The 1,153,433-nt window shown below is 40.1% G+C and overlaps 15 protein-coding genes, 4 long non-coding RNA genes, 3 other non-coding genes and 4 pseudogenes across 59 annotated transcripts; 15 read left to right on the top strand and 11 right to left on the bottom strand.

The window, feature by feature from the left end:
* Positions 1-36,508: 36,508 nt before the first annotated feature.
* Positions 36,509-145,116, bottom strand: KTN1 (kinectin 1). Of its 9 annotated transcripts, XM_027065773.2 has the most exons (44): positions 144,974-145,116; positions 109,715-110,267; positions 106,155-106,292; positions 104,231-104,401; positions 103,059-103,189; positions 97,803-97,919; positions 95,078-95,218; positions 91,720-91,826; positions 90,774-90,906; positions 89,347-89,434; positions 85,860-86,026; positions 85,147-85,215; positions 83,681-83,718; positions 82,901-82,991; positions 82,489-82,557; positions 81,926-81,963; positions 81,697-81,778; positions 79,822-79,890; positions 74,756-74,790; positions 74,250-74,340; positions 73,492-73,560; positions 72,818-72,855; positions 72,044-72,134; positions 71,827-71,895; positions 70,506-70,543; positions 69,759-69,849; positions 69,613-69,681; positions 69,114-69,151; positions 66,621-66,711; positions 64,344-64,412; positions 63,270-63,307; positions 61,562-61,652; positions 59,480-59,566; positions 56,144-56,233; positions 51,976-52,056; positions 51,097-51,186; positions 50,876-50,968; positions 49,689-49,760; positions 49,367-49,450; positions 49,121-49,204; positions 46,426-46,509; positions 44,714-44,806; positions 43,302-43,422; positions 36,509-36,993 (listed from the first exon to the last, which is right to left on the bottom strand). In XM_027065773.2, the coding sequence occupies exons 2-43, from the start codon at positions 110,235-110,237 to the stop codon at positions 43,309-43,311; spliced, it is 4,062 nt and encodes a 1,353-aa protein (XP_026921574.1). In that variant the 5' UTR covers positions 110,238-110,267; positions 144,974-145,116; the 3' UTR covers positions 36,509-36,993; positions 43,302-43,308. The 9 variants fall into 9 exon arrangements, with proteins under 9 accessions (XP_026921574.1, XP_026921578.1, XP_026921579.1 ...); XM_027065777.2 differs by lacking the exon at positions 49,121-49,204; XM_027065778.2 differs by lacking the exon at positions 59,480-59,566.
* A 19,499-nt stretch (positions 145,117-164,615) lies between these two features.
* On the top strand, positions 164,616-165,141 carry LOC128316215 (ferritin light chain-like; annotated as a pseudogene).
* Positions 165,142-237,133: 71,992 nt separating this feature from the next.
* TBPL2 (TATA-box binding protein like 2) lies at positions 237,134-263,217 on the top strand. Its single transcript, XM_015082539.2, has 7 exons — positions 237,134-237,436; positions 240,339-240,799; positions 241,658-241,745; positions 244,010-244,101; positions 250,315-250,482; positions 255,008-255,102; positions 262,932-263,217. Exons 1-7 carry the CDS (start codon positions 237,134-237,136, stop codon positions 263,006-263,008), a joined length of 1,284 nt encoding a protein of 427 aa, XP_014938025.1. The 3' UTR covers positions 263,009-263,217.
* Positions 239,592-240,012, bottom strand: LOC106984328 (40S ribosomal protein S15a-like; annotated as a pseudogene).
* A 1,552-nt stretch (positions 263,218-264,769) lies between the features above and the next one.
* ATG14 (autophagy related 14) lies at positions 264,770-303,666 on the top strand. Its single transcript, XM_027065772.2, has 10 exons — positions 264,770-265,035; positions 278,120-278,182; positions 279,517-279,559; positions 281,948-282,029; positions 286,318-286,555; positions 290,095-290,324; positions 291,993-292,110; positions 293,482-293,572; positions 293,650-293,735; positions 300,702-303,666. Exons 1-10 carry the CDS (start codon positions 264,815-264,817, stop codon positions 301,006-301,008), a joined length of 1,479 nt encoding a protein of 492 aa, XP_026921573.1. The 5' UTR covers positions 264,770-264,814; the 3' UTR covers positions 301,009-303,666.
* Positions 303,667-310,721: 7,055 nt separating this feature from the next.
* On the bottom strand, positions 310,722-398,368 carry FBXO34 (F-box protein 34). Of its 6 annotated transcripts, none has more exons than XM_027065766.2 (3): positions 398,210-398,347; positions 341,670-341,751; positions 310,722-313,990 (listed from the first exon to the last, which is right to left on the bottom strand). In XM_027065766.2, the coding sequence occupies exon 3, from the start codon at positions 313,978-313,980 to the stop codon at positions 311,842-311,844; it is 2,139 nt and encodes a 712-aa protein (XP_026921567.2). In that variant the 5' UTR covers positions 313,981-313,990; positions 341,670-341,751; positions 398,210-398,347; the 3' UTR covers positions 310,722-311,841. The 6 variants fall into 6 exon arrangements, with proteins under 6 accessions (XP_026921567.2, XP_026921568.2, XP_053080451.1 ...); XM_027065767.2 differs by lacking the exon at positions 398,210-398,347 and adding an exon at positions 397,735-397,939; XM_053224476.1 differs by lacking the exon at positions 398,210-398,347 and adding an exon at positions 356,849-357,053.
* LOC128316042 (60S ribosomal protein L31-like) lies at positions 370,098-370,721 on the top strand (annotated as a pseudogene).
* Positions 398,369-404,543: 6,175 nt separating the features above from the next.
* LOC106984325 (26S proteasome regulatory subunit 4-like) lies at positions 404,544-408,405 on the top strand (annotated as a pseudogene).
* Positions 408,406-469,803: 61,398 nt separating this feature from the next.
* DLGAP5 (DLG associated protein 5) lies at positions 469,804-509,668 on the top strand. 3 transcript variants are annotated; one of them, XM_027065762.2, is made up of 19 exons: positions 469,804-469,960; positions 471,370-471,608; positions 476,736-476,920; positions 478,728-478,790; positions 480,524-480,608; positions 480,703-480,822; positions 481,575-481,645; positions 483,207-483,481; positions 484,622-484,749; positions 485,099-485,219; positions 488,122-488,207; positions 488,977-489,137; positions 494,598-494,690; positions 498,458-498,674; positions 502,553-502,745; positions 504,478-504,529; positions 505,118-505,364; positions 506,597-506,646; positions 509,328-509,668. In XM_027065762.2, exons 2-19 carry the CDS (start codon positions 471,371-471,373, stop codon positions 509,433-509,435), a joined length of 2,493 nt encoding a protein of 830 aa, XP_026921563.1. In that variant the 5' UTR covers positions 469,804-469,960; position 471,370; the 3' UTR covers positions 509,436-509,668. The 3 variants fall into 3 exon arrangements, with proteins under 3 accessions (XP_026921563.1, XP_014938053.1, XP_026921565.1); XM_015082567.3 differs by having other exon boundaries at positions 509,295-509,668; XM_027065764.2 differs by having other exon boundaries at positions 509,299-509,428.
* Positions 480,102-480,206, top strand: LOC113601725 (U6 spliceosomal RNA). The gene has a single exon (XR_003422999.1). It is a non-coding gene; the product is annotated as a U6 spliceosomal RNA (small nuclear RNA).
* Positions 509,669-513,216: 3,548 nt separating the features above from the next.
* Positions 513,217-530,827, bottom strand: LGALS3 (galectin 3). The gene is made up of 6 exons (XM_027065757.2): positions 530,696-530,827; positions 523,857-523,878; positions 521,795-522,175; positions 519,659-519,747; positions 516,498-516,663; positions 513,217-513,516 (listed from the first exon to the last, which is right to left on the bottom strand). Exons 2-6 carry the CDS (start codon positions 523,872-523,874, stop codon positions 513,361-513,363), a joined length of 810 nt encoding a protein of 269 aa, XP_026921558.2. The 5' UTR covers positions 523,875-523,878; positions 530,696-530,827; the 3' UTR covers positions 513,217-513,360.
* Positions 530,828-530,840: 13 nt separating this feature from the next.
* Positions 530,841-570,303, top strand: LOC128316040 (uncharacterized). Its single transcript, XR_008299415.1, has 3 exons — positions 530,841-531,057; positions 542,123-542,241; positions 563,788-570,303. It is a non-coding gene; the product is annotated as an uncharacterized LOC128316040 (long non-coding RNA).
* Positions 564,671-564,780, top strand: LOC113601604 (U6 spliceosomal RNA). Its single transcript, XR_003422898.1, has one exon. It is a non-coding gene; the product is annotated as a U6 spliceosomal RNA (small nuclear RNA).
* Positions 570,304-575,259: 4,956 nt separating the features above from the next.
* LOC128316041 (uncharacterized) lies at positions 575,260-581,500 on the top strand. Its single transcript, XR_008299416.1, has 2 exons — positions 575,260-580,731; positions 581,367-581,500. It is a non-coding gene; the product is annotated as an uncharacterized LOC128316041 (long non-coding RNA).
* A 1,054-nt stretch (positions 581,501-582,554) lies between these two features.
* MAPK1IP1L (mitogen-activated protein kinase 1 interacting protein 1 like) lies at positions 582,555-597,450 on the bottom strand. 2 transcript variants are annotated; one of them, XM_053224475.1, is made up of 5 exons: positions 597,313-597,450; positions 595,321-595,422; positions 589,599-589,620; positions 588,202-588,906; positions 582,555-586,977 (listed from the first exon to the last, which is right to left on the bottom strand). In XM_053224475.1, exons 3-5 carry the CDS (start codon positions 589,614-589,616, stop codon positions 586,966-586,968), a joined length of 735 nt encoding a protein of 244 aa, XP_053080450.1. In that variant the 5' UTR covers positions 589,617-589,620; positions 595,321-595,422; positions 597,313-597,450; the 3' UTR covers positions 582,555-586,965. The 2 variants fall into 2 exon arrangements, with proteins under 2 accessions (XP_053080450.1, XP_026921562.1); XM_027065761.2 differs by lacking the exon at positions 595,321-595,422 and having other exon boundaries at positions 597,313-597,425.
* Positions 597,451-600,136: 2,686 nt separating this feature from the next.
* SOCS4 (suppressor of cytokine signaling 4) lies at positions 600,137-618,586 on the bottom strand. 2 transcript variants are annotated; one of them, XM_015082546.3, is made up of 3 exons: positions 618,305-618,586; positions 615,243-615,275; positions 600,137-605,326 (listed from the first exon to the last, which is right to left on the bottom strand). In XM_015082546.3, the coding sequence occupies exon 3, from the start codon at positions 605,232-605,234 to the stop codon at positions 603,909-603,911; it is 1,326 nt and encodes a 441-aa protein (XP_014938032.1). In that variant the 5' UTR covers positions 605,235-605,326; positions 615,243-615,275; positions 618,305-618,586; the 3' UTR covers positions 600,137-603,908. The 2 variants fall into 2 exon arrangements, with proteins under 2 accessions (XP_014938032.1, XP_014938031.1); XM_015082545.3 differs by lacking the exon at positions 615,243-615,275.
* A 43-nt stretch (positions 618,587-618,629) lies between these two features.
* WDHD1 (WD repeat and HMG-box DNA binding protein 1) lies at positions 618,630-684,138 on the top strand. 4 transcript variants are annotated; one of them, XM_015082542.3, is made up of 26 exons: positions 618,630-618,765; positions 618,981-619,073; positions 628,444-628,555; positions 634,626-634,777; positions 635,925-636,036; positions 636,215-636,265; positions 637,171-637,266; positions 639,005-639,097; positions 639,881-639,987; positions 640,341-640,482; positions 646,009-646,219; positions 648,769-648,956; positions 650,787-650,971; positions 653,256-653,497; positions 656,104-656,241; positions 657,926-658,082; positions 664,862-664,976; positions 665,631-665,762; positions 671,121-671,338; positions 671,436-671,554; positions 671,741-671,797; positions 674,017-674,060; positions 674,678-674,845; positions 676,300-676,430; positions 680,711-680,849; positions 683,331-684,138. In XM_015082542.3, exons 2-26 carry the CDS (start codon positions 618,997-618,999, stop codon positions 683,529-683,531), a joined length of 3,387 nt encoding a protein of 1,128 aa, XP_014938028.1. In that variant the 5' UTR covers positions 618,630-618,765; positions 618,981-618,996; the 3' UTR covers positions 683,532-684,138. The 4 variants fall into 4 exon arrangements, 2 of the variants coding, with proteins under 2 accessions (XP_014938028.1, XP_053080446.1); XM_053224471.1 differs by lacking the exons at positions 618,630-618,765; positions 628,444-628,555 and adding an exon at positions 635,531-635,774; XR_008299413.1 differs by lacking the exons at positions 674,017-674,060; positions 674,678-674,845; positions 683,331-684,138 and having other exon boundaries at positions 680,711-680,839.
* On the bottom strand, positions 662,433-723,167 carry LOC128316039 (uncharacterized). Its single transcript, XR_008299414.1, has 2 exons — positions 722,767-723,167; positions 662,433-662,651 (listed from the first exon to the last, which is right to left on the bottom strand). It is a non-coding gene; the product is annotated as an uncharacterized LOC128316039 (long non-coding RNA).
* A 62-nt stretch (positions 723,168-723,229) lies between these two features.
* Positions 723,230-863,862, top strand: GCH1 (GTP cyclohydrolase 1). Of its 6 annotated transcripts, none has more exons than XM_027065754.2 (6): positions 723,230-723,720; positions 750,070-750,179; positions 752,811-752,866; positions 765,971-766,002; positions 766,936-767,020; positions 769,006-770,322. In XM_027065754.2, the coding sequence occupies exons 1-6, from the start codon at positions 723,381-723,383 to the stop codon at positions 769,013-769,015; spliced, it is 633 nt and encodes a 210-aa protein (XP_026921555.2). In that variant the 5' UTR covers positions 723,230-723,380; the 3' UTR covers positions 769,016-770,322. The 6 variants fall into 6 exon arrangements, with proteins under 6 accessions (XP_026921555.2, XP_026921554.2, XP_053080448.1 ...); XM_027065753.2 differs by having other exon boundaries at positions 767,925-770,322; XM_053224473.1 differs by lacking the exons at positions 765,971-766,002; positions 766,936-767,020; positions 769,006-770,322 and adding exons at positions 796,172-796,322; positions 863,449-863,862.
* SAMD4A (sterile alpha motif domain containing 4A) lies at positions 813,865-1,027,870 on the bottom strand. Of its 5 annotated transcripts, none has more exons than XM_027065747.2 (13): positions 1,027,730-1,027,870; positions 1,025,882-1,026,503; positions 901,919-902,437; positions 867,792-868,055; positions 856,212-856,321; positions 853,927-854,013; positions 846,090-846,423; positions 843,508-843,593; positions 838,197-838,315; positions 833,466-833,667; positions 832,003-832,129; positions 823,834-823,917; positions 813,865-818,277 (listed from the first exon to the last, which is right to left on the bottom strand). In XM_027065747.2, exons 2-13 carry the CDS (start codon positions 1,026,075-1,026,077, stop codon positions 818,249-818,251), a joined length of 2,157 nt encoding a protein of 718 aa, XP_026921548.1. In that variant the 5' UTR covers positions 1,026,078-1,026,503; positions 1,027,730-1,027,870; the 3' UTR covers positions 813,865-818,248. The 5 variants fall into 5 exon arrangements, with proteins under 5 accessions (XP_026921548.1, XP_026921549.1, XP_026921551.1 ...); XM_027065748.2 differs by lacking the exon at positions 1,027,730-1,027,870 and adding an exon at positions 1,026,641-1,026,909; XM_027065750.2 differs by lacking the exon at positions 867,792-868,055.
* LOC113601738 (U6 spliceosomal RNA) lies at positions 936,705-936,812 on the bottom strand. The gene has a single exon (XR_003423012.1). It is a non-coding gene; the product is annotated as a U6 spliceosomal RNA (small nuclear RNA).
* Positions 1,027,871-1,045,808: 17,938 nt separating the features above from the next.
* On the bottom strand, positions 1,045,809-1,075,307 carry CGRRF1 (cell growth regulator with ring finger domain 1). 3 transcript variants are annotated; one of them, XM_015082551.3, is made up of 6 exons: positions 1,075,175-1,075,307; positions 1,061,802-1,061,941; positions 1,054,561-1,054,738; positions 1,054,011-1,054,158; positions 1,047,479-1,047,586; positions 1,045,809-1,047,261 (listed from the first exon to the last, which is right to left on the bottom strand). In XM_015082551.3, exons 1-6 carry the CDS (start codon positions 1,075,276-1,075,278, stop codon positions 1,046,941-1,046,943), a joined length of 999 nt encoding a protein of 332 aa, XP_014938037.1. In that variant the 5' UTR covers positions 1,075,279-1,075,307; the 3' UTR covers positions 1,045,809-1,046,940. The 3 variants fall into 3 exon arrangements, with proteins under 3 accessions (XP_014938037.1, XP_026921546.1, XP_053080445.1); XM_027065745.2 differs by lacking the exon at positions 1,075,175-1,075,307 and adding an exon at positions 1,074,904-1,075,037; XM_053224470.1 differs by lacking the exon at positions 1,075,175-1,075,307 and adding an exon at positions 1,063,152-1,063,316.
* Positions 1,075,308-1,075,321: 14 nt separating this feature from the next.
* Positions 1,075,322-1,081,704, top strand: LOC128316038 (uncharacterized). Its single transcript, XR_008299411.1, has 3 exons — positions 1,075,322-1,075,639; positions 1,078,582-1,078,702; positions 1,081,398-1,081,704. It is a non-coding gene; the product is annotated as an uncharacterized LOC128316038 (long non-coding RNA).
* A 3,733-nt stretch (positions 1,081,705-1,085,437) lies between these two features.
* GMFB (glia maturation factor beta) lies at positions 1,085,438-1,110,771 on the top strand. Of its 3 annotated transcripts, XM_053224468.1 has the most exons (8): positions 1,085,438-1,085,595; positions 1,090,220-1,090,316; positions 1,091,953-1,092,002; positions 1,092,698-1,092,748; positions 1,093,467-1,093,551; positions 1,094,475-1,094,548; positions 1,101,637-1,101,719; positions 1,106,423-1,110,771. In XM_053224468.1, exons 1-7 carry the CDS (start codon positions 1,085,593-1,085,595, stop codon positions 1,101,673-1,101,675), a joined length of 399 nt encoding a protein of 132 aa, XP_053080443.1. In that variant the 5' UTR covers positions 1,085,438-1,085,592; the 3' UTR covers positions 1,101,676-1,101,719; positions 1,106,423-1,110,771. The 3 variants fall into 3 exon arrangements, with proteins under 3 accessions (XP_053080443.1, XP_053080444.1, XP_014938039.1); XM_053224469.1 differs by lacking the exons at positions 1,101,637-1,101,719; positions 1,106,423-1,110,771 and adding an exon at positions 1,099,372-1,099,938; XM_015082553.3 differs by lacking the exons at positions 1,101,637-1,101,719; positions 1,106,423-1,110,771 and adding an exon at positions 1,096,251-1,099,938 and having other exon boundaries at positions 1,085,439-1,085,595; positions 1,092,698-1,092,747; positions 1,093,469-1,093,551.
* A 3,731-nt stretch (positions 1,110,772-1,114,502) lies between these two features.
* On the top strand, positions 1,114,503-1,128,415 carry CNIH1 (cornichon family AMPA receptor auxiliary protein 1). Its single transcript, XM_027065743.2, has 5 exons — positions 1,114,503-1,114,723; positions 1,119,664-1,119,732; positions 1,123,654-1,123,766; positions 1,125,176-1,125,319; positions 1,127,406-1,128,415. The coding sequence occupies exons 1-5, from the start codon at positions 1,114,643-1,114,645 to the stop codon at positions 1,127,431-1,127,433; spliced, it is 435 nt and encodes a 144-aa protein (XP_026921544.1). The 5' UTR covers positions 1,114,503-1,114,642; the 3' UTR covers positions 1,127,434-1,128,415.
* Positions 1,128,416-1,133,788: 5,373 nt separating this feature from the next.
* Positions 1,133,789-1,151,267, bottom strand: CDKN3 (cyclin dependent kinase inhibitor 3). Of its 5 annotated transcripts, none has more exons than XM_053224467.1 (8): positions 1,151,122-1,151,267; positions 1,148,877-1,148,959; positions 1,146,179-1,146,234; positions 1,145,618-1,145,662; positions 1,142,717-1,142,939; positions 1,138,537-1,138,568; positions 1,136,152-1,136,252; positions 1,133,789-1,134,259 (listed from the first exon to the last, which is right to left on the bottom strand). In XM_053224467.1, the coding sequence occupies exons 1-8, from the start codon at positions 1,151,128-1,151,130 to the stop codon at positions 1,134,173-1,134,175; spliced, it is 636 nt and encodes a 211-aa protein (XP_053080442.1). In that variant the 5' UTR covers positions 1,151,131-1,151,267; the 3' UTR covers positions 1,133,789-1,134,172. The 5 variants fall into 5 exon arrangements, with proteins under 5 accessions (XP_053080442.1, XP_026921541.1, XP_026921540.1 ...); XM_027065740.2 differs by having other exon boundaries at positions 1,136,152-1,136,255; positions 1,142,717-1,142,936; positions 1,151,122-1,151,264; XM_027065739.2 differs by having other exon boundaries at positions 1,136,152-1,136,255; positions 1,151,122-1,151,263.
* Positions 1,151,268-1,153,433: the final 2,166 nt, after the last annotated feature.

Genomic DNA, 1,153,433 nt, shown 5'->3' with positions numbered 1-1,153,433 from the left:
TAGTTACATGACCTTTAACCTCTCTGTACCTCATCTTGCCATCCATGGAATAAAGTGGTTGCTTGTCTTGAGTCTATGTTTCCAAAAGTGGGTCCTTTGCTAACAGATATTGCATCAAAGAAGGTGTCCATGGTCAAAAACTTAAATATTGAGTTAATGATATTTTAAACTGACTTAATGATATTTTGCTATCAGCCTTCTCAATATTTTAATGTGTTCATAATCCTCATGATCTCTAAATGATGCCTTACCCTGGATCTATCCCTTCAAGAAACCACTCTGGGGACTGGTATTCTGTGGATTACACTTTAGAAAACACTGCCCCAGGCTGATGCCTAAAGTCCTTTATAAATCTGGCATCTGATTCTGTTCTTGCTTTCTTTCCCTTCTCTGCAGAAAATCTCCTTCATCCTTACAGATCCAGCCCAGATGTCCTGTCCTCTATAAAGCCTTCCCCTCTGACTTTTCTATCAATCCCCACCACCCTCTACACACACACACACACCACACCCCACACCCCACACCGAGGAGGGACAACATCCTGTCTGGCTCACTTCTGCATGCCAGCACCTAGCACTAGGCCTGGTCCATATAATGAATTATGTTGATAAATCTATTTTTTAATGAATGAATACATGAAGTAACACATACTGCCAAAAGAATTACCCTGTCCCTTATCTTCTTGTAGCAGTTTTTTTGTTGTGATATAATTATTTCTTTAGTCCCTACTTCTTATTTATACTGGGAATATTCTGAGGACAGCAAAGAAACATTATTAGTTTTTCCATCCCCAATAAATGAATGCAATCTCTGCATGATTTGCTATTAATAAACAATAATAAATAACAATACTGTTTGCATCACACACTGTACCAGGAACCTGCGTACATTATTTTATTTAATTTTCACAACAATCTCATGAAAGGTATTTGGTTGTGGACTGGCTTACTCAACCCCTAGGCTGCAAAGCTGAGAACTGTTTCTCAGATTCCTGTGAAGCTCTCTCAGTTTTGCATGAAAATTAGGCTTCATTGATCCTAAGTATTTGCTTGAGTTTGGAATGGCAGAAATGAGGCTCAGGCTGCTTTGTGCGTGCACCCTTTGGAAGTTTCATTCTGGCAGAAAGTGTGGAAATGTGAGATGTTTTCTGCAGCATTGTAGTCCTTCTCCAGCTTCCTGGGCACCTGAGGCAGAAGCAATGACAACATGACACCCTTGTTCCTGAACAAGTTGTATGTTCCTGAACTCAACAGTTCCTGTGGTGGCTTCAGAGGTACGGGCTCCCGTGGTGGGTCAGTTCTGTTATGGGGAATCATTCCAGGAGATCCAGACGAGTGACTGCTCCTCCAGCCTTGCCTGCATAAGTACATAAATTCCCTGTATTAAATCCCTTTCTGCTTAAAATATTTGGAAGGGTTCCCATTCCTTGTACTGAGTACTGAAATTACTATCATTATCTGCACTCTCCAGAAGAGAAAACTAAAGTGTAGAGAAATTCATTCCCTAAAGTTCCGATCTATTAAACTTCAGAGGCAAGATTTGAATTCAAAGGCCAGGTCGCTTTGTTATAACAACTTCTCTCATCAAGAGGTGGGAGGAGGGCAGAGTGGACAGTAGGACTCAAGAAGAAAAAACTGGCTTCACTTATCAGTCAATTACCTTAAAACTACTAGTAAAATGGGTACAAAGATTAGCCTACAAGTTTGTTTCTCAGACCATTATCTAAAATAGAAGATACTCAGAAACAACTTCAATGTCCAATAATAAGAATTGGTTACATAAATTATGGCACATCCACATGATGGAATATTATGTACACTTTAAAAATAATGTTATATAAAGCAATAATAAAAGAATGATGTACAGCTCAGGGCACCTAGGTGGCTCAGTCGGTTAAGTGTCTGACTCTCGGTTTCAGCTCAGGTCATGATCGTGCGGTTTCATGGGTTGGAGCCCCACATTGGGCTCTGCACTGGCAGTGTGGAGCCTCCCTGGGATTCTCTCTTTCTCTTCCTCTCTCTCTGCCCCTCCTCTACTCATGTTGTCTCTGTCTCTCTCAAAATAAATAAACTTAAAAAAAAAATAAAATAAGAATGATATACAGCTCTGTGTCAACAAATTTGAAAACCTGGATAAAATGAAAGATTGTCTAGGAAAAAGTATACCAAAATTCACCAAAGTGATATAAGAAAAAGGTCAATAAGTTTGACAGCAATTATAAAAATTTCAAATAACTGCCCCTGACAAAAAAAGCTGTCCTTGATGGCTCCAGGGATGAATTCTCTTAAATTTTCAAGAAACTGATAATTCCCATGGTTACCCAAACCTGTTCCAAGGCATAGAGAAAGAAGTACAGATTTTCAATTCTTTTCAAAAAGTTCAAATACTACTGACTTCAAAACTTGGCAAACCTTAACAAGGAAAATGCAGCAAAACATTGAAAGAGCAATGTATCAGGGAATTTCTATTCCAAAAATACAAAAATAATTCAATATTAAGAAATCCACTCAGGGGCGCCTGGGTGGCTCAGTCAGTTAAGTGTCTGACTCTTGGTTTCGGCTCAGGTCATGATCTCACAGTTTTGTGAGTTCAAGCCCCACACTGGGCTCTGTGCTGAACAGTGCAGAACCTGCTTGGGATTCTCCCTCTCCCTCTCTCTGTCCCTCCCCCACTCCCGCTGTCTCTGTCTCTCTCAAAATAAATAAACTTAATTCTTAAAAATTTTGTAATCTATTCATATAAATCCCTACATTAATAGATCCAAGGGGAAAAACTATGTGATCATATAAATACAATCCTAAAAAAGAATTTAGTAAAATTTAATACTCATTCCTCATAAAAACTCATAGTAAGGTAGGATAATATGTATCTAGGAACATGTGGTTATATTATATGTGGTAACATAATAAATAACATGTATATTTAAGGAAGGATAAATATATATGTAGATCTCAAAAGAAGCAGCTTACTACTTAATGGTGCATAACTATAGAAATACTTGTTAAAATCCAGAAGAACGAAAGTTGTCCATGTCTCTACTATTGTCTAGTAACATTCTAGTGGTTAGTGCAATTAGACAAGAGGACAAATGTGAGTTTTGCAAGTGTCAGCCATTGCTGTAGCAGACCCCTCTATAGAACCAGCAGAACACCAACCAAACTCTTAAATGACCAAAGCTCCTTCCAGACTCTCCCCCTCTGTCCATACCTGCCATAGTCTCTTAATCAGTAAGACGGTGAAATGATGAACTGGGATACTCATTCCCTTTCCACGTTGTTAGCCCAACCTTTCCCCAGTCCATATGCCACAATGCCAGTTCTTCATGTTTTCTTGGGATGCCTGATAGCCCCACATGACCCGCCTGTCGTTTGCAGTAATTTCATGCTCCCGTCCCATCTTCTCAGAACTATGTTCTCAAGCCTGACCAGGCAGATGAACACACCCTTGCCATGGCCTCAATAAGGACCAATGGGTTTAGGTAGGATTCCTCCCAGTAGCATGTTTTCTTTGTAACGTAGCAGCCTTCTAAAGACTAAATACCTTACTTGACAGGAGGGACCGTGATGGAAGGAATTTCAGGTAATAGTGGTGGACACATGGTACTCAAGAAGGAATTCCTGTCCTAGCTAAGCCTTTCAAATGTTATAGCTACTGATTCTACCTATGTTTAAAGGCCATCCTTCACCTGACTAGTTTTACTGTCGTTGTTCCTTTAATAATATTATATCTTGTGCCTGCTTCCCCAAATGGAAGTAACTTGCAATAAAAAAGAGTAAAAAATCACCAAAGGTAAATACCAGGTAAGGACTGAGCTTCCAGGAAGCCAAGGCAGAAAATGCAATGTAGCATGTTACATACCTGTCGCTGCTTGGTTTCTTCTGCTTCTCAGAAGAAACAAAGTTCTTTATGGTATTAAATACCAACACACACACACACACGTGTACATATCCAGATGCCCCTTCAGAGCTATCCTTTCAGAACTAACTTTCAGAACAAGGTTATTTGATTAAGGATTCTGCAACAGAGATAAAAGATTCTGACCATAAACTTAAGTCCTTTTATTAGGAGATACCTCTTTGGGGAGAAGGGTACTGGCAAAGTGCAAACTCAAAAAAGCAGGGGGAAGATTTAAAAAAAAGAAAAACTCACTGAGTTTGGTCATAAATGTGAAAGTAAGCTTAATTAGCTCATACATGAAAAACACTATAGAGCCTGAATAAAGGCTCTCCACAAAGTAGTCTTCATTATTACTATTCATCAGTGTAAGTGTGTGGTTTGCTTTCAGTTCTTCTGTGCTGAAGCTAGTAAGACATGATGATGAAGTTCCAAGACAACGTTAAATTACTAGCACCTCTTATTAGAAAGCGGCATTTTTCTTTTCAGGGTTATGTACCGCCATTTTTCTTATTCATTACTGTGTAACATCAAGCTGTGAACTTCTGCAAGGCTGGAAATAATTCATGCAACCAATCTTCTTTAACAAACTAATCATCTCTCTCCTTCAGGAGGTACAAGATATGGAACACTGGTGATGATTATGAAAAATAACAGTATTTATTGGAATCCACTGGGCTCCATGCTATCTTCAGTACAGCTAAGGAAACTTTAACTGTATTTAATGATCTTTCCACTAATACTCTTATTGAGACAGGCAGGGACTGTCACATCATTTTAGGATGGAAGTTCTCAAATGTTTTGTTCTCAGAACTCCTTTACATTCTGATCAAAGTTATTAAGTATCCCAAAGAGCTACTGTTTAGATGTGCTATGAGTATTGACATTTGCTATATTAGAAATTAAAGCTGAAAATTTTAAGTATGTATTTGCTAATTGTATTAAGAAAAATCCTATTATATGTTAAAATTTTTATAAAGCACTACATTTTCCAAAACAAAAAACATTTTTTGCTCATCTCTTTAATGCCTGGCTTCATCATAGATAACTGGATTCTCATATCTGCTCCTATATTCAGAGTGCTCCCATATTACTTGTCATGTAACATCTGGAAATCCCCAGTACACACACATGAGAGAATGAGAGTGAAAATGGAGATAACAACTTGGTATTCTTATTAAGAGAGTTTTGTCCTCACAGACCCCTGACAGTGTCTCAGAGTTCCCTCGACACATTTTGAGAACTGCTGATTTGGGATCAGACTGACTCCCATAAAAGTGAAATGGTGAAAAAAAGCACAAGAATCAATAAAGTATAAGTTATATATATATATATATATATATATATATATATATATATATATATATAAAAACAGAAGTAGAAAACAGTGTCTATTTTAAGACAGTGTCTATTTTAATCCTATTAGCAAATACATACTTAAATTTTATCTTGCCTAGGGTAATGAGGTATAGTGCATTCCTCTTCAAAATATCTGCTACCTACCCCACTTACCCGCTGCTCCTCAAGGGGTCTCCTAACACAGACTCTCCCTATGGGAAGATTATACTCTTCCCACCCTACTGTGTTCATGTCTGGCCATCTGACTCACTTTGACCAGTGAAATGTGCATGAAAGTGACATGTGCTGCTTCTGTGCAGAAGCTTTGCGGGCTATTGCACAATTCCTCCATCCCTCATCTCCTCTCCCATGAGACTCACAATGTCCCAGGAAAGGGCTGCTTCTTCAGCCTACATGCTGAAATGAAGGCAACGTGGAGCAGAGTGGCAGTCTATCCAGGAAGTACACGTAACAAAACAGTAGTCCTCTGAGAGTTTTGGAATTGTTTATTACCGCAGCAGAAATTAGCCTATGGTGACTGATAAAGGTAAGATAAGATAATTACAGAAAAATACACTAAAGAAAGTATCATAATAATATTCCCACATATTAAAGAATATAAAGCAAGGGTGATCTATGTTAGCATCCTCAATGTTTTTAGCAAATATTTTTTTAAATGTAACAAGCATCATGGAGTCAGGTCCTACGCTAAACATCAAATATTCAGAAATGACTAAGATACGATCTCGGCCTAAAAGGAGATGGTGGGAAGCATGGCTTTGACATTAGACCTAAACTGGAAGCCTTCTTCTGCTACTCGCAACTGTATGACCTCAGGTAAGTTTTCTCTGAGCCTTACTACTCTCATCTGTAAAATGAAGATAACAGTTCCTACTTCAGATGATTGTGAAAACTAAATGATTATATAAAGTATATAGCAGATAGCCTAGCATACTGTGTGTTTTCAATAAAGACTACTTTCCTTCCTCCTCTGTCTCTCCATCTAACACACTTGACTCCCAGATAAGGATCTAGGGATGCTAAACCTGGGTTCCTCAGTTACTTTTATAAATTTTAGTCCTTCCAAAAATAAAAAAGAAATTGTACATGTACAACATACACACACACACACACACACACACACACACAAATACAGTCATTTAGTCTGTCATTCAACTAATACTTATTAAATACTATACTCATTTTACAAATGAGATACTTCAAACAGTAAGAGGAACTTCATAACTTCCCCAAGGTCATATGTCAGAACATATATATTTACCTCATTTTTTAGTGGCTGATAATATTCAACAGTATTGATTAATTACAGTTGACTTAACCATTCCCTTTTTGATGGACATTTTCAAGCTGTGTTATGTGTTTACCATCACAAAAGAGAAACATCCTTATACATATGGAACTTTATTTGTAGAATAAATTCTAAGAATTGGATTGCTAGGTCAAAGAGTAGAGAAATTTAAATTCTGATAATAGCGCAAAATTGCCTTTCAGAAAGTCTTTGCCAGCTTATACTCCTGCCCTCCAGGTAGGAACACGCCCTTTCCCCAGACCTTCATCTATAGTATCCCCTCAACCTGCAGCAGCTTGTGTCTCGGCATCAATGTTTGCCAAACCACATTCCCAAGAATACCCTCACCAGGCACTGTTTTGGAAAGGCTACTGCATGGAGAGCACCCCTCTTTCTTGTCTCTGGTAGGTTAATGCCCTCTTTCTCTGATTTCACACGTAATGCGTTTGGGGAGTATGGCTGGAAGTGAGCTTTGTTTTGCTCTGAACTACTCAAGAATAATTCATCTCTCTGAAAGGTAACTTGTATATTGATCCAGAAACATTGCAGGAGTGTAGCTTTTTCATTGATTATTTGATAATGGGTCATTTCATTTCTATCTACTTCTGACTTCTCTGTCTAACTCAAATAAAAAACCAGGTGACCCTAAGCACATAATTCATCTCAGTGGAAAGCATTTTGCCTGCCAATTCACATTAGTTCAAAAAGTGACCCTGTAAACTCCCAAGTCATTTAGAACAATACATTCCAGAGATGGCCCTTCCAACCTGCCTTATTCTTGCTTAATATTTGGGCAAGAAACTAAAGGAGCATTTAGTTTGAAGCAAACAGCATTTCATATTTTCTTAAAATGAGGCAAAAGCAGATCTAAAACATCGTTCAATGGAGTGAGCCTACATTGACAAGAGCACATGTAATGGCTTCCGTTGTGTGTTCTTAGCCAATTTACAACTACATTCATTGAATTAATAATGATCAGCTGGGACTCACAGAAGCCTAATATCCAGAGCTCCACTGGAGGTTGCTAGCCGATAAATATTTATTGATGATAATTGGATGACAGACAGAGATGGGCTCAGCTAGAAATTTAATCTTCCTGCACAAGCATCCTAGCCAAGATTCCTCCTCAAGCCACATAGATGTGGTACCCAGAGAAATGGGTGAAAAGAACTTTGAAGGTATGTGAAAACTAAGAAATTGAGTTCTACGATTGCTTTGTTTAGTGAAAAGTAAGGTAAACTCCATAAACATCATCTTTTTAACCAAATTGTCAACAAAAGGAAGAGAATTTGGAATTGAACACGGTGCTTTTCTGGATTCTGAATTTTCCTTCCTATTCCAAAAAATATTTGAGTGGTACTAAGCAGTAGGCATTCAAGCTGTATAGAGACTAGAAGGAGGCCCAGGGCAAGGAATGAAAGCAGTAGAAAGCAGAGGAAAAAATGGCAGAAGAAGGGAAAGAAACACTGAAAAAATTATAAGAGTTCCTTTCAACCCATGGCCTATCTCATTAGCAATGAGAAACATTTAACCATTATTTCTCCCAAAGACCATTCAGCCTGCTGCCTCTACCTGACAAACAAGAAAATTATAGAGATAATTTAGTTATCAGTGTTAATCATCTTATTGGAGCATGTATTAGCCAAGATATGGCAGGTTGTGCTGCAGTAACAAAGAACCCCAACACCTTAATGACCAAAAACCACAAAGGTTTATTTCATGCTCAAACCACATGTCCATCTCAGGCTGCCAGAGCATTCTGCTCATCAGAGTAACCTGAGGACACAGGCTGAAAGAGCAGCCAATCACCCTTTCAGAAGGAGAATCTTGCATCAGCAATTAAACCTTCTGGCCTGGAAGTAAAGAGCACTGATGACTACCACAGAGGCAATGCTTAAGAAAGTCCAGCTTTGAATCCCTCTCCGCTTCTCATTAACCATGTGAACTTAAACACATCACTTAAACTCTAGGAGACTCAGATTCCTTATCTGAAAAATGGGAATAATATAACTTACTCATGAAGTTGCTGTGAAGAATAAATGAGGTAATAGAACTAGCACATACTTGGAACTCAGTAAATGATAAGCTTTTGTTTCTTACTACATTAAAAGACTTCCAGTTAAAAAAAATAAAAAAAAAAAAAGACTTCCAATGAGACCAGTGGGTTCACAGAGATGCGTGCTTTTGCTCATTTGCATATTATTTACAAAATTCTTTAAAATATAAATTAAACCACAATATATACATGTCTCAAGGCTCTCACTGACACCTACTGTGGTTCCTAACAGTTCAGTTTTGTACATGGGGAAAAGTGACCTGAAGGTGATTGAAGAATTGAGCCAAAGTTGTTCTACAGTCAAGAAGGTGTTAACATCCAACTTGGTCTCTCCTGACTTCCAACATAATCTTATGTCTCACTGCTATCCCCTACCTTTTATGCGTGGAGGCCAGAAGGGAGAACAATATACTGCACCCCAGGATAGCGTCTTTGGCAGCAAGCTTTTAGACAAGGGTCAGGTAAGCCAAAGACTGTTTTCACTATTCCTATATCATGACTGTGCTTCAGAACTATATTTTGCATAACAATGAAAGAAAATTAAAGAAATCAAAAAAATGATTACAAATATAAGAGCCATAATAACGGCTACCATTTACTAAGAATTTACCCTATGCCAGGTCTTATTCTATTAACTTTTAGAGGATTATCTCATTTAATCTTCACACTAACACTATGAGGTAGGTAGGTAATATCACCCCATTTTTCAGGGAACTGAGGCACCATAAGGTGAAGTACCTTGCCTAAAGGGCCCTAAATAGTAAGTGGCAGAGTGTGGAGTCAAGTGCAGACCATCTTTTTCTGAAACCCACGTTCTTAACTTCTTCACCATGGCTCTAATCAATAGTCATTATTTTTGAAATCCCGCTTATCAGGAAAAAGGAACGGTGGCTGATGAAATTGCCCCATAAGTTCAAAGGCCATGCTAAGAACTGTAGGTTCATTTTGGCATACTGTTTTATTCTTCTCCATGATTATACTCAGCATCTCCCTAGCACCAGACAATTAATCAACAGATAAGTTCTTGAACATATAAAGAGCAGAAGAAAAGGGGCAGATCGGAGCACAGAGGGGGCCAACTGATATTTACTAAATGAGTGAATAGCAATTCATCATCAGCAACTGAAGAAAACTCAAATTGATGCTCTTCCTGTGCTAGTCAACAACATCCCCATCATAAATGAAATTCATCATTTCAACTCTGTCACCCCCTTAACACAAAATATGTGTGCCAGATTCTGAATACTGAACCTCATTGCACCACTGCCTTTTTATAAGCCAAGGAAGACATTTTATTGAACAAAGTGTTTTAGGGAGGTGTCATAGGATATAGGCAGAAGAGGGAATCCATGCTTACCTTCAGGGAGAAGGGGGAGACCCAATGGACAAAGCAGGCAAGCTCCATCAGGCCCGAAAGGTACTATTTCCATGCTATAAGACAAAAAAATTGGAAGTATAATTTAGTACCTATTATCTTAATGCTCACCTAAAAGAAATTTTAAAACTCCGTATCTATGAATTTTCAGGAAGGAACAAATGGTCCTCCAGATGTCGTGATCTGTCAAACAAAACAAATCTCTCTCCAGATGAAGAAAACATTAAATGTAATTCTCTGTGTTTCAAAATACATAACCAATTAGTAATCACTTGGCCATGAATTAATAGAACTTACTAGGTTCTCTTACTAGGTTCTTACAGGTTCCCCTTCCTGATTTCTCAGTAATATTTGGAAATTAATGGGATATGATTTATCAGACTAAGCCCATAAGCTACCTTCAAGCCCTTGTCCCTTTTTTCTTTCACATGACAAAGGGGGCTGTAAGTAAGTGTATCATCACTATAGCTAAGTAGAAGCTGCAGGGGTAACACCAGTTGGCTACGGTATGTTAGTGTCACATATAAGGCCTTGTCAGTCAACAACTCTCAGATCACACACTTCTAAGTGTTGTCCACACCTCAACTGTGCATGATGAGAAAGGCTCGGCCCCAGCAAGTTAGTGAATGGTCCATAGCATGCTCTAGCAATGGGAATCAGAAACATATGGGATGCAAAAACTAAGAGTGAGGTAGAATCAGTCCAAATTCAAATACCCTAAAACAATTATGTAACAGTCACCAAAGGTATCAATTTGTTATCAACAACTTTCAAGTCAAAAGGAACAGACCCGTGTCGCTACAACAACAGAGGGTCGAGGTAACCCAAAATGAAGCCCTTTGACTTTCTGCCTGTCCAGGAGGCTTGATTCAGAAATGATAGAAGAAAACTCTCCTGCTAAAATGGTGGACAGAACTGGTGGCTCTCAAGACGACAAGTGGTATTCTTCACACCTTTGTGTTTCTGGGCTAGGTCATGGTGGCCCAGCTGGAAATGGGAACTCAGCACCACCACCATATACATAACTATGTGTCTGTTTTCAGACTTAAGTTGTCACTTCCCTCTAGGCAGGAACTAACTCTAACTCTCAAATGGCCTTGTATAGGGGCCATAGCCCCTGTACCATCAGTATCTAAAACTGTTTTTCTCAAACTGATGATACATATATTCTTTAAGTGTATCATGATCTTACCAATAAATACCAAGTATATCAGCTCACACTTCCTGCTGGCATAGTACCTTTTCACTGTTCCATTAAGTGCCAGGTTTTCCAGAAGGGCTCACAGACTGCTGCCAAGACAGGGGAAAGAGAAGGTCAAGAGGGTGGGCCTCTATCCCACCTCAACCAAGGCGTCTACTTCATCTGTTTAATACATTGGGGCTATGGTTTTTCCCTTGAGGAAGAGTCTGCTCCTTTGCCTTTTTTTTTTTAAATGTTTATTTATTTTTAAGAGAGAAAGCCCAAGCATGGAGGGGCAGAGACGGAAGGAGGCAGAGAATCCCAAGCAGGCTTCGCGCTGTCAGCACACAGCCCCAGGTGGGGCTAGAACTCAGCAACCAAGATCATTACCTGAGCGGAAATCAAGAGCCCCACGCTTAAGGGACTGAGCCACCCAGGTGCCCCAGCAAGGGTCTGATTCTTTAAAAAGTGCCCCTCTAGAGGTGCCTGGGTGGCTCAGTTGGTTCAAAAGCACCCCTGTTCTAGGAAATGCCCAGATTATAAGAAAAGTCAGTATCTAATGTGCCCCATCAAAGAGGCAGCTATAGAGGTTCCATGTTTGCATTTGCCTCACAGGAAATCAAGTCCCTGTTGTAATGGTGTTTCCTCCACGCCCCCTCCCTCCCCTCCTCCTGAAAACCCGGCTTCCCTGCCACCATAAGTATCAGAAAACGTCCGTCTCCTCCGGGCCCCAATTCTGGCCGGAGCCCAGAGTGACAGGAGGCCAGGAGCCGGGGCCAGACCCTGGCCTCGCACACAGCTCCGCCACCATTACTCAGATCGCAGGAAGAGGTGCAGGCCGCTATAGGGCAAAAGTGACCGGAAGTCAGCCGCTTCTCAGAAGCCCCGGAACCAGGACATCCTCCCCCTCGCTTTCTGCTCCTCTGGCCACGATGCAGGGCTCTTGCTGGTGGAGGAAAACGGCACTGTCCCCAAGACCCCAGTCTACTACCTGCTCCCTGAGGCCAAGGCCCAGGACACGGAAGATCTGCGAAGTCGTCGCCCTGGATGAGCCCCAGGCGCACAGCCCCTTCAAGCCAGTGAACAAGGCCAACTTCAGCATCCCTGTGGCGACTGCAGGGCTGGCACCCGGTCTACTCGCTGAAGTGGCCCCAAGCACATGAGTTCCTGCAGCCAATGCGCGAGGTCTGTGAGAGCACGCCGTTCACTGCCAGCCTGGCCAAGTGCGCAGACTCCGTAGCGGACCGCTGCAGGCGCATGCGGCCTTCCGGCCTTCCGGGCGCAGCTGTTTCACGGGTGGTGTGTCTGCCCCCAGGACCGGAGCAGGCTGGCCCGAGACCTGCGGCGCGTGCTTATCCCGGACAGCTCGCCCGCCCCCTACGTCTTCCGTGCAGACAGCGCGGGACCACTGGTTTGGCAACAGGAGTGACGCGGCGCTTCACGACCTCCTGCCCTCTCCGAGCAGCCCAGCCGCGAGGATGCCGCGTACTCAGTGCTTGGGCAGTCCCGGCCGGGCAGCCAAGACCTGCCCCAGACCAGGGCCCACACCCCTCACAACGCAAACTCATCCTTTTTTTTTTTTTTTTTTTTAATGTGTATTTTATTTTTGAGAGAGAAAGAGAGCGTGAGTGGGGGAGGAGCAGAGAGGGAGACACAGAATCTGAAGCAGCCTCCAGGCTCCACACTGTCAGCACAGAGGGAGGAGGGGGGCTGGAACCCACCAATTGTGAGATAGTGACCTGAGCCGAAGTCCCACGCTCAACGAGTGAGCCACCCAGGCGCCCCAAATGCAGACTCATCCTTAAGATAACCCAGTGGCCACCGCTGCTTCAGCATCTTGGGGAAGTGGGCTCTCTCCACCAGCCTGGCCAGGCTGTGAAGGGGACAGCAGGTTGCACGGAGGGCATTGGGCCCCTGGGTCCTCTTGTCAGTGCCTTAGAACTTACTTCTTCTTGATCCAGTGGGGTCCTGGGTGCTGCTCTCCCTTTTCTGTATCTTTACTGCTGCCAAATTGGGCACGTTGGCCCTTTCCGGTTCTATTTGGGGGAGGGGACAGGGTACCCACCGCCCCATGTCTTGGGCCCCCAGCCCTGGAACAGTCGACACCAGGTGTCTTGCATAATAGAGCTCTCTTCCCCACCTGATTTTCCCAGGACCCATGAACCCTCAGCCCTTGCCTTGAACAGTTTCCAGGTTGCTGCAGTCTAGGCTGGTAGGGGAGGAACCAGTCTCCACCTCCTCCCTTGGAACTGATACAGGCCTCACCAATCTCTGCCTAGGAGGATAGAGAGGGGAGAAGATCTGTTACCACTTGTGAAGGCAGAAGGGTCTGTCCTTCAGGACCAAAGAGCCCAGCTTCTCTAGGCTTAGCAGCTTAAGGCTGCTCCCCACATCACCCAAGCCCTGACCCCTCACATTTACCTTGACTACCCCCAAGGCCTTGGGCCTTGGCTCCCCCAGCTCCTGGTCTAGGGGCATAGGGAGGACTGCTTTGTGGTGCCATATACATATGTATATGTATACATAGATTTTTAGGGGAAGGGAAAAAGGAAGGGTTGGGAGGGACACACTTCTTTCACCTCTTTCCTGGGCCCATAAACTGGAGGGATGGAGGGAAAGGATTTTTACATTTTTTTAAACTGCTATTTTCTGAATGAACAGCCTAGGCCAAGGTGCCCCAGGTCATGTCCTTTGTCCCTCACACTCTCTTTGTTACGATTATTCACTAACTCAGAACACATTTATTGAGCATCGTCTCTGTGCCCAGCACTGTACTAGGCCCAGCAGCTGCATGGGATAGGGGGTGTCTCTACACGTACTTGGTGGCTCTCCCACCCATCCCCTATTTAACCACTGCCCTTAGGGGAGCTGTAGGAGGTGGGACCCTTTTCTTGAGGTTTGAGGATCTCTAGGAAGCCTAACTAAGCTGTCTCCCTTCCCCATGCCAACCCACCCCCTGTAGCCCCCTGCCTTGCCCCCTGCTGCTTGGGGGAAACTGCCAGGTCATCCTTACAGCTCTGACTTCTTTATCTGGAATCCCTCCCCACTATGCTGAGTCTGGAAGTCAAGACCTTGGGTTTCCCCAGAGCCTAATGGTTAAGGGGACCCACGTACCAGTGCCAAGGAGGATGTCAAGTAGAGACATCATTGCCCCTCTTCCCCAGAACTGGGGATGGGAAGGAGGACACGTTTGGCCTGAATCAGGTGACTTGCCATTTAAGTGCCTTCTCTGTCACTGAAAGCCCCACAGTGTGATGAGAACTAAAGAGAATGCCAGAACCCTGCTCCCCACAAAAGAGAAGCAGCTATGTGTATAGCAGTGTTCTGGGTTTCCAGAGGAAGGTATTTTCCTTTCTTGACAGTGAACATTAGTTACCCCTCATCACTCCAGGAAGAACCAGTGAACCTGAGTGCCTCAACAGCCTACTGGGGCCCTTACTTGATTAACATTAAAAAAAGAAAGCCACGTGGAAGAAGAAGAGAAATTAACAAAACAGGTAGAAAAACAGAATGATGCCACCATGGAAATGCTATCTTGTCACCTTATTTCATAGGAACTTACCCAGCTGTCTTTATAGAAATGGTTCAACCCAGGGGCGCCTGGGTGGCTCAGTTGGTTGAGCATCTGACTTCAGGTCAGGTCACGATCTCTGGTCTGTGACTTCAAGCCCCATGTCGGGCTGTGTGCTGACAGCTCGGAGCCTGGAGCCTGCTTCAAATTTTGTGTCTCTCTCTCTGTGTGTCCCTCCCCTACTCATGCTCTCTCTCTCTCTATCTCTATCTCTATCTCAAAAATAAACATTAAAAAAATTTTTTTAAAGGAGTGGTTAAACCCAGCTATTGAAAGATTCACACAGGCTGAAGGAAGTTGAGAGATCAAAGAAGCTTGAGTAGAGGTTGTATCTGTGTCCAGGTCTGTGATGGCCTATCAGCTGACAGTCCTGCTGAGTCCACAGAGAGAGGGAAACTAGACCCCAGGCTTAATTGTCTGTAGTCAATTATGGATGTATCTCCAGACAAAACAGTAGTCAGACACTCTGGCACCAAAGATATGACCAATATCTTGGTCATGGGAAATGATCTCTGTGTACAGGTCTATGATCCCAAACGAATCCTATAGCAAAAAGTCTTTGACTCCAAATGCATCCAACTGTTTTCATCCTGGTTGTCCCTGCAACATACACAGCCTGAAATGAAACGGGCTTGTGCTGTTCTGATTTCATCCATTAAGCAATAAGTGGCACCAGAAGAACCCAGACTCCAGCATCTAAAGGGGTCATGTTGATCCTAGAAGCTCCTGTCTGGGGACCCTTCTGTGAGGCCCCCTAACCTATTCTGTCTCCTAGGGACTAGACAAGGGTAGGGAGTTTCACTGGCCAGGAAGGAGAATGGGAGACAGCACTGATGACAGATGGAGAAAAGAGACCCAAGGTTTGGGCAATGGGGTCTCAGAACTCAGCTTGCTTCTGACTCCTGGACCAGGGCAGCTCTTCTCTGTAGAAACTGATGCTTCATCTTTGGACATCATGGGACATCTCTGTGCCTTACTTTTACCACAGTTCCTTGCCTTTCATCATCCCTAACTCTTTCCACTGTTGAGCTCCTTCCAGGGCAGGCCCAGGTGACACCATATGCTGCTTCTGAGGCCAGAGCCCCCAGACACCATATGCCCAAAAGGAACTTCTTTGAAAATCCCAGGGAGGATCACTTTAAATGACTTGTCCTCCAAGCACTGACTCCAGGAGAAGCTCCCGTCTCAGTCTGAGGGGCATAGACCTCACAATGTACCTCTCTGCCTCAGGATTGAAGTGGAAAAAGACAAAACCATGGATCATACGCTGTTGGGTTCCTTTCCCTGACCCTCAAAGAACTTCCCCCATCTTATCTGCAATCTGACCCAGCCTAAGGGACTCTGAAGTTATGAGCTAATCCTTTCTCTTCCCAAATAAGGCAGCTTCTTTCATACTGACATTACCAACACAGCCCCTCATCATTAGCTTGGAATGGAGGTTCAGCAACTTTGCTATGGGGCGGCTTTGCTCTGGTATTTTCATTATGATATCTACAGAATTTGGGGACATTTTCTAAACCCTAAAGACTTAAGTAGGATTTTTAGAAATTCATTAGCTCATGAAATCTTAGGTCATGTCATTGTTGTGTGAGAGCCAATAGAAAGAGATCTGAAATATATGTCTCTAGTGACCACATGGTTTCTCACAGTGAGACTTGTCTACAGCTAGGGGCCAACAGAGGACCAAGTGATTAAAGAAAGGTAGCATTATCAGTGGACACCAGGACTTCTGTCAGCATTTTCCTAGTCCCCATAGGGGAAAAAGTTCCAGTTCCTATTTCTCTGTTTGCCAACAAGATGCTCAGTTGTCTAGGATTCATCTGTGAAAGAGTCCCACAAGAATTTGGCAGTCACATCAGAGCAGAGGAATTCATTCCGAGTGATTCGAATGGAAAGTTATAATGGTAACTTGCTACTATCATTAATTCACAACAGAGATATGCAGTCTTTGGGGGCTGAGCCATCATTTAGTTTATTAGGAAGGAATGATGTAAGGCTCAGTCACAGCAATGTGGATCATCTCAGTACAACAGATTTAAAGGCAGAAAGCATAGCTGCCAGTGCATAGACAAAAGGGAGAAGATGCAGGCATCAAGGCAGGTCCAGGTAAACAGCAAGGAAATGAAAGATAGTGGGAAATGTCATAGTCCTCTGATTCTGAATTCCCCATCCCAAACTTGTCAGGCAGTCAGTGGAGATCAGTCTGCCTGATCAAAGCCCGCATCTCCACATAGCCATTGGGTTCTGCTTCCTGGACTTTCTGGACCATGGACACAGTCCCTTCCCTGAAAACTGAATGGCATAGGACAGTGACCTAGATGAAAAATTCAGAAGGAACTTCCCTTTGAACTCTAAAGCCCATGTTAGATTACTCTTAGCCTGGATTCCTTAGGCAAGGATTAAAGGCTAATGCTTTAGCTGGGAAGTTCAATGCCAGGGCAATAAAGTGGAAGGAAAGGAGGGTGAGTCAGGGAAGGGTGGGAAGTAAATGCAAGCTCATGTCTTACTATGCTGTCCAGTGCTTCCCAACAAGTCTCAAAGAGAGACAGCCATTGTCTTATGGGTGTACCTGCTTGGCCACATATGACATCTCCAGTCAGGCTACAAGGAGGAAAACAATGTACCACAGGGCTGTCCATCGAAGAGAAGAATGGAGAGAGAATTTACTCATCTCTAGTCTTACTGGCCAAAATGTGGCCCATTGAACTTCCCTGAATTTCTGAGTTGCAATGAATGGCCCCTGCCCTGAGAAAGCTAGGACACCCACCACACACACCTGTGGCATGATGCTTATTCATGCCCAGAAGTGCTGGGAGGAGACAGAGACTCTGGGTATGAGAACCCCACTAGAGCCTTGCCAGAGTCGATCCCCACCGCAACAGCTGAGATGGAGTAAGCAGCTGCGTCTAGCAGGCAAGGCCAAGAGAAGAAGAGGTCACCTGAGAGGTGTCAGATAAAACTACATGACATTTAGTTAAAGTAAATCATTATTCCTTGCTCCTGATTTTCAACATAGCTTGTCATGGACTCTGAACCCATCACTGGAATCGGCAAAATCTGGAGGTTGTGTGATAGAGATCTGAAATATGTGCCTCCAGTGACCACAAGGTTTCTCACAGTGAGACTTCTCTACAGCCTAACGTGAAGCAAAGAGCTCCCTGCCCCTCTGCCTCTCTAAGTGACCTTCAGCAATGGAAGATGCCTAGTGCCTTGTTGCACCTGCTCTCTGAGACAGGCTTTCCACTTTCCATCCACAAACATAATATTGACCAAATGAAATCAGTTTGGGCCCAGTGGGCAATTGTGGGACTCCTCTCTAGTTCTTGGTTTGATGATGCATATTAAGAAGCCAAAAAGAAGTATGCATGCCCTTTTCCATATATTGAGGCAGGCAGCACAGCATTAGGCCAAGGGTTTTAGGTTGGACCCCGGAGTCTGACAGCCTAATGTAACTGAGGCCACCACTTCTCACTTATGTAATGTCTTTCTCTCTCTGAGCTCTCTTGTGTAAAAATGGGCATAAAATCAGAACCTCTTCATAGAGGTGTGGTGAGGATGAAATGAGACATTCTCTCTCTGGCAAGTGCCTTAGTAGCACCTAGAAGTCAAGAAATACCAGCTATTGTTATTAATAAATAGAAATTCTCTTGCCCATCATTAGCCTTCATTTTTTTGTCCTTGCTGCCAAAAAGTTGGGAGGTAAATTGTGACTGCATTTGACCTTATTGTTTACAAACTTATTTATTCCTCCTGCTTTACTGTCATTGTGCTGTCATGTCAATGTACTTTATGATAAGCTGCATCTTTTACCTCCTTTCCCAAGTGCCATCCTCCTTTATCCACCTTCATCCCACTCCCATTTTTCCAGGTAAAGAAACTGGCAGCTGGCTTGTGTCCTGCACCTAGCACCCTTTCTAGGATAGGTGGCTGGCTGAGCGCTGACCCTTCAATGTTTCACGTCTGGAAATGGCTGCTCCCTCCATTAAAAGGTGAGTGCAGGGAGGCATGATCCAGCTGTCACCATCTGGAGTGCTGAGGGCAGCAGAGTGCTGAGGAAGAGGAGCTGGAGTAAGTCCTTAAAGGTAGACAAATCCCAGGGTGCCTGGGTGGCTCAGTTGGTTAAGCGTCCAACTTTGGCTCAGGTCATGATCTCATGGTTCATGAGTTTGAGCCCTGCATCAGGCTCTGTGCTGACAGCTCAGAGCCTGGAGCCTGATTCAGATTCTGTGTCTCCCTCTCTCTCCCTCTCTGCCCTTGCCCTCTCTCTCTCTCTCTCAAAAATGAATAAACATTAATTTTTTTTTAAATAGACAAATACCTCCTTAGATAGCTGCAACCCCCAAAAGCCAGCCCCCGGCTCCATGACCATCCTTGAGCCATTTGGTACTGGCCAACACTCTTCTGAGGATGTAGGAGGTATCCCATTTTCTCCTCCCCAAATGATGCATTCTGTTTCCTACAACAGTGAGTCTCTTGGGGAATGGCTAGTTCGTAATTCCAGATGTAAAATCCCCAAGCCTCCGAATACAAACAGAATTGCAGTTTCCACAAGGCAACTTAAGCTGCCGATTTCCACGTAACTTTCTTGGGTCCGCAAAAGTCACACTCACATGCGTGATTCCTTCATAATTACCAAAAGGCCCCCACAGCTCCGAGCTACTGGTTTTTCCGAGCTGCAGCCTCCCCTCACAGATTTTTATACTGTAGAGAGATTACCCTAGGATGCACTGTGCTTGTGCTCACAGCAACTCCTCTGCCTAATGCTCACATCTGACCACCCCTACCAGCCAGGAAAGTTATGTGCATGGCTGAAAGAAATTGCAGCAACTGCTCCTGCTGCCCAGGATGGAAGAGAACCTCCTGCTTCATAGGGACTGTGGATGGTCTTCTACCGTGGGCACCCTTGGGTCCCTGTGTCCCCAGGACCTTTACAGTCATATCCATTATCTTGGGTCACAGGATGCAGACTGAGAATAGGGAGTGAGCCCTGGAAACGTGGAGGAAGATCCACTGCAAACCGCTCAGAGCTTTTCTGGGTCAGGATCTCCAGATGGGCGAGGAGAACTGGGCTAAAATAGAGGATCTGGCCTCACGGCCCTGGGAGGCCTTTTAATCCAGAGCAAAACAGGCAAGGGAAAGTCAGATGCAGTCCACTCTTGGTAACACCAGAACAATGCCTGCTCATTTGTTCAGGCCCCAGCGAAGCCCAACAAAATAGATATAGCCATCCAAATTTCACAGCCTTTGACTCAGACTGTCAAGGTATAACATTAATTTTATATAAATCAATTTCTGTATCTGAGCCCCCATTTTGCTGAAGGCAGCGAACTTAATCTTGTCAAATTTAAATCATTGTCAATGCATACTGTGTCTTCATCAGTCTGGGCCTCTCTCAGCCCTTCCTTGCCCTTTCGAGGGGGCATGGGACCTTTAGGTATTCTCATTGCACTAAGATGGGATGCCAGGACTCCACCAGGCTTCCTTGGGGTCTCCTGGCTGTCCCCCTATCACCTGTGTCTTCTCCACCTCTGAGGTCTTCAAGATCAGGGAACACAGGTCACCCATGCTCTGGGCTCACCTGGACTTATCTGGAGTTTCTATCGACATCTCTCCTCTGGCGCTGGGCTCTAATGGTGTGTACCTTTCTCTGAAATACTCCTAACATCAAATTCAATTTATTACTACCTCAAAAAACAAAACCAATGAAGCTTCTCCAAAGCCAATAAATTTTGCACTTGGCAAGAAAGACTGCCCTTACTTAGTTATTCAGTCTTTCCAATCCTATTGTTATTGAAGTCAGTCTTATGCTCCTTCAGGTTTTTTTGACTTCTGGAACTCAAACAACAATAGCAATAATGATGATGATTTTTAAATAGCAACGTTTCTCCTCTTGGCAAGGAACTGCAGGTTTCACAGCCTGGTATGTAGCCCAAGGAACTATGCGATCCATAGGAACCGTTTATAGAGCCTCCCTTGTTCTAGCATCTGCCCTGGTATTCAGCCTGAAAGAGCAAAGAAAGGAAATGCTGTTTTTTCAAATAAGCAGCCTTTTAAGCCCCAAAGGAAGTAAAAATGTCTTACACAAATCCAGTGCTATACAAGCACTTGTCCAGCAAAAACAGAAATGGCCTCTGCCATTAAAGGCTATGACTCTCCCACAATTGTCTCAAAGGGAAACACCAGCTAATAATACCAGTTACCCTTAAAATTGCCATTTCTTGATTATTTTCCCTCTTCTTTGTGAGATCTCTGTCACTGAAAAATAAAGGAAAGAAAATTGAGAGAGATTAGAAAAGGAGCAAGTTAGGATCACAGGAATATTTACCAGCCTATAAAATTTGGAGACTTTTAGAAAAACATTGAGATTAGTTTTCTGAGACACAAATGCATAAATAATGCTTGATACTTTATTTCACTTTATTTCTAACTTAATTTTAATTTTCCCTTTATTATATAAATTATAATTTCTAACATTGATATAATACTATTACTGGCCATATTCAGATTTCCTCAGGTGTCCTAATGCTGTCCTTTACAGTCTTTTTCTTCAGTATCCAGGATCCAATCAAGGATCACACATTGCACTTATTTGAAATGTCTTGATAATCTCTTTGCTCTGGAATAGTTCCTTGACATTTTGTCTTTTATGACATTGTATTTTTGAAGAATCTAGGCCAGTTGTTTTGCAGAATGTCCCCAGATTTGGATGTTTCATTGTTTCTTCTTGATTAGATTCAGGCTCAACATTTTTGGCAAGAATCCCATGGGGGTGGCATTGTATCCTCATGTGTCATACCAGAAGCCATGAGGTCGATTTGTCCTTTCTTGGTGATGTTGTTTGATCACTTAGTTAAGCTGGTGTCTGCCAGATTTCTTCATCATAATAGGGCTTTTTTCTCTTTGTAATTAGTAAGTGATCTGGGAGATGATGCTTTGAAACCGCGTGGCTACCCTTCACCCAATGGTTCTAGCATCCATTAGGAATTCCTGCACGAGTTAATTATTATGATGGTGGTTGGAAAATGGTGGTTTTGTAATTCGGTCATTTCTCTAGAGTTATTAATTGGCACTCTCCTGCAAAGAAAGGCTTTCCTTCACCCCTCCCTCTTTTATTCAGTATAAATGTAGACTGGAGATTCTTTTTTTAATGCAATGTGTTACTATCCATTACTGTCATTATTCATTTTGATATTCCAATTGTCCCAAATTTGGTTAGGGGAACCCCTTTAAACAAATCATGTGTCCTTTTGACATGTCCCCTTCAGCTGTTCTTTAAACACATAGAGTGATATTTAAAATGAAAGAAACAGATTGAGGGAAATGCGGAAGAAGGAAGAGGAACCATGAAGGACTGGACAAGAGGATAGTTATGGTTTCAACTAAAACAGAGATCTCATATTCAGCCAGAACTTCCCATTGTCCACCACTGGAGTTCAGACATGTTCAGGAGCCATAGGAACAGGCCTAACAACAGTCTATGTGCATGGGAAGTCTCATAGGAAGAACTCAAGATTTGTCCTCTGATGGATTCAGAAATTTTGTTTTGCCTCACAAACAACCTGTTTTCAGAGGGATATAGCAAGGTAGGAATCGTCCTAAGGGGTAGGGGTATTCAACACAACTGATTGGGCCTTGGTTGTTAAAGGAGATAGATGTTCTCAAGATAAGAGTGCGGGGCTATTATGTGAATCCACCTCCAGCCAGTCCTCGATGTGAGAGAGGCAACTCTACATGGAAGTTCTAACAATGCTGCTTTGAGACCCTTCTAACAGGTGGTAACACAAAAGTAAGAGAGCCACTCTTTCCTTTAGCAACAGAGCCCCATATAGCTTTGGTTCCAGAGAAGCCACAGAAGAATCTACTATGGCTGGGGGATTATCTGTACCTGGCAAAACAGAACAGACACTACAGGTAGAGACTTCTTTGTGAGTACCTGGAGACTGACTCCCAGAAATACTTCAAAGTAGAAACGTACATGGACTACTTAGATAATTCTGCTTAAACAGTAGAGACAAGAGCCTGATTAATCTAGGTTAAAAAATAGTGTTTTGCCTGATGGTAAATATGGAAATTATAATTACCCCTGAAACAAAGGCTCAGTGGGATTCTACTATGGCCTAAGGTCAACTAACTAGTAAGGAAGGGGTATGCAACAGGACTTGAATTCCTAACAGGGCTTGAATTCCTAATCCAATATGCCTTCCACCTAGTAGAAGGGAGCTGAAGAATTCTAGAAGAACATAAGGAGAAAAGAACAAATCAGAGAAAAATGCAGATGACAATGACCTAGAAATAGCCATCAAATGGTCTATATACAACAGTCAAAAAGGCCAGCTCAGGAGAGCACCATTAAAGGGATGAGAGGGGTCAAGAACGTACCTTACTGCAGTGAAATGAAGTGGAGAGAAAGAAGGAGAAAACTGAACCTAAAAACAAAAACAAAAAACAGAAATGATCACAAAGGAGACAAAAGGCAAGAAAACAAGCCAGAGAACAAGGAGAGTCAATGCTTAGCCTTTAATATCATCCATTCATTTTTTGGGCAACACCCACTACTCAAAAGGATTCGTGAGAGTCTAAGATGCCTTTGTGAAAACACTTCAATAAAAGCACAAGATCAAACTTTGATGAGAATGGCTACCAGTCCCTAATACAAACCTTTGCTTTTCTATTTTAAATCCATGAGCATCATTTACAAGAAAAATACACTTCCCTTCCAAGACAAAGTTTGCTTATATGCATTGTCTGTTGCCTCCCCCTAGTGATTGCAAATGGGATGTACACTAAGAATCCATCAACAGAGTCGGAAAATTACATGACCCAATGACGATATTAATGCTTTTTTTTAACTTGTATAGAAGTGCACGTTCCCCAAATTGCTTTCACACACGAAATCTCTGTATCCTGATGACAGCCCTGTGAAATGGGCGGGGTGTATTCTACCACCAATTGCTTCACATTGACATTGCTTTGGAGCCTATTCGTCAAAACAGGGAAAAGAGAACAAGCTAGGAGTTTAGAGTCGAACCTGCATTTGAAGCCTGGTGCCACCGTGCATCCCTTTGCGGTTTCCAGCCGGTGGCTTATACCCTGTGCCTCCATTTCTGTGTGTGAAATGGGATTGAGACCGCATGTATCACAGAGATGCAATAAGGACTCAATGAGTCATATTTTTATACTAGTTGTGCATTGTGCCTGGTGTGAGCTAAGGCCTGTAAAAATTTCATGACTCTGTTGCTGCTGCTGTTGTTAAGGGCACCTTTGAGGAGGGGTTTCCACTTGCTTAGATATCCATTTATGGTTTCTGGACCTGCTCAGAGGCATTTCTTCCCTGAAACTGAAAAACATGTTGCTAGTAAGTATTTAAATATACTTTTCCTTTGTTCAATTATCCTTATCTTCCAGCTATTTCTTCTATTTTGGCCTGGCTTATGATCTGTCATACACTTCACTTCTAAAGAACCTTGGTATTACAAGAGTCCTCTTCTGCCCTCCTTCACCTTTGGTCTCAAGCCTAGAGCCACATGCAAACCCACAGGACACCCTTTCTTGCTATTCCTTCCGTTACTATGAGAGTTTCTCTGTCCACCCCCCAGGCACCCAAGTTTCTGAGCACAACCATGTTCAGACCAAGCTTTGTTCAGAATGGATTCTCTCCCTCAAAGACTTTATACCCTGGTGGAAAAAGAGGAACAAGTAGTCATGAGGAGGGGCAGAAAAATCTGTAGGGAGCTCTTTAAGACTCTACATCAGACTTATTATCTAAGCAAGCTTATAAAGTGCGTGCGTGCTCACGCATGCACACACACACACACACACACACACACACACACACACACACATGTCCATAAAGGTTTAGAGCAATTACAGGCTCATGAGATCTATTGGGGATGGTGCAAAGTAATTCCTGTACTTGGCTACCAAAAATAGGTCCAGCACCTAGACTGAGCAGATGTTCAGGATGAAGAGCACTTTGTTCCTGAGCAAACACCTTTGACACCACAGATGTCACCCAGGCAGCCCTCCTAATGAGTATTACCCTCTGTCTCTGCTCCATGGTGGGGTCAAGACTCCACCAGGTCCCTTTGAGGTCTTATGAGATAACAAGCTGGGGAGAAAGAAAAAAGCGAAATCAGGGACTACAGAAATGTTTTTATCCTGATACCTCCTTCTAAAGAAAACACCACCCTTGCCACCTCCATGGTGTGGAGGACCAGAATTCTTTTACAGCACAGTAGGAAGATACCCTACGAAACTCACACTCTGGGATGCAAGACATCAGCCACACACAATCAAGCCCATACATGCATCTCTGCAGCAAGGCTAGCGATCTCATACTCCAGTCCCTAAAGGGGCAAGCAGGAAATTCCATCATGGTCTCAACTCCTTCAGAGCTTCAGGTCGGCCCTGCAAACCCAACCAAGGGCCAATGGAACTTTAATAAGCTGAACACCCACTCTGCAGACCCACTCCCCAGAGGCCAGGGCCACTTGGGAATCAGAAACCATCTATTCGCACACAACAGATGTCTGTTAGGTTGAAGTATTCTATTCACATTGTTGCCCATGATTCAGACATGATAGAGCATTTATACTCTGTTCTTCCTGGAAGTAAACTTCCAGATAGAGTATGAGCTGAAAAGCACCCCCTGGCAAGAACTCTGCCTATAAAATTCCCGAGCAGCGGTGTCATGAGCTACAACACAGTGAAAAGGAAACAGCCAAATCTTGGCCAGACCTGTTTTGAATCCTGGCTCTACCTCTTCCTGGTTGGTGGATTTTGGAAATGGTATTTAACCTCTTCAGTCCTCAGTTTTCTCATTCTTAAAATCGGCATCGTAATAACAACTCTCGCAGAGAAGTCAAGAAGATTAAAGTTATGTGTAAAATACCGGACCCTCTTAGGCATTCAGTAAGTGGAAATTTGTCATTGTTCCCATGTAACCTAGTCAAAGGCCTCTGGTTGCAGGAATGAGAGAGCGTGGTTATTGCCCTGCCATTTCACCCTGCCTGATCATGCAGGGTCCTCCACTGCCTCGAGGCTAATGGCCCTCACATGGTGCCTCTTAGGTTATTCTTGCTCTTAGGTTTCATTAATCGTTTCAGAAATCTGTTAGGCACAACCCTCCTGAGATTCCTACTGTGGCCAAGAATAGCTTACAATGCTTCACCATTAAAAGTGAGCATCCTCAACTCTTCGTTTCTTACCCCAACCCCCCTCCTGGGACATGTTTAAAACAATAATCAAAGCAGCATAACCAGTTGACACAAGTCTTGAATAAAAGCAGGCTGCACCTAATCCCATTTCTCTTGAGCTCATTAAATGACTTTCAGTCCCACTTTAAATAAAGTCTTTCTTTCCAGGGGATGAGACTCGAGAAGCTGTTGAGCCTTCTAAAGTCACTCTGCTAGCTGCTTGGGTCCTCCTTTCCATTCCTCCTGAACTCCCCTTCACCCTCCTCTCTTTCAACAACCTGCCTGGTTTCCCGTTCTCCTACCCCAATATCGATGATGATGGTGGTGACAACTGATAACATGCATCAAACACAATGTGTCAGGCACTGTTATAAGCAGTTTACAGGTGCTAACTAAGTCATTTGCCTCCTCCAACAAACTTAAGTGTGCGTTACTGTTATCCCTAGTTTTCAGAGGAGGTGACTAAGGTACCTATATGTCTGAGCAACCCAAGACCACAGAACTGGGAGGACACCCAAACCTGCCATGCATTAAAGGGCTCTCGGCCATCTTAGAGCTCTTCCTCTTCCCCCTTCGCTTCCCCAAGCCCTTACCAGGTCCTGTCCCTTGTGCTTCCTAAATAACCCCTGAATCCATCCTTTTTCTCATCTGCATGGTCCTGCTTTAGCTCATGGTCTCACTGCCTCTTGCCTGGATTCTTACTGCTGCAACCTCTTCACTGACCTCACTGCCACTAATGTCCCCTTCCCCACACCATCCTCCACATGACCACATTATTCATTCAGTCCTTCGCTCATTTAACAAAATATTACTAAGCTGCTATTATGCGCCAGACACTGAGTAGCTTTGGGGTCACCAAAATGGTAATAGTCCCTAACCCCAAAGAACTCTCAGCATTGGGAAAGTCAGACAGACAAACCAAAAATAATACTTAGTGATAATGGAATGGAAGACTGTGCAACATGTAAGGCAGAAAATCAAAGGACCGCCAGATTCTGCCCAGCAATGTATAACCATTAGGATTGGTTTGCACTGCAAAGCACTGTAGTGGTTTAAACACAGTTTTTAGGATTTTGTTTTTTTTTTAAACATGCTCAGAAGTCTGGAGGTGAGAAATCACAAGGGTGTGTCAGAGTTTCAAAGATTTGGGGGTTTTTTCTTCTGCAACTTCTTTGGTTTGTCCTTCATGCCACAAGATGGCTGTTGTATCTCCGGCCATTGTGTCTGTGTTCAAGGCAGGAAAAAGGGAAAAGGCAAAGGGGCTAGATCAGCTCACGTATTCTTTTCCTTTCTTCTTCTTTTTCAACCAAGAGAGATTTTGCATTTCCAGAAGCCCCTCCTGTAGACTTCTACTTAAGGTTCCCATCCCAGATCTGGGTTACATCACCACCCTTACCTGAAAAGGAACCTGGAAAAGTATTTGGCTTTTCAGCCCCTGAAAAGTGGGAGGCAGCAAAGGAGAGGGAGGTGCGGTGTGGCTATTGGGGGGACAGGTCAGGAAAGTTTCAAAGCAGGTATCATGCTTGCTATGGTGTGAATGTAACCTTCCAAAATTCATATGTCGAAATCTCATCCCCAGGGGATGGTATTAGGAGGTGGGACCTTTGGGAGGTGACTAGGTTATGAGGAAGGAGCACTCGTGAATAGGATTAGTGCCTTTATGAAAGAGGCCCTAGAGAGCTCCCTTGCCCCTCCCACCATGTGGGGACAGAATGAGAAATCTATGACTTGGAAGCCAGCACTCACTCCACCACGCTGGCACCCTGATCTCAGACTTCCAACCTCCAGAACTGTGAGAAATAAATTTGTTTTATAAGCATGGCATTTTGTTATAGGAGCCCAAACAAACTAAGGTATGCTTAAGATGAGTCTTGATTCCTAATTCACAATCCATAAATGAGTGCCATGATTGATGTGCTGGTTCTCATTCAGAAATGCTTTGAGAGTAAAACATTAGGCACAGAATTGTCATCACTGTCATGTACCTGCTCAAGCATGGGAGAGAATTATTTAGATGAAGGTGGAAACACACCTAACATTATCCTTTCCTATCTCCTGTACCTCCTGCTCCACCATCTCCTCCCACTCCATCACTCTCCACCCTACATTCCCTTCTTTGTGCCTCCCACTTTAGGCCAAAGTTTAGATAGTTGTGTCTCCCAGGAACCAGCCCTGATCTGGCTCATGGCCTTCCCACTGGAGTTTCCATGATTTGTAACTCCCTGGGGCCCCCTGAATTCTGTGAAGACACCACCATGTCTCTTGTTCTCTGCTATGTCCCAGCCCCAGACCTTCGCCTGACTTCTAGAAGACTTACAATAAAAACTTACTGAATGAATAAAAGTCACACATCCGCCATAAAAACATTGTAGTATACCCATATTTATAGGGAAGTGCCTTTATTCCTAGCCAAAAAAAAAAAAAAACAAACAAACAAAAAAAAAACAAGCGAAGAAAAAACACCCTAGAAGTGAAGCCAAAAAGGAATGTGCTTAACCTTGATATGGCCCAATACCAAGAAGCCACTTTCTGTTGAGATCTGTAGATAATCCTAATACTGGAACCAAAATTAGAAAGACAAACTGATAAATTAGGCTGAGAGATGGTGCTCAAAGGATCTAAATTGGCTTCCTGGCAGTAAGGGCCCAATGCTCCTGCCATAGACATACTTCAGTACATGTGCCAGTCTCTTGCAAGTGTTTACTGTATGAGGCTCATCTAGTTCACCATGGAGGGAGGAAGAATAACATTACCCAGGGCTCAACATGTGCCAGGCGCTGTACACGTGGCATCTCACTTTCCTCACCATGACTCTGAGGTAAATGGCTGTGCTGTATGTGGGACCACACTAAAAGGCTGTAACATGCTGTGACAACAGATAAGCCCCAGCGGCTAAAGTTAGATTATTTCTCTCCGCCACAGTATGCTTCTGCATAGCTGTCCTCCAAGCACTGACTCTGGGATCTGAGCTCTTTGGTGTGGCTCCATCAACCCTGATCCTGCATTCTTAGCCACAGAGACCTCTCACCTCCACTTCCCTGAGGGCAAGAGCATCTCTATTCCGACTTGCTGCTTACTTCTTCAACTACTAGGCATCTGCTGGTACCTTTGGCTTTTGTCTGCTGGGGTCTTTTCCTCCTCCAGATGGTCCTTCTGGACAGAATCCAATACAGTCCCATTGGCTTTCTCCCTCCTGTGCCTCCTGTCCGGTCCATGGTGGGTATCCACATATCTTTCATTCTGAAAAATTTGGGTAATGCAGGCCATCCAGCATAGCCAACTCTCCCCTAACCTGCTATCCAAGTGACCATCTTTTGGCCTTTGGATTTTCCATGAGTCGTTCGCCAGTCCACTGTTTTCCAAATGCAGAAGATGCATTCATTACAAGTTCTCGAGATGGTCCCATTGAAAGTCTTCCCTCTTGACTGGAGATGAATGATTCTCCCTGCCACCCACCACCTATTTCTCCCCCTTGGTGGAGATGGGACTCACGGCCCGATAAAAGCAATCTCTGAAAAATTCCCTCTCAACTTGTTCTAACTTTGAACCCTTTTATGCCATCAGAGTGGATGTGGGAATTAAGAGCATCAGCGTCCTTTCCCCCCATATTCCATTTTCAGTATCTCACCCCACTTCACACATAGCTTCCACTGTAATATACAGATTTGGAGCTCTCTGCCAGGATGTGTGAGGGATGAGGGGGTCATGGAACTCAATATATCACAAAACAGCTGTAGATATGATGGACCATCGAGCAAGGGATAGTATGAACAGGCATTATGACTTTTTTTGAAAAGGTTGTCGAGGGGCTAAAGCCTCCATGAGAGCAAATGACAGGAACGGTGGCGTTAAGAATGATGTGAGATTGTATCAGACGATACAGTGTTGGAGAATAATTACAAGGTTCAAGGTGTGGTTACAGGTGTTGAAGAAATGAAGGTCTTTGGAGAATAATTACAAGGTTCAAGGAAAGAAATGAAGGTCTTTGGAGTTGCAGTAGTTTGAATAACGCTCCCCTACCCAAAGACAGCCACATCCGAATTCCCCAGAACCTCTATGTTACATAGCAATGGGGGCTTTCAGCTATAATCAAGGATTTTGAGATGGGAAGATTATCCTGGATTATCCAGGTGGGTCTTCAATATAATCACAAGGGTCTCTATCAGAGGAAGGCAAGAAGAGCACGAATTAGATGTGACAACAGGAGCAAGTGTTCAGAATGACACAAGCAAGGGCTGCTCCCCAGCCAAGGAATGCGGGAGGCCTTCCAAAGCCAGAAAAGGCAAGGGAACAGATTCTCCTCAAGAGCCTACAGAAGGGACGAACCCTGCTGACACGTTTAGTCCGTGAAACTCATTTTGGGCTTCCAGCCTCTGAACTGGGAGGAAGTACGTATTGTTTTAAGCCACTAAGTTCACGGTGATTTGTTATAGCAGCCATAGTAAACTCTATAAGTCAAAGCGGAGAAACTGAAGCCTAGACTGCTGAGCAAGGGGACCCATGTACAAGTCCAAATCACTAATGATAGTTGTGGAGCTTGTACTAGAAAGAAGGCCATAAAGTGGATGCCAACTTTCAACAAATGGGGATGAGGGACTTGGAGGTGTATGGTTGGCAGCAAAGAGGAGAGGCAGTATTTCTAGACAGCATGAGATTCAAGCGAGGGGTTTTTTGTTTTGTTTTGTTTTGTTTTGTTTTTAAAGAATGGATGAGGGCATCTTTTCTAAGGGAGAAGTACAAAGGCTGAGGTGAGAACAAAGCAAGGAGACTGGGTCAGTGGTAAGAAAACACATGGCAGTGTGAGGATGAGAATCTGGGAGAGGAGGTTTGGCAGGTGTATCAGTTAAGGTCAAATTAGGAGACAAAACCCCACATAATTTGAACAGGTCAAGTTTAATATAAAGAATTATTCATTATGCCAGAGGATGACCTGTAACACAGTAAAAGTAACTCTAAACATCACCTGGGGGCTGAGGGAGAGTTCATATTGAAGGACAGCTTGGAGGGAAGGGTTGGAGTTCAAGCCTCACAGAAGGTGTTGTTGCGGCCCAGTGAGGGCACAGAAGTCCACTGAGTGGCCCTGGGCCAGAGCTGGTCTACAGTCGCTGGATAAGCAGGGACATCTACCGGGTGCAGACGACAGAAAATCGCGGCCAGGAGTGCTTGCAGTCATTTCCTAACGCCGCTGTAAGAGAGCTCAGGGCCAGCTGTCTGTCAGGGCCACTCATAGCATGAAAACCAGTTGAGCACATATGAGAAAGTTTTGTACCTTCTATGCAAGTATGGTAGGAAATGAAATTAGTTTATTCAAAATAGGCATCAAGTTACAGTCAAAAAGTTTGTTAGAAACACCTGTTCCATCTGATTGGACATGTTCACCTGACAGAAAACCAAGTCTGTACAGACTGTCCCCAAGAGGATATCAAGGCAAAGATTCTTTAAGAGTCTTATATATCTGAGTTTCTATACCGTCCTCACATTGTTTGTTGCATAAATCATGTCCTTGGTATCAAGAGGAAAAAAAAATTATTCCACCTGATAGTTCCTAAGGAGATAAAAATTCTAACATTAGTCAGAGGGAGAATAACATTCATGCATATTCAGGCTTGGAATAGGGGGATAAAGAAATTCACCAACAAGGAAAAAGGCTTAAGGTAAACTTGTTTTTTTAAAAAAAATACCTGTGTGGCATAACCAGGAAATATCAAGTAACACCAAGAACACCAAGAAAACCACCAATTAACACTTTACCTTTTTTAGGCTTTGGGAGAAGCGTTTTCCAAATAGTAGATTGACATGCTACAATCTCTTTCCCCCTCCCCAAATTTGTAGAAATTATAGAAATGATATAAAAATAAATAGCAAATCCTTAGCAATGTTTGAAAACGAGAACTGTCATTTCACAAGAAACTGCCAAGAAACTGCAAAAGAAGGAAATTGAAAACCATACTGCATGATTTTCAAAGTGTTGTTCCCAAACCCACATTAGCATCACGTGGAACTCTCTAAATTGCAAATTCTTGACCCCACCTAAGACCTAATAAACCAGAAACATGGTAGGAATGTATCCCTTAACAAATTTGAATGTAACAAATAGAAAATATCCATTGTTGGGGCACCTGGGTGGCTCTGTCAGTTGAGCATCCTACTGATTTTGGCTCACATGATACCAGGGTTATGGGAGGGAGGCCCGTGTCGGGCTCTGCACTGAGTGTGGAGCCTACTTGGGATTCTCTCTCTGCCTCTGCCTCTGCCCCTCTCCCCTGCACTCTCTCTCTAAAAATACAAATAATAATAATAAAAATAACTTAAAGAAAATATCCATTCTTTTCAGTTGCTTGGAATATTTACAAATATTGGCCATTGGCAACAAAGCAACTGAAGAAAACGCATTATTGTATTTGGGTTAGAATTTACTATAGCCACATCTTTTTACTACTCGCACAGTGAACAAGAAAAACTAGATGCCCAGGGCCGAAAAGCCTGCACAAGTCAACACAATTCATCAACGTAAGTGAATTTCCATTTCCCACAACTATGGTCTATGGATTAGAATACCGTATTTTATTGATTTTGAAATGAATAGTACATTGAGTAGAAAAACAGAAACTTTGTATTTTGGCATTGAATGAAATCCCAAGAACTCTGGAATAGTTCAGGAAGAACCTGCTCTGAACTAAAAAAGTCATAACTTCTGGATTCTTCATAACAAGAGAACGCATAAATGTAAATGTAAATAAGACCTTCCCCCACCTCTTTGACTGTTTCCTGTGTTCCTGGGATCACCAGAAAATAACTACTACCCAATTCTTATTTTCTAACTGAAGAGGATAAGAATGAGCCTCGTAATTTGAGATTTCAAATGACTTCACATAATGAAATCATTTCCTGCCAAAGCTTAACATTCTTGCTGATAACCTCTTTTACTCTAAACCAAAACTAAATAATTTTATTTTTTGGCTTACAGTTTTTCTTTCTTCTAAAGTCTTCACAAATTCAGGAAATTGGTGTCATACAGGTTATGTTCACAGACTCAAATATAATACTAAGAAACAATACTTTAAAAATCTAGGATGTGAAAAACACTAAAAAAAAAATCTCTTGGCCTAATGGAAATCGAAGTTAGATAAAATTTTCTTAATATAGTGATATTTTAGATGTCCCTTAGAGGAATACACAAATTGTGGGATATCTATAAAAATGAAGAAAAGCTCCATGTATAAATTTTAAAGCTAATATTGAACAAGTAAAGCAAATAGAATAATTTATATAAAATTTAAAAATGTGCAAAACATATTGTTTCTGGATACATGGGTGTTAATTGTATAACAATGTGCAATTAAATCATAAACATCACCTTTGGCTACCTCTGGAGAGGGAGGGAAATGGGACCAGGGAGGGGTATACAAGATATTTAAACTGTACCTTATTTTTTTTTTTAATGCAAATAGAAGAGAATGTTAATATTTTATACTGAGGGGATACACAGGTTTTTCTCCATTGTTTTTTCCATGATTTTCTCCACAGGTTTTTTCCATGATTTTCTGTATGTCTGAAATATTTACGATTTTTTAAAAATTAAGAACTGGGGGCCCCTGTGTGGCTCAGTCGGTTAAGCGTCCAACTTCAGCTCAGGTCATGATCTCACAGTTTGTGAGTTTGAGCCCCGTGTCAGGCTCTGTGCTGACAGCTCAGAGCCTGAAGTCTGCTTCAGATTCTGTGTCTCCCTCTCCCTCTCCTCTCTCTCTCTGTCTGCCCCTCCCCCACTTGTGCTCTGTCTCTCTCAAAAATAAATAAAATGTAAAAAAATAAATAAAATTAAGAACTGAAAGACAAAAAAATCCCTACATATCAAAATCTGTGGGGTATAAAGTAGTAACAGAGAACTTACAATCTAAAATGACAAGAAGAGGGGCGCCTGGGTGGCTCAGTCAGTTAAGTGTCCGACTTCGGCCCAGGTCACGATCTCATGGTCTGTGAGTTCGAGCCCCACGTTGGGCTCTGTGCTGACAGTTCAGAGCCAGGAGCCTGCTTCAGATTCTGTGTCTCCCTCTTTCTCTCTCTCTGCTCCTCCCCCGTTCATGCTCTGTCTCTCTCTGTCTCAAAAATAAATAAACATTTAAAAAAAATAAAAAATAAAATGACAAGAAAATTGAAAATAAATTTTAAAAACAAGAAGTTGGCACAGCAGAAAATAAGCCAAAAAAAGACTGAAAACGTTTTTATCATTTTAAATTAATAAATGGATTAAGTATAAAACAAACTACAACCAGAAAAGTGCTGACAGAATTGCTCAGTACAATTAAAAAGTGCTGGACAAAACAACATGCTAAAGACCAGTAGCTCTAAGATGTTTGGTCTCAGAATTCCTTTACACTTTCAAAACCTTTTGGTTTTGGTATTTCTAGAATATTCAACGTATTAGAAATTGAAACCAAGAAAAATGTAGATGTTTATTTCCTATTTTAAAATAACATAATGAACATGCTTTTGTGAAATGTAACTTCATTTTCCAAAACCAACCAACCAAAACAATGGTGAGAAAACTGGCATTACATGTTTGCAAATTTCCTTACTATCTGGCTTAATAAAAGACACCTGCTTCTGCATGCAGTCTGCTGTGGTATGCTGTCTGGGTTGGAGCATACAAAGGAAATCTGGCCTCACTGGAAAACAGAGGAGCAGTCATTCAGACAGCGTGGATATTCTCTGACACAATAGCACAACTCTACATGTTGTAACTTCTTAAAGATTAATTGCAAAGTGGAGTCTGAAACCCAATGAGTGGGCTTTTTGTACTGTTACACTAAAATCCATGAGTTTATCTCGCTCTTTAAATGGATCTTTTACCATGCATGATTTTGTTCACATTGTGCAGTGGTCATTCTCCCCTTCCTGTAGGCTCTCTTCAACCTGAGGAAATTTCTTAGGGCTTCCGGCCTCAGTTGGCTGCAACAGTGGCGAAGGGAGTCACTAGAGACGGAGGACATAGGACTCTCTCTCGATGCTCCTTTCTTCTCTGGGCAATCTGCTTATAACACACTGGAGAAAGGTGGACAGTGGAGGACAGAAGAGACAATTACAAAACTGTCCCAAATCATAAACAGGCAATGTTGTGAACTTCCTGCCATTTCATATGCAAAAAGATGAATGCATACTTGCTTAGGATCCTGAGGGAGGGGACACAAATTAATGAGATTGGACTGAATCCTTAGTCTCTTGCAATTATTTTTTCAAACATTCAAATATACGAGGAGGTTGAAAAATAGTACAATTACAAATTTCTTTGGAGGAACTAAGCTCTGAAAGGAGAGGAGCAAGAGGTTGTAAGAAAGGCGGGATTTGTTTGCTTTTTTCAGATGGCAGGGACATAGCTATCCTTATAGACAACGGCAGAGGAAAAAGATTGAGAGAGAGAGATGATGGTGATGATGATGATATGGTATCTGGCCTTCAGATCAATTTTCCAGGCGTTTGCCGAAAGCAGCTAGGTAAGGTGTGGGGTAGTCCAAGTCCTCAGGCCAGTCATCACTGGCCATGAGCAACCTCTCCAGTTTATTTCTACATAATTTAGAAATACTATTTGGTGTGCATGGTGTGATGTGAAAAGGTTAGAAGGCACCACTTTAGATAATCCTCAAGCTATAAAAACGAATTTCATCCATTCATTCATTTCATTACCTGAGCACAAATAAGTGCCAGGCACTTTCCCAGGACTGGGGAAAAAGCAAAGAACAGAAGAGAAGATTCCTGTCCTCATGGAGCTACTTTCTAGTAGAAGGAAGAGGTGTGACCAAGTATATATATTGGAGTTTATAAACATCATAGACAAAAGTAGGTGGGTGGATAGGGAGGCAAGGGGGATACTGGAAGGTCAAGAAAGACCTGATGAAAAAGGTGACATTCAGATTTCAAGATGAAGAAGCCAAGACATATCCAAGAGAAGAGAGTTTTAGGTAGAAGCATTACTGAAAAAGCAAGGAGGCCATAGTATGGCCCTAACAGGGAGGGAGGGAGGGAGGGAGGGAGGGAGGGAGGGAGGGAGGGAGGGAGGGAGGAAGGAAGGAAGGAAGGAAGGAAGGAAGGAAGGAAGGAAGGAAGGAGGAAAAAAAAGAAAAAAAACCCAAAATCAAAAAACCAAAACAAAAAAACCCTCAATGGCACAAGAGATCTTTCAGTGGTTATTTAGCATCTGTAGGGTCCAGTGCTTTCATAAAATTATTTAATGAATTAAAACTCTCTTCAACAAAAAATAATACATGCAAACTATGTAACATGTGCCTGACAAGACGGAAACTAAAACTTAGTTAAGAAAGTAACAGGAAGTGTAAAAGGAGAGCTCTCCCGCCTGAAGCTGCAGTGGTGAGTTTGAGAGCTGTATTCTTGTGCCTCCTCCTTCCCATGCACTGCCGGACACAGTTTACATTGCACACAGCCACAGAGAAGACCCAGAACTCCCCTCAGAGAAGGTGTATGAACAGTAACACCTATCTTTCCTGTCCAAAAGCTGCAGTTAATAACTGTATTCTAAATCATGTCGATCTGTAGGACTAATGAGATCTGTTACAGCGCAATGAAAATTGGAGCAAGTCTGAATAATAAGCATCCCTTTATTTGCTGACGCCATTACAAAAAACGGATTACATTAGCAACAAAAAAGTGTTTTCTTGAAGTCAGAGGCAGTTACTCCCCAAATGTTAAGTAAAACAGTGTACAACATCAGTATTAAAATGTTAAATTTTATATTGTCTTTACCACTTTTGATCTTCTGAACAATTTTATTGAGCAAAATAAGATAAAAGATTACATGTTTATTTTATCTTCAGGAATGTAAAGGTCTAATTATTCAAACAGTTTTTATTATAAAACTAAACTCTGAAGGTGTCTACAGAGTTGGCTTTTTTTTTTTTCTCTCTTTAAATCAGTAGTCTAACAAGGATTAGAAAAGACAAAACTCTGTTCAGTGTTTCTGACAAAGTAGAAAGGGTGAAAACATAAATAAGGCTTTAATTTGGCAAAATATAATACAATGCCTTCTGTTATCCTTGAATGAACAGCTTCCCAGTTGCTTCACTCTGTAAAAGATCAGAAAGAAGAAATTCATTTTAAGACAAGAAACAAAAGGCAATCAGAAGGCATTTTGTCAAACATCAAAAATATATACTCTATTTGATCTAGCCTGCTCTTTTGACCAGGATCAAAGCAACTATGCTAATGGTAATCGAAAACAAGAAAAAAATCTCAGGATTCAGAAGCTTATGAGGTGGATTTAAAAATATATGAGTGAAAACCTCAGACCAAACTGAGAATAATGTAGGGATTTGAAAGTACTATTAGGAACAGATACGGTATGCTTTCACTCATAAGTGGATCTTGAGAAACTTAACAGAAGACCATGGGGGAGGGGAAGGGCAAAAACAAAGTTACAAACAGGGAGAGAGGGAGGGAGGCAAACCATAAGAGACTCTTAAATACAGAGAACAAACTGAAGGTTGACGGGGCGGGGGGGGTGGGGGGAGTGGGTGATGGGCATTGAGGAGGGCACCTGTTGGGATGAGCATTGGGTAGTGTATGGAAGCCAATTTGACAATAAAGTATATTTTAAAAAAAGAAAGAAAGAAAGTACTATTAGGAAAACTTTTATTTTTATTTATTTTATTTTTATTTTTTAACGTTTATTTATTTTTGGGACAGAGAGAGACAGAGCATGAACAGGGGAGGGGCAGAGAGACAGGGAGACACAGAATCGGAAGCAGGCTCCAGGCTCTGAGCCATCAGCCCAGAGCCCGACGCGGGGCTCGAACTCACGGACCGTGAGATCGTGACCTGAGCTGAAGTCGGATGCTTCACCGACTGAGCCACCCAGGCGCCCCAAGAAAACTTTTATTTTAAAAAAAAATTTTTTTTCAACGTTTTTTATTTATTTTTGGGACAGAGAGAGACAGAGCATGAACGGGGGAGGGGCAGAGAGAGAGGGAGACACAGAATCGGAAACAGGCTCCAGGCTCCGAGCCATCAGCCCAGAGCCTGATGCGGGGCTCAAACTCCCGGACCGCGAGATCGTGACCTGGCTGAAGTCGGACGCTTAACCGACTGTGCCACCCAGGCACCCCTATTAGGAAACTTTTAAAAGAACAACACCGGGAATCCATTTTTATTAGTTTTACTCAAGAAAATATAAAGCTAATAAGGTGAGGCGCACTGGAATTTACAACTCTTCCCCATGAATGAACAAAGTTTCAGGCTGAGATTTTCTGAGGTCATGTGAAGCTTTCCAAGTCAGATAAAATGACTATAAGAAGTGAAACTTTAAAAGCCATTATAGAGACTAAAAAGACTTATCCAAACACAACACATACAATTGTGACTGGTTTGTGAAAAACAGCTAAAAAGGTATCTGTGGTAAAATTGAAAAAATTTGAATATATGGTTTTAATACTGGATGATTTTATAGAACTGCTTTTTTGAGGGATTTTTTTGTTTCTTGGTTTTTTTTTTTTTGTTTTTTTGGATGTGATAATGATACTACTGTGGATTTATAAGAGAATGACTATGTTCTTCAGAGATACATATTGAAGTGCTTTGGGATAAAATGTCATGGTATCTGTAAGTTACTTTCAAATGGTTTGACATCAACAAAACACGTGTATACACATAAAGAGATCAAGCAGGTGAAGGATGTATGAGTGTTGCACCATTCTTTCAGCTTTTCTTTTTAAGTTTATTTATATTGAGACAGCGAGCGTGAGCAGGGGACAAGCAGAGAGAGAGAATACCAAGCAGGCTCCACACTGTCAGCACAGAGCCCCAATGTGGGGCTCAAACTCACGAAGTGTAAGATCATGACCTGAGCCGAAATCAAGAGCCAGACGCTTAACTGAGTCACCCAAGCACCCCTCAGCTTTTCTTTATGTGTGAACTTTTTCAAAATAAAAAGTTGAGGGGAAAAGAATTAGAAAGTTAAAAAGCAAAGTTCTCACTGGTTATCATGTTCTCTAATTGAAAACAAGATTAGTAGGGGATCAGAAAGTCTACCTAGCCCACTGGTACAGGATACTATTAAGTGCTACGCAATCACAGAAAACGAAAACCTGAGCACTGTGATAGCCAGTGTAACACGTAGAAATAAATGCCAGCTTTTATCTGGAACACTAGTCTTTATGCTTCAATACGGCTATAAAAGAACATCTTTCTTTCAGAAACAAGAGACAACTACATCATACAAAAAAATCTATTTGTCACACAAGAGTAGGGAAATGAACATACATGCAAAACACATACACAAAACTTCCCCTCAATTTTTTCTGGATAACATCGAGAGCTTCTCCAATTCACTACTGACAAACCAAATACCAACTTTAGGAAAAAGTCAGAATTGACTACACGAGCAAGAAGAGGCTGGCAACTAAGGATTAGCCAGATGAAGAGAAAAGAAAGCAGCAACAAAAGGGGTCAGAGCACAGAATGCGTGGATTAAAGGAGAAGAAAAGTACTGATTAAGAGCATAGATGCTGGGCAGAGATCACCTCGACTCAAATCCCAGCTCACCCAGTTACCAGCTGCATGACCTTGGGCAAATTACAGGAACCTCTTTGGGTCCGTTGTAAAATGGTAATAATCAATGATGATAATGATAATAATAATACCACCTATCTACCGTCCTAGGTTGTTGTCAAGATTAAATGAATGACCACATGTCAGAAGCCTGCTCATGCTTAGGAGCACACTCATAAAGTGACTGCTTTTAAAATTATCGTCCTACCTCCCCAGGATTCCATACGCTGGTTCCAAGGTAACAGGACCTGAATGTTATGGTCTGAATGTTTGTGTCTCCCAAAATTTATATGTTGAGAGTCTAACTCCCAATGCAATGGCATTTGGAAGTGAGGCCTCTGGAAGACTCCACCATCATGAATGGGATTAGTGTCCTTCTAAAAGAGATCGAAGAGAGCTCTCTTGCCCCTTCTGCCATGCAAGGACACTGTGGGAAGATGACTGTCTTTAAACCAGGAAGGTCTCACCAGGCACAGAATCTACTGCAGCCTTGATCTTGGACTCTGCAGCCCCCAGAACCATCAAATATAAATGTTGTTTAAGCCACCCAGTCTATGGGATTTTTGTTATAGCAGCCCAGACTAAGACTCTGGAGTAATAAAATCTTCTGATATGGTCAGATACACACTTTGAATACTGAGAAGCTAGGCAAATATGAAACATAAAGAAAAATAGATATCTGAAAGATAGGTAACAAAAAAAAAAGGTATACTATAAAGTACTAGTGTTGCCAGTTCAAAGCTGAAAAAAATGACCTCAACTCATGAAAATGGGAAGGAATGATAATCTTCTCTTTTGGGGAGGGAGAGAGGGAGGAGGGATAGGAGATGGATAGGAAGACTTCCAAAAGAGAAGAGAAGGCTTAAGGGTTTACAAATTAAGTCTGTAAGATCAATATACCTACCCCTACATGCTAAGTAACATATATTAGGATTTAGAAAACTAAATTACTACATATCATCACCTCTCTCATTTTTGTCTTTCAAACACTGTCTTTGCCTTATCAAAACTGTACAGCACTATTCTGAACAATTCATATGTACTTGTGGTAGCTAAAAAAGAAGTAATTTTCCTGATATCAGATATTAATCTATTATCTACATTTTGATGATTAAGCAAATTAAACTTCCAATTTAATCATCAGGTAGTAGTTTGGATTTTTTTCTCATCATAAGTACTAGTTTTAAGAGAGTTCAACGATGGGGCGCCTGGGTGGCGCAGTCGGTTAAGCGTCCGACTTCAGCCAGGTCACGATCTCGCGGTCCGGGAGTTCGAGCCCTGCGTCAGGCTCTGGGCTGATGGCTCAGAGCCTGGAGCCTGTTTCCGATTCTGTGTCTCCCTCTCTCTCTGCCCCTCCTCCGTTCATGCTCTGTCTCTCTCTGTCCCAAAAATAAATAAACGTTGAAAAAAAAAAATTTTTTTTTTTTTTAAAATTAAAAAAAAAAAGAGTTCAACGAGAGGGAGAAAACACAGCAAAAATGATGGCTAAAGTTAAAACACTGAGGGTAACATAAGCATTTAAAAAAATTTTTTTTAATGTTCATTTATTTTGAGGGAGAGAGAGACAGAATGTGAGCGGGGGAGGATCAGAGAAAGAGGGAGACAGAATCTGAAGCAGGCTCCAGGCTCTGAGCTCTCAGCACAGAGCCTGACAGGGAGGGGCTTGAACTCACGAACCGTGAGATCATAACCTGAAGTCGGACGCTCAACCGACTGAGCGACCCAGGCACCCCTGGTAACATAAACATTTAAAGGGCACAAAGAAGAGCTGTGGGAACCAACGGTTGTGTAGGGAAGTGTTATCACTGTCAATGCCGGGTAGAACCTATAGACGACAGAGTTCTCAAGTGCCTGGTGGACGGTGATCTTCATACAATCCATCCTATCCTTCACAACGCACTGCTGATGCTCAACCACCCTTTCACTTGTCAAACCTGGACTTCTGTTCATTAGCTGATAAGAGTTAGCACTCAGGGGAGCTACCTGCCAAACAATAGCTCAGTTTTAGTTGTACTGCCAGGATATATATATTTTAAAAGTTACTACAATTTCATACCTCAGAGAAAACAAATCTGAAAAATAAAAGTGTTATACTACCATTAATTAGTATTTAGTCTCAAACTTAATATGATGAAGACCAATGTAGAAACAGGTTCACAAGACTTAATATGAGCAAACCATGTGTTTGGGAAGAAAAAGAAATGTTAAAGAACACTTCTGAGATGACGGAGAGATGCCACTGACAAGGTTGAAAGACAAGGATAGTAAGTATTCTTGGAATTTTTTAGGCTTTCAAAAATGAAGCCCTTTCCCTATCACACAAAGGCCTATGGACTGACTCCAGCATATTTGGCATATTTCATAACTATTTTCAGTTCTTTATACTGAAAACTATTATACTTTCTTATAATTTCAGTATTAAAAGAAAGTCCTGTATCAGATCTAGCAATTAGGAAATCACTAATGACCCCAGCAAAAAAGTTTTCACTGGAATGGTATTCTAGACTAGAGGAAGCTGTTAACAGCAAGTAGAGAAGTGCATACTGTGAGAATAGTTTAAGAATATCTGTTAAACAAACAAACAAACAAAATTAAGGTGGTATCCTGAAGGAAGTACGAGGTTAAAATAAGACATCAGAACAGGTTTTTAAGACTGCAGAAGGAACATGTGCAGTAAAGAGAGTAAAACATGAGAGAAAGAGTTTCCCAATGAAACAGGAAGCAGGTTATTTTCCAATTTGGAGAAGGGAGGTAATGTGGCAGAAGTTTATATGCTATGGAGAGATCAGCTTACCAAGGATAAAAGATTAAGGAGTAATTATTTTTGCTGGCAGGTTAAAATAATGAGCTGGGTTTATCTACAAAGTCTTTTAGAGGTAACTGACCTGAAATAGCATTTTAAAGGAGATTTTATGCCAAGACAGGTCAGAAGACAATCGTTCTATAAAAGTGAGATAGATAGACTGCTGCCCCTGTAATCAAAATGGTGACCCGCTCAACTTTTCCAGGACACCTAACCTATCCTGAGGGCAATAAAATTTCATAACATGGTTAGGTTAATGATAGGTTTATCTATCTTCAATTCAGACTCTCACTTCAGGAGTTAAAAACTGGGATTTCTTGGGGCGCCTGTGTGGCTCAGTCAGTTAAAATTCCAACATCAGCCCAGGTCATGATCTCACAGTTCGTGGGTTTGAGCCCTGCATCAGGCTCTATGAGGATGGCTCAGAGCCTGGAGCCTGCTTTGGATTCTGTGTCTCCCTCTCTCTGCCCCTCCTCCACTCACTCACTCACTCATTCTCAAAAAATGAATAAACATTTAAAAAAAGGGGAATTTCTTTACCCTATAAGCACACATAAGTAAAACTCAGTTTCCAGTTTAAAGAATTGTGATAATCTGATTTTCAATTCAGCATCTTACCTCAGTAAAAACATTAGTCACTTTATTTTACCAAGTCATTAAAAAAAATCACATAGATCCTGTACCAGAACGAAGATGAGGATAAACTAAAGAAACAGGTGCACACATTATGCAATGAACAAAACCTAGGTAAACAAGTTACAAGAGAGTCTGTTTTATAAGAAGGTCAAAGGTGGCAAAAATAAAAGGATTTTCCCCCTCCAAGCCACAAGACCAAAATATGTAAGAGATGGTAATAAAGCTCCAAGAAACCTAAAGCTATCATCTGGAGGTACAGAGAGTGAGAAAGGGGGAATATTTCCATTAGGGCAACAAGAGCTTCTGTGCTCACGGCAAGCATACGCTACAGACACATTCACATACACAGTGTCAATAACCCACAGACAATGACATTTCAGTTATCCTTACCTAATGCCTAGTAGTGTTCTTTCTCCTTTGTGAGCTGTTGGTTTACTGCCTCAAGCAGCTGCTGTAACTGTGTTACAGTCTGATTTAGACTTACAGACATCGTCTCCTTCTCAGAAGACTCCTAAAGAGAAGGGGAAAGTGATGAGAAACTCCAGAATAAGGAAAAGGCATTTGCAACCAAAATAGAAAATATTTTATTGTTGTTTTAAATACAAACATGAAAAATACTGAAAATCACATGAGAATAAATAATAACAAAAACCACATAAAGAAATATAGTGTGTGCAATGGACTTGGGTGGCTCAGTCAGTTAAGTATCCGACGGGCTCAGGTCATGATCTCACGGTTTATGAGATTGAGCCCTACGCTGGGCTCTGTGCTGACAGCTCAGAGCCTGGAGTCTGCTTCAGAATCTGTGTCTTCCTCTCTCTCTATGTTCTGTCCCTCCCCCACTCACGCTCTGTCTCTCTCTCTCTCTTAAAAATAAACAAACATAGGGGCGCCTGGGTGGCGCAGTCGGTTAAGCGTCCGACTTCAGCCAGGTCACGATCTCACGGTCCATGGGTTCGAGCCCCGCGTCGGGCTCTGGGCTGATGGCTCAGAGCCTGGAGCCTGTTTCCGATTCTGTGTCTCCCTCTCTCTCTGCCCCTCCCCCGTTCGTGCTCTGTCTCTCTCTGTCCCAAAAAAAAAAAAAAAATAAAAATAAATAAACAAACATTAAAAAAGAAGTATTGTTTGCTACCTAGGGGTGCAAATAAGGTTGCACCAAAGAAAGCTAGGTTACAAATGTTACTAGGCCAACAAAGGCAACAATCTAGACCCTGAATATCAGTTATAAATCCATTTCTCTTTTCAGAAAAAAATTCGCCAGACACCAAAGGAAAGCACATTCATAACAGTAAAAGTTAAGTTCACATATACTGAGCTAGGCACTACTGTAAATGTTACAGACTATTCTAAGTGTTTTATATAGGAACTCATTTATTCCCTTCAACAATCCTACAAGATTGGTACTATTATCACTGCCTTTCACAGATGGGGCAACTAAAGCACAGAGAGGCTAAGGAAAGTTGTCCAAAGCTACTAAGCAGCAGGGTCAGGATTCAAGCCCAGGCGGCAGTCTACCAAAGTCCACACTCTTAAGCAGTATACCATAATACTTGCAACACAAACATTAAAATGAATACAACACCTTATTAAGCTAAAGTGAAAACATACTTAATAAAAACACTGCACTTCAGAGATAAAATATATCATAGAAAAGATGGCTTTCGGTAAGAATTCAACGTAACTGATGGACATACGTTACAAAGACATTTTTTAAGTCAGAGATGGTTCTTGCACACTTTTTATTCTTCACGTGATTTACAAGGTAATTAGCCTAGAGATGTGCAGTTAAAGAAAACGCATACCGTGTCTGGGGAAACATCACTATTCTCAATAACAGTAGTGTCTCCAGCAGCTTTTACTATTTTTGACTGGATAAGATCGAGTGACTGTTGAGCCTGTAAGGAAAACAATATGGTAGCCTCGAAATACTACAACTGATAAACATGTGAGAAAAAAAATGAGCGATTTTCTTACATATTCTGTACAAGAATATGTAAATATTAAATAAAGCTCATGTCACAATACAGGTACAGCCAATCTATTGTTTTTCTCTCTAAAATGAAAACAGCTTCCTCCCTGACCAGATTATAAAAACACATGCTCACTGCTTATTGTTTGAAAAGTTCAAACGATACAGAAAATGTATAAAGAAATTTAAAAAAGAAATAACCACAGTTGATATTTAGGTTATTATTAGTCTAGATAAGGCATCGGCCAATTCTGGACACAGCCTGTTTTTGTATAGCTCGCAAACTAAGAGTGGTTTTTACATTTTTAAAGCATTGTGTTAAGTACACCAGCAAAAATGAATATGTGAGAGAAACCATATATGCCCCACAAATCCTAAAAAAGTCAGTGGGTTTGCCCAGACTCTCTTGTCCAGATCCCTCTTGTATACATCTTGCGACAGTAGAAAATATGGGCAGAAACTTTCATATGAATGGGATTTTAACATACATGCTGTTTTATACTTGTTTGTTTCACAAAGTATTTTTGTTAACTTTTTATATCAATAAATATTTATGTGCATTTCCAATCAAATGTTGCACAGTATTTCTGTTGTAAGTAACACGGCACATCCTTATCTTCGAGCACCTGTTTAATATCCTTAGTATCTGAGAAACCAAACTGGTAGGCTAAAAGCGCACGTTGTATATTTTGATCAAGGTCAAAAATTAAAAGCACATATCAAAGTAAATCAGATTGCTCATCCTTGACAATGTATCACGTATCTAAGTTTGAGCTCTGATACAAAACATCCTGAGTTCACATTTTATGTTCTGATAACACTAACACCAAAGTAACTTAAAGCTATTCTAAATTCCTAGATTGTGTTTTCCATCATGCTAAACGTACTCTGTAGATTCCTAGGCTTCTAGATAACAATTATAAGCTATATCATACTGAACAAATAAAAATATTTCTCTCAACTTTTAAAAAAGTGACATATTTGTTTTGCTAATGACTCCCACAAACACAGACCCTAAAGCAGTTGATATAAGCATATGTAAGCTGCATTACTAAAAATATCTAATAACAATTACAAATAACTTGTTAACCTAATGTAAAAAGAAATGTAATCTTAAAAACTGCCCATTTATATGAGACAAAGTGTACTTCTACAAAGAAACAAAAGGCACAAATTTCTGAAACATCTTTTAGATCTATAAAAATCTAAAGAAACATACTTTGTAAGCAACTACATAAGCAAATCTCAACAAAACAATAAATGGATGTAACCAAATTTTTAAGAGTACCTTCACTCAAATTTAAAACTTAATCTATACTTTATAAAGCAAGTACTTATATATATGTGTTGAAATAATGAAGCAAATTAAGAATGGAAAAACAAGCCAAAATTTTTGTTCCAAAAATGTGACTGTAAAACAGCTTCAATTTATAAACACATTAATATGCAAAAAAAAAAAATCTACAATTAGCAGTGTGTTTGCTTAAGATTCAAAGCACAACACAGTATGATGATATGGCATCTTCAGGACAAGCCACATCTTACCTTATGCAAGTCGCCAGCTACCTTCTGTCTTTCACTTTGTTCAGTTCTAAGCTTTGTGAGTGTTTCATTTAACTGTGTCTTTAACTGTAAAAATAAAGGAACACCACAGTTAACTTAATCTGCATCCTTCTTTGATTGTGCTGAGACCTCTAGAAGAATGAATGAGAAAGAATGGGATCGCTAACAGTTATTATGCACAGTGGATTAGCCAATATGCTGCACCAGATGTACAGAAAAGCTAAGCGGTGGAGGTTCCCATCTGTAAAGCTAAATATAAGAAAAGCTATAGAAACAAACTAGAGTTTAGAATAGAAAACTGCAAATGTAAAAACAAAACCATCACATTCCAGTAAAGGGCCTTTAAAAAGTGTTACTAATCACTATTCATTAAGTACTTCATTCATATTTAAATTATTCCCAATTAAAAGGCAAGTAGTCAGAAATTTTACTCATTAGTTTTTTAAGGCTTTCTTGACCTCTCCAGTTAAGAGTCAACTGTGTAATATTTTAAAGGACATTGAACAGAAGATTACAAATACAGTAAAATGAAAACTTAAAAATTTAGAAGTTGATAATCCTTTAAAACATCACTGAAGAAATCAGTGCAAGACCACAATGGCCTAATTATACAAGAGATATCTTAAGATATGTCTCAACAACCACTTTGTCAAAATAGTTGTAAAGTTCCATAAACTCTAGTGTCAGTATATAATGCCTTTTCTCATGATAAATGTTCCAATTAAATATGAATAAGGGAAAGGGATTATACTGACAAAAAAATGACTTTCTTATTAAAGTCATCAGGCAGGTTAACTGACCTTGCCTCGCACCCATTGGCCTAAATTTCCAAACAGTTCCTCAAGACCCATAAAGGGGAAATAGAAGATCCTAACCTTCAAACTGGAGAGAAAATTAGTGAGGGACTTTTCATGTGGAAATTTGATTTTGGGAACTCTATTTAAATACCCAAATGCTTCAGTTTTTGCTCCTTTACCTAACTCTAATTTAGTACATCAGAGAGATTATTCCAAACACACAAAGTATGTACAGGAAAACAAAATTATTTTATCTTAAAATGTGGCAACAGTTATCCTGAGCAAACAAAAAGAAGACTCAAATGAAGATTCAAGGCAAAAATAAGAAACAAATACCATTTAAAATGGTCTCTTAATGGAAGTAGGGAAAAACTACAAAGAGAACATCAGGCCAAATGAAGACTAAACTATAATCCTATGGGCTCGATACTACCGTTGGAGTCAGCTACCAAGGACCAAAGTTAAAAGTAAAATCTTGGGGTGCCTGGGTGGCTCAGTTGGTTGAGCTTCCAACTTCAGTTCCCGTCATGATCTCACAGTTCGTGAGTTCAAGTCCCACATTGGGCTTTCTGCTGTCAGGGCAAGGCCTGCTTCAGATCCTCTGTCTTCCTCTTTCTCTGCCCCTCCCCTGCTCACTCTCTCTCTCTCTCTCTCTCTCAAAAATAAACTTAAAAATAAAATTTTTAAAAAGTAAGATCTCTAACAATAGTAAACATTTTTTAACAACACATTGTAGGGTAGGGCTTATGGCTTGTAGCTGTGACATAATCTCAGTCCCAATCTGTGCAATATAATAGCATATGTGCAATATAATAGCATATGTATAAAACTAGTCACATACTGCGGTGGAAATGACTTAATTAAAGTAAAATGAAGATAAGTAAAAACCAAAATTTTATTTCAAAACTAAAGGGGAGGGTAGGGGAAGGCTCAAATGTGTACATTTCAAAGAGGCCTACTTTGAAAACTCATTCCCATAAATCACTGCCATAACACAGAAGACCAGCCAAATGAGTGAGTTAAGAAGTTTTCTTTGATATACACAGCAGTATAAGAAAGTTCCAAACTGTGCAGGATTAATTTGGGCTAAGAGGAACTTACAATCTTATAATCTTCCTAGAGTTTATCCAAGTACTTTAAATCTAGTCATGTGCTATAACAATTTTTAAGTCACAGAAAGACATGATTGTTTGAAACATACAACAACTTATTTATCTAACAACTAAGCTTGTCATAATCAGTGTAAATTTCCAGAAAATTTAAGAGTGGGAATACAGGGTACTCTATGTTTTATAAGGCATTTAGCTAAACTTAGTTATCTTTAAGTCTATAGATTAGAATTACTATGCTCTAAATGTTATAATAATGATAAAGATTTTTCACAAGCTTTTTGTTATCTATAATCTATAGAAAGACCAGTTAAAATATGGAATGAATTATCGTCCTTGAATGAAGAAGACGTATCTTTAACCTTCAATAATCTCCTTCCAGGTTAGAAAATAAGAGGTCCAGTTAAGCATGGTAACTGAGAAAACAATCTTCACAATTCAGCCAATATTTAGCTGTCTGATTCACTTCTTTATTCACTGAAAATAATGCTGTCCAAGAAACAGGTTTTATAAAACACAGAAATTTTTTCTGGAGAAGAGTTGCAAGCCCAACATGCTATTGTTAGGAGCTAAGAAAGGAGGGGTCATCTTAGGAGTAAAGAAAAGAAAGATCATCTTAGGAAGTCATCAGAATATGAAGATTATCTTAAACTTACAAAAATGCCAAGCTAAAGAGGTTAGCAAGGAGAAGAAGTCTGGATGGCTTCTCCACATGTCAACACAAGTGTTTTCAGAGCCTACTTGATACCCAGTGGAGAACAAGCTTCTTACCAAATTTAGCTCTTCATTCTGTCTTACTGCTTCAGAATATGAATCATCAAGTTTTTTCTGCAATTCAGTCAACAGATCTTTCAGCTGCAATGAAGTTTAGAGTTTAAGATTGATCTCCTTATGATATCCCATGTTTTGTATGTTACTCGGAAGCTCCGCCACAAACAACTTCTACGGAAATACTATCACTGTTATAAACTTCATTTAAATTGAGAAGCAAGGTAGAAAAAGTTCTATTGTAAGTACCTCTCTGACTTCCGTAACATAGGTAGATCGCTCAAGTTCTGCCTTCTCTAGTTCCATTTCCAAATGCTCTCGCTCTCTTCTCAGCTGGCAAAGCAACAAAGAAGGAAAAGTTAACATATTTAAGATCTCCTTTCACGATGCTCCCCCATAATGAAAAGTTATAACACAAACATAACACTTTATCATCTCAAACACTACCCACGATATTCTTAAAAGCATAACAACTGCATCATTAGATAACAGAAATCTTAAAACATAGATCTTAAGACAACCCTTAATACTAAAAATGAGTCCACAGGTTACAAGTGATGAAATAACATACATTTTCAATATCTTTACTTTCTCTTCTTAATCGCTCTAGCTCTTGTTCTGAAGATGTGAATGACAACTGCATCTGAAATGCAAACAATCATGTGACCACGTAAACCTTGTAGAAGTTTAAGCAGACACTTCAGAGGTTCTGAAATGTATCTCATTTAAAACCATACTGAATTTTAAAAGACCTTAAATATGAGAGTATGACATTTGATTTAACCAGTAGTCAAAACCCACCCCATTTGCATGATATTATATTAAGGCCTAGCTAAAAGTGCTGAATTTTTTTAAAACAATCAACTAATAACTGGCTGTATTTAATCCCCAAATGCATTAACACAGAATACCATTGGCAACCCTAGATTTTGCACAGGTTGGCACTGGAAAACAAGTGATTATTACATATTTTTATTGAAGTATAATTGACATACAATATCCTGTTAGTTTCAGATGTACATTATAGTGATTCAATTACTTTCATACATCACAAAATGGCCCCCAAAGTCTAGTTACTATCTGTCACCATACAAAGATGACTACCACAGAGATGACACCCTTTACCACAGCCAAATAAATGGGAGAAAAATTACAGTAACATTCAGATCACATGAAAAGAAGTTTTTCTTGAATACTGTATCATGGATCACATATCAATGCTGTAAATCTTTTTTTTTAATTTTTTTTTTAAACGTTTATTTTTGAGACAGAGAGAGAGAGAGCGAGCGAGTGAGCATGAATGGAGGAGGATCAGAGAGAGGGAGACACAGAATCTGAAACAGGCTCCAGGCTCTGAGCTGTCAGCACAGAGCCCAATGCAGGCCTTGAACTCACGGACCGCGAGATCATGACCTGAGCCAAAGTCAGCCGCTTAACCAACTGAGCCACCCAGGAGCCCCAATGTAAAGCTTATTTTGAACCCCAAATTCTTTGCTTTATGTTCAAAGCACTTTACATCCTCTATCACTACTGTCTGGTCGTACACTAAACAAGTGATTCTCAAACTTGGGTGGGCATTAGAATCCATTGTGGGGGTGTCTGAAACACAGACTGCTGTCCCCACAGTTTCATATTCAGAAAACCTCAGGTGGGGCCAAGAAAAAGCATTTCTAACCAGTTTCCACATTACACTGATGCTACTGATCCAGGGCCCACATTCTTCAGAACTACTGCACTATGCTTTTCTTTTGTAAATACCTGTTTAATAGTCTTCTGTGATTCATCGACCTTAACTTTCCATTTGTTTTCTTCTTGCTCCACACTTCTCTGTAGCTTCTGTAAAATTCCTTCCTATGGGCAAAAGAATGGTTGTTTTGAAAAATTCATGTTCTAATGACAAGATCAGTATTTAAGACTCTAAGGAATAAGTTAATAATTTAAAAATAAAACTAAAATGTAGACTAAAAATCATTTCCTACTGTTTCTGCAAGGACGGATTTATATTTTTCACACTCGAGCTGTAACAATGTATGCATTTCATCAGCTTCTTTCAACTTGTGCTCTAGAACCTACAGAGAATAAAATAAAGAAAAGTTCTCTAGTTTTACCAGGAAACTGTGTACTTCAAATTTGTTGCAGTATTTAATGGTATATTTTGACAAATGATTTCTGACTGCTTTGTAGTGAAACAATACATTTCAACCTTCTTAAGTAAAAATAAAGTTCAATGACCTTTTTGGTCACTCAGTCTTCACTAATAAAACTCCCTGAGTCTGATTATTATAAAATATATTACACAATTTTATAATAAATAGGCTTATCGCTCTTTAGCAGGATGGTAAAATCAAAGCAGACCCACAAGTGAAGTCAAGTCACAATACCTATGCTACACACACATGGAAAAGAGGATTTTATTCATGCCACTTGAGATACAAAATATCTTCCAAACATTAGCAAAGATAAAGACACATCTAGATTCTGAACACTCTTAATGATGTATTTGGGGATACTTTAGCAAACCAGTCAGTTTCTACCTACCTACCTCAACTGATCTTTACTTTTTAAACAGACTAAAAACAGAGTAAGAGATAGTTAAATATACAGTTTTAGAAGTGATTACAATACAGAGTTAAAAAAACAGCAAACATTAGCTTTGTATATGTACCAAATGCAATGAAGACTTGTGGCATTTCTACCAAAATTTATACAAAATGAAATCACTTTCTTACACTTTCTCAAAAGGTCATTATTCTACTCATAATATATACTTTATTGTTCCACGCTCATAAAGGTAAATTCGGATTTACTTCATTTTTCCATGTCGGTTAAAACAGAGATACTTCATTTCTTGAACTAACCTTAACCTCCTCTGAACTTGAAGTTTCAGCCACACATTCTTTTGCCTTCTTTTCAAATCCATGCAGCCATTCACGATAATTCTGTAAAAAAGAAAAGTCAAAATAAGCAATTTCCAAAAATACCTAAACGAAATAGGGACAAAATTTTAAATAACCAAACTAGAGGACAATGAAAGAAACCCCCTCTCTGGAAATTTCGAAGAAAAATAAACTGCTGTGTAAATTGTACCTAATCCAGATTTGAAAATAAACACTAAAAATATACCTAGGTACTACCATCAAAATCAAATCTTATTTACTTTGACCAAGGTTATCGGCAACTGAATTCAGGACTTAGATAGAGATCTAGGCTCACTTAATTCCAGCCTCTACCACTTAAATAGTGCCAGGACAAACAGATTCAATATTTAAAACAGAGAAAGAATTTTCAAAACTTTTTTCAGATAAACCAGTTCTCAAAAACTAAGTATTCCGAGTTCTCATACTGAAAGTTCAACGGAAAATACTCAATTCAGAGGATTTCAAACTCCATGAAGATGCTCCAGAGATTCTGAACATACCTCAAATATGTATTATGAAGTGTTTTTAAAATCATAGTGAGAAGTGATAAGAATACACATTTACTTGTTTAAAAATAACAAAAACTCTATTTGTGCTAATAGGTTAAATGGATGCAAACCCAGGCATATATTTTGGCTTTAGTAATTATTCTAAATTTTAGAACAAATTGTGTTACATTTTTAATGCTTCTTATCCAAATTTTAAACTCTGGTAAAGAGTATTTGTTAACAAATACCTAAAAAGAAGAAGAAGAGGAAATTTGATTTAAAGTCCTTGGTTCAATTTACTCCAAGAAAAAAGAACACACATGAAATTTCTATTAACTACTCTAATATCAAGCATTACTTATGTGCTGAATCAGGATTCTCTATACTCTATCAAGTAAGAATTAAAAAAAAACAATAGAACCGGATGCTGAGATCACCCCCACAATACAATACCCCACAGTATAAATTAGTCAAGAGTCTCTATTAAAAAAAAAGAAAAACACTCTCATGTTATAAATTTGATCCAAGAATAAATGTACTATTAAAATCTTACTTAGCTTCAAATACCAGGATTCAATAAAAGTCAGCTGAAAAGCTAATTTAGTTGCTTAATGTTTGTAAACATTCCTCTAGGTTATATAGTTTAGATCTCTCCTATAAGGATTTGCTTAGCACAAAAGCAAAAGAAAACAGTAAAAGGATTATACTTCAGGTATACAAGTCCTTTTATACCTGACTATATTGGCTTAAGATTAAATTTAAAGCTGCTTTATTATCTTAAGTTAAATAAATTATCCTATCCTTCATACCTTTAAAAACCTAAAACACTACACTCTAAGAGGTATAGTTAATATATTCCTCAAATATAGACTACATGCAGAAATATTCAACTTTTAACAAGTGGATGAACAAAAGCCAAATATCATCATCCAAGTCTAACGGCGATTTATAAACATTTATAGTGTCAAAAACATTTGGCTATTGAGGGTGGGTAATACCATTGGTAAGAATAAATCTGTTACATAAAAAAGGATTTTTAATGCTGGTGACCTTACACAACCTTTCAAGAATAGATATTACAAGGGGTGCCTGGGTGGCTCAGTCGGTTAAGTGTCTGACTTTGGCTTAGGTCATCATCTCGCAGTTTGTGGTATCATGCCCCGCGTCGGGCTCTGTGCTGACAACTCAAAGCCTGGAGCCTGCTTCAGATTCTATGTCTCTCTCTCTCTCTCTCTCTCTCTCTCTCTCTCTCTGCCCCTTCCCTGCTCACACTCTGTCTCTTTCTCTACCTCTCAAAAATAAACATTAAAAAAATTTAAATTAAAAAAATAGATATTATAAATCATTAACTCTCTTGGCTCATAAAAATACTGTCAAAGAAATCAATCCCCAAATGTTATTTCCATTAAGTAATAAAATTAAAGTGGGAATAAAGAATTAAAAACACATTATGGCCACAAAAGAAAAAATATAAAATAGATGAATAACAACCCCTTCTTCTAGGTTCAAAGTTAAGACCAGCACTAGAACTGACAATGTGTCCATTTGCCTATCCAGTGCAAGTTATCTCATCAGTTAAACCCACAGTGGTAGAGATCTACTAAACTGACCAAACCTGAATGTATCCTCAACAGTTACAAAGGAAACAAAAGAATTGTTGCTTCTCGTACAAGTTCAACTTAGACTGTATGTAGATATAATCTGAGAACAAGAGCTAAACTCAAACTACACATAGAACAGGCCGTTAAGTTTATTTATACCACACTTAGTGCCCACAGAAAGAGCCAAGAGTTCCTTGGAGAAACAGTTGATTCCAAGTTTGAGGTAGAAAATGTTGACATAGCACTGCTATGTCAAAAGGATTGGATAGCCAGCCTAAATAAGTTCCAAAGGGCCAAAGAAAGACAAGCAGACATTTATAGACCTCATGACAGAAGTGCACAACACTGCCCATGAAATATTGCCCTACTCCATCCTACGTCCAAAGTATTGAATCTGAATCTAATCAGGCCTCTATGGACCAGCAATTTATGAGATATACAAAGGACAGAGAACACACTGACACTACAAGGGTGGAGTCAGCTAAATCCAGACTAGGAAACTTCATATGAAACCATTAGGTTTAAAAAAAGACAGAGAGAAGGGGTGTTGCTGACATTTAGGAGGGGATCCATGGAATTAAAAAAAAAAAAAAATCTAAGAGACATCTTAAACCAATTACATATTGACCTTACTTAAGATCCTGATTAAAACAAACTAAAGTAAGTGGTGGGGCGCCTGGGTGGCTCAGTTGGTTTAGTGTCCGACTTCAGCTCAGGTCATGATCTCATGGTTCCTGAGTTTAAGCCCTGCGGTGGGCTCTGTGCTGACAGCTCAGAGTCTGAAGCCTGCTTCGGTTCTGTGTCTCCCTCTCTCTCTGTCCCTCCTCAGCTCATGCTTGGTCTGTCTCTCTCTCTCAACAATAAATAAACATTAAAAAAAAAAAAAAAAAACTAAAGTAAGTGGTTATTTCATTAAAATTAAAAATTTATATAACAAATGGAGAAATGTATTGACAAAATGTATGAAATTAAAGATTTTTTTCATGTAATTTTTTTAAAGGAATCCTTATCTTTTAGAAATACATACTAAAATAGCTATTGATGAAATGCTCTGATGTTTGATTTCTTTCAAAATAATCTAGAAAGTACAGGAAAGGAGGTAAAACAAGACTGTGTATTGATGTATGGAAGGGGGTACATCAGGCTCATTATGCTATTCTCCTTTTCAGTGTGTATACAATTTTCCATTAAAATTTTTAAAAAAAGACCTACAACACCATTTTACAAAACTACGTGCACACTCACTTTCTCTGCCTCAAATATTCACTGTAATAATTCTGTGAATCAAAGCAACTTTTCTCATTTAACCTCAAGTAAAGCAAGCTGTTCTGTACTACCTTCAAGCCTTTTGCTTAAAGAAGTTAACAGATGTTGACTTTTGAAAAGAAAAAAAAGCCTCAAAGTATTAAACACATTTAATTAGAAAATAAAGTGCTCCTAAAACTAAGAAGCAATCATTTAAAATTAAGCTCTATTTTGAAAAAAGCCATTAAAAACATTACTGATGGGGCGCCTGGGTGGCGCAGTCGGTTAAGCATCCGACCTCAGCCAGGTCACGATCTCGCGGTCCGTGAGTTCGAGCCCCGCGTCAGGCTCTGGGCTGATGGCTCAGAGCCTGGAGCCTGTTTCCGATTCTGTGTCTCCCTCTCTCTCTGCCCCTCCCCCGTTCATGCTCTGTCTCTCTCTGTCCCAAAAATAAATAAACGTTGAAAAAAAAAAAAAATTAAAAACATTACTGATTTAGTAAACATTAAGAAATTTTTCTTTCCCAAATATGCTTATGATCCTCTAAATAATATATTACGTAAATTTTGTAGCATACAACAAAAGTATCAGTTGTATAAAGAGAAATGAGTTTTGAACCAAGTTATTTATCTTACCTACTCAAAAGCACCCTAAGTTAAAAATGGAAAAGATTAAGGAATAGATGTACTTGTGAACCAAGTGCAGAATGCTCATTACAACTTCCTTGAATAATGATAAAGATGACATGTGCAAAGAAATAAAAATCAATCTTACCAAATTAGGAGGAACAGACACCTTTGGAAATAATTTTTTGAGAACTTCTTTAGCTTCTAATTCAACAGCTTCCACATGTTGTTGTCTTTCCTAAAGCAGAAGATGAACCAAATCAAACTTACAAGATTATAGAATTAAAAAAAAAAAAAAGTTACAGTCTTTTAAGTTCTAAGGGAGAAAAAAGTCACAGTATTTTAAAAATTCATCTTAATACTGGTATAAGTTAAAAGTTCTCTTCTGAAAATATTAAAATGCTTCTGTAAGAAAAAATCTGCAAAATCTCTAAAGCATCCTAAATAACCATGTCTTATATTAATCAAGCCAAGGCAATATCTGATAATTCCCTTGCCATTAGAAATCAAGTGATTTGCCCCTCAATTCAAAAAATAGGAACAAAAATAAGAAAACAAAAAATACACTTCCTATAGCTAAAACTTTAAACTACATGTTATAAAAAACAACAAAAAAAACACTTCCTATAGCTAAAATTTAAACTATATGCAAAAAATATGCATCTGAGCAACACTGAGGCTTATGGTCTAGCAAATCTCTCTACAAAAAAAAATGCACTACTGATGGACTATAATGATGGGATTAAAATGGCAAATCTCACATTTCCAGCTTCAAGGTCAAGTGAAGTTACTTATGCTAAACAAAGAAAAAAAAGGCTGTCAAAATTTGATGGGTGGTACATATGGGAAAAAGAGGAAAGAGGAAAAACTCATGGCAATTAATTCACTAATACCAAGCATCAAGAAAACTAATTCTGACACTTGTAGGGACTCTGTCAGCTGTAAATTTAAAGGTATTACAAATGCATGTCTAAATTTGGTGATTTTAAAACCAAGTACAATGGGTATCAATTATTAACTCAAAACCATGGTTTGTCAAAATTAGGGTAACAACTTGATCACAAGCAAAATAAAACTCTAATAATCAAACTACCTCTACCAGATTTTTAAAAAAATGACATCTATAAAAATGCACACCTAAACCAAGCCAAGAAAAAACATTTATGAAGCTGAGGTGACAAGAAGGCAAGCAAGCTAACAACATCTCAACCCTATCTTTCCAACATCTAAATGCGACCTTTGAAATCCAGTACTGATTTAAGAGGCATATGCACCAATTTAGAAAATCTAACATGAAAATCTAAAATTACACAATAAAAACTAGAGATTAATCATATTCTCTGCAGACATAAAAAAAACTTTACTCAAGATTAGTGGCAGGGCTTTACTAGATGCTTTAATGGAGTATTTTCAATGATTCGATAAAGTTCACTATTTTTCAGAAATACACCCATCTAACTGCATAAGATACATTCATTCAAAGAAAATTAACCGCTGATTCAGAATTAATTCACAATTAAGAGGTCATTTTTATCATCTGACCACAGAAGTGGTAGAACGATCACCGAAGAAAAATAGGAAAAGAGGCACTTTTTAGAAAGCTTTCCAAGGTAAAAAGAATCTAAGTAAAAGAAACAAGTGTCAAACTTATAACAAGAGGCAAAAAAAATGAGAAGTTACTTTTGATTTGTACTAATTTTGCTAAAAAGTTTTCATTTGATACAGTAGTTTGGTTGTGGATAGCAATCTCCATTCTACTTTAATGCCTAGAAAAGATCTTATGTTGAAAATTGCTATCTTTATCTAAATGTAATATATACGAAGTATCTTTCATGTGAACTTATCATTGATAGTAGCTCCTCAAGAATACTTACTAATTTAAAGATAAACCTGAAAAAGTAGTATACCATCCTCTCCTACATTTTAGGTAAGATTATTACTTATTTGTATCATCTAAAACACTAAAGGAATTCTTGTACATACTTCTTTCTCCTCCAACCTAACTTGTGGTTCTGAGTCAATCAACATCACTTTACACCTAGGCTACCTGAAAAACAGTCTAAATTCCATTAAAATAGAGGAAGACTGCAATTTCTATTCTCTGTAGGAACACTGGCTATGTAAGAAAACATCATGCACTTGGTGATAAGTTTGAAACAAGGGTAAAGTTTTATACTCCTCACCAATCACAGGATGAAACATGGATAAATTCTAGTTCTCTTTTGTAAACAATATACAAGAATGCCTATGACAGTGGCCCATAATTTCTTGAGGAATGGCATAATAAGTAATTAGCACTTCCCAGAAACCCAGTCTCATTAACAAAATAGAAGCTAAAAGGCAGGTGTTAACAGTGAAAAAGAAAGTAAAGAGAAACTACCCCCCCTCCCCCCCCCCCGCCCCCACTGCTAATGGAACTGACTGCAACTACGCTCAAAAAAAAAAAAAAAAAGTCCTACCTGGCCTAGATCATTCTTTTCCCTGGCCTAGATTTCTCTAGTCCCAGTGTCTGCCAGTTATCTCAAATTTAGGTTTTGTGAAAATTAAGCCCAGGTGAGTAGGTATAGAAATACAAATCTATTACACTACAGGAAAAATAAAAGATTCCCTCAGTCCACAAAATACTTCCAGAATGATGAGCTGAATCACATAATTAACTTTATTAGCCCATGTACAAATTTCAATACTCCTGTTCCACATTTATTCTTGGTAGGAACTTTCAAAATGCCTGACTAAACTGGCACATTTGTCTCAATCATTAAAAACAACTCTTCTCCATTACATTTCATTAGAATCTTCCAAACCATCCAACAACTTAAACTCAGGAAGAATATCCTTTACCATTGTGAAGACAGAGGGAGCTGTATGTTTCAGGAGTACTTTACATACTCCAGTCAGGAGAATAATCCCTTCTATTAATATTCCACACTATACATAACACATGCCTCATTACTGTCCAGCCACTTCAAAACCTTAAGTTTAATTTTAATTTCATCTCCTCTAAGGAACAACCCAGCCAGAATTGATCGCTTCCCTGTACTTAACACTTTGATCATTTTCTACCCTGTGTGAGTCCTCTTGGTGTGCCCCAAAGAACCCAGCAGATTTCATGTACACCTATGTATTCAAATGTGTTTAATTCGGTTAGATTTTGAGGGGGTCAGGGTTTTTCCCGAGGCTCTTAACCATCCCCCGAGGCATACAGTGACAAGGGCTTACATGGGTAGCATAGGTCTCCTGAGACTCTACAGCTTAAAGCAGTAATCACCAAAGCTCAAACAATCAGGTAATCACAACAAACCACATGCCCAAAATTAAAGCTTTGAAGAATAGATGAAAAAAAGCAGAGATGACAGAGATGATAATGTGGATAAGGAGATTTTATATTTAAATTGCAGTAAAATTAAATGCTTTAGTCTGATTTTAAGACAAGCTGCAGATTTTCTCTGTTCGGTGGATTGTTTCTAGGAGTTAGCATTACAACCTTGGAAGTCTTGTTCACTTTGTCCTGCAGCATTTTTTCAGTTGATGCCAATGCTTCCATTGCTTCCCAGTTTTTCTCCCGAAGGTCCTAATCATTTTTAGAAAGAATGATTTCAGTTTATCCATTATTGAAAGATTTTTGCTTTTTACTTCATCAGTATTTTGCACTGCATTTAAATGCTGGTTACTGCAAAATTATTTCAATGGGAAATATGTATATTAGCAAAAAAATAAAAAGCAATGTTTAGAAGTCTGAATGAGAAAATAAAGATGCCCACTTCCCATGTTTTAGTATACACACCAAATATGCCAGCTGTAGAGTAATTACTATGCATGTGTGACAAAGAAGAAAGCATTCAAAAGTAAACACACAAACCAAGATAAAAATGATTTCAGGTACATCAAATATTAGGGGATTAAGGACAGAAAATACACAAGTATTGCAAAAAGATTTACATTGTGGCTTTTAAACGAGGCCCATTATCACTCGGACTTTCCACTGTGGCATAACTTTCCCCTCTAAATAGGTTTTATCAAATTAACGCATGTTGAGTCTACCTAAGAATAACATAGTCACTGCACTTGCACACGTGTATGCCACAAAGCAACCTGACATGAGTGTATGAGCTACCTGATCGAGGCTGAAAATGGGGAGGCTAGAAAGCTATAAAACCACATTCTCTTGGAAGAGAAACAGAAGTCATTGGAAACTGAGCTCTGAAAGATCTATTTTAACAGCATTTCATTAGCAAATAGAAGTACGTACAATCTGCTATATTTCAGTCTTTCTTCAGATTGAGAAATCTAAACATTAAAAACAAAAAGCCAATAATCACCATTTACTGAATGCTTACTTATGTGCCCAACACTGAACTTGGTGCTTCATGTAAATTCTCATTAATCCTCATAACATTTTATAGATGGGGAAACCACAGCTGGGGTCATTTCAGAAATTTGGCCAAGTGTACACAGCCAGTGAAGTGGCTGAGCGGGAATGGACTGACGCCGCAATCTGCTGGCCTCCAGTGTCCGGGCACTTCTCACACACTTCCATGCCTGCAGCGATGCTGCTGCGTTACACTGGTATTACTACGTCCTCCCTGCCTCAGAATCCGGACGATAAAACACAGTTAAGATGTTAACAATATATTGGCAAATTCAAATATATTGGTTTTGTGGCCAAGCAATGCTGTTAGTAATGTTACACAGACACACAAAGGGCAATTCACATACCTAATTTTGACAAACTCTGGGGTGCAAGTACATGTCAACTAATGTTAAATTAACAAATTAATGCAGACTTTGAAAAATTAAACTTCCATTGGAAAACACATATCAATTTCCCATCAATATCCCCTTAGAGATTTCAGGAACATTTTTAACCTTGCTCAAGTCTTAGCAAGCATACTTTTGTGTGCAAAAATTCCTTCTCTAGCAAGAAATGGTTGGATTTACAGGTATCACCTTCTGGTCAGAATTTTTTAAGAATCACCTAAATCACTGTCTATTCAGTAAAAGTATTAAGATTTGTATTTCTTAGGGCACTATCCTCTTCCACTATACTGTAAATGTATTCAGGTTCTGAGGCCTCTAACATGCTTCGTTACCAAAATTTGAACCACCTCTCAGTTAAAAAAAGGGAGGTTCCAGAAGGCTCCGAAAGACATAATTACTGAAAATATTGAGTTTCAATACTGGCTTACTTTCAGTTTACAAAAAGGCTAGCCTAGTCAAATTTTAAAAAAATACAATGGATTTTAAAATATTGAGATGAAAGAATTTTTTCAAATAAAAGTTCAACCAAAAGTCAATTGCATTTTAATAAAAAAATTAAAATCTGAAGCTGTAATATAGTTTCAATACTTAAAATTATAATCAGAAATATACAAATTAGTCATTTCATTTATTTATTAAAATATGTTCTCTAATAAAATGATTAATAATCCTCCCAAATAAGGTACACACAAAACAGCACAAAGATTAAGAAAAAATCTACATTAAAAGTAAATTAAAAAAATTCTGAATCATGGTATTTCAGTGAAATAATAAAAAGGAAAGTTTTATTCTGACAAGATTTGCTTACATTGTTTTTCTTCCTCTGGTGTTCAACAGCCTCCTTCAAAGAATCTAACTCATTCTGAAGACCAGTTATTTCTTGCTCTCTTTCTGAAATTCTAAACCAAAACATGAATACACATAGCAACATTTTAGGCAGTGAACATGGTATTTACTACTACAAAATAAAAACAGCAAGCAGACAATGCTTTGCAGAATGTATTAACAGGTAAACTCTTTTAAACTTAACTATTAATTGTCACCATGGAAAACCTATTCCTGATGCATTCTTATTTTCAAAAATGACTTTTACAATATGACATGCTGATATTTGTGCTAAAGAGAAATCATCCCCTGAAGAAATAGTTTATGAATATATGAACTGCTGCAGTTAAAGTTGTTTCTATTTTTATCTATGGCAGAGAAATGGCTATTTTCAGAAGAGTGAAAACTGATGTACAAGCATTCCCTTAAATATTTTTTCCAAAAGGCAATGAAATCAGTTATGACTTTCTTTAAATGGCTAACCCACAACAAAAGTGTGATATTAATGTAAGGTAAGTGTCATCATTTTCATAACATTATCAGGATTCAGGTTTTTCTAGTTCTAATGCATTAGTTAATTCCCAGAAATGCAGAAAGCAATGGCAAAGATTCCCAATTCAATTCTGTTACAGTTGAGAGCAGCTTGGATATAAAGTCAAATTACAAATAGCTCTTCCTTAAGAATAAGGCTCTATACAAGGGGTTGGCAAATTAGGGCTCTGGGCCCAAACCACAGACCTTCTTTGGCCCTCTAGCCAAGAGCTGATTTTACGTTTTTAAAGAATAAAAAAAAAAAAAAAAAAATACAAAGCAGAACTCTGTGGCCCACAAAGACTAAAATATTCACTACATGCCATTTACAGCAAAAGTTTGCTGACTTTGCTATAAATAGTCAAACTCCAGACTTAATTCACCAGTAAATAATTCTAAACCAGTAAGCCAACAACCCTGTAAATGATTCAAGATGGAACAACACTTAATGTGGTCAACATCTAGCATGTTCAAACATACCAAGTTAGCCAAAATAACCTTAAATGTACCCTCTGAGAGAAAAATACCAGCCAACAATGAAAGAGAAGTGCTTCAGCATAAAAAGTCCCCTTAAAAGATAGCAACCATAAAGATGATGAAATTTTTTTTTTAAATGCAGAAGCAGTGGGGTGCCTGGGTGATTCAGTTGGTTAAGGGTCCAACTTCTGCTCAGATCATGACCTCACAGTTTGTGAGTTCAAGCCCCACACTGGGCTCTCTGCTGTCAGCATGAAGCTCACTTCGGATCCTCTGTCCCCCGCCCCCCCCCTCAAAAATAAACATTTAAAAAATTTTTTAAAATAAAATGCGGAAGCAGAAACTTAAATTTGCATCATCCAATTCCACAATGATATCAGAAGATAACTGAGATAATGTAAGGTAAATAAGTAAAGCTTTGAAAATACAATTTAACTTTATTCAGATGTTTTCTGAATGCCTAAAAACCTCAAAATCTCCCTCAACTAAACTCTAAACACCATAAAAAGGTACATCAGTTCAGCCAAGGGCACAGCTAAACTCTAGTGACCTGCAGGTGCAAGAAATCTAAATAGAATTAGAAAAATTAGGTGCCATTTATAGTTAAATTGCTTATCTGAGAACTGTTTAGCACATAAAAACAATTACCACTTCCCCAACTGTGAATCAAAATTATTACTTACACTTTTAATAGTTCTTCATGTGGAGGAAAAGATGAGGCCTGTTAAAAGAGTTAAATATTATTTCAAAGTAAAGCTTTCTAGAAGGCCACAAAAAATTAAACTCTTCTCAGATATAAATTAAGACAACAAAGGTAAAAATACTATATATTCTGTATGCCTGTCACCAAGTAATTTTAATAAAAATATGTATACATTTTAAAAATGTACTGAGTACTAAATCAAATCATTGTCACTACATACTTAAATTCTTTACTTAACAAGTATTTATCAACTTCCTAGCATGTGCAAAGCACTGAGTTAACACATTAAATTTTCCTACTATACAATTCATATTGACTATATTAAGCTTCCAAAAGTCCAAATAACATAAGTGAAGTTAAAAGAAAAACTAAGAAAAGTTAGCTTGCATGTAACAGAAAGTTAATTTTACGTAACATGCAAAAGTACACAACATACAGTATTTATATACCTTGAAGATTATAACCTTTCATACTAAACTACTATACTATAATCTCCTTGCTGAGAGGGACAAATTCTTTTGCCCTTCATAATACTTTCTAGTTTATATACAGTCAGAAAATAATTGAAAGGATATATTGGTAACATCTTTAAAAAAAAACGTATTTCCATTTTATTTTTACCAAGAAGAATTACGCCTTGAAAAAGTATTTTAAATAGTGGTAAACTATTACGGATAATATTACACATTTTCTACTTTCTCTCCAATTACTCATATTTTTACTGAAGGGAAAGGGAAAATGGTATACACCTACATTTAACTATGATAGGATTTTAATGGGCTTGCTAAGAAAAGCATTCTGGAGGATCTGAAAACATACACACACACATATATAACAGAGCTGGAATATAGATAGTAACATTATTTGTGTATGCTTTATAAATTATATATTATTTTGGATATGACATAGCAAAATTTTTTAAAGAAATTTGATAAATAAACCAACATACTTTATTGTCAATAAAAAGGCATAATGGTAAGAATACTTATAGACAGTCTGAATTATGTAACTTTTCACCACATAAATGAAAGGCAAGCCACCTAACAGTACCTACCTGTTGGTAGTTCTGTTGCTTAAGCTGCTCGATTTCAGATTTGTACAATTTGTTTTCATCCTGTACTTCCTGTTTAAAAAAAAAATTTTAACATGAATACCTGTGCAGAGATTTTATTTTCCATATAAACTTTTGAAACATACCATACAAGCCAGGAAAATTCTAAAATAGTAATAATTTTTTTCAAGTGAGAATATTAAAAGTAATAAGCCCTATATTAAAACACAGTATAAGATGAGAATAATTAAATTATTCAGTACCAATCTGGGAGTGGGCAGTCTCACTGGAAGAAAACAGGATCCAGAAACAGATCTAAATACCTATAAGAATTTAGTATGGGGTGACATTTCAGATCAGTAGGGCAAGTTCTAGTAACATTTTGGGCTGGCTATTTCTCTGCTGATAGGACTGTCCTGTACACTGTAGGAGGTTTAGCAGTATCCATGGCCTCCATTCACTGTATGCAGTAGCAGCTCTCCACCGCTGTGACAACCAAAAAGTCTCTAGATATTGCTAAATGTCCCCTGGCGGGCAGAACCACTGCAGTAAAATAATAATGGATTATTTAATAATGTGGCTAGCATTTTTTTCAAGGTTGAAATGTTACTCTCATAACTTAAATAAATTACATATACGTAAGACATCAAACAAAAAAGTAAATTATAAACATATCGAAACACATGAAAATATTTTTCATTCCAAGACTTAACACTCAGGAAATTACTTATATTTGAACACATAAAAGTTTTAAAATTCCAAAAAGGAGGAGAAATAACTATTAAATAAAAAGAAAAACTTAAAAAAACAAATCACTTCTCATATGACAAAAGGCTAATAATTTCCCTTATTATATAAAAAAATATTATAAATTAATAAGAAAAAGTCAATCTAGAGGAAAAATGTAAGAAAAACTGAAGGCCAATTAATAGACAAATGAAGAGTACTTACCCCCTCTCTCACAATCAAATACAAATTAAAATAATCCCACTATCTTTCTAGCAGAGTATCAAATGTTTTCATCTCTGTCAATGTTGGGAGAAGATGAAAAGGAAATGGCCCTCTATTGGTGTAAACTTGTAAAAACCACTTTTGGAGGGCGACTTAGCATTATCTAACAAAATTAAAAATGAATCCACTTGGGAGAGAGAGAGAATTTAACCGAACCAACACTTGGAGCATGAAATGTGAGCAAGAGCAGTTGGGACAATGCAGCCATCTGCAATTTGCTATCATTTCAAATCAATGTTCTGTAAGTATGTTCAATATTAGCCACAAGATGAAGAGATACGGGTTTTCAATTTTATCTACCTCTTTCAAAAAGAAAAAAGAAACCGCATAAACCTTTGACCCCAAAATTCACTTCCTGGAATTTTAAAATACAGGCAAAAGTATTAAAAATGTGTGTTTAAGGATATTCACTGTTGTAACAGGAAACACAACTCTAAATAATCCAGGCATCTGTAAATCAGGATTGGTTATATAAATGAGGACAGATGATACAAGAGAACACCATGAAACCATTAGAAGTTGAAGCCAGAGGGGCACCTGGGTGGCTCAGTCAGTTAAGCGGCCAATTTCCACTCAGGTTATGACTTCACAGTTGGCAAGTTCCAGCCCCACTCTGGGCTCTCTGCAGGCAGCATGGAGACAGCTCCGTATCCTCTGTACCCTCCTCTCTCTCCCCCTCCCCAACTCGTACTCTCTCTCTCAAAAATAAACATTTAAAAGAAAGTTGAAGACAGAAACGTGCTTATGTGGAAAGATATCAAAAACATTAATAATTGAGGGAGAAAAGCCAAATACAAATGTGTGCATGGTTAAACAGTGTGTTTAAAAAACAAGTACAGGGGCGCCTGGGTGGCTCAGTCAGTTAAGCGTCCGACTTCAGCTCAGGTCACGATCTCACAGTCCGTGAGTTCGAGCCCTGCGTCAGGCTCTGTGCTGACAGCTCAGAGCCTGGAGCCTGTTTCAGATTCTGTGTCTCCCTCTCTCTGACCCTCCCCCATTCATGCTCTGTCTCCCTCTGTCTCAAAAATAAATAAAGGTTAAAAAATTAAAAAAAAAAAAAATTAAAAAAAAAAGTACACACCTACACACATATTTTATGCATGGGCACTTTCTCAAAAGATATACAAATAATTGATAGTTTTCTTAGGAATGAGACCCAGTATCTGCCTGGGAGGAAAGAGTCTCTATCCTATTTTTTGTGTAGTTAAAATTGTTTAAAACATGCAAAGACAAATCACAAAATAATTAATTTTAATTAAATATATTCACCTGTAACAGCTTTGTTCTGCTAGAAAGATCACTCTCTCTCTCTTTTAGTACAGTTTCTATTCTCTTCATTTCATTTTCCTTTTCTTTCAACCTAGAATTTTTACAAAGATCTGATTCAGTTATACACATAAAAAAGGACAGACTTCTATATCATCTATAAAAAAAAAATGATAGCAGAAACAATGCCTAACAGCTCTTTCGCCCCATATTATACCAACTTATAAATTTGTTTTAAAAGATATTATTCCCAGAATCGCTCAACTCAAAGTACATCATAAAACTGCTAAACTTTATTTCATAGTTAACATTTCTTAAGTATGGCTTTATCTAAGAGAAAAATCTAAAATAAAAAACATAAAGCCATAATTAGTTGACCTGGGAATTTACAATATGCCCAAGCCTTTGTGAAGAGATGCTACGTATAATTTAATCTGGTTCTCCCTTAGCCAGTATAGGCATAAATCTTACTCTATCTAGCTCAAGTGAATCCCAATTGCCCTTGTCACCCTATGCAACAAACCTCTAGAATAGCACTTAATGCTATTAAAATGGTCTGTTTATTTCCTCAGGGCAGGAACCCATCTTGGCCATTTCAGTATTCCCAGTGCCAGAGGGCCTGTAACAGACTCTCAATTATTTGTTGAAATGAACGTTATTTTTGTCCCACCGTAATGTAGAAAGTAAAAATAATTTCAAGATGTTTATAAGTCTACATGAAAAATGACAAAAGAGAACACATGAAGAACAGGATTAAAAGTCGGGGCGGGGGGGGGAACCCCAGCAAAACTTAAATACATACTGCTAAGTGAAAGAAGCTATTCTGAAAGGCTACATTCTGTATGATTCCAACTATATGACATTCTGGAAAAGGCAAAATTATGGAGACGGTAATTATGGAGATCAGTGGTAGCCAAAGATTGGGGATGGAGGTTAGAGGAAGGAAGGGATGAACAGGTAGAGCCAGGAGATTTTTAGGAAAGTGAAACTATTTTGTATGATACTGTAATGATAGATACAGGTCATTATACATTCCTCAGAACCCACAGAATGTACAACACCCTAAGGGAAACTACAGACTTTAGTTAATAACAGTATGTCAACACTGGTTTACCAATTCTAACAAACATACCACACTACTGCAAGAATAAATAACAGAAATTGAGCGGGGGTAGGGGGTATACAGGAACTCTGTACTTTCAGTTTTTTCTGTAAACCTAAAATTGCTCCCCCCCAACCAAATTCTATTAATTAAAAAAAGAAAAATATGATGTAGCAATAAATCTAAAAACACATTCTTTAATGACCTAAATACCTATTACAAATGGACCCCAAATGTGTCTCCAAGCTTTCTATTAGCAAATGAACAAAGCACCTTAACAGTTACACAAGGCCTCCAAGATAAACAATTATGTTACACATATAAGAATTTTAGTGTCGGGGCGCCTGGGTGGCTCGGTCAGTTGAGTGTCCGACTTCGGCTCAGGTCATGATCTCACGGTCCGTGAGTTCGAGCCCCGCGTCGGGCTCTGTGCCGACAGCTCAGAGCCTGGAGCCTGTTTCAGATTCTGTGTCTCCCTCTCTCTCTGCCCCTCCCCTGTTCATGCTCTGTCTCTCTCTGTCTCAAAAATAAATAAACGTTAAAAAAAAAAATTTTTTTTTAAATAAAAAAAAAAAAAGAATTTTAGTGTCAAGAGGAGACATCTCCTTTGTCTTCAAAAAGACAATGACCTAATATCCTCAATACCTTACTTTTAAAGACACATTTTCAAAGGGCCTCTTCTTAAATATCAATAAAGACTGACAGCATCACATCAAAGCAAAATCTGTTAATTTTATAGTGTGCCAAAAAGATGAAGTCCAGATATCTTTCTTACCACTGTAGACTGATTTAGCTTAAAAGAAGACTTTATAAGGTAAAAATTTTCTAGTATAAACATCTATAAAGACTGGTGATCAGATTTAATATTTTTAGTATTCAGCACAGCATAACTGATAGGACAACAGATAATATTCTCTTCAATAAGCAAGTTACTTTTCTAGAAAGATTCAATCATCTTCATCAAGGCTGTAACTAAGATTATCTTCTGGTTGATTCAGAGCTGTTATACTTTCAAATACAATGATTTCAATTTGAAATAAATTTAACCTGTCTTTAGAATAATTGCATACTTTGTTTAAAAAAAAAAAGACTTTAAATAAAACCAGTCTATATTAGCAGAAAGAAGGTATCAGAAAATGGATTTGAAGGGCTTGGAAAGAATAAAGTCTCCAGGTATCTGAAAGCACTTAAAAGGCCTCTTTTTTATTATGCCAAACAGAGACTGCCCCCCACCCCTTTTTTTTTTTTGCCTCTGGGCCATAATTCCTAATTTAACAAAAAATGATTTAAAAGAAACTCAATATGAGTTTTTTTCCAGAAAGCACTTGAATAAGTGCTTTCTGGAAAATTATGAGAAGTTCCTCTTTTAAAATGCTGGCTAAAATTTTACTTACACCGTCTCAAGTTCTTCAAATCGTGATGCAGAACATGCCTAAGAAACAGATTCACATTTTTAATTCTAACATTAAAAGATCAGGTACTACCAATACATACACACACACACACACACACACACACACACACACACACTACACATAATCACTCACCAATAAAATAAAAATGTAATTAAATGTTAAAATTAGGCTGTTTATAAAACAGAATGAACTTTAACTCAGTTTTTAATATCCACCTCTTAAAGGATTACAGATTAATATAACAACTAAACAGATACTGAAGTATGAGTGAAAAAGTAAGGATAGGTAATACTTTTAAACTTAGGTTGACAAATCAGGCAGAAAGACCTAACAAAGATAAAATTTAATTTATTCTATCAACAACAAAATTATGATAAACCAATTTTTATGACAAGGAAACTCAATTTATTTTCTAGTACAGTAAAAAAGAGATTTATCATTTCTTATGTAATATGCTAGTAATCTGTTTATACTATACCTCTTTCAAGTTATGTTGTGCTATCTCCTGAACATGAGCTTTTAAAGATTCATTTTCTTCTTGAAGATCCTGAAAAAGAATTGGTATGAACTGAATTGACATTCAGGTATAAAAAAAAGTGTGTATTTTTGTTTTTGACTTCTCACCTGCAACCATTTAGCTCTATTGGCTATGTCTTTCTCCTTCTCTTCTAAAACAATCTTCATGGTATTCATCTGTTCCTCCTTTCCTTTTAATCTGACAATAAGTTAATAAGAAGCATCAGTGAAAATGTTATAGGACTATACAAACAAAAGTGGAGACTGTAAAAGATTTTAGGTTGTATTTACAGCCCAGGCTGATACAAAATAAACTAAAAAATAAATATTTTAAGTATACAGGCCAACGTGATTTTGCAGATAATAAGTTAAGAAGTATAGGACAATTAAAGAAAGAAATTCCATCTATCACTGCAGATCCAGATCTTGAATAAATTAGAGTAGCCCTACTCTCATCCCATAACATTCTGTTTAGGCCAATACCAGTGAATTTAGACAGCTTATCATCACTGGTCTGGCTATGAATTATATAGCCAGTTTCACAGTGGCTATTAAAATAGGCAAAAAGCAACATCTCAGTTTGAGGTCATATTCGGATTATAAATTATGAAAAATAAGACTTTCCACACTATCCCCATTCCCATCATAAAGTCTGTAAGTTAAATCCCAATGGAAAACTTAAGACCATGAGAGCTTTTTGAGATATTACTTCATATTCCTAAAAATATTACTTGAAATTAAAAAGAAGTTATGATTTTCATTATAATTGCATTTGATTTGTATTTGACTTGCATATACTTGTATTTAACTTGTGGAAAAGAGATATTAAAGGAAAATGAAAGAAATGGTACTTACAAGTTCTGAAGCTCCTGAATTTGAGAGGTGATAGACAACTGAAATACAAAGAAAAAACCTTTCAGAAAAAAAGCAGTTTATAATCCTTTCAATTTACCTTAAGCCTTAAGATAAGCTTTAAAAGGTGTAGACTTTAAATTACAAAGATCCTAGCTGAGGGACAGCTGGGTGGCTCAGTCCATTAAGCATCCAACTCTTGATTTTGGCTCAGGTCATGATCTCCCGGTTTGTGCAATCAATCCCTGCCTCTGCACTGTCAGCACAGAGCCTACTTGGGATTCTCTCTTTCTCCTCCACCCTCTCTGCCCTTCCCCCATTCATAGGTGCGCACACGTGCACACTTCTCTCTCTCTCACAATAAATAAACATTAAAAAAAAAATCCTAGCTGAATTATTCATGCCAAAATGAGATGTGTTTTGATTTTGCCTTCTCTGGTTTCCAATGACAGTAAGAGTAACAAAATAAAAATATGAACAGTAAGTCTGAATAATGTGTTAATTCTCAAGTCGTGAAAATTATAGAGTAATAACTGTACATACACCTCCCTACCGTATCAGAGCTCTTCAAGGACAACTACTCAACAGTACTCTACTTTGTCCTGCTTTTCTCATCATACACAGTAGTTCAATACTACATTTTATCCCTCACTCTCTTCACTGTCCTTTCAGATTTTGGCTTAGATGTCAGTTCCTCAAAAGACTTTCCTAATCTCTCAATCTATATTAGAGAACTGTGATATTTTCATCATACCCTGTTTTGTTCAACACATTATCTTCAATCACTAACATAGTGTTTTCACAAGTAGGAGGAACTCAGGAAATATCGTTGAATAATTGTTGGATGAATCATCTCATCCACACAATCTCACCATTTTTTCAATGAAGCTTTATCAGATTAAATTCACCCACACCCTATATGTCCGGTAATCCCAGCTACCTCTGAAATCCCCCAATGAAGTTTTACTTGGTTCTACAGGCAAAGGTTGAGCAATATTCTATAACAAAACATTTTGATCCATGCAATTTAAAAAAAACAAAAAGGTTAAAAAGATTTACCAAACTGTTTTGTATTTAAGTTGGCAAACTAAAATGAAACATTAATACACAAAACTTCTAGAAAAGAATCTTTAAGAGTTAAAAAATACATTGATATCAAGAACACTTTCTCAAATCAGGCAAAAAATAAATAAAAAGCACATAACCCAAAATACTTACAGCACACTACTGAAAGTTTTTTTCTGAGTAACAAGAAAAAAACCAAATAGCTCATAAATACACATACACTAATAAATCTGTCATGCTATGGCTCTGGGATGTTTACCTGTTGAGCCTTTTCAAGCTGGATATTTCCTATTTCTTCTTTTAGAGCCTCTATTTCCTGTTTCAAATCCTTGACAATGACAAAACAGACAAGATTGGACAATGGAAACATAGAAATTGACATAAAATGCAATGTACAGACAAACACATGAAATTAAATGATATTCACTAAGTTGATAAACAAAAATACAAACACACAATTTTCTCTTTCTCAATACCTGAATAGTTTTCTCCTTATTAGCAACTTTGAGAACTTCTGCTTCCAGAAGCTCTTCCACAGACTTGATCTTTCCATCCTTTTCATGGATCCTTAGATGAAGAAATGCAGTATTAAACTTTAATAGAAATATCAAGATCCACCAAGACATAACAGAACCAAATCATGAATAGTGCCATCCAAATCAACTCTTCCCATTTTAAGTAAGATAGCAATGTATCTTGCAGATAAGAAGGAAAAAAAAAATACTTAAGTCTTTCTAAATGAGAATTAATCAGGATATACCAGATGGCTAAAGCCTATGCACACAAAGAGAAGCAGGTGACATGCTCTGAAAGTGCAGAGGATGTTAAGAATACCCTGAAGAACACTAGGGACAATCAAGTTCCTCTCAACAATATTGGCTTCCAGAGTTCTGAAAGCAGTGGCAGAACTTCTACACAATAATGGCATCAAACTCATAGACACCTCAAGACGGTATATGATCTCTCTATCCAGTATAACCTGTTCTTACTGCAAAAAGAGAAAATTAATAATTTGATGCCATAAGTTCAGAAAATAAATGGAATCGATTATAGAAATAGATGTTTTAGCAACCACACTACCCTAAGGAAGCACAGCTAAATTCTCTTAATCCACCAGCAAAAAATTCTAGAGTGGAAGGTTAAACTATTAACATACATCAACTGTCTCAATTGCACAATAAAACAAGATTCACGAGCACTAAGAAAATGGACCAAAAGAGAAAGACCAGTTTAAAAAGGTCATTACTTACACTTTCTTCAGTTCTTCAACTAGAGATGCAAAAGAAACCTGGAAATAGGAGGGCATCCTACTTAGTAATCTGCTCAAAATATAAATGAATTCAGAAACAGAAAAGTATATTATCCTTAAATTTTCCACTATACCAAAATCCAAATGAGAAAAGTAAACCCAGGAATTAATTCTTTCTAGATTTTTTTTAAATGTCATAATAATGAAAATGAAAAGCACTCTGAAAGTAAGTAGCTTTAAGGGTATTTACAGTTAAGAAAAATCAATAGATAACAAGTTACAATTATTCAATTAATAATTCTAACCACATGAAAAGAACAAATAACTAGGAAACTGCCCAATTTCAGAGAGCTTCTTCTACTGCTACTTAGAGTCAGTCTTGCATTATACTTGTATACGCAAAACCTTTTATTGCCGTAGTAAGCAGCAATGACATCCTATCTAGAGGACTCTACCCAGTGTCTGGTGTACAGGTCAGCATTCAATGAAATGTAGCTTCTAGTACTGTTAATTAAGTCCCTAATCATTCAGATGAAAACTCTTGACAATTCCACACTGGTAAAGGGAGGAATTAACAACAGATCTGCTCTATTTGAACAAAACAGGTTTGTCCATTGTTTAAAAGAGAACATTGTTTTAAAAGAGAACAGTTGTAAGATCTACTGAATACACTACCTGATCATTTTGCTTAGCCTTTAAGTCTTGAACTTCTTTCGTCAGAGATGAATTTTCTGTTCTTATTGCCTTTTACAAAGACACATAAGCACAACACACTTTTACTTTCTAAAAAATTAGCTATCTTCAAAATACCCTACCTTCTCATTTTTCTTTAGCTGCTTCTTTCCATCTCTAGAAGGTCCAGAAATCTCCTTGTCACTCATGTCTATAATTCTCTAACTTCTAGAGATAGCCAAATGGATCTTTAATTCATTTATGCCCACAAGTATTTCTGCTTATGTTTCCACCACTTTAACAGCATGTTGTATACCACTTATCAAGTCATTTCTCCCCCTAAACTCAGATACATCTTTTTAACATTTCTTCCAGAAAGAAGGAGTCAAGTCAGTTAAGGCTAATGATAATCACAAAACACTACTGTAGATTCTCCTTTCCCTGGCTTCCAATACTACCTCATGAACTTATGAAGTCTGCTAGTTATCATTTGGTTATAATTTGGGCAAGGGTGGAAGAAAGGAAGCATATATAAACCATAAAAACAGTATCTATTTCATTAAGACAGTGAATGCTACAATCAACTACACATTTTGGTATTCCTAATAAAATGTTACATTTCATGAAAAAAGATATATTCATAAAATGTGGATAACTAATATGAAGTTTCAAAAGCTATGGGGAAAATATAAAATTATAGTAAATCTCCTTCACGTTCACTAACTACCCCATAAGAAAAACAAATCTATAAAATGCTTTACATTCAGTTCCTCCTCTTTTGTGGCCACCTGAATAAGTCCAGTTTCAAGTAATTCTTCCACTGTCTTCAACTTCTCATCTTTTTCTTGAATGCTAAATTACAAATTTAAAACATATGAATTAACTATTTTTCAAGGTAAATGCTATTACTGCTAAATATTTTACATCAATCAATTCCTGTGTCCATCATTTCTTATAAACTTAATTCTACAAAGGTTTGTGAGGATCTCTCTGATCATGGTCTAAGGGTACTTCTTCTTTAACAATAAGTAAAACATGTTCAAGTAATACATGCTTACATGCTAGCCTAAACAAAATCACCACCACACATAATGCCACAAACCTAACGTAAGCCCAAATCAAATCACTCAACAGCACATCACCCTCTTCCATTATGAAGTACAAAGAGCATTTTAACAACCTAGATTAATATAGTTAGTAATTCTGTTACCTCAAATTTGGTAGAAATGAGTCATTAAAATATAAAAAGAAAATTTTAAACTCTCACCATTTTTCCATTTGTTCCACAACATCTTTATTAGGCTAAAATAAAAATCACCAAAAAAGGAAAAAAGTTTAATTTTACCAAGTTTGATGAGGTAAAACTAGTTCAGAAACAGAATTCTATGAAAATTATTTAGTTTTAATTAGACCCAAAATTTAGGAAGGCAATCCACACTTGAAGACTGCTGATAATTAAAGAACTATTTAATTCAGAAAACACAAGACAGTAGAGAAGCAATTACAAAAAAGACACAGAAAAAAGATAGGCATAATATGGGCTAGCAAAATGAATTAGTACCCTATAATTTTTTAATTACTATAAAAGAAAACCTTAAGAATAAGAAGAGAACTTGCTTCTTCTATATCAATTCAATTCTTCAAATATAAAAAACCCAAAGCTCTAAAGCCTTGAAGGCCAGGAAAGAGACTTTGTTCTTTCTTCTTATAATTGACTTTTTTTAATTTTTAAAAACTATGATACAACATATATATGAGCAAGTGCAAAAATCCTGTGTACAAATCAATGAACTTTTAACATGTAAATATTATGTGATTCCACTTAAAACATAATGTTTTAAAACAGATTGTAAACTGCAGAAGCGACCCATGAACGTATTTTCCTTGTAAAGCATTAAAACATGAAAGTTAACTGCTACTTTTAACCACTTTCCTTCTAGCATCTCCCCAGAAACACAGAAGTCCCCACTGCTATAATTTGTGTCCAGAAGACGGGCTTTCTTCCCCCTTGGCATTTCCAAACCTTCAGGCAATTAAGCAGCCTACCAAAACAGGCTTGGGGTCTTTTTCCTTGAACATTTTTTCTGCCCATCCCAGTTCCCGCTGGTACTCTTTGAATTTTGCTAGTTTCTTACTTTTCCCCCAATTTTATTGTAACCATTTTTCACAAATACTACTAATTTTTCCATTGCTAAATCCAAGTCCTAAGACTCTACTTCTTACGTATTTCTAAAAGTAGTCCCCTTTGCTTCAATGCCTGAGGTTAGGCCCTCAGTTTCACTCATCTCAAATATCAAAATACCATACAATCCTTCTCTCTGCCTATAGTCTGTAAGGATTATTTTGTGAGGGGTACAGGAAGAACATCCCAATGGGAAAAACTTTCCTATCATTAGAAAAGAAACAGGAGCTGTCAAAAGTATATTAAGTCAGGTTTATAAACTATGAAAATAAATCATATAAGTTTATAAATCTATCAAGATGGGTTTTTTTGTCCATTTTTATTTTTGATGAATGCCATCTGACAAAAAGATTTAACAAAAAATTTGTAACTATGCATGATGATGAATGTTAACTATTAACGAGACTTATTGTTGTGATCATTTCACATTCTATACACATGTAAGTCATTATGCTGTACACCTGAAACTAATTTGCTATATGTCAATTATATCTCAAAAAAAAAAAAAACTTTTAACACTATTATCTGCACCTTAATCATTTATTGTATTATATCTTTAGTTCTACATACTTCTCCCCCACACAAATTCAAACACTTCATTGTTACCAGAGTGATCTAAAATGTTAGACAAAACATTTATTCATCCTTGTAATACCCTTCAGAGGTTTACCATAAACAGGCTAGATCAAGTTCATGGTCCTTAAACAGCATACAAAGTCCTTCATAATTGGGTCTTAGCCCATCTTTCTCTACTTACACCTCAAACTTTACACTTCCACAACATGCCAGTATACTGTGAATACACCAGTCTGGCATACATTCCCATGATTTTTAACACTGTATCCCCTTAGCTTGAACTTCCTGTCAGGGGTTGGGCAATTTTTTTCAATATCGGGTTTAGTTGTTCCTACTCTGTGGTGCCTCTTCACCCTCACTCTCCTCCAGATAGAATTTATTATCTCTTCCTCTAAACCTGTACCACAGTTCAAGAATTTTATTCATCATACTTTTCTGTATGACACCTCTATCTCCACACTAAGCCACATTCTTGAGAACAGGAACCAAGTCTCATTCATGTCTGTAGCTTCAGCATGTAGGACAATATCCAACAGACTCCATTCATAAATATGTAATGAAATCAATTTCCTTTAACAAGGTTACAGTGTAACAAATACTCTTGGTCAACAGCTCATCAAATAATTCTAAAAAACTGACCAGTTTAGCATCTATCCAACCTTTTTCCTTTATACATAATTGGCCTAATCTAATTCTGTTCTCCCTAGATGTTCTCCAAAACTACAATTTACGCAATAATAAATCCCTCTACAATAATATACAACCAGGCAACAGGACAAAAAGAAAAATTTCCTACTCCTTATAGTTTTTACTTAATAATTCTGATCACTGAATCTTTAAAATCTACCAAAATAAGAATGAAAACCCTGCTCTTTTGTTAAAAAGAGCTTAAAAAGAAAAAAAAGAAAAAAGAAAAGATACTTCAGAACCCTGCCTCCCCAGAAGTTTATTTTATTCTGAATAAATTAGATCTTAGTAACTGATTTATTTGTATCATCATCCACAGGACTGCATCCAAATGGAGCCTTCCCTTCTTTAGTGTATGAACAGGTTACCTTACCTGGTATTTGTTGTCTTTCTGCTTCCTACACCTGAAGAAACAACAACTAGGCACCATTACTGGTTCCTGTTTCAATAAGCTCAATCTTTTTCTCCCAGATAAAAATCCAAAGAGCAAAAGGACTGAACTTTTTTTTTATGTAACTAGACTGTTCATCTCTCAACTGTCACTTGGAATTCTGACTGCTGGGTAGGAAGGGGTTAAAAAAAAGGTGGAAATGAAAGAAATTAAGATTACACTAATTTTCCTCTCTCCTTTCACTAGCAATAGCAATAAAAATGAACAGAGAAAAAGCCAAAGATGGTTCTATGGTCTGCCAAGTTGAGAGAAGTTACAACCACAACCAAAACATACCCATCCTAGTTATACGCTTTCTAAACTATTTTTAAAAGACAGAGCTTTAAGAACAAGAAAAATTCTAAGAATTACCAAAGAGAAAATCTTAAATTAGTACCAGTTTTCCCTCCTATCAAATTCTTTTAAATACATTTTTTTAATTTAGATATAAAATTTTGTTCCTTGGATTAAATTGGACTATTCTTCATTCAAGCAAAATCTATCACATGTTAAAGGTTGTCATTTTAACAGAATATCTAAAAGTATACAGAAACCTTAGCAGTAGGTGGAAGGCTGACTCAGTTAAGGTAGAAATTAGAGGATTTTCTTTTTTAATATTAACTTTCACACACATGATGGGGGATTTTACGTAAGATATTAGAATGGCAATTCTTAAGTCCTCATACAATCTTTAAGGAAAAAGAAAAATTTGAGGCTAGTGATTTTGTTCTTACCGAATCAGGGAGAATACATTTTTAGTACAGAACTAAAATATTAAAAGATTTTAAAGTTAAAAGATTTGTAAAGATTCAGGTTTTTGGCTTAAATGTAAGTGAAAGTAACCAACACCTTTAATACTGGAATTCCAGGGCAGATTCATCTGTTTCTAGACATTTGTTTTACCTTCTATGAAGTTAATTTTAGAAAGTATTTAAAAGCTTATATATTGAAATAGGTGACTCAGAATCTCTGATAACCAACCCAAAATTTACATTCTGCTTTTCTGGGTAAGAATTAACACAACCAAAAATTATCAATTTTCACCTAATCCTAGTCATTAATGTTGCATCTCACACACAGTATTTTATGTTGCTACTAAAATTTTAGATGCTGCCAGCTAAACTGTAACCAGAAACTATGAGGGAGGAAAAGTCTCAGATTTGATGAAATAGATCTCTTATAAACTATGCCACCACAAGGGAAATGAGAATAAGATTTAAGAATAAACCTTAAGTATTACTTTAGCATTACGGTGGCATGAAGTCATGTCCCTGCACTGTACTAAATATCATCAGTTTAGCATTATCTCCTCTACTGCCTTTTGTTTGCAAGGATAAAGTATATACAAAGTAGTAAAGATTATGCAAGGCACTTACTATCATATTCAAGAAGGGGAGGAAAAAAAAGTAGATTATTTCTTGAAAAGTAAAGAGATGTGAATGAAATACTTCCACAGTATTTGGCACAGCTTAGTAGCTAAACCAATTTAATATCCGCATAATGTAAATTTTAAAATAAAAAAGAGAGCATGCATCTGTGAATGGAAGTGCTATCATTTGCACTTATGTGCTATCATAACTTCAGCTTCTAATACAGGTTCCCAAATTTAACACTGTTAGAGCAACATTCAAAGTTTCTATTTTAATGTGTCATCTAATATCAAGAGTTTCTAGAATATTTTTAACACTGGAATTTGGAGAGTTATGTATAAGAAAAGTCTGAAGGCAACTAACTCTTAGGAAAAGCCATACAATGGACATTGCCTGGGACTCTAGTTTATGGAGCCATGCTTACTCAGACCATTATATAATTTCGATGGCTTGCTAAAAATACAGAAAAAAGTATGATGACAGTAGAGGGTAGAGAGGAGATGGAAAAATAAATATCCAAAGGGAGAGGAATTAAGGTTTAAGATACCTGTTAAAGGCCAAGTACCAGGCTAAACACTATACATAAACTTCCCCATTTAAATCTAACATATTCATGATGTAAATAACATCTCAATGTGAAAGACTTGAAATGAAAGGTCTCAGAAGGGTTAAGCAATTTGATCAACATAATTGCTTTTAAGTGCTGATAGCAAGTGTTAAGCCTACTTACTCTTTTTAAGAAGCCGCTGTTGCCTTAGAGAAAAAGGTGAGGCTCCAAAAATGTAAGGACTTTTATCCTGAGAGCCAACTGTATCAAAAGGACTTAAATGCTTTTTATGTATCCTATTACACTTTTTTTTAAAGTGCTTATAAATAGGAGGTTAGCATTAGCTTCCTCTCAGGGAAGAAAAATTCTATTTCCCTTAATTTAGGCACCTGATAAGCACAAGATGAATAGAAATGCAATGAAAAGACTTACCTATCCCTTAAGTAAAACTCCTCAAAAAGAATGCATTGGTTAATATTTAAGAAGAACCAGATCTTGTTAATATTAGATAGTTCTACCCTGTGATTCACAAAAGCCTTACCTGTTCAGAAACAAGAGTCTGTAGCTTCTGAACTTCTAACTGTAATGCTTTGTTTTGGTCATTTAGAATCTGAAAGAAAGAATCTCAGAGTTTACTGTTTTATTAAGAAAAGGTAACCAAGCAATCATCTGAATGGGTTAAAAAAAAAAAACCCATATTATTCAAGTACTCATAAAGTGACAGGTGAATTATATACAAACGTAAGAATACAAATCTCATGTGGTTTCATTTTCCAGTTTCAATGAATATATATTTCCAAAACACAGAAACACAGTACTAATATATAAAGTACATGTACAATTGATGAGGGAAACAAAGGTAAGAGAAATGCAGCTTAAATTAAATTTCCTTACAACTTGCAGCCCACTGATAAACTCCTGAAACATGCAGAGTGTGACCTTCCTCAAGAAACTCATTGCTGCCTTGGTGCCTTAATGTTTATGTTTCATTAAAAACTAAAAGTAACCTTATCTTAACAGCAGCTAGTCCCTTCAAGATCCTGAAAGCCTTGCTTCAAAATTCCTTAGAAACTTACTTCCCCCACTCCCTCCACAAACTTAAAAGTATATAGTCACACCTCACAATCCCAGTGCAGTTCTTTCTGCCCCCGGGTCACGTCCCCACGCTTTAGTAAAATCACCTTTTGCACCAAACGTCTCAAGAATTGTCTTAGGCATGTACTCATGAACACCACTTTAAATTTCATCACAATGAAAATCAAAATCATCAGTTTCTACTGAGCCCCCAATTCAGTCACGTGCTTTATCTGAAAACAGTATTAACACTGTGCTTAGAATTATTTCATGTGTATTTCAAAGAATTCAGTTTGTGCCACTGGATTCTGGGAAATCCTGCCTTCATAAGTGAGTATATATGGGATTCTTATAAAATAAATGCAAAAAGGGGCGCCTGGGTGGCTCAATCGGTTAGGTGTACAACTTGGGCTGAGGTCATGATGTCACAGTCCATGGGTTGGAACTCCACATCGGGCTCGGTGCTGAAGGCTCAGAGCCTGGAGCCTGCTTCGGATTCTGCATCTCCCTCTCTCTCTCTGCCCCTCCCCCACTCATGCTGTCTCTCGCTCTCAAAACTAAATAAACATAAAAAAATCTAAAAAAATAAAATAAATGAAAAAAGAAGAAGAATGCAAATCTCATGCACATGAAGAGATGCAACCTGGTGATAAGAATGCTTTACAATCCTCAAGCTGAGCAGCCATGACCAGAAACTAGCACAATGGAGGCAGTTAAAACCATCACAAACTAAAAACTGCAAACACTGAGGCAAAACAAGTTTCAAACGTCTATTATAAGAACAGATAAGATAGTCTATGGGGCACCTGGGTGGCTCAGGTCATGATCTCGCCCTTCCTGAGTTCGAGCCCTGCGTCAGGCTCTGTGCTGACAGCTCACAGCCTGGAGCCTGCTTCAGATTCTGTGTCTCCCTCTCTCTCACTACCCCTCCCCCCGTTTGTGCTCTCTCTCAAAAAAAAATAAACAAACATTAAAAAACAAACAAAAAAAGGAACAGATAAGATAGTCTAGACAAGAAGTACATGATAAAATGCACTGGTTGTAAAAGCCCCCAAATAAACTATAGTCACACTGCATCAGACTGATTTCATATAAAAACTAGTATTTCTAGGGGACACCTAGGTGGCTCAGTGGGTTGATTTTGGCTCAGCGATGCAGAGCACAGAGCCTGCCTTGGATTCTCTCTTTCTCTCTCCAGCCCTCTGCCCCTCCCCCCACTCATGCTCACTAGCATGCTCTCTTAAATAAAAAAAAAAAAAAAAAACCCTAGTATTCCTAGATTCACTTCAACTGAAATCGTATAAGGTCGTTCTAAGCTCAGTTGACAAGCTTAATCACACACCTTAAATTCTTCCATTTTGTTTGAAATTTCACATTGCAGCTGTTCTTCAAGCAATCTTATTTGATCATCCTTAACATGAATACTACGAGAAAGAAAATCAATTGAAATACTTCATACATTCATGAAGTTTACACAAATTACATGCACAACTATCAGTTATGAGTAGCAGTAATTTCTACAATTGAACATAAATGTAGGATGGCTCCATATACAGCAATACTTCAATCACCTTTTCTGCATCTTCTCCAGTTCACGTGCAGCAGCAGCCTGTGTTTGAAATGAGATGAGAACTGCATTATTTCTCAGGAAACACTCAAAACTATTTGTTCACTTAGTTTTATATACTGAAAAGCTACATTTTCATATATCTGGGAGTAAATAAAAGTTAAAGCAATATCCTACAGATTTCTGTAATACTTTTTGCTGTCCCAATATTCTATACTTCTCACTGATCAAATTTTACCCTAATAAAGGTATAGTTTTTTGATTCAACGGCAGAAAGCTAAAACAAATCAGCACATTAAGAATGTTGTAATGGATTCCTTGGAGACCCTAAAAGTGGTCAACTCATTCGATCGAACATTAGTTTCAACATGAAAACAGCAATATCTAGGTGGGTTGTGAGAGTCATGGTCAAATAGAAGAGGCTTTCAACAATAAACATTAGGTGAACACAAGTAACCATTATATTTACTATGTATATGAAATTAGGACTTGCAATACCAATGCAAGTAAGTATAGACTAAGTGAAATTCTGAGGTGAATGTTCAACAGCAATGAAGATTTACCTACCTGTTCATTTGCCAGCGCCTGTAACTTTTGCACTTCAGCTTTTAATAAGAAATTCATATTTTGTGTATCCTACAAGAAGGAAAGATATTAAAAAATATTTAATATAATTAACCCTAAAGTTTGTAAAGCATCTCTTCTACCTAAGCAAAGGTCTCAAATTACAATTTCTTAAAACAGAAAGAGAAACCATATCCTGTTACATAGCATGTTTCCCAAATTACCGTGAATTATAGCATATGAGAAAAGTCTTCTCAACTTTTCTTAGAAGGCTAAAGAGGATCTTGTAGAAAAGACATAGACACTTTTAAAATGAATGCAGGGTATTTTCCATTCTTGATAGACATTCATACTGATTACCATCACAAATTCAATGCCTATAAAATACTGTTGCCATTTGTAAGAATTACTGTACCTTAAGTTCTTCCTCTTTACTTGTTAAATGATCATGTTCATTTGCTAAAGAATCTTCAGTCTGTTTTATCTGCTTATCCTTTTCAGCAATCCTTTAACAGGAAATACATTTGTACATTCAATAAACGTTTACAAGTCAAGTCACAGCTCAAGGGATTAAAAGCCTTAAATGTTGTCATGCTTATTTAAATCATTTCTCATGTAGCCATACCCTCCATTTCTATAGCTCCTTCCAGTTTAGTAATAACTATCATATGTATTACTACAACTCCCTAAAATACATACCCCTATTTTAAAACTTGAGGTGAAAAGAAGTAATTTGTTTAAGCTTACAAACCTGGCAAGGCCAAAGCCAGATTTCAGGTCTTCTGAACTCGAGCAATTCATGTCTAAGCAAATTAAACAATACACTAAAAACAGAACCTTGTTTTGGGTATACCACCATATAGTTAAGATACAGAGTGGGTACAACTACTTATTAGACACAAAAGTAATTTACTTCCATTAATCTCAAATCACAATTCTCTCTTACATAACTGCTAAAGTCCAAATAAAAGAAAGGTTCTTCAACTCTTTTACAATAAGGACATAAAACACAAAATGTGCAATGTTTAGGAACTCAACTCACTGATGGAGGGAGGAGAGCAAAGTCGCTCCAAATCTAGTTGGGAGTATTTTCGGAACAAGTTAGAACATAAAGTAAATCCTAAGTGTTGATAAAACAGGTATCAGTTAGTGGTAACTAAGTAATTATAAGAGAAGTGTAGAAAGGCAGGCTTACACTTTATGTAATTCTTCTGCCAAAACTGAAGCAGAGGTCTAAGAAAGAAGAACAGTGTCAACATAAAAGCATTTAAAAGAAAGTTTAAAAGTTGTACAATAATCAAATAGAGCTTCAAAAATTAAAAGAAATTAATGTACATCAAGTTGTTAGAGGAGTACCTGGCCCATCATGAACGTTCAATAAATAGTAGCTATTATTCTGAAAGCGACTTTGATCACTAACAAACAGTATTAAGGAATTAGCACAGAACAGTTCAAATAAAACAAACTGCCAGGCCTGGGAACTGTATAACTGACAAGTAACAAATACATAGGAAAAATATCCAGAAAGGCCATTTTTCATCTTATCTTAGTAACTATTTCCAATAATGAAATGATACAGTTCATGATTAAGGTAACAACCAAGTCATTTGGTAATACACATGTTCATCTTCACTTTTCAAAAACATACTGGTAGCAGTCTCTAAATATTTAATTCCTGATAAATTTTCTAGAGCTACCTCTCAGCTAATAACAAGATTTCAATCCACTCTGAGTTGACAATTTATATATACATGTATATTTCATATACATAGACACCCTTTCCTATAGTAAATAATTCTTACCCAATTCATTTTAGATGATAGTTTCTACAAAGAAAGCAAGTAGAAAAAAACAAAAATGTCCCAAAAGTTTGGGAGTTTGACTTTGCATAAACCTTAAAAACAAATTAACATTAAAACTGCTTTTTAACACAGAAAAGTGACTTCTATTCTAAGCTAATACTTTCTCTACAATTTTTTGAATTTTAAAGTTGAGGAATTGAAACCAAAATTCACAGTACATATATAGTAAGTACTGAGAAATAAGTACTTAGAAGCTTTTTTTCTTTTTCTTAATGTTGTATTATAGAGATATATGCTTTAGAATATATCTATGTGGCACAGCAATGTTGCCAAAGAGTAACAGGTCTAACAACACAACTTGCAAAACTCTGGAAGGTATTCCCACTTACTAAAGTATAAGTTTTAAAGTGAATTTTTGCATATATAACCTGAGATTAATATATATTATATTAACATACTGCTACCCTCTGAGGGTATATAAAGTTTTCCCTTATGGCTAGTTAATATTCAGCAAGCATTTTTAACACATAAACCACTATTCTTAACACCATTTGGCCAATTTCTTCTGTTTTGTGTCAAGATTATCAACATTTTTTCCTCCCATGGTAAAAACTCTCCATTAGTTGGATTTGGATTTCTTTCTTGGTGTTTTCCCATAGCACTATACATAATTATCAGAGTGCTGAGCAATCAGGATCATCACTGTTGACTGACTAGTCTCCCAACTACTAATCCTGTGCTTGGCACTCAACAGGCATTCAGATGACTATTTAAGTGGCTAGGAAGCTATCAGTAAGGAAACAAACAAAAAGCAGCAGCTGTTAGTAATGATAAACAACATTTAAAAAAGCACGATTACCTGGGCTGCTATCTGGGAATGGAATTGTTGAATTTGAGCTTTCAAAGCCTCGTTCTGCTCCAAAATATCCTTTCATAAATAGCAACCAAAAAGGAGAGAGGAGAAAAGTGTGCTGTTAACAAATACACCAACATATATGAACAAAATAAGGTATAAACTTCTGCTTATCTTTAAAAAGGCATTCTTAGATTCCAAAAGGCATAATTTAAACAACAATCACTAGGCATATATTTTGAGAGTTGATTTATAAGGTAAAAATTAATAATAAGTTGTGCTGTTCGTAATCTAACACAAAGAATTTAAAACTGTGCTTAAAGAGGACATCTTTAAGCACACAAACACACCATATCGTGACAACTGCTTAAAGATTAAGCTATAATTACTCATCAGCACTCCAGAATTAGGATAAAGTAGACCAACTTTTCTCTTCTACAGAGACACATCCAGCCACTGCCCACCTTTATTTTTTAAAAAGAGGGAAAATTAGGGGAACCTGGGTAGCTCAGTCAGTTGAGCATCTGGGGTTTGGTTCAGGTCATGATCTCACAGTTTGTGAGTTCGAGCCCCATATCTGGCTTGTTGCTCTCAGCATAGAGCCTGCTTCAGATCTTCTGTCTTCCCTTCTCTCTCCCGTACTTGTGCTCTCTCTCAAAAATAAACGTTTAAAAAAATTAAAAAATTAAATAAAATAAAAGCAAGGGAAAATCAGATACCTGAACTTGCATCTGTAAAGATTCTTCTTTGGTCACCCTTTTTTGCTCCGATTCCATTAACTGCATTAGTCTTTGCTCCAACTGTTGTTTCGATACCAAGGTATCTGTAAGCTTACTATGAAGACTCTGTACTTCATTTTCTTTGGCCACAAATTTACTCTGTAAATCTGTAACAGAACATTGCATTTTACAAAGGTCTCTTCCTTTGTTTGGTACTACTACTCATCTTTAGTGCAGGCATTATCTCCTCTAGAGAACACACCTTGAATCTTTCCTCTTCTTCCCCTCCTGCACATGGCTCCCCTGAGCAGCCTTGGTTTACCTAATCACAGAACCTGCCACTCTGTACTAACTCTTCTCCTCACCCAGGAAGTGAGCTTTTTGAGATCAGAGATTGCCTTTTTTCTATGCCCAGAGCAGTGTCCAAGGCTTACGCATAGTACATACTCAATAAATGTGTTAACCGAATGGTACGTGAATGTTTAAAACTGTTGTATCATTTCTTGAAAGCATTCATTTCCCCCCAAAGACACTTAGGAAGTTATCTAGCATATTTCTTATAAATTCCCCGTACTCTCCTACCTGGAAAACAGAGAAAGATGCTGATGGTTAACAAATGCACTGGTATAGAATAAAGTAAAACTTGTCTGCCTACTTCTCTTCTTAGCAATGACCCCAAAACAACAAAGAAAATAAGCAACAAGCACAAACTATCTTTGATGCAATCAGAGTATGAATGTAACTCCAAATCACAGAAATTAAGATAAAATGGAGAGATGATCACTAACTTGGAAAGGGAAAGTGTTCCAGAAATCTGGAAAGGCTCAGGAAACGGAGAGACCAGGTATCATGAGAGCTGCCTTTGGCCCCATAACATAAACAAGTTCACCACCACTACCATCAAGGAAGGGAGGCATATAGAGAGAAAAAGAGTGTGTGTGTGTGTGCGTGTGCACATATCACATTTTAAGAAAATCTATTAATGCCCTAACAAGACACTAGTAACAGAATGAAACACAACTCAAAAAAGAACTCTTGATAATTAAACATATAATGGTCATATCCAGGATTAGAACTAGAAAGAGCACAGTATTTCTTTACCAGCAATAGTAAAAGTTAAAACACTGAATGCCTTCACATTTCTGTGGGGGAAAATTATTTATAACCTAGAACTCTACATCCAAACTACCAATCAAGCATGAAGGTAGAAAGAATAAAAACATTTTCAGATATGCAAAGCCTCAACAAATGTACTTAAAGGCATACTCTTATGCTACTAAAAGATATGCTATTAAACGAGAGAGGAAAGCAAGAAAAATGGTGGTGACAGAGTATTCAAACAATAGGCAGTCTCAGGAAGACAGTCATGGAGCCAACCTAGAAAACAACAAGTACTGGAACGGGAAGATAGAGGACTCCAGAGGGATATCCCCCAAAAAACTGAAAAGATTCTCCAGTACTTCATATGTTGTAAAGGTGGAAGAGGGAAGATGGTAAGAGGAGTATAACCACAGGTAAAATTTTAAATAAGAAAATGAGGATCAAACAAGTTAAAAACATAAAGCAATAATAAGCTCTAGGAAATTAATATTGTTTATGAGAAGAATTGCAGTTTTAATGTTTATCTTGGCTCAGGATTGAGTCACAAAGTCCTAATGATGCAAACAGTGAATGCTGATATAATCAAAAAGAATGCATAGCCATTACTGGTAGAATGTTGGGAAGGTGGGAGGAATGGTGTGGGAGTGTTAAGTCCTCATTTCCTGTAATACAAAGTCAACAGATGCCTATTAAGAGATAACAGTGTAAGTACAAATAATATGCTTATTTAGAAATATGACAGAAAATACTAAAAGCAAAAGTGACAGAAAATACTAAAAGCAAAAGTGACTGCTTCTAGTCAGAGTGAAGCTTTACTGTTTACAGTGACATACATAGTTTATAGAGAGATACATAGTTTACAGCTACAATTCTTATCAAAATTCATGTGTGCTTCACTGACGAAATGTAATTGTAAAAGTAAGCTAATACTGCTAGGAATTTACCCAAGGGGTACAAAAGTGTTGATGCATAGGGGCACATGTACCCCAATATTTATATCAGCGCTTTCAACAAGAGCCAAATTATGGAAAGAGCCTAAATGTCCTTCAACTGATGAATGGATAAAGAAGATGTGGTTTATACACAATGGAATACTACTACTTGGCAATGAGAAAGAATGAAATCCTGCCATTTGCGCAATGTGGATAGAACTGGAGGGTATTCTGCTGAGTGAAATAAGCCAGTCAGAGAAAGATAACATATGTTTTCACTCATATGTGGATCTTGAGAAACTTAAAACCATGGGGGAAGGGAAGGGGGAAAAAAAGTTACAGAGAGGGAGGGAGGCAAACCATAAGAGACTCTTAAACACAGAGAACAAACAGAGGGTTGATGGGGAGTGAGGGAGAGGGGAAAGTGGGTGATGGGCACTGAGGAGGGCACTTGTTGGAATGAGCACTGGGTGTTGTAAGAAAACCAATTTGACAATAAATTATATTAAAAAAATAAAAATAAATAAAAGTAAGCTAATGTATCTTAACATAAACATAAATTTTATATATAAAGAAAAAGGCCTCTAAATAGCTTGGGTATATTTATTTTGAGCCAAAGGGAAATAGGGAGGTGGAGGGGTGCCAGGTGTATGGAATCAGAGGAAACCAAAGGTCTAAAAAGCCAAAAGTCCGTATGACCTACCCTATTGCTTAGAACTGTATTTAACTAGCTCACTGCCTCTTTTGTGGGAGAAAAGGAGTAATAGAGACGAATAATACATATAATACAAGCTCCATTACCTCCCAGATGGATTCATCAAATTAAGAATAAGTAATGAGGGGCACATAGGTGGCGCAGTCAGTTAGGCGTGTGACTCTTGATTTTGGCTCAGGTCATGATCTCACGTCTTGTGAGACGGGGCCCGGCGTCCGGCTCTGTGCAGCCGTCACAGAGCCTGCTTGGGATTCCCTTCCTCTCTCTCTGCCCCCTCCCCTGCTTTCTCTTTCTCTCTCTCCTCAGAATAAATAAACTTAAAAAAAATAAATCCATAATGAAAGTTAACATTTAAGTAGACTGTTTTAAGTCAATTATTTGGAATGGTAATGCCTTTTTTTCCCCCACCATACAGGAAGTGAGTCCTCCCTTACAAAGGAAAAATAAAGAAGTAATCAAGGAACCAAAGGGAATAAATTCAGATAGGAAACACACAGCTAGGTTACTATTACCTTAGAAACTATAATTTTATCTGCAACTCAATGTTTCAAGATAAAGCTAGTAGAGTTTATTTTAAAACTCTAAGAACTCTTAAAGAAATAAAGGTACTCTGAAAGTATAAAAGCTATTTTTATTGGCCTAAACAAAAAGGTCAGATTATTCTTTCTTCATATACAGAGGGAAGAAGATTTTAAGCAGGACTATATACTAAATTTACATGAATACCTTTTCACCTTACCTTGTTGTGCTGCCTCATGCTCTGCCGTTCTCTTCCTGATATAACTCTGGACTTCTTCCCACCTTCTCTCAGCTTCTTGTAGTTGAACCTGAAAAAAGGGTAAGTCAGCACAATCACAAACCTTCAAATTAAAAAAACAAAGCATCCTCTATCTTTAGTCCTGTCATAAAACCACCTATTCCAACAAATCATTTCCTACATTACTAAAACAAGCAGATATGCCCAGACTTCTGCAAAGATATTATCAGCCACAGCCATTCTATCCTCCAATATGCAGCATTTACAGAAACTGAATGCAGATAGATAACTATAACTACTACTATGTATAGATCTGATCCATTTAGCTATCCATTTTTACTTCTTCAGCCAACTGGCTATCAAAAGACAGGATGGTATCTTTACTGGTAAATCTCAGTAGGTACCTAAAATTCCTATTTTGAGGTACAGCACAAGAGTTCAATGATGACTATAACCTTCAGCATCATTTATATGCTTATCCATATCCATACAGAACTTCCATATTCCTAAGTTCCAGCAGCAAACACACCAGCAAGACAAATTTTAAATAAAAGAAAGGACAATTTTATCAATCCCCCACAGGGACTTCTGCTTTTTTGAAAACTTCAAAAAAATAAAAACTGCACTATTTTCCACCTTCATTTATTGTCAAAGCCCTCTTAACCCCTCCTGCTCTGGAACTGCTATCAGGAAGAATTCTACCCAAGACCTAAGAATCTAATACATTTGACTTTACACAAATTGAACTATATGTTCAACAAATCCTCCCCCCAAAGGAAGAAAGGACACTTCTCATCATTCTATTCAATGTACATACACTGTAAGATACAAAAGGAACAAATCTATTCCTCTGTAGCCTGAGCAACCCCATGTATCACATCTCAGCATGACCTTCTCATGATACTAATTACCATTCTGGTATCTAAAGAAACTGACTCAACTGAATTACTATGAATTACTATGTAGTATGGCCAAGTGAAAGCTACTGGAGCATTTCCTGGTCTTGTGCTAAAGCAAAGGAAAATCATCCATTCCAATGCTAGAAGAAAAATAGTTTCTACTGAACTTATTGAAAAGTCCAAGTTATGGATAAGTGATATTGAAGGTAATTTTAACTACATGGTTTTTGCCTCACCCTTATGAACCTAACTTCTATATGCAAGATGAAGTTCGGCTTATATCTGTCAATCAGCAAATTTCATTTTTCTTATCTTCAGACAGTCTACAACCTGAAACTCAAGCCTATATTCAGTTCTTTCATTATGCACAAGCTTCTATACAGGCAGAGTGCTTAGACTTTTAAGACTCAACCTACGTTTCTCAAACCTACATACATATTTATATTTAGGTCCCTAAGTTTAACATCTACATTATTTATGAAGTGATAAATAAAGGTGGGAATATGTCACCTTCAACTGAGTAACTGCTTGCTCAGCATTCTTCTTTTGGACTTCCTCCTGCTGGAGCTTTCCTGTTTTCTCAGTTAGCTCATTCACCAACCTAGCGTAATCCTGGCGTAGTTTATTTAGTTCAGCAGACTGCCTGAAAACAGTAACTGGATTAGGAACCTTCTATTATTACAAACACATAAAAAGAACAAACAAAACATATTTTCTATTAGTTTTTCTGAGTTAGTAATTCCACTTATAGCCAACCGAAACAGAAAAGTTGTAAGCAACTACTAATAATGAAGTTTGGTTGAGTATCATCTCTGAATCACTCTGGTAACAATTACACAGATTCCAAAATCACCATAAAATAATCAAGAGAAATGGATGACTACACACTCATGAACATAAGTCAACATTGTCACCTTCAAACTGGTGTTCTGAAAATCTATTAAAATCAGTCGGAGTGCTTATTCTTGTAAGCATGCTACTAGTCTTCTCCAAGGTACAGGTTTTCAAAGTATGGCCCAGAGCCAATTTCATCACTATCACGAGGAATGTGTCTTAATATGCAGACTCCTGGGCTCTACCTCAGAGCCAGTGAATCATAATCTTTTAGAGGTAGGACTCAAGAATATGCTTTTTTGACAAACATGTCAGATGCTCTTCAGAATAATAAAGTTTGAGAACTACTGTTAAAGGGGATAGATGTTTTAAAACTTATAAATGCAGTCTCAAATTTGTAGACAATGTTCCATTGTGCCAGCATTGTATTTATCACATAGTTTAGCTGAAGTTCTTCTTCACATAGCAAAAAAATTGTGAAAATTAATTCATTTTAAAAACATGTAAAATACAGAAATCTAACCAATTACTATCAAACACATTTTGATGGCTCAAGAAAATATCTGCCATTTAATGAAAATATTCTGCCATTCAATTAAAAATAAAGCATTTGGAAACATACTTGCTCTCGAGTTGGTTTGTAGTGTTGCTGACAGCATCTCTCAATATGCCATTTTCCTGCTTCAAGTGAGCTATCTCCGCCTCCATCTGCTCACGAACCTGCTGGAACTAAAATTATTTTACAAACATAAGATTTAGAAACAATAACTGCCAAAGCTAACTTTTAAAAGAAACTTTATTATGATGAGAATGTAAAAAGCATCAATAGAATGAAGTCTGAACCATCCTTCTCAAATAAATATAAAGAAGTTTAAGGGAAGAATTATATTTTGATAGTGATGAATGCAAAGTCAATACAAGCTGCCACAACATCCAAGAATGCAAGTAGATGCTTGCTGCTCTTATACTGAAAATGTAAAATAAATACATGTAGAGATGTTTGAGAAATAAGACACTGAATTTTGTTCCTACCCAACAGACTCATATAGAATTAACTCTATCTTAAACCTATATCAATTTTAGGTTAGCAGTATTTGTAATGAAAGATTTTAGTAATCAAAAGTTTATTTAGTATTTACTTAGTAATCAAAAGTAATCAAAATAAAAACTGAAAATATGTTCAACATATTTATATTAAGTTACAAATTGAGCTATAACCAAATAGATGGCAAATTTATCACACAAAAATCTACTAAAATATTATGGCCTCTTATTTCGCAACTACAGGACCAAAAGATAAAGAACACTGAGTCTTATATTCCCATAGGGATATGCCTTATTTTAGAATGTGAAATAATCTTAATAATTTTAAGTAAACCTATTCAGTTAAGAGAAATTAAAGTATATGTTTCTATTTTTCAGAGAACTTTTCATATGGAACCTATATCTTGGCTTCTAAATGCAATTAAATAAAAAAAAAAGAGAGAGAAGGAAAGAAAAATGAGAAATCACCTTCCATCCTCAATAAAAGATGGTGCTATAAGTACTTGACTAGGAAGTAGGAATTAAGAAACAGAAAAGATCCCTTGAGAGTAGGAAAGTCAGTTCTTCAATAAGAAGAACTATTTATTAATGGGAAAGAAGATCTCAAATGGCTGGGGTTTGGAAAGAGAGAGGATTGGGCCAAATGAAAGCAGAGAGCAGTGGACAGGGTAAGAACCGGACCACAGATTCATTCACTACTTTTTTGCTATTAGTTTATTTCCATGGAAAACACTGGGACTTAGATAATAGTAAAGATTAATTTTAAAATTTTCAGCAGACTAGCAATGTGATTAGAATAGTATCTTACCAACAAAAACCTGATATTACATGTTAAAATGGAAATGAGAGACCTATTAAAAAGGGGCTATAATGATACTAGTATGAAACAATAAACTAAGGTAATAGCTAAGAACTGAATGCAAGAGTACCTAGAAATAAATTATCTTTAAGATTTCAGAACAAACTATGAACTGGACAAGAGAGAGAAGTCAAAGGATTCAAGCATAAGGATAATGATGCCTCAAATATTAGAAAATAAAAACAACTTGATCAAAAGCAAGAGTTTGATTCTAGACATATGTTAAATTTAAGGTGATGACAAGAGCTTCCAAATTTGAAGCATCAACTAGTAATGGAAATAATTAAAAAAATCATTGGGTCAGAGAGTTCAATTAGGGGAAATATTATTAGATCACCAGACAAGCAGAACCAAACCATGTTCTTCAATAGCCTCTTTATCAATAGTAAAAGTGGTATTTCAATCTTAAAAAGAGAGAGAGAAAAAAAACCAATCAACCAACCATGGGTCCAGGCTAACTGGAATCATGAAAATGATCAATATATGGAAAAGACAGTAAGAACTGAACCTTGTGTAATGTTGAAAGAAGACAGGTGAAAGTAACAAGAGATTAAGTCACTTAGGCAAAAACCTTAGGAGTCATCCTTCATTATAATTTTTCTCTTGCTGTCTCTATTCCATCACCAAGCCCCATCTACTAACTCTTCTGTATCACTCAAACTCAACCTCTCACTGTCAACATCTGATTTCGGGCCCTTGTTCTCTGACTTGGATTCCTGCAAAAGCCCTCCAATTATTCCTTATTCCACTTTCCACACTTCTTTCTACCAGAGTAATAGTTAAAAATACTTGAGGCTCCTGGGCAGCTCAGTTAGTTAAGCATCCAACTCTTGATTTCAGCTCAGGTCATGATCTGTGAGTTACAGGTTCAAGTCGGGCTCTGTGCTGACAATGCAGAGCCTGTTTGGGATTCTCTCTCTCTCTCTCTGCCCCTCCCCCTGCTCATGCACTTTCCTCCCTTTCAAAATAAACAAACTTAAAAAAAACCTGCTAATAAAATCACACTGTTGAGTTGCTTAAACTCCTTTAGCGGCTCCCCAGTCTTTCAGTATACAAGTCCCTTTAAGATAGGGCCTCTATTTATATCTCTAGATCTTCTCCTCATTCTAGTACTGATTTCCAAACACAACTGCTACTGCATTTCTCAAAAACTGTTATCACTGGGCAATTTCTATCAGAAACACCTGAGTAGCACGCATTAAAAAGTTCCATCCTGGACCCCAACACAGACCCATGGACCCATCACCTCTAAGGACAGAACTAAGGAATCACACCAAGTAATAACCCAGTGCCGATTTCTTCACTCTCTGATAATGCCTGATTGTTTCAAAACATTCAATACAGTTTACATATCATTTCTAACAAGTCTGCTCTATAACCTTTCTCTTCTCCACCTTTCCTCCCAATGGTTCCAAAGCGCCCACTGGTTACCTCTACAGTAATCCCCCCATCCACAGGGAATACCTGCCTTCAAGACCCCCAACAGATGCCTGAAACTGCAGAATACTAAACCCTAGGTATCCTATGTTTTTCCTTACACACACATATCACTAATTTATAAATCAGGCACAGTTATGAGATTAACTAAAAACAGAACTTTAATAATATACTATAATAAAAGTTACATGAAGGTGTTCCTCTCCCTCTCAAAATATCCTATTATACTGAATTCCCCCTTCTTGTGATGATGTGAAATGATAAAATGCCTACATGATGAGAAGGGAGATAAATGACATAGGCACTATGACATAGTATTAGGCTACTACTGACCTTCTGACACTATGTCAGAAGGAGGATCATCTGCTTCCAGACTTCAGTTGACCACAGGTAACTGAAACCACAGAAAGTGAAAAGGAATAAGGAGGGGGGACTACAATATTGTAATGGAGTATATTTACATGTCACCTTCCAGCTTCTTCCTCATCTGCACCTAGAAAAGGTGTTTACTTACACATAGGGAGCCAGTTTAGCTATAGTACCATAGCCCAGCACACTGCCTTGCACATATTAGGCATTTAAAGTTTCCTAGTTAAATGAATGCAAAATTTCATTTTGTTTTCAAAAAGTAAAAATATACCTTCATCTGCATCTGCTGAGTCTCTTGATAACTGACATGCATTTTGTTTTGAAATACGTTATGCTCCTTTTCTAACGTTCCAATCCGATCTTTCATCCTTGCTATAACTACATTGCTTCTTTCTTTCTCTGACATCATTTCCTAGAATAAACCAGAAAAAAAATTATGAAAACATTTTATTAAAAAAATAAGTACCATAATTTATAATAAAGACATTTTTAGCATCAGCAAAATTATGTCAATAAAACAATGATGAATTTTGAAGTAACTACATGCTTAAGATCAGTTCTTTTGTGTTTTTTGGTTTTTTTAAGAGATAGAGCACGCGCGAACAGGGAAAAGGGCCAGAGGAGAGGGAGAGGGGGAGAGAGCAAAAGAGGGAATCTCAAGTAGGCTCATTGCCGTGTGCAAAGCCTCATGTGGCACTCTATACCATGACCCTGGGAACACGACCTGAGCTGAAATCAAGATGAGGTACCCCTAAGATCAAAGGTTTAAAATAGAATTTGTCAGGGACATTGAGCATCCAACTTCAGCTCAAGTCACGATCTCACCGTACACGGGTTCAAGCCCTGCATCAGGTTCTGTGCTGACAAGCTCAAAGTCTGGAGCCTGCTTCAGATTCTGTGTCTCCCTCTCTCTCTGTCCCTCCGCCACTCACACTCTGTCTCTCTCTCAAAAATAAACATTAAAAAAACAAAGAAAAAAAACAGAAATTGTCTTCTGCATTTACCTGCATCTACCTTTACACCAATTCCTTCACAAACACTTTGCTGTTCTGTTTACTCTTATTCCAGATATACTTTCTGGTCTAAGAGCTAAAGAGCTCAACCTAGAATAAATTCTACATTCTAACTTGATTAGAAGAAAGAATAGCTCATTCATTCTTTCTTTCTACCTATTTATTTATTTATTTATTTATTTATTTATTTATTGGAAGAGATGTTTTAAAGCAAAAGAGTTAATTCTCTATTATTCACAGGTACTAGCTCTCTTTTAGGGTTTAGAAAGAAGCTTAAAAAAAAATCTAGCAGAGGAAAAAAAGAAGTCTCTTTCCTAAGAGAAAAGATAAGGAAGACATGCTTACAACAAAATGGAAGCTTGGAATAAGGGAAAGTAAAAAATCAGAACTCAAAGTTTTATTGTCTTCCCAAGTCAAATCAAAAGGGTGATTTCATTTTACGTTGCAACTATCATGAACTCCTAGAATATTAATCATCAAAGTAAAAGAGAGCCAACCAACTCTTTCTGTTTTATTTATTTTAGACAGCGAGTTCACGTGGGTGATTGGGGGGGGGGGGGGGGGAGTGGGCGGCGGGGAAAGAGGATCCGAAGCAGGCTCTGCACTGACAGCAGCCAAGACCGATGTGGGGCTCAAACTCACGAACTGAGAGATCACGACCTGAACCAAGGCCAGACACTCAACTGACTGAGCCACCCAAGCACCCCAAGAGCCAACCAACTTTAAATTATTTGCAAGAATGATCAATTTATACAACCTCCTCTAAGAAACTGACAAAATTTAAAACTTTTATGTCTTAATGGCTGCCCTTAAGAGTTCACATACATCTGCAAGGTGTTATACTGATGTATATTATATGCTTAGGAAGAAAGCATATATATCTTAAGTGTATAGCTTAATGAATTACCACAAAGTGGATAGCTTTTTAATTTTTAAATTATAGTCCAAAAACTATAGTCACATAAAACTATACTAAGGTTTCTAATCTTAAAGAAACATGCTTATTTTAGTAACTTTGATTAATCTTAATCTGACCAAGTGTTTCCATTAACTTTTTTTAGTTCAAATTCACCTAAAAGGCTTTATATTCAAATGAGGCCATCCTAATGTCATCAAGCAGTTTTGTAATACAAACCTCATATACCGTAGTGAATTCCTAAAAGGAGAAACAAGCACCTCAGGAAGAATAAAACCACATTTTCTATAGAATTTCAATTATGTTCTCAGTCTATATAATTTCTTTTTGAGATATAATTGACATAGAACTTTATGAAAGTTTCAGGTATACAACATGGTTTGGGATTTGTACGCATTGCAAAATGATCACCGCATTAAGTCTAGTTAACACCATCACCACTATAGTTATAATTTTTTTTCTCATGATAAGAACTTTTAAGATATACTTTCTAGCAACTTTCAAATATACAACATATTATTACAAACTATAGTTATACTGCTGTACATTACATCCCCAGAACGGATTTATAACTGGAAATCTATATTATTTAACACAGTTTTTTAAAGATTTCCCCCCCTCCTGGAGTAAAATTCTGGGGTTTAAAGAATTTCACTGATTAAAAGTTACCAATATTTACCACAAAAACCTTTATAAATAAATTATCTGTATAAGTTTTACACTTATTCTACTGGATTTAAACAAGATCACACCTAGTTAGTTCTGTGCTTCCTTAGAGACTAATTCTAAGTCAGATCCAAATGAAACATGCCCCCAGTGTGCAAACGTTTCTGTTATTTTAAATTAACGTATCTAGAAGCACTGTTACTTTAAATTCATAATTCAACCGCAGGCTTTAACAACATGACGAAGTAAGACACCACCACCACAACTGTATAAGAAATTGACTTTAACTGGGTATAAATTTACTACACAAATAATTAAATCTGTAATTATACATGGTTTCTGAAGTCCTTCACTGCTTCTGATTCAGAACATATATCCCTTAAATATAAAAATGTCCTCACCTGAGTTAACTGCTTACACCTATCCTTCATAGCAACAGCATCTTCCTTCACAGCAGCAAGTAACTTATCTTTTTCTTGAAGCTGATGTACAAGTGCGGTCAATTCTCCTTTACTTGACTACAGTAGAGAAATCAATACAGAATTAGTAATAGTTAACATGAGCTAATGAAAATGAAGCATCTAATATCAAATGTTCTTGGGCCAATGCAGAGTTCACAATTACATATAAAGTAGAATGACTGCCAAATTCTGGTCAGTGAAATATCATTCATGATTCATGATTCACTTCATCATTCTATATTCTGAGGCATACAATAGGATACATATCAACCAAGAAATAAATTTTTTACAAAGAATTATAGGACTCTAGTTTTAAACCCAGAGTCAAGATTGCAATCTCTCCCTTCTCCTCCTAGAAGATCAAAAGAGGAATATGAAACCAAAATACAAACAACCAAAATGAAACAATCATCTGTAATGTCAAAGCATAACATCAGAAAAGACTGCCAAAAGTATGGAGATCAAACACAGGTGCTCCACAACCCTGTCAAAATATACTCAAGACTACAGAAGTGCCCTGGTGCCTAGTTCTCTGCAATCAACCAGCATATTGAAAAACCAATTATCTTCCATTTGACATCAGGAACAAAGACAGAAGGTAGGAATCTTCTTGGAAGGAGATCTCAAGAAGCGAAGGAAGTGAGAATGATGAAGAAATCATACAAACTTTACTCAAAGAAAGCAGCTAGTGAGGCAGAGTTGGGAGAAATTCTTCATAGTGATACTCTGTAGTGAAGTCTTTTATCTGGTAAGACAGAAAGGCTAAAAGAACTTATTTTCACACACAGCCTGAAAAGAACAGCACTTAGCATTGGTCCTTCATTGTCAATCTCCAGGCACAGAGTTTATCCAAGAGGAACACCCTCACTAAAAGAGGAGTACTGATCAAAAAGAAAACAGAGTCGGGGCACCTGGGTGGCTCAGTCAGTTGAGCATCCGACTCTTGGTTGGCTCAGGTCACGATCTCATAGTTTCAAGGAGTTCGAGCCCCATGTCTGGCTCTGCACTGGCAGCAAGGAGCCTGCTTGGGATTCCCTCCCTCCCTCCCTTCCCCCCCCACCCCTCCCCTGCTTGTCCTGTCTCTGTCTCTCTCAAAGTAATTACTTAAAAAAAATTTTCTTTAAAGACAAAAAAAAAAGTCTATGCAAGATACATGAAAAAAGAGAACACAAAAAAACAAATGACAAGTGAAGAAAAATCACCAAAAAAGATTGTCAAAAAGCAGACAAAAATTGTGATAAAAAAAAATCACTATGAGTTTAAAAAATCTTATAGTAGTCATTTCTGGAAATCAAGAGTAAAGAATAAAGTTCACAAGAAAAGCTCAAAGTAAAGACAACAGAATGAGAAGAAGTATGAGCCAGCAAAACCCAAACTGGAAGTAAAAGTAACACTATCTCAGAAATACAATCCAATTAGAAGTAGAAAACAAAAAAAGACAGGCCGCTGAAATATATTAAGAGACAGAGTCTAGGATGGAGAGAAGTAAAAAAAAAAAGAAGTAGAAATAAACCAAAAGCTTTTCTCTTAGGATTAAAATATGAAACACAAAGACAATAGGCAAAGATTTAGTATATGCTTACTAGATACCCATTATTTCAATTATTTTAAGGGATAAATCTCATGGCTGAAAAGATATGCTTTTTATCCTAAGAAATATAGAGGACACAGGAGTCAAGGCCAAAACCATATTAAATTTCCTGCTGAACTTAAAAGAAAATGAATCCCTTGATGTTTGTATGGTAGGGTAGACACTGGAAAAGTTCAAAAAATAAACATCTGGGTGGGTTGCCCAAAAGATGTTTTTATTGTGAGAGTAATCTGACAAAAATACATGAAAAGAATACAAAATTCAGTGTGTTCTTAGACCTCTATCCAGCTGAGTAAAGAATGGTAAAGCAAGTAGGAAAATTCTCAAGGAAAGAAAGTGAAACCCAGAAATATCATACCCCATCAAATTATCATTCATCTATAATGACAACAAAAAAGCATTTTAACTTGCCACAACCTGGGAAATATAGTTTCTATGAGCCTTTCCTGAAGAAATTCCAGGAAAAATAAATTCAGCCAAACAAGAGACAAATACAGACACCATGGCAAAAGAACTGTTATCAAGCTTTGAACCCACCATTAACCAGCAGAATTGCGACTAAAACATGAAAATTATAGTCACAAAGTAAACATTAAATGTTGTAAGTATCTGACAAACAAATGCTATCCCTAACAAAAGTTGAATGGGAAAAAGGAGAAGGGGTAGGAAAAAATTTTAAGTAGGCAAACCTCCTATTATATAGCATAGAGTCAGAAGAGTTAACAATTTAAAGTTGAAAAATCACATAATTGAGGCAAATACATTTAAAGGTCAACACCAAGAATGACTGACTAAAATAATCAAATCAAATATTTTCTTACTAATACATTAACCGTTAACATTTTTGAGCAATTACTGTATGCTAAGAACTCTAAGCACCTACTATGTATTATTTCATTTAATATTCAAAACCTGATTATCATTCCCACTTGGGAGAAGAGGAAAGTGAGACACTGGGGTTATGTAACTTAAGGCCAAACAAATCTCAATGTGGCAGAACTCAGATATGAATCCAGGAAATCTGACTCTAGAACTCAGGATATTAACTCTAATATAAAACACAAGTATCCTGCAGCTTAAACGTAAGGCACATGCGCACACACGTGCACACACACGCACAGGCACACATACAACACATGACATCTCTTCAACTCTGCAACCCCTCTAGCTTTTACTGTTTTCCCTTTCCCATCTAAGGTATTCAGGGTGGACACTGTCCCCTTTCCTATTCATTTGATTATCTACAGTCTAGTACTTCAATCAAACTTTCACTGATGATATCAAATCCAATTTTTCAGTCCTTATCATCCTTCATCTCTCTAAAGCATGTCACTGTTGACTTTTCTCCTCACTGGTGAACTCTCTACCATCCCTAAGTGTCTGTGATTCCACTGTCTCCCTGGTGTTGCTTCTCCTCCTACTCCTCTTCAGTATCCTTTGTGGTGGCTTTCCTTGCCCTTTAAATGTTGGTGTTTCTCAGGGTTCACTCTTGAATTTTCTTAGCACTCCCCACATTCTCTCTGGTCTAGCACACATTCACCATGTGTATTGCTGATAGTGGAGTATTTTCCTAAATCACACCCATTATGATCTTTTTTTCAACTCCAGAGAAATACATATTCAACTGTGAAATGAATATATCTACTTCAATGATTCAAAGGATGCCTAAAACAACTACACAAAATTTTTCACAATCCTCTACTCTCTCCTCCTCTGCAAAGTGTTCATAAATAGCATTGTCACCACAATTTACCAAGTTACTCAAGAGCAAAAACAAGCATTCATTCTAGACTCTTCTTTAGCTACCTCATCTAACTGGCCAGCAGGTCCTCTAACTCCTCCATTTCCATCCTATGCTGGTGATCCTGCATTTATCTTCCCCCTTCCTCTGGAGCAGTATTAGGGGTGGGGATTTACTTATACCTGGAAACTTGATATCTATTAAAAGGTCTGACCAAGACACTTCCTATGACAGGAAGAGGGAGAAACTAAATTTACTTTTGCAAATACTGGGGACCTACAAAGACACTGCGTCCCTGGAGATGAGAACAGAACCACTCTACGAGAAACACAGAATAATTAGATTTTGGAACAAAAAGTTCCAAAGATGGGGAAAAAAAGTGAAGCTGCAAAATAGTCTATTTCAAAACACTACCTTTAACAGTCTCCAACTTCTTCCTCGGCCTACCTAAAACAACTACCAAGGGGAGGCTGATTTACCCCCCAGTCTCTAGAGTTCAAAGCTATCTCAGACAATAAAATAACCACTCTTGCCCCCTTAAGTCACTACCAACACCCTTAGAAGAGATCACTAAAAGCAATTATTTTCAATTTTAAAAAGCAGTAATTTCAGACACTGGGTAGTAACACAAAAACTTCAGCTGAAGGCTTTTCCCTTATCCCCACAAATAACTAAGAAACCCTTTAAGATAGATATACTTAGCCGATTAAAATAAATCAAAGGACAAATTCTTCAGTCAAGTATTTCAAGAAAGTTTCTTGCAACAGAATAATCAGATATTGTATCCAAAGTCACACAGTTACAACACTCACCCTGATTACCCTGGAACACCTTGCTTACACTGAGCCATTGTTGGCACCACATGGAGACCGTCCAACAAGCATACTACACTGTAAAATGCCAGACTTGTAAAACTCACTGTCAATAGATACTTGGAGGTATAGCAGACTTAATATGCTACGATAAATGCTATGACAAAAAAAGCCCAGATGGTTATGAGAAAGAATAGCAGAGAGAACAATTTAGACTGGGAATTCAGATTAGCTTTATATAGGGAAATGATACAGAAACAACAAATAGGAGACTACTAAAGGTAATCAGGTGAGGGGGATAGCCTGGACTCGAGTGCTCTTTAAGAAAAAAATAAATGAAAGCCACTTATTGTTTTAAATGAGGGGTGTGTGTGCGCGTGTGCGCACACGCGTGCTGAGAATAAGAATAGCGAAATCCACATCTAATATTGAATATCAGATACCGTGTCATCTTACCTCACACAAATAACATTTGAAAACTTGTCACCTTTCCAGTATGACATAGTATACATGATAATGTAGTGAGCCTGACCCATGAGAAATTAAGTATTAACTCCAAGGATTGTTTTTTTTGTTTGTTTTTTGTTTACAAATTTTAGTCCATCATAGCAGCGATTCTACCATCCAAATCACTTATTTTAGAAGGATGATACTTCATACACACACACAAAACAGCAAAGATTCCCAAGTTCTCTGAAGTGTGCTATCTTCAGTCACAAAAACATTCCATATATTCTATCCAGAAATCGCCTTCCCTTCCCTTCAGAGCAGAGCAAAGCAAGGTACAGTGTTAAGTGTCAAATGACTTTAAAGCCCTATAAATCATCTTACTTATAAGCACTTCACTTTTGTCAGACACCTGACTAAATAAGTGTACTGATTAGTATAGATATACAAAATAACTTCTGAAGCCATTCCAGAACTTTTAAATGTGACTATGTGCTTTGGAGTATGAATGATGGGAATATGAATATATTACTCTAGCAAAAGTCTTATTTGGTGAACTTCTAATCACTGTTCTCAAACATGCCCATAATAAAAAACATGCTTACCTTCTTCAAAGCATCCTGTATCACACCAGACTTCTCCTTTAGCAGGTCTACAATACAAAGGGCCTCATCTTCAGAAAACATCATAGTCTTCAAGGACAGAAGAAAATCTTTAAATTTCACTTCAGCATTTTCTTAAAAAAAAAGAAAAAGAAAAAGAAAAGAATTGGCATTTAAGAGACACAAGTAATAACTTCAGCAAAGGTAAGCATCAAGAATTCTTGACCCAGAAAGTCAATACCAAGAGAAAACAGATTTATATTTCAGGTCAGACAACTAAAAAATGCTCCAGTCAAGAGAGAAAAAGTGTTTATCATCTTTAATATACTATGAAACAATTATATTAACTAAAATTTAATCAAACTACAGAATACTAAAGTGCCAGTATGCCCTCACTTAAAAAAAAAAAATCATTCCAATGTCTAGTATGCTAGTATCTGTACCAAGTATGTTCAAATATTCTCATTTAACCTTAATAATCATGATATACAAATCAAACCTTACACGTGATAAAATAAGCATGAAGATAATTATAAAAAGGAAACAGAATTTTTAAAAAAGGAAATATGATTTTACAAATACCAAATATATACAAACAATCCTGACATTTAAAAAAATCCACGCATCAAGCATCCCCTGACTCACTCAATTTCCTCGGGGGCTCCTACATAAAGCACAAACTTCCTTTCCTTAAAAACCAACTGCCAACCATTAGACCCAGAGAAGCCCAAGGCTTTAATAGTTCAGCAACATCTTAAGTTTAAAAAGTCAGTTATGTGTGTGCGTGAGAGCAAGATATGGGAATTCTCTGTACTTTCCACTCAATTTTGCTGTGAAGCTACTACTATTCTTTAAAAAAAAAAAAAAGTCTATTAAAAAAGTAAAATAATAATGAACGGTGGTTGTGAATTAGCACAGAAACCTCACAGGAGACCATAGCATAAGAGAAAAATCATCAGACAGCAAAATAGCTGTGAAATCTTGGGCAAGGCAAATTCAAGGGTCTGGCCCCATAAAACTTAGCAGGTTGGACTAGAAAATTACCAATAAACCTTTTATTACAAAGATTCTATAATTCTTTTACCATTCATTGTTTCTATGAGAAAATTTACTCAACTTCATCAGAACTCAAAAACGTGTTTCTTCAATACAAATTGCTACATGCTGCATATTACCTTTATCAGTTTCAGTCTTCAATTTTTTAGCCCCCGTTTTCTGGATTCCTTCTACTTGGTCAGGTTTAATTAGATCAATAGCATCTCTCTTATCCAGCACAGGATTTGAATCGGCATTATCCATCAAAGGAATATAAGCAGTTGCATGAATAAGGGGTTCATCTACCAAGACTGCAATTTAAGTTCAACAAAATTAGAATTACTCAGGGTTTTACAGCAGAGTAATTAAATAACATGTACACACATTTAAGTTCAATGAGAAATGCAGTTATTTTCAAATATCTAACACCAAGTCAATTTGGCTTTAAATTCCTATTTTATTATTTAACATAAAGTAAAAACACACTTCTAATTAAGCAGTAGCAATTCAATATTATTCTACAGTAAATCATTTATCTGAAAGTGTGTAGCGTATCTCCTTTCTAACACTATCTGAAAACTTCTTCTATATCCTTTATATTTTAGTTAGTTCTCATTGTCTTCCTGTTTTAACTAAAAAATCCATTCACATTTAATTAGTGCCCAAGGAAAACTACTAATCTTTATTTATGTTTGTACTTTGCCGAATTCTTACTGCAAATGATAGTTTTTAACGGAGTTCCTTCCACTTTCTAGGTACAAAAATCAGTCATTGTTCCTTGCAGATATTGTCTCATTTCTAAAAGTTATGCCTGTAATTTCCATGGCACATCTTACTGAACTGGCTAAAATTTGCAGAACATTAAAAGTGGAGGAAGGAAGCCTCCTTACACTTTGTTCCTACTTTTAACAGGAAGAACTTTAAGAGTTTGAACATTAAAATCTGATGTCTGCTGGCTAAAGATAAAAACTTCCGCACACATATGGAAATCTATCTTCCTACCTTTTTAAAAAAGCTTTTGGGCATGAAGAGTGTGTTTTGTTCGTTTTGTTTTTTGTTTTTTTTTTAATAATAAAGGGCACTGGGTGGCTCAGTGGGTTAAGCATCCGACTTCAGTTCAGGTCATGATCTCACAGTTCCTGAGTTCGAGCTCCGCATCAGGCTCTTTGCTGACAGCTCAGAGCCTGGAGCCTGTTTTGGATTCATTCTCTCTCTCTCCCTCCCTCCCTCTCTCTCTCTCTGCCCCTCCCTGGCTCACACTGTCTCTCTCTCAAAAATAAACATTAAAAAAATTTATTTTAATTTATAATAAATATTTAATCTTATGAAATATTTGTGGGTAATATTTTTCTGTACCTAGTTGATACATCATAATTTTCGTGCAAGTAATAGAATTTCATCTTTTCTCTTTCCAATTTTAATATTTTCCAGCACTAGTTGATACTACTGTCCAATATTATTTGAGTATCACCATTTAATCTACACACGTTTCACAGAGGTTTTCCCTGGACAATTCTGAACATATACAAACTGCTCCATCACTCTTAATGGGATGCTTCCCACATATACATGCAAACAATGTTTAGGAAATAATTGGTAATATAGGGTAATAATATATCTAGACAATGTCCTCAAGCATAGTCTTTAAGTGATATTTCAAAGTACAAATGTTTCCTTGTTGAGATGAGCACTGGGTGTTGTATGGAAACCAATTTGACAATAAATTTCGTATTTAAAAAAAAGTACAAATGTTTCAGGAATACTTTTCTTCTATAGTTTATATGTTATTTACATTATTTTCAAAACTCCGTTGAGACCATTTAATAAATGCTTTGTCCTTTTTGAATTTCAGATAAACTTCTTCATCACAAACATATACCCTGGCCATCTGTCAAAACACTATGAAACCACAAGACTCAAGGATCCCTGGACTTCTTTTAGCATTAACATTGTTATAGAACACATTAAGCAGAGAACTGAAGAGCATGTGAGTTCTAAGATCCTTGTCCTAAGTGTACTTCTCTAGAATTAGTATTTATAAAACACATTATCTACACATTTCACCGTTTTCTGTCTTTTGCTTCCTTGAAGAAACTTTCTTCTTTCCTGATCCACTTTCTTGTTTAGTCTCTTGATGGAGGGGTAATGACTCTTGCTTTTTTGAAGGTGCCATAAGAGTTTCCACCTTTTTATCCTGATCATCTTTATTGAAAATAAATGAAAAGTCATCATAGCAAACAACAAACACACCAGAAGATTCAATTACTGGTAAATAATTCCCAGAATGCTTTACCTTCAAAATTTTAAACTCTCTAATAGTATTATTCCAGCTTTCTTACTCTGTTACACCTGTCTTTAATTTCATCAAGACTTCTAAAAATACTTGTTGCTTCTTTTATATCCCACTTCTCAGCCACTCTTAATCCTACTCAGCCTATGGGCATGCTCAAATCCCTACCATCTTAAAAAAGAAAATCCTTCCCACCACTGTAATTCCCAGCCTCCCACACCCATTTCTTCTTATATTAACAAAAGAATGATCTGTACTTCTTTTACCAATCATTTGTCAATTGCAACCTGATTTTTATCTCTTCCATTATCCATGAAAGGATTTTACAGAGCAATCTGGTGTCCCAAATGCCATACTCTACCAATATCCTTTATTTCTTCTTTGACTTCTATTTAGCATTTCATACTACTGATCTCTACCTCCTTAAAATTCTGTCTTCATTAGGCTAAGTGAAATAAGAAGATCATGAAAGGACAAATATTGTATGATTTCACTTTATATAAAGTACCCAGACTAGTCAAATTCACAGAAACAAAGTAGAATGGTTGTTACCAGGGGCTGGGGGGGGAGGGGAATGGGGAATTACTGTTTAATGGGTACAGAGTTTCTGTTGGGGAAGATGAAAAATTCCTGAGATGACTAGTGATGACGGTTGCATAAGAATGTAAACGTACTTAATGCCACAGAACTATACACTTAAAAATGGTAAAATGGTAAATGTTATTGTATATTTTGCCACAATAAAATAAAATTTAAAACTCTATCACCTCCCAAAAATTCTCTACCAGCTCCCACAATTCTTTTCTTACACTTGAAATATTCCTTTGCAAATTCTTTTGTAAACTGTTCCTACAGAATACCTCATATGCTGGTATTCTTCAGGGTAGTACCTTTAATTTAAACAATTCCCTTGGATGTGCTTATCTATACCCATGACTTCAACAACTATTTTCATGCTTACAGCTTCCAAGTCTATATTCTAGCCTTATGCATCTGCACTTACATATCCTATTGCATCCTAAATTGCTCTTTATGTAAGTGGCCCCCCATAGGAACCTAAAACACAACCTGAAAGCATTCTCCTCTCCATATACATCCACTCTCAATATTCCCTATCTTAGTGCTACCAACCACCTACCAATCAGGGGTTGGCAAACTTTTTCTCTAAGGTCCAAACATTAAATATGTTTGCATATCCATACAGACTCTATCAAAACTATCTGAGGCGCCTGGGTGGCTCAGTCAGTTAAGTATCCAACTCTTGATTTTGGCTCAGGTCATGATCTCACAGTTCATGGGATCGAGCCCCTCGTTGGGCTCTGCGCTGAGCATGGAGCTTGCTTGAGATTCTCTCACTCCCTCTCTCACTGTCCCTCCCCCCCACTCTCTCTCTCAAAATAAATGAATAAATTAAATTTTAAAAAGAATTAAAACTATTCATCTGCTGTTGCAGTATGAAAGCCAGCCATACACATACGTTAATGGATGAGTATGGCTGCACTCAAAAAAACTTCATTTCTAGACAAAGAGGTTTGCATTTCATGTAATTTCCACATTTAACAAAATATTATTCTTCTTTGGATTTTTTTCGAATCACTGAAAACATAAAAACTATTCTTGGCTCATGGACCATAAAAAACAGAAAGCAGACCAGATTTGGCTCCAAGATTTTAGTATGCCAACCCTGAGAAACTTAAAACTTGGATAATCAGTCTTGATTCTGCCTTCTCCTTTATCTGCCATACCTCATTCAATAAGATTAGTCATGTTGTTTTTACTTTATAGACCTCTTTAATCTACTTTCTTTTAAGTAGGCTCCCGGTCCAATGTGGGGCTTGAACCCACGACCTTGAGATCAAGAGTAGGATGTTCTACCAACTGAGAGCCAGCCAGGTGCCCCTTTAATCTACTTTCTATTTCTTCTGTCACTACCACAGTTCAGTCCTCCAATTTAACTTTGGAAAACAATAATCTCATAACTAGATTATCTATATTAAATACTACTCCATAAAACTTGTCCTCCCCAAGTTCTGCCAAAGACATCTTTCTAAAATATAAATATGACCAGACCATGTAAACTGACCGGCTTGAAAATTTTTCAACAATGGCTAAACTATAACACCCCAGCTCCTTAATGCTGTGTACAAAACCCATCATGATCTAGCCCCTACATGTCTTTTCATCTTTGTGTCCTACCACTCCCAACCTCCTATTTCATGGTTCAAAAATACACTGTACTCCTATCTCTATCTTTCTAAGTGACATTCTGACAGTATGGAATGAGACCCACTGAGCTGCTTGGTGAAGTGATTCAGTGCCTGGAAGACCTCAGGCACCATCTCCTCTGTAAAGCTCTTTACCTCTGATCCCCATAAGTAGTAGTTGTTTAGGCGTCTGCATTTCTTGTATACTTCAAACATCTCTTATGTAAGTCACATTTCATTACTGGCTTACGTGTCCTTCTCCCCCACTAACATAGAAGTGCTTACTCTGATTTCTCTAGCATCATGCCTTGATCACAGCTGGCAAACAAATATTTAAAATCCAATATAACGAATTCAACACTCCACAAGACACACAAACAACTTAATGGTAAACACAAGTCCTTTCATAAAAACTGTTTGTAGTTTCACACGTCATGACACCATTTCTCATGGGCTTTCCATTACATCTGTTAACCCCTCTACCTAGAATATCCTATCCCACCCTTCCCAGCCACCCAAAAACCAGCTAGTACTTATGTAACCTCTAAGGTTAATTTTAGGCATTACATCCTCTAAGTGATCCACTTAGAACTCCTACACTGGTTTAGACATATCAAGATCATTATATTAAACATTTTACAATAATTATTTATGTTCATGTCTACAGTTTGAAAACACACTAGTTTTATCTCTGCAGCCCTATTACCTAGTATAATGCCTAGTATAAAATAGCTGTATGAAAAACATTTGCAAAATTAAAGACAAAAACGGTATCTATCTTTTCATCTTTAATTCCTATCACACTAATTAGAAACAGAAGTTTCTAACTGCTGATATTTATAGGTCCTTACTAGTTCCAGTAAAACAGTTGAATTTTATATATTTCCATTAAGTTTCTTTTCCATATTTCTAATATAAAGTTTAGTTTTAAATGCTGTTTTATGATCAATAATTTTATCAGCATTTAATGTTAATGAAAGCAAACACACAGTGAAAATGACAATGTTCTTGGTTTCAGACTCCATATTTTTAACATTTTGTATACACACCTAACAAAGTATCTAAATTTCAAGCTCTAAAATCATTAAAACAAATACAATCATACAATAAAGTTGAATAGATTATAATACCGCTTCCATTTTTAGACTTCTTCTGCCCTGGTTTCTTCTTTGAGGCAGCTGCTTCAGAAGGGGGGGTGGGCTGTTTAGTAACTGGGACAGGTTCTACTTTTTTGCCTGGAATCTTTGACACATCACTTTCTTTGGTGACCTGTTCTTCTAGTACAGGCTTGTGTTTCTTTTCCTTCTTCTTTCTTTCTCTGACACTACTTGAAGTTTCAACTACATTCAGTTGAACAGGTACAACTTGCTCATCTTCTACAGCCAAGGCATCAGATAATTTAAAGTCCCGGGGTACACTCTCAGAATCAGATTCAGGGAGGTTCCCATTCTGGATTTCTTTCTTTTTATTCTTTTTCTTTTCTGCCTTCTTTTTATCGGTTTTGGTAGGAATAAGCTTTTGTTCTCTTTTCTGTTTTGCAAGAACTTCATCATATAATGTTTCTTTCATGAAAAGCCAGAAGAAGAGGAAAATTACTGTGATAACTACTGAAGGAATAAGGACAATAAAATATGTTGATTCATAAAACTCCATGGTGCTTTTGTTAATGTGATCCTATAAAACCTAAATGGGGGGCGTGGGGGGGCGGGGGGGGAGAGAAAAAACAAAACTTTAGTCAGCATAATACAAATTAAACACAAAACCTCTGCTCTTTCAAGTAGTATATCAGATCTAACCTAATGTACAAATCTAAGCAGGTTACAGTTGTTTAAATCACATACTTAATTATTTTGCCATCTACAATTCAAATATACTATGAAATAAAAATGTGTGGTAATAATTAGAGTGTAATATATCCTCTACTTTTAAACCAAATTAAAAGATCTTCACGGGAGAAAAAAAAAAACAAAAAACTCTAGACATCCATTACTTTTTTCCCCAAACATCAACTTTTGACATTTTACTAGTACTTAGCTTTTTTCCTCTTATTGCACTGTTGACCAATACTACTATATGTGGAAACAGAAGCCATCAACTTTTACCAAAACACTGGATATTCATTAAAAGTACCATACTTTGGGGTCCCTGGGTGGCTCAGTCAGTTAAGCATCCAATTCTTGATTTTGGCTCAGGTTATGATCTCAGGGTTCATGAGTTCGAGCCCTGCACTGGGCTCTGCACTATCAGAGCAGAGCCTGCTGGAATTTTCTCTCCTTCTCTCTCTGCCCATCCCCTGCTTGCACACTCGCTCTCAAAAAAAAACCAAAAGGTACCATACTTTTAATTGCCAAAAAAAAAAAAAAAGAGAGAGGGAGAGAGAGATGGTTCATCTCATCATTTAGAAATTTAAGCCCATTCACCAACTGTTAGTACCTTTATTCCAACAACTAACAGCCTCATGATATAAGTAAGATACATCACAGATATAGAAACATACTACAGCCAAATCAAAATGTTAGGCTCTGTCATTCAGTATTGAAATAAATTACAAATTAGATGCTTTTCTTGATTTTTTTTTCAGGGTACCCCTTACTACAAACTAAATTATACTGCAAAAAACAAAGCTGGCCATAATAATCTTTTCTAAATGCTAAAAGATAAGAAAGGCCTTGCCTCACCAACAGAGTATCAGTCCTACTTTTAGATTAACCCAACAGCTATAAAAAATAAAGGTATGGTCTGATTACTCAGATCTGCCTTGAACATAGACACTATAATCCCTCATCTGAAGGGTAGTTACAGCTAAAATTATACTTCAAAGTAAGAATGGTTCTGATGTTTAGGCTCTAGATATCAATATTCCTATAAATATGTATAAGCCACATAAATATGGCTTGTATCCTTATAACTCCTATCACATTTGTTGTGGAAAAAAGGCAAGGTATGTAATGCAGATGAAATTAAACCCGTGGACATGCTTAAGGTAAAGCTATGTAAATTCTACTTTTGCACTTTTAATATGTAAATGAATCTGAGAATCTTAAGTTCTTAAAATTATCCATCTGAAGTCTCAAAAACGGTAATGATTAAAAAAACAAAATTCTACCTAAACAGAAATATTCTAAGAATTATTTTAGACCTTAGAAAACAGCAGCTTTAAAGTTGAATAAATCTGAGTTTAATGAATTTAAGACTTCACCAGAACCATTTTAATAGGACTCATGAGTTTTCCAAGACAAAATAAAGCTATTCACAGTAGTCTCTGTTAACTGCCAAGATAAACAGACCTAGAAATCTTATGTTTATGACAAACTTAAGCACATTTAGTTTAACTTTGTCTTTCAACTTCCTTATATCTCATTTTAAAATGTGGAGTATACTTTTTTTCAAGTTATACCAACAATGACTTAAGTCTGAAAATAGTGAGAAGTGGAACCTGAAAACTGTTGTTTTATTAGGCACACTCTTGATCTTTATGATTAAAACAGCATTTGTTACTATTTCACGTTTCCATAGGCAATTTTTTTAATGGTGTTACAACCCTAGACTTACTTAGACAAGGTTTTAAAAGGTTGAAGGGGAACAGGAATCACGTGCTAACAGAATACTAAAAGAAACTTTATACAGAATTGTTCTTCCCTGATAAGTCATGAACTCTCCAGGTTTTTAACTAATCAGACATATTTTACTGTGTCTAAGTGTTACTTGTCAACCAGAAATGCTTTCAAGGAGCAGAGACCACGTTTTATCTTTGGTTTTTTGTTTGTTTAAACATTACCATCCACAGGCTACACACAGCCTGTCCAAGTTAGCTGGGGAGGTTGGGGGAGAAAAAGAACAAAACAATGAGTTAAAACTTGGATTTTTGCTTTGGGGAAGAAAAGCCACAAAGGCATTTACCAGCAGCCACAGATGCTTGGGGGGGGGGGGGGGGGCGGGGAGGTCAAGTCAAAGTCAGAAAGACCTTGAACAGCAAACTGCAGCCATGTGTAGCCTAGGTCTCAGGAGAGCAAAATCTATGATTAAAGCAAGAAGCAGACATTCAGGGGAAAGAGCCCATGAGACCACAAGAACTCTAAAACACAGATTCTTCGAATGTTCTGATGATTTTCTAGTTCCCTTTTCCAGGTCTCATAAAAGCCTGAAGGAATCATGATTCCCATTTCTGGATTTTCATAAGATTCCCTTCACACAATTCAATTCCCCTTCTCTTGAACTTACTTTCTGCACCTAAAGAGGTCTAACCAGAACACCAAGACAAATTTAAAGTCAAGAAAATGCTTGTATTTCTTTAATCCAATAATCCTGAATTTTTAAACCAAGAAATTTGCAAGGAAAAGCAGCACATATAAAGATGTTCACAGCAACATTATATATAATATGAAAACTGAGACATAAAATATCCAACATCAGAATGGGTTCAATTAGCAAATACCAACACAATAAAATATTGCTATTAAAACTGTAAAATCAAAAAAAGCCTTTAATAAGATTTCTTGTCAATTCAGTGTAGCTAAATAGTCAAAAATCGTAATTTTGCCTGTATGATCAAAATTTTTTACATATAATAGGCAATATCAAGATGATTAAACAAAGAGGTGTATCAGGGCTCCTGGCTGGCTGAGTCGGTTAAGTGTCCAACTCTTGATTTCAGCTCAGGTCATGATCTCATGGTTCACAAAATCAAGCCCTGCATCAGGTTCTGCGTTGAGTGTGGAGCCTGCTTGAGATTCTCTCTCCCTCTCCCTCTGCCCCTCCCAAGTGCATGAACACTCCTTATCTATCTCTCACTAAAAAAAAAAACAAAAAAGAGTTGTGCCAGAATCATGGTTGCAGTCTCATCTGCCTTAATATTTTAGTTTTACACTTTGTAATTTTTAAGAGATATTCATAAAATGTTTAATTCCTTGCTTAATTCAAAAAATGGCAAAGTAAGTACTAAAATATCAATAATAAACCATAGTTTCACATTATACACATGGGTATAAGAGTAATATAAGGAAAGAAAAGAGACAAAAGGGGCCTGGGAATGAAATCCAGAAAAATACAGAGAAGAACAAACAAAGGTAGCAAGAGATTTTATTTTACGTGGGGCAGGGGAAGACCATGAAAAAAATAAAAGGAAAGGGTAGGAGGGGTTGAGACAAAGTTAATTTAGCTCAAGGTGAAAGGAATCAGGTTGCTAAAATTTTCTCAGTCCATAATATACAACTCAACATATGTTTGAGTTGATATAACATGTAGACAATTAGCAGCTCAGGTTTTGAGATGACAGCATAAGTCACCAACGTTAATAATTTCTCCATATTCCCTTTGTTATATTAATGAGCTTTTTACCTCATACCTTCCACCTTAACAGATTCCAGTCTGAATATAATTAATGGCCAATGGTGGACAAGTAAAGTAGGAGTGAGATAACCATGGAATCATAATAAACACATTCCATACCAGTGGCTTTAATCTTTTATTTAGACATAAATCCTTCAAGAAATTGATAAAAGACCAATCCACTTTCCCAAAACTAAAGAATACATACTAAGGTGGATCCCACATTTAAAATCCTGGTCTAGAATAAGAGATGAGTTTTCATCCCTGCCCTACCAATAAAGAACTTAAAATTTAAAAAAAAAAAGTTAACAGGATGGAAAAACAATATATAAAAATTCTGTCTCATTTGAGTATGTATTATGATTCTGTGTTTCAAGTAAGTATGTATTATGAATGCTAATCAAATAATTTTAAGATTCCATGTACTTGTCTTATTCTAACTTAATTTGTTCATACAAAAATTGAGCTGCATTACTCAGTTAAGTACTATACATTTCTCAGAAGGTTCAACAACTTTTTAGTATTGATAACGTAAAACCTAAAATTTCAAATGATTTACAAATAAAATCTAGGAGCAATTACTATGATTTCAACCACATTGCTTAATTAAAAATGATATAACTAGACATAATAATAGGCTTAGATAAGTGCAAGACATCTACAGAAATATCACACATTTAAACATACCACCTGGCTGGCTCAGTCAATAGAGCACATGACTCTTGATCTCAGGGTTGTAAGTTTGAGCCCCACATTGGGTACAGAGATCATTTAAAAATAAAAAAATCTTAGGGATGCCTGGGTGGCTCAGTTGGTTAACCGTCCAATTTCCGCTCAGGTCATGATCATGGTTCATGAGTTCGAGCCCCGCATTGGGCTCTCTACTGTCAGCACAGAGCCCACTTTGTATCCTCTGTGCCCCCTCTCTCTCTGCCCCTACCCCACTCACACTTTTTCAAAAATAAACATTAAAAAAATAATAATTAAAAAAAAATTGGGGCACCAGTGCCTCAGTCAGTTTAAGTGTCTGACTTTGGCTTAGGTCATGATCTCAAAGTTTATGAATTCAAGCCCCATGTGGAGCTCTGTGCTGACAGCTTGAAACTTGGAGACTGCTTCAGATTCTGTGTCTCCCTCTCTCTCTCTGCCCCTTCCCTACTCGCGTGCTTGCTCTCAAAATTAAATAAAAATTTAAAAAATTTAAAAAATCTTTAAAATAAAAATCACACCATTTAAAATAATTAAGACAGTGTAATGCAGCAAAATACACTACAGTAACAAAAAAACTAAAAGCTACTTATGCTGAGCACAATTACATACATATAGATATAACCTGAGACTATACAGAGAAAGTGAGAGTCATTTTTTAGAGTGAGATTACAAATATTTTTAACGTACAGCTAGCTGACCTTCGAACAACACAGGTTTCAACTGTGTAGGTGGTCCACATACACACAGCTTTTTTTCAATACATACATCAACTTATATTATCTATAAATATAATACAGTGCTATAATGTATTTTCTCTTCCTTATAACATCTTAAGAAACATATTCTTTAGCTTACTTTACTGTAAGACTACAGCATATAATCATATAACACATAAAATATGTCAACTGTTACCAGGAAGGCTCCCAGTCAACAATAGGCTATTAGTTAAGTTTTGGGGTAGTCAATTTAAACGGGGATCTTCGATTGCCTCAAACCCCTGCTTAGCTGTTGAACTTAAATTTCTTCTACATCAAAAGAGAAATTTAAGTAACCATCCTGAATGCACATTACACTCTTAAAAGTTTAAATAAACACAAAGAGGGGTGCCTGGGTGGCTCAGTCGGTTAAGTGTCCGGCCCTTGATTTTGGCTCAGGTCATGATCCCAGGGTCGTGGGATGGAGCCCCACACAAGGCTCCATGCTCAGTGTGGACCTGCTGAAGATTCTCTCTCCTTCTGTCCCCTCCCCCACTCACGTGCACCCCCCTTCAAAATAAATAAATAAACACACAAAAAGGAATTGCTTACATGTTATGAGGAGGGAAAACTAAAGCAGTCTGGTCAGTATACTACTGAACTTCACGTAAACATAAGAGTTTGAATTCTACTTTCTTACTACCATGGCATTTCAGGTACTCTTGCTTCTGCCATCATTTTCTTTAAACTAAAAGATTTAAAACACAGGGCAAAACTTAATTTTATAAATTCTTCTGTTCTTCAATTGTTAAAATTTTGTCAACTGGGATGACTCAAAGAACTATTAGGAAAAATGTAACAAAATTCAAAACTAAAATCCAAACAAACTGAAAGTCAATTTTTTCCCACTGATGTACACCAAACAACATACTAGTAGGTTGGCATGTCTGATAGATAGATAGATACATAGATACATAGATAGATAGATAAATGGCAATCAATTGAGGGAATGGTAGTTTTCAACCCAAGAATACGAAATTTCAAAGAAGCTCCTGTATCATACTGTCTGGACAACTAAATAAACGCACCTTTAAAACATATACAGGCTCCCAGAGTAGACTTCAGAGGCTTTACTCAATATACAACATAGTTAAAATTTTATAAGTAGCTGTGAAGCCTATGCTGAAAACTCTTATTACAGGTTCTTTATAAAAACAGTGCTCATATAAAAAAAAAAAAAATCTGTAACCTGATCACACTGAATCTAAATAGTTTGCATTCCAAACATGCCACTATTCATACCATGTTTCCCTTCCTTTAAATCCACAATAACATCTTACAGTTATTATTTTAAATGTACAAGTTAATCTTTTTAAGAAAAACAGCTTATGGCAAGTACTCTACAATGATAAAGTCTATTATTTGGTGGACCAGTATCATTTAATCAGATTTCCATTCCACAACAGAAGTATCTATAATATTTTCTGAACTCTTACTAAAATTTAGGAGTACACATTGTGTTGTTACTAATCTTCAAATACAATATGCATGTTATATTCCAGACACACCCTAAGCAAAATTAAGTATTTTTTTAATTTATCTATTTCCTGGGGGTGGAGGGGTGGCAGAGAGAGAGGATCCCAGGCAGGCTCAGCACTGTTAGCGCAGAGCCCAATGTGGGGCTCAAACTCACGAACTGTGAGATTATAACCTGAGATAAAACCAAGAGTTTTTCACTTAACCAGTTGAGCCACCCAGGTACCCCACAAAAATAAACTTTAAAACCAATGAATAGCAACATAATAAAGCATTAAAATGAAGTTGAGAATCTTGACTTTTGGTCCCAATTCAGCCTTGGCTCCAGGGATCTTTTCTTACAAAGTTCTTAATGTTCAAATTACCTGCATGACCTTGGAATACCAAGCCAAAAAATGTAAGTGGTGCCAAGTTGGTGGTGCCCACAGTGCCTGTGGCTAGAAGTAAATGCCCATCCTCTCTGGTGGAATGCTCCCTTAAGCCAGGCTCCTCCAGATTTCCAAAGACTGTCATCCAGATAAAAGCTCACCATCCAAAATGACAGAACATAAGATAAGCTACTAGGAGCAAGAGGCAACAAAAACAAACTAAGGAATCAGATCCCTTTAAGATTTAAGATACTGGAACTAATAGATTACAACATACACTCATAGACAAATAAGAGGGAACTGGGAAAATACAGGCTCCCAGAGTAGCCTGGGTAGATATGAATCAAACAGAACTTCTACAAATAAAAAATATCAAAATTTTAAATCCAATGGACAAGTGAACATAAATGCAAGGAGGCCAATTAAAATTAATATTTTAATAGGCCAAAGAGATCTGATGAGAGTGAATTAAGTCAATGCAGACAGACACACTTGGGTGGAACAACTAACAGAGACAAGGTAACTCTTAAGAGCACAAAGTGAGGGAGGAGTCTACCACAATTCTTCATTTCTAACTTAGAAGGGTCCATAAATGGATAAACCACTTGCCAAGATCAAGAATACAGGAATGGGTTCATGTCTGGGAGTTTTAGACATGATTTTGAATACAAAATACAACCAGGTGGAGAAGATCAGCAGTCAATGGAGACAAAATCAGCAGTAAGAAGCTACCACAGGTTCTGAATCAAGAAACCGAAAAGTCACTTTTCAAACAAGTCCTATCACACCTCCTCCCTACAGTCAAATCTAAAAAACTTTGCCTTATCCTCTGTTTGAAATCTTCACTTATCCTTTAAAACTCAGCTCAAATCATACCTATGAATATATCTTTACAACTATGGTCTTCCACAATAGGTTTTCATTCATTCTGGAGTTACTTAGCACCAATCATATTTCAGCACTGTTTTCTAGGATTCTCTAAAATAAACAACAATAAAAAAAGAAAAGCTACAATCCTTGCCCTTTTATGTCCATCATTCTACTAAAGGGAAGATAGGCCAGCAATTAATATACAGTATAGGAGACAGGAAAATACATGACATAATTGAGCAAGAACAATAAGGACAGTGTAATTCAAGTACAATAAAGATAAAAAGAAGAAGATGAAGTTAAAGAGACCATGTGAAGGGGACAGGCACAGCAAACAAATCATGCAGTCTCTTAAAGGCAACTAGAGGGACTATGGCTTGGACTCTGAGTAACATGGGAAACTAGTAAAGGGTTCTGAGTATAAAAAGATGTAGGGGAAGCTGAAAGCAGGGAAAACTGTTAAGAAACAAGTGAAATAATCTAAGCAGGAGATGATTAGAGCAAGTTGGTGACAAGGGGAGTAGTAAGAAGTTGTCAAATTCTGCATACATTTTGAAAGTAGAGACCAGATGATTTGCTGAGAACTAGAATCTGGGGCAAAGACAATGTCAACTCCAAAAATTTTAGACTATGCCAAAAACAACAGAGTTGTCCTCTACTGAGATGAGAGTAATGTGGAAAGGACATGACTGGGGTTGAAGATTAGGAGATAGCTTTTAGAGAGGTGGAGATGCCCAGCAGATAGCTAAACAAGAGTATGTGACAGGTGAGACCTGCAGGCTGGAGATACAAATTTAGGAGTATTCAGCAAAATGAATTATATACTTAAAGCCAATTAAAGAAAATCAGGAGGATGCTATCCTAGTGGCTAAACAGTGTTATCAAGGAGGAGAGACCAATCACCATTTGATAAATCAAATGGTGTCGGTAATAAAGTACAATGAAAGCTAGAAAGTGACTGCTGGGTTTAGCAATACAGACTTCACTGGTGATTTTGGCCAAAGCAGTAGAATAGTTGTGATCAAAACCTGACTAAAATGAATTCAAAAGTAAGTACTCCAGCAAGTGTGGACAACTCTTTAGAGGAGATTTTCTATGAAGAGATGAGAGAAATGAAATGGAAGCTGGAAGGATATATGAGCTTGAGAGCTTGAGTTTTAAAAATAGAAGAAACTACAGCATGTTAATATGCTGACAAAGATGATCCAGTAGAAACGGTAAGACCGATGATGCAGGAGAATGAAGGACAATACTTTCAAATGGCAAGAAAGAATAGGATTTGATGTACAAGTAGAAAGCATGGCCTTAGATGGAAGTACAATCTTCTGTAAAAACATAAGGAAGAAAGAGTATATAGGCACAGGCAAGGAAGTTGATATGGTATAGAAGTTTGTGAAAATCCTCTTCCTCAATGCTACTATTTTCTTAATGAAATGGGAAACAAAGTTGTAGTCCAGAGAAAGAGTAAAAATGGTGGTATTGGAGGACACACAGAAATACATTATGGTTACTATATTGTTAAATTTTTATTCCTTATAAACTTTGATTCTCCACTTAAATTTAAAAACTTGAATGGAGAATGCAGGATGCTTAGCAGTGTCGTACAAATTGATTTGCTGACTTTAAATGATCTTGTTGCAGAAGTAAAGCACATATTATCTATAAACCAGAGCATAAAGAAACCAAACCTGAGTCTCCATGTGGCTCTACTCTTCCAGCTCAAATACCATTCCTACAGCTAGTTCTCCTCCTAAAACCCTAGAGTACTTAACTCTCTAGGTACACATTCACAGAATTCTGTGACATAGGAGACAATCTAACAATTAAAAGGAGACCACAGTATACTACAATGTGATAAAGTTAAAAGAACAGATAGTAGTGGAAATCCATCTAAAACAGATCCAAATAGATAAAAATTTAGTTTACATTATTTCAAGTCAGTAAAGGCTACTGATCATTTACATCAAAAAAATCCAAAGTTTTAAACATAAGAAAATGTATAAAGTACTTAAGAAAATGCAAGAAAATAAAAAGATTCAATCTATTTTGTAGTTGTATATGGTTAAAAGTTTACAGGTGTATTACACCTGCAATAATTTTTAAAAACTTGATTCTTCAAATTAATAAGAAAAAGAAAAGAGAAAAACCAAACATTAGCCATTTCCTCAAACAGCCATCAAAATATAAAAACCCATCTAAATTTCCACTCTCTCGTCAGTCACTACACCAAAAGTATAATGGCCCCAGAGCCCACAGTACAATTGTAAACTTATCTTTTAAAACAAGAGGGAAAAAACTCAAAGTAACTAAAAGATAATCTAGTAAATGAAACAGAGTTGCCTGACATGGGAACTCCATCTACAGTAACTTGTCTAAAATTAACTTTATAGACTACGCTGAAATCTCAAAGCTGTGGTGCAATTTCTCCTTTTAAACTGCAACACAGTTATTTCTATGACTCACACCTTATTCACATACTTCTTAAGTTATTTCAAGCAATACCCATTCTGAAGTACTGCTACCCTAATCTGAAACAAATTCAACTAATGCCAGAGATGAGTAATAAAATTTAATTTCTCCAATAGATATGTCACAATATATGAAACCTCTATTTTTTTAGCCAAACTTTTTTTTTCTATAACACAAGAATAGATAAATCAGTATGAACCGCTCTTTCAAGAAATTAAAAAAGATCTACAAAGCTGGTAGCTGCTGAAAGTTAAACCAGTATCTTTCAGACTTCTGCTTCCCTAGAAAGCCCAAACTAGTCCATTTTCTCAGGAAGCAACACTGCTCATTTAAAGATACCTCCACAGGCAGGTTAAAAGTTTATTTGTAAAGAAATCTAACTTTTGATAACCAGACAAATCAAAAGCTTTATTTAATACAAAAAGCACACTTTAAATACTCAGTATTTCAAATCAATAGTTTCCAAAGACAAAACATAAATCAAAATTGTTCAAACATTAATATTAGAACATGAAATTCACACCAACAATGTAATTGTAAAATAGCTGTACCATATACAGAAGACTTCCTGCCCCTAACATCTACAATCCTAACTTTTACTTTTTCACACAATTTTTGGGTTTGTTAGAAAGGCCACATAATCCAATTAGCCATTCAAAGATTGAACCCAGCTGAATCATCAGTGAGCCTACTTGAAAACCTGGGATGAACACTTCCCCAAACCCCCTTTATATCTTTAGAAAGCTATTAGAACATTTTTCCTAGTTTCGATCCAAAATCTTCTCTCCCTGTAACTTCATTCTGTAGTCCTATTTCTGCCTAACCTCACCAAATAGGTCCATTCCCACTACCAAAGAGTAGTTTTAATAACTGGTATCTGGCAGCAATTAAACTTACCAGCAAACAAAATTTACTTCAAAACCTGTCATCCCTTAGGAAAGTCTGACTGGAGTTTTAAAGTTGAACATAACAGGCTGCTAAAATAACTTTTAAGTGCATCAACTTAGGTCACTCAACAATGAAAGTACTAAAATGATAAATTGTGTTTATTCTTGCCTATTCCCAAACTAAAAAACATCATTTTACAAACTAAAAATGAAATGCAAATGACAAGAATGTCAAATACTACTCAAAAACACTCTGAGGGAACTACTAAAAAAGCTTCACTTATTAAACAAGAATTTTTAAAATGTACCCAAGAACAGCCAAATAAACACAGTAGAAATAGACCAAATACATATGAAAAGTTTAGTATATAATCAACAAGCCATTTCAAATCAACATGTAAAAAATGTAGATTATTTAATAAGTAGTACTGACACAAATGACAGCCATTTTCAGGGAAAACGAAGTCCCTACACCTCAGTAATATAAATTTTGGTTTTAACAGTTTAAAAATTAAACCAAGAAAGAACTAGAAGACACAAGTCTATTTCTCTGCATTGTAAAATAATTCTATTTCGTAAAAGGCTTTTCTTGGTCTCATGTAAAACCTAGTGCTGTAAAGGAAAAGCCTGGTAAATCTGACTAGAAAACATGTTAAAGACTTGTATGGCAAAAGAAAAGTGACTAAATTCCAAAAAACGACCAAGGTCTGATTGCCTTAACCCCTTTTAACCCCTTAAAATGTGAGAAAAAGACACCAAAAACCATAAAATACCTAGGAATAAATCTAATAAAAGACGTGAAAATCTATGCACTGAAACTATAGAAAGTTTATGAAAAGAAATTGAAGATACAAACAAATGGAAAAATATTCCATGCTCCAGGATAGGAAGAGCAAATATTGTCAAAATGTCAATACTATCCAAAGCAATCTACATATTTAGTGCAATACCTATCAAAATAACAGCTCTGGCATTCTTCACAGAGCTAGAACAAACAATCCTAAATTTGTATGGAATCAGAAAAGACCCCGAATAGCCAAAGCAATCTTGAATAAGAAAACCAAAGCAGGAAGCATCCCAGACTTGAAGCTGTATTACAAAGCTATAATCAAGACAATATGGTACTGGCACAAGAACAGACACTCAGATCAATGGAACAGAATAGAGAACCCAGAAATGGGCCCACAAATGTATGGCCAACTAACCTTTGACAATGCAGGAAAGAATATTCAATGGGATAAAGACAGTCTCTTCAGTAAGTGGTGCTGGGAAAACTGGACAGCGACATGCAGAAAAATGAACCTGGACCACTTTCTCACACCTACACAAAAATAAAGTCAAAATGGATGAAAGACCTAAATGTAAGACAGGAAGCCATCAAAATCCTCGAGGAGAAAGCAGGCAAAAACCTCTTTGACCTTGGCCGCAGAAACTTCCTACTCAACACGTCTCCAGAGGCAAGGGAAACAAAAGCAAAATGAACTACTGAGACCTCATCAAAATAAAATGCTTCTGCACAGCGAAGAAACAATCAGGAAAACCAAAAGACAACACACAGAATGGGAGAAGATTTTTGCAAATGACATATCAGATAAAGCGTTAGTATCCAAAATCTATAAAGAACTTATCAAACTCAACACCCAAAAAACAAATAATCCAGTGAAGAAATGGGCAAAAGACATGAATAGACACTTCTCCAAAGAAGACATCCAGATGGCCAACTGACACATGAAAAAATGCTCAACATCACTCATCATCAGGGAAATACAAATCAAAACCACAATGAGATACCACCTCACACCTGTCAGAATGGTTCACATTGACAACTCAGGCAACAACAGATGTTGGCGAGGATGCGGAGAAAGAGGATCTCTTTTGCACTGCTGGTGGGAATGCAAACTGGTGCAGCCACTCTGGAAAACAGTATGGAGGTTCCTCAAAAAATTAAAAATAGAACTACCCTAAGACCCAGAAATTGCACTACTAAGTATTTATCCAAGTGATACAGGTATGCTGTTTCGAAGGGGCACATGCACCCCACTTTTATGGTGTTTTTGGCAGCACTATCAACAATAACCAAAGGATGGAAAGAGCCCAAATGTCCATTGATGGATGAACGGATAAAGATGTGGTATATATATATATATATATACACAATGGAGTACTACACGGCAATCAAAAAGAATGAAATCTTGCCATTTGCAACTACGTGGATGGAACTGGAGGGTATCATGCTAAGTGAAATTAGAGAAAGACAAATATCATAGAACTTCACTCATATGAGGACTTTAAGATACAACACAGATGAACGGAAGGGAAGTAAAAAAATATAAAAACAGGGAGGGGGACAAAAACATAAGAGACTCTGAAATATGGAGAACAAACAGAGGGTTACTGGAGGGGGTTGTGGGAGGGGGGATGGGCTAAATGGGTAAGGGGCATTAAAGAATCTATTCCTGAAATCATCATTGCACTATATGCTAACTTGGAGGTAAATTAAAAAAACAAATTAAAAAAATGTGAGAAAAAGATAAACGCAAAAGGACATGTTTAGAAGGTTCTCAAAGGAAAAAAAAGACATCCACTAAGTGTATTTTTAAATAATGCAACCTCGGTCACATTAAATTAATTTCTATTAAATGCAAATTCACACTCAGGCTGGCAGGGCAGGAAAATGTGCAAATGAGGATCAAAAGGGTATGGAGGATCATGACTATGGTGGTTTCACCAATGTACACTTGCGTCACAATTGATCATACTGTATGCTTTAAATATATGCCATTTATTGTGTGTCAAATACACCTCAATAAAACTGTCTAAAAAAAGTAACACATGGACCAGGGAGTATGAAACACAACACTCTGATTTAGTGTTAGTCTGATTATAACTACTAGTATAATCTTAAAGAAAAATTTGGAAAAATCTTAAAGTATAAAAATAGTACATACCCTTCAACAGAGAAAATTCATTTTCTTGTTAAAACTACTACTAGATATCTATATACTATAGATATAATCACGCAATTACAAAGATATACCCAGGAGTGTTCACTGTTAGCAATATAACTTTGTAAAAACTAAAATCCTATGTCTGGCATTAGGGAGATGACTAAATAAGCCTGTGGTAGCCTCACATGTAATATGATCACTAAAAAAATATATTGTAAATAAATCAAACATACATAAAAAGCAAGTAGTAGAGTAGTACAGAGAGAAAATTCCCTTTTACATGACAGAATCATGCTCATACATGCTTAGAAAATTCCCAGGACACATGAGAAACCATTAACTCTACGGCGACTTCTTGGTGCTTTTCTTAGTAACTTTTCATCTTATATCCTTCAAAACGTTTACATTTTCCCATCATGCACACATATTAGTTTTATAACATAATGTAAATTTAATTATATTTTTAAATTATGAATTAAATTGTGACTTTTACTGATTTTTAAATGTTTTATTTACTTTTGGAAGAGAGAGAGAGAGAGAGAGCACCAGGGAGGGGCAGAGAGAGGGGGACAGAGGTTCTGAAGCAGGCTGACAGCAGAGCCCTATGTGAGGCTCAAACTCACGAGCCAAAGCCAGACACTCAACCAACTGAGCCACCCAGGCGCCCTAAATTGCAACTTTTAAAAACTAAATTGAGGAATCCATGTCTAGCCATATGAGCGAAAACTCTTCCAATTAAATATAACAAAAACTGTTTTGCTCTAAAATAGACAAATTTTCTGGTAATTAAGGGAAATCCTAAGGAAGAGGGAAAATCAAATGGGAAATGAAAGGTAAAGACACTTAAGGTAAAGACACAAGACACTGAACTGCAGCTGGAAAAGGGGAAATGAGGTATGAAAAACAGACTTTCAAGAGGTCTACAGTCAGCAAAGGGTAAATTAAGAGGAAGAGAGAAAGCTTGTCCCACTTTTCCTACCACTCAAAAGCTAAAAAAAAAAAAACTTTTCATAAAGATTTTATAACCATGGGCTCTGAGATTTGCATCCATAGTCTCTGCCAGTCCAGAATACTCTCACCTCTTCTACCAAAAATTAGTTAACACAAAAGTAGTGCCAAGGTCATGAAATCCTCTGGGAAAAAAATTCCTTCTACCCAATCTAGCCTGCACAGTACAGCATTTTCAGATACACCCCTGCTGAAGGTAAACTTACAAACAGGGATTATACCCCCAAGAATCCCAAACAGAAAAATGTGAGATACTATAAAAAAATTTTCAGGTATTAGATGCATAAAAGAAATCACACAAAGAATTAAAAGACCAGAGAATTAAAAGAATATAAAAGACCAGAGAAATTAGAAAGAACTGAGGAAATTACAAATCGTGTTAAGAGCATTCATACACATAAGAAAGACACACAGACTTTTAAAACTGAAGAATTACCAAACAGAAAGATCTTGATAAAAACTGATGGTTTAAAACAACATTCACTCAAGATTTTTACTTACTTCTTACACACTAAGGTTAGATGTAGTCCTATTAAAAGGTTTACTTACACTACTGAAAGTTTAACATGCCAAATGAGTGACTCTCCTACTGACTGCATGGTCTTCTCTCCTACCCACTGTCTGTAAAACCAACACAGTGCTCAACGCATAGTACTGTGGAAATAGATGACTAAAAGGCAACCAGCAAGGGGGGGAAAAAAGGTTTACTTCATGACATAAATAATTTCAAAACATAAATAATTTTATGGGTTTTTTTATAACATATAAGGTAATCCTTGAGTCCTTCTCTTTGGATTTTCTTTCAAAATAAACCTTCAAAACTACAATACACACTAATCCTGTGTTCACCAGTACTCTGAAAAACAAAATCAAGGACTTTTTATCACCATATGGACTTCATTATGTTCTTGAAGCTGCAAAAGGAATACATAATGGAAAGTTAAAAATCAAATAGTCCAGATAAAACTACCATAAACTGGAAACAGGTACAACTTTTATATTTTAACAAACATTTAAACCTACAAGAGCCAAAAAACAAGTTGTGTTTTGGGGTTTTTTCCTATTGATGCTATTGATTTGACATCACTCCTAATAAGCAACCTAAACAAAAAACAGTAAGTTACCTTATTAAGAACAATCTCTGAGAAAAAGTCAAGGCTCTGAGATTTCACCAACTGAGTTTCCACACTCTTAAACTGTTTATAAACTATCTAGTTAACATAATCAAAACACTGAATACAGTGCACCTTCAAAATTTGTGATTGCAAAGACGCACCTTCAAAATTTGTGATTGCAAAGACTCCCTTCCAGACAACAGAAATATATTTTAAGAAGTTCGAAGGAGATACAAGAAATCTAAAATACAGTCACAAGAAAACAATCCCATTCATAATAGCACCAGAAACAATAAAATACTCAAGAATAAATGCAACCAAGGAAATGAAAGATGTATACACTGAAAGCTGTTAGACAATGAAAGAATTGAAGAAAATACAAATATATGGGAAGATATCATGTGTTCAAGGAATAGAAGAATATTGTTAAAATGTCCATACTGTCCTAAGCCTTAGAGCTATAGATTCAATGCAATCTCTATCAAAATTCTACCAGCATGTCTTACAGAAATAAACCATCCTAAATTTCATGTGGAACCGCAGAAGACCCAGAATAGCCAAAACAATCTTGAGAAAGAAGAACAAAGCTGGAGGCATCACACTTCCTGATTTCAAACTATACTACAAGGCTACAATAATCAAAATAACATGGTAGTAGAATAAAAACAGACACATAAAGCAATGGGACAGAATCAAGGACCCAGAAATAAGCTCACACATATCTGGTCAATTAGTATTTGACAAGGGAGTTAAGAATACTCAATGGGGAGGGGCGCCTGGGTGGCGCAGTCGGTTAAGCGTCTGACTTCAGCCAGGTCACGATCTCGCGGTCCGGGAGTTCGAGCCCCACGTCAGGCTCTGGGCTGATGGCTCAGAGCCTGGAGCCTGTTTCCGATTCTGTGTCTCCCTCTCTCTCTGCCCCTCCCCCGTTCATGCTCTGTCTCTCTCTGTCCCAAAAATAAATAAACGTTGAAAAAAAAATTAAAAAAAAAAAAAAAGAATACTCAATGGGGAAAAGATAGTCTTTTCAACAAACAGTGCAGAGGAAACAGGATATTCACGTGTAAAAGAATAAACTGAACTTCTATCTTACAACACTCACAAAAATTAATTTGAAATGAATTAAAGATTTAAATGTGAAACTACTAGAAGAAAACATAAGGACAAGGCTCCTTGACATTGGTGTTGGCAGTGATTTTTGGATAGGACACCAAAAGCACAACAAACAAAAGCAAAAATCAATAGGACTACATCAAACTAAAAACTTCTGTATAGCAAAAGAAACTACCACCAAGATGAAAAAGTGACCTGTGGAATGGGATGAAAATATTTGTAAACTCAGTATCAAATAAGGGGTTAATATCCAAATTATGTATGGAATTCCTACAACTCAACAGCAAAAAAAAAAAAAAAAAATCAATTTAAAAAATGGGCAAAAGGGGCGCCTGGCTGGCTCAGTCAGTTAAGCATCAGACTTTGGCACAGGTCATAATCTCACAGTCCATGAGTTCGAGCCCCGCTGTCAGGCTTTGTGCTTACAGCTCCTAGCCTGAAGCCTGCTTCAGATTCTGTGTCTCCCTCTCTCTCTGCCCCTCCCCTGCTTGCCCTCTGTCTCTTTCAAAAATAAACATTAAAAAAAATTTTTTTTTTAATGTTTTAATGGGCAAAGGACCTGAATGGACATTTTTCCAAAGAAGATATACAAATGGCCAACAGGCACATGAAAAGGTGCTCAATATCACTAATCATCAGGAAAATGAAAATCAAAACCACAATGAAATATCACCTTTGACCTGTCAGAATGGCTATTATCAAAAAGACAGATAACATGCACCGGCAAGGCTATGCAGACAACACTTGCACCCTGCTGGTGGGAATGCAAACTGGTATAGCCCTATGGAAAACAGTACAAAGGTTCCTCAAAAATCCACACTCATACATACAGAAAGTAGATTGGTGGTTACAAAGAGAGGGAGGGAGAATTGGTGAAGGTGGTCAAAGGGCACATGCTTCCAATGACAAGATGAGTAAGTTCTGGGGATCTAATGAACAACATTGGGACTACAGTTAACAATACTCTACTACATACTTGAAAGTTACTAATAGAGTAAATCTTAAAAGTTCTCACTGCAAAAAACAACAAAACGTAAAAAGTAACTGTATGAGGTGATGGATATGTTTACTAACCTTATTATTTGCAAAGTATACATATATTGAATCATTACACTGTACTTTACATAATGTTATCTCAATTACACTTTCATAATGCTGGAAAAAATAAATAAAATAAAATATGGCCATAAGAAGAGGCTCCTATCCTAAAGCTATTCTGTTCTGCAGACTGGGCTTAGAAACCATGTTTACAAGACAACCTTAAGAGCCATGTGAAGATAGATACTGCCTTCAAAAGACAGTACACAGCTGCCACAATTCTACATTTCAAGATCTATAAAAGACTTTTTTATTAAAAGATGCCTGAAGAATTAAAAAAAAAAAAAGGTAAAAGCTGCCATGTACTGAAAAGAGCAGGAAGTAGTCAAACTAAAATTGGTGAATTCATTATGGATAAATCCAAAGTCACTAACTAAAAAATTTAGGTGCATCAAAAGTCATTCAGTATAAACAAGTCATTCCAATATCCCTTTCTCTCTCTCTTTTTGTTTTAAATACAAAAGGCTTACTAAATCAGGAAAACCCAATACACATTATAGAATGACTGATTCTGGCAGAACAGTTGATAAAGTAGACAAGCTACCCTTGAAGACAAGATAGGTAAATAATGAACATGACTGAATGGTAGTACCAATCAGGGAGTAGTTAAAAGGTTAAATGATCATATCCCAAAGATGCCAATTAATGTTTTAGAAAGTGCCTTAATCACCTATCAAAGGACTCTCTGTTCTCTGCCTGAACTTACTTACATTTTAATAAATTTCTTGAATAAGTCAGTTTATGATGATGTGTTGAACATAAGAATATCTCAAACGAGGAATGAAAACAAAGGATAAACCAACTAAATAATGTTTCATAAAGTAAGATTTTTATTTTATCCTTTGCCACCAAACTCCTTCAGTTCCCCAGCTGGATGAGCAGAAATTCCAGTAGCAGTAGCTAGCTTAGATAAGGAGGGATACCATGTTATTTCAGTCTACAGATTTACCTCAGATAATAAATTGTTCAGGGGTACCTGGGTAACTTAGTAGGTTACGTGTCCGACTCTTGATTTCATCTCAGGTCATGACTCACAGTTCATGAGATCAAGCCCTGCACTGGGCTCCTCGATGACAACACCGAGACTGCTTTGGATTCTCTCTCTCTCCCTCTCTCTGTCCCTCCCCTGCTTATGCATTCTCTCTCAAAATAAATAAATTCTATTAAAATAAATAAATAAATAATTCAATTAACTGGTTTTCATGAAAATGGCTCTTGAAAAGTACTACTTTTCTAACAATGGCTTTTTTTTTTTTGTATTAGGGACTGTTCACCTAAATGCACACTAAGTATTCTACAATAAAATTTCAACATTATAATTTCAGCTAAAGACATGCTCAACAATTTATTTAACATAATGGTTTCCAATTATACCATACATATCGATGTACTACACACAACTGGATGAACCCAGCACATTTTGCTTTGTACACATATGCCAGTCAAGAGGACCGCAGAGCTAGCATCTTCTACAACCCTTCCATCGTTTCTGCCTGGCTTCTATTTCCGCACTGTTTAAAGGACTTGTGTTTGGCCTTTATTCCTCTGAAGGTGCTTATCTGAGCCATAATTTGACTTTCAAGTGAAAATAAAATTGTTTTTAAATGTTTATTCATTTTTTGAGAGAGTGCGAGCAGGGGAGGGGCAGAGAGAGAGGGAGTACAGAATCCAAGCAGGCCCCTGGCTCTGAGCTGTCAGCACAGAGACCCACGCGGGGCTTGAACTCACGAACTGTGAGATCATGACCTGAGCCAAAGTCAGACACTTAACCAACTGAGCCATCCAAGCGCCACTCAAGTGCAGATAAAATGCAAGATAACCCTGAGCTCCAAAAATGCTGAAATTAGTGCAGAAAACAGTACAAAAAGAATAAACTTTCCAAAGAGTAACACCCCACCAACCACCACCAAGTTTTCTCTTCCCTCCTTTGGTATGATATGCCTTCATTTTACCTATTACATTTTACATTCAAAGTGTATTTGTTTTCAAATTGTTTCTATTTACATTAACTCATCTTCATTGCTAGATTAATATTTTCTTACATGTGAAATTGGTCAGTTGAGATGGAACACAACATAACTTACCATTAAAATTAATGGAATATGTTTTCATGTAATAGCTTTTCGCTTAGCAGCAGAGTTTTCAAGAATGAATTCAAGATATTAAAGCAAGGATAAATACATTTGATTCTGAGTTCAATAAGAGTTTAGAGGGCAAGGGACACCAGTTCTATCTCAAAAAGAAAAAATTATTCAGCCTCAGCTAGACTAGCAAGGGATACCTATACACCAAAATAGACTAAAGAAACACAGGATGAGTGAGATCAACTAGTAGGAATAAGAATCACACTTCAAGGCTTAAAGATTTTAATTGTAATCATAACAAATTAGTGTGATACTAAAATCAAATTTATTCTAAAGAGTTGAATAATAACCCAACAAGATTAAAAGAAGGCAGAGTTGAGCAAAGGAAGGGAACAGATCACAGAACTAGAGCAGTCAGGATACTGTGAGCTGAGCTTCAAAAAACAAATTAGGAGGGGCACCTGGATGGCTCAGTTGGTTAGGCAGTTAAGAGCCTGACTCCTGGTTTAGGCTCAGGTCATGATCTCATAGTTCAGGGGTCCAAGCCCTTCCTAGGGCTCTGTGATGACACAGTGGAGTGTACTTGAGATTCTTTCTCTCCCTCTCTCTCTGCCCCTCTCCTGTGTGCACACACGCACATTCTCTGTCTCTCTCTCTCAAATAAATTTAAAAAATAGGAATAGGTAAAAATGAAGATGAAGACTCCCATAAGGATGGTTTTATTCCAAACACTTAAAATGACAGATAAAACATTCACATCTCCCCATAACTGTAAATATCTTTTCAGTTATTCTGTGATTGATGTATTTTTTTTAATGTTCATTTGTTTTTGAGAGCATGCACGCACGCGCACACACACGCACGCACAAGTCGGGGAGGTGCAAAGAGAGAGGGAAACAGAATCAGAACTAGGCTCCAGGCTCTGAGCTGTCAACCCAGATCCCAACATGGGGCTCAAACTGTGATTGATATATTTCTTGTCTCCTTTCATCATCCTTGTTTCTCTTTTTATTATTCAGTTTCTTATAATTCTTAGAATTTGGGGTTGGAAAAACCATGTAGCTGGTGTAGAGATTCCTAGTATAAATAGGTTGTTAGCATCTTCATAGTATTTAACAAGTCTTTAGTCCTTTTTATTTCCAATAAATTGGTAAATTTAGAGGTTACATCGGATTCAAGATTATGACTTGAGTGTAAGACTACAGCACAGACAACGTGGCATATTTCCAAAAGTATGTATCTAATGTCCAGATGTCTCCCCTTTTGTAGTGATATTAGCAGCTACTGGTTATCCTTGCCTAGACATTATTCATTAGGGAGATGCAAATTGGTGGTATTCTAAGTCTATCATTCTTTCTTGATTAGGTAGAATACATCTATACAAATTTCTTCCCTGACCTGAGAAACAATTCATATGAGTAGGATAAATGCTTCTATTTACCAATTGTCAAAATAATAAGCTGGTCCAACAGCAATTAATTAAAGGTTTTTTTAAAGAAATGTTGTAGTATGGATTCACAGGTTAAACACATTTGATTGGTTTCAATTCATTAGTTATTACCTTTATTGATGTTCAAATTCCCTTTTGGCCAATGGGATCCTATTCAGGACGGCTCCTGTTGTTTCAACACTATCCTCATACTTTTTGCCTCTATTGCTTCAGGTATGTTCTAGTCTGTGGCAAACAGACTCTAAAGTGGTCCTCATGGTCTCTGCCACTTGGGTGTACTCACCCTTGTGCAATCTCTTGGTAAGGGTGAGTGAGATCTGTGACTTGCTTCATATCAATAAAGTATGGCAAAGGTGACAGGATGTAATTGATTACATATACATGATTATGATACTTAAGACTGTAACCCATGTTACTTAGGACATGCTTCGTCTCCCTTAATAGCTTTGAAGAAGCAAGCTGCCATGTTGGTAAGCTGCCTATGGAGAAAGCCATGGAGCAAGGAGCTAAAAACAGCCTCCTGGACAATAACCAGCAAGAAACTGAGGCTTTCGCTTAGGCAGCCTATAAAGTACTGAATGCTACCAACAATTACACGAACTTGGAAGCATATTTTTCCCCAGCTAAGCCTCACATGAGACCCCAGCCCTGGTCAACACCCTAACAGCAACTTTGTGAAACACTGTAGACCCAGTTAAAACTCCTGACCCACAGAATCCATGGTATAATAAATGTGTGTTGTTTTAAGTATCTAACCCTGTATCATACTGTAACAGAAACTAATCATTCAATTTTAAGTTTGTCTCATACATTTCCTGCTTAGACTGAGAAAATGCCCATTTTGAGCACTAATTTACTTTTATTGTGAAAGGTATTTAAAGACCACAATATAGGCACCAGGAGTGCTTTTTGCTACTAAGGCAGTCATTATTTCTAGGTCTTCTTAGTCAAAAAGGACCAGAAAATGTATATATTTTAAGCTAAATTATTGCATGAGGGCATATAGAACGTTTCACTAAAATTAGTACTATGGAGTTTTTATGTCATTTCACTGACCTTAACACTACATCTGTTTTCAGCAATGCTAAAAATCTGTTTTCAACAACACCAGCGTAATCACTCATTTCATTTAGCCCACAATGCACACATTACATAGTACAGGAATAACAATGTATATATACATTACCACCAAAATTATGATTATAGTAGTTTGAGATTTGCCTTTTTTGCCATCCTTCCTCCACTCTCTTCCCAGGGTATATTTCAATTGGGATATACAGCCAAGTTACCATGTTTTAAAGTCACATGGCATAGTTCGCTCTGGTGTTCACCAAGTGAGTACAAGATTCAGTGGTTTCATTTTACTTTTTATTTTTAAGGGTTTTTAAATTTTCATTTAACAATTATGTAAAATATTTAAATGGCTCCAAAGTCAAGTCTTAAGAAAAATTAATTCAAAGCACAAATTATACCCTTGTGCTTTTCTACACTGTAGGTCTCTCCCTCATAAGTAACCATCATTTTTTAGACTTCATTTTCTATTTCTTAATGTTATTTATTCATCGAGAGAGAGAGAGAGAGAGAGAGAGAGAGCGCGCGCAAGCAAGCGAGTAAGCGCCGGGCAGGGGCAGAGAGAGAGAATCCCAAGCACAGAGCCCAACACAGGGCTTGATCACGTGAATTGGGATATCATGACCTGAGCTGAAATCACGAAGTGGAGAAGTGGATGCTTAACCAAATGAGCCATCCAGGCTCCCCTCTCTTCTACTTTTAATAAGACACACACACACACACACACACACACACACACACACACAATCATCTCCTTTATCAGTACAGGACTGCATATTATAAACACTTCTATCCACTTTGCTTTTTGTGTGTGTGCGTGTGTGTATGTGTTTTTTTTTTTTTAACTGTTCCAGAATAGACCTACTTTGTGACTAGAGGCACAGTGAACCAGGTAGAAACAGTTGAAAATAAATTATGTAGAAGGAGAGGTAACAGGGGATTTAGCGCAGATGGAAAAAAAAAAATTGTTTTACATCTCTACTCAAAATAAGCCAGACAAACCAAAACCCCAAACCATAGGAAGAAAATTAATGAGGGAGGGAGGGGGAGAAATCAATAAAAAACATTAATTAACACCAAATGGTATTAGTTTTATAAAACAGTCGTCATAAAGATTTTTAAATTTCAACATGTTAAAGATGTCAGAGATAAAAAGACTCCTTTTTTTAAAGTAGCAAAAAGGTTATAAAACAAAAATAGAACTGAAATAGATGGGTGCATATGAAAAAGCAACTCCAAATCCAAGAGATGAAAACTATACATATTGGCAAATAGACTCAACAGACAAAATGAAGTCCAGACTGAACAGAGTAGAATTGGTAAACTGCTATAGAGTACTGAATTCACCTAGTATAAGGCACAGAAAAATAAAGAGAAAAAAAAACCTGAAAGAGCAATTGAGGTACAAAGACCCCAACTTAGGTTTTTCAAAAAAGATGTGAAAATCACAGAAGCCATATTTGAAGAGCTGAGAATTTTCCAAAATTGAAGATCAGATTCCTCAGATTATATTCCTCAGAGTATACATACTCTTAGTACTAGTTGGATATAAAGATGTTTGTCCTCATATACAGTACACTGTGGTGAAATTGTGAAATACCAAGCACAATGAGCTGCTATTTAAGGAAAGAATTAACCAGACTGCTTCACAACAAGTATCCGTAACAACTTAAGAAAACCAGATGCAAACCCTGGCATCACGGAAATGTTTGCAAATCTCTTATGATGTCACCCGGAGAGAGTGGAGACTTCAAATTTATCCGTACTTTAAACTCTATCCATATTTTAATACTCTCATGACTCTAAAAGCAAGGTGTGGACAATGCATAAAACTAGTAATTCAAAGACTTATTTCAAAGCATCTACTAAATTCACACATTCTAGCCCTTAAAAAAACCAAATTGAAATGCTAAGCAGTAAAATTTTACAGAAAACAGTAGCATAAAAGAGAAGAAACACAAATTAATTCCAGGCAAAGAATTTTGAAAGGCAACATAAAACTTTGTAAGAGGACATGTAAGAATATCTTTATAACCTTGTGGTAGGGAAGGATTTCCTAAACAAGACACAAAGTATAAATCATAAAAGGAAAATACTGATAAATTCAACAAAATTAAAATTTTTATCTATTAACAAAGACACTATATAACAAAGACAAGCCACAAAGTGGGAGAAGACATTTGTGATACTAATCAGCAAAGAATTAATATTCAGAACCTATTAAGAACTCCTATCAAAAAGAAAAGCAATCCAACAGAAAAATCAACAGTCATTCCAGAGAAAAGGAAACAAAAATGGCCAGCAAACATTTGAAAAGATGTTTCTTCTCAGTAAGCAGAAATGCAAAACCTACAAGGTATCATGAGGCTTACTCTAATATTTGACAATTATCAAGTATAGGCAAGAATGTGGAGCCATCACATGTACACGTTAGTGAGGGGAATAAACTGGCACAACTGCCCTGGAAAACAATTTGGCACTGCCTAATAAAGCTGAAAATGCACCCCCCCTACAACTCAGCAATTCCACTCCTAACTAAACAGAAAGTCCAAAACAATTTGCTCAAAGGGCAAATCTCAACTCATTAGTGAGCAGAAAAATTAACTTAGTGGGTCTTAATTATCTTATTTTTAATGAAATGTCCTACCATCACATAGGTGTGGGTTTTTTTTCAACAAACTTTCTTGTTCTATATGTGGCACATCTGATAATGTACTGAATCCCATAATGTAAAATGTATTCCCTACTGTTAGTAACAAAAACATTTTTAAAAACACTATCCTGGAGATATTTATGTATGCAAGCGTACCAATACACCTATGCAAGATGTTCACAGCAGAGTTTTTAATAATAACAAAAGAAAAGTGGAAACAACCCAAATGCCCGTCAATAGGTAATAAAGTGAAAAATATTCATATAATGAAATTCCATGCAGCAGTGAAAGTGAATGAATTAGAGCTATATGCAAAATGGTGGAAGAATATCAGGACCATAAAGCTGAGGGTAAAAAGAAAGTTGCAAACGAACTCATACAGAAGGATCTCTTTTATATAGAGTTCAAAACCAAAACAGAAAAAAAAATATTTTAGGGATAGAAACAGATGTGGTAAAATCACATAAAAAAAAGTCATCAAAAAACAAAAATAAAAGCAAAAAAAGTTGGGGCGCCTGGGTGGCTCAGTCGGTTAAGTGTCCAACTTCGGCTCAGGTCACATCTCACGGTTCATGGGTTCGAGCCCCATGTCGGGATTTGCACTGACAGCTCAGAGCCTGGAGCCTGCTTCAGATTCTGTGTCTCCCTCTCTCCTCCTCCCCACTCGCACTCTGTCTCTCTTAAAAATAAATACTTAAAAAACCCCACAAAAAACAAAAAAGGCAAATATAACATAATGGTTACTTCTGGGGGGCAGGGAAGAGTAGCACAAAAAGAAAAAGTTATGATAATGTCCTTGAACTGGTATTAGATACAAGGCTGTTCACTGCATCCTTACTCTTTATCTTTCATATATTTTATTTTGTTTTTATGTACTTAATTTTTAACAAAAAAAATTTAAAGTTGAGTGAAAGGTACACAGATATTTGGTACAAAGCTATTTCTTTTATATTTCATCTTCAAATTGTACAACATATTCTATATGCTTTTGTACACCTGAATCATTCAATACTTGTTTTAACTTTCAACAAAATAAAAAAAAATGACAAATAAAGATAAATATAAATTAAAATCTCTCAACCTCTCAATCTCTTTCTAGCTTCAGCTCTGGTCATGATCTCACAGTTTGTGAGTTCAAGCCCCACATCAGGCTCACTGCTGTCAGCACAGAGCCTGCTTTAGATGCTCTGTCCCACTCTCTCTCTCTCTGCCCCTCCCCTGCTTACGCTCTCTCAAAATAAACAAACTTAAAAAAAAATCCTCTCTCTCCCACTGACCCTGCCCTGTGCTCACTCTAAAATCAAAAAAAAATTTTTTTTTAATTGGTATGTTATTTTAAATGCTGCTGGGATGTTTTGTTTAAATAAAACTGAAAGAATATGGAATATAATTACTCACCTATTTATACCATATAAACAATGCTAGACAAGCAGGAAAGAATTCAGCCTGGTTCATTTCAGTTATTTTATATTTATAAAGTATTTCTTGTCTCCCCTACCCCTATCAGACAAGGTAAATCCATGGGTTATATTTTACATCGAATTCCGAGGCTAATCTTAAATGTGTATTTTACTTGAAAACTGCTCCAAAAATTTCAAGCTCAGAAAGACATTATTCAAGTTAAAACTAAATGCAATTTTCTGGACACTCTCCCACCCCCAACAACCAAAAGAGCAAAATGACTAAGTCGCTTTTATAAAGGATCCAATTTAAACTTAAAATTATGGTTAATATCTAGGTCAAACTGGAAGGGACTTAAGAAATTACTCCCATTCATTAGCAACAGGGTATCAACCACAAGGATTATTATACACCAGAGAACCTGAAACTGTACCCAGATATGAAGAGTACCAATATGACAAGCTTGAGAAATTCACTTCACAGAATTCATAACCTTCAGCCACCCTCGGACATCCAGGTTATGAAAATGTGAAAGAATTACACAACACATTTCAAATAAACATGACTTCCAATAAACTGAATACAGGTCAGAACCAACATAAAGGAATTCAACCTGTGTGTGGATATTAAAAATTTAAGAAAACATCTTAAATGTTCAGCAACATAGCATTCAGAACACTGGGGAGCTTTCAATGTACAGCTTAGCCTGTTCAAATTTATTTCAAAGATAACTAGATCTAAACACATGCAATCACTAAATTATGTATGCACACATTTTACTCAGAAGACTTACATTACTGATCAACAAGGTTAACTATATGCACAAAAATATTTTTGCTGGAATTCGTGTATTAAATCATTTTCCATTCTGCTCCCAAGAATAAACCTGAAACCCTTATTTTTGGTCTCACTTTACATGGCATTCCATGTAAATCAACTAGCCATGCTAACAGAAGACTGATGGCACAAATGAGAAGCAGAAGGCTCAATGAGTCCCAATCATTTTCAAACAAGCATTCATTCATTCATCAAATTGAGCACCACCTACTACAAAAAATATAGTTCCCTGGTAAAGAAGACAAAGTTCCCACTTCAGAGTGGGCAGTTACAGCAGTAACTCATAACACACATTCACAGAAATAAGCCTGAGAAAATTTCTTGGAATCTAGAAAGAGCATAGTCTACCTACTGTTTCTACATAAAACATTTTATATAATATTTGGTTTTAAGTTGCTTTTACTATTTTCTCCACTTGAAAAATTTCAAGTCCTCAAATTTAAGTCGCTAACATTAAGAATCAATCCTCTAACTCTGGGAGAAAAAAAAAAACCTGTATAACATTAATGTAGCTTTCTAATACCTAACAGATAATTGCACATAGACAGTGCCTATTTATTATTCATTCATGTATAGTAATCTCTATGCCCCACATGGGGCTTGAACTCACAACCCCCAGATCAAGAGGGACACACTCCACCAACTGAGCCAGCCAGGCACCCCATTATTATTATTATTACTTTAGAAAGCATTCTTTCAAAACAGTTCAATGAATCAGGATGGGCTCTAGATCAGAATACCTCAGTTCGCATTCAGGTTCCTCCTCTTACTTGCTCTTTAAACAAATTATTTAACCTGTTTCCCTAGTTTCCACCAAATAGTACCTATCCCATAAAACTGTTTAAGAGGATTATATATGGCACCGTACATAAGTGTTTACAGAGACTAACAGCAAATAAGCACCCTAATATTAGCCATCACTTATGTAGCAACTAGTAAGATAATACATGCAAGGCAAATGAAACTTAGGCAGTTTAAGACAGTTAAGTTCACACATACAGTAAGTGGTACTAGTTAGCAGAGCCGAACCTAAGCTCTTAAGTCTCCCTAGCACACATGCTTTTTCCACTACACCACACATTATATAATTCAACTACGGGGGGGGGGGGGGGGGAGGACTTACATAAAATCTTGGAGTTAGTAAAGTCTAAGACTTGTAGGTCTCCTAAATACTGACCTCCAGCTTACTACACCAGACCACGCTGTTTCCCTGGCAAATTAAATGACTCGTGCAAAAATAATAATTGTCCCACATTTTCCAGTGAGAATGTAGTATACATCAAGTCTTGTGATAGACAATTACTGAAAATCATGTAAGTTCTGGTAACTAATCATAAATGTTACTAACAGTCACAGTGCCTATGTGGCTCAGTCTGCTAAACATCCCATTTCAGCTCAGGTCATGATCTCATGGGTTCATGAGTTTGAGCCCTGCATGGGGCTCTCTGCTGTCAGTGCAAAGCCTGCTTCATATTCTCTGTTTCCCTCCCTCTCTCTCTCTGCCCCTCCCCAACTAGTGCACGCACTCACACACTCTCAAAAATAAACAAACATTAAAAAATAAATAAATGTTACAGTCAAAATAAAGAAATATGGATAAAGGACATTTTCCTCTTATAATGGTAGGCAGCTAGGATACTATGGCCCCTATGAAACTTACTCAACATGAAAACTATCTTAAAGGAGCTCTCTCACTGGAGTAAATGACATTTCTCCCCTTGATAAAAATACATAGGCTGGTGTCTACACAGAAAGCTAAATGTTTCTGGCTAGCAGTCTACTCTCCTATATACTCACTTATTTCTATAAACCATTAAATAGGAGAATGAAAACAAAAACCGTTATTTCTATAAAAACTAAGTTACATCCTTTGGAAGGCCTTGATGAATGAATGGAAAATCTAGAATGATTTTTAACTTGGAAAGTTTCCCAGTGCCTACATTTTCATTCCATTTTAAAGAAACCAATACTAGAAATCATAGGCAATGCTTTTAGGGTATGATTTACAGAAAAAAAGATTAGTAACCCCCTACTCAAAGACAAGAGATTGATCCAAATAAAAAATGTTCTAAGTTAAAACATGCAAGTTATCTAACCAATGGTCCTAATCACACAGAGAAGGTCCAAAAGATCTCCACAACACTCTAACATCACTCCCTCCAACAAGGGGTTCTCAAAAGCCTCCTGCCACTTTTCTGCTGCTCTCTGCTCCTAGGAAAGGAGTAAACTGAAAACTATATGTATCCAAGAATGAGGTATCCATCACAGTGAGAAACTGTAGAATAAGGATTTAATTCACTTATAATGAATAGATATTTAATAAATCTTTATTGAACTGACCGAAACCCTTAAGATCCATCAATAAACAAAACAGACAAAAAGCCATGCCTTCACAGAGGTTATAGTGTGTGTTGGGGACACAGAGGAGAGACAATGAACACAATCAACAAAGAAATTATATAGTGTTGGAAGGTGGCAAGTGCCATGGAGAAAACAGAGCAAGATACAGGGATCGTAAGTAGGGGAGTACAGCTTCAAATAAAATAAGATAGACCTTTTGAAAAACATTTGAAGAACAAAGATTTGAAGACTACAGGGTTGGCCATGATGATTTTTTAGGGAAAAAGTGATCCAAAGAGGGACAACAGCCAATGTAAAGGCTTTTACTTTGCCTATGAGAAGTCATTGCAGGGTTTTGAGGAGAGAAGTGATAGAATCTAGTTTCTGAGTTGAAAAAGACCAAAGGGAGCTAGGGAAGAAGCAGGAAGGCCAGTTAGGAGGCTAACTACAGAAATCTAGTCTAGAGATAAGATGGCCAGGACCAGCCTCGAAAGCAATACAGGTGGTAAGAAGTGACTTGATTCTAGATATATTTTCAAGATAAGATAGAACCAAGAACGCCAAGTGTGAAAGAGATGTCAGAAATGACTCCAACTTTTTTTTTGCGTGAATGTTGGATGGAGCTACCACCAAATGAGATGGACTAGACTGTATCTGAGGCAGGTTTAAAGAGAAAAATGGAAGTTCAGTTTGAATTGAGTACTTCACCTACAAGCAGAAATGCAGAATAGGTTGTCTGGAGTGCAGAAGGAGAGCCTGGGCCGGAGATATAAATATGGAAGCCATCAGCATATAGGTATTTAAAGCCATGACATTGGATGAGATCACCAGAGAAATATAAAAAGAAAAGTGAACCAAGGACTGAGCACTTCAACTTCAAGAGTAGAAGATGAATCATAAGGCAGAAAGAGCAAAGCAATTAGTGAGGAAAGAAACCCAAAAAACACTGTCCCTGAAGGAGGGGAGTATAAACAAATTAAAGTTCCACTCTGTATACAAATCACTTTGCTGAAACCAGATTTAAGTTAAAAGTTCTTAATCAGACTGTAGTAAAGTGATATGTAAAATACTAAATCATAACTTTTATAAAAGGAGTGGAACATTTCTTAAATAATTCCTAGAAATACTCTATTTTCTATTGGAGTCTCTACTAAAATTAGTCTTAGCACTAAAAGTATATTTTGTCTATTTTATCTTTTTAACATAAAAGTCTATAACATTAGAGGAGGGAAAAAAAAAAAAGCCTAAATGGTCTGCACTGCCATCTCTCTCAAAGACCAAAAACTCGTTTAAACAGCAAGTCAACAGCCCAGCATACAAATAATTATAAATTGTCATTACTTTTCTTTTTCTAGAGCTCAGATACCACAGGTTAAGTTAATCAAACTCTTCAGTTCATATTGCTTAAGATTTTTTCCCCGTTTGATTTTAATTTTGTGTATAGAAAAAGTAGCATATACTCCTATCTAAATCAATGTTTTCCCTGTGATTTGCACATAAACTACATTTTTAGGATGAGAACATCCAAAGTCATGTTAACAAAAACGGAAAGAGAAAGGAATGAAACTCAACTCTATGCATAACAGTGATTGATGTCATTTCTAAAGAACCAGTTACTCGCTTCTAGCCTCTAAGTAGTCTGGATTTACCTTCAAAATAACTAAAAACTTAAAGGGTACACAGAACAAGCAGCTTATAAGATGTTACCCTCAAATATTTGATGCTCTTGCAAAGCATGGTCTCTCTACATTTCTTTATTACATATTAGAGGTCAGATTCCTGAAAAATCCAAAAGTACTTCTGAAAATACTAAATTTACTAACAAATGAAATTTTTACAAAGTATTATGAGATCCTTTAGATTAAAACTTTGCTACAGGGGCAGCTGGGTGGCTCAGTCAGTTAAGCGTCTGACTTCAGCTCAGGTCATGATCTCATGGCTTATGGGTTCAAGCCACAAGTTGGGCTCTGTGCTGACAGCTCAGAGCCTGGAGCCTGCTTCGGATTTCACGTCTCCGTTTCTCTCTCTGCCCCTCCCCCCGTTCATGCTCTCTCTCTCTCTCTCTCTCTCAAGAATAAACATTAAAAAAATTAAAAAAAAAACTTTGCCACACAAAAATTATAATATTTAACTAAAATTATATCTTCCATATTTTTAAGGAAAATTCTATTTTAACTTTAATAACAGTAACAATCTTGAGTCATAGAAGCTTCAAAAAAGCGTTCACTTCTTAGGCACTTTAAAAAAGCCATATTGATTGGGCGCCTGGGTGGCTCAATTGGTTAAGCATCTGACTTCAGCTCAGGTCATGATCTCACCATGAGTTCCGGTCCCGGACCGGGCTCTGTGCTGACAGCTCAGAGCCTGGAGCTTGCTTCAGATTCTGTGTCTCCCTCTCTCTCTGCCCCACTCACACTCTCTCTCTCTCTCTCTCAAAAAACATTAAAAATTTTTTAAAATTAAATAAAAAATTAAAAAGCCATATTGACTTAATTAACAGCTAATTATTAAAATGTTCTTCCCACATTAAAGCCTACAAACTGGAAGGATGCTTGGGGTCAGAGACCCAAGAAAACACTTGCATCAAGCAGAAAAGACTACTGATGCTAAGGGATGACACAGAAAAACCTAAATTGGAACAAAATCATAAATTAATGACTCTTCGGAATGTTGACCCTGAGTCATCAAGAAAAGGTTAATACTCAATATCCCTTACAATTTTAAAGAGCTTAATATTTAAAGAAATTTTTTCATTGGCTTTCTTTTATTTTAAGCTTCAGTGTGATTATGAGTCTCATAAAGGTAAATAGAACACTGCATTCTCTAAGCACACTTGACAGAGATAGTTATGACCGCTCATGCTGTAAAATTAGAAAAGATATTTCTAATTTTACAGAGGAAGATGAACTTTTCTTAGAACCTACAAACAATAAACCCAGCTATTTCTTGTTAGATCTTTGAATGAAACGGGAGGAGGGAGAGCTTGTTTATCAGAAAGCACAGTAAATATGAAAGCCTACAGCAGGGCACGTCTACCCCAAATACAGATCAACTCCAAAGTACTCAGTGTTATTCTTGCAAAGATCATCCCAGTCTTGTTGGCAACCGTTTTAGCCAAGCTGGAGGCAGTGTGGCCATTTGCCTACTAGGTGAGATAGAACAAGTGCAACCTAATTTAGCAAAAACTCAATTTTTAAATCAATTCCTAAACAATTCAAAGTGCTCTGTTCACCCCAAGGTGTTTATCTATAGCAGGCTACGGCTGTCTAAAATTTTCAAGACTTTCCACAAAGCATCTCAAAAAACCCACAACTTGGAACAGTTAGCTCTTTAAGCAGTGCCTATTCACATACCTTCTAAGGAATCCTTTTCTGATACAGGCCCAACTACGAATTTCGATTCCTCCTTCCTCCCAGAAGGAAAGGCTAAAAGTAAACAGCCCGCTCTTTAACCTGATCAAGCCGCAGCTGTACAAGGTTAGGATGCCGCTCCCGGCGCCGGGAGCTGCCCTTCTCTGGTGCACACATGCTCCTCGACAACCAACGTGCGGGGCTGCACATCCCACACCTGGTGTCTGATTACCGTATGACTTTCCTAGGCTGCCGGTTTGGTTTTCTGCCTAGCTCCCCAACGCCAAAATTCTCATTGTTGGAAACTGAAGGGGGAGGGGGAATCACTAAGGAAGACACACCCCTCAGGGAGAGGAAGGGATAACTTCCCCCGTCTCGAGGGCGGTCCAGAGATTTTTCCAAACTCTCCCCAAACGCATCTTTCCCAGCCCCAACTGCCCCCCCCCCTTCCCGACCGTGACCCAGGGACACGCACCCGGCGGTGGGAGGGGGCACTGGGAAGAGGGCCAGCACCGGTTCCCTAAGTATCCGGAGGGGCAGCGAGAACTGAAATTCCAGCATGGCGTAAGCATGGCCCAGCTCCGGCCCAGGGACGCCGCCAGAGACGCGCTCCCTCTGTCCGCCGGCCGAAGAGGCGGTAATCCGCCTTCCTCCTGGGGGCCCACAGGCCCAGCTAAAAATAGGCGCCTCGGTCACCCCAGGGCCCTCTCCGGCCAACCTCGCACCGGGAGACGTCCCCGGGGGACTCCCCGGCCACACTTGTAGGCGCCGCGGCGGAGCCGGGGTCGGGCCCTGGGCGGCCGGGCGAGGCCAATTGGTCCCTCGGAGCCTTCCCACCAAGGCGGCCCGACCCAGGCAGGAGCTTCACAGGGGCGACCCGGTGCCCGAGGCCTACCCAGCGGGCTGTGGCAGCGGCGGGCGGTGTCCGGGCCCCGGGGCCGCGCCCCCCGTCCGGCGCGGCCCTCCCGCCCGCCCTGGGACACCGCGGCCGGCACAGCACTCCCTACCCTGGTCCCCAAGGCCGGCGCCCGGCCCGGAGCGGCCTGCTCATCCTTACCCTAAGCAGCCGGGGAAGGAGACCGGGAAGACGCGGCGGCACGGGCACTACAGCCCCGGCCGCCCGCTCAGAGGCGCCGCCGCCGCCGCCGCCGCAGTTGCTCAGGTGCCGTCGCGCCGCCCGGCAGGAAACGGGCGGCTTCGGGGCGGGGCGGCCCCCGGCACGTCCCGGCGTCTGGGCCGGCGGTGCCCGGAGACCGGCCCCTTAAAGGGACAGGCGCCCGCCGCCTTTGCCCTGGCGCACGCGTCCGTGGGCTCCGGTAAGCCCCAGCGTGCAGCTAGCTTGGGATTCCGGGGCTTTCCTCCCGAGGCAAAGTCCCGCAGCTAGGTGGAGGGTGGGAGTCCAGGGTTTGGAGGCTCAGCGGAATTCCCTTCATTCATTAGCCCTGCTCTCGTTCCCTCCTTACCCCAAAGCTGGTTTCGTCTTGCATGGCCCTCCCACTGAAGCACCACCTGGCCCCCACACTGGTTGGGTTTTTTTTTTGTTGTTTTTTTTTAACCTTAACCAAACGATACTCGATTTCACCCTGCGCGTCCCAGATTTCCTCCCAGAAATCACTAGAAAACGAAATCCGCTCCTCTGTCTCCAGAGTTTCTCTGAATTCTCCTTCGGGTAACCCTGGCTTCAAACGGAAAGAGAAATTAAAAACTGACCCAAACAAATTGTGTGCAAATATTATGAAACTGCTGTGTCTGCCAGCTGGTGGCCATTCATTAAGCCAGAGTAAATAACAAGAAGCTGCCTCGGAAAGGAGAGGTTGGCCCGAATCCCTGCTTATTAGTCTGCTCTTTGCTGAGAGGATAGCAGCGATCTCCCTGCTCCACTGGCAAAGGAGATGTGCTGATTACCATTGCTTATTGCTCATCAGTCTCTTGCACAATGCCAAGCACTGCCCAGAACATATACAAACACCCCCAGATTCTCCTCAAAAATGATTCAAACGCTTTTAGAGTGTGGATAGAGATAAATAAAACGAGGACTCTTCACTAACTCCTCCCCCTACATCCCGACCAAGGAGGAATAAAAGCAATCTTTAAGGAATGAACATCAGAACAGTTCCTACACCAACAGAGAATTTCCTGTATATGGGCTGGCTAAAAACGCACTATACGTTTGTATTGTAATTATTTTTGTCTAAGCTTTCTAGAGCACCTCCAAAGTACAAATGAAAACTGAGCAAGAATGTGTTAGCATGAGATGTTGAGAATTCTGACAGTCTCCAGCCACTATTTCCTCCAAAAATGCATTCTGTCTTATTTTAACTCCAGAAGTGACCTTTTTCCTTTCTCAGTAGTGTTAGTCCCTCAGCTGCTCCAATGCACTCAAAGCAATCTCTCTCTAAACCACTGGCTGTCTCCTAAGCATGTGCCAAAGGATCCAGCTTTATTGAAGAGTGAAGCCATTAAACTCAATACAAAGGGGGAAGTGCATCATTTGTATAATGGAGTTTAAGGACTCTTGATTTAGCTCACAAACAATCACCTAACTTCCTCTGGTTAGTACCAAGACAGGTTTTAGGCTAGAATAAAAATTTTTATCATTTTTCTGACTTCAGTAAAACCTCCGTGTCATTTTAGAGACAGTAATATTTAAGTACATTTGTATATAAGACAGTAAGTCGAGTTTGGGGACATGTTTACCCTAAATATACTAAGTTTTACGGTCAGAACTCACTCATTTTTGTGTGCCATAGTTTGAAATAAAGAAGCATAAATGTATCAGCTATTTCAATTTTTCTGGATGATTGGACTTTGACTTTTTAAAAGGAAAGTGAGTAGATGCTTTATTCTTTATAAGATTTCTATTTATTCACAGCTAAACAAAAAGACTAACTAGAACTGTTATGCATGGTAAGCCCTATTAGAAATTAAGACCTACCCTGTACATTTTTAAATATAGTATAATATAACTATAATTAACATATAATTAACCTAAAATATAATTAATCTTGATTGCTGCTTACTACCTTCCAAAAACTACTGAGACAGCAACTAACCTGCTAAAAAGGATTAGCATCTGAGGTATCACTAAGTGTAACAACTCAGAAATTAAATTTGATTGAAAGCTGTAGAGTGTAACACTATCACCTGAAGAGTACTCATCTCTTTTTTTTTTTTTTAATTTAACAAAGCACAATTTACTGGAGTGTGCCTTCTGATAATAATTCTCTTTGTTCTGAATTTTGGAAAAGTTTTAAAGACACACAATACACATCTCTCCAGCAGAGAGAGAAAGCTAGCTATTCCTGTTTTGTCTAGGGAAGATTTCCCAGAAGTGGTGAGTTATACAGAGATTTGAGTAATATCTGAGTAACAGATTACATCTCCTATTCCATCAGATCAGGGATGGCAGAGATGAAAGTATAATGAAGCAATTCACAGAACTAGAAGTAAAGGGCAGATTCCAGGTACCTTCTCCACCCATTAATGGAATGGAGAAGTGCATAGGAACATCTGCGGCTGTAGATTCACAAGTGATCAGCTATCCCAACAAAGTATCTAGCACGTAACTGTGTTTATTGGAAATCTGCATTGTGCCCCTTTGACATGTAGTCTCTTCAAGCATATGGTATTCAGGTGCTTTCATGACAAATTACTTGCCACTCTTTGCAGGGAGAGGTAGGTTCTGTGTCCCCTCCTCTTGAATCTGCAAAGGCCAATAGGATATGCTAGAAGTAAATGTCCCAAGTTCTGGGCCCAGGCTCTAAGAGATAGGCAGCTCTACTTCCTGTCTCATGGAACCACAGATCTTACAGCCCTGAGCTACTATGTGAAAAGTCCAACAACTTTGCTAGAAAGACCATGTGGGGAAGTTGTGAGACTACATGGGGAGGAAGAGAGACCCACCTGGGCCTTGCCTTCTAACTGTATCTACCACTGGGCCAGATAAGTGAATGAAGCCTTCCAGAATCCCAGACTTTCTACACCACAAGTTAAATACCACCAGTGGCCCTAGTCAGTACCACATGGAGGAGAAGGATCACCCAGCCAAGCTCTGCTCGAATTTCTCACCCTATATAATTTTTATAATTTTTAAAATGTTTTTATTTATTTTTTGAGAGAGGGAGAGAGAGCGAGCAGGGGAGGAACAGAGAGGAAGGGAGGCAGAGGATCCCAAGGGGGCTCCGCATCGACAGCAGAGAGCCCAATGTGGGCCTCTAACCCATGAACCCTGATATCATGACCTGAGCCAAAGTTGGACACTTAACTAATTGAGCCACCTAGGTGCCCCAATTTTTATGATTTTTAAATGGCTTATTCTTCAATAATAGAGAAGCAGAACAATCTTTGTTTCACTTCTGAATAGCTACAGGAAATATTAAAATCTCATATAAGCAGAAGGGAGTTATCCCAAGACTTCCCTGGGGCCTTTCAAGGGAAACTTGGGCAGGAATGGGCAGAGAGGAAAAGCTACTTTGTAGCTACTTTGTAGCATAATTTAACATTACTGAAACCACAGTCATGTCTCACATCTTCAAAAACTTGTCCAATGATTGAAAACTAGTGGATTTGATGAAGAAAGATGAACCAGTACTGATTGTGCATATATGCACTGTGCAGGTATTTAATGTACATTATCTCACACAATTACCAAAACCACCCTATAGTATAGCACTGGGGTCACACTGAGTAACTAGCTCAAGGACACAGAACTCAAAAACCAGCACCTAAACCCAGATCTGTTTGACTCCAATCCCTATGCATGTGCCACTGCACTAGGTTGACTCCCAAAACATAAACCCTTAGATATACAAACATTTAAAATGTAAGTTTTGGGGCACCTGAGTGGCTCAGTCAGTTAAGCATCCAACTCTTGATTTTGGCTCAGGTCATGATCTCACGAGACTGAGCTCTGCATCTCGCTCAGCACACTGGGTGTGGAGCCTGTTTAAGATTCTCTCTCTGTCACTCCCCTGCTGGCACGTGCACACTCTCTCTCTTTCTAAAAAACAAATAAGATGTAAGTTTTCATTTATATGTAGGTTTCAATTATTCCTGATATCTTTTTTAGCTTATTAGCTTAAATAATGAGCACACATGTAACATTCAACCTAATCAGCAATATAAGAATGCCTACCAGCCAGCATCATATAAACTCTTCTAATAGAATTCAGCATTGAAAAATGTACACTTCATCCAAATATACCTAGTAATTGGAAGAAACAAACTTTAAAGCCTCTTTGATTCTATGCACTTCCTTATAAGGATTTTATACACTTCCTTATAAGGAGGTTTTTGGTTTTTTTTTAATATTGAATTTGCAATCACAGAACCTTACTGTGCTCCTTCTTAGCTGAGTGACTTTGGACAAGTCATTTCACTTCTCAGAGTTTTAGTTTCCTCCCTGATTAGCAGATGAGACAAGTACTTAGCTCTAAGGGTTAGTGTGAGAATCAAATGAGATCATGTATTTTTTTAAGGTAATCCTACACCCAACATGGGGCTTGAACTCACAACCTGAGATCAAGGGTTGCATGCCCTACTGACTGAGCCAGCCAGGTGCCCTGAGATCGTGTATTTTTTAAAATTTTGAAACTATGGGGCGCCTGGGTGGCTCAGTCAGTTGAGTGTCCAACTTCAGCTCAGGTCATAGTCTCACAGTTGGTGGGTTTGAGCCCTGCATCAGGCTCTGTGCTAACAAACAGCTCGGAGCCTGGAGCCTGCTTCAGATTCTGTGTCTCCCTCTCTCTCTTCCCCTCCCCTGCTCATGCTCTGCCTCTCTCTGCCTCTCAAAATTAAATAAATGTTAAAAATTTTTTTTAATTTGAAACTAGAAAATGGTATATAACATATTATTATAGACTACCTTATGACAGTTTCTTACTCAATATAAATATTAAATAAGGTGTTGTTTAAGCTAAATTATGTCTGAATTATAACTATGATATCAGCTACTTTTCATACACTGCTTATAATTGCTAATTCTAACAACAGTCGAGTGAGATGTAATTGTGCCCATTTTTTAGTCGAGAAAGCAGGCTCAGAGAGTCAAGTAATTTGTCTAGGCCAAATGGCTAATAAGTGGCAGAGCTGAGTCTGAAACTCCCAAATCCAAGCTTCTTCCACTCTACTGCCAACATGCCAACAGGCTAGTTTATAAACTGCTTGTACAGCATTAAAAAAAAGGGAGTTAATATCTCTCCTGTCACCTCAGGCGAAATACTCCTACCCATACCAGATAGGTAGGAATCATTCTTATCTCTAAAAACATTACATCTAACTCAACAGTCTGCTCAAACAGCTACTTCAGTGTTTAAATGTTTAGTGTTGCCTTCACTGCTGTGTAATCCTTCTGTTAGTCTAACCTCAACCTTGGACACATGTTTTTTTCTTTCTAACATTTTAGTTAAATTCAAGTTAGTTAACATATAGTATAGTATTGGTTTCAGGAGTAGAACTTAGTGATTCACTACTTACATGTAACATCCAATGGCCCAAAGGCAAGGGAATTAAAAGCAAAAATGAATTATTGGGACCTCATCAAGATAAAAAGCTTCTGCACAGCAAAGGAAACAACCAACAAAACTAAAAGGCAACCAACGGAATGAAAAAGATATTTGCAAATGACATATCAGATAAAGTGTTCCTATCCAAAATCTATAAAGAACTCACCAAACTCCACACCCGAAAAACAAATAATCCAGTGAAAAAATGGGCAGAAAACATGAACAGACACTTCTCTAAAGAAGACATCCGGATGGCCAACAGGCACATGAAAAGATGCTCAACGTCACTCCTCACCAGGGAAATACAAATCAAAACCACACTGAGATACCACCTCATGCCAGTCAGAGTGGCTAAAATGAACAAATCAGGAGACTATAGATGCTGGAGGGGATGTGGAGAAATGGGAACCCTCTTGCACTGTTGGTGGGAATGCAAACTGGTGCAGCCGCTTTGGAAAACAATGTGGAGGTTTCTCAAAAAATTAAAAATAGATCTACCCTATGACCCAGCAATAGCACCACTAGGAATTTACCCAAGGGATACAGGAGTACGGATGCATAGGGGCACTTGTACCCCAATGTTTATAGCAGCACTCTCAACACTAGCCAAATTATGGGAAGAGCCTAAATGTCCATCAACTGATGAATGGATAAAGAAATTGTGGTTTATATATACAATGGAATACTACATGGCAATGAGAAAGAATGAAATATAGCCTTTTGTAGCAACGTGGATGGAACTGGAGAGTGTTATGCTAAGTGAAATAAGTCATACAGAGAAAGACAGATATCATATGTTTTCACTCTTATGTGGATCCTGAGAAACTTAACAGAAGACCATGGAGGAGGGGAAGGAAAAAAAAAAAAGTTAGAGAGGGAGGGAGCCAAAACATAAGAGACTCTTAAAAACTGAGAACAGGGGCGCCTGGGTGGCTCAGTCGGTTAAGCGTCCAACTTCGGCTTGGGTCATGGTCTAGCGGTCTGTGAGTTCGAGCCCCGCATCAGGCTCTGTGCTGACAGCTCAGAGCCTGGAGCCTGCTTTGGATTCTGTGTCTCCCTCTCTCTCTGACCCTCCCCATTCATGCTCTGTCTCTCTCTGTCTCAAAAATAAATAAAACATTAAAAAAAAAAAACTGAGAACAAACTGAGGGTTGATGGGGGGTGGGAGGGAGGGGAGGGTGGGTGAGGGGTATTGAGGAGGGCACCTGTTGGGATGAGCACTGGGTGTTGTATGGAAACCAATTTGACAATAAATTTCCTATTAAAAATGAATGAATAAATGAATAAATAAACAAAAATTAAAAATTTAAAAATTAAAATTTAAAAAAACACCCAATGCTCATCACAAGTGTCCCCCTTAATACCCATAATCCATCTAGCCCATCTCCCTCCCTCCTCCCTCTAGCAACCCTCAGTCTATTCTCTGCATTTAAGAATTTCTTATGGTTTGCCTACCTCTCTGTTTTTATCTTATTTTCCCTTCTCTTTCTCTATGTTCATCTGTTTTGTTTCTTTAATTCCACACAGGAATGAGATCACATATTTGTCTTTATCTGACTGACTTATTTCTCTTAGCATAATACACTCTAGTTCCATTGGACACATTTTTAATTGCACATTCATTGTTAAAAACACACTTGGCAAATATAAATAAATAAATAAATAAATAAATAAATAAATAAATAAAAGCAAAAAAATATTATTACCTAATAGACTCAAATACAGAGGTAACATTTTAAATTTTCTTCCATTTTTAAAAATCTGTTCACATTTTAATCATAATTATGACTACAAATACCAAATGAAGTAACATATGCAAAATTTTTAGAAAACATCCTGTTTTTTAGCATCTATTTTTTCTGACCTTAACTCAAGAAGCTGGCAAGACTGCTACATATTAAAGAGACAAACAAAGAAATGTGATAACTTGATTGGACCATCATCAAAAAAAATGTTATGAAAGATATCTGGGATACAAATTGGGGTTATCTGAAAATGGACTGAGTATTGGATAATATTAGGGGACCACTGTTAATTTTCTTGAATGTAATAATATATGGAATTGCAATACACAACTCTGTCCAATCCCTTTCTTTTTCAGAAACACCTGTTGAAGTATGTAGGAGTAAAAATCATAATGTCTATCACATATTTTCAAATGATTCCACAAAACTATACAAGGATAAAGGAAATGTGGAAAAATGTCAACAACTGTTGAGTCTAAGACGTAGGCGTGCAGGTGTATATTGCACTGTTTTCCAACTTTTCTGTGTGTTTGAAATTTTTCCCCAGTAAAATGCTGAAGAAAAAAAATCCAAAAGAAACATATGGTTCTTCTAGAAAATTTTCAGAAAACAAAAATGTGAGGACAAAAATCAGTGTGGTTTTAAACCTTTTCTTGTATCTGCTGTGATGGTCGCGTTTTTTTGTAAGTACTTGAAGAGTTTATAAAAATCCCCCCTCACATTCTTCTCCTTTCTCTAAAATAGTTATTATCTGGTCTTACTTTCCAGTTCCCACCTCATCTTTGGGGTCCTCTCTTAACATTTTCATGACACTCTTTAATAGTGGAAGCTACACTTTTACTAATAAGAGACCTAAATAATGCTCAGGGTAGAAGATGAATTCATTATTCTTTAGTCTTCACATGACTGGTGTCATTTGCCGAATAGCTTAGATCTGGTGATTAGTATCAGCTATTCAGTAAAACCTAAATAAAAAATGTGGGCCACATGCAGGCTGCTTAGTGTTGCATAAGAAACAACAAAACTCCATTTAACCACCACTGCCTACAAGCTTCACCCTAACCAGCCATGTTGCATGGATGAACCATGGCCTAAGGAGTCAGGCAAGAGAACATTAGATATTGGATATTTCAGCATAAACCATCACCACTTTTACCCAAATAATTCTCAAGAGTATAACCTAGTGAGGTCAGACCAGAAGCAACAAATTAAACCAAATCAGCAATATTTACAACATGCACAACTTCACATTAGATGTTTAAATATAAAATGTGCATTTAAAAGATTTTGTTCTCCAGGGACCCCTGGGTGGCCCAGTTGGTTAAGTGTCAGACTCTTGATATCAGCTCAGGTGGTGATCTTGAGGTCATGAGATCGAGCCCCGAGTAGGTTCCATGCTGAACATGGAGACTGCTTGAGATTCTCTCTCTCCCTCTCTTTCTGCCCCTCCCCTGCTTGCACTCTCTGTTTCTCTCTCTCTCTCTCTCTCTCTCTCTCTCTCTCTCTCTCTCTCTCTCTTTCTCTCTCTCAAAATAAACAAACTTTTTAAAAAAAGTTTTGTCTTCCAGAATGCTTTTTAAACCACACTTCTCTTTGCTGGCTCATATTCAGCTCCTCGTAATAACTCGTAGATCCCAGCCAGTCCTTACCCAGTATTTTTCCTCCCATGGTATGACAGCTCTGTAATTAACCTTCCCCAGCTTTGTTCCATTTATTTCTGACCACATCTCCAATTTACCAATGTCCTTTTATCTGAATCAACAATTCTTAAAAGCCACCTTTTGGTACTTCCAAATATTGTTTTGGAAATTTTATATTTATGAGACAAGGTAAACAGATTGCAAGCTCCATTACAAATCATCATTCTGTGAAGGCTGTAGAATAATCCCTCTGGATGCCGACTCTCATGACACAGAGCTCTGGATGTCAGCCCTCCCAGCCTTCTCAGAGGTCTCACTCAATCAGCAATATGCTTTCTGTCTGTATCTTCAACCTTTCCCTCTCTGTCAGCCATTCATGCATTCAGGGCTTTCTCCACTCAAATGGAGGAGGAAGGGGAGTTCAGACTCCAGACCACCCCATCTACCCCATCCTTTACAAAGCCAGGTTTCTGGTTGGTTGGTTGGTTGGTTGATTGGTTAGTTAAGAGGCAACTTAACTGTATTGACTGTATTCTCACTACCCCTTCACTTATTCCTCATACTACAGTAACCTGCTCCTGCAACCACAACTGGGTTCTGAAACATTTCTCATCAAAGTTACCAATGAACTCTCCACTGTTAATTCACTGATCAATTCTGGAAATGCTTCTCTTTTCTTGACTTCAGTGACCTTACCCACATGCCTCTCCTTCCTCCTCTTTTCCTTGTCTATAGCCTCAAACTCCTTCTCAGCCCCTTTTCGAGTTTATCTTCTCTATTGCTTTTGTGTTGCTGTCCCATGGGGTTCCAGCCTTGTCCCTTTATTTTCTCACTTTGAAGTTCCTCCTTCATCTTATAATCTGCATTCCCAAACAAGGGCCAAGTTGGTGTATTTTGCAACCACTAAGTAAGAGGCATCTGTACCAGTCAGCATTCTCGGGAAATAGAGCCAATAGGTTGTAACATATATTTAGAGAGAGAGAGAGAGATTTATTTTAAGGATTGATCATTCTTGGGGTGCCTGGGTGGCTCAGTTGGTTAAGCATCCGACTTCAGCTCAGGTCATGATCTCATGGCTCGTGGGTTTGAGCCCTGTGTCAGGCTCCGTGCTGGTGGTGCAGAGCCTGCTTGGGATTCTTTCTTCCTTCCTTTCTTTCTTTCTTTCTTTCTTTCTTTCTTTCTTTCTTTTCCTTCTTTCTTTCTCTCTCTCTCTCTCTCTCTCTCTCTCTCTCTCTCTCTCTCTCTTCCCCTTTCCCACTTGTGTTCTCTCTCTCTCAAAATAAATAAATAAACTTAAAAAAAAAAAAAAAGAATGGGGAATGGGTGATTCTTTAACTCATGTGATTGTGGAAACTGATAAGTCCAAAATCTTATAGGTGGGCAGGCAGGATGAAGACTCAGAGAATAGTCAGTGTTTCAGTTCAAGTCCCAAGGCAGAGTACTGGCAGAATTCCTTTCCTTCCAGAAGGGTCAGGCTTACTCTCTTCAGACCTTCAACTGAATATGTAGGCTCACCCACGTTATGGAGGATAATCAACTTTACCCAAAATCTGCTGATTTAAATGTGAATTCCACCTAAAAACTCCTTTACAGAATACTCTAGAATAATGCCTGACCAAATATCTGAATACTGTGGCTTAATCAAGTTGACACCTAGAAGTAACCATTGTGGGTATCTTTGGACTCTGAAAGCAATATACACCACATTTGGGTCGGTCACTCTAACTAATTTAGTGAATAATTTAGATTCCTAACTTTGAGTGGGGCCCAGAACAAAAAATAACTCTGTCCAGGACTTTTGTACTCTATCACCAATTGAGCCTTATGTCCCAGCAGATCCAATAATGATGGAGGTATTGGTGTAGGACGAGAATACTACATATAGCCTCTGGCAAGTCTCAATAGAAGAATCATAGTGCAGACTTCCAGGTTTTGGTATATACTGAATGCCACTGTGACCTAATTGAGTTCAAGTACCCGTCCATGAAACACCAAGTGACAAGATGACCTGAGCTGCCCATTATGAATTGGATAACTCTTAGGTCAACCCATAAATTTAGATGTGGGAAATGATGCTTATCACCAAAAAGATATGGTTTATACAAGACCTAGCTTGAGCAGACACTGAAAGCACAAATGAGTTACATAAATATGCTATCTCCTCTAGTGCCATCTCTCCTTCACTCACACCTATGGTCTTATACGAAATTCTGCTTGATCAAGGAAGCAAAAAATTGAGCCTTGTTTAGAGATGCAGCCACACAATATGTGGGCACCAGATGAAAGTCAACTGCTACAGAATCATAACCCCATTCAGGGGTGGCTGTGAAGGATGATAGGGAGGATAAATCTTCCCAGTGGGCAGAAAGTCAAGCCACATATCTGGTGTGCACTTTGCCTGGAAGGAGAGATGATTATATATTTAGGGCTACACAGGTTCAAGGGCTGGAGGTTAGTGACCTAGAAGATACAAGACTGAAGAACTGATAACAAGGAGGTTTAGGAAAGAGGCATGTGGATATATCCACTTAATAATAGACATAGAATATAGGGATATTTCTTTTCCATGTGAATGCTCATGTAGGACATAAGATTATAGTCCTCTATAATCAGGCAAGCAAGATGAGCCACTATGGGTATACCAACCTCTTTCCTCAGCTAGCCTGAAATTTGTTTAAAAGAGCTCATGAATAAAATGGCCATGATAAGCAAGGATGGAGGTTATGCAGGGGTCCAAGCATGTGGACTTTTCACCAAGAATAACCTAGCTACTACCACTGCTAAGTGCCCAGCCTACCAACTGGCAGAAACCTACACTGAACCCTGGTACACAGCACCATACCATGGATGGAATAGCAGCCACCAATAGTGATTCTATTGAACACCTTCCATCATCAAAGGAGCAGTGACTAGTCCTCACTGGAATAGACACTCATTCTAGACAGGGATGTGCCTTCCCTGTAGGCAATGCTTCTGCCATCACCACGATCTATGTACTTACCGAATTCCTATTCACTGTCACCGAATCCCAGACAACATTGTTCTGACAAAAGAAATCATTTCACAGCAAAAAGAATGAGGCAATGGGCTAAGACCCAAGGGATTTGTCAGAAGAAGCCGACATTATAGAATGATTGGAATGCCTATCAAAGACCCTGTTTTGGTGACAAATGAGAGACAATGCCTTGCAACATTACGGTCCTTCTTCTAAGAGATACAATATATATTCTGAAGCAACTACAATATTTATGGCTCCTTTCTTTACCCCACAGAGTATATAGGTGTAGAAACCAACGGGAAGAAGTGAGGGTAGCCTTTCTTGTTATTATACCTAATAATTTATTTAACAAAGTTTTGCTTCTGATCTCTTCAGGTCTAGAGGTCTTAACTCACAAAGGAGGAAGGCTTCTACCAAGTTATAGGACATAGTTCAGTTTGAACTTCAAGTTGAAGCTTCCATCTGGCGATTTTGTGTTTTCAAAAGCCACTGAATAAGAGGTGGGATGTACTCTACTGACAGGGTGATGGATCTGCACCCAGGGGATCTGGCCTCAGCTTAGTTCTCTCATAACTACAGTGGCCAACTTTTACAAATTAGCTTGAAATTTTCCCAATTTTATCACTCAAAGTCTCACATCCCAGAAAAACCCTCAGTCTTAGGCAAACTGGGGCAGTTGGGTAACCAACTAACTTCCCTGAGACACTGAAGGCATTCAGTAAAATTGCTTTACAGTGGATCTTGTTTATATCAGGCTAAATCCATCACTACCCTCCCAAAATATATCCTTGATGACAGCCAGACTTATTGAGTATCCCAGATAGAAATGTTTGATGTTACATTGGCTTGTCCCTACTTTCACTCACTTCTCACAATTATCTTCAGTGACTTACATGCCTTTGAGGAAAGAGTGATGCTTCTTTGGCAAGTTGAAGAGAAGGCCCTGGAAGTCACACGTTTCAGCTTAGGTTTGCTCTTCACTCATATTTTCCCATATTTTCTAGGGCATGGATGTAATACTTTGATCATTATCCTTTTTGTGAATTCTCATTAATCTAATTTTTCCAGCACTATGGAAAGCATAGACTTTAGTTCAGGTCATGGTCTCATGGTTCATGAGTTCAAGCCCCGCATCAGGCTCTGTGCTGACAGTTCCGAGCCTGGAGCTTGCTTCAGATTCTGTGTCTCCTTTTCTCTCTGCCCCTCCCCCTCACATTCTGTCTCTGCCTTTCTCTCTCACAAAAATAAATACACATTAAAAAAAAAAAAGGTATGAAAGAAACCATAGAAATCATCTCATCCAAACCCAACATTTCATGTTCACTTACAGTGCTCTGTTATTTAAACTTCTTTATTTTTGTTTCAGTTTATGATTTGTCATGCTCATTAAGCATTCATTTCCTTAACTGACAAAAAATTACAACTTGTACATTTAATCCAGTGAGTAATTTATTTTTTGCCTGTATAATGATTGTGAGCCCTCACTTTCAAAAACTAGAAAAAGCTCAGTGTTTGTTAGCATCTCATCAAAAATCACTACTCAACGAGGGCTTGTTGATGAGGGACCCTGGTCTTGTAAATATTGAACATCAGTCTCATTTTCTATTGTGTCTGGGTAATGACATCAGTGATTGTCAAAAGATCAGTTTGCAGATGGACATGGTTTACAGCACCAATCACAGAGAAGAACTCAAGATTAAGATTTATTTCATTTCAGGTCAGCAACAACTAAGGTAAAACAATACCTTCCCACAAAAATCTCCCTTGGTGCCACTCTCAACCAAATAACAGGGTAGATCATTAGTTTTGTATTATGTTCTTATGAATCAGTTCTAACTTTCCGATGACTACAATAAGGAAGAGCAGAACTTGCAGAAACAATGACTGTGAATTTACACACCAACCAAGAAATATTTACCATGCTTCAAAACTCATGCCAGGGCTTATCAGCATCCACCTGCTGGGAAATTGCCAGGAGAAAAAGATTTCTATTGTCAGCTAAAAGACAAAGATTTTTTTTTTTTAATTTAAAAAAAAAATTGTTTTTCAACGTTTATTTTATTTTTGGGACAGAGAGAGACAGAGCATGAACGGGGGAGGGGCAGAGAGAGAGGGAGACACAGAATCGGAAACAGGCTCCGGGCTCCGAGCCGTCAGCCGATAGCCTGACGCGGGGCTCGAATTCACGGACCGCGAGATCGTGACCTGGCTGAAGTCGGACGCTTAACCGACTGCGCACCCAGGCGCCCCAAAGAAAGATTTTTTTAACCATTTTTTTCCTCCTTTGACTTTAAAATTCATTCTTTTATGACTTTATTTCCTCCTGTTGAGTGCATTGGGACTATTATGGGATATCTGAACTCCCACTGGTCCAGGAGATTGAAAAGAAACCAAGATTACAAGAGTAGGGGGTCAACATTACTAAACTTTCAGCTCCTAGCCTGACAGTAGAGGATGCAATGTCAAGATGAGCAAAAAGCCCCGATCCAAGCATTAATACCCGACGAAGTTCTATAAATACTTTTGTCAGAAGTTATTTAATATTGGGGAAAGAAAAATAACAGATATCTCTAAAAGAAAAAAAATGTTTTTATTAAGAAGAGTTTAAATCAACAGCTGATGCATTACACAACAGCATCAGATTTGAATGATCTCCCAACTTTTTTTCTGGTTTCTTCTCATAAATCCTGTAGTTAATCTTGTCTCATCAAGTTGTGGGATTGTACTGTAAGCGGCAAACAATTCTCAAAGGGCTCCAAAAGCAGAAACCAAATCTAGATTAGAGCTATAAGATCCTTTAAAAGTCAGGGAACTTTAAGGTGGTGCCTCATAGATCCTTGCAGACAGACAGAAGGCCTTCTAAGGATTTTAGAGTGTATTCTGCAGACTTTCTCTGTTTCGACAACGGGGCTTCTAAGAATCTAAGGCCATTGTCTCACGGCAGGTTTACAGGGAGTCCAATGTAGACGAAAGCTTATCTCAAAGAGATTTGTGAGTCTGACTTCTGTATAATGGAATGTATTATAAATTGACACGAGTCCACAAAGTTTATAAAGTAATTATATCAGCATGATCTGGAAAAGAGACATACAGCTCCTGCATATCTTTACCAGCATTTCTCAGAGTGCAGTTCACAAATTACTTGTGATCTACATCAGACCTCCTGATCTGAATGGGGAGAGGGGCAGGAGTCGGGGCATACCCAGGAATCAATATTTTTAATAGGTAATACTATGGATGTTAAATTTAGATATCCACCTCAAACAGACCGATTTACTCCTTCCTCCTACATGTATTGTTCTTTGTGGCACTGCCTCCCAATCTCTCATGTTGGAATACCACTGCCTTCCATCCCTCACATAATATCCATAGTTTAAGTTTTATGCATTCTGTCCTTTCAGTAAACAGTAGTGGATCAATTAGACAAGGAAAACGTGATGCCTATTTCACATTAGACACACAAAAATTAATTTGAAATGGATTGTAGCCTTAACTATGAAAAGTAAGATAATGCTTTTAGAAGAAAACATAGGAGAATATCTTCATAATCTTGAGGTAGAAAAAAGCGTAAGCATAAAGCAAAAGAACAAAAAGTATGCTTAATTAAAATTAAGAACTTATTTTAGTAAGAGTGAAATGCAGGGTAGAGCTGGGAGAAAAATTTGCAGTACCCATATCCAACAAAGTACTTGTATCTGGGATAAGTAAAGAACTCCTACAACTCTAAAAGAAAAAGGCAGACATACTATTTTATTATAGCTATTCTACTGGGTGTGAAGTGGTATCTCCTTGTAGTTTTGATTTGCATTTTACTAATAATTAACGATGTTAAGCATACTTCTTTTAAGTAAGTTCTACTCACAACATGGGGCTTGAACTCACGACCCTGAGATCAAGAGTCAAATGCTCTACCAACTGAGTCACCCAGGCACCCAAAGTATCTTTTCATATACCTGTTGGCCATTTGTAGATCTTCTTTGGAGAAATGTCTGTTTAAGTCCTTTGTGCATTTTTTTTAATGTTTATTTATTTTTAAGAGAGAAAGAGACAGATTGTGAGAGGGGGAGGGGCAGAGAGACAGGGAGACACAGAATCTGAAGCAGGCTCCAGGCTCTGAGCTGTCAGTACAGAGCCCGACACAAGGCTCGAACTCACGAACTGTGAGATCATAACCAGAGCCGAAGTCGGATGCTTAATCACTGAGCCACCCAGGAACCACTGTGCATTTTCAAATTAGATTATTTGTGGGGTTTTTTCTGCTGTTGAGTTGTATGGTCAGAAGCCTTCATATTTTAAAAATGTTTGTACTACCCAAAGAGATGTACAGAGTCAATGCTATCCCCATCAAAATTTCAATGATATTTTTTACTGAAATACAGAAAACAATCCTAAAATTCATAGGGAACCACAAAAGACCCAAAATAGCTAAAGCAATCTTGATAAAGAAGAACAAAGATGAAGATATTAACACTTTCTGATTTCAAAATATATTAGAAAGCTACAGTAATAAAACAATATAGTATTGGTATAGACAGATAGATAGACCAATGGAATGGAATAGAGACATTCCCACACAGAGACAAACCCACACATTTATAGTCAATTGATTTTTGACAAGAGTGCAAAGAATACACAATAGAGAAAAGACAATCTCTTCAATAAATAGTGCTAGGAAAATTGGATATCCACATGCAAAAAAAAAAAAAAAAAACAAATGAAATTGGACCCCTACCTTACAGCATACACAAAATTCAACTCAAAATGGGTTAAAGACTTAAATTTAAGACCTAAAACTGTAAAACTTCTCCAAAAAAGTATAGAGGAAAAGCTCCTTGACATTGGTCTTGGTAATGATTTCTTGGTATCATACCAAAAACACAGGCAACAAAGGCAGAAGTAAATAAGTCGGACTACATCAAACTGAAAAGTTTCTGTACAGCAAAGGAAGCAATCAACAGACTGAAGAGACAACCCACAGAATAGGAGAAAATATTTGCAAATCATGTGTCTAAAAGCGGGTTAATTTTTTTTTTTACGTTTTTGTTTTGTTTCATTTTTTGAGAGAGAGAGTACATGAGCAGGGGAGGAGCAGAGAAAGAGGAAGAAAGAGAATCCCAAGCAGGCTCCACACTGTCAGTGCAGAGCCCAACCCAGGGCTCAATCTCACAAACCATTGAGATCATGACCTGAGCCAAGATCAAGAGTCAGACACTTAACCAGTTGAGCCACCAAGGTACCTAAAAGGGAGTTAATTTTTAAACATCCATTTTAAGTCTCATTCAAGGCCTCAATAGTCACAGACACATGAAGTGTCTTCTTGTAAGTGGTGCAAGTGCATCCAGAACAACGTGGAGCCCACACAGCATGGACCCAACATAGCACTGACTGGTCCTGTTGCTACTGGGTGGAGTCTCCTGGCACCCAGTGGCCCCAGATCTCTGACCTGGGCTAAGATACAAGAAGTATGACCACAATGGGGAAGGGGAAATATAATAGAGGAAGTCCTTGACTTTGAGATGTGAACAAAAGGGAACCAACCATATTTTTCTCTTGTGCACACAAGCACATCAGAGCATTCTAGAACTGCCATTCCTAAAATTAAACAGAAACCTTTGTTTGGAGATCAGCTCCAATGTGCCCATTAGATCTCAGTTCAGAGCCTCTTCTGCCTGTTTCCCCTTCAGAAGTCTCATAATGCATGGCCCCGGGGCCCATAGCCTTGTATCATGTTTTTGGTTCTTTTGTTTGTTTATCTGTTTGTTTATCTTCATCAGATTGAAGAATGATGCTAAACAATACTACCCAAGAGTGTGGGTATGGTTGGAAAGATTAGTGAAAGGTTTGTATTTTGGTTTGTGGCTCTAGTCATTGCTTGCCTCTCAAGCCGCCTGTTTCAATTCAAATTAAGCAGTGCTTCTCAGACTTGTGTGTGCCAACATGCTGTACGTGCAGCTGCTGCCTTCCGTCCATCACAGCTCAACTTAACCCACTCCAAGTTCCAGGTCAGCATTTCCTGATTGCATTCCTTGTCCCTGTCATGCTTCGAGCTGCCCTACTTCTAGCCATTCATCACCTAGCAATTGTCGCTGTTAGCTATCTCTCTCACATGACCAGTCCTGCAAAGTGTGCCAGACAGGGATGCCAGTGGGCTGCTGCAAGCCAGAATGTTGCCTGGGATTTGTTAGTGATCTTAACTATCATAGATAAATGTCACTGGCAAAAATCTGTGTTGAAGCTAAATGAAATACCCAGCACACTGAAGACCTATCTCCTTGTCTACAAAGTTAGAAAAGCATCCTAGATTCCATGCTTGGGCTGCCACAAGCTTGAGAAGATCCTTTAGTTCTGCTGTTACCTAAGTCTTAGGGTCATTGCAAGAACTGAATAAGTTAATTATATAAAGCAGTTAGAACAATGCCTGTCACCGTAAGAGTTTTGTGTGTTTGTTATTGCTATTTTTCTGCTCACTCTGCTTAGTATGCTTAGGTTGACAACTTCAGATCATTTATTTATTCCTTCAATCAATATGTACTGAGTACCTATGATGTTCTAGGTACTGTGGACAGTGACCCATTTCCTTTGTGGCAAGCCTTGGCATGGTCATCTAGAAACCCCTTTGTACTCACAGCTGTGCAACTATGGAAACAGTAAGACCTCAGAGAAGAAACTGCTGACCAGCGTGCCTAGGAAGACAAATCCCTAGGTAGCTTCTTTTGATTCCCATGCTCCAAGAATAGCCTAGGCACACAGAGAAGGGCATCTACTCGAACAGATACTCTCCCCCTCTCCCCACTTCCCCATTCACCCAGAAACTCTGAAATATTCTCAAGCAGGAGAGGAGGTTGGAGAGAGGACAGGAGCAGATAAAGAGGGAGGTATAAAGGAACGCTGCAAACTGCTAAGGTTATCTTTTTAGCCAATATGGCAAGCTGAAGGTGCAAAATAGAATTAAATTGATTTAGAGAAAAGTATTAGGGTAAAGCATATGAAATTGCTGATATTTGATAATTTTTAACCTAAAACACATCAGTTTCATATGGTTCATCCTGTAGAAGGTGCAATAGTTCTTGTGCTTCCTGAGTTTGTAAAACAGTCATATCTGCCACACCTGTTTTAAATTGTTTATCTTGGAAAAGCTCAGGTGTAAGAAATCATCATCATGAGAATTGGGCCTCAAATTGAAACATGAATACAAATCTGGGCTACCTGTGTTAGAAATTTGATGAATGAGATCTCAGAAGCCCAGATAACAACATGTGGAAGGCTTATTTATTCTATTTAATAAACCAACATCAACTGATTGGATTATCTTACTTTAGTTCACTTTCTAGCTGGATCCTAGTAATGCTCCTTCACAAAATGGATTTGCTAAGATTTGGGGTCTCTAGAACTTCTCAGGGACCAGGGTAAATGATGGGCTATATTCCTTGCCAACGTTATTTATCCTTATTAATTCTTTAAGTATATTCTTATCTGGTTGGATCCAGAGTTTAGATTACGTATTTTTTAGAGGGTGACTCTCTACATGACCAAGAGTATTAACATTCCACTTAAAATGAACTCCAAAACATGTTCCACACATCTTAAAAATAGGTTTACTCAGGCAGTATGCCCAGTGGTCCTGCTGATCTGTCTCTTGCTTCAACGGTGTTTGGACGGAACAAACCCAGGGATGCCTCTTCTACCAGCCCCCGACCACCAACCAACCTTTTTTTCCAGTCAGAACCTTATCAGAGCCATCTTCTTAGCCACCCTCTACCTCCAGAACAGCCAACATCCTATTTTGAGCTTAGCTCTTTATTACAGATCAACCATGAACTCCCAGATTCATCAGAATTATTCCATCCAGGTGGAGGCCACTGTCAGCCGCCTGGTCAACATGCATCTGAATACCTCCTACACCTACCTCTCTCTGGGCTTCTTTTTTGAGCACCGTGATGTGGCTCTGGAGGGCGTGGGCCCCTTTGTCCTCGGGTTGGCTGAGAAGGGTTGAGGGCACTGAACTTCTTTCGAAGATGCCAAACCAGCATGGCAACCATGTCCTCTCTTCCAGAAGGTACAGAAACTGTCCCAAGATGAGTAGGGTAAAACCCTTGATGGCATGGAAGTTGCCCTGGTTCTGGAGAAGAACCTGAACTAGGCCCTTTTGGATCTGCATATCTTGGATTCTGCTCACGCAGACCCCCATCTTTGTGACTTCCTGAAAAACCACTTCCTAGATGAGGAGGTGAAGCACATCAAGAAGATGGGGACCACCTGATTCACCTCCGCAGGCTGACTGCCTCTAGGCTGGGCTGGATGAAGATCTCTTCCAAAGCCTCACCTTCAAGCACAACTAGGAACCTCTGAAGACCAGCAGCCTTTGAGAGGCCCCTCAGGCATCCCCCAGGTGCCAGGGCTTGTGCCAGAGCCTCTCCCTGCAGCCACTAGGCAGCTTTTTAACCACTCTGGAGCTCTCTCCCAAGCTGTGGACCAAATGGAAACAATAAAGTTTTTGCAGACACACACACACAACAAAAACAGGTATATGCAATGTCCCAGCAAATTCTCCATGTGGGAATTTACTTGAAGAATATAATTAAAGACATACAAAAAGATATAAGTTTAAAGGTTGTGTAAGGGAACAACTGGCACACTCAAACTAGGATAATTTAAGTGGGATTGATTTACAAAGAAATGGAGGAGCTGTAGGAAAAAGCACAGGGGATGGTGCAGGTACCCAGGGCTTGTGGAGGGGCAGAACTGTCACTGTCCCTAGGCCCAGAGGAAAAGGACAAGGGAAGGACTGGTTCTGAGAACTGGGAAGAGAGAATTGGCCACCTTGAGAAGGTCTCCTTCAGCTGAGGAGCACAGCCAGCTCTAGGAGACCTCACAAGGAAGGAGACAGGGACTAATACCCTGATCTCACTCTTGGCCTTTTCTCCAGTCTCTTGAAAGAACTCTGTGTTGGCTGAACCTGACTGGAAGCCAGAGGGCAAAGGAACCGGTGAATGTTCTCCCTAAAGGAGAGCAGATGGGGAAGAGTAGAAAGTGGATCTAGTGGAACAAATGAGATAATCTGGTATAAAGATGTTCATCGCAGCACTGTTCACAGTAATGTAAGATTGAAAGGAGCCTAAATGTCCCAGAAGACTAGGGGGAAAGTTGAACAATTTAAGGTATGTATACCAAATGAAGTGCTATGGAACCATTGTAAATATTGATCCAGAGCTCACAAAATAACCCGTACAATGTGCTTTACCTTTTGTTTTAAAAATTATATATGGACACAGGTATGTGTTCTTCTATATATGCATATACAATACATGCACACACATTCATAGAAGAAAAGAGGTTTAGAGTGTATACATCAATATGTAAATGGTAGTTATCAGAGGGAGAATAGGGTTATAGGTAATTTTATCTGGGATTTGTTTTTTGTTTTTGTTTTGTTTTGAGCAGGGCAAGTTTAATATAAAGAATTATTAACTATGGCAGAAGACTGGAGTAACAAGGAGTCATCTGGTAAGAAATGAAGAGAGCTGTAAAGAATATAAGCGGTACAGATGTGAGGGGCAGCCACAACCCCTAGGTCTAAGAAGGCCCAAGGACCCTCCCCACCAAGAGCTGAGAAGATCTGTCAGAGAGGGTGTGGCCATGGAATTCACTGTGCTACTGTGTGGTCCAAACTTGCTCAAAATCCGCTCCCTAGGGTGCTAGGGAGAACTACTAATGGGAGGTGTCTTACCAGAACCATTCTGTTGCAAAACCACTGGAAGAGTAGGGTAGGTCTGTTGGGGAAAGTTTCTGGAACAAGGAGGGAAAATATCTTGTGTCTACTATGAAAGCTCCCTGTACTGGTCAGATTTAACATGTGTCAACTGGCAAAGGGAAAATATATAAGGACCCATCTCCATTTTTGCAGAATGGGGAATAAAGTTTGAATTTGAGGTTGAAAAGCAAAAAATTGGTAACTGGCATTCACTCCAAACCTACCACTGGCATGTGAATACACGCAGATATGAGTATGGTTTTATAACCTGCTATTTTCTTGCAATAAATGCTGTGAGCATCTTTTCTTGTTAATAAATATAGATGTGCATCAATGTTTTTCATTATTAAATAGTATATATACACTTTGTTTTATATAACTGATTCCCTACTGGTAAACATTTAAATTGTATCTTATTTTTACTATTCCAAGCAATGCAGTGTTGAACTTCTTTATATGATTATTTTCTCACAATAAATTCAAGAAGTTGAGTCATTGGATTAACATTTCTGTGTTAAATTGGTAAGGGTACCTGTTGGGTACATTATTTATTTGATTTAGCGCAAAAAAAAAAAAAAGCATTTTTCATTCTATGCATTTATCCAGAATGTATGAAAAAATGCCACTTAAAACATCTGATCTGGTACCCAAGTCAAACAAGGTCAAACACCAGTGTGGTTCCAGAAAGAATTTCTCTGAGAGCTAGGTAGACTGGCCAAGAAAGCTAATTGTTAAAGATGGTACTCATTCTGGCTCTTCACTAAAACAGCATATAGGATCTTTTTTATTTTACTTTATTTGAGAGAGAGAAGACAAGTGGGGAAAGGGGGAGAAGGAGGGAGAGAGAGAGAAAGAGAGAGAGAGAGAGAAGATCTTAAGCAGCCTCCACACACAGTAAGCAGTCCGATATGGAGCTCGATCCCACAACCCTGGGATCACAACCTGAGCTGAAATCAAGAGTCAGATGCTCAACCAACTAAGTCACCCAGGTGCCCCTAAAATAGTATATAGGATCTTTTAAATTAATAAACTGAAATTTTTAGAGCAGTTTTATTTAGGTTCACACCAAATTGAGCAAAAGTACAGAGAATTCTCATTTACCCCCTGCCTCCCCCACATGCACAAACTCTACTCCCCTACTCTAACAATCCTCACCACAGTGGTACATTTTTTACAGTTGATGAACCTACATTGACACATCATTATCACTCAAAGTTTATATAGTTTACATTAGTCTACATTATATTCAGTCTTGGTGTTGTGCATTTTATGGGTTTTGACAAATGTATCTACCATTGTGATATACAGAATAGTTTCACTGCCCTGAAAATCCTCTGTGTTTGACATATTTATTCCTCCCTCCCCCCCTAACCCCTAGAGACCATTAATCATTTTATTGTCTCCATAGTTTTGTCTTTTCCAGAATGTCATATAGTTGGAATCACACAATGTGTAGCCTTTTCAGAGTGGCTTCTTTCACTCAGTAACACGTATTTAATTCTCCTCCATGACTCTTCATGGCTTGATAGTTCATTTCTTTTCAGCACTGAATAATATCCCATTGTCTGTATGTACAGTTTATCTATGTTGTTTGCTTCCAAGTTTGGGCAATTATGAATAAAGCTTCTATAAACACCCATGTGCAGGTTTTTGTCTAGACATAAGTTTTCAATTAAGTTGGGTGAATACCAAGGCATGTGATTGTTGGATCATAAGAGAATGTTTAGTTTTGTAAGAAACTGCCAACCTGTCTCCCAAAGGGTCTGTATTATTTTGCATTCCTACCACCAATAAATGAGAGTTCCCATTGCTCCACACCACCAGTTAGTGTGGTCAGTGTTTTGGATTTGGGCCATTCTGATAGGTATGTATTCCTATCTTGTTTCAATTTGTAATTCTGTAATGATGTACAATGTTGAACATCTTTTCATATGCTGTTATCATCTGTACATCTTTTTTGGTGAGGTGTCTGTTAAGATCTGTTGCCCATTTTTAAATTGGGTTGCTTGTTTTCTTGTTGAGTTTTAACAGCTCTTTGTATAGTTTGAATAACAGTCCTTTGTTGATGTATCTTTTGAAATATTTTCTCCTAGTTTGCAGCTTGTTTTCTTTAAATTTTTTTTTTCAACGTTTATTTATTTTTGGGACAGAGAGAGACAGAGCATGAACGGGGGAGGGGCAGAGAGAGAGGGAGACACAGAATCGGAAACAGGCTCCAGGCTCTGAGCCATCAGCCCAGAGCCTGACGCGGGGCTCGAACTCCCGGACCGCGAGATCGTGACCTGGCTGAAGTCAGACGCTTAACCGACTGCGCCACCCAGGCGCCCCTGCAGCTTGTTTTCTTATTCTCTTGCCGGAGTCTTACACTGAGCAGAAGTTTTTGATTTTAATGAAGTCCAGCTTATCAGTTATTTCCTTCATGGATCACCCCTTTGGTGTTGTATCTAAAAAATATTATCACCTAAAATCATTTAGGCTTCTTCCTATATTATTTTGCAGGAGTTTCAGAACTCTGCAGTTTACATTTGGGTCTGGATCCATTTTGTGTTAATTTTCGTAAAGGATATAAGGTCTGTGTCTAGATTAATTTCTTTTGCATGTAGATGTCTAGTTGTTTTAGCACCATTTGTTGAAAAGACTATCTTTGCTCCATTGTATTGCCCCTGCTCCTTTGGCAAATATCAGTTGATGATATTTATGTGGGCCTATTATTGGGCTCCCTATTCTGTTCCACTCATCTATTTGTCTATTCTTTTACCAACACACACTGTCATATTACTATAGCTTTATCATAAGTCTTGAAGTTGGATAGTGTCAATCCTCCAATTTTGTTCTCTTTCAACATGGTGTTGGCTGTTCCAGGTCTTTTGTCTCTGCATATAAACTTTACAATTAGCTTGTCTGTATCCATGAATAATTTGCTGTGATTTTTATTGGAGTTGCAGTGAATCTGTAGATCAAGTTGGGAAGAACTGACCTCTCGACAATATCAACTTTTCCTATCCATGTACATTAAATATCTTATTTAGCTCTTATTTGATATTTTTCATCAGTTTTATAGTTTTCCTCATAAATACCTTATACATATTTTGTTACAGTTAGCCCTGAGTATTTCATTTTTGGGGGTGCTCATGTAAGAGATAACATATCTTATTTTCCAAATTATATTGTTCATTGCTCATATATAAGAAAGTAACTGACTTTTATATATTAACTTTGTACCCTGCCACTTTGCTGTAATTGCTTATTAGTTCCAGTATGGTTTTTTTGTTGATTAAATTTCCAGCAGAATAAAATGGGGCTATTTTACTCCTATTCTCCAGCAAATATCCCTGCCAACTTTATTGACTACACTATCTGGATAACCGTATGCAACCTTCTCATTAAATATTTCTTCTTTACAGAGTTCTTCCCTAGTTCCTAGAGCAGTTTAAGAACGCTCATTTTATGTTCTTATAGATACTTGTTTTTATCATAATACTAATACTTTACTTTCATTACTAATTAAAATTCTTTCTGCCTATCTGCAGTGCAAAGTTCTTGGAAATCAAGGACTTTGTCTTCCCTGTTCATCACTGATACATAGTATAGACCCTCAATGCATGTTTGTTGAAGAATGAATAGATGATTGTATCCTCCCTTCCAATCACTACGAAAAAGCTGAATTATTCTTTATTTATCATACAGACTCGAACTGGGAAACTGAAACCAGTTAAGTATTTAAAGCAGATGGAACTTACTACGGTGAATGGAAACATAGGAGATAGAAGAGGTCAAGAAGACCACCAGGAAATATAAGTTACCCCAGGTATTTGCAACTGTAGGAAGGTCTGAGGATTCTCAGGCTGGAGGGACAGTAGGAAGAACTGATATTATAGAAACTAGGGGCTCCAGTTCTGTAGGTCAGAAGTCCAAGTAAGAGTCTTGTGTTTAGAATCTCACCAGGCCAAAATCGTGGGGTCAGCAGGACTGCAGTTGATTGCAGGAGTCCTGAAGACGAATCTGCTCCCAAGCTCACTGAGATTGTTGGCAGAATTCAATTCCATGTGGATGTAGGATTGATGTCCTTGTGTCCTTGCTGAGTGTCAAACAGGGATGATTCTCAACATGGCTGCCTCCATGTCTCATGGCCCCCTGCCTCTATCTTCAAAGCCAGCAATGGCGGATCAAGTCTTTCTCATGTTTCAACCTCTCAGACTTCCCCTTCTGACTCATTTCTCCTGTTCCCAGTAAGAAAACGTTCTCTTTATTTTAAGTAGTGCTTTGAGCCCAACGCGGAGCTCAACACAGAGCCCAACACGGAGCCCATCGCGGAGCTTAATCTCATGACTCTGAGATCAAGAGTCAGATGCTTAACCAACTGAGCCACCAAGACATACCTGGAAATGTTCTCTTTTTAAGGGCTTCTGTGATTAGAGCGAATCCCTTTGGGTAATCAGGACAATCTCCCCATCTCAGGTCCATAACCTTAATCATATCTACAGAGTCCCTTTTGCCATGTCTCATTTAACATTTTCACAGGTTCTGGGGATTAGGAAATGGACATCTTTGGAGCATCATTATTTTTCCTCCCATTGGCCAAACTCGGCTAAAACTCAGCTAAATTGATATAAGGGCCCAGGAAGTAGGCCTGCAGAGCAGAAGAATAAGTAATAGATTTGAAAGTAAACAGGCTTAGGTTCACCATATTTCAAGATAATAACATTTTTTTCTTCACCAACTAGGGCTGGCTTAGTAGATAATTGGCCAGCTTTCTAGTTGCTGTCCAAAACAACGAATTAATCCCATTTGCTATAAAACAAGACAAAACAAAACAGTGATAGCACATCCTGCAATGAGATTAATTCAAACGATGCAATTGTCAATTGGCTTCCATAATCCTTCCAACTCTGTTTCTGAAATGGAGGTCAGTTAAAATTCTTATCTTCTGCAGAGAAATATGGAAATGAGGGATAGGTCAGGCAGGGAAATGGCAGACAATTCCAGCCTTAAGCGCAGAGGTTGAAAGCAAGTCCCTGGGTGTACAGTATATTCTTGGCTCAATCTCTCTAGAGCAGGCCATCAAGATAAGTGCCAACTAACAGAGATTCCTGGAACCTTTGCTGCTGTCCCAGAAGACTCAGCCAACCACAGGCCCCAGAACTGTCTCCAGCAATGTCAATAAACTGCCACCAGTTAATATCAAACTCCAGCAGGGACCAGGATAGCACAGTTATGCCCCTAAACCTGTCTACCACCCTACAGTCATTTCATTGACTGAATAACAAGACTCTACATTTTATACAGCTTAAGTTTCTGCACTCCAGAAGGGAGTGCAGACAGGGATTATTTACAGTGTTACACTATTATTTTTAGTAAACATCCTCCCACATTTTCTTGCTTCTCATTAGTAACTCTGTATGGCAACAATACCTCAAAGGGAACAGCAACTTTATTTTTTTTATTTTTTAATGTTTATTTATTTTTGAGAGACAGAGAGAGTCGGAGCATGAGCAGGGGAGGAACAAAGACAGAGGGAGACTCGGAATCCAAAGCAGGCTCCAGGCTCTGAGCTGTCAGCACAGAGCCTGACATTGGACTCGAACCCATGAACCATGAGATCATGACCTGAGCTGAAGTCAGACACTCAACCGACTGAGCCACCCAGGTGCCCTGGGAACATCAACTTTAAACTTTATGAAAACAAGGGAAAAACTGTTGCCAGTGATAGTACCAGCTCAGGAATGAGAACACTATCTTCACACACCTTACCAGTGTTGTGAGGAGGAGCTTGACCACAAACACCCAGTTCCCCTCTGAGTGGAAACCCTTCTTAAGGGTCACACCACTGAAGAGAATCTGCTCTGGTCCGACTTTCATTTGTGCTGCCCCAACTCTACCGTGCCATATCTGTCTTGTCCTACTCAGGTCAATAGTACGGTGTCACTTTCTCCTATTTTTGGTCTTTTGCATGAAGACTCAGTCTTTCTTTTATGTGGTTATTTAAAATTCACCTTAAGAACAGTTCTTGAAGAAGTTTGTTTCCTCTAATACTCTGTACAAATGCAGACCTCTGTTACCAAATGCCCTAAGAATGATGCTTCTCTCCGTTCTCCTGGCCAAGGAGATTTCTCTTTCCTCTAGAATGACTTCTCTGCCTTCTCTCTTCAGTCACCTGAAGAATATGCTCTCATATTACCATTCATCAAAGGGTTAACTTTCCTTTAGTGAAAAGAGAAACTTTCTGATTGAGCTCTGAGCTGAAAACCAATGCCTCTTAGGGCAGGAACTTGTGTTATGTGATCTTTAAAATCAATGCTTTGACATTTTTCCTAGCTGCTAAATCTTGGTTCTTTTTTAAATTTTATTTTAAAATTTACACACAATAATATTTATTCTCTTTGTTGTACAGGTCTATGAATTTTGACAAATAGAGTGCATAACCACCACAGTTAACATTCAGAGTGGTTCCATAATCCCAAAAAACTCCTTCATGCTGCGTCTTTGTGATCAACCCCTCCCAACCCCTAACAACTACTGATCTGTTCTCAGTCCTTATAGTTTTGCCTTTTCAAGATCATTATATAAATGACATCTTATAGCCTGTTGAGTGGTTTCTTTCACTAAGCACAATGCATTTGAAAGTTATTCATGTTGTGTATATCAATAGTTCACTCCTTTGTGTGGTATTCCACTGTGTGGGTATTCTTTTCCTGTGGCTGCTGTAACAAATTACCATGGACTTGGTGGCTTAAAGCAAACAAATGTACTCTCCCATATCTCTGGAGTCCACAAGTCTGAAATCAGTATCCCTGGGCCTAAGTCAAGGGGGAGGCAGGACCTTTGGAGGCTTCAGGGAAGAAGACTTGCCTGGCCTCTTCCAGCCCCAGGTGGCTTCTAGCAATCCATGGTGTATGGCCACATCACTCCAGTCTCTGGTTTTATGGTTGCAGTACCTTTTCTTATGTCTATCTGGAGTCAAATCTCCTTTCGCCTCTCTCTTACGAGAATGCACTGAATCCCCCCATCTCAAGACACTTAATCACATCTGCAGTTCTCTTATATAAGGTAACATTCAGAGGGTCCACATTTTAGGACATGGATATCCTGAGGGGTGCCATTACTCAACCTTTGACATATGGTTATGCCACAAATTATCTATTCAGTTGCCCATTCGAGGACATTTAGGTCATTTCCAGTTTGGGGCAATTAAAACTAAAGCTGCTATAAATATTTCCATGAAGGGTTTTGTGGGAACATAGGTTTTCATTTTTCTTGGGTAAATACCTAAAAGTGGGATTGCTGAGTCAAATCTTAATAGATGTTCAAGTTTATAAGAAACGGTCAAATTACTTCCAAAGCGGTTGTACCATTTCACATTCCCACCAGCAGCATGTGAGAGTTCCGATTCCTCCACTTCTTATCAGCACTTGGTATTGTCCGTTTTCCTGATTTTAGTCATTCTAGTAGGTGTTCAGTTTTATTTCCTTGTGGTTTTAATTTGTACTTCCCTAATGATGGTGATGGTGAGCATTTTTTCATGTGTTGAAATGTTAACGTTACATCATTTCATGCCCTCTCTCTGTGGGCTGCATTTTTACTTAGCTCTCTAAGTGTACTTTAGTAATGATGTAGAAATAATTAACCACTTAATAGGCAAAAATCTTAGAATTATTAACGCTTCATTTAATTAAAACTACCGAGTAATTTTCAGCGTAGAGAAATAGTAACCATCAAAGTGAATCAATACAGCAACCAAAAGCAAGCAACTGACCACAAAATGGGCAGAAGTCTGAAATAGATATTTTTCCAAAGAAGACATACAAGAGAGGTAAGTGTGCTGCAGGTGGGCCGGGAGGGGGGACAGGGGACAAAACAAAAAAGAAAAGAAAAAAATAAGACATAGAGATGTCCAACAAGAACATGAAGAGATGTTCAATATCACTAATTATTAGGGAAATGCAAATCAAAACCACAATGAAATATCATCTTGCACCTATTAGAATGGCTATTATCAAAAAGACAAGAAATAACTAGTGTTGGAGAAGATCTAGAGAAAAAGAAACCCTTGCAGATTGTATGTGGAATTGTAAATTGGTACAGTCACCATGGAAAATGGTATGGAGATTCTCCAAAAATTTAAGATTAGAACTACTGTATGATCCAGCAATTCCACTACTGAGTATCCAAAGAATAAGAAAACACTAATTCAAAAAGACACATACGCCCCGATGTTCATTGCAACATCATTTACAATAGCCAAGATGTGGAAACTATATACACACACGCACACGCACACACACACACACACACACACACACACACACACAATGGAATACTACTCAGGCATAAAAAAGAATGGGATCTTGCCTTTTGCAACAACATGGATGGAGCTTGAGGGTATTAGGCTAAGTGAAAAAAAGTCAGGAGGAGAAACACAAATATTGTATGATTTCATTCACATGTGGAATCTTAAAAACAACAAAAATGAACAAACAAAGCAAAACAAACTCAGATGTAGAGAACAGATTGCTGGTTGGACAAAAGGGATAAAGGGAATCAATTGTAGGGTGATGGATGATAGCTAGACTTTTGGGGTGACCGTTTGTAGTACATACAAATACTGAATAATAATGTTGTATGCCTGAAACGTACATAATTTTTTTAACTGAGTCAATACAATATTCACAAAATATACCCAAGGTGCATGGTTAGTAGGAGATGATTAGCAAGATGATTGATAAAGAGTATGTCTATAATACACATGTGGGTTTTTTTTCATCTTTATGAACCCGTTTGCATTAAGAATCTATAGTGACTAAAATAATTCAGGAGTGTTTCCTTTGAAAAAGTGGGTGTGATATGATACATCTACCTCAGGAAGTCCATATAATTAGGTCTTCAGGGCATGCATGGATGTGAAGTCTAACAAATAAATTTGCTTTAAAGTAAGTTTCTTAACCTGGGAAAGACTTCCTCTGAAACTGCCAGAAACTCCAAATATCATCAGGGCCTGCTGAGGGACCTGGATAATAATAAGAGCCATTTGAACACAAATCAATCTTCTATGGAATGCCAAAACTCTCATTGACTAGTTCATGCATAAAATATGCATTCATGTTTCCAGTAGCTTCAGGATAAATATCCTGTGCCAGAGAAATAAAAGAGACAAGGCAACTACTTCAGGAGGCTTGAAAGATAGGGGAAGTGAAGATCTCAGTACAAAGGACTCAAGTGTAGAATTGCATTCTCTTTAAAGAATTACGAGAGTAGTTAGTTAGCAAGAATAGTAGAGGAAATGGTGTCCCAGTATCCTGGTCACATATGTTAGTGAGAATAATAATTACAATAACTATCTTTTATTACATGATTACATGTTTACACCATTATGCAAGACACTATTGTAAATACTTGGCATAAATTGATTCATTTAGTCCTTGCAACCACCCTAAGAGTAGATATTATCTTCACCTCCTTATAGGAATGAGGCAACTGATACATAAAGAGGCAAGGTCACAATGAAGGATTAATAGTCAAATGAAGGTAGATAGTCTCCATTACATCAGATGACAGCTGTCCAGGAGATGATACTGCGTCTCCTGAGCCTGGATGATGACCAGCCTGACCTGTAGAGCTTTTTGAAATTATGATTCTCACGCCCCAGCCCCAGAGTTCTAGTTAATTGTTCTGGAACCTGCATTGCTTTTGCAGGTTTCCCAGGCGATTCTGAGCATTAGCTGAGTTACCAATATCGAGTCAGTTTCCCATTGGTAATTTAGCAACGCCTTTTTGCTGGTTACAAACCACTCAGCAGAGAGATCGTACACTTTCCAAGGATCGTTATTAAGTTCCTCATCATGGTGATGAGGGTTTAAGACAGCACATATTCCAGATCTTAGATAAGTACTTTGTCAAAGGCAGGCTACTATTTTCTTTTAAAAGTTTGAAATACTATGAGTAAAAGTCAGTATTTGTATTTGACTTTCACATCATACTTCTCGTATCTGAGCTCATATTCATTGAAAATTTATTTTCAGTGTTATCCATATTATACATCTATAATTTATTCCTATGGTAAGACTCATATTCTCATATTTATTCTCATGTTATGTTTCTATCCCAGACCTTGAACCCCTGACCTGAATATCAAATGGCATACTGGATGTTTCTTCCTGGACAAAGAGGCTCTGATTGAACTTGCCTGAAACAGATCTCTATACACCACACCCCAACCAAACCTGTTGCTTCTTCTGCATTCCCTTTCTTGGCAACTGGCCCCACCACCTGCTCAGTAATGCAAGCCACATGCTAGGAGTCACTTGGACTCTACTCTGTCTCCCACTTGCCACAACTAACAATCACCTACATCTCATGGCCTCTCCATTCCCCTTGCCACTGTGTCACTTTGTGTCCTATCACCTCTTGCCTGTACACAGCAGTGGTCTTCCAGCTCCCTATCTTGGGGCTACCTTTCTGCTTTCTCTTTTTCTTTCTTTTTATTGGACAAAGTGTATACTTTTGGATCCAAGCTTACATTTTTTTTTCAAGTTTATTTATTTATTTTGAGAGAGAGAGAGCGAGCGAGCAGGGAAATAGCAGAGAGAGAGGGAGAGAGAGAATCCCAAGCAGGCTTCGCATTGCCAGTGCAGAGCCTGACTTGGGCCTCAAACTCAGGAACTGTGAGGTCATGACCTGAGCTGAAACCAAGAGTCTGATGCTTAACCGACTGAGCCACCCAGGCACCCCCAAGTTTAAATGTTTTTAATGTTATATGTCTGAGTACAGAGAATAAGCAACTGTGTTCTGACTAATAATTTTATCCAATCTCAACATTGTCATATTTGCCCTTTTATTTAGAGAAATGAAGATACACAGCTACAGATATAGATATAAATGTAGCTATAGATACAGATACCTAAGCCCACCTTCATTAGCCTGCCCCCATGCCCAAGTCCCTCCTTCACTAGCACATGTCATGAATTTGCTATAGTCATGTATACTTTATGCTTTCTCTAGATATTTATGAACTGATAAACAATTTAGAGCTTTGCTCTGTAGGATTTTAACATTTACTAAAATGACCTCATGCTACATATTCTCTCTGCAGCTCGCTTATTTCACTAGATTTTATTTTTCCTTCCTGTTGACACATGTTGCCCTAATTCATTCACTTTAACTAGCATATGGTATACATTCTGTGACTACACCACAATTTATTTATTCTCTGTTGAAGGCCGTTTAGGAATTTTGCTGCTGCAAACAGTGCAGCACGGCTGTCTTTGAACAGATGTTTGAGAAGCTCTCTAGGCTATATTCTCAGGAGTGGCATTACTTTCCTGCTCTCCTGAGCTAGGGAGACAAATCGTTTCCTGCCTCCCTTTCTGTAATCTACACTGCTGCTGGAGTGATTTTTCTGAAATGCAAATCTGCACACCCGCCATTCCTCGATAAGACTTTCAAGGCTCCCATATCCTGGCCCTGCCTCCTTCGCCAGCCTTCTCTCCCACTCCCCACCCCAGATGCCCAGCCAGGCTCCCTCAGAATGACTCTCCACTTCCCCTCTCCCACCCCCTTGCCCAATCTTCTCTCTTTCTAAGACGGCCCCATCCTTACCCCATACCCTCCGTCTTTCCTACCAGGAAATAATCTACTTGCTCTTCAAGGTCACCAACTCACTGAAACCTTTCCTCACCTGCCAGTGGTCACCGGTTTGAATCCCAGTTCCTCTACTTACTAACTCGGGTAAATCTTTCAACTTCCCTGAGCTCAGTTTTCTCATCTACCAAATGAAGATAATAATGCCTACCTCATATGCCTACCCTCAAATTTGATCCTCAATATAGAGCATTTCATTCATATAGTCCTTGACAATAAATGTTTTCTTCTGTTCATTTGTCTAAGTGTTTTTTAGAATTATTTCTTTTTGTTGCTGTTATTTATTTTGACATAGATGCCCCCTCCCACCCCCAACTACTAGCACTCTGGGAACATGTCTAATTCACATTTATATCACCACCAGCACAGGGCCTGGTATAGAAAAGGCACACAATAGGGGCGCCTAGGTGTCTTAGTCAGTTAAACGTCCAACTCTTGGTTTCAGCTCAGGTCATGATCTCACGGTTCATGAGCTCAAACCCCACATCGTGCTCCATGCTGTCAGTGCAAAGTCTTCTTGGGATTCTCTCTCCCCACCCCCCGGCCCTCCCCTGCTTGTACTCTCTCTCTCTCTCTCTCTCTCTCTCTCTCTCCCTCTCCCCCTCTCTCTCTCAAAATAAATAAACTTTAAAAACGAAAAAAAAAGAAAAGGGACACAATTTTTTAATATTTATTTTGAGAGAGAGACAGAGAGAGCATGAGTGGGAGAGGGTCAGAGAGAGAGAGAATCCCAAGCACGCTCCACGCTCTCAGTGTAGAGCCCTACCCAGGGCTTGATCCCATGAAGCATGAGATCATGACCCGAAAAATCTAGAGCCGGACACTTAACTGACTGAACCACCCAAGAATCCCAGCACACAATAAATGTTAAGTGAATAAATAAATGAGCCTTTGGGCTCTCAGAGCTGCTAGAAACAAACAAAAAAATGTTTAATACTTTGTCATACATGGTATCTTATTTCCACCGAAAAATGCAAACTCTCATGACATAATTTTTGTTTTCCTTTCACTACCAAAGCTTTTTACAAAAGCTTCCTGCCCCATTTCCTAACGTTGGTAATGATTTATGCAAGCTGATCGGTAAATAGTATTAAAAGAATTTATTTTGTCACTTGGTTGTTGCCCAGGGAAAGGGTTTGCTCTAAAAGAAAACAAAACCCCCAAAGCGTCATGGTTCCTTTGGTTTTGTTGCTTACTTACAATCTTATTGAGGCATGAATTGGTACTGAGAATTAAAATTTTTTTTTAAAAAAATGACAGTTTCCGAAAGCCACAGTTCTGTGAATGTAAATTCAACATTACATAATACAAATACAGATGCTTCTGACCTACAGGGGAGAGTGACTGGAAAGGAGGTATGGGGACAAGGAGATGACACTATTTCCACTTCCTTCCTCTGTCTCAAACTTCTTCACACTTAGAAATACGCCTCACAATGGGGTCCCCTAGGGCTTCTCAAACATTCTGTATGGCCAAGACCAGCATCTTCCCTTGGTTTCTGCTCAGTTGCCCTGCCCTGGCTGTGCTGCTGTCTTCCCACATACAGTGGCTCTCTCTGCATCCCTGGGTAGTGGAAGCTCCTTCCTCAAGCTGGTTCCTATTCTCTGCATACCCTACACCACCCTTCACAGTCATCCTGCCTCATAGAGACAGCTCTCCTGAAGCAGATTGCCACTCTAACTTCTGAAATTCAAATTTAATTAGACATCCTGTTTTAAAAAATTTTTTTAACGTTTATTTATTTTTGAGACAGAGAGAGACAGAGCATGAACAGGGGAGGGGCAGAGAGAGAGGGAGACACAGAATCCGAAACAGGCTCCAGGCTCTGAGCTGTCAGCACAGAGCCCGACGCGGGGCTCGAACTCACGGACCGTGAGATTATGACCTGAGCCGAAGTCCGACGCTTAACCGACCAAGCCACCCAGGCGCCCCAGACGTCTTGTTTTTAATTGCTAATTCTGGTAACCCTAAACTGAGGGAGATCTCTTAGTCCCAATAAATCCTACCCCAGCCCTAGGGTAGACCCAGTTCTAAATCACTCAGGATCTTCTCACCCCACCCCCTTGGTTCATGATTGGTCTCATATTGGTTTACTATCCAGTTATGATCAGTGAGATGAGGGTAAATCTACTGAGAAGAAATGCCTTATGAGAAAACCCTATACTTTTTCCTCTTCTTTCTGCTTTGAAAACAACAATCAGAGGTATAATAGTCACCTTTTCAGAAGAGTCAACAAACATAAGGAAAAAGAATCACTAAATCCAGTGGTTCTCAAAGTGTGAGGTCCTCCAAGGACTTCAGGTTCCCTCAGGCCCTTTCAGGGGATTCTCAAGGTCATCTCTTTTCCAACTACATACCTGTGTGAGACCAGATTTCCCTCCTAATACTCCAACCAAATGACCGACAAATTGACTGCAGAAGATCAGAGAAGCTACTTGTTCTTTATTAAGCCAGAGATTAAAGAAATTTGCAAAACAATGCGAATCTTCTAGCTGATTTTCTTTTTGTTTTGAAAGTATAGTTATTTTTCATAAAAAATATGTCAGTATGTAATGGGCTTATCATTATTTTCAAATGAATTAGTAAATAACTTTTTTAATTCATAAGTTCTCTTTCATGGTAAATATCAAGATACAACCCACATAAACAAAAGCCTTTTGGGGAGCTTCAATAATTAAAAAATATGTTTTTTAATGTTTATTTATTTTTGAGAGAGAGAGACAGAGTGCAAGCAGGGGAGGGGCAGAGAAGGAGGGAGACACAGAATCTGAAACAGGCTTCAGGTTCTGAGTCGTCAGCACAGAGCCTGATGTGGGGTTCAAACCCATGAACCGTGAGATCATGACCTGAGCCAAAGTTGGGCACTTAACCATCTGAGTCACCTAGGTGCCTCATTAATTTTTAATAATGTAAAGAGGTTCTGGACCCAAAAGTCTGAGGTCCACTGACCCAAACAGTGGTCCAACAACGACGTAAGCTGCTCAGCCAATGTCATTAGCCATAAACCTCTGGATTTTTTACAGTGAGGAAAATGAACTCCTATTTGTTTGACTCCTCTAATAAGGAGCTGATCACAACTTCAAATGATTTATGAGCTAACTCAATAATGAGTAGTCATTGATGAGGCATTATTTAAAACTGATCAATTGAAAAGACAGTTTTAATCACTCATGGTTATTGATTAGTAATAAAATGAGGTAATAAAACAACAAGGTCACAATCATGTAAAATATGATTTACAGAAAGAAAGAACTGGAAAAATAGAAACTTTTCAAAGGCAAAAAAGGGTAACTGTAGAAGATTGGCCTCAGGATTTTCACTGACAGTTTCCCCACCTCCAGGGAAGTATCTCTGTAATAAATATTCAGTATTTACATTAAATACATAGTATGAAACACAGAATAATAAAACAAAGCATGTATCCCATAGTCCTGACCTAGGGAATTTACCTCGAAGGCTTTTAAGATCTTATTTAGATTCTTTGATCTTGAAGCTTCTTAATTATGGTTAGTACCTTTGTGCTCTTTTTTCAATTGCGTTTGACTCTCTGAGCTCCTTAATTTTGACACATAATAATTACCTTATTCTTGTAAAATATCTGTGACTTCTCTTAAGCGCTCACCCTTTACACCTGCACCTTTGTTCACTTAGTATCCATTTACACAGTATTAGCAACACTTAAGTGTTGCCAAATAGTTACATGAAATATTCTTGATTCTTCTCCATTTTAAGAACAAAGGTATAACTTCCTGTCACTTCAACAACAGCCCCCCCAAAAAAGACAAAGAAAGGAAATACCTATAGTGAACATGCAGTTAGCAGTATTAAAGTTAATGTAAGATATAAATCTGGTCTCTATTTCATGAAACTACTCATTAAGGTTTTTGGGCATAGAGAGAAGGATAAAAAATCTTGCGTTCAGCATTGCTATGCTTTCAAAAAACAGCTAACAGTACGAAATTCTGCCTTAGTCCATTAAACTGATAGAAGTAAACCACTGTCAATGTGTTTTTACAGCTCCATGTTTGTTCTGGAAGGAACATACAACTATTGCATTCAAACTCTGCAAATGCTTACAGGTAAAATGTGGCAAATCTGGCATTATGTGAAAAATGGTTGACTAGCTTTTTCTATCCAGAAAGCTCTATAGTCTTCACGGACTGGGTTTTGGGTTGTTTTTTTAATGTTTATTTTTGAGGGAGGGAGAGAGAGAGAGAGAGAGAGAGAGAGAGAGAGGGATGGGCAGAGAGAGAGGAAGACACAAACTGAAGCAGGCTTCAGGTTCCAGGCTGTCAGCACAGAGCCCTACGCGGGGCTCGAACCCAAGAACCATGAGATCATGACTTGAACTGAAGTCAGGCACTTGACCAACTGAGCCACCCAGGCACACCCTCCCCCCGCCTTTTTTTCTTCAAGGACTGGCTTTAAAAGAGGAATTAATGGCTGCCTTTATTTCGCATTCTAAAAGAATTTTCAGAGAGAAGTCACACATCTTCCCATGTACTAACAACAAAGTTTGGTAAAGCTGGACTTTTAAAAACTTGTCTTTTTTAAAAATTGCAGTAAAATACACATAACAAAACTTATCATCTCAACCATTTTTGAGTGTGCAGTTTAGCAGTGTTAAGTATATTCATGTCGTTGTGCGACCAATCTCCTGAACTTTTGCATCTTACAAAACTGAACCTCTACACTCATCGAACAATAACAACCCGTTTTCCCCTTCCCCCAAGCCTCTAGCAACCACCATTCTGCTTTCTAGGAGTTTGATTATTCTAGATACCTCACAGAAACAAAATCATACATTACAACTTTGTGACTTGGTTTTTTTAGCATAACGTCCTCAGGGTTCACGCACATCGTAGTATGTGTCCGAATTTCTTTCCATTTAAAAAACTTCAATCTTCTATTGTATTGTTGTAAAGCCCTATTTCGGGCTACTTTGGCATCGATGAGAAGGAAGAGAGAAATACTGTTTTGAAGCAGTGTCCTCGTAATCAACTCTTAAGTAAACTATGCAAATATGTACATGTACAGGGTATGTGTGTCTACATTATAATGAACACTTACTGAATAATGAAGTAAAGAGATATTCAGAAGCAACCTTTAATACTTTATATATTTTTTGAAGATCTAATTGGCTTTATTAAACAATGGATGAATCGGACAGCACTTCATCTGGCAAGTGGAGAGGCACTCCCCAAACTTTAATACTTTAAATAATGCAAGGATTTGCTATGTGGAGAGGAGAGACACTAAAAACCTGAAGCATCCCATCACAGACATGTCCCATCACCTCCCCAAAAGGGCAGTATAGAGACTGCGTTTTTTCTGCCCATAAGTGGCCAACCAAGAATGAAGGTCTTGGTAACCCTGCTTCCTCTACAGACTTCCTTTTCTGTAAAGTTTATATGGAGGAGAGTGGTCTCAGGGTTCCAACAGAGTTATTAAGGGACACCTGTGTTTCCAAAACTTATCAGCAATTCATAGCTTTGTGCATAATTAGTCCATTAGCCTGTTCAGGATATGAAAAAGAAAATTCATCAGTTGATCAATTATGAATTGTTAGATTGAATTCTGTGCAATTGCCAATATTTTACTATTTTGACATACAAAAACAGCCCTTCCACATCGTTCAGCTTAATAAAATCCTACTTCTTATTTTCTTCATCTCTCAGAGAATTAATGAAAAATGCGTGTTATTGTAAAACAAAAATCATAACTAAGCAACAGAATCAGGACACCTGGTTTGCATCCTGGCTCTGTCTCTTTGTGGATGTGTGGACTTGGGCAGTCCTAACCTTCCTGGGCCTACTCACAGGTAAAATGCAGGTAAGAATTCCACTCTCCAAGGGTGGGGAGGTGAGATAAGATACTTCAAGTGCTTTTATTTATTTATTTATTTATTTTGCCTTTTTTTATTTGAGAGAGAGAGAGAGCAAAAGCAGGGGAGAGGGACAGAGGGAGAGAGAGAGAGAATCTCAGTCTCCAAGTTCACAGTGGAGCCAAGGTGGGGCTCGATCCCATGACCCTGGTGGGATTATGACCTGAGCCGAAATCAAGAGTCTGATGCTCAACCGAGTGAGCCACCCAAGATACTTCCAAGTGCTTAGCAGAGTGCCTGGCACTTAGTAAGCTCTCAATTTGTGCTATGATAGCAACAAAAATTTAAAAAGTTTCACAGATGATGGCTTCTATAAGGTAAGGTAATTTTGAATATGAGGACTGGACTCCATTTTGCTACTCTAAGCGGAGAGACTCTGAAATCGCCGCAAAGCACAGCAACGACCACAAAACTCGCAGTGAGTTCCCAGCACATACCCCAGCATCTACCGCTCTCCTTTCTGGAGCACATGTCCTCCAGAGATGGAAGTGCCAGAATGGCCTCTCAATGCTGATTTTTGTGTACTTCCGTGAGAGAATGGCCTAGACTATAAGGACGAAATGACTCTCAGTTGCGGTTTTTCAGCTTTCTGCCTCTCTGGAAATCAGCTGGCTTCTGTTTGCTCCATTTACTGTGTACCAGCCAATACAAAATGAAATGCTCATGTTGTAATTTAAAAATTAAGCATATCCCAGAGGATAGCCACGCGGGATGCACATCAGTATTTTAACAAATGATCTGCGAGTCCAATCACAGGAATGGTTTAGAATTAATCTGCTCCTCACTCCTCAAAGGCCTCAAGCCCTCTCAGAAGGCAGAACTTGTCAAATGAGGAAATGAAGAAACTGCATCACATTCAGCTAACTGCTTCATTTGTGGTATAGGGCAGGGCTACATTTTCTCACTGAGGCCCTTTGTGTTAGCTTAGCACTCATATTAGTATATTACAGGACTGTGGAGGCAGGGTGCCACAGTCATTAAGGGGAAGAGTCTCTCTAATGGGCCTGGGTTTGATTTGGCCTCGCCACTTACTAGCTGTGTGATGCTTTGCGAGTTATTTGACCTTTCTCTGCCTCTATTTCCTTAGCTGTAAATTAGAGAAAATAATGGAACCTATCTCATTATTGGCTGTTGTCAGGATGAAATGACTATATTCAAAGCACTTAGAAAAGTGCTGACAAACAGCAAGTATATTACAGGTGTTTACTCCTATTGTTGCTTCTTTCTCGTTTACACTTTTAATGTGGAGACAGATCCAGCTATATATAATGTAAATTTTTAATCTTTCTTTTTTTTTTTTTTTTTAAGTAGGCTTCAGACCCAGTGCAGAGCCAGCATGGGGTTTGAACTCACGACCCTAAGATCAAGACCTGAGCTGAGATCAAGAGTCGGATGCTTGGGGCACCTGGGTGGCTCAGTCAGTTAAGTGTCCAACTCTTGATTTCAGCTCAGGTCATGATCTCACGGTCCTGGGATAGAGCTCCACCCACAGTGCACAGTTTGTTTAAGATTCTCTCTCCCTCTTCCTCTGCCCCTCCCCCACTCACATTCTCCCTCTCTCTGTGTCAAAAAAAGAAAAAAGAAAAAGAATTTCATTCCTTTTTACAATTTTTTAAAAATGTTTATTTATTTTTGAGAGAAAGAGAGACAGAGCATGAGTGGGGCAGGAGCAGAGAGAGAGGGAGACACAGAATCCAAAGCAGGCTCCAGGCTGTCAGCACAGAGCCAGACGTGGGGCTGCAACTCGCGAACCGTGACATCATGATCTGAGCTGAAGTCGGACACTTAACTGACTGAGCCACCCAGGCGCCTCAGAATTTCATTCCTTTTTATGGCTAAATAATATTCCATTGAGTGTATGTACCATATTTTGTTCATTCATCTCTTGATGGATGTTTACATTAATTAATTCCATCTTTTGGCTATTGTGAATACTACTGCGTTAAACATTGATGTACAAGTATCTGTTTGAGTACTTGTGTCAATTGTTTGGAGTGTCTGCCTAGAAGAAGTGTAATTCCTGGGCTATGCGGTAATTGTATATTTCATTTTTTGAGGAGCTGCCTGCCGTACTGGTTTCCACGGTGGCTATAATACAATTTTACCTTCCTGCCAACAATGCATAAGTGTTCCAATTTCTCCACATCTTTGCCGACACTTATTATTTTCTTCTTTAAAAAATGTTTATAACATGGGGCACTTGGGTGGCTCAGTCAGTTAAGTGTCTGACTTCAGGTCAGGTGATAATCTCATGGTCTGTGAGTTCAAGCCCCATGTGGGGCTCTGTGCTGACAGCTCAGAGCCTGGAGCCTGCTTTGGAGTCTGTGTCTCCCTCTCTCTCTCTCTCTGCACCTCCCCTGCTCACACTCTGTCTCTCTCACTCTCTCAAAAATAAATAAACATTAATAAAATAAAATTAAAAATAAATTTTTAACAGCCATCCATTAGGATGTGAAGTGGCATGTCTTTGTAGTTTTGGTTTGCATTTTCCTAATGATTGCTGACGTTGAGCATCTTTTCATGTGCTTATTGGCCATTTGTATATCTTCTTTGGTAATTTTTTACATACAGATTTCCTAAATATTACCCCTAAGTAATATTAATGAGATTTAATCTATTACCATACAATAAGTTCCTTTTACTATGCCTACTACACCATATGTTTGCCTGGCATAGTTAATAACAACCCCAGCAAGGTGCTGTACTCTATTCCTCACTCAGCCAATTATGGTTGAGATGGCCAAGATGACAATGGTAAGGAAGTCTCTTGAGTGGAGGGAGTCAAAAGGGGAATTTTCCGGGCGGCCCAAGACTGAAACTTGTTCTCTTCCTGCTGAAACTCTTCCAGTTGCCATAGCCCTTGCAGAAGGCGATTGATGGCTGCCAGAATTCAGGGGCATTTCTTGGCAGCTGTAGCAAGGGTTTTGCAGAATTAGAGTCACATATATTATAACAAGAGCCTTAAAAGTACAGTTCTTGGATACGCTGCACTTTAAATCTGCACTCTGAGCCATTTCACACAGGGGAAAAAAGGATTCCCTGCAAGGAGGGCTGCTGCTCTGACAATAGAAAGTGATGCAATCATCACTGGATACAGAACAGATCTGAAGACAGGTACAGGCAGATCTGAAGACAAACAGACAAGAGAATGGCTCAGAACCAAGGCAGATACATTTCCCTTAGCCACAGCTGCCTTAAGGTCTCACCAATATCTAAAGGATACAGGACTCCAGATTAATTTCTTCATAAATTTATTTCTCAAATATGAACATGCACCTACTATGTGACAGATGCTGTTTTAGGCTCACAGTGGTGAATAAAACAATACCTTAAAATCTTAGCACTTACATTTTATTGGAAGAGGTAGAAAATAAATGAGCAAAAATATATGCTTGAGGGCGCCTGGGTGGCTCAGTCAGTTGAGCAGCTGACTTCAGTTCCGGTCATGATCTCACGGTCCATAAGTCCGAGCCCCGCATCAGGCTCTGTGCTGACAGCTAGGAGCCTGGAGCCTGCTTCAGATTCTGTGTCTCCCTCTCTCTCTCTCTGCCCCTGCCCACTCAATCTCTGTGTCTCTCTCTCAAAAGTAAATAAACGTTAAAAAAATGAAAAATAAGGATGTGAGGGCGATCTGGCTGCGACATCTGTCACCCCATTGATCGCCAGGGTTGATTCGGCTGATCCGGCTGGCTAGGCGCGTGTCCCCTTCCTCCCTCACCGCTCCATGTGCGTCCCTCCCGAAGCTGCACGCTGGGTCGAAGAGGACGACCTTCCCCGATAGAGGAGGACCGTTCTTCGGTCAAGGGTATACGAGTAGCTGCGCTCCCCTGCTAGAACCTCCAAACAAGCTCTCAAGGTCCATTTGTAGGAGAACGTAGGGTAGTCAAGCTTCCAAGAAAAAAAAAGAAAAAGAAAGAAAAAGAAAAAGAAAAAGAAAAAAAAATGTTTCAGCTGGAGATAAGTACTATGCAGAAAATTGAAAAAATTAGAATCATATTTAATTATATCTGTAAATTACAACTCTATACTTACTGTATAGTTATACTTAAGCTATATATGCACATAGATTATTTCATAATATGGGATTCAATAATCTCAACTAATCTTCCTCTTATCTTTCAGAGCCCTAAGTAAAGAATGTCTACAAGTATTAAAGAGAATAATCTGAACCCAAAAGAGCCAGCCTATGCCTACAACATGCGTGCCAACCAAGCAATGCTCTCAGAATGGAGCCTGATATGAAAAATAATCAAGTAGAAGATGCACTGCTAAGTGAGAAAGGAACAACTTGAAAATAAAAGAGTTGGTTAAGCGTCTGACTTTGGCTCAGATCATGATCTCGTGGTTCGAGCCCCATGTTGGGCTCAGTGCTGACAAGTCAGAGCCTGGACCCTGCTTTGGATTCTGTGTCTCCCTCTCTCTCTGCCCCTCCCTTGCTTACGCTCTGTCTCTCTGTCTCTCAAAAATAAACATTTAAAAAAAATTTTTTTAAATAGTAAAAAAGAAAATAAAAGAGTCAAGGGGTGCCTGGGTGACTCAGTTGGTTAAGCATCCAACTTTGGCTCCGGTCATGATCTCACGGTTCTGTGGGTCTGAGCCCCGTGTCGGGCTCTGTGCTGACGGCTCAGAGCCTGGAACCTGCTTTGGATTCTGTGTCTCCCTCTCTCTCTGCCCCTCCCCTACTTACGCTCTGTCTCTTTCTCTCTCAAAAATAAATAAACATTTTTTAAAAAGAAAATAAAAGAGCCAAGAAAATGAGAAGACTAGCCATTGACAGGGAGAAAATATTTGCAAAAGACACATCTGATAAAGGGCTATTATCCAAAATGTACAAAGAATTCTTAAAACCCAACAATAAGAAAACAAACAGCCTGATTTTAAAAATTAACAAAAGACCTTACCAGACACCCTACCAAAGAAGATATACCAATGGCAAGTAAGCCTATGAAAAGATGCTCCACATCATGTCATCAGAGAAATGTAAATTAAAACAACAATGAGATATCACTACTGTGTAGGAAAAACTCAATTCTCTTCCTGTGTGTCTGTTTTCCTCTCGTACTACTGCCACACTCACAACACTGACATCAGGTGTGTATGGAGGGGGGGTGTTTTCCCAGCTAGGCAATTCTCTGTGACACCAGCTGAAAGTCCTACAATTGAACTCAAATATGACACTATTTCTCTGGAAACAACATCAGCTCCCACAGCACCACCTCCCCCCCAACTTCAGATTCCAATTGCCAAGATTGGATTTTCACCTGTGCTTCTGATCCATTGGCTATAGACCAGAGGTTCTCGCCACTCCCTCTTTGGGTTCAATTAGCTTGCTAGAGCAGTTACGGAACTCAGGAAAAAACTTACTTACTGTTCGCCGGTTTATTATAAGAGGATATGATAAAGGATACAGATGAACATCCAGGTGGAAGAGATTCATAGGTTAAGGAATGTGGGAAGGGGAGTGGAATGTCTTCTTGGGGTACCACTCTATTCACACCTCCGTGTGTTCACCATCCTGGAAGCTCTTTGACCCACACACTTTTGGGGTTTTTATGGAGGCTTCCCCACTTAGGCATGATTGGTCATTAACTCCATTTCCAGCCCTTCTCTCCTCTCTGCAGAATTGGGGATTGGGCTGAAAATCACAATCTTCTAATATGGCTTGACATTTCTGGTGACCAGCTCCCTTCCAGAAACCCACCAAGAGTTGCCTCACTAAAACAAAAGATGCTCCTATCTCCCAGGAAACGCCAAGGGATTTAGAAGGCTAGTATCAGGAATGGGGATAAAAGAGCAAATATTAGAACAAAAAGTGCTCCTAGTGCTCTTATTACTTAGGAAATTACAAGGGTTTTCAAAGCTTGGTGCCAGGAACTGGCATGTATATATATACATATGCATATATACGTGTGTATATATATACATATATGCATATATGTGTGTGTGTGTGTGTGTGTGTGTGTGTGTATTCCCTCCCCATTAGATCCCAACTATATACCTATCAGGATGGCCAAAATCCAAAACACTGACAGCACCAAATGCTGTCAAGGATGTGAGCAACAGGAACAGAAATCTAGTGGGAATGAAAAAATAGTACAGCTACTTTGGGAGATAGTTTGGCAGTTTCTTACAAAACTAAACATACTCTTACCATAAGATCCAGCAATCGCATTCCTTGGTATTTACCCAAATGAACTGAAAAACTTATGTCCACACAAAAATCTGCACATGGATGTTTATAGCAGCTTTTTTCATAATTGCTGAAACTTGGAAGCAACCAAGATGTTCTTTACCAGGTGAGTGGATAAATAAACTGGTGCGTCCAAACAATGGGACATTATTCAGTGCTAAAAAAAAAAAAAAAAAAAAAATAGCTATCAAGCCTTAAAAAGACATGGAGAAAACTTAAATGCATATCACTAAGTGAAAGAAGCCGATCTGAAAAGACTACATACTGTATGATTCCAACTCTCTGACATTCTGGAAAAGGCAAAACTAAGGAGAGAATAAAAAGATCAGTGATTGGCAGGGGTTAGGGGAAAGGGAGGGATAAATAAGCAGATAAATAAGGGGAAAAAGCCAGAGGATTTTTTAGGGCAATGAAAACTATTCCATATGTATGCACTACAATGGTGCATACATGTCATTACACTAGAATGTACAACACCAAGAGTGAACCCTGATGTAACTCTGGGTGATAATGATGTATAAATGTAGTTCATCAATTGTAACAAATGTACCACTTCAGTGGGGGGTGTTGATAGTGAGGGAGGTTATGGGACAGGAGGGAAGAGGTGTATGGGAACTCTCAGTACTCCCCACTCAATTTTGCTATGAACCTGAATTTGCTCTAAAAAATAAAGTTTGCTAATAAATAACAACGACAACACAATGCCTGAATTCCTGGCCAGCATAAATAGAACATTTGAGATTTCCCCAGAAATGCACTCCTGAATACGCTGACAAAGAACTCAGAGAGAGAGGCAAATAATGTGTTTAACTGATTGGCAGCAAGGATCATACAATAATGAATATCCTCTGCCACTCTCTGTGCAGCAAAGACTGTTCTAAAAGCTTTACATTAAGTCTTCATGAACAGCCGATGAGGTAGATAGATAGTCACATAGCAATTATCTAAAGTAAAATTTCACTTAAAAACCAGTACTGAGACTGAGTAACACACTGTTGTTAAGGATGGAAGAAACAGACACTGCCATGCCTAATAGGCTCCACTTTCCCAGAAGGCTGTTTGACACTATACGATCAATCTTTCACACCCCTTGACCCAACAGGTCTTGTTCTAAGAATGAATCTTACTAAATATACTCACACTTAATTACAAAGGATATGTGTATAAGGATATTCATTGTAGCGCTATTTATAGTAGACAAACTGTATATACCTATCAAAATGGCTAAGATAAAAACAACTGACCATACGAAATGCAGGCGAGCATGCATGTATTGTTGGTGAGGAAACAGAGTGGTATAGTCACTTTGGAAACCAGGTGGAGAATGGCTCACTAAGTCAAACATAAACTTGCATAGAACCCAGTAATGCCACTTCTACATGTTTACCAAAGAGAAATAAAAACATGTCCACGTAAACACCAGCATGCAATAGTAGCAAATTTATTCATAATTGCCCCAAACTGGAAATAACCCAATGTCTTATGATTGGTGAATGGATAAAAAAAATTGTGGTATATCCATACAATGGAATATAACTCAGTAATAAAAGGAACCAACCATTGATACATGCACAGATAAATCTCAGTTGTGTTGTGCTCAATGAAATAAATCAGACTCAAAGGCTACACCCTAAATGATTCCATTTATGTGATATTTTGGAAAAGGCAAAATATAACAACAGAAAGCAGATGAGTGGTTGCTAGGGACTGGGGATGAATGCAGGGGACTGTCTACAAAGCTGCCCTAAGGAGCTTCTAGAATGATGAAACTCTGATACATCTACCAAATTCATAGTGTTGTAAACATAAAAGGGAAAATTCACGACATGTATTACCTCAATCATCTTGACTTTAAAAAAAAAAATACTGGAAATATCAATATCATCAGTGAGGGATTAAGTAAATTATGGTATAGACATAAATAAAAGATTGTGGCCCTTCTAAAGAAGATGGAGTTCTAAACATATATGTAAATAATTACCAAGGTGGGTAGATTAGAAATGTTTAAAAGCACAGTCCAGTATACAGTGTAGTATGTTACTAACAGCTTAAAGAAAGGGGAAAAACTAAGGGCACCTGGGTGGCCCAGTCAGTTAAGGGTCTGACTCTTGATTTCAGCTCAGGTCATAATCAAACGTGAGATTGAGTCCCACGTTGGGCTCTGTGCTGACAGTGCGGAACCTGCTTGGGATTCTCTCTCTCTCTCTCTCTGCCCCTCCCCCATTCATTCTCTCTCACTCTCTCTCTCTCTCTCTAAAAATAAATAAACATTTTTTAAAAAGAAAGGGAAAAACTAAGTTTCTGTTTGCATATAGGTAGGATACTTCTGAAAAGATATATAGGAAAGTACACACAAAAATTGCCCCTGGAGAGGAGGACTGGGTAACCAGAAGTCAGTGGTCAGACAGGGACTTACTTTTTAATCCATAGATTAATTTAAAGTTTTTTCTTATGTGCATGAACATTTTAAATTTAAATTAATTTTTTTTTTTTTTATTTACTATGCACCACCCAGCTGAGTGCACATGCAGCTTGATGGTGCCTCCTCTTGGCCCCATTGAGTATTTCTTTCTTGTTGCCTGGGGCCTCTCTGGGACACACTCCAGAAGCTACCTGTAGGAGTCCTCTCAGCCATGCTGGCATGCTTCATTCTGGAAATGTGAGGGACTTAACACGGCCCAGATGAAGGAGTGGTGGGAGCCAGTGAATTATCCACATCTGCGGTAGACATTTCTGAGGCATGGTCCACAGAATTCTGTAGCGGGTCTCTACTGGGATTGAGCCCCAGTCGCCCCGAGTAGGAACCAGCTCACTAACTCACCATTGCATTGGTTTTGTCTCCTACCTTACTTATTTCATTCTTAGAAGAAACTCCCCTCCCCACTCCAGCTTCCTGGAATTCTTCCCCAGATGAACTACTTGCATGCAAAATAGGTAAATAAATAATACACATGGAATAATCTCACATTTGTTTTAAATTATAATTAGAATTCGTTAATCTTAGCATGTGCATAGAGAGAAGAAAATTAACAGACTTGGCAGATTTGCCATGTGGTTCAGATTGAAGGCTCTGGAGTCAGGGTGGCTGGTTTGAATCCTAGCTCTGGCATCTTCTGGCTGTGACCATGAACAAGTTAACCTCTCTATACTTCCACTCCTTTATCTGTAAAATGGGGAAACTAATAGCATTTCTCTCACATGGCTGTCTGAGTGTTACACCTGAAGATGCATGTAAATCACTTAGAGCTCAATAAACAAACACATAAATAAGCAAATACATGTCAGTTAATACGATTTTCCATTTTCTTAAGGAAGGCAGTCATTAAGGAGACTATATATGTCTGCAATACAAATATTTTATAGCATGAACGTTTTTTATAATTAAAAAAATTTTTTTATAATTTAAAAAAAAAACACTTAAAGAGTAGGGAGGGGCTATGCAAAGTGTATTCCTGTTTGGGTTTCCCTCTGTTCTAACCTTTGCTGCTCAAAAATTGGCCTGCAGAAGAGCTGCAGCTTTTCCGGGAGCTTGTTAGAAGTGTGGAATTTAGGAGTGTCTGGGTCGCTCAGTGGGTTAAGCATCCGACTCTGAGTTTCAGCTCAGGGCATGATCTCACAGTTCGTGAGTCCAAGCCCTGCATTGGGCTGACGGTGCAGAGCCTGCTTGGGATTCTCTGTCTCTCTCTCTCTTTGCCTCTCTCTCTCTCTCTCTCTCTCTCTCTCTCAAAAATAAATAAACAAACATAAAAAAAAAAAAGAAACGTAGAATTCAGAACACAGCCCAGACCTCCTAATCAGAAGCTACCCATGACCCAGGTTATTTGGCCCAAATTATTTGAAGCATAGCAACATTCTCTATGACCCCGTGACCACAAAAGAGTCAAACCATGATTTCACTACATGGAATTCACATTATTTAACAAATTATGAGATGAAATAACACCTTATTTAGTTCTCTCTCTCTCTCGCTCTCTCTCTCCCTTTTCTTTTTTTTAACACAAGCTGGGCTTACAGCCTATATTTATCTTCAAATAAAATGTTGAGGGGCACCTGGGTGGCTCAGTTGATTAAGCATCCAACTCTTGATCTCAGCTTAGGTCTTAATCTCAGGATCGTGAGTTCAATCTCCACGTTGGGCTCCACACTGGTGGAGCCTACTAATTAACTAACTAACTAACTAACTAAATGAATGAATAAATAAAATGTTGAACCAAATAATAGCTTTGAAATTAGAAACAGTATCATTGTTTAGACCTATAGATGTTTTAACTCTTACTGGATATCATTTTTCCAAAATTTTATTTTTCTGACTGAATTAACTTTTAGAAACTCTAAAATGGGGGTGCCTGGGTGGCTCAGTCAGTTGAGTGTCTAACTCTGATTTCGACTCAGGTCATGATCTCATGGTTTGTGAGTTCAAGCCCCTCATCAGGGTCTGTGCTGACAACACGGAGCCTACTTGACATTCTCTCTCTCTCTCTCTCTCTCTCTCTGCCCCCCTCTTGCTCTCTCTATCTCTCAAAATAAATAAATAAATAATTTAAAAATATATTAAAAAATAAAAATAAAAAAAGAAACTCTAGAACATATTTTGGTGATCATTTTAAGTTCATTGCATAGAAGTTACCAGAATTCAAATGTTCTTGAAAGTCAACAATCATCCCAATAAAATTTTCATTTCCATTTTATATAAAATTATGTTGAATACATAATGTTTCTATTTTTATTTTAAAAATGTATTTTGAATGTAGATGTGTGTTTGTAGGTGAGTATACTGTGTTCACCATGTGAAAAAGTCTTGTAAGATGTATGTTTTAAACTTGGCCCCCAAGGGACTCCTGGGTGGCTCTATCAGTTAAGCATCCAACTTTAGTTCAGGTCACAATCTCACGGTCCGTGGGTTCGAGCCCTGCATCGGGCTCTGAGCTGACAGCTCAGAGCCTGGAGCCTGCTTCAGATTCTGTGTCTCCCTCTCTCTCTGCCCCTCCCCTGCTCACACTCTCTCTGTCCCTCAAAAATGAATAAACATAAAAATTTTTTAAATAGGTAAATAAACTTGACCCCCAAATCTTTGTTATTTTTCCCATTGATGGTGGGGTCCCCTTTCTCTTGAATCTGGGTGAGCTTATGGTTGTTTTGACCAATAGAGTATGGAAGAAGTGACACTATGTGGATTCTGAAGTTAACTCATAAATAGTCATGGATCTTCTGCCTGGTTGTCTTAGAATGCTCACTCTCCAGAAGTTCACTCTTTTTCTAAAAAATTTTTTATTTATTTTAAGTAGGCTCCATACCCAATGTGGGGCTCAAACTCACAACCCTGAGATCAAGAGTCACATGCTCCACTAACTTAAGCCAGCCAGGTACCCCCAGAAGTTTTCTCTTCTCAGAACCCGCTACCATGCTGTGAAAAGCCCAAACCACACTCCCACATAGCAAGGAGGTTGAATTTGGATGCACAGACTCCAGTCAGAACCCCAGCCAAGTCCAGCTTCCAGTGCCAGCACAATCAGCAGACCTGTGACTGAAGAAGTCACCAGATGACTCCAGTCCCTGCTAGTGAGTCACCAGCAGTTCTCTCAGCTGAGGCCCAGGAGCAGAGGCAGCCACTCCACAGTCCTCTGTCTGAATTCCTGAATTCCACACAGAATCCACATTCATCATAAAACGTTTTATGCCACTAGGTTTGGAGTGGATAATTATATGCAGAATAAACAACTAAACAACAGATGACTAAATGCCAAAGTATAACAATGGGATTGAGATAGCTTTCTTCTTTACATTTTCAACTTCTCTGTGTATGTATGTGTATATAGATATATATATGCCAAACAACGTTTTATAAAGAATCTCAGGAATAATTACAGAAATACTCAGAGGCCTGCTCTCTCCAAGTTTGCCTTCAGCTCCTTATTCAAGGTCTCTATCCAAGAGAAATTCCAGAAAGAAAACTCCAGAGAGAAACTCTGAAACTCCAAACTAAGAATGGAAAAACATGAAGATCAATCATTGGATTGCATAAATGACCTCGAAGTTGTTGTTTTTACCCACACTGAATTTACTTTCTCTTTTCTTAAAAATCCAAATGATAAAGTTTATTTCGTCCCAATTTTGAAGAATACCTAAGAGTTGTTGAGATGAGTGATTCCTACTGCTCAGATAGCAAGAAGAAAATTACAAACGTATGTTTGGCATAGTAAAGGCCACCAATTAATTACACAAACAAGTTGGAACAAGCTCAAATTATGTGAAGAATGTGTACAAGCCCGTAAACTGACTTTAATTACTACCCAAACTATGCAAAGGGGGGAATTAGTGGATCAGGTTTGAAGCAAGAGCTTGGTAGATTTTTTATATTTAAAAATAACTTACACTTGGTAAGTCCTTAACAATTTAAAGATCACTTTCAGATAGGCCATCATGGTAAGCCTCCCAACAACCCCAGTATTAGGAGCAACATTTTAGAAACTTTTAGAAACTGGGAGTGGCCCGAGGTCATATAGCAAGTAAATGGCAGCAGTTATCAAACTCGAGTAATCTGACTCTAGGGAAGAAAACGCTTTTCATGAGATTTTCCTGTGAACACACTCTTCTTTCCACAGCATCTCCAGATGTAGGAATCCACCAATGGGGAAGGGAACATTTTCTGCTTCCCAGTGTGTGGGCAGAAATTAAAACCCCATGTATTGTAAGTCAGTCAGGGTCCCAGTCAAAAGAATAAGAAAATGACTTTGGCTGATTTAAGAAACGAAATCTATTGAAAGACATTGGGCATCTCCTGGACAATTTGGGATCTATACTCATACTGGCACAGCGACCATAACACTGCAACTCATACCCCATCCCACTGACACTGGACACTGGACATTGTTGCCAGAGACACTGTTCCTGTACTCCTAAAGGCTGCCAGACAACATTCTGCTGGATTCCTTCTTCACACCATTGTTTTCGTTTCAAAGTCTGGGGTGTGTGTCCTGATTGATTGGTGTGGTGCCTCTGCTCTGGCTGCAAGAGGCTCAAAAAGGGCACTTCTGGGATTTTCAGCTTCTAGAGTGAAAGCCTGACTCTGCCTCACAAGGATGCAGATTTGTCTGTCACAGGAAGTTCAGAGGATGGAAAGACAAAAGAAATCAGTGGCCTCTGCCCATGGTGAGGACCTCCTATTCCCTTCAGAAGGAAATTGGAGTTGGTGTGGATTTTGCACCCAAGTGAACCTGCTAACACTTTGTTTGTGCAAACAATGACTAGATAATAAATTAATGGCTATGTGATTTCATTTTCTTTCTTTTTTTTAATTTAAAAGAAGACTTTTTAATGCTTAATTATTTTTGAGAGAGAAAGAGATAGAGTGCAAGGGGGGGAGGAGCAGAGAGAGAGGGAGACACAGAATCCGAAGCAGGCTCCAGGCTCTGAGCTGTCAGCACAGAGCCCGACACAAGGCTGGAACCCACGAACCGTGAGATCATGACCTGAGCTGAAGTCGGACACTTAACCGATGGAGCCACCCAGGCTCCCCTAATTTTTTTTTTTTTAATTTGAGTGAGAAAGAGAGATCGAGTGAATGAGCAGGGGAGAAGGGCAGAGGGAGAGAGAAAGAAAGAGAGAGAATTTTAAGCAGTCTCCAGGCTCAGCATGGAGCTTGACACAGTCTTGATCCCACGACCCTGGGTTCATAACCTGAGCTGAAATCAAGAGTCGGATGCTCAACCAACTGAACCACCCAGGAGCCCCAATATGATTTTATTTTCAATGGACAAATAATAACATGTCAGTTTTAAAAATGTTTTAAGATGTTTACTTATTTATTTTGAGAAAGAGCATGCACAAGCAGAGGAGGAGCAGAGAAAGAAGGATACAGAGAATCCCAAGTTGGCTCCAAACTGTCAGCACAGAGCAGTCATGGAGCTTAATCCCATGAGCCATGATCGTGACCTGAGCCGAAACCAAGGGTAAGCTGCTGAACCCTCTGAGTCATCCACACACCCCTTAACGTGTAATTTAAAAAAATTTTTTTAAGTTTATTTATTTATTTTGAGACAGACAGAGATGGCTCAGGTGAGGGAGGGGCAGAGAGGGGCAGAGAGAGACATAGAGAGACAGAGAGAGACAGAGAAAGAGAGAGAGAGAATCCCAAACAGGCTCCATGCTGCCAGCACAGAGCCCGATGTGGGAGTCAAACCCATGAAACCGCGACATCATAAGCTGAGCTGAAACCAAGAGTCCAATGCTCAACCAACTGAGCCATCCAAGCACCCCAACGTGTAATTTTTTAAACATCATCCATCAGGCATCTTCAGGGGCAGGTTTACTATATAAAGGTAAAGAAGGATAAGCTTTGAGGCTCTCACAGGGGCCCTTTCCAAAGTCTTATCCTTAATTCCGTTTTTGCAATTTTGTATTCTTAAAAAGAAACCTACAAATTGTATAAGCTTCTGGCCTGACAAAACTTGGATCCGCCTCCAAGAACTCTACTAGGTACTTTATGTACATTAGCTCTAATTTGCACAACTACACAAGGTAAGTAATAAGGTTAAACAATTTATCACCATTTGTGATCACCTGCACACACACACACACACACACACCCTCTTTTTTAAAGAGGTCCCTTTGTTTTTTTTTTTTAAAGAGGGAGGTTCCTTTGTTTGCCAAGGTTGTCCAGTTCAACTATATTTCCTAGCCTCCCTTGCAGTTACGTGATTCAACTAGCTTTTACTGCATAACAAATAACCCTAAAACTTGGCAGCTTAAAATAATGTGGCACACATGGAAAGGCACCACTCAGATTCTTCTCCAAGTGAAGACTCACTGCTTGACAGGAAGAAGTAGAGTTACCTGGCAACTTTCAAACAGTCATTCTCATCTCAGGTTGGTACCGATCCAGTGACAGAGCAAGGCTGTGGTCCAGCCATTTCAATCCAGTTCGAGACTTGGCTAATGGACAATCTTTACTTTGGAACTCCTTGATGGAGATGTGTCAGGAACATCACGCTCTGATGGCCACCCCCAGCCAAACCCTGCTTCCTACCCTTTCCCTCTCACAGGCATTTTGTATGTCAATTTCATCTCAGCATCTGCTTCCTAGAGAACCCAACTTTCAGCAACCATTTACTGAGTTCGTAATTCTGTGGGCCATCAGTTTGGGCCAGGGTCAGCTGGGAGGGCTCATCGCTGTTCCACATGGTCTCTCGTCCTTCAGCCGGGCTGGTTGGACTCACTCACTTGTTCACATGGCGGCTGGAGAAGATTACAAGGGAGAAAATAGAACCCTTGAAGTCTAGGCTCTGAACGGCTTCAATAATACCAAAATCTACTAGCAAAAATAAGTCACAAGTCCAAGCTAGATTCAAGAGGAACAGAAATAAACTCTACCTCTTGATCAGAGGAACTGCAGAGTCACACGTTCATGCAGAATGATGAATTGTAGACAATTTGCAAACTGCCACGTTTGGTGTAGTCAAGTGATTAAGCTGTCACCAGTAAAATGTTAGCAGAAATGAAATGTGCAAGACTAGGTCTTCCGACACAGAGCTCTCCCTCCTCCACATTCTCTTCTCCTTTCCCTCCAACTGGAATCCATCCGATTTTATTACGCATGGCATGTGATATCAATGCAGAGCAAAGTATTAGGAAGAACCTGGGTTCTTGAATATCCTGCCCTGCTGAACAGGATCATTTACATCCTAGCTGTTAAGGGACAGAGATGGGGGGGGGGGGGGAGGTGCACAGACAGACAGACAGAGAGGCAACTTTTAGACCACTGCATTGGAGTATCTTGTGAATACCCCAACTAATGCATATGAAAATTGATATAGGCACTGAAATGTGGTGGAAAGTAAAAATGTTTAGGAGGACTTTCAGAGAGCCTTACTGTATGTTGTGTAACATAATCCCCTTATTCTTTCCTAAGTAACCTTCATTCAAGGTCTTCATTACTTTTCAATGCAGATTTTCACTCTCCCACCCCAATAAATGTCAACCTACTGACCTTAAGAAAGCCCAGGTCAATGAACAAGGACTATTTGCACTTTTACTCCGTTTTCAGTCAGGGACACTGAAGTTACATAGCAAATAGCTGCTAAAAACAGTATTCCAATATTGACTTAGGAGATCTCAAACCCACTTCCCACCTGAACAGTTATTAGCTTTATTTTTCCGTTGTAAGTATAACAGAGGTTTTATTTTCTGTGTTGTCATCTTTAGAGTGGGTAGAGAAGCCTCTCATTCTGTCCAATGCCAGGTAGTGGTCCACAGGGATGCATTACAGAAATGTGGCCAGGTCTCCAAGACTAATATTCTCTTTGGAGAAAGAGATGTAAGAGAACTCAGCCAAGCATCCTCTTGCCAAAATTACTCTTAGATAAAATTATGACTCACTTGGAATCTTTATTAATTAATTCAATGAGGGAACAGCCAGACTGATGCCATCTATGCAGTATGACAAAGGTGGTTCATGCTTCAGCCACAGATCAGAAAAGGAATAAAAGCAGGTTTAAAAGTAGCAAAATACTTTAGCAGTCTCTCAGTCTTTTGCCAGGGTCTTCGCTTCTGCCCAAAACTGTAATATATTTAACAGTATTTGCGTATCCCTTTGAGCAATATATTTGTGTGTGTGTGTGTGTGTGTGTGTGTGTGTGTGTATACACGCAAAGGATTATCTGGAAAATATAACATTTTATAACTGTACTACTAGCTCAAGATTTAGTATCTTATACTTTTCTGCAACTGAGCAGGAGGGAAAAAAAACCTAAAGCCTAGCACTAAATTTTGCTTTCCGGTTCCCAATAACAGTTTTAAATCTCAGGGCTTAAACAGCAAGGGATTCAAAAAGAAATTTATATGCATAATTAACTACATAACTGATTACACTTGCCTGAATATCACTTGATTGGTTTAGTGTTTCTTGAGTGTAAGTTTCCAAGCAATAGTACGTTTGGTGAATTGGAACAGGAATAAATAATGATAAGGAATTTACCGACGGCTAAATAAAAATAAGATTTTGCAAACATCTTCATATAATTCAAAACTATGTCCACAGAAGTAACTCTGTTGTATATTTCACGTAAAACATTCCAAGTTACAATGCTGTTGGAATTTCGCACAGGCAAATACTGAAAGTTAGTGGCTCTTCACTAAAACTTGAAGCTGGGAGGAGCTTCACAACAGCATCTAGTCCAGCTCGTTGTCGTATTAAAGATGAAGCAACTGACTCCCAGAGAGGATTATCAATGATTTAAAGATTATTGTCTTTTTGCCCACCTTTATAAATCATCCCTCTATCCTTAGTGCGTGTATTTGAGCATTTTCCTAATTAAGTATTGATATAAAGAAGAAGTGAAATGAACACTAGATGCAAAAATGATCTCAGAATCATAAATAAAACTATCTCCCTATATTGTTAAAGAGTATTTAATACAACGTTCTTTCCACATACAGGGTTTTATCTCTGCCTGGCACGTAGCGGAGTCTCCGTATCATTTGAATCAGCAAATTCTTCCAGCCTAAAGACAAAAGCAAAGAAAAACAAATTCACCCAGCATCCACCTGCGGGTTCCTTGTGGAGAGCTCTTTCTTTCCACCCCACCTGGCCAGTGCTGCTGTTCTGCAAGTCTCCATCTGAACGTCACTCCCCAGGAAAGCCTTTGCCTCCCCCAATCTCCAGTCACAAAACTGGGGTATTTGTAGTTGTACTTATTCTTCATAGCCTCGATCAGAATTTCATCTTGAATTATGCATGTAAATATACATTTCATGTGTCTTTTTCCCACAAAATCAAAAATTTCTTATCCTTTACCATTGTACCTCTAATCCCTGGCACTCACATTGCTTCATAATAACGTCTCTGTAAACCTGTGCCCAATATGTGAATAAAAGAATGAGTGCATGAGCAAATGAACAAGCAAACAACCGTGTGGCAAAATCACATTCGGCTAGACAGACCTACAAGAGAATATACAACTTGTCTTTCCTTGAGTTGTTTAAAATGAGATAGGGAAGGAAGTAAAGAAACAAATCATGACAGACACCTGAAACTCAAGAGTTCCAGCTCAGAGGCAAATACAGGCAAAATTATAGCAAGGAAATAAAGTCGTGCCAAAGAAACATATTCAGGAAAATGGCTATGGCAGTACTTTTAAAAAAAATATGGTAAACCTGCCATTTCCCACAATAAACAGGAGCAGTTGACCCTTCAAGCAGCCCCAACGGTACTGAAGTAGCAACAGCATCTTGCCCATGAACACATCTTGCACATCCGTTCCCTGAATGCACAAAGGGTAGTCAGTCTTACTCACGCTTTTCTTCATCCTTCTGTGTTGGCAACTGTTATGTAAGGATTGAGGAGGGGGCAAGGACCGTCTTACCACAATTTTAAAATGAGATTGAAGAGTCTTAAGGCAAAATGTTCTTGAAAATCCTTCATAGCGACTCAACCTTCTCATTGAACAACCAGCCAAAACGAACTCAAATTCATGGCTGTCTCTATCAAAATAAGTGAGGCAAGAAATCAGAACTAGCTGTTCAAAATGAAGTCAAAAGCTTCAAAAGCAAAAAGGAGGGATGTCTGGGTGGCTCAGTTGGTTGAACATCTGACTTCAGCTCAGGTCATGATCTCATGGTTCGGTTCGTGAGTTCGAGTCCTGCATCAGCTCAGTGCTGTCAGTGCCAACGCTATCCCACTCCCTCTCTGCTCCTCCCCCGCTCTTCCTCTCTTTCTCTCTCTCTCAAAAATGAACATTTTTTTAAAAAGCAAAAAGGAGATGTAAACCCAAAATTAAAGGCTGTGACATTAAACAAAGAAAGCAAAAATGTTCTATACTTTCATGAATTATAAAAAGAAACTAAAGGAAGTGGCATACAATGGTTTATGTACACTGTTCAACATGCATCTTGCAACTGGAAGAATCACGTTCCAAGGAAGAAACATGTACCAAATGAAGCTTTTAGCATCAAAGCCCAAAGCAGATTCATTATAGCAAGGTTTCTGGGCACAAGGATCAAAGACAGAATCCCCAAAGAAGGAAGGTTTAGGGGACTCCTTATATGAATAAAATGAGTATATCACAAGAGACATAAAATTAAAAAGATGAATATGGTAGTGATAACCTTCTGAGGAATGTGATATAGTGGAAAAAGTTTGGCTGTCAATGCTCAAGGTACTTAGTGTAGTGAAATTAAGAGGGAAGAGGAAAAACCAAAATGAAACAGCTGGCAAGGAGGCAAAATGAAACCGAATGTACATGAGTAGTCACTATAGCTATATTTGGGTCTACATGATACCTCTGGGCTTCTGGCTTAAGTTTTATGAAAACCCCGTGGATAAAGATCTTGATTCAGAAACATGACATTCCTTCATGGCTGAAAGTTGATTTGTGCGTGTGTTTTCCAATGCTTTGTAAGCCATCGAGCATTTACTGACCTAGGATAGATAGCCAAAAAGATAATCTTCTAAAAAGGTAATTTATTGGGGAGCCGTCCATTAAGCATCGAACTCTTGATTTCAGCTCAGGTCATGATCTCACTGTTTGTGGGTTCAAGCCTTGCGTTGAGATTCTCTCTCCCTCTCTCTCTGCCCCCTCCAACCTCACTCATGCATACATCTGCACGCATGTGCACTCTCTCTAAAAAAAAATAAATAAACATTTTTTAAAGGTAATTTACCTTTCTTGAGATTCAAATTTAGAAGTCCCCACTCCTAATACTTTGATTCAGAAAAAATAACAGTATCTAACAATAAACCAATAGTTTAGTTAGAAGAAATTGTTTCAGAATTTTAAATGCTTAGAGTGGAACAATAGTGGTTTAGACCAGTGCTCCTCAAACTATCTGTGATAAGGATTTCTCTAATCTGTTGCAGATTGATACTTTTGTAAAATACAAAAAAAAAAATTAGAAAAATAAAATGAGAAACAAAGACATACTACCCATAAGAGAAACATCAGACAAATCTCAATTAAGGGACATTCTGTAAATAACTGACCGGTTCTCCTCAAAACTATCAAGGCCATCAAAAATAAGAAAAGTCTGAAAAACTGTCACAGCCAATAAGAGCCTGAAGAGGCATGACAACTAAATGTAATGTGGCATCCTGGATGGGATTCTGGAACACAAGAAGGACCAACAAAACAGAAAAAGTTCAGACTAGGGAAATCTGAATAAAATATGGAGTTTATTAACAATGATATATCAATATTGGTTCATTAATTGTAACACATGTACCACACTAAAGTTATGATGTTAATAATAGGTAAACTGAGATGGAAATGCTCTGTACTACTTCATAATTTTTCTGTAAATCTAAAACTGTTCTAAAATAAAAGATACATTTAAATTTTTAAAAATCCAGAGACTTGCAAAGTACAAGCTCCCCAATTTTTAAGTTATTACATTCAACAGACATAAAACTACTCTGTTGAATCTCCAAGTGCTATAAAAGTTTCTAAATTCTTACTCTCAATTTGTGGACTTATTTCATTATAGACTGATAATGAACAGTTCATGGACTGGCACTAGCCTAATATGGACCACACTTTGAGCAGCACTGGTCTAGACCAGTGCTTCCCAAATACCATGGTGGAATTTTCACGGGGAATACAGCTAATGAGAAAAACTAGGATAATGAATTAATTTTTAACCATAATGCTAATATAATTTGAGGTAGAAGATCATCTCATACCCTGAGATTATCTCCTTTTCACATATTTAGGGTTCTACTGTTCCCACATATTTGTGCGTGTTTGTGTGCGTGTGTGCACGCGTGCACATGCACGCGAAACATGGAGAGAGTAGGGGTTAGTTGTTTTTGTTTGGATCCCTTTGACTACAGATTATTGAAGAGTGGCCAAAACAATAAACATAGTTATCATTTTTCATAAAAGAAGCCTGCACTTAAAGGACTTCCAAGGTTGAGAAATCCAGGCGCTATGATCCCAACACAATTCCTTTCATCTTTGCACTGTGCTTTCCTCAGTGTGTTGTCTGTTCCTTTACACTGGTTTTCCTCATGGTCCCAAGACGGCTGCCATAGTTCGTCCATGAGAACAACATGTTCAAAAAAAAAGGCTGCCCGTGATGATTTACAGTGAAACTAAAGAAGCTTAAGCTTTAGAACCCTTCACTTCCACAGGATCTTTCAAAGGCCCTGGAAAACACCCTTGGAATGCCATCACATGATAATATATTTTTGTAAGCTATAAAAAAGCAAAACAGTGTTATGAACTTTTTCTTAAAGAGGGCCCCCCAAATTGTATAAATTTCAAGCCCTATAAGCTGGATCCTACCCTAAAGAGCATTTTTTCCTTCCTGTATCTCTCTTTTTAAGAGTAAAAAAAATCTTGGGGTGCCTGAGTGGCTCAATAGCTTGAGCATCCCACTCTTGAGTTTGGCTCAGGTCATTGTCCTAAGGTCCTGAGATCAAGCCCCGCCTCCAGCTCTGCGCTGCCTGTGGAGCCTGCTTAGGATTCTCTCTCTCTCTCTCTCTCTCTCTCTCTCTCTCTGCCCCTCTCCCCTGCTTGCACTCTCTCTCTCTCTCTCAAAAAAAAAAAAAAATCTTTCCCAGAACTTCTGTGTTATATCTCACTGGCTAAGACTAAGCCAAGTCTCACTCATAGACAAATCATTGACAAAGGTTGGGGTTACATAATCAGCCTATACTAATCAAGATTCACTTCTTCCTTCCGGGGAGGAGCCCAATTTAACTTGCTGACTATGAGATACCTGAACAAAATTGGGATCCTGAAAACAAGGAGGAGAAGCATGAGTAACTTTTGTGGTTTCTTCAGAGTTTTCCCAGTCAGAGCTCTTTTACATGCAACTTTCTTCACCTGAGAAATCATGTCTTACATCTGTGAGGCTCCTTACTCCTTCTACAGCCCCCAGAAACCTGGGGATTTCTCTGGCAATCTCTGCAAGGCCCTTGTCACCCCTCGAGGATATTCTGTCAGATAGTGTGTGAGATAGGTACCCATACCTCTTTCTCTTTTTTCACATCTATGTCTTAGGAAACATGCAGTCAGTCTTGGCTCCATTAAACTTTTATTCACAACTAGTCAGCTCCACCATCATCCTTTAGATTTCTGGAACACAGTTTGTCTCACTAGCCTTGGGTTGAGAGGCATCCACCCACTAGCTCCGCTCTTTGGTAGCAGTTGGGGAATGCCCATCATAACTCTTTCTCAACCTGTCTATACTCTGTGTGGGTGAAGTGTTGAAGAGCCATTTAACCCTGTGCTAGGCTCCACTATTTCAGTATAAATTAATCAAACTAAATAAAATTAAAAATTCTGTCACACTAGCCATATGTCATGTTCTCAATAGCGACATGTGACTAGTGGCCACCACGGTGGAAAGCACAGACAGAACATTTTCATCATTATAGAAGGTTCTATTGGCTCTTGAACACAAACTTTAAAGTGTCTGCATGGTGGTCTCAGAATTTTTGGTATCTGAAACTTATCATACCTTAAAGCCTCAACAAAACCTAACAAACTTCCACATACACTTAAAATGTGAGACATATTAATTAATTAAATATAGCTTTGTCGTGAATCTTGTTGCATGCATAATAATCATTGTATTCTTAAAATTGTAAATACGTTACAAGGACTACTTCTATCAGTTTATTTCAGCAATCACACACGTGCATGCACACACACACCCTACTTTTCCATTTCTCTGGAGAGCTCTGACTAATACAAGCTCCCTGGGTGACCTCTGGGAAGGTAGACCCCATGCCCTGCTGTACAGCATTTGTCCAGGTCTGGAAGTGACAGGATGAACCAGGATTCCCAGGCACAAGGCGGGGTTGGTCTGGAGGCAGGATAGCAGCACGGAGAGTGACTCAACTTTCAGTGAGAGGCTAGTCAGACCCAAGAAGCAGAACCAAGTGGGCCACAATGAAGTTGGGTGGCTTTGGCTGTGGCTAAGGTAAAATAAGTAACCGAGGGTTCCGATGTGACATCTAAGGAAATCTCAGGAGGAGCAAAACGTATGTCTGATAATGACCCTAACTAACTTCAGGTGTTAAGTCAAGTAGCCAGATTTTCAATGTTGAGAATAAAATAGCAGGATTTCTTTTAGAAGACTGAATTATATACAATTGGCTCACCTGCTAAAGCCTTAAATGTTCACTAACTCTCGATGATTCTTCAGACCTTTAGGAGATAAATCAACGATGTATTATTTGGGATATTGTAACTCATATTCAAAAGCTGCAACAGGGACACCTGGGTGGCTCAGTCAGTTAAGCATCCATCTTCGCCTCAGGTCATGATCTCGTGGTTCACAAGTTCAAGCCCCTCGTCAGGCTCTGTGATGACAGCTCAGAGCCTGGAGCCTGCTTCAGGTTCTGTGTCTCCCTCTCTCTCTGCTCCTCCCCCGCTCGCACTCTCTCTCACTCAAAAATACATAAACTTTTTTTAAATTGAAAAAGTTGCAACAGTGAAACCATCACTTTCAGATTCTACCGTGACCAAAGAATGAACAAAGAATCCATTTACCCTCTCTCTTAATCCAATACATTCAAATTTCATTTTTTTGCATGTGAAATGCTACAGTGTTAGCATCTGAGGCAGTCCTAAAAATAGTTTTATATTTCTACATGACAGACCACTCCAAAACCTAAAGGTGCAAAACAACAATCATCAGCTGGGGCTGGCCCTGGGACACCTGGGTTCTCCACATGGCCAGTTTAAGAAGGAGCATTTCAAAGGGATAGACGTGGAAACTAAAAGGCTTCGTTAGGCCTAGGATCACATTCTTCTGTCTAAACCAAGTCATAGGCCACCCCAGATTTAGTATAGGCAGAATTAGGTAGGCAGAATTTCAAGATGCCTCCTATGATCTCTGCCTCTGGGATTGCTCCCGTGGTGATGTTATGTGGAAACATAACACCATTTGTTACACGGCAAAGGGATTTGATTAAGCTCACTAATCAATTGACCTGAAGATAGAGCTATTATCCAGGTAGGCCTGATCTAATCACATAATCCCTTTAAAAGCAGAGATTTTTCTCTGGCTGACAGCAGCAGGGCCTGTCAGAGAGATCGGAAGTGTGAGCACAGTTCCACGAAGGGGAGGTTCTCCATTGCTGAGGTGGTGGGGACACATTACAAGGACCTGAGGGTGGCATCTAGGAGCTAAGAGTGGTCCCTAGAAAATAGCTGGTAAGACAGGGGGATGTAAGTCCCACAACCACAATGAAATAAATTCTGCCAACATCCCAGAATTGGGAGATGGGAAATGGATCTTTCTCTGGTCAAACCAGAGAGGATACAGCTGGCCCCACCTTGATTTCAGCCCTGCGAGACGCAGAGCAGAGGCCCCAGCTGAAATGCTCAGGACTATTGACACAAGGAAACTGGGAGATAATAAATGTGTGTTGTTTTAAGCTGCAGTTTGTGGTAATTTGTTACACAGCAAGAGAAAACTAATACAGAGGGGACAGAGGTTAGAACAGAGCTCGCCTCCTGAGGAGAGCAGGGGCAAAGATTACCGCAAATGGCTGTGGGATGGAGATGCTGTTGTTTGAGAGCAGGGGGTCCACGTCAATCCAGATAATAGCTAGGATTATCTGAAATAAAAACCAACACCCACTGCTATTCTCGGCCACCTATGGTTGTGAGTTTGGGTTTTCTAATTGAGTAGAAATAGAGAAGAAACCAATGTGACCAAGAGCTCAAGTTATCCATTGTCATGCTGGCTTGACAAAAATTGCGTACAACAGAAACCCTCTCACACATATGAAATGATCACCATACATTTTGAATATTATTTTTTATTAGCGACCAATCCTTAAAAATTTTTCACCTGAAATGTTCAGTCAACAAGCGTGCCAAACACTGATAAGGGGCCCAAGGAGGCGTAAAGTGTAAGAAAGATCTTCTTATGCATGTCTATAAAATAATCACAGAGAAAATGGTCTCATGTAGCATTATGAATTGTAAGATTTTAAATATCAACTCACTGCTGAGGGTCCTTAAAGCCAGAGGCTTTGCCGTACCAATAGCTAATATATCTCACAAGAGCTTAATACTCATTCACAGCGAGGTTATGCATTCATTAAAGGCAATTAGAGACACAAGTCATCGCCATTATATTTATTCTCCTAGAGATCTCAAATGGCATTCATGTGCCAAAATCTAAAAACGTACCCTGCCACCAAATGCATAAGGTCAATAGGTAATTCATAGAAATTAGAATAAAAAATCTCTATCCCTAAAATTCACAGAAAATTGGCTTTGGGGATGGGCATAATGATCAGAATAATGATTGACATGCATTGAGTGTTTACTGAGTTCTACGAGCCATGCTAAGCACGTAATTCTGCTCTAACCTCATTACAGGCACACCTTGTTTTCTTGTGCTTCGCTGTTTCACACTCCACAGATACTGCATTGTGGAAGATTTGTTGCAACTCTGCACCGAGTAAGTTATCAGCGTCATTTTTCCAAATGCATGTGCTCACTTTGTGTCTCTGTTCAACTCTTTGGTAATTCGCATAGTATTTCAAACTTTTTCACTCTTATATTTGTTATGGTGATCTGCAACCAGTGATTCTGACTCACTGAAAGCTCAGATAATGATTAGCGTTTTTTTTTCTTTAGCAATGAAGTATTTTTTAATTTAGGTATATACGTTGTCTTTCTTGACATCCCGTTGCACACTTAATAGACTACAGTATAATGTAAACAGTTTTTATATGCGCTGGGAAACCAAAACATTCATTTGAGTCTCTTTATTGCTACATTTACTTTATCTGTGGTGGTCTGGAACTGAACCTGGAACATCTCCCAGGAGCGTCTGTACTACTGTCTTAGTTTTAGTCCATTCTGGCCCTTTTAACAGAAATACCATAGACTGGGTAGCTTATAAACAACCAGAAATTTCGTTCTCACAGTTGTGGAGGCTACAAGTCTGAGATGAGAGTGCTATGCACAAGGTCAAGTTCTGGTGACCCCCCCTCGTGGGTTGCAGACTGCTGACTTCTAGTTGTACCCTCACATGGCAGAGAGCAGAGACAGAAAGCAAGCTCTCCCATGACTCTTCTGAGGGCACTAATCCTCTGTTAGATGACCTCATCTAGCAACCTCCTACAGGCCTCATTTCCTAATACCATCACATTACGGGGTAGGGTTTCAACATAGGAATTTGACGGGGATGAAAACATTCAGTCCACAACAACTACCCTGAACTGTAGGAATCATTGTTCCCAGTTAACTGATGAGAAATATGAGCAAAAGACATTGAGTAACTTGCCCTGGGCCCGTGATGGTGCTGTAGTTCCAATCTGAGTATGTGCAGGAAAGATTCCATGGTCTGTTGGAAACAAAGGGCCTCCAGAAAGGGCTGGAAGTGATGCCTCCATTGGAAGTAAAAAGATAAACTCAGAGAAGGGAGAAAATAGGCAAATCAGCAAGAATTCTGCAATTGTGATTCATAGACATCTGGGGTAGAGATCATTTACCTGATCATGAAAGAAAAGGACAGCTCCTGGAACGTCAGCAAGTGCGTCAGAGGTCACAGTGAGATTAGTGAAATGACTTTTCAGGCATCAAAAACTAACAGGCAGATTTTCACATCTAAACTTGAACAGCAAGCAGAACAGAGAGAAAAAGAGGGCTGAGTTTACAGTTTATTTCAATTAAATATATTGCTCTTAAATTCTGTCATAAAGATTGCATTTCAGATTTCAGTTCTCTTGAATTCAGAGAGGAGGGGTTATACCAACTCAGTCATAGACGTAAGATTGTTTAAATGAAACAATTGGGGCAAATTTGTACTGATAGGGGAAAATACAAGAATTTCTCCCCATCTGTAATTCCTAGGGATGCTGACACCAAACCTTGCTATGGCTGATGCAAGAACATACTCTCAGAAGACTGATGGAAAGTCCCAAATGTAGCACAAGGGATGGCCACCTTTTTTTTAAGTGTTTTTTTTTAATGTTTATTTATTTATTTATTTTAGAGAGAGAGATCACGTACACCTGTACATGAGAGGGGGCGGGGCAGAGAAAGAGGGAGAAAGAATCCCAAGCAGGCTCCATGTGGAGCCTGATGCAGGGCTCAGTCTCATGACTGTGGGATCATGACCTGAGCTGAAACCAAGAGTCACACACTTAATGGACTGAGTCACCCAGGAGCTCCAGATGGTCACTTTTATTAGCAAAGATGAAAAAGAGAATTTAAAACAGAGTTCTATTGAACTTTTATCACCTGGGGTAAGTTCAGTTATGTCAGCTGACCTAGACAGAGCTCACCATAAACTCAACAGTTACCTTAAATTGGCTACATTTGTTTATATAAATATTTAATGGATGAGATCACAAAATACTTTGCTGATATATTCTACTACCTACCACAAGCTTCTGAAATTAATCATTTAGTAAATCCCACAGAATTAATAAGTGTTTCTGTTCATTCAGTTCTCTAGAAGAGTTTGCACTTAATGTTTATTAGAGGTTGTCCTCAATATTATCTGAACCTGTTGTTTTCTTTTTGAGAATTTCATTTAAAATAAAAAAATCCATATGTTTCAAGGAATCCTCATGGGTTTTTTTGTTTGTTTGTTGTTGCTGTTTTTAGTTAACTTTGGTAAATTCATTTTTTGTAGACATTTGTTTTTATTTGTTTTAAAATTTGTCATGAAGTGTTTTTCCTGAATTTCCTTCTAATCACTATATTTCCTTGGGTTGTATCCCATTTATTATTCCCAATATGGTGTTTTGTGTACTCTCTTGCTCTTTTAAAGTTTATTTATTTTGAGAGAGAGAGAGTGAGGAAAGGGCAGAGAGAGAGGGAGAGAGAATCCCACAGAGCCTGATGCAGTGCTTGAACTCATGAACCATGAGATCATGACCTGAGCCAAAACCAAGAGTCAGATATCTAACTGACTGAGCCACCCAGGTGCCCCTTTCTCTTTTTTTAAACTAATTTTCCAGAGGTATATTAATTTTATTAGTTATTTCAAAATTTTGCACTTCTTAATCCTTTTTAAACTTTGCTTTCTATTTCATTAATTTCTACCCTATTCCTGATTACTTCCATACCTCTACTATTACTGGGTTTATTCTATCATTACTTTTATAACTTTTCAAATAGCTTCTTAGTTTATTAGTTTTTGGTCTTTTGGCTTTTTTAAATTATCAATTTAAAACTATAAAATTTCCCTCTATTCATTGCTGTACCTGAGTCTCCAAAATTGTTATATGTAGCATTTGTTTTTATTTTTCACTTCTACATTTTTTTCAATTTCCCATTATGATTTCCTCTTTGACCTGTGAATTATTTAGAAGTACATTTAAAATTTGCTAGCATATAGGATTTTCAGGGTCATATTTTTACAAAGTGATCTGAATTTTAATTGCATTGTGGTCAAAAATTGTGGTTCCAATTCTTTAAGATGTATTACTACTTGAATTGTGGACTAGTAAGTAGTCAAATTTCATAAGGTTCTGTGTGGCATGAAAAGAATGTGCATTCTCCAACTGTTTTATGGGGTTTTATATATGTCTATTAGATTGAGCTTGTTAATTGTCTTATTCAAAACTTATCTTTAGAGATATTTTCATCTATTGTGTCTATTTATTACTGGGTAAGTGAGCTAAAATCTCCCGCTATAATAGGGGATTTATCTATTTCTTTTTGTAGTTCTATTAATTTTTGACTTATATATTGCAAAGCTGTGTTATTAAGTGCATATAAATTTAGAATTTATATAAACATCCTTCTGGTTAATTTATGCATGTGTGTAATATATATTATATACATACATACATACATATGAATGCATATACATAGGCACACACATATATGTACTTGTGGTAGCCAGCTTCCAAGATAACCCTTATGATCCCTCCCTTCTGGTATTCACACCCTGTGTAGTCCCTTCCCATACTATACCAGGATTTATCTACATGACCAACCAAATATAGGAGAAGTGATAGTACATTATTTCTGAAATTAAATTGTGAAAGAATGTGGTTTCCATTTTGGATGCTCTCTTGTTCTCACTCTCTTTCTTTCTCTTTTTCTCACATCTCATTCTCTGTGGGGAGCATTCTGCCATGTGCTAGCAGCCTTATGGAGAGACTCATGTGGGAGGAAACTGAAGCCTCCAGTGAATAGTCAGCAAAGAACTGAGACCCGCCAGCAATCATGACAGTGAGTTTGGGATGGGATTCTCCAGCCCCACTCAAGCCTTGAGATGATTGCAACCTCATGGGACGCTCTTATCTAAAACCTCCCAGGTAAAGCATTCCTGGATTCCTAATGTCATCTTTAAACAGGGAAATACTACAATTCCAAACAACCATCATGAAAAATACTTGCCAACCCCTTTCAAATTTGAACAGAAATGATGGTGAACACTGACAGCCTTGCACCTCAGGCAACATATATGTACTTCTGAGAATAAATGATAGTTTCAAAGAGTCTTTAATTAAAGCACCAAGATGGAGGGATATGAGGAACCCATGGGAGAAGCAGTAAGTGCCCTTAGGGAGACACCAATTCTGCACTGAAAAGCTATCCCTGAGGAGGGCTGGCTGAAGGAGAAACCCTGATAGCAATAGTTTGTATTATCTATAATCTTGTCTGGTAGCTGAGAGAGAGTTTAAGAGATTTTCCAGAGGTGGTTTAAGGGACTCACTATATACCATACTACCCTCCTGAATGCCAAATATGAAGAGTATATGAATGCTTAGGAAAGAGGAAGTCATCGTTATAGGAAGCTGAAGACTGCCCAACTTCACTGTTTACTTCATACCTCAACTAGCTTCTCCCTGTTGGTATCAGAAATAAACCATCCAGGGGCCGCTGGGTGGCTCAGTTGGTTAAGCATCCGACTTCGGCTCAGGTCATGTTCTCACTGTGAGTTTGAGCCCCACATCGGGCTCTCTGTTGTCAGCATAGAGCCTGCTTCAGATCCTCTGTCCCCTCTCACTGCCCCTCCTCTGCTCACTCTCTCTCAAAAATAAATAAACATTAAAAATATTTTTAAAAAAGAAATAAACCATCCAGGCTTTATGCATATATACTGTAGGAAGAAAGTAAAAAAGAATAAAAGAATGTAATCAACCTACAGATAAAGAATATAGATGTAAGAGGAATTATCCAAGATAATAGGAACAGTTCAAAAAACAATAAAGGTAAAAGGCAAGTCAGACAGCCTTGAGGGGAGCAGAGCCCGGGGGAAAACACTGGAATAGATATAGAAAACCATGACTAAAAACACTATATGAGAAATGAAAATGGAAATAACACAATCAAAAACACAGTAAAGGACATAATTGACAGACTTTTTCAAAACCCCAGAAAGATATGGGAAGGGGCAATGATACAAAATATATTGGAAATGATAGACACTGAAGTCAAAGGAGATCTAACAGACACATAATTGATATTCCTGAAGAATAAAACCAAATGAGTTTTTAATTTTTTCCCCAAAAAGTGACAGGAGAAAATTATTCCAAAATAAAGGTTTGCATCTTTGGACAAAAAGCCATAACATGACCTAGGATGCCCAAACCAAAATATATCCTAATGAAAGGAAAAGGACCAATCTCAACAGAGAAAAGCAAAAGTTATATACAAAGCAAAAAAGAAAAAGTTACACACAAGAGAGAAAAATATGGTGGGCCTCAGACACACCACAAAATCATCTACTTCAGAAGACAGTAGAACAATGCCTAGAGGGTTCTGCAGCAAAATGTGACCTAGAAATTTGTATTCAGCACATTTGCTCTTCATACAAAGGCAAAAGATAGACACTCTCCAGCATGAGAGAACTTAAACAAAACAACACCTACATGCTCTTCTTGAGAAAGAAAAAAAAAATGTTGATGACAAAATTCAGTCATCCAAGAGAGGGCAGAATCAAAACAAAGGCTTCATAAATAAAGGGGCCCATGTAAAATGACTGGTAGTGAGTATAGACTCTGATGACAGACTACGTGGGCTTGAATCACATCTCTTTGTGACCTAGGATAAGTTATTTAAGTTCTCTGTACGTGAGTCTCCTCATTGTAAAATGGGAACAACAGTCTGATTTAAGTCCTAGGTTTTCTAAGACTTCATTTGGCCCATATATGTAATGTACTTAGAACAGTGCCAGGTACAGAAAAAGAGCCATGAGCTCTTTTATGTATAAGCTAGTATTTGATTTTAGAAATAAGGCTAAACAACCATGAGGGCTGTTGCTACAAATCAGAATGTTGGGTGTCTTACAGAATTCCTGAGAAGGCTGCAATGTTAACAATGTTAACAGCTTCATAGCTAAGAACATCCAGAAGAATGCAAGTCTGGTCTGGTGACGACAAGCCCATTGCAGCAGCCAAGCACCAGAAGCTGTAGCTTATGACCCCAACACGCCTGGCACTGGACACTGAAAGCCACCACTGGCACTGCTACCCCTGGTTCTCCTGGAACTTGATCTGACTGTGATAACCACCAGAGAGTGCATCTGATTGGTAAGCCTTGTGAAAATTAATAAAAGGAAACCCCAGTTAGAATGGATTTGGGAGGCCGGCGCGGGGCGCTGTCACTCTCAGCACTGGTCCATTACAAATCAAACACGAAGAGATGCACTTCTATGTGAGCGCTACTCTACTATCCCAGCGGGAGGAAGGAAAGTTTCTTCCTCACCCTGGCAACAGCCCCGCCAATGAGAGACAGTCACAGCTCAGCCAATGAGAAGCCACTATACTTAGAACTCTAGTTTACCCCAATAGATTTTTTGTTTGTACCAGCCTTCCCAACTACCCGCCTCTCCTGTATAAAAGAGCTTTTTTCTCTATTGTTGTATGGGCTTTCCCAGCTTGCTTATCTCCGGTTGCAATTCTCTGCTATTCTTGGATAAACCCATTTTTGCTAGTAAAATAAACTGTTTTATTTTCAAGGTTAAAAGTTTATTTTCAAAGTGGCATCAATAACATGCCCATACCTGAGGTGCAAGAGAAAATGGGAGGTAAGTATCTGTACTTTTAACTTTGTAGAGGCAAGTGGGCTCTGTCTTCTACCCAGAGTCATGTGGAAGAGAATTCCCCAAGCAACCTGAAAGAATGATATGTCTCCTCTACAGTAAAATAAGAATAACACTTGGATTAAGAACACGCCAAAAAAAAAAAAAAAAAAAAAAAGAGAGAGAGAGAGAGAAAGAAAGAAAGAACATTCAGGTGTGCCTGGATGGCTCAGTCAATTGAGCATTGGACTCTCAATTTCTGCTCGGCTCATGATCTCAGGGTCATGGGATCAAGCCCTGCATTGGCTCCATGCTGAGTGTGGAGCCTCCTTGGGATTCTCTCTCTCTCTATTCCTCTGCCCGTCACCCGTGCTCATGTGCTCTCTTTCACTCTAAAAAAAAAAAAAAAAAAAAAAAAGCATGTGAAGGATATACAGAACACCTGGGAGCAAATGCTCTGCAACTGTGGCCAAGTTAATTAAGCTCTAGGAGCCTCAGTTTCATTTGTAAATGGAGATAATAATAGTACCACTCTCAGTGCTGTCATGAAGATTAAATGATTTAATTCATTAAGTGAGTTAATTCAAGTGCTCAGTAAATGTTAGATATGAAAGGAATTAGTTTTCTTCTTTACATTCCACTCCTTCACTGCCCAATATCAACATACACCTTTTTTCCACATACTTGTAGTCCCCAAAGTGTTCTTACCTAACAAAATTAAAGTATCCTTATGGAAACAAAAATATATTCACTCCTTCTTTAAAGTCTCAGAGCCTAAACCATTGCCAGGTCCAGTTTTAAGTCCAGGATGTCTGGGAGATATCTATTTCTCTTTTGTTTCATCACAGCCCTTATTAATAGCCTATAGCATGCAAACTAAAATTTAAAGTTAACTGCCTCCCATTTGCCCTATATGTACCTGTAAAGGGAAAGTGGAGGAGAAAGGGAAATTGAAGTACATAAACATACCATGACATAGCAGAGGAGAAAACACATGTTCCTGAAATTGTTCGTACTTCTGCAATGTTGTATAAATACCATAGTGGGTATTTTTGATTTATTTCTTGTGTTCCCTTGGCTTTCTACCAGCATCTCAGCTGGCTTTTTTTTCTTTTCTTTTTTTCTTTTTCTTTTTTTTTTTTTTTTTGTGATGAAGTGTACCAGACCTTAATTTCTGCAGGATCCAAGCCTTTTAACTGTCCAGTTTCTGTCGCGTTACTGTAGCGTCGCACTGACTGGTACCATGGGCAGTGGCAGTGGCAGCACAGGAGGAAGCCCGCTGGTTCCCCTGAGCCCCACGGGTAGTCCTTCTCCCCTTCACCGTGAGCCAGGTGTGCCGATTGGATTATCTGGAAGCAGATACTGAGGTAGAGCCTGGGGTGCAAGGTGTTTGTTAGGGGATCAACACCCGTGATGTTAAGAGAGCAGAAGCAGAATTGAGCCCAAGAATCACACTGCAGCACAAACCTAATGCCAGCCTGGTGGGGAGCTCTGGAAAGAGCATTGCCACACAGCTCTGTCACCGGCTATTCCAGGAACGATGTGGCCACAGGCGAGCTGGCTCTCTGCTGATAGTTGGGAGGACCTGATAGTTGGAAGCTGTCTGCTAACTATACTGCTCCTAGCACGGTGGCAAGTTTTTCCTTCAGAGAAAGCCGGGGGGCTCATGTCCTTGTTTTCCACAGCAATTCCATTTCTCTTCAGGAGGCGGGCACAATCATCCCATAAATGTTATAAACGGTCTTTTTTTTTTTTTTTTGGTCTGTTTGCTCAGTGGCATGTGGAAACCTCACCTTCCAATCCATTAGAGCCATTGTTGTGTCTGCTGGTAGAAGCATTCCTCCCCGTGGGCATGAGGCAAATCACTGAGCTTTGAAGATAGGCACTGAGAATTTTCCAGTTGGGTCATTGTGTGTAATGGTCAAAGGTGCCTCCTCGATCCCTTTGTCATTTGGAGCATACAGCTCCAATATTGTAGTTTTAGGAAAACAGATGGACGTGTTTACGTTATAGATGTGCTCCTAGAAAAAAAAAATCTGTGTTTAAGCCAAATTGTGGCAAACTGAATTGTGTTTTAAAAACATTCAGGGAGCTTATAATGTACAGGAAATTGTTCTGCAAAAAGAATATTATTTTTATTAATCACCCTCTAACTTCCCTTTTCCATTTCTCTCTACCTCCAGCAAAAAGAATACATTTTTTTTCAATTAACTTGTTTGATACTGAGTTTTAAAAATAATACACACCTGCACTGTTAACCACAATGTAATATCCCATAACGTTTCCTGGAAATAGTGGTTTCTTACTCCTAATGAGATAACTAGGGCTTATGAAATTATCCCAGCAGGAGGTAATAGAAATGTGAATGTTAAAACCTTTCCATTAACGAATGAGAAAAATTAAATAAAAGTTCCCATCAAAGGGCCCAAGCACTTAATCTCATTAAGAGAAATTCACAGTAGCCTGAAGAGTTAAGTGGAGATATGTGCATGACGACAGTTGACTACCCTGGAAAATGGAGTATTTTGGAGCTTCAGGAATAAAATGAGTAAATGTCTTAGAATCATTATGATTTGACTTGAATTTTAATATACTGTGGTTCTTAAACAGACTCTTTAAATTCCTCTTACCTTGGTAAGTTCTGTTTTTGCAATGTTCTGTAGTGTTTGTACATTAATTCAACACTTCAGACCAAGGGCTTATAAAATACTGCCCTTCCCCCACAATGCTCACGATCTCATGGGCATACAGAAAAGTAAATAAAAAATTATGATGGTGCCCTAATAGAGGTATGCACGAGATTGCCTGAGGTATGAAGGAGGGTGGTCAGGAAAAGGGGCCCATGGACTTATCACTCAAGCCAGACTGTGAGGCTGTGTAGGAATTACCAAGAACATGCTTCATTTGTTCCTTCAACTGTAAGAATGCTCCTGCAGCTCATCCTGTGGGAAATAAGAGTTCAGCTGTCTTTCACCCCTACCTTGTTGCCTGCCACTCCCTCGAGAAGCTCCTACTATAATTTTGGTTAGATCAACTTCCGTATTTACATCATAGTCACAACATAAAGGCCATTCGTAGTTGAGCCGCTTGGCATATCAAAACTTTTCCTTATTATCTCTCTCTCCTCATTTGCTTGATTTTCAGCCGAAAATTCTGTTTGAGTCTCTGAATCTCCCCTCCACATGTGATATATCAGGTTTCGGATTGATTGCCTTTTCATCTCTCCTGGAGTCTTATGATCTGTTCCCAACCCAAACTGGTTGCCCTCCACGCCGGGGCCAGCAGCACAGATTGCAGCAGGCCACAAACTGGGATTTCCCGTCATACCCATGCTGAGGGTTCCACGTTCTCTCTCCTGGGTTCCCTATGCCATTTCCTTCTCTCTTCACTTACCCCCTCATGTTGCGAGGCACATCTCCTGTCATCTCAAAAACGTGTGTATAGGAAGTAAAATTGTTGAGATCTCTCAGGCTTGGAGAGAGGACTGGGGAGCAAAAGTTGGATTACAGAGGAGCATGAGGACACTTTGGGGTGAGATGGATATCTTCATTATCTTGTTTGTAGTGATGGTTTCATAGTTGTACATATACAGGCAGAACTCATCAAATTGTGTGCTGTATATGTTATGTCAATTATATCTCAATCATGCTGCAAGAAAATAAAAAGCATATAAAATTCAAAAAACTTTAAACTTGTATTGTTAGCAAGTCTGTGACAAAACAGATGTTGTCCTGTTCCAGAGCGCAGGAGGGAATACTAATGTACAATCTCTGTGGAGAGGAATTTGACAATATCTAGCCAAACTGCAAATGTATTTAACCTTTGGCTCAGTAATTCCACTTCTAAGAATCTGTACCAAACATACACTGGCATAAATGTGAAATGATGCCCACAAAACTCTTCATTGAAGCACTATTTTGAGCAGCAAAAGACTGGAATCAATCTAAATGTCCATCTGCAGAATATTGATAAATGATGGTACAGCTACATAATGAAGCACTACTCAGTAGTAAAGAAATCAAGAAAGTCTCAACATCTTGCCATGGAATGAACAGGATGTATTATGAAGTGAAGATATCAAGTTATGAAACACTGAGGATATTGTTACTTTTTGGTCCTGGAAATTCTCTATATCTTGATCTGGGTGGTAGCTACATAGGGTGTATGAATATGCAAAACTTCATTGAGCTGTGTACATTTAAGACTAGTGCACACTGCCATCTGTATATTAAAATCTCAATTTAAAATATACAAAAAAATAGATAAGAGCAGATTGAGTAGAGTGGGAGAAAAGGAAATGGAAACAGCAAGATTTTTGGCCATGAAGAGGAAGCAATAGCTGGAACAGAATAGAATGTTGAATATAATTTCCTCTTTCCCTGTGTCCCTCCCTCCTTCCTTCCTTCCTTCCTTCCTTCCTTCCTTCCTCCCTCCTTTCCTTGCTCCCCTCCTTCCTTCCTCCCTTCCTTCCTGTAATGGGAAAGACTCAAGCAAATGTAAAAGCTGATGGCTGATGAGCAAGACCAGTTGAAAAGTAAGACTGACTGTATATACGAAAAAGAAAGTAGGGGCACCTGGGTGGCTCAGTCAGTCCAAGTGTGGGACTCTTGATTTCGGCTCAGGTCATGATCTCACAGTTGTGAGATGGAGCTCCGCGTTAGGCCTCATGCTGAGCATGGAGCCTGTTTGAGATTCTCTCTCTCCCTCTCTCTCTCTCTGCCCCTCTGGCCCTCTCCCCTGCTCGCACTTTCTCTCTCAAAAAGAAAAAAAAAAAAAAGAAAGTATAATTGATAGCATAAGGTCCTTGGAAAGTTGGGAGGGTGTGGGAATGAAAGTACAAGTGGAGGGATTGTCCTTTGATGGAGGAGAAACATATCCACCATCCCAACAGGGGAAAAGGAGTCTCGAATGAGGGCAGCTATAGGAGGTGCAGGACTGGGCACACCAGGCACACTGTGCTCTGTAAAGGAGCTAGGCCGGTAGGGCATGCAGTGGGAATGGAGAGAGGTGGTTATACAATCCAGAAAGTAAGAAGAGTTTGAAGTAGTATCACAAGAAGGTGGGAGAGTAAGAAGTGTGCTGACAGGAAATACGGTGGGATTATCAGATATTAGGGGCCTATTTGGGGTTCATGGTCCTATAGCTTTCTCCAGCAGGGCTCAGAGGAAGCAGAAAGCTGGATTCATCCACAGTTGGGGTTTTCCAGCTGAGTACAAGTAAGAGATAAGGGGGTTTAGATAACTGGCCAAGCGTGACACTAAAATGATGAATCATTCAGTCTAAGGTGGATAAACAGGGAAGTAAAGAAATCAGAGGGCTGCTGATTAAAAATAAACAGAGGTGCTGGAAGGATTGGAGTTTCAGTTAGGTTGGAAGGTGGTTGCAGTGGGACTGGTTGAAAGCTGTGAGTCAGCGTTTCCCAGTGTGTGCTGAAGAGTTTTATCAGATAAATGGCTCAGGCACTAATAATGCATCATTAAGATTCTGAGATGTCTTACATCACAGAAACCTGTTTACCGTGTTTAACCAAGAACTCCCTGAACCCTTGAATTACTAAACCTTTCTCCGTGTAACATCTATTAACATTTTTCTAAGCCAGTGGCTCTTCCAAACATCCTTTAGCAAGGATGCTTTCTAGGTCCCATGCTGAAACTCTCACATTAATGGGATGAAGTGAATAATTTGCACAGCATATGATCATTGTTTTTATATCTGCCTTAATGTATTTCAATATGAAAAGATGATTTTCCTGTTGTAAGTATGTATAAGAGTACAACATATTTCTAAAAGGTTGAGAGGGCTGTGGCTCAGGAGGCAGTACTGTTGGGTTTATCTTATTCCACTGTGAAGGTAAATAAAAGACAACACTATTTGGGTGCCTGGGTGGTTCAGTTGGTTGAGTGACTGACTTTGGCTCAGGCTATGATCTCACGGTTTGTGCTGAACGCTTGTTTGGAGCCTGGAGCCTTCTTCAGGCTTCTTCTTCTTCCTGTGTCTTCTCTGCCCCTCTCCCGCTTGTGCTCTGTCTCACTCTGTCTCTCAAAAATAAATAAATGTTAAAAAAAAAGACAACACTATTGTGTTGGATAATTAGAGTCCAGATTTAACCACTAAGATTACTATCTTGGTCTGTGTTAATAGACCTAATTTTGACCGTTAAGCAGCCTTCTGTTAAAACGAATTACATCCCAGCTGCAGAAAAGATATTGAATAAGAAAGATCCTGATGTTAATGTGTATTTCTATTCTTTAAACCTCATAATAAGATTTCTACCATATATAGTAAGAAGAATAAAGAATAGCCATTAAAATTTGATAAATAGAAAAGGTCTCCATTTTCCTTCACTTAATTTCTGTGACATTTAAGAACATTAAAGAAGGAGGTATCTGATGTAAACTGAATTCATGTCTTTGCTCTCCATTCCTGAGGGAAGATTACTCTTGCCTACGTCACTGACATTAGCCTTGGCCAATGAAATGTGAGTGGAAGTGACAAGCATTACTTAAAAGTAGAAGCTTTAAGAGTCAGCACATGGTTCAACAGGATCTATTTCCTTCTGCCACTAGGCCAGCAATGTTCCGGATACAGGCTGCTCTGCCAGCCTGTCTCCCTGAATAAAGGTGACACAGCAGAGCTTCTGCTGACCCTAAAGGACATGTGACATCAGCAAGAAGTACCAAGATTCAAGGGTCGTTCATGACCACAGTATAACCCAGTTCGTGCTGACTGATGCAGAAATCACATTCCCCACACTCTGTTCATTTCCCCAAACTGGCAACTGTTAGTGAACAGAGAGAGAAGCCATCACCAGAAGCATAAACTCCCTCCACACAATGTCTACAAGTGTGGTGGCACATGGGCTTCATTCCTCATGTCAACTCTACTGGACTCCTAACAATGGCCTGAATCAATTCCATAGAGAAGGACTCTGAAGCCGTGTCCTTTCCCAGCAGAAAAAAGGTTATCACATTTATCAGTATGTTTTGTAGTGGAAGGAAGAGTAATAAGCTGTCCATCCCTCGCCTGTGAGTCACAGCCTACGTTCACCTTTATTTCTGTTTTTTTGTTTTTCTCATTTTGGGTGGGAAGCACTTTTTAATGCACTCAGATATAAACAGAAACTAGTTGACAAAAATATTTAGATCAATAAATAATTTCATTTCATTTACTGATGAAGGGAATAAAAAAATGTTCCTATCAGAGCTGGTCACAGAATTTCCCCTCAGCCAGAGAACTGTCTTTGTGAGAAACATCTCAAATGGGGCTTTTAGTTATCAGGATGGTCCTATATAGGCCAAGTCTGGAGGGTTTGTGGAGAGAGGAAAATAGTTAAACTGTTTTGCTTCAGAAACGCACAGTAATTTTTGGAGTTATAACTGGATGAAACAGGAAGAAGCAAGGAGAGGTCCAAGAAGAACGTCAGAAGGGATCCAGCAACATGGCAGGAGGCTGGGGGAAGAGGACCCCAGGAAGTTCCCCAGAGGATGGAATGGCTGAGGAACTTTTAAAACCAAGATGGTTAAGGAGTGCCTGGGTGGCTGAGTCGGTTAGGCATCCTACTCTTGATTTCAGCTCAGGTCATGATCTCACAGTCATGGGGTCATGGGATCAAGCCCTGCATTGGGCTCTGCACTGATGGCATAGAGCCTGCTTGGGATTCTCTCTCCCCCTCTCAGCCCCTTCCCCGCTCACGTTCTCCTCACTCTCTCTTCTCTCTCACACACAAGCATTAAAAAAACCAAAACCTGAGATGATTAAATATTCAGTTGCGAGTGTTTTGCCTTTCCATTCTGTCAGGTAACACCCCTGGCCCTGACACACACACACTGTTATGGATTGAACTGTATCTCCTCCAAATTCACATGCTCAAGTCCTAACACCTCTGACCTCAGAATGTGACCTTATTTGGAAATAGGGTTGTAGCAACGAAGACAAGGTTACACTGGAAAAGGGTGGGCCCCTGTTCACATATGACTAGTGTCCCTCTAAAAAAGGAGAAATTTGGATACAGACCCACACACAGGGAAAACACTCTGTGTAGAGAGGAATTATATTGCCATAAACCGAGGAACTACCAGAAGCTAAGAGAGAGGCTGCAAATGAATCCTTCCCTCCTGCCTTCAGAGGAAGCATGGCCCTGCTGACCCCTTGACCTCAGACTTCTGGCTTCTAGACCTGTGTGACAATAAGTTGCTTTTTAGTCCATTCTGTGTTACTTCGTTATAACAGCCCTAGGAAACCACGTGCACAGGCATGCGTGTACACACACACACACACACACACACACACACACACACCCGCATTCCATGGCCCAAATCCTCAGTGAAGTCTGAGGCACACACAGCCACAAATAGTGGCATAATGGGGCCTGAGGGTTTGTTAGGAGTCCAGTGAGCAGATACTACCTGCAGAAGGAACAGGGTGTGCAGGAGGCAGAACACAGAGGCCAAGAAAGCAGTGCAGAGACTAGTGACAGAGGGAACACAGACTCCTTCTATACACCTCACCAGCTAGAATTCTCAGAGCTATTGGAAAGTATCTGGGCATAAGGGCTGGGCATTTGAGACAATTTTTACTAAATCACAAAGGACCAGAGGAGCTCAGCAAGCTGGGGAAGTTAGAAACATCTAGTGACTGACATCTGGCTCACACGACTAATGATGTCAAGTGGGTGTCTCTGGTTCACCGTCAGTGAGTAGCATAAAAGTCACAGGCGATTGAAAGAAAGTGGCTCAGTGCCCCATCCCTGAAAAAAAAAGCAGCCCCTGCCACAGTCCAGGCTGCCCTGTCCTTGGCCTAATGCTCATTATCTCCTGTGCAGCGATAACAAGTTTGCTGCTTTGTGGGCTTTAGAGGTAAGGGGGAGAGATGAGCTGGGTTTAATGCCTGCTGACTCATAAGACACAGGGGCCCTGCCCTGCCTCTGATGCAACGTGTGCACTTGATTTGGGGACGATTTCCGTTTCTTCCCTAGCAGGGAGAGGTTGCTAAGGAAGGCCAGCTAAGCATCAAAGATGGAGACCTAAGAACCCTGTCTCTGCCACCAGGGAGGATGTGAAAGAAGAAGGAGCAGGTACATTCCCTGCTAGGTTTTAGCTCCCCTTCTAGCTCCTCTCCAGGCCAGCAAGCTGCTGAAAAGCATTAGAGCTGCTACTGATTCCTATCAGACAGGAATTACACCGAGCACAGCCAGCCTTAACGAAAGGCTGCTCATCCTACGTTAGGCATTAATTGGATGCAAAGGTGAGTCAACAACTTTGCCTTCTGCTCCTCAGGCAGAGTGCAATCCAGAAGGGACGGAAACAAGGAGATACAGGACAAAGTTAAATAAAACTCAGGCCAAACTGGGCGAACATGACATGGTACAGGCATTCAGAAGAAAAACTCTCTTCACTGTGTCTTGGGAGATCAAGGAGGGCTCCACATAGAAGGTGGCCTCTGAAGGGTAGGAAGAATTTCCAGGGCAGAAAATCTGGAAATGATATTTCCAGGTGAGGGAATGGTAAGAGCAATGATAACCCAGTGCTTAGAGCCTGGAAGAAAGAATAGTTTGGAAACTAAAGATGGGGAGTTTTGTTTTATATTTTGCTCCTTTTTTTGGGGGGGGGGGTTAATTCCATGCTCAGGAATTGCACTTTATTCTGTCCCCAGTGAGGAAAGTAATGCAGATTTTATAAGGTAATCTGTGTTCTAGAAATGTGTCTGCAAGTTACAGATGCAATCTGTATTATTAACGCCCCCATTGAATGCCCAGCATTCTGCCAGGCACCGCGAGGCCAAAAGGAAAACTGAACTCCCTACTCTAAGAGGCTATATAGTCAATTAAAGAGAGAATGCACAGACCCAGAATCAGAAAGAAAGCTGGGAGCAACACCACAGAAGCAAAGTGATGGAAAGCAGGCCAGGAGAGGCTTAGGGATGTGGGGCTGAGCTACGAGCAAAGTTTAGGATTGAATTGCAGAGAGAAGGGAGAAGTACCTCCTGGGAGTGAGCAGGAGAAAGGTGGGACAAAGGCAGCATGAAGACAGGTGGGGTTAGAGTGGTGGGTCTTGGGTCCTGAGGATATCGGCCTGGGTCTGGAAACTAGAGAGCTGGAACAGGGGTCCTAGCGTCACAGGTATTGCAGGCAGTACCACCGTGATGTTATATCCAGGCCATTTCTTTTCCCTGAACCAACATAGAGATCAAGGCTACATAAGAGGACCCATTTTACTCATCCTTTCCCATACAATGACACCTAGAGATGCAACCAGACAACTGCAGACTGTAACCTGATGCTAAAACACACTTTAGTTTCCTTTGGGAAACAGCCCAAGTTTATCAGCCTAGAAAATTCTCAAACATTCTTGAAGCCGATGTCCAGGAAGTGCTAGGTCAGTGCCTGGGCTCTAGGAGGGACCAGGGGAGACATGATGATCCAAAATCATGTCACAAAGTGAAAAGGCAGCATGCATCAGGGAAATCCTGCACATATGCCAGAAACTGAATTCTACCATTTTAGTAGCTGACAAAAAATAATCTCCTACGTAGGAGGCAGTGTGGTATCTGGGAAAGTCCCAAGGTCGAATCCTGGCAGCACCACTCACCGTGTGACCTAATTGCTTTGAGCTTTCATTTTATCATCTGTAAAAAGAGGATAATAGCACCCGCCTCATGGTTCTGACATGAAGAAGAGATGAGATAACATAGGCAAAGCGCCTCACACGATAAGTAAGCCCTGGGTAAAGGCTGGTTCCTCTTCTTCCCCTTTCATTCGTTCCGGATTCTAAAGCCAGATGAAGAGAGTCAGTGTGATTTGGGGAAACTATCGAAAGGAATATGATGCTAATGAGGGTTGAAGGTTCAGACCACATTAAAGGTCTCCAGGGCACTGGCAATGTCCAACTTCTGACATGACTGGAAGATCTGTTCCAGATGTCACAGCTTGATCAATGCCGCCTCTACATCACCCTTAGCATCAAATGTTAAGACGGGATCTGTAACAGAATGCTGGAGTGAGGCCAGCGTGGGCCCTGAAACCCTGCCTCCTATGCCCAGCTCAGGCAGAACAGGAGCCAAGAAGAGGTGACTAAGGGTACTGAAGCTGTTTCTAAAGGCATAGCTCACATAGGAGGAATAGGGCAGAGAAGGCAAAAGAAAGGTTCCCTAAGATTCCAGGAAAGAAAGTCGTCTACATGGAGCACAGCTTGACTGCCAGAAAGCCAGGACAAGTTAATAATCCAACTTGACAGGCAGCCAAAAGACTTAGGATAGCTCATTTAAAGTGTGGGTGTTCGGCATCCCCAGAAGACAAAGATGCATAAACAATAGCAGGTAAAATATGAATCAAGCTACTTAGGAGTCAGATTGAGAATCTGCTGATTGCCAAGTGTCTTAGATTCCTACAAGATACTTTCCCTCTGTCCCTTCTCTTCATTCCCACTGCCCTTGCGCTAATTCAGGCCCACATTACCTCCTGCTAGCTCAGGGACACCTTGATTCTCTAAATATGCAGCACTCATCAAGTTCCTTATTGCTCATCAAGGAAAATCTATCTAGATTTCCTAACCTGACATTCAAAGCCTCCATCATGTGACCTTTGCCTCAGAAAGCTAGCTCCCTTTCAGGGTCCTTGTGCTTCAGGCAAACCAAAACAGACACTCAAACCTCCGTATTTTTTCGTTTTGCTGTCTTTGCTCGAGCCAGCGTTTCGGAGCAGTTCTCGCACACCCTCACATCCCCAGGGCTGCCATAACAAATTACCACACACTGGGTGGCTTAAAACAATAGAAATTAATTTTCTCACGGTCCTGGAAGCCACAAGTCCAAAACCAAGGTGCTGGCAAGGTTCGTTCTTGCAGGAGGCTCTGAGAGAGAATCTGTTCCCTGCCTCGCTCGTAGTTTTCGATGCCTGCCCGTATCCTTGGCGTTTCTCGGCTTAGAGCTGTCAATCTCTGCCCTCCAGCTTCATGTGGCCTTCTCTTTGTGTGTCTGAGCCTGGCATCTCCCTCTGTCCTTTTATAAGGACACCTATCATTGGCTTTAGGCCCCACCCTCAGTCCAGGGTGACCTCATTTTGAGTTCCTTAACATAATTACATCTACAATAACTTTTTCTTTTTTTTTTTTTTTAATTTTTTTTTCAACATTTATTTATTTTTGGGACAGAGAGAGACAGAGCATGAACGGGGGAGGGGCAGAGAGAGAGGGAGACACAGAATCGGAAACAGGCTCCAGGCTCTGAGCCATCAGCCCAAAGCCTGACGCGGGGCTCGAACTCACGGACCGCGAGATCGTGACCTGGCTGAAGTCGGTCGCTTAACCGACTGCCCCACCCAGGCGCCCCTACAATAACTTTTTCAAATAAGGTCACATTCACAGGTTTGGGGAGGGCGTGTCTTTTGGAGGGGCCACAATTCAACGCCCTACACCCTTCAAGACTTTGTTTCTCCTACCTCCTCTGGAAGTATGCCCTGATGCCCATGCACAGGAAGTGATCTTTCCCTCCCATAAACTGCCAGGACATTGAACTGAATTCTGCTTGGTGTTATTGTGTGTTTGTATGTAGGGCTCACCTTTGAGTGTGTTCCCTAACCTCCCCAGGCCTCAGTCCCCTCATCTTTGAAACTGAGATGATCATTACACCTACTTACAGCATTGTTTTGATAAAAAAGGGGTTTCAAGGAACTTGAAGAGTACCTGGGCTAAGTAAATCATCACTGAGTGCCGTTATTATCACTATCCTTATTATTATTGTTGCTATCGTCTTCCTTACCATGTTGTAAGTTGCTTATAAAGACTGGCATCTCTGGGGCACCTGGGTGGTTCAGTCAGTTAAGCGTCCAACTCTTGGTTTCAGCTCAGGTCATAATCTCACAGTTCGGGGGTTTGAGCCCCACATCGGGCTCTGTGGTGACAGCATGAAGCCTGCTTGGGATTCTGTCTCCTTCTCCCTCTTCTCCTCGCCTGCTCACTCTCTATCTCACTCTCTGTCTCAAAAATAAATAAATAAACATTAAAAAGAAAAAAGACTGAAATCTCTGCATCGTTTATGGTGTCTAAGGAGGGCCTTGCACAGAGTATTGGATGAGTGACCATGGTATGGGGGGATGACAGATAACTTGTCTTGAAATAAAATGCTCAACGCAGACACCTGTCTGGAAATGTTCCAAAGGGAATGAGTCCCCTGCCCAATTCTCTGTCAGCAGTGGTATCGTCCCCAAAGACAGAGAGTCTCTTCTTGGTCACTGCTAAGACATTTCTGCCAACAGTTACTGCCTCAGACTTACACGAAGCACAACTTGCAGAGACACCACTCAGTGGCCTTTCTGAGGAAGCACAGCATATCCAGAGGAGAATTCATTTTCACAAGGAACATCGTTTGCAGATTTGTCATCATGGTAATTATATTTTATTATTCCCATTATACCTCTTAGCATTAACTTCACTCTGAAATAGAAAGAAAAAAAGGGTGGAGGAGGGGCTGACTCCTGGTTTAAGGGAGGAGTGACTCAGTGGCCCTAGGGAGCCTTCTCTCAGGAACTGGGTAGGTGTGCTGACTCACCTCAGCCTCCAGCTTGCTCCCAAAGGTTGCTCCCCTCGAGGGCCTCTCAGGGGCTGTGGAAGCTTTCAGTGCAACTGCACCCACAGCATTCTCTCCCCCACAGAATCCCAGGGGCTACCTTATAAAGTTGCCTTCTAAAGTCTCTTGACGTATGGTTCTGACTTTTGTTTTAGAATCCTCTGAAGTTTTCCAGAAGATTTTCACTATTACAAATGAGGGCTAGAAGTCACCCCCACGTGGCTGCAGGTAATATTCTAGCAACCCCACCACACTGACCGGGCACTGTACTCCGTGCTCTACTGAGTATCTCTCATGTAATACTTACCATGACTTTAGGGTTAGCTCCATTTCACAGGGGGAGAAAGTGATGTTAGCAGATGTCGAGTAACCTGCCTAGAGTCACAATCCTTGTGCGTGATTAGGCAAAGATTTGAACAAAGTTCTAACTCTCAAATTCTGGCTCTTAACACACCGTACTCCCTGCCTCCTAATATGCATCTGCTCAATAGGAAAGGCAGATTTTCTCTCTCCACAACTGCAAAAATGAGGCCCACTTGACACGGAAGTACTGAAGAAAATAACAGTCTCCTTGCATTTCCCAGGTTAGAAACATAGAGGCCGGGCATTCACAGATGAGCAAAGAGCCGCGATCTCAGAAGTTTACTTTTTTACCTAATAAATGCAAACGTGTTCCAAGTTTCCTGAGAATGCCTATCAGAATTAAGATTTTAAATGTTAATTCTCGGGGTGGGGAAGACGGTATTGGAAATTCACTCCCAACTTGACTCTGATTATGTAGTATACAAGTGCAGGCACGTACAAAGTTTAGTTCAGTGAGAAGACTGAAGCCGAAATCCGTATATGTACTTTGCTGAGCAAATTCTGTAAACCCTGAGCTGCTGTGCATGGCAGGGGGCCGGCAGTCGTCCTCTGGGATGGGACTGCCCTGGATGAATTCAGTTTGACAAATGGTAAAGCAACTCTCTCCTGCCCAGACTCAGTGCTGATGGACTCCGTTCCATTTTCATGGAACAACTGCCAAAAGTGTGCCCATAAATAATCCTTCTTATTTACAATATGCTTTTAAAAATAACGTGTTCTTTATTGTAGAAACCCTCTCACGGTAGATGTCCATACAGAGAGAAAAGAATAAGGATTCATCAAAACGAGAAAAGGAACTTGTGAAATTTTAGTTCTTGGCTTTAATTTTACATGAGATCGAGCCATTTTCCTGGGAAAATGACAATACAGCAGGTCTCTTTTACATTCGGTGCACAGTACCACCTGAGAAGAAATGCACGAGTGTCATTAAGGGGGAACAGTGGTGACGTTATCATTCAAGATTTTCAGGGGACTGAGAACGGTGAGCTGCGGCTGGGGTGACTAAGAAGGCTGTTTGTGACAATGCTTCATCACCTCCTTGATTAAGCCATCACACAGGCTCCTTCCCAAACGCTGGCATTGATGCTGCGTATCCAATGAGAAGGGGAAGGCTGGGTTATTGTGGGATCTTTTTATTTCAAATGATGACCGAAAGGATAAAAAGTCACTAAGTTTTGACCTCAAAATGACCTTAAGCAATGCTCTGGTGCACTTTCACATTCTCGTGTATAACATCCCTGTCAGGAAACTTACAGCTCAATGTAGAGATTAATTGCAATAAACCTCCACAGGTCCTAAGACAAAAAGAAGGCTGCATCTAGAAAAATTGCCACAGATCAAAAATGTTCTCTCCTAACATGGCTTCAAGAAACCTAAAAACATTTATGAAAATCCTTGTTTTTCAGATTTTTCCTAGGTAGCAAAATTGCTTCTCACATATAACACCCATCAAGATAGCATGAATGTGGATTACTGTACAAGCACTTTCGGTTGGTTTAGCCACAGTTAGGTTGAATCTCCTTGTATAAATATGTGCAAATGCATTTGCGTTAATTGGTACAGTGACTAATCCTATATTTTGGAAGTATCCCTTGGTCTTCTGCCACAGAGACATATCCACTTTTTATTTTAACAGCTAGGGGATGCATGGACCCCTTTTGTTACCTGATTCCAAAAGTTGTTTGCTCCCCAACCAGAAGATATCTACGGAGAGAAAAGAACGCCCCGTAGTGAAACAATGTTTCCCAACATCCCTTCAGCCCTGAAATTCCATCTTCTTCCTGTCAGAGAATAAATAATCTGGCCCCAATAGGGGCGATTGCATTGTATTTTTTTTTAATTTTTTTTAACGTTTATTTCTTTTTGAGACAGAGAGAGACAGAGCATGAACGGGGGAGGGTCAGAGAGAGGGAGACACAGAATCTGAAACAGGCTCCAGGCTCTGAGCTGTCAGCACAGAGCCCGACGTGGGGCTCGAACTCACAGACCGCGAGATCATGACCTGAGCTGAAGTCGGACGCTTAACCGACTGAGCCACCCAGGCACCCCTGCATTGTATTTTTTTATGTTTATTTATTTATTTTGAGAGAGAGAGAGAGGATGAGCGGAGAAGGGGCAGAGAGAGATGGAGACAGAGAATCCCAAAGCAGGATCCATCCAACCCGTCAGCACAGAGCACTGCACAGGGCTCCAACTCACAAACTGTGAGATCATGACCTGAGCTGAAACCAAGAGTCAGACGATTTTACCCACCGAGTCACCCAGGCACCCAAAAGGGCGATTGCATTTTAGAGGCCCAGTGCTCTTGATTGTTTGAGAGATGAGATGAATTTATTGGCTCCAAAATGTTTTTAAATTCCAAAATTAAATTAGTAAATCTGATTAAATGTCTGCAAAATGGGACATATCAACTGGTCATAAGCAACTCAACTCTTAGAGATTTATAAATTACATTTAATGTGGGATATTGGTTCATTTTAATATTTTCAATGATGAAGGACAGGGCCTATTAAAATAAAAGTTAAAGGCCTACTCTCCAGAGTTGACCTCTCTTAAATATTCTTCATAGCTATTGGCATGAGCCATCTAAGTCTTGACATTACTCTCTTGAAGACGTTAAAAACAATACTTTAGTGGCCCCTGGGTGGCTCAGTCAGTTAAGCCTCCAACTTCAGCGCAGGTCATGATACCACAGTTCGTGGGTTCGAGCCCCTCATCAGGCTCTGTGCTGACAGCTCAGAGCCTAGAGCCTGCTTCAGATTTTGTGTCTTCCTCTCTCTCCACACCTCCCCCATTCACACTCTTTCTCTCTCAAAAATAAATAAACATTAAACAAATTTTTTTTAAGAACAATAATTCAGGGGGGCCTGTTTGGCTCAGTCAGTTGGATGACCAACTCTTAATTTCAGCTCAGGTCATGATCTCGCGGTTCGTGAGTTCAAGCCCTTCATCAGGCTCTGCCGTGACATTTGGAGCCTACTTGCAATTCTCCTTCTGTCTCTGCCCCTCCCACGCAGTCTCTCTCTCTCTCTCTCTCTCTCTCTCTCTCAAAATAAACTTAAAAAAATTAAAACAAACAACAACAAAACAGTATTTTATACTTTCTGAGTGCTTGCTAAAAGCTTACACATACTCCCATTAATTCATTTAATGTTCACAACAGTAAATTAAGAAAGAATAACTTGAATAAGGTTATTTTGTTTTCCTTTATCTTTTTTTGCCAAAGTAAAAAATATAAAAATCTGAAGAAAAAAATCAGAATCAAGCTGATCAACAAACACAGTTCAAATGAAACAAACTACTAATTTGAAATGGCATATGTAGACTTTGGTGGGGAACAACACATAGCATGAGGCTCAAGAGTCAAATACTCTGAATAGAGCTGTGTTATCAGGGACAAGTTACCTCCCTCTCTGTGCCTCTGTATCTTCAACTGTAAGTGTGGATAAAAGAGTACTTACCTAAAAAGAGTGTGGTAATGTTTAAATGTGTTCATGTCTGAAACACTAAGAATAGTGTTTGGCACATAATAAGAGTTCAGTGAGTGCTAGCATTTAATTATTATTTAATCAAACCATATCAATCTTTGATTCTCAGAAATACAATTTAAGATTTTGGATAAATTAACTCTCAATGAAACAACTAAAAACATCCACCCAACAGTCATGCCTGTTTTATTCTGAAACTTTATTCAGAAGCAATTTCAAAAATAAAATAAAAGTAGTACAAGAACACTCATGTACTCCTTACCCAAATTTGCTTATTGTTAACATTGTATTCGTTTGCTTTACCATTTACCACTGCAGATCACTGCAAATCTGTGTCCCTACTTCTTATTTATAATTTATGATGTATCACAAGTTTTGTGGCTTAAAACAACACCATGCATAAGTCCACGGTTGTATAGGTCAGAAGTCTGGGCCCAGCATTACTGGATTCTCTGCTCAGGGCTTCCAGGGCTGAAATGAAGATCTTGACCAGGCTGAATTCCTTTCAGGGATTCCTTTCTTTCTTGTTGGCCAAATTCAGTTCCTTGCAGCTAGAGGAGGAGATCTCCATTTCCTTGCTGGCTGTCAACTCTGGGCCACTCTCAGTTCATACAGGTCACCCACCTTCATTGAGACATATCTCCAGTCATTTCCAGAGCCAGAAACGGAGAACCTCCCTCATAGTAAAACCTTCTCAAGCTTTGAGTCTCCCACACTCCTAGTTCCTTATCAAGTCTCACCTGATTGGGACAGGCTCACCCAGGATAGTCTTTCTTCAAGTTGACTGATTTAGGACCTTAATTAGATCTGCAAAATCCCTTCACAATGGCACAGTAAATTGGTGTTTCAATAACTGGGAGAAACTGTATGCATCAGGGGCTGGGAATTTGGGGAGCCATCTCAGAAGTCTGCCTACCACATATGATGAGACCCTTTATAATTCTATGTATTAGTTTGCTATGGCTGTCATAGCAAAATAGCACCAACTGAGTGGCTTAAACAACAGAAATCAACTCTCCCACAGTTCTGGAGGCTGGATATCCAAGATCAAGGTGTCAGCATGTTTGGTTTCCTGAGGCCTCTCTCTTCAGCTTGTAGATAGCTGCCTTCTCACCATGTCCTCACATGGCATTTTTCTCTGTGCACATGCATCCCTGGTGTCTCTCTTCTTATAAGGACAACAGTCATGTTGGATTAGGGCTTTGACATATGACTCTGAGGGAGAACACGATTCATTACATAAGAGTCTGATAACAAAACCAAGAGCTAGTATTTCAGCTACAAGGCAGGTATCGTGCCAAACATTTTTTGTAGGCATAATCGTAACAAAATTACATGCCATTATAAACCATTATATAAAATTCAACTTTATCAAAACGTTTCCTATATTCTTGATTAGAAATTCCGTAAGATTTCTATTGTGATCTGATAGAGCCATAATGTGCTTCGCATGCTCCATTTTTTTTTCAATATATGAAATATATTGTCAAATTGGTTTCCATACAACACCCAGTGCTCATCCCAAAAGGTGCCCTCCTCAATACCCATCACCCACCCTCCCCTCCCTCCCACCCCCCATCAACCCTCAGTTTGTTCTCAGTTTTTAAGAGTCTCTTATGCTTTGGCTCTCTCCCACTCTAACCTCTTTTTTTTTTTTTCCTTCCCCTTCTCCATGGGTTTCTGTTAAGTTTCTCAGGATCCACATAAGAGTGAACACATATGGTATCTGTCTTTCTCTGTATGGCTTATTTCACTTAGCATCACACTCTCCAGTTCCATCCACGTTGCTACAAAGGGCCATATTTCGTTCTTTCTCATTGCCCTGTAGTACTCCATTGTGTATATAAACCACAATTTCTTTATCCATTCATCAGTTGATGGACATTTAGGCTCTTTCCATAATTTGGCTATTGTTGAGAGTGCTGCTATAAACATTGGGGTACAAGTTCGCATGCTCCATTTTGAAGGCAGTTTCATTCACCAATGAATTTTGTTGATCATCTATGAGCTTGGTACAGAGACACAAAGATGAGCAATTAAAATTCCTGCTCTCAGAGAGTATAGTCGAACAGGAAAGACATATTTTATGTGTGTCTCCTGCACATTTTGAAATATCTTACATAGAAAGTGTCAATTATATTTATAGAACCATCCTACACATGAAGTTCTTATGAAAGCTGAAGCATTGAAAATTAATGATTTCAAGAAAGGAAACTCTTGGGGAGGCGCCTGGGTGGCACAGTCGGGGCTTCTGACTCTTGACTTCCGCTCAGGTCATGATCTCGTGGTTGGTGAGTTAGAGCCCCACGTGGGGCTCCTTACTGGCAGTGAGGAGCCTGCTTGAGATTCTCTCTCTCTCTCTCTCTCTCTCTCTTTTCTCTCTCTCAAAATAAATAAACTTAAAAAGAGAAAGGAAAATCCGAATATTTGATTTTTGTATTATTTTCTTGAGCTGCCTCAAACTACAGCAGCAATTCAAGTGTATGTAGCTTTATTTTTTAATTCCAGTAGAGTTGACACACAGTGTTGCATTAGTTTCAAACTGTATGGAGTTGTAGGCTGAATTCTGTGAGTGGAGAAAAAAACACCTGGGATTTGAGGGTGAAAAGCAATCATAACATAAAAGTACTGCACCTGATTGGGTAAGGGTGTTTGAAATTTCACTTGCTCTGTTCGGGAGAGAAAAAGACATCCCTTGAAAAGAGGGGTGGGGATATCCTTTGTTTTCTCATTGGCCAACGTGTTCACCTTTTTTTTTTTTTCCACAATGCTTTTTATTAAAAACTGTTTTAAGATAGGTAAAACTAAATTCATGCAATTCATAATACTTCTTGAGAGTCTAATACACATACGGGCACTGAACACATTATTCATAAATTGATCACTCCCTGTCTCAGTCCTTCAGCACAGAATCCTGAGGATTAGTGATACCAGTTGATTTCTATCTATCTATCTATCTATCTATCTATCTATCTATTACATTTAAATCCAAGTCAGTTAACATACAGTGCAGTCTGGGTTTCAGGAGTAGAACCCCAGGATTCATCTTACATATGTCACCCAGTGCTCATCCCTAAAAATGCCCTCCTTAATAATGCCCATCTCCCATTCAGCCCACCACCCCCGCCCCCACCTCCCTTCCAGCAACCCTCATGTGTTCTGGAACCCTAATGTGTTCTCTGTATTTAAGAGCCCCTTATGGGGCCTCCTTCTCTGTTTTTGTCTTATTTTTTCCTTCCCTTCCCTTCCCTTATGTTCAAAGCTTCACGTCCTTTGCTGCTAACACGGAGACCTCTGCCCTTTGGAGGCCAAGGCAGCCCTTGGCAGGTACTGGAGGAAATCTCCAGATTTGCGGGCCAAGCGGCTTCTCAGCTGTAGGCGGAGTGCGGTGATTGCACCCAGGCGAGGGCCCCTTCCCTGCGGTCTCCTCGCACGCTCCCTTCTCTCCCTTTCTTCTAGTGACCCGTGGGCAGGCGGCTGAGTTCGGGTGCCCTCCCTGGCTCTTCACATGGCTCCCACGCTCTGCAGCGCCTTGGACCGGGTGGAGGCGGAGGCCCAGGGGAGGGACCTGAGGGGCCCCTGCCCAGCCCCTTCACGCCCCGACCCCCAGCTCGGCCCCGCCTCGCCATTTGCGCCCGCGGGGCTGATAAATGGCCCGTGCGCCACGCGCGCTCAGTCGGGCTCAGCTGCAGCTCAACTCGCCTGGGCGCTTCCCCCTTCCCGCCTCTCAGCTCTCCTAACGGTGGGGCCTCCACCCATGGAGGAGGAGCAGACGTACCTGGAGCTCTACCTGGACCAGTGCGCCGCCCAGGTGAGCCCGGAAGCTGCCGCCACTGTCCCAGAGGACAAAGCGTGTCCCCGCCCGGTTGCTGAGCGCCCAGTCCCCAGCCCAGAGGGTTTTGCCTTAATGAAGGCTTAATGAAGAACTCCTAGCGACCGTATGAGGTGGGCTTGATTGTCCTCCTCTTTATGTTGAAAAATAGAAGCTTCCAGAGGGGGAATAACTTGCCACGGTTGCCAACCAGAAGTGGAACCTGGCATATTGTGACTCCGGAGCCATGGTTTGATGGCCCCATCACGGTTATAAAGACGCAGACGCGGAGAGCTTGCTTCTGTGTCTCCAGTAGCGACCTCTGGTCCCAAACTGTCTCTGCTTTGCTAGGACAAACGTACGCGGGAAGCGTTGATAGTACACTTTCAAGGGGGTAGCAGCCTTGGATGCTAAGAACAGGCCTCAAAAAACAGCCTCGAGGTGGCTAGGGGTGGAGTTGGCCGTCTGCGGAGTGGGGGGTGGGGGACAGACAAGGGTGGCCAAACTTGAATTGGAAACACCTGTGGCTTCTTTCAGTTCGCAGTTAAGTTTTTGGGTTTTTTTTTATGGAAGGCACCTAGGTTTTTAAATTTAAAAAAAATGTTTATTTCTGAGACAGAGCATGAGTGGGGGAGGGGCAGAGAGAGAGAGGGAGACACAGAATCCGAAGCAGGCTCCAGCCTCTGAGCTGTCAGCACAGAGCCCGACTTGGGGCTTGAACTCAAGAGCTGTGAGATCATGACCTGAGCCAAAATTGGTTGCTTAACCGACTGAGCCACCCAGGCGCCCCTAATTTTTTTTATTGTAGAAAAGAGAGCAAGGAATCTTCAAAAAGAAAGGCAAAAGGGCAACTTTCGGGGGCAGGGGGATTTTTAAAAAGAAGACAATTAGCACTGAGGTAGAAGTAGTGAAGCCTCAGTGTTTCACAAAGCAAATGAAAGCCCATGCTGGAAAGATGAGTTGATGGTTCTGCAAAGACAGTGTAACAAAACATTTCTTCTGATGCAAGGCCAAAGATGCTGTGAATATGCTGTAAGTACATCCTCTAAAGTGTGTTCCTAGGGTAAACTTGAAAGGAGGCTGTCAAGCTTCCATTGCCATAAAACATCCTCCTTGGATATCCTGTTGGCATTGCCTCAGGAAGCTGGGTTGCCTGGGTGAGAGCTTCCTCCCAGCTAAAATGCCTTGAGGGAAGAAGGAGGGGAGGGAGACCCCAGAGTGTTGCAGACAGTAGTGCTTTGGTGTAACTGGCTGATGAGATAGATCCTTTCCAGCTAGTAAAGGAGAGGCCAATAAAACAATGGGGCGGAATCCAGGCCATTGTCCCCACCTCACTTTTCTTAAAGGCCACCTGTGGGTGAGGGTAAATGGGAGAATTACATAATTCAAAATGAAACATAGTGCAAAATCTTATTTCAAGAGAATGACTGCATTCTTCTAAACAAGTGTTTTCTTTGAACAATTAGCCACCCCTGCCATCTGCTGGACTTAGAGTAACAGAACAATTCAGTAGGATCTAACCAGTTTGTTAGCTCGAGGTAGCTTTGTCACCAAGAAGATCCAACATGAGACGTTCATGAGTGTTTAGCTGTTAGAAGTCTGATCTTCTAACGGATGAGGTTATCCTGCAAGCAGTGCTCAAAGTCTAGAATGTAGGTCTGCAACTTGGGCGAAGCAGGTGGCAATGTATGTATCAAGGTAATCGATTCTTTTCCATAAAAAAGCCCATGAATTTTACATTAGCTGTTTCCTTCAGTGGCACACCTCATTCCCTCAGTTGATATTAATAGAGGTTGAACAGCCTTCCCTGGGCTGGAAATACAATACATTGATTTAAACTATTCTTGTCATTTAAATTTCAATAACTGTTTTCCTATTGTAAATTCATGAAAACTAGAACATTTACTCATCTCTCCTTTGACTAGAAGGAATAACCTTAGGTCTTCAGTGGAGTATTGATTAGCACTCACTACTCCATCTTAAACTTTGTTCACTTTTCTCTTTGAAATAGGAATTTAAAACTCTAAAAAATACCTAAATTAACTAAAGTTTATAATCAACTTATGGCATACAGTAAATCTATTCAAAGTACATACAAGTTTTAAAAATTATTTTGTCCATTGAGGCATTTTATTTGCACGTATATATTACATCTCTAGAAAAAGAATCCCAGGACTTTCCCTCCTGTGTGTTTTTGTCTGTCTTCTTCATGGTCCATGATGCCAGCTGAGGTTGTCAGTATAGTGAAACCAAGCTCTTTTCTACAAGCTGGTGGGATGGGAGGAGGTCATTCTGCTATTTTTCTAGATCTTGGAGTTGTCAAATCTGGGGCTGATCACTCCACGCTTGTTTAACCTGCCTGTGAGGTTCACAACAATTTTCCCAGCTCTGGGATCATCAATGATTTCAAATTCGCCAATGTAACCATACTTCATCATCATAGTTAGGAACTGGTTGAGGACTTTGGAACATGGCCTAATAAGGACCTGGTGTTTGCCTCTCTTTTCAACATTGTTCATGCTCTTGAGAGCTTCTGCTAGGACATTCATGCACACCATTATGGAGGCACAGAAAGAGGACTCAGAGCACACACAATTTAGAGTATGATTGCTGTTTCCTTTATTATAAAATTACAGTGGTAACTTCCTACGGATCTAACGTAGGAAAAATATTTTATGAAAAATGCTGTCTCTGCATTTTAAGATCTACTTTCCTGTTTCTGTTAAGTGTGCTATAGCCCTGTAATATAACTTAGTGATACCTTATGGAAGGAGGCTTGAAATGACTAGAAACTATCTTGGATTGCTTTGCATCTTGAACATGCTGCCTGCTAGCTGTAGTGGTATCCTTTTGGTGTGACATGCTATTCTGTTTCTTGCATTTTGTTTTGGAAATGGCCTAGGATGATCTCACTCCACCTGGGTCACCGCTGCTCAGCCCAGTTGTACCTAATGATGGGTACATACCTAATACATCCAATTCAGAGACTGTGTTTAATTCACATCTTCAAGAAGTCAAAGGAGCATCTGGCCATTTCTCATCTGTGGATCTTAGCTTCCTACCAGATGAACTTACCCAAGAAAGTAAAGACCAGAGTGTTATTAGAAGCAAGCAGGACATCGAAGAAAATTGTAAAACTCAAAGTCAGCAAAGTAGGTTGTCATTACCCAGAGAACAGGACATGGGTCTGGGGTTAATCAGTGACAGCGCTTTGTCAAAGTCCCATTCACAAGCATACCCTGGTGATGCTGACTCAGTCCAGCCCTCTCCTGAGAAACCAAACTCCACGCCTCTGATGTCCATAACTCCCATGACACCAGTGACCCCTGTTTCAGAATGTTCTGGAATTGTGCCTCAACTACAGTAAGTTGTTTGTGTGTGTGTATGTGTGTGTGTTTTTAATGGGTGAGCTCCTGGGTATACCGTTTATGTTCTTGAATGTGAGGACAACGAATTTCAGAATAATAGTGTGGGTAAGAGAATTTTAGATTTAATTATTCTTTTTTAAAATATTTTTTTAATTTATTTTTGAGAGAGAGAAAGAGACAGACAGAGTGTGAGCAGGGGAGGGGCAGAGAAAAAGGGAGACACAGAATCCAAAGGAGGCTGAGCTGTCAGCACAGAGCCCCACGCGGGGTTCGAACTCATAAACCGTGAGATCATGACCTGAGCCAAAGTCGGGCACTCAACCGACTGAGCCACCCAAGTGCCCTATTAATTATTCTTTTATCAGTTTTTAATGGATTGTGTCTTTAGACAGTTTGGTTATCTGTTAAATGAAGTACCAATTCTTGATCTGCTAAGAGAGGGTTAAGAGTTAGTATATACATTCTTAAGGATTATATTGTTTATACTAGAGCACTGTAATTGCTGAGAATTGTGGTTGGGGTAGGATAAACACAAAGAATATAAAGATGTAAAATTGGATTCAACTTGCAAATTGATTTAGGATTATGCTTGCTATTTTGAGACATGGTTTTGAAAAAGATTTAAAACTTGCTTTTATTCAGCTAGTCACGACATTACAGAAAAAACCATTTTAGTACTTCACTTTGGAATTTTTACATTTTACTAGAGTTCTTCATGATACAATGTATTTCACATTGAGAATAATTCTAGGAAGTTGCTAATAGATACTTATAAGATGAGGAAGTTAATACATTTTAATTTTTTTTACTTCTTGTGTCTGATATAATTTTCTAAGTTGACTTCTTTCTTCAGGAATATAGTTTCCACTGTAAACCTGGCCTGTAAATTGGATCTGAAGAAAATAGCTTTGCATGCAAAAAATGCAGAGTATAACCCAAAGGTAAGATTTCTCGGTATTTCATTCAACAATTAGCTTCTATTTAGATTTACTTCAGTGCTTGCTTTGGCAGTACATATCCTAGATTTACTTCATATGATCATGTTATTGATTCATTCCTTTGGTATTGTTTTTTTTATTAAAAAACTTTTTTCAATTACATTTATTTATTTTTGAGAGACCGCGCGAACGGGGGAGGGGCAGAGAGAGAGGGAGACACAGAATCCAAAGCAGGCTCCAGGCTCTGAGCTGTCTGCACAGAGCCTGACACGGGACTCGAACCCATGAACTGTGAGATCATGACCTGAACCGAAGTCGGACACTTAACCTACTGAGCCACCCAGGAGCCCCGTTTTGTTATTGTTTTTAAAACAGGAAAAAATTGTTAGTGCAGAACTGTTGACAACTCAAGGGATTAATTGCCTCATTGTTTTGAAGTTATAAAAAATAACCTCATTCCCTGTGCTGAATAAAGCAGTGGTTGAGCGGTTCCTAAAAGTTAAGATTTTTCCCTTGTCATTCAAACAGATTTTTCAGTATGACCACTTTGAGCCTACAAGGATGCTAACTTTCTTAAAATGCCATCATATTTCTGGAAATAGTTTTTTCTAAATGTTGTTCCACCTACCTGACACATACTTTTCCTATTACAATTTCTCTTGTTTGAGAAAGCTGAATTGTTTAAAGTGTGAAGTTCAAGCTTCTACTTACTCGAGTAAGAGTCAGGGATTTCTTTTCCCTCAAAGTTTAATAAAGTCTACTCTTTGTTGTGTCCTGCCAAGGCGAGGCATCCAATTTTTAATGGCCTATCAACCTAAGAAGTAGATTTGTTCATTCAGTCAACATTTAGTAATTTGCTGGTCTCTGTACTTATGAGTACAGAGTAAGATCTGGTGCCTACTGGGGAGAAGTTCACCATCCTGGGTGGTGGAGGATTTATGGCGTTAGATGAAGAAGGCCGTACAGAGTTCCTACAGAGGAACCCAGCGGACCTTGTGAGCATCAGCTATGTATGGATTAAGTTGTTTTTACTGTTTTGGTAGTGTTCTTGCTGACATCTGAGTTTAAATGTACTTCAATACTACCCAGATATTTCCTTTTCCCCTTTCATGTAGGCGGCTATGATGAGCACAGAAACACAATGCTAAGCTAGGATTTGTACGGCTGCATCCATGATTGACCACACTATTAAGTCAGCATATTGAAGCATATTTTATTGCCCATCATGCTCAGTGCTCCCTCATTTTATTTCTGTGTATAGGATCTATCCAAACTTGGACTTGATAGCCAGAGAAATTCTGGCTTGGCACTTGAGCTATCTTAAGATAGCTCACCTTAAGGTGAGGGCATCACCTTAAATGTTGGAAAACATTCACAAGATTCAATCGGCTCTGTGCGGTGCTGACTCGGGGTTCTTTCACTCTCTGTCAACACTTCAAATCTGAAATTTCTAGTCCCACCTTGGTTCTGTGGAGGAGCTCTGACCCAGGGAACCTGCAGTCTTGCATACTACCCACCCCGGTTTCCTTCCCGGCTTAATGGGGGAAGATGAGAGCAGGAGAAGGGAGTGCGTGTGTAGGACCAGAAGGAGAAGCAGGTCTTTGGTGACATGTCAGTGTGGCAGCCCTCCCTTGCATCAGTACCACCTGAAGGGCTTGCCCATGCTGCTCATGTGGGGGAAGCACACTTCAAGAACTACTATGGTAGGCAAGAACTTGACAAATATATATATATAGTGGCTACTAGTACATTATAGAGTCTTGGCAAGCCTGTAACATACCTCATACTTCTCCCCCCTCCCCAAATATTCTTTGAAAGAAAAAGGAAGTATTTCAAGGTAAAAAAACACAGCATCCAATTAGTCATGGTTTTAAATCTCAACCTTACCATTCCCTGTAATGCTGGAAGCTGAATAACCACTTAGTTTCCCTGTGCACTAAATGGTGATAATCATGGACTCAGTTGAGATCTAGCATGAGGATAAAGGTGACAAAACTTTTAAACCTCTTAGCATTGGGCTTGAAATATAACAGGCATTCGAATTTTAGCTCTATTGTTATTATTCTTACCTGTTTTTTCTAAGTACATTTTAGAATCATGATTGTTTTTGTTAGCATTAGCGCGGGGAGAATAGACCCAGACATTTTTTCCCTTTCCCATCCAAAATCGGTTTATTCAAGACCAATTTCATGTCCGGCTCAGCTTTTCAATTGGAATAGTGTTACATCCTAGCAGAGGCTAATTGTTCTTTTGACTTTTGTGTATAGAGGTTTGCTGCTGTCATAATGAGGATCCGAGAGCCCAGGACCACAGCCCTCATATTTAGCTCTGGGAAAATGGTCTGCACGGGAGCCAAAAGGTATGCGGAACCACCTTCACTGTTATCAGACAAATAATTCCGTATGTAAAAGAAGGAAGGATAGTATTCATGTTCTAAAACACATAGTAGGAACAAAATACTTTGCTAAAGAGTTTTAAGTTCATGAAGTGCCACGTAATACTGACTTAGATGTCATTTTGCAGTTCCCCTGTTAAAACTGAAGGGACTTAGCTAGGCTGCTAGAACTTGTTCTTAAGGTGCATTTAAAAACTATAGTGGGGTGCCTGGGTGGGTCAGTTGGTTGGGCAACCGACTTCAGCTCAGGTCATGACCTCACAGTTTGTGAGTTCGAGCCCCGCGTCAGGCTCTGTGCTGACAGCTTAGCCTGGAGCCTGCTTTGGATTCTGTGTCTCCCCCTCTCTGTACCCCTCCCCTGCTCACGCTCTGGGTCTCTCTGTCTCTCAATAATAAATAAATGTTTTTAAAAAATAAAAAAAAAACTATAGTGGTGACAAAGCCTGTTATAAGCCTGGGGAAGTAGTTATTGTATATTTTCCTCATTACAGATAAATGGATAGAACTTTTTAAAGGAGGTAAATTAGGCACTTCTTGACCATTAGCTTGAGCATTAGCTCAGGAGGCAACTCTTAAAAGGCTTGTTTTTTTCTTGGATCTCCTGCAGAGGCAGCCCTGTACTGATATAGATCCTTTCATCATAAAACTGTGGTAGGAGCTGCTTTTCCCTCTAAGTGTTAGAAGATGAGTAGTAAATTGTCCTCCTGAAAGGTTGTACGAATTTCTCCTCACTCTAGAGATGCATCAAGTATTCATTTTCTCCAAACAACACTGGATGTTAATATTTTTTATATTTGTGTTTTTTATGTTATTTATATTAAATTTTATTATAATTGTTATTAAATATATATTTATATATGTTTATATTATATATATAATATATATATATATAATATATAAATTAGTATAGTTGACACAATGTTACATTAGTTTCAGGTGATTCAGCAAGTTTATACCTAATGCTATGTTCACCATACCATGTTACCATCTGTTCCCATACAGCGCTGTTACAAGGCCATTGATTATATTCCTTATACTGTGCCTTTAATTCCTCTGACTTATTCATTCCATAACTGGGAGGCTGTGTCTCCCACTTCCCTTCACTCATTTTTCCCATCCCTCAAACCCCCTCCCCTCAGGCAACCATTGGTTTGTGCTCTGTGTTTCTAGGTCTGCCTCTGCTTTTTATTAATTTTTTTAAGATTCCACACATAAATGAAATCACATGGTATTTGTCTTTTTCATATAGTATTTATTTCACTTAGCATAATACCCTCTAGGACCATCCATGATCTCTCAAATGGCATGATCTCATCCTTTGTTATGGTTACATAATCTGTTGATTTGTATACCACATCTTCCTTATTTCTCTATCAATGGACACTTCGGTTGCTTCCATATCTTGACTATTGTAAATAATACTGCAGTAAACATGGGGGTACATTTATCTTTTGAAATTAGTGTTTTTGTTTTCTTTGGGTAAATACTCAATAGTGGAATCATTGGATCATATGGAATTTCTATTTTTAATTTTTTGAGGACCCTCTATTACTGTTTTCCACAGTGGCTGCACCAGTTTACATTCTCACCAACAGCGCACAAGGGTTCTTTTTCCTCCACATCCTTACCAACACTTGTTATTTCTTGTCTTTTTAATTTTAGCCATTCCAACAGGTGTAAGGTGATGTTTCATTGTGGCTTTGCTGTGTTAGTTCCCTGATGATGGGTGATGTTGAGTATCTTTTCATGTGTCAATTGGTCATCTGTGTGTCGTCTTTGGGAAAATGTCTGTTCAGGTCCTCTGCCCATTTTTTAAACAGATTTTTTATATATATATTTTTTGGTGTTGAGTTGTAGAAGTTCTTTATATATTTTGGATATTAACCCCTTATCAGATATATCATTTGCAAATACCTTCTTTTATTCAGTAGACTGCGTTTTGGTTTGTTGATGGTTTCCTTATTGTGCAAAAGTTTTTAAAAAATTTTTTAAACATTTATTTATTATTGAGAGACAGAGGGAGACAGACCATGAGCAGGGGAGGGGCAGAGAGAGAGGGAGACACAGAATACAAAGCAGGCTCCGGGCTCTGAACTGTCGGCACAGAGCCCGATGGGGGGGCTCAAACTCACGAACCGTGAGATCATGACCCGAGCCAAAGTCGGATGCCCAACCAACTGAGCTACCCAGGCGCCCCTGTGCAAAAGTTTTTACTTTGTAGTCCCAATGGTTTCTTTTTGCTTTTGTTTCCCTTTAGGAGACCGATCTAGAAAAATGCTGCTATGGCTGATGTCAGAGAAATTACTGCCTGTGTTCTCTTCTGTATTTTTTTATGGTTTCAGGTCTTGAATTTAGATCTTTAATCAATTTGAGTTTATTTTTGTGTAGCGTGTTAAAAAGTGGTCCAGTTTCTTTTTCTTTTCTTTTTTTTTCTTTCATGTAGCTATCCAGTTTTCCCAGCATTATTTATTGAAGAAACTTTATTTTCCCTGTTGTATACTCTTGACTCCTCTGTCATAGATTAATTGGCCATATATTTGTGGGTTTATTTCTGGGCTCTTTGTCCATTGATCTAAATGTCTGTTTTTTGTGCCTGTTTTTGTGTTTTGATTACTACATATTTGTAGTTTATCTTCAAATCTGAAATTGTGATACCTCTAGCTTTGTTTTTGTTTTTTTTTTTTTCTCTCAAGATTGCTTTTGCTATTTGGGGTCTTTTGTGGTTCCATACAAATTTCAATAGTATTCTAGTTTTGTGAAAAATGTGGTTGGTATTCTGATAGGGATTGCATTGAATCTATAAATTGCTTTGGGTAACAGGGACATTTTAACAATATTCTTCCAATCAATGAGCATGGAATTTTTATCCATTTGTTTGTGTCATCTTCAGTTTCTTTCATCAGTGTTTATAGTTTTCAGAGTACAGGTCTTTCACCTCTTTGGTTAAGTTTATTCCTAGGTATTCTTTTTGGTGCAGTTTTAAGTGGAGTTGTTTTCTTAATTTCTCCTACTTTTTTTATTAGTGTATAGATACACTACCGATTTCTTGGTGTTAATTTTGTATCCTGCTACTTTACTGAATTCATTGATTACTTCTAGTATTTGTTTGGTGGATATTATATATAGTATCATGTCATCTGCACATGATGACAGTTTGGCTTCTTTACTAGTATGAATACCTCTTATTTCTTGTCTGATTGCTTTGTTTAGGACTTTCAGTATTATGTTGAATTAAAGTGGTAAGAATGGACATCCTTGGCTTGTTCCTGATCTTCATGGGAAAGCTCTCAGTTTTTCACCACTGAGTATGATGTTAGCTGTGGGTTTTTCATATATGGCTTTTATTAGGTTGAGGTATGGTCCCCTAAACCCACTTCGTTGAGAGTATTTTTTATCAAAAATGGATGTTGAATTTCGTCACTGGTTTTTTCAGCATCTGTTGAGATGATCATATGATTTTTATCCTTCATTTTGTTGATGTCATGTGTCACGTTGATTGATTTTTGAATATTGAATGCTTCTTACATCCCCAGAATTAATCCCATTTGATCATCATGCATGATCTGCTTAATGCACTGTTATATATGGTCTGCTAATATTTTGTTGAGGATTTTTGTATCTATATGACAAATCTATTCTTAATCCATATTTTCCCCTACCTGTTTTTACATGTTCTTTATATGTATCTGGGTAAATTTCTGGGCTGTCTCTTCTGTTGATCCATGTATTCTTGGACCTAGAAGTCTCCCATTTAAAAAAAAAATTTAATCTTTATTTATTTTTGGGAGGGAGAGTGTGAGTGGGGGAGGAGTAGAGCAGGAGGGAGACTCGGAATCTGCAGCAGTCTCCAGGCTCTGAGCTGTCAGCACAGAGCCTGACACAGGGCTCAAACCCATGAATTGTGAATTCATGACCTGAGCCAAAGTTGGACACTTAACCAACTGAGCCAGCCAGGCACCCCCATAAATCTCCCCTTTTTAGGTCCTTATTGGACGACTCTGCAAGGTATCTGCAAGGATGTTCATTTCAGCATTGTTTAAAATGGGGGGAGACAAATACCTGATAATAGATTTTTGATTAGATCATTAAATTGTATTTAGCTATTAAAACGTACACATTTTGAGTTGGAAGGATGTCACATTGTGTTACGCTGTAGGGGAACAGGAAACTAAATTGTAAGTTTATTATCCAACTTTCACTTTAAAGTATGCTTATATTACACACACTTTCATGAGTATCTTTCCCTATCTGAATTTATTTGGTTGCCAAAATCTAATGGTGAAAATTCAGATAGTGAGTTCAGATAATGAGATACTTCTTCCCCAAATCTATTTGGTTCTTGAGTCTTGAACAGAGATTTGTGAAATTTTGGTTAGTCTAAGAGCTATCAGAATTATCTCCAAAAATTTATCCAAACCTCTTCTCTTTAGTTGTAATAATTGGAGTTTGCTAGTGAAGGTTACCTGTGTTTGCACAGGGAAAGTACACAAACATCAAATTTAATCAGTGGTTATCACTGACAATTTAATCAGTGTCACCACCACTGGTTCTTACTCTATTTTCTAATGTTTGTATAAGAACATGTATGTAGACTTTAACCGTAAGTTGTTTGGGAATTTCTATGTCTTATTGACAGCTGATTTCCAACAAAACTACAGGGTTCCCCAAACTCTTAAATTTTGACCTTATAAACATCAGCACTATGGGAAACATCAGCAATATAGCCAGTTAGGCAAATGTATGTTTTCGAAATTGAGACTGTATTTATTTCCTTGCTAACTTGGAGACATGGCCTTGGCAGGGACATCTCAGGAGTTAGAAGTGGGTGAGGAGAAGAAATGTGAAGTGAAATATGTGATGTAATTAATACACTTAAGAGGGGCAGTGTTGTGAAGGCTCTAGATAGGAAAGAGAATGGAGTGCTTCCTTTGGTCCAAATGTTCAATCTGGCTCTTCCAGGTGCTTCTGATTTTCAACATAAAGATGAGGGTGGAGTTCACATGGTTCACCCACCAGGTTTCCATTCTGTTTGGCAACCCCTGCTGAGACTCCTTTTTTGTTTTGCCAATGACCAATGAAAAGCACGTAATGAAAAATAAAGCCTCACTTCTCAAGACTTGACATTCCGACCTGGATTTCAGGCTGGAGCAGGACAAACACTTAGAAGAATATGGCCACAAAGTGGAATAAATTTCTTCCTTTCTCATATGAGGTGTGAGTTGAGTGATAATTCTGTGAGAAAGCCTGAGCAAAATTTGTTAGGTTTTGAGGTATTTTTGTGTTTAAAAAAAAAAAAATTATATATAATTTGTCCCATAAAGAACCTGGTCCTGATATCTTGTCTTTGCTACCCAATTGGCATACCTCTTGCTTCATGTTGATTTTTTTTTCTTTTTGTATACACGTGTCCGAATTTTTGTTGCTGTTGTTCCCATCTACGTGACACAAACTTTTAGACCAGATGGATGGTTCTCAAACTTGACTGAGCATTAGAATCTGGAGGGCTTGTTAAAAAACAGACTGCTGGGCCCCAACCCCCAGAGTGCTTGAGGCTGGGACCTGGGGCTTTGCATTTCTAACAAGTTCTCAGGTGCTGATTCTGTTACAGGTCTGAGGACACATTCTGAAACCAGTGGAATAGTTAATTTTATCTTCTAGCATTTAAAACAATTAGAAGAGAAAAATAGGGGCACCTGGGTGGCTCAATTGGTTAAGTGTCCCACTTCAGTTCAGGTCATGATCTCGAAGTCCCTGGGTTCGAGCCCTGTGTTGGGCTCTGTGTTCACCGCTCAGAGCCTGGAGCCTGCTTCAGATTCTGTGTCTCCCTCTGTCTGTGCTCCTCCCCTGCTCATGCTCTGTCTCTCTCTCTCTCTCTCTCTCTCTCAAAAATAAATAAAGATTAAAAAAATAATTTAAAAAAAGAGAGAAATACCCTATATGTGTAAGATGACAAATGAAGATGGAAATGTGTTTCTGATTTGGTTTTTACTGGGTGCTAGGGACAAAAGTAGGGGAGGTTGGTCCTTGTCCTCAGCATCTATATGTGTGTAGTATACATTGAAAGACCAACATGGTACAGATGCTAAAGATACAATCAGGGAAGTGTGTGAACACAGCCCAAGCAGTAGAGGGGACATAGTGATTAAGACCTCTTTAAATACATTTGCCCCTCCCCAGTGAAGAGCAGTCTCGACTTGCTGCGAGGAAGTATGCTCGTGTGGTGCAGAAGCTTGGGTTCCCGGCCAGATTCCTCGATTTTAAAATACAGAACATGGTTGGAAGCTGTGATGTGAGATTTCCCATCAGGCTGGAAGGTTTGGTGTTAACCCATCAGCAGTTCAGTAGGTATGACGGTTATAAAACTTTCTGAGTTTCCCGAGGTATTGAAGTTGTATTACAGGCAGGCTGCTTACATAGTGTATCTTTCAGAGAAAGTGTTGTGCTTTTTTTGTTGTTGTTTTGTTTTTTTTAAGACTGTAGGTAAAAGGATTAAGATGCTGTGCTTGAGTCTCTCCTGGTTACTGTATGTGTTCAATCTTCTGAAATAGTGGGTCTCAAAATTAAATTGCATAGTAATCACCTGGACAGCTTATTAAAGCACTTTCCTGGGGGCGCCTGGGTGACTCAGTCGGTTGAGCGTCTGACTTCAGCCCAGGTCATGATCTCGCGGTCCGTGGGTTCAAGCCCCGCATCGGGCTCTGTGCTGACGGCTTGGAGCCTGTTTCGGATTTTGTGTCTCCCTCTCTCTCTCTCTGACCCTCCCCTGTTCATGCTCTGTCTCTCTCTCTCTCAAAAATAAATAAAAACATTAAAAAAAAAAAAGCACTTTCCTGCCTAGGCTGCATCATCATTGATTTTTGCCTGAATCTGCAGTTCCAACAGGCTCACAGGTGATGTCAGAACTTCTTGCCAGAGGCTTGAGACTCCCTAGTGTGCAGATTTCTGAAACAGGCACACCCAGCTTGGCAGGGGTGGTGGCAATGGCCGGGAAAGAAGCAGTATCAGATGGGTAGGCAGGATGGAAGGGGCTGATGACTGGCAGGGGAGAAAGGGTCAGAGAAAAGATGGAAAAAGAATGGCCTAGCACATTCTATGAAGGCAGGCCTACCTAGTTTTAGTCCTATTGAGTTTGAGGGGGTTTTACACGTGTGTAGCTATGGCTCCCACCCTACAATTTGTTCGTTAGTGGAGTCCTGGTAGTATCTCTAGCCTGCTTCTTCAAATGTAACTTCCCAGCTCAACAGCAAATGTACCAGGTCTGCTTTCCTCAGTTGCATTGGTGCTTCTCCCAGCCTGTTCAGGCCCTCAGCAGTGATGGAGGCTGACTGGCCAGCACCAAAAAGCCCCCTGCCCTGGGGCATATATACCTGGCCAAGGCCCTGTGAGCTGCTTAGAATCACAGATGCTTCACCTGAGAGTGATCATTCCCATTTACAGAGTGAATAGGGATCCTATAGCTGTGCTGTCTCTGACATTTGTTAGCTATCTTTTTCAGACATGGTCTGAACAGCCGTTAAAAATTGCTTTGTTTTTTCCTAGTTTTTCAAAAATCTCAGTTCATTCTGAGATTTAGCTTTTAGGATATTCCTCAGGCTATGTTTATTTCCCCTTGACTGTATTTTCTTTTTCCCTCTGCATTAATTTTTTTCAACATATGCTTATTGGATACCTATGATGTTACCATTGAGTTCAACTGTGAAGCACCCCATGCAGGAAACGCTGCCTTTTTAGGTACCTTTCTCATTCTTCAATCTTGGGAAGGGTTGTAGATTAATAGTAAAGCTTCGTTTTTAAGGATCTCTTAACACATGAGGCATCTTTTCTTCCAGATTCTCAACCATGGGCCTCTGGTTTGTCTCTCAACCAACTTTTTCTGATGAAAGATCTCTGCCTGGATTCTATGTCTGTATTAGACTTACCACTCTGCTTTCTGGCCATTTAGGCCTCTAAAATGACGTGTACAATTTCTCCCAAATTTCACTTTATTTCTTTTTCACCAACATTGTCGTCTTTGTAGGTCAGATTTAAGTCTAGGGTAGGAGTACCCCTCGTCACTACTTGTGCTTTCTGAAAGATAAAATTGCCACTAGGGGAAGATGAGAACTCATCCTATGCACTGATTTCAGCCACTTGGAGTGGGTCCATTAGTTGTTCTGTCTTCCTTCCAAAGCAGTTTTAGGATCTCATCCATCTTTTTTTTTTTTTTTTTAATGTAACCATACAGCCTGCATTATAGTCCCACTACTATCTATTTCTAGTCTTATCCTTGTCTCCTCCAAAAGTTTGCCACTTGGGCTCCACCCTTAGGATATGGATTATAGCTCCAATGTGTGGACTGAGGGCATTGAGGCATGAAAACACTTCTTTTTCAACAGGTTTGTGGGGCGCCTGGGTGGCTCAGTCGGTTAAGCGTCCGACTTCGGCTCAGGTCATGATCTCGCAGTCTGTGAGTTCAAGCCCCGCATCAGGCTCTGTGCTGACAGCTCAGAGCCTGGAGCCTGTTTCAGATTCTGTGTCTCCCTCTCTCTCTGACCCTCCCCCGTTCATGCTCTGTCTCTCTCTGTCTCAAAAATAAATAAACGTTAAAAAAAAATTTAAAAAAAAAACAGGTTTGTATCTTTAAAATGAGACCTCTCTTTAATTGTCTGCAACGCTGTCAGGGAACCATGGCGTATACCAGTTGTAATTATTAGGTTAAGTTTGCCCATGTTAAAACCTCAAGTTCTTTTCATTCTCCTGGATCTACAAATTTGTGTATCAGCATCTGATACCGTAAGTATCCCCTAATTACTGGGCACCTCCTCTGTCAACATTTCTATGCCATAGTTGTTTCCAGTTTTCTCTGAACATTGTTCTCCCTTCCTTTCTAAATCAAAGATATCGTGATAACAAATACTAAGTGACTAATATCTAGGAGGCTACCGTGTAGCATATGCTATGGTGATCATGATAGTCATTACAGCCATGGTCCCTTGCCCTCATGGAGCTCACTGTCTTAAAGGGAAGACAGAGAAGCTAAAGTTAATATGGTAACTATGAGGGTGAACACCCATTGGAGTGCTATGGTACCATTAAGCAGGATATTTCACAGGGTGGGGGGAATGTGGAGGTCAAAGTTCTTACGGGAGGTAACACTGAAGCCAACACTTGAATGATGAGTTGAAGTTGGGTTGGCTAAGAGATTGGCAAGTGTTAGTTATTCTTTATCCTCATAAAATTCTGTCTCTAACCAAGTCTCTTTTCTTTTCCCCTGGCCTTAACCTTCCTTTGAAATGAGGCAGAGAATAAATAAAATGAAGTAGATATCTTACTGGAAGTTCGTTATGCTGGTATCTTAAAACTATGGTTCTGAAAGCCAATTGCAGTTTGCCGTCATTTATATACTGAAGACTTTGGTTTTCTTGTTTCCTTTCTAGAATGCTAAGATTCTGTTGGAAGGGGAAATGGAAACATTTCTTCTGTGCCCCTAGCTTTCACTTTCTTGGCTAGAACTTCATAGCTCCCACACAAGTTTTCCAGGGTTCCCGCCAGTATCGTTGTCTCCCCAGTGTTGAGAAGTGGTAAGTGAATAAAGTCTTAACAGGCTCTCTGCATGAAGAGTGATGTCCTAGGAAGACAAGTCCACCCATAGCAGCCTCCACACACTTCAGCAAGTAGTCTCACCACTGCAGTGCATCTTTCTAGTACCAATAAGAGACTTCACATCTGCTGTTGTAGGAGTCTTACTCATTGCAGAATGGAATGGAGTTTTTCTCTGTGGTCTGGATTTACCCTTTAAATGCAAAGATTTATGTGTATTGTGTTTCATTTGTCAAATTTCTTCTTTTTCTTATATCTGTTCTTCATTAGTTGTTGCTTTTATTTCCTCAGCCTCCTCTTAACTTTTGATTTCTTTTTTGAAGTCTCTTCAAGACTTTTCTAGGAGTCTCTACTTCTCTCTGCCGGAGCCTGGAGAAGCAGTTCTTAGCCCTATCATCCTTCTACATTTGGTAGTAAATACAACTGAGTTACCATTTATAGGAACAAATCCTAAAGTTTTTAAAGTTTTTCTTTTTTTTTTTTTTAAAGTAATCTCTGCACCCAACGTCGGGTTTGTACTCACGACCCTGAGATCAAGAGTCCCATGCCCTTCCAACCCAGCCAGCCAGGTGCCCCACAAATCCTAAATTTTTAACACTTGGGACAGTTTAGTTTTCTTTACAGCACCCTTCCAGAGACAAATGATAGTGGTCTAGAAAATTTTTTAGGTTCTATCTGCTAAAATTGTTAGGTTTAGCAGTTTATAAATGCATATAAAATGTGCTTATTATTGAGAAACTTGGAAAACTTAGAAAACACGTTTATGTATTTTTATTGATAGGTTTTTTTTTGGAAAGATGGAAAACATTTAACCAAGAAGATCTTAATACATTAAATTTGATGCCCTAAGTTGTCTTAATTTCTAATAGCTTAGGATGATCTGCACTTTGAAAAAAATCTTAGGACCAAAGATGAGTTTTGCTCTTGACTCTACCGTAAGAAATTGCCTACAGCACTCCAGAGTACTTCTATTAAGACTGGCCTGGGTGGCTCAGTCTGTTGGGCGTCCAACCTCAGCTCAGGTCGTGATCTCACGGTCCGTGATTTCGAGCCCTGCATCGGGATCTATGCTGACAGCTCAGAGCCTGGAGCCTGCTTCAGATTCTGTGTCTCCCTCTATCTCTGCCCCTCCCCTGCTTATACTGTGTCTCTGTCTCAAAAATAAATACAAACATTAAAAAAAAAGGCCAAAAGTTCTTGGTAAAATATCTTCAATATTCTGGGTCTTGAATATTATGGGAAAGTGGTTGAATAGTACTATTTTTAACTTTTCCCTTTTATATCTTAACAGTTATGAACCTGAACTTTTTCCTGGCCTTATTTATAGAATGGTAAAACCACGAATTGTGTTGCTTATCTTTGTATCTGGAAAAGTTGTGTTGACAGGTGAGTTCTAAGATTATTTTCTGACTTTCCTAAAATTCAGTAGCTGTGTGTATGCTTTGCTTTTCCTCTTAAATAGCTTTGTTCACCATTATAAAGCCTTGCTATTGTAAAACACCTGGAGGAAAAAAATGAAAAGTAGAAATGATTATAACATCACCCATTGGTCTCAATATCCAAAATGATATAACTTTTTTCATGTTTTTATTTTCTTTTTATATGTATATTTATCTTAACATCCTTAACATCCTCTTAGAATACTTTTAAGAGTTGAACAGTATTCTTTTTTTTTTTTTTTAATGTTTAGTTTTGAGAGAGAGAGAATGACAGGGTGTGAACAGGGGAGGGGCAAAGAGAGAGGGAGACACAGAATCTGAAGCAGATTCCAGGCTCTGAGCTGTCAGCACAGAGCCCAATGCAGGGATTGAACTCGTGAACTGCAAGATCATGGCCTGAGCTGAAGTCACTGGCTTAACCAACTGAGCCACCCAGGTGTTCCTCGGCTACAAATGTTCTAACAGAGGGGTCATCAAACCTTTTTCTGTAAAGGGCCAAATACTAAATATTTTAAGCTTTGTGGCCCATAGGGTCTCTGTTGCAACAACTGAACTCTGCCATTACAGTATGAAAGTAGCTATAGGCATTACCTAAAGGAAAGGGCTCTGAAATGTGAATTTAATATAATTCATATAATTTACATGTGTCATGTAATATTTTTCATTTGATTTTTTTTTTTGCCCCCAATCATTTAGGCCATTGAATTTAAAACCATTTTTAGCTCACACGCTATACAAAAACAGGACTAGATTTGGCCAACAGCCTGTTTCCTACTTCTGTTCTCACACTTTATCATATCAAACTTATTTTCCATTGCCAAGCATTTAAATGTTCTTTCTTTGTTTGCTGCTTATAATGGCACAGACTTTGGCTATTTTTATGTGTGGAGAATTATATTGTTAGTGTGGATATTCAGAAATGGAACTTTTGTTTAAGGATATGACTACTCTTAAGGTTCTGAATACAAATTATCAAATTGTTTTTTAAAGGGATACACAATATAGTTCTCCCATATTCTATGTTCTTAACAGCAATGATTTAAGTATCAACCCTCAGTAGTATTCAAAACAAAAATGGCATAAAAAAACTTTTACTTTATAAGTGAAAATGATCTCATTGCTTTAACTACATTGGCAATCAGAAACAGAAATTGATGACTTTTCTAAGATAGTCAAGAAATAGCATTTTGTCTTTTGTAGACATTGTGTACATGACTTAATCTTTTTTGTCTAGTGTTTTATTATTTTTTCCCTAAGGTTTTGTATGAGTTTGCCATAATACTAAAAGTAATTACTCTTTGTTTTATACTTACGGCTTTTTCCAGTTGACTTATTTTTACATAAACAAGGGTTTTTTTTAACTCTTGAGGTAAATGGTTGAGATTCTTTCCATACCATTCTACTGACGTTTGCTATTCTTGTCTAATTTTGTCTTACTTTTTACATATTTTACTTTTCTGTACCAAGATGAATGCCAAATTTATATAGCAGGGGCCAAAGTGATTAGGACCCACCCTCACATAGCCAGCCAGCCATCTTACCACTGCATATTACTCTACTTATTCTTAATTTGTGATCATTCCATTTGACCTTTATATATGGGTCTGTTCTCTAGTCTTGCCTTTGCTCCAGAATTCTGTGATAATCCTATTGTATATATTACTATTGTGGTATAAGTGTGCCTTAATTTTAGTGGTCTTTATTTCTGCTAGGGTCAATTTCCCCTCTCAGTTTGCTTCTTAGCTCCTCTTGAATATTTAGTCTTCCAAATAAGCTTTAGAATTTTACAAAATCTTGTCCCATCTAAAAAAAATTGAGATTTTTGCATTACCTGAATTAATTTGGGGAAAAATGATAAAGTCATCACTCAGCATCCCAAAACATGGAATTTCTGTTCTTAAGTCTTCTTTTAGAACACTCAGTAAAGTTTTATAGTTTGTTTTACTGTAACAACTAATGTGTCTTCAAAGTGAGGAAAGCCTGTTTGGAATTCAAGAACGTTTTCAATACAGCAAAGCTATAATTTCTCAGATGCTGCCAATTTAGAGTCTAGAATAATGAAGACCTCCTAGTGACTGACTTAAAGTTTACTTCTGTATATCCTGAAGGAAAGAGGGAAAGTCTGCCAAGTAAATTGAATAGTATAAATACTGGAGCAAACATATGCCGTACTATATATATGCCCTACATATGCCCTACATATAGAGGGGACAAACTTTTCAAGACCTTTGGAAGATACTTTCATGTACATGCTTATATAATTATTAATCAGTCTTATTAACGATGCCAATTGACAAGTACTATAATGGCTAAATCTTTATTAGGAGTACACAAAAACAAATCTCTTTAAATATCTTTCATTAAAACCAGCTTGGGACGCCTGGGTGGCTCAGTCGGTTAAGTGTCCGACTTCAGCTCAGGTCACGATCTCGCGGTCCATGAGTTCGAGCCCCTCGTCGGGCTCTGGGCTGATGGCTCAGAGCCTGGAGCCTGCTTCCGATTCTGTGTCTCCCTCTCTCTCTGCCCCTCCCCCGTTCATGCTCTGTCTCTCTCTGTCTCAAAAATAAATAAATGTTAAAAAAATTTAAAAAAAAATTAAAACCAGCTTTCCTACTTACCCCAATTAAAACAAACAAAACTTGCATGTACACATTTGCTACAAGTTTCAAATCACACAAATAAAGAATTGTCCACACGTTATACCGAAGACCATGCAATACCAATACACTTCCCTTAAAATTTGTTACGCATTCAGCATGTAGGACAAACAAAGCTAAATTTCTCCATTCTTGCAAGATGTAGATCATCACTTTTGTGAAGGGGAGCGGGGAGGATGAGATGTATTAACTGAAGTGCCCACCACCTTCAGGTACTCGCTTTGTCCCTCAGCTCTTTGGATGTCTGTGCAAACACCTGTGTGGTTTTGGGGGGCACCTTCTCCCTTTTCCTTCTTGTCAGATGAAGGAAAGAGAAATACTTTTAGTAGTGAGAGGCAGCAGGTGTGGTGGCTAAGAGGCTGGGCTCTGGAAACCAATGGTCTAATTCAAACCCAGGCTTTACCATTTATTGGCTGTATGACCTTGGGTGAGTTTAAGTTCTCCACCTTGATTTCCACATATGTAAAGGCAGGTGGCCATAGAAAATACCTGCTAAATGCGAGGAGGCAGAAAAGCAGTGCCTGGTGTGTGGTAAATGTGGTATAAATGTTAGCTGTTATTGCCTTGGTGAAAACCCAGTCTTATTTTTCCCCCTAGCATTGAAAGATTGGAATTTTGCTGTGATGCCTTGCCCTGATGATAGGAATATGAAGTCTAAAGAGGCTTTAGTCTATGGTCTAAAATGCCTCACATGTATCGCTTTCCCTCTAGCATAATGGACTTCTTAAGAATCTGGGTTTTTATTACGTAGGGTCACTCTCAATCAAGCAATTCTTGGAAATGAGGAGGTCAGAGGGCAACATACAAATGGCAAGACTTATTAGTGAGTAGGCCAGAGAGATAACACAATCCCTGTCAGTGGTTACCAGGAATCCCCCAACAATAGCAAGTTAGTTTGTACTATAAAATGTGTACTTTGAATGCTATTTTTAACAAATTGTAAGACTTTCCCTGATGTAGGAATAGAATTGGAAAATCTAAGTAGTATTGGAAATTGATATTTGGGCTGGCCAAGGGGTAGAAATGAACTTTTAAACCTTATTACAGATGGTAGATATTTCATAAAGTTCGGGTGACTACCAGCTACACATACTGGACGGGAAAGCAAATATAATACCCTCCCCCCACCACCTCACCCATGGCCAGAATCAGCCCTGGGGAAAGGAGACAAATTATGTGCCACTGGCTCTTACAGAACCAGATGATAAACTATGTGTACTTGGACAAGCCAGCCATCCCAGTGTCCCTAACCCTGAAGCACATTCTCCTAGGACCGTAAAAATAGCTTAGATTTTATAAAATGATATGGTTTACAGGGGACTTCTTACAACATTCACTCATGTCATGCTTACAGCTGCCCTCTGAGAAGGCTATTGTCCTTATTTTACAGGTAAGGAAATGGAAACTCCGAGGTTAAACAATTTGCCTGTGATTTCAAATCTAGTTAATGGTAAAGCTGGCATTTGGGCTCATATAGTTTGATTTCAATGCCAGTCCTTTCTTCATTATGCCAGCCACAGAATTTCCTCCTCCATCACCCTGGTCAGGAATGGTGTTTATCCCCTAAAGTGGTGGTCATTTTCTCCTGCAGGAAAAGACTGAGAGGCCAGTCACCTAATTGGAGTCTGGTGTTTTAAATTGGGATGTCTGATAATAGATTAATAGGACTAGAGGACCAATTTGGGTTCCCATAAAGTTGTGATACCAGTATTTCAGTGAGGAAATATTTGACTAGATTGACCAAATCCCCTCATTGAAATACCCAGTTACAACTGCTGGCAAAGTTCATTTGGTGACTTTTAGATGGGACACTGGATATGTGAGGTCTTCACCCATAGCTGTTATTCATGATTCAGGGGAACTTCAACTTCTTGGGCCTCATTTTCCACATAGGAAATGAAAGAAATTGTATTAGCTAATTTCCACAAAGCTCTTTTGTGTCTACTGATGTTATTCTATCATATAAAATAATGATCACTGTCAATGTCTGTTCCCTCCTGGGCAACGGGTGTGTTTTGCTCTTCAGGGGATGCCAGAATGCTAAACTTGTTGGGGCTTGAAAATCCTCTTAGGTATGATTTTTTTTTTTTTAATTTACATCCCAGTTAATTAGCATATAGTGCAACAATGATTTCAGGAGTAGATTCCTTAGTGCCCCTTATCCATTTAGCCCATCCCCCCTCCCACAACCCCTCCAGTAACCCTGTTTGTTCTCCATATTTATGAGTCTCTTCTGTTTTGTCACCATCCCTGTTTTTATATTATGTTTGTTTCTCTTCCCTTATGTTCATCTGTTTTGTCTCTTAAAGTCCTCATATGAGTGAAGTCATATGATTTTTGTCTTTCTCTGACTAATTTCACTTAGCATAATACCCTCCAGTTCCATCTATGTAGTTGCAAATGGCAAGATTTCATTCTTTTTGATTGCCGAGTAATACTCTATTGTATATATATACCACACTTTCTTTATCCGTTCATCCATCGATGGATGTTTGGGCTCTTTCCATACTTTGGCTATTGTTGATAGGGCTGCTATAAATATTGGGGTGCATGTGTCCTTTCGAAACAGCATACCTGTATCCCTTGGATAAATACCTAGTAGTGCAATTGCTGAGCCCTAGGGTAGTTCTATTTTTAGTTTTTTGAGGAACCTCCATACTGTTTTCCAGAGTGGTTGCACCAGCTTGCATTCCCATAGGTATGATTTTTAAGTGTTATGAAAAACTGAAGTACATAGTTATCTTGAATGTTGGACCTAGATCCTCCATTTCTCAAATATAAAAAGAACCTTGATTTTGGTGGGTGGGGATGGAGGTTGAATGGGTGGGTGAGTGGGTGTTTGCTGTATCTACTATACTTTACTGTCTCCTATTAAGAAAGCTTTCACATTCAAATGTACCTAAAAGGGGGGAAAAGTCCATCAAATCAGAGGCAGAATTTTTTTTTTTAATATTTCCCCAACTCACTGTTTGGTTTCTACAAAACAACCACTTTAGAAATGAAAATTTTAGTGCTGTAACAAAAATCTGAGGCTTAAGGGACTTTTCCTGCCCCAAAGGTACAGAGTTTCTGTTACCCATGTCAGTAGTTTCCCCTCCTCCCCTTCCTTCTCCCCACCCCACGTCTTTGAGGATGGAGACTCACATGCAGTAAACTCCTTGGAATAAGTAACTTTTTGTCCTTGTCTCTCAAAAAAAATTTTTTTTAAGCTTATAAGGACTTCATCTTTGATTCTTTAACATTTTTTAAAAATTTGAGGTGAAATTCACATAATATAAACTTAACCATTTTAAAGTGAATAATTCAGTGACATTTAGTATAGTCACAATTTGTGCAACCCCGCCTGTATCGAGTGCCAAAACATTTCCATTACTCCAAAATAAAATCCCATATCCTTAAGCAGTTTGCTCTCCATTTCTCCCTCCCCTTAGCCCTTGGCAACCTCTGTGGAATTACCTACTCTGGATATTTTGTATAAATGGAATCATACAGTATGTTACCCTTTGTGCCTCGCTTCTTTCACTTAGCATAATGTTTGTTCCTCCCTACCCCCCCTCCCCCTGAGAGAGGCGGGGGACAAAGGCTAGAGAGAGAAGGAAGAGGGAAAGAGAGAGAATCCCAAGCAGGCTCCAAGCTGTCAGTGCAAAGCCTGACACTGTGCTCAATCTCACAAACTGAGACCATGGCATGAGCCAAAACCAAGAGTCAGACATTTAACCAACTGAGCCACCGAGGCACCCCTGGCATAATGTTTTTGAGGTTCATCCACACTGCAGAATATATCACAACCTCATTCCTTTTTGTGGCTAAATAATCCATTGTTTGGGGCACCTGGGTGGCTCCGTTGGTTGAGTGTCCCACTTCGGCTCAGGTCATGATCTCACAGTCTGTGGGTTCAAGCCCTGCATCGGGCTCTGTGCTGACAGGTCAGAGCCTGGAGCCTGCTTCAGATTCTGTGTCTCCTTTTCTCTCTGTCCTCTCCCACTCATGCTCTGTCTCTGTCTCTCTCTCAAAAATAAACATTAAAAAATATTCCATTGTATGTGTATATTACAACGTGTTTATCCATTCATCTATTGATGGACACTTGGGTTTCCACTTTTTGGCTATTGGGAATAATGCTGCAAGGAATCCGTGTGTGCATGCATATTGTTGGAGTATCTGTTTTCAGTTTGGGGACAAATCCCAGGAGTAGAATTGCTGGGTCATCTGGTCATTCTTAACATTTTTGAGGAACTGCCAAACTGTTTTCTACAGTGGCTGAATCATTTTACATTCTCCAGGAAGAGTCTTTATCAGCGTAAGACTCTTCATGCTAATAAGTTCTCTTCATGCTAATAAGAGAATTAACTTGCTTCCTGCCAATGATAGCAGATAATAGTTTCCCAATTAGCTGAGAGCTCCATATGAACATAAGTACTACCAGTCTAGAACCCTTAATACAATGTGCCTGCATAGCTTTGAAGGTGGAAGCAGTTGGTGGCAGTGAGTGGTGGTGAGAGATAGATGAGCAGGGCCTGACTGCTGTCTCTCAAGGGTAGGGACCTTGTCTAATTCATGTTTTTATCCATTTTAATCCCTAGGACAGTTACAATGAAAGATCCTTGAAACTTCAGACTCTAAGGAGTGACAGTGGCACAGTTTTCCTCCTCTAATACTCTCTCCTTATACAATGAAATGTAAAATTTTTGCTGCAGTTTGTCTCACTCTGTTAGACAATATTAGGGAATCAAGGTGTCAACTAGACATGAGGGGATCCAAGGAAGTCCCTTGTGCTGGCAGCTGAGTGCCCACAGGTGCTGACAAAAGTCATGTTCTCTGGTCATGTTCATGGCATGCTGAGAGATAACATTCCATATTTCATACTCTGTGAGACTAAAGATGAACTGATACACCCACACAGCAAAGTACTAGAAAGCTCTGCTCTAGGGTATGTGTTCATGGGAATGTGGCTGTCCTCACCAAATTCTTTTGTATTTACCAAAATGTCACTTCTCAGGTAAACCTAAAGAGATATCTTCATATTAAAGGTAATTGGAGGTGACAGATGAAATTTTATTCTTAAAACAATTTTGGTATTTTTATATTAAATATTATATAAACTTGGATTTCTTTGTAGGTGCCAAAGAACGTTCTGAGATCTATGAAGCATTTGAAAACATCTATCCTATTCTAAAGGGTTTTAAAAAAGCCTGAGTACGTCATTCAACCATTCAGCATCTCATAATATATTGGTTTGAGAATGTGCATAAGCCCAGCACACAAACACGCACATTTTGACTCTATTTGTTAAAGAATGATTCTATATGAGTATTCATGCCTAAAAACTGAAGAAACTTTTTTCAAAATGACACCCATATTACTTTGAAAATTGAACAAGTAAACTTTTCAGAATTTGAGAGATTTATGGCCTTGCTAGAATGATAATCATGTTTAATCATCAAAATGTAATGTTCTGCTGGAGATATAGTATATTAACATGTTCCCCGCAAATATATAGTGATACATAGAAATTTCAGATAACTGCATAGACTAGATCATAACTGCAACATCACATAGCAGGATAGAAACTAATGTGTCTATTTTTTTTTCTTTTAAAATATCTTTTTGCTTGAAATGATAGAGGAAATTATTCCTCTTGTTTAAAAATAAACTTTCAGGAACCATTCAGGTTTAGTGTAAGCTCTATTTTGAAAACAGTTTAGGGACTTCTTTTTCGTATGTGTTTATCATTCTGTGTCCTTGTATTACAATAGACCAGATAAAACTAAAAGAATGGAGCAAAGGGTTCAGATTCAAGACCTAAAGAGATTGTGGAATCCTCAGAATTTGATGGAGATGTGCAGGTTATCAGTGGGGGATGGGGTAACATGACTCAAGACTCTTGTTCCCAAGTGCTCAGGGATTGTGTCTTTCACCAAGATGAGTAAACAGATCTGTGAGGAGGAAGCGTTCAGTTCCTGACATACTGAGTTTGTGGTGGCCACTGTACATCACTTTATGCCTCCTAGGGAGTTGTGAATCTTTAGGTGTGGAGCTTGAGAGAGAAGTCCCAGCTAGAGAATTCAAGGGAGTCATCAGTTGACAGCCTACCAAATAATCCTGGAGAATCACTTGTCTAGGTAAATTGACCTATAAACACACTTTCCTTTTTTTTTCCTTTTGTAGTTTGGAGGCATTTTCAAACACTATTCTGACTTCATCCTCCGAGCCACCCTATTTATCTACACAGAAAATAGTCTGGAGTAATCGAATTAGGTTAAATTCTACCTAGTTCCAATTTTCAGAGCATGGCCCAGAGTAGAAGAATGTTGGACATTAATTTAAAATTCAGTTTTCAGAAAGATAACTTTGACTTCTTTGGATTGATTCCACTGGTTCGCTATTATCAGTAAAGTACTGTCAAATTGCTAACAGATTACTGTTAAACGTATTTTTAATGCTCCCAACGTTTGGTAGGTACTGTTAACTATCTCCATTTAACAGATAAGAACACGAGTACAGACCAAATCACAAAGCTATAGAGGAGGTGAGTGAGCCGAAATACAACCTCTTTCCAAAACCCAGACTCCTCGTCCAACTTTGTTTGCTGTAGTTTTAACCAAATTTAAAAGCATCCATAGCGAATTAAAGAAATTCTCTGATTTTGTTCCCAGCCCGTTTTCCCCAAATCCCTAGGGCATTGTGTTACTATTTCTTGCACAAGTTTGTGGCGTTAACTTGTAGCCCTGGCACGATCAAGCGGATGATGACATTTTGTTTGGCTGACCCGGCCCTCTAAACACAATTCTCCCCGCTGGGGGCGCGCTGCCTCTCAAGCCGTAAGGAAAAGTAACAGCGCCTCCCGCCAGCGGGCCTGGCAGACAGCTCTGAGAGGCTGGGCGAGGGGCTCGCGGGGATCCCGCCCGCCCTCTCGGCACCACCCCAGGCCCCTCCTCCTCGCCCAGGATGCACCTGGTTGAAAACAAAATCCCACGTGACTGGCTCTGCTCTCAGGCCATCATGGCGTCTCCCAGTGGGAAGGGAGCCCGGTCGCTGGAGGCTCCTGGCTGCGGGCCCCGGCCGCTCGCCCGGGACCTGGTGGACTCCGTGGACGACGCGGAGGGGCTGTACGTGGCGGTCGAGCGTTGTCCGCTGTGCAACACCACCCGCCGGCGGCTGACCTGCGCTAAGTGCGTCCAGAACGGCGATTTCGTCTACTTCGACGGCCGCGACCGGGAGAGGTACGGCAGCCGCTCCGGCTCTATTGTTTCTTTCCCGAGTGTCTCCTCCCGCTCGGCGAATAGTGAGGTTTGAGCCTGGGGCCCGCGTCTGGGGCCCGGAGAGAGGAGGGGAATGGGGAGGGTGGGTAGCTGCTTTGCGCCGGCGCTTTGCTCCCAGGGGTCAGGGTCGGGGGGTGGGGACCAGATGAGGAAGGTCGCTGTTTCCCCGTAACCCGCGGGAGAAGAGACCCCACGGTGCTCCTGGGTACTAAAGATAAAGGAATAGATGGTGACTCTGGATAAGTCTTCCCCTATTGCTCCCATAGAGTTGCATTCTCGGCACTTTGCTGCACTTCCATTCAAAAGCTTGGTTTAACCTTTGTGTTCTAAAGCACATTCATTCTCTAGAGGAGACACCAGAAGAGAATCAGATAACTGGTTAAGAAGGATTCGGGGCCGTGATACCCTGTGTCACAGCTGGACCTTGTTATGAGACACGCTTACTCTGATGTATGATTAGGACTAGCTAGTTGCTCCCTTTCCCCCTATGCCTCCAAGGATGCTAAGGCTTTTGGCAATGTGTTTTGGCTTCTGTAAAAATCCAGACTGGGAGCCACAAGCCCTTAGTTAAGAGAATTGAATTTAGGAACATGTTTTGGCCTTGTTTTGAAATCTAAACACAGAGCTACAAGTCCTTGGTTAAGATAATTGAAAAATTAGTCTGATTAACCGCAGGGTCTCAACGTTTGTTTCAGTGATTTAGTGTCATTGATAGTAAGAGCTTTTTGAGCGTGAAAGTTCGGGTATTAATTCATTTGCAACAGCCCAATATGTTATTACCTCCAACTTACTCTTGAGGAAGCTGCACAGTAAGTGCCTTGTCTTGGTCACACAGATAATGAGCATAAGAATCAGAATTAAAATCCAGGCAGTATGAACCCATATATTGTGCACCTAACCACTGGATTGTACCACCTCTATATTTGGAAATACTTTGAGTTCCTAGTATTTCTCTGATCATAAATGGAGTTTCTCTTTTGAGATTTGTGTATCTTTTTAGTTCATTGCTGTGTCTCATTGATGCACTTGATGACTTTAGAAACTGCTGGTGTAATAAGTGATAGCTTTAAAAATGAAATCAGTTGCTTTCTTATAAGACTACTAGGCATGCAACGGAAATGTCTAACTGATGGAGTTTATCAAGGCTTCAGTTCTGGACTCTCTTCTCTGTCTATACTTTTTCCCAGATACATTCTCATGAATGCTAAGACTGCCAGACTTGTGTCTCCAATCCAGACCTCTCTGAAATCCAGTAAACAGCTGCCTACTCAACATCTGTCTCTAAATTTGTAATAAGTATCTCCATCTTAATATGGCAGACTGAACTCATGGGTTTCCATGATAAATCTGTTCTTCCTCCCATGCTCATCCCAACCCAGTAAATGGTCATCTCATTCTTTTTTGATACAGGTCAAAAAACCCTGCCAGCCTTTCTTGACTTCTCTCAAAGCCACCATATCTAATCCCATCAACAAATCCTATTTGTTCTTAAAAACCTGTCTAAAACTGACCGTTTCACTAGCTCCTGGTCTGATCTGCCAGAGGATTATTGACTCTTGAGTTTCTGCTTCCACCCTTGCTCCCTCATAGTGTAATTTCGTACGTATTGCGGCTGGAGTAACATTTCTCTTCCATTCTTCAAATCTTCAATCTTGGAAGGGTTTCCTGTTTTACCCAAAGTATTAAAAAAAAAAAAAAAGGCAAAGTCCTTAACAAAAGTTCCATGCTGTCTCTTCTTCTCTGATCTCCTATTTTTGACTTACCTCATCTGCTATACCACCCTGACGTTGCCAGTCCTCAAACATACCAAGAACACTCCTGTCTCGGAGCTATTGCAGTCTTACTCGAACTGTCAGGAACTCTTTTCTCCAAGAAATCTTCAGCCTGCTTCCTTTGTTTCCTTTAGGGCTCTGCTCATACATTGGAGAAACTCTAACCATTTAATTAAAATAGTAACCTCTTTTTCCACTTAACCCGCTTTGTTGTTTTCTTTAGCACTTAACACTGTCTTATGGTTTATATATTAATTTGTCTGCCTTCCCCCCACCCCCACCCCAGTGATGGAAGCTCTGTGAAGATGAAACTTTACCAGTTTTGTAGTCTGCTTCACATAATAGAAGCTTAATAAAGATTTGTCGAATGATTGAATGACTATCCCTTTTTCCTAAACTTAGTCTGATCCTAAACCATTTCATGATTATCCATCATGATCCATTTGTTACTAAATCCAGAAGCTTAGGAGTTGAGACTTTCCCTTTTTTCTTATTCCATGTATCCAAATCATTGGCAAGGCTAATTTTATCTGCTCCAAGATAGATCCTGAATTGGTTTACTTCTAGTCCAGACAGCCATCATTTCTCTCCCAACTGCTTATTGATTTCCTTTTGTTTACACATACAACTCCTCCACACAGCAGCCACAGTAGAAATGTAAATCAGATAATGTCACAGTTTTGTTTAAACTTCTCAGTGGCTTTCCACTGCATTTAAAATAAAATTTCAGCTCCTTAATGTGGCATTTGAAGCTCCACTTGATTTGTCTACTGTTTATCTTCTAACTTTGGCTGTAAGTTTGAGTTAAAGTGTGGGCTTTGGATTCATGCTGCATTGAATCGAATCCACACTCTACCACTTGCTGTGTGATTTTGAACAAGTTTCTTAATATCTCCTATGCTTGTTTATTTCATTTTGAAAAGGGGGAGGGGACCCTAACTTCATAGGTTTGGTAGTGATCATGTAAGGGTGTGCATTAAAGTACTTAGCGTGATGTCTAGCATATATTAAGCACTCAGGAAAGAAACTTCTGCCGTGCTCCTTCATACTTCTCCATAGTCAGGGACCTTCTCTCAAATCCTCAAAGACATGAAACTTTTTCCACCACTGGGCCTTTTCCCTTACTGCTCCTTGTACCTGAACACTTTTCCTCTTGATTGCCACTTTGTCTTTCATGTCCCTGCTTAAAAACGTCACTTCCTCAGCAAGGCCTTCCCTGTCCTTTACTAAGGTAGCTTTGCACTTCCGTCTCTCCCCATTCTTTTCTGTTGCAACATGCAGTTCTTTCATGGTGCTGAGCATAATACAAAATGTTGTTTATTTGAGGAAGATATCTCCATGCAGAATGTATTTCCATGAAGGCATGAATTCTGGTTTTGTTCAGTCGGATCACCAGTGCTTTGTGCAGCAGCAGTGGGTAGTACATAGCAGGCATACTGTTGAGAGAATGGTAAAAGTAATACCACTTTAAAAATGGAGATAGAAATTTTTTGCTAAATCTGAAAATTAAAGTGAGTTTTCAGAAGAGGAGTGTGTAATAGTGGGTTTCTTTTTCTGACTAAGCAGAAATACCAGAACCATTCAAAATTTAGAGATAAAAAAGGCATTTATTTATTTATTTATTTTTTTAATAAAAAACGGCACTTTAGGGCTCAGTGATAACAGGACTGCCACAGTGGTCTGCGTAGCCAGCTTCGCTTCTCCCACCATCTCTCCCTTTTCCCAACTGTGCGTTCCTTAACAAGTGGACTGTTTTGTTTTGTTTTGTTTTCCTTTGTTCCCAGAACAGTGCCCTGTATCTAGTACGATGTAAGAATCTTTTAAGACCCAGGACCACTGTCCTAATAGTCAAATCATTCTTAATGAGCTCTTAATGGATACAGCTGTCTCCATAAAATATCCTGGCAAGTTACAGAGGAGAAAGGTCTCTTGCTCTCAAGGATTTACACTTACTACTAACAAGCCTTCAATTGTGCAGGTCATAGCTTGATTGTGAGATATTTCACTGTCTTCAGTATTATAAAACATTTTTGTCTTCTTTGCCTTCAGACTTTTTTCCCCTTTACTTTATGAAAAGCCCCTCACTAACTGGGAAAGCAGTTGGAAATAAAATATGGACACTTACAGCACAGTTTAAAAACACTTGTTTAACCTCTGATTCTTTTCAGCAAATTAGCCAAATTAGCTGTGCGTACGTAGATCTTGAACATTACGATGCATATCAGAATTCTTGTAAATGTGTTTTTTCAGTTTTTGTTAATAGACTAGCTAATTGTAAAGGTTTTAATTGTGCAGTTCAAAGAAAATTAGGTATTAATGAACAATCTACCTCACCACAATTAGTTCCTTTGACTCCTAAGAAGGGAACATGTGTCTTTGTATAGCTCTGTGGACTAAATGAGTTTGGCGGGTAGATTGAAAAATATCTGAATGATTCGTTTTCTGTTAATGTTCAGTGGGAAGACTTAAAATCTTGGTATCCTCACCAATGCTATCCTTTCCTCACGCCCCACCTTGGTCCCATTCCTAAAACAACATCCACTTTTTTCTCTGATTTTCATCTGCCTTTTAGCTTGTGCGCTGCTTTTTTTGTTTGTTTGTTTTAAGTTTATTTATTCTGAAAGAGAGAGTGAGGGAGGGAGGGGCAGAGAGAGAGAGAGAGAGAGAATCCGAGCAGGCTCCATACTGTCAGCACAGATCTTGACACAGGGTTCAGTCCCACAAACTGTGAGATCATGACCTGAGCCGAAATCAAGAGTCAGATGCTTCACCAACTGAGCCACTCAGGCGTCCCAGCTTGTGTGCTTCTTTAAGAGATGAAAGAGGAATGATATTAAGCAGTACTCTCAACACAATCTTCTTTGGATCTTGTACTGGTGAACATTTTTAAATTATGGGGCTTTTTATGGGAACATAATTTTCTTGTGTACATTATTTGACAGCAAACATAATACTGTTACCCAATAGATAACTGACAAGTTAAATAATCTTTCCACTCAAGACTGGAAAGAAATTGGTTACCAGGTTATGATAGGTGTAGGAATGGGACGGGAAACATAATCTGAGTACAACAGACAACATAGCACTCCAGAAAATCTGCCTGTAGGTTTAGGAACCAGTTATCTTAACTTGGATCAAAAAAGACGTTTATAAGCATATGGCTATTGCTTTTATAAGTAGGTTTTCAGGAATGATGTGGCATTATGGTCACTGATGAGTTTTAAGAATATATGTTATGCTTTTACCAGGAAACAAATAGGGGTGCTAAAAAGAGTGGTGGGATAAAAGATGAGCAGAAAATCGTAGATGTTACTGAAAATTTCAAAAATACTGAAAATTACAACATTTTTGATGTTTTTCCAACATCAAAAAAATTATTCTTTAGATATTTCTGTTCTCCCTCCAGGATCTTTTTGGTTGTCACTCATTGTAGCCTATAAGAATGTACTGTCTTGGGGCACATAGGTGGCTCAGTTGGTTGAGCATCTGACTTCAGCTCAGGTCATGATCTCACGGTTTGTGAGTTTGAGCCCTGCATTGGGCTCTCTCTTGTCAGTGCAAAGCCTGCTTTGGATCCTCTGTCCCCCTCTCTCTGCCCCTCCCCTACTTGTGTTCTCTCAAAAATAAACATTAAAAAAAATCTGTCTCGAAGGGGGCACCTGGGTGGCTCAGTCAGTTAAGTGTCCGACTCTTGGTTTCTCTCAGGTCATGATCTCGTTGTGAAATTGAAACCCATGTTGGGCTCTGCACTGGCAGCATTGGAGCCTGCTTGGGATTCTCTTTTTCCTCTCTCTCTGCTCTTCCCTCACTCACACGTGCATGCACGCTCTCTCCCTCTAAATAAATAAATAAACTTAAAAAAAAAAAAGAATCTACTGTCTTGAGAATTCATTTCTGCACCCACGTTTGTATACCTTCTTAGCAGAACAAAAGCTCTACGGGTGGCTAAACACTCCATCTTTAGATAAGAGTTTATCAACCTTACTGCTGTTTATGTCCTTCAGAAAGGGTCTCAACTCCCATCCCATGCAGCTTATTAATTGTATTTGTGCCAATGTCTGTGGGTCTGCTGAGAAAATACAACTTCTGTTTTCTGTCAGTGTCAATGGCTGCTCTTTTAGAATTTATAAAAGGCTTTCACATAATCTCGTTTGTTCCCTACCGCAGACCCATGAGTTATTAACCTATTTTCAACATGAGGCAATTCAGAGTATTTGTATCTTACTCCTGGGCTATGCTAATTCTTAAACTCACTTCCAGATCTGAACTATATTGTTATATATGTAGTTTATTTTAATACATTAGTAAGATTAAGTACAAAATCACTCATTGCAGTGAAGAAAAGGGAAACTAACATGTATTACACACTAATAAGTTGTACCTTATGTTCGCATTTATCTTATTTAATCCTTGCAACCAAGTAGGGTAAGCTTTATTCCCATTTTACAAGTGAGGAAACTAAACAGTGGTTTCGTTTCTATTTTCTTTTCATGACTTAGCCTTCATTCCTGCTAGCGGAGTATATTTTTACTGTATTTTCTCATATTCTAACATAAAAGAATCGTCCTGATCTGGACCACATCTTGTTTTGTTTTGTTTTGTTTTGTTTTTTCATATTACATTTGTCAGTAAACATCATACCCTTGTATGCCTAAAGAATTTAAGGAAAAAAATTTGGTGACTAGTAATTCTTACTGGTTAGTATTTTAATTGAAGACGTATTTAGTTCTTCAACAATCTCTACTTGTATAAGGGAGATTGCTGTGTTCTCTTTCCCAGGCACAGGCTGTGCTCTCTCACTTTTGCCTGGGAAGCCTCACTGCCTTATTTCTAGAGCCAGAAATTATTAATTCTTGTAACAAACCTAATGTCCAAATCAGAGATGGGTAGTCTTCCCCACCAGTGACCTAAAAGCTATTCATGCTCATTTCCCTTTTTAGATTTAAGGAACCCAAGGACTATAATCTGTCTCAGGAGACCTAAGAATTTAGGTACTTTTAGGGGATTATGTATATATTTTTATGGTGTATGTGATCCTCTAAGAAGGAGCATGAGAAATTTTGATTAGCATCTTTTTTTTTCTGATTATAGATGTACATGTGATTATTGTAGAAAACTTATAAAGTACAGAAATACCTAAAGAAGGTATTATCTGTATTCCCACATCTCTGTTAATAATTTGTTGTATCTCCTTCCAGCCTTGTGTGTGTGTGTGTGTGTGCGCGCGCGTGCGTGCACACACGTGCGTGCTTAATACATTTTTTCATTTGGAATCATACCATGTGTACATAGTGTGTTGTGCCTTCCCCCCGCCCCCCCAGCATCTCCTAAAACACATGCTCATGTCTTGTCCTCAAAAATGTTACAATGTCCTGCATGGCAGTATAGTATCACTTAATAAATCATTCTCCTATTGAACATTAACATTGTGTCCAATTTTTGCTATTATGACTGATTTTGTGATTGGTGCCTTCAAACATAAATATTCATCTCATCTCTAATCTATTTCTTTGAACTGCAATAGCTGGTTCAAAGGGTTTAATATTTTTTAAGTCTCTCAACTCCATATTTGAAAGGTTTTATTATTTGCCTTTCTCAAAATTCATTAGTATTTCTCAGACTTTTCTGTTGCCATATTCTTAGGCACAAAGATCTCTAGGATGAGGGTAAGCACTGGGCAGGCAGATGGAGGGATTAGAGTTATTGTAGGAAAGGATATGCTTAGGACATAGTAAGTACTCTAAGTTATGGGTGTTATGAGGATGTTATCACCTAGAATTAATAGAATTAATAATATGGATCCCTGATAGAGTACACGCCCTGGTGCTGTTTTCTCGTGGTATGAAGCAGGTTTGTGTGAATAGTCCAGCCTGTGAATAGATCCACTCAGTCGCCCATGATGGTCTGTGGCCCTGGAACAGTGTGGAGTGACGGGGCTCACACTCTTGACTGATGCCTCAGCAGCAGCACACTCCTAACCCTGTTATCCTACCTGCTGTGTTGAGATGCGTTGGTGCGGATAAAGTAGCTCTTTGCCTTGTGAAACAGCAACATTTCCTTTGCTTTTAATGCCTTCCTTCCCTTCGCAGGGCCGGCTCTAACCCATCCCCAGGTTAGCCCAGACAGGCGTAATGCCCCAAACTGGGCCATGTGCCAACTCTGGTACCACCCGGGTGCTGTGTGACCACTGGCTCCTAATTCTCATCACTCTCTGTTGCAGGGGGACTGTTTGAAAGTCAGTTTAAGGGAGTACTTTGTTAATGGGGGAAAAAGATCATCGTTGCAAAAGTATGAAAGAATTTAGGAGACGAAGTCCATTTAAGGAAGTTCTTTTTTAAGGAAAAAAACAACTCTTAAGTTTTGGAGGAATTTGGTAAATAATATACAAGGTATTTTTAAATTGGGAGAGAAAATATAACAAATAGTGTTGTAAAAGCCCTGGTGCTTGGTACAGGTTCACTGGCAGACTCCTTTCAGAAAACAACACAAAACTAGAGTCATTCGACATCAAAATAATTGCTAAATGTATCTGTGTAAAAGTTTGGAAAGTTCTCTAAAGCAGAAACATAAGTAGGCAGAAAGCAAATTGAGAAAAAATAATGTCATGATGTTGGAAAGAAAAATGGCTAATTTCCCTAATAGCCCTTAAAAAAGCTATTAGAAAAATGAACAAAAGACATAGGGGAACAATAAAAGAGAAGTAAGTAGTCAATAAGGAAAAGGCATTCCAACATTTCTAATAGTGAAATAAAGACAAATAAATGAATTATGAACTATCTTTGGGGGAAGGGGTAGGAGGCCGATTAATTTAGTAAAGACTGAAAAGAAATGTGCAGTCTTTGGAGAGAGTGAGATAAAACAGGTTCTGTTACTCCCTGTTGGTGGGGTTGTAAATTATATGAAATGATTGTGAGAAAATTTAAAGCCAACTGCCAGAATTTAGCATGTAAGTATTTGACCCAGCAGTTTATTTTATTTATAGGAATTTCTGAGAAATAAAAGCTTTTAAAGATTTGTGCACTAGGATATTCACTTATAACATTACTGATAAAGAGTGAAAATTCAGAAATGATGCCCATGTTCATCAGTAGGAGTTCATATGAATAAACTATAGGATGTCCACTCAGTGAGATTCTGTGTGTTAAAGATTGAAATTAGTGTGTATGTTCTGACCTGGAAAAAGACCAGATATTTTACGTGATCAGCCCTCCTTGAAAGGCAGTACATAAAACATTTCCTTCTTCCCCGCTTCTTTGGTAAAACATGTATCCTTAAATCTAGTTGAGTGTGATGATTGTATGAATCTTTCTACCTCTTGGAAACCAGATTGAGAGAGCACAAAATTGTGGAGTGGATTTTTTTTATCTTTCCATCAGTGGTGTGATGGAGAATGCAGAGAACAGATGAGTGTGCAGATGAGCAGTTGAAATGCTGACCTGGCCACATTCCTTGATCTCATCCACTCCACTGTTTAGCTTTGTTAACACCACCTATTTTTAATTTCCTTCCTGAAGAATAACATGACTCAGAAGTGTTTGATACGGTAGGAATTGTTGTTATCTTTTGTTTATTATTCCTGCTGGCAACTGCATATTTACATTTTAAGTTTGTTTTTTAACAAAGCCCAAGAGAACCTGCTCAGTATAAGGCTGGGCACGGTTGTTTGTCTTCCCAATTTGTTTTAGTGCCAAGTGGCATTTTTACAACAGATCTGAAAGAAGAACTTTTATAGTCTCTAAAAGCAAGATTTCATCCTCCATGTCAGTCATTTGTTTGCCTGGTCTGATGAGTTTTGTAACTTTGTCATCTTCAGGTTATTAGGACATGAATCACCACGTAGCCTCAGTGAGGTAGAAGTAAATACCATTAGTTTCTCATTTTTGATACATGGAAATGGAAGCATATGTCAATAATGTGTCCAAGAATACACAGTAATCTATGTAATTAGATTTCTTAATATTCTGGAAGATGCTTTGCTGTAAGTTGCAGACACAGACTAAATGCCTGATAAATTAACTGGTGAATCTATGGGTTTGTCTAGATTCCATACTGGTTTTGGAGTGTTCTAGTACTGTTTCAAGTCTAGTAGTAACTACTACCTTACTCGCCATTGCAGTGCTCTTGGTACAACTTTCTGCGATGATGTTTTGTATCTTTCCCATCAAATAGGCTAGCCAGCAGCTGTATGTGGCTATTGAAATATGGTTAGTACAACTGAAGAACTGAATTTTTTTGATTTTAATTTAGTCATACAAATGTATAAAATTACTTGATTTGCTCTCTTAACATATATTTTACATTTTCAGTGACTATTAAATGGTAGGGTCATAATTAGAATTTTTTATCCCTTCTTTTTTCTCTTTTTAAAATTGAAGTATAATTAACATGCAATGTTATATTAGTTTCAGGTGTACAACATACTGATTTGACACTTCTATTCATTACTCAGTGCTCATCGCTGTAAGTGTAGTCACCATCTGTCACACCATACAATGTTATTACATTATTGACTATGTACTTTTCATCTCCATGACTTATTTATTTCATAATGGGAAGTTTGTCCCTCTTAATCCCCTTTATTTTGCCCCTCCACCCCGACCCACCTCCCCTATGGCAACCACCAGTTAGTAATCAGTATTTAAGTATTTTCTTGTCTGTTTTGTTTCCTAGATTCTCCATATAAGTGAAATCATACGGTATTTGTCTTTCTGTGTCTGACTTTTTTCACTTAGCATAATTCCCTCTAGGTCCATCCATGTTGTCCCAAATGGCAAGGTCTTACTCTTTTTTTACAGGGGAATAATACTTCATCACGTATATTTACCACATTGTCTTTATCCATTTGTGTATCAATCCCTTCCATTTTGAAGTAGAAATGATATTTCAGACTCCTTTTAACCTGGATGATTTTAAGGAAAGAGATTTCTGGGGCTGTTACTATTCTGTTGTTTTCATTTAGGCTAGGAATTTGGGAGACAGCCAAAAGCCTAATCTTGGACTCCATACTATGTTACTTACTAGAGCATATAGCATTATCATTGTTTTGTGTTTTTTTTTCTTTGAAAATAGCCACTGTTAACTTGTGTAAAAATCGGTTGTGTGATGTTAGTCCTATGATTTTTTTTTTTTTTAACCCAGATCCTTATAATGCAGCAAGGCACATTTTAGGTATTCTGTAGCACATGTGACTGGTGACTACCTTAGTGAATAGCACAGATCTAGAAGATCTGAATGACACTGTTAGTCACCTTCAGCTGGTTGACCTTTATAGAACACTGTATCCAACAGCTATAGATACATATTCTTTCAGGTGCACAGGGAACTTTACACCAGGGCATACCAGATACAAGGCCATAAGACCCTCTCAAATCAAAAGATTGAAATCTTATAGAGTATATTCTGTGACCACATCAAAAAAACAGAAAACAATAATAAGTTACCTAGAAAAGCTCACATATCTGGAAATTAAGCAATACACTTCTAAATAACTTACAGGTCAAGGAGGGAATTTATGGAAAATTAGCAATTCCAAACTAAATGATGATGAAAATATACCCTATCAATAATTTGGGGGTTAGGGTGCCTGGGTGATTCAGTTGGTTAAGCATCCAACTCTTGGTTTCAGCTCAGGTCATGCATGATATCATGGTTCATGAGTTCGAGACCCACATTGGGCTCCATGCTGACAGTGCAGAACCTGCCTGGGATTCATTTTCTCTCCCTCCCCCTCCCCCTCTCCCTCTCTTCCTCTCCCTCCCTTTCCTTCCCTCCCTGCCCCTCTCAAAATAAGTAAATTTAAAAACTTTAAAAAATACTTTAACTTTGGGGGTTTAACTAAATATGACTTTATATGGTCATATTAAAAAGAGAGGCTTAAAATTGATTTAAATTGATGTAAGTTTCTACCTTAAACTGCAAAGAAAAGAAAAGAAAAAAGAGGGGGAGCAAGCTAAACTCCAAATAAGGGAGCAGGAAGAAAATGATAAGGATAAGGGTGGAAGACTGACAGAGAAAATGAACTGCAGTGTGATATCCCTTCCTTTTGATAACTTGTTCTAAGTAACTTGTTAGCCCATAATGACTGGCAATAAAATTAGTAAGGAAAAAACGTTACACTTTAAAAATTATAAGGAACCAATTTATAGGTGAGAGCAGGATTGAATTAAGCTAAATAATTAAAATCATGTTTATATTAGAAGCCTTAGTTTCCTTGAATTCACATTCACTGTAGTGCTCTGATGTGCCTGTTTTAGAAGATAATTTAACCTTTGGGGTGGGGCTTCTAGACATATTTTATAAACCCGTGAAAGAATTTTACTGACTGAGCCAGCCAGGCACCCCTAAACCCATGAAAGAATTTTATTTATCTTTATTAAAAAAAATTTTTTTTAACATTTATTTATCTTTTGAGAGAGCACAAGTGGGGGAGGAGCAGAGGGAGACATAGAATCTGAAGCTGTCAGCACAGAGCCCGATGTAGGGCTCGAACCCACCAACCATGAGATCATGACCTGAGCCAAAGTCAGACGCTTAACCAACTGAGCCACCCAGGCACCCCTATTTATCTTTATTTTTAAGGTTGACTTATTTATTTTGCATGCACAAGTGGGAGAGGGGCAGAGAGAGAGAGAATCCCAAGCCCAATATGGGGCTCGAACTCAAGAACCTCGAAATCATGACCTGAGCCCAAGTTGGATGCTTAACTGACTGAGCCACTCAGGTGCCCTTCCCATAAAAGAATTTTAAAGCTGAGAATTTGAACTTAGTTTGGAAATGAGCAAATGGCATAAGCAGCTGTGTATGCACCCGACTGAGAAGATGTGTACTTACTTTCAGGACTGTGACATCTCCAAATGACTCTGCAGAAATGATTGGCTCTCAGGGGTTTGCAAAATCTCACTGAACTGAAAAGAATGAATATTTAAGGGGTGCCTTGGTGGCTCACTTGGTTGAACATCCAACTCTTGATTTCAGCTCAGGTCATGATCCCCAGGGTCATGAGACCGAGCCCTGTGTCCATCTCTGCACTGAACTTGGAGCCTACTCTGGATTCTCATTTTCTCTCTCTCTCTCTCTCTCTCTCTCTCTCTCTCTCTCTCTCCCTCCCTCCCTCCCTCCCTCTCTCTCTCTCTCTCTCTCTCCCTCTCTCTCTCTCTCTTTCCCCCCCCTCCTCCCTCCCCTGTGCGTGAGCTATCTGTCTCTAAAATAAAAAATAAAAATAAAATAAAAATTTAAAGAATGAACATTTAAGACAATACATTTTTTTCTTACAGGTTTATAGACAAGAAAGAAAGGTTAAACCAACTTAAGAGCAAGCAAGAAGAATTTCAAAAAGAGTGAGTTTCCCTTTTGTTTTTCCATGTGTGGAGGTTCTCTTGTCACCCTGTGGTTTAATTCAGTGCTGTGGTATGCAGATATATGGATTGCTAACTTGCTGAAGTAAGGATACAATTTCAAAGTATGGAAGAGCAGTGCAATTGGAAGAAGCAAAATAGGAGAGATTATCAAGTTCCTAGAAAATATTGGGATCATACCCAGTGCCTGGTACACAGTAGGCACTCAGTGACTAGACGGATGAGTCAAATCCCTGGCCCTAATAATTGATGTGGGGCAAATGGGTCCAGAACAGTAGGCAAATAAGTGTCCTATAGGGCATCACCCCTTCCATTTATCTTTCTTCTTCAGGATCAGCGTTTTTGCAAATTGTGGTCTGCATATCATCTACATGCATTAGCTAATGTTACTGCCTTAAAAATGCAGATTCTTGGAATCCTATCCTCAGATACTCTGACTCACTGGGTGTGGAGTGGGGGAAGGCGCTGGAATCTGAGTTATTAACATGCACCCCTGATGAATCTCCTACTCTCTGGATTTGAGAATCGTCTTGTAGAATCTTCTGTCCCAAACTGAGTCGCTTTCCTCCAGATGCACCCCAGGTCTGATGAACACATTTGTAAGCAGATTAAATCTTCTGAGACTCCCCACCTGACAGAAACCTGCTTAGATTTATTTAAGTCATTTCTCTAACTTAATCACAGGAACTTCTGTTTCTTCCATAGAACCTTTCACCCCACAGAACAGATTTGTACAGATGTCAGGTTGTGCCGTTTCTTTAGAAACTGAACATCCACATTTTATATCATGAATACTCTTGCAACTGTTATTAATAATTATGACTGATGGAAATGATTGATTATGACTGAGGACAGAGGCTCTGGTTGTTATGGAAATTTACTATGAATGTTTACAGAAACGTTCTGGGCAGTATTAAAGTGTAAAAAGTGAGGCACCTGGGTGGCTCAGTCAGTTAAGCATCCGAACTCTTGATTTCAGCTCCAGTTATGATCTTACAGTTTCATGAGTTCAAGCCCCACATGGGCTCTGCGCTAACAGCTTGGAGCCTGCTTGAGATTCTCCCTCTTTCTCTGCCCCTCCCCCAGTTGTACTCTCTCTGTCTCTCTCAAAATAAATTAAAAAAAAATTTTTTTTTTAAAGCACAGAAAGAAGGAGGTGACGAAAAAAATTAGAGAATGGGGAATTTGGAAAACATTTTTAAATGCCCAAGTTCCACTTTGGTATTTCCAGCCATTTTGAAGAAGTTACTTTAAAAACACATTGATTTTACATTTTGGAACTTTACAAAATTTATTATTGTCTTTTCTCTGTACAGGGTGTTAAAAGCTATGGAAGGAAAATGGATAACAGATCAGTTGGTAAGCTGTAAGAAGTATTTAAAGAATACTCTTTCTATGTGAGGTTACATGCTTTTAAGTTGGTAGTGCTTAAAAATTCATTTTGAATTTAAATTTATTTTGGTCATTTTTTGGCAGTCTTCTATTTGAATATATTTGTAGTGTGGGCCCTCACATATTTTATCTAGATACCAAACACCGAATATTGGCAGTTAATTTTAGAGCCATTATAAAGGATAAGTATCAAGTCTGGTATTGACATAGGAATACAAGAACCATAAACTGTCCTTTTTGAAAAAAACTTACTCATTGTAAATATACACTCCCTACATGGATTGCTGATTAAATGTGAAAAGTAAACTCCTAAAAATATTAAAAGAAAATATGGGAGAGTATTCATGTACTCTGCAGATAAGCAGGCCTTTATAAGCCATAAAGGAAAACATTTTGACAGACTACATAAAAGTTTAAAAGTTCTGTGTGTTGGAGACCCTGAGCAAAATGAACATAAACTGGGACAAAATGAGTACAACATATGAAAATAGGGAGTTTGATTAATAACACTTTTACTCAGTGTTGGTGAGAATATATACATTGACATATTTGTTTGGAGGATGAGTTGGTGGTTTGGGTTTTGTTTTTTGTTTTTTATTACACATGTGGTATTTAGCAATTTTCCTCCTAAAACAAATGCGTGAATACAGGGATTAATGGATAGAGAAGCTGATTGACTACTGCATGGATAGTAATCCATAAATAATTTAAATGCTCATCAGACAGGATAAGATAAATAATGGATACCGTGTAGTTGTTAAAAAAGAATGTGATCAATCCATATGTGTTGATACGGAATGATGTCCAGGATAAATTCTTTAATGAAAGAGCAAACAAAAAGGCTAGAGTAAAGTATGATTCCATCTGTGTATGTGTTTTAAATACAAATATACTCTAAAAAAAATCTGAAAAGATACGTATTAAACTTTGAGATTACCCTTGAAGAATGGGAAGGAGTCAAGCTAACGATCATTTTATTTTTTCTCTTCTGTGATGTTTACTTTTTTTCACAATAAGCACCACTCATAATTTTTCAATAATACTTGAAGAATATATGTGATATAAGTGAATTCTTATGCTCTGTTATAGAAACAAAGTATGTCGTATAGAAAAAGATCGTTAAAGGCAATTTATAAAGAATCCCATTTCCATGTTTCTAAATTCCCTGTACTGTTTTCTAGTTTTTCTATCAAAAACTTCAGTACTGGTTCTTAAAGACTAATACCCTATAAAAGTGAAGACATCTCATTGCTATTCCATCTCTCAATCCATCCATCAGTCCCCATGAATCTGTTTTCAAATGTCTGTCCAGCAGAGAGGTTAGCACTTCGCCAGCTGGACTACCTCTGCAGTCTGCTCTACCTCTTATACCATCAGGATTAAGACCAGTGTTAAACACCATAAACATTTGAATGCTGTTTTAAGCTTTGAATTATCCACGTTTACAGAACAGATAATCATATTTTTTTTTAACTGACTACCAGGTTGCATTTTTACTGATCTTTTATTCACCTTAGGGGAAAAAAACTTCTGTTTTTATTGAGTTTTTTGTTATTTTGCAAGTAATAGTTGCTTATTGTATTAGTGAGATAATGCAGTGATGTTAATGATCTCCTCAGGGAATAGCATAAAGAGTTTCAAGCAGTGTAGTAGTGGAATCTTCTGTGGTCTGTCTGTATCTATACTCACCAATATGGTAGCCACATGTGGTGTTGAACATTTGACATGTGGGTGGTGTTGAGTAGGAACTGAATTTTATTTTATGTAATTCCAAATTACTTTTAAATAGCCACTTGGGATCACTAGCTATATATTGGACTGAGCAGGTTAAGAGAATATCCTGAGAATATCCTTCACCATTTTTCTCTGTCCTCATTAACACATAAAAGAACTATGTGAGAGAGGGAGGCAAACCATAAGAGACTCTTAAATACAGAGAACAAACTGAGGTTTGCTGGTGGGGTCTTGGGGTGGGGTGGGGCATAGACTACTAAATGGGCGATGAGCATTAAGGAGGGCAGTTGGGATGAGCACTGGGTGTCATATGTAAGTGATGAATCACTAAATTCTATTCCTGAAATCATTATTACACTATATGTTAACTAACTTGGATTTAAATTAAAAAAAAAGCTATGTGAATTTCTTTGTCTTAATTTCCTACAGAATGACATTTTTTTCTGTTTTGTAATCCACCATTGTTAGTTACAAAAGTTATAATAAGTATAATTATATTGGTCTTTTCTTCATTGTGTTTTCTAAGATATGCTTCAAAATAATAATGATCCTGGGTAGATAATCATATTCATCATAAGAGACCAACATTTGTGATATTTATTGTATATATATTTTTTTAAGAGATGGAAAATAATGTCCTGCAAGATGAGGATTGAACAGCTAAAACAAACAATATGTAAAGGAAATGAAGAAATGAAGATAAGTAAGTAATTTGCCCCTCTTCTTCTAGACCTAATAAAGCGCCAGTGTGGAATTTTGTTGGATTAATAAGCTAGAGAGAGAGAGAAAGAGAGGAGGAGGGGGGAAGGCAATAGCAACCTGGAAAGGTTTCCTGCTTGCCTTCCTCCTCTTGTAAAACATTTCTGTAAGGATTTTAAATAAATAAATATATTTATATTTTTTTTCAAAGAGATATTATATATATACATGTATATGTATGTATAAAACTACTTTGAATATACTACTTCTCTCAGTTAAAAAAATTAAGGAATATGTATTTTACATTTGCCTTTGCTAACAGGAAGCTTGGTACTCAGTTATAATTATTAGTTCATTCCAGAAGCACAGAATATTGGCTTTTCTCCATGAGTGAGTCTCATACACATTTTAATCTGTATTAATCTTACATTATATTTGCATATATCATACTTTATCATAGATGGTTGTCAAAATTTAGGAGAGCCCTCTTAGAAATCTTGTATCCTTAGAAACATTACATGTATTTTTGAAAATCAGTGTTTAAAGTTCAGAGTGAGTCACCATCATACCTCATGAATCCCTTTCTTGTCTGCTCGTTGCGTTCAGAAGCAAGTATTTTATAGTGGTATGTAACAGAGTAAAAGCTTCCTTTGAAAATGTCCTACTGAGGTGTTCCTGTGGCGTTTCACAGGGTTACTAGGCTAGAATGGCAGGCAGCCTGGTGAAGAGGTGCTGAGCATGTGGACAGCCGGTGACCCACTGAGCTCCACATGCATCTCTAGAGGCCCTGGTTCAGGAGCAGTGTAGAGACTCGTGACTTAACATTGGTTCATCCTCTTTCCACAGCCTTCCGTGATGCTCACACCAGGGGTTTGCCACCAGGCATCTGTGAGCCCCCTTAAATTGCTGGAGTTACTGAGTTTGTGCGTTTCCCTAATGAGCGAGTTTAAGACTTTGATCAGCTGATTTTAACAGATTCCTAACTCCCCAAAACAAAATCGCCACAGAGAAGATTTAGTACTAAACGCAGTGGGCCTGCCTCCTACTGTGGTACCTGATGGAGACGTGGCCACAGTACAGCAAGCTGTGCGTACGCTGAGCAACAGGAGGCCTGGGCTCACCTGGACCATGAGTTTGGCCTGGTGTAGGCACAGCGTGCCTTTGTTCACTGGTATAGGGGTGAGGGCATGGAGGAAGGAGAGTTTTCTGAGGCCCTCGAGAAGGATTATGAGGAGGTTGGTGTGGATTCTGTTGAAGGAGAGGGTGAAGAGGGAGGAGAGGAATACCCGTTACCATTCTCTTCAGCCCTGTGGCACGTCACACTCAGAACTTCAACATGGGCTGACAGGCAACAAAGCTTTCTGGTTAGACTGTCTTCGCTTTTAACTGTGATCATGTCTTACTTTTCCACGTGTGCCTGTCACATTTTTCCATCACGTGTCGGAGTAAGGGCTTTAAAAAGGAAAACATTAAATAAAAGCAGTGGACCCTGTAACAGTGGGTTCTCTCCCTAGCAAGCCATCGGAGTCACCTGGTGACCCTTGTGAGGTCGAGAGAGAGCCCTAGGGCCCACCCTGAGCGTGAGAAATTGAAATCTCATGCGTGGGGACTGCGTCAGTGGTTCACAAACTGTCTGGAGTAAAAGACCAGTTTTTTCCTCTGTGGTGTCTAATCTGTCATAAACTGACACCAATACTTTTATAAAACAATAAAATACTGGAAGCATGATTGGACACTTGGATATCATGGCACTGGCATATTGCCACGTGAGATAGGCAGTATCTGTAGGCTAAACTTAACTCTGTATTTCTGTACTTCTCTTGTCTGGCTGGTAGAAGTTTACTGATGGGCCCAGATCCATAGGCCGACTCTTGAGTAGCCCTGCTCTGGGTGGTACTGCTGAACCTACCAGTGTTGGGAACCACAGATGAGACTCAGAAAATTTTGCAAACAATTTTAAGGAAGTTAATGGATTCCAGAAACTATGCATGGTCTCAAGTTCACAGATTAAGAGCTTGCTACCCGGCAGATAGTATATTTTTTTTAACTTTGTTGTTGAAATATCACAAATATTCAGAAAAGGTTATATGTTCTAAACTGTAGAGCCTGATGAATATTTCTCCGGAATCTTTTGATTTTATGTGTCATGATACAGAATAATACAGACATTTTATATATATACATATATATATGAACCTTGAATGAAGGTTGAGTTGATCTGTGCTACAGACTTCCTTATCCAAACAACCAAGAGTAGATGACAGAAAGAGCATCGAAGTGCTTTTATGTTTAGGGGAGATGGCATGGAGAGAAGGACAAGTGAAACTCTTGAGTGCTGAGTCTGCACTAGTGCAGATTAGGTGACTGATGATTTCCTGCCATCTGTGGAGGATCTTGGTATTAAGTTCTAAACTGTTTTTAAAACGTCTGACCACCATATGGCCAAACATTCAGTTGAACACTTGGCAAAGAACTCAGTAGAGATCATGAAAATGAATGAGCTTGCTGGAAAATTAGTGTGACGGAACCAGAAAGACTTAAACATTAGAACATCCACATTGAGCAAGAATGGTAAAGAGAATGTGCACCTAAGGAGAAGTAAAACTGCAAGAAACTTTATGGCTACAGTGAAATACCTAGGTTCAGTGGGCCTCAGTCAGAGGACGTGTCAAACACGTATTGGATGCTTATATTTTAGTCAGAGGACAGCAAAGCTTTGGTTGGATCTGGTATAAGGAACTAAGCCGTGTGCCATAGGTGACATACCCACAGTGCCATAGGCCTCTGAAGAGCAAGAGGTCTGTGGAGCATTTATGGAGGGGAGCCTCAACGAATGAGAAAAATTTGGACATTTGAGGAATAGAAGCTAATAGCATTCCTAGAGAGACATTGATCTGAACAGGATAGGAGTGAGACCTCATAAAGGGAATGATGACTGGTTCTGTATCCATGCATGTGTGCATTTAAATAGTTCCACTTTGGAGAGCCTGGGTGGCTCAGTTGGTTGAGCATCCAACTCTTGATTTTGGCTCAGATCATGACCCCAGGGTTGTAGGATTGAGCCCGGTGTCAGGCTCTGCACTGAGTGTGGAGCCTGTTTGGGATTTTCTCTCTCTCTCTCTCTCTGTCTCTCTCTCTCTCTCTCTTTCCCTGTCTCTCTCTCTCTCACCCTCTGCCCATCTCCCCTGTTTGCGATCTCTCTCTCTATCCCTCCCTCCCTCTCTCTCTCTCTCTCTAATTAAAAAATAGTGTCACTTTGTGGAAAAGGTCTGGAGTGTCTAGTAATTGAATGAGGCTTGAATGAAGGGTGTGCAGAAGGGAACAGTGGGGTATGTGCCGGTGTGGGGGTGGCCTCAAGTCCAGGGAGGTCGGTCTGTGTTTGGCAGTGGAGACCTGCCAGGCACTGGTTATGGTTGAAGAAGACTGAGCCAGTGACAGCATGGAATGGAGCCAAGCTGGAGATGGGGTTTGGGTGAGAGTTAATAAGACTGTAACAGTGGGAATGAAAAGAAAGCCCTAGATCTAAGGAACTGTCATGGAGTGATCAGCTCATGGAATTGACCAGCAGGGGACTGACTTGGGCAGTGGGCAGGTCAAGTGTAATCATTAAGTAGAGAACCTAGGTATCAAAATGAGGCTTTTGTGGGAAAATGATGAGCTTGATTTTGAACTTGTCTGACCTCCTACATTGTTTCTAGGCGTCTTTCTGAGATTTTACAACTTGTTTTTGCCACTTTAGAGAAGTTTAGCCACAACCTAACACTCTAGCAGGTCTTAATCCCAAACCTGAAGGAGCTCCATGAAAAGGACACACATCAGACAGGATGAGCATCTGTCTCCTTTCTTGGTTGTGTGGCTGGGCTTTTGTTGTCTCTGTGGAGCTTCAGATGTGGCATAGAATAGCTGCTTGCTAGACAGGAAAATCAGATGGCCAATAAGTTTTTCAAACTTGCACTAGATACCTTTTCTGCCCAACGTGGTTATTCTTCAGTGCTTACCATAAGTCAGGTACTGCCTGGTCTGAGCTTAAACTTGATAGCTGTTGAGTGGTTCTTGCAAATGATGACTACAGATGGAGACCCAGAGTCCTTTTAGTGGTGGTCCACATTGATTTATGTGTAAAATCTACTTAAGCTGAACTCTCAGTTTCCATTTAGCTTTATCTAGTTAACCTGAATGAGCTTTTGCTTTCAGTTAAACTGCAGGAAGACGCTTAGGCTTGTGTGGTGGGTTCTGCACTGCCCAGGAACTATTTGTAGTGATAATTGTTGCATGTGATTTATTTATTTTAGATTCCGAAGGCCTTCTTAAAACCAAGGAAAAGAATCAGAAGCTTTATACTCGAGCACAGCGGCATCAAGAGAAAAAGGAGAAGATTCAGAGGCACAACCGCAAACTGGGTGACCTGGTAGAAAAAAAAACCATCGACTTAAGGAGTCATTATGAGCGTCTGGCAAATCTTCGGCGATCTCATATATTAGAGCTCACCTCTGTCATTTTTCCAATCGAGGAAGTAAAGACTAGTGTGAGGTACGGTGAGTCTTTTGACTCTAGGAATAGATCAGGTTCCAAAGATCAAGTATTTTTCAAATATGTCAGCACCTCATTTATTGGGTTCATTCTAGGGTCATTGGCTTTCCTGGTAATGAAACTGAAGTCTTATCTGCTTCAGCAAACAGTACACGCTGCACGAAATTGGGGAGGCAGCCAAGGTGAAGGGCGGTGGCCCTCAAAAAAGTGGGGCGCTTGCTTGTTGACTGATCCAAGCCTTTTCCTGGTAACTAGCCACCACGGTCAAGCATTGGTCTTAGGCTGTAGTGCACAGAGACCCTCTGGAATCACTGGATGGACAAGACAGTAGTTCCCCACCTGGATGTTCATTCGAGTCACCCAGGAATGTTTGAAAAATACAGGTTCCAGAGGATACAACTTCAGCCTCCCAGTCCATCTCCCATTACTTTTATTTATTTATTTTTAACCTTCCCCAGATGATGATGAGGTTTGAAAACTGCCACTGAGGAGTTTCATTTGCTTTCTCACTAACCATCAGGCTCTTCAAGTTGAGGATTTTCCTCTCCCTTTCAGTTGCCCTCACTTCCCAGCACCCTTCCCTGGACTGTCCGTGGACTGTTGCTAGTTAGGACTATTACTATTTTTTGCTCTACTTTACTGTATCCTTTTAGCTCTTGCAGAGTTAACTTCCTAAAAGCCTAAAGGTCTGGTTGTTGCTTCTGACTTGAAAACCTGCTCTCTGACTCTTACCACGTAATTTTTCATTAGTAATAGTTGTTAAATATGAAAACAAAAAGGCAGATTCAAAATAGAGCAGAACAGAAAGTTCAGAAATAGACTCTAAGGTAGCCTTTTGGGTCTAGAATTTGGGTTGTCTGGAAACCTCGAGCACAGCGGCAGGGGTGCTTAGGTGGCTCAGTTAAGTGTCCGACTTCGGCTCAGGTCATGATGTCACATTTGTGAGTTTGAGTTGAATTATCTGTCTCCCTCTCTCTCTGCCTCCCTCCCCCCACCCCAACACGCATGTGTGGGCTCACTTGCTCGCTTGCTCTCTCAAACATTAAAAAAACAAATAAAAACAGGTGATCAGGTCTTTGGGGAGGAAAAAGCTGAAAAAACAGAAATGTTATGCTAGATTCTTTTTTTTTTTTTTTAAGTTTATTTTTTTAGTAATCTCTATGCCCAACATGGGTCTCAAACTCACAACCCCAGGATCAAGAGTCCTATGCTCTTCTGACTGAGCCAGCCAGGTGTCCCGATGCTAAATTAGATTCTGATAGGGGTGACTGGGTGGCTCAGTCAGTTGAGTGTCTGACTTTGGCTCAGGTCATGATCTCATGGTTTGTGGGTTCGAGCCCCTCATCAGGGTCTGTGCTGACAGCTCAGCCTGGATTCAGATTCTGTGTCTCCCTCTCTCTGCCTCTCCCCCACTCACACTCGGTCTCTCTCTCAAAAATAAAATAAAAAAAATTAGATTCTGGTAGGCGAAGATATCATTGTTAAAACACATTACAGTAAACAGAGACACTGTCTTTTTTTTTTTTTTAATGTTTGTTTATTTTTGAGAGAGAGAGAGAGAGACAGAGTGTGGGCAGGCGAGGGGCAGACACAGAATCGAAGCAGGCTCCAGGCTCTGAGCTGTCAGCACAGAGACCGACGCGGGGTTCGAACCCACGAACTGTGAGATCATGACCTGAGCCAAAGTTGGATGCTTAACCGACTGAGCCACCCAGGCGCCCCAACAGAGACACTGTCTTAAGACACTGTCTCAGATTTTAGGAGACTAAGAAGACGGACAATGGCATACAAAGTTGCAAAAGAGAAAACATGGAGAAAAACTTTCTCCTCTGTACCTGTGCTGCTTAAGTCTTGTGTAATAGTGTGTATTATTATATGCTATGACTTTTTTTAGGCGGATAGTTTTGAAATTATTCCTATAATAAGATATCTTGTTCATTCACATTTCTCAAACTTCCTTAAGTGGAAGAAGGAAGTAGAGGTACAGCTTAGAACTGGCCGTGGTACCCTCACACCCACTCTTCCCCGTGCCAGCCAGGAGGAGTTACTTTGCAGGTGCGCTGTGGCAGAAGGAGAAAGGATTGAGAGCCACTGGCTAAGAGAACAGAACCTAAACTTAGAGCAGTACAGAAGACTCTTCCCAGTCTGCCAGTTTCCCACCTACTTTTCCAGCACCATCTCCTGGCACTTCCCTCGTGAATCCTACACACAACCACACTGATCATCTCCCCTCCCCAGACACACTGTGTTCTTCCACCATGGTGCATCTGGGGCTGCTTGGATCTGTCATTCTGTTCTTCTCTTCAGGCCGGCCATTCTCAAAGGGTCGTCTGTGGACCTCTCAGGGCGTCCGTGCAATCAGAAGTATTTTTATAATAGTAACACTGTTCCTTTTTCACTGTGTTGACATTTGCACTAGTGGCTCGGAAGTCATCGTGGGTAAAAACTCTGGTGCCTTAACAGATGTCTAGGCAGGGATAACCAGCTGTGTTACTAGTCATTATATTCCACCATGTACTCGCAAGTTTTGAAAAAGTGTTTCCCATCAAGAATGTTCTTGATGAAGCAGTAGAAATTATTATTTTTATAAATTTTATTAAGTCTTGACCCTTGTGTACTCATCTTTTTAATAAACCACATGATGAAATGGGAAGTATGCAGAAGCTCTTTTGCTCCTTACTGAAGTGCCATGATTGGCTTAAGAAAAAGCACTTGAGTGAGTTGCAAGTGGAACTAGTTGGTTTTTTCACGGGACCCTATTCTCACTTGACAGAACATATGCAAGATCTGGGTGTTCAAGAGATTTAAGTCCTGACCAACAGCGCTGTGCTGTGCTGTGTGTTTCAGCCCGTCAGCGGACAGTGTCACTCTTCACTAATTTTCTTGTTTGGAGAAGTACAGATTTTTTTTTTTTTTTCCCCTTAAAAATAGACTATGATGGGGCACCTGGGTGGCTCAGTCGGTTGAGCGTCCGACTTCGGCTCAGGTTATGATCTCACAGTCTGTGGGTTCGAGCCCCGCATCAGGCTCTGTGCGGGAGCTCAGAGCCTGGAGCCTGCTTCAGATTCTGTGTCTCCCTCTCTCTTTGCACCTACCTCATTTGTACTCTATCTCTCTCAAAAAATAAATATTAAAAAATTAAAAAAAAAACAAAAAATACTATGTTAACTTGTAATAGGCTTATTATTTCCAAATGATAATTTAAATTCTTTTCTGATTTCTAATACAAGTAAATATCTGTAGTTTAACCCACGTACACAAAAGCTCTTTGGGGTCCTCAAAAAATTGTAAGCATGCGAAGGGGTCTTGAGACCAAATCGTTTGAGGCCCTAGCTTTGGGTGGCATCTTTGCCACCCTGCTGGGGGCTTCTGTGCCACAGCTGCTTTGAGCTTCATCTCTGATAGAATGACTTACCTCTGTATGTCCCACTTCGCTTCCTTGTGTGTGCATCTTCCATCGTTCTGTGTACGAGGCAAGTATCTTGCATGCTCTTTAAAACCTAGTCCCTTGAAATCTGTATGCATGTTCTGATTTTTAGAGATCCTGCAGATGTGTCCTCAGAGAGTGACAGTGCCATGACCTCCAGCACTGTGAGCAAGCTTGCCGAAGCCCGGAGGACGACTTACCTCTCCGGGAGATGGGTCTGTGATGATCACAACGGGGACACCAGCATTAGCATTACAGGGCCTTGGATTAGCCTTCCCAACAACGGGGACTACTCTGCCTACTACAATTGGGTAGAAGAGAAGAAAACCACACAGGGGCCTGGTGAGAAACAAAATAGTCTCTGAAAACTTTTATAAGTGTATGTATTTTTTTAATTGAGCTAGAATTGACCTAACAAGATTAACATTTTTAAAGTGTAAAAAATTCAGGGACATTAGTACGTTCACAGTATTGTGCAGTTACCACCTCTCTTTAGTTCCAGAGCACTTCTGTCACCCCAAACGGAAACTCCGGGGCATGAAACTGTCTCCCCCGTCCCCTCTCTTCCCAGCCCTTGGCAACCCCTACAGATGATCCTAACTTACAGTGGTCACCTTAGGATTTTTTGACGTTATGGTGGTATAAAAGCCATACACATTCAGTAGAAACCACGCTTTGAATTTTGATCTTTTCCTGGGCTAGCAAGATGTGGTACATACCCTCCCGTGATGCTGGGCACTGGTGGCCATAGCTCCCAGGCAGCCACGCAGTCATGAGGGTCAACAGCTGGTAGACGCACTGATGACTGTTCGGTGTTTCCCTTTCTGTATGGTATTCATTACATAGCATGAGATAGTCAACACTTTATTGTAAACAGGCTTTGTGGTAGATGATTTTGCCGAGCTGTAGGCTAATGGAAGTGTTCTGGACCTGTGTAAGGCAGGCCAGGCTAAGTTATGGGTGTATCAAGGCACAGCCCCATCATAAGTCAAGGAAGATCTGTAGTTTTGTTTTCTGTCTCTATAGATGTGTCTGTTTTGAATATTTCATAAAAATAGGCTCATATATGTGTGGCCTTTTGTGTCTCAATTTTTTTACATAGCATGATGTTTTCAAGGTTCATCCATATTGTAGCATGTATTAGCATTTCATTCTTTTTATAACTGAATAGTATTCTATTGTATGTAATGTGGATATACCACGTTTTATATCCAGTCAGTGGATGGATTGAAATATTTTTTAGATATTTCACCTTTTAGGGGATGATATTGCTCTATTTATATAAAAGACTTCACTAGTTAGTATATTTAGCGTGTTGTGAATCCCGTTTTCACAGTTTCTTTGTAAAGAACTTGTTTTTAGCAGGCCTACATGGAGATAGAAATACCCTAATAGAAAAACCCTTAAAAACCCCTATAGGTTTCTTTGGTGGAAAGAAGATTGTTCATTTAGTCATTTAGCAAATGTATAGTGAGTATGTGCTTTCTGTCACGCACAGTGCTGGGTGCTGGTGACACAAAGGCGATGTCACCAAGACGGGTGTAGCCCTTTGCCTTTCTGTGGGTAGAAGGACAGGAAGCAAGCACTGATCAAAGGCATCTTACTGAGTGTGTGTCCTGGACAGATCCAGCACCATTTGTGGGGTGGGGCTACACAGGAAGGGACTGCTTTTCCATAGGTCAGTCAGGGGAGGCCTCTCCGAGAAGGTGACACTTAAGTTGAGCATTAACTGACTGCTTTGATAAATAATACCTCCTCAGGTCCAAGCAGTTCAGACTTTAATTTCATTTATGTTGTGCCTGCTTAGGCCCATATGCTTAGGTTACATTCTACTCAGCACAAAACCATAAATGATGAAACATTAATGTCTGGCCATGAACCTTTTGTAAGTAAGGATCAAAACATAACCATCAACAGCATAATGATTAAATTACAAATCATGAAACCTAGGTTCATTGGTATTTTTTGTTGAAATTAAAGTTGTTTGTGTATGATTGTTTTTCTACTCAGACATGGAGCACAGTAACCCCGCTTACACGATCAGCGCTGCGTTGTGCTATGCGACTCAGCTGGTCAACATTTTGTCTCATATACTTGACATAAATCTTCCCAAAAAGCTGTGCAACAGGCAAGTAATTAAAGGTGGCGACGTCATCCTTATCTTAGATCTCTTGTGTTCCTGTTGTCTTCTTATTCTAACTAAACCAAAAACAGGAATTTAAGTATTACTAACTGTGAAAAACTGAGATTAATTTCAAAAGCCTAACGTGCAAGTTTGCTTCAGTATCTTATAATTGCACATGAACTCTTTAAAAAGACCACAGAGAATTCTCCCACTTAGAAAAATAATTGAAAGAAAACCCAGGATATCCAGAGGGTATGCTCATGTGGAAGAACTGGGTAAATTGTGACACTTAGGTATTTTTTTTCGAACTTTGTAAAAAAAATATGGTTTAAAATTAAAAAAAAAAAAGTTAGAGGTGCCTGGCTGGCTCAGTCGAAGGAGCATGTGATTCTTGATCTCGGGGTTGTGAGTTCGAGCCCCATGTTGGGTGTAGAGACAACTTAAAAATAAAATCTTAAAAAAAACAAATGTAACGGTTTACAATCTACTCAGTTCCTACTATGACCTTCCTACCCCTGTCCAGTTATCCTTACATTTCAAACCAATGTAAGTCTGTATTACCATCTCTCTCCTCTTTTAAACGAAAGGTATTATACTATACTAAGGTGTTTTGCACCTTGCTTTTTGAGTGTTTAATAAATATTTGAGCCTTGTTCTGGGCACTGAGCGGGTACAGTGGTGATGAAAACAGAATCCCTGCCCGAGTGGCACTTTATTCTAACAGAGGGATGAATTATAAATAAGGGGTGTGTGTGTCAGATGGTAATAAATACTGTGGAGCACGCTCAAGCAGGGTGAAAGAGTGGGAATGGGGAGGTAGGGAAATGCTTGTGCGTGAGCGGGCAGGTGTGTGATCACCTGTGACCCTGAGAGAGGAGGGGAGCAAGCCATGGGGGTCCCCGAGGGAGAGGCTGCGGGCGAAGACAAAGCCCTGCGGAGAGTGAAGGTGGAGGTGCACATCTGGTGGGCCTCGGAGGGCCGTTGTGAGCCTTCGGCTGTCCTTCTGCATGGAGTAGACAGCAGAGGCTTCTCCATGTAAATGTGCCAGGATCTTACCAGTCCCCTATTTATACTTAATGGAATAATCTTGTACATTTGTCATTTCATTACTGTTCAGAAATTTTTCAGAAGCAGAATTGCTTGGTTAGAGGGTGTATGCATTTGTAATTTTTATAGATGGCGGTGAAATTGCTCATGAGGGCAGTAGTTCATTTTTAGAAAGTTTCTGGTTAGTATAGCTTATAAAGAGTCAAAGGAAATTCAGTTTTGTACTGAACTGTGGGGTAAAATATACTCCTCAAAATAGATATTTTAACAGAATTTCCTCAAAAAAAAAAAAAAAACAACTTTATGAATTGTGTGTTTGTTTTCCAGTGAATTCTGTGGGGAAAATCTCAGCAGACAGAAATTTACTCGAGCAGTGAAGAAACTGAATGCAAATATTCTTTATCTCTGCTTTTCTCAGGTATGGAAATACATTGTGAGCTAATTTTTAATTTGATACATGGTTGAAAATATTAATCAATTTTTTGCTTTTTCTAGCATGTAAATTTAGATCAGTTACAACCACTGCATACTCTCAGGAATCTCATGTACCTGGTTAGTCCGAACTCTGAACACCTGGGCAGGTAAGAAGGGTGTTTGCTTTTTTCTAAATGGTGGTGTTGTGAATACTTCTAAGGAGAGTTGTATGTGTCGGCAGAGTACAGGGGCCTGTCCCCCACCCCCAGAGTCTCCAAAAAGGATAAAAATAATCCAGTCCCGCACAGGAGGAAACCAGAGGCTAATCCTGTTTGCGTCTTTATGGTCCTTAAAAAATCATTTCTCAGAAAATTAATATCCAACATTTTTAACACCTAAAACAAAAAGGAAGAACCCAACTGTTTCTGGAGTGGGGCCTCCTGGTGCTGTCCTTGAAGACCAAAAGCCCTTTCTTTGAATCCACGTCAGTTTCTTCCCAGCCCCGTGGAGGGGTCTACCCCATTTCCTGTGCATTTGCTTTCATGCCCGCTCGCTCCTCGACCATTCTTCCCAATTTTCTTTTTCTTGATCTGGCCACCATTTGTTGGATGTAAAACTTGGTAGAAGTTTATGGAGTGAAGTAGTTTAAAATCTATTAGCTTAAAAACAGGTGTCAGTAACAAAAAACACCAACCAGGACTAGTCAGTGGGCTCTTTCTAGTCTCTCGGCCCATAAAAGCAGGACACAGATGAGGCTTTTCTTTGGTGTCATCCAAGCGGCCCTCTCTGAGCACTTCTTCCCTTGCTCTTGACGGTCTCCACGTTTCTGCAGATCTGACTTGGTTAAGGTATTGGCATTTTTGAAAGAGAACAAAGAAAAACAGAAGGTGGGAAAGTTATTTTGGGGAGGCCCTTTCCCATGTTCATTTGCTTTGACACTGGAACCAAGGCTCAAGGGGTACCCGCTCCACTGGCCAGGATGTCTGGCTTCCTCCACGTTGCAGTGAACTTTTGTGGTGATCTGCCCTTAACCACTGGCTTGTGTATCTCCCCCCACCTAAAACAGTAACTTTCCTAAGACATAGAACTCTTTGGAAAAAGCTATGTACTCTCTCCAGGAAATAGCACACACATCAGAATTTTGTGCCGTTTTATAGGGGAGTTCATGCCCCTCACCTTACATTCCATTTATTGATTCACGAGCCACACAAACCTGTTAGAAATCCTCTCCAGTTTTAGTGGCTGATTTCTGTGGGTTTGCTTGCCATTCTCTCTACCTTATTTGTAAAGGGTTCAACATTAGGATATTGATCCTTTATAATAAGAACAAATATTTATTGAGCCAATATTTACTGACACTGGGCCAACTGCCTGACATGCCTTAAATCACAAGTGGGATTATTACTCCTATTTTACAGAGCGGGTGGAAACTGAAGCTTAGCACGGTCAAGTAATTCATGCCCATGGTCACAGAGGCATGAAAGTAGTGGAACCAGGGTCCCAGCACCCATCTGACTCCAGAAAGTAGTAGACACTCCTGCTTTTTAACCAGTATATACCACTTCATCACGTTAACGGATTAAAGAAGAAAAAACATGTGAGGTCAGCTTGATAGATGCCAGAAAAGCAGTGAATAAAATTCAGTTTCTATTAATAGTTAAAACTCCTTGCAAATTAAAAATAAATTATAAACAAATATCTATAGATATCTACCATAAACCTACAGAAAAGGCTATGATGACATTTTACTTATATAGATGTTTGATAAAAGAATTCCTCTCTAGTCGGGAATAAACAAGGATGCCTGTTATCACTGCTATGTTAACGTTGCTCTGGGGGCCTAGGTGAGGCAAAACATTTTTACAGAGAAGTAAGCTATGTTTATATTGGAAAGAAACTAAATTGACATTATTGTAGAGGATACGATTACTGAACTGGACACTTAGGAGAACTAAAACTATTAGAAATGATACTTCAGAATGGTGACCGGATTCAAGGCCACCATACAAAGAGCCGTTGCTTTCTTATACTCCAGCAACTAGTCAGAGGATACAATGAAAAAATGAAAAACAAGATTCCTTTTATTGTAGCAACAAAAACTATGTATAGGAATAACCTTTACAAAATATATGCAAACCTATATGAAGGGAATATGAAACTTAAAATTATGCAACACACATTTCTTGAATGTTTGCCAGGCACTGTATGAGGTGTGGGACTGAATGAAAGAATGCCTGAGGCAGTGAAGACCCTTAGGATTGTCTAGAAATAGGAAGGCTGAGTGTTATAAAAATGCTACTTCTCCCCAAAAGGAAACCTGATCAGAATTTCAACAGGTGTTTATTGGAACTTTGACAGGCTAATTCTGAAGTTGAATTAGAAGCACAGTCTGCAAGGAAATTGTGAAAAAGAATAGTAAAGGATGAGCTTGGCCCCTTTTAACGCAGCATATAAAGGTAATGAAAACAAGGTGCTGTTAACATGCAAGTAGGTGGAGCAGTGAGACGAGAATAGAGTCCAGAAGCAAACCCTGTATATGCAGAGAATAGGTGATAGGGGTAGCGTGCTGCGTCAGATAATAATAGCTCAACAATGGTGAGCTTAGTTGGGTATTCATACAGGGAGAAAGTCGAATTCATACCACATTCCACCCAGATGAAACAAAGACCTTATTTTATTTTAAAAAAACAAAAACAAAAAACCTAGAAAATAACTAGGAGAAAAGACAGTGTTTTATAATCACAGGGTGGGGAGGGAATTCCCACACAAGCCGCAAAGTCCAAAAACCATGAAGGAAGGAAAGGAGTTACATATTTTACTATGTCAAACCTCTAAATGCCTCTGGTAGAATACCAGATACCATACACAAAGCTAAAAAGACAAGCAACAGATACCCTTTGGAATCTATATAGCAGACAGGGGATTCAAATCTAGACTACTTGAAGAAATCTTTCAAAAAACCCCTTCAAATCTGTAAAAGAAAGGCAAACCTAATAAAAAGTAGACAATGGATTGATATAGGCAGTTCACACACAAAAAATGCAACTGGTCCATATTCAAATGAAAAAAATCTTCAGCCTCAACTGAGAATAAAGTGTAATTCAAAACAGCTTTCCAGTTTTCACCCATCAGTTTGGAAAAATGGAAAGGACTGATGCTACTCAGTATTGGTGGTGGTTCAGAAAAACAGGCACTCTTCTACTGGGGGCAGATTTCTTTGGAGGGTCTGAAGCTATCTGTGGACTCACCCTTGAGTCAGTGCTCCATTTAGCACCAGGGGGCTCTGTCTGACGGAAGTCTGTGTACACAGCCAGGCTCATGACATTCGAGTCTGTGGTCTTTGAGCCAGGAGGAACTAGAGCTTCAAAAGTCCTCTTTCACACCTGCCTCAGCCACAATCAAGGCTTTGGAGAGATTGTTACTGGAACTTGGGTGGGATTTTCTGTTACCATTGAGATCAACTGAACTGAGGATCCCATCCAGAATCCAACATAAGCTTTTTTTTTTTTTTTTGAAATACAAACTTGCAAATATATTCAAAATTGCAAAAAATAATAGTAGTACAAAGACATATACCCTTTACCCAGACTCACCTTTGTTACTGTTCTACCCTGCTTGCTTTATCATTTGTGTGATCTCTCTAAAAATACACACACTTTTTTTTTTTTCCCTGAACGCTATGAGGATAGGTTATGTATACCTCATGGCTCTTGACTCCTAAATACTTCTTCATATATCTCCTAAAAATAGGGATATTTTCCTGCTTGACCATAGTACAGTTACCAACATTAGCAAATTTCACATTGATAGAATATTTTAATCTACCGCCCATCTGCCCATTTTGTCTATGGACTAGATTAATGTCTTTTATTCTACTGTCCCCTCTAGCACAGGATCCAGTCTAGAGTCTGGTGTTGGACTTAGTTGCTGTGTTTCTTTAACCTTCTTTAAATCTGGAACGTGCTCATAGCCCACTTTGTCTTTTACAACATTAACATTTTTCCCTTTGTTTTAATAGAACTTTGATTCTGAATTTGATGTTTTCCTGTATTGAGACTCTAGGAATTCTGTGCATTCTAGGCTGGAACACTGCCTGGGCAGGAGTGTTTCCTGGACACTCTGGAGGCCACAGTGGCCTCCTGTCCCCTCATTGGTGATGTGAATTTGATCACCCACTCAGGATGCTTTTTACCTTCTCCACTGCAGAATTCCTGTATTTGTCTTTTCTTGCAGCTGAGTAGTCTGTGGAGAGACAGACCATGCAGTTACTCTGCTCATTAGAATTTTCCCCAGGATTTAATATCTGTTGATTTTTCTTATATCATTCAATCTTTATCATGATGGCGCTTACCTTAACACATCATTATCGTCCAAAGTGCACAGAGTTTATTCTTGAAGTTATATATTCTGTCAGGTAATATTTTTGAAATAAGATAGTTTGCAAAAGAGACTTTAAAAAAACCAAAAAGATCATTTTGTTGCCTTAATTGGTAAGAATAATTCCCTCCAGCATCATGAAAAAATTAGTAATCTTTATTCTCCAAAGACATTAAGCATAAGAGACTTAATTCTTCTGCTAATTTTGTGTAACGTGTGTGGCTCAGGGTATGCTGGGCAACAAAAATTGTTCCAACTGGCCGCTTTGGGAATCATTGACTGCTTTTTCAGTTGAAGTACTTAAATGAGCACCCATCCATGCCAAGTAGATTCTGCCCTGTGAGATTCCAAGCAGAGAAGTACCCAAGTGGTTTCCAGGGGAGCTCTGCCTGGAAGAAGTATCACCCCCCCCACACACACACACACCTCCCCTTGTATCACTTCTCCCTGTCCCCTGGGAAAACCCTTTAGGAGGGGGGTCTGGGGACCATGGCAGTCTCCCACCAGTTGGATAAGGTGGCATCGAAGAGGGACAGAAAGCAGGCTGTGCCTCTGAGCTAGCAGAAAGGAAGGCTTGAAATGGCACCCGGTGCTGAGGCCCCTGGACAACAGAGCTCAACAGGACAGAATGAGAGAGCTCTGTGTTTAGGAAAGGGGGTAACCCAGCTAAGATACTTAAGTTGTGAACAGTTTTAGTAGGCAGCCGCCACGAGAAGAGAGAGGTGGCTCTCTGGCAAGCTGAGGCCGGTGGGACTGACTGGAGGCAGACGCTGGCGAGGAGGAGGCAGTAGTGAAGTAAGGACCTGAGCTGGAGGGACATGGTAAGGATTGGAAGCGGACTTATTTGGTGATATGAGGGAGGAGGCCCGCCTGGCTTGTTTTGAGACTGGTCAACTGGCTCAGATACCTGAGATGAACCTGGGAGGTTAGCCCTTGGATGGAGAGCTCTAGCAGGCAGTGAGGCTAGGAGGAGAGGTATCAAAAAAACAAAGAAAACGAAAGGTAAGGAGAATCTTTTAAGGAAACAGGAAAGGGATACTCTGCTAAGGTGCTGATTTCAGTAGTTGTTGATTTGAGAATCAAGCTGCAGGGGGAGGTAGAAGGGTTGTGAGGAGAGTCTCCCAGTTCCTGCTGCCTTCACCCCTTGCAAAATTACCCTTCTCCTGGTAAACTTGGGAGCCCCTGGTCTGAGGAGCTTTTTGAAATGTAAATTGCTCCCAGGAGACCAAAGGGAAACCCTGTGGTGCATCTTTCAACTTAGTATTTGTATAAAGCCCTAAAAACAGTGCCTGGAACAGAAATGTTAGCTGTTACTCTTGCTGTGTTTCAGCTGGGAAGCAGGGTTGTCTTGGAGGAGCAAAGGCTACCTGACCCTGGAGCAAGTGATTTGGAAGGTGCGGGTGTAGTGAGGTGCACTGGAGGCCAGCGCTGCACTGTTTCACAAAGGCTGTAAAGAATTTTGGGCCATAGGCCAAAATGGCAGGCTGTACTCTAGGGTATTTCTCATTTCTGTTATTTTTGCTAGCCCCTGTCATTTTCCCCAACGTAAATATCACTGAAACTGGTAAATGAACTGAGGCATGTGTCCTTATCTTGGGGGTGGAGAGAGAGGCCACTGGAGGGACTTGGCCCCACCCCATGGATGGCCGCATGGAAGAGAAGTGGGTGGGTGACTGTGCACCCCCTCCACCCCCCTCGCCCAGCCAAAGAAGGAAATGGCTCTCCTGAGGCAGGAGCTGACACTTGAAAGGGGCAGGGGAAGGCAGCAGCAGAGCTGGGTGGGGTTTGCTGACACAGTTCCACCGTGGTGCTGAGGAGCTGTCAGAGGGCGAGGCCTGAGAAATGTTATTAGATTTGGAGATGACGACGTCATTAGGGACCTCTGGGGAATAGTTTTCTCCTAAAATATAGTGCAGAAGTAGGCACTATTCCAGATGAATACAATCTAAATAGTTATATCTCATTCTGTTATAAATGTGTCCCTTGAAAATTATGGGATATCTTAAAATGTGTGCAGGAGCCTGCTGATGACACCCATCCAAGGGAGCATTGCTAACATGCATACAGCCGTACCATTTAGTTCTTTTGAGTCATAGGAATACAGTAATAAGGCAGAGAACATCTGTACGGTTTTTTCCTTTATGTTTATTTCTTGTTCCACCAACTAATATACCAGAGTATATATCAAGTGACTGTTTTTGTCAGAATTGTCTCATTAAAATGCATAGATGATACAGTAGTATAAAACAGGGAATTGTACTTTGGACCAGCATGGTTAGTCTCAGTGGTTGGGTTTTTCCCATCCAGGATCTTCACAAATCAAGTAGGTAGAGTTGAGGAAAAGTGTGGTATTGTGGTTTTGTTCATTACTTGGATGGCAGTTATTTAGGTAAAGAAAAACTCAATTATAGACCAACAGCGAGCACAGTGCAGACTTGGGAAACAGGTGGAGTGGTGGTTCCGGACCTCCTATCCTGTCAGGCCTTATGTCATGTGTTGTCACAATGCTGGTTGTCTTTTTTTTTTTTTGACGTTTAGTTTTGAGACAGAGCGCCAGTGGGAGAGGGGCAGAGAGGGAGAGAATCCCAAGCAGGCTCCGTGGTCCATGCAGAGCCCGACAGTTTGGGGCTTGATCCCACAAACTGTGAGATCATGACCCGAGCCGAAATCCAGAGTTTGGACACTTACCGGCCAAGCCACCCAGACGCCCCAACAATGCTGGTTGTCTTAAAGACTCCTTCACTGTGTGTGCACAGGTCGGGACCCTTTGAAGTGCGAGCGGACCTCGAGGAGTCCATGGAGTTTGTGGACCCCGGCGTTGCCGGGGAGTCAGATGAGAGTGGCGACGAGCGCGTCAGTGACGAGGAAACCGACCTGGGCACAGACTGGGAGAACTTGCCGAGTCCCCGGTTTTGCGATATCCCTTCCCAGCCTGTGGAAGGCTCCCAGAGCCAGAGCAGCCAGGTATCCCCGCCCATCGCGAGCAGCAGTGCCGGTGGAATGATCTCCTCCGCTGCAGCCTCGGTGACCTCCTGGTTTAAGGCTTACACTGGACACCGCTAACGCACCCGGACCAAAACATGCCAGGTTTGCATCAAGATAGTTGTTCTTCCACTATGTTCTAGTAAAGTTTATGTATTCAGTTAAAATAGTGCCTGGAACAGAAAGAGGTTAAACCATTGTGTTTTTGGTAAAGCAGGGAGACAAGCATTTCTGTTTATCAGATGGCCGATGGGAGTGACCCACATGCTTATAGTAGAACAGCAGGGTCAGAGGTCCTTCTGCCCAGACCAGTGTTGGTGGAAGAAAGACCAGTGTGTGTGTTCTGTTGAGGCAGAAAATTCACTTGGGCTCCCTTCAGTCACAGGCCACAGGACCCATGGATGCAGGCTGACACATTGGTCCTTGTGATGTGGAGACTGTTCCTGAACACTTCACATTTTAGAGGCAGAATCACAAGGAAGTGATTCTTGATGATCAGGACTTGCAAGATACAAACTGTTTCATATGCGTTTGTTCTTATGCCATCATTTTTTTGTACAGAGAACCAGCAGGCAATTTGAAATACTTGATTTCTTTAGGATTTGGTCATGTTTGGTTTTTAGGTCAAGGATTTTGGTTTGTTTGGAAGGAGGGGGGGTGTTTTGGGGGAGGGGAGGGGTAGTTTGAAAATTATCTCATTCATGCTGCTGCTGTCGTAGCTTGTCAGACATTCCTGGTTTTCTTTATCCCCACACACCAAAGAAATGAAGGTCTTTTTTATTTTTGGACCTACATCCATGAACAGAAGAATTCCCAGCTGCAGTGATGGCCTGGAGATTTAAAAACTGTTTTCTTACATTCTGAAGGGAATTAAGTTCATTCTCAGATTATTGAATTCCTACCATCTACACTATGTGCATTTTGAAACTGAACTTTTCTTCTGAGTGAAAAATAAGTTATTAAGGTTGTTCCCTTATGTAAGTGAAATGCCTGCCTGGGCACAGGTTAAAAGCCACTTAATTAAATGGCCTCTGGTCATTCTTCTGGTGTCCCAATTTCTTTCTAAGGGATTCAGTAGGTGGCAGGTTTTCCAAGAGAAAACCATCCTGCTTGTTTTCTTAGAGGTCTTTGTTGCTCTAGGGACACTGTCTTCACTCAGAAATGCAGAGCAAATCGTTATAGCTGATACTATTCTCTATCGTGGGGAAGGCTCTGACAGAATTTTTCCTCACCAGGAGATCATTTTCAGCTAATGTGTCTGTCTTGTCATTCTCTTAGTGACAATCTTATAAGAAAACTGTAGAGGCATTATGTACAAATAGTAAGTAGTTTTTATTTTTAATAATTGCAAAAAAAATCCTATGTAACAACTACAAAAAGAAATCCTATGAAAAATTCCTAACAGGCATTATTACCATATCTTGTTAGTGTGATTAGCATGACAGTACCTCAGATAAATCATTCAGAGATTTGCCCTAGCTTCTTTTCTTCTTGTAATTATCATAGTTGATACTTTGCCTCCAAATCCGAGGTGCTATATAGCTTTTGCTGTTGGTATATTTAGTGTTTGGTAGAGTTGCAGAAGAAGGGTTTATTTCTATCCAGGAGTCACAGGTTCCCAGACTCTCTGGATTTTCCACTTAGGGAGGAAACGTGTTGGTTCTCAATAGCAGGTGTCTGTTTTAAGTGCTCAGCTTCATGATTGCTGAGCTGGCATTGTACCACGCAGGTCTGAAATTCAGAGAACGGGTACGGCAGACTTGAACAAATACCAAATGAACTTAAAATCCCATGAAATGAGGGTTGTCTAGGCATTTCAGACCCTCAAAAAGAAGAGCTTAGTCTCCAGTTTTGGAAGACGCATTTGGGGCTTGGGGATAGAGACGGGACTGCAGCTAAAAGATGCACAGTCATGGTTTTGCCCAAGCCTCTTACGAAACTATGAATGGGAGATTGAGCTAAAGAATAGAATCCAGAGGTCAGAACTCATATCTAGAGTAATTCAACAGAACTTACAAGAATATGGGAAATTAGGGATTGGTAGGGTATATTTTGTTGTTTGTATCAACTAGAGGCACTTTATTTAGGGTTAAATGATCAAACCCTTTAGTGGTTTCGAACACCAACATACTGGCTTACACTGCTGAGATATTTTGGTTTTCATTATTTTGCACTGGATCCACCCTGTAAATATTCTTAAATATACATTTCAACCACTGTTTTTTCCTACTCTCTTTGCTGCTCATTAAAATCTTTCATGTAGGTGCCAGAACCATATGTAAACAGCTTTTTAAAAGTTGAAGCTGGTATTTTTTTTTTTTAAACAAAAGCCATAGAACTTGGTCATGTTTTCCATATAAAATGATTTGTCAAAACAAGGTAATACTAATAAAAACCTACAGGCACCAAATAGGCTGCTTCAAACGGTCTGTTAATTTTTTGTTTTTGTAATGGTATATAACTAAGAGAAGTTTTGCACATCTTTAAGTTAAGGGGAAAAACAGTATGTCAACATTGGGTGTTGTTGGACAGGATTCATTTAAGGATTCGTGTTTCGATAATTTGGTAAAGAGCATTCAGGAGCATGCTGTTTTTAAAAGAACTACAGTGTCTTAGAATCTCCTTGTGGTGTCATGTTGCAGGAATTTCCCATTACTCTGTGACTTCCAAACCAGTTTGAGTCATAACAAATGTTTTCTAAACTTTTATCGTATTATTGCAATAAATCTTTTAACAGTACTTTGCTAATATGTATGTCTTTTTCAAGCTCTGATTGCTCGTTTCTATTGATACATCAAGGGTAGCAAGAATGAAATTTGACTGAAATACTTCATACAAATTATAGGGTAATCTTTCTAGAATTTTTTGCTAGGTAATGAAAAAGGCCTGGTAATCTTAAAAATTAGAGCTTATGGTGGTATTAACAGTAACCGTCTATCTTTAGTAAGCTGGGAAAAACTAGTTGCTTACCAGTTACATACTTTCTGGAAAGATGCATCTATGATGCACATGCCCTGCGGTGACTTGGTGTATGTAGCACAGCAGCAGCTCTGTGGGAAGGAATGCACGGGGGCCTACAGGGTGCCCATATGGAACCTGCCCAGACTTTCTTCAGGACAGGAGAGAAAGAGAAATGTCAGAGGTCGGAGGTGATCTGTTGAGTTGAGAGAAAATGCAGACAGTTTTGAAGAATGACTCTTCCCCTTTTCCCCCACCCCCTTTCAGGTTAGATCCTGGAGAAGAGTGATTACTGGGGAACTGCTGCGTGGTTCGCCCTATTGCTTCACCTGCAGAAAGCTACCAGGTAGCAGGAGGAAAATGGGCAAGGAGACAGAAGGGTCCCAAACAGGGCACGCGCTTCAGTGCCAGTGCCCTTCCTCCTCCTAGTAACACTTCCAAACACGCTCCTCCTATCTAGTGTATACTGCTCGGAGGTGCCCAGCCCCAGAGCTCCATCATGACTGATGTGGGAATCAGGGCAAAGCAGATAGGAAGCACTAAGGATAACTTTATCCTTAGTAGTTGGGTGGTCATTAAAAGTTACATCAACAAGATGTACCAGGAATTTGAAACTGGGCTTTGGGCAGGTCACCTGAACTTCAGCTATGAGATGCTCAATGAGAGAAAGCCACCACCAGCATCCCATTTCAAGGATCTGGTGAGAAAATGCCCTGAAAAAAAGAAATACAACACATAATCCTAAAATTTGTATGGAACCACAAAAGACCTTGAATAGCGAAAGCAGTCTTGAGAAAGAACAAAGCTGGAGGTATCACAAACCCAGGTTTCAAGATATACTACGATGCTGTAGTAGTCACACTATGGAACTGGCACAAAAACAGACACATAGATCCATGAAACCAGAGAGCCCAGAAATAGACCCATATTTATATGGTTAAGCTACATACTATAACGGAGGCAAAAATACACGATGAAGAAAAGACAGTCTCTTAAATGGTGGTGGGAAAACTGGAACACTTTCTTATACCATATACCAAAAAAACTAAGAATGGATTAAAGACCTACATGTAAGACTTGAAAGCATAAAACTCCTAAAAGAAAACATGCTGTAATCTCTTGGACTTCAGCTTTAGCAACATATTTATGGATATGTGTCCTCAGCCAAATATGAACTCTTGGGACTACCACAAAATAAAGCTTTTGCACAGCAAAGGAAACCATTAACAAACATACAGGCAAGCTACTGAATTCGAGAGGATATTTGCAAATGAAGTATCCAGTAAGGGTTACTATCCAAAATATATAAACTTTATGCAGTTCACACCAAAAAACCCCCAATCCACGTCCTGACCTGAATAGACATTTTTCTGAAGAACACATAGAGAGGGCCAACAGACACATGAAAAGGAGCTCAACGTCACTAATCATCAGGGAAATGCTAATCAAAACCACAATGAGATACCACCTCACACCAAAATGGTTAATATCAGACAAGTAAATACTGGTGAGGATGTGAAGAAAAGGGAACCCTGGAGCACTGTTGGTAGGAATGTAAATTGGTATAACCACTCGAAAACAGTGGAGAGTTTCCTCAAAAAATAAGTACCACATAATACAGTATTTCCACTACTGGCTATTTACCCAAAGAAACAACACTAATTCAAAAAGATATGCACCCCTGTTTACGGCAGCATTATTTGTAATAGCCAAGATATGGAAGCAATCTAAGTGTCCATGGATAGAAGAATGGATAAAGATGTGTATACATGCACAATGGAATATTAACCACAAAAAAAGAAGATCTTGTGTGACAACATAGACGTAGAGAGTATTATGTTACATGGAATAATTCAGAGAAAGACAAATACCATGATTTCACTTCTATGTGGAATCTAAAAAAAGTGAACAGACTCATAAGTACAGAAAGCTGGTAATTGACAGAGGGGAAGAGGATGGGGGGATGGGTGAGACAGGTGAAGGTGGATTAAGAGGTACAAACTTTCAGTTATAAGTCACGGGGCATGCCTGGCTGGCTCAGTAGAGCATGCAACTCTTGACCTTGGGGGTCATGAGTTCAAGCCCTACATTGGGCTTAGAGCTTACAAGTCACACAGATGGAAAAGTACAGCATAGGGAATATAGTCAATGATATTGCAATAACATTGTATGTGACAGGTGGTGACTACACTTACCTGTGATGAGCACTGAGTAATGTACAGAATTGCTGAGTCACTGTGTTGCACGCCTGAAACTAATAGAACACTATATGTCAACTATACTCCAATAAATTTTTAATGGGATTATAATAAATGAGTCTGTGTGTTATGTCTATTTTAAAAATGCAGGATCTTGAGCACCAATCAGAATCAGCACTGTCCAGTGGAAATAATGTAACCTGTATGTATGTGTAAGTTTAAATTGTTAGTCTCATTAAAATGGTAAAAATAGCTACAATTTTTATATTCAAGATATCCAAAATATTATTTCAACATGGAATCAATATGCAAAAACATAAGATGGGGGTGCAGAGAGGGGCTGCAGAAGGGTCCTATATTGTATTCTTGCCCTGAGCCTGAAAAATACTGGGGAAGACTTGCCCCACACACATACCCTTATAATAAATCCTCCTCAAATTCACTCATTTTGGACGTGCCCTCAGTTTCCTGTTGAGACCCTGTGCAATGAAGAATCTTTTGAGTATAGACTGGAACAAACTGAGGGGTCTTAGGCCCAGACTCCTGGCCGTGGAAAAGAATGCGGTAATGGGAAAAGGTCCCAGCTGGGTGCTGGGGCAGCTGCGTCACCATCCCTACCCAGGAGGGTCTGGCAAGTATGTGGTGGAAGAACTGTTGACAGCAGGCCACACACCCTGCAGGAGAATCCTGCTCAACTGCCTACACAGAGGAGGCTTCAAGAGTAAGAGCACAGTGAAGGCCAACGGCTGAGTCCCAGAATAAGGAAGGCCAATGGGTCAGGCCTGGCTCCGTCTCTTCTCCGGGTGGCCTGCAAACACCAGTTGTGCAAATAGGGCATCTAACCTCTTAGATGGGGGAGGGGGGAACTGACACAAATACAACCTTGCTCTACATCTTCCTGATTAGCAACTTAGGTTGAATTTGGTTTTTGAAGAACCGCATCGTATTTTTCATACTACTTAATAGAGACCTGAAAACACCAGTTTGTAAGTCAACTGTTTGATGGGGGGAGGAGACAGAAAGGAAGTAATTTAAATAGTACAGGCGTTACTGCTCTGATTAACTAGGAGATGGGATGTGCCAAATTCCTCAAGTCTCCGCTTCTGCTGCACACAGCTGGTCACTCAGCAAGAGCACCTCCTCTTTCGTACCTTACACGTTTCTCACCACTGTTCATGGTATACATCACTGTCTACTGGGTGGACACAAAGGATTTCCAAGAGTAATTCCAGCTGTATGTCATTTTCCCCCTAAATGCTAACTTTAGAACCTAATCCGGGCTGTGTTTCATCATCCCAAAGAGAAAAGCCAAACATTTAATAGAGCCTTCTAATTTTCAACGTCTTTTTAATAGCTCACCTTAATCCAAAGACAATTTGAGACAAAGGGTCCCTGAACTGATTTGTCCTGAGGTCTTTTCTCTGTTAAAGAGTGGATGGGGCAGGGGGGAGCTTTGAGGGAATTAGGTTTCATTTTGCTTTTTAGAGGAATATCACCTCTCACAAGGGTTGTTGCAGTGTAAGAGACTGTCACCTCTCTGTTCCTGACTCCCTTCCCAGCTACCAACACCAGTGGCTCTACTCCTCTAAAATAATACCACAGTCAAATGAGCCACCTAGAATAGGGGTGCTGCCTGTGGTTTCGCTTAGGCATAAATACACTGGAAGTTACCCACCGGAGCATGACTACAGTGATGTTTGCTCTTCTATGAGGTTGTGCAAACACCGGCTATGGCCACAAACTTAGGAATGGCATACACGTCAATAGAAGGGATTGCACATTTCCCACAGAGGTACTTTTACCAACTCACAAAGATTGCAACACTAGCTTGTTTGAACGCAGGGGAAAAGCAGGGATAGGAATGATCAGCTTCCCCCAGTGCTAGGTGCTGTGCACAGCAGAGAATGCATTTCACTGCAGCATGGTACCTGACCAGAAGAACTACAGAACATCAGTTGTTATTATACAGCAAGAAGTCTAGTGCAGACTGGCTTCGTTCTGGTTTTGAGACAGGCTATGGGGAAAGGAAAGGACAAACAGCCAGTCTGCTGAGTGAAGAAGAAATGAAGGCAGTGAAAACCATGGAAAATGCCTGGGAATACCCACATAATAAAAAGTCTCCAAGGCCAGTCCATAAAGGTTGGCAGGGAGGCCCTGACAAGTCCAAGTTGGAAGGGATAACTGGACAGAGCCCAGGAAGGGTGCTCCTAGGTCATGCGAAACTGTCAGCACACAGCCTTCTGCAGCCCCAAGGCCCAAATCAGCCTGCTGTCAGGAGCCACCTGCAATGACAGAGCCCAGATCATACCAAATGCAAAACTGAGTTACCCAGCACAAATCTAGGGCTGCTATAGGAGCATCCCTAACCAAGAATGCCCCCATGGGACCAGCTCTGATTCTCCTAGATCACTTTATCCTCCCCACTTCAGGTTTCTCATACTCGATGGAAAGTTAGTGTAGCCTAGAGCCATCAAAACCTGCCAGTGCACCTCACATTAAGGTGGTCCCTAGAGAGGATTATTAACGTTTTATGGAGCATGTACTGTGTGTGAGGCACTGAGGGGATGGCATGACCAAACTACCCTCTATGAGCCCATGGTGGGGGAGCAAGGTCAATACATAAAACAGGACACGTGGCAGATGTACACAGGGTGCTTGCTGAAAGGCACCCAGCCCAATAAGGTGGGCAGAATGGGGTGGGGTCGTGTGCACCTCCAGGGCACAGAGCTGTCAGTGTGCTAAGGCAGGGAGGGTATGTGGTCAGTTTCGAAGGATTCCTTCACATGGCCATTTTAATGCCAGTCATTTTGATAAGGCCTGGATACAAATGTTTTATCTTAGCCCCTTTTCCATTTCCAATTCATTCCTGCCTTGGCTATCTGGCATCATCCACTGGGCAGGGAACAAGAGCTGAACTGCCCCAGGGATGATTCCCAGATTTCTCTGACTTTTCTTCCTAATGGTGGGAGAGGAAAACTAAGCCAGGCACATCAGAGCCTCTGAGCAAAAGCCGAAAGGTCTAAGTCTTCTCAATCTGTGTCCCCGTGGCAGTGGAGGAAGCTAGGGTCCTGGTGCCCACACTGTTGTTTCCCTTTCTTAGGAGTCTAAGGTTCTGGAGCAGTGCAGGAAGGCGGCTAGTGCTGCATTGTGGCAGGAAATTTCAAGTGGGCTGCTTCCTCCAGCTTGGCACTAGGGGGCTCTGAAGCACAGCGCCTTCCCCTAAGGGGAAAGCTACACTCCTCTAAATCAAGACCAGGGAGGGGGTGGCCTCTGATGCAACCTGCTAAAATCCCCCATCATTCACACAGCACTGGGAACTCGGTCCTGCCACAAAGTTCAAAAGGGGTCGTCCGTGATCTCTGAGGCCAAGAATCACATGCCAAGATGGGGTTGGGGTATTCTTACCTTGTCCTCTGCTCTCAGTCAACTTGAGGTACAGCTTCGCGTCCCATGTGAAAACCAGATCCTGAATGGCTGACTTGGGAAAACCAACCAAAAGAATGGTTTATTTATACTGCGTGTCCACCTGGGCAAATGGAGGACCAACAGCCAGCAACGAGAGCTACGTTTTCTGGGCACTTACCACACACCCAGCTGTCCTCTAAATCCCGTGTGTGCAGATCTGCTTTGATCCTAAATCACAAGCCATGACAACGCAATCTGGAAGGTATGAAGAGATGGCCAGGGGAGGAGGACGAGCACTGGAGACTTCAGCCCAGGGCGCTCAGGCTGAAAAGCATTTCCAGCATACCTCCACTGGGGCAAGACCAGAGGAAGGGCAGAGAGCCCAACAAGGAAAGGGAAGCTCTCTCAGCCTCTCCTTGTCCTGTATCACAGACGCATCAGTGAGTCTCGGGCTCTGGCCTAGTGTGTCAGAGGTGTCACTGTCGTTTCCTGCCAGGGACAGACTCGTTCAGCATTGAGAGACACTTTTCAGTTTTAGTACTGCCTCTTTGGAGAGGAGCAGCTTGCCTACCGATAAGGGGCAGAACAGGCCAAGGCAGATTCCAGTGTGGAAGCAGCTCCAGGGCCACCCACCCATCACCTCAGCCACAGGTGACCCTGGCTCCACCTGGCTCCAGTCCTGTCCCACTCTGCTTTGCTGACCGAGCCAAAGCCTACTCAACCTTTACAGCTCTCTCCTTCAGAGCCATGGAGGCCTTTACTCAATCACTTCCCCATCAGCCACTCTCTGGAGGTGACAGCAGTTACAAGGGTTTCTGGTGGGTGCCTGATTTCAAGACTAGTTTTTAGGTCCTCCACAGAGCTTTCTGGGGTCTGATACCTTCCAGCCGCACCCAGCATTACATGACCATAGACCTGAATGTATCCTCACTTAGTAACGATTAGTTATGCCTAGACAAGCAGTGAGAACATTCTAGATAATACCTTCTCCAACAGGAGATACAGTGGGTGGGTGTTGGGTAGAACAAATTCAAAATAAGCGTTCAAGTGTTGCAAAAATGTAAGTTCATAATGTTAAGTGAAGGTGGTCTCTTTCCCGTGGCAGAAAAACAATTTTCTCTCCCTGCTTCTCCTAACAACTAAAAAAACCTTAAACTCTTAATGATTCAATTCACAACATAATTCTCCAATATTACCTCAAAAAGGGAGGAAAAGAAATCTGCAAAACTCAGGTCCCATTTAAGATGCATGTTTTTATTGAAGTTAAAAAAAAAATTCATAACCAGACAGAAAGAGTAAAGTAGACAAGAATGTTATAATCTGACTATATAATATTCTCTCATTCTTGATGGATCACTAAAATATAACAAAGGATTTTTCTCTATACTAATTTTAAGGTTGTCCAGTTAAACCATTATTTGGTATCTTCAACAGGTTAACCTCTTAACTATTTAGAGTTTCTTCTCAGAAACGTTCATATATTATACAGCAAACATTCATAGTTTATTTGGGAAACATTCATATTTTATACAGGATGTACAAATTTGAGACCAAAAAAAAAAACAAAACAAAACAAAACAAAAACCCACACAAGTGTAGCCGCAACACTATCCTAGCTGCATTGTGGGGATTCTCTTCAGTCAGCTATCCGTGCTATACAACTGGATTTAATAGTGTTATTTACAGAGGGGTCAAAAGCACTCATCTAAGGTAAAGGCGCTCAGGTTTAATGTGCACTTTCACAGCCCTATGAAAACACAACCATTATATACACTGTAAACACCACAGGGCATGAAATCCATCTCCAACCACAAACCTCAATCTCACAGATCAAGCATACAAGGGCTAAGGTAAGGTGCCTGACTTTTCCTTTGTAAGCATACTTTTCATCCGAGAGTGCTGCTATTCTTTCCAGAGGACACTATTCACTTATTTCAAATATGGTGCCAGTGCTTGAAAACATTCTGGAACCCCTTTTTGGGGATCGCCTGCATAGTCTGCAATGAACTCTTCTGAATGTCCTTGATGGTGGCAAGTCTTTGTCGTTTGAGGATGGATTTGATTTGGGAGAATAGGCATAGTTATTCACAGCCAAGTGAATCAAACCATGGGGTACCACCCTGGACCAAATGGGAGGTGCCACTATAAAACAATGAGACCGATTTCCTTGTACAGCTCGTAAAGCAAGAGTTTAAAAATTGCCTGAGCAATGGCAGTCCTGATGGAATACGTACAGATTCGCCTACAGTGACAGCTCTGAGAGGCAACACTCACTTGCATGGTAGCTCTACAGCTCTAGGTGGGGTTCTGCAATTCTAGAAAACCAGTCCTTCTGTCGCCTCTCATGTAGACTTTAGTATTCCTCTTCAGTTTCAGTCCCCTTCGCTTTCTTATGGATTGCCCGATTAAAGCTGTGGCACGCAGGGACCCAGTGATTGTCATGAAGCCCCAGCTTACAGCCAGGGAAGGCTTTCTGAGACCGGTGGCAGCACATCCAGTATCCTGGCCCGTAGGGCAATGCCTGGCAATAGGGCTTGGGGTGCCACCGGCACAGGGACACATCCCCTTTCACGTATTTTTTCTTGCACTGCTTGCAAGGGTCCTCTCTGTATCGTGGATCTCGCACCCAGCGGGAATCTGCTGGCCTGATATTGTAGTATTCAATGATAAACTTGAAATAGCAGCAGGTACACTTAAGAGCCACTAAGCTCTTGGTGGGAAGTAACCTGAAGATTTTCACCATGAGGTGGTGGGGCAGAAAAGCCATGTACTGCTGAGGCTCCAAAAGCTGCTGGATTTTAAACCTGGTCTCCAGAAAGTCATGAGACACTTGCTTCTTCCAACTGGATGCCTCAAGCACCGGTAATGTACTTTCCACAGGAGAGGCTGGCAGGACAAATGAATCAGCTGAAACACTTTTTTCCTCAGTGGTACTGTCACCCTCAGCAGCATCCTGAAGGTGGCCGGCAACGGAAGACTCCCTTGTGCTTTCATTCAACTGGGAACAGTCTGACTGGTGCTGACCAGGTGGCAAAAAAAACAACATCCCTGGAAGTGGGTCTTCACAGGGCTTTAAACTAGAAGGCTGGCCTTGCTCTACCTTGGACACAGTGATACTAATGCACAAAGATTCCTTTCTTCTCTGATCAGGATTTTGGCTAGTAAGCGGCACGAGCTCTCTACTCAGACAATCAACAGCATCTGTGGGCAATTCAATGGCTTGAGGGCAGGTGCCAGCAGGAAAAGATGACCCAACAAGTTCTTCTGTCATCTCCACATCATATTTATTGCCATTTTTCAGGGCAGTTTGCTGATCTGGCTCAAATTCTGCACTGTCCATGAGGAAATTCACACTCGTTGGCAACGACGGACAGCCCCGAGGAGCACCGTCCCAGGACTCATCCCCCTTGGGAGAACAATGGTCGGCTCTTGAGGGGCCACAGTCCACAGATACAGACCCCACAGGATTCACCTGAGTGTCTGGTGCCTCCAAGGCCCCTTTGTTTGTTTTGCCTTCATTAGCCTGAGTGCCATTTGCAAGCAACACGCGGCCCACATTTCGACGGAAGCTGTTATTCCTCGAGAGGCTCCCAGGCTCACGCTGGCTCTGCCGCTTCAGGCACTCAGACTCCAGCCTGGCTACCATGTCAAGGACACGGACTGGCTCACTCTGTGGTTCACCAACCTCAGAATTTCCCCTTTCCGTGGATTCTTCACAAGCTCCTGGAGCAGAAAAGGGCTCGGAGGCTGGGGGCACACTTCTGGATTGCCCAGGAAACTTCACCACAGCAGGTGAGTTAGTGCAGTTTTTCGTACATGTAGCTAGCAGGGCACTGGCTCTTTGCTCGAGGAAGGCAACCATCTGTATGACTGACAGAGGCCTCCCGGCATAGACGCCATCCCCACTGTCACTCACATAATGCACAGAACAGTGCTCAATGCCACACGCAAAGGGCTCAGGCTGGTAGCACCTGCTGTTGACTTCCCTCATCCTTTCCAACTGTATCTTGGCTTTTTTAAGATCTCCTGATTTTTTCCTTCTTTTAGTAGCTCTCCCATCAATATCCCAGGAGCTTTTTATTTTCATAGATCCTATCCTATTGCTACACTGGTGGGCTGCAAAGAATGCAATTTTCTCCTTGGTATTTCCCGGTTTCACAACAGCCCAGATATCAAGCGGCCCTTCCCCTTCTTCACCCTGGTGGATTGATGCAGACGGTGCATTCTTCTTGGTTTTAACATTCAAGCTGCTCTCTATCGGACTCTTCCCACTCATACTGCACAGAACATTTGGAGAAAGAATCCCAAGAGGCTTTCGAGATGACGCTTTACCAAGAGACGGTGAAGGAAAGACACTTGGTTTCATGTAGCTAGCTTTGCATTTTTCATCATTTATAGCTTCGTGGTGGCTCATAGGAGTTCTCAAAGTTTCCCTGCTGATTTCCAGAGGTCGCTCTTTCTTCTGGAGTTTCCAGTATGGCTTTAGGTGCATAACAGAGGCTCTACAAGAAAGAAAGACATATTTGATTAAGGTGGTAATTTTGTTTTTAGAAAAGTTTTTTTATTTTTATTTTAATTTTTTTTTTAACGTGTTATTTATTTTTGAGACAGAGAGAGACAGAGCATGAATGGGGGAGGGGCAGAGAGAGAGGGAGACACAGAATCGGAAGCAGGCTCCAGGCTCTGAGCCAGCAGCCCAGAGCCCGATGCGGGGCTTGAACTCACGGACCGCGAGATCGTGACCTGAGCTGAAGTCGGCCGCTTAACCGACTGAGCCACCCAGGCACCCCAGAAAAGTTTTTAAACATACGTTCAGATGGTTCTAGCAAGTAACAGAAACACTGTGTCAGTTCATTAAATCTTTACCATACCAACTCTTATTTCAGCTAGTTTTTAATGTGTACATCAAGACTAACAAGAGCAAAACAACCACTTTCCATGGTATATAGGCCAGAAGATAAACTGGAGAATTTCAGACTGAATAGACAGTGAATTTCAGAAGCTGACATTAGTTAACATTCTATATGTGAAATTAGTCCTTTAAATGTATTTTTTTTTAATGTAAAGTACTGAAGACTTCCAAGTATAAGGCACAGTATAAAAGGAAAGGATAAAGAACAGTACAGAATCTCCAGTAGACTGATATGATTTCTAAGTCACCACAGCTAGCTTTTTATTGGTTGCAAACCAGTCTATTCAAATGTTGTACCTGCTTTCTAAGCTGGTCCCATTCTGTTCAATACTTATAGATGTTTATAATTTATCACTTGTTTGCTTATGTACTTTGCCCATCTACTAGTCCTGACTTTCTAAATAATCTATTTGTATAAGCTCTTAACTGTTAAATTTTCTCCACATACCTTAAATCAAACACAGAACACATAATCCTTATTAAGTCTAAAAACCATTTTGAACTACTGCAGAAAAAACAATGCCTTGTTTTGTCCCCTGACCAGGGCTGGAGATGGGAGCCATCTTAGAAAGAGGATTACATGCAGAGATCTATGTTCTAGTCCTTGCTATATCATTAACTAGCTAAACATGGTGAGTGTACCTTGGAAAAGTCACTTCCTCTCTGGGTCTGACTTGAAATGTTAACTGAGGAGTTGGAATACTAAATTATCTAATGATCTCATCAATTTTACAACAAAATATCCACTGTTACACAGAACACTGTGTATTGAGAAAAAGTGTTTTGTAGGGATGCCTGGTCTCCTACAAATAAACCTACAAACTAAAATAAACATCTGCAGTCACAGGTTGGTGGTATGAGCCCCTCACGGCTAGGCAAATAGAGTTTCCCCACTCTTAATCGTGGGGATACCAGTCTAAGACACACATAATTTGGCAACTCAACATATACCTTTATCATTTACCTTAAAACATTTAGTGCCTACAATGTGTCAGCCTCTATGATAACTGCTTTCAGATACTACTTCTAATTGTCAAGGATGAAAAGTGATCATCCAGAACAAATTCACCTTTCAACTCTTAATTCCTTGAGTCTAGGCTCAGCTAAAAGAAGAAACAGGAATATGAATATCTTCTAGCTAAGTAAAGAGAAGTCTTGCATTTAAGACAAAGTACCTTTTCAAAATTATCCTGAAATAGATCAGATTGGTTTCTTGACTATCTTTGGCAATTTCTATCCTAAATCTGTGATGTGCCCCCTTCCTGCATTACAGCATTTTTAATAGCTTTCTATTATATTATATAATTTAGTCTTATAAACAGACCCACCCAGAATTCTTCAAAACAAGATGAATACATATGAATAAAATAGATAAATGAATAAATGACAAATGAATAAAAAGAGGTATATCTAGTGCTAACGTGGTCAACGATTTTCTGGTTTTTCAAATTCCCTTCAGTCCTTCTAAGTGAAGGGAGAGAAATGGAGGTTGCTGAAAAATCCAATAAATTCTCACATAATGATCTCATTACAGAGTGTGAATAAATTTAAACTTCAGCAATGTGTGTGCCATTCTGCATTGCACAATATGTTCTCTTCGCCTTCCTCCCACACACATTATTTTAGGTGCTATTATTGATAGACAGGGACATTAAGAAGAAACTAAATGTAGTTACAGAAGGCTTTTGTTTGCACTTACTAACCTATAGTCAACTCAAGTGACACACTGCTAATAGACAGGGCTTTAGCAGGACTAAAATAGGAGATGATCCCAGGGAATAGAAGTGAGGAAAGGTACAACCAAGGAAGGAGAAAAGCCAATACAGCCATTCGACATCATCAGGGTGACTGCTGGAGGGTAGCGGACAAGTCTGTGGGACCCCTGGAGAAAGCACAATGATGAGGCATGGGCTCTTGTCCCCTAATTAAAGGTGGCCCAGGATATTAACCAACCTCCTTCCTTTGCTGGGTTTGAATGTCCTGAGGCAGAAAACAGAAAAGTGGTGGCAAGAGTAGTAAGTTCAAGTGAGAAACTACAGAAATCTGAATTTGCGTTGAAATCAGTGGTAGACCACGAGGATATGATGCAGGGCACCAGGAGCTCTCCTCCAAAAACCCGAAAGGCAGAAACTTTACATCTCCAACAGATTACACCAGATGGTGGCGCTTTCCCTACCCCCCCCCCCCCCCCCCCAAACACAGGCACTGTGGAAAGATTCAGCCAGGTTTCCATGGTTGCCAATCTCTTCATCACAATTGTACTTTGAAGTTCACCATAAGAAAGTCTTGCTCTCTTGCAATTAAATAAAATGCTGGGCTATAGCACCTACCTACACCAGTGTTCCATAGACATTCAGAAATATCCTTGTAAAAAATTAAGATCCCTGGGTACAATGAATCAGAATTTCTGGGAATAGATCCAGAATTTCTGAGATCTGTTTTCAACCTTTAGATTTAACTTGGAAGGGATTAAAGGTCATGTGTTAGATCCGATGTACGAGTATCAGTGGGGTCCCAGATTTGGGCTGGGGTGCTGGGACACCAAGAGGGGTGAAGTGGACCTGCCCAAAAAAAGCCTTGCAGACAGTCCACACTGAAGCATCTATTTGAACAGCTGGGTAAAGACAGAACCATTTTCTTGTTATTCCATTTAAAGCACGAAACAGGCCAATGGTCTTTTATTGCCAAATATCCCCTAGAACTCGAACTCCTCAGTTTCTTTGACAATGCTTTTTCCCAGCTCTTTTCTCTTCTTCCCCAGCCTTTTAAGTCCATGTTCCTCAGAGTTCCTTGTTTTTCTAGACCGTTATTAATCTTAGGCTATACATCTAAGTGCTGTCTTATAGTTCTAACAACCACATACTGATGACTCTCCAGTGGCATGCTCTCCCAAACTTCATATCCTATTGCCTGCCTAGTAGATATATCTGGATGTCAAAAAGAATCTAAAAAATCAAAACAACTAGTTAATGAAAGCAGCAAGTACCTAGCCAACCAAGCCAGAAAGTTGAGTCACTTAAAGATTCCTCCTCCCTGACCCCCATATCCAATCACCAAGTCTCTAAAATGCTCTTCTCTTTATCTCTGGCACAACTGCCCTACTTTTCAGCAGCCATCTGATCTCTGCTCCACTACAGGTACCTATAGGAAAGCCTAACCTCTTTATCAATGGAATGCAAGGTAGAGCCCACCCAGCCAAGCTATCAGCTTCATTCCTGCTTTGCCCTACCATACTTCACACTTTGGAAGCTTATGCACAGAACCATTACTACTGGACCAGATAGACAGAAGGCCAATCACATCACTTAAGAAGCAAATTTTAAAGCAGCCAGAATCCTAAAACTAACATAACAGCTTCTAATTTTTTTTTTTTCACACTAACCACCACCCATTTCCTACTATCCATTTATCATCAGAAATTTACTAAACACTCTGGGCTGGATATTACCAGTGCAATTATGAATAAGACATAGTCACTGCCCTTACAGAGACAGAGAAGTCAATAAACAATTACAATGGAATATGATGTGTGTTTATAAAGATAGTATGGGTGCTGAGAGAATCTAAGCAGGGGGACAACATACAGAAGGAAGGGGTGTATGAAGGGACATAAGGGAACCACAAGCACCAAGCTCAGTCTTGAGGGTGTAGAAATAGGTCAGAGAAGCCCTGACCTTCTAAGCTAAGCCCTAAAGGAAGATACACAAGTCCTAAGAGGTTCAAAAGTAGATGATGCTTTTGGGAACTGAGGTAGGTGAAGAATAATCAGTCTAGCTAAGGTGCTGGGAGTGGAGAGACAACAAGTAAATTAATTAATAAGCAACAACAAACAGGAACTTTAGCTGCTGATTATAAATGGAGGTTGAGGGACAGGTGTCAAGGATGGGTCCTCATCTTATGGCTTCATCAACTGGATGAACAGTGGTACCTTACAGTGAGATGGTGAAAAAAGGTGGCTAAGCAGATTTGGAGCAGGGAAGAGAGACAGTTGGGTTTTAAAAAAGTGTTGCCTGTAAAACAGATATCTAGTAGGCAGACTGACACAGGTAGGGTCAAGAAAAATAGGAGGAAAGGAATAAGGCAGTTGCCACAGAACCATTTCAATGAGAAAAACATTTTCTGGATGGAGATTACAGATGTCATTTTCCAAAATTTCACAATGAACATATATTACATATATTACTATTATAAACAGGAAGAATGTTCATAAAAGAACAGTCACTTTTAGACCCTATAGCAAGGTCAATGAATAACTGTGTCCAGTTAGCAATGGAGATCCTTGGTGACTCTGTTGTAAGAACTACAGTGGGTGAGTAGGGCAGAGCCAGAAGTTCATGGTGAAGGAGTAACTGGAAGGTGACAAAGTGAACCTTACCAACTCCTTCACGAAGCATGGCTGTGATAAAGTCTTTGTACATACCTGCCATCTTAATCCTTTCCAGGAATAAAGTGACATATAACAGTGAATCAATTAAAACTTGAACAACTTTCCTCCAAACAAAAGCCAAAATTCTGTTTTCAAATAATTCCAGTATTCCTTTTAGACTCTAACTTCTGTTTTCAGCTCAAACAAAGCTGGAAAAACTCTCACCTTTAAACACAGCGTACAATCCCAAAATAGAGCCATGGAAGAGAATTTTAACTTTGTTTAGAAAAAAAAAAGTGCTTGGATAAATCCCAAAGTTGAAAGAGTCATAGTAACTAACTCTAGACTATGGAGGAGTGAATTTGATCAATGAGGAATCAAATGGCAATATGGGGTCAGAATAGAGGAAAAGGATGAGATTTCTCTTTGTGCTAATAACAGGCTTAGTGCTAATAGGAGGCCTAAAATCAAAGACAGATGCTTGTTTTTTAACTTGTCACTCAGTGTATGGCGTTGCCTATCAAAACAGACTAGGAAATAAGTCATTTCCTAAGTTTCTTTCTGCTATGTTAAAGGTACAGGAATGCACTCCAAAAAGGAGTCCACTTAAAAAAAAATTTTTTTTAACTTTTATTTATTTTTGAGAGAGAGACAGAGGGTGAGTGGTGGAGGGGCAGAGAGAAAAGAAGACACAGAATTCGAAGCAGGCTCCAGGCTTTGAGCTGTCAGCATAGAGCCTGATGTGGGGCTAGAACCCACAAACTGTGAGATCATGACCTGAGCCGAAGTGAGGCTTAACTGACTGAGCCACCCTGGCACCCCAGGAGTCCACTTTTATCAGAATAGTTAAAAGCTCTTCTTCCTTTACAAAAGGCCAGAGGAATTAAAATAGACTAATCCTTGAAAGACCATTCCCATGATACCTTTAGAGGAGTTCAAGTATACAGTAAATAAATTCACTGTTTCTTTAAGAATGTAAAAGCTTAGGCTTAGGTCTTGATCTCCCGGCTGGTGGGCTGGTGGGTTTGAGCCTCTCATCAGGCTCAGTGCTGACAGCTCAGAGACTGGAGCCTGCTTCAGATTCTGTGCCTCCCTCTCTCTATGCCCCTCCCCCACGCGCGCACGCGTGCGTGCGTGTGTGTGTGTGCGCGTGTGCGTGTGTGTGCTCTCTCTCAAATAAAAATTTTTAAAAAAAATTTTTTTAATTAAAAAAAAAAAGAATGTAAAAGCTTCCGGAGAACATCTTAAAACCACCTTCTTCACTGAACCATTACAGAAATGACTAGCAACTCCAGCAAAGTATTACATGTATATATAATGAAGTCTTTGTTTTTTCCAAATGAAATAATGGAGCTATAATGACTTTTGAAGCCCCACAGTGAGATAGTGGTAGCATCAGGATGAGAATTAGGTTAAGAGTCTCCTGGATCTGCACTTTCCTTGTTCAAAGCAAACAAAAATAAAAAACCTAGGCCCAGAGGTGCCTGGCTGGCTCAGTCTATAGAGCATGCAACTCTTGATCTTGGGGTTGTGAGTTCGAGCCCCACACTGAGCATAGAGACTACTTAATAAAAACATATTTTTTTTTAATGATAAAGTGTGCCTAGCATTAAAAAAAACACACACACTTGGGGCACTTGGGTGGCTCAGTCGGTTAAGCATATGACTTCGACTCAGGTCATTATATCTCATTCATGGTTTGTGAGTTCGAGCCCCGCGTCAGGCTCTGTGCTGACAGCTCAAAGCCTGGAGACTGCTTCAGATTCTGTGTCTCCCTATCTCTCTGCCTCTCTTTCTCTCAAAAATAAATAAGTATTTTTTTTAAAAAACACACACACACAGGCCCAATTATGACACAAATGAGATTAAATAACTCTGACAGCATCTATTCAAAGAGATTTTTCTCTCTCAAACTAGGTCAGTTTTTCTTCAGTGCCACATAAAACCTCTACACATAACTGTGATGAATTAAAGCAGACACACCACATCATATACAAAGCCATACAAATCTATAAGTATGTAGAAACTACTTCCATGGCTGTTAAAGTAGAAAAAGTACCAAGACTAGGAGGGTGTGAATACACGTGGAGGCAGAAGATAGTACTTCCCTTCATAATCCTCTAAGCACTGACAGAATGCATCCAACTCCCACTGAACGCCTTAACCAAAATATAAATAAATAAATAAATAAATAAATAAATATATATATATATATATATATATAAACTAAACAAACTGTACATCAGAAAAGACAGTAGTTCTCAAACTGGGCTCCAAAATATTGGGGGAGGGAGTTCACTTCTTTCTTTCAAGGAACATTCTCTAAAGCCATTTCATGGGACCTTGAACCTTTGCCTCAGGAGGGCTGGATGGTTAATTGTACACAACTTAATGGAAAAATCCTTTACTGTCTGTTAAAAGATACTGAGTAATACAGAGTCTAGTCTTTGGAAGCACATGCATAGTTTTCCAGAATTCGCTGCTCACAGCTTTCATCATTCTTAGAATTCACAATCTTATTTAAATACAGCACACAGGGGCGCCCGGGTGGCTCAGTCGGTTGGGCGTCCAACTTCAGCTCAGGTCATGATTCACAGTCCGTGAGTTTGAGCCCCGCGTCGGGCTCTGTGCTGACAGCTCAGAGCCTGCAGCCTGTTTCGGATTCTGTGTCTCCCTCTCTCTCTGACCTTCCCCCATTCATGCTCTGTCTCTCTCTGTCTCAAAAATGAATAAACATTAAATAAATACATACATACATACATACAGCACACAGCTCCATCATGATTATCTAATATAGATTCTATACCATGATTAAAGACCAAACAAAGCTAACTTCCCCAAAATAAAAATTTATGATAAATTTGATGGGCCAATAAAGTATCTAAAACATACTGAAAGGAGTATTACAAGTTGGGAAGGGTAACCACTACTTTGCTTTTCCATTGTGGTCACAACTGAAGCAACACCTAACAGTTTTACAGTGTACTGCAAAATACTAAATTAGTCATTAATTTACATGGATCCTCTACCCCCTCTTTTCTTGGACTAGGTAGGAAGGGGGACAGGAGGCTAAAGGAAAGAACACTTGCTCAGTCTATTTTGAATTATTAAATAACAGTTGGGGATACAGACAAACTGAAGTATTATGTTTTGTTAAACTTACCATGTTTAAATTAATCCAGTCAACAATGATTTACAAAGTATTTTCCTATTGTTCCTGTGACATAATGCTAAACACTCACATAACTCTGGCGTATCACAATTTATTGCTACCTAAAACTGATGAGAAATCTACAGTTTTGTAGTTCCCACGAGAAAGAATATCAAAATCCAGCGAAACATTTAAAAAGTTTAGTCCCCCCAAAATCATTGATATATATTGAAAAGTACATTGAGCATTACCAAGAAAATTTCGCCTCTATAAATTTCAGGTACTCAGCATTCCTGTAAAGCCCTCTTGCTTATTTTTCCTATTCTAATATTTCTTAAAGAAAACAAAGGAAAAGAAAATTTCTATCCTCTCACATAGCAAAATGTCATTCCTTGAGTACGTTTTTTTTTTTTCACTTTGAAACCAGGCATTCTTCCATATATAAATGTAACATATTTTTAAAAGTTTATTTATTTATTTTGAGAGATAGAGAGCACAGGTATGTGGGGGTACAGAGAGAGAAAGGAAGAGAGAGAATCCCAATCCTCACTGACAAGGCAGAGCCTAATGCAGGGCTCGAACTCACAAACCAGGAGATCATTAGCCAAGCCAAAACCAAGAATTGGACTCTTACCCAAATGAGCCACCCAGGCACCCCATAAACTTAACATATTTTTTTAATGTTTCCTTATTTATTTTGAGAGAAACAGAAAGAGAGCACGTGCGCAAGCAGGGGAGGGGCAGAGGGGAGTGGGGACTGATGGCAGAGAGCCTTACGCAGGGGTTGAACTCACTAACTGTGAGATCATGACCTGAGCCAAAGTTCAATGCTTAACCACCTGAGCCATCCAGGCGCCCCAATTTAACATTATTTTTAAGGCAATATTTTCTTTAAGAGTAATGCAGTACTTTCAAAGAACTGATCAGAGCTTTAACATATAACCTCTTTGACCAAATGTAACTGGAACATAAAAATGTCATCTTTCCTGGGGAATAAATTGTTAAAGATTCTAAGGCCAAGGTCAGCCACAAACACAGTTCAAACATCCATTAGGTACCAAATAATGTTTGATATGAAAAATCAGAGAACAGGGGCATCTGGGTGGCTCAGTTGGTTAAGCAGCTGACTCATGATTTTGGCTCATGTCATGATCTCATGGTTTGTGAGTTCAAGCTCCACAGTGGGCTTTGCACTGAGTGTAGAGCCTGCTTCGGATCCTGTCTCTCTCTCTCTGCCCTCTGCCACTTGCTCACTCTCTCAAAAATAAGTGTTAAAAAAAAAAAAAAGAACTAATGTAAAAAAATAAAAGAAAAATCAGAGAATAGCATGAAATTCTGAGTGTAAATACAATACCACACTGCACATCTGCCGTGCATGGGGCCTCAATCTTGAGCAAAGTACCAGCTAGCTGGGCACAGGCTGGCCCGTTATAGGTACCTGAATTTAAAATAGGTTATTCCTCACAGGAAAGAAGAAAGAGGCAAAAAAGTAAAAATTCAGAGTAACAAATATTAATGCACCAAGCAAAAACAGCTTGCTTGCTGTATCAATGCAGACAAAAGATCTGGCAAATGAAGACTTTGGTCAGCAACCCTGGGTAGGGGTGGAAGGGGTAGGGAAATTACTTCAGAAATAGGACCCAGGGTATTTACCAAAGAAATAAAGCCTGAGCCACAGTCCTGTGCCCAGCTGTTTAGTAATTACTCTTCCTTCTATCACATATCGCCTAGGATCTGTTGAACCAAGACTGAAGTAGCAATCTATGCAATGGCTGTTCAAAGTATTCTTTAAGAATTACCACTTATAAAGAAATGAGGCTTATTGTCAATCGAAACCTGAGAGGTTGCTGTTCTGGAGCCTGTTTTTTGAGTTTACCAAAGCCAATTCAAATCTTGGGAGTTAAGGGGTGCCTGGGTGGCTCAGTCAGTTAAGTGTTCAATGCTTGGTTTCAGCTCAGGTCATGATCTCACGGTTCACGAGTTTGAGCCCCACATGGGGCTTTGTGCTGACAGTGAGGAGCCTGTTTGGATTCTGCCCCTCCCCTGCTTGCTCTATTAAAATAAATAAGTAAACTTTAAGAAAGTAAAAATAAATAAATCTTGAAGTTAAAACAGTATTTCCAGAGTGCCTGAGTGGCTCAGTCACTTAAGCGTCCAACTTCGGCTCAGGTCATGATCTCATAGTTCATGAGTTCGAGCCCCACATTGGGTTCTATGCTGACAGCTCAGAGCCTGGAGCCTGCTTCAGATTCTGTGTCTCCCTCTGTCCCCTTCCCTGCTCATGCTCTGTCTCTCTTGCTCTCTCAAAAATAAATATTTAAAATTTTTTAAAAGAAAATGAGTATTTCCAAGGAGTAAATGTGAGAAATCTATATTACCAAAAAAACCCCTCAATCATTAGGCACCAAGGAGCCCAAATTGTCATATTACTGGAGAAAAATCACAAACCAGGGCTTATGTACTTGTCTTAAATCTCATATAAAACTTCCTTGAGTACAGAGGGTATGTCTTCACTATTCTGCAGAATTTGACTAACCCTGGAATTCCTAAAGCCAAACAGGAAAGACAATGGTATACAAACAAGGTATAGAGACCTCTCACTTACAGGGTAAACTATGGGCCTTCAGAACCAGCTTTACATAAATGCAGAATTTAACAAGTCGGAGGTTAAAAGAGCTCTTATATATAAGTCCTATCTTCTGAAATTCCTGGATATATGTATTTACTTAACATGGTTGTAATCATATTATACAATGTTATGCTTTTTATCAGAAGTATTGTCCATGTTATTACATGGTCTTGAAACCCACCAAAACTGTTAATGTATAAGTGCCAGGATTTAATAAATATTCCTTCCAATCCTGGAGGTTCTAATGCAACTTTCATGCATGCATTCTCTTATGCATTTAAAGGTATGTCCTTAGAAGATTCCCAGAAGTGGAATTTCTGAGTCAGAGTTTGAGTATTTTTATGACTGGGTACATCTTGCTCAATCACTCCCCAAGTAGTGCTAATTTACCCTGCCACTACCAAGAAAATCATGCCAGTTTTATGGGCAAAAGTTGTGTTGTTTAAAGGGAAAGCAAGCAAGCAACGTAGACCTAGAGATAAAAAATAACAAAGAAGTAAGAACAGAATAATCTGTTTTCACTTCTAGAATAATAATAGCTCTAAAATGTTTACTATGTGCTAGGCACTGTTCAAAGCTCACAACCACCCCAACCCCCAAAAAACCTAAGTGCATATTCTTACTAACCCTAATTGCAGGTGAAAAAACCAAAGCAGAGGGAGGTTAAAAAAACTTGCCAAGATCACGCAAGCAAGCACATCAAGAAGCCTGGGTGTGCACAGTCAGGAATCAGAGGCTATCCTCTTACCTAGCACATTATGAAAAGAGGGAGCGCAGATGAGGAACACATGGATGAAGACTTCATCAGTAAGCTTAATCTCATTGTCATAAATAAAGACTGAGAAGTCTAACTGTGACAGGAAACAGAATTTGGGTTAAATTTTGGATGTTGAGTTTGATAACCAACTTAAAATTAATCCATTCATTTATTAAATACTTAACTTCCCTTTCAGTGTCAGACTAGACCCTGAGACTTCAGCATGAACAAAACTAACAGAATTCCTAAACGCAGGGCAAACCTAAGAAATCTACACTGATCCTTTAGCTTTTGACTCATTTACAAACTTAAAAGTTTCCCATGTGCTGAGTCAAGTTAGCAACAAAGATAGACATCACTAAGATCACTCAAATTTTATTTCTGACAAAGAGAAACTTCAAAAATTTAATGCAAATATGACAGTCTGGGCCACAGGCCTGAGTACAGATGATATTATCAGAGAATAAGGCTGGGTTGGAATGACTGTATACAGAAGAATACACAGGACAATACATACAGATATTATTCTGGTGTTGATTTATAATAGACTTATTTATTTACGACAATTAGTTTCAAAGAAAGAAAAATGGTAGAGAACAGATGAGATAAAATATAACCATAGGCAAGTGGAAAACTATGAAATGATAAAGAGTAAGACCAATATGAATAGGAATATTAATATATATCTAGATTTCAGAGGTCCTACCATCTCTTTCCAGTACTAGACTACATGAAGCTATACACAACACTTCGTCATTTCCCCAAAAATGCTTTGAGGCAAAGAGAAATAGTTACCCTTGCTATACACTTTTTACTGACACTCAACTACTACTTCATCAGCAGCATATCGGTTTGCTAGAGCTACCATACAAAATACCACTAACTGTGTGGTTTAAACACAGAAAAGTTACTTTTCATAAGTCTGGAGTCTAAAAGTCCAAGATCAAGGGGACAGTGGGTTTGTTTTTTTCTGAGGCCTTTCTCCTTGGCTTGCAGAAGGCTGCCTTCTTATGGTGTCCTCACAGGATCTTTCCTCTGGACACACATGCCTTTGGTGTCTTTCTCTTGTGTGCAGAATTCTTTCTTTTAAAGACACCAATCAGATTAGGGCCCACCCTGTCTACCTTCTTTTAACTTAACTTACCTTCTTTAACTTAAGTTTAAAGTTTAACTTTAAACTTAAGTTTATTTATTTTGAGAGACAGAAAGAGAGAGAGAGCAGCATGAGTGGGGGAAGGGCAGAGAGAGAGGGAGAAAGAGAATCCCAAGTAGGCTCCACACTGTCAACACATGGAACCTAACGAGCCTCCATCTCATGAACCATGTGATAATGACCTGAGCAGAAATCACAGAGTCTGGATGCTTAATCAACTGAGCCACCCAGGCACCCCTGCATCACCTCTTTAAATGCCAGCTCTCCAAATTCAGTCATATTCCCAGGCACTGGGGATTAGCGCTGCAACATATGCAAAGGGAAGCAGCAGGCAATTCAGCCCCTAACAATGGGGTAAATGTAAGAATTCATGAGTTAAAGCTTAATGTTTTAAGATCATAAAATAAAAATAACCAGAAAGCTATTCTGATTTGATCTCCATACAACCCATGTTTATTTAAGAGAACACTTCAAATCATTTAAGAGCTCACTGCTCCAAATAATTAACACCTGGACAACTATCTTTCTGCAAAACATGTCTGGAAGGGGAAAAATGTTATCACTCCTATTAAAATCTCATTAGTACAAAATACAATGGTTATTATTAACCTTTTTTGCAGCCACTATAAGCCCTTTAAAATTCTGATGAAAGAAAATGGATGCTCCCTGAGGAGGGAGCGTGGGGCAAGCTGAGGGCAAAATACAGGCTGGCACCACCCCACCTTCCAGGTGGAATAAGTGTGATAGTCCTCAGACACTCCTGGCTACCCAAGAACAAAGGAAAGGGCTTTAAGTGCTTGCCACAGTAACGTGGGAAACTAAGGCAAATGAAAAATTACATTCCCTTACTGCCTAGAACCCACTGACAAGTCCTTGAAACCAGCAGTGACCTCCCTCTAGGAGCCCAGCTATCTCAATGATGAAACTTTGCTGGGGGCAAAAGAAGTTTAGCTTAACATTATCCCAACCGTGAGGATCCTGTAAGTCTATTTCCTCTATCTCAACTGCTCCACAATATATGCTGGCAATCATGCTCCAAACTTACGGCCTCCAGATAAACATCTGAAGGGTCTCATGACTGAGGTTTTACTAAACGGTAATAAATGGCATTTCCGTAGCAACAGCTAGCCCCTCAAGGTCCTGGAAACCTTGCTTCCAAAATTTCTTAGAGACTTACTCTATCCCTGACCCCCTCCCAACCTGAGAGTATATAATGAGTTACCTGTCATGACCCCAGTGCAGAAGCTCTTCCTGCCCACAGGTCCTGTTCCCATGCTTTAATAAAATCATCTTTTTGCACTAGAGAGGTCTTCAAGAATTCTTTCTTGGTCGTTGGCTCCGAACCCCCCACCATCACCCCCAAACTTCATCACTCCCTGAGGAAAGGACACATAGCCACAAAGTCTGGCATGATTATTGTTTCAGGAGATTCACAAACCACCTCCCTAAAGCTCATCAGGATCCATGGACTCAGGTTAAAGAGCACTGACCTAAAGGGCCATTTATATCTAAATTAAAAACTAAATCTATACCAAAATGGACCAAAACACTTGAAATTGAGATTATCTTGAAAATACAGGATATACAGTAACCATGTTTATATTTAGCTACTTGCCAAAGGATTGGAAGTAACTAATGATCAACCAAATAATATTAGAATAAATTTTAAGCCTATTAGCCAACACTAAAGGTGGGGAGAGGAGTGAAGAGAGAAGAAACATTACTTCAGAAAGTCTAAACTAAGAAAACCTACTGCAATTCAGCACAAAATCTTAGAATAAAAAAGAGACAAATAACAAGAGGTAGAGATCACTAACAAGTTTCTTGTTTACTGACAGAAGATCCATTATTTTCTACACACCAAAGTCATAGTCAACAAAGATAACATTATGTTGTGAAATTTCAAAACCTGGCTTGTCGTCTTCTCTCTGTATGCCTGACTGCCCTCAAAAAACAGCTTTGGATATGTTCAGACAATTGGGCAAAAGAGGAACTTCTGTTGAATTCACTATTCCACCTAGGGACGTACCTCTGTGGACAATTTTACTAAGGTGTAAACTCCCAAGGATAGGAACACTTGTCTGCCTGATTTACCACTGCACCTCTGGAGCCTCATTCAAAAATCATTTGTTGAATTCGAATGGATGCTATATTCTAGAGACAGCCTGAATGTGGAAGACAGGCTGAGAATGTAACATCCATCTCTACTGTACAAGCAGCTCAAATGGATCACTATAGTTTTGTGTTGGATCCAACACAATATGAAGTGGCAATATGGAGCCCCAGAAAACAAAAGTGCTATTCATTAAAGAGATTTCTTGTACCATTATTTCTAAAGAGATACCCCAAAAATAACTTGCTGGAGCTCCAGCTGGCAAACTGCTGAAAACCTTGAATTTTTATTTCCTGGTCTAGTACTTCAATTTCCCTTCTATGTCCATTTATATGATCCAAAGTCCAAGTTCATCTGTAAAGTGAACACACAAAATCCCCCACAGAAAAGTGAAAAACAGGTTTATTCCACTGTAGATGTATCTGAAGAATAAATTCAACTTCTTGGCTCTGAGCAGTAAGAGAGAAGTCAGCTCAACTCAAAAGCCCTGTGCTTGAACAAGAGCTGAAAAGAGTAAGAAGAAAGGCAGTACAATGTATGAGGGGAAAGAAATTAATTATCTGGTCACTTTCTGATTTACTGAAGAAAAGCTCCTCTATTAAACTCACCAGATATTCTTATGAGCTTCACTGACCTGGCAAAATCACTAGGTCTTCAACTACTTTCTAGTGCACCAGCTTCAGATGCTTGCTTTAAACGAAATACCAATGAAGAAACTGGGTTTTTTCCCTAAATAAATCCTTTCCAGAAACAAAAATATTATCATATTATAAATATTAGTAGGGGACTATTTGAAAAGTCCTTAAGGACACCAAGTGAGCCCCAGACTCCTTGATAACTCTCAAATGTAAAATATAACAGCTGTGAAATGGGAAAACTGAACAAAATCAGATTACCTTCCAAGCCGCCCTTCTACAGTTATAAGAAAGAAAATTGCACAATTTAAAAACCAAGGTCTTCAGTAAGTAATACCAAAGCTAACTGTACTAAGCAGACATATTTTAGACTTTATTGCTCCTGATTCCAAATCAAGCCCAGAAACAGTTTTAGAAAATTAAGTGCCTAAGCTCATTAAAAAGAAAAAAAATTACACAAGTAGGTAAAACTTTAAAACAGCAATTTATAGTATTATACAAGTAGGGAAGTACACACTCATTAGAATGCATATTCACCCCTCATACTTATCTCTAGCTGGGAAAAAAATACTGGTAAGCACTCTAAGACAACTTCCTACCTAGATGAAACACATGGGTCTAAAGTTGCTCTCTGCAGTAGTCAGCTACCCAATAGAGTATACAGCACATCTCAACACCAAATCATGTACAGTACTGCTACAAAATCAAAATAAAATACACTTAAAGCCATTAAATGCCTTAAATTAGAATTTTATTTCGGGGGCACCTGGGTGGCTCAGTCTTGGTTTCAATTTAGGTCATGAGATCAAGCCACAGGTTGGGATCTAGGGCACTGACAGTGCAAAGTCTGCTTGGGATTCTCTCTCCCCCCCCCACCCCGCCTCTCTCTCTCTCTCTTTCTGTCCCTCCCCTGCACGCTCTCTCTTTCAAAATAAATAAATAAACTTTTTTAAAAATGCTCAATCTCTGAAAAAATTATTTAAAAATTTTTTAAATTTTCTGATAGGTTTTGATTCAAAATAAATGGAAGGAATGACAGAAACAGATGTTACAATTTTCTAACTTTTACTGAATTAATGGATCTGGGCAAACCTGAAACACAGCACATGTTCCTGAGAGAGGAAAAGGCGGCATTAAAAAAAAAAAAAAAATTCTAATCTGGTCAGTCCTTTAAAGCCAGCTACCAATTTATAGAAAACACAGGAGACAAAAATATATTACACACCTGAGGAATACAAACAGTAAAATCTAGCAGGGAAACTACACTATAGAACAAAATAAGGCTGGTTTCTTCAAGCAAATTCCAAGTTAGAAAGACAGACATACTGGGGATGGGTGGGGTGTGTAGGCAGGGAGGCTATCCCATTAAAAGAAACTTAACAAGGAGCGCCTCTTGCTGGCTCAGTCACAACAGCATGTGACTTCTGACGTCAGGGTCTTGAGTTCAAGCACCATGTTGGGCGTTGAGCCTACTTAAAAAACAAACAAAAAACCCTTAAGAAACCAGCCAAATATAATGGATGCTGAGTCAAATAGACATACTATAAAAATTAATATATATGTGTGTATATATGTATTTTTAAGTCCTTATCTGTTAGATATACATCTTAAAATCTTTTTAGAGTAAGTGATATGATAGTTGAGATTTCCTTCATAACAATACGGGACAGAAGAAATGGTTTGGAGTATAGATCAAATAAGATTGGCCATGAGATGATAAACTGTTAAAGCTGGATATGGCTAAGTGCAGGTTCGTAACTCTATTTCTACATTTTTGTACATAACAGAATTTTCTCATAATTACTGGTTTTTAAAAAGGGGAAATAATTGGAAGCATTTGGAAAACAATGGATGAATAAGCCTGGAAATGTTCATTATACACACACAGGGTGAAGCTGCATACAGTCTGATTTGGAGGAAAATGTGGTGGAGTTCAGTGGTTCCTGGGTAAAACAGCTCCACAGGACTCTTTGTAAGTCCCTCTCCACTAAGCCCCAGGCTATCTGATGTGTCACTCTTTCCGGGTTCAGACACCGGGCACCAACCAATATAAATTCTTCTTGCCCTACTCCACACTAGTTACTAAAAATTGAACAGGAAATAAATTAGAGAACAAAAAAATATATAAAAAAGAGAGACAAAAACAGAATCAAATAAAAAAGAACTAAAAGACAACAGTGATCAAGATCAATCAATCCATTTCTTAATTAAACAGATATGGCTTTCAATTCCCTCATTCTGTGACCTAAATGAGCAGTCTAATTATTAATAACTGAACCTGCCTTATGGATAAGTGCACTTAACTTTCATAACTTTAAAGATAAATATAAACATTTCAATAAATGCATAAGAAATTTTGCTATTTAAAGATACCTCATTGTAAATTCTTTTATAACAATACTCACCCCCCCACATTCACCCATGGGGAAGGGAGAAATGATAGTATTAGTATTAAAATATTAATAATATTAACAACATAGCCATTGATATTTATTAAGCACATATAAACATTAATTTCATCTTCAGGACAACTGTATGAGATATATACAATTATTATTTATTCACATTTCACAAATGTGGAAACTGACCAATTAAAGTGTAATGAATATTTTTAAATAATTGGTTATACAAGCAGTTCATCTTAGAATATTAAATGATGGGTCTTTTTTTTTTTTAAGTATTTATTTTGAGAGAGAGCGTGAGCAGGGGAGAGGCAGAGAGAGATGGAGAGAGGGAGAATCCCAAGCAGGTTCCATGTGATTAATGCACAGAGCACGACTCAGGGCTCCAACTCAGGAAACCATGAGAACATGACCTGAGCCAAAATCAAGAGTCAGACACTTAACTGACTGAGCCACCCAGGTGCCCCGACAGGTCATTTTTTAAAATGTGCTTTATAACATTTTTAAACAAAGCTGTGTGTGTATACACACATATTGATATAAAAATAAATAGTCAGAAGAGTCAAAGGATTTGCTCAGAAGTCACCAAATCAGCTGTACAGGGCTTCCTAATTACAAGTACAGTATAATAATGATTCTATTTCCTAAACCCTCAAATCCCAGTGGTTCTCCATTCTTTAAAAGGAAAATTAAGTCACAAACCAAAGTCAGTTCAAGTTCATTTTAAAAGAAATGTTTCTTTTGCCCAGGAAATGGTCAAAAACTCAAAGATTAACTGAACATACACAGATCCAGGCTGAACAAAAAGCCAAAAGGAAAGCATTAGATACCATCTACTCCTTAAGGGCAGGGACCCTGTATGGTATTTTGTAGATTCCCCCTATGAGATCAAGCACAGAATACTTTACACATAAGAAGAGTTCCATGATGGGAATGCAAGCTGGTGCAGCCACTCTGGAAAACAGGATGGAGATTCCTCAAAAAACTAAAAATAGAACTACCCTCCGACCCAGCATTTGCACTACTAGGTATTTATCCAAGGGATACAGGTGTACTGTTTCAAAGGGACACATGCACCCCCATGTTTATAGCAGCACTATCTGCAATAGCCAAAGTATGGAAAGAGCCCAAATGTCCATCGATGGATGAATGGATAAAGATGATATGGTATATATATACAATGGAGTATTACTCGGCAATCAAAAAGAATGAAATCTTGCCATTTGCAACTGCGTGGATGGAACTGGAGGGTATTATGCTGAGTGAAATTAGAGAAAGACAAAAATCATATGACTTCACTCATATGAGGGCTTTAAGAGACAAAACAGATGAACATAAGGGAAGGGAAACAAAAATAATATAAAAACAGGGAGGGGGACAAAACAGAAGAGACTCATAAATATGGAGAACAAACAGAAGGTTACTGGAGGAGGTGTGGGGGGGGGGATGGGCTAAATGGATAAGGAGCACTAAGGAATCTACTCCTGAAATCATTGTTGCACTATATGCTAATTAATTTGGATGTAAATTTAAAAAACAATAAAATTTTAAAAATTAATTAAAAAAAAAAAAAGGAGCTCCACGAAAAGTAAACGCCGGGAACTATTCTGCAATAGCATCCCAGTCTCTCAAACCTTCATCAATCTGGCCTCCAAATAAAGGGGGAAATAATACTTAATAAACTCCTTTGACTCAAAATACCTACTCTTCATTGTCATGCAATCTACTAATGGGCCCACCCGACTTGCTGGGTGGGAAAACCAGTTTGACAAGGCAATCACTGCCCTGCTCCAGAGACAACTTCATAAACTCAGTACCCAAATCCCCCCCAATACCTCCCACAAGGAAAAACTGTTCTACCCCATGACTTCCTTATAAAGTCTCAATATCCTCTGTCATCGAAGGTTGATAACACAATGGTTCTCAATCTTTCTTGAACTGCGGACACTTCAGAATCTGAGGAAAAGTCTAAGTCCTCTGCCCAAGAAAAAAGGCCAGGGCATGCACACAAAGTATTCTGCACAGAATTCAGGGGAAATCTCAAGGCTTCTGATTAACAGCTCCTGTCTTAGTTCTTCCTTGTATCTTTCCTTTTACCGTCACAGGGACTGTTTAACCTTTCTTCCCTACCTGTTACCATCTTTATCATTTACTCACTGTACTACTACTGTAGTACATTGTACAACTACAGAAACTGCTTACCCAGCTGGGCCCCTCCTGCCCGGGTCTCATCCACTGCCCCACCCTCACCCAGCAGTATTAAGGAATAGCTACTATATGCCTCCCATGGGACACTTACCTTGGTCTATCTTGTCTTCCTCTCCCCTACTATACCGTAAACTGAAAGGTATGAGTAATCATACTCCTTTCTGTAGCTCTCACAGAGCATGTAGCACAGGGCCTTCCTTGCACCTGGCAAGTGTTCATTAGAGTGAATCAATGTCAAACCTAAGGATTTAATGGAAATCTTTCTTTTAAAAGATCAGCAACCATCTTTTAAATGGAACATGGGAGTGCCTGACTAATCCATACTTGGGCAGACCAGGAAGTTGATACAACTAAACAACTCCACCCACCACTTCCTGACCTAGTGCACTGCTAGCTCAGTGATGGGAGGTGGAAGAAGTGGAGATGCTCTCCAGGTCATGGTCACTTTTAATCTTCATTACTTTTCTGCAAAGCAAAACACAGTTTGGCTTGAGTAGCCACTTTTTTCCAGCACCCTACTTACCTAAAAATTTCTATGCAATGCCAGATTTTAAAGAAAATCCTACTCACCAGCCATGTGCAAACAAATACTTCCACAGAAGTTTTCCAACTTAATCCTGTCAGTTTAAGTAGAGTAAAAACAACTTTCACGTTGCTAATAACCTCCACGACAGAATCTAGATAAGCAGACATTCAGCTATGAGTTAGGCAACATCCTTCTCATTTTCAAAGCCCCAAACCACATCCTTTAAATACTAAAATATACAGACATGAAGTCCCAACAAGAAATACTGTAAAGTCTCCCCATGGTTCTTTACTATATTAAACACAGCTGTCCAGGGTCATGTTTACATAGATTTTTTTTTAATGCCAAACCAACACCAGTGCTAAAATATTTCTGATAAACAGACTCCTACACACCCAAACTAGAAAGGAAAAGGGCACCAAGAAGTTTAAAAATACTTTCATCTTTAAGGGCAATAAAAACACAAACTGGGTCCTATTATCATGTTTTGGTCATTTTGGTGTAACAGTTATATATATTTATTTCAAAGCCACAATGCTTTATTAATTACTTTAATAGAAAATCTTAACTTCCCTGGTTCTTTCTAAATCAATTACAAAGTATGCACAGAGTTCACACCCAGAACCCTTAGGTACTTCAATTATTAATAAACCAAACCACAAAGGAGAACCTGATACCAAGATCAGATTTCACTGCTGGGTTAATAGGTGGCAAAACTGTACATACCAAACAGCAAAGCCAAACACACTAAGAGTTAAGAAATGATACAAAACTACATCACCCCCAAATTTCTACCAATAAGCCTATTCCTCTCATACTGCCAATCTTCTAGAAACAGACTATTAGTACAAATAAAGTAACCAATCATAATTCACAAACTGCTGGAATTTGTGACTTGTGGGTCTCTTGTCAGCCTCTAAGCAGGATCCTACTCCCTAGGAAAGGTGGTCTTATAAACTAATAAACTGTAGCCACTGCAAAAATAAAACAAGTATCTTCCCTAAACATACCAGCACCTGAGCTGTAAGAAATGTTTTGTATCTACAAAGCACTTTTGCAAACATCTGCCCTCTTTCTGTTCCTCAGATCATTTGCATCTTGGTTGTGTACAAAGGTATCAGCTGCTCCTTCTTTCTTTCCTCCCCAGTCTCCATATGCCTATTCCCCCATGCTCATGTCACCACAAACCTATATATAACCTTAATGTTTTTGTATTGAAGTCTGCAACCATTGTGCTGAAAGGAGATAAAAGCTCAAAAACTGAAACCTGCTCAAGATCAAGTAGGGATGTAGCCATAACTTCAAAGATCAACATTTTCTGATACACTACAAGCTCAAAACACTACATTTTAAGTTATAAAAGATTAAGGGGCACCTGGGTGGCTCAGTTGGTTAAGGATCTGACTACTGGTTTGGGCTCAGGTCATGATCTCATGGCCTGCCTTAGGCTCCACACTGGGCATGGAGCCTGCTTGAAGTTCTCTCTCTTTCTCTCCCTCAGCCCTTCTCTCTCTCTCTCTCTCTCTCTCTCTCTCTTAAAATAAGATTCAAACAAAGAGGTACACCAAGTTCTCCTTATGAAAACACTTTACAATATATGTTACTTCAGGAACTGACACTTAGTCCCATCATGTATTAAACATTTCCAACTTTTAGAAAGCATAGTAAAAGACAATCTGAGAAAGAGCTTTGTATCCAAGAAGCCTTCTACAGTGATTAGCAAAGAACCAAACATTACCCAGAAGCAAACCAGAAGCTAACCTGCATTACCTGGGATCTTACAGACAGGTGACAGTGCTAGACCTAATTTCATGCAGAGGCAGATCCTTTACATCAGTCATTCAGTGTTTCATATAACAACACCCTCAAGGAGAATAACATTTACTATAATTCTTATTTCTACTCTGAGTGGGATGTATAGGTGAGAAAAATATTAAATACCCAAGGATAATCAAATAGGAAGTTCTTCAGTTCCTGAATTCATGTGGAAAATAATTATTGAACACCTACAGACATGCTCCAAGGTGCCTGAAACCCTGATTTAATGAAGGAAAAATGAAAGCCAAACAATGAACAAAGGTTTCAGCAGCAGCTCAAATGTAAAAAAGTAGAGAAGATGAGTTATCACAGTGTCTTTAAAATGTGACAAACATGGGGCGCCTGGGGGGCTCAGTTGATTGAACATCTGACTTTAGTCCAAGTCATGATCCCACAGCTTGTGAGTTCCAGCCCCGCATCAGGCTCTGTGCTGACAGCTCAGAGCCTGGAGCCTGCTTCGGATTCTGTGTCTCCCTCTCTCTCTGCCCCTCCCCCGTTCATGCTCTGTCTCTCTCTGTCTCAAAAATAAATAAACGTTAAAAAAAAAAAAGTTTAAAAAAAAGGGTCTTAATGAATTTCTTCCTTTGGATGATTCACATGTTACTCAAATTTACAAAATAATACTCCAGACCAGAAATTATTTAGTGCGGGAGAAGATGAGAGCAGCACAGGAAAAACTATTAATATATTTATAATATAAGTGCATACCACAGAGATTTGATTAAAACTACACAGATGGTAGAGATTTTTGGACCCACTCTCATCTAAATCTGCAACACTAGCATTACACTCAAATTGCAACTACTGGGACACCTGGCTGGCTCATTCCTTAGAATATGAGACTCTTGTTCTCAGGATGTGAGGTCAAGCTTCATGTTGGGTATAGAGTCTTAATTAAAAAAATTAAAAAACAATAAATTGCAACTATCCTGTGGGGGGGCATAAAGAGACCAGGCCTTTCCTACCTTTGGGAATTTTCTTCCATTTCACAAGTATAAAATAATTTCCAGCCTCTAATTTGAACATTCAAGCAATCATTACTCCTATTCAAATCTCACAGTTTGTGAGCGAAGGTACCAACTAGATCTTTTCTTCACTCAGTGTATTTACTAAGCATCTACTATTTACCAGGCACTCTTCCAAAGATTAGTGATACAGCAGTGAGCTAAATATAAAAGTATTTGTCTTCATCAGATATACATTCTAGCTGGGAAGCAGACTAATAAAGCATATGGTACATGAAAGGTCTTTATGGAAAGAAAAGGAAGTATGGAGCATATATATCATATATAAAAAATATATCTAAAGCATAAGATTTTGGAAAGCTATTTTACAGTCAACCATATCATGAAACAATTTTTTTTAGTAAATAAAACTCATTAGAAAGAATATGAGTGCCCTTTTCTATGACAAATCTAGAAATGGAATACGAACATCAGGATAATTGAAAAACAATGTCACATAAAGCAAAGTCTTTTAGGAAATGAATCTGATCCTGCTTTGTGCACAAACCATTCCTGAAATACCCTAGATTTGAAGCAAATTTTAGAAGATTTATGGAAACACATACAAAAAGCCTTAAAAGTGAGTTTAAGACAATATAAGGGAAAGGCAATATAAAAATCAGGAGATTATTATTTACGTCACTCACTGTTAGCATCAGTGTATAGTATTTCCTAAGTTTTTATCACTAAAACTAAATTTGATATAAAGAGAGAAGTGATGTCATGGCTATCCGAGGCAACTCAGCTGTAAGTTGCTTGCACAATTACAGGAAACACACAAATCAAAACTACAGATAAATGCCTTCTACAGGTTCTCATTTGGGAAGATGGCAAGGGGAAAAGAGAAACATCAGAAGAGGAACAAAAAACAGGCAAATCCAACAGGAAAAACACGATCTTTGAACTTAACATGAAAACAAAGGCCAGCCATGAGGTAAAGAAAAGCAGTACTGAAATTAACATTTTTCCTAGCAAGAACCTAGAAAAATAGGCAATGGGAAGCCTCAAGAGGGAAATTTTATCAGAAAAAACAAATTATTGTGAAATTTTCTTTTTGGTCTTAAACAAGTACTTTAATTCCCAAATACCCCTTAAAAAAAAAGTTGCACAAGGAATTAGCTGAAGATCAGAAGAGTATGAATACCTAGGAAGTTAAAATCCATTTGGTTATATCAGCTGAAAAAAGTAACTAAAGTTGATTAGGCTTTAAGGAGGAGCTTAAAAAATTTTTAAGCCATGTTTGTTACGCCTTTAGGAAAGTGTAGGTAGGGGTGCTGAATCTTCTTGTATTGAGCAAGTTCTTTGATTCTTAAGGGGGTATAATCAGTTGTGGGTCAAAAACTGTACATCAAGATTCATCACAGCTTGGATGAATTCTTTCTTAGGTTATTCTTCTTTCTTCTATTAAAAAAAGTTTCAATTCTATCCCACTATCACATTTCTATCCATATCCCACAAATCCGGAAACAAAGTTCATTGACTCTCCAAAATAATATTGAGTAGAAAGTTAAAATTTTAAGCGCTGCCTGGCTGGCTTAGTCAGAAGAGCATGCAACTTTTGATCTCGGGGTTGTGAGTTCGAGCCCCACACTGGGTATAGAGATTACTAGAAAATCATAATCATAACAATAATAATAAATTTTAACCAAGTTAAAATTTTAGAAAGAGAATGATTCAAAAGTATCAAGAAACATCAGACTTGGTTAAAAATCCTTTAAGATCATCCAACTTCCTGGGCGTCTGGGTGGCTCAGTGGGTTAATTGTCTGGTTCTTGGTTTTAGCTCAGGTCATGATCTCATGATCCATGGGTTCCAGCCCCGCACAGGGCTCTGTGCTGTACAATCAGGCTCTGTGCTGACAGCTTGGGATTCTCTCCTTCTCTCTCTGCCCTTCCGCCTCTCACTCTCTCTCAAAATAAACTTAAAAAAAATTTTTAATTAAAAAAAAATATTACCCAATCCTGTTATTTCATGCTCAAAACAAAACAAAAACAAACAAAGTGTAATGTTTATTTGGTTTCTTGAACAGAACTTCCTTACTGTGGGAAATACAAAGTCTGAGAATCAAAGAATCATGAGATGACCACCTACCCATGTGTTCATACATTGATGGAGGACCAGAAAACACACTTTTATCATTCAATTCTTAAGCTGACAGGGTTCCAAAGGCTAGCTTATACTAAAAATTCACGTAAATTTATTAAGTCATAATGGAGATCAAAATTCCAATTTCAGAAACTGGAATACCTAAGTTCTCCATTCATATTGTCTCCTCTCCTGGTATCAACATTATTAAACCAGAAGGTTTGGGTTACACATGAAAAAAAGCAAAGAAAGAAGAATAACCTAAGAAAGAATTCAACCAAGCTATGATGAATCTTACAGTTTTTGACCCACAACTGATTATAATCCCCTTAAGAACCAAAGAACTTGCTCAATACAAGAAGATTCAGCACCCCTACCTACACTTTCCTAAAGGCATAACAAACATGGCTTAAAAATTTTTTAAGCTCCTCCTTAAAGCCTAATCAACTTTAGTTACTTTCTTCAGCTGATATAACCAAATGGATTTTAACTTCCTAGGTATTCATACTCTTCTGATCTTCAGCTAATTCCCTTAACTGTTCTAATCTCTCTAGCTGCTCACTTACTAAACCACAAAGTTCCTTCTGAGGATGTCTCACTGCATCTATTACTACCCAGCTCTTCTTAATTTTCTGAGTCTCCATATCTCAAAGCTGAATAGTATACTCCCTTCAAAGAGAAGAACCTGGGGCGCCTGGGTGGCTCAGTCTGTTAAGCATCCAACTCTTGATTTTGGCTTGGGTTATGATCCCACAGCATGGGATCAGGGTGGGATGAACCCCAAGTTGGGCTCCGCCCTGGGCATGGAGCATGCTTGGGATTCTCTCCTCCCCCTCTCTTCTGCCCCTCTCCCTCACCCATGCATGCACTCTCTCTTTCTCTCTCCCTCTCTTGTGGGGCTCAATCCCATGACCTATAATCAACACCTAAGCTGAAACCCAAAGAGTCAGATGTGCAAATGACTGAGCCACCCAGGAGCCCCCAAAATAAACTGCTTTTCAAAGACATTTTCTCAAACCTCCCTCAGCCCCTTCCTGGGCCTCCAAGCAATGATTCTCTAGTTTTCATGGCAGATTCTTATCCCCACCCCCTCAACCTCCCATCCCCACCTCCAGGAACTTTTAATTTTTTTTTTTTCAACGTTTATTTATTTTTGAGACAGAGAGAGACAGAGCATGAACGGGGGAGGGGCAGAGAGAGAGGGAGACACAGAATCGGAAACAGGCTCCAGGCTCTGAGCCATCAGCCCAGAGCCTGACGCGGGGCTCGAACTCACGGACCGCGAGATCGCGACCTGGCTGAAGTCGGAGGCTTAACCGACTGCGCCACCCAGGCGCCCCCAGGAACTTTTAATTAAGTACAATCAATTCTGCTATATGGGATTGACAGATATATTGGGGAACAACTTGAATAGAATGTGAATTTTGTGTTTGCTTATGTATGATTTCTACTGTGAGAAACACTGAATGTACATTCAAAACTGCACTCAGCTTATCCCAGCTGTATAGAAATATAAAAAACACAAGCACACATCTCAAACATTTTAGCAAAAATTTTTTTTAAAAAACATGTCAAGGATACACACCAACCATACTGTTTTCCTGGAAATTTTCAGATACATTGCAGCAACATGCGTGAGTTCACGGAGACATCCCAGGCTCCTCAGATAGTCTAGACTGGGAACTGGCTAAATGCTCCACCCAAGTCTAATGGCTCTAAATTCAACTTACATGCTATACCAAGTGGCCACCCAAACCTGTCTCCAGGACTCCAGGTTTATACACTGACTATTCAAAATCTCCACCTAGATGTCTAATAAGCTAGCAAGCATCTCAAACTCAACATGTCCAAAATCAAAATCCTGACTCCCTGTGCACGTTCCACCACCACCCTCCCAAAATCTTCCCCATTTTAGTAATCAACAAACCCATTTTTCCAATTTCCAAAGCCAAAAACCTTGAGTCATCCTTGACCCCTTTTTTCCCTCACAAACCACATCAGGAATTCCCATTGGCTCTACCTTCAAAATATACTCAGAATCCAACTACATCTGACCCTTGAACAACAGCGGGGATTAGGGGCACAGACACCTCCCCATCCCTGTGCAGTCAAAAATCCGAATTATAAGTTCTGACTCCCCCAAAACTTAATAGCCTACTACGACTAGAAGCCTTACTGATAACATAAACAGTTGTTTAGCACATACTTTGTATGTTACATGCATTATATTCTGCATTCCTACAATAAAGCTAGAGAAAAGAAAATATGAAAAAAAGCATAAGGAAAATACATCTACAGTACTGTACTATAAAAAAATCCATGTAAGTGGACCCAAGCAGTTCAAACCCATGTTGTTCAAGAGTCAGCTTGTGCCATTCACCACCTCCACTGCTAATACTCTGTTCTAACCACAATTTCTCACCTGCATTAGTCTCCCATTAGTCTTTGAATTCTATTCTTGCTCTCCATATGGTCTACTCTCAAACTCAGCAACCAGTATAATCCTATAAGGAAAAAGAAAAGCTCATCATATTTTTTTCTGTGCCACACCCTTGTTAAAAAGAAAACCACAGGCCCAAAATGGCATCACTTGGGGGGGCACCTGGGTGGCTCAGTCAGTTAAGCATCTGACTTCAGCCCAGGTCATGATCTCATGATCTCACAGTTAAAGGGTTCAAGCTCCACATTGGGCTCCGTGCTGACAGCTCACAGCCTGGAGCCCACTTCAGATTCTGTCTCTCTCTCTCTCTCTCTCTCTCTCTCTGCCCTTGCCCTGTTCCTGCTCTCTCTCTCTCAAAAATAAATAAACATTAAAATTTTTTTAAAGATTACATAGTCCTCTATATTTTACTAGCTACCTGAAAATTTAGTTTTATTGTTGACATCCTCTAAAATCATAGTAGGTGTTTCAGACAACAAATCCTAATATATTCTTTTTCTCTTTCCACTTCTCCCCAGGACTTAGCTTTAAATACATTTAAGGAAAATCTCTGAGATTTGGTTCCAAACAACCTTGTCTCACAGCAAGATCTAACACCATGCACTTCAAAATCTAAGCATGCCTATTTAAACCAAAGATTACCTGTGACCCAAACCCACACTATTTGGCCAAACCTAAAAATCACTTTTTACCTTTGCCTCATTCAATTCCCTCATCCTCCTGACCTTCACTACCAGCTGTCTTCAATGTGGGGGGATTATGAATTGATGAGCTTTTAATAGGAAGCTATTTGATTATTCTTAGGCAGAAAGTAAAGTCCATCTGGGTTTGTTTTGGAGTCTCTGTGATGTGACAGAACCTCAACTAGGGATTTTACTTCTTCTATAAACTATGTCATCTGCGACTTGTGTATACTGAGGATGTTTAGACACAGCTTAAGCAGGCCTGGTGTCTAGTCTACAAAAGTATTTGGATTGTCTTATGTCCTTCTGAAAAGCAATGGACCAGCATCCTGCCCCACTTCAAGAACGAGTTGTCTCCTTGTTACTATGGTGATGAACACCCTGTGAACAGAGGTAATTTGCCACTTGCTGAAAACTCAAAGCATTCTGTAGCATTGTTTTTTATCAGGAACAAGATGGGAGGAGCAGAACCAATTATGGAGTATATTTATAAACACTTAAAGGAGTGTGTTACTTTATTCTGAATAACAAGATTTTAAATTGTTTAGTTTACAGGAAAAAATGAAGGAAATAAGAGGACTGAAGAAAAGAAACATGTTGACCTACATCCTAACACGTACAGCTCTGCATCATTGTTGAACCTGGCACTACAGCTTTTCCAGAATAGAGTTCTTAGACTGGTTTTCAGATTGGTCGCACATACACAATATATATTAGTTTTCTCACCAGCATTTAGTCTTCTATTAGTCTCCTGCTACTGTGTTTTGTGTATGTGTGACCAACCAACAGTCTGGAAGGGAAGAAAAATCCACTCAAGTAACAAGTTATCAACCAAGTAGGGCAAGAACAATGCTTCTGAAACACTAACAGTTAAAGGAAAGAAATTATATCTCAATAAATTCTTAAAAGTCACACTCAGGGGCACCTAGGTGGCTCAGTCAGCTAAGTGTCTGATTCTTGCTTCTGGCCCAGGGGCATGATCTCATGGTTCGGGAGTTTGAGCCCCACATCTCTCTCTCCTCTCTCTCCATCCTTCCCCTGCTTGTGCATGCTCTCTTTTTCTCTCAAAATAAACATTTTATTTTATTTTATTTTATTTTATTTTATTTTATTTTTCAACGTTTATTTATTTTTGGGACAGAGAGAGACAGAGCATGAACGGGGGAGGGGCAGAGAGAGAGGGAGACACAGAATCGGAAACAGGCTCCAGGCTCTGAGCCATCAGCCCAGAGCCTGACGCGGGGCCCGAACTCACGGACCGCGAGATCGTGACCTGGCTGAAGTCGGACGCTTAACCGACTGCGCCACCCAGGCACCCCAAACAAACATTTAAAAAAAAAAAAAAAAGGAAGAATACTCAGCACCTATTCCTGATTTTCAAAAAAATTCTTACCAAACTAGGAAAACTTGACCTTAATAAAAAGAAACTAACAGAAATTTATATGAAACAGCATACTTAATATCAAAATATTTAAAACATTCCCCTCCTATATTCAGGAATAAAACAAAGATGCCAGCCATCACATTACAAAAACAAACATGCCACTAACATATTCAAAGGGAAGAGACAAAAATCTGTCACTGCTTCCAAGCTACATGTTATGGGCTTTCATGTTACTAATCAAATTAAAAGTTACTTGGTCTCATAGCTCAAAAACTTACCAGATACAAGATCAAAATTTAAAATAAAACAAAAAAAACCATGAAACAAATAATTAACACATGACCCAGCAACTCTATTCCTAGGTATATACCCCCAAAGAACTGAAAAGAGATATTCAAATACTTGTACACAAAATTTTATAGCAGCACTTTTAAAACAGGTGCAAACAAACGAGATGTCCGTTAGTGGATGAATGTATAAACAAATGGCGGTGTATACATACAATGGATTAATGAAGTACTGGTACAAGTATTTGTAGAGAGCAAGATGGAGTCACTCAGGTCAAACAAGGGCCTTTGTCAAGCAATGACACTGTTAAGGGTACTGCAGCTACAAGATATCGTCAAGACCAGCACCAGTTAATGACACCCCAGAAGTGATAACAAGAAGCAGAGGAGGTCTGCAGGGGCCCAAAAATGATTAAATCCTTTTGGGGGGGGGATTTTTGCAGCTGTCAGACTCTTTAGACACTGACCCCTCTTTGTCTGACCACTTTAAAAAGGCAGCTGCAGCTGGAAGGCTCTGCCCAACTGATCTCTGAACAGAGGTGAGATCCTTCACTGCTTGAACATAATAAGCAGTAAGTGCCGAGAGCTGACCCGAACAGGACCTAGGCCTGATCTCAACTGGTCGCTCACAGACTGACTCCTCATTTGGTTCATTAATTTCCCACCCCCTGTGTGATCTTCTGTGTTGTGTGACTTGTCTTGTGCTCTGCTGTGTAAGAAGCCAAGTTAATCATGTGGTGAAATGTCACTGAGTTTGGAATCCTGAACCTGCTTTATAATTATGTTAACACTGCTTCATGACTGAATAGAGCTGACACTGTAGACAGATACAACTTACGTGTGTACCTTCACAGAGTGCTTATAACAGTACTATAACATGGATGAACTTTGAAAACATTATGGTAAGTAAAAGAATCCAGACACAAAAGGTCACATATTTTATGATCCATCTGTAGAACAGACAAACCTATAGAGACCGAAAGTAGATTAACGGTTGCCTAGGACTCGGTGGGCAAAGAAATGGGGAGCAACTGCTAATGGATATGGAGTTTCTTTTGGGAGTGATGAAAATTAATCAGAGGTGATGGCTGCACAACTATGTGACTCTACTAAACACCAATGAACTGTATACTTTTAAAACACAAATCTAATGGCATATAATTCTTATCTAAATTTAAAAAGAATAGTAAGATTTATTGTGGGAAAAATAAACTTCCCAAAACATACAAAAATACTACAGTAATCAAAACAGTATGGCAAGAGAGCGGAAACAAGTAAGTAGTTCAAGAAAACAACACCCTAAATGATTAAAGCAGGATGTTTGAATAAACTCACTGGGTATCTGAGTGAAAAGGTAGATGCCTACTTCACTATAAAAACTTAAAAGTGACAGATTGAATAAAATGTAAAATCCAATGCTGTCAAATATGAGAGAATGATTTTAAAATCTTAGTAGGGGAGGTGCCTGTGTGGCTCAGTTGGTTGAATGTCTGACTCTTGATTTCCACAGGTCATGATATCATGGTTCATGGGATCAAGCCTCTTGTTGGGCTCTGTGCTGACAACACGGAACCTACTTGGGATTCTCTCTCCCCCCCCTCTTCCCCTCTCCTACTCACACTGTGTCTCTCTCTCTCTCAAAATAAAAATAAACATTTTTTATAAATACATACATACATACATACACACACAAAATACTTACATATCTGGCTAAATACAAATTCTAAATATCTCTTTGGGGAAAAGACACAATAAAGTTAAAAGATAAGCAAAAGATTGGAAGAATATTATTTGCAATATACAAAAAGGATTAATTTCCATGATATTAAAAACTTCATGCAATCCAATGGAAATGGAGGAGAGAGGGGACAGTATTTTAGTATAATACCATTGGTGTGAAACAAAACTGAAAAGACTGTGTAGTTTGCAAATACAGAAAAACTGGTTATGCTTGGGATGACAGGGACATTTTTTTCTGCATCATATTTTCAATGTCTGAATTTCTGACCACAGTATATATAGTAATTCTATAATACCAAAAACAATTTAAAAAGGAAAAAAGTCTGAGAGGCAAACTTAAAAAAGAAATTTAAAAAAATGTTTATTTATTTTTGAGGTAGGGAGGGGCAGAGAGAGAGAGACAGAGAATCTGAAGCAGGCTCCACGCTGTCAGAGCAGAGCCCAACACTGGGCTCGAACTCACAAACCATGAGATCATGATCTGAGTAGACGTCAAGAATCGGATGCTCAACCAAGCAAGCCACACAGGCACTACTGAGAGACAAACTTTAGGTAGCTGAGGGACACTAAAGGATTTTTAAAGGGGAAGTAGAATGATGGTTTAGCATTGTTGACAGATCCCTGGAGTACCTTTATAGAGAATGGATAGGAGAGATACCAGTTTGGAAATAGTTATTGATTCATTTCTCCATTCAACAAATGTTAAACACCTACTGGGGCTTGGCACTGAGCTAACCACTGGCACCAGTTAAAAATGTTGCAAGTTGTCTCTCCAAAAGGTCATATACCTACTTTGGGCAATGGTGCAAAGGAAACAAGGGAAACACCTATTGTTTGTTTGTTTCTTTCTTTTCTTTTCTTTCTTTCTTCCTTTGTGGTGCGGGGGTGGAGGGGAGGGATGCATATAGAACTTTTGCCATTTTAAGACATCTGTGAATAATATCCTTGTGGTATTCATTGTATTACAAAAGGACCAGGTATTCCTTGTAAGTATAACCCATATTTTGGCAACTCACTGAAGAAAAAAAACAAAATGCAACATCAGCCTGTTCTTACAAGTTCAAGATTCTTTGACTTTGGAAAGTCCAAGTCCTAAAAAATCTCTAAAAGAACTTCAAAGTCACCCTTACTCATTTTCTGTCCTTTTTAAAATTCTTTGGTTTTGTCAAGAGATGAATAAAAAGAGGACACAATATTAACAGGCCAAAGGAAAAACATCTTAATGAATCATATTAAAGATATTTATAATTATGATTTAATCTGCATTGGTTTCTTTTTACAGACATGTTCCCATTTTATCACAGCCATCTGCTATTTCAACAGTAAGCCTGTTTTACCAAGTTTTAATAAAGACCATGACTATACATAAAAATTTTTTAAACTTTCTGACTGTAAAACTTCTTTGTTAAAAGTGTCCCCTAAGTGAAGAGGCAGAAAAAAGAAACTGCTGATGAATTTGGTAAAAAATTCACGCTACCATTTGGCTTAGGACATTTCAAAATGTGAGGGGTGTGGCACCAGCTCCTGGTTTACCACCACTTTAAAGCTAAGTGCTCTGCTTCACGATCTAGGGCTGAGAAAAAGAGCTTTTCTGAGGTTGCTGGTCAGCAGGCAATCACCGTCACCTTGACAAAACCAACTGGCTGAGTGTGCTTTCCTTAAACCTATCATAATGTTACCATCATTCTTCCCAAACCATGCTGACAAGGTCCCTCATGTATAGATTTCCTATTGTAAATGCATGATGTGGGCAATACCAAAGCAAATGCAAGTCCCTTTCTGAGGAAGGGTATGGTTAAGCATGACAGTCACAGGACCTAGATATCGTAAGACAGTCCCAATTTCACAGTATTCTATTGTTTTCACATAAGGTGATCTTTTAAATGTGTGATTCAAGATGATTTAATAGTTAGACTCATGAGAGTTTTTTTAAGTGAATACAAAGTTCAAAACACAGAAAAGAAAAAAAAAAAAAAAAAATCTTTCCAGACTCTCCTGAGTCTGAATTTTGGACCTGAGCACATAATCATATGGAAAAAACCTGGCCTAATCCTCCCAACCCATCCTAAGAGAAGCATTTCTTCCCAGGCAGGAGGAGCTCACCAGAAATTACAAATGATTTTTAAAAACAAAGCAAACAAGAAGAAAAAGCCATTAGCACATACAAGCTTCTAATTGAAACACAAAAGACGGTGAGGAAAGGAGAGACTAGAAAAGGGAGCAATAAACAGTGGTTTCCAGAAGCCCTTTTTGCAGAAATGTTTACTTTAGCAGTTGGATACTGCTGTACACTGGATCTTACAGAAATAATTATCATCTTCACAACTGTGAACAAACAAGAAAGTTCATCTGGTCATCTAATCTATTTCACATGTGCAATGTCAAATATTTATTTGTTCCTTTTATATCTTATTAAATATTTATTCTTTTTAGCCATAGCTGTCACTATCTTGAGCCACAAAATCTTTTATTTTTATTATTATTTTTTTAATATTTATTTTTGAGAGATTGACAGAGTGTGAGCCAGGAAGGGGCACAGAGAGAGGCAGACACAGAATCTGAAGCGGGCTCCAGGCTCTGAGCTGTCAGCACAGAGCCTGATGCGGCAGGGCTTGAACCCACAAACCGTAAGATGATGACTTGAGCTGAAGTCAGATGCTTAATCAACTGAGCCACCCAGATGCCCTCACAAAATGATTAAAAAAAAAAAAAAAGATGTAAATATATGCATTCCTCAATAGAGGAATGCAGGAATTTCTTAAATGCCAGAGTGGCCCACATCCCCATTCTGAGACATCACAGGCAATTGCTTTTACTTGAGCTGCCATCCGGATATCCTAGAACCTTCCTACTCTGACCTAATCCAAAAGGTAATCATCAATAGATAAGGGAGAATTTAGTGGACTGTGAGGTGGCCTGGTATGAAATTAAGGAAAAAGAGGGTCTACCTAACCCAATCACATCAAATCTAATGGGGGGAAAGGACAATGTATTTGAGCAGAAGAGATTAAGAGTGGAGACAAAGTCAGAAGATTGGAAGACTCGCTAGATGAGGGAGCAATAAATGCCTGCTTCAGAGTGGATGAGGTGACCAGATCAGCAGACCCAGCCAATGAAGGACAACAGGAATTGCTACAGACCTGGGACAATTAGGTACTGTCCCAATTCACCTCAAACCAAACTATGTGACCTGAAATTGTATTATGTGTTTCTTTACGTCCCCACACATCCATATAAAAATCTAACAACAGGTCATGATTCAGCACCTACTTTATGAAAAGGAAAAATATTCTACAATCAGAATTATTTCCTGACTGCATTTATATGACTTGCAAACCAGTAGGGGGTTGGCTAAGACTATTCAGATCCCCCTTAAATTGCTAAGGTTATCTACCTATTTATTCCCAGAATTATATCCCAGACTTCTGGATAATACTGGATGGTGGACTAAACACAAAGCTATTTGTTGCTCCTTCCCCAAACACTAAGATTTTTTTTTTTTTTAAACACATAAACCCAATGGTACGAAGAGAACTGGAGACTGTAGTCACAAAACCTGGAAAGATGAAATATAAATGGCTAAAGCGTAAAGGACTCAAAGACTTAAGAAAACTGAATCCTAAGGTAAGCATCAGGGAACAACACTCCCCCAAAAGTATCAGCAGAGAATAAATGGGAAGGGTTAACAGAAAATCTTTCTTTTAAAAAAAAATGGGGTGCCTGGGTGGCTCATTCAGTTAAGCATTCGACTTCGGCTCAGGTCATGATCTCATAGTTTGTGGGTTTGAGCCCTGTGTCAGGCTCTGTGCTGACAGCTTGGAGCCTGCTTCAGATCCTGTCTCCCCCTCTCTCTGCCCCTCCCCCCACTTGCATTTTCTCTCTCTCTCTCTCTCTCTCTCTCTCAAAAATAAAGATTGTTTTTTAACATTTATTTACATTTGGGAGACAGAGAAAGACAGCACAAGTGGGGGAGGGGCAGAGAGAGAATGAGACACAGACTCCGACGCAGGCTCCAGACTCTGAGCTGTTAGCACAGAGCCCAATGTGGGGCTCAAACCCACAAACCACGAAATCATGACCTGAGCCAAAGTCGGAAGCTTAACCAACTGAGCCACCCAGATGCCCCAAAAATAAACTTTTTTTTTTTTAAAGCTTACTTTGAGGAGAGCACACATGTGCAAGCAAGCAGGGGAGAGGCAGAGAGAGGGGAGAGAGAGAATCCCAAGCAAGCCCCACACTGCCAGCACACAGAGCCCAATACAGGGCTCCATCTTATGAACCATGAGATCATGACCTGGGCCAAAATCAAGAATTGAACACTCAACTGACTGAGCCACCCAGGTGGCCCCAGAATATCTTTCTGAAATGCAATTCCAGATCCAGTTGTTCAGACAAATGCCCTTCCCTCTCTTGCAAAGGGCTGAAGATAATCTAAAGAAGGTTAAAACAGACGGTTATACAGACCAGGGAATCACCAAGTAAAGCAAAGGCAGTTTCAGTTAGCATAGGTACTAGATCTCTGTCCATGGTGTGTTGGTAAATATAAATGTTTAACCACTTGGGGGTAAGGGGAGGTGGAGACAAGGGTAGTTATCTGTAATATCTGCTGAATTCTTGTGGTATAAATACTCTTAACATGGCTGCTTCAAGCTAAGAAATGGTATCACTGTTCACAGAGATTAGATGAGATGCATGGTAGCCTATCATTAAATAGTATTTCCACCATACAGATTAGATGTAAATAATATCAAGAGCATCCATAATGACAAAATGTAATAAAATATTCAGGGGTAGTGAGTTTTTAGAATTTATTGATTTGACTTTTTTAATATAACATCTAAGTTTGCATAATCTTTAATAATTGTCATATTTAGCAAATGGCTCACAAAGTTCCTGAAAATTTTAACTGTCTATGATGCGCTAATACTAGTCATCGACCCAGCCCTCTTTATTAATACCCTTTCCCAAAAGGCTGACAGTCAGGCCTTCACTTCCAGGCAAGGGAGATTAGAAAAAACTTTTCTGGAGAATATTAACAATTAGTCTAAGAGAAAAAATTATATTTTGCCATTATATGACAAATTCTCAAACTAAATTTGTCCAGCCAGATCTTCCTACAGTGAAGCTCACAATTGTAGAAGTCCTACTGCACATGCAGAGCTTTCAATCAGCATTCTAGGATCCCACTATTAAATATTAGCAAATAGCCAAGAATTGCTAGACCTCTCTAGCACAAAGAAATTAAACAGAAAAAGCAAGTTGGAAGAGACAGCACATGCTTTGCAGGCATGTGACCTAGGCAGTCACACAGTGCCCTGCACTTAGAAGATCCCTGTGTTAGATTTAATGCTCTGCCGTTGCTGTCTTGAAATTCTCTAATAAATGTTAACAAGGAGCCCTGCAAATTATGTAGCTAGTCCTTACAGACACTATGCAGGGTAAAGAAAATTCTGGGGGAAAAGATACCATGAGTATATTCAGAAATATAAGAGAAAATATCGCAAACACAGTAAGAACAGTAAGTTAAAACAACGCAAAGAATAAGCAAAGAACAGTAAGTTAAAACAAGATAAAACTAAAAAGAGAAAATGAAAGTGAGCAAAAGCATGCCTTGTTGGTAATTAAAAATGCAATAGCTAAAAGGAAAAACTCCTTAGAACAGCATAAGAAGATTGGAAGATCAGTCCAGGAAGTCCAATATCAGAGCATCAAGAGTTTAAGAGAAAACTAAGAGGGGGAGAAAGTCAGGGTGCCTGGATGGCTCAGTTGGAAGAGCTTGGGATTATTGATCTCTGGGTTGTGAGTCCGAGCCCCACGTTGGGTGTAGAGATTACTTACATGAAGTAAAAAAGAAAAAAAAGGAAAAGTCATCAACAAAATAGTTCCCAGATTGAAAGGGTTTGCCAAGTACTCAATGGAACCAAACTCACACTAAGGCACCTTATTGTGCAATTTCAAACACAGAGAAACGAAGAAAAGAACCAATCACATAAATTATCAGGAACCTAATGTATCAGAATACCTTCTGCCAAAACAAAAGCATAAAGCAAGAAACAGGGAAATAAGAGATCTAGAAAACAAGAAATCCAAAACAAAAAGGCAAGGAGCATCCTCAAGATGTGGATGAAGGGAAGTCCCAGGATAAGAGCTGTGCATAAAAAAAGTGGGCAATCAGTCCAGATGGAAGCACATCTTCAGGAATAGGGAAACTAAGAGAATACCTTAACTGTCCGAACTTCCTGAAAGGAAATATGAACAAGTTGCAATTTGAGCTACATTAGAGAGAAGTTTAAAGTAAATAATAACAAAGAAAAATAAACATTTCAGGGAAACCAAAAGTTGTACAGGAAAGTACAAGTGTTCATAGATTACTCCATGGCTTAACTGTGAATAGCATGTTCAGTCTTAACTGTATAAATACTGAATACCAACGTAAGCAAATTTATGAACAATTACACTAGGATCGGAGAAGAAAAAGGATACCTGTGGATGTTGAGAAAGATCTGAATCCTCATCTGCCGTAATGGGAAATCAAGAGATACTACCTGAAGCTGAGAAATGAAGAAATCAGAATAATAAGCACGCTGTTAAGAACGACAGTGTTTCGGGACGCCTGGGTGGCTCAGTCAGTTAAGCATTCGACTTCAGCTCAGGTCATGATCTTGAGGTTCGTGGGCTGGAGCCCTGCATCGGGCTCCATGCTGACAGCTCGGAGCCTGGAGCCTGCTTCGGATTCTGTGTCTCCCCATCTCTCTGTTCCTCCCCTGCTCAAACTCTGTCTGTCTCTCTCTCTCCCTCTCAAAACTAAAACATTAAAAAAAATTTAAAGAATGACAGTGTTCAAGGGTGGCTGGGTGGCTTAGTTGGTTAAGCATTCGACTTTGGCTCAGGTCATGTTCTCATGGTTCATGAGTTCACGCTGATGGTGCGCAGGAGGCTGCTTCAGATTCTCTGTCTTTCTCTGCTCCTTCCCTGTTCACACACGTGCCCGCGCTCTCACAAAAATAAACTTAAACACACACACACACACACACACACACAATGAGAGTGTTCAGAACTTGCTACCCCAGAATAAGGCGCCTTGGTATACTGAATATTTTAAACTGAAAAAACCTGCGGTGCCGGAAGGTGCCGAAGGACTTTCTGACTTTCCCTTCTGTCCAGAAGCAGGTCCTAAGACCTTCATGTAAGAGATGTCCTTTCTATACCAGGAAAAGAACATCTTTATCTGTGTAGATGGAGGGTTACAGAGAGAAGTCAAAGGAAATGGCCTTGCCAAGTTTCCCCAGTTTAATACCCTGAGAGCATATTCTTTTGTCCTATCATGTTTTTCTATGACTTTCCACTCTTCCATCAAATCTAGTGCAGGGGCACCTGGAGGCTCAGTCAGTTAAGCATCCGACTTCAGCTCAGGTCATGATCTCGCGGTTCGTGAGTTCGAGGCCCGCGTCTGGCTCTGTGCTGGCAGCTCAGAGCTTGGACAGCCTGCTTCAGATTCTAGGTCTCCATCTCTCTCCCTCCCTCCCTCCCTCCCTCTCTCTCTCTCTCTCTCTCTCTCTCAAAAAAATTTTTTTATCTAATATAAAAATACTCAGACTGAACCATTTCTTCAGGTCTTCATTTCTTTATGAAGCTTCCTGTGTCACATAAAATTTTTATTAAATAAATTTGTATGCTTGTCTCTTGTTAATCTGTCTTTTGTCAGTTCAATTTACAGGGCCCCAGCGACAGAACCTAGAAGGGCATTAGGAAGAAAATTTTTCCTCCCCTACGAGAACAGAGAAGTGCAGAAAAAATCAGATAATAAGAAATTAAAATGTTTGCCTCTAGAGAGGGAGAAGTAGGAGATGAAGTGGGAGGAGAACTGGTGCTTTTCCAATCTTACAGAGCTATTAAATCCTTATGCACATTTACCACTTTGATAAAACATAAAATCATAACATGAAAAAAGCTAGCAGAAAAACTTCAGGATGTTTTAATTCATGATTCCTCTTTCAAGCTGACAAGTTTTGTCAACAAGAAATTTTTCTCCTTCTATTTGTTGTGGTATTTCCAAATTTTCTACAAAAATGTATTACTTGTATAATAGAAATGTAATCACCTTACAATATTCAAAATCATCTATAACTCCAACTATTAGTTAGGGATATTACCATGTCCTATAATACCCAATCTGGCCCAGCTCAGGAAAAGGTGGTGGCTTACCTTCCAGGAGTTACCTCAGCAGTTTATACCAAATGTCTCCATATCTCACACCGGGTTTCCCTCTCCATGCCTACATTCTTTCAAAACACTATAAAGAGACTTTCCATTTAACTCTGAAAAATTCACATAAACATAATGAACTCTAGAGTTTGCCTTTAAGGGGGCAACAAATTCAATTTTTCATACCTTTATTATTCCCAAAACTAAACTTAAAGCTTTCAGTACACAGAAATTGTAATATAGCATATATTATGTTAACACAACTGTATAACATTTATTTGTTTTTATTCTGCATTTAAATAGCTGTCAGGTCAGCTATCAGTTGTCAGCTATGTATCTAACTAGAAAAGTTATTACGGTCAGAGTTTGCAAAACACAGTTCAGATAAATGTCACAGCCTCTGTTCACCTCTACAATGGATGATGAGGATGGTCATGGTCATCACAGGATGTTTAAGAAGGGATCTGCTTAGCACAGAGAACTGAGCCAATCTGCAAACATATGTAGGCCAGCCAAGGCAGCTAGCTACACATGTTTTCACTTATTCCCTTAAGAGTGATTTGGTTTGTTTGGATTTGGTATAGAATCATTTCTGGATTTAAGGAAAACTAAACAAGGTTTTACAGCTTGTTATGCTGACAGGCAGAAAACCATGAAAAAAAATCCTAACCTAAAGAAGATTCCTTTTGCACTTAAAATTAAGGTAAGATAGACATACCTGAAGACATGGTCTACATTTCTCATCTTCATCCCGCCTATTCATGGCAAAAATTGTCTTCATTATTAATTAGTAAACTCTGGCATGCAAATATGGCCTGTAGGATCATGAAGAGTTCCCCCACCCCACACACACACCCCTAACACCAGTAAAATGCCTCGCTGGCATAACATACCAAATTTTTCTCAAACTGGCAACCAAAACAAGCTGCTACCAGAAGATTTTTTTTTTTCTCAAAGTCAAATTAAATTTTGCCAATGTACACAAGAATATTCCAGATTAGTGGCTGTTAACCAATTTAATCTTATGACATTCAAAACTTCTTGTTCACACTAGAGTGCTTTAGGTAAATACTACTAATCTCTTCTGGCTTCTAGACACCTTGCAGACTTTGGGAAATTCATCTGGTTTCTTGCCCCCTCCAGCCACTCCATCTCAACCTCCAAAAAAATGCCTCGAGTTTTTTGTTTTGTTTTTGACACAACTTGCTTTTTCCATCCTGAGTTTTCCTGAACTATTTCAGGGTTCTGACAATTTTGCCAGTGACTAAATCTCCTCCTGGGAATAGCTGCCTCATTATCACTATTAAAAACAGTCACTCCTAATACTGACTGATAAGGATCTGGAAACTTATTGTAACTTCGAGAATGCATATCCCACCCTACCCAATCCAAAGATAAATGCATCACAAATGGAATAACAGACTCACCACAGGACACAATCCCACAGGCTTTGTGTTCCAATTAAACTGTTGAGTGTTGTGAATATTCCTAACTCTTACCAATATGAAGAATTTCTTACCATTTCCTTCCTCATAACTAATTAATACAGAAATTACTATGAGTCAAGCAAGCAAAACAAACGAACAAGGCAAACAAAATACACTCACACACACACACACACAAACTCAACAGTAAATATCCTAATCCTAATGTTTTTAAGGTAATACGGCCTTCCAACTGATCTATTTCAGAAATATTCTGTGCAGTACATGTGCTGTGTGGGTAACTTTTGTTCTTGGCAAGCTAGTCCTCCTGGCTTAGAATATCAACAGCAGATAACCTCAAATAAGAGCTCTTTTCCTACAATCCCTCAAATGGAACAACCACTTAGAAACTTAATTCTTGCAGAAAAGCATATCCAAAATAGAGATGATCATAAATTTATTTCTATTATTGCCATTTTGGTTATATCTCACTTCCTCAGCATTAGTAAAAAGTCACATAATCATAATCCATCATTCTGGAAACCGGATAGTGATACAGAGATGACTCTCCATCCACTCACAGCCCCCAAAAAGTAGTACCCAGAAGTTCTTTCACATCAACCAGAAGCAACCTGGGCCCCTTTTGCAGCCACTGAGGAGAACGGGAATTTAACCTTTTTTGTGCCTTAAATTTCCTTGGAGTACATGAAAACTGTAAACTCTCAGAATATTTTTTAAAACAAAACCATACACACAACGAAAACCAATTATGTTAAAATACTGTTATCAAAATATTTTTTGAAAACTCATTAGTATTAAATGCACTTTTTACGTTTGTAATATATAAAATAACAAGCTTCAATGACAAGCTATTAACTACCATAATTTCCAAATTATGACCAACATAAATGGTATCTTCAAGATATCTGCAACAACTGCAATGTGACATAAAAATATCTTTGACTCCAGGGGCGCCTGGGTGACTCAGTCAGTTAAGCGTCTGATTTTTGCTTTCACCTCAGGTCACGATCTTGTGGCTCCTGAGTTAGAGCCCCACATCGGGCTCCACGCTGACAGATTCTCTCTCTCTCTCCCCCTCCCTCTCTCTGCCCCTCCCTCACATGCACAGTCTCTGTTTCTCTCAAAATAAATAAATAAACTTAAAAAAATGAAATTAAAAAAATCTGTGATTCCACAAAGTCACAGGGACTGCTTGCTAATTTGCTGTGGTTTGAAGCAAATGTTAAATTTCAGTTAGAGATTAGTGAAAACAAGAATCTAACATTTTCCCATTTAAATTCATGGACGCCTGAAGCTTTTAAAATGTAATCATTCTGAAACAGAGATCTGCATCATTAAAGAGGCATTAGAGATCACTTGGTTTATCTCTTCTTTTTAAAGATAAGGGAACTAAGGAAGAATTGATGGTATAGCTCACCTGAAGTATCTTGACTGCAAATCACTGGGTTCTCTTTATGTATAGTAAACTACTGTTTTCTTTTGAAAACCCAAACTTCACATCTAGCAATACTTAGCACTTACCTCAAGCTTGCAACTCAGTTTCAGCATCTGTAAAATGAAGATAATAACCCAAATATGGAAGAACCTTAACGTGAAAATCATATTTAAAATTCCATGTTAAAGTACTACAGCAGTACTTTTAAAGGTAAGGCTATTTATCAATGAACTCTGTAAAATATCAAAGACAAGTTGTCCTTGCTCTTTGGTATACCTTAAGCATCGTTGAATTCTGACTTATTTAACACATTAACTATTTATTTTATGCTGCTAACTGTATCTCCCAAAGGATAAACTGACCCTAAAAATAAGCCACTTCAAGTAGAAAATGATATGCTTAGTACAGAAAGTATTGGCTTTAGAGTCACACTACTATAAGATAAATGTCTGTAATTCTAGGTAAAATACTTGTTTTCTCTGGTCCTCCATTTCTGAATCAGTAAGATAGGAATAAATGCTAACAACCGTATGTGATTGCCAAGAAGGTCATTAAGTGTCAGTCCTTCTCTTAAAGGGGTCAATGAGGAATAGAAGATAACCTTGTAAAGCAGTGAGAACATCTGTTTTCTCCTCCTTCATCACTTGATGCAGTTATTTAAAATAAGATGGGGGCACCTGGGTGGCTCAGTTGGTTAGCATCCTGATCCCCGATTTCAGCTCAGGTCAAGATCTCACAGTCGTGAGATGGAGCCCCTAGTCTGCGTCAGGCTCCACGCTGGGCGTGGAGCATGCTTAAGAGTGTCTCTCTCCCTCCCTCTGCCCATGCCCCGTGCGCACTCGCACTCACGCTCTCTCTCTCTCTCTCAAAAAAATAAAATAAAATAGGAATAAGGACCGCAGAAATAATATCCTCCTTTAACGGTCAGAATAGAATCTCTCAGCAATCTAAAACAGAGCCACTCAAATAGCCAGCGATTCTTTCCATAGAAAATCCTTGTTTAAAAATAAATTACACAATAAAGATTGTATTACTGTGCACTGAAAAAAGGAAGAAGATTAAAACTAAAGACCATTCCCAAATTTTTACACAGACAATAGTAAACAAACGTTTGGAGGACAAGAGTCACACAATTTAAACATGTAAGCACTTAAACATGCAAGTGAAAAAATAAATGCCAATAGAGGTAAGACCACTAAACTTCTTTCCACAAAAATTGTTTTCTTTTCCTCCACAAAAAGAAATCAGGTGGTTGACTGTAGACATGTCAAAGTTATAGTGACAAATTTGCAAACATTTTAGTTGACTAGGAACAGAAAATACAGTAGGTAGTCAAAGGGAACACAAAAGGCTCATAGAACAAAGCAGATCTGTTAAACACTAGGGGCGGAAAAATGAGCCATTATCTGCCATGCCCTCCTGTCGCACCCTTTTATTTGTAGTCATAACTGCAAGCTGTTTTAAAGACAATGGCAATGTTATTAAGGGTACCTTCATGCTGTGCCAAAGCACATACACACAGCAATTCGGAACAATCAGTCTTACTTTCATGAGAGCAAAAGTTGTGGCCAAATGAAATGGGTGGATACCATATTAAACAATCTTGGAATTAGCTAATAGGATATAGGAAAAAATGATCCTAATGCAGATGCTAAATTCTCTTCCTTCTTTACACAATAAAAATTTTTTATTATCTGAAAAGCACTCGGGGAGGAAGGTTCCATTTAGTAAGTCCTAAATATGGTCTGTTTTTAAACACAAAGATGTTTATTATTTCCTTGCATAATCCATAAACTTAAAATATGTGCTGGATACTAGATGCAACGTTATAACTTTCAAAAGGATGCTGTGTAGAAACAACTAAGTGGAAACCTTTAAATATAACACTGCAACTCTACAGAAAACCATGTGTTTCACAAATATTTCATAGAAGTAGAAATTCACTGCAGGCAACAAGTAGCAACATAAAACTTGGTTTGTAAGAGTACTCCACTGTTCTTACACAGATTTAAAATGTGGCACTTTATCTGTCATTGTGGCTTGTCGATATTTTATTCAATCTACATTAATTACATTACTTCATGCTTTATTAACGGACTTCAAAGCAAAATCGGAAGAAGTAAAAAAAGACATTCAATAAGGCTATGACTTTATAACCACGCCAACACGGACTTATACATACACACAGTACACAGTAGTGTATGAAGTGTAGTAGAGGAAAAATGGGATCTAAAATTCAGGCCTGGGAGAAATCCTATTCAGTGAAAATTTTTATGAAACATTTTTCATAGGTTGTTTTTAAAACTCATATTTTTGAAACCCTCTTTCCGGATGCAATTCTAATGCATTAATTAGAAGTTATATTTTATATCAATTAATAGCTAGTGTGAGAGAAGTCTATTGCTCACACTAAACTGAAAGGGGAGTGTCTTCTCAGATGAGCTATTTTTAAAAGAATCCCAAGGATTTAAGCTCTTCTTGGGCACTTCCTCAGATACAGCCTTAGTGTGCCAAGAACCATTCAACATCATTTTTGCCACAAAGAACAAAAACCAAGTAGGTAAAACCCATATTTTGTAATAAACCTCATAAACATATTTTGAAAAACAAACCAGTCTCACACAGCTCCAAACATACAAAGATGATTACAATAAAAATGGGTCGGCCTCTAAATTATTTGCAATTTACAGTGATTTTAGACAAAATCATTTTATCATTATTTAAGAGTGAGGCCATATTTTTCCATTTTCTTAAGTTTGTATTTTAATTACAGTTAGTTAACACAATAGTGTTACATTAGTTTCGGCATACAATATAGTAATTCAATAGTTCCATACATCACCCTGTGCTCATCACAACAAGTGTACTCCTTAATTTCTGAGGCCATACATTTAAACTTCTCCAGCAATTAGGGTAAGAATGAGGTAAGAAAGCACTACAAAAAAACAAAACAGAGGTATATCTCATGTTTCAAAATGGCATTCCCAAAAAACTGCCCAAGTCAAATTTTTGAACTAGCTTCTATTTTCCTCTTCATCTCTAAAAACCGAACTGTGTAATACTCCCTGCCCCTCTCTGGGTGGTGGGGGGGAGGGGGGAGGGAGGGGGGAATAAATAATAAATAATAAAAACATGTACAGTGCTGCAAACCTATTCTAAATTATACAAGTAGTAAATTATTTTTAAAACAAAATAAAATATAAATGAGAAAATTCTGTTTTCTGTATTTGTGACCTACTTAAAGGTCAAAAGAAAACTGAATAGAACATAGAAGACTAATCAACCCTTCATTTCAATCAAACCCCCACACCTCACCCACCCTCACAACTTTGAAGTACAGGAACTCTGCTATTCTCTTGACATTTGTGGAAGCTGCAGTTTGGCATATTTTGTTTGTTGCTTTTGTTTTGCAATTAACTGCTATGGATCAAAGAAAAAAATCATTCAAAAAGAAAATTATTCAAGTTCACAATAAAATAAAGTGGTAGGTGAGTACAGGAATCCTGAAATATGGAAGAATTCATTGAAAGTTTCCCCCCACTACAAATGACTTAAGATTATGTCTAATTAGTACCCAAACTTACCTATTCTGAAAGATATTTTCATGGACAAGAAAGACAGTGATGCTGTTTATAAGACAGGGGCTGGTGCTTCAAGCATTAGAGATAATCTGCTATTCCCAACATAAAAAATACAGCACTCAAGGCTAGCAGATTTTTTTAAGTTTTTCATGATAGAATGAGGTTACCATCGTAAAAATTAAATTCACAAACATAAACACACACCTAAAGGTAATTTCATCAGAATTGAGACATATACCTCTCTCATATTAAACAATATCATCACTTTAGCAGCAGACAAGTCACTGTAACTAAGCAATAAATCCAAATACTATTCTTTCCCTTGAGAATCACCTTGCTTATTTTTCTGATGTAAAATTCTAATTTGTTTAATATATGCAAATACCTACACATTCTTTATAAATACCCGTTACTGAGGCTTTCTTAAACCCAAATATTAAATGAGGTGATACTTCCCTCCATGATTTAGCTTCATCCTAAAAATTTTCCTCCAGGTTCTGTCTGAAATCTATCAAGATACCTAAATTTGATTATTGTACTAGTATGTGGTACTTCTCACATTAAAATTACTTTATAGCAACGATCCATTAAAAAACAAAAACAAAAAACTGACCCCTAGTCAGGTACAAAATCAGTCATTCTCAAAATGCCAATTCTCCTCAAAAGATTAAGCATGCAATTTTACAGTGACAAAGTCTATGTTATTCAGGGAAGTCACAGTAGTTGAATTTCATATACGTCAAAACCCTCATTTCAGATGCCACCTTAACTCCAAATCTAGTATTACAGGAAGGAGAACATCATTTGTTAGGAAAACCTCACAAAATCCTCCTCCTTACTGTGGAAATAACCAGAAAAGAGGTTCTATATCTTCCAACACCTACTGAGGGTGGTATCAGATTCCTGGAAAGTGGCATAAAATTTGTTTATCACAAGGACGTACAGAGGTTTAGAAATATGGGACTTGTTCATTGCTTTATTCTTCTAAGAATCAAAGATGGAGAACAGAGTAAAAATTCTAAGTCTAAAAGCAAATGCATAAAATACTCAGCTATGAAGTCCAGTTTTGTAATGTTACCAACAAGCAAGTTCTGAGAACTAAGTAAGGCAATTATAATTAACACACTTATTTACCTAAAACCTAATCTTCAGTATTAATTCAGCTCCTGGCAACATTAACAAAATATTTCAGTTCCTAGCTTTAAAAGAAAAAACAAAAAACTAGACTGTTTCAAGTTAGGTGTTTTAATGCATTCTGATAATAGCTCCTCAAAGTTGGTCTTTCCAAAATCATGAACAATCATCACTGAACACTTAGTATTTCCCAAGCCTTAAATGAGGCCCAAAGGACAAATAAATAAGACAAACACCATCCTAGTCCTCCTATGGTGCTGACATTCTAACAGAGAAGACAGAAAAATAGTTACGTAACGAGTAAGAACTAAAACTAACTATGTAAAACTCTTGGAAGAAACTGGGCAATGAATCTTCTTGAATTAGGCAATGGTTTCTTACATATGACACCAAAAGTACAAGCAACAGAAGAAAAAACAGACTCCACCAAATTTAAAATGTTAAATTTTAACTATCAAGAAAGTGAAAAACACAACCTCCCACAATGGGAGAAAATACTTGCAAATTATGTATCTGATAAGGAATCTGTATCTAGAAGATATAATGAATTCTTGTAACCCAGTAATACAAAGACAACCCAATTAAATACTGGGGAAAGGAAATAAATAATTTCTCCAAAGATATACTACTAATAAATACATGAATAAATGCCCAACATCATTAGCTATCAGGAAAATGCAAATCAAAACCACAATGAGATTACTTCACACCCCCCAGAATGGCAAGAATTGAAAAGTGAAAATAAATGTTAGCAAGGACATGGATAAATTGGAATCTTCATATACTGGTATTAGAAATGTAAAAAGTATACAGCAGCACTGGAAAACAATTTGGCAGTTTTTCAAAAGGTTAAACATAGAGTTACCATACAACCCAGCAATTTCACTCTTAAAGATGTATAAATTCAAGAAATGAAAACATACGTCCACATAAAAACCTGTACATGGATGTTCACAATACCATTATTCCTAACAGCCAGAAAGTGGAAACAACCTAAATGTCCATCAATTGATGAACAAATAAACTGTGTATATCCATACAACGGAATACTATTCAACCATAAAAAGAAATGACTTACTGGTATGTACTAGAACATGGATGAACCTTGAAAACATTATGCAAAATGAAAGAAAACAAACACAAAAGATCACACACATGGTTCTATTTATATGAAACGTCCAGAAAACAACTCTTGACAGACAGAAAGCAGATTTTCTGGGAGGAGTAGAGGGTATGTGAAACGACCCCTACTGGGTATAGGGACCCTTTCTGCTATCTTCATGATAGCAAGTGGTACTCTTATGACTTGAATCAAATGCTCTAAAATTGATTTTGGTGATGGTTACATAACTCTGTGGATAGCATTGAACTGCACACTTTAAATGAGTTAACCGTGTGGTATATGAATTCTATTTCAATAAAGCTGTTACTAAAAACATAATAATAATGTTTACAAAGTACTGTGAAAAAGTACAGGGTATTAAGGAAACATATAAAAGGAACCTTAACCTAAACTGGGGAATCAGAGGAGGGTTAAATGAAGACCTGGATGCATAAGCATTTTTAAAGCATCCAAGTGCATGGTATGTCTGAAGTGAATAGCTACTAGTAGCCAAGAGAATTCAAGAATGGATGGACTAGAGTGACAAGGTGGAAGAGATAGTAATAATATAGCTTACATTATTGAACCTTTACCTGTGCCAGGCACCGCTTACTGCAAAGTCTTAAATACTATATAATGAATCCTAATAGCTCTGAGGTATGGATGGTTATTATCTCCAATTTTACAGTTAAGGAAACTGAGGCATAGTGAAGGAAAGTTAACTTGCCCAAGGTCACAGCAAGTGGTGCTAACATGACTTCAACCAAAACATCCTGGCCCCAGAGTCCTACACTTCACAACCCACCTTTCCCTGGAACTGTCTATGGACTACAACAGACATAGCTTTGTATATTCTCTCTGGTAACAGTAACCAGATTATGTTATACATTTATACACAAGTTCTTTTGGTTGAACACAAGATGAAGTACTTGAGTTTAGAAACCATGTTTTATAATACTTATTAACCTTTAAACTCTGGAATCATACTCAGCAAGGCAGGCTGATCATTCACTACCAGTTCTGAGAACTGACACTTCCTAAAAGACTGTCTCTCAATTAACTTGGGGGACACTTACTCATTATCGCCATTTTGTTTGTTTGGTACGTGTGTGTGTGTGTGTGTGTGTGTGTGTGTGTGTGTCTGCTAAACCAACAGAGTGGAATATACTTAGAACTTGTTAGTGTTTGTGTAAGAAAGTGAATCAAGCTTAAGTTTCTAGCATGAACATCCACATGGATAACAGTGTCTACTATAGAGTCCCAGAAAAGATGGCTGGGAGAAAAATTCTGAGTTCAATTTTGGACAAATTGAGCTGGAGGAACTGAGAGACATCCAAATCAAAATGAATAACACACAATTAGATCTGTGGACCCGGTCCTCAGAAGAATGGATCGAAGAGGTAAATTTGGAAGTTATGGCACGTAGCATGGTAATTGAAGCCATGATTAAAAAAAAAAAAAAAAAAAACAGAAACAAAAACAAAAAAAACTAAACGCCTAAGTAGAAAGCACAGAGAAAAAGTCTTAAGACATTGGTTTTCAAATTTGAGCAAGCATCACAATCACATGGAAGGTTTGTTAAAACACAGACGACTGGGTCCCATCCCCAGAGCTTCTGAATCAGTAGATCTGGGTAGGGCCTGAGGATTTTCACTTCTAACAAGTTCCCAGGTGATGTTGATGCTTCTGGTCTGGGGAACCACACTTGGGAGAACCAATGGCCTATAGCAAAGCCCTATAAAACTCTGTTAAAGCAGAGAATAAGGAACTTACAAAGGGGAACAAGACAAGCCTAAGAGTAAGGTAGGAAAAATACTACTACCAATTAAATTTTTACCAAGCAATCTCCTAACTGATAATCCACTGGAAACTTAAATTCTACTTGCAACAAGTATTTATTGAGCACTCACCATATGCCAGGCACCTCTGTTCTCTGTAACCTGATCCTATCTTCTCTCTTGGCCTCTGAAATACCACACACTCCTCTGCTGTTCCTGTTTCTTCATTGAACACCTATGTATCTGTTCTCTTACTCCTCTCCTTCTGTCCACTCAAAACATTTCAAGGTTCCCTAGGATTCTGCATCTTTTCTTCATCATGCAAGCTCTCCCAGAGCAAGTTTACCTAACCCTATAACCCTGAATACCATCCAGCTGCCAATAATTCTCCCATACTTCGTCTCTAGAACCCAACTGCCTCTGGGCTTCAGATCCTATTTCCAACTGCCAACCCAACTGGACACTTACACACAACGCCCCTTTCCATAGTTTCTCTCCAAGAAACTTAACCAGCCACCCAGAGACCCAAGCCAAGTATCTGTGGATCCTCCCCACCCCCCCTTTTTTTTTGAAGTTTATTTATTTTAGAAATCTCTATACCCAATGTGGGGCTTGAATCACAAACCCAAGATCAAGAGTTGCACCCTCTTCCAACCGAGCCAGCCAGGTGTCCCAGGTATCTGTTAATCTTCCTAAAGCAACTGTTCTCAACTTTAGTTGATTAGAACCTCCCTGGAAGTTTTGGTTTTTTTTTTTTAAAGAATACCTCACTTGTAGGTCTAATAATATGACAACAAAAATCTTGCGTCCTTAACACATATGCATGTAAAATGCTTAGCAAAAAATGCTGTGAGCACTCAAAACAGGTAACTTTGCTTTTATTGTTTTTTAATGTTTATTTTGAGAGAGAGAACATACATGATCTGGGGAGGAGCAGAGAGAGAGAGACGGAGAGAGGGAGAAAATCCCAAGCAGGCTCCACACTGTCAGCGCAGAGGCCGGCATGGGGCTCAAACACACAAAATGTGAGATACCTGAGCCAAAAATCAAGAGTCGGACACTTACCTAACTGAGCCACCTAGCCACCCCAAACAGGTAACTATCTTTATAAACACTTCAAATTTCAGCTCATCTGAGGTCTTTTCTGAATGAATCAACACTTTAAGTTGCTAATAACAAGAAACAAATGAAAACAAGGGCATCTGCGTGGTTGAGTGGGTTGAGCAACCAGCTCCTAATTTCAGCTCAGGTCATGATTTCACAGTCCTTAAACTGAGCCCAGCATCAGGTTCCTCCATGAGCAAGGAGCCTTCTTAGGATTCTCTCTTTCCCCCTCTGCCCCTCTCCAGTTTGTGCGCACTCTCTCACTCTGCCTGTCTCTAAAGTAAAATTAAAACATCAAGGGCCCCTGGGAGGCTCAGTTGGTTAAGTCCAACTCTTGATTTCAGCTCAGGTCATGCTCTTGCGGGTTGGGAGTTTACACTCCATGTCGGGCTCTGCACTGACAGTGTGGAACCTGCTTGGAATTCTCTCTCTCTGCCCCTCCTCCCTCCCAAAATAAATAAACTTAAAAAAAATTTTTTTAAATATTTATCCAATGACAACAAAAAATTGTTTATAAGTCTCTCTAATGTAAATTTATAAAACTTAGGATCAAAGTCATATTCCTACTGTTTCCAAATATCTTTTGGGTATAGATCTTTATAGTGATTCCTAAAGGGAATAGTAAAATTGTTAAATAGGTACATCACTGGAATCATGGTTGAAATTTGGCCAATGGATAAGACAACACAGACCAGTGAGTGAGGTCTGTTGTTCATACAGCCATTCACAGAGACACTGGTGAGCCATAAATGGAAAAAAAGAGACACAAATATATTCAAACAAGCTAATAAAGAGAAGCCCATTATATGACACAGTTTGCAGATGAGACATCCAACTCTGTAGTGATACCAAAAAAAAACTTGCACCTCTCCTCTTTAGTGTTATTTTGTATTTTGAGTATTTTCAAAAGAGAATGATGAAGATTTAAAATAGCCGCTATCTGCCAAAGTATAATGCTTTGTTTGTGTCTCCTGTCCAATGTCTCCTGTCCAAAAGCAAATCTACTTTTTCTTGACAAGACATGCAGAAATGGGCAAATGCTGAGTTAGTACGTTCATTTAATGATACAGAATTCTGCCATTTTCACCCCCTGATGGCCAGTTTCTTAAAACCTGAGCACAACAGGACAACTAGAAAATAGCCTGGAATATGTCAGAAAACCAAGGAATAAAAGCTGCCAAAAATTGCAACTAAAATAAAGGACAACGGTTGGTTTTATTTGGTTGGTTGTTTGCTTTAGCTGAACAAATTAATTTGTCTTACAAATGAAATAAGTTACATATTTTAAAAATAAAATGTGTATCCAAATACCACTAGAGTATATAAACATTTTTTTTTTAATATTTATTTTTGAGAGAGAGAGAGAGAGAGACAGCATGAACGGGGGAATGGCAGCGAGAGAGGGAGACACAGAATTCGAAGCAGGCTCCAGGCTCTGAGCTGTCAGCACAGAGCCCAACGCGGGGCTCAAACTCACAAACCCATGAGATCATGACCTGAGCCAAAGTCAGATGCTTAACCAAATGAGTCACCCAGGTGCCCCTATAAACACATTTAAAAAACAAAAACAAAAAAACATCCTTTCCGAAACCTGACTGCCTGGTAAGTGGAGAAGGACTTAAAGCTGTTTCCAGAAATGCAATTACTGAAGATAAGCTTTATTTACATTTATGATACAGTCATAAAGGTATTTGGACTGTGGAAAGCAGAGAAAGTTTGAAACCCCCCCTTTTTTTTAAAGAACGATACCTGTTATGTATGAAGTAAGCATATTTCCAAATAGGAGGGAAACACAGATACTGATTAGAGCTATGAAAACCTAATAATGTGGGTGAAGAGTAAAGAAAAAAGAAATTTAAAATCTTTTTTCCAGTTTTACTTTTCTAGATTTGGGAAAAGCTTTAACTTTTACATTTTAAAAATGAACAAAATGTGTATATAATCTAAAGGTTACCTATTTCCAGTATGACTTTTGAGTCCTTTTTATAACCCATTCTCTAAGAGGTCACACAGCCTGAACCTCTCCAGTGGCAGAAAAGGCATTCCACCAACAAAGACTGTTCAACTTCAGAGACTTTTACCAAAGGAAGGCATAGAGTGCTTTTCCAACCTCAAAATCTAAATGCAAAAGGAAGTTTATTTAATACCATCATAGTATTAGACCCTGGTACATTCAAGGTCACAAGTTCATGAGGGTACATAAAGCACATCTCACATGGTTTTCAGCAGGCCACCAAGCCAGGTGACAAAACCAAGAACCTTTCTCAGGAATCCACCTGGATTCCCAGTAGGGAAAGGAACTGTGATAGTTGCAATAGCAACCAAGCAAAAACCTGCTAGTTAATTCACTTGTGAATAAATTTACTATTATACACGAATCTCCTAACAAACTACAGAAATTTAAGAAACTGATCATTGTCCTGCTTTTGTTGTTCTCCTCTGTTACATCCAATGAGTGGTATTCTATCATATCAGAATAACCCAAGCCAATGTGGGTGCCTTCTGCTCCAGGCAATGAATGTACAATGCCCTTTAACTATTATACTCCACTCTGCTCCAATGTGCTCAACAGACCCCTCACATAATTTAAAAGAAAAAAAAATACTTCTCACCCACTTGGACACAGAACAAGAGCCTTCCAACAGGTCCAATGCAAGAACTCCTTTACATCAGCCCCACAGGACCCATATGAATGACAGTCTTCAAGGGAAACTGAAATTGTCTCTGTCTTTACCACCCTTGTACCCAGAATCTTCTCTAAGGGCACATCTCTTCTCAGGCAGTTACCTGGCCTAGTAAACATGGCTTCCTGCCCTTTACACTTAACATCTGCCTAGACCTGCTGGTTCTCAACACCCTTTGCCCTCCTTTACAAATGTGATTATTTTTATTTGGGGACAGGAAATGGAAGCAAGATGAAGAAGAAGGAAATTAAGGGGATTAAAAAAAAAAAGTTCTCGTGGCTTCAAAAGTTCCAAAAAATTTATAACTATGGAAATAGATAACAGGATCCAAGTTCTTCCCTTCCCAACAGCTCCCCACAGGCTACCACCTATGAAATTGGAAGCTCCAATCCTAATTTAGCTCCATGGGAGGGTCAGGGTGGGGGGAGTAACCAGTTATCAAATCCTAATTTGTGATATTTAGTAAAAACAGTAAATTATGATGTCACAGACTATTTAAATATAGTAATTTACACAACCCCCCCCCCCAATGGTTAAGCAAAATATCACCTCAATTCCTGTAAAGCTTGGATTCTACTCTAAGAGTAGCCATTTTTTCTTCACTCTATGACATTGGGTGAGTCACTACTTACTTCTGAGTCTGATACTTCAGAGTTGTGGTGAGGATCAGATCCCTTAGCAGAGTACCCACTCGATAATATAATTAGACAGAATGGTCCTGTCTACTTTGTTCAAAGCAAACCAAAATTAGTGCTCACTCTTATGTAATCATTTTTCAACAACTCGGTCAGTTCTTGTAATGGTGTTAAGACATAGGTGGCATTTAACATTTTATTGAAAGAAAGAATAGCCTATGCTTAAAATGCGAGTTCTGTAAAGAGTCCTAGAAATTAACGCATATTAAAACATTTTATCGGGGCTCAGTCCGTTAAGCATCTGATTTCGGCTCAGGTCATGATCTCACTCGCGGTTTGTGAGTTAGAGCCCTGTGTTGGGCTCTGTGCTGACAGCTCAGAGCCTGGAAGCCCGCTTCAGATTCTGTGTCTCCCTCTCTCTCTCTGTGCCCCTTCCCTGCTTGTGCGCTCGCTCTCTCTCGCTCGCTCTCTCTCTCTCAAAAATAATGAGTGAACTTGATTATATAAGAAAAAAATTTATCTATTTATCTAGGTTGTTCTATTGTATCAGAATAACATAGGCCACTTTCTACCCCAGTCAATGAATGTACAATGTCCTTGACTGTTTCTCCTACTCTACTCTGCTCCAGTATGCTCAACATATTTGTTTTCAGAGTTTATTCCAGAAAAGAAACATGAAACCATCTTGCTTAAATTAAGGAACATTAGGAGCAAACTTGCCCCAGAATCTCTTTACAAGCTCTGACACTTAGCTTCTTTGCTACTTCTTTATTCACCAGAAAGAGATATAGATGTAGTTCAAATCACAGGCAAGTCCCTTACACTTTGATGTATTTGCCCAAAGACTAGTTAGATTAGATTTAGAAAGGACCTTCCCAAAGAAGGAAAACCAATTTCTTAGCCTTTAATCAATTCTTCTTTAAACCCAGGAAATACCATACAATTTGTTTCCCATAGCTAATAAGTAACTTAGCACTACTTTATAATTATTAAGCCTATTCTAGTCAGAGTACTCAGATTAGCTGCTAGCTATGAGAAAAATAACTACTAAAGGGAGTTTCCTTGAGGAGATTCCTCTATCCCTATACTTTCCCCCAAACAAGAGATGACAATCACTTGATGTGAGCAAGGGTGTATAAATTTCTATACTATTCTTGTTTTTTTGTTTTTTGTTTTGTTTTTGTTTGTTTTTTTGCAACCAGGACCTGGCAGAATGACTACTGCAAAGAAGGGTGGCAAAAAAGAAGGGCTGTTTGGCTATCAACAAGGTAGTAATCAAAGAATACACCATCAACATTCACAAGCACATCCATGGAGTGGGTTTCAAGAAGAGTGCCCCTTGGGTACTCAAAGACATCCGGAAATTTGCCATGAAAGAGATGTGCACATGGACACCAGGTTCAACAAAGCTGTCTGGGCAAAAGGCGTAAGAAATGTTCCATACCACATATGTGCGCGGTTGACCAGAAAACGTAACAAGGATAAAAATTCACCAAACAAGCTCTATACGTTGGTTACCTATGCACCTGTCACCACTCTCCAAAATCTACAGGCAATTAATGTGGGTGAGAACTAAATGCTGTCAAATAAAGGTATCAAACTGCAAAATAAATAAATAAATTTAATTTCTATACTATTAGCTAGCCTAACATCATATAAATTTCCTACACAACCAATCAGAAGCTAAGTGTACTAGATGGTCCAAATGTCTGATTCTAGCTGATAAAAAGAATTCCAAAAGTCATCTCCATTTGGATGTTCTGTTATTCAAACCTAGAAGCTTAGCTGAAATACTCTTACCAGTAAACTATTTTAAGGCCTCATGAAAGAAACTGTCATTTAAGAAACCAGAAACTGCAAGAAAGAAGAAGAAGAAGAAGAAGAAGAAGAAGAAGAAGAAGAAGAAGAAGGAGGAGGAGGAGGAGGAGGAGGAGAGGAGGAAGAGGAAGAGGAGGAGGAGGAGGAGGAGGAAGGGGAGGGAGGGGGAGGGGGAAGAGGAGGAGGAGGAGGGGGAAGGGGAGGGAGGGGAAGGGGAGGAGGAGGAGGGGGAGGAGGAGGAGAAGGAGGAGGAGAGAAATGGTCCTTCATGGTTGTTCTCATTAGACTTTGCACGTTTCTCTGCAACCACCTTGTCCTTCCTTGCTGCTGGAGCTATACCTTCATCTTTCGACCAGTCTGTTTGCCTGGTCCCTAGTTCCCTATGGCCACCTCTGCTGCTCTGTGTTCCTAGTGGTCCAATCACTGTTTTTCTTGTACTAGGACTGACCTAATGGCCATCTTCTGCTGTACTATCTGTCAGACAGCAACCACAGAGGTTGGTGGGGAAAGGGGAACAGTGGAACATGGGTTGAGGGGAAAGGGAGAACAGTGGAACATGGGTATGTGTGACATGACTCATCTGTTCTGACCATCTATTCCATAACTTGTTCTAAGACTGTGCACCCTGGCTCACTCTGACAGACCTGTTCTTGGCCCAAACTAACCCTTTAGACTAGGTATGGTTTTCCTGGCCACCAGCCTTTTACCTAAAACTTTCTAATGAAGACAGAAGAATCTCACAATTATGACCATGCTTACAGAAAAGGAAATGAACATTCAAATGTCTCTTCCATACTTGGCACTGTGCTACGTGCTTTCTCACTCAAGACCCACCAAAGGCCACTGATACAGCCTTCATTTTACATGAGGATACAACGGAATTCCACTACCTATGTATTTCAGAAGATAAAGCTAAGTGTACTAGATACTGCGTAACATCAATAAAATTCTTTTTAATGTTGCCCTGACAGGGCTGTTTTTCATTATGTGAAGAGTAGTCCACTGCAATGCCAAGGAATCTGGCTTACAACTTCTAATTAGCTATCAACTCACTTTACAAATACTGTTTCACTGGAGTGCCCGGATAGCTCAGCCGGTTCAGTGTCTCTGATTTTGGGTCAGGTCATGATCTCATGGTGTGTGGGATCAAGCCCCATGTTGGGCTCTGTGCTGACAGCACAGAGCCTGCTTGGGATTCTCTCTCTCTCCTTCTCTCTCTGCCCCTCCCCCACTCGCTCACACACTCTCTCTCAAAATAAATAAAATATGGAGGGGGGATTAAAATATTTTTATAAAATACTGTTTCACCAAAAAGAAAAGGCCACACCTTAAATGGTAACTGGCATTATACACCTGTATAGCATTTAAATCAATTCTAAAATTTACAAAATAATAACCTTTGTATCTTCAGAATTACAAGAATAATTAGTATGCTCAATAGTTTACTAGAGAAAACAAGACATAAGAACATGTTATAAACCACAGGGATATAATCATTAAAATCCAGACTTGGAAACTCTAAAGGACCAAAAACCTGGTTTCTTTAATAAAGAAATTACCAGTAGAGGGATAAAAAAGAGGTAGTGAGGGGGAAGCTCTAAACTAAAAAGGATTTAAAAAGTCATTACCAACCAGCTGGAAGTTCGTGACCTTATGTGGATCCTGATTAAAACTAGGACATTGAGCTTTCCAATGTCAGAGTATGGAGGAGACACTCAGAAAAGGCTCCTTGCAAGGGGAAAGAAAAGAAGGAAGAATAGGTCATTAGCCTTGGACCTCAGGTAGCTGAAGGAGAAAATGTGTTTGCTGTCTACCACATCTTTACATGTCTCAGTGACACATTTGTCCAAGTCACCAATCTGTCAAGGCAACAATCTGCCAGGTGACTGGTGGGATGAAGGTGAGGCTGACCAAGATGCATCCTCTCCCTATGCTGCCTTGTTGACTACCCAGCATGTAGCCCAGAGGGTGCAAGGAGCTGAGCATCACTGTACTCCACATCAAACTCCAGGCCACAGGAGGAAATAGAACCAAGACCCCTGAACCTAGGCCCAGTCAGTCCTCAGAGCCCTTGCCCACTCAGGAATGAAGATCAGGAGGATTGAGAATGTCACCCCTATCCCCTCCAATAGCACCCACAAGAATAGGGGTCATTGTGGTTGCGGTCTATGAGCAGGATTCCCAAATTATTGTCTTCTGTTAATAAACTGCCTTTGTGTAAGCTTTAAAAAAACTAACATTTGAAAATAAATATAATAAACTAGGACATGTAAGACAACTGGAAATTTGAACAATGGATATTTGATGATATCAAGGCTTGGGGGGATAAATACATATATATTTTTTAATATATATATACATATATTTTAAAGAGTCCTTATCCTTTAAAGATACACTAGACTACAAATGAAATGACATCTGTGATTTGTCTGAAAATAACCCCAGAGGAAGAAAGTGGAAGAACAGATGAAAGAAAATTGAACACTGAGTTGATAACTGTCAAAGCTGGGTGGTAGGTACATGGGGGGTTATTACATGGATTTCATCTATTTTTATGTGCTTGAAACTTTCTGTAAATTAAAATCAAAGCACTTGGAAAATACAAATTATTTTCATGTAAATGAAGAAAAACAGGTCCTTTAAAAATGATACCACTACTTGAATATATCTGGGTTTTAGATAACGTAAAGGAATTTGATGATACTAATATGGAGAGTAAAATTCAAAAGCTAGGCAACAGAGTAATCTGTTAATTTTGTTAGGTAAAACAATGGCCCTGTGGTTATGGGGGAGAATGTCCCTTTAAAAAAAAATTTTTTTAACGTTTATTTATTATTGAGAGACCAGAGACAGAGCATGAGCATGGGACAGGCAGAGAGAGGGAGAGACACAGAATTCAAAGCAGGCTCCAGGCTCTGAGCTGTCAACACAGAGCCCGATGTGGGACTTAAACCCACAAGCTGTGAGATCGTGACCTGAGCTGAAGTTGGACGCTTCACCGACTGAGCCACCTAGGTACCCAAAAATGTCCCTTTAAAAAACACATATTGATACATTGAGCGCTAAAATGACACAATGTCTAGAATTTGGTTTAAAAATTGTTTTTAAGTGGGGACAAGAATAAACAACTATGGCAAAATGTTGAAACTAACTGATATACAGGGGCTCACTGACTACTTTTGTGTGCATCTGCATTTCAAAAAGTAAATAATAATAACAGGAACAATAATAGATTACAAGGACTTCCTCCACTATGTGGGAGAGGAAAAAACAAAAACAAAAAACAAGATCAATAATTCAAACTAAAACCCCCTAGTTCAAATAAGGGTCAAGTTTGGAGAGGGTAGGGAGACAGGAACAACCACACAAGAGTTTTATATAATTCACCTGAATTTCACAAATAGTCAGAAGAGTGTGGTGAGGAAAGTCTCACAGTGTTCCAACATAATGGGGGCGTACTAGAAGAAAAAAAAAATTCTTTCAAGAACTATTTCCTCCTGCCAGTCCTGCCCTAGACATCGATTTAGAAAGACACTTTCAACATTTTCTGAAATCCAAGAAGTAGGACTGTCAGTGTGTTTTGCATGGGAACAAAGCTTCCCTAACATCCTGAGCACATATGATTCTGATTGTACAGAGGTTTCTGGGAATGAAAATAGTATTTTTTCATTCCTAGTTTTCTGGCTGTGCTCCAAGACTACTTTTCTTATCAAGTTATCTTTAGTAAGATCCTTTGGAGGTGGGGGAGGAGAACCTTTCAAAGACTTTTACGAAAACATTTGCACATACACATTTCAGCACTTCAAGTAATGACACCAAATGTTTTTTGAGGTTCTAAAGAGAAAAACACAATCTAAAGTTACCTAATAGTACCAAAATCTCTGCTGTGGGCAATCATCACCATATCTAAATTGCATAATTATTATTGGCAAAGAGAGAAAAAAAATTAACACCTTCTGAGAATTTATCATATGCCAAGTATCTAATATGTATTTTTAACTAAATCCTCATAACAACCCTAATAGGTGAGTATTATTATTATTATCTAAATATTACAGATGAGAAAAGTGGGCAGGCACTGAAAGGCTAAGTAACTTGTTAAGTGACCTAAGTGTAACTCAGTGGCAGAACCAGATTTGACCACGAGCACTCTGGCTCTTAACATCTGGGCTGTTCTCTACTATACTACTCTATACCTTAAAACTTTTCACTCTAAAACGCAGGAAAGATGATTATTTGAACACTTCTAGACCCTATATCATTGGCTCTTTTCATAATCCTCATTATCTTTGAAATTTTACAATATTAAAAACATTTAAAACTAGAAGATCCTTCTTTAATGAAATTAAACTGTCTAAAGAGAACAGCAGCTATTAAAGGCATTAGCACCACTGACCAAGAATAATGAGGCCTCCCCAAACTGCTCACCTTAATGCAAAGCTCACCAGTTGACAGACCTTGTCTAGGCAGAGATCCCAATCAATTTTATTTTATTTTATTTTATTTATTATTATTATTATTATTATTATTATTATTATTATTATTATTATTTTGAGAGCGTGAGAGAGCACATGCAGGAGAGGAGCAGAGGGAGAGACAGAATCTTAAGTAGGCTCCATGCCCAGTGCAGAGTTCCGGGCTTGATCTCAGACTGTGAGATCATGACCTGAGCCAAAATCAAGAGTCAGACACCTAACCAACTGAGCCACCTAGGCACCCCCAAAATCAATTTTATACGGTTTCATTCTTCCATTTGATTGGGTAAATCAGAATCAAACATCTGTACCTTGAAAGAGACAAGGAAACAAAAGTTAAAGAAATGTGACAAAGTAAGAAAAAGAATTCATAAAACAGAAAAGATCTTGTCAAAAGCCTTGTAATTAAGATCCTCAGAAACAGTCAAGATATTGCATCCATAAAGCAAAACACGATGCCGTGAAAAAGCAAAAAAGAATGAGAAAAGACTCTTGGAAATAAAATATCAATTTAAAGAGGCAATATAGAGGAGTCGCCTGGGTGGCTCGGTCAGTTAAGCATCCAATTCTTGGTTTCAGCTCAGGTCACGATCTCAGGATCATGAGACTGAGCCCCATGTTGGGCTCTGCGCTAATAGCACGGAGCCTGCTTGGGATTCTCCCTCTCTCTCTGCCCCTCCCTTGCTCATGCTCTCTCTCTCTCTCAAAATAAATAAACTTTAAAATAAATAAATAAAAAGGCAATATAAAGTTTGAAGTTGTGAAGATGAAATCTAGAAAATAGACAAAAACAGAGACAAAAAATTACCAAAGGACCCACAGCATCAGTCCAGGAGATCAGCATTTGATTAGAAGAATTCCAGAAAGAACAGGGAATACAGTCAGTGGTATGTATTATAACAGCACTGGAGAGTGACAGATGGTAAGTACACTTGTGGAGAGCACAGTGTAACATATAGAGATGGTGAATCACTATGTTCTACACTTGAAACTAGTAACATTATGTGTCAACTATCCTTCAATAAAAAATTAAACAAAAAAAAAAGAAATCCAGAATGAAAAGAAAAAAATTGGAGAAAGTTTCCAAAAAAATATGTTTTCACCAAAAGATGATTAAGTTAATAGATTTATAGAAGTCTTACAATAGGGCCCGCTCAGTGCTCAAATGAATAGAGACCAACATCAAGACATATCATTGGAAAATTTCAGACAAGATCAAAAAGATACCAAAGCTTTCAGAGAAAAGGCAGCTCATCTACAAAGGAACCAAGAATCAAACTGGTCTAGGAATTCTCATCAATAATGAAGGATACTAATAGTTGAGCAATGCCTTTAAAAATGTGACAGAAAAATAATGTTCAAACCTAGAATTCCATTCCCAGCCACACTAACATTCCAGTTTAAGAACAAAATAAAAACCCTTCCAGACATGGAATCACTCAAAATTTACCTCCCACACATCTTACCTTAGTATGAACACTAGCAAAACAAAGCAATAATTCAAGAAAGAGGAATATATAGGAAACAGGAGCATAATGAAGGCAAGTCACAGGATGTCAGTTGGGCAGCAGTTCTAAATAAAACTCACAGAATGGAGCAGGAAGATAGAGGGCATCAAGGAAGCTAACTATGAAAAAGGGAGATACTAGAAATTTGATATCATCTTTAAAAAGTGTAACTTAACTGTTTCATAGGAAGCTATAAAAGCAAAAAATGCCCCCCAAAAAGAATACAAATGAGAATTCTGATATGGGGAGGTAATGGCATCCTGTTTTACCTTTGGAGAATTACCTTCTTCAGACCCCTAACACATGTGTTTCATATAGGGTTGACCCCATACCCATCTCTAAGAGTGTGCATGTGACCAGGCTGTTAACTATACCAGTCTATTCTCTCCACCTTGCCATAACTTGTTTGGAAATAAACACACAGCCTAGAATGGGTGGCGGGGTGGGGGTGGGGGGGTGGCAGGGTGTGAAGGATCCTGAAAATAAAGCTAAAAGGAGGAAATCGGACTGATAACAGCAAGAGAGCAACTCTTCAAAGCAAGGATTGAGCATGTGGATCCTGTCCTACTCTATCCTCCTCAGACTCTCAGTTCTTCAAACCAATTTTCTTTTCCACTTAAGTTATGGTTGAACTAGTTTTCTAACACTTACAAGGATTCCTATCTTATATACTCCTCTTTCAGAGCAGGAAGTCAAAAGACACCATCTATTGTTAGTGAAATAAAAATAAATACATAGCATTTACCAAGATGACCAGAGAGCTAAAAATAATGGCAGAACTACAGCAGAAAGAAGATGGGGAATGGGGTAGTGGTATGAAGAAATAATTTGTAATGGGTCTCTAGGTCTTTCAGGCAAGACACTGTCTGCTCTTTGTTCTGGACTGTTATTTTCAAAGACGTTCATACAGCAAACGACCTTGCAAGATAGAAAGTCTTTTCTTCAAAAACAAAAAGCAGACATGCTTACTATCTCCCTATGGAGCAAAGGCCAGGCACACTTACTGCCCATTATAAAATATTTGAAATCTCTAAGCTCAGAGTCTTCTCCAGTAACAAAACCTACTATGCAAACAGGTATTATGTGGCCCTGTCTGCAGTGTCCTGTGGGAATTGAGGCTTAGGACACTGACACAAATGAATGCTGCTACTCTGGCTACTGCTACTGCTATGAGTAATAAACTGTACTTTATCTCTAACTGAGCCTTCCACCAGCATCCACAAAATTGGCAGGCTAACTTGTTAGCTTCAAGTAAGGTCAAATCTCAGATCCCTTATAATTCTTGACAGTTGGTAAATAAGAGTTAAACCTTGACTATCAAAGCAGAAAATCAATAGATAATGCTTAAAATTAGGAAACCAAGAAATGAAAGAAGTAAACTAAAAGAATCCACCAGAAACAACTGTTGTGGTTTCCCTGAAAAGGGAACTGAGGTGAGGAGGGGTGGGAAAAGGAACTAGTGCTTTCATCATAAACTCTTCTGAACCATCACATTTTTCCCTCACCATGAACATGCATTTGAGAAAAAAGCCTTTGCTGGCTACTTCAAAAGGGGAAAAAGAAGGATTAAGAAAAAGTTTTCAGTATTTCATCCCACTAAAATTGAATGGGAGTGTCAAGAAAAGGACCTCATTCAATATGATGTTCTCACCACAGTTCTAGAGACCCAAAAGGGACACAACTCTCACCAATGATCATTTCAGGCCAGAAAAGTCTCAATGTATCTCCAAAATAAGTACCTATGTCTTACTCTGGAGAATTTTTTTTTCCTTGAGAGAGAGAGAGAGAGACAGAGACAGAGAGAGAAAATGAATGAGTGGGGGAAGGGCAGAGAGGGTAAGAGAGAGAATTCCAGGCAGGCTCCATACTGTCAGCATGGAGCCCGATTCTGGGCTCAAACCCATGAAACATGAGATTGTGACCTGAGCCAAAGTCCAACACTCAACCAACTGAGCCACCCAGGTGCCCCTGGAGAATTTTTTTAAATAAAATGATTCTACTAGCTATGTACACAATAGTATCCTACAACCCTTCCTATTGTAAGAACATTACTGGGTTCAGCATATAAGTATGTATCTGTAAGCATGATTTCCTGCAAGTATAGGTTCTAATACACTCCCCATAAACCACCATGGTTTTAAAACTAAAATTAAAAATTAATTTATAATACTGGAGATACCCAGGTATGAGGCTCCTTAAGACAGAGCAGAAGTACTTTTATGGCAGGGGAAATAAAACACATCATCTTACAGACAAAAATACACAAACAGCTAATTAAGGTTCAAAAAGTAACTCACATTAAAGAATAAGAATTTTCTAATCAAAATCTGAAATTACAAATGATTTTGTGTGGTACACAGGGGATGACTATTTACACTGGTATAATTATATACATATTCTAGTATCTAGAAAAGCTTTTCTCTTAAATCCAGAACAACAAAACCTACCCACTCTCTACCCCTCTATACCTATACTAAACTATACTTTCAATGCAGCCACATTATAATTTTTGCCATCCCACTGTATCTAATTTTTAGGGAAAATGAAGGAAGATCATACAAATTCTGCTCCAGAGATAAGCTAAATTGTTCTTGAGCTAAACTAAGTCTAAGTAATAGAAGATTTGGTTAGGAGCTAGCTCTGGTTCTATTTTAAATGTACTTTATTTAAATTGCATTGCTTAACTTTAACATAACATTACTGTTTCAGTCGCAGTGGCCTCATTCAATCAACTTAAGTCATGCGAAGCTGGAGCAAATAAAAAGATAAAGGTCTCTGTGACATCAGAGTTCCACTACGTTGTTTCTCATTTCTTTTTCACTTCTAGGTGCTCTTAAGTAGGAAGACATTTTGTGCAGTGAAATTACTCTATAGGTCACACTGCTCAGAATTAAATTCCAGCTTCTACACACTTACTGGCTAAGCAAACTGCCTGTTTAACTTCTAAGACCTCTTAAGTTTTCTGTGAGAAAAAAGGGACAAGAATACATTCCTTATAGGGTTGTAATAAAGATTAGAAAAGAAAATATACATAAAATGTTTAGTATAGAGCCTAGTCAAAAGGAAGGAAGGAAGCTATTGCTATTGTCATTCCTCCCTTTGTGGAAAACCACCTCCGGTAGGAAATAAATGTTCCATCGGCACACAGTGGAACTCACTCAAACCTAGACTCTTTCTCATTAACCAAACCAGCACTGAAGGCTATGACAACTTCACCAAAAAGATGCTAGAGGTTTGAAGCAGATGATGCATTTCAGCAAAGCCAAAACTCAGTCCCTTTTACACCGAGAATATAGTCCTTAAACCTTGCACAGGTTTGCCTTGGTAGCACAATGGCACACAGTGGTCTCCAAAAGCACAACTTTTTAAATAATGAAGACAGTACTTTCAAATATAAATTTTTAAAATAAAAATTGGGGTGCCTGGGTGGCTAGCGTCCACTGAGTGTCTGACTCTTGATTTTGGCTCAGGTCACGATCTCAGGATGAGATGGAGCCCGACATCAGCCTCTGTGCTGAGCGTGGAGCCTGTTTAAGATTCTCTCTCTCCCTCCCTCTGCACCTCTCCTACTCGTGTGCATACTCTCTCAAATGCTTGCCGAGCATTTATGAGGCACGTAGAACACAGTGGACAAATAGTCAAAGCCCCTAAAGGAACTACCACTGGTGGTGAGACAGTAAATAATAATCATAAGTAAATTATACAGTATATGTTTCAGGGAGGTAGTTGTTATGGGAAAAAACAGACTAAGATAAGGAAACTTGGAAGTACAAGGAGAGAGAAGCAGTTACCATTTTAAACAGAGTGGTCAGGGGCGCCTGGGTAGGTCAGTTGGTTAACTGACCGACTCTTGATTTCGGCTCAGGTCACGAACTCATGTGTCTTGAGTTCCAGCCTCGCATCAGGCTCCGTGCTGACAGTGTGGAGACTGCTTGGGATTCTCTCTCTCTTCCTCTCTCTCCCCCCTATCCTGCTCACACATACACACACACACTCTCTCTCTCAAAACAAACTTCAAAAAAATTAAATTTCAAAAAAAATACTTAACAGTGATCAGTACAGGCTTAAGAAGGTGATATATAAGAGATTCGGAGGAGGTAGGTAGTAAGTTAGGCATGAAGATTTACCTAAGAGAATAGTGTTCTAGGCACAGGGAAAGGCCAATGCAAATCCTAACATAAGCCTACCTGATTAACGCCATCACCACTACCTAACAAATAAGCAAAAATGTCAGCTATTGCTATTTGGTCCCTCAACAGTATCTCCCTCTCTGCCCAGAAAATCTGTGCTAGCAAAATCAAATGAAAGAAATCAATTTATCTATTCCTGAAATCATTATTACACTGTATGCTAACTTGGATTTAAATTTTAAAAAAGAAATCAATTTATAAACTTTCATTCAACAAATGTTTACCGAACTGAACACCAACTATGTGCTAGGCACTGCTTTCGTGCTAAGGACACAGGAAGGAACATGGCACACACCACTTTCTATTCCAAATTATGAAGACCTCAGGAAGGGGCCCGAGGAGGACTACAACTACAAGTATAGGGAATATTTTTGTTTTCCTGTTCTTTGGCTTATCAGAGCTTCACTGCTTAAAACAACAACAACAACAACTTGACCTCGAGATAAAATGGGAGGATACCATACTAAATCTTAAAGTCTCTATCTTTAGAGCATAGACATTGGCCCTTTAAGTTTCTTTACCTAAATAGATGATAATTTCAAAAGTACTAACAATGACATTATACTAATAGCTTCTCCCCACTGCCCTTGAAGGACTAACACATTGCTACTGACAGTCTAATCATTTTTCTACCACTTTCCCAAGATTCACTTCAATTCAAAAAAAAAAAAAAAATGATCTACCAAGTGCAAGGTTCAATGGTCTGTGCCATGATAGCTAAGAAAGAGGGCTTTGCTCTCCAAGACATCATCATGTGGTTTGGGAAAACATATGTATACATCCCTTTTTCTAATGTTATTTCCTACTTCAAAAGTAAGTGCAGCTCATAATACCACCTGGTTGTATGGAAAATTACTATGAAATTTTTTCCTGAAGTTCCCACCAAAAGCTTATTTTATAGAGTTAAAAACCTATTTTAAAAATATTATTCTTGGGGCGCCTGGGTGGCGCAGTCGGTTAAGCGTCCGACTTCAGCCAGGTCACGATCTCGCCGTCCGTGAGTTCGAGCCCCGTGTCAGGCTCTGGGCTGATGGCTCAGAGCCTGGAGCCTGCTTCCGATTCTGTGTCTCCCTGTCTCTCTGCCCCTCCCCCGTTCATGCTCTGTCTCTCTCTGTCCCAAAAATAAATAAACGTTGAAAAAAAAATTATTCTATAAAAAAATTACAAGTTAGTAGAATATATTTATATAATTTATCTGAGCCCACATAGCAAATGGAGAATAGAAGCATAGAAAGTTGGGGCACCTGGGTGGCTCAGGTGGTTAAGCATCCAACTCTTGCATGATCTCACAGTTCCTGAGTTCAAGCCCCATATCTGGCTCTGCGCTGCCAGTGCAGAGCCTGCTTGGGATTCTCTCTACCCCTTCCCCATGCACGTATGTGCACACACATGCATGGCTCTCTCTCTCTTAAAATAAACCACCTTTGGGGAGAAAAAAGAAGCTCAGAAAGTTAAGAGAAACACAAGAAATTTTTATTATAGAAAAGGAACTAAATGGAATAGATTTGTTGATTACTTTCTTTTTCCCCAATTAAGTTAAAGTGTACTTTAAGATTTAAGTTTCTACATGTTAAGGAATGTACAAGAGAAAATAAAAGGCAAAAAAAAGCATTTTAACCTTGTGCCCTATTCTACATTTAAGAGAGAAACTCCTGAAAAACACATTACTCGCTTGTCTTCCTGTCAGTTTACTGTGAAGTATGTGATATTGGGAGATAGTGCAGTTCAGTTCCAGACCACCGCAATAAAGCAAATGCCAAAATAAAGTCAAATGAATTTTTTGCTTTTCTAGTGCATATAAAAGTTAAGTTTATGCTATGGTATAGTCTATTAAGTATGCAAAAGCATTGTACATACCTTAATTTAAAAATACTTTATTTCTAAAAAATGCTAACCATCATCTGAGATTTCAGCAAGTCTTAATCTTCTTTGCTGGCAGAGGGTCTTAACCTCTACGTTGATGGCTGCTGACTGATCAGGATACTTCTGATCAGGCAATTTCTTAAAATAAGACAATGAAGTTTGCCATACTGACTCTTCCTTTTACAAAGGAGCATGCTGCTTGAACTCCTTTACAAATTGGAGTCAATCCTCTCAAAACCTACTGCTGTTTTATCAACTAAGTTTATGTAATATTCTAAACCGTTTGTTGTCATTTCAACAATCTTCACATCTTCACCAGAAGTCAATTCCACTCCAAGAAACCACTTTCTTTGCTCATGTATAATAAGCGACTCTTCACCTATTCAAGTTTTATCCTGAGATTGCAGCAGTTCAGTCCCATCTTCAGGCTGTACTTCTAATTCTAGTTCTCTCGCTGTTTCTGCTACCTCTGCAGTTACTTTCTCCACTGAAGTCTTGAACCCTCAAAGTTATCCATGAGGGTTAGAATCAACTTCTTCTAGATTCCTGTTAATGTTGATATTCTGACTTCTTCCCAGGAATCACAAATGTTCTTAATAGCATCTAGAATGGTGGCTTCTTTCCAGAAGGTTTTCAATTTTACTTTGCCCAAATCCATCAGAGGAATCACTATCTATGGCAGCTACAGCCTTACAAAATGGATCTCTTAAATACAAAGACTTGAAAAAAAAAAAACCCATAAATAAATAAAAATTAAAAAATAAAAATAAAGACTTGAAAATAGAAATGGCTCCTTGATCCATGGGCCACAGAATGGATGTTGTATTAGCAGTCATAAAAACATTAATCTCATAGTACATCGCCATCACAGCTGTGATATTTTAATATCTGAGCAGTAGGTCTCACTCACTAGTAGACTGAAAATATTTGGTAAACCATGTTGTAAACAGATCTGCTATTATCCAGGCTTTTTTGTTCCATGTATAGAGCACAGGACCCAGGATTTTTGGAATGGTAAATGAGCACTGGCTTCTATTTAAAATCATCATTAGAATTAGCCCCTAACAAGAGAGTCAGCCTGTCCTTTGAAGACTTGAAGCCAGGCATGGACTTCTCTTTAGCTACGAAAGTCCTAAAAGGCATCTTCTTCCACTATAAAGCTATTTCATTTACATTGAAAATGTGTTATTGAGTGTAGCCACCTTCATTAATCATCTTACCTCCATGTTCTGGGTAACTTACTACAGCTTCTACATCAACAGTTGTTGCTTTACTTTACTTCTCACTTTTAGATTATCAAGGTGGCTTTTTAAACCTCATTAACCAACCTCAGCTAGTTTCAAACTTTTCTTCTGCAATTTTGTCACCTCTTTCAGCCTTCAAAGAATTGAAGTGAGGACCTTGCTCTGGATTGGGCTTTGGCTTAAGGGAATGTTGCAGGTGGTTTGATCTGTCCAGACCACTAACTATCTTCATATCAGCTATTATAATAAGGCTGTTTTGTTTTCTCACCATTCATATGTTCCCTGGAGTTAACACTTTTAATTTCCTCAAGAACTTTTCCTCTGCATTCAAATCTTGGCTGTGTGGCACAAGAGGCCTAGTTTTTCGTCTGTCTCAGCTCTGGACGTTCCTTTTTCACTAAGCTTAATCATTTCTAGCTTTTGATTTAAAAGTGAGAGATGTGCAACTCTTCCTTTCACTCGGAACACTATGAGGTCACTGTAAGGTTATTAACTGGCCTAATTTCAATATTGTGTCTCAGGCAACAGGGAGGCCCGAGGAGAGGGAGAAACAGAGGAACGGTTGGTCAGTGGAGCAGCCAGAACACACATTTATTACGTTCACCATCTTATACGGGCACAGTTCATGGCACCCCAAAACAATTACATCAAAGATCACTCATCACAAATCACCCAAATATAATAATGAAAACGTCTGAAATACGGAAGAATTACCAAAATGTGACACTAACACACAAACTGATCAAACGCTGTTGGAAAAATGGAACCAAGTTGCCACAAACATTCAATTTGTAAAAAATGCAAAATCTGCAAAGTGCAATAAAATGAAGGGTAGTAAAACAAGAAACGCCTTTATTTATGGGTATGGCTAATGAAACATTAAAAATGTTGCGAAGCGGCAGCTCTAGAAATCTTCCTGTAAAAAGGCTGGCATGTAACCTTCGTCCCTTCTTGCATCCTGTGGTGTGGAATGGGCTGCAATGGCTGGAGATTCAACTAGCTCAATGAGCACACTAGGCAACAGTGGAGCAGTAATAGTATGGAAAGAACCAAGGAGTGGGGGAAGGAATAAGGACCAGACTAGAGGGCTCTCTTAACCGCAGGGTTTGTTATATACAATTGTTAAAACTCATCAAACTGTTTAATGTCTGTGCAATTTACTGTATTCATTATGCCTCCAAACAAAACAGAGAGAAATACCACGAATGCTATACCAGCCCTAGACCAACTACCTGAATTTTTATAAGAGAACTTTGTTCGTTAACCCACTGCTAGTTTAGTTCTATCACTAATAATACACTCTTCATATAACAATATGTATAGGACAAAAATCAAGTAAAAGTCAATATGGTAGTATGTAGAATACACTTGCATTTTTTTAAAAAGTAGGGAGAATAGAATTGTTGCCTCCAGTGAGAGGAAAAGTGTGCCCAACAGACAGGGGAGGAGAACTCACTTTTTACACCTTTTGCATTTTGAACCATGAACACATTACCTACCCAAAAAATAAATGTTCTTTAATCCTACTAAATATTCTATTTAAATTTTTTGAAATTTTCATATATGCAAATTTTAATGATTTGAAGACTTATATTGACTTTAGTTTCAACATGATCTCTCACTGGACTAATTATCCAAAAACCACTAGACACAAAAATGACAAAAGAAAATGGTGAAAGGGGGGAAAAGGTAAGGACAGTGCGGAGAACTCTTCTTTCAAGGAAAAAAGACAAGAAACCATTTTAACCAAAAAGAGAAGCATTGGGGGCATTCTACTGCTAGAAACATATTATTTATCTTTTAATTTCTCATTATCTGCTTTCATTAAGAACAAACAAAAGCAGCTAGCTAAATCAAAAAAGGCCAACAGGCTTTTTCTCAGATTAGCTGAAAGAATCATACAAAAGGTTCTTTCTTGCTAGGGAAGTATAGATTATAAACAGTTACAAATAGTAACTATGAAAGTCTGTGAATCAGATTATAAACTGAAATAAAATGAAGATTTCTGAGCAATTTATCAAACTGACCTTCCGTGGTTTTCTTTTCTCAACACTTAAAATTTGCATATGTTAATCCTGTTACTTTTTTCATGGTATAAACAACGTGATAAATTTTTACCTGATTCTACAGGAAACAAAGATTAATAACTGCTGGACTTACTGAAGAAGCCAATTAAGAAGGGTTTTTTTGTTTGTTTTTTTAACGGGGCGCCTGGGTGGCTCAGTTGGTTGAACGTCCGACTTCGGCTCAGATCATGATCTCATGGTTTGTGAGTTGAAGACCCATGTCGGGTTCTGTGCTGACAGCTCAGAGCCTGGAGCCTGCTTTCGATTCTGTCTCCTCCTCTCTCTGCCCCTCCCCACGTGTGCTCTGTCTCTCAAAAATAAATACATGTAAAAAAAAAAAAATTTAAGACGGTTTTTTTTTAATGTTAAATAAACATTATCAAAGTATAAAAATTATAAAAATATTTTATACTGTGCAGTCTTACAAATATATGCAACTAGAATGTAAAGGTATGTTTTAATTTCAGGAAAACTTACAACCTCCTGATAATAGAAGAAAAATGTGAACTTCCAGAAGTTAATATATTTTAGGGCTCAATAGGTTAACTGATTTTGGCTCAGGTCATGATCTCACAGTTTGTAAGATTAAGTCCCACTTTGGGCTTTGCGCTGACAGCCTAGGGCCAGCTAGGGATTCTCTCTCCCTCTCTCTGCCTCTCTCTCACAAAATAAATATTTAAAATATAGATATTTATTTTAGTAAATAAATATCCAAACAAAAACAATCTTATTTAATGATATTTGCCAAAAAGGGAAAGAAAAACCCACAAGGTATTAAACAGTAAGACAAAATATATTCTTGAAGACCACTACTTGCCAAAGATTATATAGAAGATTTGTAAAATAATGCCAACAGAAAAAGTGACAGAAGTTAACTAATGCACTTAGCTTAATGCCTGGCATCTAAAACATACTGCAAGTTTTTTAGTAAATGAATAGTAATAAGGAGGCCTTGAAATTCCACAAGTTAAAAATGTTGGTATATAGCTATTTTATCAAGATAACCATACAATGTGTTAAATATCACACAGGCAAGAAAATATCAAATGAAAGACAGGATTCCTAAAGCATAAAGCCGTATGATCTCCTTCAGACATATTTTCAGGATCCATTTTCGTAGTCCTCTTTGTAGTAATCCAAATGAGCTAAAAGATTATGGATGGCAGAAAAGCTCTTCATCTAAAAGACTGCTCCACTAGAGAAACCAATCCCCTAGGGCTAAAGTGACTAGTGTGTAGAAAGTGCCGAGAACCTCCAGAGAATAATCCTGATGACTGAACTTGAAATAAAATCTCTTGTCCTATTTAGGAAAACAAGTTTGCCACTCTTGGTTCCTGGACAGTAGAGCAAATGTGTCCTTTGAGACTTCCTAATCAAACTCAAATTTCATCTTCAGAAACTCTAGCTAATCAATAATTCCTTACTATAGTTCCAAGAATGATCTTACAGCTTCAAGTACACTACTTTATAAATCAAATTAAATTCTTTCATTTTCAAGAACCAAATAAACATTTCAATACACAAACTCCTACCACTGAATCTGCTAGTGTCTAAGTTAACCAGCAGAGTAGAAAACAAAACAGAATTTCAAAAAATTTAAAGCTATAAATTTAAATAGCCCAGGTATATCCTTAAATGTGGGGGGGGGGGGAAGCTAGGTCTTTATGTATCTACAATTTAGAGACATAAGATATGAAGCTTAGCATTTACTAAGGGAGATAAACCTAATGACACACAGGAAACAATTAGAAAACAGTAAACAACAGTATATGATGAAGTGCTAAAGTGCTAAGTGGCTGAGTACTCAATATACACAGTGGGAGTTCGGAAAATAAACTGCAGAGGGATTGGAGAGTCCAAGGAGGTTTTATGGGAACAGACTCCTCATAATGAATGATTACATCTGAAGAAATAGAAAGGGAAGGCAAAGCCGAGGAAACTACCTAACTGAACCCCAGGTTTGTTGCAGGCAGTCCTAGAAACATGTGAGGAAGAAAGATAGGACAGACTATCTTAGGAAAAGTCTTAAAAGCTAAGGGGTGCCTGGGTGGCTCAGTCAGTTGAGCATCTGACTCTTGATTTTGACTCAGGTCATCATCCCAGACTCATGGGATTGAGCCTCATCAGATCCGCACTGGGCGTGAAGCGTGCTTAAGATTCTCTCCCTCCTTCTCCCTCTGTCCCTCCCCTGCTTGCACACACACTCTCAAAAAAATAAAAGGAAAATTTTTAAAAAGCTGTTAAATGTGATGCAGGAAACTAACATCCCAGTGGGGTTTTTGTTCAATTGACCCAGCAAGTGTACAAAAAAACTGAAGAGAATAATGGATTTATGAAAACTACACAGAGACAATTATAGAAATCTAAACCGAGAATAATCTATTGGTCTAGATCTGTGCTATCCACTACAGAAGCCACTAGCCACATGTGGTTAATGAGCATCTGAAATCACCAGTCTGAACTGAGATGAGATTTACATGTAAAATGAACATCGAATTTCAGACTTGACATGAAAAAAAGAATGCAAACTATCTCATTAATTTTTTATATTGATTACATGTTGAAATCATGGTGTTTAGGACATATTATGTTAAATAACATACTAAAATTATTTTCAGATGCTTTTACCTTTTTTAATGTGGTGAACTAGAAAATTTTAAATTACATACGGCTCACATTATATTTCTACTAAAAGGCACTGCTCTATGGTTATCTCAACTTTTCTGACCCTCCCATTCCCATGATTTGAAACAATTTTAACATGTACCCACATAAATATGTATATACTTCTAGGGGAGCCTGGGTGGCTCAGTCATTTGAGCGTCCGACTTCGGCTCAGGTCATGATCTCACAGTCAGTGAGTTCCAGTCCCGCACCAGGCTCTGTGCTGACAGCTCAGAGCCTGGAGCTTGCTTCCGATTCTGTGTCTCCCTCTCTCTCTGCCCCTCCCTCCTCTTATGCTCTGGCTCTCCTTCAAAAATAAACATTAAAAACAATTTTTAATAAAAATAAATACGTACATACTTCTATATTTTACATACGTGCATGTACTACTGAACTTCTTTATTTTACATATGGTATAAAACATACACAAAAATACTAAAAGTATGCAAAAATAACTATAAGTTCTAATACTTTCCTTTTTGCAACCCAGTGGACTATCCCATATGCTCCAATTTGGAGGCCAGGATGTTAACAGAGACTTTGATCAGGGAAAGACAAATCCAAATGAAAAATTCACTAAAATGTGATGACTGATGGACTACAGGAGCAAAGGAGAGGGGATGAATTAAGGATGACATATTGGACATCTACTATTTGCTATTCAGCACCCTGTGGCCCCTGACTTTCCCTCAGGAAAAAAAAAAAAAAAAGCTAAGCCATCATGCTGTTTAGGTAGGAATGAACCTAACCTCAGCTCCAGGGGTAGGTTCAGGCTGGCTAAACTAGTTACCAAATATTTCTGGCCTTAGTAGTTGGTTCAGAAATGTCAATATGACCCAAAGTCAATGAGATACATGAAGACATCTATCTGCTGGGGCTCCTGGGAAGAGAAACTCTCTTCAAGCTATAGTTCTTAAGCTGAAGCACACAGATGCCCCAAAAAGTTTGGGTATAGAACTCAGGCTGTCTAGAAGCTAAGATGAGGGGGAGAAGATATCTTTAATTTTACTGAACTTAATTTAACTGAAATTTAGCATGCCCTTTTGTGAATTCAGTCAACAGACCACAATATTCTGCAATACCAGTCACTGTCACCAGCAGAAATCACAGATAGTTTCATATCACATTATCATTGCTTGCACTTACAAATAATGCCAATGTTTATCACTACTTGGAAATTATTAGACCCACACTAAATCTTATTATTTAACAAAGAAGCAATACTATCTTATAATTTTTAAAAAGTATTTTGATAATGGTATTTTAATACAATTGCTTCTCTTTGTAGACCTATGTATTTTATTTTAAAATAATCACAAAGGCCCTGGACTCCTGCCTGAGTGGGCTCAGTAAGCTGAGTGTCTGACTTTGGCTCAGGTCATGATCTCACGGTTTGTGAGTCTGAACCCCTCATTGGGCTCTGTGCTGACAGCTCAGAACATGGAGCCTGCTTCAAATTCTCCCTCTTCTCTCTGCTCCTCTGCCACTCGCACTCTGTCTCTCTCTCTCAAAAATAAACATTAAAAAAAAAAATAACAAAGGCCCTCAGCAGGTGTTGATGCAATGTGATTTCTGCCCAGTACTCCAAATGTCAAAGTGGAGAAATTCAGTGAAGCCTGAGTACAACAGCAGGAATAACTATAACCCTCTTAAGGTAGCCAAATGCCTCACCACCTAATTAGTGCTCCACGTGAATGAATGAACAAGATTCCCACTATCCCTACCTACTATTCAGAGAAACTACAGCATAGAGAATGGGGAAAGAAGACCCTGTTGAGCTTGACCCTAGTCTGGCATGGTGAAGTGACACGAGAGATGTAAAATAAGTGGAAGACAACTGGTGCCCCCCTCCTCTCCCCAAGGTGGGGTGGGATCGGCCTGCCTTGAGGGTCACCAGTGAAATACTATTACTCTTTTTTTCAAAAAAAATTTAAGGGGCGCCTGGGTGGCTCCGTTGGTGGAGTGTCCAACTTTGGCTCAGGTCATGATCTCACAGTTTGTGAGCTCGAGCCCGACATTAGGCTAGCTGCTGTCAGCACAGAGCCTGCTTTGGATCCTCTGTCCCCATCTCTGTGCCCCTCCCCCACTTGCTCTGTCTCTCAAAAATAAACATTTTTGTAACAATTACAATGAAAATAAATAAATAACCCAAAAAAGGGGTCCTGTAGGCTTCAGACTGCCAAAGGGTTGGATGAAGGAACAAAGGTGAGGCCCTACAGCCTCTGCTGAAACACTCACCCTTCCTCTCTGGATTTGATGGCATGAGCACCTAGAGCTTGAGCTGCTGACAAACATGCTGGGACCACAAAGGGACCAACACATCAGAAGCAGAGCTCATTAAATAACAGAAAAAAGAGAAAGATGAGGTTCTGATCACATAAGTACAAGTGGATCAAGCTTCACCTTTGAACTTTTCAATATTATGAGCTAGTAAATTTGAGTCAGTTTTTTGTTATGCCCAGAACATAAAAATCTGGTACAATTGAGAGCAGTAGTTTCCATCTCAGGAAACTAGAACAATACCCATGGTCTTTGCACAGAAATAGCAAAATCTGAAAAGACTTTACTTTGTTACACTGAGGGAATCTATGGAAAAGGAGTTTAGTTTTTCACAAAGTGAATGTCACTACTCATTCCAACCCATCCTCACCTTCCTATTTTTCAGAGGCTGAACTAAAGACTACATTTTCTAGATGCCCTTTAAATTAAGGTCTCACATTTGACCTAAGAGCAGCTAAGCAGACATACTTGCATAAGATATGGGAGCAGAAAGTAACATCAATGGTACTTCTGCCCAAGGAAGGTAAACCACTACTACTACTTCTCCTTCTCCTACTCCTACTTCTTCTTTTTTTAAAGGTAAGTATGGTGGCAGCAGCTTTCTGATTCAGCAGCACGGTCCACACTGGCAGTAGCCCCCTTAGCAGGCAAATTCTGCAGTGTCGTTCTGAGGTTTGTTCCTAGAAGCTCATCTACTCTATTCATTCAGCCCAAGTGTACATCTTTCTTTCCTAATAAATCCCATGTGCTACAACTACTTAAAACAAATGCTCTTGCTACAGACTCTTGAACAAGTACGAAGTAAATAGGGACACACAAAAAGCAGCATACTATTAGCAATTAGAAACCTAACAAGAGTTAACAGCTTATGGATACAGATGTAGCAAGGACCTGGAAAGAATTACAATTGAGAAGCCCAAAGAGCTAAGGGCCAGATAACAAGGAGCACAATAAAGAGTCAAGACAGAGCTCTCAGTAGTTTAAATCTGGAAGAGAAAGAATTGCCAGCAAAACTGAGAATCAGAGATAGGCAAAGAACCAAGAAAGGAGAGGCCTCAAAAAATGAAGAAATCGGGGCGCCTGGGTGGCACAGTCGGTTAAGCGTCCGACTTCAGCCAGGTCACGATCTCGCGGTCTGTGAGTTCGAGCCCCGCGTCAGGCTCTGGGCTGATGGCTCAGAGCCTGGAGCCTGTTTCTGATTCTGTGTCTCCCTCTCTGTCTGCCCCTCCCCCGTTCATGCTCTGTCTCTCTCTGTCCCCCAAAAAATAAATAAACGTTGAAAAAAAAAAAAGAAGAAATCATCGACACAATTAAGTACCAGATATGACAAACAAGAGAAGAATTTAATGTTTTTTATATTCCTTCCTTCTTCAAAAATTATCACTGGATATAGAATAATGTTTATACTCACTCCAAAATTGGGTCCAAACCACCCTTCTCTGCTAGTGTTGTTTAATACAATAACTTCTAATTTCTAATCAGTCTATTTAAATTAAAAACAAAACAAAACAAAACACACACACAACTCTTCTCTGGATCCCAAAACAAAGGTCCAATTCAAGACTCACACCTAGGAAGCTTTCTCTGGCAGTCCCATTTGCCTCCTCTTAATTCATATAACATTTATCTCTTTTTGGACACCTGACTATAACCCAAACTAAATTATAAGCTTAAAGAGAGTAGGAGCTGTGTTCTTCTTTACATTCTGAACACCTAGCACAATGCTACTCAAGTGTGCTAACAAAGCTAGCCCTTTGAAAGGGTATTTTCAGAAGAAACTGGTGGAAATAAGACTGCAGAAGATTAAAAAGTTAATTAAATTGACTTGGAAGGTACATGAAGGAACTTCTTATAGTGATGGTAATGTTCTATATATTTTTTTTCTTAATGTTTATTTACTTTTCAGAGAGAGACAGAACATAAGTGGAGGAGGGACAGAGAGAGAGGCAGACACAGAATCCGAAGCAAGCTCCAGGCTCCAAGCTATCAGCACAAAGCCCAACGTGGGCTCAAACCCTGGAACCGTGAGATCACTACCTGAGCCGAAGTCGGACACTCAACTGACTGAGCCACCCAGGCGCCCCGGTAATGTTCTATCTTGTCAGGGTTATAGGTTACAAAGATGTATGAATTTGCCCAAACTAGGGGTATGGTATACGTAAGATCTGTACAATTTACTGTATGTAAGTTCTACCTAAAAACCAAGTAAACAAATAGTTCATGATGGGCACACTTAAGTATTTAGTTGTAAAATACAGTTACTTTGAAACACAACAAAATATAAGATAAATTGATGAATGAATACAGGAAGAGAGAGGGATGGTAGGTTGGATAGATAGATAAGTATATAAGGCAAAATATAAATTACAGAATCTAGGTTTGCAGGTACTTGGGTATTCAGTTGTTCAGCGAACAATTCTTGCGACTTTTCTGTGATTAAAATTTTCCATAATAAAATGGCAGGGAAAGAAAACAAAAGTGGAAATGACAGCTGTGAGTTTGTCAATTTAAGAAAAGGAACAAGGAAGGAAGGAAAGAAGGAAAGGAGGGAGAGAGGGAGGGAGGGGAGGGGAAGGAAATAAGAAAGAAAAGGAATAACCTTAGAGTGGAAAAAGGTACACACAATGCCTGTGAGGGCGGGATATCTGGATTCTACCTCTTCACCCTGCCTCTAATTTTAGACTGCCTACACAGGCTAGTTCTGGCCTTCAGCACTTGTTCTTGACTCAAAGAAAGTGCTCACCTGCTAAGCTCCACTCATTTTAGAGTAATCCAAATCTGTGGAGTCTAGACCCTTTGCCAGTATCATAATCTATTCCCCATTCTTTTCACCTGAGTTTCTAAATACCTCTTTAAACTGACTTTTAGATAAGACCTCTGGCCAATCTGGCATAACATAACTGGTTCGCCCTCTTGGTCCAATTCTGGCTCCACCTACCCATGGGCCTCCATGGCAAGGAAATATTAAAACAAAGGTCAAGGATCCTTGTAGCAAGGACAATTCATCTGCATGTCACAGTCCCTAGTTGAGGTACTCAAAAAATGTCTGTTGGATGAATGAAACCCATGCCTTATAATAAATTTAGTAATATTTAATCACACATACTAATGTTTAGTTTCATATTTAAACTAAACAGGGTAGGAAATGTATGTGCTAGGATTCTGCGGTTGAATATTAAAAATTTTTTTTCATTTATTTATTTTTGAGAGACAGAGAGAGCACAAGTGGGAAGGGGCAGAGACAGAAGGAGACAGAATCCAAAGCAGGCTCCAGGCTCTGAGCTGTCAGCACAGAGCCCAACGCGGGGCTCGAACTCACAAACTGTGAGATCATGACCTGAGCTGAAGTCAGATGCTGAACCAACTGAGCCACCCAGGAGCCCCAGAAGTTGAATATTTAAAAGGAGAAAATCCAGAGTCTCCTCTGTTGAGAGCTAACTAGAAGATGTTGTTGGAAATTAAAGGTTGATAAATTCTTTCAGCTAACATTAAGAAACACCTACACTCTAATTATTAGTACTTTCCTAGATAATATAGTATGTTCATCAGCTTCAACATACCATAAACATGAACTACAGAGAAGTTAAATTATGCAAAGATAAAGACTGACAGGAATTCAATTTCCAGATGACCTTAATGCATTTGGAGTTAATCTCTTTTTTTGTTGTTGTTGCTTCCAAAGGACTGTAAATTATGCACTTGCTGAATTTTGCCTTTGTCACACATGACCTAACAAGGAAGGCATTCATTATACCATAGTAGTCTCCCTCAAGTATCTGGTTCTAAACAGCTGCAAATTTTGGAAGATTACACAAAATGATGTCTCTAATGATTAGTATGTTCTCCCCCAGCAAATATTAAACAAGACTAAGGCTTACTAGAATATCAAAACTCTCCAAGTTAAACTGAGCATAAATTTAAGTTTAGAAAATAAAGTAGAAATTTTGTACAAGAATTTAAATTCTACCTGTTAATAGAAATGATCCAATAAACATACCCAAAGAATTTGGAAAATTCATAAAATACAGCACTTTGATTTCTTCATATTTGCTTTAGCTGTCAGAAAGATGCCATAATCATTAATGAGTGGTCGATTTAGTCCCTTCAAATGCAGTAACTGAAGAAGATAACAAAATATTTTAAACGCAATCTAAAATAAATGTCCAGTTATAAGAAGTAAAAGCTACTTCCTAGACCCAAAACTTCAAGGCCTGGGTAGAAAAACATCCTGCCAAAGGTAGAAACAAGCTGTAAAAATGTTTCAGAAGAGTTATGGCTTGCTAAATAGTTATACAACTATACACATAAGCTGGCTTTTTTATACCTGTCATTTTTCCTCAATCACATTAGAATACACTTAATTATTCTCCACCTATTCTCATGTTCCATTAGGAAAAAAAAAATCATAACTACTAAACACAACAGAGGGGAAAAAAAGCACTGCCAGGAAGAGATTACTGTATCATCATCATTTATATGTCTTTCAATTCACATTTAGTTTGACTTCCATCCCTTCCCAGATATACAAGTACGATACACTTAATTTACACAGAGCCACATAGCCTGCCCTTGAAAGGCTACCTGGAAAAGACCTGTACAAGTGTCCTTCTGAACCTCCTTCAATTTCATCACATACTATCTTGCCACGATCCTTTCATCTTAGAGTAGGTTGACTAAAACCCTCAATATCAGCAGTTTCATGTTAACTCGATACCTATCAGTCTTGAGGATCCAAAGGCTCAAATTCTGTCTTTAGAGCCTTCAATCAACATCATCACCATATAATTACTAACTTCTTAAAAGAAAACAAACAAACAAACAATTTTCAGTACCACACATAACTGTCAGATTTCCAAGGTATGGTGAGGACCAAAAAGAAATTTGTAAGAAAGCCTTCTTTTGTGAACTTCCAGTCAAATGCAACAGTAATTAATGAGGGTAAATGCTTGCTTTCATTTACTGTGTTAATGTACACAGTATAATGTCCATCTACATGTTGATGCAAAATTCAGAGAGACAATACCTATCAATCACCTTTAGAGGCAAATGAAGAAGAGGAACTATTAACAACAAGACAAAAAAATTACCATTACAAATCAAGGTCAATGAGGAAGGACTGAGGACTCCTACCCAAGCTTCCAGCTGAAGACCCTATATTGTAATCATACTTCAATCTTAAGGCAACTATTTTTCAAACTAGATTCTATTTAAATGATCCTATAGAGAGGAAAAAATTATATTGATATGCTAAAATATCTGAAGAGGGTCAGTAATGGCAAGTGACTAGCTTCTTTTCTGGCCTGATCTCTTTTGAAAGCTTTCGAAGAAAAACAATATTCACAAAGGAGCCTTAAAAAAATTCTAGGGGTGCCTGGGTGGCTCAGTCAGTTAAGTGTCTGACTCTTGATTTCAGCTCAGGTCATGATGCCATGGTTTGAGTTGAAGCCCCACATCCGGCTCCACGCTGACAACTCCGAGCCTGCTGGGGATCCTCTCTGCCCCTCCCCTGCTCACACTCTCTCTCTCTCTCTCAAAAAAAAAAAAGTTAAATTAAAAAAAATATTTAAAATATATATATATATATATATAAATTCTGTACTTTCATATTTGAAAGTAATACAGACAAAATTTTAGTTACCTGTCCAGACAAGCAGTCCTGGGTTATTGTCATAGCCCAGTTTTAGTGGGAAAGCAAGAAAACAGCTTGTTGGTGAGTTAAAACCACAGGAAGCCCTCAATTATCCATGACAGTACAAGACAAGAACAACCTAAATAAATTAAATCTTCAGGTAATTATTGTTTAAAAAGAATATTGGATTAATTCAAACCTCCCGCCTTACCCCTCCACCCCCCCCCTTTTTTTTTTAACGTTTATTTATTTTTGAGACAGAGAGAGACAGAGCATGAACGGGGGAGGGTCAGAGAGAGGGAGACACAGAATCTGAAACAGGCTCCAGGCTCTGAGCTGTCAGCACAGCGTTCTGAGCACGCGGGGCTCGAACTCACGGACCGCGAGATCATGACCTGAGCCGAAGTCGGCCGCTTAACCGACTGAGCCACCCAGGCGCCCCAACCCCTCCCCCCCTTTACAACAGAAAAAGTTCATTTAAGGTCCGCCTTTCTAGCCACTCTCTAGCAAAACTGAGAAGAAGTAGATACCGTATTTGATTTCAAAACTGGGTAGCAAAAAAAAGAGTAAGGCAAACTGAATTATCAGCACTCCAGTTGGTTCTATTTCTTCAGCAATTCCAATCACAAAGCATCAAACTATGAGTTCAGCTTCCTAAAAGGCATTCACATTAAACACTCAACCTCCCCCAACCTCCTGATTTAGACTTTTCTAAATCAAATGTGTCTTGTCGAACTGTACTAACAATGCTTGTTTGAAATGAAGTTAAAGAATTTGACAACTATTAAAATTGTGAAATGCTGATATCGAACCACTTTCTGTTCAAATCCGCTGCAATTCCAGGCGTTGATAAAAGACTGAACTTCCTTTTTCTCCCCTCCTGGTCTTCCCCGCCCTCCCGCGCGCCAAGATCCCCGCGGGGTCTGCAGTGACATCATAGCCCATCTCTTGGAAACCCCTGACGTCACAGACACGAGGACCCAGAGCACTGTGACTTCATCGCTGACTAGGGCCGACCCGCAGTAGACTTGCGCCTGCCCGGAGGCGACAGAAGCTTCTGAGCCCCAGTCCTGCCCGGTCCCAGAGGAAGGTTAAGGGGAGGCGTCAGCTCACCTGCGCCGGGACGGAAAGGACAGGGTGGCCGAGCCCGGCGGGCGCGACCAGGCGAGGCGACTCCCGCCCAGGGCCCGACTTCCTCACCGGCCGCGGGTCCCGGAGGTGAGAGAGCCGGTCCAGTGCCTCCTTACGGCCTATCTGTGATCTCCTGAGCTCTAGCCCTGACCAGGGACCCGGCTGCCACCCGCCGGCCCGCCCGACCTTCCGCGGCCCGCGGGGGCGCTCAGCGCCCGGCCCGTGCACTAGCTGAGGCCGGCCCGGGAGGAGGCGGGGGCCGCGGGGCCCCTGCCCCAGACGCGCCGGACGCGCTGCGAGCCCGGGACCCGCGGGCGGCGCCCCCGCCCCCACCCGCCCCGCTCCCCGGGAGCGCAGGCAGGCGGCGGGAGGGGGCGGGGAGCGGCCACGGTGGCCGCAGCCGCCGGACCCCGACCGCGCTACCCTCACGCCAAGCCCCACCGCGGCCCGGACCCACCTGCGCTCCTGCCCCGGTCGGGGCCTGGCCCGGGGCTGCACACCCCGATGCGGCGGCAGCAGGAGGCCTGGCTCACTCCCCACCGCTGAGGCGGACCGAGCGCCCAGCACGGCGCGGCGGAGCCCAACGCTCGCCCCGAAACCCATTTGTTTGGCTAAAACGGAGTGACGTCACGCGCCGGCCCAATCGACGGTTGGCCAGGGGAGGGGCTGCGGTACCAGGGGGTTGCAGCGACCCCTGCCGGGTATTCTGCGGTACTTCGGACGCTGGGAAAGGGAAAAGTGGGGAACTTAAAAAGGGTGAAGAATCTGCGAGCCCCCAAGTGGTGGGAAAGAGTGAAAGCTGGAGTACGAGCTGTAGCGAAAGGAATCAAACCCTCAGGCTAGCTAGCCAGAATGGTAGAAACGCCAGTGTGCAGTCCGTAGACTTGACCAGTTTATCAGCACTCATGGCTGGAGCTACAAACGGTATTAGTTACTATTAGACTTGGGTTCCAATTTTGATTCTGCTACCAGCTTGGAAGACTGGATTTTCAGAATTCGCATTTGTAAAAAGAGAGTCCCTTCTATCATCCGTTTCCATGCAAATCATGGCAGGAATACCTATCTGCACATAAACTTTCAAGGTTAACAATCTCAAAATGTGGTCTGTAGAAGTTTAAGGAACTGCAAAGAAATACAGAATAGGTTTTTAATACTTTATTAATTTATTTAGTACTTTGAAATCAGAGTGCCAGTAAGGAAACTTTTCATACCCAGGCTTTAAAATGATGATCGATTTTATTGTAAAAATAATTTTAACTGTATTATAAAACATGAGGAAAATAAAGAAAAACTCCTTCACACAAACACAGCCACTCTCAGCATCTGGTGTATTTTCCTTTAGACTTTTTGTCCCATGCATATTTATTTTACAATGCTATGATCATAGAGTACCCACAGTTTTGGGTCCTCTTTTTTCATGTGTATATGTATTTTTCATATTTCATACACTTCATAAGTATTTTAACAGCTAAATTCTATTTTAGTGGACATGGAAAATTTACTGAATTAATTTTCCATTCTTCGACGTAGTCCCTTCTCTTCTTACCATTACAAAGAACTCACAGGACATTCTCATGAATGTAGATTCTTAAAGATAAATACCATGAAATGGAACCACTAGGTGAAAGTGTATCAACACATTTATAGTTACTAATACAAACTGCCAAAATGAGTTTTTAGGGGTGCCTGGGTGGCTCAGTTCAGTGTCAACTTTGGCTCAGGTCATGATCTCATGGCTCCTGAGTTCCACCTGAGAGGCTCTGTACAGTTCGGAGCCTGGAGCCTGCTTCGGATTCTGGGTCTCCCTCTCTCTCTCTGCCCCTTCCCTGCTTACGCTCTGTCTCTCTCTGTCTCAAAAAAGTAAACATTAAAAACATTTTTAATTTTTTAAAGGTAGTACCAAGTTATACTTAATTTAGCAGCTTTGATTTTAGCCAGCCCTTTAAAAAGTAGCTTATCCAATTATAAAGCTATTCTGGTAAAATGCATATTATGAAATCTTAAATACCAAAAAGTAACAAAAAAATTAAAAGAATAGGGAAAATAAATATTTCCCATGATCTCACCACCAAGAAATAATCACTTAACTTCTCCATCTAGGCCTTTATCTATATACATAATTTTAATAAAAATGGGGGCAGGAGAACCTGGGTGGTTCAGTCGGTTAAGCATCAGACTCTTGATTTTTGTTCAGGTCATGATCTCAACAGTTCATGGGATCAAGCCCTATGTCAGGCTCTGTGCTGACAGTGTAGAGCCTGCTTGGAATTTTCTCTCTCTCTCTCTCTCTCTCTCTCTCTCTCTCTCTCTCTCTCTCTTTCTCCCCCTCCCCTGCTTGCATGCATGCACTCTTTCTCTCTCTCAAAATAAATAAATATTCTTATAAATTGGGAAGGGAATCATACTGTACATATTGACATCAAACTGTCTGATTTAATATCTGATTGGTATTAGCTCAATATATCATGATCATTTGAAACTTCTCTGTGTCATATTTGACTCAAAGTTGTAAAACTTCAATCCATCCTTTCAGGTTCATCTCAAACACTGTCCTCTTTAAAACCTCTTGATTCCTTACAGGAATCAAAAAAAATGGATTCCCCCCATTTTTTCCTCTTTCCTTACAGCCTTTATTTTACTCCACACACATCTCACATGTGTGTATTTTATACCTCTGCTACATTCTAAACTGCTAGAGTACAAGGATTATATCCTAGTATCCATTAAAAGATCTTGCACTTGATATTGCTTAAATGTTTAGTGGATAATTATAACCATGTTAATCTGTACTTTTATCATGATGGTAGATAAGCATGATCTCCATTTTATAATAGTGTTTACTGCAGTTCATTAATATCCAACATTTATTGCATTTACAATGTTTGATCCAGACACTATTCTGTATATCACATACATTCTTTCATTTAATCAGAAAACACCTCTGTGAGGTGAGTATTATTGTTATTACAGATGAGGAAACTAAGGTTTGAAGACTTAAACTACTTGACCAGGATTGCACTGGTGGTATAGAGCCAAACTTAGCAAAGACTCTAGCATTTTCACCATATCACTGTACTGTTTGGGGAATTTCAGATAAGTTAAAGACATTGTAACTACAAAGCACAACAGAGATATCATTAAACTGAAATGACAATGGTTTCCATGTGGAAAGCACATCTTCATTGTCAAAAGTCCCATTAGAGTCTAGGTGGTCTAATTCAATGTTTCTCAAACTGCTTTTTTCCTTAATACATTGTAAACTGATGGTTTTGTAAAATACAATAAAACTAGAAAACAAGAAATTTAAAATTAAAAAAGACAAAAGCCCAAATTCTCATTATTAAACTCAACACACATAAAATCACTCTATCAAATTGCTAGAAAAGTTTCTAAAACTCTTTCTCTCCATTTCTGTTCTTATGGCAGACTAGTTCTAAAGCTGGCCAGTGGGCCACACTTTGAATGGCACTACTTTAAGAGAAATAAGGTGAGGAGGCGGTGAAACCATTTTAGGCAAGTCTTTCTCTTGATTCTATTTCTCCATGTACACAATGGGAATGATCCCCACAAAACAAAGCCACTGGAGCCAGTGCAGTGTATTAGGCTATAGACCCTGTATCAGGTTCTGAGGGCGCTCCCCAAAAAGGCATCAGTGTAGCACAGTGAGGCTGCAGGACTGAGAAGGAGCTGAAAGAGGAGCAAGATTAAGGTGGCCTGAGATGGCACAGCAACAGCAAATTCCTAAATATATACAGTATACAACTGTGGTTATTCCATCAATGACTAAACAATCATTTCATGGGTGCCTGGGTGTCTCAGTTGGTTTAGTGTCCAACTTCGGCTCAGGTCATGATCTCGCAGTTCATGGGTTTGAACCCCGTGTCAAGCTCTGTGCTGACAGTGCAGAGCCTGGAGCCTGCTTCAGATTCTGTCTCTCCCTCTCTCTCTGCCCCTCCCCCACTCACGCTCTGTCTCTCTCTCTCTCTTTCAAAAATAGACAAACATTTAAAAAGAAACGTAAAAAACTTAATCATCTCAAACCAGCAAACATACTGAATCAAACAATCGTTTGTATAGACATGGTTTCATTACTCCTCTGCTCAGAATAAAATCTAAGAACCTTCCACTTATTCCTTAATAAGCTCACTCCTACCTCCACACCCCAAACTCTTGATCCTTAACCTACATCCTCCACTGCAATGAAAAGGAAAGCAAGAGAAAGGCTCCAGTAGACTGCATCTAGGTTCATTCTTACTGCAGAACTAGGTCACTGGGTGTGAAAATGTCTTTCCCTACTAACTATTATTATGAAGCTTAAATAAGAAAAAAGTGTGGCACAAAAACAGACACTCAGATCAATGGAACAGAATAGAGAACCCAGAAACGGACCCACAAACGTATAGTCAATTAATCTTTGACAAAGTAGGAAAGAATGGAATAAAGACAGTCTCTTCAGCAAGTGCTGCTGGGAAAACTGGACAGTAACATGCAGAAAAATGAACCTGGACCACTTTCTTACACCACACAGAAAAATAAACTCAAAATGGATAAAAGACCTAAATGTAAGACAGAAAGTCATCAGAATCCTCGAGGAGAAAGCAGGCAAAAACCTCTTTGATCTTGGCCACAGCAACTTCTTAATACGTCTCCAGAGGCAAGGGAAACAAAAGCAAAAATGAACTATTGGCACCTCATCAAAATAAAAAGCTTCTGCACAGCGAAGGAAACAATCAGCAAAACTAAAAGGCAACTGATAGAATGGGAGAATATATTTGCAAACGATATATCAGATAAAGGGTTAGCATCCAAAATCTGGAAAGAACTCATCAAACTCAACACCCAAAAAACAAATACTCCAGTGAAGAAATGGGCAAAAGACATGAATAGACACTTCTCCAAAGAAGACATCCAGATAGACAGCCAACACATGAAAAAATGCTCAACATCACTCATCAGCAGGGAAATACAAATCAAAACTACAAGGAGATACCACCTCACACCTGTCAGAATGACTAATATTAGCAACTCAGGCAACAACAGATGTTGCAAGGATGCAGAGAAAGAGGATCTCTTTTGCACTGGTGGTAGGAATGCAAACTGGTGCAGCCACTCTGGAAAACAGGATGGAGATTCCCCAAAAAATTAAAAATAGAACTACCCTACAACCCAGCAATTGCACTACTAGGTATTTATCCAAGGGATACAAGTATGCTGTTTTGAAGGGGCACATGCACCCCAATGTTTATAGCAGCACTATCAACAATAGCCAAAGTATGGAAAGAGCCCAAATGTCCATTGATGGATGAATGGATAAAGAAGATGTGGTATATATATATACAATGGACTATTACTCGGCAATCAGAAGCAATGAAATCTTGCTATTTGCAACTACGTGGATGGAACTGGAGGGTATTATGCTAAGCAAAATTAGAGAAAGACAAATATCATACGACTTCACTCATACGAGGACTTTAAGACACAACAGGTGAACACAGGGAAGGGAAGCTAAAATAATATAAAAACAGGGAGGGGGACGAAACATAAGAGACTCTTAAATATGGAGAACAGAGGGTTACTGGAGGGGTTGTGGTGGGGGGGAATGGGCTAAATGGGGAAGGGACATTAAGGAATCTACTCCTGAAACCATTGTTACACTATATGCTAACTTGGATGTAAATTTAAAAAATTAAATTAAAAAATTTTTAAAAAAGAAAAAAGAAGTGAAAAAGCTTTCAAGTTTACCAAGTTAAAGGCACACACTTCAAGAGGTCTAGAAAAAGTCATTGGAAGCCCTGAGCCCCAACACATGTATGTAGTATGACGGTGGCGATGGGAGGCTGGGCAGAGGCTACTCGGCCATGAGAAATAACTTCATTCATCATAAATAGAAGAACAAAACTAAAGAGAAACAGAAGGAGAAAGGCAGTAAACCTCCAACAGATATGAGTATATCTCACAACTGAGATGTGGGTTGTGAGGGACATAAAGCCGAATAAGTATTAAAATCAGAAAATCATAGTTCTTATCCTTTTCTTGGATCTGTGGCACCACAAAAATCTGCTAAAAGCTAAAAACCAAGAGACTCTCTTCACGGGGGGTGGGGGGAAGAGAGGTGGAATAAAGGATATATTGATAGTTACACAGATAATTTTTTAAATAATTTTAATTTCTTCAAAAAAGTCCTTTAGATTCACTGACTTTATGGTGACTTGCATGCTTATATAAGGGAATAAAAGAAATGCAGGGTGATGACTGACAGCCTCCTCCAGTGAAATGCCATGGCAAAACCCAGTCAAGGTCCCGAGATCTCCTTTCCCTATTATCCTTAGAAGCTCACACTGTTTTTCATTGCCCTTTGACTTTTCAGATGATGGTTTCTACAACACCAACCCAATGGTCCAAAACAATTTCCATATGTATCCTACTTTTTTTTTTTTGAGAGAGAGAGAGACAGGGTGCAAGTGAGTGAGGATGGAGAGAGAGAGAGAGGGAGGGAGAAAGAGAGGAGAGGAGAGGATCCCACGAGGGGTAGAGAGAGAGAAGCAGGGCTCACCTGAAGTGGGGCTTGAGCTAACCCAATGCAGGACTCGAATTCATGAACCGTGAGATTATGACCTGAGCCCAAGTCAGATGCTTAACCAACTGAGCCACCCAGGCACCCCATATGTATCCCACTTATTGATGCACATAAAAGAGGCAATCCCTCCCAAACTCTTCACATTCTGATTATCATAATTAACACGTGGGTAGATTTAATACCAGGCCATAATGGTTTCCAAGTCCCTTCTTAATGTTTGCTTTTTTACTAGAAATCTAAACCTAAGCAACAATGTCCATTCCTGATGCTCCTCTATTTAAAATCTGTATGTAGGACTTCCAGTAGTGGTGGTTCAAGCTGCCAAGGCAAGCTGGGTCAAAGTCAGAGTGGTGGTCAGGGACCTGGAGGGGCAAGAAAGGATGACAAGGACAAGAAAAAAAAGTACCAACTAGAGTGGAGAAAAGAAGAAAACAAAGGGACCAAATGCTGCCAGCAAGCTGTCACTGGTGACACCTCACACTCAGCGTCACTTAAAATTACTGAAGTTAGACCATCTTCTCATGAAGAATGAATTCATTAGAAATCAGAAACAGCTTTTGACAAAATCCATAACCCTTTCTTAATGAAAACCCTTGAGAAAGTCGGGATAGAAGGAACATACTTACACATCATAAAAGCCATTTATGAAAAGCCCACAGCTAACATCATCCTCAATGGGGAAAAACTGAGAGCTTTTTCCCTGAGATCAGGAACACGACAGGGATGCCCACTCTCACCGCTGTTGTTTAACATAGTGCTGGAAGTTCTAGCATCAGCAATCAGACAACAAAAGGAAATCAAAGGCATCAAAATTGGCAAAGATGAAGTCAAGCTTTCGCTTTTTGCAGATGACATGATATTATACATGGAAAATCTGATAGACTCCACCAAAAGTCTGCTAGAACTGATACATGAATTCAGCAAAATTGCAGGATACAAAATCAATGTACAGAAATCACTTGCATTCTTATACACTAACAATGAAGCAACAGAAAGACAAATAAAGAAACTGATCCCATTCACAATTGCACCAAGAAGCATAAAATACCTAGGAATAAATCTAACCAAAGATGTAAAGGATCTGTATGCTGAAAACTATAGAAAGCTTATAAAGGTAATTGAAGAAGATTTAAAGAAATGGAAAGACATTCCCTGCTCATGGATTGGAAGAATAAATATTGTCAAAATGTCAATACTACCCAAAGGTATCTACACATTCAATGCAATCCCAATCAAAATTGCACCAGCATTCTTCTCAAAACTAGAACAAGCAATCCTAAAATTCATATGGAACCACAAAAGGCCCCGAATAGCCAAAGTAATTTTGAAGAAGACCAAAGCAGGAGGCATCACAATCCCAGACTTTAGCCTCTACTACAAAGCTGTAATCATCAAGACAGCATGGTATTGGCACAAAAACAGACACATAGAACAATGGAATAGAATAGAAACCCCAGAACTAGATCCACAAACGTATGGCCAACTAATCTTTGACAAAGCAGGAAAGAACATCCAATGGAAAAAAGACAGTCTCTTTAACAAATGGTGCTGGGAGAACTGGACAGCAACAAGCAGAAGGTTGAAACTAGACCACTTTCTCACACCATTCACAAAAATAAACTCAAAATGGATAAAGGACCTGACTGTGAGACAGGAAACCATCAAAACGCTAGAGGAGAAAGCAGGAAAAGACCTCTCTGACCTCAGCCGTAGCAATCTCTTACTCGACACATCCCCAAAGGCAAGGGAATTAAAAGCAAAAATGAATTACTGGGACCTTATGAAGATAAAAAGCTTCTGCACAACAAAGGAAACAACCAACAAAACTAAAAGGCAACCAACAGAATGGGAAAAGATATTTGCAAATGACATATCAGACAAAGGGCTAGTATCCAAAATCTATAAAGAGCTCACCAAACTCCACACCCAAAAAACAAATAACCCAGTGAAGAAATGGGCAGAAAACATGAATAGACACTTCTCTAAAGAAGACATCCGGATGGCCAACAGGCACATGAAAAGATGTTCAACGTCACTCCTTATCAGGGAAATACAAATCAAAACCACACTCAGATATCACCTCACGCCAGTCAGAGTGGCCAAAATGAACAAATCATGAGACTATAGATGCTGGCGAGGATGTGGAGAAACGGGAACCCTCTTGCACTGTTGGTGGGAATGCAAATTGGTGCAGCCGCTCTGGAAAGCAGTGTGGAGGTTCCTCAGAAAATTAAAAATAGACCTACCCTATGACCCAGCAATAGCACTGCTAGGAATTTACCCAAGGGATACAGGAGTACAGATGCATAGGGGCACTTGTACCCCAATGTTTATAGCAGCACTCTCAACAATAGCCAAATTGTGGAAAGAGCCTAAATGTCCATCAACTGATGAATGGATAAAGAAATTGTGGTTTATATACACAATGGAATACTACGTGGCAATGAGAAAGAATGAAATATGGCCTTTTGTAGCAACGTGGATGGAACTGGAGAGTGTGATGCTAAGTGAAATAAGCCATACAGAGAAAGACAGATACCATATGTGTTCACTCTTATGTGGATCTTGAGAAACTTAACAGAAACCCATGGGGGAGGGGAAGGAAAAAAAAAAAAAAAGAGGTTAGAGTGGGAGAGAGCCAAAGCATAAGAGACTGTTAAAAACTGAGAACAAACTGAGGGTTGATGGGGGGTGGGAGGGAGGGGAGGGTGGGTGATGGGTATTGAGGAGGGCACCTTTTGGGATGAGCACTGGGTGTTGTATGGAAACCAATTTGACAATAAATTTCATATATTGGAAAAAAAAGAAATCAGAAACAAATGAAGACTTTAGAAGAAAAGCTAAAGGGGGGGAAGATCAAAGGTGGATGATCTGAGGGGGACCCCAATGTTGGTAAGAATGTTTGAAGAGATCGTTGATGACAATCATGCCATAGTGTCTGCATCTGTGGGCTTAAAACACTACATCAGCATTCTTTCCTTTGTAGACAAGGATCTGCTGGAACCAGGCTGCTCAGTCCTGCTCAACCACAAGGTGCATACCATCATAGGTGTGCTCATGGATGACATGGGTCCCTTGGCCCATGGCTCCCCTAGGAGGTGGAAGGTAGAAAAGGCCTCCCAGGAAACCTATGCTGATATTGGGGGGTTGGACAACCGAATCCAGGAAATTAAGGAATCTGTGGAGCTTCCTCTCACTCATCCTGAATGTTATGAAGAGATGGGTATAAAGCTCCCAAAGAGGGTCATTCTCTATGGTCCACCTGGCACAGGTAAAACCTTATTAGCCAAAGCAGTAGCAAACCAAATCTCAGCCACTTTGTTAAGAGTGGTTGGCTCTGAACTTATTCAGAAGTACCTAGGTGATGGACCCAAACTCGTTTGGGAATTGTTTCAAGTTGCAGAAGAACATGCACAATCCATCATATTTATTGATGAAATTGATGCCATTGGAACAAAAATATACGACTCAAATTGCAGGGGTAAGAGAGAAATTCAATGAACAATGTTGGATTGGTTGAACCAGTAGGATTTGATTCAAGGGGTGACATGAAAGTTATCATGGCCACAAACTGAATAGAAACTTTGGATCCAGCCCTTATCAGACCAGGCTGCATCAACTGGAAAATTGAGTTCCCCCTGCCTGATGAAAAGACTAAGAAGCGCATCTTTCAGATCCACACAAGCAGGATGATGCTGGCCAATGATGTAACCCTGGACGACTTGATCATGGCTAAAGATGACCTCTCTGGGGCTGACATCAAGGCAATCTGTACAGAAGCTGGTCTGATGGCCTTGAGAGAACGTAGAATTAAAGTAACAAATGAAGACTTCAAAAAATCTAAAGAAGATGTTCTTTATAAAAAACAAGAAGGCACCCCTAAGGGGCTCTATCTGTAGTGAACACATTTGCCTTCAAGGAAGTGGTTGGGAGTATCCCAATTCCTCAGAGGGATGAGGTTGGGGGAGTTGCCTAGAGGAACCCATGTTCCAGTTGATCTTTCTTAGCAGAATCTCCTGTGATCTTTTTGAGCATGATGTGTAGGATGCCCACCACACTGCCTTCATCTGTTGGTTGCTCTCTCCTCAATAAAGCGAGCCTCTTCTCAAAAAAAAAAAAAAAACTAAACTAAATAAAACAAAACAAAACAAAACAAAATAAAATAAAATAAAATAAAATAAAATAAAATAAAATAAAATAAAATAAAATATCTATGTATTCCATGGAATCCAAGTACTGAAGTTCAGCAGGAAACAATGAAAGCATTTCGTTAGCTCCTCTATCAAGTCAGGCAATCTCTGTTCCATCTCAGGGCCTTTGGGTCTACTCATCCCTCAGCCTAGAAGGTTCCTCTCCCTTCTCTGCAACTGGTTAACCCTGACACAATCTTAAGTATTGGCTTAAAGTCTCCACAGAGCACTGGAGATGCCAGAATTTATGTTTAGGAGGGACTTTGGAGGAAAAGGGAAGTACACTGGGGAACTTTTTGCCTAGCAAGTCCAGTTTTTACTTAGATTTTATTTTCATTTAGGGTGACATGGGAGTTGGCTAAAGCCTCTTCAAACCAGAACTTCCCTACTCATCCTTTCACAAAATTTTGTAACAGTAATCACTTTATTTGTTTGTTAGTTTTGAGAGAGAGGGAGAGAGAGAGAGAGCGCACGCTACCTAGGGAGAAGGGCAGAGGGACAGAGGGAGAGAAAGAATTTTAAGCAGGCTCCACGCTTGGTGCAGAGCTGGATGCAGGGCTCGATCCTATAACCCTGGGATCATGACCTGAGCCGAAATCAAGAGTCAGATGCTCAATCAACTGAGCCACCAGGGTGCCTACTTTTTTATTTATTATAACCCCCTGCAGAGGAGCACTTCAAAAGAATGGAGAGTAAGCTTTATTCATTACTATATCCTAATGCCAAGCCCTGTGCCTAACACTCAGAAGTTACTCATTAAGAAATGGTTCAGTGATTTCTTTTTAAATCCTAGAAATATTTTTCTGCAAGGGCAGCAGTGATCTATATTAAGAATGGTTTAATTCCTACAGTTATGAAGAGGTTTTTGGAAGTGAGGCAGAAAAAAATAGAGGGATCTTACTGCTCCCAGAAGAATTCTCCTAGTGGGATTTTCCCCAGGAGATGTTCTCTCCACAGCCAATGGAGTAAGATGAAAAGGAATGGTCCAAAAAAGGCCATAGACCTAGATCCTGAAGACACTCATGTGGGAATATCAGGTTTAAAGCCAGAGGTTGGGGCTTCTTAGAGACCCAGGAGGCCTAAGTTGTGCTGGAGAGACTAGAAGCCAAGTAGCAATGCTGCCTTTAGAAATGGAAAGGGAAAAAAATCACAAAAGGAGAATAAAGGTTTGCATATCCCACAAATTATTATAGCACAGGAGTAAAACTCAGCTGAAAATCATGCTACATTCCAAGTACAAAACCACAACAGGCAAAAGGGAAGCAGTTCATCACACACACACACACACACACACACACACACACACACACACACACACCATTCCCAAGTCCATTCTTCTTCCTGATCTTACCATAAAATCAGAACTTTCCTACAGCCCATTATATAATCAGACAGGTCCCCTTCCTCAATCTATCGCCATTCTCCCCCTTGGCTGAAATGTTACTTCCTCAAAGAGCTTTCTCTCTAACTCTCTAATGCAGTATTTCAGTCTTGTCACTTTCCTTCATAGTATTCATGCCTGGCACACAAAAGATCCTCAATAGATGGCTTTAGAATTAATTTAAACGTTCACACTTTTTCGTACCAAATGATTTAATCCAGGATGCAAGTGTTCATCACCAATGGATGACAAATAAAAATTATAAGAGTAGAAAGTCTTAAACATTAGATATAGGACCTGAGTTGTGGCAGAATCTTAGGTAATGCTGCAAGAACATGACAAAAGTAGGAACATCTAAATCCTGTAGAATACAACCAACAAACCAAACATAATTTTGGTGCTTCAACACAAATTATCCCTGGTTATATTTTCTAGATTACCAATTGGCTATAAGGATATTTATATTATCCACTTGGCATTTAGACAGGAACTAGCATTCTTTGAGTAATATCAGATAACTCATTTTTATATCTTTCATATTTTCAGTAAGTCCCTGATCTGTTTGTTGAAAAATGACAAGAAAAAATCGGGGGGTGAGGGAATGGGGCTCCCTATCCACTGACTGCCTCTCAAATAACAATTTCCTTTTTCTTCCTTGTTAACAGAATCCTGATCTCAGACCTTCTTTGTGCTTCAGGGTTGGTGAGCCCAGACCCATGGAGTAAGTTATGATTGACCTAAGTCAGTGGTTCTCAGTGGGGTGATTGATTGACTTTGTTTCCCAGGGTATATTCAGCAGTGTCTGGAGACATTGCTGATTGTCACATCTTGGGGGAAGTGCTATTGGCATCTAGTAGGGAGAGACGAGAGATGCTGGTCAACATTCTACAATGTACAGTTCACTAGTCCCCCCAGACAAAGAATTATTTCTTCCAAAACACCAATAGTACCAAGGTCAAGAGATGTTGCTCTAAGGTAATCAGTGTGGTCCCAATCTCCTTGGTCAGTGATGTATTCAAGCATGGGTCTGTGATGCAAATCTAGCTAATAAAATACAATGGGAAATCTACTAAGATACTTCTGGAAAGGCTTTTTCTTACCATTAAAGGAAGATATTCATTTTCTGTTGAAATGCATTACTTTCCTAAGTAGAACCGTATTTACAAACAATGAAAGAGAAACATACAAAAAGAAACAGTCCCTCCCGTGGCTAGATGTCATTGCATTTGTACATGGTGTCTGGTACTGTGATTGCAGTCTTGGGATCATGACAGTTGTTAGCTGAAGAGAGCATAAGAGGATGGCCAAGCAAAAAGGTAGAAGTAACCTGCATCTTTGATGTCATCATTGCACCTCTGACTTAACCTTGAGCCTTCTTGTTATATGAGATAAGCAATTCTATTACTACTTAAGTTATTTATTTCATAGGACTTTCTAAAAACATTAGAAAGTAGCTGAAAATATCTTCATACAAATATAAATATCCATTTTCATATATATATATATTTTTTAATGTTTGTTTATTTTTGAGAGGGACAGAGGCAGAATGCAAGTGGGTTAGGGGCCGAGAGAGAGGGAGACCCAGAATCCAAAGCAGGCTCCAGGCTCCAAGCTGTCAGCACAGAGTCTGACACGGGGTTCGAACCCACGAGCTGTGAGATGATGACCTGAGCCAATGTCGGACACTCAACCAACTGAGCCACCCAGGTGCCCCTATATTTTTTTCATATGTATTTGCATATCTATAGATAGATAGATAGATAGATAGATAGATAGATAGATAGATAGATTTGTGGAGGTTGTATAGGAAATAAAATGGAAAGGTGCATTGTTTGGTAGCAAGCTCAACAATAGTCTGATAATAAAATAATTTTGTTTTGCTGTGCTCCCAGAATAATCTTAAACTAATGATATCAGAAGTTGATAAAAATTGGTGGGAACAGAATCTTTGTTAATGCATGAGTTTGTATTCTTTATATAAAGGAATAGAAACTCATGTGACATTTTGAACTCTTTAAGAAAGACATTTTCCAATCATTGAAATTTAATTTGAGGGAGGCTGTCTGCAAAAGACTAGCCAGTCCTTATTCTTCCTAAGTTCTACACACCTAATTCACATGCACCTGCTATAGGAAAAAAGAGACTGCCTGGCTAAAATAACCTAGTTACATCAGCTTGCTAAAATGATCCAAGGGAGAGATTTTGCTCAGAAATGAGTTCTTTAAAAAAGCCACCAACTTACTCTGCAGTTTTAGGATTTGCTGACATTTTCTACCAAGGATAGCTATGCTTTTAATACCTACTCTTGTTTGAAATATCAAAGACACTTTTCAAAAAGTACAGAGCTCAGCTACCAGCGTTTCCTTGAAAAAATCATTTGTTTTATCAATTAAATAGTATACTCGAACCAGATTTTCCTTGGAAACGTATACAGTGGTTTGGCTTCTTTTGAATGCCCACTGTATGGGTTCTGTCACACCTCTCCACAGTTAACTGTTACTCTAATAGAAGCCCACTGATTTTTCACCACACCTTCTTGCCTCTTTCTGAGACTGCTGAGCTACGTGTAATTTTTTGTGTGTACCTTCAGCAAGACACCTTCAGCAAGATCTGAAGAGTAATACATACACATATTATTAAAGTAAATTGAGCCTGTTTTGTCCTTTTCCTAGATGTCTCTCCAATAGAGCCAAAGTGTGTTTTCAAAGTGGTAGAGTAATGGCCTTATAAAAGGAAGGGGCATGTGAGTGTTCCTGCTTGTCCAGAGCTACTCCAGAGCCAGCATTTTCACACTAAGATTACATGCTCCTTAAGGCTCCATTGCTCCCATGGCTTTCGCCATCTGTTACCTTTACTGTTGCTGAACTTCCCTAGGTTTCTGTATGCTTTCCCTCCCTCTTTGGTCTCTGCCCCTACTATAACCTCCCATATTTCTTGACTTTCTTACCAAACAGCTTGACTTTTATAGTCACCACTAGCTAAAGAGAAGATCCTCTTGGTAAGACTCCCCTTGAGCCACACATACTATCACTGAAGTCTCTGTGTACTGAATGTAAATTTGAATCCTTTCTTCTTCTTTTTTTTAATGTTTATTTACTTATTTTGAGAGAGAAAGGAGCATGAGCAGGGGAGGGGCAGAGAGAGAGATAGAGAGAGAGAGAGAGAGAGAGAATGAATCCCAAGCAGGCTCTGAACTGCCAGCACAGAGCCTGACGTGGGGCTTGAACCAATAAACCATGAGATTATGACCTGAGCATGAGTCAGACGCTCAACTGCCTGAGCCACCCAGGCGTCCTAGAATCCTATCCCTTTCTGAGTCATCTTCATTCTTTGCTACTCCAAGGCTACTTTTGCATGGCACCATGCAGTTATCTTTTTTTACACTTGTAGTAGCAGCAAAGCTGTAAACCTCCACTCTGAATAAAAACAATGTGTGATTGATATGTGTGGTAACAGTCCTGTCCTTAAGTTCATTAAATACTTCTCAAAAAAGTCCTAAGTATGTTTTCACATATGTGTTATTCTGTATGTTGTCATATCTGATTCCCAGTTTCCTGCTTTGAGGAGGAAGTTGTGCTCCGATAACAGAGGCCCTGTTGGGACATCACAGGAAAAAAAAAATGTGTTCCAAGCTTCAAAATTATTGGCTAAGCTTCTCTTTCTTCAAAGGCTATACAAAGCATAAAATGAATGAAATTGATAATTTTCATTTTTTACACTTCCACCATTGCTATCAAGCTGTCCAGAGAAAAGGCAAGCCATGATTCACACAAACATATTATCCACCTACTACAATATCATCGCCCCTATGACTTCTTCCCAAAAAGTAAACAAAATTAATCATCCCTATCATGTATGATCTCATGGTGCCTTGTTCCACTTTTTCTATTGCACTTTAGACATTTTAATGTAATTTATTAATAGAGCTTGCCTGCTCCCTCTGTGAGCTCCTTAAGGCCACATACTACGGATTTATTGAATCAGAGAATAGATGAATGATCTGTGAGAACAATTTCATTTACTACGTCAAAATATTCAGAGGGAAAATTTTTTTCATTAAGTGCAATGATATTTGAACTGCCAAACTTGTCAATTTTAATAAGTGGAACTAATTTAAAGCGAATGGCCCTCTTCAATGGTCAGAGCTCTGTGGTCCTTCCCCAAGCAGTGAACTAGTCTTTGTGGCTGGGAAGAGTGAATCTTGCTGGCCTTTCCAAAGGCTCACGTTTTCCTCAATACTCTCTCAAAAGTGAAATGACTTATAGTTTCTCTCTAGAGAGCTTGGTGTCTTAAGTTAACCCATTGGGCCTTATCCTGGACTGGACTGCAATTTGTACACTGCTGTCAAAGGTAAATGATGTTAATCTTAAAATTATTAAATTACATTAATGAGTTTTTAGTTGGTTCCACACTCTCCAGAACTGAACACAAAGAAAGCACAGAAACATATGGTTAACCTATTACAGAGCAGTACCACTGAATGACAAAGCACAGAGGCTCCTAGCATCCAAGGCACATATAAGGAGAAACCCACATGATTCCATTATGTGTCTTTAATGGAGCTGTGGCAAAGCCACTGTCTATGGCCACCCTACCAAGTACCCAATTCTTTGACCCCTATGCTTCACACAAAATAAATTCCAAACATATTGTTACTCTGTTTACTCAGCAAAGCTCTAAACAAAAAGCTGAATAACAATTAAAATGTTTTATTTTGCCTAGGTTTTAAAGTCTTGTGGGAAAAAAAAAAGGGAACCACTTATTTAAAACAAGTTAGTACCAAAGACCTATGTCTAAAGCAGCATCCAACATAAAGAAACCATTCTGTGATAATTATTAGATACCCAATGGTAAGGAGAGTGAATAACAGCCAAGTATACTCAGGAGGGATTTCCAGCTGTGAAATGCCTGTAGCTCTGTGTAAGGCAGTCTCTGTGTATGGCAATCTTTTCCCATACTGTTTTTACTTGCCTCAGGGAGAGAGGTCCCAGAGGATAAGAATTCAGGACTTGATGAGGTCGGTTTGTTTTTCCTTAAATAATTATTAAGGTAATACCTAAAGGTCTGTTTCACAATAAACAGATCAAAGTCTGATCAAAGTTTAGTGGTTCCGAACCTTGGCTACACATTAAAAAGCTTTGAAAAGTAGGATGTCAGGTATCACCCCAACTAACTAAATCAGAATCTCTGGGAGGAAGAGCCCAGGCATTTGTGATTCTGATGCACAAGGAAGGTTAAGAATCACTTCCTGGGTGCCTAGGTGGCTTAGTCGGTTAAGTGTCTGACTTTGACTCAGGTCATGATCTCACAGTTCATGGGTTAGAGCCCCACGTTGGGCTTTGTGCTGACAGCTCAGGGCCTGGAGCCTGCTTCAGATTCTGTGTCTCCCTCTCTCTCTGCCCATCCCCTGCTCATGCTCTGTCTCTCTCTCTCTAAAATAAAATAAACATTAAAAATCTCTCAAGGAACTCCCCCCCCTCAAATATCCACTAAATTAACTGAAGAAGATAATTGATGCATTTAAAGATCATATTAGAAGTCTCCAAATGAGTGTCATTGCCTTTAGAAAAAAACACTTAAAGGGAAAGGTCAAAGCTCTGGCAGAAATTTCTTTCTGAGTTGTATCAAGAAAAAGAAATTAATTTTCGCTAAATAGCCGATATGGAGAGAATTTACCCTGCAAAGATAGAGGAGAACCTTTTTAAAATATATATTTAATTTTTTTTTAATTTTAAGTAGGCTCTATACCCAACATGGGGCTTGAACTCACAACCCTGAGATCAAGAATCATACCCTCCATCAATTGAGCCTGTCAAGCACCCCAAGAGGAGAGCCTTTTTAAAGTAGATGTGAAGATCACCCATGTGTGTGAAGAGTGGAACACCTATAAAATAGAAACAAAAATTCTGCCAGAAAAATTCAAAAGAATTTCTGATTATTATCAAAGCTAGTTTGTTTCCCTATGAAAGAAAGGCTCATGATAATCGTTGCTGGGAGTTCTGTTGGCTGAGATAAATCTTGATAATTTAAGAAAATACATGCATTGAGACATTTGGGGAAAGATCCTTATTTTCCTTACATTCCAAATGAGATCATTGGCAGAGGCCTGAGAGGATCACTAGGGAATCCTCTGGATGGCCAGACTCCTTAGGAAAAAGGACCATCTGTGACGTGGGCATCCAGAGTCAAATGTCCTATGTGGACCACATGATACTCCCACGAGGTCAGGATCCCAGAAAAGGGGTCCCTCCATCAGGCCAATTCCATCCATACAGACCCCCTCCAGGGGCAAGACAGAACTCATCCTGGTGCTGTTCACACTGACACAGGTTCAGGATCTTTTTTTTGTTCAACATCCCACCTGAACTGGGAGCCTCTGACCTAGACAGTTTCCCCCTCATCCTCCTGTCAGGGTTCAGATATTGCAAAGGAGACAGAGGGAAATTCCTAGGGAGGTCCCCTAATTTTCCCTTTATTCTGGGAGGTGAGGCTGAAGGTCATCAGGAATCACTTCCACCCTCCTCCTGGGGACTTCCTGACCCAGCACATCCTTCGCTGGCCACAAGAAGTGTCTGCACCAAGGCCAGACTCAGTCTCTTGTCCACATAGCATGAAGGCAACATGAATCACCTTCTGAAATGATCAATCCCGCTTTCCATGAGTCCACTTCTGAAGATCCAAGACTACCGCTGATTACTTTTTTTCACTCTACTAAAGCAAATTAGATTTAAAAAATTTTTTTTAACATTTATTTATTTTTGAGACACAGGGAGAGACAGAGCATGAGCGGGGAAGGGGCAGAGAGAGAGAAGGAGACACAGAATCTGAAGCAGGCTGCAGGCTCTGAGCAAGCTGTCAGCACAGAGCCTGATGCAGGGCTCGAACCCACAAACCGTGAAATCATGACCTGAGCTGAAGTCGGATGCTCAACCAACTGAGCCACCCAGGCGCCCCTAGATTTTTTTCTTTTAAGTGATTATGCAATGGCTCAAATGGAACCTTAATAGGATTATACATTCTTAGGACAATGTTTTACAACGATAGATTTTTAAAATGTGAATCTTGAAAATTAATTGCATAGTTAGTATTTCAGTATTTTTGTTTTTATTAATAAGTTCATTAAAATAAGTCAGGAACACATGAGGTTTTTGTCTTTTAAAAGGAATTTTTTTCCTCCTTTGGTTTTATTGTTTAGTTGATTATACAATAGCTCAAACAGAAACTTAATAGGAATATAATTCTTAGACAGGTTTTCTAAATGCACACTACAAAAGTATGAATCTTATTAGTAAATTGTTTCCATCTTATGATTTCTAGGTAGTGTATTATATTTTGTATTGCTATTTAACAAGTCTCTTCTATTGATCCAGAAACAGCATTTTTTTAAATCTCTCTTATAACGAGATTTTGAATTTTCTCTTATTTAGCTTCTCTGCTTTATCTGTTAAGTGATTATACAGTTGCTTAAATATAAGCTCTAAAGGATTATAATTCAAAGGAGAGTATAGTTTATTTAAACTTTATTTATTTATTTTGAGAGAGAGAGAGAGAGTGCATGTTCAGGGGAGGAGCAGAGAGAGAGGGAGAGAGAGAATCTCAAGCAGGCTCCATACTGTCAGCACAGAGCCCGACATAGGACTTGATTCCACAAACCTGACCTGAGCTGATACCGGGAGTCTGATGCTTAACTGACTGAGCCACCCAGGCACCCCATAAATGTATTTTATTTAAAAATGACTTTCACAAGTGAATTTTTTCCCTTTCTTTTATTTCTAGATGATGTCAGGATCAGTTGTTTCTGTTTAACACTCCCCCATAATATGTATTATTGTGACAGTGGTCACAACCGGAGACATATGAAACTCAAAGTTTATTTCTATATACCAAAGACTGAATTTACTCTAGTTATAAGACTGATACGCCTCAGAAAATTTTTATTTTTCAAAAAAGGAGCTAATTTCAAATATTATTAGTAAAGTGGAAAACAAGAATAATCTTATATAAGACTGATATTTTAAAACAAATTTTAGTTTTAAAAACAGAGTTGGGGTACTCGGGTGACTCAGGAACTTTAAACCTCTAACTCTCAGTTTTGGCTCACATGATGATCTCATGGTTAGTGGGTTCAAGCCCCACATGGGGCTCTGCACTGCCAGCATGGGATTCTCTCTCTCTCTCCCTCTCTCTCTCTCTGCTCCTCTCTCTCTCTCTCTCTCTCTCTCTCTCTCTCAAAATAACAAAATAAACTTTAACAAACTTTAAAAACAGAGTGGAACAAGCAAAAGCTGATGAAATGGTAGATCATTAATGTTAGGTTTTCCTTATATTCTCTGAGGAATTGAATCTGTGGTATGTAAAAAGCCTGAGATATAATGTATTGCTTTCTTACCCCTTGGTGTAACTTCCTGGTCAAGAACCCCTAAAGGTGGTGTTGGAATGGCCCTCGGGAGCTCCTGAGAGCTGATTGTGCACATTTCTCCCCATTAGCTCCACATTAGTAACTTAAAATTGGCCTTGGTGGGAGTATTTACACCACAAAACAGATAGTCAGCTGGAATAGATAGCTCCCTGGAATAATCCACCCTCATCCCCAAGAGCCAGTTAGCCAACCTATCCATGGCCCTATAGCAGTGATTCTTTTTTTTTTTAAGAGACAGACAGCGAGACAGACAGAGCATAAGCAGGGGAGCGGCAGAGAGAGAGGGAGACACAGAATCTGAAGCAGGCTCCAGACTCTGAGCTGTAAGCAGAGAGCCTGATGCGGGACTTGAACCCACAAACCATGAGATCATGACCTGAGCTGAAGTTGGACGCTTAACCAACTGAGCCACTCAGGCACCCCTCTTTGAGAGATTTTATTTTGTTTTATTTTTTAATGTTTTTAATGTTTATTTGTTTTTGAGAGAGAGACAGAGACAGAGCACGAGTGGGAGAGGGGCAGAGAGAGAGGGAGAGACAGAATTTAAAGCAGGTTCCAGGATCTGAGCTGTCAGCACAGAGCCTGACATGGGGCTCGAACTCACAAATTGTGAGATCATGACCTGAGCTGAAGTCAAACATTCAACCAACTGAGTCACTCAGGCACCCCTGAGAGATTTTAAATAAGTATTTAACTCAGCTGTTTCAATCCATGTCTTCAAAACTCCTTTTGTTCATCTTCTAAGAGGTGGTCATTTTCTAATGTAGTCGCTACATCCAGGTCCAAGTTCCCACCATCTACGCTGGGTTTTCCAAGAAGGGCAGCCCCATCTCCCATCTTCAGCTCATGCTCGCTAGAGTCTTGCTCTGACATTCTCTACCATTTAGAAGTTGCCCCATGTGCACTTGAGCATTTTCTAATGTTTTCTTTTTGTTGGATTCATCTGGCCACTCTTCTCTTCAGTTTTTTGTGACTACAGCTTTATGCTTTCCTGAACATCAGAACTCTCATTCAAAGCATCTTTTAGTGCTTCTGAAGTTGATTTTCACTCCTGTCATGTATATTGAAGGCTGTTTTCGTTGTAGCTACTTGTACCTTTATGTGTTTTGATGCATCTTCTGAAGACTGAATCTTACTTATCATGTCAATCATCAGCTCAACTTGTTTTAAACATTTAGCTTTCTTTTCTTTTCATTCTTTTCTCAGAATCTTTAAGCCCAAGAAAAGAGTTGGAAATTTTCAGCTCTTTATTAATGGTCTCCAGTTTTCATCTTTCTGATTATTTTTCCTCAGATATGACACCCATTAAAATTGATTCAAGGCCTTTAAATTCTTTTTTCTTCTTTTCCTGAATTGTATCCTTTATTTTGTTATAAAGGATATTACTGGAGCAATTGATGAAATTTCATGGGGTCTCAGGATTAGGTAGTAGTATCAATGTCAATTTCCCAATTTTGATGATTATATTAGGACTATGTAGAAGAATGTCCTACATACACGCTCTAAAGTATCTGGGGGTGATGGGCATCAGGTTGGCAACTTACTCCCAAATAGTTCAGGATAAAATGTTATCTGCACTGTACTTGCAACTTTTCAATAGGTTTAATATATTTTTTTAATTAATGAACTTTATTTTTTAGATCAGTTTTAGGTTCACAGCAAAATTGAGCAGAAAGTACAGAAAACTCCCTAAAACATGTTCTCACATATATACAACCCTCTCATTATTAACATTGGACACCAAATTAATACACTTATTCCAAGTGGGGAACCTATATTGTCACATCATCACCCAGAGTCCACAGTTTACATTAGGGTTCACTCTTGGTGTTGTAGTTCTGTGGGTTTTGACAAAGTATAATAATATGTATCCGCCATTGTAATATATGCAAAATAGTCTCATTGCTCTAAGAATCTTCTGTGCTCCACCTATTCGTCCCTTCACTCAATCCACTCCCTTCCCCCAACAGATTGTCAACAAGATTGAGCTGCTCATTCAGCTGGACAAGGCTTGGATCCCCTATATGGCTCAAGGACTAGGCTCTACATTGAGGAGATTGTCACATGGCCCAGTATTCCAACATCCCCTAAGATTCTCATTCTGAACAGCTGCACCCTGAAGGGCTTCTGTGCCATCAAACATTTCAGCACCATGTGCTGGAAATAGTTTGAAAATCATGCTTTCTAGGGTGCCTAGATGGCTCAGCCGGTTAAGTGACCAACTCCGGCTCAGGTCATGATCTCACAGTTCGTGAGTTTGAGCCCCATGTCAGGCTCTGTGCTGACAGCTCAGAGCCTGGAGACTGCTTCAAATTCTGTGTCTCCCTCTCTCTCTCTGCCCCTCCCCCACTCATGCTCAGTGGCTCTCTCTCTCTCAAAAATAAATATTTTTTAAAAATTAAAAAACATTGGGGCGCCTGGGTGGCGCAGTCGGTTAAGCGTCTGACTTCAGCTCAGGTCACGATCTCGCGGTCCATGAGTTCGAGCCCCGCGTCGGGCTCTGGGCTGATGGCTCGGAGCCTGGAGCCTGCTTCCGATTCTGTGTCTCCCTCTCTCTCTCTGCCCCTCCCCCGTTCATGCTCTGTGTCTCTCTGTCTCAAAAATAAATAAACGTTAAAAATTAAAAAACATAAAAAAAATAATGCTTTCTTTGCTTACAAGTAGACTGTACAGTCTTGAAATGTGAAGACTTTGAAAATACCACTTGCTTTTTCCTTAGTTTTCAAAGGTAAATTAGAAAAGTAAGTTGAAACCCATTGTGGGGCCCTTTATAACCCCTTTAGCACCTTCCCTCCCAACACACATACACTTTAAAAGGCCAGCCAGATATAAAGTCAGGAGGGGAGCTGAGAATGGGGAGTTTTCCATGACCTTTGTGGGCAAGATGAGGCCTCCAGGGCCTCAGAATAAAATTTTACTCAAGAAAGGGAAAGTTGTTGGCCAAGGTCTTACAGTCTCCCCTGCCCCACCTCCACTGAGGTCTGTGCCTATTGCCAGCAACCATTTGGTTCTGGGCTGGATGCTCACTGGTATCCCCTTCAGTCTGAGGTAACCAGCAAAGTGTTGGCATTCTGAAGGGGGCAAAGTGATAGCCATGATTCTCTGTGTCACATTGGTCCACTGTGCCAAGTGGTGGCAGCACAGGCAGGAAACAGCACACCAGACCCAGATACTCATGGATTGCTATGGGAAATGATGTATTTGTATTCATAGTCATATTTTTAATGATTTCTTTTTATTTTTTAGGGAGAGAGAGAAAGAGGGTGTGCAAGCTGGGGAGAAGGACAGAGGGAGAAGAAAGAATACAATAGGCTCCATGCTCAGCACAGAGTCCAACACAGGGCTTGATCTGATGAACTTCGAGATCATGACCTGATCTGAAATCAAGAGTCAGATGGTCAACCAACTGAGCCACCCAGGCAGCCCAGGCTGATTTTAACAGGGAGGAGATATGCAGGTCTGCTGACCTCAGCTGGTTACCTAGGGGTCAGCTGATCTGGGCACTGCTGAGCTTGCTTAGACTTGCTCCTGTGTTTTGGGGACCACTGATGTAGACTGGGATGGGCTAGATTAGCTCAATGTATCTTAGGGTCAGCTGGGAATTGGCTGATGTAGATTGGACCCAGCTGTGCACTGGGCTCTCCCTACCCATCTCTCATCTTCCTCCCAGAACAGCAGGAAAGCCAGGTCATGTCTTCCTTTGGCAATGGCAGAGGCACAAGAAAGTCTTTGCATTTTAAAAAGTTTGCCTGGCTGTTAGATGTCCACAACTGTCTTGATGACCTTTTCTTTGTATAAAGTCTTCATCTTCAGGGAGGCTAAAGGCCATTTGGAACTTGGATACAGAGTAAAAGCAGAAGTGAATGCTCATTTCTACTTCTGTTTCTGGTTCACTTCACCAGGTCCAGAACCACACTATCTTTGCCAGGATCTGCACCAGCAAAATGCATACACTACCCTTGCCCTCTTCCCTTCCATTTTGAAAGTTAAAAAAAAAAAGTTTATTCATTTATTTTGAGAAAGAGAGAGTGCTCTGCCCTGTCAGTGCAGAGCCTGAAATGATGCTTGATCGCATGAACCATGAGATCATGACCTGAGCCAAAACCAAGAGTCTGATGCTTAACCCACTGAGCTACCCAGGTGCCCCTGCAACAAAGTCTTAAGTCTGATGAACAGAATCTACAACGCATTTCTGCACCCCAACAAGAAGGAAATCTGAGGAAGGGAAATGGTTCTATGTGAAAAAGACAGGATTTCCACCATGAATAACTAGGATTATGGGGAGAGAATGTTCAGAAGATTTTGGACAGCCATTAATGACGTAATTACAGGTGCCATACTTATGTCATGTGACCTGGCTACTCAGGCGTTAGTGCTTCATCTATAGACTAAACATAATAAAAAGTTACCCTTTGAAGTGGCTTATAGAAGGACTCGTTTTAATAGGGACAAAGAGGGACAAGCTGGCACAATTTAATCCTCTCAGGGAATCTGAGAGTGAGACACACAGAGAGGTCAACAGTTAACAGACAGAGAAAGTAGGGTTACAAGAATGGAGAGTGACAAGAGTAGAGAACGAAGAGCCACAACTACGTGATTCAGAGATAATTCTTGCAAAAGCCATTGAGTTGTCACTAGATTTGCCACAGTATCTGGACCAACATTCTAGTTGTATATGGAAACTGATATAAATCTCACATCATAAGAAAAGGATCTAAACACATACCTGCACCTGCAATCTGAAAATGTGCAATCCAAAGCACCCACCAAAAGTATGGCAAATTCTAAGTGTCCAGTGCTTGTCCACCAGATTTGAGCTCCTAAAGGGACCCACATTTGATTATCATCCCAAAGTACTTTTGGAAAGCACTCAGGAGATGTTTGTCAAAAATTGAAATAAGCAGTAAAAATTATGGGATTCAGAACAGAGGACAAACAGTTATAATTCCAATGTGCTAGGTATTCTGTGTCTGTGTCCTCACCACAGATATATTGTCTGCTCTTCTCTGTCCTGCTTTCTGTGCCTTAGAAAGATGACCCCCACGGAATGCATGCTCTGTATTCCCTTACCCTATGGCTTTCCACTGGGAATGGCCAAAGAGAAACAGTGCTTCTAATAATGGGAGTAAGGGAGAGATATGGGAATTCATTCCCTACCATCCTGTGTTGTTCTGGCAGGGCTGTGTTACTCCATGGCCATAGCTGCTGCTGGGTGGTGTCTCTTCCTCAGGTCTCTGTTGACACTGCTCGCTTTCCTTGCTTCTTCAGACCTATGGTTTTAACAGCTATTGTCAATCTAGCCTTTGTTTCGTCCCTTAACCCTGTCCACCCCTCTGAAAACAGTCCTTTAAAAAAAAAAATTTAATGTTTATTTACTTTTGAGAGAGAGAAAGACAGAGCATGAGCAGGGGAGGGGGGAGAGAGATTGGGAGACACAGAATCCAAAGCAGGCTCCAGGCTCTGAGCTGTCAGCACAGAGCCCAACACGGCGCTCAGACTCACAAACCGCGAGATTATAACCTGAGCCAAAGTTGGACATTTAACTGACTGAGTCACCCAGGTGCCCCAAACCAGTCCCTTTTTAAATTCTTCAGTTAAACCCATTGAGTATGCCTTTTATTTCCAGCCAACGCTCTGATACATTGTATTCACATTCTGGAAAGGAGAAGATGGTATTATAGTTGTCCCCAAGCAGTCTTACCACTTAGAGGCAGGTCAAGTTCACACAGTCTGAAAGATTATACAAAGCAACCTTTTACTTCTAGCATTGGAGATACAGGAGTGACTCCTCTGTTTTCTTCTATCAGTTTCTACTCCCCAGATTCTCTCACTGGGGCCAGACCTCAACCTCTCCTTCCCCTACCTCCTTGTCAGAGAAGCCTTCTCCCCTGAAACTACAGAGTTTTGTTTTATTTGGTTTTAATCTCCCTTTCTCCTGGCTCTGGGAACCCATTGCTTCCTGGGCCAATTGTCAGTCTTTTGACCTAGTCAGGTTTCTTGCCAGATGGGATTGGGGTTTCCAACCCCAGAGGCTCCAGATGGAAAGAGGAAAAAGAGGCCTTCTTAGTGGCCTGCCTTCAGGTTGTGATGTCTGTATAATAATTAGATTGTTCAGGGATAAGGTCAAACATCTTGCAGGCATTTCCTGCACTGGCTGAAGGCTGGATGTCCTCTGTTAGGCTGGCCTGATACACATCTGACTCCAGGAAAGAAAAATAAAAGAAAAGAAAAGAAAAGAAAAGAAAAGAAAAGAAAAGAAAAGAAAAGAAAAGAAAAGAAAGAAAAGAAAAAAAGAAAGAAAGAAAGAAAGAAAGAAAGAAAGAAAGAAAGGAGAAAGAAAGAAAGAAAGAAAGAAAGAAAGAAAGAAAGAAAGAAAGAGGAAAGGGGACCTCCATCCACCAGCTCAGCAACTACTTCTTTGAGGAAGCAGAACTTGAGTGTAGCCTTAAAGGAGAAATGGGATTAAACAATGGGTAAGAAGGAAGAGGCCATTTCAGAAAGGGAAGGATATGAGCAAAGAAGATGGGAACACGGCCATTGGAAGAAATGAGTGTACCACTTTGCTGATTGATGTGAGCAAGTGGAGGGAGATGGGTTTGGAGAGCTGAGTAAAGAACCAATCTGGGAGGCCTGAATACTGGGAATAAAGGTTTAAAGGAGTCTTTAAAGATTCTTAGAAAGGCAATATTTCAGGATTCACACATAAAGCAGACTGGAGGGTTAGAGACAGGATGACAAGTTAGAACATTAAGTGTAGTCATCCAGATATGAAATTGTGAAGATCTGTGCCAGGGTAGTGTTCCTTGAATACATCACAAGGGATGAAATTACAATTTGGTTGTAGGGTAAATGCGCTAGAAAGTAGCAGATAAGGACAACTTCAAAGTTTTGAAATTAAGAGGCTGAGAGAATGTTGGGGATGGAAGGTACAGCATAGGGAATACAGTCAATGGTGCTGTAAATACTGTTGCATGGTGACCACTGGCAGCTACACCCGTGGCGACCACAACACAACATATGGTCAAATCACTGTGTTGTACATCTGAAGCTAATTAACATTGTGCATCAACTATACCTCATATGAAAAAAAAATAGAAAGTCTTCTGAGAAAAAGCTAATTTCAGATGAAGGATTAGTCTGGTTTTAGGTACACTGCATTTAGGTGGCTACCATGCCTCCTGGTGAAGGAAGAAATGGAGGCATGAGATCCAAAGAGAGGGCTCCAAGACATGAATTGGGAAGGTGACTATTTGAAGTCAGGAGAGTGAGAAGCACCTCTGAGAAAGACTTCATATTAAATCAAGGACCCTGAACGATCTAATTATTATACAGACACCACAACCTGAAGGCAGGCCACTAAGAAGGCCTCTTTTTCCTCTTTCCATCTGGAGCCTCTGGGGTTGGAAACCCCAATCCCATCTGGCAAGAAACCTGACTAGGTCAAAAGACTGACAATTGGCCCAGGAAGCAATGGGTTCCCAGAGCCAGGAGAAAGGGAGATTAAAACCAAATAAAACAAAACTCTGTAGTTTCAGGGGAGAAGGCTTCTCTGACAAGGAGGTAGGGGAAGGAGAGGTTGAGGTCTGGCCCCAGTGAGAGATCTGGGGAGTAGAAACTGATAGAAGAAAACAGAGGAGTCACTCCTGTATCTCCAATGCTAGAAGTAAAAGGTTGCTTTGTATAATCTTTCAGACTGTGTGAACTTGACCTGCCTCTAAGTGGTAAGACTGCTTGGGGACAACTACAATACCATCTTGACCGAGTCTTAAGACATGCCTACCTTCAAGGGCTAGAGGAGAAAATAGAGGAAAGGAAACAAGCCAGTACAAAAGTAATCTGAGAAATTGGCAAATAAATACAGAAATGACACAGCATAAGAAAAACAGAGTGTTTCCAGAAAGGATAAACTATACTTTCAAATTTTAATCATACTCTTCAGCCTTTCTGAGATTATCCTTCAAAGACTTTGAAAATAAAGTAAGAAAATAAAGCAACAGTGTTAAACAGTGTGAAAAAGCTTTGTTAAATTAGGGCTTCCTATCAAAAATACTTCTTTAGAAATGTTGATCTGCATTATTGGGTATTGATATAATACTGAAGCCACTGGAAGGTATATAAGTTAAGAGGTCTTTGGATATAATTAACAGAAAACCCAACTCAAATTAGCTCTAAATATACAACAAGAAATTTTTTGGCTCACTTTTCTGAGAAGACCACAAGTTGGTCAGGCTTTTGGGTTGGTCCAATCTGAGGGAAAGCACCATTTCCTTGTAATTTTCTTGATTCTACCTTCCTCCACAAGCCAGCTATATCTTCAGCCTGGTTTCTCTAAAGCAATATACTTTATATCTAGGGTCACATCTCTGGGGAGAGGGAGCCTCTCTCAAGCCTCACATTATTTTATCATACCTGAAATAACCACTGGGGCCATAAGGGAATGCCATAAGTGGTTGGTTTGGCACTCATGACTGAACCAATCACTCCCGCATGTTGAAATTACCCAGACTAGCCTTAAATCAGTCAAGGCACCATCTATATTTGGGGTGTGTGGGCAGTCTCACTCAGCCACCAGGCTGCTTCATAATAGGAAAAGCTTAAATGAATGTTGAGTAAATAACTAGAATTTTGCAGATGGGTACTTGATGTATACATTAGGATATAATTGAGCAAGTCAAAATATCAATGGCTTAAACAAGGTAGAAGTTCTTTCTCTGTCTCTGGAACTTGGCAGTACAGGCTTGGTACAGCAGCTCTGACCCATAAAGTCCTTGGGACCCAGGACTCTACTTCTAGCTTGCCACCCTGGTGACATTTCTAGGATGCAGCCCTAATTTTCATTATCCAAGGGAGGATCTCTGCTCCAGGCAGCAAGATGGAGGGAGTAACAAATAAGAAGGGGCAAAGGGATACATTTGAAGCAAGAATGAACTTTATTCTGGGTGACCATTTTCCTGGCTAACCATTCTATTACTATGGAATGAGGGGAAAATAAATATTGGGAAAAGCACTCTCCACTACTCTGAAGAAATGAGATCTGTTAGAGTCGACTGAATGATCAGTCATTCAGGTTACATGATCAGTCATTCAGTTGTTACATTATGTAACTCAGGTTACATGGCTAATAAATTATTTGGCAAAGCAGTTATCCATGTGTAATCTGGCAAATAGGACAGGGGTGAGATGAGGGAAAAACTCCCAGCTCAGAGGAGTGAAATGGTGAAAAGGAAACAATAGATTGTGCACTAAAATAACTGTGTTTACACCCCATTTTTGCCATCTAATAGTTGGACAATCATCAACAAGTTGCATAACCTTGATAAGCCTGCAATCTTATCTGTGCAATGGAGATGATATCAACTACTTCGAAGAGCTGAAAAAAAGATGAACTGAGATAATAGTTAAGTGCTTCATGAGTAATAACACTCATTCAGATAAAACTTATTAATTATAACAAAGCTTACAAAAACATGGTTAGTATTGTAGAAACACATTTATTGAGTTAAAAATGAGATGTGAGACTTTCGCTAGCTTTTTAAGATCACTTTTTTAACACAATAACTGATTTTTGTGGTTAATTGAATTTTTAAAAATTCTTACTATTTCTTTTCCCCTGCTAGGCAGGTCTCTTATCAAATTGTTAGATGTGCATTCAGAAAGCAGCTGAGCAAATGAGAACACTGTGCCATAACAAACTCACAAAGATAGAAATTTCACATAAAAATTTCAGTTATAATATTTATGGCATTAATTTCTAGAGTAAAATTAATTTTTTAAAATTACAATAAATTATATACATGGAGCCTCAAATTTCATATATACTCTTTTTTGCATAAAGAATAGGAATGTGTTAAGAAAAAAAGTATCTCATCTGAATTGTATGATATAATTCATAAGTTATAATGAGAAGAGCAATGGGGCTGGCCGATTGGGCATGTCCTCATTTCCACTACACAGTGGCCTCAATGGGGGTAGACATCTTGATCTTCAAGGCAGCCATTAGGTCAGGACATTGGTTACATATAGGCAGATGAAGTAAGTATATTGAGATAATGAGAGCCAGACTCCTCACTGTCAATTATCAACAGGGAAAGGGAGAAAACTAGACCCAAAAGAAGTGATCCCCTAGTAGCAATGAGCACACTTAAAACCAGATGGTGACTTCTGAGTATCATTCTCCACTAAAAGGATACAGAATTCCTTGGAGAAATGGTTGAATTCAGAACTGGCACAGGGAAAGTACAATATGTTCCTGGAACATCCTGTTGAGTATGAAAGTAAGGGAGTACTCAAAGAATGATGAGGATATGTTAGAAGGTCAAGAGCCAGATTGAAGAATTCCCATTAGCTAAATCTGAGGCAACTTAAACATAAAATAAAAAAGAATAGCAACAAATTGTGGCCGATTGAATAAAACAGGAATCCATGAATCCATCTGGACATAAATATATGTGAATGAATGAATGAATGAATGAATGAGAACAAAAAGTTTTACCATATAGTACAATGCCAACTAATAACTGTAGAACAAATGATGCACTTAGAATATCACCATTTGTCAACCATTACAGTAATAATTGATTCAAGGAGGAACCAACAATGGACACTAAAACTTTGAGTGAAAATGTAATGAGAAATAAGATATTTACATAATATCAAAGTAGCTCTCTACAAAATACATATTAGTAACTTATTGATTAATAAGTACAAGGTACTTATTCATTTTACAATGAATTTTACATCTTAAAAAGTGATGAAAGTCAACACTGATAGAAATGGGACAAATTAATATTTGTTAATTTGCTTCTTGATGATACATTGAGAAGAACATAGCATCGTGTCCATGATACCCCTTCCAAAAGATGAATCACCTGAATCTAATCATAATAAGTATAAAACAAACTCAAATTGAGGATACTCTATAAAGTAACTAGCCTATTATCTTCCAAAAAAAAGTCAATGTCATGAAAGACATGAAAAAACTGAGGAACTGCTCCAAAGAGAATAGAGATATGACAACTAAATACAACACATGATCTCCTATTGGATCCTGCATTAGAAAGGAAAGAGTGATTATATGGTATATTATTAGTGAAATTTGAATGCAGCCAATGGATTGAATGGTAGTATTGTAACATTTTTAATTCCTTTTATTTTTTTTTTAATTTTAAAGAGAGAGGGCATGCACACACTCAAGCAGAGAAGAGGGGCAGAGGGAGAGAGGGAGGGAGGGAGGGAGAGAGAGAGAGATTGAGAATCTTAAGTAGGCTCCATGCTCATGTAGAGCCTGAGGTGGGGCTTGATCTTATGACCCTGGGATCATGAACGGGGCCAAAATCAAGAGTCAGACAGACACTCAACAGGCTGAGCCATCCAGGTACCCCTAATTTCTTGATTTTAATGGTTTTACCAGGTTTTACCATATACTATACAAAATAATTGAGAGAGAAAAAGAAAATGATAAGACAAATATGGTAAAATGTTAACAACCAATTAGAGAATCTGAGTAAAGGGTAAACTAAAATGCTTTGTATTGTTCTTGTAATTTTCAGCAAGGTTGAAATTATTTTTAGAACAGCTGTTTTGAAAAAACATAATGTATAATATAAAAATAATCAAATTTCAGGGATGCCTGGGTGGCTCAGTCAGTTGAGTGTCTGACTTTGGCTCAGGTCATGATTTCATGGTTCATGGGTTCGAACCCCATGTCGGGCTCTGTGATGATAGCTCAGAGCCTGGGGCCTGCTTCAGATTCTGTGTCTCTTTCTCTGTCTGCCCCTCCCCTGTTTGCATTTTGCCTCTCTCTCAAAAATAAATAAACATTAAAAAAATTTTTTTAATCAAATTTCAATCCATTGAAGGTTATAGTCAGCATCTAAAAGTGACAGCATAGTGTTTGGGTCTTCTCAAATCCCTACATATAAACAAAGAAATTGGAAAGTAAAATAAAAAGCCCATAGGATAACATTTACAACAAAATAAGATGGTAAGTTATCCTCACAAACCACAAAATACAGGGGCACCTGTGTGGCTCAGTTGGTTAAGCATCTGACTTCGGCTCAGGTCATGATCTCATGGTTTGTGAGTTTGAGCCCCATGTCAGGCTCTGTGCTAACAGCTCAGGGCCTGGAGCCTACTTCAAATTCTGTGTCTCCCTCTGTCTCTGCCCCTCCCCTGCTCGCGCTCTGTCTCTCTCACTCTCAAAAATAAATAAACATTAAAAAAAATCCACAAAATACAAGCAGGTGGAGGATAATCACTGACAACCACAGGCCATGATATTAGAGTTTATGCAAGAGAGAAAAGAGGGTATCAATGGGTTATTTGATGGACCTGAGAACAGAAGAACCCCCAAAAGAAACAGATATTTACTAGAAAGCACAGTGGGTCAATCTGAGAATGACAACTGAATCTGGGACACGTTTTGCCCATTCCAATAACAGATAAGTGCAAGGGGGCCCTGGTAAGACCCCAAGGGGTAGAAACAGTCTTGCACCTATGAATTCTCAATACTGACCAGCCAAAGCTCCCTTCCAGGACATAGTTCTGAGAAGAAACCACTGACTGTGGAATAAAAATTGATCAGAGCAGGAAAAACACAGAAGTAAAGAGAAGATCCAGATCAAAAGTAGCTGGCAGGGGGGGCCTGGGGACTCAGTCAGATAAGCATCTGACTCTTGATTTCGGCTCAGGCCATAATCTTACTGTTCAGGGGATCAAGACCCGAGTCAGGTTCTGTGCTGACAGTGCAGAGCCTGCTTGGGATTCTCTCTCCCTCTCTCTCTGCCTCTCTCCACCCCCCACTCTAAATAAATAAATAAATAAATAAATAAACAAACAAACTTTGTAAAAAAGTGGCTAAGGGGGGAAAAAGTCATTAAGGGAAACAGGGTCAGAAAATCTCAGAAAGCAAACAGTCATTTTTTTAAAACATTACACAAAAACATGAAACACTGTCAAGTTAAAAAAAAAAAAAAGCTATTTGAACTAAGCTTACTTTAAAAATTTGAGGAAAACTGATTTTACTTAAGAGCAAGCACTAGAAAGGTATCAAGGTCAAATCCCAAAGTTACTACATACATACATACATACATACATACATACATACATACATACATACATACAAAAAAGAGGGGCGCCTGGATGGCTCAGTCACTTGAGCATTTGATTCTTGAGTTTGGCTCAGGTCATGATCCCAGGGTCGTTGACCTCTCTTCCTCTCCCTCTCCCTCTTTTCTGCCCACACACTCTCTTAAATAAATAAATAAGTAAGTAAGTAAGTAAGTAAGTAAGTAAGAATAAGGAGTAGAATGACACCCCTACAAAGAAACAAAAGCATCCTGGAAAGATGTACTCAAGAAACAGATAAAAACTACACTATTTAAAAATGAGGGGCATCTGGGTGGCTCAGTGGGTTAAGTATCTGAGTCTTCATTTCAGCTCAGGTCATGATCTTTTGGTTTTTGAGTTCGAGCCCCATGTTGGGCTCTGTGCTTGTGCTGCACAGCCTTGGGATTCTCTCTCTCCCTCTCTCTCTCTCTCTCTCTGTCCCTCCCCTGCTCATGCTCGCTCTCTCTCTCAAAATAAATAAATAAACATTTTTTTAAAACTTATAAAAATTATTAAAAAATGAACTTTAATAAAGAAATAATACAAGACATGAGAAAACAATATAAATCAGAATTAGAAAAATTCATAAGTTAGGTAATAATTCTCAAAGGAGAATTTGAAAAGAAAAAATCATTTTAGAAATAAATACTAAACTAGAAGAAACAAGAGCAAAACACACACTCACACACACACACATACATATGCACGTCGACGAAAAATGCCTTATAAGGAATAAAAGATGAAAAGAACAGTTTTAAAACTAAAATAATAATAATAATTTTTAAATAAAAGAGATTCAAAAGTTGTCAATGTGGATGATAGCCAAAGAAGATCAGCAAAGGGAGTCCAAAGAAGAAAACCAACAGAAAGAACAAAACAAATACTTCAATTCAAGACAAGTTTTCTGAAATAAAAAAAGACTTAAAATTACATATCAAAATAGCACTTTAAGTATCTGAGAATATTGATCAGAACAACCAACGCCAAGGTATATTCTACTAAAATTACTAGACTTTAAAGAAAATAGAATGTTTGGTAACAAGGCAAAAAGAGTATGTGACTTATAAAGGAGGGATAATTAGGTTGTCACCAAACTGTCAACAGCAGTACATTATGCCAGAAGAAAATTAAGTATGGGCTGTTTTTACAAGATTCATAAAAATAAAATATTAGCCAAACATTTTGTTTACTAAAAAAATTTTTTTTAATGTTTATTCACTTTTGAGAGACAGAGTGTGAATGGGGGAGGAGCAGAGAGAGAGGGAGACACAGAATCGGAAGCAGGCTCCAGGCTCTAAGCTGCCAACACAGAGCCTGGTGTGCGGCTTGAAAGGAACCGTGAGATTGTGACCTGAGCCAAAGTCAGTCACTTAACTGACTGAGTCACCCAGGCGTCCCTTAGCCAAATACTTTATATCCTGCAAAATTGTCTTTCAAGTATAAAAGGTACACACAAATTATTTTTGGTAAATCTCAAAAAATACTGTTCCTATGTGTTCTTCCTAAGAAATCAAATAGAATTTCTGACAATCAAAATGACCAGAGAGATATTAAATAAGGACAGGAGGTGATCATTAGATATACAGTTGTTTGTAGAACTAAGACAAAACAACAGTTAAAAAGGGGGGAGACTATAGTGTCTAATGGCTAGATGACCTCACAGTGAAGATCATATATGCTTTGATACAAATATTCCCCAATCATTTTTAAAATGAGAGGTGATGGAGATAGCAATATATAAATTTTAATTTTTTTACTAATTGGTGGTGATATAAGTAATATTAATAGTCCGTAGTAGTATTAGTACTGTAATTCTGGGATATTACAGAATTATGGAATATTCTATCACTCCCTGTTACCTTGAGAAACAGGGTTTTTGGTGTGAAAGACAGGAGATAAGATATAACACAAAAGAGGTTAGGTAAAAACATTGTAGTTGTGAATTTAAAATAGAAATACTAGAGGCACCTGGGTAGGTTAGTTGTTTAAGTGTCCAGCTCTTAACTTCAGCTCAGGTCATGAACTCATGGTTCATGGGTTTGAGCCCTGTGTCAGGCTCTGTGTTGACAGTGCCTGCTTGGGATTCTCTGTCTCTCCCTCTCTCTCTGCCCCTCCCCTGCTCATGCACTCTGTCTCTCTCTCTCTCTCTCAAAATAAATAAGTAAACTTAAAAAAATACAAATACTAGTATGAACTCATCAGGTAATATATATATCTATATATTTACATACATATCTCTATGTAAATAATATAAATATATATAAATATCTATCTATGATAGATAGATAGATACACTTCCACTAAAGAGACTTAGAAACAGCAACTACATTCTCATCTTGAAATATTTCCCATTGAAAGAAATCAAGGGTCCTTGGCCAAACAGCTAATTTCAGGAATTGAGGTCTGGAGAGGAAGATGGAATATCTTGACATATCAGCTATTAAGAAAGCCATAAAAAAAAAAAAAAACTATTAGGATCATGTCCAAGGAGCCAATCTGAAGAGTACCCATAGCCAAAGTTGGAGCTTCAATAACGATAAGAATTGCAATGGATTGAAATCCCTCTAATATGTTTAAGTCCATGAGTTCATTATAAGAGTTAAAAAATCTAATTTTTGAAAGATGACAGGGAATCAATTTGTTACTGGGGAAATAAAAGAGAAAACTCAAACATTTTCCCTGCCTTTTCTATAATAAACCGTTTCATTGGATAACCAAATAGTAGATGAAGGGGTGCATCTCATTATACAATCTTTCAAAGTAATTCATGAAAGCAAAATGGTAGGGATAGATTATTATCTTTTTGCAAGCTTCCATTAATAAATCTAAATATTGAGTATCGATGGCTGCTAACATTAAAAAGAAAAAAAGAATGAGTGAAAACCAGACTTCCTGAAAAAAGAACACAAAGGAAATGAATCGAAGCCTGAGGAAACCTCTGGATCCACCTGCCAATTTCTAGGAAACACAAAAGGCACAGGAACATGTGAAACTAAATCAGGAGTGTGCAATCAGCAAAATGTGTCAGAATGAGTTCTACAACAGACAAAGTATGAGGAAAGGAAAGGGTGGAGGAGAACCTGTAGCTTAAAAGAGATGTAAAAAAGTAACAAGGTGTTTTCTTTTCACAGGCGAGACTAAACTGTAATGTAAGGAAATGCAAAAGAGTGATTGCTATGACTCAGGATAGTGGTTTGTTGGTTTAATGTTTATTTTTGAGAGACAGAGAGAGAGACACACACAGCATGAGTGGGGGACGGGCAGAGAAAGAGAGAGGGAGACACAGAATCCGACACAGGCTCCAGTCTCTGAGCTATCAGCACAGAGCCCAACGTTGATCTCATGAACCGTGAGATCATGACCTGAGCCGAAGTCAGAGGCTCAACTGAGCCAGCCACCCAGGTGCCCGTGTTTGTTTGTTTTTTGACAGTAGTCATTTTGGAGGAAGAGGAATGGCTATGAATTGTATAGAGCATGTAGGGGGCGGGGGAGGCTTCTGAGATGACTGGGAAAGTTGTTTCTTGACATGGGTTGTGGCTACAAGGATATTCCACAGTATTCACTAAGGTCTATATTTGTTTTCTTTTCTGTTTCTATATGCTTCTATTTATTTTATAATTTAAAAGTTTCAAAAAGTTATAGTGGTTTAGAGAGATAAATCAACCTGGAAATGGTGAGAAAAAAGTATGTGCAATATATTGACTCTTATTATAATATAGTTGATTATTACTATTATGTATTTGAGCTAGTGCAGGTCCATTTATGCCTTCCAAAATGTAACCATATAAAATGAGAAGTAAGGGGGTGCCTGGGTGGCTCAGTCAGTTGAGTGTCCGACTCTTGATTTTGGCTCAGGTCACAATTTCACAGTTTCATGAGTTCTAGCCACCCCCCGCCCCTGCCACTGCGCTGTAAGCACAGAGCCTGCTTGAGATTCTCCCTTTCTGCTCCTCCCCTGCTCACTCTCTTGCTCAAAAATAAATAATAAATAAATAACTTAAAAAAATAAGAACTACAACTGATAAGAGAATCATAGAACATTTATAAAACCAAAACAACACAAAGAGCTCTTACAGTTTGGTATTTTCTAAAACTGGTTTCTTCGGAATATTAATTCCACAAGAAGTTAATAAGTGCTTTCTCAAAAATGAAAAAAAAAGTTTAAATGGTCAAATAAGTCAGAGAACTAGAGTTAAACAGATGCTTTTATGTCTAATACCTTTGGGACTTTAATAAGTTTGTATAATTTCAAGCACTAAGAAGAGACTATAGTTACATTATTTCCCAAACTTATTTGACCATTGTTTTTATTGAGTAGAGTTATGCCTATCTCTAACAGCAGCAAATAAGGGATGTTATTTTGTTTATTGCTTTATAATATCCTCTGCCCAGAGGTGCCTGGGTGGTTCAGTCAGTTAAGCGTCTGACTTGGGCTCAGGTCACAATCTCGTGGTTTGTGGGTTTGAGTCCTGCGTTGGGCTCTGTGCTGACAGCTCAGAGCCTGGAGCCTGCTTCAGATTCTGTGTCTCCCCTCCTCACCTTCCCCTGTCTCTCTCTGCCTCTCCCCTGCTCGCTCTCTGTTTCTCTCTCCTTCAAAAATAAATAAATTTAAAAAAATTTTATAATACCCTCTGCTCAATGAAATCATGGACTTAGTTCTATTTATAACTCTACCCGCAGTGCCTATAACAGTGCCTGAGACACAGAAGATACTCAAGAACTACTTGGTGAATGAATGACTTCTCAGCACGGAAATCAGGTAAGATTAAAGATCTCTTTGCAGCAAATCAAAGTCAAATTCATTTGTAGATTTTGTAGAAAATCAAACAGTAATGGCCTGACTAACAAAGAGCATCTGCTGTTATCTTGGTGGTTTAACGTGGATTTTTAACATTACTGCATTTCCACCAATAGATCTGCAGGGACAATTACTTAAAGAGAGCTGTAATAGCCAAGTAGTAAGTTCTATTATTTTTATGAATAACATAAATTAATTGCATTTAGAAATTCACCTCAACTTTCATTTTATTGTGTAAACATTTGCCTGTGCACCTTACAGATTTGGATAGGCAGTAAACATCATGGTTAATTAAGATCACAGGTTTTGGAGTTAGGCAGTTAACACCCCATTCTACTTATTTCCTTCTATTCTTTCAGGAGGAAATTTTAATACCATAACATACCATGACATCATGCTAGGAAAGGAACCAGAGATCATCAGTTGAATTAACATATGAACTAAAGACCCTGCCACAGCGATTGTGTTTCCACTATGTACCACTCTCCCATTTATTTCAGTTTGGCATTTTGACAGAAAAAAAAATGATCTCATCAGCACAGCCTTGAACTAAAATTAGAGTAGTATTTTTCATTTCCAGTGCTACCTCTGATAAGCCCTATTACTACAGGGAAATTATTTAACATAATTGCATTTATTTCTTTATCTATAGCAGCAATGACAAAATTCTAATCTTCAGAGAAGCAGATGATAAAACATTTTTTATCTCAGCATATTAAGGAAGCAACAGGGTGTGGTGGAAAGTGTGGCAGGCTGAAAGAAAATTTGGATTCTAGTTCTGATATGTTACTAGATGACTGGATAGTCTTGTACACATTACTTAATCTCCAGGGGTTAGAAGCTAGCTGCAAAATGATCTCTAGCAGTATTTCCAACTTTTGAAATAAGTCTAGGATTCTAATCATTACTATAGGGATTACTATTGTGCATGTCTAAAACTTTTTAAAATTATTCCTTCTATTGCCTCATGCTGGAGTCTTTGAGGCGGCCAACAACCATCATCCGTCTCTCATGCCCTGATTCTGAATCAACTGAGAATACAGAGTATAAAGTATTAGGGACTGACAGGAATCAAAGCATCACCTTTTTTAAAAACGTGTTTGTTTGTTTGTTTATTTATTTATATAAATAAACTCTATGCTCAATATGGGACTTGAACTCACAACCTCGAGATCAAGAGTCTCACTTGCCACCAACTGAGCCAGCCAGGTGCCCAGAGAAGTATCACCTTTATTATTAATAAAGACTACAGTAGATAATATGGCATATAGCTGTGAGCAAGAGGACTTCTTAAAACTGAAGCCCACTTAGAAAATAGTCTCACCTGTCCAGACCCAGACACTGGGCTATCCCAGACCTCCCCACAAAGAACCAGGTATAAGTATAATATTTCAAATGGAAGAACAAAGGTAAGTGTGAGTTCCCCAGAGAAAGTTTTCTGTAGATGTCCTCTACTAGGTTGAGGAAGTTCCTTTCTATTCCTGGTTTATTGGCTGCTTTTATGATAAATCAGTGAATTCTATCAAATGCTTTTCCTGCATTTATGAAAATAATTATGTGGTTTGGCCCTTTATTCTATTAATATGTGCATTTCATGTATTAAACCAACCTTGCATTTCTGGAAGAAAGCTCTCTTGGTCATAGTGTATAATTCTTTTTTTACGTTGCTAGATTGAGTTTGTTAGTATTTTGTTAGAACTTTTATATCTATATTCATTAGATATATTGTTTTCTAACTTTGTGATGTCTTTGTTTTTGGCATGCTAACACTGGCCTTATAGAATAAGGTGCAAAGTGTTCCCTCCTCTTCCATATTTTAGAAGAGCTTGTGCAAAAACAGTATTAATTTGTCTTTAAATGTTTGATAGAATTCACCAGTGAAGCCAACTGAGCCTGGACTAAGCCCTCTTTTTTTTTTTTAATGTTTATTTTTGAGAGAGAGAGAAAATGAGCAGGGGAGGGGCAGAGAGAGAGGGAGACACAGAATCCCAAGCAGGTTCCAGGCTCTGAGCTGTCAGCCCAGAGTCTGACGCGGGGCTCGAACTCACAAATCGCGCTATCATGACCTGAGCTGAAGTCACACACTCAACTGACTGAGCTACCCAGGTGCCCCGGACTAAGCCTTCTTATAACAACCTTCCAATTAATTTAAGTCAGGGCTACCCAGGACAGTCTCCCTTTTGATTAATTTAAGGTCAACTAATTAGGGATTTTAATTACAACTACAAAAATCTCTTCATAATAGCACCTAAATTATGTTTGATTGAATAAGTGAGAGAAGATGTTTGTATGCTACAAAGTGGCTGCTGCCTCCCTTCCCTTCTCCAATTCTGGCAAGAGGGGATCACTTGTCATCCCCTCTAACAGGAAGCATACTAGAAAGAAAATTCTTGGGACCGAAGTTCAGCCTAGTCAAGTTGACATAGCACAAAGCCATCAGTTTCTTAAAACCACAACTTCATGAGAATCATCAAGAGCTTGTTACAAATACAGCTTTTCTTTGGACCATACTGGAACCAATATTTGAGAATCACTGATTCATATACAAGTAGAATAACATAAGTAATAAATAATATATATTTAATCCACACTATGTGCCATGCACCAGCCTGAGCACTTTATATTAATTATCTTATTTAATCTTCACAAGAGCCCTAAGGTATAAGTACTGCTCCTGTTCCCATTTTTATGAGAGAACTGATAGTCACATAGGTCAAATTATGTGCTCAAGGTCATCCAGTGGAACTCAAGCTCACGAAACAGGTGAACAGCTTTTCAGTCACTAGCTCTAGCCATCAATTATATACAGAGGACCATGGAACATGTTAAATGACACCATGGAAATTCAATTTTAAAAAATCCAGAGTGTGGGACATTCTATAAGACAAATGACTTGGTTTTTTTTCCAACAATTAAATTTCAAAGAATAAAACAGAGGGGAAAGAGACTTGTAGATCAATACTGTCCATAATACTGTGTGCAGTGGTGGAAAGGTTCTATATCTGCACTCTCCGTGTGGCTATTTGCAACTGAGGAAATGAATTTTTGATTTTATTTACTTGTAATGAATTTATGTTTAAACTTAGTCACATGTGGCCAGTGGCTGCCATATCGAACAGGGAAGTTATAAAAAACTTTTTAAAAATTGCATTTTAGAGACATGTACTTAAATATTTAAGGATGGAAATAATATTGATACCTGGAATTTCACTATTGCTTTTGGGGGTGGGGGACACCAAGTGGAGTATAGATGAGCAGAATTGACCACGAGTGGATGATTGTTGATGCTGAGTGGTAGGTAATGAGGGTCCTACCTTTTCTCTCAATCTTTGAATACGCTTGAAATTTTTAATAAATAAAAGTTTTTAAAGGACATTTTTGTGGTGCTTGTCCCACGTATCACTCATTTAATCATCACAGCGCCCTCGTGAGGTAACTGGAATGGTTCTATTTACAGATGAAGAATGCAAGGCTCAGAGAGGTTAGGTAAAGTACCAGAAGTTACACAGCTACTTACAGGCCCAGACTCAAATCCATGTTCCTCCAAATCCCATGTTATTCTATCACCCCGTCCTTACTCTGGATAACAAGCTGTATAATCAACATGCGTTGCTTAGTGGACAGTAAAGCAGAAAGGATCAGAGAAACAGATTAAACCCTTTTGCTCTCCTTCAGAATGATAAATTTGTAACGTGTGCTTCTCTAATTAGGAAGAGATTAATACCAAGCATGAGCTGCTGTAAGTTTATTAGTGAGTGCGGAGAGATGCATACTCCTGAACAGGATTGATTTATAAGTTCCAGATGTGAAAGAGAGGCTGTATCAACTTTTTTCTGTATTATCACTGAAGATGATAATACAAGCAGCTTAAGACATTGAATGTATTGACTGAAATTGCTCTTCTCGGGACTCAAAGGTTATGTTACACACCTTTTCCTTCAAAATATAGTTAATATGCACTGAGAAGAAAAATTACTCGTGGTAATATCGGAAACAGGGACAAGTAATTAACTTGTATCTTAATACATATGTTGTTGTATTAAGTGGTTTTTGTCTTTGATCCCTAATGATTTCTTAAAGGGCCTTATGCTGATATGATATGATAGGATATGATATGATATGATATGATATGATATGATATGATATGACATATGATATGATATTTATACTTCATATATAGAAGACTTCACAGCAGGCACATAGCTTCAGCCAATGCTTCTAGCCAATATTTTCACTCCTTGACAGTTATAATGCAGTGAAGCATCTTTCTTAAGCTAATAAATTAACCATTTAGCATCTAGTAGGAACTACAAACAAGAGACCTTAATATACTAATTGCTCTTCATATCTAGATCTTTGGTCTAGGCTTTACTACTTACAAAGCAGTATTTTATGGTAGTAGTCTCTTAGCAACTGAATGAATAACTACAGGTAACTGCATCTCCTCTACAAAGATTTTTAGGGGTCTGGGTGGCTCAGTTGGTTAAGCATCCAACTCTTGATTTTGGCTTAGGTCATGATCTCACGGTTTGTGAGATCAAGCCCTGTGTTGGGTTCCATGAGCTGACAGTGTGGAGCCTGCTGGGATTCTCTCTCTCTCTCTGCCTCTCCACCACTCATGCTGTGCTCCCCCTCTCTCTCTTTCTCTCACGCTCTCTCTTTAGAATGACTAGTTCTGTAAGAATGCAATAAAGGGGACAAAAGACAAGGTCTGTTAACAGCTATTAATGATGGAGTCTGAACATTCAGAAAAAAAGAGTTTTAAAATCAATCTTGAAACCAACTACATGTCCCATAGAATGTTATTCCCAGGCTGTGACAGTAGTGGCCTTGAGAAACTTTGGCCTTCTTGCTCAGAACAAATGCCTGCTTCCCAAGCAGCTGCTCTAAACCCATCATCTCTCTCATCGAAAGCAGCAGCCATTTCCGTCTTTGGGTCTGATCTACCCACTTCACCTGAGAGCTGACCTAGAAGGTAGGAGTCAGAAATCAGGGAGTCAGATGGAAGGTGAATGGCAGGCATAGATTTATGAAAACAGTGAGCTCCAATAATTAAATAACCAAAGGTAACAATTAGTGGGAGATATTGCAACACAATTGTCTCCAAGAGCACCTTGGAGTTTACTGTGGAGAGAATAGGACTATGAATACTTCACCATAAGAGTCTGAGAAGGCTATGTAAACTAGGGATGTCTTTCCATGTGTCTTGAGTGAGGACTTATTTGTTTTCTTTAAACTCTTATTAAAAACCCAGGTGTGGGCCAAAGGGGATAAACTTGACCACCCTCTAAAAACCATGAAGTATTAAAAACAAAATAACTTTGCTTATGCAGAAGGTAAACTTTCTTAAACTAGTTGGGCTCTTTTAAAAAATTTTTCGCATATAATTTGGTAGAATGTACATCTTGAGGCAAGAATTCTCCATTTAGGGACATTTAGATGGTGAAAGAAAAAAGTCCCCACCCACCCAGAGATAGTATCATAAACTGTTGTTAGATTTTATACTGTTATGAAACAATATGTTTTATTTTAAAAAGACTGAATGTGTAAAATAAGAAAATGCTCCTGATTGTTCCAGAAGTAAAAATATCAGTTTATGTCAAAAAGCCATTCCCGATTTACCACACCTGCCAAATTCCTTGTTCACTCTGTAATTTATTGCTTATTTATACAGGACGGCTCAGCAGATGTCACATCTGGTTATCCTACTGGTTTGGAGTTTTAGTTTATTTTTAGCTAGGATGGTATAAGAAAGTTTAATGCCCCGGATAAGCTTACACAGCAAAAATTTTTAGCCTGAACTTTGTTACATCTAGGACTTTACTGAAACTTTAAGATTTGATCGTAAGGAAGAGAAAGTGAACACTATTCAAAAGAAGTAGGACACGGAAGATTGGGGAAAAGAAACATTAGTCCTGGAACCCTCCAGATTAACTATTCACCCAGGACCTGATACAGTTAATAATACTGCATTACATAACTCAGCTCTGTGCAGTGAGCAAAAACCTCTCAATGAACAGTGGTTAGCACAGTTTCCCAATCACAATTTTCTGAATTTACATAACTTTACTGTTAGCCAGGCAAAGCGTTGTATAATCCAGATAGAATCATGCTGCAGGATTACCAGATTTCTGGACTATTAGCACTATTCTTTTTCAGTTTCATCACTGGGAGACACAATTAACAGCAAAATGGTATTTGCAATAACCCTTTAGTGCCAAACTAAACATAACAAAAAAAAAAACCTCTAAACATGACAACATACACACACACCACATAGGTCATAAGGCCTACGTGTTTGATAAATTAGACTATTATCAAATTCGTACAACTCTAAAACAAAAATGCCAGAGACAGAAAGGATATGAGAGTCCTCATGAGAGGAACCTTCATTTACTGCTGGGAAAAGTATAAACTATATGATACAACCATTCTGAAGAGAAATTTGGCAATATTCAATTAGGAGGTATGCAGGACTCAGAGCCCAGCAGGGTCCCTCTTAGATACACTAGAGAAATTCTCAGCCATGTGCACAAGGAGATATGTGCAAATGCAGCATTATTTTTACTAGAAGAAAAACAGAATAATCTACATGTTCATTGATTTTAAAATAGAAAGACGGGACGCCTGGGTGGCTCAGTTGCTTAAGTGTCCCACTTTGGCTCGGGTCATGATCTCACAGTTCATGGGTTCAAGCCCCACACTGGGCTCTTTGCTGACAGCTCAAAGCCTGGAGCCTACTTCAGATTCTGTGTCTCCCTCTCTCTCTGCCCCTCCCCTACTTGCACTCTGTCTCTCTCAAAAATAAATAAACCATTAAAAAAATTATAAAATAGAGAGATAAATTCATGAAAGGGAATAGAATTCAGTAGTTAAAATGAAAAATTCAATCTATTTGTATCATCATGGATAAATTTGGAAGTCATCATGGAACAACCATGGCAAATTGCAGAATGATATGCACAGCATCATGCAATTGATATAAACCTTACAATTTTACAAAATTATTTTGAGAGAGAGAGAATGAGCATGAGTGGGGGAGGGGGCAGAGAGACAGAATCCCAAAGTAGGGCTTGAAACCATGAACTGTGAGATCATGACCTGAGCTGAAATCAAGAGTCGGCCGTTTAACTGACTGAGCTACCCAGGTGCCCCAGAAGTATACCGTTTAAAGTGCTTGTCAAAATCATAGGTGACTCCCTTGTTTAGGCTAAGTTTAACTTGGATTCTTTTAAAAATAAGCAATGAAGATATGTTTCAGAATATCAAAAGACTAGAGGTTATTCAAAGATTTTTAAAGTGTCTTTTAATTCTTTCTGCAACAATGTTCAAACACAACCATATTGATTTCATCACTTTACTTATGAAATTTCTTCATTTTTCATATGTCCAAGCAGATCTGAACACACCCAACCCCCACAAGCTCACCTTTTATGGAAACAGACACAAGGGCTTTGACCCCAACTAATGTCTGTTCCAAAATGAGCAGAAAGAGGGATTACAGCCTTTTTAAAAATAACCTCTTCTGGGGTAAAAATAAATTATAGTAAATATATCCTGTCATAACTCAGTGACCTCATTTGAGGTAACTTTGATGGGCAGATTCTTCTTTGTTTTATTAGCAACATTAATCAGAAGGCTGGCACAGTTTGTGAACAGCTTCTCATGGGATCTTTGCAAGCCTTCTTGTTGCAATAATGTGAAATTAATGTCTCTTAGAAAGATGTCTGCAAATTCTAGTAACACTTGAGAACAACCATTAACAATCAATTGTTATTGCTGTCTTTTTTTTTCTGAGAGACAAGAAAATATTTAAACCTTCGCTGCATGCAAGGAGTTTTTTAAGATATATAGTCTCCAAAAACATGCACGTTGCCTTCAGGGCAGTGATTACCTCTGGAGAGAGATGGACAGGAACCAGATCAGTGGAAATATAAAAGAAGCTTCAATTAATCTGTAACATTTCATTTTTTTAAAGAAAAAAAAAGGTGAAGCAAATATTGCAAAATGGTAACATTTTAAAACAGGATAGTGGGCACATAGGTGCTCCATTATATAATTCTTTCCTGTTTCCTGTATGCTTGAAATGTTATACTTAAAAAAAAAAAAAAAAGAAGTAAAGAAATAAAGTAATGTTAAAGCACAAACAACAATCTTGGGAAAAATATATTTAAAACATGTATGATGGGGTGCCTGGTTGGCTCAGTCAGTTAAGCGGCCATTGGCTTAGGTCATGATCTCACAGCTCATGAGTCCAAGCCCGGTGTCGGGCTCTGTGCTGACAGCTCAAAGCCTGCAGCCTGCTTCAGATTCTGTGTCTCCCTCTCTCTGCACGTCCCTCATTCACACTCTATCTCTCTCAAAAAATAAATAAACATGAAAGAAAATTTTAATTTAAAACACGTATGATAAAAGGATCTATTTTCTTACTATATAAAAACAAATCAATGAGGTAAACAAATGACCCAATTAAAAAAAAAATAGAAAAAGGATGTGAAATGGGGAATTTATAGGACGATAGTTAACAAACGTATAAAAGAGCCTAAACATGTATGGGTCTCTATGTGTATATACTCATGGAATAAATGCAAATCAAGAAAACAATACTACTTTTCACTATCATACTGGCAGAATGTTTTAAATTTGACAAAATACTGTTAGCAATGATGAGGAGAAACATTCTCAGGTGTTTCTGAGAAAAGTATGAATTGGTATAATCATTCTGAGGGGAAAATTTTTAAATGTACATTCTCTTTGGAAGAACAATTTCATTCCTAGGATTTTTCCTCGGATACAGTTGCATATATGCACAAAGCTTTATGTGTGTGTGTGTGTGTGTGTGTGTATAAATTGAGGAAAAAAATAAATTTCCACCAGTGGAAGATAGATTAAACTGATGATACATCCAACTTGCAGAATATTATACATCGACAAATGAAGATGTCCACAATACAACATAGGTTTACAAAAACCATGTGGTGAAACCCTATGTACAATAAAATCCTACTTGCATTAAAAGGCATACATTATACGTATATGTGCAAACAAATGTCTGAAAGATATATAACAGCAATTATCTCTAGGGGGTGATACTGGAGGTTGGGAATGGGAAAGAAACCTTTTATTTCCTCTTAGACTTTCACTGCATCAGTTAAGGACTAGTTGCTACAAATGACAGAACGGAAACTCAAACTGTCCTAAGAAGTGAATGAATTTACTGGCTACATTTAACTGAAAAATCTGTGGGGAGTTTCAGGCCTATCTTGAATCAAGGCTCCACAATGCACCACGATGGTTTTTCTGGTGTTGACTTCATCTTTTGTGCATGTGAATACTGCCCTCCGGGAATGTATACCTGATGGCCTGATCATCTGGATGGCTCCCCTAAAGTTAGCAACATGGTGGCTGTTAGCAAAGGCATGAGTGAATGCTTCTCTTTTCCAGAAACCTTTACTTACAGGATTTTAAGGATCGTCAATTCTAATTGGATTATATGCCCATCCTTGAATCAAGCATTGTAATTCATGGCAATTGGCTTGGGGTCAATTCTACCCAAACCATATAAGATAGAATGGGATCTGGATGATTTCCCGTAATAAAGAGGAATGCTGGGCAGCAAACAGCAGATATCCACTATTGCTGGATAAAGTTTTACCCAGTGCATATAATCTATCTATCTATCTATCTATCTATCTATCTATCTATCTATCTATCTATCTACCTACCTACCTACCTACCTACCTATCTATCTATCATCTATCTATCTGCCATCCCATAGGACCTAGACTTTGAGCTTCATAGGAAGGGACTATATCTGTGTCATTCATTATTCCATTCTTTGAGTCTAAGATGGTTTCCTGGCACGTGGGAAGCTGTTACAATATTTGTAGAATAAAAACAAAACAAAACAGGGGTGCCTGGGTGGCTCAGTCAGGTTAAGCGTCTTGATTTTGGCTCAGGTCATGATCTTACGGTTTGTGGTATCCCCACATCAGGCTCCACACTGATAGCAAAAAGCCTGCTCTGTCCTCTCTCTCTGCTTCTCCCTCCCCTCACACATGCTCTCTGTCTCAAAGCAAACAAACAACAAACATTGAAAACAAAACAACCTACCGTGCAACTTCACTCCTAATCATTGACTATTAACTAGAAAAACAGCCACAGAATCAGCATCAGGCAACTTTCACAATATCTTTATCTAAAGTTATCAGAAGAAAGACTGATGCAGTGAGAGATTTCTAAGAAAATTTCTAAGAAATTTCTAAGAAAAACACTGATGGCTCTTTTAAACATTTGCTGATACTGTTTTTTGTTGATAGAAATTATTTGACACATCATGTGGATTCATTACCTGAACTATCGTAATAATGGGTAAACTCATCAAATTTAATTACTCTGTTCTTTAAATAGGAGTTTAGGGTCAGGCTAGTTTATGACTTCTAAAAAATAAAAATAAATAAATAAATAATTGCCTAATTAATTAAAAAAAACTACTTCTTCCTCCTCTTCCCTTCCTTTGACCTCCACTCACTGGGCCACTGAGAACTGCTTCTGCCTGTGCAATTTGCCACATAATTAGGTCTGCCAGACAAAATACAGGATACTCAGTTACATGTAATTTCAGATAAACAATGAATTATTTTTCAGCATGAGTATGTCCCAGAGATTGCATGGGACCAGAAGTGGGGATAACTTATACTAAAAAATTATTCATTATCAGAAATTCACACTTATCTAAGCATCCTGTATTTTTATTGCTGTAGTTTCTTATTTTTATTTGCTGTAGTTTCTTGTTTTTATTTGCTAAATCTGGCAACCCCACACATAATACAAGGTGCCTGTGATTACTTCCAGTTTGCTAAAGGGTAAACTTCTGGGCTTCCTGCACTATAAAATACTGATTATTGGATTTTCACTTTTCCCCCCTTTTTTTAAATTTGGATTTCAGTTAACATACAGTGCAACATTGGTTTCAGGAGTAGAATTCAGTGATTCATCACTTACATACAACACCCAGTGCTCATCACAATAAGTGTCCTCCTTAATACCCATCACCATTTAGCCCTTCTCCCACCCACATCCCTTCATCAGTCCTCAGTTTGTTCTCTATCATTAAGAGTCTCATGGGACACCTGGGTGGCTGAGTCGGTTAAGCATTGGACTCTTGGTTTCAGCTCAGGTCATGATCTTACAGTTTCATAGGGTCGAGTCCCGCATCGGGCTCTTCACTGACAGTGTGGAGCCTGGTTGGGATTCTCTCTTTCTCTTTCTCTCTCTCCCTCTCTCTCTCTCTCTCTCTCTCTCTCTCTCTCTCTCTCTGTCCCTCCCCTACTAGCGCTGTCTCTGTCTCTCTCAAAATAAATAAATAAACAAAAAAGAGTGTCTTGTGGTTTGTTTCCCTCTCTTCTCTTTTCTCCCCCTTCCCCTATGTCCATCTGTTTTGTTTCTTAAATTCCACATATGAGTGAAATCACATGATATTTGTCTTTCTCTGATTGATGTATTTTGCTTAGCATAATACATCCTAGCTCCATCCACATCATTGCAAATGGCAAGATTTCACTCTTTTTGATGGCTGAGTAATATTCCATTGCATATATACCACATCTTCTTTATCCATTCATCAGCTGAGGGACATTTGGGCTCTCTCCAGAGTTTGGCTATTGTTGATAGTGCTGCTATAAACATTGGGGTACATGTAACCCTTTGAATATGTATTTTTGTATCCTTTGGGTAAATACCTAGTAGTACAATTGCTGGGTCGTAGGGTAGTTCTATTTTTAGTTTCTTGAGGAACCTCCATACTGTTTTCCAGAGTGGCTACACCAGTTTGCATTCCCGCCTACAGTACAAGAAGGTTCCCCTTTCTCCATATCCTCATCAATACCTGTTGTTTCCTATGTGGTTCATTTCAGCCATTCTGACAGGTGTGAAGTGGATCTCATTGTGGTTTTGATTTGTGTTTCCCTGATGATGAGTGAAGTGGAGCATCTTTTCATGTGTCTGTTAGCCATCTGGATATCTTCTTTGGAAAAGTGTCTATTCATGTCTTCCACCTGTTTCTTAACTGGGTTATTTGTTTTTTGGATGTTAAATTTGATACATTCTTTATAGACTTTGGATACTAGGATTTTCACTTTTTAATCTACCTCTTTTACACTTAAAGAGCAAGTACAAAGTAAACTCCTGTGTAATTACCACCCAGGTTAAGAAATATGGCAGAGCAATGCCAGTACCTTAGAAGTACTCTGTGTTCCTCTCCTCTGCTGGCATCCTCCTCCCTCCTCTCAAGGGTAACCACTATCCTGACTTTTGTAATCAATCTCTGATGTTTCTTTAGGCTTGCCACCTATGTGCACATCTATAAACAATATATTTTGACTGTTTTTGAGCTTAATATAAAAATGTATATATCAGAGACGCCTGGGTGGCTCAGTTGGTTGAGAGTCCACCTCTTGATTTCAGCGCAGGTCATGATCTCATGGTTCATGAACCCCGCTTGGAATTCTCTCTTTCCCCCTCTCTCTGCCCCTCCCCCCACTCATGCACACATGTGCTTGTGCGCTGTTTCTCTCTCAAAATAAATAAACATTAAAAAAAGTGTATATCAGTGATCTTTGCAACTTGTTTCTTTCACCCAACATTGTGCTTGTGAGATTTATCCACATAGCTATGCTTCCTTAATTCTCATTGCTCTATAGTGTTTCAAATGTGATTATGCCCATGATTTATCCACCCATGCTACTGCTTTCTTGTTGATGGTGCAGTCTTAACTTAAATTGACAATTTTAGGATCCTTTACATTTATTGTAATAAGCTAAAACAACTATCATAAAATAGTTTCATACTATTTAGGGAAATTTCTAATACTTAGTATTCCCTCTGAAATTTTTTGTTGTGTTCAGCACTAGGACCAATTTGAAGGTGGCTTATATAAAATGGTTCTCATTTATAGTCACTTAAATTTTGTATTGAGGTATAAATATAGTAAAATGCACTGATCTTAAATTCATAATGAATTTCTTGATGAATTTCTACATACGTATATACCTATGTAACCACTACCCAGATCAAGATATAGAATGTTTCCAGTTGCCTTTTAATATGACTGTCTTACAGTCCTACAAGACAGCTGTACATAAATTTTTGGACACATGCTTCATCCAGGACTTATGCTGTTGGTTTCTGGGCTTTCGGCTGCCACCACGTGGTGAGTCTCCATACTGCTACTTGATTCCTTTAAAGGACTCAAGCAATTAGATTTCTAAAATGAAAGTGATTACACAGATTCTGATGAGGCTAACAATTGAAATAGGTGAGCTAATGTCTCTATTAAAAAAGAAAAAAAGATTTATCTTCCAAAAGGAGGATTTAAGATTATATAGATAACGACATCACTTATATTTACAGTTAAATTGAGTATATAAATTTCTGCTTGAATATTTAGCATATTAAGAAAAAAATGACTTATTGCAAATATTATTAGCCGTCTAGCTGTGAAATGCCTTGAAGCTGGTAATGTATAAAAACTATAAGGATAAAGTTACAGGGGGCGCCTGGGTGGCTCAGTCATTAAGCATCTGACTTCAGCTCAGGTCATGATCTCTCGGTTTGTGAGTTCAAGTCTCACATCGGGTGAGCTCGAGCCCCACTTGGTGTGAACATGCTTCAGGTAAACACGAGCCCCACTTCTCTCTCTCTCTCTCTCTCTCTCTCTCTCTCTCTCCCTGCCCCTTGCTCACTTGCATCCTCTTTCTCTCTAAAACAAACAACAAACAAATAAATAAATAAAGTGATACTTTAAAAAAAAGAATAAAATGACAGTCCCCTGGATGGCACAGCTCTAGGACCCAAAGATGAGGAACAGCTGCTCTGGGTGCTCCTGTCAGGAGATTGCTGCTTCTCCGGTTGTTCATTTACAAGAGCTTGATCTGAACTGGTCCTTGTCCTGGCATGACGGAGAACAGGGCTCAGAGTTTCTGTCTCTAGCCACACCCTGTAGTCTGTTTCTACTGACTCCTATGCTTTGCCTCTCGCCAATTTCCAAGAAGGGATGTGCCTATGGTCTGGAATGGAACCCACACCATCTGGGAGGTGTGCCTGTTCATTGTACAGATGGCCATGGCTGCACTTGGGTGATGACGCTGTACCGATTGTCCTGAACTTAAAACCTTGGAAATCGTCACCTCTCTACCCTCATATGGCCTGTGTACTCTTTTTGTCTTCCTTCTGTCCCTCTGTGTCTTTTCCCTCTAAAGGTTCAGTCCAAGGCTCTAGACCCTATGTTCTCCCATGGAATTTACTGGGCAGCTGTCTCTGAATCCCTAGACCCTCACTCTTGGTATTACTCATTTTAACACTTAGTCACACACAGCCAGGTCCCTTCAAGCACAACTGGGAAACTGTGATCTAGAGCTTAACAATTTCCTTTTAGGAGAAGCTTGTTCCTAGGGGAAATGAAAGTGTCATTTTCAGTCAAAAAAAGAATAAAATTACATGCAAGAAATTTATTCAAACCTTTGGACCTACTGATATATGTTTTATTATTGTACTATATTCTGACTACAAGTTGCTGTAATTCTGTTTGGAATGATGCCATTTTAAAATGGCTACCTAACATTAATATATCAAAAAATATATAACTGAAATTTTTGAATGCACTAGATATACATCATCCAGATAGGTCTTTCCAACATTTTCATTATGGGGGGGAAAAAAGAGAATTCCAGCACTGAAGATTTTAATAAATATTAAGGGAAAGTGTAAAGATGATAAATTAGATGATCAAATGATTTCAGCATCCAATGCATGTTGAAGAATAAGAGAGAGAAGAAGAAAATGGATGGACACCAAACAATGTTTTATTCCTATAAATATGGAGCTTATTAAGATTTTGTTATGGGAAAGATTCCAGGTCAAGTTGTAGACTGTGACACATGATTCATCCTGTACCCTACCTCCTCCCCCACTGAAATTCCAAGACAGATCGTTTTCAAAAAACATATCAGTAGAAAACAATTAGTGTACCATCAGTGTACCAGAACTACTTGGAAAATAGAAAGCAAATGCATTTGAATTTCCTGAAAAAAAAAAATCAATAGAGAAGAAATTGCATCTTAGGCCAAAGGCCAGTCAGCTTCTAAGAAGCCTCAGATAAGATTCAGGCTCAGTATCAGCAAATTCAAAGAGAGAAGTTGGCTGTAGAACAACTTTCAGTGTAGTTTCTTAAAGATGTTTCCTTTAAGAAAACTTAAAGGACTTGCAGTAACTTAAGACTTGCCGTAACTTAATAATTTGTACCAAAAAAGCATTAAACAAGATACTTCATAATAATAAAGGCAGAATTCACAATGAAAATATAAAATCTATACACCAAATAACATAGCACCAATAGTCATAAAGCAAAAACTATAGCAGATACAAGGCAAAATAGAAACATGCTAGAGGATAGAGACTTTAATTTACTTCCCTTAATCTGTTAGAGAAAGTGGACAAAAAGTAAGAATATAGAAGAAAGTGAAGTAATGTCTTAAAGGTCTAAAGGAAGATTTTTTTAAAAAAAATTAGCTTTATTGTTAATTAAGCATGAGGACAAAATAAAGACATCTGGGAACAAAACATCTACCATTCATACTCCCTACCTGAAAAATTACTAGAGGAAATCCTTCAGCACAAAAATAGGAATCCAAGGCATCAGGTTATACAATAATGATGTCAACTAAGTAGAACCAGAAAAAAAGGAAGGAAAGATTTAAGCAGCAAAGTTTTAATGTCATAGGATTTGGTTTCCTTCTAAATTAGTCCAATCACAATATTTGGCTTATAGTTAATAATACGTATGTAATCATAACATCATACATACGGTTTATTGGCTTCATTTTGGGGTACCAAACAATGAGCAAAGTACAGGAGACATATTACAGAGTAGCATGTGAATGTCATAAGCCTTAACAATTTAAAAATCACGTGGCAGGGTATAAACCTCAGCCAACAAATTCAAGTATGTAAGAAATAACACTTTATTTCCTACACTTCAATTCAATGTCTGCCTCTGGGGAATATCCTCTTTATTCCCCCCACCTTCCCTCTGAGACCTGCTTGATGGGAAATGTAAACACAAACATTTTTGAGATTTCTCTCCCCTGGGTCCCAAAAGACACAGTTACCAAGGCCACAGTTACTGATGACACTCTAGTCATCAGTAATCTGTACTCAGGTAACTCAGAGCCTCAACAAATGGTTGTTTCCCATGCAGCAGATCCCTGCTCTTTTGGGGTCCCACATGTGGTATGGGAGTCCTAGCTGAGGTTGAGAAGCTTGTGCCAGTGTCCTGCCTTTCCTATATATCTGATGCCACCCTCCCAGGGCTCCACCATGGAGCAGTGTTTGAGTCTCACACAGCTTCTCACTACCACCTTCATGAAATCTCAGGGAGAAGCCTCTCCCACCTCTTCTTTCTGTAAGTCATCAAGCTCCCTTTCTCAAACCCTATGCAACTCAATGAGTTTAGGCTTATGGAAAATAAAAGCCAGGAAAAATTTTACAGGTTAAGTCTGCTTTCCTCTCTGTCCTATGCCTCCCCTGAAGTGATAACATTCAGAGCCCATAACTTGCTTAAATGGAGAAATGGAAAAGGGAAAAAACAAGTTAATATTATACAGTATTACTCAGGCACATTAATATAGCTGAGAAAAATTGGGACATGGAAGTAGAAAGAAGAGTAATATTCTCAGGGTGTCTGGGTGGCTCAGTCATTTAAGTGTCCGATTTTGGATCAGGTCATGATCTCTGGGTCTGTGAGTTTGAGCCTCTCATTGCTGTCAGCACAGAGCCTGCTTGGGATTCTCTCTCCCTCTCTCTCTGCCCCTCCCCATTCTCTCTCTCTCTCTCTCTCTCTCTCTCAAAAAAAACAAAACAAACAAGTAAACAAGTCTCCTTAGTTTTATACAGATGCACAAATAATTTACCCAAAAAGAAACACTTGGGAAACAACTAGAATGAAACACTAACAAAAATTAATGAGAGTGACAAGGCAGGGTTAATGAGCATGGAGTCTTTCAAAAGAAGAAATCACTCAACATTTCATTATCAGAGTCACAGAAAAATTCATCCAGTAAAACCATTTCTAATAATCTATTCCAGCATTCTGTTAAGTTCAATCACAGTTCCTATATATACTCTCTATCAATATAAATCACATTACATATTTAGTCATGAAATCTCAACTTCATGTAACACATACACATTAGTCCTGAATACAAGAAAGTATATATTATAGTCATCAAGAATATAGACTTAGCACAGGCATCAGAGTGTAAATCCCTTCAGGAACTGGGCAAATTCCTTTACCCCTAGCTCTCATTTACTTCTGTAAAATAGTTACTTACTTACTGGATGCTAGTTATTGTCCACAGAAATTTATTATCAGTCCCCTTTTAGATACCAAATGTCTATCTGACATATTAATTGCAAACATTTCACCACTCCATTACTTTTATCTTTATCTTTATCTTCTTTTGTGCAAATGTTTCTCATTGTACATCTATGGTATTTCAATTTTACTATTTTGCCACAAATGATTTCCTTTAATGTTTCTATAATTTCTAAATTATTGGAGCCCTTGATGCTCAGTAGTTCCCCCACTGGGATTCTCTCCCAGGAAATAACCAGAAATGTGGTCACACTGAAAGGAATCACACTCACAAGGAAGTGGCAGTGGCGAGGAGTGACAGGTGGCGGTGTAAATGCATACATTTTGCATTGTTTAACAAGTATTTTTACTTATTTCAGTTTTAAAAACAGTTTTAAAAAATTATATCACTGTTTCCCCCATTGTAAAGACTAGGGAAATAAGGGGGGGGGGGAATGTTGTGATATAAAAGAAAAGCTTGAACAAAACTTGACATTTTAAAATATGTTAATTAAAGGATTATGTATAATGGGAAAATTAAAAATAGCTTACCTAGCTAAGAAGAAAATGGTTAATTTGTAATCTATAACATATATAAAATTCAATAAATTATGCAGCAAGTAAAACATTTTCTTTTAAAGAAAGAAGTGGGTTTTACAGATATGTTTTTTTTAAATAACTGAAGCTTTTAACATTTAATTAGATCTTCAGGGACATATAGTTAGATTGAGCTATTCACAAGAATTTTTAAACTATTATTTGTTGTATAAAAACTATTATTACAACACCAGTAAGAATTAAAATACAAGAAAGCTCTGTACAATCTTGCCACATCACACCGTTCCTTCCAGGCTTTGTTAATACGTGTGTCTAACTTTTAAATAATTGTAATATGTCACTGCTGTATTTATACATTTTCATAGATAATTTTAGAGGTGTGTGCTTAAGTTTTACAGAAAATTTGAAAAGTGTTTTCAGTCATTTTGAAATGAATTCACAGCAGCATAAAAAAAATGATTTCTTTGTCACTTTATATTGAACATCTACATAGTAAAAGTGTCAATCAACGTATTTCTTGCATTTCTGCTGTTTTCTAAGACCATTTTATGAGGGAAGAATCATCAACAGCCTTTAATGATTGGTATAAGAAAGCAGCAATAAGTGGAGGAGAAAAGAAAAGTTTGAAGGGGTTCAACTTTCTTTAAATCTCAAAATGGACATTTGGGGGGGCGGAATGCTGACTGAAAGTAATGGCTTACAGTGTTGTGAATTAAGGAAAATCTTACCCATCTTTTACCACAAGAAACTGATTAGGAAACATCTTTTATGCTTGTTTTCTAGAAAGACTCTCCCAATTTATAGTTGTGACCAACATTAAATTTTGTCATTTTTACTAATTTTTGATAGCAATACCTCTTGCTCTTCATTGCTCAATTTTTTAAAAACATGTTTTAAATGCTTTTTTTTTTTGAGAGGGAGAGAGAGAGAGAGAGAGACAAAGCATGAGCGGGGGAGGGGCAGAAAGAGAGAGAGAGAGAGATACAGAATCCGAAGCAGGCTCCAGGCTCTGAGCTGTCAGCACAGAGCCCAATGCAGGCTCAAACCCACCAGCAATGAGATCATGACCTGAGCTGAAGTCGGACGCTCAACCAAGTGAGCTCGCCAGGCACCTCTCATTTCTCAATATTTTAGTTTAGTTTAGTTTAGTTTATTTCAGTTTATTTATTTATTTTGAGAGTGAGAGCATGCGAGCAGGGGAAGAGCAGAGAGAGAAGGAGAGAGAGGATCCCAAATAGGTTTGGCACTGTCTGAACAGAGACCGACATGGGGCTTGAATGCATGAACTGCAGGATGATGATCTGAGCCGAAATCAAGTTGCTTAACTGACTAAGCCATCCAGGCTCCCCCATTTCTCAATATTTTAATTAGAAATGTACATAGTTTCTATTGGTAGATCCAAGGATATAGTTATTATTGTTGTTGACATTGTTAATATTTTAAATTACCATTTATGGAAAATCTGTTATTTGTACTTTAATTTATCTTAAAATTCTATGAGGAAGATGCTGTTATCAAAAGGAGGCTCGGGAAGAAGTCTCTTGACCAATGCCATATGTAGCCTTCAACCTATGGATTAAAAAAATGATAGTATTGGCATTTAAACCCATGTCTGCAGGGCCAAAGCCCACACTCTTTTCACTACTACCCTTTTCTCATCATGGTAGCCTGCTATTCCAAGGCTTGGGCCACTAGGCATTAAAAGTTTATTAGGTATATAAAGTATAAGAGCATCTTCAAAGCATGAGAAAACAGAACAAATTTTTAAAAAGGAGAATGCTTTATCTGCAATTACTTCATCTTTTGGTTCCAATGGAGAATTTAGAGCCCCTTTTACCTTCCTTTAGCTTTTGCTGTTCAGGCAAATTGATTAATTAAGTTCCATTTACCACCCAGCCCCCACTTCCTGTCTTGCCAGAAACAGACCTGGTGCAGAGAACACAGGATTTGGTCATCATGCTAACTTTCCTCTTTGTGGTCAGCTAACAGTAATTACCATTTTAAAGTGCTCACACTAGGGGTGCCTGGGTGTCAGTTAAGTGGTTAAGCGACTGACTTTGGCTCAAGTCATGATCTCACAGCTTGTGGGTTCGAGCCCCATGTTGGGCTCTGTGCTGACAGCTTAGAGCCTAGAGCCTGCTTAAGATTCTGTGTTTCCCTCTTTCTCTGTCCCTCCTCCGCTTGCACTCTCTCTCTCAGAAATAAGCAAACCTTTAAAAAAAAAATTTTTTTTTTTAATAAAGTGCTCGATGTATGCCAGCAGCTATGCCAAGCTTTCTAGGTAGGGTATTTCATTATATCATTACCACCTTATGAAATAGATGTTTTGATTATTACCCACATTAATGAAGTTTGAGAACAGAAACTGAGCAGCTCCAGGACTAGACCCTTGTTGGTTGGACTCTAAAACTGCTTTCTATCCTTTACATTATAGATTTTTCTGGAATCAATGAACGATTTGTCTTGCTCCTTTATGGTAATCAATTTCAAGATTTCAAGACTCCATGTCAAGATAAAGCCCATCAGATGAAGACCACCAGAAACACACTTGTACTTAAAGTTTGGTGTATTTACCTGCTGCTACTACAAGAGGAGCATAAGGCCTCTCCTGGACCCTGGGATGTCTGGGCACAAGACACTTGGGAGGAGCTTACCTTAGTGTTGGAGCCTGGTGTTGACGAATTCTGAAGAGGGAATAGGATAAGTGGGGATCAGCTCTGAATGTGTGATGTCATGAAGCAGGGACAGTTTAGCAACTGAGGTTTCTCTGTAATCTTTGTTCTGGAGGCAACAGGAACAAAGCAGAACAATGGATATCACTGGTTAAAAAAACAAAAAACAAAACAACCAGTAACCACTCCAAAGGACGGGGCTTGATAGCCAGAGGAGAAACATTGTTTACATGGCCTTGGCCTTCCCTTGGAAACATTTTTGAAGTTCTGTTAGGAATATTCTACCCTGATTACCTGTTTCCTTTTAAACTACAATTTAAAAACCTCTTATTTGAAGCTCTTGGTTGGAAACTGAGGCTGCTTCCCTGGGTTAAAGTAACCCACAGAACTCAGATTTTTTTTTTAACTTTATTTATTTTTGTTGAATGAGAGAGAGCAGGAGAGGGACAGAGGGAGAGGGAGAGAATTCTAAGCAGGCTCCACACTATAAGCACAGAGCCTAAGGCAGGGCTCAAATTCATGAACTGTGAGATCATCACTTTAGCCAAAAGTAAGTCAGACACTTAACTGACTGAGCCATCCAGGCACCCCAGGGCTCAGATCTCCTGAGTGGGAATGAGACATACCATTCTCACTGATATTTCAAATAGCAACATATCATATTTATAATATGACAGCATCTTCAAATAGAAATGTAATGCAAGTCATACATGCAATTTAAAATTTTCTAATAGCCACATTAAAAAAGAAACAGGTGAAATTAATGTTAGTAATAGGTTTTAACTCAATATACCCACAATTTATCTGAAATATTTCAACACAGAATATTAGATATTTTACTTTTTTGTACCTCATCTCTTGAGTCCAGGATAGCAGCTCTCAATTTGGACTTTACATTTTCATTGGAAAGCTTGATCTGTATTTAGATGCCATAAAACTTATAGTTGGAAAGCATATCCACATACCCAAGTTGTTACAAACATATCTAACAGCTTTGTAATAATTGGATGAAGTATGAATTCGCAAATTTAAATTTAAACTACTCGAGATTAAGTAAAATTAAAAATTCATTTCTTAGTCACCCCAGTTACCAGTTCAGGTGTGCAAAAGCTGCATGTGGCTGGTGGCAACCACTTTGGACAGCTCAGGTCTAGGATTTTAGAGAATAAGATTTCTCATTACCATGCCCTTGACAGTAACTAACAAAAGCAGATTTTACAGGTTCAAAATTATCCTTAGCTCTTTTTTCTCCCTATTTCTAGAGGCCACTTGTAGGCAACCAACTTGAGCAATGGAAACCTGACTAAGGTAGAAGGGCCCACAGTGACCACCCAGCTGAATGCCAACAGGCCCATTAGGTGACCCACCTCAAAATAGCCATAAGCCCTAGCTGACCAATGGGTTACTTACACGGACACCGTTACCAAAAAAGGAGAATTCCATATGTTCCCATACTTCCTTACCTTCCTCTTTTTATTTTAAAAATGTTTAATGTTTATTTATTTTGAGAGAGAGAGAGAGAGAGAGCGCATGTGCACGAGCACAAACAGGGAAGGGGCAGAAGAGAATGAGAGACAGGATCCTAAGCAGGCTCCACACCATCAGCGCAGAGCCTGATGCGGGGCTCAAGCTCACTGTGAGATCGAGACCTAAGCCTAGAGTCCGCTGCTTAACCGACTGTGCCACCCAGGCACCCCATCTCACCTGCCTCTTTTAACTACAGTTCCCCCTCACACACACTGCCTCTTGGCAGACAGTCTCTGCTTTGTTGTCCTGCCTGCTGCTCCCTTGCAGTGTGTTCAATAAACTTCTAACTCCTTTGTTCTGCCTTCTGTAAATTCTTTCACTGCCCTTGCCACCAGCCTCCACTACATCGAGTCATCCCACATTTGGTGGTCCCCACCCAATCGGGAGACCCCACACTACTCCCTCCTTTTTTTGGAAACCACAAATTCTCTGCCACACTAAATTAACTCTTATTTTCTTAGATTCCAGTTTTTCTCTTCAGCTGCAGGGCAGGCTTAGCCACCTTAAAATGAAGCTCAGGGCTGCTGATCAGCCCTGTTTTCTCCCCTTAGCAGGGATTCCTTCATCATTGTGAACCAGAAGCATTCTCTCCTACTTCCAAGTATATCACTAATAGCATAAAGGAATTATGAAGAAGTTTTTCAAAGCTCTTCCTGAAATTGGATACCATTACAATAAGATACACTTCAGGTTCCCTGGGATAGAAATAATTAGAAGTACCCTGAGTCAGCATTAAAGACTTTTGCCAGATTAGGAGCAGGCTTCCTGTCTACCTCAGTCTGTTAGGATAAGGCCTCAGAGATCAGGCATGTTTGTAACTCATGATGACTTAACAGGGGGAAAAGTAGACCCACATTCATATCTCAGTTCTATCTTTCACTAAATATGAATCATTGGTAAATCATTTCAACTGGCATGTTTTCTGAGGTGTACCCTGACATTTACTTCAATATTGCACGAACATCTTTAATTTTCAGAATACGAGAAGCCAACGAAAAGCATTGGTATGATCTTTTTGAGAGACAGCATGGTATTCTAGAAAGAGCATAAACACTGAAGTCAGAGAGGTGTGGATTCAAATTTGTAGTCAAGTAGTCAAGACATTAAGAAGGGCTATCCCTTTAAGATGGGCCAGTAAGGTGGCTTTAAAGTGGGGACTTGGAGTAAAAAACCAGTTACAGTAGCAGACTGCTGACCCTGCAGTGCTCTGTTTTAGGTCAGGATTATATTAAAATGTATTAGATTTACCCTGAAGAAGTTTTGTGTAAAGTTACATTTTATATAGCATGTGTTCCCATGGTGTGTGTGTGGGGGGGGGGGGTGCGTGTGAAATGGGCTCCAAATGCAAGCCTAAGGATTTTAAGGTCACTGAAAGGAATACTCTGACATCATTTCATGTTCCCATTTAAACTATAAGAAACTATCAAATAGTCAATACAAATGCTCTTTGCATGTTCACTGAAATACATTGGCTTGCAGCACTCCATTTACTATTTTATTGAGCAATTTTATTGACTGTAAAACTTGAATATCTTATTTTTAAACAATTTTATATTACAAACTGATTTAGGGCTCATTGCAGAAAAATTAGGAAAATATGTAAGCAAAGAAGAAAATGAAAATTACCTCTGGATCTAGAATTCTGGCATTTCCTTCAAATACTTTTTCTTTGTCCACTTTCTCTGTGTGACCTGGGGGAGGTTACTTCAAGGCAAATGACTTACTCCTCTGTTTCTCAGTTTCCTAACCCTAGCTACCTCATAAGGTTCTTGTGAGGATTAAATGGGTAAAGCACTTTCAAAACAGTGACTGCAGCATAGAAAGAGCTTATTAACCAAGAGCAATCGTTATAATTAAGTATAGATATTTTATTTTCCAAAACTGGATTAAAACTCTATAGTTCTGGATTCTGCTTTTGAAAAATTTTCATTACTTTGATAGTACTTTCCCATCTTTCTTTTGAACTCACGAACCATGAGATCATGAGCTGAGCCGAAGTTGGATGCTTAACTGACTGAGCCACCCAGGTGCCCCATTTATAACCAATTTTTTTAAGGTAAATAAATACAAATTAATGCTACAATTTGGTTAATTGTGGGTTGTTGAGCTCCTCCCCACCATCCTCCCTATTAGAAGGTAGAGCAGGGACAGTAAAATATCCTCCAAACTCCAAGAAGTATCCTCCAGTCTCCAGCAAGGTACTTTGAGACTGAAAAATGATGCAAGCCATTCCATCCAGTTTAGACTTTCATCCAGGGTAACTTAGAGACGGGGGTTGGAATGGGGGTGAGGTGGAATCCAGTGGACAAATGATCCAAGCTCCACTCAGTTATGCTCTGTCCAGTCCTGACCTTAATCCCCAGCGTTTATAGAGGGAAGGGCACGGTGGTAAGGTCACAGGATAGTTACCTAAAGTGGCACCTTTTGTGTGCCAGTTTAGGGAAGATCAGAACAAGGCTTCCGGCCTTGCGGTCAGGGCTTACATTAACCCCCAGGGACCTGGAACACAAAGGCCTGAGGGAGGTCATTTCAGGGCATGGACAAGATGGAGGGCCAAAGACGGAGTCAGTGCTGTCAGGACTCCTACACTACCACTCTTTACCACTTGATCAATACTCCTACACTGCAACTCTTTACCATTTGATCAATACCCTTTTAGGGCATTAAAAATAGTATGCAAGTGGAGTGGAGGAACAAATGCTCCACTTTCCAAACTATATCAACACATTGAGATCTTATCTTCTCCAAGCCTCCAAATAACCACTGAACATGTCTAAAACTTATAGTCTCTGATCTTTCTTAAGATTGACATTGTGAAAATAATTTAACACATTTGTAATTGTAAAGAAACAGCATCTTGCTATTAAACATTTTGAAGAAAAGAGGAAAGAAAAAAACCTTCTCCATCTCCTCTTTAACATGGCCATAATTTTGCTATATTCCTGTCCAGTTTTTCAACAGTGAACAAGCGTTGTACATTTCATTAACACTAACGTTACGTCACATGCATTTTTCTATGATGTTTGGCTTTCATAGTTATGTTTTTAGTGATTGCATGTTATGCCATCAAACATATTAGACTGTTTACTAAACCATTCTCCCATTGTTGACATTTAAATTGCTTACAGTTTTTCATTGTCTGGAAACTGCTGAACATCTTTAAGCATATGATTTTGTGATAAATCATCAGATATGGCATTTTGGGGTCAAAAGGCTCTGAAGTTTTTATGGTTCTTAGCACATACTGTCCAAGTACTTTCTAAAAAGATTATATTAATTTACAGTGTCATCAGCTATGTAAAAGTAATTCCCCATTTACACACCTGAATTCATTGTTATAAATATGATCTTGGCATGATTTCCTGCCACATAGAAGAAAATCACCAATTTATTTATAGAATTCTTTCTTCTGCATATGTGTATTCATTTACCCTAAAATATATAGTAATGGAATTTTGACATATTTTTTATTTTATTTTAATTTATTTTATTTTTGGAATTTTGTTATATTTTTAAGTGACACCATGACCTCTTTTCTAAAGCCTTTTTCTTGACAGTTTTTTATTTCAGGATTTCTGAAATTACAAAAACTGCTGATTCATTAATTTTTAATACTGAGATATCATTCTGATTTTAGGTCATCATTATTTTAATTTAGAATGTATCATAAATGTTACACAGTTAAGGTTTATAGAAAGAACAGTAATTTGCAGACTTGTACTTATTAACTTAAAAATATTTCTTTAACTGGGAAGATGGTGTCCCCCTGATGGTAAAAATCTCAACTAACTGAGAAATCTTTGCCAATTTATGCAGTTTAACCTAGAAATGCTTAAACAGAACACAGATAAATAAAATTTCATATAAATCCAACAACTCATTTTGTTCCAGATGTTCTATTCCCTTCTATCCCTATCTCATTTGTTGAAACTACTAGCATGGTTTACGAATTTGTTAAAAGGAATAATTACTCTCAATCACTCTTAATTTTTTTTAACATTAAATCATTTTTGAGAGACAGAGACAGCGTGAGTGGGGGAGGGGCAGAGAGAGGGAGACACAGAATCCCAAGCAGGCTTCAAGCTCTGAGCTGTCAACACAGAGACCAACGTGGGGCTTGAACCCATGGACCACGAGATCATGACCTGAGCTGAAGTCGGATGCTTAACTGACTGAGCCACCCAGGTGCCCCACTCTTAAAAAACATAGATCTCCCAAAGACACTGTATCAGAAGAGCCTACCTACTCATTTTGTGAATATAGAGTAAATAGATTGTAATTTTATAAACATCACTTTCTTTTCTTTTTTTTTTTTTTTTTGCCAATTAAAAATACTTTCACAACAAAAGCAGGTTTTATCTATATAGAACTTTAGAGTTTTCAGAACATTTTCACATACATTTTTTTTTTTAAAGTAGGTTCCATGCCCAGCACAGGGCCCAGTGTGGACTTGACTCCATGACCCTGAGATCAAGACCTGAGCTGAGATCGAGAGTCAGATACCCAACTGACTGAGCCACCCAGGCACCTCTCACATGCATTATTTCCATTTCACTTTCAACACAACTCTGTCCAGTGTGTATGTAGAGAGACATTAATACTCCCATGATTTGTATATGGGAAAACGAAGGTTCAGAACCACGAAGGTTCAGGTATCATTTGCCCAAAGATAAACATCTCATCCACCTAATCACAGGAAAATTATGGGGCTTCCTCCTGGGGTATCTACATTTGCTGAAGATTTCAAGAGTAACACACCACTTTAATATTAAAATAAATTCCATATGGACTTCACATTTTATGAAGAAAAATGCTTCAAGATGACTTTTAAGGAAAACCATGGGAGTTTGACTAACTTTAGAATGTGATACACCACTCTGGGCTGCTTCCTCAGACCACTGGAGATACCACCCATACTTCTCTACCCTTACGTCTGTGCAATGGAAAACATTTAAGAAATATAACTGAAACCACAGACATGAAGCAGAGGTGAACTGTCCCACTGATATTTGCCCAAATTCCTGAACCATTGACTCAAGAACAAATAAAGTGGATATTGTTTTATGATACAAACTTTAGGATAATTTGTTACACAGCAGTAGATAACTGGTATAGTCCCTTTTGTATATTCTCATTCATAACATTATTTGTGTGTCTTTTTTAAATCAATCTTATTGTTTTATCTATGCTAATTTTTACAAAGAATCAAGTTTTAACTATGTTGATTTTTTTTTAATGGTGTTGATTTTCTTATTGTACCTTTGCCTTCTTTTTCATTGCTTTCACTTTTTCTTTCATTATTTCTATTTTCTTTTTTAATGTTTATTTATTTTTGAAAGAGAGAGAGAGTAAGTAGGGAGGGGCAGAGAGAGAAAGAGATACAGAATCCAAAGGAGACTCCAGGCTCTGAGCTGTCAGCACAGAGCCCAACGTGAAGCTCAAACTCACGGACCGAAAGATCATGACCTGAGCCAAAGCCGGACATTTAACTGACTGAGCCACCCAGGTGCCCCATATTTTCTCTTTTCCTTTTAAGTTTATTTATTTTCCTTTAGTAACCTCTACAACCAACATAGGGCTCAAACTCATGACCTCAAGACCAAGAGTCTCATGTTTCTCTGAGCTGGCCAGATGCCCCTGTTTCCTTCTATTTTCTTTGGCTTTGTTGTTTTCTTTCTAGTTTCCTAACAGGAACACATAGCTTATTAATTTTGAGATTTTCTTTTTTTCTACCCTAGGCATGTAAGGCTCAAAATTTCTCTCAAAGCACCCATTTTTCTTTCTTCTACAAATTTTGATTGAATTGTTTTCATTACCATTTAGTTTTAGGCATTTCTAAATTTCCATCATAAGTTCTTCTCAAACCAAGGGTTATTTTTTAATATTTTATTTTTTTAAGTTTATTTATTTATTTTGAAAAAGAGAGAAAGTGAGGGGCAGAGAGAGAGAGAGAGAGAGAGAGAGAGAGAGAGAGAATCCCAAGTAGGCTCCATACTATTCGCACACCACATGAGTGGAAACCAAGTTGGATGCTCAACTGACTGAGTCACCCAGGTGCCCCTAAAGATTCTATTTTTAAGTAACCTCTACACCCAATATGGGGCTCAAACTTACAACCCCAAGATCAAGAGTTGCATGCTGTATGGACTGAGCCAGTCAGGTGCCTCAAAACAAGTTATTTAACAGGAATTTTTTAGTTTACTTTTTGCTCTAACTTTATAGGATATCTATTCTTTGAAGTTTGTTGAAGTTTTCTTCATGGCCTAGTATGTGATCATTTGCAACTGTTCCATGTGTACTTGAGACAAATACGTATTCTCTGATTGTTCCTTGTTCATTTGGTCAAGTTTGTGAATTATTTTGATCAGATCTTCCACATATCCTTGCTAATATTTTGTCTGTTTGGTCTATCAATAATGACAGCGGTGTGTTGAATCACTTACAATAAAGTGGGTTTATCAGTTTTTTTCTGTAGTTCTATAAACTTTTACTTCATCCATTGTGAATCTATTTTATCAGATGTATACGTGTTTCAAATTGCTCTACCTTGGCGAACAGAACCTTTTGTCATGACACTGTGACTGTATCCATCCCTAACAGTTCATCAGCTTTCTTTTTGGTTAGTATTTGCCTGACATAATATACACCATTCCTTTATTTTTCACTCTATATCCATGTGCTTTGAGTATATATCTTACAAACAGCACGTATTTGATCTTTAAAATCCAATCTATCTTCTGACTGGTGAGTTTATTCCATTTATACTTACTGTAATTTTTGATATATTTATAACTTTTTCTATCATTTTAATTTGTAATTTCAGTTTATCCCATTTTCTGTGTCCTACTTTTACAAAAGTACCATATGTAAAAGCCCCTTATTAGATGAGAATTTTAGTATAGCCTCTTATACCTGTTTTCTCTTTACTCTCATCTTCCATATCTTGATATTATCTAGAGACTTTCATCCTAGGTTATTGTGAATATATGTTCCCTTTCTTTTCTTCTTTGCAGTTTTTAAACAGCAACAAATATTTCTAACATATTTTCTTACTTTCAAATATCTATTTTTATTTTTCTCTAGGTATCTCCAAGAGATCTTATTTGCTGCTATATAAGAGCAGGCTCATTTTGTCCCAAGAGCATGGCAGAGGAGAAATGAAGCCAAATTCTAATAATTTCCTATTTTATCCTCCACTGCCTTCTGCCCCAAGCTATATCCATCTTCTCATAAACACCAGTTCAGAAGATCCACACTGCCCCCCAAATTTCTATTTCCTTGGTATTTGGTGTTTACTAGGTACCTTGGCATATTTTCCTCCTCTGTGGCTCCTTTGAGGTTGATCTTGGAGGAGAGAGCCAGCAATTTTGCTTTGTCAGCATCTTGGTAGGAAGCAGAACTGGAACTAATTATTTTATTTAATCTTCCCAACATTCCTAAGAGGTAGATAAGGAAATGGAGAGTCAGAGAACTTGACCAATGTGAAGCTGCAATTTTAAACCCCATCTATTTGAGTCCAAAGCCTATGTGCTTTTCCATTCTCAAATCAACATTGAAATAAGCCATATTTTCTGACTCTGCTACTTAATTAGCTGTGGGATCTAACACAAGTCATTAATCTCCAAAGTCCTTTCATCACTAAAAGCTGATTTGTCACTTATACTCTCTGCCTGTGTTTCAGTAATTCCCAGTGAAGCTTCAACTCATTCCAGTATGGTTTCCTGCCACAGTTTTTCAGCTGAAATTATTTTCACTAAGATTGCCAATTTCAGCCTTGTTGCTAAACAGATTGCACATGCAATGTTGTGTCCTTCCTGTATGTTATGTTTTGTTATATATTTCTTAGTGCACCAAAGTACTACAGTTTTAGTTAACTCAGAAAATTACTTGAGGGTTTGCAGAGGGAACTCTTCTCACTAACAGCCACACTTACACGTCTCATTTATATGTGATGCTGGACCAGTGAGAAAGGTGAGAAAAAAATTGGAGACATCACACAAAAATTAATTCTAGGGAGATCACAGACCTAAACATAAAAGCTAAAACTACCAAATTTCTAGAAGAAAACACAGGAGAATAACTTCATGACCTTGTGTTAGGCAAGTATTTCTTAAAGAAACAAAGCACTGAAAATAAAAGAAAAAAATCACAAATTAGACATCATCAAATTTAAAACGTTCTACTCACCAATGATGCTATGAATAAAATGAAAAAGCAACCAATAGAGTTAAGTTTTCTGTTCTTGGATTGGGAGGTTACAGATAAGCAATGGGAGGATGCTAGAATGATCCATGTGGTAATGGATTATAGTTGGAGATGTCAGCATGAACCCAGGATTAATTTAATATAGATACAGATGGTTACATACAGAAATATTTATAGATACGTATGTACATATCTTAGTATAGAAACAGGTATATTTCTTCACTCTGTCAGCTGAGAGACTCTCCAGTAACAAGGAGCACACCTAATATCCAGATCTTGGTTTCTGGTACCATTGTCCAATAAAAGGAACCAGGGTTCTTTAGAGAAATGGCTGGTCCTAGTAGTGGGTCAGGGAAAATACAATGTATGTCCAGAGCGTCTTATAGAGCCAGAAAGTAAGTACCAAAATAAATAGACAAAAATAAACAAACAACAACAACATAAACTCTCAATCATGGAGATTGTGAAAATGACAGAGGAACAAACTGAAAGGGCTACTAATGGCCAAAGTTAGAACAATTTGAGCAAAAAAATAAAGTAGTATTAATGTATGATCTAAAGTATAAAATATCCATGAATCCTGATATAAATGATTGAATAAATAAATAATGGAGAAGAGACAAATCTCCCATGTAAACCATCCCGAATAAGATGAAACATAACTTCCCACTTCTTCTTAAGTGTGGGCTGCCCATAGTTACTTCCTTCCAAAGAGAAGAATCTGGAAAAGGGGGAAATAGTAATTTTATAGTGGCGAATCCTGACAAATACTACCTCAACCGAGTGATTAAGCTTAACACTAGCAGCAATAAATCATGTTGATATTATGTACTCTTGATGTGATATAATGACAATATCACTTCACCTCTATGGTCTTCCTCCCAAGAACCCATAACCCCAGTCTAATTATGGGGAAAACATCAGACAAATTCCAGGTGAGGGACATTCTACAAAATACCTTATTAATACGCCTCACCATTGTTAAGTTTAGAAGAAAGTTCTGAGAAACTGTTATAGTCTAAGGAGCATAATGCAACTTTTGATGACTAAATGCAATGTGGTATCCTGGAGCAGAAAATGATCAGTGGATAAAACCAAAGAATAAAGTATGTACTTCAGTTAATAATAATGTATCATTATCACTGCATTAATTGTAACAAATGTACCATACTAATGTAACAGGTAGAAATGGATGCGGGGGCATATGGTAACTCACTCTACTATTTTTGTAATTTTTCTGTTAATCTAAAATTATTCTAAAAGTTTACTATTTTTAAAAAGTCAACCAACAGGGGCGCCTGGGTGGCGCAGTCGGTTAAGCGTCCGACTTCAGCTCAAGTCACCATCTCACTGTCCATGAGTTCGAGCCCTGCGTCGGGCTCTGTGCTGACCGCTCAGAGCCTGGAGCCTGTTTCCGATTCTGTGTCTCCCTCTCTCTCTGACCCTCCCCCACTCGTGCTCTGTCTCTCTCTGTCTCAAAAATAAATAAACATTAAAAAAAATTTAAAAAAAATTTAAAAAGATAACCCCCAATTTAAAAAATACAGGCAAAAGTCATTTCACAAGATCTAAAAATAGTCAATAAGCACATGAAAAGATGCTCATCATTATTAGACATTGGGGAACTACAAAATTAAGACTAAATACCATTTCACAACCACTAGAGGGATTAAAATTAAACAGTGATCACTCCAAATGCTAGCAGGCATGTGGAATAACTGGAATTTTATACATCACTAGTGGGAGTGTAAAACGATCCAACCACTTTGGAAAACTGCTTGTTAATTTTAAGAATGTTTATAGCAACTTTATTCATAATTAATAAAAACTGGAAAAAATCCAAATGTCCATCAGCCGTTGAATGGATAAACAAAGTACAGTTGATCCTTGAACTACAGAGAGTTGGGGGTGCCAACCCCCTCACAGCAGAAAATTCAAGTATAACTTCTGACTCTGGCAAAACTTTACTAATTGCTTACTGCTGATGCTTACCAATAACATAAACAGTTGATTTAACATCTTTTATTATATACATGTATGTATATATATATACATGTCTATACATATACATGTGTATATATACATATATTTGTTGTGGATTTTTTAGAGCGAGAGTGCGTGATCAGGGGAGAGGGGCAGAGGGGGAGAGAGAGAATCATAAGCAGGCTTCATACTCAGCATGGAGCCCCACACAAGGCTCAATCACATGACCCTGGGATCATGACCCGAGCCAAAATCAAGAGTCCCAGGCTCAACTGACTGAGCCACCCAGGCGCCCCTAACATCTTTTGTATAGGTATTATGTACTATATTCTTACAAAAAAGTAAGCTAGAGAAAATACAATGTTATGGAAGGAAAAGAAAATACATTTACAGCACTGTACCACATTTAATAAATAAAAAATCTATATATAAGTGGACCCACGCAGTTCAAACTCATGTTGTACAAGACTTGATTGTATACAATGAAATAACTTTTTAGCAATAAAAACAACTAAATGCTGATTCACACAACAGTAGGGATGGATCTTAAAAATGTGAGGAAGAAGGCAGATCTGAAAGTACCTACCACCTTTGTTTTTATGATGTTAGAAATCAGAGTGGTTGTCTAAAAGGTGAGAGATTTGAATCTGGCTTTTTAAAAAACGCTTGGGTGGTGTTTACACAGCTGTTTATATTTAGCAGAACTCATCCAGGCTACACTTAAAAAACTACGTTTTCCACTGTATTTAAATCTCACTTCAAAAAAAGGGTATAAAAAAGACTGGCAACCTTGAAAAGTCACTAAACAACGTTAGCAGAAATTTGTTGTGTTAAGTCCTTCCTTCGAAACGTTGAGGAAAACATTCCAATAAACTCTGCTGGATTTTTGTGACTAAATAGGGACATTAAAAAGGCCTGCAAACTCTAAGCCCCTTCTCCTCCGAGTGCCACTGTCCTTCCTTGGATACCCGAGGACCCTGGGAGCAACTTGGACCTGTCCGGCGCAGGGTCACCACCTCCGCTGGTTACTCGCGCCGCGGGGCCCAGTCCCAGCGTCCGGATTACTCCTCTCCTCACCAATTGCAGACCCGCCCATTGACTCGCCTCACACCCATTCTTTGAACCATCAGCTCACCTTTCAATCAATTCAAATGTCGCAAGGAGCGAACCAATCGCAAGCCTCATCGAGGGGAAGGGGCGGGCACTTCTCCGGAAGTGTTGGTTAAAATCCCTCCAATCAGAAGCTTTCTGCGGGATGTTTGAATTTTGAAGAGGTCTGGGTGGTAGGCGTTCCTGCTTCGGAGGCGGCAGTGGTCTTTCAGACCCGGAGGGTTCCTTTACTTTTAGTTCGATTGAGGTTTTACGCCAGAACCTGCCTCAGGTAGGAGGGTGCTGGGGAGTTGGAGGGAGGGCGCTGGCCTGCTTCGTTGTAGGTCTGGAAGGGTGGGGGGGACTGCGGCTGTGGACTGGACGCAGCTCAGGAGAGTCTCCTCTAGCACCGTATTACACATCCTTCCCGTAGCTGATGACGCAGGCCTCCAAGAGAGTAAATATTTGTTGCCTTGACCTGTGTAGTAGCCAGCGTTTCACCACCGGAGCGTAATTAGCCTTTGGGGCGGGACAGTACTTAGTAGGTATTGCTGAGTATTGTTGGCCCCGACTTTAAATTCCAGTAGCGCTTCTCAGATCCCGTGACAACCGAAAAAAAACCCCGGTTGAGAACCTGTAGGCAAGCAAGACTAAGGCATTTCTAGACTTTCAAGCTGAAAGAAACTCCAGTAAGTCAAAGAACAGCGCTTAGACGTATGAGAAACCAGGCTGCCTGACCTGGGATGCCAGCTCCAGTTGACGCGGCAGTTAATTTACCTCATCTGTATATTGACGATAATACTACCTTTTAGGATTTAGGTAATTATTAAATATACCTTTAGTGTTCTTTCCCCCTCTCCCCCCTACTTTTCTCTCTCTGCTGTGTATAGTGCTATGCTGTATTTTAAAATAACTAATACGTGGCAGGAGAGGACAAATCAAATAGTAGAGGAGGGTTTGTTTGTTTTTTTAGTTTTATTTTAAAGTAATCTCTACACCTAGTGTGGGACTCGAACTCACAACCCCGAGATTAAGAGGCACGGGATGCACCGACTGAGCCAGCCTGGCACTCCAAGGAGGATTTATGATGAAAAACACAATCCTGGGTTGCCTGGCTGGCTCAGTTGGTAGAGCCTGCAACTCTTGATCTCGGGATCAGGAGTTCAAGCCCCACTGTGGGTTTAGGGTTTACTTAGGAAGAAAGAAAAGCACAGTCCTTTATCACTTCCCCTGGGCCCTTAAAGAGGAATCTTATTGACACCCAGGTCAGATGCATTCTCATTTTTAAACTCTGTTGATTGCTTTAAATGCATTAACATTTTAATTGGTGCATTTCTCATGCAGATTTTCCCTTTAACTGGAGTTTTCCAGGAGACTCTCTTAGTTAATCTTGTTGAAGAGTGTAGTGTGCTTATAACTCTTTGAACTTCCTAATGCCTCTGGTTTATATACTACTGGACTGTAGCTTCCTGGGCCTCACTTCATCTGTCAAGCAAGTTCCTATTTAGAACTCCAAAATAAGTTGGTGTTTTTTATCTTTCGACAACCTCCTTCCCTCTCTTCAATGTCACATACTCATTCCATTTTGTATCTTATTTTTCTTTTCAAAGGCTTTGGGGCAGGACAGGGGGTGAACTGAAATCTTAATTTTTTTAAATACTAAAGTGAAAATCCATGGAAGTTGTTCTCTCTCTTTGATAGGATGTCTTCATCACATTTTGCCAGTCGACACAGAAAGGATTTAAGTATCGACATGATTAGAACTAAAATTGCTCATAGGAAATCACTGTCTCAAAAAGAAAACAGACATAAGGAATATGAACGAAATAGACACTTTGGTTTGAAAGATGTCAACATTCCAACCTTGGAAAGTAGAGTTCTTCTTGAATTAGATGAGACATGTCAAAATCTTGTTCCAGAAAAGGCCAGTGTCAAGCCAAGTAAGTAAAGGTCTATTGTAACTTTAAATGCTTTGAAGAGTGGAAAAAAATTTGGTTTAATACCTGAGGTTAAAAAAATGCTGACCACAGCAATGGAGTTTTGAAACACCATTCTAAGTAATTTGGTAATACTGTCTGTTTAAGGTAAAGGCTGTGAATGCCCCTGGCTAGGCTAAAACCATTCACCTATGGAGTATTATAATACTGTATTATATTGCCTTATAGGAATCCTAAAGTTCTTTTTTTTTTTTTAAAGTTCTTACTTTTGGAGCTTCGTAAGGTAACTATTGACAAGATAAATTGATATGGGACATTAAAAATAGAACTGGGGCTCCTGGGTAGTTCAGTCGGTTATGCGTCAGACTCTTGATTTTGGCTCAGGTCATGATCTCAACAGTTTGTGAGTTCAAGCCCCGCGGAGCCTGCTCGGATTTCTCTCTCCCTCTCTCTCTGCCCCTCCCCTGCTCACATGCACACACACTCTCAAAATAAATAAATAAACTTAAAGAAGTGATTAAAGAATCCATGAAATAAGGATACTTTACCAATGGGAACATTTCTCAGAAGAGCAAAGAATTTGCCCTTGCAGTTTGCCAAAAGGGCTTGGGGTCACTAGGAAGGAAAAAACCAATTAAAGAAGAAAGGAATGATCTCAACAAAAGATAAAAATAATAAAAATAGAGTGTCTTAGGAGGCAAGGAGTCACTGGACTCCTATTTAGTTGCATTTATATAGCAGGCCCCAGAAGCTGAATGACAGTGAAGTAAAGCAGGGATAAATGCTGAAGAAATGACAGAAAGACATAAAGTCTTTTGAGAAGTTTTGTAGAGAAGGAAATGAGATGCCAAGTTGTTTAACAGTTCACTGCTTCATTTAAAGATTTTCCAGGAGCAGTGTAATATGTGGCACTTATAAGATACTCTACATATTCGAGCTTAATTGATTCTGCAAAACAGAGGGTTGGGCTAAAAGGTTTTTTCTGGATTTATCATTTTTGTGATTCCAAAGGCAAGAGAAAAGAGTTGGACAAAAGTGTTATAGGGTTTTGTTTTTATTTTTGAAAAGAACTGATCTGAGGAAATGGGCTGGTAGTTGAAGGGGAGAAAATAAAGAACAACATCTCTTAGGAGTTGGAAGGAAATGAAAACTGGGTCATAGAATGATAGAAGATGGCTTTTTAAGGAGGATCTAGACATTTTTTGGTCTGAGAAGCAGTGATGTTATGCCTCCTAAGTCATCTCCTTGCCTCTACTCTTACTCCCTCATATGCTCCATTCCTTGACTCAGATCTCAAATCAAAGTCTAACCCTGTCAGAATGCTATTAAAATGTCTTTGGTTTATTTTCCATCTGCAAAGGCCTAGAGTTAGCAGTGAGTGAGTGTGTTGCAGAGAAAGCAAGCGTGCTAGCACGGCTAGAGAAGAATGAATAAGGGGTAACTCCCATCCCTGTGGAGCCCTGAGGGGACACCATAGGGACTTTGGCTTTTACTCTGGGTGAAATGAGAAGCCATTAATGGCTTAATGAGTGTTTATATAAATCTGGTTTATGTTTCAAAAGCATCGCTTTGGCTGCTGTGTCGATAATAGATTGTAGGCTGGCAAGCATAGCCTCAGGAAAACGAAGTAGGACACCATTGCAATAATTTAGTTGAGAGGTGATGCCTGATCAAAGTGGTAGCATTATAGATTGGTGGTTGCATTCTGGATAGACTTAGAAAGTTGAACCAATAGAATTTTCTAATGGATTGGATGTAGGGTTGATAAAGATTGATTCCAAGGTTTTTGGCTTGAGCACCTGAAAGTATGGAGTGGCCATTTACTAAATTGTAAAAGACCGAGGGAGGAACAGTTTTAGGGTGGGGGGAATGATAAGGTTAAGAGTTCAGTTTGGGACATGTCCAATTGGAGAAAGTTATTAGACATGTAAGTGGACATGATGAAAAGGTAGTTGCATATAAGATGAGTTCAGGGGAGAAGTCTGCACTGAGATATAAATTCAGGAATTGTCAACTGATATTCCGTGTTGGGAGACGTTAGACTGGATGTGATTATCCAGAGTTTGGGTATGGAAAAAGGAGAGAAGAGGGGTCAGCACTCCAACATTTAGAGGGTGAGGACACAAGGGGAAACTGGCACAGAACTGGAGAACAATGCAAAGTAGAGCAGGAGGACAACAAGAAGAGAGTAGTATTCTGGAAACCAAGTGAAACGAGCATATCAAGGAGGAGAGACTATGTCAGTGCTGCTTGTTAGGTCAAACAATAGTAGACATGAGATTTTGAACTTTGCTATTATGAGAGGTCACTAATCTTGATGGGGAGTTTTGATGGAGTGAAAGCCAGATTGGAGTGGGTTCAGAGAAGGGCAGCACCATTCAGGACATATTCTTGCCCTAAAAGTTTAACTTGAATCTAATCAAAACATTAGAGGAGTTGCCTGGGTGACTCAGTCGGTTAAGTGTCTGACTCTTAATTTCAGCTCAGGTCATGATCCTGTGGTTTGTGGGCCCGAGCCCCACATTGGGCTCTGTGCTGATGATGTGGAGCCTGCATGGGATTCTCTCTCTCTCTGCCCCTCCTTCACTCTCTGTCTCTCTAAATAAATAAACTAAAAAAAAATAAAAAATAAAAACAACAAACACCTTATATTTAATTTCCAGTTTATAGAAAACACAAAGGCTAGAGGAATGCGTAAAAAAACATGAGAAAGCAAACAAATACACAGTGCAGGACATTCTGTAGGACAGCTGACTAGCTTTTTTCAATAAGACAATGGCATAAGAAGTAGGGTGCCAATTGTCACACGAATAAATACAGGAGTGACAAAATATTGATGTTTCTGGAAGGTCCTGGGTTGGTCAGACCCTTTCTTAGGCTGGTTGTGTTTGGTCATAAGCAATTTCTTTGTTTGCTCCAGTGTGGTGTGTAAATGTTACTTGTTATGTGTGTCATGACATGAGAAAGGTTGAAATACCTGTATGGATGTGACCATCGGGCGATCACTGGAGAAAAGAAAGCCTAAGAATTGAGAAGCCAGACTATTGGAGATGTCATCAAGATTTATACAGGGATAGTGATGGAGACAGTGACAGTGAGCTAGGAGCTAGAAGCCTTTAATGAATGAGAGGAAGCCTGGAGGGCCTATAGATGACAAACTGGGGTACTGGATAGTATGATCTGATGACATGAAATGTAAAGGTGGGATCTTTTGGTGAGGAGGAGGAAATCATTGGGAAGCAACAATGAGGACACTTCAGTGATACCACCAGGGTGAGAGAAAAAAGTCAACCACGTGAAAGGACAACTGGGGAAGCTGTCTTCAGCGGGGAGCCAGGTTTCAGTTTGATCAAGAGATGAAAGAAACTTTTAGAGAAGAAGTTGAGAATACAGAGGTTTTGTTGACTAACCATTTCATCATGTGTGCTTTTGCATATTCTGTCCTCTGGCTTCTTCTTCTTACTATTATTTTGAACAACTTTATTGAGGTATAATTTACATAGCATAAAAAAACCTACCCATTTTAAATACATTTAAATACCCATTTAAAATACTTCTTTTTTTTTAGTAAATTTGCTTAGCTGTGCAGTTATCCACCTGAATTATTAAAAAAAAAATTTAACATTTATTCATTTTTTTTTAATTTTCTTTTTTAATGTTTATTTATTTTTGACACAGAGAGAGACAGTGCATGAGCTGGGGAGGGACAGAGAGAGAGGGAGACACAGAATCCGAAGCAGGCTCCAGGCTCCATGCTGACAGCACAGAGCCCGACGCGGGGCTTGAACCCACAGACCGTGAGATCATGACCTGAGCCGTAGTCGGACGCTCAACAGACTGAGCCACCCAGGCGCCCCTAACATTTATTCATTTTTGAGAGACAGACAAGAGCACAAGCAGGGGTGGGGCAGAGAAATAGGGAGGCACAGAATCCAAAGCAGGCTCCAGGCTCTGAGCTGTCAAGCACAGAGCCCGATGCGGGGCTCAAACTCACAAAACTGTTAGACACCCAACCGACTGAGCCCCTTTCTGAATTACTTTTAGCCCTTACCCAGCGGACAAACATATGCTCATTCTTCAGAACCTTTTTCAGGTATTCTCTTTTCTCAGGAACCTTTCCTGATCTCCCCAGGGGGGGAGGTTTATACTAATTCTCTATTGTGTGCAGTCTCTTATTTATTTCATGCTAAACCAGACTGAAACTGTTTATTTCTCCAGTATACTATGAGCTTCTTGAGGGCAGAAATTCTCTGCCTAAGACTGTCTTGCACATAGCCCCTTATATTTCCCAAACCAGTTAAAACAAACAGAGTATGTAGGTGGAAACCCAAGTTGAACTAAAGAAACTGACAGATAGCCCTAATATTGGGGTCTGAGTTAACCCAACACTTAGTGGCTTAAAACAATAAACATTTGTTATTTCACACAATGTTTGTGGTTCAGGAATTTGGGTGCAGCTTAAGCAGGTGGTTCTGGAGGTTGCAGTCAAGATGTCATCTGGGGATGTATCTACATGCTTCGCTGAGACTAGAGGGATCTGCTCCCCAGATAACTCACCCACATGACTGGCAAGTTGATGCTGGCTTTTGGCAGGAGGCCTTAGAACTTTGTCATGTAGACACCTCCATAGGGCTACTCGAGTCTCTTTAAGATTCCGCAAGGCCGCTGGCTTCCTCCAGAGCAAGTGATCCAAGATAAGGCAAGGCAAACAGCAGTGTCATTAATGACCTAGTCTTGGGAGTCACACTCCATCATTTCACTGTACTTTGTTGGTTATCCAAGTCAGCCCTATTCAGTGTGGAAAGGAATAGGACACATGGACATCATTATCAGAAGGTGAGAATCCTTGGGGTTAGCTTGGAGGTTGGCTGTCAAATGAGTTCATTAATTCAAAAGTGAAGTAATAAACACCCAATATGTAGCAAGCAGTTAATAGATATTTGAACAAGCAAAAGCAAAAGAAATAGGAATTTTTAAAAGAATAGAGGTTGAAATAACTTGTGGTTAGAGTTCTAAGAAATGAACAAAAGTTACTAAAAGCATTTCTTAACAAAGTTGAAGTTAGAAGTCAGACATTTGCCTAACTTTTTATCTGAAATGTTTTATATACTGTGGGTTTCTTCTGTCTAGGGTCAACGAAAACTGCTCTAGGTGATCAACGAAAGCAAATGCTCCAGAAATACAAAGAAGAAAAGCAACTTCAGAAATTGAAAGAGCAGAGAGAGAAAGCTAAACGAGGAGTATTTAAAGTAGGCCTTTATAGACCCGATATGCCTTGTTTTCTGTTATCAAACCAGAGTACAGAGCCAAAAAAGGTAAATTTACTATCCTAATTTGATATAGAGGAATAGTTCCTTTTAACTGGAATTATCTGTAAGAGCTTAAATAACTAAAATAACCATTTCCCCTTACTCTCTTTATTCATTTAGTTGACATGAGGTAGGAATGACATAATAGTAACTCAGAAGATGAAAGTCAGGTCTCTTGATGTTGCTATAGGTTTTTGAGATAGGAAAAACAAGTGGGCAGAAGTCAGTTTCCAATGATAGACTGAGAAGGACTGGTCTGAGTAGCTGGAGCACTGAAACGGGGGATAGAAGCTCAAGGAGGTGTGATCTAAAGAAAATGGTCAATGAGTCAAGAAGAATAAAGTTTGAACAGGAGCAGTGGGATTTATAAATTAGATAGTCACTGGTGATTTGCTGTTTTAAAGATATGTATAAAAGATCTCAAACCGTATACTCATTCCTGATTTAGATAAGAATTAAATAATATAAAGGCCCAAGACATTGCCTATTTTTCTGGGCTTTGTGCATCCCATTGATTTTTTTTTAACCGATCTATGATTATTATCTGTATATGACCTTAGAATAAGGTGGAAGAGACCAAGTTAATACAATAGAGTTCAAATTGAAAAGATATAAATATACTCTGTATATTAGAGGAGGGAGAGATTATTTATGTTTGGAGGAATGTCAAAGAAGACCTTGGAAGGGGTTAGATTTAAGCTGGCTTTTTGAGATATGTAGGATACCAATCATTGGTCTAAGCTATAGACAACCATTAAAAATGTTAAAAATATATGTAGGGGAAACAAATATAGGGGGGAAAAAAAGACTAAACCAAGATACAGACTCTTAACTATAGAGACCAAACTGATGGTTATCAGAGGGTAGGGGGATGGGTGAAATAGGTGATGGGGATTAAGGAGTCACTTGTGATGATCACTGGGTGTTGTATCAAATTATTGAATCACTATATTATACACCTGAAACTAATATAACGCTGTATGTTAACTCTACTAGAATTAAAATAAACACTTAAAAAATTATATATATGTACACATGCATATATATATATGTGTGTGTGTGTGTGTATATATATATATGTATGTATGTAGGGGGAACAAGAGGAGACCCATCATGGTGCTAAACAATAAGACTCGCCAATAATTGTTTTTTTTATTTAGATAGCCATTGTTGAATTCTCTTCTCCATGCAATCTAGAGAAAAGCCTAATTTCTTTAGCACTAGATTTTCACTGAGATTACAGAAGAAAATGACTTCTCATCTAGGGAAGAATTCTGATTATGCTTCTTAAGAAATTATACAGAGTTGACAAATATCACTTTTTAGTCAGTCTTTCTCATGCTAGATTTTTTTTCCCACATTTTGTGATTAGGTCTCATTTTTCTTATTGACAATGGAGAAATGCATAATCATGAGACTTGAAGACAAACTGTTAAAGCTATTAGAGTAAGCTCTGTGGTATCTTTTCATGAAACAGCAAACAAAAAATCCTAATACTTAAGTCTGTTCATTTACCCCTTCTAAATATGTCCAACTAATCATATTAATGAGGATTCAAATACCTGGAAAAGATGGCTTGAAATTTCTTCTTTCAGCTCACTGAGAAATACAAGTTTTGAAGTGATTAACTTAAATGTAATTTAAATCAAGCCAGAACCAGAAAAAGTAGTAATTAAAGTTGGCAAGTATCTTTTTGCCATAAATGATTAAAGTTAAAATTTAACCTTAAAATGGAAATTTTGTTTCATAAAGAGACATGAAATTAAATTTTGCCGGTTCACTTTTTAACTTTATTTTCTTTGACTGTTTTAAGGCTGTTCCATCTTCTGTACGGATTACAAGGTCAAAGGCCAAAGACCAAATGGAGCAGACTAAGGTATAGTTGAATGTTAGTAGATAATTGTTACTAAGATGACAAATTGTACTTTTTTCTCAGAGTAAGTAAATCCATTTTTTTTATCTAATATCACTTTTTTCTTTTTCTTTTTTTTTTTTTAGTTTTTTTTTTTAATGTTTTATTATTTATTTTAGAGAGAGAGAGACAGAGTGCAAGCAGGGGAGGGGCAGAGAGAGGAAACACAGAATCCAAAGCAGGCTCTGGGCTCTGAGCTGTCAGCACAGAGCCTTACATGGGGCTCGAAATTACGAACTGTGAGATCATGATCTTGAACCAAAGTCAGACACTCAACCGACCAAGCCACCCAGGCACTCCTGTCTATTATCACCTTTAAGTGTAGTGATTGATTTGCTAGAGTTAATAGTACAAAAATCAATATTAGTGCTTTGGTGACATACAGCCATCTTGGCTGGTTACTAAGGAAATACTTAAAATATCTGTGTCCAACATCCCTTATTAGATGTATGCCAAACTTTGTGTCACACTCTTGTTTACTGGGCTTCTGTTATGCATTCCACATCATCACCAAATGTAGATAGGGATATAAAGCATATAGGGTGGGTATGATAAAACTTATGGGTCTTCAAAACACGATTATGGATAAAGCTACTAGGAAGATTGCTAAAATAAAGTGAAGTGGGCAAGGAGGGAAATAATATGCCTCTTCATCAGGTGAGGAAGCTGAATTTCATGTATTCAGGAATGTTTGAGTCACTACCATGTTTCTCTAGTCTCTAGGGCATAGTAGTGAACAAAATAAAATTTCTTGTTTTCATTGAGCTTACATGTGAACTAGGCAGTAAAAAAAATAGGTATATAGTATGTCAGATGGTCATCAGTATTATGGAGGGGATAAAAAGTGAAGGGAGAAGGGGAGTACTGGAGTGGGTGTCAGGCAGAATTTTGATTGGGGCAGTCAAGCAGGGCCTCGCTGATGTGGCATTTTGACTGAAGTCTTATAAGGAATGGAAGAGTGAACTATGGGAAAGAGCTTTCTATCCAAGAGAAGAATTTTCTAGACATAATTCAAGGTCTTGAAGTGAAAACATGCCTAGCCTATTTAAGGATTCTCAGAAGATTATAGTCAGCTATTTTTCATAGCTTAGGTTATTAGCATTTTCTAAAGTCTAGGATTCTAAAAAGGCCTATAAAGAAGTCTATATCATGGAAAACTTTTTTCTTCATCTCATTTTATTTGGAGAAGTGATTTTTTTTTTGCCAGGTCATTTTATAATAGTAAGATTTCAGCTGAGGGGGTCAATTGATAGATAAAAAATGTGGCAACTGAGTGCTTGCTTCAGCCACACATACACTAAAATTGGAACGATACAGAGAAGATTAGCATGGCCCCTATGCAAGGATGACACACATGTTCCTGAAGCATCCCATATTCCTCCCCCCATCCGCCACTGCCTTGGCTTTCTGTTGTGCTTGTGCTTCTGTTGCCCCTCTTTTATCTGTTGCTATTTTTGTGATGTCTTCCCCCCACCCCTATTTCCACCTTTTGGAAGTGGCTCCTCAGGGAGTGGGTCTGCTCAATCCTTCTCTTCTCACTCCACAACATTTCAGAAGAAAGTGAGGGTGGCAGAGATGGGGGGGGGGGTGTCTCTACGGTTGGATTAATAAAATAACTTGAAAACCCCTCGGGGAAAAATGTGGTGATTTGATTCATTATGCAATTAAATCACATAGCACCTTAATCTTTTAAATAGATTGATAATGGGAGTGATGTTCGAGCAATTCGACCTGGTCAAAGACAAACTTCTGAAAGAAAAGTGTTGGACAAAGAGAGAAAAGGTGGGAATTTAGCAGTTACTATAAGCTCTGATGTTGCCACAACAGTAATTTAATGATTACAAAAAGCGTTTGATTTGATTATTTTTTCCCACAGCCGTACAGCCTGTAACGACCACATCGGTGAGAATGACTCGATCAGCCACTCAAGCAGCAAAGCAGAATGCCAGAACAGTCTCATCTACTACAACAAGAAAGCCAGTCACAAGAGCTAATGGTAAGAATGATCTAGAGTGTTTTGGTCTTTGAGGTTTTTTGTGTTCAATGTTAAAAATCATCATGTACTTCTCTGGGTAGGAGAGGAGGAAATAGGAGATTCCAGTTCCTAAAGGTAGGTTCGATGCCTCAGCATCCAGGTAGCATTCTGTGGGTACTCAAAGGTGGAAGTACCTGAATTGGTATAAGCAGTGCTTCAAAGTGAACATTTAATGGCCCAAATAAATTACAGCCCATCCATTTGGTGGAATACAATGTAAATATTTAAGGACAGTGTTGTGAAAGAACATGATATATTGAGTGGGCAAAGAAAAACAGGTCAGATTCTGAACACTATGTTCACAGTCCTAAAATATGTATGTGAATATGTGAATGTAGGATAAAACTGGAAAAACATACACTAAAGTGACACTAATGATTGTTACTGAGTAATGTATTCGTGGGTTATTTTTAATTTTGTTGTGTTTGTGCTTTTCTTTATTTTCCTAATTTTCTATAATAAATATGTACTTGATATTCAGAGGCAAAAAGTAAAGTAAAATACCTTAACACTTGGTTTTGAAAACAGATGGCCTTTACTTGGCAGGAAATTTCATCTGTTTTTATCTCATTTTATAATATGACTTAATCAAAAAATCCTTTAAGATATATATTCCTATTGCTGCCTTTTTTCCTATTCTAAATTACCTAGTGCTTTTAAAGTAGCATTTTCTATCTAATCAAAATGGTTGTTTTATTTCACTTTTATTTTAGATCATGAAATAGAGAGAAAGGCACCAAATCAAGGAAGACCTGCCAAAAATATAGAAACAAAACCTGAAAAGGTAGAGTATAAACATCTGTTTATTTCTAGATACTTTGAAAATCTCATTGCCACTTGCATAAAGCTGAAATTAAGCATACAGAGCTGCTTCAAGAGAATTAACCTACATGTGTGTTAAAACATCTTGAACCATAAAGAAGCATGAAGAGGATATATTGTTGTTGTCTTTCAGGTATTATATCCTCAGAGCTTTATAGCTAGAGAAAGGATAATTTGGTTAACAGGAGATAGAGAAATACAATAACATTAGTTGACAGAAACCTTCACATGAGAATTGACTAAGCGATAAGATGTAGTAGGGTGAAATGTATTGACTTTGGATTCATTTAGGTGTGAGTTTGAATATTGTCTCTGCTTCCAATTAGCTAGATAACTTTGGACAAGTTATGAATTTGTTTTCCCATCTCTAACATGCAATACTTACTTGGAGTAGTTTTAAGAATTAAATAACCTAACATTTCTGATAGCATCTAGCATAGAGTCTAGTAGAGTCTTCAAAAAAGATTCACCAATTTGAGGGCCCAGTTCCTTGGTTTATAAGCCACATTATAATTCCTTAACCTTAAAAATAAAAGTTTTGCCAAGCTGTAAAAAACCTGGCTAGATTTTACTAAAAAATCAAATCTGGATCCTCCAGGAAGACAGTATATGGTGAATCTTCATGAGTAAGCAGCTGGACCTCATGTTCTTCCCTTAAGATTGATTTCCTCTTTAAGGATTATCACTAGGTTTTTACTTTCACTTCCATGTTGGCCTCAGAGATAGTATCACCCTTAAATTCTTGTCCAGGTTGAAATAAGTCCTGGGAATATATCACATGATGACTATAGTTAATAATATTGTATTGCATATTTGAAAGTTGTTTAGAGTAGATCTTAAAAGTTCTCATCACCAAAAAAATTCTGTAACTATAGTGATACATGTTAACTAGACTTACTGTGGTGATCATTGCACAATATATACAAATATTGAATCATGTTATACACTTGAAACTAATACAATGTTACATGTCAATTATATCTCTATTAAAAAAACCAAGTAATTACATTGACTTGAAAAATAAAATATACTTCACATTTTATATGGTTCATCTTATTGTGTAATGTTAAAAAATAATTTTGCTCATATGACAAGGTTATTTATAATCAAGGTTATTTACAGAAATGATTTGGTACTTGACAGTAGTAGTTATCTAATAAACGTTGGATTTCTGATTCTCAAACTATTGTAATTATCATAATCAAAGTAAAAAGAGATCTGTATTTGTTAGATGAGTAATTTTTCCATTTTAGTTTTCATATATTTTAATTTGTTGTAATACCTAAAACCTATTATTTATTCCTATAATGAGAATTGGTTCTCCCTCTTTCTGGATCTTAGCATTGGTTTAGTATAGTTGGTCTTCTGATGCCTTATATACATTTCATTGTATTTGTTTTTGTCGTCTCTTAAATTATGTATGTGGGACATAGATCTCAACTGTCACATTTTCAGCCTGTAAAAATTGGTCAAATATATCCCAGAAGAGCAATTCTCACCCTATTCTGTTTACTTACAACTAGGTCATTTCTTTTAAACTTGATAGTGAAGAAAATACTTTGGATTCACAAACCAGTACAACAAATGGAATGGATCCAGATGGAGTCTTATCAAAACTAGAAAACTTACCTAAGACAAATACTGCAAAAACGAAAGGAAAGAATTCCTTCGCACCTCAAGATTTTATGTTTCAGCCATTGGATGGTCTGAGGACCTATCAAGTAACACCTATGACTCCCAGAAGTGCCAATGCTTTCTTGACACCCAGTTATACCTGGACCCCTTTAGAAACAGAAATGTAAGAATGTAATGTTAATAATCAATTCCTTGCTAAGATGGTAACAAATGCCTTTCTTAGATTTGGCCTGTGCTTTTTAAAAGTTATTATTTAGTTAATTTAATGATAACTCATTAAAATTTGGTTAAAAAATTCTTCAGAAGGCTACAATAATCTATTTGACAGTTTTGATATTTCCTGTTCATTGTTATTAACCTTAATTTCCTAGTACAATTTATGTTTCATTGCTTTTAATAAGTGACTTTATTATAACACTTGGAAATAAATTTTTAGAAGTTGCCGGGGTACCTGAGTGGCTCGGTCAGTTAAGTGTCTGACTTCGGCTCGGGTCATGATCTTGTGGTTTGTGAGTTCGAGCCCTGCATCAGGCTGTGCTGACAGCTCGGAGCCTGGAGCCTGCTTCAGATTCTGTGTATCCCTCTCTCTCTGCCCCTCCCACGCTCATGCTCGCTCTCTCTCTCTCTCTCTCTCTGTCAAAAATAAATAAACATTAAAAAAAAAAAAGTTGCTATAATACTGTAGCTCAGACATGGGCTTTGGTTTGTGTTCTTTTGCTGAGTACACTTTAGAAAAACTGATTAACTTGCAAAATGGAGCGGGGAGAGGGATCAGTTGGACTCTTTAAAAGAAAAGACAGGATTGTTTTGCAGACTGGCTGTTGGCAGATTTACTAGAAACTGCCCGGCAGCAGCAAGACTGCTAAGTGTATTTCATTAAGAGATCTTCAAAGTATTTAGATCTCATTATAATTAGTGAAGATGAACATTCCCACTACATAGGTGTTTAAATTTTTCTGCTCCAGAATGGACCTATTGTTTTAAAAATAAACATATTTCGGGGCACTTGGGTGACTCAGTAGGTTGAGCGTCTGATTTCAACTCAGGTCATGAGTTTGTGGTCAGTGAGTTTGAGCCCACATGGGGCTTGCTGCTATCCCTGCAGACTCTGTTTCGTATCCTCTGTCCCCCTCTCTCTGCCCCGCTCATGCTTTGCTCTCTCAAAAATAAATATTTAAAATAAAATAAAAATAAGTATTTTTATTTTATCCCAGGTTTTTAAAAAGCAATGTAATTTTGAAATACTTCAATTAGATATATAGGGTTCATGCTTCATAAAGTGTATTTTTGCTATTGCTTTTAGTGCTAAGACTCAAGAACAAACAAAAGAAATTCTGGCCCAAAAGTGTAAAACTTCCTCTGCGAAGATAGTACATCAAGATTCAAATAAACTGCAGTGTCCTTTGGGTTCTCTCACAGTTTGGAATAAAGGTATGGTATTTTAATTAAATTTTTACTTACCTTCTGGACTATGATTTATCAGAGATTTGTTTAGAGCCACACAGAGTCAGAAGAGATGGGAAACCTGGGGAAAGACATCCAGACAGAGAATTGGAATGAGGAATGCAGACTGAGAGAAGGGGGGAAATGCAAATTTGAAGAGATGAAAATGTCAAGATGCTTTAGAGGAGACGTGATAAATGAAATCATTGAAGCAGAAATAAAATGTTAAAGTTCAACAATGAAAAAATTGAAGGATTCTAAAATTTTGTCTTTTGTAGGGGATGGCATTTTAGAAAAACTGCTGCTTTGAAATTTACCTGTGGTGTTTTCTTTGTAGAACATGTCTTAAATAAAGATGAAACTACTAAAAATTCAAATGGCCTCCCAACAAAAGTCCCATCACTTGAAATAAATGAAGATCAGGTATCTCAGCCACAACATGATGTGCCATATTTCAGGTTTGTCCATTTTGTTCCTAGTGTAAAATGTTTGCATTAATGTCTAGATATTTAAAACCCAAATTAAACTATTTTAACCTTTATATAATAGATGAATTAAACTCTTAGTGATTTTTATTTATCTTTTAAATTTTAATTATGGGGGCGTCCTGGGTGGCTCAGTCAGTTAAGCATCCGACTTCGGCTCAGGTCAAGATCTCATGGTCTGTGAGTTCAAGTCCCACATTAGGCTCTGTGGGCACAGCTCAGAGCCTGGAGCCTGATTCAGATTCTGTCTCTCCTTCTCTCTGTCCTTCCCCCACTCACACTCTGTCTTTCTCTCAAAAGTAAATAAACATTAAAAAAAAAAAACCTTTTTTAAATTATGTTTTCAGTAGCTGGTACTTTAATTCATGTGGTTCCTAGTTCAAAAGGTAGAAAAAGGTACAAGTGAGAAGCCCTTTCTCAACTGTCTCCTAACTCCATGGTTAATCTTCCATGGAGGCCAGTGTTACTGATGTTTTATGAAAACTTTCAGAGAGATAGATAACATATACGTAGACAAGCATATATTTTTTTTCCCGTTTTTAATATACACAGTAGTTTACTATTCTGCTTTCGTTTAATGTTCATTGTGGGAGACATTCCATTTTAATACTTAAAGAGCTTACTCGTGTTGTGTGTGTGTGTGTGTGTGTGTGTGTGTGTGTGTGTGTGTGTGTGTGTGTTATGACCATATAGTATCCATTATGTGATGTACCACTATTTACTTAATAGTAAATTGCTGTTGCTCATTATTTACACTGAGGTCAGTCCATTACTAATACAATCAAGGCTGCAAGGAACAACCTTGTATGCATTCCAATTCTCTCATGTGAAAATATATAACAACCTCAATTTACATTCCTTTCAGCAAGTTATGGGAATTCCTATTTTCTCATACTGTTTACACCCTCGACAAAGAAACTGAGTTAACCTTTATTTTACAAAGGAAGGTTAGTGGGAGATGGTAGGAAGCTCTTTGGCCTACTAAGTCATGAAGTAGGATTATGTTTTTCCATCTGTGAAGAGTGAAAATTAACATCCTTTTGGGGAAACTCAACCATGTCACTTAACAGGCCTTGGAAACAAATCAGTGGACTGCATTTGGAGAAAGGCCCCACCATTCCACATCACACAGGAAATAATTACATGCTCTTCTTTTTTTTTTTTTTTAAACTTTTTATTGTGGAAAATTTAAAACATATGAAAGTACAGGGAACAGTACACTGAACTCCCTTGTACTCATCACTCAGGGTCAATCTTGTTTCATATTTACATATACTTCTGACTCAAGATGTTTTAAGAAAATCCCAAATAATCATATCATTTCACCCATTAATATTTCTGTAGGTATTTTTCAAAGTTGAAAACTCATGTTAAAGTTTATGTGCTTAATATTTATTGTGCTTAATGTAATAATAATAATTACTTAATGTCATAAAATATCCAGTCAGTATTCAAATTTCCAAATTATAATCCACACGCAGGCATGAGCACAACATGCTTATGTACATGCTGTTTTTCTTTTTTTTTTTTTTTTAATGTTTTATTTATTTTTGAGACAGAGACAGAGCATGAGCAGGGGAGAGGCAGAGAGAGAGGGAGACACAGAATCCGAAGCAGGCTCCAGGCTCTGAGCTGTCAGCACAGAGCCTGATGCGGGGCTCGAACCCATGAACTGCAAGATCATGACCTGAGCTGAAGTCGGACGCCCAACCGACTGAGCCACCCAGGCACCCCAATACTGTTTTTCTTGAGTAAATGCAGCAAGGACATTCTCATACCTTTTTCAACATAAGATTAACAATTTTTTGAGCTTTGCCAATCAAGTAGATAAGTAGGTAAGATACTATCTTGCTGCAGTTTTAATGTTTATTTATTCTATTATTAACAAGTTTCTTTTTATGTGTTTGAAAGCCACTTCAATTATTTTTAGAACTTGAGATTTTAGAACTGTAATGAATTTTAGAGATTTAGCTAATCCGTTGTGTTTTCAACTGTGAGACATTGAGACAATGAGCAATTTACCCAACTTAATAACATCAGATCTAAGCCAGGTCTCCTTTCTCATAAATTAAGTCATTCTCTGTCATGCTATTAGATATAAACAGCTAAATTTTTCTTCTAGGAAACAAAAACTAACCTCAGTTTCTCCTGCTAGGATGCTTCTTATAAAGAAACAGATTACGATCACCTTAGGCCAGTTTCTTAACCTTGGCACTATTGACATTTTAGACTAGATAATTCTCATGGGGACCATCTTCTGCATTCCAGATTGGTAACATCCTTGGCCAGTAGTGCCCCTCCAGTTCATGACAAAAATGCCTCTAGACAGTGTCAAATATGTCCGGGGAGGGCGGGGTGGGGGGGGGGGGTGGTGGATACAAAATTGACCCCTGTTGAGAACCACTGCCTTTGGAGTGGCAAGCAAAGCCTACTAATTACAGAGAACCTGTAAGGCCTTATAACTGTAATTCCATACTTACAGTGTTTGGCTTCAGCTTACTCTTGAGAGTTGAGTTGGTCTTCATTCCATGGGCAATAACAGAGAACTAATAGCAGAGATAAAGAACATCTGATTATTTCTGTGAAGTCTCTGAAAAATAAGAACAGAAGAAGTTGGAAATAATAGTGTAGTGTGAAAAGTGGGCTCTTGGCACTAACCCATTTGCATAAGTTCTAGGTGTAGAAAGATGGACATAGGGTATCAACTTGTATTTATGGATTTAATGTATCACAATTCATAAAATCAGCATCAACGCTGAAAAATTAACATCGTGCCTATCTTTTACACCTTTCTAATGTTATATGTGTCATAATGCAAATACTTAGATATTAGTATGAGAAACATTTGTAAAACAAATGTATATCATAATTTTAGAAATATTCTTCAGTCAGAAACTGAGAAATTAACTTCGCACTGCTTGGAGTGGGACAGGAAGCTTGAATTGGACATTCCAGATGATGGTGAGGGAACGTTTATTTTTTTTTATGTTTTAGTTTTGTGTTTTTAAATATAGTTACACATTTATCTGAAACATAAAGATCTAGTGTCCAACTTCATAGTTACATTGTTATTCAAAACAGCAGGAATTTTTTATATCTCAATATACATTTGCTAATATCTCTGTGCTAAATTGGTACATGACTTAAGAGATACAAGGAATTGGAATATTGATTATTCCTGAAAATTAGACATTTGCTTATTATTAGATATTTTTTATATAACTATGAGTGACATCTGTAACTGGTATTGTTTAATTAAACAAAAATATTTTCTGAATGAAAATAATCCCAAATCAATAATCAATATGGAAATCACTACCTAAATCAATATGGAACAGATTTTCAGAAAAATTCCTTAATTTGACTTATTTGGGGAAGCTGTTTAGAAAAAAGTCATTTGTGTTCTGTCAATGTGAAGCCCTTCGTGGATACTGTTGTGTGATGAGTTGTTTGAGGCTAAATTCTTATTAAATACAAGTAGAGGTAAAATGCCATTTATTGTGCAGCGGTATGTATGAGAATGAATATTGCTGATTTTTAGCAGGAATTGAAGCAGGCAGTTAATGCTCAGTATTTGTAAGACAGAGTTTTGCAGTGCTGTTTTTTGTTTTGCATTAAGTTAAAAATTTTGAAATTTATGGTGAGGCCTTATCAATTGGTGGGCTGACAATATAGGTCTAGTTTTTTTTTTTTTGTCTTTTAACTTTTAAAAACTTCATCTTTCCTCTAGCTAAAGATCTTATTCGCATAGCAGTTGGGCAAACAAGACTCCTTATGAAGGAAAGGTTCAAGCAGTTTGAAGGGCTGGTGGACAATTGTGAATACAAACGAGGTGAGAAGGAGACGACCTGTACAGATCTGCATGGATTTTGGGATATGGTTAGTTTTCAGGTACGTGGTCAAGCATTTTCATTATATTAACTCTGAGCCTGATCTTTTTGAAAATGAGGTTGGGACACCTGGGTGGCTCAGTCAGTTGAGCCTCCTGTTTTGGCTCAGGTCATGATCTCATGGTTCATGAGTTCAAGCCCCGCATCAGGCTCCTCTGCTGTTAGCACAGAGCCTGCTTAGGATCCTTTCTCCCCCTCTGTCTCTGCCCCTCCCTTGCTTGTGCTCTCTTTCTCAAAAATAAAATAAACATTAAAAAAAATGAGATTAAAAAATGAGGTTGGGGCGCCTCGGTAGCTTGGTTAAGCATCTGATTTCAGCTCAGGTCATGATCTCACAGTTTGTGAGTTCAAGCCCCACATTGGGCTCTGTGCTGACAGCTTGGAGCCTGGAGCCTGCTTCGGATTCTGTGTCTCCCTCTCTTTCTGGCCCTTCCCCACTTGTGCTCTGTCTTTCTGTATCTCAAAAGTGAATAAACACTAAAAAAAAAGAGGTTAACAATAATAAAATGGGGGTAATGGAACTGCTTTTTAGGTATCAATAATGTTAAATGACATATCAGACAGCATCTTTATAAACTGTAAAGTACTGTCTAGGGGGACCTAGGTGGCTCAGTCAGTTAACTGAGTCAGCCGACTTCGGCTCAGGTCATGATCTTGCAGTTTGTGGGTTCAAGCCCTGCGTCAGGCTCTGTGCTAACAGCTCAGAGCCTGGAGCCTGCTTCGGAGTCTGTGTCTCCCTCTCTCTCTGCCCCTCCCCCGCTCGTGTTCACTCATGTGCGCTCCCTCTCTCTCAAAAATAAATAAACATGAAAAAAAATTAAAGTACCGTCTAAATTTTATAAATGATGTCTACTTCTTCCTTGTGTTGTCAGGATGATTTCTGGATAGTTTGGAATGTTGTTTAGACTGTAATGATTCTGCACTTTAGAAAAATGAGCAAATCTAGTCCTTACTAATTCAGATCATCTAGCAGTTACTGAGTTCTAACTGTGTGCCAGGCATTATACCAGAAGTTGAAAAATAAGGCACATTCTCTCTCCCAGAGAAGCTTGTAGTTTATTAGTGAGTCAGACACAGGATATAATTCTAATCTAATGTACAAAGTGCTATAGTGGAGGGAATCACTAGGAAGATCAGGAAAAGCATGGGAGGAGATGACACTTTCTAGCTTCTTGACTTATTTTATAGATGTACATACAAAATATTATTTCAGGAACCAGTAGCCAAAAGTCATTAGACATTTGAGGACAGCCTTGAATCTGAAAAAAAGAAAAAAAAAGTCAAAAGCAAGTTTCTTCTCAGGAAGAAAACTTTTTGGATGAAGGAAATGAAGACAATACAAGGAGAAAATAACTTTTTTTTTTTTTTAATGTTTATTTGTTTTGAGAGAGACAGAAAGACTGGGCACAAGCAGGGGAAGGGCAGAGAGAGAGGGAGACACAGAATCTGAAGCAGACTCCAGGCTCTTAGCTGTCAGCACAGAGCCCAATGCGGGGCTTGAACTCACAAACCTTGAGATCATGACTTGAGCCAAAGTCGGCCACTTACCTGACTGAGCCACCCAGGCACCCCAGAAAAGAACTTTTACATGCAAGTGTTAATATTCTCAAAGGGAACAGATGTTTCATCTATTTTTTTTTAAATTTTTTTTTAACGTTTTATTTATTTTTGAGACAGAGAGAGACAGAGCATGAACGGGGGAGGGGCAGAGAGAGAGGGAGACACAGAATCAGAAGCAGGCTCCAGGCTCTGAGCCATCAGCCCAGAGCCCAACGCGGGGCTCGAACTCACGGACTGCAAGATCGTGACCTGAGCTGAAGTCGGACGCTTAACCGACTGAGCCACCCAGGCGCCCCTCATCTGTCTATTAAGAACAGCTGTTAAAAAAACATTCAGAGAACAACAAAAATTATTCTTTGAAGTTAAAAACTGTGAGAGCAGAAATGTAAGATTCAGTAGAAAGATGGAATATGAAGTTAAGATCTCCCATAAAATAGAGCAAAGAGAGAGATGTAAAGTAGCAGAGATTGAATAAGATAAGTAGATAAGAAGATTAAGTGGACTGGTCTAGGAAGTATAATATCTAAATAATAGGAATTCCAGAAAAAGAGAACAGAAAAAATAATGGAGAGGAAATAACCAATGAAATAGTTGAAATTTTTTTTCCCAAACCGGAGGACCTGAATTCCAGATCGAAGGGAGCCATTGAGTATCTAGCATTGTGAATCAGAGTAAGCCCACACCAATGCACATTATTAAATATGATTGTACAACTTTAGGGATGAAGAGAAAAATCTAGAAACTTCCAGAGAGGGAAAACAAGTCTTATACAAAGGATCAAGAATCAGAATAGCCTTGGATTTCTCAACAGCAACACTGAAAGCTGAGAAAACAATGCCCTCAAACTTCTGAGGGAAAATAAGTTCCAACTTGGAGTTTTGTACCCAACCAATCATATGTGAGGGTGAAAAGGCACTTTTTAGACACACACAGTCTCAAATTTTACCTCCCATGTTCTCTTTCTTAGAAAACCAAGTGAGAATGTACCTCACAAAAATGATGGAGTAAACCAAGAAATGGGAGGAGGTGGGACTGAGTGTCAGAAAGGGGTAAGGGAATTGGGGCTGAGTTGTGGTGCGTGTGTAGTTTACGAAGCAGTGGTTGAGATTAGAGCAGGAGGACCTGGTCCCTGTGAGATTGGTCTGTGTGAGATTGAGCTAAATATATAATACCTGATTTGTTTGCTAGCTTTTTCACTTATTTTTTATTTTTAGAGAGTGAAAAAAGACAAGTGGGAGAGGGGCAGAGGGAGAAATTGAGAGAATCCCAAGCAGGCTCCAGGCTGAGCGGGGCTCCATCACGTGACCCTGGGATCATGACCTGAGCTGAAATCCAGAGTTGGATGCTCAACTGACCGAGCCACACAGGCGCCCCTGTTTGCTTTTTAAATTGTATTCAGAGGAGGTTTTTATAAAATTTAGAGGTGAATTGATGATAGATACATAAAAACCAAGCAAATGAAAAGCAAAAACAGTATTCAGAGTAGAGAAAAAGTGAAGGAAAGATAATGTCCATTGCTGTATGGCCCTGACGTGAATAGTGTTGAGGTAGTCATGGTGATGTTAAGTATTGCTTTATGACCAGTTTTTACATATTTTCCAGTTTTGATAATGAGTTGTTTCACTAGCATCATTCAATGGTAACCAATTAGTTTTGTTTTTTAATATTAATAATTGATAGATTTGAAGGTATTTGATGTGTTTATATTGTTTATATTGAGTATCTGTTGATACTCATTTCCCAGCTTTGGCCATTGGGAGCCTCTTCAAGTTGCCTTCTGGGACCTTTTTTTTTTTTTTTTCCTTTAAGAGCTTTTCTGAAGTTTAATATCATAAAACTTACCAGTTCTGAATGCACAGTTCAATGATTTTCAGTAAATTTGCAGAGTTGTGCATCCGTCACCACAATCCAAGTGTAGAATATTTTCAGCATTAAAAGACCTTTCTTTTCTGTATGCAGGTGAATCCCCATTCCCACTCCCAGCCCCAAGCAACTTACTCCATAGATTTGCCATTTCTGGACACTTCATATTAAGTAAAATAATACCATGTGTAGTCTTTCATATATGGCTTCTTTCACTTAGCATGATGTTTTTGAGGTTCTTCCATGTTGTGCGATGTATCTGTACTTCGTTCCTTTTCATTGCTGAGTAGTAGTTCTTTGGGTAAATACACCATTCTCTATTCACCAGTTGAAGGACACTTGGATTGTTTCTACTTTGGTGATTATGAATATCTTCTTTGTATATTCACATACAAATCTTAGTGTGGACATAAGTTTTCATTTCCCTTGAGGTAAATATCTAGATATTGCTAGGACATATAGTAAATTTATGTTTGACTTTTAAGAAACTGCCATACTGTTTGCCAAAGTGATTGTAATATTTTACTTTCCTGCCAACAATGTATGAGTTTTCCTATGTCTCCACATCCTGACTAGTACTTGTTACTGTCTGTCTAGTGGAACCATTGTAGTGGGTACGAAGTATTTGTTGTAGTTTTGATTTGCATTTCCCTAATGAATTATGATAATTATCTTTTCATGTGTTTGTTAGCCATTTAAATGTCTTCTTTGGTGAAATTTCTATTCAAATCTTTTGGCCGTTTTGTTTGTCTTTTTGTTATTGAGTTCTAACTGTTCTTTGTATATTCTGAAGACAAGTCTTTTATCAGAAATATTATTTGCAAATACTTTCCCCCACTTTGTAGCTTGTCTTAATTTTCTTAATGGTGTCTTTTGAAGTGTAAATGTTTTTAATTTTGATGATATTCAACTTATCAACTTTTTTCTTCTATGTTGTGATTTTTGACACCATGTCTAAGAACTCTTTTTTTGCCAAATGTCGGCTCACAAAGATTTTCTTATGTTTTTTTCTAAAAGTGTAGTTCTAGCTCTACAGTTAGGTATATGATTCATTTGGAGTTCATTTTTGTGTATGATATAGGAAATTCATCTTTTTTCTTGTGTATATCCAATTTCCCCAGCACTGTTGTTGAAAAGACTATCCTTTCCTCATTGGATTACATTGACACATTGTTGAACATCAGTTGGTCATAGTGTAATCCTGAATCTTTTTGACATTTACATTTTTTCAGGAGAGAGAAATTGAGAGTATGCATGTGTATAAATGCATAATAGGGGGTTTGAAGTATGTTTACTAAATTATTAACAATGGTTTCCTCTTTGGAGGAGACTGGAAGTACCAGAAAGATGGGAATCATACACTGACAACACTGGCTCCATCTTTGGCCCTGCATCTTGTCCACGCCTATACAATGACCTCTCTTGGGGCTACGTTTTCTAGGCCCCATGGAGGTTAACGTAAGAACGTAAGCCTTGACCAGAATGCGGGAAGGCTTGTTCTGATCTTCCCTAAAGTGGTGCACAGAAGGTGCCACTTTAGATAACTAGTTGAGATGAGGACCATACCAGAAGGATAAGGATCATACATTCTTATCCTGCTAGTAGGTATTACGTGTATCTTTTAAAATAAGATTCTGTCAAGAGAATGAGAAGGCAAGCCACAGACTGAAAGTATTTGCAAAAGACATTGTGTTTAAAAAAAAAAAAAAAAAGAAAAAGACATATCGTGTTCACATTGTATAGTTTAGGAAACAAACATCTAGGATACCCCTCCTACATTTTATTGGTCAAAAATAAATTAGGAGGGTTCTTCATATTTGACATCTTTTCTGTAGATTTTGGAAGTTTGTCAAAGCACAAATAACAATTTTACCATAAGAATTCTTAATTTGAATACTAAATTGAGGATGGCTTTGTCTAATTTTATATGCCATCAGTCCAACTCCCCATTCTCAATTTTTTTGAAGCTTCAGTTCACTGGTTTTTCATTTTAATAAAGTTAGGATTAATCTGATAAACGTGCTTTATTTACTAACAGATAAAAGATGTAAACCAAAAATTCAACAATTTGACTAAACTTGAGGAATCTGGATGGCAGAACAATAATAATACAAACAAAAAAGTCTTTCGGGTAAGTGTGTGGGTTTTATATCCAAATTTCTAACAGATTCTTCTACTTTAATGAATTTTTATTTTTCAGCTTTAAAAACATTTAGCTTCAGATTTTTCATCTTTTTACCAGTGAAGTTCCATATATTACATACAACGTCTGGATTGCCTTTGAAGAAGCAATGAAATTCAGCTAAATTCTAAATCAGCCAGATCTTAAATTCAGCTAAACACTAAATTCTTTCTGGAGGGCAGGAGGTAGGGGCTATAATTGAATGGGGACACGCAAAGGGCTTCTAAGTTACCAAATAGTGGGTATATGCATGTTTGTTTGTTTTAAATATATTTTTAAAGTTTATTTGTTATTTAGAGAAAGAGAGCAAGACAGCATGATTGGGGAAGGGGCAGAGAGAGAAGGAGAGAGAATCCCAGGCAAGGTCCTTACTGTCAGCACAGAGCCAGATGCAGGGCTCAAACCCACATACTGTGAGATCATGACCTGAGCTGAAATCAGGAGTTGGCCACTCAACTGAATGAGCCATTCAGGCACCCCTTCATGTTTGTTTTACACTTCAAACTGTACATTTTGTTGTAAAACATCCATTTTGTTCTAATAATAACAGGAGTACTACATGATTGATATAATGCTTAGTGTGTGCCAAGTATTGTTCTAGGTATTTTATGTGTATAAGCTCATTTAATCATCACAACAGTCCTGTGAAGTAGGCTCTGTTCTCCCCAAGCTACAGTTGAAAAACCTCATGTCCAGAAAGATTAAATCACTTGCCAAATGCGGAGCTATGTTTCACGGCCAGGCTTCTCTTTCCAGAATCCATATTCTTAATCAGTAGGCTATGCCATCTCTTTGTTTTTATATATTCTTTTGTGTGCTCTATTTCAAAATGAAATAGTTTTTAAATAGGAAAGAGGGACAATGGCTCTTTAGAACATCTGTCTTCTTCCCTATGCTTTATCTTGTAAATTTTCCTATTTTCTCTAAAATTTGCTTTGTTAATGTGAAAGATTCCATTCTTCTCTATTTGTAGTACTTTTTTTTTCTAGTAATGTTTTGAACTCAGAGTTTCTGGTCAAATGGATACTTCTCAAACCACCTTAGAGCATTGCCAGTGTTTCTTTACATTTTATTTTTATTTAGTTGTATTTGTTTTGAGAGAGAGTGTGCGCATGCACATGTGCACAAGCGGGGGAGGGAGAGAGGGAGAGAGAGAATTCCAAGCAGGCTGTATGCCCAGTGCAGAGCCCAACGAGGGGCTCGATCTCACCACCATGAGATCATGACCTGAGCCGAAATCAAGAGTCAGATGTGCTTAACCAACTGAGCTACCCAGACACCCCTCTTTATATTTTAGAAGAATACCTTTGGTTATAGAATTAGGTTTCTAGTTTAGTACTTTATTCTTATGTAACCCAAATAAAATGTCTGTTTTAAATCCTATCTTAGGGACTTAAGATAGTAGAGAATTAAAAGAACCTGTTACAGGGGTACCTGGATGGCTTAGTCTGTTAAGTGTCCAACCCTTGATTTCAGCTCAGGTCATGATCTCATGGTCATGAGATCAAGTCCCGTCAGACTCCGAGCTGAGTGTGGAACCTGCTTGGGACTCTCTCTCCCTTTCTCTCTGCCCCTCCTCTGCTCGTATTTGCACACGTGTACATGCTCTCTCTGTCTCTCTCAAAAATAAATAAATAAGAATTTAAAAGAATTTATTACCAAATTATTTGACTAATGAAGTCTCATGACAAGGACGCTGAGGACAGTGACTAAATTAATTGAATGAATTTCAAATCTGCTAAACAGTGAAAAATGCTGGGACAATTTGAAGCTACCATGGGTATTTCTTATTGAGTACTCAGTCCTGGAAACATGAACATCATCAGTGCTGCAGATAGCGTTATATCAGAGCCTTGTAATTCTGTCCCTTATCACCAGGTGTCTCTCTCCTCTTACTCTATTTTACAGGCTACTATTAAGATTATCAAACAAATAAAGTAAAATTAATACCTATACTTTGATCCTCTTCCCTCTTACTTACTCATCGATCTGTCATTCCATCAATTAGCCTTTTTTTCCTCTCTTCCTCTCTCTTTTCTATCAGCTTTTAGACATGTTTGAGGGTCTTAGCTTTGCTTACATTAAAAAAACCCTTAAACCTGTGATGTTCCCATCTCCGAATCACAGACAAGTTTCCTGGAAAAGTTGTCTGTACTCTGCGGTTACTGTTTTGGTCCTCACTTATCTCTCCAACTCACTGCAAGTCAACTTCACCCTTCTTGATGCCTCCAGAACAGTTATCACCAGGGGTATTGATTCTCTAGTTGCTGAGTTATTAGATACTTACTTAATTATAAAATCTAATCCTTCTGCAGGATTAAATACAGTTGATTCCCTCTTTCTTGAAATTATATTCTAATTTTTCCTCCTGTCTCTGTGCCCATTTTCAGTCATGTTTGTATGTTTGTTTTTCCATTTATCCCTTAAATGTTTGTGATACTCTTATTCCTACCTCAACTCTCTTCTTTCCTTCCACATTTTTTCTGTGCAATCTTCCCCATCCTGTGATGAGTCCCAAATCTGTATTTCAAAACACATGTACTGCTAAGCTCTACCTCTATATATCCTGGCTCCATAAAACTTAAAATCAGTATGCCTCGGGGCACCTGGGTGATTCAGTCACTTAAGCGTCCGACTTCAGCTCAGGTCATGATCTCACGGTTCATGGGTTTGAGCCCCACATCAGGCTCTGTGCTGACAGCTCAGAGCCTGCAGCCTGCTTCAGATTCTGTGCCTCTCTCTCTGCCCCTCCCCCATTTGCACTCTGTGTGTGTCTCTCTCTCTCTCAAAACTAAACATTAAAACGATTAAAAAAAAAAAAGTCCCAAACTGAAGTCATCTGCACACACATTGATATTTCTGTCTCAGAGAATGATATTCCCACTAGGTGTCTGAGGTATCTTCTTTAGTCCTTTCTCTATTTCACCATCTCTACCCTCCACACATCCAATAGATTGCTAAGTCCTCTCAGTTCTCCCCCTTAACATATCTCTTGAAGCCATTCATGGCTTTTCCATTTCTCCTCCTTAATCTAATTACTATCATCTTTACCCAGTATCGGTGCAATAGTCTCCTTCCTAACTGACTTGTAACCTCCAGTCAGTTCTCCATTCTCCAGGCTATAGACAGAATGACCTTTCGAAACACAAAGCCGATAATGTTAATCTCCTGATTAAAAGTCATCGATAAACTCTATTTCTTTGTCCTCTGTATAAATGTGGCTCTTTAAAATGGTTACATGCAAGGGATTTTAAAATCTATCTGTTGTTACCTCCCAGCTGTGCTATGCTTTCTTTCACTTCTGGCTTTGCAAACATGCTATTTTTTGCATGTTCTAGCCCTTTCTTCGCCTGGTCTTGTAGCCTGGCTGTGATTCCAGCTCAGTGCTACTTCCTATAAGCCTTTCTGGATGACTCTTAGGATTGATTTAGGTGATAGCCTGGTATTCTCTTACAGTTGTCTGATTTTGTCTGTATCATGACATTTATTCTTTTTAATGTCCACATCGAGCCCTTCCCTTAAGCTGTGAGCTCCTCGAGAGCAGGGACTTTGTCCTTTACCTTTTGACCCCTGGCACCAGAGCTGAAATCGAGTCCGACGCTCAACTGACTGAGCCACCCAGGCACCCCAAATGTGTTAAATAGCTATGCATGCTTTGTTTTTCTTGTAAGATGATAATGAGTAGCTTTAATAAATGTCATAATTTCTCTTTGCAGAAAAAAGTTGTCTCAGGTGTAGCAAGTAAATCCAAAGAGGATGATGGAAGAATTGCAGCTAGAAATCGCCTAGCTGCCATAAAAAATGCAATGAGAGAGAGAATGAAGAAGGAAGAACATGTGGAGGCAGCGGCCTCTGTAATGCCAAAGGAAGTTGATACAATAGTGTTTGATGCTGGATTTTTCAGAATTGAAAGTCCCGTTAAATCCTTCTCAGGTTAGATATTTTGCTAAGACTCCTTGAGAGAAATATTTGGGTTAGATGGGAGCTTGTATAAGAGGTATAAAGTAGTTTTCACACGAAGGCCTATAAACTGTCTGTGGGTCTGGAAGATAGACTATGCTCTCACAAACCCATGCAAGGCACATTGTGATGTGTATGATTAGATTACTTTAAGTGTGACCAATCTTCTAAAATGGATTTTGTGTTTCCTAAGTGATTTCACATCAGTTATTACCACTTAACCCCACAATCCTGTGGAGTAGGTCACAGGATCCCAAGTGGTAAGGGACATGATAAAAACATGAGAAGTTAGGTAATTTTCTTCAGGTTAGTTGGATTAGAATTTAAGATGCAAAGCATCTTAGGCATTAAAATCATCATACTTCTTTAGTTGTGCTTTAAAATGAAGCACAACTGTGTGTGCTTCATTGGAAAATGGGTTTGGTTTAATTTTCATTTGTATTAAAACTTTTGCTCAGATTTTATGAAATACAATAAATGTACTAATTTCCTAATTTAAAAGCATTCCAGTGAAACCAGCTTTTAATACTTTAGGAAACCATTCTTATGATTTTCTAACTGATTTCTAACTCTGATCTTATGATTTTCTTTTACAATTTTTAATAGCTATTTTTTTTTAAGTTTTTATTTATTAGAGAGAGAAAGCATGCTCATGTGAGTGGGGGAGGGGCAGAAAGAGGGGGAGAGAGAGAGAATCCCAGGCAGGCTCCACACTGACAGTGTGGCTTGAACTCATGAACTGTGAGATCATGACCTCAGCCAAAGTCAGTCACTCAATGGACTGAACCACCCAGGCACCCCCAATAGCTATTTTTCATACGCTATCTTTAAACTTTTTTTTTTTTAATATGAAATTTATTGTCAAATTGGTTTCCATACAACACCCAGTGCTCATCCCAACAGGTGCCTTCCTCAATGCCACCCACCCCTCCCTCCCACCCCCCATCAACCCTCAGTTTATTCTCCGTTTTTAAGAGTCTCTTATGGTTTGGCTCTCTCCCTCTCTAGCTTTTTTTTTTTCCTTCCCCTCCCCCATGGTCTTCTGTAAGTTTCTTTATTTTGAGAGAGAGAGACAGAATGTGTGAGCACAGGAGGGAGAGAGAGAATGAGAGAGAATCCCAAGCAGGCTCTGCGCTGTTAGCACAGAGCCAGATGCAGGGTTCAAACTCACTAGCTGTGAGCTTATGACCTGAGCCTAAATCAAGAGTCGGTTGCTCAACCAGTTGAGCCACCCAATCGCCCCATAGGCTATCTTTATTAGATTGAATTTATGTATCTAGATTGGAATTATTTATATATACATCATGTAACGAGAGGTCATAGCTGAAGTAATCTGTAAATCTCAGTATAAACTTGTATCAGTGCTTTAAGTGCTAGATGTTTGTTTTAATGTTTGTTTATTTTGAAAGAGAGAGAGAGAGCAGGGGAGGGGCAGAGAGAGAGAGAGAGAGAGAGAATCCCAAGCCAGCCCCTCACTGTCAGTGCAGAGCCGTACATGAGGCTCAGTTTCACAACCCTAAGATCATGACTTGAGCTGAAATCAAGAGTTGGATGCTTAACTGACTGAGCCACCCAGGTGCCCATAGATGTTTGTTTTCAGGGAGAAAGGGTCCAAATCCTCTTCAAGTACTAATCAGCTGAAGGGATGTTTTTTTCCCTATTTAACTGTGTCTACTGGGAAGTTTTCTGAAAATAAGCTTGAGCTGTTATCTGATACTTACATTAAAATGTAAATTTATCACCTCAAGTATATTATAATCTTCCTGTCAATTTAGGTATCATACCTGGTGTGGTCTGGCTTGTTTGCTTTACTCTAAGCAGCTTCACTTCCACCCAGGAATTGCCTCCTGCTAGTAACGTGGCTCCTTGCCACTAACTTCCTGAGGATCCTACTAGTTTCCATTACTATGAACTCATCACTGTCTGTTCTTTCATGGACCCAGTGTGGCACTTCTGACTGGGGAGATTAAGGTTCATGGCCCAACACTATCTTGTTAAAATTGAGTTTTATTTACAGAGCACTTAGTTCATATGAGGCCTGTTACAGAAGTCCCCCCAAAAGCCCCTCTCATCCCATTTGTTTCTCCCTAGGGACAGCCACTTTTAGTTCTTACAGGAGTCTTGGAATCTTGAGTTGTTTGAAGCCCTCCCTCTGAACAAGATATAGATTTTTTTTTCTTGAATTGTTGCTATGATTTACTCTCCTTGGTTATCTTGGATCTTTCTTTCAGAAATACCTATTTTATTTTTTTCCTGGAAAATAGGCTATTTTTATAATTTTTCCTGTACTTGCCATTTTCTACTTCCTGGATTTCCTCAACTTTCGTATTGGCTCTCATGGTGGTATGCTTTGTTTTGTCTTGTTTTCCTCTCATGGTTTAAATTCCCAAGAGCTCTTTCTCATTCTTGGAATGTTCCATTTTATAACGTTCTGTACTGGTTTGGTAAGTGTATTGTCTTACCTTTCTGAGGATGTTAATGATAGCTTTTATGTTTTCATTCCCCTGTAGAGTCAGTATTTGTTCCAAGATACTTTTGTCTGTTTAGGGTGTTTTCTTTTGTTTTTGGTTTTGGTTTTGGTTTTTTTTTTTTTATGATTTATTTTTTAGAGAGAAAGAGAGAAACAGTGTGAGCAGGGGAGGGGCAGAAAGAGAGGGAGACACAGAATCTGAAGCAGGCTCCAGACTCTGAGCTGTCAGCACAGCTGGATGTGGGGCTGGAACCTACCAGCTACAAGATTATGACCTGAACCAAAGTCGGGTGCTTAACCGACTGAGCCACCCAGGTGCCCATTGTCTGTTTGGTTTTGGTTTCCATCTCTCATATTAGAGGCTTTCCTTGGGTGTCTGGCGATCATTGACTGCCTGCTTGTGGTTAAGAGTGGGTCTCTGCACAGCAGCACTTGGGTGATGTGGTCTTTACTGTCATGTGATTTAGCTGTACCATAACACTGGGACCCTACACATCACTATATTGAAGTCCATTCTCATGTGCTAGTCAGATTTCCCAGAGAAGACTCTTTCAGTCTGCTGCCTAGAAGATAGAATTCTGGCTACCAGCCTTTCAGGGGCCAGGTGGGAGGAAAAAACTGAATGTCTCAATAGTTTGTAAATACTCACCAGATCCCCTTTTTCCACATAGTCCCCATCTCAACCTTACCTGGTATCCCCTAACTCAGAGACCTTCTGTTCCACCTTTTTCAGGAAATAACCCTCTCTTTTTCTGGTTTGGGTGGTGGCAAGGAGCATGTTGACTACCTGTGCAGAATAAGGAAAGGATTCCACTTGTTCTTTAAACTGACTTTGTTTTTCCTGTTTTTAGCTCCATTTTCATCTCTGCTTTCAGAGATACTTGAGGCCACCAGTTGTTTTGAGGGGTGTTATGGTATAAATTGGGTTGATTCTCCTCTTTCCTGACTGTGACTTAGGATTTATTTTCTTGGGTCTAGTAAGTAATATCCTACTCACTCATCTACATTACAGCTTCTGAATTTTTCTGACTATTGTTGTCTCTCTTAGTTCCCTTTGTCCTGGAAAATTGTATTTCAGGTTTAAAAAGCCACTGAGTTTAAAAAAAAAAAAAAGATTCTTTGTCCTTGTGACATTCTGCCTTTTAAGATGATCTCTGTTACTGCATCAAGTAGTGGGATGTCAAGAAGAAACAGAATCTAATGTGTGTGTTCAGTACTATCTTTAACTGAAAGTCCCAGGCATTTGTCTTTAACAGACATTTTACTGGAGAAGGAGGCTAGTTGGTAGGGTAATAGGAAGAACTTGCACTGTCTTCCTTGTTGTAATGAAAAGTGAATGAAGGAACTTTTTGGTATTGAGATGATTTCTTTCATCTTCTAGGACTTTCTATCTCTTCTGAACGTCTTTCTCAAAGACTTAGGACACCTAAGTCTGTCAGCAAAGCTGTGTCTGAGAACAGGTCTAAGATGGGCGTTCTGAGACAAACTGTGTCACCACAGAATCCTGATCCTTCAAGTACCACATGTGGACATGTTGATAAGGAGACTTTACTTTCAACTATTCCTAAAAACAGGTATTCCTTCATGTGTTATTATCTAGACTATAACAGATGCTGACATTAAATATCATTTCAGATTGTTAACCTGGTAAAATATGCAAGACCTGTATTTTTTATTAGATTTCACAATGACCCTGTGACATATAGAAAATACTTCTGTTTCCTAAATGAGGGAACTAAGGCTTACAATTTCTGATCGGTAATTGGTTATATTTAGATGGGCAGAATAAATTCTGCAGAACTAAGAAGAAAGGAAACAATACAGTGTCCTTTGGTGTTAAACACATTGTGGCTTTGGTGCTTGATAAATCTGAGCTCAAAACCAGCTCTATGGCATACATACTAGCTGTGAAACTTCGGGATAAGTTAACTCACTTAGCTTCATTTTCATCATTTACAAAACAGCAGTGTTTGATGCCTCCCTACAGGGTCCTTGAGAGGTAGGCACTTTTGTACTTTCTATAGAAAGTACCTTGAGATTGCTATCTTGACAGATAACAGAGCATAAATAAGGGAGAGCTAATGTGTACTGAAGAATTATGGGCTAGACATGGTTCTAGGTTATTAACATGTATTATCTCATTTAATTCTCAAAACAACCCTGTGAGGTATTAGATCTCCATTTTTCAAGTTAGTAACTTGAAAAGTTAGTAACTTACCCAAATTCAGCTTATAATTGGTAAAATTGGATGCTCCCTGTATTCTTTCTGCTACAAATGCATCAAAATTATCTATACAGTCCTTGTTGGTGGAACATAAAGATACCAGAAATCTGATAGGAAAAAAAGATACTTTAAGGTAAGTAGGAAATAAAATTATCATCTGGAGCCAAGAGAGGACTATTGGATTTATTATTAATCTGGAGACGGGATAGCATTGAATACTTAGCCATCACAGCAGAGAAGGCTGTCAAAAAAGTAAAATAAAGAACACCTACGAATTGAAGTAGAGGAAACAAATGAAAGTTTTTGCTCTTAAATATTTCATGGAACATATTTTAAGATTTCTAATTTTTAGTATAAACCAAGGTATATTTAACCTTTGTGGGAACTAAATATTCTAGAAATCTGGGTTATAAAATACCAATTTATTGTCATTTCTTAAATGCAAGTTACTTTGCTTTATATATCTCTAGTTTAATCTTGTGCTGAGAAGGTCCATAATTGTATTTAAGTATAATACAAGTACTCTTTAAAAAATCTTTTACTTAATTCCCAAAAATAATCCTGAAAGAGCAACTTACACATAAACAACTTTGTGAGGTGAAGGCAACATGAAGTTGAAAACTGGAAAAACAGGATTTTTTTTTAAAAAATGACTTGCAAGAGGTTGAGACAGATATTTCTAATGAATACAAGTTATGAACTTTGAGATTGGAATATATTATGCTGTAGCGAACAAGTGAATGTAGCCAACTCCAGCTATAGGTAACTGAGTTGTTGCTTCCACACTCCCAGGAGTTGGCTTTATTCTAACCTTTCTCTAGTATGTGTGTAGCTCTCGATTTGACTGAGGTTCAAAAGATTGCTGGTGGACTGAACAGCATGGTAACTGGCTGTGAGCTTTCTGGTTTTTGTGGCCATCCTGCTTGTAGCTGTGGTCCACAACTAGCCTATTTGGACCAGGTCTGATCTTGGACCGGATCCATCTTTGACTCATGAGGGACAATATCAAAACACAAGTAAAAAGATAGCAGTGTGTTTAATTATCTGATTACAGTGCTGCTTTTTTCTTTTTTTTGGAACAGCATAGAAGATACTCCGTGTCCTGGATTACAAGATTTAATCGAAGTAAATTATGTAAGTTCGATTCCAGTGTAGTAGATAGCAGTTTATGTCATTATGTATAGTAACTCCGTAAACCACTCCCAGAATTTCCATTCTGGAAATCTAAATCTAAATCAGTCATATAAAATGATAATTCTTGTTTTAAAGACCTTTGGCTTGTTTGAAACTATAGTGCCATTTTGTGTTCTTTAACTGCCATCAAAATTATTATTGTAAATAAAGTTTTATTATAACCCAACCACACTTACATATTATATCTGGCTACTTTCACAGTACAGCGGTAGAGTTGAGTAGTTGTGGCAGAGATTCTGTGGTTCACAAAGCCTAACATACTTATCATCTGGCCCTGAACAAAAAAATGTTTGCAAGTCACTAAATTGGAGTATCATAGACACTTGCTGAGAAAGTTTCCTTCAATCATACTGTTGCTATAATATTCTTTGAACTAATTGTTCAAGAAGCAACATAGTGGGATTTACAATGTTCTTTAGCCTATGTTCCAAATGTCATTCTTCTGTTTTTATTTTGAATAGCAACAAAACTTTTTCTATTTGTTCCAATTTTTGGTAATTAAATGTAAAAGTATTTTTTTACTTCCAGGGTACAAACAAGATAAGCTTTGAGATGGATCGTTTACCCAGTGAAAGAATGAGTTTGCCTCTACCTGCTGGTGAAGTGAGAGATGATATTAGTGATAACAAAAAGGAAGAAATTTCAGATGATGTGGAAGGAATGGAACTAAATTCTTCAGTTACAGCACAGGATGTTTTAATGAGCAGCCCTGAAAAAAATACAGCATCACAAAATAATATCTTACAGGAAGAGGAAACTAAAATTTCTCAGTCAGGTGAGGTCTTTTAAATATATTTAGATGACACTTTGTTAAATAAATGAATTTGGACTAATACACAGATTATCGTAAATACTTCAGGGTACCAGTTTCTAAGAATAAGTGTTGAAAAACTGGACATTCATAGTAAATACCTTATGAGAATTAGTATGTGTTGTAGAATCCCACTCTACACCTCAAACCTTTTGAAGTAGACCTATTAAAAACTAATCCATGTTGGAACTAAGTAGCATTTTGCATCAGACCTATTTGCAGTCTTCATTGTTTGTGCAGACTCAGAGAAATTCCCTGAAGTTTATTATTTTTTTACTTCACGTCCTTTTCAACGCACATCCTCAAACCTTTCTTCAGAATGCCCTATTTTTCTTCCATATTGCCTTTTTCCTATCTACTTTGTTATGATTGTTCTGCAATACGAAATGGCTCTTGTATTTTTGTTATAGTATAATGTGCGATAGTTTCACCTGCTGTTTTCATCTGCTACTCAATGGTGTTTTTCTGGCTGGGGCCTAAAGCAAAATAAACATAACCTTGGCCAGACATTTCATGTACTCCAGCTAGCATCTTTCAGGTACCTTGTTTTTTTTAATCCCCTAAACTTTGGTTTATTACCTGTTTATTATAAAAGGATGTAACTCAGGAATAGCCATGTGAAAGAGATGCATAGGGCAAGGTATGGGGAAAGGGTACAAAGCTTCTGTACCCTCCAAATGCACCACTCTCCCCGAATCTCCAGATATTCACCAACCTGGACGCCCAATGGTACCTTTAATATCACAAACGTGAGATTTGTTTGTAGAAGACTCTTTATACTGAATTTAAGGATAAGAATTTTACTAAAAAATTCAAGTACATTTTTAAAAATGCCATAGCACTGGGGCACCTGGGTGGCTCAGTCGGTTAAGCATCGGACTTCAGCTCAGGTCATGATCTCATGGTTCGTGGGTTCGAGCCTGCGTTGGTCTCTGTGCTGACAGCTTAGAGCCTGGAGCCTGCTTCAGATTCTGTGTCTCCCTTTCTCTCTGCCATTCCTCTGCTCAAGTTCTGTCTCTCTCTCTCAAAATTAAATAAACATTAAGGGAAAAAAAATGCCACAGCATAAGATGACCTATGTTTTTGTTATAGCATTTCATATATGGAACTTTTTGTCTTTTTCAGGTGTTGTCCATTTCTAACCCTTGACTGTGAGGATATTCTTTAAAAGTTAAAAATTATTTTTTGTTTTTCAGTACTGTTTGATACTAAAAGTCTCACTACTGAATGCCATCTTCTTGATTCGGTAAGTTTTCCAACTTAATTTGAAAAATTCCTTTATATTCTAGATTTGTTTTATAAAATGGTACTACTCACTTTTCAGTATATGTGCAAAGTTGGTTTAAAATTTCCATGTTGTGGGGCGCCTGGGTGGCGCAGTCGGTTAAGCGTCCGACTTCAGCCAGGTCACGATCTCGCTGTCTGTGAGTTCGAGCCCCGCGTTGGGCTCTGGGCTGATGGCTCAGAGCCTGGAGCCTGCTTCTGATTCTGTGTCTCCCTCTCTCTCTGCCCCTCCCCCGTTCATGCTCTGTCTCTCTCTGTCCCAAAAATAAATAAACGTTGGAAAAAAAAAAAAAAATTTAAAATTTCCATGTTTTTGTTGCATGTACTGTGAAATCCATTTGTTATCCATGTTTATATACTTTAAAATATAGCATATTCTAATACAAATTCTGAAGATTTATTTCCCAAAACATTTATGTTTCAAATTTGTTATGACAAACTGGCTTAATACTTATATATCTAATATGTAGCTTGGCTTATGCTGGGTGTTTCTAAGTGATGCAAGAAAAAATAAGGCAAGGTTTCTGCCTTTAGAAATGTACAGTTAGGAAGATAATGTTTATCCTACCTTCAGTTATCATTGGTTATTTTCATTTTAATTCTTTTAGATTACTATATTTATGTTGTATTCTGTTTAGAGGCTCCCCAGCCTTTACTTTTGCTGACCTCTTGCCTCTGTATCTAGTTTAAACCTTGACCCTTCTGTGAAGCCTTCCTAGAAAAGCTCTCATCTCTCCCCTACTGATTTATATATAGAGATATAGGTGTACAATGCACACATTTAATCTCTTATTAATAGTGTAATATGAATATATTATATTCCTGAAATGGATTATAATTTTGGGAATCTATTTCCCTTATGAACTGTAAATTCCTCTTTAGGCAGAGCTGTCTGATTCATGTTCATGATGCTGTCACTGGCATGAATGAAAGAGTGCTTTCTTGCTTACTAAGTGTTTACGGCACTGGTTTTCAGCCCTACCCCCAGATATTTTTATTCCAACAGTCTGGAGTAGGACCATTATCAGGTGATTCTAATGTGTAGCCAGGTTGACAACCCTGGTTTATAGCCTTACCTTGAAATTTTCCAGGGCCAGCTGCTAAAATAGGTCAGGAAATGGTCTTGGTTTGCTAATCTTTGATCTCAGAATATAAAAAATTCATTAAGGCAAATGTAGGATAAAAGAACAATAATTTTGTTAACCTCATGAAGCCTGGCAAATACTTGGCTTCCTTAAGCCCCTAATTCCTTAAGGACTTCTGTATATGTTGGCCTTCATTATTTTCAAAGATGCCCTCTTTATGTTCAGGCTTCTGTGCCGCCTTGTGTCTCAGCAGAATGAAGTGTATCATTATGGCCCATACTCGGTGCTTTCTTGATCTTAGAGTCAGGGATTTCAGCATAAAACCAATTTATACAAATCTGATATAATCCTGTTCCCAGATATGAACTCCGAATGCTTGGTTCTGACATATATGATATTATAATTAAATCTGGAAATTAATGTATCATAATATTTCATTTTGTACTAATACTATGATTAAAAGTGCTTCACAGTTATCTATCTTCTATATTATCTTGTTGATAAATCTTAGTACTTTATTTTTTATTTTTTTTTAACGTTTGTTTATTTTTGAGAAGAGAGAGACGGAGCATGAGCGGGGGAGGAGAGAGAAAGAGGGAGACACAGAATCTGAAACAGGCTCCAGGCTCTGAGCTGTCAACACAGACCCCACGCGGGGCTCGAACTCACAGACCGTGAGATCATGACCTGAGCCAAAGTTGGGTGCTTAACCGACTGAGCCACCCAGGCGCCCCAAATCTTAGTACTTTAGAATTTAGTCTCCCTGTGAATTCTTTTCCACTTTCATAAATATTAGAACTTAGACTTTTTTTATTTTATATTTTTATAGGTCCACCTATCTATTATAGACCCAGATTATTAGTCTGTAGCATCACTTGAACCTGAAATAGGGCTCAAGGGGGAACAAAAGAAACAGATTCTAGCAGGATCACATTAGTAAAAAGCCTATTAAGTATAGTTATATGGATTAGGACTTGTGGAATCTGTGTAAGTGGCTTAAGATATGGCCTTAATTTTATTCATCCTACATATACTGCTGAAGTACATTTACATATTACTAGTCACCTTTAAGGCATATATACCTGATAAACCTTTTCAATTAAAAAAGTATATATTGAAATTAGATCTACTGCCGGAGCGCCTGGGTGGCTCAGTCGGTTAAGCGGCCGACTTCGGCTCAGGTCATGATCTCGCGGTCCATGAGTTCGAGCCCCGCGTCGGGCTCTGTGCTGACAGCTCGGAGCCTGGAGCCTGTTTCAGATTCTGTGTCTCCCTCTCTCTGACCCTCCCCCGTTCATGCTCTGTCTCTCTCTGTCTCAAAAATAAATAAACGTTAAAAAAATTAAAAAAAAAAAAAAAGAAATTAGATCTACTGGAAAGTAGCAAATTCATTGTGCTAGTAATAATTGTATTATTATATACAAAACGTGTTATTTATGTTATTAATTAACCTATTAAATTGCATTGTTGAAGACTTAATTGGTGAAAGACGTGATGTAGTGACTTCTCTGAATTTATTCTCCAGCCAGGCCTAAACTGTGGTAATACATTCACTCAGGTGGAGAGGAGACATCCAGATCATGGCAGACACATTTCCTTTGGTGGTAACTTGATTACCTTTTCACCTCTAAGGCCCCTCAGTGAAGAACATCCAGAAGAATTTTGAATTTAAAAATGAATCCAAATTTTTTTTTCATATTATCAGTGCTGTGATATATTCTTAGCATTTTGAAAAATTAAAGAGTATGTATTTGTGTTCACTTCTATTCAATTTATATAGTGTCATAAAATTTTTTAACATTGAGTGTTCATCAAAGTTTGTTTTAGATACTATAGTGTTTTTCAAGGGAAGTGGGAATATTTTGTACATTAACTATGCAGAATAAAAAATGTACATCACCTCGCCTCCTTGTTTAAAATGTATAAGCTTAAAGCTAAGTGTACTAACATAGAGCTTATGAACATTCTTCAGTTTAATCAAAATATAATATTAAACTTTGACAGAAATATTTGCATCTTTTTATACTTTATTTTTAGTTTGGACTCTTAAATTTGTTGATGTCAGGGGCGCCTGGGTGGCTCAGTTGGTTAAGCATCCGACTTTGACTCAGGTCATGATCTCGCGGTCTGTGAGTTCGAGCCCCGCGTCAGGCTCTGTGCTGACAGCTCAGAGCCAGGAGCCTGTTTCAGATTCTGTGTCTCCCTCTCTCTGACCCTCCCCCATTCATGCTCTGTCTCTCTCTGTCTCAAAAATAAATAAACGTTAAAAAAAAAAAAATTGATGTTAAACAGCTTTGCATATTGCATTTTCCAGGGTGTACTGTGTTTCTTTAAATGAGATTTCTGGAATCTAAAGTCAGTTTACATGCTGAAGTTTCAAATGCTTAAACTATTAGAGGGGCTCATTAAATCTTTCCCTTTTTGTTTTCATTTTCCCCTTGATGTGACTGACAACCTAAGGAGATGCCTTTTTCCCTTGAAGAAAATTATATCAATCAATCACTTAATGTGTTTGAAATATTTTCTCTTTTATAAAACTCTTCATTATAAGATTGTAGACAACAGGGCCATGAGAATAACAGAGTACCAAGAAGAGTCATAGTAGCTAAAGCTTGTAATCAGACCTGGTTCCAGTTATTTCTGCCTCTCAATAAGTTAGGATTGGAGGCATTAGCCAAACAAGCAGCAACTTTATAGATAAACTTGTAATATTAGGGGTTTTCAAAAAGAAAAGAAACACATCCACTTCTGTTATCAGAGAAAGGTATGTTAGGCTTATGGGAAAGATAGTATTTATTATCAAGTTCATGTGAACAGTTAGGCTATGTGAGGTGTCGGCTTAGAAGAATGTCCTTAGAATGCCTAGTCTTACCAAAGAGAAAAGCAGCTCCAATAGCCAGTTAATGAATAATTCAAGCAAGACATGCAGAACAAAGAAGCATATGTTTTAAGGGCCCAGGCATATAAGCATGCAAAAGAGGTTGGTGCAAGGTAACCCAAAGACTTAGAATCTATATAAAGCAATATGCAACATAACAATAAAATAATTTGCCCTCAAGGATGAAGCAGATGAGAATAAAAACAATGGCAGTAAACATGATTTTTTTTTTTTTTTGTAGATTTAGTAAGATGTACTATTCAGAGAACTTTTGGCTGTTTAGTAATAGTAAAATGAACTCAAACTAATTTAATAACAAGGTTTACTTATTTTTAAATGTTTATTTCAGAGAGAGAGAGAATCTTAAGCAGGCTCCACGCCCAGTGTGGAGCCCATTGCAGGGCTTGATCTCATAGCTGTGAGATCATGACCTGAGCCGAAATCAAGAGTCAGATGCTTAATAAACTGAGCCACCCAGGAGCCCCAACAAGCAAGTTTATTATTTTCATGAGTTGTCAGGGTGATTCCAGACACTTTGCAATCAACAACTCAATGATAGTCAAACATTCTATTCATAGTTCATTCTGTTATCCTTGGTGTCAGCTTATCTTTGGCTGAGTCCTTTTGGGGTCACAAAATGGCTGCCAGTTGTAATCAGAGTATGTATATTCTTTCCTTTAGTCTGGTTAGGCCATCTAATGCCACATCTCCGTTTGCAATTTAGCCAGGGATTGTCTTTACCTAGTCAGGATTCCCTATTTTATCTAGGATTATACCTGAATAAAACTGTGACTATTAGGAAACAGGGAATGGATGGGTAGCAGCCATCAATTTGCCCTACAACTAGACAGTGTTCTTGGGCTATTGGACTCTAGAATTATGAGGTATTAGGCAAATCCTTAAAGTTATAATGAAGGAATATAGCTGGTTAGAACAAACATCTTTCCAAAAATGAAAAAAAAAAAAGGAATTTCCATTTATTGAGGACCTACCACTATATAACAACCCCTTTGCAAACAATATTTATTCAACAATCACAGTAACCCTACAAAAGATGTATTACCATTTTATAGACAAAGGAACCAAGGCTCAGGACTTCAGTAATTTTGTGTAAACCAAGTCCCTTCTTTTTTCCATAGCTTTTCCACTTAGCAAGTTTTTCCACTTAATCATAGCTGTGGAATAGTCAAGATCAGAATGTTAGAGTAAGGAATTAACATAGTTTTCTTTAATTATTTTTTAAAGTTTGTTTTGAGAGAGAACACACGGGAGGGAGGGGCAGAGAGAGGGAGAGAGAGAGAATTCCAAGCAGGCTCCATGCTATCAGTGTAGAGCCCGATGTAGGGGCTCAAACTCATGAACTGTGAGATCATGACCTGAGCCAAAATCGAGTTGGATGCTTAACTGACTGAGCCACCCAGGTGCCCCAACATAGTTTTCCAAATAAGATGTGATATGCTGCTCACATCCCTCTTTAGGACGGAAAGATTTTTTTCCTTTAATTGCTAGAAGTGTTTCTAAACAGGCTTCAGGTACCATCCCTGTGTGAAAACTACCTCAGGTGAAGACAGCCACTTCACCCAAGATCATACTGTTTCTCAGATGGCTTGTATTTACTCACTGATCAAAGTGTCCTCTTGACAGCTCCAAAGGATCATCCCAGCTTCAGAACCCCTGCAGGGTGGGCTGAGGCATTGATGCCCAACTTCTTCCTCTGCCCAGTTGTGTGCTTTCTCATCCCGAGTTGTTAATTGTGAGATTCTCCGCCATAAACCTATTGTGTTCTAATCTCTGCTTCCTGAGGAACCCACCTTGTAATAATAAAATATCTAGGAGGTGGTAGTATAGAAACAATAGACCAAACAATATTTTGATCTTTTGAAGTGCTATGACTACATCCTAGTTTTGAAATTGTGTTAATCTTTGGGCTTGCTGATAATGAGGAAGGGCAGAAAGGCATGGTTGAGAATGTTGGCAATGGGAACTATTAATTCTCAAGCTTATTATAGATCAATTAAGAGCTTTTTTCCTTTATAAATATAATATTTCCTAAAAACCAAGAGAACTTACAGCAAGGTTTCAAAACAGCTATATTTGAAAACAGCTAAGTATAGTTTAGAAAGAGAAAATAGGAATGAAAAGAAATACACCAGAATGCTAACAGTAAAAAAAAAAAAAACTAAACTTTTTCTTTTTTTCTTATTTTCTGAATATATATTTCCTTAAGTAAGAGAATGGGAGAATGATTTCCTTGCAGTATCTTCTGGTTTTTATGGAAACGCACAGAGGTTAAAATACTATTTTCTTATTTTAGCAAGCTTAGGAAACTTTGGGAGACTCTAATGCAGTATTAATATTGCTACATATTCCTTTTCCACTGAGTCCATTATGCATTATCAAGAATAAATTGGCCCATGCCTAGCTGGCTCAGCCAGTGGAGTGTGCGACTCTTGATCTCAGGGTTGTGAGTTTGAGCCCCATGTTGCATGTAGAGGTCACTTAAAAAAAAAAATCTTTAAAAAAAAAAAAAAGAATAAATTGCCCCAATTAAATGACATACGAAGACAGGTAACTCTTAGAATGTTTATTAAATGAGCGATTTACAAGAAGGACATTGATGAATAAAGGTAAAATTTTTCAGTCAGTAAACATGAGATTTAAATGTCTAAGGGTTCATATTCAATTTCATTTTTTTAAATCTTTCCCTGTAAGATTATATCATTGTGTGTGAAGCACTGGTGAGATCTATGTCACCAGAAATTCCCAGTTTGCTGATTTCGTGGAGATTTTTCATCCGATGATTGTACTGCAACAAGTGAGCATCATTGACCGCAACCTTGAAGTGGTCAGATTCAACCAGCACTTGTATCTGAAATGGCACATACACAAAACTGTTAGGAATGCTCATTTATGTCAAAACCAGTCTGGCTTGAGCTCAGAATGTCCCATAGTTCATCTGTATGATCATCTGTGAACTGACTGAAGTCCAAAGAAGTGACTTTGCAGTCAAAATAGACTCCAGATATTTAAAGATTTAAGCAAAAGAAAATGAAAAAAATGATAAAGGTGAAGCTATAAAGGAAAAGTTTAATAATGTGTCTACATAAAAACAAAGTCTTTGTATGCCCAACACCTAAAAGTAAAAATACAAACACACCAAGTGTTGGTGAGGATGTGTAGAAAAAGGAACCCTTGTGCATGGGAATGTAAATTGGTGCAGCCACTGTGGAAAACACTATGGAGGTTCCTCAAAACATTAAAGGCAGAAATACTATATGATCCAGTAATTTCACTACTGGGTATTCACCCAAAGAAAATGAAAAACACTAGTTCAAGAAGATATATGCACCCCTATGTTTACTGCAGCATTATTTATAATAGCCAAGATATGGAAGCAACACAAGTATGTATCCATAGATGAACAGATAAAGATGTGGTATATATATACAATAGAATATTACTCAGCTATTAAAAAGAATGAAATTTTGCTGTTTGCAGCAATGCAGACAGACCTAGAGTGTATTATGCTAAATGCAATAAGTCAGACAGGGGCGCCTGGGTGGCTCAGGCAGTTAAGTGTCCGACTTCAGCTCAGGTCATGACCTCACGGTTCCTGAGTTCAAGCCCCGTGTCGGGCCCTGTGCTGGCAGCTTGGAGCCTGGAGACTGCTTTGGTTTCTGTCTCTGTCTCTCTCTGCCCCTCCCCTGCTCGTGCTGCCTCTCTCTCTCTCAAAAATAAATAAACGTTGAAAATTAAAAAAAAAAAAGAGAAAGACAAATACCATGATTTCATTTATTGCAATCTAAAAAACAATTCAAAGAAAGAAACAAATGAACAAAAAGCAGAAACAGACCCATAAATACAGAAAACAAACTGGTGGTTGCCAGAGGGGAGAGGGATACAGGGATGGACAACATGGGTGAAGGGGAGTGGGAGGTACAGGCTTCCAGTTATGGGATGAATAAGTCACTGGGATAAAAGGTGCAACATAGGGAATACAGTCAATGGTACTGTAATAGTGTTGTATGGTGACACATGGTAGCTGCATTTGTGAGCACAGCATGACACATAGAGATGTTGATCACTATGTTGTATACCTGAAACTAATGTAACACTGTATGTCAACTGTACTTCAATAAATAAATATACTAAAGTAGAACTCCTCTAGTAAAGTGGCAAATGCCGTGAAGATCAATAACAACCAGTTCTGGCAAGAGCAGTGGGAACACTTCCCAATAATTAGTAGCAAGCACATTTATCCTTACATCCTTTTGGAAGCGGCACTTTGGCAATATCTTACCTAAATTTTAAATATGTACACTTGTGGAATAAAATTATTCTTCTAGGAAGCAAAGATATGGACAGTTTTTACAGTATTTTAGTAAAACAAGCCTTCCAGGTTTTATTCATTTAGAATATTTACATACTCCAAATTATCAATAGGGTACTTGTTGAATTATCACATATCTCAATAGTTGAAATACTATTAAGTAACCATGTTTTATTTGCTTGTTTTTGAAAGAAAGCGTGTGAGAGAGCACGAGCAGGGGAGGGGCAGAGGGAGAAGAAGAGAGAGAATCTTAAGCAGGCTCCACGCCCAGTGTGAGGTCATAACCTGAGCCAAAATCAAGAGGCAGACACTTAACCGACTGAGCCACCCAGGAGCCTCTGTTTTGTTTTGTTTATTTATTTTTTATTTATTTATTTTTTAACATTTATTTATTTTTGAGACAGAGAGAGACAGAGCATGAACGGGGGAGGGTCAGAGAGAGGGAGACACAGAATCCGAAACAGGCTCCAGGCTCCGAACTGTCAGCACAGAGCCCGACGTGGGGCTCGAACTCACAGACCGCGAGATCATGACCTGAGCTGAAGTCGGCCGCTTAACTGACTGAGCCACCCAGGCGCCCCTTGTTTTGTTTTTTGAAGAAGGCTTCACATCCACAGCACAGAGCCCAACATAGGGCTTGAACTCACAACCCTGAGATTAAGACCTGAGCTGAGATCAAGAGTCAGACACTTAACTGACTGAGCCATCTAAGTGCCCCTAAGTAAAAATATTCTACTATGAAAAGATGTCCACCGAATGTAGAATATGGTCCTTATAAGTCCCTGCCCTTGAGGAGTTTACAGTCTAGCTATTAGTAGACTCTCTACTCTACAAACCACTCTACTCTCAACGCAACACTGTGGGCCTAATATTTGTTGCAGCAGTGCTTAAAAATGAAAAGTATGTTGGGATGCCTGGTTGGCTTAGGCAGTAGAGCATGTGACTTTTGATCTCAGGGTCATGAGTTCAGGGGTAGAGATTACTTAATAAATAAAAGTTTTTTTAAATAAAGTAGATAAATAGTGTGTTGTATGTCATAGAAAATACTAGAAAGATACTGACCAAGTTGCAACCTTTGTGAGGTTGGGGGAAAAGAGAAACGATGGAGAACTTTTTAATTTGAAAACCTATACATTTTTTCAGAAAGCAAACATGCATTAATTTTAGAACTTAACAAAATTAGTTTTGATTGCTATGCCAACTACGCTGTATTAAAGAACTAAATCTCAGCCCAACTGTACCATCAAGACTTTCTGCCTTTTTTATTAAAGACACTATTTTTCTCATTTCCAGAAAAGCTTAAACTCAAAGGTGTAGCAACAGGGACAATGGTGAAATGCGTGAATGGAGTTGGGGAGTGTGTGAGTCTTGCTGAGCCTGGTCCTAAGATGAGGAGCAGATGTTCTAGTTAGGTCTCCCGGGACAGTTGATAAAAAATTCAGTTCAAATGCATTGTGGTTTTAGAGTGATTCCCCATGAAAAATATACATTATCAATATATAATAGTAGCAATAACTTACTTTGAATGGTTTACCACTTTCAAATGGGAAAGTTGATTGTCTTTCTTCCTTTCCCCATAAATTCTCCAGCTTTGTATTGCAAACAATGACTCTCTTGTTGTCCTCATTGAAGCGTGGGTTAAAGTGGAAAGCAACATCATTCCCTCTCTTGAAATCTAAAGCAAGTCTGTTTAAACCAAAGACCAGAATTAGTAAAATGATTCAAGTTGTACATATGTATCAAGTGAAGAACATAGGGTTTTTTTAATGTTTATTTATTTTTGAGACACAGAGAGAGAGAGAGAGGGGGCATGAGAAGGGGAGAGGACAATGAGAATTCCAGGCTCTGTGCCGTCAACACAGAGCCTCACATAGGGCTCAAACCTATGAACCTTGAGATCATGACCTGAGCAGAAACCAAGAGTCAGACACTCAACCAACTGAGCCACCTAGGCGCCCCAAAGAACATATAATTTTCTAAAGAGCAAATCAGTTTATAAATTCAGGGACATTTTCTAAACAGGAAGTAAATAAACCAGAGTATGGCTTCAAATTGGAATGGCCAAGTATTTGATGTACTCTTGTAGTATCTGAAAGTAAGTAAGGCAGTATGTGTTCCATTGTTTTACCTCATTGTCTTTGGTCACATCATTGTATTCAGCTATCATTCCCTCTTTACTGCCTCTACTATGAAAACTCTTCAAGGTTTCCTTATGTAAGTTTAGGGCCACTTTATGCTTTACATGGCAAATAATAATGCTTACCTCTTCCCTGCCCTCCCAAGCTACTTTTAATACCTATGAAAGGCAGGCCAGTCAAATAAATAAAAGCTATCGAATACCTGCCTTCCTTATAGTTAACCAAAAACCTAAGTCCTAAAATAACAAGAATGAGACAACATAATGTTCGGTATCCTGTTGCTAAGTTGTGAGGTCATGGCGATAAATGTGTTAAACATTCCATGATGTGAAGTGGAATTAATGGAAGTCCTGGCTTAACTTTTTGACCTTATTCCTTCTACTTGGCTGTTAATGCAAACACAAGTCCTCCGACTGTTAGAGTATTAACTCTATCCCTCAGCTTCTCAAAGTGTGCTCCCTAGAGTACTAACATCAGAATCAGCTGGTGGTGTTGTTTTAAAGCAAGGTCTACACTCTAGACCTATTAACAATGATTCCTTGGGTTGTTTCATTTACCCAGTAACAGACATATACAGCCACAAATGTATCTTCCAATATTAAATTCACAGGGAGAGGGTCAAAATAGACGACAACAGAATTAGTATTTGACTAAAAATTCCAATGGCTGTATTTTCTCTACAGTGAAAAGGAACATCTTGCCATCTCTGCCACCTTAAGCATTCTTTTTTTCATGTAATTCCTCACACAGATTTTGCAGAAGCAACCATTTTTTTTTCTGTTTACTATCCTCTTAATCATTTCAACCAAAATTAGTTTTAATCTGCCACAGGCTCTGTCTACATCTCTAGTGTTATTGGAGCTAAAGTTTCTAATGCAATAACCCTAAATAAGGCAAACATACCAGTGTGGTTCTGTGTGATAGCAGCTGAGGAAGGAGGGCAGATATTCACAAATCGTGAGTGCCATACACACAGGATCACGTGTGCTGGGTTCTGTGTGGTATTTGGGGAAGAAAGACGGATAAGGACGTAGGCAGAGGATATATACGTTTTATAACTGGCTGTGAGACAAGCTTTATTGTTCAGGTAAGCACTGTGTTTAGAGAAGCTGTATAGGCTGGGTGGAAAGGGTAGTGGCTACCACACAGAACCAGGGAAAACTGGCTGGAAGTAGAGTAAATGAGCTATCTGAATGTAAATGATTAAGCTGGAGGCGGAGTCCAATTCCTGGTAACAGACAAGGTGGTTCCCATTAATCCATGAGGAGCAAGGTGACCGACAGAGGCTGCTTATGGATTCTTGTATACCTGTATACATAGCTCGAATTTGTACCTTTTGTGCACTGTTTACAAAACCCAGAAACACAGATTAATTTATGGCTGCAGGAGCTTTAATGGTACCACTAACCTCAGGGACAGGTATACTGGATGTCTTCAGGATATCCTTAACCTGCTCATATTACATGTAAATAACTAGTGGTAATAACCAGAGCCAGGCATTCCAGGGCAGCCATAAATTAGCATGGATTTTCCTAAATTAGCTCAGTCTTACTCCATCCTAGCTCACCTCCATCAAACCAGTTCCAATGGCAAAGGCTGACTTATTTTGATGAAGTCTTTAACTTCTTTCCAAATCTTTAATAGTGTCTACTCAGAAGACTAGGGTTCCCCCATCCAGCCACTTAACATCTGTAGACCAGGCTGACACCATGGGAATCTGGCACTCTCCTGATGTGCCCAGTAGGAAGGCGGAAATGGCAGTGAAGCTCACCAGATCTTAGACTGCACTGTGCCATGCATGACTGCAGGGTGATCTGTACAAGTATGAGGAGAGAGTGGTATGATACACAAGCTCTCACTAACTCAAAATCACATCCAGTGTGATCTTTGTGGTTTTGACCCTAATTTTTCATTTTTATTTATTTATTTATTGTTTTAATGTTTATTTTTGAGAGAGAGACAGAGAAAGCGTGAGCAGGGGAGAGGCAGAGGGAGACAGAATCTGAAGCAGACTCCAGGTTCTGAGCTGTCAGCACACAGCTCAACGCGGAGCTCGAATTCAAACCGCGAGATCATGACCTGAGCCAAAGTTGGATACCCAACTGACCGAGCCACCCAGGTGCTCCTCACCCCAATTTTTGATGGGCATCTAGACATGAAATGCATGCTTGGTTTTTTAGACAATATATGGCTCAGAGTGGAGGGATGGCCAAGTATTACATTACTGAGGCTCTACTTCCCTTAAATTCTAAGGCTCTCGTTGTGAGGGAAAAGCTAGTTTTTTCTGAATGGGTTTTCTGCTCTTTCTCTTTGTGCTCACAAAGGAGAACTGTTTCCTTGTGGTTCTGGGAGAAAAACAAGATTGAGCGAGGGACACTTTGTCCCTTGGTGGGAACATACACTGACTTATGGGATAATCCCAATTCTACGGGATAGAATTCTAAATGTGTAGCTTTAGAATTTTCATTAAAATCCAAAATAGATCATTCTTTATTCAAGAGGCAATTGACAAATATGTTTGAGTTGCTAATTTTGCTCTTTACCTGTTTGCATTGGGCTTTACGGTGCCCAGAATTGTTATCAGCATGCGAGGCATGACTCCTCCAGGCAAAGGCAGGTCATAAGGCACAGTCTGGGGATAAAAAAACATGTATGTGTTAATAAAGAGTCATATTTTCTTGGGGAAAGAAAGAAAAGTATGTTGCTGAATGTGAATAACATATAATCCTAATTTAAGGCATTTTTCCAGACTCTCAGGCCACCCTGCACAGGGCCTGAAGAGATAAGGCTTCCTCCATGCACAAGCAATAATCAAGAATAAAACCATCAGTTAATTGGTACCAAAGACAGAACATATTCCCTTTTGGAGCACTGTATTTCTCAGTAATTACTAAGACATCCCAATCTATAATTCATTCACTTGGACTATTTTTTGGAAAGGCTTAAGCTAGACCTTGCAATCAACACTAACATTTTTTGCTAGCTACTCTTCTTTTTTTATTATTTTTATTGAGATATAATTGTATCAATTTTAGATACACAACTTTGTGCCACTCTTAAGACCTTTGTCACATAATGTACTTCACCATGGTTATTTTGCTCCCTGAGGGCAGACATTGTGTCACATTTGGGGACTTGTGAGTTCTCCTAAATTCTACTTACATGACATCAACAGGGTGCTTTGAATGTGGCAGATACTTAGCAGATACTTACTGATTTAAGACGTTAACAACAGAGGAAAGTGGGTGTCGGGTATACAGGAACTCTTTGTGCTACCTTTGCAATTTTTTTGTAAATCTAGAACTTCAAAATTTTAAAGTTTAGTTTTTTTAAAGGCAGATAATTTATGTATTAAATGAACACTTTTTTATTTAATACATTCCCTAGTTCTTCCACAAAAATTTATTGACCATCTATGTTTAAGATGCTGTAAATATTCCCAAAACTCTCTTGGTTCTTCTCTTTTCCCTTCATAATTTCTTCCTCCTGGGTTCAACCACCACCCAAGTCTTTTCTCTCCAGGCCTTATACTTCCTCCTGAATTTGCTACAATGCCTCATATCCAACAGGTGTGAGCTGGAATTGTCTCTTCTTCCCCATCCCCCATCAGGTCTCATTCCCGACTTCCTGTTTGGGGTTGTCCCTTGGCCGGTGCTGTAGTTGTCCATTATCAAAAACCCAGTCATCTCTGACTCCTAAGACCTAACCACTAGCTCCTGGGCTTCTTTTGTAACCTCTCTCACATCTGCCTCTTCCTTTCCACAGCCTCCAGGTCCCCATCTGTCTACAAATGACTAACTGTGGTCAAGGCTCTGCTCAATGCCTCCCACACTCCCAACACCTTCTCTGCACTCTCCTCTAAGCTGACCTAAAAGCAGGTCAGACGCTACCTGTGCCAGCAACCACATAGTCCTGGAAGGGTCTGATCCCATGCTACTACTAAACACTTGCCTCACATCTGTATGTTATCCCCCAACTAGTCTATACATCTAGATGTGTCTGAGATGTGTCTGGAGCCCCACAGGTAGTACATTTAGAATTCATTTACTAAAGTGGGTTTTAACATAAAGGGAAATTCAATCCTTAGATCACAAAATTACCTTTAGAAGGTTTTTCAAAACCACATTACCTTGGTTTCCCTACACATTCCCTCTATGACCCTGGGCAAGTTGTAGGACTCTCTATTGTCCCATTTCCTTGAGTGTAAAGTAGGGATAATAACGTATCTTCTAGGGTGGTTTTGGGGCTAAATGAAATCATTCACATAGAAGCACACTGCTGGTGCATGTTATGTACTCAGTGTATATTAATAATAGTAACCAAAATGTTCCCCCATTACTATGATCTTGACTTCATTTATATTAAAGCTGCTTTACAAAGGTCTTCAAAAGATACACTGACTTCTCTTTATACTAACAGTATGCATACTAAACGCAATACAAATAACTATTTTTTTCTATTGGACTGATCCATGGCTGGTCCTCAAAAAGTGGCTCTAACCAGTGAATTTAAAGCTTCAGGTCTCTCTGAAGCCCTTTGCATGTCAGTGTGCAGAGCCAGCTCCCAGCCACAGCACAGCAAAGTAATGGCACCAACGCTCCAGACAATTGTTGTGTTCTTTCTTCATTAGCTTTGTCCTGATCACAATCAAGTATATGAAACAACTAACTCCATCTTACCAGTGGTCCAGCAGGGACGCCAAAGGGGCCAGCAGCAGGGTAGGCTCCAGGAGCACTTGGCTGTCCAGGAGGAGGGTAGACCCCAGGCCCACTCGGTTGCCCAGGGTGGGCTCCTGGTGCAGTTGGTGCAGGATAAGCAGGTGCTGTGGGGCCAGGGTAGGCTCCTGGAGGCACCTGTCCAGGGTAGGCTCCTGGAGGCGCCTGTCCAGGGTAGGCTCCTGGAGGCGCCTGTCCAGGGTAGGCGCCTGGAGGTGCCTGTCCAGGGTAGGCACCAGGATAGGCGGCCCCTGGGTAGCCCCCTGCCCCAGCAGGTTGGTTTCCCCATGCGGCAGGCCATCCTTGAGGGTTTGGGTTTCCAGATCCAGACAAAGCATCATTAAGCTGGAAAGAAAGACGTAAACAATTACAGGAGGAAAAACATTCACAAAAACAGAATTTTCAGGAAACAGGAATATGTGATCTAAGAAGTAGAGGGATATGGTGAAGGTATGAAATTCATATCAACCAAACTTTTTCCACCTATTAAATAGTCTGCAGTTCCTAAGACTAAAATGAAACTTTGAGATTACATATGCTTCATCACTTTATTCTTTTTTTTTTTAGTAAGAATGTATCAGCACTGGTTCATTATTTCTAACAAGTGTACCATACTAATGTAAGACATTAACAATAGAGAAAAGTGAGCGTAGGGTATACTGGAACTCTTTGTACTATTGTTGCAATTTTTCTGTAAATCTAGGACTATTTAAAAATTTTATAGTTTAGGTTTTTTTTAAAAGGCCCGATCATGCCATTAAGTAAGTGGGATTCCCGGTTGATTACTGTCTGGGGAGGAGGGGAGCCATACAGAAAATGGAAAGTAAAACAATTTACAGTTCTCAACATGAATCGTCTTGCCATAAAGAATGCATTTTATTGATTGTTATTCTAATAATGATTGCTATACTTTCTTGGCCATAGTGGGTCAATATATTAACTACGTGGTAAAGTTAACACATCTATCCAATGGCACAGACTTTTCCTTGGAGAGAACCAGGATAGCTTAATAAGAGTCTCCATCTCATTTCACAGGACCATTCCAGAAGAGGACTTTGGACAGGGGTAGTTACATTCTTAGCAGCTCTCAAAGGGCTCCTAGTCCCATTTCTAATTTCTAGCAGAACCGCAAGCCTGGCCCAGGCAGGCACAATAGGTGCATGGCCATGCACAGTGGTGTCTGATACAGGTCTGTACTTGCCTTATCTGCATTTTGATGATCATGGCTTATCAAAATCAAACAACTACATGGTTCAGATGAAAAGATGCCCTATAGCAGGTGGTCAGGGTGATGGGCCTGAGTTCCCATAGTTCAATGAATTCCATGTTTGATAGCAAAGAGTCAGCCCTGCCATATTCCCAATGTGCTGGTCAAATCCATCCCTCTTCCTTCCCTTGCCCTGATCTCAGGGAAATTGACCCCTGCAGATGGTGTTTGCCAGGCTTCCAGAGTCTGGCTAAGGGGCAGTACTGGCAAGAGATTAAAGAGTGGGAAGAAGTGAGAAGCCAGGGTATCTCTCCTTTCCTCTCTGCCTCATGGGACGTCTGCGCAGCTGCTACATTTCCTGTATCACTTTATTCTTGCCTCCATCATGTCAGAGCATGGAGGGCTGCCATTCATAATTTGCCAAAGTCAGGAGCTAGCCTTCCTCTATGTAAAAGCACATACTCTCTAACTGATGTGAGAAAAACAATCACAGAAATTAGGATGCTCAGACTGCACCACACTTCCCATTGCTCATACTATTTCTCAGCTCCTGAGCATGAAATCCACTTGCTTCTGCCCCAGGCTTTTCAGTAAAGGAGTTACTATTAGTGAGTCTCAGGCCTCTATCTGCCTCGCTTTCTTCTTGAATCTGCTTCTGGAAAAACAAGACTTCAGCTAATAAGCCCTCATTGGGCAGTTAAAGCCAGAAGAAGCCAAATGGTGAGAAAATTAGAAGGGAATGTCTGGTGGTAAAGGAAAAAAAAAAAGTCCTCAACCTACATGGAATATATATTAAGAAAATAAACATAAAACACTTACTGAAAAACTGTCTGCCATTTTCCTGAAAGGAGGAAAAAAAAGATAGGTTATCATTTGATCCTAGATTTGACCAGTTTCCATATCAACACAACATCACAAATAGTTCATTGGGCAGTTCTAGACAATCTATAGGCAGGCATTTTATTCCCCAGCCAGTTTATTCCCTAGATACGCCTAAATCAGTGGTGTTGGAACTACCAAAACAGCTCATCAAAGGGCAGGAATGCACTCCAGCTAGATTACCAAGCCCTATTTAATTAATAACTTTAAACTCTAATCATACTAGCCTGTGTTCTGAATCCTGGGGCCTACAAGACAGGAGAGAGAAGAACAAGGAAGAAAATGTTCTGCCCCTTTCTTTGGTAAAAACACAAACAGTCCTGGTTCATCAGTGATCCTCCACACCTTCCTTCCTGGGAGCTTTTTCCACCACCTCTTACAAAGGGTTCAGCCTCTTACAAAGGGTAATCACCCACCTCCCTTCCCGGTCCCAAGATCAGCCCCCATGCCATCTTCTGGGTTTTAGGAGGAAAGCAGAGTTGACTGCTTTCTACTGAGATTTGAAAACCAGTGCCCCTATGTGTAGCTACTGCCAATCATTTATTCCTCCAATGGCGCATATTTATGCCTGCTCTGGGTCAGGCACTGTGTGGGCTCTTGTCTGGGTTTGAAGATGGATAGGCCAAGATCTGTATGGTCAAAGGGCTCACAGGCCAGCTGGGATCACAAGAGATCAATACTGTGAGCCAAACTGTGTGATGGGGCATCTCAACTAGAACTATTACTTCTAAGAGAGGAAGAGGTGGTATTGTTTGAGCTAAGCCTTAAAGGAGAGATGAGATCAGATGTGGAGCAATGAAAATGAAAGGCAGGCACAAGATGCCTCTTTTCTTCCCCCTTTCTTCCTTTTTTTATTTCAAGATATTTTTTATTCCAAATGAAACTCCAGCAGTATAACAAACAAGGGTGTGAAGAAAAAAAAAAAAAGAGGAGAGGAGATGAGAGGAGAGTCAGACAATGTGGAGGAAAATATTTTTGGGTAGGATGATACCAGAGTTGGCTTTGCCCAAAGCTGACTCCAGGGGAGGCCTTGACATATCATTCCTGCTTTCTCCTGCTCCTCTCCCTGAGCCATGGCTCTAACCATAGAAGATATTTCACACCTATCCCTGCTGCAGGTGCTCTGGCAGTGAGGGGAGGACGACAACCTGGGACTCCTGAGGCCTGGGTGAGTTTTCTCGGATCAGGATCACCTGCCAAAGTGACCTGGCCCTTAAACAATCAGACTCTCTTTTTCCTTGAGTTGCTCACTTGTGAGATTTACTAAATTATTTTAAGAAATGACATTACCCCAAGAGATCCTAATTGATATGTCCTAAAATTGTAAAATATTACACTTTTTGGTTAAAAAAAAAAGAAGGCAGAGCCCCTCCTAGGACTTAATGTCCTTCATTTATACATACCAGATACCTTATCAAACTCTGCTGTTACTTATACCCAGTTAAATGTTACCTCCTACTAATTTTTTCTGCACATCTCCTTTTTAATCTCGGCATTCTCAAACATATTTGGAAGCAGTTTAAGCATATCACCGTGTCCATCTTCTAAAGTGGAAAACTGCTGGCAGTTTGGCTAGGAAGTCACAGTGACGCTCCCAGGGCTTATATTCATGTGTTTCTTGTAGCATTTGATCTTTTAAAGCAGAAGTCAGGTGCTCCTCTGCTGGTGTTCCTTCCTTAAAAGGCTACCACTGCTTAGAAAAGTGTGCTGCCACCGCAAGAGGAACTTGAGAGAAGAGTTGTTACAGAAAAGGGGGAAAAAAGGATGTCTCTTATTTTTAATTTTTTTTATTTATTTTTATTTTTTAATGTTTTTTGAGAGAGAGAGAGAGAGAGAGAGAGAGAGAGAGAGAGAGAGAGAGCAGGGCACAGAGAGGGAGACACAGAATCCAAAGCAGGCTCCAGGCTCTGAGCTACAGCACAGAGGGCTCGAACTCACAGACCGTGAGATCATGACCTGAGCTGAAGTCGGATGTTTACTGACCGAGTCACCCAGACGCCCCTAAAGATTTTATTTTTAGGACTCTCTACACCCAAAGTGGGGCTCAAACTCACAATTCTGAGATCAAGGGCTGCATGCTCTACTGACTGAGCCAGCCAGGTGCCCTAGAAGGGACATTTCTTAAGAAAGCAAAGACTCTCGTTTTGGACAGCAGTAGGAAATAATCTTGAACTTCAAGGTGGGCAGAGAGTTCAGTTCCTTTGATCACACAAACTTTTCTTCCATTCCTAAGCAACATGCCAAAGACCCAGATTTATAACTTTATACATATTGTTGACTTCTCTTAAATATCCCCATTCGGTAAAGGCTTTTTCACAGTCTCAGCACTACTAACGTTTCAGGTCAGATACACTGTCAGAGTCAGAGCTGCCCTGAACATTACAGGATGTAGAACAGCATTCTTGGCTTCAATATACAAGATGTCAGTAGCAAAATACCCCCCCTCCCCATTGTGACAACCAGAAATGTCTTCAGACATTACCAAATATCCTGGGGGCAGGGGAGGGAGGGCAAAATTGTGCCTGGTTGAGTAAACACTTTAAGCTGATTAGTGTGTATATCCCTCCAGAAATGTAGATATACAGGTCAATAAAAGCCAAAAAGTTATTTTCAATAGTTAAAACCAGCTAAATCTGGGGGTGCCTGGGTGGTTCAGTCAGCTAAGCGTCTGATTCTTGATCTCAGCTCAGGTCATGATCTCCTGGTTTGTGGGATGGAGCCCACGTCTGGCTCTATGCTGACAGTCAACCTGGGGCCTGCTTAGGATTCTCTCTCTCTCCCTCTCTCTGACCCTCTCCTGCTCACACTTGCTCTCTCTCTAAAAACAAATAAACTTAAAAAAAAAAAAACTAGCTAAATCTGTACCATTGGCCTTATAAAGTATCTTATTAATATAACACCTATCAAACTAAGATGTGTTTAAAGGCTGATTAAAACCAGAAACTAAAGACAGCATTTCCAAAAAAAAAGACAGCATTTCCAAAATTTAACATTTCTTCCTAAAGTCTCTGCTGGAGCATATTCAGCTTATTTCCAGCTCCAACCAAAACACTTTGAGAAACAAAGCAGATTTCAATTTCTTTCCACTGTGTTTCACATAAAGCCTTGGGTGACAGTTTGGATTGTGTTGTGACACATTAGACAAGCCCATTAGAATAATGAAATCCTGCATTAGTGTGGTACTTTTTGGTTTATGAAGCACTTTCCCATACCTTTCCTATTTTCATTCTGATAATAATTTTATAAGATTTTCAGGGGAAGGTTAATATTCCCACTCTAGAGGTGAGGAAACAGAGGCTTAGAAAGCTAATATGGTGGCCCAAAGTCATTCCGTCCTTGGCAGACCAACAACCAAGGGTCCAAGGACCCTCACTCTTAATTCAAACTCATTTTATACTAATGTAAAATCTTCACTCTTTGAAATTTTAAAATATAGTCCTTAAAAAGTGTTTATTACTTCACTTAGAAATCAATTCTCTGGCTTATTCACTCAGGACTACATAACATGTTGAAATTATAAACAAATTTAAAACGATCATGTTTTTGTCAGAAAAAGCTGGGTGACTCATTCAGTGAGCTCCAACACTCACTGTATCCAATACTGAATACAACGATGCCATTTTGCACAGTCATTTTACTAATTATAACCATATTTAAACCAATGAAGTGTACTTTTCCAAAAACTGGGTATGCACTGTTTTGCTATCTTAATTCTCAACCATCAGATCTCTTTTTTGAAAAAGTTTATAACCAATGCTTTTTTGAAATCTAGCAACCATAGAACTTAAAAAAAAAAACTTTGGATAAAAGTCTTCTTACTTGCCTGGAAAAATTCTTTCTTTCTTTCTTTTTAGATGGATTGTTTATATAAAGAGATAATTAAATGAAAAAAAAAAAAAAAAAAAACTTCTCACCCTACAGATGCTATAGATATATGAACACTCTATCCTGCCATTCCCAGAATCAGAGAATTTAGAAGCTCCAGAAAAGAAACTATATCAAAGACAAAACAAAACACTGAGGAAATACTACCTGGGTCTTCATATTTGGAAAAACCTACAGGAAGTAGTTCAGTGTTGCTTTGGAATAAGGAATTTAAACATGAGTCATAATGCAGACCATTTTAACTGGCTGTTAATTGTACTTTACCCTCTAATAAAGAGTGGCTATCTACTGTACTATGCTATTCTAGGCCCACCTAGCAATTAGTCCAGTAGTCAGGGTTCCTGGGAGCACTTCTGAAATTTCTGCTCACAAAGGGCCTTGACCTTTATATGAGCTGAAAGAGAAGTGGATCATGAATGTATTTCCTCAGAACCCCAAGGCACTGCCCACACTCCTCTCCGAAGAATACAGGAGGCAGTTGCCGAAACATGGAGCAGGGCTTGAGGAAAATCCACTTTCCAAGGCCAAATTCGGTGATGCTGAGTTGGAATAAAGGAAACTGGTCCTTTACTAGGATTTCCTTCTTATCATAGTTCCTCAGCATCAAGGAAGGTAAAGTTACCTTGCGCCTCTCAGTTACTGATTGTTCCCCCTATGGAAAAGCTGAACATCAATCAAGAGAGAACACATGATACTTAGTCAGCAGCAAATTGGAAGTTTATAACAAGCACTGTTCTGGCAGGCTTACCACTCAGAATTTAATGAGAAGAACCAATTCAGGAACTAGATACCAAATGCTAACTCAGCTGTCCTCCGGAGGAGCCTGTTTCCCAAACTATCACAGGAAAGAGAGGCTATGGTTTAGATAAGTTACCATGAGTCTCGGATACATTAACTTTATAAGCCAATCTTATTTAAGGTCAACATGAGATGCTCAAGTTATAACATATGAATATAAGTCTCTGTTGCAGTTAAGATTTAGAGTCTAGGGGCACCTGGCTGGCTCAGCCGGTTAAGCATCTGACTTCAGCTCAGGTCATGATCTCATAGTTCCTGAGTTCGAGCCCCACATCAGGCTCTGAGCTGACAGCACAGAGCCTGCTTGAGATTCCCTACCTCTCTCTCTGCCCCCTCCCTGACTCATGCCTCCCCCCCCGCCCCATCTCTAAACAAACAAACAAACAAACAAACAAACAAACAAACTTAAAAAAAAAAAGATTTAGAGTCTGCCTGATGAGATGCTAGGCAAATAAGTACCTAAGTTATAGGAGAGACCAATACTGGCCTTTTGACGTCACTAGCAATAAGTAAAAAGTCTTTACATTAAAGCACCTCTTGGGGCTCAGGTCATGATCTCATGGTTCCGGATTTCATGGTTCATGAGTTAGAGCCCCATGTTGGGCTTTGTGCCAACAGCTCAGAGCCTGAAGCCTGCTTCAGATTCGGTGTCTCCTTCTCTCTGTCCTTCCCCTACTTGCTCTCTCTCTCTCTCTCAAAAGTAAAACATTAAAAAAATAAATAAGTAAAGCACTTATGTATATTTGTAGCAGAGTGAAATATTGATTAAAGACCTCTGAACAGAGTGAGACTTGCCTATTCCATTGAAAAAAAGCTAGCTTTGGGGGTCAGTCTATCAGGCAGACTGCCCCCTCTTCTGCTACTTAAGTAACGTGGTGAGGCATTCGTCTAACACTTTTAAGCTCAAAACATTCAAAAACCATCATCAAACTTTTCCCCAGAACATGCTGATTCTAAGTGTAACCCCCAAACATTATGAATTTAGGAAGCAGTTCCAATCTTCCAAAGAACACAGATGAACTTTTTCTATTCCTTTCCCAGAATCCGAGAAACAGATTGGGTCACTGAGGTTCACCTGTCCTTACTGTCCAGAGACCCAACTCCCAGGAGTCACTTTACAAACATTCCACAGTATCTGGACTAGCAATCACTAACTTGAAGGGGGGGGGGGGGGTGTCTCACCTTACGTGTCCCCTATGTGACTCTCTGGCATTAAGGTCCTACTCCTCAGAATGGACACATTTTAGTGCTTTTATGTAAGGAACTGATAATTCAGAATACATCTTCATACATGTCTTAAGAGCTGCCCCCAGCTGGAGCTCTGCACTTTTGGTCTACCATTCTGCCACACCCTACACGTCCTCAGCACAGATCCGGGATGTTAATGCCCAAGTTAGCCAATCTGGGCAGGGATGAGTCACCGATTTGCAAAAGCTTAGGATGTGCGGTCTTCGCCAAGCCGGGCACATGCCCACTCAGGCCCCGGGGCATCACCATTTTCTGAGGGATCAGCACCCCGAGAGCCGGTGCAGCCCCTGCCGCCGCCAGGCCTGCTGGAAGAGCCCCAGCGCCCCACAGCCAGATGCAGCGGCCGCGCAGCCCAGTCCCGGGGCGCAGGAGCCGCCTCCAGAGTGCCTGGGCAGGCTCCCCACCTCCTGCGAAGGGGGACCGGCTTCCTAACCCTGAACTGGAACCCGGGCGCGCGGCGGGAGGGCGGGACGCCGTGGTCGAGCCTCCCAGTCTCTGCGGAGGGTGACCTGAGCCCCGGCGGGTGGTCCGCGGACACACCCAGGGCCCGCCGACACACCCAGGGCCCGCCGACACACCCAGGGCCCGCCCAGCAAAGTGCGTGAGAGTGTGCAAAGCGCCGCTAACTTTCCCGGAGTCGCACACCGCTCCCTCCAGGGCTCGCAGGCTACGGCCCCTGCCCAGGACGGCTCCCCCAGCTCCGCCCGCGGCCCGCCGCCTCTCCGCGCCCACCCGCGGCCCGCGGCCCCCGGCCCCGACCCCCGACCCCCGCGCGGGCGCTCTCGCCCCTGCCCCGTCGGGGCCGTCAGCAGGCTCCGTCCCCGTCCCCAGGCGCCCCCGCCACTCACCCCACAGCCCAGCGCTCCCTAGTTAGCTTGCTGCGGGGGGCAACTTCAAGCGAGGTGGTACGATCCCTGGCGGGGCGGTGGCTCCGCGCCTCAAATAGTCCCGGCCGGCCCGCCTCTCCCGGGGCGGGACCTCCACCCACACACACCCGGGCCTCTCCCTGCCGTGGGGCCCGGCACTGCCCCACCGCACACCCGGCGCCGCAGTGGCTACTGACCTGGAGAGACCCCCAGCCCCGCAGCCTCCAGTCGGTCTCCTGCGCCCGCCCCCCTCGAGACCTGGAAGTGTGGCCACGTTCACCGCCCTGTCTCCAGATTCACCTGGTCACTCCTCAGACCAAGACAGAGTCTGCGAAGCTTTCAGAGTATGCTTACTTAACGCTTTGCTTGCTGGCTTGTTTTAACCATGTTTGCTTATTTGCTGCCTGAATTGCGGACACTCTCCTCCTCTCTGCATTTATTTTCCCTAAACCCTCTCTCAGTATCAAAGCCTTTCCTAGAAGTGCACGGTGACTCGTGTCACTGGGAGGGCGCAGGCAAGTTTTCTGAGGTGCTGGGTGAGACAGGTGGGAGGGAGGGAGGGCCGCGGGCGGAGGTCCCGGTTCTTGGCCCTGCATTCATTCACTTTCTGAACTGTGATGTGGGTGCCACCTCGCTCTGACGGCCCTAAATTACTTTTGCTTGTTTGCTCCCCACATCTTACCCAGTTTGGTGTGTAGTAAGTTCTCCCTAAATATTTTTTTTCATGAATGAATGAAATAATGAATACCTTCCTAGAAAGTCTTTGTTTCCCCAAAGGTTGGGCAGGGTCCTGATGAAGGAGGAACATTTTTTTTTTTTAATGTTTACTCATTTTTGCGAGAGAGAGAGAGAGAGAGAGAGAGAGAGAGACAGAAGAAGAATTAGTGGGGGAGGGGCAGAGAGAGAGGGAGACAGAGAATTCCAAGCAGGCTCCAGGCTCTGAGCTGTCAGCACAGAGCCTGAGGTGGGGCTTGAGTCCATGAACCTTGACATCATGACCTGTGTCAAAGTCAGCTGCTTAACCGACTGTGCCACCCAAGCGCCCCTGAAGGAGGAACAGTTTAAACACAAAAGTCTTTGGTAGAGGCAGGAATAGGGTAAAGCTACCACTCTAAGAAAACTTCTAACAACAAATAGTGATTCTTGCAAGAGAAAAGGTATTTATTTGGTATCATCTCACTGAATAATAGCTGAGTGAAATGGTTAAGGATGCCTAAGATGAATTTTTTAAAGTTCTGATATCTACTCACAAAAATCAACTCAAAATGGATTAAAGACTTAATTGTAAGACCTCAAAACAAAATTCCTAGAAGGAAACAAGGCAAAAGCTCCTTGACATTGGTTATGGCAATGTTTTTTTTGGATAAGACTCCAAAGTACAAGCAACAAAAGCAAAAATAAACAAGTGGGACTACATCAAACTAGCAAGCTGCATAGCAAAAGAAATAATCAGTAAATGAAAAAACACCCTAAAAAATGAGAGAAAATATCTGTAAACTATGTATCTGATAAGAGGTTAGTCTTCAAATTATATAAGGATCTCATAGAACTCTATAGCAAACAACAATAACAAAAACAAACAACAACAACAAAAAACAAATAACCCTATTTAAAGAATGGGCAAAGGACCTGAACCAGACAGTTTTCCAAAGAAGACATCTGACCAACAGGTACCTGAAAAGGCACCCAGCATCACTAATTATCAGGGAAAAGCAGGTCCATACCACAATGGGGCATCACTTCACACCTGTTAGAATGGCTATCATCAAAAGGACAAGAGATAAGTGTGGGCAAGGATGCAAACAAAGGAACGCTTTGTGTATTGTTGGTTGGAATGTAAATTGGTATAGCCATTATGGAAAACAATATGGAGGTTCCTCAAGAAATTAAAAATAGAATGACCATATGATTCAGCAATCCTACTTTCTGGGTAGGAAATGAAATCACTATCTTGAAGAGATATCTGCATTCCCATGTTTATTGCAGCATTGTTCACAACAGTCAAGACATGGAAACAACCTAAGTGTCTGTTGATGGAAGAATGGATTAAAAAAATGTCACACACACACACACACACACACACACACACACACACACCCAGAAATATTCAACTGTGAGAAAGAAGGAAATCCTGCCATTTCAACAGCATGGATGGACCTTCAGGGTATTATGCTAAGTGAAGGAAGCCAAGCAGAGATAAACAAATACCATATGATCTTACTTATATATGGAATCTAAAAGAACTCATAGAAACTGAGTAGAATGATGGTTACCAGGGTCTAAGGGTATGGGAGAAAATGGGGAGATGTTGGTCAAAGGGTAAAAACTTTTAGTTACAAGATGAATAAGTTCTGGGAATTTAATGTATGGCATGATGACTATCATTAAAAATACTATATCACATATTTGATGGTTGCTAAGAGAGTAGTCTTAAATGTTCTCACCACACACACAAAAAATGGTAATGTGTGAGGTGATGAATATGTTTTATAATATAATTTTACTGTGGTAATCATTTCACAACATATGTGTATATCAAACAATAATGTTAGGAGTAATAAGAGCTAATATTCATTGAGCACTTATAATGTGCTGCGTACTATGCTTAGTGCTATATATATATGGGGGCAGGAATTTTTATCCCCATTTTATTTATTTATTTATTTATTTATTTATTTATTTATTTATTTATTTATTATTTTTATTTAGTTTTTCCCAAGGTTTTAAAAATGTTTATTTTTTATTTTGGGAGAGAAAGAGTGAGTGGGGGAGGGGCAGAGAGAGAGGGAGAGAGAGAGAAAATCCCAAGCAGGCTCCATGCTGTCAGTTGCAGAGCTGGATGCTCCGCTTGATCTCACAAACTGTGAGATCATGACCTGAGGTGACCGCTCAACCTACTGAGCCACACAGGCACCCCTCCCAAGTTTTTTAAATCTCCCTGTGGTGATCAGGACAAGTTCACTCCTTAATTCCCATCCCTTATTTCACCCATTCCCTCACCTACCTCCTCTCTGGTAACCGTCAGTTTTTCTCTGTAGTTAGTCTGTTTCTTGGGTTATCTCTCTCTCTTTTTCCCTTTGCTCATTTGTTTTGTTTCTTAAATTCCACATGAGTGAAATCATATGATATTTGTTATATACCAGTTAGCATTATACTGTCTAGCTCCATCCATGTTGTTACAACATGGCAAGATTTTATGCCTTTTTATAGCTGAATAATATTCCACTGTGATATGTAAAACATCTTTATACATTTATCAGTTGATGGACACTTAGGCTGTTTCCATATCTTGGCTAGTATAAGTAATGCAGCTGTAAACATCAGGGCATATGTATCCCTTTGAAGTGTTTTTGTATTTTTTGAATAAATACTCAGTAGTGTGATTGCTGGATCATAGGGTAGTTCTATTTTTAACTTTTTGAGGAAACTCCATATTGTTTTCCAGAGTGGCTGCACCAGTTTGCATTCCCACCAACAGTACAAAAGTGTTCCTTTTTCTCCACATCCTCGCCAACACCTGTTGTTTCTTGTGTTTTTTATTTTAGCCATTCTGACAGGTGTGAGGTGAGTGGCGTTCCATGGTGTAATGGTTAACACTCTGGACACTGACAGGTGTGAGGTGATATCACGTTATAATTTTGATTTGCATTTCCCTGATGATAAGTGATGATGAGCATCTTTTCATGTGTCTGTTAACTGTCTGTATGTCTTCTTTGGAAAACTGTTCTTACCTTCTGCCCATTTTTTAATTGGATTATTTGTTTTTTGGAGCATTAAGTTTTATAAATTCTTTATATATTTTATATACTAGCTCTTTATCAGATATGTCATATGCAGATATCTTCTCCCATTGTGTAGGTTGCCTTTTAGTTTTGTTGATTGTTTCCTTGGCTGTGCAGAAGCTTTTTATTTTGATGTTGTTCCAATAGTTTATTTTTGCTTTTGTTTCCATTGCCTCAGAAGACATATCCAGAAAGAAGTTGCTGTGGTCGATGTCAAAGAAGTTACTGCCGGTGTTCTCTTCCATAATTTTTATGGTTTGTGGTCTTACATTTATGTCTTAGTACATTTTGAGTTCATTCTGGTATATGGCTTAGGAAAGTGGTCCAATTTCATTCTTTTGCATGTTGCTGTCCAGTTTTCCCAGAACCATTTGAAGAAGAGATATTCTTTTTTCCCATTGGATATTCTTTCCTGCTTTGTCGAAGGTTAATTTACCACATGTTATGGGTTCTTTTCTGGGCTTTCTATTCTGTTCCATTGATCTATGTGTCTATTTTTGTACTAGCACCATACTGTTTTCATTACTATGGTTTTGTAATACAACTTGAAGTCCAGAATTGTGATGCCTTCACCTTTGTTTTGCTTTTTCAAGTTTCCTTTGGCTATTCAGGGTTTTTTGTGGTCTATACAAATTTTCAGACTCTGTTCTAGCTCTGTGAAAAACCCTGTTGGTATTCTGATAGGGATTACATTAAATGTGTAGATTGCTTTGGGTAGTATAGACATTTTAACAATATTTGTTTTTCCAATCCATGAGCATGGAGTGTCTTTCCATTTCTTTGTGTCATGTTCAGTTTCTTTTATCAGTGTTTTATAGTTTTCAGAGTACAGATCTTTCACCTCTTTGATTAGGTTTATTTCTAGATATCTTATTTTTGGTGTAATTGTAAATGGGATTATTTTCTTAATTTCTTTTCCTGCTGCTTCATTTTTGGTATATAGAAATGCAACAGATTTCTGTACATTGATTTTGTATCCTGTGACTTTACTGAATTTGTCAGCTCTAGCAGTTTTTTGGTGGAGTCTTTCAGGTTTTCTATATATAGTGTCATGTCATCTGCAATAGTGGACGTTTCGCTTCTTCCTTACTGATTTGGATGCCTTTTATTTCTTTTTGTTGTCTGATTACTATAGCGACGACTTCCAGTACTATGTTGAATAAAAGTGTTAAGAGTGGACATCTTTGTCTTGTTCCTGACATTAGGGGAAGGGTTCTCAGTTTTCCCCCACTGAGGATGATGTTAGCTCTGGGCTTTTCATATATAGCCTTTATTATGTTGAGGTGTGTTCCCTTTAAACCTACTTTGTTGAGGGTTTCTAATCATGAATGGATGTTGTACTTTCAAATGCTTTCTTTGCATCTATTGAAATGATCATTTGGTTCTTGTCCTTTCTCTTATTGATGTGATGTATCACTTTGATTGATTTGTGAATGTTGAACCACCCTCACTCATAACCCAGGAATAAATCTCACTTGATCTCAGTGAATTATTTTTTTAATGTATTGTTGGATTTGGGTTGCTAATATTTTGTTGAAGATTTTTGCATCTCTGTTCTTAAGGGATATTAACCTGTAGTTCTTTTTTTTCTTTTTTCTCTTTCTTTCTTTCTTTCTTTCTTTCTTTCTTTTTCTTTCCTTTTTTTTTTTTTTTTTTTTTGTAATGTCTTTATTTGATTTTGGTACCAGGGTAATGCTAGCTTCATAGTATGAATTTGGAAGTTTTCCTTCCTTTTCTATTTTTTGGAATAGTTTGAGAAGAATAGGTATTAACTATTCTTTAAATGTTTAGTAGAATTCACCTGTGAAGCCATCTGGTCCTGGACTTTTGTTTGTTGGGAGTTTTTTGATTGCTGATTCAATTTTTTTGTTGGTAATTTTTATCTCCATTTTAAAGATGAGAAAGCTGAGGCACAGAGTAGTCAATATGACCAAGATCACAACATAGATCAAGTGGAAAGTACATCAGGGTCTGAGAAATAAGTGTCTGGAAATGGGATATTTGCCATTCAGTAAGTTGAGGCAAAGAACACAACAGAAAGAACTAAAGAATGGAAGGAAGGAAGGAAGGAAGGAAGGAAGGAAGGAAGGAAGGAAAGAAGGAAGGAAGGAAGGGAACAGAGGGAAAGAGGAGGGGGAGGACATGAAGGAGAGAGATGTGGAAAGAAGAAAAAAAAAAACACTACCAAGAACATGTCACCAAAAGTTGGTAGATTTTAAAGTTGGAAGGGGTCATTCAGAAATGGAATTGACCACAAGGTGAAATGATCTCTGAGAGAACAAAGGAGGAGAATTGCTCTGTGGATTCATGTTTTAATTCTAAGGAATGGTTTTCCTGTCTTATACTGGATTGTATCTGGCTAATAGTATGTATGAGAAAGCCTCTGTATGTGCTTGACCTATATCTTGGAGCTTTTGGGTTTTGGGCTAGAGAAGGAAGAGATTTTGTGCTAAAGAATGAAGAGGATGTTGGAACCAATCTCTGCCCAGCCTCTTTTGCGGGGTTGGAGCCCCAGGGAGGAAAGAATGGACTGTCTTTGAGAAAGCGTTGAGAGAAGCTGTATCAGGCCCAAGACAAGACAAGAAACAGTCCTCCCCTGGGAGGCAGCCATTCCTTCCCCTTCTGCATATACCCCAGGCTGTGCTGGCTCTTCAGGGATTTCCAGAGCAGATTCCTGGGACAGACATTAGGATTCTTACTAGGTTCTCCTAGTGTCACTGAGAGTTCTCTCAAGGAGATAATGGACCTTTCCCAAGGGATGGGGCAGATACTGCCACTGCCACACTACTTTCTTTAGCAGAAGAACTGAGCAGGGAGAGGCTGCTCATGTAAGAACAAGACTATGGGGAGCTTATAAATAACCTCGGTGGGACAAAGGAAGCCTGGTTTGAACTGGCCAGCTGGTGGTTATGATGTAAACTAGTGATGCAATCACACATGTTCTATGTTTTGGGTAATGACTTCACTCAGTAAACCAAAATGGAAAATTGGAAATGTGGTATTGTGGTATAATCTCATGAATACAATGGGATCAAAGGGTGGAAATTAATGAAAAGTCCAAATTACAGTTTACCAAAAAAATATATAGATACAGATATATAGGTATATTTAGTGTGTATATATATATATACATCTATAAATAACTTCAAAAATAAGATATTTTTAAATATTTTATTTTATTTTATTTTATTTTAATTGTATGTTATGTTATTTTTTGAGAGAGAGCATAGCTGGGGAGGGGCAGAGACAGAGGAGAGAGAGAGAATCCGAGGCAGGCTCCCCACTCAGCACAGAGCCCAACTCGGGGCTTGATCCCATGACAGTGAGATCATGACCTGAACTGAAATCAAGAGTCAAACGCTTAACTGGTTGAACCACCCAGGCACCCCTAAAATTTTTAAATTTTTAAAATAAATGTGTTTGGGGCACCTAGGTGGCTCAGTTGTTTAAGCATCCGACTTTGGCTCAGGTCATGATCTTATGGTTTGTGGGTTCTAGTTCCACATCTGGCTCTGCTCTGACAGCTCTGAGCCTGCTTTGGATTGTCTGTCTCCCTCTCTCTCTCTGCCCCTCCCCTGCTCTCACTCTCTCTCTCAAAAACAAATAAATAAACATTAAAAAAAACCTTTAGGGGCACCTGGGTGGCTCAGTCAGTTGAGCATCAGACTTCAGCTCAGGTCATGTTCACACAGTTCGTGGTTTCAAGCCCTGCATTGGGCTCTGTGCTGACAGCTCAGAGCCTGAAGCCTGCTTGGGATTCTGTGTCTCCCTCACTCGTGCCCCTCCCCCGCTCTCTCTCTCTCTCTCTCTCTCTCTCTCTCACACACACACACACACAAAATAAAATTAAATAAATAAATAAATAGATAGATAAATAAATAAATAAATAAATATTTTAAAAATGTAAGATTGGTTGCAGCGTTCTTATAAACTTAGAAATTATGTCAAGCAACCCAAGTAGACTTATAATGTGAGCTACTTGGGATCCTATGATGTCCAAGAACAATGGATATGTGATGTATATAAAACTGTATTGCTAAGAAGGAAATTGGAGGAAGCAAACATTCAAATTTAGAGTTTAACTTGGACTGTCCCTCCCAGCACTCTCCCCCTCACTTACCTGACCCTGGCCACAAGGGCCTGCTAGCTCTTCCTCCTTGATTATAAGACTCACTCCAATACAGCATCCTTCACAGATGGTTCCCTATATATGGGATTCTCTTGTCTTTAGGCTTGCACAGAGAAGTCACTGTGTGTTGGGGATGAATCACTGTGTGGCTAGGAATTAGTTATGAAAATATAATCCTTTCTCTGAAGAGGGAATCTGGCAGCCAATTTACTTGAATGGGTCATCCATAGTAAATGACTAACTTATGGACATTAAAATAGAGTTACCCACAGGAATGGCCTTTGTCTCTTTAAGAAAATGAGTAAACACATAAGTCTTAAGACTTTGAGTCATGAGGCCTGTGGCCCAGCAACGCACCACTTCCCTTAAGGGGTTAGCTGCTGGGATAGCCAAAAGAGTTGTTATAGAGACAAGGGATGAGTCACCCTCTTGCCTTTCTTTCTGGTTATCTTGAGTCATTTCAGAGATAGATAAAGCTCATGCCTCCCTACTTAGCGGGCTTACATCTAATGGTGGGATCAGACATGCTTTTGGCTTCACCTCCTTACTCACATGTCCCCTTCGGTGCCACTTTAATGCTTCTTAAAACTAACAGAAGGATTTTGCTGTGATCAAGGTGTGCCCAGGGAATTTATAACTTCTATACGTGCAATAAAAAGGACTCATTAGTACCCAACCTGAAGCCTTTACAAACTCTTCCAAGATAAGTGTAAAATGCAATCTAGGGGCATCTGGGTGGCTCAGTCAGTTGAGTGTCCAACTCTTGATTTTAGCTCATGTGGTGATCCCAGGGTTGAGGGATGGAACCCTGCATCTGGCTCCAGGCTGAGTGTGGAGTCTTCTTGGGATTCTCTCTCTCTCTCTCTCTCTCTCTCTCTCTCTCTCTCTCTCTCTCTCTTTCCTCTGCCCCTCTCCCTGGCTCTCTCTCTCTCTAACAAAAAAAAAAAAAAAAAAAAAAAAGCAGTCTAATAAAATCATTAAAAACATCAATGAGTAACTTCTATGTACAGATCACTGTGCTGTTTGAAATCAGGGAGAAGCCCAGTATTAATCCTCAGACAATAGGTTGGCTGATTTATACAGGTACAGAGATTTTAGGACCATGATGCAAAGGCAAGAACCCTAGGAGAGGCAGCTCTCCCGGATGGGGAGGCTCAAACAACAGATTCTCTTCTCACAATTTTAGAGGCTGTAAGTCTGACATCAAGGTGTCTACAGGCTTGGTTTCTTCTGAAAGGCCTCTGTCCTTGACTTCTAGATAGCTGTCTCCTCCCTGTGTCCTCACGTGTTCTTTCCTCTGTACATGTCTTTGTCCAAATTTCCTCTTATAAGGATACCACTCTTATTGGAGTAGGGCCCACCTTAATGACTTAATTTTAACTTAATTACCTCTTTAAAGACCTTATCTCCAAATACAGTCATTCTGAGGTACTGAGGGTTAGGATTTCAACATACAGAATTTGGGGAGACACACTTCAGCCCACAACAGAGAGCGAATGGGAAGGAATGGGGAGAGGACAATTGTTACTTTAGTTGGTGTGGTCAAGGAACATTCCTCCAAGGAGGTCATGTTTGAGCTGAGATAACAAGAAGGGGGCAGCCATGTAAAGATCTGAGGAAAGAGGGGACAACGCAACGGAAACAAGGGCTGGAATAGATATCTATTGCACGTCTCCTGCCCTGGAAGCCCTCTCCTTGCCATACTCACAGGGCGGCTCCCAGCAGCTATGTTAGCACCTCATGACCTCTCACCCGAGCCAGAGTTGATAGAATCAGGAGTGAACTATTGAAACAAGCTGAGCACTTGGAGTCTCTCACCTCGGAGCTGGGATTTCAGCCCCTGAGAGACCATCAGTCACTTGGTACATGTGGCTGTGAAACAAGACACACAGAAAGGTCTAAAGTACTTCAACTCCTGGTTCCAGGCCTTTTCAGAGGGCTAGTCTCATTTCTGCATTTGGATTTTATATGTCACTCTTGCCACCACCCCACCACCCCATGGCTTTTAAAATCCTTTTTTCTTCTTGCAAGCCACCAAGTCACACCCTAACACAGAATGTAGGCCCTCAGGGAACTCCCCGGAGAGTCTGCATTGATTGTGGAAGCCTTCATCCTCCATGTGTGCTGCTCTAGAGTTGCGCTGGAGAGAACTGGCTTCTGGTGATGTCCCCATAGCTACTGCTGTTTGATTCCTGTTCCAGGATGTCTTCACTTGAATGCACACTGCCCACCCAGGGGCATGGGAGACACTCTACTATTGGGAAGTCTTTTCTGGGAACTTGGCCTTGGGTTGCACTTTCTCTGCTAGGCAGCCTGTCCACTGTCAGCTCAGGCTTGCTCAGATCCACAATTTTCTGATCTTCATCCCTAACAAATCCCCAGGAGTTCTGGCCTCCATCGTGCTATATTCTGCTTCCCACACATCCCTCAACAGATTCTTTCCTCCTCTCTCCCCCACAAATCATGCTTTCCCTCACAAAAAAATACATTGCTTGCTTTATATGGATTTCCCATATAAAGCATATATGGGCCTTTACTGAAGCTGAAGCAGTCAAAACACACTGACTGCAACCTCTCCAACCCACTAGTCTGCCAGGTTGGGGAAAGCAGAGGTGAGGAGGCCAGCTGGAAAGTGCATCTGACCCTGTTGATAGGCATCACCTCCCTGGAGCCCCAGAGCTCTCAGTGCAAACAGAACTCTGGACATTGCAGGGTGGTGGCAGGTCGGGCAGAGCAGGACTGACAGGCTCTTGCGGAGATCCATTGGCAACGTGCTGTGCATATTTTCAATGCATTTGCTAGTCAGCAACCATAAATATCTCTGTGGAATGAACTGGGGAGATCTGGTTTGTGCAGAAAATAGGAGAATGTGAAGGAGGATTTTCCCCTTTCTGAAACTTTGTAGGGCATGCCATGTACTCTTGAATGAACAAGGACAGAATCAAGGTCATGAGCCTTGAAGAGAAGCTTAGAGGCACCTAGTTACAGCTGACTGTTTACTATAAACTGTGGAAGTCTGTTGCCCACAAAATCACATTTTAAATCATATCAGAGCATGAGGCAGCAAATGGTGATAGGTATTTCTCAGGAGAAGGCTAATTCCTTCTAATCCAAGTTGTAAATCAAAGCTCTCCAAATCCCTTATTATCATTAGCTGTAATAACTCTGATCATGGGACACTCAGAGCTACCTGCCCATGATCCAATCAGGAGTAGATGTCAAGGGTCTTACAATTAAACAAGAAGCTTCTGTTTGTTCTACATCTAGCATTGAACTGAAGGTGGGGTAGGAATTAGGCCATGAAAAGTACAGTTCATGTTTATAGAGATGAGAGTGGGCATTATAACCTTGAAGTTAGTAAAAGCCCTTCCTGGGGGCAAAGAAAAAGAGCTGAGGGATTGATTCCTCTTGATGTCTTCATATAAAAGCAAGAAAAGTCTACCCACTACTGGTATAGCATTCCAGGAGATTAACTGTTATTTATTACCTCCCTTTCAGATAAACAACAGTTTCAACTATAACCATTATCACTACCCACTGCTCATCCTGCCTCCGCTGCCAACTTGTTCATCACGTCATCAGTTAGACATAACCTGTCTCCTGTAGAGGACACACAGGTAAGACATGTTTCCTGCCCTCAGGGAAGTCCCGACTGTTGGGTCAGACACCCACATACATAACTACGGTACAGTGTAATGACTGCTGGAGCAGTGGAACAGGGTGCGTGCTATAGGAGGATGGAGCAAGGGACAAGGTATTCTTCCAGGAAGTGCAGAAAGATGGAGGAGGGCCAATGGAAACAGCCTGACCAGATCCAGTGAGGGCCAAGTGTGCCCATGCGGGCAATGGGAGAGAACACTTATGTTGGTTTATTGTGCACCAGAGCTCTGCCAGGTGCTTTCTATCACTTAACTCCTCTCATCCTCACAACAACCCTATTTTCCTCCATTTTGCTAATAAGGAAACTGAGGCTCACAAAGTCAAATAACTTGCTGAGAGTCATACAACTAGGAAGTGGCTGATGTGGGGTTTGAGTCCATGCTGTGAACCGTGGTGCTATTCTGTGCTGCCCGAGAGAGCTCAGGGAAGTGTAGGGGGAGGTGGGTGCGCTCTAGTCAGATTCTGAATGGCCATTAATGCCTATGCTTTATTATTTTTTTAAGTTTATTTATTTATTTTGAGAGAGAAAGAGTGAGGGGGGAGGGGCAGAGAGAGAGAGAGAGAGAGAGAATCCCAAGCAGGCCTCGCACTGCCAGCACAGAGTTGGATGCGGGGCTTAAACTCACGAACCATGAGATCATGACCTGACTGAAACCAAGAGTTGGATGCTTAACCAAATGAACCAGCCAGGTGCCCCAGGGGGACCCTTTTTAAACAGACATGATTAGATATATCTTTGTTTTAGAGGGATAAAGCACAGGCTGGATGAATGATGAATCAGGGGAAAGAGGGGCCAAAAGGGACAAAGAGACATAAGAGACTATTGTAAAACTCCGAGAGAGCATCCAGAGCAGTGGCAATGGAGAAGGAAGAGGTTATCTCCATTTGTTTACCAAAGAAGTTTTAGAGCTGGATGGTGAATACCTGGCATGTATACCACCACCCACAGCGAAGCCAGGAACTGAGGTCAGATGCTGGTGAGATCAGAGGCTGCCTCAGAATCCTTCCCAACACAGTGCTCTCAACATAGTAGTAGCAACTACTAATTGATCAGAGCCAGTATATTACATGAAACCTATTTGCCATCCTTTGTTGGAAGGACATTTCAGGTGTGAACTCTAATAGGACTCAATGGCACATGGAATGCCTGAATGAGGAAAAGAGGATAGTCACAGATAACTTTCAGGCTTCTGACTTGGGTGCCTGAATGGAAAGTGATGTTATTTGTTCAGACAGAGAACAAAGGAGAAACGGGTTAGGAGGGAAAACCATGAGCTTTGTTTTGTAGATACTCAGATCTCAAATCTGAGATACTCAAATACTCCTTGCGGGGTGTGGTGCCTCCCTAAGATTCTCTCTCACACAAGAAAGAGAGAAAGAGAGGAAGAAAGAATGAAAGGAAGGAAGGAAGGAAGGAAGGAAGGAAGGAAGGAAGGAAGGAAGGAAGGGAAAGTGTCATTGAGGTGTGGAAAGTGAATGCCATCTCCCAGAATGAATAGAAGGGAGGAGGGCTAAGGATAGAACCCTGGGAACCCCAATCCCTCAGCATTGTAAGGGGAAAGAAGAGAGCACTGTCTGATAGGGAAAGAACATTAACAGATGGAGGTAGTCAGTGTTAGACACTGAGGAGAGGTCAAGAGCAATGTTTAAAGTTGCAGTGAGGATTTGGTAATGGGGAGATACTTGGTGCCCATCTTGAGAGAGCATTTTCAGTAGTATGGGTTTGGTAGGAACCAACTTATGTCGTTCAGTGGCTGAAAAGAAGGTGAGGAATATAAAACTACTCTGTCAAGAGCTCTGAAGGCGGGGTTAAGGGTGTAAACCAGAGCATGAGCAGGAAGGATCAAGTGAATAGGAAGAGATAGAAGTTGAAGAGGGGAGGCAGCAGGTACACACAGAAGCAAGAAGAGATTAATTAAGAACTAAGAACAAGGAGGAGTTCTTGGAAACAACAGACATTTATCACAGAGTGTAATTTTACATTTATTGGTGTGATTCTTACCACGAGTCCAAGGCTCTTTTTTGGTCACTATTTTATCCTCAGGGCCCAGTAAAACACCAGCCACTGAATAAATATGCATTCCATAGAGTGAATAAATGGCTGCATGACACTGCTTCTTTTTAGACCTGAAGGAAGGAGTCACTGGACTAATGTTCTTGGTAGTAGGGGTTGGAGAAAATCATTTTTAGCTGGTGATAAATGAATTCAGCAGAATTCATATAAAAGCTATACCAGAATTATCACTCTTTTTTTTTTTCAAAGTTTATTTATTTTTTTGAAGTGGTCCGAAGTGGGCTCCATGCTGCAGCAGAGAACCTGATACGGAGCTTGAACTTATGAACCGTGAAATCATGACCTGAGCCAAAGGCAGATGCTTAACTGACTGAGCCACCCAGGTGTCCCTAGAATTTTTACTTTTAAAGGCAAAGAAAGAGAGGGAAGGCAACGGTCATTATTTCCTTTAAGAAATACACAAAGTCGTGTGAGGATTTGTGACATCAGTAATTAGTGATGGAGGTGGTACTTTCTTTATAATTTTCTCATTTCCAGAACTAACAAGGGGCACCTCAGTGGCTCAGTTGGTTGAGGGTCCAACTTTAGCTCAGGTCATGATCTCATGGCTTGTGAGTTCAGCCCCATGTTGGGCTCTGTGCTGACAGCTCTGAGCCTGGAGCCTGCTTCAGAATCTGTGACTGCCTCTCTCTCTGCCCCTCGTCTGCTCACACTCTGTCTCTCTCTTTCAAGAAACAAAAACAAAAACAAAAACAAACAGTAAGAAATAGCACCCAAGATACATACAGAGTAACCAGCTCAGTTTTCTAGCATTTATCTGGTCAGCAGAAGCTTTCTAGAAGAAGTACGCTTAGAGAAGCACTACTTTTTAAAATATAAGTATGGTCAAGTCTGGGGAAAAAAATGTTCCTTCTGCTTGTGTCTTTTTTTCCCCTTGGGATTAAAAAACAATTTTTTTTAATGTTTTCCCTTTGCCATAGCCTGTGAGGAAACACAATTATATAGCTGTTTGCCAAAAAACACAATAGTGGCAGTGACATCATCAATTTGTTCCTCTTTATAATTAAGATGAGATTGATATGAAAAAATATTTTTATTCCTTTAATGATACTGTAAATTCTATGTTATTGCTTCTGCTCTTTCTCATCTGCTTATCTGCTTTTTCTGAAGGGTAGACACTTTAATACGTCAATCATTTCCAGGCTCCCGAGTTATTTTAGACAGCTCTCTCTAACTGTGTCACTGCCTGTTCCTCACCACCTCTTTATATTTTCAAACGTCAGTGAATTCTGGGACAGGAATCAGTGGCACCTCAAGGACACAGAGCAGGCCCTAGGGTCTCAGACTTCCCACTTCTAGAAGGGATAGAACCTCTGTTCCTTATGGGGATTGTATGGTTGAGTGCTAACTCCTTTATTCTCTTGAAACGAGTATGAAATTCTTAGAGGACAAGTTTGAGTAAGGAAAACCCAACAAAGTTTTGACTCAGAGGTCAGTTGGCCTTACAGAGGCCTCCAGCTTCAGTCCTCCCAAAGCTGGAGAAGAAGCAGAGTCCAAAGAAATGGGTTCCTTGACCATTGTTCCCCAAAGCCAATACCCTATAGAGCAGATGTGTTAACGCTTTGGGTTAGGTCTCTGGCTGTTTTTTTGTTTTTTTTGAGAGAGAGAGAGACAGAGAGTAAGTGGCAGAGGGGCAAAGAGAGGGAGACACCAAATCCAAAGCAGGCTCCAGGCTCTGAGCTGTTGACACAAAGCCCGTCATGGGGCTCTAACTCATGAACCATGAAATCGTGAACCGTGAGATCATGACCTGAGCCAAAGCCTGACGTTCAACCCACTGAGCCACCCAGGTGCCCCTCTTTGGATGTTTTTTAAAAGATGGTGCTGGCAGTTCCCCCATATTATCACAGTGGAAATCAAATCATGTGCTTCTGTGTTTGGAGATCAGGGCACCTCCTATTCCTCACTCAGTGGGTTTAGAGTCGTTTGTTATGTGCCCAAGCAAGAGTATCTCTGGGGAAATCCCTTCTTGTCCTGTTGCTACAGGTAAGCGTGTCCAAGCATTTAGAAATAGGGCGTTCTCACAATTTTAGTGCATGTGGGGAAATCACAGATGGAACTCAAGCCAAAAAGCACGGTTTATTGGCTGAGTTGGCAGCAAAGGCTCTCACCACCCAGGAGACTTGCCTCAGACAAGTATGGAGTCTTGAATCTGGGTGTAGCCCCTCGAGGTAGAGCAAAGCTCCAGACTTGATTTGAAGTCACAGGGAGCCTGGGCAGTTGAATGGAAGCAGTGGATACTCTGGCACTAGTCAAAGCCATAATGATCTGCAGTTCAGTCCTCTGTGCACTAGGGCATGGTAGAGGAGACAGAGGCACTCTGGGTGGGATTGTGGGCAATCCTATATTCATATTTAGGACCCATATTCATAAAGAGCCTTAAATTTGACCTTTTGTGCTATCTGCAGGTGAGGTTATGAATTCAGACACAAAGTTATACTTTCAGGAGGGAAATAAAGACAATGTTCATTATATAATTTTAATTTTAAAAGCACAAACATTAAAAATACTATGATTTGGGGGCACCTGGGTGGCTTAGTTGGTGAAGCATCAGACTTTGGCTTAGGTCATGATTTCATGGTTTGTGGGTTTGACCTTCATGTCAGGCTCTGTGCTGACAGCTCAGAGCCTGAAGCCTGCTTCAGATTCTGTTTCTCCCTCTCTCTCTGTCCCTACCCCGCTTGTGCTCTCTCTCTCTCTCAAAAATAAATAAACATATTAAAAAATAGTATGATTTTATTTTCATTTATTTACTTTTTAAGTAGGCTCCACACCCAATGTGGGGCTTGAACTCATGACCCTGAGATTAAGAGTTGCATGTTCTACCAACTGAGCCAGCCAGGGGCCCCAATATACTAAAAATTTAAAATCTTGTTTAGCCATGTGCATGTTTTCTTTTTAGTATATCAGGAGCCTCAAAAGTAGAATTGATCTGCCTTCCCTCTGTTTTCCTGCTAACAAAGGGGCTTTTAGTGTGGATTGAATACTAGGAGCCATACATTCTGAATAATACAGGCTTATGGAGAGTTTACCAAGAGAAACAGTTCTACATCCTTTTCCTGGGAGTCACACATCCCCTGTTCACCTTCAGGAGTGTGTTGACCACAGGCAGCCTCTCCCTCCTGTCTCGGGGTTGCCAGAGTGACAGTGGGGTACACACAGATCCCAGGAACCTGAGACTCAGCTTCCTCCCATGAGTGGCTTCTTTCCTTGAGCGGCTCCACCCATCTACTAAGCACCTTGGGTGGTGGGGAGACCAAAATGTTAATGGTATATCTGGAAGAGAGCACATGAAAAGAGACATAATAATAGTGCTGGTTTCTCCCTCTGTGTGAGGGAAAACAAATCTCATGAGGATTTATAGTTCATGTTTTGCCACAGAGCTGAGCTCTCACTATCCCCAAGGCCTTTGAGATGAAAGACGACAGTAACGCTCAATTTCTCCCTTGGCTGTTCACGCATCATCAGTCACTGAGGCTGCACCTCAAGCCTTTTATCTAGAAATACATTGAGGTTAATGAATTCAGAGTATCAAAATAATCAGCCACAGAGCTTTGGTGTTCAGGCCTTTTAGTTAAACAGTGTAAGGCCCAGGACATCAAGAATCCCCAGTGAAGATAGACAAATAGGCAGTGATATCTTGGAGGGGGGGTGATAGGAATGACAATCCCTTTTTAATTCGATCCAACAAATGTTTATCTAGGCCTCCTCGGGGTGAGCACTGCACTGGGTCCCAGGAGGAGAAAGAATTTGCTTCTTGTCTTCAGAGACTTTATGGGCAGTTTGGTGTCATTCAGACTTCAGGCTTTGAAGTCACTGAGATCGGTGTGTGAAGGTGCTTGATGGAGAAACTGTCACATACAGGACTTGAGTAAAGGATGGTTTCTTTTCTTTTATGCCAGCAGTTTTGCTCTCCCCAGCCCTCTCAAGGACTGGCCGCCTGAGTCCCGGATCCTGGCTGTGTCTCTGCACTGTGCTACCAGAGCTGGCAGAAGCCAGACACCTTTTTGGCCCTTTGTTCAAGTATGCTTCTTATACCTCCACACTCAGTGTTCCTTCTGCTCTCCAGGATGCTTATCTGCAGCCCAAGATGAACCTCCTAGATGCTGCCTGCCTGGATTTCTCAGATCCATCCCTGGTCTATCCTGTCCTGATACCACCTAGCCTGGCCTGATACCTCTGGGCTATGTCAGTTTTACTATTGAAATAATCTCTGATATCTCCAGCTCCAGGCAAGTCAGTCTTCTTAAACCTTACCTTTGATTATGTTACATCTGCTCTGAAACCATCAGTGACTCCCATGGCCTCTGAATTCAAATGAAACCTTAGCCTGAGGGTCTCAGCTTGGCATGATGTAGCCTAGCCCACCTTTTAAGTTTCATCTTTCTTCCCACCAGTGTGTAACATACCAGCCTTAGTGGCTCTACCCTCAGTGGACTAATTGCATTCCTTGAATATGTTCTTTCCTTCTTGTGTCCTTTGCTCTTGCTGAACTTTAATGGAATTTCACCATAGAAAGTTAGAGGAATATGGAAAAAGATGACTGAAGGAACATGAACAAAGACATAGATGGGAGTGGGGAGTGGAGACCAGAGAGGGGACATGTCTGGTTACTGGATATTGGGCACTTAGAATTCCAGAATCATAGCTCCTAGAAAGGAAGCTAACTGGATCATCTGGTCTACCCCTGGCCTTCAGGCTGGGAAAATATTTTTGTTTCCATTCTATAAATTAGACGGTCAAGGCCCAGAGAGTTTAAGTGTGTTTAGACACACAAATTGGGGTCATCCTATAGAATCCTTTAAAGCCAGATTAAAACGTATAGTAAGTTCAGTCACTGATGGGGAATATGGAAAGCTCTCACTGGGGCAATGACATAATTAGAACTATTTGGGGCAGTATTTTCAAACTGTGGGATATGGCCCATTAGTGGGTCACAAAGTCAATTTCTTGGGTCATAAATTTAAAAATGTCAGAGTACAGCATTGCTTTGTAAGTTTTATATGTGTGTACTGGGTCGTGAAGTAAAATATATTTCTTATTGAGTGTCATGGCCAAAAAAGTTTTAAAGCCCCAGTTTTAGGAAGATTTGTCTGGTGGCAAATCATAGGCTGAATTATAGGTGCAAGGGAGGAAACTTGAGGCAGGGAATTCTAGTTGGGATGTCATAGCCTAAGTAGACAGTAAGAAGGATCTAGATGGGAAGGAGAAGCCATGGGAAAGGAAAGGAGGGGAAGGCATGAAAGATTCTGTGGGGTAAGAGTCTCAGGATGTGAGGATTAAGATTGTGGGGGCTCAGAGGGAGGGGAAAAAGACAGTCAGGGTTGACTGAAAGTCATACTCAGGTGCTTGGGAAAATGCTGATGCCCATATCCAAGGAGGGAAGTTGGATGAAGGAGCTGGTTTGAGGACCAGCATGAAAGACAGATGGAAAGACACACAACCACCATCAGGTATTAGATCAGTCAGGTTCCCACTGAAGAACCCACTGAGATGGTTCCAGTGCAAAGACCTGAAGAAAGGGAGGACTTCCAGAGCTGTTGGCAGGCTGAGGGGAGCCAACTTGCATGATGAGGAACCCTAGATTAACCACAGTAGGAAGTTCTTCCTGTCAGATTCCTCTGCAACCCAAGCTTACAGGGCACCACCTCTCTACTCTTCTACCCTCCCACCCCTGAGATGAGTCCACGACTGCTCATTGGTTTGTCACTACCATTACTCCTACCGCTGCTATTATGTCTACCCTCACCATCACCACAGGCAAACTTCTGTTGAATCCTCATCTTGTGCCAAAGGCTTTACATGTGTGATTTAATTTAATCACATTTACCTCTTGAGTTGGTCCTATCATTCTTCCAACATTACAGATAAAGAAGTAGAAACTCAAGGACACTTAAAAACCAAGTTCACACAATTAGTAAGTGGCAAAGCTGTAATATAAAGCCAGGAAGTCTGATTTTTTGACCACTCTTAATCACTGCAATGCACCACTGATTACTGAGAAATAGAAGATAACAAAGGTAGCAAATGACAGGGCAGTTAACCAGAGCGAAACTTAGTTTATAGTAGCTGGTGATGTCATACTTTGATGCAAGTAGGACCAGGCATCTTGTGTTCCTGCATCCCTAATTCCTTTGTAGAAGCTCTAGTGGGACTTGTTGGTTTAGGTTTTATCTAGAAAATCATCCTCCTACTCATCCACTGCCTCAGGGTTGGATACTAGAGTCATAATCTCCAATTTCAGACAGGGGAGGGATTGGGTTGCCCTAGTTGTCTGACTGTGGCCTGTGCAGCCTCTTCCAGAAACTTCTCAGATTTCACTCTGGTTAGGGCCTCTTGGTTGCCTTTTGGCCCTTGTGCTCTGAAGTTGTTTGAATCTAATCTAGGTTGGGAGCCCAGGGATTCTTCTCAGGGCCTACAGGTCCCCACACCAACTAGAGTTGGCCTTCTTTGCTTGGACCAGCTCCTGTCCCTGTGCAATGTGCCTGTGATGTGTGTTACCCAACCAAGAGTTAAGATTGGTTCTGCCTTAAGTCAAACTTCAGACAGTCTGAGTAGTTTTCTGGATCTTACTTTTCCAGCAGCTGAGTGGCCCCAGCCAGTATCCTAGGACTTGTCTGCCTTCCACCTGTACCTCCAACATTCTCCAGCTGACCTTCTTATACATTCACTAGATCTAAACTGCTCACTAGGCCCTTTTCTCAAGTTGGAAGGGCCTGACATCCTATTTGGCTCATTGATGTGAGTCCTGTGAGGATTAAGCAAGGCTTCCCTAGCTCATGCCCAAAGCCCCACGTTCTCTCCAAGCTGCCTTCTGATGACTCATTGCCCTCATGGCCAGGCCTTCCTACCCTACTTTATTTTAGGAAATGACTTTTGAAAATGGTCTAATTTTTTTATTTAACAATAGAAAAGTATGGCACAAAAACAGACACATAGACCAATGGAATAGAATAGAAACCCCAGAACTAGACCCACAAACGTATGGCCAACTAATCTTTGACAAAGCAGGAAAGAACATCCAATGGAAAAAAGACAGTCTCTTTAACAAATGGTGCTGGGAGAACTGGACAGCAACATGCAGAAGAATGAAACTAGACCACTTTCTTACACCATTCACAAAAATAAACTCAAAATGGATGAAGGACCTGAATGTGAGACAGGAAACCATCAAAACCCTAGAGGAGAAAGCAGGAAAAGACCTCTCTGACTTAGCCGTAGCAATCTCTTACTCGACACATCCCCAAAGGCAAGGGAATTAAAAGCAAAAATGAATTACTGGGACCTTATGAAGATAAAAAGCTTCTGCACAGCAAAGGAAACAACCAACAAAACTAAAAGGCAACCAACGGAATGGGAAAAGATATTTGCAAATGACATATCAGACAAAGGGCTAGTATCCAAAATCTATAAAGAGCTCACCAAACTCCACACCCGAAAAACAATAGAAAAGTAATGTTTACCCACAGGGAGCAAGAATGATAATCCCCAAATGCTAGTAATAACACACACACACACACACACACACACACACACTCAAAAAAGGAGCTTTCTAAAACCAGTTTTACAAGGAAGGGCACAGATAAGGCTCTCCTGGTTAAGGTGGTGGAGTGGTAACTACAGTAAAACTTTGGTTTGTGAGCATAATTCACTCCGGAAACATGCTTGTAATCCAAAGTGCTCATTTATCAAAACAAATTTCCCCATAAGAAATAATGGAAACTCAGATGATCATTCCACAAAAATATTCATATAATAATGATTATAATACTGTAATATAATACAAAATAATAAAATACAAAATATAAAGAAAAACAAATTAAGCTGCACTTACCTTTGAAAACCTTTGTAGCTGGTGTAAGGGAGACAAGAGAGAGGAGGGTTATTGTGTAGGACAACTTTCACTATCACTAATGGAATCACTGCTATCTATCAGCTCAATGGAATTTTTCTGCACGGGGGCCACTGTATACGCTCACACAGTATTAAACTCTTGTCATATAGTGTATTTAATGTAACTGGCAATAAGGCAGCAGAGGAAAGGGTCTATATCTGCAAGCCGCCTGACCTAGAATGAAGCAAAGCATTCCTAAGCTTACTCTTGTATGGAAAAGCAAAGGACTGTCCATAGGTGCTTTGAAGTGACAAAAAATACACTAGTGCCAGTTGTGGGCATCTTCCAACATTCTGAAAAATCACCGATTTCTGCCAAACACCATGGCCTGAGACTGAGCATCTGAGCATGAGAGATGATCACCCACAGTCCCACAGCAAGAGAGACAGAGAGAGAAGAACCATTGTGATCATGTGATGTTCAGCATACATACTACTCCTATTGCAAGACATTTCTTGTTTATCAAGTTAAAATTAATCAGAAATGTTTGCTCATCTTGTGGAACAACTGCAGAACAAATTACCTGCAACCCAAGGTTTTACCATACTTTTTTCCATTGCTTCCGCAAGTAGAGAAAGTGCTTCCAACTGGACAGAAAAAAAACAGGGCAGTTCAGAACAATGTAAGCCTGAGGGAAATGGCTGTCAGGAAGAAAAAATCTAGCTACTTTAAGGGCCAAGTCTCTCTGCCCAGACAAATTATGTCCTAGGATGTGGGTTACAAACATTTTATTAGTATAAGTTCTTCAGACAAATCTTAAATGAACCCTAATTTAAAAATATTTACAAGATAATTTGTATATATTTTAAGTTAGAATTTATTTAGCATTCAATTATAAAGTTAATATATGAAGGAAAATTACTGTTTTGATGAATACCAAAATTCAAAATAATTAATAGGGGCGCCTGGGTGGCTCAGTCAGTTAGGCATCCGACTTCAGTTCAGGTCATGATCTCACCATTCATGAGTTCGGGCCCTGCGTCCAGCTCTGTGCTGACAGCTCAGAGCCTGAAGGCTGTTTCGGATTCTGTGTCTCCCTCTCTGCCCCTCCCCCGCTCATGCTGTGTCTCTCTGTCTCTGAAAAATGAATAAACCTTAAAAAATTAAAAAAAAAATTAATATAGATATAACCATTGCCAAGCTTGGCATTTAATTCACTTGTATATATAATTTTAGTTGCAAAGAGTAAAACAGATATATATATTTTTTAAATCAGTTTGCTTTGTCATCTATTGTATAAACAGACCCAGAAGTTTGAAAAAGGAATACCAAAACATTTTTAATTTCTAAATCAAATCATTAAGATTGTTGAATTTCTTGTCTTAGATACAGAAATGGAATATCCAACACTTTTTTTAATGCTTATTTACTTACTTTGATAGAGAGAGAGAAAGAGAGAGAGTGCGAGAAGGGGAGGGGCACAGAGAGAGGGAGAGAGGGAAAGAATCCCAAACAGACTCCATGCTACCAGCACAGCACCGGATGCAGGGCTCAAACCTATGAACTGTGAGATCATGACCTGAGCTGAAGTCAAGAGTCGGATGCTTAACCGACTGAGCCACTCAGGTACTCCTACCCAACACTTTTTATAAGCAGGAGAGCCATGTGGCAGGTTATGCATTTGTTTGAAAGCCCACTGAGACCTAACATGGACCAAATAGGTGCTTTTGAGCCTTGTGTGACAGTTGACCGAGCACTGCATTCTTGGGACAGACACAAAAGGCCAGTGCATACCCATAAGCTTCCTAATCAATGACCTGACTAGTCTATGGTGATAGAGTCAGATTAGTGGTGGGAGGGTAGCAAGGGCTAATGACTTTGAAAGGGGAACAAGGGAACTTTCTGAAATGCTAAACATTGTGTAAACCTTGATATAGATAGTAGTTGTATGGAGTGCATATATGTGAAAATTCATGAGCTGTACACTTAAGAATTGTGCATTTTAACTGTAGACAAATTATACTTCAAGTCCCTGTTAGCCAAAAGACAGAAAGAGAGAGAGAGGAAAGGAGGGAGGGACCAAGATTTGCTCAAAAATCTGTCAGCAGAAATTTATGTGCTAGTGTTTCTATTGTGCTATGTGTTTTAATTTGGTAGCTAGCTAACATTTTTTTTTTTTAAAGTAGGTTCTGCCCAACATGTGGCTTGAACTCACAACTCTGAGATCAAGAATTGCATGCTCTACCAACTGAGCCATCCAGGTGTCCTGTGTATGTTTTTAATTATAGTTTTAAAAAATAGTTTAAAATGTTTTTTTAAAATGAAATCCAAGTATACAGTTGACCCTTGAACAACACAGTGGTTAGAGGCACTGACCTCCTGTGCAGTCGAAAATCCACCTATAACTTTTGACTCCTTAAAACTTAACTACTAATATCCTACTATTGACCAGAAGCCTTACCAATAATATCAACAGTCAACCAGCACATATTTAGTGTGTTATATATATTAGGTACTGTATCCTTAACATAAAGTATGCTAGAGAAAGGAAAATGTTATTAAAATCATAAGGGAGAGAAAATATATTTACAGTACTGTACTGTATTTATTGAAAAAAATATCTGTGTGTAAGTGGACCCACATAGTTCAAACTCATGTTGTTCAAAGGTCAACTGTATAAAAAAATAAAATTCAAATCAAATAAAATTAAGAGATGAAAGTCAAATCATGACCTCTCAGTCACTCCTGGCAATCTTTGACAAATCAGGAAAGATGTAAGAAGCACTGGGTGACCAGGGATGACAAAGAACAGTATGCACAGACCCGTAGAAAGCACATCAGCTTTTGTACATACAAATTGGCTTCAAATCCTAATTCTGCCAGTTACCTAAGGTCTGGTAGCTAGTACCCTATCAAATACAGAGCACCAGTTTTTTCATCTGTAAAATGGGGACAATACCACCTGCCTCAGAGTTGTTGGGGGAGTAAGGGAGAACATAGCTAAAGTGTCCAGCACACTTAGCTGCCCCCACCCAAATGCTAGTTCTCATCTCTTCTGTATCCCATAACAAAGTCAAATATACTGGACTGGGAAGGGATCTGACTGCCTTTAGAAAGTGTGCCTCTTAACTTGTTTTTCCAGAGGCAAAGATGGACTTGCGTCTGTCTGTCTGCAACCACACCCGGCCTTCCTTGCCACCAGTGACACATTTGCAAGATTGTATACAGGCCCCGGACAGAAACATTTAACACAAGTGGAGGTGCTGGCCATCCTTATTTTAGAGAGAAAATGACCAGAATGTGAGTACAGCAGATAAGCCAGCCCAGACCCTGGCCCCTCAACCACAGGAGCAGAACAGAAATCTGTTAAAGGATGGGGAGAATTTCTCTCATATTCCTGGGTTTCTCTTTTTCTTCTCTGTCTCTCCCCAGCACAGCTCAGGAAGCAGGAGAAAAATACCCAAAGGCAAAAAGGCAGAGAGCATCTGTCTTCCTATACTTTGATGGTGAGAGTGAAAACAAGTGTCTCATGGCTTATTAAATGTCAGGTTTAAGATGTCTGGTTGGGGAGGTAGGGTGTGGCCATCACACCAGTGCGTTAGTCTTGGCATTTTTTGCTTCTTGCAGGATCCCACCTTTTGGTCTATTAGAAGCATTTCTTCATAAGGATGAACATTTAGTTTGGTCTCAGAGCCGGGTGTCTGCCTCCAGACCACTGCCTGAAAGGAATGGGTTTGAGCCTCAAAGAAAATAAGTTAGGCCTGGCTCAACTTGTCTGCATGACTCTTCTTGCTCCACTACACTTGCCTCTCAGGCTGCTGTTGGCCTCTAAGAAAATGGATCCTGGTCTTCCAGTTTCAGAGACTGAAGCAATTATACCCTGGAAACAGATCTCAGTTTCAAAGCACTTTTCCTCTTTGCCTGGGTTCTCAGGGGTAAGAAGGGCTACTTTCTGCTTCAGTAAATTCTATCCAGCTAGGAGTTCAAGACCAAGAGTAGTTAAGCCTGGAGACCAAAGGCTGGCAACACACTCACTTGGGTTCATGCCTTCCGTCTGTCAGGGCCTTCAGGTCCCAGAAGAGACCTCTTCCTCTGTTGTCCTGGTCAGCTACAGGCTAACCTAACCTTGTGTAGTTCCAATCGGCCTCAGTTTGGAGCTGTGGTTCTGTGTGCCTTTTATTTCACGTTCACAGTGCTGCTGAATGCCTTTGGGAACTGGCCTTGAAAAGTATTACAGAATCCACAGTCGAGATGTTCTCTGCCTGGACTCTGTTTGCTTGTTATGTTGCAAGAATGTGGTCCAACAGCCTCCACACCCTGATGACTCAGCCTAGCCCTAATGAGTTGTGTTTTCCAGGGCCTCCTAGGGGGACAGTGCCTTCTCTAGCGTTGGCTACGTGCTGCACCCCCCCCCCCCCCCGCACCCCTCACCCTCCCACCCGGCCTCAGTAAGGGCTGCCTGGGAGTGAGCCTGGATGGTTGTTAGAAATGCTCCCCATAGGTAGGCAGAGGGAAAGGGAAGATGAATTCTGGTTCCACTCCCCAGTGTTGCAGTCACTCTTGGCCCTTCCCAGGCACAGCCAGGAGGTGTAAGTTAGAGGTTAGGAAGAACTTACATAATGGGATTGATTTTGAAGGGAGCAGGCAGAGTGGATACCTCTTAGAGAAAAGGCAGTTGATAGCCACCTAAAGGTCATGTGAAGAAGCCTGTCTTACTTTCAGAGAATTGGTCTTTGATTTATGGGGCATTCAATATGCTGGGGGAAAAATCTGACTGTTAAGCTTCTGGGGGACAAACCAGAGGAAATTATATAATTAACAGTTCAGAGATTCTTAGAATCTTTGGCCAAAAAAAGAAATGACAGAGAAAAAATCACTGTGTTCTAGAGCCATGGCAGAAGGCCAAGCTTTGAATAATGGCCATAGAAGAGATATTAATGAATTATTTTTAAATGTATGCTTCTTTTTTGGAAAGAAATTGCTTAGGGAAAGTTTATGCCTTAATTACTACTCTTGCTAAAAGGGAAAATCTTAACTGATTATACCTTAAAATCTTTGAACCTTAAACTCTTTTACCAGATTTTAAAAGTTCAGGCCTCCTTGCAAAAATGCAAACGCATTTCTATTTCCTGATGGCTATAACAAAAGCAGAAGACTTAAACAAGAATCTGTTTTATGAAAAATTGAAATCTGAGCACAGTTCACACATTTACCAATGATTCTTCTCCGTTGCATCTGACACAAAACAGCTGTAAGGCCTCTCTGCTGTAAGGACAGGATGGCCCTGCCAGGAACTGCACCCAGCTTGTGGTCTAGTCGCTGACAGAATTTACATAATACTACTGCCTGCCAACTTAAGCCTACCCTGCAGGTACCCCCCCCTCCCCCCACCCTTCCCTCCTGCAGGCACTGAAATGGTCACGCTTTGGGCTGGCTCTGGTCCTAGCAGGAAGCATAAGCCTCCGGGCTGCTGACCACACCCATACGTTTGTTTGCTTTGTTTCGTTTTGGGGGAGATCCTTTTATTTTGATATAATTTCAATTTTACTGAAAAATTGCATGAACAGTTCAAGGAACTTCTACAACTTATGATTTGTTTGTTTACACTTTTGCCTTATTTGCTTTATCATTCTCTCTTTTTCTCTCCCACTCTCCTCTCCCATTGAAGATGGAGATGTGCTCCTATTGGCTCCAGTATGAATTTTCCAAAAAGGCATTCTCTTAATAACTACAGTGCAGTTACACAATCAGGCAATTAAGCATTAATACAATACTACTATGTCTTTCATTAATTGCCCCCAAAATGTCCTTACTTTTTTTTCCCTCCCCTGAGGATCAAATCCAAGATTATACATAGCATTTAGTTGTCAGGTCTATTTATTTTCCTTTTTTCTGGGACATTTCTTTAGCCTTTCATTGTGTTCTCGACCTTAACATTTAAAAAAAAAGTACAGGCCAGTTATTTTGTAGAATGTCTTTCAGTTTGGGTTTGCCTCATGTTTTCTCATGATTAGATTCAGGTTATGCATTTTTGGCAGGAATACCACAGAGTTGATAGTGTGCTCTTCTCCAAGCATCCTAATCGGGGGCATGTGATATGGGATATTGGTTTGTAACAATATAGAGATCTTAGCCCTGATGACTTGGTAGGGTGGTATCTGATGCTATGAAGTTATTATTTTTCTCTTTCATTAAGTCATTTGCTGCATACTTTACATCTCTGTAATTATCCTATTTATTTAAAGTTTTTATTTAAATTCCAGTTAGTTAACATACAATGTTATACTAGTTTCAGGTATGCAATATAGTGATTCAACACTTCCATACATCACCCAGTGCTCATCATGGCAAGGTCACGCCTTAATCCCCATCACCTGTTTAACCCATTTCCTCACTCACCTCCACTCTGGTAACAATCAGTTTGTTCTCTGTTTCTTGATTTATCTCTGTCTCTTTTTTCCCCTATGATTATTTGTTCTGTTTCTTAAATTTCACATATGAGTGAAATCATATGCTATTTGTCTTTCTCTGAGTGACTTATTTTCCTTAGCATAATACACTCTAGCTCCATCTATGTCATTGCAAATGGCAAGATTTCATTCTTTTTTATGCTGAGTAATATTTCTTGATTATTATAGTTTGTAATATTCCATTGTGTGTATGTGTGTGTGTGTGTGTGTGTGTATAACTCATCTTCTTTATTCACTCATTAGTCAATGGACATTTGGGCTCTTTCCATAATTCGGTTGCAGTACATAATGCTGCTCTAAACATCAGGGTGCATGTATCCCTTTGAATTAGTGTTTTTGTATTCTCTTCTTTTTTAATTTTTAAATTTTATTTATTTATTTTTGAGAGAGACAGAGACAGAGTGAGTGGGGGAGGGGCAGAGAGAGAGGGAAAGAGAGAATCCCAAGCAGGCTTTGTACCACTAGCACAGAGCCCAATGTAGGCCTCAAACCCATGAAACCATGAAATCATAACCTGAGCTGAAACCAAGAGTTGGACACTTAACTGACTGAGCCACCCAGGCGCCCCAGTATTTTTTAATTCTTTGGGTAAATACCTAGTAGCAAAATTGCATATCCCTTTTTTTTTTTTTTTAAGTAGGCTCAATGACCAATGTGGGACTTGAACTCATGACCCTGAGATCAAGGGTCACATGGTCTACTGACTGAGCCAGTCACGCAACCCTGTAATTATCCTTTTTTAAATCAAATTTTTACCCATCCATTTTGGCATCCTCTGATGATTTTCTACAACTCTCATTTTGCATTCTACTGTAATAAAGAGGTTTCCCTTAACATTTATATCTATCTATCTATCTATCTATCTATCTATCTATATCAACATGATTCTTAGGCTATCAGTGGAGTACAATCCATTATAAATATTATTTATTTTGATGTTAAAATTGTTCCAGATTGGGGAGTGGGAGCCTCTTACCGCTGGCTCTTGAGTCTTTTTGAACATATTTTCATGATTCTTTGAGCATTTCCTTACCTTCTTGCAAAATAAGATGTTCCAGGCTCATCCTCTACTTTTCCTGCCCACAGCCCCAGAATAAGCCATTTCCCAAGAATCGCTAGTTCCTTTAGTGGGTAATGGTATTTAGAAACCAAGATCTGGGTGCTAAAAGTGCTCATTCTTACTGGTGTGTCACTGTTTCTAGGCCTCTTACCAGACAGAATTAGGTAATATTACATATACAAATGGAAATAGATACATATAGAGGCATAGATATATATTAGAAATATGTTGGAGATATATGTGACATAACATATATTTATTCTAATAACTCCAATTCTAATACAACAAATGCTTTTTCCATATTTGTAATTTCTTTCCCCAGCACTTAGAAATCTGGCTCCCATTAACCTCAAGGTCAAGAATACACAAATCGTAGTTTCAGAATTGTTAATCCCTAGCACCACTTAAAGTAAGCCTAATGAGAGTTTAATTAGTTTACAATTTTGAGGGGTAAAACTTAACATACATTAAAGTACACAAATCCCAAGTCTACAATTCAGTGACTTTCGACAAATGGATATACCTGTGTAACTCACACTTTTTCAAGATATAAGACATTCATCACTGTATCTTCTCAGGAAGTCCCCTCATGTTTCTTCCCAGTCAGCAACACCACCGTCCCCCAAACCAGAGGCAACCACTTTCCCAGTATTTTGCTTAGTCTGTAGACATCAGTTGGCTCCCCTGGATCTGAACACCCATCTTCAGCTTGGACCCTACTCTGTGCTCCCCCCTCGAGGCCTGTGCCACCACAGTACCTGGCCTTAGATTTTGTTTTGTCTACTCTTTCTTGGCAATGCCAGATTTGATTTCTAGTTCTGAGCTTCCAGTCTTTTCTGAGCCATGGTGCCAATGACTCTGCCCTTCCTCTGGGCTAGATGTTGATTTGTTCTTGCATTAGTCTACATTCCTCATTCCTTCTGGGCTTTTGATCCAGCCCCAAAGGACCTCTGGCCTGGAATGTGCTTCGAAGATCACACAATTTACTAAAGATAGTTTCATAAAAAGGCACATAATTTCATGAAAAGTCTCCTTCTTAAAATTTGGTAATATTGTCCCGTCTGGTCCTGCTTGATGCCTGGATTCTGAGCCACACCTGTTCTTCTGTTTCTAAATCTTGCTTCCTTTCCCGACTTGGGTGACTGTCATAATCCTTCCTTCCCATGACAGCTGGAGCCAGAAGCTGGTGAGGCTTTTCTCATGAGGGTACCTTGTGAGCATGACTATGATAGAGAGAAACCATGTATCTTGTGAGTGTTTAGTACATGTGAAACCACTCAGCCCACCACCAAATGTGGCAAATGGCCAGTTTGGGGCACAGGAAGAAAAGGTGGGTGAGTCCCAAGCACCCTGCTTAATGCTTAATGCTTAATGCTTAATGCTTAATGAATAGCTCCCTTTCAGTAGTGTTCAGTCTAGCCAGAGCTATAGCATGTAGGGTAGAAACTAAGGTGAGGTCTCAGAACCAGGAAGTCACGCCCATGTTAATATTTAGAAAACAGTTGGGTTATAATAGCTTCTTTTCCAGGCTCCCTAATGAAAAGGGTTAGTGTGGTTCAATCATGAAAGCTTCTGAAAAGACTCTTTGACACAAAGGCTCTGAGCTCCACTCTTCATGTCGGCCCTTGATTATATTAGTAGTTTAATAAGCAGTTGCTTGTTCTGTCTTTTGTGTGCTTGGATCCCCCCCCCCCCCCGCCCCCAACAAAGTTGTGAGCTCCTTGAGGGAGGTGACAGTGTTGGGCATTTTTCTGTCTTCCTCCTGTCCCAGCACCAGCTCCTTGTCAGGTGACAGGAGGTGTTCAGTAGGTACTTCTGACTTGAACTAAGTCTTAGTCACCTTAATGAGGTCATCCCTCCACAGTATCCCAATTCCTACTGTAGTACCAAGCACAGAGTAGGTACTCAAATTGGCTAAGTAAATCATGAACTAATTCCACTAAATTGTTGTCGAGTCAAAGTGTTATTCCTCTCAGGAGTCTATGTTTTAGAAGAGGGCAACAATGAATGGGCAATACTTAATAACCCAAGTGGAGTTAGCCTAATAGTGGAATTACAGGCAACACAGCACCAGATGAGGACATTTATAAGCAGGGGGCTCTTTGGTGCCCCACCAATCATGCCACATCACTATGTTACCCTTCTTCTGAGGTCCTCAGAATGTTGGGCCATAAAAGGATCGTTATATTCTGGTGATCAACCTTTTTTGCTGTCTGCCTTTCCTGAGCTTCTCTCTCCTATTCAATTTGCATTTGTTTCCTTTGGCCCAACAGCAAATTGGCTGCAGCACCTTCTCCTAAAGAGCCAGAATCTTTTTAGCGGTGAACCTCTTTTTTTTTTTTTTTAGTTTATTAATTTATTTTGAGAGGGAGAGCACACAAGCAGGAGAGGGGCAGAGAGAGAGGGAGAGAGAATTATGAGATCGTGTGGCTTGATCTCATGAACCATGAGATCAATGACCTGAGCTGAAATCAAGAGTCAGATGTTTAACCGACTGAGCCACCCAGGCACCCCTCATCATTACTACATTTTAACTGACTTTTGCAAATTTACATTACAATTTTAATTGTCACAAAATGTTCCATGGAGTACACCTATTTAACCATTCACCTGACATTTGTTGAGCATTTAGTTTGCTTCTGATTTTTAGCTATACAAAAGGAAACATAATGAGAGAACTCTTCACATAAATTTTCCTTATTTGAGGCATTTTGCTTTTCACCAGGAGAAATTTCCAGAAGTTTTATTACTGGACAAAATAATATGAAACTATTTTAGACTCTTAATATTGTCCAACGACTTGTCAAAAGGTTCTTAACCAATTACACGCCTTCTGGAATGGATGAAAATTTCTATTTTACCCAACGTTGGTCATTTGCTGACACAACAAAACATTTATTCTCTATTTCAACATATATGTCTATATTTGAGGTTTATATTTTTTCAAAGCTCCCCAGGCAATTCTAAGGTGGAATCTGGGTGGAGAGCCCCAGAAGGCTACACTAAAAGTTGCCAAGTGCTGTGGCACCTTTTCCCTCAGCCTCTGGAGATCCTGTGCTCTGATACAAAGGTCTAGGGAAAGAGCCCCGAGGCAATGGGCACCAAGGTAAAGAGGAGATTTCTTCATAAGGCTTAGTGCCAAGTAGGCCCAAGTCATCCTCCTGGGTCTTCTGAGGGAGGGGCCCTTCTCCTCTGGCTGCATAGAGTTAGAAGTGATCCAAAGAGAGCCAAGAGCACATGACCCCAAGGAGGGAGAACAGGAAGGGGGGAAAAAAGGAACTGTCCTGCATAATCAGGAGCTTGGAGTCTCTCTCCCAGCTCTCAGAGAGTCTACTTCCCAGCCCTTGGACCTGAGTCACAGAAGCTGCTAGCTGTGCTGATCACCCACATCAAATGTGCCTCCTCCATAACCCATTCCCATAGTCTTGTTTTTTTTAAGTTGCTTTTTCAAATTACAAAAGAACTATTATTGGTCCATCATAAACAAATAATATATAAATGAAAATTTCAATATTGGAAAGTTCTCCCTCACTTCCCTATTTCCATTCCCGTCCCCAGAGGTAACCTGATAATAATTTGGTGTGTATCTTTCTAGATCTTTTTCTAGTGGGTGTGAGACTGTGTGCATGCCTCAGGATTTTATAATACATAAATGGAATTACACTATATATAGTTTTCCCCATCCTGCCTTTATCATTTAACTTCAAGGTGTAGACCACCTTCTGTGTTAATATACAGCAGCCTCATTCTTTTTCATGGCTGCATGATAATCCATGGTATATGACGATATCATATAATGAACACAGCTTGCTGGTGGCTTCAGTTGCCTTTCATTTTTCTCTATAATGACAATGCTGCAATGAGCTTCTTTGTGTATATGTCTTTGTGTCATCTACCTGGCTTTGAGTGTTGCCACTGCCAGAAAATTCCTGGTGTTGGGCTACAGGTATGCATACCCAGAGAATCTCTGCTACCTCCAGGATTCATTTAGACCCTGGAAGAACACCACCCTGGCTCAGTCCTGGCTTCTTCTCTCACCCTGTTATTCTGTGGTTGTGTTCACAGCATGCCCATGGACCAGCCACCAGAATCCCGACAACCCCACCATATGATGGAAAGGTGCAAAAAGTACAGCTGGTGTCCCTCTGGCCACTGGGAGGAAAGAAAGAGGGCCAGCTCCTTCACACATAATCCAATTGGAGAGAGTATGGAAGTGGTTATCTGTCTAAGTGGTTCTCAGTCTTTCTCCCCTGAGATAGAGTGTGGGACTGAAACAGCAGTGAATCACTGATGTAGAAGATACAAGAGCTGCAGTGGTGGTAGGAGCTCTCCAAAGCAGCTGAGAAAGTATGGTGTGTGTGTGTGTGTGTGTGTGTGTGTGTGTGTGTGTGTAACCCTGAACCAAATGTCCTTGGCCCATGGACAGAGATTGCCAACCCTTGATCTAATACGTTGCTGTACTTTTGTCTTTTAAGGTTTTCAAACACCAGGGCACCTGGGTGGCTCAGTTAGTTGGGTGTCTGACTTCGGCTCAGGTCATGATCTCACGGTTCTTGAGTTCAAGCACCACGTTGGGCTCTGTGCTGACAGCTCAGAGCCTGGAACCTGCTTCTAATTCTGCGTGTTTCTCTCTCTCTGCCCCTCCCCTGCTTTCACTCTGTCTCTCTCTCTCAAAAATAAATTCTAAATTTTTTTAAAAATTAATAAAAAAAGATTTTTCAAACACCTTGTTCCTGCAAGAAGCAATTAGAGCTAATGAGAAGCAGACAGTACCCTGGGTTCTATCTCTTACTTCACTAGGGCCTGCCACAGTTTGGAACAGTTTTGATCGCTGCCCTATGCCCTCTTGTTTAGAGGTGCTGTCTGCACTCTGGGATGCAGGAGTTAGGTTTCTTATTTTTCCTGAAAAATGGTGCTAGTGTCATTGGCTGTTAAAAATGAGACAGGTGTGCTCGCTTTGGCAGCACATCTACTGAAAACACTGGAGCGACACAGACAAGATTAGCGTGGCCCCTGTTCAAGGGTGACAGGCAAACCTGTGAAACCTTCCATACAAAAATAAGAACTTTTAAAATGGGACATAGGCAAGAAAGCTTTTGCATTTGGATGAGATGTTTTCTGTGTTTGGCTTATCCTGCTTAGTTCTTTCTTCCTTACTTTATGGACACGCAAGAAAGAACACATGCTCATAGTATTGGAGGCAGGTGCTGAACTTCCTAGGTGGCAGCCCTCCTGAAATGTATTCTTGTATGCACAAATGCAAAGACCCTTGTTGACCTGCTCTCTCAATGCTTTGGAAACTCTGGGGAATGGTGATGTGGTCACTGTTAGAGCAACAAACAAATCTGGTGTAATTGAGGATAAGCTTCATGTGGGCAGTCCTGATGTTTGCTCACGGAAAGGTGATTCATTTAGACGAATCAGAGCTTTAAAATTGTTTTCTTGAAGTGTAACAGATACAGAAAAGTGCATGCACTGTAAATGTATGGCTTGGTGAATTTGTGCAAAGTGAACACACCTATGTTACCCTGGTAACCACTATGTAGATCAAAAAGTAGAATGTTAGAGTCACCCCAGAAGACCTCTGTACCCACTCCTCCCCCAGTTACTAGTCCTTTGAGGTATAACCAGTAACCTAACTTTCAACACTTTATATTTTTGCCTGTTTTTGAACTTTATGTATACTTGTGAAATTTATTCACATTTTGTGTAGATCTTCTTCACTTATTCTCATTGCTATATTGTATTCCATGATAGACATATGCCACAGATGGGGTGCCTGGGTGGCTCAGTTGCTTAAGCCTCTGACTCTGGAATTCAGCTCAGGTCAGGGGCTTGTGGGATCAAGCCCCGCTTTGGGCTCTTTGCTTACAGTGCAGAACCTGCTTGGGATTCTCTCTCCCTCTCTCTCTGCCCCTCCCTGGCTTGCATGTGCTTATGTGCCCTCTCTCTCAAAATAAGTAAGCATTAAAAAAAGAAATATGCCACAGTTTATTTATCCATTCTATGTTGATGGGGTTTTATTGCACACATTCCTACAAGTGGAATTATCAGCTCACAGTGTTTGCATATATGCATCTTTAATGGACCCTGGAATAGCAGTAAATGAGAGTTAGGGGTGTATTTTTTATTTTTTTAACTTAGAGAGAGAGAATAGGGGAGAGTGAGAGCGAGAGTACATGCGTGAGAGAGAATCTTAAGTAGGCTCCACGCTGATTGTGGAGCCTGATCCTGGGATCCTGACCTGAGCTGAAATCAAGAGTTGGTCAGACAGTCAACCAGACTGAGCCACCCAGGCGCCCCAGAAATGTATTTTTGGTAGGGGACAAAGCACAAAGCTAAGATCAGGCCCCAGGTTTCTGGTCTCCTTCCAGGCTTGGATTACAGAGGAGCCAGAGCAAGGCACTTAACCTCTGTGTTTCCTCAACTGTAAATTGGAAATAATTGGTACCTGCTCTATTACTTTCTGTGGGATGAAAAAGGCCTCTGCAAAATCTCAAGCTGCACAAATGGAAGCTCTCATTAAAATGGAAGCAGGGAAGGGGGATTTTTAATTATCAACGAGAACTAAAGAATAACTGTATTTATGTGGATTTCCATTCCCAATTAAGAATCCAGAGATTAGCTTAAGTGCTCAGCTAGACTGAGTAGTATTGCCAAAGGGGCCTGCAGTGTTATTGTCTCAAACCCAAACACAGTAAGTAACTTCCCAGACCTATCCTGTGAATCTTGCTAGAAGTTTCCTCAACTGCCTGGAGCCCCAGGGGTCCTCCCAGTTCTTTCTCTTAGTTGCCAATGCCTCAGCTTTTTCTTTCCCCCTGCATCAGCTTGAGTTGGCCTACTCTGGGAAAAACTGGTTTGATGCTGCCTGACCAGACCAATTATAATGCACCAGGAGAGCAGAAGGACACCATCATCCCATGTCTTCCTGCGTTATTGAACATAAAGTGTGAATATTGTCAATGAGGTCCTTTGGTCTTACGGTACAACTAAAAGTTCACAGGCATTTATTCTACCAAAGGTTGTGCTAAAATGAATCGGGGACTGTAAAATACAATAATTGAAAGTAGTGTCAACATTTTTTCTATCCTCCTAGTTCCCTTGCAGATGGTTGCACAAATGTTACACAAGTAGAAGGCAGTGCCCTCTTCTGGCCAATGCCACACTTGCATGGCTGTGGCTAAGAGGCTTGCCAACTCATGGGACTGGTTTTTCACTGGGTAACAGGCTCATCTTGGGGTTAGTCTTGAGTAAATCACATCTGGGGATCCACCCTCCCTTTCCTCTTCAAAAGAGAAAAATCAGAACTATGATAGTTACATTTTATGTGTGATTAACATTTAAATCAGTAGACTTTTTTACCTTCCATAATGTGGGTAGTTACCTTAAGAGCAAAAACTGAGGTTTCCTGAAGAAAAAGAAATTCTGCTTCAAGACTGCAAAATAGAAACCTGGGTGTTTCCAGCCTTCAGATTTTGAATACAAGACTACAACGTCAACTCTTCCCTGAATTTCTAGCTTGCCAGCCTGCTCTGCAAATTCCAGACTTGTCTGCCCCCACAATCGTGTGAGCCAATTCCTTAAAATAAATCTGTGAATGTGTGTGAGTGTGAGTGTGTGTGTGTGTGTGTGTGTGTGTGTGTGTGTATCTTGTTGGTTTTGTTTCCCTGAAAACCCTAATACAAAACCTAACTCTAAAACCCATTTATATCAGTGACATCTCATTTGTATAAACATAAGGGGACATGAAGTTTGGCAGCTGACTTGAGTTCAGGTTCAAGTCCCAGTAACATCTAATTTACTAGTTTCATGAACTAGCTACTTAATTATACTTAGCCTTGGTATCTTCATTTTTATAAAGGGGAAAATAGTAGCATTTACTGAATATGATGTTGTGAAGATTAAGAGAAAACGTGCTTAGAATAGTGATTGGCTCAGAATAAGTACTCATTAATGTTAGTAGTTATTAATTATTTTTATTACTAAGGTCATAGAGGGAAGCTGCCAAAAAAAGGGTGATTTATAGAATGAGGGGTACATGGAAGGGTAGCTGGTCTCGTTCACTCCCCCACCCATTGTCTCCCTAGACTCTTAGGGAGACAGGCAGTCTCTGCTTTTCACAACCTGTTCTTGGGCAGTATTATAAAGCCATTTCTTGTAAAGTGTCCTAACTGTTCCCATAGGAACAGTTTAATCAAGATTAAAAGTTGGATTCTGAATTAATGATTAAGTCATATATGAAACCATTATTATGTCACAAAAGTAAAGTTCAGTAAATCTTGGTAATCATTTAAAACAGTAAAACTATGTAAGTCCTAACACAGGGCTTCCATAAAATTTAATCTTCACTCCATGGTACAATTTACCAATTTAATTAGCAGTTTTGTTTGCCTTCTCACAATTTAGAAGGCCTTCTGTAAGATGATTTGGATCACTTTTCGGCCTTTTGGCTAAGATCAAGTGTTGTAAGATGATTTGGTTGGTCAAAACCTTGTTTTTAAAGCTAGCCAAGTGGTTATCTCCAAGTATATGGATTTGGGTTAATTTATATATATGTGTGTATTTATATATTTATCTCTGTGTTATTCAGTGATTCACCAGAAGGACCCACAGGACTCAATAGCAGGTTATATACTCACTAAGATTTATTATAGCAAAACGTATAGAGCAAAAGCAGTGGGAAAAAGGTATGCACTCATGGGGTCCAGACATTCAACACAGACTTCAGTGTCTTTCCACACAGGAGTGTGGAGGCCACACAGGAGTACTCTTTCTTTCGCCATTAACTTCAGGGACATATATAGAATGTCTTTACCCAGAGAAGCCTGTTTGAGTCTCAGAGTCCAAGGCTTTTATAGGGGGCTGGTCACATAAGTATATCCTACTATGTATGCAACCAACTTTGGTAACCAAAACCCAACCCTAACAATGAAACTAGGTGCACATCATTGATCTTGATGTTTGTGCAAAGCACCCCTGAGAAGCACGTATGGTATGATCCATTGGTCCTGGTGTATGTAAGTCATCAACCACCAATATAAAGAACACTCTAAGGGCTGCCAAGGGCTAATCATGGGTCTCTTGAAGACATGTAAGGAGCAAGCAACCAGAAATGCTGTGTTAACTCTTTCCTCACAGTCTGTATTTTCTGAAATGTGTATAATTAACGTCTATTACTTTGATAATCACAAAAGTATTGATATAAAGGCATCTGCCGTTAATGATTTTCCTTTCTAGTTATTTAATGGTGTTGCTTTATAATCTCAGTATAGTTCCCTGTAGTCAGCAGAGCTGCTGAGAGAAGTAAAGTCACCCTTCTAGACACTTCATGGATCCCCATCAGAGCCTTCATACTCTGGGAAAACCATAAAAACAGGCCAGGACAAAGCCTGTGAGACATAGAAGGAACCACAGCAACACCTAATTCAACTTCCCCATCTTAGAGATGAGGAAGTGGAAATACCGAGCAGTGAAAGGGCTCATCCCGGTTCTGAATCTTAGATCTTCTAATTAAAAACCTCTTTTGGAACTCCTGAAATGGGTCAAGGCAATGTCTGCTCAGTTGCTTCTGATGATTGTCTTAACATGGGCAGAAACTGGAGGAGCCCTGACTGGTGGGACTGCCTGAACTGAATGTGCATGGTCAATCTCCTTTAGTCTGGACAGAGGCTTCCTATCCTTCCCCAACCCCTTCCTTGTCCAGTGACTTGACAGAAGCACCAGAACTCTGTTATCCAGAGCATTGCCTATGCCACTAGGTCAATGGTCTAGTTTGGGACCTAGCAAGAGATTAGTTTAATCTTCACCAAATTTCCCCCTTTTCTCCCTTTCATTTACTCTCTTGTAGGCTGGAGGGTGGTATCTGTCTCTACACTGGACTCCAAATTCCTTGAGGGCCTTCTGGATCCAGGTTATATAGTGGTTATGATTATGGGTAGTAAAGTCAAATGGTCCGAGGTTTGAATTCTGGCTTAACATCTCACTGGCTTGTGGGATTTGAGTGAGTTACTTAATGGGAATAATAGTACTTCCTTTATAAGGTTACTGGGAAGATGAAAGGAAGTAATAACTCTTAACTAGAATAGAATTTGGTATATAAAAACGTTCAATAAATATTGAATATTATTTTTTAAATAGGTACTTCATTTACTTTGGAAAACCCTGTTCTCTGATCTTTTTAATAGTTTTGTTGAGATAATTAACACACAATATACACTGTATGTATTTAAACTATAAAATGTCATAAGTTTTAACATGTACACACCTGTGAAACTATCCCCACAATCAAGTAAATGATCATATCCATACCCTCCCAAAAGTTACCTTATATCCTTTTGTAATCCCTTTTCCTGTCCTCAGGCAATTGCTGTCTACTCTTTGCCTCTGCAGATTAGCTTGCATTTTCTAGAATTTCATACAGATGGAATCATATGGTATGCTCTTTTTTTTTTTTTTTTTGGCTTCTTTCATTCAGCATTATTTTGAGATTCATCCATGTTGTTGAGTGTATCGATTACTAGTATTCCATTGTTGAGGGTATCAATTACTCAGTAGATGCACCACAATTTGTTTATCCATTCACTTACTGATGAACATTTGGGTTGTTTCCAGTTTTGAAGTATTAGAAATAAACTTCTAGAAATAAAACTTCCATGAACATCTGTGTACATGTCTTTGCATAAACATATACTTTCTCCTTGGAAGTGAATGGGTGGGCCCTAAGGTGGGTATGTTTAAATTTTTAAGAAATGACCAAATTATTTTCCAAGTAGATGTACTATTTTGTATTTCCACCAGTAGCATGAGAGTTCCAGTTGCTCCACATCATTGACAAGAGTTGGTATGGTTAGTCTTTTTAGTTTTAGATATTCTAATAGATGTGTAATGATACCTCTTTGTGATTATAATTTGAGTTTCCCTAATGACATTGTAAATGTGTTTTTGCCACCCATGTATCTTTTTGATGAATTGTCTGTTCAAATCATTTGCCTATTTTTAATTAGGGTGTTTGCTTTTCTTATTGTTGAGTTTTGAAACTTTTTGATATATTCTATATACAAGTCCTACATATGGTTTACAAATATTTTCTTTAAGTCCGTAACTAGTCTTATTATTCTCTTAATAGTGTCTCAAAGGAAAGAAGTTATTAATTGTAAAGAAGTACAATTTATCAATTTTTTGTTTTATGGATTGTGCTTTTGGTATTCTAATCCAAGGATCCTTTCTCTACTAAATCACTTTTACATGTTCATTGGAAATCAATTTACCATATATATGTTGGTCTATTTCCACACTCTGTTCTCCAGTGATCTGTTTTCATGCCAATACCATGCTATCTTGATTACTTAGCTTTCCAAATTTGTCTAGCTACTTTATGTCTTTTTCATTTCCAAATGAATTTTACTAAAAAAAAATTTTTTTTTTTTTTGGAGAAAGAGAGAGAATGGGGGAGGAGCAGAGGGAGTGAGAGAGAATCTCAAGCAAGCTCCATGCTCAGTACAGAGTCCAACACAGGGCTCAATCCCAGGACTCTGGGATCGTGACCTGAGCCAAAATCAAGAGTTGGACACCCAACCAACTGAGCCACCCATGAACCCCTCCAAATAAATTTTAGAATTAGCTTGCCAATTTTTACATGAAAAAAACTGTTAGAGTTTTGACTAGGATAGCATTGAATAAATTTAGGGAGAACTGTCTTCTTCACAGTATTAAGTCTTCTGATACATGAGTATAGAATATTTCTTTATTTATTGAGGTATTAATTTATCTCAACTATATTTTATGGTTTTCAGAGTATAGGACATACATATTTTGGTCAATTTATTGCTATGCATTTGATATATTTGGTAGTAGGGTAAACAGTATTGTTTTTAATTTCAATTTCCAATTGTTTGCTAGTATATAAAAATACACTATTTTTATATATTGAACTTATATCCAGAAAACTTGCTAAAGCTCACTTATTATTTTTAATACCGATTTTTGTAGACTCCATAAGATTTTCTGCATAGACAGTTATGTCATTTATGAATAGACAGTTTTATTACTTCCTTTCCAATCTAATCATCTTTTATTTCTTTTTCTTACCTTATTGCACTGGCTGGAACCAGTACAGTGTTGAATAGAAATGGTGAGAGTAGAAATCTTTGCCTTGTTTCTAATTTTAGAAAGAATGCAGTTTTTTTACCATTTAGTATAATGTTAGCTGTAGATGCCCTATAACCGGTTGAGGAAGTTTCCTTCTATTCCTAGTTGGCTAAGGTGTTTTTTTTTTTTTAAACTGAGAATTGATGTTGGATTTTGTCACATATTTTTCTGCATCTATTCATATGATTCTTTTTTGTCTTTAATATGGTAAATTACAAAGATTGATTTAATAATAGCTTTATTGAGATACAATTCACAGAGCATAAAGTTCACCCTTTTAGAGTGTACAATTCAGTGGATTTTACTATATTTGCAGAATTATGCATCTATCACCACAACCAAATCCCATAACATTTTCATTATCCTAAAGGGAAACTCTGTTCCTATCAGGAGTCAGTCCCCATTTCCCCCACTCTCCCCAGGTCCTGGCAACCTGTATGGATTTGCCTATTCTGCACTTTAATATAAATGGAATCATATTCAATGTGGTCATTTGTGAATGGCTTCTTTCACTTGGCATAATGTTTTCAAGGTTCGTCTATGTTATGGCATGTATCAGTATTCCATCCATTTTTATGGCTAAATAATATTCTACTGTGATGATATACCACATTTTGTTTAACCATTCGTCAGTTAATGGGCATTTGATTTGTTTCCACTTTTTAGCTATTATGAATAACGCTGCTGTGAGCATTTGTTACAAGTGTTTGTGTCAACATATGTTTTCATTGCTCTTGAGTATATACCTAGGAATAGAATTTTTGGGTCATATAAGTCAGTCTGTTTCATCCTTTAGGGAATTGCCCCACTGTTTCCCAAAGTGGTTGTACTATTGTGAGAAAGTTGAATTTAACAGATAAGGCTATTTAGATTATTTATTTCTTCTTGAGTGAGTATTGGTAGTTTATGCCTTCCAAGGAATTTGTCCCTTTCATCAGTTGTTGAATTTATCAGCATAAAGTTGTTAATAGTTCCTTAGTCTTCTTTTAGTGTCTTTGTAATGTGTAGTAATGTCATCTCTCATTCTTACTATTGATAATTTGTGGGGGGTTTTCCTGATCAATGTAACCTACGTTTATCAATGTTATTGACTATGTATATTAGATATTTTAAAAATCTTTGTGTGTGTCACTCTGTCATGTGGAAAATTGAGTAGGCTCCAAGTACACCAGTAGGCAGGCTATCCTAGAGTTCATGAAATATAAAGGCTCACATACCCAATTGAAACGCATGGATCACACTTTTTATTAAATCAATGTACAGCACTGTGAGAAGCAAGGGGGGGAGAATGGTCAAGTTAAACACTTAGGATAGGGAACAAGTGGCATCGATAGGACTATCCTGGGGAATACTATGTTATATGTATTCTATCTCAGCTGCATCAGCTTTTCCTGCTGCAGACATGAAGACTAGAGTTGAGGTTCAAACAGGTGGATCCTGGGTCAATGATACTTGCTCTGTTAGAGAGGTGCAATTAGTCAGAATTGTAGCTTGTAATATAGTCTGTTGAACAGCCATGGACGGCACGTGGAACACTAGTAGGTAACACTAGTGGGTGGTCGAATTAAGGACTCATGAATATTGATATATAATGTATCATTGAACATTTAGTGCCCAGGTGCCCCGCAGGTATGTTATTACCTCATGAACCCTTGGATCTTGTAGCCCTTTTCACTGATGTTTAATCCATACATGCTCTATTTACTAATTACTGATCTATACTTGATGTATCTTATGAGTTCATCCACCCATTTCTTTTCTTATCCTCTATAGAATTGAATATTTTGAAACTGTACATTGAATACACTAAACCCTCCCCCTATTATTCCTTCTTTCTGTGACACAGTCACCTACTGGACACATACCACCCACTGAACAATTGTTAAATAAAAAATAAGCAATACCCTCAGCTAGTATTGCCATAGAAACATGTTTATTCAAACAAAGAGTTCCTGCAATTAAATACATATGGGAAATGATGGGTTTCTTTACTATAGGCCTTGTTAGTGCCCTAATGCACTAACCTTTCTGTGAGTGGTACCTTTCTGTGAGTGGATATCACATGTACTGTCCTCAACCTATTGACTGATGGACCACTTTACTCCAGGTGCATCACAGAACACATCTTAGGAGATGCTACCTTGGGAATTGCTCTGTGCAAGGCCTTAAAGAGGGCTGGGAAATGTAGATGTTTACTACAGCAGGTGTAGGCCAAGCAGTATACCTTGTGTACTTTATAAACATTCTGCTTTTCTGGGTTAGAAAGAAAATTATGACAAGAAGCAAGATAGGGAAATTGAAGTTACTCAGGGAGTGAACTGACCAAATTATTCATTCAAGGGTTTCTCTAATTTACCCTTTGGAATAAATCCAGGGACGGTGTCCCATTCCCAATCAGCACAGTGCTGACAATACTCTTTCACAAATGGCTTATAGACTGCTGCATAGGCAGGTGCTTTGAAAGGTATTAAGATTATACAAAGGACACTTCCTTTTCCACAATGCTGGGGAAATATGCCTAATAGGACTTCAGGGAACCCAGATCTCTATGCATGATTATCCTGGATGGTCAAGGGATTCTAAAGACTTGAAACTGAGTTTATTGGAGAATGTATCAATGGGAAGATAGCATGTTTCATTTAGTAGACAGCACAGGAAAAATAGAGCCGATCATAGGTCTTCTACCCGTTTTGCTCCATTTCATAGCCTCTGCCCCCCAACACCAACGTGCAGGCAAGTACTCCCACTTCTGGCCCCTCCCTCTCTTCTGCACACAAAGCGGCCTTCTTCTTGACACTCTTGTATTCTCTTCCTGGCACCCTTCTCCCAATCTCTACCTGTGTAAATCCTGCTCATCCTTCAAATTGTTTCCTCTGGTGAGCTCTACTCAACTCCTACCTACTAGGTTATGCTTTTTTTCCTAGCACTTATCACAAGTGTTAATTACTTAATGATTGTCTCTTCTATGAGGTTGTGAGTTGCGTGAGAGTGGAAACTGCATTGACTACTTCACTACTGAATCACCAGCACAAGGCACAGAGTAAGTGGTTAATAAGTCCAGGTGAATGATTGAAAACAATATAGGTGCTGATATATTTTGCAATGAATTTAGGGCAGTTTTGTCTTCCCTTGCCTTAGGTCAAAGTCTTCTCAATTCCCTTTCTCCAAGGCTTAGATTCTCCTCAGATTCTTTTTAGATACTCATTCCAAGAAATGCCTCTCTTATCTATTCCCTTATCAGACAAGAGTTTGACATCAGCATATACAGGCTAACGTCTCTCATGTAATCTAGAGCAAAGGAGCTTTGGAAAAGCAATGTTTTCTTTCTAAGTATGAGGTGTTCAGAGCTCCCAGTGAGCTTGAGACTGCAGTGAATAGCTTGTATGGCATGAAGGACTGGTGTGTCTGTGGAGAGCCACGAAGCAAGTTGTGTTTGCAATCATGCTGCTGGTGTTGCTGGGAAGAATGCATGGAAAGCTGTTCCAGGGTGGGCACGTTCTCTGCAATGTTGGGAACACAGCTCCTTAGCGGTAGAACAGTTATACTAGACCTGCTTCAATCAGTTCCTCCTCAGGGTACTTGCCTGCCTCTCACCTCTCCGATTTCACTCTCACACCCATGCCTGGGGCTTGAAATTTCCCTTGCCCACCCCAAAGTCACCTGCTTTCAAATGGATGGACATGATTAGGCAAATATGGCTGGAGGCAAAGTGGCTGGAGGTGAGGACAGTCTCTCTCTTGGGCTTTCTCTTGAGACAGGACTTTTTCTGAGGTGCAAACTTCCTTGAAGCACTAATGAAGACCTGCATCCCAAAGAGGAAGGAACATAGCTCTGCACTGGACAGAGCTGAATTTTACCCCTTGCTCTCAGTTGTTGTAAAAACTCAATGAGATAATGTGATTAAAGCCCTTAGGAGACCAGATTGCACATTGTTAGTGCTCAAAACATGGTAGCCATTTAACTATTGGGTGTTCATTGGATATTCTCAGAGGATTCTGTGTCTCCTGCTTCAGTAACATGACACTGGATGGAAATGGCTCGTTCACTTTTCTCTTTTCTCTACTAGACTGTAACATCCTTGTAGGCCCAAACCTAAAACAATGCATTCCAGATCCCATGATTAGCTCACATTCGTTGAGTGCTTATGATGTCAAACACTAAATGCTTTAATTCTCAAAACCCTAGAGTTAGGAATTACCGTTTTATAGTATTTATAGCTAAAGATATGGAGGCACCAAGTGGTTTAAGTAACTCACCCATTGTGATGTATCTAGTAAGTGGTGGAGACAGTATATAAATACAGTACGTGGGGTTCCAGAACCTGTGCTCTTTACCACTGCATTGCACTGCCTCAATCCTCATTCTTCTTAGGTTTTCCTCATTTTTCTCCACCTACACCGTGGAACGTATCATCCCTATTGTCTCCGTCTGTGCTTATGGGGCTAAAACTATTCTGTGATTCTCTTTGTGCTAATGCCTCACAATGCCTCATGTAATAGCACGCTCTACAATTGCTTCTCCATTTGTCTAGTGCTGGGTTTGGCATACTAAGTTTATGTACCAATTATGCTCTTTCACAAAGCATCTCTTGGTTCCATTGTCTGACTGGATACTAGACCGAGTGGATCACTGGGCAGACCTTTTATCCTTTTGTGTTCTTAATGACAACCATCTGTTTCCTAAAGCAATTGAAATCTTCAGTTATTAGCATAAAGGAAAAACATTGACTCTGGGCACAGCCTCACACTACTGGTACATGCCTGGGGCATCAGTTACCACCAAGGTTTGCCTGTCCACCTTTCTCAGAGAGAGTCTGGGTGAAACTGGGGTTTCCTTTCAAGAACAGATGCCCACGCCCCATGTGGTTTTAAAAAAACATGCAAATCGTATATACAAGAATATTATATATCTTTGGAGTTAAATAAATAATATAGCCATCATCCCTCTCAATAGAATATTATTGGATTCCACCCAGTCCTCTGCGTACCCCTCCCCCAACCCTCCCCCAGTAATGCCAATATGCTTTTCATTATACAAAGAGTAGGAGTTGTTTGAGAGCAATACTTTCTGGATGAGTAAGTCAGATGTGATTTCCAGGTACTTTGTGTGAAAGATGCTAGCAGCAAACTTGGGAGTATTCTGCGGTTTCACATTCTATTCAAACTGATGTTTCCGGAGAGCTGTTTCTGATTCTGACTTCACAACCACTGCAGCACAATAGTGTACTGAGAACAGATGTGTCAGTAAATTGTGGCCAATGTGAAAATTTAATTTTTGCCACAGCTGGGGACACGTACTTTTATGGCAACGGCCATTAGAATATTAAGCTGAGCAGTGTTGCAGATGGTGAAAAGCAGAATTCAAACAGCAGGAGGAAAGGTGGAGAATACCAGTGAACCAGTGTCCAAGAAAAATGGTTTCTGATAGGCAAGAACTTTGCTGTGAAACTATGTGAGAAAACTTGCGAGAGAATTTGGTCGTGGCCATAGGCATTCTACTCAAACAGGAATGCTAGTGGGATATCGTGTGCCTGTCCCTGAAGTGTCCACTCCTTCCAGGAGAGCCACCAGTTCCAGTACTAAGAAAGGTGTCTCAGGGGTGCCTGGGTGGCTCAGTTAAGCGTTGACTCTTGCTTTTGGCTCAGGTCATGATCTCACGGTTCATGGGATGGAACCCTGCGTCAGGCTCTGCGCTAACAGTGCAGAGTGTACTTGGGATTCTCTCTCTCTCCCTCTCTCTGCCCCTCCCCCACTTGCAGGCGCTCTCTCTCAAAATAAACATTAAAAAAAAATGCGTCTCAAGGACCATAAAAGTGAGAACCATTACTCCAGCCAGCAGATATTTGTGAAGTGGTTTAACAAGTTTTCATTATTTATTCCCTGCCACTAATGTACCCTTTGAAATAATTTCACTGTCTGTTCCGTCCCACCACTAATGAATTAGAAACACTCATGTCTGCCCAGGGCTGGAGGAAATGCAATGCAATTCTACCACAGATTTGGTAATGTCTGTATGCAGCGGCTAAAAGATCCAAAAAACTGGACATAATTTTCAGTGCTATTCAGTTTGTGAGAAGATTAAGTTAAAAACAACAACAAAGAAACTTGGAACTTTAAGGAAAATTGCTTTCAGAACTTGGAGGGGGGGTAGGGGACACATGTGAGACCATGAGGCAGAAACCCTTGGAGAGATGCCCAGAAAAGTAGTATCCCCATCAATCCTTCTCTATCCATCTCCTCTCCCCTAAAAAAGGCATGACTTCCTATTCTAGAACTAGAATGTGTGTGCTTCTTGCCTGTAGGACTTGCTGAAGATGATATGGCTGCAATTGAGTGACTTGGATAACTTTCTTCACCTTTAAGATGAAGTATATGGGTGCCTGGGTGGTTCAGCTGGTTAAGCATCTGACTTTGGCTTAGGTCATGATCTCACAGTTCATGGGTTTGAGCCCCGCGTGGGGCTACGCTGACAGCTCAGAGCCTAGAGCCTACTTCAGATTGTCTCCCTCTGCCCCTCCCCTGCTCACACCCTCTGTCTCTCAAAAATGAATAAACATTGAAAAAAAGAAAAGATGCTGTATTAAGTGGCAGCCTAATTGATATGTGAACCATGTTCTTTAGGATGAGGTGTTTTTTATTTAAGTAGGCTTCACATCCAGCATGGAGCCCAACATGGGGCTTGAATTCACAGCCCTGAGATCAAGACCTGAGCTGAGATTAAGAGTCAGATGCTTAACCAACTGAGCCATCCAGGCACCCCAGGATGAATTTTTATATCTCAGGAAACATACAGAAAATCTTCACTTGCATTCTTTTTTGTTATAGTTAGGATAGCCATATAATCATTTATCCTCAAAACCAGGACACTTGAGAATACAAGGAGGGTGCTATTAATAATTACACCTGGACAACATAAACCAGAATTGTTCCAGGCAAACTGAGATGTATGAACACTTATAGTACAATCTTGGTGTTCAATAAATGTTTTATCACATTATGTAGCTTTTAGGCCCCAAGCATGATAATCTAATTTTTTAAGTTTATTTTGAGAGAGAGAGCAAGAGAGTGGGGGCGAGGCAGAAAGGAAGAGAGAATCCCAAGAAGACACAGGGGGTGACCTCACAAACTGTGAGATCATGACCTGAGCCAAAATCAAGAGTCAGACACTTAACTAAGCCACTCAGGCGCTCTAGGACAACCTAATTTGAAAGAGGAATATTAATATAGGTATTATATACTAGAGGTGAAATCTTTTAGTTATGCTAATGCACCAAATACATCCCTTTGGCTAGAGGGAAGAGTGTTCCATTTTCCCCCTTGTGTACTTCGGATACTTTGAGCATTCTGATCTGTTTTATCGTAAGGTAAGTGAGTGAGCACAGGAAGCTAGTCAATTGCAGCAAATCGCACTACTGAGCTGAGCTCAAAGCTAAAAACTCTGTTCCCTGGAGTCCCCAGCAGTTGTGCTGTTCACTGAACCAAGAATGGATGCCTTCTAGAATTTGATCAGATTTCTATTGCAGATTCACCAGAGGTGGAGACTTATTACTACTTTTCAGATAAGAAATCTGGTGAAGTTTGTAGAGTTCACATTAATCCTCTTCATCCCACTTCTACAAAAAGCGTGGGTGCTAGTTCTTCCTAATCATTAGTCATGTAGTTGGGTCTTTTTTTTTGTAGAGATTTCTTTGGGCATTCAAGAAGGGATCCAGGTATTCATTAAGTTTAGTCCTTGGGATTTTTGTGTGTTGCAGTAACTAGGCAACAGTTCAGATGTTTTAACTTAGCATGTCCTGTACTAGCAAGTTTAAAAAAAGAACTGTCAAGCCATACTTGGCAGAACCTTCCTTGGACTCTCCCACCCTCTGTACAGTTCTCCTGTACATCTTGGCTGTTCCTCCACTGCTAACAGAGACCTCTTCTGTCTCGGCCATTCTGACAGCCTTGTCCAAGCCTTTCTCACCGAGGGGCGGCTAGATACCCAGTGTGCTCAATAATTGGTAGGACTGCAGCTAGGGGTTTGATCACCCATTACCTTTCGTTAACAACTCTTATATCCAGATCTTAAACCTACTCTTAACTGCTACGCCTTTGAACATAATTTGCCTTTGTTTATGAAGATATAACGAAGTTCTAAGTAGTTTAAGAATTGTGCTTATCCATCAACTATAAGAATATGCATTTCAAACACAAACTCTAGCTCTTTAAAGTGAATAGCCAATGAAACTGATTCAGTTGACATAAAACGTGTAAAAGGCCAGCTGCGTAATGTTCAATGTTAGATGGATTGGACTTTCTAGGTATACAATTTTGGAAGCAGAACTACAGCACTAAAGCAACCAGGATAGGCACATGTAAGATGTTGTTCCTAGTAGCAGCATTCTGTAGTACAGTGGTATACAGGAAAAGCTTTGCTATCAGTCACACCTAGGATTCTAATCTCAGTTCTTTACATAGGAACTGTGTGATCTCTATAACCTCTTATCCTTAGTTGCATCATCTATAAAATGGGGATGAGAACTGTCCTTGTCTTAGAGGTTTGCTGGGAGGCTTAACTGAGATAGTGCACATAAAATGTTTAGTAGTGTCAACTACTTTCGTCTCCTCCTAGATTGTGTATTATCTCAAAAGCAGAGGTGTTAAGAATCAAATGAGCTAACGTATGTAAAATGTGCATAGAAGCTATCATTAGCCCCCAGTAAACGAAGCCATTAAGTAGGACAATATATGAAGCTCTATTTAACTTGATCTGTCTAAAAAGTTAACCAGTTATTTTGGGAGTTTTCCCACAGCTTTGGAACCTACCAGTGGCAGCTTAAGGGAACAAGAACAAGTGGAAGAGAAAAGGCAATGGTCTAGACTGGTAAGCAAGCAACTGCATAAAAAGGGTACTGGATGCCTGAACAAAAAGTAGACAAACCCTAAGCCCTGGTGACAGAGTTGGCGCCATCCATTATTACTATGACTTTGGGAATTTACTTAAATAACCTTTTTAAGGTTTCCTTATCTCTAAAAAAGGATTCTTTTTAATCTACCTAACTTTAAGGATTGCTGGTCTAAATGGCGGTTTAAAAAAGAGGCTTAACATAAAATAAGGACCACAGCAAAAACTGACCAAAGTGTTACATTTCCTCTTAGATGATACTAACACTCGTAAGCATAGCTTAGATTCTAGGTGGCCTGAGATTCTATTATACTTGTGAATCTAGGATTGTGATTTCAGCAAACCTCAACAAAGAAACCATCATCTACAACCATTTCTGAAATTTAAAAGCAGCAAAACATCTGTTCCCCCAAGCAACTTATCTGTAAGTGCTATGAACCAACTTGTGTCCCCCCAAATTCACATCAAAGTCCTAACCCTGGATGTGATGGTACTCGAGGATGGAGCCTTTGGGAGTAATTCATTTAGATGAGGTTACAAGGGTAGGGTGCCCAGATGGGATTAGTGTCCTTATAAGAGACAACAGAGCTTGCTTCTTCTCTCTCCACTATGAGGACACAGTGAGAAGACGGCCATCTACAAGCCACAGAGTCCTTACTGGGAACTGAGCAGGACCAGCACCTTGACGGGAGGACTTCCTGTCCTCTAGAACTTTGAGAAATAAATCTCTGTTGGCTAAGCCACCCAATCTGTGATGTTTTGTTATGGCAGCCCAAGCTAATACAATAAGTAAAATGATAAAGTGGAAGAGTGGAATTGCTTTAGTGAAAGCACAGAGTAGGGAGGGACTAAGCTCTACCTTCTCCTCATCCCTGGAAGCACAGGGCACCACAAAATAAGAGTGAAAATGGAACTGTTCAATGCCCACACGAGGAGAATCATGTTTACATGCCATAGGAACAAACTGAGGGATGGCCCAAATTCTCTTCTTGTATTAGAATTGTGTATTGCATTGTCTTACTGAAAGTAAGTAAGCGAATAGGATTCTATTTTGCTTTAGAAATCTGCTGCAAAAGGATTGGTGCTAAGTTTTAATATGGTGGTAAAAAGAGAACCTGCTTGGGTCAGGTCCCCAGGGAAAGTGTTGGCTGAAACACTATCATCTCATGATGGAAGGAACCCTAGCCCACCTTTAGGAGATAGGAAGTAAGACATCAAATGCAACTTAAAAAAATTTACAGTTGCACGGTGTCCAATTATAAGGCAAAAAGCAGAAGGCTCTTTCAAAAGCATGATATAGTACAAGTGACTCGTTTATAGCCCCAACCACACTGGGGTTCAAGGCAGGCTAACAAACCCCCCTGTGGAAAGGGAATGGTGAACTGTACCAAGTTTATTAATGTGGCCCTCACCACAGGCACAGTAGTTATGACAAGAATAGAACAATCTTTCATAAAAGAAAGTGGGGGTGGTGGCAGCTGGGGCAGAGAAAGTCTGATTATACAGATAACCTGGTTACAAAGAATGACACAGCCTTGAAGGGAGAAGAAGAAACCCACACAATGGACACCATGTTGCTGAAAGTGGGTTTGTGGAGGGTTGTTCCCAGGCAGCCTATTTAAATGCCTTCGTGAATGCAGGTCACACACAGAGGAGCGTCTCAGACCCTTCCTTCCTTCCTTCCTTCCTTCCTTCCTTCCTTTCTTTTTTTTCTTTCTTTCTGACAACAATTTTGCAGTTAATTAGACTAAGGACTTCTCAGGGAAGCCCAGAACTGGGCTGCAGAATAAGATACATGGAAAAACTATGAAACCATGAAAATACATTTTTTAAAAAAGTTTTCTGGTATAATACACAAAAGCAAACAAGTTTATCTTAAAAAATATCAAGTATCACATCCATAGACTATTCCTAATTATAATTACTTCTTAAAGCAACATATGTCTTTGTTTACAAATACAGCAGCAGGTGATAAACCTAACGTTTCAAACAGATTGCTTACAGTTCATAATACAAACAAATGTCTAGGTCTCAAATCACATTGTAGGCAGTTTAACTTAAAATGCATAGACAATTACATACATTAAATTTGTCATTATTAAGTCAACTTAAAAAAAAATCACAATATTAAGAAAAAATACAAAAAAAAAACCTTTTTATAGAGCACGCATAAGAAGTCAAGTTTACTTAATGGCAACAAATCAGTATCTGCTAACCAGGGACAGGCAGTTTAAGTGCCTTCATCCAGGGAGGAAGTGAAGAGGAAAAACGTCCCGTTACTTTGCACACATGAACAGCTGCACTGACAAACACTACGATCTTGAAAAACATTAATTTCTTACTTAAAAAAAAAAAAGGTATACCATACTTTGCTCTTTAAAATGTCCAAAGGCTGTTCTATAATTTCTACCAGCGGCAAATTAAAATGTTTATCTAGGTAAACCAAAAATGGGTGCACTACTGAATTTTCCAATGCCACCCCTAGACTGTAAGCCTCTGCAGGACAGGCATTCTCTTTCATCTCTGTATCTCTGGAATCTGGCAAAGCACCGGGATCAGACACTTAAGTGTCTCTTAAATGAATGCAGTTCTCAGTGTTTTCTATAGCCAGAAGCTTGCATGGCATTTCTTTAATACTGATTATTTTATTGACAGTTTTTCTTTTACTTGGCAGAATTCTGAAAATAAAAAGTGTCTGTCTTCAATACTAAATATTGCTTAAGATTAAATTATAGTCTTCCCTGAAAGTCACCCTTTACTTTCTATGCATAGTACATATATCAGTGTGATTCATCTGATTCTAACCTTGTTTTTCAAAAACCAACACCTGCAGGTCTGTGCTTAGCTTTAAATTCCAGGGTTTATAACCCTGGCATTTTATAAATCTAGCACTAGATTATTCAGGGTGAGGAAGGAAGACATTGGCACTCATCACTTAGAAGTATAGGCAACTAATTGATATGCAAACCAGGCACAGTATTGTAATTGAGACTTGAGTAGGGCTTCGTTCATCTATACCAATAGTTTCAACAGCTGTACGTTTGAGTACGGTATGTAGCGAATTATTTGTGAGGTAAAATTTTATGGGCAAAACTGACTTCTATGCCAATATTCTGTTGTAGTGGTGTGCCAGACCAAGGCCAAAAAGTCACCCCCTTTCTTCTCTTCCCTTTTACTATTCTCTACTGAAAACAATAAACACTAAAAACAAGGCAGAAAGAAGGAGGCCCTGGGGTAACTAAAACAAATGTATGGTCTACTCCTGAATAATCGATGCATTACTTTATACAAAACAGGGCTGTGGAGTCAGACTTGTAAACAGCCATCTTCAAAAGCATGAAAAGGTGTCAGGCTAAGTCCAGTATGGACAAGCCAAGGTAGTTCACACACTCATTTAAGGAGCCTTGATTCTTGAGAAACTGCACGTGTGATAAGGACCTAAGGTCTTTATTTTCATTTTTTGTTGTCATTTTTAGGTTCAACATTTCAAAATCTAAGATTCCAACTCCAGAAGCACTATTCCTCAACACATCTCAATGATCTCCATCAAATTTGTCTTAAAGTTCTTGCTCTGAGACAGTCCAAGTGCCAGCATATCCCACACCATGTATTCCCTTCAAAGACCAGGCAAACTTTTCTAAGAAACGGTCTCCTCCCTAAACGGATGCCAGCCTAGGACTTGTTTCGAAAGCAACATTATTCCCCTGTAAAGAAAAAAAACTTTCCTCGCAACCTTTCCCCCATTCCTCCACTGAAATAACTTCTGCTTTTAACTTTACCCTGAACCTAAAAATACGTTTTTGTCCCAGAGTGCCCACAAGAATGAAGACTCTCCCAAGTTGAGAAATAATGCTCTAAAAAGCTAAAAGGAGTATAAAAGTAAATTCTAGTCCCTTTGATTCCCATTCTTATGTTAAAAAAAAATTTCCCAACTACTAGTTGGAAAGTCCTCGAAAAGCAAAGAAAAGGTGTTGTGTCATGGCCACACTGGGCAGTATGGGTTACTAGCCAAATGTATATACTTATTGGGGGTAGTAATTCCAAATCTTAGGCTCCTGGTCCTTCCCAATCCTTTCGCAGATTTTCTCCTCTAATAAACAGACTCCGCAATGACAGATTCCCAAACATGCTGCCACTTGTTTCAGTCAAGCATCATCCTCTAGTGTTAAATATTGTATCTAAAGCCAGAGCTGTCAACTTACCCCAATGTAGCACAACCAAAATAACCACAAGGAGATTTTTGCTATCTCACTTTTCCCGTCTTATTCCTCCAGTTAGCTGACAGGATATTGCCCGATCCCTAAGCTAAAATACCTCCTAAGGCTCCTGCCTTGTAAATGGGAGGCTACTTTGACAAAAGATTCCAACAGTGTTGTAGATAGTCGCAGATTGCCTTGCAAGGGGAAGAAAAAAAAGACCGCTTGTGCCACTATGTAAGAGCTGTCTAACGACATTCCCCAGTCTGAAAATATCTAAACAATTCAGTTTCAATTCTGAAAGCTTGACTCTATCATCTACTTAAAAAGGAGCTTAAACACTGAATGTTCTTCTCAAAGATGACCATCTTGCTTTCTTAAAAGGAGGTAGCTATCAAACCATTAAATTGGCAGCATTTGGCATTCTTGACATTTCAACTATAAGAGAAACAAACTACTAAATATCTCATTTCTAAGCAAAAACAAGAGCTCTAACAAATCTCTCCTATACTAGTCAAGAAGTTCACAACATATTTTAGTAACCCGACGGATACATTCAAAGTTTCAAAATGTTATCTGACAAATAACATAGTCAGTTCTAAGAATCTAAGAATCTGATTTAAAGATAAGGTGCCAAAAAACTACTTAGGCTATTTTGGTGGTTACACTTATTTAAGCAACAGTCACACTGCTTTCAACTCAACTGCAGAGATCTACACTTATTATTTTCAGTGTTAGAACTAGAGGACAGTTGTGAAGGATGGCACTCAATTCTACCTGTTTACCTGTCAACAAATACAGAACTGACCAATTAGCCTTAAGCACTTTACAGACAGATGCAGGAAACTATGCAAGAGACCATGACCCGGCTTAACCAGACTCCGAAAGACACACATTTTGATCACGCTTGTACAAAGAGAACAGTCATGTCTAAATGACTGAAGTTCTTGAAACGTAACTGCTTTACGTGTTTACACTAGACCCCTAGAGTGTGCCAGTTTTCTGAATCAGAGAGAAACTAAGGGATGTGCTCCTTCAAGAACTGAGGGAGAGCCATCTTCCTGGAAGGGTCTGGGTAGAAGAGCGTTTTGTGGGAATGCAAGTTACTTGTCACTATGAAGCAATTTCCAGGGCTTCCTCTGGCTTGAGGTTCAAGACAGAGAGAATTATTTCCTTCTCTGAGTTCTTTCCAAAGCAATATTGACATCTCAAAATCTATTCCAAAGTAATACAGAGATCGCTAATTCTCTAATAATAATTTACACACATGTTGGCCTGCATTAAAAAGAAAAAAGTTTTCATACATGGCAGATTTTAGACATGTGTGACCCATCTGGCTAACAATGAAGCAAATCAGGTGGAACTCAAAATGAAAGACAAGTTTTTACTAAAAGATCAAGGATAAAAGCAAACACTGCCTGGCTAATGAACTCAACATCAGACAATAATTACCAATAGCTTTAAAACGTACATCCAAACTACAACCTCAAGAGGACCAGATTTGGTCATCCTGTAGACAGGGCAGCTCAAGATGTTGAGAGGCATCATTTGTTTAAATTATGACAATGTGATTGTTTTCAAAGTGTGTTTATTTAGGGGAAAAAGTGATTATAGAAAAATATTTGAAATAATTTGCCAATGAGGTTGCAGATTCTAACAATAATCCACATCATCTTAGAGTTTTAAGTGTGTGGTTTCATAATTTAAACAAATCAAAAACTTGTTTTAGACAAATTGTATCAAAGAGCTATTCAATATACTTCATCACTTTAGCGTTCCATAAAAACCAAATAAAAATCACATTTGAATGATTTACTTTTACATTTTTATCTGATTGTATCCATCAGATGTACTATACATCCAAGTTACAAGAGGCAGATATCTTCTCTGAGAGGTGCAAGAGTTGTTCTTTCATGAATGCCCTCTAAGAACAGTGAAACCACCAATTTTTATGTATGCATTCATGTGCATACATATGTACTTCAAAAAGCAAAGCGTCCTCTCTTCATCCATTAACTTAATGGTAAGACTGCAACAGAAAAAAGAAAAAGTAAACCTCTAGATTTTGTAAGTGGAATTTAACAACTCCTTGCTGTGGCTTAAAATAAACGTATTGCTTAATAAATCCAAACAGTAAGTCATCTCATTTATTTTGGCTACAATTTGCAAAAAAAATTTTAAAGAAAATACATATAGCAAGAATTTATACTAATGAAAGTGAGTTTTGGGAGCATTTTATTAAGACTCTTTTTCTGGGGCACCTGGGTGGCTCAGCTGGTTAAGAGTCTGACTTCAGCTCAGGTCATGATCTCATGGTTTGGGAGTTCAAGCCCTGTGTTAGGCTCTGGGCTGACAGCTCAGAGCCTGGAGCCTCCTTCAGATTCTGCGTCTTCTCTCTTACTCTGCCCCTCCCCCACTCATGTGTGTGAGTGTGTCTCATAAATAAACTTTAAAAAATTATAAAAAAGAAAAAAGATTCTTTTTCCTTTACAGTTGAGGTGGATATTTGATTAATCTAGTTGGAGATCTGATTATTTTGTTAAGAGTAAGTTGACTTTTTTCCCCTAATGAGAATCAGGACTCTGAAGATTCACTTGGCTTCCTTCCGGGAGGAAGTGGGCTGCTTTTCTATTTGGTCATATGCCCAAGACAGGTTCTCCAACTAAGATGTCAACCCTACTACTCTGGCTTGGCTGACAGTAAAGCATGAAGCATTACCTGTAACTGACAATGCAGAATAGTGATATAATATCGATCTCAATGCTGCCGAGGCCCTAACAAAACTCTGGCTGAGAAACACTATGGAGAGTTACAGGAAGAACAGGCAACGTTATATATTCACTGCCTTAGATTCTCTAAAAATCGCTCTCTGTATCAAGTCAGACCAAGATTGTTTTTACTGAACTGTACTTTGTGGTGATGCTATAAAACATGATTGAGAAATGTTTAAAAAAAAAAAGTCCAATGAAATGCACCTGAGTTTACCTCAAGGATGTTAAGGATATTGCTTACTACGTTACAAAGTCTTTGGGGATCTTTGGGAAATTGTCCTAATTTCAGTACCAAGAATATGTAGGTTTTATTCTTTTAAATGCTTTATCTCAGGCTTGAAATGTACTCTTATCTCATATACACACACCCCTTCTCTTAAAAAGTTTTATAAGCTTTCTAATCTATTCAAACTGGAGGCAAGTAATCTTTCAGTTGTGTTTATGTGACTATTAGTGCATTTTAAGTAATAAATTTAACTCACATGGGGGCCACCAGGCATCGGTGGAGCACCAGAAGGTCCTGAAGGCACTTGAAAAGGATTGTTGGGAGTGGGATAGAGTCCTGGTGTGGGATATGATCCTGCAGGGGCAGGATATGGTGCTGGTGGTCCCCAGGCTCCTGGTGGAACAGTGCCCCACGGAACAGGTGGTGCTGCCCCTGGTGCTTGGGGAGGAGGTGCGGGATATGGCCCTGGAGATGGGTATGGCATATTAGGGGTAGGATACTGCCCACCCATTCCTGGTGCCCAAGGTCCAGAAGACATGGATCCCCATGGACCTAAAGGACCAGCAGCAGCTGGATCTGTGGGTGCACCATATGGTCTTGGAAGCTCCGGAAAGGGCATATTTGGTGTAGGATATGGCCCCGTGGGGCCAGGGCCTGGCACAGTTGGGGCTGGATAAGGACCACCAGGTGGGGGACATGATGGTCCAGAAGGAGGAAAGGGTGCTGGGGGTCCTGGAGGTGGTCCGGTGGGAGGCACAGAGGGATACATTCCTGTTGGTGCTGGTCCAAAAGGCACAGTGGAGGGTGTTGCACTTGGTGGGAGTCCAGATGGCACAGAAGGTGGAGCACTTGGGTTATTCCAAGGGTTGGAACTTGGCCAGCCCTGAGGAGGTTGGCCAGGTTTTGTATTGCTCACAGCAGAGGTTTTGGCAGGGGAGTGTTCAGGTAGCGCATCTGCCAACTGGAATACAAAACAGGCATGTCTTATCAATCTTCAGGGATGAGCCATGTCAAACATGATTACATACACATAAAGGACAGTAAGCTACAGAATCAGGGATTATAAACCTATAGAACATCTTCAAAAGGCAGGCTGCTCAGTTTAAAAACAATTCATTTAATATAAAAACCAACTTCACAATGCAAATTCTTTAGAGAAGATCAAATTTTCTAAATATAATAAATCAAAATACCATGGGTTTGAATCCTGGCTTTACAGCAAACAAGTTACATACCCTCTCTGAGCTTTAGTTTCCTCATTAAAAACAAACAAACAAACAAAAAACCTTAGCATTAACTCGAGGCTTAAATAAGATAGTTCATGTAATATCCTTAACATAGTGTCTGGTGTATATAATATCCAATAAATGCTATTATTAACATTGCCAAGTTACTAGAGAACACAAGTAACAACACTTCTTAAATTTTTTAATTTAAGGATTCATAAAGAAATACATGCAACAACAAATTTTCAAACATATTATATCTAACTCAATAAAGGCAAATCATCTATTAAAATCACATGTGCCTCCTGCCCTCAGCAAGAATCACACAAAGCATCTCTTTCAAATTAAAAGACTTGAGGCCCATAGTTAAACTATGTCATTTTTTCAACAGTCAAAAACCTTATGAAGGATAAATGTATCAACTTACCGAAAATTCATCAGACATTTTCCTAAAGAAAAGAAAGAAAGAAAAAAAGAATACTTCAAAACCAGTGCTTACCACTTCTTGTATATCCTGTGAGGAACTTTCTCTGCATATACCACTTTTACTTAATCATGTATATAACATCTTTTTTCTTTTTTTTTTAATAGGGAAAACTTCCATAGCACTTCATGTGGTTTTACAAATGTCGTCCCTGTTTACTGGCTGCACGTCATATAAAAGTGATCCCCAATATAAAAAAGTGATCTGCACTCTCATTTTGGTGGTGGTTTAGGTCATTTGCATTTTGAGCGGTTTAAAACGATGATACAGTGAACACTTCTGAACACATATCCTTGTGAATCTGTCACCAGGAAAAAGTACTAGAAGTGAAATTTATAGTCAGCAGGTAAGGCTATCTAAAATCCATCTTTTATAAAGGTCATGACACTTTAGAGTCCTTTGCAAATTTACACTATCTTTTTAAACTTCTCTTCACCACTGGATATTTAAAAAAAAATTTTTTTTTAAACATTTATTTATTATTGAGAGACAGAGAGACAGAGCATGAGCATGGGAGGGGCAGAGAGAGGGGGAGACACAGAATCCGAAGTAAGCTCCAGGCTCTGAGCTCTCAGCACAGAGCCCAACACAAGGCTCGAACTCACAAACTGCAAGATCATGACTTGAGTCGAAGTTGGACGTGCAACCAACTGAGCCACTGAGGCACCCTGGATATTTTTTAAATTGTAAACAGTTTTTAATTATGGCAGGTTAATAACTGCCACCTTGTTGTTTCAACTTACATCTTTAAAATTACGTGGAAAGTAGAGCTGCTTTTAAATTTCATGCCCAAATCAGAATAAATTTATTTTGTGAATTTGCTCATGTCCTTGGGCCACTTTTGTCAATTTCTAAAAGGGAAGTACAATTAATACCCAATAAAATGCATGGGATATGAGGTGTTCAGGTCAACAAGCTGACAACTATACATGCCCCATTAACCAAGAAAGATACAGACATTTTCCTTCACTACAGATTTACTCATGCTAACTTTCCAATCAACTCCTCCTTCCACTCAGCAATCATTTTCTTAGTTTTTGCCTATTCTTTAACTTCACAATGAACAGAGTAAGATAGTATGTACTCTTTTTGCCTTTGATAATTTTACAACTTAGTAGTAAATCTTTTTAACGCTTTGTTAAACTGTAAGGAAATTAGCTCTGAAACGTGAGACAAAAAAATTCACCTATGCTTCGTAACAGTAGTAATATGGTTTCATTTAAAATCTTTTTTTCTGAGCCTAAATGTCCATCAACGGATGAATGGTTAAGGAAATCGTGGTTTATATACACAGTGGAATACTACATGGCAATGAGAAAGAATGAAATATGGCCTTTTGTAGCAACGTAGATGGAGTTAAGTGAAATAAGTCATACAGAGAAAGACAGATACCATATGTTTTCACTCTTATGTGGATCCTGAGAAACTTAAGAGAAGACCATGGAGGTGAGAAGAAAAAAAAAGAGGTTAGAGAGGGAGGGAGCCAAAACATAAGAGACTCTTAAAAACTGAGAACAAACTGAGGGTTGATGGGCGGTGGGAGGGAGGGGAGGGTGGGTGATGGGTACTGAGGAGGGTACCTGTTGGAATGAGCACTGGGTGTTGTATGGAAACCAATTTGACAATAAATTTCATATTTAAAAAAAATTTTTTTAAATCTTTTTTTCTTTCAAGTAATAATTGCCGTATAATCTATCTCTTCTCAATGGATATGACAGCTACCCCTAATACATTCTACTGCCACTATGAGCAACAAATACTTCCTAACAACAAATACCTACACAGTGTTTACCATGAATAGGCACTCTGCTAAAAGTGTTTTACATAGGTGATCTCATTGAATAGATGCAAAATTCTTTTGCCCAGTTTACAGCTTCAGAAAAGGAAGCTCATCAAGTTAACTTGCTTAAAGGTACAGAGCTAGTGGCAGGTAGAAAGGGGTTCAAACTCCAGTACAGTCTGATTCCAGAGCCAAGGCTTTTAACCACTAGGCTATAGAGCCTCCATTATTTCCCACAGATAATGTGAAATCTTATATTTTCTACTGATCTGCACCATAATATTCCATCTTAATTTCAGTACCTTTATATTTTTAACAAATTTTTAATGTAAGTTGACCTATTGTTACTGTTCACTCCCCACCCCAGATTTTCCTGAATATTGTTTATTTTTTCCAGATCATTTAGAAAAGTAAGTAAGAAGAATTCGCTGTTTTGGTTGGAATTGCATTAGATTTACAGATTAATATAGGGAACATGCAATATATTCAAAACATCAAAACTTTTCATTCAAGAACAAGGTATGTCTTCCTAGTTCCCATCATTGTCATTTGTCAATAGTTTTTTAAGCTTGTTTTTTTGTTTTTATTTTTTTTTATTAATGTAGGGCTCAAACTCACACCTCCAGTATCAAGAGCTGCATGCTTTACTGAGGCAGCCAGGCGCCCCTATTTAAGACTTTTTACATTTTAGTGTATTAATTTCGTAAGTGGTGATATTACTAAATTATTTTATTCCTGACTCGGCTGATTCTCTGGGATTTCAGGTAAAGAATTATGCCATTTGCAAAAGAATAATTTTACATTGTCTTTCCAAACTAACTTCTTTTCTCCTTTGTGTTAGCTAAACTTCACAATGAAATGTTAAATAGTGATAGTGAGCACAGTGGTCTTCTTGTTCCCAACTCTTCTCAAAACGCCTCTAATGTTTAACTAAAATGCCCAATTTTAGTTTGAGATTTGAAAAAATTAAAGAAGTCTATGCCTATGTTGCTAGATTTATTTATTTCCATTTTGCTAGAGAAAAAAACATTTAGGGAAGACACTGAATTTCCTCAGATCTTTTTGACATCTAATGAGTTGATCTCAGTTTTTCTCCTTTAAGCCATCAACTTAGTTAATTACATATAAAAATTGCTTAATATTGAGCCATCCTTGCATTCTGAGAGTTTTGTTTTTTAGTATTATTAGTTGTGAGGAATGATAAAAAGAATATGAAGCCTAAGTCAGAACTGCTATAACCTTGCTATTTATCCAGAATGTCAAAAAACACATCTTAAACGTAGAGCAAATACAATTATCCATTCACTCCCATGTTAAGGTTTGTTTTATACTAAAATAGCACATCACACAATAGTAAATTCTTAGGACTAACACCTGAAGAAACTTTTCATTGCAGGAAAAGTTTAGTCTATATAAGACTAACACACTTTTTAAATAGGATGAGCCTTTATGAAACAAAATGGTTCTGTATCAAAGTTCACATTAATTCTGGAGAGGGGAACAAAGCAATCCACTCATTTTCATGTGGTCTTGCTATATGGGTCTTCAGAATTACTCCTTTCCCAGCAACTCTGGCTTTCCAAATTTGAAGTTAAAAATTAAACCCTGGAAGATAAAGGAGGTACTGGAATCTTTTTTTTTTTTTTTAATTATTAAGCTTTAAAAACTATTTTTTTAATGTTTATTTATTTTGAGAGAGAGTTAAGTGCACACAAGCAGGGAAAGGGCAGAAAAAGAGGGAGAGGGAAAATCCCAAACAGGCTCTGCCCTGCCAGCGCAGAGCTGACGTGGGGCTCGAACCCATGAACCATGAGATCATGACCTGAACCGAAATTAAGAGTTGGAAGTTTAACCAACTGAGCTACTCAGGTGCTCCAAGAATCTTTATATACGTATGTATATTTTTAGAGAATACATATAAGAATCTTATATTCTTATATGTAAGAGAGAGAGGATCCATGTGGAGTCCAACATGGGCTTGATCCCAAGACCCTGGGATCAGGATCAGAACAAAAATCCAGAGTCAGAGGCTCAACCAACTGAGCCACCCAGGCATCCTGTAGGTTCTCAAATCTTATGATTCAAGTAACGAAGCCCAATGAAGGACTCAAACCCATGACCTGTGAGTTCATGACCTGAGCCAAAACCAAGAGTCAGAATCAACTGACTAAGCTACTCAGGCTCCCCTGCAGTGTTCATATTAATGGGAAACATCCTAATTTACTCTTTTGAGAATACTTTCATTGTAAAAAGGTAAGAAATAGAGTTGCACATTAGTGTTTGAATGTGAGAAGAGTTACATCATTTTTAAAAATCTAGATTTTCTAAAAATCTATTCCCAAATATCTGGATTATGCTAATTATTAAGATGAGGCCAATGTAACTTTAAAGTGGCCCTCCTACTCCTCCCCAAAAGTTTATAATCAAGAAAGATTTCCATTCTTTCTCTTTTGGGAATACTCTAAAGCTATTACTTCTAAAACTTTCCATTACTACTTTATGGCAGGATCTATGCATCACCTGAAAAATACTAATTTTATTTTCGAAGCAGCAAGAATAGTAATTTTATTTTACTTCGAGCTTTGTTTATTTTGAGATTGAGAGAGAGAGAATGAGCAGGAGAGCGGTAGAGAGAGAGAGAATCCCAAGCAGGCTCCACACTGAAAGCGAGGGACTCGAACTCACGAAACGTGAGATCATGACCTAAGCTAAGTTCAAGAGTCGGATGCTTAAGTGACTTAGCCACATAGGGGCCCCAAGATTTATAATTTTATTAAACAAATTTTTAAAAAATGTTTATTTATTTTTGAGAGGGTGGGGAGAAGCCAAGAGAGAGGGAGACACAGACTATGAGGCAGGCTCCAGGCTCTCAGCTGTCAGCCAGACACAGGGCTTGAACTCACGAACCGTGAGATCATGACCTGAGCCGAAGTCACATGCTTAACTGACTGAGCCACCTCGGCACCCTGAGATTAGTAATTTTAAAACAGTACAAAATTTCTTTTGACATATACTAGAAGAGTAAAATATTTCTGTAACTCATGGCTTTTAGAGTAAAATGGCAGTCCAATCACAAGGTTTTAAAAAGTTGAACTCCATAAATTACTTACTAGTGACTACTCAACAAGGAATATTTCAAAGGGCCATCAAACTGTGATGCAGTGATAAAGAGTATAGGAGTAGACAGTTATGAAACCTAGACGTCAATCCTTCTGAATAAGTCTTTTGACTAAGGCAAACTTTAACCAGAGACCATTTATCATCCACAAAACAGTTGTTAAATCCTGACTACTTCACAGATAATTAAAAGTAACATATTTAGGGGTGCCGGGGTGGCTCAGTTAAGCTGCTGACTCTGGTCATGATTTCACAAACACCTCACGGGTCTGAGCCCCACATCAGGCTCTGTGCTGAGGGAGCATGCTTGGAATTCTCTCTGACCCTCCCTCACTCACATTCTCTTTCTCTCAAAATAAATGAATAAACTTAAAAAAAAAGTAGCATATTTAATAATCTATGAAGTACTACAGACATGTAAAATGAAAATGAGAAGAAACTAAGAAAAATCAGGACTTTTGCACTGATTTGTTTCGTATGTGGGGAGATGACAGTAATATACCGAAAATACAAATTTTGAGTTAAAATACATCATTGTTTTTAGTACTGGTCTTTTTACCAGATACATTCTATTTTACATTTGGCAACTCAAGGAACTGGGTCCTTATGTCAGCCATATTTTCTACATTTCCTTGGATACTTCTGTCTGGAACATACATACCAAGCACTTTGTTGGGCTTTGGGGAAGTGAATAGTACTGTGTGGAATAAATGCTTAAGGAATTCACAGTGTGGTGGAGAACTACCCTTTAAACAGTAACTACCTTACCTCAGGTAAGCACAGGGCACCGAGAGAACCTCAAAGAGCTCCTAAAGGAATCAAGGAAGGGAGTCTCAGGGGAAGAATCCTGAGAGGCAGTTCCTTTGCAGCCTGGAAGAACAATGAAGAAAGAGCTGGGTGTAGGGAATGGTGGCACAGGCCCTAGGAGAAGAGCCAACTGCGGAAAAGCTGAAGAGCACACCCTGGGAAGTGTAAGCAGTTCAGACTGGTTGGAACACAGAAAGGGGAGGAACAGAAGTCTTAGAGGGCCTTTAGTCTGAGGTCTGAATGTCTCAGTCACATTCAGCTCACCTGAGTGACCCTCCGTTTCTTCAACTATAAAGAACGGGCCAGTGACGTGAAAGACTAAACGGGACTCATAAATCAAGTGCCTATAATAACAGCGCTCGAAAAATAGTGGGTGGCCACCTCCTCTTCCTGCGTACACAGGCATATAGCTAGCACAGGTTAAAAGAGTTACAAATGCCTACATATAACTGCAGCTCTTCACTGGCTGGCTCTACACAGCTTGACCTCTCCAAACGTCAGAGGTAAAAGCAGGAATAATATCAACCTCACAGACCTGCCCTGGGACTTACATAATAAATCTCCTGGTCACTTTCTGGCACACAAGGAAAACTCAACAAACGTTAGCTTTTATGCTCGCTACTCTAGGTCCGCAAACCTTTATCTGCGCTTCTCAAGTCAGAAACTTACGAAAATAAAAGAAACATTCCCAAGTTTGGCATGAAACATTCCCAAGTTTGGCGTAAAACTTACTTGGTGGCAAAACCGGACTTGATATTTATAGTTTCCATAAAGTGTAGCACACCTATAGCTACACAAATATTAATTTGAATTAGGGATGCTGCCCCGACTTTGCGGGGGTGAGATCTCTTGTCTATGCACCTTATTCTCTAAGATCTGAAGAGAAAATCCAAAGATTTCTCAATTCCAAAACACACTGGCCCCAAGGATTGTAGTTAAGGAATGGGTCTCCGTTCCTCCTGGAGAGAGGAAAAGAACGTTCTAACATACACAACCCAACTCAAGTTTTGAAGACAAACTAGTTTTGAATGGGAGGTTCAGAGACACCAGTACCAAGGAAAATTTCTGTTCTTCCAGCCCAATGAATACAGCCGAACAAAGAACTTCCCAAAGACTTCTGAAGGCTACCTTGGCCTGTAGTGAAGGTTCGTGTTCAAGACAGGCCTTTACAATCATCAGGTGTAAGGGTGCTATTTCTTTAGCAGTAATGCCACGAAAAGTTTTTTTCGGGCAGGTTAGTATGGTGTGAAGCGTCAACGTTAAAAATTTTATCCAGTAAAAGCACTGCTCTTGATTTTCAAAAAGGAAATGGTTTCAGCTATATACAAGCTTCCAAGCGTAACATAAGCTCCTAAATCCTAAAAAACAGTATCACAGAACTCAGCACTTCTCACGGCTTCTGTTCTGTGTGTTCATCGAATGTATTTGCCATCAAGTCCTTTGGTAATGACCAGAACGTTGTCACATTGCGGATAATCTTAAACAAGTGCCAGATTCCTCCAAGACTCTATTCAGGCCTATCTCTCCCGTTTTATTAGACACTAATGAATCGGGGTGGGGGTCGGGCCCAGGAGGTGAGAGCCCGGAGCCCTTTAGGACCAAACGAACAAAGGGAGTCCGGGATCAACCGGAGCGAACCGGCCTCCGAGCGGGTCGCGCCGCCAGGGAAGGGGTGGGGGAGGGGCCGGGCCCGCTCGCCGCCCCGCCCCCAAACCGATCCTGACGTCAAGAGCGGAGAAACCCGTCGGGCGCGACGTGACCTGCCTCCGACGCCTTCTCCCTGGGGGGTTTTGGGGGGGCAATCGGCAGCCCGTAGGAAGATGGCGCGGGCAGACGCTGACTCCCAGCCCCCGAAGAGGCGACTCGAGGTACCTCTGTTACCACGCCCGCCTCTCGCTTGAGCGAGCTCCCTTGCTCCCCTCAATGATCCCCCTAGCGCCGAAGCAGCCTCACCCAGCAAGATCCGACACCGCAGTAAAGTCTACAAGCGGCGATGGGTCCGAGCGAACCGGGTGCGGAAGAACCGAGCGCGAACTGACTGACGGCAGTGGCGGCGGCGGCAGCGACAGCAGCAGCGGCAGCACTAACAGCGCGCAGCTCCTCCTGGCGCCGGAACAGGAAGCGGCGAGCGCGCCGCCCCCGCTCGCGCTCTCCCCTCCTACCGGGGCTAGGCCGGGCCGGGCCGGGCCTCGCGCGCCTCCCGCAGGCTCCCTGCGGCACTGCAGCCTGCCCGGCGGGGCGGTGCAGCTTTCTTTTGGTGGGCGGGAGGAAAGCTCCCTGGTTTTCCGGAATTCTGAGCACTCGGTGGAAATTTCTGTAGCCAGTGACGTTTTGAGTAGCGTGGCGGAAATTGCTAACTTGTTTCCTGGAGTGGCTTGAGGTCAGATTCTGGGTTTCCTATGCTTAGATTTATACAGTCGGGCCTCGAAGCTGGCTGGGTGTGGATGCAGCCCAATTAGGGGATACCGGCCCAGGGGCCAAAATTGGAGAGAGCTAAAGGAACAAAACAGGAAAGAGAAGACGTTTACAAATGGCTTGACAATTGATATTAACTAAAAGAGCAGCTGTCTTTGCAGCTTCTTCCTGATCAATGCCTCTCCTCGCCACGTGTTCATCTCTGAATAAACCTTTTACCTATTTACTGTCACGTCTGAAGGATGATTGACACATTTCCCCAGCCATCAAGGAAACTGCTAGCGAGTAATGAAGATGCCATAATTATATAGTATGCAGTATATATAATATGTATATATAATACATATACCAAAACATATTGGAAGTGTGCAATATCTTTACAACATTTTGCTTTGTGTAACCCCATAGTGGGTCACTGGGGAGGGGCACTTTACTAGAAACTACCTAAACTAAGGTTTCCTGAGTATGCTCCACCAGTACACACACTTCTCATACTGAAAAACGAGTAATAGAGAAAATGCCAATACCTAAGCCTAGGGAACTTATTTTTAAACAGGGAAAATGGTCTATGTAAAATGGTATTAGCCTGAACCACTTGCCCTGCCCTCAGGAGTCAGTAAATTAAGTGCCTTATGGAGCTATAAGGAAGTCTGAGTCAGTAGGAAGTCAGCAAAACTACGTTATTTAAAATTTTAACTTTTTTTCATTAGAATTTTTTGAAAAACTGATTTAAAAATGTTGCATTGAAATACTGCTTTTCATTACTGAGATTTTTGGTCAGAAAATTTTTGTGCCCAAGTCGAGTGCCTCATCTCACCTTGGTCCAGGTCACATATCAGAGTGACAGCCTCGTTTTCCCATGCTCCCAGCCAATAACAGCATAGCGAGAGTTCTAGAGCTAGACCGTTCCTGTCCCATGTGGGCTCCCACAGGCACCCTTTGCTGAGAAACTAAATCCCCATTTAGCTTTTTCACAACTGTCCTGCAGTCTGAAGCCCACCCTACCCAACCTTCGAATTTCTTTCATGTATGTCAGACTTGCAAAGTGCTATGAAGACTTCCACACTTTCTTTGTTCATAGGTGTTTTCCCCAATAAATCTTGCACCTTTAATGACATCTTGGCATCTGCTTCTGGAAGACGCAAACTGACACACCGAAGATGGAAAGTGTATTATAAATTAGAAAATGTGTAATATAGATTTTTAAATTTTTTTCAGATTTTAAGTTGAATGTGCTAAGTCAGGATATACAATGTTTTAAAAACAAGACACAAAGCCTTTGTATTTTATATATGAAGTTTAATTAAGAAGTGAAAATTTATTCAGGTCAATTTATTTGAACTCACACCGAAGAAGAAACATTCAACTCCAGGATTAGAAATAAAAATGTAAACAGTCTACTTCTTTTTGGGTACGGGGAAGATCACACAAGCCTGATTGACAAGAGTACTAACAGCTTTGCGAAGTTACTACTTAAACTCTGTATATTCAAGTATATATCAAGTTCATACTTGGTTTACACAGAATTTATTCAATCCTAGCAAAGTCAACAAAATTTAAGTAAACCTCCTCTCAAGTTTTACTTTAAGTCTGAAAGCTTAGATTTGATTACAACCACAACAAAAGTGATTATCTTTACTTCCTGCAGATGTAATCAACTTTTAAAATAACTTAGGCAAACATCAATTTTACATAAACCTTATTAAGGGTAGGAGGAAATTGGAACTGTTCATCCAATTCCTGAGTCTAAACCATAAATCCATATTGTACTGTTATCTCTATTGTCAAACCAAGCCAAGAAAGCCTATTACAGACTAGAAGTCAATGTGAATTTGCAGGGTCCACTAAGGGATACTTTGAAAATCTATCATCACATTACTTTCAAGAAATTACAGAAATTATTTTCAAGTATGCTCCAAGAGTCACCTCTTAAATGAAGAACTAACCTTCAGCAAGTCAAGTGACAAGTATTATTTACCTACATTTTGTATGCTAGATGAAGGTAAAAATTTAGGATTGAGTAATCTATTTGAAAATAAAAAGTAAACAAAAAATAGATTCTGGTTTTATTTGAAATAGGATTCATGTGCCCCAAGTCCCTTCCCATTGGGTTATATCCATTAGTCTGTATTTCTACCTAGAAGCCAATCCATTTGAAAAGTTACCTCCATTATGTGTCCAACATTATTAACGTATTAGTACAGACTCTTGTAGCACTGCTCACTTCTAGTATGCCATTAAAAAAAGGGGAAAAAAAAAACCTTTGTGCTTTGCATTCATTTTTTAGAAATAATAAACGTAAAACTGATTATGGTTAAAACCAAAATTGTAAAGAATTTTTTCCAAATTAGAAACAATAATCTGCATGACTTAAAATCTTTTATTCATTTGGGTATTAAATTACTTAACACACAGGTTTACATTTAAACATTGTTCTCCCTGTGTTGTCTTAAGAAATAATTATGTCTATTTTCCTGTGAAGTCTGTCTACTAAAATCAATGTATAACCTATTGATTACACAGATTTTAGCTATAATCATATCTAAAAGTGACAAAAAAGATTATAAATGAAAGCTAAGAGTATATTTATAAGAGTTAGGTTTTAAGGTTTTTGTTTCATAGGAAGAAACCTATTATGTGGGTCTATAAAATGATCCAAACTTCAGAGAGACAGGAAGCTGATAACTTGATTTGTCTTCTTAATGGCTTTGGCTCATGAATAAATGATAATGGTTTGTGTTTTTCTTATCAAAAGAAATGGAATTTGTATGAGTCCTATTTGCCACATTTGCTCTACTTTTTAAAGGATTTCTAATTGCTAAGACATTCTTTATATTATTTATAATAAGTCAAAACTTTAACTGAAAGCCATTCTTTGACCATTAGCTGAATTTCAGGAAAGAAAACAGTTCGGTTCACCAAATCAATAAATCTAGCCACAGGCTGACTAAAAGCTTCCTTTAATCTTCTTCCTATTAGGTCTTCCTCTAAATTAAGCCATTCCCTGTATGAATTATTTAAGTGAATGGCATGGCTATAGAAAAATCACATATGATTCTTTATACAAAAATGCTCAAGGAACCTAAAAACATATCCATTCAGCATATTTCAGGTATTATAGTATGAATCAAGATGCTGTGTAGCTTAAAAAAAAGAAGATGCACGGTGGTGGCAGTGGTGGCGGTGACGGTGGTGTCCTGAAAAGCTTGAGAAATAGAAAAGTCAAGTTTATTTCCTGATTAGTGCAGGATGATTCCCAAAGGGCAGTTAAGTGTCTGGTCCAGACCAGCTATTAGCGATTAAGTAGTTCCCTTTCACTGTCAAGGCTCTTCCCTGAGGTGATGCCTAAATTCTTAATTTTAATATTTTATCTTGTTTCTTTTAGCTCCATCCTTTCTCACCAATAACTCTACACATTTCCACCATGCTGAATGCTTTCTCAACTCTGGAATTTACACTTTTCAAATGCCAACAAACTTAGTTACAAAATTTATATTTAGATATATTTGTATTTTTCCTCGTGTTCCTCTCAAAACTTAATCATTTTAGTTATATGTTCCAATAATTACATATTTCACATTTTTAAATTTAGTTTGTGAATACTGGATGCTCTTCCAAATGTGTCCTCACAAAGTCACTGAGAAAGAAATTAACCTTTCTAAATTTCAATTCTTTAATGCTTTAAAAATTAATTTATTATTACTCTTCTTTTTCCTTCATGGTAAACAATTCCCTTCTCCAGTCTTTATATTTCTACTTTCCAGATTTCTTTTCACTGTAGCAAACACCAAAGGAAAAATACAAACCATTTCAGAGTAAATAAGTCTCTTCCCTGCTCTCATTAGATCTACTTCAAGGCTATATATATGGCAGTATTTTGAAAATGTTAACAGCTATTAATACCTTGAAGTTGGAAAAATAAGAAAGCCAGAGAAAATATATCACAAGCAACCAGTTTGAATATATGAAAAGCTACTTAGATCTTGATTTTCATATAAACATTAATTTTTACCATTATAAAAGACAACGTAATTATATTTCATTTTTCTTTATAAAATTACTCTTTAACAGAATACTTGTTAGCTAGTCATCCCTTAGGTTTTTCTGTACTGATAAAAAGTTATTTTTAAAAGAAAAATATTTAAAACAATAATTGTTTCACAGAAACAGAAAGTCTCATTATCAAATTCTGATAAAAAACTATAATCACGGGTAGATTCTTACTATACTATTAATGTTCTTTCACCAAAAATGGATATTTAGGAAGTGTTCTGTTGGTAAACAAGACAAGCTTCTCAGTGATCTACAAAAGCGTCACAATAAAAGATGAGGTAGTATGAGACTTCTCTACTTTTGTAAAAGGGAAATATCATCTTTAGAAGAGATATTTATCCTAGTATCGGTGTTAATGATATCCTGAGCCTCATTACTCCACAGACAGGTGCCATACTTAGTAGTTACCCCTCACTGTAACCAAGACAATTTTGAGATCACTGAGAAAAAAAAAATGATAGAAGATAATGGTAACAGAGATTTTCCTGGTTCAATTTTGTGGTAATGGCTAAAAATTTATTTTAAAGCTATTACTGAAAAATGCCATCTTTATGTTAACAGAACTGCAGGAAAGCAAAATGCCACTTCAATGTAAAAGCAATGATACCTATGAAACACCTGTTCTGAGTTGGAAAGTTGAGTCAAATTTCTTTCAATCCAGGTAGAAGTAGCTTACTACTGGACCTAAATTAGCATTGAGAAATCAATTACTATGATATTAAAAATGCCACTTTGTACAAAGGGCTAGACAGCTCACCAGAAGAAACTACTATCTAGGAAATTATGCACTGACTATTAAAAAAAAGAGGAGTTAGATAGGCTATCACTCCATTTACCTTTATTATACTGGGATAATGATGTTTCTAAATATACTTCCCTATCGAGACAGTAAATTTAAAATATTAGTCCCAGTGCCCAGTACTGTTCAGTATGGCATAAGCCATGTAGCTCTCAAAATGTTTTCCCTTTGTTGAAGCCACAGTAAAGACATGTTAATTCTGAAAACAGGAGTAAGTATTTGAAACCTGAAAATCAAAACCAATATCAAGCTTCTTAAAAACTGAGCTCCACGTTTACTTCTTAAATCTTTAGTCAAGCTCAATTTAAAATAATGAAGACTACTTAGGTCCTCCTTGGTTATCAATGGCAATTTGTAGCTGTTTATAATATTGTGGCATTTCCCCAAAGTAACAGGCTCAGAGTTTCTATAAAAAGGCTAATTAGAAGCAACAGTTCATAAGTAAATACAGAAAAACCCCATAGTTGCTTAAATATGTTAGTAACTACTAGTTACTGATAGTGTTATCATTACTTTTTAAGCTTCCAGTGAGAAAGGAATATTCATGTTCTGAAAAGAGCAACTCATCTAAGTTGAGTGAAAGACCTATTCAAAAATAACAAATGACCACGCCCCAGTGTAGAAAATAAATTCACCTCCAAAAAGTCATGTTCTCATTTGATTCTTCCCAATCGATCAAATTTAGTAGTAGTTAATATTTAAAGTGAAACACTTCAAGTTTAATTTTAAACCATTTTGTTACCTTCAGCATTCCTATTATTAAATTACAAAACTCAATTACATTGGTATAGATTGTGAATTATAACACTCAGCTTTACTGAAGAATTTTAAAACAACTCTGAAAGGGGGACAGGGAAACTATATTTTATGTATAGGAATGCCAATGGCATAGGTTAACAAGGAATTTACATTAGGAAAGAACATATGATTATTTTTAAAGAAAAATACAAAATACCGATTACTTAACTGTATTTGCATTGCCTACCAAATTCCAAATATCCCTGGATCATAAGCAAATTACAATTAAGAAAAAAAATCTTACAATCTATTTGGTAAAAACAAAAACCAAACACATGGTCAAAAATATTCATTAACCCCTACTGTGTAATTTTAAACAATTATTGTTATCATAAGAAAAATAAACTGATCTGGAAGTAAAATTTAGGGCAGAGATTTATTTTGGATTTCAACCGCCCTTGTAGAAAAATTCAAAGTGGTATAAGAAAAATAAAATATTAAATGAAAATATGTATATAATCATTCTCATATACCTACACTTTTCCTAGCACTGTTGTTCTGGTGCATCAATCCTGAGTACTCTAACTTTTGATTTATAGTGATATTCCTTCAGATATAATTTCATAGAAGAAGGAATTGGAAGGGCATCAATGCCATCGTAAGTTGTACAGTTACAAATAACTGTTCTGCATATATGTTGCAAGGAAAAAGGGAAAGTCCGAATTAAAGGAGTGGATAAAAGTGGTTCAAAGAACATACAGGCACTTGGGTCCTTATAATGTTCTAGGAGCCCAGTAATGTCAGGAGAATGGAAGACACAAGGATCATGTGCATCAAAGCTAAAATTGTGATTCCACTGTTCAATTCTAGCGTGAAGAGAACGACTATAGCGTCTAAAACTAACAGAGAATAAATAGTCTTCCTGTGCTGAGTCTCGAAGTAAAAAGGTACCCTCTGGTTTTCCCTCTAGTAGAGCTTCAGCTGCATATTTATCCATAACTCCCCAGTAACATGGATTGTTATTGATCTGAAGGAGGTCTGGTACAAGACAGTGGACGTAATCAATCTGGGTATGGTACTTAGGAGGTGTTTCCAGCTGCAGGATTTCTTCATCCATTTCCCATTTGGGTTTGTTTCTTTTTCTGGAACTTGTGCAAAGTGTAATAATTTCATCATCTGAATCCATATCACTATCTTCTATACTGTTATTTGAAACCAGGTTCATCACAGAGCCAGTCACAGGACCACCTCTACATGAAGCATTGTTGGTGGTTATGACACAGGGCTGAACATCAGTATGTGAGAAGCAGTTCACCTCTTCTTCCACATTTCTTCTTTGTTTTAGCTGACCATCCCTCAATTCACTCTGAGCCAAGTCTGTGCTTACCCACTCACTGGATTTGGGATTTATAGGAGCAGTGTGTCGTTTAATAAAATGCCACCTAAAGGCTAAATCTGATCGAGGTGGAAAAGGACACTTATCTAGCATGAGTTCACTGATATGAATTTTCCTTTTAGATGGAAGCCCCGAAGAGTGCCGACCACTACAATTCTTTATTGGGAAACACTGCCCCACGGCATCTTGCAGTTTCTGTTTAAGAGATCGGCCTAAAAATCTATGCCCACAGGAATGATCTAAATCCAACTCGATGGATGAACAGCTGTGCTTCCTTTCTTGGCTCCTTAAAGGAACTTCAGTTTTCTCTATAGCATTCACTGTTTCAGCATCTGAACAACTTTCACTCTTTTTTGACCAAGATAATTTCTTTCCACTCCACACATACCCGTCCTTTCTGTCAGCACTTCTACTTCGACTAGTTTTGGGCCTTACATCTACATTTTTGCTATTATTTTCACTACTTTCTGCCATTTTGATAAATTATCCACAAATTCCAGTGTTATAAATACTGCTTTTTTAGTTTTTCCAGGAGGGAGTTTCTTCTGGGCACTCTCTGGATGTATCTAAAGAAAAAAAAATCATTAGTCATTTGTCATTCATTTTGTATACAGTTTATATATTAACCCCCGACAGAAGATGAAAAACCAAAATTAGTACAGGTACAAGATAAGAGTACTGGATATATTGGAAGGCAGTTCCAAGATATTTTGTTCTCATTTAAATAATCTGCTTTACTATATACTAATAATTTCATAGGGCCAGGGAGTCAAGAACCTGAGTTCTTTTCCCACACCTAATTCTCAATATAGATTAGAAAAACTGAAGCTTTCTCTCTTAGCCAAACTGTATGCTCAAAATGTGAATAATTTCTAGTCTTGAGATACAGCTTATGCCAATATTTCCTCCCCTTATTTTTATTTCACAGCAAACCAGTCAGTGAATTGTTTGTAAGAGACAGTGAGAAATCTATGACTTGGTGTTTGAGAACCACTACCCTATAGTTCCTTTACTTCCCTCTCCTTGTTTTATTTCCTATTGATTGAAAATATGAACTTTTAAGTTATAAAATCTCTTAAAAATTTATTAATCACCACTGAACAGTATGAATGCCATGCAAGCATTTGCCACGCAATTCTGTCAACTCATTTCAGTAATTGCTCAATTTCACTATTAGTCTAGGCAATTCTTAGAAAATATGGAATAGAATAAAAATTTGTTATTTTACATACACACACACACACCCTTGTATTTTTCTTGGTAATTCTGAGAAACAGGTATAAACTTCTATGGGGCAATGACTTTCCCATGAAATTGGCTAGATATAGTAGAATTTACAATGTGAAACACTGAATTTTATTAAGACAAATAGTAATGATTGGTCATAGATGGGATTAAATTAACTCTTCTTAGGTGGAATAAGATTTAAACCCAGAATTGGGGGTAAGGATTCTATAATCTCAAATATTTTACAGATCAAAGTTGAATTTGGAGACTGAGAAAATCAGTCTCACTCAGCACACTAATTATGATTAAGTTTCTGATTATGTCAGAGGAACATTACAATCCTGACAGTCAAGTAAATGTTTATAGCCATTTGAATGTATTTTCAAAGCAATATGATTTGAAACAAACATCTGTAGTAAATACTTAAGCAAGTACCTAAAACTGTGAACTAATGAGTCAGACTTGCCAAATAAAGTACTCCATTGCTAAACACTGAATGGCACCTGGTGATTATACTGATTATTTTTATTTAGTGGGCTCACTAGTATATAGTCATTTAAAATCTATAGGGAAAATATTTTTAATTATAATTTTGGAAGATACATCATCACTTAGTATGCCAAAATTACATTCAACAGTATGCTCTGGCTGTTTATTGACTAAATTCCATTGAGCAAAAATAAACAAGGAGAAGAAACAAAGTAGGCTGAAGAATATGAAGAGTCATGGATTAGAAGAGACACTTGTTACTAAGAGACTGCACACATTTTTCAAGATAAAAAAGTAATAAGGGAGTCCCAAGCAGATATTTTTCATTAATACAACATAGTTTCTACTTTTTTTCTTTTTATGTTTATTTTTATTTTTGAGAGAGAGAGACAGAGTGCAAGTGGGGGAAGGGCAGAGAGAGAGAGAGAGAGAGAGGGAGGGAGACACAGAATCTGAGGCAGGCTCTAGGCTCTGAGCTATCAGCACAGAGCCCAACACGGGGCTCAAACTCACGAACTGTGAGATCATGACCTAAGCTGAAGTCAGATGTTTAATCGACTGAGCCACATAGGTACCCCAGTTTCTACTTTTTTTACTCAGTTGTGAAAAATATGTAAGATTTGAAATGCCTGGTGATTTACTAAAAAAATCAATATAGCAGTTTATTAAACTCTGTGACCAACTCAACTACACTGGATATGAGCTCCTTCATCTTGCCTCCCTGTTACCCCTACATTGTACTGTTCCTATTATCAGAGATAAACTCTCTCTCTGTTCTTGACGACATTCCCACCTTTACCAGGGCCTGTTTCAGTTTCTCTCAAGTTCTGTCTTCAATAACCAAGTCTCCTATAAAATCCTATAGTGATTCTAATGCTTCTTTAGCTACTATACCTGCTGCTTTCTATTACTAAATATCTTAGTGAGTAGTATAACTTCATTTCCTCTCAAAATGAAAGTAGCTTTTTGTTTTTTTCTGATTATAAAATAAATAATTGTCCGGCTTGAAATGGCCAAGTGGGGGCACCTGGGTGACTTAATTGGTTGACCATCCACCTCTTGGTTGCAAATCAGGTCATCATCCTAGGGTCATGGGATTGAACCTTGCATCAGGCTCTGCACTGAGTGTGGAGCCTGCTTAAGATCCTCTCCCTCCCTCCCTCCCTCCCTCTCTCCCCCCACCCCGCTCCTCTCCCCCACTCATGTTATCTCTTATTCTCTCAAGAGAATAAGAATTCTCTCAATAAGAGAATATAAATAAATAAAATGGCCAAGTGAAAATCTTTTCACTTCATCCTTTTCTCAGAAGTTAGCCCAAAACAAGGAAAAATCAGAAATTAAAATACAAAGCTTTTATCTTCAATGAGACTAGCAGATATCTATCACCTGAATCACAAAATATGAGGACAGAATATGAATGGAGGACCAATATCTGACTCAGCAACAGAAGAGGTACCAACAGAGAGGTAGGTAACAGTAGGCACAGAAGTGACATGAATGAGAAGCAAGCCAACAGAGTGGGCGAAGTCCAGGACCCAGAGGCACCAGGTACTATAGAAAATGTGGGTGGAGAACAGGGTGGAAAATGGAGAGGTACATACTTCCAGCAGATGTATAGCTCTGGTTCTTACTCCTACACTTAGAGGAGATGGGATATTTATCATTTGGAGAAACTGAACCAGAGAGGCTCAGGGCTTTGGATACCAGACACAGGGGTAGAAAGGAGGTTGGGATTAAAATCAGAATGAAAGTTCCTGCCTCCTTCTTCAATCTGGCTTCCAGAACTCCAGCATCCAGACTCATATCTCCTAATAGGGAATTAAAAGAGACTTTGCCAAAGAATGGAATGGACAAGGAGAAAAGACCTCTAGATGCTGACACCTGGGACTCCTCCAATAAAAAGCTGGAAGGCCACCCAAGCATACAGAGAAGCTTGCTAGTCCATAAGCCCCACCTACTCACAGCTGTCAGGCAGCATTGTTGTGCTTCATTCACTCTGGAATATGAATGAATAGTCATAGGTCATCAGACTTTTGAGGAAAGTCTCTAACAGAAACTAAAAAAACATCAAGAACTGAAAGAAAACAATACCTATAAAAAGAGCAGAAAACAAAACGGATTTCTTCCAAGTTAAGAGAAGATATTACATCTATGAATGAGCAAGAGAAGTATGGGACAATCAGACAAAGCTTTGGGAATTAAAAATATGATTACAGAAATAAAATATTCAATAGGAAAATTGGAGGATAAATTGAGGAAATACTAGGAAGTAGGAAAAAATGATTAGAAGAGATAAGAAAACTAGAGGAACAATACATACATTTCATACCAAATAACAAAATAAAGGAGGAGAAACTATACAAGAAACCACATTAGGAAATTTCCTAGAACCAAAGTACATGAGCCTCCATAATGAAAGAGCTTTCAGTACCCAGCACAATGGGGCAAAATACACAATGGGCTACATTATTCTAAAATTTTACAACCCTAGAGATGAAGACATAATATAGTTAAGAGAGTAGATCTCACGTTAAGCATTCTTACCGTAGTTAAATAAACAAATAAGTCTAAGCCAAAAAAAAAAAAAAAATTAAAAAAATAAAAAACAGTCTTCTTGTGGGAAAAAAGTCACAAAGGAATGTAAATAAAACGGCATCTGTTTCTCAATAGTAATATTAGGAGCTAGAGGCTAGTTTTGGAATCTAGAAGCTAGTTTCCAACTTTGAAGAGACAACCAGTCAAATTATCAATCAAGTATCAGGATAAGAGGGGCACCTGGGTGGCTCAGATGGGTGATTGCTCAACTTTGGCTCAGGTCATGATCTCACAGTTGATGAGTTCGAGTCCCACATCAGGCTCATTGCTGTTGGCATGGAGCCTGCTTTGGATCCTCTGACCCCCTCTTTCTACTCCCCACTCCCGGCTTTCGCACTCTCTCTCAAAAACAAATAAGCATAAAAAAAAAAACCACAAATTTCCAGACATGCAAAACATCAACAATTTTACCTCATACTGGAAGATACAGTCTTCTAAAATTACAGTCGTACAACACATCAAAAGATATAACACAGGAAATAAGACATTTAACATAGCAGAAAGGAAATCTGAATTCTTAGGGTGATGAAGAAGGAAAGTCTCTAGACAACAGGGTATCCAGAGCAACTAGTCGATAAAATTACACAAGGCCATAGGCTCCAAGGTGGAGGATCTTGAGGAAAAAAAAAAACAAAATAGAACTGACTTTCCCCTGCTTGTGCTCTCTCTCAAAATAAATAGACATTAAAAAGAAGAAGAAGAAGAAGAAGAAGAAGAAGAAGAAGAAGAAGAAGAAAGGGGTGCCTGGGTGGCTTAGTTAGTTGAGGATCTGACTTCAGCTCAGGTCATGATCTCGTGGTTCATGGGTTTGAGCCCCGCATCAGGTTCTGCGCCGACAGCTCAGAGCCTGGAGCCTGCTTTGGATTCCGTGTCTCCCTTTCTCTCTGCCCGTCCCCTGCTTGTGCTCTGTCTCTCTCCCTCTCTCTCAAAAATAAACATTAAAAAATTAAAAAAAAGAAAACAGAATTGTAAAACACCTGACTCAGCCATGAATGATATTTACATATTCACCAAAACTCTGATATAATTGAGAAAACAAAATGAAAAGAAGGAAACTAAAAGAGTTAAATCCTCATCTATCATGAGAGAAACTCAACTGATGTCTGTTAACTGATGAACCAAGAAAGAGAAGTATAAGTATATGATTTACAAATATAAAGGTAAATATCAGAAAAACAGAGATTGAAAGTAGATGCCTCTGGGATGGGTTCAATTGCAGCATTTCTTAGCTTATCTAAACTTCCAGTTTAATTTAAATTTTAACCTAGACACATATATTCTTTTGATAGAAATAATAATTCATACTCACTGGGACAAATTCAAACTAAGCTTCAAGTTATCAGGAAAAACCCAAAATTATCCATAATCCTACCACCCAGCAGTAACCATTTTAACATTTTCAATATCTCTATGCATGTATATGACAAGGATGCAGTTCCACAGCACAATGACAATGGGCATTAGTAATATGGTTTGAGTCCAGTTTATTTTATACTAGCCATATCACCTGAAACCTCAGTTTTTTCCATCTGAAAAATGGAGATATTAATGCCATCTATTTCATTGAGCTGTTGGGGATTAAATAGAATAATGTATGTTAAGTACTCAGCCAGATCCTAAATGTATTAAGCACTCAATAAATTTTTTTTAAAGAAAGATATTAGATATATTGTTTTATTAAGGCACGTAAGCCAGTTTAATAGAAATAGTTTATAATGACAAAAATCACAAGAATACTTCTGTCTCTAGCCGAATTCTAACTACAAAGTTTATGAGCAAATATAATTTTCAGGAGGATAACAAAATGTTTCAAAGTGAAAAGGGATCAATATGCCAGATATAGCTGAAACTCAACAGACCACGAAGCTAGAGAATAATTTGACATTTTCCCCCAGAGAACTAGTTTCCAGCCTTAATAAAGTTTACCTGCCAACATAACAGGTTTACTTTGGCAAGGCTTACCAACTTGTATATGCTAGGTACCTATCAGTTAAGTATCTCTAGATTTTAGATTAACTGTTCTTATGTGTGTAAATGCTGTAGGTGTCCACAGAATAAAATGAAATATCATTGCCCTAGATGAATTTTCCATACATTTATCTGTACTTCGAGTTTGTGCACAGAAAATCTTGACTTATTTTCAAAAGTATCTCAGAACTATAGCCTTATATAAATTTCACATAGCTATTCTTTTGCTAGAAAATTGAGTTCATCTTCAGAAGTTCATCCCACTTTTGTAAATTATTGCAAAAATTTGATTTGGTAAAACGTACCATATCAATATATGTATATGGGCTAGAATGTCATTTAATGTTGTAATCTTCAAGGTAGTAAGAAAATTTAACTTCTATTTATATTTGTATAAATAATAGAAAAATTAAAATTTATTAATATTGAATACATGGTTGGCAATGTTCCCATCACTTGTTGTCAGATGGTTACGTGCTGGATGGTGTGCTGTTCCTGGGAGAAGAATAGGAGTTCCAAAAAGTTGAGGACCTGATGCCAGCCCTCTCCAATTCTTTGTTCACCTTTATGGATTGCACCTGCTTCCATGTTACTGGAAAAGATTTATGGATTATATTACCTTAAATAAGTAAATCTTCACAATACTTTGTAAATAGACACAATGATGGAAATTTTATAACATACTAGGTTTGCTAGCTACCTCAGAGCAAAGTACTTAAGTTGTTGAAATTGAAGATGAGTTATGCATTTTTCTTTCACAAAATGACAGGTGTTCTAAAATTGATGATCTTTATTTACTGGGATAAGTTGCTCTCAGCAGCTATTTAGCAGATATATGAAGAAAGAAAGGCAAAACAAAATATCTAAGTGGTCATTTCATGGTATAGGTAACATCTTAATTACTATGAAAGTAACTGCTTAAAGAAAACATGCTATGGAGAAATCTTTTTATAAAAAAGATATTCAAATTTCCCTATTACATGATTTTTTTTACAAAAATGATAAAAATGCATCATGTATATAAACTCTCACATCTTTACACTTAAGATGCATGGAAAAATAATTTTCTAATCTCTTCCACAAGTTTCATTAAACCTTAAAATTCTTAAAAGTAAAAAAATTAAATCACACTGTTACCAATAAAAATAACATTAATTTTTAGTGAGAACAAAATTATTTTTATTGTTATATTTTTCAAGACTAAAGATGAATTTTGGAGAAGTGCTTTGGTGTCTTGCCTATACAGGTAAAATCTGAATGTAAAAAAAAAACTGTAGGGTTCTAAATCTGAACAAATCCTTTCAAATAGCCTATCATTAATTCTTGGAATTTTATGGACTTTGCATAAACGAAGCAGAAGAGACACAAATTCCTAAGAAAGTAGCTTTACTACCATTTTAATGTAGTATAGAAATCAAAGATGATATTTTAAAACGTGCTGACAAATCAAAGATCTTTGTTGGTAACTGCAGAGGTGTTTTTTGTTTTGTTTTGTTTTGTTTTAAGAGGGTGAAAAAAAATCACTTGGGAGAAAGTTGCTTTGGCTTTTGATTCAATAATTAATTTTTTATGAAGGCAGCTAAATTACATTGCTCTGGGGAGTACACAGTGACATCTTTCAAAAAAATTATTTTTTTAAAAATTTTTTTTTTAATGCTTATTTATTTCTGAGACAGAGAGAGACAGAGCATGAGTGAGGGAGGGGCAGAGAGAGAGGGAGACACAGAATCAGAAGCAGGCTCCAGGCTCTGAGCTGCCAGCACAGAGACCAACGCGGGGCTTGAACTCACAAACCATGAGATCATGACCTGAGTCGAAGTCAGTCTCTCAACCAACTGAGCCACCTAGGCGCCCCCAAAAAATTATTTCTTAATAAGCAAGAGGCAAATATCTAAAAAGCAAATTTATATAAAAGTCATTTTCAAGAAAGCAAGTTCCCAGATTCAGTAACCATTCGATCCCAAATACTACCACCAGTTGCAAGGATGGTGAAATGAAAATGAAATCCAACATGAACATTCTACAAGCAAAAGCTTTAAATAACATTTAGTTAGTTACTGAATAAGGCCAGATAGGTGATTTTAATTCAAGATTTCTACAGAAAACTGTTAAAAAGCCAGTAATTAAAAGGTTAAACTTCATCAATCTGGAAAACTCATTGTATTCTCTATAATGTTGGATACCAGAGCATTATTGTATATATTAATTATTCATTGAACAAGTACTTTATCTATAATGCTGATACATATCTAAGACCAGAATTCATGTGAATACTAAATTAAAATAAATTTGATCCTAATAGAATTATTTATTACACTACATTAAGAATTTAAAAATAAATTATTACTCTGGTAGTAATTCAGACCTGGGAATTTCCTTACCAAATTCATGATTCCAAAGTTTACTTGCCATTATGTGGCCCAAAACTCCCTGAAAGCATTCTGATCATAGTCTGTGATATTTGAATTAGATTCTGTGGGTCATAGTCCTTAACATTTGATCATAGTCTGATACTTAAGGAGGATTCTGTGGCACATTTAGGGCCCACAAATGGAATACACTGGATAGTAGATGACAGATGAATTCCTTGAAATGTTAAGAAAAAAATGTGAAAAATAAATTTGTTCATATGAAAAAATCTCTGAACTAAAATACATTTTTTTCTCATTACAAAAGCAATACAGGTTCATTTTTCAGTAAATATTTTTAGTGTCTCTTTTATTCATGCTACCAAGGAAGGGTTCACGAGACTTAATCTGATTAAAAAACAAAACAAAACAAGCAAAAGGAATTATTGATTAGTACCACTACATTCTCCTCTTCTCCCCACTCTCCATTTACTTTCCCAATTATAGTTTGCTTATGTCACTGTCCCCCAATCTACCTTTGTGGACACTAGTTCTAAAAGATGTTAATACACTTTCTAGAGAAATAGGGGTTTCTTTGACAAACAAGTTTAGTAATGGCTTCCCCTCTGAAAGATCATGTTGCATATTTTGTAAAGGTTCTGAGAGGTCCTTCAGTTAAGAAGCCTGGTTAAGCCCTAGTTTCCTATACTTGGCTTACAGAAATCCTTCTAGAGCACATTTTAGGGGAAACATTAACTTGGTCTAATATTTAAATGATTGTACATTCCCTGAGCCAAAAAGAAATGTCTGGGAACCTGTCACTGAAGAAGGTGAGTAAAGAGAGCAGAAAACTAAGCTGGCAGTACCTAGAATTTTAAAAGTGGAAGGACCTTAAAAGAATCTCAGAAACCAGAACCTTTAAGATAGAGGATTGCAACTCTTTAGGGAATAAACTAGATTGAACGGATGTATTTTTTCTTTCCAATTTGTAATTTTTAAATATAAAAACAATATATGCTCAGTATAAAATATATGGAACATTCAGACAAGTTTAAAAAGGAGGAAAAAACTATAATTCAATTACCTAGAGACAATCAGTTTAGACATTTTGGCTTATTTCCTTGCAATCTTTTTCCTATGAAAGAAATTTAGTCTAAAGAGAAAATTTTAATGTTTTAAAGATCTATAAAAAATTAATAATCTGCACTTTTTCACTACACTATATTTAAAAATGAAGCATGGTGGGGTGCCTGGGTGGCTCAGCTGATTAGGAGTCCAACTGGTGAGTTTGGCTCCAGTCATGATTTCATCGTTTTTGAGTTTCAGCCCCACATCGGGCTTTGCATTGACAAATGTGGAGCCTGCTTGGGATTCTCTCTCTTTCCCTCTCTCTCTCTGCCCATCCTCTGCTGGTGCACACGCTTGCAGTCACTCTCTCTCTCTCTCTCTCTCTCTCGTTCTCTCAAAATGAATAAACTTAAAAAAAAAGTGAAGCATGGTGCAGATGAAATAGCATAAGGGTCTAAATCATCAAACATGGGCTAAAATTCAGAATTTGTCACTTACTAGTTATGTCACCTGATTTTTAAAATCTAATTTAGCTTCAGTTTTCACATTGTAAAATCTGGATAACGCAAGCTGTCTCCTGTTTTCACTGCCAGGATTAAGGCATATGAAAATAGCATAGCATTGAGCTTAATGAAAATACATATTTGCTACTTTCTATTATTATTCAGGACTTTTCATGTAGAAGTTAATTTCTAAAAACGAGAGGTTGGAAAGTTGTAAAATTTTTAAAAAGTAACAAGAGGAAACAGGCCATCTATAAGGCTAGAAAATCTACACAAAAATATACCTCGAAAATCTGAGATGGAGGAGGCTTCAGCATCTGAAATATCATAAAACACTTTATGTTATTCCTGATATTAAACAGTGTCTTTTTAGAAAGTTATAAAACTTTACAAATTCTTTATAAAAATATTATGGGTATAAATAACCAAACTTTTAATTATTAAAGAAACTGTAGTTTCTTGCAAGCTAACTTAGTAAATACATAGATTTCAACAGAAATAGTAGGTAGGTTTTTTTTTAACTAATTATAAATTATTCTTTCCACTGTTTTACAATAATTACATATGCTTACATTTTAGCCTGGGTGACGTTTTACCTATGCTAGTTGTTAACAAACTACTATAAGATGATTCTTTTAAGATGATTCATTTAAATAAAATGCTTTAGTGTCCTGATATGTTTTATTAAATTCTAAGTTTTATGGCAACAGTTATGATTTGGAGAGGCAGTATAGTAGACTACCTTGAACCAGAAGGAAAAAGATCTGTGCTCTAAAAAAAAAAAGACATGTGCTCTACTTCTAGTTCCGACATTTGGTAGGAGTATGACTTTGGACAAACCACAATCTTTCCAAATCTTGGTTTCTTCATCAATAAAAGAGTGATTATATTTGTCTTGCTGTGTAAGGATCCACTATCCATGTTAACAACATAATCAAATAGTATGGCTGTCTTTAGCCACAGGAACTGGATAGCTGGAAATAGAACTTTTACTATATTGCCTTTTACACCTTAGGAAGTTTATACATATGCCAAGTAATATTTACTCCAAAAATTAAATAGCTGGTAAGTTTCAGGACACCTTCAGAGATACACAAATCAGATTTCTAACCTGTCTTCGTTGTTATTTTTTTCAATACTCTGTTCCCTTCAGTTATTTTAACCTTCTCTTCCAGCCTTCTTTCACATAATTAGTGATTTTTACATCGAGTACATATTTTATTGAAAAGGCATTTTTTAAACTCCTTCCATAAGGTAATACTGATATACTTCTCAGATAAACTGAGTCTCTCCGAGTATATGATATAGATAACACTCATCACCATCAGCAGAATGATAATATATATTCGTGTTCTCTCACCCTATTGCCCTTGAGAACAGTATTTGTGAACGTAAGGGTTCTAAAGGTGGTCGCAACAGAGCAAAGCTAATCTTCATTGCATTGAAACTGCGACCTTGGGATCATTTTCAGTGAGTTCATTCAGCTACCCACTCCTGTGAGACACACACTATGAATGATAAATAAATCCATTTGGAAAATTTTGACAGCCAGATCAGTGACAGCTACAATGGATTTTTTAAAAAAGCTATGTTATCCTAAATAACCAAACAATTTTGCAAACATTTAAGTTACATGCATTTCATTACTACACTAATACATGTTTGAATGTCAGTTTCCATTAACAAGACCATGAACTCATTGACATTAAAATTTGCAGGCTTTTGAACGAGAAATGGGACTTGTGAAAATATTATACTCGCAAAAGTAAGAATACATCTTTTAATGTTTGAAAACTATTTTAAAAATTTTGCTTAATGATTTAAACAAAAATAAATTCCAATTTGAATAAAAACATTAAGTACCCACCCATGCACCCTGTTAATAACACCAGACATTAGTAACAATTAGTTTTATACATCCATGAGTATCTCCTATATACTATAACAATCAATGGAAGTAATGTCTCCATTTTAGAGATGAGGAATATGACATTCAGAAAAAGTAAAGCATATTCAAGGTCATACAATGAGTAACTGACAGAGTGAAAATTAAAACCTACAGTTGTTTAACTCTAAGGCCCAAGTTCTTGTCAAACGTGAAATTTGTAAAGGAAATTTTTCTTTAACCTATGAATCACAGGGCCTGATTGCTAAGACAGAGTGAAGGGAGAGAAGTACAGACACCATTCAGAGTTTAAAGTTACATGGTGTTATAGATATCATAGTTAGGTCATTTTATACCTATAACTGTTGGTCCAATTTGTAGATTCTTCTTAGGCTGAGGTCTGAATATTACTACCTTGAAATCTCATCATGATATACTCAGTATAGAGACAAATATTATCAGAGTTCATCTTTAATCCCATAGTTTATCAAGTTATATTCACTTGGATAAAAAAATTACAAATCAGTCTATGTTAAAACTAACAAATGATATCCAAATAAAATTAAGTCACTCAGAAAGAATCATCTCAGGTATCTTTTGCTGTTGTGGGAAATCAACAATAGGTTGGCTATTTTCCCATAAATCCCAAGTTCATTTTCGGCTCATCATTCTTCCTCTTCATTCATATACCAAACTTAAGTATCTAGGAAGCCTACTGGGAGCGCTAGTACTCAAAACAACTCTTCACACAATGCCAAGACCTTAAGAACAATAGCAAGTTTGTGTAACTGTGCAACTTTTCACAATGGGACTAGATTAAAAAACAATGGGGAAATCTCTATAACAAAAAAAGTCTCATTTATGTCATAAACTAGTGTCCGATGGAGACTACAAGGTGGGTACCACAAAAATATGCAATTGTGAAGGTATTCAACAGAGACTGGTCCACCAACATGGGGACACAATCTAAACCATAAACTTAATGGCCAAGACCTTCGCGCAGACTGCAAGGAGCGAAGTATATTCAACAATATATTTTAGTTCTGGCTCTTCTTTTAGATCTAAGTACTCACTCCAGTGAACTTCAGGTCGGGTCTAAACGGGGAAACCCAAGTTACTTTCTTCTTCTGGGATATATATATATGTAAAGAGTGCCCCCCAAATAAGCATTAATGTACGGGCCATACCTCCAGAGACTGAGAACTAAGATTAAAGTCTTCCCTTCTTTATCTCCATAGAAACGACAAGGTGAGGGCGCGAAGGATGCCAAAATGAAAGGTTTGGCAAGAGTCTTGCTCTCCCGGGGAGAAGATGCTCAAATACCTCATTCTTTAGCAGGGCCCCACGGAGGGGCTGGACAAGTTCAGGAACTCGGATATGGTTGCATGTTAGGAGAGGCTGGAAAGCGGTAGCAGACCCCAATCGACAAGGCCAGGCAGCAACCACCCTTCCCCCACTCACCTCTCAGAGCGCAGCTTAACTGGGGCTGTCCGAGTAACTGCCGCCATCACCATCGCCATCACTCTGGGTACTCGCTAAGGTGAAGGGAGGCCCAGTCACTCCTGCACCTCCTGTAGGTCCTATAAGGCGGATGCCTTTCTGCAAGCTGACACCCCTCGGCGCTGGGTTCTGGTCTCAGAGGATGCGGTCACCGCCTCCACCTGCTCCCAAGGCGCTGCCATCACTTCCGTGTTCGGCACCCTCCCTTTCTTCCTCACTCCCCCAGCAACCGGCTTTTTCCTTTGCAGGCGGCGCGTAGCTGACGCCACCACCCGGCGACTTCGGTCTCGCTCTGCGCCGGGCGTGGGCGGTCGGCGGGCCGGCGCAGGCGCAGTGGTAGCGAGCACGCCAGAGCGCGGGAAGCGGCCCGGCGCGGGCGTTTGTTCCACGCTTTTCCTCACCGGCGTAGCTCGGTTCTCTCGGTGAGTACCCCCTTGCGCTGCCAGTGTCCTTACAGCGCACCGAAGGGAAACGTGTCCCCTTCCCGGCTAATTGTCTGGCAGACCCTCTGCTCTGTCTTGTTTGTGCCACTCGGGTGGGGGAGAGGGGGCCACCGGGAGACTAACTTCCCTGCTTCTTCAGCCACCGGCTTTTCCTCCCCTTTAAACTAATACTAGTTTTGATAAAACATTTTTAGGTGGGTAGAAGGAAAGATGCCTGCCACCCAGAAGCCGATGAGATTTGGACATACCGAGGGACACACAGATGTCTGTTTTGATGATTTGGGGAGGTAAGGTACTTTGAGAAACGAAAAAGAACGTTTGAGGTGTAAATATTACAAAATTTATTCTGCGTCAGATAAGCAGCCTAAAATGACGCAACCATACAGAAAAAAGACTGAAGTCTAAAATGGCACATGTATTTTCCTTAGGTTTATTGTTCAATTCGGGCCGTCCTTGTAGTTTTAGTATGTCTAAAAAGTTAACGAGTGTAAAATCTTACTTCCAGAGGAGTTGGAAAGATGTGAGCTTTCTCCCATATTTATCTTTTGTTCACTTGTCCTCTGCATCCCACGTGATTATTTTGTCAGATGGCTAGCTGCCTCTTTCTCAAATTCAGTGGCCCTTTCTGTCGTTTTGGTGTTGTGTCTTTCCTTGGCTTTTGTGATACTATTTCCTTTTTTACTGTTTCTAACTTTTGACTTTTTTCCCCCCAGCTTACTTCCTTTGCTTAATTGATTGTGATCTTTTCCCAGGGTTATTCTGGTCTATTTTTTATCTTTCTAAATCTCATTATTCTGCAGTACTATCCAGTTTCGTGGCTTCCACTGTTACTCCTATATTGATTGAGTTATTGAAAAAATATTTGCGTGTCAACTCTGGTGGAGGCTAGAGATACAGTAGTACAAACAAGTCTCTTCATTGACCTTAGAGTCTTTTTAGATTGACCGACATTCTGCACAGATTAATCACCACAGTGAATGTACGTTTAGAATTATACTTAGCAATATTAAATGATAGGTATAATGATAAGCATATATGAAGGAATGTTGATACAGTTTGGAAGGTGGGGAAGGTTTCTCAGAAGAAGTGTTTCTTGAGATGAGATCTGAAGATTGAGTAGGTGTTAGGGAGTATAAAGAGATGGGGGGTGGCAGTGGGGTGGTGGTGTTGGCATTCCAGGCAGAGGGAACCCTGAAAAATTCCAGTGGGGTAGGGACCATGGTATGCTCAAAGGACAGAAAGAAAGCTAGTGATGCCAAAATGTAGAGTGTGATGCAGAGGTTGATGAGAGATGAAATCTGTGATGGTAAGCAATGGGCATCCTATCCAAGACCTTCTGGACTTTATTGAGGAATCTCGTTTTCATTTTAAAAGCCATAGGAAGGTATTAAAAACTTGAAGCAGAGAGATGTGATCAGACTTTTTTTTTTTAGTGTTTGATTATTTTTGAGAGAGAGACAGAATGCGAGCAGGGGAGGGGCAGAGAGAGGGAGACACAGAACCCTAGGAAGGCTCCAGGCTCTGAGCTGTCAGCATAGAGCCCCACGCGGGGTTTGAACTCATGAACTGTGAGATCCTGACCTGAGCTGAAGTCGGACACTTAACCGACTGAGCCACCCAGGCATCCCCAGACTCTTGTTTTTGAGAAGTTATGTGGAAGATGAAGTGGAAAAGTAGAAGTGGATGCAGAAAGACTGAGGAGGTACCTGCATTAGTCTTGTGGAGTGTGATGGAAGCTTGGACTAGAGAAGACATGACATGGAAAAAGGAGGATGCATTCAGGAAATATTTAAAAGGTAGAATCAACAGGATAGATCAGACATTAATGATGAAGGAGATGGAGATGTCTGGGATCACATCTATGTCTCTGGGTGTTACATTTGGGGAGATGACAGTGCCATTCACAGATAATCTGAAATGTTTGGAGAGGAGCTTATTTCAGAGGTAGAAGAAGAGTGGAGATTATGAGTTTACATTTGAACATTTGGAATATTTCTTTGAGATATTCAACTAGAGGTGTTGACAGATAAATGGGTCTAAAGCTAAGAAATGTGAGCTAGAAATAGAAATCTGTATCTTTTGCTGATGTCTCCTGGAGTTAAGGATTGAGGTCTTGACTGGAAATCTAGATGTGGAAGTTAATAAATAGATGTTTAATGCTATGAACTTGGGTGAAATCACCTAGAGAGGGAGTAAATGTAGTTGCGAAAAAAAGTTTAAGGGCTAAGCCCTCGGACACTACAAAATATTTAGAGATCCAATTAAAGAAGGAAGACCCAGCTAAGGAGACTTCAGACGGGCTGGCTAGAAAAGTAGAAAACAAGAGACAAGAATGATGTCTAGAAGCCAAATGAAGTAAGCATTTTAAGGAGGAGGAAATAATAAACGATGTCAAATGCTGCTGGTGGGTCAAGTTGAGGACTGAGAATTTACCATTAGATTTAGTAATATGGGTGATCTAGCTTTTGTTATGGAGTGGTGAGAATGAAAACCTTGTTGCAGTGTATTTATAAAACTGGAAAGGGAGGAATTAGAGTTAGCGAGGATGGCACTCAAAGAGTAAGGGTAGTTGGATAGGGATGTGAGGTCAGGAAAGGTTTTTGTTTTAATGTTTATTATTTTTGAGAGAGAAAGAGAGAGCAAGCAGGGGAGGGGCAGAGAGAGAGGGAGACACAGAATTGGAAGGAGGATCCAGGCTCTGAGCTGTCAGCACAGAGCCTGGCGTGGGGCTCAAATCCACAGACAGCGAGATTATGACCTGAGCTGAAGTCGGCTGCTTAACTGACTGAGCCACCCAGGCACCCTGGGAAGGTTTTTGTTTTAAAGTGAGAGATGCAGTATATGTATGAATGGCGATGATCCATATCCCAGGGAGGGATAAGTTGATGTTATGGTAGGAAGAGGGAGAATTGCAGGAGTGATGGCCTTGAGTAGGTAAGAGGGGTTACAATATAGTGCACAAGGGAGAGAAAGTGGCCAAAGGTAGGAACGTGGTCAAATTCACAAGTGGAGGGAAGGAGCACCTAGGAGGCATAGTGAGAATATGAGGCTAATTTCTACAGACTGCTTCAGTTTTCTGAGTAAAATAGGAAGCAAAGTTTTTAGCTGAGAGTGGGGAGGCTGCGGGGGTTTGAAGAAAGAGGAGTAGATATGAGATAGATGATTAGAAAAGAAGGACCTAGGGGCACCTGGGTGGCTCAGTCGGTTAAGCGTCTGACTTCGGCTCAGGTCATGATCTCACGGTTGGTGAGTTCAAGCCCCGCATCGGCCTCCGTACTGACAGCTCAGAGCCTGGAGCCTGTTTCAGATTCTGTGTCTCCCTCTCTCTCTCTGACCCTCCCCCATTCATGCTCTATCTCTCTCTGTCTCAAAAATAAATAAACGTTAAAAAAAATTTAAAAAAAAGAAAAGAAGGACCTAGGGAAATATAGTTGGAATAGTGGGCAACACTAATGGTCTACTTTAGGTTAGCGATCATGAATTTAAAGTGAGATCAGACAACCTAGTTATGTGTTTTTTGCTAGCCACGTTTAGCTGCAAATGTTACTTACCAATGGGCATAGAGTTGGATTTAACCACGGTTGGGGTTTTGTCAGTATGACAAAAGGGAGGGGGTTTGAGGATGATGCAAAGAAGTGATTTTAAGAACAGGTTGTGGAATCTAAGCCAGATTAGGAGGGATGTGAGAATTTGTGAGGGAGTGAGAGATAGTGAGAAGTTAGTTTCAATAGATTGTAGATCCTAATAGAAGTAAAAAATGGTTGAAGTTAGGATATTAAGGGTACAGGTAAAAAGATAAGTGATTAGGATGATTGAAATTGAAATTATGAAGAATTTGCAATATTGGTAAAGACAAAATCTACTCTATGACAATGGGAGTCTGAGATGAAGTGAAGGACAAGACTTAGTATAAGAAGGCTTCGTGTATATGGATATTACAAACACTAAGAATTATGATAGGAATGGTGTTGTTCAGAGCACCTGGGTGGCTCAGTGGGTTAAGCATCCGGCTCTCAGGTCATGATCTCACAGTTAGGAGATAGAGCCCCGAGTCAGGCTCTGAGCTGCTAGTGTGGAGCTTGCTTGGGATTTTCTCTATCTCTCTCTCTCTCTACCCCTCCCCTGCTCATTCTCCCTCTCTCTCTCTCTCTCTCTCTCTCTCTCTCAAAATTCACAAATAAACATTTTTTTTTAAAAGGCATAGTGTTGTTAGGGAATGACAATGAACCTTGTGCTAAAAATCCTTAGGGAATATGGGAGATTTCTCTTTAGGAATTTGTAGGTGGTCTCAAAGCAGTTTTTTGCCCCCCCCCCTTTTTTTAAAGAGAGTGGGGTGTAGCAATAGAATGGAAGTGGTAATGAAATGGAACGAAGGCCCACTGACAGTCCCCAAAGGAATGTAGAAGAGAAATCAACCACCTTTAAAAATTTCTTTTAACATTTATTTATTATTGAGAGAGAGAGAGAGCATGATAGGGGCAGACACAGAATGTGAAGCAAGCTCCAGGCTCTGAGCTGTCAGCACAGAGCCTGACGTGGGGCTTGAACTCACAAACTGCAAGATCATGACCTGAGCTGAAGTTGGACACTTAACCGACTGAGCCTCCCAGGCACCCCAGAAATCAACCACCTTTTAAGAGGATTGAAGAGGAATCTGTGTTCTCAGAAGAAGTGTTCAGGAAAAAAGCTGAGGGTAGTCTGGTGCCTAACCATGAATTTCATGAGGCACAATGGAAGGGTTTGGGAGAGGTGGTCAGATTAGGAAAAGAACATTGCTCAGTGAGGGTGGAGAATCTAGATGGTGAGAAATGCCTTGGTAATCGTTGGCTTCTTGTAGTTATGTCACAAAGAGGATAAAGACATGATATAATTAGTCCTTATACTCAGAAACTTACAGTGGTTTTCTTATCATCTAAACCGGGACACCTTTGGGAATGCAGAGAAGGATTTCAAAAGAATTAAAATTATAATTTTTAAAATTATTTATTGATTAGCAAATTATTCTGTTTTGATAGAGCTATAACATTTCTGTTCAAAAAGTGTTTTGGGCACCTAGGTGGCTCAGTTGGTTAAGCATCTGATTCCCTGATTTCGGCTCAGGTCATGATCTCCCAGTTGTGAGATTAAGCTCCCAGTTAGGCTCTGTGCTGAGCATGGAGCCTGTCTGAGGTTCTCTCTCTCTCTCCCTCTCTCTGTCTCTCTCTCCCTCTCTCCCCCTCTCTCTCCCTCTCTCCCCCTCTCTCTCCCTCTCTCCCCCTCTCTCTCCCTCTCCCACTGCCTCTCTCCCTCTCCCACTGCCCCTCTCCCTTGCTTTCATGCTCACTCACGTGCTCTCTCTCTCTCTAAAATAAACAAAACAACAACACAAAAACCTGTTTTCAAATATTTTTCCTAAAGACGTATTTATGATATTAAAATTAAAAAATTTACATTGATTTTCTAAATATTAAACATATAAACATTTACATAAGTAGAATATTCTTGGTACATACTCATCTACTTTAGTCAGTTCTTTTAGCCTGTCTCTAACATGGCATTTTTCTGAAAAATATATTTTTTTAATATAGTCTTATTTTTATTTTTATTTTTCTTATAAAATTGGCTGCAGTCATCCTCAGAGTTGCATTTATGCTGAGACCTTGAAGTGAGATGAGTTAACTCTTTTTTTAAGACCATAATATTTTTTCTTCTTTTTTTTTTTTTATGCTTATTTATTTGTTTTTGAGAGAGAGCCCCAGCACAGGGGCAGAAAGAGAGAATCCCAAGCAGGCTCCATCCCATGAACTGTGAGATCATGACCTGAGCTGAAATCAAGAGCCAGACGCTTAACCGACTCAGCCACCCAAGTGCCCTAGGGTCATAATATTTTTCAGTATAAGAAAATAACTTTCTTTAGGTTCTCACATACCTGGTAAGCTCAGAAAATTCTACTAACTGGAAGAGTCTTCAATTTTTAAAAATCTATTTTAATTGAAATGGGTAAATCTTTTACTTTCAGTATTTTTATGGGTTCTGTCTTTTTACCTTCATTCAGAGTACCCTTTTTCAATAGTAAGTTCTTCAATATTTTTTACTTTTTATTTTTTTATATTTTATATATGTATTTTTTTTTCTTTAATTCATCAAGTAAGTTTTCTGGTTTCTTTGAATGTTTCACAAATTTTAAGCCTACTCAGTTTCATTTTATTTTGGCACAGAATATAAATTTATATAGTTAAAAAGAGGGGTTCCCTCAGAAGATTCTTCTTACAAGTCAAGATATTCCAGAGTACAATGAGAGAATTTCAAAATGATATCATTCACTCTTTCAGCTTTTAATGTACAAGTTGTTCAATTCTTAATTTGCTTTTGTAGGGATAAATTTTAGTGTCTTCCTGTCCATAAGTTTGTTTTCATTAACTGCCTTTCACCAAAAGCTTCAAAGGCTTGAGTCGAATGCTTAAAGATCGTTAACTGATTTTGAACAAAATGCAACTAAGACTTAGGGAACGTGTTTCCAATAGTGGTGGTGGTGGCGGTGGTGGTGGTGATGATGATAATAACACCATCATTATAGGACACTTAGGTTTTATAAAGTCACTCTTCAAAGACTCATATATTTTAAAAATCTAATTGATGGGCAGGAGAGAAACCATCTCATGCAATGCTGAAGTATTTTTGTGTATCTAATATCAGTTTGTTTTGAAAATTTTGTTCAGTCATTGTGGGTATAAACTAAATTATCTCAAAATTCAACTACTGTGGCTTCTGTTTTGATTCATACATTTTTATAGTTCATTTGGTTATGAATTATAGTTTCAACTCCAAGTACATTTGTGTTTCATGGATTTCTTAATTTAGTAAGTGCATTGTTTTTACCACAGTGCTGTGCTCTACCAAAATGGGTATTACTGTGAAAATTAAGAATTTTATCTTTAGCATTAAACTTTGCAAATGATGTTAGAATTCCCAATAATGTTAGATGTTTTACTTCCACAGAATAAATTTTCAGAAGCTTTTCTTTGTTTCTGTGAACTGGAGAGAAAACTAAACCATTATTGGAATCAATCTGACTGATTTTCTATTTAAACGTTGTAATGACATTGTAATAAAACCAGTATCATTTAACTGTTTGAAAAGTTCTTTAAAAAAAAAAAAGGTTTTTTTTTTTAACATTTATTCATTTTTGAGAGTGAGAGACAGAGCATGAGCAGGGGAGGGTCAGAGAGAGAGGGAGACACAGAGTCCAAAGCAGGCTCCAGGCTCTGAGCTGTCAGTACAGAGCCTGATGTGGGGGCTCGAACTCACGGACCGCGAGATCATGACCTGAGCTGAAGTTGTACGCTTAACCGACTGAGCCACCCAGGCATGCCGAAAAGTTCTCTTACTAATGGTGACTGCATATTAACAGCTATAACTTTACTCCCTACTTGCACTAGAAAAAATGAAAAATGAACAAAATTAATTTAGAACCACTGTTGTTTGTTCTAGTGCTGAGCTGTTCAGTACAATAGCCTAGCCACATGTGGCTATTTAGATTTGAATTAATTAAAGTTAACTAAATTTAACATTCAGGTCCTCAAGTCACACTAGCCACATTTGAAACCACATTTTAATTGCTCAGGAGCCAAACAATTTCCATCCTCTCAGCAAGTTCTATTGGACAGTACTGAATTATTATGAAAAGTCATGCCTGACAAGATGCCAACTCACTTTCTGCAGCTGCAGAAACATGGTTTTCAGGAAGTTTCAAGATAACTACTAGCTTACAAAGTAGATGCTCAAGTTTCTTCAGGAGTTCTGTGTCTTCTGTCTTTCCTGTGTTTGGTATTATCACAACAGCCCCTGTAGCAAATGTCCACTAACATTTTGTTCATGTTAACATTTTTATTATCAGCTTCTTGAGAAGCAGAAATTTAGTGTTTAATATTTTGTTAAACGTGTACTTGATATCTTTTTTTTTTTAGTTTGTTGCTACTGAAAGGTGTTTTATTAAAAGGCATAATCAATAATAAAATGAATGTTTTATTCCTATAGTAAGTGACAAAAACAGTGTCAGAAGAGTATTCAGACTACTCTAAAAGTTCTTCAGGGGACTGTTGAGCTATTTTTTGCATATATTTCTCATTAATTCCACCACATTTCACTCTAATATTCTAATAGTACCACCAACTGACACCTGCAACTTTCTACATCTCCTTTGCTGGCTAGCTGGTTGCACCAAATAGTTAGTAGGGGCAGCAATATGAAATACTTATCCCATCACCACTGAAGACTGAAAGAAATCGTTCTCTCTAGGGCCTCCTGACTGTTTTCCCTTTGGTTTTAATCAAAGTGAACCAACTGTTAACACCTGTTGTCTGTGAAGGGTGGTATTATGTTGCATAAAGAAAGGATTGGAAGGGGGAGATGGGTTGTCACTGGTTGCCTTTCAGATTTACCTATGTGATAAAGTGAGAACTCTGTTCGTTGTACATGTTACACTACTAAACAAGACCATGGCAGAAGCTGGAAGTGCAAAGAAGAGGTCTGTCAAACCCACCCAACAAATTTGGATGCATGTAATACTAATATATTTTTTTTAAGATACTACATTTTATTTATTTATTTTTTAAAGTTTATACATTTCCTTGGTAATCTCTACACCCAACATGGGGCTCTAATGCTCAGCCCCGAGATCAAGAGTCACATGCTCTTCTGAGTCAGCCAGGTGTGCTGATACTAATATGTTTTAAAGTGAAAAATCGAGGACAGATTACAAACTAGCAGGATGCATAAATCAGGAAAGTCCTGGGCAAACAGACTAACGGTCCTCCTATTTACTTCCTATAGAAGGGAGTCCAAGCTCCTTACTCTGGCATTAAGATCATTGTGAATAGGATGACCCCCAATCTACATTTTTTTTTCTCAATTTCCTGTACTGTCTGCTAAGTAAACTCCCCATTCTTTACTAACATCGTGTTTTTGTTCATGTGGTTTCCTCTGTTTGGAGCTGCTCTTTTCACCAATCTCAGCATATCTAATTCTACTTGCCCTACTTGCCCTTTGACTTCCCAGTGTCTTCTTTCTTTTGAATCCCTCTGATTTTCCAGGTGGGAATTAATCCTTTTCTTCTGAACCTCTATTGTTCTTTATATGGCTTCTCTTTGCCATTGACCATGTTATTTTTGTGTTTTGTTTCCTTTTGTATGTGTCACAACACCTACAGATAGGACACATACCAAATGAATAAAGCACCAGGAAACAAGAGGTTTAAAACAAGATTTGAGAGTTACAGCCATTTGAATAATCAGCTTTGGATAATTGAGTTCTTGTATCCGTCCACTTACTCATTTTACAAACATTTATCAAGGCTTCTATTTGTCAGAGATTGCTTTGTGCCAGGGGCACAATGGTGAGCAAGGTTGACCTAGTCCCTGTTGTTAGATTACACACTCATCTTTCTTACATTATTACAAAGAATTTTATGCCAGGGAGGAACTGTAGGGAACATTAAATTCACCTTTCATTTTATAGAATAGGAGATTAGCAGTCCTCGTTATTGAAGTTTAGGTATGTAAAATAAGAAAACATTGGTTAACACCTTGATTTTATTGGAAAAAAAGATAAAGTAGTATTCTAAAAAAATTAATAAGGCTGAAACTGGGTGACCTTTTAATGACTGTGTTTCCTCCACAGTTGTATTGTGACTTGTGGAAGTGATGGTGATGTGAGGATTTGGGAAGATTTGGATGATGATGATCCTAAATCTATTAACGTTGGAGAAAAGGCATATTCATGTGCTTTGAAGGTATTGAAAACAGTTACAGCTAACAATGAGAAATGATACTGCTGTGTGATTTTTATGCAAGGGTGAAGAATATTTTTGTTGAAGTTTTGAATGTAGAGGTATTTTTTGTTTCTCTTATGAAATAGTAATATTCAAATATGTATAATGCCATAAATTTTTACAGGTAAAACCTAAATCTGAATTGCTTTAAAATCTGAATGGTTTAGGGTACCTGGGTGGCTCAGTCCATTAATCATCTGACTTCAGCATAGGTCATGATATCAACGTTTGTGAGTTTGAACTCCACATCGGGCTCTGTGCTGACAGCTCAGAGCCTGGAGCCTGCTTCAGATTCTGTGTCTCCCTCTCTCTGCTTCTCCCCCACTTGCTTTCTCTCTTTTCAAAAATAAATAAATATTTAAAATTTTTTAAATCTGGATGTTTTATTAAAGATGATTAACGTGTTAATGGTAAACCAGTTAAAATATATGCAAGAAATTATATGTTTTCTTTTGAGATTTAAATGTTCCCTTTTCTCTTTGAGAGAAAACTCCATGGCATTTTCAGGTTTTTAGTTCACTAATTTAGATAACTTGAAGAATCACACTAGAAAAGAGGAATATTCTAGCTTTTCAAGATATTTATGTGTTTCATGTTTCTGACGTTTTATGTAAGGTAAGTCTGGAAATGAGATGTAGGTCATTTGGAGAATGGAGACATGTTTTTCAGAAGGACTTGGCAATCTAAATATTTAAAAACCACTAAACTTTTAATTTGTGATGAGTTTTAAGTTGAGTGTATTGTATTTGGGTAGAAAAAAATCTTTTCACAGAAATACATATTTTCAAACTCAGGCTCATTAAAGTAAATTTATGAGATGGTCTTTATTTTATTATTTTTTTAATGTTTATTTAAAGAGAGAGAAACAGTGCAAACGGGAGGGGCAGAGAGAAAGGAGACACAGAATCTGAAGCAGGCTCCAGGCTCTGAGCTGTCAGCACAGAGCCTGACGTGGGGCTCGAACTCATGAACCGTGAGATTGTGACCTGAGCCAAAGTCAGATGTGATGCTTAACTGACTGAGCCACCCAGGCACCCCTGAATGAGATGGTCTTTAGATATTAGATATTCTTTTTTAAATGGTCACATATAAGAGAAAATATATTCCCAGAAGGAAAAATACAAAAGACTAACATACATTAGATACAAGTGAAATCTCACTAATAAGCAAAGAAGTACAAATTAAACAACTGGAATTTTTTTTTTCCATTAGATTGGCAAGGATGAAAAATATCATTAATTCCAACAATAGTGAGGATTTGGAGAAGTATTTGTAAATGAAAAAGACTCACTTGTGGTTTTCTGTTACACTCACACTACTACCATGCTCCTAACACCTCAACCACTGGATGTGTGGATTTTTCCCCCACACCAAACAAATTTCTGTAATATTAGCTGGGTGTCCTATAGTTCAGTTCAATTCTGACACTAGCACAGAGTTAGCACAGACCTCACAGGTTAGGGGCTCAGTGCCACAAGACTGCTCCCCACTTTAGATACAAGTTGAAAGTAGTAAGTCCCCAGCTTACCCACAGCATCTGTCCTACTTGGCTACAAATCAGAGGTTCCCATTCCCCCCCCCCCCCCCAAAATGAAATGGTTTCAGTCATTTGCTACAAATAGCTCACAGAATTCAGGCGGAAACACTGGTACCAGTTCATTATATAATGAAGTATAGATAAAGGTACAGGTAAACAGGCAGATGAAGAGATACATAGCATGAGGTCTGGGAGGGTATTTTTTCCCCATGGAGTTGGGGTCTGAACATCCTCCTGGTACGTGAATATATTCACCAACCTGGAAACTCCTTGAACCTCATGCTATTGGGATTTTTATGAAGGCTTCATTACATTGACATGGTTGTTTATTAATTCCATTTCTAGCTCTTCTCCCTTTCCTGGATGAAGTGGGGTAGGGCTAAAAGTTCCAAGCCTCTAATTTTGATTTTTTTTTTTAATGTTTATTTATTTTTGAGAGGGCGGGGAGGGGCAGAGACAGACACAGAATCCAAAGCAGGCTCCAGGCTCTGCGCTGTCAGCATACAGCCTGATGTGGGGCTTGAACTCACAAACTGTGAGTTCATGACCTGAGCTGAAGTCGGATACCCAACCAACTGAGCCACCCAGGCGCCCCATGGTTTGATTTTTCTAATCATGAGCCCTCATTCTGAAGTTATCCAGGAGTCTGCTAAGAATTGCCTCCTTAGGACAAAAGACATTTCTATCACCGATGAAATTCCAAGAGATTTAAGAGCTTTGTGTCAGGAACCAGGGTCAAAGACCAAATATTAGAACAAAAGCTGTTCCTAGTAGTCTTATCACTTAGGAAGTTTCAAGGGTTTTAGAACTCTGCCAGGAATGGGAGGTAAAGGCTAATATCTATTTTCTATTATTTTACAGTATTGCACAACAGTTGCTGGAAGTGTAACTGGGGAGCTTTTTAAAAAGTAAATTGATACCATACATCAAACTTAGAATGCACATAGTCATTTCTGGCTATTTACCCTGAGGAAATACATACTTTCATATTTATGTGGACAAGGATATATTAGTAAAACTACTTTTTATAATAGCAAAAATTAGAACCAATTGTTCTTCAAAAGAGAATTTGTTTTGTACATTGGTACACAGACATATATATACTTGAAATTTGCATATGTGTGTAAGAAAGTTAGAAAGATTTAACTCAAAATGTTAACAGAGATTACTTCATAAGAGTAGGGAAACTCACTCTTTGCCCAGAACACTTTCATGTTGTTATTTTTCTTCTAGAGTAAGTATGCACTACATGTATATATGAAGACTGTAAAGAAGGAAAAAAAGTGGTCTTGTAGTAGTTTCCTAGGGAAGCTGGAACAAATTGTCAAACCCTTGGTGGCTTAAAACAACAGAAAATTGTTGTCTCATGGCTCAGAAGGCAAGAAGCCTGAAACCAAGGTGTTGGCACGGTTAGCTCCTTTAGAGGCTCCGAGGGAGTCTGTTCTATGCCTCTCTCCTAGCTTCTGGTCGTTGTCAGTAATCCTCAGTGTTGCTTGGTTGGAAGAAACATCGATCTGTGCCTCCCATGTTCCCATTGCCTTTTTCTCTGTGTCTTTGTGTCTCAAATCTCCTCTCCTTTTTCTTATAAGGACACCAATCATTGGATTTACATCCTTAATTTACTGTATCGGCCAAAGATGCTCTTTCCAAATAAGATCACATTCACAGGTACCTAGGTTTAGGATTTAGGCATGCCTTTCGGGGGTCATTATTCAGTCCACTAGAAATCTGATAATCTGCGCTAAAATGTTTTCTTTGGCTTTAGAAATAAGGGTGATGGTACTTCATTGAAATGACATTACCAAATAACCATGTAAAGTTGACAGCTTTACAACACATTTCATTTAAAACATAATTGTTTATGGTTTTGGAGTCAGTGGTACAGGAAAGTACAGTTAGATGTTTTATTGGATAACAAAATGGAGAAAATATCACTCTAAAATAGTGAAACTGAAATTAGTCAATTGGTTAAGTAATAGTTAACGTCTGCATGGTATTTTACGTTGTCAAGGCCTTTTAACAAAGTTATAGAGAAGTATGTGGAATTACCTCGGTTTTATTCATGGGAAAGTCAAAACTCTGAGGAAGGTCAAATGACACAGTTGGTAAGAAACACCGTGGACTAGAGCTCAAGTTAGCCGGTGCTGGGATCCATTCCTGTCAGTCCACCAGGGAGAAGAGTGATCTGACCAGATCCCTGATCTTTTGGGTGTTTTCTTTTTCGTTTTTCTTTTTTTCAATTTTACTAGTTGACAAAGTACTGATAGTGATTTGATTTCTCAGTAGATTGGTTGGAAATTGATTTCAAAACAAGTCCTTTGTTCAGGTCTCCTGGGTGAGGAAGTATAGATATACTTTAATATTTTCATATGAATAGAGGGCTAGTTAATGTGTTACTTAAAAATTACCGAAATTGTTTATTAGAGCTGAGGGTGCTTCGTTGATTTTACTGAGAGATCTGTCTGTCAAGTAAAGCACAGCCAGGTTGCATAATTCCTGTATATGCACACAGATAGTGGGTGTTTCTGCAGTTTTGCCAAAGAATATGTAGCATCATCAGTGTTGTCTTGAGTTGGTTATAGTTTTTCCTTGATTCTCTTGTTTTCACATTAAATTATTGTTAGCTTCAACATTATAGATGTAGTCTTTTGTGGATTGTTTAATTACATCCAGTAGTTAACAATGTAGGCATAAACAGTACTTTTTACCAGTTTTCCAGTATTTGAAGATAAGTATATATTGTAGTTCAAATCTGAATCATCTGTACTGTTACTTGAACAGATGTATACATCTTCCCAAATTTTTCTGTATAGTAACATGTCACTGTATTACTAAGTTCTTTTTCCACTGGAGTGAGAGCAGGTGCTATAGATAGACAGAGGGTCTTACATGTTCAAATATGGCTGAGATCTGTTGCTATAGGATATTCATTAACAAACTTGAGTATTTGGTTTTTTGGCAGTTACCATTTAATCTAAATTAATAAATTGACCATATGATTTATCAGAGCCCCTCCTAGAGAAGTAATAAAATTAAGTTTCCAGGGCAGATACTTTACCTTTTATGATTCTTAGCTAAAATCTCTGCAAAGCAATGGTCTCTGCTGATCATTTTCATATCCTAAAGTTTTCCATTTATTTAGTGTTCTTAATTTTTAAATTTAATTTTATTATTTAATGTTTATTATTAGAGTGCATGTGGGAGCACAGGAGGGCAGAGGGAGAAGAAGAGAGAGAATCTTTTTTTTTTTTTTTTTTTTTGAGAGAGAGAGAGAGAGTGAGTGTGCATGAGCTGGGGAAGAACAGGGAGAGAGGAGGAGGGCAAGAATTCCAAGCAGGCTCTGCACTATCTGCACAGAGCCCAACTTGGGGCTTGAACTACTAACCATGAGATCGTGACCTGAGCCAAAATCAAGAGTCAAACACTCAACTGACTGAGCCACCCAGGCACCCTGGAAGAGAGAGAATCTTAAGCAGGCTCCATGCCCAGTATGGAGCCCAATGTGGGGCTCATTCTCACCACCATGAGATCATGACCTGAGCCAAAATCAAGAGTCAGATGCTTAACTAAGTGAGCCACCCAGCCACCCCTAATTTAATTTTATTATTTAAAAAAATTATTTATATTTTTAACTCCAGTATAATTAACGTATAGTGTTATATTAGTTTCAGGTGTATGATATAGTAATTCAACAATTCTATACATTATTCGTTGCTCATCATTCTAAGTATACTCTGTTTAGGATCCTCCTGCTCCACCATCTTTCTGTCTAGTGTTTTAAGGGGCACCTGGACAACTTGGTTGAGTGTCCGACTCTTAATTTCCGTTCAGGTCATGATCTTGCAGTTCGTGGGATCAAGCCCCATGTTGGGCTCTGTTGGCAGCGTGGAGCCTGCTTGGGACACTCTGTCCCTCTGTCTCTACCCCTTTCCCACTTGCGTTCTGTCTCTCTCTCTCTCTCTCAAAATAAATAAACATTAACAAAAACCACCTTTCTGGGGCACCTGGGTGACTCAGCCTGTTAAACGTCTGACTTCGGTTCTAGTCATGACATTGCAGTTCATGAGTTCGAGCCCCGCAATGGGGTCTGTGCTGACAGCTCAGAGCCTGGAGCCTGCTTTGGATTCTGTGTCTCCCTTTCTCCGCCCCTCTTCTGCTCATGCTCTCTGTCTGTCTGTCTCTTTCTCTCTCTGTCAAAAATAAATAAACATTAAAAAAAAAAAAAAAACATAAAAAAGCCCCAAGAACCACCTTTAAAAAAAGAAAATCCAGAGGCTGAAAATTTGGCTGGTGAAGGGGGAATTAAATTATATAAAGGTAGTAAATAAATTTTTCTTGCTAATAGACATTCAGGAAAGTTGTATACTGAGTGATGATTTTTCTCTTGACATTAACTACATTTATAAGATTTTTTAAATAGGATTGTTAAGTGTGAAGAGACTCTCAATTGATTTGGATTTTTTTTTTGTAATATTTCTTTTATTTTTCTTTTAGAATGGGAAATTGGTCACTGCAGTATCTAACAATACTATTCAAATCCACACATTTCCTGAAGGAGTTCCAGATGGTATATTGACTCGCTTTACCACAAATGCAAACCATGTGGTCTTTAATGGAGATGGTGTAAAAATTGCTGCCGGATCTAGGTGAGGCTCTTTGATACCAGAAAAGGAAGTAATACTAGAACAGAATGGTCATGTGTTGGTTACAGGGTAGCATTTTCAGGACTTTGCCCTTTTTTTGTTGTTGTTAATTTTTATATTCAAGTGTTCAGTAAAGGTTTTTGAGGACAACCTACTCTTTGTGAATTGAGATACATTGCTTTGCAGACAACCTGTTCAGTAAATGCTGAAACAGATTAGGGAAACATGATAGTTTGATACAAAATTTCAAAAATCATTAGGGTAGAATGTGGACTGTACTGTAGGATTTTTGTTGTTTCTCTTGATGCTTATTTGTCACAGGAAAAAAAAAAACAATTAAATTGCTGAGGTGGAGTAAAAGGCATAGTACTTTTAAATATGGTTGAGGAGTGCCTGGGTGGCTTAGTTGGTTAAGCATCTGACTCTTGATTTTGGTTCAGGTCATGATCTTACGGTTTGTGGGTTCAAGGCCTGCATGAGGCTCTATGCTGACAATGCGGAGCCTGTTTGAGATTCTTTCTGTCTCTCTCTGCCTCTTTCCCACTCTTGTTCTTTCCTTCTCTCTCAAAATAAATGGATAAACTTTTAAAAATTAGATAAATATTATTGAGAGTTTAAAAAATGGTCGTGACTTTAATTAATTGGTAAATAATAGAAGCGTAAGATGTAACTGAGGAAGTCACTTAGGAAGTATTTCTATTTTTAATTTTTTAAAAATTTTTATTATTTTTTAACGTTTTTATTTAATTTTGAGAGACAGGGAAAGAGAGTGCAAGCAGGAGAGGGGCAGAGAGAGAGGGAGGCAGAGGATCTGAAGTGGGCTCTGAGCTGACAGCAGAGAGCCTGACCAGGGGTCAAACTCAACGAACTGTGAGATCGTGACCTGAGTGGAAATCAGACACTTAATGACTGAGCCATCCAGGAGCCCCAGAAAGTATTTGTATTTTAATGGGAAATCTTGAATCGTGTTTATGGTATTTTTACAGAGCAAAATTAAAAGGTAAGTCCTTAAATTTTGATGCCAAATTTTACAAATTGCTATAAAAAAATTACGGCATTTACTCTTGAAATATTTGAGTCAGGTTTTAGGAGAGGCTTTGTATTGACATTTATATTAATGCCTGTTATACATTACTCTTACTGTCCACAGTGATTTTCTAGTCAAAGTTGTGGATGTGATGGATTGCAGCCAACAGAAAACATTTCGAGGACATGATGCCCCTATTTTAAGTCTTTCTTTTGATCCTAAGGACATCTTTCTGGTAATTATTTTTTCCCCTTTGTTTGTTTGTTTGTTTTTCTTCAGTATGTTTAAAATTATAAGAGAATTAGAATATTTCACACAGTTGATAAAAAGGCTGTTTGATTTATCAGTTGAACCAGTTTCCATATAGTATTATGGTTGTAACTATAGAGAAATGTATTGTTTTATTTCTGCAGGCATCAGCTAGTTGTGATGGATCTGTCAAAGTGTGGCAAATTTCAGATCAGGTAAACTTCTCAACTTGAATTTAAAACTTTTTGCTCATTTCTGTCATAAATGGGGTGTTACATATCATTGGGCTAAATTAATTTTTTTTCTTTTTAGTTTTTTTCTTTTGAGTAGCATTGAATACTGTTTCTGTGATCAAATCCTATGATAATCTAATGCAAAAATGTGTTGAAGACTAATTGCTTTTGTACCCAATCACAAGGGAAGCAATAGATTTATATTTCATTTTTAGGTTTTATAAATCAGTGGGGAAAATTCAGTCAATGTATATTTACAAATGAACTACCATGTGTAGGGACCTTGATGTTGGGGATACAAAAACAAAGACATTGGCCACACTTTATTTGGAGAATCACATAAACGACTTATTCTAACCAACCTGTTAAAAGTTTTGAAGGAGATATCAAGAAAGTGCTCTCTAGATTGGCACAGGGAACAATTAATTCTTCCTGAGGCATTCTAGAGATCATGTGGCTGATGAGAAAAATATCCCCCACAGGTATGCCTCCTCAATAGGCACAGTTTCTTCCCCTCATGTTTGAACTGTTCAGAAGGGTTGACTTTGACACCTTAACATTTTCTAGGAGATCTCTTAAATTTATTTTTGTAGACACTTTAATGTTTTAATGTATTGGGGTTTTTGTGTGTGTGTGTACATTTATTCAGAGTATATTGTTCGCTTATTCTACACAGGAAATACTCTAATTATTTAAGACTTTTGCTCTTTATACCTGTGAATTACTTAAAGTAAATTAGTAATTTCATCATAATTAGATGAAAGTGAATTCAGTTGCTTTTCTCTTAGCCATATATCAGTTTGAAGAAATCACCTATTTATTCTATTCTGCATATCTTTTTGGAAGAAATTTAGTAAAGAGAAATAAATTTCTTTTTTAAAAATCAGACATGTGCTATTAGTTGGCCACTGCTACAAAAATGCAATGATGTGATAAATGCAAAATCAATCTGCAGACTTGCTTGGCAGCCAAAAGGTGGGAAGGTAAGTGACTCTTATTTTTCAACCTTTGTTTTTGTTATTTCTTCTAGTTCTTGTCAACTTTGAATGTGAGAATAGTAGAATTAGTTTTTTAAGTTTTAGCTATTTTATGTAGGTTATAAGTTTTAGTGCCCCAAGCCAACTAATTAATTCTGAAATGTTTTAAGAAACGTTTTAACTTCATAAAGGTTTTTTCTGAAGAGTACATTTTGAATGAATTAATGTCATATTCTTCTTTACATTGTATTTAATGGAACAACTCTGGAAACAGTCTTGTTATGTCTGCTCTTTCTACTACCATTTCACATTTTGGAGGTAGTAACTAATGGTAGAAAGATAGGACCTGCTTGAAGAGAGGAAAGAGAATGAAATGCTTGAATATAAGGAGATCTTAAGAAATCAATGGAGGGAAAAATATTACTAATAAGAAAATTCAATAAGGTAGCTGGAAACAAACTAATACACAAAACCACTAGCAATCATATATAAATAATAGCCATTTAGAAAACATGGTGTGGAAAAAAATGATGCATTTACTGTGAAATCAAAAAAGATGAAATAACTAGGGATAAACTTACCAAAAATGTGAAAGAGCTATAAAAATTTTAACTTGCTATCAAGAGCAGTAAAAGAAGACTTAAAGAAAAAAATATATTCCATTCTTAGGAATTAAGAAAAAAAAATTTTTTTAACACTTACTAGTTTTTGAGAGAGAGACAGTGCAATTGAGGGTGGGGCAGAGAGAGAGGGAGACAGAATCCAAAACAGTCTCTAGGCTCCGAGCTGTCAACACAGAGACCGACGTGGGGCTGGAACCCATGAACTGTGAGATCATGACCTGAGCCGAAATCAGGAATCAAAGTCACCCCTCTATGTGTTCTTGTAGAGTCTAGGCTTATGTGTACCTTTGGGAAGTAGAAATAGGATTTAGAGATGGGAGGGAGACTTTATTTAACCTATGTCCTTTGTATCATCAACTTTTTTTTTTTTTAAGTTTATTTATTTATTTTGAGAGACAGAGAGGAATAACACTCGTGGGAGGGGCAGAGAGAGAGAGAATCCTGAGCAGGCTCCATACCATCAGTGCGGAGCCAGACACTGGACTCAAACCCACGAAACCATGAGATCATGACCTGGGCTGAAATCAAGAGTCGGATACCTAACTGACTGAGCCTTCCAGATGCCCCTATATCATGTGAACTCTTAAGATTACATTCTGCGTTTAAGTGATAGTTGTAGAATTTAGGATTTATTTTTCTTTGCTTATGAAACATTAATTAATTTAAAAATCAATACAATTAACATAGTTTTTCTGTTCATAAATAATACTTTTTTCTTTTTGTGATAAACATAGAATATACTGATTTTATTTTTTCTATTTGCTTGGAAGAATATGTAAGTCGATAAGTTTCCTTTTAAGATGTTTAAAGCATCCTGGATCTATTTCTTTCCTTTTAGCAAATGAGATGAATTTTTAGATCCAAAGGGCTTAGATTCCTGAAAAGCAGTATTAAAAATACATAACTATAAGTACTCTGGTTTTCAGTGCAAGCAAATAGAGTGATCATTCATTCTTTGCTTATCAAAATTTTAAGTAGTTTTCTGAGTTTTTAGTTGCCAATTAAAATACAAATTTGCTTTTATGTTTTCTAGGCTTATTTTGATGAACTTTTGCCTTTTTTTTCCCTCTCAAATTTAATTTATTGTAAATTTTGTTTAAATCATTTTTCTTTCCTAATAGTTACTGGCAGTTCCTGTGGAAAAATCTGTTAAGCTATTTAGAAGAGAAACTTGGAATAATCAGTTTGATCTTTCAGATAATTTCATCTCTCAGGTAAGTTTTATAAGTGACACTTTGAATTAGCTAACAGGAATATTTCAGGTATACTTGGACTAAATATAATCGCAGTTAAGTGTTGTTGGAAATGGAGAACAATGCCAGATTGTTGTTCATGTCTTTTGTCCCTCAACCTGTCTTCATTTAGCCAGTAACTGGACAGTAGATAGGTCTTTGCTAGGTCTTGTCTGAGCTTTCTCTTTGTGAAGTTGGTAAGAAAATTTCTTAATTTATAAGAAGTCAAATTTAACTCTAACATAGTATTAGAACATGTTATTTTCACATGATCAGTAATTAGCCTTTATTGTTAAATGAGTTTTATTGAGACTTATGATCATGGACTCTGGAATTTTAGAGCAGGAAAGGTTGTTGCTCTATATTCTCTCTCTCCTCTTACCCACACCCATTCAGCATGTAAGGAAACAAGAGGCCCAGTAGGTCAGCAGTGGCTTAGTACAGTTCACTTCACTTACTAGTTCTCTTCATCTTGGTGATGACTGCTAAGAGGATACCTTTTGTTATCTCTCTAGGATAATAACAGTTTTTAGCTTTTGCTTTTAAAATTGTGCCAGCATAATTTTCTCATGGTAAACAAAGTAATTACCGCTTAGTGATAGTTGAATTATTATTGAAAAAGAAAGTTGAATAAGCAAACTGTCTTGCCATTTGTGAATTGATTTAATTAGAAGTTACACAAAATATGGGTTATAAAAATTTGAATTTGGCAATAAGTGTTTATTTTCAAATTATGCAAATTGTTATTTATTGTTTTTCCTATAGGCCCTGAATATAGTAACCTGGTCTCCCTGTGGGCAATATTTAGCTGCAGGGAGTATTAATGGTTTAATTATAGTTTGGAATGTGGAAACCAAAGGTTGCATGGAAAGGTATGATTCAACTTATTTATTTGTTTGTTTGTTTATTTATTTTTAAAAGTAATCTGTACACCCAGTGTGGGGCTTGAACTCATGGCCCCAAGATCAAGAGTTGTATGCTTTACTGACTGAACCGCCAGACTGAACCAGCCAGGCACCCCTGTTTTGCTTTTTTTTTTCCTATTAGATTTTGGTTTGTTTTATTTTGAAACATTACAAATTTACAATTATTATTGTCAAAATACGAACATAGTTAATAGTTTGTTAGAAATCATTTAACGTTTTCTAACTAAAATTTTCCTAAAGAAATGTATAGTTTATATATTTTTTGGTAGCATTTTAAGAACTCACTTTTTAATTTTTAGGGTGAAACATGAAAAAGGTTATGCAATTTGTGGCCTGGCATGGCATCCTACTTCTGGTCGAATAGCTTATACTGATGCAGAAGGAAATCTAGGGCTCCTGGAAAATGTTTGTGAACCCAACGGAAAGACATCAAGTAGTAAGGTAATAAGTAATATGTGGTAGAATAGTTTTTTCAGTCTTTTGTGGTCATGTGTATTTGGAAAACATCACAAAAAACATTACTTTCTTGGAAAGTTATAATTCGTTATTATTATTAGAGGCTCATTAATGATTTATCATAAAGAAAACTGTTTAAACTTGTTTAACATAATATTTCCCAAATATATTTTACTGAGAAACTTTTTCCCCTCAATATAATGCCTACTAATATTCCTTGGCTTTGTAAGGAATACCTTTGTGAAGTACTATTTTAGTATCCTGATGTTCTGGGGATTGTTATTTAAGTAAATATAGATAAAATTAGAGTTAATAATTATAACTTAGTGTAGCCTATCAACCTTTTCAGCTCTGAATTCACTTTAATTCTTAGAGCTATCCTTATATCTCTTAATGCTTAGCCATCCAGCCTTACTAACTAAATTGCTTTAAATAGGCCATCTTGTTTTATACAAGTCCTTGGTTTTGTTCATTATTCCCCCTGCCTGGCAAATATACCCAGTCAAACTTAAGTCTTGGTTTAGAGTTCCAGTTAAAGATCGTGGACTTAATACATCCATTTATGTCTGCTCAGACAACCTGATATTTGGAACCCCCACTAAAATTACACTAAATAGTTCTTTTTAAATGCATAATCTGATAAAGTTAAAGAAGACAGTTGAAGTGGTGATAGTAACAAAATTTTGGAGGCTGAAAAACAGAAGCATGATTGGAAACTAAGTTTAGCTTCTCAAAAAGTCAAAAAATTGATTCCAAAGACTGCAGTTGGGGGAAAGCTGGGATGCAGTTCAGCTTGCCTGACTGAATCCTCAATGATTCAGAATTTGGTAGCACTAGTTACTTCTAGAAGTGAGGCTAAAAATAGGAAGGTTGGTTTAATGAACAAGTAGATGTCTCCAGTCTCAACATTGGTGTGCATAGCTAGGTAACTGCCTTCCTTCACCGCCATGTATATTCTGGCAGGATGCTGGAGATTAGATCTCTGGAAAAGGTAAAACAGAGAAGGTCTTTGGTCAGAACACTGGGTACAGTTGAACGGCACTGGGCAAAAGAGGAATACTGTACTGAAAAGGATTAAATGAAAGTGTATATGCTTGAATGTTAAAATTCTCAGCTTATTTTTCATCCTTGACTCCTAGAGCGTTGTCAGTCAGTCTTAGGTTTTTCAGGCAAGAGATTGGAAGAATCGTCTTTGGGGAATCTATCCAAGAAGAAAGACCTAAAGAGAGAGAAGATTTTTAACTCCAGGAAAAAAGTTGTAAAAGAAGGGAAAAGTGATCATTATACACCACATTTATAAAATGAGGATAGGAATAATGCCTACTACCTAGGATTTTATTGTGAGGATTATATCAGTTATGTATAGAATTAGAACAGTCTCTAGCACAGTTTATAAGTGTTGCTATTATCTTTATTCGACTAGGAATAGCATTTAAATGGTCATAATAAGCTAATTCCTGCATATTGATCCAACCAAAATGAGAATTTATCTATATTGGGAGGATATACATAAATATAAGAGAGTAGGGGTGGTTGAGAATTATAACAAATCTTCATCTTTCCTAATATAGGGAAGTTAATAGGATCGATTAAATAGATAATGATTAAAACTGAAACACTATTGTGTCATATGTCTAAATGTAGGAGTTTAGAAGCATTTGTTTTCTGTTCTCTTATTTCATTAAACATTAGTTTTCTAGAACACAATCTTATGTACTCAATCTAAAATATTTGTGATAAAGTTCCTTTTCAGTCTTTTTAAATTTTTTTTAATGTTTATTTTTTGAGAGAAAGGCAGACCGTGAGTGGGGGAGGAACAGAGAGGGAGACCCAGAATTTCAAGCAGGCTTCAGACTCTGAGCTGTCGGCACAGAGCCTGATGCGAAGCTTGAACTCAAGAACTGCGACATGACCCAAGCTGAAACCAGGAGTTGGTTGCTCAACCAACTGAGCCACCCAGGCACCCCAGTTCCTTTTGAATCTTAATGGTGCTATCATTAGAATTTTATACCATACTTGGGGTGCCTAGATGGCTCAGTCAGACTCTTGGTTTCAGCTCAGGTCGATCTCACAGTTTGTGAGACTGAGCCTCATATCAGGCTCTGTGCTGGCAGTGTGGAGCCTGCTTGGGATTTTCTCTCTCTCCCCCACCCCCCCTCTCTCTGCCCTTCCCCCACTCACACTCACTTGCTCTCTCAAAATTAAAAAAAAGGAAAAAAATAATTTTATACCACAAGTTTTCATTGTCTTAATTAACATTTGTACAGTTTTCATTCATGCTATAGGAGTCACTTGTGAGCTCTACAGTGTATCTGCTTACTATTCACTTTTTTTTTAATATGAAATTCATTGTCAAATTGGTTTCCATACAACACCCAGTGCTCATCCCAAAAGGTGCCCTCCTCAATGCCCATCACCCACTTTCTCCTGTCTCCCACCCCCCATCAACCCTCAGTTTATTCTCAGTTTTTTTTATTTTTTATTTAAAAAAATTTTTTTTAACGTTTTATTTATTTTTGAGACAGGGAGAGACAGAGCATGAACAGAGGAGGGTCAGAGAGAGGGAGACACAATCTGAAATAGGCTCCAGGCTCTGAGCTGTCAGCACAGAGCCCGACGCGGGGCTCAAACTCAATGGACCGCGAGATCATGACCTGAGCCGAAGTCAGCCGCTTAACCGATTGAGCCACCCAGGCGCTCCAGTTTATTCTCAGTTTTTAAGAGTCTCTTATGGTTTGCCTCCTTCCATCTCTGTAACTTTTTTTCCCCCCTTCCCCTCCGCCATGGTCTTCTGTTAAGTTTCTCAGGATCCACATAAGAGTGAAAACATGGTATCCGTCTTTCCCTGTAGGACTTATTTCACTTAGCATAACACTCTCCAGTTCCATCCACGTTGCTACAAAAGGCCACATTTCATTCTTTCTCATTGCCAAGTAGTATTCCATTGTGTATATAAACCACAACTTCTTTATCCATTCATCAGTTGATGGACATTTAGGCTCTTCCCATAATTTGGCTATTGTTGAAAGTGCTGCTATAAACATTGGGGTACAAGTGCCCCTCTGCATCAGCACTCCTGTATCCCTTGGGTAAATTCCTAGCAGTGCTATTGCTGGGTCATAGGGTAGATCTATTTTTAATTTTTTGAGGAATCTCCACACTTTTCCAGAGTGGCTGCACCAGTTTGCATTCCCACCAACAGTGCAAGAGGGTTCCTGTTTCATAAAATACCTAGGAGTAAACGTAACCAAAGATGTAAAAGATCTGTATGCTGAAAACTATAGAAAGCTTATGAAGGAAATTAAAGAAGATACAAAGAAATGGAAAAACATTCCGTGTTCGTGGATTGGAAGAATAAATATTGTTAAGATGTTAATACTACCCAAAGCAATCTGCACATTCAATGCAATCCCAATCAAAATTGCACCAGCATTCTCGAAGCTAGAACCAGCAATCCTAAAATTTGTAAGGAATCACAAAAGACCCCAAATAGCCAAAGTAATATTGAAGAAGAAAACCAAAGTGGGAGGCATCACAATCCCATACTTTAGTCTTTACTACAAAGCTGTAATCATCAAGACAGAATGCTATTGGCACAAAAACAGACACATCAACCGAGGGAATAGAATAGAGACTCCAGAATTGGACCCACAAATGTATGGCCAACTAATCTTTGACAAAGCAAGAAAGAATATCCAATGGAAAAAAGACAGTCTCTTTAACAAATGGTGCTGGGAGAACTGGACAGCAACATGCAGAAGAATGAAACTAGACCACTTTCTTACACCATTCACAAAAATAAACTCAAAATGGATGAAGGACCTGAATGTGAGACAGGAAACCATCAAAACCCTAGAGGAGAAAGCAGGAAAAAACCTCTCTGACCTCAGCCGCAGCAATTTCTTAATTGACACATCTCCAAAGGCAAGGGAATTAAAAGCAAAAATGAACTATTGGGACCTCATCAAGATAAAAAATCTTCTGCACTGCAAAGAAAACAATCAAGAAAACTAAGAGGCAGCCGACAGAATGGGAAAAGATACTTGCAAATGACATATTGGACGAAGGGCTAGTATCCAAAATCTATAAAGAGCTCATCAAACTCCACACCTGAAAAACAATCCAGTGAAGAAATAGGCAGAAGACATGAACAGACACTTCTCTAAAGAAGGCATCCAGATGGCCAACAGGTACATGAAAAGATGCTCAACGTCACTCCTCATCAGGGAAATACAAATCAAAACCACACTGAGATACCACCTCACGCTAGTCCGAGTGGCTAAAATGAACAAATCAGGAGACTATAGATGCTGGAGAGGATGTGGAGAAACTATTTGTTTTTCAAAGTGATCTTATGGGGCACCTGGCTGGCTTAGTCTAGTAGAGCATTGCAACTCCTGATGTCAGGGTCATGAGTTTGAGTCCCACATTGGATGTGGAGATTACCTAACAAATAAATAAATAAAGTGATCTAAAAAATCATTTACAGTGACATCTAGTGTTTGCAATGGTATGTTCATATTCCTAGGAATGAAGGATTAATGTTGAATTTCCTTGCCTCCTTTATTTTTTTATTGGTTCTATCCATTTACTTTTATAAGCATCAAAAAAAAAAACCCACAAAAAACTAGCTTTAACTGAGATAATTGAAAGCAAACATATCCTACCTAAGCAAAATAAAACAAAATAAATGTAAAATAAAAGTAAATGAATGGGGTGCCTGAGTGGCTCAGTCAGTAAGCGTCCAACTTCAGCTCAGGTCATGATCTCGCAGTTCGTGAGTTCGAGCCCTACATCGGGCTCTGTGCTGACAGCTCACAGTCTGGAGCCTGCTTCAGGTTCTGTGTCTCCCTCTCTCTCTGCTCCTCCCCCACTCACACTCTGTCTCTCTCTCAAAAATAAACATTAAAAAATTTTTTTAAAAATAAAATAAATGAATGACTAATGAGAGACTTTGTAGGAACTTATAGGTCACTTCTCTGGAGAATGACTTTTGAGGAGTAAAACCTTGCCTTGTATTTGGGTATATACAGTATTTTTTTTATATGTCTGTTGTACACTCCTGTCCCATCCATAAATACTATAAGGCATTTAAAATAAGGACTGGAGGGGGGGGGCGGTGCCTGGGTGGCTCAGTCTGTTAAGCGTCCGACTTCAGCTCAGGTCATGAACTTGCAGTTTGTGAGTTCAAGCTCCACATCGGACCCTGTGCTGACAGCTCAGAGCCTGGAGCCTGCTTCAGATTCTATGTCTCCCTCTCTCTTTGCCCCTCCCCTGCTCATGCTCTGTCTCTCTCACTCTCAAAAATGAATAAATGTTAAAAAAAAATTAAAATATGGACTAAGTCTCACAGAAATATAATTCTTATAAATACATTTATTAATTAATTCTTGTCAGGGAATTTACTTACTTGGTAGAATATATAGGTGCACATTACAGAATTGGCTTTTGAGTAATTGCATTTATTTAAATAGTTCACTAATCGTTGTAATTTGTGTTAATTTGTTCAAGGTCTCTAGCAGAGTAGAAAAAGATTACAGTGATCTTTTTGATGGAGATGATACAAATAATGCTGGTGATTTTCTAAATGACAATGCAGTGGAGACCCCTTCTTTTTCAAAACGAATTATAAATGATGAGGAAGAAGATGACGACCTCATGCTGGCTTCAGGTCGTCCTAGACAGCGAAGTCACATTCTAGAAGATGATGAAAACTCAGTTGGTATGTATTGACTTTGTGGATGTGATGATTCATCCTGTCAATTGATATTTTACAATTTTTTTATTAAAACTATTATTTGAAGTCATTATTAAGTTTGTAGAATGTAGCTAACGTAGTGGGTAGAGGGAAGTATGTAGTATTAAGTACTTATGTTAAAGAAGATTTCAAATCAATTATCTAAGCTTCTGCTTTAGCAAATTAGAAACAGAAGAAGAGATTAAACTCCAAACTAGCAGAAGGAAGGAAGTAAAAAACAGAATTCAATGATATTGACAACCAAAAGCTGTAAAGAAAGTCCGTGAAACCAAAAGCTAGTTCTTTGAAAAGATCAGTAACATTTTTAAACCTTTATCGTGACTGATCAGAAAGAAAGAGAAGGTATAAATGACTAATACAAGTAATGAAAAGGGGCTGTCACCATAGATTGTATAGATATGTACTGTCCAGTATGGTGGCCATTAAGCCATCTGTGGCTTTTGAGCACTTGAGATGTGGCTAGTTCAAAATGAGATGTGTTATAAGTATAGAATGCAACCAGACTTTGAAGACAGTATGAAAAAAAGAATGTAAAATATTTTAGTCATTTTTTAACATTGAATACATGTCAAAATTATAATACTTTAATACAGTATAATATTAAAATTAAACGTTTTTTTACAATTTAAAATATGGTTACTAAAAATTTTTAAATTATATATATAACTCCTATTTCTGTGAGATAGCACTGCTATTAATAACAAAATAATAACAATAGTATGACCAATTTTGTGCCCATAAATACAACAACTTAGATAAAATGGACAAATTCTTTGAAAGACATAAGCTACCAAGCTAACTCAAGAAGAAATAGGGGCACCTGGTTGGCTCAGTCCGTTATGTGTCCAACTTTGGCTCAGGTCATGTATGATCTCACAGTTCACGAGATCAGCCCATTGGGCTCTCCGCTATCAGCACAGAGCCCCCTTCAGATCCTCTGTCCCCCCTCCCCTCTGCTTCTCTCCCGTTTGCGTGCTCTCTTTCTCAAAGATAAACATTAAAAAAATTTTTTAATAAAAAGTAATATGAATAATAGTGTCTGTTAAGGAAATTGATGTTACAGTAAAAAAACCTTCAAATAAACTGCTAAAATAGCACATTTGACCATTGTCAAGTAAAATGCCAAATACATTTTATGGCGGTAAATTTTGCTACATTTAAATCATATAGGGTTTTATAGGACTGGAGTCCTTAAATATTTGGTCTCCAGAGTTTATTACATTCTTAAAAACTTTTGTGGACCCCAAAGAGAATTATTTATGGAATTTATATACTGTTATTTACCATGTTAGAAATTAAAACAAAATTTAAATATATTTATTTACTTTTTAAATTTTTATTTATTACGTATGTATGTATGTAAACATAACATTTCAAATGAAAAACTTAATAAGAAAAGTGGCATTATTTTACTCTTTTGAAAATTTATTCCATGTCTGGAATAGAAGATAACTGAATTCTTTCATGCTTCAGAATTCATTCTACTGACATACGTGTTGTTTTGCTTAATTGCTTAAAGTATGTGAAGAATATTCAGGCTCAACACAAACATGTAATTTGAAAAGGAAGTATTTCAATAACCTATTGAAATAATTGTGGATATCCTTTGCCACTGTACCAAAACTCAACAAGTGATCATTTCATAAAGATTATTTGCAGTGTGGAATCTGAAAACTCTCCAGTGAACTTTCCAACTATATTATATTAAGATCCATTGGTCTGACTTGAATGGATCTTTTAGTTTACCATGTTTGATTTTGAAATACATGCATTGGTAATTTAGAAAATACTGGTTCACTGAGGTTTGCAGGCCTTTGTAATACTGATACATTATCTAGGATTGTATTTGTTAGTATCATCACCAATCTTGTCAGAAGTTTTTAAATATTAGGAAGCAGTCAAGCTCATGGTGGCAGGTAAAAGTTTTCTGATTCTTGCTTGAAAACTCAAATTTTATCATTGGTAACAGATTGTGTCAGTTATTTTTCTTAAATGACCAGCCTACTTCGTTATTTTCAAGAAAATGTTGACCAAAATACCAAAGTCAGCATAATCATACTTTATCTGGCATTCTTTCAAGTAAAAATGGTGTTTCATGAGAAAATCAACAGTTCAGCTTACAACTCATTTGTACAAATGGTTTCTTTTTTTCTGAGGCAGACATCACACGTCTTCATGCACACTTCTCATTTTAGCACAGAGAACATTTTTTAAAATCTGTGCAAAGATTAGGGTTTAACAGAATTGATATTTTTACTGCAATTGAGTGGTGGTTAACAGTGAGTCGACTGCTAATACAGATGGGTGCCGCTGCTTGGATTTATGTCACAGCACCGACAGTTTTACCCTCTACTGTTTTTGCACCATTGCTGTTAACATTAACACAGTGGAGGAGGCAGATAGCATGTTAGTATTATTAAGTATGAATGGAAAATGTTATTTGGATTTTATAATGCTTTTTTTTTAGGTCATTGGTATTTATGATTCTCTAAGTATAATTCTTTGTTTTCTAGATGTTACAATGTTAAAAACTGGTTCTAATCTTCTCAAGGAGGAGGAGGAAGATGATCAGGCAGACAGCATTCATAATCTACCACTTGTAACATCCCAAAGGCCATTTTATGATGGGCCGATGCCAACTCCCCGGCAAAAGCCATTCCAGTCAGGTTCTACACCCGTGCATCTCACTCATAGATTCATGGTAAGCTTTGGATCTACACTTCACTTCAAAATAGTTTTATGTTATATATTATATTATATTATATTATATTATATTATATTATATTATATTATACTTTTACCTTTAAGAATTTTTTCTCAATATAGTTAATTCTGTTTGGTAAAAAATATTTTTAAAAACCTTGATTAACTGGCCTACAGCACTTTGGTACAGAATTTTGTGGTTTATTTTTTTATGGTTAATTCAGTTTTAATCTTATTTCAACCTTATTATGTTAAATAAAATTCTGCTTTGCAGAGTGACAAAATGAACATAAAGTTAATATGACTGTATATCTTGCAGTACCTCTTGGTTATACTTCCAAACTTTATTTCTCATATTAATTTTTATATAATAGTTTATACTGATTCCAAAACACTAGTGAGAAGATGTTTTTTAGAAGACAACTCTTAGTATGATATATTAGAAAGTGATAAGTGCTATGGAAAAAAAAACTCTCTGCCTCTTTTCCCCATCCACCCCACTGGAATGTAAACTCCGAAGGATAAGAGATGTTTCTGTTTTGTTTATTGATAGCACTTAGAACAAGGTATGGGGCGCCTGAGTGGGTCAGTCGGTTAAGCATCCAACTTTGGCTCAGGTCACATCTCACGGTTCTCTTTGTGGGTTCGAGCCCCATGTTGGGCTCTGTGCTGACAATGTGGAAGCCTGCTTGGGATTCTCTCTCTTTTCCTCTCTCTCTCTGCCCCTCTCCAGCTCGCACTTTCTCTCTCTCTCAAAAATAAATAAACTTAAAAAAAGAGCAAGGTATGGCACAGTAGGCATTAATAATATATTTCTAGGGGTGCCTGGGTGGCTCAGTTGGTTAAGCGTCCGCCTTCAGCTCAGGTCATGATCTTACAGTCTGTGAGTTTGAGCCCTGTGTTGGGCTCTGTGCTGACAGGTCAGAGCCTGGAGCCTGCTTCAGATTCTGTGTCTCCCTCTCTCTCTGCCCCTCCCCTGCTCATGCTCTGTCTCTCTCTGTCTCAAAAATTAAAAAAAATAAAAAATAAGAAATTAAAAAAATATATATTTCTAAAATGGACAAGTGAATATATTAGCTTTTTATTTTAAGCTTGAGAGTTAAAAAGTTTAATATTTTTATTTGTTGGTCATTTGAGGTTTTCCACCTCATGAGGACTTTGCCTGGTATCCACCTGGCATAAATTTGTAGGTAAATATTAAAGTTGATGTTTTATTTTAATAAGACTTTTTGTTGCTGTCAGTAATCATCATCAAGTAATAGGTCTTAATTTTTTATTGTCAATTGTTTTATGTATAGTTATTTGTGGTAGAGGAAAGGAAACACTAGGGCCTAGTGTGAACCTGTAGTGTACATAGATGGAAGATAAGTTTTCTAAATGGTATCAATTTATGTTGCTTTAAAATGTATATATTTATTCTTATAATTTAAGCCAGTTAGTTGGAACAGGAAAATATGCTGTCATTTATGTCTGTATTTATAAGTAAATACAGTTTTGAAATATTTCTTTTGGGGAATTTAATGGTTTGGTTGTACAAAATTGTATTTTTTTATGGCAGTAGTATAATTTTTAAAATATTAAATGGAATACTCCATTTGCTAATAAATAAGTATGTGCCTTCTTCTCATGAAAAGAGTAGATAATAATTGTAGTCCTGATGTCACTACTCTTACTTGAAACTATTTAAAGGTAGATAAGCTGTGGTTGTTCCCATAACTTAAATTTCGATACAGACTGAATTATAGTATTTGTTAATTTGTAGTTTAGTCTACTGATCCTAGGACCTTTTAATTTTTCTCAAGCTTGTATTTAACCTTAATGCTTGTAGGTGTGGAACTCTATTGGAATTATTCGCTGCTATAATGATGAACAAGACAATGCCATAGATGTGGAGTTCCATGATACCTCCATACACCATGCAACACATTTATCAAACACTTTGAATTACACAATAGCAGATCTTTCTCATGAAGCTATTTTGTTGGCATGTGAAAGCTCGGATGAACTAGCAAGGTAAATTCAAGATTATTAGGAAGAATTCGTCATTGCTGAGTTGTTAGATATAGAAGTGTTTCTTACATAAGACTTCAGAACATGTCTGTTTTTGCCTAATTGTCCCCTCACTTACATTCTCTAACTACAAATGAAGATATGACAGTTTGTAATTGCAAGAGAAATGGGGCTATTTTTTATATTGTTACTGTGTTTCATTAGTATTACAAGAATAAAACATATGAATTATAAACAAACATTCTTAAGCAGTACAGAATTTTTAGGAAGAAAAAGTCCCCCCAGAATTCTGTCAGACATAACCACTGTTAACAGTTTGATGTGTATCCTTCTAGATTTCTTTTTGTATAAATCCCTGTCCTTTTTAAATTTACTTTATTAGTATAATTTATGTACGATAAAATGCACCCATTTTAGGTGTACAATTTGATGAGTTTAACGAATGTGTATATATTCAGATAACCACTGTCCCAATCAAAAAAAGTTTTTCTTTTAAGATTTTATTTTTAAGGAATTCCCTATATCCAGTGTAGTGCTTGAACCCACAACCCAAGACCAAGTGTCATACGCTATATCAACTGAGACAGCCAGGCGTCCTTCAAAATTATTTTTTATCACCCAAAATGTTCTTGTATCCCTAGACAGTTAATCCAGTACTTTCCTTGGACAAGTTTTTTGTCACCTGGGTTTTTTGTCTGTTGGTTTTGGGTTTTTTTGTCACTATAATTAGAAACTTCGCTATTTTAGGGTTTTTTGTTTTTTTTTAATTTTTTTTTTTTTTTTTTACATTTATTCATTTCTGAGAGACAGAGAGAGACAGAGCACAAGCGGGGGAGGGGCAGAGAGAGAGGGAGACGCAGAATCCAAAGCAGGCTCCAGGCTCTGAGCTGTCAGCGCAGAGCCCGACGCGGGGCTCCAACTCACCAGCTGTGAGATCATGACCTGAGCCGAAGTCAGACGCCTAATGGACTGAGCCACCCAGGCACCCCTTGAAACTTCTTTAAAAAAAGAAGGGGGGAGAATGATATTTGGAAAAATAGACAAAAAAATTATGGTGGAGAAGCAGTAGAGGCTGAATCCTTTTTTTTTTTTTTAAAGAAGAAAAAACATTTTTACTTAACTTTCTGTTATTTCAGCCAGATTACCCTCTCCTGATCTCTCTTCTTCAGCAGATTGTAGTGCTTATACACTTGATCGTAGATTTTTACCGACTCTGAGGTGATTTGAAATTAAAATCTTTCTGATTGGATACATTAGCTTCTTGCTGCTCAAAGTGTAGTTCACAAATTAGGGGCATGGGTCACCTGGAAGCTTATTGAAAACAGAATTTCAGACCCCACCCCAGACTTTCTAAATCAGAATGTGCATTTTAATGAGATCCATGGGTGATTGAGTATGCATTAGAGTCTAACAAATACATTTTAATTGGTTTCCTAATTTATACATTGTTAAATCCACTCTATACTTCATTATTGAATTAAATCAGTTTACTAATAGAAACCACTATTGACTCCATGTCTCTGACTCAGAATCTTACATAAATAGAACATTTATTTCCATGTACAGTTTTTTTCCAGATATCTTTTTCTTTGTTTTCCTGGGTATATTATTTCACAGCTGAATACAATGTTACTTTTCATTTTAAAATTGAATTTAAAATTACTTTTCAGTAAATCAGTACTGCCTCTGGTTCTAAATACTGTAATATCTGCATTCCCAAGTTTAACCTTAATAACTTTCATGTGTGTGTGTGTGTATATATGTGTGTGTGTGTGTGTGTGTGTGTGTATGTATAAATATAAATAAATGTAAATAAGAAAGACTGGAAACATCAGATTGTTAGCAGTGGTTGGTGATCTAGCTGGTGGGATTATATGTGATTGTATTTCTTTTCTTCCTTTGTTTTCCTGTATTAAGTTTTTTTTACAGTGAAAGAACTAACATTTTGATATTTCTTCCCTTTTTAAAAATTTAGTTGTGACTTGTCTGTGTATTTGCAACCTAGGATCGATCATACTCTGCAGATTTTAGTCTGCCTGTTTTCATTTAACATTACGTTGTGAGCATTTTCCTGTATTTTTAAGTATTCTTCAGTAACATGACTGTTAATGGTTTTAATACATTCCATTTTAAGGATATTTCATAAATATTTCAAAGCTATTTTTGTACCATTTATGTTTAAAAGAAAAATTATTTGGTTTTTGTCACTGGGTATCATGATTAGCTTCATATATATAACACATCAAATAGGAATGTTTGATTGTTTCTGTCTTATTTTAATTTATAGCAAGCTTCACTGCCTGCACTTTAGTTCTTGGGACTCAAGCAAAGAGTGGATAGTAGACATGCCTCAGAATGAAGATATTGAAGCCATATGTCTTGGTCTGGGATGGGCAGCTGCTGCCACTAGTGCCTTGCTCCTTCGATTGTTCACTATTGGAGGTGTTCAAAAAGAGGTCTTCAGTCTTCCTGGGCCTGTAGTATCAATGGCAGGACATGGAGAACAGCTTTTCATTGTTTATCATAGAGGTAGATTTTTTTTCTAGTCTTTTATGATCTTGCCATGAGTTGAAGTAAAATGAAAATTACTTGAGCTTTCTTTGTCTTTCTCATACTTTGTTTTGGATTATATACATCCTTTTGCATTCATTTTAGCATTTGAATCTATGTAATCTATGAATGTACAGAATTTTGTTGTATTCACTAGTAGGAATGAAAATATTTTATTTATAGAAAAACTATATTCTAGAAAGAATTCCAAGGTAGAACTTGGTTAGTTACTTCCATGTCTATATCTCATCAGAATTTTCAGCATTTAAATACCTCAAAAAAAAATAAAGTAACTTCCAGTGTGCAAGACCAAGACAGTTTGAATATGACTAAAAAGTTGCTGCTTCCTTTTCCTCACCTTATACTGTGTCCTTAGTCCCCACCACTGTTTGAAGACTGATTTTTTTTCAACGTTATTGATATGGGGCAGCTGGTTGGTTCAGTAGGTAGAGCATGGGACCTTGGTCTCAGGGCCATGAGTTGAAGCCCCATGTTGGTTGGGTCCAGAGCTTACTTTAAAAAAAAAAAAAAAAAAAAAAAAGATTATCCGTAATCTTTTTATGCTTATTTTTTGGTAATTCCATCAGAAACGCTTTCTTTTCTTAAAAATTGTAATTCCAGTATAGTTAAAATAGTGTTTTATTAGTTTCAGGTGTACAATATAGTAATTCAGTAATTCCATACATCACCCAGTACTCATCGTGAGAAATGTACTTCTTAATCCCCATCACCTATTTTACCCATTCCCCACCCAACACTTTATTTTCTTGGATACTGTGACATCAGTCCTGATGTTTTTCTTACTGATAACTCCTTCAGCTCTTCCACTAGCTGCTCCTCCTATGCCATCCTCTTAGCTAGAGTGCTCCAGGACTCTTTCACAATCCCTCTTCTCTAGTACCTCTCTAGATGAGGAGCTTTCAGTCTTTTGACTGCTTAGTCCTAGTAAGAAATATGCTCTATTTTGCTAATCTATACATATCAGTAAATGTAACTACAGAAGTCTCATGGACAATATGTACTCTCTGATTTCAGTTTTCTTTAAATGCTATTTGCAACTTTAAACTGATTTCATGACTTGTGGCTCAAAAATGCAGTTTGAGAAACTACCCTGGGTTATGTCCTCAAGGCCTATGTCTTTAAATACATCTGTATGTCCATGACTTATAAATTAATATCACCAGCCCTGCCCTCTCCTTGTGTCTACAGACTTACATATCCAGTGGCTACTTGAAATCTCTTGGTAGAGTTTTGATATGCATTTCAAACTTGGTCACAATAAAACCTTTGGGTTTTTTTTCCCTTCCACCTTGCCTTTCACTTAGTTTTCTCCATCTGAGTAAATACCATACTATTAATCCAGCCACTCAAGGCAGAAATGTAAGAGTTATCATGGAGTTTTCTCTTTCCCTTACTCCCCATGTCAACCCCATCATGTCAGTTCTATGAAATAACACATTCCAAACCCTCTGTTTTCATCTCCTCCACTGAAACCCCAGTTCAACCCAGATGTCTTCTCTTGGACTATTGTAGTTGTCCCGTAACTAGCTTGTCAGGTTCAATCCTTGCCTTCCACAATCCATTCTCCACCTGGCAACCTAAGTGATTTTTTAAAAACATAAAGTCAGAACACATCCTTCTCAAGTTTTTGTGACTTTCCATTGCTTTAGAATAAAAATCAAGCTTTTCATCACAGCCAGCAGGGTCCTACATGATCTGACCTTTGCTTGCCTCTTGAACCTCATCTGTTGCCACTTTTTCTTGTTACTCATTCTAGCAATACTAGCTTCTTTGTATTCTTCAAATTTACCAAGCTTGTCCCTATCTTAGGACCTTTTCATTAGCTGTTCCTTCTGTTTACTATAGTGCTCCTTCCCCTGACCTTTGGATGGCTGGCTTCAGCATGCATTTTTTTAAATGCTTATTTATTCTTAAGAGACAGACAGACAGAGCACGAGCAGGGGAGGGGCAGAGAGAGAGACACCGAATCTGAAGCAGGCTCCAGGCTCTGAGCTGTCAGCACAGAACCCAATGCAGGGTTCAGACTCAAACCATGAGAACATGACCTGAGCTGGACGCTTAACCAACTGAACCACCCAGGCACCCCTCTAACTTGCAATTTATGTCTCAGCTAAATTTCACTTTCTCAAAGAGGCCACCTTTGTCTAATCTAAGGTAACCATTCAGTGTAACGCTCTGTATCATATTATTATTTTAACTCTTTGGAGACACTTAGCATTTTTTTCTTTTTAAAAATTAGTCTTCTCTTACCTGAATATGAATTTCATGAGAACAGTGTGACTTCATTTTCTTTACCATTGTAGCCCCAATATCCGGCATACATAAGCTCTTGTAAATATTTGAGTGAATGAATTACCTCTTATATCACTTTATATAAGTAGTCCATGTAATACAGTATTCTAATACCTGAATGATATGTCAGTCAGGTGGGTTATCCATAAAAAGTAGTGCTAGTTAATCTAAGAATTTATCACAAAATCATTTCAAGTCACAGAAAGTACTTTAGACTGCACTATAGCTAAATAACCTTTGATACCTGATTTATATTTATATTTTCTCACTAGGTGCAGGATTTGATGGTGATCAGTGCCTTGGAGTTCAACTGCTAGAGCTGGGGAAAAAGAAAAAGCAAATTTTACATGGTGATCCTCTTCCTCTTACGAGGAAATCCTACATAGTGTGGGTTGGATTTTCAGCTGAAGGCAAGATAAACCCATTTGTTTATATTAAAAACATTTTTCCAGTAGAAATTGTTCCATTGTTTTACTCCTAATTAATTTTTAAAGATAAATGTCTATATTATATGTTTAAATATCTTAATTATGTTGGCAGTGGGAAACTGGAATTGTTAGGCAAGGTAGCCATTATTTTATGTATAAGAGCTGTTCTTCATGTGAATTCTGGTTAGAAAACTTACAAAGAGAGAAATATATTTCTCTAAAAGTTTGTTATGGGTACCAAGGAGGAGATACAAATCAGTGGCAAAGTTGTGGCTTTTCCTGAAGATTTTACACAGAAAATAGGAAATATCTATAGCTGCGCTATCCACTACAGTAACCCAGTCACATGTGGCTAATCTAAACTGAGATGTGCTATAAGTATAAAATACTCTCAGAATTTTGAAGACTTAGTTTAAAAAAAGAAAGTAAAAAATTTCAATAATTCTTTTACATTGATTACATGTTAAAATGATAATATTTTGAATATATTGGGTTTAATAAAATATGTTCTTAAAATTCACTTTTTCCATTTCCTCATGTAGCACTAAGAAATTAAAAATTACATTTATAGATTCATTTATTAGTGCCTTATAACTGATGATGATTTGAAATACCTTATTTAGCCCTGTCTCCTAGCTAAAATATTATTTCTATTGGAGATTCTTGCCCTTCACTTATATTATTGGAAACTCCAGTTTGTCTTTTACATTTCTGAACAGAGAGGGAGGGAGGCAAACCATGAGACTCTTGGACACAGAGAACAAACTGAGGGTTGAGGGAGGGGTAGGGGAGAGGGGAAGATAGGTGATGGACATTGAGGAGGGCAGTTGTTGGGATGAGCACTGGGTGTTGTATGTTAAGTGATGAATCATGGGAATCTACTCCCAAAACCAAGAGCACACTGTACACACTGTATGCCAGCAAATTTGACAGTAAATTATATTAAAAATCAACCATTTCTGGATGTGTTTTCTAGTGGGATATTATTGGTCATTTATGTTCTAATCATGTGACCATTTGTAACTTCCATTTATATGTCTTTATTTTTTTCCGCCAATTACTATTCAAATCTAGATTTAAGGATAACTGCTACTTGCAGAGTGAGAGGTGTGTGAAGTCACAGATACAAGGGATAATTAGGGAATAATGCTATGCACTTCCTGAGATGGGGGCAGAGTAAGTGGGAAACAGAATAGCTTACCTAGGAGTTGGGGAACACAATGACAAGGCCAAGAAAGAGCAAGAGGAAGAAGAGTACTAAAGGCAAATTTCTCTACATCATCATGGTACATTAGGTTCTGGTTGTTTTTCTAGTCTTTCATAACCAGCAAAACTTCAGATTCAGAATTTAACATTTTTATTGAAATTGGCTTTTAAAAATATTGCTATATTCCAGCAGGTGGCATAGTTCTCACTGAAACTATCAGCTTATTCTCTTGAGTAAATTTTAGTCCTATCACAGGCAGGTTTTTTTCTTCTATTGAGTTAGAGCTTATTCTGTGCGGCTAATTAAGTTTTGTGGGAAATAATCTTGAATTATTCGCCTTGTTTTGTTTTTTGCTTTTGAACTGAAAGTTGAATCATTGGTATGTATTTTTGAAATAGGATTTATTTAACAAACATGTAGCTGTGTCTCCAAGTGATTTCTTTTTCTTTTGGTGTATAGGTACCCCCTGTTATGTGGATTCAGAAGGCACTGTTCGAATGCTTAATAGAGGGCTTGGTAATACATGGACTCCTGTATGTAACACAAGAGAACACTGTAAAGGAAAATCTGATCACTACTGGGTGGTTGGTATCCATGAAAACCCCCAGCAACTGAGGTGGGCTATTACAAAATGCTTAGTTGATTCTTTTTTAAAAAATACTTTGAAATTTTTTGTTTTGTACTCTTTAAAGGTATTTAATTTTTTTTTTTTTTTTGCTCTTTCACCTTAGTTCATTTATTTGCTTTCCATATTCACTAAATTAGAAATTGGTTTGTATTCATTTTGAAGTTTGCAACTGATTGCTGGACTTAAACTAAATAGAAATTAAGCATATTAGTGTGACTGTAGTATTATTTCAGCCAGATGGGGAAGACAGTTCTGGTTAAATGTGGCATTTCATCTTTTACTGCAGCCTTTTATTTTTTAATTTATTTTTTTTTTTGTTGTTGTTAATGTTTATTTGAGACAGCACACACAGCGAGGGAGGGGTGAAGAAAGGGGTGACAGAGAATCAGAAGCAGGCTTTGCACTATCCAGCACGAAGCCAGATATGGGTCTGGAATTCACAAAAACTGTGACATCATAACTTGAGCTAAAGTTGGATGCTCAACCAGCTGAGCCACCCAGGTGCCCCTCTGCCTTTAACTTTAAACTGTGATTTAGAATTGAATAATTTAGTGGCTTTTTGAGATTTTTTATAAGGCTCAATTTTTGTCACCAGGCAGAGGGCTAGTAGAAATGTAGTAGTTGACTCGTAGTGTAAAACTCTCAATCCGTGTAGTCCCTATTCAGTATTGTATTAGATACTTTTCTCTCTTTTGAAACCTGATGTCTTTTTGGTCTCAACAACTGGCAGGGACATTGAGTAGGTACTTGGTGAACAAAGAGATCTCTGCTTTCATGGAGCTCATAGACTGATTGGGGAGACAGATAACAGAAACAAGTAAATGTTAATTACTCCTTGAGATAAATACCATAAATTAATCTGAGCAGACCCATGGTGGAGAATAACAGAAGGACACATTCTAGGTAGCATCATCACATAAGACTCTTAATAGAGGTAGTATTTAAAATGAGACTCAAGGCCAGGAAGTCTGTTTGGAAAGAGTGAAGTGACAAATGATCATTGCAGAATAGACAGCATGTATAAAGGACCACAGATCGGAAAGAACTAGGTATGTTTAAAGAATTAAAGGATGTAAATGTGAATAGCATACAAGAAGCAAGGATTGGTGAGAGGCATGATCTCAGAAAGTTAGACCAGGCTGCATTATAGACCATACAGAGAAGTTAATATTTTATTTGAAGTTGTGTCATGAAGCCATTCAAGGGTTTTATCTGGGGAATGATGTAATCTGATTTATACTATAAAAAGAAACTATATGTGGCAAATGGATTGGCAGAGGTAAGATTGAAAGTAGGGAGACAAGTTTTCACCCAGGGGATTTATCCTGCTTTCTGTGGGGATGTTTGGAGATGTGAGAAATGTGGGGTATTATTTATAGCTGTCACAATGATTTGGGGTTACCCTGGCATTTAGAGAACTGGGGCCAGCACTGTCAAACATCTTGCAGTGTGCAGAATGGTCCTGCTCAACTACAGATTGTCATTCCCAAATTCTATCAGTGCCTTCATTGAGAAACTCTAAGGAGGATTTTGCAGTCATCTAAGTGAGCTATAAGTACGGCTGGAACTAGTGTGGGGGCAGCAGAAATTATGGGAACCAGATTTGAGATAGAAACAGTAGGACTGGGGCGCCTGGATGGCTCAGTCAGTTAAGTGTCTGACTCTTGATTTTGGCGCAGGTGATGATCTTACGGGTTCAGGCCCCGCATAGGGCTCCATGCTGACAGTGCAGAACCCGCTTGGGATTCTCTCTCTCTCTCTCTCTCTCTCTCTCTCTCTGCCCCTTCCCTGCTTGCACACACTCTCTCTCTCTCTCAAAACAAGTAAGTAAACTTGAAAAAGAAACAGGATTTTCTGGTAGGTTGGGGGTTGGTAGTGATGGAGAAGACTCAATAATGACACCCATGTTTCCAATTAAAGCAACTAGACAGATAATCATACCATTTATAGAAATAAGAGAGATAAAAACAATTTCTTTCTTGGCTGTATTAAGTTTGAATTGCCTGCAAAATGTCCAAATGGAGATATCAAGAAGATACTAGAATACATGATTCTAAGATATAAATTTGGGAATCACCAGAATATAGAAGGTATTTAAAGTCATAGTAATAAGTGAGATCACATAGAAGAAAGAGTAACAAAAAAAGGTCACAGAATCCAACACTTAGAAATTTCAACATTTAGAGGGGCATCTGGGTGGCTCAATTGGTTAAGCATCCAACTCTTGATTTCGGCTCAGTTCATGATCTCATGGTTGTGAGATCGAGCGCCGTATCTCACCCCTGAGCATGGAGCCTGCTTGGGATTCTCTCTCTCCCTCTCTCTCTACCCCTCCCTCACTTATGCACGAGTGTTCTATCAAAATAAATAAACATTAAAAAAAAAAATTCCAACATTTAGAGGTCAGATATTGGAACACGTAGCTTTTGAATGAGGAAGAGGACTATTAGCTAAGCAAGTAAGAGAAAAATCACTTGAGGGTCATATCACAGAAGCTGTAATTGGAGACTTCCAAGAAAGGAAGTAATCAGGGAAATAAAAATGGCTCTTGAATATATAAAAAGATGATATCAAAATGAGATAAATACAAATCAAAACTAAAATTCTCTTCTTATCAAATGAGGAAAATCTGAAAATCTGAAAACACTCTTGGTGAGGCTATGGGGGAATAATCACATTTGTAATTGCTGATGGGAGTATAAATTGGTTACAATCCCTATGGAAGGCAATTTGTCAAGAACTACCAGAATTAGAAATGCATATGCTCTTTGATCCAATAATTCTGCCTTAGGATTTGTCCTACAGACATACTGGTACTTGTTATTTAAAGTGTGATCCATGGACCAGCAGCATCAGCATCACCAGAGAGCTTAGTTATTAGAAATGCTGAATCTCAGGCATCACTTTCAGACCTACTGAATCAGAACCTGCATTTTAACAAGATCTTCAGGTGATTCGTGTGTACATTAAAGTTTAGGAAGTACTGCTGCTAGCACATGTGGGAATGATGATACATGTGAAAGATTTTCTACATTGTAAGATTGTTGATACTGAGAAAAGATTGGAACCCTAAATTTCCATTACTAGAAGAATAGGGAAATAATATTATATACAACTATACATTAGAATACTATATAGGGGCGCCTGGGTGGCTCAGTTGGTTAAGTGTCCAACTTTGGCTCAAGTCATGATCTCAGGCTTCGTGAGTTTGAGCCCTGCATTGGACTTTGTGCTGACAGCTCAGAGCCTGGAGCTTGCTTCAAATTCTCTGTTGCCCTCTTTTCTGCCCCTCTCCTGCTCATGCTCGCTCTCTCTCTTTCAAAAATAAATAAACATTTAAAAAAATTAAAAAATACTATGTAGATTTTTTTAAACAGTGAAGCAAATCATTTATGTGATAAGAGTTATGTATCAGAGTATATAAAGAACTCTTGTAACTCAAAAGACAACTCAGTTAAAAAATAGGCAAAGTGTTTGAATAGACGCTTCTCAAAAGAAAATACACATATGGCTAATAAGCATATAAAAACATATTTAGCATCGTAAGTTATTATGGAAATGCAAATCAAAACCACAAAGATTCCACTTTATACCCACTAGAATGATTATCACCCAAAAGATGGAAAGTTCTGTTGAGCATGTGGAGAAATTGGAACCCTAAACATTGCTAGGTGGGATATAAACTGGTACAGTTTGGCAGTTCCTCAAACGGTTAAATACAGAGTTACCATATGACCTAGTTGTTCAACTCCTAGGGATATAATTAAAAGAATTAAAAACATGTCATTTGAATCAGTACAAAACCTGCCTTTAATTATGAATATGAGTAATTACTAATCTGTAGAAATATCACTCCTACCTCTGTTCTAGCAAATTTTTTAGCAAAAATTGTCTTTATTGTTTCCACTGAAGATTTTTTTTTTCCATGATCACTACTGGTTAACGTATAACTGAGAGGTTACTAATTTTGTGTGGTAGTGTCTTATTTGCTCTCTGTAAACATCTTTTTTTTTTTCTTTTTAAAAGTTCTTAAGAGTTATTTGGCATGCTTAAAGACAAAATTTTTTTTTTGTTTTGTTCATTTAACAAGCATTTGTTACAGTACTGACTATATGTGCTATATTACACAAAGGTAAATAAGGTCAGTAGCCAGGAAGTGTTGGCTAGTAAAATCATTATCAACTCCTGAGTAAACGCTCAAAACAAGTTGTGAACAAAGTCTCCTCCATGCAACCCAGAACACAAAGCAAAACTCATTGCTGAGGGGAAGCTTAGTCTGGATATTGGCCCAAGTGTCTCCAGTTTGATATGTTTTCAACTCTTTCTTTAACACGAGAACAAGTTTTATGGTTTATTTGAAAAAGAATTAAAGTAATTTTGTCTTAGTAAACTGTAGTTTATTTTTTCACATCTTCTCCAGATGGTTTAGCCACATAGTTTCCAGGAAGCTCATTCATTGTAGGCAAAAACCACCAAATTAGCAGTCAAATGAGTTTGTTTTTCCTCTTCATCCATGAAAGGGACACTTAATGGATAACAGGTCTTTTTACTTCAAGTCTAAAAGGAAAAGAAATGTGAATTAGTACTCTGCTTTGATATAAATGTGGCTTTAAAAAACTATTAATAAAATCCTAGGTTTTTATAGTGATAATTGCTTACTATGACTAAATCAGTAAAGTATTTGAGCTATAAAATGTTTTTACACAAGAGAGTATGTCTTTTTACAGAAAAAATAATGTTAAGGCATTAAGATTACTCCCAATGTTCTTTCTGGTTTTGTTAATATATGTATATGTGTATGTAATTGGACTTGTCCTTTTCTGAATGCACATGCCCTTTTTCATCTTGCATGACTAATAAACCACTGGCTTTTGTGAATGACAGAATTGCCACAAGAGATTTTTCAAACTGTAGGTATTCACACTGCCACCTCATATTGTGTGGTGAAAACCACTGATTTATATGAACTCATAAAAGGGGAGGAAGAAGAAGAAATGGGATTGTATGTTCAGAATATTGGAGGGGGGACCTGGGTGGCTCAGTCGGGTGAGCGTACGACTTTGGCTCAGGTCATGATCTCACAGTTCACAAGTTTAATCGGGCTCTGTGCTGACTGAGCCTAGAGCTTGCTTCAAATTCTGTGTCTCCCTCTCTCTCTGTTCCTCCCCAGCTCATGCTCTATTTCTCAAAAATAAATAAAAACTTAAAAAAAATAAAAAACAAAATAAAATAAACAAAAATACTGGAACTCTAAAAACATGTTTGTATTTTTATTGTATGGTCACAAAAACAAAAAGGTGTGTTCAGATCTCACTAGGAAGGGGACCTGGGTAGTTTGAAAAAGATTCCTGTGTACTGCCATTATTTAATTTTTAACTACTCTAGTGGGCATTTGATAATACGAGAAGATACTTTTGAAAAAAAAATTTAAACCTACATAGTATTTCCCTTTAAGAAAGGCATGACTTTAAGCCATGACTAAAAGGCTGTATATAAATTAAGTGGGTGGTTAGTAGTAAGCACTGGACATTGTACTGTATTTTAAAGTGACTATAAAAATTAGAAAGTTTGCCTAAGGTACTTACAGTGTGTAGGTATGGTTTTCCAGTGGTTTCCTTATAAATAACTTGGAATACATAAAAGAGTATTCTATGTGCATATATCATTCTGTGATTAATGTATGCTTTTTAATTAATAAATTCCATTAGTACTAATGCTGAGGGGCATCTTTAAATACTTTACATGTCCTAGTCAGAAAAGGTTTAGACAGTGTTCTTGCCCACTAAGCTATTTATTACCATGTAAGGCAACCTTTGATTTAGCAGAGCGGGTATATATTATAACCTTTTAAATGATACTGGACTTTCTGCTTCACTCTCACCAATATCTAGTAATAGACACTCATCTGTATTGGACATTTCACCATCTTTTTCTCTTGTTTGACACTTTTTACCAGCAGTAAAAAGACTGACGAAAGTGAATATGCTTCATCAGTATCTTATCTTGGGTGATCTGTTTTATAATGTGAATCCTATGACAGCTATTTATGGCACAGCTTCTGTATTTTAAAAGTGGGCAGTTTGCTAAGGAAAAGCTGATGAGAACCTATTTCACTTTCTTTTTTGTTAAGGTTCATTCACTTATTTTGAGAGAGAGAGAGTGAGGCAGGGGCAGAGAGAGAAGGAGAGAATCCCAAGCAGGCTTCACACTGTCAGTGCAAAGCCCAGTGTGGGGCTCAAACTCACAAACTGCAAGATCATGACCTGAGCCAGAATCAAGAGTTGGATGCTTAACCCACTGAATCACCCCGGTGCCCCAGGCCTGTTTCACTTTAAGTGATAGTTTAATAAAGCTGATATAAAGAGGGATTTTTGAAATGCATAGGGAGGGATTAATTTTTATACCTAATCAGGCCTGAAGTACTTTACTTTTTAAGTTTTTTTATTTTGAGAAAGAGAGAACAAGTGTGGGGGGAGAAGGAGAGAATGCCAGCTTCGTGCTGTCAGCGCGGAGCTGGATGCGGGGCTCGAACTCCCAAACTGCGAGATGATGACCTGAGCCAAAACCAGTGGTTGGACACTTAACCAACTGAGCCACTTTTAAAAAATTAAAGTACTTTTTTTTAAAAAAAGAGTAATTTATTGTTTATTATTAAGCTAGCTATTGGAATAATATTCAAAGTTACTGACTTTTGGAAAATTTATATTTTAACAGTTTTTATGATGTTGGAGGAAATTTTTGTGGTGAGACTTTTTCTTTACTGACAGGTGCATTCCTTGTAAAGGTTCTCGGTTTCCTCCCACCCTTCCACGCCCTGCTGTAGCTATATTATCCTTTAAGCTTCCTTATTGTCAGACTGCAACAGAGAAAGGACAAATGGAGGTATGTGGAAATCTTGCCTTGACACTCTGAATTTGATAATACATTGCTTATGATGTAGACATTTACCCTGATGACCATTGTTGACTACTCATTACTTTATAATTAAATAATTAGTTGTAGCAGGGAGGGAGGACTGCTTATTACCACCAGGGTAATTGATTGCCATCACTACTTCCAGGGATTTTGTCTATGAGATAAATGAGTATGATCATCAGGGCCTCACTAGGGCAAGGCATTCACTGTCAGAGTTGGGCTGAGTGCCTGAGAGAGTAGGCCTCCATAAATTTTGTGTCTTAGGCACCAGGCTTGCCCCACTATGGTCCTAGCCTTGTGCCATCAAGTCATTTGAAACCTTGCAATTAGTTTCTCTAACCAAGAAGCAAATCGGTCTCTTAAAAAATAGTTTAACAAGTTCTCTGAGCATTAACTATGATAGCTAAGAAACTGTTTAAAATACTATATTCCCTTTTTTTTTAAGGATAGAAGATAAAGTCAAACTTTGGTATCACATTAAAATTTGAATTATAAAATAAACTATAGAAAGAATATTTCAAAAAATATTTTATTCAGAAACTGTTATCTTAAGATAAATATTTAACACTTGCCTGGTATTAAGCTGATAGTTTTCTCTAAGCAGTTTTTTCCCTTTTGTAGGAACAATTTTGGCGTTCCGTTATATTTCACAATCACCTTGATTATTTAGCTAAAAATGGTTATGAATATGAAGAAAGTAGTAAAAATCAAGCAATAAAAGAACAACAGGAACTTTTAATGAAAATGCTTGCGGTGAGTAAAATAAATATACTGGAAAAATTAAAGTTACACTTTTCTATAGATTGTATTTCCTAAAAGTAAATTGAGTTAGCACCAAGTTCCACAACCTCAAAATCTTTTTTTTTAATTAAAAAAAAAATCTGAAATTAGATATAATTAACAGTGTTATATTAGTTTCAGGTTATAGTACAATGATTCAACAGTTCTCTACTCAGTTCTGTTTCCCAGTTGATATTGCAGTTAAAATATTTAAAACATTACCTTGTAACTAAGATCATAAGCAGATAAGTGTGCTTTTAATCCCCTTCACCTATTTCACCCTTCTCCCTTCTCACAGCCCCTCTGGTAACCATCAGTTTGTTCTCTACAGTTAAGAGTCTGTTCGTTTGTTTGTTTTAATGTTTATTTTTAAGAGAGAACACATGCATGTGAATGGGGGTGGGGAGAGGCAGAGAAAGAGGGAGAGAGAGAATCCCAAGCAGGCTCTGCATTGTCAGCAGTGAGCCTGATGTGGAGGTCTAACTCAAAAACTGTGAGATCATGACCTGAGCAAAAGTCAGGTGCTTAACCGACTGTGAACCACCCACATGCCCCAAAAGTGTGTTTGTCTTTTTTTCCTGTTTCTTTTTTTTTTTTTAATGTTTATTTATTTTTGAGAGAGAGCAAGCAGGGGAAGGGCTGAGAGAGAGGGAGATAAAGGATCTGAAGCAGGTTGTGTGCTGACAGCAGAGAGCCCAACACAGGGCTCGAACTCACCAACTGCGAGATCATGACCTGAGCTGAAGTCGGATGCTTAACCAACTGAGCCACCCATGCACCCCTGTTTGTTTTGTTTCTTAAATTCTACATAAGGGTGAAATCATATGGTATTTGTCTTTCTCTGACTTATTTCACTTAGCGTTATACTCTCTAGATCCATCCATGTTATTGCAAATGATAAGATTTCATTCTTTCTTATGGCTGAGTAATATTCCATTGTGTATATATATTCCACATGTTCATCCATTCATCTATGGATGGACACTTGGGTTACTTCCATAATTTGGCTGTTATAAATAATGCAGTAGTAAACATAAGGGTGCATATGTCTTTTAGAATTAGTGCTTTTGGGGGGCAACTGGGTGGCTCACTCAGTTAAGCATATGGCTTCTGATTTCAGCTCAGGTCATGATCTCATGATTCATGGGATCGAGCCCTGCATTGGGTTCTGTGCTGACAGTGCAGAGCCTGGTGGGGATTCTCTCTCTCTATCTGCCCCGCCCATCCTCAAAATTAAAAAAAAGAAAATTTCTATAGAATTATTGCTTTTTTATTCTTTGGGTAAATACCCAATAGTGGAATTACTGGATTATATGGCAATTCTGTTTTTAATTTTTTGAGGAACCTTTATACTATTTTCCACAGTGGCTGCACCAGTTTGCATTCCCACCAACAGGGCACAACCTCCAATTCTTAAGTTGCATCCAGTAGTGTTTTTCTTCCTTGAAAGTTCTGTTTCCAAGTTGATATTGCAGTTAACATATTTGAAACATTACCTATAACTAAGATCATAGGCAGAAATAAACTGTTCTGGTGCTATCTCCCTTTTTGCTTTTGGTCACTTGTCTATGTTTTCACAGGCACTCCAGGTATTCTGATGTTTAATAAAATTTGTGAACTGGCTATAGCTCCTACAACAAAATAAAGTTTGAGTGTGGGCTTTTAGACCTCCAGGGCTGAGTAATCTTAAGAACTTTGTTTGATAAGGCTTATAGATATGCTTGCCTTTTGTCATCTCTTAAGCAATCGTGTGATGAAAGTTTGTCTATAGCCAGTAACCAGGTTTCATGCCCTGGATATTTTAAGTCTGTTTATCTCTAGAGATAAATATATATATATTTGATATATAAATATAGTTAAAATATAAAGTGCATATGTTTCGTGTCCTCACTTGAGGTTGGTTTATGGTGAGGAGTATAACCTAATTTCTTTGTTCATTTTGCACCAGCCCCTTAAGGGCAGTGATCACGTCTCCTTTACCACTGTATGCTGGGTGCTTATATGGTGTGTAATACATAATAGACTTCAGTATTTCTTGAGAGAGTAAATGGTCCATACTTTTCATTTCAAAGTTGAGGAAAAAAGATTCTGAGGGAAAAGTGGTATCTAAGACCACAGAGCTAATTATAACTCCAGTTTCCAAGAGGTGGTATTCACTACTGTCACCACTATGCAACACTGCCTTGAGTTTAGTATTAAAGAAATGTAGTTTATTGTAAAGTAAGTTTTGTTTCTTTTATAAAATGTCATTTGTAGGGGCACCCGAGTGTTTCAGTCGGTTAAGTGTCCAATTTCGGCTCAGGTCATGATCTCATGGTTTGTGAGTTCGAGCCCCGCATTGGGCTCTGTGCTGACAGCTCAGAGCCTGGAGCCTGCTTCAGATTCTGTGTCTCCCTCTGTCTGCCCCTCCACCGCTTGCACTCTGTCTCTCTCATTGTCTCAAAAATAAACATTAAAAAAAAAAAGTTAAAATGTCATTTGTGTAACTAGTAACCTTTTCTCTTTGTACAACATATGTAAGAAAATATGTTTGGTTTATTTACCATTTATCATTAGAGGAGCTTTTCCTCTGGGACAGCGTTGTTAGTAGGGTATCAGTAGCTTGAGGACTGGTCAGTTCTTTAGCATTCCTGTCCCCCTGGCAAATGCCTGAAGTTTAACCTTGTTACTATGAGAACCATACTACTTCTTTTCATTTCCAAACACCCTCTGAGGCAGAGTACTACCCTGATTAAGAGGTATTGTTTATACAATAGTGATAGTAGAAAACTTGAAAAGGACATGCAGGTGACTATCTAAAGCTTCTGTGCTGATCCATCAGATGTGGGATGTCTGAGTAACAAAATAATCCTTCTACTCTGAATTATGAGACCCTTAGTCTTTGAAGTACTAATTTTCCTTACATTGTACTTGAGTTGCCTCACTTTGAGTTGTCAGAATGCATACCAAAAGGAAAATAATCAATGGCACAAAAACAGACACTCAGATCAATGGAATAGAATAGAGAACCCAGCAGTGGACCCAGAAATGTTTGTTGGTATGGCCAACTGATATTTGACAAAGCAGGAAAGAATATCCAATGGAACAAAGACAGTCTCTTCAGCAAGGTAAAATTGGACAGCGACATGCAGAAAAACGAACCCGGACCACTTTCTTACACCATACACAAAAATAAACTCAAAATGGATTAAAGACCTAAACGTAAGACAGAAAGCCATCAAAATCCTAGAGGAGAAAGCAGGCAAAGACCTCTTTGGCCTTGGCCGCAGCAACTTCTTACTCAGTATGTCTCCTGAGGCAAAGGTAACCAAAGCAAAAATGAACTATTGTGACCTCATCAAAATAAAAACCTTCTCCAAAACAAAGGAAACAATCAGCAAAACTAAAAGGCAACTGACGGAATGGGACAAGATACTTGCAAACAACATATCAGGTAAAGGGTTAGTATCCAAAATCTATAGAGAACTTACGAAACTCAACACCCAAAAAATAAATAACCCAGTGAAGAAAGGGTATATAACTGGCAAATAACCCAGTGAAGAAAGAAATAACCCAGGGCAAAAGACATGAATAGACACTTCTCCAAAGAAGACATCCAGATGGCTAACCGACACATGAAAAAATGTTCAGCATCAGGGAAATACAAATCAAAACTACAATGAGATACCACGTTTCAGAATGGCTAACATTAACAACTCCAGCAACAACAGATGTTGGCGACAATGCAGAGAAAGAGGATCTCTTTTGCACTGCTGGTGGGAATGCAAACTGGTGCAGCCACTATGGAAAACAGTATGGAGGTTCCTCAAAAAAGTAAAAATAGAACTACCTTCTGACCCAGCATTTGCAGTGCTAGGTATTTATCCAAGGGATACAGGTGTGCTGTTTCAAAGGGACACATGCACCCCCATGTTTATAGCAGCACTATCTGCAATGGCCAAAGTATGGAAAGAGCCCAAATGTCCATTGACGGATGAATGGATAAAGAAGATGTAGTATATATATACAATAGAGTATTACTCGGCAATAAAAAAGAATGAAATCTTGCCATTTGCAACTACATGGATGGAACTAGAGGGTATTATGCTAAGGGAAATTAGTCAGAGAAAGACAAAAATCTTATGACTTCACTCATATGAGGACTTTAAGATACAAAACAGATGAACATAAGGGAAGGGAAGCAAAAATAATATAAAAACAGGGAGGAGGACCAAACATAAGAGACTCTTTTTTTTTTTTAATTTTTTTAAATGTTTGTTTATTTTTGACAGAGAGACAGACAGAGCATGAGCGGGGGAGGGGCAGAGAGAGAGGGAGACACAGAATCCAAAGCAGGTTCCAGGCTCTGAGCTGTCAGGACAGAGCCTGATGCAGGGCTCGAACTCACAGACTGTGAGATCATGACCTGAGCTGAAGTCGGACACTCAACCGACTGAGCCACCCAGGTGCCCCAAACATAAGAGACTCTTAAATTTGGAGAACAAACAGAGGTTGCTGGAGGGGTTGTGGGAGGGGGGATGGGCTAAACAGGTAAGGGACGTTAAGGAATCTACTCCTGAAATCATTGTTGTACCATATGCTAACTAACTTGGATGTAAATTAAAAAATAAACAAAAAATGAAACTAAAAAAAAAAATAAACTTAAAAAAAAGTAATCAAGTGTTTTCAAAGATATTTAATGAATGCCCTTTGTTTTTTATTGAAATTTTTATTAAAATACAGCAAGAAAAAGGAAGTTGTTTATTTGTAAGTTGTATAACTATTTCTGGTAATTGGAAATCATAGACAATCACACTTAAAAATGAGTGGATAAATCTACTCCTCCCGCCTCCCTCCCCCCCCCCCCCCAGATTCACTTGTAGTATTTGTGTGCCAGTTCTGGGAAAAATAATAACTAATTAATCATTTATAATTTATTCCTTCTTTGAATTTGCTACCCTATTTGATGAGGGCAGGATGAGGGTGGGTGGGCAGCAAAATGAGTTTAAGAAAACCACATTTGAATTTTAAAGGAAAATCTTACTTCCTTTGTAATTAATAGCTTGAAATCACATGCCTTATTTCATTGAATCTAAGCTACTAGTGATTGTAAAATGCACCATTATTTTATTTATATTAGCCAAAAAAATGCTGCAAACTCTGACCCACCATAAATTGTAAGATGCTTCCTACTTTCAGAGATGCTAAACTGAGTAAAAACTATGCATCTTAGAATCAGTGAGATACATTATCTAGAAAACCAGTATTTTCTCAGATACTAGTAGTATCATTCTCTTATTTTTTTAAAGTTTTGCTTGATGTGATTTTTTTTTTTTTCCCATTTTGGGTTAGCTTTCTTGTAAACTGGAGCGGGAATTTCGTTGTGTGGAACTTGCTGATTTAATGACTCAAAATGCTGTGAATTTAGCCATTAAATATGCTTCTCGTTCCCGGAGATTAATATTGGCCCAAAGACTTAGTGAACTGGCTGTGGAAAAGGCAGCAGAATTGGCAGCAACCCAGGTGGAAGAAGAAGAAGAGGAAGATTTCAGAAAAGGGCTGAATGCTGGGTAAGAAATAATCAGTTGTTTAAATTATTCTTTACTATTCTGAAAATTTAATTGGTCTTTGCATAGCTCTTAATTGAATAATATTATTGTCTTTTAGTTACAGTAATACTGCTACAGAGTGGAGCCAGCTAAGGCTCAGAAACCAAGTTGAAGAAGATGAAGAGGATACTGGAGAAGCTGATGATAAAGAAGAAAAACCAGAAATACATAAGTATGGTAAGATACATTTTTAAAGCAATTTAAAGATGAGAAATGCAATATTTTGTGGCTTTCCTCATTTTGCTTGGCTGAGGAAAACTGAATACCTGTACTGTGTCAAGACACCTTTGCTGATTGTTGATTATAGAGAGGAACTTTATCTCCCCATTTACACTGCATTGTTTTATCTTAATTATTTTATAGGACAGAATCCATTTTCCAAAAATGCAAACTCCTCTGATGTGCCAGCTGTTAAGTCAGGTAAGAAATATTTGTGATTTTGTAATATCAGGAAAATTGTTCAAGTAGTCTTTTAAAGTGATATATGTACTTAAACCACCCCACACACATACTCTGCCATCCTAAGTTTGTTTTTATCAGAAATTTTGTTTGCGAAGCTGGTCATTTTACAAATATTTATTAAATGCCTATTATGTTTGACTAGGTGGGAGATACCAAAAGTCAAGTAGACATGCATGGTTGATTCCTGCATAAATCTTATATAATACCAACTGACTTTTTTTTTTTTTTTAAGTTTATTTATTTATTTTGGAGAGAGAGAGAGAGAGAGAGACAGAAAATCCCAGGCAGGTTCTATGCTGTTAGCACAGAGAGAGAGAGAATCCCAGGTAGGTTCTGTGCTGTTAGCACAGAGCCAGACATGGGGTTCGAATCCATGAGCCATAAGATCATGACTTGAGCCAAAATCAAGAGTCAGACACTTAAAACCGACTGAGCCACCCAGGCACTCCCCAACTTTTTAAGCCATGTACATAAATTACTTTGATTTTTAAAATTTACCTGTAAAAACATGTACAGAGGAGTATATAATAGTTTGCTTTAATCTAGTCCGTGGTGATAGATAGGTGGGGACCCCAAGGGAGGCCTCATGAAATGTTTAAAGCAGAGACCCGCAGGATGATTAAGAGTCAGCTAGGCAAAAGTGGGTGAGAGCAGAAGCAGAGGAAAAGTGTATGACTTAAGGAACAGCATGTGCTAAGATTGTAAGAGTGGTGTGAAGAGCACAGACAGAAAGTGGTGCTGAGTGGTTTGGGAGTGATGGGCAAGAGCTAAATAATGCAGATCCATGTAGGCCACAGTAAAGATTTTTGATCTTTATTCTAAGGTCTCTGGGAGGCTGTTGTAGGCTTTAAGCAGGCATAGTACGGCACACTGGCAGAGGAGGAATACAAATAAGGAGACTACTGAGGAATTCCAAAAGTGACGTTGAATAGTGGCTTGGATAGGGTGGTGGTGACCAATGAAAGAATGAGAAGAATTGAAGAGGTGTTTCTGAAAAAGATGTAGAGAGTATGGAAGTTTAGGGTGTAAAGAAAGACTCCGTTTCCAGCTTGAATACATGAGTGAATGATGGAACCACTTACTGAGTCAGAAAACACTAGGGAAATGCAGATTTTGATAAGATGATGATGAATTACTATTGGATATTTTGGTTAGGAGCTTAGAAAAGTAGTCTGGGAGGGAGATGTAAAGTGAAAATTACTGGCATAACCATAGCAATTTAAACCCTGGGCATAGATGAGGTTATAAAGTGAGAAGAAAAGTGAGTTTAGGCCTAGGGAATCCCCAACATTTTTTTTTTTTTTGAGAGTCAAATGAGAGTTTATTTGAGATTAAAGAATTGCAGTTAGGGAAGGGAATCCCCAACATTTAAACATTAGGCCCAGGAGGTTAAGGAGGAGGAACCATCAAAAGAGAATGAGATCAAAGAGGAACGAGGTGGGAATGGGGAATCTCAGAAGTCAAGGGGAGGAGACAGTGTCAAGAAGAAAAGAACACTTAGCTATGTAGAATGCTTTTGAGGGGGTCAAATAAGATGATGACTGAAAACTATCCACCAGATTTGGCCAAATGGAGTTTATTGAGTCCTTAGCAAGAACAAATTCTATAGGGTAGTAGGGCTGGAAGCCGTATAATTGTGGATGTTGGAATGTAGGGGCAGTGAGGAACTGGGAATAACCATGTAGACAACTCTTGAGAATTTGACTGTATAGATGAGGGAGAAATAAATGGTGGCTAGAGGTGATGTGAAATTGAGAGGGTTTGTTTTTGTTTGTTAGGAAACTTGAGTAGTCAATGAAGAGTGAAAAGTCCAAAGATGGAATAGCCGTCGATAAGACAAGTTTCTTGACAAAGCAGGAGTGGATAGGATCTAGAGCACAAGTAGATGAATTATTAACCTTAGCTAAAATAAGGCACCAGTCTTCCATGGTAACAGGAGAAAAGGGTAGATCTATACAGGTTTATATATTTCATAGTGAGAAGTTGGGATACTTTCCATTTAATAGCTTTTACTTTTGTCTTGGAAAATAGATAGGAGGTCATATAGAGTTGTTAATTCTAAAGTTGCAAAGCACATTTGTTTTTATATAATACAGATTAAAATGACCTATTATTACAGAAGTCAGAAGTCTTCTATGTTTTACCACTATTAAGTGAGGGTTTCTTTCTTATGAAAGGTGCAGTTATCTCTAGCAACCAAGGACGAGTAAACCCCTTCAAGGTAAACTCTTTCCAGTGATACTTAACATGTTTTTAAGTACATTTTTATACAGAGAAATATTTCCAAACCACCAGATGACCCTCCTCAGACTTGGAAACATTAAAGATTGAAACAGATCTTTGTGAAAACAGTTGAAAGCAGCACTAGTTCATGCTTGGGCTAAGACTTATCTTCTGAATACCTATGGTTTTGAACGATAGTCCCTGTTTTTCTTAGGGATGTGTTATATTTAATATGTGTGTCAGTCTTAATATGGATTATACAAAATGTATTCAATTCCAAATGTGACACAATATAGACTTAAAAGACACTTAAATATACATTTTTTTAATGTTTGTTTATTTTTGAGAGAGAGGGAGAGAGAGCGCATGAGTTGGGGAGGGGCAGAGAGAGAGAGGACAGAGGACCTGAAGCGGGCTCTGTGCTGACACTAGGGAGTCCAACATGGGACTTGACCCATGAGCCATGAGATCATGACCTAAGCCAAAGTTGGACGGACACTCAACCAACTGAGCTACCCAGGCGCCCCTAGACTTAACAGAAATTTAGAGGAAAAATGAATCTCTTGGGGTTTTTCTTCTTTAAACATAAAATGCTAATAGTAGTTTGCTCTTTAGGTATCAGCCAATTCCAAAGAGCCAGCCATTTCAGTGAATTCAGCACGTTCTACTAATATTTTAGACAATATGAACAAATCATCCAAGAAATCTGCACTCAGTCGAGCTACAAATAATGAAAAGTCTCCAGTTATAAAGCCTCTAGTTCCAAAGCCAAAGTCTAAGCAGGTACTATTTCAACTACCCACATCAGCAACAAGTAGCACATGATCTGTTTGTCTTGCTTTAGTTTTTGTTCACTCTTTCAGGTATGGGGAAGGAGGCTCCAGTTGTTTATCATTGATTGCCTAGGGAGGGTAGTGGTTCTCAAATCTGATTTTGCTTCAGAATCACTTTTTAAAATATATACAGTAAAACCTTGGTTTGTAAGCATAATTTGTTCTGGAAACATGCTTGTAATCCAAAGTACTTGTATATGAAAGCGAATTTCCCCCATAAGAAATAATGGAAACTCCGATGATTCATTCCACAACCCAAAAACATTCACATAAAAATGATTACAGTACTGTAATACAAAATAATAAATAAAATACAAAGTATAAAGGAAAATAAATTAACCTGCACTTACCTTTGAAAACCTTCATGGCTGGTGTGAGGGAGACGAGAAGAGGGTTATTGTGTAGGACGGCTATCACTATCATTAATGGAATCACTGCTATCTGTTGGCTCGGTGGAATCTCTTTCTTCATGGGGGCCATTGTATACGTTTGCACAATGTTGACTACCATACAGTATTAATAAAGTTTTGTCATACACTGTATTTAATGTAACTATCAATAAGGCAGTAGGGGAAAGGGTCTATATCTGCAGGCAGCCTGCCTAGAATGAAACAAAGCATTCCTAAGCTTACTCTTGTATGGAAAAGCGGAGGACTGTCCACAGGTGCTTTGAAGTGACAAAAAATAAACTAGGGCCAGTTGTGGGCACCTTCCTATGTTCTGAAAAATCACTGATTTCTGCCAAACACTGCAGCCTGAGACTGAGCATCTGAGCACGCGAGATGATCACACACAATCTTGCAGCCAGTGAGAGAGAGAAAAACATTGGCTCAGTTGTGATCATGGTGTAACATACTACTTGTATTGCAAGACATTGCTTATTTATCAAGTTAAAATTTGTTAGAAATGTGTGCTAATTTTGTGAAACATTTGGAGAACAAGTTACTCACAATCCAAGGTTTTACTGTGTACACTCAGGCCCCAAAGACTCAGGCATCTGTCTGGCTTTTAAAAAAATTTCCCAGATGATTCTGATGCATATCTTTTTTTTAATGATGATGCCGGCCCCAATCTTTCCTTCTTCCGTATTCTGATTTTGCCTTCTAGATTTCATCCCAGATTTGGTATTTCACCTCACATTTGTCATTAGTATAATAGATCTTTTATCTTTTCCATTTTATATAATTTTATTCATTTAGAAAACATGGAATTTGAAGTAATAGTTTTTTTGGGTTTTATGTCTATAGGCATGTTTATATTCAACTGAGAACTTCAGGACTTCACATGTTGGTATAAGAATACTAAATAATTATAAATATTTTTCCACATTTTTCAAAACTTGATTGTAGTGTATAAAATTGTACTAGATTTTTGTTGCAGTATTCATTATGTTTGTTTTTACAGGCATCTGCAGCATCCTATTTCCAGAAAAGAACTTCCCAAGCTGATAAGAATGAGGATGCGAATGAAGAAAATCCTAAAAATTCATCATCTGAAACCCCAGCTCCATGTCCTCAAAACACTGAAAGTCAAAGGTTAGTACATAGATAAATTTATTATTCTCAAGATTCAGTATTCCAATAAAAGACATACAGAAACAGCAATACAAAATTATGCAACTGTCTTGTTCACTGTTACAAATAATACATTGGCACTGGTGGGGGACATTCTGAACACATAACTTTCTTTTTAATATTTATTTATTTTGAGAGAGAGCATGGGAAGGGCAGAGAGAGGGAGGGAGGGAGAATACTTTTTTTTAAAAATTTTTTTAAATATTTATTTATTTTTGGGAGAGAGAGAGCATGCAAGAGAACAGGGGAGGGACAGAGAGAGAAAGGGAGACACAGAATCCAGAGCAGGCTCCAGGTTCTGAGCTCTCAGCACAGAGCCCGATGCAGGGCTTGAACTCAGAAAGTGTGAAATCATGATCTGAGCTGAAATCTGATGCTTAACCAACTGAGCCACCCAGGTGCCCTGAGGGAGGGAGAATCTTAAGCGGGCTTCTTGCCCAGCACAGAGCCCAACACGGGGCTCAATCTCATAACCATGAGATCATGACTTGAACTGAGATCAAGAGTTGGATGCTTAACTGACTGAGCCACCCAGGCATTCCTGAATACATAACTTTAAGGAGGCCATAAATATTGGTTAATGTCTACTTAATACTTGAGTATGCTCTGATAAGTTATATATGTGTTTTAAATTGTACTATGTTTTACGGGGCGCCTGGGTGGCTCAGTTGGTTGGGCGTTCTACTTTGGCTCAGGTCATGATCTCACAGTTGGTGGGTTCGAGCCCCGCATCGGGCTCTGTGCTGATAGCTCGGAGCCTGAAGCCTGCTTCAGATTCTGTGTCTCCTCTTCCCTCTGCCCCTCCCATGCTCATGCTCTATCTCACTCTGTCTCTCAAAATAAACGTAAAAAAAATTTAAAAATAAAATAAATTGTATTGTGCTTTAAATTGTTTTAAATTAAAATTTAAAACATATATTTTATAATTCTTCTTTTGTTTTAAAATAAATATAGTTAAGTGGGAGAAGCAGTGAAAGGATACAAAAGAAAGTCTGATAAAGAATAAATATCTTCCATATCCACTCAGTTCCCCTCTTTACAAATAGTCACTACAACAAATTTCTTACATAGCCCTCCAGAATTGTTCTGTAAGTGTTCAAACACTTGTATTTATCTGTTTATTTTAACAGAAATGGTAGCATACACATTGTTCTGTACATTACTATTTTTTCACATAGCAGCTTTTGCAGATCATCTCATATTACTACACAGTTTATTTAATCTTTTTATATCCATTGAATGGATATGCCATAATTTATTCAGTTCTCTACTGGTGGACAGAAGGTGATTGCTGGTCTTTTGCTAGAGTACAAGTAGTACTGCAATGAATTACTTTATATGAATGTCATTTCTCACATATACATATAGCCGTAAGATGGATATCTGTATGATTCAAGTTAATGTGCACTTGTAATTCCAATAGACATTGCCAAATTTTTCTCCATTAATCTTGTATCATTTTCTATACCTCCAGCAATGAGTTCCTATTTGCCTGTATTCTATTTGTTTGCCAGTGCAATATGTTACATTTCGTGATCTCTCTAAATGCTGGGTTTATTTAAAATGCATCAGTTAAGGAGTGCCTGGGTGGCTCAGTAGGTTAAGCATCAGACTTTGGCTCAGGTCATGATCTCACCATTCATGGGTTCGAGCCTCGCATTGGGCTCTGTGCTGACAGTTTGGAGCCTGGAGCCTGCTTTGGATTCTGTGTCTCCCAATCTCTCTGCCCCTCCCATACTTGCACTCTCTCTCTCAAAAATAAACATTTTTAAAAAAACTTTAATGCCTCAGTTAAAAAGAAAAAGTCACCATTTCATTTTTATCATTGAATATCTCCTGTTAACCAGTTTATTTATCTATCTACTTTTTTAAAGAGTCTATTTTTAAGTAATCTCTGCACCCAACGTGGGGCTCGAACTCCTAGCCCCGATATCAAGAGCCATATGCTTTACCGATTGAGCTAGCAGGCATCCTTCATGTTAACCAGTTTAATTTGAGGGGTAGCTTTGGTTTTTATTTTTTCTGTTTTGCCCTGAATTCAAATTAGGTATTAAGCAGTGAAGGTTTTATTTAAGAAGATTCAATTTTTTGTACTTTCAATACAGAAAACTTACTTAATTGGAATGTCATTAAGGAGTTATAACTGTTTAACCAAATATTTTGTCATGAGTATTGATAAACTGAATCAGAAGAGAAATGTTCAATTTTTTTTTTCTTTTGAAAAACAGCTGTTTAGGGGCAGGGAGATTGCCTGCTGTTAGCTAGATTTGTGACATTGCTTCAAGTTTGATTAAAATGAATGTTTATTAATTTCAGGAAATTCAAGAAACTTTGTTTACCATTTGTTTTGATTTGTTCTATTATTTTTCTGGAAGTAGAATTATATTAAGATTACTTGAAATCTGTATATTTCCACAAATTAGGCAATGCTAGTAATATTTTTTATAGCTTGTTTTTCTAAAAATTAAAAAATTTAGACAAAAATCCCTCAATTACTCATAAAGATAATTTTTTAAATCTTTTTTATTAAAATTAAGATTCTACATTTAGTGGGCTCTGCATCAGAGATGGAATGTTACAACCTGTGGTCTTGTTTCCATTGAAAATTTTATCATAGGGGTGCCTGGGTGGCTCAGTCAGTTGAGTGTCCGACTTCAGCTCAGGTCATTATCTCGCTGCTCATGGGTTCAAGCCCTGCCTGGGACTGTGTGCTGACAGCTCAGAGCTTGGAGCCTGTTTCAGATTCTGTGTCTCCCTCTCTCTGCACCTCCCCTGCTCGCACTCTGTCACTCTCATAAATAAACTTTATAAATAAATAAATGTTTAAAAATAAGTAAAATAAAATTTTATCATAAACATTTTCCTCTGGTATTTTTGCCATTAATTTTTGCTGTATATTTAAATTTGTTATTCAAGATCCATTTGGTTACAGTGTAGTAAGGGCCAGTACAGCTGCTTTGTGAAGTATGGGGACTCTGCAGTCAAACTGCCAAGGTATTAAATCCCAGGTCTGCCTTTGGCTATCTGTGTGACCTAGAGTAAGTTATTTCACATTTCTTTTCTTTTTTTTTTTTTAATTTGTTTAATATTTATTCATTTTTGAGAGACAGAGATGGAGCCCAAGCGGGGGTGGGCAGAGAGAGAGGGAGACAAAATCCAAAGCAGGCTCCAGGCTCTGAGCTGTCAGCACAAAGCCTAACACGGGGCTCAAACCCACGAACCGTGAAATCATGACCTGAGCTGAAGTCAGACACTTAACCAACTGAGCCACCCAGGCGCCCCTAAGTTATCTCACATTTCTGAGCCTTGATTTCCTCCTCTATGGAATAGAGATAGTAATTGCACCTACCCTCATAGGGTTATGATAGATGAAATGAGGTAATACACACAAAGTATTTAGAACAATGCCTAGCAGATACTAAGTGCTCAGTAAATATTAAATGTTTGCATTAAATCTTCACTTGTGACCTAAAGATAATTTGTGTCAAAAGCAAAGTCTAGGGGCATCTGAGTGGCTCAGTCAGTTAGGCATCTGACTTTGGCTCAGGTCATGATCTCATGGTTTGTGAGTTGAGCCCCACACTGGGCTCGTGCTGACAGCTCAGAGCCTGGAGCCTGCTTTGGATTTTGTGACTCCCCTACTCTCTGCCCCTCATCCACTCAGGGTCTGTCTCTGTCTCTCAAAAATAAATAAACATAAAAAAAAAGTCAAGTCTAATGAAATTGATAAGTATGCTGTGTGTATGCTTTACATAATAATTATATGAGAAAGGACATACACGCCCAGGTCATCTGTGAGAGCAATGGTGAGAGGATGGGATAGGAGCTTGAGAAAAGTAAAAATTAAAGATAGCTGGTTTTGGAAATGGAGAAAGAACCCACCAAGGATTGGAAGAATTTTACTGGGCCAGAGGGGCTGAGTGAAACTGGAGACCTTGAGCCTGTCAGCATTCCAAAAAGGAGCTGAAAGTGCAGAGTTCATGGTTGCTCCACTTGGAAAATACATATGTGAGTAAACCCTTTGAATTGATCTTACAAGGGGTTTTTCAGTTCATTATTTCCATGGTCTTCAAGCAGTTTTAGGTAATATGTAGTATGAATATTAACAAGTGTAATTAATTGTGTCTTTCTTAGTATATATAGGTATGCAAAGACTAATGGTTAATTACTAACCTGAAAAATCATAAAGCACTTTAAACTGTGTCTTAAGTATGAAATTTTTTCAATAATTGCTATTTTAGGCCAAAGACTGGGTTCCAGATGTGGCTGGAAGAAAACAGAAGTAATATTTTGTCTGACAATCCTGACTTTTCAGATGAAGCAGACATAATAAAAGAAGGAATGATTCGATTTAGAGTATTGTCACCTGAAGAAAGGAAGGTAAGAATAATTTTGCTGAGATTGAGATCTTAGTAAATTCCCAGGGGTTTTGTTTTTTGTTTTTATTTTTTTCAAATTTGTTTATTTATTTTGAGAAAGAGAGAGAGCGAGCACAAGCAGGGAAGGGCAGAGAGAGAGAATCCCAAGGAGGCCCAGCACTGTCAGCGCAGAGCCTGATGTGGACCTGAACTCATGAACCCATGAGATCATGATCTGAGCCAAAACCGAAAGTTGGTCACTTAACTGACTAAGTCACCCAGGTGCCCCCTAGGTCTTAAAAATTCTTATAGAGAATGCCTTTTTCTGTTCTGGAAATTGCATATATTCTGGTAAACTCTTGGTGGAGAGGAGATTAAATAACTGAAATGTTAGTTCTAAACATATGGATGTGTAATAGTTATTAGTGCTAATGGTTAAATTTGGGACATATGTACTGTTTATATCTGTATAAGTTCCTGCATGTTGTAAGTTAGGAGGATACCCCAAGAAAAAGTACATTACTTACAAATCAAAAGCAAATAAAATTAAGAAGTAAAAATGAAATTAAATGTACATGTTTGGACTACTACCTTAGGGTACTTGGGATTCTCTCTCTCTGCGCCTTCCCTGCTTGCACTCACTCTCTTTACCTCTCTCTCAAAATAAATAAATAAACTTAAAAAATTTCTTTAAAAAGCAGAATTTTTTAAAATGCTATTTACTTCCACATTGAATATAAAATGAGAATACTGGGGTACCTGGTTGGCTCAGTCGATAGAGCATGTGTCTCTTAATCTCAGGGTTGTGAGTTCAAGGCCCACATTGAGCATAGAGCTTACTTTAAAAAACAAAAAAACAAAAACAAAGTCAAAGTGAGAGTACTGCTTTTTGGGCAGTGGAAGACCTGGTGTTCTGTTCTAGCCTTTCATGTGGAAATTAGGACAGGTGGCTGGTACCTTATTGCCCCTTGTGTAAATTTCTGCCTTATGAGGGAGGGCTAGGAGCAGCTTTCTGTTGCAAGGGGAAGGAATGTGTGTGGTATATCAATTAAATCCTCAGATATCATTTCCCCAGGGATGCAGTATGCGGCATGGGCATGCAGTATTCACCTGGTGAAATAGATACTTGCCTTGATAAACTGAATTTTAAGAATAGAGCTATTACAAAATGAGGAAGCTAGAAACTGGTCCAGCCACCTCAAGCCTATTTAGAATCTCATTGGCAACTTTGTATTTCTCATTTTTTGTAAGACTTTATAAAAGGATAATAAAGAATTAGATAAATGGTATCTAAATGATCTTATGCAGTAAAAAATGTGATTGTGTTTTTGAATACTTGAAAATGTAATCAGTATTTTTAAGTTAAACCTTAATCCAGTCTGTTAATGTGAGAAATTCTACAGCTCCAAAGGGTCTCTTTTCTATAGTAAATAAATGGAAAGGAAATAAAGTGAAAGAAGGAGGAACTATTACATATTAAAATAGATTTAAGTGACTCAGTCAGTTGAGCGTCCAATATTTATCTTGGCTCAGGTCATGATCCCAGGGTTGTAAGATCGAGCCCTGCATTGGGATTGAGATTCCGTGTCTCTCCCTCTGCCCCTCTCCCCACCTCATGCACACGCTCTTGCTCTCTCTCTCTCTCATTAAAAAAAAAAAAAAAAAGATTTAGGAGACAGATGGAAATGACTGAACTTTTTAAGGTTCTTGTGCTTATTGAATAAAGCCAGCCCCAAAAGAGTATCTGAAATGTCATTCCTGAAGTGACAGAGTGATAGGGATGAAGAACAGAGAACTAATTACCAGGAGTTGGGGCCTGGATGAGAAATGTAGTTTGGAGGAACAACATGAGGGATCCTTGTGGTGATGGTACTGTTTTGTATCTTGAATGTGGAGCCTACATGGGAATTAAATATGCATACACACATACACACAAATGAGTAGAAGTAAAAATGGGAGGATTGTATTGATGTCAGTACTCTGGTTGTGATATATTAGCTTTGGAAGATGCTATGATTGGGGGAAACTGGGAAAAGAGTACACGAGATCCTTCTGTATTATTTCCTACAACTGCATATGAAAAATCTCAAAATAAAAAGTTTCATTTTTAAAAAAAGTACCTGCAGTTATATATTTTGCACTTAATATGGTTAAATATAAGCAGAGTTTAGGTTGAAATATTACAGAGGTAGACATAAATTTTTTAACCTGCTCTGCAATTAACAAGACATTTGTTAACAATGAGAATCCTTAATGATTAGCTTAACAATTCAAGTACTAATTATGCTTTTTTTTAATTAAAAAGAATTTTTTTTAATGTTTATTTTTGAGAGAGAGACAGAGCATGAGGTGGTGGAGACTGAGCCACCCAGATGCCCCTGCTTTTTTTTTTTTTAATGCTGCTTTTTATATACAGGATTGTTACCTAAAAAAGTGAGGAAATCATTTCCTTCCTAGTTCTTTGTTATTGCCTAAAAATCTTTTCTCCCATATTTTTACAAAGGCATGGGCTACCAAGGCCAAAGGAGGTACTACAAATGATGGAGCTGAAGCAAAGAAGCGAAAACGTGTGATTGATGAAAGTCATGAAACTGAAAACCAGAAAGAAAAAGCAAAGGAGAATCTGAATTTGCCAAAAAAGCAAAAACCTTTAGATCTTTCTACGAATCAGAAACTATCAGCTTTTGCATTTAAGCAGGAATAGACAGAGTTAAGGAAATGACCTTAGGGAAGTAATAGATTTTTTACTCATCATTGATGAATCTGGACTTAAAAAAAATGTTATCTTTAGAAAATTCGTTACATATTTTTAAAAGAGTTTAATGACAACTTTTTGTCTTTATTAAGGTAATATAGTAACAGGGAGTGTGTAAAAACTTTCATGCCTACAGATTGCTCTGCCCCCAAATAGAAGGCCATTCAGAAGCATTATGATTGTAGGCCCTGACTTGAAGCCACTGGCATGTCACAGTGGAAGCCAGTTTGATTTTGTTTCTTACCTTCAAAATCATCAAAGCCAAGGTCTTTAAAACCTCTGAACATTGAAGTACCTTCAAGGGGTTTCCTCATTTGGTTTGTGTCATATACTGGGAAGTACTACAGAAATCCTCTTCCAGGTGTGTTACCGTAGACTGTTTCTCTATGTCTATATTGGACTGGGGACCGTGTTTTTTAATATGGGCCCTCAACATGTAAATAATTTTGTAGGTGTGATTTTTTTCATTTGTTTGTTTTGGAAATTTCTTCATGTATGGCTTTCAGTTGTCTTTGTATAGTCTGGTTTTTAAAAAAATAAGACTTTCACATTTCCAGATTTAGTTTGCTGTGGTCTTTTTTTTTTTAATGTTTATTATTTTTGAGAGAGAGACAGAGTGTGAGCAAGGGAGGGAGGGCAGAGAGAGATATAGGGAGGCACAGAATCTGAAATAGGCTCCTGGCTCTCCGCTGTCAGCGCAGAGCCTGATGCCGGGCTTGAACTCACAAACCGTGAGACCATGACCTGAGCCAAAGTCAGAGCCTTAACCTACTGAGCCACCCAGGCACCCCATAGTTTGCTGTGGTCTTATCATTTTTCCATGAAATGAAAATGTTTCTAGAAAACATAGTTTACATTTATTACCATAATTTCTACCATCACCCCCATCCTGCTACACATCATAACACACAGAAGAGAAGATGGAGGACAGTTTTGAAAGTTTTTCATCCCGGGGCATAATGTGCCCCTGGTAAGATCCTCTGATTATCAACATCAGCAGTATTTTCCTGAGCAAGTCTTCGAAGCCTTGATATGAGAGTAAAGAGGGAAAGTGTTTAACTCCTTTTATTTTGAACAAATAAGATTTAAATATTTCATACATTTTTTGTTATTATTCTAGGCAGAGCTTAATGCAAATGCAGCCACTTAATGAGGGCAGAATACAGGGGTGGGCTTGGCAGTCAGGGGCAGGTTGTAGTAAAATAAAATCAGGTGGCTCAGGATGAGAATGGTTTTATATGTTGGAAGGAATATAATATGTTGAAAATTGAGATATGTAGAAGCCAAAGATACTCCTTATCTCACAATGACCAGGGTTAGGAAGGAATACATTTCTGTTTTAATTAGTGGCTGGTATAGAGAGATATTATAGCACAGTGGTTAGGAGCACAGATTTCAAAGCCAAACTACTTGGGTCTGAAGACCCACTATGGTATGTACCAGCTGAATGAACCTTGGGCAAATTTCTAGCCTTTGACCACTCATCTGTAAAATGGTTTTAATAATTTTACTTCATAGCATTGTTAATGAGAATTAAATGAGATAAAAGCACTTAATTCCTGGTACATAGTAATGTTTTCTATAAATGTCAGCTATTTTTTTTTTTTAATGTTTATTTATTATAGAGAAACACAGAGCAAGAGCATGGGAGGGGCAGAGAGAGGGGGAGACACAGAATCTGAATCAGGCTCCAGGCTCCTGTCAGCACAGAGCCCGACGCGGGGCTCGAACTCACAAATCACGTGACAAATCACGATACCATGACCTGAGCCAAAGTTGGACGCCCAACCGACTGAGCCACCCAGGCGCCCCAAATGTCAGCCATTCTTAATCATGCTATTGACTATTTCATCTTGCTTTATCTTTGGGTTTCATTGTGAATACTGTATGAATTTTTATTTCAAGATCCTGAAGTAAAAGTTTATTTATAATGCTTTGGAAAGGGTGTTAGTAGACATGTATTGTTATTTCCTCAACTTGCTTATTGTACATAGGATATAATCCTTCAGTGTTATATTGTAGATCTATAGGAACCTGATAATACCACGGATTTGCAAAAAGTGTTTTTAGTCCCCTAGTTTTATTTGGTTGAAGGAGCATTTTTGTATATGCCATAGCAAGCACAGGAACATTTTTGTATTGACTTGGTTTAACTCGTAAATCAGAACTTTGAAACCAAGACCTTATCCTTATTCCTTTGCTGTATATGATTAAACCCTAAAAAAAAAAAAAAAAAAAAAAAAAAAACTGCTTTTCCAGAGAATTAGTGCTTAATGGTGGGAAAGTGGAAACAGAAATAAATGAATATATTAGCCACCATCATGATGTCAGTAATATTGCCTATTCTGAGCTTTTTCTGTGCTGTTGAATATTGCCATTTGCTTAATTTCATTCACTGGTAGTAAAGACTTTTCAAAAAGGAGGTAATTTTAATACTTCACAGTCATCAAAAGGGCATCATCTGATTATTCCAGAGAGCAAGTTAGTGAGCACTGAGTTAGGCCTGCCAACTCCGGGGGCTGTGGTACTCTACAGCCTCTCCGGTCGGTGCAGCAGCCTGTGGTGAGCCACTAGCATTAACATGGAACAGATCCCTGGAGACAAAAGGATGAGATCCATCCATGTAGAAAGTATCTTCATCAGTGACTGGTTGTCTTATGGGCCTTTGTTGTCCTCCAACTGCTTTATTATAGAAGTATATAATTTTCTCCCATTTTTATTTTGGAAAATTTCAAGTAGTATAGTGAACATACATACACCCTTTATCTAGATCGACTTATTGTTGACATTTTGCTATACATGCTTTATAAATAGTGTTTTTCTCAAGTCATTTGAAATATGCATCATGACATTTTACCCCTCAGTACCTCAACATGTGTCCCTTAAAAAGAGACATACTTCTACATAACCACAATATCATTATTATGCCACAGAAATTTAAGAGAAGAATATTATTGCCTAATATTCGTATTAAAATTTCATATTAAAATTTCCCCCAGGGGCGCCTGGGTGGCTTGGTCGGTTAAGTGTCCGACTTCGGCTCAGGTCATGATCTCACGGTCCGTGAGTTCAAGCCCCGCGTCGGGCTCTGTGCTGACAGCTCAGAGCCTGGAGCCTATTTCAGATTCTGTGTCTCCCTCTCTCTCTGCCCCTCCCCTGTTCATGCTCTGTCTCTCTCTGTCTCAAAAATAAATAAACGTTTAAAAAAAAAATAATAAAAGAAATAAATAAAATTTCCCCCAAAGTACCATTTAGCCTCCCCCGCCCCAATCTAGGATCAATCAAGAAACCTACATTAAAAAATAAAATAGTCCTGCATCACATTTAATTAGAAATAATACTTTTTTAGTTGAAGTACAGCTGACATAGTATTATATTAGTTTCAGGTGTATAATATAGCAATTATACATATGTACACATTACTATAAAAGTACATATTAAATACAGGAAGAATGAGGAAAAACATCATCCCCAATCCTAATACCCAGAGATAACCCCTTAACATTTTGATATATGTCATTAGGCTTTTTTCTGTGCATGTGCTTTTCTTTCACATAGATCCCAAGAAGTGTTTAAAAAAAAAAAAAAAAAGAAAAAAACTTAAGCCTAAAATTTTAAGTGTGGCCTTTTGCTGGAATGGACTAATGGTTGATACCAATTTCTCCCTTCTCTGGGACTGTATCATAAGAGGCAAAAAGTGATGGAATTGAAAATAAACATAATGGAATCAGCCAAAAGTTGGTTCTTTGAAAGACGCAAGTTAGAAAAATACTTGGCAAGATTAATCATGACGAAAAGCACAGATAAGTGATACTAGGAATGAAGAGGAATTTATTAACTACAGATGGTACAGATTTTTCATAGGCCTATCACAATCAGTTTTATTTGTCAATTGGCTTAGCCACAGTTGCCAGTTATTCAATGAAACACTAACCTATGTTAGTATATTAGTATAACTTATGAAAGTATATTATAGATTATATTAAATTCCATAATCTGGTGACTTGAAGTAAGATGATCCAAGATAATATGGGCGGGCTTGATTCAATCATTTGAAAGACTAAAAAGCAGAACTGAGGCTTTCCTGAGGGAGAAGTTACACCTGTAGACAGCAGTTTCGGCTCAAGCCAGATTTCTTGCCTGCCCTTCTTGGAGGTCTACCCTGTGGATCTGGGGTTTCACACTTTGTCTTCCAGCCTCCACAATGTGTGAATGAATTCCTTGCAATAAATCTTTTAATTTCTCCTGCTGCTTCTATTTCTCTGGTTGAACACTGACTAATTCAAGACTATTCTAAATAACTTTATGACAATAAATTGGAAAATTTTGATGAAATGAATACCTACAAAAGCGGAGCTTATTAAAACTGACTCAAGACATCAAAAGTCTAAAATACTTAGGAATAAATTTAACAAATAAGTGCAAAACTTATACTCTAACCTACAAAACATTGTTGAAAGACATAAGAGAAGACCTAAGTAAATGCAAAGACCTCCTGTGTTTATGGGCCAAAAGATTTAACATTGGATTATTAAAATAGCAATACTCCCAAAATGATCTACAGATTCAATGCTTTCCTTATCAAAATTCCAGCTGGCTTTTTTTGCAGAAAATGACCAGCTAATCCTAAAATTCATATGGAAATTCAAGGAGCCCAAAATAGCCAAAATAATTTTGGAAAGAAAAAAAAAAAAAGAGGATTCACACTTCACAATTTCAAAACAATACAAAGCTACAACATGGCATAAGAATAGACCTATAGATCAATGCAATGGAATTGAGGGTCTAGAAAATAAACTCTCACATTTATAGTCAATTGATTTTTTACAAGATTGCCAGGACAATTCAATGGGAAAAGGATAGTCTTTTCCATAAATGATGCTAGGACAATTGGATGAAATTGAAAAGAATGAAATTGAACCCCTATTTCACACTGTATAAAAAAATTAATTCCAGGGGCACCTGGGTGGCTCAGTCAGTTGAGCGTCTAACTTCGGCTTGGGTCATGACCCTGTGGTTTGTGGGTTCAGGCCCTGTGTCAGGCTCTCTGTCAGCTCGAAGCCCAGTCCAGATACTCTGTCCCCCTTTCTCTGTCCTCTCTCACTTGCTTTCTCTCTTAAAGATAAATAACCATTAAAAAGAATTAATTCCAGGGCACCTGAGTGGCTCAACTGGTTCAGCATCCAACTCTGGTTTTCAGCCCAGGTCATGATCTCATGGTTGTGAGATCGAGCCCCACGTCAGGCTGAGCATGGAACTTGCTTGGGATTCTCTCTCTCCCCCTCTCTCTGCCCCTCCCTGCCTCTCAAAATACATAAACTTAAAACATTTAATTCCAAATGGATCAAGACCTAAATGTAAGAGCTAAAAATTATAAAATTCTTAGAAGGAAACAAGTGTAAATCTTTGTGACCTTGGATTAAACAATGATTTCTTAGATATAAACCAGGAACACAAGCAACAACAGAAATATGTGGGGGGGGGGAGGGTGAAATGGGTGATGGGGATTAAGCAGTGCACTTGGGATGAGCAGTGGATGATGTGTGGAAGTGTTGAATCACTATATTGTACACCTGAAACTAATATAACACTGTATGTTAACTAACTGGAATTTGAATATAAGGAAACAAGCAAACAAAAATAGACGAAGGCAACATCATCAAAATTAAAAACTGCTTCAAAAACACTTATCAAGAACATGAAAAAAGCCACAGAATGGGAAATTTTTTTTGCAAATCATATCTGCTAAGGGACTTGCATCTACAATACATAAACAACTCTGGGATGTCTCAGTGACTTGGTTAAGCGTCTGACTTCTGCTCAGGTCATGATCTTCCAGTTCGTGGGTTCAAGCCCTGCGTCAGCTCTATGCTGACAGCTCAGAGCCTGGAACCTGCTTTAGACTCTGTTTCTCCCTTTCTCTCTGCCCCTCCCCAGTTCATGTGCGCTCTTTCTCTCTCAAATAAACATTTAAAAAAATGAGAATATGTAAACAACTCTTAAAACGCAATAATTAAAGGACAACCCAATTTAAAAATGGTCAAAGGACTCGAACAGACATTTCTCTAAAGACAGTACACAAATGGCCTATAACACATGAAAAGGTGCTCAATATCTTTTGCCATCAGGAAAATGAAAAAACTACAGAGAGATATCTCTTCACCCCCAACTAAGATGGCTATAATGAAAAAGATGTACAATAACAAGTGTTGGTGAGGAGGATGTGGGGAAATTGGAACCCTCAGATAGTGGAACACAGGAACATATAATGGTAGTTTGGCAGTTCAGTCAGCTGAGTGTTTGACTCTTGATTTAGGCTCAGGTCATGATCCCAGTGTTGTGGGATCAAGCCCCATGTCAGGCTCTGTGCTGAGCTTGGAGTCTCCTTGGGATTCTCTCTCTCTCTCTGCTCCACTCCTGCTCGCTCACTCTCTCTCAAATTATATTTTTAAAAAATTTTTTAATGTTTATTTATTTCTGAGAGAGAGACAGAGTGCGAGCAGGGGAGGGGCAGAGAGAGGGAGACAGAGAATCCAAGCAGGTTCCAGGCTCTGAGTTGTCAGCACAGAGCACAACACAGGGCTTGAACCCACAAACCGTGAGATCATGACCTGAGCCAAAGCCGGACACTTAACAGACTGAGCCACCCACACGCCCCTCTCTCTCTAAAATTATAAACAAACAAACAAACATAGAGCTATGACCCAGCATTTCCACAACTAGGTATAAGTCCCAAGAGTAATGAAAACATATGTCCACACAAAAACTTGTACATAAATGCTCAGAGCACTATTACTTACAACAGCCAAAAAGTAAAAACATCTCAAATGTCCATCAAGTGATGCATGGACAAACCAAAGGTGGTATATCCATACAATGAAAATTTTGGCAATAAAAAAAATGGAGTACTGCTACATGTTGCAACATGGATGAAACATGAAAATATTATAAGAAGCCAGTCACAAAAGACCATATACTATATGATTCCATTTATATGAAATGTGCAGAATAGGCACTTTCTCTCTATGGAGAGAAAGTGTTTGGGTGGTTGCCTAGGGTTGGGGACTAAGAGGAAAGGGTAAGTGGCTGCTAATGGTTGCAGGGTTTCTTTTTGGAGTGATGAAAATGTTCTGGAATTGGATAGTGGCAGTGTTTGTAAAACTCTGATTTACTAGAAACCACTGAATTGTATGCTTTTAAGTGGGTGACTGTATGGCATGTCTCTATGAAGTTGTTATTTTAAAAAAACTGATTTGAAGAAAAGAATATCTGAATAGTCTGTAACCAATTTTAGAAATTTAGGCTGTATTTGGGGTGCCTGGGTGGCTCAGTTGGTTTAGCATCCAAGTCTTGATTTCAGCTCAGGTCATGATCTCACTATTTGTGGGTTCAAGACCCATGTCGGGCTCTGTGCTGACAGTGTGGAACCTGCTTGGGATTCTCTCTCTCTCTCTCTCTCTCTCTCTGTGCCCTTCCCCTGCTTGCACATGCTTTCTCTCTCTCTCTCAAAATATTTAAAAATTCTTCTTATAAAGAAACTACCAGGCTAGATGAATTTAGAAACAAGTTCTATCGACAGTCAAGCAAAAATTCCAATCTTATAGAAATTATTGAATATAGCAGCTGTCATAATCTTAATATCAAAATCTGACAAAGTTAGTTCTAGAAGGCAAATCATAAACCAAATCTCACTGATGAACATGGATGAAAACTCCTAAAAATTTTAGTAGGCCGGATCCCATAGTGTATAAAAAAAGATACAATTTAGTTATCCTATTGACTTAATCCTAAGAATATAGCATTGATTTAACATTAGAAAGTTAGTTAAAGCTGATTAAAGGGCAAAAATTGCATAAAAGCATGTATCTTATTTACAGGGATTTGTGCCATTCTGGTTTTTTCTATCACTTTACGGAGTTAACTCTGTATGTCAGTGAACCACGTCACCCAAAGGCTCATAAACACAATAAAGTATTTTGATGAGGAGGATAATAAAATAAGTATAGAGTTAAACTACTAGAAAACTCATTAAGAAAGGAATAATGCTATTGTTCTTTTAATTATAAATTGTATTTCATTTAACAGATCTCTGTTTTCTGTTTTCTCCTGGTATATTTCTGTGTTGGAATTCATGTGTTTCTACTGTAACTGCATACTTGTTAGTCTCACTAAGAGACCCAGGTTTTCGAGGGCAGGAACCATGTTGGTAGATGGTTAGCATAGTCGACACAGTGCAAGCATTGGAGCCTGATAGGTTTAGGGTTTCTGTCCTGCCTCTACTTCCTCTACTGGCGCTACATGGCTCTGGGAACCACTTAACCTCTCTGACTTTCTTTTCCCTCTGGTCCTTGTAATAAAAATAACAGTAATTTTCTACTCAGACCTCCTTAGTTCCAGAAAACCTGCACAGGCCAGATCCCCAGAACAGACACCTGCCCCATACCACTTGCCTGCACTTCCCCAGGCCACAGCTGCACTTGAGATGCACAACTGCCCCCAATATTCAGGGACCCAGTCTCTCTCCCAGAAACATGGAATTTGGACACAGAAGCAGAATCAGTTAACCCGAGGAAGTGAGCTTCATAGTTACGTAGAAGTGAGTGCCATAACCACAGCAGAGGGAAACTAAGGTTGTGGGGAAGCAGAGAAATGAGTGGGCAGAAGACGCCCATCTAGTGAAAGTGGAAAAGTTGGGGGAAGATGTTAAAACAAACAGAAAAATTGCCATGTCCACATTATCTCAGCTGCTTTTGTGGCTCTGATAACAAAAACCCTAGAGAAAGAAGGATGAAGAGCTGGCACTTTAATTTTTAAAGAAGAGTGTGAAGCAGATTAATGGCAAATAAAAAGTTTTGTCTAGGGTTGGAACCTGCCCCCACCCCCAAGAGTGTTCCTTGATGAAGACAGCTGGATTGGAATTGATATAAATGGTTTTTCTAAAGAGGGAGGAGTATCAGTGTGGTTCAATGAGATAGAGACTCTTCATGACATCATTTCTCCCTCAAATTAAACACTATATCAGCTGATTAAAAATAGTTACTGGGTGTATCTAGAATATATATGTAAAGAACTCTTAAACTCAGCATTAAAAATAAAACATACAGTCCAATCAGAAAATGAGCAAAAGACATAAATGCACTTCACTAAGAGGATATACAGATGGCAAATAAACACATGAAAAGATGTGCAATATCATTAGCCATTAGAGAAATTCAAATTAAGACTACGAGATACACTACACACATATCAGAGCAGCTAAAATGCACAATATTGACAATACCAAATGTAGGTGAGGATGCAGAGAAACGGGCTCACTCATATTGCTGTGGGAATGTAAAATGGTACCACCACTCTAGAAAATAATTTGGCAATTTCTTTCAAAACTAAAATGAACTTACTATATGACCAGCAATTGCCCTCTTAGGCACTTTACCCAGAGAAATGAAAATTTACTTCACACGGGAACTTGTACATCTCTGTTCATAGCAGCTTTATTCTTAATAGCCTCACACTAGAAACCACCCAAATGTCCCTCAATGGCTAACTGGTAAAACAAACTATGGTACGTTCATCCCATGGTACACAATTCAGCAACAAAAAGGAATCAAATATTGATACATACAACAGTTTGTATTAATCTCAAAGAAATCATGCTAAGAAAAGCCAGCCTGAAAGGATATTTTGTTTCCATTGCACTATATGATTGCAGTTATATAATATTCATAAAATAATATACAGTTGGAGAACCGATGAGTGGTTGCTAGAGTTAAAGATGGGGAGGAGAGGGATATGGCTATACAGGAGTGACAAGAGCAAGTCCTGTGGTGATGGTACAGCTGAGTATCTTGATCACGGGGGTGGTTTCACAAGGCTTTACATGTGTTAAAGTTGCATTGAGTTATACACACACACACATACACAAATATATCTGTACTGGTAAAATCTGAATAAATTGCATGAATTGTTCCAATGTCAACTTCTTGGTTTTGATACTCTACTATAGTTGTTTAAGGAGTTAACATTGGAGGAAGCTGGGGGGAAAGAGCTGACAATATCCTACGATTGACAATGACATTTGTAGCTAATGGGAAAAAATTTATATTCCTGACTCCCAATAGGGTTGTAAGCCCTTCAAAACCAGGCCTGTTCTGTGTATCTTCAGAGCCTGGCACAGTGCCTCTCCTAAACAGTATGTTTTCCTCATTGACACTGATAAAGGATTCTGAGCCCACAACTGGGTAATCTGAGTAATCTTTGTCAATATACCAAGAACAATATTTATTACCATTTTATTTTTATTTATTTTTTTAATGTTTATTTTTGAGAGAGAGAAAGAGAGAGAGAGAGACAGCGTGAGTGGGGGAAGGGCAGAGAGAGAGGGAGACAGAATCCAAAGCAGACTCCAGGCTCCAGGCTGTCAGCACAGAGCCCAACGCGGGGCTCGAACCCATAAACCACAAGATCATGACCTGAGCCGAAGCCAGACACTCAACCGGCTGAGCCACCCAGGTGCCCCATTACCATTTTAAAGTCATCTTATGATTAATTTGTAGAAATATACAAGGATAGTAAGAAAAAAAACTTTATTAGAAAAGTTAACAAGAATTTATACATAACAGGGGCACCTGGGTGGCTCAGTCAGTTAAGCGTCCTACTTCAGCTCAGGTCATGATCTCGCAGTTCTTGGGTTCAAGTCCTGCATTGGGCTCTGTGCTGACAGCTCAGAGCCTGGAGTCTGCTTCAGATTCTATGACTCCCTCTCTCTCTGCTGCTTCTCCACTCACACTCTGTCTCTGCTGTCAAAAAATAAGTGAACATTAAAAAAAATTTTTTTTAATTGAAAAAAAAAGAATTTATACACAACAAACCACTCAAATACTGGTGTACAAACAATAAGAGAGATATAAAGAATACTATCATACATCCTTTTAGCAAAACGAGATAGTCCAGGTTCTTGTCACAAAATATTGTATAATAATAACATGCTTCTTGTCGAATGAATGATTAACTGGATGAAAATACCATATTTCCTTCTCTGTCCTTAGAAATATATAGGTCATTTATTGATTTTTGAGTTTGGGAAAATTCATCTGAAACATCATTATCTGAAAACTCAGCTGAGATTTCATTTATCTGATCAATTCCACCATCATTAGAGTCTAGAGTGCTGCTATCTGTGTCTTTGCATTTATCTTCTGATTCATCTAATAATTTTGAAACATTTCCTCTTGTCAATTCCTTTTCCTTTGCTACTATGGATGGAAAATGAAAAATTCTGAAATCTCAACTTGTTCTGTGAAATGTTAAAGCAAACTATAAAATGGTTCCTCCAGTCTTCTTTTATTCCTTCTTGAAAACTGATCCAATACTTTGGGCAATGCAGTAAGAAAACCGAAGGATAGGGGCACCTGGGTGGCTCAGTGGCTTAGTTGTCCAACACATGATCTTGGCTCAGGTCACGATCTCAGTTTGTGAGATCAAGCCCTCAGACGGGCTCTGTACTGACAGCGCATGTTTGGGATTCTCTCTCTCTCTCTCTCTCTCTCTCTCTCTCTCTCTCTGCTCCTCCCCCATTTGTGGCGCACGCACACACATTCTCTCAAATAAATAAACATTAAAAAAAAAAGAAAACTGAAGGATAACATTACAATGGTATCAGCCTTTTAGGTGAATCTATCATTTTTCCCTTTTCTTAAAATTTAATTGCTTTTTAAAATATAGTGAGGGGGCGCCTGGGTGGCTCAGTGGGTTAAGTGTCCAATTCTTGATTCAGCTCAGGTCGTGATCTCACGGTTCGTGGGTTCGAGCCCTGCATCTGGCTCTGTGCTGGCAATGCAGAGCCTGCTTGGGATTCTCTGTCTTCCTCTCTCTCTGCCCCTCTCCTGCTTATGCATGGGCTCTCTCTCTCTCTCTCTCTCAAAATAAATAAACTTCTAAAAAAATATAGCTAAGAAAAATTGAAGAGTATGAGAAAGAATTCCCTAAATGATGAAATGGCAAAACATAAAGAAAAATCAGGTCAATAAGATCCCCTAACGTAACTTAAATTTACAAAAGTGTCAGTGAACCCATATGGTAATCACCAAAACAGAATGAGTTTTATTCTGTTTCTTTTTAAATTAAATTTCTCTTTGTTCTTTGGAAGACCCCTAAGAAAGAATTAAAGTCATGGAATATTACTTCTTACAAATAGAACTGCGCTAAAAAGAAAATAAAAATTAATACAAGGTCCAACTGAGCCTGATGGCATCCCACAGGTTAATGACGAATTGTCGCTAATGTGTTTGGGATAGCAGAGACAGACACTGTTGATTGCCCACCTAACAGTCATCCCCCTCTTTTTACTTAGCTTAATGGAACCCTCATTTTGTTTTGTAATGGCAACAGGGTAACTGATACAAGCCATTCTTCTTTACTGGTCATTGGGTAGTTGGTCTGAGGGTGTTCTGGCCGATGAAATAAGAAGAAATCTGAGGTGGGGGAGAGGGGCGTGTTCCTAGAAAGCTTTCCTTGCTGACAAAGAACAAGTCCTCCCTTTTCCTGCTGTGTTTGAACACATTAATGTTTGGAGCTACAGCGGCCATCTGTATCAGGGTGGAGACACTAACAACATGCTAAGAATGACGAAGGAGAAAGTTGGGAAGAGCCTGAGTCATTGATGACATAGTGAGTCCCTGAGCCATGCCTACAGTGCCATCTCCAGACTTGTGGTTAAGTGAAACAATAAGTGTCTGCACTGTGTAAGCCCGTGGTTCTCAACCTTGGCTGTACATGAGACTCACCCTCAATGCCTAGGTCACATCCCAGACCAATGAGATCAGACCTTGCCCGGTGGAAGCCAGGTTTCCCAGGTAATTCCAATGTGCAGCTAATTTTGAAAGACACTACTTCAAGCTACTTTAGTAGGGTATTCAGTTTCTGGCAGGAAAAAAAAAAAATCTACGTGGTACAGTTTCTGATTGAAAACATCTATTTTCAGCCAGATAAAACTCAGATCCCCAAAATGGTGAAAAGATCAGAACCAGTTTGTTTTCTCATCAGCTTTGGTTCATCCATCTGTGAAACATTCATAACATTGCAGTTAATTTCCACAAATACTTGGATGACGGGCTGGGACAAATGTACAGTCGCAGTAGTGATGCTAAAAATAAAAATACACCCAGAACAACAAAGAAACATGGTTTTGCATGTCTCTGCTAAGCTGTTCCATTCCCTTTGTTTTTATTGTAATTTCTGGCAGAATGGTGGCCACCAGTCTTACAGGCAGCAGAGTCTCTCAGTTTTCCAGGTGTAAAGTAATCAACCAGAGGGCATCAGGAGACTCCTGCGTGAGAAATTGTTCCACTAAGATCATAAACATCTGTCATCCCCTCTCACATCTGTGCTCTCGTTGAGAGGATGGCTGAAAACCACAAGCAAGCAAACAAAACAAAAACAGCACATGGCAAAATTTTCTATTCCTCTAGTGTTTTAAGACCTATGTCTGAAGGCTGTCAAAATGCTGAATTACCAACCACACAACTTTTTTCCTTTGTCTCTAGAGATCCTATGAAATATGGAAAAGAAATGAAAATAAAAAGCAAATAAATTGGGGCGCCTGGGTGGCTCAGTCGGTTAAGCATCCGACTTTGGCTCAGGTCATGAATTTTACAGTTCCTGAGTTCCAGTCCCGCACCAGGCTCTGTGCTGACAGCTTGGAGCCTGGAGCCTGCTTCAGATTCTGTGTCTCCCTTGCTCTCTGCCCCTCCCCCACTCTCTCTTTCTCTCCCAAAAATAAATAAGCATTAAAACATTTTTTTAAAACAGTAAATAAATCTACAAAATCAATGGGTGCCTGGATGGCTCAGTTGGTTTAAGTATATGACTCGATTTTGGCTTGGGTCATGATCTCACAGTTCGTGAGTTTGAGGCCCAAGTCTGGCTCTGCCCTAACAGTGCAGAGCCTGCTTGAGATTCTCTCATACTCTCTCTCTCAAAATAAATAATAAACTTAAAAAGAATCAATGATGAAGTGAAAAGGGTGGGGAACATCCATGCATAATTGAATATATTTAGGAAGACAGAAAAGGGGGGGATGTCCAATGAAGCAAGTGCAAGAAACTATAGTCTAGACCCGTTCTTTTCTCAATCTGCCTAGGAGTCACTAAGAGATCTTGTTAAACTGCAGGTGACAAAGTTCCGCATCTCTAACAAGCTCCCAGGTGATGCCACTGAGACTGTTCTGGTTCGTGGACCACATGTTGAGGGAGGGAGAATACATAAGGAGAACACATAAGGAGAACAGAATACTGTTCAGGAGAGGCACAGCCTGCCCCATGGAACCTGAGAGAGGCAGGGATGAGACATGGGGCTGGAGCCAAGGAGATTAAGGGCAAGTCTGTATTTCAAGAGTTCAACACCCATTACCACAGGGGTCAGACGAGTAAAGGAAATAAATGGAAGAAAGCTGGGCTGCTGCACATTACTGCAGAATCAGAGTCCAGTTACCCAATCTGGTAATTTTTCAACAGAAGAGAGAAATCTAGAGTTTATGTGAATTCTACTGAATTTGTTTCATTCTTGGCAACCAATTGAAAGGAAAGGCTGCTCTAAAGAAAGTAAGCAAATTTTTATGGAGAACCAGAGCCAGCACATTCTGGCATTTAGGGGGTTCCTGCGTGCTCACAAGCCTGAGAAAGGAGGAGTAAGCCAAACAGACAAAATGAGATGCCCAGACAATGACTGACCGGGTAGTAGTGAGAAGTTGGAAAAACATGAAGATTCGATTAAGGGATTTAGTGGAGGTGAAAGGTTAGAATCCCTATCTCAGTTTGACATGGGGAATATTCTCCACTAAGTGACAGGTGGTCATGAGCCCGGCCCTGGGGAAAAGAACTCCTAACATGCTACTTGATCTGCAGTGACTCATGTTTACATCATCATGGAAATGTAAATTTTATTAGTTTTCCATCTTGTAAGATGAACTTAGACAAATCATGGACATTTGAGTGGTGGTTTTAAAACAGGATGAAAATGTTATAAATTGACAATGTAAAAAAAGGGGGCAGCCTTTAGATGAAGGGATGAGGGTAAGGAATTAGAATATTAATATCCTTTACTTACAAAGTGGCAGACCAGTTGTCTTTCCATGGTGGCTGGAACACAAGTGGAGACTTAGCATGTTTGTTGAGGATACAGAGGTGACCAGCAGAAAAACAAGAATAGTTATATCTCTATGGGAGAGAGGGAGTAAATGGGCTAAATTGTTTTTCATGGTAGGAAGTTAAAACAAAATGTCCAGAGTTGATCAGTAAGAAATAGCAGTAGAAGTGTATTATTTAGAGATGTGTAGGTTTCAGGAGAACCCAAGGCAAAAGGGATTGGTTAAAATATTGCCTCTGAGGAGCAGAGCTGAGGGTAGAACTATAGCTTTGCATGGGGCGCCTGGGTAACTCAGTCGGTTGAGCATCTGACTCTTGGTTTTGGCTCCGGTCATGATCTCATGGTTTGTGGGTTCAAGCCCCATGCTGACAGAGTCTGCTTGGGATTCTCTCTCTCTCCCTCTGTCCATCCCTCCCCCACTCACTCTGTCTCTGTCTCTCTCAAAAAAAATAAACTTAAAAAAAATAAAAAATAAAAAAAAGACCTATGGCTTTCCATTATAAAGTCATCTTTTCTATTTAATTTTTTGGCCATATGTGTTCATCGCTTTGATAAACTATAAATGCGTGTGTCTGTGTGTATATACATATGTATACATATAAAAGCATATGCTGAGTTATAAATTATAGGAAACAAGTACTAGTTCACAGGAAGGAAATGATTATAAATAAAATACATTGAGAGGCACTTGGCTGGCTCAGTCTAGAGCATGTGACTCTTGATCTCCAGGTCATGAGTTTGTGACCCACATTGAGCAGAAAGCTTGCTTAAAAAAAAAAAAGAGAAAGAAAATACATTGAGCTCATACAGTTTTCAGTGACTTGAAACAGTGAGAGAGATATGATGAAGCAAGCATGGTAAATGTTAACATTTAGGGATCTCAGGGGGCCTGGTTGACTTCAGTCAGTTAAACCTCCAACTCTCGATTTCGGCTCAGGTCATAATCTCACGGTTCATGGGTTTGAGCCCCACGTTGGGCTCCAGACTGACAGCCTGCTTGGGATTCTTTCTCCCTCCCTTTCTGCCCCTACCCTGCTCGCACGCACATCCTCTCTCTCTCAAAATAAATAAATAAACTTAAAAATGTTTTTTAGAGATTTCATAGAAGGGTTTATGGGAATTTTTTGTGCTCGTTTTGCAAATTGTCTTTAAAATTATTTCAAAATCATTTCTTTTATTTGAAAATATCGTAGTTTTTCTTCCTCTTCCCCATACAAGGCATTTTAGAATCTTTGAAAAATATCTTATAGTAAATTTCAAATGTGGACTCCATTATAAAATTTTGCTTAGAATACCATCTAGACATTTGAAGGCTAAAGAAAAATAACATGTCCTGCCCTTTGCAGGAGAGCAATCTTGTGTTGTCTGGTGGAGTTTCTGAGATTTGCTTTGACAACTGAAAGGAGCTTGGCCTAGCTTGCCTGGAGGCACTGAGCTGACCAGTGCAGAGAGCCGCTGTGTGGCTGTGTCATGGTCTGAGACCAGACCAAAGAGGGAGCCTGGCAGTGCCTGACAAAGACAAGCGCGGCACTGCTGGATCAGGAGTTAACATTTTCCATTTACTGTGTGACATATTTCTCTAGGCTGTCCCCTACGCTTTGGGCAAGGTCATAACCTAATTTAATATCTGTTAATAAAAGCCCAACAGTTCCTGGGGCGCCTGGGTGGCTCAGTTGGTTAAGCGTCTGACTTTGGCTCAGGTCATGATCTCAAGGTTCCTGAATTCCAGCCCCGCACTGGGCTGTCTGCTCTCAGCACAGAGCTTGCTTTGGATCCTCTGTCTCCCTCTCTCTCTTCCCCTCCCCAGCTTGCTCTCTGTTGCTCTCTCTCTCAAAATAAATAAACTTAAAAAACAAAAAAAGTCCAACAGTTCCTTTTCCATTTACTTTGACTGGAAATGAATCTTTTAACAAATACACACTTCATTTATCAGTAGCATTTATGATCGCTTAGCATATGAAAGGAATTGATTTCACATGTTCTTGAACTGGGTTCTATTATCATCCCCATTTTACAGACAAAAGGGCTGAGTTTAGAGGATACATAACTTATGCAAGGACACAACACTTGTAATATTCCTGTACTTTAGATTTTTCTAAGTACAGAATAAGGAAAAGTACCTTGAAAGTAAAGAGTAGTTTGTTTATCTATGCCTGGTACAAATTTAGGACCCTGGCAAAGGTCATCTGAGAATGATTGTTCTTGAGTGATAGTCAATAACAGTGAATTCTATTGGTTTTTTTTCCCTAATGTTTACTTTTTGAGAGAGAGAAAGTGTGAGCAGGGGAGGGGCAGAGAGAGAAGCAAAGAGAGGGAAACAGGATCTAAAGTGGGTTCCATGCTGATAGCAGAGAGGACAGTGCGGGGCTCAAACTCATAACCTGAGCTGAAGTCAGACACTTAACTGACTGAGCCACCCAGGCGCCTCTGAACTCTATTGTTAATAAAAGATTTATCAAATAAACTGGATAGTAAGCTACTTTTTCTTTTTTTTTTTTTTGTAAGCTACTTGTTTTTAAAGCATCTATAAAAATTTTGTTGTAACATGGAAAAATTCATGTAATATAGAGGTGAAAGAAAAAAGCAGGTTGCCAATGAAATATAACAATGTGAAATAAAAATAACCATTTGTATGCAGGAAATTAAAAATATTAAAAAGAAATACAGCAAATCGATGACAATTGTGTTGAGGTTATAGGGGATTTTAGCCCTATCAAAAATAATTATCATTATTTTTCAAATCAAAAAAACTGTACATTATTATTTAAAAGTATGATTAATTTGCTTAGCAATCACAAAAAACCACTTTAGTGAATATCAAAGTAAACATCTTGCCTACAGGAATTCAAACAACATAAAGTTTAAAAAATTTGATTTGGAAGGAATAAAGGGAAATTAAAGTGAAGGATATTTACACTTAAAACCTGGAAATTTTATATACTATTTGCTAAATGGTTTGGCAATATCTTGACTGTTGTTTTGCCTTCAAGGTACTTGCCAGCCTGCTCCCAGTGGAAAGAGAGAAAATGTCAGGGTAGCCTCTTGTGCTGGAAAATCAGATTATTTCCTGGGTGTCTCTTGATCATCAATAGTTGTTGAAATTCCTGCCTTTCCTTCCAGTCAGAAAACCTTGGGAATAAATCTGTCCTGCTCTGTTTGTATGGCACAAAAATACCTGCCAAACTCCCTTCAAAGAGACTATTGTGGCCTCGGCTATGACTGCTCAGTATCATAAAATCCCAAGAAAGACAGTGTATAAACACAACATTAACTCATTTCCCTTGAGTAGGCATAATCCTAATATTCATGGAAGGTTGCAAAGAGCCACTTGATGCAGGAGCCAGGTGATCACAAATGACAAAGGAAATTCACCTGAATTGGTTCAAGATGTGTGTTGCTGGGAAACTATGTCCAGGGGCAAATAATTGTATTGATTCTTGGAAAATGGTGACACTGTGTAAGTGAACAGACAGGTGCAGCAACACAAAGACCAGTTAGGCTTTTTGTTCTTAGATGAAAGGCTTGCTCTTATTTTGTTTAAAGCTAATGGAAGATTTTAAGGAAGAAAAAGAATAAAGAATTATTTGCTATAATCATTATAACAATTATTAACAAGGTCTTTTCCGTTCATTATTTTCATAACAGCTTTTCCCTTTTTGCAAATGAGGAAAATGCAGCCCAGAGAGGTTAAGTATTTTCTCAAGGTCACACGGTATAGAGAAGAGTTAAGATTTGGAATCTAGGTCTGTCAGACTTTGGCCTGGACTCTTCTACCCATAGCTGCCAAATGATCATTTCCTTGTGGTCAGAGGAAAATATTAAAATAATAAGAATCTTCTCTGTGGGCCCAAAGGATGTTGGGCATGGCTTTAGATTCTGTTTGTGGGAATTGGATATATGTTTGCCAGTGAACAATTTTTCTGATATTTTCCTAATACACACTAGGGGAAGATAAATAATTGAGAACCGTTTAACTTGCATGTCATTAGAGTTACACTCACCATACAGATGCCAACATTCTTTTTTTTTTTTTTATGGTTTTTTTTTTTCAATATATGAAATTGTCAAATTGGTTTCCATACAACACCCAGTGCTCATCCCAAAAGGTGCCCTCCTCAATACCCATCACCCACCCTCCCCTCCCTCCCACCCCCCATCAACCCTCAGTTTGTTCTCAGTTTTTAAGAGTCTCTTATGCTTTGATGCCAACATTCTTAATTGCTTCTTTGCAGGGTATCATAGAAAGATATGCAGATACTTGAGGTGGGTTACATTCTTTTGATAAAGTCAGACAGGGTTGTGAAGGGAAGGTGGGATGAGAAAACTGCCACAGACAGATCACTTCCCTATAGTGATATCTAAGTACTGGTGGACATCAATAATACGGAAATTGCTGTGCATCCCACTGGAATTTGGTCTTAGGGCTAGGCGACAGGTAGAAGACAAATGGTGTGTGAAAGAAAGTGTCCCAGTGATCCTCTAGGGCCTTGGTTGTCAACCCTGGGTCTTCCAAGAGCCATCAGAGTCAGGAGGGAGGCCCTCCATCCTTTTTCTCCTAAGGCAGGAACTACATCCAAAACTGCTGATACCTTGGCCTTCCTTTTTGCCACATGGGGGTTAAATGGTGAGTTGATCCAGTTGGGGCTTCATGCTACTCACCAGCTGAGCAAATTAGTAACATTCTGTAAGTAAAAACCAGTTTCTGCCTCTGTAAAATGGGAATAACAATCCTTACCTCTGAAGTGCTGCTTCCTGCTAAATTTCTCTGCTCCCTTTCCCTATTAATCACCTCTGTTCATTTATTTAAACTTGGCAACTCATGTTGATCTGTTCTTTTCAGCTGATAACATCAATCAGATCCTAATTTTCCCTGGGGTCTGGGCTAAGCCAAATAAGTGAACTTCCAGATCTTGTTTAAAGATATGTTTTTGCTCCTCTATAACTGGTTTTTTTTTTTTTTTTTTTTTGGTCAATAGTTAATGTTTTAGTTTAATTCTGACACACTAAAAGGTGTCAGTCTGGGAAATGTGGATTGTGGGGTAGGGGCAAGCGGGCAGTTAGGAGTCAAGGGGTAGTATATATTTGGGTTATTATTTCCTACTCCGGTTTATGGAGTCCTCCCATTGCTGACATCTAAATAAATGCAGACTCAAATCAATAAAATCCTGTATCCAAACTGTTTGGAAAATTGTGATAGTGAAAGAAAATTATGAAAATGAGTATTTCATTTTAAATGTTTTCTCCTGTCAGTGTTATAATAAATAGGGCTACTAAATCAAGGCCTGATTAGATCAACCACCTTGATTATATCAAAGCTCATCCCAGTTTTTTGATAGCAAAATTTGCGTGCTTAACTAGTGGAAACCGATTTTTCATTTAAAATGGACATAAGCAGTCCTAAATGGTGGATGGATCAGACGAGGGGGGAAGATTTTAGGGCATCTCTAATAGGACATAGGAACTAGGTGAAGTGCTATATAACAATAAAATTGATCCTCTTCAATGATAGGAAATGTAGTTTTCCACACCTGCCAGCTACTTCCTTCTCTAATGCTAATAACAGTTTTTCTCAAATTCCCATGTGGGTTGTTAATGACATGTTATGCTTCTGCACAAACTAATCAGAGCCTTTAAAATCGGGCTTCATTCTTATTGATTTCTCAATCGCATATAATTCAGCAGGTTTTCACATCTAAAATGGACAACAAATAACAACTATCACTCATTGAGTCCCTAGAATCTCTTAGGCACAGTACTAGGACCTTATGTGTGTCATTTCTTTCAAATTTAACAAAAGTCAAATATGTTTACATATAGAAAAGTGCCCAGAACATAAATGGAAAGCTCAGTAAAATATCACTGTGCCCTTTCTCAACTAATCTACTTTCATATCATATACATTATATTTTTAAAAATCATTTCATTAGCTTTGCAAGGAGGATACTGTTAGTCCCATTTTCCAGAAGATGAAAATGAAGTACACAGACCTGCCCAAGGTACAGAGCTTCTAGTAAGGGGCTAAATTGGAATTCCACAGGCCTGTCTAAATGCCAACCTGTGTTCTTTCTCTACATCATTGCCAAAATCAGAACGGATGGCTTTCAGAGGCTCTTCACAAAGGATTCCCTGTCCTTTCAATCTCTGCCACTGCTCACAGATTTCCATGTAAAGACTATATCAGCCTAGTGCTCAGTTGTGGCTTTCTCTTTTGGACTGAGGGAGTGTGGTGAGGGGACATGGAGTGTGGGGGAGTTTCTCTGCCTTCTGGTCATTTCTTGATTTCTGTTTGATCCTTATTTAGTTGGATACCATTCTTGGCTTGGCCCAAAAGGGCCTGTTCTCTTCATGGTTGGAATCATATATGTATGAATATATATATATATATATATATATATATATATATATATATATATTCATAACTTTATTTTTATTTATTTTGAAAAAGAGAGATCATGCATGAGTGCAGGAGGGGCAGAGAGAGAGGGAGAGAGAGAGAATCCCAAGCAGGTTCCACACTGTCAGTGCAGAGCCTGATGCAGGGCTCAATCCCACGAACCATGAGATCATGACCTGAGCTGAAATCAAGAGTTGGTCACTTAACTGACTGAGCCCTGAGGCACCCCAGGATATACTGTTTAAACACAGGCTCCTATTATGTTAACATTCTGGAGAGTCTCATTGTTCTTCTAATTAAGCTACATCTCCCAAACTCATCCTCAAATTTTACAACCACCTACTCCTATATAATTCTTTGCAGATTTCAATAAGAAGATATCAATATTTATATTGATATTGATATACACCCGAACACAGTTTGGAAATATATTTCATTTCTTTAAATAATAATTAATATTAGGTATACAACAAAAGTGAGAAGGGCAGATTTTGGCAAGCGGGGAATAAGCCAAGAGAAGAGGAAAGAAACAGGTCAAGTAAACCCAGGGAGTTAAGAGAAGGAAATTGACTTAGCCTTGGAGAGGAAAGTTTATACAACTCTCCTTTTAGATTCTTCCCAACTTTGCAGATATACAGACCTACTTAATGCTATTTCCCAAGGCCCAGGATTTATGGTTGTTGCTGGGATATACTCCTTTTTCCAATGCCACTAAAGACTCTCTCATTTACCCCCTCACCTTTCAGTACATGGAAGCCGAAGACAGCTCTGTTTAGAGGCTGAAGGTTGGGAGTGGGGGCTTCTTACTCATTGGAAACTGAGGGGTGCTGAGGCTTTCCTGCTCAAAAATACCTCCCTACCAGTCTAAAATTCTAATATTTTTGTCTCTAGGTTTCCTCACAAAAATGTAAGTCTGATACCTGAACAGGACTGCAGTTTAACTCACCTGATGGGTATAAACAAACACACACAGCTTTAATATTAATGATCACACTCCTTAGATTTAGAAAAGCTATTTATACTGCACCGATGGAGTATGAAGAAATTGTCAGGGCTTTAGACTGTTAAATTAATTAAACAAGGAGTCCATTAGACTGAGGTAGCTTTAATGCCTTAGTGGCCTGACTAAGCAAACCAAATCCTAAGACTGAAAACTACTCATGGTAAAGAAATCAAAACCTAAGGATAGCAACCAATCACAAACAGCCAACGAGGCTTTCCCAAATAAGGCAACCGCTTAAGCTATAGTCAATCAAATAATTTCCTTGCATTGTTTGCACAACTTCTCTATAAGTCTTTTCCCTGACTCCTTTTGGTGGAGCATTTCTAACCACTTCTGGTTTAGTGCTGCCTGACTGGAATCAATTTTTGCTCAAAAACTCTTAAAAATTTAATATGCTTCAGTTTATCTTTTAACAGGATAAACTCAATCCATACATCTTAGGTTAGGAATTTCCTCTGTGGACCAAGCTTTTCCATGGATATTAAGTTATAGAGAACTGCAAGAAATAGCTACAAGTTGTTTGAGGAAGCTTTGGGATTTTGAGATAACATACATGTAAGAGGGAAAATGTTAGTTTGAGTCAATACAGTATTCTTTTTAGGGGAGAAAATTGTCTATAATAAGCAAAATATCTTTTGGGAATAGAAAGTACATGATCATCAGGACTTAGCAAGGCTGAGACCTGGAGTATAGATGAACTAATTTACCAAATAAATGGACAGGAATGCAATGGTTGACATGGTGGGTAAAAAAGAGCTAATCCTGAGAAGAGGAAAAGTGGTAGGAGAGGGACCCAGCATCTGAAAAGAGATGGGTGAAGTGGGATATGGCCAAAAGTTGTCTGATATTTTTCTATTATCTACAATAAAGTCTGTATGTTTTGTAGTATGTCAGAGAATTCTTACTCAAACCGTCAGAGTAGTGGTGGGTGTTTGACTGCTAATACAGTAATCACTAAAATTTTGACTAGTTACTTATATCCTTTGTGATTAGGTTTAACTTCACTTAACCAACCCCTTAAATAGCAATGGTATGAATACACAAAAGATGGGTTTTTTTCTTTTGTAAAAGTCCTGAGGTGGATAGTCCAGGACTCCTATGATTGCTCTATAGTAATGACGGGCCAGATTCCTCTTATTTTTCCAATCTGCCATCATTAGTGCACTCATTCTGAAAGTGGCCTCATGGTCCAAGATGGCTGTAAGAGTGCCAGTCAACACCCCGGAATCCCAGGAAAGGAAAGGAGAAATGGCAAAAGGACTCGAATCAACTGTATGTCCCTCTCAATTAGTCTTTGCATCCATCCAACAACTTCTGTTTGCATTTCTTTAACCAGAACAACTATAACATGTGTCTGAGAGGCAGAAAGATTCAGACAAAAATGTCACAAAATCATGAATAATCAGCATCCGTTTCCAGGGTTTTGTTTTGTTTTTTTGTTTTGTTTTGTATTGAACTTCTGTTCAGATTACAGTTCCATTATAAAGGAAGGACTAAGTAGTAAGAAGCAACTTCTTAGCAATTTCCCTGCTTGGTGAATACCTAACCATCTTTAAGATGCATACCAAATGCCCCCTCCTTTATGAAGCCCTTTCCTAACACAACCAGTATTTCAAGTTTTGCTTCCTCTGTACTCCCCAAGTATTTCACACTCCCTCTTTAATTGTATTTATTACACTGCATTGTAATTAGATTTACACATCTGTTTCTTTTAGTAGATGAGAAGGTCCTTATCCTATTATTCTCTGTACTTCTCTAACACCTAACATTCTACTTGGCGTATGATGGACAATCAACAAATGTTGGTTGAGAATGAAAGGAAGAAAGAAAGTAGAAAGGTAGTTATAGATAAAAACTCAGAAGCTCTGGGAAAAATAACAGAGTAATATATTTTAAGCATAATTAGTGTCACCAACCATTCTGGTTTGCTCAAGAATGAGGGTTTTTCTGTGCTTGCAGTGCTAAAACTCGGGAGATCTCAGGCAAACTAGGATGGTTGTCACCTTACACCACACCCCAGTTGTCAAGTCTAGACATTCAAACACTGACTCAAACAAGAAAAAACTAGAAAGTCAAAGGGGAATGGCAAGATCATTTCTCCGATAGTTTAAACAGAGTCCCTGACAGCCACAGAAAGGGATCTGGAGGCTCTGAGACTAGAAGTCATCAGGGAGGGGTCTAATTCCAGGAAAGATTCAGAGTTGTTTTTGTTAAAATGTGGAGTTTCTCCTCTGCAATCCAGAGTTATACAACAATGATGTCAGTTAAAGATTGGTGACTCAGATAAATCATGCAGGATACCAACATGATATGACTGACATTTGTATTTCTTTAGGTCTGGCTCTGAAGTCTAAATTGTATATCCCAGTTGTATTAATTATGACATAGGTTCTATTGTTGGCTCTATTAGCCAACAATAGAGGTCCAAAATACCAGTGGCTTAAACAACAGAGGAATTTATTTTTCTCTCAAGTATATGACTGGACTGACAGAGTGGCTCTGCTCCATAGTCACCAAGGCTCCAGGCTCCATCTGTCTGGTGGTTCCACCATCTATAGGAAATTGCTTTGTCTACATAATCCATTAAGCCCCGATGTTCCTATTCCAGGCTATAAGAAGTGAGATGCAACCTAAAAGTTGCATACATTCCTTTTCTGAACATCCCATTGACCGGAAATCAGTGTCCTCATCTAAGTGTGAGGATGGCTGCAAAGCGTCTTCATTCAGGGTGGCCATGTACCCATATTAATATTAGGATTCTATTACTTTAGAAGAAGGGGAGAATGTAGACAGAAACACCTAGAATTCTCTGCTACACTAGTCATATAGTAATTAGCAAATGTTTATGCCTCACTGTTATAATAAAACAAATTTACAATTTTGTGGGGTTTTTTTAAAGCATCAAGTATAAGCATTAATCATTTGTATAGAGAGCCTGCCTCCATGGGGGACATGATGCCTGAACCCAAGAACCACCTCCTCACAGGTGGATACAAGAAGAAATACATAGCATGATCAAGCAAAGACTTTAAAAAGCCCAAATTCATAAGGCAAGAGCAACTAGCACAGAGGCCAAAGGAAAAATGAGAATGATGACAAAGAATGAAGAAAAATAATACTAATGTAACATTAAAGTGTGGTATACAAGAGCTAACACACTTGGATTAATCCTGGCTCTGCTACTCACTCATTCTAAGTATGTGATCTTGGACAAGATACCTAGCTTACCTGTGCCCTCTGTACATACAAAACTATTATAATAATAGTTTCCACTAACAGAACTAACTTATCAATAATCTTATGTTATGGCATTGTGGTGAAGAATAAATCAGTTACTAAAGTTCTTAGAACAGTGCCTGGCACATGACAGTATTCAAAAAGTGTTTTATTATTGTCTTATGTTTTGGCTAGGGATGGATATCAGAAAGTCCAGTTTGTGTAGGTTATGTATGTATATATGTAGGTAGGTAGGTAGGTATTTTTAAAGTAAACTCTATGCCCAATGTGGGGCTCAAACTTATGACGCTGAGATCAAGAGTCACATTCTCTACCAACTGAGCCAGCCAGGTGCCCCTCCAACCTAGTTATTTATTCAATCTGTAAATTGTTCACTTTCCTGAAGCAAGGATAATAAATTAGCAGATAATAGTAAAACCGACAAAAGCAAGATTCTTATCCTTGCACATTCTGAAGTGAGACAAAAATAGGATGATAAGATTGTTCCATTTAGTTATTCAGCAAATTCCTCTGAAATAGTTTTCATATACCCAGCACCATGCAAAGTACTTGGAGTTGTTCATCTCATTTATGTGCCTTAACTAGAATGGATTCTATAGTGTAAAATGCAAATAAAATATAAAGGATCATTCTTTTTACCCAGTAAGAAGTCTGGAGGTGGCAGAGCTCATCTAGAATGACTTGGCAATACTACCAATGGACAAGATCCCATCTCTCTTCCTAACCTGCCATCATAGTGCTAAATGAGGCACAGCAAGCAAGGTACAGCAGAGCCAGTTTGATCAAATGCCTTGCCAAAACAGGGACCACTATCTTTCCAGCCTCCAACAGGTGGGTCTTTAAAGCCCTCTATCCGAACACTTAGTTTCCCTTCTTACCTGCAGCATTCTGCTTACAGATACCAAATTTTGTATCAGTTAGGAGTTGTTTGGCTTTTAATGACAGGGACTCAAACACTAGTGGTTTGATAAATCGTTTCACTTTTGTCAAGTAATGAGAAGCCTGGAGGGAGGTGGTCCAGGGCTGGAAAGAAGGCTTTGCTGTGTTATCAGGGACTTAGGATCTTCCTATCCTTCTGCTCAGCCATCCAGAGCATGTGCTTGTGGCCACAAGATGACTGATCCTTTGAGCATGGCCTCAGCACTCCTGAGAGAAAGAATGTGAAGGACACAATGTGCCTATCAGCTGAGCACCTATCCATATCCTTTAGTGCTACCCAGTGACTGATAATTCTTTGGACGGAACTATGCCACAAGACCACTGCAGCTACAGAGAGCTTGGAAAATGTGTGTTTTTAGCCAAGTCCAGGCACATTGTCTCTCTGAACTAAGTTGGAGATCCTTCAGTAAACAAAGAAGGTGAGAAAAAATATTGGGTAGGCATCTAGCAGTGATTGTCAGAAACCAATGGTCTATCCAGTGCGGGCCTTCATCTTGCTATAAGGCACCTCTCTCATAAGAGATCATGGCTGCCCTCTAGATGAAATCCTGCAAAGGACCAACCACAGTCTTGAAAACATCAGATCATTACAAATTTGAATGTATCTTCCCAAACACCTCTTTTGGTAATAAAGATATTTTCAATTTATATAGGATTCTTTCTCTGGTTATTTAACAAGTTAGTAGGATTTAAAAATGTATTAAAATTGCTTCAGATCCATCACTGTCGCGAATGATGTTAGGAAGTATTTGCCAGGAGCCAAACATTTGAACAGCTTTAACCATGGCATCAGAAAAACTACAATTACATTCAGGAAAGAACTGCTTGATGTGTGACATTAAAATGCAATTCCCCCGGCAACTGAGAGGGAGATACATTCAGTAACAACAGAGCTTCAATGAACTGCTAAGATCTTACAGAATTTGCAACACCTTTTGTTTATTTTTCATTGACACTTAAATTACCACTTGAAAGCATCCCCTGACTAGAAAACAAATCCTCTACTCTGGATAACTAGGAATCTTCCAGAAATAAGTAGCACATTAACTGATAGAGGACATTGGGACAAGGGGACATTCCAGGATGGGATGTGCAGCCTTGCCATCAGACGTGGCTGTGTTGGGGATGGCACTCTTTGCAGAGCACTGCCTCATTCTTTCTGTCATACATGAGTTTGCCAGCCTTTCTTGCTGACTCATACCGCTGCACAGTGCCTGGTCAGGAGCTCAATGTATGGGCATTTAACACTAAATGTTATTCACTGAATAGGTATAATTCTGTATTTCCACGATCGGGGTTGCACAAAGTGCATTAAATAAGATAATGAACTTGCAGTATTTACACAGCTTTGCCCCAATTACAATCTATTACTGAAAGACCTAAATATTCTTATTGATTCACATTATTTTAATTTCTGATTAATTTACAGTTAATCATAAGAGATGTCAGTAAGTTTTTCTGATCCGAACTAGATTCCCTTGAGTAAATCGATACTTAAATACTCCTTTTCCAAGGGATCTTTCAATAATTAAAATATTCTTTTTGTATTTTAAACAACTTTGCTATTAACAATGGCTAACATATGTCACTCAATTGTTATGTATCTAGTGCTATTGCTAAACTCTACCTGGATAGTCTCACATCCCCATACAAGCCTATGGAGAAAGTCCTATTATTATACCACCCATTTTCCAGATGCAGAAATCGAGGCTTTAAGAGGTTAGGAGACTTACCCATGGTCACTAAGTTGATAATTAATGGAGCCAGGGCATGAACCCACAGAGTGTGACACCACAGGTTGTTTCTTAACCACAACATGACATGACTCTTATTTTTTCTAACTTGTGAGCTTACATAGTTTTACTTTTTAAGGGGCAACAGTCTCTAGAATTTTTCCAAAATCAATAATAATAAAAAGCAGATATGTTGTAGACATAACAACATCAAAGAACTTGTTGAATGAATAAATGTCAGCTCCTTGAAGGCAGAGTTTTTGTGTCTTTTTTCACTGTTGCATTCCCTGTGCCTTGCACAGAGCCTGACATATAGTAGATGTTCACTGAATATTTGTTGAACGAATAAATGACTCCTGATCTTGATGGTATCATGGGGCCATTGGGGCCATAGCAATGGAACCCCTCTCTGAAGTTTATCAACTCAGTGAGAGCAGATTACAAACTTAATTTTGTTAATCTCTAAAACCACAAATTTTTTTGCACATTGTGGGTTTTAGACCAGAAAGGGCCCCCTAAACATACTCAGAATTGGACTAAAACCCTGAGAGAACCAGCTCAAAGTGAAAGCATTTGGACTATTTCATGAAACTTTAAATTTCTCCTTGTTGGCTTGGGATTCTCAACCTCAAGGTTCACATCTGGTTTTGGGTCCAATACAGGATAGGGGAAATTGTCTCTAGGGGATCTTCTATTGGTGCCTACTGACATAGACAAGTTTAAATGGAACATGGATAGAAAGAGGTTTGTTGCATTTTACAGAAGGTTTGCAGGTGGTCCTGAGCCAGGGAAGTAATTGAAGGAAGGGATCCCAGGACTGAAGCCCCACTCTCACCCCCATTATCCAACAGACTGAAGAATGCTTCACATCTAGCTCTCTCTATGAATTCACATCCTTAGCACAACTTAGGGTGATGACAGCACGTGTTGCCTGACTTTTTTCATAGCTACCCAGGAAACAGGAACTTGGATTTTGCTTTCCCTACCATATTTCCCATGCTGCAATTAACATGTTACACACCCAGAGGAGAAACATGGCTATAACAGCATTCCCAAATGGCATTTACCTGATTGTCTACCCTGGGCATCAGGATCCAGTCTTCAGTTGGGGTTCCATGTGGTTTATTCTATACTTGGGATTTTAATGGAATTTATAACTGAGCCTACCCTATAGAATGAGAACCACATACAGTTTAGTGGATCGCTGACTATGAATACCACGCAGTGGCATTATAATATGAATTTCCAGTTCTTCAGTAAAAGCTGGTTGAAACCCTTTGCCAAATAGCATCCTATCAGAAATTCTGTTTTTTAAGAAACACTTACATCTACTTTATTTGAATTCAATAGAAGAAAAGGGATCTGAAGCAAATCTGAAGAAATCTATTTCGAAAAATCTGTATTAGGTTTCTCCAGAGAAACAGAACCAATAAAATATATAGAGAGAGATATATAAGAGGAGATTTATTATAGGAATTAACTCACGTGGTTATAGTGGCCAAAAAGTCCCACAATCTGCCTTCAGCAAGCTGGAAGGCCAGGAAAGCCAGAGCCATACTTTTAGTCTGAGTCCATAAGGCCTGAGAATGGGTGTAGGATGAGGGGGGCTGATGATATAAGTCCTGATCTGAGTCAGAAAGCCTGAAAACCAGGAGCAGTGATGTCCAGTGCCTGAGGGTGGGAGAAGATGGGTGTCTCAGTTCAAGCAGAGAGAGTGAATTTGCCCTTCCTCTGCCTCTTTGTTCTATTCAGGCCCACCACAGATTGGATGATGCCCACCCACTTTGGGGAAGGCAATCTTCTTGACTCAGTTCACCAATTCAAATGTTACTCTCTTCTGGAAACAGCCCCACAGATGAACCCAGAAATGTTTTACCAGATATCTGGGCAAGGTGACACATAAAATTTCTTTGTGGTATTTCTTTAACAATTCCTCTAAAGCTAAAAAAATGAAGATTTTTTTTACTAATATGTTCCAGTTTAAATAATATTAAAACAATTTTTTTAATGTTTATTCACTTTTGAGAGACAGAGTGAGAGTGGGGGAGGGGCAGAGAGAGAGGGAAACACAGGATCTGAAGCAGGCTCCAGGCTCTGAGCTGTCAGCACAGAGCCCACCCGACGTGGGGCTTGAACTCACAAGCTATGAGATCATGACCTGAGCCGAAGTTGGATGTCCAACCGACTGAGCCACCCAGGCGTCCCACCAGCTTAAATAGTATTACTGACCCTTTTTAATGAAGGGTGAAGACTGTGCCCATCTCCCTTTCTTCAATTTTTAGTTTTGGTTAGTTGTATTATTCTTATATTGTCCAGGTTCATACTGTTCATGTTCTGTTCTGTGACAGTGATATTAGGTGTTTTAGCATTGGCTTTATACTTAGAATTGTTTTTATATTAAAAAAATTTAAATTGATTTTATATTTAAATGCTTACCATACCATCTGAATTCTTGAGTTCTTTATTTTGATTATCTCTTAATTAGCAGGATCTCATATCAAGTGGTTTTCTCAGTAAGGAACTTATATACACATTGTGTTTTCTGAGTTCATACATGTTTGAGGCAGTGTATCCTTCTATTTGAATGCTTTCTTGAGTGGGTATAACTTACTTTCCTTAAAGCTATAAAACTTTCTCCTTCAGAAAAAAATTGTATTGTTTTTCTGGCAATGACTGTTGCTGTGGAAAAACTGGAGGATAGCCTATGTCCTTACTCCCAAACCTTTTTAGGCAATTTGTTTTGTTTTGTTTTGTTTTTTTGCATGGATGCTTGAAAAACTCTATCCTTGAAACTGTCCTTATTCTTGAAGTTTATCCAGCTTGGTGTTAAGCATTCTGTCTTAAATTTTTCTAGAAGATACTGTTCTAGAAAATTATATATATATGGATATATATACATATTTTTTGCAAATTGTATTTTAGTTTTTAAGAGGAATGTCCTTTTTTATGGAGGTATAATTCATATACCATAAAATTTATTCTTTTAATCTGTACAGTTTAGTAGTTTTTAATATATTCACAAAGTTGTGCAAATATCACCACTAATTCCAGAAAATTTTCATTACTCCAAAAAGAAACCCCACACTTATTAGTGGTCACTCCCTAGTCCCATAAGGCCTTGGCAACCACTAATCTGATTTGTCTTGATACATTTGCTTATTCTAGGTATTTCATACAATAGAATCACACAATATGTGGCCTTTTGCATCGGCTTTTTTCACTTAGTATAATGTTTTCAAGGTTCATCCATGTTATTGGCTATATCAGTACTTCATTTTTATGGCTGAATAATATTCCAGTGTACATGTATATCACACTTAGTTTATCCACTCATTAGTTGACGGACATTTGAGTTGTGTCCACTTTTATTTAATGTTTATTTATTTACTCTGAGAGAAAGAGAGAGAAAGCACAAGTGGGGGAGGGGCGGAGAGAGAAGGAGAGAGAATCCCAAGCAGACTCCATGCTGTCAGCAAAGAGCCCAATGTGGGGGCTTGATCTCATGACCAGGAGATCATGACCTGAACTGAAATCAAGAGTCAGATGCTCAACCAACCGAGCCACCCAGGCACCCCTGGGTTGTTTCTACTTTTGGGCTATTGTGAATAATGGTGCTATGAACATTCATGTGCAAGTTTTGTATAGGCATGTTTTTGTTACTCCTGTGTTTCTACTTGCTGTGGAATTGCTGGGTCATATGAGAATTCTGTGTTTAGCCTTTTGAGGAGCTGCCAGTTTATTTTTTTTTTTTAATTTTTTTTAACGTTTATTTATTTTTGAGACAGAGAGAGACAGAGCATGAATGGGGGAGGGTCAGAGAGAGGGAGACACAGAATCTGAAACAGGCTTCAGGCTCCAAGCTGTCAGCACAGAGCCCGACGCGGGGCTCGAACCCACAGACCGCGAGATCATGACCTGAGCCGAAGTCGGCCGCCCAACCGACTGAGCCACCCAGGCGCCCCTGGAGCTGCCAGGTTCTAATGCAGCTGCACTATTTTATATTCCCACTAGCAGTGTGTAAGAATTCCAGTTTCTTCACATCCTTTGAAACACTTGTTATCATCTTTTTTAATACAGCCATCCTAGGGGGTGTGAAGTAATATTCACTTAGGCCCTAATTTGCATTTCCCTGATAGCTAATGTTGAGCATCTTTTCATGTGCTTATTGGTCATGTGTATACCTACTTTGGAGAAATGTCAATTCAAATCCTTTGCCCATTTGTATGTTAGGTTATTGGTCTTTTTATTGAGTTGTTAGAGTTCTTTATATATTCTAGATACTAGTCCCTTATTAGATACATGATTTGCAAGTATTTTCTCCCATTCTGTGGGTTATATTTTAATTTTTTTTTAATTTTTTTTTTCAACGTTTATTTATTTTTGGGACAGAGAGAGACAGAGCATGAATGGGGGAGGGGCAGACAGAGAGGGAGACACAGAATCGGAAACAGGCTCCAGGCTCTGAGCCATCAGCCCAGAGCCTGACGCGGGGCTCGAACTCACGGACCGCGAGATCATGACCTGGCTGAAGTCGGACGCTTAACCGACTGCGCCACCCAGGCTCCCCGGTTATATTTTAAATTTTGGTGAAGCCTAGTTTATCTTTTCTTTTTCCCTTTTTTGCTTCTACTTCATGAGTCATTTTGTTTGTTTGTTTGTTTGTTTATTTATTTATTTATTTATTTATTTATGGGCATCTGGTGGCTCAGTTGGTTAAGTGTCCGACTTTGGCTTAGGTCATGATCTCACAATTCATGGGTTTGAGACCCATGTCAGGCTCTGTGCTGACAGCTCAGAGCCTGGAGCCTCCTTCAGATTCTGTGTCTCCCTCTCTCTCTGTCCCTCCTCTGCTCATGTTATCTCTCTCGCTCTCAAAAATAAATGATAAAGACATTTTTAAAAATTGCCATTTATTTATTTTCTCAAATTTTTATTTACATTCTAGTTAGTTAACATATAGTGTAATATTGATTTCAGGAGTAGAATTTAGTGATTCATCACTTACGTATGACACCCAGTGCTCATCATAACAAGTACCCTCCTTAATACTCATCACCCACTTAGCCCACCTCCCCACCTCCCTCTATCAACCCTTAGCTTGTTCTCTATTGTTAAGAGTCTCTTGTGGTTTGTTTCCCCCTCTTTTTTCCCCCCTTTCCCATATGTCCATCTGTTTTGTTTCTTAAATTCCACATATGAGTGAAATCATATGGTATTTGTCTTTCTCTGACTTATTTCACTTAGCATAATACACTCTAGCTCCATCCATGTCATTGTGAATAGCAAGATTTCCTTTTTTGATGGCTGAATAGTATTCCATTGTGTATCTATACCACATCTTCTTAAAATTTTTTTTTAATGTTTATTCATTTTTGGGAGACAGAGACAGAGAGCAAGTGGGGTGGGGCAGAGAGAGAGAGAGAGAGAGAGAGAGAGAGAGAGAGAGACACACACATAATCCAAAGCAGGCTCCAGGCTCTGAACTGTCAGCACAGAGCCCAACACAGGGCTTTAACTCACAAACTGTAAGATCATGACCTGAGCTGAAGTTGGATGCTTACCCGACTGAGCCACCCAGGTGCCCCTATACCACATCTTCTTTATCCACTCATTAGTCAATGGATACTTGAGCTCTTTCCATAGTTTGACTATTGTTGGTAATGCTGCTATAAACATCAGGGTGTATGTACCCCTTTGAATTTTTATATTTGTATCCTTTGGGAGTGCAATTGCTAGGTTTTAGGGTAGTTCTATTTCTAATTTTTTGAGGAACCTCCATACTGTTCTCCAGAGGCTGAAGCAGTTTGCATTCCCACCAACAGTGTAAGAGGGTTCACCTTTCTCTGTATCTTCGCCAACATGTCATTTCCTGTGTTGTTAATTTTAGCCATTCTGACAGGTATGAGATGGTATCTTATTGTGGTTTTGATTTGTATTTCCCTGATGATGAATAATGTTGAGCATCTTTTCATTCTGTGTCATTTCTTTTTTTTTTTTATTTAAAAAAAATTTTTTTTTCAACGTTTATTTATTTTTGGGACAGAGAGAGACAGAGCATGAATGGGGCAGGGGCAGAGAGAGAGGGAGACACAGAATCGGAAACAGGCTCCAGGCTCTGAGCCATCAGCCCAGAGCCTGACGCGGGGCTCGAACTCACGGACTGCGAGATCATGACCTGGCTGAAGTCAGACGCTTAACCGACTGCGCCACCCAGGCGCCCCATTCTGTGTCATTTCTAAGAAATCTAATTAGCTGATCCAAGGTCATGAAGATTTATGCCTATGTTTTATTCTAAGCACTTTATAATTTTTGCTGTTACATTTAGGCCTTTGATCTATTTTGAGTTAATTTTTGTATATGATGTGAGACAGTGATCCAACTTCTTTTTTTTTAAAGTATAGTTGACATGCAATGTTATATTAGTTTCGGGTGTATAACATAGTAAACTCATAATTCTATACATTAGACAATGCTCATCATATAACTAGTTACCATTTGTCACCATATGTTATTAGAATATTACTGACTTGGAGCACTTGGCTGGCTTAGTTGGTAGAGCATGCAACTCTTGATCTTGGGGTCATGAGTTTGAACCCCATGTTGGGTGTAGAGCCTACTTAAAAAAAAGAAGGGGCACCTCAGTGGCTCAGTCAGTTGAATGACTGATTCTTGATTTTGGCTCAGGTCATGATCCCAAGGTTGTAGGATTGAGCCCCATGTTGGGCTCTGCACTGAGTGTAGAGCCTGCTTGACATTTTTTTTTCTCTCTCTCTCTCTCCTTCTGCCCCTTTCCCCTGCTCACACTCCCTCTCTAAAATAAAAAAGTAAAGAATATTACTGACTATATTCCCTACACTGTATTTTTCTTCCTTGTGATTTATTTATTTTATAACTGGAAGTTTATACCTCTTAATCCCCTTCAACTATTTCACCCATCTCCCCACCACCGAGTTCTTTCTTTTGCTACATGCAAGAGGGTATCCAATTGTCCCAGTATCATTTGTTGAAAAGACTCTTTACCCTGTTTAATCATCTTGGCACTCATTTTGAAAATCAACTGCGTATAAATATAAGGGTTTATTTCTAGTACAGAAATCTGCTTGTATCATATTTTTGACTATATTCCCTCCCATTTGTTGAGTTCTCTATTTCAAGAACCCTAATTATTCTTATGCTGGATCATCTTTGTCTTCTCTAATAGCTCTCATCTTTGTCTCTTATTCTGCATTCATTCACCTGCCTTTCTCCATGTCAGTAATTAATTTTTTTAAGGTTTTTTATTTTATTTTTTATTTTTATTTATTATTAGTTTTTTGTTTTTTGTTTTGTTTTGTTTTTTGAGAGAGAGAGCATGCATGAGCAGGGGAGGAGTAGAGAGAGAGAGGGGAGAGATAGAATCCCAAGCAGGTTCTGCACTGTCAGCCCAGAGTCCCATGCAGAGCTCAAACCCACAAAATGTGAGATCATGACCTGAGTTGAAATCAAGAGTCAGATGCTTAACCGACTGAGCTACCCATGTACCCCTATTTTTTTACTTTTTGAGAGAGAAGGAGAGACAGAGAGAGAATCCCAAGGAGGCTTCATGCCTAGTGTGGAGTCCCACATGGGGCTTGATCTCATGACCATGAGATCATGACCTGAGTCAAAACCAAGAGTTGGCCGTCCAGGTGCCCCAGTAATTAAATTTTTAACAGTGTCTATTTTATATATAGTTCTTTTAAACAAATTCCATAATAATGATGGTCCTCAATATATTTCCTTAGATCTGTAACTCCTTTTTCACTTTTATTATCTTGGTTTTTTTTATCATATTGAACCCATGTTTTTATTAATTTGTTTTATAGCATGAAACATTTGTGAGCAATTTGCTTCTGTTCCATGAGCTTTACTTCCTACTCAGTTGCACTCTTTGTGTTTGTGTCTTCTTTGTGCTGTATTATTTCCGCCCTTGTTTAGTTTAGTTTGGCTGTTACACGTTTGCATGGTTGCCATGTTATTTCTCTGTTCTATCCATTCCTGATATTATTGAGGGTGACTTCTTTGTGTTTCCCATTATTGCAGAAGCTCATTTGCTTTGCTGACTCTGCTACAGTTGGGGACTTGAGGTGACTGTAATATATCCTTTCTTCTATAAGGGATTATGAAGGTTGGGACAGTGTTCATCTGTGGTAGAGTGTACTCTTCCTTAGTATCCCTGTTTTTAGCATGTGGTAGTTCTTTTGAAATGGTATCTAAGATCCCCTGCCAGGAATATGTGACATTTGGGGTATGTCTACCCTACCCTTGTGAGGTACCTTTGGGCTTTGGACAGTTTCCTCAAGTCAGCATGGAGCCCTTGATCCTTCTTTCCATCTCAGAGACTCATCAGTGTTTGTGTTCTTCCATTTTCTCTCCAAAAGTTGTCCCATTCTTCCTCAGTCAGAAGAGAAGAAAGATAAAGGCCTCAATTTAGTTTGCTTCTCCTGACATTTGAGGGATTTCGTGAGACATCTCAGGATTGCACTGATTCCACAGTCCTACTTCTGGAAGTTAGGAGTGGAATAAGGACACTTTTCCTGTGTGTTTTTCCACCTTATGCAAGAATATCCTCTAAAGTTTGAATCTCAAATATACAATCACCATCAAGTGTATTTAAAGAAATTTCCTTTTTTCCAGTTACCATTGACAGATTCCTAACATTAGTTCCCTGCTACCCTTGGCAAATGACTATATATTTCTATAGCCCTGCAGTATTCAGTCTCTGATACTGTGGATCTCACTCATCTGTTTCTCTGTTCTGCTACTTTCCTAAAAGCGGGAGAATTAAAAAAAAAAAATTCCTTGGCCTTTTGATACAAAGCAACTCCCAGGTTGGGTCCAAGGTGAAAATGGGTCCCTTACTGGGTTAGATACATACATGCCATTACAATTCCTGCTTGAGAATGCAAATAGTTTTACTGTTGCACTTTTTTGTGCTAATAAATTCTGGGAACATGTCCCTCCTATTTTAGTTTATTCCTCTTTTTTCTCTCATTTCCACTTGTAACTACCCCTGCCAAGTACCTACATTTCACTGTTAAACTGTTTATATAAAGGTGATTTTAAAGTTTCCTTATATTACCTCTGGGCATTTGGCTGAAAGGCATTGCCTCCATTTTACAACTAATTATATTATCGAACAAATCTGGAGATTTTGCATTATTTGGCAACAAAAGTGCTAATGCTTCAGTAGCAGTGTTTATTAGAAAATGTTAATTTTTAGGGTAAAAATTTAATTAGAAGTTGTCTTTGGGGAATATGATATGAGTTAATGTTCACAAATGTTTTTAAAGGAAGGAAAAAGATTGCCACTAAAAATTAAAAAATTCTTACTGAAAGCGTCTTCATTGAATCCCTCCATTTAAAAAAGTACCTCACTTGGTATCTTTCTTTTCATTTGTTAAATACAAGGCCATTCTTTTTTTTTTTTCCTTAATGTTTATTTTTGAGAGACAGAGATAGAGCACAAGCGGGGAGGGACAGAGAAACAGAGGGAGACACAGAATCTGAAGCAGGCTCCATGTTCTGAGCTGTCAGCACAGAGCCCCACTTGGGGCTCAAACGTGAGATCATGACCTGAGCCAAAGTCAGACAGACGCTCGACCAACTGAGCCACCCAGCTACCCCTACAAGACCATTCTTTAACGCTGTCTGCAGCTATGCTGAAACAGTTTGAGACCCAGTGGATAACTCTGACCAGGAAATATCAGTGGACAGTGGGCAGTGCATTTACAGGGAAAAAGTGTTGCAAGAATTTGCTGGGGGGGTGGGGAGGGGGGCGGGGGGACTTACAAAAATGTTAGCAGAGTGACAAAGAGGTTTTCCAAGAGATGGTCATGTATCTTGGTCTTTAATGTATGTAGAAATTCAACAATTATCTTTAAAAGGCACATTCGCCCAAATACTTCTATTTTAGACTAAAGGTGCTGAGGAGGCCAAGTAATTTCCATATTTCCCTCCTTGATGTTAACAACAGGGTTACGCCTGTTCCAATAATACTAATTAATAATTATATTAACAAATAATTAATACATATAAATAAGTAATAATATTAATAAATATAATCATCATAAAATATGATATAATACTGATATTATATATCAGTATAGAATAATTTCAAGGGCTTCCCTCCTGGTTCGTCTGATTCTAAGCTTTTTAAATACCTGTATATATGTCAGAAAGTCAGCATGAGAAACTCTGGAGCAAATCATGTTAATAATTTGACACATGTTTAAAACCTACCTTTGGCATTAAGAAATAATCCCCCCAGCGAGGGGGGATAAAAAGCCCATTAAAAAAACCCCACATTTTTTAATCTTAAAGAAAACAGTCAAAGGTGATGTCACTGGTTACGAGTCCAGTTGATCAATAACGTTTCACAATTTGTACCAACATCAGGGGAAAGGAGCTTAGCACGTCACTCCAAAATGATCAGTACCAAATACCCACAGAACGCAAATGGGTTTTTAATGAAAGACCTAACTTTTCCTCGCTTACAAATCAATTCTTCTCCAGGGCCAAAGTTCTGGCCATCACAAATGCCATCCTCCTAGATACAGGGACTCACGTAAGGTCCACTTGGTGCAACACTCTCCCTCAGAGCGGCGAGTGGGTTCTCATAGGTGGCAGGTGCGTTGGCCATATTTTAAACTAACGAACGCAAGAGTGTCATGTCATATTATTCTCTCGCCCTAAAAGCGTAAGAGTTGGTTTCCTTACCGACAGCTTAACGCAGTCTTTCCCCGGCGAGCCCACCTGTTTGGTCATCTCTCCTAGAGCGAGGGGACACGAGCACTTCTGAGCAGCATTCTCTTTGCCGAAGAGGAGAGGGCTCGCCGGGCGCCCGGAGCGTGCATCCCCCAGCCTAGGTTCCAGCACTTGACATCTGCCTCCGTCCGGATTCGGTTCGCGCCGCCACAATCCGAGGGATGCAACCCCCTCCTCCCGGGTGGCGCGGGTCTGCTCCACTGCCCCCGGCGGCTGCCTTTCCGGAGCTCGCGGGGTGGACCCCGCTTGCGCCCAGCCCGCGGGACCGCCCCCTCTCGGGCGCCGGGCAGAGGACAGGCGAGGGGGCGGGGCGAGCGCCGTGACGCGCGTAGGCTCCGGCCAATGGGAACGCTTCGCGGCGCCGCCAGAGCCGCCAGCCCATAAAAAGGAGGCACCGCAGCGCTCCCTAGCCCTCAGCTGTCCCTGGCTTGAAGAGTATTACAGCCTGGTCGCCTAACTTTCCTCAGGTGATCCCGGCCACAGCCTATTGCCTGCGGCCGCCGGTGCAATTTACTTGCAGTCCCCGAAGAGTCCCAGAGTCCCTCCGAAGCGGCAGCGGCAGGTCCATGGAGAAGGGTCCGGTGCGGGCGCCGGCCAAGCCGCGGGGTGCCAGGTGCAGTAATGGGTTCCCCGAGGGGGAGTCGCCGCGACCGGGGCCGAGCGGGCCGGCCGAGAAGCCGCCGCGGCCGGAAACCAAGAGCGTCCAGCCGGCGGACGGCTGGAAGGGTGAACGGCCCCGCAGCGAGGAGGATAATGCGCTGAACCTCCCCAACCTGGCGGCCGCCTACTCGTCTATCCTGCGCTCGCTAGGAGAGGACCCCCAGCGGCAGGGACTGCTCAAGACGCCCTGGAGGGCGGCCACAGCCATGCAGTTTTTCACGAAGGGCTACCAGGAGACCATCTCAGGTCAGTGCGCCCGCCCGCGGCGTGGGCGCGGGCTGCTCTGGCTTGCGGGGCGCCGAGTAGGTGGCGGCGGGAGGCGCGCGCCGGCTCCGGGAAGTTTCCGGAGTTGCTTCACTCTTGGCGGAGTGAACCGAGTGCTGTCCCTTCCGCACCCCGCCTTCTGCGCTGGCCCCGCTGGAGAGAGCCCTGCGCGGGACGCATTTCTGGCGCCCAGGGAGGCAGCCGCCTCTCCTCCCCAAGGGTCCGCGCAGCAGTCCTTGCGGGGTCCTCCCTGCCTTGCGCGCAGCCGTCTCCTTGAGCCTCGGGGCGCTGGGACCGCGGTCACTGAGCTCCCTGCCAGGTGGGCGGCTGGAGCCCCTTTTGCCTGAGCGTCCAGGGCCGGATGCTTGAAGCACGTGCTGGACCCACACTTGCCAGGATTAGGATCACCTGGCGCTTGCGGAAGGGAGGGCTTCCCAGGTCTTTTTCTCGAGGTCTCACTCTTTGATAGATCTGGGGTGAAACTTCGGCTTCGTCTGCTTGGAGGCTGGGGGTGATCCTTTGTGGCAAACTCAGAGATCCGCACTCTCACTGACTTGCCAGGGGGCACCCGGGTCTTCGGAAAGGTGTAGTTTGTGTCCACATCAAGTTAACTCCATCTCAGGATGCTCCCAGGGTTTGAGGCGTGAGGTTTCTCCGGCTAGTTTGCTGTTTGAAGCCCCCGCCCCCACTGTAAAAGCTCAAAAGCCATAGAGCTCTTCCCTGGGAGTCGGGAAGGTTTGCTGAGCTCTGGGACCCGGAATCGGAGTACCTCTAAGCCGGGTTTGCCCAATGCTATCCGTGCTTGAGGCGGGTCAGGCTTTCACCCAGAAGGCCAGAAAGCTGTAGGGGATGGGTAGGGAGAATGGAAAATGAGGACTTCGCTGCTTATTTGCTGGGTGAACGGTGTTGGTCTTCACAAAAGAGAAAGATATAGTCTGACTTCTGCAACTGGGACCAAGGACGTTGTTTTCCAGTTCAAATCTTCTGTGCCTCTTGGTGACATTTATTTATTTGGCCTGAGAAGTCTCTGCCTTCATCATGTCTCAAGGAATAACAGTGCTGCTTTGCAAGGTAACTCCCTGTCCCTGTTATTTTCTTGATCAAGTATCCGGCGACTCACCCAGTAGATCCTGCGAAGGACAAAGTTATTTTTTGCCCAGTCTTCCACACCCCAAAGGAAGGGTGGGAAATCAGTGAGAGAGGGGTGGGGCCCCAAAAGGAAATGATACTACACACTAAAGCCAAGAAATGGGCCTCTAGTTCTGTGTCCAAGTTCACTTTTTTACCTCTTGATGGAAAAATTTCCGAGACTCGAGCAGAATTTCAAAATGCAGAGACTGAAGAATAAGCAGTCTGCATTTGGTGAATATTCTGTCATTCGGTGATCTTCCACAAGGTAATGAAGAAACTTCTTTTAGGGTCTTGCTCATTCTGTCTCTTGTGGACACTGAATACAGTCTCCTCCATAACATGGGTCAGACTTTGGGAATCTCTCCAAATTCACAGGAGGGGTTTCTGACTCCAAAGACAGGTCACAGAATCACCTAACCCACAAGGTTTATTTAAACAAATGGTGAGCAGAAGTTTGTTTCATGAGCCGTAGGGCTAATGAATCCAAAGAACACTTCCGTATACCTTAGAAAATTGTTTCAGTAAAATGTTAATTTATTACTTAAAAAGGTCTCTGGACCTAGAGACAGAAAGTAGATTAGGGGTTGCCTGGGCCTGGGGAGGAGGATAGAATGGGGAGTGGCCGCTTAATGGGTTTCCTTTTGGGGTTATGAAAATGTTCTGGAACTAGAGAGGTGGTGATGTTTGTACAACATTGTGAATGTACTAAATGCCACTGAACCGTACGCTTTAAAATGGTTAAAGTGATGAATTTTGTGTGTATTTTACCGTAATGAAAAAAGTCCACAGACCATTTAAGAATTATTACCAGCCATTAATTGAATATTTTGATGCTTTAAGTGCTTTCTGTGGTTAATCCTTAGTTTTGAGATAAACACTGTTCTCTTATCCCCATGATAAAGACCTTGAGGTAGAGAGGTTGACAGCTTCAAGTGGTAGGGCTGGTGTTTGAATTCCCACAGCCTGAATGCCGAACTCTTACTTCCTTTCTTATGTTGCTATCTTGTGTCTTATCTACTAAGTATTTCAAACTGTGAGTTGTGACCTAACCATTGGGTTACCAGCATAAAAAAAGGTGAAGTAGGGCCGCATGGGTGGCTCAGTTGGCTAAGCACCTGACTCTTGATTTCAGCTCAGGTCATGATCTCACAGTTCACGAGTTCAAACCCTGTATCCAGTTCTGCACTGATAGCTCAGAGCTTGCTTGGGATTCTGTCTCCCTCTCTCTCTATGCCCCTCTCCTGCTTGCTCTCTCTCTCAAAATAAATTTTAAAAAACTTAAAAAAAATAGGTGGAGGGGCGCCTGGGTGACTCAGTCAGTGTAGCATCTGACTTCGGCTCAGGTCACGATCGATCTCATGGGTTGGGAATTCGAGTCCCACATCGGGCTGGATGCTGTCAGTGTGGAGACCGCTTCGGAATCTCTGTCCACCCCCCTCCCCCAGTCCCTCCCCTTCTCTGCCCCTCTCCCTACTTGCGTTCTCTCTCTCAGTAATAATAAACATTAAAAAAAAATGAAGTAGGTGGAGTAGAATGGGAAAGATGCGTTTATAACATGAAGTAAGGATACAAGTTGTGAGGAGCTTCTGAGTCCACTTTAGAGGTATATTTTTTTGGTGCGTACTGGCTCCAAATGTTAATATATTTCTGAACTGTGGGTTGTGGTCAAAAGTTTGAAAGCCTCTAAGGGATCATACTTAAGGAATTAACATCTATTTCTTAGAGGTACAGAAGACGGAGAGGAGAGGACAATGAGGATGATGCTGAACTTAAAGGAATAAACTTCAAATGGCAGTGGTCCAGATTGTGGGCCAGCCTAGGTGGGAGAGAGAAGGAAGGAGACTTTTAAGTCTGTAGCAAATATGGCAGAGACTAATAAAACAATTCTGCACAATCTCTAATTTTTATTTCTTTAGAGAGCATAAGTCAGTGACTACTATAAATTGTTTTGGATAGAAACAAACTTCTTTCAAATTCTCACTTTTATATGCTTGTAAACAAGATACTCTGTATTTTTATATCTGTCTATATTAATTCCTGGTTAATGGTATTGACTTCAGTGTTGTAAAATAGAAAATTCCCCAAATTATTCTCTGAATTATTTTTTGTTTCTCCTGAGTGGACCGATACTAAATTCTGGTGTTCTGGGGAATTTGTCATTTCTCCCTGCACTGCCCCTTCTCTCCATGACCTTTCCTCTACATTCCAGTGTGTACCTTACCATGGGTACATCTTTGATCAGCGGGGATGGGGCTATGTGAGGGTTGTGCAAGCCTCCTGGTTATTGTTCACCACTGGGCTTTAACTTGTAGCCTGGGAGGGAGTTCTGAAAGAGATACTGTCACCTCTCTCAGAAACTGGCTCTCTCTTGAATCTGGCATCACATGGTGATTCTTAGACCAGCTCATCTTTATCTGTTGCTGTCCCATTTCCATTTAACCACATCCTAGTTTTTGTATGTATTCAGAGTTTACCTTGATGATGTCTCCTTTCTCAATAAGGGATCTTTCCTATATTTTACTCAGAACCTTAATTACATTGGAGGCTCTACTATTCTCTGGGGTTCTTGGTTGTCTTTTCCCTGTCTGTGTCTGACCCTTTCTATTCCCTGTGCCCTCCTGGGTGTAAATGGCAATAATTCTTAAAATAACATTATCTACTAAAGGTTAAGTGCATGTAACTTGTCTCATCAATTGTCCTCTTTATGAGTTTATGGGAACACTCAAGAGTCTTGACTCTTCTGTCACATTTTTAGTTAAAGTAGGTTTTAGCTTGTCTTATCCAGGATGCCAAAGCAGTTTTCATAAACCAAGTTGACAGTGTCCCAAATTTTGAGCATGTGTATAATGTAGCATGAGGAGATGGTACCACAGGTGATGAACTTCTTAACCCACCAGGGTTGAGGAGTCTTGTCCCTGCCTCAATCATTTTCACTGCAAGATGATATCTATTCCTTAAAGATAACACAAGGCAATTAGATACTTTGTTTATACAAAAATGAGTCTTAGCCACTTCGTGCTGAATGTGCTTAGCACTTAGAAAAGTTTTTGTTTTTTTCTTTTTGAATCACAGATTTTTGTGATTTAACAAATCAGACTGATGAAGAACTAAAAATTGTAACAATTTATAAGGTATGAATGGGGACAGAAAGTCAAGTTTTTTACTATCCCTCCCATATCGTGGGTGAAAGGTGAGTTTACGTCCCAAGTTTGAAAGTATATTAAAGAAAACTTAATCTCATCATTGAGGTGCTATTTTTGGATGTATGTAGTTCATCTAAATCTTGATTCACTAATGATTTTTGTTTTATTTTGCTAATGAATACTTATGTAGGACTTAATTCTGTTTATTGCCAGAAAGAGTACTATGAATAAAGAACTAAAAATAATGAGGCTGTTGGAATATATGACTGGAATTGGGGAGTAGTCAAAGTTGATTAAAGCTGTTAAGAAGTCATTGGGCTGCCTGGATGGCTCAGTTGGTTAAGCGACTCTTGATTTTGGCTTAGGTCATGATCTCCTGGTTTGTCAGATCTAGCCCCTTGTCGGGCTCTGTGCTGACAGCGTTGGGATTCTCTCTCTCTGCCCCTCCCTTGCTCACACTCTCCCCCTCTCTCAAAATAAATAAATAAACATTAAAGGGGAGCCTGGGTGGCTAAGTTGGTTAAGTTCAGCTGAGGTCATGATCTCAGAGTTCATGAGTTTGAGCCCCTTATCGGGCTTTCTGCTGTCAGTGCTGCCCACTGCTGTCTGCTGCCCACTTCGGAGCCTCTGTCTCCCTCTCTCTGCCTCTCTTTCTCTGCCTCTCTCTGTCTCTCTCAAAAATAAATAAACATTAAAAAAAAAATGAGCATGTTTTTAAAAAGCCATTAAGAAGCCATTGAGAATAGACGAGAAAAACTTGCCCTAATGGTTTCTTTTAAAAATATATTATCTATAAACAATTTTTCTGGCCTTGGAGAAAAAAAAAATCCCTATACATACCTTTAAATACCAAACAAAGCCATCAAATTAATACTTCTCTTAGTTTCATTGGCTGACACAAAGTACCACAAATTGGGATGTTTAGAATTGTGAGACAATAGAGCTCTGTTATTTAGAGGCTAAAAGTCCAAAATCAAGGTGTGGGTGCAACCATACTCCCTCTGAAAATTGTAGTGGGGAGAACTTTCTTGCCTCTGCCCAGCTTCTGGTGGTAGCTATCAATCCTCAGTGTTTGCTCGCATTATTCTAATCCCTGCCTCTGTTGCTGTCCAAATTCTCCTCTTTTAAAGATACCAGTCACCTAGGACTGAGTCCACTGTAGACCAGTATGCCCCGTCTTAGTTACAGTAATTGCAGATGTAATTAGCTTATTTCCATATAGGTCACATTCTGAGGTATGAGGGTTTAGAATTTCAAGGTATCTTTTTGGGGAGGGAACACAATTCAACCTATACCTATACCAGTGCTAAATACGATTATTCAAAAGACTGACTGGCAATTTTACAGTTTCAATTAACACATTTGCTGAGTGCCAGGCCCGGCACTGAATGCTAGGAACACAGGATGAGTGTCTGCCCTTATGGAATGTACAGTCTTTTGGACAAAAACAGGTATTCATCAGAATCACCTGAGTGAGTGTGTGTAATTACTGATTGAGGGATGTAAGGATAAAGAGTGCTCAAGGAGAGCACTTAGCAAAGGAGTTTATCTGTGTTGGGAGATAGAAGCAGGGAAGCCTGAGCTGACATCTGAATAACAACAGACACTGCTGAGGATTTAACTAGGTGCTGAATTCTTGACATGCATAACCTTTGTTGCCTTCACAAGAGCCCTAGGGGGTAGGTGATATTATTCCCATTTTATAGGTAAGGAAACTGAAATACTGAGAGGACCTGTCCAAGATCCTATCTTGAAAGTAGCAGTGTTGGGAGGATGATAGAGAATAAGAGTCCTAATCTCTGACATTGTTTAATTTTACTAATAATATTTTACTGATTTATTTAACTCCCCCTTACCCCCTTCCCTCTCCTTTTTAAAAAATTGCTGTTTTCTTTGTTCAGCTCTTGAAACTCCTTCATGGCTGGGTATTCCCGCACTGATTTATTTGCAGTATACCCCTGTAATTTGATCCCAGTATTAGGTTGAGCCAGACTGCAGTATTAAAATTTGCCAGGAGAGGGCAACTATCTAATCTTTGATGAATCTTAGATTATGAGTCCTAGATTATATGAACCATTCCTAATTCCCGTTTATATAAATGAATATATTCCCTACGGTTCTACATTCTCTATTGAGTTTGTGGTAATTAGAGGATAATTTGTATTGGGCTGATCAAAGATTTTGTGAACTGAGGTAAATTTGTTATAGTCAGGGCTGAGAGGACATTTACTCACTAGAATTTTGTCTGATTATAGCCTCAGTAGCAGTTTTTTAGACTCTTTTGGAGAAGAGGGACTGTTTGTACTCATCACTGAATCCCCAGCAAATTGCCCAGCACATGTGGACGACTTGATGAATGTTTGAATTTATTTCATAAAGACAAAGGCCCCTTCTTAACTCTTATCTTCTACAATGCTCCAGACATAGGTGCTCCATAATACTGGCTGTTTTATACACTAAAGAAAAATGGAGAGGATTTTTCTTTATGAAAGAAGCTACAAGTTGTTCCAACTGCATCTCTTGAATACTTTGGGCCAGAGGACACCCTTTAGACATATTTGTAGAGTCATAGAGTCCTGCATCTGCAGAAACTCACCTGTTGGGTGAGGTAACTGTTACAGCCAGCCAACATATTATTTCAAGGTATTGAAGTGACTGGCCTATTTCCCTGGCACATAAAAATTATCATGGGGAAGGATCTCTAGAAAATCTGTCAGGGTTGTAACCAGTTTTTAAGATATTATATAAATGTTCAAATGTACACAAAATTAGGATAAGATAACGAGCTGCCTGCCAAGTGCCTTTTACGTAGCCTCAACTGTTAACATAAACATAGGTTATCTTATGTTATCCCTTCTGCCTCCTATACCTTCCATCACTGACTTATTTTAAAGCAAATCCCAGATATGTCATTTCATTGATAAATACTTCACTATATCTAAATTATAAAAACCTAAAAATATTATGCTTGAAATTAACATAAATTCCTTACTTTAGAATATCTAACCAGTGTTTACATTTCTCTGATTTTCCCACAGGTGTTCTTTACAAATTGGTTTCTTTGAATAAGGATTCAAACAAGATTCACACATTATATTTGATAAATGTCTAATTCTCTTTTAGTTTGTTACAGTTTGATATTCCTTTTTACCCCCTAATAACTTTTCGAAGAAACAGGGTCGTCTGTCCTATAGGATTTCCTACATTCTGGGTTTTGCTCATTATTTTCTCATGATTTAGTTTAACATGTTCCTTTAGCTCCTGTATTGCTTATATACTAGTAGATTTAGAGGTATGCCTCGCTGCCCCCACACCGCAAATAACTCTTAAATTTAGTCAAGAATAATTCAGAGGTGTGGCATGGGCTTCTGTCAGGAAGCAGCTAAATAATCTAGTTGTCTATCTTTTTGTGATGTTACAGTTGATCAACTTTAGGTGTTACCAGCCATTCAGTAATTATTAGAAGTTGCAAAATAATGATGTTTGGTTCTTTAATTCCTTTTGGATTTGTCAACTGGAGTTTTATAAAGAAGCTATAGGGGAATGCTTTAGGCTATCTTTGCCACTATTTAGTAAGTTTAAAAGTATTTAAAATAAAGCTTAAAAATATTTGGTTGTTAATTTCTTTAATTCTGCAGTGGATATCTACCTCGTTGTGACTCAGTCTAGAAGCCATAAAAGAAAATAATTAAACTTTACATAAAAACTACGAATTTTCACATATGAAATATCAATACAAATGAAGTCAAATGACAGAATGGGAGGAAATATTTACAATTCCTATCAGAGATGACAGGATAATCACACTAATATAAAAAGGGATACTAGAAATTAACGTGAGAGAAAGGCCAGAAACACAATTGAAAAATTGGGAAGACACGTAAGCAGACAGTTCAAGGGCCAGGAAATACAAAGGATCTTTAAACAGTTGGAAAGATGCTTGACCTCACCCTCAATAAGGGAAATGCACACAGACTCCCACCGAGATACATTTTTTTCCTTGTTAGATTGTCAAAAGTTCAGAAATTTGATACCCTATTATGTTATTAAGGTGATGGAGAAACAAATACTGCTGTTGAAAGGGTAACTATCCTTATGGAGGATAATTTGGCAACATTTGTCATATATAAACTTATATATTCTACTTGAAAATCCTGCCTCTGGGAATTTATCTTAGGTACTTGTACACACGAAATGACATATGCTCAGAGTTCATCACTGTAGCGTTGAATGTGGAAGCAACCTCAATGTCTAGGCCCCTAGAATGGCTAAATTATGCAGAGGAGTTATATTTTGTAGGGAAAATTGGGAGGGGGCATAGTTACATGTCGTTTATATTCGTATTAAGAATTGGAGGATACACAAGTGCTTACATGTTCATCAGGAATATGAACTGGGGTAACAGATAAGAGTAGAAGCAAGACTTTTCACCATTTTCAGTTTTTGATTTCTGAGGTATGTGCATTTATTTTCAAATAGATAATTCAGTAATATTGTGGCGGGTGCCTGGGTGGCTCAGTCGGTTAAGTGTCAGGTCATGATCTCACAGTGTGTGAGTTCAAGCCCCGTGTGGGGCTCTGTGCCTCTGAGCCTGGAGCCTGCTTCAGATTCTGTGTCTCCCTCTCTCTCTGCCCCTCCCCCGCTCATGCTCTGTCTCTCTCTGTCTCTCAAAAATAAATAAAACGTTAAAAAAAATAGTATCATGGCAAAGTTGTTTCAAATCTAGGAGTAAAAGAAATACAACTTTTCCTAACTACCTAGCTAATGAGAAAAATCTGGTAACCGAAAATGTTTACTCTGAAATTAGAGAAAAATAGTTGGACATACAGATTTGTGAGCTTGATCTTTGTTGTGATCGTTACTACATAGAGACTGAGTTTGAATGTGATCTTGTCTTTTAACTATCTGTATAATTACTGGTATATCTCTAAACTTTGTCGTTTTCCCCTTTTTGTAAAGGGTGGTAATACCTGCTTTGCCTGGGCTCTTCTAAGAATTAAGAAGGTATGTGAGAAAGCACATGATACTTCATCTAGTCCTTCTTTATGGTGAGGAAAAACTGTAACATTGGATTAATTGAGAAGTGTTTTAAGACTGTGGGACACTTTGGAGCCCTAAGCCCACAGACATGCTGTGAGGAAGGTGTGCCACATGGAGTGACCACAGGTGGGTGTTGTGGCTGATGGCTATACCCGAGGTCTCCCCCAACAGCTAGCATTGAAAAATAGACAGGGGAATAGATTCCCCCAGGTGATTCCAACTCCCAGCCATTTCCACTGACGCCACAGACATTGAGGCATAGAGGCCAGTCATCTTCTCTGTGTCCTGTCTGGATTCCTGACCCACAGAATCCAGGGACATAATAAAATCATTGTACACCACTAAATTCTGGAGCGTTTTGTTATGCACTAAAAGCAACTGGAGCAAATTTTTAGATGAGGGTGGTTAGATTTGCATTTGTACAGAGGAAGAGGGAGTGAGTTAAATAAGCCAAGAGATGGCATTATGGTTTAAGGCCAGAGATTTAAATTTGTGAATTATCAGTATAAGGCTGATACCTGAAGCGAGGAGAGTACCTGGGCTCCTCACAATAGTGATAGGAGATGGGTGGCCTAAAACTTTAGAAGATGTCTGCATTTAGATAGTAAGAAGAATGAGAGAAGAGCCAGCAGACAGTCTTAAAAGGACATATCAGAAGCAGGAGATCCAAAGTGTGTTGGCAGAAAATGGTTTTAAGAGAGACAAGGAACAAAAACTAGAGGTCATGAGACAGTGTAAACTTGAGCCAGATTACCTGGCTTCAAATTCTGTTATTTGTGAGCAGTGCCTCAATTACCTCATCTGTAAAATGGAGCTATTAATAGTACTCATGCATCTTATAGGGTTATTGTGAGGATGAAATGAGTTAGTACACAAAAAGTGGTAAGGGCAATGCTTGCCATACAGGAAGCTCTATAGACATTTTGTACTCGTTAGCCATGAGGACTGAGATTTGAAGGGGATGATGTTAGTAGTTTCTATAGCTTAATGTGGTCAGAAGCCAGCTTCTAGGATGTTAGGGAGTAATTCTGGAAAACAATAAAATTTTGAGGTATCTTTTTCTGACTGGCAGGATCAAGTGAGTTTCCCCTTGATGTGTATCAAGGCATCAACATGCTGGGTGCTGGATGTTGCTGAGTGAAACCCTTAGGTGTCAGAGAAAAGCATGAACCCAAAACTCTGGGAAGGTGGGCCAGGTGGTATACGTGTGATCTCACATGATACGCCTGTCAACTTGAAGGTTAGACCCATTCTAAAGAAGTGGAAACTGAGGAGGCTCATGCTGTCACTTGCCAGAGGTCACAGAGCAGAACCGAGGTATTTGTGACTACAGCACTCATGTTCTAATCGATATCATGCCCCCTCAGGTTTAAAGTGCCTATGTTACAATTTTATATGAAGATCCATTTATATGTGAGGATCATAATACATAGGAATCTGCTTTTCTTCCTGAATTCTAGCAAGGAGAGAGCCAAGTAGATTTATGTTTGAGGCATTTCTTACTACCCTGACTGAAAGAGATTTCATGAAGTTTTTGATTAGGGGAATTCATGAATAATGCAAAAATCTTAGCTAAATTGTGTTCAATTCTAAGGTGGATTATAACAAACTTTTCCCTATTTCATCCTTTGAGGGAGATATCTGAAGACCAAAATTTTATATATTTTGTTTAAAGCACATTGAATTGTGTTGTGGCCATTTTGTATTTTATATATGTGAGTCTTTTAATAGTTTTATTGTTTGGAAACTTCTCTGTTTTAAATGTTAGTTTTTAGGGCTTGTACCTTCTGTTAAATGCAGTTATAAATAATATTTCATTAAAAGTAATTTTATCTATAACCACCAGGTATATAAATTTCAGAGATACAAACTTACTTTAACACCTTGAACAATTAGCCAAATATACTACAACATAATTATGTTCCATCTGTGCTAATCTATCCAAATTGTGTTCCCTACTGTATATTTGCAACCTTATCTAAATGGATACACTTGCATGTTGTATGTTCTTTTTTTTATTTGTTTGATTCTTATTGTGGTAAAATATACATAACATAAAATTTACCATTTTAGCCACTTGAAAAAAAATTTTTTTACATTTATTTATTTTTTTGAGAGACAGAGACAGAGCACAAGCAGGAGAGGGGCAGAGAGAGAATGAGACACAGAATCCAAAGCAGGCTCCAGGCTCTGAGCTGTCAGCACAGAGCCTGACTCAGGGCTTGAACTCACAAACCATGAGATCATGACCTGAGCCAAAGTTGGATGGTTAACTGACTGAGCCACCCAGGCACCCCTAATGTTTTAAAAGTCCATTTGGCCACCCAGCCCTTCTATGAACTTTACTTGAATGCATGTTGCTAGTTGGGCTATTTGGTCTAGTCTTTATAATCTGGCTGGTTGTTTTATTTGTGATTCTAACTTCTTATTAATCTCTTTGGTTACCTGTGCTTCATGTCCTGGCTCTTGTACTTCTCGAGTATCTCTAGACTTTGTCTTCACTTCTGATTCTTTGTCATCTCTTACCAGAGGTACAGTGACTTTTTTTTTTTTTAATGTTTATTTATTTTTAAGAGAGAGAGAGAAAGAGAGAGAGAGAGAGGTAGCATGCGAGTGGGGAAGGGGCAGAGAGAGAGCGAGACACAGAAACTGAACCAGGCTCCAGGCTGTCAGCTGCCAGTACAGAGCCCAACACGGGGCTTGAACTCACAAGCTGTGAGATCATGACTTGAGCCAAAGTCGGACGCTTAACTGACTGAGCCACCCAGGCACCCCGTAGTACAGTGACTTCTTAACTGGTTGCCTTGCCGCCTAGCTTGTTCTGCTCCAGTCCATTACTGCCAGTGTAATTTTACTAAATTGAATAGATCACTTCCTGCTGAAATACTTAACTGATTTTTTCTGGTCTTTCCTCACCATGATTTGAAGTTTTGTAGTATTCCATCCTCTTGCCTGCATTTTTTTTTCTTCTGTTGCATCACTGTCCCCTCATGATTAGTATTTTAGTTTAGTGCACAGTCTAGCTTGAAGAACCACTGTGTCTCTTCCCACAATGGAGCTGTAGATCGAGGGAGACATTCTACCCAAGCCTTGTTTGTCTGAAATATTTGGCCCTTTTTATCTGTTGTTCTCTTCCTCTAATTTTTTTTTTCACTATCTTTTTTTGGTTTTGGTTGCTCACCATGAAGATCCCCACCCCACCACCCATTTATTAACAGCCATTGCCTCTCTAGAGTCTGAACAACAAAGCAGTTTTAGGTGAGGAAATTGCCCATTGCTGAGTTTCTGCATTGAAGTCTTTTGAGATCCAGTTGGTCCAAGTGCTGTTTCAGTGAAGAGCTTTGCCAGGAACATATGATTCTTGCTCTGAGGTATGACATGTTTTCTGTACATAGATGAATGTTTATTTTTCTAAGTAGGAATCAGAACCCAGTTCAACAGAGGCCATTGACAAATGTCCCAAACAAGGAAGTTCTTAATAACATAGCTTCAAATGCAATCGTATCTATTTTATGGTAAGTGGTTCATGAGCAGCAACGAAGGTGGTAGGTGCTGGAATTTAACTGATATTGGGGACTTTGCCAAAGAACTTATTGACTACTCCTTCAAAATATAAGTGCTTTTGAGGGCGCCTGGGTGGTTCAGTCGGTTAAGCGTCTGACTTCAGTTCAGGTCATGATCTCACAGTCCGTGAGTTCAAGTCCCGTGTCAGGCTCTGTGCTGAAGCTCAGAGCCTGGAGCCTGCTTTGGATTCTGTGTCTCCCTCTCTCTCTCTGCCCCTCCCCTGCTCATGCTCTGTCTCAAAAATAAATAAAAACATTAAATATATATATATATATATATATATATATATATATATATATATGTATTTAATATATATTAAATATTTTGTTAATGCACAGGCAATCCTGGAGGTGTGCCACTGATCGCCACCAGGAACAACTTGCCTTTCAGCAGCACAAAGTGCTTAGCTTCCAGCTTCCAGCTGCTAGTGCCCTTGCTTTGCCTCAGTGGAGGTCATGCTTATTCCATGCTGTTTTTTGCTTTCATTTTGATATCCATTTCTTTCTATTCCTCCACCACCAACATAAGTTGAGGGTGGGGCTTTTTACAAGTGAAGTACTTTATTATTTCTAAATTTTTTTTAATGTTTGTTTATTTTTGAGAGAGAGAGTGCTTGTGCAAGTAGGGGAGGGGCAGAGAGAGAGTGAGACAAAGAATCTGAAGCAGGCTCCAGGCCCTGAGCTGTCAGCAAACTCACAAACTGCAAGATCATGACCTGAGCCGAGGTTGGGAGCTCAACCGACTGAGCCACCCAGGCACCCCACAAGTGCAGTACTTTATAAGAGAGTCAAGTGTTTCAGCTTTATAGTTAGTGTGTTAGAAACTGTGTTCACTGATACAATCCCAAGGTCCTTTTGGTGTTTCTTAAACTATTTTAGTGCATCAACAAACTCATCCTGGTATAATGGGAAGAACAACTAGTCTGGACTAGTCACAGCATCCCCACTAAGTAGTTTATGACCCTAGACAAGTCCCTTGCAAGGCTTTCTGGGTCTGGTCTACAGGGAGGGGCAGTTGGACTAAGAGTCTTTGTACTGTGGGTGTGCTTGTCAGTATTGCCTCATCGCTCGCTGTGTTGACTTCCAGCAGCTGACAGGTGAGGTCCTACTAAGAATCTCAGGCTTCTTTCGTTGCTAGGGGTGCTGATTTCCTTTGGAATGTTTAAGCCACACAGAAGTTTCTATGGTAACACATCTCTCTCTTTTTCTTGTCACACACATTTTTGAAAAGGTTCTTCATGCTGTGGTCTTCTAACCTATGGCCCCTTTGATTAGACAAAGCCCTTACTTAAGGATTTTTTCCTCAGGAGTATTGTAGATACTTGTAGAAGAAAAAGCAATTGCTAGTCCTACTAGCTCTTGAGGTGTTAGTCTGTTAATAAGGTTTCATATCAATTAGAAGAGGGATTGTTGGATTATTTGGTAGCACAGTAATAACAAGGAAACAGTGTTTTCTGTCAGGATTGTGACATTTTATTTTACTTTTGATTTTTTTATATAAATTTTTCAAACACAAACATAGACAAAATTGTATAATGGACAGCTATGTACTTACTACCTAGATTCAAAATTAACATTTTGCCACATTGGCATGGTCTATTTTACAGAGAACAAATCAGAGACCTGTATTTAGAGGTGAAATCTCACCTTAGAAAGTGTTTTTCTTCTTAACCACTTACAGTGTCCTTAGCAAAATTAACTATTAATTTCCTCATATGTTTTAATACCTAGTCTACATTCATAACAGTAGAATTAATACCTAATTCTGCACCCCCAGTTGCCCCAAATGTCTTTTACTCATGACTTGTTTAAACTAGGACCCACTCAAGATCCATATATTTGTATTTGGTTGTTAGGTTTTAATCTAGAAGATTTCTTGTTTTCCTCTCCCCCACCCTGTGACACTGATTTATCCAATTCTCAGTGTCCTATAAGATCTTCCACCTTTGGGATTTGTCTGCTTGTTTTCTTCTTGTTTTCATTTAACTTGTTTCTATCTCTTTCATATTCCTGGAAGTGGAAGTTAGGTCTAAAGACTTGATTAAATTCCAGGAAAACCATTTTAGCAAGAATGCTATTTTCTTCACACCATATCACACCAAGAGACATAAAATATGTGGATCTTGAAGATTTAAAGACTGTGGTTGGTTTGTAAAAGCGATTCTTTACTGGTTTCCTAGGATAAACTTCTATAGAGAGGTTCTTTTTTTTTTTTTTTTCCTCAAGCCTTTTTATTAGTTTGAAGATTTAATGGGATTCTCCTTTCCCCTGAACTGTTCCAGTTTCATTTCAAAAAGTAAAGGTCAAAGTAGCATTAAATTACAGAATTTTTCCTCATATAAACCAAATAAATAGTTGGTAAAACAGTATTTTGCAACCAATGTGCACCAGCTCTGGGCTCTGGCAGCCTCTGGGTATCAAGTCATTCTTTCTGTCTGTTCTCTTGAGCTGGCAGGTACCTTGACACTTCTCTTCTTCAACCCCCATGTTTATCACTAATATTACTTTTATTTTAAAACCTCAGATTTGTTCTCTTTGTTTCCTTTGCTGTCATTGGCTGTAGGCCTGTCACCTCATGGCTGACTGAAGTGCAGCAACTTCTGATTCTGGTTCCTTGCCTCTGGGCTCTCCCCCTTGAGTCCATTGTTCTCATAGGTCAGGTTCAGACTCGTGGTGGCTGGTGATAAGGCTCTCATGTGTAAGTCAGAAGACAGGGGGTCAAAATCCAGCTCTTCATGCCAACAGGTACACTCTTCTTTAGCAGGCACTTAATGTTTCCAGATAGAGCATCAGTTTGCTCATCTGTAAAATGGGGGATGATAACTGTTTTGATGACTGCAGAATAAGACAGGACTTGAAAGAAGTCATGAGCGAAATGTAAAATTCAATTTTATGTGCTCGGAAATAGAAGGGCATCTGTTTCTGCTGAATGCATAGACCCACTCAGGCAGTCAACTCTACCTTTTGTTGTTTCCTGTATTTCTGTATTTCATTTCCTATAATATCTCTCTTCCTTACCCCCTCTGGAAACCCTCCCTTCCTTTCCTTCAATCTGTCCTTAAGGCCTGGATCAAATTTTTATGCTCAATATAGCCGTATGTTTTCTTCCAGCTTATAATTTTTCCTTTATATAAACTATTGCTTCTATAGTTTAGCTTCTAGGCATGCCTTCCATTTTGGGGGGCTGAGTTTTTAAAAAATTCTAATATAATTAATGGACAGTGTTATATTAGTTTCAGGTGTACAAATACTGATTCAATGATTCTGTACATTATGGTGCTTCTCATGATAAGTGTACTCTTAATTCCCTTCACTTATTTTCTTATTTCCCCAGATCTTAAGTTTCTTGAGGTCATGTTTGATATATTTGTGTCCAGCTCAGAAACTAGTACAGAACTTCCCATGAAAACTTGATCATGTTATCCTTGAAACTGATTTATAGTGAGCTGGTGATATGTAGGACCCAACTGGTTTCTTAAATGGCTGATATTTTTCTAGGATATGGATATAATTTTCTTATGTGAGGTCCTCCTTCCTTTACTTTTCACTGGACCTCTGGAAAGTTGGCTCCAGCTTCTTTGCCTAATCTCCCCATCCTGTTCCCCACCTCACCATCCAATCTCACTCTCTGTTCCAAGCCTCCTTCCCCAGCTGGTGTGCAGACCTCACAGTGTTCCACAGGAATTGTCATCCTCTGAGTTGGTGACTATAGTGAGGGTTTATGGTGGGTAATTAACATTGCCAACTGTTCAACCTTGCTAAACAGCAAATTAAGGCCAGTAGTGGGTCCATTTTTAACCCTCAACCTCTCTCAAAAGCCTATGCTTCCAGCCCAACTGGTCATCAGAATTGCTTGGGTTTTTAAAAGATTTAATAATCCTGGTTTCACCCCAACAGCTAGTGAATCAGATTTTTCAGGGTAGCTTGAGAAGCTGTATTTTCCAAAGCTCCCTATGATTGGCCATATGTGGGATCCACTGTTCTAAAGCGTGATCCCTTTTCCCTTAATCATTTGTCAGTAATGATGGTGGCTTGCACACCCTGCTGGTACTTATTTGTTGGATAGGATTACAGATGGTTCTATAACATCCATCTGTATGATATCTCTTGGCATAAGTGAATGTAGGATGATAAAGGATGAGCCTATTAAAGGCTTCTGAAGCAAATGGATAGTTTATCAGATTGGTGTGTTCTTTCTTTAGAACTGCTGTGAACCAGACCTTGTTACCACCATCTGTTTTGTAAATTCCATTTACAGTTTAACAGCTGGATTGTGAAAGATATACAAAGTTATCCAATTAAAAGACTATATTTGGCAAGTGTGCATCCTTTTTTTTTAAATGACTCCTTGAATACACTCTTATTTCTTTCCTTAGATAGCCTTTTAAGGCTCTAATTTTTGTCTACCACAAATTTTTAGAGTAGTAAACCGAGACCAGAAGGAAGTTCTTAGGCTTGGAGGCTTGGATAACTTTGGGAGTTAATAATGTATAGGATTGATAGCCTTGAGTTTTATCCTTAAAAAAAATCTGAATAGTTTAAAACAGGTGCTTTTCCCTACCTCAGTACTGAAAGCCACTAGCCAGTACCTTTGCGCATCTCAAAAGGTGACTGACCAGTAGGAGTGGGTGGATGACTTGTGTTGTAATTTGGCATTGATTTCCAACATCCCTAGAGTTGTACAAGCCAAGAACCTGGGAGTCCTGTTAAATTCCTTCTCCAAAAACCATTCTCTTACCTGTGGCGATCCTGTAGCCCAGGTCACAGTCCATACAAAGTCCAAATGAGAACTTGGGTCTCTGGACTTTTAAACTTCATCTTTTCTAATTTACTGTTATGCTTTTTGAACCACTGCGTGTATGTGGTTTTCTAGGGGCCAGTTAAGTAATGGTGTTTAGGTAGAGCAATTTGTGTACTTCTATTTTCTTATTTCAGTACTTCAATATCTTATAAATAAACTACAACAAACACTGTTGTAATTAGGAAAAAGTCTTGGTTATGTTATCATGTGAGAACATGCCCTCAGCAACAGACATTATGTTCATGACAAGCCCAGCTAAGAGGATGGGAACAGCTTTCCAGGATTGCATTTGGCAAATAAAGGAGGCACATGAAGGGGTGCCTGGGTGGCTCAGTCAGTTGAGCATCCAACTTCAGCTTAGGTCATGATCTCGTGGTTGGTGAGTTTGAGCCCCACATGGGGCTCTGTGCTGACACCTCAGAGCCTGGAGCCTGCTTTGGATTCTATGTCTCCCTCTCTCTCTGTTCCTCCCCTGCTCATGCTCTGTCTCTCTCTCTCTCTCAAAAATAAAGATTGAAAAAAAAAGGATGCATATCAGTACTATTTTTAACGCAACCAGTACATTTATTTCAATAGCCTTGGCTACATTTTTTTTTTTTACAGTTTTATTGAGAAAAAAGTTGGCATGCAACATTGTGTAAATTCAAGGTGTACAACGTGTTGGTTTAATACACGTGTATATTGGAATGTGATTACCACCATAGGTAGGTAATATTTCCATCACATCACAAAATCACTGTTTCTTTTTTGTGATGAAAACATTTAAGATCTACTGTCTTAGCAACTTTCAAGTATGTAATACAGTATCGTTAACTGTAATCAAAAAGGTGTGCATTAAAAAAGGAAATGCTCTGTGGGGTGCCTGGGTGACTGTCAGTTAAGTGTCTGACTTTGGCTCAGGTCACGATCTCACGGTTTATGAGTTTAGGCCCTGCATCAGGCTGTCTGCTGTCAGCACAGAGCCTGCTTAGGATCATCTGTCCCTTCTCTTCTCTCTCTCGCTCTCTCAAAAATAAATAAACTTAAAAAAAAAAAAACTTAAAAAAATACTGTGCATTAAATCCCCAGAATTTATTCATCTTTAACTGGAAGTATGTATTCTTTGACCAACATCTCCCCATCTTTCCCACCCTCCCAGCCCCTTATAACCATTATTTTACTCTCTGTTTCTAAGAGGTTGGCTTTTTTTAGATTCTATATATAAGTGACAGCATACAATATTTGTTTTTCTCTGACTTATTTCACTTAGCATAATGCTTTCAAGATCCATCCATGTTGTCTTGGCTATATTTTATTTTTTAATTTTTATTCATTTATTAACTTATTGAAGCTTATTTATTTTGAGAGAGAGAGGGAGAGAGAGAATCCCAAGCAGGCTCCACACTTAAGCACAGAATCCCATGCTGGGCTTGATCCCACGAATTGTGAGATCATGACCTGAGCCAAAGTTAAGAGTCTGACACTCAACCAACTGAGCCATCCAGGTGCTCCTATTTATTTTCTAAGATATTACGTAATCCTTGCACCTACTATGGGTCTCAAACTTAACAACCATGAGATCAAGAGTCACATGCTCTAGTGACAGAGTCAGCCGGGAGCCCCTTGGCTATATTTTAATTGCTTACAAGCAGCATGGGAATTTATCTCTGCCAGGGATGACAGAAATGAAAATTTGCAAAATAACCAAACTTTTACTTTCTCTGCAATGCATTGGATCTTTCCTGCTGACAAATTCGCAGTTTATGAAATAAGTTCACAGAGCATATCAGAGCTGTGCCACAGCTCTGCCTACTCCAGATGGTATGAATGGTTGTCTAAAGTCATCTTAGTTTCCACCTATGTCAGTCTGTGGAATGTTTGAGTTCATGCTTATTTCGGCCAAGTTTTACAAATGTTCGCTCTATCTTGTTAAGCTCAAGAAGCTATGCGTGTTGGAAGTGCTAACAAGAGGTGCACCATCATGATGGAAATGAAGGCAGAGAGGGTGATTTTCTTCCGTCTTTTAATTTAACATTGCCCTTACTTGTAGGACAAATTTTTCAAACAGGAGTAGAATGCAAAATGTTATAATGCCACACTGAAGGCAGAAGAAGTCTTTGTTTTAAATTTTTTTTTTTAACTTTTATTTATTTTTGAGACAGAGACAGAGCATGAACAGGGGAGGGTCAGAGAGAGGGAGACACAGAATCTGAAACAGGCTCCAGGCTCTGAGCTGTCAGCACAGAGCCCGACGCGGGGCTCGAACTCACAGCCCTCACGGACTGCGAGATCATGACCTGAGCTGAAGTTGGCCGCTTAACCGACTGAGCCACCCAGGTGCCCCAAGAAGTCTTTGTTTTAATTGCAGAGTGTGATCAAGGGAAGTTTCTGGAGTTTGCAGTGTTACATGAAGTAGGCTCGGTCTTTCCTGTGTAATGCCACTCTAGCATCAGAACTTCTATGCAAAGGTAACTTCAGGGTTTTTGCTTTTTTTCCCCCCCCAGGAAAAAAACCCAGAACACCAGCATGTACATGAACAACGCAATTAAAACAATTTTAAACATTTTTTAAAACGTTTATTTATTTTTGAGAGAGAGAGAGCATAAGCAGGGGAGGGGCAGAGAGAGAGGGAAAGAGAGAGAGAATCCCAAGCAGGCTCTGCACCATCAGCACGGAGCCTGATGTGAGCTCACACTTGTACCCTGTGAGATCATGACCTGAGCTGAAACCCAGAGTCAGACATTTAACCGACTGAGCCACCCAGGTGCTCTCCAAATTTTTTTAATTAATGAAATGCGTCAAATATATAAGAAAAAGGACAAAGAATTAGTTTAACCGACATTCATCTGGTTTTAATAAATATTAACATTTTGCTATAATTGCTTTGGAAGATACAGATAAGTTTCATAGATACCTCTTTCTGATCCTGTTCCCCTCCCTCACAGAGTTAACCGCTATCCTGAATTTGATCTCTACTCTCATGCCTATTTTTGTACTTTTATTTCATATGTATGTCCATAAACAACATGTGGTTTTTGCTTCCACTTCATTTAAAGGATATTACTGTGTGTATCCGCTATTGCCTCTAATACTTGCTTTTTTCACTGGACATTGTTTCAGGAAATAATAAATTCAGCTTAGATTCACTGACTTTCATGGCTGGGCCATATTTTATTACATCACTCTACACAGATTGTGTAATCATTCTTCTGATGTCCATTTAAATCCCTAATTTTGCTATTACCAATAATGCTGCAATAATATTTTTTCTGTTCCCTTGGCCACATCAGTATTTTTGGAGTCCTTTCTTTGAAATCTGTCTTAAGGAAGTAAATCACAGGGTAGAGACTGACATATTAATTGGATAAAATGGAAAATTTGCGTTTAATTCTGGCTCTGTGAATGGCATATAGGGTACTGTGCTGAAACTTCATAAAGTCTTAAGCTACAATGCCTGCCTCCAAGGTTGGGAGAAATTACAGACATAACGGTGGTACCAGGAGGTATATGACGTAAGTGCCCAATGCTGGTTGAGACAGCTCTGATGTTGAGGGGTTTGGGCCAGTAATTCAGACCTTTCTCCACTAAGTCAGGGTGGCTCTTAGCCCCTTAAGTTGATTTAATTCCAGCCAAGAGCAAGGAAACTTTTCCTGCCTTATTAGTTGTCACTGTGTTTTGCTGTCTTAGTTCTAAAGTCAGTAGGCAGATAGGTTGCCTGGGTGACTCAGTTGGTTCAGTGTCTGACTCTTGATTTCAGCTCAGATCATGATCTCACCATTTGTGGGTTCGAGCCCCACATCAGCCTCTGTGCTGAGAGCGCAGAGCCTACTTTGGATTCTCTCTCTCCCTCTCATTCCGCCCCTCCCCTGCTCATGCTCTCGCTCTCAAAATAAACCGAAAAACAATTTTTTCTAATAAATCGGTAGGCAGACCCCATTCTCTTTCTTATCTGTTAGGGTACATTCAATGTTCCAAGCCTTCTTCCATTGTCTATTAATGCTGTTCTCCAGGAAGCTGCATCAGGTGTGAAATTCTGGCTTCCTCAGAGATCTCTAAATTTTAGTGCTGATCACCAAACATCCTAGATAATGCTAATTCCTATTACCATTCGTTAAAAAGAAATTCCATTAGATAGAATTTTTCTTTTGTGGGGAATCTCTCCCAGAGGTTTCCTGTTACTCCTACCCCCTTTCACCATGGCAGAAGCAGTTCTGTGTTTCTTATATTGCTATGTTTGAGTAGGAGCATTTTGAAGGTGTGAAGATTCTGTGTAGCAGCACAAAACATGAATACAACTTTAATACAGGGGCTCTTGGGGTGCCTGGGTGGCTCAGTGGGTTAAGTGTCAGACTTCAGCTCAGGTCATGATCTCACAGTTCGTGAGTTCAAGCCCCACGTCAGGCTCTGTGCTGACAGTTCAGAGCCTGGGATCTGCTTTGGATTCTGTATCTCCTTCTCTCTCTTCCCCACCCCCACTTCCACTCTGTCTCTCTCTGCCTTTCAAAAATGAATAAACATTTAGATAAAAAATCTACAAAAAAATACAGGGGCTCTCAAAGTATGGTTCCCAGACCAGGAGAATTAGCATCTTCTGGGAACTTGTTAGAAATGTCAATTCTCATTCCCACCCAGACCTACTAAATCAGAAATTCTGGGACTGGGGTCCAGTGATTTGTGTTTTGACAAGCCCCCTGGGGGAGTCTGAGAAGCACCCTGCTTCCGAGGGTGCTTAAACAGGTACATGGGCTCCTATTGTGGACCTGACTAACTGTACTTTCAGGAAGGGATTAACTACTTAAGGGATGGCTGCCCAGCAGGGTTATTTGTTGTCATTGCTTAATCATTAATGACACGAGCAAGGTATACCTTTACATTTTTCTTTGTGTGGTATTGTAATAGACAAACCTTCAACTTTTGGAGGCCCCTTCAGTTTTCTTTGTTGGTTATGACCAAGAGTAGGAAACAGAATGCCATAAATCCTTGTTTCCAGGGTTACCTTCTTGCTGCTGATAACAGGCAGGAAATTAAAACAATCTGTGATAGTGTTTTGTTCTTATTAGCCACAGATGGTAGCTTTCAGATATGTTGGAGCAAAACATAAATAAATATAGCAGGGAAACTTCATTATTGAAGAAAAATGATTCAGCTAGGTCAAGTTTATAGTCTGGGTTCACTTTCACGAAATGGGATATAGGCAACATAATATTGTTCCATTACCACAAACCATTAAGATTTATGGGGGTCACTGGGTTTTTTTCTTTTTGGCTTAATTTTAAGTATGTAAAACATTTACATGATTTCAAAGTCAACTATGTAACAAATCATATTTAAAGATGTCTCACTTCTATCCATATCCCTTCTCTCCTGCTTTCTTAGTCCTTTATGCATAATCATTTTTATTAGTTTTTTGATTTATTCTCCTAGTGTTTCTTTTTGAAGATAAGCATATATATGTTTATATCTCCCCCATTCCACTTTCTTTACACAAAAGGTTGCATGTTATTCTATATTCTTTTAAGATTATTTTAAAAAGTTAGCTCTACTAAGGGATAACTTAAATTCAATAAAATTCAACAACTTCATGTGTACAATTTGAATTTTGACAAATACATACAGTTGTGCAACCACCAGTACAATGAAGGTATAGACTCTTTCCATCACCCAAAAAGGTTTTCTTCTACCCTTTTGCAGCCAATCCTCTCACCCCTCTGGTCCCTGCTAAACCATCTGTCTGCTTTCTCTAACTATACTTCTCTTTCCTAGAATTTCATATATACTTTTTTTGTGTGAATGTATATGACTTCTTTCACTATGTATATAATTCTTTGAAGATTCAGCCATATTAGTACATATATAAGTAGTTATTCTATTTTATTGCAGAATAGTGCTCTATTGTTTATACATTCCAGTTGATGGGCATTGTCCTATTGCTTTTTTTTCCTTTTTATTTTGAAGTGACATTAGACTTACCAGAATACTTACAAAGATGGTACAGAGAGTTTCTATATACCATTGCCCCAGCTTCCTCAAATGTTAACCTCTCCTATGGCCCATGGTATAGTTATCATTTCTTAAGAAATTAATATTGGGGGGGAGCCTGGGTGGCTCAGTTGGTTAAATGTCCGACCCTTGATTTTGGCTCAGCTCATGATCTCACAGGACATGGGTTCGAGCCCCACGTCCAGCTCTGTGCTGAAGTGCGGAGCCTGCTTGGGTTCCTCTCTCACCCTCTCTCTCTGCCCCTCCCCAGCTTACGCTCTCACACACTGTCAAAAATAAATAAACTTTAAAAATATTTAACAAATTAATATTGGTACAATACTATAAACTATAGACTTTGTGTGGATTTTAGTTTTTCCAGTGCATTTAGTCTTCACGTTTCTTTAGTCTCCTCTAATCTGTGACAATTCAGTCTTTCCATCTCTCTGTTTTTTTTTTTTTTTTAATGTTTATTATTTTGAGAGAGAGAAAGTGTGAATGAGCAGGGGAGGGGCAGAGAGAGAGGAAGAGAGAGAATCCCAAGCAAGTTCCATGCTCAGTGCCTTGCCAATGCAGGGCTTGATCCCATGAACCATGAGATCATGACCTGAGCCAAAATCAAGAGTCATTTGCTCAACCAGCTGAGCCACCCACACACTGCCTTACCCCCCTGTCATTTTAAAAGAGTGCTTGTTGAGGTATTTTGCAGAATGTCCCTCAGTTTGTCTAGTAATTAGACTACAGTCACACACTTCGGGGGAAGAACACCACAGAGGTGATGTGCCCTTTTCATATTTTACCAGAAGCTACATGTTATTACTATGTCTTATTACGGGTAGAGTTAAACTGGATCACTTGGTTTGCCAGGTTTCCTCGGTGTAAAGTTACTATTTTTTCCTTTTCTGTAGTCTGTCTCCTAGAAGCAAATTATTGCTTTTTAAATTCTGATGTATATTAGTGTGCATGGGACACATAGTTTAGCCACTCCCTCAACCGTAATTATAGTAACAGTAATAACAGCAACTACTACTTAATCCACCTGCGTACTTCTAAAAACATGTGGATTATCTCATTTAATGCTCAGGATACTCCTAAAAATGTAGATACTTTTTTCATGTCCATTTTACAGCTTAGAAGACTGAGGCAAAGAATAGTCTTTCCAAGGTCCAACAGCTACTTAGTAATGGACCCAGACACTAACTTAGCCTAACTTGAGGACCAACTTTTAACATGTGCCGTATGGTAGTTGTCACAACTTAGAATGGGGATGCTCTCATTCTTTGTCAGAGAAAATGAATGCTTGTTTGATAATTCTTTTGTTCTTTAAGAAATAACTTTGTTTTACTTTCAGGGTTTTCTTGTATGACTAAGGATTTTAATAAGCTATGCATGGCAGTAATATTACTTAAAAATCTTGGAGAAATCCAGGATACTTTGGGGAGCACTCAGGGCCTATTTTTAGACTTCTTCCAGAAATATGACTGTAGGTTAGGGCAGAGTATTCAGAATAGAAAACTGTTTTTGGCGAAGTATTTACTTCAAGGATGACACTGATCCTTTTCTTCCGTGGATTTTTATCAGCCTCTCCTACCAGGGGTGTTGTGTTTGTCTGTGTGTGTCTAAACCCTGCATATTCACGTTTGTTGACCACGCTAATGACTTTTCCACTCCACAATCAAATGTGTCTCTGAATAGCCTGACTCAGGGGATGATAACTGTGGTTCGGTGATGACTCAATATCTGTGAGCCTCTATTCTAGCAACAACGGAGCCACTGAAGGTCAGGCTGTGTGGGTGGACGTTTGCACTTCCCTGTGACTCACACTGCAGCCTGGCTTTCTGAGGGGAGATTAACTGTAGGTGGCTGCAAAACTCTATTCACCTCCTCCCCGCTCCGTCTCATCGTCTCATCGTACTATGTAGATGGGTATCCCCGGATCCTTGAAATCCTACGGCTTGGAGTCTTGAATGTATGTAGGCTGCCATGATGTCCAGCTATCAGTGCACGTTTAAAAAATAAAGTTTTATGTTTTTAAATGTCTGTTGTATGCCTGGCCATATGTGCCAGAGTCCAGAGGTCAAAAGCTAATCTGGGCAGGCATATACATAAAAATTAATAGCATTTAGTTCCTTAGGGAAAAATGTAACTGCTTAGAATAAGTCTTGTGCTTGCATTCAAGAATTAGTAAATTTTATGAGTAAACAAGTATTTGGGGGATAGATAATGTCGAGTTTATGGGTGTTGAGATCTGGCCTCAGAGGTTAGATGGCTAAGGACTTCTGGCCTCAGAAGTCAGATAAGGTTTTCTACACATCCACTATAGAGAAAGTGTTAGGTACAAGAAAATATAAAGAAGAAAAGGAAAGCAGCTCCCTTTCGTCACCAGAACTTTTGTTTTGCATATTTCTCCCTTTCTCCTTTTCTCATGCAGCAGACACATTTGTTTGTAATCCTGCATTTGTTATGTAATATTATATAGTTAAGGGTTGTTTTCATCATTTAAAGAAAAAGACTGCTAATTTGGTGGGAAAAAAATAACTAGTTTTAACGCGTTTTTCCTTAACATTTTAGTTAGGATTAACATTTTGTCTTTGTTGACTGTCAATCTCTGTTTAACCGTGAAGATTGTTAGTTTTTCTACTCTGAATCTTTCTGTAAAATTGGAAATGTTACTAAAGCAAGCCTCTGATTTCAGATGTCCTAAATGATGCTATATTTGATGAAGATCATGATGAGATGGTGATTGTGAAGGACATAGATATGTTTTCCATGTGTGAACATCATCTGGTTCCATTTGTTGGAAAGGTAAGGGTTTTTTCTGTTTCCTGTTAATTTTAAAATATAACAAAAATTTTTAAATTAGGATTATTATCTTTAAAATCATCACCTGCTAATTCCTAATATCCCAGATATGTAGAATTACACATAGACATTTACTCTTTATCAACCTGACTAATCTAATAATTTGAAATTAACAAAACAAAAACCAAGTAGCTGAAGGTCCTCAGGGTAAATATTTCATAGTAAGTACCATGGTATTGGTTAAAATAATGAGATAAAGTTGCCTTTTTTTTTTTTTAAGGTAGCTGCAGCAGACTCTGAAAACCTTTGCTTTTTATTTTGACTAAATAATGTTTGATCCAAGATGTACTTTTGCGTAATATGGCATGAGCAGCAATGATTGCAGAATTTCTTATGGCAGAGGTCATAGTATTAGTAGACTTTGTTTCTAACTCTTTCTGTATTAGGAACAGTGAATCTAATGCAAGCTGCTTAATATTGTCTAGCTTGTTGCACTTAAGCATACCTTTGAAACCGTGGATGTAGGACCAAAAGTAGTCCTGTCCTCTCTCTCCCATTATAATTTTATTTTATTTTGACTTTTTATTAATAGTTTTTAAACAGAAGACTTAGCAAATAGTGTTATGAATACCTGTATACCCATCACCTAAATTTAATGTGTTAACATTTGCTTCACATTTTTTTGTTAAAATATTTCATTTCGGGGGCACCTGGGTGGCTCAGTCAGTTGAGTATACGACTCTTGATTTTGGCTCAGGTCAGGATCCCAGGGTCCTGGGATCAAGCTCCGTGTGGGGCTCTACACCAAGTGTGAAGCCTGCTTGGGATTCATGTGTGCGTGTGTGCACGCGCGCGCTCTCTCTCTCTCTCTCTCTCTCTCTTTCTCTCTCTCTCTTTCTCTTTTTCCTCCTCCCCTCCTCCCCTCCTATCCCCTCCTCCCCTCCTCCCCTCCTATCCCCTCCTCCCCTCCTCCCCTCCTCCCCTCCCTTTGCCCCTCCCCTGCTCTCCAGTGTGCCTGCACTTAAGGGCTCAGGATTTTCAAGAAGGAGGGAACCTTTGAGCTTATCTTACTACCTTTTATTGTAAGTGAGGAATTTGGGCCCAGAAAGCATAGGCTTTGTCCAAGAAGACGGAGGAAGTTAGTGATTTGGGCTGGGGCTAGACTTAGGAACTTGATCTGTGCTCAGCCTCTCACTATATCCTCTTACCTTCTGCTATGATTATCTCTGTGTTTGTGTTCTTGCTAACTTTTAAAAAAATCTGTTGTTCAGCAGTGTTTCTCTAAAATCAACATTGAAATGACTTAAGATCTTCAGAAAGATCAAAAGTAGTACAAACAATAAATTATAGCTCTGCATATAAGTATAAAATTTCAAGTGGTACAGAAGATCTTAGCTCTGTGGGAAACTTTCAACTCTCTAATTTTTCTTTGAAATAGTCAGTTCAGGTGCTACTTTACTTTCTCCTTCTGCTGACCAGGAAGGTGATGAATTGGTATTCTTAAATTCCCAAAGCACAGTGCTAATAGATGAAAAATCACTAATTACTACTATATCCATTATTCACATGTACAGTAGATATTAATTAGGTGAGCAAATGCAACAAACGCTAGCAAACCATGATGCAAATGAATCTATACTTCTATATTAGGTTAATTGATTGCCTACAAATGGCCGTTTACTTATTAGCCTTTTGTAGAACTAATGTGTTCCCGTAATTTAATACTTGGCTCAAAGAGAGGTAACATGGACATATTAGATGTTAGTCAGTGACTTTTAAGATTACGGAATTGGCTTGGCCTCATAGTAGGTGCTATAAGAACTTAGATCTTAAGGTCCAGGTTTTGACAAGTCACATTTGTAGCTGTGTCCTTTATCTCCCATCAGGAAGATAGTATTCTCCAGCAGCTTAGAGATGGGGCCACTAACCATGACAAAGGACATGGAGACCCTCTTTCTGTGCAGTGGGGTGGGACTTTTAAGGCCACTATGATGTGTGGAATGTCAGTGTTCACAGTTACAGTTTGGGCCATTTAAAGGAAGCTTTCCTGGCTACATTTTAATGTTGCTATAGGATAATTTGCACTGTCTTGAGAGAATGTCCTCTCAATAGAAGAAATACTGGAAGAATTGTATCAAGAGTTTAACTTCACCAGGAAATATCAAGACTGTATTTCAAATTTGTCATTTCATTAATAGTCATTCATATATTTTCCTTTTCCTGCACATCTGTAATTTTCTAAATGCTTTTGTTAGTCCTTCATTTTCTAAGTCTTAAAGCTTCTAGATTTTTTAAGTTTATTTATTTATTTTGAGAGAGAGAGAGAAAGAATGAATGAGCGGAGGAGGGGCAGAGAGGGACGGTGAAAGAGAATTCTAAGCAGACTCCATGCTCAGTGCAGAGCCTGACGTGGGGCTCGATCTCATGACTTTGAAATCATGACCTGAGCTGAAATCAAGAGTTGGATACTTAACCAACTAATCACCCAGGTGCCCCAAAACTTCTAGATTTTTTAAAGAGACATTTTCATCGTGTTGAATTACATAATACATATACTGTCTTCTATTTCCTTATTTTGTTACAAAGAAGCACTGGATTTTCAACTAACTCGTGATTTCTGTCTCTTCTTTGAAGGTTCATATTGGCTATCTTCCTAACAAGCAAGTCCTTGGCCTTAGCAAACTTGCGAGGTAAGTATGACTATGTGGTGAGTAGGAAAACAGATTTGTAGGACCTGCCCTTATATGGCTAGAATCTCATAAGGCTTGCTTTCTTGACTGGTGTGGATCTAACTTGGAAGTCACATTACAACATAAAATTTATAGTCACAGAGACAAGCGTATTTGGAGGACCTGAGACACAAATCCCTTTTATTCTCACCCATCACTGCCTTTCTCCCCCACCTTCCACAACTCTTCCCACTGGCACATCTTTGAAGTCTTAGTTCATACCTTTCTCTGTAGAGCCTGGAAAGGACCAGGATGCATTCAGTCCAGCCCCCCATGTTTAAGGGTGGTTTGCTAACAGTGGGTGGCGGGGAGGGGAGAGGAAACCTGAGCAGGAGTCTAATTCCACTGCACTGTTTTCAGACTTTTAATCATACTACCATTTGGGGTCTTCTGCACCTGAGTATTTGTGGGCATCTTCTGGGGTCCTGCAGGGCCATCCATTCACTTCTGGTTTGATACCTCTGCAGGCACAAAACTGTGCTGTGCCTTCCTTGGCTTTCTCAGCAATATTCCAAAAATAATACCTACTCTCCTCTCTGTTTCTCTTTTCTACTACAGTCTTATTTTCCCTTCTTTATCCTGTGGGTTCATGCCTTTTAAAAAATTCCTTTGCTACTATTTTTATTTGGGCTTTAGGAAGGAGAGGTAATATACAAGTACTGTCATCTATGTTTAAAAATCAACCTGACGATTGGTGTTCATGTATCTCTGATAGCTCAGCAACCAGTATTTTATTGCCCCTAAATATTCTTCTTTGTAATTTCTTTGTATGGAGTTAGTGAGTCCTGGGTATGGAGGAATGCTGGGAGGTGTGGTTGTGTGTGTGTTGGGAGAGAATTAAGGACAAAATGAGGTAATAGGCGATGAACATACAGTCAGGTGCCCCCCTCCCCCAAACCAAGCTAAGTTTGGATAATTTGAGATTATAGTGACCATATCAAAATTGGAATAGGGGTGCCTGGGTGGCTCAGTCAGTTAAACATCTGACTCTTGATTTCAGCTTAGGTCATAATCTCACAGTTCGTGGGTTTGAGCCCTACGTTGGGCTCTGTGCTAACAGGGCAGAACCTGCTTGGGATTCTCTCTCTCCCTCTCTCTCTGCCCCTCCCCACCTCTTTCTCTCTCTATCTCAAAATAAGTAAACATTAAAAAATTTGGAATAAATGAATCTTTGTGACCAAACTAACTATATATACTGTGACTCTGATGTATTCCTGCTGCTTTTCCGCTTAGACAATGGGATTCATCACAATCCTGAAATGGTGGTCCAGATCTTTTTCAATTCTGTGTTGGAATCTGTAAAAACCACGCTAGCAATCTGACAGCTGCTCTACACAGCTGTTCTTTTTACTTTGTTTTCTCTTCCACTTTCTTACTCATTCCTCTTGGGATTAAGGAGAAAGTAGGTAGAAGAGAGAAATTTAACTTCCCTGGTTTCTGACCTCATTCCTGCTTAGCACTCTCCATCAGACAGGGCTACTTGGTACCATGAAAAGATGTTATTATGTCATAGCTGTAACTGCTTCACTACAGTAAGGCTCTTAACACAAATCCAGAAACATCTTGCCACCTTTCAGTGATCTGTACCCAGTGGCAGTACCGAGGGGTGGGTGGATGTTGGTGGTAATGGGAGGGGGCAAATAATCCTACTTTAATTTCTATTAGCAGCCCCCTCCCTAGTAACTTACTCCCAAATAATAAAGTCATGTCAACTGTGAAAGAAGTGTCTGTACTAAAATTGGTTATTCTTACTGTTTGATAAGCCACAGTCTAAGTAAAATCAGCTTAGTTTCTGTGCAAACCTAGCTGCAGGCCCAGTCTGCTGGCACCCTCCCTTTCAGCAAGACTGCCAACCCTATGCCTTTCCTACATAGAAACTTGGGCACTGCTGACGCTGTGTTACTTCCTTTCCTAGTGAAATGGAAAGATCTCAAATAATTAAGCTTTTAGGAAATAATACAAAGAAGTTAATGATTAGCATGGGGTTCGTCTTTACACTAATAGGATTAAACTTAAGGGAAAAAAAGGAACATGAAACTAAAGAACAGAGTGTATGTTACTTTCAGATATTTGTAAAGAAAAATTTGATTGAAGTGTTTATTAAACAGGAAAGAAAGCTAAGATTTTTATCCAGTTTATTTCTTATAAGAAGTGGAATATTTAGGGAATGAAGAGTCATAAAGAAAGCTGAATGTCTTAGCAAAACTTCACTGCTCATTTTAATCTTGTATGTGAAGTTTGTTATATGCTTGCCTTTAAACGAATGACCTTTTAGTGCCAGGGAAGTCAAATATCAAACAGTAAAGCCTTAAGTAACAAGAAAATGCCAGAAGTGAGTTGATCTGGTTTAACTCTAGTAGAATTCTAGAGTAAATGTAGTTTGAATAGAAATTCCTTTTGTTGGGGCGCCTGGCTAGCTCAGTTGGTAGAGCCTGCCACTCTTGATCTTGGGGTTGTGAGTTTGAGCCCTGTGTTGGGTGTAGAGATTACTTAAAAATAAAATCTTAACAACAACAAAAAAAGAATTAATTTTGTTGCTAAATATCCATTGAACATGTATTCATTTTCTTGCCTTAGAATAACTGAGTGAACATAGTTAAATCTTGAATATAGAATTGAAGTGCCTCAGGTTAGCTGTGGTTCATCTATTTATTGAGTATCTACTGTGAAAGGGTGCTGTGTCAGCCATGATGACTGCTAGAGAGAAGTGGGACACAACCACCGCCCTCACGGAGGGTGGGCAATATGAGGCAGCAGGTACCACAGAAATGCCCGGTTTGGAGCTCTGAGTTCAGAGGAGCCAAGATGACTGTGGCCTGGCAGGATTAAGGAGACCCAGAGGTGGAAAGCTGAGCAGAATTTTAAGGGAAGAGGGGCCCCTGGGTGGCTCAGTTGGTTGAGTGTCGGACTTTGGCTCAGGTCATGATCTCGAGGTTTGTGGATTTTGAGCCCCACATCCGGCTGTGCACTGACAGCTCAGAGACTGGAGTTTGTTTCAGATTCTATGTCTGCTTCTCTCTCTGCCCCTCCCCCGCTCACGCTCTGTCCCTGTCTCTCAAAAATAAAATAAATGTTGAAAAAAATTAAGAAAGAAAGACCCAGAGGTGGAAACTGAGCAGAATTTTAAGGGAAGAGGGGCCCCTGGGTGGCTCAGCCGGTTATGCATCTGACTTCATCTCAGGTCATGATCTCAGGGTTCGTGAGTTCAAGCCCCACATTGGGCTCTGTGCTGTCTTCAGATCCTCTGCCCCACTCTCTCTCTGCCCCTCCCCTGCTTACATTCTCTCAAAAATAAATAAGACATTTAAAAAAAATCCTAAAGGGAAGAGAAATTCCTTTGGGTATGGTAAATGCGTAAGCAGAGGCAAGTCGATAGAGAGATTAACTGACAGAAGTAAGAGATGTAGGCAGGGATGACTGCAAGATCGTCAGAAAGGTAGGGTGGGCATTAGATTACAAGAAGGACATTATTTTTTCCTTTTTTCTCTATTATAAATGTTTATTTTGGGAGAGCATGAGCAGAGGAGAGAGAGAGAGAGGAAGAGAGAAGCCCAAGCAGACTACACGCTGTCAGCTGTCAGTGCAGAGCCTGAGGCGGGCCTTTACCTGACAAACCAGGAGATGGTGACCAGAGCAGAAATCAAGAGTCAGATGCCCAACTGACTGAGCCACCCAGGCGCCCCTCTCTCTATTATAAAAATAACATACTTACCAGTTAAGCTTAAATACAAATGAGTGAGTAAAGGGAAAGCTTTCCTTTCTATTTCCATTACTCAAAGTTAAAACTAGAACATTTCTTGTGTCTTGGCTAGAGATTGTCCTTCCAGAAAATTTCTATGCAAACACAAACATATATCACTTTAAGACTAGCAAAACAAAACAAAACAAAAAAGGGAGAGATCATACCCTACATTCTGTACTACAACTTGTGTTTTTTGTTTGTATTTTTAATTTTTTTAAGTAATCCCAAGGTGGGGGGGTGGGGTGGGGCTTGAACTCACATACCTGAGATCAAGGTCAGTCACATGCTCTACTGACTGAGCCAGCCAGGTACCCCTTTGTGTTTTTGTTTTTGTTTTAATTAAAAAACCTTGAAGTCCTTTGGACACCTTTTAGTCCAGAAAGTCTGACTCTCTTTTAATGGCTACATAGTATTTCTTTAATTGTTTAATATAATTCATTTAATCAGTCTTTGGTAGAGAGTTTACAGTTTAAGACTGTTGTCAAAAGAGGAGGGCACCTGTTGGGATGAGCACTGGGTGTTGTATGGAAACCAATTTGACAATAAATTTCATATTTTAAAAAAAAGTAGAAAAAATGCTTTGGTGAACATGTTTTGTATAGTGTAAATTACCGAAATTAAATTTTTGGGTTCAGGGTAGCCAAATTTTTGCTATTACTAAATTGTTCTCTAAAAAAGAGCGTATCAATTTATACTCTAATAATGGGTCAAAGGGTGTGTGTGTTTCTCCACTTTTGCCAACACTGAGTTTCATCACACTTTTAAAAAAAATTTTTTTTAATGTTTATTTATTTTTGAGAGAGAGAGAGAGACAGAGAGTGACAGCAAGGGAGAGGCAGAGAGAGAAAGGGAGACACAGAATCTGAAGCAGGCTCCAGGCTCCGAGCTGTCAGCACAGAGCCTGACTCAGGGCTTGAACTCACAAACCATGAGATCATGACCTGAGCCAAAGTCAGCAATCTAACTAACTAAGCCACCCAGGCGCCCCTCATCACACTTTTCAATCTTTGCCAAACTGATAAGTGGGATAGGGTACTTATTGTTTTAATTTGCAATTTTAAAACTTGCATTTTTTTAATAGAGTTTGAATCTTTATAGAAACTGCCTTCTCTTAGTTAGCCTTTGCTAATTTTTCCATTGGATTGCTTATCTTTTTATTACTGATTTGTATGAGCTCTTTGAATGTTAAACCAGTTAGGTCAGGTGTTGCAAATAATTTTTCCAGGTTTGTCATTTTTCTTCTGATTTTGTTCGATAATATCATTTTTCCATAAAGAAGTTTAAAATTTTTATGTAGTCATAAACTCATGTTTTTGGGTTATTTTTATGGCCTTATTTTTATATTTAAATCTTCACTCCATCTGGAATGTATTTTGGTGCAAGGAGTGAGAAGGAATCCATCCATTGCTGTTGTATGCTCACTGACCTCCTACAGCACCCCCACTTCCCTCCTGTTACCATGCTGCCTTCTTGCTATCCTTGCTGCCACTCTGTTGGGCCTTGCATATGTTCTTCTTGGATTATAAAACCCTGAACTCCTCCTTGCCTCTAATCTCTCTGCATCCTTAAATCTGCTCTCATACACTATTAGGATGTACTTTCTAAAGTGTGGATTTGATGTAGCTCCCCATAGCTTTTAAGATAAAGTTCAAACTCCTTACTTTAGCTGGCAAGTCCCACTGTGATCCAGCTCTACCCTCTGCTGCTTTTTTTGCTCTTTGCTCTAGCCATGGTTGAGAATTTGCAGTCTGGTGACAAGTCAAGTTATATGAAGGCATCAAAAATACTGTTAAGATTTGCAAGGGTTAAATTATACCATCTACCTGCAAAGGTGTCACCAGGTTACTTTCCCAGTTGTCATAGGAGGAGGAAGAGGAGAGAAAGCATAATGCAACACAGGAAACAGGACCTAACACAGATTTTATAAGTACCTAATCATGCCCCCCTTTATTTAAAAAAAATTACAGAGATGCCTGTGTGGTTCAGTTGGTTAAGTGTCTGACTCTTGATTTTGGCTCAGGTCATGATCCCAGGGTCTTGGGATTGAGCCCCTCATTGGAAGTGCAGAGCCTGCCTGAGATTTTCTCTCTCCTTTCCTCTGCCCCTCCCCCACTCATGCTCACTCTCTCTAAAAAAAAAAAAGAATTACAAAAGCTGAAAATGCAAACTTTGTCAAAGGAGACAAGGTGGGTCCTCTTATATTGAAGTTTGCATAATAAAAGTGGTCATGAATCTTTTTTTGTCAAATGGGTTCAAAACAGAACAGGAGCTAGATGAAATACACAGAGAAACTGACAAACTCCAAAGAAGTGAGTGGGAACACCAATTACCTCTCAATGTTTGATTGAGATGTACAAAAAAGGAAATATACAAAGCAGAGTAATAGGATTTTGGTCAAAAACTAGCTGTAACTTAAATGAATAGACTATTGTGTAATAAGAAACTATATATTAATAAATTATTTTTAAAAACCAACTATTTGGAAGTTAAATTCCTTTGATGTGATAGAAAATCATAATGATACAAACACTGTATGTCAGTGTGTGCAATTCAAAGTAAAAAACTGCATTTTGAAATTAATACCAATCCTCTTCAAACTCTTCTAAAAAATAGAATAGGAGGGAATACTTTCAAATTCATTTCTCAAGGCCAGCATTAAACCTGATATTGAAACAGAAAATTATACAAGAAAACTATAAGCCAATATCCCTGACAAACATAGATATAAAAATTCTCAGCAAAATACCAGCAAACTGAATTGAACAATACATTAAAAGGATCATACACTCTGATCCAGGGGGATTTATTCCAGGCATACAAGGATGTTTCAACGTATGCAGTGATAAACCACATTAACAAAATGAAGTATACATCATATGGTAATCTCAACAGATGTAGAAAAACATTTGACAAAATTCATCCATCTGTGATGAAAACTCTCAACAAACTGGATATAAAGGCAATGTGCCTCAACATAATAAAGGCCATGTATGAGAAGCCCATAGCTAATTTCATAGTCAATGAGGAAAAGCTGTCAGCTAATATCAGGAACAACACAAGAACACCTGGATACCCTATTTCACCACTTTAATTCAATGTAGCATCAGAAATACTAGCCAGAGCAATACAACAAGAAAAAAGCATCAAGGTCAGAAAGGAAGAGACAAAACTGTCTCTATTTGCAGATGACATGATATTATATATAGAAAACCCTAAAGGAGCACCTGGGTGGCTCAGTCAGTTGAGTATCCAACTCTTGATTTCGGCTCAGGTCATGATCTCATGGTTCGTGGGATTGAGCCCCATGTGGGGCTCGGTGCTAACAGCATGGTGCCTGCTTGGGATTCTCTCCCTCTCTCTCTCTCTCTCTCTGCCCCTCCCTCATACATACTCCACACAATCTCACTGTCTCTGAAAATAAATAAATTTAAGAAAAAACCCTTAAGACTCCATCAAAAACCTGTTAGAACTAATAAATTATAAAGGATACAAATTAATATCCAGAAGTCAGTGTGTTTCTATATGTTAACAAACTGTCCAAGAAATTAAGAAAACAATCCTATTTACAATTGCACCAATACCTAGGAATAAATTTTATCAAAGAGGTGATATATCTGTACACTGAAAACTATAAGACATTAATGAGAGAAACTGAAGAAGATACAAATAAATATCTCATGTTATTGGATTAAAAGAATTAATATTGTTAAAATGTCCATGCTACCTAAAATAATCTACAGGTTCAATGCAATCCCTTTCAAAATTCCAACAGCATTTTCACAGAAATAGAAAAAATGATCCTAAAATTTGTATGGAACCACAAAGGACCCTGAATAGTCAAAGCCATCTTGAGAAAGAACAAAAAAGCTGGAGGTATCACACTTTATGATTTTTAAACTAAATTACAAAGCTATAAAATCAAACCAGAATGGCAACGGCATATAAACAGACATATAGGCCAAAGGTATGGAATAGAGAGCTCAGAAATAAACCCACGCATATATGACCAGTTTATGACAAAGGAGCAAGGAATGGAGAAAGGATAGTCTCTTCAACAAATGGTATTGGGGGGGCACCTGGCTGGCTCAGTAGGTAGAGTGTGTGATTCTTCATCTTGGGTTCATGAGCTTGAGCTCCATGTTGGGTGCAGAAATTACTAAAAAAAAAAATCAATGAACTTTAAAAAATGGTGTTAGGAAAACTGGATACCTTTCTTATACCATACATAAAAATCCACTCAAAACGGATTGAACATAAGACCTAAAACCATAAAATAGAAGAAAACATGAGGGTAAGCTCCTTGACAATGGTTTTGGTGATGATTTTCTGGAAAAGTAAAAGCAACAAAATAAAAAATAAGTGGGACTGCATCAAACTAAAAGACTTCTGCATAGCAAAGGAAACCATGAAAAAGCAACCTACAGAATGGGAGAAAATATTTCCAAGTTACATAACTGGTAAGGGGTTAATGTGCAAAAAAATATAAAGAACTCCTACAACACAATAGCAAAGAAACAATCCAATTTTTAACAATGGGCAAATGAACTGAAAAGACATTTCTCCAAAGAAGTTATACATATGGCCAACAGATAAGTGAAAGGTGCTCAATTTCACTAATCATTAGGGAAATGCAAATCAAAACCACAATGACATATCACCTCATATCTGTTAGCATGGCTACAGAATTATAAAAAAGATATAAGTATTGGTGGGACTGTGGAGAAAAGGGAATCCTTGTACTTTCTTGGTGGGAATGTAAACTGGTGCAGCCTCTATGGAAAACAGTATGGAGATTTTTCAAAAAATTAAAAATAGAACTAGCATATGATTCAGCAATCCTACTTGTGGGTATATATCCAAAGGAAATAAAGATAGGATATTGAAGAGATATATGTACTCCAGTGTTCATTGTTCTTACTGGGGGAAAAAAAAAGATAAATATGTGAGGTGATGGGTGTATTAATTGACTAGATGGGATTTTTCCACAGTGCATCATATATCAAATCACAGTCTACACTTTAAATATCTTACATACACTTGTAAATATCTTTATAATTTTTATGTCAATTATACCTCAGTAAAGATGAAAATTTTAAAAACCTGCACTTTGGAGATAAATTTTTAGCCACAAATGCTTTCATTATTAAACAAGAAACACTACAGGGGCGCCTGGGTGGCTCAGTGGGTTGAGCGACTGACTTCGGCTCAAGTCATGATCTCACAGCTTGTGAGTGTGAGCCCCAGGTCGGGCTCTGTGCTGACAGCTTGGAGCCTGGAGCCTGCTTCGGATTCTGTGTCTCCCTCTCCCTCTGCCCCTAACCTACTTGCATTCTGTCTCTGTCTCTCTCAAAAATAAATAAACATTAAAAAAAATTTTTTTTAAAGAAACACTACAAGTAAATTAAGCATCCAATTTTTTTTTTTAAAGAAATTGTAAAGCAAGCTTAATAGAACAAATGGGAAAGAAGAAAGTCAAATGATTAAATTAGAAAATTAAAAAAGAATAGAAAACATAAACCCAAAAGATCATACATCGTAGATTGCTTAGAAGTCTGAGAGGAGAAAGATTTATACCTAGAAATGAGAGGCTATGTAACTAAAGTATGTTTTAGAAACTTTACATCTTAATAAGTTAAAAAAAAAAAAGATGGAGAAGGGAATGAACCAAGAATTGGAAAACTTATATAGACTAGTAACCATTAGAAAAAGTCAAAGTAATGTGAGTTGGGTGGGAGGGAAAGGAGTGGATGGTCAATTTAATAGGCAACTTCCAAGTAACCACTAATTCCAATGTTGCATAAATTATTCAGGTAAACCTGAAAAGCTATACAATTAATTTGATAAAGCTACCTATTCCTGGTAAAAGTCTGATAAAGCTAGCATTTAAAAAGATTATAGACTAATCTCACTTATAAATGTAGTTGTAAAAATCTTAAATACCAAAAACAAACAAAAAAACCCCAAAAAACTCCTCTAACAGGCACAAGTATTGTTTTCATCATGACCCAAGGAGGTTAACTCCAAGAACTATAGATTCTGGGAGTATGGTAAACTAGATGGTAATGATATCCCTCCTAGTATAGCATACTGAGATATAATGTGTGTGAACATTTCAAACATTGGTGGAAGTGTAAGCAATTCCAGTGAGAATTCACAAGGATTAGCTGGCACTGGAGTCAAAGTCAGGCTTCTGTCCTCCCTATCCCACCCCAAATTGGGAGAGATATTACCTGTTAGCTTTGTTCTGGGGAGTGCAAGAAAAAGAACCCATAACTATGTATTCACAAGGATTTGGGTTCAAAATTCACATCACCATGTGTGGTCCTCAGAAAACCCAAGGCAGTAATTTAATTTCAGAGGTTGCCAATGAGGTAGCCTTCCAGCACCTGGCAGAGACAAGTGCTCATTCTCTGATGCACTTTTATTTCAGCTTCAAAGAATTCCAAGGAGCATGAGTTCACCAAAAGTAAAAACAAAAACAAAAAAAACACAAACCTACTGTGGGTCAGAGTCAGATGAAACAAATAGTCAAACAGGGAAGAGACTGAAGCTAGCAGATGCAGAATATACAACGAATACGTTAGAAAATAAGAGTACCGAAAGTTTGGCAAATTTTCAGAATTAAAAAAACAAAACTTCTGGGGCGCCTGGGTGGCTCAGTCGGTTAAGCGTCTGACTTCGGCTCAGGTCATGATCTTACGGTTCGTGAGTTTGAGCCCCCATGTCGGGCTCTGTGCTGACAGCTCAGAGCCTGGAGCCTGCTTCGGATTCTGTGTCCCCCTGTTCATGCTCTGTCCCTCTCTGTCTCAAAAAAAAAAAAAAAAGTTCTTCTTATAAAAAAAAAACAACTTCTAGGAAAAAAAAGTGATAATTGGATTGAAGCCCAATACAGTTACATTAAATAGCAGGTTAGACACAGTAAAAAATAGTGAACTAGAAGAAAGGTCTGAAGAAATTGCACAGAATGTAACACAGAGGGCTAGGTGGAAAATATGAGTGAGAATGTAAGAGATATGGAAGAGTGAAGAGGTCTAATATGTCCTTGATTGAAATTCCTGGAGATCACAGAGGTAATGGGGTAGGTGCAATATTAGAGAAGGTAATGGCTGAAAAGGTTTGGGGAGCACATGGAAAAAAACATAGTCTTTAGATTTAGGGACCCTAATGAATCCCAAACAGAGCAAATAAAATTAAACCCCCATCTGACACAACATAAAAAACCTCAGGGTACACATTCTGAAATGTCATAAAAGCAGTGGCAGAGAAAAATATTACCTAAGGGGGTAATGACAATTAGACTGATGATTGTTTGCTAATGGCAACGTTAAAAGGCAAATATCAGTGTCAAATTAGAATTCTTTCTTTTTAATATTTGCTTATTTTTGAGAGAGAGTGTGAGTGGGGGGAGGGGCAGAGAGAGAGGCGGGGGGGGGGGGGGGGGGGGCGACTCAGAATCCAAAGCAGATTCCAGGCTCTGAGCTATCAGCACAGAGCCCAGCATGGGGCTTGAACTCACAAACTGCAAGATCATGACCTGAGCCAAAGTCAGACACTCAACCGACTGAGCCACCCAGGTGCCCCTAGAATTCTTTCAACAAATACCTCTCAACAAATTATCTTCAAGGAAGAGGGCAAAATAAAGATTTTTTTTTTTAATTCAGGGAAGCTATATGATTATTTTTAATGCTGAGAAGACAGAGATTCAATGCCTACTGCTTTTAAAAATGAAAAATGAATAAACTAGGAATAAATTATAAACTCTCTGAGCACAGGGGCCCTGCTTATCACATAATCATACATGTAGAAGGCACTCAATTAATGATCTACATGAATGGCTTTCCTTTGGCAGGAGAGTGGCTATCTGCCAGAAACAGGCAGGCATCATGGGTGATAGCAAATGTTAGAGGCATTCCTGTTAAAGTGTAGAGCAAAATATGGATGCCTAATATTATCACTGTTGTCTAATGTTGTACCTGAAATTCTCGAGAGAAAGAAATGACTATGAGAAGGAAGACATTACTAATTTTTATTTTATTTATTTATTTAAAGTTTATTTTTGAGAGAGAGGGGGAAGGAGAGCATATGCAGCTGGGGAGGGGCAGAGAGAGAGGGAGACAGATTATCCCAAGCGGACTCCACACTGTCAGCATGGAGTGCGATGCAGGCTCCATCTCATGAACTGTCAGATTGTGACCTGGGCTGAAATCAAGACGGAGCCACCCAGGCACCCCAACATTACTAATTTTTAAATTAATGGCATCTCCTATTAATACAACAGAAAATAATCAGCTGGAGAACTGTCAGAAGAAATATATAGAAAGATTTGGTCCAGAAGAAATGAGACCTATCCAGGAGCTTGAATACCATCCTTCCTCAGGTTTTTGTTCAAAATTGGAAACATGTATTCCTTCAATGTTATAAATCTACTAGAAACACGAAGAAGAATCAGGGTGGCTCCTGCCTTCAGGATGAGTGGTAAACAGGGTGGCATACCCATTACTGACTTTATTGGCTGTAATGGATATAAAGGAACAACTTTCCAGTTTTATCTGAGCAGCATAGTGGTGGGAGGAAGAGCCATAAAATGCCTCATAGGTGAGGTGATCCTTAAATTGAGTCCAAATTCAGGACTAAAAAGCCAAATTTTGAAAAAAAGATCCTTAACGTGAATTGTTATCCTCAAATGAGTAATTCACGTGGCCATCTTTACATTTCACAAGTTAGAGTGAAAGATGTTGAAAGTGGAAAATCCATCACTTGACAGATTGTGTTATAAGCTAAGATCAGGAGGCTTTTAATTTGGGGAGTTAATCATATTGAGTGCTTATATAGATCTATCTTATAAAGAGATGTCTGAAGAAGTCTGTTCAGTTCTAATCTGATTATCCTAATAGGTTTAGTGGGTACAATAGTTGACAGTGGCCTGCTATTAATTAACAAATAGTCTTTTATTTTTAACTTGAACTTTAAGCTGTGATTAAACAATATGATTAATTAGAACACTTGAGACTTGGCCTAAAATTGATGACTTGGGAGCTCTAAACTTATGTCCCATTGTGTTTTTCCTAAGTGAATGTTCATCTAATTCTCTCTCTTTGGGGACATTGGGAAGTACCACTCTGTGTCATGCTTAGTGGTCTCCTCAAGACCCTCTCTCTTCTCATTTCCATTAGTTTTTGTATCTTTTCCCCTCTTAGAAGATTCAATCTCCTGCCCACACCCTACAATTGCTTCAATAAAGTCCTTTTAGTCTTTTAAAGAAGCCTTATGAATTCCACCTCAAACTAATTTATGATTAACTAAAACGATTCTTTCTTTTCTAGGATTGTAGAAATCTATAGTAGACGATTACAAGGTAAACTTTTAAACATTTATTTACAGAAAAACATTTTTTTCTTAAGGAAAAAGTATTTTTGGTTGTTGTTCTTATTTCAAGTAGAATACATGCGACTTACCAAAATCAAAACCTCATAGGAATGTAAGATAGAAAGTCTGCAGTGTTTCAAGCCTCCAGAAGAAATCATTGATGTATTTGCACACTCCTTCGTATTTCATGCATCTACCAACATTTTGAAATCAATTTATTTTTATTATATTTTTAAATGTCCTCATATTGTATGTAATGGGCTTCACTTTTTTCCCCCTATTTTTTTTCACTTAACAAATAAAACGTTTTTTTTCCCCACATGCACATAACTATCTCATTGATTTTGCTGGCTGTTTAGCATTCCATTGTACGGCCGTGCTGGGGCTTGATTTAACCATTTCCTGCTCTAATAGATGTTTGAAAATTTTGTCAGTTTTCAAATAGATGCAGTGCTGCAGTGAACACTCTTAATGTGTTTTCAGAGATGAGTTGTTTATTCAGCACAGGAACTGCATTGCGTAGGTTAAATGGTTGGTCTCTAGCTTTACATACAATTCAATACTTGGACTGTAGCGCCTTTGTTAATCCTGTTGCGAGCTACTTGTTCATTTGCATGGAGGTGCTTGTTATCAATATTCTGTTGGTCTCACTGCACACCTAAGAGACAGCTGTCATTCTTACCATTCCCTCCAGTGGTGCTGAGCCCCCGTCAGTACTTATTCTGCAAGTGAGGGAATTGAACAGCTGCCCCCTGTGGGCCAGGCAGCAGACAAAGCAAACTGGGAAAAGCTGGTGTGCCTTAGCTCTCAAACCTCACAGAAGTCTGCTTTTTAAGACTTCAGATATTCTAAAGACAACAAATACTCTAAAGACGGCTGGGTGTGTCAGACTCCTAAACCGAGCTTCTTGTCACACCCACAGTTCAAGAGCGTCTTACAAAACAAATCGCAGTAGCCATCACAGAAGCCTTGCGGCCTGCTGGAGTTGGGGTGGTGGTGGAAGCAACGTAAGTCTATGTTTGCCTTTCATAATGTCCTTGTGGTGCATGGAAGTGATATTTAGTGCTGCTCTTTTCCCAGCGCTGGGTGGTGGCACACAATTGACACTGTCCCATTTTCTGTCTCTGAGACTGAAGCTTTTTTTTACCTCTTTCATTTACTGTGTTGTTGATATAGGAACCTGGGTACAGGAGACAGGCTTTGTTTTGTTTTTGGTGAGGGTTATGGAGGTGTAGGGAGTCATCAGTGTAGTGATTTGTGCAACCGTGGCACAAATGTCTTCTCTTGATTTCTTCTTTAGCTCTTTGTTGCTCTATGCAGACTTTTCCTGATATTTTGTCACACGTTTTAAAAAATGGAGCTAAGACTGTGTGCACAGGGCACCTGAAGACACTTATTTAAGTTAGAATGAATTATGGGAATTGCGCACATCTTCTCCATTCTCCTGGCATGGCATGAGCTCTGTGCTGTGCATGCTGTTTGGCCCCATCAGGTTGCTTAGGCTCACTGTGGTCACCGTTCTCTGGATTCGCCTGGTGAGACCAGCATACTTCAGTGTTTCTCCTCGCACGTAAGCTAGCATTGTGTTGTCTGGGTCCTAAAGACTGTTCAAGTGAAAATTCTGTATTTCTTTTTATCCAGAAGTTGTTGTATTTCTGCGGACCCCTTGTAGTATTTTCACAAGAAAGAAAATTCCTTTTTTTCCCCTTCTGCTAGATGCATCAAAGACTCAACCACTGAGAAACTTAATGAAAACTTCAGGTCAAATCTGTCTAAGAAGTGATATTGGATACAGCTGGTAGCTGTGAACTCAGTATAATCAGATTTAACTTTTTGGCTTGCTTCTTACTTTAAAAACCAAACCAGCAACTGTCGATTTCTTTAAGCCACCTTTGTTGTCTTGTTTTGTAGACACATGTGTATGGTAATGCGAGGGGTACAGAAAATGAACAGCAAAACTGTGACCAGCACGATGTTGGGTGTGTTCCGGGAAGATCCAAAGACTCGGGAAGAGTTTCTAACTCTCATTAAGAGCTGAACTTCAGCGTGTGTCCTGTGGTTTGCAGATCGTGCCACTAGAAACATTGTTTGTCTGGTCTTAACTGTTTGTACATTCCGTTTCCAGTTGTTACAGATGTGAACTTTATCCCTTGTCACTAATTGTGTTTAATAATTATTTATAGCAATGAAATAAAAATAATTAATAAAGGGGTGAGCCCTCTACTTTCTTCTTGCCACCTTTTAGTGGTAACTGTCAAGGAAACTGCCAAATAGTGTAAGTTACATGCACAAACTCACTGCCATTTGGATAACCATTGGGTGCTGGAAAGGAAGAAAAACTCAAGTAGTTTGTTCAAATACTATGGTAATTGGGTTCATAAGCGTAGGAATTTTGGGAATGGGAGGAAATTATGGCCAATATACTGTTTTTTTTCCCCCTCCCCAAACAAAAATGGTGTAGTGCTTAAAATAATTCCTGTACAGCATGCAGCATTGCTCTGCAAACACAAAGTCCAACAGGCTCCACCATAATCACATTTCATAAACTGCCAGGGCACTTTATTTTTTATATATTTATTTTTTAACTGTCCAGTTATAATGTTAGTCATGAAAGGGAAGGTGGTAGGATATCTATGTTTTTGATTTTACTGTGAGCTAAAAAGGCACGTTTCTACTTTCTGTTCTTTTTTAAATTCAAGTACAAAGAATTTGTTCCTTTTGTTTACGAATGTATTCCCATGTCAACATACAGGGATTTAGACATTTAACTCTCTGTGCCTTGATGCGAATATCACACCACTTAGAGTGTAGCTACCTTTGCCATTTTTTAAAAAGCCATTATTTTATGAGACTTAAGTACCAACACTGCAAATAACTAGTCCTCACAATTTTACCTTTAGAAGTCTCTTGCAAGCTTACTTTGTGTATTCCTTGTAGATGCCTCAAAACTTTTTTTTAAAGTCTTATCAAGTATTTTTCTATGTATTTCCAGAAACTTTTGAGAATGTCCATCATTTTCAGGTCTGCAGAGCCATAGCTTCTGTGAATATGAAAGATGGCAGAATGAACTAACCGTGGACTGCATTGTGACCGATACCCAATGTTTAATGAAAGCTGCATTGTTGGTGCCTATGAAAATGCACTGTAATTTTCTGGAATTACTGGAAAATATAGGAAGCCCCCATATTGGCTCCTCTTGTGGTCCCTGTGGGTCTTGTCTTCAGTGTAACTGTTCAAGTGGTATATAGGTCTTTTCTTCCAGGAAGCTGTTGCCTTATTAATGACTACCTGAAATTTCCTCCACTGGGGCAGTGTGGGGCAAATTAAAACAACAAAGAAAAAAACCCAACTCCCCTGCAAAAACACAACCACAGTCATTCCATGGAAAAGTCTCTTATTTGGTTGACCTCATGCTCTTCAGATTTATTCTGTTACCTTAAGAACTAATTGCAGTGCTTTCTTTAACCTTGATGGTCCTAAATCTGCCACTTTGATGTCATTTGACTTATGATGGGACACAGTGGCAGAAGTGCTGTTTATTTATTATTTAAGTTTCTTTATTTATTTTGAGAGAGAGTGTGAGCGCACATGCGCAGAGTAGGGGCAGAGAGAGAGAGAGAGAGGGAGAGAGAAAATCCCAAGCAGGCTCTGCTCTGTCAGCACAGAGCCCAATGCAGGGCTTGATCTCACAAACCCATGAGATCATGACCTGAGCTGAAACCAAGAGTTGTTTGCTTAACCAACTGAGCCACCCAGACGCCCCCAGAAGTAATGTTTAAAAAAAGAATTCTTCCCTACTTCTATTTTCTATATTTTTCTATACTTGGAGTTTCTGAAATACAGTGTTAATTCATTCTGAGTTCCTTTAAAAAAATCTAATCTGATATAAACATTATCCTGCTTAATGTTTAGACATTTAAGAACTAGAATTAAGCACTCAACTCATGTTTGGTATTTTAAAGTAAAAAAAGATGTGATTTGGAGGACCAAAGAAATTATTAGCTATAAATTCATCTTTCTGAGATCAATTGTATTCCTTTTTAATGAGTCTCTAACATTTCCTACAAGTGTTCTCATAAAGGTCTAATGTATCTACAGGCTATTGTCTTATTGGTAAATGCAAAGTAATAATCTTGTCTGTTTTACTCTAGTCTGCAGTACTTTAAAATTTTCATATCTGTGAATCCATTTTGGGGATTTTTAAGAATTTGATGCATTTAAGTACACTGTTCAATTGTTTGAATTTTATGTATGCGTGCATCTGTTCCTGAAGTTGGTTCTATTGAAATTATTAAAGTGTTATACCATAGTTTCTTGTGAAAGTAGTTTCTTTCTGAACCACTTGTATAGATATAACAATAGATTATTTTAATTGTATTCTCTTTTACCAAAGATACCCATCATAAGGGCTTCCCTCAGTCATCAAGCTATTAAAATATAAATCCCAGTGGCAGTAGAAATTAACCTGGGGTTCTCTGTCTTCCTTTGGTATTTGGTTTGGGTATTACTGTCCTCACCCTCTGGCTGGTAAGGGAAGAGGAGGTCTGGGGTAAGAGTGAGGAGTCTGAGTGGCCCTCATGTCCCTATTGTCCTAAATCTAAGTTTGAAAAACATCAGCCTCCTGAGAACTGGTGCTGTTTCTGTGTGGGAGCTGTTGGAGGAAGAGCAGGCTGGGGCAGGGAGCCAGGCAGTGCTGGGAGTGGAAGAGAGTTTCCCTCCTTCTTCTAGGGAAGAGCCTGCCTTGGACAAAACTTCCAACGAAGTGCAAAGCTTTTGCTGCCTCTTTTCTGTCTGTGTCTGGTGCCCTTGTCCATACCTCCTCTGGGGTTCTTCTCCCCATTTGCTGCTCTACCTAGGCAGAGGCCCCTGCCTTTCACTAATGTCCATGTGCCCAGATTCTGGGGCTCTGGAGTGGCCTGCTGCTCCTTCAAGGACTCTGTGGACTGTTGGGCGGTGAATCTAGCCACCCAATCTAGAAATGCTTATTGAAATACCACATTCCTAAAACCATAACTCAGTAGAACAACGAGCTGCTCAACTAAGCCCAAGTTGCTGCCCCTGAGTTTTTTCACTTTTAAAGATTGGCTGAGTTCCCTGTTTTGTCGCTTAGGGAAAGAGCAGTTGCAGACACCAAAGGTTTTAGAGAATGCTGCCAACACAGAACACCTGTCACCCTGAAGGGCCTGGGTCCACTTGTTGATGGTGAGAAGAGGGAGTCTCAGTAGATGAGTTCAAGGTGAAGTATAAATACACGATAGCCGCCCCCCTCTCCCCCGAGGTACCTGGTTTATGTTTATTTTAGTCTTTACTATGGAAAAAAAAAACAGGGGCGCCTGGGTAAGTTGGTTAAGCATCAGTCGGTTAAGCATCTGACTTCAGCTCAGGTCATGATCTTGTGGTCCGTGAATTCGAGCCCTGCGTCAGGCTCTGTGCTGACAGCTCAGAGCCTGGAGCCTGCTTCGGATTCTGTGTCTCCCTGTCTCTCTGCCCCTCCCCCCTCTCACACTCTGTCTCTTTCTCAAAAATAAACATTAACAAAATTTTTTCGTAAAAAAATAATTAAAAAATTTTTTTTAACGTTTATTTATTTTTGAGACAGAGAGAGACAGAGCATGAACGGGGGAGGGTCACAGAGAGAGGGAGACACAGAATCTGAAATAGGCTCCAGGCTCTGAGCTGTCAGCACAGAGCCCGACACGAGGCTTGAACCCACGGACCATGAGATCATGACCTGAACCGAAGTCGGATGCTTAACCGACCGAGCCACCCAGGTGCCCCAAAAATAATTTAAAAAAAGAAAAAAACATACATAACAGTAGATAGTACATAATTACGTGACTTCCATGTACCCATCACCTAGCTTCAATAAGTCTCAACTCATGGCCATCTTGATTCCTCCGTTACCTCCCATCCCCGCTGGATTATTTCAAAGCAAATTGCAGATATTATCTCACCCATGAAATATTTGATTATCTAAAAGGAGAGGAATCACATAAAAAAAATCCATTATCACACACAAAAAATGATGCTTTAATATCAAATATCCAGTTGGCATTCAATTTTCCCTCATTGTCTCATAAATTTATTCATTGCTTATTTGAATCAAGCTACAGATGAGTTCCATACATTGCAATTGGTTGATCTGTTTTTTTTTTTTTTAATTGTGGTAAAAAACACATAAAATTTACTATCCTAACCATTTTTAGTATACACTTAGTAACAGCTATAGGTACGTTGTTGCACACCAGATCTCTAGAACCTTTTTCATTTTGTAAAACTGAAAACTTATATCCACTGAACTCTTTCCCCCTCCCCCCAATCCCTGGTAATCACCATTCTGCTTCTGTTTCTGAGTTTGACTACTTTAGATTCTTCATATAAAGTAGAATCATGCAGTATTTGTCTTTTTGTGACTGGCTTAATTTCACTTAGCATTATATTCTCCAGACTCATCCATGTTGTAGCATATGACAGGGTTTTCTTCTTTGTAAAGGTTAAATAATATTACACAATGTATATACTACATTTTTAGAATTCATTAATGTATTCATGGGCATTTAGATTGCTTCCACCTCTTGGCTATTGTGAATAATACTGCAATGAATATGGGTGTGCAAATATCTCCTCGAGAACCTGCTTTTTTTTTAACTTTATTTTTTTTTTTAATTTACATCCAAATTAGCATATAGTGAAGCAATGATTTCAGGAGTCGATTCCTTAATGCCCTTTACCCATTTAGCCCATCCCCCCTCCCACAATCCCTCCAGCAACCCTCAGTTCATTCTCCATATTTATGAGTCTCTTTCGAGAACCTGTTTTTAATTCTTTTGGATATATACCCAGAAATGGGATTATAGAATTTCTATATTCTCTCTATATGGTAATTCTTTAAAAGATTTTCAGGAACCTCCATTCTGTTTTCCATAAAATGGCTGTACCATTTTACATTCCTACCAACAGTGTACCAAGTGTTCTAATTTCTCCTCATTCTTACCAAAACTTGTTATTTTCCAGCTTTTTTGGATTATGGCCATCCTAAGGGGGCATGAAATAATAGTTCATTGTGGTTTGGATTTGCATTTCACTGACGATTAGTGATCTTGAGCATCTTTTCATAAGCATATTGGTCACTTGTATATCTTCTTTGGAGAAAAGTCTACTTGGGTCCTATGCCCATTTTTTTTAAATCAGGTTATTTATTTTTTGTTGTTATTGAGCATGGGAGCTCTTTATAACCCTTTATCAGATAAATAGTTTGCAAATAGTTTTCCCATTTTATAGATTGCCTTTTCAGTCTTTGCTTCTTTTGATGCACAGTTTTTAGGTTTGATGTAGTCCCATTTGTCTACTTTTACTTTTGTTGCCTATGCCTTTGGTGTCATATCCAAGAAATCATTGCCCATTTGAGCGTTGTGAAGATTTCCCTCTATGCTTTTTTCTAGGGGTTTTATAGTTTTAGTTCTCACGTTTAGATCTTTAATCCATTTTTAGTTAATTTTTGTGTATGGTGTAAAGTATGGGTCCAACTTCATTCTTTTACAAGTGGGTGCCTAGTTTTTCCAACACCATTGTTGAAGAGATTCTCTTCCCCCATTGTGTAGCATTGGCACCTTTGTCAAAAATCATTTGGTCATATACATGCGGATTTATTTCTGAGCTGTCTATTCTGTTCTATTGGTCTATATGTCTTCATGCTAGAACTACACTATTTTAATTGTTGTAGCTTTGTAATATGTTTTGAAATGAGAGAGAAAGTGTGAGGCCTCCGGCTTTGTTTCAAAATGGTTTTGGCTATTTGGGGTCCTTTGAGATTCCATATAAATCTATTTCTGCAAAAAAGGCCATTGGGACTTCATTGAATGTAGAGATTCTTTGGGTAGTATGAATATTTTAATAATATTAAGTGTTATAATCCATGAACATGAGATATTTTTTCCATTTATTTATGTCTTTAATTTCTTTCATCACTGTTTTGTAGTTTTCACTGTTTAAGTCTTTCCCCGTCTTGGTTAAGTTTATTCCTAAGTACCTTATTTTATTTTATTTTATTTTATTTTACTTTATTTTATTTTATTTTATTTTATTTTATTTTATTTTATTTTATTTTATTTAACAGACTTTATTAGACAGTTTAGGTCAGGATACAGAGATTTCTCCTATACCTCCTGCCCATGCTCATGTGGCCTCCCCCATTATCATCATCCTACAGCAGAGTGGTGCATTTGTTACAAATGATCAACCAACATTGACACAAAGTCCATAGTTTACATTAGGTTTCACTCTTGGTGTTGTACCTTCTATTGGTTTGGACAATATAATAATACAGCATAATAATGTGTATCCACCATTACAGTCATACAGAGTAGTTTTTGCTGCCCTAAGTATCATCTGTGCTCCATGTACTCATCACCTACTCTATTCTTTGTGATGCTATTGTAAATAGAATTTTCTTAATTTCTTCTTTGGATTATTCATTGGTTGATTTGTTTCTTAAGTCTGTTTAAAGTTGTAGATTCACCTCTTGCTCCCATTCTTTTATACTATCCTTACCATTTATTTGGTCATTTGCTTTTGGAGAAGTCCCTGTGAGCTCATGAAATGTCAACTGCTGGGATGTCTGTGGCTGCCCAAATGAAGTGAAACTTCAATTAAGCAGAAGAGAAAGGGCTGCTGTCTTCTGTGACATTCCTCCATGACCTTAAACTCCTATTCCCAAGGCAGCCTGGATCCTGAGGCAGCACTGAGTAGTGCAGGCTCACCCTTCAACTTGGACACAGCTCTTTTTAGTTTTGTAACCCAGTAACACCCACCCAGGTATGGAATAGAGTTTATTCCTTTTTTGGTGGGGGGAGGTGTCTATCTTTTCTGGATAGGCTTTAGTTTTAAAATATCTACCACACAGCTTCCTTGGCTGCTAAGATTTGGTTAAGGTGGAAGGGTTATTATAGGACTGGAAATAGTGGATCCACCAGGACTTGACATCACTTTGAGGTCCTGTCCTTGGGGAATTCCAAGGTTTGGGTTGGACGGTAGGAGTGTTTGGGTGCCTGACTGCTGTTACATCTGTATGGCCCTCCGAGTAAGGATACCAGGCTGGCTCTGGCTAACTGGGGTGGAGAAGGAAGTGACACACCAGGTCTTGTTTTTAAGCAGCTTCTTTTATTCTCTCCCTAATGGCGTAGTTATGACTTGCTTACAAATCCTGTTGGGATGACTCCTAGCACATGTATTACACAGCCCTAGTACATCCATCCGCTTTTCCTCTTATTTCTACATTCTCCTGTTTGGTTTGAGCAATGTGTCCACAACCCTGACCTTTTGAGAAATCCTTTAACTTCTGGAACTGACTGTGCTGCCCAGAGAGATGTGGTTTGGCTGTTGGTCAGTGCAGAGAAGGCTGTGTCGAGGGGAGTCTGGGATGAAATGCCTGGGCATGTATGAAAACTTCCTCTGAGGCTGTCACACTTCTGCTTTGTTGATTTTCTTCTCATTTTAGGATGAGTTTCTTTTCCCTCTTTTTTTTCCTGGATTTTTTCTTATTTGAAAATGTGCTGAGTGAATAGACCAATGGGATATTTTTCTTTCTAGTTTGTCTTTTTGTGGGGTTTCCCATTATATGTGTGATGATACTAATTTTTACAGTCATATCCTATCTTAACTGGTAAATTTCTTTGTGGAGACTTTTCTCTTTGGAGGGTCATTTCACATCTACAACCTAGGGATAAACTGAAAAGAGACAGAAAAGTTAGTAAATTAAAAAAAAATCAATTTAAAACAACTAGCAGGAACCACAGGATTATTTCATATTGGTCATTTGGAAAGTAACTTTAACCAAGGACAACTAATCTCAGAGCAAAATTTCTCATTTCTGGATTGAAAGTTGATTCTCCTGAAAGTTGATTCACTGTGACCTAGGAGCATGTGAACTTGAAGTCCTTATTCAAATCTTATTTGACCTTTTCTTGCTTAGCAATTGTCCAAATCACCTCACAATGAAGGGGTAAGAGGAGAGTGATTTTTTTATGTCAATCCTTGAATATTTTAACAGAATTTTCCACATAAACTTAATATTTAGAAAATAATTATAAATTAAAAAGGGTCTTATACATTTGAAGTATAGATAGGTCAACAATAAATTCTCATGGCCTTTTTAACTAGAGCACTGTAAAAAAAAATGTAAATCAAGGTGAAACCCTGAGTTTTGAAAACTGATCATTTGTTCCCTGCATTTTAATTTTCGGGGGATGGAAGAAGAATTTTCCAGATTTAATACTGTGTGTGATGTGCACATGTGCATGTGTACCCAATGTTAAATCTGGAAAAGTTGTTACTAGATGCTTGCTTTTTTTTTTTTTTTAATGTTTGTTTATTTTGAGTGAGAGAGAGTGAGAGCACATGCACACTGGGGAGGGACAGAGAGAGGGAGGCAGAGGATCTGAAGCAGGCTCTGCGCTGACATCAGACAGCCCCATGCAGGGCTCAAACTAACGAACCTGGGAGATCATGACCTGAGCATCAGACAATTAACCGACTGAGCCACTCAGGTGCTCCTACAAGGTGCTTGCTTATCTATCTATCTATCTATCTATCTATCTATCTATCTATCTATCTATCTATCAATTTATTTAAAAAATGTTCATTTATTTTTGAGAGAGAGAGAGACAGAGTGAGTGGGGGAGAGGGAGAGAGAGAGAGGGAGACAGAATCTGAAGCAGGCTCCAGGTTCCGAGCTGTCTGCACAGAGCCCGATGCAGGGCTCAAATGCCATGAACTGTGAGATCATGACCTGAGCCGAAGTCAGATGCTCAACTGACTGAGCTACCCAGGCATCCCCAAGGTGCTCTTTTAAAGTGGGGTAAACATTCAATAGAACTTCCCACAGTATTATTTTCTTGACCGTCTTCTTGAATAAAGAACATTTCTATTTTATCGGTGAGCAAGTTTGGGCTCTAGGAGGATTAAATGACTTGCATCACTGCCACTGGATTAAAGAACAAAGGTTCCTATCTTGTTGCTCCATCTGTTGGTCTTTCTATTAGTCAGTGGGCTCAGGCCATTAGATTACTCGTAACAGCTCATCATTGTAGCTAGTTAATCTTTTCCAGGTGACCTCTGTAACGCTGAGCCCCCATTGTTTTGAATTGGAATCTGATTTTTGAAAATGTAAATTGGCCTTGTCCTTTGAACTCAAAAGTGCAAAGATAGGGTTGTGAATTGGCTACGTGTATTGTTTCATCTGGTCATACGGTCTTAAATGCTCACATTTAAAAAAAATTTTTTTTATACTGGTAACACATGTACTTAGAACAAAATTCAAACAGCACAAATGATATTAAGGAAAAGCTTACTTTTACTTCTGCCCGTGAGTAAGCCAGACAATAGTTACTACCAGGGATATTTTATGAAATGCTTTACTATTATTGTAAATTGAAAACCCTTTTTCCTCCATGGAGGCTGTTTGTACTTTTAATGGTAAAATGTGTCGCTCTAAAGTGGTGAGTGGTTTCTGTAACTATCAGAATGTGAGATCCATTAAGATTATTATTTGTAGTGTTCTTAGGTCAACATTAGATGCTTTTTTGGAAACTTTTTTTAGCAAAAATTTCAGCCAAAAAATGTGTCCACTTTACAGAAGTTTGACCACTTTAGCAACGAAAAGTGCTTCTGATGAGCTGAGTGTTTAAAGCAGAGGCTCTTAAAATTTTTTTTTCCCCACTTGTCACCATTTTTGAATAGCGAATGCATTCATTTGCATACAATTCAAAAACACAGTGAAAAGTCTGTCCCCAACCACCCAGTTCCCCTCCCCCAAATGACTGGTTTTTACTACCTTCTTATAATTCCAAAAATATTTAAGGCGTATGTAAGCAAGTTAATACACACAGAGAATTATTCCTATACTACATTAAATATATATTAGTTTGCTTATTTGTATCAGAATTGCCTGGGGAACTGTTAGATAATACATGTGTCTCTACCCTATGAAGACTTACTTGGTATTTGTATTTTGAAAAAAAAAAACTGCCCTTGGTTATTTTGGTGGGTTCCTCTGGTTGAGAACCACTAGTCTAAGATAGATGTGTTCAGAGCCATGGGACACATCAGGAAGCCACTGGGCCCAAGTCCAGGTGATTTGGACAGAAAAGCAGCTGCATGGATCCTTCTGCGAGCTGTGAGCAATCGGTTCCACTATCCACAGTTAAGGGCATCTGCAACCACTCAGTTGATAAGTCTAAAGGTAAATTGCCCCTTAAAAGGGACTGTCTCCAGATTAATATAATTAGTGCTGCAATTACCCGTGTATAAATAACTTAATTCTCTGGTCTGATTTTTCTAAATATATCTTACTTTTTCCCCCTGATTTTTTTAGTTGATCATCATAGAAAACTTAGAAAACATAGGAAGGTATAAAGAAAAGGACTAGTTACCTATAATTACACAGTCCAGGGATAACTACTCTTAACATTTATTTTAAAGTTGTAAAAATAATATATATACACTCCTGGATTATTTAGAGCAAATTTGTCCAGACATCATTTCATTTCATCTGTATTTACTTCAATATGTAACACCAATGAATAAAGGGCAAGGAAGCACTTAAAACACACACGCATTACTACACCCAACAAAAATCTACAATGATTACTTAATATCATACCCATTCTGCATTGACCTTTTCTCAGATTGTCTCAAATTTCTTTTTAGTGTTCATTATTAACACTTTGATATATACTATGCCAGCCTTTGCTTCCTCGTTATCCCCATGTAACTGTCTAATTCTTTAGATACTGTAAAGTACACATAGCCTTTCCCTCTCTTGGTATCTTACAACTTTGTTTAAATGGTTATGTGACATTCCATGATGGAAATATCATCATGTATTGCTCAAATTTATAATGAAGAACTTATAGATTGTTTCCAGTTTTTTATTATTATAAATAATGCTATAGTAAACATTTCTATTTCCCAAGAATAAGGTTCTAGATATGGATTTACTAGAACAAAAAGTCACTCTCCCTTTTTCCCTCTTCCCCTCTCTTAACAAAAATGGATGACCTCACTTGAGCTAGTCATGACACCTCCCAACCTCTACAATATATAGTTATCCCTTTATATGTAACTGTCTCCTAGTAAATAGTACACAGATTAATTTCTTCTTTTACCTAGGGGCACCTTTGCACTTCATTTATCTTGGCAGATTCATATTTTTATTTTTTTATTAAAATTTTTTTTAATGTTTATTTGTTTCTGAGAGAGGGAGATAGAATGTGAGTAGGGTGAGGGGCAGAGAGAGAGGGAGACACAGAATCTGAAGCAGCCTCTAGGCTCCAAGCTGTCAGCATAGAGCCTAATGCAGGGCCCAAACCCACGAGCCATGAGATCATGACCTGAGCCAAAGTTGGATGCCCAACTGACTGAGCCACCCAGGTGCCCCAGATTCACATTTTTAAACAGAATATTTTCTTGAGACAGTTGTAGGTCTACATGCTATTGTGAAAAACATTGCAGAGATCCCTTATATACTTTGCAGTGGTTTCCCTCAATGCTAAATTGAACAAAACTATCATACAATATCATAACCAGGATACTGACATTGATACAATTCACTAATCTTATTCAGATTTTCCCAGTTTTGCTTGTACTCGTGTGTGTGTGTGTGTGTGTGTGTGTGTGTGTATTTGTATTAAGTTTTAATAATGAACATTTGGTTTGGTATCCACTTCCACAGGGTCAAGATAAGTAAACAGTTCTAACAGCACAAGGGTCCATTGTATTGTTTTATTATAATCTCACATCCCACATCTTCACATTAAAAAAAAAAACTCTTGAGATCTGAGTTCTGCATTTCAGTATGCTTGTGATCTTTAGTCCTTTCTAATGACAGTATACGAAACCACAGTTCATCTTGTTAAACTAATAATAAAAACACTAGGACATTGTAAAGAAAGACCTTGGATTATGTATGGCTTTACTGAAACTAGCTAATAAATAGATGAGAATGATTTGTGATTAGTACATCAATTGTTTGTAAATGAAAGGGTGTGTTTTGAGGTTATTGGAAAACTGTTCTCAGGAGGAAATTTAAGCGCGTGTGTGCGCACACACACACACACACACACACACAAAGACTTTTGGTAAATATTCCAGATTGCTGCCAAAGTATTACCAACATTGAGTATCATTTTAAAAATGTAATATATTCCCAAGTGAACAATATTTTCATTGTTCTACCTTTGTGTTAAAGTTGTAATACATTTATTATCAAATTGGGTCTCAAAGATTATGGCCAATGTTCTCCTAGAGGATATGGGACAGACGTTTCTTTAATTTCTCTGGTTGTCCAATACTTCAAAATGTTATTTTCAGCAAAAATCAAATCACTAAACTGCCAAATGCAATAAGCATTCAGACTTCTATCTTTAACAAAGCTGGTACTAACTACTCTGCTCATGTGGTTGAGGCAATCATATTTTGTTTAATGTGGCTTTCTGTCTAAAGACAGACTGGAAGACTTTCGCTAAAATTATTTCTAAAAGGGATTTGATCTAAGTCAAAAGATACTTACCTTTTCTAAGTACAGTTGAATGAAAATAATTGTATTTTCTTTGAGAGGAGATAATCTCTGAGAGGAGGGGCCCTCTCAGTTTCTTTCTGAGAAATGATCATATTCTTTCTCCTTGTTACTGGTCAGGGTACTCCAAATCATCATGGCACGCACCATGGCCTGATGTCTCCTTTTGTTGGGTCAGAATTACTGGTCTATAGTGAATCAGTGTGGAGCTACCTTTATTATAACCCACTGTTTCTGCAAAAGTAAGAGCATTGCTGAACTTGGAATTGCGGAGATTATAAACAACACTACATGGATGAATTTGAAATTGAAGGGATATAGAGAATAGGGGTGGGGGGTAGATGATATAAACAGGTGGCATTAGAAGGGACTGTCCTCAGGCAAATATAACATGGGGAGGTGCTGGGGTTAGAAATGCAATCTATGATAAATCATTCCCTAATTAGCCTAGAGAAGTGAGTATACACGATGCATAGAAAATGCAATTTAATTGTAACCATGTAGTCCTGAACAATATAGATCTAGAAATCATATTGAGTATAAGCAAAAAAGATCAAATTCTGAAAGATCCTCTATATGTCATTGAAAACAACTATATATATATATATATATATATATATATATATATATATTTTTTTTTTTTTTTACCCCAACAATTCTACTTTTGAGAATTTATCCTTTCCATGTATTTGTGTATGTGTCAAAGTGTTGTTTGTGTACAAGGTTTATTCATTTCAGCATTGTTTGTAACAAGAAAGTTCTTGCTTATAAGTCAGCTCTCAACCCAAAGTATGTGAAGTGATCATTTGAGGTTTGGATTGTGATTTTTAGAGTCCTTCCACCTGGAGGTGGATTAGATTTTTGATCCCTGTCCACCTTAATGTCTTGGTCTCACACTGAAGAAAGTTCTGGGATTAGGCAGGTAACTCAGGTGGTTCTTGTTGAGAACCTTTAAAGTCGTAAGTTAACATCGCATTCTAAGAAAATAGCTCGTGGACCGGGAGTCCTGGCCTCTTTGATTTACTTTCAGTTTTAGAGGCTGGAACAGGGAAGTCTGGGGGCAGTGGTTCTTCAATAACATGTTCTGTAAGCAGATGAAGTGAGCAATGCAGACTTGTCCTCCTTACTCTTCTTACTCTTTTCCTTTAGGATTGAAAGCAAAGGGCCAAAACTCTTATGTAAAAGCCACATGAGGTATTGTGACATGGAAGGGGAGTGCAGACCTGAGTGCCTGTAATTCTGAACAGACTGTTTATTTTTTAAGCAACATCTGTGTTTCATAATCTGTTTTATAGATATGTAATTGCTCTGATAATTTGCAGTGTACTGAGTTTGGGGAAGATCATTATTGGAGACCTAGAATTTCTGACAGTATTGGGACACAGAGTTCCCCCTCTTAGCTTTTAAAAACATGGAAGAAAACAAAAATATGGATGTGAGAAACGTAACCATGGAATGCTACTTGTCTTTGTGGTGAGAAATATTTACACAGTCATAAAGTAAACACTGATTACTGAGTTAACTAAAAGTTGTAAGATAACCTTTATCTTCATTTGTGATGACACAGTTTAGATAACATCTAACTTGAACAATCAAGAAAGAGCAATTAAGCACATTTTTTAGTTAAGTTACTACAAGGAGATACAGGTGAACCATCTTTTAAGACGTTGTTTGTAAATGGGGAGGTGGGGTTGACTCTTAAATTGTAAACCTGTCGCTTTTTGACTTTTTAAAAAATCGTGTGCCTGTACTTCTTTTGTTCGAAGTTAAAAATATATATCTTTAAAATATATATATACATCTTTATCTACATATATGGAGCCAAGAGAAAAAAAGTAAGTATAGGGTCTGTAACGACTATTTTTTTTTTAATTTTCTTAATGTTTATTTATTTTTGAGACAGAGAGAGACAGAGCATGAACGGGGGAGGGTCAGAGAGAGAGGGAGACACAGAATCTGAAGCAGGCTCCAGGCTCTGAGCTGTCAGCACAGAGCCCGACGCGGGGCTCGAACTCACGGACTGTGAGATCATGACCTGAGCCAAAGTCGAACGCTTAACCGACTGAGCCACCCAGGCGCCCCATGTAACGACTATTTGAAATATCTTTGAACGTTACAGCTGAAGTAAGTTTTGGGGGAAAAAAGGATAAAGATAAAGTATGTGAATTCTTGGATGAAATAAAGAAATCATTGCTTTCATCTGAATTTTTGCATCTTTATTTCTCTGTAATTCTCAGTCCTTTTGGTATGCTAGATCAGGGATTGCAAAACTTTTTCTGCAAAGTGACTGATAGGAAATATTTTAGACTTGGCAGATCATGGTGGTTTCTGTTGCAACTGCTGAACTTTGCCATTGTAGTGTGAAAGCTGCCATAAGGCAATATGTAAATGAATAGATATGGCTGTGTTCCAATTCATTTTTTTATTTTTTATTTTTAGAGGGAAAGAGAAAGAGAGCATGTGCACGTGCAAGCCGGGGAGGGGCAGAGGGAGAGGGAGAGAGACAATCTCAAGCAAACTCCACAGTCAGTGCAGAGCCCCACGCGGGGCTCCATCTTAAGACCATGAGACCATGACCTTAGCCGAAATTCAGAGTTGGATGCTTAACCAACTGAGCCATCCAGGAGCCCTGGCTGTGTTCCAATTTAACTATATTTATGGACACTGAAAACTGAATCTCCTATAATTTTTATGTGTAATAAAACCTTCTTTTTTTTGTTTTAATCATTAAAAAATATAAAAACCAGGAGCTCCTAGGTGGCTCAGTCGGTTGAGTGTCTAACTTCAGCTCAGGTCATGATCTTGGGGTTCATGGGTTCGAGTCCTGTGTTAGCACAGAGCCTGGAGCCTGCTTCGGATTCTGTGTCTCTCTATATCTCTGTCCCTCCCCTACTCGTGCTCTTTACTCTCCTCAAAAATAAATAAACATTTAAAAAAGTTTTTAAATATAAAAAACACTTGTACCTCGTAGACTTTACAAAAGCAGGTGTGGGCAGGATTTGGCTAGCAGGCTAGAATTTGCAGACCCCGGCTCTAGATCTAACACATTTGTGTGGTTCTCTCCCATGAACAGCAAGGAGCTGCAACCATATGGGCTGCAAAGAGGAATTTAACCTGAAGTAGGTGAGTGTCAGTTTCCTAGCATTTACAACTATGGAAATGATCCCATAGAAGGCTTTAAAATCCTCTTGGCCTCCTTTTCTCCTCTCCCTCTTCCCTATTCTCATTTATTTTTACTGTTTAGATTATAGAAACATCCCTGTGAATGAAGCTATATTTCAGTGAGTACTTCATTGCTGGAAATTTCACTACCAGAGATAGAAATAATACAGGAAGGAGGCCATGGTATAGAAGCCTGGATTCTTTGTTCCAGGAGAGCTGGTTTGGGGCACCCTAGCTCCAGAAGTTCTGAGGGGTTGGGTATCAAGGAGGCTTCATGGATATCAGGCCCTATCTCCACTCATGGGTTACCAGACCAGGTGGTTCCTGGGAGCAAGGTCCTGTGTGCCCTGACAAGGCTGCCCTGGAGACAGCACCACAGCCCTACAGTTGGTATTGATGAGGGAGACCCAGATCTTCTCATACATGACTGTTCCCTTTGGTTTAACCGTGTTGTGTATTGGAGTGCAAAGATGAGTAAGACTGCCCTGTCCTTAAGTCTAGTGAGAGATAATATGGAGAAATATGGGAAACACTTGGATAAAAAGCACTAATATATGTAGAGCCCACAATGGACAGGGGAGTAATGGAGAAAGAAGGTCAAAGAGGTGGACAGGGGCTAGGCCACAGAAGACCCTGCCTATATGCTTTGCCCAGGGCCTGATCCTGTAGCTCTGGAAAGCTAGTGGAAGGATTTTAAGCAGAGAAGTGTGGTTTGTAATCAGAGTTGGAGGACAGACAGCTTAGGGGGCCACTGCATTAATTTAGGGGGGATAATGAAGCCCAATCTAGATCAGTGGCAGTGGAGTCTGAGGAAAGCAGACAGCAGAAGAATTTAAGAGGTAGAACCTGAACAGTTTGTTTGCAAATGACTGAAGACAATTAATGTGGGACAGTCCCCAGTTTTGGGGCTTGGGTGTCTGAGAATTACAGTAGTACTGATCACTGAGATTATAATAAGAGAAATGGGCATTTGGGGGTATTCGGGGTAGGGGAAGGGTGGGCAGTAGAGCCTTCATCATCATTGAGATCCCTGTGGGACACCCAAGTGCAGATGTCTAGAAATGAAAGTTTAAGAGTGAGGTCTGAGCGGGAGGCAGAGAGGTGAAAGTCAACTGCAGACCAGTGGCTGCTCAAGTTGTACCTGGAGCTGAGTCAGCCAAGAGAGAGCACAGTGAGGACACTGGAGAGATGTGAACTTTCCCAAAGACCATCCATAGTTAGACTCAGGGAACCATGAGAGATGGGTGTGCTCAATGTCCAGATGGGTTTTCCAGAAAGAGAGAATGTGAGGAAATCAAGGTAGATGTGTGTAAAAGGTGAATGTATCTATGAGGATGTTTATCCTAGAATTGTTCATATTTAAAAGTTGAAATAACTTAAATATCCAGCAACAAGGACTAAATCATGGCACGACCATGTGATAGAATACCATGCAGCTGTTAAAATATAAAAAATTTATATATAAAAAAAACCCACTGGTGACAGATACATCAAAATGAATAATATAAAATACTATTTTAGTATTCATATATTATTTATTCAGTACTCACTTAAGTTTTCCTATTTGCCTTCTCTCTTTTCCAGATTGAACACAATAAACTTATATTACATTGGTAGGTAGGCAAACCCGTCAGGGTAGTAAGCAGGACAACACTGGAGAAGTGCCCATTGGATTCAGTATGTGGAAATCACTGCCAAAGCTGCCTGAGGAGTGAATGGGAAGAGAGGAAGTATAAACTGCAAGTTTAGACTTAATTTTTTTTTTCTTTTTTCTGAGAGAGAGAGCATGGTATGTGAGTGAGTGGGGGAAGGGCAGAGGGAGAGAGAGAATCTTAAGCAGGCTCCCTGCACCAGCATGGAACCCAACAAAGGGTTCTGTATCATGACTGTGTGATCATGACCTGACCAAAATTAAGAGCTGGCCGTTTAACTGACTGAGTCACCCAGGTGCCCCATAGATTTTTCTTTCAGGATGGCCATAAAGGGAAAGTGAGACAAAGGGAGTCATGTCTACTGTGGATGAGGAGCTGAGGAAATTACTTTCTCAGGTAGGGAGTCTTATTATTATTATTATTATTATTATTATTATTATTATTTTAATTTACATCCAAGTTAGCATATGGGGCAACAATAATTTCAGGGGTAGATTCCTTAGTGCCCCTTACCCATTTAGCCTATCCCCCCTTCCACAACCCCTCCAGTAACCTTCTATTTGTTCTCCATATTTTTGAGTCTCTTATGTTTTGTCCCCCTCCCTGTTTTTATATGCTTTTTGTTTCCCTTCCCTTGTGTTCATCTGTTCTGTGTCTTAAAGTCCCCATATGAGTGAAGTCATATGATATTTGTCTTTCTCTGACTGACTAATTTCACTTAGTGTAACACCCTCTAGTTCCATCCACATAGTTGCAAATGGCAAGATTTCATTCTTTTTGATTGCCGAGTAATATCCCATTGTATATACATATACCACATTTTCTTTATCCATTCATCCATCGATGGACATTTGGGCTCTTTCCATACTTGGCTATTGATAGTGCTGCTATAAACACTGGGGTGCATGTGACTCTTTGAAATAGCATATCAGGTGGGAAGTCTTGATTGAGCCCCTATGTTAAAGAAAAGAATCAGTCTCTCAGGAGAGGTTGCAGGCTACAGGTCTGAAGGGGATTGTTGACGGGGCAGGGAAGGAGAAGAGAAGAAGGAAGAGCTTATTTATTTTAAGTATGACCTGTGGGCAAGATATAGGAAAGAGGATAGAAAGAATGCAGACAAAATCAATGATGTGTGGGTGTGGAGCGGGGACCAAGGATGTGCATTCTTGAGTGAGATGGCTTCCTGTCTGAGATCTGTGTTTAAATACTGTGGTGTGGGGTGGGGTGGAGCAGGGGCAGGGATTGGGATACATGAAACAAGATCAGTGAGTCTTTGACAAATGTTGAAGCTGGGTAATGAATAGAAGTTCACTATATGATTCTGCATACTTTTGTAAAATTGCCAAGATTAAATTCAAAAGGGCCCTATCCTTACTTGAAGATAGCAGCTGAGTCTGACCTGCATTCTCCTACCTGAGACTGTTAACCCAACTGCTTCCTACTCTAGTATCCCAAACAGTAGAGGCTTCCTGCCTGCCTTGTTTCTTGTCCCAGCTCCTCTGGGATGGGGCCCTGGGCAAGTCCATGCTGGATGGCAGTTTCTGCAGCAAGGATTCAGTGGCCAGACTAGTAACCTGTAAAAAAAAACACAGAATCTTTAATGCAGAACCCCCAAGTAATCCTGGGTCAATAGCATCAAAACATGCAATAAAAAGTAAGTTGGCCTGTGTATCCTCCAATCCCCCCTGGGTATTGTGTGGTCCAAAGGTTCTGTGGGCCAAGGGGTCTCTGCATTTGAATTCATGGTGGAACAATAATTGGGGAGAGAATTATCACGTTGTGCTTTGCTCAGGTGTCCCATTCCCAGCCCCAGGAGCTGGGCATCACTCTGAAAGGCTTTCATCTTCTCATGTGATTATGGTACCCAGAATAAAAACTTTAGGCCTTTTTTCTTAAGATGGTGCTTTTAAAATTTTTGGCATATAATGGAAGTGCAGTAAATGCTAGGTCATCATCATCATCATCGTTCCTCGAATAGAACTTTCAAATATCATGTTTTAGGAGCTGATATGTTCTCAGAGTTTATTCCCTTCAAGTCACTCATTTTGTAGGTAAAGACACTAGCTCAAATGACTTGTCCCAGGTCATACAGCTGTTAGTGGCAGGGTAGATGACAAACCTTTTTTCTTGAACATCCCATAGTGAGGATCTAAATCTGCTTGTAACCCTTTCAAAGCCTGGGCCCAAGCAGAGGGTAATGTGGTAAAAGAAATACTGTCCAGGAGCCAAAGGCAACCCCAAAGCAGCTGAAGTCCATTGCTTAGCCTTCTTCAAAACTGTCAAGAGGATTCCTTTCCATAAACCACAGGAAAAAAAAAATGACAAAACCTCTTGCCTTCATCTACAATATCCATCATGCCTTCAGCAGCCCCAGAACAATCCCCTCCATAATTCAAGCTCTTCCTCAACATTGCTCTCTCCCTCCCACTACCTGTTCCTCCAAAAGAAAGGATACTCCCTCTTTGGGAGCGGGGAGGCACAAGGGAAGTCACCTGACAATTGCAGGCTTGATTTTGGCAGGCTGGCAGAGGAGGCAAGGCTGTGGACAACCCCCATGATAATATCCTCAGAAAGGTAGCTGGGGTGACAAGGTAGTGATGACAGGCAGGCCATGTATGCCAGAAGTGAGACCTTTTTAACACACATTCAAGGAAATACATTGAATTGAGAGTTCTGAGATAGCAAAGAAAAGATGTGGAGAGAGCAAGACTATGGGAAACAGAGAAAGGGGTCAAGTAGAAATGCCTTTTCCATGTGCCAAGTCCATCTTCTCCCCACATGGCTTAGACGCCATGGGCATCTGGGTGCCCTGGGTGATGCCTCTGTACAGCCTCCTAGATCCTCTCCCAACAGCCTTAGTGTCAGAACTGCCAGAGATGAAGCTCTTCTATCCATGCATGTGTATGTCTTGGCTTCTTGGCTATGCTTCCTTCCCAAGTAAGCTTCAGATCTGGGGAGGGTCATCCTGGCATCCTGGCTTACTCTCTTTGTTGAGCTGGGGTGTTTGGTGGCCAAGGAAGGATACATATCCAGGTCATCACCTGTGGCTAATCAGGATGGGCCCTTCCCTAGACGGAGGTGCATCTGGATCTTGTGGAGGGTTGATTATGCCATGATGGGGCGCAGGAGAGCCCCGAGGTCCATGGCGAGGGGACCTGAGCCAATCATTGCAGCTCTGTCCAGACTTTCCAGAGGATCTGGATCGAGAGGGAACCACAGGCCTATATTACTCTCTTTCTGTTTATGTGAAAGAAATATTAAGGACTGAACCATATCTACCTTCCTAGGATATATGGGCTTTCAAATAAATAGAGAAATAAAAATAAGGCCAACAAATTCTGTAGATAAATGGGCAAAACACTTTTATGCAGTCTTATCATTAATTAAAATGAATCACCCTCACCCAAAGCCTGCCATGTCTCATCAAGACTAATTACAGAATTCATCACTGCCATGAGTGAGTTTTCCTTCCATCCAGCAAGATGCTCACAATCACAAGTTACTATTCCTCATAGCAGGTGGGCAAGAGCAATGACTATCTCTTTGAGTTTTCAGCCAGCAATCAATATGGCACTTACTGAGCTCATATTGTTAAGGAGTGGCCATGATGGAGGTGGTGGAGTTGATAACAGCTAGTGGGGAGGCCTTCTGTGCCTGAGGTGCATACAGACTAAAGAGAAGATGAGGCTAAGTCATGTGTGGCCATCAGAGAATGGAGAAGTCTATCCTAAGGGCCTGTTGTATGGACTGTTCATTTCTTCATTCATTCAACAGACACTTAATGAATTTTGGGTATGTGCCAGGCATGGTTGTAGACACCAGGAATAGAGCAGAGAAGAAAATGCATCCCTTATTTTTGTGGAGGGTGCATTCTATGGGAGTGGAGACAGCACAAAATGATAACATATGGCATGCAGTAATGATAAAATGTTGAGGCAGAGGAATGAACAGATTACTATTTAGGATAAGTGGTCCAGGAAGATCTTTTTTTTTTTTTAAGTGTTTATTTATTTTTGAGAGAGAGAGAAAGAGCACACAAGTAGGGAAGGGGCAGAGGGGGAGGGAGAATCCCAAGCAGGCTCTGCACTGTCAGCACAGAGCCCAACGCGGGGCTCAATTCCACGAATTATGAGATTATGACCTGAGCTGAAACCAAGAGTTGGCCAGTTAACCGACTGAGCCACTCAGGTGCCCCCAGGAAGATCTTTCTAATTGGCTGGCAATTGAACAGAGCAGAGAGAAGGTGAGAGCCAAGAGGATACCAAGGGGGGAGAGACTCTGAGGGAGCAGTGAGCACCCAGGGCCCAGGTGGGAGTGCATGAAGGAGGAAGCAGTGTGTCTGCTGGGCAGGGAGTGCAGGAGAGTGGGGGCCAGTGGGTTTGGGTCTGAAGGGCTATGTGGGTCATTTAAGTCACTGGCTTTTACTGAGCCATTGTGGGGTGTTGAGAAAGGGCAGGATCTGACTTAGGTTTTACAGGAGCAGCTAGGTTAGTCTGGTAAGAATGGAGTCGGTGGGAAAAGCTGGGTGTAGCCAGTGGCTCATGATATCCAGGGAAGACAGCTGAGAGTGGCTTGAACCAGGGTGGTCATGGTAGGTTTTGAGAAGTGGAGGAATTATGGATGCATTTTCAAGTAGAACTGACAAGACCTGCTGACAGATTGCATGTGGGGTGTGGGAGAAGGGAAGGAGGCAAGGATGACTCTAAGACCCAGCACGAGCAACTGGAAGAATGGAGTTACCACTGAGGCTCTAGAAAGGATACAGCCAAAGTGACGGTGACCAAAGGGCTGAGACACCAGTGGCTCATGGAAGCAAAGATAAAAATTGGAGTGTATTTATGGATGAATATGTCTACTTGTTGTAATGAGGAAGAGGTTGCAAATTGGTAGGCCCTGGGCTGAATCTGGCTGGTGGACATGTGTGGTTTGGTTCTCACAGTTACTTAATAAGTAACTCAACTCAATTAGTTGATATTTAGAACCAATGGGATTTTATATAAAAATATGGATTTCCTGCTTCTTTTAGGAAAGTGGAAGTTCTGGCAGTCCAGGTGAGGGCTGGTTGGCCCTGGATGACAGCTAGCCCCTTTGGCAGGGTGCCCCCCCCCCATTCCCTATTATTTTATAGCTGCTTGCTACCCTCTCTCAGTCCTGGTCTCCTCATTTGAAAATAGGAATAACAGTAGTACTTACCTCCTGGGGTTATTAGGAAAATTAACAGACATAACTCATGTAAAGCAACTAGAATACATGGTTATCGACTAAGTATTCAAAAACGCTTGCTTTATTGTTGTTGGTGTTATTATCTGTCTGGTCTTGCAGGGCTGTGAGTTTGCAGCTCTTGCCAGGAGGATTTCAGAAAGCTGGAGGATGATTCTAACAGGGGTTGAGAGGTGAGTGAAGCTTCCCTTAATAAATAATGGCACCAAACCAGAAAGCAGAAGGGAAGGAGGCACAGCGCCGAGACACTTAGAAAATTGTGTCCGCCTGAGCGCTATCAGCCCCACAGATCAGGGTTCATTTCTCTTCTTCCGCAGAGCTCGGCATAGTGGCCTGGATCACCCAGTGACTCATCTAATAGCCCAGTGAGTTTGCCCAGCTTGCAGCATCACAAATTACATTTGCAGCCTCCTTATCAGGCAAGCTAGGAAATTAAACCTAAACGGCTATGGTGTTGCTAAGTAATATGGCTGCATACACAGACACCCGAGGCTGAGACCATCACAGCCCCATTCAAGCATCATTTCCCACTGTGGCTAATAAGGTTTGAGACCTTCAGAGAAACTGTTATTTTTTTAAGGTCAGAAAACGAGGTTACTTGGTTATAAGCAAAAGAGAGAATTTCCCTTCTAGATGCTATGTGTGTGCATGTGTGTGCGTATGTGTGTGTGTATGAGTGTACGTGTGTTTGTATATGGGTCTCTGTTGGAAATCTATAGTCTTGTGGCTAGTGAAAGTGAGGGGCAGGAAGCCAGCTTGCCTTCCTGAACCCCTCTGCCCTGGGCCATCTTTGTCTATTTTAGGGTTTGGCTCCTCATGGACCCACCAAGTGTAAAGCTTGAGTGCATGAATCCAGGGAATGAGGCAGTAGTTCTGTGGCCCCCTTAGTTCACACGGGTAAGGATTTAGCATGTGTATCATCACCCCAGTGTGGCTCTTCTGTAACTTAGTATCTCTGCTGGGTGGTGAAGTGTGGTCAGGGGGTTGAGGCATCTGGAGCCCATGAGCCCTCTACAAGCTCCCTCTCTAAAAGGAGTCCCTCCATCTTCTCTGATCTGGGCTCCCGGAAAGGGGTGAGAGAATTCCTATTTAATTAGTATCTTCAATCACATTGTCTTCACAATACTGCGGATTATTTTTCAAGACTCATTCAGGTTGTGTGAGCCTCACATATTTCTGGTTGGTGAGAAGGGGGTAGAGCTTATAGGCCACTGGAGGGAGATGCCTGCTGTCCAGTGGGTGTGTTTGACCTGTGCGGGTCTGAGGTAAGATCTGAGTTCCATCCTCTGGTAGCTCTTGATAATCTGATCTAGCCAGTCCTGATCCTCACTAAGCAGAAGAAGGTGGAGAATTTCTTCTGGCATTTGTTGTGTGGTATGAGACATGGCTGTGCCCAGATGGGACAAAGACTTTCAAATAAGAGATGTCTCCAAACCAAACTTTCCATATTCCCATCTTTCCATTTTTTTGATAGGCATGGACCCATTTCCCTGGGAAAGAGCTGTGCTCTGTTAGAATGAGACTAATCTGTGGGACTACCCCAGCTGGCCATTGATCTGACTGGGACATCCCTGTCCACCTCCACGTGAGTGATATGTGACCTCACCTTTATATATCACTCAGGAAACACTTGAACAAGCAGGGGTCATATTTCAGTCCAGTCTTTGGTTTTAACAAATAGTCAGGTGTAGATAATGATATTTAATCATTAAACCACCAACATATCTCATTTTGTAGTGCTTTGCAAACCTTGTGTGGCTGTGAGCTGTGATTTGTTTTCATGTGAATGTGACATGGTGCTTGGGTCTTATTGGTTAATTTTCATATAAGTCTTTATTTTTGCCAAATATTTTCACTACTAATTTGTTGCATAGTAAGTTAAATCAAGAGCTGTATGATTTGTGTCCCCTTTAACACTATTTCTATTTGAAGGCCATATTTAAACAGTGCCCCTTTCTCTGGAGGGCTGTCACTTCGTCCAGTAGATGTGTTTCTTTGGATCGTTCTTTTATGACTTGTATTGGTCCTGCTGCCAGAAAGACTTCCAGAGAGTGAGCTGACCCCACGCTGAGTGCCTCTATTGCTCTGCTTACCTTCCTCTGGATGACCAGTGAGTTGCTAAGCACATGTGTCTGCATGGCTATGTACTTGCCCATTTCTGAGGCCTTCAACTCTATCTGAATTCTCTGAGCTGGTATACAGTCTGGATTAGGTTTTCCAGGGGAAGGGAGACCACTGCCTCCACTGGCAGGTTCCTAGCACAGGACAAGAACAACCTCAGGACATTCTGATTCTCCAAGGACCTCAGAAGGCACCACTCCCACCTAGGATAGAGGCACGTTGGTGCAGCAGCCTTGTGTTTTGGAGACAGTCCCACCTCATTCAGAATTGCTTCTATCTCCACCACTGTTGAAACATCCTGGCTAAGTCTAGGGTCCCCACTTTTTCTTCCTTTCCTTCAAAGTGAAGACTGGTCAGCACCTTAGAGATAATGATGCACCTTTAAAGTGATAGCCTTTTACAAAATTCTGATGATAGGGGTGCCTGAGTGGCTTAGTCAGTTGAGTGTCCGACTCTTGATTTCAGCTCAGGTCATGATCCTGGGGACGTGGAATCGAGCCCCATGTCAGGCTCTGCACTGAGCATGGAGACTGCTTAAGATTCTCTTTCTTAGTAGGAAACATGGTGCTTTTTGCTACATTTGGTTAAGAGTGAATGAATATGCATCTCCTGTCTATCCACAATTTCATGTGCTCCTGCTGACTGATTTATCAAGGCAGTTGGTCAGGGGTGAAATACCAAAGGCCCTCCAAGTCTCAGTTTAGCAAAGAATGTAATATTAAAAACTTTTATGAGGAATTCTTTCTAAATCCTTTGAAACCTAATTCCTAATTCCACCTTTCTAGATTTTATATATTAATTTTTCTGACTTCAATAAATTGTCAACTATCTTCAAATTTTTAATAAACTTATGTATCTTTTTTTAAGTGCTTGTGCACTCTCTAAAATAAAAAAATTATAAAATTCTGATGGTTTATTGCAGATTCACGGTGGAAAATGCTGAAAATACAGAACAGCACATCAAAAAAATTAAAAACCACTCATAACCCATCATTAACCCACAGAATACCACTACTAACCTTCTGAAACATCTAGTTCAGGATTTTGTCTATTCACGTACATATATACACACATTTACATATGTATATAATGTATATATTTAAAAATGGGATCATAATATTTTGCTACCTGCTTTTCTCATTAACACTGTATTGGCATTCCCATGCCGTTAAAGTATTCTACATCATCATTTTGATTGCCTGTCATTTTTTATATGGACACATTCTGGTTTATTTAGCCTGTTCCCTATTATGGGATATTTAGGTTGATTCCAGTCCTTTTTTTGTCATTATAATCATTGACGTAAGGGACATCCTTGAGGTATGTCAAAGGTTAGCACATTTTTAAAAGACTTTGATATTGCCAAACTATTTTCCTGAAAGGGTATACATATTACTGACCAGCTGTGTATAGATGCCTTTTATTGCAATTTAAAACATATTTGCCAATTTAATAGGTGAAAAATGAGCTTCTCCTTGTTAATTTTAATATCGTGGAATGTGCGAGGTTATTGGCTGGCGGGGATATTTTGTGCTCCCCTGCTTCTAGATGATGGAGTTTAAAACTGTTGTTAGTTACCACTTAGGAAGATAAAATTGGGGCATGCTGCCAGGGAGCTGAGGGTAGTTAAAGTGGTCGCTATTAGACTTCAGAGCCTAAAACCAATCTTCCTAAGTGTGTTTTCAATCATCCCTGAGTGGGTCTTCTAATCTGAGGGTATCTTCTCCAGGCCTCCTGTAGGTCAGAACCTGACGGAGCATGACGTGGAACACAAGAGGCATGGGGAGGCATCTTGATATAGACAGGGTGCGTGGCTCACTAATAGATTGATACCCTATACCTCCAGTCATTCCCCTTGTTCTTCCCCTCATTCATGCAGATAATCACATATTGAATATCTTTCATTTTGCTTTATGGTGTCTATTTCCTTATATGATGGGGTAACTCGAGTGTTTGGTGTCATTGTTGTTATTTTGTGTCTGCCCAAGAGGTAGTTGAGAACCAGCTGTGTATGAATACCAGGCTTCTACTGTTTCTAGGTATGCAAACTCACAGGGCTAGGTGAGGAGAGAGGTCACAGCAGGGGAGCTGGATTTGGGAGGCGCATTAAAGGCAGAGGGTACACTCTGGATCAGATCTGTAATCTGTAATATGCAACATGTTGAGAGGACCAGCAATCCTGGGGTGGCATGGCTGGGCTTTGAGGACATATTGATGTGCCATGCTCCTTTCATGATACAAAATTGACTTTCATGCAATTCATTCTTGTGTGAAGGTCCAGGGTGGATCTAGAAGACAAAATCATGAGGTATTTTGCCAGTTTCAATAACCAAGTTTTTGGGGAGAAAACGAATGGCTGGGGTGGGGGGGTGGTGAAAGCCTGGAAGGTGGTGAAATCTGAGGGAATGCTGGCTTCCCTCCAGCTGAAGCAGGCTCTTGTGAAGGCTGGGCTAGAATGGCCCGTCCATCATCGCAAACTGGCGGGTGTTCCCAGAAGAGCCGCTGAGGTGTGAGAGAAACTGCCTTGTTACCAGGAATGTGGGAAAGAGTGGAGGTTTTATGTATAATTTCCTTTTCTCAGAATCCAAAATAGTCATAAATAAGCCCAAAGAGGCAACAGGCAGGAGAATGAAACATGAATGCCTATCATTTCTGAGGAGCTAGAAACTGAGAAGAATTCAAATAGATCTTTCACTGTGGATTTGGACTCCGAAGTAACTTGGCCAAAGCTAAATATAGTCAGTTTACAAAAAGGGCTCTGCAAGGTGACATAATGCCACAGAGATGAAGATTTTCACAGTGGAAAAAACAGGTTTGGCACAGGCAAGCTCTAAACTCTTTGGAGATCATAATCCTGTACTCTCCACAGATCCTTGGGAGTTAAAGGCTAAGACTGTTAGAACATCACGACAGGGTTTTACATCAGTCCTCCTTGCTGTGAAAGGACTTGGGTCTTTTGGTGTTGAATGCACAGAGGAGAGGATTTGGGAGGGCTGGTGGCACAACAGTTGGCTGCCTTGAAGAGAACTGCCTCTTGGAAGAATCTAGAGGCATTTGGTTGAACTTAGTGGTGTGCCAGCATTTATTATTAATCACACTGAAACTGCTTTTTCTTTGTCTTGTATTTTCTTGTAAATCTGACTTGATCTTCATAATGTAAGATATTTTCCAGAGGTTTATTGAATTTCAATTTTTTAGTCAGGATTTGAACAACTGCTGAGGCTCATGGGAGGGGCAGTTTTATAACATACATGGAGAGGAAGAAGGAATGTGTGTTTTATAAGCCGAGGTAGCATGTGTTTAAGGGGTCAGGCATGGACCCTCAGGCCTGATAGGGGCGCTGTGGAACAATGGTGGGCAGAGTAAAAATCATAGTCATGCCACAGTATAGTAGTCCTCCTTATCTGTGGTTATGCTTCCTGTGATTTCAGGTACCCACTGGTCAACCAAGGTCTGGAAGCAGATTGTCAGAAGGTCACTACTAGCCTAACACTACGTCACAACACCTGCGTCATTCACCTTATTTCATCTCTTCATGGAAGCGTTTTATCATCTCATGTCATCACAAGAGGAGGAAGAAGGGTGAGTACAGTGCTCCTTTCGCAGTACAAAAATGGACTTTCATGCAATTCATTTCAGTCAGAAGTTCCAGGGATGGATTTGGAAGACAAAAATCATAAGATATTTTGAGAGAGGTCACATTCATGTAACTTTTATTGCAGTCTATTGTTATAATTCTATTTTGTTATTAGTTGTTGTGACTCTTACTATGTGACTCTTACTATGCCTAATTTATAAATTAAATTTTATCATAGGTATGTATGTACAAGAAAAAAAATATAGTATCTATAGGGATTGGTACTATATGTGCTTCTAGTCATTCCCTGGGGGGCCTTGGAACATGTCCCCCATGGATAAGAGGGGGGACCACTATAGGTGCCATTGGACGCTTAGCTCCCACTCCACTTGGAGATGTCAAGGCCTTGTTTTCTGTCCCAGGGTCTGTGTGTAACTGGGATGGGAGACCCTTTTACTTGAGAGCTATTATCTTTGCTGCATGATTAGACTCTCCTGACCTTAGTTCTCACTTGTAAAATGAGGTAATAATAGTATCCATCTCAAGGAATTGTGTGATTAACTGAGTTAATACCTTTAAAAAAGAAAGAGCACTTAGAGCACAGAGTGAACAAGCCATGCATGTTAACTATTATGATGACGGTAGTAGTAATGACCATCCCTATTGGACATCACAGATGGAGGCAGCCTAGGGTGGTTACATGATGTCGCTGTCTCCTGGCAAGGATCCAATGAATCCCCGCTTTACACCTCCGTGGCTTTGCTGAGGACATGGTGAAGAGTGTGAGGACTGTTGTTCTATCTACTTCTGGAAGGGGCTGATGGAGAAATAACCAGGCCTGTGAGTTTATACAACAGTGGGTCAAAGTGTAAAACTTGACCTTGAGAATTTCATTAATCTCTTCAATTATATTGAAGGCAGCAGAGAAGTCACTTCTCACACGGGTCCCCCAAGAATTAAAAGAGTGAATGCTGTCCTCTAACTCTTGGCCTTGCCACTTATCAGCTGTGTCAACTTGGGCCAGTTACTTAAACTCTCTGAACTGCAGTTTCTTCATTTGTAAAATGGGAAGACTATAGCATTGTTGGAATTACTGAATCAGATGATATCTGTAGAGTTAATAGCAAATTAAGTTCTTGGATCCAGGTGATGGCTCAATAGAAGCCTGTTATCATGCCTATTATTATTTTTATTATAAATGCTTATAATTGCAAGCTACCTTTACAGTTTTCAATTTACAACACAGGGAACAGGTTACTTTCACAGCAGGGCTTGTCCTGTGACGATCTTCTCCATCACCTTAAAAGATGTTCACATTCATAGGAATTCCCTCACCTGGGCTGGGCCTGACCCTCAGAACTCCGTGGTTGTCTATGTGAAGATGGGCATTATCCATGGGAAGATTTCCATGCAAAAGCGTCCTGGTTGCACAAGGGTTGGGTCCAAGTCATCCTGCCTCTGCGAGTGTCTACAGCCCCAGGGAATGGGTCATGGCTCCTACTGGATGATTAGGACTTTTGAGGTGTCCAGACTCAAACCCTCCTCACCACTGACTCTTTCCACTGGGCAAATTCCTAGGAGTAGACTGGCAGGATTACATGGTGTTCGTTTAACTTTTTTTTTTTTTTTTTAAGAGAGAGAGAGAGTGCACGAGCTGGGAAGAAGGGCAGAGGGAGGGAGAGAGAGAATCTCAATCCTACATGGGGCTCAATCCTATGACCCTGGAATTATAACCTGAGCCAAAATCAAAACTCAACTGACTGAGCCACCCAGGCACCCCTGTTTAATGTTAAAAAAAACTGCCAACTGTTGTCCAACATGGTTGTACCACTTTATATCCCCCCCAGTTCTAACTGTATCATCTCTCCAGCCTCATTTTCCATTCTTCCCCTTACAGCAAAGTCAGTGCTTTCCAAACTTCAAGAAAAAAATCAATCTATCTATCTATCTATCTATCTATCTATCTATTTTATCTTTAACATTTGTTTATTTCAGAGAAAGAGAGAGGGGGAGAGACAGCATGAGCAGGGGAGGGGCAGAGAGAGAGGGAGACACAGAATCTGAAGCAGGCTCAAACTCATGACCTGAGCTGAAGTCAGATGCTCAACCAACTGAGCCACCCAGGCACTCCATATATATATATATATATATCTATATCTTTTTTTTTTAAGAAGCAGAACTTTAAAAATAACGAAGGCCATACCTAGACACCCAGTAAATAAAGCAGAGGGAGATAGATGCTTTGGCTGAAGGGTTGGGGGAGGTGCATGGACCCTGAAGCTGTGAGGCACCTCTGCCCACCCTGGGGCTGAAGGCAACACAGAGTGAAGACCCCTTCTAGGTCACAAGCATGAGTTAAGTTCAGTTGGATTTAACTTTCAGTTGAATTCTGGGCCTGTCAGAGAAGCCATGATATTGTCCTGGCTTGGGCTGCCAACATCTCTGCTAGCCATGCTAAAAGCCTTCCGTGGGGGTCATCCAAGCTGGCGGCAGAGGGCGAGCCCCTAAGAGGAGGGCCAAAAGCAGCAGGCTTGCTATGGGGATGATGTTTCTTACGGGATGGAAAAGATTTTCAGGATATGAATGCTACTTTTCCACCACCGCGGTGTGTCAGTCAAACTTACTCCATCTGCAGGACAAATATCAGAAGCTGTGGGACTCTAGATACCAGGGACAAAGGAACAAATTGGGAACATTGTGCACAAAAAAGATTTTAATAAAGATTGAACTGGCTCCTCGAGTAGATTCTGCCACTCTTCTTATTGTGATCTTGACAGTGATGCAGGGCGGGAATGAAAAGGCTGAGCCTGAGGCGATTCATATTCCTGGCACTGACAGGTGAGTGTAGCCTAAATGGTGGCTGACAACAGAGGTGCCTTTGCAAGGGTGCTCGAGGGACACCCTCTCTTCCCGCCAAGATCTCCCCTCTCTGCCCTCACCACCCAGCCCCACCTGGCTCAGGGCTCCAATGCTGAGGCCTCAGTGTGCATGGGGAACTTGACGGAAGCAGCTACCTGGGCTCTTAACCTTCACTCAGCACCCCTTGGGTAGGGACCTGAGGAGCTGTGTTTTCACCAAGCCCTCCACATGTGTCTTCTTCCTCCACCTTTCACCTTTTATTGTGGAAATGTTGAAACATGTACAAAAGTAGTTAGAATAATATCACAACCCCCTGAGTATTTACAGCCCAGCTCCAACAGGTACCAATATGGACAATCTTGTGTCATCTCTAACCGTTCCCTTCTTTTCTTCTTGTATTAATTTTGAGTCCAATCCCAGACATCACATTATTTCATCCATAGACAGATCAGTATGTATGGCTAAGAGATCAGGGCTTTTTTTTTTTTTTAAAGACATATCCACAGTATCAAATCTCACCCAACAAATGAGCAATAATTTCTGGGTGTTACTTATGCAAAGTCAAGTGAAAGGACCACAGTCCCAAGTGCTCTTGTCCAATTGGAAAGTCACCTTCTCAGCTAGCAGGAGCCACCCTGACACGTGCTGGAGGAGGATGTGCATTTTTTTTTTTTTAATATTAGTTATCTTTAATTTTTATTTATTTATTTTTTTAACGTTTATTTATTTTTGAGACAGAGAGAGACAGAGCATGAACGGGGGAGGGTCAGAGAGAGGGAGACACAGAATCCGAAACAGGCTCCAGGCTCTGAGCTGTCAGCACAGAGCCCGACGCGGGGCTCAAACTCATGGACCACGAGATCATGACCTGAGCCGAAGTCAGCCACTTAACCGACTGAGCCACCCAGGCGCCCCAGATGTGCATTTTTTTTTAAAGTTTATTTATTCTGAGAGAGAGAGAGAGAATGCAGGAAGGGCAGAGAGAGAGGGAATGAGAGAATTCCAAGCAGACTCTGCACTGTCAATGTGGATCCCCATGTGGGGCTCAAACTCATGAACTGTGAGGTCACAACCTGATCTGAATCCAAGAGTTAGTAGCTTAACCGACGGAACCACCCAGGTGCCCCCCGGGATGTGCCTTTTTAAAGCTGGCAGGAGCGCTACTTCTGGAAATCTACACTTACAAGAGAAAAATAGCACGAAGTCACGCTGATTACTTGCACCGCAAAAGTGTCCCTGACTCTCAGGCCTAGGAATCTGGAAGTCTTGTAGTAGAAGCCTTCTATTTATTTTTCAGACAAATTCTGTATTTTATTTTATTTATTTATTTTTAATTTTTTTTAACGTTTATTTATTTTTGAGACAGGGAGAGACAGCATGAATGGGGGAGGGTCAGAGAGAGAGGGAGACACAGACACTGAAACAGGCTCCAGGCTCTGAGCTGTCAGCACAGAGCCTGATGCGGGGCTTGAACTCACGGACCGCGAGATCATGACCTGAGCCGAAGTCAGATGCTTAACCGACTGAGCCACCCAGGCACCCCCGACAAATTTCTGTATTTTAAACTAAAAGCAGAAGGACAGCCGTTGAGTTTCCTAGGGATAGTCAGTCTCTGGGGCTACTAGTATGACATCACTCTGTGGGTTCTCTGAAATGACCCTAGTTTTCAAACGTCTGGTTAGGAAACCTGGGCTTGATTCCTATATGGCTCTCCAGTTTATGTGTTGTGTAGTTTTCTTATGTGCATTATAAAGATGATGGCCTTTGCCCCAGTGAGCTCACAGTCGTGTTTGCCTGACAGTAGATACCGTGCCTGGTATACGTACCTGCTGGAGTCCAGGGAGGGTGTGATGATGCTGGTCATGTGCTCTCCTACTTGGTTGTGCTCACTGCCCCTCCGCCCCCGGAGCCCACCCACAGCTTTGCAGGCCCACCTTCACTCCTGGATCTCTAGTCACGGTTTCTGTCAGGAGCTCAGCAGGAGCCAACTGCACTTCCCTGACGCCCAGAGTCCCCAAAGCTGGTGGGCAGAGCAGGCCCTGTTGGGACACCTGCCTTACTTGCTCCCCTTCAGGAGCCCTCTACACTGCATGGTGTGAATCTCCCTGGCCGACTGTCTTGTCTCTTCCTGGTAAGAGCACAATTGCCCATACATGAAGACCTCAGACGTAAGACTGGTTTGGCCTTGGCTAACCAGGTGTCCCTCGATTCCAGGGAGGGGCAGGGAACAAGGAAAGGGAGCTTTGCCAGTGGAGGAGGCTGCATGAGGAGACAGCGAGATGCCAGGGTCTTCTCTTGCTGTCTCTCCTCAGAGGCAAATAGTGTTCAGTCGTAAGCAACCAGGAGGATGAGTTCACCCATGTGGAACCCAGTGCAGTGAGTCCAAAGGCTCAAAGTCCCCTGATAACAGTTTCTTCCTCTCAGCAGAGGCCCGGTTGTGTCTGGAGAGTGGTCAAAGGAGTAGCTGTGGACAGAAGTCGCTTCTCTGCCTGCTTTTAGATGCCTGGAGAGGCCAAGGTGTGTCTCCCAAAGGGCCTAGTCTGTCCAGAAGTGACTGTTTATTGACTGGCTGGACATTCTATTCCTAGAGGCAAACAGACCCCCTCACCCCCCACGAAACCTGGTGTTTCTGAGGAGGTTCACAACAGCCTACTGGCACAGCTCAAGCAAAGGTATCTAGTATCTACCTGGTGAATCCTAGGCATGACTTTGGGGGTTGTCAAAGAGGAGGCAGGCCATGGGGGAGATGGCCTTGGCTTTGGAACTAGTAGGTCCCAGATTCCATTTCGTGCCAGTGGAGTGGGGGGCAGGGTGTCAGTTGGTATAACCATAGCAGAGGAGAGTTTGATGATGTCACTCAAGACCACAAATGCATGTATCCTTTGACCCAGAAATTCTGCTTGAGCAAAAAGATATATGTCAAGGAGGCTCACTGCAGTGTGTTAGTAATAGCAAGAGCTTGGCAACATCTAAATGCTCATTGGTAGTGGACAAGTTAAATAACCTGTGGTTCTTCCATACCATAGACTTTTAAAAAAGAATGAGGCAGCTCTATACATTTACTGCTACAGAATGATTTTCAGAGATATTATTGAGTGAAAAAAAGGCAAAGTCCAGAAAAACGTATAGTATGCTACCTTTTGTGTTTTGTAAAGAAGATTCCTTTTATATGCATAGAACATGTATGGACAAATAGCCAGAAACTGAAAACCCAGTTTATCCCTGGAGCAGTGACCTGGGACGGGGGGCAGTAGTGGGAAGGAAATGTATTTTTTACTATAAATGCCTTTGTAAAATCTGAGTTCTGTACTATTTGTGTATGTATGTATTTATTTATTTATTTAACATTTATTTATTTTTGAGACAGAGAGAGACAGAGCATCAACGGGGGAGGGGCAGAGAGAGAGGGAGACACAGAATCGGAAGCAGGCTCCAGGCTCTGAGCCATCAGCCCAGAGCCCGACACGGGGCTCGAACTCACAGACCGTGAGATTGTGACCTGAGCTGAAGTCGGACGCTTAACTGACTGAGCCACCCAGGTGCCCCTGTATGTATTTAAAATAAAGTACATTTGAATAAAATTTCTGACATTTATAGGCTGTGTGACTTTGGGCAAGTCACTTACTTCCCTAAGCCTCATCTGTAGAATCGGGTAAGATTTCTATTACAGCATTGCAATAATGATGGTAATGGAGAGGAAGTGCCTTGTGCAGGATGTGCTGGTGAAGGGGATTCAGCCAGTGGAGCTTCCGTGTTTGTTTATGATTATATTTTAAGTTGTTACCATCTGGATACCAGGGTGGGGAGAACAATCCTGGGCTGGGAGAGACGGTGGTTTGGAAAACCGTGGACACCTCAAGGGCAAGGATGGCCTCTTCATCCCCTCCATGCCTGGGCCACGCAAACCTGGGCTGTTTGGGTGGTGCTGTTGTCCCTAGCTGCCTTCTCTGAGCAAATGTATGAGTAGTTGAGAATGCTCTATCCGCTAGAGGGCGTCGGCTACTGGGTTGCTTCTCTTATCTCTGGAATTTCTTCTTGGGCTGCCAGAATGTGAGAGGAGATTTGCCAGGGAAAATGTTTAAGGTGACCTTTTCCTCCGTACAGTGACCATGAATACATTGCTTATTGGTTCTTGTTAGGCCTGGGGGATTCCTAATCACCAAAGGTGCTGTAGGAACCGGCATAACCCTGGGGATGGGTGTGTGTGTGTGTGTGTGTGTGTGTGTGTGTATGTGTGTGTGTGTGCCTGTGTGTATGCATGGGCTTGCATGGTATACATGTGTGCACACACGTACATGAGTGTGTGTGGGTGTTCGTGTGTGTGCACGAGGCTGTGTGGTGTGTGTTTGCATGCATGAGCATGCATGGTATACATATATATGTGTGAGTGCAGGGCCCTGGGTTGTGAGTTCTGGGTCAGTTAGCCTCTGACTGAGGGGTGCTCTGCCCCGAAATGGACTGAGCTGCTCCAGGCTTCCAAGCAGTCAGGCTATAGGACCCATACCTTACATTTGGAGAATGCTTTATATTCTTAGATCCCTCCATCTACCCTGGATCACTGCTTCTGACTGGACCTGTTCATCCATCATTTCTTGCCTCCCTGTACCTTTATGAATAACCTTTCCCCCAGACAGGAGGAGGAAGGGATCACCAAGAGAATTCCATGTCCCAGGTAAATCATGCTCCAAATGCTCTTCTCTGGAGGATAATGTGCCCCAGCTTCTGCTGGTGCTGGCTGGGGCACCTAAATAGACTGTGTCTATGCCCTCTGCCTCCACCTCTCCACTCACAGCAGATCCAGAGGGGCTAGAGGACATTTTATTTCAGTAGTCTCTCGGTGACACATCATGGGAGCTCACAGCTCCTGACTCTTAGACCAAATCTCCAAGACTAAGCAACAGCTGTGGATTCCAAGGGGGATGAAGAAATGGTCTGTCCCCAGGATGCCTAGCTTTTGTAGGTGCTTCTAGGCCAGGGAGCATGTTGGGAATGGCCCCAAGTTCTGACTTTGTAGCTTATGACTCCGGCCGTTGACTAAAGAGGTGTGGACTGGATGGCACTTAGGGTTTGTAGTAATGATGACAATAATATCAGCCACTAACACTCAAGAAGATATCCTACGTGTTTGACACTGCTCTAGGTGCTTTGCAAACATCAACTCATTTAATGTTCTGAATACAGAGGATTCAATACCTCCTCAGCTATTTAATACCCCATTGGGTATTACCCCCATTTCACAGATAGGGAAACGGAGGCACAGAGATGTGATATGATTTACCTAAGGACACACAGCTGGTAAGTGGCATAGCTAGGAACTGAACTCAGGAAATCAAGCTCCAAAACTCTAGTGATTCAAAGCTGGTCTATTCAGGTTCACAGTGCTTCTTCGAGGCACCCAGATGGTGAGAAATCTCATTTTAAAGATTAAGAAAACTCTTGGGGTGCCTGGGTGGCTCACTTGGTTAAACATCCAACTCTGGCTCAGGTCACGATTTCATGGTTTGTGAGTTCAAGCCCCCCATTGGGCTCTGTGCTGACAGCTTGGAGCCTAGAGCCTGCTTCAGATTCTGTGTCTCCTTCTCTCTCTGCTCCTCCTCCACTTGAGCTCTCTCTCTCAAATAAACATTAAAAAATTTTTTTTTAAAACACATTAAAGGTGAAGGAAGCTAGATTCCAAAATGGATACAACGCTTGCAGTTTCATAGGCAAGTTTCATAGCTTCTCCACAGTCCTAGTCAAGGAATACCCCATTCAGAATAAATCTGAAAAGCAAGGCACCTTGAGTACGTGTCTGAATTGGGGTTGGGGCGTATGTTGGGAGCCGAAGAACCTTTCCTGCCCAGGAGCCAGGGTCCCATGGGCAGTCTCTCTAAAGGTACATCTGAGAGCGTGGGAAGCTGCCGTGGCCTTCCGCACCTCCTCCAGCAGGAGGGGCCGAGCCGTTCTTCCCTCCCGGGCCTCCTCCTCTGGCTGAAGGGAGGGGTTCGGTTGAAGCTTCTTCACTCCCGGCATAGCTAGTGGAGGAGGGTGGGAAGCCACTGCAGGCACTTTGGCGGCTCTACTGGCGGTTCCTTTTCATTTAATTTTATTTTTTGAGTCAGTCCCTCAAACTACCAGGTTTGCCGGCTTCCTGCTGGCTCTCCACTGAACCCAGCCTTTGAATGGGGGACCGAGTCCGAACAGCCTCAGACGTGCCCTGAAGGTGAGAACCGCAGCTCATAAAAGCACCTTTCATAGCATTAAATTCCTCTGCTTCGGAGTCTTTGAACCTGGAGTGATCCACAGGTTGCAGCCCAGCTGGAGATGTGTGATAAAAGAAATTGGCCTGCTCAGAGTCCAGTGGGAGCTGTCAGAGGAGGAGAGTTTGACAATGTGAAGCTGGGCCTGGTTCTGAGACCCCGGTAATTCCACAGCATGGGTGGACAGGAGGTCACCCATGCATTCAGGACACTGCCTAGTCCAGTGACACCACTTCAAGCTCCTCCAGACTTTGAGGGCCTGAAGAGAGGCAGTGAACCCAGATCAAATGACCAGAGTGTGTGTATGTAACGGACCCACATTCCCCGACAGTGGGGATGGAGGACTGGCTAGACAGGGACCCCAGAACCTGATCCATCTGGGCCCAGGGTAGGACTACACTTTCCAGATCCGTTGAAGTCAAACGTGGCCATGTGAGTTTCTTTGGCTGGTAAGGAGTGAGCTGGTGGAAGCCACGTCCTTCTTTTCCACTGCCGGGGCAAACATCAGTGCTTGGGTAGGGGGGCAGTTGTGCCAGCCTGGGTTCTAGCATGTGCTACATGGAGCAGAGGCCCCAGCTGACCCGTGATGGTAGTGCAGCCCAGCGAGAAGTCAGTCTTTGTGGTTTTAAGCCACTGAAATTTTGGGGATGTCTGTTAATGCAGCATAATCTAACTAATACTGACATTCATGGATAACCAGATTGATGAACTCCGACTGTGGATCACTTAGCTAGTGTGGTATGCAACCCAAGCAACAAAATTTGTTAACCTAATTAAAGTGCACATAATTTCTGAAACTGAGTCTTTGTGGTAGGCACTGCAAGCACCTTGCAAGTCAGTGGGGAGGGAATTTGGGAAGTGGCTCTGAGCCTGCTGGTACTCTACCACTGATTCTGCCTGGCTTAGAGACTTCCAGTAGGTAGGACACCCAAGGACTGTGATGGGTCAGGTGCTTATTTTTAGTTCTTTTTTTAATGTTGATTTATTTATTTTTGAGAGAGAATGAGAGAGAGAGAGAGAGAGAGAGAGAGAGAGAGAGAGAGGGAGGACAAGGAGGGGAAGGAAGGAGAGAGAATCCCAGGCAGGCTCCATGCTGTCAGCACAGAGCCCAGTGTAGGGCTGGAACTCATGAACCGTGAGATCATGACCTGAGCCAAAATCAAGAGTCAGATGCTTAACAGACTGAGCCACCCAGGAGCCCCTTATTTTTAGTTCTGTAATGAGTCAATGGAAACAGCTATCTTTTACCCTTATCTATTAAAGCTGCAGAAGCGTATCATAGGCCTCTTGAGTAAAAGAGGAGATGTAGGTCCCCTTAATGTGAGGTTCTCACATTTGCTATACATTAGAATAACCTGGTAATTTGAAAGCCCCATGCCCAGGTCAGGCCCCAGACCAACCCAGTCAGAGTATCTGAGGGGAGGCCAGCATCAGCAGCTGCCAAAGCTCTCCATGTGATCAATATGCAGCCAGGCCGAAAACCACAGTCATGGGGGCCCCTCTTCTTTCACTAGGGACCATATTTTCACCAATGTCTTGAGATGGTCATTTTGCAGAATTCTATTGCCTACATATAACTTGTGTCTCAGGCTGCAATAGACGTTGGAAAGAAAAGGCCTGGAGACTCACTGCAGTCTCCTTAGTGTGAGGGCATATAGCTCAAAGGGGGCTCCTGGAACCAAAGATGGCCAGCTATGGTCCCTCCTAGGAGGGTTTGGGGGTACACAGACCTGGATTTGAGCTCCTACCCCACCCTTCCCTGTAACAGCTCTGTGATCTGCAACAACTTGCTTGACATCTGTGAGCCTCAGTTTTCCCACCTGCAAAGTGGGGATAATCTAATGTCAGCCTTATTAGCTTAGCACAATAGTCTCTGAATAACTACTAGCTATTTATTATTTCTCCCAGATGACTTGTCTTGAATGATGAGGCAGGTGATGTAATTTAACAAATTCTGTCTGCTGCCTTTGTCCCAGTCCATGCCTTCCCTGGTAAATGGGACCCCAACTCCCCAGCTGCCTAAGTCAGAAACTTGGGAGGCATTCCGGGCTGTTCAGTCTCTCGCTTAATCCCCATGTCCAGCCCATCATTAACCATGATGCCTCTACCCCCTAAGAATCTCATAGATCTATCTAGTTCTCCCTATTCCTACCGCCACCGCCTTTCACCCTCCACCTTGTGAGCTGTCTGCACCAATGCAGTAGCCCCTGGTGAGTCTCCCCAGCTCCCCCACTTTGATGCTGCTCTAATCCACTTCCCAAAATACAGTCAGAGAGATCTTTCTAGAATGTAAATTTCCTACCAGATATTAAAGCAAATTTTAAAGTTGTCATAATTAAACCAGTGGGGATGCTGGTGCATAAATAGACAAACATATCAATGGAAAGAAAAATAGAAAGCCCAGAAATAGACCTGAATATATACAGGAAGTTTATATATTTGAAAAGCAGCATTTCAAATCAGTGGAGGAAAGATAGATTATTCAATAAATAGCATAGGCACAACTGGGTAGTCATCTTTCCATAGAAATAAAAGTGGATCCATACCTCATACTTCATACAAGGAGTGGTTAAAAGATATAAATGTAAACAATTAATTGGTAAAGATACTAGAGGAAAACATAGTATATCTCCAAGTGGAGAGGGCATTTTAGAATATGACTTAAAATCAGAAGCCAAAAAGGAAAAGATCAAGAGATTCAACTTAAATTAAAAAAAGTCTCTATGGCAACAGTTACCATAGGCAAAATAAAAAAACAAATAAATTGGGAAAAATATTTGTAACTCATATCACAGAACAAAGGTTAATTTCCACAATATGTGAAGAGCTTCTACAAATTAATTAGAAAAAGACCAACAACCCAATGGTGAAGTGGGCAAATATATGGAGAGTTGAAAGGGAAATACAAATGACTATTAAGCTTATAAAAATAAGGCTCCTGGGTGGCTCAGTCGGTTAAGCATCCGACTTTGGCTCAGGTCATGATCTCATGGTTCATGAGCTCGAGCCCCGCACTGGGCTCTGTGCTGACAGCTCAGAGCTTGGAGCCTGCTTTGGATTCCATGTCTCCTTCTGTCTCTGCCCCTTCCCTGCTCACACTCTGTCTCTATCTCTCAAAGATAAATAAACATTAAAAAATATATATATATATGCCCAACCTCACTCGAATAAGATACATGTAAATGAAAAGGACACTGATATTAGTTTTCACTTATTAGATTGAAAATAAAAAAATTTTGATGATACAGGAATTGCTGAGAGTGTAGGGGAAAAAGCATCATCAAAAAGCTATTTCGGAAAAAGTAGCAAGATGACAGTGACACCTGTGATGGATAGTTTCATTTGTCAAAGCAGAAAGGCTATAGTACCCAGTTTTTTAATCCAACATGAATTTGGGTGTTGCAGTGAAGGTATTTTGTAGATGTGGTTAATATCTACAATCAACTAACATTAAGTAAAGCAGATTCGTCTTGATGATGTAAGTGGGCCTCATCCAATCAGTTGAAGGTCTCAAGAGCAAATACTGAGGTTTCTGGCAGAAGGAGAAATTCTGCTTCAAGACTGAAGATTCAGTTCCTTTCTGTCTGAGTCTCCAGGCCACTGGTCTGCCCTTCAGAATCCAGACTTGCCAGCCCTCACGATCAATTCCTTAAAATAAATCTCTCTCTCTTCTATAATCTCCTACTCCTTCTGTTCCTCTAGAGAATCCTGACTGATATAATATCCTTTAATTCAGCAACCCCGCTTTCCCACTTGTGGAATGCTTGCACACATGTGAAATGACCCATGCACCATTTATTTCACTGTAGCATTGTTTGTAACAGAAAGAGTGAAGGCAACCCGAGTGTCCATCAGTAACGGGATGGTTAAGAAGTCATGTTAATCCGCAGAGTGAAGCACTGTGTATGAGGCAATGATGTAGAACGGTTTCTGAAACTGACTTAAGAGAAAAAAAAGAAAAATACCACACAATGTTGACCAGCGTGCAGGGTATGCTCTTTCGTGTGTAGAAAGGGGGGAATATTCCAGTGTTTGTAAACATACAAAGTATCTTTTGGTGGGCACATAAGAAATTACCACTGAATGTCTCCAGGGCAGGGAACTAGTGGCCAGGGCATGGGACAGGAGGGAGACATTCCACCTAGGCCCTTTTGTTTCACAAAACAAAGCCTCTCATGTCTGATCATATCACTCCCCAGCAAGGGTAGCTATGTCCTTAAGGCAGAGTTACATTTTTTTTTTTTAACCAGGGTTTATAAGGTTTTACGGCCCTACCTCTGCCTTCATCCCATCTCTGACCCTAACCCCTATGGTTTCCCATTCTCTGCATTCTCCATACCAGTCCCATATTTCCTTATTTCAGTTCCTAAACTCATATGCTGTCCCTTGGGAGAGCAAATTGGGAATGCCCCCGAGGCTCTTTCCACAAGTTCCTGGTTTTTGGTCCTTCTGTATCGTTCCCTTTCTTCCTAGGGATGGGTGGCATGGCTAGTGTTTGACGTCCCTCTGCTGTGAGCTTGGCTTCCCCAGGGAACCCAACAATGAACACAGAGCTCTGCCCACTGGCTTCCTCTGGGCTCTGGGTGGTCACGTCCCACCCAGGAGGATTACGGCAGTCCTTATTCTCTTTCTTGCCCTCTTGGGGACCCCTGGTCCATGAGATTATATCATTCAGGCTAAGAGACTGATAGGGACAGGGACCCCGCCCCCCCCAGATGGCCTTTTGAGGCATCTCAGTTTTTCTCATGTAGGCACAGGGAAGAGGCCTCACTGTAATTGAACTTTACCTACCTGTTCCAGAAGGAACTAGGCACTTGTGTCTTTCAAGGTATCCTCTGTCTTCAGACATCCAGCTGGTCAGCACCCAGCCCTCAGGAAGTTCTGTTGTAGGAGGAAGACAGCAAACCTGGGGCCAGCCCCTTAAATCATTTCAGTGGGGGATGAGTTAGACATGACACTTTGGAAGCACACCTGGCTAAATGCAGTGAACTTCGGGGGAACAAGGGTTTGGATTCTGTGTCTTAGGACAGGACAGTGGAGTAGGTTAGTAGATGAAGCAATCTGGACCTCAGAGCACAGGGATGGGATAAGACATGCAGGGTGTATGCTCTCTGTCCAGGGTTTGGATGTATACATTTGGTGATGGATAGGGGAAATGATGTGTCATGTATAGATTTTATTTCTCTCATTTGCAGTTTGCTGACTTTGCACATATTCCATCTTGGATGAGTAACAGGGTCATAGGTCAATGCTGAAAGGGACTCAGTCTGGTACAAGTACGGGAAATCCATGTATAGCTTTTTCCCAGTGAACAGAGCTGGGGTATGTATAATGGAAAGCATTATGGTTGGACTGGACAGATTCGACAGATCAGATGGACAGATCCTGATTGGACAGATTCGACTTCGGGGTTTTGTAGTTTCATCTGACTTCACTCTGGAGCTTGTTAGAATTTTATGGCATGGAAAACTGGAACTGTCTCCTAAGGATGTTGGCACAAACAGGGGCACCTAGTCCTGGGTGTGGCCCCCCACAGGAGGATTTAAACTGGAACCTCTCTGCCGTCTTGGGATCCAACAGCTCTGATGGGACCATTTCACTCACCAAAGCTCTGATTTTGTTTCTCCTGGATAGGACTTAAAAAAAAAAAAAAGAACTTCAAAAAACTGTGGAACACACTATTTAAAAACATGCATTCTGAGTCAAGCGTAAACACAAAGCTGTCTTTTTATAAAGTCTGAGCTTTATAAGGTTGCCAAAATGCTTCTCCGTCAGTTTTAAAAATTGAAGTAGAAACCACTTAAGAGTGAAAAATATTCCATGGAGGAAATTCTCAGACACTGACTTCCCAAGTTTACATCACAGAGAGGTCCATATCTGTGTGCAAGAGCCCCATGGGTAAAGCTGGTCAGATGGAGACCTTGGGCCAGGTTGTTACATGGGAGGATACTGTGAAAGACCATTCACTCCAGTGGAGCTCCTCAGCAATGTTTGTAAGGTCGTTCTTAAGTTTGCCAAAGATCTCCAATTCCCTAGGCACCCGCATTTCCTACTTCATGTACCTGTATCCTAAATGTGTAGATAGATGCACACACACAGAGGAGCCACCCTCCATTCTCAATCCATCTGTGCCAGAAACTGAGCGTGGGAAGTGAGAAGACACATCTCAGGGATGCTCTGGAAATAGTGCTCTATTGCTTGACCCATTTCCAGAGACTTCAGGTTCAGGCTCTCACCTCCCATAACCAGTCCCATTACCTTCTGGATTTTCCTCTTCCTTTCCTTCCAACACATCCCCTTTCTCAAATATTTTGTTTTCAGCTCTTAGAAATGACTAGGGAACAAAATCCTTGTGTTCTTCAGCCCACTTCCAGGCTTTTCTCGGACCTGATAGGCACTTCTCTACTGTATTGTGGGCATTGTTGACCTGGGTGAGGGGAGATGTTGGCATTAGGAATTCCATCATCTCATCCTGAGGGCAATATCCCAGACTGATTTTGCAGACTGACCCTAGAGCTTAGGGAGCCAGAACAGGGCTACTTTTTATAGCAATTTGACAGAATAATTTTGTCGAGTCTAGTACAAGACAGGGCTTGTGATTAAAAAACTTTCTTATTGTATTTTACAAAAGAATTGGGCTATGTGGATTAGAAGTAAATAGCCACTACTACAACTGTAATTCACAGATGGTTTGAGACACAGTGAGCTAGGGCATGCTAGAGCTACTGTTGACAATCCAGAGGCTGAAGTGCTCAGGGAAGAGGTGGTTTTCGGGTATGGATTGTGAGGTATGGATGGAAAATAGAAAATAGAAGTGTTTGTGGAAGACTGTGGAGGGATATCTGTCAGGTGTGCTGGAGTGATGTGCTAGCATTGCCCACTGGAAAAGGGGAAATAGATGACGTACAAGCTGCCATAGTGTGCTTCTCTGTGGGCCAGGTGCATGCTGACCACTCCACATCTTTATAGAGAAGGGTTAGGTTCTAGTTATGGGCGAGATTTTTGCTGTCCTTCAGCCCCCCCTCTCAACATCCAAGTCTTGGGCTGATAGGGAGTCAGGGCCATGGATGAATATAGAAACTGTTCCAGGGACCAAGCCAAGGTGCTTTCATAGGAGTTTGGATTCTCCTTGTATTACCCCCTTGGCACCTTCCTCATTAGCATAGAGAGCATGAATTGATGGTGCCCATCTGTGCTCCTTCTGGAGTCCTCTCACAAGCCCATTGCAGCCTCTTCCCAGCCAGTATGCTATAGAGGTGTTACACATCCCCCTTTAATAATGGAATTAAGGCTCTTCTGCAGAGAGGACTGCTGGGGACACCCTAAATGCTCTACCCTATGAGTAATGTCTCCAGGATTGAACATTCTGTTACTAAGTTCAATGGCAAAGAGCCACCGCTTTGCTGAGAAAAGCACTAGCCAACTCCTTTCAGGCTACCATGCTGAGCCCTGTTTCTCTTAATCTCCTACCTTTCACATTTATTCTCATTTCACACATTGCAGAAGTGAGGCTTAACTTTTCTCTTGCACATTATCCCCTTCCCTTCAGAAGAGTCTGGTCATACAGGGAGTTGTATCTCATTTGAGTTATGAGAATTTAACTTTAAGAGGAATTTAGCATCATTTAATATCTCAGCTTATGAGGCATTTCTACATGTTTCCAGGGAAACCTGATTTTGCATTTCGGTTGAGTAGCTTGAGCCTGGTAAAAAGAGTGTGTGGTCATTGTTACAATATCAAGCTGTGGTTGCCTCAGAAAAATCTTGGTTTGGTGGTAATAACCTCTATATCCTATTTTTTCTTTTGTCTTCTCCTTCTCTGGATTACAGGTTTAATTATATAAACCTTGAGTATCATTAGGCCAAAACACAAACGAAGCCGAAGATCAGAGAGGTTAAGTAACTTGTTGCCTATCACACAGACCGAGATTTCAAACCCATATTAGTCTCTCCGGCCATATCCTTAACTGGCATTATTTAGAATTTATATCAAATATCATACCGGAATTAGAGGTATTAGAATGAGATTCAAGCCACGTGTAGTCAAAACCCCAAGGCTCCAAGGGCGCTGCTGTTTCTTCTTGCCATGGTTTAGGGTTGCAATATGATTTCATAGGCATTGAGGATGGAGAGTAAGTTATAAGCAGTATCATTTACAAGGATAGGGTTTGGATTTAGAAACATGCCTTCAAGTCAGGTGATGCATTCATTGGCTACTCTGGGCACATATCAAGCTGCATAAATTTTTATACCGCTCTACCCTACTCTTTTGTAAAAAAAAAAAAAAAAAAAAAAAAAAACTCATAGTTGCAGACATAATTTACATAGAACGGTCAGGTGGTAATAGTTTACAGGGATGTCATGTTCATTCTTCCTTGCTAGCTTATTTCTAAGATTCAGTTTGTTTTCTAATCGATCACATTGACAAAAAGGAAAAAAGACACACACACCAGTGTTACAAAACCTTGTATTAATCATTTCCCTTCACTTTCAATATAACATTGATATGAAATATAGCCATGATTCTTAGTTACATGGAGGAAATGAGTAATAAATATATTGTAGCAAGTTTAAACCACAAGGGTGTTTCACTGGTAACAACATTTGAAAACTGTACACTTGCAAAGAACAGCATCTTCAAACATTAGTATATCTGTATATCAGTAAAGCTTTACATGTAACAAACATGCTATTTCCATATATGACAAATTTAAAAAATATGCATTGCTTGGCAACATAAACTAGGCAAAAATAGTTCTTTGTTCACTAACTTTATACAGGAAAACAGGACGGAGGCATGCATGTACAATAGGGATGCCTGCACGGGGCATGCAACAAAAGAAAGCTTTTTAAAAGTCAGCTTACATTAGGCATAAATACACGAGGGTTATATATTAATAAGGGAGGAAGTCTTCTGTTTGACATTATTAACATTCCTGTTTTCTTCCTATTCCTCCCAGAGGAATACACATTCACCTTTAAGTAAAGATAAAGGAATTACAAAAAAATAAAACGCACTTTGCAAACATCTCTGATGACTTGTAAAAAAAAAAAAAATCAACATTAGTGTTATCACAGCCCCATGTGCAAATGATCCTTCTGCAGGTCCTCCTTGTAAGAGGCACACCCCAGTGCCTTGGTCAGGCTGTTTCCCTGCACCCAAGCTGGAGTTGCCCGCTGCAGACACCTCCAGAGGGCTGAGATTGCGGCCTGCTTTTCCTCCCCTCGCTGCCCTCCTGGTTGCATGTCTATGCATTCAGCCCAGCTCAGTCCCCCAGCCTGGGCTTTGGGTGAGATCCTGGTTCTAGCTGGGGAATGCACATCTACAAACCTTGCACCGGCAGTAGCTACAAGAGGTGCAGAAGAACACAGACCCGGAGAAGTCTCCCATTCCATAAAAGGCAGCCAGTGACACCTCAAAAGAAAACCTTGTTTCCCTCAGTGTCTCTTCAAATGAATGGGAGATGGGGGCCCAGCTGTAGTTCCAATCCTGAGTACCAAAAAGGGACCATCAATACACAGGATTTGAGAGCTCGGTGCAAACAGCCACCCTCTGCAGGCAGACCCAGCAGCATCTGTTTTGCTTGCTGGCCCTCCTTTAAAAAGTGAAACTCAAAAAGCACGTGGAAAAAGACACATATCAGCAGCAATGTTTCAATTCTTGTACACAGTTCATGTGTGTCTTCCTACTGTTTCTGGTTAAGAAACCACTATGAATAAAAAGCACCAATAAAACATCATACATGGTAACAATATCGTAGACCGCCACTGTCCCTGGGACAGTGTAGAGATGCCAAAATACATACTGCTTAAATCAGAAAAAAGGGGGGAGGGGAGGACATGTAGTGAGATAGATTTTACTCTGAGATTTTTAATGTTTACTATTAATATAAAACAGTTGCATTTGGGGGTCAATGGGTAAATACAAAAAAAGGCACTGCCGCTTTATTACTAAATATCGGACTTCACAGCCTTACGCATGCAACTGTTTGATTCTTTTATAAATAAGGTTCTTTTGCTTCAGGATTTTAAAATTGAGCTGTATACCTGCAGTCAACACAGGACTCAAAACAAGGTGGGGACAGGCTCCTAAAATTTATCAGAACACTCAACTTAAAAAAAACAACACTAATAGCAAAACACAACTAAGTAGATAAATCTATACACAGTCGATGAAAAATAAGCTTTTCTTTTTTTTAAAAAAAGAATTATGTTGTTATTAATAACAGACTTTATCATGGTTACCAGCCATAGCAAGTTAATAAGTAACATATCCAAAATAATATCTCTAATAATCAGATAACCATTGTTTCTATATTCAGTGAAGGAATAAATAGAAATCCAGATTTGCAGATACTTTAAGGTCTTCTTCCTTTTAAAGGATTCATGCTAATGTGATTGTGTTTACAATCTGTTTTCTGAACAACCCAAGTCATTATGGATATATGTGTTTTGCAGCAGATCTGAATGCTTTCTCATTTCTCCACAAGATGTGTAATACCATTGTTTTTTCTTCTCTTTATTAACTTCCTCAGCATCCAAAAACACCTTCACAAACCCTCTGGTCTTACTTTGGCCTTCAACATTTTTGATCTATTCCTGCCTTACATGTGATCGTCCATCCCAACACATTCCCCAAGTAACACTAAGTTTGTTTAGAAAAGGGGTGTGGAGGATGAATGTTAATGGCACTTGGTTAAAAAAAAAAATCAACTAAAAAATGCTGCCTCTTTCTGCACATGGATTTGCATCTTTACAATGTAGTCACCCAAGAGGAAGTCTCTTTTCTTAATGCAAAGCATGGTATCATGGGTTCAAGCCCCCTTTACTCGCTAAAGGCTGTCTACAATTAAGATGCTCCCACCTTTTTAAACCTTAAGACTTAGAAAGCAAGGCTGTGTTAGTGCACATTTTTAATCTTGAAAGGAAAAGAAAGTTGTTTAGATTGCATTAAGGCCTTTTAAATCTGTATTTACTTCATTAACCTTTCTTTCTTTTTTAAAAAAATAACCGTAAGCGAGTGCAGCGATTTTCATGGTGTGATCTCTTCAATTTCGATTCTGACTTTGCTAAAAGAAATGGCACCAGACTCACCCATTTAATAAACAGGCCTTATACCACCTCCCTGATCTCGCCTCTGGCTGAGCATTCATACCATCATTTACACAACCCAATTTTCCAGTGCAGAGCACAACTCCTCTTCGATTTCCTTTAATACTCTCCATTGTATCGAATCCCAAACGTGGTCTTTCTTGCCCTTAAGAAACAGAGCTATTACTTTGTGGTAGCATAGTTTGTTTATCTCTCACTATGTCAGGACTGGTTTTTTCTCCTTTCTGTGTGTGGCTGGGTAGATAAATCAGCCAACAACACAGCAAATCCCTGACGTACACGTGGATAGAACCACGTTTCCATCACGCAGTTGACCTTTCCTACATCTTCCTTCACTGCCCACCTGGTACGGTGGGGGCCTGGCCGCGTGGACTGCACATGTCACCGCAGGCCCTCTCTGCCACTTGCTGACTGACCGGTTATACACTGTTGCTGGGCCTTGCTCTCCTCCTGTTCCTCAGCAGTGAGCGAGCCAGGGGGTTGCAGCCCCCAGCTTCGGGTTTCTGAGCGCAACCGCAGTAGAAGCGGTGTTTTGAGCTCATCATCTGGAATTAAGGCCTTTTGCAAGGCGAAAATGTCGGTCCTTGCCATTTTTCCTCCAGGGGAACTTGAACCCACGCGTGTGTGTGTGTGTGTGTGTGTGCGCGCGTGCAGCGAAGCAGGGGGCGCTAGGCTGAAACCCTGCAGTAGGGTGGGGAGGAAGAGGTCTCCGGGTGAGAAGCAAATCCAGCCCAGAAAGGGGCCGCAGGATTCTTTTACAATCTCTTGGTGAACCGCGAACAAACACTGATCACACGGTGCGTCCCCCTCGGACCTTCCCAGTGCTCTACCCCTCGCAGCCACATACTCTCCCGCCAACCCACCTGCACGCGCCGCCTCCCCCCTCCGCCCGCGGGGGGCGGGGGGGGGGGAACGACTGACGCCTCGGCCCACGTGACGTGCATTCGCCTTCCCGGCAAGCACCGCTCCGCAGCCACTGTAAGACACAACCCTGCTGCTATTATAAAAATAGAGGAAAAAAAATGAATCCGTATCAACAAATCCTTTACAAAAACCATAGTATGAAGAGAAGTTCTATCCAAACTCTTTACACATTATGTACCCTTTAAAATTGTTATGTAAACAATACACAAATCAAAGTTTCTCTGCAATTTTGTCGGAGGGGCTGTTCCCCCTCCGCCGCCGGTGCCGTGCGGCCCTCTCCCGCGGCTCGACTCCAAGCCGGGTCCTCGGGGGAAGCCGATCCGGGCGGCGGGGAGGGCGGGCCGCCATCTTGCTTTGGTCGCAGGCCCGGACGACTGTGTCCTGGGGCCCGACTGCGGAGGCGGCGTCGAGGCGCTCCCAGGCCCGAGGCCTCCGCCTCCCTCCCGCGGCTCTCCCGGCTCTTCCACCTCTTCCACGGCGGTGCTCTTTTTGTTCTCTTCTGCCCCTCCTTCCATCCAGGAGGCCACCTGCGCTCCCTCGCTTCCCTAGAGACCCCCTCCCCACCCCGCACACCAAGCCATCCCGTGACAGAAACAAATGACAAAATTACCACTCCCCGGTCTACTGATATGTTTACAAGGACGACCTACGCTCTCACAAAATCAAAATGGGAGAGGGACCAGGGGAAAAAAAGGCTGCAAAGGATCTCGGAGGATTCCGTGCAACCCTGAAGATGGTTGACACTGGACCCGCAGCAGTCGATTTCACGGCCAGCGCGGTCACTCTCATCTTCAGCTTCTAGATTGTGGAGGTCCGGTCAACCCCGTCTGGGAGAGAGAGAATACACGATGGGCACAGGTGAACAAAACCGTTTCTTCACGTCCTTCCTGGTCTCCGAAGACAGGTAAGGGCCCAACTTACTCATCCGCTCACTCCCTCGTTCACACACCCACCCACTCAACATCTGGAGAACAGCCATCTTTCCAAGAGCTGTAAAGAGCCTGGGAATCCACGTGAAGAGACCTAGTCCTCTCACATGCTAGTCGGGACAGACACGTAAAGCCACAGTGATGGAGGAGTGATGACTGCTATGATGGAGTATGTACCGGGCACAGCAGGAACGTGGAGGAAGGGCTATGTAAGGTGCCCCTGGAAGTCAAGGGCAGTTTCACAGAGGAAGAAAATGACTTTTGTAAGATGGTGCTGGTAGCAGAAGAGAGGAGGAGGCAGAAAAGGGAGAGGGTGAGGAGGGCGTCCAGCTCACGCTTACGTGTGATGTTGGTTGTCAGATGGTGGGGGCTGAGGGCTGGATGGAGGTCTAGGATGAGGGGTGGGGGGATGGAGGAGTAGCAGGAGATGTGCCGAAGAGCTGGCACAGGCTGGCAGCAGCACATGCAGGTGGACCTGTCCAGCTTACACCCCTTTGGCAGCATCTCTGTGTCACCGAGTCCCTGTTGAAAGACTGGGCATGAGGTGGCTATGACTCTGAGCCCTGGTCACAGCTGAGCAGACCAGGGGTATGCATCTGACCCGCAATGATCCAGCCTCTCAGCCCCAAGAATCTGATTCGGGGTACGCACCATCATTAGAGGTTGTGGGCACGGGGAACTGAAAGATCCTGTGAAAGTGGGTGAATGCTGAGGCTACGGAGGGTAGGCCATGTCTACATTATGGAGAGTTGGTGAAACCAGGCTATAACATGGAGGAGGTGCGTGTCAGAGACAGAGGCTAGGAGTGAAACAGACTGCAGAGGGAGCTGATGGCCGCCCAGCTCCTTTTCGGTTGTCTGCGTGCACATGGGACTATAGGAGAGTCCCCACCCTAGAATGAGGCCATAAGGGTCTTGTGTGCTATGAACAGGGGCTTGGGCTTGGTAATCGGGGCATTATAAGTAGAGTAATCAGGTCTGATTTTAGAATGGTTTCTCTGGCAGTTGACCTAAAAGAGGACACGGCTCGTGGCAGGAGGACCCCAGTAGTGGTCCATGCTGGGGATTGTCTGCAAGGGCTTACCCAGTGAGCAGAGAGAAGCATGGGTTAGCCACTGTAGTAGGTAGAAGCAGCTGTGTTCAGTGACCACGAAATGAAGGCCGGGGGAGGGATGCAGGAGGCCTCCCTGGTTTTACTGATACCCAAACATCAGCAGGTGTGTCCTGATCTAAACGATGTGACAAACCTGGTCTACCAGGAGCATCTAGATGCGGCAGGCAGGACTCACGTGAGAGGTGAGTGGCACAGTGTTCAGGGAGAGCTGTGGGACCTAAGTGATAGGGAGGAATGCCGAGTACACTGCACAGGCCTGGCTTCCTCTCATGGGTAGGTTCAAGTACAGTTTTAAGAGACGGTACCGGGTTTCCGGGTTTGCTGGGTTTCTCCCAATGGTAACATTTTGCAAGACTATTATATTACCACCAAGGTACTGATGTTGATACAATCTACCGGTCTTACTCAGATCTTCCCAATTTTATTTGTATTTGTGTGTGTCCCTAAAGTTCCATATAGTTTTTGGAGAGATTTTAAAGAAGAAAAGCAAATGACCTTTGAGAGTGTTTATGGTATCAGGTCATCAATCCTAGAGGCCCCCACATGTTAACTTATAATCAGTAACCTTTTGCTGACTTCTGCAAGTGTTAACCTGAGCCTCTTTTTTTTTTTTTTAATTTTTAAAAAAATGTTTCATTATTTATTTTTGAGGGGGGGGGGGTGGGTAGAGGCAGAGAGAGGGGAGACACAGAATCTAAAGTAGGCTCCAGGGTCTGAGCTGTCAGCACAGAGCCTGACACGGGGCTCGAACTCACAAACCGTGAGATCATGACCTGTGCCGAAGTCGGACGCCAACCAGCGGAGCCACCAGGGCCCCTAACCTGAGCCTCTTATGGTGGTTCTGCAGTGGTAATGGGTCATGAGAAACAGTGAGTCTGTGTAAGTGTGTACATAATGTGTGGCTGTGTAGAGGTCACTCTCTTGTCTATAGAAGTGGAGTGGCACACTCTTGCCAGGGCTCACCGGTCTACTCATTAATGCCAACCCTTCATAGCTGTGTAAGTAGGGAGCTAGAAACATGAAAATCTTAATTAACCTAACCCCAACCTGCATTTTTACTGAATTCCAATCCCACGCCTCATCCTACAAGGGTGATGGCATTCATCTGCCAGGAAATGGCCAACAGGTAAGTCCAGACTCACCATTTACAGTTGTGCAAGTTGTGCACTGCATAACTCTGAGCAGTACCACTCACATGTATTCATTATAGGTTTTATAGTTATTATGACAAATATCAAGTAAGTGGCAGAACAGCGTCTTGAGAAAGTGGAGCCTTTTTCTAATTTGCACAAAGTCTCCATATCTGCTAGAAGTGGGGCTGTTAATAAGTCCCAAGGAGGAGGAAGGAGAGAAGGTGAGAAGGAATGGCAAGGGGATCATGTGAAAACAGGAATCCTGGAGCATCAGAGAGTGGACTGGGCATTCCTCTTTGTGGTAGGATTTACTGCAGACTTCATCCTGCTTGAAGGAGCCTTGCTTTTGTAAAGCTGTGGCTGTTCCTGCCCATAAAACCCCTCTGCAGGAGGAAGATAGCAGCCAGGCCTGAGTCTTCCTTTATATCTGAGGCCACCAATCAGGAGCAGGCCCAACAGAGCCGGATGAAAGCCTTAAATATTCACAAACCAAGATGGCTGAGGCAACTACCTCCTGAGTGCTTTGGAGGGGCCAGGGGAAGGGCAAAGCAGAGACAGACAGGGAAGGCCAAAGAGAAAAATGGCTTAGACTGGCACAGGGGGGCTGCAGTTAGTGCAGGACACTGAGAGCAGAGATGTCAGCACAAAAGGTTGGGCCCGCAAGGCCTGGGGTCCATGGACCATCCTAGTATGTGGTATCCCAGGAACTTGGACACCCTCCCTTCCTGTCCTGAGACACAAGCAGAGGAACGTCTTTTGCTTTGCTTTACTCTCTCTCATTATTTGTCCTCCTGTAAAATGACTAATTCATTGGCATTCTGTCCCCAGAAAAGTCATCTTCCCCAGCACCTGGAAGAGGTGGGCTAGCAGAGAGGTGCCGTAATAGTGGGAGGGCTCAATGCCACTGTGCCCAGTTGGGCCACCCTGAACTTAATTTGCATTCTTTGCTCGGGAAACTGCTTACGAGACTTCCCACCAGAGAGGATTATTGAGGGAAAACATAGCAATAAAAAGGCTTAGGAGATTAACAAGATGAAAACATTAGCAAAAAAAATCAGTTCAAAGAGGTTTTCTGTAACTATAGAAGAATAGGCTAAAAAACGAAGCCTTTCCAATGAAAACCTCCCTTTAATAAAGCGCATTTGGCACTCTTGCTACTAATGATGATAACGTTAGCACTTAGCAGTTTGATAAGGGCTTCCAACATGCCAATTATCTGAGATATATCAAGCCCTGGGGGAGAAGGTCAGTTCTCCTTGCTGACTCTCAAAGGCAGCAGGAGTTCTTCACCCGCCAGCTCCTGTTGGGTGGCGGGGAGCTCGGGCTGCCTGCAGTGGGCTGAGCTTGGCCTGAATTCTCACGGTCTGGGAGGCTTCCCTTTTTGAAAAATTGAGCTGTAATTTGCGTATCACAAATTTCACCCTTTTAAAGCGTACAATTCAGAGGTTTTTCGTATATTCACAGAGCTGTGCAGCCATCACCACTATCTAATTCCAGAACGTTTTCATCAGGTACCCATCAAGCAGTCACTCTCCGTTCCCAGTTCCCTCTGGCCCCTGACAACCACTAGTCTATACTGTCTGTCTCTATAGATTTGCCTGTTCTGGACACTTCATAAATTCCTAAATGGAATTAGATACTGTGTGGCCTTTTGTGTCTGACTTCTTTCATATAGCATAATGTTTTCAAGGTTCATCCAAATTGTAGCATGTATCAGTAGCTCATTCCTTTTTAAGGCTGTATGATATTCCACTGTCTGGCTATACAACATTTCACTCATCCACTTCCATCTGCTGATGGACCCTGGGTTTGTTTCCCATTACTCATTAGGGGCTATCAGTGAGCTGACCCAATCTCCTTGGTGAGCTGGAGAAGAGGAGCTCATGGCACCTCCCCTATAGAGGTGTCAAGGATGGACCAATGATGCTGTGAAGCTTCTAAGATAGGAGTGGCCAAGTGTTTGCAAATGGGGTTCCTGGAACCCCAGGGAGGTCACATCGGGAGCTGTGCCTTCCCACTGTCTGTTCAGTCAGCAGTGCTGGGAGGCCTTCAGCTAGCTCCCTTCTGGTACTGAGTGGAGGCTTTCTCTGGGCTATAGAGAACCTTGCACAGCTGAGATCAGGTGGGTGCAGTCCTTGCTTTCCAATCTGTTCCATGTAGAGCATTTATTGGCCTCATATTTGGTGTCATGATAAGATTGTGTTTACAGGGACTAAAAATCCAAAAACCCCTGGTTAGGAGAACGAAGCTTGGGGAACAGCAGCTGACAGCAGCCTTTCTCCCCACCACTGCCAGATAGCACAGATTTTGGCTCTAGGTGTGCTGACCGCCCATCTCCAGGGTGGGTGAGCACATCCTGACTGGAGAGGGCTATTGGGAAGGGTCACAGGAGGCCTCTCTGACTCAGAGTCTCCCGGAGGTTGGCAGGAAGGGGTGGACATCTCTCCTCTGCCTGCCAAACATCCCTAGGGCTGGCTGGGAAACCAGGCTGGAGTAAGGCAATTGGTTAGTACCAGGAGGGCACTGAAGGCCTCCTGGGGTTTTTGTGATGACGTAGGGCTTCAGCCCAAACAAATGGTGGGACAACGCAGCTGCTTCTGGAGCTCCTTATGGGGCTGTAGCCCATAGGCACACTGAACTAGATCATCACTGTCACACTGTGAAGGACATCTCAGACTGCTTGGGGCTCCAGGCATCATGGAAGCCGTTTGGAACAGGGAGACAGAAAACAAGCAGGGAATTTTGTTTCAAAAATTCTATTTTTAGAGCAAGCTGGGATATGCTTGGACCAGACTGGGAGATCTAGTGCCGAGAAGGAAAGCATCCAATTCTGTGGCGGGGGGGATGTTGCCACTAAAAGCCATGTCTTGTGTTTCTGACTCCTCCAGCTCACAGTGTTTGGCTAGGACAGCTGCTGTGGTGGAACCTCAGTGTGCACTGGGTGGGTGGCTCCGAGCAAAGATGGATAGCTTTGGTCTCCAGGTCCCTGACCCACCTCCCAGAAAAGGAGGAGCAGGGCGCTGTGGGTACTAGGTGTAGTATGGCTTGATGAGGCTCTAACAGTACTCTGAGGCCCTCCTCTCTCCCTGTCCCCTGCCTACTTCCCCTGTATCTTTCCCATTAGTCCTGAGCTACTGCCAGAGTGTGGACAGCAAATGATTGGTAGTCCTCCCAGTCAGGCCATAAAATGCAGGAAGGACCCACTCACCTCCCAGGGCGTGCTCGGTCATACTGAGGCACAAGGACTCCAGCCTATTGTTGATGTCAGGTTCAGTCACAGGAAGCTGGAATTCTGCAAGGGACAAAGGGTTATGTTGGTGACAGAGACTCTGAGAACAAGGAGAAGGTATGTACAGTGCTGTGGGGCTCCCCCCCCCCCCGGGAGGACTCTGGGGATTATCAGGGTCAGTAGAGCGGTAAGTTACACCCTGGTTTCAACCAAACTCTGAGTCTGCTAGATGCAGAGAGTCCATTGTGAGCATGGGTGGCTGGAAGAAAACTGGTAACTAAAAATAGCTGGTCACAGTCAGTCTGTCCAGCCTCTGCTCAGAACCCTCCAGCAGCTTCCCATCAGAGTAACAGCCAAGCCCCTGCCATGGCCCTCAGGGCTCACATGATCTGGCCTATATTAACCTCTGCCTGTGCATGGCTCTCTCCTTCCTTCACTCCATCCCAGGCCTTCTTCTGCCCCAGGGACTTGGCACTGCTGTTCTCTCTGCCCACAATGGTGGTCCCTAGATATTTTCATGGCTGTGCTCTCCCTGCCTTCACATCTCTGGCTCTCCTACTGTCTCTTTAGAAAGGACATTATATATGAACAGAACTTTTCTGGCCCTATCCCTTTCCTCAGCTTTATTTATTTTTGTCCACAGCTATCACCAACATCTGATATATTATGTATTTGCTTGCTGCTTGCCCCCAGTTGGATTTTCACTTCACTGGAGCAGGACTTGGCTCTGCTGCTACCTGCGCCTAGACCTGGCACCTGGAACTTGGCGCATTTTTGCTTTGTTACAAGGAAATGGAAACCACAGCATGGCGAGTGCCTCTTCTGAATCCATGACCGTGCCAGGTGCCCAGTTCTCAAGCGAGACTCAGAGAGGCCAAGTGACTTGGGAGGTTAGCTCGCTAACACAAGAGCCCACAAAGGTCTGATTCCAGAGCTGGTACTGTCCTGCATGCTGCAGCAACTACAGGTGCCTGTCAGTGCTCTCAGCCTCTAGCCACTTAGAAGGGCTGAGATGTCTGCTGTGGGGGCTATCACTGCCCAGGACAATGCTGTGTGCATTCTAATCACAAAGCCTCCTTTATCATCTGGACCCTCCCTATCTCCCCAGGCTCCAGTCCCTCATCCTCCCCACCCCTTCTCCTCCTCCTCCCCCTCCCCCTCCTCCTCCTCCCCCTCCTCCTCCTCCTCCTGTTCTGTTGGGGCCCTCACTGTCAGTACCTCCCCCATCCCTCATCCTGGGAAGCTCCTGAGCATCTTTCACTGGCTTGCAGACTTTTTTATTTCCCATAATATACCCAGCCATGGTCTTCTGGCATACTTCATACATGTCTATTGAGTGATGAAAAAGATGGAACAAGAAATAAAAGGAAAGTCTGACAACTAAGAATTGTGAAATCCTATGGCGGGAGTGGGGGTGGGGGCAGAAAAATCAACAATGGGATATGTTCTGGGGGTCTGGGAATTTTAACACTGCCACTGTCTTCATATGTGACCACAGGAAACTTCGCATCATTGTGCCTTAGCTCTTCCATCTGTAAGTAGGGAAAGGATCCTGGTGGCCCAAGCTTCAGGCCAGTTCCTTGCTCCTTCGAATCTCCACCAGGGGGCACTTGGGGCTGGAGGGCAGGATTACAAGTGAGGTTAGGTTGGTGGTTTAGTGGGATAGGAAGTTGAAACCAATGGCTAAACCAAAGTATTTGTTTTCCTTGATTAGCTATACATTTAAGTTTTCTCTGCAATTGTGTTCCCCATTACTGGCTAATTCACAGGCAGATGTCATTTCCATTGTTTAAAATTCTCAGAGTAAACTGGCAAAATGGATCAATATGAAAAGCACTAGGGAGCAGATAGGGTTCTTTCTGACTCAAGTTCCAGCCAGCATCAATGGTTTTGAAAGGCAACTGTGCCAATTTATGAGCAGACAGAGGACGATCAAGCTTCCCAGGAAGCTGGGAGCCAGGGAGAATTGAAGGGTCTTTCCCACCCCACCCACTGTTGCTCTCAGAGTAGGGTCGGGGCAATTAGACAATCCAGAGGGAAGAGTATTTTAGTATTTTCATCCATTCATGTGAAAATCATATGCATGCAAAATTAGCAGCCTTCAGGGTGTGAAATCTATAAAATAGAAACACAGTTTTATATATAGCCAGTTAGCAAATATGAAAAAAAAAACCCTCAGCAATTATAACCATCCATATGCTCATTGTAAAATTTAGTTTACTCTCTAGCACTCCCCTTTAAACAAACACTGTGGAGAGATTTGGATAAATAAAGATGCTCGACATTTGGAGAGAAGTGTTTCAGCTGCAGGATTTCTTGCCAACACGCAGCAAAATGCCATATTCTAAGCCTAGGACTGAGTGTTTCAAAAAGGGGGCTGAGAAATGCAGGGCTCTCCACTCTAGAATCTCCAAACCTTAGTGGCTGCTCTTTTAGGTTGAAAGTTGGCATGGTTCTTTTTATCTTTCAGCTCTTCCCTCTGGTGCGCTAGGGTGTCATGACCCCCCCCACCACTCTCAGAGTGGCTCTGAAAAATTCTGAGTCTCAGGAGAAGCCCATATGTTCACACTCCAGAGTTTCCTAATAGTGTGACTTTTTAATTGTGTATTTGATAAAAACAGATCTGTGGCATCTCCCCACACATACAAGACAGAGGGAAACCAGCTGGGTGGATAACAGCTTCCATCTCAGGCTAGAAGCCCTCAGCCAAGTGTGGCTTGGGTGGGCAGAACTCTTAAAGCCCGAGAGAAGCATTTGGGCAGCTCCTGCCACCCAGGTACACAAGAACCAGCAGGCCAGCTCTTGCTGTGGCTGCTGTTAACCCAAGGGCTCACTGCATTTAGCCTGAGCTCCCAGCTGTAATGGACAAGGCAGACGTAGTTTTATGTCTTCAGTAAGGTAAAAAGGAAAGACTAAGCCTTCTCTGCTGTTGTGTGCAACAGGCCTGTTTCCTTAGCTCAGACGGTATCTCTGAGAACTAGGAATTTTTCCCCTATCAGACCATTCCAGTATTTAGTGAGGATCCCCTGTTCTAGGATGCCCAGGGTTTAGGCTGATGTGGGACTTTCTAATTGTGCCTTTCCAAAAGTCCCATAAGTACAGAGCCTAGTGCTCAGGCCCAGGGTCAAGAAGATTCTGGAAGGGGGGTGTCTGGGTGGCTCAGTCGGTTAAGCATCCGACTCCGGCTCAGGTCATGATCTCACTGTACGTGAGTTTGAGCCCCGAGTTGGGCTCTGTGCTGACGACAGCTCGGAGCCTGGAGCCTATTTCAGATTCTGTGTCTCCCTCTCTTTGACCCTCCCCTGTTCATGCTCTGTCTCTCTCTGTCTCAAAAACAAATAAACATTAAAAAAACATTAGATTCTGGAAGGGAGCAGCCACCCATTCCTAATGAAGTGCTGCTGTTGGGTCCACCTGGGGGGAGGGGGTGGGGATGTGGCTTTTCCTTGGCAGAAACCAGCCATCCCAGCTGAGTGTCTGCTATGTGGCACCTATGGTGCAATTCTGCAGCTCTCTCCCAGTCCCTGAGGCTGAGGTAAACAGGCCAGTGTCTTTAGTACTTTATAATAATAAATGGAGTATTCTAGGAAAAATCTCTAGAATCCCAATTTGCCAATGATAGTTAAGACCACCTGTTGAATAACTAGGAAGGCTTCAAGTTAAGTGAGAAGTGGGATTGCTGGGAGGAGAGAATCGGGGAGGTTGATGAGGATGGGACAGAGGATGGAGAAGTGGGATCTGGACTGGATAAAGGGAATAAGGAAGAAAGGGAAACAGGGAGTATGGGAACCAAGCAGAAAGGGGAGGGCAGTAACAGAAGGAAAAGAAATCAGTGTGGGCAGGGACACTGATCATTGCAGAGACAGTCATGGCGGTCATGGCGGGTGACAGAGGAACAGGAGTAAGTCAGTCGCACACCCCTGAGTCTGCTATGGGGAATGAAGCTTTTCTCTGGTGGCCTAATTCCTAAACCTGCAGAAGTTTGTGCTGTAGAAATCCTCTGGGACCCACACGTTCATGCAAAATGATGAGGAGAATATGGTATAAGACAATATTGTACTATCTTGCCCCAGATTGGACTCTCTGAGTTTAACTTTCAGACGCAGAACACAGGCCCAGCTGGGTTCTTAGCTGTGATACAGCTGATTCATTTACCAACCTCCCTGTTATCTGCCAATCCTGAGCAGGACTGTTTGCCTTGGCTTACCAGAAGTCAGAGAGCAAATGTGCATCAGATACTTTAAGTGGGTCCCTGTTCTGGTCACTTCCTCTGCATGGCAGTCCCTTCCATTCCCCTAATGGACCTAGTGGGTGGATGGTAGTCTTCCTTTCCACACTCTTTCAAAAGGTAGTTCTCTGGAAGGAACCTGAAACTTCCACTGAGGAGGAAATGAATGGTAACAGCTTTGTGCACTGTGCTTCCAGGTGTGCATCATTCTGATTGTGGAAGAAATACAGTCATGAGCTGGTGCATAGGGGAGGTTTGCTATGGTGAACAGATATATCATATCATGAAATGCTGCCCTGTAAGGCCCCTTATTCATCTCCCATCTGGACAGTCGAGCACCAATGGTAGTTTGCACATGGTGTTGTGCAAGGGAAGGAAGAAATCCCCAGAATGTGGCTCTGTGAGGCTGCCTAACCTACCCTTCCCCATACTTTTCTTTTAAAGTTGGCTTCTGGTCCCTCTGCCCTTTCTTGTCAGGCCCTCCAGATGGTTAGGAGCTTTGATGGCCTAGTGTCACATCAGGGCTGTTTTGAGATCCTCTCTGACTGGATCTCAAGGGTTGGCTGAGCCTGGGTCAGCAGGAAAGATCTGCTTCCAAGGTAAGGTAATCACTCTCCAAGCAATTTTCAAACGAATTTTCCAGTTTGGAAAACACCCTGCCTTTTGGGGAAACATGATGTCACTCACCAGGCACGACACTTGTTTTGAGCTCAAACAACCCCTCTGGTGAGTTTATCAGATCCCCTCCCCCTTGCTCTGAGAGGACCAGCTTAGTGCTTCGTACTCACACCGGAGGCCATTGAGAGGCAGCAGTCACTTAACGGCTTTCCTGGTTTGTCCTGGGAAACATCTAAAATCTGTCTGTGTGGGAGTAAATTAAAAAGCCACCCTGACATGGCCTCCTAGGGGTCCACAAATCCTGTAGATCCAGGAAAGACGACATTATCTTGCAGATTCAAGCCAGGTGACTGATCGGTTGATGCAGAAGTTGGGGGCTTGTTCTAGCCCCCAGACTTTGGAGACATTTAAAGTCTTCCACCATTTTAATGGAAGTATTTAAGTTTACAGAATTGAAACTTCCTTAGAATGTATTATAGTTTCCAAGATTTACCCATATGGTTTAAAATGGATGCTCTGAAGACCTCTAATGGCCAGGAGGAAGCCACTATGCTATACTGTAAACACAGTTTTCTAAGTATTTAATTTGGGGTTGATTATACATCTCTATTCCATTTTGTGTTCACTACTACTCCTACTTGTGTAAAGATGAAAGCCACTGGCTGCTTTTCAGATTTTGACTCCTTGATATGATACTTATAGTTTAGTCCCGCCTGCCCCTAGATCCCTGCCTAGTTAACAAGGATGTGCTGCTCTGGGTGGAAGGGCCCAAGAGACCCCGTCTATCTAGGACAACTTCATCTGGGTCTGGCTATGGCAGTTAGATGGGCCTGCCCTATGAAGGAGGCTGTCTCCTCAGGAAGAAGCAAGAGTTCTGGTTATGACTTCTGGTCTTGAAAACCAGTGTCTGATCTGTAAGGGGCAGGGATGACCTTGGAGACTGAAGAGGAGCATCCCTCTGCCCATGACAGTGACTTTGTGCAGCCTCTGTTCCCTTTAGCCAGGGATCCTGAGTCATGGCTGTGCCCTGCCTCACCCTTCATGACCATTCCCAGGAAGAGCCGCCCAGCGTGGGCTGAGTGTGCTAGTCAGGACTTAGGAGTGGCTCCTGCCGAGTACTCACCAGTGTATTTGCAGTCAGGAAATCTGGAGTAGCCCTGTCCCCATGCCTTGGCTATTATTAGAAATGCCGGGGTTCATCAGACCCTTGCTGGAGGTGGGTTTGTAATGCTTATGCTAGAGGCTAATTTAATCCCCCCTTTCCAAAAAAGTCCTCAAGCAGTTTCTGGAATGCTAAGTCTAGCATACAAAGAACATTTTTAGAGACTTCTGGGTTAACTACCAGGAAAACTGAAAATCCTTGTAAGTAGCTGCCTCTGGGAGATGAGACTGTGGGCTGGGAGGGGGAGGGGAAAGGGGCAGTCACTTTTTCTTAAAAGCCCTCCTGTATTATTTGATTTTTTAACTATGGGAATAACAGGCTTCATGGGAAGAGCATGCAAATGATCTTAGGGTCATAGTTGCCCTGAGCATGAGCAAGCAGCTCACAACTGCTCTACAACAGCAGAGGGGAAACAAAAATGCAGGTGGGAGATCTGTATCTACAGACTCAAACAGTCTTCCTAGGGATGGCCCAACTCTTCCTGGTGGGCCTGGTCTTCCCAATTATGACAGGGAGAATGTGGGGAAAAAGAGAGGACTGAGGACTTGGAAGAGAGCCAAAGGAAGGGATAAGAGCTTTAGAATGGAGCAAGGAGGCTACAAGTATATAGGGATTGAAGGAGAAGGAGAGTGGTCAGCTATGCTAGGGCTCCTGTGAGGCTATGAGGTAGCTGGGCTGCAGTCCCAGGACTGAGGTCAGGATGAAAGATCTCCTTGTACCCAGCATGTCTCCCAATATTGTCTAGATTCTCTTATTGGGAATGGATTACACATGATTCTGCACCAAAACAGAGACTGGGACTAAATGACCTAGGGAGAAGACCTTCGGAGTCCCTAAATTTTATCAAATATTTCTTCCCAGAAAGTTATAAGTATCAAAACAGAGAAAAGGAGCTTTAAAACAAAAGTATGCAAAGAGGAGAGGTTCTAGAAGTCAAGAAGCAACCTCAAGCAAGCATCTGGACTGTCGTCCTTTCCTGACACACCTTACCTTGTGGTGGCTGCTCACTTCCCTTCCTCCTCAGTGTCTCCCCACCTCCTCGAGGCACACGCCTGCTCAAAATCTTCCATACATTCCTCTCTGAGAATGGCTGGGGCCTGAGCTCCTTGGCCTTGGATTCAGAGCCCTCATCATCAGCCGTAATCTTTCCAGTTCCCTTGGTCTACTCTCTGCTACTTCAGTCTGACCCTTTGACTTAGCCACGGCTTCTGGAACTCACTGAGATAGTACAATTGCAGTCTTGCTCTCTTCACTCCTTCTGCCTGCAACTCCACCCTCCTCTTTCCACTTCACTCCCTGTCGCCTGAAGCTCAGCTCCAGTTCCAAGAAGCTTTCTTGCCCACCCAGGCCACAGTGACATTTCCTCTCCTTAAAGTTCTATAAGACTTACTGTACAGAGTGTGTCTACTGCCTAGGGTGGGTGTTTTCCTATAGGTACAACATCCGTTCCTGATTTTCCTGCCTAGAAGGTCACCTAGCTAGATACAGTAATTGCTTCCATGGCTTTATAGGACTCATGGAGTCTTAAGAGGTCACTGTCTGCATAGATAAAGTGTGCAAGCAATTGTTGTCTGTGCATAATTCTGGCTACTCTGTTTTAGGAGGCTCATGGTGAGACGTGCAGCTGACTTGAAGTGCACCAAATTGCTCTTTAACCAAGTAAAGGGAAGATGGCTGGTCCAATAAGTCATGTTTGCAAGGCGCTCCCAAACCAGGGGAAGTCTCTTTGTGCTAATGCTGTCAAGTTTTCTCTTTCTCTGTCTCACTTCCTGCACATCCCCCCATGTATACACAAAGTACACACACACTACACATGGAACCCCTCCCAACTCCCCCAAATAGCCCTCCAGTGATAACTCTGGTTTAATCAATCTAGAAATATGACTAGTATCAAAAATATCCCCGTCAGATTGCAACCGACTCTGGGGCTCCATGTGCTGGCTCCCAGCCAGCCAGCCGCTATTCATGCTGGCAAGGCACAGTTTAAAAAAGGAAAGGCTTCTATAAGCTCAAAAGAATGCGTGGTGACAGTCGAGGCTAAGCACTTTCCGGCTGGGTTCACAGGGGCATCTATTTTGGCGTCCTGGCCTCCCCTGTGTCAGGGGGAGGAGAGAGGGAGAGATCAAGTGCATGGACCTACCTGGCTGCTGGAACATCAGCATATTCTGTGGAGAAGTGTGCACAGGCAACGAGCGGGTCCTTTGGACTGAGCTGTGGGTGCGGCTTGGCATGCTGTTGCTGCCCCCAGGATTGGCAAACCAGAGGTTCTAATGAGAAATGCAAAAGGGGAACCATTAGTCCAGACAGGGGAGGGGGTGCAGAGCAGGGCTACCGGCCAGAATTCAAGAGGCAAATACCCCTGGAGAACTCTTTGCTAACTTCTGGAAAAAGGCTTGCAGGCTACCCATCTGCATATTTATAGAGAGGGGGTTTAGATTCCATTCATTTTTATCCCCCTCTCCAAGCCCCGGGCCTCTCTAAGCCCCAGCTTAATCTGGACAGCTCTCTCCCTTACTATCTCCAAAACTCTTTTTATCCCTTTTGTTGCCTTTGCTTTTCCTATCACTTTTTTCAGGGATGGGAAGAGTTCTATAAATGTTTGCAACGAAGAGCACAAACTATTTCAAGGCTCTCATTTGATTTTCCTTTTGAGATTCTTACAACTTACTACAAAGCGAGGGGGAGAAAAAAGAATCTTTCAGCTGGCAACGAGCTGGCACACTTAGCTTGCGTTTATTATCACGCGGGTGTCCTAGTGGTGACTTCCTCTTGAACTGATTTGGGGCTTCCCACAACAGTCAGATAGTGGGGCTCTCTCATACCTTGTCCTGTCCCCTGGGGCATAAATGCTGCCCATTTTGCCTGGAGCTGTTTTCCTGTTTTTAAACCAATCTGCCATCCCTAAGTTCCTCATGACAACCCAGGCCCACTTGTGTCCCTCTACTCCCAGCCCCAACCTGCAGAGCCCCACAGAGCTGGGCACACAGGTGCAATGCATTGGGTGGGGTAGGGAAACAGGACTTTGGGGTGAGGAGCTTTGGGACGGAAGTCAGCTCTATGCCACATAGCAAAGACCTCTGGGCAGCCTGGCCTTGAATAGGCAGAGAATGTTCCAGCTCTCCCTCTGGTAGCCTCTCTTAGGCTCCTCTTTGGATTCTCCACCACAGCTGGGACCGTGACAAAGGAGCTATCTTCCATGAATAAAAAGGCTGAGAAAGCTCCTTAGATGCTCAGGTTCCTCTGGAACCCAGATCTGGGAGGTGTTGAGGTCTGCTGGGTCAGGTAAAGGAGCCAGGCAAATAAAAGATAGGTCTCGCAGTGCTTCCTCAAGGCCCCCATGTGCAGGGCCCACACAATTAAAGGTTAACGTGGTTATAGGGCGTCTTAAATAAATCCACATGAAGCCAGGTACAGCCATGTAATTGCTGTGTCTCCCAGAGAAACAGTGCAAACAGCTGGTTCCCTCCCAGCATAGGGCCACATGTATCTCATTGCGGCCTTCCCTTGGCCTCTCCACTCACCTCGGGGGTCATGTGGGGGTAGGTCCTGAAGCCTCAGGCCCTGAGCCTGGCTGCCCACCCTTCTTCTTGGGGCAGAACAAACCTGTCTTCCTTGTTTCATGATGGCGGGGTTGGCTGTGGTGTTGCGCTGGGTGGAGCTGACAAATCCACTGGTACCCAAGAGGCCAAGGCGGGCAGAAGGGACGTTCCGGGAGGGGATCTGGTACTGGCGTGGGTTCCGTCTGCCCATACCACCGCCTACAGAGCTGGGTGTCGGGAGGGAGTTGGACTGCCCAAAGCCGCGACTGTGAGAGGGAACAGAGAAGAATGGGGAGACTGTCAGTCACCCTTAGCCCTTCCCAAACCCAGGTTGCCAGTGGGATGCCTCCTTGGAACCTGCCTACATTTTGACAGTCGTGAGGTCTATCTAGGGGCAGGGGGTGGTTCTGTGCCAGGAAAGGGCTATGATTAAAGTGACAGCTAAGAGACATCCGAGAGTGACTATCATGTGCACCATCCTGGGACTATCACGTTAATTCTTCAGTTCTCATGACAACCCTACGAAGTAGGTGCTCTATCCTCTGTTACAGCTGGAGAAATAAAACAGGGAGCTTAACAATTTTGCAGAGGTCACACAGACAGCAGGCGACAGCGCTGCAATATGTGCCTAGGAAGTTAACCAGGGTGCTCTTCAGCTTTCTTCCGTGCTGGATTCCAGGGCCCTGAGCGCTCACTTGCCCATCAAGAAGCCACATAGCACAAAAGCAGCCGAGCCAGGATCAGTGCTCCTTCCGTCACACCACAGTCTTTCTGATGTCTGTCTGTATGGCACACTTGGAGGGAGTAGCCAGTGAGCCCCACTAAGATGTAAGCTCCAAGAGAGAAAACATGGTGTCTGTCCTCATCAGTCCTGCATGTCCCATGCCTGAGTCAGCTCCTGGTACAGCAAGTGCACGTTGAATGAACGAATGAATCTCTGTCATCATGATGCTTCTTCTCCCTGTGGAAAAGCTGACCCCACATCTGGGGCTCTGACTCCCATGTTGAGAGTAGGGAAGGGGAACAGAGATGATGATGTTTGCAAGTGCTCCAGACCTAGGATGCTGACAGCTCCCCACTCCACAGACCCTTCCTGCAGAAAGATCGGGAGTTTGCGTGCTTTCCCACATGGACCTACGCAGGCTGCCAGGGACCCCTGGCATTGCACTCGGATGCTGTACTCCCATTGCTCCAGTGACCTCAGCGCCCAAGAACTCATCCTCTCCAACAATGCCTCAGGTTCTGGGAGGGTACACAGCAGCCAGTAGGGTTTCAGGAACCAGCACATTCCTTCCAAGAAGAGTCAGCTTTAGTCATTCACTGGTATTTAACTCACAGTGCTTTACCTCCAACAGCCACAAGATGGAACAGACTTGCTTTCCCAGCCACACAGGGGAGGTCTGTACCAAACCTGTGAGGAGACTCCAGGAGACAGGGCTGACGTAGTTTAACCAGTTGAAGATGATTGGGGGCAGGGGTGCTGTAAAACAGTCATTTCCTGAGAAAGGGTTGTGGGGGGTGGAGAGGGGCATCTAAGCCATCAGCACTGTTAATCTCAGAGAATGTTTTCTCTTCTTCCCAGAATGCCTAAATTTCCAAGGGGGAAAGGGGGTGCGGAAGAGAATTCCATGGGTGAGCTGGCTGCAACTGGTTTCTGGACTTGTGTCTTTCCACTTCCAGGTTTTTGTGGCCAAGGAAAGGATTCCTGATTTCTGTCAGAGGCTCATCTATGTGTGGTAAGAAGGACACTCATGGGTTCTACGTATCTAGCTCATCTTTTCCCACCTCCTTCTTTTACTAGCATTAAAATTTTTTGGTTTGAAAGAAGAAATTTGGGCCAGGAGGGGATAAAAGTAATTTCACGTGATCTAGGAGACCTCTTTTGAGAAGGACAGTCTGAGATCCATGACAAGTGGAAACAAGGATCAAGTGATTTTGTTTTTTTTTTTAACTAAGAAGACTAGTCCTTTGGTTTTTAGAGTTGGAATATTGGCCACCTGGTAGATGATTCAGTATTCTAAGACTTCTCCTTATTTAGTGCAGATAGCTTTTTTGCTCATTTTCCTTTTCGGTTGGATTTTTAAAAAGCTATTTCATATGCAAAATACAGTAGTCAGTGAGTGATGCTAAAATGATTTGTGCTTCCAGGAAGGGCAAGACTATATTCTTGAGCAATGTGGGCAGAGGATGCTGCTATGGGACACTTGGTCACTGAAGACAGGAGGGCTCTAGGGACTCCTAAAGTTAGGATGCATGAGTTGGGCTGTATGCAGCAGGTAGACCCCAGAACATTTTGGGGTCAGGATAGATGAGGGGGCAGTATTTGGATAGGCTACCTTTCTAATGTCTGTGGGGCCCTACTGTGACATACTTAGTTGGTTATTACAAAGCCAGGGTTGTTGAGGGTTGCCACTTCTGGCAACCAGAGTCAGTGCTTAGGTTACTTAAGACCACTAGGCTTAATGACATAATCATTCTCTCTGGGGAGAGAACCAAGTGACACAAGTAAGTTTTCATTCCTCATCCTTTTTTTTTTTTAACATATTTTTTAAAATTTTTACTTATTTTTGAGAGAGAGAGAGTGTGAGCAGGGGAGGAGCAGAGAGAGGGAGACACAGAATCTGAAGCAGGCTCTAGGCTCTGAGTTGTCAGCACAGAGCCCAACACAGGGCTTGAACTCATGGACCGCGAGATCATGACCTAAGCTGAAGTTGGATGCTTTAACCGACTGAGCCACCCAGACACCACTCATTCCTTATTCTTTTACTCTGCCCACCTCTGCTTTCCTAAATCTGACCATCTGATTTCATTACGTTGAAATGCGTGAAAAGACTGAGAAAATAACATTAATAAGAACAAACTAATTGGGGATTTGTGATAATTCATGCAGGGGCTGGGCTGCAGTTACCTTTGTACTATGGGAGGAACAGGTCTTCAAAGCAAATTAATAGGATAAAAAGGTCTCATTAATAGCATAAAAAGGGGTAATATAAATGAGAACAAATTATTTTCTAGAGCCTTAGCAACTTCCAATTGAACATCCACAATTGATGACTGAATTTATTCTTATCAATAAAAACAGGTCCATCAAGATTCCAATATGGCAAACCTTGGGTAGCCCAAGACAAACGTTAGTTAATAACACTCTGGAGAGGTCAGGTTTAATGGGAACTCTCATATGGACCAAGGACAAAGCAGAGCAGACAGAGGCAGGGGATGACAGTCTTGAGAGAAGCAAATAGCTTAAAATCTCTATCTTTATCTTTATCCTCTAAAGTCCTTCTTCTCCTTGGAACTTGTTTCCTGAGGGCTTGGTGTTGGCAAGAGGGTCTGGAACCTCATCCTCTCACTTGAGAGAGATGCACTGTTGCCCTTATAAGGAGAGCAAGCCTGGGAAGGGGGTAGTCCCTGAGATGGGAGGCCTATGAGCAGACCTTGCCTTTTACCTGGGCCCCTGGCAATCCTCAGGGTGCACAGGTGGTCCAGTCCATCCCACCAGGAAGGGCAACCCCAGAGAGCTTGGAGACAGGGAGCTGCCATAAAGAGGGCTGCTCTTCCTGACTGTTTTTTCTACACATCAGCTGGAGTCTGTGAGAGCTGCCTGGCATGTGGCATGTACAATGGTTAAGAGCACTGACTCTGCAGCTGGTGCTGGCTTGCCTGGTCCAAATCCTGGATATCACTGCCTACAGACTCCTCTGTAAATTGAAGTTAATAATAGCAACTCTACCTCATATGGTTGTTGCAAGGATTATATGTATTAATATTCCTAAAATGCTTAGATACCACTTGGCACATAGTACTAAATGTTTGTTTAATAAATAACGGTGTTATATATGCTAGAATATGATAACACTTCAATTTTTACATTAATCTTTAATGAAAGGTTTTCATAAATCCCAACTATCCTTATCTCCCTTAAATAATGTGAAATAGTGATGTTTTAAGGCACACTTATGCAAATAAATGCCAAAATTTTTTAACAACACAGAGCTTCTCTATATACACGAAGAAATGAATTCAGAACTTTTTAGGTACAAGTGAAAAAATTATCTGCTCATGTTTAAAAATGTACAATAGAAAGTTGATTTTTCAGGATGTTTGTACATCAGTCTTTTGTCTTCCCCCAACTCCCTGTCATTGTTGAAGGCTTTACCCCACACCCCCCTTGATTCTTCCCCTGGATTGTCACTGTAATTCACCTTTAATATGCAATTGGGTTCTTTAATTTAAAACCAGATTAAGGTAATGGGTTCTAAAGTACAATGAGGCTTATTTTTAACTGCATCCAAGAAGCTGAAGCACTATGAAAAATCAAGAGTGGTACTGCTCCACTCTTAGATTGCAGCTCAGACCAAAATAGACCAGCACTGGGCTCTTCACCCTGCCACCAACTATAATTAGCTAGTCTGCAGCTAGAAGGAAGAAAAAATGACACTACCTTGTAAGGTGCTAATAGAACCCATTTTTGTCCTTTCAGGGCCCCCTCTTGTGGATCAACCACCAGTTGTTTTGTGGGCATTCATTAAATCATACCCGTCCCCTCTGGACTAATACTGTCATTTTGATCATGTAAACTGAGTTACAAAAGATCATGTTCAGTTCTTTTTCTGGGCATGCTTTCTCTCCATAGCCTTTTCCCAACCCCGTCTGTTTAAGGGATCTCCAATTCCCCACAGGGCATCCTTGTGGACAAGGAATGATGATGCCTGCCATAGTCCTGCCCAGGAACCCAGGCAGGCAGTGAAACACCAGGGAACCACCGTGCATTAAGAAGAACAAAATCCCAACATACTTTCTTTGCTGTCGATATCCTGATATGTCTAGAAGGGTTTTCCGAGGGAAAGACCGAAAGAGCTTCTGCACCTGCTGTTTCCATGACAACAATCTTTTTTTCTGAGTCTCTGTAAATGCCTGTAAAAACAAACAGGACTTTTTAATGGGTGGCGCAGCCTGGCATTAGAGGGAGAAACATGCAATTAATAGGGGGAACATCGGAGTCTCTGGCAGTTGCCTTTTCTTCACCTGCTCCCTACTTGATCCAAATGGCAGTCAGTTTCACTTGGGAGCCACCTGTACCAACAATGCAAGTTATTTGTCATTGGAGGTGCCTGGTAAAGTACATGCATTAAGCTTTTGACAACCCTTGTTTTTGGTTGCATTTCTGGCAGATCCATACTCACTTTCCCCTTCCTCCTGACTCTACTCTGGACTCTACAGATTAACCAAGAATGAATTGCAAAATGGACTGTTGAATACTCTGGCTTTTGCAGGCCCCCTATGTGTTCATAATCAATGGAAATGCTAAACCACTTCAAAAATCAATCTGCTTGATGGTGTGTGGTCACCCTGGAGTGGTCTTCAGGGTTTCAGAAAATGGAAGAATAGTCTCTGCTATGTTATACTATACTATACTATACATCAGGATAGGTGCACTGGCAGTTTTATAGGGCATGGGGCTTTGCTGAGAAATCTCTAGTTAAAGGATCCTGTGCCCTACAAAACCCCAGTGCACCAATCCTGACCTAAATTTTGCCTAAAGTTTAGGAAAATCGGTAGATCTGATGCCTTCTCAAATCCTTTTTAGTAAAATTGGCATTGAGGGGGTGTTTTGCCTGCTTCATAACACATTGACATCTGTATTATGCCTTCTTTTGTGTATGCTGAAGTCCAGGGAAAGACTTTATAGGGGTTATGAGTCCCTAAGGCAGAGACACTCAAATCTGTGTTATATTAGAATCCCTCAAGAAGACCTAGACCCTTTCCCACATACCTAGAGCCTGATATAAGAGATCTGGAGAGGAGTCCAGGTGATGTTTGCAACAAGTGCCCTGGTAATTCTGCTGCAGATGGAACACGGACATTTGGCATTCTAGATGGTTTGAGGACCCTGCGTGCAATATAGAAATCCCCTGGCGGGAGACTAGAACGGTGGCCCACACCCTGTGGGAGACCCATCAGCTTTGATTGATTAGCAGTAACAATGATGGAGATAACATACCCATGTACTTTTGTCAATAAGACAGAAAATCCTTTAAGTAGCAATAAACTATTACTTAGAGTAACAGACTATATGACTACTTTCCATAAAGGAAACTGATTCCTTAAACAGAGAAAAAAAAATGACAGCTTAATTTTCTCCAGATGACATTTAATCTTTAAGGACCTAAACACAGGGGAGCTATGTGAACAAAAAAGCAAAAAGATGTTAGCTATATTGCGAAAAAATTATTGACTTGCAAACCCCTTCCTGCTGGATGACCTTAGCCAGACACATTTAAGGATATCCACTAAAGGAGGTCTACCCAACCCAGAGATTCCATGCCTCATTAAAGAGGTGCAGACACTGCTTAAGGTACATGGTAGGATGGTCTCATGGTTACAAGGTAAGGACATGGTTCTACTCTGTGGTCCCTTCTCATTTGTTGGTAATGCTTGGTGAGTGTCCACCTATACATGAATGTCTGAAAACTTGAAAGGCAAGCATCGCTGCTAGACTAATAAAGGGATGGATAGATTCTCCTTTTGACTGGCTTATTCTGCCAAAGTTTGAGAACACAGGATGCAGGTGCACTGATCAAGATGACTTGGGGAGGAGAGTCCAGCCCAGTTGGTTGGAGGAAGGCTCTGGATGGATACGGACAGGGTTTGAATCCTGCATACCCTTATGTGAGTTCCTTTACCTGAGACTCGGTTCCTTCTAAAAACCGTGGATAATAATATCTCCCTCAAAAAGACGTAAGGATTAAATGAGACAACACATGAAATGCAATTAGAATACTTAGAACATACCTGACTGTTAGTAATGGTTCAATAACTGCTGCTCATAGATACTCTAGCCAGGGTTTTTTTGGTTGTGCAAACCAGCCCTTTGGTGGTGGTGTATGAATGTTTGTCACATATGGTATTTAGCAATCACCTTCAGCCCCCAACAAATGATTTCAAGTTGTCAAAACTGTAATACCGAGCTGGTCTAGGGCCAGCCTGAAGGACAGCTGGCCTGAGTTTCCAAGTGACAAAGGAGGAAATGGCTTACTTTATAGACATGCATTCAAAGTGCTTCCAAGGACATTTCCAAGAAGGTGGAAATGTTTATATCCCACCCCCCGGCCCCAGAGAGGTCAGCTCATTCATTCAACACTGGCACCAGGCTCATTTAGTTCTGGGTTGCAGATAGAATCAAGCCCCTTAGCCATGCTGAGTGAGTGTGGTGGCCACTTCTCAGTCCTGGAGGCTGCAGCTGGGAGGCACAGAGAGGAGCTGGGTCATGGCTGGCAATGAGCGATTTCCAGAAGCTGGTCTCTGTGTGTGTGTGTGTCTGCAAAGTAGCACTCTATCATGGGAGCTCCACTGTCAACTGGGATGGCTGACACATGACCTCAGCCATTCCACTGGCAGCTCTGGGTTGGGCTGGTAGCAGCTTCCTCAGGGACTGGAGGGGAAGGAACCTCCACAGTACAGATTGACATAGCCAGTCAGCCACTTCCGAGTCCTGTGTCACGATCAGGGACAAACCAATGAGTCTGTATGGAAGAAGATGGCTAGGGTGTGCCCCACAGCTTTTGTGGGATTAAAAAAATGCTCATAAAAGGGGCAAGAACTCCTCTCTGCAGAACCTCCTGGAGATGGTGAGGAGGCAAGAAGCCAGGGATTATAATGCAGCAAAGTAGTCTCAGAAGTGAAATTCAGAACTTTCCTGTCCTCCCTTCTGTTACTCTAGGGAGTTGGTCCCTTTGTCCCTGGGAGGAAGGAAAATGTCTAGGTTCGGTCAACATCCTGTCCAGTCAGGTAAGGAATAGCACATTCGGGCTGTGAAAGGGAGTCCTGTTTCGTGGAGCCCAGGTATAAACCTCAGCCAGGATGGAGACTGCGTGCTTTGACAGGGCCTCACAGGGAGGAGGTGTTCTGCCCAACAGAATAACCGAAGCCTGTGGAAAATTATTCAGACACGTTTCCTCTTTCTTGAACTAAAATAATAATAAAAGGTCTTGCACAGCATTTTCCCTTCCAAAGCAGAGTACAGTCCTCTCCATCCGGACATGAATTCAGGCAAGCAGACATAGCATAACCCCCTTTCTGCCTGTGACTCCCACCAGCCACAGGTCCCTCTACTGCAGTCGAGGCCTCTTGCCAGCAGATGAGTCCACATGGTGCCATCTTTGCATTTAATCACTTGGGCAGGCAGGGAGAAAAAAAAACTAGGCATTTTCTAAATATTCTAAGGAAATGGAAAAGAGAGCCAGGCTGCGCAAGGAGGGCATGCACAGTGGCACGAAAGTGAGAAGCATCAGGCCACAGCTTTGGGGCTGGTGGAGACCAATTAGGAAGCTTGTGCACTGTCCAACGGAGGCAGCTGGAGGGCTCATTATTTTGTCTTGCGGGCTCAGCAGACTTGAGGCAAGATGGAAAGTAACTTGTAACTTGGTTACAAGTATCCTGAAGGTTTGGTGTGAGTGTGGGCATGGCAGAGGATGCAAGGTTCTAGTTCCTTTATATAAATTTAAATCCTCCCCTTATCAGTCCCCCCCAAACTCACTCCAAACATACTCCCCCCCCCCCCCCCCCAGTAAGACACAGAGCTCTCCAAATGCTGTTCTTTCTGCCTGGAGCGCTCCCACCTACGTAGGTGAGTCTTTACCACCAAGACCCCAGTTTGCCTTTCAGACCTAGCTTGGGGACAGTTCCTCTGAGGAAAAGCCATTTCCGGTTCTGGATTTGGTGGCCCCGCTCCTCATCTGGGCTCCATAGGATGCCAGGACAGCCTTATCCTCATGTATGTGATGACCTGGTTTCCTTTTGTCTCCCCTGCTACCCTCATACCATAAGCTACATAGTCAGGGATGGGGTCTGGGTGCTTAATAAGGATCTGTGGAATGAATGAGTTCTAAAATTCTTCAACACGTTCTTGCCTTCTTTTCTTCCTGTTGCTTTTTGCTGGCCAAAACAAGTAGGGTGACAGGATTGCACATAGCAAAGAGTCAGTTGGGGACTGTGGAGAGGGACACAAGAATTTGCTCTGCTGAGAGAGGAAATAGCAAAAAGGAGAGTTTAGGGGACACTGTGGGTCAGTGGCTGGGAAGGAAACCCAGAAGGAGACCATAACCTGTACGTGACGGGCGGGGGGGAGTCAGACTACAGAAGGGTGGGGGCCCAGGGAACTGGCCTTTGACAGATGGGCCTGTGTGGCAGCTGGCAGGGTGAGGGCAGTGTGAGTGGGGCAGTGGGTAAGGGGGACAAACCTCTGTGCCAGGTGTCTCCCTTCACTGGGGCCCACTGCACTTCTGGGGCTCTGGCTGCTAACCTGGCAAAGGTGAGGAGACTTGGGGGCCTTTGCCACCTTATTCTAACGTTAAAGTCCCAAAGAAAGACCTCAGTGCTAAGTTTTTCCAAAGCCTACACTGTGACTCTTGTGTCTATGACTCTTTGAGGGGGTGCTCCCAAGAAGCTACTGGAGTCTTGGGTCCGAGACACAATCCCCTGTCCCCACATGGGCCTCAGGGCAGCTGCCAGGGCAGGCGGCTGCTCCGGCCCAGCAGTGTCCAGGACCCGGTCTGCTCCATCAGGAAGATTGCACTTGCACTGAGTCTAATGGGAACACCTCCAGCCGGCCTCAGTCCTCCTTCAAAAGGACATGTGGCTCAACACAATTCCTATAAAAATCACAAATCAGACCACACACAAACACATGATTTTTTTTTTTTTTTTGCACACTCTCTCACCCTCCCTCAATTTTCCCTGAGCCAAAAGACGAAATGTTTCAACACAAAATTTTAAAAGGACTTGAAAACGCCAAAACTAGGTGGCAGGGTTGAGTGTTAACCACCTCAGGCTCGGTCACTCAGGGATTCTTCCAGAGCCAGAAGTTTCTCTCAGGCATTCACCCTTACATCAGAGCTCAGTCTAGATGAATCTCGACACCAAAGTCACATACAGGCTGTGCTTAGGTTTGAAGCCACCATAGCTGGGTTCTGCCCAGGCTATGATTAATGCCTGTCTACCCTTCAAAAACAAGTTGTTGGGAGACCCAAGTGATCACATCACAGAAACTCTGAGAACCATTTCTAAGCAATGAGAAAAACAGTTTTGTGAAATCCATTACTACTCACCTCATGAATTAGACACTTGTCTATGAGCTGTAAATAGGAACTTATATTTTCCTCATCAGGTCTGGAGACCAAGAGCTGTGTGCACACTGTGAATTAAAAAAAAAATAGAAAAGATGAATTAGAAACATGCAAACCCATTCTAACCCCGGAGATCTGTCTCTGATTTCCTTTCAGGACCAATATTTTGAGAGGTATGTGTGCCTGTGGCTTTACGTAAGGTTCACAAAAAAGGCCAGGAGGCTCCTCATTCCACTGAAGTCAAAGGCTTGGTCACCACAGGAGCCCTCGCTTTGAGAAGCCCCTTCGCTTAATTCCAGGCATACCATTCTATATTAAGCCTTCTGCAATCCAGCCTGAGACACTCTGGGAGAAGAATGCAGCCGTGTCCTGAGCTCTATCTTTGAAAGAGGCTCCTTTGGAGAAGAGAGTTCAAAGGCATCAAAGACCATCAACGTTCTCAGAAAGCAGTCTTCATAATTTGATGAATGAACTGTGCGCCTCATTTGGAGGAATGAGTCTGGCACATCTTTTAGGACATGAGGTGTGTGGGCACACACATGGGCAGGAGCCCGCTACTCCGTCATTGGAGGGTTATTTTCTCAAAGTGGTAACACACCTTTATACACACACAAGTTCACCTACACACTCAAGAAACTGAAGCAATAAGACCGAGCAGAGTCAGTCAGCAAGGAGAGTGCACACCCCCACTGGGATTCTCATGACCCCGATATCATAGCCCATTCTAATCTCATCCTAGAGGCGGTGATGCTCTGATTTTGACGGGGGTGTTTAGAAGGCTGCGGTAGAGGTGGTTGGACAAAAGATGTCAGAAGTGAAAATGCCTTGCACTCAAGTAGACCAAGCTTGAAACCTGGGCATAATGATTCCTTTCTCTTCCTAATCCTGAATAACCAGTGTGTCACAGAATCCCACTTATATCATGTCTTTGCACATAGATTTTCAGTACAGCATTGTTTGTAATAACAAAAACTTGAAAACCACCTCAGTGTCCATTAACTGGGGTCCTGTTAAATTATACTTTTTGCATATAGCGGAACAGTATGCAACGTTTAAAAAAGAATAGGGTGGTGATACCGTATGGATAGAAATATTAAAAGTATATAATATAGGAAAAACTAGCTGCAGAAAAATGTATAAACAACACCTGTTTGTGTGTGAAAAGGATTCTCATGTGCTTGTATATGATTAGTACAAAGTTCCTGAAGGGATATTCTAAACCTGTTTATAGCAGTCACCTCTGCAGAGGAAGATGGCAGGGCTTGGGGGACAGGTTATTTTTCACTTTCCATCATTTTGTTTAGTTTTGATTTTTTATGTTGAGCATGGATTTATAATTTATTTGAAAGTAGCTAAACTGTAACAAGTAGCCATGCCAGAGAAGTTCGGGTCTCCGAGCCCATCAGGGGTTACACTCAGGTATCCACTCTCACATGTATCTTTACCCAGGGGGTCATCTGTTCTAATCCCACACTGTGAAGAGCCCCCATCGGGGGTGGGAGGTTGGGAGGTAGAGAGAGCTAGGAGGTGAGTGGGAGGAGACCAGGGACCCACCCTGGCCATCTCAGCTCAAAGGGATGATACAAGTCTCCTCTGAACCAGATTCCTATGGAAGTAAGTCTTTTTTTTTTTTTTTAGGATGTGGGCACATGGGAAGTTTCTCACTGCACCTCTAAGACTCAGGTGTCCATTTCTTTTGGTAAAAACTTGGTTTCTTTAAAATGATCTGGGGGGCGCCTGGGTGGCTCAGTCGGTTAAGCATCCGACTTCGGCTCAGGTCATGATCTCACGGTCCGTGGGTTCGAGCCCCGCGTCGGGCTCTGTGCTGACAGCTCAGAGCCTGGAGCCTGTTTCAGATTCTGTGTCTCCCTCTTTCTCTGACCCTCCCCTGTTCATGCTCTGTCTCTCTCTGTCTCAAAAATAAATAAATGTTAAAAAAAATTAAAAAAATAAAATAAAATGATCTGAAATATTGGACAATAAAGAAGAAAAATTGTTTCTTCTTCCCAAAGGAAAAGTACTGGCATTCACTGCGTTTTTAAAATAATCACACTTTCTTGTGGGACACCCCGTGTAAGCGCAAATTATTCTAGCACTGGACCTTTCAAAGATAATCACGTAGTCACTGTGCCACGCACGGGGGAGGTAGAAAGAAAGCTCCTACCCAAAGAATCACATGAGAATTCAGTCTGCCCTCCAGACAGGCACACAGCATGGCTATGGTGCCTTCAAAGAGTAGTCTGTATTAAGTAAGGGAAGGGCTGACTTCCTTCCGCCCGCAGGCCCAGAGGCCCAATGAGCACTCACTTTGCTAGGAGGACCCGGCATTGAGGGAGTGGAAGAGAAAAGGAGACAGGGTTAAGGAAGAGGCCTCTGGGGGTCAGAGAGATTGGAGTTCAGTCCCAAATGACAACCTTTGAGCCTCACTCTCCTCATCTGTAAATGGGCTAATGGCATCTACCCTGACAGTTTATCCAGCACCCTGGAGAAGCTCCTCAGGAACCAGGAGCTCTGATTAGTGGTGTTGAGAGAACAATGGCGGAGGTGGGAGAATCAGGCTCTACCTTTCCCCATGACACGTGTGAACTGCCCAGGGAGATCCCCCTCCGGCAGGGGGGCGACGGCCAGCTCCCCATCACAGCTACTCAGCTGGTGTGGCTGGAGCCCACCGCTGGCCCCAGCGGAGGCGGTGGCTGTGGCACCAGTGGCTGCGGCACTGTCTTTGCAGTCAGGGGTCTGGCCCTCAGGGCCCATCAGTGAGGGTGGGTGGGGGGCCTGGGGCTCCCGGCGGCAAGCCTCGGGGGTGGTGCTTGGGGAGCTGTAGGCCTTGATGGGAGTCAGGATCATCTGGTGCAGCTCCTGGAGCGGGATGCGCAGGTTGCCCCCTTCGATGATGTCCTGGACGGCCAGAGGGAGAAGACTTTGGTTAGGGACAGCACTGGGGGTGGCCCACCTTGACGTCTCCCTCCCCCTGCCCGGAGCTATTCCTAGGCGGGACTCACAGCTGCTGGCCCCTTCATCCCAACAGTCTTTGGAAATGCAGCCATTTTATCATTCTATTATTAGCCCGGTAGAAAACTTGGCAAAATACGGATATGCATAGTGAGGAAAATATACATCACCTGAAAATCCCACCATCTAGAGGTGATCACTAAAACGATTTTGTACATTTCCTTCCCTGGCTTCCTCAGTGAATTTCTATAAAAAGCATTTATATATTTTACATGCACACACTTTAGAAGCTGTATAATAAAGCTGGGTCATGTGGTAACTTCCTGTCCTGTGTAGGATGAAGGGACCTGCTCGTTCACACCCTCAGCCCACGACACAGGCACCACAGGGCAGTGGTTAAGAATACAGACTCTAGGAGGGTGCCTGGATGGCTCAGTCTGTTAAGTGTCTGATCTCACTCAGATCATGATCTCACGGTGTTTGGGATTGAGCCCCACCTTGGGCTCTGCCCTAACGATGCAGAGACTGCTAGGGATTCTCTCTCTCTCTCTCTCTCTCTGCCCCTCCCCTGCTGGCTCTCTCCCTCTCTCTCAAAACAAGTAAAACTTCAAAGAATACAGACTCTAGGACAGATGCTGGGGTTCAAATTCTGACACTACTGTATGACCTTGGGTAAACAACTTAACCTCCCTGTGCCTATTTCTGTGTATAAAATAAAGATAACATCTGCCTCAATGGGTGGTTGTAAGGATGTTAATATCTGTAAAGCTGCAGGTCAGGGTCAGGTTCCCATGTCATGTGCTTCTTTGTTAGTAGGTATGTGTCGAGTGCTGTGATGAACTGGGCACTGTCCTAGGCAAGAGGTTATGGGGGGAAGAGTCTTTGTGGTTCCCTTGGGGAGTTTACAACCCACCCTGAGATGAACATACTGCGCTAGGGTGCAGGCCAGGGTGGCTGTGAAGGGATGCTGTCTGAGGGGGTGATGTTGGACTGGGAACCCAAATGAATGTGGGCATGAGGACCCTGGGAAAGCGTGCCCCATGCAGAGGGCATGGTGAAGGCAGAGACTCTGAGGTGGGGGCATGCCAGGGTATGTGAGGAATAGCAAGGAGGTAGAACAGGATGGGGAGAGGAGAGAGTGAGGAATGAGGTTTCTACTGGGGCCTGAGCATGGAGGCAAGGAAGCTGGGAGTTTTTCTAAATGAGAAGAGACTTCAGGGGAAGTTTTGAGCAAGGGAGTGACATGTTGTTGAAGTTTCATTCTGGAGAGAAATATGTACAATATATGTGTATACAATACAGTTGACTCTTGAACAACATGAGTTTGAACTGTGTGTGTCCACTTACATGCGGATTGTTCCGATAAATACAGTACAGTGTTGAGAATTTACTGATGATTTTCTTAGCATTTTCTATTCTGTAGCTGACTTTATTATAGGAATACAGAATATAACATATATAGCGTACAATATATCTTCAGTAAGGCTTCCAGTCAACAGTAGGCTATTAGTAGTTCAGTTTTGGGGGAGTCAGAAGTTACACATGGATTTTCAGCTGCACAGGGGAGGAGTCAGTGCCCCATGTTGTTTAAGGATCAACTAAAATTGTACATAATATAAATGATTTTATATGTTGTATAATAAAATTGGGGCATTCTGCACATACAGTTTGATATACTGGTGGTTATTTATTAGGAAAAAGAGTGAGTGCTGATTCTGGTCGACATTTATCTACGTGCCAGATCCTCACAGAGGCACAGGACAGGCTCTGACGCTTGTGGCTGGGTGTCAGGGCCTGGGAATCATTTTTGGCATGGAGAGCAGTCCGGCCCTCTGCCCCAGTGCTGCCCAAGTGCTTTTGCAACAGACGTCTCCTTGGGACCCAGGAAGGACACTGACAATCAAGGCCCTGATTACTAATGAAGTATTTACTCTTCTGAGAGCACAGAATGGCAAAGACATCATTTCAAAAGCCTGAAGCATGAGTACCAGTCCATTCCTGGGTTCCTCTAAGAAAAACTGCTTGATGGTGTCCAGGAACACAAGCCCATGGAACACGATCACCTCTACACCCAGACTTTCCGATCAATCGATAGCACATTGGACTTCCTATCAATTGATTAGAAAAAGGAAACTGGAGGGCGGCAGTCTTGAATAGGCACGTTTCAGTTCAGGGCAGCAAAACACCAATAGCCCAGCCCCACCATTGGCGGGAACCTGCTTTGCTCAGGAGGTTGGAAGCAGAAACTTAGCCTAGTTGGCACCCAGGGCCATTGAGTAAAGTGAAATGCTAAGTAGCCATCAGAATTGTTTCAGTCCTGGCCAGGGCCACTGTCCAGCCTGTTTTAGAGGAGAGCGTCCATTTTTCTTTTAAAGAGGAGAGCTTGAGAGTCTACGGCCTTCCTTCTAAACCTGGCAGACATGGCGTGGGGAAGACTAGCTTGCTGCCTACGCCAGCAAACCTGAGGCAGGAGTCATTCCCAGTTTTCCTGCTGCCCAGACTGGACCAGTCTTTTCCAGAGTCTAGATGGAGTCACGTGACTGGTCGCTCGATTTTGGACTTGGTGATCTATCAGGGCAGGGCATATGAGGCAAGCTAGCTGACCCATGCCAGGAGAGCACCTATGGCCTTTCCTGATCCAACTATGTGCCAACTGGGGTGGGGGGGATCCCTGCCTCTAGGTCCTTCACTTCCTGCCAACTGCCTAACTGGCACCTGGGATGTGGCGGCTCCTGATCCTGTCCAGCCCCTGACTGGGGTGGGGGGGGGGGAGGGGGGAAGCAGAAGGAGAGAGAAGGGATGAAGCTTCCTCACTGAGTGGGAGCTGAGTAGGCAGAGCTGGCTGGCCTATTTGGGAGATCACATGCATCCCTGCCATGCCATCCCACGTGACAGCTAACACAGAGGTGAGCAAATGCATGCTCATGACATTGTGTCAACTGCCACCAAACAACCCTCACTTGGCTCTTGTCACATGCAAAAAGGCTTCTGTAGTTACTCAGTGATGGAGGAAGGGGATTTTGATTATGCTAATAGCTGAACTCTTTGGAACAGGAAACATACACTTGCCCCAAGTTCAAATCTTACCTTACTCCACTGGAGACAACCACACCAAAAAGGAAGCCATAAACCTAATGAATAATGATGGACACTTTCTGTCAAATATAACTTATCAGGAATCATGCAGAGTTTTTTTTTGTTTTGTCTTCCCCCATAGACTTGAAGCCACTGTCTCAAAGAAAACACTCGGCTAACAAGTTAACAATGCCCCTTATGCCAGCCTTTGTAGGGTTACATATCTGACTCTTCAGAAATCAATTCCAGAACTCAACACTGAGTGCCCAAGTTGAGAAGGAAGCTAGAAAATGGCCCAAGTGGGACCCAATCCAGTGTCCTCCAACTAGCTGTGGGAATTAATTCTCCATGTTGACAAAAATAGGGAACCAACCCAAGTCTCTACTGATCCTTCAGACCATAAATATACTCCTACATTATAAACACAAAGAGGCAAAATGAAGCTGTCTGTTCGCTAATGTGCCTAGCCGAGGAGCTCATGGCAGAGGGAGCTCGAGGCAGAGGCCTCCACGAAGGCCGGCCCACCAATGCCAGCAGTCAGCTCTGGTGGCACAGCTCAGGGCCCATGCACAGGACAGGAAGCTACTTGCCAACCCCTCATCTGGCTTTCTTAGGTCTTAGAGGAAGACTGGTTTGAAACCTTTCTCAGGGCACGTGACAGCAGCAAGGGGCAAATCGTCTGGAAGACAGAACTTGGGCAGCCAGTGTCTCGACACTTACACACTGACCATGGTCCCATCCTTCCCCCAGTGTGAGCAGACCTGGACCTCTTGCACAGTAGACAGCACTCCTGCACCTACTTAAATCTACTCCCCTGCCACCTTTCATTCACCACACTCCAGCTGGGCCCAACCAGGAGCTAAGCACTGTGAAGCATCAGGGACCTAGAAACAAATACAATAGAATCCTTGCCCTGAGATGCTTACAGTTTCTGGGGCCCATACAGTGTGAGCATGCAGCCAGGACAGGGAGCTGTGGAAACATTGTGTGCGTGTGTGTGTGTGTGTGTGTGTGTGTCCTTTCTCTGTGCCAGGTTCCCAGGGAATAGTTTAGCTTCATCGTTTGGGAATTAGTTGAAAAAGGACAGTGAATAAAAGCATGTGAAACATTTTCGTTATTAAAGATCAATGTTGAAAAGTTTGCCCCAGCAACATTCTAATCTTTCCTTTTTCTTTTCCACCAAACATCTTGAGAAGTCTGTACTTCCTTACCCCGTGGCCTCAACACCCATTCACACTTCTGGGTTCCTGAGTTTCTGCTTCTATCGCTCCTTTCTCCTTGTATCCCTTCTCATCATGGCCACCAGTGACCTGCTGGCAGCCAGTTCCAGGGGGCAGTGTTCAGTCCTCACTGTAGGGGACACATCCACAGCACCTGATGGGATTTGCTCCTTCAAATGCTTCTCTGACCCCCTGGGTGGGCTCAGCCTGTCACTGTTCAGTCCCTCCATATCTTCTGGATGGTGCTTCTTGGGGTCTGTCCTCAGCTCTTCCACTTGGCACACACTTCTGGAGGAGTCAACTGCCATTATGCACAGATGACCCACAGATGAGTCTTTCAAGGCCTTGTGGACTCTAGCCTTGTTCTTCTGGCCACTAATTTGCCTTTTCTGCCTGGGTGTCCCAAAGGCACCTCAGACTCAATCTGGCCAACTGAACTCAGCCCCACTTCTCCAAACCTGGCAACTCCTGCTATATCTGCTGTTCCCAAATGGCACGGCATCAAGGCCACTGCCTGGACTTCTGCTAAACGACCTCTCTTATCCCTCTCCACCCTCGCGGGCCCTGCCTTAGCTCCAGGGTGCACCAAGTCTGGCTGTAGGTTCCTAACGAGTCTTCCAGCCAGTGTCGGCCCCTCCGAGGTTTCCCTCTTCGTCACCACTGCAGAGTGCTGTGCTTCATCCCAGGAAGATTCCCCCACCTGCCTCGGTGACGACACTGATCACAAGGGATTTGAGAGCACCGGCCGTGTCTGTGTGACATGTCTGTGTCACAGTGTGCATCTCGTGCTCCCCAAAGGCAGGAGCCACATATTACTGTGTTACTCACGGGTAGCCTCCAGTGGATGGGGTAAATGTAGTCCAAGGCAGCTGCTTAGTAAGTGTTCAGGCTGAGTGGAAGGGCTCTGGACATGGAGCTTATCTGCAGCAACCACTGATTATGAACTAGCCCTGGGCGGGGCCCCAGGTTCTGTGTGAGGTAAGAATGCTGTAGGCAAGCAAAGGCCTGATGATAGCATTTTCAACAGCATAACCAGCTTAGGACGTGTGGGAGCACGAGAGAAGGGGCTGATGGAGTTTGCTGCTGGTGGCCTAAGTGGTAACACATTAGGGATGACTCCCTCCCTCAAAGAGCAGGAGAGCCTTGGGTCCCAGAGGAGCGAGCCAAGGGGCTGAGTCCCCAGTGGATGCTGAGGACCCCCAACCCCAGGTCATGAGCTCCTGAAGGGACAAGCACACAAGTATCTGTACTCAGGTGTTCTGAAGCAAGCTGAACGTGCTGGTCTCCTAGACGCACAAGCTTTCCTCCTCAGGGACGTCGAAATAAACTCATTACTGCTCTTCTCTTGATCATTAGCTGCTCTCAGACTTTGTATGAAATTTGTCATCTTTTTATCAATTCCCACTCCAGGCACCTAAGTGGCTCAGTCAGTTGAGCATCTGACTCTTGATTTAGGCTCAGGTCATGATGATGTCACGGTTCACGAGTTTGAGCCCCACATCAGGCTCTGTGCTGACAGTGCAGAGCCTGCTTGGGACTCTCTCTCTCCCTGTCTCTCTCTGCCCCTCCCCTGCTTGTACTCTGTTTCTCTCTCAAAATAAATAAAAATAAACTTAAAAAAAATTCCCATTCCAGTGAACCCGGCAGAAAGTATTTTTGTGGAATCACTATTATGCTAGGTGTGAAATGGCACGGGCTCATCAAAGGCCAGATAGAAAGTCTGTGGCATATCAAGGCCACCTGTGCCAGCCTGTGCCCTTGTGTGTCCACACACTGATATGGCCCAAGGCTATGGGGAGTAGAGCAAACAGCAGTTCCTTCTCGTCTTTCAGGTGGGTGCATTTCCTCAGTGCAGAGTTCCTGTGAGTTCCTAAAGGATGCTCTGGAGGTAAGGGGTGGGAGTTGGGTGGGGTGGGGGGACAGTCACCCTTTCACCGTAATACTTAGCAAGCTAGTCATTATGCAGAAAGCTTTCTGTGCTTTCTAACAGATAAGGAGAAAATTGGCCTTTTGAATGGTCCCCAAAAGAGAATGTTTCTTATAGTAAAGATGGCAATAATCACTCTGTTAGACAAACCGCTTGGTAAAGGAGTTATCATAAAATTAAGAACAACAATAACCTCGGGTTCAGTTGGATAGGTCACGTGTCATTTGTGATTCACTTTAATTAGGGGCAGACCTTTCATCACAGATGGGCATGTGAGTAGCCTCTATATCTATCCCATGGCTTTAAAGCCCCTTTCCTTATAAAGTTATATATGCTTATTCTATACATATACTTTATATTTTATGTGATATGCATTAAATATAACTTTATATGTTGTATATAAAATTATATACACACATCTTTTTAAAAAAATTTTTTTTAAGTTTTATTTATTTAAGTGACCTCTACACCCAATGCGGGGCTCGAACTCATGACCCTGAGATGAAGACTCATATGCTCTTCTGACTGAGCCAGCCAGGCGTCCCTATTTTTATAAGTTAAAAAAAAAAAAAAAACCTTTCACTGCATTAAAACGTTTATGTTCTTACAAAACTTGCATTAGCCCTACCTCCCTCAATACTTTGTTTCCTTCCAAAGTCACCCTGGACACACTAGAGGACCTTACCACTCAGGTTCCGCAGGCGGCACATCCCTACAGAACTTTCCACCCACCAGTCCCAACCACCTCCCAACAGCAATGCACAAGAATCCCAACTTGGGGCAGAGGGCAGCCCAGGAACAGGCCTGGTCTCCTCTGCACCTCAGATGAAATCATAAAGCCACCACGTCCTAAAAATATCATTACCAGGGTGATGTCCGGATACAAAGATAGAAAGAGAACTTGTTTAGGTAACAAACGAAAAGGGACAGTAGCAGCTGATAGGTGCTTATCAGCCAAATGATTTTCATTCCCTCTATTGAACCTGGAGTTTACTGGGATGGCCGGTCACAGGCTGCCTCGACCCAGGGAATAAGTACATTTCAGCAGTCGGGTTACCCAGAAGCTTGGGGAACCAGGATAGTTCACTTGAAAATCCTTTCATGTTTTTCTGCCTCTGGTAGGGAAACAAGGTGATACACTCTATAAAAGGTCTGCCAGTGACACTTTCGACTGAGAATCTTCCCGTGATAAAGGTGGAGATGTGCCTTCACCTGGTGATAACTTACCCTTTCCAAAGACTTCAGGAGGTTTTGTCTTTCTTTGAGCTTCTGAATACTGATGACAATTTTGTGTCTTGCACCTTTGGTAACATTCTGTAATTAAATAAAAGTTATATTTAAAGATATATTTTTAAGAACCAGTTTAAAGACTCTTGGAGGCTATTTACTGTCTTCTTGGTTCCTACCTTTGCAGGCCAGTAAATATCCATTTGTCTCTCTCTTCAGTACTCATTGTCATAAACCTCTCCTTACTAAATATTTTAACTACATCTGGCTACACATTTGCCCGTGTCCTTTGGTTGTGACCTTTAGGAGAAGAGAGAGGGAGCTAGAACAGCCAATTACCCACCCAGCATGAAATGTCTTCACAGTCTTAAAGGATCATTTTAAAGTCATACACCCTCTTCTCCATATTTTGCCATGTCAGCCCCTCAGTTTGCCTGAAGGTCTCCATCCCATACAGATCTTCATTGTTTTCTCAACCCTTTCCTAGGTTTTCCATCTCAAGAATATGTGAAGGCTAGTGCAATTCTACCAGGTGTCCTACAACCAGGGCAATTTTTGGCAGTTTTCAGGTCATCTTTGGTCTCCAGTCATCACTTCAGCTAAATGATTAGGATTCACAGTTAGGACTGTGGATTTTGTCTTAACTGTGTGCAATGCTGAGCCTACGGATTTATTTAAACCCTTGTTGACTACAGATATCACACATTTCCAAGCAGGTCCTTTCTTAAATCAGGTCTCTACTACAGACTTCTGGTGACTTCTTGCAACTAGTCATAGGATTCCTCTTAAAGAAGGAAAAGATGGGAACACCAGACGCCTCTCCTTCAGAGATACTAACACTCAAGTGACAACTGAACTCACTCTCTAGGATAAAGTGTTAGGGGGCAGATTTGTTTACCTTGACTTTGGGTTCAAGTGAATTAAATTACTCTGAAAAATTTGTGCTGGCCTCTGGCTTGGCCCTCTCTGTCAATTATTTCTGGTTTGTTTGTTCGTTTGGTTTGTTTGTTTGTTTGTTTTCTCAAGTCAATAACTGAGGACTTAGATTTTTTTTTCCCCCCTCAACTCTGACCCAAACACAAAAAATGCTGTTAGAGGTCGCTCTCATCAATCCCTGGGATCTCAAGGAGCAATCAAGATGTAAAAAGCAGCGGGAGAAGTGTTAGGAAGTTGAAATTAGTGCCTTTCATTCTCTGAGAATGTGCAGTGACTTTGGGCTTTGTCTTGCATCTCAATACTGGTATTCAGCCAGGCCTGCAGAGGTTAACTGAGGGTACTGAATATGCAATGGGAAACCAGCATGTGCTGGGAGGTATGCTTCCAGACCAGTCCTGCCCCAAATGGTACAATCTCCTCTTCCTGCAAGGGAAATACTGTTAGCTTATTCAGACCATTAATTCTTTTAAATCATTGCTCGAAGGAAAACTGAGGTCAATTAGAAACATGCAAATGGCATTTTAACCAAGGGAAACAAAGACATTGCTCAGATTTATTTACTCGAGCACAGCATGGTACGAAGCATGCTTAGTTTTGAGGGGGGTCTCTCGACTGGCCTAGCCTTTGGCATCCACACTTGGGGAAAGATGCCTTAGAAGGAAGGGAGAACATTGTTCTTTTATGGGCACACATAGGGAAATGAAATCTGAGACCTGGGGTAATCTCATTCTCTGTGACTATCCCATGTTATTCAAGGTAGTTAGAAGAAAAAGGATTTTGCACAACTTACTCCAATCTCAGCTGAGTCCAATCTGAACATGCTTTTAGAAAAACGTTGGGGAAGGTCTGAGGCACGACCTGGTGCTTCGACTCACTAACTACTAGAAGTTAGCTGATTTGAAAACCAGACTGGACAACAGACAACCAATCTGTCATTGTCCAAACAAACCCTAGTTGGCCAGATGGAAAGATGGGGCAAGGAAAGCAAAAGCAGGGACACAGACGCTTTGAGGCTTTGGTCAAACGTTACTTCTAGGCCACTCCACTGATTCCTCCCTGGCACCTTGAATGTAGAGCATGCACCTAGGTCATACCTTTTTCAACATACTCTTTCTCACTAAGCTTCATCTGCCTTAGAGTTACCTGCTGGTCTCCATCTCCTACTGGACCCCGAAGGCAAGAACCCAGCCTTACTCACCATGCAATGCTGGCCAGCACCTGACAGTTCCTAGAACAAGGCAAGCTACTAGGTGGGAACAGGTATGGGTCCAAACAAGGTCTATCTTGGGCTTCAACTTCAGGTTCCACCTGGGGCACCTTCTCAGAGGATGGTCCCTTGAAGCACATACCTGAGCCTCCAGCTGGCACTCAGTAAGGGCCATCATTTCCTCATAGGTCATCTGGGAGAAAAGCGCAGCGTACTTGTGCAGGCGGAGGCTTTTTAACCAGGCTGGAACATCTGTGGTGCAAGATGTGCAAGAGATGGGGAGAGAAATTGAAAGGGAACGAGAAGAGATGACAAAAGATATGGGAATAGAGAAAAGAAAGGAGGGTGATGGTCGGAGGGAAAAAAAGAAAAAAAAAACCCTTTATGTTACTACTTGTTCAATTCAATTTTGGCAGCAAATTCTGGACTTTGAAATCTTGGTCTAGCCCTGATATTCCTGCTATTGGGTTCCCTTACACTACTTTAGACTAGGGGTGGCTAACTTGGGGTCCATGGGCTTCAGGGCATATAGGAATTCCCTAAAATTATATCCCAATTTGTAAATATGTTTACTTTTCTGGGCAGAAATCATCCATAGTTTCCATAAGATTCTCAGAGGGATTCATGACCAAAAATATGGCAAGGAACCCCTTGATTTGGAGAGAACTGACTTAGAATGTTAAAACTACACATGATGAGTCTTCATCTCAAAGAAAACTTCTTTCTAGGTTCAGTGTAGCTCTCCACATGCTGCTTCCTCTGCTTCCACAGTGATAGGTAAACCAGGCAACTGTAGGACCTACGGGTGGGGTTGCTGTCATTCTTAGCCTAATCTTTCTTCTGCCTTCCTGAGCCCCAGTGGGAATAAGGGCATCCTAGACTCCAAACTATCACGTGTGTGTGTGTGTGTGTGTGTCTGCTGACCACTTCTCCAAGTTATGGAATGTATCTGGATGTGTCTCTGACCTTTTGCTTGAATATTGACGACAAATGTACCAAGACTGGAAGGACCCAGAGATTGCTTAGACCATAGGATAATAGGAATTCCAAAGCAGATCTGAAATAAGCCCAAATCTGGGATTCTCGAGTTGGGAAAATTAATAGAAATAGTGTCAGAATTCATGAGTTATCACCTTGTTGCTAAGTACAACCAAAGCAAAGCCCTTGTGCATGCTCTTTAGCATTTCTGCGCTGATGCGATCTTTGAGAAATCTCTAGAATCAGCTTCCTCCACTCCTTGCTCATTTTACAGATGGCAAAATTAAGTCATTAAGTCTAGTTTATGGAGTATGTGGTGAACTGGGGACTAGAACCAGGCCTCCCAATTCCTATCTTTTTCCTATGTCATATCAACTTCTCGTGAGATGAGGGCCAAACAGCCCGTCAGTGCTAGGGCTGGGTAAACAATGACCACAAAGTACTTAGAAATGTTGACGCACTGGGTAAATGTTACTCATGTTTCCTATAAAGTGTTATCCATTACTAACCATGTTGATTACGATATACTGTCTATTTCCACGTGCTTTATTCTGAGGCACTGACAAACACTCCAGAGTAAGTGGGAACCTTCCAATTTTCAATTTTTAAGGTAGTTAACTGGGATTGATTAAAGAAACCTGGCCTCCTCTGAAATCAGGCCCTGATTTCAGGCCCCCTGGGGGAACCAAACACAGGCTTGATTTTGTGCTTGGAGGCCCTTCATTCTACAGTGACAAGCAGAGGGTCCCTCTGGGATCATCAGTAACCACAGAGACAAGGCTTCCCCAGGCACATAGTACAGACCCCTAACATCCTCCTTGACTCAAACTGTAGTTCGGTAGAGTCCAGACCCTGCCAGCTCGGACTCTGGTGCTGTCCTTCCTGCGACATCCTGGACCTGTTTTACCAGACTTTATTCTCCATCATGTCTTGTTGTTGCTGAAACAATGCTAATACGTCTGCAGAGTGACCAGGCAAATAACAACATCTCTGGCTCTTGGGCCGATAACGTGTTAACAACTTTGGCACTAGGATTCATGTTTGCTACTTTGAAAAGCCCCAAGTTGCTGCTCAGAAAACTCACTGATCATGATTCAGGGAAGTCTGGGTAACCCCAAGGCACACTTGGGCAAAATCTGTTGCAGAGATTACAGAGCATCTCATGGGCCAGATTTTCACTGGGTGCCCTACAGTTGAATCATGCAAAATCCACCAATGATAAAACAGAGTCCTCAGCTACTAAATCATGTTAAAAACTGGGTATTTTATATGCCAAGAGGACAATGTAGGGTTTTAAGAGTTGGGGAGAGCGGGGTGCAAGTCTGGGCTTGTCAAGACTAATACTCCACTCAATACTAGTTCCTTTCCACAAAATATCTGACAACTAGAATTTCTATTAGAGGGCTGGAAGGGCCTGCCTCACCTGTTTAGTCAAAATGCGGGTCATTGGGAATTGTCTTCCTACAAAAGGTTCCTACACAACACAGTGAGTTAGGCCTTCCTGAGAAGTTACTTCTAGATAATGTTGCTGGGAAATGTAAGCTTCTCTTGGCCGTATATTCCCTTGAGGCAGGCACATGTTGACTCTGCTTGTATAGTGAGTGTCTCAGTGCCTAGCTCGGTGTTGTGTGCTTGAAGAGCTCTCCTTCCTGAAACATGAACTGATGAACAAAGAAGAAGAAATCCCAGTTCTTAAGAACATAGCCTACTAATCTTTCATCCCCTGGTTCGAGACAAGGTATCTTCTTTTGCCCGGAATTAAAACAAAACTCCATTAGGAGGGAAATAAACCAGAGAAGCAAGAGCACCCGGACCATTTCACTCCTCCCAAGCCAGGAACTCCAATGACTTGGATGCTAGATTCTGTGACGATGTTACCCAGAGGCAAAGTCGAGCTAAAAGTTCAGGTCCTTTCCTGTGTACCAGGTGCCACAGGGTTGGATGCAAAGCTAAGAACCACCTCATATAACCTCAGATATTGTGGTTTTTCATTCTGCAAAGCTGTGGCTACGGTTGAGAGACACAGACAAGCAGGGGTATTTCCTTTGGGAGCAGATACGTGATTGATGTCACGCGTGCCTCCTGGGCTCCCACCTCTGGCTGGCACATAGCCATTTAGCTTCATCTGGGCTGCTTCTGCTCGACATGCCAATGGAGATCCCAGACGACTAGAAAGTCACTCTCTTATGCAGTGTGGGGAAGATTTAGATGCTTTTGCTCTATGCTGGGTTGACTTCCTTGGCAAGTGTGAGCATCCCGATATTTGCTCAACATTTTGAACGTTTGCTGTGGGGGCCAGGCATGTCCCTGCCATCAAGGAACTTTTAATCCAAAGAGAATAGCTGACTCACACAAAACATTTATAATAGTTGCAGGACAAGTGCTAAGTCAACTCAAAGTCCTAGGCAGGCACAGAACAATGTGCATTCTGGTTTGCCCTGGGGAGTAAGGGATAGCTTCAAAGTAGCAGCAGTCCTGGAATCACTGGGCAGACCTACTGAGGAAGCCATCTGAGGAGGCAGGAACAGCATATTAGCATGCACAGAGCTAAGAGAGCATTTGGGGCTGAGCAAGCACTTGGGTGAATGATAGTAAGTAACAAGGTGGGACAAATAGGCAGGGGTCCAATGATTGAGATCTATAATGCTGAAACAAGGACAGTAGGCCTCATGTTTGGGTGATGAGGCACTGCTGAAATCTGGGCAGCAGAGGCACTATCAGAGGAGTATGTAAGAAAGGTGACGACTGTCAGTGTAAAGCCTGGACGAGGGGATGTGGGAGTGGAGGCTGGGAGATGAACCGAAGCCCTTGGAGATGGCTCGGAAGGGCGGTGGTGAGAAGGAAAGGATATAAATGGACAGTGCTTGAAGATCAGGGAATAGGGAATGTGAGTGAGACTGGTGGTTCTTCTGACTCAAGCTTGGGAAGACAGAAAGTACAGGGGGGCAGCAGGTTTGGGGTGGCAAGGGAGAGATGGTGAGCTCTACTTCATGTCGGCCGAGTGTCACTGCCTTTGAGCCATCCAGGTGGAAAAGTCAACTAGAAGGATCTCTGAAGCGAGGTCTGAGCCAGAGAACTTGTCAGCAGCATGTGGTGGGTGGTGGCTTGAAGCCATGGAAGTGGGTGAGGTCACTTAGGGAAAGAGCATGCAATGAGAACAGGGGTGAGCTAAGATGGAGCCCTGGGAGCATGAGAAGGTGTGAGAAGAGAAGCCCATGAAGAAAACTGGGAGGAGGAAGCTGAAGGGTAGCAGGTTTCTAGGAGAAAGCACTATGTGCAGATGGTGGCCCCTGTGCACAGTGTCCGTCTTTCACAAAGCTCCTTCTAGATCTTGCTGCAGTCCATAGTGGTTTATCTTCATAAGGCCTTTTTTGGGCATAGTACTACACTCATCTTTTCCATGCTCTGTGTGTACCTGATGGTCTTTACCAATGGGATCAATTTCCAATTATGCTGAGTTCTATTTCCCCTTTTAGAGTTTGGACAAACCAGCCACAGAGAGGTTTTGTGGTGCGCACAACAGCTCACACAGAGGCTGCGCTCCAAGTAGAACTTGAGCTGCTTTTTTCAAATATTTGCTGCTGGAATGGCTGCAAATACCACTCAGCAGGCCATGCAGCGCCTGCCTCACAAACAAAGAGGCTCCACAAGATTGAAAGATGGAACCGGTACTGCAGAAGGGCTCAATATGGGAAGCATGATAGAGGGCAGGGAGTAAAACGTTCCTGGAAGAGAGAAACGTGAACAGCCTTGGTTTCCACAAGGAGCCTCACCTTGTGGTGGTCCTGGTACCTGCAGACAGAAGGGAAACTCCCATTCACCACAGAGAGCCAGGCTAATCTCAAACAACTCTCTCTCTTCCCGGGAAACAACTGCATCCTTGGTCTTTGAGGGAGAGGAGTGAGCCAACTGAGGGGTAAGAAGAGGCTAACTCTTCAGTGTTGAAGTGAGAGGGGAAAGATTCCTTTCAAATCCAAAGCAGAAGTCTAGGAATATCATCGATATTACTGATGCCTGTCTCTTTCTGGCCAGAGCAGAATGAACAGCTCAGTGCTGTTCTAGCCTCTGAGCGAAAGGAAGAAGGCGCCTTGGTCCATGGTTCTTGTGAACTGTGAGCACGCTCCTCAGTCCTGGGAAGTGTCCATGGTGGCCTCCAGGAGGGGTTCCATGCTGATGGGGAGCATGTGTGGGTCTCTGAAGAAACAGGTTGAGTGAAATACCCACTTAGAGGGTTTGGATACAAGTGCAGGGACTCAATTTCTCAGTTTCCGTTAGCCATGACATTCATAAGTGGTTTTCCACACGCAGCTTGCTTTGCGTCGTTAAATAGCGGCTGGGTTCCACGTCGCAAGCTACCCTCTGCGTGCCCGCACAGTTCTTAAAGCACTGCAGCAGAAGACACACACTTGGCAAGGAAGGGTGGTTAAAAGACTCATGGCCCTTAGAATTTGGGGGAATCCAGGAAATTTGCTTTTCAAGGACAAGGAGCCTTCTGCCTACCTTAGAAGAGGGGGCACAATCTGAGCCCGTTAGGACCTATCCATGCAGGCTATATGCTGGTATTTGGGAGTGAAGAAAGTGAGGTAAATTTACTAAATCCTGCCCTTGAAGTTAGACGAATTCAAGACAGCGTCTAGAAAGTCAACATTCAGAAAATAGTGGCTTGTTGCCATGACAGCCATGCAGAAGAATGTCTCAGCCCCCTCCCACTCTGTCACTTACACCTTTATGACCCTCAGAAATGCTGTATTCACAATCTTGCTCACGAAGGTGTCTGTTGGGGTTCTTTGTCTTTAAGAGAATCACACTTCTCAATAATTTTTCTAATTTCATTCTAAGACAGGCAGAAGTTCAGAGGTTTACATTTCAAAAACAACTCAAAACCCCACAACTGGCTACTTCAGAATAGGCAATATATTTCCTTTGCTGTGGAGAAAAAAAAGTTTACTTACGTTTCATCTAAGAAAGACTCCCTAGAAAAGGCAACCTAAGCCTATTTTCGCAGTCCCTGGTCCCCTCCACTCTTAACTGCTGTGTTTCTATCAAGGTTCCTGAAGCCACAGTTTCCTTCTTAACCTTTTTTATGTCTATAGACAAACAATGTAACAGTTTCAGTTACCTCCATATTTTGTACTAATATAACAGCAACACATCATAAGTCAACCCAGTTAATGTTAACCCATTATGGTGAGGCTGAAGCATATATCAAGAGAAACAGACCGTAACCTCTACCCCTTTCACACTGACGACTGCAATGAGAAAGTCATGGAGCCTCTCACTCGTAGGAGCCCAAATCTATGAGCCTTACTAGCCAGAAATCTGGAAGGGAGTCTCACACGTGAGTTTCCCTACAGGTAGGCAGAATGTTCAACCTGTGCAGGTGAGGAGAGGAGCCAGAGCTCAGGGAGGCTGTGCCAGGGAAGAACATGGTGCACCACAGTGTTGGCCCATGTCCACTGGAAAGTTCTGTAGGTTCTCATACTCCCCATGCTTCACAATGGCCCTCAATCTGTTTCTTCTATATGCTCTTTGCCTTAGATGATACCATGGGCTATCCAGCTGACCTGGGCATCGTCCTCAATTCCTCCTGCTCCGGAGCACCATCTGCATTTAACTAGCGCACTTTCAGTTCTGAGCTGTCTCAATTCTACCTCACGAAGACCACACAGACACATTCCTTTGAATCCATTCTTGCTGCTGCTTGCCTTGGTCCCACCTCGTTTTCTTCCTCAGTCACTAAAATATCCCCAACCTCTCAGCTGGCTTCCCAATCCAGACTCCCCTGCCCCTCATCCCCTCCTCCATGTCCCCCCAACACTTCTGCTAGGGTCTGATTTTCAATGAGCAAACGTAAGCAGGTCGCTCTGCTGCTAAATGCCTTCAACAGCTTCTATCAACGTCAGATCTTTCACAAAGCCTAGCATCTGGTTTTTCCCTCTCCAGACTTCTTTCCCATGTGACACTTGAGCCATAGACGCACTCAGTCAACCTGTCCCATCACCATGCTTTCATGTATTCTTTTCCCTTTGCGCAGAATGCCCTTCCCTTACCTTATATACTTGGCTAACTTTAATCATGCTTCAAGACTCAGCTCCAGGACTCTCCTCCTCAGGAACTTTCCTTGACTTCTCTCCACTTTGCATTAGGGACCTCCTTGGTGCCTGTCTGACCCAGCACAAGTCTCCAAAGACAAGACATTTTCACAGCCATACACCTGCATCAGGTACCTGTTTGTTGTTCATGTGACAGGACTCCCTTGAGGCAGGTACAATCTATTTCTTCTCTGTCTCCCCAGTAACTAGCCCCAAGCCTCTCTCAGCAGGTGCTTAAAAGTCAACTGACTTGATAAGGACTAAAGTAAAACCGAATAAGTCTTTCTTTTTTTCTCTTTGCTCCCGTAGAACACAGCCACATCACTCATCAACAGCGCTGGCCTTTTGAGAAGTCTTTGTGTGTTGCGTCTACACATAATTTCTGAGGACATGGTGCTAAAATGAGGGGCAGGAATGCTCCCTCCCCCAGTCGACTTCTGCTCTTCTATATTTTCTCCTCCTTCCAGGAAATTATGGGAGTATCTTTTTTCTCCTCTCGGCCACCTGAAGGCTTTGCATGAGAGAAGAGGTAAGAGAGCACATTCCACTCATGTTGGCACCGAGGGGAAGGAGGACATAACTGAGTATCGACTCGGGAATCATGAATCTGGGATTCTTCCCCTGGGAAATGTTACAGTGACATTTCTGCAAACAAGGACAACTGAATTTAGAAACCACAATCAGCATATCTGATCCAAACATGTATAAGCAATAGCCTCCACAGGGCATGTTAAGGGGTGGGGGGCGGGGGGAACTCTCATATTCCTGCTGTTTCCCACTTCTGTTCATTAATTTCTACTTCAGTAGCTAATCCCATTCTTGCTTTACCCTGAGATTAGTCCGAGATCCCTACCCTGAGGGACATCCAATCTGTGCTTTGGAGCTGACTTACATGTTCAGGATGGGTATTTACTATAAAAGGAAAAACAAAGCAAAGCAGACAGATGATGTTAATCCTCTGAGAGCACAAGTTGGTCTACTTGGGAGAGAACTTCGTGACGATCCCTGACAGGGTATGCTGACACCAAGACAAAAGAGGGAGAGATCGATGTTTGTGAAAATCTTAAAAAGAAGAATGCTGGGCCGTGAGCTTTATTTCACACTTTTGACCCAAGAGGCACATTCCTAAGGGACGGTTCGTAGCCAAACCTGGCAGGTTGTCCAGATGAAAAGGAAGGAATAGATGAACAATGTTTCAGCGAGGTATGCAGAGCTGTTGGCAAGAAAGATGAATTCATACTAAATTCAGCTCAATTATGGTGACTTTTTATCCTTTTCCCAAGGTGTAGGGGGAGGGCTGACATGCATCTTCTGGAGATTTGGAACTCCTCCAAATTCGACCGCAGATACCTTGTTGTTTCTGTATACTAGGCTTTTTTAAAAATGTAGGAAAATAGCAATGCAGTGATGGCATCCCGAGGTGGACCGGAAAGTAGCCTCAAAGGGCTGATAATTCTGCCAGAGGACCTGGTCCCAAGAAAGAAAGAGATGTGAATTCGAGAGGAAGAGCTGGCTCTTTTTAGAAGCTCAGCCTTAGATTTCATATTTCATTTCCCAGAAAGTATGAATTAATTTGGAAACTTAAAACGGGCGTCTGCTCTTGGACGTAGGGATCCAATGAGAACCTCTTAGGCTGGGCATGGTGAGGGCTGCTTCCTGGGTGCGTCCTGGAAGGCCACTCTGGATAGTCTCTGCTGACAGAGTTGAGCAGTGGCCTTTTCGAGAAGACCTCTCCAGGCATAGCCAGGGGGTGGCTTTTTGGATGCTTTTGGACCCTGACTCTGGATGCTTACTGTTTTGGGGTATGGACATGTCTACTGCTTGACCTATCAGCTGCACTGCGAATACACTTATCCCACAAACAGAATCCTCCATTGTTTCTCATGTCCTCATTCAAATATGTTTTGCCCTTTGCTTTGCTATGGACTTTATATTTTGAATCCCAAACCAATTCTTTGGAGCAAGCAGTTCAATAGGTCAGCAGAAGGTGGATATACATAGGAAAGAGTCCACTGTTTCATCCGGTCACCAAATAGCTTGTTTTCTGACCATATCCCTTGGGCCTATAAAGAAACTCTTGGATATAAGCGCTTATCTGCATCACTTTCTGACTGAAGAATCTCTGAGGCGACAATTCTTATCAATTCTGAAGAAAAGAACAGAAGAAGCTTATATATGGGATATTCCTTGAACTTTGATTTTGACTTTTATTCTAAAACAGCAATAAGAAATTTATTCAATTTTCCTCTTATTCCTCTTTAAAAACGTGCTCGCAGGGTGCCTGGGTGGCTCGGTTGGTTAAGCATCCGTCCTCGGCTCAGGTCATGATCTCATGGTTTGTGAGTTCAGGCCTCATGTCAGGCTCTGCACAGACAGCTCAGAGCCTGGAGCCTGCCTCAGATTCTGTGTCTCCCTTTCTCTCTGCCCACCCCCCCCCCCTTACTCGTGCTCTGTCTCTATCTCTCTCTCTCATAAATAAATAAAAACATTAAAAGAATGCTCTCATTATTGTTTTCTCACCTCACCATGACAGCACACAGTGAGCATACCTTTAACCACTTTGGGAGAATGTTGAAGGTGTACATTAAAGAAGGAAGGAAGGAAGGAAGGAAGAAAAGTAAAAGGAAGAAAGAAAGAAAGAAAAAGAAAAAGAAAGAAAAGTAAAAGGAAGAAAGAAAAAGAAAGAAAAGTAAAAGAAAGAAAGAAAAAGAAAGAAAGAAAAGTAAAAGGAAGAAAGAAAGAGAAAAAGAAAGAAAGAAAAGTAAAAGGAAGAAAGAAAGAGAAAAAGAAAGAAAGAAAAGTGAAAGGAAGAAAGAAAAAGAAAGAAAAGTAAAAGGAAGAAAGAAAGAAAGACAAAGAAAGAAAAGTAAAAGGAAGAAAGAAAGAAAAAGAAAGAAAGAAAAGTAAAAGGAAGAAAGAAAAAAGAAAAGAAAGCAACCCTCTTATAACCAGACAGGACCAGCATTCCTCTCTAGGAGAGGTCTGTATCCTAGAGAACGGCCTTCCCACAGGACCCTCCTCGCCCTTGAACACAAAGGCCAAGGCCTCCTTCCCTCAGTTACCAGTTAGAGTCGCACATATGTTTTCTCAGAAACGTGCCGCCAGACACTCCACTTTGCCTGGGAAGAAGCTAGTCCAGAACAATGGCTGACCCTGCCTCCCTTGGTCCCTCAGGTGCTCCAGTGCCCCAGTGACAGATGCCCTGCAGGCTTACCTAAAGCCTGGCTGAGCCTCACCTGCTACCCGTCACCTGGGGCTCAGCCGCTTGAGCACACAACCACGTAACGTGGACTCAGAAATGAGTTTTGCTACATCTCCAAAATTATGACACATTCCCTCGAAAACTGTGAAAGAGAAAGAGGACACACATCCCCTCCATGCCAAAATGAGCCATTGTTTGTGCTGCCTGTTAAACACCTTTAAAGACCCACTTGTATCAGCAGAAGAAAAGCATCAGGACACATCCCACTCACTCTGGGCATTCATCACGGGGTGGGGGTGGCATGGGGAGCACACAGGCCTCCAGTTGAGGGAGAGGAACGTTTGAGGAATGCACTTCATTCGCCTAGTGGACAGGCTCCGTGTTTCAGCCTGGTACTCTCTCATAGCCGGCCCCTGGGTGGTCAAGGGCGTCTTTCTGTGCCACACTGCCATTGCGGAGAGGGGACTCGGTAGACAGCCTCCTTTGTCAACACTGATCCTTCTTGAGGGGAAGGTCAGAGACACAAAACCTCAGCACCATGGATGCCAGCAAAGGGGGTGCTCCCAGATCCCCCTCAGCACTGTACTCCCAGAAGCATGACTGGTTATTGTTTCTCCATCGAAAACATATTAGTGTGTCCCTGATGAGCATCTTTCCCTAAGGACTTCCCAGACCTTGAACAACTTAGCATCTAAAAATACAAAATGCACATATCCTCTTTGAACCTATCACGGGTAATTGGGAAGTCTCTGTCTCCTGATGAGTATCGTTAAGAAAAGGACAGATTTACAGGGCAATGTACAAACATTTATTTATGCTGCACAAAAAGGCCTTTATCACCTGTATGCAAATCTGTTATCAGGCTTAAAACACTGTCAGAGATTCTCAGTGGTATTTTTTTCATGTCCCTTAAACAGATGCAGAGAAAAGAATTTAAAAGTTTCTTTGGATATCAAAGGAAAAGGGAGAGAGAAAGGAAGCACTACTATGATTCTGCATTAAGAAAGACCTCAAAAAAAAAAAAGATCCTGTGGTTTGTTTTGTTACATTATTGACGGTTCCCTGGCCACAGCAAGGAGGTAGAAGGCTGGAGTAGCTGAGCGCCTTTACAAACAGGGCAGGCTGAGAAATGTATGTGCAAACAGTGGATCCTATCAGTTAGCTGTGACTCATTTAACTGCCTACAAGTCCCTGCATTAAAAAAAAAAAAAAAAAAAGAGTGTTGACCTCTCTTGCTCTGGCTCCTGCTTCCCAGGCTTCCCAGGCTTCCCAGGAAGGGGAATCCCAGGAATGGTTAACCCTGAAGCTCTGCAAGGGATGGGTCCGATGCATAAGCCTGGGGAGAGGACTGGGCTCCTCTCTTGCTCACTATCTACCTCTCTTTTTACCCTTCTAACTGCAAATAAAGGGGCCAACTCTGTTCCCAGTGGTTTCTCGTTCAGTCACTCACCTTTCATACCACTACCTTCTTCTTGGAATGTGTTACGAGCAGTGTTCTGATCTTCTAAGTGTTCACTCCCACCACTTCCTGAAGAGGCTACACTGCTTTGTGGAGACAGGGGGGCATGATCGGATGGGAGGCACTGGGGTCCTCTAGCTCGTAAGTCCTCATGAGACATCCATCCATGTCCTAGAGGCTGGTTTGGCACATTCATGGGTGGGGTAAGGGACACAGATCGTTTCAAAGGGCTGTGGTGTGCCTGGCCTGAGAGAACTGGAAAAAAAAAAATAAAATGAAATAGGTTATTCCCCCCCCTTTAGCCTGGGCCACAGAGAACCCACAATACCTTTTAACCCTGAGAGATGATGCTAACCTGTCTGACGACTCTATCGGTGGTCACCGCAGGCTGAATACAGGCCTGGCAGGGGCTTTCCCTTCAAGGGCTGCTGTCTGGACCTTGTGCTGGGCTGGGTTTCCCCAGGGAGGCTATACTATAGTGCCCACACATCTGGCCTTAGGCTTTGTGGGTCAGGGTCTGGTTTTCATTCTAACTCTAGAAATCAGGATTTGTGGCAGTAGGCCTATAAATCAGGTGAGGCTTGACAGCCTGGCAAAGTGGCCATCTGCCAAGAGTAAAAAGAACATACGCTGCACATTTTTTTTTTTTTTTTTAAACACACAAAACCCAACATTACCCGTGTCATTAGGGTGGACTCTTAGAGGGCAAGGCAGGCTGGTTACCATTTGGGATCTTTGCTGGGCTGAGCTAGAGGGTGGGCTAGTCCTTCCGACCAGGAACCAGGGGAAACTATCAGCTCTGGAAGGGTGCAGGCTCCGCGAGGGCTGCCGTACTAACCCGGACCTCAGGGTCCGTGTGGGACACTGGTAGCTGTGTGTGAAAGGGCCGATTCTTTCCCTCGGCTTCACAGGTTAATGCCAAACTTCATCTTGAAAACACTTCCAGGTAACAAGGCTTTCATTCAGAAGCCAGTGGGGTGCGCTCAGTGAGCTGGGGGTGGTTTTTACCAGCATGTTTAACTCGTCCACACAGCGGGCAACATCTGCGTAGCCCCCGTGTTTAATTTCTTTTCCAGAAAACTAGGAAAAAGCAACAAAACTCACATAACTAGCCAAATTAAATGGAGGTCATTCGAGGGAGGGATTTAACCAAAATCAATGCCGAGGAAGCCGACGGTACCCTTGGTTGGTTTTCCTGGGCGTGTTAAGTGACAGCTTCACAAAATAAGTCTATTCATAACATTCTCTCCAAGCACTGGTCCCTCACAGGCCCAGTTTATTTTGACTGCTGCAGCGCTAGCATGGAATTGAGCCACATGCATTTTTAAACATTTTTCAGGGAAGCCATTAAGTTCCATCTCAGGCCGTATCCCCTACAGTGAGGTATTTGCTCCCCCAAGTCCAGACAAGCGCTTCTTTGCTGGTGTTAATCTCCGTGTTTTTCAGTCAGCAGACCTGACATCCCAGTCTAAGAAGTTCTGTTCTTGGTTAAACTGCGTTTCTGGTGTGGTAGCACACCACACAAAGACCTGGGCAGTAGGTTACCTTGCCTCGAACTGAAAGATAAAGACCAGAGCCAAAAGGCTGGGTGTTCCCAGAAAGTGTCTTTGGACAGTGGTGGTGTGGGAAGGTAGCTTATGGTCAGCTGGCATCAGCCGGGCCCCGAGAGCAATGAGGCTCACACCTCTGTTGTCAATGTTTCCATGTGGCTTCAGATGGCCAGAGGGCAGCTTGTGTGAAAGGGGGGCAATCAGAAGGGTCAGACACTTCTTCATGAACAAAATAGGAGGGGAACAAGAGAGCTGCTGAGTTTATCATTTGCAACCTGGGAAATTTCTACATTAGGTAGATTCTATCAAAGGCAAGGAATTATCACTGAACTTTAAAAAACGCAAAGGGAACATTGTTTAAAAAAAGTTTTTTTTTTTTACCCTGACAGGCTGAAATAGCTTGCCTTTCCACTAAATAGACTAGGGAAGAAACTATTTTAAAAGGCTCCCTGGAAAATGCATTGCTACCTGGTTGGATCAGAAGTAGCAAGAGAAAAAGAAAAAAAAAAAGCAGAAAGAAAAAAAATAAATAAAAAGGAAGCAGCAGCAAAAATGAAGAGAGAAGCCAACAGGAAGGAAAGCCAGACATCCAGAAAATCCATTTCATGCCTGTCTAAGTATTTATATAAAATGGGGCAGACTTGTTTAGGCCTGCACCAAGTGCTGGGATGGTCCAGCTTAGACATCTTTGCTCCCTGGTACCTTGGCAACCATTTCAGAGTATCTGGTGGATGCTCCGAATGTGCCAGCCAGGTGTGCCTCAAGCGGAAATGGGGGCTCCTCTTCATAGCCAGGATTGGAGTAAGCCTGAAACCATAAAAACAGGCCTTGCCGAAGAGAGACACACAGCTTTGAAGTGCTTTAGCACCTAGTCTGGTTAGAGGTGACAAGTAAATCTATAATCATGGGTAGTAACCCTGCTAAGAGAGTCCCCACCTTTGGATACTGAGTACAATACCCCACATGTTGAATAAGCAGTTGAATTCCATTGTTGGATGGAGCCAATTTGCTTCTTTCCCCCTAAACGTTTCTTAAAAGCCACACTGCCTCCCCATTGATGGGCATCCTTGGGGAGGTTGTCGGTATCCAAGGAATCCACTGGTTATTGAGAATGGAACAAAGTAGGTACCTAACTTAATGGGACTTAAAGGGATATATCACAGAAACCTACACCCATGTCTTCATATATTCCTGAGCTTGACTGATGTCACAGGGGATGTGGTATAAACTTGGCCTCTGCCTCTAATAAAAAAATCAATTATACCTGAGGTGTCAGAGCCTTTTCCCAGTAACCTTCTACTAAAGGCCCCACCCTGTCTGTATCATAAAGACTTCCGCAGCTGGGCACCAAAACAGAAAGATCTTCTTAGGAGCCAACCTACTGTTTCAACCAAGCAAAATGCCTCCCACTAAGCTTCTGATTTGCAGAGAGGGCCATGCATTTAGACCCAGGCTGGATGCCACACCTAAATAAGAGCAGAGTCATGTTGGGCAAATGCCTCATTTCTCCAAGGAGAACCAAGGCCCCAGGCAATACAGGCTTGGCTTCCTGTGGGAAGGAGACAGAAGCCGGTGACAGGTGACCTGCCAACAGTGCCATATTGGGGTGAAGACAGATCTTCAGGTAGAGGTGGAGGCCTTGGCCACAGAGCCAATTTTCATGTTACCTCGTGAGCTAGAGTACTTTGTTTGGCACGGACTGGCAGAGGAAATAATAAATGCCATGGGCAGAGCGCAGGAAGATAGGCCACACTGCCATAGAATTAATGAGGTGGCCAGGGGCAGGTTATCGATGGTTGTCCCATCACTCCATTTTTTAACCGAAAGAACTCATCTGAAGTGGTGATAAATGGATGAAGAGGGAAAATGGATATTGAAATAAACAGATAAATAAATTTCCTTTTCCTATGAGTAGGGAGGGAGAGCAGTGAAAACAGTCTTCTGTGTTAGCTGTCCCAGAATGACTCTAGCTAGAAGCAGACCTTTCGAATGTTCTCGCTTGTGGACTGCTATGCAGCAGACAACGACCAATGCTCCATTCAGACTTAAGCTGCCCCCAGGTGTATTCGAACATGGCAGAATTAAGTACACCTTGAAAAAAAAGATCTCAGTATAGATTAGAAATTGGCAGTTTCCAGCAGAATTGAAGTCCTAAGTTTACACTGCATTTGTGACTTTATCATAGGTGAGGTGGGGGGCAGGATGTCTCAGAGTAGATTCATTACATTGAAAATCCTACTAAAAACTACCCAGGGGAACAAGGTTGTGCCTCTTTCTGCTCTTGAAAAACTGAAGCTAAAACTTAATACTGTGTACAGTATAGATTCAATATTGCTTATTAATTTTAGAAGGAAATATAGATTCAATATTGCTTATATTTATTATAGGAAATGTCAAGTATGTACACATATACATGTGTGTATGCGTATATATGTCAATAGAATACTATAATCTAGGGGATCGTTTGTAAATTCAAGTGAACCAAAAATTAATAATATCTATCAAATAAGTCTAGTTGAAATATGCAAAACACAGCTAAAAATAATCTTGCTACAGCACTGGAGCTGTGTGATGTGAGTACAGAGGGTCTTCTAATCTGGCAGTAAACTCTGTCATACCATTCTTGGCTAGCCAACTTCTCTGACCTCATTTAACCTCATGATTTGTTTTTCATCTCGAAACTATCTTTAATGAGACTCCTTTCAACGCCTTTTTAGAGGAAAATACGATACCTGGCTCTGGGTTCTGTTCTTTGAAGTATTTTCTTGAAAGCCTGGAAATCAGATTTCTTACCCCTTTCTTTTGACCAACTTGACTCCATCTCAATTTTTAGTTACTGAAGTAAAATTCAGCAAAAGACTTTCGGGGATAGACTCTTTTAAGAAAATTAGGTATAACTACTTTTTGTGCTTTCTAATGTGACAAATGATAGGGTTTGTAGAAAGAGGAAGTTTTGGGATACTGGCCCAACTATCTCTTTGGTTCACTGTCAGGTTAGGCATTATACCTCACAGCCGAGGAGAGAAGAAGTGATCTCCATAAGCGAACCATCCAGATAATGGAAGCTCCACTGTTACACTGAAACTTAATCCTAACAAACTTTAATGCAGATCTTTCAAAGATACATTGCATACTTCCCTGTTCTACTTAAACTTACACACTGAATGCAATTTATGCATTTCATGCTTTAAAAGGTATTGTTATGGGGTACCAGAGCAGCTCAGTCGGTTAGGTGGCAGACTTGATTTCAATTTGGGTCAAGATCTTGTGGTTCGTGAGATCGAGCCTCATATCGGGCTCCACGCTGACAGTGCGAGGAGTCTGCTTTGGATTCTCTCCCTCCCTTTCTGTCTTCTCCCCCACTCACGCTCACTCTCTCTCAAACTAAAGAAATAAAACTTAGAAAAAAATTTTTTGAATTATTATTATGAACATAGATTCTTAACATTTCAAAGCTGGAAGCCCCCGGCAAGGTAGTTCCATAATTCCCAAGGTATGAACTGTGGACCCCTGGGTAGTGGAAATATTTTAATTTCCCTATACGCACCACACTGTTAATAGATGAAATACTGTGTTGCAAATAATTTTTATATATATGCAGAGTATTAAAATTAATAAAATATAAATTAATTTACATGCTGCTGAATTCATAGCTCTTTTTGTCATTTTTTCTCCTTTCAACAGATTCAAAGTGCAAATCTTGTTTTATGGGGACGCCAATTTTTCTTTTTATATGTTACTGACTGAGGCCAAAACTCAATAAATAATAGAGATGATTATTGTTCTCCGCTTTGTTGACTGAGGTTTTCATGGGCAATACAGGTAGCCTCAGGAACCCCATGCTCAAAGTCCTCTGCACACCTTTCAGTTATACCCTTGCCTCACATTCCATCAACCATCACTTTTCATTGCTACCAATATGTTTCCACCTATTTACAGGCTTAACATTTTGTCCTAGGGTTTGGAATCTAGAGTATTGAGGTTGACTTCTTTTTGAATAAGGGTAGGAAATCCTCCCATTTTCCTAATGTCATGCCCTTTCATCAAACCCAATAGTTTGTCTTCTCAACCCAAGGTTGAGTTCCACATCCTCATCACGTCTTTATGAACACAGCCACGTAGTTGGGATTTGAAGTTCTCATCTCTTTTCTTCCTAAGCCAGTCTCTCCATTTCTAATTCGACAAGCTGCCCTTCTCACAGAGACATTTGTGCTTCATTAAAATGTTCAAATTCTAGACGCTCGTGCTAAAACTCAGTCCAATTGCAAGCGTGACTAAACTTTGCAAAAATAACTCATTCTGATTTAGGGATTTTAAAAAGTAAGAACGAGGAAACTAAGCATTTATGTATTATTTTAAAATATGAACTTCAAATTTCTTTCCAACATTAAAAGGTTGTAGCCAATTCCCTCCTCTGGAGGTACATGCTGCATGTATCCACATACCATGATAAAGCCGAGGGAATATGCTACTTATAAGCTGATAATGGTGTACTTTCAGAGTATCTTCTAGACCTACATCCAAAAGTAAACCTACATCCACAAGAAATTCGGAGTATCAGTAGAACCTTTGCTGAATACACCAACCTGAGGGCTCGTATCATGTTCTTAAATTGTGCTGCAAAAGATGGTTTGATACTTGTCAAGTTTAAAGGAGAAAAAGTTCGACCCAATGCCAGCCACAAAATCAAATCATCTCCAAGTTACTAGGGGAGTGTTTCTGTTCATCCCTTTAGTTACTTAAGGCCTGCTTATCAGGCATCTTTCAGGTGTCATCCAAGAATTTCTTCTGAGAGTACTTTCAGAGCATCTAAGGAACTGCTACAAAAGGCTTTCCATTTTCAAAGACTGGAGTTCTGTTAACACCACTTGTGTGAATGATTCCAGGCATTTGCTTAAGGAAAAAAACAAAAGCCAACATTTTAGAGACTCAGTGGTGAAACGATATTAGACCCTGGATTCCTCTTCTTTAGTTGGTTTTGTGGTGCCACAACCAGTAATCAGAGGCCCTGTAGTGGGAATCTTTGGGGAAGAAAAGATTAATAGTACTGCAAGAATACATTTAAAAACAAAACAAAACCAGGGTACTTGATCAGTGACATCATGCAAAGAAAAAGACAACACCAGTCATATTTATGGCCAAGTACGGATTTGTGTAAAAGGTGGGGGGTGGGGGGAGGGAAGAAGGGATTAATGACTAAGGTTAAAATTAACATGCTCTGCCATCATTGCTTCAGGGAATAGATTAAAAGCAAATCTAGAAGGTTATATGCCTCAACTCTGCATGCTTGCTCTCTGCTTCTTGTTCAAAGGTTTGGAAAAGCAGTGCTCACAACATCTGGACACCAGAAGATGATTCCCCCAAACAGCTTCAGACTCCACCTCATTCTGGGGGAAGAAAAGAGACCATGCTACAAAGCAAAGATGTGGTTGGTGGACAGGGTGTTCCCGACAAGCCCAAAGAGGAAGCCACACACTCTCTGGGAAGAGAAAACGTACACTTGCCTAAGCAACAAAACAAAACAAAGGGAGACTCTGGAAGCAGATGAAACCGCAAAGAACATCACAGAAAGGTTGACAAATACACACTGCTAAATCTCCTTTTCCCTATTAAATCTCATTTCCATACAGTATTGAAATGGAAGTACTCTGATGCAGGGAAAAGCACCTGGAGAGGTTTCTTCAATAATGTGAGTCCTTGTCACTGATGTCAGCTCTTATTACTCTACAGACAGCTCAGCCTTTGGGCAGAGCAAAGATGTATGTTTCTGCCTTCACATTATCACTTAAACATTTGGGCTTTTAAGAAGTAAATTAGGATGTTTCTGGCAGACTTTTATTGCTGCATTAATCTTTGGTACATTTCATTTGTCCTCTTTTGTCGGTTTCTATAATGGCAAAACTGGGTGTCATCCAGTAGAAAATCTATTTTAGATAACTGCTATTTGACTTTATATTGTCATTATTTATGAAATAAGTTAGACAAGAAGCCAGTATATACATTTTACAGAAATTGGTTGAATATTACCCACAGGTTTAACTTCAAATCAAGCAGTCCTAAAAGGAAACTGCCCAGATCCTGATTCCATTCTATCAAAACCAATGACATCAATATGGAAGAATTTGACACAACTGTAGCAGATGTTTAAGCCAATTCAACGAACTGTGGGATCAAGCCAGCCACTTCTAAAGTTCCTGTATACTGGGGTAACTTCTACTTTCCTGCATTATGTTTCTTTTCCTAGCTATATTTATACCTATATGCACTCAACCTTGAGGCTTGTCCATGGAACTTCTACCCACATACAGTGAAGAGATGAAATCCAGAAATGAATTTAGACAAAGATGCAGAGTTTGAATCATTTTGTTTATGACACCAAGCAGAGTAAATAATTGAGTCAAGCAAGTGGCCAGGAGTGGATTTAAGAGGGTATGTCCTTTTTCATTTTCCAGCTAATCCACAAAAATGCCCCAGTCATTGTGTTGAAGGAAGAAAGTGGAGAAAATCAGAGAGATAGATGTCCGATGACAAAACTTCCCTCCTACCCCTTTCTTAAAGGATAACTGTCAAATTGTCACTGCTGATGTGCTCACCTGAGCTCACATGCCTATTCAGGAAGTGATGCTGAAGTTTACAAAATGTGATTGTCCATCCTGTGTTTAACAACTTCAGGGCTGCTAACTGGGCATGGGTACTGGAAAAGTAATCCTCATGTGGAAATGCAAACAGCCAGGGTTTCGTGATTGAGCAACTAAGTCCCCCCACCACCCCCCACACCGGAGCATCAGTCCCAAGGCCATGGCAGAGTCGCTGAACAAATCATCAGGGTATCCTTTTACATCCTGACACTGCTAGCGACACTGGTCCAGAGAAGATGCAGGTCAACCCCTTGAAAGGGGCTAACAAAGGATATTTTTAAACCCTGTCTATGAACTCCTACCTTGAGCTGAACCACAGGCAAAGTCTGCCGCTGGAACCTAAAGTCTCCCAGATAAGACGGCAGGGTGGCTCTTAAATGCCATGGCACTCATTAGTCAAGTTGGATGCATAAATCCTGCCATCAGGGCCTCCACTCAGCTGACTGCATGACTGGTGCCAAGATCTCTCCGGGCGCGAGACTCTGAACTTTGCCTTGATTGAGCAAAAATATATTTTTCCCCCTTTTCTTTCTAGTTTGAGGAGAAGGGTGATAAATAGAGATGTATTATGTGGTCCCGACTAATGCTTAACTTAGTTACTTGATAGAAGAATGAGAACCCAAGTTTCTCAGTGCTGTGGCTCGCAGGACAATTGACTGATTAGGGAATTGGTTCTTGTTTTCATTAAAGCATTCAATCTAAATGTCAAATGTAATAATACACATAAATAACCATTCAAAAAACCCACAATTTGAGCTTACATTGCTAATTAGATGTTTTTTTGTTGTTGTTGTTAATTAAGAGAAATTGGATGGTATAGGCTCTCCTGGCTTCTTAATTATATTTGATTGAATCACCATGTGATTCAAGACAAGCTATTGAGGCTTCACACATCCCAATTCCCGCCTTAGTTCACCTTTGGTATCTTCTTGGATTCCAAACTGTCACAACCAGCCCCCGTGGGTGTTGAAACATGGTGATACTGGTACTCTGTTTGTAAAATTGATTTACTGTGGTCTGTAATTACACATCACGATTTGAATTCTTGACTCGGTACTGCATTTTTCACTTAAACCGTACTGTTCTTCTCTACCCCAGAGAAACAGCATTTACGTAATTGCTCTCAACTCATCTACTTGGGTATTATAAATCAGTCCTGCAATAAAAGACTTCCAGAGACACTGCAGGCACAAGGTTCCTGGCATAACTCAGGCCCCAGGACTGTTCTCGTTTAAGGACAGGAATTGAACAGCGTTCATTTCTTACTGGAGATGAGATGGGAAGGGCTGTCTGGAGACTTTGGATCCGAAGTCAAAGAGAAAGGGGCCAGAGAGTGACCGGGAGGGCTGGGTCGAACCCAGATGGCCAGCTCAGATCCACGGGTCGGGTCCCCCTGCTCCTTGTCTACTTCTGGGTCCCGCTTCACCTGTCACACAAACTGTATAGTGTGTGTGTGTGTGTGTGTGTGTGTGTGTGTGTGTGTGTGTGTTCTGCTATTACAGGTCATATACTGGTGACCCTCTGCATTCACAGGTTCCACATTTGTGAATTCACCGATTTGCTAAACTTTATTTGTAGGCCCCGAATTAACACATGTGGCATTGTCATGGTCATTCATGCACATGCTCAGAGTGGCAAAAACTTTGAGTCTCTGGCGCACATGTTCCCAACTGAGGCTCAACAGGTACTACTCTCTGCCTTCCTGTGTCCGCTCTTATCCTGTAAATGGGTGTCCTTTCCGAGGTCTGTTTAGTGCCATGTTTTTCTCACTTTGATGTTTTTCTTTGGTGATTTTGCTATTTAAATGCCTCCCCCAACCCCTGGGGTGCCTGGGCGGCTCAGTTGGTTAAGGGTTCGCCTACGGCTCAGGACATGATCTCATGGTTCACGAGTTTGAGTCCAGTTCGTGAGTTTGAGCCCCCCATGGGGCTAGCTGCTGTCAGCGCAGAGCCTGCTTCAGATCCTGTGTTCCCCCCGCCCCCGCCCTTCCCCCGCTCATGCTCGCTCACACTCTCTGTCGCTCTCTCTCTCTCTCAAAAGTCTTACATTTAGAAATAAATAAATAAAATGGCCCCCGAGTGTAGTAGTGCTAAGGTGCTGTTTGGTTCCTAAGTGCAGGAAGGCTGTGATGTGCCTTAGAGAGAAACGAGATGGAGTAGGTAAGCTTCATTCAGGTATGAGTCGCAGAGCTGTTGACCTTGAGTTCCAGGTCAGTGCAGCGACAACCTGTATCACATAAGATGTCTTTAAACACACATGAAACAAAGTTATGTATTGACTAGTTGGTGAAAATGTTCTGAGACTTGCAGGAACATAACCCTGTATCTCCCCCAGGAGCAATGGTTCAGGATTTGCTAATTCAGTGTTCACCATGACTTTATAGAACATAAGTATTGCAAATAATCCAAACTCACTGTGTTATATATTGATACAAACTCTTCACTCCACCTCCCATCCTGGGGCGTTTTTTGGACACATTTGCCACATTTTTGCCTCAGGCTAGTGGTTCTTAACCTTGGCTGCACAATGGACACTGTTGGAGCCTTTAAAAAATCCTGATGTCCAGGCTCCATTCCAGACTGAAGTAATAGAAAGATCCTCGTATAGTAGGGTTGGAGCATTCATACTTTTTTAATGCACCTGAGTACTTTTAATGGCTAGCCAGGTGGAGAACTACTGTCTTGGGCTATCTTTTTGCCTGAGTGTTCACCCCAAACTCTGTCCCACATCCTGGACATTGCAAACTTCCCCAGGGTTGGATGCCATTTCTGCCTGGTCTTCAAAAGATGCCCACAAGGAATGGGCATCTTGTTTACTTTTCAAGTGGCTCTGAAAAGACAACATACAAATCACTGCTTCTCCTACCAAACCAGCCTTGTTTGCTTTGGATTCACAAGTAGACCTCGGCGCAGGCTCTTCCGCTCAGGATTTTATCACTCTTGCCCTGCCTTCCAAGTAAAATAAAATGATATTTTGCTTCTAGAATTCCAACCTGAATGGTATGTGAGCAGAAATATCCAAAGACTCCTGAGACACATGTTTTTACTCCTGAACAATGGTACCCGCTTCTTGCTGTAGCCATTTCACTCTTGCTGAGTAGGAAGAGAGGGTCAGGGGCCAGCTGGAGGTCCTCTCTGAATGTGAATCAGCTGTAGGAAGCTCGGAGCATATTTTCTCTTAGTCTGGAAATGCCACTGGCGAGAGCATAACTGATTCACAAACTGCAAAAACTGTGCTCTAGATCCATGGACCAGAAGCACTGGAATCACCTGGGCATTTGTCAGAAAGGCTGGACTCTCTGGCCTTACCACAGATCTAGAGAACCAGGATCTGTATTCGAAGATGCCAGACATGTGTGCATGTTCAAGGTTAAGAGACACTGCCTTATACCCAGCTCTGACTTGCTGGCTGGGCACTAGCTCTCTTGATGTTGAGGTAGGCACCAGCCATACAAAGAGCAGTCTCCTAGAGTGACAAGAATTTGGGATTTGGGTAGCAAGTCATATCATCTTTCTGTGCCTTGGTTTCTCCCAATAGTAGATTTCAAAGGCTACATCTTGGAATTGTTCAAAAATGTCAAATCATCTCATGCACATAAAAGGGTTTTGCAAAGCGTGAAGTGCTACAAAAATATTAGCTATTAGTTGTCAGAGTAAGAATACTTCAATGTAAACCAACACTGCCAGTGGAAAAATCAACTCAAAGTACTAGCCAATCTAATGACATTCATGGGTCATTTTAGCATATTACGTGTGGTATGAAAAATATCTCTGATTACTTGATAGTGTTTCACAGATTTACAAGAGATAAATTTCCCCCATAGCCTGTTGTACCAAAAAGAGTATCTTCCTTGCTCTTTCAGAATCCTTACTTATACGGACAAGCTTCTCTCAGCCCTAATCAGTATCTTCTTCCTTTGATTGAGACTCAACTTGGACTTTCCTGTCCTTTCATGCATTTCATTTTTATCTTCTGGAGGGTCAGGGCATATGAATCACTTTCTTTATCATTAGATTTCAGTGTCCAGAACTCCTCATGAGACCCCTTTTTCTGTCCTGACATTGGTTAAGCAACACTGATTGCTTGAAGTCCTTACTGAAGATTCTAAGTACCTCCATTATATTTAGAAATTCAAGCTGAGAACCTATCATGTGGCTGGATAACACTGGGTTCTGCATGTACAAAACAAGGGGAATGGACTAGATGAATGAATGAATTCATCAGGTATGTGTCGAGTGCCCACCACGTTCCACGCTCTAAAAGCTGAGGGTACAACATTGAAAAAGCCGTTATAGCTCAGTGGATCTTTCAGCCCCTCCCTGAGCCAACCTTCCACAATGTTATTAGCATATTTATGGAGTACCATTCTCATTTGGACAAGGTATTTTCCCCACATTATTTATTTCTGCATATTTTTTAAAAGTCTGCCTTGTAATACCAATAGAAGAGCCAGCCAAGGGTGTCAGGGCAAAGGATCTGCCAGCTGCTCACCACAGTCAAGGTTCTGGAGAAGGGAAGGCACTGAATCATATCATCCTCCTCCCCCTTCCTGGCTCATCCCAACGCTCTCCTTTCTCCCACACATTTCAGGCTCTCCTGAAAGGGTGACTGGATAAATGAATGCCTTGTCTCCTCACTCTGCATCTTTCTTACCTGCCCCAGGCTGGGGATACTGTACTGTCATTTCCCCAAATGCAACCCAAAAGACCTATCCTTAAAAACTACCTTTCCTGGTCCTTCATTCTCTGAAAAAGAAGTCACATGGCAGTGAGCACAGCGGCAGCACCAGCTACCATTTGCCAATTCCAGCTAAGTGTCATGTAAGGATACACACTGTTCCATTTATTCCTCATTTAATGCCTTCGGAGGTAGGTTATATCAATTACTCCTCCCACCATACCTCCCCAACACAAATTTCACAGATAGGAAGCTGAGGTGCAGAGGGTAAGGGACTTGTCAAAGATAGACAGCTAGGAAGGGCCAAGAGACAGGGTTCAAAACAAGGTTCTCTGACGTGCAAACCTGCCTTCTTAAGACCACCACTACACTGCTTCTTGTGGCAGAAAGAACCCCCCGGGCTTAGACTCTTAGCCCTGGAGCTGAACACTCAATATCTAAAACCCTGAGCAAATCTATTGGCTCCTCAGTGTCTTAGGATCTCATCTGGAAAATAGTTATAACAATAGTAATACCTCTTCTACCTACTTCCCAGGGTTGAATCAAATGGAATCATTTGCTGCCTGCCTCATCCTTATCCATCCACATGTCCATCTACCCATCCATCCATCCATCCATCCATCCATCCATCCAATTTGCTGAGCCTCTACCCTGTGCTCAGTATATACTGGGCACTAGGATGGATGATCGAGACCCACTAAGATGATGTGTGGAAAACTGCTTTTGAAGTGACAAAATGTGAGTTGTTACCTTCCTGGGAAAAGAGTTTAAGGTAACCTCCTCATTCAACAGACTCTTAGTATCTCTATGCATTGGGCACTGGACTAGTCACCGGGGCTACAGATGCCAAGGAAAGTATACTAGGAGACAGGGCTGCACAGATCAGTCTCTTCTGTGTATTAAGCCACCACCTGCTATGGTTAGAAGCACACAGCAGCCAGGAGCTGTAAGGCAGTGCTGATATTCTAAGTAACACATTGCATTAAGGTGAAGAAATGCTGAAAGAAGTAAACATTTTAGGTGATTTCAATTTCAATTAATTTATCACCGTATCTCAAGGACTAAAGAGAGTTTTTGAGGAGGTGGCAGCACACCAGGACCAAGCTGCCTCTCTGAACCCTGGCCCTTCATTTAAGACTGACAGTAGCAGGAAATATATGAAAGTCAAAAAAGCTCTTCTCTTGCTTCCACGGTAAATGTGCATGTTGTTTCCTTGGCTGTAAGTTGGCTATTCCACACAATCATTTAAAATCCATGACTCTGAGATGCATGAAGATTCCCTATAACTGAATTAGAAATCACCTGCTCAACCACATGGAAAGCATCTCTTTTCCATTTGGGCTTTCCCCAAATGACTCACAAAGCTTATGGTTTTGGTCCTGTGTGGGTGGTCTGAGGGCAGAGTCAGGCAATCATCTGCATAAAAGAGCCAAACCAGGATCTTTTCATTTTAAATTAAATGCTGTAGGAGCAGCAGACTTAAGGGAAACAACCTAGCTTTTTTTTCTCCTTCAAAGATGTAAGATAACCACAATGTTTCCCTAAATGAAAAGCTCTACTTCAAAAATGATTCCCCCTGAAATGAACATTGACTCACCAGGTGCTTGAAGGGATGGATACGGAGCTTTTCATTCCTGAGGCAAGACCTCAGGAGAACTGGTCGAGAGCAATGCCAATGTTTTATTGAAAAGTAGATGTTGCTGTTGTTTAGGTGCCCAGTGGAGTTGGTCCTGATGGAATTTTAATGATGGTCCTACATTTCTTGGGCCCTTCCTCCAAAAATATTATTTTCAGAAGACTGGAAGGTATAATACTGAAATTTATTTCCCTCATTTATTTACTCCCTAATTATCTCAGAATTCCAGAACTTTAGAGCAGGAAGGGAATTTAAAGACATGATTTAGGAATCATCTAACCCACACTCCCCTCCCCTCGCCATTTTATAAGTTAAAGAATCAGAGGCTTGGAGAGATATAGCAATTGACCAAGGCCACTCAACTAAGTTGATGTTGAAGCCAAGACTAGAGCCTTGATGTTTTTGGTCTCCGTCATTCATATTACATCAATGGTTATTAGTCTTCATGTCACTGTCATTGATAAAGAAGACTAGAATAATAAATCTGTGATCTAAAACAGATGATCCTCCATTTAACACCAGAGTAATACACTGCAGAACCCAACTGTTAAGAACTGTAGATCTGTACAACCACATAAATAGTGTAACCCAAACACAGCAGGAACTAGAACATCCCAAAAATGATCATTCACTATCAGGGTTTTTCCAGAACCAAAGCTGTTGCATCTTTGCACTGGGTTGGGATTTTCCAGGTCTGGGCGCTCTGTGCACCTGTCCTTCTCGTATTAGCTGTCCACACTGTTTAGCCATCCACCACTCTAGACCTGCCACGGGACCCTCTTTTTTGCCTAACTGGTCAGCAAGATTGCCACCACTGATGTGAAATCAAGTGTTGTTTGTGGATTGGAAAAAGCAACACCTTCTTTAGTCAAAGTCTTCACCTGTGGACTTCTACCCCTATTACAATTAATCCTGCTCATCAGTTTGGATTGTGTTTATTTAATTCTGTGGTTTTAATTATGACAATACATTGTGGAGAGGTTTGCAGCTGGGATGTCTATATGTAGACCTAGAAGCCATCATTTATATACCTAATTATCTAATGAATCAACCAATTTGTCATTTGAAAAGACTGGGCATTTTCACTGGGATGTCACTGTTGTCTGACCTAGGCCTTGGAGATGGTTATTTATTATTTACTGGTGCTTCATAATTAGCAGAACTGAAGAATCCGTCATTTTAAAGCCTGAAAAATACCTTCAGGGATCATTCAATCAATATTTCTGTTCTCTGCACCCTTGTTCCCAGGTAAGACAATGGAAATTGAAGGAAGGTGATTGACAGGCTGAAGGTCACCTCATGAATTAGAAGCACTGAGCTCAACTTCCAGGAATCCTTCTACCTGGCCATGAGATCTTCTGACAGTCTCTTAGTATCCAAATACAGCCCTTGCTTTAACAGAAACAGGCAACACCCTATTGGTTATCCAGAGTTCTGGTGGGAAGATCACTATTAGGAAAAGTTCAAGCTTGAAGAGGGAGTTTCCCATTAAAGATTTTAATTTAAAAGGAGCATATTTATCCCCATTTAAAATCAATGGGTATGAGTAGCACAAAGTTTTACTTCACTGCCTAATCCTCAGAGATAGAAATAGTTATAGGTAAGATAATTATTTTTTATTGGGATGTAGGCACTATACAAAGATATCTACATTACATGTCATTCATTCATTCATACAATAAGTATGTATTAGTATAAGTAAGTATAAGTAAGTATTATTCATTCAATAAGTATTTATTCAACATCTATGCTGTGTCAGGCGGTGTTTTGGACGACAGGAATACTGCAACGAGCAAGACCAGGCCTCTGACTTCTTGGGTTTTATATTCAAGTGGAGGAGATAGATCTTAAACAAGTAAGCAAATTAAAATAGACTTCTAATTTATGCAGATGTTCCTCTATTCCTTCTGGAAACTCACTAAAATGACAGCAAATGCATAAACCCATAAGGAAAAGAATTCGGGAGAGAGGACAGCAGAAGACAGTGGGTATCACCAGTCCACTGAAGTCATTGTGGAAGCTGGAAACAGAAGGACATGGGATAACTGACTCAGCAGACCAAAGAAAGAGGACATGTATGTCCACAGGAGGGGGGAGTATGACCACTCATGCCGCAGAAGTCCCAAGAAGTTGGGGATTCAGAGACCAGGTACTTCTGAAGGCAGGGAGGGGGCCAAAATAGGAGGTTTGGTAGAAAGTATGTCTAAGGCACAAGGAGACCCTTAGATTCTCTCCCCAATCCCATAAAACTAAGCATCTTAGCACCATTCTCCTAACAGCCCCCAGAACTCTGGCAGCCAGGCCTGAATCTTCCAGGAGGAGACAAGGATTCTAGGGGAAATGGACTGATCCATGAGAAGGAAGTACAGCTGGTATACTGCGTGAGCCCTCAACAAAAGCAGCCAGGCCACATCCCTACCCGATCTCTCTGTGGTAAAATTTACACATATAAGGTTCTGGTGCCTTCCCATTAGGTGAAAGGACTCTTGCTTGAGAGACAGGGTTCAAAACAAACAGAAAAAGAAACTCTAAGGAAGCACAATGTTGGGAGCAAAGAAAGACTCCAAAACTCAACTGTAATGTCTTCAGAGCTATTAGCAAAGATTTTGCATCCATGAAATAAGAACAGAATGCAACAGAAAAAGGAACAAAGAACAAGAAAGAACTCTTGCAATTTGCAAATATGATAGAGATTAAAAATTGTATAATAGGTTTGGAAGATAAAGTTGTAGAAAGTAGGACAAAAAATTGGAAATAGGAATGGAAAAGTTAAGGAAATTACAAGATCATTAGAGAAGAGCTAGTATGTGATTAAAAGGAGTTCCTAAAAAAGAAAAGACAGAAAATGAATGAGAGGAAAATATTTTTAAAATTTGAGAAAATTTCCTAGAACTGAAGGAGAACAAGTTTGTGGAGTAGGACTGAAATAGGAGGGTAGAAGCCTCCAGTAAGGGTATCTTCAAGAAAAAACACCAAGAGGACTTTCACAATCACTCATGGGGTGGCGATTATTCCCCTCTTTAAAAAAATTTTTTTTTAGTGTTTCTATTTATTTTTGAGACATAGAGAGACAGAGCATGAGCAGGGGAGGGGCAGAGAGTGAGGGAGACACAGAATCTGAAGCAGGCTCCAGGCTCTGAGCTGTCGGCACAGAGCCCGACGCAGGGCTTGAACTCGCAGACTGCGAGATCATGACCTGAGCTGAGGTCAGATGCTTAACAACTGAGCCACCCAGGCACCTCTATTCCCCTCTTTTTAATATAAGGAAATCAAGGCCAAGAGAGGCTAAGGCATTTCTCCAAGGTCACACAGCTAGTAATCAGTGGAAATGGGATTGAAACCCAGGTTGGTCTGACTTCAAAACATGTGCTCTGAACCACAACTTGATATTATCTGAGATCTTTCTGGACTCTGATTCTGCCACCTAGTATATTAGTGACCCTGCTAGATCTGTGCCCCCAGCACATGTTCTTGAGTTAACGAGAGTATAAGCAAGGAGGGAATGTTGAGAAGTGTGGGGTCATCTGCCCCAACTCTCCCTTCAATCCTAGAATCAAACTTCTCCAGCACTGAAGGAAGACCCCCAATGCCACTCTATGATGGGCCCAGAGATAGGATTCCCAGTGGGATTCCTCACGATCATCATAAATTGGTCTGAGGTAGAAATTCCACTAAAGTTCCAATTGGGTAGTCCTGGCATCGGGATTCTACGGATTCGTTAGGTTGAAGAGAAATTCGGGTATCAAGCAGGTTTTTCCTAGAGTTCCAACAGCTCAGCCAAGGGTCCATTCAAATCTTTGCCAATCTGGATGATTCCAAGGGGCTGAGTCTAAGCTGGTCTAAAAAAGGGAGAGGCAGAGGGGAAAGTGTTCCTCTGTACCCTTCTTCTCCAAAGTCAGGATTCTTTTTCCCCCCACCAAGTCAGGATTCTTAACGAACTATCCTTGCAAGTGCTTTGTTTCTCTCAGGCCATACCAGCTAGGGTGGCAGAGTGTCTCACAGGGTTAGTGTCTCTGGAAGTAAACCATTTACTCATTGAGATGAAGTGGAGTTGAAAACAACAACTTGCAAGCAAAAGCAATCTCCTGGGCCAAGGAATCTTAGCAGCCTTTTTGCTTGGAGTCACAACAGTTTGAGGATTCCACCACTGAGTGTATAAAGCGTCTTGCTCCTAAGCCATTGCAGGAGGAGCCAAAAATCCCAAGCCTTGGTCAAGGAGAGGAGCATATCTTTTCTCTTGGCCACTTTGTGGCTATTTTTCCAGAGTGAAGACCCAAGAAGTAAACGTGAAATCCTCTACTTGCTCTGTCCTTTTGGAAAAAGCACTTATTTCTTGTGTTGACCTTTCTAAAAAGTTTGTTCTTGCAACTGCACAAAGACGGAAGGCGGCTCCCACGCAGACGTGTGGACGTGAATGAGGAGAGGGTCACGAGCGTGACCTCGGCATCAAGCCGTCCTGGTCGAATGCTTAAAGAGCTTTTCTCTGAGCAACTGCTTCTCCAGTACCCCATAATTAGCCTGCTCTCAGAACTGCATACAGATTGAGTGGCTGGGGAAGAGGAGCAAGTGAATAACTCTAAAAGCAAATAAAAATTATGCAGCTGTCTCTAGCTAGAGAGAGAGAGATCACCAACAGAAAATTAGGGAGAGAACTGTGACCGTACAAAGCTTTCCATTCTTTTTCACAAATCTCACAGATTGAAAAGAAAGGCTTCAAGCCACACATCTACCCTCTCTGATTATTGACAATACTTATTCCTCAGCGACAGTGAGCTATGCACCTAAGACTTACCTTGAATTTAGGGTCTGCAGCTCAGATCCAGACTTAGGGACTGGCTGGCCTCAATCACGTTGTCAGCCTCATACCCAAAGTAGAGGTGCTTTGGGGAATCAAAAACCCCGACTCTGGGGCTGAGCACACAGTTTTTTGAGATTCCAGGTGAATTTGGAGCTAGTTGCCAAAAGTAAAGAAATGTACACATGTGGTCATAGTTACCCAAAGACGCCATTATTGTACTTGCGGGGAGCTCTGGCTTTTCGAATGATACTTAGGTAGAACATTCAGTTGGGATATTTAAATTATCCTGCTAAACTAGCAGAGTTAATAACAATATCACAGGCACAGAATGATTTCTTGGATAATGATGAACATGTGTGAGTAATTCCCTTTCTCTCAACATAACTCCCTGAGGCCTGATGACTACCCCCAAACTCTTCCAACTTCCCAAGCATGCTGCAGTCTTGAACATTCTCCCTTTGCACCCAGTGGATACAGACCCAGGCATTACTCTAGCCAAGCCTTCTCATCAACATCTCTCCTCAGCAAGCTATCTCTCCCATTCCTGAAAGTAGTCGGGAAGACTGCAATCTCCACATTCAGAAATGCAGCCTGAGGTGGGATTTAGGGTACCACCTGCTCTGTCCATTCAATGCCACAGAGATTGGACTTGTTAAAGCCATCTAAGGAATTCCAATTTACTAATCAGAGGACTATTATACACATTGCAAAAAAAAAATCACCTGATGAAATCCTTTCAATAATTTGTTATCTTACAATGCTTTATAGATTATTGACTTTGATAGAAACTCTCAGGAACTGAGGACCTTAGCCTAATTTTAAGAGCTCCTGCCAATGAAGATTAATTAGAAACCAAGATAATGCATGCCCCAAATCATAGTTCTAGTCAATGGAAAATGGCTTGATTCAAATAAAGATCATTTCAAGCAACTTTTAAAAATATAGCCACCAAATGAAACTAGTCTATATTATATGCTCTCCCTTATGCTTCATCTTGATGCTAGCAAGATTAGCACAGTATGCTCAGTGTGTTTTTAAAAAATTATTTTAGACAGAGCGTGAGTGGGGGAGAGGGGTGCATAGGGAGAGAGAGAATCTCAAGCAGGTTCCATGCTCAGTGAGGAGTCCAATGCAGGGCTTGATCCTCCCACCTCTGGAATCATGACCTGAGCTGAAACCAAGAGTCAGATGCTCAACTGACTGAGCCACCCAGGCATCCCAAGTATGCTCAGTGTCTTAATCGTTGCCACTACCAACCCTCTTCTGCTGAGAAGCCGAACTTCTGGACTCTGAAAGATCATGTTGGGTGTTACCGCCATCCATGGACACTACTCAGAGGCTGCTCCTCAGGAAACTGGCACTGAGGGGTGCATGTCTATATATATATATATATATATATATATATATATATATATATATATATATATTTTAATGTTTATTTATTTTTGAGAGAGAGAGCAAGCGAGCATGAGCAGGGAGAAAGAGAGGGAGACACAGAATCCAAAGCAGGCTCCAGGCTCTGAGCTGTCAGCACAGAGCCCAATGCAGGACTAGAACCCACGAACCATGAGATCATGATCTGAGCTGAAGTTGGACGCTTAATCGACGGAGCCACCCAGGCTCCCCATGCATGTCTATATTTTGACTTGGGTACAGCAAAAATTGTTGTTGCTGTTGTGTGTGTGTGTGTGTGTGTGTGTGTGTGTGTGTGTGTGTGTGTGTTTTAATCCAAAATGAATAGTAGCTTTTGACACAGAGCCCCAAGCCTCATGTCCCTGCTCCCTCTGTTTGACTTAATAGCACAGAAATAAGACCAGTGACACATCGAATGTTTATCAGATCTTTGAAAACAAAAGAACCTTCACATAGTCCACTTTTCCTCCAGAAGAATCTCACCACGATGATGCCACAACCACAGAACAAGAGTGGCTCTCAGATGGCCTGTGATGCAGGCTCCAGGCAACTGAAACTGTTGATCCTCTGACGTATTTTCTTGAACTCAGAAAGGATAGCGAATCCACATTTGTAATTGTGACATGCTCTGGAGTGTTTTATCATCACCAACATCTTGACCTGTAACTGTTGCCAATTTTCTTTTCTTTCTATATGGCAGAGGTCAAGGAACTCAGGATAGTGCCCTTCCCATTAATATACTTTAATATCCTTCTAAATGATCAAATCACTCCTTATTTAGCATTATTACTACTCTAGGCTATATCACCCTGTCTTTTCTTTTAGGAGATCTTTCTTCTCTCTCTTTCTTCACTAACATCTTCATATCTTTTTCATTTCTCTCTCTCCCTCTCTCTCTCTCTCTCTCTCTCTCTCTCTCTCTAATATATACAAATTTTTAATAGGTGACACATGGCACTAACATGGTACTCACTTTAAAAGATAGAGTGAGAAGTGGTTCCCTGCAAGCCTGGTCTGCCAGACTTTCCAGGTCCACACTCCAGTTAGCAGTAATTGTAGGTGTTCACATTCTTTCAACAATCATGGGGACCAAAATCATATCCGATTCTCACGGAGCGTGTAACTAGTGCTGAGTATATCAGGGGACCCCTCCCCCACCGGGAGCTTCGGCAGGTGCCCCTTCTCCTACATCAGTCCAGTACATCTGCTGGCATTGCGCCCTCCTTCTCCTGCTCATTGCAAGGTAGCAGCACTGTATACTCATCAGCTTCCGCCTTAGAAGCACAGGCTGAGAGCACTAAGAAGGCTCCTTAGGGGTCATCCAACCTCATGCTTCCATAGAGAAGTGGGAGTCCCCATGAGTGCAAGGTCACACACTGAGTTAGAAGTGGAGCGACTTTTCTAATCCACTGCTCTTTTCACCAAGGCACATTCTTTTTCTTCCAAACATTTTGAACTCTGGGGACTGGCCACACTTCCCTGGCCTGTGTCTATGTGCACAGCCTCATTATATCTCTGTTCAATCCAATTCTGTTAATTAAGGATCATTTTTATAAATTTGAATAATATCCTTACACTTATCACTAATTAAAAAAAATCATTCTTGTTAGCAATAAATCCCAAAGAGCAACGACAAATTGTTACTGCTCTACTCTGTTTTTTTTGTTTGTTTTGTTTTGTTTTGTTTTGTTTTGTTTTTTTCTGGTCCATTTTAAGTCATTTGATAAGATATATCATTTGGAACAACCCTTATGGGAATACTGATTTTGTGGAAGTCTGGCTCTTTATGGAGCTGAGTCAAAGTATCTTGATTTCAGGTTAGCATATAGGAGTAGCTTTGTCATAGGGCTGCCCCAGGGAGCCTATTTCACCCTCATTTACTGCAGAGCGTGGGCTGGTGAAAGAAGTCACTCTTACTATGTCAGCATTAACAACCAGTGCAGAAATAATAAGAATGAGGGCTAGTGATGGTTGAGCATCTCCTATTGGCAACTGCTTGACATACATTTCTCATTAAATCCTTGTAACAACTCTAAGAAGCTCTCAACTCAGCTTCACTTTAACTTGCTGGACCAACCAGTACTCTCTTTTCCCTTTAGACTACTTCCTTGATGCCCATGGTGCACTAGCTCTTCAAGGACTGAAATTCAATTGTGCACTTCTGCACCCACCAGTGGACTTGCAGGTGTACCATTGAACATTGTCCACTGAACTTGTTCCCAGACCCATTTATGCTGGTTGTACTTACTGTAAGTGTAACATTTGAAAAGGTATAACAAATGATGACAGGGGCTCCTGGGTGGCTCAGTTAAGTGTCTGGTCTCAGTCAGGTCATGATCTCACAGTTTATGAGTTTGAGCCCCACATTGGGCTCTCTACTCTGAGCATGGAGCCTGCTTTGGATCCTCTGCCCCCTTCCCTCTCTGCCCCTCCTTGTTCTCTCTTTCTCTCAAAATAAATAAATAAATAAATAAACTTTAAAAAATCTTTTAAAAATTTTTAAAAAAACGAATGATGACATATGAATTATAAAAAAATTAATCGCACAAAAACTTTGTTACATGCTTTAGAAATAAACAGTCGTTATTTTGCTTAAAAATCTAGTGTTGAGGGACTGCTGGGTGACTCAGTCAATTAAGCGTCTGCCTCTTAATTTTGGCTCAGGTCATGATCTCATGGTTCATGAGTTCCAGCCCCGTGTTGGGCTCTGTGCTGATAGTGCAGAGCCTGCTTGGGATTCTCTCTCTCTTTCTCTTTCTGCCCCTCCCCTACTGTGTCTGTCTGTCTGCCTCTCTGTCTGAATCAATCAATAAATAAACATTAAAAAAAACCTAGTGTTGAATTCAGAAAAACTATAAGCTAAATGATAAAAAGAAAAAAAACTAGAAAGATTCTGTGCTCTGATTTTTTTTGAAAATGGTTACAAACTCTTGCTCCATTTTGAAGAAATCACAGACAATAGTGCATCAAGGGTGTGAATTATGCAGGGAAGACATACAGCAGCCAGAGTCAGGACCCGTATCCTCAAAGAAAGGTCCACCATGCTATACAAAAACAGCATATGAATGTACATCTTCACACTTTAATATTTACGGTCTTATTCCTTTTTTATGATTTCTTGCTTTAAACAGTCATGACAATCAACATATCCTGATCAAGTCAGTTAAGAGGTCCCCCACTGAAACTTATTCCCATTTCATAGATGAAGAAAGGAGCTTTAGAGGTCAAGTAACTTGTCCATCACCATGCATATAATCATGGGTGAGCTGCAATTGAAAACCAAAGCATCTGTTCTTGATCTTGATGGAAAACTGCCTCATCATTTATTCTCCCATACTGAATATCTAACATGCCCTTGGCCTTATCATTTCCTGTGTGAGGCAGAAGACTGAAGTATAAAATAATCTGCTATGCATCTTTTAGCTCCATATGGATTTGCTGGGCTTTCCTGAAAGGGTGCATCTCAGCAAGGTTGGCTGTGAAACAAATCTCTAAAGCAAACCCTGTGCTCCCATTGGTTTCTCTAATTCTAGCCATGGAATTCATCTATGGAAATGGCCCAGACTTTTGGCAAAGAATAATTACTCCAGGGTACGTTAGGAGTTTCAGCCTTTCTCCAATCCACAAAAATCTTATACAGCATTTTCCAGATTTTGGAACTCCCTGTCTTCCTTGCTTCTCCATCTCCATATCCTTCTCTTAATTGACTTTCTGAGATTTCCTATACTCAGATACCATACTTTATCTAATAGAATGCTGAGAATGGGGGTGGCAGGAATGATATGTGCAGTGTTTGTTACAAAATATACCCCAAATTGACAGTAATCACTGCCACTAAGATTTACCCTCACTTGAAGCCATGAAATTCAAGGGTTTAATTTGCTTGATATTAAAGATGTCAAAGTATATACATACATATACACACACAGATATATATAGGTATGGATATGTAGATATATATATGTAGATACAGATATGCTACATCACGATGTCTTTCTTTAAGGTAACCTGAGTTTGTCCCTGGAAATCTTAAAAGTGAGAAAAGAAAAAAAAATAACTGCAAGATTAAAAGGTTTTTTTTGTCCAATTGTGCACGCGCACACGCGTGTATGTGTGTGTGTGTGTGTGTGTGTGTGTGTGTGTGTGGAGTAGCCGCTATTAGACTATGACTTTGAATCTTGTGAAATAATAGAAATCATAAGACTACAGGGCTCAAAAAGTCCTAAAGAAGCCATGTTATTCATTTCTTCCTCCTTCCTTCCCTCTTCTGGGCTAGTCCAATCTAAGTCCTTTATTCCAGCCAGAATCCATCCTATTTTTCAATTACAATAGAGAATTAGAAGACAACCGCCTTCCTCTGGCACTCATCTAGTGTTTATTAACAACACTCACTGTCATTCGGGTCTAAAAAAATCCTCCTGGATAGGGGACGGATGGCACAGCCTCATGACCCAAGGCGCATGGCTCCTGAGGTCTTTGACTTTTCCCAAGCAGTAGGATCTCTGCTGACTCAAAATAAATGAGCAGACTTCCTGCTTACTATGGTGTTTTTCGATTGTTCTTCCCCACGCCCCCAAAACCAAACACGAAGCGTGGTGAAGAAGAGCACAGTCCTGTAAAAACTCTGGACTCTTGGAAAGGGAGGATTAGGTAGTGGCCATATCAGGTCCTCTGAGATCTCGCTGAGCCACCTTCACACTGTAGTATCAGGAAGGCCAGGGCCACGCTTAAAAAAGTTTCCCCTGAAGGGGAAGGAAGCTGAAGCTAAAAATATCTCATGCCAGCTGTTACAAATGCGTCTCAAAGGAAGCAAAGCAACTAGAGTTACCTCTTTGAAGAGCAAATGAGGGGTTAAGGAAATAATGGAATTTTTCAGTTACATGCCAGGTTGGCTGGATTTGGGGGGAGAAAGAAATTTTCCACCCAGAAAGTCTGCTGGTAAAAGACAAAATAATTCCATGAAGATCTAAAAGGAACTCCCAATGACACCAGAGGCTTAGGATGGGGGAGACCTGCCGCCTGCAAAAAAGAATCAGGGTCTGCAGGCCTTGCCCTTCCATTTCAGTTTCCAAGAGGCCACTCACAAGACCTCTCTTCTTGTCAGGGCTACCTGAAGCTGAATGGTGTCTCTCTTTCCCTTGAATATCTGGGTTCTCTTAGTTTTTTGCAGACTGACTGGAATGAATTTGAAGTGGCTGTTGGTCTTGTAAGAAAATGTGAAGGGTTGGGGCGCCTGGGTGGCTTAGTCTCTCTCTCAGTCTCTCTCTCTCTCTCTCTCTCTCTCTCTCTCTCTCTCGCCTCCGCAGGCTAAAACTCCTGAACTGTGAGATCATTTGCACCTGCCCGCCAATCAGTACTCGGAGAGTTTTAGCCTGCAGAGGCTCTCATTGGGGGGGGGAGAGTTAAGCATCCGACTTCGGTTCAGGTCATGATCTCATGGTTTGTGAGTTCAAGCCCTGTGTCAGGCTCTGTGCTGATAGCTCGGAGCCTGGAGCCTGCTTCAGATTCTGTTTCTCTCTCTGCCCCTCCCCTGCTTGTGCTCTCTCTCTCTCTCAAAAATAAATAAACATTAAAAAAAATAAAAAGGAGAAAAAAAGAAAAGTGAAGGGCAGTGGGCAAAGGACTTCTTGAACCAAACAGGTATCTCTGAAGGAGCTAGCCCTGGCTAAAGGGGTCAGTTGATGAACTTGGAGGGGTTTTTCCAACTGGCAGGTCAGGGCTCTCCAAAGGAGCCACTTGCCCTGAGATCCATGACCCTTGCTCCTCATCTTTCCTGCTGGAGTAGTTTTGTTTCAGGTATTGGTTCCATGGCACCTAGTAACCATCTTTCCCATAAATGGACGGACCCTCCACGTTTCCATAAGGCCAAATAACAAGGACCAAAGAACGCCCAAGAAATATCCAGGCATTGGATGCCTCACTGGTTTTTGTTTTCTAACTTTTAATGTTCAAGCAACGATAGATTTACAAGAAACAGCAAAAATACTAGAGAGGTCTCATGTACCCATCTCCCAGTTCCCCCGAAGGTGACATTTTATCTAACTATAGGGCAGTATCAAAATCAGAAACTCGACATTAACATGATACAATTAATGAGACTATGGTAGACCTTACTCAGATCTCAGCAGATCTGATCATACGCTGATTTTGGGGGGGTGGGGTGGGGAGGGCGTATGAATTTGTGCACAACCCTAGGGCATTGTTCACATGAATAAATTCATATAACTGCCGCCACAATCAAGATCACAGTATGTTATTAAGAGTCTGTTAGTACTGAGACCTAGTTGGTAAAATAAGTCACACGCAAAAAAAGCAAGAGCAACAACAAATGTCACTATGAGGATTATGACAGAAGGCTAAATGACCAATATTATCACCAAATACTTAGTGAATTCCCAAAGACGTCTTCTCGTTTATTTTGGAAATTCATTAACTTCGTGAACATCTGCCTAGTGAGCCCAGGAATTTATTAAGTTCCTACTGTTCAGCAAACATTTATGGCAAGGCGGGCAGACAGGCTTCAGTTCACATGCCATCTCTTATTGAATTATGGTGGCTGCCTTGAGGGGCATATTGAGCAGGATTTGGAGGCCACATCTGGCCTTAGCAAGAGACAGCCATTATCCAACAGAGACACTCTGCCACAGGAGAATGGCAGCTGAACAGATGCCAGGAAATTGCCATCTCCCAAGTTTCGGTGACTTTTTGAGCCACACAGTGTTCTTTCCAGGTGCCAGGAAAGAGGGGTAAAGAAGACAACCCTTGTCCCCAAGGAATTTGTGATTGGGAAGGGGAGGCAAACTTGTCAAGCAAGAATAGTGACACAGAGCGCCAAGGGCTAATATTGAAATAGATGGGTCAGTGCAAAGCCAGTGCACCTGGGGTGCAATTTGGGCAGAGTCTTACATCTGTGTGCTGTGGAGAACCCTGATTCAAGGGAGGCTGGCCCACGTAGGGACAACTTCAGAGTCCAACAAGGGTCTACTAGCTAGTAACTGAGCCAATCTCCCGAGGATAGGATTAAGAGGGACTGGCATGTGTCCTCAAGTCCAGAGCCAGACTCCATAGCCCGACTGCCTGGGTTCAAACCCCAATTCATCCACTTTGTTGGTCTGTGACACTGGGCAAGTTACTTAGCCTCTCTGTGCCTCAATTTTCCTCATCTGTCAAATGGCGATAACAATAATATCCACATCGGAGGTTATAAGGATTAAATGAGTTGATATTTATGTAAAAGGTGTTGAACAGTACCCAGCATGTAGTAAACAATATGCAGTTGTGTGCTATTACTGTTAATTTACTTTTTGATGACCTACAGTACCAAAATTTTTTTAATGTATGGTTTTCATTATCAGAAAAATCAATTGAGACTAATAAAAGAAATGCGAAGGTTCCAAGCTGTACCATGAGACTGTAGAAGCAGGCAGTTTAAGTGGAATATAATTTTTGTTACCCAAAGTTTCAGAGTTCTTGCCTCATACCAGGCTGGCTAGCAAATGTAAAGAATGTGAAGAAAAATCAAGTATCGCAATGATCTTCCTTTCATTTGTAACTACAGCACATAGTTTCATTCCAGGTCAAACTCCGCCAGTGAAGACTAGAAACTGGCTAGAAAGGCAGTCCGGGGTAATGGAGGTGGCATTGACCTCCACACAAGGGGATTCTGTGGGCTCTTAAGAAATCCAGGAGATACTTTTCCCGAATGGTCTTTTCCTAATGGTTTGCTTTTTCTATAGCAGACTTCAGACAGGAAGCAAATGTAGAGATGCTAAGCCAGGTTCTATGCACCTTACCCTTGGAATTGCTTATAATGGCCAAAACAAAGTTGACTAAGATTTGTGCACAGTCTGTGACAGCCAATACCTTGGTCCTTTCTGGTCCCATGGGCTCATGATGAAGAATCTGTACATTCTTGCTTTCAGGAACCAGACCCTGAGTAGCCTTACGAGGAGAGTGAGGTACTGAAAATTACATTCTTCCCTCTCTTCCGAAACACCTTGATGCTACCCTAAGTGTTTAATCAACTTCTCTGCTGTCCCAAACCATTTGTCTCTTTATTATGGAAGAGAAGGTCCAAAAGTCCTATGTGATCTCACTTAATTTAACATCTGCAACTAATAAAAAGGTACTCTTGAGTCTGCTTAAATGGATGAAAATTGGTTGATTGCTGTTATATTAGGGTGTAGTTTTTGCCTCCCACTCTTAGCCTCACCTTAATCCCTTCTAAAACTCTGCATGGCACCATCATCTGTTTTTAATGCCCTCTAAACATCATTTTTCTCCATCTCAATGTTCTAGCACCTTCTCAAAGTCAACACACATCCAAGATTGGAGCTTGTAGCTAGTTTCTTTCCCTATCCTGCCTTTTATCTCTTTGGAATCACTAACATAACTTTCTTCAGCCCCCAAATGCCTACCATCTGGGAAGTACCCCCCCAATTTACCTCTAATATACCTTCTTGATAAATCCAGGGGTTAATTCTTGGTCCTCACCTTAGTAGACACGTCAGTAGAATTTTACTCACTTGATCACTTTTTCCCCTTGAAACATGTTCTTCATTCGCCTTGTAAGACATACACACACCTGAGTTTTTCCTTACTTCAATGGTTTCTCCTGCATTTCTTCTGCTTTGTCCTCGGCTTCCCCAGCCTTCATGTTGAAGTGCCCAGGCTCAGTCCTTGGTCCTCTTCTCTACTGACATCTCTGGTTTGGTAATCTTACTCAGTTTCATAGCTCTAAATGCTACTCATGTGCTGGTAACTCCCAAATGTCTATCTTCGGATTCGTCCTCTCTCCCAAACTACATACTCATACATCCAAATGCCTACTAGACACCTCCGATTGTCGAATGGACACACAGATTCATCACAGATGACACAACTCCAAATCTTACCTTCAAACTTAATAAATAGAAATGTTCTCCATCCTTCCAGTTGCAGAAGCAAAAACTTTCGAGTCATTCTTGAATCCTTTCCCTTACACTCTTCATTTATTTTGTCAGGAAATGCCACTTACTGTACTTCCAAAATAGATCTAGATTCTGACCATTTTTCCCCTTCTTCTTCAGCCACCCCAGGCAAAGTCAGCACCCTCCTGCCTGGATTACTGCAATAGCCTCTTAACTGGTCATTGTGTTTCTGTCCTTGCCCTTGTATAGTTTATTCTTAATACAGGAGCCAAAGGGATCCCTTTAAAATGTAAGGTCACGTCCCTCGTCTGCCAAAAACCCTCCAATGGCTTCCTGGTTTACTGAGAGCAAAAGTCAAAGTCCTTGCAATGCCCTGCAATGCCCCATAGGATCTGTCTTTCCCTGTTACCTCTGCAAGCTCCACCACTGTCTATGTCACTCTCTTTCAGCCACTGGTCTTCTTGCTTTTCCCCAGCAAGCTGGGAAAAGATCTTGGGACTTTTGCTCAAGCTTTTTCTCTGGCTGGACTGTTCTTCCCCCAGACTCTCACTTGGCTAACCCCCTTACCTCCTTCAAGTCTTTGTTCACACATCACCTTCTCGATGAGGTCCACCCTGACCACCCTATTTATTACTATAATCACCTCACCATCTAGGCCTGATCCTACTGACCCTACTCTGTTTCTTATTTCCATGCCACTTATCAATCTCTAACACATTATATAATTTCCTCATATACTGTAATAGTGTAGACGCAACTCCACAAGGGAGAGCATCTTTGGTCTGCTGATGCACCAAGTGCCTCGAGTAGATTAAGCATATAGTAGGTACTCAATAAACGCTTCCTAAGTGAATGAATGAAAAAATAAATGAATCTGTAATGTATGTCCAAAGTCAATACTGAATCCTAATTCTAATAATTATACCTAGGAACGTTTCTAGCATCCATTTCTTCTGCTCCATGCCTGTTCCTATCCCCATGATACCTTTGAAACTCACTGATGTTGTAGTCATCCCTTGTCATTCATCTGGCGTGCACATAGCAGACCAGGCCCCCTTACAGCATTGCTCATATCACTGTCATACAGATGGTGTTATGGCTGGCCTCTTTAGAGCTCTCAGATCCCCTCCCTGTCTACTTTTATTGCTTTCTTTCACGAGCTATTTTTCCTTCGTGAACCTTTCCTTCTTCTTCACTGTCTTCCAACCCTGCGTGCTCACTATAACTTCCACCCTTTTGCTCGCAATGAATGTCCCTACCCTTGGTCCCCCCACTCCTGCCATCTCCATCATAGCTTACTTGCCCCATTTCTTACAAAAGCTTTCTTGACCCTACAGTTCACAAGAATCTTTCCATTTCAAACATTCACAGTGCTTACAGTACAGACCCCCCGTTCAGTTGACACAATCCTGTATCGCCCTATGGCAGCTGTTATTTTTTTTAGCTGCGTTTTTATGTAATGCATGGATTTTTATGCAAAATTTTTGCAGATTAGTCTGGCTAAAAGAAGATATTTCATTTTTAATTGTGAGACTGATTGATATACCTTCTCTCTCTTGTTATATTATAGGTTCCCTGAAAGTGAATCACTTTCCTTAAGCTTCTTTATATTTTCCACGCACTCAAACACAGTACTCGGTACCCAGAAAGTGGATAGTGTTTTCAGTGCAGTTGAACGATGCAGAATCCACACAGGTAGGAGGCCACAAATGCTAAGGCACTTTGCTGGAGCATAATGACCAAGGGAACCAAACGTTAGTGGAATAAACCAAGATTAAAACCCAAAAACTGTGTAAGGAGGTTGTCTTCTAGTTACTTTTCATTAGCTGTCCTTGATGTGGCTGATAATTTGAAAATGCAAAGCACTAAATGATCTCAGTTCTCTTACTATGATTTATAAATTATGTTGCTTTGTGTAGATATCTTTTTCCATTTTGAAAGAAAGAAGACATGTAGCTCTTTAGTGCAATAGAAGAGATCCTGGAGCCTTCAGTCCAATCCATTTTCTACTGCGGTGAAATGGTGAAAAGCCACAGCATACTCAAGGACACCTAGTCTACTCTGCATGGCCCTGGGCTCTGGAAAGGTGCTTCATCAGATGACAACCAGAAGGTGCAAATGCAGGCACAGACTCTGGGCTCAGTGTTAGCACTTTGCTCCTCACTGTCTTTCCCACTCTCACTGATTCACTTAGCAGACCCTGTTGCCAGCTCTGACCAGCGCTGGGCATCTACATGTGTAATCTAAAGTACCTTCACCACAGTCCTTCAAAGATGGGTATCATAAATGTTCATTGTACAAGTGAGGACCTTGCTCAGAGAGGTTAAGTAACTTGGCCAAGTTGTAGTTAGCAAACTGTAGATCTGAGATTTGGACTTAGCAGGGCATTGACACCAAGGTTGCTGTCCTTTCCGTTTTGTCAAACTGCCTCCCAGGTGCTCAGGAGATATTTAATAGAGGCACGAGTGAATGCATGACCCAAAAGTTGGCAGTTTTGACAAACACAATTTAACCACCATTGACGATGCAGAAGACTGAAGCAATGACATTCATGTTTTGTTAAAGAGATATTGAAATACAAGTGTTGACATGGCCTAAGTGTTTGCATGAAACTTGCTGGAAGACAGATCTAAGATTTCTTTGCCAATGCTCTGAAACAGGGCTCCAACCCCTTTCTTCTTCCTGACATATGTAATCTAGTTATCTCGTTAAACCTTCAAGTCTTTTTCTGCTCAAGTACTACACAGGGACCCAGAGATCTGGGAGGCCATGACAGTCATTTCTGCATCACCACCGCTCTGTAGGCTGGACGGCCACAGTAAAAAAGGAAAGTACCCATTGACTACAATCTGATAACCATCTTGAATGTACACATCTTGTCAAGACACAGCCCTGAATGTGCAAATCAGTAGAGACAGAAATATGATGACCCAAGAATAACTTGAAGACAAGTGACATAAAATTCAACCCCTTAAAATATAAAAGACCAAGTTCTGAGAGGGCAGGCAGCTTGGAGCTCACATCTCTCCCACCTATCAAAGAGTTTTGTAACAATTACTAGATTCTGTCCCTGACCCAGGAAACTTGGGCCAAAAAGCTCTGTCATCCAGCCTACATGTGTCTGCTTTAACAGTCCCAGCCATCACTCTTTGTCACACACAAGCTAGTGAAACTGTTCCCCGGATTACTAGTCTGTGAAACAGACTGTCCTCAGAACCTCTTACATAATAAATCAATGATGCAATAATCACTTAATTCCCCAAATGTACTAGTTATCAATATCTCAGTGTAAAAATAGAGAAAAAAGGAATTAAAAATCTCATTTTGTAGCATTATGAATGCAGTATCTTAAGTATTTCCTCGGTTATTCCACTGAGGTCCTGTTTCAATTAACGTAGTTATAATTCGACACTCCTATGTATTTGAGAAAGCCATTTAAAAGGGCCCATTAGCAAAAAGATCCAAGTGGAGGTAGAGGCCAAGAAGCTGTCACCGCTAATTCTTAATACTCTCAGATCTTTTAATTGGGGGTTCCTGCATGTTGACAGGCACGTAAGGTCTAACCACAAAAGCTTTCCACTGAGAAAGTTATCTCACTGCAGACACTGTATTCACGAACACATGCAAGTAGCATGGATGATTTCTGTTCAATGACAGGCCCCCCTCCCATACTGTCACTTTACAGAAGCACAAATGGCACATCTGTCACTTTGCTCAGCCTAAGTGGGGAGCCATACAGAGGATTCCCAGCCCTAGTCCCAGCTGCGAGCAGGGTACTTTGCCTTAGTGGTCAAAAGAGCAGAAAGCTGTCCTCTGCTCTCCCTTTCTGCAGAACGGTTCCTGACCCGCCTCTCCTAGGTGAGGCGGAGTGAGAAAAGGCCACAGCACAGAGCAGCATTCTCAAGTTAGCAAACCTACTTCCCTGGTCAGGAGGAAAAGTGCCCCCAACAACTGGGGCTAAAACCCAGAAAGTGCAAGGGAGGGAACATTCCAGGGTGAAATGAAAAAAAGGAAAAAAAAAAAAAAGGAAGAAAGAAAGAAAACAGAAAAAAAAAAAAAAGAAAATGCACAAACCCCATGAGGGCATCTGGTTAACCATGGGTTAGAATCAGGTTTAGAGAATCACTCATAACTCAGTGTTTTGGCAAATCCAAAAACTCCAGGGCGAAAGGCATGCGGGTAAAAGGCATTTCTACTCGTGGAAACGGGAAGTTTCCTTCTTTCACCACTTACTCTTCTCTCAAACGTATTTATTTTTCAGTCTGTTTATAACCCAAATTTGGACCATCACTCATTTCTACCTGCCCAGCATTTTTATCTTTCCAGAGTCAAAAGAGCAACAGGTATGGGATGCAAAGATCCCCTTCCCACAGCCGATTCCCATCGGCCCGTCTCTCCCAGGGTCATGGGGTGCTCAGAGCAGACATTCGCAGTGGGACATGCCACACACAGCAAGTCACCAAAGCACACTGCTTTACGGGCTTCCTGGGAACTTACTTGTACTTGTGCTGGTTCCAATCGTATTGATTGTGGTGGGGACAGATGAAGAGGAGTAGAGGGGCACATGGCCGTTCTCACACCCCAGGCTTTTGTCCTGCCAGTTGGAGGCGTTGATGCAAATCCCCGAATCCCGAGAGTTCTGCCACCCATTGAGCTTGTCCTCGGAGTTCTGTCTTTGGTGATAGTAGTGAGTCTGCCCATAATCCACAGAGTCTGAGCGGCTTCGGTTCTGGCCGCCGAAGCTGGTCGACGTGCGGTCCTCCAAGTGGTTCAGCCACATGGCTAAAGCACTGCGGTCTTCCAACGAAGTGGCCGGATGTATCAAAGCATAGGACAGCAGCTGCCTGCTCTCCTCGATGTGCTGGTTGTGTTCAATAGAGTGCGCCAGGATTTTGGGCAGCAGTTTCATATACTCAACTTTTGCATCGAGGTTTCCTGGCTTCAGCAAAGGCAGGTGAGTTAACAGGAGGGAAATCACTTTATCCTTGGATTCCTGTTGCCATTGGTTAATGATTCCTGAAAAGGAAAATATACGGGGCAAATAAGCAAATACACCCACAATGGCATGAAACACGGCACTGTAGAGAGAATTCCTATGGGTTAGTTAGAGTCTCAATCTATGTACCCTGGCTGAATGTTTCTCAAAATGGCCCACTCATCAGATTGGATGACTGACTCCGGGATGTCAGGGGGCACTGACATCAATGAAACACAGAACAAATGTTCTTAGAGGTTCGGGTGCTCAATCTAATTCCCATTCAGGTCTCCAAAGAGGCTACAACTACTTTGGTACAACCAAATAGAACTTACAGCCCTGCACTCTTTCTTAGAAAAGTCTAGACACACCTTCAGATAGGGGGATAAGGAATAAGAAAATCTCCACAGAAAAGCAAGTGTTGTCAAACGTTCATTGGATCCCTTGGAGGTAAGGCTGCTTTCCCTACCCCAGACATCTGTGGAAAAGCAGTTTATACCCTGGCAAAGGCATCTGTGTGAAGTAAAACTTCCTAGATGGAGAAATCTGTCAGAAAAAGAAAGAACTCCCCTCATCTCAGTGCAGGATGCACTTTCTCATGAGAAGCTACCTCAGAAAACAATTGTGATCTCAAACCCAGGATGGGACTTAGCTCCAGTACCACCTCCGATCACATGTGATAAGCAAGCTATTTTTCTTCATGTATAGAAAATCTGGTTAGTTGTCTTTATTATGGTAAAATATATATAACATAATATCTACTATTTTCACCATTTTCAAGCATGCAGTGGTGTGGCTTTAAGGACATTCACAATGTTGTGCAGCCATCACCACCATCCATTTCCAGATCTTTTTCATCTTTTCAAATTGAAACTCTGTACTCACTGAATGATCCCTCCATATTTCTCCCCTCCCCCAGCTCCTGGCAACCACCGCTGTGTTTTCTGTCTGTCTATTTGACTACTCTAGTTACCTCTTGTAAGTGAAATCATACAGTATTTGTCCTTTTGTGACTGGTTATTTCACTTGGTATCATGTCTTCAATGTTCATTCGTGAGAAGATCCATTTTTAACACACTCTCAAGGATCCCTTCTTGTTGCCTTCTACTCAAAACACACACTTGTTGCCTTTAGGTAAACATGGATAAACAATGTACTTTGCCTTGACCGGCCTTTGAGAAGTAGCTTGTTCTGAAAACTGATAGTTATCCTGAAGATCTCAGGCCACAAGAAAGAAAGCTCCCTTCCTGAAAAGACACTCCTGACAGCTGAAGACATTGCCTCTTGCCTACAAATTACCCTACAATAGGCCAGGGCAGGGCAGTCCTACTGGCTTTCAAGAGGAATCTGCAGAGTTGAAAGGGAGTATCTGGAATTTAGCAGAAGGACCTCACAATTCCAGTAAGACAGAAACATAACAGAGCAAGCTCAAGAATCATTGTTGACCAGAAGCTACAAATGCATCAGTCAAGTACTATAAAGCCCCTCGAGATCAAAGGTGTATTCAAAGAAAAGTATCAGGCAAGGAAGACATGATATATAACGAATGAATATAAGCTCCAGAACCTGGCAAACCTGGGCATGAATCCCAGATCTGCCACTTAATTTGCAGTGGGACCTTGTTAAGTTACTTCACCTAGCTGAGCCTCAACTTCCTCATCAGTTAAGACTGTTACCAACAGCATCTGTCCCTCCTTGTGTGGTAATGCATTAAAAGGACCATCAAGTACTTGATGGTGGACATAATTTCTTCTACTTGTCTCTGCAGTACTCAGGTCCACATTAGAGCCATGTTGGTTGGTTTTGGATACCGAGTTTTAAAAGTAATATATAGAGTCTAAGGATTACCCAGGGAAGATCATTTAAAAATATCAGGGTTGGAAGAGGTAGAAAGTCAAAAGCTGAAAGAAAATGGGGCTACTGGGCTTACAGGTGAACGATATGAAGAGAAGCTCAACTCTTTTCAAGTGGGGATTTCATAAAAAGATGAAGAGCCAACTATTTGAAGTAGAAGTCTTCAAATCGAAGCGGCAGAGATTAAGATTGGATGTGGAGAAGAAACAAAGTGCCACAATGACAAAAGACCCAGAGGAGTCACCAAGGAAAGCCTTATAATCTATGTGCTGGAGGCCTGAAGAATAGAGATAGATGCCTAAGGAAGCACTGACGGATAGGAACGTAATGTGAGCTACACACGGTATTTAGAACTTCCTAATATTAAAAGAAAAGTGAAAAGAGGGAGGGGAAATTAATTGTAATGATGTATTTTCTTTAATCCAATGTATCAAAATACTATTTCAACTTGTAATCAACTATAAATTATTGAGGAAACATTCTACATGCCTGTCTTTGCATTAAGTCTTCGAAACGCAGGGTGTATATTACCACCGATATCACATCTCAACTTGGACTACCCACAGCTGAAGTGCTCAGAAGCCATGTATGGCTGGAGGCTACAGAACGGGCTAGCCACAGAGCTGGAGACATTCAGATGGGGAAGGCGGATGGCAGGAGGGCACAAGTGACCTCAGCACGTCCCTCCCAGCTCCAACTCTATATTTAGCTACCTGTCACCTGACAAAAGACAACCCTGGTGCATTCCGTTAGGTATGGCTTCCCTTTTAAAGTAGCTTTGGGAGACGGAGGAAGTACCAGCTCTAACTTCCCATCAATACATTTTCAGCAAACACCCAGCATGTTTTTAATTACAAGTATGCTTCGGATAAAGATAAAATCTATTCATTAAGCCCAAGGAGGTCAAGAGGCACTGGCAAGAAGCAAAAGGTCCTGAGAGGAAGATCAATCTGTCTGACATCAATCAGATGATCAGATGTAGCTAGTATACACCCTGGAAAACGTAGACTTAGAAATACAATGTAGGAACAACTCTTAATACAAGTTCACGAGGCTGAGGAACTCCCTAGGTTTCTGCGAGGTCACTTCCCTGTTTGGGTATTCTACCCTTCTGCAAAAGGTCAGCCTTAAAAAAAAAAAAAAGGAACAAAAACAAAACATAAATAGGACTCAGAGTGCAAACTAAACATGTTATCTCCATGTAAGCACTCTGGGTCAGGGGTAGCCTGGGAGCCAGAGGAGGAACAAGTGCAGGAAAGAGGAAAGGAAAACAAGAGACCTCTGGCCCTGGTCCCTCCCAGGCCTGAAATGGTTCTTTCTGCATTCTCGGTTCAGGGCTTGGATGCTGTGGGACTGTGGTGTAGCCAGGAAGACCACCCTGACTTTTGTGTACTGCCACTGGGAACATGGACCCAAGATAGCCCTCTGAGGGCAGTCTTCCGAGGTGTACTACTGGATCAAACTATTCTGCAGCAACTACAGACACCACGCTGACAGCTGATGGTATTGAATGGTCTCTATGAGCCAGGCACTCTTCCAACCGCTGTGCATGTAATTACTCATTTAAATCTCACAAGAAACTTATGAGGTAGGTCCTATTACAGTCTAATTTTACAGATGAGGATACAGAGGCACAGAGAGGTCAAGCAATTTGCCTCAGGTCCCCCTGGCTAGTGACGTGGCAGAATGGAGGTATACAAATGAGCATAAAGATACATAATGAATATCATGCTAGAAGAGTTTGGCCATAAGTTCAATACATTAATATTTATAATATAGACAATATGTGTAATGTGTAACATATTATCCACATTATAAATATTATATCATATATGATATATAATTACATATAAAAGGTGTATATGTGTATTATATTTACAAAGACAATAATATGAATGTATCGGTAGAGTACATGGATCAGCAGAAGACTTGCCAGCTATGGAAGGGCAGGAAAAAAAGGAGTTGCAGAGACAACGTAGGTGATACTTACTGTGGGTTTTAAAGTATGTCCTTCTTTGACATTCCTGTCTAAAGATGGAGCCTAATGAATTCATTTCTCCTTCAGGGCAGGCTAGACTTAGTGAGTCATTTCTAGCAAATTGAGTGTAGCGGAAAAGACAGTGTGTGAGTTCATGGATTAGGTTATAAAAGGCACTGGCGGTTTTTGCCTTGCTTTCTTTTGGGTTACTCACTCTGGGGGAAGTTAGCTACCATGCTATGACGATACTCAAAGAGCCCAGTAGGGAGAGGGGTCTTGAAAGTGAGGAACTGAGGCTTCCTGCCAACAGCTAGCACTAACTTGCTAGCCATGTGAGGGAACCATCTTGGAAGCAGAACCCCCGGCCCCTTAAGCCTTCAGATGACTGCACTCTGGACCACATTTGGGAGACCCTGAGCCAGAACCTCTCATATTCCTGATCCATAGGAATTGCATGTGATAACGGGTTTATTTTTCCTTATCTGCTAAGTTTTGGGTAATGTGTTATGTGATCAAAAAAAAAATACAATATACCTCTTCAAAACTGGAATACACCTCTGGAAAAATTAAGTGTTAGCATTGGCTTTGAGCAGTTCAGCCCTTCAGGCAAAATCATTCCCATTCTGAGATCAACTCATGAAGCTAACCTGTTGCCACTCAACAGTCACCTCAGCCTCCCTCATCCTGATTATCCAGTCGCCAAACAACTTTTGGACTATGATTTCGCTCCCGGTATCTTCATTCCTGGGTGAGAATGAATTGACCATACAGACTTGGATCGTCTCTTGCAAGATTCTGTGATGATAGCTTTTCAGGGCGAGTTAAATGGTTTCTGATCATGATGTGGCTTCCTGTGGAGGCCTTCCTGTGCTGAGTATATGGACTTGGAGTACATCTGGTCCCTCTGATGATGGCTCCTCATGGCAAGCTAATAAGCCAGCATTGCAAAGTCTACTACTTTCTAGTTAGTACTGAGTCAGTCTCTCAGGGTAAGCATCCCCAGGACACTGATCAGAGAATAAGCATCTCCACCTTCAAAGAGAAGCCTGGTCCTACATGTGGGGACTTGGTACATGAGAGCTAGGTCCTGTCCAGCTGCCCTGCCCATTGGTCTTCTTTGTGGCATTCACACCACCTTCCAGAGAGCAAGGAGCTTTTACTGAGATGTGTAGTCAACAGATTTTCCTTACTGGGGAAGACTTAGAAATCCTGAAACTTTCAATGAGTCAATCACTTCTGTGATGCAGTTTCTGTTATCATACACCCCAATACCACTGTATTTAGCAGACACTCTGGAATACAGAGGTCCAAGAACAGCAAGATTCAATGGTGCCAACTCACCTCTACTACTTTCTCTGAATATTTTCTCTAGATAAGGGGCAAAGATGTTATTTCCTGGATGTTTTACGTGGGTAAAAGTTGATGATTTATAATTTACAAGCCAGTGACATAGGAGTAGTAAAAAAATCCTGAAAGAGCTATAATAAAAGTCCATGAGGATTAGGAAACTGTCCCAATGATTCTTAGAGTGACAAAGATTGTGCTTAAATACCAAGTCTGGTATTATTACTACACAATAGTATGTCAATGTTTAAGGGTTCCAGTTGTTAGTAAATTACCCTTAAATTGCTATTTTATTATACCCTTGTTTTCGGTTTAATAACATTTACTATAAAAGGGTTTCTCACAAGTATATTTACGCAATTTGTTCATGCGAGAAATGGCTGGAAATTAAGTGCACACACACAAGAAGTACTGTTTAAATAAATGCAATAAAAGGCAGGAATTCTAGCGGATCTTAAATGGTCAAATTCTCCTTGGAAGGATTTCTATTACACGTCCTGTACTAAAGCTTTCTAAATGTAGTGCAACTCTGCACAACTTGGGGACAGATGGCCAGTGGTAATAACAGACACTATGCATTTGGTAGGAATGTGAGCTGACAGGGCACCTAAAAAGTCAGGGGGAAAAATGGCAAATCCCAACATGGCAACGGTGGGATTCTTGTGCTGGCACCTGCACTTGTCTATCGTCTCCTAAGGTGCCTACCTGAGCTAGAAATGACTGGACAAACATCCCCATAATTTGGTGGAGCCATATAAGACATGTGGATTAGACTAGCTGTTATGGGGGACTGGGACAGCATGCAGTTACTGAGCCCCTATAGCTGCAAGTGGTGCTTTGAGCAGATATAAAGGACTGGATAGATAGAAATCTTCTCCGTTTTCAAGGAGGGTGACTGCCAGCTTCCAAGGTGGCTCCCATGGATCCTTGCTTCTCAGTATTCACACCCTTGTGTATTCTCCTCCCACAATGAATCCAAACAGGTCTGTGTGACCAATAGAGTGTGGTAAGGTGTTCTGAGATTAGGTCATAGAAGGCACTGTAGCTTCCACCTCCTCTCTTGGCTCCCTCACTCTGCAGGAAGGTAGCCACATCAATTATGAAGACACTCAGGCAGCCCTGGGGGAGGCTTGTGTGGGGAGGAAATCGGACCTCCTGCTAACAGCCAGCACCAACTTGCCAGCCATGTGAGTGAGCTACCTTGGAAGTGGATTCTCCAGTTCTAGTCAATATCTTGAGTGCAACCATGCAAGAGACCTTAAGCCAGAACTACCCAGCAAGGTTGTCCCAAATTTCTGACCCTCAGAAAACTGTGAGGGGAAGATGATGTGAAGCTCTTAAGTTTTGGGGTGATTTATTACACAGCAATAGTTGATGAATATAGCTTACTAGTTAACTAATTAGAGCTTCATGTTATTTGGTAAAAAAACAAAAAATCACTCAAAAATGCTACTGCCCCAGGGCTCCTGGGTGGCTCAGTTGGTTAAGCGTCTGACTTCAGCTCAGGTCATAATCTCACAGTCTGTGAGTTCGAGCCCCGCATCGGGCTCTGTGCTGACAGCTGGGAGCCTGGAGCCTGCTTCGAATTCTGTCTGTCTCCCTCTCTCTCTGCTCCTCCCCCACTCATGCTCTGTCTCTCTCTCTCCTTCAAAAATAAATAAAAACATTAAAAAAAATTTTTTTAATGCTACTGCCCCTTGAATTCACTAGAAAAGAAAGGAATCTATGTAGTAGACTGCATAGCCCATTAGAGCTTTCTCTGGGTCCATGAGGGTCATTAGCTGTTGGTCATTCACTGACCATCCTCAAAGGGTACCTGTGACTTGAACAAACACCTACAATACCCACTTACCACTCCCAAGTGATCTGGTCATTCTTCAAGGGGGACTTTCTATCTTGGTCACTCTTCTTCCTGGGCACTGGCATGACTAGGTGCTCCATGAGGTCTCCTTTGCTCCTGAAGGACCCCGACCAGTAGTCAACTAATCCTGAGATCTTGGCCAAGAGCTCAAGTTAGGGCTGGGATTCACATTCAGGTTTCTGACTTCCTCCTGGCCATGGCTAACTTTTGTAGGTCTAAGGCTGCCCATTCCCAGTGGGCACATAAAACTGGCCAGCTCCCCTGCCACCTGCCTCAGTTTTGACCTCATGTCTGTACGGACTACTCCCACATTTGTATCTCTGGCCCAGGTCTCATCTTGGATGCACATTCAGTTGCATCTTCTACACATCCACTTGGATGATCTCAAAGTTACTCTGTCCCAAACTGAGTTCCCCCTCTTGCTGTCACTAGATCTGCTCCTTCGGTCCTCTGTTCTATCTCAGCAATGGCTCATCTATCTTTCCAGTAGCTCGGGTTGAAACCTTCGAGCATCATGGACTGACTACTCCTCTTATATCCCATGCTTAATCCGTTAGCAACTCTGTGTGCAGAATCTTTAAAACATACCCAGATTCTAACCACCTCTCACCACGCTTCTGCATTCCATCCACCTCCTGCCCCACAAACAACATAACGAACAGAATCATCTTTTTATACTGGAAGATAGGTCATGTCACTTCTCTGATCAAAGATTCCAACGGTTTCTCATCTCTGAGCAAAAGCCATACAATAATGTATTAGGTCCTCTATGATGGAACCTCATTCCCCACTACTGGTCCCTAGTTCTTTTCAGTCCATTTGGATTCCTTGTTGTTTCTTTCACATGCCAGATATGTGCTACCCCTCAACCTTTGCATTTGCTGTTTCTTCTGCCTGGAATGCTTTTTCCCCTACCCAGATCCACATCCAGCCCCTCTCAGTTATGTCTATGCTTAAATGTTGCCTTCTGAGTGAGAACTTCTCTGTCCACAGTATTTTAAATTGCCCATATTACTCCCTCACCTTACACTTCCTTATCCACCGTGCCTTGCTTTATTTTTCTCCACAGCATTTACCATGTGACCTGTTGTGTATCACACCTATTTTCTGTACTTCTCCACTAGACAATAGCTCTATGTGGGTAGTAATGTTGTGCCCATTTTCCCATGCATTGTCATTTCTTTATCAATCGCATTTTTAAATGGCTACATAAAGTTGTTCCCAGGCATTTTGTTTGAGAGTGGTTTGTTAGACTTTGGGATTTCTTACTCAAATCTTAGGCACTTCCTAGAAATTTCTTTTAAATGAAGAATCGGTGACCTGCAAACTATTGTAGGTGTGACGGGTCACCCCGAAACAGTTCAGTCACCTCTTTCTAGTTGGACTGTGCAGAATTCTGATTACTTTTAGCTTTAGTGTCAAATAAAAACAGGAACGTGTAAAAGAGGAAAATAAAATGACTAACTTTTCAAAATCTTTACTACATTCCCCTCTCAGTATTGTTAGGATGGAAAATTTCCCCACGTGCTGGAAAACAAAAGCATAATGGGTGATTTTCTTGATTGTAACTGACACCAATTAAAGTAATCTTCATGATAAAGATTCATTAGGCTGAGGCAGCAGAATTAGATGTATTTAATATGACTCTCTTGCAAACATCTGTTGAAGAAAGAAAGAAAACCAATGCCAATAGGGCTGTGTTAAAACTATTGTAACATCCAAATTTTTTGGCCGTAAGTAATTATGTTCTAATAAAACCTCACAGGAATGGGTCTCCTAAGAGTCATATAAATTAGAGATGAAGAAAATGTTACCTTCCTCTTGACAAATGCAAGACAAATCCTTACAAACCACATTCGGCTAGTTTTTTTATACCAAAAACCTCTCAGAGGAGAGGCTATAAATGTTCCCAAAGCAGGAAGTTTTCCCACTCACTAAACTTCAGTGCCGTTCTTGCACTCCCAGACCACCACTGACAAAACCCCACACACCACAGAATGACTCTCCAATAGCATTTCAGAATAATGAATTGGCAATCCTCATGCTGACCTTGCAAAGGAGGAAAACATGCTTTGTCCGAGAACACTCAGATTCGGGCCTTATTCCATGAGCAGCTCTACAAATGAGAACTTTGAAAGAAGCACACTGTTGCCCAGGTAGCCTACCTGCCATCGTATTTATTAGTGAAGAACTCCAGGCTAAAATCTTTGGCAATGGCCAGATGGAGTCCATAAGGAGTGTCCTGAGAGAAATATACACAGGTCAAATCTCAAAGGAATAGTTCATGCTTGATCCAACAGACCAAACTGAACAACAGCCACTTCCCACAGTAGGTTTACAAACCTCACAAAGTCTGGGAAGGGCCGATTCACCTGTGACAACAGGGGGCCATTCTGTGTCTTTAAATGAGTCTGGGCTGTTAAGTCTCACACTTTCTAAAATAATGTGGAAGTTGCTCAGCAACTTACAGGCAAAATTTCCCATCCTGAGAGATGGGAATCCAAAGTGTAAGTGCGAATGTAAGAGCCCTGTGATGTGTGTAAATACTGTCACCAAGGAACAGCACATATACATCCCCAAAATAGACGTGCCAGAAAAGTTGACTGTAAAATTCATGTATCACTCATTTAGGTATGAAATCTGAAATACATGTAAAAGTTATTCTAGGGGAGGAGAGAATGGACAATTCTGTGGAGGGAGGATATTCAAATCCATGGTCACAAATTAACTGTTACTGTATTTGAAAAGAAGGGCCTAATCAACTGTGTAAGGATTGAGTTGGGTAAGCAACCCTCAAACGTTTCCAATCCTGCTTGCTTTTCCTCATTAGGTATAGCCCTGTAGAGGGAGTGAGAGGCACACCTCTCCTTCTGGTTCTCTTGAGCTATTAGCCAACTCCAGGAATTTATGCAAAGGTAAGCAGAAAAGGCAGTTTATTTTCTTTCACCTGTTCTTTGTGCATCAAACTCATTTTCAGGTAAGTAGGTCTGTCGATGTGCTCAGAATAAGGTTGTTTTGGTTTTCTTGAGAAGGGGAGCTACTTTTTAATTTCTAAAGTCCTCTGTTAAGAAGGAAGAAAGGCAGGAAGGACAATAGAGAAGGATGAAGTTCTGTAATCAGAAATGAGAATGGCCAAGGCCGTTTCTGTCCTTTTGGGCTATTCCCTCCTTCTGGGCATCCCACCTTGAAATTAAAGAGACCCAGAGGTCAGTGGCTGGACCAGAATCAGGAGCACTAACCAGATGAGGACGCTTTGCTTTAGCAGACTTTGTGGGAAAGTTGCAGGAGGAGACAAGAGCTCACAGCCCACGGTTTTATAGACTATAGACAAAGCTTCTCGTGCATCCTTTCTGAGCCTCAAACATACCGTCTAGAATTCTAAACCAAAAGAGGACCCAAAAACAGCAAGAGGACTTATATAACACTGGTCCAATGCTGGGAGTGACAGCAGTGGCCCATTTTGTTTTTTAAAAAAACCTTTTTTTAATGTTTATTTATTTTTGACTGAGAGAGAGAGAGAGAGAGAGAGAGAGAGAGAGAGAGAGAGAGAGAAGGAGACAGCATGAGCAGGGGAGGGGCAGAGAGAGAGGAAAACACAGAATCCAAAGCAGGCTCTAGGCTCTGAGCTGTCAGCACAGAGCCCAACGCTGGGCTCGAACTCACAGACTGTGAGATCATGACCTGAGCCGAAGTCGGACATTCAACCAACTGAGCCACCCAGGCATGCTCCATTTTGTTTTAATCTAGCTTTACACCACCACCTTTAAGGGGAGATGTATTTATTAAGCTGTTGGGTCTTTATCTTTAGTCCCTATCAATGTTGATGGCCCAGTGTTAGGGTCTGTCCTCCTTAATGGGGTGTGTGGGGTCAGAGATAGCCATGGGAAAAGTTTTGTACCCCACAGAAATGTCCGCAATACAAAAAAATTGGAGAGAATCAGACCAGAGAGGTAGAAAAAATACTTTGAGAAGGCCTCCATTTATAGAACCAACCAGCAACTCTGTAAGGAATAGAATCCATTTTCTAAGATAACCCCCAGAACCTCCAGCAGACCTCCAATCAGCATCCAACACATTATTTACTGGAAAAAACACAAAAAGCTTAATCGATTATCACTACACCAATGGAGACAACTTGTGGCAGTTCAAATCTTAAAAGATTTATCATCAAATATTTTCTGCTGTAGATATGCCCTGCATACATCCAAACCCTTCCCCTCGTGCTCCCCATTCTCATCCATGACGTGGCTTAAGAATCTGCCTCCTCCCTGTTGATCTGCTCTAGCCCTCACTGCCTCTCTACCACACAGACCAGCTCAATGATGTACATGCTGTGTGACTCTCTCCTGAATGAAGACTGCTGCCTCCCTGAGGGCTGGGACGGTGCCTCCCATTTATGTGTCTCTTAATGCTTGTCTAGGTCAGTGCTTGATCACGCAGGCTTGCTGGACCACACTGGACAAAAGATACATGTGCTTTTCCCATCCAAGTACTAACTAGGCCCGACCCTGCTTAGCTTCCGAGATCAGAAGAGATCGGGCACGTTCAGGGTAGACACGTGTGCTTTTCTATCATAACCGCTGACACAGCAGATCTGTTCCTTCCCAGCTTTGTCTGTCTCTGGTTAGGGTGGTAAGTGTCAACAGCAGAAACCTTCGGACTAGGGCAGAATAGTGAGGGGACACTGGGCTCTAGCAGAAGGGGAGCTCTGGCCTCCCTTCGGGGGTGGATGCCGCTCGTGTCTTCACATTAGCTCCTCCCGAGGTCCTCCTGAGGTTCAGTCACTTCTCAAAGAGCCATCTCCCACTAACCTACACACACACACACACACACACACACACACACACACAGGTGGAAGCCGAGCTGTCTAGAGACTCAGACCCCAACACATAGGTTACAAGTACCTAAGATATGCTCAGTTGTCTTGGGTGTCCTTGCTGAGGTATTCACTTCCAAAAACTGTAGGAGCATTAGGTGATCTAAGTGACTTGAGGAAAAGAAAGATAAGAAAGCATAGCGACTGAGAGCATAGATTGTAGCTGTGTTGTCTGGGCTTGAATCTTGAATTCCGACCATCCATTTGGTTAGCAGTGTGACCTTGGGCAATTCACTTAACCGCTCTACACACTTCAGTTTCCTCATTTGGAAAATGGGATACCTCATAGGACTGTTAAGATGTTTGAATTATTTAATCTGTGTAAAGCAAGGGACCACTGTCTGGCCCATAGTGAATGCTATAAAATTGTTAATGATGGTCACCATCATAGAAGGGACCAGGGCAATGCTCCATGGGATCCTCTCCTGCAGGCTGGGGAAGGGGAGGAGGAGAGGCTAGGAGAGCCAAAAAGGCCTAAGACACAGGTTCTTAGAGTATCGTACCACCCCCAGTCCCCCCCACCCCAGGCCTCCCCCCACACACCTGGGAACCTGTTAGAAATGCAAAATCTGGATACCCATTATAGATCTACTAAATCAGAACCTCTGTTTAAAAACCCCTTCAGGTGATTTGAATCCAGGCTTAAGTTTGAGAACCACTGGTCAAAGGAACTAAGAGAAAAATCAAGGCCTCCAATTTCTAGCGTTGGCATGGTCAGCAGGTTAAGGCTGATGTGAAACCAGGTAGGAAAAATAATATCCTACCAGAAGGGCTAAGAGGAATCAACTCAATGGGTGGCAGGGACCTATTTTTAAGAGGAAGTTGTTGGGAGTTTTAAGAAAGTTATCAACAAATAAGCAAGCAAAACATCATAATATTTCTAGGAGAGGGATGATCTCTCAAGTGTTGCGGTTACAGCAACCTAGCTAGTAAAAAGGAGTGACGGCACCTTCAAAGGCTCGACAGACAGGCCTCGATCCAGCCCACTTGGGTTTCAGAATGCTGTTAGAACCATTAACAAAGTCTGACCAGGCCTGGGGGTGGCTCATGATAAAATGTAGGTGAGAATTTCCGTTCTAAAGTATCTTGACCGTAGAACCACACCGTCGCAAACCACTCCCACATCGCCCCCACCCCGGAGTTCTGCGCTGCTCTGAGAAGGATGGAGGTGGTTGTGCAGTTGGCCCAGAAGAGCCTAGACCACGTGCAGTCAGACCATTACCTCTAGACGGTTGCTCCGGAGAGCCGTCAGATAAAGAAGTATCAACTCACGGGTCCGATGATGAACCACGAGACACGCAGCAACAGGAGCAAAATTCTCTTGATTAGAGGACCGTAAGATTTTGCTGAGTTTGGGGGAGAGGGCACAGACGCTGTATAGGTTATATGGAGCTGAACACATTACAGTTGAACCAGATGGTAGATGAAAAGCTGAGTTGATGGAATTATCACATAAGGGATTGCTCCATCTCCTCCCTCCCCACTTTGTCCTCCTCCTTTTCTCCCCTCCTCTGGTGTCCACTGGGCACAGCTCATCATTATTGAGTGTCCAGCTGGGTATTGTGATGTCCGAGGCATCGCCCACAGTGGACGATGCTGGAGGAGAGACTAGAGGCCCAGCCATGTTTGGGGACACATGGCCTGACTGGAGCTCCTGTGATACCATGTGGCACCCGCTCCCTCCATTTACTGCTAACATCTCACACCTCATACATCTCTGGAATCCTTTATCCTCCCCTCCCAAAACCAATATTGTGCTTCAGGGAAACTGAGGCACAGAGAAGCTCACACCAGGTCATGCAGCAACACTCTGGTATGCCCATGAACAGTGCCAGAGTTTCCTGACCACTCATCCACACCAGTCCAGGGGCCCTGGCTGCCTTTTATAGAAAGTTTCCACACACCTTCTATTCCTAACCTTGATCACAAGCATCGCCGGTCCACATGCTTTGGAAGCACCAGCAGACTCTCTGTGTCACAGACTTAGTAACGCGCCCCATTTAGGACCATGAGCACAACTTGTTTGCACTGGACACGGAGTTCTAGATATTCTTCTTGGGCTGCATTTTTGTTTTTATTTCAAACACAGCCAACTAATCAGGGCTTTCTACATCAAAAAAAGCCAATTTTGATTCTCCACAAAAAATCAGCAGCTTACCACACACACCTTTCCAGGTCATCCCCGAGATGCCAAGGGCATCAAGGGTCTGCGATTTGGGGTAGGAAGAACACTTTGTCCCCAGCTGCCCATGGTGGGGAGCAGTACCCATATTTTTTGGTTTTTATTTTGCAGGCTGATATTAATAGTAACAGGACATGAAAGATAACCTAATAAATAGAAGTTATATATATATATATATATATATATATATATATATATATATTTACATGGATATATATCAGAATGTCTTGACCTTGAGATCAAAAATGGGGTAGGGCCTTTGGAAGAGAATAATGCAAGCCCCTCAGAAGAAGATCTGAAGGTGAAGGTGCAGAGCAGATAAATAACCTTTAGCACATGGCTTGCTCCACTAATCACTGAACAGATTCCAGTACCTAAATAAAGCCCCAGAAAACCTACACATGGCAAGAACTGACTCACTAATAAAACAACTGATGGGCCAACATAGGGAGTGCTCACCGCCAGTAAGGTGACTTGGTTTCTCAACACGAAAGAAGTACATTTCAACTGTGTAGTAAATAAAATAAAAGTTCATTGTAAAAGAGCCCCGACTGTCCCCCATGTGATCCGCCTTTGCTGCCTCCTCATGTGACTGGCCTCCCAATTTAGAGCGTAACCAACTCCCAGTGACCTGTAATAACACCATTCCCAAATTAGAGCTCTCAATTTGACTTGGCCTCGGTCCCTCCCTCAAAGCAAAATAAAGCATCCGTTTTCTTTTTTTCACATTCATAATACTCTTCTTTTTGAGTTGCCAACTCAAACCCTGCTCCAGTCAGATTGAGCCCTTCCTCTAGTTTTTTTTTTTTTTTTCTGGTTAGCCAAAGAGCCCGATGGAAAAACACCAAGAGACAAAAACAAAAACAAAATCAGACAAAAATTCCAAGTAAGTGACATTCAGCTGGAAAAGCTATGATTCACATGCAAATAAAAAATCTCCCTGAATTCACTGTTATATGACGCAAGCCTCTGGCTTCGACATAAAAAGGGCAGAATGAAATCACCCACAATTAAACTCACTCTGGAATACTGGAATTCTCTGGCTAGGCCTCCCCAACTAATGATAAGAAAACCCCCAACTGTGACAGAATGAAGCTAATTGTGTTGGATCCCAGGGCATCCCCACCTCAGCTGACACTCATTCCTGAACATTCCCCAACCCAGCATTCTCCACCTTCCCTCATCCCCTGACCTGGACTCAACATAGCCTACAGGGAGATGGGGCTCAGACGGGTCTCCCAGGGGAAGCCCTCCTTTCTGGGCAGACCGAGGGGATTGTGCTGAGAACTGTGGACCTCACTTCCCCCCCCCAACCATCACACTTCCCCTTTTTCTCCTCAGGGGAAAGTTGGTCAGATACCACTTTTTTTTCCATATGGTTCCCTTAGGATGTGCACTCCATATGCCTGAGAATCACAGAATTCTGGAGATTGGAAGGGCCCTCAAAGATTCCCTTTCCTTTACTATTTGTGGGGGGTCCCACCCCATGATTCTTCTGTGATGCTCACCAAGGCTGAGCTCCTTCCTAGCCATGGGGAGCCCACTTTTACCATCAAAGGGGCTAGGATTATTAAAGCCATAATTGGCCTCTGCAACTTCTTCCCATTCAACAAAGGTCAATTTTTCTGAAACCCACAAAGAAGAAATCTAGAGATACTTGTACACCCATTCATAGCAGCCTTATTCACAATAACCAAAAGCAACCCAAATGTCCACCAACAGATGAACGGATAAACAAAGTCTGGTATATACATACAATGGAATACTATTCAGCCTTTAAAAGGAGCGAAATTCTGATACATGCTGCAACATGGATAAAAACTGAAAACATTAAGTGAAATAAAGGAAACTAAAGAACAAATAGCATATGATTCCTCTTATAGGAGTACCTAGAGTAGGCAAATTCAGAGAGACAGAAAGTAGAATCGTGGTCACCTGGGGCTGAGGGGAGGGGGGGGTAGCTATTGTTTAATGTGTGAAGAGTTTCTGTTTGGGATGATGAAAAGGTTTTGGAAATGCAGAGCGGTGAAAGTAGCACCGCACGGGGCATATAATTAGTATAACAGGACTGTACACTTCAAAATGATCAAACGGGGGCGCCCGGGTGGCTCGGTCGGTTGGGTGTCCGACTTCGGCTCAGGTCATGATCTCACGGTTCGTGGGTTCGAGCCCCGCATCGGGCTCTGTGCTGACAGCTCGGAGCCTGGAGCCTGCTTCAGATTCTGTGTCTCCCTCTCTCTCTGCCCCTCCCCCGTTCATGCTCTGTCTCTCTCTGTCTCAAAAATAAATAAACATTAAAAAAAATTAAAAAAAAATGATCAAACAGCAAATGTTATGTACATTTTATTGCAATTAAAATTTAAAAAAAATCTATTTCCCCTTTCACAGGATAGCTATCTCCCTAAATTTTCTTTTTCAACCTCAAAATCCCCAGTTCCTTCTAATAATCTTTAGATAATATGATGTCTATGAGCAAAGTCTAGACCCTTACAGCTTCCTGGCCACACTCCTCTGGGTTTACTCGGTATCTCTCTGAAAACCTGGCATCCAGAACTGAACAGCAGACTGTGCAAGCCCCTTCCTGCCCAGGGTCTCCCTCTGAGGTACCCCGCTTAACCCCCAAATGAAAGCTTCACAGGGTGAGCCTCCTGACGGCCTATTTTGGCTCGCTGGGCAAAAAGGGCCAGGTTCAAAAACCTTCCATATTCCACCCCCAGCCCCTACTGCCTCCCCAGGCCCAGATCCACCTCCCAGACAGCTGTGGGCAGCTGCAGCTGAGAACTGAAACCATCCGAGGCAGCTAGAGGGGGGCGTGGAGTGGGGCTGAGTCTCAGCTGAGCACACTCCGGCCTTTCCACAGATTTCCCTCGTTTCCCGTAGGTGTTTGGCAAATGGAGACAGGGTGGGCCCGGGAGGCTTCTCTCCAGGCACTCGGGGATGTCTCTTAGCAGCCACCCACCACCAGGCTGTAGCCACCATCATGGTGTTCAACCATGCGGGCCGAACCAGTCTCGCTGGGCACGGTACACTGGCCCCTCTGGGTTCTTCTGGAAAAGCTTTGGAAGTTTGAGGTGGGAAAGCTCCCTTTTGCATTTTAAAGTATGTTGAAACTGAGCAGCCTGGGTGTTGGTCTGATTCCACAAGTGAGTAATCCATTTCCTGAAAGTAAACTGCTCACCCTTTGGAAGTGGACCAGCGATTTGGGGGTGCCGTCTGAAGTGTCGCTCACTGGGTAAATATTTACAGACACAAGCCATGGAGCTTTTCTAGGAATGTCAGTTAATTTGCTAAATTAATGACCCTTAAGGTGGAACCCTTAAAAAAAAGGTTAATTCATCTCTAACGGGTGAATAATTTATGCCTGGGACAAGGTATTGGTTGGGATGGGGGTGGGGGTGGGGTGGGGTATGCTTGTCTGACTGGTTAGAATAACCACATATAAATTAAAACCAGGCCTGACTTAAAATCTCTATCTTCTGACTTTTTTTTTGACTCCTGATTTTCTATTAATATCTGAGCCAATGATGGGTTGACTTTGGAAAACTCTTTTCTTTGCCAATATTTTGCCTGGAGTTTGAAATGACAAGATTTTAAACAATTCCTTTTTGGTAAGTCTACTGGCCTCGGGGATTCCATACAGAAGATCTAAATGCATCCACCACTCACTAAAAGACTGTGCTCACCTGGCTGTACCTGAAGATTTGCTTCCCCAATTCGCCTGTGTGGGCAATTTTACACTTCAATCAGCTGGCTTGAAAGAGCCTTTTGCCTTGAATAATAAAAAGGTGATTTCTTTTTGGCTCAAACGATCACTTAAACAATCCTTTCAAAAACACTCCCAGGCCAACTTCTCATCCGCCTCCATAAGACAGGCAATCTGTAAGAAGTAATCTAAATTTTCTTTAAAAGTATGTAGCTAGATGAATGTTTTTGGAGCTCTTTTGGGAAGAAGATGAGTTTGTGTGTGTGGTGGGCTCCGAGGTATGAATAAATCAGTCTGAGAAGCAATTCTCAATCGCAGAATCATGGAAGTTTCTGAATCTGACAGACAAGAGGTCATTCTGGATTCCCAGCCTCATGCTCAGCCTCCCTCCAGCACTCTTCTGTCTCCAAACAAGCCCATTTGTTGGAATCGCATGTGACTGATGGGCTCAGACATCACCACTACCCACGTGGGTCTTCCCAAGCAGAAATGGGGGTTTCCCTGAGTCCCTCTGAGCCCTGGCATGGCCCTGTGCCTCACACTCTGTCTTGTCTTACAAGTACTTGTGCCTGGGTTTTAGACCAATCCTCTAAGACTTCCTGGAATCAGATGCCATCCACCTACCACCCCCCCCCCCCACATCAGGGGTATCCAGAAAGGAAATGACTATGTGGGGGTCATAGAGCCCTGGTGCCCCAGTCAGTTGAGCATCTGACTTCGGCTCAGGCCATCATCTTGCAGTCCGTGGGTTCGAGCCCCATGTCGGGCTCTGTGCTGACAGCTCAGAGCCTGGAGCCTGATTCAGAGTCTGTGTCTCCCTCTCTCTCTGCCCTTCCCTCGCTCCCTCTCAAAAATAAACATTAAAAAACAAAAAGAAAGAAATGACTATGTGACTCTGAGAGAGGACAGCTGTCCCTCAGTGTCCTGGAGCCTAAGCCCATGAGGGCCAGAGCATCAGTGCACACTTCCGTCCCTCGAGCGCCAGGCAGGGTGCTGGCTGGGTATACAGTTTCCCCAAGAGGGCCCACCTCTGACAGCAGCATATGGAAGAAAATAATGTGCCAGCTGTGGAGAACCTGGGGTTGGTTATCCAGGTAGCCAGCAATGCTGAAAACAAGGGTTTTTCCTTGTTCGTTCATTTCCTTCCTTCCCAGCAGGCCCACATATGAGGTAGCAGAGTGCTTCACACAAGTCAGTGAATGCCTGAAGAACAAGGCTGGCCTATATTGTTAGTAGAGGGGGATTTCGGTCTTAGTCTATTTCTTTTTATGCTTTCATCTGGCACATGTTCATTCTCCATTGCATTATCTTTTTTATTTATCTTTTTAAGAAGGCAGCCACAGCCAGCCTACGGGCCCATCTTGGGAACTCGATTACGTGCTGAGAAACTCCATTTTAAATACTTGCGGGAACGAAAGTAAATGCTTCAAATATAACTATGATTAGTAAGTATTAATGTCAACAGGGTTACCAGGAATCGGGGAATGTCGGACTCACGAGCCGAGCCTTCAATGGGATGTGTGCTGGTTAAGTCAGGGACCCGGATATGGCGTGTGTGTCACTGGCAACTGTTGCCAGCAGCACTCAACAGCCCCCTAGAAACCACCTTATTTTAGGGTGCAGCCTGACCAGCTCACCTGTGTTCTTGGTTCTTCTTACAAATGAATCGAAACCTAGATGGACATTAGGAAAATAACAATAGTTTAAGAGCAAATCCCAGCATGTCTCCAGAGCAACAGAGAATCAAATTCTGAAAGCAAATAAGATGTTGCTTTATTCTTCTGTCTCTGGCTCTGCTGGCCGGGTGTGAGTGAATTGGGTGTGTCGGGTGAGGGGAGAAGAGTCTCCGGAACATACCATTATGATTATCTAACAATAACAACACTCTCGCTGGCAATGTCAACTGAAAAGATTAAAAGCGCGAGGTTTCTTCTACTCTACATGGCAACCAGCTTCTGAAAAAAAAAAAAAAGTAAAAATATGAACTGCTTTGTTAGGTCTCAGTGATGCTGGCTACTTTAAGGATTTTTCAGCCCTTAGCATTATAAACTGAAGAATGTGCTGTTTCGAAACAGAGACTTCTGGATCTTATTTTAACTAAAGTTACTTTTCAATTTTTAGAAAAGGATAGTTAACAAATGTGGCTAAATTTAAGTAACTTTAGTTAGTTTTCCCTTAAAACAACCATGTCATAAAGTGATCAGACACTAAAAAGGCCTCAATACCCACATTACAACCCTACACATTATCTCTGTTCACAGTCCAGAGACATACACAATCCAAGTCTCGGTCACAGTCCTGAAAATGACACCACATTGGCAAGATGCAACTCTACAGCAGATGCACTAAAAAAAGTGAGTGGCAGCTACTAAGGCCCAATTTGCCATGCATTGTCTTATTAATTTTTATTTTCTGAGAAGTAACTTTTTTTCCAAACAGTAAATGTGGCGGTTGTATTAAGACCAACACGGTTACTGTTCATTCCAATAGTTCTTGTCCTACAACCACATGAAGCCTAAGAAAAGACGGCCGTGGGGGCTGCCTGAGTGGCTCAGTCAGTTAAGCTGACTTGGGCTCAGGTCATGATCTCACAGTTCTTGAGTTCCAGCCCTGCGTCGGGCTCTGCGCTGACAGCTCAGAGCCTGGAGCCTGCTTCGGACCCTGTGTCTCCCTCTCTCTCTGCCCCTCCCCTGCTTGCGTGCACTCTCACTCTCCCAAAAACAAACATTAAAAAAAATTTTTTTTAAAAAAAAGATTGTTGTGTGAAGAAAGACACAGTGACCTCAGACACGTGTGTGAGATCTCCCAACAGATACACACAGCAATCAATGGTGGTAGAGTACTGGCATTTGCCATCTGCGATCAGAGGATAAAGAGTGTCGCCCCAGTGGGACTTTGAACACACATGTTCCGTTTTCTCTGGACACACATGCACCTGTCCTCCCATCACCACCACCATTTTGCCTCCAAGTCCTCCAAGTCATTATCCCCTCCTGTCTTCTCCAGCCAAATCTTGAAGGCTGTCACACAGAAGTACTTCCCTTCGCACATTCTGAAAGCTTGGTCTGGTAAGGACAAGCAATGGAAGAGTTACTGTGTAGAATCGAGCAAGGCAAAAAACGGTCTCTCAAGTGCAGACAGGGCCTCAGGGACATAGCACTAGGTTCAAAGTCTGAAATGGAATCTCCTGTACCTCAGTTTCCTCACAAGAAAAAAAATAAATTATAATACCTTCCATCACCAGCCACTTCCAAAGAATGACCAGGAAAACAATGGCTTGTGCATCTAAAGACTCAGCGCTACTGTAATGCTAAGGAAGTCACTTTGAATGTCCTTGTCTAAAGATCTTTACTCCTATAGGCTACAACCCCCACTCATGCCCACGCCTTGGGGGCATCCTCTGAAATCCAGTCTTTGCCTAGAATCTTGCATCATCTGGAAAGGGAAGAGAGTTGAAACATTCTTGGTTGCAGATTGGTATTTTTAGCACTTTTCGAAAAGATTAGACTGTTTTTCATATAACTCGTTTCTCATAATATTAGCACTTGTGTTTTAAGAGCACGGAGCAGGGAGCTATTGTTAGAGAAGACAGGATCAGAATAAAGTAGCTGAGTTATCAGCTATATTGCTCATTCTTTTCTTTTGCTGAAAATATCTCCTCAACGTCTACTTTCCAATTAGCAGCTCCAAAATATTCCTGATCCAAAGGACTGTAGATACATAAGAATCACCAAAAACCAACTTTAGATATTTGACCTTCTATCCCAGTCTCCAAAAGTGATGGGAAAGTCGCTCATCTGTGTTTCCACAAAGGCCTACCGGTCCGTCAGACATAAAATTCAAACTCAAGTCAATAAAAAATAAGCACTTGAAATATCTTCCTTATTTCCCCCACTTCTTCCTGCTATCTATTTCTTGGCTATTTTACTACTTTTAAGTCTTACATAGCACAAAGAAAAGGGGAATGTTACTTGAAAGAAGTTTGGGGACAAGGTTGGGTCAAGCAGAGGGTAAATTAAAAGGTTGGGATTATTCAGGGTTTCAATTTTCCATGCTCTCTCAGTAGACCACGTGCGCGCATGTGTGTGTGGTGTCTATATATATACATGCACGCATACGACACACACACGCGCGCGCACACACACACACACACACACACACACACACACACACATATACCCACAATTATAGACGGGTAGGTCGACAGAGAGACAGAATGAATGGGCGAGAATTGGCTGCAGGTCATTGGAGACTTTTTAAAAAGCATTCAGATGCTAGTATAAACCCCAGGAGACTAATTCAGCAGACAAAAATGCCCTTTTAACCAAATAGTTCCAACGTATGAGAGAATTTCCTCCTTTCACCAAAGCCAAATATTTTACTGTGCATTAAAAGACTAATTAAAACAATATTGTGGTATTCCAGCGTGCGTGGGTTATGAAGAGAAACCTTCACTTCATGAGCAAACACTGAATCTCTGGTGAGGGTTAGGCAGGAGTTGTGGAGACTTGCTCTGTTTCATTAATATTCACATATCTACTTGGTAAGAACTGTAGCTTGGAACTATGATTTCCATTACAAAGCCCCTGAAATGCCAGGAATGAGTCATGGCATTGTGCCTGGGCACTGCGCTGATTTTCTCCATTAACCAGGCGTACATACTGACAACTTCCAGGAGAAAAGCTGAATGAGTCAGTTTCAGGAATAAACCGCATTAGAATACTATGTGCGAGGAGGAGTTAGGGTAAAAGGAATTGGGTGGGTTTTTTTTTTTTTTTTGGTGTGTTATTGTTTTGTTCTCCTTAAATAGAAACATTCATAAAATTCATTTCTCCAAAGAGCACAAAGCATAGATCCATCCAATTATTAGGCTTGTAACACCATGACCAGATTGGTGGCTCAACCACCGCACAGTGTGGTAACACTGCTAGCTAGGATCAATCACAGCTTTTCAAGGACAATGCCACAGCCACTTGAACACATGGGGCGCTACCTTTGGACCACTTCCAAGCATCTTCTCTTGTCCTGACTGTCTCTTCTTCAGGTGTCTTCCCCTAGCTGACTTCCATAGTGAAATGGGAGTCACAAGGAGACAACGACAAAGGAGGGAAAGGCGTGGCTAGAATTCAGGCAGAGCAAGTGTGTGTTTCATATGCAGCTGCAACAACCCTAACTGTCCAAATGGATCGCTGGCTTCGGCAGGGAGCGGAATGCATTACGCAGGGCTCTACACTGAGAATGTGGGGACTCCCGCATTCTGTCATGTTCCCTTGTGCCATTCTAGTTATGGAAATCGGACTCCAAATCTCTTTAGCCCTCTTCTTCCTTGAGAGTCGTTCCCATATTCAAGAGAGGAAGGCCTAGAACACTGTCATCTATTAAAAAATATCTGAGTATATTTTGGGAAGTCTGGTAAGGGGGAAATACTGAAAGCATCATTGGCTAACATCTCTTCTGATTTTATCTGAAGTTTGAAACCTGGATCATGAAATGACTTGAAAACGGAAGAATCACGATACATGGAGAAATCTGAATATGCCACAGGCACTTGCAAAGCCACACTGTGAAGTTAATTAGGGAGGGTGATTACGAGGAGCTGGCACACCTCTTTCCAGCACGAGCCTGCTGCGCTTCTCATTGGCTCCCCTGTTCAGGATTATACTCAGTTGTTCTACATTTTTCCTAGGACTGAGCCACAGGCTTGCCTTTTCTTTTTTTGGATTTGGCCTCCAATGTTTAGGCACGAGTCAGCACACACAGATGAATAGATGAACTGAGCTAATTTAAGGGAGCCCTCCCATGGAAGGATTCTCTTTTAGCCCTCTATATTTAGTTAAGGTTTGTGCCTGTGCAAGATACTTACTAAAGGACTCAATTTTCTAAACCTTGCAAGCGAGGAATCTCTGCCATGAGATCTGCCTCCTAACAGGCTACTTGCTTGTTCACTGGGGTTCTAATGTCCTCATAGAAGCATTCAAACAGGCCAATTAAGGTGACCTCATTTAGATGATAGGGTGACTAGCCTCACTTTCATACATGCAGCAAGCATACACTGTGTTGGGATCCGGATTGGTGAATATCCCTATCAGACAAAACTTGCTAAAACTTAATTTGATATGACAACTCCATTGAATTGCTACAGAAGCATTCATTTTGACTAAATCACAGAGTTCCTAAATTTTACGTTTAGTAACAAACTAAGGATCTGGAGCTTTCCACCGCGAAAGCATGGATTCTCGTGCTCTTACACTGTTGCTTAGTCAGACCTAACACGTGGCTAAGGAACAAGTTTAAAGTCTAGCCCTCAAGCAAAAAAAATTCAGAAGATTCTGTGGCTTCCTGGCTATAAAATGAACTGCTTTCCATGGTAATGGATGCTCTGCCTTCTTTTAAAATTCTCCCCATCCTGCTGATTTGAGTGTCATTTGGGGCATGGCTACTATCAACGTGAAGGGATATACTGCACTGTCACGGTGACAAAAGTGTCAATGGATTTCCTCCTCGTGTTTTTGACATTTAAAGACTTCTGCAGAAAGGTAGGCTCCATCTGTGTCCTCCTGCTGGCAGAGACTAAACACCTGTATGGTAGAAACCAAGCCAGGATCCGTTCAGTGTCAAGATGGGCCTTTGGAGAACAGAATCAATTACCCACCGCCTTCTTTTGTTTCTCAAATCCTTGGGCGTGCTGAAGAGGTCAAGTTTTAAACAAGCTGCTGTTGCGTTCTTACTTTTTTAGGCAACCTCACGCAGAAATGTGTATCTAAAAGCAACATAAAGGAGCAGCAAAACTCCTGCCCTTCTCTCCCTAAAAATGGAATAAATTTACTTGGCAGCATCTTTGCTTCCACTGAATATATTTACTTCTTAAATGAGACAAACCTCTTGCCAGGCTTCTCGCCCACAATGCAGGGACATAGGCCTCCTTTGCATAACCTCTTCTTCCCATGGAGAAGAATGAGAATGCCATGCTTTAATCTTTTGGCATTTCTCGTTGGATGCAAGCGGGATCCTAAAAGGGAGTTAGGTCCCAGGAAGGAGAAGTGAATGAATTTTCTTCATTCCCTTCCCCCTTTAATTATGTGTGTCCCAGCATGGTTGTTTTTTTTTTTTTTTTTTTACGACTCATAGAGTAGGCTTCATGCTCAGATAGAGGCAGCAGACGCTTCAGAGAGCAGGGAAGTGTGGCCTCCAGAGTTATGGCTCAGAAAAAGAAACCAATCCAGATCCATGGGCTGAGGTTTGAAGTTTAAGACTAATGGCCGTGACTGTTTACACAGACAGAAGACAGTTATTTAAGGCTGAAATATGATCTACCTTTAGCTCAGCCAAAATGATGATCCAAGAGAAGCGTAACGCTATGTCTTCTTAGACTCCGCTGCCGAGGGGTCCTGCAGAGCGGCGGGGCTGTGGGGCTCCCTCCCAGGGGCTGCAGCACCCCTGACCCTCACCTCGGAACCCAAGGCCCAGGGTCCCATGGCAGACCCCCTACCCCCGATGATGCCTGGGCATCCTGACAGCAGGTGGGGATTCAGTGGACTTCCAGAATGTTCCTTCTAAGCAGACTGAGGGGGTAAATGAAACCAGTCCAAACCTCAAGTGCTAAAAGCAGCAGGCAGCCTGCTTTGCTGACACTGTCACAAAACCCCTGGTCTAGAACAAGGCAGCCATTATTTCTTCACTGATCCCGAGAGAGCTTCTACTGCCTGTATTGTTTTCTAACTTTGGAAGCACCAAATAAGGACGACTTTTGGTTCAAGGTAGGAGCCACGACTGTTTATATGACCTCACTCTTTCTTACATAATATATTAAACAGTCCCCTTAGGCCTAAGTTTAAAAGCCAAATTCTGCCTCTGGACAAGCATGTGCAGTTCCCATTGAAGTTGGTGTGGCTTGGCTATCAGACAGCTGGGGGCAAACTCCACTCTTCAGCAGGGATATGACGGATAACTAATAATTTCCAAGACTGCAATATAATGCTCTAATAAAGAGACACTGGAGGAGGATGAAAACAAAAATGCCTTTAAAGTCTAAATCAACAGATACCTCCCATCATTTATGAATGTGCTCATCTATCTCCCTAGCTCACAAGGAACGCTTGAGAGAGGGCCCAGGCACCTCTCTGGAGATCATTCAAGATCTCTTTGGGTGAGCCTCTACTGCAGGAGAAATGCAGCCTGGACCAGAAGGTCATGCTTCCACGTGTTGACACGGTGGTAACTCGTTCCCAGTCACTTGTGTGGGGAGATGCATGGTGGGTTCCAGAGCAACAGATCACGTTAGAGTTGCACTTTATCATTTCCCCGTTCCCATGCTACACACAGACATTTTATGGTACATACATAGATTTACCGTATACTACTTTGTTCCACAATGAATTTTAAATGACTTCCATGTGGTCTTAGGAACTGCCCTACGTCCCCATAACACTTAAAAGCAATAAATTAAGTTAAAGACTTAAAAACAAGATTACTCTCTCATAATAACTTGGATGATTATCTTTAAAATTGAAGATAGCCTTGTCATAGCTAAAGTCAAAAGTAAATCAAACCTAAGACATTCTGACCCTCCAATTTTTCATTTAAAGACACATCCCAAGATAAGAGGGCATCCTCTCAGTGGCTCTGTGAACCCCGTGCAGCCCTTTCTGAAATCCTACAGAAACCTGCCTTCGGTGCACAGAGGGGGAGGCAGAAGGCAATACCCTCCGCATCCTGACAAAGTGTGACATGTGTCGATCACTGAAAACAAAGTCTCCTGAGGTCAGCTTTACTCATCCCCACCTCCCCACCACCCCAGCACAGACAGCAACATGACTGCATGCAACCCAAGGCTCAAAAGAAACAAAACAGCACACAAAAACAAAAACAAAACAGCTGACGATCCCCTAAAGAAAAAAATCTGTAATGTAAAAAGGAAGCAGTGGACGGGGTAACGGTATGACATTTCCTGTCCCCTCCCCCCATGCCAGGACACCTCCCCTCCCTCTGCTCCACAGTTTCGCTTCCTGCTGGGGCTCGGCTGCACATCTTCCCTGACGTGTCAATTCAGGCCGATGTGTTGAGCCCTGTTAATCCAACTTTCGACTTCATGCCCACTGGCATCTGGTTCACTGCCAGGTTCGCTGCAACTGAAATGTAGAGACGTACCCTGAGACAGGTTCAGATTCTGGCTTCACACACACTGACCATGGAACTCTAGAGGACAGATTGCATTTCACGTTTTCAGTAAAGTCCAAGGTTCCTAGCCTGCCACTCAAGAGCATCCATAATCTCATCTCAAGCTGCTGCTCCCCCTTTCTCACCTTCTCCAACCCTATACCTCAGGGCAGACTCTGCCTTGTCTCATGTTTCTCCTCCATCTAGAAAGGCCATTTTGCCCACTTTCGTTTGAAGGGTAAATCCATACCTATTCTAAGCACCTTACACATCTCACTGAATCCTTACAACAACCCTGAGAGATACTATTATACCCTGAGATACTATTATACTCATTTTAAAGATGAGGAAGCAGAGAGACAGAGATGTGACCAAGCCTGCTCAAGTAGCCCAAACGAGGAAGTAGCAAGGCCAAGGTTTGAACCCAATGGTCCAACCCCCAAATTTATGTTCTTCGTGATGCTAGGCTGCCTTGTTCATAAAACCTCTCTCCTCCCAAACTCCACAGCCCTTTAGTAGTGTCTCTCTTATGGTCCTACCTCTTTTCTGGGAGATGATGAACTTTTCAAGGACAAAATCCATGTGTGATTAAACTCTGGCCCCTATGGCTCACCTCCGAGCCCTGCACATGTGCAGTGGGTACCTGTCAATATTCGTGGGCAGAAGGAAGTAAACAAGGAAGGAAAAAGGTACCCACTCAGCAAGGGATCCCTGCTGGAGTGAAGAAAAACGTCATTCTTTATTCTCACCCCTATGTGGTTGCAGTTTTTATATTTACTTTTAGGGTTTTTGGAGCAATTTTAGCTGCTGTGGTAAGGAAAGCAGGTAGCCTGGAAGGATAAAGCTGTGTCCTGTGTGCATGAGAAGCAACAGAACTCAAGTTCCCCTTGGTTCTTGCCATATACAAGAGCTACTTGCAGAGGCAGTGGCAATGACAGTGAGGACAACAGCAGAAATAATAACAAAAACTACTATCAATGATTGCAGGGATGCCTGGGTGGCTCAGGCTGTTAAGTGTCCAACTTTGGCTCAGGTCATGATCTCATGGCTCCTGAGCTCAAGCCCCACCTTGGGCTCTGAGCTGACAGCTCAGAGCCTGGAGCCTGCTTCAGATTCTATGTCTCCCTCTCTCTCTGCCCCTCCCCACCCCCTTCATGCTCTGTCTGTCTGTCTCTCTCAAAAATAAATAAACATTACAAGAAAAGAAATGGTTGCATGCCAGTGCCAGGCACTTTACATCCAGCGTTTGCAATCCTTTCAATAATCCTGCAGGCCAGGCCTTCTCACCCTCATTTCACTGATGGGAACCAAGATTCAGAAAAGCTAACTCATCTGGTCAAGGTCACAAGCTGGTGAAACACAACACAGAAGCGTGAACCCAGATCTGCTTCATTCAGGGTCGGTCTGGGCTCTGTCCACTGTTAACAGCAATGCCTTCGGTCTCCCGGGAGCTAAGAAAAGCAAGTCACCTGGTCCATTCATTCTTTGCTTCCTGGACTCTCTCTTTGGTTTAGGCTTTCAGGTGAAAAACTACCTTGCACACACAGTCCTTCCAAGAAACCAGATGAACTGTAACCCACGTTCACGCTGCTCAGAGTTCTTAATTACTAGGAACATATAGGCCCGCAGTCATTAAAACATACCATGAGATATACAAGAGGGTGGTGCAGATGCGGGAGGGGGGCAAGGGATGGGGCCAGACAGATTTGCTTGGAGTCAAAGAGGCAGAGAGTGAACTCAATGTTCTGCTTAGAAGAAAGATAAATCATTTTTCATTAACCTATAAAGTTGTCTTACTTGGGCCACAACAAACACCTGAAGCGTTCACAACATTGCCACAAAAGCATTTTAGTGGTCTCGGGTGTAAACAAAGGTTTTGCACAGGAAGAGCAATGCCTTTCACCCTGGAGGGGTGGGGAGGAGGGAGGAGGAGGAAGAAGGGAATCCCTCAAAATGAAGCACACACTTAAACATGATTCAGCTGTGATTCATCAAAGCTGGAGTAGGTATTCCGTTCACTCTAGGATTCTGGGTGCAAAGTGTTCTCTCCATGCTGACAAAGTCATCCTTCCATGCTCCTGAATGATAGGTCACTTCCACTGACGTGCTCTAAAGTTCACAATACATTTAAGATAGATTTTTCTGTGTGTAAGGGAGAGGGGCACTATCGTGAGCAGAAATGCTAATAGCTACTGGGAGCCTGGTTAAAAACCAACCACATTAAGAGTCAGGCTTCTAAGGATAAAAGCCCCCATTCAATATTCTTTATCAGCTTGATTCAGCCACACTTGACACATTTGCTACTCATTCCTAGTCATGGTGATTTCAAGTCTGTGACTGTTCCCTTGAAGGGAGCGTTCCATGGAAAGCACATGTGCTGAAGGGAGCATCTGGGGAGAAAGTGGCAACCTCCCCCCTTGATAAGGGACTCTGGGTCGGGATCATGTGAGCTATTTAACAGTCCCTTGGCTAAGCCTCCTCTAGCAACTAGAATATGAGGCAGGCAGTCTGGGTGCACTGTGTTCAGGGAGTTTCACAGCAATCAATTTTTAACAGATCCAGGCAGTAGCAACAAACTCTGTAGCCCAGCCACTGCTCTGACTTATCAGTGGTGCTTCTTCTCAGTGGAAAGAAGACAAATATGGCAGGCTAATCTAAATGTCCTCTGCTCTGTTGTCTTGAGCACTGATATGAGGCTCATCCTTCTTTCTGTCTTTCCCTGTCTGTCTGTCCTTCATGACCCTGTAGCAGAACAGGGCAGAAGAAGAGCTCACACTCAGGAGCCAGACTCCTTGGGTTCAGGTCCTCACTCTGTCACTTACCAGCTGTGGCCTTGGGCAAGTTACTTAGGCTCTCTTGCCTCAGTCTCCTCACCTGTAAAATGCGGTGGAGAATAACGACCTATTTCACAGGGATTTCAAGGGAGTAGACTGGAAAGGGGATTAAGTTAAAACAAAAGTGCCATGTAAGGGTTAGTGTCTTTTTTCCCTTCCTATCTTCCTTCCTTTGCTTTCTTTCAATAACTACTTATTGAATATCCCCTAGACACAAGACTCTACCCTGGATGCCACATAAACTTTGAATATAGACAGGGTGGAGTCCTTGTCCTCCAAGGAAGGACAGAAGGTAAAAAGCTATGGTAGAAAAAGACCACCAGTCTGGGATTTAGGGAAACGGGCTAAGGCCCCAGCACTGCCACTAACTTCTTTGTGGCGCCCTCACCTGTAAGCACAAGATCCTTCTAGAGATCTTGACAACAGAAAGCAATAGTACCCAGCCAGGCCCCACACACCTTGCCACCTGAGTGATGATACAGTAAGAACCACAACGCAGAGGGGAGAGAAATGATCTCCGGTCGGGCCAGTCATGGAAGGCATCATGGGCTCTGAATGTATGCTTAGCCCTTAAGGAAGGTTGGAGGTTGGGAGATGGAGATGAGGGGACGAGGGATAATGTGCAGACATTCAAATGTATCTGGGAACTAGCAAACAGCACATTTTGGTGGCAGCTGAGAACTGGTTTGGGGAAAGCAGGAGGGAAAACAGACGAGCTCAGCTTTTGGAGGGCTGGTGTGCAACACAATGGGCAGGTTAGGAGGAGGAGAAAATGTCAGAATGGCAGTATGAGGAGACACGTGTGGTGGTGGCCTGCAGGATGGACCAGGTGGAGAGCAAACAGTTGGAAGACAACTGCACAAGGCAGGCATGAAGACTCAAAGGTGGGGGAGGGGTCTCTGGGCTCCGGAGGCAGGCCCCCCACGGGACAGCTGCCCAGTCTGGGGCATGCTCGTCACCTCTTACTCACAGTTCTCTCATGTTCACAAGACGATGACACAGCAAAGTATAAGCACAGTGCCTGCCCATGGTAAGAACTTAGTAAACATTCTTGAGAAAGCAAAGTAATGGCGTGTGAGAACAGGTGTGAATGAAGCATTACTGTTCACCTGGAAGTCAGTTATTAGTGAAACACACAGCAGGTGACAGCAAAGAGAGGGGCCTCTGGAGACTTTGCCCAGGTGAGCAGGAAGAATACAGCAGAGAGAGCTGGTAATCCAGTAGAATGTCAGGATGTGGGGGAAGGGCGTGTGCCTCTCCTTGACACTAGTCAGAATGATGTGGGGTAACTGGACACTGTAACTGCTGTGTAGACTAGGGAGAAAATAAAGCCAATGCCTTCCCTGGACCTGGATCCCTGGCTTATAGTCCCTGAGGAAGACAGGAGAGTTACACCTCCTCTCAGACTCAGCCCAAAGCCACCAATGGTGCAATCGTAGATACCACTGCATCCCATTAAAAGACAGCGTTATTGTTTTCACTGTCAAGGTGAGGAAATTGGGCTGAGGTCACTTGGTGAGTTGGTGACAGCTGAACCCAGAGCCTAGGACTTTGTCATGGACTTGAAAGCCTGTTCCCTTCCCAGCTGTCTCTCAGGGCTGTTTTTGCCCCAATCAGCCTTCACAAACAGATCTAAAACCGCAGTGCAAAATACAAGAGCGTGAAATTGGAAATAAAATAGGTGCTTCTACATCTATTTAAATCCCATTTATTTTTAATAACTACTGAGGTTAGGCTTTGCATGAAAGGTGAGTAGTTGGTTTAAATCTTGATTTATGTCTTGGTTGACTAGTAAAATATTGTCATTCTGCTCAAGTGAAAAAAAGGCCCATCGAAAACGTCACACTTACTTAGCTTTTCTTAAAACTAAGTGCACATCTCCTGGGCATTTTCTGCTATGGTCTTAAGCATCTGCGATTTGTCAGATTTTGTTTGCTGGTATGTTCCCTTCCTCCAACATGTGGGGGCACATATGTATCTCTAGGTCTATGATAACCAAAGGGCACCCTATCACCTGATCACCCTATCTAGTCACACATGAAAAAATTCTCATCTTAAATGGGGATCATTTGTCCTCTTAGTTAAGTCTCTCTGACCATGTTTGTAAAATGGAAGGCATCTGGCTCAGAATGGGGGCGAATACAATGCAATAAAAAATAACAGTAATACAAATTGGTTAGCAGGAGAGTCTTCAGTATGAGCAAAAACAACTATGGCAATAAACCTACCCTAACGTGGAAGTGAATGAGAATATCAGGCCGTTGATCAAGAAGTTCACACAGGCATTGTTCTAATTAAATCCACAAAGCATTGCTGATTCTAGTACTTTCCATGGGCCCCTCCTTCCATTGATCTTGGGGGTCCCCTCTTTACCTCCATACACTAGAACAATGCTTCTGGGGTTTCCCCCACAATCATCTGCTTCTTCTCATACCTCATTCCACAGCTTGGGTGATCATTGTCAGTCTTGCTTGGTCATGAGGGACGAGTCCCTCATCAGACTTAATCTAAGAACCAAAAAACTCTGGGGCGTCTGGGTGGCTCAGTCAGTTGGGCGTCCGGCTCCTGGTTTCAGCTTGGGTCACGATCTCATGGTTCATGGGTTTGAGCCCTGTGATGGGCTCTGCACTGGCGATACGGATTGGGATTCTCTTTCTCTCCCTCTCTCTGCCCCTCCCCTGCTTGCATGCTCTCTCTCTCTCTTAAAATAAATAAATAAACTAAAAAAAATTAAAATAAAAAAGTCTCTCTTTTACCTGAACAACAGTGGAAAAAATCTGTCTCTTAAACTCACTCCCTGAGCTTGAGAGTCCATACCCTGCCCAGTTGTGTCTCGTTACCAGGAAAGAAACCCACTAGCTCAAAGTCAGAACAACAAGATTTCTTATTGAGACCAGAAAGGGGGTTGAGACATCCCCTTTCTTCCAAAAGCCTGAAATATCAGGCGAGTTCTTCTTTCAATCTGTTCAGATTTTAGTCAGCACATTTTGGTGATTCTAGACCCAGAAAATCCTCGGAAATCAGAGTTCATTACGTAGGGTCAGAGAGATCGAGATGGATGATGGTCAACCAGGAATTAATGAGGATTGCGGACATCCAACCAATTTCACCTGGAGATCTCTGTGGCCATCCATCTTTTCCACCATCTGCTCCAAATTTGGACCTATGCCCTGAGAGGCAAAAGACAAATACATCCATCTTAAAAGTCCACCCAGGTGAAATGCCATTAAATTGCATTATTGCCCAGAACTGCAGAGAGAAACATTTCCTTTCTAGTTAATCTGGCAGCCATCAGTTGTTCCCCACTAACTTGAAAGAAGCATCTGGTTTATGTGCTAGAATAAAATACCCTCACAATCTATCAAAATTAACCCCCTAAGAGCTATTACTGAAATGAAGGACGGTCTCTTATGTGTTGGAGGTAGGTAGATTCATGCTTTCCCATGAAGTTCATGTTCTGGCACACTTATCTTTGGGATCTGCATTCCCTGGGTGAATAGGAACCCAATAATCATACCTGTTTTATGATTTTAAGCATTCCACGTTAGCATAAAATTAAAGCATATTCATACAGCTGCTATTGCTAAAGACAACAACCACCTCATGGTAAAATATTATTCTTCCTGAGGGCTCTCAGATACCTCTGTTAGCATGTCCAGTATCTACAGGCATTCTTACGTTTTTCCTGCAGTTGTTTGTACTCTGATATAGGGTCTAGACAGAGCACAGAGACAGTGGAAGGTCTTTCCAAAATGTTTTAGACCAAAGAGGATAGAAAATAACCTTAAATCACATTGGATTTTAGGACACCTAAGATAAGATTTCTTTCATTATATCCTGATCTCACTTCATGAGAAATAGGTATATTCCTCAACTATCTAATTAATTCACATATTAATAAACCTCATGATCTCATTATTTAAAGGAATTCTCTCTCTCCTTGTGTGTGTGTGTGTGTGTGTGTGTGTGTGTGTGTGTGTGTGTGTGTGCTGGGTTCACATAAATAAATACTTCAAATCTTTTTAAGCCAAAGACGATCTTTCTTGAAAACAAGTACTTTGAAAAATACTGTTGTTCAACTCCAAATGGTTTCTCCATTAGAAGAATGTAGACTTCTTCTTTGTTAGGGAGACTACATTGGTTAGGGAGAGAGGAGAGGGACGTAGAGAGAAAAAGAGAGGAGGTGAGAGATAGAGGGTGGGAGAAAGTTAGTGAGTGCGATCAGAGAGCTTGTGTAAACAGTATTGCCTACAGTGTCCCCCTGTTACAAGGGCCCTTGATGAACATGCTAAGGGAGATGTCCCTTAGCTGCTTTCACCCAAGCCTGGCTCAGTTCTCTTGTAATCTGCATAGGAGAAGCACCTTGACATGTTTAGTGGATGGGTGTATTTTACACAGCAAACCACAGCCACAAGAGAAATTCTCCAATTCAACATGACTGGGTTGATAGTCTAAAAAACTGGTTAAAGCATGGAATCATAAAAATGATACTCTCATTATATGTATGTATATATTCACTGATATTTATTATATATTCACAGATATTTATGTGTCATCCTTGCACAGTAGACATACTGATCTTCTCTGCATCATTCCAATTTTAGTACATGTGCTGCCAAAGTGAGCACTATATTCACAGATATATAAATGAGTGTGCACTCATTCACGGATTCGGTACAGGAGCAATGCCTTGTCTTTGAAGATGGGTCCACTGTCTGGAATTTCCCAATTTCCTGTATAAACCAGAAATCTGTTATGATTTTCAGGTTCCAGTTTCTTTAAAGAAGATACAAAATCCAAAGACAGCTGAAAAGCAATCTGACTGCAGAGTCCGCCTAGATTTTTATGACTTTCCCCACAATCTTTTAGTGTTATCTTGTTTATACTTAAGTTGTCCACAATTTCTGTTCATCACTGACAAGTCTTTCCAAGACAACGGTGTAGCTTCATAGGAACACCTCTCCTTTTCACGCTCATATATCATGTGTTTACATAATATTTAGTTACATGTCTTAAATGGAAAAAGTACAACTGGTGTAAACAGGTTTGGGAACAAACAGCTTGCAGTTGGCTTCTGACTGCACTGATCGGGGAAGTGGGAGGGTCCATGGATAGCAGCTGCCTCACAGGGCACCCAGGCATCTGCTACGCTTGCTGGGGGAGGAGGGCACACGCTTGCCAGGGGAGGAGGGTACATGCTTGACTGGAGATGGACCCAGGGAGCTTCTCTGAATCTCAGTTGAGGCTCAACCAAAGAAACAGCTAATGGTCTATTCTCATGCGGGAGGGGAAGAAACCAATCAGGTTGGCCCTAGGGAGGAACTGTAGGTTAGTCTCTAAACTGATGCCTTTCTAAGGCGCTCAAGGGTAATTTTGTCTGCTCAATTTTTATCTTATAGACTATTGGATAAACTCCCTCATAAGATGCAGTAACACTGCTGTAAACAGAACAGAAAGAAAAAGTAGTGGTGCTTTTGACCAAACAGAGAAAAACTGAAAGGCGGAATATATATTATAGAAGTATATATAAGTATGTATTATATAAGCACCTATATTTTAAAACATATATATGTAAATATAGTTTATATTTTTATTATATTCATACATAACATATACAAATATTTTTATTATTTTATATTTATATGTAAAGTATATGTATTTAAATATATATTTATATATAAAGTATAAATATATGTAAAATATATATTATATATAAAGTACATATTTTATATATTTTTATATATTTTAAAGTATATATATACTTCTATATTATATATAGTATATATTCTGCCTTTCAGTTATATGCATATGTGTGTGTATATGTCTATAAGAGTATATATACATATCTATGGTGTGAGTGTGCGTACTTATCTGATGGTGCTTCATGAGATATGGAGGTTCACACTGTATCTGAAGATAATTTGATGAAAATCTTTAATCCCTAAAATTCCAGCTAGACTGAAAAATTGGCTTAGTTGCCTTGATTCATTACTTCGGACCCCGGTCTATCATTTTACTCATCATCACTGCTATATAGGGTTTGGATAAACAGGTTTTGGATGAAAAGTATCTGAAGCTGAATCCAGCCCCCGGGACAAGGTGTGAGAGCCCACAATCATCCTTACTGGCCAATTCCACTCTGCGGCCACTTTGCAACACTAGCAGCTGTGAGGGGTGGCATATTTAAAGGGCCTTTATTTAGCTCTTGCATTTTATTTATTTATGATTTATTATTTACATCCTGCTTCCTTCCATGAAGGATTTGGGACAGCTTAGCGCTTCAGTTTAGCCCATTCCTAATCAGTTGAGTCACTTCTCCTTCATCCTGCTATGTCCAACTTCAATAGAGTTGTTTCCCCAGTGTGGCCAATTAACTCGGACCCCTGTGGTCTGGGCCTTCCACTGAGCAACAAAGGCGGTGCTTTTGCAGAGTCTGTGACCTTTGGATTCCTGCCCCAGCAGCACAGGAAATTCTGGCAGCCCTTCCCAGGGCATCCCTTTTGGTGTCAAGACCTCCTGGGGGTGGCATGGGGTGTGGACACCCAGGAGTCCATCAGCAGCTCCACAGCCTGTGCAGAGGGAGCTGAAGAGTAGCCTCAAAGACTCTCCCTGGGGACTGTGTGGGATGCCAATAAGTGTCCCAGCCAGTAGGGGTCTCCATCAATATGTTCAATAACCACACACCCTTTTGGTGAGAACACGAGAAAGAGCAAGCCTCAATCTCAGCTACTACGGATCTCCACCCATCCACCTCCACCTCCAATCCTGTCAAGTCTCTGACTAAATGGAGCAAAGGATCCACAGGTGTCCTTCAATCTGCCATGATCTTGCTGGGCAAAATAGATCACCTAACTTAACTATGCTTGCTTTCTCCATCTACATCTTAGTGATGAAAACACTGGTCACAGGCATACTTAAAGAACCCCAGGGTGAGAACTGCCACGTGTGGGTGAAGAAAAGCCCCTGAATGTCCTTGTGCCTGAGAGTCGCTCCTAATTGACCATCTTTTCAGGGCCCCAGTCCCTTGCTCTTGCTTTTCTTTGTAAGAATGGCAGCCACTGATCTCAATGCCTATTACTTTCCCCCGACAGTGAATAAAGCACTGCATTCAATCATCTATTCTTGTTAGCTAGCCTGCACTCCTGGTAATTCTGCTCCCTCAGAGGATAAATAGCATTAGGCACCTAGTACACAGTTGTCCATGTAAGGGATTGTCCTCAGACAAAACAGAGATGCCTCAGACCATCTGAACATATTTTTCCATTAGTGAGGACAGAGTTGCATGCATCACACATACTCTCCCGCCAACCTTTTCCCAACCAATAGCAGACATGTGGAAACAGCTGGCAGAGGCTCTGGGTGCGACCCTTGGCCATGGAATAGTATGAAGCTAACTTGCATGCACAGGGAATGAATCCACAACAGATTCACTAACCACAGGACTGAGGTTAATGAAGAGATAGATGATCCAAATGCTGGCCTTGATTGGAATGGAAGCAATCTTCACAGAATAGAAAACACTGGGCTAGATTCCCCAACGGTCTACCTCAGTGGTCTGCTCTTATGTGCTAATCGGTGCTGTGTCCTAACCACCTGACTAACCAGTTACAGACTTGGGAGTATGATAGACACCAAGGGCGGGGCTTTGAACTTTGCAGTAATAAAATGGCAACAAAGAAATCTATAGACTGTACATTGCGTATCTGAAGTAGAGGTATGTAAAATTTTTATTCTATATTGTTTTAATCTCATAAGGCAAGTAAATGTAGATCCTTGTCCTTGGTATAAAAATGCATATAGACTGAAAGATAAGATTTGAATCACACGTCTCTATCTATAAAGCACTTCCAAATGCTACCCTTGTGTGGTATCATTATTACAACCTTGCTTGATAGATGAGGAAACTGAGGCTCAGAAAAAAGTGAGGGGCTCTTGGGTGGCTCAATCAGCTAAGCGTCTGACTTGGGCTCAGGTCATGATCTCATGGTTCATGAGTTCGAGCCCCACGTCAGGTGTCATGCTGACAGTGTGGAGCCTGCTTGAGATTCTCTCTCTCTCCCTCTCTCTCTCTCTCTCTCTCTCTCTCTCCTTCTCTCTCTGCCCCTCCCCCACTCAGGCTTTCACTCTCAGAATAAATAAATAAACTTAAAAAAAATTTATATATAAAAAAAGAAAAAAAGTGATTAGCCTGAAGTCTAGAATCCTGGTGTTTGACTCAAAGTTGGCTGTACCTCCTGTTTTTTTCATGTTCCTACCACTCATGAGACATGAGCTTGCCAATCAAGTCCAAGAGGGAAAAGACCCCTTCAGAGGACTAAAAAGAGATATAAATATTGTGTCATTAGTTGGCTTACCTGGGCTTTCAATGTCTGCCCACACAAATGCATATTTTAATAGGCAAACAACTCTGTGGCGAAAAGGATTGGACATGTATGCTTGGATTTCAAGTTTGATATAAGCCGTTCAAAGTCACAGGTGAAAAACTGTGCAAGAATCTCACTTTATAAAATGGCTTACTTTATAAATGTGGTTCAAGAGGGGTGCTACTAAAAGACATCATGAAGGGTGCCTGAGTGGCTCAGTTGGTTAAGCATCCGACTTCAATTCAGGTCATCATATCACAGTTCATGAGTTCGAGTCCTGTATCGGGCTCTGCACAGACAGCTTGGAGCCTGGAGCCTGCTTTGGATTCTGTCTCTCTCTCTCTTTCTCTCTCTCTCTGCCCCTCCCCCACAGTGCTTTCTCTCTCAAAAATAAATAAACATTAAAAGAATAGAAAAAAAGACATCACGAGATTCTACATTTTTTTAAAACTCTTAAGTTGATGTTATATCCAGTCATTCCATCCAGAGCACACTGAAAGTCTAAGCCGAACTGGAGAGTGAGTCGTGATGACTGGCACATCCACCACCAGCAGATCAAGGTGTCTCCTCACTTTGCTGAGCTGCAGTCCTCCTGGACAGTGCTGCTCCAGTCCTGGAGACTTATAGCCCCCTGGGCTCCTGCTCCCACAAACTCCCAAGGAACACTCCTCAGCAGTAGAAGGAACTTTCTCCCGTTCTTTGCAAACAGAAGACACCTGTGGCAAAACTCGTGCAGGGGTGAATGTCCCTAGAGAGATGTGGATGACGGTGTGACAATGGCCTGGCCTTATGTCCCCAGCCTATCACTTTCCAGAACAAGTTAACCAGTTTCTCAGAGGACTCTTGGTTCCCTCCATTAATTATGGAGAAAATAAAAATAATATCTACATCCCATGTTCCTATGAGGACAAAAGGAAGTAAGGTAATTCGAGAACAACACAGCACCGTGCAAAGAAGAGCTTAGATAGCGGTGAAGCCTGGAAAATGAGATTAGCTAAGACCCTGGGACCGGGGGAGGCAGACTGACAAGGGACTTCTAGAGCAGGCCTGGCTCACTTCCCCACTTCCTCTTCCCAGCCCCAGGCACACCCCCCAGTGATGACACTAGGCCACCTCAACTCTGTCCCAAGGTGTTGTTATACAGGGAGCTGAGGCCGTCTCAAGCATAGTTCCAGGTGGAGATGCAGCACAGGTAAGTTTCCAAAGGAACTTTCCAGAGTCCAGAGGCAGCTGGTACTCTGACAGTTGGGTTCTGTGACTGTGTGTGTGTGTGTGTGTGTGTGTGTGTGTGTGTGTGTGTGTTCGTTTTCAGGTGCTCTATCCATCTTTCTTACCCTAAAGCACCAAGTAGAGCATCCCCTGGAAATGTTTGCTGAAGAATGAGAACAGGGATAAGGATTCATCAGTTGATTATTCACAGTCCAGATAAAGGAAGGCTCATAAAACAACCAGACATCACCACCAAAAAAATCCCCCCATACACACAAACTTTTGTGTGATTAAGAATGATAAGAATGGATCCTGATAAGAATGGGTACCACCAGGGAAGTTGGCAGGTCTCTCATGAATTGTGAGACTGAGTTCCTAACTATGACACATCTCAAAAGCATCACAGGCCTATGGAGATACTGATCCCCTCAACCCTCGGGCAGCTGAGCACAGCCCAGGTACCTGGGTGACTCCAGTGTGCTGAACAAATGTTAGCTTCTCCATGTTCTTGGTCACGTGAGGGACCCCAAAACACACACAGAAATGTGGACCTGCAATCCTAAACATCTCCTGTTTATAACCCAGAGAGGCAAAGATAAATTGGATGCTTGGTTCCTCAGGTTCATTTATCTCCTTGTCTGATTCGTCACTTGTGACATCAGGTCCTCACAAGCACCCCGTGAGTGAGGCATCCACTATTTACAGGTGCATGAATCAGGCCTCAAAGAAGCCAGGTGGCTTGCCCAGTGTCATCCTTTTCTAAGCACCAGCCTGGCCCCTATTCTGCTCATCCTCTACCTCCTCCACAGCACATAAAATGTACCCACCCAGGGCATACTCCTAATTCCTCAGTCTGACTTCTCTTCTAATGAATGTAATCTTCGAAGATGTGAGAGTGGAAACAAAAGTGAAAAGTAAGGACATTGCAATGGGAAGAGGGTAGAGCCACAAATGGCACAGAGAGGTCAGGCTATAGGCAATGGCTGGATAGAAGAGACTCTTGTTGGTGGGTAGGTTGACTGCAGTAGGGCCAGATGGCTACCTACCCAGAGCAGAATGTCAAACAAGCTTTCAGGGCTGTCAGGATGAAGGCTACCTGGAGACGGGACTTGGCAGTCATTTGCCCAAAGAAGGAGGCTGAATCTCCTTCAGGCTGAGGCCTTGCCGGAGAATCTGGATCACAAGGGGCTTACTGAGCCTCCGTGAGGAGGTCTGGGAGTTCTGTGTCCCTAGGTAAACATTTATGATTAATTGGAGAGCTAAATAATTACACCTTCCCTTCAAGCTCCTCTCACATCGAATCATGTGATTCAATTAAAGAATATTCTTGACCTCAAGGTCCTGGAACTTTAGGTTCCTAACATTGAACTGACCTGTTAAAGGCATCTTCACTCTGTAGGTCCTCAGCTCCTGGGATGAGTAGGATCTCCCCACCATGCAATCTTTAGACTACCCAGATGTACAGAATTGCAAAGTAGAACCCAAAGAGGACATTCTCACTTCCAAGAGATAGGTGGAAAGGAGGTTGGCTCTGCACTGGCTCATTTCAACAGTCCTCACAGGAAGCTTCCTGAAACTGTCACTTACTCTGCAAGGCTGACTGTCCTACTGGTGCAGCTGGCCCGTAGGAAGGAGCTGGTGGTCATCTGATGTGACTGTACCACTGCAGAGGACAGACAGGTGTCTACGCCTTAGCAGAGAACCCAGCACAACTTTGACAGTAAGGCTGCAATGCTCTCAGCAAAAAAAAACCTTGACTACAAAGCTAGAAATAGCACTTCCAGCCGACCTCTGCTCTTCCCCTCCATAAACCTAGCATCTCTCCGACCTTGACTGGCAGCGAACAAGCAAGACAAACAGCCCATCACATAGTTAGTTCTAGCTGCCTTGGAAAGCAAGAAAGGAATCGGGAGAAAACCTGCACTTTAAGGGATGGGAATGTAACAGAGCAGTGGGGAAACTTCTTTCTACAAGAACGGCATGGTAGTGTTACTTATGGAGGCAAAATTTTAGCTAATTATCAGTTTCAGTTTCTTATTACACCACAGATAGATGGTGGGTGGACCAGTCTGTTTCAGTGGCCAATATATCTGGAATATTTTACAGTAAAATATTTTAATGGCCATTATTAACTATAATGTATCACTGTGAGTTTGTGAAGAAACTGAAAAATGATCATACTACAGGTATGATTAGACACATGTATAGATTAAACAGAATGCACACATTCCTATAAAAGGCATCCTGAGTACCAGTCAATGTGGCATTGACTTCCACTGGAAAATAGATGTTAAGTTTCTCCAGGGAATGGAGAAATGGTAAAAAAAAAAAAAAAAAAATCAGGTTATCTGTCACCTTGCCCTGTGGGCTTGGCAAACAGGAAAAAGCACATAAAAAGGTAGTCCTAGAATCAGCTTTACTATAATTCTTGCTACTTATTTTAGAAGATATCTGTGCAAGTATTTCAGCACCTCTCTGTATCTCAGCAGAGAGGTTCATGCTGAGTTAGGGAGGTCCTCTCCCTTGCCAAATAAGGCAAGTCCAAACTCAAGGGGGAAAGGCCAGGAAGGGATGACCTAGGGAAGACACCCTGAGAGGGGTCCACCACACCAAGAACAGAAGCTTCTCCAAACAAGTATCCTGGGGAGAAAAGCCGTTGACAGCTTCAAAGTTTCTCTCCATATGTCAACAGAGAATAGCCAACCAAAAATGTCATCAATGAAAAACCATCTAGACACAGTGATGTGACATGGAAATCTACTGAATTGATGAAGGGTAAAAACAGAAACTAAAGAGGCGCCTGGGTAGCTCAGTCAGTTAAACAACTTACTCTTGATTTTGGATCAGGTGATCATCTCGTGATTCATGAGATCAAGCCCTGCATCAGGCTCTGTGCTGACAGTGTGGCGCCTGCTTGGGATTCTCTCTCTTCCTCTCTCTCTGGCCCTCCCTCCCTTTCTCTCTCAAAATAAATAAAATAAAACTTTAAAAATGAAAGAAAATTTTAATTACTTAAAAAAAACACAGAAACTAAAGATTACTGGAGAGCTGAATTCTATAGGAAGGGAAGTTAAGGGTAAGAATCTAACTCTTTAAGGGCACCTGGGTGGCTCAGTCATTAAGCATTGGACTTCAAGACCTCACGGTTTGTGAGTTCAAGTCCCACATCGGGTGAGCTTGAGCCCTGCTTCCAGTAAAAAAAACCATGAGTCCCACACTTTGGGTGAGCCCCACTTCTCTCTTTCTCTCTCCCTCTCTGCCCCTCGTGGGATTCTCTCTCTCTCTCTCTCTCTCTCTCTGCCCCTCACTCACTTGCACCCTCTCTCTCTTTCTCTCTCTCTCAAACAAAAAAAAGTCTAACCCTTTAGAATCTAAAATCTTGCAATCTAATTTTTATTCATTTTTCCATGTCCCACCATAAAACTAGCTTCCTCAACAATATAAAAATAATAAATATTTGCTGATCATTTATTATTTGCCAAACACTCGAAGCACATTACATGTATCAACTCCTTTCCTTATCAAAACAAACCTATGTGGCAAATTCAATTATTATTACCTTCATTTTACAGAAGACAACATTAAAGCACAAAGAGGTCAAATGAATTGCCTAAGGTCACACACCTGGTAGGTGTGTGGATTCTCACGTGGCCATTTTGGCTCCAGAACTTCTGCTCTTAACCATTATGCTTTACTGTCTCTCAATGAAAAGGAATGTCCAAAGGAAAGAGAGAAAACAATGCCAGTGAAATAAAATGGGTTCTACCTGAATCAGCTTGCTGGAATAAATTCAGTGAATAAACAAGGACAGTGTATGCCGTGATTGCCTCCACCCCAGCACTCACCCCTCCCCTCCCCTACTGGGGGGAGGCCATGGGACTTGGGCAGACCCATCTATTGATGCGGTCCCTGAAAAAGCATATTGTCTATCTGCAAAATAATGAACTGGCATTTCTGTTCATGGATTAGCCTCCTGTGAACTTAGGAAGTGCAAGTCTTTCCCAACCTTCCATGAGGCAACTGATGAAATCACACTAAAGATCTATAAAGCAGAAGATCAGAACCTAGTCCACAATGAAAGGGAGCCAAACAAGAGCAGTGTCCCTTGAAATCCAACCTGAAATAGTCATCTAGTGTAATTCACTTCTCTAAGAGAGAATAAAAGTGCTCATTTACTGAGCACTTACTATGTTTGTGTCAGACACTGATGGGTTGTTCTCTGTGCCATGTTCTTCACGCATCCTTCTATATTCTCCCTGGAGACAGCGGCAGGGGCTTACCAGCCCCAGAAGGAAGGCTGTGGAGTCCACGTATCACACACCAACACTGCTTCTGGGACAAAACTTATGCTGGCCTGTGGCTAAATAAGAAAAATCTGGACAATACAATAGGAGTTTTCCCGGAAGCTATATGGGTATGGTATAGAGGACGGTCCCTTATTCTGAGATTATATTCTTCCTACTTCTGGTATTAAAATATCTTTTCTTTCAGGAAAGGACTATAACATTACACGGCAATTTTGCTATTGCTTTTTTTTTTTAACATCCTTACTTCTCAGGATAGAAGCTAACAACCCTATGTTGAGCCTCCTCAATTAAAAACATTGTTAGATCATAAAATTCCAAAGCGTAGGGTCACTGGCCCAGGGGACTGATAGCCTGGATTTTGTCCAACCTCAACCACAGGGGGAATTCAGAAAACAAGAGACAATCCCAGTGGCTGAAATGTACCCTGTGCTGCCAGTGGCTTCCTTGCTAAGCCCCTATCTGACCTCTAGTTACTCCCTTGGTCCCCAGTGGCTGCTACCAGTAGGAATTCCCTATCCTTCCTGGCCAAGTTGACATGCTGGGCAGAGTTCAGGACACAGCTTTAAATGTGGTTTCCTGATTAACAGAGAGACTCCAGTTAGGCAGGAAGGAGTTCAAGCTCAAATATTATATGTCATAGTCATCTACCGGTTCTTAGGAATGAATACATCAACAGAAATGACCTGGAGCAAAATACCATTCCTGAGAAAATCCCTAACAACTCAGTGAGAGACTCCTGTTACTGCACTGCATCTTTTGTGTCTTCTTTTGACAAGAAAAGTATCACGTTAAAGACTCAGTTCCTCTAAAATACATTTACACAGAAAATATTTGAGAAGGCTGATGGTGATGGAGAGAAACGAGTGCTAAAAGGAAGAAGGCACCACATCTATATGACTTTCTGGCTAAGAAAGTAGGAGAACCCCCAAAGCAGGAGATGGGGTCGCTGACTTGACTGTGCCATTAAATTCCCCTTGAATCTTAGAAGAAATCATTCTCTGGCCTTATCCTTCCTCACTTGCAAAATAACATGTCTGGTTGCTCTAAATCCTAACATTCTCTAGTTCTAGTCATTGTCTGGAGGAGAGAGCAAGGTACCTTCATGTCAAGAAGGACACTGAGAAATAATACCGAAAGGAAACATGGAGTGCTCCTCACGGGTCTCAAGGTCCTGATTAGACACTGATGAAAGATAAGCTGGTAGAACAGACCCCACGGGCATCTCTAGGGGGGGGTCTCCCCAGAGTGAGCTTCTGGCCAGAGCAAGGAAATGAAGAAGTGGGCCTACAGTGCAGGCAAGAGAAGGTAAGGAAAAGAGCAGGAAGAAAACAGGAGGGGAAGAAACAGAGAAAAGGCAAGGTCTAATAGAAGTGCAATCCTCTGAGTAGAGAAAAGAGGGAAAGTGCCAAAGAGCAGAGAAAGGAGGGGAAGAAAGAGTCAGACCTCTACCTGTCATTTTTTTAAGTTTATTTATTTATTTTGAGAGACAGAGAGAGAGAATGAGAGCGAGAGCCAAGCAGGGGAGGGGCAGGGAGAGAGGGAGAGAGAATCCCAAGCAGGATCCACATTGTCAGCATAAAGCCCAATGTGGACTCGATCCCACAAACTGTGAGATCCTGACCTGAACCAAAACCAAGAGTCGGACACTTAACCGATGGAGTTACCCAGGCACCCCTACCTCTCATTTTGGATAGTAATAGAATTTCATAGCTCCTTCACCATCTGCTTCCCAAAAATGTCACCAGAGGTAAGGTCCCATGGCATCCTGCCAAATTAAATAGAGAAAAGCCTCACTCTTCTAGAGAGCAATACCATACCATTTTCCCTAATACAGCAAACACAGAGGCAGCCCATCTGTATGTAGATATGACAGAAAAACAAAACAAAACCAAACAAAACTCCACAAAAGGTCCATAACCTTTAAAAAAGAAAAAAAAAGGATTCTGGGCTAACCTATCCAGAAATAGAACATTTTGATTACAAAATAAAAACTAGGTCAATAAGATAATGGACATGACTTAAATGAAAATCACAGTATTTGTAATGGGCTAAAAATGGTATCAATATTACTGCAGAGAAGGAATATAATTAAATGTATTTTTAAACAGCAGCTCCCCGCCCCAGCCCTCCAAACCCCAGCCCCGCCACCAGTATCCCTCCACCTCATCGGAGAGGAATGTGCTGGCGTGCCACAAGTTGGTCTGAAGAATGCAGAGTTTCCGTACTACTTTAGAAGATCCCAAATGACACTGGTTAGCTACATTCTTTCACTTTTAGATCACTGTTATTCATTTATAAAGCAAAGACCATTTCATTCTTTTATGGTTTCTACTATATGGCCAGGAAACATGCAAATGGAAATGAAACTGCCACCGTTCTCTCTGGTCGACTGAAAGTTCCAGGCCATCATATGATGTGGATATAGATCCTAAGAGGTTTAGCACGGGCCAGAAATTAAGATAAAGGGTAGCTGTGCAAATTTCTGGTTTTCTTTCTTCAACCTGTGGTGTGACCTTGTGGATAAACTCTAACTCTTGAGTGTAATTTATCTTCCAAGCCCTCACAAGGGGAAGGGAAGCAAAGAGGAGCATAATGAATTAGCCACAAGGAATAATGTTCTGGATGGTGACTGCAATTACTACGGTGGGCAAGCAAGGGCTGCGGTGGCAATGGCATTTCCTCGGATGTCTGTGTAAAAGCCACAGCCTACGACTCTGTTTATGAGGAAATATCAGTGGCCCTTCCACACTCCGGATGCCGTCAGGGGTCAAAGAAAGATGACGCAGGCTTACTCGATGATGAAAATATTACCACTGCAAAATATATACGTACACACAGAGACGTGCACAGAGTATTTCTTACTAAAGGAGATTGATTCGATATTTATACCATGGAACTCTCAGAATAAGATATCTGCATGACTACATATCATAGTCACCATTCAGAAGAGATTATTTTCAAAATCTCTTTGTGGGTAGTGCATGTCTACTAATAAGTTTTTTTAAAGAATTAACTCTTTAACATGTTTAAGTTCCAACACACCAACTATCAGTATCAAAGTACTCATTCATCCTTAGAAAGAACAAAGTTACTTCCCATGGAGAAAATCTGCTGAATGACAGCTGAACTTGTCAAGCAAAAGAGAAGTGGAGAACTTAGTCACTTCGTGTTACGACTCACGTAATGTTGAACTCCCTAAGTGCAATTACGTGTTTGTAAAATATCATTAAGTTAGTGGCCACTTCACCCTCTCTTTACTTTGAGCATCATAATAAAAGATATTTCAATAAGCAGCAAGTGGACAAACAGCCTAACCATGAGTCCTTTCTGTAAGTGACTTCGGGCGTTCCAAACCCCTGATATTCTGAGTCAAGTGAAATAAGTCACTATAATAGGCCTTGAGGAATTCTAAACCAAGAGAAAGGCCAAAAAGTTAAGGATCATCTGAGCTCATCCTATCACTCTCAGGGTTGTTCTTATTTATAGTTCCCTCCTATCACCAGGGCCTCTAAACCGTGAAACAAAAATAGTGAAGCAAATGTGTGGCGAGGGTCACTGCAGACTAGGCAAAATTTCTGCGAATACCCACAAAGCGCGGTGCTCGGTTTTCTGTAGAAAAGTGCTCAGTCAACTCAGTCAATGTCGTTTTTAACTCTGACCTTCCATGACCTCAGTTTGGAGATCCTGATAGGGATGAAAGAAAAGAACTAAAAGGTCAAGCAAGTGAAAAGCACTGAAAGAATGCTCAGTACAAGCATATGATACGGGGCACGCCTCTGTCCTGGGAGTCTGGTGGGGGAAAAATGGATTATTTATGGGGGAAGGGAAACCAGATGGCAAAGTAAGCTCTTGACAGGGAGGATAAAAGCTTATGTTCGGGAAAGCTTAGGAGGAGGAAAGGGCAACGGAGTAACTTGTACTGTCACAGGGTGAACTTGGTCGAGCAGTGACTTTGGAGGATTTGGGCTTCTAGCAGGGAGGAACAAGCTGGGGGCTGGGGAAACGGGTGTTTTTGGAGAAAGAGAAACAGCTGCCTGAGCACGAGTGTCGGAAGGAAGTCCTCTTCCCTACTGCCAACCCACGAGACGTAAGTGTAATCCAGTCGCAGGAGCTACTCTAAGGAGACAAAGGGGGAGAAGATCGAGTCCCTGCCAATTAGTGCCCCCAAGACCTCTGACAATGGGGCCATTCCAACAAATGCTCCAAGGGAAGAAGCACTAGATTGGGACTCATGGAAGGAGTTCTAATCTTATCTATTTAAGCAGCTATTAATGACAGGTTCAGGAACAGGATGGACTGGTGAATCAGTACGTGATGTAAAGATTTATCTATAAACAATATATAAACCCTCTATCCCAAGTCTTTTATCTGATAAAAGTTGAGTCTGATGGACTTAATTGACTTGCATTCACTTCTCCGTCAACTTTGTCAGGTGAGAATCAGCAAACTACAAAAGAGTTCTCTCTGAAATAATCATTCCCTAAGTAAGGGTCCTCCATAACCCTTCCACTGCCCTGTGGGTGCATTATAAGTCAGTAACTATAAGAGAAAATCCTGCTTTTTTTTTTTTAATAGCAAACATTCTAATGGTTAAAAGCCTGTACAGACTAGAAACAAGAATAAACTAGAATACTGAATATTTCAACACTGGCCATTTTGATGGGAAAAAATGTGAAGTACATATTTCCATGTAAATGGAAATCCTACATTTATAAAAGCAGGCAAGATGATTATGTGTGACAAATACTTATAGGCAAATGAGAAAAACTACAAAAAAGTTGCCTCTTCTAAAATAAACTACTCTTTTTTCAGCATACAATTCTCCTAAATTCTGACATTTATGCCTGCTTGAAAAAACAATTTAAGTCAACACTTCCCACTCTGTTATTCAACCCTGAGGCATAAAAATTTGATTAAATAGCCTAAAAATGCTTCCATGCACAAGGAGCAGGCAAAAACTGACTTATACATAACAAAGTCATGCTGTAGCTTGACTTCTACCCATGTGCTCTGTTGGAACCCTCCTAAACCTTGAGCTCTCCATCTTCCACTCTTGCTTTCCCTACCTTCTCCCTTCTTTGAGAACATACCAAAGCCTCCCAGTGTGGGCCTTTCTCCCAGCGATCACCCTCACACTACACTAGTCTCTTCAAAAAACACCTTTTCGGTTTCAACAACACCATAACCAGAATGGCATGCTCCTCCCCTGGGTCAGCACCTCCATTCCAAAACAGGATCCTGTAACTTCCCATTTCCTAAAACCTCCGTCCCACTCTTGAATACTCTTATCACTCAGCTTCTCTTTCTCTTCTGGCTCCTTCCTTCCCCCTAAAGACATTAGCAAACCATAACTCATCAAATCATGAGACAACTGCAGAATCACATGTTCAACAGCCCACTTGAAACCCCACTAGGATGTCTAATAGGCATCTCTAGCTCAATACGTCTCAAACTGAATTTTTGATTTTGTCTGCAAACCCGGTACTTCTTCAGGGTTTCCCATCGCCACAAATGACAAATACTTTTGCTAAGGGCAAAATCTTGGAATCATCCCTGATTCCTCTCTCTCTCACACACCACATATCTCATCCAACAACAAATTCTGATGACTCTGCTTTGAAAATATATCTCTGGAATCCAACCACTTGTCTCCATATCCACCACTGCTATGCTGGTCCAAGCCATCAGCATCCCTCACCTGGAATACTGGAGTACCCCAACTGAGCTCCCGGCTTCCACTCCTTCTCTGTACCCCATTTGGAGTGGTCATTTACAAAGTCCAGGGAAACTCATTGTCCTTCTCAAACTTTCCAAGGCTTCCCGTCATACTTAGAATATAGTCCAAAGTTTTGGCTCCTGTAGTCCTGTAACCTACAAGTCTACCTTTCCAACTTCATTTCCAACCACACTTTGCCTTGCTCATCCGACTCCGCTCATACTGACTTTCCTGCCATTTTTTAAATTGTATAACTCTGAATATTATCTGTGCATGGATTGAATATTATCTCTATGCAAATGTTAAATCTATTTATCCACCTACACCTGCTTCTCTGATCCAGCCTCAGGATCCACTCTCTGTCTATAAAGCATCTCAAGCTAGATGTTCCTATGCCAACACAAATTAGACACTGCAAAAAGGAGCTGTTTTCCTATCACCAGGCTGGAAACCTTGAAGCAGCTGCCAACCTCCACTGTACTTCCACCCACAATCAGCCAGGTGCCAAATCCTGCCATATCCCCTACCACTGATGCCTCACTTTTGCCCCCTTTCTTCTACCTCCCTTTATTCGGAGTCTTGCATCTGTCCTGGTCATCTCAGGTCTGAAATCCTATGCCTCCACTTGTCCCTTAGCTTCCTCATATTGCTGTACAGGTGTCCATCCAGAGGGCTGGCAAGGGTTTCTTTCTACACCCAAGTTCAAGTGCATCCATGTCAGCCTCCATTCCTGCCTCCCACTACTTAATCCTTCTGTTGTCTTTGACTGTCCCTATACTGTGCAGTATGATAGCCACTAGCCACACATGGCTATTTACACTGCAATTAACTAAAATTGAATACAACTAAAAATTCAGTTCCTTAGCTGCACTGGCCACATATCAAGTGCTCATTGGCCACATGTGGCTAGTGGGAACCCTGCTGTTCATTTCCATCATCACAGAAAGTTCTACTGGGCAGCGCTGGAACCTATCCCCTCTGGAATATTTACTCAACTCCCAAACAAACTGTTCTGGGAGAATAAATCCCATAACCAACAAGCCCTTTCAGCCTAGTTTTACCGAGACATCATGTTTCAGCATTAGGGAGCTCCTGAAACATTCTTCCCTGAGAGCCACCCTAACTTTAAGGGAAGGATACATTCCATGCTCTTGTCCCTAATACACATACACATGGCTTTCCCTTCATAAAACTTTCCTGTGCAGAGGAAATATTTATATATTACTATTCAATCTGTATTTTTTTCAGTGCTTGATTAGCTCTTATGCCTTCACTATCTGCTAAATAAGGTTGACTATTTTAGGCTTAATGTTCTTGCGGGCAAAGCCAATATTTAATGATGCTGAGCACAGACGGCTCTTCCAAAAGCATGTTTAAATAAGGGTGACTGCACAGTGGGAAAGCACCTGGGCCTTGGAATTACCTTGCTTCTGAGCTCCTGTCCTGCCACTTACTAGCCAGGGATCTTGGGAAAGTTATTTAACCCTTCATTCTCGGTGTAAGCACCTGTAAAGTGGAGAAAATGGTAACTGTCTTCCTCATTGATTTGTTGTGATAATTAAATGGGATCAGACCCATAAATCTCTCAGCCATGGTTGATATATGATCATCACTCATTAGTGTCAGCTGACAGTATCAATTATTTTAGCTAGTTGTGAACAAAAATAAATTTAAATAATCTTGAGGAGGTTAAAAGCAAGACGAAGAACAAATCTCGAATGCAAACTGCTCATCTTACAGAGTCAAATGGATGTCTTCAGATACAGTGATGGATATTACTTAAATATCAAATCGTGGAAAATATGTATCAAAGTCACATAAATTTGAACATTTCTATTCTGCTTCTTGTATAAAAGCTGCCTAGAGTTTCCAGTTCTTTGGAAAATTTATTTCAGGAACCATGGAACCTTGCTTGGCAAGTTGAACAACTTTCCATTAGTTAAATGCAAGAAGGATGATTTCATTTTAAAAGTGAAATGTGGAAAGTGGTTAAATGGGCAGGCTATAACCAACCATACTAGGCTTTTAGAAAATCTGAAAAACAAAACAATAATAGAAAAAAGGCTTATAATTCAAAGCACATGTGGACATCATTTTGTATTGGTTGCTTAAAAGTTCATGCCAGTGAACGAATCAAATGAGAATACATATTCCACACATTTGGAGCCTGAGATAGCTCTTCCTGCCTTCAGTAGCTGAAATTCAGAGGTGGCTGTGTGTACTTACTAGCTAAAGCCAGTATATTAATTCTGCCAAACCTGTCATCCATTCTTCTCTGCTATGGCTTTTGAAGGTACGGAGCCTGTGGTTCTCAAAGTGTGCACCCTGGACCAACAGTAGCAGCATCACCTGGGAACTTGCAAATTCTTGAGCCGCACCCTGGACCTACTGTATTAGAAAAACTCTAGGCCGGGGGGCACTCGCATGTCATGTGTGTTTGAAGAAGAAGCCCTCCGGGTCTTTCTAGCGCCAGCACCTGGGAAGCACACCTGGGCGGCACCTGGGCACTCTACTGGGGGCAGCTCTGGCAGAGAAGCCAGTAGGCTTTTTCCTGGACAGACAGTATTGAAAATATCTTCAACTGGCTGTCATTTGTTTTGACACATGATATGGGTTCAGCCTCCCTCTCTAAGGTATGATTCCCTCATGTGAAAGTAAATGGAATAATTAATAACAATCATTAATAATCATTAATAATGCCAAGCAGAACCCAGGAGGGGAAGACTCCCATGTCTCTAAGGCTCTAAACGTCCACAACATGAGGAAGCTAACCCTGACACCACACATTTTGTCTCTCACGGAGAATGGAGTCAAAATTACACGGCCCCAAATTATACAGTTTTATAAGGGTTACAGACCACAACAAGAAGCAGAGCAACAATACAAAGAATGGAGTACTGCGACCAACTTCTCCTAATATTTATTTGTAAATTCATTTTGGGAAACAAAAGACTCCCATAATTATACAAGAAAATCCCACCAACTATATGAAAAACAAACAGAAAGAAAAGATACAAGATGCCCTCTTCAGAGGTTTAGCAAAACATAACACTTCCTAACAGTCTAAACTCATTTAGAAGGAAATGGAGAAATACGCTTGACCTCAAATTTTCATCATATGAAAGTACTTTTAAGCAAGAATTGCCTTCAATGACTTTTGTTGTCATTTTTTAAGAAGATCTAAGGCAAAATGGAAGCTTATTTTAATACTTTGATGATTCCATAATGTTGACAGTTATATTTTCACAATTCAAATGGGTTCTCCAGCGCAGCGCCTTATTCATTTTTCAGTGGGAGGGAATAAAATTTAATATGCATTAATTTAAAGTCTTGTGCTTTTTTAAAAACGGGTTTTGTTTGAAGCTTCTTTTACAAGTGGCTTTAGTCGCATATTGTTTTTGCAATTAAGAGAGTTTAAAGAAATTAGCAGATTCTTTCATAAATTCCTATCACAGATGTGCTGCATAGTTGTATATGTATAGCCAGTTTCTAAAAGGAGAAAACTTAACAGTGGTTATGTATGGGCAGTGGGATTGTGGGTGGGGGTGAGGCAGACACAGAAGACTTTCACTTTTTCACTTTAAATCCTTGAGCCCTATTCAAACTTATTTTTGTATATATTTTATGTAATTCTTTTAACTGCACTAAGTAGAAATAAAATGAGCAAACTTAAAAGTAATAAATCCATATTACTGGACCATTAACCTTTGGTATCCATTTCATCACCTGTCACCTGATAGCAGCTTCCGCTACCTTTTCCTACACTGGGGTGTGCTCACACCAGATGACAGCAGGCACTCATCTGGGACAACTCAGTCAAACTGCAGATGAAAAAACGGAGGCCCAGAGAAGTTGAAGTGTGCCCACATCATCAAATTTACTGATACTGGGGCAAGACTCACCCTCAGTTCTTGGGCTTCTTGGTTTATGCTTTTTTTTTCTTTTTGTAATCATATCATGTTTCCTGTCACATGTTTTACACACCACTCATGTGTTAATCTAAGATATGAATCACAATCATGAAGGTACTACAGTGTTACACAGACATGACTCCACTAGAACTGAAGTCGAGCACTGTAACTGAACCCTGCACCTAGGTCCACACGGAAGACCGGGACAGGCAGGGTGTAAGATAGGGAACTCAGCAGTTTTCTGCCTGAATTTGACTCTTCCACTTAATAACTGTGAGACTGACTAATTGCAGGTAACCTCTTTATGCCTTATTTTTCTCATCTGTAATGTTGCAATTAAAAAGGGTATCTATCAACTTAATAGAACCGTGAGGTTTAAATGAAATAATTTATGTCAAGTTCACAGCCAAATGCCTGGTACCTAATAAGGGCTCAATAAAACTTAGCCAACATCAGTTAAAATTTAAATTAATAGGGGCACCTGTTAGTAAAGCATCCAACTTGGGCTCAGGTCATGATCTCGTGGTCCGTGAGTTCGAGCCCTGCGTCGGGCTCTGTGCTGACAGCTCAGAGCCTGGAGCCTGCTTCGGATTCTGTGTCTCCCTCTCTCTCTGCCCCTCCCCGGCTCACACTCTGTCTCTCCAAAAGTGAATAAACGTTTAAAAAATATATTTTAATAAAAAATTTAAATTAATAAATCAGGCACAATTTAGAACCTTCCACACTAACTCTGGCCATTTTTGTAATCTATTACAAACATGGTACCCACCCCAAAATTTGATTGTAAATGCTCATCTTTGCAATGATCTGCATTTACTCCAAGTTTGTAATTTAAGAAAAAGACACACCTCCCAGCTCCATTCTCCCCAGCAGTAAGAGCTGAGTAGCTTGGATTTAATGAATGTGTGTGAACATACTGCGGAATGGTGAAGTCTCCTACATGAGAGCTCTACTTTGTGTTTAGCATACCCTGAATTGTGGCTGGGAGTCATGGTTTGTTCTCAAATCTCTTGATCACCCAGTGACTTTGATGGTTTCTCCAGCTAGCTGCCAAATGAGAATTTGTTCTAAAAGGTCCCTCCTGGGCTTGCCCACCTTTCCGGCCCAGTGTGAAGCCCGGGGCCTGCCCCTCCATTAAAGTCCCCTCTTTTCTCCTTTCCACTGGTGGAGAGGCCTCTATTCTCTAAGCCAAAAGTGGGGCAGAGAAAAAAAAAACTTGTGAGTAATTTCTTTTCATATCTCGAGAAGGTAGTTTTCCCACTATTCTCTTTAGCAAAGAAGTCAGTCAAATTCCCTGTGTCCTCTTTAACAAAAACATTCTTTGAAGGCACAACAGAATAAGCAATAACTGACAATTTAAACATACCTGGAATACTTTGCCACACATATTTCTCCTAACACCACAAAACTCCAAAGAGCATACCAACCCCTGCCTACTGGCTTCAATGGAAATTAAACTATCTAAATCCATTGTCAAGGCATTTGGAAGGCATTAAAAATGCTTGCTGGAAAGAATAACAACAACCTACTGAGAGCTCATGCTGTAAACCTCTGGGCCCAGGGGACTTCCTAGCTCGAGGCTGGTGCATCCATACAAGAGCAGGCATTTGCTGAGGTCTGGTTTGGTGACAAACTCAAAAGAACAGCTTTGAATTTTGAAACCAACCAATCAAGGGTGTGAGGCATGCACTCACTGGGACCAACAACTGAGTTAAGGAGGTTCACAGTCCATTCATTTGCATGGAGTTAGACCAACAATGAGCTTACTCTGTGACTCTCACAATTGGGGCAAAGAATTCCGAAGGCTGTATTCCTTGTTCCTCTTTCCTAATAGTTCTTTTTCAAAATCAGATCTGTTGAAGAGGAGCAGAAGGAAAGTGAGCAGAGAAGCGGATGGAGTTTTTTTTTTTTAATTGAGATATCACAGGCATATAACATTTTACTCGTTTTAGGTGTACAACATAGTGATTTCATGTTTGTACATACTGTGGAATGATTACCACAATAAGTTTAGTTAACATCCATCACCACACGTCGTTACAAATTTTTTTCTTGTTCTGAGAATTTCTTTTTTATTTCTTTTTAAGTTTATTTTGGGAGAGACAGAAGACAGCATGAGCAGGGGAGGGGTCAGAGAGAGAGGGAGAGAGAGAGTGAATCCCAAGCAGGCTCCACACTGCCAGTGCAGAGCCTGACTTGGGACTCGATCTCACAAACCATGAGATCATGACCTGAACCGAAATCAAGAGTCAGATGCTTAACCGACTGAGCCACCAAGGCGCCCCTCTTGTTTTCAGAACTTTTAAGATCCATTCCATTAGTATCTTTCTAATACATAATATATGATATCTAATATATAGGGTTGTTAACTAAGTCTCCATGCAGTACATTTCATTCCCATTAATCAATAAGATTTATTGATCTTATAACTGTTTGTCCCTTTTGACCACCTTCACACATTTCACATACTATACCCACCCCCTGCCTCTAGTAACCACAAATCTGACCTCTTTTTCTAAGAGTTTGGTTGTGGTTTGTTTTTAGATTATACACATAATTGAGACCATACATTATTTATCTTCCTCTGTTTGACTTATTTCACTTAGCCTAATGCCCTCAAGGTCCTTCCATGTTGTTGTCACAAATGGCAAGATTTCCTTCTTTTTTATGGCTGAATAATATTCTTCTATATATCACATTTTACTTAAGGGATGGGGCTCTTGCAGCAGGGTTCTAACTCCCTTGCTCTTGCCTGTTGCTGCAATGACTTTTACCAAGTCCCTTGCTGATCCAATGCTTTATTCTTACTGAACATCTGCCCTCCCACACACATAACTAGAGGAACTAAAGATGCAGTTGAATCAGTAAATCACATTGAGGCGTTTGAAGAGAGGAAGTTATTTTCCTGTACAGTCCAGGACTTTCCGACCACATGTTGGGCTCACTGCTGGGCTCTCCATCATTCAGAGGCTCTGGTGGGCCAGTGACACTGCTTGATGCATGTCCTTATATTTATTGATGCTCACAGACTTACGATACCATGTTCAGAAATACAGGATTTGTAGGTTTGGTTAAAGTAGACTTGCTTTCCCTTGACTCAGAAAGCTTTTCTCTTCATCTGACTCTCTGACCCTCCCCTTTCTTCTCCCTCCTCCCCCACCTCCCAACCAGGAATGAGGAAGTTGGATCATCCATTCCACAGGATCTTTCATCCCTGTTATTTCAGTGACTAACACAGTACCAGGCACATAGCTTGTACTGAGTGAATGTCTGCTGACTGAACAAATATTTGCCTGGATTTGGGGCCAGATTCAGGGCTGGATGGATTGAAAAAGGATCCTTGAGGCGCCTGGGTGGCTCAGTCGGTTAAGTGTCCATCTTTGGCTCAGGTCATGACCTCACGGTCTGTGAGTTCGAGCCCCGCGTTGGGCTCTGCTGACAGCTTGGGGCCTGGAGCCTGTTTCGGATTCTGTGTCTCCCTCTTTCTCTCTCCTCCCCCGCTCATGCTCTGTCTCTCTCTTCTCAAAAATAAATAAACATTAAAAAAAAAAAAGGATCCTTCTACAGATGGCCAATGCCAGACCAATTTGAAGGCAGCAGTTATGTCAGGTTTTCAACACCAGCCCTTGTTTTGGTGTCACTTCTATCCACTTCCAAGTCCCCAGAAATACCTGGTGCCCTGCTCGTTGAGGGGAATCCACTTGTGTTGCATTCTCTTAGCACTACTTTTCCAGCCTAGACAAAGTGCTGTCCATATTATCATAACTTTAGTCCTCTGCCCTCAGTGAGATGTCAGGAAAGAAACCCTTAGTAAATAAGTTCAAGCCATAGTACTGGGAGGAGAAGAGGTAAATGCATTTTATTTCTTTAATAATGTTTATTTATTTATTTTTGAGAGAGAGAAAGAGATGGGGTGGGGGAGGGGCAGAGAGAGAGGGAGACAGAGAATCCTAAGCAGGCTCCACACTGCCAGCACAGAGCCCAAAGCAGGGCTCGAACCCACAAACTGTGATTGTCACCTGAACCTAAATCAAAGTCGGACTCTCAGCCAACTGAGCCAACCAGGTGCCCCAGTAAGTGCATTTAGAGAGAGACTTGGAGCTACTATCTACCTCCCAGGAACTTAAAATATAATGACTTCTTGATAAAAACCCAGATAGATAATTAAATGTCATTGCTTCTCCATACACACAAGGCATCTCCACATAGAAACTACACTGGACTTGGAGTCAGAAGGGGTTTGAGGTGTGGGCCTGACTCCTGTTGGCTGGTTATTTTCAGCAAAACATGGACTCTCTCAGATCTGAAATGTTATCATATGTAAAATGGAGAGCATAATGTCCCCCTCTCAGAGTGCTGTTGCACAGATCAAATGCAGTGCCATTTATAATACTGCTCTGTCAAATGTAATGTGGAAAATTAATAAGCGTAGCGCAACTGCAGAAAAGAAGGAACAAGAAACTATTCCTTGAAAATCCAGAATATAACACAGAAGGGAAAACTGGGACCATATTAACTGCGTTTCAGAGGAGACTTGGGTTGTGATTTGTAGGGCCTAACGCATAATCATAAAATCAAAATTACAAGTGCTCCCCGCTTGTAGACCCAGTGTATTCCTACAGACATTGGTGACGAAGGAGATGATGCCTTTACTGAGTGATGATCATACACCTGGCACTATTCTGAGCACTTTATATGTTTTATCTTGTTCAACCCGACAAGAACTCAACGATGAGGTAGGGAAAACTATTACCCCTATTTTATAGATGGGGAAACGAACTAAGGCCCAGAGAGTTTAATTCATTATTAAGTCCAATTCTCTCCCAGCACATACTTTTCTTTTCAACAGACTGCTGAGAGAAGATAAAAGCATCAGGAAGTGAAAGCTGGGCTTTTATTCAGCGGGACTGAAAGGGTGAAGCAAAGAGAGAAGGTCAAGAGCAGGGATGGGATGAAGTTGTAGACCCTGAGAAGAAACCCGCAGGAATCCTGGGGGGAAAGACCAAAAGGACATCCTTCATAATGGAAGGCAAAATGTAGTCTGTGTGTAAGGCAAAGGCCAGTAGGAAGCAAGGAGAATGTATTGTTGGGAAATCAACAGAGATCACACCCTGGTGCACCAGACACACTAATCAGCGATGTTCTCCTTTGACCCTGCTGCTGTGACAAGTGAGGGCAGGGGCGAGAGCATACAGATGAAACTGCCGCCACCCCAAAAGCCTCCGAGCATTCAGCGCCACTCCTGTGAGCAATGACAGGAGGAACAGCGAACGCTAGCTGTCACCACCAGACTGCTAATGAAAGCCATAAAGTCTGCAAACAAAACTGCCAACTTATTCGCAATTAAACGACCACCCAGAATAAGAATTAATTCGGAAAAGGAGACCCTTCCACTGGGAACAGCTTTCCTCAGTGGTGAGTCCCCCAACAGGCTTCCCTTAAGAGACCATCAACCAAAATGAGATACAAACGTCCTGACGCTGTCTTTGTCATTCTGTATTTTTCTTCTTCTAAATCAATAAATAATGAATTGAATCTGTGTCAACCGGACTTCTTACATCCCAAACACAGACAAGAGATTCCACAGATCGTTACGGTCATGAAAAAGAATTTACAAAACCAGAGTAAACCATGGAAATCCACAGCACAAAAACTGCCAGGTACTATTATGAGAAAGAGAGAGGTAAGGAAGGTGGCAAGAGAGATGGAAAGATAACATTTCTGAGGAAACAGTAAATGCAGTAGTCATACAGTTTGTTTTGTTTGACTGGGGGAAGACCCATACAAGTCACTCTGTTCCTTGACCTGCTTGGGGTAAGCAGATTTTGCATATGATGATTTAAAGGCACACAGAAAACGAAATATGCAGATTATTTTTTTTACCAAACACAAGCATTTTGCTTTAATTAGCCAATGCATGCCGACTTTTTTGGCCAAACATATCCTGTTAAAAATGAACAGAATTGCAAGGATTTGGCATTTTAAAAGGGAGTCGTTTGTCAATAGCAGAACGCTAGACCTCCTTATAACCTCATCAGTGACCCAGTTGCATTAGAACTAGAACTGGTAGCAAGTGTGTGTGTGTGTGTGTGTGTGTGTGTGTGTGTGTGTGTGTTAACACCAATTTGACATTTAAAACATCTAATCAAGGTAGACTGATTCTTTCCAAACACCCAAGGAAATGGAAGCAGTGTGATATAAACTGACTTGTTTGTAATCCCAAAGCAAAGGAGAAAGAACCGAAAAACCCCAGGGTTGAACACAGGGAAGCAGGTCTGCACAGAAATGCTGAGGCATTCGGAGCATGCGGAGCCCTTCTTAAGGGAGGGAAGGGAACCCCCAACTCATCCTATCAGGCCATGTTGGCTGCCACTGCTTCATGTGGCCCCACTGGCAAGGCTAGCTACCCCCTACCTCCTCTACATCCTCTCATCCCCGACCCAGATGCCTCATGTGCAACAGAAGGTCGGGTTAGATAAAGGTAAGATGTTGTAGGCAAGGGCGCAGCACACACACGAGAAGCAAAGATGCTGAGATATTTCACCGAGGCTCAACCACCCTGTTTCTTTTCTCACAGCTTCAAGACTGCAGTGCAAGCTGGAGGGGACCAGAATGGCAACAGTGAAAATAACAGCGGCCATAGCTCCGTGCCCCCAAGCATCAGGCAACCGTCTCACAGGTTACTGCCCCCATAACAGAGATGAAGAAACAGAAGCTTAGTGAGATTCAAGTAGTTTGCTGGGGCCAATAAGTACCAAGTGGCATGGCCCACGGATCTGCTAAGCCATGTCCCCTCCCTTCTAGCATGCCAACCCTACTCTGGCATCTAGACAGACAAATAGGATTCGGAGCACTACGGTTAATAAACCTAAACTTAGTCAGATCTTCAACAATAATAAATGCAATAGGCAAAATCAACCCTGTTTAATTTAAGGAGGAACGTTTTTTCAACAACAGTGCTGAAAATAGAACTGGCCACATGTCTACTCTCCTAGAACATGGAATAGACACTGGACCCAGGTAATAAGACTAACTTTTCAATTTCTAGCCTGGCTAGAAATTATTATGAATAGTTTCCATGATAATAGAAGTTAATTTTGAGATTCTATTATAACTCAGGATATAATCTGTCCTGAAACAATACAATAAGTGACTGGCTTAATCTCCTTAAAAAACCTCTCTTGTTGCGCAAAGAATAGTAACAGGAACTGTTTTACTAACAGAGGAATCTGCTTTTAAACCACGGACTTATAGATGAATATGCTTTTAAATCAAGGAACTTAACAGCCTCTTTGATAATTTATTATAACTTCTCTTTTTCTTTTACATTTATTCTGGTTAAACAGAGGATATCTATAATGCTAAAAGTTTATGAAATCAATCACTAAATATTTGCCCTCCGAAGGCAAATATTCTAGAATTCTACTGCCTTGGTTCAAGGTAAAATATTAATGTGTACAGAGACTTGTATAGGATTAACGGAGCCAATTCAGCATGACAAATGGGGTGAATTCCATGCACGACACTATGGGAAACATCAGGTTAGTATGCTCCTAAGACCAGCTGCTCCATGCTGTGGCTGCCTCGTACAGTCACCCATGAATCACAAGGATTCACAGTTGCCCTAAGCCTGTGGCATTCACCAAGTGGCTTGCTTGAGCAAAGACAAGACTTCTTCTGCTCCTGGAGAGTGAAGACTCCATATGTTGTGCCATAATCTCCTTGGAGCAAAAATAGCCTCGGGGATTTATATCGTTTCCAGGAAGAAAGGATGTATGGATGGTGACCATTTGGCAAAAAGCTACTGAGGTTGGGACTGGGTGGAATAACGGACCTATTTTGACACCTAAGCCCCTCCTCAAATATAAAAGCAACGTGTTAGCAGAGAGGCTATGGAGTCTGGGCATTGTTTGCTGCTGTATGAGGAATTCTTAATAAAAATGTCAAGAATTCAGGAGATCCTGAGTGGCACATGAGACAAAAGGGAAAGAAATGTCATCTGAGGAGGATCCTAAACGGCCACTTTAGAACCAACTGAACATGACCTCACTGATGGTTCCTGGTCATCCTCTTTGGCTAGTTTCTGCACTTCTCCCAGCTTCTTAATGCTAACATGATTCAATTCTTAGTCCCTGTCTCTCCTCTATCTACCCTCACTCCCTTGCAGATCTCATGTAGTTTCATGCCATGTAGATGGTCTTTAGAGCAAACAGCTCCCACGTCTATATATCCCTACCCTTGATCACTCTCTTGAATTCTAGAGTTGTATATCCAACTGCTTATTCAACACTAGACTTGGAAGTATAACAAACATCTCAAATTCAACATGTCCCAAATTGAAAGCATGTTACATACATTGAGTCATTTATTTATAACCACATATATGAGGATGGTGGGATTATTCTCATTTTATAAAGGACAGTGAAGCACAGAGAGGTAAGATTATTGTCCAAGGTCACACTTCTAGTGAGTGACACAGCCAAGAGGACGTGAGTCCTCTCTCTCCGTCTTCCTCCTCCCTCTACCTCTGCTCTCACGCCTCAGTCCTTTGTATCCAATCCATCAGCAAAGCCTGCAGGCTCCACTTTCTCCATCTCTACCACCACCCAGGGCACCTAAGCTCCATGCTCTCTCTCTCCCATCTGTCACTGCAATAGCTCCTAACTAATCTCCCTGTCTCCCTCCACTTGCCCCCAACTGTCCACTCTCTGCCTCACAACCTGAGTGATCTTATAAAACCAACCTTTAGACCCTCTCATAGCTTCCATTCCACTTAGAACACACTCCTAAGTAGAGTCGATATGAACTCTGTCTTCCTGTCCAGCTCACAACTGGGCACTGTCCTCCTCATCCACCAGCCTTCAGCCACAATAGTCTGCTTTCCAGTCCTTGAACATACCAGGGCTGCTACTTCTGCCTTACAGCTTAGTCCAAGCTTTTGTGACCCCAAATCTTACACGGCTGGCTGGCTCATCATCTGAGATATATTCTCAATGTCTCATCCATTGAGTGGCCTTCCTTAACTACCCAATCTACAGTAACTCCTGCCTCCACCCCACATATCCATCCTTGTACACTGTAGTTAGGATTCTTTAGACAGCCAGTTGGCAATATCCGTCAAAACCTAAATGCACATACCTAGCCATTTGACCCAGCAATTCTACTTCTAAGAATTCATTCTAAATATAAACTTGTACATGTGTGAAGTGATATATACTCCAGGATTATTTGCTGCTGTGTTGCTTTGAATAGCAAAATGATGACAACACCCAATGTTCATCAATAAGAGCTCCTTAGATAAATTATTATACATAGTAACAGATAAAATAAATGCACTAGGTACCTAACAACCTTATAAGCTAAGAAGTATTATAAGCCTGCTTTGGGGGCGCCTGGGTGGCTCAGTCAGTTAAGCAACTGACTTCAGCTCAGATCATGAGCTCACGGTTCGTGGGTTCAAGCCCCGCATCGGGCTCTGTGCTGACAGCTCAGAGCCTGCAGCCTGCTTCGGATTCTGTGTCTCCCTCTCTCTCTCCCCCTCTCCCACTCGTGCTCTGTCTCTCAAAAATAAAATGTTAAATATTTTTTTAAAGTCCACTTTGTGAGGCGAAAACTAAGGAGAGCTTAGGTAACTAACCCGAGATGTTAGCTAGTAAGTGGTAAAGTGGGGATTCAAACCCCAGGTTCTTAGTCTTTATACTATAATGCTTCCCAGCACACAGTCTCATGGTGAAATACTATGCAGCCATTAAAAGGAATAAGGCATTAGAAACATACTGATAGGGTCTGATCTTTAAGACATGTTATTAAGTGAAAAAGGTACAGAACTGTGGGTAGAGTTTTAACCTCCTGGATATTCTTCCTCCTTTTAAATAATACAAATATATATGTTTGCATACATCTATACAAAGATACATAAGAAACATTGGAAAACTATGTAAGAAACAGTGGTTACTCTAAACAGGGAAACTAGGTAGCTAGAGGCAGGGGTGGGAGAAAACTTACATTCACTGCATAGTCTTTCGTGCCTTTCAATTTTTGTTGTATATGCACAAACATATACACACTGTCTACTCAAAGAACTCAATAATTAACAAACAGATTGCTGAAATGTTTCCAAAAGAAAAAAAATAGCATACCCAAGTCACTCTGTATCATGTATTTTCTTTACATATCTACTATTAAATGGTTTTTTTTAATGTATGTTTATCTTATGACTTCACTCGAGTCATTATCTAAGATTATTTGTTTTTTCTTTGTGGGGGGGGGGGTAGTGCATATTTACTATACTAGGTATATAAGCTTACTAGACCCCATTAGAATATAAGCTCCATGTGAGAAAATGGGTCAGAAAATGCTGATAATGAGCAAGAAATGGTGAGGTTATGAAAGAAAAGGAAAATAATTCAAGTCTTAAAAACCAGGAATGATTTAGTAAAGCTATATGGAAATCTACAAAGCTTCAGTCAGTTTTGGGTAAGTAATTTGGGGTTATAAAAATTATTGTTTATTCAGTCCAGGGAAAACTCCCTCTTTGAGGCTGCATAATACTAAAGAGAACATCTGCCCTGGAAACACCTTCCATGAACCCTTCAGACATGCCTTGTCTAGTCATATCTTCAGATACAAAGGAGTGAGCTCAGTAACAGACCCGAACCACAAACCTACCAGAAAATGATAATCCTGAGAATGTTCTTCATTTTAAAACTAATTAGCAAGACAGAGAAGGAGAGCATCATTTATTAGTGCTATGTGATGGCTGACTTCATGTGTCAACTTGACTGGACCATGGGGTACCCAGATATTTGGCCCAACATTATTCTGGGTGTGTCTGTGAGGGTGTTTCTGGATGAGATTACATTTAAATTGATAGAATGAGGGGCGCCTGAGTGGCTCAGTCAGTTGAGTGTCCAACTTCAGCTCAGGTTATGATCTCACAGTTTGTGAGTTTGAGACCTGCGTCAGGCTCTGTGCTGACAGCTCAGAGCCTGGAGCCTGCTTCGGATTCTGTGTGTGTGTGTGTGTGTGTGTGTCTGCTCCTCCCCCACTCATGCTCGTTGCTCTCTCTCTCACTCTCTCTCTCAAAAATAAACATTAAAAAAATTAAATAAATAAATTGATAGACTGAGCAGAGCTTGTTGCTCTCCCGGATGTGGGTGAGCCTCATCCAATCAGTTGAAGGCCTAACTAGGAGAAAAGGCTGACCCTCCCCTAAGAAAGGAAGAATTCCTCCTACCTGATTGCTTCAAGATGGACCATCAGCTTTTTCCAGCATTTGGACTCAAATTGAAACACAGGCTCTTCTGGTTCTCAGGCCTTTGGGCTCAGACAGGAACTAAATAACTGGCTCCCCCAGGTATCAAGTCTGTTGACTCACCCTGCAGATCTTGGGGCTTGTCAAGGTCTACATCATGTGAACCAATTCCTCATAATAAGTATAATACATATACTGTATTATATACAGGTTTCTCTGGAGAACTCTGGCTAATACATGCTCCTTCCTCTGTTAGGAAACTTGTCAGAGTGAAATAGGCCTTGCTTAGTACCACCTATCACTAGAAGCCTGAGATGGGAATACAGTGTTTTGGCACCTGTGTCCCCCTCCCCATGAGAATGCATGAATGTATTCTCAGCTAGTGACAAGAGAACTGACAGATTAAAAGCTGAAGGCTTGGGGCGCCTGGGTGGCGCAGTCAGTTAAGCATCCGACTTCAGCCAGGTCATGATCTCGCGGTCCATGAGTTCGAGCCCCGCGTCAGGCTCTGGGCTGATGGCTCAGAGCCTGGAGCCTGTTTCTGATTCTGTGTCTCCCTCTCTCTCTCTCTGCCCCTCCCCCGTTCATGCTCTGTCTCTCTCTGTCCCAAAAATAAATAAACGTTGAAAAAAAAATATTTAAAAAAAAAAAGAAAAAGAAAAGCTGAAGACTTATACACATATACCTGATAAGGGATTTTTATTCCAGAATATATAAAGAACTATTACAACTCAACAACAAAAACCCAAACGACCTGATTATAAAGATGGGCAAAGGACCTGAATAGACATGCCTTCGAAGAAGACATATAAGTAGCTAATATGCACATGAAAAGATGCTTGACATCACTAATCATTAGGGAAATGCAAATCAAACCACAATGAGATATCTCATACCCATTAAGATGGCTACTATAAAAAAAAATAGCAAGTGTTGGCGAGGATGTAGAGATACTGGAATCCTTGTAGACCGCTGGTGGGAATGTAAAATGGTGCAGCTGCTGTGGAGAACAGTATGGCAAGTCCTCAAAAAATTAAAAATAGGATTACCATATGATCTAGCAATTCCACTTCTGGGTATATATCCAAAAGAATTGAAATCAGGATCTCAAAGAGATATTGGTACACCCATGTTTATAGCAGCATTACTGAAAACAGCCAAAGGGTGTAAGCCACCCAAGTGTCCATCAACAAATGAATGGATAACCAAATGCAGAACAGACATACAATGGAATATTATTCACCCTCAAAAAGGAAGAAAATTCTGACACATGCTGCAACATGGTTGAACCTTGAGGATATGCTAAGTGAAATAAACCTGTCACAAAAAGACAAATAATGTATGATTCCACTTCTATGAGGTACTGAGAGCAAATTCATAGAGACAGACAGTAAAAGGGTAGTTGCTCAGGACTAGAGGGAGAGAGGAATGGGGAATTCCTTTTTTTTTTTTTTAATGTTTATTTTTGAGAGACAGAGAGAGAGAGAGAGAGAGAGCTCTGAGATGTTAGCACAGAGCCTGAAATGGGGCTCAAACCCATGAACCATGAGATCATGTTTTGAGCTGAAGGCCAACGCTTAACTGAATGAGCCACCCAGGTGCCCTGAAATTCTTTTTTTTTTAATGTTTATTTTGAGAGAGAGACAGACAAAAAGAGACAGAGAGAACATGAGGGGCAGAGAGAGAGAGAGAGAGAGAGAGAGAGAGAGAATCTCAAGCAGGCTCCATGCTGTCAGTGCAGAGCCTGATGCAGATCTGGATTGCAGGAACCATGAGATCATGACCTGAGCCGAAATCAAGAGTTGGAACCTTAACCGACTGAGCCACCCAGGTGCCCCAGGAATTCTTGTTTAATGGCCATGGGGTTTGAGTTTTATAAGATGGAAAGAGTTCTGCAGATGGCTGATGGTGGTGGCTGCACAACATATAAATGTATTTAATACCACTGAACCGTGCACTTAGAAATGGTGAAGATGGTAAATTCTATGCTATATGTATTTTACGATTAAATAAGCTAAAGACTTAGAGAACTCCAACATACACAAGTAAACTTAAAAAAAAAAAGTTATAGCAAAATGCATATAACACAGGCCCAGTATATAAAAACCAATATAGGGACGCCTAGGTGGCTCAGTCAGTTAAGCATCCGACCTTGGCTCAGGTCATGGTCTCCCGTTTCATGAGTTCAAGCTCCGTGTCAGCTTCTGTGTCGACAGCTCAGAGCCTGGAGCCTGTTTCGGATTCTGTGTCTCCCTCTCTCTCTCTACCCCTCCCCTGCTCACCCTCTGTCTCTCTCAAAAATAAATAAACATTAAAAACTAATATAAATATATATGCATAATGGAGACAAAATAATCATTAGCTGTTACCAGTAATGTGGGAAGGGGAATGTTCATGTATCACTCTGTTTATCTCTGTCTCCACCAAATCTGGTACAATAAGCACATATTTGTATTAGCTTCCTAGGACGGCTGTAATAAACTGAGTAGCTTAGCTTCAACAACAGAAATTTATTCTCTCCCAGTTCTGGAGGCTAGAAGCTCCAAACCAAGGTGCTAGCAGGGCCATGCTCCCTCTGAGTCTCTGGGTAGAATTCTTCCTTGCTTCTTCCTGGTTTCTGGTGGTGGCAGTCACTCCCTGCTTGGTGTCCCTGGGCTCACAGCCGCATCACTCCAACCTCTGCCTCTGTTGTCACATGATTCTCCCTGTGTGTCTGTGCCTTCACTTGGTATTTTCCTCTTCTCGTAAGGACACCAGTCATTGGATCAGGGCCCACCTAATGACCTCATCTTAGCTCAACTACATCTGCAAAGACCCTATGTCTAAATAAGGTCACATTCACAGTCACTGGGAGTTAGGACCTCAACATTTTTGAGGGGACACGATTCAACCTACAACAATATTTCTGTTTTAAAAAATACAGTTAAGTTTCCTTGAGAACTCTACTTATGAGACCTCAAAAGGATAAGAAAAGATCCTTTGGAGGCAGAATTAGGAGAATTAAGACCCTGGATTCAGGTTCACACTACCAAGGTGCAAATTCCAGTCTGCCATTTACAAACCACATAACTTTGGGTAAGTTCATGAACTTCTCCCTGCCTCAGTTTCCTTGTGTTTAAAATAACAGCACTGAGCTCCAAAGGTTGTTAGCAGGGTGTGTTACAAAGTGCTTTATTAGCATGTAGTAAGTGCCCAGTCAGCGTGAGCGACTGTCGTGACTATCACCATCTCCAGGATCCCTAAGACTCATCCCAGACAGCATTTTTGGGGACAGCGTAGCTTTGTGTTTGCAGCACCTACTCAGTGCCTCTCTTTGTGGTTCCTTGCCCAGTCTCATGCTTGACTTTCAGAGGACCTGCAATTTCATTCCATCCAGGGTTACACTGCAGCACTAAATACTCTTCATCCGGCCATCATCCAACTACCTTACTGGGTGCAATCCATCCACAGAGTGGCAGTCAAGCTCTCAATGGCTGACGGGGTCTCTGAGCAGTGGCACCTACGCCATCAGGGCAAAACGCCCATCACTTCACGTGCAGCCTGCAGAGGGGCGTAGAGCCGTCCTCGGCCTCAGACCTCCTACTTTATGTGATCAGTGCCCTAAATTTGGATTTTGATCTTGGCCTCACTTGCTGCTAAATCTGTATCCAGTTAATCTTACAGGGTTGTGGGGGAGGAGTCATGTTGCCGTGGCAACCCAACAACTCCGGGGCAGAAGGAGAGAAGAAATGGAATTTCAGGACGGAGACCACCAAAGGATTCAGAAACTCTTATTTCTGCCTTTGTTTCACAGAAATGAATCTTGATATGCTAAAATAAACAGACCTCTCTTCTCTTTATTTTTTTTTTTTTACGAGTTTCCAGCCATTGACAAAAATAAAAAGCCTGCTTATACAAGTATTCTATTCACATGTCATTTCCTAACAGGATAGAAACTAAAACTCACACTTCATTCAGCAAGTCAGGAAGTCAGCTGATTTCCTTTAAAGCTCACTCTCTGCATGAAACGAGCAATTGTCCAGTCTGGATTTTATACATAATCTTACTTTTTGACCTGCAGTTTACAAATAAACGAACAGAGGGACACAAATAGAACCCGGGCCCTCTCATCTCCCGGTGGTTTAGAGGAGCCGGAGAACAGCAGAGAAAGATGAAAGAAACTGCCTTGGTGACCCACAGACCTCATCTTCCACAGTGGCTTCTGCCCCACTCAAACTCAGCAGAGCGGACGCCTTAGATTTTCATGTCTTTGTTTTCCTGACTGCATGCTGGGGGAGCTTCTAAGGATAGTAAACTATCTAAAAGATAAATCATAGTCCAACAAACCAGGGGTTACGACTGTGTATCAGATAGGCAGCACTAAATAATCTGAAATGGACCAAAGAAAGTTCTGGTAGACTAGCTCAGGCTAGGATCAGCCAGGCGGCAGCAAAAGAAATTGACAGGCTTCATCTTTGAAAAACTACCCTGGGTTAAAGTTAGAACTGACATCTTAGGGCAGCACTTGAACTCTTCTTTAGAGGAAACAAAAAAGTCAGAAGAATCCCTTAATCGGATTCTTTTTTTGCTTTCAATCCTTTTTACCTCTTTTTCTAAGATAGTTTTTTTTCCTAAACCTTCGTTAGGACACAGTTAAGTACTAGAGTAGCATTTGTTAACTAGAGGGTCAGGGAGTGGGGAAGTAAAAAGGTGGGGAGTTAGCTGGGTTATGATTACATAAATTTTCTGAATTAAAAAAATTTTTTTTAAATGTTTATTTATTTATTTTGAGAGAGAGAGCGCGCACGCGAGCAGGGGAAGGGCAGAGAGAGGGAGACACAGAATCTGAAGCAGGCTCCAGGCTCTGAGCTGTCAACCAGAGCTCGACATGGGGCTTGAACCCACAACCATGAGATCATGACCTGAGCCAAAGTTGGACGCTTAACCAACTGAACCACCCAGACGCCCCTAGATTTTGTGAATTTTTAAGGGAACAGCAATTCCTCAATTATATAAGGAGATTATATAGATAAACAGACCAGAGAAGTAAAATGTGATCAGAAAAAACTTTGGAGCAGGAGTCAGAAGATTCAACTCCTTGGCTTGCCTCTGCTACTTAACCAGCCACATAATCACAGGCAAGTCACGTAAACTCTCCAAACCCTGGCACTTTCAACTATAAAATGGGTATGTTAATACCTTCCCGGACCTCAATTATTGCAAAGATCAAATGAAGTTATATATATGAAAGTCTGAGACAAAATATTAAGTACTGCATGGTAAATGTATTGCTATTTCTATTAGAATCTGGATCGCTGGATGTAGGGAATGATTATTCTCTTGCTTTGTATATCCTTCAGTCTCCAAGGGCTTCCTCATATCTGGCCGGGAAAAACGAGTGCAACTGAAAACAAAAATGCTAACCAAATATGCATCTAGGTTTTTAGAACAATTTCCCCCGAAGCAGGTTTAAGGGAGAGCTGTTGGAAGCGGGAAATCAAAGCAGCAGGCAGTCAACCAGCCATCAGCCTGCATTCACAAGGTGGGGAACACCCGGAGGCAAGGCGGCCCTTCATCCTAAATGGTCCCTCCAAAATGAGATCACTGACTGTTGTGCACGAGAGAAGAAGTTTTAGTTCATAAAATTCTGGCTGGTAGTATGCCATGTCAATTAGTTTCTTACTCTATGTTCATAGCATTACCACCAAATTAGAACTAATTACCCTCTCAATTGACAATTTAGAGGCCATTAAAATATAGATTAGCATGAAAGAAATATAGTATCCTGTGGGAAGTGAAATTCTGATGGAAAGCATATATATTCTAACATCTAACATTTAGTGTGGTAATGACCCTGTATCAGGTGCTAAACTAGGGTGTTTAATTAAAGTAGATGTACTACCTCTCCTGACCTCTGGCCACCTAGGGTCTAACAGGACAAGGTCACTCAGACACACACATGCTCATCTACACACCTCACTGTACAGCTGCCATCCAGTCTGACACACAGTCAATTCCAAATCTTGGTCAGGTGCAAAACACAGACTTTGCTGAGCATGCTTCTGAAACAACTAGAGTTTTTTAAGCAGAAGTCGCAGAGATACCAAATTGGAGTAGGATAATTGAGAGGTACAGTGTCTGGAGGGACAAGGCAGGGAAGAAAGTGGAGAGAAACAAGGCAAGGGAGCCCTCTAGTCCATGAGCTGAACGTTTGCCCAATGAAACAAAGCTGCATGCAGGAATTCAGAATATTTAATTTAAAAAAATTATTTTATTACAAAGTCCTATTCCTTAGGTACTTCCTGAGTACTCAGCGTTTCAAACAGACAAACCACTGTTTGGGGCCCTTTCTCCAAGAAGACCTGCAAATATGGAAACAAAGAGGTGTGATGTATTTAAGGTCTCCTTGTATAAACATCACCTGGGGGATCGGAAGAGTAACAGTTTACAAACCCCACCTGGGTTTACAAACAAATCAAAACAGCTTTTCCAGGTTCTGGAAGGAAACATATTCTTGCTATCTTCACGGCTGAATTTTGGGGCTGCTAATTTCCAGAATGGCAATGTTTACGTTCTGTTCCCTACAACCTCACACCTAGTGTAGGGAAGCCTAGTGACAGTGTCGGGAGGCAGCAACGTGGGAGTAATTACTCAGCAAGTTGGAGTGCTTGCAAACTGGCCGCACACAGCAGCAGGGAAGCCCATTACTCCAATTGCCGAAATTATGCCTTACCATAGTCAAGTTTACGGAAATATTTATAGAATTAGCAGAACACTATCATTGGCAGTTTCTTTGGGTTGCCTAATCTCCTGAAAGCCTTTTTGGGGCAAGCAGGGAGAGCGTTCAGGGAAGGAGGAACAAGGGAAGCCATCCACCAAAAAATACTAAGTGTTCAAAAGAAATAATTGGGCTTTTTGCTGTAGTAATGTCACATTTAGAGAAAGTATGGGAAACCAAGCCCAGGCCATAATTCATCCTAAAGAACAAACAGACTGCCTATTGCTGTCAAATCCAGATATGTATTCTCAAGACTTCTAATAACCTATAAAATCCTTACATTTGAAAAGCATCCTGAGAGGGTGTATTGATTTTCCTGATATAAATATATATATACATTTCAATCACTATATATCTTTGCTGTATTTTTCATGTTTTAGTAATTTATGGTCCTGTTCCCCCACCAAAAAAAAAAAAAACAAAACAAAACCCTTTTTCCCGGTCGCCCATTATATTACAAAATAATCGTGGTGCTCGTCAACTGAATTTAGTAATTGAGGATAACTGTACAGTCACATGAATAAAACTATTTGCTTTCTTGGCAATTCTGTTAGTTCTCAGAATCTATTAAAAGTCACAAGTGACTCAGAGGGAAGACTGCATTTACTTTCTAGGTCTCAACTGTAGGCGTTTTACCAAACCTCAGTGAGCACATCATTTGGGCTCAGTTAAATTGGTTGTTTCTGAAATTTCCTGCTAGCATTGAAATAGATGTCAAAGCAGGTGGTCTCCAAAAGGTCTTAGATCAGTAATTCTTGGGCTCCCTGGCTCAGTGAGGGTTTGTATAATAAGAGTCAATGAAAGTAGTTCCAGAAGAGAAATACCGAGTCATTCCGTAATGTTTGATGTCTTTTTTCCTCCCCACATCGCACACTGACATGTAAGTTATCATGTGATTGGAGAGGACACAATAGACATTAAATAGGAGTAGATGAAATCAAACCAGTCTCCCTGATACCATCCATTACACTGTCCCTTCACACTAAGGTCTTATGAAAATGGAAACATCCTGCTTATTTTCTCCCTAGTTGTGAAGTTAGAGGAGAAGGGCCCTGAGCAGCCAGAGTCCATTTCCTTCCAAAGTTTCAGGGAGAGTGGAGAGAATGAGAACATTCCGGGTCAAGAGATTCTAAAGGCGGTTATGCAGGAATAACCAGAACCCCCCAATGTGCTATCCCCAACTATGTCCAGTACATTTCCACATTGATATTTACCCTTACCTCAAATTCCTCAAATAAAGCTTATCCTCATTCTGCCCAAAACCTGTTTTCAAAACCTATTCTAGACACCATCCGGTGGGTTCCAGCAGCTTCTGGATCAACTCATTATTCAGCCACAGAATTAAACCACTCCATTTCCAGGTGACATTGGGACCCCGGGCTATATAAAGTGCTTCTCAGACTTGCATATACAAACTTGGGGCTCTTGTTGCAATGCAGTCTCCGATTCAGCGGTGCCAGGTGGGGCCTGAGACTGCATTTGTAACACGCTTCCAGGTGACGCAATTGCTGGAACACAGAACACACTCTGAGGAGCAGAAATCCGAGGACCCAGGCCGCAGGACAGACCCAGGAGATCACAGTCTCAGGCGCTGAGACCAGGAATCAGTAATACTGTAAGCTCCGGATGATCCCACGGGCGGCCAAGGTTGAGACCCTCTAGCCTAGATGCTTTTCCAGGGGGCCACCAGCCTTTCTTCAGCTGGAATCACTACACTTGGCACTCAGGAACAAGTCAACAAAACCCTATCTGGAGGCCTGGGCTACTTCCATTTTTTGAAATTCTTCAGTGCCAAGGCAAACTGTGGCATTTCTTAAGTGTTTACATTTGTCAAGCCAATGCCTTTAACACAAAGTACATCTTTATGGATATGCTCATTTGAAGATAACATCACAAGTGTTCATGTGAGGCTCATCATAATCCTACATCCTGCCTCCCTGGATAGGCCCTGAGCAGTACCTCCATTAGTTGCCTGGTTATTTGAGAAAGCTGTTCTCTGAGAACTAGATAATGAGAGTGCATAATGGAAGAGAGACATTATAACTATCGCTTTCTCAGTACAACAAAATTGATATAACAAAACAACAAATCCTAAATGATTAATTTCTAATTTAAACAAAACAACGCAACATTACCATAAAGAAAAATGCTTCTTCTCCCTCATTTACAAGCCACATCCTACTGTCTCAAGCACACAACTATATCTGTTCAAGAAAATTCATTTATTTGAGTCAATACCACAAAGATTATGCATAGGTAACACATTTTTTTTAACGTTTATTCACTTTTGAGGAAGAGAGAGCACAAGCAGGGGAGGGGCAGAGAAAGAGGGAGACAATCCAGAGCAGGCTCCAGGCTCTGAGCTGTCAGCATGGAACCAGACATGGGGCTCGAAGTCATGAATTGTGAGATCACGACCTGAGTCGAGGTCAGATGCTTAACTGACTGAGCCACCCAGGAACCCCTACACATTTTTATACTAAAAAAATAAAATATAAAAAATAAAATCAATAAAATACTTTCCTCCTCCAGAGGAAAATTCTTACATGAAATATTCATTATTTTATTGCTAAATTTCACATATTGTGAGCAACACGAAGGAACCCAAATGAATGAAAATAATTTAAAAAATTTTTTTAATGTTTATTTTTTTTTGAGAGAGGGATAGACTGAGCGGGAGCAGAGGAGAGGCAGAGAGAGAGAGAGAGAGAGAGAGATACAGAATCTGAAGCAGGCTCCAGGCTCTGAGCTCAGCACAGAGCCCGATGCGGGGCTTGAACTCACAAATCACGAGATCATGACCTGAGCCAAAGTTGGAGGCTTCACCGACTGAGTCACCTGGGTGCCCCCCAAAAAGTGTTTTTAAAGATTCATTGCTTCTCCCCAAAAAACTGTTCCCTCCTACTTCGTTGGCATATCAAAAATGAGTCTAGTTCTAACTGAACACTTTCAAAATCAGATTTTCCTTTTTTTTTCTTAGATGATACATTACCGAGCATCGATATCCTGCACATTTTAGGGGGTAGATTTGCTTTCTTTGGATACAGGAGACTGGAAAGACAGGACAGAGGCCAGGAATGCATATGTGTACTGCAAAAAGGCATTCTGAAAACAAACACAGAACAGTCTTCAGGCATTTTTAACCATGTGGGTCTTGCTTCATGACAGCCTTCTTGGGCTCTCTGTGGTGAATGCCAGTAAGAGAAGGCTATTCTATGAGTGTGCTGTTTGAGTTCAAGAGTTGCTATTTTAAAAATTCAAACAGGAAATCTGGGAGTTGCACCAGACCTTCTCCTAGAGGTCACGCCTTCAAAACAACTCTCAGATGTCAGCTCTTCCTTTTCTCCTTCTGTCACCTGATCTGGTAGGAAACTTCAGTTGCATGTAAGGAAAAAGGAGTAGAACAATTTTTTTTTTCTAGGTTCCACATTAAAATGATACCTAAGTTTGCTGGGGGAACACCAGAGCTTTAGCAAGTATTTCTTAGGACTTCTTTCCTACCTGGTTTAATTCCAGTTTCAAGAAAAAGAGCTCAGACCTAATAACAGTCAAAAACACCCCAGGGTGAGAAGCTGTTACATAGCGAGAGAAGCTGTTTCTAAATTGGCAGTAGGACCCGCACCATATAAATCTGCGCCTTTTACCACCAGTTGCCTCCTGTTGGGATCCTCTAGGTAGACCAGAGCCATGTGAAGTAGTGGCCTATTCATCTGGCATTTTAGGGGGAGCTTAGTAGCACAGAATTGGGGATCAAATTGACTTAGTTTTAATGATAATGGCAATGGTAATGACGATGATGATGCTAGCTGAGACTTACACATTGCTTATTTTTGTTTCAGGCACTGTTCTGCTGTTTCCATTGGCTAATTCTTTTAATGTTCAGAACAAACTTCTGGGATGGGAAGCAATGTAATGTCCCTTTGCAGATGAGTTTTGGGTCTACAGCTGCTACCTGTGAGACCTAAGGCAAGTTCGTTACACTCCCAAACCCTTCGTTTCAACATCTGAAAACTCAGAATTAGAATAATGCCAGCCTCATGAGATGACGTATGGAAGGCTCTCTACACAGGCCTGGCCACAAATGTAGTGGTCACCCAATGGCAGCTGTCAGTAGTAGAAGAGACGGCCGCTGGGGTCTTATGGCTAAGCATCTATCACCTCACATCACAGCTCAGGCTGCATTAGGGAGGTGCTGGCAGTGTTAGTGTGACTAAATTTAAGGTCATCCAGATGACAAGTTCTCCTGAGATCAATGAAGACAGAGAAACATCTCCCAAGTCCAAAGGAAGACATTATTTTGAAAAATTTTGTTATTTACTTGCCTGCCTTTTAGTCTTCCAGCTAAAACAAAAATGTTATCCCTAGCCACAGGCATGATCCCCTTTCTGATTTCTGAATGTGTTCTATATTAAATTTGTCCTAGTCATTTTTCTAAGTATATGCTACATAGGGAAAGAACACCTGTTACGTAAAACGCACTGAGTGCTAAGATGCATCTTATAGACACAGAGAGAAAAAGAAAATGTAAATGAGAAGCCAGGAACTCAAGATTACCCCTCCTGCCCCAAGTGATTAAAGAACTGTAAATACAATTTAGGATACCGTGGGAAGATAGTTATCATTTTCAGTCTTGATAACAACTATATCTGAATACCAGAAATTGACCTTGGCTAATTAACATTTGACTTGAAATAATTATCTATTAATTATATCAATGAGTAGATTATCACTCCTAGCAATTTTCCCATTTATAATTCAGTTCTACTTTAAATCATTGTTAAGAACAAATTTGATGGCAGTTGTATTCATGTTGGCAATGATTCTACAAATCTACTCTCAAAACACATTTAAGTGATATATTTGTCAATAAAGGGCCTCTTTCTTATCTTTCTAATGAAAACTATGTATTTTTTATTCAAGACATGACTTTTTTATATGATGCTGCCCCTACTATATAGTTAGCCTTAGGAAAAAGTATATTGCTTTATAAAGATTCAATAAGTAGTGAAGTAAAACATTTGTCTTTTCTGCCCAAGACATCTTTGAGGAAGTAATTCTCCAAAGGACAAGTGTTATCTTAAAAATAAAACAAACAAAACAAAAGGGAGAAAAAAGACAAGGAAAGCATCTTGTCAGTGCTTGGCCCACTTCTCCTGAGTACCAGGCAAGATTAGTGGTCCTGAGGAAAGTACTCCTTAGTAACTGTAGCTGGCTTTCTCCAAACTGGAGAAAGATCTACACCCAGAAGGATCTATTAAATCAAACCAAATATTTAAAAATGTATTTTAAAACATATTTATCTATTCTACCCTAGACTTAAATTCTCTTGTTTCATTTTCAAGTTTGAAGGGAGTTAAGTTTGATTAATGCTTGAGTGAGGGTAGTTTGGCTAAACCTGTGATTTCTTGGGGCTCCTGGGTGGCTCAGTCGGTCGTTCAACTCGATTTCAGTTCAGGTCACAAGCCCCACATCAGGCTCTGCACTGTCAGCATAGAGCTTGCTTGGGATTCTCTCTCCCCCCTCTCTCTACTCCCACCCCCCCCCCCTAGTATATTTGCACTCTCTCTCTCTCTTTTGAAATAAATAATTAAACCTGTGATTTGTCAATGTCAAAAGCCTTATTTGGTATTTCCTTTGTGATCAGTCCTCAGTAGATACTGTTTAAAATATCAAAACTGGGGGCACCTGACTGAGCCTGGGTGGCTCAGTTGCTTAGGCAGCTGACTTCAGCTCAGGTCATGATCTCACAGATCGTGAGTTCGAGCCCCGCGTCAGGCTCTGTGCTGACAGAGCCTGGAGCCTACTTCAGATTCTGTGTCTCCCCCTCTCTCTACCCCTCCCCTGCTCACACTCTGTCTCTCTGCCTCTCAATAATACATAAACGTTAAAAATAAATTAAAAAAAATATATATCAAAACTGTAAGGGTGCCTGGGTGGTTCAGTCAGTTAAGCATTCGACTTCAGCTCAGGTCATGATCTCATGGCTTCATGAGTTCGAGCCCCATGTCAGGGTCTGTGCTGACAGCTCAGAGCCTGGGGCCTGCTTTGGAGTCTGTGTCTTCCTCTTTCTGCCCCTCCCCTGCTCACATGCTCTTTCTCTCTTTCTCAAAAATAAACATTAAAAAAACATTTTTTTAATAAAAAATAAAATAAGATCTTAAAACTGCAAATGTAGTACCTCTTGGTTTTAAAGCAGTAGTGTGTCAGCCTCTGCATTAGCAACTGGTTCTTGGGGAGTAGAGAGGAAGACTTACAGTGTGCCAATTTCCTTGGTGTAAGGACTCCCAACATGGCTGATTTCAGACTATCAAGGTTGACATCTTTGAAAGTCTAATTGGAAAGAGCTGTGTACTGTCAGCTCGTGGGCGCTGGTGTGAACTGGCTCCAGCACATTACTGCAAATAAAGCACATCAGCAACACCACATAGCTCAAGGCCAATTTTAATCTGAGTTACACCAGAAGCCACCTCATCTAAGTTGAAAGTATTTGATTTTTTATTCTTACAACGTTTGTCACCAAAAGACTGATAATATTTGGGCACAATCAATTGTAAAATAAACCCCTTGGAAAAAACAACAACAACAACAAACCAGGTTAGCGAGTGGAATGGCTCCTTAAAGAACAAATCCTCTCCTACTAATCTCCAAAAACTCAGGACCAGGCCTAAAAGGCATCATCCATCTTGATGTCAGGAAGGCTCTGAGTCTTTCCCATACAATATAATCCTCAATAAACTTGAGAAAACATAGTTTTTATTGTGGTTAAAACAGGTACCCAACTTTCAAGAAACTTACAAGCTAGGCACAGTGATGAGTTGCAGAGAAAAGAATTTTCCTGGGAATACCTATTGAATGGTTTAAAGTTGTCATCAGTAGGGTCTGACTATTAATTTTCTGTAGAATGATGTGCAAATAGTGGTAGTCAGAACTCTGATGGAAAAAGGGGTTGGATGACTCCTTGAAATTAATCGTGGAACCTAATGACTCATCAGAATGATGGCATCAGTTCATGGAATACCAGACATTTGTTCATTTTCTCAACTTCACAGAAGACAAAAATGTGAACCCACTAGGGAAATGGCTAATCTAAAATATCTTACACTACTTTCCTCTGAATTGTCAGGTTCCTCCTCACATAATTTGAAAAACCAACTTGAACCCATGTCTTTGAATGAAGAAAATGATTTATTGCTTTCAATGAAAGCACTGACATAGTAGTTCATGTTTGCATGTTCTTGTAATATAACGTATTGATCATTTACATATTTGAATGCACAGTTATATTTATTTTCTGTTAAAAGAGCCTACTGTGGGGGCACCTGGGTGGCTCAGTAGGTTAAGCTTCTGACTCTTGATTTTAGCACAGGTTGTGATCTCACGGTTCGTGAGTTCGAGCCCTGCATCAGACTCTGCACTGAGCATGGAGCCTGCTTGGGATTCTCTGTCTCTCTCTGTCTCTGCCCCTCTCCTGCTCATCTGTGTGTGTGAGCGCGTGCACTCTGCTCTCTCTCTCTCAAAATAAATACATAAACTTAAAAAAATGAAAACAACAACAACAAAGAAATGGCCTATTGTGTTTGGGAAGCCATAATATTTTCATGTACAGTTGGGAAAGAAATACCATATACATCCCACAGAATATATTATCTCAAAAAAAATAGATATTCTTTTGTCTTCCCCCCTTTATTGTCAAAGAATTACAAAGAATAATACCATAACTAAACAACTCCACATTTATTATTTAATTTCAGTACCTTTAAAAATCCTTTGGTTTATAAATATATATTTGCAATTCATCAGAATCTTGAATAAATTGTTTGACACATAAGTGAACCAAGGACAAATTTTACTCAAGTGTAAATCAACTGGAAACAAATTCCAGTTCTGGCTTCAATGTTCACTAGTTCACACTCAAAACTCTCCTTTTGCAACTAAAGGACATTATTTCTCTCTGTGGCTACCTTACAAAAAGAAATTTCACATACTTTTGAAAAGTCAGCGTTCTTGAAACTGTGCATTGTTATGTTGGGAAAAAATAAACAACTGTAAGATTGGCGACAAGATAGGCATTACAAGGCCCTGAATTTGTCAAAGCAAAATAATTACATCAATTTAGCAAAAATAAATAAGTCAGTAACAGTACGTTTAATTCTATAAAACCTTAGCTTAACCAAAGGAATTCACAATAGTCAAGTCTTCATCTTATTAAATTCTGGAATGAGCCAATATGGGGCCTCAGGCAGGAGGGAGCCTTCCCACACTCAGATCCTGTGCTTTAAGGGCTATTGACACAACCACCAAGACATGCACAGCTTGATACAATGACATGAAACCCTAACTGACAGAATAAGCTTCTAATGGAATAAGAAAAGAAAATAGGAGTAATATATTAGTATGTGGATCTTTCTGTCCATGAAAGGCTCAAGAAGTTCTAAAGAATCAAGAAGAAAAAATAAGCACCGTCACATAATTCAAGGGAGACTTACGGAAAGATTTTTGCCCCCAGAATATAAGAAAGTGTGGAGTAACTGAATAGTTTTAAAGCCAACAACAAAGACAGATATTAAGTGTGCATGAGCAAAGGGAACAAGGCAATTTATAATCTCTCCTATGGGAAGGTTTATATTTTCATTCTCTGTATACGATATGCTTAAATCGAGGCAGCTATCTGCCTTTAGTTATCTTCTCTAGAAATAGTGTGTAGTTTTATACAGAGTCACATGGGACATACCACAAATTGTACAGCCACTTATAAATACAAGTAAAATTTATTTAAAAGATGATGAGTACAGGGGTGCCTGGGTAGCTCAGGCGGTTGAGCATGTGACTCTTGATTTCAGCTCAGGTTATGATCTCATGGTTCATGAGATGGAGCCCTACGTCAGGTTCCATGCTCAGAGTGGAACCTGCTTGGAATTGTCTCTCTCCCTCTCTCTCTCTGCCCCTCCCCCATTCATTCATTTTCTCTCTCTCTCTCTCTCTCTCAAAATACATATTTTAAAAAGATGATGAGTACAATTAAATTTTACTTTTTTTAATAAGAAATTTCTTTTTTTGTTGTTGAAGTTTATTTATTTAGAGACAGAGACAGCACAAGTGGAGGAGGCACAGAGAGAGGGGGAGAGAGAGAATACCAAGCAGGCTCTGTGCTGCCATAACAGAGCACGATGTGGAGTGAACCCAAGAAGACTGGAGATCATGACCTGAGCCGAAACCAAGTCAGACACTTAACCGACTGAGCCACCCAGGCACCCTATAAGAAATTTCTGACAAAAGGGGCACCTGGATGGCTCAGTCGGTTAAGCGTCTGACTTCGGCTCAGGTCATGATCTCACGGTTGGTGAGTTCGAGCCCCGCATCAGCTCTGTGCTGACAGCTCAGAGCCTGGAGTCTGCTTCTGATTCTGTGTGTGTCTCTTTCTCTGCTCCTCCCCAGCCTGCACTCTGTCTCTCAGAAATAAATAAACGTTAAAAAAATTAAAAAAAAAAAAAAAAGAAATTTCTGACAAGCGAATTTTTTTTCCCATTCACTATTATACAATTAAATATGCCTTCTGAGGGCACAAGGGAGGCTCCCTCTATGTAATAAAATAATGGAATAAAGCTATTTATTTTGGAGTAAATACTATTTAAAATAGTATACTTTAAAACAATCACTTTCACATAAAATATTCCTACTACTTAGTAATACCATATTATGATTTTAAATAAGCCACAAAATAAAAATGATAAACATTGCAATAGAAAATAGTACCCAACTATAGAATGCCTTGTGTTCCCAAAGCTCATTTACATACAGGTTGTATGGAACCTGAAACATGTTTTTCATGAAACAATGCCATAAGAGGGGATTAAGAATTTAGGTCAACCCACAAATATCTCCTTAGCCCACAATATTCCTCAAACGTAGTGCTTACAATATCCAGTCCTGAAGAACCACTTGAGACCATATTTCTATGTGAAATAATTCAGTTTCAACCTGAGGAGTCAAATACATCTCCTATGTTCCGAACATGTATTTCTCAAGGACCATGAGACTGGTCCATGTAAACCTTGGCAGAAGTTTTGTGTTATTAGGACAAGGAGTAGAGCTAAGTGTCATCATTTAATCACATAATCTCAGGTATTTACTCAACTGCAAAATGGAAGTAATGACACCTGTCTTAGCTACTTCGAGCTTTGTTGTATCATTAAATGAGATACAATACAAGTAAATTACATTATAAACCATAAAGGTGGCTCCTACCTCTTTAGGCCAGTAAGTTTTTATTTGACAGATGACCCAGAAACACTGGGGAGGTTGGGTGACTTATCCAAAGTCACAGGGTGAACTTGTGAAGAGCCAAGAGAAGCCAGGGCTTGTGACTTCTCCATCTCCCTATGCACTAGACATGCACTCTCTAATATACTCTTTCAACAGTTAATCTTTATGAAACACACACCAGGCAGTGTACAAAGAAAGGTGATGGTAATAATGATGCGTTTTGAGATGACTGAGCTGAATTCAAGAGAACCAGGTCCCAACCCTGATCTCACCTCTGACTCTAGGACTTTGTTAAATGATCACACAGCCACTTTCCATTTCATAAAGTCTCTCTCCCCCCCCTTTTTAAGTTTATTTATTTATTTTGAGAGAGATTGCATGGGTGTGCACATAAGTGAGGGAAGGGCAGAGAGAGGGAGAGAAAGAATTCCAAGCAGGCTGCCAATCAGTGCAGAGCCTGACACGGGACTTGATCCCACGAATTGTGAGATCATGACCTGAACTTAAATCAAGACTCCGATGCTTAGCCAACTTATAAGTTCTATCTCTTTAACTGGAAGAAATAATGTGGCTTTTCCAGTCTTCCTCCTAGAAGGCTAATACTTGGGCTTTTATTTTAACAGATAAATAACTGAGAATCGATGAAATTTCGTGGTAAAGCTGTCTCCCTCAGGCAAAAAGGGCAAAACTGCTAGCCGTTATTAAAGTATTATTGGCAACCTGGAACATTTTATGAAAAGAGAATAGTTACTAAATGTTTCCCACATATTTATATAAGGTTTACATCGGGTTTTACATTTATTAGGTTCCAATTGATGTGTAAGGGGAAGAAAGAAAGGGAAATATACCGACTGCTGGCACAGAAGACAGGAGAGGTCCAGACCAAGTACTTTTCAAAAGTCATTTTCATTATCAGTCTCTGATTTGTTTTTAAGTTTATTTATTTATTTTGAGAAGGAGAGAAAGAGAAAGTACAAGTGGGGAAGGGCAGAGAGAGAAAGGGAGACAGAGAATCCCCAAGCAGGCTCCACGCTGTCAGTGCAGGGCCCAATGTGGGGCTCCAACTCACGAACCATGAGATCGTGATCCAAGCAGAAACAAAGAGTCAGGCACTTAGCTGACTGAGAAACCCAGGCTCCCCTCAATCTCTGATTTTATAGTATACGTTTATGTACCGTACATTTGTGTCGTTAAACAAATTTTTGCATTATCCAAACAAATGCTTACTTTAAAGCTATGGTTCTCAATGCTTTTAGTCTTAAAATCCATTTCCACTATTAAGAATTATTGAGAACCCCAAGGAACTTTTGTTTATGTGGATTATATCTATCCAGATTAATGATATTACAAATTAAAACAAAGAATATTGGTTAATTTATTTAAAAATAACAATAAACCCATTATATGTTCACATAAATAACATATTTTATGAAAAATAACTATTTTCCAGAAAAAAAAAACTAGTAAGAGCCAGTTTTTACATATTTGCAAATCTTTTTATTTTTTCTTAAATTTTTTCTTTAATGTTTATTTATTTTTGAGAGAGAGAGAGAGACAGAATGCGAGTGGGAGAGGGGCAGAGGGAGAGGGAGACACAGAATCTGAAGCAGACTCCAAGCTCTGAGCTGTGGGCACAGAGACCAATGCAGGGCTCGAATCCACAAACTGTGAGATCATGACCTGAGCTGAAGTTGGACACTTAACTGACTGAGCCACCCATATGCAAATCTCTTTTAATGATTGTCTTAATTGAAGTCAGCTAGATTTTCATATCTCCCTCTGCAGTCAATCTTTTGTGATATACTCTTTCATTTAAAGTATATGAAGAAAATATAGCCTCACAGAAATGTAGTTGGAAAAGGGAAGGAGTATGTTAATAACTTTTTTGGATTCTTCTTTGATATACACTAAAACTCAACAACTGGTTGTTTCCTAACAGTTACTTGTGGCATGGAATTTGAATCTTTATTGATGAACTTGTATTCTGTACAGTCATGAGATAATGTGAGCAAAAGAAAAGGCAAACAATATCATATTGTGAAAATAGTTTTGAACTCACAGCTCCTCTGAAAGGGCCTTAGGGACTTTTGGGTTCCCCAGGCCACACTTGGAGAACCTCCACTTTAAAGACACAAATTGCTATGATATATAATTGGTAGAGTTCAAAGGAGATATTATGTGAAACTTCAGGAACTTTGTAAAATAGGTTACAAAGAAATGGAAGAAAGATCAAGTGCCAACAAATCATTCATCCCATGGTCCACCTTCATTAGGATATGGGAACTGGAATTAAGCACTGTGAGAAAGAAACACAGAGAAATGGTGCCAGCTGGAGCCTGCAATAATAGCTATGCCATAATTGTCCAAATATCTCAGAGAGCATGACATTTCAACAATATGTTTTGGTACATTGTAAAGACATTCTTACTGCACCAGCCCTAGTCCTTTAAACCAGCTTAGCATGGGGCAACTGGGTGGCTCACTGGGTTGAGCGTCTGACTTTTGATCTTGGCTCAGGTCATGATCTCACAGTTCATGAGTTCGAGTCCCATGTTGGGCTTTGTGCTGATAGTGTGGAGACTGCTTAGGATTCTCTGTCTCCCTCTCTCTCTGCCCCTCCCCTGCTCTCGCTCTCTCAAAAACAAATAAGTAAACATTATAATTAATTAATTAATAAGCCAGCCTAGCATGCACACACCATGAACTACCAACAGAGGCAAATCAGGAATACCAGTTCTGGTCACGGCAATGCCCACTGCCTGCTTCACTTCATCCCAACCTGCTCCCACCTCCTTCTGATTTCTGCGCAGCTCCTGACCCAGTGTGTATCCTGTTCTTGTTGTCAAATGTATGTGCTTTCCTTGGCTTTTCCTCTTTATGAGGTTTGTGGTTTTTTCCGCTACTGACTGCCTCAGGTGGCCCCCTGCTCCACGCTCTGCCCTCCTGCTCAAGTCCTGACTCCTGGTAGATGAGGGTGGGTGCAGTAACCTTGAATGGGCTGTTCTAGAAAACTGATGTTTTTCAGTCTTCTTATAGAGATTTTTCTTTTTGTCTGTTTCTTAGCATAGCACGACAGAGAACATGGAAATAAGTCATCCTCATGCTATTAGCACATTTAGGAAACAGGCTTCTACAATAATTAAACTAATGAAGATGACCCTAGACTGAAGAAACAGCAATTAGAGTTGACTGACTAGGCATTAGGGGAATGAAGACATTCACATCCAAAGAAAGATCAGATTTTAAATAAGAGGTAAAATTAATAATAGCCCAAACTCTATCAAGCAGGAGGAAAAAGCTTCCGATGACTCAAAGAAGCTTACAGACATGCAGATTAGTTCATCATATTCACGTGAATACAAAAATGATGGTATCCTATCACAAAAATACGGACAATGAGGGACAGAATAAAAGAAATGAAATAATTAGAAGAAACTGGCTAACTATATATATGCAATCTAAACCAAAATGGAAAGGATTTTCTTTGAATAACATTTTTTTCCTAGGTAAATTTTCAGTTATTCTTTTCCAAAGATAAATAACCAACTTTTAAAGTAATAATTCCAATCCTGCGCTACTCAGAGATACAATATGGAAATGAACAGAAACTCCACTCCAATGGTGCAAGGTATCCACTACCAATCCAGCTCACCTCAGCGAAGGGGTCTGCGCGCTGGAGGTCAATCAAAGGAAGGCCCGATCTGAGGGTTTCTATCCACAGATTAAGTAGATCTGTCTACACTAATCAGTGGCTATGACGACAATTATTGCTGGTTTATTTCCCATCAAATGCATTGTGTTACCAGAACTTATATATTGGGTTCTCCTTGTAACCTCACAGGCAACCAGAGGACAAAACCAGAAGGGAAAAAGCTATTCTCTAGGCCATGACTTCTATGTAAAGGATGACTAAGCAGTGTGCTGGGACATGAGGCTACCTAGGACATTTTGCCCACCCTGGAAGGCAACTTGTGTTCTGAGCATTGCTCATCTGCTAAGTGGAACGGAAACCCTGAAGACCACTCATGAGGCAAACAAGAAATATGCTCATTATTGTTGATTCTGTTACTATTAGTAAATGAGGCTTTATGGGTGAAAAGGAAGTGAGCTATGACATTATTAACATTCACTCTTCTTCAATGATTCTTCTTTGAATCTTTTAGTTTTCTTCTCCTTTAAGACCCATATGCCCAGCCAAGATTCAAAGGCTCCCTTTTACGAATTCGAGTACTATATTTCTATATATAATCACAATTAGTACGACCTTTAATGCATAAATTAAATGTGTTATAAATTCTAATTATCATCGAGCTGGTTTTTAATCATTTTTATTAGGTGAAACCTTAGAAAAAATGTAAACCCATCATGAACCCTAACAGCTTCCTATTTTAATTCTACAAATTTGGGCATATCTGCTGCTCAGGGGCAGGGGAGACAAACTCTCTCCTTTTCCATCTGACTACAAGTGCTTTTCATAGCTTATTTTTTCCACACTCACCCCCCAAAAATGCCCTGGAGCTGAGCTGTTGTAAAATTGCATCAGAGTCAAACAATTATTATCACTGACTATCAACTATTTCACAGGAGAGTTGAACTGTCTGATTTCTTAAAAAATCAGAATGGATTTTTATAGTATTAAGGGTTTATCAACAGTGACTGCATGTTCCACGCAACTTGGCTCAAAAAAAAACACGGAAGTTTCAGCAATTAACTTTATCACGCGCGCGCACACACACACACACACACACACACACACACACACACACAAAACCATTTAGCTGTAAGCAATATCCAGCTGTAGAGGCACAAAGATGAGAGAAATGTGCTAAGAAATAAATACTTTTCGGACGCCGAGTAGAGAGAATAGTAAGAGCTAGTGTCCGCCCACTACAGTACCAGGCCGAGCTAGCTGGTAAACTCTCCGGTAAAGAAAACGCTTTTCTGGGATGACTATAATGGGTACTCTGTGAGCTCTGGGGCCTGGACTTGCTTTTCTATAGATGACTTTGTTCCTCCTTTACATTGTGAAGTTCAGTTTATGTTTTTGTAGAAATACATTCTTGTCATTTCCAACGTAGATGCCGAAACAGCCGCACTTCAGTTTCGTCCTGGCTCACTTGGAAGAGAAAATGCTATGAAAACTCTTGTTTCCTTGTGAAGCTTTTATTACCTATTCGGAACAAAATGGAAGTGACCTAGTTCTGGAAGGGACAGGTCAAGTTCACAGTTAAAAACAAAAACCAGGTTGCAGAAAGATCAAAGGACAAAGGGGATTCACCGGCTAGCTTAAAGTTAGGAACCCAGCATAGAGTCAAGTCACCCGAGAAGCTCCAGCTTAATAACAGCAGTTGCCAATAAAAGGAGATGTTCAAGATCATAATGGACTCCCATTTTTCAGAGCAAGGAATTTTCCTTACTGGGAAAAGAAAACCAATGGCAAGTTTAATTTGATTTCCAAGATTGAATCATGCCTTAGATCCTAGCAAGTTTAAACACTCCAGCAAAGTTTCTGAATGATTTTGCTAACTTTTGCTGTCAATCTAACACGTGAAGACTTAGCTGACTTTACTTTCTTTGACAGTCAAGAAGAGTCCATTCTGAATAATCATGTGGCACAGAAGTGCAGTATGGGCAAGAGGAACCTGTAATGATGTACTACTAGTCAACTACTGCTATTTCTTTCAAACCTGTGTCCTGTTAAATTCACCTTCCTCTCCACAGGCATAAATGAGCCCTCCATAAAAGCATTCAGATGCCAAAAAGGACGTCATTCCTCAGAGGCAAACGAACCATCAGAGGCAGACACAGCCTACCTTTGGTGGCCATATTGCAACAACTTTAGTTTCCTGTTGGCTGCTGTAACAAATTCCCATAAACTCAGTGGCTTAAAACAACACACATTTACTATCTTATAGTTCTGGAGGCCATAGGTCCAAAATGGGGGTCTCTAGGCTAAAATCAAGGTGTCAGCAGGGCTGTGTTCCTTCTGAAGGCTTTAGGGGAGAATCCCATTCCTTGCTTTTCATAGCTTCTAGAAGCTGCCTGCCTTCCTTGTGGAATCTCCACTGACCAGGCTATTCCCCTGTCCTCAACACTCCACCTCTGCCTCCAGCAGGCAAGAATGAATGATTACACAAGCCAGAGAGGAATTTCCCTCTAAAGTAGACTCAGGTCCTTTCTCTTTGGGGACAGAACCAAAGACGGTCTTGGCAAATATGTGAAGATGTGTTGACCACCCATACACCTTCTGCAGCCATTTCCACAAGCCTTAGATCGTCTTCAGCCACGAAAGGAAAGAACTAAATAAAGGAGGGGGTATAAAAACGTGGCGCCAGGCGCCACATAGCATGCTGAATTAGGAACGATCAGGGTCACTAAATCTCTCTGGACTTTGAAAACTAAACCTTTAAAACAGACATTATGAGAAGACATTTCACAGAAAACCTCCAAGAAACGTGCTGAACGAATGCTGACAGTGTAGTGCTGATTTCTAGAGCACGGAGACCAAACAGGGCCTGTGTCCTTCATCTTTCCGAGGTTACTGTGCCTGCCTCAGAGGCAGCCTCACACCCAGGGTGACAGTGCGGGCGGCACGCTCCCTCCCCAGGCTCAGTTCTGCCTCCCACGAGGGGACGTGTTAGAAGCAGGCACATGCCACAGATTAAGCAGCACCAAGCAACATTTTGCAAACAGCTTGTAAACATGGACTTCATACGAATCTGTGATGGCCAATCAGGATGGCAAGGTGCTCCCTAATCTTGAACTCTCACTGTTAGAAACCACATGAAGTAAGCCTGTGGCAGGAAGCAGTGTTGCAAAAGAGTGCATGAACACACACACACACACACACACACACACACACACACACACTCAGAATTAAGGCAGATAAAGATCGGATCTCTTCCTTATACTGGAAAATACATGCTTCATATCTCCTAAAAGGTGGGGCTGATCTTTAAACTTTTTTACAACTTCATCACCCTGCTAGTCCTTAGAACAGTTCTAAGGTAAAAATGGGCTAATAAATACCTACTGACATGAGTTCATTACTGTTTCATTCTAAGTTAAGGATAACTTGCTTTTTTTAACTAACAAGAATGTTGTAAAGACAGATTTCTTTTAAAGAAAGAAATGTACATGTAAAGTTACAGTGGAAATGTGTTAATTCTGTACAATAGTTTTTTAAAGTTATATATACCTATGTGTCTGCTTAATGCCCAATCTATTTTAAGAAAATATAGTTTATTCACAAATATGTTTAAGGAAACATTAATTATAATAATGAATACCAACAATGGAGCAATATGGAAATTATGATGGTCATTAAAATTATATTTATAAAGATATTATAATGCTAATACTCATATCATATTATCATTTTAAGTATAAAAAGATGTGAAATTATTTATAAAGTATGATAATGATCACAGTAATATTAAAGCAGTGCAGAAGAAAACCGAGCTAAGGGGCACCCTGGGTGGTTCGGTCAGTTAAGCGTTCAACTCCTATTTTGGCTCAGGTCATGGTCTCACAAGTTGTGAGATCAAGCCCCACGTGGGGCTCTATGTCTGTTTGAGATTCTCTCTTCCTCTCTCTCTGCCCCTCCCTCTCTTCTCTCAAATAAATAAAAGCAAAATATTAACAGAAATTATGTTTGGATAGTTGGATAAAGTTTTTTCTTGTTTTATTTCTATATATTTTCTAACTGCTCTATAACAAACATAATAAGAAACCAGTTATTTTCTAAAATACTAAAATATCTGAGTACTCGCAGACTCAGAGAAATGCTCAACACTGATTCTTTCACTTTCTGCAAATTAGCTAAACTTTGTTAAACATGTACTATATGACATGCCCTGGACCAAGTACTACACAGTTATTACTTCTTAATCCTGAACACCATCCTAAGAGGAAGGCCTGACAGATGAGAACTGAGGCACACAGGGGTTAAGTTAGCTTGCCCAAGGTCACAGAGCTAGTAAGTGGCTGAGTGCGCCATGAACCCAAAATGGTCTGCCCCAACATTCATCCTCTTACCCAGTATGCAATGCTCTCTTTATGAGACTCTAAGAGAGACAGTGACTTCTGCAACCCTGGCAGGTTCCTTAGTTTCTCTGGGCCTCAGTTTCCCCATTTATGATAGTACCTAATCAGTACAGTTGCTATGAGACACTTAACACAATGCCTGGCACACAGGAAGCACGCACTCAATGTTAGCTTTGGTCATTTCTAAAAAAGAACCATTGCCTTTGGCCATGAGCCCAGACCTCCAGCAGGATGGGCATTCCACAAGGCCTCCTGAGAATTGTCATATTAGGCATCTGCATCACTGTGAGGTTTCCCTGCCCATTTTTAAATGATGCAATTTAATAACTATTCAATGTCCTTCACACCCTCTTTTCCAAAACTCTGATTTTTACCAAAGCACAGTTATTAAATATATGCATCCAACCTTGGTTCTTTGGAACTCTAGGTGACAACAAAAAATCTATTCAGAAATGACAGGGTAGAACTTTAATGTCCCTGTCTTTAATGCATCTAGAAAATAATGGCACATTTGGTGGGCTTAACGTTGATGATTTAAAGATAGTTTCCCAGGGCATCTGGGTGGCTCAGTCGGTTAAGGGTCTGACTCTTGATTTTGGCTCAGGTCATGATCTCACGGTTTCGTGAGTTTGAGCCCCACATCTGGCTCTGCACTGACTGCATGGAGCCTGCTTGGGATTCTCCCTCTCTTCTTTGCCCTTCCCCACACCTCTCTCTGTCTCTCTCACTCTCTCTCTCTATCAAAACAAAGAAACTTCAAAAAATTATTAAAAAAAAAAACAAATAAAATAGATAAAGATAGTTTCTACTGGGGCACCTGGGCGGCTCAGTCAGTTGAGCATCTGGCTCTTGATTTCAGCTCAGGTCATGATCTCACGGTTATTGGATGGAGCCCCGTGTCAGGCTCCTCACTGAGTGTGGAGCCTGCTTGGGATTCTCTCTCTCCCTCTCCCTCTGCCCCCTCCTTGCTTGTGTTCACTCTCTCTCTCTCTCTCTCAAAATAAATAAGTAAACATTAAAAAAATAGTTTGAAGATAGTTTCCACTACCTATGCTTTCTCCAGGGCCTGGATGGATTTTCAGCTTCCAGGAACCTTGCCTTCTCTACAGCAGGAACTCAAGCTGATGGATACTCCTCCTGTGTGCAGAATGCCACCACTGCTATAACTGCCACATGAACAGGAAAATTAAAATCATGAATGATGCTATTATTTTTAAGCAGGATAATTAGGTTGTTAAAGATCAGTTTCTAAGAGGCAGAATTTAACTGTGTTCAAGTCCAGTATCAGACAGAATGGAAACATGAAAAACATTTGGGCATGAGGTGAAACGGCCTCTCTTGCTTGGTATTCACTGACACCAGTGCTCACAAATAAAACACTGCAGGCACATGAAAGCAGTCTAGAAAAGCACATTAACAGAGACGACTTCAAAGACACTGGTAACCTTCTATTTCTTCGTCTGGGTGGTAGGCACAGGGGTGTTCCTCATATTAATCTTTAACGGTACCTAAATGTGATATACTCTTTTGTACGTGTGATAGATTTCATAATTTAAAAAAAGATCAGAGTGCAATGGGCATTCAAACTTTAAGTGAATGTTAGACAGAATATAAATTTAAGGCAGGGAACCCTTTTTCTCTCCATTTAGGATTTATAAACAACGTTTGAGAGTTCATAACATTTCAGACTACAAAAGATTAAAGACCATCTAATCTAATGGGTTTCCAACTACGTCCCAGAAAAAAAAATTAAAAATAAGTCCATCTTGCATGGACACACCATCAACTCCTTATTCAGAGCTGGCAGTTTTCTTAGCACTGAAGCTCATTTTGTATATCAGAAAAATGCCCTAAGTCTCTCTGTATCTGACATCACCCCTGGTACCTCCTTTCTTTCTTGATTCAAGAGCCTCTTTCTCATCACCTGAATTGCTTCAATAAAGATACAGATTTAATTTGTGTCTTCATTAAATTCAGAGAGAAATGTACAATGTGACTTACAGAGACCTATTCCATTTAAAAGGCAATATGAAAATCCACCATTTTTACTGAAACGGTTACTGAGAGGGAAGAAATCAGCACCTTAAAACACCAGCCAAGCAAGGAGGAAACAGCTAATCATGCCTTAAACAATTATGGTCAGCAAGGGCAGGCCAAGGGAATGAAGCATTCAAATAAGATAACAGTGTGTGAGGGCAGAGGATATATGGGAAATCTTTGTACCTTCCACTCAATTTTCCTGTAAAGCTTCAATTGCTCTAAAAAAATTGTCTTAATAAAAAAGAAAATAAATTTCAAAAAAACCCAAAAACATTCTTTAAAATAAACTGATGGAGATAGAAAAGTTCCCCTTTTTTAGAAAATGTTTTCTAGGACGTGAAATGTACCAGATTGGAAAAGAGCCGTATGTGCCCCTGGGAATAACTGATCCACACACATGAGTCCTTGAAGGATCTAACTTACTCACAGAACAGTCCTGAAAATGGGACTCACTTGCTCAGTCATACAGTTGGCTATAGGCCAAAGACCTGTATAACCATTTAAAAAAATCAATTTCACAGGCTAACGGGCATGATGGGAGCCAGAGTTATGCACACTGGACTCCAGACGGAGCTGGGCACCACAAGCTTTGTAAACACTAGCACTGATCAGTGTCTGCTAGCTGGAAGCAAGAGATAGCTATTGTTCAATCATCAGAGTACATTTATGTCACAGTTAAAAACTCATATTCATACAACTGCCTAAATTATACCTATTCTACACTGTTTTCACGTTTAACTATCTTTGAGCCAATGAAAAGTGAGATATAAATAAGACAATGATGTTTTAAAGCAGTCACGGCACTACAACTCATTTTATTTACTTTTAAATAAATCGCTAGATTTCTCTATCAGCTTGGTCTGGGATACCACTGGGAACACCACTGGGATACCACTGGGAACCACCATGGTCGTGACAGGTGCTACAAATTAAAGGAAGTCTTAGGCACTGAATGAGATGAGCCAGTCTGGTCTCTCCTTCCCACAGCCGCAGCCACGTTCTTGCTTGTCACAAGGCCCACCCACTCCCTCATCCAGGATGAGGACACTGGAGAGGGCACCTGATTAAAGGGAACAACCCTATAAGTAGCCAGGGACACCTACACCAGTATTCCTCAAATCCTACTGTGCAAACGAATCACCAGCAGGTCTTGTTAAAATGCCAATTTGGATTTGGGGCAGGGCGTGAGGTTCCGCATTTCTACAAGATTGCAGGTGATGTCCATGCTGCCGATCCCCAGTCTGCACTCGAAGTAAAAAGGACCTAGACATTTAGCCTGACAAACACAATGAAGTAAAAGAGAAAGCAAGAAAGTAGCCATCTTGAGTCCCCAAAATATCCCAATTCTTGCAACCCTGAGGTTGGGAAGGTTCTTGACCAAGGAAGTCGCACATCACTCCTCTGAGAACATACGTATATATTTGTTTTGCACTAAGCCCGTTTCCTTAAGCTAGCTCACGATGGTTTCTGTTCCATGCAAGCAGAAGAGACTTGACTAGAACAGACACAAAGGGAAGTATCTTCACCCCTGAAAGCCACTGTCTGTGCCATTCTGTTTTGTTTTGTTTTGTTTTGTTTTAAAAATGGCAGTATTCTAGCAATAGGCAAATAAATACATTACTTGGAGTTTAAAATAAAGCAGCAGCACATCGACGTGCTCTTTGAACAATGATTTTTCACTTTACTCTAAAGGAATGGTCCAGACCTGGGAAGACATTCCAAGTAAAGAAGACACTAATTCCATGGTGACCTAAGCTATGACCAGCTGTCCCACACACCCTTCTAAATCACAGGCCCTCCCTGGGCTCAGCTAAGACTCAGTGAGAGAAGACAGGAAGTCTGTGATACTACCTGGATCTCAGGATTCTGCTGTCTCTCTTTTGCTTTCTCCTTTGTTTCTATATAGGTTTTGCTCGATATTCTCTCCGCCATTATTGCCAGATGCCTTTGGAGTTTTCTTTTTTACCCAATGACCTAGAACCATCATCTTATCCTAAAGTCTTTAAGTCACTCTAGCCAAACGGTGGCTTTACAACTCCAGTGCCCAAACATTAGTTTTTATGGATAGTGACATTAGAGAGTCTGAAAGGTCAGACTCTATTATCCAACTCATCAGCCTTGGTTCCTGCCTAAAACAGCAACTCTAAACCCATATATGGGTTTCAACTGAAAAGTGCTTTATAATTCTAACACTGAAGACTGCAGGGGAGACCTTAGCCATGAAGTCCACTATTTAACCTCAACAAAATCCACTAACCAAACACTGTAACCACTATGCTGTATCTAAGACAAGCGATAACTCTTTGATTCACGTGAAAATCGAAATATTTGTTCAGTGGGCCTTATAACTTCAAACTGTAAAAATGTTGCCAGGTTTCTGTTGAGGATCATATTCCTCTTTTGCTCATATTCTGGTTTTTCATCCCCATCCAAAGATGAGTGAATCAAAAAGGATAAAGGAGAAGTTCAGAGGGAAGCTGGAGACTAATACCAAACATAAATCAATAGTGTGACTGTGACAACAATACAAATGATACCATTTTATTTATAATCTGAACTCTACCTACTTCCATAAAGGATTTAAAACGGCTTAAAATAAACACATGTACAGGATAACTGAAATAAAGAAAAGAAGAGCTAATCCACATGGAAGAAAGAGGAGATAACTACCAGGAAGTAGAGATGAGAGCTATTGTAACGAAGCACTAATTTTGGCTCTGAGCTTAGGAAAACAAAGCTAAAAAGGAAACATGATAGGTTATGAATTCTCAATTTCATAAACATGGAAGCAGATGGATTTGTCAGAAGGAACGTCCATTTTCTACTGCTGAGCTCAAAGAGGAATTTATGGCATAGTCCCTCCATAAAGTAAGTTAGAAAGAAGGAATGGTGATTTCGGCTGAAGCCAAGTGGCCATTTCTTCCTTTGACTGTTGCTAGAAGCCAAAGCCCAGATACTGCAATGCAGCTCAGTAAAGGCATATCTGTGCATGGCTGGTTAACATAGTGTATCTGTGCGTGGCTGGGTGAACACAGTCTAAGCAAGCTGTTGACTGGTGCTAATATGATAAAAAGGAAGCTCTTCGAGAATCTACAGCAACTGATGACTAACCTGCTCTGCAAATGGTCTTCCTCAAGGAAGGATTCAGGTTGCTGGTGAGCATTTCAAGTGCATCATACACATACTATCAGCTGATGTTCTGTTAGGGAAATGAAAGGTCTTGACTTGAATTCTTACCAGGAAAGGGGCTCTCACCTTCCATAATGGCTCCTACAGGCAAGACCCTTATTATTTTCCAGTAGCAAGCTTTCAATAACCTGTACATGCTAAATACTTACTTGAGAGATACCAATCCAGAGTTCTGAACAACAGAAAGAAACAATTTTAGTCTAGAAATTTAAGGGCAGGGGTTTATCTGATGGCTAACTCAGTCACAAAAACACTGCAGCATGGTTCCAGCAGAATAACAAATTCTGAGAGAAAATATATCCTGTTGACAACTCTCCGGATTCTAAGCAGCTAGGTCAATGGAAGTACTGGATGAACTTCATAATAAAGATCTTATAGGAACAAATATAAAAAAGAAAAACAAAAGCAATAACCACCACAACAAAACCCTGGAAAACATCTTCCAAAGATCTTAATTTCAGGTGAGGGGTATTTAATGCCAAATCATTATTTCATAACTAGTCACCTCATAAGCCCAGACTGTCTGGGTTTATGACAGTGGTATAGACACAGGAGGGGCCTGGCTTCCCTTTGTCTGGCAGAAACCAGGCATCTAACTTGCTTAAAAACAGAAAAGGGACAGTTAGCTATAATTTAAAAAGGAGAAATACCAAGGCACAGCTTCGCTTCCTGGATTTTAAAATTGAAATGTGATCTGCCCAAAGGTTATTATTACTCACTGCAGTTGGGCATTAGGAAATGATGTGGTACGAGGTTGGGAGCAGAATTAAAAGTAGGATTAATGACCTGGGAATATGCAGGACTATGTGCCTCTTCTCTCCAAGTTCCAAGACTACAAGCCCATAAATTCTCATGAAATTTTTCTTTCAGATAGAGAAATCCAGTGTTTCAAGAAGAAAAAGAGGCCCACAGTTTCAGGAGGATGTCCATCCAACTAATTTATCTGTAATATGAGGAATAACCAGAAGGAACTATATATCAGAAAAAACTTAGGAACAGTACCACTATTGTTACTAATGATATCAAGAAATGTGTATGTTGCTTTGAAGTTTATGAAACATATTTTCATCAAAGGTGTTATTTAGCTCTCACAATAACACTCTGAATCAATTATGGTATTTTCCCCACTGGGTAGATGAGAAGATTAAGACAAGTCAACTAACCAGTCCAAGATCAATATACACAGGGAAACAGCTGGGCCAGAATTAAAACTCAGCTCTTCTAATTTTAATTTTTTATCATAGAGATTAGAGCCCATTTCTCTTGATACAGTCTAAGCAATATAGTATTTTTTTTAATCTTCTCACAGTGCAGAGAAAAAAAATTTTACCATGCAAAATAGCTGGTCTCTAACTATCTTATCTACAGGGTTTTTTTTTTAAGTTTTTACTTTATTTTTGAGACAGAGAGAGACAGAGCACGAGCAGGGGAGGGGCAGAGAGAGAGGGAGACACAGAATCTGAAGCAGGCTCCAGGCTCTGAGCTGTCAGCACAGAGCCTGACGCGGGGCTTGAACTCACGGACCGTGAGATCATGACCTGAGCTGAAGTCGGACACTTAACCGACTGAGCCACTCAGGTGCCCCAATTTTTTTTTTTTTTAGTAATCTCTATACCCAGTGTGGGGCCTGAACTCACAACCCTGAGATCAAGAGTCATATGCTCTGCCTACTGAGCCACTAGGGGCTTAAAAAAACTCCAAAACTTAAGTGCTGAAATGATTTACAATATATAGTACCAGTAGGTAAAAATGTAGTCTGTTTCTGTCATAAACATCTAACAGACTGCCCTTATGTTGGGTTTTAAGTCCTTATTTGAGTACTTACTGGCTATTATTCCAGATATATATGGCGATTTGACAATAAGAATTAAAGGTCTTAAAAACACATATACTATTTGGGAACGTCTATCAAAAATTGAAATGTGCATTACCCCGGCAATTCTTCTTCTAGGAACTTATGTGAAAGAAATCAGGATAAGTGCACCAAACTGTAAAGAATGGGATGTTGCTAACAATATTGTTTGTATCAGTAGATTACAGGTCATCTGCTTTTTCTCTTTCTCTCTCTCTCTCCTTTTCTTTCTTTCTCATTTCAGTCTTTCTTTTTCCCTAGCATGCTCTTGGACTGAAATAAGAAATAAGCTGGAACATATTCCATTTGACAATCTTTGTTCTATGAAAAAGAATTAAAAGTTTAAAGGTAAACACAGAGACTGACCTAAAAAATCAAATTGAACTTCATGCATCTATGCAAAACTTTCTTCCTAGGGAGTCCAACAAACACTCAGACTGTGTCTCCAGGGACAAGATTAATCAATCTCCCTGTCTCTTTATTCCCTTTGTAGAGAAGTACATCTTCCAAGACAGAGCTCACTGTCTTCCTAGATTAAGTGTGACTTATCTATCTATCCTTCCTTCTCTAAAGTGCTCTGTTACGGCCAGGGGTCACAGACTCAAATGTCTACAGGGATCAGGCAGAAGCCATGTGGGCTTAAGACCACAATAGGGAGTGATGGGGATTGAGGCAAAATGAAGAGTTCCTACCTGTCTAAAGGGGCAGTTGCTACTATGCTTAGCAGATAGTTCCCATGTAGGAATGCATGTTCGGTGTTGCTAAATTTTCCACTTGTCAAAAGATGTATGAAACTCAAATTTTGATGTGACTCTCCCAAAGGCAATATAGTTTGTTGTTTGTTGGCTTTCTAAAGAAAACGCTGTGTGAACCAAACAAAACACTTCTGCACGGGGCTCCCCTTCAAAACATCTGATCTAGAGGTCTGAAAACAAAAATATCCTAACAAATGAGGCACACCAGTTAACTCTGCAAATGAACACATGAATGCCATGGACAGGGAAGGCCACTTTTCATAACTTGAAGATTTTCCCCACTGGCTAGATAGTCTCCATTTGCCCCACTTTTCACCTTGTTCTATGCTCCAGGAGTGTACTCTCCTCTGAGTACATCTCTTGGCTCCCTGCTCCCTGGGGTCCATTTGGGTCACCCAATGGGATGGTCAGCAGGAAACTAAATGGAGGGAAGAGAAAGGTGGGCTACTTATCGTCCTGGTTCCTGCCCTCTTGGACTGCTTTGGCAGTGACTATGATCTTTCCCCGATGACCACAGCTCCTGTCAGTGGCCCTATACTACAGCTTGGAGGGTAATGACTTTCTGTTGTTGTTAACTCTAGGATGCTTGTGGATCTCCTGACCCCTGCCTAAAGCTGTGTTAGTGGTCACTTTATTGCCTCCATTTCCCTTTCAAGGAAGCCATGTCTTACCTGTCAGGACCTGACCGATCCATCTTCTCAGGTCACATACCGTGGTCTACTTATAATACCCAACAGATGAGATCACGATCCCTCTCTTCCAGACCTGTGAGTCTAATTCCATACAGGAAAGAGATCTGCTAGAAAGGCAACCTTGACTCTATTTTTTTCTAGGTTGAAAAGATATTATTTCTTGAACCTTACACAAACTCTGGTTTCTAAATCATAGTTCTGAATTACTAAAATCCTTAGATTAGCAGTCCCACTCTCAAACTATTAACTTGGAAGGCAAAAAACAGTATCCTCCCAAAAAAATACAATTTGGAAATTATACAGGCTCATGGGGCAAAGATCTTTTCCTTCTATCTTCCTAAAATGCCCACATATGACGATTAACAATTTTCAAATAAGATTGAATGAGATAGGCCACTAAGATATGTTATAGTGAAGTTTTTATTCCCATTTAACCCCATTAAATACTTTCAGGTGTTCAGCTTAATCCAATTACCTGAATACCCAAGTATCATTCACTTAAAGTCTCTATTAAGAAGGACATCACACTGTCCCTCTATTCCTCTTAATATGTTCATTGACTCCTTGTATTGTAGTTAGGAACGTAAAGATTTTGGTCCACACAGGTTTTTAGTTCACTTAATCATTTATTCAATATATGCTCTATCTCTTGATCGACTGATATTTAGCACCAACTATGTATTCATGTGGACTCTGAAGTCACGAACATATGAGGACTCTGACCTCAAGGAATTCAACATCTATGTGATTGTGTATTTACAGCACAATGAGTAACGCTCTAGTGGAGATGTGTTCAAATGTGAGAAGAACTTCAGGGAAAGATCTGCTAAGTCAGTTTGTAAGGCTAACAAGGCTTGACATCAGAAGTGACCTTAGGGTTGGACATAAAGGATGAGAGAGATGTTGTCAGATAGAAGAGAGGAAGGCATTGCAGATGGATGGAAAAGATGTGCAAAACAAGAGTGAAAGGGGCAAGTTTCACAGGTTGGTATTTCTAGTACTGAACATAGTTCATAGCACAGAGTAGGTTTTTTTAACGAATGCACAAAGTGGGATTTCACATGCAAAGATTCTACTGTCTTCATTACTGGGCTCTTACTCCTTCCTTTTCTTAAGCTTCTTCTTCTGCTATAGTTTTCCATACATAACCCGTTCTGTCCTGTTATTTCTACTTCCATTTACCTCTAACCAGGAGAAACTGTATGTGACCTGTAGACCTCAAAATTCCTGATTACACTAGCATTTTAAAAAGCACCATTTTTATTCTGTGTATTACGCAGATAATATATGCTAATATGGGCCTAGAGAAATCAAAATGATACAGCACCGCTAACAGTGGTCATCCAGTGGGAGGGGGCGTGGGTTATGGGAGACTTGCACTTTCTTTCACTTTTCTATACATCTCTGTTATAATCTCTGAAAACCTTCTCTCTCTCTCTCTCTTTTTTTTTTACAGCGACCATATTTTACTCTGTATTAGAAGAAACAAAGACATTTTCTTAGAGTATGTAGGCACATGACTCATCTTCGTGTATATGACCTGGTGTAGAAATTTCAGCAGATGTTACAGAAGAAATCCCATCAGAACCAGGACCATCTAATTCTCCACTTGCTCATCCTACCAGGGCCTACAATGGGTCAGATCTAAGGGAAGTATCTCTTTAAAAGGGACTCTTTGGGGCGCCTGGGTGGCTTAGTCGGTTAAGTGTCCAATTCTTGGTTTCAGCTCAGGTATGATCTCATGGTTTGTGAGTTCAAACCCCATGCCAGGCTCTGTGATGATGGTGCGGAGCCTGCTTAGGACTCTCTCTCTCTCTCTCTCTCTGCCCCTCCCTTCGCATACTCTCTCTCAAAATAAATAAACTTTAAAAAATAATACAATGCACTCTCCATTTAAAGATGCTGTGTTTTTAAAATATCAAATATACTTGTTAAAATACACTTCTATCAGCTAGAGAAATACACTTGTAAATATTGGTTCAGGTGCACTTTAGACAGTCACCATTTCATCCTTTAAGAGGGGACAATTTTTCAATCAAAATTAAGCAAAATTAAGCATTAAATTTTGTTTAATGTTTATTTATATTTGAGAGAGATAAAGAGAGTGTGCAAGTGGCAGGGGGGATGGGGGTGGGGGAAGGGAGACAGAGAGAGAGGGAGACAGAATTCAAGGCAGGTTCCAGGCTCTGAGCTGTCAGCACAAAGCCTGATGCAGGGCTGGAACTCATGAGCTGTGAGATCATGACCTGAGCCAAAGTCAGATGCTTAACCAACTGAGCCACCACCCAGGTGCCCCACAAAAATGAGCGTTTAAAAAATACATATCCACTGGGTAAAGATTATATTTTACCAGATACTGTTTCTCCTGAAACCATTTTCTCTTTTCTTCTTGTGCTTGCCTCTTAAGGTGTCTAGAAAGTAAGTGCCATCCTCTCTTACATTGCCAATTGGGGAGGGGGGGGTGTCTCTAAAAGAAGGATAAAGAAACAAGACTTGTTATTGTAATTCATTTGAGACCTGTTCTGGCTCATGCAAAAAATACCTGATGGATGGAGAAAAGAAAAATGATAGTGAAGCCAGCCACACATATGAAATACAATAAAAATCTTAGAATACAAAACTAATAATAATCAGAATTACTTAATCATGAAGAAATTAATTAGTTTCTCCAGACAGCAAGAGTAATAATCATGACTAGAAGTGCAAAAATAGAAGCATCTATAATTATAGGAAACTGGAAATCATCGAAATTTCCAATAACAGAGAAATGGTTAAATAAATAATGTATCGTCCAAACAATGAAACGGGATGCATCCATTATAAACGACATATTCAGAATGGCATACTATTGATAATTACTGAAGCTGAATGTTGGGTAATTAAGCATTTATCATATTTTCTACTTTTTCTATGCCTAAATTTTCCATAAAACGTGTTTTAGAGAAATGTTTTCTAAAGCCATTTAGTGACATAGGAGAATGCTCATGATACAACATTAAGCTCAATGGGTGGGGAGAGCAAAATACACACTATAGAAAGTACATAATTCTAATTTTGTAAAAAACATACATGTACACAGAGAAGACAGCCTAGAAGGAAATGCTCTAAAATAATAGCAATGAGAGGCTCTGGATAGCAGATCAATAATTATTTTCATCTTTTATTTTTCCATGGTTAAAAATGCCTTAACAGTGAATGTGTTTTACTTCTGTAACCAGCAAAATGACAGGGAAGAATTCGTACTTGGGAAAGGAAAGAAAACAAGAGAGCATAGCTCAGGAGAATGAGCTGCCTACACCTGATGCGTTCTCAGACAAGTTGACCATCTGAAAGGAGCTTATAAGCTATTTGAGGAGATAACTTCACCATAAAAAGACATGTCATGCTACCAGGCTGTAGACATGTGTTGAATGAGGAGCTCTTACAAGTGCTACAGTAGTTGAAAAAAAAAAAGAAATCACAGAGCTGTAGTGGTTCAGGAATGATGACCTCATAAGGCAGCCTGAAATGGGGCTCTGATGGATGAGTGGGATTTTTGGAGGGGGGCAGACAGAAGGAACTTGGAGGAGGAGGGATAGTTTGGGTTTAAGGCATACATGAGGGAAAAAGAAAATCACAGCAATCACTTTGGCTGAAACAGGGTTCATGCAGAATAGTGAGAAATGTGGCTGTCAAATTAGGTTAGAGTGAAGGATTTCAACCTCATCAGATTCCAGGCCCCTTTTATAATCTTGTAATGAAAATCACGGATAATCTCACCTAATCTACATATAATTCTAGGAAATCAATGTTATGGCCTAGAAATGATATAAAAAAGAAATAAAAGAAAAATAATTTATAATGGTGTAACATACATTATAATACATACACTTTCAGGCATGAGGTCTCTAAAAGACGTAATGAAGTGGTCAGATCCTTGCCTCTATACTACAATCACTATGCAAAGCTACAGATGCACTTATATGCCAACTACAAACCACAAGTGATGGTGCCAACGTGGGAAGCAATACTTGGGAAAGTCTCAAAGAAAACAGAATACGCACTGCCATCTACTTAAACTGTGCAAAAAAGATCTTTTTCATCCAGGGTTGGTTGTAGGCTCTGATAATTATCAACAGGGCTTTTCATGTCTCTGTTCCCCAGTGGACATTTGAATGTCGAGGGGGATGTGGGGCAATTCTCCGGGGTGGGCAATTGCCCTATGCTTTGCAGGATTTCTAGCATCACTGGCCTCGTCCATTAAATGTCAGTAGCAAACTATCCTGTAATGCTGTGAAAACAGCAGCATCCCACAAATTTCTAAAGTACCCCCTAGAAGCCACAACCACCCTTGCTGAGAACCACTGGGATAGAATCAGCATTTCTTGCTGGTGGTACCACTGGCATTCTGGGCAGGACAACTTCTCCATGGGCATGGCTGTCTCCTCCATTGTAGGATGTTGGGTATCTTACCCACAGGTGCTAAAATCCAGTCGTGGCGATAACCAAAAAACAGTCCCTCATCCATCCTCTCTGGGGTGCAACCCCTCTGCCTTTAAGAGATGCTAATTGAGATCTCAGAAGATTTGAATGACAAGCTATTCAACTGAGTGAAAGAGATACATCTAAGATGCACTTGTCAAAGAAATTAAGTTCAGAATCATATGAACAGAAAATGAAAACGATAATAAAAAGTATCTGTGAGCCCTTATTAACATTTGACTATCTCTCAACCCCTAAGGTAGCCTTTGGCTACTTTTGGAAGGAGTTAGCTACTGCAAAACATGTTACCTGGGAGTCTAGGAAACACAACATCCAAGAGTTGACCACATTTCGGTTTTCATGCCATTCAAGTGGGAAGGTCAACTTGGAGTGAGGCATGAAAAGAATGTAATGTTACTCCTTTGAGAGACTCAGCACAACGGACAGAGCGGCCCCGATACAACTTAGAGAGGAGGGGGGAGGACCCAAAGACCCTTATGAGGAAGAAAAGGGAAGATAAGCCTGCCTTATCAGTGTCTATCCACCTTTTACAACCCAGGCCCTTTTAAAATAGACATTTTCAAGAACTCTCTGTCTCCTTAACCTGCTTTACTTTTCTTCATAGCACATATCACCACCCACAGTGCCAACCACACCACAGGTAAGGAAATATTCAGTGAAATAATTTATCCAACAAGTATTTATTGCATGCCTGCAATATGTGATGTTCTCTTTCTGATGCTGGGGGAAAGCAGTCAACAAAATGAACAACACCCTTCTTTCATGGACTTTACATTCTAGTGTGGGGTTCAGATGACAAACATATATAATATAATACATTGTACACTGATGAACATCATGCATAAAATAAATTAGGGTAAGGGGTTTAGAGAGTGTGGTCAAAAAGGCTTCTCTGAGGAGAATATGAGGACCTGAAGTACATGAAGTGATCCGTGCAGACATCTAGGAAAAGAGCAACCAAAGGGAATTCCTGTCTTACTTGAAAACTAATGTTAAGATATGTTATGATTAAGGGGCACCTGGGTGGCTCAGCTGGTTAAGCATCTGACTCTTGATTTGGGCTCAGGTCATGATCTCACAGTTCGTGGGACTGAGCTCCAGTTGTGCTCTGTTCTGACAGCACTGAGCCTGCTTGGGATTCTCTCTCCCTCTCTCTCTGCCCCTCCCCCACTCACACTCATGCTCTCTCAAAATAAACAAATTTTAAAAAAGAAAAACATATATCATAGCTAAAATATCAAAGGAATGGACTGTGCTTTCAAATCAAGGAAGAGGCTATGCCTTGTATACAGCTGTATGTTCAACTTTTTTTTCAATGTTTACTTACTTTTGAGAGAGAGACAGAGACAGAGAGACAGAGCATGAGTGGGGGAGGGGCAGAGAGAGAGGGAGACACAGAATCTGAAGCAGGCTCCAGGCTCCCAGCAGTCAGCAGAGAGCCCGACATGGGGCTTAAAGTCATGAACCTCGAGACCATGACCTGAGTTGATGTCTGACACTTAACCGACCGGGCCACCCAGGCACCCCAGAACAAACTCTAAAATGAGAACTTTCTAGGATAAAAGTACTAATTCGAGCTCTTCAACATACTGTTCAAAAAGACAATGCAAATACAGAAATGTCTTGATTCTTAATATATAAGCTGTATACGTTTTAATAACTTAAAACCTTCCTGAGAGGATTAAAGTAAAACTGAGCAGTTACCTCTCCTTTCTTTCTGGAAAAGTAAATGACACCACAAAGAGGGAGACAAACTTTGCATAGAAATATCACTTGCTCTCAAAAGTCGTTTTCCTACCAATAGACTGCACCAAAATTTAACACACCTCAACATGGTCACATTATAAAAAATGTTAAGAAAAAAGACCCATATATATAATAAAGAGTGCTCATAAATTAGAAAGTAAAAACAAATGTGCTAATGGAAAAGGGACACAGAGAATAAAAACCACAACTGTACCATAAATATAGGAAAAAGTATCATCAAAGAAAGGCACCTGAAAATAATAAGAGCCTATCAAAAAGATGTGTTTTGGGGACACCTGGGTGGCGCAGTCAGGTGAACATTCCACTTCAGCTCAGGTCATGATCTCGTGGTTCATGAGTTTGAGCCCTGCATCTGGTTCTGTACTGATAGCTCAGGGTCTGGAGCCTTCTTCGGAGTCTGTGTCTCCCTCTCTCTCTGCCCCCCGCCCATGCTCTGCCTCTCTCTCTCTCTCTCTCTCTCTCTCTCTCAAATAAATAAACGTTAAAAAAATTTTTAAAGATGTCTTTTGTTTGTTTTTAATAATAGCTATAGTAGAAAAAAACGTACAGCAAGTCAATACTTAAATGTTCACGGGAACATTCACTGGGTGAAACTTTCAGAAGGACAACATGGCTAACACACTGTATGCAAAATTTTAAGAATGTGTGACCCAGAAACTGCATTTACAGGCATAGATTCAAAGTAATAACCACGCTGTAAAGGATGGTTATCACAGCATTACAAACAACTGGAAAAAACCTAAATGACCATGTAAGGCACAACCATACCATGAAATGCGATACAGTCACTAAAAACATTGCTGTAAAACAATTCATGGCAACGCAGTAATATACAAATGACATATTCAGTTTAAAAAGGCAGCTTAAATACATTTTTTCACAGAACAGCATATAAACACATATATACTACTACAATATGTTCATATGGCCCTTATTCTGTGTATGTGTGTAAACAAATTTATTCATGTATTTGTGGTAGGAAAGAACACTATAAATTCAATAAAAGGAGAAACAGAATCATAGGTGCTATTTATGTGATTTTCTCCCTTTTTCAATTTTTCTATCATAGAAATGCAATTCTTCTAAGAATGCTGTCTTTTTAAAAACCCATCTACCCAATTTGCTAGGACCTGATTTGCACAATTTGATAAATCTTTTCAGACACAGAAGAAAATATACTTAATAAAATAGACTTCTTAGTAATAGCTTTTGTGTCAAATTCCATCTCATCCATTTAATGCTTCTAATTCTTTATATTATAATCTGATCTAGTATAAACTTAGCTTGGAACATTTATTTTAATCAGAAAACATGTTAACAATTGTGTTGCCAAGCAATTGGGTAAAGGGCAGTAACTGAAAGATCTTCTATTTCAAGTAATTAAATCATATTGAAAGTTAAATAATAACCCAAATATAATTATCTAGTTCATTCCGTCAAACAAATTTTACTTTGAGTGCCTACTAGGTGCTAAGCACTGTACTGATCATTCATGTGACAGAGCCTTCTTCAGTGCTTTGGAACCTAGATAAAAGAAAACTCAAGTCTAGAGGGTTAATCTGAACAGTTGCCCTTAAGCCTAAAGCCTAAAGCCTTAGGGCTTTTACCAGTTCCTCTGGTAAAAATTCCTCTGCTGCATAAAGACCCTGGATGTTTTATCCCTCAGCTGCTATGTCTTATCTGTAGGCTTTCCAACTCCCGCACATGTAAGACACCCCACCCTAAACCCAAACCTCAACACTGAAACATAATTTGCCAAAAATGAAGTCAGTCTAGCACTTAATCACAATTCCAATGGTAAAATAATGCAGTGCTTTATTTGAATCGCATTTCAGTGAAAGCAGGCCAACTGAAGCCACCTGTTACTTGCATAGACCCCTCTTTTAGCAGCTCAACAACAAAATACTATAAATATTCATTCTTTATGAAATTGCTCAAAGGTCACTTTGAAGGGGAAGGTTATCAATGGGACAGCTGGCAATAAACTAGCTGTATTTAAAGACTCCACACCTGCATTTTAGAAGGCACTGGTAATTGAGAACATTGTAATGCACTATTACTACATCAGTGGGGAAAATTAATGGAAAATATTACGAAGTGTAGAATTCCTAAGACCATTATATTCGATAATTTAACTGTGAACAGCATAATCATTTAAATGCTATAAAATACCATTTGTCTGAACAGTGTGCACATCTTTTCAAAAAGTTCACTGAATAATATCAGTGTTACAAATAACCTCCTTAACCTGCTGCAGCAACAGCCTAGATTTCCAACAGCTGTCAAAATAGATTCCAGTATCCATTCTACTCAAGTGTGTTAGGAGAAGATCTTAAAACTGTCAGGAGTGTCAAGATGTGGGTAACTTAGTATAAAATGTAACCCAGCTGACTCCACCAACTATAGAGAAATGGAGAAAGCTCCAAGCAGCTCAAAGAGAAAAAGATCAATCAAAGAGAGAAGGACATGGAGATCATGTCCAAGAACAGGTAAAGTCCCAGCTCCATGCTCAGACACAAGGGGTTTTATCTAATAGGAGCTACAGAACAGAATTCTGAAAAGACACGTCACTCATTCCCCATAACAGAGGAACACCTCCTAGGTGTCACTCACTCTGCTGTTACTAGAGACACTTGCTGGTTCAGGGCAGAGTTGCCAGATATGGCATATAAAAATACAGGACCTCGGGATGCCTGGGTGGCTCAGTCGGTTGAGCGTCCGACTTCGGCTCAGGTCATGATCTCACAGTCCGTGAGTTCGAGCCCCGCATCAGGCTCTGTGCTGACAGCTCAGAGCCTGGAGCCTGCCTCAGATTCTGTGTCTCCCTCTCTCTCTGCCCCTCCCCCACTCACGCTCTGTCTCCATCTCTCCAAAATGAATAAACATTAAAAAAGAATTAAAAAAAAAATACAGGATCTCCAGTCAACTTTGAGTTGCAGATTCACCACAAACAGTTTTTTATCACTATAAGTGATATAAGTATGCCCCCATTATTCAATTCAAAGTTAACTAGACATCCTGTATTTTATCTGGCAGCTTAAACAAAGGTGATAAAACACAGGCCCTTCCCTCCCGGAGCCAATGTTCTAGTGCAGGATATTGATATAAATAGGTAAACATTTTTGGGGCGCCTGGGTGGCTCAGTGCGTTGAGCATCCGACTTTGGCTCAGGACATGATCTCATGGCTCCTGAGTCCAAGCCCTGCGTCGGGCTCTGTGCTATCAGCTCAGAGCCTGGAGCCTGCTTCGGATTCTGTGTCTCCCTCTCTCTCTGCCCCTCCCCAGCTTGTGCTCTGTCTCTCTCTCTCTCAAAATAAAGAAACACTAAAAAAAATTTTTAAAGATAAACATTTTGAACTTTTTATTTTTAAAAATGTACCCTCACGTACATTTCACCAAGATTCACTAATTCTTAACCTTTGTCACCTTATATAAGGTGAGAGTAAGTTGCAGACATCATGTTCCTTTATCCCAAAAGACTTCAGTATGCATCTCCTAAAAATAAGGACATCTTCTGATGTGACCAAGGTTTAATTATATTAAGGAAATTTAAAAATTATATAATATTATCCCCTATAATGGATATAGTCCACATTTAAGTTTCACCAATTGTCCCACTATCATTTATGGCAATGTTTTTTTTCCCCCCCAATCTGGGCTCCAATCCAGAACCCCTTGTTGCACTTAGATCTAAGACACCTCTCTGTAGTTTCCTTTACTCTGGAACAGTTCCTCAGCTAACATGAGAATTGCAATCCAGCATGCTGAGTATTGAGCTGGAGGTGTGTAGAGAGGGTGTGGGAGCACCAGGGATCCTGAGGCACCTCCTTCTCTGCCTTCACACACCCATATCCGCTCTATCCAAGGGCCGAACAACAGCTGATGAACACTGCCGTGTTAACTCTTGAGGAGCTCAACAAAATACCCAAGCATTTCCTTTTTGAACTCTGGGAGTCTCGCCATCTCTCTCCATGAGAAGTGGGAGAGTCTTAAAGAAAACCAGCAACAGCAATTCACATCCACATTCTTTCTGCCTAAAATACCATGCATGCATCATAGACGGACCACAATTATTTCTACATAACCCACCCACAGCATAATAGCAGAATCACACAAGAGGTTCAAGTTTGACCTTACAGCTCACAATTTCAATATTTTAACTATGCTCAGATCATCGGCAAGTACCACAATAATCTGGAAAATTTGCTAACGCAGCTCATTCTGCCACAGAAAGGAAATGTGAGAATAGGGAGGTTTTGTTAAAAACAAATGACAAGAAACCATTCTTCTTTTCCAACTAACACTTGTTCAGCGACAGGTAAAGGCGGAAGCAATATTAAAGAACAAAAAGCAAAGCATAATTATTTTCTTGTTTAGCTGAGGTATACAAAAATATGCAAAGATTTCCTACTAACTGGTTTTAAGTTGGACAGTAACTTTTGTGAATAATAATTAATAAAAAAATGGGACACTTGGGTGGCTCAGTCAGTTAGGCGTCCGACTTCGGCTCAGGTCGTTATCTCACGGTTCATGGATTCAAGCTCCATGTCAGATTCCATGCTGACAGCCTAGAGCCTGGAACCTTCTTCAGATTCTGTGTCTACCTCTCTCTCTACCTCTTCCTTGCTCGCACGCTGTGTGTCTCTCTCTCAAAAATAAACAAAAAATCTTAAAATCTTATAAGCTAAGAAGTATTATAAGCCTGCTTTGGGGGCGCCTGGGTGGTTCAGTCAATTAAGCATCCGACTTCAGCTCAGGTCATGATCTCACGGTTCGTGAGTTCAAGCCCCGCATCGGGCTCTGTGCTGACAGCTCAGAGCCTGGAGCCTGCTTCGGATTCTGTCTCTCTCTCTCTCTCTCTCTCTCTGCCCCTCTCCCACTCGGTCTCTGTCTCTGTCTCAAAAATAAACATTAAAAAATTTTTTAAAATATTAGTAATAAAACTAAAAAAAAAGCACCCTAAATCTTAATCATCACAAATCTGTAAAGGATCCAGAAGTGCCAGTTTCTGCACAGAATCCCTATGGCATGCTTTCAGTGACTCCATGAACACTCATACTATAATATCTACAGGCAGCAGGATGGTGGTGACAACACAGCATCTTGGGTAGCTTTCCCCGAAAGACATTCTTTAGCACTGACATCTAAGTCCTTCATACTCGAAGAGAGAGCACCCAACGATCTCATCAGTTAAAAGGATGAAAGTGGACACAAATGGAACTTTGACAAGTTACAGTCAGGCCAGGCTGTGGGGACTGTGGGCCATATGGCTCCAAGTCCTGACTGAATCATCAGATACAGGCCTTTTTCCAGACCCAGAGGTGGCCAGTGTTCCATCAAGAGGATCCTGTGCTTAATTTCATCTCTTGCTAATTGGCAAAACCTCTGAAAAAAAAAAGCCATGCTTATCTTTTCTTAGACCTTTTAAACACTGACATTCCTGAATTTTTTACCCCACTGTTTCAGTTAGTCCTTTGAGAATAATGTTACCCCGCACTGTATAACACGATGTGGTTTACAAAGTACTATATGCATATATAATCCCATTTCATCCTGGTAATATCCCTGTGACTTTCAGAGGGGTAACTCCATTCACAGACGAGAAAACTGAGTCTCAGAGTTTGAATAATTTTTATAAGGTGACACACTTCTCTTATGAACTTTGTTTTATGTTTATTTTTGAGAGAGAGAGAGAGAGTGAGCAGGGGAGGGGCAGAGAGAGAGGGAGACACAGAATCTGAAGTAAGGTCCAGGCTCTGAGCTATCAGCACAGATCCTGATGCGGGGCTCAAACTCATGAGCTGTGAGATCACGACCTGAGCTGAAGTCGGAGGCTCACATGACTGAGCCACCCAGGGGCCCCTAAGGTGACACACTTCTAAGTAAGGATAGCAAGACCCCAACCCAGGGCTTCTGTAAGAGATTGAAACATCACAGCATCTATTTCTCTCATCTTCTCTGGCCCTTTATCACATACCTCTTGATAACAGCACTAGGATTATCATCTTGTCCTATTTTATTTGTTAAATTTGTTAAATTTGTTAAATTTGTTAGGTTTTTCTCACAACCAAGTTGTAAACCCTTTGTGGACTAATGGACTATGAGTTAAATTTTTTGTACTCATTCATCCATTCTTTCAATAAAGACATACCAAGACCACCTATGTGCCATGCACATTATTAGGTGCTAGAGGAGGAAAGTGACTAAGCCAAAGGCTACTCTGGAAGGTGGATGATGACAAGACCCCATGACTTATGCTGTAAAGAAAGTACCTGCAGGGTGCCAGCGACCCCTAAGGGGTCGACAGACACCCTCAGGAGGAGTCGTGCTTGGTCAACTACATCACCATGTGAAGGAACTGCTTAACCAACCAGTGAACGATATCCCCTCATAGGCATGGGGGCAGCCATAAGCAACACCTAGTTCTCTGCTGGGATTTCGAATGATTCCAGAGTGGCCCAGGCAGAGTCCCCATAAAGCAAGAGGACATTATGGAACTGTGATCATGCTAAAACAAAGCCAAACCTTTCTATGCCATAACTCTCTGGAGTTTCAAAATATGAATGCCAATCATCTTCCAATAAAAACGAATCTGTGCTTTGTGGTGACTAAAGAAACAACAAAGAGAGGGGGCTAGAAGTGACTTTGAGGAGACCAACTTGTTCTTTGACCTCAGGTAAATAGAGCATCAAATAGGGGCGCCTGGGTGGCTCAGTCGGTTAAGTGTCCAACTCTTGATTTCGGCTCAGGTCATGATCTTGCAGTTCTTGGAGCCACATCAGGCTCCACACTGACAGTATGGAGCCTGCTTAGGATTCTCTTTCTCTCCCTCTCTCTCTGCCCCTCCTGTGCTCTCTAAATAAATAAATAAAGCATCAAATAGTAGTCAAATGTGGTGACTGTGGCAGCCGTGGGCAAGTGGCACAATACCAAGGTCTGGGTCATACACAGATGGCCAGAAAGTGACTGACTGTAACACCAGACCTTCCCCATCAGCAGGTACCCTCAGCTGACCTCGGTCATCCCAAATCTTCAACAGAGGGGCTGGCATAGATAAAGTCTCTCCCAACTCCTGAATTGTATGCTGTTTAGACAATGAAATAAGCAGGATTCACTTTTACACCAACTAAAACATAGGTTTTCCTAAAGTAATCTTCAGAAATTTTCCACCATTTACAAACAATGGGAGAGCTTGTTTTAATTTACAGCACTCAAGTTGGTGCTTTGCCCAATTCCAGATCCTAAGGAGATCCTGACCCAGCTCATCAATTGCTAGTTTGTCAACGTCAAGGATGCCATGAGCTATTAGATAACACACTCCTCATTCTTTCCTCTCGGCAGCTTGCAGAGCCTGTTGCCTTCCCCAAGTCCTGCCCGTTCATGCACAGGCCGCAGCAGTCTCTGTTCCAAGAGTCTTCCTTACAGGAAGGGAAATGTCTGAATCAATGCTTTTCACTAATTAAAAAAAAAAAAAAAAAAAGCCAATGGGAACAAGAAGGCAAGCCACATCAAGGTACATAGGATTAAAATGGACAAGCTGAAAAGAATTCTTCCAAGATTAGATTGATAAAATGTTAGAGTGAAACATATTAAAATTATCACTAAATATCCTTAAGTACTTTTCATTTAAACGCCAACATTTTTATTTACCTAAGAACTGGACGAGATCTGCAGCATTCAGGTGGTGGTGAGGGTTCAACATGGGTTTTTTGATCAGAAATACCTGGGGTTCCTGGGTGGCTCAGGCAGTTAAGCATCTGACTCCTGGTTTTGGTTCAGGTCAAGATCTCACGGTTTCTTGAGTTCAAGCCCGGAGTAGGGCTCTGCCCTGGCAGTACAGAGCCTCCTTGGGATTCTCTCTCTCCCTCTCTCTATGCCACTCCCCCACTCACACTGTTTCTGTCCCTCTCAAAATAAATAAACTTAAAAAAAAAAAAAAAAGAACACCTCAGACACCTTAGTACATTTCCAATTGCTTTTGACCGAAGCTTCCTTATCTGTAACACAGAGATAATATCTACTTTGTGGATTTACGTAATTTTGAAACCAGTCAATTGGCACTTACTCCGTGCTAAACTCTGGATAATAAGCACATTATCTAATTACTGCGATATACTGTATTTAATTTTCACAACCATTAGTTCTGCTTCTCTGTATTATTCGTCTATTCAATAACTGGAGATAGCAGTTGTGTGTATGTGTAGCTATCTGCATAGTGTCTGACACATAGAAAGTGCTTTTTAAAAAAAAGAAAGAAAAGGTAGCTATTACCGTACAAAGAATGTGTCATATGGTCACTTTTAGAACCACGCAGAGAAAACAGAGATTTGGAGATAGAGACTGCAATTACGAGTTACCTTTGCTAATAAATGACTGACATACTCGGGGCTTGTGTGATCAAAAACAAAAACAAAAACAAGATCCAATTCAGTTCATTACAACTTTTCTCGAACAGGGTAGCCTTACTCATCATGGTGATCTAGCCCCACCCCACTGCCTACTTCAAAAAGGAACAGAAAATCACTCCATATATTTCTTATATAAAAAGCCACAAATCTGTGGCACAAACAGGTCAAGAAATATAGAAGAAATACACTGGAAAGAATTTGAAGAAGATTTTTATTTGGGGGTGCCTGGGTGGCTCCGTCTGTTGAGCATCCAATTCTTGATTTCAGCTCAGGACATGATCCCAGGGTTGTGGGATCAAGCCCCACCTCTCTCTCTTATTCTGCCCCTCTCCCCTGCTTATGCTCTCTCTCTCTGTCTCAAAAAAAGAAAGAAGGAAAGAAGGAAAGAAGGAAGGAAGGAAAGAAGGAAGGAAGGAAGGAAGGAAGGAAGGAAGGAAAGAAAGAAAGAAAGAAAGAAAGAAAGAAAGAAAGAAAGACCACCCTTACTCATAGTTATTCATTCACTCATATTGTCTCTCTCTCTTTTTCTCCTCTGGTCCCAGCAGCTTTGTTTTCTTACCTTTATTCCTGACTCACATAAGCCATTGACTCTTAAGGTTAGAAGGCACTTTGGAGGTCATCCAAGAGGTCACAGTCTCTTTTTTTAAAGAAACCCACTGAGTCCCTACAGTGGAGAAGCACGCAGAATAGTTTGGAAGTCAGATCGCCTATTTCCTCCCTAACCAATGGAATGACAGTCCCTATCTCATTTCATAGTGTTCTCAGGAGGAATAAATGAGAAATGTATACAAAGATTTCAGTAATGTGCCTGGCACAGAGCAGGCGCTCAATACATAGGAGCCAGTCTTATCTAGAAGCATTATTTCATGCCCTGCACTATTTTGAATGCTTACCCACCTCTGGGGGAAGCCAAGCCACAGCCTCCTACAGCAGCGTGTGCCATTGTCTGGGAGCTCTCATCATTACAGAGTTTTGTTTACTTTAAGCTAAAGGATCTTCAGCTTCGATATATACTACCCTCCACATGGATACGGAATTAAAGCCCTCAACCGGAAGCCAGATTTTCAAGAAGCCAATGATAGTCGTCGCGTTCTCTGCCCAACTGTTTCTCCAGCCTCAGTGTTCGCCTGGTTCCTCAAGGGCCCCACCATGCTCTTTCCTCTGGCCACATCCTGACCTGTCCATCTCCCTCCAAGTGTGTATCAGAACCACTCCCCCAACTCAAGGGACAGTCTGGCCGGCAGAGAAGACCTGCTTCTGAAGGCAATATTATTATATACTATAGTATGCATATAATGTATTATTAAAGGTTTAGTGGCTTTGGGGGCAACCACATCGTGTCATTATTCATTCTGAACTCTAAGTCTACTAAAAGCCAGAAGTCCTTTCCCTGCACGCTGCTACTGAACTGTGCCTCTTCCGACTGAGGTCTAGGGAAGACGAGTGTAGGGGCTATGCTTACTGCGATGTAATAGCCATCTTGTTATATTCAAATATTTTGGATCATGAGTCTGTCATCGAGCCCCCAGCTGTCCCTCTAGGTTCATCCATGGGTTTGACAGCTATACCTTCTCAGCCTGGCTTATACTGTAGTCCTTGCTGTGGCCACCGGCCGCAGACAGCAACCTGCTTCGGTTCTACCACTCCTCCCTAGCTTTCTGCCTTGGGGCTTCTCTGACAGCACATCGTGGAATGCTGAAAAAGGCTCAGCCCTCACACTGGTAGTGCAGGGACTCGACACCCTGGGGCAGCCCTTAACCAAGGGGAAAGGGGAGCCAGGGATAAATGCCACCTTGTCTATCCTTTCTGAGGCAGTCAGTATGGCTCCTCAGGGGGTCCCACGGGACTGAGCCCAAGTTGTCCACGGCAGTGCCTAGCTAGATAACAGCATCTTGTGTTACCTTTCCGTTCTTCCATTTCTCTCCGCAGTCCCCTTTCCTGTCCCTGGGATGCGTGCCCCAAATAAACTACCTGCACACCAGCCCTTGCCTAGGGCTCTGCTTTCTTGGGGACCCCTGGCTGAGTCACATGTCAACACGAATAACGATGCAGAACAGGTAGCTCCAAGTCAGGACACCCAAGTCCTCCCTTAAGGCTGACAGTGGCCGGAGCCAGGCCTGCCTGTCAAGTCACGGGAGCCACTCTAAGGCCACATAACTACACTCTGACCAGGCTTCCATGTCTCCATTTTATTCGGCAGGAAACAAGGGGATTTGTCAAAGGCTGTGCTAAAATTCAGATATGGGATGGCTACCAGAATTCTTGTGATCTTCCCAGAATACAGAGTTCTCTTGTATGCTATCTCTCTTCCTTTCCCGTTCCCCCATCAAAAAGGAAATTACTTTAGTTTTGCAGGACCCATTCTTCCCATTCTTAGGAAAGCCAGACCACTTCCTACCTCTTCATCCAAACGTTGGCAAATCAAGTTTCAAATCCTCTTCTGGTATCTGGCACAAGATTAGTGTTAACTTCACAGGTCCCTGCACAGAACCTCCTTCCTCCCTCCTTTTTTCTTTTACAAACCGAGACAATGTTATTTACTGAGGTTTCAATGATTCCCCTGTTCCTTTGTGGCTCTTCAGAAATTCAAAAGTGGTTCAGCATCGCCATTTCAGTCACACATTTCAATCACGTATCTGGTGCACATCCTCACACAGCTAGAAACGTACACGATGTTCTACATGTATTTATGCTGCACACAAGCACTTGAATTCTACAGACAGATCAGGCCGAGCTGCCTCAGAAATTCCGATGGTTGTGCTGTATGGGAGTGCACTGGGGAAGTAGGAAGAGATCTCTCCCATCCGGTTTCTGGAATTAACATTTCTGCTCTTTCCAGCTCAACTTTACAGCCCATAGCATCAGCAAAAAATGAATCTCTCCTGGAGCCTCATTTTCCATGGGACACTGATGATTAGAATGCCTAGAAATTCCAGCAGGGGCACCTCTAAAAAGCTCGGGGAAATGCTACAAACAGGGACCAACTCTGCCTTCTTCAAACTCAGCCTCATTTCGGGTCTGGGAGAGACAGTTTGAATGTCTCTGAGCCAGGGGAAGAAATCATGCACACAGATAGATGATTTTCAAACTGCTCTCCTTGGAGTTAGGTTCGGAGTGGGAAGCGGTAAGCGGAGCCACTTCCCATAAGCTTTCGTGTAAGTTTTCATTTGCAAACAAAAATCTTCTGATACACATCCATAAAACTTGAAAGCCAAGGCATCAATGACCTCCACATTACCTCCCACCTCTAATAAGTCTGTGATCTTTCTACTCAAAGAGTGCTCTGTGGCAGCAGCAGCTTAACCCAGGGGCTTATTAGAAATACCGACCTCCTGGGGCGCCTGGGTGGCTCAGTCAGTTGAGCATCTGACTTTGGCTCAGGTCATGATCTCGCAGTTCGTGAGTTCAAGCCCCGTGTCGAGCTCTTGTGCTGACAGCTCAGAGCCTGGAGCCTGCTTTGGATTCTGTGTCTCCTCCTCTCTCTGCCCCTTCCCCACTCATGCTCTGTCTCTCAAAAATGAATAAACGTTAAAAAAATTTTTTTTGAAAAAAAAAAGAAATACCAACCTCCTCAATCAGAGTTTTCAGCTTAACAAGATCCCCAAGTGATCTGTGAGCACATAATATTTTGAGAACTAGTGTAAGTCACTTTTGCCTCTTCCTATATGTGTTCAAAATGCTTCTGCTGAACACTAGTTCCAATCAAAGTAACATATAAGAGTATCCTCCTGGGAGGAGCCACGAGAACTAAGTCTTATGATGTTATGGATAATTTTAAGGATACAAATATTAGGTGAGTAGATGTTTCATGTCCCTACATTTAAATGTTAGAAATCACGGAAGTGTTTGGATTACTCCTTCCGTTCAAGACATCACGCCTGATGAACAAAAGGCATCATGTTCCACTATCTCTAACGCACTCATACTCACCCTTCAAAGGCCCAGGAAGCCTGCCCCTTCCATGGCTCATGCATGGAATCCCCCTACGTGTGTGGTTTCCTTAATAAAACTCACATCGGAGATACTAAAAAGGCAAGAATTGGGTGAGCCTTAAAGCGCTTGTTTCAAATGACACAGTCAAGTTAATTTCTTCCACTCATAATTTTTGGACTACCTGACCTATCCTGTTCCCTCCCTTTCATTCGACTCCAGGTTTGTTCTCTCATGGGAGCCACAGCATGTAGTAACTCTTTCTGGTCTAACCATTTTATTTGTTTTACCTCCACAACTCCAGCGTAAGCTCCTTGAGAAGAATCATTACACCTACCTCACATTTTGACATGCACCCAGCAATCTGCTGGGGTATCTGGTGAATTAACATGTGTTGAGGACCTTGGTCACACAGTTCCTTACCTAATACTCCTTCCCAGATGCCATTTAATGGTATTGTTTATTGTGTAAAAGAAACCACTGAATCATTTTTTTTCCTAGTAAACCAAGACAAGGAAAACTGTATTAACATGTTGATATGTGGAGTGGGAACAAAACCCTACAACTAGCCTATGAGTCCCATGGAGTGACCTGCTCCTGCACAAAAGCAGGCCAGTTCATCCCAAACTCCACAATGGCTTTTGGAGTAGTAGCTTCCCTAGCCTTGACTAGCTAAACCCAGGGGGAAGGCTCCCATTCTGAAAGATGTGCTCTCTTTGGGAGAGTCCTGCCTCAGGCGGCTCCCACAGAAGCAAAAAATAGCTCAGAGGAGACATCGGATTCTGCATTCTGCATCGTAATCTACGTGACCCAGTGGAAGTCAGTAAGGCCTTGGAAGGAATGATTAGGAGGGACGGAAAGGAAGGAACTGGCCAAAAACTCAAAGCAATAATTCTATTTCAAACAGAAAAAAAAGCACCACACCTTTCCTAGCAGATGAGTTATACAAGGCCCTTCGCTCATAGACGAAAACCTCCAAATTTCTCCTCAGGTCAAGGAAGAGAGGAATTTCATCTTCTCTGGCATTGTAAGTTCTCTTTAGAATCGCACCTGTGCAGGGCACACTGGGAAGTCTCTGGCTACTTCTCAAGCCCTTTTGACACTCATTTCACCCAGCTTTGTTTATTTCAACATAAACAAACCAACTGGACTGCCGTTAAGTTTGTCTGCCTCTTACTTGCTTTGAGGGGACCTGTTTATAACACATACTCAGTCTCTGAAGCCCTACAGCACCCAAGCTAAACAAGCAAATCCAAGTTATTCACAACAGAGCGTATAAATGTATGTGACCTGCCGTCAGTTTGTCCAGAAAATTACAACACCCTAAGTGAAAAGTGCTTCAGATATAAAGTCCTTATACATTTCTCTCAAAAAATGACTTCTGCTTTTCACATTCACCAACTGAAGGGAAAAAGTGTTGACAAGTTATGTAGGAAAACTGGGCCAGGGTTGAATTTTTTTAGGACCCAACATGATAGAGAATAAAATTAAGCTAACATGCAGAAGACAGAGTGACGTAGACTCCTATCTTTTCAGAGGGCCAATCATCTCCAATCTCTTCTTTTTTCTTTTAATTTTAGAGAGGAGAGAGAGTGCAAGCGGGGGAGGGGGGCAGAGAAAGGGAGAGGGAGAGAGAGACAGACAGAGAGAGAGAGAGAGAGAGAGAGAAAACCTAAAGGAGGCTTCACGCTCAGCGTGGAGCCCGACGCGGGGCTCGATCCCACAACCCTGGGACCGTGATCTGAGCCGCAATCAAGAGATGGCCGCTCAACCGACTGACCCTCCCAGGTGCCCCTCCAATCTCTTCTTGATAATCCTTTAAATAAAAAGAGTTCCTGTCATTTACAAAAACATTATTTATATAAATTCCACATTCATTTAGAGGCAACTCCACATTAAACAGAGGCAAATTTAAACATGGCGGATATAATAGGTCCTCACTGGATTATTAACAAGTAACTTCTGGACAATAACAAGGCTTTATTAGCTCCATTTTACAGATGAGAAAACTGAGGCCCAGGAATCAACTGACCAGCGCACTGTGACTGATTTCAAAGTCCATACTGTAAGAATCCTTTACAACATATGCCCTCCCATGCATATAAATAAACGGCCACCTGGACAAACCTTCCTTTCTTCTCCATATTAGTTGTTTCTTCTCCCCCACAGATCAATGCTGAGGTCAACAAAGCCGCCCTGAGATAATGATGTCACCAGGTGACCAAAATGGAAACCAAACCAAACTTTACCTCACTTCTCCCATTCTTGCCTTTTAGAGGATCATGCATATACTAGAAAGCACTTTCCCAAAAGTGTACAAATACACACACACAGCCCTTCCATCTTTTAGCTCGTTTCCTAAAAGCCTTCTTGGGTTTTCAATCATCTCTGCACGATTAGGTCCAAACACCTTGGCTGGCAAAATCCTACACACCCACAGCTCCTGTTTTAATTTCTGCCTTACTTAGAAGTCGGGATTCTACACTCTTCTAGCCACTCAACTCACTATTTTCTGCACAGGCCCTCTCATAAGGCAACATTTTTATCAAAGCTATCCCTTCTGCCTGAAAAATGCCTTCATGCGTATTCTCTACAATCCTTTGTACATACTGAACCAACTCCTAATCACCCTTCAAAACTCAACTCAAACATATCTCCTCTTCAGTGAAGTCTTCTCTGACTCCCCAGGCAATTAACTGCTAGGTTTACAATATTCCCAGAAGCCCTCCCTCCACTCCTTTTATTCCCATATCACTGCTTCAGCACCTATGGTACCGTGTTAGTCATTTACTCAACACCAGGTATCTATGGACCAGGCACTGGAATATAGTATATTACCTTTGTATTCCCACTGCATAACACAGGGGCAGGAAAGTAGCAGGCAGTCAGAAAACGAATGTTGAATGAGTAAGTGAAAGGCAGAACTACAAACAAGATCTTCTGCAGCAACATCAGGAAAAATCTCAATTCTTCTATTTTCCTTTTACTCCGTTTATGATCTAAAGGAGCAACCCAGGGTATGATACACCTACTCTATAGAAACCAAACACTATAAAAATCGCAGAATCAACACCTTCACCCTCTAATGAGAGAAAACATGCCCACAAGTCCTTTTCCAATCTCCACAGTTAGTTTTGTCTCAAGCACCACCATTTCAGATCATCTTTTCTGTTGTATTTAATTATACGGAAAGCAACAATCTTTTTATCATTTACTTACTACAAACATACGCAACTGCCCCACAAAGTATGCACTGTTTTGTGAGTTAGTAAGTCTTTATGGATTCACTTGCACACCTCCATTTATTACACTGTTTCCACTGCAAAACATATTTCAAGTCCAAACGACAAAAGTCATGAATAAATAATGTCACACAACCTATTTTTCTTTAGGAAACTGCACGTAAAGAGAGTAGGTTCCATTTTGCCATTTTTATGTATCAAAGGACCTGTTAGCCCCAGAAACAGTCATCTACAAACTGGGACTGGCCAGAGGTCTCAAGGTTAATCTGGACTGGAGGGCAATAATCTACAACTTGAGGGTTCTGGAAACCAGTCTCTACCTGGGAAGCTGACCATGAGCAGATCCCACTGACTAAATCTAGCGTGAAACACACACACACACACACACACACACACACAGTCTCAGGGAATGACTCAACCATTTTTTGTTTGTTTGTTTGTTTTGGATTTCAGATGACCATGAACCTGAGGCAAAGGATAAACCGTGAACCACTAAATTCTCAATAAATGCTAAATTTAAGAGAAGAAAAAGTATCAAAATACATCCCACGGATCTCAAACAAACCACATTTAATGTGAAAAATTATCTCTATTTAAAGTCAGTCCTGGAGAAAATAGAGCCAAGTTCATACTATGACTAATTACATTTTTTATTACACTGAGATCACACCCCAGATATGAATTTGGTTCCCATTCACCAAGGTTTAAACTCTCAACACCAGAAAAAATATGTGCTTTTTAATTGATGATTACAAAGAAAAGTAAGTGATACATGATGATTTTGGTATAGGAAACCTCAGCCAGCCAATGAATGAGTCATTCCACACAGCCTAGTTTTCTGAATGGGTAAGAGCTTTACCAACCAAAACAGCCTTGGAGGTTAATTATCTTGACTGTCAATATTTTCAAAGTTTATGTCATATTTTCCTCTCTTCTCAAAGAGTGTATTCAAAAATGTATCCTTTTTGGTAGTTCACTCTCATTCATGGTAAATAGTAATTATTTACTTATTACAGAATAATGCCTGCAGAATCAGTTGAGGGTTCCTACCCTAACATTCCCAAACCTTCAGGGCTTCTACTTCCAATTCTTGTGTCTAAAGTTATAATATTTCTGTCTCTTTCCTGGTTGTCAAGCTGTCAAGGGTCACCTCATTCTAAATGTGCTACCCCTAATACGCCATGGATCCTTTCTCACATTAAAAAAAAATTGTTAGGGTTGTTATCTAAAATAAGAATAAGTATGTTCTGAGAAAGGGTCTGAAGTATTCTCCCATACTTGATGCCCTCTATTCTGGTTGTTGAGTGGACATTTTTGCCCCACTGGTTCTTGGCTAGGTTCCAGATATGTGAGAGAGCCATATTCCAGGCTTGGATATATGCTATGACCAATCTTGATTCTCTGTATGATCCCCATACTGCAGAAGTAAATTGAACCATCACACGACCTCACTAATGAATTTCTGTCCTGGCCACAGGACAAGTGCAAAGGTTTCAAAGAAAGCAAAATTTCTGGGTTGTAACATTAATTCAGAAACTGGAAAACGGTCCCTATCTTACATAATGGCTCTAGATTTTGTATACCTATGGCACTTAGCAGCAGGAACAGGTAGGTTTCCACAAATAAGTATAGCAAAATAAAATTTTTGAGAAAAAAGATTGCCAAATGACTTTTAAAAACACAGAAGTTCTTTTTTTTTTTTTTTTTTTTGGTCTATTAAATGACGAGACTTTTAAAGTAAGTGATTTCTTTCTACACCACACATTTAATGGCTTCACTTACTGAACTGCTACTATGTGGGGAAAAGTCTCCTTTAACCCAAAGGGCAAGAATGTTGCTCTAACATTTGAGTCACCTGAAGATTCATTATTTTAAACAGTCCCTTCAAGCACTGAAGTCAAGCATTCCACACAAATTACTGTACTTAAATCCCCTGCAGTCTATAACACACGAAAGTTTACATAACCTTGTTTGTCAAACCCGAGAAAACAATATCAAGCAGGTGAACCAGACTACCCTGTCACATCAAGGACAGAAGTCAAGAGAGCAGATCATCAGTCTTCCTAGTTATGCTCCCACACCCTTAGGAAGGAGCCTGGCCCTTCAGCTATTTATAAATGTGTAACTGAACAGAAGGGGCCCTGCCCCTGCCACCCTTGTAACAGGGGGTGCTGTTTGGGCTCTTGCTGAATCCCACTGGGGCCTGTGTGATCTGTCTCAGTGCGGCCTTCCACACCTGGAGGCACAGGGACCTCTGGGTGCAGCCCTGTCTGGTCAGGAAAAGGGCTGTGAGGATTTCCCGGCTCACTTCCAGCCTCTGATTCTATATATGGAAACAACCCATCCAAGGGTTTTCAGCCTCATGAGCACCACACCAGGGAGGAGTAGTAAGGAGGAGGCCAGCTCTCCTCTTGCTGCCCTGACCGCACACTCACTTTAGTGTCTCCCAGGCCCTGCTGCCCTCAACTGGACCTTGTCATCAAATGGCAGCCCAGACCTCTGCTGAGTCTCGCAGGCTGGAGGCTTTAACACGGAACAGCTGGAAGAGGACCCTGCATTCTTTTCTCTGTGTAAACACTGGGGGCTCTGTTCACCCTCCTGCTGCAGCAGGAACTAAAGAATTTCCCCTATCCAAAATTACAACCGACCTTGCCCCTACCCCCCATCCTCACCCCACCTCCCCACCCCAGGATATAATTTCAGTCTGTCACCAGCCATGCTAGCAAATAGAAAACTGCTGAACCTTTCCAGTACATTCATTTTCTATACTAGTGAAGAGGTCTGTAAATATGAAACGATTCTGTTATATTCAGTAAAGTTTTCCAGCAAAAATATGAAGGACCCTGATTCATGCCTGCTCTCTACCGAAACCCTTTCTGTAAGACCGTTTCTACAAGATCCACATCGACACGACGAGGTCGTGATAAAGAAGTATAACCTCATAGTATACAAACTGCGAATGTAGCGTCACCTGCATATTAGTCTGAAGACAGAGCTCTGAAACTGTAATATCCATGGGGAAAAATGAATAATAAAATTGAATTTTCATGTATCCTTCATACAGCCTAATCAAAGCTTGGCTCTCTGAAGGGCAGCCCGGGTTTCTTCATGTGTTGCTGAAATCCAGAGAGCCACGTTGCCCAAAAGAAGAAGGAAAAAAAAAAAAAAAAAAGCCCAGAAAATCCAGACTCTACGTGACCTGACTTACTTATTTCCCAGGAAACTGCATGAGAGAAAAATCAATCATTCATGCTACCGTGGCTACCACACGGAATGGGCTGAAGGAGTTGACAGTGGGCAAAAAACCAAAGCGGCCAGCGGAGGTAAGTGGGCGCAGGGACTGGGGGTGGGGGGGGCAGGGAAGGGTGACATGCCAAGGGCCCCGGCCCGCGCCCTCGGTGTACCCGCTGGGAGGCGGCCGGGGGCGGGGCCCAGGCCCGAGGCTGGGAAGCAGGAGGGGATGGGGGAAGGAGAAAGGGGGGAACAGGAGGGACAGCGGCGGCCGCGCACTTACCGGGGCTGTTGGCCTCGCCTTCGAGGACGTGCAGCTCGGCGCAGTCGGCCAGCGAGTGCTCCAGGCAGAGCTGGAGGAAACGGGCCTGGGTCTGGCTCACGCGCTTAAGCAGAGACAGCAGCGCAACAGTCTGCTCGCACTCGTTCCAGCCCTTAAACCAGCCCGCCAGCACCCCGACCTGGTCGCGAAACATCATGGTTAGGGGGCGGCCCTCGGTCTACGAAGCCCCCTCGGCGCCCCAGCCCGCCCCGCCCGCCCCAAAGTTTGGCGGAGCCGCAGCCCCGCGGCCGCCGGAGACGCGTTCCCGTTCCAAGGTGGCTCCGGTGCCCGGACGCTGCAGGTACTGCCTCGGCTCCTGCCTCTCTCGTCTGGTTTCAGTTATGTTCCGGTGGTTCTGGCTGATTTCCCCAGAGATGATGACAGACAGTAGCACGGAAATGTTTCTTTTTAAAAAAATAACGATTAAAAAAAAATTCCCCACAAGGCACACAAACTGAAAGAATGCTCTTCCCCCCCCCCCTTTCGCAGCTCCGGGATGGTGATTTCCGGCGTCCCGGGGTCTCTTCCCCGCTGGGCGGCAGCTCGGACCCTTCACACCCGCATTCCCGAGCGGCGATCACCACTGGAAGGAGAGAAAGGCTGCAGTGAGACCTCGGCCAGCGAGGGAGCGCGCCCGGGAAACGAGCGCATCAGAGGGGGCGGGGGGGGGCGCCCCGCTGGGGGTTTGGTCCCCCCAAATTCCGGCCGCCCCCTCCGCACCCGGATGCGGGAGATGAGCTATTCCCGTTCCGGGAATGGCCAGAAGCCTCCTTCCCAGGTGCGGGAGTAGACCCCACGGCTTCCTGTTGCTGCCTCTGCGAACGGCTAGTGCTCCCTACACACGCCACCCGGGGTGGCCTCGAGGGCTGAGCCTGCAAACGCCAGCACCAGCAACAGATCTTCCTCGCGCGGAAAACTTGCAATGCGGCTGCGAAGGGGCGCGGGGGTGGGGGTGGGGGCTAATGCAAAACAGAGGCGGAGGCAGCGGCAGCCCGAGTTCCTTCCTCCTCCTCCTCCCCCTCCTCCTCCTCCTCCTCCTCCTCCTCCTTCTCTACCTCCCCCTCCTCCCACTCCTCCTCCTCCACCTCCCGGAGAAGCAGCCGAGCGGCTGCAGCTCCATCTACAGCAACAGCCAGCATCTCCGCCGCCAGGCGCCCCTCTGGATTTAGGCCGTGAGCAGCCGCGGCAGCAGCTCGAGACAAAAATAAACTCCCCACCCAAAGCTCCGTGCCCAGCGGGCGGAGGCGCAGCCCGAGCCCCGGGTCCCCCGCGCCGCGCCTCTCCAGCCCACCCGGGAGGTCTCCGAGGGCCTGCTTTGCCCTGAGCGATCAGATGTGTGCGTGCGTGTGCGTTTGTGTGTACGCGCGTGTGTGCTTTAGGCATTCTGCCCCGGCTGCCACCGCCTACGGGCGGGTCCGGCCAGCCCAGCGCCTCGCCCGCGCTTCCCAGGCCGAAGGCGGAACGGCTCCAGGCGCGCGCCGAGCGCGGAGACAGCCGGAGTCCTAAGCACTGCTTCCCCGGCGGGCAAGGCGGCTCCGCCGAGACTGCGGCTCAGCGCCGCCCGCACACGCCCCCCAACGACCGCAAAGAAGAAAGTTCAGCTTCGGGGGCTCCCCCAGTCCTATCCCTGTCCGGTGGCGGCTGGCGGCGGAGAGAAGAGCCCAGCGGCCAACCCTCGAGGGGCCGCTCGCTGCCGGCACCCCGCTTCCCGCCTCCCAGAACTTCTCGAGTAGAGGGGGAAGGCTCTTGGGAGGAGAACCCAGTGACCGGCGGGTCCCCTGCCGCGGTCAGAAGGGTGGGGGCGCTCACCTCGGCGCGGCTCATCCCGGCGGCTCGGGGCCCCGTGCGCGGGTCGGGGGCCGAGGCGGCTCTCAGCGAGGGTCTGGGCGCCCGGAGCGCGGGCTGCGGGCCATGCCGTCGGGGCGGGCGGCGCTCAGAGAGTGCGGTGCTGCGAGTCCGGGCCGCCGCCGCCGCCGCTGCTGCCGCCTCCAGTGTCGGCTCGCGGAGGACTGAGCCGCCGAGCCGGAGCTCCCCACATGCTACTGATTAACATACACCATTACATCATGGGCTTGGCAGGGAGCGCCCGAGAGGGGGGAGAGGAACCCGGGCGGCGGCGGCGGCACGCGGGGGGAGTCGGGGGGAGGATCCCCGGACCCCGCGGGCGACGGGGGTGGGGGGGCGGATTCCTACGCGGGGACCAGAAAAGGGGAGGGGAGCGGAGAGGGAGGAGCCGGATGGCGCGGAGGGGTCGGGTTGGAAGAACAGCCCCGCGGAGGGAAGAAGTTTGGAGAAGGGGAGGGGTCCGAGTGAATTCCTCCCCGGCCGTCTGAGAGTTCTGGAGGGGTCGGGGCCCTCGAGTCGCCCGAGCGCTGGCAGTAGAAGACTCGGAGGGCGCTTGAGAGGGGGCGGTGCTGCCACCGGCTGCTCGTCCTTGGGAATGTGGTTCGCCGACTCGAGTGACCCCTGAGTCCTCCTGGGGCCCGGGGGTGGCAGATCTGTTTGCCCGGCGGGCGGTGGAGACGTGGGGTCCCTGCCGCGGGGGGCGTGGACGGGTTCCGGGGGTCTCCGAGGCCCAGGGGCGGTGCACTGAGCTGGGCGTGCCTGGGTGCCGGCCTCCTTCCTTGTGGCCCTTGTCTAAGGGGCCCGAGAAGTGCCTGGCCTAATCACCCCTCACCTGGCTCTGGCCTTGGCTGCCCTTTGCTCTCGTCGGCGGCCTCGCGGGCCACCCGGCCCCCCTCTTGGGCCTCTCTCTCCCCTCCGGAAGCCACCCGACCTCTGGGACCAGCCTGGGAGCTCTGCCTGAGTACTCTCGTGTGGAGTGGGAGACGAGCGCCGCCCTGGGCGGCAGGAAGGCGAGCGAGGCCACCTGTCAGCGCGTCGGAGTCTCCAGGCTGGGCGGTTGACCTGGACCTGGGCAGTGCGCGAGGCCGAGGCCGTGTCTGGGTCAGTGTTCCACCGGCGCGGAAGAGAATAGCGGGGTGCGGCGGCCAGTGGAGCAGCCTAAGGTGGGCTGGAAAAGCGCCGCCGGGTATGGTCTCCAAAGTAGAGGGTTAGTAGTAGGGGTTAAAAATCCCCTAAAACCTGAAAATCGCTGTACCTTCTTTTATCAGGTGAATATTCACGGGTGGACTTGATGGCCAAATCCGGGCTATCTCCGTGTTTTCAGTGAAACACTGAGCCCTTGAACACTTTCTCCAGCAACTTGAAGCTTTGTTTATAAGAGTACTTCTGAGAAACCAGTGAAATACGTGCTTCAGACCCAGCCTTCCCTACTCTCGTGAACACAGTATTTTTGAGGATAAAGTATTTGAGATATTATTCCACTAATTCACACTTCCGTTTTTCAACTACAGCATATGATATGCCCCTGGAATTTCAATCTTTCCTTCCTTCCTCAAACCTAGTTCCTGCACCGTATACTCCGTGTCAGACACGTGACAGTACCTAACCCTCTGTTGGGGGTATTGAAAGGTCTTGTGGGGCTGCAGAAGTTTAGATGTTTTCGTTAAAATAGGATATGTGAATAATTGTTTAAGATCATTATTAACCAGCCAGGAAAGGTATCTGCATAATTTAATGACTATCTTCCCTAAAATCGAGAATCCTAGGGTCAATGTTTTATTTTTATTTTGCGTTATTATTATAGAGGCAGAAAATCTTGTCATATCATTTTCTCCAAGACATTACTGTCAATTAGCTAGTCCTTAGTAATAACGTCTATCGGGAAGTGGGAAGGAGAGTTCCAGCACAGTCTACCCTGGTATATACTTTGCTATCAATGGCAGCCAAAGCAGAAGTGCTCCATCTGGAGCCTTTGAAAGCCCTCAAGAATGATATAATTTTTTTTAAGTGGAAGAAACATCAGTTTCATTAACGTATTTATTGTCACCTGCAGATTACTAAAGGAATAGTAAAACTAAAAAAAACCAAAGCCAACAAACCTTGAGGCAATCTTCAAAAATTCTAATGCTGAAGAAAGAAAATACTACCACCTACTGGAAAAATGTAGTTCTTACAGCAGCCTTTAACCGAGGAAAAGATCTTGATTTAGTTAATTTTTGAGCTACTTTTGAGAAATACAAAGATGAGCAGGAATGAGTTACCAGTCCCCCTTGTTTTTGTGGGATGACAATACTCGTGATTTCCATGCCTCTGGGCCTTTTCTCTGATAAGACAGAGAATATAGATAAAACCCAGTGAGGCTGCTTCATTATTCCTCAGAGTGAAGTCAAGACTCTGAAGGAAGGAAAGGAATACTATCAGCTAAATATATGTTTGTGTATTAAATGTGGAATTTTCCTATATGAACCTGTACCCAATTTTTGTGGATAATTAAGAAGTAGCTAACAAGTACTAAAGGTTCACACCCCCTTGGAAAAGCAATGAAAATATGAGATAGAGGACATTGTTGTTATGTCTGTGTTCACTATTTTTTATTTAGTCATTTGAAAAATACCTATTGTTCACCTACTTTATGCCAGGCAGTGGGTTAGGCAGTGAGTACACAGAGCACAGGTACTGAGTCCATCATGGTGTACCAAACAAAAGATAGATCAGAATATCAAATGAATTCACATTCTTTTAACATTCTTTTGTTTTTCTCCTCCCTAGACTCTGCAAAGGAAAGAAATTAGTGTTTGCTCGGTGAGTAATACTTTTTATCAAATAACTCAAATGTTCAAATGTTTCAAAGATGACTAAGTCCAGCTAAATCAGTGCTATGTTTATAAGTCACTGCTTAAGAACATGTTTAGGTATTGTTTACATCAATAAGCTATCTCCAGGAGCCCATGTCTATGGATTTTAAATTCATAGTTCTAGGAGTAATAACATAAAACAAGAAAAAGTGTATTAGTTATAGAGACATTAGAACAAGTTATCTTTAATTATTTGCTTTATTAATTAGCAAAAGTGTTAGCAGTATTAAAATCTGGGGGTGCCTGGGTGACTCAGTTGAGCATCAGACTTTGGCTCAAGTCATGATCTTGTGGTTCATGAGTTCAGGCCCCAGGATGGGCTCTGTGCTGACAGCTCAGAACCTGGAGCCTGCTTCAGATTCTGTGTCTCCCTCTCTATCTACCCCTCCCCACTCACACTGTCTCTGTCTGTCTCAAAAATAAACATTAAAAAAAATTTTTTTTGACGAAGTATTAAAATCTCCACCAAAGGGAGAATGACAATGAATATTTTTCATTAATTCAATAATTTAATAAATCTATATTGAGCATTTATTCTGTGTCAGGTTTAAGATAGATGTTTAAGATACAATGTTTGAGATACATGGTGTTTTCTATCTAACATTTTCTATCAAACATGGTGTTTTCTATCTAACATTACAGATGGCGTTTTCTATCTAATATATATATATATATATATATCCATTATATATTAAAATATAGATTTTATTGCATATATGCATAGAAAAAGGTGTTGAAAAGATTTCCACCATGATGGTAACTACTGGTGATTTCCCTGGATGATGGAATTACTGAGGATTATTATCTTGTTTCTCTATATTGTCTAATTTTTCCACCATACATACAAAAGTTAAAACAAAACACTGCATAAGCTCAAAACGACTGGCTAAAATTAAGTGTAGAAAGTATTCTGAAAAAACTACACTGTAAAACTTAGTTCTTCAACTCCTAATAATTGTTTAGGAGTCTGTTTGCTTCCTCCAGGGTCTTGTCCTAGCCTCATTACTGTGCCTCATGGCCTCAACATTCTTGTCTTTCCAGCCCTTGGTTCAGACACTTCCTGTGGTTTCTGAATCAACATTGAATACATTCCAAGCTCTTTGGCCTGAAATACAAAGACTCCAGCATTTGGCCACTATCTGCTGCTCTGGACTTTTCTCCAGAATTTCATTCACTAATTCATTCAACAAGAAGTATTTATCTAATATAAATCACTGTGCAGGGCAAATGGAGGATACAAAAGTCGAAGAGAGGGCATGGTCTCTTTAATCTCTAGTGGAGAACATAAAGTATGGGGGTGTGCGTGCACGCACACGCACACACACACACATTTCACTGAAAGGTACAATACACAGTAGGTCTAGGGGAAGATTGCACACAGTGTTGAACAATACCAGAGGAGGCAGAAATTCTGCCAGAAATTTCAGAAATACAGTAGGCATCTGGTGCCTTATGTGTTGGTGCTCAGTGGATAGTTTCAACAGAGATGGGCAAAATTTTAGGAATCTATCCTACTGCAACTATAGCATTATTACTGTAAGGTATACAAAAATATACAAGAATGTTAATTTCAGCATTATTTATATAGCAAAACACTAGACTGCAGAGTAATGTGTGAATAAATTATCAAACCTCCATACTGTAAGTCTTATACAACTGTTTTTAAAAATGAGTTATAGTTGGAAAAAATGCATCAGAAATATGATAGATTGATGGATAAAGGGATTATAGGTAAAGTAATATGTGATAAACATGAAAAAAATGTTAATTATAGAATCTAGAGTGTATAGGTATTAAGCATTCAATTCTTCCAATTTTTTTGTATACTCATGTGTATAATAAATTGTTGGGGATAAAAATGATGAGTCAAATTTCTATGTATTGGCCTAGAAATAAGCATTTTTTAAGTCATAGAATAATGTTTATGCTATGATTCTGTTTTTGTGGTTAAGAGACCCAGTTCTAAAGCAAGAGTCCTGAGTCTTGGAACACAACCCTATCAACTGACTAGCCATTTGACCTTTTACTAGTCACTTCCCACTCTGTGCCTTAATTTCATTGGTAACAAATCTACCTAATTGTTATGAGTAAATAAGTTAATACATTTAAATTTCTTAAAACAGTGCAGGCATATAGTGTTGGATAATATTATTAAATATGACTGAGAGGAGAAAGGTTATATGGGATGGCAGAGAGCAAACAAACTTTTGTGTCTCTCTGTAAATATGCTATAAATACAAATACACATATATTTGTATGAGAATGTTTATTTGTATGTTTGGTACAACCCCACGAGGGAACAATTAGACAAATCCAGAAAGAGGGATATTCTCAAAGACAACTGGTCTGAAAAAAATGGTGGAAGGGCTGTCCTAGATTAAAAGAGACAGAAGGCATATAACAACCATATGCAATGTGTTATCCCTGATTGCCTCCAGGCTTGAAAAATTAGCTATTAAAGACATTGGGGGACAATTGGGGATACTGATATTGGTATTAGGCGATTATTATTAGTTATTAGTTTTGTTAGATGTGACCATCGTATTGTGGTCATGAAAGAGAATAGTTGTTTTTTTTGTTTGTTTGTTTTTAAAGGATATTCATGCTGAGGTGTTTGGGTGAGGGGTCAAGATGTCTGCAGCTTAGTTTGAAATTGTTTAGCAAAAAGGTACATGGTTAAAATGTATGTGGCAAGTGTTGAACCAGGCAGTGAGTATAATGGGTGCACACTGAACTGTCTTTCCACATTTTCTGTGTGTTTGAAATTTTTCTTAATTAAAAAATTGAAAAATAAAGTTAAGTATTAAGGTTTTAAAAACACAGAGATGGGGTTTGTGAACACCATTTGCAAAGGCAAGGAGATGTGCAAGTTCATAGTAAATGCTGTCAATGCTTTGGCGTTAAGAACAAAGGTATGAGTTGTAATAATATTAAACTTGACTGCTGTGTTTCTCAAAGTGGGAGTCCATGAACCTTACACATCAGAATCACCTGGGAGTTTATTTTAAAAGGCAGATCTCTGAGTTCCTCTGTAGGTGTAGTGAATCAGGGGGTGCCTGGGTGGCTCGGTTGGTTGAGCATCTGACTCAGGTCATGATCCCAGGGTCGTGGGATTGAGACCCATGTGGGGCTCTGTGCTGAACATGGATGGAGCCTTATTGAGATTCTCTCTTTCCCTCCCTGCCCCCCAAAAAGATGTAGTGAATCAGAATCTTAAATCTTAAAGTTTCCATGTGATTCTCAATTAGAGTGTTTACTAAACTTCCCCTGTCACAAGATGAACGTTGGCTGTTTAGTACCATACAGATTCCCAGGCCCCTTGACTGATAATTCTGATTCTTTTGGGCTGGGACTTGAGAATTTGTATATTTAGAAAATGTTCCAGGTCATTTTGTGATTGGATCAGTTTGGAAAACGCTAAGTTAGAAAACTCTGAAGAACCTCAAAGTAGAGTTTCCTAAGCACGCTTGGTAAGAATCACCTGGGCTGCTAGTAGAAGGCACTCATATTTGCAGCCCTCACCAAAACCTTCTAAATTAGAATCTTCTGGGAGTGGGCCTGGAAGTCCATGTTTCTATCAAGAGCCCCTGGTGATTCTTTTTTTTTTATATGTAAATGTTTTATTTTATTATTTTTTTTATTTTAGAGAGAGAGCATGCCCGCAAGTGGGGGAGAAGGGCAGAGGGAGAGAGAGAGAGAGAATCCAACCAGGCTGAGAATCCCAACACTCAGTGAAGAGCCAGATGTGGGTCTTGGTCCCACGAGCCTGGTATCATGAACTGAACTGAAATCAAGAGTCAGATGCTCAACTGACTGAGCCATCCAGGTGCCCTGGTGATTCTTAAGATCAGACAAGTGGGGGAGCATCAGTGCACAGGTGTACAAAGCCATCTGAAGGGACGGCCTGTTGAAGCGGTGGGAGCAGCAACAGAAGCATTAAGAGGAGAGCGAGCTCTCACTAGATGAAAGGTAGCACTTTTCTCTTCTTGGTGTGTCATTCGGGTCCATCTCTAAGTGTCCTGGTCCCCACATTCCAGTCCCAAGAATCTGGATAGAGGATGTCTTCCCACATGGAGCAGCTACAGATGAAAAGGTGCTGGTGGGGAATGTGTGGATTTTTGGAAGGTAGAGTTGTCATGCAAATTAATACTCAGCCATGCCAGATATATGCCAAAATCTCACAAGCTTGCTGAACATATGTCAACCCCTGATAGACGAATTCTTTTCTCTTAGCCTGCAAAAGGAAACGCCTGATGAATTCGTACGGTAAGGACGTCCCTTTGAATGATCCTAGGGAAATACCTAGACATCTCACTTCAAGCAGTTTTATACTCTACTTTCCTGTGAAATTGTGCAATGTATGTCGACAAAGAGGAATATCTGTCACTGAAATAAGGTTGTCATAATGGTAGAGTGGACTCTGAGCCAGACACCCTGGAACTATGCCCCGCCTGATTTCACCGGCTGCCCCTTCTTACCTCATTTCATGCTGCATCCCCACCCCCCGCCTACACTCAGTTCCTCAAATGTGCCAAGCTCATTCTCTTCTGGAGGACTTTGCACTTACTATTCCTGGAGAATTATGTCTTTCTGGCTCCTCATCCAGCACTTCAAAAGGCTGACTCCTCCCTCAGGTCTTAGCTCAAATGTCACCTTCTTAGAGAGGCCTTTTTAGAGCCCACTATCTAAAGCAGAGGCCCTTTCCTTACCGAAGCATGTACCACAACGGAACTTGTATTGCTTGTTCCTGATCTCTCTCCACTCACCAGATTTCCAGCTCCACAAGTGCAGGGACCCGTTCTTTCTTATTTATCCTCAGGACCTTCAGTACTTTCTAGGACCTGTCACCCAGAAGTGCGCAGTAACTATTTGTGAGTTGAATGAATGAATCTCGGGGTTGGAAGCTCCCTCAGAAGACTCTGGGTCCAGTGCCCCATCCTGTACTTAAATACCCTATTACTGTGTTTTGAGACCCAGTCCATGAGCATACTTTTACCTCAACTGCAGTAAAACAAGAGTAGCAAGAATAACATATTCTCATTTTTTCACTGTTCCAAATTTATTCAGCTTCAAGGACTTTACTCTGACATTATGCTCTTCCTGCTTGAGGGGTAGGGGAGGTATTAAAGTATCTTATAGTAAATGATAGTAATATTGGGCTATTGATATCCTTATTTGGAGAAATTAAAAAAAAAAAACACAAAACTTGGTGACTTTAGCTGGTCTCCTGGTTTTCCTGGCCCATGAAATTCAGAAGTCTGCACCCCTCTGCATTCAGAGGTCACACCCCTCCATCTAAGTGGCCGTTTCGATGACCTTGGAGTGGCCATTGGCATTGATGATTAAAATGTGCTTTCTGTAAGTACTTGGTCTATCCCTCTGTAACTTGCACCCATGGCAGCCATGGACATGCACCTGTCAGCTCCTTTTCAAGGGTCTGCCACAGGATGGTGTTGCCAACACCAGCTGCTGTCTCTTTGCTCAGGGACACCCCATCCACTTAGTGGAGACTTTCTCAGGACTATGCTGTGGTCTGAAGCCCTTCCTCCTCAGTCCTTCTTTCCTCTCTGTTTTCACAGTCCTGGTCTGAAGGCTCTCCCTGCCTTGTCCCACTCCCTCCCCATTGAACCTTCACAGGTATTTCCCCCAATAAATAGCATATACATCTAATCTTGGCATCTCCTTGTTGAAGGACCATCCTAAACAGACATACTATCCCCTGGCTTCATGTGACCCTAGGAATTGGACAAGGGACTCCAAATGTGATCTGACCGGCTGTGCAATCATGGAGAGGGGACCATCCATCTCACCACCCATAAAATGGAGAAAATTCTACTCATCTTACAGGGCTGTTGTGAAACTTGAGTGAATAGCACATGCACTGCCTCCCAGTGCCTGATGCCCAGTAATGCAATGCCTGTCCCTACCCGACCCCACCCCCGTCACTGTGAGGCTGCGGAAACGTCTCTTCAAAAGCTGCTCTGATCTATGAAGAAACATTTTATACGTTCAAGGGAAAAGTGAACAAAAGTATAGAGTTTTTGAAAGTTGTACATTTTGAAAGAGCTGAATGAAGGTCTCCTCGGGTTATAAATGTGTCGTATCAGACAATCTCATGTAAAATGAGCTTTAGTGCAAATTCTAACTTCCGAAGAGCAGACGATTAGGCAGTCATGTGAGTGGAATGGGATGTAGGTGAGCTAGAAACAGAGGTGCCAAATGGAGGAATCCGTTTCCTGGTCGAGAGGGATGAGTCCAGGTGGTTCTCAGTCCTCGGTCCTCAGAAAAGGTATACAACCGCTGATGTGCATGCTGGTGAGAGTAGGCTGTTCAGGTCGAGATGTAGAGAAGGAATTAGCAATGGTTAAGTGTCAGACTTTGGCTCAGGTCATGATCTCACAGTTTGTGGGTTCCAGCCCCGCATCAGGATCTGCACTGGCAACTCAGAACCTGTAGCCTGTTTCGGATTTTGTGTCTCCCCCTCTCTTTGCTCTTCCCCCGATTGTGCATTCACTCTCTTGTGTGCTCTCTCTGTCTCAAAAATAAATAAACTTTGAAAAAAGATAGTGTGAACCAGGGGGCACCTGGGTGGCTCAGTTGGTTAAGCGTTGGACTTCGGCTCAGGTCATGACTTCACGGTTCATGAGTTCAACACCACATCCTCTTTGGATCCTTTTGGATCCTCTGTCCTGCCCGCCCCCCTCAAAAATAAATAAACATTAAAAAAAAAAGGAAGTGAACCAAGTCGATATCTGCACCAGATAGAACTGTATTTGCCACTAGGATCTAGTGTGCTTCCTGAGAAGTAGGCACAGCTATTCTGCATTAAAGATACTATTTAGGGGGGCTGATTCAGTCAGTTAAGCGTCTGACTCTTGATTTTGACTGAAGTCATGGTCTTGAAGTTCATGGGTTCGAGCGCTGCATTGGGCTCCAAGCCAGTGCAGAGACAGCTTGGGATTCTCTCTCTCTCAAAATAAATAAATAAACTTAAATATGTATATGTATATACATATATATGTGTATATATATAATTATGTATATGTATATTATGTATATACATATGTATATGTATATATATACATAATTATATATATATATTATTTAAGGGCGCCTGACTGGCTCGGCTGGTGGAGCGTGTGACTCTTGATCTCTGGGTGGTGAGGTCAAGCCCCACAGTGGGCATAGAGCTTACTAAAAAAGATGTTATTTAAACATAAGTGCACTGCTGGCTCTCATCAACTTGTTAGGAGGCCTGAAAACAACTGGCACTTACTTGGCACATAGTTAAGTACTTGATAAATATTAATTTTCCTTCTTTCTGTGCCTGGATTAGAGTGTGTTCATTTGGTTACTTTACCTCTTGGGTCTGCCTCACATGGAGACATGCTCTCTCAAAATTCATGCAGTAAGGCCTAGGACAGCCTTGCCAGGCCTTGAGTCATTATCGGAGGGAATAAAGAGAGAGATGTGGAGGAAGGAACCGCAGAACTGGTGACAGATGGAATGCGGGAAGGCTAGAGCGGGAGTCAGGTTTGCTAAGATAGCAACAGTGAAAGCAAGCTGGGTGAGGCCCAGGAGCCGTGGCTTGGGGAGACTAACCTTGAGTTCAAGTCTCATTAGAGGAACCTCAGAAACACCTGTGTTGGCAGGGGCACACACTAGGGTAGAGAGTGGGGTTTCATGAGCTCAGGGCACGGTGGTAATTGCCTGCACCGGCTTTCCATATCCCTAGTACATTTTCACATGGGGTCATGGCCCCATCCAGGCCAAAAGCCGAGGTGTTTGCCCTCCCCCCCCCATCAACCTAGCCAGGTGAACCTCAGGTAAGACAGTGGGACTCTTGAGGAATCTGGTTTCACTTTTCACTAAAGTTCTTATTTCTCTTGGGATAGCTTTTAAATTTCCTTCAGTTCCTCAATTTAAAGAATTCTTCCGGAAAAAAAAAAAGACTTAAAAAAATTTTTTAATGTTTATTTTTGAGAGAGAGAGATGGAATGTGAGCAGGGGAGGGGCAGAGAGAGAGGGAGACACAGAATCCGAAGCAGGCTCCAGGCTCTGAGCTGTCAGCACAGACCCCGATGCGGTACTTGAACTCATGAAACACGAGATCATGACCTGAGCCCAAATCAAGAGTTGGATGCTTAACTGACTGAGCCACCCAAGGGCCCCACCCTTTTAACCATTCTTAAGTGCAAAACTCAGTGGCATTAAATACATCACATTGTACCATAAATCCCTACAAACTATTTCCAGAACTTTTCATCATCCCAAACTGAAACTCTGTAGCCATTAAGAAACAATTCCCTGTCTCCCATTCCCTCAGCCCTTGTTAACCAGTAGCTACTCTGTCTCTATGATTTGCTTGTTCTGGGGACCTTACAGAAGTGGAATCACACAATGTTGTCCTTTTGTGTTCTGTCTCCTTTACTGAGCATGATGCTTTCAAAATTCATCCATATTGTGGTATGTATCAGAATTTCATTCCTTTTTAAGACTAAAGAATATTCTATGAAGAAAACTTTTATGACAGCTTTCTCTAGATGGAGTTAAATAAGAAGGAGCTAACTCTAAGTTTTAGAACATTTAGTCAGGTATACTACATTTTGACTGATTTCTAAACAATATAATTCAAACCAATTAACTGGCACAATTATTTAAATAAAATATAAATATAAGCAAATTTTGAACCACAGTTTCAAACACAAATGTAGATGGATTCACATTTCTTAAAAATAAACAAATGTATGAAGTTTTAATTATAGTTTTTTTTACAATAAACCATCTCACAAGGTGTCATAGATAAATTTTCAAGTAAATATAGTCAGAAGATTAAATGTAAGCATTGCAAAACTACTCCTGTTTACAGGATTTATATAGGTCAAAATTGTAAAAGTGGGACCTTAGGCCTTTTGGAGGGATAAATTGTCCCAGATTGGCATAAGAGAACGAGAGTAAAATCACTTGTCCCAGAAGTCATCAAATCTTTATTGTAATCCTGGTTATTAATTTCAGAATTACCAATGTCTTTTCCACTAAAAGTGTGATTGAAATGTGTCCACAAGTTTGATTAGTTGAAAATTTAAAATGTACAAAAGGGTCATATTTCTACAATCTAATCAAAGGTCAGACTCCCCTTCCCCAATATTCTTTTAAAATTTATTTAATACTGAGGCACCTGGGTGGCTCAGTCGGTTAAACATCCGACTCATGATCTTGGCTCAGTTCATGATCTTAAGGCTTATGAGTTCGATCCCTGTGTGGGGCTCTGTGCTGACAGTGTGGGGCCTGTTTAGGACTCTCTCTCCCTCTCTCTCTCTCTCAAAATAAATAAACTTTTAAAATTCTACTTAATATTATCTTTGTCTATAGATTTTGTGATACTTGTGGTATTAGTCAGCTTTGTTATATTTGTAATTTGTTATAATTTCCCCCAATACTCTCTGCAGCAACCCCTGTATGATAAGAACATCCCACCAGTTCTGGCACCAACAACTTTCTCCTAACCAGGTGCTACTGTTGCCCAGGATATATTTGATTTAATATTGATTAGTCCAACATTTTCCACATCCCTGGAATATTCCCAGTCAGAAAAGTTACGAGAAAACTACCTGGTTACATATTTTTTTGCAAGGCTTTTCAAAGCGTTTCTTAAGCTAATGTTCATTATACGTCTTCTGGAGAGTATAGTCCAGGGCAGGCCCTAAATTTACTTGAGCCCAGAACCCATCCTTCGTGGGGCTTGTCGTACAGCGTTGCCTAGACTATGTTTTGGGAAATGCTGGCTCTGATAATAGGCTCGAGAAGAGCAACAAAAATGATGAAAGAGTTTTTAAATTGTATCTACAGTTCAGTGATGAAAAACCATGTGTTTTTTCGGACAATGTTGTCCAAGTGTAGTCACCTGACTAGCATGTAAGAGCACAAGCTTCAGGCAAAATAAAATAAAGCAAAACTGAATTCAAATCCCAACTCTACCAGCTAGTCGCTGTGTAATATGGGCCATTAACCTGTTGGTCTCAGTTTTCTGTCTACTTTAGTCAATTGAGCCAGGATGATGGGAGGTAATTGTATCTAATTGTCTCAATTAGAGTATAGGCAGGAGACAAAAAAACACAACAGTTATTTTATCAGAGATTATTAACATAAAAGTTGTTGACTGAAAAGTCAAACGGAAAAACATGAAGGTATTTCAGAGGTAGCAAATTTCAGCAGTAGCAATTGCAGAAAGCAGCTACCATCCCCCAGGGCTGGAGAAACATAGTAAAGTAGTTGGGATTATAAAGCCTGAGAGGTGTGGAAGAGGGGCCTCCGGAGCCGAACTACTCAGACTTCTGAGGAGGGGGTGCTGCTGGGCTGGGGCTGGTGTCCTGAGTGGGAAGACAAGAAGGCAGGTTTGGCAAATGTTGGCAGAACTGCAATGGAGATTCACCTGCTGCTCCTGGAATCAACCACCACTGCCAGGGAAAGGAGGTAGACTGAGGTAATGCTTGAAAAAACAGGAAGCCCACAGGAAAGAAACAGGAAGGAGTCTCCTTCCTGCCAGTCTCCCTCGACTTGCAAAGCTTTATAGGCAGCCCGCGGGTCTACAGAGTCTTACCCCACCATCACAAAGTGGAGAGAAGGGTGGGTCTGGAGCTGGGAGGCAATAGCTTAGTCATTGGCACAAACAGAAAGTGCTCAGATCATAGAAACTATATGACAGCTATTCCTCCTCCTCCTAACCTGGCTAATTGGCTCAGTCCTATACCTGGTACAAATTTGCAGAATTTCTGTAGGACGTAGCTGTGATAAACACAGAAGAGATTGAATGCTAGAGGTTCAACCAATTAAATAAAACAAGTAAGGTAGGTATAATGTCACATCTTCAACTTAAAATGTCTAAACTCTTGGTTTTGCCCACCCTCTTCCCCAGATGCTTCCTCCCTCAGTCTTTTAAAAGTGCAACTCAAACAAGGTCACCCCCCTACTTTGACTTTTAGTATCTTCCCACCGCATAGAAGACAGTCTCAGCTCCTGCCACAGCCAATAAGGCCTGGCCTCTCTCCAACCCCATCCACATGGCTCCTCCTTATTTATTCAATTCCAGCCACACAGGCCTTCTCTCTGTTCCTCCAACACCCAAGCTCTTTTTCACTTTAGGCCATTGCATTTTTTGTTTCATCCTCCCAAGCATCAGGCTTACCACCACCACCACCAAATGACTAGTTTCCTAATAGTCTCTGGGCCTTCTATCTTGACCCCTTGTCCCCACCAACATACCAGTTCTTTCACCACATTCAGCTAGCCTTCAACGACTCCTCTTCACCTTCATGATAAAGTTTAACTCTCATCAAGCCCTTGCTGATCTTGCCTCAGTTTATCCAATGATACCCACTCCTGCCCCTCTTATTTAACGTAGTACTAGAAGTCCTAGCCAGAGCAATTAGACAAGAAAAAGAAATAAAAGGCATCCAAGTCGGAAAGGAAGAAGTAAAACAGTCTCTATTTGCAGATGATGTGATATTATACATAGAACACCCTGAAGACTCCACCAAGAAACTGTTAGAACTAATGAATGAGTTCAGTAAATTTTCAGGATATAAAATCAATATACAAAGATCAGCTGTGTTTCCATAACTAAAAATGAATTATCAAAAGAGAAATTAAGAAAACAATCCCATTTGCAACTGCATTGAAAAGAATAAAATACATAGGAATAAATTTAGCCAAGATCTTCAGTCTGAAAACTATCAGACATTGATGAACGAAATTGAAGAAGGCCATCTCTGCAGACTCATTCCCTCTTTCTCCTTCTTACTCTGCACTCCAGCTAGTCTGAATTATTTCCATTTCCCTGAACATAAAAGGATCTACAAATGCTGTTCTCCCTGCGTAGTCAACACCAAACTGTCCCTCGGGTCCTGGTTTTCTGTCACTTCCTCTAGGAAGCCTTTCCTCATCCTCCAAGTCTGAGGTAGCTTCCTCCATAAGCTCCCATAATATGCTCAGCTTAAGCCTATTTTAGCACTTACGACTTTGCCTGTTTACTTCTCTGTGTCTCTCAATAGATTAGAAACTGCCTAAGACATGTTTATCTGTGTATTCCCATTGCTTTGCACAGAGTTTGCCATTTAACGGATATTTGCTGAACAGATGAATGAATGAATCTTAAAGGTATTGAAGACTCATTGCAGTTATATTAAACCGAGCAATAGAATTCAATTTGCATTATAGATATCAGTATTAAAGGTGGTTTGAAGTGTAGCAACCTACAGAGTAGTGTAGAAAAAATATTGGAAGTCATGTTTATTTTCATCTGTGTGAGAAATTAAATTTTACTAATCTTGGAATAGGTGCAGAAAATGTCAATAACATAAATAAGTTTTGAGGATGGTTTGGAGTTTGAAATGGGGAAAGTCTGAAGATGGGAAAATCAGGATCAAGATGCTATTACAGTAATCCAGTTGAGAATAAGGATCTAAAGAGTTGGTAAATTTTTGAGTAAGGGAATGAGGAGTCTAGGGTAACTCTTATGGTTCCAGCTTGGGTACAGTGAATGGTAACAGTTGGTGAACCTGAGAGGACATGTCTACCTTTCCCATTAGATTGTTGCTCAACAGAGTCCAGACTCTCCTGTTCCTGTTTCTACTCCCAAAACACTGTTCATTCATTCAATCACTTATTCATTCAACAAATACTTGGAAGGCCTATTTTGAACTAGCTGCTGTTCTTGGTGCTAGAGATAGAGGATCAACAAGATAAATGCAAGTCCTTACTTAGCCTTGTGGAATTCACTTGGATGGGTGTTGAGATACCTTACCTCTATACTGTTTGTGGAGAGTTTTTATCATGAATGGATGTTGGATTTTGTCAAGTGCTTTTTCTGCATTTATTAAGATGATCTTATTATTTTTATCCCTCATTTGTGAATGTGGCGTGTCACATTGATTTGCATATATTGAAACATCCTTACATCCCTGGAATAAATTTCATGTGATCATGGGGTTTGTTTTACCTATTGTTGAATTCAGTTTGCTAGTATTTGTTGAGGATCTACCTGCAAAAGAATGTAGCTCAACCCCCTCCCTCACACTATATATAAAATTTAACTCAAAATTAATCATAGAACTAAATGGTAAAATCCTTGGAACAAAATATGAATAAATCTTTGTGACCTTAACTTGGGCCAAGTCTTCTTAGTTATGACAACAAAAGCACAAGTAACAAGAGAAAGAATAGATACGTTGCACTTCATCAGAGTTAAAAACTTTTGTGCTTTGGGGAGCCTGGGTGGCTCAGTCAGTTGAGCATCCAACCAGCTCAGGTCATGATCTCATAGTTTGTGGGTTCAAGCCCTGCTTCAGGCTCTGTGCTGACAGCTCAGAGCCTGGAGCCTGCTTCAGATTCAGATGTGTGTCCCTCTCTCTGCCCCTCCCCCGCTCACACTCTGTCTCTCTCTCTCTCTCTCTTTCAAAAATAAATAAAAATATTAAACAGAAAAAAAAAACCCAAAAACTTTTGTGCTTCAAAGGACACCATCAAGAAGGTGAAAAGACAGCCCAAAGAATGGCGAATATTTGTAAATCATGTATCTGATAAAAGACTTCCATCTAGAATATAAGCTTTTACAAGCCAATAATAAGTCAACCCAATGGGCAAAGGATCTGAATAGGTATACAAATGGCCAATAAACATTTGAAAAGATGCTCAACATCATTAAGCCATTAGGGAAATGCAAATCAAAACCACAATTATACTGTGAATGGTGGTAGGCTGTAGTGAGGAGAGGTACAGTTTAATGAGTATAATTTCAGTTTTGCAAGATAAGAAAGTTCTGGAGATTTGTTGCACAAGAATGCAAATATACTTAACACTACTAAACTGTACATTTAAAAATGGTTAGGATGATAAATTTTATATATCTTTGGAAAGTAGTCACTAATCTATATAAGCCAAATACTTTCCCTAACAACGCATTCAAATACAATGCTTTTATAGATATTCCCACAAAATGTCACTTATTCACTGATACTGGAAAATGCTGAAATAAGCCTTTAGGTGTCAGTGCACTCGTTTTTACTTGATTACCTACCAAATTATTCATATTTATTACTACCAAGGGCAGGAAAATCAATTACTTTAGTCACAGCAAGAGGAGATAAGGGCAAATCATCTTTAAGAATTATAAAAAATGATGGGTGAATACCTAAACAAAATGTGGTATATACATACAACGGAATATTAGTCAGCCTTAAAAATGAAGGAAATTCTGATATATGCCATAGCACAGATGAACTTGAAGACATTATACCCAGTGAAATGTCAGACACAAAAGGACAAATATTGTGTAATTCCATATATATGAAGTACCTCCAATAGTCAAAGGCTAAAAAGAGAGGGCATGGGGTGTCAGTATTTAATGGGTATAGAATTTCAGTTTTGTATGATAAAAAAATTCTGAAGATGGATACTGATGATGGTCACACAACAATGTGAATATACTTAAGGTCACTGAACTGTACACTCAAAAATAGTTAAAATGGGGGGTGCCTGGGTTGCTCAGCCGGTTAAGCATGACTTCGGCTCAGGTCATCTCCTCTCACTTTGTGAGTTCGAGCCCCATGTTGGGCTCTCTGCTGTCAGCACAGAGCCTGCTTCGGATCCTCTTTTCTCTCTGCCTCTCCCCCGCTTGTGCTCGCTCTCTCAAAAATAAATAAACATTAAAAAAAATAGTTAAAATGGTAAATTTTCTGTTATGTATATTTTACTACAATAAAAAAATTATGAGGAATGGAGAAGATTGCAGGTGGAATCCATCGCATATGAGAAAGCAACTATGTCTTGGACAGATCTGTGAAGAGAAACAGGATGGCTGACATGGGCAAAATGATCTCTGAGGAATTCCCCAATTTTCACCCAAGTGAGTTTCCCAGATGAACTGTTGCTAGCTGACTGCGGCAGACTTTTAATGGCCCTCCTTCCAGTGGTACCGTTGGAACAGAGCTCAAGGAATTTCTGAGGTGGGATATGCTGTCAGTGCTCCTTGGAGGCACAAATACTTAGGGGTCAGAAGTCTTGCCTGATGCTTTGTAGCCCAGACCCCCAAAGGAATCTGGCCCCTAGAACATATTTATTACATAGCTATTGAACAGAGACAAAAGTTTGATTTGGTGTATACAATGGAGAATAGGTAATGTCTTTTTCAGAGTGTTGTATTTGATTAAAATGAAATGACATTATGTAAAAACACTGATACAAAGATAAGGCATTATTCTAATACAAACAGGACAAAAAAGTCTTGAAAATCTCCCTGAAGTTCAGTTTATTTGCCGTGATCTAATTTCTTAGTGAACTGAAGATAATTTCCCCTGAAGACACAGAAAGTTCTGATTTACCTTTTTCTTCGTCATCTTGGAAAGCATGGGGGATGGGGCTTTTTGCCTATCATGTGACTGTTCTGAAAGATATGGGTTTATGTGGAATAAAAATACGCTAGAAAAAAATAGTTATTTGTTTCTCTTAGCAGTTTTTCTGGATCCAAAACCTCTCCAGTTTTGGATGGATTTGCTATGCGGGAGGAAATCTAAGGTAAGGCATTACGAGTCTCACAGATCTTCCCTGATAGGTCACATTCTGCTAACCTAATCATATTTGACAATACCTTTAATTAGCCAAGAAATTTTATTATATGTTTGATATATCTGCCTCCTACAGATGAGTATCATTTTAATCTATGATATACTGAGAACAGTCAAGAATTGTATCTTGCATTTATGATTTAAGAAGCTATATTAAAATTAAGACTTGTGTTTATGTGACTATAAGGAAAATTAAAAACCATTACATGGATATTTATAAAAACTGTTATTTTTGGAAAAGTTTTAAAGATGGAAGCCCTGTCCTACTCCTTTATAAAATGGGGAACATACAATTACTTTAGGAAGAATTCAATTTTTCCCAAATTCCACTCCAGATTATGTCAAAGGCAGAACATCCAGAAATCTTGAGGCATTTATCTCCTCAAATTTTAGATGAATTGCTTTTAAGATTTTTCCTAATCAACATTATATGAAACCTTCTAGCTGATAAAAGGCCAAACATTTACATTCTTCTCAAGAGTTGAATGAATTTTTATGTTATCAACACAGATGGTATTCCAGTATTTACCATAGTGAACAGGAAGGAATTAATTTCATCATCCATGTACCATACAAATATGAAGTTAAAATAGAATTTTCATTGATGGTCAATACTGTAGATTCCACGTGACAATTAATTCCAAGAACACAAATTCGACATCTTCAGTGGAAGGTGTATTTTTCAGTTTTAACAATACTCTCAAAGAGCTTTCAGTTTGTCTTTTTCTTGCTCCTTCTGACTGCAAAGTGCAAAAGATTCCTGCACAAATTGCCTGCACATAGGGCACTGCTGAAAATACCTAACGCAGCCATCACACAAGCACGTGTGTCTACACGGCAGAAGCACCCAGTTCACAGTCCCGTTCTGGCAAACAACACAGTCCTTGCTATTCTCCTCAGGGGGCTCCACTTCACTTTCAGACAGTCCAGCCTTTTCTAGCAAACTTCGGTCTGTGCTTTTTTCTCCTGGAGAGGAATTGCTGGAGGGAGTGGAGTTACTATTTGCAGACATGAAAAGTTGCTGGAAACCAAAGAAACAAGTTTAAGGATAAACACAAATGACAATTACCTTTTAATTATGACTGGGAGTCATAAAAGCTGCTAAAAATTTGTGAGTTAGCAAACCCAGTAGCAAACAACAGCTAACTCTGTGACTGAGAAACATTATCTCTTTCTAAATAGTCATTCTTTGAAACTCTGCAAACAAAAGGGACATAGAAAGATGACAGGGTACTTACCTTAAGATCATGAAATTGACCTTGAGCCAGGAGTAAATATTGATATAATATTCTACAGGAAAGTTTATAAGTCTTATCAGGAATATGAATTACTGACACCATGGAAATCTAAAATAAAAATTAAATACCAGTCAGTACTTACATTATTTCATAGGCACATGAAATAAAAATAAAAGGTTGACAAATTGGAAAACTTACAATATTTTATTTAAATCACAGTCATTAAAAAGGATCAATTGCTGAACAATATTTCAATAGTGGCAATATTTTTGCCAGAGTTATTTTTAGTTATATTCAAAATTATAAATTTAATGCCATCCCAACAAAAATACCAATGAGCTTTTTCATAGAGTTATATGAGTTAACTCAAAAATTCTCATTGAAAAATAATACATAAGTATAGCTAGGAAAATACTGAAAAGAAAGCTGTGGGGAGGACTGAGCCCAGTCAGATATTAAAACATACTACAAAGCTTCTAAAACTAAAATAATATGGTACAGGCACATGAACAGACAGGTGGCTAGAACAGAACAGTTCAGAAACAGACCCAACTTTCTATACAAGTATGATAAAGGTGGGATCTGAAATCATTGGGCAAATAGTCTTTTTAATGAAAAGTACTGGGACAACTGGACAGCGGTTTGGAAAAATATAAAATTATATGCATTTCTCATAATCATACATACAAATAAACTCCAAAAGCATAAGAAATCTAATTGTACAAAAGAAAAAAAAACTGTGCAAGCACTAGAAGAAAAAATGTGAATTCCTTTTTATTCTTGGTGTAGTAAAAGACTTTCTAACTATGACACAGACCCAGAGGCAGACGCATTTGACTGTATAAAAATTGAAAACTTGTATACCAAAAAGCACCATAGGCAAGGTCAAAAGACATCTGAAGAACTGGAATAATATTTACAATATCCCTAATTTATGAAGAACTTTTAAATACTGATAAAAAGTAACCAAAAATCCTATTAAAAATGGGCAAAAAATATGAATAGACAATTCACTCAAAAAATATAAATATGGTCCTTAGCCATATTAAAAGATGATGGTGTGGAATTGGCCAGAGATTCCATCTCTCCCTCTCTCTCCCTCTCTCTCCCCCTCCTCCACTCATGCTCAAGCTCTCTTTCTCTTGCTCTCAAAAGAAAGAAACTAGGGGCACCTGGGTGGCGCAGTCGGTTAAGCGTCCGACTTCAGCCAGGTCACGATCTCGCGGTCCGTGAGTTCGAGCCCCGCGTCAGGCTCTGGGCTGATGGCTCAGAGCCTGGAGCCTGTTTCCGATTCTGTGTCTTCCTCTCTCTCTGCCCCTCCCCCGTTCATGCTCTGTCTCTCTCTGTCCCAAAAATAAATAAACGTTGAAAAAAAGAAATAAACTAAAAAAAAAAATCTTCAATTTCACTCACAATATGACAAAATACAAATTAAAACCACTGAGATATCACTTCTCACTCATTGGATTAATAGATTTCAACTGTTTGTTAATATACTCTATGAAGAAATAGTTACTCTCATATATTGCTAGTGGAATGTATAAAAAAGAAAAAAAAAAGGTACAATTCCAAGGGTATAATCCCAATGGAGGGGAATTTGGCAATATGTAACAAAATGACATACCCTTACACCCTCCAACCACACAACCTCAACAACATGAAAATACATATGCACAGATTATTCAATGCGAGATTATTTGTTATTGCAGAATACTGGAAATTATCTGAATGTCCAACTACAGGAGATTGGCTAAATAACTGTGGTACCCATACATCCTGCATACAATGGAGTGCTATGCAGCTGTGAAAAACAAAGTGAGGAAGAGCTCTATGAACTGATCTGGAGTGGTTCCCAGGAGATATTATGAAGTAAAAAAAGCAGGAACATGTTTAGTATATAAAGTGTGATACCTTTTGAGTAAGAGAGAAAATAAGAAAAAATATATACATGTGTATCTTCTCATTATTACAATCAGAAACACAGAAGGGATAAATGAGAAAACAATGAACTTGGTTATCTATAAGAATTGGGGTGTATAAGAATGGGAGGAAGGGATGAGAGTAACACCTGTGTACACCTCTAATTTATACAGTATTTTTTGACTTTTAGGAGAACTAATCTGAGTAATTTATGGACACAGAGTTTGACTATAAATCTTCAGGCAGAAAGTAAGGAGAGGGCAGTTGAGCACCAAAATAATTAAATTCAGTAATGAATTATAAACCACTGGGGGGAAAAAGGAATTCCTGAGGCTGTATGGATAATAAATAAATAAATGGGAGGTCTCTTGCTTATAGTAGAATACTGAGGGCTGATTGAAGGGCTGGAGTTGGAAAACAGTCATTTTTGCAACCATGATAGTAAAGATAAAATCTGGTAAGAATTGTCAATGGATATTATATCCAGGGGGAAATTCTCATAAAAACTGGAATATTTGCATGGTCTTAAAAGTGCCCCTCCCACACCAACTGCTTACTATTTGCAAGAGAGGGGAAAAAATTGGAAGAGAGGAGAAATTAAATAACACCTTGCGAAGAGATCAAAATTAACATCTCCGGGGCGCCTGGGTGGCTCAGTCGGTTAAGCGGCCGACTTCAGCTCAGGTCATGATCTCGCGGTCCGTGAGTTCAAGCCCCGCGTCGGGCACTGTGCTGACAGCTCAGAGCCTGGAGCCTGTTTCAGATTCTGTGTCTCCCTCTCTCTGACCCTCCCCCGTTCATGCTCTGTCTCTCTCTGTCTCAAAAATAAATAAATGTTAAAAAATATATATATTTTTACAAAATTAACGTCACCAATGAGGGGAAAGAACTGCCCATGACTGGAAAGGTGCCACCCTGAAAAGCACACATCATCACCTGTGAAGTAGACTGGCTGAAAATGCACAACTCCAATCTAATCATGATGAAACATCAGACACACAAAATGAGAACTGTACTATTTTACAAAAAGGGTGCATGTGACTATACTCTTCAAAAATGCTAATGTCATGAATTGCATGGGTGGCTCAGCTGGTTAAACATCTGACTCTTGGTTTCAGCTGGGGTCATGACCTCAGGGTTCAAGAGATCCAGCTGCTTGTCCAGCTCTGCACTGACAGGGTGGAGCCTGCTTAAGATCTTTTCCCTTCTTCTCTAAGCCCCTCCCCTGATCCCATGCCATGCATGCACACACACTCTCTCTCTTTCTCTCAAAATAAATAAGTAAACATTTTTTAAAAATACTAATGTTGTAAAAGACAAACAGGCTATGAAAATAGTTCTAGATTAAAAGAGGTTAAAGATACATGATAAACAGTATCTGACTCCAGACTAGAACCTGTACTGGTGGGAAAAACATGCTGTAAAGAAGACTGCTAAACCCACTGACGTATTGGAATATAGGTAATAGGTTGGATCAAATATTTTATCAATGTCAGATTTATAAAGTTGATAACTATGTTGTGTTTATATAAGAGAACATTCCTATTATCGGGAAATACACACTAAAATATTTAGGGTAAAGAATCATTCATACAACTTCTCAATTCATTTAAGAAAATACACACACATAGACAAGTAATGGTGCAAACAGTGCAAATGTTAATAATTAACAATAGGAGGTCTCGGTAAAAGGTATAGGGCTGTTCTTCTGCTTCGTTTTTGCAAGTTTCTGAAATTATATCCAAAGAAAAAGCTTAAAAACAGAACCCTTCTATGGCTGTAAACATATAATATTGTTTATAGCTCTATCAGGATTTCATAATTTGGTTAATGATTTCAGAAGCTTGCAATATTAAATCAAAATGACAGGATCGGTAGAATGTTATCATCTCACATGAACAATCCTGCCATTGGATTTAATACTAAAAGCTTCAGAAGCTACTATCATGCGAGTTATAAATACATATGTAGCTATAGATATAAATCTGGTATGGAAAAGATGCTCAAAATATACTAAATGAAAACATGTCTCAGAATAGTACATATAATTTTTTGTTTTTGTTTAAAAATTACATATATAAAGGTCTGCAAAGATACAGACAAATATTCACAGTGGTTAACTTTGGATGACACAATATAGGAGATTATGCTTTTTTCTTTCTGGCTTATCTAGATTTTCTAATTCTATTTCCTGCCACAAACATATATTATTTGAGTAATACAGAAATTTAATATAACTGAGTAAAAATGAAAAAAATTTCAAAGTCGAAATATTGCAGTAACAACCCTGCTTTCCTTAATCTACCTAAAAAAAAAAAAAGTATATATATATATATATATATATATATATATATATATATATAGACTCTCACCCCCAGATAAAATATTGAAAAACCAAATGTTTGGTTTGCTTTTAAAATTAAGAACAGACAACATTAATACATACTATACTAACAAATATGCTTTAGTTCCAATATTAGGCCCAATCTGAGAGATAAGAAGCAAGATTAACAGGACAAAGGGGAGGGAGCCTGAGAAGAAGAAAAGACCCAGGGGAGGACCCAGGCAGGGAGACTTTAAAAGGAAAAGTGGGGCACCTGGGTGGTTCACTTGGTTAAGGGTTTGACTCTTGATTTGAGCTCAGGTCATTATCTCATGATTTATGAGTTCAAGCCCCATATCAGAGTCTGCACTAACAGTGCAGAGCCCGCTTGGGATTCTTTCTCTGTCCCTCCCCTGCTCGCACTGTCTCTCCATCAAAATAAATAAATAAACATTGAAAAAATAAACAAAAGTAAAAAGAAAATGCCTATTAACCCTTGAGGGCCGGACACCAGCTTCCCTGGGGGAATGAGCTTCCCACATGTACAGCTGGGCCACATAGGTTTCATTCCAGTTGGATCAGGGACCTGATAGCAAATCTTTCCCTGTTTATAATGCCATGACCTGTACACTGGAAAGTGATTAAAACAGTAAATTTTATGTTATATACATTTTAACACATACACACTCTCCTCTGTCTAGACTGAGGAAGAAAGTTAGAAAACGAAGAAGACACTGAATACCTTAAACAGATAGGTTCCCTAGGTTTTCCCCTCAGTGAGGAGAAAAGAAGCCAAAAGGAGAAGCTGGGAGGAAGGTGACAGATCTGACCCTATCTGTTCTGAATGAGTGGAAGGAAGTAGGGGAGCAGAGAAGACATGGGAGGCACAGTGGTGATGGAAGGGTTACCTTGCTGGGGTGGGCAGGATAAAGAACAGAGGCTGGAAATATGAAACACCAACCTGACAGTTCTTATTTACCTTCAACTGGAAAGGGGTGGGGGGCTGGGGGTGAAGGGCAGGAAGGGGAGGAAACTAAAGGATCTCTCCTATGCACTCCTCACTCCTCGTGCACATTCAACTGACCTGCTGTCAAGCTCCATGAGGTTCACCAACATTGCTTGGTATGGTGTTCCCCCCCCCCCACTCATCAAGTTTAGTGAGCACCTACCGTGTTCCGTGCAGTGTGTTATTAGGTTCTGGAAACACACCACTATTAGTATGACTAGTTTAGAAAAACCAAACTGACTTCGGTTCAATGGAACTTCAACTTGGTAAGGCTAAAAACCCAAACTGTATGAGCAGGGTTTAGATTTCTCAATAAGGGTCTGCACCTTCCAAATGCAAGAAAATGTACACTTGTTTCGAGGAGATATTCCTTAAAAAAATTTTTTTTAAAGGCACTTTGCACAGGACTACAAAGGCTTATTACATCAAGCCCTGGTTCCATCTCTTCCTGAATGACTGAGATTTTTCTTCAGACTCTATTTCAGTCTTTATAAAAAGAATATTGGTCCTAACACACAAGGTTGTTGGAAGAAGTAAATGAGTTAATGTTAGCGAATATATTGTGTACTTTAGAAAGTATCATAAAATGTTACCATATCTTTATTAATAAACATATCTGTATCATGCACTTCAGAAAAGTAGTAAATTGTGTATAAGGGCATTCTTACTATGAAAGGATTTCACCAAAAGTTTACTTCATGTATAAGCCTCTACTATACTTAGAGGAATGTCAGGGCTCAGGTCCTCTTAGATCTCTAAGACGATTTTATCTTCCTAATAGGACAAACTACCAGACTAAAGAAATAATTGGCACATAATGAGAAATGGAGATTACTGAAAATATAGGAACCAAACACATAGAGGATGCAGATGTGGCAGGGGCTAAGAGGGAAACAAGGTGACTGTAAGCATGAAAGAAAAGAGGGAACACTCTTAAAATTGAGCACTGCAGATGATTCCAATGCTTATTTACTCAGTGTTAAAAATGTTAAGAATAAACATGCTTCCCAAAATCTAGCCAACTACAATATACCTTTTGTTTTTTAAATAATATCATATTCTTGTAACATATGGAGAAAAAAAAGTCATACTCCGAAGGAGCTGTTATATGTATAAAAATCATACAACTGTATTTCCCATGGATTCCTTTTTCAAGAAAAATATATCTGGGCCAAATGTATGTCCTCAAGAATTACAAGAAAACTTTTTTTATTTGCCAAATAATTATTACCTATCATCCAAATCACTCGAAGGAATTTTTCCAGAATTTTAAAATTACTTACAATATCATAAATTTCTCGGTCATCCTCATCAGCTAGGGTCAACAGTGCTACCAATGGATAGCGAGATCTGGGCACAGAACCAAAGTCTTCAATTTTAGTATCTCTTGGTAACTGGCAATATATTTCTTCTTTGCTGTCCTTTTTAATACTTTTTGAAAATGTAAAGGTAAATTGCCACTGTAACCAAAAATACAGTAATACACCAAAGGTAACAGTAACTTAGCAAATAGTTTATTTTATCCATAAAAAGTCTAATGTCTAAAATTTTCATTTGTCGAGGCGCCTGGGTGGCTCTGTCGGTTAAGCATCCGACTTCGGCTCAGGTCATGATATCACGGTTTGTGAGTTTGAGCCCAGCATCGGGCTCTGTGCTGACCAGCCTGGAGCCTGGAGCCTGCTTCAGATTCTGTGTCTCCCTCTCTCTCTGCCCCTCCCCCACTCACACTCAGTCTCAAAAATAAATAAAGGTTAAAAAAAATTTTTTTAATAAAATTAAAAAAAATAAAATAAAATTTTCATTTGTCAATGGATATATCAGATAAAAGGATACAAATACTGTTCTTGATAAAGATATTCACTATACAAAGCATCTTCCAGTGCTTGGGGAGTGCTTATTCGGAAGCAATAAAAGTGCTTCTGTAGAGCTTCATAGAATTTTTGAACACTGCACCCCCAATAGCATGTAAGGAGGCTATCTTCAAGGCAATCTGTTGTCAGAGTTATGCCAGCTGTAGAAAACAAAGAAGAAAAGAAGACAAAGAGAAGAAAATTACCTAATGTAATTTCTAATACAATGGTACACAGTGAATAACAAAAGCTTCCTTTTGGATGCTGGCCAAGGTGATGTCTGTCATAAAAGGAACTCATTAAAGGGTATGTGCCTGTAAATGAAGGAACTGGTCCCTAAACAAGTGATATAAAAACTTCCACATCTACACAATTTTGAAGCACCATCAGTAAACTCTTTATTATTTACACATTTATACTTAGAAATTATCAAGTTCATTTTGAGTGTGTGACTTAAAGACTTCTCTCACATACATCTTAAAAACTGAAATATCATTCACTATTGGTAACCTACCACTCTAACAGCATATATAATCCTAACGACAAGAAACAGTAGTGCTGTCTCCAAAAGTGGATATATACAACCTTCAGAGCAGAGCTGTCTCTGAAAGTGGACACACCTAACTCATGGGGTCCACAAGATGACCACTGCAGTAGGAAAAAATATTAAAGAGAAATCAAGCCTTACTAATATTAATATACATACTGACAACATTAATATATGTTCTTGTCATACAGTTAATGTCCCATGTAATATGCAAAATATCCTAGGGAAAGAATGGGGATTCCAAAACATGAAGAGCTTAATAGCAATGTCCTCATTCATTTATTTGCTTTCAGCATAAAAAAAAAATTACAATTTGAGCAAACCTGATTAAGTGGAAAAAGTAAATTATAAGCAGACCTACAAATTATATCATTTTACCTATTTATTAAATACTTACATAGGACTTACTGTGTGCCACCTGTATGATTTTTTCCCTTGCTTATGGCAGTTGCAGCAGTATCAAGTTCAAGGGCAGCAATATCTAGTGTCTTCTACAGCTGTTAGTGGAAAGTGCGGTATCTGGTGCTCGGTGGCACTGGACTTACTAGATCAAAAGTACACGGTTCGAAGGGCACCTGGGTGGCTCAGTCGGTTAAGCGTCCGACTTCGTTTCAGGTCACGATCTCGCGGTTCATGAGTTTGAGCCCCATGTCGGCTCTGTACTGACAGCTCAGAGCCTGGAGCCTGCTTCGGATTCTGTGTCTCCCTCTCTCTCTCTGCCCCTCCCCCACTCGCATTTTCTCTCTCTCTCTCTCTCTCTCTCTCTCTCTCTGTCAAAAATAAATAAACATTAAATTTTTTTTTTTTTTTTTTTTTTTTTTTAAGTACATGGTTTGGAGCACTGTTCTTGGCTGAATAGCCTTGGTCTCTGATTCTGGCTCTCCAAACCTACTGGCAATTCTGTCAGCGACCCAGTATCCTTTTATTGAGGTCATTTCTGTTGCTTGCTAATAGGAATTCTTGTGCTTACTTTGGCAGCACATATGCTAATAGGAATTCTGATTGATACGTTGTGTAATTTTTTTAGATACTTTTTTATTTATTTATTTTTAATATTTATTTGTTTTGGGGAGAGCACAAGCTGGGGAGGGGCAGAGAGAGGGTACAGAGGATTCAAAGCAGGCTCTGTCTGCACTGACAGGCTGACAGCACTGAGCCCGATGTGGGGCTTGAACTCATGAACCATGAGATCATGACCTGAGCCTAAGTCGGACTCTCAACCAACTGAGCCACCCAGGTGCCCCATTATGTGTTTTTTAAAAGGTGATCAAGAGTATGTGTTGGAAGGATATACACAAACATAAGAAGATGTTCTACAGGATGCCAAATATTGAGTTTTTCACTTTTCTGCTCAGTAATCAGTAGTATGTACATAGAGTTTCAGATTGGGGGTATGCATACTAGCAATGACATAGTATCATTTCTAATCACAGTTAGGCAAAAATTTTAATTGGCAGGAACTTTGCATAGGTAATTGGAACAGAATTTGATTTCAAAGTTTTATACGATTCTAATCATCGGGTATTAATTCAAGAATGGGAAATTTTGCGGTGCCTGGGTGGCTCAGTCAGTTAAGTGTCAGACTCTTGATTTTGGCTCAGGTCATGACCTCATGGTTGTGAGACTGAGCCCCATGTTGGGCTCTGCACTGAGTGTTGGAGCCTGCTTGGGATTCTCTCGTTCTCTCTTTCAAAATAAATAAATAAAAAAAATGGGAAATTTAATTAGCTATTATTTTTCAATTAGCTATTAAATAGCTGAAAAAAAACCACTCCACAATACACATTTAAATATATATTTATATGTTAAATTTAATATACATCATATTAATTTACATATTATAATAAAACATATCAGTATATACCATTTATACTATTTTACATAAAATGTACATGTTTGAAGTTAATATATATATTAAAAATCATACATCCTTTTCTTTATGTTACCACAGAACCACATAAGGTAAGGAAAAAAAAGATGAAGTAGATAAGGAAGGAAAAAATAGAAAAGGCATATAAAAGAAAATAAAAAAAGAGAAAAAAGGAACCCAGAAAATGATTTAACATTGTTGGCAAAAATGTGAAAAATTGTATGTATGGAGCATCAGTTGTATCAAAATGCAGGAATCCACCCAAATGTCCATTGATAGGGGATTAAATGAATAAAATATAGAATGCTCTATAATGAAGTACTTTGCAGCTCTTAAAAAAGAATTGAAGCATAGCAAAATATCTGTATATTCTACTGTGGAATGATCTTCAGAATATATTGTTAAGCGAAAAAAGCAAGGTGGAGGAAAGTTTATAGCATAGTACTGTTTATGTCACAGGAGGGGACATCCATACCCATGTGTGTGCTTACACTAACAAAGAACCATGGGAGGATAAGTTCTAAAACATGTAAAACTACCCAGTTTATTTGCTGTGTAAAAAGAATTGGAGTTCCAGAGATTCAGAGCTGCATAAAAGACTTGACTAAAATGGGGAGAGTGTCAGAGACCAGTGACAACTGGATACTAAGCAGACTTCAACAGAGTATGTCTCTGAAATTAATATTATAAGTCTGTGAGAAAGAAGAATAGAATCTATAAATTCTGCTCTCCACAATCTTTCCTAAACTTGTCTAGGACACAGACTGAGAAGATAATGTTTTGATTTACACTAACTGATGTCAGTTCAAATCCCCCCGGGGCAAAGTTGTTCTCCCTGTAGTTTTTCCCACTTGTTCTGCAGACAGTCTCATTCTTACATTTTCTTAGTCTTCTAAAATTCAGTGCAAACACAATGCCATGTCAGATCAACAGCAATAGCAGACTTGGAACACGGCCTTAAAGCAGAAAATCCAGAATCTAAACTAACCGAAAGGGGGGTGATTTCTCTCAGCCTGCCCTAACCTGCCTAGCTGTAACAGCCAAATAAAGCCCAGCATAAGAGACAGCCTTGCAAAAAACTGCAAAAAAACAAGGACTATGGTCAATGAGTTGAGCCATTAAAAAAAGGAGAAACAATACAGCAGAAAAGCCACAAACTTTCTTGAGGAGAAACCCTGAGAAAGAACTAACGTACAAGGTGATCATGCATGAGGGTAATGAATCTGGAGTACTGGGAGACGAAAATTTTACGTTGGAGAGAATAGAGGTTCACAAATTCCTCCCAAAATGCAATGTGTGTCATTTTGTCTACCCTTTCACCTTTGTTAAGTGTCACCAGGGTAAATAAGCCAAAATAAGGAAGCTGTTACAAAGGGACAGGAGAATTTCTGGCCCAAATGAATTCAACTCAACCAACATATCCATAAAACCTTTTACACTGGGGACATGGAAACATCATAAATCCAAACATAGTATCACCACGTAACAACAAAAGAAATCCCAGCAACCCACCCATAGTAAAGAGAGCCAAATGACTAAGATTAAAACTGACTCTCATTCATTTTCAAGTAAATCAGGTCTCCAGATAGTCCCCTTCCCTCCCCTACATGCCCAGCACTTTGGGGACAGTGGTGAAAAAGGACCTGTATTTTTTTTTTTTAATGTTTATTTATTTTGGAGACAGAGAGAGAGAGCACAAGCCAGGGAGGGGCAGAGAGAGAGGGAGACAGAGAACCCAAAGCAGTCTCCTCCCTGTCAGCATAAACCCCGATGCAGGGCTTGAGCCCACGAACCCTGAGATCATGACCTGAGCCGAAGTTGGATGCTCAACCAACTGAGCCACCCAGGTGCCCCAAGGACCTGGATTTTTAAACTATCTACACATCCGATGAAATAACCTTTTAAAATGTCACAAATATTGCCCAGAATATTATTTTAATATCCTGGTTAGACATCTTTAATGATATCCATTGTTCTACAGTTTAAACAAATGAATTCTATTCTGCCGAATTTAATTCCCACCAAAATCCCTCTCCTTATTTCCCCATAGAAGAAAGACAATCAATGATAGGCACTGGTATTTTAAAAATTAAAATACGTCAAGAAGCAAGCTATAAACCCACACATCGAAAAAATTTTTTGTGTACTTTGGTAATGGTATTGTTGATTAGTGGCTGACAGGTCTTCTACTCACTGGATATCTTTTCATTTGCTTCTAACATTTACAGGGGAACTATTTCTGCCTGAAAGGAAAATTGACGGATTTCCTCACACTTCCCAGCTCACAAGTGTGTTTGCTTGGTCACAATTAATCAGTTCTTACTTTTTCAGCGTTTCCAGGCTTGTGGAACTGTGTGGCAGGAAGGACGGCTTTGTACTGGTAGCTTTTTATATCGGGAGTCCTGCTCAAGGCCCAGATGTGACACTGGAGCAGGTCCAAGTGCCTGGCCACAGAGGTCAGAGGTCACCAAACTACCACTGTTTGAACTACCACTGTTCTTATTTATTTATTTTTATGAGTTTGTTTATTTTGAGAGAGAGCAGGGGAGGGGCAGAGAGGGGGAAACAGAGTCCCAAGAAGGCTCCACACTGTCAGCACAGAGCCCAACACAGGGCTTGAGCCCACAAACCGTGAGATCATGACCCGAGCCAAAACCAAGAGTCGGGAGGCTTAACCAACTGAGACACCCAGGCACCCCTGAACTACAACTGTTCTGTACATTTTAGTTAGTCATATTTTCTAAACAGGTTAATTTTCTCTGTCATATCTTTTTTTTTTTTTTTTTTTTGAGAGAGAGAGAAAGAGAGAGCACACATGTGAGTGGGGTAGGAGCAGAGGGAGAGGGAGAGAATCTTAAGCAGGCTTCATGCCCAGTGTGGAGCCTGACATGGGGCTGATCTCACGACTGTGAGATCACTACCTGAGGCAAAATCAAGAGTCAGACGCTTAACTGACTGAACCACCCAGGCACCCCTTTTTCTAATTTATGTATTTATTTATCTACCTGTGTCATATCTTAAACATGGTTTTCCCAAGTGAAAAATGTCAGAACAAACCCTTTATCCACCATTAGAGGATTAAAAAAAAAAAAAGAGGTCCTTAGTTCTCTCCAATTCATAGGCTAATAGTATAGTACTTATAGCTAAGGAAGAATAAGAAACTTTGTACTTTTTCATTATAAATCAATATTTACTTAAGGTTGATAGTCCCTATTTACTAAGTACGCTGCTTTTCGACAAGTGATTTTGGAAGTTATAGACAGGAAGACGGCTATGCAGAAGGGTCACAGAAGCCAAGGGAGCAGGGTATCAAGAAGGAAGGACTGGTCAACTCCGTGAAACTGCAGAGATAGTGCTAACTCAGGCCTACAAAGTGTCCACTGGATTTTCTGACTGCGGGGGCAGGAGGGCAGGGTCGGGGAGCAGAAGTGGTCATCAGTGACCTCGGGGAAAGCTATTTCAATGGAGGGATACAGGCAAAAATCACATCTGTGGAAAGTGAAGCAGGCTAAGGGAAGAAGGCAAGTGCAATTCGCTTTTGAGAAGGCTGGCTGTGAAGGGAGAGAAAGGGGACAGTAGATCCAATAGGGTAAAAAGCTGAGAGAGGTTGGGGTTGTTTGTTTTTAAGATACCTGAAATGTGAGCAAGTGTAAAAGGTGATAGGGTCTCGGCCTGGAAATCTTTGTAGAGTTATGGGAACTGTACCTGGAACTGCCCCCCCATCTCTACTGAAGTGCTACAAAAGCACTTCAAAGTCCAGAAGTTCAAAACTGAACTCATTACCTTTCTTCCAAAACCTGCTGTTCCTCCCGTACTCTTTATCCTGGTAATAGGATCTGTCTATGGAGGGCCCCTGCAAAGAACCTGAGTCTTCCTCCACTCTTCTCTCTTACCTGTCCCACCCTATGTCTTCTCCATAACAAACTACTGATTGTTTCTCTGTTTCTGTCTCAGTGCTTTGTTCATGCTTCTTCTCTACTTAGAATTTCTCCCAACCCCATGAGATAAACACCTACTTACCTTTCAAGAGTCTACTCAAAAAAAAAAAGAAAGAAAGAAAAAAAGAAAAGAAAAGAAAAATAAGACAGAGACCCAGCACATTCTTTATGAGGCTTTTCTTTATGCCTGCCTCCCCACCTCAGCAAACTTAACCATTTCTTCTTTCCTTCCTCCCCTCTTTCCTCCCTGTCTTTCTCCTCTTTCCTTCCTCCCTGTCTCTTTCTTTCTCTCTCTCTTTCCTTCCTCCCTCCCACCCCCTTCTTTTCTTTTGTTTTCTTTTTCTTTTCTTTCCCTCTATCTTTCACTCCAGTGGTTCCTAGATAGTCTTGCAGTTTACTTTTCCAAAAAGCACAGAAACAAACGACTATCATCTTATTACCATCTCTCAAAATAACATTTTATACCAAAATAACTTATACCCAAAATACCATTATTTCAGATTAAAAAGTTGTTCTTCAGAAGGTTAGCAACCTTACGTTAACTGTGCTCACACTATACCATCCGTACATTTCTCACTGCACTCAAGACCCATGAAAATGCCAGACTTATCTTATTAACATCTGTGATACTTAATTCTTCTTACACAAATATTTGCCTCTGGTTTGCTAGTTGATAAGTTCCCGAGGAGCAAGTTTTGTGAATAATTAGTCTCTGTATCCGTAGTACGTAGTATAGCTCCCAGAACAAAACAGATGTTCAATAAATACTTGTTAAGTCCAAAGAAGAGAAAGCAATAAAGAAAGAAAATTAAAGTGCTGAGAAAGGGGCACAGAAAGAAAAAAAAAGTCTCTGGAAAATAGTCACCAACTTGTAATTGAAGCTGAAGATGGATTAGTGATCTCTAAGCCAAAAGGATTCTTGACTTGTCTCATTTGCTTTTTGAAAACTCTTGTGTTGAACTGGGTCTCTTCTGAATTTCTCAGGATTACTGGAACATCCCAGCCAAACCTGAAGAAAAATAAAAATAAAATAATACATAATTCTAGCAAATGTTGAAACTTTGTTCTATGTGAAGTATGTTGTGCTTTATTAGTTATCCCTTTTAACACAAGCATCACAAAAGAGATTAGGTTATTCAATCTATATTATATCACAGAATTAATCTAGAATTGAGGGATTAGAGGTCCCATACATAATTGCAATATATTGTTCAGCTGGCTGAATCGACATACTCTTGAAGACAAAGAGTTCTATTGTTAACATTGTTGATAACAAAGTAGTACAGTCATTATAGATAATTGTACCAAATATAACAGCAAAAACATAAGAATTATTGAACTTTTTATATAACACAAAAAACAAATTCATATTTAATATGCAGACTATTTGATATAATTAATGGGACAAGAGAACCTTTAAATACCAAATACAGCACTTCATTTATATAGCATATTTTCTACTTTCAAATTTCATATAAAAATGCGATAATGAATATTAAACGGATTAGAAGGAAAATGAAAGGGACTACACTCAATCCCTCATAAAACTAGAAGGCAGCTAAGTTTACTCAATTAAAAAAATATATATATATGAATACACATAAGCTGGAGGACTTTAGTTAAAATGGCACAGTTAAATACATACTTTGATGCTCTCTCTTCTCTCCAGACACTTAACAGTGATAGATAAAAAATAAACAGAGAAATCAAAGAGACCCCACTGAAATGAGTAAACAAACTGTGGTGAGTTTAAACAAAGGAATGGTAGTACTCAGCAATGAAAAGGAGTAAATTATTGCTACAGCCACATGGATAAATCTCAAAAACAACATGCTGAGCAAAAGAAGCCTCACACAAAGGAGTACGTGTTATATGATTCCACAGTATAAAATTCTAGAGCAGGCAAAATTAATCTATGGCAGAAATAAAAAAACAGGGCAGTGGTTGCTTGTGGGGGTGGAGTGGGGGGGTGGGGGGGTAAGTGTATGGACTAACCAGGAAAGGGCATAAGGAAACTTTCCCTGGTGATGGCAATGTTGTATATCTTGATAGAGGTTTGAGGTATAGATGATGTGTTTTAGAACACTGAAGATGTATACATTTCATTGCGTGTAAATATACCTCAAAAGAAAAAAAGTGAACTACCAACAAAAACAAACATTGAGCTCTAGCTAATAATATGCAATACTTCAGTATTTACGGGAAGAGTAACAACTTACTTTGAAGTGATCGAGAAATAAGATTACAAATAAGTAATGAAGACTTGACAGCAAAGTGTTGATTGTAGAACCTAAGCGATGGGCATATGTATGTTCATTTTGTAATTTTTTCAAGTTTTCTGTATATTTGAAAATTTTAATAATAAAATGTTGGAAAAAGAGACTTAGTTGGGTTCAAGGACAAATCTTTATGGCTCTGAAAAAGGAAAGAAATATAAGGTAATGAGTAAGGCTGACGCCATGGTTTGATGGGTCCTGAGTCTGGCAGCAGGCTGTGGCAAGTAAGCCTTCACACAGTAAGAGGACCTTATAGGTTGTCCACTCAAGACAAGAGCCAGAGCTAGGTTCATAACTTGAATCTAGAAGCTGAGTTAGGCCAATATCAATATCAATATGTCATTATAAGACCTGGTGCCTGACTAGGGGGCATCTAGGAATCTGGTTGAAGGCAATTGTGAGATGGTTAAACAGCAAGGGTGATGACAAAGGGAGGGGGAAAAACTTCTACTAAAATTTAGGTCGCAAACCAAAGTTTCAAAACACGTGAATAAATCTAATGCCAAGGGAAAACCAATAAAAGTAACACATGGAATAAAGTTACACTCCAGATGAATTTCATTTTATAGAACAGTTAGATAAGGCTCGTCTGGTCCTGCCTAAAAAAGCTGAAAAGCAAGCCTCTAAGAGATCAAACTGTGTAAATTAACTGTGTCCCAAAACATAACTCAAGAATATTTATATGAATACAAAAACATCCAACACCTATAAAGTAAAATTCACAATGTTTAGCATCCAGTAAAAAATCAACAGCCATGCAAAGAAGAAAATGTGACCCATAATGAGGAAACTAATCAAAAGAAATAGACCCCAGAAATGATATGAATACTAGAATCAGTAGACAAGAACATCAAAATAATTGTTATAACAATATTCCATATTTTCAAAAAAGTAAGTAAAGATTGAGAATATTATATGGAGACATGGAAAATACTTAAAAAGACCTAAGTCCATTTCTGAAGAGGAAAAATACAACATTTGAGATGAAAAATATATTGGACAGGCTTAATAGCTAACTGAACATTACATTACATCAGTATATTTGAAGACATAGCAACAGAAAGGATCCAATATGAAACACAGAGAGGAAAAAAAAAGGCTAGACAACCCCTCCCTCCCAAACATCAGTGAGGTGAAGGATAAATTCATGCAGTCTGCAGAGAAGGGACAGAGACAAACAAGAAAACTACAGATGTGTTATCATTCAGGAACACAGATGCAAAACTTCCTAACAAAATGTTAACAAATGAAATCCAACAATATATTAAAAGGCTAATACATCATGACCCAGTGATGCCTTAATATCACATTAAAAATTTAATATAATTTACATTAACAGACTAAACAAGAAAAACCATATGATTATTTCAAAACGTGCAGGAAAAGCACTTGCTAAAATCTAAAGTCTATTCCTGATAAAAACTGTGAGCAAACTAGGAATGTAAAGGAACTTAACCCAATAAAGGGCAGCCATAAATATGTAGAGCTAACATTGTACTTAATGAAAAACTGCTTTCCTCCTAAAATAAAAAACAAGACACTTTACAGCCATGTGTCCTTAAGCAATCACTCAATTCGGTGTAACCGTCTTCCCTTCTGGAAACGTTTATAACAGGGTTTGGCATGCTAAGCAATGATAATGTTGATGATGGAGTAGACTTCGGAGTTGGCAGGAGAGCAAGAGAGAAACAACAAATCCAGCAATCTCTCCTTTTTGAACCTCAGAATCAGTTACCCCATAGGCTCTGAGTCCACTCCACTGCTCAACATTGGCCCAGTGCTTTTAGCTGAGATCCAGAGTTGGACACTTAACCAACTAAGCCACCCAGGCACTCCTGGCCCAGTGCCTTTTAGAGGTTAAGTCAGGAATGTGAAATGTTAGGACCCGAGATATAACCTTCTTATGAGAGCCATAAGATGACACCTTCCTCTTCTTTCTTTCATCCCTTGGAGTGAAAAACAAAGGAAGAAAACACCATTCTATACTCCTCATTATATTCCCTGGCCCCTTCATCATTTTTATCCCCCCGTCACCTACCCCCCCCTTTTTTTTCTTTACCCACACTCCCTGACTACTCCTTATACCCACACTACCAGCAGTAAAAACTGGAATTCAGAGCTCATTGTGTTCTGTGCTACTGTGGTTCAAGAATTATATTTCAGGTACTTTATCATGCTGTACCTAAAAATTTCAATTAAAAAATCTTAAAGGTTTAGGGTCCAGAAACCCAAAAAGCAGGGATTTGGAGAAAAATCTGGAAGCAATCTATTGTGAGCATGGAATTCCTCTCCTTTTAGTCCATGATATATCTGGTTTTAATATAAAAATATTATTTGTCCAAATCTTTACATAAAATCAATGTTGGAGGAAGATATGCCGTATCTGTTCTGTGGCTTTGTAAATACTTCAGAATGGAACAAGTAATTTGAGATGTAAAGTGTTTCTTTTTAAACATGCTTATCCAAGGCTGCTTGGCCCAGCATCCTATCAAGAGCTGCCAAAGCACACCTATTATTAAAAGAAACTCATCTCCCTTGATTTTTTATTTCTCTGCCTCATGCTTAATCTTGGGTCTGCATTTTCTAATACCCTAAAGTCCTTGACTTGACTTATATACATTTTTTAAAATCAGTATTATGAATGATGCTAAACCCTGGGCCTTTTTATCTTACATAACCTTTTTACCATGAAGGATATCATACACACAGAAAAACACACAAAACATAGTTCAATGAATTAGAAAGCAATTGGTATTTAGGTTAAGAATCCAAACAATAGGGGCACCTGAGTGACTCAATCAGTTGAGTGTCTGACTCTTGATTTCAGCTCAGGTCATGATCTCACAGTTTGTGGGATAGAGCTGCATGTCTGGCTCTGCACTGACAGTGCGAAGGCTGTTGGGATTCTCTGTTGTCCTCTCTCTCTGCTCCTCCCCCACGCATGCTCACACTCTCTTTCTCTCAAAATAAATAGACATTTAAAAAAAAAAAAAAAAAGAACCCAAATGATATCCTCGGAAAGTTTCTTGTGTCCCCTCCCAAGCACTACCCCTTCCCTCTCCACTATCTTGACTTCCATTATTTTAATTTAGAATACTTGTTTTTGAATTGTTATGTAAGTGGAAGTGTGCTGTGTATACTTTTTTTTACTATTTTACAACATTATGCCTGAAGATTCATCCTTGTAGCTATACTTAGTGCATTTTGCGGCTGTATAGTATTCTGCATAGTAAATGTGCTATAACTTGCTTACTCATTCTACTCTTAATGGACATTTAAGTTGTCCTCACATATCGGCCATTATGAATAATGCCTAAGTGAACATTTTCTTTTTTTTTTTTAAGTTTATTTATTTTTGACAGAGAGAGAATGAGAGCGTGCGCTAGAGAGGGGCAGAGAAAGAGGGAGACACAGAATCCAAAGCAGGCTTCAAGCTCTGAGCTGTCAGCACAGAGCCTGATGTGGGGCTCGAACTCATGAACCGTGAGATCATGACCTGGGCCGAAGTCAGACGCTTAACCGACTGAACCACCTGGGTGCCCCTAAGTGAACATTTTCACACAAGGTGCTTGGTCCACATACACTTAGATGCATTTCTAGTCGGTCTACACATGCTGGGAATTGTATTTCTCAGTCATAAGATCTGTGCTTCTTCAACTTCAATGGATAATGCTACCAATTGTTTTATGTATATTCACCAGCAGTGAATGAGTGCTCCCCTTGCTCCAAATCCTTGCCAAAACATTATGAACATCCTGGTAGGTGTATGGTGGCATTGCATTATGGTTTTCATTTCTATTTCTCAGATGACTGATTTTTCTTATTTATAGAAACTCTTTATATGTCCTGAATATGAGCCCTTTGTTGCATATATCTTCACCCTTTCCACATCTTGCCTTTTCACATTCATACTAGGTCTCTTTTGATGAACAGAGTTCTTAATTTTAGCACAGTTATTAACCTTTTCCTTTAAGGTTAATGCTTTTACTCTTTGGCTTTTCATTACTGCCTTATCTGAATTATGTCCGAACACTGCTACGTTTCTGAATTATGATCTTGGACATTTTTGTATTCCTGTCCTCCCAAAGGACTTAGTGAACCATGGCTAGAGCAGCCAATGCTGAAGCAAGGCTCTGTGTCCATTTTGACTTCACCAGTCCTGTTGCCCCAATATCCTTATGCTTTGAGGGAAACAAGGCTTGAGAGGAGAGAGGGTAGACTTCACTGTGTAATAGAGTGATGTCACAGACTGACCACACCTTTTGTCTTAAACATTATGTTTAATGTTGACTAAGATCATGAAAGTTGTTTTTTGGGCAGCTGACACACTGGTGACTCATGTTGAACTTTCAGCCTAGTAAACTTTTTCACATACTTGACTCAGTGTGAACTTGCTCATTTTTGCACAAAAATCCATAACTTTCATAGTTTTAATCTGTTTGATGTGACCAATATTTCTATCTTTAACGCATTACTCAAAAGCCGATATGCAGAGATGACCTGGAGTGAAGTTAAAAATTGGAGAGTGGTCAAATAGTAATCCATAATTGCTGCTGACAAACAGTTCTGTAAAATACTGATAAACAGACCCAGTGATGTGTCTTTGGCCACCATCCTAACATCTGGGCTTTTCCACATTTGTAGTCCAAAACTTGAATAAAGGCACTGATGCCCTGTGTATCAGATTGTGTATCTGATATGACATTACAAGGAATAATAAAATAGAAAACTGATCAATTTTCCTTCCAATCAAATTTCATCTTTATCTTTTTCCACTCAAAGTCATTTTGGCAACTGTTAGTAATGGAATACCAACTAAATAAATGTTTCTAAACATTACTTTCTTTTATATAAACCTAGTCCCCTTTTTTTCCGTATGGAGAATTTTCCATTCTCTTTCCTTTACTGTTACATTTTTATACTTATTCCTCCTGGATTTTTCTATACTTCTGGTTCTTCCCATTTCTAAGTTGTTTGTTGCACTTCTTCATATTGTTTAAACTTCCAGCACAGCAATGATCTGTGGACTTTCAATTCTGACCACATTTTTCATACTGCCTATATAATTAATGTCTTACCCCACACACACTTCCAAAGCTTCTCACCAGAGGCTGAACTGGTAGACTGGACCTCCCTTCTTTGTGTCTGGAGTCTCAGGGAGCCCCTCGTAAATAAAGTTTACTTTGAAGCTAAAATTTTAGGTTCGGTTGTAAACAGTTTTGATCACCCATTCAGCCTTGAGTTCTCAAGCCAATCAGAAAACTAACAGGCAGTTGTTAACTTGGGCTGGGCAGGGCTTCTCTCCCGGTGGTCTCCCAAAGACGGTCTCACACAGCTAGCTGGATGCTGACACTAGGTCAGGATATAAAGACCATTCATGGGGAAGCCCTTGGTGGGGGGAGGATGTTTGTCTCTGAGGGAACCACTGTGCTAACGATAAGACTTTGGGAAAGTGACACAATCTCTGAAATTCTGTGCCTTTATTTGTAAAATGAAGGATTAGAACAAGTGATCTTAAGGCCCTACGAAGGTTTGAAATGCCATTTCTAAGTACTTTTTTTGTTACTTGTTTATTTATTTTTGAGAGCGTGGGGGGGGGGGGGGACAGAAGATCCCAAGCAGGCTCCATGCTGACAGCAGCAAGCCTGATGTAGGGCTCGATCTCACCAACCGTGAGATCATGACCTGAACCGAAGTCCGATGCTCAACCGACTGAGCCACCCAGGCACCCCTGAAATGCCATTTCTAACAGTTTTGTGTTTTCCTCTAGATGATTTCAAGAAAACTCTTTCCAACGCAAGTGTATTTGGTACCCTAAGCAAATACAAACTAAAGTCATAGCCTTTTCCTAAGGAGGAATGTGGGCCTCATCACCAACCTTCTCACACACACACACACCTACTGCATTTGACAAGTGGGATGAGAAATGGTCAAGGTCAGTGTATCAGGCAGGGCTGGCAGGAACTGGAAGCCACATCTGCTATTTAAACACAAAGAATTTAATACTAATATAAAGAACTGTTCATCAAGTACTGAAGACTGAAACACTAGGATACACTGAGGTATCCTAGCAAGAAGCAGTTCGCCCTCCTTGGACTGGGGAAACAAAGGGAAGAGTGGGGATTAATGTCATTTAGAAACTTGGATAAGGGACCCCCCAGAGGTGGCATGCAGACTGGTGGTGGGAGTGCTGGGCAGCCAGTACTGTTATCTCTGGAGGTGTACGATAAGGCTAGTTCTAGGTATGAGGAAAAACTGTAAATTGTAAATAAACTGCTGGTTCTCAGGCCAGCTGCCACTGCCAGGATAAAGGCGAGTGCTGCAGGAACACAGACCAGAAAAAGGAAGCAAACTGTTAAGAGGAAGTCCTTTCTTCCTCTTCTAGCCTTCCAGTTTCTTTCTAGCATCACCTATTGGCAGACCCTAATCGGGGGCAAACTAGCACAAGAGAAATGCAGTTTGCAAAGTCCCAGCCCCAGTATCACCAAACAGAGTACAGAAGAGCATGTTTGCAGTTGAGAAAGAACAACCTCTAAGGAAGATCTGGCAGATGATTTACAGTTATGGCCTTGCGGAAGCACTGAAGGATATGGGGTCCTTCCTCAAGGGGACCTGATCTCCCCTTTAATTAGAGGCTCCAGGTCTATGGACTGGCTTATATCTATAAACTGGGTGAAAGGTGGTAACTCTCCACTGTTGTGACCCAAGTCAGGTTTCCTGCTCCAGACATGAAGTTTTTCCTATGTAGTTCATGTAGCGTTTAGTAGGCTACGCATCTTTTTTATTCCTAGAGGCACTGTAAACCATTAGTCACTGCCAAAGATCCTTGTGGGCCAAAACAATCTCCACTTTGTCCTCCATTGCCCATTATGGAACACAAGTCAACCCTGACTCCTGTGAGGTGCCCCTGGACCTCACATCAGGAGCTCCCACTATCATAGACTATAAAGAACAGAAATTTTCAAGGATACAAGTCTCTTCTTGGAAATTTATTTCTCAGTGCTTTCATGAAAAGTCTATCTTCTGTGCACTCTTGAAGGATACAATAGGTGGGTGGGTGTGCAAGTTGCACATATTAAATCCAGTCCAATATTCCTATTTTCCTAAGCCTTCAGATTCTTTCCTCATTATGACAGGAAAGTTTTCTCCATCTTAACCTTATTATATATAGGCCACCACTGAGTCCAAATTTTAGTCAACCAAATCTGAGTTAATACTTTAGATTCAGAATTTCTTGAGAACAAAGCCAGATCAATAAATTTTATCTGATTTAGTGTTACAGTTTCTCCTCCCTGGCCTAACCTATTTACAATCTGTTCTCACACATACTCCTCCTTCCCAATGATACAAATTAGTAAAATTTTGCAATTCTTTTCGAGGCTAGGCTCTTTCCAACCAGGTTATATTTTGTCCCTGTCCTTTGGAGCATGAAGAGATCTAGGCCTCATAGCAATAGGTTACAGAGATAGGTCTGAGTAAAGACATCCTTTGCAAAGCAATTACCCTATGCAAGGTTATTACAGGACCTTCAAGCAAGGGAAGGCCAATTTTCTCACACATGGAAAGCAGGCTGCTTCCAACAAGGGAGAGTCAGAATGACTGGGGTTTCAAGATTCTCAGCTTTATCCAAGTCAATTTAGATGTCTCCAGTCTAAGTCTAAGGGCTCTACTTTTTTCCACTCAGTGTCCTAAATGAGCCCACATTCCTCCTTAGGAAAAGGCTATGACTTTAGTTTGTATTTGCTTAGGGTGCCAAATACACTTGCATTGGAAAGAATTTTCTTGAAACCATCTAGAGGAAAACACAAAACTGTTAGAAATGGCATTTCAGGGGTGCCTGGGTGGCTCAGTCGGTTGAGCATCGGACTTCGGTTCAGGTCATGATCTCACAGTTGGTGAGATTGAGCCCTACATCAGGCTTGCTGCTGTCAGCATGGAGCCTGCTTGGGATCTTCTGTTCCCCGCCCCCCACCCCTAATTCTATTCCCAGCGCAATTAAAACTATGTTCAATGTTTAGTTCTGGGGCTATATGAAATAAAGTGCTTTAGAACCACAGAATCTTTGATTCTGGACTCTAAGACTTGACCTGGGTGTTTTAAGATCTTAGCTTGTCATTTTCTTTCTGTAAGGGCTCCAGTGGTCTCAGACAACCACCTAACTATCCCTCAGTCCTTGTAGTCAAAAAGTACTTTAGCCACTGGGTCCCCAAAGCACTTAACGTCAGAAATCATTTTATCACAATCAACCAAAAATAGTCATTTAATGAACTGTGATGCCAATACATGCCATGCATTACTAGGACCTTTTATCCCATTGACAAAGAGCTAAAGATACGACCAAAGCAATCTGTGAAGCCCATCTTTGAGAGGTTCTCCCCCAGGATCCCAATCTTAGTAACAATTTCTTTATTAATATCTTTTGTAAGTCCAATCAGGAGACCAAAAGCACACCAGTTATTTTAACAGGGAGAATTTTTTTTTAAGTTTACTTATTTATTTTGAGAGAGAGAGAGAGAGAGAGAGAGAGAGAGAGAATCTCAAGCAGGCTCTGCACTGTCAGCATGGAGCCCGATGCGGAGCTTGAACCCACAAACTGTGAGATCATGACCTGACCCAAAATCAAGAGTTGGATGCTTAGCCAACTAAGTCACCCAGGCGCCCCTAACAGAGAGAATTTAATATGAAGAATTGTTAACCAGATATTGAAGAACTGTAAAAGCAAAAAGGGGACAGTGACTATCATAGAAGTAGTACCAGTAGGAAGAAGCTATCACTCCTAGAACAGTAATAGAGGAGAGTTACTACAGCTTAGAAGTTTGGAGAAGGACCCCCATGGAGCTGGGGCTCAGATCTCAGGAAAGGTATTGGTATCTTTGAAGGGGTGTGATAGGCGGTTCTAAGAGAGTGCAAAACTATAAACTGAAAACACTGGGACCAACTGTTAATGGCAGAGTGAGGCACTATCTCTGTGGTGAGACAGACAAGAAAAAGAGTCACACAGGAAGCAGCAAGGCCTGGTGTCCTCTAGCCTTCCATTCTCCCTCCCCTGCTGGCAAAGCCTGCTTGGCAGCCAGACAGCAAAGAAGAAATGTGGTTTAGAGGTTCTGTCCCAGATTCACATAACAGAATATAAAGAGGTGCAACAAAGCTGAGGGACAAAAGCTTCATGACCTGTAGTCAAGAGGAAGCAGGGAGCAGCTGCAGCGTCAGGGTCCCTCGTTATTTGAAACTGGTAAAGGAGGTATGGCATTTTGGTCTCCTTTCTGTACAGTGCCTGGCAAATAGCAAGAGCCTAATAAGCTACTAGAGCTCACAGAAACCACCACCGAGTTAAATAGAAATACCATACTCTCAGTGGCATGATTTTTGGCCATTGCTATTGGGATTCCAATAGTCAGATGTTCCTGTTTTTTCTCCACTCCCACACAGTGCAAGCAGACAAGGAGAACAGTAGAAAGAAGCAGTGGGAAAGAAAATCAGAGTAGTATTGAGATAACAGCCATTACAGCGAAGACACAAGACCAACAGGGATTATATTTGGGGAGGTTAAAAAAAATGACATGGGGGAGGGCGCCTGGGTGGCTCTGTTGGTTAAGCATCCGACTCTTGGTTTCGGCTCAGGTCATGATCTGACGGCTTTGTGGATTCAAGCCCCACATCAGGCTCTGTGCTGACAGTGCAGAGCCTGCTTGGGATTCTCTCTCCCCCTCTCTCTGTGCCCCTCCCCCAGATGTACTCTCTGTCTCTCTCAAAATAAGTAAATAAACTTTAAAAAGAAATAACATGGGTGAAAAGCACAGTGGTTTAATGAGTTTACCTTCGGTCTGAGGTACTATTGGAAAGCTGCTTTTGTGATATCTAAATGGTTTTCTTTGTTTCTGCTCAATGAATCTGTTGCCTTGGCTTAGATTAGCAAATAAACACTAGTAAAAAGTTGATCTACATGGACAAAGCTAACCAAGGTACAGGGAACCAAGACTCAACATAACTGGTTAGGTCCAAATCAGAATGAAAGTGACTGGCACTTACATGGTCTTGTGGCCTCAGCAATGCATAGCCCAGACTTCCAAAAATTCTACAATTACCTGGCCTTCTACCCTTCCAAAGTCATACCTCAGTGGAGTGGTTAGGCAATCATTAAGTCTCAAAACAAATCTTAAAACTGGGCAGAGCCAGAATTTGAATCTAGGCCCGTCTGACTCCAAAGTCTGTTTCTTAACCACTATAAACATGAGGTTCCTGATTACCTTTACCCACAGATGCCACTGTCATTATCAATACGGCCCTCATTCATTTTTCTCTTCCCAATACTATAGATAGATATCTAAGATATCTAACTAGTTGGCCTACTGAAAATTAAAATTTAGGGATATAATGCAATGATCAACTAGTTACCTATTGGAAGAAAATTACATTTAATGGAAGAGAATTACATTTCTTTAAGGGAATAATACTAACACTATAGTCATTAAGAAATCCTGTGTAAAGACTGCTTTTCTCACTTGGGCAACCAAGTTGTAAATCCAATTACAAACTTTCTTGAAATGAACAATAAATAGCAATAAAATTTGATGAACCAAGAATAACACATTGTGTTAAGACTCGTCTTAGTCTTCTCCTACCCACAAACAAGGAATTTTGTGCTCTACTGCTGGCAGAGTGGGAAACAGTATGGAAATGTTAAAACTGTGCTTAGTTTTGAAAGATGGCATATAGTTTCAGAAACTAAAAAGGGCTTGTTTCCGGGGTGCCTAGGTGGCTCAGTTAGTTTAGCATCTGACTTTGGCTCAGGTCATGATCTCACGGTTTGTGGGTTCGAGCCCCACGTCAGGTTCTGTGCTGATAGCTCAGAGCCTGGAACCTGCTTCAGATTCTGGGTCTCCCTCGCTGTCTGTCCCTCCCCCACTCGCACTCTGTCTCTCAAAAATAAATAAATGTTAAAAAAGGGAAGGGGGCTTGTTTCCTGTCTGTACAGTAATCCCATATATGTGATCACAGGTTATTTTAAAACTCATTTTACACAGGCTGAGCTATTCAATAACACATTTCCTCTGCCCCTCTGCTCATGTTGTATCTCTGAAATGCATTCTATTCTCTACCATAAACATTTAACTCCATTTGTTTCTCAAAATACTTATTCTTCAAAATCCAACCCATGTTTCTCTCCTCAGTGGATGAATTAGAAAGATGGTTTCAACTAGCTGTATTCATAAGGCTTCTCTAAACATGATATAATGGCACCTCCTCAAGAGAGAAATTTTAGAATCTCTGAGCTAGAAGAACGGCTCAGGGATTATCTGTCTACTCTCCTTGTCTCCAATGGGTAAACTGTCCCCACGCGTTAATATAACTTATCTCAAAGGTCTTTTCTACCTCTAAAATTGTGACTTCATAACTCTTTCGACTAAATATTACTCCAAATGGCGTGGAATTTATCTAGAGACCATTAAATTCTCAAACGGTAACAGAGTTCAGAGTTACGCTGAAAGATCTGAGGCCAAGTGCTCAGTTCTGGTCAGAACAACAATCAACTGTGTTTACTGTCCACGTCGGCGCACTGTAGCGCAGGTGACTGACTTCACTCTGGGCACACAGTAGGCCCCAATCCGGGACAGAAGCCTGCTGGACAAGCACTCTATCCCAACACCAAGACGAGGCCGTCACGAACTGCTAGACACAAAGCTGGGTAAAATACCTCAATCCGGCACCACCCCCAGATGCCTGCAGCGACAGGGACGGCACAGTGATGCACAGCAGCGATGCAGGTGCGCCCCGCACCTAGTTTTCCTCCAGGAGCCAGTAGGAGTTCTCGACACCAGCTCCCCTACAGCCACAGGCGCCTCAGCCCCACAGCACCCCCGCCCCGCCTCCGATGCTCGCCCCTGCCCCCCGCCCGCTGCTCTCCGCGACCCCACGCCCCAGCGGTCCGCCCCTGTGTTCCTTGTTTCTAACTACGGGGCACTTACCATCCCAATACCAGGCCAGTGGTCACGATGAAGCAGGTAAAGACCACCGCAATGTAGAAAAGCGGCGAATACTCATACAGCGTTACTAGAAACACCGCGGCCATCAGGATGTCCAAAACTGAGCCGAGCTCCAGCCACCCAGCCCAGCCCACCCCGCTGGGGTAAAAGCCACTACGGCGCCCCGGAGCTGACAAACTTTGTAGATCCGCACTCGCCCCGGGTTCTCCGGCTAGTCTTCGGGGCAACCTCTCAGGCTGCGGGAGCCGGCGTGCCAATCACAACGGTGCCTGCAGGGCTGGCCCCGCCTCTACTGCTTCCGTCCCGAGCTATTGGCTTCGCAGAGGGGCGGTGCCTGGCTCGACTCACCGGATTGGTACCCAGCGAGCGTCTGTCTGTCCTAGAGGTCAAGGCTTTTCTGCAGCAAATTCTAAACACGTATGCCGGCCATCTCTGTCCAAGGCTCAGGTAAGGTTTTCTGATGGCACAGAGAGGAGGCACAGTGAGAAATCCACGTCATAGAGTCTAAATCCCGCATATGAGATCCGCGGCAAATTTGGGAGGAGGAGAGCCTGCATTTTGGGTTCTACAAAGTGAAGTAACCTCACACCTGCTCTTATTTTATCTAGAAAAGTTACGATTATACGAAACACCGAAAGGAGTCTCGCAAGCAGTTTATGAGCCTTGCCAGCCTTTCAAGTTGGATTTCATGATAGAGGAAAATTAGCGTTGCCTATCAAGATTCTCATAGAAGCAAATCAACTGCCCTCCCACATCCCATTCCTTTTCTCCTCTCCCTACACCCCTCAAATTGAATTAGATATTTGAATATTTGTATTAATTTTTACTTTAATAATAATTTTAAATATGTATTTATAATTTTTTTGTAAACGAGCAGAGGCCTTTAAGTAAAGAAAGGAGCGAAATGCTCGTCTCCTCTCCTCATCCCCATACAGTCAACTACATCAAGGTAGCCTTTCTAGAAGTCTCTCACAACTCCATTGACTTCGTATAGGTTTGTGTTTAGCCCTTAGGCCACCCCCAGTTACCACAGAGACAGGGAAATGTAATCTTTTATTCTCAGCAGCAACATCCCTTGCTACAAATCAGAGTTTTGTTATCAAGGAAAAAAGGGACAGAGGACCATGGGATGGATCACTAGTAGCCCCTCCACACTCCCAAATCACTAGTAAAATTAGTGCTAGAGAAACACGAGCTAAATTTGTTCTAAGGGTTCGCATATATCTTGGCAAATGACCATGTATTGTGTACTCTCTGGAGTAGTGCTGTGTAAGAAACTTGCTTCAACAATATAATTTTTAACAACTACATATGTGATTTGTGAAATTATATAGTTTATTTATGGTTGGGCAACATTTTAAATATGTAAAAAATTTTTTAAGTTTATTTATTTTTGTGAGAGAGGGGGTTGGGGGAGGCACAGAGAGAAAGGGAGAGAGGGAGAGAGAGAGAATCCCAAGCAGGCTCCACACCATCAGCACAGAGCCCCATGTCACGAAACGGTGAGATCATGATCTGGGATGGAACGGAACGGAGAGTCAGACACTTAACTGACTGAGCCACCCAGGCACCCCTGATTTTTTTTTTTAATGTTTATTTTTGAGATGGGGGGGAGGAGGAGGGGAAAGAGGGAGGGGCAGAGAGAGAGGGAGACAGAATCCGAAGTAGGCTGCAGTCTCTGAGCTCTCAGCACAGAGCCAGATACAGAACTCAAACTCACAAATGTTGAGATCATGACCTGAGCCAAAGTGGGATGCTTAACTGACTGAGCCACCCAGGTGCCCCACAATTTTTTATTATCATAAACAACGTTGCAGTGAACAATCGTAAAGCTAAATCATTTCCGTAGGTGAATTCTTAGAGTTGGAAATTTTAGTTCAAAAAGTATGTACATTTTAAGCCTTTGAAGAAACAATGTTATCCAGAAATAATTGTACCGATTTTTGCTCCCACCCTTTCATCCTCAGTTTTGCAATCATTTGATATTGTCACTTAACAAAAATCTCGGCCAGTGTGAAAGGCAATTTTATTGCAATAAACAATAAAGAGTTTTCATAATAAACAGAGGGAGTTCCAAGGTAAAGTAGTATATTAAAAATATGCCTATAATTTTGCTCTCTCCCAAAACTCCACTAAAACTACAGTAAAGGGATGTAAAAAAATAATAAGTCAACAAAAACAGGAAATAAAATAAGAACAGCACATATTGGAAGATGGAAAACAGCTGAACAAGGATAATTCACTAACCAGGCCATGAAAGTCAAATCCCAAACCAGCAGTAGAGAAAACTGAGATTCAACTTGATTTACACTGAAAAAGTCTCAAAAAAAAACAGGAACTAACACAAATTTAATTCAAGCCTTTATTTCCCGTTTAGGTATCTGCTACAACCATTCAAACGTTGGTTCCAACATTGATTCTTTCTAACACATAATACACAATACACAGTACAGGCAAAAAATTCTTTTTAACACATATCTTTTACTTTTAAACATATATCTTATTTCATTCCACCACCCCAAATCCTTAATTGCCGTGCTATATATTCTTTATGATCAAGACTCAAGTTCCTTGTTTGAACCATCTCTACATGACTAACCTCTTACCTACTCATTCAGAAAATGTTGAGTGTCAGATATGTTCCAGACACTGTAGAAGGCATTAGGGATACAATAATAAGCCAAAAATGATATAGCTATGTTCTCATGGAATTTATCATTTAATGGAAAAGACAAGCATTAACCAAAGAATCTTGAACAAAATATAAAGGCAAAATTATAATAAATGCCATTAAAAAGAGGTACATGGAGCTATGAGGGCATATAACAGGGGAATGGTGAAATACAAGGAAGATTGGGAAAGTCTTCCACGAAAAACAGATGATTGAGCTGAGACCTAATGGATAGAGATGTACCAGGCAAAGGGACAGGAAGGGAGAAAACATTTAGGGCAGAAGCTACAGCATGTGCAAAGGCTCTGAGGAGGGAGAAATCCTAGCACACCTGAGAAAATGAAAAGCCAATGTGACTAAAGCATGGAGAGGGAGGAGAAACATGCTATGAGATAAAAAGTGGCGATAAGTAGGGCCCAGACCACATGAGTATTGCTATTTTAACTGCACAGCTGTACCTTTAGAGCAATGAGAAGCCACTGATATGATTGAAAAAGGAGCATGTTATGGACTGAATTGTGTCCCCCTAAAATTCATACGCTGAAGTTCTAGTCCGTAGTGTGACTGTATTTGGAGATAGGGCCTTTAAGGAAGTAAGATTAAGTGAAGGTTAAGTGAAGTCATAAGGGTAGGAAGCTAATTCAATAGGAGTAGTGTTCTTGTGGGAAAAAAAAAAAAAAGGAAGAGACACCAGAGATTACTCTCTGTCTCTGTGCAGGTGTATACAGAGGAAAGGCCATGTGGGACACAGTGAGAAGGCAGTCCTGCCTGCAAACCAAGAGAGTTCTCTCCAGAAAGTCTGCTGGCACCTTGATCTTGGGCTTTTAGCCTCAAGAACTGTGAGAAAATTAATTTCTTTTGTTTTAGCCACTTGGTCCGTGGTTTTCTATTATGGCAGTCAGGCAGACTAATACAGGGAGTGACATTCTGTTTGCATTTCCAATCAGTCCCTTAGGCTCCTGTGTAGAAAAGCTATTGGAAGGAGGTTAGGATGGATGTGAGTGAATAGGGGGCTATCCATAAACAGATTCTTTTAAAAGTCCAGGCAAGAAGTATTGTTAACTCTGACTAGGATAGTCATGAGGACTTGCAGTAAGGTGGATTATTAGAAATTATCCCAACTGTAAGTGAAAACAAACAAACAAACAAAAAAACCACACACCAGTATCTCACTGGAGATAGAAAAGTATTTCTTTTTTAAGTGAAAGTCTAGAGGTAGATTAATCCAGGACTGTTATGGTGTCCACAGTACAAGAGTATCGGTGAGAGTGCACTGAGTGCAAGGGACTCAGGCTTCTATTTTGTTCCACCATGTGTAGCCCCATCCCTAAGATCACCTCCTGTTTAAGATGCTTGTTGTAGCTTTAGCCACCGTTTCAATATTCTTGTTAGCAGGAAGGAGCAGGGGCACCTGAGTGGCTTAGTCTGTTGAGCGTCCGGCTTCAGCTCAGGTCATGATCTCATGGTTCATGGGTTCGAGCCCTGCATCAGGCTCTGTGCTGACAGCTCGGAGCCTGGAGCCTGCTTCAAATTCTGTGTCTCCCTCTCTCTCTGCCCCTGCCCTGTTCGTGCTTTGTCTCTCTCTCAAAAATAAATAAACATTAAAAATTTTTTTTAAAAAAGGAAGGAGGAAAGAGAGGGAGAATGAGAAAACACTTCAATTTAAGGAAACTCTAAGGATACATCCCTCATTCCATTGGCCACAACTCAGCCTGGTGTCTACCTTTAACTGGAAGGGAGGTTGGAAAATGCAGTTTTTGTTCAGGGTAGTCACCTCTGCTGTTGAACACTATTGCTGCTGTTCAAGATGGTGTAGAGCCAAATGCAAATCCTCTCCTTCTTTCTTAAAGGGAAAGTGGACTACCAATTCCAGTCCCTTCAGGTTCTCCAATACCATACCTATTTGGATGCTACAGCTCCTCCCAGGCCCCACCCCTTTCCCAATCTGAGACTGCAGTCTGGAGGGGAAGCCAGAACAGGTTGGATTTGACGGAAGGCTGCACTTAGGCCCCTCCTTCTTGTCACTCCACCACATTGGAAGGGAAAGACTTCCTTCCCCTCCTTCCCACTTGGCAGATACATGCCTTCTGTCATGACCTCAGTTTCCTCTACCACATGGCATATACTAAATGCCACTTTTAATTTTGCCATGGCCAGGACTTTGAAATGTTAATAGAGCTCTAAAACTTGATAAAACCTTTCTCTGTAGCGTCTGCTTTTTCTAGTTTACTGTGTTTCTGGGGACTCAAAAATCCCATTTTGGCAGTTGAAAGCTGCTTGCTCTCTTTTGCATTCCCAACATCACAGTTCTATTTATCCTTTGAAGTTTATACATGCTCCTGACTGACCAAGGAGAAGGTCTCAGAAGAGAAATGCAGGAAAATATGAATGTGGTTTTAAAAATTATTATCTGCATTATATATTTTTCTTGGAGCTACTAACCCTTTCATTTTATATGGCCTTTCTCTAGCCCACACATTATTTCTTGGAAGAGCAAATTTATCTCTATTTTGAGGACACCAGTAGGAGGAACATAATAAGCATCATAACTTTGAGACAGGCACTGCACAACAGAACTGAATGAATGTGCAATTTAGGTCTGTTCCCATAGATGACAGGAATTGTGAAAAATCTTGTAGTACCTTGGCAGAACTTAACTCTTTCTTGCTCATTGAACTTCCTAAGCGTCTCTAGTAAAAACCTCCCATGGTCTTAGCTGTTGGGCTTCTGCCATCTATACATACTATGTGGCAGAAGGCTACCTGAAGCCCACCCCAACTGAGCTGCCACTGTTGATTTATATGGTACATGGTCTGTGGCCCAAAGCTTAGGACATTCACCTAGAACAGTTCTCAACTGGGGGTGATTTCCCACCCCTGTGCCCTAGCAACATTTGACAACATCTGGGCACTTTTGGTTCACAACGGGGGAGGTGCTACTGGCCTCCAGTGGGTAGAGGCCAAGGATGCTGCTGAACACCCTACAGTGCATAGCACAGTGCACCCACAACAAAGAATTATTTAACTCCAAATGTCAGTATTGCTAAAGCTGAGAAACCCTGATACAGAAAATTTTTTTGATTCTGGGCACTTCTCACCAAATCACTGGCTGTATGTGGATCCAGACCATGTCTTCCCTGGATTACCGCAGTAGTCTCCTCAATGGTTTTCTTGCTTCTTTATCTCCCATGGTCTATTCTTTTGTTTTGTTTTACTTTTTTAAAATTTAAATTTTCATTTACGTACAATAAAATGCATTATGTTCCGTGTACAGTTCTATGAGTTTTAACAAATGTATAGAGGTCATAGGACACTACCACAATCAAGATACAGAATGGCAGCTCAATTTTCAAAGTCTTTATTATGCTGTTTGGGACTGTCCCTCACACGAGCCACTCTGGGGTTAATTTGAGTCTTGGCAATGGTTTATGTTGTAGTTCAGTTCTCCTAGGCTTTGCTATGCTTCTGTGGGTGTGTTCTGCACGTGTGGAGCTTGGGTATGTGCCCTGTGTCAGTTTCAATCTGTCCTCTTTAGGGCTTCGCCTACACCTTTGGGCTCCCAGAGGCCCCCTCTGCCTGTTCTTCTAGCCTGAAAGATGCGGATGTTCAGAGTATTTGCACTGTATACTGTCCTGTAGTTGTGTGTGACTGAGCTTGTCCTTCAGGCGAAATGACAAGAAAAAGGTAGGAAAAAAAAAGTCACTGGGATACCTCCATCACTCTGTGCACAACAAGGGCCCCTTTTCAAATTCCTTGCATCGATTTTCTCTCAGGGTTGAGGTGCCTGTGCCCCTGCCCTGCTGAGACAGTGCTAACACATTGGTGTTGCCCTCAGGGCTGAGCGAGGAGAGGAAAAAAGGGTTGGGGTGGGGTGGGGTAATTCCTTCCACATTTTCCTGTTACACACTCTTCCCTGATCCATCCTGCTCAGGCAATAAAGGAGAAAAAAACCAACTAGAAAACTCACTGGCACCATACTGGTCATTCTTCAGGATCTGCCTTCTTGTGGTGTGTAAGGCCTAAAATTAAGGTCTCCTATCATGTGCTGCCGTGACATTCAGGGATATTGGGAATGACCCAACTGCAAGTTGTTCTCCCTACTCTGCTCGCACAGATAAGGTTCCCTAACCAGACAACCCTCATCATGGGGACCAGACACAGTGCCTGCTCATCCTTGAGTGGTAGGTTCCAGTTCCCTGCCAGCCTGGGCACCACACCCTCTTGAGACTACAAAGCCTGCCTCACACAGCCTCTTCACTGTGCTCCCAAGGGCAGCTCCCTGTAGCCTTGCATGACATTTGCTGTCCCCCTCCCCCAGCCTGTGAGTACATGTGACTAAAAAACTGCCATCAGTCTCATCTGTCCAGTGTTAAGTTTTATGTGTTTGGCTATCCCCATAACCCTAGAGCCATCACAGACCCTTCACAAACAGGATGAAGAGGAGGCCATCAACACTTTCCTTCTTCAATCCACTGGCTATTTTGTTATTATTTACTCTTTAGAGGCCTCAGGTAGTTGTTTTTATGTTCTGTCCAGAGCTTTTAGTTGTAATCAGTGAGAAAGAAGAGACTGCAGCTTGGTTACTCTCTCCTGGCTGCCTCTGGAAATCCCTTTATCTCTATAGTCTAACCCAACAACAGAAGGGTCTTCTTAAAAGGACACAGAAGTCAGAATGATCCTGCTAAAATGCATAAGAGACTACATCATTCCCCTCCTCAATCTCTCTCTCTCCAATAACACTGTATCTTGACTCCGTAAATGCCAAAGTCCCTATGATTATTTACAAGGCTGTTGGACCCAGGCCTCCAATTTTATCTATGACCTCATCTACAATTCAACCCAGCTCATCCACTCCAGTCATTTGATTCCTTTTTTGTTCCCGGCAACAACATGCATGCTTCTGCCTCCGGGGCCTTTGCAATGTTATTCCCTCTGTGTGGAATGTTCCCCCAGATATTCACATGGCTAATCTCCACAGCTTCAAATCTGTGTTCAGACATGACCTTCCTAGTGCGGACTAGGACTACTACCTACTAGTTAAAATCACAAATCCCTCATCCCCTGTATTCCCAATCTCTCTTTTCCTATTTCTCCCCTACCCCAACACTAATCACCTTCTAACATACAATAGTGTTTACAAATTTATTATTCTTATTGCCTGATACGTCCTCCTCCCATTAGAATGTTAGTTCCATGATGGTAGGGATTTTTAGTCTGTTTTGAATCTTGGTGCCCAGGACAGAGCTGATTACATAATGTGCCCTCAGTAACTATTTATTGATGGAATAAATGGGTGGGAATATATAAGTAATATAAACATACTTTAGCAAAGGTGCTGTTACCGAGAATAACGGACTTAGAAAAAATTCAGGCCAGGGGCGCCTGGGTGGCGCAGTCGGTTAAGCGTCCGACTTCAGCCAGGTCACGATCTTGCGGTCCGTGAGTTCGAGCCCCTGCGTCAGGCTCCGGGCTGATGGCTCAGAGCCTGGAGCCTGTTTCCGATTCTGTGTCTCCCTCTCTCTCTGCCCCTCCCCCGTTCATGCTCTGTCTCTCTCTGTCCCAAAAATAAATAAACGTTGAAAAAAAAATTAAAAAAAAAAAAAGAAAAGAAAAAATTCAGGCCAGAAAAGATTATTTTAGTTCTGATCTTCCCTCAATTTTTAATTAGAATTCTCCTTTACTATTGACCCTGATCAATAGTCAAATGCTTCCCTGGGACAAAACACGTTCTAGTGATCGCAACACAGCTTAGCGTTGATAGGTTCTTGACCTTTTTAGAGGGGTTAGCCAGGCAGAAAAGTTCTGGAAAAACATTCTGGAACTTCACACACACATATCTCCCCACCTCTGTGAATGACCCAAGCCAGAATGGCATTTCTAAACCTCCTTTAACATAGATACCATGTTGTTGTTGTTGTTAAATTATGTTCTATAGACTGAGTTTGAAGTTTCTGTACATAGTCTATATTAATTTTATATCTCCCATAAAATAAAATAAATCGTTTTCAACAGTGTCCTTTTCTTGTCAGTACACCCAGTGCAACCTCTCTTGGGTATAATAAAAGACTAGCTTGGGAAATGTTAAAAGAATAGAATGAAAGGGAAATAGATATACTATTTATTGGGTGTGATGTCATGTAGCTTAATGTTAATTTTCTCACCTTTTCCTCTAATTCCTCCTATAGATAGAAATAGAGGAGATGGGAAAAAGGTGGAGGTGGAGGAAGAATCTATTTAAAGTTAAATATAATTGCTCATGGACCAGTAACATCATTTTCTCTCCCATCGTTTGTTGGATGGTACTATGTGTCAAGCTTACCAGTCCTCTCTTCATTGTAAAAAGTATTATGGGGGCAGACCACTGTGAGGATGTAGTTGAATTGTGTAATTTCTAATAATTAATACTTTTATCTTTTCTAATTGATGAGAAAATATAGGTATTGTATCAAATCAGTTTTTTGAACCTTGTTTTAATGTTATTTACTAACATGCTAACAATTTGTTAAATTTAAACATTAAATACAAACTTTAAAAAATTCTAATAATTCAGTTTAGTACTAACCAAGAAGGATGGCAGTGGGGGCATGTTCTAACAATTTGTTAACTTTAAATGTTAAATACAAACTTTAAAAATTCTTTTTTTTATTAATTTTTTTTTAAATGTTTATTTACTTTTGAGAGAGAGACAGAGCGTGAGCGGGGAAGGACAGAGAGAGAGGGAGACACAGAATCTGAAGCAGTCTCCAGGCCCTGAACTGTCAGCACAGAGCCTGCTGCAGGGCTTGAACTCACCAGCCATGAGATCATAACCTGAGCTGAAGTCGGATGCTTAACTGACTGAGCCACCCAGGCACCCCCCCCAAACTTTAAACATTCTAATAATTTAGCTTAGTACTAATGAAGAAGGATGGTGGTGGGACCATTGTGGAGTTTTCTTTTTCTTTGGTTCTTTCACTCATTCAGCAAATATTTGAGCACTTATTATGGACCAGGAACCATGCTAGCACTATGCTGTAAACACCATGATATCTTGCCCCAGGAAGCTTCTTATATTGAAGGCACCTGTATGAATTCTAGAGTTCAAAGTTTACTTCTTCCAAACCACTTTTCTCACCACATTGAAAAATAAGCTTGCTCCAATCAGTTCAACTCCTACAGAAACTTCTTAAAATGTCTTAGGCAGTGGTTCATAACACCATGTCGACAACAATCATTATTCAATTATACTTCAATAAATAAACACGATTGAGAAAAGGAATGTATTCACCAATCCTAGATTGGGGAGAGGGGTTTGGGGAGGGGTTCTGGAGAGGATGGAAGGAAAGGCAGGCATGCCTAGATTTGAGGGAGTTCAAATTTGGTCAACACACATATTCGCCATTGAAATGATTCTAATCACGTCACCAAGAAATTGCTCTGAGTTTGAGGAAAGTTAAAGGGGAGCAAGGAACGGGCTTGAATGTGAAGAATGCCTTTTAGCACTGTGGCCCACTCCCAGTGAGACAGAACCTCCCTTCCCAGGAGCAGGAGCTGCAGCAGGCGGGCGCTCGCGTTCCGGCTAATTTTGAGCCGCGCCTCCCGCCGTCCGCCGTCACGTGCCGGCCCGCCCCGGCCGCGTTGATGGGTGGGGGAGACTCTGCCAGGCGCCGGGGCAGGAAGGGAGGAGGTCGTCGTGCCATTCTTAAAGGGGCCCCAGGGAAGGTGAGAGGCTGCTGACGGCCGGAAGGAAAATGGTGAGTTGCCGCCGGGGAGGGCGGGGGCCGGAGGGCCGGGCCAGCCAGCCTGGCTCTCCTGTTTGCCGGAGCCAGGCTCTGCGGGCAGCGCCTGGGGTGGGTCGGCTGCCGCCTCCGCCCCGGCTGCTGGCGCGTGCCCACAGCCAGAGACTTGGCCTCTGCCCGCAGCCGCTTCCACCCGGCCTGAAGGCAGCATCCTCCGGCCGGGCCTGGGGTCGACCCGCCCAGCGGATCCTGGGACTGGGGTGCGGCCAGTAGTAGGGTTGGGTCACCCTCGCCTGGGTCCTTCTGGATGGAGAGTGCCAGCTCCTGAACTGCAGGGTCGGAGGGGGCTGGAGGTCTGGCTCAGCGAAGGGCTCCCCTAAACGCCGATTTCTTGCCAGGGCCCGGGCCAGGCCTGAGGGGCAGACCGGCGCTGAGCACCTTCCGCCTGGCGGCCTTTTCAGGGAGGATTCGGAAATTCAGATTCCATTCTCTCGGCCTCGCCTTAGCTTCTGTCTCCTCCTTCCTTGGCCTGCCGCTCGGGATTTCTCCGTATCCTTGCTTTCCTTGAGTCAGGGCAGCTGGAAACCTTTGACCCAAGGCTTTGATGCTTTAGCCTTAAAGTGCCTGTCAGATGCTTTAGTTTTGTTTGTTCTGGGGGCTTTAGCTTCCGTCCTCGAATGGGTTGAACCCCATGCTTGAAAATAAAGTGGAGAATTAACTCAATTGCCTAACAAGGATTTTTCTGGATCTTTCCTATTGGGTGTTTAAATATGCTCAAATATGCTCGTTTCTTTAATTAGAAACAAAACACAGCTCCCCACTGCCCTATGTCTGACCTGTCACTCATTTCTCAACCCATCTCCTTCGAATAGATCTTGTCATGGTCACCAAATACAAGGGACTCTTGAATTCTCATCTTAACTGACCTTTCATCTGCATTCTGGACAGTTTACTCTCCCCTTTTTGGAGCTTTCGCTTTCCCCAGACTTTCCCCTTGACTTCTTGTTTTTCTCTTTTACTGTTGGTCCATATGTGTCCCATGCAGACTGTTCTTCCCTGGACATCACATGGAGGTGTTCTAGGCTCCAGTCTAATGCTTGGTTTCCATTCTGGTTTTTTTTTTTTTTTCTTTATCCATCTTTTCTTACATTCATAGTTTCAATTACCTCCTACCTATAAGCAGATGACTTGTGAATTTGTATCACATTTGCTTCTGAGATCCAGTCCAGATCTATATTTCCCACTATTTAGTTACCTTCTAGGAAGCTTTGCCCCACTTGGGTGCTTCAAAGCCACCTCAGTTTGTCCAGAGTAGCACTCATTCTCTTTTGTTGCAAACCTGGTTTTTCCTCAGTGTTCCTCAACTCAGTGAAAGGTATAATTTAGTCTGTTACACAAGTGAGAAGTTTGGAGTTATCTCGGCAACTCTTTTTCCTAAGTCACCCCTCCAATATCCAGTCTGGCATTAGCTCCTTTGTAGTGGTTAAGAGAGTGTCTAGAGATCAGGCTTCACTAGTTGTGTTAACTTTGGGGAAGGAACTTAACCTCTCCAAACCTTAGTTTTGTGCAAAATGAGAATAATAAAACAAACTCATCCTAAGGGATTATTTTGAGCATGAGGGGAAGTGCATGTAAAGAGCATAGCACCATGTTTCTCTCACAGTGTTTAATAATGTGTTAACTGTTCTTAGCAGTATTTCCCTACTTCTCTTGTTCCTCATCAATTTAAGCTACTTTTCATCTCTCACTTGGACTAGTCTTGCCAAGTAACTAGTCTTGCTCTATTCATCTTGGCACTCTGTTTCCTGCATGCAAATCTGATCATGTTTCCCATTACCTCTCTGCTTAAAACTCCTTAGTGACTTCCCTTTGCTCATAGGATAAAGACCAAAATATGACCCACGAGGCCCTATGTGGTCCAGTCCCTACCAACTTCTTCTTATACCATGTTCCTGCTCATTCTCTGTCCTAGAGTCATACTGGCCTTTCATTATCTTACATGTACCATGATCACTTTAATCAAAGGGTTTCTGCATAGGCATTTTTGGTCCTTCAGATACCTTTTTCAGGCAAATCTTTTGTGACCATAGTGTTCTTCCCTGGTCCTAAGTTCTCATAGCAGCTTGTGTCTCTCTTGTCTAGTTCTTACTACAGGTACAAACAAATACACATTTTCTTACCTGATCCTTTTCTTTTTTTTTTTTTTTTAATTTTTTTTTTAACGTTTATTTATTTTTGAGACAGAGAGAGACAGAGCATGAACGGGGGAGGGTCAGAGAGAGAGGGAGACACAGAATTGGAAACAAGCTCCAGGCTCTGAGCTGTCAGCCCAGAGCCTGACGCAGGGCTTGAACTCACGGACCGTGAGATCATGACCTGAGCTGAAGTCGGACCCTTAACCGACTGAGCCACCCAGGCGCCCCCTTACCTGATCCTTTTGATGTAGGTCTGTCTTCTACTAGACTGTAATAGAAGCTCCCTGAGGGCAAGCCCATATTATTTATTTATTTATTTTATATGATTGTATTCCTAGCACTTACCGTGGTGCTTACACTCACTAATGTTTCTTACATGGAGAAACCAATAAGTGAACAATCAAGCTCAACACTCCACTTAATTGTATATTGATATTTACCCACATAGAGTTGTTTGCAGGGTGTTATACTTACTCTTAAATGCTTCTGCTAACTGTAAGCAATTAGAATTGACTGAGCCTGCATCCCTTTTCTTGTAGGAAGGAATTTTTGGCCTTATTATGGTATTGGGAGGGGTGAAAATGCCAAAACAAGCTCTGTAAATCAAACCACAGCATGATTTTCATTTGGTTTCTGATCCTCAGAATGTCAGGATTGCACAAGCAGCTCTGAGTGTCAGAGCTGGAAGGTAAGACTTTTGTGATAAGTTGTGGTCTTTGCCTAAACAAGAATCTAAAATATTTATTAGTTTCGCTAATGGGTTCTACCCTTGGTTGAAGAGAGAATGGAAATTCTAACTTTTTGACTTCTGTATTTTTCTTGAAAATAGACTATGGTTGAATACTACCTTCAGGAAGCTCCTTATGACTTAACATCTCTTTTTCTAAGGAGAACTAATAGGATGCATGCACTTGACTCCTTATTTATTGGATAGGACCTTATTTATTGGACAATACCTATTGACGGGATATCTTTTCTAATTGTAAATAGCATATCCTGTGGTCTGAATTAAAGGACAATTTAAAATAATACCTATTTCTGATTTAACTTATGCCCTCATTTACCCAACCTGGGGTCAAAAAAGTAGGCTTTTATTAAATTTGTATTTTAACTTAAAATTGGAAGCCTTCAACTTTTTGGGTTATAATGAGACATGTATTTAGCATTGGTCTCTGAAATGTTCTAATTTTGTTGAAGGAGAGGGAAACATGTTTGAAAAGATCAAAGAATGTTGGACCTTCTTTTGGTACCTGACTCAATCAGACCTGTTGCGGGGGGAAAAACAACGTGGGGAATTCGAATTCTATTTGATTATTTGAGACTGGAATTATGGTTAGGTTTTTTAAGGTGAGATATTGTTATTATCCTTGTATTCTTAATGGCACATACTGTCATTTTAATGATACGTACTAAAATATATACAGTTGAAATGACTTTGGGCCTTTGCTGTGTGACTTCCATGGGGGGCAGTATGGAGGGTTTTGATGCAATAAGATAGACTGTGTGTTGATAATGTTTGAAACTGATATAGGTGCATAGGGTTCCACTATACTATTCTCTCTCCTTTTCTATGTGTTCAAAGTTTTACACATTAAGAAAGGGGAAAAAAAAGATTTCTGTCCTTGTGCTTTCAATCAGTAATACATTTGCATTACTAAAAGAAGAGTGCTTTAGGTCATTTCCTTGCCAGATTTCTGGAGAAGAATCTCTAACATTTTTTCATAATTGTAAAAGGTTCTTTTAGTATAGTTTATATTTGTTTCATCTAGTTTTGCTTTCATAATTCTTTTTTTTTTTAAGAATTCATAATTCTCTACACCCAATGTGAGGTTCAGACTCAAGACCCTGAGATGAGCTGCATGCTCTGCAGACTGAGCCAGTCAGGTGCCCCGCTTTCATAATTCTTAATAACTTCTTTTTTTAATCCCCACAGTAATTTAGTTAAGATATAAAATGGTATTGGTATTTACTCTTGTGACTTACTTTTCTTACTTTTGTTTATTTGTATTTTTTCACAGCTGCGAGACACAAAAATGAACCAAGGTCTTATTAATTCTAAGTACAATAAAGATGATTTTTCCTGTTCTTCCTGCATAGTGCAAAAATGTATTTTCTAACAGCAGTGATCCTTGACTTTTCCTGTATTCTTCCCTTCTCTGGTTCTGATGAAATTGCACATTATTATATCTAGTTCTTTGAGACATTTATTAGCCAAAGAGAAAGTTAAGGCATAGCCTACACATTAGATGAGCAAATGTGTATGATTAATGTAGATAAAGGTTGGTAGATTTAAAAGCTCTAAGTGTTCAGGTGTTTCATGTTAGTTCACTTAATTGTGACATGTAGATGTCAGTATGTTTTTAAAGGTATTAAGTTTTATAACTTTCACATGTACATGTATTGAAGTCATGGCATTTTATACATTTTTTTTTTTTCGTTTCTAGAGTGAGTCTTTGGTGGTTTGTGATGTTGCTGAAGATTTAGTGGAAAAGCTGAGAAAGTTTCGTTTTCGCAAAGAAACGAACAATGCTGCCATCATAAGTAAGCTAAAAGTGATTGCCTCAGTTACATGGTCTTTGTTGATTTTTATCTTATAGCTACATTGAATAAACTGAGACTTTAGGAAATAATATGCCTCCTCCTGTTTTATTTTATTTATTTATTTTTAACGTTTATTTATTTTTGAGACAGAGAGAGCATGAATGGGGGAGGGTCAGAGAGAGGGAGACACAGAATCTGAAACAGGCTCCAGGCTCTGAGCTGTCAGCACAGAGCCCGACGCAGGGCTCGAACTCACGGACTGCGAGATCATGACCTGAGCCGAAGTCAGCCGCTTAACCGACTGAGCCACCCAGGCGCCCCGCCTCCTCCTGTTTTAATCCTCCGCCTTGCTTTTAGATCACTTTAGAAAATAAGTAATATTTGTTATCATAGAACAGAGGTGGAGTGTCCTGCCTCCCTCCTCAGCTGCCTACACAGCTCTGGAGAAGATGATCTTAGTCACCTGGTCATGGTAGTGACCCATCCAGCTCCATCCTTTAACTTCTCAGGAGACTAAAAATTTCCTGGTCGTTCAATCTCAGCCAGAAACCTTTGCCTGCACCTAAAATGGTAAAATGTTCAGCATTGTCTTCAAAGTGATTTGGGGCCTTATTTCAATTCTAGACTTGAACCCCAGTTTCATGGAGAGTACTTTTAAGTGTTACCAACTTCTGACAATGGAAAGAATGATTTGCATATAGCCTCTTCTGCTGTGAGCTGTAGCTGATGTTATGCAGATTTCTTTTATATTCTTAAGTAATATTTAAGATGTGGGTGATGATTTAGGAGGATGAAGGAAGGGCAGGGGGGTAACAGTGTAGAACTCTATAACTATGCTTAATAGAGAGGCATCCAGCAGATGTGAATTAACAAGGCAGTGACAACTTGTCACGAATGTTGGTTCTATTACAAATAAATACTACAACGTAGGCATACAGTTCTTAAAAGTGAACATTCATGTCAGTGCCATTTTGCTGCAAAAGATAAAGCTATTTCAGATCTTACTGTATCTTACAGAATTTACTATGAAGTTATTACAAACGAAAACTGGCCAACATTTCAGAGTAATGGAAAAGTATAAAGGCATAGATTATCCAAACATTTTTCAATTTGGCTTAAGGTTATGTTACATATATTTGCATATAGATATCACTGCTGTTTGGTAATTCTTCCTGTCAGAATAATCATACTGCGCTATGAAATCTGGACTCTGGAGAAGCTGGAAATCTAGTGGTGGTTCTATCCTAACCCCTGGTCCGCTTTTCCTTTGCAGTTCTGACCATGCTACATAGACCACGCTCCTTTATAGTCACCCTTTCAGACCTTTTTTTATTATCAAGGAAGTTGCATTTGAGTTACAAAATTCTTCAGATACACAGGAAATGTAAGGAGTTGATGTAAGATTCTAAATAAGCAAATTAGGTGATGAGAATTGTGGGTAAAAGCCTTTAAATGCTGACTGCTTGAAAAGCACAGCTAGCTAATTAGACCATAAACTAAACTGCAAATGAGTTTTATGTTTGTGTTTCTTAATGTTTTAATTTTAGATGCCAGAAAAAGGACTGAGACTCTGTGGGTTGGGTAGATCAAGGTCACATTAGAATCACAGTTTACTTATACTGTATTTTTATTTTAGTGAAGATTGATAAGGATAAACGCCTGGTGGTACTGGATGAAGAGCTTGAGGTTTGTTTAATCAGCTAAGTACAGTTTTATAGTTAAGCAATTACTGTTGCCTGAAAGATGCGGTGTTAGTTACGTGTCCTTGTAAAATGAGTCTAAATACATGCTCATTATGCATGAAAAGCATGTGCTAATTATTATGTAGCACATTGTCTTGCTAATTTAATCACATTCTTGAAAACATTAATGAAACCAATGTAGTAAGTGGTCGAAGATAGGGCTACACGTCCAGTAAAAACTCAGTTAACTTTATAACTTCTAACTTGTTCGGCCAGTAATTAAAATCTAAAATGCTATAACCTAAGCGTTTAGTTTGTCAAAGTAAGTAACTAATTTAGACTGAAAAAAAATTAACTTTTTTCTCTCTCCAAATCAGATGCTCCTTTGAGGAGTGGCCTATTATCTTATTCAGAATTTCTTGACAGCTGAAACATGAACACGGCTATTTAGATAATAAGTGGAACTAAACTGAGTGGGCTGGTGTGGGTTTTCATTGGCTTGAGGGTTTAGGAATCTCAGCTTATATACAATGTAGTAACCTAAAATTTTATGTTGTGGGATATGGTTATGAAGTTATATCTGTTAATAGAATGGGTACTTGGTATAAGTTATATCTGTTAATAGATGGGTACTTGGTATATACTTAAGGTATTATGGGTAAGAAAATGTTTAAAAAGTTTTTTTCTTTGTGGTGCTAGGGCATTTCACCGGATGAACTTAAAGATGAACTGCCTGAACGACAACCTCGATATCCTTTTCTTGGTGCTTTAAAAAGATTTGTTTCCTTTAGTGGTCAGAATTTTATTTACGAAGTTGGTTTGTTCAATTTTTAAAAGACCTATATTTTACAAAATTTTCTCCTACACCATGATTACAATCAAAATATGTATGCACGGGGGCACCTAGGTGGCTCAGTTGGTTAAGTGTCCAACTTCAGCTCAGGTCGTGATAGCAGGGTTCATGAGTTTGAGCCCTGCATCAGGCTGTCTGCTGTCAGCCCAGAACCCACTTTGGATCCTCTGTCCCCCACGGTCTCTACCCCTCCCCCACTTATGTTTCCTCTCTCTCTTTCTCTCTCTCTCTCTCTCTCTCTGTCTCTCTAAAAAAAAAAATGTATGCACATATTGGACTAAGAAAAATGGGAAGTTGATGTACTAGTGGGATGAATTATTTCCTTTTTAAAAAATTCCTTCTATTATGTGGTTACAATAAAAATTTAGAAAGAAAACCTCCATACTAAATCTACACTTTTAATATATTTTTGAGAGATAATGTGATTTAATAACTTAACTTTGGGGCTCGTGTATACTTTTATGGAAAGATAATGGTAATAAAGGTATGGCCCAAATGGATAAGAGAGAAATTTACCACTCACTAGCTCCCCAGGTGTATATTTCTTTCAGAACTTTGTCGGTAGATACTTGTCTCAAATAGAGCAATAATTTTAGTTTCTTTAACTTGAGAAAAACCTTCATTGTGTATAGTTATAAATACCAACATGATGATGGAAGAGTTTCATATCCTCTGTGCTTTATTTTCTCCAGTCCTGTTGGTGAGTGAATTCCTTTATATAGTATATTTCGTCCTGATCTAATTAAACCATTTTTATATAAGACAAATTTTATGCTTGTTTTAAAGATGTAAAGTGTTGACTTAACCTAAATAGAGGTATGTGTGCATGTGCACATGAATTCATCCTTAGAAAGAAGTTGTTTTCTTAGGATACATTTCTAGAAGTGTAATTCATCCGTCAAATCATACATACATTTAAGGAATATGAAATGTAGTGACATTTTAAAATACCAGCATACATTTTCTGTTTTAGTTTTGTGTGTGAGTACATGAACTTCATGTATAATCATGATATATATTTGTGTTTATGTGTAAAATAATAGTTACTGATGATAACGCCTATAATCTTGAGAATAGTTTCAAAGTAGCTTACATTAGATATTAAGGTGGCTTATTGTTATTCAGGGTATATCCATTATCACCAGAATTCCCAGTACTGTCACCATTATGCCCACAACTCTGAACTCTAAACTTTACTATTTGTATCCTTTACTTAGCACTTAAAATAGTAACTTTTGTCCAGGGTGCATCTCCCCACACTGATCCATCACCATCCCCAAACCTATATATGTTAGGCATCCATAAAATTGACCTTGATATTTAATGTCAAAATTAAAATAGTGCTGAAAAGTTCTTAAGTATTTACGAGGTTGTAAAAGATCTACAGAGATGTAGCCTCATTTATTTTTGTTGACCAGCCTTGTTTGTCATTTAGCTATGGCTTTGTGCAGGCAATATGCAATGTAAGACTCTCGAAATACACCCATACACCCTGAGACTAAGTTTTTTGTAAACTCAATAGGATAAGAATATCCTAAATGTGTCATTTTTTGAAAGTAAAAAGTGAAAACTCATCACTTTTTAAATTTCTAAGTCTCATGTCTATACTAATCTCTTTTCCAGGATGTAAGCCTGAACAACAGATGATGTATGCTGGGAGTAAGAATAAGTTAGTCCAAACAGCTGAACTAACCAAGGTGGTATTTGTATTTTACTTGTTTATTGAGATAGTATTTTTCCCTTAGAGCAATAGCTAAAGTAATCTGAAGAGTTAAGTATTTTTTATGCAGGTGAAAGTTATTTAGAACAGAGCAGTGAACTTAGAGAGTTTTATTGTTTGAAAAAAGAATGATACAAGTCATTAATCAAAGTGTGTGTTTTGAATGGAAATTACAAGTTAATTAGAAGGAATCACAGTCAAAATATAGGCAGCTTTAGAAAAGCCACTGCAACTATTCAATCTATTGAGAGTTTTTTTTATCTTCCGTAATGTAGTTTCTAGTAGATAAAAGTAAGTATTGAAGTTTCTCATAGCCCTTTACCATAGCCTAAATGAAACAAATTCCACATTATGCAGTTAACTATCTTGTTCCCAACTCTAAAGTTAAATTGTTAAGAATACTTACTAGCTTTATGAAACTAGAACATTCTGTTTTATATGAGACACTGTCTTATGCCTCCACTGTCCCCATTGTTTTATGGCATTTTTTGAAGTTTAATGGTAAGAGAGATACCTGTTCTCGAACTTTATTTAACTTCCATGTATTAGTTTGAGTTGTAAAAGTGTGTACTTTTAAGGTTTTGAAATGAACCGTTACATCACTGAAATAATATTAAATAACATTTCCTTTCAGGTTTTATTTTAAGAACAGCATCAGTGTTTTCTCCTTAGGTGTTTAATCATCAAATCGGGAGATGTCTTTCATTCCCCCCTGCTTTTACCTTTAGCCCATGTGATTGTCATTGACAGCCCCAACTTATAGACCCTACTTTTTCTCATTTGTACCATAGGAACACCCTGGAGTTGATCTAAGGGGTGGGTGATTAGGAAGGACAGCCTCATTTCTGTTCTAATCTCACACACACCATAAAGTGCTGGAATTAAGGCATTACAATTTATAAGTGACTTTTACAAATAATCACATTGAATCCTCACCACGACACTGTGATATTCCTGTTCTGTAGGTGGGAAAATTGAGTTTCAGAAGATGAAAGACTGGCCCAAGGTTGCATAATAGTAAATGACAGAGCTAGGATTCAAACCCACATCTGGCCTCAATCCCATCCTTTCTTCTCTATTACATTGTTTCTTTATAGCCATTATACTTCCCCAGCCTGTGTGTGTACAGAGATTTGTGGCTGTGGGCCTGTAGTCCGTCCTTATCAAAACATTCTACAGCTTGTATTTCCTCCAACTATGGAAGACCAGTGTATGTTCTTCCGGTTCCTAACTAATTGATTGATTTTAGTTGTGTATACTTGGGGTATCTCTTCTAGTGGGTAAGATGTACAGAACTGTTCTTTTAGAATATTTGTAGATTTGTGCTTTTAAGAGAGTTTTGGTTTTATGCCATCTTGATTGCTAAACTTTGGTAACTTAGTACTTAGCATTTTAAAAAAGTAAAGGTTGGGGCACCTGGCTGGCTCAGTTGGTAGAGCGTGTGACTCTTGATCTCACGGGTGTTAAGTTCGAGCCCCATGTTGAGTGTAGATTACTTTAAAAAATAAAAAATAAAAAAAGTAAAGGTATGTCTAATTTACATAGATAAGTCATGACCAACATGAATGAAAGGAAGGAGAATTTGATATTCAACACTCACATATATATATATACATATATATATATATTTTTTTTTTTTTTGAGAGTGTTAAAGTATGACATAAGGTTTTTTTCTTAAGGTATTTGAAATAAGAAACACCGAAGACCTAACTGAAGAATGGTTACGTGAGAAACTTGGATTTTTCCACTAATGTGAACTTCTGTGTTTCTAAAGTATTTATGTATTAACCTGACCATACTGGAACCAGACATAAATACTTATGCCTAAAAATGCACTGTTACTTACAGTTTGTTTCCTGCAGTAAAGAAAAATTCTTCGTTTGTTCAAAGTTTGAACAAAGGGGAAATCATCTTCATAGTAATGAAACTTTGTAAAGTGTTTCCTTATATTTGTAATTGTTAGGTGGACTACTTCTCTCCAGGGACTTTTTGCACTCTTGTGACTAATTTCTATAACTTATGGTTCAGAATTTGTTACTATTTACAGACACTATTGGAAAGTGGGTATTAGATTGTGATAGACAACAGTTGCCTCCTTTTGACAAATACTGGATATTAGCAGTTTATATATGAAAATAGCGTATTATCACTTGTCAAATCTTTGAAATTAATTTGGGGTAAAAGACTTGAATGACCCAATTTTGAGCCATGAAAAGTAATTTACTGTAGTATAATCTACATTACAAGTACATTTTTCATCAGTTCATGCCTTCTCTGGTTTCCTGTATCTTTTTAATCAAGTCCAGAAACTTTGTTCATCAGCTGTTCATTCTTAAGGTCTGGGAGTTAGATGTTATAATAGTTATGACTATTAGGTTTTCTTCTTAATAGAAAATAGCATCTTAGTCTTGGAAATTGATAGGTTGGAACTAATCAAGGGCTTCATTCCTGGTTGTGTCATAGCTGGATAGTTTTGGATCTAGGTTGATAACACTTTAATTATAAAGCACCTCTCAGTGTTGTCCTGTGAACACTAGTTACTTTAAGTGTGTTAATACTGTGCCTTTGATTTGTTAGCTTTAAAGTTAGTTTAAGACTTTTACACTGCCAGTATTCCAGATTTGGTGAAATTAATACTTTTGTAAAGGGTCCAAGTAAAACAATTTTCTAAATGTGTTTATCTGAAATTTGTAATAAAATCAACTTCATATTTTTAAAATTCCAACTATCTGCTTGCATTGGTGAATATATGGCAGTTGGGAGTTGTAACTTTGGGTATATTTATGATTAGTTTCGTGCCATAGGAAAAATTATTTATCTTAAAACCTTGGCCAGAGTTAATAACATTAACACATCAATAGAAATTGCATCTTCTATCCTAAATGTCAGAAGATATTCTAAACTGTATGTCAGTCTTGTTGGCATCTTTGGCATGAAGCAAGGATTCTAATATGTAGTGTACTTTAACAACATGTAAGTAAGTGTTGAACTTAATTTGACAGTGTTGAGACTCTAAAGACTAATAAAATTTGGTGAGCAGATTCTTATATTAAGAATGTCTTAGTCATTTCAAAACTAGAAAGGCATTTTTTTAATGGCATATTTTCCATTCATCCATTCTTTGCATTTTCTTGTTGAGGTTTCTGTGCCAACTTTAATAAAGAGGTGAAGATAGTTGGAATTTCCACAATATTGAATCTTCTGTTGCCAGTGCTGTTTGGCTTCACTAATCTAAAAAACAGGAAGCAATAGGAAGTTAGTTGGAGATGAGGAAGTGCTAGAGTGGGCATTTGTTTTGGTTATCGAATGGGAAAGATTCTCTATTCCAATTTCTGGAGAGAGAGAGAGAAAGAGAGAGAGAACTTTACCCAGGAAGTTTATGAATTCTTTAAACAGCTATTTTGATATTGGAGAATAATGCTTCTAATTCTGTAGAAATGCAGATATAACCCAAGTGAATGAAGAGTGTTTTTAATGTTTTTAAATGAAGGAAATGAGATTTCGTTTCACCTGGTTTGCAGCAATAAGAGAAACTAGTGCTGCAAGAATGTATTTTTTAATGAGGTTCCTTTTTTGTCTTGCCTGTTTTTGTTTTTTTTTAAACTGAAAGTCCTCACTGACCTCCATAAACAGAACTGAGTTCCCCTGTTCTCTAACAGGGGCAAAGAGCTATGATAAATCATGCATTTTTGACCTTGTTTGATTCCTTGTCTATAACATGTATTTTACAAGACAGTAAGTAAGACTGGGGAAGCAGTAGAATGTGTTTTTACTCCCTCTGTCCTCTAGGGAGACTTCTAAATTGTATGCTCCAGGGTGTTCTCAGACTTTTATATAAATTTCCTTCCATCTAATCAAACTTTTGCATTGTTCTTTTCAAGTATATTTCTATTTGCTCTCTTTTTCTGCCTTCTCTCAAAAAGTAACTCCAGATTTGACAATTGCAGTTTTTACATTCCATAGCTTTCTGGTGCAGCTATTCTCATTCATATCTTAATCTTTCCCTGTTGGCATCAGCTTTTTTTCCTGGGAACCTCCTTCATGGTCTTCTAAGTCAGCATTAGTTTTGAAATTGTTGGCCTTGCATAATAAGTTCTGCATAGCATCCAATGTAACGATAGAGCCAACTAGTAATTCTAGCATGTGTTTAGTATGGTTTTTGTGGCAGCATAACTGACAGATGAAGAAAACTGTTCTCAGGTTACTATGCTGAAATTCCAAAATGTCATTTTGAGTAGTATTCACTTCATTCTGGTATTGAAGCAATCATGTTAGGAGAAAGGTTGTTAGACTGTTTTTGTTTAATTGACTTCTAAAATAAATGTTCAAATTGTCTGTTTCTAAAAAGTTTACCAAATGCCTAGTGCAGTTAAACATACTCTTGTTTAAGAGGGTGTTGCTAAATTTTTTATTATCATTACTAAATAATCTTTGTAGCAAAATGTCTGTCAGCACTTTTCTGTCCCCTTTTATCTCCTATTTTCAGGAGTCACATGTAGCCATAAACTGTATCTTGGTCCGACACTTTAACTAAAAATTTCCAGTTAGAGGAGTTTATTGCCAAATTAAATTTGGCTGTCTTTATTCCCCACGTATATAGATAGTAAGGAAGGTATACTTAAAAAAATGTTTGGACTCCTTTAAAACCTGAGCAATGTCATTAATCCATAATGTGGACTAGTGATGAATAGATATTTTCATAAGAGTTTAAATGCTGATATTTGGTGGAAGTAGAGAGTAACTTGTATTCTATCAATTCAAATATTCTTAGTACAGTTGCTTTCCCTGTTTGTTCAATAGACTGATAATACTGGAATCTACAGAATTTGAGCCTTTACAACTTATGTGAAGAAGTGTCTCAAACATTTCTGGACAAATCTCATTTTGTATTTCTGGAAGAATGTAAATCTTATAGGCCACTTAACATCAATGGTCCCAAGTTGAATATTCTTGACAAATTTGTTTCTTGTTATGCCATTTGACATTTCAAATCCGTGACCATGTTCCTGTTAATATTCAAAACAACTATGTTAAGGTTGTGATAGAAACTGTGTTTTCTTGCTTTTTGGAATATAGTTCATACACGTATATTACTTGAATATTGTTTGAGATCACTAACTTGCCAGGGCAGTTCCCACTGATCTAGATGGTCCAATATAATCTCATTCAGGAGGCTTGAAACATTAATGGTTTAGTTTTGTGAACTTTAACAGTTCCCTGTCATCATTTAACAAAATCAACAACTGGCACAACTTCTTAAGCTGTGATTTCAGTCTCTGCTAGTTCATATTGCATGTTTATTTTGGACAGTCTTCTGTTAAGCATGGTGCTTGTACTGGTTTAAATAAAATGTTAACATGAAAAGGCTTCTGGCTTTTCTTTTTTTTTCTCACCTCCTCTGCCTTTTAGAGTTACTTTTACCTGCCTGGCTCAGTTGTGGTCTTTGCATGAGCCACACAGATTCAGTTTACTTTCTTTGGAAAAACTGAAAGGCAAAATAAACAGGAATCACTTGGCAAAAATAGGATGGGTGAAGGAGAATGTAACAAGATTATAAGAATTTCTAAAACTTGGTCTGGTGCTAAAATGATTGTAGTGGCAGAGGGCGTTCTTTCTTTTCTTTCTTTTTTTTAATGTTTATTCTTGAGAGAAAGAGTGTGAGCAGGGGAGGGGCAGAGAGAGGGAGACACAGAATCTGAAGCAGGCTCCAGCTCTGAGCTGTCAGCACAGAGCCCGATGTGGGGCTCAAACCCACAAACCATGAGATTGTGACCTGAGCCGAAGTCGGATGTTTAACCAACCTAGCACCTGGGTGCCCCCAGAGCCCCCTCTTTCTGAGGGTTGGTTGGTTGGTCAGGTTTTTCTGGGTTCTACCCCTATCAGAAACCCTCCATTACTTATTTTGTTTACTTGCACGCAAAGGTACCTAATTCTAGCACAACCTCTGGTTTCACCTACCACGATTCCCTACATTTACACTCCAGCCTAATGGAACACCCTTCTTTCTTGGGCACATGCTCTGGGCCACATCCCCTACCAGCACCCTCCACATGCTGCTGCTGCCTGTCAAAAATAACAATCTTCAATAATGATCTCAAATGTCATTTGAACTGTGAAGTCTATTTGTCAAACTAAATATAGTAACTTCTTTAGGAAATAAAACACAAAACTTTCATTAAACCAGTATCATTAGAGAAGGGCGCCTGGGTGTCTCAGTCAGTTAAGTGTTTGACTCTTGATTTCGGCTCAGGTTGTGATCTCACCATGGTGAGACCAAGCCCTACATCAGGCTCTGCTGAGTGTGGAGCCTGCTTAAGATTCTCTCCCTCTCTCTCTCTCTCTCTCTCTCCTTCTGCCCCTCCCCCCCCACGTGCATGTGCATGCTTTCTCTGTCAAAAAATTAAAAAACCAATACCATTAGAGAAAAATTAGAAAATACAAACAAACAGGGTGCCTGGGTAGCTCAGTTGGTTGGGCGTTCGATTCAGCTCAGGTCATGATCTCATAGCTTATGAGTTCAAGCCCCACGTCAGACTCTGTGCTGACAGTTCAGAGCCTGGAGCCTACTTCAGATTCTGTGTCACCCTCTCTCTCTGCCCCTCCCCCACTTGTGGTCTGTCTGTCTGTCTCTTGCTATCTCTCAAAAATAAACATTAAAAAAATACAAACAAGCAAAAGGAAGAAAACATCTGCTCCAAGAAATCCATTGTGATGTTTTTGGTTATCGGTTTCTCTGTAGGAGGAATCCTCTGGCCTCAGTTTTTCTGGGAACCCTAAATAATTATGGAATTATATATATATATATATTTTAAGTTTATTTATTTTGAGAGAATGAGAAAAAGGGAGAGAGGGAGAGAGAATCTTAAGTAGGCTCCACGCTGTCAGTGCAGAGCCCCACATGGGTCTTGATTTCATGAATCATGAGATCATGATCTGAGCAGAGATCAAGAGTCCAACGTTTAACAGACTGAGTCACCCAGGCACCCTGTAACTCATTTTTTTCAGGTAATAAAAATTCCAGTCTAGTCTAATGTCAAAAATGTCAATGTCTTACTTCCTTTAAAGCTCCCTCCATCGGGGCACCTGGGTGGTGCAGTTGGTTAAACGTCCGACTCTTGGTCTCAGCCCAGATCACGATCTTGCAGTTGGTGAGTTCCAGCCCTGCATCAGGCTCTGTGCTGATGGCGCTGATGGCAAGGAGCCTGCTTGGGTTCTGTCTGTCCTCTCTACCCAACCCCTGCTTGTCCTCTCCTGCTCTCTCTCTCTTTCAAAATAAATAAACGTAAAAAAAGAACCAAAATAATAACAACCAAAAAAAAATCTCCCTCCCTCATCTCTCTTTCCTAGCCTCTACTTTCATCAAGTCCACTTCAGGCTGAGAACCCACTGTGGGGATGGGGTGTGGTCTGTTCCTCGTTGTCCTGCTTTGCTCCCCCACTCCCTAGTTGTCTCTGGGCCCTCTGGGATTAGTGGAGGGGTGCAACTTAAGGGAGCAAAAAAAGACTCATTAACCTGGTACAAATGTAATCAGAGTTGGGGCCTTCTGGGGTGCAGCCAATGTCAAATACCAATTCTGTTTCTCCATTGAATGCTTCTGTGGGCTCTTTGCCAATTCCCATTGAGGACTTTGGCTAGAAGTCCCTTGACATGGGTCATGTCTTCTATGGCTAGTGGCTTTACCACTGTCCCTCCCAGGTCTTAGCTTCTGGTAGTCAACTCTGGCATAGGCGCCCTGCTTCTCCAGATAGACATCTTGAGTTGTGTCCCTTGTTCGGCTCCCTTCCTCAGCCCACAAGAAACATGCCTCTTTGCCTTGCTGCCATCAGGGAGGGTACAGTTTGCTTCCTCTGTCATCAGTGTCAGCTCTCACATCTGGCCCCTGCATGGTTCTCTGGTCTCATTTTGTCCTATTCTCCTAGCCCACTACACCCAAGCCATACTGGGCCTATTTTTATTTGTCAAACACACCATGCTCAGGCATTCTCACTAGCTGTAGCTTCTTCCTGGGAAGATTGCCCACTCTCCCTTCTCTGCACTCACCTCCTCCATATTCCTTTGACTGGCTTCTTTATTCTGAACTGAGCTTAAATGTTGCCTCTCACAGAGACTTTCCCTGATCATTCATCCTAAGGTAGCAACACAGTCACCATCATATCACATCTGGTTTTTTTTCCTTTTTTTCTTTTCTTTTTTTACATCTGCTCTAATTCTCTGCCTAGCACTTACCACCATCTGATAGTTTTCTAATTTATGTAACTGGTCTGAATAGGGAATCTCAAATGTACTCGTGTAAAAAAAAAATTGGGAGGTGTTTTTCAAAAATTGCTACCTCTGTTCCCCATCAAGCCTCTTTTTTCCTCTGGTTAAAAAGCTTCCTTGGTGATTTATTTCCATCATATTTCAGGCTGGTTGTTATAAGTCCCTCTTTCTATTGCTAAGATTCAGTTCAGATTCATTTTAAAAATCCAATCTTGGATCAAACCTCTTCTCTCCTTCAGCACACGCTGAATTTGTGGCTTTGGGGAAGGTAGGAGGAAATACTTGCCCTCAAGTCCTGTTCTCTTGTTCTGCCACTGGCACTTATCCCCCTGGTGTGGGAGAGGGGAGGGAGAAGATGTTAGCTTCTGTGCCTGCTCCTGGTGAGAAGACTAGCCTCCTGGATTGATTTCCTTTTTGTGGATGCACATGTTGTTGGTAAAAGAAGGTTGTGGTTCTTTTGGATGTCACTGCTTCTCTATTTAACACTGATTGGCCATGAGTTCCAAGAATAGGGCAAGCATTCAAATGCTGATTCTTTCCTAGAAGTCATCTTTTGCATCTTTGGATGGCTTTTTAGGGTTTCTTCATGATTACTCTTTCTATAACTTCTGTTTTACTTGGATTAATAATGACCCCCCCCCCATTTTCTTAGTTTTCAATGTAGTTATTGTTTTTTTTTCTGAACACCTCCAACAGATTAGTCAAATGCCTAGCAATTCTTCCAAATGCTTCAACAAATAAAATCTGTCAGTTCCAAAAGATTTCAAGTATGAAAGGAGAGTCGAAATTACATACATTTAAGTAACTTGTAGTTAAATAACTCTCAGTGGAAAAAAAAAATCTATCATTTCCCCCCTCACCCCCCCTTCTTAGAGACCTCCTTCTCCACCTTCCATCCTTCCTCTAAAATCTGTATTGGATGCTCTATAGGCATGAGCATTTTGTTCTGAAGCTTCTTAGCTGGAACCATTTGGTTGGGTCTCATGTATTCCCTACCTTGTTAACTCATTTTGCTGAAGCTCATGGTACATGGGAGGAGAGTTTTCATATTTCAGAAAATGTTTTTACTCCGTCATCACAATTGATTGATTGGTGGTTCAGCTGCTGTGACAGATATTCTCTGATTGTCTCTCCAGAACCTGTCAGTCTCCACCCTTCACTCTGGTCTCTGTCCCCAGGAGGCCAACCTTTAGGAACTACATCAGCTGGCTCCCTTGCCCTCAGGTTTCTGCTGGAGGGCAACCAATCTCTAGGGAGGATGGAAAGGGAAGACAGGTATTTATTCCCTCAATCACAACATTAGGGCCTCGGCAGGCTATGGCCCTCCATTGAAAGTCACTTATCTACTCAAGACAGTCTTCTCTTTCTGAATCCTGGTAACCACTACCTTCCTTCCTTCCATGGACTTCGGGATGGGAACACAGAGTTTTTAAGACTGTGGTATCTCTTCTCACTCTGTAGTTTTAGCCCTTTATCAAATCCTTCTCGAATTATCTATCCCCTTTCCCGGGTTGAAATTCTAGGGTGGAAATTATCTTCCCTCAGAATTTTAAGGGCATTGCTCCTCCACCTTCTAGTTGCAACATGCTGTTAAGAAGTCTGATGCCTTGGGGTGCCTGGGTGGCGCAGTCGGTTAAGCGTCCGACTTCAGCCAGGTCACGATCTCGCGGTCCGTGAGTTTGAGCCCCGCGTCAGGCTCTGGGCTGATGGCTCAGACCCTGGAGCCTGTTTCTGATTCTGATTCTGTGTCTCCCTCTCTCTCTGTCCCTCCCCCGTTCATGCTCTGTCTCTCTCTATCCCAAAAATAAATAAACGTTGGAAAAAAAAAAAAAAAAAAAGAAGTCTGATGCCAGTCTGACTCCAATTGTGTTGTAAGTTATGTTTTTCCTTTGGGATCTTCTCCCTAGTTATGATATTGTGCAATGTCTCCATGATGTGATTCCGTGTGGATTTGGTTTCATTCATTGTGGTAGATATTTGATGGACTATTTGAATCTGGAGATTCACATTCTTAAATTCAAAGAACAATTTTTTCCCATTATTTATTTGGTAACCTCCGTATTTTTGCTCCCTCCTAGCACTCTTACTGGTTTGGATGGTGGACTACTTGCTCTGACTCTCTAATTTTCTTATCTTTAATATTATTCATCTCTTTATATTTTTTGTTTTTATTCTGGGAGATTTACCTCAACTTTCTCTTCCACCCCACCTGTTGGTTTAAATTTTTCAGTTATATGTTTAAAAGCTATACAGATTTTATTAGTAAGATCTAACAGTTAAGCAAGGAAAACAAAACTTCTTCAGAGTCCTTAAAATATTTTATAAACACTTTATATTTCAACAAAGGTCTTTTATCTTGGAATAGGCAGCTAACAGCATCACTACAGTTAAATATTTTATAAACACATGTGAAAAAAATACTGCAGTTGATCTTTGAATAACACGAGTTTAAACTGTATGGGTCCATTTATATGTGGGTTTTTTTTTATACAGTACAGTATTACAAATGTATTTTCTCTTATGATTTTCCAATATTTTCTTTTCTCTTGTTTACTTTATTGTAAGAATACAGTGTATAATACATATACAATATGTGTTAATCAACTGTTGGTGTTATTGGTAAGGTGTCTAGTCAACAGTAGGCTATCAGCAGTTAAGTTTTTGGGGACTCAAAAGTTATTCATGTATTTTCAACTATGTGGTAGGTCAGTGTCCCTAACTTCCGTGTTTTTCAAGGGTCAAATCATCAGACTGTACACCTTAATCTTACATGTTATATGTCAATAATATCTCAATAAAACTAGAAAAAAACATTTTAATATATGTTAGTTTCCTTTCAATCCATTCCTATGTATAGGAGATAATTGTATATGGTATTATCCAATTTTTGTAAATAATATATATATTCTTCATTTAAAAAACTATTAATAAATGTAGTTAGTTTCATAATATTTTTTTGAGTGCATATATCATAGTGTACTCAACAGTTCTCTTGTTAGATATTTTGGATGTTTCCAAAATTACTGCTAAAGATATTTTTGTTCAAAAGAATTTTTCCATGCTTTGGATTATTTTTGAGGGTTATTTTTTTTTAAGTTTTTTTTTTTTTTAAGTTTATTTATTTATTTCGAGAGAGAGAATGCCCATGTGTAAGCGGGGGCATACGGAGAGGGAGAAAGAGAATCCCAAGCTAACAGCACAGAGCCCAACATGGGACTATATACCATGAACCATGAGATCACGACCTGAGCTGAAATCAAGAGCTGGATGCTTAACCAACTGAGCCATCCAACGCCCCATAGCTCACTGTTTTTTGGTTTAAAAACTACACCCATGGCCAAAGATTTGACAACCTTATGTGTTTTCTTACCATTTTATGGTTAGCCATGAATTGACCTAATTATATGATATAAAAAAGAATTTAAATTATTAAACATACCTCAACAAAGCTTAACACATCTAAAAATATTTTTTCCTGATAATTTGGGATGCTTCCTTTAGAAAGTGTTCAATCCTTGGGGCACCTGGGTGGCTCAGTCAATTAAGCATCTGACTTTGGCTCAGGTCATGATCTCACGGTTTGTGATTTCAGGCCCTGAGTCGAGCTCTCTGCTGACAGCTCAGAACCTGGAGCCTGCTTCGAATTCTGTGTCTCCCTCTCTTCTCTGCCCCTTCCCTGCACATTCTCTTTGTCTCTCTCTGTCTCTCTCTCTCTCAAAAATAAATAAACATTAAAGAAAGTGTTCAGTTCTTACATGGAGTTTGGTCTTTTTCTGGAGCAATTATTCTAATGTACTGATAATGTTTGATGATTTTTGTATCTCAATCATACTTAATTACTGCAGGTTTATAAGATGTTATATATATATATATATATGTATATTTATTTATTTGTGTGTATATATATATATATACACCTTTCTTTGTTTTCAAATATTTATTTGGTATTTTCATGTATTCTTTAAGTAACCTTTAAAATAATTTAGTTCCAAATCTCCTTGGGATGTTGATTACAATCGTGGTAATATAAATTAATTTGGGAAAAAATGACATCTTTTAAAACTTCAGTTAAGGAAAATCTTTTAGCTATGTCTTTTATATTTCTCAGTGAGGTGGTATAGTCTTTCTCATATTGGTAGCACACATTCCTTGTTGAAATTTCCGGGTATTCAGTTTAATCCATCTCTGGTCGTGAGATTAATTGTGAGGTTACTCATGGTAGTGAAGAGCTTGACCTAGGGATGGCTGTACAACTGAGCTTCACTGAAATTGGAATATGGCCTGGGGAAATGGAAGCACCTAGCTTCAGCTACACAGACCAAGTTTTCTGGTTTTCACTTCAAATGCAGAAGTTTGTTGATCTTCTGCCATTAGGGTAATAAAGTACCTCCCTTTCTAGTCCCATTGGTCCTGGGGTTGAACCACCTGGCCATTGACTCTGCTAATCTCTTCTCCATTTCACAGCTTTGGCTTGCTCAAAACCAATCTGAATTTCCTATACCCATGGCCCATGTTTGCCCCTTCCTGCCTCATAGCCACTCTCACATTACAAATTCAGATTAAGTTCCCTTTACAACCCATTAGGCCTGGGGGTGGTAGTGGCTCCTGGCCACCGCAAGCCCCAGTGTCCTGCCCCTTACCTCGTTAGTTTCCTTCAGCCCTGCCCACACTAGTCCAAACAGCCCAGGACATTGTAGGGTGGGATGCGGCAGGGCTGGCATGTGCTTCCGAAGGTGAGACTCCATGTAATGTTGGAGGTCATAAGTGGAACTTCATTACTGTTCTACTAGCCTGCGACCTTCTGTGAGAAACAGAATGGAGCTACTCCAATAGAGCTGGCGGGAAATAGGTTTTTTAAAAATTATGAAATTTTGGGGCGCTTGGGTGGCTCAGTCGGTTAAGCAACCGACTTCAGCTCAGGTCATGATCTCACTACTCGTGAGTTTGAGCCTGGCATTGGGTTCTGTGTTGACAGCTCAGAGCCTGGAGCCTGCTTCATATTGTTTCCCTCTCTCTCTCTGCCTCTCTGCCGCTTGTGCTTTCTCTCTCTCTCTCTCTCTCTCTCTCTCTCTCTCTTTCTCAGATATGAATAAAACATTAAAAAATTAAAAAATTTGAACTTTTGGGGCCCCTGGGTGGTTCAGTCAGTTGAGTGTCAGACTCCAGCTCAGGTCATGATTTCACAGTTTGTGAGTTTGAGCCCCACATCAGATCCTCTTTCCTTTTCTCTCTTTGCCCCTCCCCCACTTGCTCTCTCAAAAATAAACATTAAAATAATTATGAACTTTTTACTTAAAAAAATTATAAAATGCAAAAATGCATAAAGATTTTTAAAGTGTACAATTAAAAGATTAACCATGAAAGAGTATAAAATTCAAAGATTAACAAATGAAAAAAACATACCCCGGCACTCATTATCTGGCTCAGTTACCACATGTAGAAGAAGCCTTTGGGACTGGCGCTCAGTGCTAGCTGAATAGCACCTCCAGGCACCAAGGTTTACTATGTCATATCTGCAAAGGGTGGCTCTGCCCCAACCATGTTTTCCAAGCCAGTGGCATTCCTAGACTCCCAGCGTCAGGTTCTGTGATGTTTCACGACGAATGAGGTTGGCCTAGGAGGTAGTATTGGTAACAGTAGAAACAAGTACCAACCAAGCAGTGAACATTTGGACTGTTGACTATTATAGAGTTTGAATACTTTCCCCATTCTTGTTTAGGAAAAGAAGCAGTGCCTGTGGGAGGGAGAGGTTACTTTATTTCTGCTTAGACATGGTTTTGGTCTACTCATAACTTGTGTTATTTATGGTTTTGCCTTACTTTGAGATCCCACATACTCCTGGGTTCTGTTTACTGCTTTCCCTTTAGTGGGAAAGTGGCCTTGCCCTCTGCGGCTGAGTGTCACGTTTAAACTCCCAGCAAGACAAAGAATCTGTGTGGTCTGCTTGGGGATATCGTCCTGGTGAGACACAGCATTGCCCAGGAGGCTGCCTCCTCAGTACCTAGCCCCTCTACTTCACGGTCCATTCTTAGAATAAACTTCCATAAACCCATGCAACTTGAGCGAGCACGACTCTGTTCCTTGTAACCCCAGTGAGCCTGAATAACTCACAGATCAAATTGGCAGAATCTCCAATAAGGGGGAGGATGAAGTACAGAGGACGTTCAGATTATAGTCTCAGGTAATCAAACATGCAAAGCTATCATAGAGAATGTAAGGCACCCCCTGGTGCTCAAAAGGTGGCTCAATAATTTCTTGAAATAATTGTTGGTGTTTTTCTTTTGTATTCCCTTTTTCCCCCACACTGTGAAGGTGGCTAGGCCTTTTAGGCTTCTTTGCTTGAGGATTTTTGCAGGCAGGACAGAAAGAAGAAATCATTTGAAGTCAACAGTTCTCCTTGCCTTTTGTGAAAGTTCTAACTGCATTGAGGAGACAAAGCTGGGTGTCCCAGAGGGGTAGGGTGATGAAAGAAGGCTTGTGGGGTCTGGGAGGAAATGAAGAGATAGTGGTTAGGCCCCTAAATTGGAAAGGGATCAGAGGTCTATGGGTCTTGCAGGCAATGGACCCCTGTGCCCTGCTCTGTGGGCTCTGGGGAGGTGGTGACATAGTAAAGACGGTGATCCTAGGGTGCCTGGAGGGACCAGAGTTTCCAACCTTGACAACCCTTCTTCTTCTCCTTCCCTTCCTCCTCTTCCTCCTCCTCCTCCTCCTCCTTCCCTTTCCCCTTTCCCTTCCTCTTCTTCGTCTTCTTCTTTGTCTTCTTCTTCGTCTTCTTCATCTTCTTCTTCTTCTTCATTTTAGAGAGTGGGGCAGAGGGAGAGGGAGAGAGAATCCCAAGCAGGCTCCACGCTCAGCACGGAGCCTGACATGGGGCTCTATCCCACAACTTTGGGATCATGACCTGAGTGGAAATCAAGAGTCAGATTCTAAAAGGAAGGGGAAATGGAGTCGGAGTAAAATGATTTAAAAACAATAAAGAACAACAACAACGACAAAAGAACATGGTACCCTCTCTATGACCCAGAAACTTCACTCTTAAATAATTACCTAAAAGAAATGAAAATATATATTCACAAAAAAAGACTTGCATAAGAATATATATATGGCAGATTTATCCATAATAGCCCCAGACTGGAAATAACCCAGACATCCATCAATAGGAGAATGGGAAACAGATTATGATGCATTCATGTGATGGAATATTACAGAGCAATAAAAAGGAATGAACTAATACAACAACAACAGCAACAACATGGGTGAATCTCTGAGACATGCTGAAAAAATCCAGACATAAGAATACATACTGTATAACTCCAATGATCCCATGGAAAAGATAAATCTACTCTGTAATGACAGCTGGTTCGGTGATGGCCTTGGGCTGGGGGTTGGGAAGGGGTACAGTGGATTTTTTGGGGTGTGCTGTAAATGTTGAACATACTGATTATAGGTGGTTACCTGAGTGTATCATTTTGTCTAAGTTCATTGTGCACTTAAAATGGGTACATTTTATTTTTTGTAAATCATACTTTAATAAAGTTTTAAAAAATGAATGAGTTACTAATGCATGCAGCAATGTGGAAGAATCTCAAAGAGAAAAGCCCCAAAACATTATCCTGAGCCAAAAAAAGCAGACACAAAGAATGCATAGGATTCCATTTAATAAAATTCAAGAACAGATAAAACGAATCTATGGTACTGGAAAGCAGAACAGTGTTGCCTGGCGGCAGGTCATGAGGGAATTATGTGGGGTGGTGGCAAGGTTCTGTATCTTGTTTGGGGGTGGTTATTACATGGATGTATGCATGTATTGAAAGTCCTTATACACCTAAAATCTTTGTTTTTCACCATCTTTAGATTGTACCTTTGTGTGATTTTGTGAAAAAAAAAAGACACATAAGAAAAGAACAATAACAATAAAGAACATACTTTGCACACATGAAATTGCTGAGTGAGTCATTTCTGTACACTGATTTTTCTCATAATGGTTGTGTAACAGAGCAAAGGGTAAGGTGGATGACAGAGCCACCTGATACTGAGAAGCCACATCCTGCTGGAGCCATGCTCTCTATTTGCACACAGCTGCAACTCAGTTTTAGAAATGTGTATAATGAACAGAAAATAACACCAAGAGTTATCAGCTCTGCTTCATAGGGAGGGCAACTGGGAGTCAGACATCACTCTGGAGGGACAGGAGCTGTCTTTCCCCAAAACCTTGGACTGGGGAGGGCTCCTCCTCTGAGCACATGGCATGGAGGCTATGAGCCCCTGACAAACCCTGAGCTCTGCCATCAGCAAAGAAGTGAACATGGCTTTTGAGCACCAATACTTTCTGCTACACCTCCCATTCTTCCCAGCACCATAGCTATTCTTTCCAAGTTCCATGTCAATGTCCAGATCCACGTGCTATCCACAGCCACCAGGTTGAATTGCTTTTCCTTCAAGTATGCAAACCTCTTCTGACAGATTGGGAACTGCTGGCCTATGATTTTCTGTGCTCAGGATCCTTTCCTCGTTAATCAAGTCAAGGACCCAGGTCCTCCCAAAGCATCATGGGTACCATGTGATAAATGTAACTAGGATGATATGTTCACCTGTTATTCCACATGCATGGGAGAGCTCACGTTGGTTGAGTGCAAATTCACGATAGTCCAGGAACTTTCCCTTTTACGAAACCACCATGTCTTTAAGTATCCTACTTACTGCTCCCCAGAGAGGGGGTGTGTGGTTTATGAGCCTCCTTGTCCCGAGAAAGAGGACCGTCTCCCTGGCATGGGCTGGATGGGGTGCTGAGCAGAGTGGCAAACGTTACTACCACTTGGATGATGGATGGTATAAATATGACTTGCTGCCACTTGGCAGTTTTCAACAGACATCAGTGAAGAAGAAAGCTGAGCTCAGGGTCCGAGGTGCTCCCCAGAGAATGGTAAGGCTGAGCCTCTTCCTGTGAATGCTTGCGGATATCTTGAGCTCACATTCTCCTAACTGCTCAGCACCTGCCCTTCCTCCTTCCCACTACTGGCTTTCTTTAGTCTAGGTGGCTAGAAAGTTCTTTCAGGTGTGTATCTGAACTGTTTTCGTCCCATTCTTAGACTACATGCTTTGTATTTCTGGGTTTTGTTTTCTAGTTCTCTGGTGGCTGACCTGTGCTTAGCTGTTGGGTTGGGGACATGGGCAGTGGGAGTGGGAGTAAACTGATGGAAAGCCAAGTTGAACAAAGGAAGTTTGAGTGGGAGAAAGGGGGGTGCAGGAGAGAGGTGGGGGCACATAAGATTGATATTTCTTTTCAGTAGCATCCAGTTCCATCCATGTATACAAGTAGACACAAGAACTTAATTCAGTGTGTACTGCAATATTACTCCCTTGAGGTAAAAGGGTTAATGCAGCTTCCAAAGAATACGGAGAATTGATTGAATGAGGATGGTATAGATTACTCACTGCCTGTAATGTTCTCCAAAACGTCAAGTAAACCCATTATTTTCCTCACCAACTGCCTTGTCTATGGTTGGTTGATCTAATTAGCTCTTTGCCCTCATTAAAATGGATGCATTCTCTAACTGATTACAGCTGTGTAATAATGTCTAAAGCATTGCTAATGGAACTTTCTGCAGTGATGGAAATATTCCATATCTACATTGTCCAGTACAGTAGCCAACAACCACATGAGGCTATTGAGCACTTGAAAATGGCTAATATAGCTGATGAACTGAATTTTAGTTTATTTAATTTTATCCAATTTAAATTTAAATAGCCACACACGACTAAATGGCCCCTGTACTAGACAATGCAGGTCTACAGTTGACCTGTGTGCTCTGGTAAAATGTGAAAGGGCTTCATACTCCCCCAGCTCCTGAGCAAATTGGTATGACATAGGATGGGTGCTCAATAAACTTTCATTGCAATAGCCAAAATGCTACCCTTGGATGAAGTGTAGGGATTTGGGGTTTCCGTAACAGCAGTTATAGGGATAGGGGCAGACAAGATTTCTCTTGCCAATTCTCTCCACCTCCTCAGGTGAAATGTGGGACGCCCCTTCTAGAACCAGGGATGGGTTCTTGGAGAGCAGTTCCATTTTGTGTAGTAAGGTGCTAGACATAGTTACCAGGCAAGGGAAAGGTACATTTCAAGTGAAACTGGAGAATAACTTGTTGCTGAAAGGTAGGAGGACTTGGAGGTGTGTTGTGATGAAACATCACTTCCCAAAGTGTAGATGGGATTCATTTATGCAAACCAGGTTGGATCTCATGGTCTGGCTTCAATAATTCCCCGAAAACTTTTCCTTGACACCAGGAAACTGCATCTGCCTCTCATTAGATTGTGAATTCTCTTGGACAAATATTGCCTAGTGCTTCTTTTTTTGCTAAGTTTCTGTGGCTTGTAGTACTGAACATCTTCACTGGGGCCTTCCTTTCCCTCACCACTGCTTCCAGTCAATCAAAGTCCTGCTGAGCTTATCTCTCCATACAATGAAATCTGTTCTTTCCTTTCTCTCCCCCCCTTCACTGCTTTAGTCAGTGCCTTGTAGCTTCTTCCTAGACCTTTGCTGTCTCACACTCCTCCAGTCAGGATCATGGTGCATAGTTGGGCAGTTTGTATACCACAAAATCTGCTTGCATTCCTGTGCCCTAGGGTGGACCTTGTGATTTGCACAAAGGTGCCACATAATCTTGGTGGTATGGACCTGCACTAAAACAGTAGCTGCTGTGGCTACATGTGGCTATTTACATTTTAATTAATTAAAATAAGTAAAATTTAAAGTTTAATCCCATAATCATACTGGCACATTGCAAATGCCTAATAGCCACATGTGGCTAGTGGCTACTGTGTCAAACAGCACAGAAAAAGAACATTTCCACTGTTGCAGTAAGTTTTGTTGGACAGCACTGGATAACTGCTTCTAAACCAGCCTATACAATTTGCTAGTGTGAATGATCTTTAATGCTAATCTAAATATGTCCTTCTCTTGCTTAAAAGCCTTCGATGATTTCCACTTCAATCAGCACCGATCAGGTAGCAGGGTGGTGAATCAATTTTGTGGGTCACAACCAGCGTAAGAACAAAACCAAGCTTATAAGGAAGTCCTTCTATGATCTGAACCCTCCCGGACCCCCTTTCTAAGTTTCTAACACTGTTTTGTGCTAGGTTCGACTAATTTAAGAACTGCTGGTGGTTTCACCTAAGACACTGAGCTTTTTTCTTTCTTTCATCTCTGTACCTTTGCTCATGCTCAATCCTCTTTTTGGAGTACTGGTCTATCTTCTCTTTGCCTGGACAACTTCTACTCATCACATAAGCCTCAGCTTAAGAAACAGCTACTCCAGGAATCCTGCCCTAAACGCTGCAGAGCGGGATGGATGCCCTTCTCTGACCTTTCATCACAAGCGCAGACTTCCCTTAACAGGGTCATAAATACTGTAATGATTTAAGTGTTCCTTTCCGGCACTATACTAAGTTCTTTCGGTGCAAGTATGTTTCCCCCCTTTGCATCTCAAAGGGGAAACACAGTGCCTGGAACATAGTAGACACTCATTCAATAAGTATTTGTTCAAAGAATAAACGAGGGAAAAAAAGAAAAATAAATCAATCAGTTGCGCGGACAATGTAAGTGCGTCGTAGACTTCGGCCATCAGAGGGCGCCAGCGCACCTCGGCTGGTGCGCAGGCGCGCAGGGAGGGCGGGCACGGCGGCAGCGGCGGAGGCGGTGGCGGCGGCGGTCGTGGCTGAGGCCGGGGGAAGTGAATGGTTTTACCCAGAGGGCCCTGCGCCGCCTTTCTCCGCTGGCACCGGCGCCGCTCCCTGCTCCTCCTTCCCGGCCATGGCGTTCACGTTCGCGGCCTTCTGCTACATGCTGGCGCTGCTGCTCACCGCCGCGCTTATCTTCTTCGCCATCTGGCACGTGAGTAGCGGGGTCCGGGGGAAGGAGGGCGAAGAGGCGGCGCAGCTTTTTCACGCCCGGGGTCGGCGGCTGTTCGGACGGCGACGGCCCCCGTTGGTCCGTCCGCACGCCAGGGGCTGGGGCCAAGGCGGGGCAGGCGGCGCGGCCAGGGCTCCGTGCGCCCCTTGTCTGCAGGCCGGGGGCTGCAGGTCCGGGAGGAGCCGAGGCGTGCGGTGGCCCCGTGGATGCACCCGCTGTGTCCCCGAACAGGCCGCGCGCGCGCAGCTACTCCTCCCTGGATGGGTGGGGCGGCCGTGGTCCCGCCGGGCCCTGCGGGACAGCGCTTCGCTGGCGCGCACCCTCCGCGGGCCCGGGGCCCCGCGTCTCCGCATCCCGGGGAGATGTGAAGGGCGCACGGAGGCATGCTGCGTGCTTAGCGGGAATGAAGTTTGCCAAATTACTATTATTTAGTCACATTGTCTTTTCTTTTCGGGTTTCCGCAGGAGTGTGGCCCAAATGAGATAGTATACTTTAGATGAATTTCCATTGCTGGTTTCAGCACTTGTGGGGTACTTTTCGAGTAGAACGACTTTTCTTTTTTTTCAGATTCTGTTTCCTTGTGAACTTTGATGCAGATTGGATTGATTACTTTGTTGACTGCATCTCTGAACTTTTCCCCTAAATCATACTTTGACCGCCAGAGTTTCTCAAGAGACAGCCTTCTTTTCAGGGTAGCTGGATTTAGTAGAGATAGTTTTAATTTGATTTTGAAAATGCTCAGAAATCTTAAATTTTCCTAGGGCATTTTTTTTTTTTCTTTTTACTCACATCATGCCGCAGGATTGAAGCACATCTTTACTGGTTCCTGTAAGGAACAAGGAAGTTTCCTCTGACAGTTCTACAACAGATTTCGAAGGATTCTTGTTTCTCTAGCACAAAATGAGAAGCAGCCTTCTGGAAATCAGCATTCATTAAAACATTTATCTTATATTTGCTTCTGCCCTCATATCCTTTTAGTACCTTTTAGGATATTAGCTTTCATTTGAATGATTGGACATGTTCAGTCCCATGTAAATTTTAAGTCCTGTGTCATCAGCCCTATAACAAGGATTTCTTATGGAACATAGAGGGGCAGGGTGATTTAAATAGCAGTGTCTTGTAAAAAAAAATCTCAAAAGTAGAATGATATCACAAATTACTCTCTTTTGCTAAAGAGTGTGATTGTTTATAATGATTTTTTTTATTAAAAAAATTTTAATGTTTGTTTATTTTAGAGAGAGAGAGCAAGCAAACAGGACAGGGGCAGAGAGAGAGGGAGACACAGAATCCGAAGCAGGCTCCAGGCCCTAGGCTGTCAGCACAGAGCCTGATGTGGGGCTCAAACTCACCAACCTCAAGATCATGTCCTGAGCCGAACTGACTGAGCCACCCAGGAGCCCCTGTTAATATTATTATTTTAGAACCCAACTGCTTGTATAGTGGGGAATGCTTACTTAGGTAGGCTGTTAAGTAATTCCTCCCTCAAAATGCTTGTGGGTAGGAACCAATAAATTAAGAGCGTTTTAGTCTCTTTGATGGAAGAACAATAAATAAAGATAATTTTGGATGCAAACTAGCTCCACTTTAGTAAGCCTTTGGTGGACGTGAAATGTGTGATTCCCTTCCCTTTGTATATGTGGATTTAAGTCACTTCCTGCTTGATGGATGGTAAGGATTCTGAGAAGAGAACTGTGGATGGCCACGTTTACATTTTGAACAGGTTGTGTTTAGCTTAAGGAATACCTGAACTGAATTTTTTAAAAAATGGGTAATTTAGTTTCAGCTTTGAAGTGAATATATGTCCGGGTGAACCAGGTAATTTTAAGTCCTGTTACAGAATTAAAAAAAAATTTTAAGACTTCATTGGTACTCCGCAGAGTACAGAGAGCCTTATCCTTAAGGATTTCTTAGTTCAGAGTATTCTACATCCTTTGGGAACAAATTGAAAATTCCAAAATATATAGTTTAAATTTTTCTGTTAACTACATAAGGTTAACTACATAACCTTCAGTTTATCTTCTTAGGTAGTTTTAAGTATCAGAAGACTCATTTGGAAATTTCAGTTGGAAAATCAAAGAATCCTGTTTACATTAACTGTTGTATGGAGGTTATTTTTTGAGTTGATGGTTACATCTCCGTTTGGTCCTAATTCACATGATTGATGCTCTGTAGGGAGTAGAGTTGGGAGCATAGATTTGTTTGAACAAAAATCATTCCAAAGACAGGCATCAAATTTGAAGGTATCCTGAATTGCATAGTTTGGTATCTTTAGGAATATATCTGTTTTGTTTTTGCACTTGGGGGGAAATTTTGTGAACGTCTTTGTCCAGGCACACAGTAACAAAAGATATGAAAACCACTAGGTTAAGAATCTTTTCAGGGGCGCCTGGGTGGCTTGGTTGGTTAAGCGTCCGACTTTGGCTCAGGTCATGATCTCACGGTCCGTGAGTTCGAGCCCCGCGTCGGACTCTGTGCTGACAGCTCAGAGCCTGGAGCCTGTTTCAGATTCTGTGTCTCCCTCTCTCTGACCCTAACCCGTTCATGCTCTGTCTCTCTGTGTTTCAAAAATAAATAAACGTTAAAAAAAAAATTAAAAAAAAAAAAAGAATCTTTTCAGAAGAGTTTTGAAAACTCCAGCTTGTAGCACTCATTGCAGTAACGTACTCGTTAAAAGATCCCTTGAAATCACCTGAACAAAATGTCCAAAGGAGTTAGTTTTAAAACGTAAGTTTTATACTCTGCTGTTAAATTGGATCTTTATTATAGGCAAGTAATTTTATTTGCAATGACAGTCCTTATCTTGATCTTTATTATTAAGATGCACTGGGGATGTATCACAACAAATGTCAGGTATTTGACTAATATCCATAAGTAATCAGAAATTAGTATCTTCTAATTGTACATTTATATTTTTAGCATTTATATGTGGTAGGGTTTATTAGCAAAGGCAGATGCCTTTTGGTGAGTTCTGTATTTTTTTAAGCTAGGGCTCTCCACCCCCCCCCTCCCCCCCGCCTTTCATTCAATAAATATTGACTGAACACTTAAGTATGTGCTAGTACCAGGGACATAGCAGGGAATACAGCAAAAAATTTTTGCTGTCATGGAGTTTACATTTTAATTATTTTTCTTCTATTTGTATTTTACTTATAATTTTTTATTTGATCAGGTTGAGTTTTATAAAATTTTAGAACATTTGAAAAAAAGATCTTTTGGGGTGCCTGGGTGGCTCAGTTGGTTAAGCGTCCGACTTCAGCTCAGGTCACGATCTTACAGTCTGTGAGTTCGAGCCCGCGTCGGGCTCTGTGCTGACAGCTCAGAGCCTGGAGCCTGCTTCGGATTCTGTGTCTCCCTCTCTCTCTGCCCCTTCCCCACTCATGCTCTGTCTCTCTCTGTCTCAAAAATAAATAAAAACATTAAAAAAAAAATAAAAAAAAGATCTTTTTATGAAGTGAAGAGCTTTAACAGGGAAATAAACTAGCATAGTGAAAGCTAGAAATACAGAACTCCATTGATCACTGGTAATATTGAGTTAACACTGTCTCACATACGAGGATACTATTCCTAACCTACCAGAGGAAGGGCACCAAAGGAAAGGTTCTCTGTCCCCTAGATGACCAGTGACAGCAGCTAAAGCAGCTCCCCCATAAACTTGGTGCTTTTGGCTTCTTATTTTGAGTGGTATGTTGCCCTTATTGATTTTTCAGTACATTTTGATTTTGAAGTTATGTGTTAAGTGACCCTAAATGTTACAGCCACATTTCTCCAGATGTAGACAGAAACATTCTTGCCATATATTTTATAAGTGGATGAGATCTTTCTCCCCTATTGCATTTATACTTGTTTGGCTCATCACACCATGAGAAGCTGGTCTTACCTGGGTTACCCTTCAGGTTTTAGTTTGGTGACCCTAATGAAACCACCTGCAAGTGGTAGGAATATGCATATGACACAGAAGGAGGTCAAACTGATCACTTTTATCGTGGCCTTGAACAGGGCTGCTTTTGCTTATATGATGCCTTTAGGTACAATAGAACAAAGAAGTTCTGCTCCCTGTTGGGGCAGAATAATGAGAAGAATCCTCCCTCCTGATTGGACACAGGCTCTCAGTGCAGAGCCTGGTGTAGAGCCCATGACCACAGGAGCACGGGCTGGCTTTGAGCTTCCCCCTGGCCCTGGCCTTTTGTCTTGTAGAAATTGCACGACAGTATGTGGCGATTCTGGCCACGAAGTTTGAAAATCATTTGGTGTTCCTCTCTATTCTGAGGCTCTTTCTTGTATTTCCAAATTGAAGTAGGACTTTGACATGTGAGCACAAATGGGGGAACAGACTGAAGCATGTGAGCCCATCTCTGGTGTCCCACTGAATTCTGTGACCAGAGAAGGGCATGCACAAATGATGAAAAATACTTCACCCTGAGGGGCACACAGACCTGTACATAAATACTTCAGTGTGAGAAATGCCATATTGGTGGCATTATAAAGTCCTGTGCTATGTGGATATTAGAGTGGCATGCAGTTATTTTGGCCCAAGGGAGTCAGGGTAACCTACAGAGAGGAGCCAACATAGGAAGAGGGTTTTTATAATGAAGAGTTTTGGTAAATAGTTGTGGGTGAGGGAAAAAATAATCTCAAGAAGAAAGAATAAGTTGAACAGAGGCACTGAAAAATTGAAAATTGAAGATATTTATTATAGTAGTATAAGATCATTTAAATGATACTAATATAAACATGTTTTCAGTTCTTTAAATCTGATTCTGGTTATTAGCACATAGTGAATTTACTGTAAATTGGTACATGTAGTATACCCTACTTTTGCTTTTGTTTTATTAACTGAATTTAATTATCATTTGATGATGGGGCAGGTTTGTTGCTGTATTGTAATAAAGTGAGAGATCCTAACTATTTTAATTTTATTTTAGATTATAGCATTTGATGAACTGAAGACTGATTACAAGAATCCCATAGACCAGTGTAATACCCTGAATCCTGTAAGTTATAATAAAGGATTTTTCTGTAGATTTTTTACCTGTTTTTGCTTTTAACTTGATATAATTTAAAAATGGCCAATATTCTCAGTAGCATGATATAGTTGTACTTTTTTTGAGTAGGCAGAATTTACAAAAATATTCTTTTTCCTGCTTGACTATTCTGACTATTATTAATCTGCTGGTGATCTTGTCAGCTGTCATACTAACATTCTTCCAATCTGCTTTTTACATTGTCGGCCAAAGACAGTTGAAAAGGTCAAAAAGATTAAAAGAGTCAAAATTGCATTAAAGGTGTGTACTGCTTTTTAGTTTAATGTTTTAATGCTACATTCATTTCATGGGGAGGGTTAGGGCATTTGTATCTGTAAAGTGTTCTGTTCGGTGTGCTCATTTATATGCCTGTTGAGGTTTATGATTTCATGAAATTTCTTACTTTATGCAAATGTTTGCTTGCTGGCCCAGTCAAGTAGGGAAAGCTGTTAAATGCTTATGCATTTCTGAAATGTTATAGCCATAGGCACTTCTATATTACATTATTTGGTTCAGTGTTTGAAAGTTGTTAACATACAATGACTTTAATAGATGGTAAGGTTATTCTTATGTTGTGACTTACTGTGAGGTAGCCCGGAAGTGGAGTCTTCAGGAGCATGTCTACTTTTTTTTTTTTTTTTTTTTGGTTATGTCTATTCTGGAATTAATTTTTCACTCTTTTTCGGTGGATAGCTCTGTCCTTAGGCTCTGGACTCATGCTGCCAGAATTTTATGGATAATAATTTATGTACAGATGTCTACATAGTTATTTCTGGTATATATCCACTCTCAATTTCTAAAACAGCCTTGTCTTACACTAAGTTCTGAGCTCTGATGGATTTAGTTATAATGCGGATCGGCTCCATTGTGCTTAGGGGTTTTTATACATATTTTTTGACTTCATTTAGTTTATTCATTTAGGAAGATTTTACCTTTAGTCTGTAGTTTGATTTTGCCTAACTGGTCAGAAACTGAAAGGTTGTTTGAAAGCAGTGGGTACGTCTTCAAGAATACAATAATATAATAATTCATCTTTAAAAGTTACTTAATGAAGATGAAAACTTGTGTAGACTTGAGTTGTATAAAACTGTAAGGCACTAGCATGCTAGAAGGATTTTTTGGGGGAAAGATCTATAAAGTTAGTTTGCTACTTTATCATTGTTTCCTAGATAAATATGAGTGATGGAATAGATTTCTAGCTTGTCTTTAAAGAACTGCTACAGTAAGACTATGTAGGGACAATTAACAGTGTTAACTTACTGGCTCTTTCTCTGCTGTTAGGAAACAAAAGAGAAGATGAGTCTGCTTTCTCATTGGAAAGTAGCAATGTTCATTGTAAAATGTCTTAACCCACTGTTGAAACTAATTGTTACCAAGAAATTAAGAAACCAAAATTTGTTTATTAATGACAGTTTATTAATAATATTCTATCTTCTTTGGCTTCTCATTACTTCAAATAACCAAAAAACGATGAGGATGAGAATAGCTGAAATCAGATGAGGGCTTTCCTGGGCACCAGGCTCTGTGCTAAGCATCTCTACTTGGGATTTTTCTTTCAGTGCTTATGACAGTCCTAAAGGGTAGGTGTATCTTTATTCTCATGAATAGGAGGATAGGCTGAGGCTTAGCCAGGTTGAAGCACTTTACTAACAAGATCAAACAGCTAAGGTAGAACCAGAATTTGAACCCAGACCTCCACATTTTTAAGTTCAAGCTTCGGTGTTTCCCTAATTTATTGTAAATTTAAGAGGGACTAATTTCATTTTTACATAGAACGTGTGATTTCTGACTCTTCTTCATGGAAGGAAATTCTCACCTTAAAAAGATAACTTGCTTGGGACACCCCAAGGCGGCATAGATTGGGAGTTTTTATACCAGCACAAGTTGCATTCTGGATAGGGTGCCGATAATTGGCTTGCTAGCAGTGCATCTGACAGTTTTCCCTATTTAAAGTTTGTTTTGACAATTCTGCCAAAGTATGGGGGAAGACAAATATTCTATGTTAAAATGTGAACCTTAACTAGAGAATGTTACAATTTGCATGTTAAATATTATCATTTCAGCCATATTTGTGTGAGGAATTTTTTTCTGGATACTAGTTTTTGTGTAAACATTGGTTCCTAAATGGAATAATTTTTGTGCCACTTACCAGGAAATTTCACCATTAAAGAATGATTGGAGTGGGCTGGTTTTTGTAAGAGATGTATAATAAAAGTGTCTGGATTTTTTTGAGATGAAGGGAGTGTGGCATTGTTTCATATTAGAACTGGAAGAGTTGCAGATTATCTTTATTATCCCTCTTACTAAAGTATATTGTTAAGAGCAGTAGAGATCATGCTTTCTAAATCATTTTCTCCCCATATCTCAGTTTGGAATTGTAGGATGAAAACTTGGATGATTTTTATTGTTACCTATCACTTGGCTTGAAAGAGCTGAAGTACTTATTATAAGGAAAAGAAAAATCCTGTAATTTACACGAGTATTCTAAACAGCTCTAGTGGAACTCCTAATATAGTGTATCTTTTTCTTGGTCTGTCCTGGTTGTAGTCTTTGTGTTTCAAAGATTTCCTGTGGACCTTTTCTTGTTTTCTTGCAGATGTTTAATTTTGATCTTAATTAAATGGTGGCTTAATGGTTCGTGTTATTTACAAGTTTGTATACATACACAGAGTTTATTATATTAAGTTTGTAGAAAATATCTGGTTAGTGGTATAGATTAGTTGGTTTTACTGAGATTTCATTTAAAATATTCATTAAAAAACTTTGCTTTACAGCTTTGAAATGAAGAAAGTGATTTGGGAGTAGTAGAAAGCAGGCTTGAATATGTAGTACAATTGCATTGTTTCTACAGCGATGGTTTCCTTTCAGTAAAGATCTGCTGATGTTGAGGATTCATATAATTGTACCTTGATACGATGTGAACATCTGAGAAACTGGCTTTGCATTTGTGACTCATAGGAAGTCCTTGGCCGAAACTTGAAATGAAATGTTTGGGACTTTAAATAAGAGTCATTAGGCTGAAATCTTTAGGATGAGAAAGGCAATTAAAACTAAAGCATGAATTCTTGGTTATTTTATAAAAAGTATTTCTCTTCAATTAATTTTTCTCTACAATCAAATTATTTTGTTTTTGAGTTCTGAGCTTCTACTGGTCTGCTGTGCCTGTAGTAGTTCATTGGAAAACAGGCTTAAAAGAAATGGGAAGGCCATGTAAAATCAGAGCTCAGGAACTAGGGAAATTTCCAATTTTATGGTTCAGAACTCTGTCTTTTCCCTCCTACATTGCAGAATGCACATTGTTTGCATCTGTGTATATTAGTGTTCTTCCCCCTATGACTGTGCTGAGATTATTGGCTTTTGGCTTTCCGTTGAAAAATGACTTTTGTGGTAATGTGGTGTGGTTTGCTAAATATTGTATATGTAGCATTCCTGGTTTCTGTTAAAAGCTTTAAAACATTAGTGTGTAAAATAATCTAAAGGGAACTTTTGTTTTTGTGGATTTTTTTTTTTGTATCATGTTGCATGCGATCAGATACCTCATTTTTATATTTTTATCATTGTTGAATGGTGGGAAGTATTCCAAGTGATTAGCAAATAACTGAATAGTCTGGGTGGTAACTTTGTATAATTTAACCTGTTACTGTAAGAATTTGAATTTTAAATTTTAAGTTCTATTTATTTTCTTAGCGCGAGCTATATCATCTGGTCAGTTTGCTTCTAATTCTGCTTTTGGTAAAAATTTAAATATGGAAACAACACTCAGCATCTTTCATCCCTGATTCTAAGAAAACAGTGATTTTGCATTATGGGAACTTGGTTGCCACCTGCTTTCCAACAGCATTTGACTTAATGCCAAGGCATTTTGATAACTGCGTTGTATTTTTCTTCCAGCTCGTACTTCCAGAGTACCTCATCCATGCTTTCTTCTGTGTCATGTTTCTTTGTGCAGCAGAATGGCTTACGCTGGGTCTCAATATGCCCCTCTTGGCATACCATATTTGGAGGTAATATAGATATATTTCTAATACTTTTCCTAATTATATCTTACTTATACTATGGTTATCTTACATGCTAGTCACCTAAATGAAAACTGAAAATTAGTTGGCATTTATTTTAAGTTTATTTCGGATAGAGAAAGAGACAGAGTGTGAGTGGGGGAGGGGCAGAGAGAGAAGCAGGCTCCAGGCTCTGAGCTGTCAGCATAGAGCCCATCGTGGGGCTCTACCTCACTGACTGCGAGATCACTTGAACTGAAGTCAGGTGCTCAACTGACTGAGCCACCCAGGCGCCCCAGTTGGCATTTATTTTAAAAATCAAGTAGATGAACAAATAGCTGTTTAAATACCTTTTATGGCACTTACTTTGTTGATCTTTAGAAGTGTTTTTCAAAAAGTGAGGTTTAATTTGGATACAGTTATGTGTGCAACTCTGAAGCCCTATCCCTGTCTGTTACCCCTGCACCTCCCAAGGAGAGCAGTGATCTCTGTGAACTTGAATTAATTTTGCCCATCTTTGAATTTCATATAAATCAAAATGTAGTGTGTTTAACTTCTTTCTCCATTTTTACTTTATGATTTTAAGTTTGGTTGTTTATAAAATATATTCATTTTTTATAACTTTTAAGGTATGTCAGAGCTACATAATAGAGTTAGAGGTTTTTTGTTTTTTCTTTAATAGGCACGTTAAAATCTCATTGCTCTTCATTTTAGGAAATAGACTGAAAAAGTGTTTAGGAGTAAAGTGATACCACATCTGTGACTGAGTTTGAAATAGTTTTTTTTTTGAGAAAAACATGCATATTTGGAGCAAGAACAAAAAAGATAAGGGTAGAGCTGTGTGGTTAATGTGAATATCTTGGTGAAGTGTTCTTTTCTGTAAGTCTAAAATTACGTTAAAAGAAAAAGTTAAGAGAAAAGAAAACCTTAATTTTTTATAGTTACTGTTCTTTTTCTTGTATTTATGAAAGTATAGGGCAGACCAGATGTGGCCTAAATAACTGTCCTGTTCTCATTTAGGAGCTTATTTTTTTATTTACTTTAAAGTTTATTTATTTGGGGAGAGAGAGAATGTGCACATGTGCACGCACACGAGCGGTAAAGGGGCAGAGAGAGAGGGAGAGAGAGAATCCCAAGCAGGTTCCAGTGCAGAGCCCAACACAGGGCCTGATCCCATGAACCATGAGATTATTACCTCTGCCAAAATCGAGAGTCAGATACTTAATTGACTGAGCCACCCAGGTGCCCCTAGGGGCTCTTGTTTTAAAATTAAGATGATAAGAGGAAAGAACTCCACCCTGGAACTAAAAGCACTCTTCCCTGTGTGGACTGCCTCTCATTGTAACAAATGTTATTTGAGGAGAAAAACCCTCCTTCCCATCCTTTTTGGAGTGGCTAATGGACTGTGTTTATTGCAGGTATATGAGTAGGCCGGTGATGAGTGGACCAGGACTCTATGACCCTACAACCATCATGAATGCAGACATTTTAGCCTATTGTCAGAAAGAAGGCTGGTGCAAATTGGCTTTTTATCTTCTAGCATTTTTTTACTACCTATACGGGTGAGTTTAAAAAAGAAAATGAATATATGATTTCACTTTGCTGCCTAAAAAGTTTGTAGGCATTACAGTCTTAACACCTTAAAATCCACTTGAAGAATAACTCAGCGTCTTGAATGGTGGTAACTGCTAATGGCACAGTGCACACCAGCAAATGCACACACGTTGAATATGAATAAACTGGTACTTGTCGGGACACCCAGCTGGTGTGCGGTCAGAGTCAGAAAGTTTGGTCAGGGGTGCTGCTTCCTAAGTTTTCAGACACAGTAATCCTCATTGTCTGTGCAAAGTGATGGCATTGAGAAGATTGCAAAAAAAAAAGTGTGAGTTTGCCAAAATGTTTGTGCTTGGCTTCACCATCTCTCTTGCCATGGTGTTTTACTTTTTATCATTCTTTACAAACTGTATGCTCTGCCCTTTATTTTATGGCTTGCTTCATCTGAATGGGAGCATGAAAGAAACAGGTCTTTCCTATGTGATGGTGCAGCGTTCAACTCCTCTCCCTTTATAGCCATGATGGACTGCATCATTCCTCTAGGCCAGCAGTCCTTGACCTTGGCACTGTTGACATTTTGGCCTGGATAAATCTTTGTTGTGGGGGCTGCCTGTGCATTGTGGGATGTTTAGCAACATCCCTGGCCTCTACCCAGTAGATGCCAGTAGCGCCTGCTCTTCTGCAGTCATCAAAACCAAGAATGCCTCCAGACAGTGCCAGATGCCCTCTGCGGGGCGCAGTCAGCCCTGGGTGAGCACCACCGCCCTAGGTGTACTGGAGATGGAATAAAATGGCTGCTCATTAAAATGAGGGAAGGGGCACTCGCACACGTGGGATTGTATTTCTTTAAACTGCACCAATATACTTTTCTCATCTTTTATTGATATATATTCAGCCAGAGAGAACAGTTCCAACTGATTTCCAAAATAGGAAGAAAGTTGGCCATGTAAGATGGAATTGTATTCATTAAGCTGCTTTCTTATTCCCTCTTCTTTTTGTTACTGGAGAACTTGCTGAGTATTAGATGGTAGGTTTATATTCATGTTTCTCTTTACGGTATATGTTTCCATTACGGAAAATGATGAATGAAGTGCTAGACTGAAATTCATGGAAAAGAGATGTTATGCTTTTAGAGGTTATACCTGTGAAAATGAGTATCCATTAGTGCATCTACAGACGTTCATTTATGAAACAGATAGTGAATAAGTTCTAAACAGCAAAATGCCATGTGTCATTTTCATTTCCTGTTAGTTTTCATTTTTTCAGTTTCTTTAACAAATAACTGGAACAGTGCTGGCATATAGTGGTACTTGAGACATATTTGTTGAAAGAAAGAAAAGAAATGAATGATTGAATAAATGAGAAAATCAGAGATGTGCACTTGTGGGCATGTGGTGGCTCTATGTCATTTCATTTCTGCTTTTAAGTTGTTTGTCGAGTTTGCTCAACTCTGCTTTGTATATCCAGTTAGAGACCCATGCTTTGGAACCATGCCTTTCCCACCTTACTCTGGTAGAGTTGGTCTGAATCAAAGGGTTTTTATTTTGCTCACTTGTGCCCTTTTCTTTTTTAACCCTCTTGCTGTTGCCTAGAGCCTTTCTCTGATGGGAAAGTTCCTTAAGTCACCATTCCCATCTGTAAAATGGGGATGATAATGGTACCCAACTCCTAGGACTGCTTGGAGGATTCAGCGAGGTCATGTACATAAAAGACCTAGTGGAGGGCCTGGCATGAAGTGAGCCCTTGCGAGATGCTCACTGCTATTATTAGACGACTCCAGAGCAGTGCACTGTTTGGATGGCTTCTCTAAGCTCTGATCCCCTATTAAGCTTTCAGCTGTGCTGTTCTGTTTGCTAAAATTGGAAAGAAAATAGGAGACAACCACAGCACAAGCACTGAGCCAAGTCCTACCTTAGGCAAAAGTCCATAAATGCAAATTAAGATTGTCTCGTGAACTGGTCATTGGTCTTTTCATTTTCTGTGGTGGTGTGATATCATAAACTAGTTGGCTGTGTAAAGCAGACTCAACTTTTTGGTGCTTTTTGTTTTTATAATTAGGAACGTTTGAATTAATAGGCTTTTTCTTCTTTTCAGCATGATCTATGTTTTGGTGAGCTCTTAGAACAACACACAGAAGAATTGGTCCAGTAAGTGCATGCAAAAAGCCACCAAATGAAGGGATTCTATCCAGCAAGATCCTGTTTCCAAGAGTAGCCTATGGAATCTGATCAGTTACTTTAAAAAATGACTCCTTATTTTTTAAATGTTTCCACATTTTTTGCTTGTGGAAAGACTGTTTTCATATGTTATACTTGGATAAAGAATTTAAATGGAATTACGTATAAATTAATATAAAATGATACCTCTGGTGTTGACAGGTTTGAACTTGCACTCCTTAAGGAACAGCCATAATCCCTTGAATGATTGCATTAATTATTGACTATCCTTAGTCCATTGGAAGCTTTTGTTTATAGGAACTTGTAGGGCTCATTTTGGTTTATTGAAGTGCCATCTAATTATAAATTAGCTGTAGATATCAGGTGCTTCTGATGAACTGAAAATATATATCTGACTTGTGGGAAACTTCATGGGTTTCCTCATTTATCATGTATGTGATTATATATGGACACATTGACAAAATAAGAAGAGTGGGATTTTCTCCCCTTCAACTTGAATATTATCCCTGTATATTGCATGAGTGAGAGATTTCCCATTATTTCCATCAGAGTAATATACTTGCTTTAATTCTTAAGCATAAGTGAACATGATATAAAAATATATGCTGAATTACTTGTGAAGAATGCATTTAAAGCTATTTTAAATGTGTTTTAATTTGTAAGACATTACTTATTAAGAAATTGGTTATTATACTTAATGTTCTAATCTGGTGGTAAAGGTATTCTTAAGAATTTGCAAGTACTTTAGATTTTCAAAACTGAATGAGAGAGAACATTGTATAACCGTCCTGCTGTTCCTTTAGTGCAATACAATAAAACTCTGAAATTAACTTATTTTCAGTGCATTGTTTTAAAGATTACAAATAGCTATTTCTTACACTTGCTTAATCCATAATAAAGACATATTACTGTCAGTTTTTAAAAAAACTAGTAGAGTATTACATTGTGTGTGTGTGCGTTTTTTTTTTTTTAAATACTGTGCCCAGATCTAAAAAGAATGTTTAAAATTTTTTTTTTAACATTTATTTATTTTTTGAGACACAGAGACATAGCATGAGTGGGGGAGGGGACAGAGAGAGAGGGAGACACAGAATATGAAGTAGGCTCCAGGCTCCGAGCTGTCAGCACAGACCCTGATGCTGGGGCTCAAACTCGAGAACCACAGAGATCGTGACCTGAGCGAAAGTTGGATGCTCAACTGACTGAGCCACCCAGGTGCCCCTAGAAAGGAGTGTTTTTAAATGGCTAAACACATTACTCTGTGTTGTCACTTGACAAGATTCATAAACATTGATGCCACAGCATCATCATATTTTGTAACCAATTTAAAAAATTGTGGCATTTGAAGTGTTAACTTTGTTTTTCCTTTTTGAAACAGCAGGTTTTAAGGAAAAATGACTCGTTAAATTCATTTTTGCTGCTGCTTGTAAGGCAGGTAAACTATGGCATGTTTTTGTAAGAATTCTTGTGCTTTATTTGGAATGAGGTAGTTAAGGCAATTGAAGATAGTGTAAGTGGTTCAGAAGTTTCTTTTTTTTAAAATATTTATTTTTGGGAGACAGAGAGACAGAATGTAAGCAGGGGAGGGGCAGAGAGAGAGGGAGACACAGAATCTGAAGCAGGCTCCAGGCTCCGAGCTGTCAGCACAGTGCCCGATGTGGGGCTTGAACCCACAAACTGTGAGATCATGACCTGGGCTGAAGTCGGATGCCTAACCGACTGAGCCACCCAGGCGCCCCATTTTTTTTTTTTCAGAAGTTTCTTAAAAGATCAAAGAAAGAAAACCGGTATCTAGAAATTCCACTTAATAATCAAGGGAGTTTATGGATGAGTTTGTGGAATTCGTACTCTAAGAGTGCCTTGAATTAGATGCTGGTTGGTTAATCCTCTGCTAGCGAAAAAATGCTTCTCCACCTTTGAGAGTAGCCGTTAATATTTTGGGATTGCGTAGCAGGGTGAGTATGTGGAAGAAGAGAATGTAGAGCCAGAAGAGTGAGAACCAAACCATTTCATAACGAGACAAGCTTTAAAGACCTGTGTTTTGGGGCGCCTGGGTGGCTCAGGCGGTTAAGCGTCCGACTTCGGCTCAGGTCATGATCTCATGATTCGTGGGTTCGAGCCCGGCATCAGGCTCTGTGCTGACAGCTCAGACCCTGGAGCCTGCTTCAGATTCTGTCTCTCTCTCTCTCTCTCTCTGCCCCTCCCCTGCTTGCTTGCTTGTTCTCTCTCAAAAATAAAAACATTAAAAAAAAAATTTAAAGGCCTGTGTTTTATGGTCTGAAGGACACCTCAAGGGAGGTGAACTGTTGGTCAGCTCATGCAGAAAATTATTTATTGACCTGTTGCTAGGTACTAAAGATTCATGCTCTGAGTTTGAGCAGTTTCTAATCCAACTAATGATGTCAGCACCCACTCCTCATTTTTCTTTCTGGTTCACAAGTACTTTTGATCATGAGGGACCTTGCCGAGTCCAGATAGGTTTCCTGGAGCTGTTACCTTGGCATTCCTGTCAAAGTCTTTTCACAAGCCTTTGCTGTCTCCTAGCAAGTGCTACTTTCAAGTATTAAGAGACCTTTTAATCATGTTTTCCTGATTATTCTCCACAATTCTGCAAGGTTTAATTAAGGCTGCAGTTTGTGGAAGCCACCTTCTCATGCTTCAAAAATTAGATTTGTAGTCCTTAGCTGATTCCTCAAAGGTGACTTGACTGCCAGTAAGGTTTACCCTTCTCAGGGGTAGGCTGTTGGTTCCTAGGCATGGAGACTGTGCAAAGATTGAGTGCCTGTAAGCTCTCGTGATATCTACCCGTCTTTACCTTTTCCAGTGTTTTAGGAAAGTAAATTACTTATGAAGAGAAAGCAGAAACAAGATCCCTGCACAAGGCAGTCTCCTGCTGGCTCTTGTCCTTGCTCAGACTCCAGTGTGTTCCCCCCATTTTATCTGTTTCAGCAGTCCTAGCCTTCTGTTATTCCTGCAGGTCCAGCTGCGGCCTAGTTAGCCTGGCGGCGTAACCCTTCCAGCTTTTACCAAACTGCTCCCTGTGCAGTGACCGCTGTTTACTTAGGTAATTTTTTTTTGCTTTGTTACAGTTACTTTTGCTATTATGTGGTTTGATTTATCTTTAAAGGGTTTTCCACCTTTTAGAAACCATTGTTGAATACCGCTATGCTGTGGTTTATATCTGTACTGACAACTCTTTGTTGCTGTGGGTACTACAGATTCTCCTGAATTAAGAATCTTATGTAATAAATGTAGTCTATTTAGCAGTTATTCTTTAGAGTAATAATATTATACCATGGAGTATGTCCCTTTAGTACTAAGGAAGTATAGGTGTAGAAACTTAGTAATGACGTTTGATGATTTTCACAATTGTAACTGGCATTTCCCACTTCTTGTCCCATGGTTGAGGAGAGTTGGGTCCCCAGCTTTGGACAAATTGCTAATTTGTTTGAAGTTTGAGGGCTGTTTTTCATGGGAAGGGGAAGTGATAGGAAATGACCAGACTTTTGACATGTGTTGGGTATTATGAAAGAATTTGAGAAGCCTCTTGGATTACATCATTAACTCCCTGACCTAGCAGTCAAGTTCAGATACCCAGATAATGGTCTTTCACAAAGCAACAAAGTACATGGCGGTTTGCAGTATGTGTGTCGTTTTAAGCCTGTTCAATATATTTAAGCCTGAGGACCACTCTTGCTAATAGCTCTCATAGAGCTCTTCTCTCCTCTCCAAATCAACATATTTTGAAAATATGTCCACTGTATGCATAGAAAGGAAATAGAAATGTAGAAACACTCTAAAAGCATGAAAAAACTTTCCTTGCTACATTTCTCTTTTCTTCCAATTATATATTTACGAACAGTGCTCATGGAATATTCTTGCCATGGTACAAATAATGATTTCTTTGTATCTCTTATACCCTGCAGGAGTGTGAGCTTTCATTTTAGGTGTGGCTATGTCACAGCAGTGTGACGTATCCACACCCCCCCCCCCCCCCCCGGTTAAATAATATGTATTTAAAAGTATTCATGTAGTTTACTTATTTATGTATCATTCAACACTCACAAATGTGCATCCCTCAATAATCAGTTGTACAGTATAATTGTAAGTCAGATTTCGACACCAAAAATATTTTAAAACAACTCTATTCAAAGGGGAAAGATAAAAATATTGATACCTGTCTAGCATTGTTCCTAAAAGTATGCAAAGTATGCATATTCATCCTTTGGGGAAACTACTAATGTTAGTCTCAAATTATTTAAACTCTTTTGCTCAAACCAATCACTGATCTGTGGTCAGAGCAGCAGCCAGCGAGTCTTTGGTACCAGCAGTATAGCTCGGAAGATGAGTCTGAACTGATACTTTAGAGTGATGCCAAGAGAAAAAAAAATGTGGTTCTATTCCTGGATCTGTTGAATGGCTTAGAACAATTTCACTTTGATTAATTAAGAGTCCTAAAGCTAAATATCTAAAAGGAGTAAACAGCTCTGCTACCTGTACTGCTTTTGGGAAATAGTGTCAGACATATAAAGTGACTGCTCTGTGGGACTGAAGGTTTTTTTATCCTACGTTAATTTTAGTAATGCACATAGTGGACGTGGAGATGGAGAGAACGTGGTCACATGGATAAGAAGTTAATTTTATTGTACAGTGCTTTTTCTAAACATTGAAATCTCTTTGCTTACCATGTTCATATATTCTGGAGAAGAAAAATTTCTTAAATAATAGGTCGATGACTAGGTAGACCCCTAAAACTACTGAGAGAAACATAGAATGTAGTTATCCATCTGTGCTCACGGTTTGTTAAAATCTAAGTTAGCCTGATCGGTGCTGTACCGCTGTCCAAAGAAAATGCCCGTAAGTAGTCCTACCTTAGAGCTTAATTTATTTTGCTTTTGTATATTAAATAAAAACCATCTCAAATGTGGCCTTGTGTAGTTTATGGTTAATGGCTGAGTCTCTGTGTTAATTCAATTTCAGCAGCTAACTCTGGCTTGTGTGTGACCAGGACTGTAGTCTCTCTGCCCCATTGGTTTGAGGGCTGTTCCACAGATTAGGTAGAGAAAATACTTTTCCAACTATGTGAAATTATATTCTTTTGAGTAGTGCCCCATTCCATGATTCTGTTATGGAATAACTGATGTTTTCCCTTAATACTTAGTATTAAAGTAGTTAAGCATTTTAAACATGGAAGGCTTAACTGGCATTTGCAGTAAAAATGAGAGAAGCATGCACTTGGGAAATTCATTTGATTATTAAAGGATTTGATTAATCCATGCCAACCTTTTTCTTCCACTTTCTTAAGTGTTCATGAATAAGCTTTATATCCATATTGAGGAGAAGCAATATATAAGATTTGCTAGTATCAATTTCAGTGATTTCCTAAAGTTTAATAAGTATTGTGATTTTTAAATTGTTTTTGGTTGTAATACTGAAATCATGAGGAAGGTCAACCTATTATTGCAGCCTGTACTTACTTGAAAAAAATTTTTTTCCACCTATAACTTTTGACATTATTAGATTAGAAACCCCCACAGTTTAAACATTCACATACTGGATATGTGTGGTAGGATATGTGTGGTTCTCCCATCTTCCTTAGTATACTTATAAAATCTTAAGTTCTGAAATCAGTGTAGACATAAAAATATTAGAATACTGATTTTATATTCTAGAACATACTGGCTGTCTGGTCTGAAGTTCCCAAACAGCACTAGTAATTGTTCTGAAGTATTCCCCAATGAAATTAAAGCAGCAAGAGAAGTTTGAAACAGAAGAAAACTTTTGGCAATTAGATGATTATTCCAAAAGTTTTGATGTGAAATTTACTTTGTCTCGTGGGGAGGTGCCAGTCACAGCCAAGGGACTATTGCAGGTGATACCAAAGCCACCACTATCTGTGAAAATGTCCTTGTCTACAGTGCAAACAACTGTTCAACATTACATTTAAAGACAAAAAGACATATTCAGTAGCATAGGGTGAGGTGAGGGAGGGAATTGGAGACTGTTAATCTGTAGATAAGTGCTTTCTAACAGAAATGTGAAAGAGGGATTTAATTCATTCTGTGTAGTCCCTAGGGTAAAAAATGAGTGGTCTAAAAAGAGAGCACCTGTCTGAACCAAGGAATTCCTCATATCTGAAAATGTTCCAGCAAATGCTGGATAAACACCTATTGGGGATGATCCAGCATGGGAGGGAGGTGTCCAGAAGATTCATAGGATCCTTCTCACTCGTGTATGTCTATGAAGGAGGAAAAGCCATGGGAGGAAAAGTGGGAGGAACAGAGGGTGAAAGTTACTTGATTTTAGTTTGTACTCATACCCATTTTTACATTTATTACTATGTTCATTCCACCTGGTAGTTACAAATCATAAAATGAGGTAAAAGTGTGGTAAATAATAAAAATAGGCAGTGAAACATTTTTCCATATGCTCACTTCAGCATTATTTCTAAGTAAAACATACCAGAGGAGACAGTACATATCAGACATTATATAGCAGTTTTTCGATCTTCTAGAAGAGATAAGAGATACAACTGAAATTTGTCAATAAAAGCTTTAGGAATATTTGCACGTACACATTTACATTCAAGTTGATAACACTAGTAAATTTTGTTTCAATACAAATTATGTTAAATAGCTCTTAAATTTCAGACATGGTCATATATATGTTATTTGAAATTCTTTTTTATCTAGATATAGATCTTGATAATGAATCTCTTGATGATAGATGTGCGGCTAGTTTGTCCCGAAACTCATGAAGATAATTATATTGCTGAAAAAAGTAAAGATATATTGAAATACATTGTAGAAAACTAGTTAGCAGAGTAGTACAATCCTAGTAGGCATTAGGAATCAAAAAATAATTGCTAAGAACAATTCTACATCCTTTTGGGTAAGGAAGCGTTTGCATTATGGAGAAGTTTTACCTTTTGATAAAGCTGCATATGGTGTGAAAAAACTTACTTGAAAAGTCTCTCAAAATCAGAAGGCAATGTGTAATACATATGAATGTTTTATAAATCTGTAAAATCCTTTCTCCTTTTACTGGCAGGAGCAAATTAAAATTAAAAATAGTACACGAAGGCATTCTTTTTGCTAATGTATTTTCCTCTGGGGGTTAAGTAGGGAGGAGAGGGTACTTTCTGTAATAGTTAACAGTGGTAGATTCAAGAAAATCTATTTCTTCATTTATAGAAGCCCTAGATTCTGCTACTTGTGATATAACCCATTTGCAGCAATGTTCAGAGTAGTCAATATTTTTTTTAAAAAAATGACTAATCTTAACAGATAAGCAAAATTAAAAAAACTTTAAATAATTTATTTGGAGTTTTAATAGTTTCCCAGAGGATGTTCTTATTCTTCCAATCATCTCATTTCTTCTCATTATTGGGAAGTTGAAATTGCACATTGCTCAGCACATCAGCACAGAGATGGGAAAGCCTGTTGGCCACAGAATGCTGAGGTGATCAACTGGACAGCCTATATAATGTGGGCTTAATTCACTCCAAGATTAAAGGTGTAAAACACATATGCAAATGTTTGACCATTTTGTTGAAAGACTTGAGAACATGTTGAATTTGAAGAATCGTTTAACAGATAAGAAGGTGAATTCTGTTTTTAGAACCTGTACAGTGAAGTGCATCCTGTATGGATTATTTTGAACAACCTTCTTTAAGTCCTGAGAATTATGCTGCTTGGTGACTTTGTTAGTTACTATAATAATTCATATCCATGACACTTGGGTAGACCCCTGCTCCTGGGAAGATGGACTCAAGGCCAGGAAGCCACTAAAGGCCAGGCCTCTTTAAGAGTGCCTGATCCTCTGGTTTAGTCGATTAATGCTGACACAGGGCACTTGGGAAAGGAAGGCAAATTAGCTTTACATATCTAGAAATAAAGTGAAATCTGCAGAATCTTTCAGGAACATTAATACATAATAATATCCTTGGGGCATTGCTACTGCAGAGATTTTGTGGCTGTTGAGGGGAAAGTAAATGTGGAAGATGTCACTTTAGTTATCCACAGCAAAGGATAATTAGTATTGCTTTGCATTTTTTGTATTCTAGTCATTCATCTACTTTAAAAAAATTTTTTTATATGTTTTTTATTTATTTTTGAGAGAGACAGAGCACAAGCAGGGGAGGGGCAGAGAGAGAGGGAGACAGAATCCGAAGCAGGCTCCAGGCTGTGAGCTGTCCGCACAGAGCCCAATGTGGGGCTCGAACCCACGAACCATCAGATGAGGGACCTGATCCGAAGTCAGACGCTTAACTGACTGAGCCACCCAGGTGCCTCTCATCTATGTTTATTAAATATTTTGGTGAGAGGATCTTCACTAGATCTTTTAGGCTAAGAAACTACCAAGTTTATGGTAATCCCCTCATTTTTCCAGATGAGAGGATTCATTCTGAGAACTAAATGGGTAAAAAGTGAACAGTAGTAGATCCTGCGAGAGTAAACTGGCAAGTTCAGATTTTTCATCATTTTGTTTGAAACACTGTGAACTTTTTCAGACATCCAGGTTATATTTAAACATAAATGTTGAACAGGTGATATCTGAATAATAGAATGCAGTGGGTTTTCAGTGCCCTTTTGATGATACAGGACACTGTGTCTATAACTGCCCCTAAACCACAACCACACAGAACAGTCAAACCTCCTTACCTTTATAGTCTGTATTGCCCCAGATCCTCTTAGGTCTCTCAGGCTGTCTATGGCTTGCTCTGGTGAAACTGTGTCAGACAGGTATAGTAGGAGACAAGCGGCTACTAACAGAACATGTTAGGAAAATAGTGTATTGTTAATGATCGGGTAGAGCATTGTATATTTAATTAGACTTCAGCTGGTGCAGAAGATGGAGTTTGGTGTAATTGTTCCAAACGAATTAAATGACTGAGGTCTTTTAGTATGTGTTTTTTGACAGTTAAATTATGATTTTAAATGACTGCGGTTGAATTGAAGTTTAACACTGGCTTCGTTCTTTTTAACAGCTTTATTGAATTACATTTAATCGACCATATGTTTCATTCATTTAAAGGGTACGATTCAGTGGATTTTAGTGTATTCACAGATATGTGCACCCATCAGCACAATTTTAGAACATTTTCATCCCCTCAAAAAGAAACCCTGTCTTCCATTGTCATCCTCCCTGGTCCCCCATCACCCCTCCCCTGAGCAACCACTAATCTACTTTCTGTCTGTGGATTTGCCTAAACATTTCATATAAATGCAACCATATGCGGCCTTTTGTGATGGGCTTCTTTCACTTAGCATAACGTGCTCAGGACTCACACATATTGAGGCTTGTAACCGCTTCATTCCTTCTTAGGGATGAATAATATTCCATTGTACAGATACACACTTTGTTTACCCACAGTCACTTGATGGGCATTTAGGCTGGTTCCAGTTTTTGGCTATTATTAATAATGGTGCTATAAATGTTCGTGTCCAAGTTTTTGTGTAGACATGTTTTCATTTCTTTTGGGCATATACCTCGTGAAATTGCTGGGTAAAGGGCGACTGTATGTTTAAATGTTTGAGGAAGTACTGCCAGACTATTTTCCAAAGCAGCTGCACCATTTTACTCTGTCTCCAGCAGTATATGAAGGTTCCAATTTCCCCAAATCCCAGTGCATGTTTTCTACTTTTCGGGTAATAGCCATCCTAATGGGTATTAAGTGGTATCTCATTGTGGTTTTGATTTGCATTTCCTAGATGACTAATGATGGTAGGCATCTTTTCATGTCCTTATGGTCATTTGTGTATTTTGTTTGAAGAAATATCTATTCAGATCCTTTGTCCATCCTTTAAATTGGGCTGTCTTTTTATTATTGAGTTGTAAGAATTCTTTTTAGGTAAGTCACTTGTCAGATATATGGTTTGCAAATATTTTTTTCCCATTCTCTGGTTATCTTTTCATTTTGATAATGTTCTTAGAAGCACAAAAGCTTTTAATTTTGATACTTTCCAACATTAAAAGGAATAACTGTTAACTCTAGTATGGCATTTCATTAACTTTGTTTTCTAATACTTTTATTTTATTTTTAAAAAATTTATTTATTTTGAGAGAGCGAGAGAGCCAGGGAGGAGCAGAGAGAGCAGCAGAGAGAGAATCCCAAGGAGGCCTGACACTGTCAGTGCAGAGCCTGATGCGGGGCGCAAACCCATGAACCGTGATATTGTGACCTGAGCAGAAACCAAGAGTTGGACGCTTCACCTCAGTCGCCCCTTCTAACACATTTATTAAAAAGTGAACAGTAGGGGCGCCTGGGTGGCTCAGTCGGTTAAGCGGCCGACTTCAGCTCAGGTCATGATCTCGCGGTCCATGAGTTCGAGCCTCGCGTCGGGCTCTGTGCTGACAGCTCAGAGCCTGGAGCCTGTTTCAGATTCTGTGTCTCCCTCTCTCTCTGACTCTCCCCCGTTCATGCTCTGTCTCTGTGTCAAAAATAAATAAACGTTAAAAAAAAAAAAAAAGTGAACAGTAATTACATGAAGTAATTAACTTTGGTTTTCATACTTATGTTACCCATGGATATAATTTAGAATTTACTGTCAGTATCCTAACATCTGCATTAGAAAACAAAACACAAGAATGTAGGTGCTAAGACTTGCACAGTATGTTTTGCAGAATCCTTCAAAATAATGTTGAAAAGACTTCCCATTCCCACCCTAGCTTTCTAGAGAATACCGAATTAAGGGCCTTGAAATTCATTCATTCATTTATTTATTTATGAGAGCATGTGAGAGTCTGGGGGGGGGGTTGAGAAAGAGGGGGACAGAAGATCCTAAGTAGGCTCTGTGCTGACAGGCAGTGAGCCTGACGCAGGGCTCAAACTCACAAACCGTGAGATCATGACCCGAGCCGAAGTCGGATGCTCAACTGACTGAGCCACCCAGGCGCCCCTTTAAATAAATCTTTAGGTCTTAGCAGATTTATATTGTGTTTTGTCTCATTTTAATACAAACTGAGCACATGGCCCAGAAACAGGATATTTTTGTCTACTTTGAGGATTTAAAAAAATTACTGAATAATGAAAATAAATTTCTTACCAAGACAAGATCTTCCAAGTCCTCCATAACAGCTGAAAGGGAAGCACAATTTGAATATTAGACATTTTCATTTCACGCCGCCAATTAGAACTAAAGACTTGCTCCTTCTAAATTTGCCTTCTGTTTCTAAATTTAATAGTGCTTGCTAGCACAGTGCCTGGCACACAGAGGTTAATAAATATTTTTACATTAATAAAGAGTAAAGTGTGCTTGTTCATTTGTTGGGAGGTATTCTCTGAATACCTCTAAGGATCAATGCAGGCAGGCCCTTTTTATTGATCTTTTTAAACACCAGTATCCACATCAGAGAAGTGGAACATGTTACTAAATAGATAGAAATCAGACTATTTTTACCAACTGCCAGTTTATTTCCTCTGTCTAAACAAAACCTTAGTGGTTATGGGACAAGTCCATATGACACAACAACTCCTTATTTATCTAAAAAGAATACAGAGGTGGCATGTTATAGAGATTTAAAGCATGGTTTCTAGAGCCCTACTGTCTGGGGCTGAATGGTCAATCTGTCATTATTACATGTGTGAACCTAAGGAAGTTATTTAACCTCTCTGGGTCTCAGCCTTTTCATCTATCAGATAGTGACAGCCACAGAATCTGTATCATAGTTAGGACTGAATGACATAACTAACATTTGTAAAGGGCTTACAACAGAGCTTGGCACAGAGTAAGAAGTAAATGAATGTTAGCTGCTATTGTCTAGCCTTGTGAAGAAATCAGCAGTCTGTATAACTGGATTTTCCAGAAAAAAATCATGATTAACCTCAAAGCAATAAAACCATTCATTCTAACTACTTTCAAAGATGCTAAAAAAAAAAAAAATGTATTGTACAATTCCTGACTTTCTTAGAGGGTATACTGAACCTAATTTGGTGCTGCTGACTTATCAGGAACATAAATTACTGTGGTGTACTAAAGATGAAGCTGGAGATACAGGTCTTGGGATAGGATGTGAGATAGAGGAGCAAACAGATACTGACTCCTATGTATTCATGAACTTGCTTTCCACAAATATGCCAGATATAAGGATCTACCATAGACAGGTGGAGAGAGGTAGAACACTTCAGTGGTTTTCTGCAAGATGAACACTGCTTTCTACCCATTGCTACCTTTATCTTTCCTCCTCTGATTCCTGCTTATCCTTCAAGTCCAGTTCTGAACTGCCCTTGTGCCCCCACAGAAACCATCACTGTCATTTTTGCTGCCTTGTGCATACCTTGTGTGACTCTTACTGCACTTACATGTAGTGTTGTTAGCAGGGGCTCCTTGAGGGTGGGGACTGTGCCTCACAGTGTGTGTTTTGTATTCTTAGTGTTTGGTGCACAGTGGATGTTATGGGTTGAATTGTATCCCCATAAAGCTATGTTGAAGTCCTAATCCCTGGTACTGTGAATGTGGCCTTATCTGGAAATAGGGTCTCTGCAGATGTAATCAAGTTAAGATGAGGTCACTGGGCCCTAACCCAACTGGGTCATCCAATATGACTGGTGTCCTTATAGGAGGAAGTACCCTGAGAAGACACAGCAATGCAGAATCATGTGACGACAGAGGCTGAGATTGGAGTGATAATGGCTGTGAGCCCAAGGACACCAAGGAGTGACGGCCACCACTAGAAGCTAGGAAGAGGCAAGGAAGGATTCTGTCAAAGTCTCAGAGGGAATATGGTCCTGTTGACACCTTGATTTTGGACTTGTAGCTTCAGAACTGGGGGAGAATAACTTTCTTTTCTAAGCTACCTGTTTTATAGTACTTTTTTTTTTTTTTTTTTTTTTTTAGAAACAGCACAGTACAGTAGGCAAGTAGCATCCCCTGATTTTATAAAGCAACAGAAATGCACAGGGAGAATCAGTGAGACAGTATTGGCAGGCAGCAAGACAGTGGAAAACAATTTACCAGATCTAGTTTCTGAGAGATAAACTCTAGAGCCGTCTAGCAATGTGGGCACTCAAAGATAGCAGAATGGATAGACAATTGTCTTTATCCAAACATTAGTCACTATAGGACACCTTTGAAAGCTCTAGGACAATGAAAATTTCCAGTCATCAGATTCTTTATTTTATGGGAACCAGAAGCATTCAACATATGCAGGGGCTACCCAACCATCTTTCCATCCTGTTTGTATTCTGTTCAAACAGCAGATAGCATTTGGTGTGCTAGAACTTGCTCGAGTAGTATTTGTTAAATTTCACTATCTGAGCTAGTTTGATCTCTGGAAACTCTTCAGTAGAGGCTGCTTCCAAGGATTTATTAAAAAAAAAAAAAAAAAATCTCAGGACTGATTTGAAAAATGGGCCCGGGAGTGCCTGGGTGGTTCAGTTGGTTAAGCATCTAACTTCAGCTCAGGTCATGATCTTGCTGTTGGTGAGTTCGAGCCCCATGTCAGGCTCTGTGCTAACAGCTCAGCACAGAAGAGCCTGCATCTGAAGAGCTTGCTTCAGATTCTGTTTCCCTCTCTCTCTGCCCCTTCCCCACTTGCACTCTGTCTCTCTCTCTCTCTCTCAAAAACATTAAAAAAAACATTAAACATTAAAAAAAATTTTTAAAAAATAGGTCCAAAAATTGGAAAATATTTTTCACCAGCCACAGCTAATCATCTAATGCTATTTAACTTAGTCTTACTAGAAAATTTAGCAGAGTCAACTTTAGTCTAAAGTTTTGCTTTTATAATTAGTAAAGCAATTAGTAATTGCTTACAATTACAGATTATGCTTTTCTCTAGAGAAAGGTTGGAAACTGTAGAATGCGGGATGGTTTCTCTTTATTCCTTACTCTCCTGGCTATAGTTCTCTGTACATTAGAGTTTAGTTCAGCCACATATGGTTTGTGTCCCCAAAGACCCTTGTACTAGCTGGTTTGCCTTCAAAGGGAAACTGTTGACATGAGGCCCTGGAGCTCTAGATTGAAGGAGAGAAGGTAGCTGGGCTTTGCCTTTCCCTTGCTGCCCTGAGCCCGGCGCTCTGGTTATTTGGTATAGTCTGCATACTTTCTAGCTCAAAGCAGTGACTTTAGGGCTTTTGAGGTATCAAACTGTTTAATACTCTATCTTGTTCCAGAAAGGATTAAGCAGTTTATTAGGATACAGAAAGTACAAGAAGCACAGAGAAGGACTAGTTTGCTGCCTATGGCCGGCCCTCTACTGTTAACGGGTCTCACTGCTGGCAGGGCATCTACTATTATTATCCATAGTACCACTTCTAATCTTTGTATTGCTACTGTCCGTTGCTGATTGTCACTCCCTTTTCCTTTCTCCGTGCTTTTTTTTCTCTCCTTTTTTCTTCCTTAACACATTTTATTTTGTTTTAAACTTCCATACCAGCAGCTTTGCATAGCCATTGACAAGCAATGGGAGTCCCTCCTTCATTTTGGTGAGAAATTCATATCATCAAATGTAATTTTCCAGTCATATTTTTAAGACTGCTCATTGCTTATGAATGATTTCTTTGCTAATTAGAAAAATTTTTTTTTACACTTCTTTATTTTTTTAGAGACATAGACAGAGCACAAGTTGGCGAGGGGCAGAGAGAGAAGGAGACAGAATCCGAAGCAGGCTCCAGGCTCCGAGCTGTCAGCACAGAGCCTGACATGGGGCTTGAACTCACAAACTGTGAGATCATGACCTGAGCCGATGTCGGACACCCAACCAACTGAGCCACCCAGGCGCCCCAGAAAATTTTTTTTTAACATTTATTTATTTTTGAGAGATAGAGACAGAGCACAAGTGAGAACGGGGCAGAGAGACAGGGAGACACAGAATCCAAAGCAGGTAAATATCTGAGTGCTTGCTCTGTAGCAGACATTGTACTAGAAATTTCATATCTTATCTCTTTTTTTTTCCTTAAAGTTTATTTATTTATTTTGAGAGGGGGGATTGAGAAAGAGAGAGAGAGAGACAGAGAGAGAATCCCAAGCAGGCTTTGAGCTGACAGCATGGAGCCTGATGCAGCCCAATGCAGGGATCAATCTCATGGCTGTGAGGTTCTGACCTGAGCCGAAACCAAGGGTCAGGTGCTTAACCAACTGAGCCATCCAGGTGCCCTGATGCCTTATCTCCTTTTAATCCTTGCACCAAACTATAAGGTAAGTAATAAGTAAGGATGCAACAATTGGAAAAATCATTCTGACTGGGACATTTCTCATGTAACAAACAGAGAAAAGAAAAACGTACTGTATTAAGGTTTTCCGGTTATTCTTAAGGCAGATTGCGAGCTCCTCCATTATTTCACAGCAGCTGGCTATGTTAGGAGTCCCTCCATCTGGGATTGGATGATGATGAGTGATAATTCCATACTGATGGTAGAGGTCCAAAAGGTTTGGGACTCTGTATTTTGACAGTTCCCCTCTGGTGCAGAAAACAAATATGTCTTGTATACCATAGCTCTTTAGTTCTTCTGCCAATAGACCAAGAGACGGATACACATGTACAAAATATTACAAATTTAAATACAGTCAAGACAGAGAATGTGGTGTTAAATTTCTTAAGCCAAACTAACAGATGATAATCTATACATTTGAAATACTTATTGATAATCTAAAACAATATTAATCTGTCTTCAAAGTAGGGTAAAAATCAAGTCACTAAGCACAAAATAGGAATTAGAAATGCCTGAACCAAAAGGTGCTTAAAATTAAACCTGACTTAATAATTCAAAATGCTTTTTACTGAATTTAAGATGAGTCAATTATATTGCTGTTCTTGAAAAAAGATCTTTTCAATACTGCTTTAAAGTAAATTTTGAAACATCTAATATTTCAAGATAAACTCTTGTGAAGAACTGACAGCACATTTTTCCCCCTGATTTTTTCTCACAAAATTCATGTTTGTTACTTTCATCACTGCTGTTTTGTTTGACCCTACGCCTTGTATGTAAATCTCCAGCATGCCCATGGTGCCTGAGCTCATGTTCTCCTTTATGTTTGTACTGTGCCACCCCATCATGCATCTAATTTTGTGAACTAGGTCTCCAGAAATAAAACGTTAACTGTGTTAGAATTATGCAACTTAGCTAATTTTCACTATAATGAATATGAACCAAGCAATTGTACTATAGGCCATTCTATACACTGGAATGTCCTTATGGCAATATTCATTATAGACCATTAGGTTCAAAATGAATAACTAATTCTGGATGATCTCAGTCTCCTCTCTCCCCCTGCCTCCCAAATCCTGGGCCATTTAACTAAGCACAAAGTGCCTTTCATCATGAACCTCCAGATTTGTACCTGAAATGTGGCTAGTGCAAATTGAGATGTATTTTAAGTGTAAAATATAGATCTGATTTCAGAGGTTAAGTACAAAAACCCATATCTGGGGCGCCTGGGTGGCTCAGTTGGTTAAGTGTCCGACTTCGGCTCAGGTCATGATCTTGCGGTCCGTGAGTTCGAGCCCCGCGTCAGGCTCTGTGCTGACTGCTCAGAGCCTGGAGCCTGTTTCTGATTCTGTGTCTCCCTCTCTCTCTGACCCTCCCCCGTTCATGCTCTGTCTCTCTCTGTCTCAAAAATAAATGAACATTAAAAAAAAAAATTAAAAAAACCCCCATATCTCATTAATAATTTGTTTTATATTTAAAGCCATTGACAATGTACTATTTAGGCTATGCTAGGTTAAATAAAATATATTATCAAGTTAATTTCATCTGTTTTTAATTTTTTACTGTGGCAACTTAAAAATGTAAAGTTACATACATGGCTTCTATTTGTGGCACCCATTATATTTCCAGTGGACAGTGCTGCTTTAGGTAATACTATTATTTTTTTTGTACTTCTAAAAGGATTAAACCTGTAGTTAGCATACTTCACCATTTTCAAGAGTAGGTAATTTTCTATCTGCCTCTCGCACACATAACTGCTATTATACAGTGGTTTTCAAGCTTTCCTAGAAAGGACTCTGAGGAGGAGCCACAGGAGCTGGTGCAGGGAGAGTCTAGGTCTCTCCTATCATCAGATTGTCATCTCTTATACATTGGATTGGATTGCATTCAAGATCTCAATGGAAGACAAAAGGTTTGGTAAACTATTGGAAATCCCAAATTCCAAAATATTGGAAGGGAACAGGGCTTTCCAAAATGTGCAAGACTGGTTCTTGAACTAGTGATTTTCATTATATTTTGCTTATGACTTAAATGGTCTCCAAATGAAAAGTTTCTACCATGGCAGGTACCTCTAAATCAGAGAATCTTTACAAATACTGCAAGAGTCAACTAATCTACTAGCCTCCAGTCCTTTTTGGTAGGTAAGGAATAAATTAGAGAAGGTACATTAATAAATTGATACTCCAAAACAACTGGGAAAAAAATGTAAGATCCAACAAATTTTTACTGGTCAGAATCAAGATATATTACATATTTATCTTATATATTTATATATATCATTTATATATTATATTTATCTCTATATTTATTTTGTTGTATTATAAGGACATTGGTAGGACTATTAGCCTTGAGCTATTCCAGGCCAAGCAGGATAAAATATTTTGAAAATCCAAGTTTTTTAGTACCATGGAATATGTAAACTCCAAATTGGGGTGGATTGTCAGAATATTTGTGGGATTATTAGACTTGAGGGTATAGTGGTATGAACATCTTTGGGCCTGTGACGATTGGCCCTACTCCATCTTTCTCACCTAGACGCTGGATCTCTAAATTCTAACCAGGATGGACAATTTCACTACTACCTCTGGGTTCCCAGTTCAGGCTTAATTTCTGCTATCACAACAATCAAGTCTGCAAAGGATAGTGTGTTCAAAGATCTTGGCAGTGAAATGTCAGTTTTCTGTTTACATACCTTCCTCCCTCTAATGTATACATTTTAAACTCAAATGCAATTTCTATGTGTAACTACAACAATCGGTGAAAAGCAATGCTATGTTTAATAAATGAGTTAGTTCTCTGTGCCCTTTGCAAATACCTCTTCTCATGTTAGAATAAATCTATAGTTTAAAACTATGAAATATCAAACATTTATGTGGTATACCAAACAGAGACTAACGTTTGTTCTTTTTGACAAAGAGATTATTTTCAGTGTTATTCAGAAAAAAACTATTAATATGGTTGTTTCATGTTACACCTACCTGTATCTTTTTGGATATTTCTTCTAACATTTTTAAATTTACAACCTATAAGCAGTAATAAGGCAAGTGAAAAAGTCAGTTTTTAATCATATATAAGAAATATACTTAAACACAAACACAGCTACTTTAGAAAGTCATACCATATGATCATTTATATGTTGCGATTTCATTTTGAATATGGATTTCGATTTCTTATATTCTTAGTGATATAATTGCAGGGATTCAGAGATCCCAGCTGAAGGAACTCCTCATCCAAAGATTCTTTGCTCTGTGTCCTTTCTATAACAAGTAACTGCTTGTTGCCCGCAGCCTCACCTGTACCCCAGTGTTTACGTTTTATTAAGGTAGGTGAGTCAGAAATATAGAACCATGAATGTGGGTCTGGAAGGGTTGAAGAGTGATCTGTGTTCTTTTAGCTACAGCCCACAGGAGGGCTTCCAAAAGTGACTTCCCCAGGCTGCTGATCTATGAAGTTCTCTTACTGCTCAGTACAGAGTATGGTGTGTTAGCTGACAAAAAATTATCTGAAGTATCTCAATAGGAAGCCAACTGTAAACCTACCTGGAAGAGCACACAAACCAAGAAACTGAGAACAATTCACTCGTGACAGGGGTAGCCTGAAAAGAATAAAACTTTAATTCAGTTTTTTAAAAAGTTGTAAATGGAAATTCAGTTTAACACATGTGTGCTTGGCACTGAACAAGGGTGTTTTAAAGTTTGACCATAGTCATAAAACAAAAATGCATATGCAAACATCAATGTGTTGTTCACAAAAAGGCCCAAAGAGGCTGGTAGTTTTAAAACAGGGACTTATCATTTACTTTGTCACAATTTAAGTCTTAAAAGTGGCAAGTTAACTTAAACTTACCTTAAAGATAATAATGCCTAGATTGCCTACAGGTAGTGTAAAGCATTAAGGTTTTAAGTTACCCTGTGGTATGATATCTGAGATACTTTGTATTAGTAACCTTGGGGAATAAGCTAGAAAATTACCTTCTGACGATTTCATCCCCAGCATTCATTGTATATTACTATTTTAAGATTTCTTTGTAGCCTTCCTCTTTTAAAAAAATATTTTTGAAGTTTATTTATTTATTTTGAGAGGGAAAGAGAGTACAAGCAGAGGAGGAGCAGAGAGAGAGGTAGAGAGGGAGAATCCCAAGCAGGCTCTGTGCTGACAGGGCAGATGCAGGGCTTGAACTCATGAACTGTGAGATCATGACCTGAGCCAAAATCAAGAGTCGGATGCTTAACTGACTGAGCCACCCAGGCACCCCATGTTGTAATAGATTTTGGTTAAAATAAAACAATTTCAAGAAATCATATTCCCAGTTTACAGTACTCAGGGACAAAGTGGGTAGAGGCTAACCTTGTCTACAAGACAGAAGATGAGTTTAGAGGAAAACAGAGGTCATCATATAAATACCACGTGACTCTGAAAATTAGATGAGGTTTTGAGTTTGAAAGGGGGGTAAGGAGGGAAATGAAAGATAATTGCTATTTGATGGTGGAATAAAAGGAACTTTAGGGATAACACCCTCTTTTCTCTTCCTATAGTTGGGAATGGTATTTTCTTTTTAAAAATTTTTTAGAAACTTAAAAAAAAAATTAAACTCCAAGTTAGTTAACATATAGTGTAATAATGGTTTCAGGAGTAGAATTTAGTGATTCATTACTTGCATATAACACCCAGTGCTCATCCCAACAAGTGCCCTCCTTAATGCTCCCTCACCTGTTTAGCCCATCCCTCCACCCGACACTCCACTATCAACCCTCAGGTTGTTCTTTGTATTTAAGAGTCTCATATGGTTTGTCTCCCTCTGTTTTTATCTTATTTTTGCTTCCCTTTCCCTATGTTCATCTCTTTTGTTTCTTGAATTCCACATAGGAGTAAAATCATATGATGTTTGTCTCTCCCTGACTTATTTCGCTTAGCATAATATACTCTAGGTCCATCTACGTTGTTGCAAATGGCAAGATTTCATTCTTTTTGATCACCGAGTAATATTCCATTGTATATATACACCACATTTTCCTTATCCATTTATCAGTCGATAATGCTGCTATAAACATGGGGGTGCACGTGCCCCTTCGAATCAGCACTTCTGTATCCTTTGGATAAATACCTAGTGGTGCAATTTCTGGGTCATAGGGTAGTTCTGTTTTTAATTTTTTGAGGAAAACCATACTGTTTTTCAGAGTGGGAATGGTGTTTTCTTAAAGAGAGATTATTACATTTACAGGGATGAGAAAAAGCATTGATTGTTGTAGAGAATCTGGTGTAACCAGAAGTCACTGCCAAGATTTTTAAGTTGATTCTATATAGAAACATTTGTTTTTTGCTCTAGTATCTGTGGTAATATGGCTTTTATCTTAAGCAGGGTCTGCTAGTAGATGCATGACTGTGGCAAGTAGTTCTAGGATTTGACTAAATGACAAACAATTAAATATCTCATCCTATGTTTGGTATACTATTCTTTTGTCCTAAAAGAATAAGTGAGTTTTGGTACCAAATGGGAGATATTCTGATTTTATCTCAACTCCTTAGTTACTTGTTTCTACTATGGTTTTCTGAATGCAGAAGAACAATTTCCCCCTAAGTCCCCCAAAAAGGAAAGCCTTATTCTATCATGGATAGTAAATAAAGCAGAATTGGAAAATCCCTTAAAGATTAGAATTATACAACCAGCAGGAAAAAAAACCACTAAATATTTTTTATTTTATTTATTTATATAAAATAAATATTATTTTATTTATTTTATTTATAAATATTTATTTTATTTTTATTTTATTTATTATTATATCATAGATAGTAAATAAAGCAGAATTAGAAAATCCCTTAAAGATTAGAATTATACAACCAGCAGAAAAAAATCACTAAATATTTATTTTATTTATATAAAATAAATATTATTTATTTTATTTATAAATATTTATTATTTATTTATTTATTTATTTTATTTATTTTGAGAGAGAGAGCGAGAGAGAGTGAGCATGTGCATATGAGTGAGCAGGGGAAGGGCAAAGAGAGAGACAATCCCAAGCAGGCTCTGGGCTGTCAGCGCAGAGCCTGACGCAGGGCTTGATCTCACGAACTGTGAGATCATGACCTGAGCTGAAATCAAGAGTCAGACACTTCAATGACTGAGCCACCCAGGGACCCCACTAAATATTTTTAATATGTGGACTATGTATCTACATGGATTGTGATGTACAGATCAAATAATTTAGCTCATCATTGATCAGAAGTTTAACATACCATGATATCTGAATTGGAGTCTGTTCATCTTCAATAGGCTCTTCATCTGATGAGTCAAACTCACTTGTTTGCAATGAACTGGGCTTCAAAAGAAATCAGTTATGTTAAATAACTGTAAAGAAAAATATTTACATATAAGCTGACCCTTGCTTAACACAATGAATGCATATTTGCAATTTATTCAATTTGGACTATGAGAATGGTCAGCAAAAATAAATAGATTTTACCATCCTATTGATAATTACAGCACTCTGATGGAAAGAGAGTTGGATTGGTAACAAACCAGGATTCTGGTCTTGGCTCTGCCATTTACCATATAATCTTGGACAAGCAACTCCAATTTATTCTGGGTCTCAGTTTTCCACAACTAGAAAGTGAGGAGATATATTCATTCATTCACAAACATTTCTTGAACACCTTTATTTGCCAAGCTCTGGAGATGCAAAGAGCCATGAAATAAATAGCTTCAGTATAGTTGGAGGGAGAGATATGTGCATAGATTACAGAAGAAAGTTGTAAGTGCTAACCTGGACGCATAAACTATGCACTTTAGGGCAGGGAAGGGAGTGACTGTCAGGGAGCTGGACAGAGCTTCAGCGGACATACATTAGCTGGGTCTTAAAGGATGGGCAGGAGGTTTTTAGGCAGATAGGGAAGAAGTTAAGGCAATAAAGGCAAAAGGGGAAAGAGCTTGTTTTCAGGAACTGAAACATCAGGGCAGAGAAGATGAAACTGGGGTAGTTTGCCTCCTCCATTTCTCAAACAATAACCCCCCTAACAGCCTACTAGTTTGGTGGATGGGGGTGTACAGGTAGGATAACCTGCTACTTTGTGAACCCGTGGACTAGACACACTGAGATGGACTTTGCACAATGATCTAAAGAGTTGGAACTCAATCCTGTAGGCCTGTTTTCTAAAGGAGGGACAGCTGTTTCATAGGACCAGTGAAAAACACACCTTTCTTCTTACTTCCTACTTGGAACCAACTGAGAGAGAACACAGTGGAGAGGCAAATGGAAATCAAGAGGTTAGTTTTATTACTGAGTGTTAAAGGGAGGACGTGGCTTTAAAGCTGTGGTTAAGTGGGCTTGTCAATTCTTCACTCCAGAATTGGACTCATTCCCCCAGTCATAGGCAGCTATGGACAACCCAGGGCTCCCCAGTGGCCAAGAGCGCCCTAGAAAGTAATCTCTGCAGAGAGAAGGGACGAAAGGGTTCAGCTGCTTGTGTTCAGCTCCTCTCAAACTGGGGGATCAGATCCCTCACTCTGTCCCTTCTGGGGACAAGTGGAGAAAGAGGCCAAGAGTGAAGGACAGCTGATGCCTCTCCACATGGAACCATGGGGATTAGCAAGTGTAAGTAGCTAATGTCCTTTCCAGCTCTGAAGCTATATTCTATAATGGTCTTGTTTGTTACTACAAGATCACATTACAGAGCCATTTAGGCTACGGATTTGAGTTGCTTTGGATCTCTGTATTATTATCAACTCAAAGGTTTTTAAATATTCAATAGGCTGCAAACCCTGGTGGTGGGTGATGTGAGTCAGGTGGGGCCACAGCACCTTGCGCCTGTTTTTCCTTTCTCTTTAAAGCAGTTTTGATGATTCCAGATTTTCAGAGAGAGAAAGAAAGAGAGTGTGGCCCATTCACTCAGGCTTTCCCAGCCAGGCTTACAAATCCTAACAGAGTTGGATGTTTCTGCTTCCCCTGGCCCAGGGATTCTGAACCCCAGAAAAGGACGCAGTGCCAGTTGGCCCTGGGGGATGGTGAAGCACCCACAAATGGGGATTGGCAATCTTTTATAGTGAGGTTTTCCCCGTCTGCGGTGAGGACCGCTCTCCAGCGGGCGCAGGGCAGCCCCGGACATCCCTTGGGGCCGGGCATCAGGCAAACTGATACACGGAGACACCTAAGCTCTCCATGCCTCAGTTTCCTCCATAAAACGGGATTCAGCCCTCTCTGGCAGGGCTCTCCTGAGGCTTAGGAGACTCTGCAGGAGACAGTGCCCAGCCTGTGCACGACAAGTTCACAACGAATGTCCGCCTTCCCCTCGTCCGCCACCGACCCTGTTCCTTTTCAATCATCGCTCTCCCCAATTTAGGAAAGCGCCACCTCCCCGACCTCGGACGGTTACAGCGCGAGTCAGGCCCGGGACCAGGCCGGGGCTGTCCCTGGGCCCGCAAACTGGCTTCGGGGACCGCTTCTCTCCCTGTGGCTTCGCTTCTCCGAGCCTCGGCCCGACTCACCGGCTTCATCGCTGGCCGCCCCACGTCGTGACCGGCTGCCGCCTCGGTCTAGCAGCACCGGCGCCTCAGCGACCGCCCCGCGCGGAGGCAGCCCCTCCGCTCAGCTCATTGGTACATCCTTCTGTGAGGCGGGACGCGGCGACTTCTAGAAACCAATCAGGTACCCTCTCCCTATTTCTTCCTCCGCCCCCGAGTACCTTTAACTGCTCATTGGTTTCTAGGGGGCTTTTGAAAGACGCGCGGGAGGAGGGCCCTGTAGAACGTTGATTGGCTGGGAGGGCACCATAGAGGGAGGGGGCGGAGCGCGGGGCCCGGAGAAAGCCTCTGAACGGCCCCTAACACTTTTGAGGATGCTGGAAAGCCTTTCTCATGGCAGGATTCCAGAGTGGTACCAGGGTAGGGAATTTTGTCTCTTTTCTTGATTTTTTAAATTTTTAAAAATTTTTAATTCTTTTATTTAAAAAATTTTTAAGGGCAGAGGGGGAGCGCTGTCCTGGAGCACCTTATGAAAACACACCACACCTCGTAGACTTTATACTTATGGTCACAGGGCTAAAAATACAGAATATAAACATACTTGTATGTTTGATATTTTATGTTCTTTAACATTCTAGGATCTAGACAGGTTGTAGATCCACTTTCCTGTTCGCTAAATATGAATGAAATAGTTTTGTATGAAGGGAAGAGAAGTCTCCAGATGATTTTAAGTGCCAGTGTTTTTACCTAATCGGCTGTAATATTTAAGAGCTGTGTTTGATTATTTTCTCCCCCATTCTCCAGTCCTTATTTAGCTGACCATGGGGAGAAAGTCACTGGTAGCAATATTACCTGCACATCTGCGGAATATGTGGATATTTTGGCTCCCTTACTCATGTTGTGAAAACCAGTGGGTATACAGCCATTAGGAGAAATTCTTTAGTAAAGAAGATAGCACAGTTTGACTAGGAATGTGTATTAGGGTTCTACAGAGAAACAGAACAGAGAATTATTTTAAGGATGTGGCTCTCCCAATTGTGAAGGTTTGGCAAGTCCACAAAGTCTGATAGGGGGAGTCTAAGGGGATGGGAACTCAGGAGGGAGTTGCGGTTGGAATTCAAAGGCAGTCTTCTTTAGAACCAGGACTAGAACCAGGACAGGCAGACTCTCTTGCCTTTTGTTCTATTCAGACCTTCAACTGATTGGATGGGACCCACCCACATTATACAGAGCAATCTGCTTCACTCAGTATCCACTAATTTTATTATTAATCCCATCTAAAAACATCTCCACAGAAACATCCAAAATAATGTTTGACTAAATATTTGGGTGTCATAGCTCAGCCAAGTTGGCACATAAAATTAGCCATCATAGATGTGCTGGACTTGATTGATTGATTCATTCAGAAAATATTTATTGAGCACCATCTGTGTCCTAGGTATTATTCAGAATGCTGGGAATAAACTGGAATGAATGAACCCAAGTCTTTGCCTTTATGGGGCTCACATGCTATTGGGGAAGAGATTTAGGTAGTGATGTGCTGTGAAGAAAAATTAAGCAGAGCCTGATAAAGATGCTGTTCTAGGTAGAGAAGTAAAGGAAGGCATCTTTGAGGAGACATCATCTGAGACTCCAAATGAAAAGAGAACGAACCATTTGAATATTTAGAAGAAGAGTTTTCAGTCTGTTTAAAAAATAAGGAGGTGGGGCACCTGGGTGGCTCAGTCGGTTAAGCGGCCGATTTCAGCTCAGGTCATGATCTCGCGGTCTGTGAGTTCGAGCCCCGCGTCGGGCTCTGTGCTGACAGCTCAGAGCCTGGAGCCTGTTTCAGATTCTGTGTCTCCCTCTCTCTCTGATCCTCCCCCGTTCATGCTCTGTCTCTCTCCGTCTCAAAAATAAATAAATGTTTAAAAAAAATAAAAAATAAAAAGTAAGGAGGCACGAAAGCCCTGAGGTAGGAATGTGTTAGGTATGTTCAAGGAACAGCAAGGAGGCCAGTGGTAGAAGAATGAGGAGGTGAATGAGGCAGCGAGTAGTAGGAAATAAATCAGGGCCTTGTGGGAGGCTTAAGAGCTTTTTTTCTAAAAGATTCAGGAAAGGGTCCAAAGAAAGATTGCGACCTGGACTCCAGGGAAGTCCTCTCTGGTGGATATTCAGTACTCCCTCATTCTCTAATTCTCTTCTTTCCACTTCTCTCAATGTTGTTTTCACAGATCTCTTTAATCTTCAGCATCTTTCAGTTCCTCAGAATATACCTTCCTCCTCGGAATTAATGAAGTCCCAGCTCCATCGAGTAGTGTTGTGTAAATTCTGCCACCTTGGCCTCAGCTGCATGT

The sequence above is a fragment of the Acinonyx jubatus genome, chromosome B3 (genome assembly GCF_027475565.1).
Source record: "Acinonyx jubatus isolate Ajub_Pintada_27869175 chromosome B3, VMU_Ajub_asm_v1.0, whole genome shotgun sequence".
Classification (NCBI taxonomy): domain Eukaryota; kingdom Metazoa; phylum Chordata; class Mammalia; order Carnivora; family Felidae; genus Acinonyx; species Acinonyx jubatus.
Note: the sequence above shows the minus strand (reverse complement) of the source record. Positions and strands in the feature narration are given on the sequence as shown.

Excerpts from the sequence above, each read along its gene's own strand:
- TBPL2 (XM_015082539.2), top strand. The coding sequence starts at position 237,134 with ATGGCTCCCACGCTCTGCAGCGCCTTGGACCGGGTGGAGGCGGAGGCC. Across the intron at positions 240,800-241,657 it reads GGAATTGTGCCTCAACTACA|GAATATAGTTTCCACTGTAA; the intron begins GTAAGTTGTTTG and ends TTCTTTCTTCAG. Across the intron at positions 255,103-262,931 it reads TGGAAAAGTTGTGTTGACAG|GTGCCAAAGAACGTTCTGAG; the intron begins GTGAGTTCTAAG and ends ATTTCTTTGTAG.
- WDHD1 (XM_015082542.3), top strand. The coding sequence starts at position 618,997 with ATGCCTGCCACCCAGAAGCCGATGAGATTTGGACATACCGAGGGACAC. Across the intron at positions 639,988-640,340 it reads ACCAAAGGTTGCATGGAAAG|GGTGAAACATGAAAAAGGTT; the intron begins GTATGATTCAAC and ends TTTAATTTTTAG. Across the intron at positions 640,483-646,008 it reads GAAAGACATCAAGTAGTAAG|GTCTCTAGCAGAGTAGAAAA; the intron begins GTAATAAGTAAT and ends AATTTGTTCAAG.
- DLGAP5 (XM_015082567.3), top strand. The coding sequence starts at position 471,371 with ATGTCTTCATCACATTTTGCCAGTCGACACAGAAAGGATTTAAGTATC. Across the intron at positions 476,921-478,727 it reads AGAGTACAGAGCCAAAAAAG|GCTGTTCCATCTTCTGTACG; the intron begins GTAAATTTACTA and ends GACTGTTTTAAG. Across the intron at positions 494,691-498,457 it reads CAAACAAAAAAGTCTTTCGG|AAAAAAGTTGTCTCAGGTGT; the intron begins GTAAGTGTGTGG and ends TTCTCTTTGCAG.
- SOCS4 (XM_015082546.3), bottom strand. The coding sequence starts at position 605,234 with ATGGCAGAAAGTAGTGAAAATAATAGCAAAAATGTAGATGTAAGGCCC.
- CGRRF1 (XM_015082551.3), bottom strand. The coding sequence starts at position 1,075,278 with ATGGCCGCGGTGTTTCTAGTAACGCTGTATGAGTATTCGCCGCTTTTC. Across the intron at positions 1,054,159-1,054,560 it reads CTTTATCAAGAACAGTATTT|TATTAAAAAGGACAGCAAAG; the intron begins GTATCCTTTTAT and ends ATTTTCAAAAAG. Across the intron at positions 1,047,587-1,054,010 it reads ACCGAGAAATTTATGATATT|ATTTCCATGGTGTCAGTAAT; the intron begins GTAAGTAATTTT and ends TTTTTATTTTAG.
- LGALS3 (XM_027065757.2), bottom strand. Across the intron at positions 519,748-521,794 it reads GCGTCCCTGCTGGACCACTG|ACTGTGCCTTATGACCTGCC; the intron begins GTAAGATGGAGT and ends TTTTATCCCCAG. Across the intron at positions 516,664-519,658 it reads GTAAAGCCCAATGCAAACAG|ACTTGCTTTAGATTTCAAGA; the intron begins GTAAAGAGCAAA and ends TGGTTTAAACAG.
- GCH1 (XM_053224472.1), top strand. The coding sequence starts at position 723,381 with ATGGAGAAGGGTCCGGTGCGGGCGCCGGCCAAGCCGCGGGGTGCCAGG. Across the intron at positions 752,867-796,171 it reads GGCCTTAGCAAACTTGCGAG|GTACCCACTGGTCAACCAAG; the intron begins GTAAGTATGACT and ends CTGTGATTTCAG. Across the intron at positions 796,323-843,681 it reads TCACAAGAGGAGGAAGAAGG|GACCAATATTTTGAGAGGTA; the intron begins GTGAGTACAGTG and ends ATTTCCTTTCAG.
- CNIH1 (XM_027065743.2), top strand. The coding sequence starts at position 1,114,643 with ATGGCGTTCACGTTCGCGGCCTTCTGCTACATGCTGGCGCTGCTGCTC. Across the intron at positions 1,119,733-1,123,653 it reads AGTGTAATACCCTGAATCCT|CTCGTACTTCCAGAGTACCT; the intron begins GTAAGTTATAAT and ends TTTTTCTTCCAG. Across the intron at positions 1,123,767-1,125,175 it reads TTGGCATACCATATTTGGAG|GTATATGAGTAGGCCGGTGA; the intron begins GTAATATAGATA and ends TGTTTATTGCAG.
- SAMD4A (XM_027065747.2), bottom strand. The coding sequence starts at position 1,026,077 with ATGATGTTTCGCGACCAGGTCGGGGTGCTGGCGGGCTGGTTTAAGGGC. Across the intron at positions 838,316-843,507 it reads ACAAGTGTCTAATTCATGAG|GCATTTACAGAGACTCAGAA; the intron begins GTGAGTAGTAAT and ends TTGTTTTTACAG. Across the intron at positions 823,918-832,002 it reads GCTGATGTTCCAGCAGCCAG|AATTCCAGCTTCCTGTGACT; the intron begins GTAGGTCCATGC and ends TGTCCCTTGCAG.
- KTN1 (XM_027065773.2), bottom strand. The coding sequence starts at position 110,237 with ATGGAGTTTTATGAATCAACATATTTTATTGTCCTTATTCCTTCAGTA. Across the intron at positions 82,992-83,680 it reads GCAGAAGAATTACATAAAGT|GATTGCTGAAAAGGATAAGC; the intron begins GTAAGCCTGCCT and ends TTCCTGTTAAAG. Across the intron at positions 81,964-82,488 it reads AGGCGCTGGCAAATGAACAG|GCTGCTGCTGCACGTGAACT; the intron begins GTAGGTAAATCT and ends TTTCAAACACAG.
- ATG14 (XM_027065772.2), top strand. The coding sequence starts at position 264,815 with ATGGCGTCTCCCAGTGGGAAGGGAGCCCGGTCGCTGGAGGCTCCTGGC. Across the intron at positions 265,036-278,119 it reads GACGGCCGCGACCGGGAGAG|GTTTATAGACAAGAAAGAAA; the intron begins GTACGGCAGCCG and ends TTTTTCTTACAG. Across the intron at positions 286,556-290,094 it reads GAAGTAAAGACTAGTGTGAG|AGATCCTGCAGATGTGTCCT; the intron begins GTACGGTGAGTC and ends TCTGATTTTTAG.
- GMFB (XM_015082553.3), top strand. Across the intron at positions 1,092,003-1,092,697 it reads TACTGGATGAAGAGCTTGAG|GGCATTTCACCGGATGAACT; the intron begins GTTTGTTTAATC and ends TTGTGGTGCTAG. Across the intron at positions 1,092,748-1,093,468 it reads CTGCCTGAACGACAACCTCG|CTTCATTGTGTATAGTTATA; the intron begins ATATCCTTTTCT and ends CTTGAGAAAAAC.
- FBXO34 (XM_027065765.2), bottom strand. The coding sequence starts at position 398,355 with ATGGGTTTCGGGGCGAGCGTTGGGCTCCGCCGCGCCGTGCTGGGCGCT. Across the intron at positions 313,991-398,209 it reads CGACCGGGGCAGGAGCGCAG|AGCCTCTGTTATGCACCTAA; the intron begins GTGGGTCCGGGC and ends TCTTTCTTGTAG.
- CDKN3 (XM_027065739.2), bottom strand. Across the intron at positions 1,136,256-1,138,536 it reads ACTTGGAAGATCTTGTCTTG|TAGCCGCTTGTCTCCTACTA; the intron begins GTAAGAAATTTA and ends ATGTTCTGTTAG. Across the intron at positions 1,134,260-1,136,151 it reads GGGCAATACAGACTATAAAG|CAATATAATTATCTTCATGA; the intron begins GTAAGGAGGTTT and ends TACTTTTTTCAG.